Below are 1,153,433 nucleotides of genomic sequence, written 5' to 3'. Positions count from 1 at the left end.
ACTAGTGTAGTATAGACCTTATTATCTGCCAAGTCCTTCTTGTTAGCGTTTATCCCTAAATATGGAGGCTCTATTAATCAGAAGTTGCCCCCGCCTCTTTAGCGAGAGGCACTAAAAAATATCACGCCTCTTGTCTTGGAATGCTGAATTGAGAGAGATCTTATCAATTAGAACCGAGGGTGTGCAGATTTCATGGGTTAAGCTAATTTCAGTGATTGGGTCGCAGCTGTGCTTCCGAAGGTATTTTAGGCTGCCTGCGCGCGCCCCTCCCCCAACGCTTGATTGTTAGCTTGAATGGCTGGGTGAGGTGCCCCGCCCACGGAGAGAATCTCCCAAGCCTCTCCCGCTAGCCCCGCCGCTGGCGGCTGGACCGCACCAGGCGCAGGATAATGGAGCCCCCTGGGTGTGCGGGCCAGCAGGGCACCCTGGGCACGTGGAATGCCCAAGGCACGCGCGCGAATGGGGCGCTCCGGGCACCGGTGGCCGGCGACCCCCACTCGCAGTGTGCGGGCCGCTGGGAACGTCAGCGGTGCTCAACCGGACCCGGGCGCGCGCGTGCAGCTGCTCGCAGCAGCGGCTCGCGGGGGCTCGCGTCGGCTCGCGGTGGCGGCTCGCGTCGGCCGCTCGCTGCAGCTCGCGGTTCCCAAGTATATGGGCTGACTCACCACAGGCGCACTTCCTTGCGGTTTGAAAGAACGTCCCTGTGGTAGATTCCTCCACACCCTCGTCTCTCAGATTCAAGTGATAACAGTCCTTTCGCTATCAGTTTGTGTGGAACTCCGGAATGCTCCGAGGATAAATTTTTCTGTTTCTAGTTGATAAATTTGTTGTGATTTAGGGGAGAGCTGTCGGACGCGCTGCTCACGGCGCCATTTCCGTGACGTCCGCAACAGATACTTTTGAATTGATGGATTTTGGAAATGAAATAATTTAACTGTTGTATAAGATGAAACAATATTTAAGGAAACACTTAACTATTCATGGTAAGAAGACCCTTAACTATTCATAATAAGACCCTGTAGAAACCAACTACCAATCCTGACAAGTTTGCTCAGTGGATAGATCATCAGCCCAATGTGCAGACGTCCTAGGTTTGATCCTTGGTGAGGGCACACATGAGAAGCTACTATCTGCTTCTCTTCCCCTCCCTCTCCCCTTTCTCTCTCTCATCCTCTCTCATAGCCAGTGGTTCGATTGGTCTGAGAATCAGCCTCAGGCATTGAGGATAGCTCAGTTAATTCTAACATTAGCCTCAGACAGGGTTTGCCGGGTGTATCCCAGTCAGGGTCAGGGTGCCTGTGGGAATCTGTCTCACTATCTCCCCTCCTCTCACTTAAAAAAAAGGAAAAGAAAAAATAAGAATACAGTCACCTTCTTTTTTATTTTTTCCTTGACTTCCCACAAATACACACCTTTCTTGGGATAACATACTGGGTGAGGTTGGTAGCTCAAGGAAGTCACAGGTTACAACTACTTTCTTTAACAAAAAGCAATGAAAGGAAAGTGTCCACAGTGCGGATTAGACACTTCTCTTGAATATTTCTTTACTCATAAACCATCACCAGGACACAAGATGTGGATGTTATTGTCCCTTAACACTGAGGGTCAATTGTAAATACCAAATCTTTTACTTAATCGTCATGAACATAACAGAGAATAAACTAAAATATTTCAGCAAGATTTTATCTAATGCCAGAGGAAAACAAAAGAAAAATACACAAAAACTAACTGAATCTAGAGATCTTGGTCTATAAATTATGAAACTTTCTGGAGCTTAAGTTGCTTACCTTATCCAGATTCTGGATGGCTTCCAAAAGAGAGATTCTCTTCAGCATGCACTACTCAATAACCTAAGTAGAAAACTCTTTTTTTTTTAAATTTTATCTATTCATTTTTCAGAGAGGAGAGAGAGAGTGAGAGAGAGAGAGAGAGAGAGAGAGAGAGAGAAGGGAGGAGCAGGAAGCATCAACTCCCATATGTGCCTGACCAGGCAAGCCCAGAGTTTTGAACTGGCAATCTCAGCATTCCAGGTCAACTCTTTATCCACTGCACCACCACAGGTCAGGCCTAAGTTTCTTTATTTTAATTTTTACTGTATTGTGTTGACATGGTTTCAAGTGGCCCAATCAAAACAACACCGTCTACACACCTCAGTTTTCAAAATGAGTTTCCTCCCTATGAACTGCCTTCTTTTACTTTGTGACCTTTGAAGCCCTGTCTTCCTCTTGTAAGGAAAGTCACAATAATATAATCATCATCTTGAAATCACAAGACAATCCCAACTTTTGTACCAGAGATACACAAAACAAGAGGAAGACGGAGCAATTACCTTACAAGGACCACTTAATTAACTGTCAATGAATGTCATTTATGTATTAATGTCAATACGTAATTATTACAGTAATACACATCATTAACTCAAAGTTAGTGAAAGATAAAGGAAGTTATGACTGGATCAGTGAAGACATAGGTAGGTAGATAGATAGATAGATAGATAGATAGATAGATAGATAGATAGATAGATATCTGAATGCTCTGAAATTTGAAAGGACTCAAAACAAGTTAACTTGAATTTGTGAAAAAGCAAAAAATTGGTTAGCCATACCAGGTCCATAGTTAAGGTACTTATTGATGGGATGAATTTAGCAAATGGTTGCTCTCTTTTGAACATTTTCTGGGTAATACTTGAAGCAGACAGTTTTAGAGTCTTGTGTCATAGCTCTTCAGTTCATCCTGACCTTCAGCTGTAGCTGTGATGGACAGATTCTGGGCTACTTGAGAGTTTCCCCACATCCTCAAGTCCCTGCTGCATCATTCTACCACTCTTCATTCTTCTTGCACAGGAGGCAGCCCAAGAAGTTGGAAGTAGTTGTCCCAAGGACAACTCTCAATCAATTGACAGGGAAAGTAACCAGACAAATGACCTGGCCTCCTGATCTCCTGTCCTTAGGAAGGACAATTCTGAGTGCATTTTGCATAGTTCCTTAGAGGATACCAGTAGGATTGGGCTCCTGTTACACATAGCAGAAATCAACTTAGTAAGATGCCCTTTATAGACTTATCTTCTTTCCCTGTCTTACTCTCCTAACTTCTAACCAGAATCCTTCCCAACCCCAACGAAGTAATCTAGCATCATCCATCTTGAAGCTTATTTTAATCTCTGCTTCAAGGGAACTCAAACTAGCACAGTATCTGTATATTAGACTTATCAACACACTTGTCACTAAACAGTTCATTTTAATACCTGTCATACCATATAGCAATGCTAACCATGGGCAGCATGCATGTTATTAACAAATAAAAGAAAAAGAACTTTTGTTCATTAAGAATTATTTTGTGAAGTAAAATTATAGAAGAATGACAAAAATACATCACAGTCCTAGAAAAGTTGTGGAAATATATGTCTGATTTGGTTAAAAAAAAAAGCAAATGCACATCTAACTGTAGATTAGATGTGAGGTTTGTGAAAGAGGAACTACATTTGTAACAAGAAGTTGCATAACATTACAATCATCATCATTTCTCAGCAACTATGTACAGAAAGGAAAAACCTGTCAAGACTTTTTATGACTCAAAGGTAGGACCATGTTGGGGTGGGAATAATAGATAACTCCCTTTTCTTTATAAGTACATTGGACTAATTGAGAAAAAAACAAGAGAAAATCAAGCAGACAGAAATCAAAATATCACTTTTATTACTTAGACTTGTTTACAGGCTAGCAGCTTTCCCCATGCTTACTCATTCAGTCACAGGGAGTAATTCACCACCACATGAACCCTTAAGTGGAGAGGCATGCACTGTGAAACTTACGGCAGGAGAAGTGGAACTGCGTGTGTACTCTCTCCGTACAGCTAGATATCAAGAGAAATGGGAGGTAAGAGGAATAAACTATGCTTGGCTAGTTTTTCAACTATCAACTAAGTTGCTCTTACTTCTCTGAGGAAAGAGTAAGGGCACAGGAGAGCATGAATATCACACTAATTAAATGCCTTCCATATGGAGTAAGACATCAGGAGTTGGGGGGGGTGCAAAATGTCTGCCCCCAACATATTGGGAAGAAGTTACTCTGGATCTGTCACTATCTGGAATATCACATTATGTCCTATGGCCTTTGCTGCTGTCTACATCTTGTTTCTGTCAGGAAAAGAAAGTATTTATTTGTCAAAGTAAATCTGAATAAACATGGAAGATTACAAAGTAAAAACAGGCCACTATTATGTACCTAAAAAATTATTCAAGAATGAGTTATTCTGAATTCTTTCATTTGAATTAGAGTTCCTTGCATACATGTGAATTAGAGTTCCTAAGTAGCCACAAGTACAAGGATTTCCAAGGGTAACCTACATGCACATGTTTGTGTGTAGTATTTCTTAAACATTTTCTGGAGCAAACATTTGCTTTTTGGCTGAGTCAATAGCCACTTCTATTCCCCTTCTCTCTTGTTGCTTCTTATTATAGTGGGTAGGGAAAATAAGTGCTCACTTGAATAGTTATCAATACAATTAGGTCATGTGCCACAATTCCACGCAATGAGACTGGAGTTGCTAAATTTACATGCAATTAACTCCTTGTCTTAGAATATTCTTCTAGAGGAATAGCAATGAGATAGTGGTAATTCCTATACTACTATAGCAACATAGGAAGAGTGTTACCCATGGCGAATTGGGAGGAATTCATGTGGAAGTGGATCACTGATTTATGCAACATCTCTGGGTTTTAAGAGGCAAGGGGACAATGGCAATGATAAGATCTGTGAAGTTATCTGTGTATTGTTGTACCATCAAAGTGATGAAGGAAACAAATCACAAAGTCATATTGGGGAACTATCACCTCAAAACATAGTGTAAAAGCCAATATCTCAAATTTTTTTTTTTTTTTGCATTTTTCTGAAGCTGGAAACAGGGAGAGACAGTCAGACAGACTCCCGCATGCACCTGACCGGGATCCACCCGGCATGCCCACCATGGGGCGAAGCTCTGCCCACCAGGGGGCGATGCTCTGCCCATCCTGGGCATCGCCATGTTGCGACCAGAGCCACTCTAGCGCCTGAGGCAGAGGCCAAGGAGCCATCCCCAGCGCCCGGGCCATCTTTGCTCCAATGGAGCCTTGGCTGTGGGAGGGGAAGAGAGAGACAGAGAGGAAGGCACGGCAGAGGGGTGGAGAAGCAAATGGGCGCTTCTCCTGTGTGCCCTGGCCGGGAATCGAACCCGGGTCCTCCACACGCTAGGCCGACGCTCTACCGCTGAGCCAACCGGCCAGGGCTCAATATCTCAATATTTAAAGTGATCCTTACATTCAGCAGTCACAAGACAGACTGTGCTGAAAATCAGGTTCTGGATCTTATAGGATAAATAGCAGTTACAAATAAAAGCTGAGTTTACAACCCCATGACAAGTTCCTCTGTTAAACTCATATCCCTGATAGTGAAGAAGGGGATGAAGAAATGAGAACACCTGGGTATTTATACATCTTGAACCACTAAGTCCTGTAAAACTCTTTAGCAAAAGCAACTCTCTCCCTGTTAGAGGATCATAGACTCTCCTCGCCTTGAGACCATGAAAAGTCATCACTTAAGGTAAATGATGTCTGTATTTCTTAATATCTGTTGCCAGTTCTGCCCATGGCTTCAAAGCAGGTGGTTTACTGTGCATCAGCATCACCTGGAATGCTTGTTAGATTTCAGATTATTGAGTGACCACCCCCAGAGTTTCTGATTCAGTATGCCTAGGATGGGATTTTGAAATTTACATTTCTAACAAATTCTCATGTGATACTAATGCCACTGGTCTGAGACTACATTTTCAGAACATCTGTTTTGGAACAATAATCAGGAAAAACTCACAGGCCATCCCAGATTAAGGGAGTAATGTCTTATCTAGGAAAAAATAAATGACTTGCCAAAAACCCCACAGAACCTGACTAATTTGTATCAGTAGAAACCAAGAAAGCATGCCCAAGCACAGACCAGAAGGTAGAGGGTGGGGAAGAGCAGATATAAAGCAGTTTTGAGTTAGATGATCTGCAGCCGCCACCACCACCCTTTCCATGACTCAGGAAATGGGGAACAAAGATGCTTTGAGAAAATCCAAACATGCTGCTGGGTTAGCTCCTTGAAATGCAGAGATGATAGTGGTCTATAGCAAATAAGACAGAATCACCTTGGCAAACTATTGATGATGGAATTTAAGGCTCAGGGAAATGGACATGTTAAACCCTATCAGCTATGTTCCTTAAGAGGTTCCCACCCTGGTCGGTTGGCTCAGTGGTAGAGCATCGGCCTGGCGTGCAGGAGTCCCGGGTTCGATTTCTGGCCAGGGCGCACAGGAGAAGTGCCCATCTGTTTCTCCACCCCTCCCCCTCTCCTTCCTCTCTGTCTCTCTCTTCCCCTCCTGCAGCCGAGGCTCCATTGGAGCAGAGATTGCCTGGGCGCTGAGGATGGCTCTGTGGCCTCTGCCTCAGGCGCTAGAATAACTCTGGATGCAACAGAGTGACGCCCTAGAGGGGCAGAGCATCGCCCCCTGGTGGGCATGCTGGGTGGATCCCGGTCGGGTGCATGCGGGAGTCTGTCTGACTGCCTCCCCGTTTCCAGCTTTGGGAAAATGAAAAAAAAAAAAAAAAAGAGGTTCCCAAAGGACATTCCTTTCATTAAAGCAATAAGGAAGGTATCAGCATCATTGAGTATAGGTAGCAGTTCTCTAAATCAGAAATAAAAACAGGACTTGCTCTTATGGACCTAGGTCCCCTAGTTTCAATGGGAAAGATGGGACTTCAAAATAGAAGAGACCAGGTGGTAGCTCTTAACTGCCTGAAGCAAGATGGACATAGGCAACAAAACTGGTATAAGAACAGGTCCTCACCCAGAGAAGCCATATAGAAATAGCTAATAGATCTTGGTGTTCCAAGAGGCAAACTTGACAATGTGTGTATTGTTTTACCTGTATAACCAAATTTTTATATATATATAAAGCAAGTAAGCAGAAGGTTGGTGTCAATGCAATTCAATGTCACAATCTCTAACCCAGTCTCCAGATCTCAGACTCAGAGCCCACCAATCAAAGGGGAAATTCATATCCTTGAGGAAGAAGCCTACACGCAACAAGTGTATACAATAGTGACCCCCTTATACATCCCTTGTATGACCACTTACAAGAAAAATTTTACATTCAAAAAGTGGAATATTCAAATACTTATAACATTGTTGGATACAATGACTGAGTTAATACTAATACAATACAAATAGTTTATAATGAAGGAGCTAAGACACATGACCATTGAATTCCCTATCCTACTGTATATATAGTATCATCTAGAACATTGGAATGACCTCTTAAAGGTGAAACCAGTTGCTACCTAGGGTTGACACCCTGTTAACAGGTGCTGTCCTTCAAGATGGGCTATAAACTTTGAAATAATGGCCATTATATGGTGTTGAATTCACCAGTATGGTGGAAGTAGAAGTGGCCTCTCACATCATTATCCCTAGTGCTTCATTTGAAGAAATTTGTGCTTACCATTCCACAGTTTTATGCTCTGCAGAACAAGAGTTTATAATTATCTGGGGGTGAGAGGGTGAATCTTTCTACCAAGAGATATAGTAAGTTTTCCAATAAACCTAAAGCTACAGCTGACATCTTGTTGTTTCAAGCAGAGAAAACCACTTATTACCTGATTATCATTATAAATCCTGTACTAATCAATATAGAATAGGGAGAAATATATCTCTATTTCAATGAAGGACCTCTTAGTGTCTGATGCCTGATGGTAATCACAAATGGAAAGGTAAAAAATTACAGGAACCTAAGCCATATGAAGATGTAGTAATTAGGGGCTCGGGCTTCTCTAAGTGAAGGTTTAGGATATTTGATTGAGCAATCTAGATGAGCAGAAGTATTGTCTATATTGAGGAAAATCTACAATGCATAATAAAGGAGGAAAAAAATAGTTTTTAGTTACAACCTCAACATTAACTACAAAAGTGGGTTCTATAATTTGTCCCACTAACCCTTTTGTGATAAATAGTTTATTTGGGGTTTCAGTATTTTTTGAAGTCTTAACCAAGAATACATTTGTAAAAAGTCAGTGATAGAACAGGGTTATGAATGTTTCTAAGTGAGGACAGGTGTGCACTGTTGCAGACGCTGTTGATGCTTAGCCATATGCCTTCAGCCCCTACCATCTGCACATGTCAACATGAATTCCAACTACGGTACCGTCATCTCTATGCCTGATGGCTTTTGATGGCCACCAAAGCCTGCTCTGCCTCCACACACAGCAGACAGAGAGTTCTTGAATATGAATTCCCCCAAGATCAAATCTCAACTCAAGACTGGTAGACAGGGGATACAAATACCCCAACTCAGTGCTGCACTAAATGGAATAACTCAGGCTTACGTTCCACTCTGCTTCAAACCACATAATAAGTTGCTTGATAATGCACTCTTTATTAGCTTTCTTCTCTTCCTGCTCTCACTTCCCCAATCCTCTACTGGTGTTGTTCCACAGATCCTCTCCAAAACATGTGCACTCAAATATTTTGTTGCTGGGCTGCTTCTGGGGAGAAATTCATATTAAGATATACAAGTAAACAGAATGGGAAGTAAAAACTTTCTTCCCCTTCCCACTTGGGATTTTAGCAGATCATCACCTAGGTTGCCCATCATCAACATAAGATAGCTGATGAAGATTAGAAACTGTGATGTGATACTTAGGCACAAAAAGGAAGCAAGCAATAGCACTTCTAAGTCTTTCACTGAGATTTGTAAGAGATTTAGACACTGCTATGACATAACTTTGACACGAGCTAGAAGACTTACAAAGATGAAGTGAGAAATGAGGTGGCATCATTGTTGAACCTGCTGAGATCAACAGTGGAGGATAACTGTGCCATGGCAATAACAAGAGACCAAGCAACAAGTTTCACTAGCTTCAGACTTGTGCAGGTAAATCCATATAGGTGCTTACAATAAGGAAGGATAAGGAGTATTGCCCAGAAGCCAAGGAGGACACAAAGGCACACACACCAATCTCCTCTTTCAAGTAGGGTAGGAGAGGAGGAGTCACAGAAAGCTGAACTTTGGAATGTCTGAATATTTTTAGAGAATGGGCCTGTTTCAAATCAACAGACAGATCATTTTAACTGGCAGGTGTAAATACTGTCATAGCAAAACTACACTATCCAGCAAAGAAGGGATCAAGAAGAGGTTTGTGTTAATGTCACCCCACTATGTAGATGAGCTATATAGATGAATGTCTTTCAGGAGTAACTAAACCCTCACTTTCCCTCATTTTTTAAGGGAAAAATGTTTTTGATATCTAATTTGATATCTAAAATATGCATCCTGGAGTTCACAAGAAGTATATGAATACATTTAGACTTGCCAGAGATGTAGAGAAAAGAAAGTCAAGTGAACGACCACAGCAGGCTGCACAGACAGGAGAGTCCTTGGACACAGCTGGGCATACCCACCTGCATCCAGGAAAGAAATGAGGCTGTATGTTAAACGATGCTGGACCTCAAAGAACCTGAAAGGTCCAAAAGGCCAAAAAGCAAATAACAACTGTCCTTGTTCCTTCTCCTTCTCTTGGAAACTCTTGTCTTCTCACTTAATTTACACCTGTCCTATGTCTTCTCTTTGTTTGTTTGTTTGTTGTTGGGTTTTTTTTGTATTTTTCTGAAGTTGGAAACGGGGAGGCAGTCAAACAGACTCCCGCATGCGCCCAACCGGAATCCACCCGGCATGCCCACCAGGAGGCAATGATCCGCCCATCTGGGGCTCTGCTCTGTTGCAACCAGAGCCATTCTAGCACCTGAGGCAGAGGCCATAGAGCCATCCTCAGTGCCTGGGCCAACTTTGCTCCAATGGAGCCTTGGCTGTGGGAGAGGAAGACAGAGACAGAGAGGAAGGAGAGGGGGAGGGGTGGAGAAGCACACAGGGCGCCTCTCCTGTGTGCCCTGGCCATGAATCGAACCCGTGACTCCTGCACGCCAGGCCAACGCTCTACCACTGAGCCAACCGGCCAGGGCCCCTATGTCTTCTTTTAACAATTTGTAATTCAACTACTCTGAACCAAAATTCCATTAAGAAAGATAATCACACACAACGGAAATCTTAAAGCACCTTAGACTTGACAAAGTTCATTCAGAGGAAGATATATATATATATATATATATATATATATATATATATGATATAGATACAGATATAGATAGATGATAGATATACATAGGTTATAGATATAGATATACATATAGATTATATATAGATAGATATAGATGATATAGATATAGATAGATGAGATATAGATATAGATGATATAGATAGGTAGATATAATGGGTCTTAACACAGAAAACAAAATATATATGGGGATCTCAGAAGGTAACTTGTCCATACAACTGTTAGAGCTTCAAACCCACATCAGTTATCAATCAAGAAGCCTTAATTTAAATGATGACTCTATGGAATACTTCGTAAAGTACCACATAAACAAGAGTATTACTATTAAAAATCTAAAACAGAAAATATAATACAACATATAGACTTTGTTTTACAGACTCAGTCTGATCATTGGTATGGGAAAAAGAAAAGGTGAGGATGGAATGGGTCTTCCATATGGCCAAGAAGTAGGAGAGAGGCTGATGATGAGGAAGTCAGGGGCATCACTAACGCCTCTGCTAAGGAAAGCAGCAAAGGAATTACGTCCTGGCTTTGACACCTTATGGGCCTAGATTTTAATCCTAGCTCTGCCATCTGCCTCCTGTGCAATCTTTAGCAATTTATTTAACCTTTCTGAGAATTAACTGGATGTTGTATAGATTAACTGAGATCCTATAGTGTTTCAGGAATATCATGGATGCCCAATAACTGTTAACCTTCCCACCCCATCTAAAGCCATACACTTTTCACATCTGGGAGGGGGAAGGAGTGGAACCTCAGGTAAATAAGACTGAATGGGGGGGGGGGGGAGAAATCCAGGGAAAAGAGCGGAAAGAAGAGCAAAAGACACTCGTGGTTTTCTAGCACATGCACTCTGATAAATACAACTAAACTTTTTAGTCCAGTCTGAGAATCCAAGTATTTATATCATTATAACACCGACTGGGTCATCTTCAGTCTCCTCAAAATCCTCTGGAATCCATCTAATATCAGTGTCTAGCCTGGGGAACCTGGTAAAGGCTGATTCAGGTCCCATACACAGATGTTTGAATTCAAAATATACTTCTGTATTTTCACAAAATAGGCTAATATTTTGAAATAATAACTGAGATTTCTCTACCCACTTATCACTAAATTGTTAATTTTTTTGTTCCTTTTCCCCTATTCAGTCCGAAGCAGCATCACCTTAGAACAAAAAAATAATAACAAGAATCTAGTATCAGTGTTCAACAGAAATTTTAATTCCAAAGAGCCTACAACTTTGAAAGCAGAAAAAAGCTTATTTTGAATATCAGAATACAAAGATCATACCATAGACAATGGATTTGAAAAAGATTTAGATAACATCTCATTTCTCAACTGCTCCGGGCCAAGAAGAGATGGAGTTTGCCCTACTTGAGGTAAAGGGACCTTGCAAAGGGAGAATAGAATTACATGTAATGTGAAATTCCCAGCCAGCAAAGATTAAGAAGCTAGAGAACAGTTAAGACCAAACTTCTAATGTTGTAAAACCATTAAAAATAACTGTGTAACTTAGATATAACCCCAGGAAATTGAATTCTGAATTTGAATAAATTTAAACCTACAATGACAGAATAATCCATGAATTACTAAGTTTAACTGAATGTCAGTATATTAATGTTTCTATCATCTATTGGGAACAGTGGCTCTAGGCAAACGTTAAATTCAGTTATATAAAATTTTATAAAAATTATTCTTTTTGCATATTTTGAAAATTGTGCTACTGGCTTCTTCTTGTGCAGGTGGCCTGGAAACCACACTTGAGAAATACTGTGAAGTTTACTAAGTAATTCTAGGTCCTTTACATTAGACCTTCAGCGTCTCCTATAAAATGATGCATACTTTATAGGATAAAGGTAAGGATTTAATAAAATAATACATGTTATTTGGAATATACTAAGTTATCAATAACTATTACTTATTATTAGGGGAGAAATATTTATGGTACTTTCTTTCATTTTGAGAGATCTTTATTAGTGTAACTGCTGGTGTGACGCACACAACTTTATATGCCCCAGAAAGTGAAATGATTTATCTTTTTGGTAAATTTGGGAAGAATAAACAGTAGTATTTTCTGCTTTTTCTTGGAAACCTGTTGTCAGTGACCTTTCATTGAGAATATGCTGCCCATCACTTCTCCAGAGGTAGAATCTCTCCCAATAGTGAAGTTCACCCTGGTCCAGCATTATCTATACTTGCACCATTCTGTTCATCCTGGGCTAAGTGAGCAGGCACATTTAGCTTTCACATCATTTAAGTTACCTTCTTCATGCAACAGAAATCTATTTTGGACTACAAATGCATTCCTTTGTATTGTATTGTAAACCAGCTCATTTGAAGACTGGATAGTGAAGGAGACTGTTATTTAATGAGCTACTCAGAAATCCAGCACTTACCTTTTTTTTTTTTTTTTAACTCCTGCATGTGCCCGACTGGGATCCACCCGGCACACCCACCAGGGGGTGATGTTCTGCCCATTTGGGGCGTCGCTCTGTTGCAACCAGAACCAGTCTAGTGCCTGAGGCAGAGGCCACAGAGCCATCCCCATCGCCCAGGCCATCCTTGCTCCAATGGAGCCTCGGCTGTGGGAGGGGAAGAGAGAGACAGAGAGGAAGGAGAGGGGGAGGGGTGGAGAAGCAGATGGGCGCTTCTCCTGTGTGCCCTGACAGGAAATCAAACCCAGGACTCCCGCATGCCAGGCTGATGCTCTACCACTGAGCCAACCGGACAGGGCCCCAGCACTTATCTTAAACAGGATAAATAATAGCCATATAGTTTATCCAAAAAGTCTTAGTTTTTTTATACTTATTGACCCAGACATTTTAACTAAAAAAAAATAAACAAATGTAGAACTATGTATACATAATAATTTTCATAATACTTAGCATAATAAATTTTATAATTGAAAAATATAAATATACAACAGGTAATTAGTTAAATTATGATACATACATAAAATTGAATATTATGCAGATATTAAAAATATTATTATAGACTTCTAATTCTGACAAGATGAAGTAACAGAGACAAGATATACTTTCCCACTTTAAACAACTAAAAACATAGACAAATATATGAAGAAAGAATTTTCAGACATAGGACAATAGCAGCATAAACCTGTGACCCTTGAGAAATGGGAAACCACATATGAACGGAGCCCTACATTTTTACAAGCTTATTGTCCAGAGACAGGAAAAAGTAATGAAAAGGAGGAAGTTCATACAGAGTTCTATAGCTCTACAGTTGGGTTCCAATGAGTCTGTGGCTGAGTACTGTTCTCTCTATGTGGATGAGAGAAAACTATGCAAAGTCCGGGGTGGAAAGGCACAAAAGATGAATAGGAGAAAGAATTCTGGAACTCATACAAAGCTGAAAAATTTGTCCGTGACACCAGTCAAAGTGAAAAGATCTCATAATACATGGTCATCAGGTCAAATTCTCAGAAGGGCATCACCTTAATAGTGCGGCTAAATTAGTCCCAGACTAAAGGGTTTTCAATACTTACAGAGTTTAAACTTTGAAAGAATACAACTAAATAATTATGCACCTGAAAAAAAATCTAACATTACTGAAGAGAATAAATCAAAATCCATCCACCAACAGCATAAATCACAATGTCTGGTACCTAATAAAATATTACAATATATGCACATAAATAAGAAAATAACATATTAACCAGAATAAAACTATAGAAATACACAGAGTAATGACATAAATGATGGAACTGGCAGATAGGAACATTAAAGCAGTGAATATGAATAAGTTCCATATGGTTAAGAAGGTAAAGGAAATGGCCATGATAAGAGAAATAGAAGGCATGTATATAATTGTGCTTCTAGAGATGTAAAATACCACATCTGAAAAGAAAGACATGAAATGAGATCAATGGCAGATTAGACATTAGAGAAGAAAATATCTATGAATTTGAAGTCATAATATTAACTTTCCAAAATAAAACACAAAAGGAAGCCCTGGCCAGTTGGCTCAGTGGTTGAGCATCAGCCCAGCGTGTGGAAGTCCCAGGTTCGATTCCCTGCCAGGGCACACAGGAGAAGCGCTCAACTGCTTCTGAACCTGTCCCCCTCTCTTTCCTCTCTATCTCTCTCTTCTGCTCCTGCAGCCAAGGCTCCATTGGAGCAAAGTTGGCCCAGGCGCTGAGGACGGCTCCATGGCCTCCACCTCAGGCACTAGAATGCCTCCAGCTGCAATGGAGCAACACCCCAGATGAGCAGAGCATTGTCCCCTAGTGGGCATGCTGGGTGGATACCAGTCAAGTGCATGTGAGAGTCTGTCTGACTGCCTCCCCACTTCCAAAAAAAAAAAAAAAAAAGGGAAAAAATAAGTAGGCAGGGTGTTAGTAATGTGATCAAACATACAATGGATGAATAATTTCCAAATCTGTTAAAATTCTAACCTAAAAATCTAACAAACTCAATAACCCAAAGCAGGACAAACTTGAAGAAAATCATGCTAAGACAAATAATAAATTGCTGAAATGTAAAAAAAAAAAGATTAAATTCAACACCCATTTGTGATAAAAACTCTACACCACAGATAGAAAAAAACTTCCTTAACTTAAAAGATATTTATGAAAAATCTATCATCAGTAGAATACACAATGGTGCAAGACTGGTTACTTAACTTGTAAGATTTGGAAAAAGGCAAGGATGATCACTCTCAGAACTTTCATTCAGCAATGTCCTGGAGATCTTAGCCAGTGAAACAAGGCAATAAAAATAAATGAAATGAACTCTACTGTAAAGAAATAAATTTTAAAATTTATTTTATTCACAGAGGACACATAGTCTTTGTTGAAAAATCTAAGTAATTTACAAAATTGCTCCTAATTCTAATAAGTGAATTAGGCAAAGTCACAGGATATAAGGTCAGTCTACAAATAAAAATTTTATTTCTGTATTCTAGCAATATACATTTCTTTTTTTTTAATAATTTTATTTTTAATGGGGCAACATCAATAAATCAGGATACATATATTCAAAGATAACAACTCCAGGTTATCTTGTCATTCACTTATGTTGCATACCCATCACCCAGAGTCAGATTGTCCTCTGTCACCTTCTATCTAGTTTTTTTTGTGCCCCTCCCCCTCCCCCTTTCCCTCTCCCTCTCTCCCCTCCCCCCGTAACCACCACACTTTTATTACTGTCTCTTAGTTTCACTTTTATGTCCCACCTACGTATGGAATAATGCAGTTCCTGGTTTTTTCTGATTTACTTATTTCACTTCGTATAATGTTATCAAGATCCCACCATTTTGCTGTAAATGATCCGATGTCATCATTTCTTATAGCTGAGTAGTATTCCATAGTGTATATGTCCCACATCTTCTTTATCCAGTCATCTATTGACGGGCTTTTTGATTGTTTCCATGTCCTGGCCACTGTGAACAATGCTGCAATGAACATGGGGCTACATGTGTCTTTACATATCAATGTTTCTGAGTTTTTGGGGTATATACCCAGTAGAGGGATTGCTGGGTCATAAGGTAATTCTATTTTCAGTTTTGTGAGGAACCACCATACTTTCTTCCATAATGGTTGTACTACTTTACATTCCCACCAACAGTGGATGAGGGTTCCTTTTTCTCCACAGCCTCTCCAACATTTGTTATTACCTGTCTTGTTAATAATAGCTAATCTAAAAGGTGTGAGGTGGTATCTCATTGCAGTTTTGATTTCCATTTCTCTAATAACTAACAAAGATGAGCATCTTTTCATATATCTGTTGGCCATTTGTATTTCTTCCTGGGAGAAGTGTCTGTTCATGTCCTCTTCCCATTTTTTTATTGGATTGTTTGTTTGTTTGTTATTGACTTTTATGAGTTCTTTGTATATTTTGGATATTAGGCCCTTATCTGAGCAGGTGTTGAAAAATATCATTTCCCAATTAGTTGGCTGTCTGTTTATCTTGTTATCAGTTTCTCTTGCTGAGCAAAAACTTCTTAGTCTGATGTAGTCCCATTCATTAATTTTTGCCTTCACTTCTCTTGCCTGTGGAGTCAAATTCATAAAATGCTCTTTAAAACCCAGGTCCATGAGTTGAGTACCTATGTCTTCTTCTATGCACTTAATTGTTTCAGGTCTTATGTTTAGATCTTTGATCCATTTTGAGTTAATTTTAGTACAGGGGGACAGACTGTAGTCCAGTTTCATTCTTTTGCATGTGGCTTTCCAGTTTTCCCAGCACCACTTATTGAAGAGGCTTTCTTTCTCCATTGTGTATTCTTGGCCCCTTTATCAAAAATTATTTGACTATATATATGTGGTTTTATTTCTGGGTTTTCTATTTTGTTCCATTGGTCTGAGTGTCTATTTTTCTGCCAATACCATGCTGTTTTGATTGTCGTGGCCCTATAATATAGTTTGAAATCAGGTATTGTATGCCCCCAGCTTCATTCTTTTTCCTTAGGATTGCTTTGGATATTCGGGGTTTTTTATAGTTCCATATAAATGTGATGATTTTTTGCTCCATTTCTTTAAAAAATGTTATTGGAATTTTGATGGGAATTGCATTAAATTTGTATATTGCTTTGAGTAATATGGCCATCTTGATTATATTTATTCTTCCTAGCCAAGAACAAAGTATATTCTTCCATGTCATTATATCTTTTTTGATTTCCCTTAACAATGGTTTATAGTTTTCATTATATAAGTCCTTTACATTCTTTGTTATGTTTATTCCTAAGTATTTTATTTTTTTGTTGTTGCAATCGTGAAGGGGATGGTTCTTTTGAGTCCGTTCTCAAATGTTTCATTGTTGGCATATAGAAAGGCTATTGACTTCTGTATGTTAATTTTGTATCCTGCGACCTTATTGTATTGGCTTATTGTTTCTAGTAGTCTTTTTGTGGATTCTTTGGGATTTTCGATGTATAGGATCATATCATCTGCAAAAAGTGATACCTTTACTTCTTCTTTTCTGATATGGATGCCTTTTATTTCTTTGTCTTGTCTGATTGCTCTGGCTAGAACCTCTAGTACCACATTAAATAAGAGTGGAGAGAGTGGACAACCCTGTCTTGTTCCTGATTTAACAGGGAAAGCCTTCAGTTTAGTGCCATTTAATATGATGTTAGCTGATGGTTTATCATATATGGCCTTTATCATGTTGAGATATTTTCCTTCTATACCCATTTTGTTGAGAGTCTTAAACATAAAATTGTGTTGTATTTTATCAAAAGCCTTTTCTGCGTCTATTGATAAGATCATGTGGTTTTTGTTCTTTGTTATGTTGATATGGTGTATTACGTTAACCGTTTTGCGTATGTTGAACCATCCTTGAGATTCTGGGATGAATCCCACTTGATCATGATGTATTATCTTTTTAATATGTTGTTGTATTTGATTTGCTAGTATTTTGTTTAGTATTTTAGCATCTGTATTCATTAGAGATATTGGTCTGTAGTTTTCTTTCTTTGTGCCATCCTTGCCAGGTTTTGGTATGAGGGTTATGTTGGCCTCATAAAATGTGTTTGGAAGTATTGCTTCTTCTTCAATTTTTTGGAAGACTTTCAGTAGAGTAGGAACCAAGTCTTCTTTGAATGTTTGATAAAATTCGCTGGTATAGCCATCAGGGACTGGACTTGTATTTTTGGGGAAGTTTTTAATTGTATTTTCTATTTCTTCTATACTAATAGGCCTGTTTAGGCTTTCTGCTTCTTCTTGACACAGTCTAGGAAGGTTGTATTGTTCTAGGAATTTATCCATTTCTTCTAGGTTGTTGAATTTAGTGGCATAAAGTTTTTCATAGTACTCTACAATAATTCTTTGTATATCTACGGTGTCTGTGGTGATTTCTCCTCTTTCATCTTGGATTTTGTTTATATGAGTTCTTTCTCTTTTTTCCTTGGTAAGTCTTGCTAAGGGTTTGTCAATTTTGTTGATCTTTTCAAAGAACCAGCTCCTGTTCTATTAATTTTTTCTATAGTTTTTCTGTTCTCTATTTCATTTATTTCTGCTCTGATTTTTATTATCTCCTTTCTTCGGCTGGTTTTGTGTTGTCTTTGTTCTTTTTTTCTAGTTCCTTAAGGTGTGAAGTTAAGTGGTTCACTTGGACTCTCTCTTGTTTGTTCATATATGCCTGAAGTGATATGAACTTCCCTCTTATCACTGCTTTTGCTGCATCCCATAGATTCTGATAGGTCGTATTGTCATTTTCATTAGTCGGTATATATCTTTTGATCTCTGCACTTATTTCTTCTTTGACCCATTCATTTTTTAGAAGTATGTTGTTTAGTTTCCACATTTTTGTGGAATTTTTTTCTTCTTTTTTTCAGTTGAATTCTAGTTTCAAGGCTTTATGATCAGAAAATATGCTTGGTACAACTTCGAGTTTTCTGAATTTGCTGATGTTGTTTTTGTGGCCCAACATATGGTCAATTCTTGAGAATGATCCATGTACACTGGAGAAAAATGTATACTCTGTCAGTTTGGGATGAAATGTCCTGTAGATGTCTATCATATCCAGGTGCTCTAGTGTTTTGTTTAAGGCCACTATATCTTTGTTGATTCTCTGTTTGGATGACTGATCTAGAGCCGTCAGCGGTGTATTGAGGTCTCCAAGTATGATTGTATTTTTGTCAGTTTTTGTTTTTAGGTCAATAAGTAGCTGTCTTATATATTTTGGTGCTCCTTGGTTTGGTGCATATATATTAAGAATTGTTATGTCTTCTTGATTCAGTGTCCCCTTAGCCATTATGAAATGGCCATTTTTGTCTCTGAGTACTTTTGCTGTCTTGTAGTCAGCATTATCAGATATGAGTATTGCTACGCCTGCTTTTTTTTGGATGTTATTTGCTTGGAGTATTGTTTTCCAGCCTTTCACTTTGAATTTGTTTTTATTCTTGTTACTTAGATGAGTTTTCTGTAGGCAGCATACAGTTGGATTTTCTTTTTTAATCCATTCTGCTACTCTGTGCCTTTTTATTGGTGAGTTTAATCCATTTACATTTAGTGTAATTATTGACACTTGTGAGTTCCCTATTGCCATTTTATATATTGCTTTCTGTTAGTTTTGTGTCTTGTTTGATCCTTCTCTTTCGTTTTTCTATCTTCTGTTTTTATTTGGTTGTATTCTATACATCTTTCCTCTGTTGCTATCTTTTTTATCTCATGTGCTTCTGTGGTGGTTTTTTCAATGGTGGTTACTTTTAAGTAAAGAAAAGGGTTCCTACCCTGTTCATTGTAGCACACTATTTTGGGAGTACTTTTGCACTCCATCATGCTTTGCCACTGTTAATCTCCATCCTCTCCCCCCTTTCTTTTTGTTTTGTCACAGTTTAAATTTGGTTTTATTGTGTTCTTCTTGGAGCTTTTACTTGTGGCTTTGTTTTTTTGTTGTTGTTGTTGTTGTTCTTTGTATCTGATTGGAGAACCCCCTTTAGTAATTCCTGGAGTGGGGTTTTTTTTTATGATAAATTCCCTCATCTCCCTGTATCTGTGAATGTATTTATTTCTCCTTCATATTTAAAGGATAGCTTTGATGGGTATAGTATTCATGGCTCGAAATTCCTCTCTTTCAGGACTTTAAATATTGGGGTCCACTCTCTTCTAGCTTGTAGAGTTTCTGCTGAGAAATCTGATGATAATCTAATGGGCCTTCCTTTATATGTTGTATTCTTCTTTTCCCTGGCTGCCTTGAGAATTTTTTCTTTGCCGTTGGTTTGTGCCAATTTCATTATGATATGCCTTGGAGTAGGTTTGTTGGGGTTAAGAAAACTCGGAGTTCTGTTTGCTTCTTGAATTTGAGACTTTAGTTCTTTCCACAGGCTTAGGAAGTTCTCATCTATTATTTGAGTATGTTCTCCATTCCATTTTCTCTCTCTTCTCCCTCTGATATACCTATTATTCTTATGTTATTCTTTCTGATGGAGTCAGATAATTCTTGTAGGGCTATCTCATTTTTTTTAATTTTTGAGTCTCTTTCTTCTTCTCTCTGTTGTGCCTCAAGTTGCTTGTCTTCTATTTCACTAACCCTCTCTTCTATCTGGCCTGCTCTATTAGCTAAGCTTGTTATGTTGTTTTTCATCTCTGTTTGATTTGTTTTTATAGTTTCAATTTCCTTGGAAATATATTCTTTGTGTTCATCGAGTTGTTTTCTGAGCTCTCTAAATTGCCTTTCTGTGTTTTCTTGTATATCTCAAAGGATTTTTAGGATTTCTATCTTAAATTCTCTGTCATTTAGCTCCAAGGTTTCTAATATAATAAATTTTTCTCCATAGATTTTTCCTCATCTAGCTGTGTTACCTCTTTTCTTTTGTATCCATGATATTTGATTTTCTCTTCCTTAATGGCATCTGAGGGTGGTTTTGTTGATAGTATTAATGAGATTTAATAAAGAATAAAAAGTTAAAAAAAATTAAAAATTGAAAAATGTTTTTTTTAAAAATTAATGAAATAAAGAAAAATAAAATAAAAATTTTAAAAAAGGAAATTATCCCCCCCTCCTTTTTTTCCTCTTCTCTCCTCTCCCCTCTTTCTTGAGACTAAATAGAACAAACAATGCCTGTAATGGAGGGCCTGAATTGGGGAGAAGTAATAAAGTGGCAAAAAAAAAAAAAACAAAGAAAAAAAAACGGGGGTATGGACCCACAAAAAGCAATACACATTTCAAAATAAAAATTATGTATTTGGCCTGACCAGGCAATGGTGCAGTGGATAGAGTGTTGGACTGGGATGTGGAAGGACCCAGGTTCGAGACCTCGAGGTCGCCAGTTTGAGTGTGGGCTCATCTGGCTTGAGCAAAAAGCTCACCAGCTTGGACCCAGGGTCGCTGGCTCCAGCAAGGGGTTACTCAGTCTGCTGAAGGTCCGTGGTCAAGGCACATATGAGAAACCAATCAAACAACTAAGAAGTCACAATGCGCAACAAAAAACTAATGATTGATGCTTCTCATCTCTCCATTCCTGTCTGTCTGTCCCTGTCTATCTCTCTTTCTGACTCTCTCTCTGTCTCTGTAAAAAAAACAAACAAAAAAATTATGTATTTGTCAACTTAAAAATCATTGCAATTTCTATTTTCCTTCTAAATATATGTTCACTGTTGTATCTAATTTTCTATTTATTGTGTATTCTTGTTTTTAATAAAGTTTTACAAAATTCTATAAGCTTTAAGCCCCACAAAATCTGGGTCCTATGAAAACACAAATTTTAGGTCTACTTAGATAAAGTTTTACTGTAAACTGCTATAATGTGGAGCACACTTAAGAGATAATTAAACTTATTAATGTAATATTCTGTATGCTTCCTTCCAACTGAATAGTTCTGAATTATCAATGAGATCATTATTGAAGAGCACTCTGAAAAGTAGTTAGTGCTATATCGGTGCAAACTATTATCTTTATTACCCTTTTAAATGCAAGCATCTGGAGCTTTCAACATTTGATAACTATTTTGTGGTCTTCTACTAAGTAAATGACACTTTTACAACTGTGGAGGGTATAAAGATAAATACAACCAATACTTTTCTTCAGGAAGTTTTCAGTCTCCAGCATGAAAATACTTTAAACTAAACACAAAATTAAGATATAAACTTTAAAGGAAGGCCTATTAGATTATCATCAGATTTCTCAGCAGAAACTCTACAAGCTAGAAGAGAGTGGACCCCAATATTTAAAGCCCTGAAAGAGAGGAACTTTCAGCCAAGAATACTATACCCATCAAAGCTATCCTTCAAGTATGAAGGAGATATAAAAACATTCACAATTACAGAAAAGATGAGAGAATTTATCAACAGAAAGCCCCCACTCCAGGAAATACTAAAGGGGGTTTTCCAACCAGATTCAAAGAACAAAAGAAAACAACACCACAAGTAACAGCTCCACCAAGAACACAATAAAACCAAACTTAAACTGTGACAACAAAGGAAAAAAAGGGGGGAGAGGATGGAGATTAACAGTAGCAAAGGATGATGAAGTGCAGAAATACTTATAAGATAGGGTACTACAATGAATATGGTAGGTACCCTTTTCATTACTTAATGTTAACCACCCTTAAAAAAACCACCACAAAAACACTTGACTTAAAAAAGGTAGCAACAGAGGAAAGAAGTATGGAACACAAGCAAACAAAAACAAATGATAGAAAAACAAAAGAGAAGAATCAAACTAGATACAAAACTAACAGAAAGCAATTTATAAAATGGCAGTAGGGAACCCACAAGTGTCAATAATTACACTAAATGTAAATGGATTAAACTTACCAATAAAAAGACACAGAGTAGCAGAATGGATTAAAAAAGAAAATCCAACTATATGCTGCCTACAAGAAACACATCTAAGCAACAAGGATAAAAACAAATTCAAAGTGAAAGGCTGGAAAACAATACTCCAAGCAAACAACACCCAAAAAAAAGCAGGCGTAGCAATACTCATATCTAATAATGCTGACTACAAGACAGAAAAAGTACTCAGAGACAAAAATGGTCATTTCATAATGATCAAGGGGAAGTTGAATCAAGAAGACATAACAATCCTTAATATATATGCACCAAACCAAGGAGCACCAAAATATATAAGACAGCTACTTATTGACCTTAAAACAAAAACTAACAAAAATACAATCATACTTGGAGACCTCAATACACCGCTGACAGCTCTAGATGGGTCATCCAAACAGAGAATCAATAAAGATATAGTGGCCTTAAACGAAATACTAGAACACCTGGATATGATAGACATCTACAGGACACTTCATCCCAAAGCGACAGAGTATACATTTTTCTCTAGTGTACATGGAACATTCTCAAGAATTGACCATATGTTGGGCCACAAAGACAATATCAGCAAATTTAGAAAAATTGAAATTGTACCAAGCATATTTTCTGATCATAAAGCCTTGAAACTAGAATTCAACTGCAAAAAAGAGGGGGAAAAACCCACAAAAATATGGAAACTAAACAACATACTTCTAAAAAATGAATGGGTCAAAGAAGAAATAAGCGCAGAAATCAAAAGATATATACAGACAAATGAAAATGAAAATACGACTTATCAGAATCTCTGGGATGCAGCAAAAGCAGTAATAAGAGGAAAGTTCATATCACTTCAGGCATATATGAACAAACAAGAGAGAGCCCAAGTGAACCACTTAACTTCACACCTTAAGGAACTAGAAAAAGAAGAACAAAGACAACCCAAAACCAGCCGAAGAAAGGAGATAATAAAAATCAGAGCAGAAATAAATGAAATAGAGAACAGAAAAACTATAGAAAAAATCAATAAAACAAGGAGCTGGTTCTTTGAAAAGATCAACAAAATTGAAAACCCTTGGCAAGACTCACCAAGGAAAAAAGACACAGGACTCAAATAAATAAAATCTAAAATGAAAGAGGAGAGATCACCACAGACATCATAGATATACAAAGAATTATTGTAGAATACTATGAAAAATTATATGCCACCAAATACAACAATCTAGAAGAAATGGACAAATTCCTAGAACAATACAACCTTCCTAGACTGAGTCATGAAGAAGCAGAAAGCCTAAACAGACCAATCAGCAGGGAGGAAATAGAAAAAACTATTAAAAATCTCCCCAAAAATAAAAGTCCAGGCCCAGACGGTTATACTAGTGAATTCTATCAAACATTCAAAGAAGACTTGGTTCCTATTCTACTCAAAGTCTTCCAAAAAATTGAAGAAGAAGCAATACTTCCAAACACATTTTATGAGGCCAACATAACCCTCATACCAAAACCTGGCAAGGATGGCACAAAGAAAGAAAACTACAGACCAATATCTCTAATGAATACAGATGCTAAAATACTAAACAAAATACTGGCAAACCGAATACAACAACATATTAAAAAAATAATACATCATGATCAAGTGGGATTCATCCCAGAATCTCAAGGATGGTTCAACATACGTAAAACGGTTAACGTAATACACCATATCAACAAAACAAAGAACAAAAACCACATGATCTTATCAATAGATGCAGAAAAGGCTTTTGATAAAATACAACACAATTTTATGTTTAAGACTCTCAACAAAATGGGTATAGAAGGAAAATATCTCAACATGATAAAGGCCATATATGATAAACCATCAGCCAACATCCTATTAAACGGCATAAAACTGAGGACTTTCTACCTTAAGTCAGGAACAAGACAGGGTTGTCCACTCTCTCCACTCTTATTCAACGTGGTGCTAGCAGTTCTGGCCAGAGCAATCAGACAAGACAAAGAAATAAAAGGCATCCATATCGGAAAAGAAGAAGTAAAGCTATCACTTTTTGCTGATGATATGATCCTATACATCGAAAACCCGAAGGACTCCACAAAAAGATTATTAGAAACAATAAACCAATACAGTAAGGTCGCAGGATACAAAATTAACATACAAAAGTCCATAGCCTTTCTATATGCCAACAATGAAATATTAGAAAACAAACTCAAAAAAATAATCCCCTTCACGATTGCAACAAAAAAAATAAAATACCTAGGAATAAACATAACAAAGAACGTAAAGGACCTATATAATGAAAATTACAAAGCATTGTTAAGGGAAATCGAAAAAGATACAATGAGATGGAAAAATATTCCTTGTTCTTGGATAGGAAGAATAAATATAATCAAAATGGCCATATTACCCAAAGCAATATACAAATTTAATGCAATTCCCATCAAAATCCCTATGAGATTTTTTAAAGAAATGGAACAAAAAATCATCAGATTTATATGGAACTATAAAAAACCCCGAATAGCCAAAACAATCCTAAGGAAAAAGAATGAAGCTGGGGGCATTACAATACCTGACTTTAAACTATATTATAGGGCCACGATAATCAAAACAGCATGGTATTGGCAAAAAAATAGACACTCAGACCAATGGAACAGAATAGAAAGCCCAGAAATAAAACCATATATATGGTCAAATAATCTTTGATAAAGGGGCCAACAACACACAATGGAGAAAAGAAAGCCTCTTCAACAAATGGTGTTGGGAAAACTGGAAAGCCACATGCAAAAGAATGAAACTCGACTACAGCCTGTCCCCGTGTACTAAAATTAATTCAAAATGGATCAAAGACCTAAATATAAGACCTGAAACAATAAAGTACATAGAAGAAGACATAGGTACTAAAATCATGGACCTGGGTTTTAAAGAACATTTTATGAACTTGACTCCAATGGCAAGAGAAGTGAAGGCAAAGATAAATGAATGGGACTACATCAGAATTAAAAGTTTTTGCTCAGCAAGAGAAACTGATATCAAAATAAACAGACAGCCAACTATATGGGAACTGATATTTTCAAACGACAGCTCAGATAAGGGCCTAATATCCAAAATTTACAAAGAACTCATAAAACTCAACAACAAACAAACAAACAATCCAATAAAAAAATGGGAAGAGGACATGAACAGACACTTCTCCCAGGAAGAGATACAAATGGCCAACAGATATATGAAAAGATGCTCAGCTTCATTAGTTATTAGAGAAATGCAAATCAAAACTACAATGAGATACCACCTCACTCCTGTTAGATTAGCTATTATCAACAAGACGGGTAATAGCAAATGTTGGAGAGGCTGTGGAGAAAAAGGAACCCTCATTCACTGTTGGTGGGACTGTAAAGTAGTACAACCATTATGGAGGAAAGTATGGTGGTTCCTCAAAAAACTGCAAATAGAACTACCTTATGACCCAGCAATCCCTCTACTGGGTATATACTCCAAAACCTCAGAAACATTGATACGTGAAGACACATGTAGCCCCATGTTCATTGCAGCACTGTTCACAGTGGCCAAGACATGGAAACAACCAAAAAGCCCTTCAATAGAAGACTGGATAAAGAAGATGTGGCACATATACACTATGGAATACTACTCAGCCATAAGAAATGATGACATCAGATCATTTACAGCAAAATGGTGGGATCTTGATAACATTATAAGGAGTGAAATAAGTAAATCAGAAAAAAACAAAACTACATGATTCCATACATTGGTGGAACATAAAAATGAGACTAAGAGACATGGACAAGAGTGTGGTGGTTACCAAGGGTGGGGGGGGGGAGGGAGGACATGGGAGGGAGGGAGGGAGAGATTTAGGGGGAGGGGGAGGGGTACAGAGAACTAGATAGAGGGTGACGGAGGACAATCTGACTTTGGGCGAGGGGTTTGCAACATAATTTGATGACAAAATAACCTAGACATGTTTTCTTTGAATATATGTACCCTGATTTATTAATGTCATCCCATTACCATTAATAAAAATTTATTAAAAAAAAAAAGATATAAACTTTGTGCTATGAACTGAATTCTGTACACCAAAATTCTTATGTTGAATGCCTAACCCTCAATAAGATCGTATTTGGACAACAAGTCTTTAGAAGACAACGAGAGCCTGACCTGTGGTGGCGCAGTGGTTCAAGCATTGACCTGGAACACTGAGGGTCACCGGTTCAAAACCCTGGGCTTGCCCTGTCAAGGCACATATGGGAGTTGACGCTTCCTGCTCCTCTCCCCCTTCTCTCTCTCTCTCTCTCTTCCCCCCTCTGTCTCTTTTCTCTAAAATAAATGAATAAATAAAAATAATTTTTTAAAAAGATACTAAATATTAAAAAAAAAAAGAAGACAGTGAGATCTAGATAAGGTCCTAGGACGGGACCCTCAAGATGGGATTAGTACTCATAAATATACAGATATGTGCATTCCCCCACACCATGAGAGGAAGACAGCTGTCTGAAAGCCAAGGAGAGAGTTCTTACCAGAATCCGACCTTGCTGGCACCCTGATCTCTGAGTTCCAGCCTACAGAACTGTGAGCAAATAAACTTCTGTCATTTAAGCACCCAGTCGATGGTCTTATGTTATGAAAACTTGGGAAAACTAATAAAATCAGAAAATTGTAACCTTTTTAAAATTACAATCACATTTTAAAGTGGAAATTGTGATCCAACTGCACACACACACACACACACAAAGGTTTCCTACACACACACACAAATACTTAATATATGCTATATATACTCTTATAGTTTTCTATTCTACATTATTTTGTAAAATTATAATCAATTGTAAGGGATCACAACCTATCATTTGAAAAATATTCTGTGACTCTTTTGTTCTGAGCGTGTGGATTAAAACATCCATTAATATAACCTGAATGAAAATCTCTATTAGTGCTAATAAATTTGAACTCTATTGAGTAAAAAAAAAAATCCATGGAAATGATAACAGTCCCATTGTGCCCCTTCTGTGTTTCGCATACTCACAACTACAAATGTACCTTTGCCCACCTTGGAATATTTAATTAAAGCAGACCTCAGCTGCCCCTCATATACAAATGTACACACATGTGTACAAGATCACATACCACATACACACACACAAACATGCCTTTACTCCCTGTATCTATATGTTAAGTTTGATTGCTTTTTCACAGTGACAACTGCAATGAAAGCTCCTCGCAGGGAATCACAGGAGTCTGAATGAAGGGGTTATTTTAGGGGTTCTTCGCCATCTGAGAACTGCACTGAGGCACAAGAGCTTTCTGACAGGACTTGGCAAGCTTTGCAGTATAGTCAAGATTGTTTAATCTGTTGGCAAATTTGTCATAGAAGGGCTTGGCTCTTTCCTAAAGCACATCGTGTGCATGCGTATATATGTATATCAATACATAAATATTCTATAAAACACATAGATATAAATGGATATATAGAAATATTTTCTTAATTCCTTAATGGCAACATTTGTACCTGAGTTATTATAATTCCATTATAATAATAAATAATTACTTAGAAAATACATCATATTAATGGGATAACATTGAGCTCTTACCACCTCAGTATAGTACTTATGTCTATTTAAAATGCACCTTCCATACCAGCAATTTGTCCTTCTTAATCCCTTTGACCTTTTTCTTCTATCCTCCCAACCCCCTTTCCATCTGGTGATATAAATGTCTAATTATTATGTTGTATACCTTAAACTAATAGAATATTGTATGTCAACTGTAATTGAAAAGTAAATAAATAAAAATAAAATGCCCTTTCCGGCATCAATTCTGCATGCCATCAGAGATGATCCACAAGAATAGGTACATAGTGTAAACAGAAAATATATTTTAAAGTACAAGAATATTAATAAGCTTTTATTGTTCCAGTAGATGAACAAAAGGTTAACTCAATGCATTTCTCTCTATTCACCTGAAGATGTGTTACCATTTTCCTTCTTCTTTGGCTTTTCCCTTGACCAGAATTCACTAGCAAATTTGTTTTCTTTGGTCATTTCAAGAATGAGTAAAATTAGGCTGAAATAAGATCATGACCAGCAATTTTAGGGAATCCTAGAAATGTCTTTGATGTAACTCCTGGAGTGATACACAACGGTCTAAACTAATCACTCTCAAAACCCCAGCTGTTTAACCAGGCCAAAGTAGCATGTAGATTAGCAACAGAGACATTTAGTGAGGTAAGAGTCCAGGAACAGAGGGAATGAAGGGATGAGAAAGTGGGGGGGGGAATCTAGAATTACAGATATATGACTTACCTTTTATCATTTGGGAGTGTGTCCAATTCATGTCAATTTTAACTCAATTTATGCTTTGCACCTAATAGCTGACAGATCATAATAACTGGACCATCAATAATTTCTTTATGATTCAAATTTCTAATAAAATCTAATTACTGTGTTTCCAAGTTCCTAAATCTCTATTTTTTCTTCAGCTCCTTAGTTTATCTTTTCTTTTTCTTTTTTTTTTTGTTTTTTTTTTTTTTGTTTTCTTTTTATTGTATTTATTTTTAATGGGGTGACATCAGTAAATCAAGATACATATATTCAAAGATAACATGTCCAGGTTATCTTAAAGTTCAATTATGTTGCATACCCATCACCCAAAGTCAGATTGTCCTGTCGCCCTCTATCTAGTTCTCTCTGTGCCCCTCCCCCTCCCTCTTCCCTCTCCCTCTCCCCCCTCCCCCCGTAACCACCACACTCTTATCAATGTCTCTTGGTCTCACTTTTATGTCCCATCTACGTATGGAAAAATGCAGTTCCTGGTTTTTTCTGATTTACTTATTTCACTCCGTATAATGTTGTCAAGATCCCACCATTTTGCTATAAATGATCCGATGTCATCATTTCTTATGGCTGAGTAGTATTCCATAGTGTATATGTGCCACATCTTCTTTATCCAGTCATCTATTGATGGGCTTTTTGGTTGTTTCCATGTCCTGGCCACTGTGAACAATGCTGCAATGAACATGGGGCTGCATGTGTCTTTACGTATCAATGTTTCTGAGTTTTTGGGGTATATACCCAGTAGAGGGATTGCTGGGTCATAAGGTAGTTCTATTTTCAGTTTTTTGAGGAACCACCATACTTTCTTCCATAATGGTTGTACTACTTTACATTCCCACCAACAGTGGATGAGGGTTCCTTTTTCTCCACAACCTCTCCAACATTTGCTATTACCTGTCTTGTTAATAATAGCTAGTCTAACAGGTGTGAGGTGGTATCTCATTGCAGTTTTGATTTGCATTTCTCTAATAACTAAAGAAGATGAGCATCTTTTCATATATCTGTTGGCCATTTGTATTTCTTCCTAGGAGAAGTGTCTGTTCATATCCTCTTCCCATTTTTTTATTGGATTGTTTGTTTGTTTGTCGTTGAGTTTTATGAGTTCTTTGTATATTTTGGATATTAGGCCCTTATCTGAGCAGCTGTTTAAAAATATCATTTCCCAATTAGTTGACTGTCTGTTTATCTTGTTATCAATTTCTCTTGATGAACAAAAACTTCTTAGTCTGATGTAGTCCCATTCATTAATTTTTGCTTTCACTTCTCTTGCCTGTGGAGTCAAATTCATAAAATGCTCTTTAAAGCCCAGGTCCATGAGTTTGGTACCTATGTCTTCTTCTAAGTACTTTATTGTTTCAGGTCTTATGTTTAGATCTTCGATCCATTTTGAGTTAATTTTAGTACAGGGGGACAAACTGTAGTCCAGCTTCATTCTTTTGCATGTGGCTTTCCAGTTTTCCCAACACCATTTGTTGAAGAGGCTTTCTTTTCTCCATTGAGTGTTGTTGGCCCCTTTATCAAAAATTATTTGACTATATATATGTGGTTTTATTTCTGGGCTTTCTATTCTGTTCCATTGGTCTGAGTGTCTATTTTTCTGCCAATACCATGTTGTTTTGATTGTCGTGGCCCTATAATATAGTTTGAAGTCAGGTATTGTAATGCCCCCAGCTTCATTCCTTTTCTTTGGGATTGCTTTGGCTATTCGGGGCTTTTTATAGTTCCATATAAATCTGATTATTTTTTGCTCCATTTCTTTAAAAAATGTCATTGGAATTTTGATGGGAATTGCATTAAATTTGTATATAGCTTTGGGTAATATGGCCATCTTGATTATATTTATTCTACCTAACCAAGAACAAGGTAAATTCTTCCATCTCATAATGTCTTTTTCGATTTCCCTTAACAATGGTTTATAGTTTTCATTGTATAAGTCCTTTACATTCTTTGTTATGTTTATTCCTAGGTATTTTATTTTTTTTGTTGCAATCGTGAAGGGGATTATTCTTTTGAGTTCATTCTCAGATGTTTCATTGTTGGCATATAGAAAGGCTATTGACTTCTGTATGTTAATTTTGCATCCTGCGACCTTATTGTATTGGCTTATTGTTTCTAGAAGTCTTTTTGTGGATTCTTTGGGGTTTTCGATGTATAGGATCATATCATCTGCAAAAAGTGATACCTTTACTTCTTCTTTTCCGATATGGATGCCTTTTATTTCTTTGTCTTGTCTGATTGCTGTGGCAAGAACCTCTAGTACCACATTAAATAAGAGTGGAGAGAGTGGACAACCCTGTCTTGTTCCTGATTTAAGGGGGAAAGCCTTCAGTTTTGTGCCATTTAGTATGATGTTAGCTGATGGTTTATCATATATGGCCTTTATCATGTTGAGATATTTTCCTTCTATACCCATTTTGCTGAGAGTCTTAAACATAAAATTGTGTTGTATTTTATCAAAAGCCTTTTCTGCATCTATTGATAATATCATGTGGTTCTTGTTCTTTGTTTTGTTGGTATGGTGTATTACGTTAACCGTTTTACGTATGTTGAACCATCCTTGAGATTCTGGGATGAATCCCACTTGATCATGATGTATTATTTTTTTAATATGTTGTTGTATTTGATTTGCTAGTATTTTGTTTAGTATTTTAGCATCTGTATTCATTAGAGATATTGGTCTGTAGTTTTCTTTTTTTGTGCCATCCTTGCCTGGTTTTGGTATAAGGGTTATGTTGGCCTCATAAAATGTGTTTGGAAGTATTGCTTCTTCTTCAATTTTTTGGAAGACTTTCTGTAGAATAGGAACCAAGTCTTCTTTGAATGTTTGATAAAATTCGCTGGTATAGCCGTCTGGGCCTGGACTTTTATTTTTGGGGAGGTTTTTTAATGGTTTTTTCTATTTCTTCTCTACTAATAGGTCTGTTTAGTCTTTCTGCTTCTTCTTGACTCAGTCTAGGAAGGTTGTATTGTTCTAGGAATTTATCCATTTCTTCTAGGTTGTTGAATTTAGTGGCATAAAGTTTTTCATAGTATTCTACAATAATTCTTTGTATATCTACAATGTCCATGGTGATTTCTCCTCTTTCATTTTGGATTTTGTTTATATGAGTTCTTTCTCTTTTTTCCTTGGTAAGTCTTGCCAAGGGTTTGTCAATTTTGTTGATTTTTTCAAAGAACCAGCTCCTTGTTCTATTAATTTTTTCTATAATTTTTCTGTTCTCTATTTCATTTATTTCTGCTCTGATTTTTATTATCTCCTTTCCTCAGCTGGTTTTGGGTTGTCTTTGTTCTTCTTTTTCTAGTTCCTTAAGGTGTGAAGTTAAGTGGTTCACTTGGGCTCTCTCTTGTTTGTTCATATATGCCTGAAGTGATATGAACTTCCCTCTTATCACTGCTTTTGCTGCATCCCATAGATTCTGATATGTCGTATTATCATTTTCATTTGTCTGTATATATCTTTTGATCTCTGCACTTATTTCTTCTTTGACCCATTCGTTCTTTAAAAGTATGTTGTTTAGTTTCCACATTTTTGTGGGATTTTTCCCCTCTTTTTTGCTGTTGAATTCTAGTTTCAAGGCTTTATGATCAGAAAATATGCTTGGTACAACTTCAATTTTTCTGAATTTGCTGATGTTGTTTTTGTGGCCCAGCATATGGTCAATTCTTGAGAATGATCCATGTACACTGGAGAAAAATGTATACTCAGTCACTTTGGGATGAAATGTCCTGTAGATGTCTATCATATCCAGGTGCTCTAGTGTTTTGTTTAAGGCCACTATGTCTTTGTTGATTCTCTGTTTGGATGACCGATCTAGAGCCGTCAGCGGTGTATTGAGGTCTCCAAGTATGATTGTATTTTTGTCAGTTTTTGTTTTAAGGTCAATAAGTAGCTGTCTTATATATTTTGGTGCTCCTTGGTTTGGTGCATATATATTAAGAATTGTTATGTCTTCTTGATTCAGTGTCCCCTTAGCCATTATGAAATGGCCATTTTTGTCTCTGAGTACTTTTGTTGTCTTGTAGTCAGCATCATCAGATATGAGTATTGCTACGCCTGCTTTTTTGTGGATGTTATTTGCTTGGAGTATTGTTTTCCAGCCTTTCACTTTGAATTTGTTTTTATCCTTGTTACTTAGATGAGTTTCTTGTAGGCAGCATACAGTTGGATTTTCTTTTTTGATCCATTCGGCTACTCTGTGCCTTTTTATTGGTGAGTTTAATCCGTTTACATTTAGTGTAATTATTGACACTTGTGAGTTCCTCATTGCCATTTTATAGATTGCTTTCTGTTAGTTTTGTGCCTTGTTTGATTCTTCTCTTTCGTTTTTCTATCTTTTGTTTTTATTTGGTTGTGTTCCATACATCTTTCCTCTGTTGCTATCTTTTTAAATCATGTGCTTCTGTGGTGGTTTTTTCAATGGTGGTTACTATTAAGTAATGAAAAGGGTCCCTACCCTGTTCATTGTAGAGAACTATTTTGTGAGTACTTTCGCCCTCCATCGCCCTTTGCTACTGTTAATCTTCATCCTCTCCCCCCCTTTCTTATTGTTGTCACAGTTTAAAGTTGGTTTTGTTATGTTCTTCTTGGAGCTTTTACTTGTGGCTTTGTTGTTGTTGTTGTTTTTTTATTCTTTGTATCTGATTGGAGAACCCCCTTTAGTATTTCCTGGAGTGGGGGTTTTCTGGTGATAAATTCTCTCATCTTTTCTGTATCTGTGAATGTTTTTATTTCTCCTTCATATTTGAAGGTTAGCTTTGATGGGTATAGTATTCGTGGCTGAAAGTTCCTCTCTTTCAAGACTTTAAATATTGGGGTCCACTCTCTTCTAGCTTGTAGAGTTTCTGTTGAGAAATCTGATAATAATCTAATGGGCCTTCCTTTATATGTTGTATTCTTCTTTTCCCTGGCTGCCTTGAGAATTTTTTCTTTGCAGTTGGTTTGTGCCAATTTTATTATGATGTGCCTTGAAGTAGGTTTGTTGGGGTTAAGAAAACTTGGAGTTCTGTTTGCTTCTAGAATTTGAGGTTTTAGTTCTTTCCAGAGGCTTGGGAAGTTCTAATCTATTATTTGTTTGAGTATGTTCTCCATTCCATTTTCTCTCTCTTCTCCCTCTGATATACCTATTATTCTTATGTTATTCTTTTTGATGGAGTCAGATAATTCATGTAGGGCTATTTCATTTTTTTTAATTTTTGAATCTCTTTCTTCTTCTCTTTGTTGAGCCTGAAGTTGCTTGTCTTCTATTTCGCTGATCCTCTCTTCTATCTGGCCTGTTCTATTAGCTAAGCTTGTTACCTCATTTTTCAGCTCATGTATTGAGTTTTTCATCTCTGTTTGATTTGTTTTTATAGTTTCAATTTCCTTGGAGATATACTCTTTGTGTTCATCGAGTTGTTTTCTGAGCTCCCTAAATTGCCTTTCTGTGTTTTCTTGTATATCTCTGAGTATTTTTAGAATTTCTATTTTAAATTCTCTGTCGTTTAACTCCAAGGTTTCCAATATCTTAAATTTTTTCTCCATAGATTTTTCCTCATCTCTCTGTGTTACCTCTCTTTCTTTTGTATCCATGATATTCGATTTTCTCTTCTCTAATGGCATCTGAGGGTGGTTTTCTTGATAGTATTAATGAGATTTTATAAGGAATAAAAGGATAAAAAAATAAAAATAAATATAAAAAATTGTGCGTTTTTTTAAATTAATCATTAAATAAAGAAAAATAAAATAAGATAAAAATTTGAGGAAAAAAAGGGAATAATTCCTTCCCCTCCTTTTTTCCTCTCCTCTCCTCTCCCCTCTTTTTTGAGAAAATCTTGTGATGAACTGTGAATTATATTGTACTAAATAGAACAAACAATACCTGTAGTGGAGGGCCTGAGTTGGGGAGAAGTAATATAGGGGTAAAGGAAAAAGAAAAAAAAATACAAGAAAAAAAATTTTATATATAAAAAAGGGGGGAGCAGTATAGACCCACAAAAAGCAAATTAGGAAAAAATTTGGGTCAAGAATAAAATGATTTTCTTTTAGGTGTTGGCTGACTCAGAGTTATGATGAGCGGAATAAGAGGGAAACAGGAAAAAGGGGTGGAAAATTAAAAAATTACTATTGTATTTAGTGGAACAAGAACTAGATAAAATGGAGAGCCAGGGATGGGAGCACTGCTAATGTGTTAAAAAGGTGAAGTAAAAACCCTCCAAAATGCCACAAACTTAAGTTTGAGTCCCAGATAAGATAATTTGTTCGTTATTGAAGTTTGAATGAGAGAAGGCATAAAGAAGAGAGGAAGAGACTAATATAGAGGGAGAAAAGAGAGAGAGAGAGAGAGAAAAGATGGAACAACTTAAAGAAGAAAAAAGAAAAAGGAGGAGAGAGAAAGAGAGAGTTAGGGGTTTTGGATTGCAACCCTCAAAGAGAGAAAGGAGGAGGAACGAAAAGATAATGGGAGATGTAACACTTATGGGTAGTGTAGTTCAAAGAGAGGCGAGAGTAAGACTGAGAGAGAATTAAATGATCAAATTGGAGTAGAAAAAAAAAATCAAGAATGAAGAAAAGAGACACAGACGAACAAATATAATACAATGGGATAGGTTATAAAATCTGCAGATTATTCTTGATTTTGAGAGGTTGTCGTCTTGCTTTTTCTTTTCTGTCTTTCTGGTCGGTGACTTTGTACCCCAGGTTCTGCCCCTGTGGCACGCTCTGGAAGAGGTTTGCAGTTGATAATTCTCTATGGCAATGTCATGTATTGGGCTTCAGTCTCGTTGGCAGTCGAGGTTCATTAGTGTTTATAGGCTCCAACAGTGAGAGGATCTCTCACTGTGAGAGTGTTCCTGGAGCCTCTCTCCTAGTCTTTCCTTCCACAATTAGAAGCCTGATAATCTAGCTATGGGGTTGCTGCTGCCTCTGCCTGGATAGTAAGAGTCTCAAAGAGCTGGCAACTCCCCACTCTATTCCCACTCAGCACAGGGCTCTGAGTAAGGCTCAGTCAGTCAGACCTGCCAGCATAATCAAGCGTGGCTTCCTCTGACTCAAAGACCTCTGGCTCTGCCCCTCTGTGGGATAACTCGAGTGCCCACTCCTGAGGCGTTCGGAGGAATCTCTTGCCCACTCTCCATGCGCACCCACCAGGATGTCAGACCAGACAGGTCACACTTCGAGTGAAATCCCTACCCACACGGAAAAGATCGAGCTTTGGAATTGGCTTTCGCTCTATCCTCGTGCGGCTTTCCCAAGGGGCTAGGGCTGCCTGAGATTCCGCTCCTGGCCCGCTCACAGACCTGCTCCTCTGTGGGAAAAACACGGGCGCCCACCTCTGAGGAGTTCGGAGGAATCTCCTGTCCACTCTTCCTGTGTGCACACTGACCAGATTATGAGTTTCAGGCGGGACGCCTCTCACTCCGAGAAAGCCCTCTGCCCACACGGAAAAGTTACTGGGTTGGAATTGGCTTTCGCTCTGTTCCCGTGCGGCTTTCCCAGGGCGCTGGGGCTTCCGTTCCTGGCCCGCTCACAGGCCTCTGACTCTGCTCCTCTGAGGGAAAACACGGGCGCCCACCCCTGAGGAGTTTGGAGGAATCTCCTGCCCACTCTGCGTGCGTGCGCACTGACCAGATTATGAGGATCGGGCGGGATGCCTCTCGCTCCGCGAAAGCCCTCCTCCCGCACAGAAAAGTTCCGCCGTTGGAGTTGGCTCCAGCTCCCTCCCCGTGCCCGGTCCCCTCAGGGCGCTGGGGCTCCTAGGAGATGCTGCTTTTTGCCCACACAGAGGCCTCTGACTCTGCTTCTCTGTGGGTTAGCATGGGCGGCGCCCACCCCTGAAGTGTTTGTAGGAATCTCTTGCCCACTAACCACCCCAACCAGGAGATGGGGAAAATGGCTGCCCCACTTGTCTTTCTTTGTCTGGGTTTGGCATGCGCGTGTTAGCTTGAATTGCCCAGGTTTTTCAACGGCTTGGATCTCCGTGCCACAGCCTGGTTTGTCTGTTTGTACCACAGCCTGGAACTATTCACTCCCTATGCCCGCCTTAGTTTCTATATTCTCAGTTCTCAGTGAAAGCCATCCTGTTTGGATTAGAGAGGAAGGCGGAGCATTTCTTACTCCTTACTCCTTATTTCCCCTGGAGTTTGACCATATATTTAGCCAATCTTTCGCTTGATCCTACCTTCGGGTGTGTTGTGAAGCATCTGAAGACTCCAAGGATAGGTTTTTCTGTTTCTGGTTGAAGAACTTGTTGAGTTTATGGGGAGATTTTTGGTATCGCTTCCTACCGCGCCATCACTGTATGAAGTCAATGTCCCAACTCAGTTTATCTTTTCTATAACCCATATTTTCAATAAATCCCAATTTTTATTTTTTGCTCTTTCTAATATGATTCTTTCAGACCTTCTAAATCTGCTACATGCTCTTTCCTCTGACTTCAATGTCTTCCCTCCCTTTCTGGCAGGCTCCTGTCCATCTCTTAACCAATCTCAGCTAATTCTTCTTTGAAGTCTTCTCTGATCAATTCAAACAGAATGAATCACTTCCTACCTCATAGTACAGCAATAATCTTTTGGTCTTTTTCTTCTTCCTCTTCTATTAGACTATAAACTCCTTGAGGGTTGAGGCTATGTCATATTTATATTCTATCCTGTGTCTCTTATGGAATCTGGTTTTAGGGTGTTAAGTTGATTATTTGATTGACTGATCCATTGACTAATGTGTTTGTCCTGTGTTAATGTGTTTATTCTTCTCGGCAGTCCTACTCTGTTATGAAGCACTTTTCTTTGTCCTTTCTGAATTTTTCAAAATATATTAGAATTTCATGAGGGTGCTCATTTCGACGGCATATAAACTAAAAGTTTATGAAAGTAGGTTGAATTTCTTTTGAAGTCTGACTCTTGCCTAAGATCTAAAGCAACCATCATGACCTAGTCTCATTTGAGAATTGTTATCATTGCTGGCGAAAGATGTTCTTCTCTGGAGTAGGTCTATACCATGTTGATTCCTTCTAATGATCAGAGGCAAGCTATTGTGAGCTTTCATCACCACTATTACTTTTTTCTGATTGAAATAATTCTTCAGAAGGGCAGATATATCTAGCAATTCTAAGGTCAATGATAAAATTAGGATAATAGTATGCTGCAGTTTCTGCTGAAATTGAGGATGCTACCTATCCTCTCTAAGCCAGACATCTCTGTCTGGAGATAAAAAATGTAAAAATTGTTAATGGCCTCAGAATTAGAATTATTTTCTCAGTAATAGGAGCCCAATGATAGAGGGATTACTTGTTCCTAATTATTCATTCTCTGTATATCTATCCAATATGTCATAACTAGAAGGAGAGAAAGTATTCCTTATACTGAGTATCTTCTATCATTTTTTTCAGACAGAAATTTGGATGTATTCCACCTGTGGTAAAACTCAACTGTAATGTCCTTTTGTCTTTCTTTGAATTCAGAGACAAGTCTTTTTCTATTTTATATGTGGATATATACATATCAAAATACTAATCAAAACTGGTATTAGTACCAGTTTTATCTATATCCATGGAAAAGAAAAGTTATTATTTCAATATTCCAGGGACCTCAGGCCTCATTTGGGAATTTTTCTATGGGGTTCCCTGTAACACAATTCTATCTGCTTTTCCTGTAGATAGTCCAAGTTCTCAAGTTTTCAGACAATTTTCACCTATAGGTAAGAAAAGGTTTATCCCTCAATCTCAATGGCTGACAGTGAAACTATCAGTAGTTTTAATAACTCTCCTATTGTAAGTTTTCTTACTTTATCCAAGAGTTCCCTTATCCTTGATCTTATCTTCCTCTTTGGAACAGCCCTTAACATCCATGTCTTAAGCAATCAGTTTCTCCTCCAGTCTTTCTTTTTTCTGATTGAAATAATTCTTCAGAAGGGCAGATATATCTAGCAATTCTAAGGTATTCCTTATACTTTTTTAATGTTTATAACATCTCCTCATAATTAGATCTTGAACCTCGGATTGAACCTGGAGGCTGTTTTCTGATTCTGCAGACTACATTCCCATTCCCCTTCCCAATGTCCTCAAATTACCATTGCTTCTGCCACCGAGAATTATTAGGTTAAATAATATTGAAGAACACTTCAATCATCTAAACAAAAAATGAAGGCTCAGACTGAGGTTTGGTAGTAGAAATGAGAGGTTCACATTTGAGAAGCATTTCAGAGTTACAATCAAAATACTTTGGTGACTAACTGGGGAATGATAAAAAAGGGAAAAACTATTAGGCAGAAATGAAATCAGAATGCTCTTCCTGTATGTGTGTGCGCACACATGTGCATATTATCATGGAGAATGCATCAAAATGGCTACAGAGGAGCAAATGAAATTTCTTATAGTAGACCACTTTTGACCTATAAAAATGGCAATTTCACTTGATTTAACCTAAAAGAATTATGCAGAAGGAGTCATTTTCATTGTTGATAATCTTATCAGCACATTCATAACTTTCCATTTTCAATATTTCTCCTCAGGTTTTGTGTGTACAGAAGAATAGTGGTAAGTAGTATAAGCCTTCTTAGGTCTCTGAAACCAGCAGGACTACAGCTGCTTTTTTTTTTAATAATAATAATGCTAGATAAGTGCACTTTCACAAAGATTATATCATATTATCCTCACAGTAATATCCCCCGAGAAGATATTATCCTCATTGTACATATGGAAACAGGCTCAAAGAGGTTAAACGGCTTGTGTTATGACAAATGGAAAGTACTGACCCCTAAGTGGTCTGTCTGCTAGTCTGTTCCTCTTTCCACTTTGTGTGGATTGCCCATCTACAGAACAGAAAGAAAGAGATTAGGTGTACTCCCAGTTGTCTAAATCAGCAAGGGGAAAAAAACAAAACTAATGCAACAAAACATGGTAGGTCAACTTCTATTCTCTAAATGGAACTCATTTTACAAGGGCTTGAATGTTTGCAGATGCTTAAAAATATTAAAATTATCATTATTTTCCTTTTTGAAGTATTTATATCTACAGACCTCCTCTCATTTTATATCCTATTGAACATCACTGTTGGGAAGACCACTGAACAGCCTCACAGTAAAGAAACTGTTTCTATTCTACCTCCCAATCTGTCTTTCCTAGTGTTTGCCACATTCTCCTAATGACTATGTGCCATCTAGAGAACATGCCTAGTGTGTTTTCTTTGTTTGAAGAAGAGGCCTATAGAAGAGTTTGGATTTTGATTTGAAAAAAAATAAATAAATGCCCTTGAAAAAAAGATTAATTCCCCCTAGGCCTCTTTCATTAATAAGAGCTTCATGAAATGCAGAGTTCAGTAGTGGGATTCAAGGTCAGAGGCAAAAGACCACACAAACTTGGAGAAACCTTAAAAAATAAGAGAGGAAAATGTGGTTTATTAGTTATACTAGTTACAGAATGAACAGCATATTGTATGTGCTGTGTTAGAGGTATGTTATGAATAACAAAAGCCCTGGAGCATTTACATATTTGTTTTCAGCAATCCTGGCAGTTGGATTTCACCATTCTATGCCTCTTTGCCAGAATCACTAAACACTGGTACATATGGCATCTGAAGTACCATATGCCATAGAAAATGTTAGCTGATGCCTATACTTCTATATTATATTTTTATTGCAAATTTTTGCAGTTTGAACAAAGAATAGTAGAAAAAAACCCTCAAAATATTGGACAAGCAGTAAACAGTAAAGTAAAAAAAAAAATGCCTTCAGAGAAAGCAAATAAAGGAAATGAATCTATCATGAGTTAACATGGCTACATGGTAATGAATCAGATATGAGAAGTAATTGTTTTGCATGAATAAATTTAGATAGCCTTTCATCCTTTTATTTTGGAGCTAAAAGCTGCTGCATGAATCATGAGGGTTGACATATTTTTCTTACCTTATTCTTTCTGATATTTTTTACTAAAATCATAGTCTCCATTTGATTGAACCTAACATAAAGGTTACAGTCAGTTACATCAAAAATTCAAATTAAAACAGAAAAATTCAAATGTCAGGAATTATTTTGCAATATATATTTAAATTTTTGACTGAGATTTTCAACTAGCCTCTAGGTTTTCTATTTTTGTGCTTAGACACAAGAAGACTTTAAAATTAAAAACAATATAAATATTTAACTTTCTCAAAACAGAGAAACAAACAAAAATCCCATAGCTAATGGTTACCAATAAGATGAACATTAAGATAACTGGACGGTTCTTGTATGCAGCAGGTAACTGCTAGCGCACCGGAAATAACACAGTATTTTAATTGCAGGAAAAAACTGTTTATTCAGAATTTTCCAAAGTCAGCTTATTCTTTTTAATACCCTCAAACACTGACACAAAATTCTTAGTCTGAATTTGACCTGGAATCGGTAAATGGTCCAAAACTGGGAAACTAATAGGAAGTTGGACTACGTGACCCATTGATTACATGAGTGAGCCTACTGGAGTAAGGAGTAAGAAAACAAAAATGTTTTGACAATGTAAAACTTAAAATTTGTGATATTTTAGCTTAAAATCTTCTAACAAAATGAATATATTTAAAGTAGATTTGTGTAGTGTAGTCAGGGTTTTCTAGAGAAACAGGACAAGAACCAAGATAGATAGATAGATAGATAGATAGATAGATAGATAGATAGATAGATAGATGAATTGACATAGGATTATGAAGGTCAGAAAGTCCCAAAATCTGCCATCTGCAAAAAGCCAGTGGTATAATTCCAATCCAAGTCTGAAGGCCTATAAACCAGAGGACCCTCTACTATAAATCCTAATTTAAGGGATGGAAAAGAATGATGTCCCAATTAAAGCAGGCAGCCAGGAAGGGAACAAATTCTGCTTTTCTCTGCTTTTTGTTCTGTTTGGGCTCTCAACAGATTGGATGCTGTTGGAAGGAAGATCTACTTTACTGAGTTCACTAATTCAAATGCTAACATCATCCAGAGACACTCTCACAGACATTCTGAGAATTAGTGTTTAATCTGGGTATCCCAGATCAGTCAAACTGATATGTAAAATTAACCATCACAAATACTGCTTCAGTACTTTAAAAGCACATTCTTCATCAAAAAAAAAAAAAAACAAACAACAGATCTGTTGATTTAGTTATTGTTTCCCATTTCACAGATGAGAAAACCACCTCAGAAAGGTTGCCCCCTTGTTCTTATGTCTGAACTATATATTGGAATTACATCCTACTCCATAAGTAATTCCACTACAAACCGTAAGAAAATTGAAAACAAGAAAACTTTTTCAGAGGAAGTACATATTGTTCAATAAGATGCAAAATTGTGTATGTGACACAGAATATTAAGATTTTCCTAAGAGTTTGCTCTACCCAAGGAATGTGAAACTGTCTGTGTAAACTTTAGGGCTATATTTTCCATGTCCCAATCATTCCAGAATCAAGAATCCTAAGGTCCTAAACTTATATAATACAAAGAAACCTAATATATAGGAGGGTTCTTCAGTAATGCTAGTAATTCTCTCTTGACAGAACTCTAAATCTAAAATCATAACACGGCAGGTATATTTGTTTCTTGGGGATGCCATAACACAAGACTATAAACTCCGTGGCTTTAAACAACAGAAATGAGTTTTCTCATAGTTCTGGAATCCAGAGGTTCAAAATAAAAGTGGTGTTCTCTCTGAAACTCTAAGGAAGAAAACATCCTTGCCTCTGATGTCTCCAGACATTCTTTTTAGCTTTTGACTGCATAACCCCAATTTCTGCCTCCATCTTCCTATGCATTATTCTTCTGCATTTCTTTCATAAGGTCACTTGTCATTATATTTAGAGCCCACTCAAGTAATACAGGATGATCTCATCTTTAAGATCCTTAACTTAATTATATCTGCAAAGACCTTTCTGAAAAATAAGATCATATTTTCATATTCTAAGGATTAGAATGTGAACACATTATGTGAAGAGTGTCACCATTCAACTCATACAGTCCACTCTCTAGCCCATCACAATTCATATCTATCCCTCATGCAAAGTATACAACATCCTCGAAAATCTCAACTTCTTACAGTATCAAGTCTAAAACCATATTCCCATCTAAATATCAACTCAAAATTCCCAAATCTTATCATTTACATCAGGTATGGGATAGACTCTGTGTCCTACCTATCCTGGGACAAAAGTTTTCTGTAAACATATAAAACAAAAGAACAAATTATCTGCTTCCAAAATACAGTGGTGGGATCAGCATAGACACTAGATATAGACAGGAAGACATTCTCATTCCTAAGGAAGAAATTAGAAGGAATCTAGGGGTTGCCTTTTTTGTGGATTTCATATCTGGTCTCACAAAATGAATTCTGAAATATTTCCTTCTCTTTTATTTGCTGTTAGAAGTCATATAGAATTGGTCTTCTTTAAACATTTAGTAGAATTCACCAGTTAGCCAATTCAGCATGAAAATTTCTTTTTTAGAATATTTTTGTTGTTGTTTTTGTTCTACTATAAATTCAAGTTCTGCAGTATTTATAGGATTGTTCAAGTTATCTACTCTTTCTTGGATGAGTTTTGGTAGTTTGTGGTCTACAAGTAATTGACATTTAATTTAATATGGGTAATTTGTCAAGTTTTCAGAGTATTAGCTTTGTATTCTTTGAATTTCCACATCTTCTCTTGTCAGTCATGATAGAGATTTGTCAATTTTATAAATCATTTCAAAGAACTATGTTTTCACTCATTTAATTGTTTCTTGCTAAATTTCTTTTGTCTCTATTCTTATCTTTACTACTTATTTTCTTCTATTCTTTTCTTCTTCTTTCTCTAATTTAAGGTAGAAGCTTAAATTATTAATTTGAGATCTTCTTTTTCTTTCCAGGGTGTCATATGGGAATAGTTCCCAGGGAGCAGGCTCAACCAAGCAGGTTTTTTCTTTATGCACATCGAATATGCTACCCCAAAGCCTTCTGGCCACCATTGTTTCTGCTGGTAAGTCAGCTATTAATTTTATTGAGGTTCCCTAACTAGTAACATGTGATTTTTCTCTTGCTACTTTCAAAGTTTTCTTTTTCCTTTCACTTTCAGCATATTTACTATGATGTGCTACTTATAGCTCACTTTTCATTTATCCTAATATATATACAGTGTTCCGTAAAGTCATGGTGCACTTTTGACCGGTCACAGGAAAGCAACAAAAGATGATAGAAATGTGAAATCTGCACCAAATAAAAGGAGAACCCTCCCAGTATCTGTAGGATGATGTGGCAGCATGTGCGCATGCGCAGATGATGATGTAACACCGTGTATACAGTGTATACAGCGGAGCAGCCCATGGCCATGCCAGTCGAGATGTGGACGGTACAGAGGAAAGTTCAGTGTGTTCTGTGGCTCGCTAAATTCGAATCCATGACCAAAGTGCAACATGAATATCGGCATGTTTATAATGAAGTGCCACCACATAGGAATAACATTACTCGGTAGGATAAGCAGTTGAAGGAAACTGGCAGTTTGGTGGAGAAACCCTGTTCTGGTAGGCCATCAGTCAGTGATGAGTCTGTAGAGGCTATACGGGATAGCTACCTAAGGAGCCCTAAAAAATCTGTGCATGAGCCCACATCGAACTGCACTGAATAGGTATGAAACTGGGAGAGTTTTCCTTTTATTTGGTGCAGATTTCACATTTCTACCATCTTTTGTTGCTTTCCTGTGACTGGTCAAAAGTGCACCATGACTTTATAGACACACTGTATATTAGGATAAATATATATATATATAATATATATCCCCTATATGGGGATTTTCCAGCTATTACTTCCCATAATTTTCTTCTCCTTTCTTTCTGGTACCGGTACTACACATATGTTGGTATATATAATAGAATCCCACATTTTTCTGAGACTCTCCTAATTTTTTCATCTTCCTTTTTTTTCTCACTGTTCTTCAACTTGTGTACTCTCTATCAATCTATATAAAGTCCACTGATTCTTTTTCTTGCCAGTTTAAATCTACTATTAGTCCTTCTCTCCAGTGAATTTTTACCTCCATTATTTTACTTTCTAAATTGATTTTTTTTCTTTTTTATATTATCTATTTCAGTGGTCTCCAACCTTTTTTGGGCCACGGACCAGTTTAATGTCAGAAAATATTTTCATGGACCAGCCTTTAGGGTGGGACGGACAAATGTATCACGTGACCGAGACAAGCATCAAGAGTGAGTCTTAGATGGATGTAACAGAGGGAATCTGGTCACTTTTTAAAAATAAAACATCATTCAGACTTAAATATAAATAAAACCAAAATAATGTAAGTTATTTATTCTTTCTCTGTGGACCGGTACCAGTCCACGGCCTGGGGGTTGGGGACCACTGATCTATTTGATATAACATTGTCATCATACTTTCCTTTACTTTATTGGGTATATGTTTCTTCAGTTCTGTGAATATCTTTATAGTAGCAACTTTGGAATCTTTTTCTGTTAAATCCAGTAACTAGTCATTCTTACAGACATTTTCAGTTGCCTCCTTCTTATCCAATATATAATTCATACATTCCTGTTTCTTTTCATGCTTTGCAATTTTTTCTTGGAAATTGGAGAGTTCAGATAATTATTATAGCCATTCTAGAACCTGGTCCCTTGCCTCAAGTTTGTTATTCTTATTCCCCTCCTACACACATACACACATAGTGTTAAGCTCTGATGTGCTCTGATCAGAGAGATACAACCTATATTCACTCTGGGACGACAGTGGTACTACTAGGATTTTCTTCCACCCTTTCCATGATCACACATTGCTGTTAAACTCTAATTCACAGCCTATTGCCTATTTCAATAGTGCCCCCATATTTTCCACAGAAATAAAAAACAAAACCCTCAAACTTATAAAAACCCAAAGAGACCCTGAAGAGCCAAAGCAATCTTGAGAAAAAAATCACACTTTCTGATTACAAACTATATTACAAAGCTATAATAATCAAAAGAGCATAATGGCATAAAAACAGACACATGGACCAACTTTAGTATAGAGCAGGGGTCCTTAAACTTTTTACACAGGGGGCCATTTCACTGTCCCTCAGACTGTTGGAGGGCCAAACTATAAAAAAAACTATGAACAAATCCCTATGCACACTGCACATATCTTATTTTAAAGTAAAAAATAAAATGGGAACAAATACAATATTTAAAATAAAGAACAAGTACATTTAAATCAATAAACTGAGCAGTATTTCAATGGGAACTATAGGCCTACTTTTGGCTAATGAGATGGCCAATGTCCAGTTCCATATTTGTCACTGCTAGCCATAACAAGTGATATGACGCACTTCCGGAGCCGTGACGAGTGCGTCCCGTGTCACCAGAAGTAGTACTGTACATGAGCGATGCCGTGCTTTGCAGTCCTCTCACTGACCACCAATGAAAGAGTGACCACTTCCGGAAGTGCGGAGGGGGACGGATAAATGACCTCAGGGGGCTGCATGCGGCCCGCGGGCCGTAGTTTGGGGACCCCTGGTATAGAGAGCCCAGAAATAAATCCATGCATATACCATCAAGTAATCTTTCACAAGAATGTCAAAAACACCCAATGCAGAAAGAATACTACTTTCAATAAATTATGGTGGGGAAACTGGATAGTCACATGCAAAAAAATAAAATTAAACACCTATCTTATACCAGTCACAAAAACTAACTTGAAATGGGCTAAAGACTTAAGTATAAGAGCTGAAGTTCAAAAACTCATAGAAGAAAAAAGTAGAATAAGTTTCCTAACATTGGTCATGGCAATAATTTGTTAGATATGACACCAAAAGTACAAACAGAAAAGCAAAGCTAGACAAGCAGGACTACATTAACTAAAAATCTTATCCACAGCAAAGGAAACAATTTACAAAATGTAAGGGAAACTTATAAAATAAGATAAAATATATGTGGGCCCTCAATTTTTTTAAATGAGAGGAGAAGAAATAGAGACAGACTCTAGTGTGCACTCCAACCAGAATACACATGGCAACCCTTATCTGGGGCTGAGGCTCAAAATCAACTAAACCAGGGGTCAGGAACCTTTTTGGCTGAGAGAGCCATGAACAACACATATTTTAAAGTGTAATTCCATGAGAGCCATACAATACGTTTAACACTAAATACAAATAAATGTGTGCATTTTATGGAAGACCAACACTTTTAAAGTACAATAAGTCTCTGAATTCTTTTTAATAATGTTGTTATGCTGTTGCTAACCAATGATGAATAAAGTACTTCTTACCATTAATGTGACTTCTTGTGCTGCATGGTTTTGCTAATGGCTTTGTAGTCTGGTTGATATGTGGTGAGGTTAAGCTTCATGATGGCGTTGAGACTTCCATCCATTAAACGTGATCATAGGTTCATCTTAATGTTCTTTAGATGTGAGAAAGACTGCTCACATACATACTTAGAGCCAAACATTGTCAGTACAGCAATACTCACACAATGCAATGTGTGGTATATAACGGGAAACGCGTTCCAAGTTTTGACAATCAGCTGGTCTGCGGGTTGAAGTTTTTTTATTTCTCCCCACTTGTGTTTGCTCACCAACTCTGCTTGCTGTCATGCAAGTCTTTCCAAATCTTCATTTGGTGACTTGAACTTATTCACCCACATGTCTGAGGCCTTCAGGTCAGCAACCTGTAGCTCAAAATCTCTGACGGAGACACTGGGGATGTAACTCAGGTCAGCACTGTTTACTGCACACTCGTGTGGATGGGTGATGAACTTAAAAAGATGAGTATACTCACAAAATTCTCCAGAGCGTGCTTTAAATGACTACAAGAGATTAGCTGTGAAGCCCGCTAGCTGCTGGAGATCAAGATGTTGAGCAGGGTCACTTGCTGTGCATGCATCTTTAAACTCTCCCAGTTTTTCGAAGTGTAGTAAAAGACCCGACCCATTTCAATGTTGGCGATGAAGTGTTGTTTTCAAATGCAAACACTGCTTGTTGAAGGGATAAGACTGTATTTCCAACGCCTTGCATTTTCACATTGAGCTGCTTCAGATGTTCAGTCATGTCCACGAGATAATAGAACTTCAGGAGCCACTCGGTGTTAGCTAACTCAGGATGCTCGATGTTTTTCATTTCAAGAAAAGTCCAGATTTCGCTCAGACAAGCCACAAACGGCTGAGCAGCTTTCCTCTTGACAGCCAACACACATTGCTGTGTACAAGCAGACCAGGATAATTATTCCCAACTTAATCCAGCAGTGTTTTAAACTGGTGATCATTTAAAGCTCAGGTAACAATAAAGTTGACCATCCAAATGACCAGCAACATCACCTCACCAAGCTGCTCACCACACATCTGAGCACAAAGTGCCTCCTGATGTAGGATGCAGTGAAAACTTAGGATGGGTCTCTACTCATGTTCATGAAGAAGTGCTACGAATCCTCTGTTTCCCCACCATGCATGGAGCACCATCAGTACACACAGAAATAAGTTTATCCATCGGTAGATTTTTTTCTTTCATGAACTCAGTGAAAGACTTGAATTAATCCTGCCCTCTTGTTTTCTCTTTCATAGGCAAAACAGCAAGACTTTCCTCACGTAGTACGTCACCAATGGCATACCCTGCAATCATGCTGAACTGGGATAAATGGCTTACATCTGTTGACTCATACAAAGCGAGAGAAAAGAATGGTGCTGCATTTATGTCCTTCACTTGTGTTGCCTCAATTTGATTTGTCATCATGATGGGACGATCGTGAACAGTTCTTGCCGACAGAGGCATGTCCTTTATTCATTTGATTATCTTTTCTTTATCCAAAAAGTCGTCAAAAACTTCATTGGCAACATCAAGCATGAATGTTTTGGCATACTCCCCATCTGTGAATGGCTTTCCATTTCTCTCAACTGCTAAAGCACCAGCAAAGCTAGCCGAATTCCAGTCACCTTGTTGGGTCCAAACACAAAGTTGCAGCTGACTAGCTTGCAGTCTGCACAGTAGCTCTTGACATGCTTTCTTCCTGCTGTCCCCCACTGAACATTTTGATGCAAATGTAGTATGGCATGTGTCGAAGTGCCGCTTTATACTTGACCGTTTCATCAATGCAATTTTATCATTGCATATTAGATACACTGCAGAACCTGCTCTCTCCACAAAGGTGAATTCCTGTGTCTATTCCTGCTGAAAAGTCCGATACTCCTCATCTTTTTTTCTTTTAGCCATCTTCTTCGTCAAAAGGGTTTCTGCAATTAGCTAGTTAACTACTTGATTAAAAGGAGGGAAGCTTACTTCCTGACCTCACGACGACCCGTGTACATTACGCATTATCCAATAAAAATTTGGTGCTGTCCTGGAGGACAGCTGATTGGCTCCAGCCACCCGCAACCATGAACATGAGTGGTAGGAAATGAATGGATTGTAATACATGAGAATGTTTTATATTTTTAACATTATTTTTTTTATTAAACATTTATCTGCGAGCCAGATGTAGCCATCAAAAGAGCTACATCTGGCTTGAGAGCCATAGGTTCCTGACCCCTGAACTAAACTCTCCTTAGTGCCCAGGGCTGATGCTTGAACCAATTGAGCCACTGGTTGTAAGAGAGAGAAGGGGGAGAGGGAGGGGAAGAGAAGCAGATGGTTGCTTCTCATGTGTGTCCTGACTGGGGATCAAACCCAGCACGTCTGCGTGCTGGGCTGATGCTCTATCCACTAAGCCAACTGGCCAGGGCCTGTAAACCCTCTATTTGATAAGTAGTTAATATCCAAAATACATAAGAAACCCTTATAACTTAATAGCCAAAACAATACGAACAATCTAATTTAAAAATGGAGCAAGAGACAGGTACACAAAAAGATGCTCAATAGACGGGCATATGAAAGGATGCTCAACATCACGAATCATTACAAAAATGCAAATTTAAGCCACAATGAGCTATTACCTCATACCTGTTAGAATGGCTATTACTGGAAAAGTATTAGTGAGAATGTTGATAAAAGGGATCCCTTGTACACTATTGGTGGGATGTAAATTAGAATAGCCATTACGGAAAATATTATGGAGGGTCCTCCAAAAGTTAAAAACAGAACTACCAGATGGTGCAGCAATCCCATTTCTGGATATATTCAAAACAAAACAAAACAAAACAAAACAAAAAAAAGCAAAAAACAAAATCAGTATCTTGGATACATCTGCACTACCGCATTCATTGCAGTATATATACATGCATACATTAATCAGCCATTAAAAATGAGAAAATCCTGCCATTTGTGACATGGATGAACTTCAATGACATTAGGCTAAATGAAACAAACCAGACAGAGAAAATCGAGTAGTATGTGATTTCACCCATATGTGGAATTAAAAATAAAAGTGAAATTCATAGAGACAGAAAATATAGTGGTGGTTGCCAAGGGTGACATGGGTAGGGGAAATGGAAAATGTTGGTCAAGGGATATCAACTTCCAGTTATAAGATGAGTAAGTTTTGAGGATTAAATATACAGCACGGTGACTACAGCTAATAATCTTGCATTGTATACCTAAAAATTTGCAAAAAGAAATCTTAAATATTTCCTACCAAAAAAAAGTAACTATATGTGGTGATGGATGTAAAATTAATTTGATTGTGGTAATCATTTGTGTGTGTATGTATGTATTTCACATGTATATTTATGTCAAATCATTACCTGTATACTTTAAATATATTTGTCCATGAAACTGGAAAAATATTTTTTTAACATTTCTCAGGAGTACAATCCCTATACACACTAATACACTCATATTGTGGCTCATTGGATGGAACAGTTTCTGAGTTTCGTGTTTGATTTTTGCACTGATGGCTCCTCCCAGCTCTTATTTCCTGTTTCTTTCATACAAACTAGCTACCGTACAGTCTATGTTATATTTCCAGTAGATTAATAAATCTCAAAATCACCTTTTACCACAACTCTACTGTTCTTAAAAGTAGCCCTTCGGTTTAAATTTCATCTCTCCCTTGCAAATGAATTAAGTTCTTTCAGAAAGAGATTAGGAGCTATCAGCTTCCTGACCTGGATCTCCTCCTTCCATCAGGGGCAAAATTTCTGAGCCAGGGCTCTAGAGTAGAAAGTGGCAAAAATCACAAGTTTCGGAGTGACACCCCTGCTCTAGGAGTACTTGCAGGAAAGTTAGAGTGGGGTGGGGGCTTGCAGCAGTCTGTAGTCCTCTCAACTTCTTCCCCTGGCATGGAATCTCTGCCTCACAGGCTGGAGGAAGGGTCATGCATGGGTTTGAGGCAGGATTCTCAATGCACCATACCCAAAGTAGTACCTCCACTCCACAAGTAAGAGTTGAGCAGAAGGAGGAAGCCTCTTCCTCCTAACCATAGTCACCTGAGACTCAGCCTCAGCAGCAGGCAGCTAGAAGCAGGATAAGAAAGGCAGAAATCCTGCTTCTCTTGCATAGAATACTCTCCAGTTGGTAGCTGAGGAATAGAGCAGCGGTTCTCAACCTGTGGGTTGCGACCCCGGCGGGGTTGCCTAAAGCCATCGGAAAATACATAATGCATATCAGGTATTTACATTCCGAATCATAACTGTAGCAAAATTACAGTTATGAAGTAGCCACCAAAATTATTTTTTGGTTTGGGTTCACCGCAACATGAGGAACTGTATTGCGGGGTCACAGCATTAGAAAGGTTGAGAACCACTGGAATAGAGGAAGCCACATGTTCTCAGCTGTAGCAGTCTGGAATTGAATCTATGGCTTACTGAGTTGGGAGTGGGGAGGAAGGGAGACATCTTGGTTCAAATTCCACAGGCTCTAACCTTTCTTACCAAATTTTCATAGGATTTCTTGAATGGTTATTTATTCATTTGCTGTTTGGCTTTATGACTATTTCCAGAGATTTTAAATGATTGTTTTTATATACATATAATTTTTACCAGGTTCAATAGAGAATGAGTCAACAGAACGTGCTATGCTGTCATGCCAGAGCTGATCCATTTCAGTTGCATTTATTTTTATTTATATATGATCCTTCCAAAAATGTTCATCTTTGCTTCCCTCCCAACTTTACACTTTTCTATAGTTAATACACATCTCTCCATTGAAACAGTGACTGCCCATTTTATATCAGTCCTCCCAAAATTTCAAACTCTTAATTTCTAAAAAATTCATAAATTAGGCTTTTGTTGTGTTAATATCTAGAGTAAACACTCAAGACTTTGATATTATAGTTTTTATCTAAAATTGGAGAAAAGAACATCTTTCTCCACTACTGTCCTCTTCCATCATTTTGTCTGTGGGTTAGTTCAGGTTCCGGAGGAAAGGTTAGGAATGGCAAAGTTGGAAAGAGAAAAAACTACTTTAATCTGAAGTCCACACAGACTGGACTCAGGCAAAGGCATTAGTGGGACTGCCTGTTGCTATGGGGTTGATTGGTTATGAAGTAGTCACCTTTTGCTGAAGCCTGGCTGGCTGCCGTGAAAACAACGGTCAGTAAATGACTAACTAGGCTTAGCAAGACTAATTCCGACACAGGAAGCCACACAATGATGAGAGAGAGACATGGGGTGCCCAAAAGAAGTTAATAGGGTGTACTCTTAAATTCTTCCAGGTCTTGGCTTGCAAAGTCTGCCAAGACCTCTGGAAATCTTTCATGAGTGCTAGTAGGAACCTTTCAGCCAAAGGGCTTTAAGAGATAGTTCTTAAAAATTTAGATGCTTAGGCCTGACCAGGCAGTGGCACAGTGGATAGAGCGTCAGACTGGGATGCAGAGGACCCAGGTTCAAATCCCACCAGCTTGAACCCAAGGTCGCTGGCTCCAGCAAGGGGTTTCTCGGTCTGCGGAAGGCCTGCGGTCAAGGCACATATGAGAAAGCAATCAATGAACAACTAAGGTGTTGCAACACGCAATGAAAAACTAATGATTGATGCTTCTCATCTCTCTTCGTTCCTGTCTATCCCTCTCTCTGACTCACTCTCTGTCTCTGTAAAAAAAATTAAAATAAAATAAAATAAAATTTAGATGCTTAGGTTAGCAATGCCTGTAAAGTTTTTACTTCAAGTTGGAATTGTGCCTTGAAAATATGTCTGCAGAAAGTGTTCTCTGTGAATCTTATTTGTGAATAATAGTTGTATGCTAGTTGTTCTCCTTTTGTCTCCCCAAGATTCACTCTACCCATCCTTCTATGTCTGGCTCTTTGTCCTCTGAAGCTGATCCATGCAGATTCATTGCCATCCTCCAGCACCTTGCCAACTAGGGTCCAGTTGGGTTTGGCCAAGAGAAAATATCAATGTGAAACTGGAGGGAGTGAGAAGAAAAAGACTGGGGTGTTTCTTCACTGCTCCCTCCTTGCTATGCCAGTACCACTGCCTCACTGGCAGTAGCTGCGCTAGGATTCTCTCTGGGCCCCTCTTCCAAGGTTCCTGTCCTGGTGCAGCTCTTCCAAGAACTTCTTGCTTTGCTGCTTCTGTGTGCTTCATCATCTCATCTGTTCACCATAACCATGCCCAAATCTTTCTAAGTAGTCTCTTCATATGATTTTTTTTAGACTCAGCTCTGTTCCCTTCTGTGTCCCTAACAATTATATTTTAATACCCAAATGTGTCATTATTTCTAAGCCTCATCATAACCCTGCAAGGCGTTATTAACATTATTAACCCATTTACAGATAAGGACATATGACTCAAATGAGTAACATACCCAAAGTCACACGTCTAGTGAGTCACAGAGTTGGGATTAAAATTCTTGTCCTTCAAACAAAAGCCATTTTGCCTGATGCTAACATTGTCTTCAGTATTTTAGCAGACATCCTTGGCTGCAACTCATACCATTTCTAATCCTCTATCCTATCTGTTTACACTTTAAAGGCTAGTTTTCCCAGACATCTTCACAGGTATCAGTGACCTGGTGACCCAGGTCTGGCTGATGAAAAGTATTTCCTTCACTGATAAAATAAAAGAACTATTTTTCTTTGCCTCATCCCTTTCTTCATTAGAACAATGATATGATACCTGGAATTATAGCAGTCATCTTGTAACCATGAGCCAGTATAAGTATGTCCTAAATATTTAACAATACTATATACCTATACTAAAAATTATATCATTTTATACATAATAGATTTGTATGCATATATTCAATAAAGAGCTGTTAGACTCAAACAGTGAGTTCTTCACAGCTTTAAACCTCTGAGTTTTGTTCTTGTTTTATCACATATTAAATGAATAAAAATAATATTTCTAAAATATGCACATGGCACAAAGTAAAACAATACACTGACCACCTAGGTAACTATGGTCCTGCCTAAAACAATACACTGGCCACCTAGGTAACTATGGCCCAGCCTAAAAAAAAAACGTCAGCCTGACCTGTGGTAGCGCAGTGGGATAAAGTGTCGACCTGGGATGCTGAGGTTGCCTGTTGGATACCCTGGGCTTGCCTGGTCAAGGCACATATGGGAGTTGATGCTTCCTGCTCCTCCCCTTCCCCCCCCCTCTCTCTCCTCTCTGAAATTTGAATAAATAAAATCTTATAAAAAATTAAAAAAAAAGAATGTCAGAGACAACCTTGAGTCTAGATTTTATGTTTATTTATATTTGCCATTTTAACAATTTCCTTGCTTTCCTTTGTTCATCTTTATCCCCTTTGAAAGGCTAGGAATTGAAATAAAAACTATACCTTTTTTATTCCTGTTGTTACACTTTACTTCCAACACCGTTTACTTTTTAAAATACAAAATGCAATAAAGATCCCTCCGCCCCCCCTCCTCAAATTACAAGGCAAAGAGACTGGCCCAACATCAAAAACAAGAAGGTGCTTTTTATCTTGGTAACCACAAAGCCTGGAAGAAGGCAGAGAAGTTCATCTTTTCAGAGCTAGTTAGGTAAGAAGCACACATAGCTGGGAGGTCTTACAGTTAGGATTGGGGTAGGTCTTTGTGTGGTTTTAGAGTAGCAATGTCAACTTACAGGTTTTGGAAAGGGTTCCCCTTCCCCTCCCTCAGCTCAGTCCTAGACAGGCAGACCCCTGCCCCAGCCTCCCTCCTGAAATCCTGCATATGCTTTCTTGCTAAATGACTCCTCAAACCTTTATCTCCTCACAGGATACATCTGTTGGGTGCCTCACATCCTCAGCTCTGCTTTCATCTTTCGCACCTCAACACATTGTTTCCTCCACTCCCGCTGCCAGGGTGGATGGGAGCCATCCCAGCTCAGCCGCACTCTGGGATTGGCAGCGAATGAATGATTGGCAGCGGGCATCTCTGTCAGGGCTTTGGCATGCTGCAGAGTAGAAGCCCTGTGCTAATGAATGCCATCTACACCTACCAGATGTGCCACTGGGTGACATGCCAAATCTTTTACATAATGCCATTCTGCCGGACAGGAGACAACGGGGGGGGGGGGTGTCTTTTAATTCTTCGTGGTGGGAGTGGGTCTGCCTCTCTCTCTCTCTCTCTCTCTCTCTCTCTCTCTCTAATTTAGACCTCCCGCCAATCAGGTCCCCTTACATTCAGTGAAACCTTTGCTGAGGGCATCTCCCTTGGAGATAGCTCCAGAAACTGGAAAGCTTTCTTCCCGAAACTTCACCCTTGGCTCTCGCCCACATTCACCACCTTTTCTCTTGAGTTTGCTCTCCGCCCCCAACTAAACTCTAGGAAGCGGAATAATTTTTTTTATGTTAAAGATATGAAAACATTGGAAGAATCTATAATGAAAGGAGAGAAGGAGAAAAATCACACTTCTTATCCCCCTCCCAATTATTTTCTCCTTCCCTACACTAAATGTTTCCCTCACCCCCTTGCCCGCATCTCCTTCCTTTTCTGTCTTCCATCGGAAACTAGAAGTATTTATTCCCAAGGGTGATACCCGGTCATGCCTGTCCCACGTTCTGGTTGAAGCAGTTGTCTTTGTGTGGAGGTGTCCAAAAACCCATCCCGTTTGGGAAGAAATATTTCCTGGAGTGGGACGGACTAGGTGGGAGGGAAAGGAAATGAGAAAACCACTTCTGACGGACAGCTAGTGTGTGCGCGTGTGGGAGTGTTGTGGTTCCCACCCTTCCAGCTCTCCACCTCCAAGGGGGGGGGAGGGGCGAGGGGGATTCCCAAGCTGGTACCAGGCTCCTTCGCTAGACCTGCGAGTCAGGGCTGCCCCGTAATTCTGGGGACTTAAGAGGGGGGTAGGCCTTTACTTCTCCTCCCTTGGGGCCACACGCCCTGTCACACACACCCTCCCACCACATACAGTCCGGCATCGAAGTGGCCAGGCGCTGCTTCTACTCTCAGAACCCTGACCTTGTGTTCCTTGGGCCCAGCCACCAGGTCCCTCTTCCCTAGCACCCGCACCCCCGCCTGCTGCCGAGGCTCCAGATGGCGACTTCTCCAGCTCGGCTGGCGGCCCCCAGACGCAGCCCGCAGCAGCCGGCGGTCGCTCCCTCCCTCCCAGCTGCTGCGGCGAGAAGGCGCGCTTGGCGAGAAGTGCGAGCTTCTCAGCAAGCTGGGAATGGGACTCGAGCCGCACCGCAGCTGAGATATGCCTAAACTGTGGTCGCGGAGAAGGAGCGCCGCAGGGACCAGGTGAGAAGGCCACCGAGGAGAGCGACGGAAGGGGACTGTCTTACTGACCCGGTGCCACATCACACCCCTCTCCGACCCCTGCTCTTCCTTTCCGCACAGGCACCTCTCCCCAGCGCTGGGATAGGAAACCGCTGGACTGCAGCACCCTCGGGACAGCGGGGAACCGCCGCACAACCTCCAGGAGGGGGCGCCCCGCACCTCCGAGCACGAGCTGGAGGGCGGGGTCTGCTTGGATGCCCCGCCCCCGCCCATTGGAAGGCAGTCTCGCCCTGAAAGGTGCCTCCTACTGCTGGAGTGCGGTAATGCAACTGCGACACCACCTTTCCCGTTTCTCCTTTCTTCTCACTACCTTCTCTTTTCTCGCTTCCAATTTGCTTCTTATTTTTCATGCTTTCCTAGTTACTTTCCTTTCTCTCGCCTCCTCTTTACATCTTGGAACTTTCCTTGCCTGCCCTTGTCCCTTCAGTCACTCGGGAAGGGTTTGTCCGCCCGCTGGGGGTGGTGGGAAAGGGAATGCATTTTGTGCGTAGGCTCTGGCTGCTCTCCACACGTGCCACCCTGGGTGCCCACGAAAACAACCCTGAGAATGGCAGGCTCGCTGGAGTGGTAATTCTCTTCTGGGAGGGGGCCGGGAGACTGATTTGGAGGTAAGTGGTGCGTTTGGGAGCAGCGCTTCCCCTGAACGCGGAGCTTGGAAGCCCCCTTACTGGATGTTAGTAAGAAGTTCACTGGTTTGGTACTGAGCCCCTTTCTCCCACCCCAAAGTGAAGACATTTGAAGGCATCATCCCCTTACACATAACCCTAAAAAAAAAAAATTCACCACCAGGGGCAGCCCTTACTGCAGCCTTCTGAAGCAGCTGTGCTGAGGCGTGGTGGAGAGAGGAAGGCGCTAAAAGGCCATCGCTCCTGGCGCCCATCTGACATTAATCCCTCAGCGATTGGGCGCGTGCCCTCAGACCCTCTGCTCTCCCCTGCGCCGCGGCCGTCGGGCATTAGACCCCCTGGGAGAGCACGTTAAGTAATCTCCCAGCACAAATCCCCTCGGAAATATTAATCACAACTACCAGTGAATGCAAAATGTGTGCCCGCGCCGTGTCTGCCTTTTAATCCTGAACGTAATTCTGGAAAGCAGCATCAGACAGGGGCTCCATTAATCCTTTACAGGAGCAAATACAATCTCTGACCTACTGGACAATTTTCTTGCAATTTCACGAGTTAGCCTTCCTAGAGGAATGTTCAAAGACAGAAGGAAAAATGTAAGAGACTTGCGGTGCCTTAGCGCAATAATTGGGTGTATTTCAATCCAAAATGGGTTGGAATTACTGGCCAGGAGTCTTGAAATTCCGAAGGAATGGTGGAGTGTAGGGAGGGAGGGTGGGGGCAGGCGCCTATTGAGGTTGGGAGCCCCAGAGGAAACCTAGTTCTCTCACCTCTGAAGGTTTCGGACTCAAATGACCTAATCTGGGGACTGCCTCCTTGCAACTACGTAGAGCAGGAGGAGCGCCCCACCTGAAACACGGAGGAGATAGGATCTGACCCCCTGAGACCTCCTCATCATACTTGAGATTTCACTATCATGTCCTTCAATTAATCATACTTCCTTTCTCCCATTTTATTCAAAACAGTCTTCCAGTTTCCTCATAATCATAATTTGCACCATTGCCTTTTATCTTTGATTAATTAGAAAATCGAAAAAGAATAATGAAAGGTCATGCCAATAAATTAGCCTTAAGAACCGACAGACGGATATCTGGAGCTACTGTAGGATGGGCACTGGCTACGGAGGCTGATGGGGGCCGCAGCCTACCGCCCAGGAAGGGGTTAAAAGTTGCGCGGTGCCGGCCAAGTGGAGAGATGCGCTTCTAGCCCAGGAGCAGGTATAAACTCGGTATCTTGAGGCCTGCGTCTGTTACTTCCGGGGATGGGAAGTTAGGTTTGTCTATTTACTTCATTTTTGCAACCTTTCCTTCCCTCTCCACTTACCTAACAGTGTGAAGGGGGTGGGAGGTAGGGAGAGGGAAAGAGAGAAAGAAATTGAGAGATTCTGTAATTACGATCATATCAGTTAGTTATTCCCCGGCAAAGAGGAGAAAGCTGGTAACACACGGAGCTGCTCCTTGCCCTCGCAGAGGCGCTGGCGGGTTCTGGATTTTTCTTTTCTTCCTCCATGAAATTGATCATGCCTCCCAGACGGCTGAGGGAGAGCACTTTGCCACTCTTCACAGTTTCGCCTCAGCCTCTTTAGCTTTCAATTGAAAACTAATTAAAGGTTTCTATAAATCTGTTAGCTCTCCTTTTATCTGGAGACCCCTGATGCATGCGATATTGCCCTTTAGATGGCTCTTCCGTGTTTTGTTTTACAATTGTTGTATCAATATAATGCGGCCTTTCTTCCCCTGTCTCTATAGATACAGATACACAAGGAAAAGCAAAGCTATTCAGTCTCCTCATTTGTCCAGCAGCCTAACAGTGGTGCCTATTCTCTGCTGCTGTTTGCCCTGCTCCCAGAGCAGCAGTTATAGTAGAAGCAGATGGCTACTGATTGGGGGAGCTTCGTGGTTCTAAAACTGAATACTTTATGGAAAAGGACTTGATCGTGCTCTGTTGGGCAGAGGAACAAGTTGATGAGATTTATGGCCAGGAAAAAGAAACCTTTTCCAAGTTGGGGTTGCTTCTCACCAGTTTTCTCCTTTGCCCAGGGTTTGAAACACTGAGGAACTGGTTTTATTTTATTTTGTTTTATTTTCCTTACCGATAACAGCAATTTTTAGTCAGGATCTGAGGGGAGAGGAAACTAAAAGCCAGAAGCTTATGAAATACCTTAAATCAACGATTTTCAACCAGTGTGCCCCAAGAACTTTTAAAACATCAATGCCTGACTATTTAGTCAGGGGCACTCACTCCTTTTCCCTTAAATAGTCAAATTAAGAGATGACAACAGCCAACACAACAATAATCGTCCAGTGTGAATGAATCAAAATTATGCCTATTTTTTGGTCATATCACCAAAAAATATTTGTGTATGTGCCAGAATTTTAGTAATTAGTTGTTGTGTGACATCACATGAAAAAGGTTGAAAATCAAAATTGCTGCCTTAGATTGTTGTTGCTGCATCAGCATTCTCTGCCCTTAGGAAAAAAGCAAAGGGTGAGGTCTTGAACAGTATTGAGGGCCATGTTTTTCTGAATGTCCTGTTAGTTAACAAGTAAAACATCATCTCCACTATCATATTATCTATAGAGAACTAAAGAAAGATGTGAGTGCTCCCCTCTGAAAACTCAGAAGAGGACACTGATATTGAAGGAGTGGAGCAGTGATGAGGCAATATGGTGATATAGGTATGCCCACCCACTTTGAAAGGGCCTGATCTGTATGGATAATTAAGAGGTATCTGTGAATGTTAGTGTTTAGACTCAACATTAAATTTTCAAGCTTTGGGAAATACACAGATTCCAACCCTTCACTGGAGGCTTAATTCACCCCAAGAGAATTCACTCCTATGTCTTTTCTTCCCCTTGCCTGAGTTTTACTTCTTGAATCAAGTATGCTCTGTGTCTGATAAAGGGAGGTATCTCTTCTCCATATGCAAGGAGAGGCACTCTATTGCTCCTCCTGTCCCCCAAACCTGTTTGTCTATAGAAGTGCCACCCTCTCTCCCATCCCTTCCTGAGATCTTTCTATTTCCAGGGGCCATGACGTAAAGACACACAGAAATGATCCCAACATGCCCGCTGGCAACAGAAATGGAAACCAAACCAGCCCTGGATCTTCTATTCCACTTTACACAGGCTCCTGTCTCTTTAATATGTGAAATGCCACTTTTGACAGAAGAAACATTTGTTCAGCATCTTCCATATTCTAAGCTCCTTTCCTCTGGGCTTCCTATATTCTTTTACCTTCTCCCAAGAAATTGAAGAGGAAAGGCCAGGAGAGGCATGAAGTGTAACCTTACTTTCTGCCCCAAGCTACTCTTCCCAATTCTGTGTGCACTAAACCCCACATTACTGACAGGCACTTTTGGACTTTGTTTCTCAACTGAAGAGAAAATGTGGAGGAGAGATAAGATTTAAAAAATTCTACTTACCCAGCATTTCAAAGTGGCAGGCACTAAGATGCTTCAAATAATTAACTACTTTGGCTCTTACTATCTGCTAAGCTGAATGTACTGCCATGATTCCCGTATTCAATTCTGAGGACCCTCTGAGTTAAGTATTGTAGTCCCTAGTTCACAGATCCACATCCTTCACAGGAAGCGAAGCACCAAGTGGCTAACTAACCCAATCAAGCAGTCCAGCTGAGATCTGAACCCAGGCTAGCCCCTGCAATGTTATAGCCACTCTATGAGATACGTGCTATTTTTGCTATTTTACGAGGAAACTAAATGTTCAACAAGTTTAGGTGATTTCGCTCAAAGACACACAGCTAGTATTGTAGATTGCAGACCTGGGTTCAACCATGTTTCGGATCCCAAGTTTCGAGCTCTTCACCACCGCCGTTGGGTTTGTTCAACAGAAAGCGCCATGAGGAGCCCACAACTGACGGCTGTCACTGGTCTCCAGACTGGGCGGGAGGTTGTTGTTTTTTTTTATTTATTCATTTTTAGAGAGGAGAGGGAGAGACAGAGAGGAGAGACAGAGAGGAGCTGGAAGCATCAACTCCCATATGTGCCTTGACCAGGCAAGCCCACGGTTTCGGTCAGGCCTGGGCGGGAGGTTTCACAAAGCGTAGGACTGTGGACGTGAGGCGATCTTAAGGCGCCTTGCCCAGGGCTGCGCCTGCGCCAAAGTGACGTAACGCCGTGGGAGGAGGCTCTGTCGGTCCCGCCGGCTGAGACCAAGGCTCGAACGCTGCGCGGACCACAATGCTCAGCGCTTAATCCGCGTGCGTGCGTCGGGGGCGGAGCCTGAAGGCTGCCTGCGTGGAAGCCGCCCTTCTCGAAGCCTCCAAGGCCGCAATGCCAGCCTCGTACCTGCAAACCCCCAGGCAGTAGTGCCTGGTCCTACCACGCTTCCCAGACTTGGGGTGTCAGGAGGGTTGAGGCTGTCCACCCTGCCTCAGGGCCCGCCTGTCTCTGAGTCTTTTTTTTCTAAACTGTGGCCCTTCAGAAAAGAGGAGGGGCCACGCCTCATGGCGGCTCCGAGCGCTAGTCAGGGCGGCCTCCTGGATGCCCCGGGTTTTCCTGCGCACCCAGGCCAGGGCTTTCTGGCCTTGCCTTAACTAGCGAGGCGTTCACATACTGCTGGTCCCAGCCCTTGCCAACCTTACTTCCCCGCGTTTCTAACGTGGCGCTGCTACCGGGCGTAAAGAAAGGACTCCTGGATGGGCCCGGGGGGTGGCAGCCTGGCGTACCAGTCTCGAGGCAGAAAATTACTCTTCCTTAAAGAGGGCAAGCGGGGTTGTGACTTGTGGTTGGAACATTCAGGCCTTTCCTTTGGCGGTCAAGAGGATTCCTGAACCCTGAATGGATTCCTCAGGCCTACTTTATCCTCCAGTACCTCCTAATGATTTCCTTAGAAACATTGAGAAATCCTCAGCCTTCACTGGGTGACTTTGAAAGTGGGTGCGCAAAACAATTCCTAAATTTTCTAATGAGGACGCTAAGGCGGTGTTGAACAGTACACAGTAACAATATCCAGCATCGGAATGGGTATATTCTATGGTGTTCTCTGTGCTTCCAAAATGTCAACTCAGCCCTCACACTTTATGGAGAGGGTTTACTTTGTTACCCTGGATTCATGGATGATGGCCTGAAGCACAGACAGGTTAAATTACCTGCGCAGCCTCAGGAGGCAGGATTTGAACTCCGGCTCTCTACTTCTCCTGAGAGGAGTTGTGACCTGACCCTGAGTCGTTGATCCTTCTTGGTCAGTTCTTCAGGCTTCTGAGAAGAATGTTTCTTAATGAGGGCAACTGAGACATCTCTAGCATGTCCTAGACAGAAGTGAAACTAACCCCAGCTCTTGGAACTAATCCCTTACCATCTGCTCAAGCAACTGGCTTTCCAAAGTGCTCTCTCCCTCTTTCCCTCACTGAGTCCTCACCGAGACCACGGAGGCAGCTCTTGCCAGCCTTAGTTTGCCTGAAGAGGAAAACCAAAGCTGGGAGAGGTCACTTTCTGCCCCGCTAATAAGAGGTAAGAAAGCAGACCACTGCCCTGTGAAAGGCAATGAGATCTGCCCACTGAGGACATGCGCAGGGGTCAGGGGTGATGAAAAGGAGCACAGTTGTTCCGGAAAGCCCAGCCCTAAGGACGCCTTTCCTCCGTGAAAGTGGCCTCCCAGCAGGAGACAAGTATTGGCACTTATTCCAGAGGGTGATAGGAGGCTGGAGAACACGGAGAATGTGGTTGGCCCTTAAGTGTGCTTGGTCTCTGGTTTGTTGTAGGTGGATCTTGGAGCATACTGTTGTGTGGTCTCTTTCTGCCCACCCCCACCTCCTGGTTTGTGTGTGCTGCTTGTAAAAGAGCAACATCCAGCTGAAGGTAGCTTGTCTTGTTCTGCCCAGTGCTCTCCCGTGTCCAGGCTCTGCACTCTTGGTGAATCATCCCAAACGCAGTGGAAGTATTGCCTGTGTCTTCATGGTGCTATTGGGGTAATGCCCTCTCTGGGTTTCTACCAGAGACTTTACCCGACACTGAAACCCGTCTCTGTCATTTGGCCTTCTGTGCACATTTTACTCTGCCCTTTACTGAGATATTGACACCTCAGAATTCAGACAAGAATTGTCTGGGTCTAGAAGGCACTTCCTTGCCTGGCCTTTCCTTGCCACCCAAATGTATGGACTAAACATCTCTCAAGTTAGTGGCTTGAGAGATAAAGCAGCTAATTCAGTCCCCCAGGTAATATATAAATGGAACCCACTGTAGTCTCTCAGCACATTGGCTTTTCTCAGGATATTTCCACAAATTCAGAGGATCCTCACTTGTCTGGAAAAATTAACTTCCTAGGGTTTAAGGTAAACTGAGTAGAATGTAGATAATGCCCTGAGGCATCTGATCATATGCATAAGGTACTAGATACAAAAGACATATGTAGACCCTGGCTGGTTGGCTCTGTGATAGAGCATTGGCCCAGTGTGTGGGTATCCTTGGTTTAATTCCCTGTCAGGCACACAAGAGAAGCAGCCATCTGCTTTTCCACCCTCCACCCTTCCTCCTCCCCCTCCCTCTTATCCCCCCCCAAGCCATGGATTGATTGGTTTGATTGGTTCAAGCACATTGGCTTGGACACTGAGAATGGCTCCATGGAACCTCCACCTCAGGCACTAAAAATAGCTCAGTTGTGAGCATGGCCCCAGATGTGCAGAGCATCAGCCCAAGACAGAGGTTGCCAGGTGGATCTCAGTTGGGGCCCATACAGGAGTCGATCTCCCCTCCTCTCACATAGAAAAGAAGAGGGGAAAAGCATATGTAGAAAATATATTCTGTAACTCTATTCAGTTTTACTTCTCCAGGACCAATTTCTCTCCTATGACATCACAAAACTACTTTTCTGAAAACTATCTTACACAAAAACATGCAAAAAAGAGCAATGATTAATTCATAGATATGCAGCCAAGAAAAATGACATAGTTCAGAAAGTTTCTTTTTTAATGATTACAACTATGTCTGGTCAGATGTATACTTACTTGTACAGACCTATATTGAATTTTAGGCCTTCAAAGAATCTCAACATCCAGGTCTGTATATTCAATATGTTTTCTCTTATTAGGAATTTGTGAATGACTTATTTGACAATGACTTATATTGATTCTTAAAAATATGGATTTTTCTTAAAACTTTAAAGGAGATTCTGAATATTTTGACTATTTTTATATTATATTACCAGACTACTACCAAATCATTCTGGGAATTGGCTTTTCAGTCAGCCAGTTCAAGAGGACAAATATGTTTTGATCCCCCTGCCTATTATTTCTGCCACTTCAAAATATAGGTACAGGCTGGGGAGGGTAGTAAAGGGTGAAAGAGGCCAAATATATGGTGATGGGAGATGATTTGACTTTGGAGGGTGAACACAAAATGCAATATAGAGATCATATTTCAGAGGAATGTACACTTGAAACCTATATGATCTTATTAACCAATGTCACCCCAATAAATTTAATAAAAAATAAAATAAAATATAGGTCCAGTATTGTTTCTATTAAGATTTTATTTGTTGATTTTATAGAAGGAGTAGAGAGAGGGACAGGGCATGAGAAGTATCAACTAATAGTTGCTTCTGTTTTAGTTGTTCATTGATTGATTGCTTTTCATATGTGCCCTGACCAGGCACGCCCAGGGTTTCAAACCAACAACCTCAGTATTCCAGGCTGATACTCTATCCACTGAACCACCACAGTCCAGACAGTACAGTATTGTCTATAGTAGTCATACTGTTACTGTTGTTTGTGACACTTGTGACATGCTGATCTTGGGATTTTTTTTTTTTTGATTTTTTTTTATTTTTCTGAAGCTGAAAACGGGGAGAGACAGTCAGACAGACTTCCCACATGCGCCCGACCAGGATCCACCCGGCACGCCCACCAGGGGCACCTCTCTGCCCACCAGGGGGCGATGCTCTGCCCCTTCGGGGCATCGGTCTGCCGAAACCAGAGCCACTTTAGCGCCTGGGGCAGAAGCCAAGGAGCCATCCCCAGCACCCGGGCCATCTTTGCTCCAATGGAGCCTTGCCTGCAGGAGGGGAAGAGAGAGACAGAGAGGAAGGAAGGGGGGTGGAGAAGCAAATAGGCACTTCTCCTATGTGCCCTGGCCGGGAATCGAACCCGGGTCCCCCGCATGCCATGCCGACGCTCTACCGCTGAGCCAACCGGCCAGGGCGATCTTGGAATTTTTTTTTTTTTATTCATTTTAGAAAGGAGAGAGGGAGAGAGAGGAGAGAGACAGAGAGAGAAGGGGGGAGGAGCAGGAAGCATCAACTCCCATATGTGCCTTGACCAGGCAAGCCCAGGGTTTCGAACCGGCGACCTCAGTATTTCCAGGTCGACGCTTTATCCACTGCGCCACCACAGGTCAGGCGATCTTGGAATTTTTTAAGAGACTTCTTCAAGCATTAGAATTGGCAAAAGACATACATTGGTAGTTTTTAATTGCTTATGAAAATCTGTTAAACGCTGTTGGCTTTCCATATAATGTCTGGGGAGACACTCTCCCATTGACATAATTAAAATAATACCTCTTGATTAAATAATGAAACACCTGCAATTCACTTGAATTGAAATCATGAAATATGGTTTTCACTCAAACAACCAATTTGTGACATGAGCAGGGAAACACTGTGTATGAGAGCATAGATCATGAAGAAGTAAACTATTTCCAAGGCTCTAACAAAGCAATGTGAATAATTCCTGTTGTGATTACTAAAGGACTGGTTACTCCCCCAAATTCTTTTCATTTCTTTTTGCCTTTCTTTTCCTTGGAAAAAATCAGATTCCTGTCTCTCTTCAGGCCTCAGGGAAGTATACCATGGACAGATTCCAAGCTAGAATGTCCTGGGCATGTGTGTGTTCTGCCTAGACCCCCTTCCCAGGAGAGAGATGGTTTATGCCACTTATCCCTCAGCAGTCCAATTTATAAGCTAAGTCCACACTTCAGAGGGCTAGCTGGGATCAGGTGCCAGGGAATCTGCCCAGTATGTACCCACATTGTGTCAATTAACATCCCTCTTTATAACTCAGGAATTGCACACTGCCTAAAAATAGACAGAAAATAAGAGGAACACAGATACTGAGTGTTTGGGTAATGTCCCTTTTTCTAGCTGTGCAAAGAAAATTGAGGTAGAGTCTCTCAACTTGGTGAAATACCTAAGGCCTAGAGTCAATCTTCTCAAAATCTGATGCTCTCTCCCATCTGACACTGCTGGACACCCCTTGGTCCCCATTCTGCCTGGAAAGCCTGGCCCAGAGGATCAGGAGGCCCAGAGTGGCTGGCTGTGGCCTTACCTACATTTCCTTCCCACCCTCCTCCTACTACTGAGGTCTATTAAAGGACTACAGTGTCTGACTCTTGAAAAACTTTGTAACATCCCAGGATATTCCTTGCCAGTTCTTTAGATATTCATCTGGTCAGGGATATAATATCTGGGAGAATCCAGGGGGTCAGGATGCTGTATATTGGATCCTGGTCACAGGTCACACACAGGTGAGCATGAGGTATTATTTTAGATCTGTGGTAGTTGCCTTTAATATCCCCTCAGTTGTTAGCCCTTTTGGAAGTAGTGCTCAGAAGCACTTAAGCAAGCTGACTACAACCCAGATCCAGGAGAGGAAGTGAATTACATGAAGTTCTCAAAGATTATCCAATCCTCAGCTGAACTCCGACAGAATGGCAAGTGGAACTTGAGATCCCTCAGAGAGAAGGTTTTAAACTCCAGAAAGGTAGGTTATAATCATAAGAACAGCAGTAGTTGTAGTAGTGGCATCAGCAGCATTAAAAATGGCTACCATTTATTGAGAAAGAGGAATAGCTGAAGAGAAAAAAATATGACTCAGGAGTTGGGAGCCTAGAGTTTCTCCTCATAGGCTACAAAGTGATCCATTCCTTCCTTAAGTCTCTAGCTCTCCCTGGACCAGTGTGGGAAACATTCACTGATTTCTCACCTGACGAACCAACTGTAATACTTAGCATATTGGGGGGAAAAAAAACCCAAACTAAGATTGCCATGTATACTTATTTAAAAAACAGTGTCCCCAATCCCACTCAGCAAGACTGCCTCTTCTTGCCTCTAAGTGATTCCTTAAATACTTCAATACTCTTTATGGTGAGGCTATGAAGTTCCATATTCTGCGTGCCCTTACATGCACAGCCCCTTACAGAGACCTTACTGTGGGAAAATAATAAGCTTAAGAAAAAGTCTCCATTATGTGCTTCCTTGGCATCCTTCTTGTCTTCCAGTGTGTTTTTCCTTCACCATGAATTGCTATCTGTATATATTTTTGAAAACTTAAGTCTTTGCTGGTGTAAAACTTTGGAAATAAGATTTTAGAGGGGGATGAACCAAGACCTAGAAAAAGATAAAGAAAAACAATGTGTTTTCATTTTTACAAGGTAATAATTCTTCTAAGTGAGTTATTCTTAGAGACTTCACCTGCTTCCTATCACAGAATTTGAGATGTTTTGGGCCTCATTTCTCTACCCAGTGAAGAGAAATGATATGTGCACTGTAATGCTCTCTAAGAATCAAATTTCCTTTCTTACCCTTTCCCCATCTCCTCACTTAGGTTGTAAAAGGTTGTAAAAGGCATCACTCAGGAATCTTTGATTCATTATCCTCTCTCCAGGCTTCTCTTTCAAAACAACATTGCAGTTGTCTACTCATGTGTTTTTACCATAACTGCTGGGAGCTTTGCTAAAGTTGAGCTAGGTGAACATACCCTCACTCTTCATTGTTATCCCTCTATTTAATTGGAAATAAAATCCCAGGGAAAAGAGCTCCAATTATGTGCATAAACCTATTGTTCCATGTGAAGTAGATAAAAATATTGACTGACGTGTGCTTTTATAGCACTGTTTAATGCTGAATGAAGTGCTTCAGACCTTCAATTAGTATAGTGAAGTCAGGTAAGTAATAATGCAGAGTGATTTCAAACTAATTCATGCACCATTTTAACCCATAAATTTCTAGAGTAATAAACATAATTTGAAGATATTTTTACCTCCTATCAATAATTGCCATGCAGACCACTTATATTACCCAAAAAATATATACCTCTTAAAATACTAGAAAACCCTCAAAATAGGAATTTCTAGCTTAATCTTACCCACATTTGCTTTTTTTGTTAGTCATTTAATACATAAAACAAAGTTGGTTGCATGCATAAAGATGTTAGAGATTATTTTATTTGAAGATTATTTTTCTGAAACTAATAGGGGAAAATCTAATTAGAAATCAGAAAAATAAAACTGAGAGGAAATAAAAACTGATGGCCAGATTTTCAACAAATCTCTCCCCTTTTAGATCTTTAGAATCTTAGCTACATTGTGCTTGTGAATTGGAAGGTCAAGTTCCCTCACCCCAACTTAAGTACCAGAAGCATTCTTTATTTTATATAAACTGAAGTCTAGGTTTCAGTACCTCAGAGGAGACATAGTCTAAATTATACCCTTTATTATTAAAAAAAGAAAGGCCAGTGGGAAAAAATGCCTTCCATTAGCGTTTAAGGTTTTCCAGAATGCCCACATTCTGGAATACATGTTTTTATATTTGGAACATGTAATAGATTATCTTAAAGTGCCTTGTACGTGCATATGATTTTTCCTGGGAAAGGCAAAGTTCCTGTTCTCTAAATAACAGCAAAAGCAGGCTTTGAGGAATGTTCCATTCAACAGCTTAATGGAATTAGGCTTGAGGACACTGTCCCCAAACCACACACACCGTCCTTTGCTCTATGAGACTATAGTTTCTAAGGGACCACAACTGTCTTGTGTCTACTTCTTTATCTTAACTTGTGGTTGTTTATACCTGCATCTCTTTCTTTATTCTTTTCTACTGTGGATTCACTTAAGTGTCTGGCAGCTAACTTTCCCTGTTTGGGGTTATTTTTGAAATGTTTGATGTAATTCTTTGGACATTTCTAATTCCCCCACCCTTCCTTTAAACAAATGATGGGGGGTGTTTGAGAGTAAGAGAGAGAAATGAATGGAGTATCTAGTCATTAGACAATTGATGGCTAAATACAGTGATTCTCATATATGAACCTGTGAGGGCCCTCAACATTGAGCCTTGGTCACTAATTGCCCTTGGCTGAGCTATTTAAAAGTGTACACACGTTCATAAAGAGAAATGATATGTTAAGATAAGAGACAGCGAGAGTTTGAGAAGTTTTCTTTGAAAAATCAGTAGCTAACTTGACAGTTAAGGGAGAATTCTTGCATTTCCCCCTAATATGGGCATCTCCCAGCCCTTCCTTCCGTGAGTCCCAGCCTAGTCCTCAGCGAGGGCTCTTCTGATGGGAAGGACTGGGAGTTCATGTGGGGGGCTCACCAGCGCCCGATGAAAAGAGAAGGGAAGAAACAGAGACCAAGGAGAAAAGAACTCACTTTGTGGGAAATTTCTCGCACATTTTAAAACATCTCGTCAGGGGGAAAAAAATGTTTTGGCCTCTGTGAATCGCAGGCGCCAGCGAGGAAAGGCGATCATCACCTCGCCGCCTCACTGGGTTTTGGAAGGAGGTCTCAGAGCTGCGACAGAAGATCAGGCTAACACCGTGCGCACCTTTTCCTTTAAGTTGCTCCTTGCCAACTCTCAATCTGCTACCTTGCTCCATCCGTTAAACACAGGGTTAAAACGAGACTGTCTCCTCTGCTTCTTAAATCGTGGTTCTGCTTCGTCCACTTTAGCCAGCTCTACACGTCCGATTTATCCTAAAGGTAACAGCTTGCCCCCTTCATTGTAATGGTATTGTGGGTGGGGCTGAGGGCCTGGACCTTCTATACCACTCAAAAGCCTTTCTTGCCCAGGAGTAGAGAGTTAAACAGCGAAGAACAACCCAGAGAACCTCCAGTGAGAATGTGTTGCGGCCCCTGTTGGCGGAGTCAACTTTCAGGCTGGTACAGACTTCAAATCATTAGCATCAGCTTGCTGCCCCAAAGGGACCAGCCAGCGCCTCTAAGTGGCTGAGCTCTCACGGGGCTCCCGGGACGGCCGCGGCAGCTCCATCCACTGTTCCACCAGCGGCTGCACGTGGAGAGCTTGCCAGGTCCCATCTCGGTAATAATTTTCACTTCGACTCACTCCTCCTCCTCCGACATACACACCCTCGGAGCCCCTAGAACGCAGGCCTCCCTCAACGTGAGACCCCCCGGGGACTAAGCAGAGTGCGCCAGGCGGAGGTTGGAACAGCAGCATACAGAGGTTCCCGTATCGGGGACCATCCCACCCATCTCCACCTGACCCCTTGCTCCACCCAGGCACTTGTGGTTTGGGGACCAGACGAATCCTTCTAAATCCTTTTAGGAGGTCTAGCAGGGTCCCCACTCCATCCTCCTTGCTCCATCTCCGGCTCAACAGGAAGACCGGACCAAAAAGTTCTCACCAAAGCGCTTCCTTTCTGAATCTTGCTTTGAAGGGTTTGGTGGAGTGAGCTGGACCTGGTTTATCAGCCCCCCAAGCAGCTAGGTGCTCAGACCAGCGATTGCTCAATGATCAGAGCATCCCTTGGGGCTCGCTCGCAGCCCCTCTCCCTTGAACAGAACTCAGGCTCGGGAAATGGGCGCGGGCTCCGTGCGCACGCTGGGTGGCCACCTTTCCGCCAGAGGTTCTCTAAGTGCCAAAGGAAACGGGAAAAGGCCCTGTCAGTTCTTTTGGTACCTCCCTACACGACCCCGAAACCAATCTTTCCCTCCTACCAGTCCCAGAGGGTCGACGCTTTAGGAGGAGGAGGACTAGCCGTGCTCTCAGATAGGCGTTGCCACTTGGGGAAAGTGCTCAGGATTTGCGGGCCGCCCGCAGGCCGGAGAGACCGCTTCCAGGCAAGCAGCGCCGGAGGGAGCGCCCAGCCCAGCAAAGAGTTAAAGGGAGGGGACGTGGGCTGTCACGCGTCATTGGGCAGATTATGTGCAGCAAACAAAAAGTGTGTGTCTGCGTGCCAGTCAGTCACTGCATCGGGTCCATCTGTACAACTCTCATTCTCTCTCGCTCTCCACCTCTCTCCTCATTTCTCTCTCCATCTCTCTTTCCTCTCTTTAGGCTGAGCCTAAAAGACAGCAATACCTACACCTCTTGACATGGAAATACACTGATTCAATAGGCAAAAGAAGCGCTCGATAGCATCTCCCGGTTCCAGGTGGCCTTATTTGGCCGATTCCATCCTGACCTTATTCCTGGTAAGTCTATTTGCATTGATTGGGGCGGGGGATGGGAGGAAAGCAGGTTTGGTGGGGAGAGTGAAAAATGTTGTCCTCCGCTTTCTCAGTCTCCAGAAGAGGGGGGAAAATAATTGTAGAGGGGATCTCTGCTGCCAATAAGATTACACAAAGGGAGGAGCTGGTGGAGAGCACTTTGCCGGCGAAGCCAGCGACTGGGGAGCGCGCGGCAGCCAGACAATGCCTTCCTCCAGGGGAGGGCGAGCGGCCGGCGGGTGCGCCGGCTTTCCTGCACGCCCAGCCGGCTCTGGAAAGGAGGTCCCGGCGGCTGAGAACCCGGGGCCTAGAGGAGGATGCTGAGCTGTGCAAGGCTGGGTGGCAAAGGCCAGCGCGCGCAGGAGAGCGAGCCCAGGCTCTAGCCCTGCGGTTGTTGTAACTCGCTGGATGCTCGGGGCGGCCGCCGCGGCGACGTGGACCCCTGTTAGTCGGTGCAGCGAGGGTCTCTCCGCCGTATTGTTAGGTAGAACTGCATTTTAATGACTGTTCCTGCTGTTGCCCGACGTGGCGGGGCGACCTCCCGGCACAATGAAGCGCTTGTGTGAAAGAGACTTTTAAAAGAAAGACAGAAATTAGGGCATAAAACGCTGAATTGGAGAAATTGAAAAGGAGAGAATAGGATTCCGTTGAAAAGGAGACCAGAGGTTCTGGAGGATTTCTTAGATATTTAAATTTTTAACTGGAGATGAGAAAGTCTACCTTGTGTGAGGTAAAAATGCCCAGGAATAGATGCTGTGTCATAAAGTATGTTTCTACTTTATGGACATTTCTCTTATTTTTGACTGGCAGAAACAGCCTAATACTTGATGACATTTGGGGGATGTAGCAGAGTGTATGAAAAAAGAGAGGGACCGAAGTTTCATGCACTGTTAGCTCCAAAGGAAAAAAAGCACTATCTTGTAATCATATTTGCAAGATTAATTCGTTAATAGACATTAAGATTAAAATGGACATTACTAATATTATTCCATAATGAACAGCATCTGGGGGGGGGGGGGATCCGGTCTACTCTTTCCTGCTACTTCAATTATACAAAACACACATAATTTATTGCCTACGGTGGCGTTATGAGGGAAAACCCAACTTGGGTGAATCTTTTAATCAGAAAAAGTGAACAGTGCAGTTAGTATAAAGCCAGTTTAAGATTTAAATACCAGGGTTTTTGTTTGTTTGTTTGTTTTTGAATGATAAATCTTGTAGGTAGTGTCCAGTGGCAAAGGGAAAAAAAGTCAAATGACAGCTTAATAGAGAACCCTCCGTCAGGGCATTACTTTCTAAATCGCTGCGGATTAAACAGCTGGAGAGTCCGCCGAGGTCTACTCAAGCGGGCTGTTCCCTCTTGGCCAGGCTGGGTCGTATCTGGGGGAGTGAGAGTTCACCAGTCATTACACGCGGTATTTCAGACAGGGGACACTCAGGGCCTGCCCTGTACCTTCTCACTTCACGAGGCACACGCGACTCAATCCACCCCCTTGTATAACAAGGTAACTGGGATTCACCCTCATCCATAAATAAGCATGTCGAGAAAAAAAATAATTACCTCTGCTTGCTGCTTTTAATTAAAGCCTCGGAGGGCCGGTGTTGGATTATGGTAATGAGCAGACACACGTGCCCTCTCGTAGGCTGCAGAGAAAGGTTAGCTGACACGGAACCAGTGGCCCTGACACTCCACTGAAATCCATTCGCTATGCTCCGCTGTCTCCACCTGTTCGCTAATGCTGCCCCCTCTTTGGAAGAAAATAAAATAAGATCGGCTACCGGGTACCCAGTCCAATACATACGAGGAAAGGAGAGGAGCTTTCTCTCAAGAGTTACAAGTTCCTTTCAGTCAAGAAAGTCTATAGGCTAATAAAAAATTCAATTGTTCTCCCCATCCCTCACCACCCCAAAGAATCCTGCCCCATTTTCCCTCAAGTTACTACAAAAGATAAAAATAGAAGAAAAAAATCTAGTCTCCCCTAGCCCTGTCTTCTCGCAAGCAGTCAATCTACCCTGAGCTCCTACTATTCCAATGATTTCTTAAAAGGAAAGGAAAGGATTCTTTAGTTAACATCTTCAAGTTGTGCCAGATTTAATCTGTCGCTGGCTTTATATATGAAGTAGGAGCTATGCAAAATATCAGGCGAATTCAAGAAAAATCTGTCGAGTAGTTAAAATGTTCTGTCTGGATTCATAAAGGCAAAGGAGTACTGTAACTCGCTTCGGTCTGTGTATCTGTCTGCAGTGATGGAGGACTCAGGCGTCCAGCGAGGCATCTGGGATGGCGACGCCAAGGCTGTCCAACAGTGTCTGACAGATATTTTCACCAGCGTTTACACCACCTGCGATATTCCTGAGAACGCGATATTCGGTCCCTGCGTCCTGAGCCATACCTCCCTGTACGACAGCATAGCGTTCATAGCTCTCAAGTCCACCGACAAAAGAACAGTTCCTTACATCTTCCGGGTAAGTCTGGGCCAGTGCTACTTAGGGTAGGAGGGTAACGTCCCTTAAAAACAGACTAAAAATTATGCTAATGACAAGCTGAAACAGGTTCTGAATGTAGCAATTGCAGTAATGTCAGTCATCCTATTTTATACATCAAATACTGAAAAGGAAAATTAAGCTCAAATTATTGTCAACCGAATTTCTGGAATACATGACAGAATTTTATTTGGAATACCAGCTATGCTTAAGTCAGTGCCTCAGTTCTGGGCTTTCCTGGTGATGAACTTAACTCTGGGAGATTTCAGATGATTGGGGATATTTGCATAATATATACTTTCTGTAAGTTTATTCTAAGTATTGGGCACATTTGCCTTCCAACATAGGAGGCCTCTTGTTCCCCTAAATATAGTACCCTTTCTGGGAAAGGTAGCTAATGCCCAGAGTTTGTATTTAAATAAAAATGTTAATAGTTTGACAATAAAACATCCTTAAATCTATACATTTGAATTTGAAGATAAAAGTCCTCTTACTTCCCATTCTTTCTTTACAGAGAAAAATGATTGTTTAAGCTAAAATTAGGAAGATGAGTGAATGCCACAAAATAATTTGAGATCTAAGCTTTTCACTTCCAAAACAAACAAAATCCACCCCACATTTCTGTAACATAGGATAATTCAGAAGTAAATTCTGAAGTAATTTGAATTGGAAGAAAAAGTTTCCTCATTTGATGTTCAACCAATATTATAAAAACGATGACTTAAATAATCTATATGATTGGTACAGCGTTTCAAAGGACCATTCTCTTGCTAACTTGGGTCAAGTTTTTGGAATCTTAACCTCAGCTTTTTTTTTTTTTTTAATTTTTTTTTTTTTTTTTGAAAAGAATGACATGCAGGAAATGTTCTTGATTCCTCTGGCTTCAATCTCTTACAAGAGTCTTCCCCCACCCGACCCCCTTCCTTCTTGTACTCTTTCTTCTTTCTAAACTGTAGGTAGACACCTCGGCGGCAAATGGTTCCTCAGAAGGTCTCATGTGGCTGCGTCTGGTGCAGTCAGCCAGAGATAAAGAAGAGCAGAACCTTGAAGCCTATATAAAAAACGGACAGCTGTTTTACCGCTCTCTCCGCAGGATTGCCAAAGACGAGGAGTTACTAGTTTGGTACGGGAAAGAACTGACTGAGTTACTCTTGCTCTGCCCCTCTAGATCCCACAGCAAAATGAATGGTAGGTTGGCTCGCGACCTGTGTGTGGGCCCCTAGCTAACCGGGGAGCGATGCAGGGAGCGGTGGGGGCTCACTCGGGCGCCTGGGCGCGCCCTTCCTCCCTTTGGGCATCATCTAGGAAACATCTGAGATCTTGTCCGTAATGAAGCTGGTGCAGATAGGTGAAAAGAAACCGGGGGGCGCTTGGCTTAATGACTGCACTGCGCCCAAACCAGGAGGGAGAACTATTCATGTCGTACACGATCTTTCATCAGGCACTGAGCAATGAAGGTGGATTTGTGAAGGGGGTGATGGCACACTGGCCTGGAGACGATGCTGAGTAACCATGTGCTGTGCGCGTGTTTGCAGGGTCGTCCCCTTACACATGCCTGGAATGCAGCCAGCGTTTCCAGTTCGAGTTCCCCTATGTGGCACATCTGCGCTTCCGCTGCCCCAAGAGAATTCACAGCGCTGATAGGAGCCCCCAAGACGAGCAGGGAGGCGGCGTGGGCACCAAGGATCACGGGGGCGGAGGCGGCAAGGACCACCACCAGCAGCAGCAGCAGCAACAGGAGGCGCCCTTGGGCCCGAGCCCCAAGTTCTGCAAAGCCGGCCCTATTTCCCACTACCCGACCCCCTCCACCGAGGCCAGTAACCCTCCCGCCACTGGCGGCAGCAGCAGCGCGAAGCCGTCCACGGACTTCCACAACCTGGCCCGGGAGCTGGAAAACTCCGGGGGCGGCAGCTGCTGCTCCCCAGCCCACAGCCTCAGCGGCGGCGGCGGCCTCGGCGGACACCAGGAGGCAGAGCTGAGTCTCGAGGGCAGCGCCGCGGGCGCGGGCAGAGGGAAGAGGAAGTTCCCGGAGGAGGCGGCGGAGGGCGGCGGCGGCGGCGGCGCGGGGCTGCTGGGGGGCCGGGGCCGCTTCCCCGAGCGGCCGCTGCCGGCCAACAAGGAGGACCTGGTGTGCACCCCGCAGCAGTACCGCGCCGCCGGCAGCTACTTCAGCCTGGAAGAGAACGGCCGCCTCTTCGCGCCGCCCAGCCCCGAGACGGGCGAGGCGAAGCGCAGCGCCTTCGTGGAGGTGAAGAAGGCGGCCCGAGCGTCCGGGCTGCAGGAGGAGGCGGCCGCCGACGGCGGGGGCGCGGCCGCGGCCGCCGACGACCAGGACGCGGGCAGCGGCGGCGGCTCTTCCACGCCCGTGGCCGCGTCGCCGGGCGGTGCCGAGAAGCTGCTAGCCCCGCGGCCTGCGGGCCCGCTGCCCGGCCGCTTGGAGGGCGGCAGCCCGGCGCGGAGCAGCGCGTTCACTTCGGTGCCGCAGCTGGGAGGCGGCGGCGCGGGCGGCGGCGCGGGCGGCGGCCAGGGCGCCGCGTCGGACGAGCGCAAGAGCGCCTTCTCGCAGCCGGCGCGCTCCTTCTCGCAGCTGTCCCCGCTCGTGCTGGGCCAGAAGCTGAGCGCACTCGAGCCGTGCCACCCCGGCGACGGCGTGGGCCCCACCAGACTCTACCCCGCCGCCAGCGACCCTCTGGCCGTGAAGCTCCAGGGAGCCGCAGACCTGAACGGAGGCTGCGCAGCCCTGCCGAGCGGCGGCGGCGGGCTCCCGAAACAGAGCCCCTTCCTCTACGCCACCGCCTTCTGGCCGAAGAGCTCCGCGGCCGCGGCTGCTGCGGCGGCGGCCGCCGGGCCCCTGCAGCTGCAGCTGCCCTCGGCGCTCACGCTGCTGCCGCCCTCCTTCACCTCGCTGTGTCTGCCGGCGCAGAACTGGTGCGCCAAGTGCAACGCCTCCTTCCGCATGACCTCCGACCTGGTCTACCACATGCGGTCGCACCACAAGAAGGAGTACGCCTTGGAGCCCTTGGTGAAGCGAAGGCGGGAGGAGAAACTCAAGTGCCCCATTTGCAACGAGTCCTTCAGGGAGCGCCACCACCTCTCCAGGCACATGACCTCCCATAATTGACACGGAAAGGACCCCAGCTTTCCACGCGTCGCGCACACGCACAGTCAAGCCACCTGTAGAAACAAGCACGTGAGGGCATCCACCACCTCCTTGTGACCTGAAACATTGCACCCAGAGAGACACTCACACACATGCTTTCACACACATGTGCTCCTCCAGTCATCTCATTCAAATGTTTACCTGCGACCTACGTGCACTGCATACACACACACATGTACACACACGAGACAGGATGGTGGATTTTTGATTGGGTGGGTTGTTTGAGGGGTTTTCTTTCCAATGCACGCATTTTCACTTTCCCAAAAACAAAGGTACATTTTTTTAAATGTCATATATTGCAACATATTGATGCATTTGTCATACGTTTCTACTTAAATTATTAAGCATTTACAGTTAAGATGTAATAATTATATGTAAGGGCAAAATTTATTTTAGATATAAAGTAAAGGAGGAGGGTGAGATGCTTTCTGCATTTCTTGATGATAGTTTGTGTTCTTACAAAAATAAAAGAATTAAAAGGGGGTCACCATTAAATTTAAGTTTCCAGGGGTAAGTGCATGTATCATGAAATGATTATGGACTTCAATGAAGAATGTCATTATTATGTAAATTTGCATTTCCTTTTAATACAAAGTGTAATTTTGTGCCAGTGAAATGGAGTCTGAATAGTATGTGTTTCTTTTATCCCTGGAAAGATTTATTAAACTTTATAGATTATCCGGGTATGTTGGATGCTTTGACAATAAATGACTATTTTCTTCAGAGCAATTATTTGGAAAGCATTTTTAAATATATTTTTGTAGCCAAGGGCTACACTTTGTGTAGAAACTATGAGTCCCTGAAAAGAAGAGGTAAACAGGAAAGGGATGATAAACTTTGCCTCACTTGCATTTATTTACTCTTACAGGTATTTTTTTTTCTGAGCCTAAAAAAAAGAGAAGACAAGTTTTGATTATTATTTGGAAAATCTTTAGTTGGAAATCAGGCATCTTGATCAAAGGACAAAGTATTTGAAAAAGGATGCCTGCCATGAAGCTAACCTGTCACTAGGATGTCAGCGTTCTTTTCAGCAGCAGGGTAATTAGCATCTTCACTAGTGACCAGAGTCAATTTTTCAGGCCTTGGTCAGGGAAACCAGATGAAAAGCCCACTTAATGTTCTATTGGTGATGCCTACATAGAAGAGTACCTTGTCCTCTAGAACCCGTTAGCATTCTGTCACTACCCATTAAGAGATCCTATGGAGAGTTTCTTTAGAAACCAAGGTGATGTGACCCCAGTAGTCTATGGCAGGCCCCACCCTTTTCTTCTAAAGGCCTGAGCAGCTGCACAGCTTCTGGAGCATTATCATACAGGAGAACCTGATAACTTTACTCCTCCTCTCCCTGCCCTTCCTTTTAGAAATAGTCCCTCTATACTAGTGGTGGTCAACCTGGTCCCTACTGCCCACTAGTGGGCGTTCCAGCTTTCATGGTGGGCGGTAGCGGAGCAACCAAAGTATAAATAAAAAGATAGATTTAACTATAGTAAGTTGTTTTATAAAGATTTATTCTGCCAAACTTAGTGAAAATCTGACATAAAGTTACTCGGGAAGTAATTATTATTATATGCTTTAACTTGCTGTAACTCTGCTTTATAAATTTTATAAAGTAAAGTTACTTCCCTACTTTATAAATCACCATTACTGTGGAACCGGTGGGTGGTTAGAAAATTTTACTACTAACAGAGATACAAAAGTGGGCGGTAGGTATAAAAAGGTTGACTACCCTTGCTCTATACTTTCATATACTGACAACAAATCTTAGTTAAATAGAGTGTATCTGTGAGTGAGTGGTATATCCAGCGACCATTAGATGCAAAACCAAATGGATGATGATCTTTTAGTTCTTAGGATGGCATGAACTTAATCCATAGGCATCTTCAGAGTCACTCTGTGCATGCTCCAGTCACAGATATGACACTGGTTCATCTGTCACAGGTGGTCTTTTCCACTTTCCCCCTTCCTTCACATCTTGCCAACCCTCCCCTGTGAGAAGGAGGACACTTGTGAAAAGGTCTGAAATGGGAATCTTGCACAAGTTCTCATCGGAGCATTCAAAGCTTTTTCCTAAAGGAATTTTTAAAGGCTTCATCCTCTTAAGGTGATTACAGAACAAGGTATGATTAGGTCAGGGAGTAGGTAAAGACCAGGGGTAGGGCAAAGAGATGTATCGACAGTGTGACCCAGACTGATGAAAAAGTAGGTTAACTTTCTTAAGATCATCCAAGTACTTTTTGTACTACATATTGTTGAGGCCTGCTTTCAGCTTTGCTAGGCAGCAATTGGATGATACGAAACATTAAGCCCCAGCAAAGTGTGATGAGAAGAGTAGTCCAAAATTCCAGTTCCAAATGCTATTCATGATACTACGACCATGTGTCATTATTGGTATCATCTGATTTACCTGCATCTTGTATTTCTCATCTGTACAACAAGTGAGTCAGGTTCTGCTATCCTTAAAGTACTTATCAGACTGGGAGATTGATTTTTTAAATAGTTAATTAGGCTCCAATTAAATCCAAAGGGGGCCTTCTAGAGAAATGAACAAGATTGGTTGTGAAGCCAAGTTGGTGGCAAGAATTGAGCAAGATATTTTGGGACAAATGGAAGATGGGCTTCAAGGGAGCCTTAAATCACTATGCATTAAAGGCCAACTAACTTGTCCGCTCCTGAAACACTAGTGGATCACTGAAGAAACAGTTTCTTAGAAATAAAACCCAGATTCACTGGCGCCTAACTCATAAAACAAAACGAAACTTGAATGTTCCCTGGTATGTCCAATCCTCCTAGAATCCCTTTTTCACGATAGTGCTTTTATTACTTATTGGGAATTCAGAGATGAACAAGTCTAAAAAAAAAAAAAGATAAGCAAATATTGCTTTTTGAAAAGGGCTTTCTCATATTCAGGAATCACATTTTTTTGAAGGCTACATATAGACATTCCCTGAGCTTCCTCCGTGTTTTATTTATTATATTTTTGTATGATCATTAATTTAATCATACAATCAGAAAGAAAGCCAAGCCTTGGCAGAGCTACCGCCCAGGCAATCCAGGTAGGTGTGTTCCTGGCAGACAGTTTAGGGCTGGGCAGAAATGCCGATCCATCAGCCCACGTGACCTTTTTGGCGGGAAGCAGTAAGGGAGGTAGTTTTGCTCTCAGCCAAGGCAAACCGAGAAATGTCTTATTTTAACCCTGCATTTTAAAGTTTTGGGATGTACCTTAACTCTCTCCGTGTCTGAATTTTCTCAGATGAGAGTCTTCACATTCCATAACCCCGCCCGTCTGCCGAGCTAACCGAGGTCGCCGGCCGGGGCCACGGAGGTAAATATCGGCACACAGCTACGGAAGTAAAAGGTCACGGGTCATGCAGGCTTGGGGCTGCGCAGGTCGCACGAAATCGGGGCGGGTGTCCAGAGCTCCCAGCGCAGAGACCGAAGGTCCTAAAGAGCGAGGAGAGGGAAAACCCTTAGGTTGGGGCACTAGCGTGTGCCGCGTCCCAGGCAGGACCGGAGTGCCTGGGGGCTGGCCCGGCGCCCAGCGCCCGCGGGCTCCAAGCGCGAGCGAGGGAGGGTCCGCACCCTCTGCTTCTGGCGCCTGGAGCTGGCTGACGCCTGTGTGTCCCAGGGTGCGCTCGCTGGTGGAGCGACGAACACAGGCGGGCGAGACCCCGAGGGCGCAGGAAAGGTGGACGCACAGCTCCGCACCAGTGCCCAAGCACCGGAGGAACGAGACCGAACCCCGACCCACGCGGGGGGACGGCCCATGGTCCCGGCCCACTCCTGGTCCTCCAGTGCTCGGTGGCCGAGTCCCGACGGTCGCAGTTGCGGCTCTGAGCGGGCAGTTGCAAGCACAGAAGTGCGCCCCCGTCGGGGGCCGAGAGGCAGGGTAGGAGTGGGGGTGGGGCACGTGGAGAAAGGGGTCCAGCTGGGTTCGCATTTCCCCCGTCCCACCCGGTGTCTGAGCCGCCCTGCGCTGCCCTCCGTGTCCTCGACTAGGTCTCTCCGCCCCACAGCTTGTCTCCTTGGGCGCCCTGGCCAGTGAGCTTGGCCCGAGGGGGAAACTCGGAACACCTGGGAGGGTCAGAACTTCATCCGGGAAGAGCTCCTCCCCCCCACCTCGGACGGATTCAAAAGGCTGGAGCCCCAAGCCCGCTCGCCTCGCGTGTCTGAGGCTTCCTGTCCTTTTCCCACACTGTGGTCCAGACGACCCTCCGCCCGCGGGCCAGCGCTGCGAGCTCAGGTGGAGGAGTCCAGGGCAGCGCTCGGGCCCCAGCGGAGACCCGCTGGCAAGCGAACCGCCGCTGAGCGACCGAGAGCCGCACTGGCAGGGCGAGCAAGGATTTGCTTAGAGGTTTCAGATTTTCTTTCTTTTTTTTTTTTCCTTTGACCAATTCCATGCTTTAGAATCAGTTTGGCTCTTTCTATGGTATCTTCTGGTTTCTCTTTTCTCTATCCTTCCTCACCTACGCGTTCTTTGCCATCTTTAAGGACTTTTGGAGATATGAGATCATTTCTGGAGTTTTATGAGGAAACCTCCCTTGATGATTCTCAGCTCTCCAGGTTGCTCCTATGGTGCTCCAACCAGCCAAACAAGAAACTGCACTGTCAATTACTGGGCACACCCCACCCAGGACTCAAATGGGCAAGTGCCAGGCACCACCCCCAACACATGTACAATCGCACGCACCCCCCCCCAACACACACACACACACACACACACACACACACACACACACACACGAGTCCCGCAGTCCTGCAGTCCCGCTTTGAGCAGTTCCTCCTAGGAGAGGTGGTACCAGGTCTGATTTTTGAACCGGTGTGCTTTTGGACTTTCTTGGAAATGTCATCTTCTCCTGGAGGTGCAAAAATACCTCCAAGAGGTGTGGAAAATTCAGCCTGCCCAGAAGCTGAACTGGGAATGAAGCAAGAAGCTGAGACACCTCCTTTTCTTCTTCCCAATGCATTTTGGTTGCCTGGTGGGCCATGAGGCCTAGCATGTTGAGGCAGAAACATAAGTCTTACTGGTGGACCTGAATGCCTCCTCGCTTTGTAGTTGAGTTGGCCAGGGAGAGAGGATGCTCCCTGCCTCTTTGCTTCACAGATTATATTGCTAAGGCAACCTTTGCTTTTCTTACTTCAGATCCAGACTCAGCACTTTTTAGAAGCCTGTCTATTCTCCGAAACTAATAGATGAAGAAACTGGAGAAGGCCCTGGCCGGTGGTCCCAGAGGTAGAGCGTCTGTCCGGGATTTGATTCCAGTCAGGGCACACAGGAGAAGAGACCATCTGCTTCTCTCCCCCACCCCCCTGGCTCTCCCCCTCCTGCAGCCCCGGCTCAAACAGTTCCAGCAAAGTTGGCCTGCAACTGGGCTGTGGCTCAGCCTGGCAGAGCATTGCCTGGTAGGGGCTTGCGGGGTGGATTCTGGTTGGGGTGCATGCAGGAATCGGTCTGTGTCTCCCTGCCTGTCACTTAATTAAAAAGAAAAGAAGAAGGAGAAGAAACTGAAGAAAACATATTTTTAAAAATTCTACTCTTTTTTTCATCTCTAGGGTTAGGTTAGAGGTATAGTAAGGTGTTCTACTTAATTAGCTAACCTGGTTATGGCAATTATTATTTCTTTATCCCTTTTCAATTTTGTGTGTCTGTGTATGTGTTTGTGTCTGTGTGTGCACTAGTATACGTATGTATGCATATTTATGCACATGACATGCATCCATAGATATATATGTATAAACCAAACATATACATATATTTATATATACAAATGTACATACTTATTTTAGTACACACACACATAGGCAGGCATTATTCTAAGTACTTTTCACGTGTTGTCTTGGTTTAATTCTTACAACCTACCCAAGAGAAAGACTATGAAAGATTCGACTCCAACATGTCTGAGGATTGTATGGTTAGTATGGCTGTTACCTTGCAATAATAGGATAAAAGGTAATGGGAGTGTAATGGAAAGACTAGTGGCTCCTAAGTCAGATGGAATGCTGCAAATGTTGTGAGCTTTCTATTTGTGTATCAGTTTACTGTATCTGAAATTCTGAATAATACTGCCTTTGGACTTATCACACAGCTATGTTTTGAAAAGCAAATAAAATCCTTTATGTAGAAGCTTTTTATAGTATTATATATAATTGACTTTCCTGTTGGTGAAGGAGATATCCTTTTGGCTGCAACTCACCTTCCTCAGGAGGTCAGGATGCTCTAGTACCTCTGTAAGAAATCTTTTGTGGCTTTTTTTTTTTTTGACAGGGACAGGGTCAAAGAGAGGGATAGATAGAGGTAGACAGAAAGGGAGAGAGATGAGAAGCATCACTTCTTTGTTGTGGCACCTTAGTTGTTCATTGATTGCTTTCTCATATGTGCCTTGACGGGGTGGGGGTGCTATAGCAGACCCAGTGAACCCTTGTTCAAGCCAGTGACCTTGGCCTGAAGCTGGTGAATATTGCTCAAAACTATTGAGCCCATGCTCAAGCTAGCAAGCTTGGGGTTTCAAACCTGGGTCTTCCCAGCCCAATGCTCTATCCACTGCGTCACCACCTGGTCAGGCTGTGGCTTTTTAAAAATGATCTTTGCTTATTTTTAAATGAATGTGGGAGTAACAGCTGGGTTGAGTTTGTGAATATGTATTTAACTACTCAGTGCTTCTTTAATATCCCAAACTTACAGAAGGGTCACTAAAAAAACAACAAAAACAAAAAACTTTTGAAAATAAAGTCAAACAAACCTATAAGTCTATTTAAGTAAATGCAATTTTAATTGGCTTACCAATAATAATCCTACATTATAAGTACAGTGTATTCCCAGTACTTAAAAATTCTAAGTCAGCACAGCACTAAGAATGAAAAGAGCTATAAGAGGTGTCCCTAGCTGTAATTTTCTCTGCTGCAGAAAAGATGGTCAAAATGCAGAAGAGTAGCAACTTTTTCTTCCTAGGTACCATGTAACAAATGACACCTTGTTTAGAAGCTATTCTGTGCTCATTGCTTAATGAAGACAATAGGGTCTGCAGATAATAGTAATTCATGAATGATACTCATCATCAAATAATACCATTAGAAGGGACCCCTGATCCCAACTCAAATATTTTAGTGTTTTTCAATGGATCTTGGATGATAAATACATTATTTTATCATCCATTTTCCAGCTTTTAAAGTGGAGATTTGAAGAATGAGTACAATATCTTCTCCTCTTTCCCAAATTCTTAAGGGAAAGCATTCTTTGGGGGAAATATTAAGGTCCTTTGTACATTTCAAGCAAAGGAATGAGTTTTAGAAAAAAAACAACATAATGGGACAAGAGCAATTGACTTTATCAGCTCTTCGGCCTCCCACTTTTCTTCAGATGCCCAGCCATCAATTCCAAATTCCTCTCATCATTTATTTTGCATTTTCTCTGGAGAAAAGTGGGATGGTGGGTGTCAGGAAAGTCAGCCTGGACCAGGATCCCAGAGGACATCTGCTATGGGGGCTGAAACCCGAGAACTGTCTCAGGGTTCCACGTTTCTCTGGGCTTCATCTCCAGCCGGGTGTGCTGGTTACACCATGGCTTAGAGAACTTAAAGTAAATTTTTCTGTGTTTAGTTACTATTCTGTGAAATGTGAAATTTTTTAAAAAGAATTTGATGACTTCTTTTCTTCCAAACAAATTAATTAAGATCTGTTTTTTCCCCTGGCAGATTTCACTGGGTCTTTGAGAAAGGCAAACACAGCCAGACGGCAACAACCAGCCCAGAAAAACAATGCAAACCACCCAGTTAGAAAAATCTTGCTATCCATACTGTTCTCTAAGCCCAGGGGTCCATTGTAGGAGCTAACTTTAGGTAGAGGAAAGAAAATAAAAAGAATATTACTAGAAAGAGGGGTAAATTAAACTTCTCTGTGGAAATGCTTTTGGAGAGTGCAAGTTTTCGCAGGCCTGAGTAGAGGTAAACAATGAATGCCAAGAAGCTTATCTTCATGAATATCCAATCCCATCTCTGAATTTTATCTCAGAACCTCTCTTCTTCAGCTGCCTTTCGACTTTAGCTTTCTTAGATCTCCTCTAGTCCTTTCCCCACCAGCGAAGCAGTCATATACAAAGTTCCTACTGGGATATAGCAAGAAAAAAAGTTTGAATTTACATGAAGGCATTTTTGCCTCCATTTGATTTTTTTTTTAAATTATAATTTCTAATTTTGGAACAGTCCAAGGAAAGATGAGGCATGGGTATGAGAAGTACAGTACTTTTCCTCCTGGGGATGATAATACTTCAAGTGACTTCCAAATCAGAGGGCTTTGATTTTGAAGCTGCATTTGAAAGTGTTTATTAAGCTTCCAAACATGTCTAAACTTAAAACCAGGGAGATATTTAGAAAACGCACCTTTCAAAAACCTAATTCCATGCATAGTAAAGATAATAGCATGGTAAAACAAGTTGCATCAAGTTATATGATTGCCAGCAGCTCGCATCTGAATTTCTTAAGTCCTTTAAAGATTTATACATTTATTTTGGTATTTAGCCAATTTTATAACAGCTCTGAACTAGGGACTCGAGATTTCGGGTAGCACAACTTTCTTCCCTGGCACTGTGGCTTGCCTTTGAGCACATTGCAGGAGAAGAAATTTGAAGTTTAATATGAACAGTTTCTACGTCCCTGTCGTATCACTATTTTACAACTGCCAGCTCAGGAACCCAGGACCAGGGTCACCTTTCAAATTAGATAAAAGTACTGAAAAAAGTCTGATAATGACTTCACAATTTCATTGACTTATTAAGGAAACAACTAGAAAGGAAGACAATTTCTCCAAAGCTTTCATTCTCAGATATCTTCAGATATTCTCAGATATTCTGAGAAATGACAGGTATTAAGATCTTACAGAGGAAAAAAAAGGCAATAATATTTATAAGACATTATAAAAGTCTCTCTAAGTCCATTAGGTAGCTGTTAAAAATACAGATTCCCAGACATACCTCTAGAAATAGGAGAGATATCATGAGGGGCCCAAAATTTGCATTTAAGTCCTTATCATAGGTCATGGTAGAGAAGGAGTTTCTTTCTTTCTTTTTTTTTTGTATTTTTCCGAAGCTGGAAACGGGAGAGACAGTCAGACAGACTCCCGCATGCACCTGACCTGGATCCACCCGGCACGCCCACCAGGGGGTGATGCTCTGCCCCTCCGGGGCGTCGCTCTGTTGCGACCAGAGCCACTCTAGTGCCTGGGGCAGAGGCCAAGGAGCCATCCCCAGCGCCCGGACCATCTTTGCTCCAATGGAGCCTCGGCTGCGGGAGGGGAAGAGAGAGACAGAGAGCAAGGAGAAGGGGAGGGGTGGAGAAGCAGATGGGCGCTTCTCCTGGGTGCCCTGGCTGGGAATCGAACCCAGGACTCCTGCACGCCAGGCCAACGCTCTACCGCTGAGCCAACCGGACAGGGCAAGGAGGAGTTTCTTGATTCACACTTTGAGAAACACTCCAGTAGCTTTAGAATAGTAACTGGCCCTTTGGGGACTTAAATTTTCTAGTACTTCAGTCTAGGAAATTGCAATATTTCTGACTTATTGAGGCTCAGTTGAATTATAACATTATGAATATATATATATGTATATATATAATTTTAAAATCTTCAATAGTATTCTATTTCAGATCATTTTTTAATTTCTGATTATTCATATCGCATCAATGTTTTGTTTTTTCTTTCCCACTCAAGTTTGAGTAATTACTGTGAACAACAATGATATAGGAATGTATAAAAAGACTTATTTTCAGGAAACCTTTGAGCCAAATCTTTAAGAAAAAAAATCTAAAATGTTCATGGGTCATCACTCCCTGAAGGGTTTGCTTTTTAGTTTTAGGAAATCAATACATTAGGTTTTCTAAAATTGTGTCATAGTTTCTTTGTATGTGTGTGTTCATGACCTCTGCCAAGTAAGACTCTGACACCAACCTCCCCAGAGCTCTTTTACCCGTCGGTGTCTTTTGAAAGTTTGCTCCCTATTCCAGCTCACCAGTCAATCACAGATGCCTCTCTTTCAGCCAATGCCCGTACAGAGGCTGCAATTTTCTAATGGTAAGTGATTTTAAGTCACCAGCTCCTGCTGCAGAAGCTACCAGGACCAGGAAAACAGATTCCTCCACTGGCTTCATCTCACTGAATTTGTTTATTTGTTACTATGGTCTCTTCCGCCTAGCAGAGTTTAGGCTCAATCTGAGTAGGCAGGGCCAGAGAGCCTGGCAGCGTCTGGTGCGCTGCAGTAGTTACGAAACCCTAACAGGTCTGATGATATCCATTACCCCTGAACACAGTATGGGCTCCTGGCATGCATTTTTAAATGCAAAGATAGTTGTTATGATCCTACCCTACTAAGCTTCTAGAATGTCAAAACATGTTTGAGTTCAAGAGTAGATACAAGTCCAGAGCTACAAGATCATTTCAAGTCCACACAGTTCTTTATTAGCACAGGGAATTTTGCTAAAAATTAAGTTGGATGTCAGATGATCTAACATTTATCTAACTTCCTTCTGGCTCTGTCATTTCATAGCTGTGTGACTTTGGACGAATGAACTTCACTAAACCTCAATCTTCTCATCTGTAAAATGAGAAGGTTAGACCACATCAGAGCTTCTCATAATTTAGAGTTCATAATAATTACTAAAAACCTTGGTAAGTGGAATTTACTCTGTTGCTGAAGACATCTAAAGAGGGTGTAGTGGCCAGTGTATTGGAATTTGAATTTTAATAAACTCTTTGGGTGATTCTGTAACCATCTTTGGAAAATGTGTGTCTAGATCAGTGATTCTGTACTCTGACTTCATATTTAAAACATTAGGAAGGTTTAAAAAGTACTCATGACTGGTCCCACTCCAAATTAATTAATCAGAATATCTGAGTGTGGGGCCAGGGCATTGGTATGCTTTAAAAGTTTCTTTGTGGCCTGACCAGGTGGTAGTGCAGTGGACAGAGCATCGAACTGGGACGCAGAGGACCCTGGTTCGAAGCTCAGAGGTGGCCGGCTTGAGCGCGGGGTCACTGGCTTGAGCTTGGGATCATACACATGACCCCCATGGTTGTTGGCTTAAGTCCAAAGGTTGCTGGCTTGAAGCCCAAGGTTGCTGGATTGAGAAAAGGATCAATCACTCTGCTATAACCACCCCCCCTTGCTCCTCCCCAGTCAAGGCACATATGAGAAAGCAATCAATGAACAACTAAGGAGCCGCAATGAAGAATTGATGTTTCTCATCTCTCTCCCTTCTTATCTGCCTGTTCCTATCTGTCTTTCTCTCTGACTCTCTCTCTATCTCTGTCAAAAAATAAGTAAATAAGTAAATAAATAAATAAATAAATTTTTTGTGCAACAAGGGATGAGAATCAGTGGATTAGATCATGTCTAAGATTTTTTTCTTAGCTCTAGAATTTCAACTTTCAATCTAGGATTTTTGGCTCTGTATCACAATACCTCAGTTTGGAAATATGGAGCATGCTATATAGACAGATTCACTAGTTGTTATGGACTGAATTCTGTTTCTCCAAAATTCATATGTTGAATTCCTAACCCCTAGTATCTCAGAATGTGCTTGTATTTGGAAATAGAATCTTCAAGGAAGTAAGTAAGGCAAAATGAGGTTGTATCCGTGAGCCTTAACCCAATATAACTGGTGTCATTATGAGAAGAGATTAGGACACACACCCCTCAGCAGTTGACCAAATCAGTAGACAATGAGAAGGGGGCCAGCTGTAAACCAGAGAGAAGCCTGAGAACAAACCTACCCTGTCAACATCTTGATCTTGGACTTTAAGCTTCCAGAATTGTGAGAAAATAAATTTATGTTGTTTACGCCCTCAAATTTATGGTATTTTGTCACAGCAGCCTTAGAAAACTAAAATATTAGTTAAATAGTTTACTGGAACCTATCTGAGTCTAAAGAAAATATTGTCGGCCCTGACTAGTGGGTTCAGTGGATAGAACATCAGCAGGTGTGCGGACATCCCGGGTTCAATCCCCGGACGGGGCACAAATGAGAACTAACCATCTGGTTCTCTTCCTCTCCCTCTCCTTCTCCCCCTTCTCTCTCTCTTCCCCTCACACAGCTAGTGGCTCAACTGGTTCAACTGTCAGCCCAGGCAGGCACTGAGAATAGCTTTGTTGATTTGAGCAGCGGCCTCAGCCGTGTATTACCAGGTAGATCCTGGTTGGAGCGCATGTGGGAGTCTGTCTCACCATCTCCCCTCTTTTCACTTAAAAAAAGAAAAAAAAAAAGAAAATATTGTCTTATTAATAGTAATAGTTCAGAACCAACTTAACTCAAAGTATGGACACAAATAAACTGAAAAAAGATGTTTTAAATATATGAAAAAAGAATGAGATTTAATGAGCACTTTTAAAAAAGTCCTGATTGAGGGAAGGTTATGGAAATAAGTAATGCAGTTTATTTTATTTATTTTTTATTTAGAAATTTAATTTAATGGGCTTACAATGATTAATAAGAGTACATAAGTTTCAGGTAAACATCTCTATAACATTTGATTGTTGATTGCTTTGTGTGCCCATCACCCAGAGTAAAATCATTTTCTGTCACCACATGTGTGTCAAGTAATACAGTTAAAAATATTAGGACCTAATCTTGAGGATGATGTTTTAAGTAACAGAACTAAGAAAATTTTCAGTGAGTTTTGCTACCAGTTATAAACAAAAAACCTGATTTCAATTAAATTACTATAATTTTTAAAATGTGGTCATATAAATTTAATATACATTTTAAATATGAGTGGACATGAAGAAAATTTATTATTTTAATTTTGGACTTTATAAGACAACCTAGCCCCATATCCTAATAAATCCCTAATTTCTCATGTCCCTTTCTTAAAGTTTTCTTAAACTTAATTTTCAGCTGGATCTTCTCAAGAGAAACTGTTGAAAAGAAGTATTTTCATCATACCCTGGAAAAACACATCTCAACTGGAAAGAAAAAGACATATTGCCACCTAGTGGAAAACAGGCACAATCGTCTATTTATAATTCAGTTTTTGAACACCAAAATAATAACAAGAAATGTTTAAAATGCTTTTTGATCATGAATAATTATACTTTGTTAATTAAAAGGTGTTTTCCATGTTTAGCTGCTATATCACCATTGATGTTTAAGTTAAATATTATTCTTTATTTAGCAGCTATTCATATACTCATGCTAGGTGCTGTGTAATAAAGTTGAGCATAATTTTCCTCAAAAACATTTAGTTAAAGTGACAAAAGAACTTACAGGTAAATACGAAAAATATTTACCATCCACAAAAGGTCAGGGTATAATAAATGCCCAGTACAAATATAGCTAACTGAGCTTGGACAAGTCACAGCTCTTGGCCTGTTTTCTCATCTGAAAACATAGAGATGAACAAGAAGATTATACATTTTCAATTCTAATATGAAAAGAGCAGGTATACATATTCATATAATATATATGTATTCTACATATTCTACATACATATATATAAAACACATTCATAGTTATTAGGCTCAGGGCCTTTTTAATAATTAGGTAAGTGCCCAAACTAGATTTAGGATGTAGTGTTGGTGAGTTAATAACTGTATGTCTTTGGCACATTTCATCATAGAACTAAAAGAAGCTTATTAATGGGAAGGAAGTTCCTATCTATTTATTTGGTTGCCAGGATCCCAGGGATTTTTTTTTTCCATCAGAGTAAGGTGACCTGGCTAATTTTAACTTCAGCAATTGCATTCTGTCCTTCTAAGTTATCCTTGCAGCTTCTATTTGGATATAGCATCTTTTATTGTTTCCTGTCCTAAACTTTTAGGAAGTTGCTATGATTTGCTGTTGCTGTTGCTGACCTTTAACAAGCATGAAGAATGATATTCACTACTTGGTAATTCTGTAAGTCTTTCTTACCAAAGGGCAGGGAGGAAAGAAGAGTTTAAAGATACTTCCTTTTTAATAGCCCTTGGTATGTCCCAAGAATGTCACAGTCCTTAATTAGTTAACCCTACTATGTGTATGACCTCTGAAAAGGTCCTATTTCAAATGATGTAATTCAGGGAGCTTAAGTTATCAAGTTGTTTTGGCTCAATTGTTGATACACTTTTTTTTTTTTTCTGTACAGCGTTAAGATAGAAGTATCACCGAAAGTCTATTCCTTTCAAATAAAATGGATTTAGTGTGAAAATGTCTAAATGTCTATGGAATATAAAGAAGTATTTAAGTTAGTAGGTGTTATGACATACACTTGTAGGTAGTTTGCTATTGTATAATCACTCAATTTTTAAATAACTAGTGAGAAAGTGCATTTATGTGAGCATTAATAAAAGAGAGGACACAGGAAAGATTACTATGCAAGTTCTATTTGAGGTTTTCTTCAGAGACAAGGCACTAGGAATGTTAATTATAATGTTTCTAACAACTTTTCTTAACTCTCTCTTTTTCTAGTCCACCCCCCCTTCCATACACATACACACAAAGACAAGAAAGGAGAAGAAACAAAAAGGAGGAAAATGGTTAATTTTCCAGACTGTATTTAATCTGAATTGCAACTAGGAAAGTTCTTTTTGACAGCTAAGGAAAACAAAGAAGACATCTAGGGCTTTGTTTCTTCTGTTTGGAAACTTTTTTGTATATTCTTTTTTAGTAATGATTCAGTCTTAAGTTATTACGTGGCATTTGTGGTCCATTTTGCCTCTTATTATTCAAATAAGAAAAACAACAGAAAAATAATGTCTAAGTCCTAAATATGAAGCTGCAAGTTTTCTGCCTTCTTAGAATACATACTTGTTTCTCCTCTATTGCTCTTTCTGTAAAAATAATTTAGTAACCAGATCCACCTTCTTCAGAGGTAAAAATTCTATTTAATAATGTGAAACTCTCTTTATTCTATCAGATTATATCACTACTTCAGATCACTATCATTATCAATGTCACCAGCCTATTATATATCTTCCAAATTCACAATTATGTAGGTAGATCCAGCAATAAAACATGGAAGATGGCTACTGCATGCCTGAAACAACAGTTGGATGTGACAAGGACAAATGAAAGGTCATGACATGTCATTAGGGAAGCAATTTCCATAGGTTTAAAAAAAAGTCTCAGATTGATCTGTGACTTAAATTTCAACATAATTTAATATATCTTTTTCTTGAACAGATACATCTGTCAACTGATTGCCATTATTTTTTTTTCAAGGTAGCACTTTTTCCCTGCATTGTAATGGAACAATAGTTAATAACATGCATAATGATGAGCTGATGCCCACTCTAGTAATCTATAATTAAAGTATTCTATTTCAGTTAAGGAAGTCCTCTTATGTGCAGATTCATAGAATAAAACTTTTAAAGGTAATTTTGTTTTAACTGCATTTATTTTTTTTATTATAAAAATGCACATTCATTGGATACACATTCCAGAAAAGCTGAGTTAAGAAAGTTAAAGATCTTTGTTATAGTAAATGAGAAGAGATTTTAAAAATTATACATATTAAATTCTAGGCATCTTTCATGGCTCACAGTAGAATAAGTTGTAGTGTAATGAAATAATTTGGTAATAAAGCTGATACTTAGAATTCAGAGTGTGTTAAACTGGAAAAATATCTTAGAAATATAGACAAAACTGACAGTGGTTCTATCTGATGAAATATCATCTGCTTAGATATACAATGTTTTATTAACCCTCAGTTCTATTGTACATATTTATACATGCATGGTAATAAACTTATTTATATTCAACTAAACATTCATTTGGCAAGCAGCCTGGAAAATTCCAGTGTTCTAAGAGTCAAATGTCTCAGAGATTCAAATTCTTCTTTTTTTTTTTTTAAATATCTCAAATCATAATGATTTTTTGTCCTTTTGTTGCTGCACACTAATAAATATATTAATGGACAGGCTACATAAGCTTCCTAAAACTTTCTCTTTCTAATCTTAGAGGTAGAGCCCTCATTTAGGGATTATATCTGATATCTTTAATACCTCTGTGTACTTGAATAGATGTATTTGGCTTCTAAGTGACCCAAGAAAAGTTTTGTTTTATTTTGTTTTGTAATTAAATTTTTATCTTGTTAAGTCAGAGTTCAGAATTATTGACTAGGCAGGTAAAAAGAATTATGATTCAGATATTGAGATCACTGATAACTTCAGGAATGACTACTGCCCTTCTTTGCTTTCCTAGACTGTGTTGGGAAGTGGAGCTAAATGGATATTGGAGTCAAAAAGATCTCAGGGTTACTACTGGATAGTGACCTGTTGGCAAGTCACTGAACTTTACCTGAACTTCAGTTTTCGCCCCTGTAAACAGAATATTGGAAACTGTACGGGGTTGTTTTAAAGACTGGAGATAAAGTACGGAAGTCCAAGTCACGTAGAAGGCACTAGATATATAAGATTACCATCATAATCCTCCCTTATAGGTCTTTGTGAATTTCCTATGTGTGTGTTTGTGGTTTCTGAACTTGAGGGTTATAAACTCTTTTTTTTCCCTTTGTGAATGAAGGTAAAGTCTCTCTTATACTCTTTCTTTGCAGAGAGGAGAGGCTGCTGGGGAACTGTGTAAGGAGATGATGGTTCTTTTCCTTGAGAACTGCAGATGGGAAACTAACTAAGACATATAAAGTTGGAGTCTGAACCTGGACTCCTGTACTTCTCAGATGTGAATCCTTATCTCCCCTAACCATCTTGGGTAAAAATCCACTCCCCCAGACTCCTTTGGAAGTTCACTCCAGAGAGCTCCCTTCCCCGGTGGTCTGGTGGAGCCCAGGAATGCTGGCCTTTAGGGCACACCGGCCAGACCTGTTTGCTCACTCATGCTTGGAGTGAGCAGTGTGGGAGGTCCTGAGAAGCTGGCTACTTACTGATGGAAGATGCCTTCTGAGCACCTATATACATATGCTGGTGAGACAGGTCTCAAGTGGTCACTAAGAAGTCTGTATTCATAAAAAGAATTAAAGCATGAATGTTATTATGAAATTATCCTATTAGACCCTAAAAATGCTCCTTTGTAGAACATTTTCAAATATCTATGCCTGGTGCTGGAAAAGAATTCTCCTATCTCTTTAAATAGATTTTCAGACCTTCTCATTTTTTCTAAATTACCTAAGTGCTAAGAATTTAAATGAATAAAAATGAAAAGTTCATGGTTCTGTAGCTCCCATTCTAAGAGAGAGGAGTTAAAAAAAAAAAAAAAAGACATTATCACAGGGTAAAATTCGTCCTTGTTTAATTTAGCCTCAGCCCAAATCAAGTTTGAAGTATATATGAAAATTAGATGAAAGTAATAAAAATTTATACATATTATTCCATTTTAATATTTCTCGGAATGAGTGTGGGGTTTAGCTAGCAGACGTTTCCAACAGTCACTGAAGCTTCGATAACTCTATTGAATTATATTAGTTGAGGAAGTCCTATAAAGTTCTGCTTCTAAAAATCCCCTAATCTTAAATAATTACTGGTTTGACAATTTTCCGAGGTTAGACAGAGTAAAATGGTCATTCAGAAAATTTCCATGTGTGCTTTGAAACTTCTGTACAGACTTTCTGTTTACTTGGATATATAGTTTCTGAATACATTTCCTTTTTATACAATAATGTTCATCTTAATTTTTTTTTAATCTTTGGGGGAAAATGGTTTTCTTTCCTTTATAAATATATATTTAATGATGCTTTTTGAAGAAAAATCTTAGCTCAGTAAGGACTTCTACATTACACACATCTATAGATCAATATCTTGGTTTTCAACACGTGCTTTTAAACAAATTTCGTTCAAGATCTTGGAGTCAGGAAAGAACTGGTGCTGGTTTACGACACTTGCTCAGCAAAGGCTCTGGATGCCTGCAGAGGATCAGCCTTATTTTAGAATGTGGGAAACAAGCATGTAGTGTGGGGTCAGTGCTGCAGAGGTGTGTCATTGACCAGCAATGTGAGAGGTAAAAGAAATGAAACAACAGGCCCACCAATGCAAGTGTCGATGAAACCCTGTCACTCATTTCCCAAGAATCTAAACTATGTCCATCCTGGCCTTACTGGAAATGCATTTTTGACTCAGAAACACTTTTCCACATGTATAAAGTTTTGTTTCTTTTTTTTAATTTATTTATTGATTTAGAGAGTGAGGTAGGGCAAGAGAGAATTAAACATCTACCTGTTCCTGTATGTGCCCTGACCAGGGATCGGATTGGCAACCTTTCCTTGTATATCTGGAAAATACTCTAAACCAACTGAGCTATCAGGCCAGGGCTAAAAAGCGTTTTTGAAAAATTACGTTATTTTAAATGTATTAGATTATATCAGGAGGATTTATGAACTCCTTTTGAAATAATGCCTTTAAAATATTGGAAGCAATTAAAATAATACGTTATGTTACTATATGTGTTTTTAATACATTATCCGGGTTCTATGTCCTCAGCAAATTATGTTCATTACAAAAACTTATTTATTTATTTCAAAGTAAAAGCCAGTCTTATGAACCTAAGAGTCCACTAGAGGTCACTTTTTCAGCTTATTTCCCTTAAAAATGGAAAAATTCAGTCTAGATTCTCATCATTCATTGATGTTTTTTACACATCTTTGTTTCCAGTGCTGGAGTTTTGTTTCTTCCCAGAAAACTTTCTGCTATCTGTCACATTTCTTTTTTAATAAAATCTTTCTGATTCTGAGATTATATATTTTTATATTTCAAGTTTATTTTCTACTCTGGCCTTTTTAATGACTTCTTGGATACCTGATTAAAATCTATGTTAGTTTTGATCATTTAATGTCACTGTTTGAATACTAGCAATATATGTGTATTTCCTAAAGTTTTAATTGACTCTATAATGTTATATTAGTGTGAAAGAACCAGCAATGTACAACCGTCTTACAATTTAGAAGCCATTCCATTTCTGCTTCTTGCCACAAACACCAGTCTTCATGAAATGTATCTGGCATCAACACTAGCTGAACTGAATATCTAAATTTCATCATTCTTTATTTAATTGTCTTATTGATCTATTAAAATTATGTTTTAAATCACTTTTTAAAAAAGTAATGACTAAATTTTGAATGCCTGGTATACTTTGATTTATCTAACTAAAAGTCATTTTATTATTTTCCTTATGCTTGAGGCTTTCACTAGCATGAAAATGTTCACAAAGCTGCTGTTATTTTGTCAGTACCACTACTTGTGCATACAAATTAACACCACAAATATATATGCAATCTTCTGTATTTTAGTCTGGTGTAATACAGTATAGGCTTGCATATTTTCTATTAAGGCATCTGGCATAAGATTACAATTTTCTGGTTTCCCATTGCCCATTATATCTCTGTTACAGCCGTAATTATGTTGATTTAAAAATATTTTTTCAGCTGTTCTTAAAATTTACCCTAAATCAGCACATTTTAAACTCAAATATAGTGTATGATCTTATTTCTCTACAAAATGGAAACATTTCTAGGGAAATCATATACAGAGATTTATTCTTGCCTTCCAAAAGAATGTCTATTTCTTTATATCATTCAACACTTATTTATCTAACAACACTATAATAGAAGCCACTTTAATTTCTACTGTTTAAAAGTAATTTGTTGAAGAAAGTATTTAATAGCTGAAATAAAAAAGTTAAAACATAAAGTGAGCTTTAAATCATTATGTATATACTAATTTTAATAGTATTACTTGTTAAAATTATTTTCATGTATGAACATATGAATAATTCCCACATGTAAAATATTGAAATATTACAGATAAGATGAAGCCTTCATTGCTTAATAGCTCGAGTTTCCAAACTTTTCCAAATGTAGCTCCTTTGTCTATTCTTTCAGATCTTGTGATAAACGTCGGTATCCAAATGCATAAACACCTAGAATACTAGAATACACCACATTACTTTGTTTTACATACAAATGTGTAATTTATTTATTTATTATTTATTTAAAATATATACTTTCTGACTGTGATTTGTCTTTTCTTTTCTTTTTTATTTAATTTTTATTGATTGATTTTAGTGAGAGAGGAAGAGGGAGAGAGAGAGCCAGAGACACAGACACAGAGAGAAAATAACAGGAACATTGGTCTGTTCCTGTATATGTCTTGACCCAGGATCAAATCAACAACCTCTGTGCTTCTGGACGATGCTCTAACCAACCAAGCTATCTGGTCAAGGCTAAATGTGTTTTTTAAATAAATGCTATATACCAGTAAACCAATTTTTAAATATCATTTATGTGTTTGATTTTTATTCAATAATAGGTGTTATTTACATGCTGAATTTTTTTTGTCTCATTTTTTGAACAATAGCTTAATATCTTTGAGAATGGACATAATCCATAGTTTAATTATCCATTTTTGAAGGAAAGTATACATAGTTGTTTTCTATCTTTTTCTTCTTAGAAGAGACATGTTAGTATATATCTTCTAACACACGATTAAGCATTCCTCTATGGCAGATCTTGTAAACAGAATTGCTAAGATCATAGGGAAGAGGTGTTAAACATTTTAATATGCCAAATAGCTCTTCCAATTGTCAATATGAATGTCTTTCTGGCTGGCGAAAATTGGAGAAAAGTAGATTCCCTATATCTTGGTCAGTGTTTAGTATTAAACTTTACATTTTTTGTTATTTCTATGGTATCTCATGTTTGAAATTGATTTGCTTAGTTATTAGTACTATTTAGGTACATCATCTTTGACACATATATTGGGTATTTGTAATTCCTCTTCTGTGAATTCCTTATTCATGTTTTTTGCCCACTTTTCTGTTGCATCATTCTCTTACTCATTTCTAGATTTCATATATTTTGAATATCAAGTTCTATTTATTATAGTCATGCAAATATTTTCTAGTCTGTATTTTAATTTTTAACTTTGTTTATAATTCTCATAAAGCATTTTAAAATTTTTATGTCAACTCATCAGTTCTTTTCTTTATAACTTTGATTTTGATGTCTTGCTTAAGAAGACTATCTTTAACCTAAAAACAAATGTGTATCTTATACATTTATCTTTAACTTGTATTTTATTCTAATTCTTTTATAGTTTTATTGTTAAAATTATTAAATCTTCAGATTCTTTTGAGGATTGTTTTTATGTGTGAGGTATAAATCTCATTTCATTCTTTTCCTCAAATGGATAAAACAAATTTTTAATCACTTTTTTATTTTCAATTACCATTGATTGTACAAATATTTCTATGAATCTTTTGATAAATACTTTATGTCTTTCTACTCATTTCAGATGTTATTTTTACAATAATGTAAATTTCCTTATGTTCACAGTTACTTCTGTGCACTTTTCTATTAATTTATTTTTATTTTTATTATTAGTGTATTGTGTAACATCACAATTTTAAAATTAGCACATGTTTGGCTAACATATTGAAACCTTTTTTTTCTTCATTTTTGTTAAAATTATCTCTGCTGTTCTTGCTCACTTATCTTTATATATTAATTTTAGAATTGGGTACATTTACATAATGGATGTACTACATGACCATAAAAAGAAGGAAATCTTACCTTCTACAACAGAATGGATGTACTTAGGCTACATGAAATAAGGCAGGCAGAGAAAGACGAATACCATATGATCTCACTTATATGTGGGATCTAATGAACATAATAAACTGAGGAAAAATAGAAACAAATGCATGGATACAGGGAACAGAGAGTCAGCTGTCAAAGGGAAGGGAGAAGAGGGGACTGGATCAAAGAAGACAAAAGAATTTGCCAAAAAAACATATATAACACATAGATACAGACAAAACAGAATAGCAATAGCTAAAGGTTAGGGTGGGGGGGGATGAAGTAGTAGGACAAGGACAAAGAGGGAGAAGGGGAAAGAAGGCAGAAAAAGACTTTGCTCGGGGTGGAGCTGAGAAGGGATGATGCAGTGTGTAGAAGGTGTTAAATATACAGGCCATAGAGGCACCTTTTGGAAGAACTTCAATCACATCAACACAGAACTCAGCCTCTTTGGAAAAAGAAAAGAAGAGGCTCTGGATTGACAAATGGTGAGGAAAAAGGACAGAACTGGCCACAGTTCACACTGTCTGCAGTCCTACACAGACATGATCAAGGGTGTTGCACTGGGCTTCTGTTACAAGATGAAGTCTGTGTACGCTTACCTCTCCATCAACATTGTTATTTGAGAGAATAATTCTCTTGAAATCAGAAATCTCTTGGGCAAAAACTATGTCCTCAGGGTTTGGATAAGGTCAGGCATTGTTTATTCAGAAATGACCTTGAACTTGTATCAAATTCAGCTAATTTGATTTAGCAAGCCACAACAGTTAAAAATAAGAATATCATAAAAATTTTGGATGCTATCTATGTTTCCAAAAAAGGAACAGTTAGCAGGTTGACGAAAATTTTGTCCAGCTGCAGAAACAGCAAGATGCCAAATGATTTTCAGACTTATTTGTGATATTTTAAAGATGCAATAAAAGCCATATATTTTCTTAAAAAGTGACAATTGCACTGAATTCACAAGTGCATCTGGAAAGAAGTGGCATATCGAGTCTTCTCATCAATGCATATATGAATCTCTGAAATTTTTATGTCACATATGTCCTTTCATTAACATGCTTTTTTTTTCTTTTTCTTTTTTCTGAAGCTGGAAACGGGGAGAGACTGTCAGACAGACTCCCGCATGCGCCCGACCGGGATCCACCCAGCACGCCCACCAGGGGGCGTCGCTTTGCCGCGACCAGAACCACTCTAGCGCCTGGGGCAGAGGCCAAGGAGCCATCCCCAGCGCCCGGGCCTTCTTTGCTCCAATGGAGCCTTGGCTGCGGGAGGAGAAGAGAGAGAGAGAGGAAGGAGGGGGTGGGGGTGGAGAAGCAAATGGGCGCTTCTCCTATGGGCCCTGGCCGGGAATCGAACCCAGGTCCCCCGCACGCCAGGCCGACGCTCTACCGCTGAGCCAACCGGCCAGGGGCTAACATGCTTTTTAATAGACTGGTCTTGCCAGGTGTATTTACAGTCTTGCTAATATTTATTGATATTGTGAATAGAACTTTTTATTCTCTTGCCATTTTTGGTGATTGCTGGTGTGAAATAAAGCTACAGATATCTGAAAATTGATATTGTGTCTGTCTACCTAAACGGAGTAATTCTAATTATTAATTCTAATACTTTATCATGTGGTCTTCTTGGATAATTTTTATATCAGTGATCATATTATCATCAAATAAGGAAAAATTTGTCTCTTCCTTCCTAAGATATATACCTCTTCTTTTTCTAGTCTGTTGCATTAACTAAGATCTTTAAAATGTTAAATAGAAGGAACATTGGGTGTCTATGTCTTCTATTATCTTTAATGGGGAAAAATTTAATATGTCATCATTATGATTTCCTGAAGTTTTTTGACAGCCACCCTATATTAAGTTAAGGCACACAGTATTAATTTTAAATTTGCATGTAACATAATAAAATGCTATTCTTATTAAATCAGGTCATTACTATTTTGAAAGTGTTGAGCTATAATGGATTATTTTGTTGTCCAATACTGCTAATAAACTACATACAATATATGTATATTCATTAGACATCTAATGTGAGTGAAACTGGGGTTAATGCTAGAAAAATATTCAGATGCAGCTTAAAAAGCTAAACTTTAGGTTTTCTCTTAAATTATTTTGTAAGGCTGCTTGTCAGTGAAATCTGTAGCCAAAAATGATAAAGAATGTATCACTGGTGTTGATTAGAGTATCAAATGCCATGCAATTTTAAACTACATGGTAAATACTTTGTCCATTTTTTTTTCTAAGAACAGCGGTGCTTAAAATTTGCGAATTAATAGATAGTCCAACTTTGGTCTTAACATTATTATGATGAATAGTTCTAACCAATGCAGTATAGGGACTCTGTAATTTATTAAACCAACATTTAAAGAATGCTTATTTTGTGCCAGGCATAGAAAATAAATTCCTGTATTCTAGAACTAGAAACAAACATTTTAACTAAAATATTTACAGATGGTGTATAATAGCAGTTCTGTAAAGTCAGAGAGCCCCCAGATACTTTTGGGAGTCCACAATGTCAACACAATCTCAAATTATTTCAATTTCTCAGACTGAATTGTTTAAGGGCTAACGGATTTGTACTATCTCCACAAATTGCACGTAGATATGAGTCTCCAATTCTCTTTTAATACAGAGAGAAAAGAGATTTACAAACATGTTAAACAGTGCTTCTCTTTCTACTAAATTATTTTTGGTTTTGGAAAACATGATTATTCTTCATAAACACATGTATTTCTATTCACACAATTTCTCATGCTAGAAACTGAAGTTATCCTTGATTCCTCTATTTTTCTTAGAGTCCACATGCACTTTATCAGTACGTCCTGTTGGCTCTACATCAAAATGTATCAGAACATGATACACATATAATCTTTGCCACTACCAACCTGACTGGTTCAAGCCATGATGATCTCAAGCCTGAATTATTTTAATAACCTTTTAATACTTTGCTAAAACCCTTTTCCACCTTCAGAAACTTGATCTGAGTTAAGTTTCAAAATAATTACTCTAGCAGCTGTGCTGAGGATAGACTGTAGAGAATGCAAGTGGGATCAATGTGATCTTTTATGAGGCATTGCAATAATTCAGGTGAGAGGTGACTGTAGTTTTCTACCTGGGCTAGTGGTAGAGCTAGTGGAAGTGAATGTTTAAATTTTAGACACTTTTTATTACAGGAAATTGCAATATACAAATGTAAAATGAATAATAAAACCATATGTAGCTATCTCCCAACTTTAACAATGATTAACTCTGCTTTAATAGATTATTTTGAAGCAAATTTCAGACAGCAACTAATTTCATTCATAAGTATTTCAGTATATAATCATAAAAGATAAGGAATCTTTTTTTTTTTTACAGAGACAGAGAGAGTCAGAGAGAGGGATAGACAGGGACAGACAGGAACAGAGAGATGAAAAGCATCAATCATTAGTTTTTTGTTGTGCATTGCGACACCTTAGCTGTTCATTGATTGCCTTCTCATATGTGCCTTGACCATGGGCCTTCAGCAAACCGAGCAACCCCTTGCTAGAGCCAATGACTCTGGGTCCAAGCTGGCGAACTTTTTTTTTTTTGCTCACACCAGATGAGCCTGTGCTCAAGCCGACGACCTCGGGGTCTCGAACCTGGGTTCTTGCCATCCAAGTCCAATGCTCCATCCACTGCGCCACCACCTGGTCAGGCGATAAGGAATCTTTTTAAAACAAAAAATATCATATTTTTAAAATTAAGAATTTCTTAACATCATCAAATATCAAATCAGTGTTCAAATTTCCCTAATTGTTTCATACTAGTTTTACAATCCATTTGAAGTAAGATCTAAGTATTGTAGCAACTGATTTATAGGTATCTTAAACCTTTTTAAACTTACACATTCTATTTTTGTTTTTTATGCAATTTATTGCACAAAAGATCTAGGAGATTTGTCCTATATAATTTTTATCATTTTAGATTTTTCTGATTGCATTATTGTGGTGTCATTGAAGCATATTTCTCTGTCATCTTTACTTCTTGTAAACTGGCAGTTAGTTCTCTTAGAGACTTGATCAGAATTCTTCATAAGTGATACTGTGAACATGAATCAGGAGCCACCTGTCTGGTTGTTTCAGTTAGAAATGATAATGACCATTGATGGTCAGTGCCTTGATGTATTGTTTCATTAAGTTGAAAAAATGGTGGCGTTCTAATTCTAACAAGAAAATTTTCTTCTTCAATTAATAATAAATTCTTCTGTCTTAGAAACAGTAGATTGAGATGCTGAAAGGAAGGAAAGGCAACTGAGATAAAAAGAGATGAAAGATTTAAAAATAAAGTAAAATTATTTATTTCTGGATTAGTGGATTTTTAGGTATAATACAGACAGAAAGAACAGAGTAATAAAGGCGATTTGAGGACCATAAAAGATAATAAATACAATGGGATGTTTATCAAGATTTATTTTTCTGAAAACTGTCAGGAAACAACAAATTTCAGTTTAATCTTTTTTTTTTTTTCTGAAGCTGGAAACAGGGAGGCAGTCAGACGCCCACATGCGCCCGACCAAGATCCACCCGGCATGCCCACCAGGGGGCAATGCTCTGCCCATCTGGGGCGTCACTCTGTTGCATCCAGAGCCATTCTAGCACCTGAGGCAGAGGCCACAGAGCCATCCCCAGCGCCCGGGCCATCTTTGCTCCAATGGAGCCTTGGCTGTGGGAGGGGAAGAGAGAGACAGAGAGGAAGGAGAGGGGGAGGGGTGGAGAAGCAGATGGGCTCTTCTCCTGTGTGCCCTGGCTGGGAATCGAACCCAGGACTCCTGCACGCCAGGCCAAAGCTCTACCACTGAGCCAACCAGACAGGGCCAGTTTAATCTTCTTAACCAGTTGAATAGAGAAACTTTATCATTTCTAGCAGTCTCATAATTTCTAATGTAACTGTAAGTTTTATGATTCTTTTGATTTTTTTCATAATGTTATTTTGCGTTATAACAGTTCTTTTGGAGTTTACAAATCTCTTATATATTATTTTATTCAATCCTCAGAATCACACAGTGAGTTAGTCTAGTTAAGTAGCATTGCTCTATATTGTAAATGAAGGATGCAAAAATATTTTATCATCGTTTTAAAAAGTTAACACTCATAAGTAGAGCTGTTTGACTTAACCAGAAATAACTATTGCATTGCCAATGTTCACAGTTGTGCTGCTGTGGACACAGGAATGGATGAGTCAAAGGATATGTATGGACAACATCACATAATCTTTACTGATTTGGCTCACTTGAATATTCTGAGTATCAACTTGTCAGAATGGGGTCACAAGTTATAGAGCTGGGGTGGGAATGAGCAAGCGGGAATAATTATCAGTGTACAACACAAGAAGTATAAAACTTAGACATCTGTTCCTTTCCTGATTGCTTTGAGAATGTAGGCAAGCATTTCTCCCTGCCATCAGTTTGTAAAATATTAAAAAAATGTACACATATTCATGTGACTGATTTTCATTTTAATTGTAATTGAAAACTTAAGAAATTTGTAATTATATCACCAAGAATGCAGCTAATTTCACCTTGTTCTTTTATTCAGGATTCATGACCTGTGAAGGCTGGTGGGAAATGAACGTATGAATTTCCTTCCCTAAGTCACTTGCAACTTAACTTTTGAACTTTTTATTTCTTGTAATGTAGTATTTGATCCAAAAAGTTTTTATCTTCTGTCACTGTGGAAAGAATATGGTCTTTGTTGGTACCCAAACCTAGGTTCAAAACTTCACCATCTTATGAACAATGTCATTTCAATTTGCTTAACCTCTGAACATGATCACTTCACATCATGGGCACTGGGTGAGATAGCATCAGCACAACAGCGGGTAATGATTTCTATCCCTGCTCCTTCCTTAACTTCTACTAGAGTGTTTTATTCACAGAGCTGGTCCTGAAAAAAGTGAAGCAGTCTCATCTTCCCCCTTTAGGATATCAGAGCCTTTTCCCCCCCGGCGATCTCACAATCTGTATGAAGTTCTGTAATTTAGCCATTCATACATGCCCAATAAGAATTTAATTATAGTTTCCTCTGAGCTTGAAGCCACCTTGCTGACAGATAATTTAGCCTATTTTACAGCTGAGAAAATCAAGAACCAGGAAATGTAAGCTTGCCAATACACATGGTTAATAGTGCTGAAACTCCATTCCGTCCTTTTTTAGTCAAATCCTTTGCTCTCTGTATCTCATCATTCTGAGCCTTATAAACCTCTTTGTCACTGTTGAATGACAAGCTTTGTGTGATTTTAACAGAATCTGAGGCTCTGGTAAGCAAGTGGAAGGGGATTTGGGCGATGTTTGGGAGTTGGTAGTTCCAAACAAGTCTGGTTACCTAATTCACAGGGCTTAGTGCAAAATGAAAGTGTAGAGCCTCCAGTTCAAAAATCAGGAAAAGAGTGCTATTAAAGGCCCTAAATATCTGTGTTTTTCCTTTTCTTCTGCTTTTCTTTCTCGATTGTCATGCTTTTTTCATTACCTACTTAATGCTGTTCTAAGTAAAGAAAAAATTAAAAATCATATTGCTGCATCAATTTTAACTGTTTATCGTTATACTGTGCAATGTCAGTTTTAAATGTAAACCTAAAAACATTTACACAAATGCAGAATCAGCCACTAAAATGACCCCGTCTCTTTTGTACTTCATACCTGTGTGTATATATGTACTGTGTTCTGACCAGAAACAACAGTGGCAACCTGCACAAAACTAACTCAACTGCTCTTATTTCCTTTCTTGACAGACGCACATTCTGCCAACACTCTCTACTTTTGGCTTACAGATAAACGAGGGATTGAAAAGAACGAGAATTGTGGATTGTCCTATCTTTCACTTTTCTTCTATGTCAGTATTTTCAGACTAAGTCAGGGGAAGTGGGGAGCTAATACAGGACAGTGGCACACCACCTTGGCTTCTCTCTGCATCCACAGCAAGTTCTGGCTCACACTGGAAGCACGTCCTCAAGGACTGTCAACTGCCCCCCCCCCCCCCCACACACACACCAGCCTTACTTAGTCTTAAAGGTAACAGACTTAACCTGTACTGGCTTTCAGCGTCACCGAACTCACCTCCCTCATGGGTCCTCTGGAATTCATGCTCACGGGGCATCACAAACACTATATGAACGGGGCAGCAAAGAACAGGGGCAGACACTCACATTGGGCGCATCTCTGCTCTCGCACAGACCCCATTGTCCTACTAGACTTTATTTCCAAAATGTAATTTCAAAGATAAAATTGTTAAAAATTTCAAGATGGCAAAAAGCGAGCCCTGGCCGGTTGGCTCAGTGGTAGAGCGTCGGCCTAGCGTGCGGAGGACCCGGGTTCGATTCCCGGCCAGGGCACACAGGAGAAGCGTCCATTTGCTTCTCCACCCCTCCGCCGCGCTTTCCTCTCTGTCTCTTCCCCTCCCGCAGCCAAGGCTCCATTGGAGCAAAGATGGCCCGGGCGCTGAGGATGGCTCTGTGGCCTCTGCCTCAGGCGCTAGAGTGGCTCTGGTCGCAACATGGCGACGCCCAGGATGGGCAGAGCAACGCCCCCCTGGTGGGCAGAGCATCGTCCCTGGTGGGCGTGCCGGGTGGATCCCGGTCGGGCGCATGCGGGAGTCTGTCTGACTGTCTCTCCCTGTTTCCAGCTTCAGAAAAATGGAAAAGAAAAAAAAAAAAAAAGATGGCAAAAGCAGAGCATTAAACCAAACAGGGTCTTTTGGAGCCTGAGGCCCTGTGCATCTGTCTAGTTCACATGCCCATGAAGCTAACCCTGTTTTAAATGTTCCTGAAGTCGGTGAGGCAGATATGTGACTTGCCATTGCAGCGGGACCAACTGCTTCTGTTTTGTGTCATCTCTCTTCCTCTCTTTCCTCATTCTTTTTATTCAGAAACTTTCTCTTCATTCCTTATACCCATCTTCTACAGAATTTTTATTGCTTAGTGATCTTTTATTTTATTTTATATTGTTTTGTTTTAAATGAACTCATCTTTACATGCTAGTCATATAAATTATCTGAGGTACTATGACTTTTTACCAATCTTCCCCATCTTTACAAAATCATTTATTATTAACATTGTTTATTACAACAAAATTGATGTTTTTTATTTTTTCCGAAATATATCCTACAAGTACAAGGTATTTTTATGCAAATTTTTGCCCATGAGTAAATCTGGTAAGTTTCCAAGTTGAGTGAGCATTGGCCTCCTTATAGCAGTAATAGTAGTAAATACCTTACCTCCTTAACTTGGTTAACATTCCTTGGTTTTCTTTTAAAATATTTATTGTGTCATCCAAACTTTATTTTCTCTAAATGTGCAGAAACTAAATTATCTTTCTTCATATGTATTTTATTATTCAATGTTTTCATTTAGTGAAACTATCAGTATGCACACTTACAATGACCTTTGTTTCAAAAAAATGTGAATAATAGAGTTTAAATTTCTGTACTATTTTATACTTACAAATGCATTTCACATACATTTTTTATTAATCTTTATAAAAATTGTGGGAATGATCCACAAATATATTTTCAGTCTTAAAATTAATAAATAATGTTTTAAGTAGTATGTTGACATAGTTATTTCTTCCATTCTAAGGTTTAAACTTTTACAAGAACTTCCTTGAAAATTATAAATTAGCTTTCCTCACCCTGCCTCCCCACCAATAAAATGTTTATTATAGAGAGAATATTAGGCCTTCATGGCAAACAAATAAAATAGCTATTGGGGGTGGGGGGTTGTCAGTTTGGCCTGTAGCTTACTATATGGTGTAGTCACAGTCTAAAAGCTCAGTAGATCAACTTTAAAATAAATAATTCTTTATTCCAATACATTTTAAATTTGTCTGTGCTTCTTTTGCAGGTCAAATGTAGCATACAGTAAAGAGGAGGGTGAGGAAACAGGCCTGGTTCCTTGTAAGAGTCTCTGGTGTTAAGCAGAACTCAGCATTTCATTATTTCAAAACATGGGTGAAAATATATCATAAAACCAAGCCATGCCCCCAATTTCCTTGAAAATATTTTGTATATTTTCTGCCTTAAAAATTTAAGTTAAATATATGTCTTCTTGAAATAGAATTGCTGCAAAATATTTCTTTCTTACCATGGCAACATATAAGGGGAATTTGGAAAATCACTCAACTTTATCTGCTGGTCAAATGAGTCAACCTTCCCAGCTCCCTGGCAACATGGTTGGTAGCATCCTAACCATATTATTATTCTAACTGTATCACCTGTTTAAAGCTTGGAAATTACTTTTACATAATGTATTATATTTATAATTATATGACACATAATACATAATATATAAATATATCTCCAGACTAGTATTTGCAATTCTCTGATAGAACGCTAAGTTATCTATTCTCCAGTATGTTTTAACAAAGACTTGTTGTCTTCTTTAAATTTGGTTCTGATGACCCATCTCTATTTTAAATTCAGATTTCCTTTCCTTCTGCACACTTTCCATTCCTTCGGCTGGGACACACCAATACTTGAAATACCTTTTAACACCCATGCTTCCTCTCTTTGTGGTGTCGCTTTCCTTCCTTTTCCTTCCTCAGGTGTTCAGTTTCCTTCCTCGGGTCCTTCCATACCCTCCCTTCTGCACTCCTTCCTTGCAGTTGGTATAACTGACCAGTTGTCCGTTTCCTCCAAAAAGGAAAAAGCATAATCATATTTTATATATTTTTTGGCTATTTTCCTGCTGTTGCTCCTTCTCTACCCTCCTCCCCCACCTTCCCTGTAGCTACTAACTTCTTTTCTAACATATTCTCCCCATTCTTTCTTCCTTCCTTTGGTAATTCTTTGTAACTGCTTGAATTCTTTCAATCATTGCTTACTTACTTCTGCACATCCTTCCAGGTACCAGTTCTCATGTTACAGCTTAAGACTAAAGGTAAAAAGATATAATGATTATAAGAAGAAACACCAGCTATTTAAGCCACCAGGTAAAGGTCACAGTGACAGTATTGAAGTTTACACTAGAGACTGGTGTTCCCACTCCCAGGCATTTCCTGGGCTCCCTCCTGCTTCTTTAATATCATGGATCATTATAATGGATTCTGGCTTGCCACTGCTGAAACCCACACCAAAGGGAGTGCCCCTGCTTTGGGCATAAGGCCAATGATATATATTTAAAATAATTATACATTCATGAAAGAAACAGGGCTGTGGCTGTTGTCAGTGTCTTAAGAGACATGTCTATAGAGTATCTAAAGAGCCCTGAGGAGGTGTACTCTTGATTACAGTCACACAGAAGCAAAGACACCTTCATTTTTTTTCCCCCTCCAGGGCCCCCATTAAAATGATTCACAAGAAAAATCTACCAACATGTGAAGTTGGATGATGGAATTTGGGATGATTAACTCAAAAATAGGAAGGACTAGAAGGGACATGATAACTGTCTTCAAATAGCTGGGGTGCTATTAAATGGAACACAGCAATTAAATAAGTAATTAAATTTATTTCCAGAAGATGGTAATTGGATTAAAAGTGGAAGCACATTTTACTGTATAAAGAAAGTGAGGGAGTCTCTTGCCTAATTATACATTTCCCCTTCTATTTGGGTTATACCCCTTTTCTATGGTTGGCTACTCCAAGCAAAAGGCGTGTTTTCTTCATTTTATGGAAAATTTTATCATGTAAGTTCTTCAGACCTGACTTCTCCATGAGACATTTGGCAGTATCTAGAGATATTTTTGTTGTTACACTTGAGGTAGGGTGCTGCTAGGTCGAGACCAGAGATGCTGTTAAACTTCTTACAATGCACAGGATAGTCACCCAAACAAAGAGACATCACTGAGGCTGAGAAACCTGGGTCTATCAAGACAATGGACTGGTTTCCAAAACTATTTCTAACTAGTCCTGCTCCTAATTCTACTTCACTTGTCAAAAGTAAAGTATTACTTCAGTCTTTCTTTTTATGTTTTACAACATATTCTTGTTATTATTTCCCCTTCCCAAATAGTTGTACATTTTGAATCAGCTAGGTCCATAAAGATCTTATACTTTTACTTATACTGAAAAAGATGGAGAAAACTATATTTAAAATTTTCCTAATAGAATCCTTGTTAGAGATGTCTCTCTGTTAGAATTAGTCATAAATATGTTCTTAATATGATAGGATAATATTTTGAGCTACTAATTTAAATCTCTTTATCTATGTGTTTTCACTTCCCCAATCTCCAGCCATTATATCACTGGGCTAGAATTGGGGTGTTTTTCCAGACCATCGCCCTTCATGTCTTCCTAAAATCCCAGCTTTACAATGCATGCTGCCAGATGATAACACTTGTTACCCTCCTTGTTTCTTCTTACTGGAGACATCTTCAGATGTCCAGATCTTCTTCCTTTCTTTTTTTTTTAAATTACTAAATAAGAGGCAGGGAGATAGAAACAGACTTCCGCATGCACCCTGACAGGGATCCACCCAGCAAGCCCCCTACTAGGCGATGCTCTGCCTGTCTGGGCTGCAGCTCCACGCTCATCAATTGAGCCATTTTAGCAGCTGAGGTGAGGCCATGGAGCCATCCTCAGCGCCCAGGGCTAACTTTTGCTTGAACCATTAGAGCCTTGGCTGTGGGAGGGGAAGAGAGATGGGGGGGGATGGGGTGGAGAAGCAGATGATCACCTCTCCTGTGTGACCTGACTGGAAATTGAACCGGGGACTTCCACATACCAGGCCAGTGCTCTACCACTGAACCAACTGGCAAGGACCCAGATCTTATTTCCTAAAGATGTTATCTTCCCCCCCCCTCTCTCTATATATTTATTATTTCTATCTTATCTCTTAATAATTTCTATATCCAAATTATATAACTTTGGTACCCTTGTTTCTCAATTCCTTAATCTTCTTTCCTCTAATGACCTTATCCTCTACCCTCAACCATAGTCCTAATGCCTTAACATTGTTGTCTGATTTTACTTTAATTTCATTACCACTAGTTTTACTGCTCTCTGGCAATTCAAGTACATTTTCCTAGACTATTCACCTCCCATTCTCCCAGATGCTGTTCTTTTTTTCTCCAATTTTAAGTGCTTTCTTTACCATTCACATTCTCAGATGAAATGAAATCAATCCGAAGTAACTCTTCATATTTGCACTATCACATGTGCAAGATTATCTGAACCCATGTCTATTTACTCTGCCTTTCCTTGTGGATGAACTGTCTGTACTCTTACCTAAGACCAAGTCCTACACCAGTGCTTCCCCGTGATTTTGCACCCCCGGAGGCATTTGACAAAGTCTAGAGATATTTTTGATCATCACAACTCTATTTTGGGGAGGGGCTCTTCTGGCATGTAATGGGTAGAAATTAGGGATGCTGCTAACCATTCTATTATATACAAGAGAAGACCCACAACAAAGAATTGTCTGGCTCAATCTGTGAATAGTGCCAAGGTTGGGAAATTCTTTCCGACCCTAGAGCACTGAAACTCCCCTTCTTTTGAATCAAGTTTTTTCTCTTACTTGATCATTCCCATCTTCATACAAACATACTCTTATCTTAAAATACCTTTTATCTTGAAAAGCTTTTTTCTCATTCCCATATTTCCTTTTAGACAGCTCTCCATTTCTCTGGTCCCCTGAACAACAAAATAAATGGGTGAAAGAATTTTCAAATTCTCTTTTCTCATTCTCTCTTGACCTCATTGTAGTCAAGAGTTCTTTCTCACCATTCATAAAAATAACATTTAACAAGGTCATTTATAATTATCAAGCTGTCAAATTTAGTGGTCAATTCTTAGATCTCATTAGACCTATCAATATTTAGCATAATTGATTACTTCCTTTCTTAAAAAATATTTTATAATTTTTTTTCTTATTTTCTGGTCACCTCTCTCAGTTAGTTGCCCCACTGAGGTTTTCAGGTCTTTTTTGCTTTCATTTTACGTATAGCTTGACTGAGATGTTTTTATGTTTTTTTGTTTTTTTTTTTTTTTCATTTTTTCTGAAGCTGGAAATGGGGAGAGACAGACAGACTCCCGCATGCGCCCGACCGGGATCCACCCGGCACGCCCACCAGGGGCGACGCTCTGCCCACCAGGGGGCGATAATCTGCCCATCCTGGGCGTCGCCATGTTGCGACCAGAGCCACTCTAGCGCCTGGGGCAGAGGCCACAGAGCCATCCCCAGCGCCCGGGCCATCTTTGCTCCAATGGAGCCTTGGCTGCGGGAGGGGAAGAGAGAGACAGAGAGGAAAGCGCGGTGGAGGGGTGGAGAAGCAAATGGGCGCTTCTCCTGTGTGCCCTGGCCGGGAATCGAACCCGGGTCCTCCGCACGCTAGGCCGACGCTCTACCGCTGAGCCAACCGGCCAGGGCCTGAGATGTTTTTAGATCTCTTTTCTATCTACACTAATTTCCTGGGTGACCTCATTTGCTCACATGGCTTTTAATTTATATGCCCATGGTCTTTCAATATACTTCACTAGAGCTGATTTCTCCATGACTCCAACCTTCATAACTAATACATATTCAATATATTCACTTAGTCACCTAACAGATAACAGATAGCCAAAACAGAACTCTCTCAAATCTACTCTTTTAGCAGTCTTTCCTGTCTCAGTCAGTGACATATCCATTCAGCTAACTTAGTTCAAAACTCTTGCTATCTTTTCTGAGTTCCTCTGTTTTTCTCATACTCCACACATTTTGTTCTGTTGCTCTATATTTAAAATGTGTCCAGTAACCAACCACTTCAATTTCTTCCAATGCAAATACATTTCTCTGAGCCACATCACCTCAGGAGTGGATTGTTTCAATAACCTCCAAATACAACTTGCAGCTTTAACCTTTGTATCCCGTCCAGTCTATTGTATACTCAGTAGCCAGAAAACTCTTTTGGAAAATTAATTCAGACCATATAATTTCACTCAGTGCCCTTTAACAGTTTTCCTTATCTCACAGAATAAATTTCACAATCTCTGCCATCATCTATAAACTTACACATGATAAGCATCCCCCTTCCCTTTGACCTCTTTGCCTACCACTCTCATTCTCTCACTCTGTTTCAGTCATATGAATAAAGAGATTCTTCTTGAAATGCACAAAGCATGTTTTTTTTTAGAATATTTTTTCTCTCTATCTGTACAGCTTGTTTCCTCACTTTTTATGTCTCTGTCCAATGGCAATTTGTCAAAAATATCTTTCTTGATCACTCTATATATAATAGCAACATCTATCTTCCAATTTAATATCTTCATCCAGATTACTCTGTTCGATATTTTTTCTTTACTTCAATCAAAGTTCAATAAAGGTCATGGCTGTTTTTTTGTTGTTGTTGTTTATTATGACATCTCTGGCACCTAAAACAACATCTGATATAAAGGAAGCACTAAGAAAACCTTTTGGAATGAATAAACCAATTTTGTCATTGCTACAGTTGACATTTAAAAAACCATCACCTTAAAATTATTATTGGGCGTATCAGAAGACGTAATATATTGTAAGGTACTGAAATTAAATTCTGCAACTCAACATTTCCCTGAGCGGAATTGACACTTTCGAATACTGTCCTCCTAGAGAAATATCTTCATGTGTGAGACAATTTTTCAAAGTAAACATAATAAAATATTGATGGAGTTTTATCACATTGAATTAAAATGTCTTCACATTGTATAGTTACATTGCATCAAGGCTGTATCCAAATGCAGCAAAGCAGCAGTTCTCGGTGACTCCCTGTTTTATAGAATTTGTATGCAGTAATCTGGCATCAGTAAATATTTACTCAGTCGAATCATATGAGAGAAGTATCTTACACTCGTCTATAATTAGCTATCTTCATAATGTGGTTTCAACACAGCTACAGAGCAGATAGAATTGGGTTATAACAAGATGCTTAATCTCTGATTCCAACCTAAGACCTCTGGGTTCTTGGAACATTCAGGGATGCTAAGATGTTGCTTTAAACTCATTGTTTCTTGAATGGATATAAAGCAAAACATCAACAATAAATGGAAAATAAGATATCACTATGTTTCCTTACTCTCTATTTTTCTCTCTCCATGGTATCTGCAGGATATGGACTGCCTTCTGACATGTGAGCTCTGGGTGACTTGCACTTCTGCTGCAGTACCACAGGCTTTCTTGTCATCATGGTGCGATCCTCCTAAGACAATGTGGGGCTGAAGGCCACCACTTCCACTCTCATCACATTCCCTGTTTGCGCCCGTTCAGAGGGTACCTCTCATCCTGTTATGACAGTCTGTTCTGCCCTGCTCCTCTATCCCTGTGCGTTATCTCCGCATTTTCTCTGCTATAAGTAGTTCCTGAACTCTAGTTGCCAACAGCTTGCCAATAGCACACTCTGTACCCTTGACATCTCTCGCCTATTACACCTGCTGCTGCCACCTGTTCCGGTACCTTGCCAACATCTCCCCCACTGCCTTTAGTTCTGGCCGTGCTCCTTCTGGGGGAGAAAGGATTTTTTTCTAATCAGTGGCTGCTGCTGGACAGTGACACAACTAAGTAGTGACATCTGGGAAATATCATGTCATCTGTCCCTGAGATGGTTTGCTACTCTCATTGTGCCAAAATATTTAACCACCAAGTTTTGAGGTCTGTGGTATTTACTGCTCTAAGAATACTCTCTTTTCCTGGCTTTCTAAGAACTGCAACCTTAACCTAAATTAAATCTGTTAGTTCAAACTACTTCTGTAAACTTGTTTTAAAAGTCTTCTCCTTTAATTTTTATATAAAAATTTAGTTAGTGGGAGTCAAAGAGAGGATATATTGTAATTTAGTTCCAGTATCAATGACATTAGCTAGGATAATAACAATAAGTATAAATTAAAGAGTTATATTTTGTCTGTAGGTAAGTCTGAATTAAACTTAAATATTTTTAAAGTGAATATTAAGTTAGTATATTATCTGTAAAAGATAAAAAATTAGAGCATTTATAGCTATATAACATACTTCTGGATGAAGTGCCCCATAATATCTTGTTTTTCCAAAATGCCAAAGAAGAAACTTGGAATGTAAGAGAGAAAGAGAGGAAAAATGAGAGAATATATGTGGAATTAATATAACTTTTCAGAAAATAAGATTTTTAAAGAACTTGCATATCTATAGGATAATAGATTAATGGAGAGTCAAAGTTTAATGGAAATAAAAAGATATAAATGAATTATGCAAATAACAAGCTATTATGCAAGTATAGGAATTAATTTTAGTTAGTTTATTTCCAAAGCAAACTTTCCAGAAATAGTAAACTGATTCTTAATAAAGCAGTCAGTCTATTTCATTTATAAACAGTTCTAATTGCTAGAAAGTTATACCAAGCCAAAAGCTGATTTCACTTATACTAATAGTTTCATGCTCTAGAATGATATAAAACAGCCCAATCTCATTAGCAAATCCTTTTAAATAAAGACATTTTTATAAAAGTGTAAAATCAAGAATAGCTATGTTCCTGTGGAAGTGGAGAGTCAAGAGTTCCATGCACTGTTGGAGGCGTATGTGGAGAACTACACTTTTTGCAAAGCAATCTGGAAAATTCATTTAAATAAAAAATTGCACATGAATTTTGACCCAGCTATCCAGTTTTGGAAATATATCTCACAAAGACAAAATTATAGGTACATTTGAATGCTTTGCATTGTAAGTAATTGTAATAAAAAATACTGGAAAAAACCTAAGTAAATATAAAAAATTCACTTATTGTATATAATTCTAGGAAACATAAGACAAATACTTAGAATATATTATGTATCAATCTAGTCCAAGAGGACTATCTTTAGTATATTTTTATGAAAGGGAAGCACAAACATATGTATTAAAAGATCTTATTTCCTAAAGCAAACAAAAAAGCCCCAATATATATTGGAAATAAATGTTTGAAATACCATAGAAAAAGGCATGAAATAACACACTACACATCAATATTGAATATGTATTTTTAAATAAATATATATATAATTTTTTTGTTTGAAAAAGTTTGCATTCCTTTTAAATTTAAATTATTTAATATCTAAAACACAAAACATATTTTTAAAAGTAAAGCTCTATCTATGCTGTTCTATAATTGTACAGGGAACTGAAGTTGCTTTTAGAATTTCTTCTGGTTTGGAAATTGTAAACATAAATTTCCCAGTCAAATTTATATTTAATTGACTCTTAGTTTTCATACATGAGTCATTAAAATCCTGTTCATAGTATTCAACTCTAATAAAGTTATGGCTACAAGGCTTTTTTTTAAGTACTCACTTTTATGTTTGGGTAGAAATTGGGAATACATCTAAGTAATTGTTAAAAAATTATAACTCCAAGAGAAAAAAGGGCTAGGTCCTTCCAGTTTTATTTTCTATGATAACATCCCCAGATCTTTTTTGTAAATGATAATATTCTCAGATTTTAGTAACATTGAACATCTTGTTGTATGTCTATTGGATTGGTGTTGAGTTGTATAAGCTTTTTATAAATATTGGATATTAACCCTTTATCAGATGTATCATTGGGGAATATGTTTTCTCATTTAGAGGGTTGTTCTTTTATTTTGTTGATGGTTTCCTTTGCTGTGCAAAAGCCTTTTAGTTTGATGTAGTCTCATTGGTTTATTTTTCCCTTTGTTTTCCTTGCCTGAGGTGATATATCAGGAAAAATATTGCCCCAAGAGAAGTCTGAAATTTTATTAACTATGTTTTCTTCTAAGATTTTTATGGTTTCAAGCCTAACATTTAAGTCTTTAATCCATTTTGGGTGTCTTCTTCTTTATGGTTTAAGAAGATGGCCTTGTTTCATTTTCTGCATATGTCTGACCAATTTTTCCAGCACCATTGACTGAATAGACTACCCCATCAGATGTTCTTACTTTCTTTGTCAGATACTAACTGACTATAAAGGCATGTAATTATTTCTGGGATCTCTATTCTGTTCCACTGATCTATTTGTCTGTTTTTATGTCAGTACCATGTTGTTTTGATTACTATGGCCTTGTAATATAGTTTGATATCAGGTAGCACAATTTCTTCAACTTTGCTCTTCTTTCTCAAGATTACTGTGTCTATTCAGGGCCCTTTACAATTCCATATAAATTTTTGGAATATTACCTGACCAGGCAGTGGCACAGTGGATAAAGTATTGGCCTGGGATGCTGAGGACTTAGGTTCCAAACCCTGATGTAACCTGCTTGAGCGCAAGTTCACCAGCTTGAGTGGGGGTTGCCAGCCTGAGCATGGGTTCATAGACATGACCCCATAGTTGCTGGCTTGAACCAAAAGGTCACTAGCTTAAAGCTCAAGGTCACTGGCTTAAACAGGTGTCACTGGCTTGGGGAAGCCCCCTGGTCAAGGCACACATGAAAAAACAATCAATGAACACCTACAGTGCTGGAACTATGAGTTGATGCTTCTCATCTCTCTCCTTTTTTGCCTGTCTGTCCCCGTTTGTCTTCCTCTCTCTCTCTCTATCGCAAAAAAAAAAAAGAATAGTTTTCTAGTTCTGTGAAATATGCCATTGGTATTTTGATAGGAATTACACTGACTCTAGAGATTGTTTTCAGTAGTAACAGACATTTTAATGATGTTAATTCTTCCTATCCATGAATATGGTATATGCTTCCACTTATTTGCATCTTCTTCAATTTCTTTTTTCAGTATTTTACAATTTTCTAAGTATAGGTTTTTCACATCTTTGGTTAAACTTATTCCTAGGTATTTTATTTTATTCCATTGAAGCAAATGTGAATGGATTATTTTCTTAGTTTCCTTTTCTAATAGTTTATTATTGGTGTATAGAAATGCAAGAGATTTCTCAACATTTATTTTGTATCCTTCTCTTTTACTGAATTCATTTATTAGTTCTAGGAGGTTTTAGTAGAATCCTTAGAGTTCTCCATACACAGCATCATGCCATCTGAAAAAAATGACATTTTTACTTTTTTCTTTGTAATTTGTATGCCATCTATTATTTTCTCTTGTCTAGTTGCTGTGGCTAAACCTTCTAGTATATGTTGAATAAGAATGGTGAAAGTGGACAGCCCTGTCATGCTCCTGATCTTAAGGAAAACGCTTGTAGTTTTTGCCCATTAAACATGATGTTGGCTGTGGGTTTGTCATATATAGCCTTTATTATGTTGAGATATGTTCCATCTATTCCTACTTTGCTGAGAGTTTTAATCATAAATGTTGGATTTTATCTAATGTTTTCCCCCACATCTATTGATATGATCCTGGGATTTTATCATTTATTTTATTTATGTGGTATATCACATTTATTGGTTTGCAGATATAGCACCAACCTTGCATCCCCACATAAATCCCAATTGATCATGGTGTATGATCTTTTAAAATGTATTGCTGGATTCAGTTTTCTAATATTTTGTTGAGGATTTTAGCAACTATGCTCATCAGAGATATTGACCTGTAATTTTCTTTCTTTATCTGGTCTTGGAACTAGGCTAATGCTGGTCTTATAAAATGAGGTTGGGAGTCTTTCTCACCTTGAATTTTCTGGGACAATTTGAGAAGGATAGATATTATTTTTCTTTGAATGCTTGATAAAATTCACCTGTAAAGCCATTTGGCCCAGGACTTTTGTTTGTTTTTGATTACTGCTTCAATTTCACTAGTTGTAATCTTTTTGTTCAGATTCTCCAGTTCTTCATGATTTAGTTTTGGAAGATTGTATGTTTTTAGGTATTTATCAATTTTTTTCAGATTGTTCAATATATTGGCATATAGTTGTTAATAATATTTTCTTATAAACATTTGTATTTCTAGATTGTCAGTTGTTACCTCTTCTTTTTCATTTCTGATTTTATGTAATATTTGTGTCTTCTCTCTTTTTTCCTTGATGAATCCAGTTAAATGTCAATCTTGTTTATTTTTTCAAATAACCAGCTCTAAGTTAAAGATAATAAATGACATTTAGGACATAAAATTTTAGGAATCTTTGGGAGATTATTTGAAGATATGTCTTCAAAAGTTAGAAATTAATTAGTGTCATCTCAAAAACATGTTTTTTTTCTATTGTTTTGAACCATTTTGCTCATCATCTTTCCAAAAATTGCTCTTTCTGTCACTTATTTACATTTAATATTGTTATGTGTCCCCTCTTATATTTTATAGTTTTTTTTAAGTCTGAAATCTTAAAAAGGTTACTAAACAGGAACTTTATTCAAAATGCCTCCTTCTTTTTTCCCCTCCAATGCATCATATGTGACTGTATGCATCTCTAATTTCTTTTCAATTTTCTGTCCTACTTTAGTATCTGGCCATAGGGCCACACATATTTTTCGTCTTAATTTAATTGCTCTGGATAAGGGCATATTCCTTACTTTCTCTGTCCTTTTCTTTTATCAAATGCAATTTAATGTCCTTTAATAAAAGTGAAAGGATGCAGTAAAAGATATTTGACCTGGCCTGGTCTTATAAGTCTAAGAAAGGTTTATTTTGTAATAAAAAAGAGTTTTCTTTTCTTTTTTTAAAAAAATACCTGTAGGAACACATTTTGCCCATGTGTCATATCTTGTTGGATGCACAGTATCAGAAATGTGGTTGAAATCTGGAGAAATCCAGGATCTTTGGCACTTTTCCAAAGCTAAAAGAAATTCTTGCAGAAATGAAAGCTATTTGTGTCCTGAGAGAAGTAAAAATTTTCTGCTTGAATCAAAACTGTTGTCTCAAAAAGAACAAAAATTTGGTAGATGAAATGATAATTAATCCACTTTTGTAAGTTAGAGCATTTTTCCTCATCTTATGGCAAGGATACTGGGATCATGTTTCCTTATCATAATCCTTCTCCAAACACATTGACCCCATCTCCTGGCATATCATTTCCCCTTGTGCCTTATTTCTTTCTGTTTTATATCTACTATTCATTGTATTTTTCAGAAACAACCTTTTTTTCTCATGATATTTATTCTCTTCATAAGTATTAGAGAAATTGTTGATTTAAGTTTAAAGAGAATCATTGGAAATTTGGCATTTAAAAAGCATTAATTCAAGGATTTTCACACACACATAAAATAGCAACTTTAAACAAAAAATAAAAAGTTAACTAGAATAAAAAAAATGTTACTGATAAAATAGATCAGAAATGGTTGTTTTCTTCTCCCAAGTTTCTATATAAAAAGATGAAAGCCCATGTAGTATAAGTGATATACAAAACCACATAACAGTCAGCATCACCAGGGCCAACACATAATCTGCTTGTTCTTTAACGTAGTTTAATTGAAATAAATTCCAATATGATTAGAAAAGATTAAGAGTAGAGATAAGTGACTTTTTTTGTTGCTCCTGTGTTTATAAAATTTGTCTTCTTTTTGAAGAATCTTAGTGATTAATTTAATCGCTTTTACATTTATAGTGCAGAAACCTGAAACATGGAGAAGTACATAACTTGGCCAATGACATGATTAATCTAGTTCTTGGCCAGAACTAGAATCCATTCATTAATTCATTCATTAATTTATTCATTTTTTTCACTCATACAATGAATATTTTCTAGTGCATGCTCAGTTGCAGGCACCATTTTAGGGAATGGGGATTCAAAGAATAACCAAAACAGACGCAGTTTCTGCTCTCATGGCATCCGTGGTAGGCCACAGGTAAGCTTCTATAAATCCAATAATGGCATAAGAAAGAGAAATTGGGAACATTTCATTATGGAATAGCAATAATTCTTAGCTGAAAAGATATTGGCTGCTAATGTGACCTATTTTTCACCACAAAATATGTCAGTATGCTTATGGTTTTTTTTGGTTCCTCTCACATTGTTGGTTTTTTAAAGGATGGGAAAAACCAACACATTTTGCATATACTAGTGTACAGACCTGAGAAGAAATGATTGATCACATATACTCCCTTGGAAACTCCTTTAGTGCATAAACTTTACTCTACTTAATTGGTGGTTCTGGAATAAAACAAAGTGAAAGCAGTCTTTGCTAGCACCTAGGTTGTCTTTTTTATCACTATTTGAAACTAGATGAACCTTTGTGGCCCAGCATGGCTTAGAATTTATTGTCCAGTTAAAGCTACTAAAAAACATAGCTAAGTCTAGAATCTAATCCTAGCAGGAGGGCTGCTGGTCACAGGTCTTGTGCCATTTGTCATTGGGAAACAAGTTCATACAAAAAAGCTTAACATTTAACTTCATTTATGTACCTTTTAAATTATACTATTGATTATCAGTTGTACACACTCATTTTTATTTTCAAACAGTTTTAATCTAACTATGAGAGAAATGTTGGTAGATATAGTTAAGAACTTAATGAGAGAATTAGGCTTATTTTAACCTCATGCCTGAAAAATAATGTTGAAAGAAATGCTGTTTTTGGAGAGACTGTCAGGACCAATCACACACTCAATTCCTTTCCTTCGCTTAGGCTGTGTGAGAGGAGACAGACAGTAGACTCATTACTCTATAAAATCTGTGTAGAGAAGAGCTATATGCCTACAAATGTGATAAGTAGGGATAGTTTAAAAATAAATGGATACTCTGAAAACAAAGCACATCATGGGAGGAGCTCATCTAGATTTGGGGTAGGAGATGTATCAGGGAAAGCTCTTGTGAGAAGGCAGCTTTTAAGCTGAGATATTAAAAAATAATAAATGAAAGAATAAAAGAGAACAAATCAGTCAAGGAAAATGATGGTAAGTGGAAAGTTTATTTCAGAAGACAGAAGCCCCTGTACCTTTCCTCTAAATCCCCCCCCATTCTTCATGTTTTCTTTTTAAAGGGATGAATCACTTACACTTTGTCATTTACATGGCATTACATACATTTTAGGACCAATTAAAACAAAATTAAGCCTGACAAGTGGTGATGCAATGGATAAAGCATCGACCTGGAATGCTTGAGGTCACCAGTTCGAAACCCTGGACTTGCCCAGTCAAGGCACATTCAAGGAACAACTACTATGAGTTGATGCTTCCTGTTCCTTCCCCCTTCCCTTTCTAACTCTCTTTCTTCTCTCTAAATTAAATAAAACATTTTAAAATAACAAATTAAGATCCTGATTGTGGTGATGGTTCCATATCTATGCATTTGTCAAAACTTAGACCAGTATAGCCTGACCAGTGATGGTGCAGTGCATAGAGCATCGACCTGGGTTGCTGAGGTCCCAGGTTTGAAACCCCAAGCTCATCAGCTTTAGAGCAGGTTCATCCACCTTGAGTGCAGGCTTGCCAGATCAAGCATGGGGTCACCAGCTTGAGCGTGGGATCATAGACATGACCCATGGTTGCTGGCTTGAGCCCAAAGGTCCCTGGCTTAAGCAAAGGATCACTGATTCTGCTTGAGTCCCCAAGTCAAGGCACATATAAGAAGCAATCAATGAACAACTAAAGTGACAGAACTACAAGGTGATGATTCTCATCTCTCTCAATAAATAAACAAACAAAAAACCCTTAGTCCAGTAAACCAAAATAAAATGAATTTTATTATATGTAAAATTTTAAAATAAATAAAACAAAGCACACTTAAATATAGCATTGACTATTGTTGTTCAATTGCTCCACTGGTCTCATTTTAAAAAAGAACAAGTACTAACCAAGTGGGCACAGAATTATGTGTGCTTCCTGGGGACTCTTCTCTTCCCCAAATGAATGGAGTGCTTTCCCTTGTTTTTATTTGTCTGAGTGCTTTATGATTCTAACACAAGAAGGACTCTTTAATATGGCTGTAATAAGTAGACAGGCTGGGAAAATGTCTAGAAAAAATATGTTTGGTAACACACTGATTCGACAAATGGCGTGTCATTTGAAGGCTTAATTCTGGCATTACATGACAGGTGTCTTTATTATCTAGAAGAGATATGGCTGCACTCACTGGTAGAACACATGATGTAGATGCCTGGATATTATCACTCCATTAATGGGAAGACACAAAAGATCATTATTTCATATCCTGCAAAACTTGGGCACCATTTTTGTTGAAGGCCTGTCATTTTACTATATATGATGAGTAGTGTTTGATATTAATGACAATGGAAATCTTATCTAATTGTTATCACTCAGGTTAAATAGTGTTTTCTTTACCTTTCACAGATTTGAAGAAATCTGACTTAGAAAAGTCTAATTAGATGCATCATAATGGAATCCCCCTCTGCTCCAACATGTTTTTCTCCAAAATCTGTGAGCAGAAAAAGAGGGATAGTATTTTGATGGGTATACCTATTGATGACACAATGTACCAGGAAAAGACAGTACTATGTGCATTAGTTCCTCAGGTTTTACACCAATAAACAAAAACATCACTCAGAGGTAGAAGTTATTACTGTCTCCATTATACAAATGAGGAGAATGAGGACCTGAGAGTTAAGATACTTGCTCTAGGTTGCAGAGCTAGAAAGTGTTCTTATCCTTGTGCCTGTAGCAGAGAATTGATTGTGTGTTTTACATGCCAAGGCCAGGTGTGCTTGTGGAGAGGAGTAATGCTAAGTAATTCATGCTGAGATATGTGCCGGTCTCTTCCAATTGAATGCCTGCATCTTGTGTCAATTCATATTAAGACCTCAGTACTTCCTGGTTCCCAGCATTTCCATTGACAATAGTTTCCTTGATTCCCTTTAAAAAGCTATATAACCAGAGTCCTTCAAGATTTTGCTTCATTAACGATCTAGTTTTCAATGGCAATAGGTTAGGTGTGAAATAATTGCAAAGAAAAGTGCGAGAGTTTCCCTCCTTATTAATAAATACAAAGGTAATATTTTAATAACAATGTTAAATGTTTCAGATGCTTTGCCATTGAAATGAACAATTCCTTTATTTTTAAAAACATGTCAACCTTCAAAATTTTTAATGACATATGCCCCAAATTTTTATTATGATGTTGTGGTACATTAAGTATAACTTTTAAAATTAATCATACATGAGAAAAACTCTTAAAGCAGACAAGTTTGTATCTATTTTACAAATAAAGCAAACAAGGTAAAACTGGGTTAGAGTTTGTTCCAAATGTGAGAGTTCCAATGAGTCTTTCCAGACTGTGCCACCCTACTATGCAGATTATTTTGAGGTGAAAACAATTAAAACCCAACAAACTAGGAAAGAGAGTTTGTTTTTATTATTATTATTATTATTATTATTATTATTTGATTTTTCTGAAGTTAGAAGCAGGGAGGAAGTCAGACAGACTCCCACGTGTGCCCGACTGGGATCCACCTGCCATGCCCACCAGGGAGCGATGCTCTGCCCATCTGGGGTGTTGCTCTGTCATGGCCGGAGCCATTCTAGCACCTAAGGTGGAGGCCATGGAGCTATCCTCAGCAACGGGCCAACTTTGCTCAAATGGAGCCTTAGCTATAGGAGGGGAAGAGAGAGATAGAGAGGAAGGAGAGAGGGAAGGGTGGAGAAGCAGATGGGTGCTTCTCCTGTGTGCCCTGACTGGGAGTTGAACCCAGGACTTCCATATGCTGGGCCGATGCTCTGCAGCTGAGCCAACCAGCCAGGGCTGGGTTTTTTTTTTGTTTCTTGGGGGAGGGGTGATTATTTTCCCCCCTTTCACTTTTTAAAGAGATTCAGATAGGAAAAATAAAACCCTGCTAGCACAATCACCTTAGCATATTCACCTTAGCACATTTGAATTATTGATAAATGTTGCAGATAGGAAGGATCCAAGCAAAAATCTGTTCACTAAATTCCCCTCTGTTCCATTGTTCTTATGTTGCTAGCACAAATTTGCCACTTTCTCTGAAACCTGTGGGTATCCATTTTCCCATTGAAATCCCAGACCCTTTCCCTTCTTTTTACCTTTGTTTTATATACCTCATTCTGCTTCACTGTCTTTGAAATTTTTATGCTTATGTGACTTCTCTATGCACACATATAAAATTTTGATTTTCTCCTGTTAATCTGTTATAGGTGGCTTGATTTATTCTACCAGCTGGAAGATCTGAAGGGGTAAAGGGAAAGTTTCCCCAGCCCCAACCTAAGTGTTCTTCTCTAGCGCTCAGGCACTGTGAGATTATTTGTTTGATTTTAAGACACATAGTTTTAACTACCATGGCCTCAGGGTGGTTGCTACAACCTGAGAATCTGAAGAGAAACCATTTCCTTTTAAAGGATAGCAAGTTATCTGGACAGAGCCTCTTAACCTGCAATGTGCTGTACCAGCTGGAAGCCTGAGAGTCAGAAAAGATGACATACCAGCGACTCTTCTAGTTCTGGCAATGAAAAGGCTCCCTGGGTGAAGAAGACAATTGGAAATGCAGATGGGCTTGTTTACTTTGATTATCTTTCTCTCCTTTAGTGTTCTTCAAATTAAAGCAGATAAGTTTCATTCATCCTGTAACTCACAAATACTCACTGGAATATCTTTCAGCTGCTGAAGTACCTGTTGGGAATCATAATCCAGCCTTGTAAAAAGCTACCGGACCAGGCTCTTGGGCTGTAAATTATGACATACTAGAGCATTAGTTTTATTTATTTTGTTATCTACATCTCTCCAAAGGCAAGATGAACTGATTTAAGTATTTTTATGCTCATACATTAGTTAGACCTTTTTTTTTTTTGGTATATTAAGGCAGTAAATTATTTTGGCAAATTTAACATAAACAACTAGAATATTAATTAGAAATTAAATTTGTGTAATGATTTCACATTCATTGTCATACCTGTGTTATTTACTTCTCAAAAGAAAGGACATTAAAGTGGAAATTCAGAAATTATTACCCTTATCTTTACAGAGAACAAAAATTAGGTTCTGAGGTTGACCAGGGCTACACAGTTACTCGTGTGTGTGTGTGTGTGTGTGTGTGTGTGTGTGTGTGTGTTCATTTGTGGAGGTAAGCTGCAGAATTTACAATTCAGGCATATTGAGTCTCATTTAGGCAGTTTCCACCCCCACTCCCCAGTTGTCGTTACATAATGAACAAAATTGGGAAGCATTGCAAGCTTCCACTTTGCTATACTGGGGTTTTAGGAAACCTGGTTTATGAGGTTGCTTTACCTGTTTTCAAGTGTGAGTACCACAATGAAACAGAGGCATTTCTGCCACATAGTCCCTGTTTTCTGACTCCAGAACCCTCTGTCTGTGTATTGCCTTTATTTCAAAATTCTTATAGGAAATAATATTTAAAAGGTTAACCAGTGTTTGGTATGTGTGTAAGAACAAGAGTGAGCCACCCCCTCTTCCTTTCCTTGTTTCTTCTCACATCTACCCACTCCAAAGATGGGGTGGAGAGTGGAGGGTGGAGAAGTTGTAAAGGAAACAAAGTGAAAACAAACTCAGAGAGGAAAAAAAGTGTCATTGTCACCTAACTAAAGGGATTCATTTGCCTGCACTCACCAGAGCTCAATAAAAGACGTCTAGGAACTTGCAGCAAAGAAAGTAAGGGCTATTAGTTGAGGAAGTGACCCATGTCTAGAGTCACAGGTGAGCAATGATGCTCAAAGAACCGCCTCTTCAATGGCTGCCAGGGATGAGTTATATAGGAAAAAATCACTAATCATGGGTGACTAAGGGAGTTGGGGTCATAGTTAGGATCACGGTTTTTATTGATCAGTCAGTGCTAGGGCAAGTGGTAGTTGACCAATGTATCTGGTCTTGATGTCAGCCATGGCATCATTCTGTCTGATTCTGCAAGGATCTGGTCTGTGGGATGTTCTGTTTTCCTCAGTTCAGAGCTGAAACACAACCGAGACCTAGACATTATCTTCCTCTGTGGTCACTAGACTTCAGGCTTTGTTCCCAAGACTGTTTGATGCTAAGGACTTAATTATTAAGGAAGTGGACATGCAAGAGAGAAGGAAGCAGGTGAGTCAGGGTGCTAGATGAGACCATTTTGAATCAAAATGAAAAAAAAGTCATATTGAAAAAATGAAGTTTTTGCATGATCATAGCATCTATATAGCAGTTTCACTCATTAAAAAATTATAGAGTAAAATAAAATATCTGAACTGGAATGCTCTTTCTCCTCATTCTTCTCCATTTGAAGTCACATAAAGAATAAACTGAGGTCCCTGAGAAGTTAATGTTTTGGTAATGAGACTAAAATAATGTATCTCAGGATGGGGAGCAGACTCTCAATCATCAAATTCATGTATTCTTTCAACAAATATTTATTGGGTACCCACAATGTGTCAAGTATCATTCTTAGTGTTTGGTAAATCTTTGGGAACAGAGGAAAGACCCTTACCCTCAGAGAGATTACAGATAAACAAGACAAAATACAAAATAAACACAAACACAATACAAGCAATATACCCTATAGTATAAATGCAATGAAGCAGAGTTCTAAGTGTAGTGCTCCAGAAATCAGACTGAATCTGAACTTTAGTTTCACTACTTCCAAGCTGTATGGCTTGGTTAAGTTATTTGGCTTTTCTTTGCCTCAGTTTTCTTATGATTTATTAAACAGAGAAGACAATATTATCTACTCCATAAAGTTGCTAAGTGCATTAGATGAATTAATACCTGTTTAGAATGCCTGGGTCATGGTAAGAAGAACTATATAACTGTTCATTAAATAAATCATTGCTAGAGTAATGGCGGAGTAGGAAGCGATACTGATAAATCTCCCCCAAACCTCAACAAGATCTTCAACCAGAAACAGAAAAACCTATCCTTGGAGCCTCCAGATGTTTCGCAGTACACCCAAAGGTATGATCGAGCGAAAAATTGGCTAAATATATAACCAAACCCCAAAGGAAATAGGGAGTAAGTCACATAAAGAATAAACTGAGGTCCCTGAGAACCTAAACAGGGCAATTTTCACTGGAAACTGAGAATATAGAAACTAAGGCGGGCAAAGGGGGTGAATAGATCCAGGCCGCGGCACAAATGGCCGAACCAGGCTGTGGCACGAAGATCCAAGCCAAGGAAAAACTGTTCCTGTGACAACCTGGGCAATACAGCTAACACTCGCGCCAAACCCAGACAAAGAAAGACAAGCGGGGCAGCCATTTTACCTGATCCCCTGGTAGGCACATAGTGGGCGAGAGATTCCTTCCAAAGCCCCCGGAGGGTGCGCCCGTGTTACTCCACAGAGAGGCAGAGTCAGAGGCCTTTGTGTGGGCTGAAAGCCTCCGGGCTGCCCCAGCACCCGGGAAGGAAGCGAGAGCTAATTCCAACACTGGAACTTTTCAGTGCGGGCGGGAGGTTTCACTCAGAGGGCGAGACTCCGGCCTCACATCCTGGTCTGCGTGCACGGAGAGTGGGAAGGAGACTCCTCCCAGCACCTCCGGAGTGGGAGCCCGTGTTGTCCCACCGAGGGGCAGAGTCGGGGGCCTTTGTGTGGGCCGAGGGCGGAGTCACGGGCTGCCCCAGCACCTTGAAAGAGCGGCACATGGGGACAAGCGAGAGCCAATTCCAACATTGGAACTTTTCAGTGCGGGCGGGGGTTTCACTCAGAGGGCGAGACTTCCGGTCTAACATCCTGGTCTGCGCGCGCAGACCTGCCCGTGTTACCGGACAGAGTGACAGAGCCAGAGGTCTTTGAGTAGGTGAAAGCCCTGGCTGATTATGCTAGCAGCTCTGACTGACTGAGCCGTACCCAGAGCCCTGTGCTGAGTGGAAATAAGAGTGGGGAGTTGCCCGCTCTTTGAGCCTCTTACTATCCAGGCAGAGGCAGCAGCAACCCCATAGCTGGATTCTCAGGCTGCTGGTTGAGGAAGGAAAGACTAGGAGAGAGGCTCCTGGAACACGGACTCTCTCACTGTCGGAGCCTATAAATGCTAATGAGCCTCGACTGCCAACGAGACTGAAGCACAATACATGACATCGCCATAGAGACTTATCAACTGCAAACCTCTACCTGAGCGTGCCAAAGGGGCAGAACCCGGGGTATAGAGTCGCCGACCAGGAAGAGGGAGAGAAAAGAAAAAGCAAGAAGATAACCTCTCAAAATCAGAATAATCTGCATACTTTATAACCTATCCCATTTTATTATATTTGTTCGTTTGTTTCTCTTATCTTCATCCTTGATTTTTTTTTTCTTTTTTCTTTTTTTTTTCCTCCTCCAATTTGGTCGTTTAACTCCCTACCGGTCTTACTCTCTCCTCTCCTTGAACTACACTACCCATAAGTGTTACATCTCCCATTATCTTTTCTTTCCTCTTCCTTTCTCTCTATGAGGGTTGCACTCCAAAACCCTTAACTCTCTATCTCCTCTTTTTTCTTCTTTTAGTGGTTCCCTCTTTTTTTTCTCTCTCTCTCTTCTTTTCTCCCTCTATATTAGTTTCTTCCTTTTTCCTTTACATCTCCTCTCATTCAAACCTCAATAACAAACAAATTATTTTATCTGGGACTCAAACTTATGTTTGTGGCATTTTGGGGGGTTTTTACTTCACCTTTTTAACTCACTAGCAGTGCTCCCATCCCTGGCTCTCCATTTTATCAAGCTCTTGTTCCACTAAATACAATAGTAATTTTTTAATTTGTCCCCCCATTTTCCTGTTTCCCTCTTACTCCTCTCATCATAACTCTTAGTCAACCAACACCTAAACGCAAATCATTTTATTCTTGATCCAAATTTTTTCATTATTTGCTTTTTGTGGGTCCATACCCCCACCCCTTTTTTTTATTTATTTATTTTTCTTGCCCCTTTATTACTTTTCCCCAATTCAGGCCATCCATTACAGGCATTGTTTGTTCTATTAAATACAATATAATTCACAGTTCACCACAAGATTTTCTCAAGAAAGAGGGGAGAGGAGAGGAGAGAAAAAAAAAGGGGGGGAATAATTTCCTTTTTTTTAAATTTTTATTTTATTTTATTTTTCTTTATTTCATTATTAATTTTTTTTTAAAAAACAACTTTTTTCAATTTTTTATTTTTTTAACTTTTTATTTTTTATTAAATCTCATTAATACTATCAACAAAACCACCCTCAGATGCCATTAAGGAAGAGAAAATCGAATATCATGGATACAAAAGAAAGAGAGGTAACACAGATAGGAGAGGAAAAATCTATAAAGAAAAAATTTAATAAATTGGAAACCTTGGAGTTAAATGACAGAGAATTCAAGATAGAAATCCTAAAAATCCTCCGAGATATACAAGAAAACACAGAAAGGCAATTTAGGGAGCTCAGAAAACAACTCCATGAACACAAAGAATATATGTCCAAGGAAATTGAAACTATAAAAACAAATCAAACAGAGATGAAAAACTCAATTCACGAGCTGAAAAACGAGGTAACAAGCTTGGCTAATAGAACAGGCCAGATAGAAGAGAGGATTAGTGAAATAGAAGACAAGCAACTTGAGGCACAACAGAGAGAAGAAGAAAGAGACTCAAAAATTAAAAAAAATGAGATAGCCCTACAAGAATTATCTGACTCCATCAGAAAGAATAACATAAGAATAATAGGTATATCAGAGGGAGAAGAAAGAGAAAACGGAATGGAGAACATACTCAAACAAATAATAGATGAGAACTTCCCAAGCCTGTGGAAAGAACTAAAGCCTCAAATTCATGAAGCAAACAGAACTCCGAGTTTTCTTAACCCCAACAAACCTACTCCAAGGCACATCATAATGAAATTGGCACAAACCAATGGCAAAAAAAAATTCTCAAGGCAGCCAGGGAAAAGAAGAATACAACATATAAAGGAAGGCCCATTAGATTATCATCAGATTTCTCAGCAGAAACTCTACAAGCTAGAAGAGAGTGGACCCCAATATTTAAAGTCCTGAAAGAGAGGAACTTTCAGCCACGAATACTATACCCATCAAAGCTATCCTTCAAATATGAAGGAGAAATAAAAACATTCACAGATACAGAAAAGATGAGGGAATTTATCATCAGAAAACCCCCATTCCAGGAATTACTAAAGGGGGTTCTCCAATCAGATACAAAGAACGAAAAAAAATAAAGCCACAAGTAAAAGCTCCAAGAAGAACACAATAAAACCAAATTTAAACTGTGACAAAACAAAAAGAAAGGGGGGAGAGGATGGAGATTAACAGTAGCAAAGGAGGATGGAGTGCAAAAGTACTCACAAAATAGTGCGCTACAATGAACAGGGTAGGAACCCTTTTCATTACCTAAAGGTAACCACCATTGAAAAAACCACCACAGAAGCACATGAGATAAAAAAGATAGCAACAGTGGAAAGATGTATGGAATACAACCAAATAAAAACAAAAGATAAAAAAACGAAAGAGAAGGATCAAACAAGACACAAAACTAACAGAAAGCAATCTATAAAATGGCAATAGGAAACTCACAAGTGTCAATAATTACACTAAATGTAAACGAATTAAACTCACCAATAAAAAGACACAGAGTAGCAGAATGGATTAAAAAAAATCCAACTGTATGCTGCCTACAGGAAACTCATCTAAGTAACAAGGATAAACACAAACTCAAAGTGAAAGGCTGGAAAACAATACTCCAAGCAAATAACATGCAAAAAAAAGCAGGCGTAGCAATACTCATATCTGATAATGCTGACTACAAGACAGGAAAAGTACTCAGAGACAAAAATGGCCAGTTCATAATGGCTAAGGGGACACTGAATCAAGAAGACATAACAATTCTTAATATATATGCACCAAACCAAAGAGCACCAAAATATATAAGACAGCTACTTATTGACCTTAAAACAAAAACTGACAAAAATACAATCATACTTGGAGACCTCAATACACCGCTGACGGCTCTAGATCGGTCATCCAAACAGAGAATCAACAAAGATATAGTGGCCTTAAACAAAACACTACAGCACCTGGATATGATAGACATCTACAGGACATTTCATCCCAAAGTGACTGAGTATACATTTTTCTCCAGTGTACATGGATCATTCTCAAGAATTGACCATATGTTGGGCCACAAAAACAACATCAGCAAATTCAGAAAAATCGAAGTTGTACCAAGCATATTTTCTGATCATAGAGCCTTGAAACTAGAATTCAACTGCAAAAAGGAGGAAAAAAATCCCACAAAAATGTGGAAACTAAACAACATACTTTTAAAAAATGAATGGGTCAAAGAAGAAATAAGTGCAGAGATCAAAAGATATATACAGACTAATGAAAATGAAAATACGACATATCAGAATCTATGGGATGCAGCAAAAGCAGTGATAAGAGGGAAGTTCATATCACTTCAGGCATATATGAACAAACAAGAGATAGCCCAACTGAACCACTTAACTTCACACCTTAAGCAACTAGAAAAAGAAGAACAAAAACAACCCAAAACTAGCCAAGGAGAGGAATAATAAAAATCAGAGCAGAAATAAATGAAATAGAGAACAGTAAAACTATAGAAAAAATTAATAGAACAAAGAGCTGGTTCTTTGAAAAGATCAATAAAATTGACAAACCCTTGGCAAGACTTACCAAGGAAAAAAGAGAAAGAATTCATATAAACAAAATCCAAAATGAAAGAGGAGAAACCACCACAGACACCGTAGATATACAAAGAATTATTGTAGAATACTATGAAAAACTTTATGCCACTAAATTCAACAACCTAGAAGAAATGGATAAATTCCTGGAACAATACAACCTTCCTAGACTGAGTCAAGAAGAAGCAGAAAGCCTAAACAGACCTATTAGTAGAGAAGAAATAGAAAAAAACATTAAAAACCTACCCAAAAATAAAAGTCCAGGACCTGACGGCTATACCAGAGAATTTTATCAAACATTCAAAGAAGATTTGGTTCCTATTCTAATCAAAGTCTTCCAAAAAATTGAAGAAGAAGCAATACTTCCAAACACATTTTATGAGGCCAACATAACCCTCATACCAAAACCAGGCAAGGATGGCACAAAAAAAGAAAACTACAGACCAATATCTCTAATGAATACAGATGCTAAAATACTAAATAAAATACTTGCAATTCGAATACAACAACATATTAAAAAAATAATACATCACGATCAAGTGGGATTCATCCCAGAATCTCAAGGATGGTTCAACATACGCAAAACGGTTAACATAATACACCATATCAACAAAACAAAGAACAAAAACCACATGATCTTATCAATAGACGCAGAAAAGGCTTTCGATAAAATACAACATAATTTTATGTTTAAGACTTTCAACAAAATGGGTATAGAAGGAAAATATCTCAACCTGATAAAGGCCATATATGATAAACCATCAGCTAACCTCATATTAAATGGCACAAAACTGAAGGCTTTCCCCCTTAAATCAGGAACAAGACAGGGTTGTCCACTCTCTCCACTCTTATTTAATGTGGTACTAGAGGTTCTAGCCAGAGCAATCAGACAAGACAAAGAATTAAAAGGCATCCATATCGGAAAAGAAGAAGTAAAGGTATCACTTTTTGCAGATGATATGATCCTATACATCGAAAACCCCAAAGAATCCACAAAAAGACTACTAGAAACAATAAGCCAATACAGTAAGGTCACAGGATACAAAATTAACATACAGAAGTCAATAGCCTTTCTATATGCCAACAATGAAACAATTGACAATGAACTCAAAAGAATAATCCCCTTCACAATTGCAACAAAAAAAATAAAATACTTAGGAATAAACATAACAAAGAATGTAAAGGACTTATATAATGAAAACTATAAACCATTGTTAAGGGAAATCGAAAAAGATATAATGAGATGGAAGAATATTCCTTGTTCTTGGTTAGGAAGAATAAATATAATCAAGATGGCTATATTACCCAAAGCAATATACAAATTTAATGCAATTCCCATCAAACTTCCAATGACGTTTTTTAAAGAAATAGAGCAAAAAATCATCAGATTTATATGAAACTGTAAAAAACCCCGAATAGCCAAAGCAATCCTAAGGAAAAAGAATGAAGCTGGGGGCATTACAATACCCGACTTCAAACTCTATTATAGGGCCACGACAATCAAAACAGCATGGTATTGGCAGAAAAATAGACACTCAGACCAATGGAACAGAATAGAAAGTCCAGAAATAAAACCACATATATATGGTCAAATAATTTTTGATAAAGGGGCCAACAACACACAATGGAGAAAAGAAAGCCTCTTCAATAAATGGTGCTGGGAAAACTGGAAAGCCACATGCAAAAGAATGAAACTGGACTACAGTCTCTCCCCCTGTACAAAAATTAACTCAAAATGGATCAAAGATCTAAACATAAGACCTGAAACAATAAAGTACATAGAAGAAGACATAGGTACTAAACTCATGGACCTGGGTTTTAAAGAGCATTTTATGAATTTGACTCCAATGGCAAGAGAAGTGAAGGCAAAAATTAATGAATGGGACTACATCAGACTAAGAAGTTTTTGCTCAGCAAGAGAAACTGATAACAAAATAAACAGAAAGCCAACTAAATGGGAAATGATATTTTCAAACAACAGCTCAGATAAGGGCCTAATATCCAAAATTTACAAAGAACTCATAAAACTCAACAACAAACAAACAAACAATCCAATAAAAAAATGGGAAGAGGACATGAACAGACACTTCTCCCAGGAGGAAGTACAAATGGCCAACAGATATATGAAAAGATGCTCATCTTCTTTAGTTATTAGAGAAATGCAAATCAAAACTGCAATGAGATACCACCTCACACCTGTTAGATTAGCTATTATTAACAAGACAGGTAATAGCAAATGTTGGAGAGGCTGTGGAGAAAAAGGAACCCTCATCCACTGTTGGTGGGAATGTAAAGTAGTACAACCATTATGGAAGAAAGTATGATGGTTTCTCAAAAAACTGCAAATAGAACTACCTTATGACCCAGCAATCCCTCTACTGGGTATATATCCCAAAAACTCAGAAACATTGATATGTAAAGACACATGCAGCCCCATGTTCATTGCAGCATTGTTCACAGTGGCCAGGACATGGAAACAACCAAAAAGCCCATCAATAGATGACTGGATATAGAAGATGTGGCACATATACACTATGGAATACTACTCAGCCATAAGAAATGATGACATCGGATCATTTACAGCAAAATGGTGGGATCTTGATAACATTATACGAAGTGAAATAAGTAAATCAGAAAAAACCAGGAACTGCATTATTCCATACGTAGGTGGGACATAAAAGTGAAACTAAGAGACATTGATAAGAGTGTGGTGGTTACGGGGGGAGGAGGGAAAGGGAGAGGGAAAGGGGGAGGGGGAGGGGCACAAAGAAAACTAGATAGAAGGTGACAGAGGACAATCTAACTTTGGGTGATGTGTATGCAGTATAATTGAAAGACAAGATAACCTGGACTTGTTGATCTTTGAATATATGTAACCTGATTTATTGATGTCGCCCCATTAAAAAAATAAAATTATAATTAAAAAAAATAAATCATTGCTTTGGGGAAAAAATTAAAAAGAAAAGCTGCACATGTAGTAGGGAGTATGTGGAGCAGGTAATTTTATGTGAGGTGGTCAGGGGACATTTGAGAAGAAAAAGTATAAGGAAAGCCTTGAAGAAAGGTTAGTCAGACAAATATATTGGCAAATAGCAGTCTTAACAAAGGCAGTTATCTTTGTGAATGTCCTAAGGTGAGCATGCAGCTGCTGATTTGGGAGAACTGTAGCTTGAATGGAGTGAGCTTAGGTATCAGGTAGGAGTCTGAGGAGCACTGGGAAGATGTTAGCTTTTTTTAAATTGTACACTCATTGATTGCTTCTTATAGTGCCCTGAGGATCAAACCCTTAACCTCAGTGTGCCAGGATGCTTTATTCACTGAGCCACCCAGCCAGGGCTGTTACTTGATTTTTATATGTCCCCTAACCAAGGACCATGGCATACTGGGACAACACTCTAACCAACTGTGCTACCTGGCGGGGGCAGGATGTTAGCTTTTTGTTTTGAGTGAAATGAGAAATGATTGGTAGTTCTGAGAAGAAGAATGGTATAACCTTTTATTTTTAAAACAATTATTTTGCTGCATTGAAAAGAAATTGTTTGGTTAGAGCATCTTCCCAAAGTACAGAGGTTGCTGGTTCAATCTTCGGTCAGGGGACATATAGGAGCAGGTTGATGTTCCTGTTTCTCTTTCTCTGTCTTCCTATTCCTCTTCCTCTAAAATCAATACAATGAACATAAAAAAGTATTGTAAGGGGACAAGACAAAAGCAGACAGACCAGTCATCCATGTGGACAATGATGGTGGCATAAGTCTGAGCATTGCAGTGGAGATGGTAAGAAATGTTCAGATTCTGCGTATAATTGGAAGGTAAAGCCAAAAGGAGTTCTAGGTGGATCGCACAGGAATCCCAGTATTCCAGGAGTAGGCGCAGAAAAGAGAATAATCAAGGCTAGATGGAAGATGAAATGTTCTCTTTTTTTTTTTTTTTTTTAATTTTTTATTTATTAATTCATTTTAGAGAGGAGAGAGAGTGAGACAGAAAGAGAGAGAGAAGAAGGGGGGAGGAGCTGGAAGCATCAACTCCCATATGTGCCTTGACCAGGCAAGCCCAGGGTTTTGAACTGGCAACCTCAGCATTTCCAGGTCGACGCTTTATCCACTGCGCCACCACAGGTCAGGCGAAATGTTCTCTTACTAACATTTCCTGTCTGCCCTCCTTCTTTTCTACAATTTTATTTATCTGCCTCCATTTTCCTTTTGTATGTAATGCCAAGACTGCTTCCAAGTCTAGGAAAAACTGTAATGTAAGAAAAGGAGAGTGAATTAGTGAGAAACAATGGGACAGAGGAGAGAAGCATAATCCATCTGGAGGAGAAACTCAGGCTGGCAGCCCCTCCCAGAGGATAATTTGGAGAACAGCTCCAACTAGAAAGCAGTACAGATGGGAAGGCTTGATGGCCCCATCTGGGTGATACCCAGCTGTGGGTAATCTGACAGAGGATGAGGCAAACTTATGAAATTTCTCTGAGCTGGCATGGCTTTCTCCATTTCTTTTTCTATACTTTGGGGGAAAAAAAGGTTAGGAAACCTAAAAATAAATATTGGTGCTATCTTTGAAAAATGGAGGCTTTTTATTTCCCCTGTCTCCTTCCCAGTCCTTTTCATCATTTTATTCTCTTCCTTCTCCATGGGTGGGAATAAGCCATAGCTAAATATCTAAACTGTCAAAGAATAATTGATTGCTTCTGTAATTGATTCTGACTTTTTCCAATGATGCCTATTGGACTAGAATACCTGTTTCTATATAGAACCACCCCAGTACCAATGATGCACTCAAAATAGTGATTTTCCGAAGAAGGTTATCATATGGAAAACATCTTTTTGTTACATTTTTTAACACCTCCCAATGTATCTTTGTGTCCTCTCTCTTTTCTTTTGGCTTCTCTTCATCCACTCTTACCAGCTAAATAGTCATCCATAGAAGCCATTTAGAGTTTGATGCCTCAAAGCCCTGTATCTATTAACCCACAATCTCCTTTTAAATAATAATTTTTCTCACATCTGACTGCATTCATTCACTCATTAACAGATGTTCAGCCCCGGGCTGCCTTTTTCTGGAGTAGGCAGAGGAAGGGAATGGATTCATCGACATCTTCTGTCAGAAGTCAGTAAGCTATCATTCAGCCCTCCTGAGCCTTAAGCAGGTGCTCCTTCCTTTCTTCTGACAATAGCAAAGGTTCCCAAGACCCTGGATGACAGCCCCTATGTTAGTACTTAGTGTTTCCACTGACAGGTGTTTCTCTGTATACCCAGACAACAGGTGTTTGTCTGGTGCCTCCTGCCAAAAACCAAAGAGTTCGAAGTAGAAAACAACACCCATTTGCAAAAAATGATTGCTGTAATTAAGAGCAATGGTAATGCAAACAATGAGAACATATACGTACTCACACTTTCCCAAATCCTCTGTCCCCTTGATACAGGAAATGACATACACAGTAACTAGTGTTGCAATGTATTTTTTAAATGTTTTTCCTTTTTCCCAAAGAATATTATAGTTGGCATACCATGCAATGTACTTTCAAATACTAAAGGTCTCACTTCTTTTGGGGAGAAACTGAAATAATCATTAAGCTATCTTTTGAAATCATTCCTCACAAGACTTCTCATTTAGAAGTGAAACTTGATTGTGCATTTAGGGGTTACCAGGCAGTGTATGCTGGAAGAAGACTGCCTTTGAGGAACTTTTGATTTGACCATACATACCCATAAGAAAAGGGAAGTAGCTAAGCAGTAATCAAATCACAACGCTTTTGTTGTGACTTCATCACAGCTCCATTGTTTGTCCACCCCTCTGGTTCCCAACAGGAAATTGCCTCATTTACAACCAAGACAATTATTTATTTATTGATTGATTGATTGATTTTAATTTTATTGTGTTTACATAGATTCTAGTGTTGCCCCGAATGCATCCCCCTCTCCCGTATTCCCCTCAACATCTCCCTTGTCTCCCTCCCCTCTCTCAATGGGGGAACATATTCGACAATACGTCTGATAAGGGGTTAATAACCAAAATTTATAAAGAACTTGTAAAACTCAACACCAGGAAGATGAACAATACAATAAAAAAATAAGCAAAAGAAATGAATAGACACTTCTCCAAAGAGGACATACAGATGGCCAATAAACACATAAAAAATGCTCAACATCATTAATCATTAGAGAATGCAAATTAAAACCACAAGGAGATATCACCTCACACCAGTCAGAATGGCATTCATCAACAAAACAATATAGAATAAGTGTTGACGAGGATGTGGAGAAAAGGGGACCCTCCTGTGCTACTGGTGGGAATGCAGACTGCTGCAGCCAAGACAATTCTTAATGTGAATATGTTGTATGCTCCTCAATTTCTCTCTTAAGGATCATGCAGGGGCTTCAAAGACAGGGCAGATAACTTAGTGGTTTGCCTAAGACTAATTCTTTCCTTCCCTTTCCTTTCCTTTCCTTTCTTTTCCTTTTCTTTCTTTCCTTTCCTTTCCTTTCCCCTTCCTTCCTTCCTTCCTTCCTTCCTTCCTTCCTTCCTTCCTTCCTTCCTTCCTTCCCTCCCTTCCTTCCTCCCTCCCTCCCTCCCTCCCTCCCTCCCTCCCTCTCTCTCTCTCTTTCTTTCTTTCTTTCTTTCTTTCTTTCTTTCTTTCTTTCTTTCTTTCTTTCTTTCCTTCCTTCCTTCCTTCCTTCCTTCTGTCTTTCTTCTTTCTTTCTTTTCCTTTCTCCCTCTCCTCTCCTCTCCTCTCCTCTCCTTTCCTCTTCTCTTCTCTCCTCTCCTCACATTTTCTTTTCTAAATCTAAGCCCTGACTGGAGAGCTTGGTTGATTAGAACATCATCTAGATATGCAAAGGTTGACAGTTCAATCCTCAGCCAGGGCAAACAGATTGATAATTCTGTCTGTCTGTCTCTCCCTTTTCCTCTCTCTGAAATCAATAAATGAAATGCTTTCTAAAAAGAAAAAAAAGTTAAAAGAATCTGAGAATATGAATTAGTCACTCCCTTCCACCCCAGGAGCTAAGAATTCTCTCACTGCTCTGATCTGAACCAGCTACTGAAATGAAAAGTAAAGGATGATATGGGCCGAATAACTCAGAAGTCATAGACTGTCAACATGATTTTTGTAATATGTATACAGGATCCCAATATTCAAAATAAATTATGTGTTAGGTCTCTGTGCTTTGTTTTAAATCTCTTGTATACGTTACATGGCAGCTGAGGGAACAGCCATGTAGGTACTTAAACCCTTGTTATATACTGTAATTATAAAATGTTTTATTTTTGTTATTTATTATTATTATTTTTTATTTTACAGAGACAGAGAGTAAGAGAGAGGGACAGATAGGGACAGACAGACAGGAACCGAGAGAGATGAGAAGCATCAATCATTAGTTTTTCGTTGTGACACCTTTGTTGTTCATTGATTGCTTTCTCATATGTGCCTTGACTGTGGGGCTACAGCAGACAGAGTAACCCCTTGCTCAAGCCAGCGACCTTGGGTCCAAGCTGGTGAGCTTTGCTCAAACCAGATGAGCCCATGCTCAAGCTGGCGACCTTGGGGTCTTGAACCTGGGTCCTCTGTATCCCAGTCCGATGCTGTATCCACTGCGCCACCGCCTGGTCAGGCTATGAAATGGTTTTATACTGTGGTTACCAAAACAACAGTCCAGGAGTTCTGAGCTAGCAATGTGAAAAAAAAAAATAGGAAGAAACAAAAAAAAAAATCATTCACAAATAATTCTTTTTTGAGAGGCCACAGAAATGGTATGCTGTTTTTTTTTTTCTGTTTTTAAAGTTTTTGGTTAAGCCGAAATCACTTTTTTGTACTCAGAGAATTCCTGATTTTAGAAAAAATATGGAAGGAGTATTTTTCTAGAATATGAAACCTAAACTTTTCTTGGAAAAAAAATCTAAACTGAAACAAGACATTCACTTGCTATTGTTGAAGATATCTTTAAAATTTTATGTACTTGCCCTCCAATAGTTGCATCTCTAATTTTGGTCCCTCTACCTCTTTAGCACTAGAGAAAAATAAGCATCTTATTATGTGGAAAAGAAAAACATAGTCTGTGTGGACTGGCTCTCAGATTAGTCTGAGAAACCAGTTTTGATCAAATTACTTCCTGAACAAATGGTCTTTGACTGGGTTCCTGAATGAATAGCACAGGCACCCTGGGTTTCAGCCCCTTCCTATCTGTTTATCACTGGTACTAGGATTGGTCTCACTTCTGTTCTCTACCCCCTTTCATTTGGCACAAGAAGGATTCCCGAGAAGAGGACTCTGTGCTTCTTTTCTCTTTATCCCCCCCGCCGCCCTCATTTTTCTTGAATGAGTGCCCATTTGCTTATGGTCTGTCTCTCTGATACAAACCTAACATCCAGTATGCTAGAGCTATTCCAATAGCAGCAATTCTAGTTCATCTTCTTTTTCTCCAATAGATAAGTCTCTGATTTCCTACCCTTCTTGTGAAGAATTAGGGCAGGAAGTACCTCACCTCTCTATCTATACTCAGAATGATTTCTCTGGACATTATTATATACAAATGTGCCAGGAACAGAACCCATTACAAAGGACAGAGTAGGCTCTGTTTGGGGAAGAGATGATGGCATGATCTTGAAAATGACTTTTGCCCTCAGTTTAACAAGCACAAGGAACTGAATCCTCTGTCTCCTATGGCTGGCCATATACAGAGTAAGGAGTTTCTAGTAGTACTTAAGAGCAGTCCTTTCTCTGCAATTGGGTATTGTGTGCTGAGATAACTGGGTTCCAGTAGTGCTTTGGGAATCAGTGCATGGATGTACCAGAAGCTAGTTGGAAAGCAACTGAGTTTACCTGAGTTGTGCTTCATAGTTGGGTTTTTAGTTACTCTGTTTTTTTTAAGTAACTGATTTCGTTGAGTCAGTTCAAATCACAAAAATCCTTTTTACTAGAAGAAGTTGCTTTGCTTTTTTCCTTCATAGTTATAGAAAAGACCAGCTGTCCGTGACCATTTCAAAAACAAATGCCTCCTCAGAAGGAAGTAATAAACCCCGGGGAAAGAGGAAGAGCTCTAACCCCAGGACCTGCAGCATTTCTATTCACACCATCATCACCCTGCATGTACACTCTTAGTTTTTGTTTTCCCCTCACAGTGGGCCCTTCCTACCCTCTCAGCCTGCTCAGTGCTCCTTTAGCCACAGGCTATTTGTTGTGAAGTTGCTGCCAACTTGGCTGGTGAGAAGCCAGGCCTGGAGGAAATAGAGGGTCCTGGCAAGCACCCGACTGAAGGCAACAGCGTCAGCTCCTGATTCCTCCCACAATACAACCTACATTAACAATTGTAGAGAACTAGAAGTCAGTCTGGAGTCACCCGGGACCTGGTTAGCAAAAAGGTAGTCCTGCTATCTGGATACAGCGTCTGAGTGTGTGGCAGGGTGAAAGAACAGAGAGGGTCCTGGAGGGCCAGGTCCAAGCAGCGCACTTAGGAAAACATTCTGAAAATCTCTGGGCTCTTGTCCACTGGGACAAACAAAGAAAAATCTATTCTTGCTTCCCACGTAACACATCTCAGAGCAGGCAAATCTCAGAGTGCAGGCATCTCCAGAAGCTGAAATTTGGTGCGACTGAGTATCTCAGCACAAATGCCTGTGCGCGGCCCACTAGCAGGGTGGCAGCGTGGTTCGTGGGCTGGAGAGCCTTCCCGGACACTGTCTTGCACTGGCCAGGGTTGCTCACCATGCCCCACTCTCCACCTCTTTTCTTCCTTCAGTCCCAGCACGTTGCTTGTTGCCTCGTGGGACAGACCAGGCCCTGGCAGCCTTTCCGTGGGAGAGGTGCTCTGGCCTCTGTACAATCAGAGGAAGCTTGTAAATAGTGAGCTCGTCCCTTCAGTGAAGGGAAGCTTATGCATTTAGTTCTTCCTCACATGTCTCTCTCCTTAGGCTTTTGAGGGCCAGCTTGAGAAGACAGGCTTTGAATTGATTCCTGTTGCCAGTGACAGTATCATACCTAGAGCTACAGAAAACAAGAGAAATTTACCTCCTCGGTTTCCCACACAGAACACTGAGACCAGGAAAAAAGGCTCAGGTGCTGGGGCTGGGAAAGGTGAGCCTGCATTAATGGGACCACCGAGCGGGTAGCGAGGGGTCCAGAAGGCAACCTCCTAAGAGACTCCGGCCCCGGACCTAACGCATGCGCACTCGGAGCCTGGCCCCCTCGATGGCTGGCAGGACTCATTAACCTGTTAAGTTAGTTTTTCCGCCCCTTGTCAGGTGCCCATGATTGAAAACTAGTCTTCCAGGAACGTTCGCTTTTCTTTTGTAGGTAGCCAGGAGCATGAACCTTCTCCCCAACCTTGCTTCCGGGGCTGGGAGAGCGTGGGAATTAACAACAGTACCGCGCCCCCACCCAGCCCCGGCGATTTGGACTGGGCTCCGCGGCTGTGAATCCACCGCTGTATCTTCTCAGGGCAAGGGGCTTAGGATGATCGTAAAGTAACCACAGAAAACGTGATACAGGCTTACATTCTCTGTTGTGTGAGTGCAGTGTACGAAGTTGGAGACTTCGTAGCCCAGATGGTGAAATGAAAAATTTTCCCACCGCAGATTTTTCCGACACAGGCTCAGCGGAGATCGAGTGCGCGCTGGATTAGGCAGGGCGCCGGCCAGGTAGGGCGCAACCCACGAGCGCAGGGCGACCGGCTCCTTTCTTTGGGCAGCTGCGGAGGGACGGAGCTTGGCGGCTCAGCGCGCGGAAACGCGCAGTGCTGTCATCTTTCACTGCTCAGCGTTTGCTTACGCATACCATGCCAGTTCAGTTCTGAGTGCACTTTTTTTTTTTTAACTTCCTAGTATCGATAAAGAGAGGTGAGAAGGAGCCTTGGGGTCTGATTTGCCACACTCAATCACTGCCCACAAGAACTGGTCAATTCTTTCCCTTAGCAAGCACTCAACTCTTCCTTAAGACTCACCTTTAAACTCCAGAGGAGGTCGAAGCGCACCTTCAGGTTGAGATAGACTATAAAAGCCCAAGTAGGTGACTTGGTCTTCTTGGGCCATCTCTAGGCAAAAGTTTGATCCCAGTTGGAATCTTGCAAGGGATGAGAGATACAAGAATGGTTGTTTCAGTGGGGAGTGGGGCTTGAAAGCCGAAACAAAACAGTAATAACAAGAGTCGAATCTCAGCTCCAGAAGTTTGGCCCCAGAGTGGTCTTGCCCTGCCGAGTGTGGGGGAGGAGACAGTGCATTTGGGGTGGAATCCACTCTTCTGCTCTTTCAGGGAAAAAGTGGAAGAAAGTGGACAAATAGCTAGATTTGCTTTGGAAAATCTTCGCCATTTGAGACAAGGCAGTAGACTGAGTGACAGGCAGGGAAACTTACTAATGGCATTCAGCAGCACCATCAAGCCTTAAACCATGACTGCTTTGTGACTGGCCCAAGGGAATCACTTGCAGAAGGCACAATGTTCAGGCTCAGTATCTTACAATTATTCACCCTTGAAAAAGGTCAAGTGGACAGTTCTGAGGGATCAGGTATCTATTTCAAGGTCCACTTTCAGGCTTGCTTTCTAAGGATCTGCCTACTTGCTAGGCAAGACGGAGGCATAGAATTTGAGCATCCAACAGTGGGAAGAGAAGTCGTGCTTAGCCCAGGACATGTTTTATAGTATGTCAAGGGCGTTGTGCCCAGATTATACACATCTACATGTGATGTGTTCTTTTTTTCTCTCCACAGTAGCTTCACTAAGTTGTCAAGGTGACTGTGTTACAGCTGCCTTGATGTTATGTTTTCTAGCCATGGAAGATTTCCAACCTGAAAAAAATCTACGTGTTTTTTATATGCTTTTCATTATGGAAATAGTAATCCTTAAGTGGGTACTCAATAATGGATAAGGCCATATCTCATCGGTCAAAATCACAGCCTTTTCATTATAATGACCAACGAACAATGTATCAGAGTTTAGTTTAAGGCTTCAAATATGTTTTCAGACAAAAATATTCCAAGAATGCAAGTCAGGTATATTTCTCAGATAAATGACAGTAGGGGCATTGCATACACTGAAATTCTCGGTTCTCAGGTTTCCTGAAATCCAGCGCGCGCATCATTAATCATTCATTGGGGTCGGCCCTGCAGTCAATGGCAGCTCTGAGTAAACTGAAGCGAGCTGTTAGCTAATCCTTCCTGCCAAGGGGATCCCGTGGCGAGAGAGGACAACTGGACAGTCAGTCACACGTGCTGGTGCCCAAACCCTCCCCCTCTTGCCCAGCTCCGAGCGTGTGTGTGTACGTGTGTGTTCATCTTCCCGGACATATAACCAGGGCTTCCCAGAAGGAAAAAACAAATTCGGCATAATATCATATTTAGCGCGACCGAGAGTTTCCAAGAGAATACAGCCCGAATCGTGGCGTAATGGTTCAAGGTGGCTCTCTAAACGCTGAATAAACCCATTCCTTCGCTCTTTAATAAGTCAGTAAGAACCACCTTGACAACAACAACAGTCTTATCCAACCGCGCCACACCAAGGCTTTCCCAAGTTGGGCTGCAAATCCTGGATTGGTTCCCCGCGGAAGCTCTTGAAGCGGTGGGATCTCCCAGCAGGACGCAGTTCCCCGGGCATTCCCGGCGCCGGGGCTGTGAAAGCCGAGCCTGCTGGGCACCAGGAAGGGAATTGGAAATTGGGTTCCGCCCGCGGAGGCAAGAGTGGTTGACTGGGACGCAGGCGTGCGGCAGAGGTTGAGAGAACGAGACTCACTTCCACGCTTTAAACCCCCGTTTCCGTCGCGGCCCCTGGAGGACTCCCCTGCACGCGCGCGGCTGAATTCCGCGCAGCGCTGGCTCCAGTCCGAGGGCGGCCGTGTGGCGCGTGAGAACAGCTGGGATGTGGAGCCCCCGTGCGCGCGCGCCCCGCGTCGGGGTGCAGCTCTTCTTCGCCCGGCTTCTCCACCCCCTCACTCTCTCTCATCCCCTCCCTCCTCCACACCCCCGCCCCCGGGACCCGCGGGCTCCCTCCCCGAACCGGCCGGAGCGTACACAAAGCGGCGGGTGAGGGGAAGCCTCGCAGGCGTGCACCAAACAGTGAGATCACTGGCGTTATAAATATCCCAGTGCCAGCGCCGAGATCCGTTCGGGTGCCCTCTCTCTCTCTCTCTCTCTCTCTCTCTCTCTCTCTCTCTCCCGCACTCCCTCTCTCTTCCCCGCGGCTATGTCCACCCGGTGCGGCGAGGGGGACAGCGCCAGAGGCACGCAGCCGCGCGGGGGCTACAGAGCCCAGAACCAGCCCTACAAGATGCACTTAGGACCCCCGCGGCTGGAAGAATGAGCTTGTCCTTCCTCCTCCTCTTCCTCAGCCACCTGATCCTCAGCGCCTGGGCTCAAGGGGAAAAGCGCCTCGCCACCAAAGGGCAACTCGGACCCGCTGCCACTGATAGGAACCAGGGAGACTCCAGCCGCCGCCGGAGCAGCAGTAACACGACATCTTCCTCTTCTTCCTCTGCCTCCTCCCCCGCGGCTTCTCCGGGCAGCCAAGGAAGCGGCTTGGAGCAGAGCAGTTTCCAGTGGACCCCCTCGGGGCGCCGGACTGGCAGCCTCTACTGCAGAGTGGGCATCGGTTTCCATCTGCAGATCTACCCGGATGGCAAAGTCAATGGCTCCCACGAAGCTAATATGTTAAGTAAGTTGCTCGTTCTCCAGCAGAACCCGTCCTAAGTGGATGGTCGGGCATTCGGGAGGGACAACTAGTTATTTCCTGGGTCACTGGCTCACCTTCCGATGCCTCGGTCGCTGGGATCTACCTGGCCCTCTAAAAAGACTGGTGGATGAGGGCGGAGATGAGTTAGGTGGGGCACACATTCTCACCCCTCTCCGGGGTATAAGGAATGGAGGGAGGTTTCTGAAGTGGAGGACCCAAAAGCTGGTGCACAGATAGGCACCTTGTTTCCAGTTTGCCTTGGTCCCAAAGAGGAACCTCCAGTCTGTGCCTGGAGAAAAAACAAAAATCTTCTTTTTTCTTCTCCTTCAGTTTCTATTTACTTTCTGCTTCTGTTTACTAGGCTAGCATTTTTCAATAGGCATCAAAGTGCATCTCTCTTCCTTACCCACAACTGAAGTTATATTTTTAGAAGAATCAAATCTCACATAGCCCCTAGAACCGCCACCATAAACCCCAAAATAACATATAATGTATGTATATACATATATGTATATGTATGTCTATTGTGTATACATCTTTACACATTATATACATACAGAATATATATATGTATATTCTAAGGGGCACCAGACATTCCCTGTTTGGAAGAAGTCAGTGACCTGGAAAACTGGACATGTTTAGAAAGGGTGATGTGGTGGACATTCAAATTATTAGCTCTGGAGTTGGGTTTAGCAACGTTTAGTAGCTTGAGGTCAAGACAACACCTTGTTACAAAGAGTGGCAAATCTTTGGTTCCCAAGGACAAATAGGATAAAATTCTTTATTTTATTGGAAATTCAGAGGAGGTTCAATTCAGAACAGGTGCAAATTGTGTAGGATTTCTTTTTCTTTTTTTAAGTCAAGTTTTAAATTTTCTTTCTGAGTTTTCTCTTTAGTTCTTTCTTTCGCTACTTTCTCATTTCTCTTCTCTTCCCTGTGCATTCCCAGACCATCACTGCAGCTCCTCTGCTTCCTTTGACTGCCTCTACGGCAGCTGGGGTTGTGTGAGGGACTGGGGCATCTCTGCCGAGGTTTTCCTCCGTAGGGCCTGATTGCTCTTCCAATGGGGTTACTCCATCAGGTAAAATCACAGCCCCGTCGGTCCCCTGAGACACAAACAGAGGGGAAACATGTCCAGGGACAACGCTGAGCATGGTTGCCCGATTCAGGAGTGTCAGCCTGGTAGCTCCCAGGTTTATTTCTTTCTCCACCCTCTGTAAATTTCATTGTTTTGACCACTTCTTTTTTTCCTTCTGCTTAGAGCAGTGCCTGGCCCACAGAAATTGCTCACTTAATCTGTTGAGTGTCTAAGTTCCTTGTTTAAGGATGAGGAAACTCAGACTGGTAACTGGCTCCCTCTCAAAACCAGAGTCCTTGGGTTTCTTCTTACCCAGGCTCCTGAGGAGCACGGTGGGTAGCCACAGTGGGTGGGCTTCTGGAGAGGGTTGGAGGTGCCCACACCGGTGGGGTGGCTGGCCAACAAGTTCCTTCCTGGAGTTTCAGGAGGAAGGGGTGAAGATCTGAGGGCAGTTGGCTCTGGGGGGAAGCGGGTGGACTCCTGCTCCCTGCCCCAGACTAGTCACTGAGCTATGCAGCTTCAACTGGCTTTGTTGTACATGGTGAGATGGCCTGGGCCCTTTCATATATGCCCCACTGAGTTCCAGGACCTCCTACAAGCTTCTTACATGAGCCTGTTTCTATGTTTTAAGGTTCATTTCACTCTTATCAAACAACTCACCATGTTTGCTGGTAGGGTGAAGGGGAATTCTATGAGATGTCAGAGGCGGCAAGAGTTAGGTCTATTTCAGTATTTCTATTTGTCCTTATGTTGTCCCGTGCAACCCTTTACTCTGTGAGACATCAGAGTTCATTCGCCACTGCTAGAGATCTTTCCTCCTTTATCTTATATGAAAAACTTTTCTATTCTGTTCTTGTAGTTTATCCAAGAAATTAGTACCGACAGAGGATGACTTCTGTGTTCCCAAGGGGCAGACTCAAAGTTAGAGTGCATCGAGCAGCAGTTGGGATCCCAGGGGAGTAAAAGAATGTGTCGAGGTGGGTTTTGTATTCCAGGAATCTCTGAAAAACAGACTTACTTCCAAAACATTCACCCTCTTCTCTTGGACAAAAGCATGTAGACAAAAATAAAAAATAAAAAAAAATTTTTTTTTTTTGCAGCTTAGGCCTTGCCCAAAGGGGCAGTTGTAGAAAAGAATAGGAAAGAAAATGAGAACAACTCAACAAAGAACAGACTCAGCTAAAGAGGATGTTAACCAATATGTTTGTTTTAAAATTCACTTTGAAAGGTATCTACAAAAGAACAGTGATGTTTCCTTAACAGTGACCAAATGAACTCTCTTTTAACTGACACTCTTTATTCATTCCAACTTACAATAGCCTTTCAGAGTTCAGCCTGTATGTTTCACATGGCAAGTGATCATTAATTTACTCATTCATTTATTCGTTCATTCATGCACCCAATATAGGATACCTGCCTCACCCAGATTGATATTTTGGTTACTTTGGGAATTGTTGGGTTTTTTGTTTGTTTGTTTTGCTTCCATAGGTTTTTGTCACAGAGTAAATACTAACTAAAGTGTCCAATCATGGTGAGTTTTATGTTGTGTGATGCCTGGAGTGTCCAACACTACTTAAGATTTTACTATCCTTGATTCATTAAGAAGTTATGGAATATGTCACATTTTTAAAGATAGCATATAATTTGAAAATTTAAAGTGAGTTTCTTCCCTTAAGTAGCAAGAGAAACAGAAACTGCTAATTACAGCTGATTATATACCTCTTTGAAGGCACAGCACTTAATAGTTCCTTGACACATGCAAACCAAGGCATTGTTCATGGTCTGTTGGTTAGGGTACATGAAAAAAAAGAATTTGTCTAAGTCTCACAAGAGATGCTGAAATAGCTGAAATCGTAGAGGACAATAGAAGATACATCAGTTTTACCTTGTCATCTAATTCTCCTGTTGTGAGTGAGCAATGACAGAAAACTTATTTTTTGTCACAGTTTGCTACTTCAGAAAAGAGTCAAAACTTTGCCATGAAACTGCATTCTAACAGGTTCTTTTAAACTCAATAATTTTCTGTAATATTTGTCAGACAAACACATATATGTTTATATTATATATATAATTATATATGTATATATGTGCATATATACAATTATATATGTATATGTGTACATATATATGTATGTATTTCTCAACTATTATTTGACATCAAAATTTTTTCAAACTGTGAACATTTTCTAGTTTCAACATCAGAAAGTACATGCTGGCCATAGATTTTGAAATATAATTTGTTTAGTTGAAGTATACAACTTATATTCTTAGCTTCCCTAATAGTTATCATAAGTTTTAAAGAGAAAGAATCAAGCTCATTGCACATAAACTCTTATTATGAGGAAATACCAGAAAGGAATTAAGGAAGATGTGATAAAGATAGATGATGAAAAACTATTGAATAGAAACAAAGGCTTTGCTTTAATTTATATTTACTAAGGTTAGTTTCAATACAATGCTCTTGGTAACTTATCTTGGGCCATTGAAGAAGTGGCAATTAAGTAATTGTCAATTTAGGAAGCAAAAATTAAAGGCTATGACTACAGAAAACCAGAATCTTTATATAAAATATAAAAATTCCAATCATATATTTTGCTTAAACTGCATTCTCAGTTTTACTGATTTTTAGAAATCTGAATTTACTATCAATTTTGGTGCCATTCAGAGTCAAACTTTCTCTAGTCCCTCAAACCTGAAAAAACCAGAATCTGTCTACTATGTAGAAAAACTCCAGTAGAAAAATATATTCTGTTACTAATTTATTTAATGAAAACAGTTAAACTGGATATTTTAAGACTCAGATTTGATAACAATGCAGCGTATCTGTTGCTGTGTGAACACAAAGAGAGAAACTTCAGTTGTAAATTATTTTTCTTTGAGGATTTTCCAATGGGCTATTGAAAGCTTTTGAATATATAGAATATTTGTGTCTTACTAGGAAAAGAGAGAAAAAGGAGAAGCCTGCATGCTTATATTAGCTGTCTTTAATAGAGTCCTATTGTTTTAAAAAATCTGGTTTAGACGGAAAAATCTGGGCACATACTTTCTTACTAAAATGCGCTTACTCTGTAATGCATACCTAACCTTGTGAGAGGATTAAACAGTGTGTGTATAATCTGAGCAACACCAAGTGTTTGCCTCCTTCAAACAACAAAATTCAACCCCAAAGTTTGGAATGCCACCCCAAAATTCCACCAAGAAAATTTCTTCTGTGAGCACTGCCCTCTTTTTCAGTCCTCTTAAATGTGAATATCCTAGGAAAGATAATACACTGTTGCTAGCACTTCAAGGGGAATGAACTTATACTGATTCCTTCCGCTTGCCCCATTCCCCAAGCAGGAGAGGGCCAAAATAGCAGAAGAGTACTAAACCATGTTTCCATAGATGCCTGTATGTCGGGGTGTCCTGAAAGGGAAACAGAAGTAGTGAGAAGGTCAAAGAGAATAATCTAATTTAGCTCATATTCATCGACTGTCTATGATCTGTGAGACACACTTGGCCTTACATACATTCACTTAAGGATATCATTTTGTCATCTACAATATAAATTGTAAATTTCCATTAAGTTTATTATCGCTGACTTTCAATAACAATCAAGAAATTACTGAAATTGAAAAAGGATTCATTTTAGAGAACTGTTCCTTGGGATTTATATATGTGTGATTTAATACACATGGATTTACTATAGAGAATATTATGTAGAGAATCTTTAGTGAGTTACTGAGATTTGGCATAATAAAATTATAGTGATCTTTTAGGGCCCAGAAATGTGAATTGTCGAGCATATAGAATCTGCTCTAATATTCTAGAAAAAAAAAAGACATTGTAGAATTACTGTTGAAATTACTTTGGAAATGTTGAACTTAGCAGCATTCACAATATTATACCATAATTACATTAAGACTTAAAAGCTTATACCAAAGTTACCTATCTGAAAAAACAATTATTTTACTTAACCTTATCTTTTTCCCTGTATTCTTCATAATTTTAAATAGAATGTTATATGTAAAAGTATGTTTTTAAGCTTTAAATGAGATATAATTTTCTTAAAATGATAAAATCTTTTTATTCTCAGGCATTCTTTCATTTCTGTACTAGAACTCACAAGGAAAGAAACCATGCAGTATATGATAAAATAACACTTTTACATTTATTATATTTCATCTTCTCCATATATAAAATTCATTCCGATGCAAATTTTACCTAACATATATACATGCAGAATATACAGTGTTAAGAAACAAGTTAAATTGAGTGGAAATAAGCCTTTCTCAAAAATAGAGTATGTTAGTTGTATGAAACGAAGAGTTCTTCGTTTAAACACGTATTTATAGAGTCCTTGTGTTTTGACCTGTTAAATGTTAGCATGCAAACGTATATATTAATGAGCATTTTATCTTTTATGCTGCCAAGTATTTTTTTTCATGAATACACAATATGTTTGCATTTACAAAACCAGGTAATTTTCCGAAGAATAAGATGCCTCTGACAATGTAGAACCATGGGTCAACTGGGGGAAAACATGTACCAGTCACCTTATAGGAACTCCATATTATCTCTTTTGCAGCTATCATTCCACACCTAGACAATTTATTTCTTTGTCTCACTTTTTAACACATATATACAGTATTCACAATTATATCCCCCATCTCTCAGATATCTAAAATCACCAATGCTAATGCTCTTCTCAAGATCATTCTGTAACTTGGATAGAAATACAACTTTGTATCAGATTTCTATTTATGTTTTATAAGTATTATTATACCTGCTACACCCTACAGTGTTTTTAACTTTACAAGACATTCTATGTGCTTCATTAATATTTGATAAAATAATAATGCCTCTAAATCTTTGGTTATGCATCATAGTCATAATTTATATAGCAAAATCTATCATAAATAACATTTTCCAAAAAGGAATTTGAGATAGTAATTTCTTTAGCAGTTTGTAAAAGCAGAGAAGTTTCTAATAGTTTTTAGGTGTTTTTTTATACCTTTTAAAGAAATATCTACTAATAAATTGGTTGCTTTAGTTTTTTTGAGCTACGTTTTATTCATTCTGGATTAAGAGTAGAAAACAAAAACAATAGTTTTGTCACTCCCTCTTTCATAAGCTTTCTGATCAAGAATTGTTCAGATATCAAGCTAAATAAATAAACAGTAGTATTCACTACAATTTTAGGTATTAACTCACATTGTTCAACATTAGTGCAAAATAAAGATATTCATATGCATTTATACAAATATATGCATATCCACAACATACTACTTTCTGTAAATTGCATAATTTTTTTGTATGTATTTTAAATACTCCAGGAGGAGATTGTTATTTCAAGAAAATCAGGTGAATATTTCTATTCAGCAGAGTCTTATTGAGATCTTTAATTAGAACATATGCTCAAAATATTATAGATTGAACTATTGAGATTTTTTTCCCCCTTGTTCCTCCCATCTCTGTTTCTTTTCTTTTTTTCTAGGACAGGCACCTTTGTAACACTAGTGAACTATACTATTTGTCCTTTTTCTCTTCTTTTATTTTTATTATTTTGTATTTTGATGTAGGAAATTAACAAAAAGCACTATATGTACTTTTCTTGTGTTTATATAACGTATATGAGTCTATGACAAAGAGGCAGTTCCAATTATATACAGACTGAGTCTCGTTTATTAAAAATGCTCTATGATCTATGGTATGTCAGTTTCCTGACCGAGTGGATTTGGGTTTTCAAATTATTATAGGAGATAGAGGGACTTAGACTAACAATGAAGTAACAAATATAATTATTAGCATAATAAAATCCTTCATTAAATTTTTTTCCAGAAACACCATTCAAAATGCAAGATGTCTCAAACTCTAATCCATTAAACACTTCATTGAGCCAATAATCCCAAATGATTTATAAGGTTCTTAGTATCTTGTTATGTGTAATCTTTAAACTACTCACTAAATGACTGAGTATGGTATATATTGATTTGTGCCTTTATAATTATGATATTTTGAAAAGAGAGATTTCTGTTATGTAAATAAATATTTTAAGGCTTTCAACAATTTATGCTACTCTTGAGTACAAACTTTATGTGCTTTAGTATTAAATAATGCATTATCTCTGACAGAGAAACAGTGCATGAGAATCATTTCAAAAAATATTTTTAAAAGTCCTTCAAGGATTCTACTGTTAAACAATATTTACTAAAAGTAACTTATTTGTAGGAATAAAGAGAATAATGAAGCAGAACAAAATTTTTGAATCTTGAAATTTATCATTTTAAATGAACACTTGATTGCCAGCCTTTTTAACATAATGAATATTACAAAATATGTTAACTACTTTAAAAAATCATATTAGAAAAGAATGTAAATAATTTATATAGAAATTTATTTTTTCACAATGGTATATGGAGGAGCCTATGTTTTATTTTGGGATTTCTGTCATCCTAGGTGTTTTGGAAATATTTGCTGTGTCTCAGGGGATTGTAGGAATACGAGGAGTTTTCAGCAACAAATTTTTAGCGATGTCAAAAAAAGGAAAACTCCATGCAAGTGTAAGTAGAACCACTTTATATTTGTTAAAGGTGTTATGGAGATTTTACATTTGTAAAATGGAATGAAGTGACTTTCTAAATTAGTAAGTAGATAGGACAGTTTGACCAGAGAACTTAGTGTTTTTTGTTTCGGTAAAATTGTGTCTACATTAACCAAAAGCATTGTATGCATTTTTGTAAGTAATGATATAAATATTTTATTTACCTGAAAAAAAATAGAGTCCACAAAAATTTTTTAACGATAATTTGCATTCTCAAAATGATTGTCGTTATTTATTCTTAAGTGTGGTCCAAGTGAGAAAAAATATTAAGAAAATAATATATTATGTAATATTTTAAATTTATATGTTTATGATGGGTTTGTATGTGTGTTTAGTTCATCCGATTCTTATTTAATTTACAAGCTGTTCATAACGTCAAAAATTGGGGCTAAGTAATAAAACATTTTTATTTTAATAAGTACAGTGGGAAGAAATCAACCATGAAAACATTTTGACCTTTCATAGAAATATTATATTTGACCATTTGCAGACTTCTTCATCTTGCATTTTTGCTGCATTGAAAACAATTCTTTAAACTATAAAGACTGATTTTACACTTGTAAACATTGCTTCAGACCACTTATATACTTCATTAGCAATTTATAATTATAGATTTCTATTCCTTGTTCTGAAAATGTTGATTACTTGGGAAGCATTAATACATTGTAAAGGTAATAAAATATATTTAGCTTAGTTTTCCTTCTCACAGGTTCTGTTAATCTGTATTAGTACATATGTGCAGCACTAAAAGTGACTTATGATTTTTCTGCAGTGTACTAAGTTTTGTAGCACTAAGTCGTTTGAAAAAGCAAGTATTTAATGTTAGTCCTTTAATCTTTATTCCCTTTAATTCTTATTAAATGAATTAAAAATATATCACTTTTCCAGTTTTCAAAATATGTAAGAAGTTTTCACTGAATGCAATCAATTGAAACTTACTATTTATGACATCTACTTTACAGACCTTTAAGAAAGTAAATAAGAATTCCATTTGGTTCAATGTGTAATATGTCCAGTTTTTCTTTTCTTAGTATCTAAAAGTGGTTTGTTAAATATATCTCTTGGAGGAGGCAGTATGATGTTTCTACAGTTATTTGAGGATTAAATAAGATAATATATATAAAGCTTTTAAATCAGTATTTGGTACATTATAAGTACTCAACAAATATTATTTATTAGTATATGATAATTTGAAAATAACAAACTACTGGAATTTCAGTTTATTAAGATAAATGGAAAACCTTTGTTAACTACTTTAATTACCCAACACCAGAGTTATAAAAAAAATTGCCTTTTTTATTTTCTGAGCCAATTATTATATCATAGTGCTATAGTATCATAGAAGTATTCATAAAGTAATTACTCTTTGATTTTTAAATTATTTTAAGAGGACAATTTCTGCATTGCTTTGGAAAAGTAGGACAAGCCACTTTATTTTTAACAGTTTGTTTTTTGAAAAATCCATATACAGAGTACAAAACAATGACCAAACATCTGCACAGAATAACTTTTCCTCTATCAACGTCAAGGTTATGAAAGATTGAAACATATTCAAAATCTAAGCATGAGAATAATATGTGGTATATGTAAAAAACTTTCTCTGACTGCTTTGTTTTGGGTGAAAATCTTCATTTTTTTAAATATTCAAATTCGTGCCCCAGTACAGGCAAAAAAAAATAGACTAAATTTAAGCCAACTTAAGGGTAATTGCCACAGCAAGCAAAGTATTTCAAATGGATGCCAATTAGAAAGGTCAAACTGAGAGGTTAGGATACATGATTCCTCTGTCAAAAGCAAGTAACAAATTTCCAGAAATTCGACCCAAATGTCTAAGGATGGCTGGCTGAAATAATGCAGATAATGCAAAAAAAAAAAAAAAAAAGCATCTGTTATTCTTTCTCATCTTGGCAGGCTAAAGTTGTTTCAAGGAATAATGACTTTTAAACAGTACAAAGCAAGTCTTGCTCTTGTCACTCACTGAAGCTCTTTGATATGAAAGTCATTCTGATGACTTTGAACTGGATTGCAGATAAAAAATTAAGCTCTCTGATTATGTGGATTCTTTTTAGAACAATTGTCTAAGCCCACTTTTTCTTATCAGAGCTTTTATTAGTACTTTTTTTTCTAGATGGAAATCTAATTTAATTATAAAATGATTTAATTTTAAGGAAGCTGAATTCAGAAATAACATTAATTCTAGCAATGATCAGTTTTAAACCCAGATGGTTTCTTTCCTCTTATCAGTTTCTATTTAAACATATTGAAAAATTGTTCTTGTAACTTTAAATATACTTACAGTATTTGATTTAGTTGTTTTACAAAATTGCATCATCACTAAACAGGCTAAAAACCTTTATACTGTTAAGACTAAATCTGTAATTTGTGATTTGTTTCAAATTAATAATTTTGAAGTCATTTACTGAAAACCTTTATAATCATTTCAAAACACACAGTGAGTCCTCAATGTCATCAGTCAGATCCTGAAAACTGCAACTTTAAGCAAAACTACGTATTAGGAAATCAGTCTTACCATAGGCTAATTGATATAAACACAAATTCATTACTATGGCATATCTCGTCACAAAATATCACATTTCAAAAAAAAATCACCATATTTCTACATAAAATCCCAAAACCCTTCTAATAGTAAACATGGAAAGAAATGTGAGCTATACAGATATTTAAGAAAGATTAATAAGAACAAGTAAGAGAATTGTTTTCTAAGTCGCTTATTCCAGATCAGGTTCTCAGGTGGCCGAGCCTCCCCAGCAGCTCAGGGCACTGGCAGGAACTCACCCCGACTGGACACCTTGCATTAAGAGAATATTCATACACACTCACACTGGTACAAGTTAGTCATGCCAGTTCACTTCAAGTGCACATCTTTGGGACATAGGAGACACAGGAGTTCCCAAAGAAAACCCATGTAGACAGTGGACCTATCCCAAAACAGGTTTTTTTTTCCTCATCAGCATTATAATAAAATGATGTTGAAGGAAACAGTGTTTTTCCAGGATCTGCTGTATGTTTAAAATCATCACATGTATCTTAAACTTACACACTATTATATGCCAATTCTATCTTAATAAAACTGGAAAACATTAAAAAATTAATAAGACTTTTAGGGTTTAGCTACAAAATAAGTATAAACTAAAAATGTATTCATATAATTATGACAAAAGTAAATTTATATGTTATTAGAAATATTCATGGGTGATTATAGATTCTCAACTTGGTTTAATAATAACAATCAGAATATTAAATATTATTTACTAGACAAAGATAATGTATTTGTATAATTGTTTAAAAGCTCTTTCACTCACATTATCTCATTACATAATTAGATGAGGAAAAGTCTTAAAGATGTTAAATATTTTCTTAAGTTAACACAGTTAAGTGATCAAACCAGACCTATAGCCTTTTAAAATTCTCTGTTTTTCATTTTATAGGCTATAATGGTTGGTAAGTAAAAGTTGTTTTGAAAGAAGATACTATGTTCTGTTTCAAACTAACAATATTGTTTCAATATATTATTTTATAGGCTTTAATAACTTCATGATTTAATAATATTTTTTATATTACATTTGAAAGAACAATACTATGATTCATCCTTCAGATATTTTGCTTGTTTCTCCCACCTCGCCAACCCCACCTGGTCTCTCCCACTCTCATTCTAAGATATTTTTGAAATCTTTTTTTTTTCCACCTACGTTAGTATTTCCAATACTTGCTTTTAAAATCTAGAAAGGAGAGGATGTGTCTGCAGCAGAACTTATCTCCAAGTTTTACAAACGTTGGCTATTCAATGTGATGGTGACTTCGTAGGGAACTCTTTTCAAGATGAACTTTCAAAACAGAAGATACATCTGCTTTGTTCACAGAAAAATTTTCATTTAGAATATGTTTCAGTGTGAGTGGACACAAAGATGGTAAATAGCTCAGATGATTAAACTTAAACAACATTTATTTTTATTTCTTTTGTGTGCTAAGTTTGTTAATTTGTTAAGAAGTTGTCTTTGAACTTCAACTATCTCAGTATGCACTGATCTCTGCACTCATTCAAAGTACATACTCCTACTAATCTACGCCCAGCTCTCTTTAAAACCTCTGCTAGTGTATTCTAAATATACAATGCATCCAAATTTCTACCATGTAGGATTTTTTCAGCATTCTTTACAAGGATGAAGGAGTATGGTTTTCTCAAAATGCTTTGGAAATCATACAGAATAGGCGTAGAAAATTTCTTCCCAGAGTCGTGAAGGTTAGTCAGAGCCCTCGCTGTGACCTCTTTCACAATTCATCATTCTCAAACTGGGTTCCTGTATAGAACTGAGCACCCTTCTCTTTCTGCTTCTATTTTTTGCTAGCTGTTCTTGCTCCCTCTTGACACTGTTCCTGCTCTCACCTCAGGTGTGTTGTCTTTCTTGAAAGTCCCATATAGAGCGTTTCTGCATTTATCTGAGGTGGGTCCGGATAAATCTGAGTGTGGTGGTTAAGAGCACAATTAGATTGTGCCCTTCTACTTAACTTAGACTGTATCTTTATTCTTAATTTTTCTATTCCTTGATTATATCATCTCTAAAAGTAGGAAATTTCAAATTACAATCTATTGTGATGGTGAAGCATTTTAACTGAGATAATACATATAAAACATTTAGAATAGTGTCTGGAAAGTTTATCAGTATTTCATGTTAAAAAGAAGATCTTAAATTTGCTCAGGCAGCTGTTTGGTGATCCTCAATCTCCTCTCTTAGAAGACTTTCTGATTTGGAGGTCAGGCAGCTGTGACCCCTCAGATATGTAGACCATCCCCAAATACGATCTATCGTTGACTTTTTTTTTCTTTGAGCTTGAAACTTTTCATGTATTGGTAGCCCCTTATCTCCTGGGTTTTTCTTTCTCCAAGGAACCTACGTGCCCAGAATCAAACTCTTAAAGAGACAAGGATTTCCAATGTTTATAATCTCATAATTCTCTCAGAGCCATATTGTGCATCTGGTTTGTTTGTTTGCTCTTTTCATTCCAAAAATATAAATCCTAGACAAGGTGGTTATCATGTATTCTTCAGTTTTTTCATCAGGTATGCATGATAACTCATTGCTTATTGGGGAAAAATATTTTAGCTTATTTTAAAGATCCTGAGAGAAGCATAAGCATGTAGTAGAATTATTTTTGTTTCTCAGGGTTTTAGGGGATCATGTTTGGAAGGAAAGCTAATTGCAGAGTTTACGAAACAGGCATGGAATGTGTGCTTGATCAGCCCTAAGCAAGGACGAGAACGTCCTCCTTTCCTGGGTTCAGAGGGTGCCAGCTGGCTTGCTTGGGAGGGGAGTTTGCACTGGACTTCCTGTTCTGGGAGCAGAGTGAGGAGGAGTGGGCGGCCCCTAATGCTGGGCATGTTAACAGGAAGGGGAAATGGAGGCTTGAGCAATAGTTTTCATCATTAAAAAATAACTTATGAAGCACACCACTCTTCCAGTCAAGACCATGAGCTACATAAAAGTACTGTACTTGAATAGAAATTCCCTTGCCCTCTAAGAGCTTTCCATTTACACAGTAAAGTTGAATGTATAGTAATTCAAGCTCACAAATGGGTGCAGTAAATATCAGTCCTCTCTCTCCCTACTCCTGCTCCCACTATGTAAATCTGGTTAGAGGGCCTATTTTACTGAGGAAATCTGGTTGTGAAGAAGTGAGAACTTCAGAACTTCATTTCAGGTTAAAGCGAGAGATACTGGTATATTCCTCTGAGGTTAAGAGAGTGGCACTCGGTTTCCATCAGTATTTTAACATGGAGCGACTTCAGGGCAGGGGAAATTGCAAAAGCACAGAATGTGCCCTTGGGTTGTACGATATTATGGGAAGAGCTTGAATCTGGGAATCAAAAGATTGGAGATTTAAGTCACAGACTTACCCTGGCACTTGATAAATGTGGGGCGTTAGATGAATCATTTTCTTTACATCTCTGACTGGAAAATCAGATAAGAACATCCTAATAGTGATGGAATTATTGTGAGAATTAAATAATATGAGTAAAACCTCTCAATAACCCACTTTATTAAGTAATTAAGAACACTAAAAAGAAAACATCTATCTTATGTGTCTCCAAGCGTGTTCCTCACCTTACCTATATCACACAGGATGCAGGTCAATGATACAAATTCAGGGGCTCACCTCAGACTTACGAAAACACAATTTCTGGAGATAGTGCCTGGGAATCTGCATTTTGAACTGGCTCGCTGGGTAATTTTAAGTTAGTTCATGAAGTTCAGAGGAGCAATCCTATGGTTCATATTCTTTACTACAAGACCTCAGATTGTTTTATTTTTAAACCAACTTGTCTGTTCCCTTGGTTGCTGAGAATGAAGAACTGGAGCTATTGAATGAATAATGGGCAGGGCCAAGCAGGAAATATGGCCATGTCCTAGAGATAGCATGGTATGGTTGTGACTGGTCCATGTAAAACTTATATTAAAGAGTAGAAGACAGCCCCTTTGCATGTGTGGAGCCCTGTTCTGGGGTACTCTGCTTGGGAGCAGTTAAAGCAAGGTCTGGCTTTCAGCCTTCACTCATCATCAAAGGCAGGTGCCTTCATGCAGGGAACATCCTACACAACTGCCTGGGTTAAGGGCACCTGTCAGGGGCCGCCCCGCTGGTGGGAGTAGGGATGAAAATCCAGAAGCACTTCAAGAATGCAGGGGAGCGAGAAGTGGAGATGCGTTCAGCAAGGAAACATTGCTTAGAGCACAATTTGGTTTATAATTGTTTTTTATTACAGTCTATAATAATATTTTAATTAATAATCTTACAGCCTATAAAAACATTTTAATTACTTATACTTATTTAATTATTTCTTAGCTTTATAAGGTTTAAGAAAAGAGGCATATCAAGGAATGCAAAGTGAAATAAAGAATTAAAATTGATTAAATGCCCAGCAAACACCAAGGTTTATACTGGTGTTAGTACTAATTCAACCTCAGACTGCACAGTTACTTCTATAGTTGCACCTAATGACTATTGCTACTTGTTTGCATAGCCTCATCTCATTCTTTACAAATACTCAATCCTCAATTATACAATGTGATGTTTACTAGGAAACAAAACTGTGTTAAAAGGGTTAAGAAATCTGTAAAAAATATTATTTCAGAAAACATTCTGTTTGGTTTGATTGACCCTCAGATTTCAATTAACTAGAAGTAGCCTTTTTTTTGGACTATCCCATTTAATCCAAGTTTTATCTTCTTTGAACTGCATTTGAAGTTTCTTCTAAATATGTATTGTGTCCTTACTATGTGAGATATGAGTACAATCAAGGCAAAGTGTTCCTTTAATCCCAAAGTTCTTCTTTTTTTCTAACACAACTATGTTTTCCCTCCTCAGAATAATTTACATATTCAAGCAAAAATAGCTTGTTTTATTTTATTTATTTTTTGCCAATTAGGACTATATTAAATTACATAGAAATTAGTTGATTTGAACATTTCATTTTAATTTTGCAATTATGGTTTATTCAATGTAACTTTTTGCTGATTTAGTTATTACTTTAAAATTAATTTTCATTATAGTTGACATACAATATGAAATTATTTTCTGCTGTACAGCAGAATGACTCAACATATATACCTTACAAAGTGATCTCTACAATAAGTTTAGTACCCCCTGACTCTATACATAGTTATTATAATATGTATTTATGACTCTATTCCCCATGCTATGTATTATATCCCTATGATGACTTTATAACTAGATGTTTATAGCTCTTTTTACTTAAAATTTTTTATTGAATTTATTGGGGTGATACTGGTTAATAAAATTATATAGATTTCACATGCACAATTCTATAATATACCATCTGTATATGGTATTGAGTTCATCACTCCAAGTCAAGTCTTCCATCACCATTTACCCCTCATTTACTGTCTTCTACCCTCCCTCCACCCCGTTTCCCACTGGAGAAACATACTGTTGTTTATGCATATGATTTTTTTCTTAATCCCTTCACCTTCTTCACCCAGCCCTGCAACTCCCCTCACCTCTGACAGCTGTCTGTCTTTTCTCTATGTAGTTCTTAATCCCTTTTTCCTTTTTTGCTCAACTCCCAACCTCTTCCCCTCTGGTTACCATCAGTTTGTTTTCTATATATATGAGTTTATTTCTTTTTCATTGTTTGTTAATTTGTTTTGTTTTATTTTGTTTTTAGATTCCCTGTAAAAGTGAAATCACATGGTATTTGTCTTTTCTGTCCAACTTATTTCTCTTAACATAAGACTCTCTAGCTCCATCCATGTTGTCACAATGGCAAGATTTCATTTTATTTTATGGTTGAGTAAAATTCTATTGAATGTAACTTATTTTCACACTTACAAGATCAAGGAGAAATTAAAGAGAAAAACTGATAATTTAAGTCAACAAAGAACATGGGCAGGACAGCATGTATACTGCTTTTCATTGTGAGAGTGGCAACTAACATAATCCTGGCATTTGGTGAAGTCCTTAAACATCTATTGAATAAATTCATGAAAAACTGAATTTGAAACATATATGCTCTATAAACATTTTAATGACTGGTTTTGTTGTAGTGGCCAAAAGTAGTATAGGGCAATGAGGTGGTAGAAGTCTTGATTTCAATAGTTTATTTGAAATTTGATTCACCTGTCCACTTAATAGCTTAACTGTTAAAAAAAAAGTCTTTATATCAACTTCACTTTTCCTAAGGGAAAATGTAGCTCTGTTATTTAAAAAATATGTATCTTGTTAAAGGGCTTCTGATAATTCAAAGGAGATTTTAAAAATTAAAAGTAGCCTGGAAAATTTATTATTTAAAATTTTGTAATAGTAAATGTATATATATTTAAACTCCTATAGCTAAGATCTATGCTGCTTACTGACGCTGCTGTTAAGATGCTCTACGCAGGATTTTAGAGACAGAGATGCAGTGGTTAGGGTCCCGATCTTGTCTGAGCAAGGCCAAGAATACTGACAGCAACAGTCGATCCCTCAAAAAGAAACCAGATCTCCTGATGAAAAAACTCACCGACATGCTTGTTTGAAATGGTTATTTCATTGTAACTAGAGGAATTTTTCAGACAAAACATTAAATTAGAAGTCAATTCAGGAAGCCAAAATAGTCTGATCACCTTTGCTCCCATCTTAATGTGGGATTGAGAATGACTGAGTGACTGCAAATGTAGTGTGTGGCTCCCCAGGTTCAGAACATTTTGACACTGTGTAAAGTTTCGTGACCTGTGAAAAATTCAGAGACTTTAAAACATGAATCTCAAGGAGGAAAAGAGAAAATGTTTAGATGAAATAATCTTAGTGAGTGGTATCAGTGGGCTTTCACTCATATTAAGATTCTAAGAAGGAATTGCTATAGGTTTAACTTGCTCCGGTATGTGTGTGTCTCACACCAATAAAAAAATGGCATGTTTTTTCTTTAACACTGTCAGGGAAAAAAAATAGGTTCCATAATGTAGTACACTTAAACCTGTCAAAATTGGATAAAACAATCACAGCTATCTCTATTTTAGGAAAATGGATTTTTGTGAAACAGGTGTAAAAGTCAGGTCAAGATATAATGTGTTATATATTTTTAAAGAAAAAATTTTAAATGTATTTAAGAAAAATATTTGAGCCAACATAAATATACCTGTTAATGTTTAAAATGAAATCTTCTTCACCTTTCTAAAATGCTTATCCTTTTATGTAGCAGAAAACATTCCAAATAGTTAGAGCTTTTATTTGGAAATAGAACTTTGGGGTTATCTAATTGAATGAAAATACATTCAAGTTCTTTTAAAAACTAGGCAGCAATAGACAAATCTAGATTTGACTTGTAAGAAAGTCTTTTCAATAAAAAACAGGATCAGGCACTGGCCGGTTGGCTCAGCAGTAGAACGTCTCTCAGTGTGTAGAAGTCCCAGGTTCTAATCCCACTCAGGGCACACAAGGAGAAGCGACCATATGCTTCTCTACCTCTCTCCCTTCTTTCCCTCTCTTTCTCCCACTCCTGCAGCCATGGCTTGAATGGTTTGAGCAAGTTGGCCCTGGCTGCTGAGGATAGTTTCATGGCCTCACCTCAGGCACTTGCCAGGGGGATCCCAGTCAGGGCACATAAGGACTCCCCACCTCTCACTTAATAAAAATAAATAAATAAATAAATAATAAATAAATAAATAAAAAACAGGAGCAATAAATGTGCACTTCTGAAGTGATATCAGCATAGCACCCTTGGTTTAGACCTAGGCTGTAGGTTACGGGATGAGAGAAAGCTGTAAGTAGTGGTTCTTTTTATCATGTCCTTCCAGATTACCACAGGAGACGGAGGTGGGGGAGGTAGAAGAGGGTAAAGAACGGGCAAAGGGTGATGGAAGGAGACTTGACTTGGGGTGATGAATACATAATACAATATATAGAGGATGTATTTAGAATTGTACACCTGAAACCTATAAAATTTAATTAAATAGTCACCCCAATTAATTTAATAATAAATAAATAAAAAGTGAAAAATGAAACAACACAAATACCTGCTTCCAGTCTTCTAAAGTTCAAATCCAGACATTTACCAGTAGACTTGTGAATGTTTCAGATATATAGCTTTATAGCCCCCAAATAAAGTACCTTATCAATTGAACTACACTTGAATGTAAACCATCATATATAAGGTAAATGTGCTGTTTGTTAGAAACACTCTGGAATTGATTGGCTTCTATTGTCTGTATTTTGCACAAACAACATTACATGTGGCTATATCAACAGATCTGTGGAGATTACCTTGCAGTGTTTAGACTTTCAGATTAGTATTGTGATCTATACTGCAAAGAAAAGTTTAGCATTATTCTTAAAAGCAAGGACTTCTATTCCAGTATAGAACCTCTTGGTCTGATATAGAAGATATATCATGTACAGCAGGTCTTCAAATCATATCACTTAATTTAATGTCATTTCATTATAATGTTGATGCAGGGAAAAAAATCGATTCTTGGCCAGGGTCACTGTGTGGAGCCCGCCATTGTCCCATGTCTGTGTGGCTTTTCTCAGGGGATTCTAGTTTCTTAACACATCCCAAAGATATGCACATGAGGTGAACTCGCATGTCTAATTGTCCCAGGCTGCCCTTGTCCCTGACCTACAATATGCCGGTTGGAAGGGACTTCTCTTATTTGTTTTAATTTATCTTTGTTAAATGTTTGTATAGCTCACATTTCTTTCCATGTCTAATATTAGAAGTATTTGGGTCTTTATTTAGAAGTTTGCTGATGTTATTATGATGAGAACTATGCCATAGGATCTTAACTTGTCTTGATATCAATTAGCTTATGATAACACTTGTTTCCTGATACATCCTCTTGCTTAAATTCTCATTGTTCAAGAATTTATCAACTATGTTAAGTGAGGACTTACTATATATTTAGTGTTTTTATATATAGACATCTAATATTTGGTATTTCCAAACCCAGGAATTCTATACAAATGGTGCTTCTTGAAATTATGAAAATTGGTGGTTTGGTTTAGGATAGAAGTTCAAATTTTTCCAGGTTATGAACTCTTGTATTTGCTGAAAGCCACAGACATTTCCAATAGAAAAATATTTTGATTTTCACAATGGCCCTATGCATGTGAAGGAGGTTAAAGCTACAGCCTCCATTGGCTGAATTGGTAATTGAACAAACATCTGCCTGACTCCATGCTCAGGCTCTTCCTCCATACCATATTCCTGCAATTCCTTCCGTGTTCTTAACTAAGCCATTTCAGAGCAGATATTGGCCTACTTTTTCAGCCTCATCTCTTCTCTCATGCATCCTCAGTGAAAGTCACACTGAATTACTTATAGTAGTGTCATGCTGACCTATGGACACACTGTTCTCTCTCTGCTCCCTGAAAATCCTTCATCACCTGCCTCACTACTTGAAGACTGAGCTCAAATGTCACCTTTTCTAGGAAGACTTTCCAGTCCTCTTCCCTGCTTCTTCCATCCTCTTAGATTCCCTTCCTGTATGTTATCATTGTACTCTCTTGCATACCACTGTCATAATTCCATTAATCAAACTGTACCGTGACACATGTTGACTTTCTGCTTTCTCTACTATTTCTAGTACTCCAAGAGCAGATATTGTGTGTGTTTATGCATGCGTGTGTGGTTGTGTGTGTGTGTGTGTGTGTGTGTGTGTGGAGGGTGATAGATACTTGGCTGAAGTGTTGCTAATGATTCAAAAAAGTAATTTTTTCTTTCTGGCATCAGTTATACTCTCTTGTAACACCGTGTGAAGACATGTATCTTCCTAAAGAACTCTAACACATGCAATATTAATAGTGCCATCTGTTATCCTTCTCTCAGTACCATGAATCATACTGAAAACATGGAAAAATGTATTCTTGTTTCAAAGGAATAATATGACCCCATTTCTCTCATCATGGATTCACGTTTTATAAGGCAATTACTTCTTATTAATATAGTACTATTTTCTTGATGGCTTTAGAAGGAAAAATCTTATGTTAAAGTTAATTTTTAACTACAAAATTCAAAGTAATTTTAAAACAGTAACAGAATTTAAATATGTTAAGACTTCCTGCTATCATTTTTATGTACATTGATATTATTTTGCTAAGTACATAGCAAACAGAAATCAGCACTACAAAAATGAATAAAATAGGACTATAGAAACAAAATAGTAATTTTGAAGTAACTTTGAAAAAATCAAATATTTCTTTATAAAAGAGAATGTAGTAAGAGGGCAGGGGTCAATGGAATTCTTGATTTTTCTTTATAGTACAAGACCATGTTTTATTACACTCTGAAAATATTATTACTACTTAAGTTTCTTTTTTTTCTCCCCACAGGCCAAGTTTACAGATGACTGCAAGTTCAGGGAGCGATTTCAAGAAAACAGCTATAATACTTATGCCTCAGCAATACACAGAACTGAAAACACAGGACGCGAGTGGTACGTGGCCCTGAACAAAAGGGGGAAAGCTAAACGAGGCTGCAGCCCACGGGTGAAACCCCAGCACATCTCTACCCACTTCCTGCCAAGATTCAAACAGTCCGAGCAGCCAGAACTTTCTTTCACAGTTACTGTTCCTGAGAAGAAAAAGCCACCTAATCCTATCAAACCAAAGGTTCCCCTTTCAGCACCTCGGAAAAGTCCCAACACCGTGAAATACAGACTCAAGTTTCGTTTTGGATAATGTGCATCCTGGCCTTGTGAAAAACCACACTTCCCCTCAGGAGTTTCTATAGGTATCTGTACAGCTCTGAAGAAAAATTTTTGGACACAGTTTCAGCTCTACTACATTGTAGTCAAGTCAGGTCGTTTGTTTCAGTGTGACTGAAAAAAAAAGTTTTCTGATAGAACTGAACAGGAATTCTTTGAATCAATCCAGGGAGCATACTGTTTCAGTTCAGTAAGACGTAAAGCCCTTTGCATTATGCTTAGTGCATACTAGGACTCTGTATTTTCAAAATGTTCATGGACTATGTATTTTTCTGACTTTTACAGATCAACCCAAAAGAACATACATGATACGTTTTTATTTTTTATTTCCAAAGAATATTTTGATGCAGATAAAATATTTTATTAACTTTTGTTTTTGCTTTTTTTTAAAAAAAAGTACCTCTGCATTTGAGCATATTTTCTTACTTTTGTTATTTTAATTAATATGACATAAACAACCATTTTAATGAATTATAAATGTGTTTATAGACCATGTGTAACATGTGAATTTCTTTTTCATTTTTTTATTCATTGCACTTTTTATTTTTATTACATTTTTTACCGTACCTCAGATAATGTAAGTTTAGTTCTAAATCTTAAAATGTTTCAATTTTTTTCAATACACCAAAGGCTCAGCTTGGATTTGTGTGTGTGTGTGTATGTGTGTGTGTGTAAATTCATGTCGTGTGAAATCGTATCCTTTGTGTGACTGGACTAGAATGGGTTAGGAGTAAGAAGACAATATAAGGACTTTTTTGATGAAATTAAAAGTTGGAGATGGGGAGGAGGATTAGAGATGCAAGTGTACTAACTTGGCAGCATTTATTGATATCTAATTCTACTTCGCCTTCACTTCTCCTTTTATCTATACCCTGCCCTCATTCTTGAACAGCTGGAGGAAGACATTTTATTCTGTCCATCAGGCATACACTATGAAACGGGAGTACTTAAAATACCTTTTCTATGACCCTCTGCTATCCCCACTGTATAGATCCATGGGGAGCAATCCACTTACAGGAAAAACATGGAGAACTAAAGGAGATGAATCAGGTAATAGTGATCCATGTAAAGTCCTATTGTCAAAAATTTTCTTATTACTCAGTGGAACGAACACCCTTTGAATTTTCTATCCTAATAGAAACCATTCCAGTGAATAAATTTTGCTCTTTTTAAAGGAAACATTCTAATGTATATTTTAAAAAGCTGGCTGTGCAATATAGAAAACCTAATTTGGAAATTTAATGAGTTGAAAAATGACATTTAATTCTCAAGTTAAGTAACTGAATGTTGGGCATAAATCAGAACATTTGACTTAAGATAATTGACATTATTTACTTATTTTCTTAGATAATCATTTTTATGGAGTTCTATAAAGTACAAGTGTTTATTTTCTGAAATGTCATTAAAAAGACCGCAGCTAATGTTTAGAAGTATGTCCTTCATAGGAAGAGCAAGAGAGTGCACAGAAGGTTTGTGGTCTCTATTTAAACATGCTTCTATTCTTTTAAAGAATACTGATAGTCTTTTTTACAAAACAAAGTACAGTTTATTTTAGTGTGCACAAACTCAAAGTGGAAACTTGTCAAAATTAAACTTACTACCACTTGAGCCAATTGCTTTGTTTTAATTAAAAAAAAACTATGCCCATATATGTATAATATAAATAATTATATACTAAAGCCATCTATCAACTAAAATTTCATGTGTATACTCTAGTGTTTTATTAAAAATCTCATAATCTCATTAAATACTTTCTGCATTTAATGCATGATTTTTAAAAATATAAAGTGAAATGCCAAAGATTATATTAAAATTCTTTGGGGCTATTGAAACAATGAAATTTTGCAAATAAAGATATGTCCAGCTCTTATCCAACTGTCATATCACTTTATCTCACAGTAAAAAGCTAAAAGTAATTTCTTAGTTTACTCTAATATACTGTTAAGAATTGTGCATTGTATATCAGGTTCTTAGTACACATAAATATTAAAGTGGTAGAGCAGGAGAACGGTTGACATGTATTCCTAAATGGGCAAGGAAAAGATGATATTAATGATGATTAGCAACAAACAAATTAATGCATATATTGTATTAAGCTAATGTTGCTGATAAAAAATAATAACTTATCTTGTACTTCTATTTTGATTTGATTAGCATATGAAAGTTAAAGTAAGCTAGTTACCACATATATATTATGCAAGTCAGGACTCATTAATTTCAAAATTTAAAGCCAAGCTAAAATAAAAAAAACACCTTATATTATGTTTATCTTTAATTTACTGGCCATGCACAATTACATTTAATTAAAGCTCACTGAAGCAAAAAGTTACCTAAATTAATTAATTGAATGAACTCTTCATGTACAGAAAGCATGTAAAAATATTCCTTATTAATAATACCTGAACTTTCTAAGGGGTTCCTTGTTTATGTAGTTTTTGATAATTTTTTAAAGTAAATGGAACCAATTAACATTAAATAAAGTTGTTTAATTGAGATTATGCTCATCTGAAAATGTCCATAAATTTTACATTAAAATTCAAGAACCTAATTTGCCTAAAAAATAGATGACACTTTCACACTAATGTTTCAGTTTAATTATATTATGTTTAATTTAAGATATTTTTTATTTGGAACATCAGTAAGGGTAAATAGAGATTTCCAATAAGATGTAATAACACTGTGGTTTTTATTACATTACACAGAGTATACCATCACCTCCTTCTATAGAAACTAATTCGAGACTGTGAGTGTATATAAATTACCTTAGTTCTTTTAGCTGAGTTATAGAGGCCCAGCAGTTCAAAATCACGTGACAACAGTAGAGAATATTAACAACAGTTATTTCCAAATTTAATAATGATGTCTTTTAGCTGCTTTTATTTTAGGTAATTATAAATAAAACCACTAAATTGGTCAGTACATTTTCTATAAAATAGATATTGAAATAAAAAACTGAATAATTTTCTTACTTTAACATTTTTTACCCTTCCAAAAGACAGCCATGACTTTCCACATTTTCAATAAAGAAATGAAATTATTCTACTAACTGAAAACTTGAATTCTGGCACCATTTTTATAGTTGCAGAAAATCTCACAGTTAATTTTAAAAATGAAAACAATATTATAGACATTGCTATAATGAGAAGGAAATAAAAATCACTTGTCAAAGGAATTCTACACCTCCTTTAAGATTTATTTCATTGCTCCATCTAAATTTTAATCATGTAAAATATATTTGTAAGCCCATTGAAAATTCAAAAAATTTTGAAAGAAATTTTTAAATAAATGAACATGACATATATTTTTCTTTTAGAAGTCAGTCTAATTGTACTGGCCAATGCTTGAAATAAGTTTATCAGATGATTAGCATCACTCAAAGAAGTTACCTATGACGTCTTATTCTCTGGAAGAGAAGGGGGAGAACCCAAGCTGAGTCAGTGGAGACATTTTTACTTCTAAGAATCAAATATATCCACATATACCTTCAATTGAGATAGAAATCATCCATCAGTATTTCAGCAACTTATGTAATAAAAATACTAGACTAGATATCAAGAGTTCTTTTTAGTTTATTGTGTTTTGCATTTCCTCTGCCATATAATTATCACAAGTCACTTTCTAGGCCTTGTTTCATCATCCATCCTATAATCCTAACATGTCCAGCTTTGTCATCAATGATTGCATAAGTCACAAGTCTCCAAATGTTGAGATATTCCAAAAAGGATATGGTTCCTCTTCAAGTGAAACTGGAATACCACATGAAAAAAAATTGTCAATGAAATAATAAATATATGTTTAAAGCCTTGTCTTAGATTTTAAAAATTTAAGTAAGTGTGAGATTGAATCAAAAGATTTTAAAAATGGGAACAAATTTTAGGCTTAGTGTTTTATGAGGGACTTTATATATTTGAATTCATCCAAAGGGGAATGGTCAGAGTAATATAATTTTTGATAATAGTACAGGAACTTGAGTAAAACATAAAATTTTTGAACATCTCTGTTTTGACTGAAAGTCCACTTTTGCTCTGGAGTCTTCTAGAAATTCATGAAGAAATACCAGTAATCTCATCTTGACACATTCCACATAAGTATAGCTAGTAACGTACCTTTGCAGAACCATTCCCTAACTTTCCCAACAATTCAATATTTTCTGAGTTCTTGCTCTGCACAAGGCACTCAGCTAGTGAAACATTCCATTATTCACTCAATACTTGTTCAGTACAGACCTTCTGAATGTCAACATCAGTGTACTCTCAGAGTTTTTGAAATTTTGAAGGGAATATAGCTGCCTTCATTGCACATTGCCCAAATCAGTGTCAGGGTAATAAAAGAAACTTATGAAATGCTCTTAGCTGATAGTAATTTCGAATGTGTTTTTCTGATTTAAACACTTTGTGGAGGCTATTTGGTATGTTACTAATTCAAAGAACTAGATATATAAACATATTTATAGGTCTTCAGAATATTTTAGGTGCTCAAAAATGCTTATCAAATGGATATAGGCATTGAATAAAATTGATCTGAAGATGATACAATTAAGAGAATTTCACATGAGCTATGACACGACTCCTACAACAAGAATGTAAACACCGGATAACCCTGTCACTGTATTTGGATTTCTCAAATATAAACCCTGAGTTCAAACTAAAAATATTAAGCACTGAGATTTCTTTTTGCAAGCTGTATTTAAGTATCAATAAGTTAGCCATCATATAATATTTCAATTTCACTGGCCATCTTAAAAATAGGTGACTGCAAATCTCGATGATTTTGCTAGTTGTAAGCCAAACAAGCAGTCCAACGGGATGTCAGTAGGTATCAGTAGGAAAGCAAATGACATTTCTTTTCGGTAATTTGTTTCTAGATGTGTGTTTTTTTTTTCTTCCCTCAGATAAATGCTCTCAGGGAAGACCGTCTTTTTCTGTTCTCTACAGAGAGATTAGTGAATGCATAATCACACAGTAACAGGTCCAGTTCCCAGGTATTTCTCATTAAATTCTCTGTTGTTCTCTCTGTGGGAAACTGGGAAATTTATCAGCTTTTCATATTTGGTGGCAAATTTCGGCTGAGGAGGCAACACAATGCCTTTTACTCTCCAGGGTGCAATTATGTCTGTTTCCATAACACAATTTCCTTTTATCATAGGGCACCTTCTCTAGGATGTATGCATCCCATAACCTGTTACTGTACTCTCACACAGGTTATATATTCAAAATTTTTAAAGTTCACTAATTGTCCTACAGTCTCCTCAATAAAAGGTCCCTGAGAGCAAGTATAACTGTTAACTGATATTAGATACCAGAATATTAAATGTACCAGAAGAATATACAAAGATCTCCCTAACAGACCATTCTAATGCAGAACAGGACTGAATGGGTTTACATTTTAGAAACAAAAAGAGACATAAAAGTTGTACATTGTCAGTCTTTTTTTTTGCATAAAACAAAGGAATAAAACGTTTTTTCTACTTAAGTAATAAAAGAATAAGTTACCATAATGCCTACTATAAATCTCCATGGAAGTCTGCAGTTCCTGTAAATTATGATGGGGGGGGCATGCCCATTTATTTATGTTGCGACATTAGTTGTATCACTGGTGTAATGAAATTGGGTCAGTATTGAGAGAGTTTATTTTCACCTTAGAAATCATATTGCTTAAGATTCTCAGCCTTTACCACCTATGAAAGCAAGAGACCAAACAAGAAAAAAGACATGCATCCCAGCGTGCTGGTACACAGCACAAACCACAAGATCTCTCTACTAGTCTAGGGAGTTTAATGTTTAATGATGTGAAATCAACTCGGTCTAGCAAACTCCAGTGTCCAAAGGAGTCTATGCAAACTTAAAAAATAATGATTTCTTGATTGCTAATAATTTATGACAGAAATTTCTAATAAATTTCTAATAAATACATTCAGTGCTTACTTAAACCCTTACAGTATGATGGTGTTGTATTGGGGTCCTAGGATCAGAACTAACTATAGCACCTGTTTGGGGCAAAACTTAGATTTTTATTTATATTCTCAGGGCCATGGATCGTACCTTTTGAATGTTATATCCAGCTCTCAGTTAAAATGATATTTAATCTTGCCAAAGGGATTTCATATGTTAGGATACTATTTGCTGCAATAGAGCCACAATTTTAAATTAGGTTTTATTATATATTTTGGAAATGCTTCATAAACTGTTTTGGGGATCCCTTTGGAAATTTAAGGCATTCTTTCCATTGTTTATTGACTAAATGCAAAATTATTCTACACTCATTAAAAGATAATTAGAGACCCAATTGAACAGGAAAAAATGGGATATAGCCTATTTAAGGAGATTTCAAATTCTATTTATTATAACCAACACACACTTCATAGCTGGGATTGGAAGATCAATGGACATCTAATTTCAGTGTTGCTCAGAAATAAGAAAAACTGATGTGTGTTTTGTGGAGTCTGATTTATTTCTCAAGACAAAGTTGTCCACAGGATAGAAAACGTGTAGATTGAAAAAAGTCAAGAACTGAATGTAGCTTCTGGTCTCATCCAATTTTCAGCTTTTTTTCCTATCTATTTGCAGGAAGTTAGAAAATTGTTAACAATTTAGTTTTGTTTTGTTTTTAAATAAAACACTACCTCCTGTTGTTGGTCTTACACAAAGGATTATATCAGGCTCCTTTGAGAACAGTTGCTGCTTTTGGGGCTGCTAGGATTAGTGCAAACACACCTCCCCCAGGACATTTGACGGGGTTGGCAAATGTTGCTTTCTCCACCTGGGGTGTTACAGAGGCACCCTCAGGGTGGTTTCAGCCAGCGTTCTTGTAACGTTGGCCTGCAGTCAATAAATATTTCATGTCTCTTGCCCGAAGGTATATTCAGAGGACCACCCTGCAACTGTCTGCTCTGTAGTCACAGTTTCATGCTGTGGGCGTATAGGTGGGGATGGAGCCAGGGGTTGGATGTGCAAGCAGGATCTGTCCAATGTGGTTAAAATTTGGGATCACTGGTCTGGCTGTAGAGGAACTGGAGACTCCTTCATGTCAACACTCATCTGGAAGGAGAGGCATGTCCACCAGGGGATTATCATTAAGCATCAGTGTGACTCACTCAAGGAAACATTCATAGGAGGTGAGGTTGCAGATTAAGAGAGAAATAGAGACCTCTTGTACTTTTCACTAGGCTTTCATAGTTGAGGCAAAGGAGAATGTTGTCCTCCATTTAAGAAGGACATTCGCTAAATTTCCAAATGACAAGGACCCAAGTGTCAAAGGGTTCATATCTCCTTAACTCTTTAAAACATGTCATGACTCATATATCTAAACAGTATAGCACTAAGTGAATATCTAATGAACTGAATGAGCCAGGGTTTGATCAAGGTTCTAATTGCCTAATAAAAGAGACTCAAAGACTAAAGAAGGTAGAACCAGTTTTGTGTCCTGAAGAAAATGAAGGGCCAAGTCTAAATAATGTCTCATATTGATTTGGGGGTTTAAAATCAGCTTCATTCCACCTTCATGAAGAATGGTCTCACTGTTATAAATTCTAATTTAGATGGCTTATTTATTTTTTGCCTATCTGTTTTCCATAGACATTGAATGAGTACCTACTGTGTGTCTAATACAGTACTTAGTATTAGGTACACAGATATAAATAAGACGTGGTTTCTTCCCTCACAAAGTTTATATTCTAGCTGGGAAGATGAACAATCAAATAAATAAGGGCTGAACTCAGAAAAAGTTAACATTAATGTTAGTAGCTTGACTACTATCTTTACTGCTATATGATCTCACATTTAAACATCACTTTTTTTTTTTTTAATAAATTTTTATTAATGGTAATGGGATGACATTAATAAATCAGGGTACATATATTCAAAGAAAACATGTCTAGGTTATTTTGTCATCAAATTATGTTGCAAACCCCTCGCCCAAAGTCAGATTGTCCTCCGTCACCCTCTATCTAGTTCTGTGCCCCTCCCCCTCCCCCTAACTCTCTCCCTCCCTCCCTCCCATGTCCTCCCTCCCCCCCCACCCTTGGTAACCACCACACTCTTGTCCATGTCTCTTAGTCTCATTTTTATGTTCCACCAATGTATGGAATCATGTAGTTCTTGTTTTTTTCTGATTTGCTTATTTCACTCCTTATAATAAACATCACTTTATAGTTTTAGTTTAACAGTTTTAGTTTTCAGAATATGTTTGGCTACCTTATGTAATTAGATATAGAGATAAATTACCTAAAAAAAATAGCTTCTAAATTGTTGTTATCAGCCCTGGCTGGTTGGCTCAGTGGTAGAGCGTCAGCCTGGCATGCAGGAGTCCTGGGTTTGATTCCCGGCCAGGGCACACAGGAGAAGTGCCCATCTGCTTCTCCACCCCTCCCCCTCTCCTTCCTCTCTGTCTCTCTCTTCCCCTCCCACAGCCAAGGCTCCATTGGAGCAAAGTTGGCCCAGGTGCTGAGGATGGCTCTGTGACCTCTGCCTCAGGTGCTAGAATGGCTCTGGTTGCAGCAGAGCAACACCCCAGATGGGCAGAGCACCGCCCCCTGGTGGGCATGCCGGGTGGATCCCGGTCGGGCACATGAGGGAGTCTGTCTGACTGCCTCCCTGTTTCCAACTTCAGAAAAATACAAATATATATATATATTTATATTATAAAAAATAAAAAATAAATAAATTGTTGTCATTTACACTATGGATATTGTGGTGTCAGTGCAGATTCCTTGTTCAGTGCTGGGACACTCTTTCCTCAGCTGCTAGAGGTGCAGTTGCACAAAGCTGCACCCTTAGCCTTGGGAAGCTGTCCAGTTCAGGGTTACACTCACAGCCAGGTGCATGGTGAGGCCAATGACTGGCTTATGGAGAGATATGATGACCTGGCCACCTGCCACAATTTGCAATAAACATGGAAGGTCATACTTAGTTTCAAAGCATTGGCAGGATCAGCTGAAACCTCTGTTGTAAACATATAGAGGATCGCCTTCTCTTTCTACCCTGCCTTCTTCACTTCCTAGGTAAGTAAGGATGCAGATATTGTACAGCACTCTTATTTAAATTTGAATTCCAGGTAAAAAAAAAGAATAACATTTTAGTGTTAGTAAAATCAAATATTGCACGGGCCTTATGTATTTTTATTTGTTAAATTTGGCAAACCTACTCACAGGTGTAATTCTCAAGTGTGCTATCCACTAAACCTTCTGTGAGTTCTTTCCAGCCTCAGATTGTTTCCAATGAACCCATTTTTTAAGAAAAGATATTATCAGTAAACATCAAGGAGTACCCTGGACTGCAAAGGAAAATGTAAAAGGTAATAAGAAGAGGATCTAGAAGGCTCCCTTTCCACATTTGGTGGCACATATTTCAACATTCTTATGGGCATTAAGACCTTTACACTTACAGGCAATGCCAAAGTCATAGGTTTCTTGGCTATACAACCCTAAAACATCATATTATCCAAAGTGTGATCTTTTGGCATTAACTTGTCACTTCACCATACAAGGAATTAGCTGTCATCTTCTGTTATATTTATTATACCAATGTATGCAAACTGTGCTTTTCTAAAATTATACAAAGAATGTAATCAATCTGTAACTTATCACCAAAGTTTTGAAAATCTTTTAAAAAGCTGATCACTCCCTTCTTCATGAAATATACTTTAAATTATTATTCAAAGTGTCACCTGGTCCTGGGTTTTCTGCCAGCTTGGTATAACTCCTCCCTTATCTCTTTGGTGAACTCCTTTTCTACCTGACCTCTAAATCATGCAGGACTCCAGGGCTTAATTTTTGGCTCTTTTCCATTATCTGTCTATACTCACTCCCTATGTGATCTCATCTCTGTTTTAAATAAAATCTGTAGGCTGATGACTCCCAAATTTAAATCTCCAACCTCAACCTCTCCCAGAGATCCAGGTTCATATAACCAGCTGCCTACTCTACATTGTTACGTGGATGTCTAACAGGGATCTCAAACCTAGCATGTCCAAAACCCATCTCTCGTTCTTAAACCGGTTAAGCTTCCAGACTTCTAGTTTAATAAACAGCATGATGATTTATTCAGTGACTTGAGCCAAAAACGTAGAAATCATTTTGATGTCTTCTCTTTCATAACTTTCATCTAATATTACAGTAACAACACCTTTTGCCTAAACCTTCAAAATGAAGCCTGAATCCTACTGCTTCTCTCTAGCTCTACACACCTTCATATCTAGTTTGATCTATTGCTGTAGCTTCCCAACTGGTCTCCCTTCTCACTATAGTGGAATTTACAGAGGTGTTTTCTTTCTCAGAACCCTTCAGTAGCTTCCCAGACCACTAGGATGGATCTGGTCCCTTCTTCACTCTCCTATCAAGTCACCTACTCTTTCTTCTTCCACCTCACGTACTCTGTTTTAACCACAATGGTCTGGAAAGTCTTTCCTCCCATTCTTGACCAACTCTATTTTTTCCCTCCTCAGAGATAACATCCATGATGGCTTTATTTAAAGTCTCTTCCCCAAATTACACCATCTCCTTCTCATCTTATTTTATTTATATCCTTTTTCACACTCCTTAATTGTCTTGTATTCTTCTGTGTTTACTGGTTTCCTAGGGGAATGTAAATATTCTGTTTTTCCAAAGTAGAATGTAAGCACCTGCAGCATGCAATATTTATTGATTGAATAAATGAATATAGTTAGTTCTGCTACAATGTTTGTTTTGAAATCACTATGTTTAAAAAAACCCAAAATTCAACTGAGTAAATTTGAAGATCTGATTGGCTTTATTAAACAATTTATTATTTGGGCAACATACCACCTAGCAACTAAAAGGGTGCTCCAAGCGGTTATGCAAAATGGAAGGTTTTTATGTTTATTAAAAGCATCAACAAAAAGATCATTTGGGGTCCCAAAGATCTTTTATTTGGGGGAAAGGAGTTTTATTATGCAGATTGCTTATTTTTCCTATTGAAGATAAAAGGGGCCTAAGTGACAGATTACCTTACTGATGCTTGATCAGAAAATTACAGACTGGCTAATTAAAATTAAATTCCTGGGAAAGGTTAAAATAATTAGATCAGATTTAAATCTAGGTTTGGTTTCATAGACTTTTAGAATAAACACCACTGTTTTGGACCTGTAGTTTTCTCTTTAACAGCTGATTTGTTGCAACTCAATTGATATATAAAAAAACAATTTGAGCATAATGTGGATTTTGAATTTTTGCTAATATGCAACTTTATCTGTGAGAAATACTAGACATTTCAGCTCAACTAAGCTATATAGAAATATACAATATATACTACCCATAAAGCTTCTGAAATCAATAATTCCAACGTGTGCGCGCGCGTGTGTGTGTGTGTGTGTGTGTGTGTGTGTTTGTGTATAGGTGGAGATTCCCATACCAGCAAGCAATTCTCTGACACCAGATGGGGTGTTCTACAGTTTAAACCTCATCCATCCATCTATAACTATTTCTATTCTATTCTATTCTATTCTATTCTATTCTATTCTATTCTATTCTATTCTATTCCTTCAATGGCTGTATGACACCCTTCCACATTGAGGAGGGCAATCTTTTTTATTCAGTCTACCTTTTCAAATGCTACTCTCTTCCAGAAACATCTTCATAGACACACCCTGAAATTATGTTTTATCAGTTATCTAAGCATCCCTTAGCCCAGACAAGTTGACACATAAAAATAATCAACCACTACAGCTAAGTTTTCTGCTGCTTCTCTTCCAGCCCTGATTCCGGATAGGTTCATTTAAAGATAAACATTCTGTTCAGACTGAAAATGGTATCAGGGAGAACTCTTTGTTCTTTCAGCAAAACTCTGAAATCTTCTGCAAGTTCCTTGTATAAAGGTCCAAGTAGGTAGACAGAAATAAGAAAGTCTTCTCTAAGGACACATAGTCTTTGAAACTTTTGAACATCGTACACTCAGAAATGATCAATTTAACAGTTACAGACTATGAGGGGTTGAAGAGGATACCAATAAAACCTGGTTAGTATAATCATTACAGTTAATTGAATCAATAAAAAAAACTAACAGACTTTTTTTTTTACTTCCTTTACTGGTATAGACTAACTCTCAAAGACCTTTTAACATTATTCTACTTGGGACTAGAAGGAGTTGATGAGTTTACTTCAATTTAGAGGTAACCAAAACCTTTAAATTTATCTGCTAGATTTAAATTTTTTTTCAATAACCATCCACAAATAAATCATACTTCCTAACATAGCTCCTATTAATCTACTAATACAAAACTTCATTTCTCTTTTTAGACTCTTTCATTCTTTCTTATAGTTTATTCTTTCCAAATGAAAAGAGAGACAGAGAAATCTAAAGGCTATAAACACAGATATGACAAAAAGAAAGGCAAAGATAGACATGCATACACTGAGAAACAGGAAGTTGGACTAAATTGCTTCTAATGCACTATTCAAATCATAGCTTTTAGAAAATACATAAAACTTACTAGTTATACGCACTTTGTTTTACCAAGAGCTACATTAATTATAATTTAAGACATTTGTTCAAAATATTACTAAAGTAAAAAACCATGGTAATAAACTTGTTTTGAACTGATCTTAAAATGTGCTTAAATATTTCAATGATAAATCATACATCCAATAGTGAGGTACTCATTCAGAAAGCTTGTGATCTTGTCTCTGTAAAGGTTGATAAGATTAACTTTCCACATGTCTTGACTGAACAAAATAAGAACACTATTGTTACCACCACCAACCACTACCACCGAATTGAGAAGACTGCTAAATTCTTCAGAAGATGGAGTGTTTTGTCTTTAAAATACAGCAGAGAGCAAAGAAAAGGGCACTTTAATAAAAATGACATGCATACTTTTCATAAAACTTATGACCACTCATATGATTCAATATAAGATATGTCACATCCACATAATAGCTTCATGCTTGCTATTGTGCTAATTGAACTATGTACTTTTGATTCATTCCCTATTCATGCTAAAGTGTGGGGAACAGAGATGGAAGCCAACAGTCACAACAGTTGGACACACTGAAAATCTTTCTTCTGTGACTGAGTCAGTCTCCTCAGTGGATTACTAAACACATTCCAGAAATCTCATAAGTTACTACTGGTCTAAAAATGGATATAATTAAAGATGAGTAAACCTACCGCAGAGATTGATGTAATCTTTTAGGGTAATTAACACAAGCTATTTACAATGGACTTTTTTCTCCTTTTCTAAAGATTGTATATATGTTACTACAGGTTCATATACCTTACCATTACAAAAAGTGACCTCCCTCCTTACCATATTTATATCAATACAAAGTTAAGAGATGTCTGCATTGTGACAGTTTTGGAGAAGATAAATGCTGTAACTATGGCTATACCTTTGACCAGAGCCAAGCTAAGATCTGGGAATTCTTCATGAATTTCATTCTTTAAAGATTTATCAGGAGATATCTTTGGGGATGGGAGTACTGTGATTTGGAGCAATAAATGCCTAGGATCTGAGAGCCCCAATGAGGTGGTTTCTTGCTATTCCACCAGCTGTTTTCCAATGTTAGAAGAGAGATGTCATTTCTAAAATTCTGCTTTTCATATCTGATAAAATGCTATCAAATTCTAGAAAATAAGGCTCCTTTTCTTGATGTCTTCTAGTTTTCTCTTTACTTAGATACTAACTTTCTATAGTAAGGCTTTCTATTGTATGTACACTTAATAAAAAAAACCTATTAAATTGGGTAGGATATTCCTGGATAATTTATTATTATTTGTTCTTTAATATTTGATCATTATTTCTTATGTTAAATACCATGCTGAGTGCTTTCACCTTATCTCTTTTGCCCTCACAACCATTGCATATGAATGAGCAATTTCCCCCTTTTCAGGCTGAAGAAACTAAGGCTGAAGGAGTATATAAATCTCTCTGGAGTGAAAGGCAAAGCTGAGAGTCAAATTTTGTTTTTTTTTTCTCCTTGTTTTCCAAGGTTTAGTTTAGTGTAGTTTAGTTAATGTTCATCCTTAAAAACTCTGCTATATATTACATCATTCAAAACCTAAACTTTTCCTTCTCTATTGAGAAAGCCATGGGGATGATTTTGGGCTTAAAAAAGAAAGTAAATGGTCAGATGTAAATTTGGTTTGCTGAGCCTGCACATAGCACATGAAGTCAAGTGCTGGTATTTGTGAGAGAGTCACCAAGCACTAAGGAATAACTTGACAAAAAGAAGATAGATGTGGATTACAGGTATTGAATCTAACTGCCTTAGTTACCCTATACGTCTAGAGGTGACCACTGATCTCCTGATGTATTGAATTTCTTTTACTTGTTAATCTGGTCTTTGAAAAATAATACAAAATACTTCTTTCTCGAGCCAGCTACTCCTGTCACGGGCACCGCTGCCATGAACACCTTCCTGCTCGCTGCACTCTGCCTCCTGGGGACCTGGGCAGCCCTGGCACAGGAAGTCACCATGCCCGATGAAGAGTTCTCCTTTCCTCTGGAGTCAGTGACAGATCTCCCGGGCTTTTGGGAGGTCGAGGAGCCCAGCATTGAGAGGCAGAGACGGTTTGATTGGTCTTTGGTTCGCTCCTTCTGTGACCATCCTGATTTTCCCGAAGAACTCAGGCCTCTCTGCAAGGAGCTTGATGCCCAGGAGGTCCTCCAGAGGCTGAAGACCATCGCCAAGGAACTGAAAATCGGAGTGCCCATACCCTGTGCCAATCCTGACTGTACTGAATTGTAAGACAGCAGGAGCTTGCTGTCTCTGGAACATCCCTGCAGTTGCTCCCAATGCTGGCGGTGTAATCAACCCTACCCCAATGGGGGCTTGAGGAGAGAGCACCTGGGGAGATCCAACACCTGACCCTATCTACGCTGCCAGCTGCTTCTCCAACCTGCACCTAATAAACCAGATTTTAGAGTAAAAAAAAAATACTTCTTTCTATAGTCACACCTGAAGTTATGCCTACATATGCTTTGAGGTCAGGGGTTAAAATCACCTATTTTTTTTATACCAAAAAACCCAAAAACAAATTGCAGAACCTGATCATCACAAAATCCAACACCCAAATCTGCCTTTGAGATAGCTTAGTCTCATTATAATTTGACCTGATTGCTTAGCAGGAGTTGAGAATAATTCTCCTTTTCTACGCTGTCAAAATTCAGCTGATACATAACAGATCCTAAAGCTATGTAGGGAACTCTTCCCTTAATTCCATTCGCTTTCATTCTAAGCATCTGTAATAGTCACGGCTGGGTTCAGAGAGAGTTCTGCTTGCCATGAGCGTGAGATCATGCCCTAAGTAATTACAGTGAGCGTGCAGTGAAAATATGTGGTGAGTGTAATGTCAGGAAATCATGCAAATTTTATTATCATCGGTGAAGTGGTGGCTGGTGGAGAACTTGTCAGTATTTGCAACTTGAAGCCTCTAATTACCCTGATTTACTTGTAGTACCATTCATAACCTTGCTGCTGTGCTGCTCCTGACAGCACTTTTGCATTTTACAAGAAAGGAAAAATGCCACGTAAATAATTTAAAAACAATAAATCATTTAGAGTGGCTTTAAACCAAAAACATAATGTAGTAGCTGGCTGAGTACTTGCTACATTTGACAGGTAGCTGGCATACAGAATTCATTTATGCATTATAAGGATTTACTTCTAAAATTCACAAATCCTAAACAGGCAGCTTTAAGCAAAAATAAGACCTAAGTCTCCTCCAGTCTGAATAGTCCATTTACCTTTCTCAGGAAAAATGGGAAATAGAGAATTAAGTTCTATATAGGCTACTAGATTCTATTTCAAACACAGATTTGCTGAGTTATGCTAGGTAAGTGACTAATTAAGAATGACTCTTCAAGCAGGGCCTGGCTGAGTGTTGGAGGAATATTTAAACATGCCTTTGGCCGCACCCCCACCCCCACCCACGCACGCGCTGGTGGGAGAAGACTGGAAAGGTTGGGGAGCACGCTGAGCAAATGAGCTGACATGTAACTAGTTCCCACCTATTCTCAGGGGAGGACAACGTTCTTTCTCTCTGGTCATTTCTATTCACCCAAGACAAAGCAGACAGTGAAAAGCAAAAACCCACCGAGAAAAGCTTCTACTTAAGAGAAAAGGTAGGACTACTTCCATTATGCCGGAGGGAAAGCTGGGTCTGCCAGCTGCCTCTGGACAATTGGGTTCCTACTGGGTGCCAAGCGTGTCATTATCTCTTTTAATCCTCACAACAATTCTCTGAGGTAGGTATGATTATCCCCTTTTATAGATAAGGACAAAACCCGACTTAGATTAAGTAATTTGCCTGAGATCACCAGCTAGGAAGTGCCTATCAGAATTAAGCAGGAATTCTCCTGACTCAGGCAGTTCTTTCCATCTCCTGTTTTGTCCGCCCCCCCCCCCCCCCCCCCCCCGACACACACACCAGGAACCTAATTTCTTTCCTGACTCCACCTATAAATTCATTTAGGCTTTCACTGCGTTTGTGAAGCTGTCCTGTGAACACTCAGAATGATGGACTCCACCGGGGCAAAAAGGATCTTGAAAGCCAGGCTCTCACTCTTCCTCCACCTTCCAGAAGGCGTCCCCGAGCATGCTCTGCTGAGCACCGCCACAGGGTAACAGGGCACACAGACAGCTTCTCCAGACATGGCTCCTGCCACCCCCAACCTTAGGGTTCTTCTCTCCAAGTTCCCAACTTCCTTGGTTCCCTCATAGGTATTTCTCTTTCAGGGGAGACCACACCAGATCTGTTAAAACACCAACCTGTTGTTTTTTTTTATTTTTTTCGTCCAAAATACCAACATTCAGATATTTATTTTCTTAGTCCAAAGGTTGTCAAGTGTTAATCTGCGTGAAAATCACCTGGAGGACGTGCTAAACCGCAGATCGCCATCTTGTGAATTAAAAATGTGTAATGTTCCTGGTAGGAACTCCATAAATATCAGTTCACTTTTAATGCTAAATTTTAAATGATCCTGATGTTTTCCTGAGTTAGGTTTATGCTGGCATTCCCCAGACCTCAGGTCTCAGCTTCCATTTAGTTGTAGCATGTTCCTTTGAATACAGGCATTCAGAAGAAGGAAAAACGGGGAATTTCTACCCCTTTATTTGTACTGTGTGAAAGAACGAAATGTAACACACATGTGCCCTGTCATGTCTACAGGGCACGGACAAGGGACATTGTAGAATAATCACAGTTGGGCTACATTTATGGAAAAACATCATGTGTTTAGAAAATTACTCTGTTCACATGTATTTAAAATGTTTCAAGGCAAAGAGGGTTGTTCTTTAAGAACTGAAAGCCAATAGCAGAGTCTAGCTGGTAAATCAGTTAGAAGTTTACCAAAGCTACTGGGAGGAAATCCAGTAGTGAGAGAGGTCAGGCATAGAGAAGAGCAGGACTTGGAAAAATTTTGTCAGAGTCTTGCCTTCCTTGAGAAAGATCATTTTGAAAGAAGGAATCTGGTGGGATCTTACCAACTGCTCAGGATAGTCATTCTCAAAGCGAGGTCCCTAGACTGGCGTCAACAGCAGCACCTGGGATATGGACTGAATCAGATACCTGGGTGGGGGGCCCAGAAAGCTGTGTTTTAGCAACACCTCTGGGCATTCTGATGAGCAGGAAAATCTGAGAACACTGTCCTCGAGCTATTTTCCCAAAGAAAGGAACAAAAAGGATAGAAAGAACCTTGACCTAAGACTTTAGCGGTGACTCTGGTCTTTCACTCATCCTGGAGTCTTTCCTATGAACAATTCAACCAACAGGAGAGCAGGAGAAGTTCCAGGTGCTTCTCAACCCTGGCTGCACAATAGAATCACCAGGAGGCACTTTAAGAAAATGCCATTCCAAGTTATTTTATTACCAGAAAAAAAAAAAAACCCACCACAAAAAAACAAACAAAAAACCCCACTCTGGGCTAACTCCTAAGCATTTTTATTTCATTGTCCCAAGGAGAGGCCCCAGGCTTTTGTATTCTTTATGGTTCCTCAGATGATTCTGATGTGGTGATCGAGGCTGAGAGCCACTATTGCTGAGACTTGACGTTTGAAATGTTGCAAAACAGGAGAAAGTTCATAATAGTTTCTTAAAGCACACTTTAATCAAGTGCTGGATGTTAACAGTGATCATTCTCAGAGTTACCAGAGGTCCTCTCACAATTAGGAGACTGTGTAGATTGCAAGGCCATCGCCATTGCTCCTACTCTGACATGTTAGCAGTTATTTTGGGGCTGCTGGACCCACACACAAGTAGAGTTGCATAATCTTGAACCAGGTTTACTGCCTTTTTGCAAATATCCTCTGTGGAAGGGGGAAGTGGAAAGGTTTATGGAAGGACCTTGGTCTCAGAGTGTGCAAATCTGCCTTGCCACTAACCAGCTCTATAATGAGGTCAAATAATTTAAATCCCCTGTACCTGTTTCCTCATCTGCACTATTCAACATACTTACTCCCACTTCTAAAATTAAATCTTTGCTGAAAGGTTTTTTTTTGTTTCCTGCAAAGTAGACATTTGTACATTTATATGTTATTAAGAGACAACATAGTCCAATACCTCACAGATCTCAATCCTTGAGTCTTATTCCTTTGTCATTTTTGTTTATTGAAGTTAACCTTTTACTTTTCAATAAAACAGATTGATGCTCTTAGGAAAATACAGAAATTGCCAGAATGATGTTCACACTATGAATTGACAGTGTCCACTGTACCTCTCCTGAGTGTAAAATCACAAGAGCCACCAGAAGCAATCCATTAAATTACCTGTAAAATCAAGATTTCAGCAAATAAATGAAGTTGGATATAGAAAAAGAGTAGCTCCTCCAGCTGCATTTTAGACTGCTGTTAGACATGCTTTCATTAGAGTTCATGATTCTTTTTTATTATGAAGCCGACTTGGAAGTTCAGACTGAGAAAGGTTTAGCTACAGCACATTCCTTTCCACTCGTAAATGAGGCTCCTGATAGTATGCGATTCTGAGAGGCACCATCTAAAGAGTATCATACAATTACTGTGGTCCATTCATCATGCTTGGTTTCAACTGCTGGGTTTGGAAACCGTACAAGGATCAGATTCTAAATGGAGTACTTAGGAAGGAGACAGATAGGGCCTCTATGTTTATTGCTCTTGTACTCTATCCTTCTTCCATTTTAATGATGCACATATTTCTTCTGCTGTAGCGTTAAAAGATCTCTCCCCTCTGCCCATCTCTCCCCCACCCTGCTCTTACCTTCCCTCTTTCCCTCTTACTCTAACATATCTCCAAGTACTATTACATCAGAAAAGCTCATCTGAGAGTTCCATGTAAACTTGTATTTTTGTTGTGGCACAGGTCAATCAATAAATGCCAATTTTCACTCATCTGCTTTTAATAAACCTTGATACACATATATGTGTATGGATACATATATGTTGTAAAGTATTTCAAATACCTATTAAGAGTTTGACAAGTAGAGCTACTTTGATGATATAATTTGTGGGGTACTTATGAGACTTGGGGAAATAGATGCCTAAGAGACTATTCGTTTTACTCACTGATACCCAGTCATATATTCTGTCGTCCTCTTTTCATTCGTATATGGATATAAACAAAAATTTCAGGTGAAGCATATTTCAAGCTAAACAACAAAAAAGACAGATGGACCAATAGGTTGATAGATGTATAGTACATAGATTAGAAATATTTCAGCAACCCACCTCCCCTATTTATAAAATATTGTTTAAGCCCACACCCAAAATTATATATCTTTATTTATAAATTGCATGAAAGTACTATTATACCAATAAATTATTAATCTGTATTAAAGCAGAGTAAAAGTTTTGTATTGGTATATAGCATATCCAATGGGACATCTTTCTTGTATTATTTAGCATTTAATCTACCTTATCCTCTTCCCCTATCTTTCATCAGGAATGGGGTGTAGTTTTTGTGCACTGAGTACTTTTTGAGCTCCTACTATTTCCTAGGTCCTATGCTAAGATTGCTAGGTGATACATAAATGAAATGGGCTTGTCATATCTCATCTAGTATTTGCCCAGTGCCTCTGAAAAAGACACACTCTAGACATAATAGCAGCTGTTGAATTCATGTGGACATATGGTTCAAGTGGGCTGTGGTTTGTTATCTGCTAGTTCTTCATTCAGAAAGTACTGCCTTTCTGGAAGTAAAAGAGGTAATAAACTGAATGCTAAGGTGGAAAAGTTGCAAAGTTTTACCTACATATGTACATGCTATATACAGTGTGCGTGTGTATATATATGTTATATACACATGCATATACAATGAATGTTATAAATAAAGAAATATATGTTGTATACACATGCACACTGTATATAGCTTTATATATGCTTTGTGCCTTTCAGATCTGTGGGTTCTGCATCCACAAATTTAACAAACCACAGATCATAAATATTCAGGGAATAAAGTTATGTTGTTGCTGACATGTACTGTGCAGTTAGGTCTTAACATATAAAATTTTTTTTCTTGTCATTATTTGGCAAACAAAATTTTATAACAACTGATTACATAATGCTTAGATTGTATTAGGTATTATAAGTAATTTAGAGATGATTTAAAGTACATGAGAAGATGTGTGTATGTTATATGTAAATACAAGGCCATGGTAAATAGGGAATTTGAACATTTGAAGATTTTGGAATCATCAGGGGTCCTGTTCCCCAATGGATACCAAGAGGTGACTACATAAATATATATGCTTTAAAAATATATGTATATATGTATCTATCTATCTATCTATCTATGTGTATATATATAACTTTTAGAAAAATATATATTATATATCCTTTAAACTTAAAATATTTCATTAATAATAGAAAATATCAATGAATATGTTATAAATGAGGAAATTATAATGCATTGTAATATGCTTTCAATTATCATTAAAATAAATATCAATATAAGACATAAAGTTAAGATTTTTCAGATAAGTAAGCTTACAACAGGAATAGTATTCACAGTTTGAGATCGTATTATGTGTCAATCATTGTGCATTTTTTCATTTCATTCTTTAAAATACCTGATAAGCTAAGTACTTTGTTACATTCAGTTTACAAGTAAGATAACAGGCTTACAAGAAATTTTGTGATTTACCCAATAAAATATAGCCATAAAAGGGTAGATAGCAGATTAAAAATTCTGGTCATTCTAGCTAATAGGTAAGGCTCTGGAGTCAATTCTGAATTAATTTTCCTACCTCTTTGCTTATATGTACACTTCAGTATTTCACTGATGTTAAAATCAAGAGTATTTAAATACAGTTTAGGAGGCATGTTCTGATAAGTCACTTGTAAGTAAGCATTCTTGTGGTTTGCTTTATTATGATTTCATGATAACTTAGATTATTGACTGCCAAATTTTAATATACATTCAATAACTATTTTTATAACAGTTAAAGCTAGGTCTTAAAAATGTGTGAGTGGGTAATTGTTAAAAATATAAAATACAACCAGCCAGACTAAAAGACTAATTACTTAAACCTTTCCTGATGTGATTATATATATATATTTCCTTTATAGAAGCACATAATATAAAATATCTCAAAATAGAACTGAAGATATATCATAAATTACTTCCTTTGATGAGGAATTTTAATTTCACCCTAAATGCAGCATCTCTATCTCTCTTTCTCTGTGTGTCTCTCTCTTAACTTCCAGATAATACTCCTTAAAAAAAAAATTTTCTTGGAGAAACTTCATGGACACCCTCCTTGTAATACTCCTTGGTTCTGGAGGACACATCCGGGGTCAGAGGTTCCCTGTAAACTCAGTCCCCTCTTTGGTAATACACTAACCCATCAGCTGAGCTCCTTAATGAGTGCCCAGAAACAGAATTCTAATGCAGACAGCCATACGTGGATGATAGATGGATTTTGGACAGAGACAGAGAGACATGTTGAAGCTTCACAGTGTTGCCAGGATCAGTGATATAATTCTTGGCTAATTTTTATTGCTTTGTTATCAGTCTTGTGCCAGATGCTGCTAGTTTTCTTATTCACTGTGTTGCAGAGTGATTGCAGGAGCAGTTTTATATGTAAAGGGAAAAGTAACCACAAGTTGCAGGTATTTAAATTTTGTTATGGAGACACATACATTAAACATTTAATTGGCCTTTTGTGGACAGATGTTCTCTTGTCTTATTTATATTACTACACACTTACTGCCACAGTGATATGACATTGCTCTTCTATACTTTCAATTGATGTGTGAAATTACTTTATAAAGAAATTTCTCTAATTTTTTTTAATCATAGAAAGATAATGGACCCTGTGATTAAAGATAATAAAACTCTCAGAATAAATGACAATAACTTTATTTTTGTATAAAGGTAACAGTTTTACTGTGGGGAAGTGGTCAGAGGAAACAACTGTCAAAACAATTTATAGTAAAAAACAAAAACAACAAAAAAAGAGAAAATTAATGTTTTATCTGAAATAATCATGTATTAGTGAAAAGTAGGTTTGTCAAAACTGAAAATCCAAATTGTCTAAGTTCTCACTATTGGACATAGTACTATTTTATTTAAAATTAAAATATTGTAAATTATTACTTGAAAAGCATTATTAAGAAGTAAAACTATCTCTGTTTAAGATGACATGATCTTGCATATAGAAAATACTAAAGGAAATCTACTAAAAATTATTAGAATTAATGAACAAATACTGCCAGATTGTGGCATACAAGATTGATATATAATATAAAAGCCTATATGTTATTTCAATATATAAGATTATATATTCTATACCCTTGTAATGAATGATCCAAAAATGAAATCAAGAAAACAATTTCAATCAGAATAACATCAAAGAATAAATGCTTAGGAATAAATTTAACAAAATAAGTTTAAAGCTAATACTCTAAAAATTACAAAATATTATTGAAAGAAACTAATGATTGAAGTAAATAGAAAGATATCTTTGTTTATGGATTGGAAAACTTAATATTGTTAAGATGGCAATATTCCCCAAATTGATGTAGAGGTTCAGCATGTTTCCTGTCAGAATTCCAGATGGCTTTTTTTTTTTTGGAAACTGATGTGCTGATCCTAAAATGCACACAGAAACTCAAAGTACCCAAAATCGCCAAAGCAATTTAAAAAAAGGACAAAGTTGGAGGACTCACATTTTCTAATTTTAAAACTTACTACAAAGCAACAGCAATCAAGACAGCCTAAAGGTATATATATCTTTATTCTATAGATATAAATTCCAATATATATATATATTCCATAGAATAGAATTAAAAGTACAGTAATAAATTCACATAACTATGATTAATTCATTTTCAATAAAGGTCCCAAGGCCATTCAATGAAAAAAGAAGAGTCTTTTTGACAAATGGCATTACAACAACTGGATTTCTACCTTCAAAAGAATAAAGTTGGACTACTATCTTATACTACATGTGAAAATTAACTTGAAATGGGTTGAAGACTTAAACATAAAACTGGAAATTTTAAAACCCCAAAAGAAAATTATAGGGATAAATCTTTGTGACATTGGCTTTCACAATGTTTTCTTAGATATAAACTCAAACCTTGATAAAAGAAAAGATAGATTAAATAGACTTTATCAAAATTAAAAAGTTTTGTGCTTCAAAGGACACTATCAAAAGAGTGAAAAAATTAATTCCCAGAATGGAAGTAATTATTTGAAAGTCATATCTGATGAGAAGATTGCATCTAGAATATAGGGAGGACTCTTACCACTCAACACTGAAAAGACAAATAAACCACTTTTAAAAAATGGGCAAAGGATATGAATAAACATTTCCTCAAAGTGGATATATAAATGACCAATAGACACATGAGAAGATGTTTGATATTGTTAGTCATGAGAAAAATGTAGATCAAAACCTTAATGAGATACTACTTTAAATCCACTAGGGTGGCTAGAATATAAAAATTAGATAATAAGTGTTGGTGAGAATGTGAAGAAATTGGAATCCCTATACACTGATGGTGAGAATGTACAATGGTGCAGCCACTTCAGAAAGCAGTTTGGCAGTTCCCCCCAAAAGTTAAATATGAGCTTACTATTTGACCAACAATATATGCCACTCCTAGGTATATAATCAAGAGAATGAAAACATATACCTACAAAGACATGCACACCAATTTTTATTGCAGCATTATTCATAATAGCCAAAGGGTGAAAACAGTTTCAACATTCATCAACTAATGAATGGATAAACAAAATGTGTTATATCCATATAATGGAATATTATTTAGCCAAAAACAGGTATAAAATACTGATATATGCTATAACATAGATGAACCATAAAATATTATGCTGAGAAAAGAAATTAGTCACAAAATAGTACATACTATGAAATTTATATAAAATGTTCAGAATAGACAAATCTACAGAAACAGAAAGTAAATTAGTATAAATAGTTACCTAGCACCAGGGATGATAGTCTGGTGGTTAGAGAGTAATAACTACAGGGTACAGGGTTTCTTTTAGGAGTGAAAAGTGTTCTAAAACTGATTATGTTGACTAGTTGCACAACTCTGTGAATATACTAATTTCCATTGAGTGAAGCAGTTTAAATTTGTGAATCATATTGCATGCAAATTTTATTTTGATAAAGCTAGTAATAAAAAGTATTATTTCTGCCCAACCAGGTGGTGGCGCAGTGGATAGAGCATCAGACTGGGATGCGGAGAACGCAGGTTCAAGACCCCAAGATCGCCAGCTTGAGCGCGGGCTTATCTGGCTTGAGCAAAAAAAGCTCACCAGCTTGGACCCAAGGTCGCTGGCTCCAGCAAGGGGTTACTCGGTCTGCTGAAGGCCTGTGGTCAAGGCACATATGAGAAAACAATCAATGAACAACTAAGGTGTCGCAACGCACAACGAAAAACTAATGATTGATGCTTCTCATCTCTCTGTTCCTGTCTGTCTGTCCCTGTCTATCCCTCTCTCTGACTCTTTGTCTCTGAAAAAAAAAAAAGTATTATTTCTGAAGCAACAATCATACACTTATAATAAGTATTCAGCCTCTCAACATGGGTTTTTCAGCTATAAGTGTGTAAAATAAAAAAACATTTTAGACAGTTTTTTGAAGAGAATTTTATTTGATCTGGGTGAATAAACATTCAATATGCTTCTGAAATACAGATCATTTAAACTATGGTTTGCCACTTAGCATTGTGAAGTTAATGGTTGAAAAGGTCAAGGGCTGTGAAATAGGAGAACAAATTCTTGAGACTTTTTTTCTTTTCTAAACAGGTGCACCCTATCCAGAGAAACAGTTGGTGTAACCCTTACATCTCTTTTTTTTTATTGTTGATATCTCAGTACCAAATACTATTTTCAGAAAGTATTATCTTGCCAATGAATTAGACATTTACATCCTATCCTTCTTGCCCAGCTATGAAAACAATCTTAGAGCATGGAACAGAATCCTGGAGAGCTGGCGTAAGAGCCAGTTCTGTTTGCCTCTTGTCTCTCTTTAGCCTCTGAGCCTTTCTTCTTAATAAATCTGAAAAGAAATGTATTAGTCACAGTGGTTTTGGATTCTGCTTTCCTAATGCTCTGTTCTAAGTGAGCTGTTTCACTTCTGAACTAAAATTTCCCTGCTCTTTGCCATCTTTCACCCTGTGCTTTTCCAGACCTAAAATGTCAAAGTATCAAGCAGATGGAATTACATTTGGAACACTGGTTTGGTAGAGAATGATTCCATATTTTTAACTAATCTGTAGTTGTATTATTTTTTTTAAAAAATGAACTATAATAAAAGACTCATTGAATCCAGTTCTCTGTTTCAAGTAACTAATATATTTAGATAAAATGTTTTCTACTACAAAATAAAATCAGCACTGCCTGACCTGTGGTGGCGCAGTGGATAAAGCGTCAACCTGGAAAGCTGAGGCCACTGGTTCAAAACCCTGGGCTTGCCTGGCCAAGGCAAAAATGGCAGTTCATGCTTCCTGCTCCTTCTCCTTTTCTTTCTCTCTCTCTCCCCCTTTCTCTCTTTTCTGTAAAATGAATAAATAAAATTTAAAAAAACCAAAACAATAAAATCAGCATAGACCATTTGCTGTGGTAATTAGGAAGTTACAGTAGGTCAGATTTTTCTCCAATTCTTTAGAAAAATGGGGTTTTAGGTACACTTGGATATATACCACTACTTTATGTGTATATGTGTGCGTATCCATGCTAAAGAAGCTAATACTTCTAAACCCATCTGAGCAGGCGGTTAGAATGGCTTTCTTTTTGCCAGAGTCTTATGCCCCTGGGCCTAAGGCAATGATGTTTTGTTATACTGTAGGACAGATCTCCTGCTATGGTGCCCTTCAGAATTGTACAAAGACACATTTTTGTAACTGGAAATGTCCTTTTCTGTTTGTTTTCCCCCTCCCTTTAACATTGGATTTGTACCTACATTACTATGATTATGTATTCATGCATTGCTGACTGTGGGGAGGAATTATGTGAAATATGGGCAAAAAAAGTTGACCAGGATCAGGAGTCCCCCGGCTTCTACACTGGCTCTGTCGCTATTTCTGACTTTGGGTCATTCAACAAATATTTATAAGCACATGCCATACAAGGTACTGTCTAGAGTTCAAACATGGATTTCAGGTTCTTCATCTGTAAAATAAAATATGTTCTTTAAGCTGTGAACTCAATTATTCTCCTTTGATCCAGAGAGCAGACGTTAGTACATTTGACCTTTCTTCCATAGAAATCAGAATTTTTACCCATATTTGCCCACTTAATACAATGCTTTCTCATTCAATGAGATGGTCCCTGTTTTTCTACATGGTATTAATTAAGTATGAAAGTCACTTTAAATGGAAATTGTGAGTATATAGCACTATAGTAAGGTCACCAGTAGAAATAAGACACTGGGCAACTTATGGTTTAGTGTCATAATTCTAAAATAGCTGAAAATTTCTTCCAATTTGAATAGTGAGATTATAAGATATTTTGTTATTCTTGAGAGACTGTTAGATTCTAGTCCATCTGCTCTTTTATCTTTCCCTTTACAAGAATAAATTAAATAAACAAATGCACATGAGGAACAATGCAGTTGTAGCCCAGTAAAGCTGGCAAATATTCTTGGTCACATGATGGGATGTGTCATTTTATGAACTGGTCTCTGGTGCGTCAGTCCTTCTCGCAGCCAATCTGACTCCTTGCGATGGGTTGGGAGGAAGAGGCTGAAGCTTAGCCCCACATTTTTAAATGTACTCTTCTTTCTTGCATTTACCCTTCTGATTTGAGGAGTAAATCATCAAAAAAGCACATCTAGCTTGACCAAGCAGTGGTGCAGTAGATAGAGCGTCAGAATGGGACGTGGAGGTCTCAGGTTCGAAACTTCAAGGTCGCTGGCTTGGGCGCAGGCTCATCTGGTTTGATCAAGGCTCACCAGCTTGAGCCCAAGGTTGCTGGCTTGAGCAAGGGGTCACTCAGTCTGCTGTAGCTCCACGGTCAAGGCACATATGAGAAATCAATCAATGAACATAGGTGCCGCAATGAAGAATTGATGCTCTCATCTCTCTCCCTTCCTGTCTGTCCCTCTCTCTGTTTCTCTCTGTCTCTGTCATGAAACAACAACAACAACGCCCCCCCTCCCCCCCAAAATAAATCTATCTGGACCTGGATTCTTTCTTTTTAGACTAGGCTTTGAGTACCTGGGATTCCAGAATTCCCTGTTAACAAAGTCTCCACACTGCAGGTGTGTGGACCTGCCTGAGAGGTCATCAGCCCCAAATAAATCTTTGGGTTGGGGTGTCCATATGAGGATGCATCAAGGATGAGAGGAGAAGACAGAGTGGGCTCCAGGACATGCAAATTTTGTGGGTGGGCTGGGAGCAGATATTAGCTCTTCTTCAGTAGACATCCTCCTGTGTGTATGTCTCCATGATTGCTCTCTCTTTTCTGCAAGAAGCACATATTTTCAGGACAGTTTAACTGTAACCCTGGCAAAGATGATAAAGTTGGTTAAGATCTCCCCGTGGTTTCCTTTGCTCCCCCTTTATGCATCTCTCAGTCATGTTGGTGATTTCTTCCCAACACCCCAATCACACCATATCCCCATGTTTATCCCTGACTGCTCTTAATCTTCAACCACAACAGGTTACCTTACCTGGACCAAGTTCTCTCCTTGATTCACCTCATCCTTCCCTACTCCAAATCAACATGGCTAAGTCATCATTTCTTCCAGGAAGTGATGTGCTGCCATAACTAGCTTAACTAATTAAATATATCTTTGATGATCCATTGACTAATTAATGTGTTCTTTTTCCCAGGCAACAAAAGGCTTAATCTTTTTAAATCCACCCCAGCTCAGAAAGCATTTATAAAGTAAAACAACCTCCACAGTGAAAAAAAAATCCTGAGAACATCTAAGGTTTTAGGAAGTAGAATTACCAGGTGAGAATCAGTTTGCATACTGTTTCCTATGGGTCTGCTTAGATTTTTACCATTTTGGTTAACAGCTTCTATCACATCATCCCTGGGCTAATCTTCTCTTCTGTGTACACAATCTCTTGTCCTTAGTGAGGAAGCAACTTATTTGCTTTTTAATACTTTTTTTCTTTCTATATGCTAAATATACTAGAATATGAGGGAGGGAGACAAACTGATAATAAGAAACAAAACTCTTGCTTACCAAGCACCATATGTTCTGCTATAATACAATTGTTGACATCTTAAGAAACCTTGAGATCTCAATAATCATGTTGGAAAACAATTATTTCAATAGGAAAAGGTAAGAGTGGGGTTAGTAGGATTCAGAGTCAAAACAACAAAGTTATTTTAGGGAGCAACACTAATGATCCTTGGCTGGAATTTCAGGTAGGCTGCCAGGGGAGTGTTTGGCTGGCAGGCCTGATGCCCTTCAAATCACACGGGTATTATGGTTTTCACCTGTGAGTAAAACTGTTCTTGCAGAGCACCCCTGGCAGACAGAAGCAACAGCCATTGGAACTGCTTTCAGGCTGGGGAGACTCAGGCATGAGCGCCACCCACAGGAAATTGGGCTAACTGCATTACTCAGAGAAAGATGAAGCAACATAAAATAAAATCCATCTCAGGCCAGACGAATGGCCAAGGTCATAACTGGGAAAGTCGGATAAAATATAGTGCATAATGGTAAAGTTAGACTGTAAATAGAAGAATGATAAAGCTTCATAAGTAATAGAAAGGTCAGATACTGGTTCGAACATGGTGTATAGATCAGGGCAATAGGTTCTGGACCAAGAACCTTAACAGCGATTGGAAGACCGCTGAGATCTGATGTCTTGGTTGCAGATTCCATGGATTGAAGAGCTTGTGACTTAAAATGAGGACCAGAAATGATGGTTTCTATTTCATGTAGCTCATTTCTCTCAGTTAACCTTATTTTTTAACTATGACTTGAAGGACATAATTTATTATCATCTCTCAACAGAGAAAGTAAGATACAAAGGAGTTATAGAATTTGATTTTGGTTTCCAATTAAGTAAACATAATTGGACCTTGATTTTTCAAAAACCTAAATTAGCACTATATCTATTAAATGCTGGCTTCTCAAGAAAATTGTCTTAAATAATTTTTTCTTAATTCATCAGAAGGTTTAATTACTTTTTTCTGTTAGTATCCAAAGACCTATGTGAAAACCATATCACCTAAAAAAAAGCTATTAATTAAGATTGATTAACACATGAAGGAACAAATTAGTTATGCAATCATGTATGTTATAATGGTCAATAAACTTTCAGAAAAATAATATAATTATTCACTCTTGAATAATTATACAGGCCAAACTTTCTGAAGTCAGTAGGTGTTCCTAATTTTTTATTTAAACTATCTAGCATATTTTTAGTCTGTCTTAAATTAAAAATTAGATTTTCCACTGTGTACTAATAATTATGTGGAAATTTGGATTGATTTAAGTTAATTGGAATGATTGCCAGTAGTCACATTGCTCTTGATAGCTGCCAATGCAGCAACGCTTCAAGGCAAACACTAGATTTTTTAATCAAAGGCATAGTATTCTTAAACTACACTTCTTTTAAATTCAAGAATTTACCCTGTGATACATGTATACTCTTTCTGGAATATGTACTCTACTGGGAAACAGGAAAGAATACAGAGTAAAAACTACTATTTCGCTTCCCAGAGTGATTAAGAAAGGTTCTAAGAGTACTTTGTAATCAATTTTTATTATCTGCCCTTTATAAAAACCCTCCGAATCCAATAACTGACTCATAAATGAAATAGTAAATGGAAAGGGGAAAGTTAGAAGCATGGTTCATTATACATGGTATCATAAACTGAGGCCTAACTTATTAATGCATTTGGAGATTGATAAGCATGCGTTAGAGCCACATTTTAAAGTTATGGTTAAACTAAAACTAAAAAATTTTACAGACTCACTCACAGGCACTTCAGTCCTGTTGCTGTCCTTGTCTCCTATGTCTCAATGTTTTATTATGCAAATTAAAGACAGCAACACTGATGTTAGTGTCTAAAAATAGCAATAACTTGGAAAAAATAGACGTGAGCTATTATTTATATATTGGAATATTCATATGACACTAGGTATTCTGAATGGGCATAGGAAAGGAGTTTTTAGAGAATGGTAAAAAAAAAAATCTAAAAAATAAAATGTTAATGAGGTCCTGATAGAAAATTTACTAACTAGGGATTCTTTATCATGGTCACACAAGTACACATTTCTGTTATGTTCATTAAAATAAGTTTACATTTAAAGTACTTACTGCTGAGACACAGTAGTTGCCAGAAATATCCATCCTTGGTTATTGAAATCAATATTTTTGTGCTCCTTTGGCTAATATTAACCCCATTATTTTAGCAAATGGTAATAGTGTCCATTTAGAAGAGCTTTTCATTTTTATTCATAAATATGTGTATTTTTAAATTTTTTAATTTAATGATTTTAGCGAGAGGAATGGAGAGAGAGAGAGAGCAAGAGACAGGAACATCAATCTGTTCCTGTATGTGCCCTAACCAGGGATTGAACCTGCAACTTCCTTGCTTTGGGATGATGCTCTAACCAACTGAGCCATCTGGCATTAATTTATTTAGTGTTTTGATTATGTGGGTAGGGCTAGCTTTAGTGAGGTCTGAATTTTCTAAACTATGATATCTATCTTATCTATTTTTATATTTCAAAACTAAACTACTTGTAGAAAAGGATGCATTGGGTGGAAGGCAGGGATTGGGGGTAAAGCAGAGTGTAAAGAGAGAGGGAAAGTGACAACTTAGAACAGGGAAGAAGATATGAAACAGAATCTTTTAAACAAGAAAACAGACACAATAAGTCAATATGATAGTCTTTTTTTTTTTTTTTACAGAGACAGAGAGAGAGTCAGAGTGAGGGACAGAGAGGGACAGACAGACAAGAATGGAGAGATGAGAAGCATCAATCATTAGTTTTTCATTGCGCATTGCGACACCTTAGTTGTTCATTGATTGCTTTCTCATATGTGCCTTGACCGCGGGCCTTCAGCAGACCAAGTAACCCCTTGCTCTAGCCAGAGACCTTGGGTCCAACCTGGTGAGCTTTTGCTTAAACCAGATGAGCCCACGCTCAAGCTGGCAACCTCGGGGTCTCGTACTTGGGTCCTCGGCATCCCAGTCTAACACTCTATCCACTGCGCCACCGCCTGGTCAAGCCAATATGATAGTCTTGCCCAGCATGTTGAGCTTTGTGGTCATAAAATAATTTAGTACATTATGTGATTTTTTTTCCAGCAAAGTGCATTATAGAGGAATAATTCTCCCCTTTCCCTTCATTCTGAGACTTCCTTAGGTTTCACCCAAACATTTAATGAACATGCATATTATACAAGAATATCATAGAATTTTGGAGCTAGATGTGATCTCAGAGATCATCCAATCCTATCTCATTCTTTTCTATCTCTAGAAAAGGCAAAACCATTTTCAGATTTCTTAAAATGCAATGTTCTTGCATCCTTTATATTAAGTCTGTCCTTCACACACGGAATGAATTTTTCTCACCTATATTCCACTTTGTATACTGTAGAAATTTCATCATAGTGCCTACAACGTCTTATTTTTCTCATTTATTTACAAATTTGTTTCCCAAAATCTTCTTTTCTTTTACTCAGCCAACTACCAGTTCAGGTCCTCTGTCTCCCATCCTTAAATTATAATATATTTGACGATATAAAGGACCAGGCTTTATTTCCCATAGCACGTTCAGGGCCTAGCACAATGCCTGATCTGGTTATGTTAAATTATTGCTGAATGAATAAGTTTTACTTTTGCTTTGATAAGTAAGAGTCAGTGAGAATGATGGATCAAAACATTCTTTATGGCAATTATTGTGATTAATTTATCTGTAGTCAGAGAATGTTTGATATCCTGGAGACATAGAGCAAAGTACAATAAGTGAATTAGTTCTTAATGGGGTTAGCATCCCTTCCTTTAATGGTTTTTCTAGACAGTCTTGTAAAGTCTGATGATCTTTCCCCCCCTTTTCTGTATTGGCTTAGTTGTGACTGGGGTTGTGTTATTACCATGGCTGCAAAAACACTTGAGTACCTGATGAGCTCTGACATTGCTATTCAGAGGCCAGAAAGAAGATGGTGTAAAGTAGATCAGACCTCTCCTCTTAGTAATTCTGTAAGGTTGCTGTGTATTTTAGAGTGGCTAAATATACCCCATCAGACAGACAGCCTGTTTCCACCTTGTCTCCGGCGTTCTAAAGATGTCAGTTTTTATTTTCTCCTGAAATTTCATCTGAAATTTTTCTTATCTTCAAGTCAGTGCTTCATCATTTGAGTTTATTAAGTACCAGCAACGTTTTATTAAAAACAACTGCACGATTGTACTTCTTATTTTGAGCAGGGAAAAGTTTTATGTAAGATGAAAATCTTCTGAATCTAACTTGAGGGTAAAACCTGTGTACTGTATCGGACTTGAAATCAGTTTCCCTTCCGTGAATTCCTTCCCCAAATGTACCTTGAATTCATCTTTTCTACAGCTATTCTCAAATTCAGACTCCCTGTCCTTTATCTTTCCTAGATCTAAGAGGTCTTCCTGCCTCCTTTCCAGTCACTTACTGCTGTAAGGATAATCTTTCTAAAGTACGGTTCTGATTATCAATGCTTTTCTTAAAATTGAATTTTATTGGGGTGACATAGGTTAACATCATTATATAAGTTTTAGGTACTGATTATCGATTCTTTACAAACACTTCATTGGGTTTTTTTTTTTTTTTTTTTTTTTTTTTTTGCTTGCAGAAGAAGGTAAAAGTTTCTTAAATTGACAAATCACACTCTGGTCAGCTTCTGACATATCCTACCATTCCCCCCCCCATCTTACACATATTTTCCACTAAATTAAATTTACCTGGTCACTCTTTTCTGAACCTGAAGGTTCCCTGAACCTTATGTTCTTACCTTGAAACTCTAGCACATTCGATTCATTTACTTGGACATTTATTCAGAGCCCCAGATCCCTGTCTCAGTACTCCAAATTCGCATAAAGGCCATGTTATCTTTTAAATGTTACTTGAATTCCCCCAGTTAGAAGTGATTTTTTATCTTCTCTGAATTTGCATAGTGTTATTATATTAGTATTGTAAAGTACTTTTCTAAAAGTTAGGTGATAAAATTTAAATTGTTTATCTTTATATTTCTCACACTGAGTGTAGTAGTGTCTTTTCCCAGAAGTTTCCAAAACTGAGTGAGTGAAATAGATAGGTAACTGTTTTGTTTAGCAAATACTTTTGAGGATCCACTATGTTCTAGGTATCATGTCAGATGGCAGGAGTATAGTGGTGAACAGTGAGGATAAAGTCTTTGTCCTCATGTACATAAATTGTAACAAGGAGTTAGACATCTTGCAAATATATAATATCAGTGAGATGTTCATAACAACCGGGGGAAGTAGAACGTATTCTGGAAGTATATAAGAAGATTAACTGCTGTATCTCTATACTTATACCTACATCTATAATAGGAAACTATAGGTGAGAAAGACTGTATATTGTGAAAGAATGTTCTAGGTAGAGGTAACAGTGTGTTTAAAGATCCAGTGGTATAAGAGGTGGCGGCTTCTTTGAAAACTGAAAAAAGTCCAGTGTGGTTGGAACACAAACCTGTGAATTGGAGGGTGCCAGAGAGGAGTCAGATGTGAAGGGTCTTATAAGCGAAGTTAAAGAAAAAGAAAAGAAAAGAGGAAAGAAAAGGAAAGAAAAGAAAAGAAAAGAAAAGAAAAGAAAAGAAAGAAAAGAAAAGAAATTGATCCTAAGCACAATGGAAGGCCAGCGGAGTTTTTCAGAGGAGTGAGGTTACATCAGATCCGTGTTTGAAACAATCACTCTGACTGTATCGTGAGGAGTGGAGTGTAGAGGGTGCCAGAGGCTTATAAGGAAACCAGAAAAGAAGCTAATTTTGGAATCTCGATGTCAGTCTCTGGCTTAGGCAAGTGTGCAATGGATATGAGATTGGAGAGAACTGAAGCCTTTAAAAGCTGTACTTGGAAGACGGAAATAGCAGGCCATATATTTCAGGCCTGAAGGAGAGGCAAAACTTAAAACTGTCTTCCAGGTTTCTGCCATAAACTCCCTAGAGCAGAGGAGACCATATGTAGACAAAGGGACTACTGAGGGGAGGAGCATTTCAGGAGGCAGGAGAAGAGAAAATATTTTTCTTTTATACATGTTATACTTTAAGTAGTGTCTGATAGACAGTCGGATATGTGGTCTGATGCTCAGGAGAGTGACCTGCCTAGTTTTCTAGATTGGGAGCCACACATACAACATAGTAGAGTTATAAATGTAGATACTGTCTCAAAGTAAGATAGTATAGAGGCAGAAAAAGGCCTAGGAGAGAACCATGAAACTCCAACTCTTAAAAGCCGTTAAGCAGAAGAGGAACCAACAAAGACAACTGAGGGAATAAACAGCTGATGAAACACCAACCAACCAGTGAACAAACCGAACAACTAATCTCAGGCCAAAATGATGTGATAGAAGCTAAGAAGAGTTTTGAAGAGAAGGAAATGGTCAGAGTCAGATGCTCCTGAGAGTCAGGTGTTATGAGAGACAAAACAATGTCTAGTGGCCTGTGTTGGTCAAATAAGTTTGTAAATATGATATACATGTTTGCTCGCTTATAGTTTGTATTGGGTGAGGGGGACAGGCTGTAAGCAGGCCAGGTCGCTATAGCCTAAGGCTTAGTTTTAAGACTAAGCTTTTCCCCACACCCTTGACTGATTGCATGATGTGAGGTGGTGCACTCTCATGAGGAATCCCATTATGCCTCAGATAAGTGACTTTGTATCAGAGACTTCCTTATTTGTATATTGGGTGAAAGGTTTTGATTTCTATACTATAAAGTGGGGGCAGACCGGGAGCTTGCTCTCTCTCAGTTCCTGCTATCACCATTGCAGGGGCCTCCCTAATCCCTGCCCTTCATGGGAAAAGCAGGTTTTCTGCTTTTCCCTTGTCTTCTATTGTGGCTTTCCTGCCTTGGTGAGACACCAATAAACAGAATGGCCCACCATCTTCCGACTCCGTCATTTCTTTACCGTCTGCCCGAATCCAATGGGAACCTGTATGTGAATGGCCACGATGACGGCTCCTGGCCTTACAGCCTGAATGGCAAGAAGGTTATGATTGACTTTAGTGAAAACAGTTTCAGTGGAACAGAGTATAAACCTGGATTGGAATGTGTTGAGCATAAAATAGAAGGTAAGAAAATGGAGATTGTAGTAACTTTTTCAAGAAGCTTTCCTGTGAAAGGTGGGAGAGCCTATAGCTGAAGTAAGCTATGTACTTGATTGCCAGGACATTTGCTTTGGCATTTATGTGCTTGTTTTTAAAATTGGAAAGAAGATGGGGGAGAGAGAAAGAGAGATTGATTGAATGAGAGAGGAGAAGAGAGATAATGTTATAGTAAAGAGAGGGGATAACAAATTCCTGAGAAGGCAGAGGAGAAAAACTTCTCTGTTGAATGGAAGACAAAGGAGAGGTAAATCTCTTCCTTTGAAACAAAAGGGAAGATGTAAAGGATTGATATATAAGTCATATATTTGACTATAGGATATCTAATATGATTACTTTTATTTTCTTTGTGGAGTAGGAGTAAAGACTATCTTCTTTTGAAACAGGAAGATATATGATTAAAGAGAGAAAAGAAAGTAGGAAAAGCCATTGTAAAAAAAAAAAGAATGAATTTAAGGAAAAAAGCCATAGTAAGATTGTGGGGCAGTGCTGAGCTACAACTTGAAACTTCAGCCTGCATTGATAGTGATGGCCATCTGTCCATGTGCGATGTTTTATGAGTGTGTTGGGCCTCTCTAGGGAAGTGGTGTTTTAGGGTACATCCTGATTTCCATGTAGGTAAAGAGGTTGAGGGAGTTTTCAGTGAAACTGTAAGGAAAACCATATAGAGCCACTGAGAGCCCAAGATTTCCTCTTCTCAAAAGAGATGGTTGTGGTGATTCCATCCATTCGCTATCCCATAGCAAATAGTAGTTTTAAACCTTTAGCAGCTGCTGACATCTACCAACCCTACTCCTTGGAGCAGTTCCTTACTTGTCTTTCTTCTAGATCCTTTCTTTTACACTGTCAGGTGTAAGCAAGGAGGGAGAAAATTCATGAGCTATGACACACCAACACACGTGTCTCCATGACAGAGAAGCTGTAGAACCAGAACTCCAGCACTTTAAAATAACCGAGATAGTGTGGAAGTCCAGTGATCTCATCATAAAAAACATCTTAACTAAGTTCAGTGTCATCATTATTACAAAGCACGAACGAGCTCTTCTTAGCTGATGATTAAGCAATAGTCCTCATCTGTAATCCATAGAACCTTACAAGGAATTGGGCAACATCAGACACAAGTCTCTTATGTTATTAGAGTGCGCATATTTTTCTTTCTTACAACATGGTAATATATTATTAAGTCCATTATAATGGAGCCTCAAGTTCTTACTCAGAATATTTAGCATCTTATTAACATAATAAGCAAGACACTCCCTTTCCTATCTTTTCAACAATACCAAAAGTATGTTTCCTACTCAGTTTCCCAGATATCATGGTATATTGCTGAATATTTGGAAATAAAAGTATTTTATTTGAAATACTTGAAATTCTTTTATATTATTCTTTTGATAAGTACAGTACCAAATACTTTTTATTTCAACGTTGCTTATGCTTAAATTTTCCCTACATTCCTGAGACCTTAGTATACATTGTGCCATTTTTTATTTTTTACTCAGCCACTAAGCTAAATACAGGATATATTTTATTATTCTTACATACATGTATTTTTTCACTCTCACATTTTGTAGTTTTGTTGTGAATATGCATAATACTTGCTGGTCCTTTTGCAAAAAATGAAATTTCTTTGGAATTGGGTGTTAAATTCTAGGTTTCAATTTTTAAAAATCCTGGACTTTGAGTAGGATGCATTTTATCCAAAATAAAGTATTTTCCAATCATAACAAAGACTTTGCAATAAGAAACAGAGACTCCCTGAAGCTCATTGACTTCTTTGTTGCCATCCTTTCATGAAATTTTTCAGACACAGTTCTGAAAGCAGTTTTGAACTTAAAGTGAAATGAAAAGGACAATCAAATCAGGCCTATTATCATTCAAGTCTTTCTGTGAGAAATGTCTAAATTTATATATTTTTTCTTAGAGAAATGGACTTGTTGCAAATCACTATTAGTGTTTTTAGTTGGAAGATGTGACTAGATTGAAAATATTTTCATGATCGTTTACATTTAGATGCTTTAGAGCCGTGATGGAGAACCTTTTTATAAAAACCGCCCACTTTTGCAATGCTAGTCAACCTGGTCCCTCCCGCCCACTGGTGGGCGTTCCAGCTTTCATGGTGGGCCAATCGCGGCGCAGTTTGGTTGCTCCGCTACCGCCCTCAGGGCTTTACCTCATCAGAGAGCTGTTGACCAAATGGCAAATTTAATGAGGGTTCTACTGAAAATGCACAATTACAATGGATTATAACTTTACTAAACACATAGGTCCTTATAATCAAAGTGATATAGTTTAATGGACCCAAAGATTTCCTAGATGATTTACTGTTTTTTGAAAGTGATGAAATGTTGCTGGAGCAGCATTACAAAGCAAATGTAACAACATAACTAGTGCTTATATTTAGCAGCGAGAGACCTTTTTTCTGTAGTGCATGGTCAGCAAAGTCATTTTCATTGTATCCCTCTCTTAATCAAGGATATGATTACCAACTTTTGCAAACTCTTCAACCTAGCATTTGAAGTCTTTGTAGCAATTTTCCTTCTGTCGTCAGCTTCCTTCTACTGTCTTTACTGGGCCGCTCACAACTGTGAAAACATGTGCATTTCCCCCTACATAGGCCCTAATCGTTCTTGTCTCCACATCTTTCAGTATGCCATCTTTTGATCTTTCTATTTGTGCCAATTCATGTTCTCATCCACAATTTGATATATATATATATTTGATAAATAAAAATACAACTTTTATAATTAATTCCATGTGTCCCTTCAAAGCTCTATTTACCTCTGCTTTCTCTTTGTGGAAAATTGGGAGTAATAAGCTATGCTGCTATTTTTTATCTTTAAAATCTTGTTCAATCCATTTAGGCTCATTTTGTCTTTATTTTGAGAATAATACTTATGCTACTTTCCTAGTCATTTAGTCATCATGATTAAAGAAGGTAATACATGTAAAGTATTTAGACCAGGACTGGCACATGCTAAAGAATATATATAATCATATTAAGCAAATATTTATATTTTCTGTACATACTACTTGGCTGAAACTTTTCCAAGACCTTTCTTGTGCTCAATTAGCCCAGAATAATGCCTCTTTCAGGAGGAACTTATAGAACTCCCTAGATAACAGAGAATACTAAGAACTATGTTTCTTATCTGTTAGAATGTCTTAAGTAAAATGAAATTCTTCTCATTCTTGGGCTACTTGAATTTTCAGATTTTTTTTTAAAATTTAAATTTTTTTTTTTTTTTTACAGAGACAGAGAGAGTCAGAGAGAGGAATAGACAGGGGCAGAGAGATGAGAAGCATCAATCATTAGTTTTTCTTTGCGCCTTGCAACACCTTAATTGTTCATTCATTGCGTTCTCATACGTGCCTTGACCGCAGGCCTTCAGCAGACTGAGTGACCCCTTGCTCCAGCCAGCGACCTTGGGCTTAAGCTGGTGAGCTTTTGCTCAAACCAGATGAGCCCTCGCTCAAGCTGGGAGCTCGGGGTCTTGAACCTGGGTCTTTCGCATCCCAGTCCGACGCTCTATCCACTGCGCCACGCCCGGTCAGGCAAATTTTCATATTTTTTTGATATTAGATACTGTCAAACTGTTGGTGGCTATTAATTTTAGCACAAATACTAAATATGTAATCCATTCCTGGCACTTAGGACAGTTCCTGGCATACAACAAGCACCCCAAAAATGTTTTTGTTGTCACTATTGTTCTTTTCGTGTTATGAGTGTCCACAGTTTCTGTCTCCTTTCTTTCTCTTTGCCTAAATTCAATGATTAAATTGCATTTTAAAACAATGTCTAAAATGCCCTTTAAAACATTTCAGAATATATTCATTAGTTAAAAAACACCAGTGATATCCTAGAAATTATTGTTTATATTACTTCAAATTTGTGCATTTGTGACATCCTAATTTTTTAGATGACCTTTATAAGGGTAAGTAAACTAAAAATATCTTATCAGATGTTTTCATTGAAAGAAAACTTTTTTAGATCTGTAAAAATCTTCAAAATCAATTCAGTAGTACTTACCAAATTGCAACTATCACAGGCTCTATATTTTAATGTGTTAATTTCCAAGGATAATTTAAAGATATTAAAATAAAATAAAAATGGATTCTAAAAAGTTTGGCCAGCTGCCATGTTGGATTACTTTAATCCATGTTTTTAAAATGCAAAAATTTGTTCTAGAGGAAAACTTTAGTGTAAAACTTTACTTTCTAAGTTTCCACAGATATTTTACCCTTTGTTATAATTTTTCAAATTAATGATTTTGATCACAATACCATTACCTGAGACTTCTGTTTTGAGATACTCTCCTTACAAAAACGGAACTTCCATTACCAGATAATATTTCTGTCTTGAATAACACTGTTTTAGAATGAGATTAGAAGCGCTGAACTACACTATTTTGTCTACATATCCTGGCAGTGTCGTACTTTAAAAATTTGCCTTTCACTTGGCATCTCTCCCTCTCAGCCGACTGGTGCCAGACTTGACCTCGGAGTGGGGCGTTTGAGACCGAGTTCCCAGGAGTCAGGCCGAAGCCAGAAGCTGTTAACACCTGGGGGTGGGATTAATACCCAAACCCCCGCACGAGTTCCCAACTGATTGGGAGGAAAGAAGTGGGTGGAACCTTCTGCCTCCGTTGCTAGGGACGCTTCCGCCACGGCAACCAAAATGAATCAGGAAGAGGGCCTGACAGCCGTGGACAATATAGTCACTCAGTTCAATACCTATGAAGATTTCCTCGACTCGCAGATCACGACCGTGGACTTGTACTATCTGGAGGTAAGGGCGGCAGCACCGGAGAGTGCTTCTTTCTAGTACTTCGGTCCCTCGAAAGTCCCTGCGCCGTGGGGTGTTCGCCCCCTGGCGGTGAAGTGGACCTTGCCGTTTCCCAGTGCGGAGGTGAATCGGGGCGTCCTTCCCGCCCCGCGCTGCCTCAGTCAGTACAGAATTTGGGACCCTAGTGTCTGTCACCCAGGGCAGAAACCCGAGTGTGCGGACTGGGGAATCTTGGATTTCTGTACCTCCGCCTCACTAGCCGCCTGTGGGCCTGCTCCCCTGCCCAAATCATTCTCCTATAGCTGGTGGCTGAAACTGGAGTTCTTCTGAGACGCTTGTAATTCAGGTCTGACCCTCTGTTTCTCTTTGCCAGTTTGGATTAAAGAACTGAAGCCTGCTGCCCTTTCAGGGTGAGCAGCAACACTAACCTGGTGTATCTGGTTTTATACTGGGCGTTTGGGTCCATAAACTTCTGTCTCAGGCTAGTCGATTCAGAAAAGCCATTTAATAACGGATACACAGGTCACTGTGCCTGCATATTACTGATTCATGTTTATCAAGTTGGTGATCACAGCTGATATTCATAGTAAAAAATATCTTGCAATACAGCAAAATTGGACGTAATGAGATTGACTACTATCTTCCCCCTAGCAATCATGCCCTTACTTGCTTCTTATAGGGGTGTGTGTGAGTGAGTGAGAAAGAGAGATGGGGGAACAGGTGGTGGGTTGGGGGGAGATTGAGTAGTTGTCCTCTTGAGGAGAACCCAGATAGACAGAAAAATAATAGGCTTTCCGTCCTAAGAAGCGTGAGGTGGACGGTGGGTCCCCACAGCCCTCATATATCAACATTTCCAAACCAGGCCGACTAAATGGGCACTGACCTGGAGATTGTGCTTTCTGCAGCCAAGCCACGGAACCCAACATTGTCCCATTCCTCTTTGGGCCGCAGGGAACAAGACTGTGTACCAAGCCACACCCGAATCTGAGAAGGATTTGTATCCTGCAGCCAACTTCCCAAATTATTTATCTGCAACAATCTAATTCTGCATTTTAGTGGACTGAAATTTTTGAACTTCAAATATCGCATTAAGCGGGGTTTTACTTAAACGTGAATACCAAGGTTTTAATATTGCTTATCTCCAAAACATGTTCATGTGCTAGATATGAATATAATTTTAAGGAAATAGAAATATCTAATTTTAATTCTATCTCTACCCCAAACCAGTTGTTTGACCTGGACAAGTAATTTAATTTTTCTGGAATTATCTGTTTTAAAGTAAGTTCAGGTAATATTTCCAACATAGCTTCTTGCTTTTAAAAATAAGCTTTTAAATATTTTATACAAGTAATATGTTTAAAATCATGATACTGCATTTTGTGCCATGCATCCAAATCACTGACACAAAGGGGAAAAGTAATGGTGCTAAACAGTGTTTACATCTACATTTTTGACTGTTTAAAAAGAATGAAATACAGACAATAAACATACCAATAAAGTAAAATAATCTTTATAGCACATGTGAAAAATTGCCAAGCATAAGCCTAGTATTGTCAAGAAGGGTTTTATTATTTTTTTTTAAGTAGAGGTTTTTCATGGGAGTAGGAAACTAAAAACATTAATGTTGATTGAATGTGAGAAATTAATATTTCATGTTTAATCAATCAGTTTTAAAGATCTCCAAAACAGAAAATGATGACTAGATGTGGGGAAATGATAAATTTACTTTTAAATTTGGCATTGGTTAAGTTTATTTATTTCTTTATTTGTCTATTTGTTTATTTTTCAAGAGAGAGAGGGACAGATAGGGACAGACAGACAGGAAGAGAGAGAGATGAGAAGCATCAATTCTTCATTGCAGCACCTTAGTCGTTCATTGATTGCTTTCTCATATGTGCCTTCACTGGGGGACTCCACCCGAGCCAGTGACCTCTTGCTAAAGCCAGCAACTTTGGGTTCAAGCCATCAACCTTGGGCTTCAAGCCAGTGACCTTTGGGCTCAAGCCAGTGACCTTGGGGTCATGTCCATGATCCCATGCTCAAGCCAGTGACACTGCGCTCAAGCTGGTGAGCCCATACTCAAGCCAGCAACCTTGGTATTTCAAACCTGGGTCCTCTGCATCAGGTCAATGCTCCATCCATTGTGCCACCACCTGGTCAGGCAAGCTTATTTATTTTTAATTTATTGATTGATTTTAGAGAGAAAGGAAGGGAGAGAGAGAAACATTGATTTTCCATGGACTGAACCACAACTTTAGTGTATCAAGATGATGCTTTAACCATCTAAGCTACCTGTCCAGGGCCATTAAGTTTATTCTTATTGTACCTTCATAAAAAAACAAGATAAATATTTAGTTGAATTATGATATATATATTTATATATATGGATTAAGTAGTGATAATTTTATTTTATTTTATTTTATTTTATTTTATTTTATTTTATTTTATTTTATTTTATTTTATTTTATTTTTGTATTTTTCTGAAGTTGGAAACGGGGAGGCAGTCACACAGACTCCTGCATGCGCCCGACCAGGATCCACCCGGCATGCCCACCAGGGGGTGATGCTCTGCCCATCTGGGGTGTTGCTCTGTTGCAACCAGAGCCATTCTAGCGTCTGAGGCAGAGGCCATGGAGCCTTCCTCAGTGCCCAGGCCAACTTTGCTCCAATGGAGCCTTGGCTGTGGGAGGGGAAGAGAGAGACAGAGAGGAAGGAGAGGAGGAGGGGTGGAGAAGCAGATGGGCGCTTCTCCTGTGTTCCCTGGCCGGAAATCGAACCTGGGACTCCTGCACGCCAGGCCGATGCTCTACCACTGAGCAAACTGGCCAGGGCTAGTAGTGATGATTTTAAAGTGCCATTAAGTCTGTGGACCTAGCCTGACCGGGTGGTGATGCGGTGGATGGAGTGTCAGACTGGGACCCAGGGGACCCAGGTTTGAGACCCTGAGGTCGCTGGCTTGAGCACGGGCTCATTTGGTTTGGGCGGGCCTCACCAGCTTGAGCCCAAGGTTGCTGGCTCGAGCGGGGGTTGGGGGTTGTCACTCGGTCTGCTGTGGACCCCCGGTCAAGACCCCCAGAGGGCATTCAGTGAACAGCTAGGGTGCTGTAGCGGGGAATTGATGCTTCTCATCTCTCTCCCTTCCTGTCTGTCCCTATCTGTCCCTCTCTCTGACTCTCTCTGTCTCTGTCACACACACAAAAAATTAAATAAAAAATCTGTGGACCTATGTTCTCAAATACTTTGTGTAGATGCTGGTTAATTGCCCACATAAATTGCACAAAGACAGGTGGACTCCTCAAAATTCTTTTAGTAATATGGCTAGATTAGCAGGCATGTGTCAGGGGGTCAAAGATTATGCAATGCTCTGTAAGGTGATTCTTATTCTTTTTTGGGAGTGGGAGGGGTTATCAATAATTGACTGGTTTGAATGGAGCAAATTTTAAATGGTAAATGAATGCTAGTGTATTATAGTTAGAAGACCCTAGAGTCATGAGATTTGGGTTTTAATTCTGTATTGTGTTTTTAACCCATTTGAAACTCCATTAATTCATCTGACAAATGAAGGGGATGAACTAGATTACATTCAAAGGCTTTTATATCTGTAAAGTTTTATGAGTCATTTATACATCCCTCTCTCCATACTTGCATCCATGTAGTCATTCAACTATCTATTTAATTCATAATTCTTCACCAAGAGGTAGTGTTACAAGAGGTAACCAGTGCCTTCACTGCTAGGAATTTAAGTGCGAATTAGTTCTAGACTTTATCACCTAACTTTGGTATAAAAGTTACAGTTCAGACTAAGTTTTATTCAGCAAACATTTTACATATATTTATCATTGTTCAGGTACTCTTTTATTGTGTAGTATGTTGTTTTACTGCCAAAAGTTTTCAATTAATTTCAATAAAAGTTAGTACCAATGATTCACGTATTTTTGCTGGATTCATTCTCTATCCTTCTCCACCCTTATCTGTGTCTTGGTTGCTATTCTTTGAGGTTCTTAACCAGGCTACTTTGCCTTTGGGTTTGTTTCAGCCAATAGGAGCTCAGAGGGCTGGAATAGAGTAGTTAGAGGATTTATCCCCTGTCATCTTTCTCCAGGTTGTGTTTGGATGTGGCTGCATTCCTTGGGTTTGGCCAGCTTCTCATTCCATCAGTACAGCACTCCTTCCAGAAGCTGGCAGCATTCGCTGCTCCAGGAACTGGTTCCTCTCCAATCTCTTTTTAGGTCTACTGGTGTTAAGGACCTCCCACTGCTGCTAGTTTCAGGCTGCTTCACCATCCATGTTGGTTTCCATAAATCTTGCCCATATCTTTGTAAATTGTGCTCTTATACATCTAATCATCTCTTTTGAGTTTTCCTGCCATGACCCTGACTTCTGTATTATCATTTAACACCTCAGACCACCTTAAGTGTACAAGTAGTGCATTAATATAATGACTGCAATGTTTTTTATATGAAGATTGGTTAGGAATGAAAGGAAGTAGGAGAAAAATAAATGAAAACTGATACTACTTAACTATTTGATGAGCTGGAGATGGGTAGGGTGGTTCAGGAGGATGAATGAGGCTCCTCATTCTAAGTCTATCATGTTCTTATTTTACTAGACACTTACAAACTTTCAAAATAAATTTATAACAGTATCAACAATTAGATTCATCCCAGCTAACCCAAATAACAATATTTGTTTTGAGGAGTTAGTCATCTTACCTAATTAAACCAATCCTCTAAATTAATATACAAATACAGGTACTTTAGAAGTTTTGACAACTTTATTGCACTGTGGTTTCCTGGATTCTTTCTTGGTGATTCTTTCATGTTAAATAAATACAGCACTTTCATTCCAATGGCTGTCTGTGACCACTGGATTGCTTTTCTCAGATAGGAATTAAGGGATGTTTATAGAATTATTTTAAAATTTCCCTGACAAATGGATACCAATCATGTACAGAGATTAGCATTGGGAGGTTTTATTTAGAGGTTATCTTTCCATTATTTAGAAAATAAAAATACATCATGCAAATTAAATCTTTTTGATATAATTTTAAAATTATTTAGAAGTCATTAAGTGAGATTCTAGAAAATAATTCAGCGATATAATTTACCGTGATTATACAATAAGACAATCAACAACCAACCATTGTAGTTTTTCCATTTTTATTGCATCAAGATTCAGTGTAAATACTGTTCCTTATGAAATAATATTTTAATGCATGTATTTCAGAATTAGCTGTACTCTTGTGATTAAACAATAGAAAAATTTGACATAAATTATGCTCTCTGCTTAAGGGGAGTTGCATATTTTTCTTTCAGTAAGTTCACAGAGTAACTTTTTCCCAAGTAAAAGTATGTAGTTTCCTGTGGACATGAATTCTGATAATCACGGGGTGAAACCAAACCAAGAATGCTGCATCCACAGTATTTCTGAAACTTTCATAATGACAAAATTAATGTCATTCTCAGCATCTCAAATAATCCCCTAAAAACTATATTCTGTGCATATAAAGATGATCCATTTAATTTTTATTTACATTGATTCAAAAGCCACTGCTTGGAGGAAACAAGTGGACGCAAGAAAGATTCTGAAGCAGAGTGTGTACAGTGAGACAAAATGTGGAGAACGACTATCACTTAAGGCATAGGCATGGGGGTGGTGCTGACAAAGAATGAGGAAGGGAGGGCTGAAAGGTAGAAGAAGGAAATAAGGAGAAGAGGATGATTCAGAAGCGGAGAGCAGCTGGATAGCAAAACCAAAAACCCATGAAAAACTTTTATACAAAACTAGGTGAGAGTTATTCCTATGAACCCCAACATAAAAAAGCAGATGAGGAGAAGCCATAATTGCACAACAACTAGAATGTATCTATGTCCAAGAAAAGCAGAGAAGACAGTGGGCATCTAAAGGACCCCCGAAGAAGAAACTGCAAAATAGTTAACAGGTGTTCACTGGAAGTAGAATGGTCCAATTTGAGAACAACAGCTGAAACTGGAAATGGTTTTGTAGCCAGCAGTTTAGATTGCTTAGGAATGAGGGTCTGGTTCACTCTACTAGATATGCTAGCAAGACCAGAAGAAGTGTTTGGTTGAGTGTGAGGGGAATCTAGACTGGATGGTAGAGGTAGGAGATGATGAGTATTTGTTCTGGTTCTAAGCCAAGCTGCAGCAGCAAGGGCTGAAGTTCATCCCAATATCCTTCCTCTTCTTGGATATATACAAGTAGTCTTCCAAAAATTGTATGTGTTTTTTATTATATATAAATATTTTCATTATGTGTAAGTATATATTATTCTTTGTTGGTATTTTCTTCAGAAAAAAGTAATACTCATATCTTTTTGTATCTTAAAAGTATCAAACATTAAATTTTAGAGACTGTTTAATGTCACTCTACATAGGTCTCTCTATTCTTTACAAGTGGCTGCATTGAATTCATTGTTTGCTTAGGTTGGTTCTTTAGAAATTCATTTTCCTTATTGAGTATTCACAAACAACAGTGAAAGAGAAAACTTTTGTACATCCTCCTTGTGGAATTGATGTGTTACACCGACATGGTCAAAGTGCTCTCTGCAATAGCCATTTACTCTCCCACCAGCTGTGTGTGCCAATATCATATGTGGAAAACATCTCATTGTTTTCATTTTAATTTCCTTGATTATTAGTGAGGTTAAGAATCTATTTAAATATTTCTTGATTATTTACATTTCTTTTGTGAATGTCTGTTGATATCCCTTGCTTTTTTTTTTTTTTTTTACAACTTTTTAAAACTATCTTTACACTTTTTGGCTTCTATTAGTAGATAACCTCATCTCTTACTGTCAACAAAGAAGAGTTAATCAGTCAGGAACACTCCTCAGTTTTCTACCATGAAATTTATAAAACTACTTTAATTTCTGTCCACTCTCTCTTCCTTCCCTCCTATGTTAAGGGTATCTATCATGTGTAGTGCCTATCTATTTCCTGAATATGTTATCATTTTGAATACCCATTATCATTATAATGTCTTGAGATTTTCCCAATTCTGAGTCCACCTTTCTAAGGTAGAGAAAGAAATTCACTGTCAGTTTCCCTTGCTGCTAGTGTATCCTTGTGGGACTAAATCACTGCCCATCATCTACTCTACACCTACTTTAGAAAAGAATAACATGAGGGAAAGAACACCATGTGCAATCCATTTTGTATTGAATTTGGTGGTGGAAGCTGTGTGTGTGTGTGTGTGTGTGTGTGTGTGTATTTTTCTTAAGTGATAAACAAGGAAGCAGAGAGACAGATTACCATGTGCACCCTACCCACATGTGCCCAATTGGGATCCACTCAGCAAGCCCACTAGGGGGAAGTGCTCTGCCCATCTGGGGCATTGCTCTGTTGTATCAGGAGCCATTTTAGTGCCTGAGGTGGGGCTATGGTGCCATTCTCAGTGCCTGGGCTAACTCACTCCACTGGAACTATGGCTGCAGGAGGGGAAGAAAGAGATATAGAGAAAGGAGAGGGGGAAGGGTGGAGAAGCAGATGGTTGCATCTTCTGTGTGCCCTGACCAGGAATGGAACCTGGAACACCCACACACCAGGCTGATGCTATACCCCTGAGCCAACTGGCCAGGGCTGGAAGCTTTTGTTTTTCAGTTGATGCAGTGACAGAAGTTCTGGGGTCTAATGTTCTAGGTCAGCAAATGAGTTGTAGTATATATTTTCAGTGGTGGCAGCAGGGGGATATTTGCTTTGCTCTGTTCTACTCCATTCCATTCCAGTCTGCTCTGGTCTGCTCTGCCCTGCTCCAGTCCTCTCCTGTCTGCTCTACTCTGGTCTGGCAAGAATCTTATATGTTTAAGCTCCAGCCAGGAAGATGCAGTCTTCTGTATTCAGTGGAAAGGTAAAGTGCATTCTCTGAGCCAGACGGAGCTGACTTATATGGAGAGAAGTCCCCACAACCTCATCCCTGACTGGTCTATCCTCATGCATTGAAGACTTCAAATCCTACTATTTGATTGGGTTCAAAAACACTGTCTTGATTGGTCAGAATGTAGCCACTCTGGTCAGTGAAGCTACTAATGAGAAATATAGCTGTATAGCTCTGATTGACCAAGGAAAGAGGCAGTGTTACTGGAATAAAGGGGTCATTTTACCTATGTGCATCAGAGCCCAATAAGACACGAATAAAGAGCTTGCAGCAAAAAAAAAAAAAGAAAAGAAAAAAAAAGTTAGGGTTTGTTTTCAAGAAGTAGCCCATGCCTGGAAACAGGTGAGCTAATGCTCAAAACTCTGGTTCCCTAGTGGCTTCCAAGAATTGAGTTATATAGGGGAAAGATCATTAATCATGATGACTATGGAAGTTAGGGTCATGGTCTCTCCAGAACTAAGGTAGGGAGCTAGAGTAGAGAGTACCTTATCAGTGAATCTGGTCCTGATGTTGGCAATGGGGTCTTTTTGTCTGCTTAGCTGTTCTGGGCCTCAGGCTGAAACACAATTGAGGCCTCTAAGTCTGTCTCTGGCTTTGTTCATTATTATTGGATGCTGATCAGTAGCTCATTGCCCTGAGGTCTTAAAGATTAGGGAGTGGTTGTGCAGGGATAAAAAAGCAGGCGATTCAGGGTGCTGGAAGAGGCTAGTTGGAATCAAAAGGAAAAACAGGCAAAGAAGGTCATTTTAAAGAAATAAATTCTCAACTCAGTTACATCCGTTCTATTGGTTGAAGTAAGAATCCAGAAACTCCTTTATAAGGGTTGGCCCAGACTGCAGGAACACATTGCAGGCAGGCAGTAGGCAGTGCCAACTTAGAGCTGGCATGTTCCTGAAGTGCAATTTGCATGAGAAGCCCCTGTTTAGAAATGGCTACTAGGCTCTGTTTTTAATTTTGAGCCCTTTAGCCACCAGGAGCCCTTCTTGGTAGGTACCTTCTTTTTCAGGGTCAACATAAGTGAAATAAGCCAGTCAGAAAAAGACAAATACTGTGTAATTCTATTTATGTGGGGTACCTAGGGTAGTCAAATAACCGAGACAGCAAGTAGAATGGTTGTTGCCAGGGTCTAGTGGGAAGGGAGCACAGGGAGTTACTGTTTAATTACTACAAGGTTTCAGGTTTGTAAGATGAAAGGAGTTCTGGTAATGGATGGTGGTAATGATCGCACAACAATATGAATGTACTTAATGCCATCGGCCTGTATACTTAAAATGGTTAATTTTATACTATGTATAGTTTTCCATAATTAAAAAAAAATTGGTGTCAACAATTACCTATGAATGAGAGTCCCCTTGATCTTAGAATTTGTATTCCCTACAGTGATTCCTAGAAAAAAAAAAGGAATCTTTAAACTTAGAATTTTAAAATTTAAAATTTTCTTAGAAAAATTTATTTTGAATGGGGAATTCAGTATATTAGATATTCTCTGTGACCCTTGAGATCTACATTCTATCCTACAGCAACCTGTTCTGCTCTCTGTACCCCAAGGACTTGACTTCTGTTGGCTGCTTTAACTGGGCTTCCTTTCCCTTTGGCCAGTTAGATTGAGCTAATAAAGGCACTGGCAAGAAATTATAAGCCATGAAAAGAGAGAGATTGGGCATTTTTTTCTTCAGACTTATTTCATACTGTGTTGCAGATTAGCAGGTATTTTCTTCCATCAAGCTAAAACTTAGGGTTGAGGAACTCTTTTCTATAGCTATCTTTCTGGGTTCTATTAACTGTTCCCTACCCTCACCTCATTTGGACTAGTTAATGAATGTTAATAGTTTACTGTTATTTGTAACTCTTCTTTGCCCCTCTTGGGTTTCTCTTAACCCTGTTTTTACTTTTGTAAGTTAACCCAACCATTCAGTTTCCTTCAGTTACTTTGTTTGAATCTATTTCCTTCCTGGGCTTTGACTAATAATCTAGAAAACCTAACATTCAAATAGGAATGCAAACTGCTGCTTTCTTTTTGGAAAATCAAGGATGCAATAGAATCACCTATGGATATCTTCTAAATTCATAACTTGAGCAAATGCTTCGTATATATTCACATAGATTTTCAAATTTATTACTATGCACTTGTTTATAGTTTTATCTATTGTTATGAGTCTTTTTTGATTTCTAAAATTATTTGTGTATACTTTTTTCCCCCTCCATTAAGCTTGTCAAATGTTATCTATTTCACTGGTCTTTTTAAAGAAAAAATTCTTGGCTTTCATTAAGAAATCAAAGTTTACTGAATTTGTATATTTTAATTTTTTCATTTTCTTGTTTCTATTAATTTTTTATTTCTATATTATTTAGGTGTTATTTTGTTTTTCTTTCTCTACCTTCTTTAGTTGAATGGTTAGTTATTTTCAAACTTTCTTTTTCTAGTAACTGCATTGATTCAGTGTTTTCTATGTACCTTATTAATATTTGATACACAATTTCCTTGCTGAAAATTTTTATCTCTGTATGACAAAATATATCATAAAAAAGTCAAAAGACAAGAAACTACCTGAGAATAAATATTTTCAAAATATCTAATCAACTTACTAGCTAAAATATAGCTCCACATATTAGTAATAAATAGATAAAAATCAATAAAAAAGTGAGCAAATATAACAAACAAGCAATTCTTATATGGGCACTAAAAATTATCAATAATTAGGCCCTGCCTGGTTGGCTCAGAGGGAGAGCATCAGCCCACTGTGTGGAAGTCCCGGGCTCAATTCACACAGGGCATACAGGAGAAGCGCCCATCTGCTTCTCCACCATTCCCCCGGTCCTTTCTCTGTATCTCTCTCTCTTCTCCTCCCACAGCCAAGGCTCCATTGGAGCAAAAAGTTGGCCCAGGTGCTGAGACCAGGTCCATGGCCTCTGCCTCAGGTGCTAGAATGGCTCCAGTTGCAACAGAGCAATGTCCCAAATGGGCAGAGCATCACTACCTAGTGGTCTTGTCAGGTGGATCCCGGTAGGGCGCGTGTGGGAGTCTGTCTCTCTGCTTCCCTGCTTCTCACTTCAGAAAAAAAAAATCAATAATTATATAAAAAGGTGCATATATATGGCATAATGGAAATCACTTATGGATAGAGTTTTTAAAAATCATGAAACTGTACCAAATATTTTCCCCTTCTATGATGGGAGTGGACTATGTTACTAACTTGCTACTAAGTGGCTGGCTAATCCCGGAGCCCTGAGCTTCGCCTTTTCTTTCTGAAAGTTTTTGGCACATTTATATTTCTTATATTTCTTATTGACACTAAAATGTCCTCTGGCAGCAAACACTTGGGTAACCAAAGCCTTGTCTTCATTGCAGGCATCCAGAGGTGATAAATAACTTTGCCTCTGCATTCCATGAACTACAGTATATATACTCTTTACCACTGTTACAAAGCTCTTAATGTCTTTAATAAAATCAGAGAATTAATTTCAGGTAACCTCAGACTAATCAGAGAACCCTTCCTTAAATTTGCTCTGGAACCATTACCGGTAGGTAATTGTGAATCATTCAGCGTTCAATCAGAGAAACAGAATACACACACACACACACACACACACACACACACACACATCATGTGTACATAATTTTTTGGAGATTTGAACTTACAAAACAAAAACTTTTTAAATAGTCTATAAAAGGTGTTTCTTTGTTGTTTGGTGCTGGAGCTCAAAGTCATTAGGACAGCTAGACAGAAGGAAAGGTGAATGAGAAGTGGGGGAAGCAAGGTCAAACAGAGATCTGCAAGGAAGAGCTAGAATTTGCAGGACAAACTGGAACTTGTATTAGGCCTTCACTTCCTCCACACTTCCAGTTTGATAATAGGGGTGATCTGCAGGAGAAGCTGGCACTTTTAGTCACAGAGCTAAATGTGCACTTGTACCTGACCCAGGAGCAGGGGAAGCTGAAGGAGAAGATCCTACAGGAGCTAGAACAACACAGTCACTCCTTTTCTGTCTTCCAAAATTACTGCAAATGTCTCTTGGGGCCCAACCTAGCCTGTAACTACCTACGGGAGTAAATTATGGAAAACTAAGTTCTAGCTTAGTTAAGTTGACACAATACAAATTGACTATATCTGCCATATTTTAATTTTCACAATGAGAATTATTTATGTCTGATTTAATTCAGGTTTAAAAAAGGATATAATTTTAATGTTTTAAAATCATTTTATAAGACATGTGTAATCCTGACATTAATTCAGAAAAGGATAGCAGAGACTAAAAAGCTAAAGACTAATTTTTCTTATGAACTGTATGAAAAGAAATGTAAAATGAATCCAGGAGTATATTAAGAAATAGTAAGTCAGAGAAAGAGTAATATGATTGATCATAGGATCAGCTCTAACAATAAATTTCAAAAGAAAAAATATAATATCTATGGATGCAGAGAAAGCATAGGTAAAATTCTAAACTTATTTAATTTGATAATGAATATATAGCAAACAGTTGTAGTAAATTTCTTGTCTAGTGTTTAAACATTTTAGTATCTGAATCAGCTTATCTAATACTCTTAATTTTTTATTGACAGTCTGGACAATGCAACACTACAATGAAAGAAAAGTGTCATAAATATTTGGAAGGCATAAGACATTATTTATAGACAGTATGATTACCGTAAAAATGCAAGAAAATGAACTTGAGCCCTATTAGAATAGGTCAGTAAGTTTAGTAAAGAAATCTAAGATTAAACTACAGCAGTAACCCCTGCAATAAATAATATAACAACAAATGACACAAATAAAAGCCAACTGAATCCCAGTGTGGGACAATGTCAAAAGTTCAGAGTGGCCATAGGACTTTTCTTTTTTTCTTCTTCAGATGAGGAATACCTAGGTGCCCCCACTGCTTAATGCCCCTTGTCCCAGAATCCTCTGTAAGGAGTCTGGCTCAGACCACCCAACATGCAAATCCAGGTACTCATCTCCCCACTCAGAGAAACAGTGTGGGAGTACTTGTCTCAGCAGCTCAACCACTTGAGGGGACATGGGCTCTGGTCCAAAGGCTGTGTGTGTGTGTGTGTGTGTGTGTGTGTGTATTACAGTCTGAAACTTAGTAGAGGGAGTGAACTGTGAAGATGCAGCCACAAAGCTATACTTCCAGGAACTCATAGGGCTGGGGCAGTGATCCACTGGCTTCTGGGGTGGAACCCGTCTGCCAATGTCCAAAGGTGGAGCACATTCCTGGAGCCCACACATCCTGGGAGATATCTAAAACGGTCCCAGTAGAATATAGCTGTCTATTCAGAATTAAACCTTCTACAGCATTTGCTGTCCACAGGGTGGGACCTACCTTTCCCATGTGTTGTCTTACAGGTCTTGTAATGAAGCCTGCTTTTTCCAGGTGAGCCTTCTCTGGGTTCTATTTTGCATGATGCCTTTTTGTAGCTAAAACTCCCAAACTTATGCATTCCAAAAGTGAAAAGCTCATGATCACATAAAAAAGCATTAACAATTAATAAAAAAGTACTGTCTTCTTTATATATTTCGATTATCATGGCTCATCACTTGTTTTTGCTAAGATGAACTGTTATTTGCAATACCATTAGAGTTTAATTTTAAAAAATGATAACATATTTACCTTTTAACTTTTCCCCCTGCCACAAAAATGTAAGTGTAATCCCATAAGAACCAGAAAGAATAAAATATATAGAAAAAACTAATGGCTAAAAGATTTCAAGTTATGTGAAAATTATAAATTCATAGGGCCAAGGAGTACAAAACATTCCAAGCAGAATAAATGAGTAAACACAAATAAATCAGTCCAAGGAATATCTAAAATTGCTGAAAATAAGTGACAAATGGACTCTCTTAAGGAGTCTAAAGTAAAAGGGCACATGTAGAATAAAACAAACAGGAAAGACTAAATGCTCTTCATCAAAAATAATACCAGCCTTGGGGCAATGGGACAACATCTTCAAAGCACTGAAAGGTAAAAAGTCAACCAGGAACATGAATCTAGCAAAAATGTCTTTCAGAAATTAATGTGAAAAAAAATTTTTTTTCAGTGCACAACTAAATGGAATAACTATTTGAAATGAGCTGATGCTCTTCTTTCTTTCTCTCTCTCAAATCAATGGAAAATTTTTTAAAAGACTAAAGCTTTTATTGCCATTTCATTCTTTAAAGCTATATTCCTCTTTTGCTATATTCTTTTTCCCCTTTGATCTGTTTACAACAGGCTCTTTAGCATTTCTTGCAGCATTGGTTTGGCTGTAGTGAATTCCTTGAGTTTTTTTTTGTCTGGGATGCTCTTTATTTCTCCTTCAATTTTAAACGATAGCCTTGCTGGATAAAGTAGTCTTGGTTGTAGGCTCTTGTTATGCATTACTTTGAATATTTCTTGCCATTCCCGGCACTCAAGTGTTTCTCTTGAGAAGTCAGATGTCATCCTTATGGGGGCTCAAGATTTCTGTTGAGAAGTAGGATTCATCCGTATGGGGGCTTCTTTGTAGGTGATAGCCTTTTTTTCTCTCTCTACATATCAGTAATAACCTTAAATGTAAATTGATTAAATGATCCAATCAAAAGACATAGGGTAGCTGTATGGATAAGAAATCAGGACCAGTACATATGCTGTCTACAAGAGACACACCTTAAAACAAAAGATACACATAGACTGAAGATAAAAGGATGGAGAAAATATTTCATGCAAATGGAAATGAAAATAAAGTTGGGGTAGCAATACTTATATCAGACAAAATGGACTTTAAAACAAAGGCTATAGTAAGAGACAAAAAAGGTCACTACATAATGATAAAGGGAGCAATCAACAGGAAGATATAACCATTAAAATATCTATGCACGTAATATAGAAGCACCTAAATATATAAAACAGACTTTGATGGATATAAATGGTGAGATCAACAGCCATACTATAATAGTAGGGAATTTCAATACACCATTAACATCACTAGACAGATCCTCAAGAAAGAAAATTAACAAAGAAATAGCAGACTTAAAGGACACAATAGATCAACTCGATTTAATAGATAACTTCAGAACCTTTCACCCTAAAGCAGCAGAATATACATTCTTTTTAAGTGCTCATGGTACATTCTCTAGGATAGACCACACGTTAGGACACAAAAGTGGTCTCAACAAATTTAAGAAGATTGAAATCATATCGAGCATTTTCTCTGATTACAATGGCATGAAACTAGATATCAACCACAACAGAAAAACTGAAAAATACTCAAACACTTGGAAACTAAATAGCATGTTATTAAATAATGAATGAGTTAATGATGAGATCAAAGAAGAAATTAAAAAAAATTCTAGAAACAAATGATAATGAGCATACATCAACTCAAAATTTATGGGACAGGAGAAGACAAGATGGTGATGGAGTAAGCAGACGTACCAACTTCCACCTCCCAGAACCAAAGTGGATTTACGAACTAATTTTAAGAACCATCATCTGGAAAAACCAACTTTGGACTAAACTAATAGGACTCTTCAACCAAGGAACACTGAAGAAGGCACACTGAGACTGGCAGGAAAAGCGGAAACGTGGAGAGGGCTGCCCAGCCCCCCAAAGTGAACGGCAGCCAGGAGAGACTTGTGTGGTGGGAAGTGAGTTTAGCAGAGAGGGAAGGGTCCTGAGTCCGAGGAACAAAGCCCCAGCCTGCAAACAAGAGCCTAGAAGAGGCGTCTGGACAGTATTTAGCGGGAAACAAGACAGGATACTGTTTGTGAGAAAGAGACTGATTTCTCAGACCCAGGATTCTTCTTAAAGGGACCACGCAGAAAACCTCTCTCACAATCACTCACCCGGGGCTCCAGGGGATGGGGAGAGAGGAGAGGACCAGAGTAGCAGGAAGAGAGTGTAATCTAGGAGGCACAGGAAGAAACATTTTGAGAGACAGTCACCCTAACCTCTGAGATGAGTCCCTCACCAAATCTGAAGTGAATATTTCCCCTGGAAACAGCAATACCAGCAAAGAGAAACAGGATACCAGCCAAACAAGCTTTCCCATGGTACTTAGAGCAGAGTTCTTTAGAAGGAGAGAGCTTTCAGGACCACAGTAGTGAGTCTTAGGGTCTGAACTACAGTGCCCCCACCCACATGGCTGAGGGATCACCTGAGGGCAAGTGGTGGTGGGACGAGGAAGTGCGGTTGTGTCAGCAAGGGAGAAGCCGCTGGCTACCACTGAGGCCCAGGTGTGAGTTCAGTCTTGCCCGGCTGGGGAGGAGGGGACGTGCAAAAGTGGTCAAGCCCAGCTGCGGGCCGCCTGCAATCCAGCCTGCAGGGGAAGGGCAGGAGCCCCAGAAGGGGCAGACACCCACCCTTGAGCAAGTGTGCAGGAGCACAGCCCTGCCTCGCCTGCAGAACCGAGGCTGTGGCCTGACTTAGGAGCCAACTCCTCCCACGGGGGTGGAGCCAAAAGCCCAGAACAGGTGGAGTCCCGCTACTGAGTGCAGCCACGCAATCCCGCTTAGCCTGTGGAGCCAAGTCTTTCAGCTGTCCCATGAGCAGGATCCTCCTGCAAGGGCAGGGTGAAAGCTTGGAATCAGATGGAGACCCGCAGCTGAGCAAAGGTGCTCACCCCTGCCCTTATGGCTGAGCATAATGCCACCTGAGGGGGCAGGGCAAAGGCCAAGGCCACCGAGGCTTGTACACCCGAGCATGTGATCACAGCCACTCCCGTGAAGGAGAGGTGGAAACCACAGCAACAGCCCCAGTGGCAGGGACTGGCAACGCCCATATCCGAATTCCCTAGGCAGCAACAACAGAGGGGGTGGCAGTCCTGCAGACAGACCACACCTAAGGAATACAGAGGTCACACCCAGTGGACTCCAGTGGCCAAAACTTTCTTTTACACAAACAAAATGAGAAGGCAGAGAAATGCAACACAAATGAATCAAGAGAAATCCCCAGAAAAGGACCTGAATAAATCAGATATAACCAAATTACCAGATGCAGTTTAAAATAACGATTGTTAGGATGCTCAAAGATATTAGAACAACAATAGATGGTCATTAAGAACAACTAAATAAAAGATAGCAAATATAAAAAAGGACATTGAAATAATAAAAAAGAATCAGTCAGAAATGACAAATACAATATCAGAAATGAAGAACATAATGGAAGGAATAAAAAGCAGGATGAATGAAGCAAAGAATCGAATCAGCGAGTTAGAGGACAGGATAAATAAAGGCACGGAAGCAGAGCAGAAAAAAGAAAAGAGACTCAAAAAGTCTGAGGAAACTCTAAGAAAGCTCTGTGACAACATAAAGAGAAATAACATCCACATCATAGGGGTTCCTGAAGAAGAAGAGAAAGAACAAGGGATAGAGACTTCGTTCAAACATATCATAGCTGAAAACTTCTCTCAATTAATGCAGGAAAACATCTCACAAGTTCAAGAAACACAGAGAACTCCATTAAAGAGAAACCCAAAGAAATCTACACCAAGACACATCATAATTAAAGTACCAAAGTTAAGTGATAAAATGAAAATATTAAAAGCTGCTAGAAAAAAAAAGACTATCACCTACAAAGGAGCCCCCATAAAAATGACTTCTGACTTCTCAACAGAAACACTTGAGGCCAAAAGGGAATGGTAAGAAATATTCAAAGTAATGCAGAACAAGAGCCTACAACCAAGACTACTTTATCCAGCAAGGCTATCGTTTAAAATTGAAGGAGAAATAAAAAGCTTTCCAGACAAAAAAAACTCAAGGATTTCACTGAAACCAAACCTAGGCTGCAAGAAATGCTAAGGGGCCTGTTGTAAACAGATCAAAGGAGAAAAAGAATATAACAAAAGAGGAATACAGTTTTAAAGAATAAAATGGCAATAAACAATTACATATCAATAATAACTGTAAATGTAAATGGATTAAATGATCCAATCAAAAGACATAGAGTAGCTGCGTGGATAAGAAAACAGGACCCATACATATGCTGTCTACAAGAGACACACCTTAAAACAAAAGATGCACATAGACTGAAGATTAAAGGATGGAAAAAAAAATTTCACGCAAATGAAAATGAAAAAAGAGCTGGGGTAGCAATACTTATATAAGACAAAATGGACTTTAAAACAAAGGCTATAGTAAGAGATAAAGGTCACTACATAATGATAAAGGGAACAATCCAACAGGAAGATATAATCATTATAAATATCTACACACCTAATATAGGAGCACTTAAATATATAAAGCAGACTTTGATGGATTTAAAGGGCGAGATCAACAGCAATACTATAATAGTAGGGGATTTCAATACCCCACTAACATCACTAGATAGATCCTCAAGGAAGAAAATTAACAAAGAAACAGCAGACTTAAAGGACATATTAGATCAACTCGATTTAATAGATACCTTCAGAACCTTTCACCCTAAAGCAGCAGAATATACATTCTTTTTAAGTGCTCATGGTGCATTCTCTAGGATAGACCATGTGAGGGCACAAAAGTGGTCTCAACAAATTTAAGAAGATTGAAATCATATCAAGCACTTTCTCTGATCACAATGGCATGAAACTAGATATCAACCACAACAGAAAAACTGAAAAATACTCAAACACGTGGAAACTAAATAGTATGTTATTAAATAATGAATAGGTTAACAATGAGTTCAAAGAAGAAATAAAAAAATTCCTAGAAATGAACAATAACGAGCATACATCAACTCTAAATTTATGGGACACAGCAAAAGCAGTCCTGACAGGGAAGTTCATAGCATTACAGGAATACCTTAAGAAGCTAGAAAAAAGCTCAAATTAACAACTTGACCCTGCATCTAAAAGAACTAGAAAAAGAACAGCAAGTAAAGCCCAGAGGTAGTAGAAGGAAGGAAATAATAAATATCAGAGCAGAAATAAGTGACATAGAGGCTAATGAAACAATACAGAGGATCAAGGAAACCAAGATCTGGTTCTTTGAAAAGATAAACAAGATCGATGAATCTTTAACCAGACTCACCAAGAAAAAAAGAGAGAGGACTCAAATAAATAAAATTAGAAATGAGAGTGGAGATATAACAACTGAGACAACAGAAATACAAAATATTGTAAGAAAATACTATGAAAAACTGTACACCAAAAAACTAGACAACCTAGATGAAATGGACAAATTCCTTGAAACATATAATCTTTCTAAAATTAATCTGGAAGAATCAGAAAACCTAAAGAGACTGATTACAACAAATGAGATTGAAACGGTTATCAAAAAACTCCCAACAAAGAAAAGTCCCGGGCCTGATTGCTTCACAAGTAAATTGTACCAAATAGTCAAAGAAGAACTAACTCCTATCCTTCTGAAGCTATTTCAAAAAATTCAAGGGGAAAGAAGACTTCCAAGCTTCTTTTATGAGGCGAGTATAATTCTGATTCCAAAACCGGGAAAAGACAACACAAAGAAAGAAAATTATAGGCCAATATCCCCGATAAATTTAGATGCTAAAATTCTCAACAAAACATTAGCAAACTGGATCCAGCAATATATGAAGAAAGTCATACATCATGATCAAGTGGGATTTATTTTGGGGAGGCAAGGCTGGTACAATATTCGTAAATCAATCAATGTGATTCATCACATAAACAAAAGGAAGGAGAAAACCCACATGTAATTTCGATGGATGCAGAAAAGGCATTTGATAAAATTCAGCACCCATTCATGATCAGAACTCTCAGCAAAGTGGGAATACATAGAACATACCTCAACATGATAAACGTCTCCTATGACAAACCCACAGCCAACATCATACTCAATGGGCAAAAATTGAAATCAATCCCCTTCAAATCAGGAACAAGACAGGGGTGACCCATTTCACCACTCTTATTCAACATAGTTCTGGAAGTCCTAGTCACAGCAATCAGACAAGAAGAAGAAATAAAAGGCATCGAAATTGGAAAAAGAAGAAGTAAAACTATCATTATTTGCAGATGATATATTGTATATAGAAAACTCTAAAGTCTCAGTCAAAGAACTATTAGACCTGATAAATAAATTCAGCAATGTGGCAGGATATAAAATTAATACTCAGAAATCAGAGGCATTTTTATACACAACAATGAACTGTCAGAAAGAGAAATTAAAGAAACAATCCCCTTCACTATTACAACCAAAAAAATAAAGTACCTAGGAGTACATTTAACCAAGGAGATTAAAGACTTGTACTCAGAAAATTATAAAACATTGATAAAAGAACTCAAGAAAGACACAAACAAGTGGAAGCATATACCATGCTCATGGATAGGAAGAATAAACATCATTAAAATGTCCAAATTACCTAAAGCAATCTATAAATTCAATGTAATACCAATTAAAATACCAATGACATACTTCAAAGATATAGAAAAAATATTCCAAAAATTTATATGAAACCAGAAAAGAACATGAATAGCCTCAGCAATCTTGAAAAGGAACAATAAAGTGGGAGGTATCACACTTCCCAATACCAAGTTACACTACAAGGCCATTATACTCAAACAACCTGGTACTGTCATAAGAACAGGCATATAGATCAATGGAACAGAACTGAGAACCCAGAAATAAACCCACACCATTATGGACAACTGATATTTGACAAAGGAGGTAAGAGCATACAATGGAGTAAAGACAGCCTCTTTAACAAATGGTGTTGGGAAAATTGGATATCTACCTGCAAAAAAATGAAACTAGACCACCAACTTATACCATTCACAAAAATAAGCTCAAAATGGATGAAAGACTTAAATGTAAGCCATGAAACCATAAGCATCTTAGAAGGAAACATAGGCTGTAAGCTCTCCGACATCTCTCGCAGCAGTATATTTGCCGATTTATCTCCACGGGCAAGTGAAACAAAAGACAGGATAAACTAATGGGACTATATCAAACTAAAAAGGTTTGCACAGCTAAAGATAATAAGAACTGAATAAAAAAAGAAACTACACAATGGGAGAACATATTCGACAAAATGTCTGATAAGGGTTGAATAACCAAAATTTATAAAGAACTTGTAAAACTCAACACCAGGAAGACAAACAAACCAATCAAAAAATGGGCAAAAGAAATGAATAGACACTTCTCCAAAGAGGACATACAGACAGCCAATAGGCATATGAAAAAATGCTCAACATTACTAATCATTATAAAAATGCAAATTAAAACCACAATGAGATATCACCTCACACCAGTCAGAATGGCGCTCATCAACAAAACAACACAGAATAAATGCTGGCGAGGACGTGGAGAAAAGGGAACCCTCCTGCACTGCTGGTGGGAATGCAGACTGGTGCAGCAACTATGGAAAACAGTATGGAGATTCCTCAAAAAAGTAAAAATTGAACTGCCTTTTGACTCAGCTCTCCCACTTTTAGGAATATACCCCAAGAACACCATAGTAGTGTTTCAAAAGGAGAAATGCACCCTTATGTTTATGGCAGCATTGTTCACAATAGCTAAGATCTGGAAACAGCCCAAGTGTCTGTCAGTGGATAAATGGATTAAAAAGCTTTGGTACGTATATACTATGGAATACTACTCAGCCATAAGAAATGATGACATGGATCTTTTACAACAACATGGATGGACTTTGATAACATTATACTGAGTGAAATAAGTAAATCAGAAAAAACTAAGAACTATATGATTCCATACATAAGTGGGACATAAAAATGAGATTCAGAGACATGGACAAGAGGGTGGTGGTTACGGAATTGGGAGGGAGGGAGGTAGGAGAGGGACAAGGTTGGGGGAGGGGAGGGGCACAAAGAAAACCAGATAGTAGGTGATGGAAGACAATTTGACTTTGGGTAATGGTTATGCAACATAATCAAATGTCAAAATAACCTGGAGGTGTTTTCTCTGAACATATGTACCCTGATTTATCAATGTCACCCCATTTAAATTAATAATAAAAAGTAAAAAAAAAGACTAAAGCTTTTAATAAAATGTCTATAGTAATAATAGTCCTTATATTATCATTTTAATTAAATATGAAATCTAAAATATAGTGCAAATAGAATACATGCTATTGTTATAGACCATTACTTAACACATCACTGTTGAATACAAGAACTGTCAAATAGGAATAAATGAGAAAAATATAAGGTGCATTGTTAATAATCTATTCAACCCATTTTGGTTAGCAGACCTGAACTACAAGAAACGTTAAACAAAGATTTTTAGGCACAGGAAAATTATATGTCAGTAGGAGACTTGGATACACACATAAAGGAATGAAAAGCCTCATAAATGCTAAGTATGTGAATAAATAAAAATATCTTATTTCTCAGTTTCCTTAAAGAGACTTTTCTTTAAAGATAATTGACCATTTAAGCTGAAGAGATGACTCATGATTCTACCAGTTAGAGCAATCAAGTGAGGCAACCATCTTCAGCTCACTACTTTTTATTTTATTTTATTTAGAAAATTTAATTTAAAAGAGTGACATTGATCAATAAGAGTACATAGGTTTCAGGTAAACACCTACTTGTTTTCTAAGTATGATATATTCTGTCATTTGTTGCACCATACATTAGTGTAAATGAGTGCAGAACTATCTAAATAATTTTGTATGGCCCAGTTGAGACACCCAGGAATGCATAATTCACTCTATGTACACAGTTAATACATCAACTTTCTAATGGTCTTTACTATATAAGATATTCTGTTTTGACCACCAGCAATTTCTATTCTTCTAGAAGACCCTCAGAGTCTCACAGAGCTAAGTTGAGAGTTCTCATCATAAGTTTGCTTTAAATGATATATTTAAGAAAATTTACACGCAACTCATCTCACTTTTGTAAATCAATCCCCATACCTGCATTGCTTTTTCTATTAAATATTAATTCCACTAGGTGGAGACATTTGCCCAGTTTTGTGGTTCACACTGGAGAGCTAGGGATAACAAGTATAGTAAGCAGGGCAACAATGAAAAAGAAACAAATAGCCTGGGCAAAGCCTGGTGGTTTGCATTATATTAGCTTGGCAAATGTATGCACATTTGTACACAAAGTACAACATATGATGTTAAACGTTTAGCAAAGCAAAGTAGCAAGTCTTGTAGATTGATAATGTAAATATTTTAGTTTTGACCTAGTAATTGGAACTTTAAAATAGGCACTGTGGGTTGAATAGATTATTAACCGTGCATCTTAAGTTTCCTCATGTAATCCTGTTTGATGGTTCTTGTATTTAAAGTGATAAATGGTCTAATAATAGTAGATATTCTGTTTTTACTATTTCAGATATTTCATATTTAATTAAAATAATAATATAAGGGCCATTATTAGTATAGACATATTTTTTATGTAAAACTTTAGTCTTTAAAAAAATTTTTTTCATTGATTTGAGAGAGAGAAGAGCATCAGCTCGTTGTTTCATTTAGTTGTTCCATTTAGTTAGGTGTTCATGGATTGCTTCTTGTAACTGCCCTGACCAAGGATTGAACCCACAACCTCCGTGTTCTGGGACAACGCTTTATCTGCTTGCTGAGCCACCCAGCTAGGGCCTAAAGCTTTAGTCTTTCTATTAATAACTTCAGGTGAATTGACACCTCTTCAAATTATGGGGGAACAATATTTTTTGAATATGTTATACAAGTGACAAAAATGTGTGAGACAATTTTCAAAGGAACTGAAATAGAAAAGGTCCAGCATATTGTGGGAAAATATTTTTCAATTTGAAGCCTTTTGTGGTCATCTTGGGTTTCTGCTTTTCTGTTTTTAATGGTGCCAACATTATATGGAAACAATATCTTTTCACTTGAAAAGGAAATTCATCTGCTCTTTATTTGGTATTTGAAGTTATAATGCTGTGTGTCATCAGTTAATTTACTTCAAGGAAGTAAGTCTCTAAAATGTTGAATTTTCCAAAAGTAACCCAATTCTGTTTTTATGTGATTGTTTTATTAAGTCTTTTCTTTCTTGTATGAATGCTATTGTCTCAAATTTTATTGTTTTAAAGATTCTGTATTAATTATGTACAGCTGTTCTCATAAACTGATTAAAAACATAGCAGACTTTTGTCTCCCAATCCCTTAGAGAAAATTTAGTGATTAATTTTTTTTTTCACTTTACATCTATGGGAGAGGGATGACAAATCAGATGTTTATAAAAGTACAGTGTTTTTAGAAATAATTCTAATTTTTTATACTTGATAGCTCTTTTATCATTTTAAAATGATAAATTTGATTTTTTTTTATTGAAAACAATTATTTGTATATTGGTGAAACAAGATGTCTCGTTCATCCACACATCTAACAGCTGGCATTGTCTTTTAGGATGAAGGCCTGGCCCGCCAGTTGGTGGAGCTAGGCTACCGAGGGACTGGAGAGGTGGTGAAAAGGGAAGATTTTGAAGCAAGGAAGGCAGCTATAGAATTTGCAAGACAGGCTGAAAGAACTCTGAAAAAGTAAGTGTCCATGCTCCAAATCTAGATTATATGGTGTATTGGAGAGCCCCTGGAAAATACATTTTGTTGCCATTGTTATAACTTACAAACATTGGTTGTAGCAGGTCAAACTTGAAACATCTCAAAAGTGTGACCTGCAGATCAGGAACTAAAGGAATAGTGGTATGCTTGCAAGAAAACCACGTGCAATAAAGTCCTGTGAAAAAGTAACTCAGTATTATAGATTCTATGTGTTTATGTACTAAAAATATAAGTGACTTTTTGCCTTAGGGTTCTTTGTACTGCTGAGGCCTTGTAAACATTTGCCATCTTTATGTTCTTACATTTTTGTAAATGTTGATTTATTCAACTCTATTAATGATCACTGGTTTTTGTTAGTGTGACTAAGATATGACTATGTAAAATATCAATCTAATAAAATATGTTAAACATGTTATGAAAAAGATGTACAGCTAAAGTAAACTGTATGAAACTGGTAAAATGCTTTGAAAATACTTGGAAGTGATTAGCTATTTCCTTTTTAAAAATAAATGCTAAATTTGTAAGTGTTGGAAAGGATAATTACTTAAAAAGTAGTTTATTATTCATAGATAACATTTTAAAAAATACCCAGTGATTATGAGTAGAAATCATCAATGTATTTATTATAAATATAACATTTGATAGTGGAATGTGAATTGGTTCTGAGAATGTACAATCTCAATTTTTTTTAGTGGTTATTGTGTTTCAGCACCGTAGAATATTAAATTTTAATATACTGACATTTCATAATATATTAATTTTCTATTGCTGCCATAGCATATTACTACAAAATTAGTGGCTTAAGACAAAACAAATGTATTTATTTACTCATAGTTCTGTAAGTCAGATACCAGAGTATAGTGGCTCAGATGGGTTTTCTGCTTAATATATCACAAGGTTGAAATTCTAGTGTCAGCAGGACAGAGTTCTTGCCGAGAGGCTCTTGAGGATGAATCTATTTTCAAACTCATTCAGGTTGCTGGCCAAAGTTAGTTCCTAAGGCCCAATTTCCTTGTCAGATGTCATTTGGGGACTAGTCTTTGTTCCTACAGGCTGCCCATTCCTACTTATGCCTTCCATGTGGTCTTTGCCAGCAAGAGTGGGTCATGAGTCTCTCAGCCTTCAAATTCCTTTGATTTCCACTTCTGCAGCATCTGTCCTGACTCCAACCAGTGCAAGAGCTCTCCTTTAAAGAGCTCATGTGATCACACTGGATCCATCTAGATAATCCAGAATAATCTCCCTATTTTAAAGGTTGTAACCTTTATTACATCTGCAAAGTCCCTTTTGCCATGTAATGTAATGTATTAACAGGTTCTGGGGATTCATGGGCATCCTTGGATGGGAGAGGCATTCTGTTTACCACGGGCAATTTATATAAAGCTTCAATAATTTATTGCATGTACTTACACTCCACTTCTATTCTTAGAAAATTGAAATGATGCAAAGCACATGTGTGCAATGTAATGTGTCTTACATAAAATGTTGATGGAGTCTTTTCTTTCTGCAGATATCAATAAATGCTTATTAGTCAGAACCATTAGAAGATATTTGTGAGTTTTTATAAGGAATTGGTATATATTTATATTTTATTAGAGATGTGTTTTTCAATTTCATATCAAGATGAGTTTGTTATATTTAAAATATTGTATTCATGTATATGTCCATTTTTTATTTGAGGGTCAAAATGGGTATTTACTCTATGCGATGACTCTTTAACTGGCCAGAGATGGAAGTAATTAAACAACTTAAATGTCGGTCATGGGAGACTAATCCCTACCCAGACCTGCTAGAATTGGAAGGTCCTTTCATCTACAGATCTTTTCAGCCTCCCTTTGTAAAGGGTGGGCTCCATATGTTTCCTCTTGCCCCATCTGGAGGTCACTTTCCTCCCTTCCCTGCCATATCCATTGTAGTGTTTTTGGCAGCAGGGCCAGTTGAGAGTGTTCTATAAAGCCAGACATGTTCTGTGCCTACAACTGCTAGTGGATCACTTTGAAAATATGCATGAACATCTGACTGCCTGCCAACCAGTACCAATTTAGGAATAATTGATTCTGCTATCAGATTATCTACACTAACTTCTCTAATGTTCAGTGAGCAGCCCCAAGTAGATAACGATCCTATGTTCTAACAATCATAGTGTACCCATTTCAAGACATGCTGGCACCTAAGAGAATGTCATTTGCTTATAAAAGTTTATAGGAGAAAGAGTCTGGAGACATGAAAATAAAAGATATTAGAGGGTATTTTGGTAAGTATTTTGCCAGAATAAGACATAATATGAAGAAAATTATTCTGGTCTATTCAGTAATTCACTTTACAAATACTCATAGATAACCATATTATTTTAGGCACTATGGTAGGTGCTGGAGATAGAACATAAGATGTAAGTTCCTACTCTCAAGAAATTTTAGGGTTAGATAAATGAAGGACAGTTACATTGCTGGTGAAATATAAAATGGAAAACATTTTCAAAATATTAGACATAGAGTTGTCATGTGACCCAGAATATGCTCTCGTAAGTATATATCTGAGGGAATTGAAAATATAGGTCTACTTAAAAACTTATACATCAGTGTTTATAGTAACATTATTCAGAGTAGTCATAAAGTAAAACAACCTAAATGTCCATCAACTGATGAATGGATTAAAAAATGTGGTATTTAGATCCAATGGAATATTATTCAGCCATACTGGGACATGCTACAACATGGATAAACCTTGAAAACATTAGGCTAAGCAAAGAAGCCAGACCAGAAGACTTTATATTGTATAGTTCCATTTATATAAAATGTCCAGAATACGTAAATCCTTACATAGAGAAAGTAGATTTTTGGTTGGAAGGTAGGGTAAATGGAGAATGACTGCTAATGGCTTTGGGGAGTCTTTTTGGGGTTATAACGTCTTCTGGAATTAGATATTGATGATGATGGCATAACTTTGTAGATATACTAGAAACCATTAACTTGTATACCTTAAAAGTTGGAGATTTGTGGTATGTGAATTATATCTCAATAAAAAGCAATTCCAACAGGAGAGAATATATGCTATCATAGGTGCTGGGGTGATACCCTGAAGCAGTACTATGTCAAGATTTGGGGGGGCTGTGAAGAATGAGGGAGCTCCTCTTAAGGCATCACTGCTAAATTTACTCTTAAAGGAGAAGTAGGAATTAACCAGGCAAAGAAGAGTATGAAGATGGACACATCTGTTTTGCCTCAATTCTATGATAATCACAAACTTTTCTCCCTGCCCCTTTGTATTATTTTGTACCTGTTTCCTTGCTGAAACTCTTTACCTGTGATAGCTAGAGGCCCTCATTTCTATATTTACTTGGTTGACGCTGTCAGTGATGGTGGCTGTGCTCTGGATTCCCCTAGCAGTCCTTGGTCAGCAAACTGCGGCTCGCGAGCCACATGCGGCTCTTTGGCTCCTTGAGTTTTTTTTTTTTTTTTTTTTTTTTAGCAAAGGCCAGCTTAGGAGTACCCTAATTAAGTTAATAACAATATAACTTAAAACAGTTTAAGTTTAAAAAATTTAGCTCTCAAGAGAAATTTCAATTGTTGTACTGTTGATATTTGGCTCTGTTGACTAATGAGTTTGCCGACCACTGCCCTAGCTCCCTCAACCTTTACTTCAAAATCATCTGTTTCACTGTCATGTAAACCTCATCCCTCCTTCCCCTCCATTGAGGTTCATGCCTTCTGGATGGAGTAGTCACATGATAGAGGCTATGTAGGTTGGAAAGAAGGGATGGGAGTAGTTTTAGCTGGTGGTACATTTGTCAAGGCTGAGTATTCTTTCTCCCAGGGGCTGGCTGTGGTGTTGAGGTAACTACCTTCACAAGCTGCAGATAATTTCTGTTTGTAGTGAGAAGTTCAGGTAATTTCCACAGGCAATGGGGAGATGAACCTTGACTATCTGCAACACTAGTGGGATATTGGGTTCTTGGGGTCTGGTTAGTAGTTATAACAAAGTGGTCTCTCAGGCTGAACACTCTCCTCTCCTCGATGAGCATGTAAGATCATCAGTCTTTGCTTCGGATCTCCTGATCTTTTTAGGAGATGAATTAGCCCTTCTCAAATCTGCTTCTGAGATAATAACTTTATTTTACTGAAACACAGCATCTGAAACATAGATGGAGTAAGTGGTAGCTCTGATGGAGCTGGTAGCTACTGGTTGGATATTATATCTTCATGAGAGACTTTATGGTGAGGCTTCGGAAATTTCTGTAAGGCTTCCCCGTACTGGTCTGATGAGTCTCAGATGCTGAATGTAAAGGAATAAAGAGAATATTTATAGTGGTTCAGGGGCAAGTACCTATGGCCTTTTATCCTTAGGTGTATCTGGAACTAAATGTAAAAACTGGGCTGGACCCCAGCATTTCTTATTCTAGTCAATCTAGTCAAGTTAGTCAACTACTTTCTGTTTTGATTGGGAGATGTTTTTATCTTGATTATGTCAGGATATTTGTCAGAACTCATTAAATTAAACATTTTAAACATATCAATAAATCTGACTTTCAAAAATGAAATTTAAAAATGAACTTTCTGCCTGTCTTCAAAGAGTATGTGAGCTGACAACTTCCAATGAACTCTTTCTTGATCAGCCTCAGCAACTGAGCAAATGTCATGTTCTCAGAGTAGCCTCCACCAGTCACTGAGCAAGACAATGGTTCACTACAAGGGGACCCCTCTAACAGGTGATCTTTGCTTTGCAGACATTTTAGGGTCTGGCAGAGACTTTCAAGTGGGCAGTAAGGTCTGACAGCTACCCCTGTTCAATCTTGCTTCTACCATTTTCAGGATAAGAACAGCTCCATTAACCCCAAATGTTTCCTTATGCCCCTTTGTATTTGTACCTTCTTCCCAGGCCCTGAAACCACTCATCTAATTTCTTCACCTAGAGTTTTGCCTTTTCCAGAACGTCATATAAATGAAATCATATAGTATGTAGCCATTTTTTTTCACTAAGTAAAAAGCTTTTGAGATCCTGTGGTTGCATGTATATTTGTTCTTGTTTATTGCTTAATAATATTTAATTTAATGGATAGAAAACAATGTGTATTCAACCACCTCCAGTTGATGGATAGTTGGCTATATCTAGTTTTAGTTTATTCAGATAAACCTGCTGTAAATACAGTGTGTCCATAAAGTCATGGTGCACTTTTGACTGGTCACAGGAAAGCAACAAAAGATGATAGAAATGTGAAATCTGCACCAAATAAAAGGAAAACTCTCCCAGTTTCATACCTATTCAGTGCAGTTTGATGTAGGCTCATGCACAGATTTTTTAGGGCTCCTTAGGCAGCTATCCTGTATAGCCTCTACAGACTCATCACTGACTGATGGTCTACCAGAATGGGGTTTCTCCACCAAACTGCCAGTTTCCTTCAACTGCTTATCCCATCGAGTAATGTTATTCCTATGTGGTGGCACTTTGTTATAAACGCACCGATATTCACGTTGTACTTTGGTCACGGATTCGAATTTAGCGAGCCACAGAACACACTGAACTTTCCTCTGTACCGTCCACATCTCGACTGGCATGGCTGTGGGCTGCTCCTCTGTATACACAGTGTTACATCATCATCTGCGCATGCGCACATGCTGCCACATTATCCTACAGAAACTGGGAGGGTTTTCCTTTTATTTGGTGCAGATTTCACATTTCTATCATCTTTTGTTGCTTTCCTGTGACCGGTCAAAAGTGCACCACAACTTTACGGACACACTGTATATGTCAATAGGTCTTTGCAAGGACATGTACTTTCATTTATCTTAGATAAATACCCAGGAGTGGGATTACTGATTCACATGGCAGTGGATATTTAATTTTATAAGGAACTTTCATATGTTTTTCGAAAGTGTCTGTATCATTTTACTTCCCCACTAGCAATTTATGAGCTTTTCAGTTCCTAGATAACACATGGTATTATCAGTTTTAATAATTTTAGTCAGTATAGCAGGTATAGTGGTATCTGATTATAGTTCCCTACTGACTAAGGATTCTGAGCACTTGTTCATATGCTTATTTGCCATTATTATTTCCTGTTTGGTGAAATATCTTATTTTTATTGATTATAAGTGCCATTTATATATTCTGATTACAAGTTCTTTGCCTAATACATAATTTGAAAATATTTTATCCCTCTCTGGCCATTGTTATTTTAAGGATTTTCTTAACAGTATCTTTCAAATAGCAGAAAATTTTAATTGCGATGATGTCTAACTTAGCCTGTCTTATCAGTTTTTTTTTAATGGTATAGGTTTTTAGTGTGTGTGTGTGTGTGTGTGTGTGTGTGTGTGTGTATCCTAAGAATTTTTTAAAATATTCAAAGATCACAAATATTTTTTCTTTTTATTTCCTTTTAGGACTTTTAGAGTTTTAGGATTTAGATTTAGGTATATAATTCATGTTGAGTTATATTTTGTATATTTTGCGAGTTAAGAGTCAAGGGGTTGTTTTTATTTTTAAATTTGGATTTCCAATTGTCAGTATTATTGGTTAAAATATTAGCCTTTCACCACTGGGTTTTGAAGGTTCCTTTGTCAGTAACCTGTTAACTGTATATGTGTGGGTCTATTTTTTATTGATTTTTTATTCTATATCATTGGCCTATTTGTCTATCATGTGAACAACACTCTGTCATTAGGTTTTAAAAATAGATAATGGGAGTCCTCCTCCAACTTTGTTTTCTTTTAAAAAATGTTTTGAATTTTAGGTCTTTTGATTTTTCATAGAAAGTGTAGAATAATCTTGTCATTTATACAATAAGCCTGCCAGAATTTTGTTTGAATATATAGATTAATTTAGGGAGAACTAAATGTTAACATATCAGATTTTCTGCTGTATGAACATTGTATAGCTCTCAATTAATTTAGATCTTGGTTATTTCTCTCTACAGTGTTCTGTTTGCAATGTACAAAACTTGCAAATATTTTTATGAGATTTATCCCTAAGATTTTTAATCTTTTTAATGCTTTTATTTTTAATTTTTATTTTTTTACAGAGACAGAGAAAGAGTCAGAGAGAGGGATAGATAGGGACAGACAGACAGGAATGGAGAGAGATGAGAAGTATCAATTATTAGTTTTTTGTTAAGACACCTTAGTTGTTCATTGATTACTTTCTCATATGTGCCTTGACAGTGGGGCTCCAGCAGACCAAGTAGCCCCTTGCTCGAGCCAGCAACCTTGGGTCCAAGCTGGTGAGCTTTGATCAAAACAGATGAGCCTGTGCTCAAGTGGGTGACCTCGGGGTCTCGAATCTGGGTCCTTCGCATCCCAGTTCAATACTCTATCCACTGCGCCACCGCCTGGTCAGGCTTTTAATGCTTTTAAATTTTATTTATTTATTTATTATTAATTTTAATGGGGTGACATTGATCGATCAGGGTACATAGGTTTAGAGAAAACATCTCTAGGTTATTTTGACATTTTATTATGTTGCATACCCATCACCCAAAGTCAAATTGTCTTCTGTCACCTTCTATCTGGTTTTCTTTGTGCCCCCCACCCCGTAACCACCACCCTCTTGTCCATGTCTCTGAGTCTCATTTTTATGTCTCACCTATGTATAGAATCATATAGTTCTTAGTTTTTTCTGATTTACTTATTTCACTCGTAAATTTTATTTTCAATTAGATATTGATAGTACATAAACATTAAACTGACTTTTCTATATTGCCCTTATATATCATATACTTTCTTAAACTTATTTGTCATAGTATAATTTTTTCTGATTTTGTATGTGAAAGAACATCAACAAAAATTTTTCTTTCTCTTTTTGTATTCTGTATGCATCTTATTTTTCTCTCCTTTATCAACCAAATAGAGCATCTGAGGTAACATTTAATAAAAGTGGAAAGAATAGACATCCTTATGTTTTTTCTTTCTTATATGCTAAGGAACAGTTTCTCTTTCATTATTAAAAATGATGTTAGCTATAGATTTTTTGTAGATGCTTTTTATTAGAAAATTTCTTTCTATTCCCAGTTTTCTAAGAGTTTTAAATTGATTAATTTTCAAAGATTTAACCATGCTTGCATTTCTAAGATAAACCCAAATTTGTTTTTCTCTCTCTTTCTCTATTTCTACACACACACACACACACACACACACAATCTATATGTAGCTAATATATACAAATATATGTATTTTGATTTAATTTGCCAATATTCAAGATGTTTGCTTCCATTTTTATGAAGCATATTTGTCATCAGTTTTCTTTGCTTGTAATGTTTTTCTTATTTCATATCTGGGTAATTTTGGTCTCATAAAATGCTTTGTGATATTTTAATTGATCTTTCAAATATTCTGGAAATATTTGTTTAGAGTTAGTATTTTTTTCCTTAATTTTTTGGTGGATGTTACCTTAAAGGTTTGGTGAAACCTTCTAATTTTGGAGTTTTCTTTGTGAAAAGGCTTTTTTTTTTTTTTTTCATTTTTCCGAAGCTGGAAACGGGGAGGCAGTCAGACAGACTCCTGCATGCGCCCAACCGGGATCCACCTGGCCCATCCACCAGGGGTGATGCTCTGCCCATCTGGGGTGTCGCTCTGTTGCAACCAGAGCCATTCTAGTGCCTGAGGCAGAGGCCACGGAGCCATCCTCAGCGCCCGGGCCAACTTTGCTCCAATGGAGCCTTAGCTGTGGGAGGGGAAGAGAGAGACAGAGAGGAAGGAGAGGGGGAGGGGTGGAGAAGCAGATGGGCACTTCTCCTGTGTGCCCTGTCCGGGAATCGAACCTGGGACTCCTGCACGCCAGGCCGACGCTCTACCACTGAGCCAACCGGCCAGGGCCTTTGTGAAAAGGCTTTTAACTACAAATTTAATCTTTTAATTAGATAATAGGGATAATAGGGAAATTCAGATTATTTCATTCTGTATGAATATGTTTTTATTGTTTGCTTCTTTCATACAATTTGTTCATTTGTGTATCAAATACATAGGCATAAAGTCATTTATAATATTTTTATATCACTTGAATACATGTAGGATCTATGAGGATATTCCCTCTTTTATTTTTCATACCAGTAAGTTGATCTTAATTTAACTATATAGAGATTTACTAGTTTTATTGATCTTTTCAAAGAACCAGCTTTGGGCTTTAATGATTTTCTGTAGCATTTTTTCTCTTTTCTATTTCACTGATTTCCCCTTTCAACTTTATTTCATTCAGATTGCATTGCATTTATTTTTTTTCTAGTGTCTTTAGGTAGAACCTTAGATATTTAGACATTGATTTTATACCTTTCCTCTTTTCTAATATATACTTTTGTGTGTGTGTGTGTTTGTGTGTGTGTGTGCGCACGAATGAGAGACAGAGACACAGGAAGGGAGAGAAATGAGAAGCATTAACTTGTAGTTGTGTCACTTCAATTGTTCATTGCTGCTTCTCTTATGTACCTTGATCAGGGTGGAGTGGGTCAAGCTGAACCAGTGACCTTTTACTCAAGCCAGCAACCTTTAGGCTCAAGCCAGTCACCAGGGGGTCATGTCTATGATCCCATACTCAAGCTGGCAACCCCGTGCTGAAGCTGGTGAGCCTGCGCTCAAGCCAGCAACCTTGGGGTTTCCACTCTGGGTCCTCAGCATCCCAGATCTACTGCGCCACTGCTTGGTCAGGCTCTAATTTTGGCTTTTATTCAATTCAAAACATTAAAAAATTTTCCTTGGTCACTCCTAAGTTATTTTGAAATTGTTAACTTTCAACTATTATAGATCTTAAAAATATTTTTTGATACTGATTTCTAGTGAATTTCTATTCTAAAAGGAGATCATATTCTATATGATTTTTTTAAACATTTATTTATATCTATTATTTACCCCAGAATGTCTATGTTGGTGAATGTTCCAAGTGCACCTAAAAAGAATGTATATTCTGCTCTTTTAGGTGGAATGTTCTAAAAAACTCAATTAGGTCATGTTGCCTGGTAGTGTTTTAGGCTTTCTGTATCTTTTTTTTTTTTTTTTAAATAAATTTTTATTAATGGTAATGGGATGACATTAATAAATCAGGGTACATATATTCAAAGAAAACATGTCTAGGTTATTTTGTCATCAAATTATGTTGCACACCCCTCGCCCAAAGTCAGATTGTCCTCCGTCACCCTCTATCTAGTTCTCTGTGCCCCTCCCCCTCCCCCGAACTCTCTCCCTCCCTCCCTCCCATGTCCTCCCTCCCCCCCCCACCCTTGGTAACCACCACACTCTTGTCCATGTCTCTTAGTCTCATTTTTATGTTCCACCAATGTATGGAATCATGTAGTTCTTGTTTTTTTCTGATTTGCTTATTTCACTCCTTATAATGTTATCAAGATCCCACCATTTTGCTGTAAATGATCTGATGTCATCATTTCTTATGGCTGAGTAGTATTCCATAGTGTATATGTGCCACATCTTCTTTATCCAGTCTTCTATTGAAGGGCTTTTTGGTTGTTTCCATGTCTTGGCCACTGTGAACAGTGCTGCAATGAACATGGGGCTACATGTGTCTTCACGTATCAATGTTTCTGAGGTTTTGGGGTATATACCCAGTAGAGGGATTGCTGGGTCATAAGGTAGTTCTATTTGCAGTTTTTTGAGGAACCACCATACTTTCCTCCATAATGGTTGTACTACTTTACAGTCCCACCAACAGTGAATGAGGGTTCCTTTTTCTCCACAGCCTCTCCAACATTTGCTATTACCCGTCTTGTTGATAATAGCTAATCTAACAGGGGTGAGGTGGTATCTCATTGTAGTTTTGATTTGCATTTCTCTAATAACTAATGAAGCTGAGCATCTTTTCATATATCTGTTGGCCATTTGTATCTCTTCCTGGGAGAAGTGTCTGTTCATGTCCTCTTCCCATTTTTTTTATTGGATTGCTTGTTTGTTTGTTGTTGAGTTTTATGAGTTCTTTGTAAATTTTGGATATTAGGCCCTTATCTGAGCTGTCGTTTGAAAATATCAGTTCCCATATAGTTGGCTGTCTGTTTATTTTGATATCAGTTTCTCTTGCTGAGCAAAAACTTTTAATTCTGATGTAGTCCCATTCATTTATCTTTGCCTTCACTTCTCTTGCCATTGGAGTCAAGTTCATAAAATGTTCTTTAAAACCCAGGTCCATGATTTTAGTACCTATGTCTTCTTCTATGTACTTTATTGTTTCAGGTCTTATATTTAGGTCTTTGATCCATTTTGAATTAATTTTAGTACACGGGGACAGGCTGTAGTCGAGTTTCATTCTTTTGCATGTGGCTTTCCAGTTTTCCCAACACCATTTGTTGAAGAGGCTTTCTTTTCTCCATTGTGTGTTGTTGGCCCCTTTATCAAAGATTATTTGACCATATATATGTGGTTTTATTTCTGGGCTTTCTATTCTGTTCCATTGGTCTGAGTGTCTATTTTTTTGCCAATACCATGCTGTTTTGATTATCGTGGCCCTATAATATAGTTTAAAGTCAGGTATTGTAATGCCCCCAGCTTCATTCTTTTTCCTTAGGATTGTTTTGGCTATTCGGGGTTTTTTATAGTTCCATATAAATCTGATGATTTTTTGTTCCATTTCTTTAAAAAATCTCATAGGGATTTTGATGGGAATTGCATTAAATTTGTATATTGCTTTGGGTAATATGGCCATTTTGATTATATTTATTCTTCCTATCCAGGAACAAGGAATATTTTTCCATCTCATTGTATCTTTTTCGATTTCCCTTAACAATGCTTTGTAATTTTCATTATATAGGTCCTTTACATTCTTTGTTATGTTTATTCCTAGGTATTTTATTTTTTTTGTTGCAATCGTGAAGGGGATTATTTTTTTGAGTTCGTTTTCTAATATTTCATTGTTGGCATATAGAAAGGCTATGGACTTTTGTATGTTAATTTTGTATCCTGCGACCTTACTGTATTGGTTTATTGTTTCTAATAATCTTTTTGTGGAGTCCTTCGGGTTTTCGATGTATAGGATCATATCATCAGCAAAAAGTGATAGCTTTACTTCTTCTTTTCCGATATGGATGCCTTTTATTTCTTTGTCTTGTCTGATTGCTCTGGCCAGAACTTCTAGCACCACGTTGAATAAGAGTGGAGAGAGTGGACAACCCTGTCTTGTTCCTGATTTAAGATAGAAAGTCCTCAGTTTTATGCCGTTTAATAGGATGTTGGCTGATGGTTTATCATATATGGCCTTTATCACGTTGAGATATTTTCCTTCTATACCCATTTTGTTGAGAGTCTTAAACATAAAATTGTGTTGTATTTTATCAAAAGCCTTTTCTGCATCTATTGATAAGATCATGTGGTTTTTGTTCTTTGTTTTGTTGATATGGTGTATTACATTAACCGTTTTGCGTATGTTGAACCATCCTTGAGATTCTGGGATGAATCCCACTTGATCATGATGTATTATTTTTTTAATACGTTGTTGTATTCGGTTTGCCAGTATTTTGTTTAGTATTTTAGCATCTGTATTCATTAGAGATATTGGTCTGTAGTTTTCTTTCTTTGTGCCATCCTTGCCAGGTTTTGGTATGAGGGTTATGTTGGCTTCATAAAATGTGTTTGGAAGTATTGCTTCTTCTTCAATTTTTTGGAAGACTTTGAGTAGAATAGGAACCAAGTCTTCTTTGAATGTTTGATAGAATTCACTAGTATAACCGTCTGGGCCTGGACTTTTATTTTTGGGGAGGTTTTTAATAGTTTTTTCTATTTCCTCCCTGCTGATTGGTCTGTTTAGGCTTTCTGCTTCTTCAGGACTCAGTCTAGGAAGGTTGTATTGTTCTAGGAATTTATCCATTTCTTCTAGATTGTTGTATTTGGTGGCATATAATTTTTCATAGTATTCTACAATAATTCTTTGTATTTCTATGATGTCTGTGGTGATCTCTCCTCTTTCATTTTGGATTTTATTTATTTGAGTCCTGTGTCTTTTTTCCTTGGTGAGTCTTGCTAAGGGTTTGTCAATTTTGTTGATCTTTTCAAAGAACCAGCTCCTTGTTTTATTGATTTTTTCTATAGTTTTTCTGTTCTCTATTTCATTTATTTCTGCTCTGATTTTTATTATCTCCTTTCTTCGGCTGGTTTTGGGTTGTCTTTGTTCTTCTTTTTCTAGTTCCTTAAGGTGTGAAGTTAAGTGGTTTACTTCGGCTCTCTCTTGTTTGTTCATATAGGCCTGAAGTGATATGAACTTTCCTCTTATTACTGCTTTTGCTGCGTCCCAGAGATTCTGATATGTCGTATTTTCATTTTCATTTGTCTGTATATATCTTTTGATTTCTGCACTTATTTCTTCTTTGACCCATTCATTTTTTAGAAGTATGTTGTTTAGTTTCCACATTTTTGTGGGTTTTTCCCCCTCTTTTTTGCAGTTGAATTCTAGTTTCAAGGCTTTATGATCAGAAAATATGCTTGGTACAATTTCAATTTTTCTAAATTTGCTGATATTGTCTTTGTGGCCCAACATATGGTCAATTCTTGAGAATGTTCCATGTACACTAGAGAAAAATGTATACTCTGTCGCTTTGGGATGAAGTGTCCTGTAGATGTCTATCATATCCAGGTGTTCTAGTATTTCGTTTAAGGCCACTATATCTTTATTGATTCTCTGTTTGGATGACCGATCTAGAGCCGTCAGCGGTGTATTGAGGTCTCCAAGTATGATTGTATTTTTGTTAGTTTTTGTTTTAAGGTCAATAAGTAGCTGTCTTATATATTTTGGTGCTCCTTGGTTTGGTGCATATATATTAAGGATTGTTATGTCTTCTTGATTCAACTTCCCCTTAATCATTATGAAATGACCATTTTTGTCTCTGAGTACTTTTTCTGTCTTGTAGTCAGCATTATTAGATATGAGTATTGCTACACCTGCTTTTTTTTGGGTGTTGTTTGCTTGGAGTATTGTTTTCCAGCCTTTCACTTTGAATTTGTTTTTATCCTTGTTGCTTAGATGTGTTTCTTGTAGGCAGCATATAGTTGGATTTTCTTTTTTAATCCATTCTGCTACTCTGTGTCTTTTTATAGGTAAGTTTAATCCATTTACATTTAGTGTAATTATTGATACTTGTGGGTTCCCTACTGCCATTTTATAAATTGCTTTCTGTTAGTTTTGTATCTAGTTTGATTCTTCTCTTTTGTTTTTCTATCATTTGTTTTTGTTTGTTTGTGTTCCATACTTCTTTCCTCTGTTGCTACCTTTTTTAAGTCAAGTGTTTTTGTGGTGGTTTTTTTAAGGGTGGTTACCATTAAGTAATGAAAAGGGTACCTACCATATTCATTGTAGTACCCTATCTTATAAGTATTTCTGCACTTCATCGTCCTTTGCTACTGTTAATCTCCATCCTCTCCCCCCTTTTTTTCCTTTGTTGTCACAGTTTAAGTTTGGTTTTATTGTGTTCTTGGTGGAGCTGTTACTTGTGGTGTTGTTTTCTTTTGTTCTTTGAATCTGGTTGGAAAACCCCCCCTTAGTATTTCCTGGAGTGGGGGCTTTCTGTTGATAAATTCTCTCATCTTTTCTGTATTTGTGAATGTTTTTATATTTCCTTCATACTTGAAGGATAGCTTTGATGGGTATAGTATTCTTGGCTGAAAGTTCCTCTCTTTCAGGGCTTTAAATATTGGGGTCCACTCTCTTCTAGCTTGTAGAGTTTCTGCTGAGAAATCTGATGATAATCTAATAGGCCTTCCTTTATATGTTGTACTCTTCTTTTCCCTGGCTGCCTTGAGAATTTTTTCTTTGTCATTGGTTTGTGTCATCTTTATTATGATGTGCCTTGGAGTGGGTTTGTTGGGGTTAAGAAAACTTGGTGTTCTGTTTGCTTCTTGAATTTGAGGCTTTAGTTCCTTCCACAGGCTTGGGAAGTTCTCGTCTATTATTTGTTTGAGTATATTCTCCATTCCATTTTTTTTCTCTTCTGCCTCTGATATACCTATTATTCTTATGTTATTCTTTCTGATGGAGTCAGACAATTCCTGTAGGGCTTTCTCATTTTTTATTATTTTTGAGTCTCTTTCTTCTTCTCTCTGTTGTGCCTCAAGTTGTTTGTCTTCTATTTCACTAATCCTATCTTCAATCTGGGCTGTTCTGTTAGCTAAGCTTGTTACCTCGTTTTTCAGCTCGTGAATTGAGTTTTTCATTTCTGTTTGATTTGTTTTTATAGTTTCAATTTCCTTGGTAATATATTCTTTGTGTTCATTGAGTTGTTTTCTGATCTCCCTATATTGCCTTTCTGTGTTTTCTTGTATATCTCTGAGTATTTTTAAGATTTCTATTTTAAATTCTCTGTCATTTAGCTCCAAGGCTTCCAATATGTTAAGTCTTTTCTCCATAGATTTTTCCACATCTATTTGTGTTACCTCTCTTTCTTTTGTATCCATAATATTCGATTTCCTCTTTCTTATCGGCATCTGAGGGTAATCTTATTGATAGCACTAATTAGAATTAATAAAGAGTAAAAAGAAAAAAAAAAGAAAAAAAAAAAAAAGGGTTAAACACCCCACAAAAAAAAACAGTAATAATTTATTATTTCCCCCTTTTTTTCTCTCTTCTCTTTTCCTCCTCTCCCCTCCTCAGGGAAATATCGTGCCTATAATGGAGGGCCTGATTTGGGGTGAAGAGTTCAAAGGGCAAAAAAAGGGAGTAGGGACCTACTAAATGCAAAAAAAAAAAAAAAAAAAAAAGGAAGAAAATCTTAGACAAGCATAAGATGATTTGCTTGTAAGTGATGGTCAACTAAGAGATATAATGAGAGGGATAAGAGGGAACCAGAAAAAAGGACCAAAAAAGAATAATAAAGAAGAAAAATAAAAATAATAAGTAAAAATCTGTTGTATTAAGTGGAGCGAAGACTAAATACAATGGAGACCTTGGTTTGGGAGGACCCAAAATGCCACAAAAATAAGCAAACAAGAGAAAAAAAATAAAAACAAAAGCAAAAAAGAGAAATAAATCCAAAAAAAAAGCCTTGAGTCCCAAATTAACTAATTTGTTCGTGATTGAGGATTATATGGGAGGAAAGTAAAATGAGAAAAGAAAAAACGAATAGAAAGGAAAAAATAAGAAAAAGAGAAAAACGAAGGAAGAAATAAAATAGGAGGAGAAAAAAACAAAATAAAGCAAGACAAAAAAAAAACAAAAGAAGAGAGAGTGAGAGTTAAGTGTTTTGGAGTATAACCTTAAAGGAGGGTGAGGATGAAGAAGAAAAATAAAATGCAACACTCATGGGTAGTGTAGTTCAAGAAAGGGGAAGCATAAAATGGGAAGAGAATAGAAGGACCGAGGTGGTGGAAATAAAGGCAAAAAGATAGAAGAAACAAACAACAACAACAACAACAAAAAAATTAGTGGATCAAGTTGTAAAGTCTGTGGGTTTTTCTTGATTTTGAGAGGTTAACTTCTTCCTTTTTCTTTTCTCTCCCTCTTCCTAGTCGGTGACTCTGTACCCCAGGCTCTGCCCCTGTGTCACTCTTAGGTAGGGATTTGCAGTTGATGGGGTTCTATGGCTATGTCATATAATTGGCTTTAGTCTTGCTGGAAGTAAAGGCTTGTTGGCGTTTGCAGGGTCCAACGATGAGAGAGTTTGCTTTCCTGGATTCTCTCTCCTAGTCCCCCCTTTCTGAATTAGCAGCCTGGTGATCCAGCTATAAGGCTGCAACTGCTTCTGCCTGGGGAGTAAGAGGCTCAAAGAGCTGGGAAATCCCCACTCTATCCCCACTCAGTGCAAGGCTTTGGGAAAGGCTCTGACAGTCAGGGCCTCCAGTGTAATCAGGCGGGGGTGGGAGTCAATTGTTGTCAAGGTGACTGTTCAGCGCCTATCATTTAGTTGGACCTCTCAACCCAGGCTTTCCACACTTTGTAGCCTGTTTTTGCAGGGAAGAAGAGGCACTAGTCTCTGCTTATGACTAGTGTAGTATAGACCTTATTATCTGCCAAGTCCTTCTTGTTAGCGTTTATCCCTGAATATGGAGGCTCTATCAATCAGAAGTTGCCCCCGCCCCTTTAGCGAGAGGCACTAAAAAATATCACGCCTCTTGTCTTGGATCGCTGAACTGAGAGTGATCTTATCAATTAGAACCGAGGGTGCGCAGATTTTATGGGTTAAGCTAATTTCAGTGATTGGGTCGCAGCTGTGTTTCTGAAGGTGTTTTAGGCTGCCTGCGCGTACCCCTCCCCCAACGCTTGATTGTTAGCTTAAATGGCTGGGTGAGGTGCCCCGCCCACGGAGAGAATCTCCCAAGCGTCTCCCGCTCGCCCCGCCGCTGGCGGCTGGACCGCACCAGGCGCAGGATAATGGAGCCCCCTGGGTGTGCGAGCCAGTAGGGCTCCCTGGGCGCGTGGAATGCCCAAGGCACGCGCGCGAATGTGGCGCTCCAGGCACCGGTGGCCGGCGACCCCCACTCGCAGTGTGCGGGCCGCTGGGAACGTCAGCAGTGCTCAACTGGACCGGGCGCGCGCGCGGCGGGTCGTGGCGGCCGCTTGCGGTGCCCGTGGCGGTTCGCGGGGGTTCTCGGGGGTTCGCGGCAGCTCGCGATCGGAGGCTCGCAGCGGCTTGCGGTTCCCAAGTATATGGGCTGACTCACCACAGGCGCACTCCCTGGCGGCTTGAATGAGCGTCGCTGTGGTAGCTTCCTCCACACCCTCGTCTCTCAGATTCAAGTGATAACAGTCCTTTTGCTTTCAGTTTGTGTGGAACTCCGGAATGCTCCGAGGATAAATTTTTCTGTTTCTAGTTGATAAATTTGTTGTGATTTAGGGGAGAGCTGTCGGACGCGCTTCTCACGGCGCCATTTCCGTGACGTCACTCGGCTTTCTGTATCTTTACTGATTTTGTATTTACTTGTTCTGTCAGTTACTTAGAGATAAGTATTGCCACCTCCAACTATAATTATAGAATTTTCTGTATATCTTTTTGTTTTATCTATTTTTGTTTTATGCATTTTGATGTTCTAATGTCATGTAACCTTAATTTTTATATTTCCTTGAAGAAGTGACCCTTCTGTCATTTACTTAACATCTTCTCTATCTCTGTTAATAATTCTTTTTTCATATGCTTACTTTTTCTGTTATGCATATAGTCACTAGTATATGCATGGTATATTTTCAAACATTTTAATTTTATATACATTTAAATATTTATAATAGATAATTTATGGACAGCCATGTTCTTTATAGTCAATCTTTAAGCATTGACTTTAGGTTTACTTTAACCACTTATGTTTTTGTAATTATATATATACAATTTAAGTCTATCACTGCACTGTTTTTTATTTGTCTAATTTGGCCTTTTGTTTTTTTCCTTTATATTTAGTTTTTTAAAATTCCATTTTATATTCATGATTGACTTATTTGATAGGATGGGATAAACCTGAAGGGAAGGGGGTGGCACCATCAGAAGGGAGGTAAGGGAGATGTTGAGGGGAATATGGAGGAGGGGGGATGCATTAGGAGCAACACTAGAATCTATGTAAACACAATAAATTAAAATCAATAAAAAAACTTTTGTAGTGTTTGCTTCTTTAAAAAATGACTGTTTACTAGAGTTTGTAACATTCATCTTTAGCTTTTAATAGGATACTTTGTAATAATACAGCTTTTTGGATAGTGTTTAAGCATTTTACGCAAGTTCCTTTCATTTCTTCAATGTTTGTTCTATTCTTGTCACATATTTTACTTCTAAGAATGTACAAATTCTACAATGCAGTATTAATATTTCACTTAAAACTCTCATCTTTACAAGTGACTCAAAATAAAAATATATTCTTTTATAATAAACCTTATTTTCTCATCTTGGGCAATCCTCATTTTTTGTATAGATAAAAATTTCTATTTGGAAGTACAGTTCTTCTAACTGAATAATTTCTTTTAATAGTTTTTATACTGTAGGTCTTTTAGCAATGCATTTCTCACCTATCATTTGTTGATAAAAGTATTTTCCTTTTCCTTTTGAAAGATATTTTTGCTGGGTATAGAATTCAGGTGTCAGATCTTCTTTCAGCTGGCAGCATTCCTGAACAGTAGGAGTGAGCTTTCTTTCTCTCCATGCTCTTGCTCCTTTCCCAGCATCTCTGTATCTGCCAGAGGACTGAAATCTAATGTCGGTTGACTTAGTTTTTGTTCAGACAGTTATCATTTTCTGCTTCTTTAGCCTGATCAAGATGATCATCTTATATGATTTCACCTAGAAAGATGTACTATTTTTGTATCTTAGGTTTGTAGGGATAAGTACAAATATAATTGATGCCCTATTACTCTATGCATATAAAGTACAGTTTATTTATCTTACTAGTTTTAAGAGCATTGTTTTCCAATCTCTTAAATTTTTATATTCAATTAAACATAGATACTATCAGCTGAAATTTTCTTTAAATAAGTTCTTTTTTATTTTGTTTTTTTTAATGAGCTAATTAGTTTTGCTTTATATTTATTGAAATTATAACTCCTCTATACAAATACTTGTGAGAAAGTTTATTGAGAAATCATTTCAAGAATGTGAAAATGTCAGTGGAGTAGGTGGATGTTCCAACTGCCACCTCTCAGGACCAAATTGGACTACAACTTAATTTAAGAACAATCATCTTGAAAAACCAACTTTTGACTAAATGAAAAGGAGTCTATAACCAAGGATCACAAAATAAGCCTCACCAAAACTGGTAGAAAGGGCAGAGAAAGACACAGAAAGGGCTGCCCCACTCCCAGGAATGAACAGTGGCTGAGGGTCCAGAGGGACTTTCACTGTAGGGAGGGTTGCCCTAAGAGATGTGAATCCTTAACCCCAGGCCATAGAACCAGCCTAGCGCCCCAGAGCCTAGAAGAGGTGCCAACACAGCATTTGGAGGTGAAAAGAGCCAGGTTTCTGTCTACAAGAAAGTGATGAAACTCTCAGAGATACAGGCTTTGTCTTAAAGGGCCTACACAGAAAATCTTGTTCACAGCTACTTAACCAGGGCTCTGGCAGGGTAGGGGTGAGAAGACTAGAGTTGTGTAAGAAGAGTATAAAGGTTGAGAACCAGGGAGAGATACTGTGGGGAATGGCCACCAGAACCCCTGTGCTGAGTCATTCTCCAGGACTGCAGTCGCCATATTTCTTGGGTGGAACAATCCCCTCTGAATGGCATCAGCCTGGGGAGAAGCAACTTCTCTGACTTCTGGTGTCTCTCCTGCTCCAGTCAGGGTAAAGGGTCATTCTAAGAGGCCAGGAATCAGGGAACATGTCAGTGACTCAGTTTTCTGGTGTTGAGATTGGAGCTACCCCTCCCCACCAGGCTCCTGAGTCTAAGACTGGTGCTTCTACCTCATGGGAGACTCAGTAGAAACTGTCCAGAGGGGCGGGCAGACCACACTTCTGGGTCTCAGAGGCCACACCTACCGGACTCCTGGGTCCACACCCTGCTGAGGTCTGTGAAAAAGTCAGATTGACACCTGGGGCCTAGGGGCAGAGCCACACCCACCACCCTTCCTAATCCCTGATTTGATACAGGTACTAGACTCTAGCAGAGATTTTTCCAGTGGCCGAGCCCAACAAACAGCCAGCAGACAGAGGCTGCAGAAGGAGGGACTCAGGGAACCTTGGCCTTTTAAGTGGACTTTCCCCCAACCCAGAGTGGGTAAAGGCCAGCCTAGGTGTGCAGCTGGTATTTCCATGTGCACCTGGGCCTAGAAGAGGCAGCCACAAACTCTGGATTGCTTATAGCTCCAAGAAGGTTGCTGAGGGCTGAACACAGGAAGTCTCCCACTGGTCTGCACTGGGTCCCTGCCAGGGAGGCCCAGGGCAGGCACATCCAGGGGCCAACTATGGAGAGCATCAGTTTAGGACCTAACAACCTTTGCTAGAATGGTATCCTAAGGAAGGATTCCTCACACCTGGCCAAGCTGAGGTGAGTTCTCCTTTCTATGATCAGCACCAGCTCAGTGGTTCATGTGCATTGGATAGAATGGAGCTTCACAGTCAGCTGGCCTGGGTGCTGGATATCCTACCCTGCTGGGCTAGACTTCAAAGGGGGAAGGGAGAGAGGCTTGGAATATACACCTTCAAAGTTTAAGTCCCTGTGAGCCTATTTTTGGATCTGGTTAAGGGGCTTAGCCACTTTCTGAGAGGGCACAGTCAGCCCCAGGACAGGACTCTCTCAGTCTTCCTCCCTGAAACCAGGGTCTCATCAGCTGTAAGAACTTCTGCAGAGGGGACTGTCAGCTCCACACGATCTGAATCTGCTGCTCACCTTGTTGGAGAGAAATAAAATTTGAGTATCCAGCAGTGGCTGAAGGATTAGGCTCTGGTGTAAGGGCCACAATCCCTGTACTGAGCTATTGCCCAAGAGACCCCTGAAGTAGGGGGTCCCACTAACGTATTCCCAAACTCAGCTGCCCTAACCCAACAAGCTTTCAACCAGTAGAGAGGTTGGTTGGGTGAGGCCAGTCTGGTCCCATACTACAGTCTTTCAACAGAAGACGCTGGGAAGACCAGGCAGCCAGAAAAGGAAGTAAAGCAGCTGAAAAGTGGAGGCAAATATTATGGAGCGTGGGGCTTTTACAGAGCTCCTGTCAGCTCTAAGCAGAAGGAAGCTGATCCTTATACACAGGTTGGCCCCTCCCACACTACCCAGGCACAGACAATACAAACAGTAAAAAGTGCAGTAGCTGCAGACAAGTAGCCCACAGCAGGTTACAATCAACAGCTGACACCAACCCAAGAAGATCTAGAACCAACACAACTGATAGCTGGTGTCAGATAGCACCAACTCTAGACTCAGCTAGCTACACAAGCAGCAAGCCCAAAGGAGGAGTCTATACACAGACAAAATAGGAAGACAGAGAAATGCAATCCAAATAAATCAACAAGAGAAATCCCCAGAAAAACAGCTAAATTAAATGGAAGTAACCAAACTACCAGATGCAGAGTTTAAAATAATGATTTTTAGGATGCTCAAGGATCTGAAAGCAACAATGAGTGGACATAATGTACATCTAAATAAAGATATAGCAAGCATCAAAAAGAACATTGAAATCATAAAAAAGAACCGGTCAGAAATGACAAATACAAAATCAGAAATGAAGACTCCACTAGAAGGAATCAACAGCAGGCTGGATGAAGCAGAGGATTAAATCAACAATTTAGAAGACAAGATAAACATAAGCACAGAAGTAGAGCAACAAAATGAAAAGAGGCTCAAAAAGTCTGAGGAAACTCTAAGAGACCTCTGTGACAACATGAAGAGAGACAACATCCACATCATAGAAATTCCTAAAGGAGAAGAGAATGAACAAGGGATAGAGAACCTGTTTGAAGAAATTATAGCTGAAAATTTCCCTAAATTGATGAAGGATAAAGTCACACAAGTTCAAGAAGCACAATGAGTCTTATTAAAGAGGGAACAAAGGAGACTTACACCAAGACACATCATAATTAAAATGCCAAAGTCAAGAGACAAAGAGAGAATACTAAAAGCTGCAAGAGAAAAGCAGTTAATTATCTACAGAGGAGCCCTTATAAGGATGACATTTGACTTCTCAAAAGAAACACTTGAGGACAGAAGGGATTGGCACAAAATATTCGAAGTGATGCAAAACAAGAACCTACAATGAAGACCTCTTTATACAGCAAGGCTATCATTTAAAGTTAAAGGAGAAATAAAATGTTTCCCAAACCAAAAAAGACTGAAAGAATTCATTACAACCAAACCAGTACTGCAAAAAATGTTAAAGGCCTGCTGTAAAAAGAACAAATGAAAAAATAAAAAAGAAATTGAGAAAAAGAGGAATGAGGAATGTAGATTTAAAGAATAAAATGGCAATAAATAAGTACATGTCAATAATAACCATAAATGTAAATGAATTAAATGCTCCAATCAAAAGACATAGGGTAGCTGCATGGATAAGAAAACAGGACCCATACATATGCTGTCTACAAGAGATCCACCTAAAAAAAAAGATACACATAGGCTGAAAGTAAAGAGATGAGAAAAAGTATTTCACGCAAATGGAAATGAAAGAAAGCTGGGGTAGCAATACTTATACTGGACAAAATATCCTTTAAAACAAAGATTATAGTAAGGGATAAAGAAGGTTATAACATAATGATAAAGGAAGCAATCCAACAGGAAGATATAACCATTGTTAATATTTATGCACCTCATATAGGAGAACCTAAATATATAAAGCAAATTTGGATGGAAATAAAGGGCAAGATCAACAGCAATACTATATTAGTAGGGGATTTTAATACCCCACTAACATTAATGGATAGATCCTCCAGACAGAAAATTAAGAAAGAAACAGCAGTCTTAAATGACACACTAGATAAACTGGATTTATTTGATATCTTTAGAACCCTTCACCCCAAAGCAGCAGAATATACATTCTTTTCAAGTGTTCATGGTACATTCTCTAGATAGACCACATGTAAGGACACAAAACAAGTCTCAATAAATTTAAGACGATTGAAATCATATCAAGCATCTCCTCTGATCACATGGCATGAAACTAGAAATCAGCTACAATAAAAAAGAACTGAAAAACATTCAAACACTTGAAGGCTAAATAGCATGTTATTAAATAACAAATGGGTTAACTACAAGATCAAGGAAAAAATCAAGAATTTCCTTGAAACAAATGAAAATGAACATACAACAACTCAAAATTTATGGAAAACAGCAAAGATAGTCCTGAAAGGAAAGTTTATAGTATTACAGGCATACCTTAAGAAGCAAGAAAAGTCTCAAACAACTTAACCCTGCATCTAGAAGAACTAGAAAAGAACAGCAAATAAAGCCCAGTGGAAGTAGAAGGAAGGAAATAATAAAGATCAGAGTGAAAATAAATGACATAGAAGCTTAAAAAAATACAAAAGATCATTGAAACCAAGAGCTGGTTCTTTGAAAAGGTAAACAAGATTGACAAACCTTTAATTAGACTCATCAAAAAAAAAAAAGAGAGAGAACTCAAATAAATAAAATTAGAAATGAAAGTGGAGAAGTAACAACTGACACTGCAATTACAAAGGATTGTAAGAAAATACTATGAAGATCTATATGCCAAAAAATTGGACAACCTAGGTGACATGGATAAATTCCTAGAAACATAAAATCTTCCAAAACTTGATCTAGAACAATCAGGAAATATAAACAGACTGATTACAACAAATGAAATGGAAACAGTTATCAAAAAACTCCTAGCAAACAAAAGTTCCTGGATTGAATGGCTTCACAGGGGAATTTTACCAAACATTTAAAGAAGAACTAACACCTATCCTTCTCAAGCTATTTCAAAAAATTCAAGAGGAGAGAAGACTTCCAAGCTCCTTTATGAGGCAAGCATTATCCTCATTCCAAAACCAGGCAATGATACTACAAAGAAAGAAAATTATAAGCCAGTATCCCTGATGTGCATAGATGCTAAAATTCTCAACAAAATATTAGCAAAGCGGATCCAGCAATACATGAAGATAATCATACATCATGATCAAGTGGGATTAATTTTGGGGAGGCAAGCCAGGTACAATATTTGCAAATCAATCAATGTGATTCACCGCATAAACAGAATAAAGGATAATAATCACATGATTATATCAATAGATGCAGAAAAAACACTTGATAACATCCAGCACCCATTTACGATAAAAACTCTCAGCAAAGTTGGAGTAAAAGGAACATACCTCAACATAATAAAGGCCATCTATGAAAACTGACAGCCAACATCATACTCAATGGACGAAAATTAAAAGAAATCCCCTTAATTTTAGGAACAAAGCAGGGGTACCCTCTTATACCACTCTTATTCAACACATTTCTGGAAGTCCTAGCCACAGCAATCAGACAAGAAGAAGAAATAAAAGAAAAAGTAAAACTATTATTATTTGCTGCTGACATGATACTGTATACATAGAAAACCCTAAAGTCTCAAAGAACTAGTAAACTCAACAAATGAATTTGGCAAGGTGGCAGGATATAAAATCAATATTCAGAAATCAGTGGCATTTTTATACACCAATAAACAGTCTGAACGAGAAATTAACCAATCCCCTTCACTACTGTAACAACAACAATAAAAAAAACAACCTAGGAGTCAATTTAATAAAGGAAGTAAAAGATTTGTACTCAGAAAATTATAAAACATTGATAAAATAAATCAAGGAAGATGCAAACAAGTGGAAGCATATACTTTGTTCATGGATAGAAAGAATAAACATCATTAAAATGTCTATATTACCTAAAGCAATCTATAAATTCAATGCAATTTCTATCAAAATACCAATGGTATACTTCAAAGAACAAATATTTCAGAAATTTATATGGAACCAAAAAAGAACACGAATTGCCTCAGCAATCTTGAAAAGGAAGAATAAAGTGGGAGGTACCACACTTCCTGATATGAAGTTATACTACTAGGCCATTGTAATCAAACAGTTGGTACTGGCATAAGAACAGGCATACAGATCAATGAAACAGAACAGAGAACCCAGAAATATCCCACGCCTTTATGGTCAATTGATATTTGACAAAGGAGGTAAGAATATACAATGCAGTAAAGGCAGTCCTTTTAATAAATGGTGTTGGGAAAATTGAATAGGTACATGCAAAAAAAATGAAACTAGAACACCAACTTACCCCATTCACAAGAATAAACTCAAAATGGATAAAAGACTTAAACGTAAGTCACGAAACCATTAACATCTTGGAAGAAAACATAGGCAGTAAACTTTTCAATATCTCTTGTAGCAATATTTTTGCTGATATATCTCCAAGAACAAGTGAAATAAAGGACAAAATAAACAAATGGGACTACATCAAACTAAAAAGCTTTTGCACAGCAAAAGACACCATGAACAAAATAAAAAGACAGTCCACACAATGGGAGAACATATTCACCAATATGTCTGATAAGGGGTTAATAACCAAAATTTATAAAGAACTTCTAAAACTCAACACCAGGAAGGTAAACAATCCAATTAAAAAATGGGCAATAGAACTGAATAGTCACTTTTCCAAGGAGAACATACAGATGGCCAAAAGACATATGAAAAAATGTTCATTACTAATCACCAGAGAAATGCAAATTAAAACCACAATGAGATACCACCTTACACCTGTCAGAATGGTGCTCATTAACAAATCAGCATACAATAAGTGCTGGTGAGGATGTGGAGAAAAGGGAACCCTCCTGCACTGCTGATGGGATTGCAGACTGGTATAGCCACTGTGGAATACAGTATGGGGTTTCCTCAAAAAATTAAAAATGGAACTGCCTTTTGACCCAGCTATCTCACTATTAGGAATATATCCTAAGAATACCAAATCACTGATTCAAAAGAATATATGCACCCCCATGTTTATTGCAGCAGTGTTTACAATAGCCAAGATCTTGAAACAGCCCAAGTGTCCATCAGTGTACGAGTAGATTAAAAAGCAGTGGTACATATACACAATGGAATACTATGCAGCCATGAAAAAGAAGGAAATCTTACCTTTTGTGACAGCATGGATGGACCTTGAGACGATTATGCTAAGTGAAATAAGCCAGGCAGAGAAAGACAAATATCATATGATTACCCTTATATGTGGATTCTAATGAACATGGTGAACTGAGGAATGGAATGGAGGCAGAGGTGAGGTCACAGGGACCAAAGGGACTGCTGTCAGAGGGAAGGGGGATGAAGGGATTAGTGAAATTATATACATGTATACTTAAAACAGAGATACAGATGACAGGACAGCAAATCCCAGAAGGAAGGGGGCAGGGAGTTAAAGGTAGGGGAACAAAAAGGGCGTAGGTGGGCACACAAGGGTAGGAGTGATGGTGTTATATTCAGTGGGACATTTGGATCATGTTAACACAATAAATTAAAATTAATAATAAAAAATAAAAAATTTCTAGTACATTTTCCAAATAAGATCTATGTACAAAAATAATGGATGGAGCTATTCTTTCATGTATTTAAGGGTGTGACTAAATCAAAAGATTATTTCAGATACACTCACTGAATCTGAAAATTATATATTATTAAATGCTCATTAGTAAACATTTAACTAGTTGAATGTTGTAACATCACTGATACTATACACTGAATTTTCGTTTTCTCTTTCATTTCTCTTCCTATTTCCCTTTCTTTCTCTTTCTTTCCTTCACTTTCTCCCTCTCTTTCTCTCTCTCTCTTTCTCTCTTTCTCTCTTTCTTTCTTTCTTTCTCTTTTCTTTCTCCTCCAACAAACAAGTAATTAGACGGTATTGATCTTTTCAAGGACCATCATTATCTATCTGTCTATCAATGGATTTATAGTTTTTATAGTTGACTCTTGAACAACACAGGACTGACCTGCACAGGTCCACTTCACATGCACATATTTCCAATAGATACAGTAAATGTATTTTCTCTTCCTTATGATTTTTCTTTTTTTAATTTTAATTATTATTTTTTATTTTTCTGAAGTGAAAAGCCAGGAGGCAGAGAGACAGACTACTGCATGTACCCGATTGGGATCCACCGGCATGCCCACTAGGGGGTGATACTCTGCCCATCTATGGCATTGCTCTGTTATAACCAGAGCCATTCTAGCATCTAAGGCAGAGACCATGGAGCCATCCTCAGAACCTGGGACAACTTTGCTCCAATGGAGCCTTCGCTGCGGGAGGAGAAGAGAGTGATAGAGAGAAAGGAGAGGGGGAAGGGTGGAGAAGCCTATGGGTGCTTCTCCTGTGTGCCATGGCTGGGAATCAAACCCAGGACATCCACTCACCAGGCCCACACTCTACTACTAAGCCAACCGGCTAGGGCTTCCTTATGATTTTTCTTAATAGCATTTGCTTTTCTCTAGCCTACTTTATTGTAAGAATATAGTATATAATACATAACAGTATAGAAAATATGTGTTAATTGACTATTTATGTTATTGCTTAGGCTTCCAGTCTATAATAGGCTATAAGTAGTTATGTTTTTGTAGAGTCAAAAAAGTTCAACTGTGTGGGGTATCTGTTCCCCTAAACCTGTTGTCATTCAAGGGTCAACTATATTTATATTATTATTCTTTTTTTGAGTACTATTAGGTATTTTTTTGTTAATACTTACAATTCCTTTTTTAAAAATGATTTTATTTATTGATTTTAAGAAGAAGGGATAGAAAGCGAGAGAGAAAAACAGGGGGGGCAGGAATGGGAAGCATCAACTCATAGTTGCTTCTCTACCAGGCAAACCAGGGCCTTGAACTGGCAACCTCAGCATTCCAGGTCGATACCTTACCCACTACATAATTAATTCTAACTCAGAGAGTAAATGGACACATTGCTGAGATAAAGTTTTTAAATTTAACTTTTTGTTACCATTGCCACTTTTAGTTATAGATCTCAGCCCTCTTGATCTTGAAATAAATCTAAAAAGTGTAAAAGAGAAAACTTATGTAGACAAAATCTAGTATTGGTGATAGTTCCACTAATAATTAGTCAAAAGCAAATAAAATTCTAATTTAAAAAAGATATAGTCATTTTCTTCTGAATATTATTTATATTCTGGTTTTTTTTTTCATTCTTAATTTAACTTTTGGCTTAAATTTTGTTGATCACTTTAATAGTCATTCATAACTGCTTTGTAGGGAGATTCAAGGATCTCTTTTCAGATTTACTGACTTACTTGACCTCAGCTGATGTCTTTGGAAGCAATTTCACATTATTCATTTCTTGAAATGCTTCTTTCCTGTGACTTTTATTAAATTATAACCTCTCATTTCTCTTCTGTGTTTGCTGTTGTCTTCTTTCTTTGCTGTACCTTCTTCCTGTCTCTTATTAAGTTGGATCTTTCACAAAGGACAGTTCTTTGTTTCTTTCACTTCTTTTGTATTCCATTATTTCCACATCTCAACCACTTTTACATTTTCAGTCGTACTAAATCAGATCTCTAAACCTGAGTTCTCTATTGAGCTTTTAGGTCCATATCTATTATTTAATATTAAGTTGTCAAACCATTAATACAATACCAAAAAAAAAGTCTCATTATTTTTCTCTTACTAGTCTGCTTCCTATACAAAAATACAATTTAAAAATTTTTTATGTGGGTTATCCTGGTTTTTTTTTACTACTCTATAGGCTTTATATTTTAGAATATCTTTAAAATCTACTTAATGTGCAATTCTAAAAGTCCATTAACAGTAGATTCCTGCTATCTTTTTTGTTTACACTTGATCCTACATTCATACATTTTTCACTCTGCTACATTGCTGATAGTTTTTTTTCTGATCAACTTGGTTTATTTTAATTTTACCTGATTGCTCAATCTCAATTTTCTTCATCCTCTAATACCATGCTGCTAGATCATGCTTCTGTGAAACAGCTTTCAAAACATCTTATTCCTCCCATCTTTTCCCCTTTCCATTCCTTCTGTTTTCCATCAACTATCTAAGTCTTTATTCCTACAAAAGAATTTGAGGCAATTTACAAAGAAATTATGACTACCTCATTGCAATAAAATATTGTAAGATGGAGAGAAGGACAAATAAAGGTTGAAGAAATGCAATGAAACTGAGGTTCAGGTTAGTGCCCAGATTTGGGAAGATAATGCAAAGCGGAAAACGTTTACATGATTTTTATTTAAAATGTATTATCTAGTTAGTGCTCTTTTCATCCCAGGAATTGTTTCCTTTTATGAATATTCCAATAGCCATTTCTTACTACCTTTCTACCCCCCCCCACACACATATCAAACCAATATATCTGTTCTACTCCCTTTTACCCATCTTTTCTACTACCCAGACAACCAGGACATAGACTATAAAGAATGCCCACTACACATAGGGACATTTGCTCTGGTGAGGATTATGATGAGAATTAAAAGCAAAATTATTCTGTATTTCTATATTACTCATGAATTTTTGAATTATGTTGACTTTTGAAAATGAGTGTTGACTTTGTAAAGAGTCTGCTATTCTGTTAGCAATGCTTCATTCACAATCTGTGAATGAAACTGTCCTGTTATACTATTGGTGCCTCAGGACTTCTATGATCTTCTGAAGACTGGGTGATCTTGAAGGAAGTGTACTGATTCCAGTGCACTTTAAGAGATGAGTGGAAAAACATCAATCAATCAGTCAATCAAGACAAAATGTTGCATGCATGATTTAGGAGATGTGATGAAGAAAAGGAAGGAGATTATACAGAATACATGATACCAATACATGAACCAAGAACACTGACAGTATTTGTTTCAGAAAACAAACTTGATGTCATGCCTACCACTCCTTTTTTAATGTAAAGACCTCAGAAACAGAGTTGAACTGATTGCATAACTCATTGCATAGCATGCAATTACTACATGAGTTCCTGCTGGTCTCTTCCTTTTTTATTTTTTCATTTTGAAATTGAATTTAATGGGGTTACATTGATCAACAAGAATACATAGTTTCAAGTGAACATCTCTATAGCATTTGAGCTGTTGATTGCATTGTATGCTCGTCACCCAAAGCCAAATCATTTTTATCATCTTTTCCTTTATTAAAACTTTCTTTTGAGTTTATTTGAGTCAAACTGATGACATAGGCTGAGGAACAAGATCTCAATTGTTCACTTGGATCCTCTTTAATGAAAAAAAATTAATGATTTTTTTATCATCCTGATTTCAATCACATTTCTCTTCCTTCTCATACATCTATATTAAAATATTTAATTTATTTCTCTTGCTTCCTTTCTCTCATACATTTATTTAAATACATACTTTCCAGAAAAATCATTGTGTAGTAGATTATTTGGGGGGAGTGGGATTTCAATGTAGGTAATCATATCATTTGCAAATAATACTATGTTTATTATGTTTATTATCTTTAGCATTCATTGCTGGATTCAGTTTGATAATAACTTTCCTGGATTGTCTCTTCAATTTTTCTATCAATATTATCTGTTAGTCACTTTTACCTCAATAAGCATAACAAACAATATCCTCTTCAGGGCTTTACTTTCTTTTTTTTTCCTTTTTTTTTTTTAGGTGAAAGAAGGGGAGAGAGTGAGGCAGACTCCCACATACACCCTGACTGGGATCCACCTGGAAACCCCATCAGGGCTAATGCTCAAATACCGAGCTATTTTTAGCACCTGAGGGTGATGTGCTCCAGTGGAGCTATCCTCAGTGCCCAGGGCCACACTCAAACCAATTGACCCACTGGCTGAGGGAAGGGAAGAAGGAGAGAAGCAGAGTGAGGGGAGATGGTCCCTTCTCCTGTGTGCCCTGACTGGGAATCGAACCCAGGATATCCATATGCTGGGCCGATGCTATATCCATTGACCCACCAGCAGGGCCAGGACTATGCCTTCTAATGTCTTCCCCATTTCAGCTTCCACTTCACTTCTGGGGTTAAATCAACCTATTATAAGCCCCAAATTAAGAGTCTAAAAGATTTATTAAAACACACTCCATTATCTTAGCTCTGGTCATAGCCAGTATTATTATCTCTGGAACTAAAAGACAAGGCAAATCCCTAGCTGCTTCTAAATCTGTAGTCCAGGCAAGAGAACTGTGGTTAGAGTGGACAAAAACCAGAGCAGAAACTCCATATTATCTGAGTGGAATGCATTTTGGTTTTAACAGTGCCAGAGTATCAGAGATGAGTAGAATGACAAGACACTGGCAGAAAAGTTTTATTTGAGGACAAAGGCTTGATTTTATCCTTGAGAAACCCAGATCTACTGTCTGAGTGATTCATATTAAGGTACCACTTTGGCTGAGTTAGTTAGAGGCAGTTTTACTTTATGCCTCCATTGTTTAAGTGATAACAAAAAGACCTAACATTATTGAACAGGTACTAAGACTCAGACATTTAGTATTAAAATTCTTTTTTTTAGTGTTTCCTTATTTAATTATATTCTCTGTAGTCTCAATCATATAAGTCATATGACCACGCACACAGTAAAGTGAAGTCATAAGCACCACTTGATAACACTGGGTTTGGAAAGGAAATCTTGAGATGTAGGTTTATCTTTATTAGAATCCAAGTACCTTTTTTTCATTCACTATAAGTAGTAAATTGGGCAATAGAACTTTTTGATGACTAAACATTCATGTGTTTAATATGTTTATTTTAACACAATATTAAGTCAGTTCTGAAAAGGTGCAGGTGTGTTTGGGTAGTTTTTCTCTCTTAAGTAGTGAATTTGTAACATTAGCAAAAATGTTTTTGCACCTGGATTTGGACAGCAATAACAAACTTTCTCAGCCTAAGAATAAATTTGGACTCCTTGAAATTATTTTTCTGTGATTTTAAAATATTCTAATTCTAAATAGATTTGGAAAAGCCCACTTTTCCAATGAATATATACAACTTATTTACATAGGCGCAACAAAACAGTCCCTTTTAATAGGAATCGCTGCTCTTGGTCACAAGTTAATAATCTTCAAGAAAAAAGGGCTAGAGGAGGAGCCCTGTCTGGGTAGCTTAGTTGGTTAAAGCATAATCATGATGCACCAAGGTTGTGGGTCAATTCCCAATCAGGACATGTACAAGAATCAACCACTGAGTACATGAGTGGGTGGAACAACGGGTTGATGTTTGTCTCTCTCTAAAGTAAGTAAGTAAGTAAATAAATAAATGTTTAAAAAGTAGGGTGGGCCAGAGTAGAATCAATGATTTGTTTGTGGAAGACAAGGCTCTTATGGATATGTTTAAAATGATTCTTCTGATTTCAATCCCTTTTCTCTTTTTTTCTTCATTATTAACTGTTAGTTAATTTTCCTTTGTGAACACAAATCTCATTCTTGGCATAGACTCTGCACTGACTCTTCCTTTTGATTGGAAAATTCTTCTCCCTAACTGATTGTGGTTTGTGCCTTTTTTGTCATTCAGATCTCAGTTCATATATCAATTCTCAATAGAGGTATCTCCTGACTGTCAGTCTAAACCAGCCACCCAATCACTTGCCATATAACATTGCTCTATTTTATTTTCCTCTGATGTCTTATTACCTAATATGTTTTTGTTTGTATAGATTGATTGATAAAGATCTGTCATCTTTTTCCTCTGCTGCATGTAAACGCCATATGAGCAGCTCTTTTCTCTTGCTCACCATTGTCTGGCCAAAGTTAATCATAGTGCGTCATAAATAGTAGGTTCTCAACTACCAGTTGGAATAAATGGCTTTTTGACTCAGGACTTCAGAGTGCCAGTTGCTGAAAGTATTATGGACAAGGTATTAGTAAGAAATTTGTCATTCATTTTGCATCATTAATGTTTATCCAGCATTGGCAATGAATCCTAAATATGGAGCCCATGGCCTCACCTGTGTTCTGTGACTTAACTCATGCAATTTGAACCTGCATTATTTTTAAAAAAAATCACATCTCCAATGCCCACACCCACGGGTATCTGTTTAGAACCTCTATGTGTAATTATATACTTAGGCGTTTATTTTTTTAAATGTATGTTTAATGTGTATTATTATAAAGTGGACTGTTGATTAAAATTGCAAAACTGAAACCAGTTTTAAAATGTACTGAGGACTCAGTATTTTCACAAATTTATTGACAAACTCTTCTTTAAATTTTAACCTTTTTGGCCTGACCTGTGGTGGCGCAGTGGATAAAGCGTCGGCCTGGAATGCTGAGGTCGCCGGTTCAAAACCCTGGGCTTGCCTGGTCAAGGCACATATGGGAGTTGATGCTTCCTGCTCCTCCCCCTGTTCTCTCTCTATCTCTCCCTCTCTCTCTCCCCTTTCTCTCTAATAAAAATGAATAAATAAAAAAAAAATCTAAAAAAAAAATTTTTAACCTTTTTGTTTTTTGTTATTGTCTACAAGATACTCCTATAGAGTCTGTAGGATTATATCATTCTTAAGTAAGAAGAAAATGAATTTCTAAATACATATGAAGAAAACATGTTTTTAAAATGTCATCAAGATATAAATGTTGCTGGTTATTTTGTGGATTGTATGAATTTTGATTCTGTTTTCATAGCTTTTCTATTTTAGTTTTATAGAAGGTAGAAAAATGTTCTGAAGCTGTGTGCTTCTAAATTTGGTCCTTACTAACAGGGAGGGATTATTTGAAGCACCTGAAATCTGATATGAGCCTTGGAGAAAGGTACCACAAGATGATAGTATATATGATTACAAAGCAAAGAGGATTAGAAAGAGCAATATATTTTTGGAAAAAAGGGCAAGCACACTACTTGGAATGTTTTATCAAGAGAGGGATACAGAAGTGAAAAGTAATCCTTCTGCTTTATTTGGCATTATTGCTGTGTTCGATTTTGGTCTTTTCATTTGGCAAAGAATATATGGAGACACTGGAGAAGGTCCAGCGAAGATCAGCAAAAGTGATGTAAGGAATGGGGACTAGCTCCTAAGAGAGGGTTCAGTGGGATCAGAACTGTTTAACTTGGAGAAGGGAAGACCAAGGGGCGATTTAACTGTCTTCAAGTATTTGAAAGGTTATTATATGAAAGATGCAAAACAGATGTTCTTTACTTCCACAGGAGACCAAATAAAAGAGAATACTTTTAAATTGTAAAAGTATGGTTATAAAGACGGACATGATTTTAAAGAAAGGATTAAACATGGAAACAGGTAATGAAGGAATATGGGGAAGCTCAATCCTTAGAGATCTTGAACATTAGAAATAGATAGCCATGTGCCTTGGATGGTTTGTCTGTCCACCTCCAGCAGGGACCTACCCTGTCTGTCTACTTGACACTCTTCTAAATCTGAGATTCTATGTATGTTGTTTCCTCTCCTTTGGAGTTGCCTGGAAGATGGTCAGGAGTATTTATCCAAGGACAGATTCATTGATAAATGAATTCAGCAGGGGTAGAGATCAAAGGGCTACCTGATGTTCCCCTGAGTATGTCGGGTCTCCTCCTAACTCCATAAGAATTAGTGATTGGACCAGAGTGGAGAAAGTATTTGCCACCTGTTCATTTGTAGAATTGTAGTCTAAGTCAGGGGTCTCAAACTCGCGGCCCGCGGGCCTTTTGTGCGGCCCGCAGACTAATCCACGAAGTTCAAAATATTTTGGATAAAATTAAGTAAGCCTAGGGGCCTACTTGTATTTTTCATTTCTCTAGCATCCTAGCTAGATATTAGCTTAGTTAACAGCAGTTGTGATGCGAACTACAGTTTCTGGTCGTTTTGTGACACTGAGTAAACTGCATGTATGATTGTGCTTGTTGTACTGATTTTTTTTTGTTTTGTTTTCAACTGCAATGAGAAGTGTTGCGTAACAATTGCCTTTTGTAGACCTAGTGCGGCTGCCAAACGGCTGTGATCTTGCTCTGCGGCCCACATGCTGAGTTGAGTTTGAGACCCCTGGTCTAAGTGGTCTTTGTGTTCTGAGCTTTCTGAATCTGTAATGATAATTCAGGAAATTATACTAGCTTTTATCATATGTAGGGTCAGGCATTGCAGTAAATTATCTCAGTCTGAGGGAGATGGTATGTTTCTCTTTTCACAGATAAAGAAACCGAGACTTAGGGAATTTAGTCATTAGCTTAAGTTCCTTCAATGAATTAGTGACAAAGGCAGAATTCAAACCTTGACCTTCTTGACCCTTTTTTCTATTGTAAGAAGTGTTTTGCATGTAAGAGCCTTCTCCACTGACACTGGCAGATTTTGTTAATATTAGGAATTAGAATGAGCTCCAAAAATAATAATCTCCACTAGGAAAACAAGGAAATATGTGTTGCATGAATAAGGACCAAGTCTGAGATAAAATTTGTGATGTTTGGGGACATATGCCATAATTAAATTACTCTTCTCTACCAGAGCAACACTGTATATAACCAGGAATAATTATTTCCTTTGGCCATTTGATCCATAATTAAGATAATTGAATGGTAGCTTCATGAATCATAAAAGCTTTATAATTCAAATAAGCTTTCAAGTGTGAGCATCTAAAGGCATGAGTAACATGAAATATTGAAAACTTCCACATTTAAGATAAACACAAAATAATAATAACTGTTTTGGAGGAAAGCTAAGTAAATAGCACTTTATATGTATAATTTGGTGCTTCATTCACTCTTTTTTAAAATTAATTAATTTATTTATTATTATTATTTTTTGTATTTTTCTGAAGCTGGAAATGGGGAGAGACAGTCAGACAGACTCCCGCATGCGCCCGACCGGGATCCACCCGGCACGCCCACCAGGGGCGATGCTCTGCCCACCAGGGGGGGATGCTCTGCCCCTCCGGGGTGTTGCTCTGCTGCGACCAGAGCCACTCTAGCGCCTGGGGCAGAGGCCAAGGAGCCATCCCCAGCGCCTGGGCCATCTTTGCTCCAATGGAGCCTTGGCTACGGGAGGGGAAGAGAGAGACAGAGAGGAAGGGGGGGGTGGAGAAGCAAATGGGCGCTTCTCCTATGTGCCCTGGCCGGGAATCAAACCCGGGTCCCCCGCACGCCAGGCCGACGCTCTACCGCTGAGCCAACCGGCCAGGGCCTCATTCACTAACTGTTCTCAATCATTACTTTAATTTTATCATTGCCTAATGCTGGTTTAGAGTTAACTTAATTTGAATCTTTGTATTTATAATAAAAATTATTTCTGGGACTATCCAGATAGATAAATGAGATATAAAAATATTTTAAATTAAAAATTAGCAATGAACAAGTTACAGTATTTATATTGTTTTTAGAAAAATGGTACCTTTCTTACTTGTTTATTCAGTGAAAAAGTTTTAAGAGCCTGGGGCTATGTGCTATGCATCCTTAAGTGTTAGGGTAGTAGAAAAATGAATTTTTTCATCATTTTTGTTACTCTTTTGTTGCTATAAAGTCGTCTGATCCTTGGGAAGTAAAGAAGTGTTGTTAAAAACCTTTGAATGTAATTTTCTAGGATAAGATTTCTCATTGCCCAGTTTCTCTTTGGTATTACAAAGAGAAATTTAGGCTTCTTTTTACTTCATAGTAAGAATAAAAGAGAACAGTTTTATATTGATATACTAATAGTTGGTCACATTTATTGAGCCTCATTATCAGTCCCCACAGAGGGCATCATTTATGGTATATTCCATGAAGTGGTGTGTGCTTTCTGTATGACAATTTGACAGGTATTAATCTGAATGCTCTGTAGGAATGATCTTATCTAATCCTCATAATTGTCCTCTGAATTTTAAGGGCTTGTATCAGGCCCTTTTTATGGAATAAGAAACTGAGTCACAGTGAAGTTAAGTACAGTGATACCTCGGTTTTTGTCAATAATCAGTCCGAAAACAATTGGCAAAATCCAAAACCAACGAAAACTGAGGCAATTATTTACATATGAATCAGTGTAAATCTAATTACTGTATTAGCACTCGCAATCAATAAAAAAAGCGCAAAAACACTGGAAAGCAATAGAATTGTTTGGCTAGATGCGTGGTGATGCTCACACAACAATTCTACACTGAGCAGGAGAATGCGTGGGTCGCTCTTTGTTTTCACAAAATTAGAGCAAGGTCATGTGGGCACATAGAAGAAATCTGAGGCAACTGACAAAAACCGAGACAAATTTTTTGCAAAAAAAATCGAAAAAAGCAAAACTGATGATAATTGAGGTCAATGAAAACTGAGGTATTGCTGTACCTTCCCATGGTCACCCAGCTAGGAAGTGGAAGATGTAGGTAGGATTCACACCCAGGCAATAGTGACAATGCTGTAAGCCTCATACTGTGCTGTTCTCTATTTAGACACCACTTGTCTATGCAGAATCTTTAAAGGTCACTCTCCCAAGCTTTCTGTACCTAATGTCTCATTAATAGTCTAAATCAACATACAGTTCTTATTTTTTACTTATTAAACACCAATCATAAAACCTTTACTATTCAAATAAATATGTTTGTTATAAGCTACTACAAAATGAATGTATCTTGCATGATACTTATTGGGATAAAAGGTAAGTGCAAAAAATCCCTCATTAAGGGACTTATACAATTCAGAGGAGAGTAACACATAAATTCAACTAAATCTATTGCATAAAGCAGAATGTGCTAACTGGTTGAAGAGAAATATAAACAACATATTCCAGAAGCACAGAGGAGGGAGACATTTATTCTGGCAAGTATGGTGCCATGGACCTTGCTTTAGGGAGAGACAACTAAAGGATATGTATTAAATAAGATAACTATTAGGCATAAATAATGTTCCATATGGGAAATAAGGGCATGTTTTTCAGCTGCTTTTGCCCATTGAAATTCTAAGGAATGCAGCAACATGTAGATATATAAATAGCTCGATTTTATGATAGATTACAAACATCAGGAAATGGCACCTTGACACAATCATATACCCACCTATCTGTTTACTCATTCTTTTATCAAGTCACTAGTTAAAGTAATTTTATCAAGTCACTCAGTTAATTGGGATGTGATTATCTTCCTTAATGGAGATGCATTTTTCAACCTCAAGTTTTAAAATGGAGTATTAAAGTGTTTAAGAGTCAAAATTATAGCATTAATATTTGTGTTAAGGAGAAATCTGTTCATATTTTGAAATAAAACCCTACTAACTTCAAATTAAAATGTGTAACTGAGTAATTGGTTTCAACTTGTTATTAATTTTTTAAATTAAAAACAACTAAATTTATTGGGGATAACATCAGTTAATACCATCGTATAATTTTCAGGAATACATTGTCATTTGACATTTTGTGTACTCTATTGCATGCTCACTACCCAAAGTCTAGCTTCCTTTCATTACCATTTATTTGACACTTTTACTCATTTCACTCTTTCCCACCCATTTTCCTCTCTGTTAACCACCATTCTGTTGTCTATATTTATGAGTTTGTATTTCTTTGTTTTGCTAGCTTGTTACTTTTTATTTTATATCCCACATGTGAGTAAAATCACACAGTTTTTGTCCTTTTCTGTCTTATTTCTCTCAAGATCCATCCATGTTGTCACAAATGGTAATATTTTACCTTGCTATGGCTGAATAGTATTTCAGTGTATGTGTGTGTGTGATATATCAAATATCTTTATCTCGTCATCTGTCCATGGACTTAGGTTGTTTCCATGTCTTGGCTATTGAAAATAACGCTGCAATGAACATACCTTTACAAATAAGTGTTTTCATATTTTTCAGGTAAATATTCAGAAGACAAATTGCTAAGTCATATGGTAGTTCTATTAATTTTTTGAGCAACTTTCATACTGTTTTCCATAGTGGCTGTACTAATTTCCATTCCTACCAATGGTATACAAGGGTTCTCTTTTCTCCACATACTCTCCAACACTTGTTTCTTTTCTTATTGATAATAGCCATTATAACAGGTGTGAGGTGATAACTCATTGTGGTTTTGACAACTTGTGATTTTATATATAACTGTTTCTAAATTTCTATATTGTTTTGGAACATTTAAGAGAACTTAAGATTGTCCATTTTGTATGTTTAATTTACTAAGTATATATAAATAACTTGAGTACTTTGGAAAGTTATTTCCCAATAACACAATTGAAATATTATTAAAAGGATATGAGTATATTAAATATATGAATGCACTGTAATATGCTACAAAGTACTTAATTTTGTAAATTAATCAAACAGTGCTTAAATAGACCCTTAAAAATTTCTAGGCTTATAACTAAGATTTATCAGAAGAATTTAAAAGCTAGAGAAGATGTTTTGAATCTGAATAATTTTGTTCACATCCCAAATCCAGCTGAGCAGTCACATCAATAATATGGTTAAAAAGTCTAATTGGAATGGGTTTAAGAGAATGGGAGGAGTACAGTTTAACATTAAGTGGGGTTCCTGGACCCAAATTGAACATGTTCATGGAGGCTTTCTGGCCCCAACAAGCAATCTTAGATGCCAATAGGTGTCCAAGAATGAAACTCAATTCTGGCACTATCTAGGTGGAGATAGAATAATTTCCACAGGTAAAGGGCTCAATCCCAGAAGACTTTCCTACACTTTAGACATCAATTACAAGCTCAAGTTGTTACCTGTGCTTCTGATAAACTGGTTAAAAATGGGAGGTTCCAAACAATCCTCTCCAATTCAGGATGCCAATTGCATGTCCAGGTTGTTACCAGTACTCTGACCAACTGGCTGTAAATCAGATTCCCATGATCCCCTCCTTGAATGGCTCACAGAACTCAAAAGACACATTTATGCACTAGATTACCAATTTATTACAAGGAATATTAAAAGATATGATTTAACAGTCAGAAGAAGAATCGAAAGCTAGATGAAAAATTCAGGGCAACGTCCTGAATGAAGAAGCTTTTCTTGTCATGGAACAACTTGAGGGCCGTCACAGTGGTACATGGAAGTGTTCTGGTTCTCCAATGATCTTTAAAAAGACCTACAAGCTGTCCTTTTGGGTTTTAACAAAGGCTTCATTATATGTTCCTGATTGATTAAGTCATTGGCCATTGGCTACTGATTCAACCTCAAGCTCCACTACCTCCTGGGACCTCAGGGAGTGGGACTGAAAGTTTCAACCCTCTAATCACATGGTTGGTTTTATTGGCAACCAGTCCCTATTCCTTTCTAAAAGTCACCTCATTAACATGAAAAAAGACCTTGGATGTTCCAGGAATTTCCAAGGATATAAAGAGTCCTGTGTCAGAAATGAGGATGAAGACCAAATGTATATATTCTGTATTTCTTATTTAAGTCACAATGTTGCAGATAGAAATCATAGATATAAGTATAGACTTAGACATTGGTGTTGTTACTTGGGCATTGACTATGGTTTTGGTTGTGGCTTTGAGGTCTCAACCTTAGATAATTGTGCAAACAGGAGGCATTCCTGAGAGGGACCAGACTGGAAGATAGTAATACTGTGAGCTTACCTGTGGCACCTCATAGAGTGAGATTCAGGAACTAGAGATGCTAGTATTATACAGATGGGGGCTAACACCTACAAATGTAGTTTATTATGTTTAGTAAAACCCTGTTTGTACCTACAGAATTCTGAGGCTAAAAAACTGAACAAGTAAAAAAAAAAAAAAAAAAAAGGAAGGACAATGAAGGCACCGAGAAATTGGAGCAACTGTGGAGAATGGATGACTTAGAGATTCTGAATGAAAGAAATGAAAATTCATTTTATAGCTGAGTCTCATGAGGCATTAGAACCTAGGATATCAAAAGTCAGGAATGAAGGTTCCTTTCTCTGTCTCTGTACAGTCTCATGGCCAATTATTTTTGCTTTTGTCAGTATGTCTATGTTATTCTGTTTTATTTACAAACATGTTTCTCTATTTCTCTGTGATTATTCCATGAAATGACTGTTACAGCCTTATATGACTCTCTGTTCAAGCATTCAGGGCCTGAAAAAAGTTGTGAGTCACAATTGCAAATTTCCAAGAGAAAAAAAAAGGTAATTGATCCAGATTCAATCACTTTTGACAAACAGAGCAGAGTCTATGGTCCATTGTCCTCTTACCAAGCATAAATATTTTCTCCTACAGATATTTGGGGCCGCTGCTCTGTTGCTGGGCAATGGAACTATTTTAGTTCCTGAGGGGAGGCCATGGAGCCAACCTCAGCACCTGAGGCCAACTTGCTCAAATAATTCAAGCCATGGCTGCAAGAGAAGTGTAGAGAGAGAGAGAAGAGAGAAAGAGAGACAGACAGAGAGAGGGGAGAGGGGAGGGGTGGAGAAGCAGATGGTCACTTCTCCTGTGTGCCCTGACTGGGAATCATACCCAGGACTTAATTTAAGTCTTCATATCTTTTAGATAAATACCAAGGAGTATGATTGCTGGATCATATGATTAAGATATGTTAAGTTTTGTATGAAACTGCCAAATTGTCTCTCAAAGTATCTACCCTTTTGCATTCCTATGAACAATGTGGAGAGTTCCTATTGCTCCACATTCTCTTCAGCATTTGGTGGTGTCAGTGTTCTGGATTTTTGCCATTCTAATAGTTGTGTCATGGTATCTCGTCACTTCCATTTTTCTTATAACATGATGTGGAGCAACTTTTCATATGCTTATTTACCATCTGTATATCTTCTTTGGAGAACTATTGCTTAAAATATTTGCCTCCCTTTTTTTTAAACATTTGTTTACTTATTTAGTTTTAAAAGTTTACTGTGTGCTTTGGAAAATAGTCCTTTATGAGATATGTTTTTTATATATACTTTCTTCAAAACTGTGGCTTCTTCTCATTCTCTTTATTGGCTTTCTCTCTCTCTCTTTTTTTTTGAGAGAGAGAGTCAGGAGAGAGGATACAGGGAGGAGAGAGATGAGAAGATAAAGTCATAGTTGTTTCTCTTTAGTTGTTCATTGATTGCTTCTCATACATGCCTTGACTGGGTGACTCAAACTGAGCCAGTGACCCCTTGCTCAAGCCAGCAACCTTGAGATCATGTTGATGATCCAGCATTCAACCCCATGCTTAAGTTGTTTCATCCTCGCTCGAGCTGATGAGCCCATGCTTAAGCTGGGAAACTCCAGTTTCAAACTGGGAATCTCAATGTCCCAGGTTGACACTATTCACTGCACCACCACCAGTTAGGCTCTCTTGGTGTTTTAAAAACATTTTTTTTCCCCAAATGTTGCTGAAAGTATGCACCGTTTGTCATTAATATAAAGGCTAGACAACTTTTTCATACCCATATTTTAGGAAACCTGATGTCCCAGAGTTATTAAAAAGTTATATCAGAAACAGCTTAATTATAGGATGTCTTGATGATGGTCCATTTGACTTTGCCACTTAAAATTTTGATTTTGTTACATACAGTTAAAACTGTATTTTTTTAGATTTATTTATTTTTAAATTTTATGTAGAAAATTATCTTTAATAGGGTGACATTAATCAATAAGAGTACATAGGTTTCAGGTGACATTTCAATAGAATTTGAACTATTGATTATGTTGTGTACCCATCACCCAGAGTCAAATCATTTTCCATCACCTTATATTTGTTCCTTTTTACACCCTTTCCCTCACCGCCATTCCCCCACACTGTTTTTCTCTTCCTCCATGTTCCATTCCCCCTGGTAACCACTTCACTTTTATCTATGTCCATAAGTCTCAGTTTTATATCCCACCTACGTGTGAAATCATACAGTTCTTAGCTTTTTCTGATTTACTGATTTCACTCAGTATAATATTCTCAAGACCCATCCATGTTGTTGTAAATGGCAATATGTCATCATTTCTTATGGCTGAGTAGTATTCCATTGTATATATGTACCACATCTTCTTTATCCAGTATTCTATTGAGCGACACTTTGATTGTTTCCATGTCTTGGTCACTGTGAATAATGGTGCAATGAACATGGGGGTGCATATGTCTCTACATACCAAAGGTTTTAAGTTTTGGGGGTAGATACCCAGTAAAGGGATTGCTGGGTCATATGGTAATTCTATTCTTAATATTTTGAGTAACCACCATACCTTCTTCCATAATGGTTGTACTAATTTGCATTCCCACCAACAGTGAATGAGGGTTCCTTTTTCTCCACAGCCTCAGCAACATTTGTTATTACCTGTCTTGTGGATAATAGCCAATATAACAGGTGTGAGGTGGTATCTCATTGTAGTTTGGATTTGCATTTCTTGAATAGCTAGTGAAGATAAGCATCTTTTCATATATCTGTTGGCCATCTGTATGTCCTCTTTGGAGAAGTGTCTGTTCAGGTCCTCTCCCCATTTTTCAATTGGATTGTTTGCTTGTCTTGTCTGTTGCTGAGCTTTGTGAATTCTTTATATATTTTGGATATTAACCTTCTATTAGAGCTGTTGTTTGCTAATATCATCTCCCATTTGGTTGGCTGTCTTTTTGTTTGGTTGTAGGTTTCTTTTGCTGTGCAGGAGCTTTTTAGTTTCATATATTTTATTTATTTTTGCCTTTATTTCTCTTGCCTTTGGGGTCAAGTCCATAAAATATTCTCTATGGCCAAGATCCATAAGTTTAGTATTTGTGTTTTCTTCTGAGTAATTTATCGTTTCAAATTTTGTATTTAGGTCTTTGATTCATTTTGAATTAATTTTTGTACATAGGGACCATGTGGTTTTCCAATTTTTCTAGCACTATTTATTTATTTATTTATTTATTTATTTATTTATTTATTTTTTTAGAGAGAGAAACAGAGAGAGAGAGAAGGGGGAGGAGCAGGAAGCATCAACTCCCATATGTGCCTTGACCAGGCAAGCCCAGGGTTTTGAACCAGCGACCTCAGTGTTCCAGGTCGACACTTTATCCCATTGCGCCACCACAGGTCAGGCGCTAGCACCATTTATTAAAGAGGCATTATTTTCTCCATTGTGTCTTTTTGAATCTTTTATCAAAATTATTTGCCCACATATATGTAATTTTATTTCTGAGCTCTCAATTATGTGCCATTGGTCTATGTGTCTGTTTTTTTGCCAATACCATGCTGTTTTGATTATCATAGCTCTGTAGTATATTTTTTTTTAATGTGCCTTGACCGCGGGCCTTCAGCAGACCGAATAACCCCTTGCTTGAGCCAGCAACATTGGGCTCAAGTTGGTGAGTTTTTGCTCAAACCAGATGAGCCCTCACGACCTCAGGATCTCAAACCTGGGTCTTCTGCATCCCAGTCCAATGCTCTATCCATTGCACCACCACCTGGTCAGGCTGTAGTATAATTTGAAGTCAGGTAGTATGATACCTCTGGCTTTGTTCTTTTTTTCTCAGGATTGCTTTGGCTATTTAGGATCTTTTGTGTTTTCATACAAATCTGATGATTTTTTATTCTATTTCTTTTAAAAAATGACATTGGAATTTTACTGGAGATTGCATTAAATATGTATATTACTTTGAGTAATATGGTCATGTTAGCTATGTTTATTCTTCCAAACCATGAACACAGATTATCCTTTCATTTTACCGTATCCTTTTAAAGCTTTTTTAAAATAATGTTTTGTGATTTTAAGTATATAGGTCCATCACATCCTTTGCTTATTCCTAGGTATTTTATTCTTTTTTTTGTTGCAGTTATACAAGCTATTGTTTTTAATTTATTTTTCTGAGGTTTTATTGTTAGCGTTTTTCCTGAAACTTTACTGTATTTATTTATTGTTTCTAGTAGTTTTTTATTTTTTATTTTTTTAAGTGAGAGTAGGGAAGATACAGAGAAATACTTTCCATATGTGCCCTGACCAGGATTCACCCAGCAACCCCCTTCTATGGCCAATGCTCTTCCCATCTGGGACCGCTGGCAACTGAGCTATTTTTAACACCTGAGGAGGAGGTTCCATGGAGCCATTCTCAGCACCCCAGCAACGTGCTCGAATCAATTGATCTATGGCTGTGGGAGGGGAAGAGAGAGAAATAGAGAAGGGAGAGGGGAAGAAGAGAGAAGTAGAGGGTTGCCTCTTCTGTGTGCCCTGACTGGGAATTGAACCCAGGACTTCCACACTCCAGGTCGATCCTCTATTGCTGAGCCAAACAGCCAGGGCATCTAGTAGTTTTTTGATGTCTTTGCCGTTTTCTACATACATATTCATATAGTTTGCAAAAAGTGTTACCTCTACTTCCTTTTTCCCAATCTGGAAACCTTTATCTCCTTTTCTTGCCTGATTGATCAGTCTAGCACTAACAGATCTATTGACTAAGAGTGGTGAGAGTATACATTCTTGTCTTGTTCCTGATTTTAGAAGTAAAGCATTCAGTTTTATGTTGAATTTCTTTTCTTCTATACCTATTTTATTGGGTGTTTAATCATAAATGAATGTTGTAGTTTATTAAATGCCTTTTCTGCATCTATTGATATTAATAGGTTATATGATTTTTATCCTTTGTTTTGTTAATGTGATGTATTACATTGATTGATCTGCACATGTTGAACCATCCTTGTGCCCCTGGATTAAACCCCACCTGATTATTGTATTCAATTTGCTAATAATTTGTTTATGATTTTTGTATCTGTATTTGTCAGAGATATTTGTCTGTTTTTCTTTTTGTGTTGTCCTTACCAGGTTTTGGTATCAGTGTTATGTTGGTCTCATAAAATGTATTAGGAGGTGTTGCCTCCTCTTCAATTTTTTGGAAGAGTTGAGAAGGATAGATACTAAATCTTTTTTGAATGTTTATTGAAATTTTCTAGTGAAGCCATTGGTTCTGTACTTTTATTTACTGGGAAGTTTTTTTATTGTTTCAGTTTCCTCACTGTTTATCAGTATTTAGGGTTTTCATTTCATAATTCAGTCTTGGAAGATTGTATAGTTCTAGGAAGTTATTCATTTCTTCTAGGTTACTGAATTTGGTGGCATATAGTCTTTTATACTACTCTTGTATGATGATCCTTTGTATATCTATGATTCCTGTGGTAACTTCTCCTCTTTCATTTTTAATTTTACTTGTGTGAGTCATTTGTCTTTTTTCCTTAGTAAATCTAGCCATGGGTTTGTCAATTTTATTAATCTTTTTGAAGAACTAGTTCTTTGTTGTATTAATTTTTTGTATAGTTTTTTGTTCTCTTTTTTATTAAATTCTGCTCTAATTTTTATTATTTCCTCTCTTCTGCTGACTTTAGGTTGCCTTTTGTCTTCTTTTTTTAGTTCTTTAAGATGTGATGTTAGGTTGTTTACTTGGGATTTATCTTGTTTCCTGAGATAGACCTATAATGATATAAACTTCTCTCTTATTACTCCTTCTGATGTAACCCAGAAGTTTTAATATATCATGTTGTCATTCTCACTTGTCCTTATATATCTTTTGTTCTCTCCTTTTATATTTTCTTTGGCCCATTCACTTTTTAGTAGTATGTTGTTTAATTTCTACATTTTTTGTCTACGGCCATACCACCCTGAACGCGCCCGATCTCATCTAATTTCCACATTTTTTGTGTTTTCTTTTAACTTTATTTTTGCAGTTCTTTCTAATTTCAGAACCTTCTGGTCAGAGAATAAGCTTAGTATAATTTTAATCTTGAATTTGTTGAAGCCATTTTTGTGACTCAACATGTAATCTATCCTTGAGAATGTTACATTAGCACTGGAGAAGAATATGTAATCTGATGTTCTGGGATAAATGATCCTGTAAATGTCAATTATATCTATTTGGTCTAATGTGTCATTTAAGGTCAACATTTCTTTATTGATTTTCTGTTTGGATGATCTATGGAGAGATCTCAATGAAGTATTAAGATCCCCAATTATGATTGTGTTTTTCTGTTTCATCTTTTAGTTCTGTTAGTAGTTGTTTTATAGATTTTGGTACACCACGATTTGGTGCATATATATATTAAGAAGTGCTGTATCTTCTTAATGTAGTGTCTCCTTTCTCATTATGAAATGTCCATCTTTGTCTTTGTTAACTTTGTTGTCTTGAAATCATTTTTGTCAGACATAGGTATAGCCAAACCTGCTTTTTTTATGTTATTTGCTTAAAGAATCATTTTCATCCCTTTCACCTTGAGTCTTTGTCCTTGCAGTTTAGATGTGTCTCCTAAAGGCAGCATATGGTTGGGTTTTGTTTTTTGATCCAGTTTGCTACTTACTGCCTCTTTACTAGTTTCTCCATTCCCTTCTTCCTCTTTTCTTTTTCTGGTATGCCTATTATTCTCATATTGATTTTTCTGATGGAGTCAGATAAGTCTCATAGAGTTGTATACTTTTAAAAAAATTATTGACTTCTTCCTTCTGCATCATCTCTAGATTTCTGTTTTCAACATCACCAATTCTTTCCTCCATCTAGTCAGCTCTATTTGCTAAATTTGCTAATTCATTCTTGACCGAATTTATTAAATTCTTTTCTCCAGAATTTCTATTTGGTTCTTTCTTAAATTTTCAGTCTCTCTCTCAGTACTTATTTTGTTCATTAATTTGTTTTCTAAGTGCATCAAATTGCCTGTCTCTGTTTTCTTACCTCTTGGTGAGTATGTTTAGAACTTCAATTTAGAATTCTGTTATTTATATCCCAAGTTTTCATCTGTTTAACTTTGCTTTCTAAAAATTTTTTATTTTATTTCTGGACTGCATCTCTCTCTTGGTTATTTATTGTATTCAATGGACTCCTCTTTCTAGGCATTAATGTGAGTTGCCTTTTTCTTCCCTTTTTTTTAGACTATTCTAAGTGGTCTTACTTTTTTTTTTTTTTTGTAGATGGCTCTGAATTGCAAGTTTTAGTGCTGTAAAATCCTTGTGCTGATCCCTACCCTGTTGCTGGCTGTCATAGTAAAGCTGTGGTGCTGGGCAAGGGGCAAGGTTGGTTAGTAGTACTAGATGACTTCTTTGTTCTTCCTCCCAGCAATGGTGACCTCAGGCCTCTGCATGTTCTCTTTAGTTCCCTGATCCAGGGACAAGACACAGAGTACCCTCTTTGCCCAGGAAAATGCTGCTGATGTACTCTGTACCCCAACACCAAGGGTAAAGAGAATTGAGTTTTTGGAGGCTGGGGGATTGTGGGGCTTTGCATCTCCATTTCTCTGCCTAGAATGCAAACTGTGGGAAGAGGGAAGACCATGGATGGACTATGGGAGAACTAGCAATGTCCTTGAGCTGTGTCTCCTGCCCAGGTCCCTGCACTCAGCCACTGTGCTAGTTGTTGTATGAGTGCCCACCAAATCTCTCTGCTTTGCTAGGCAAAAGGGAACCCAGACACAACTGAGTTTCTTCTCTCTCCAGAGCCCTGCCATGAGCCCTCACCTATAGTGTTGCATTCTTATCTTTTGACCCCCTTGCTGCTTTCCCCATCCACTCCCATTTGTCCATCTTCAGTTACTTCAGTGTGTGGATTTTTCAGGCATGGCTGTGTACTAGGCTGGGGTTCCTTCAATGAATTACAATTTCTCAGATTGTTAAAATTTCAATGGAAAGCTCAACGAGATCCCTCATGCTGCCATTCCTCTGATGTCACCAAGAGTGTGTTTTGATTTTAATATACCTCATACACATGTTTTTGTTAGGTTTTTACAAAGTACCTACTATCTTTTCTTTGAAAGTTTATAATGTAGCACATATAGCTGAAAATATGTTAAAAGCAGGCATAGGTAATATAGAATCTCAGTATATGTGTAAGTGGTATGGTTATTTATAAATATTTGTATGACATTATGAATCTATACATTCTCCCCCATCAGAAATAAAAGATATATAGCAAGTTTCTCTATGGCATTTCAAGATCTTTCCATGAACTTTATCCTACCAATTACCAATTTGAGTAAAGTGAAACATCTCAAAAGATGCTATTATAATGAGCAAACCAGATAATATGTAAATATATTTGGTAAATTATATCATTGTATTATAATTACTGACTTAAAGATTAATCTATAATTATCTCCAATGTGTAGATGTTAAAGCCTGAGCATTTAGTAGAGGTTCATAACATTGACATTCAGAAAGGAAAGCACTAGGGCAGGAGTTCCATCACAACAGCTTACCGACAATAACATAGCCCCACCCTGGGGCATGAGATCAAGAACAAAGGCTATTTCTTCCAAGTGGTAATCAGTGTGTGTGTACTTTTCCTATCTTGACAATAATAGGTCATTTTTTACTATTTCAGAAGGATTAGTTTCACATTTGGGTGGCAATTTGAAAGCCAATTGTATTTCATATTCTGTTACATTAAAGAGTGTTTCTAGTGCGTTCCTGGCCGGTTGGCTCAGTGGTAGAGCGTCGGCCTGGCATGCAGAAATCCTGGGTTCGATTCCCGGCCAGGGCACACAGGGGAAGCGCCCATCTGCTTCTCCACCCCTCCCCCTCTCCTTCCTCTCTGTCTCTCTCTTCCCCTCCCGCAGCCAAGGTTCCATTGGAGCAAAGATGGCCCAGGCGCTGGAAATGGCTCCTTGGCCTCTGCCCCAGGTGCTAGAGTGGCTCTGGTCGCGACAGAGCGACACCCGGAGGGGCAGAGCATCGCCCCCTGGTGGGCAGAGCGTCGCCCCTGGTGGGCGTGCCGGGTGGATCCCGGTCGGGCGCATGCGGGAGTCTGTCTGACTGTCTATCCCCGTTTCCAGCTTCAGAAAAATACAAAAAAAAAAAAAAAAAAAAAAAAAAAGAGTGTTTCTAGTGCTTCACATCCAAGATGCATTGTGATGCATTGTGATGTAGGAAGTTTTTCCCAAGGAAATGGTTATAATGTGCTCCACAATTTTATGACTCTCAACATTGTTCTGCCCTTACATTTTCATGTCCCATTTATGTCTCACTAAAATGCAGCTCATGCTCAGACCCTTTAACAGCTTCTTCTCTCCCATTGCTTCAACCTGCTTTTCCTGTCTAATTCCCCACAACTCTTCTTTATATTTACTTTTGCTTAAATGAACTGCTCCCTGTGCCTACTCCCTGTGCCTTACACTGGCCTGCTTCTTTGCCTTTTCATACTCCTTTGTTCAATAGCTATGTGTTGGGTCCTGCTCTGTGCCAGCCACAGCTTTGTTCTCACTAAGATGACATATTTCTTAATCTCCTCATACATAATCCTGGCCATTATTCAAAGCCCAACTGAAACATTTGTTTTTTTTTTAATTGTATTAGTATTTTTTACTTTTCAATTGCAGTTTACATTCAATATTATTTAGTATTAGTTTCAGATGTATAATACATTGGTTAAACAATCATGCACTTCATAGAGTGGTCTCCCCAGTATTCCAAGTACCCACATGGCCCAGTAAATACTTACTATGATATTATTGACTATATTCCCTATGCTGTAATTTAGATTTCTGTGACTATTCTGTAACCACCAATTTGTATACACAATGGAATACCACTGGCCATGAAAAAGAATAAAATCTTATCATTTTTTTGTGACATAGACAGAAAAAGATAGAAAGAGGGGACAGATAGAGACCAACAGACAGGAAGGGAAAGAGATGAGAAGCGTCAGTTTTTTTTTTTTTGTGGCACCTTAGTTGTTCATTGATTACTTTCTCATATGTGCCTTGACTAGGGCGTTACAGTAGACTGAGTGACCTCTTACTCAAGCCAGCAACATTGGGCTCAAGCTGGTGAGCCTTGCTCAAACCAGATGAGCTGGCAACCTCAGGATTTTGAACCTGGGTCCTCCAAGTCCCAGTCCAATGCTCTCTACCCACTGTGCCATTGCCTGGTTAGGCAAAATTTTACCCTTTTTGATAACATAGGTGGACCTAGAAGGTATTATGCTAAGTGAAATAATTCAGACAAAAATAAATACCATATGATCTCACTTATATGTGAAATCTAAAGAACAAAATATACAAACAAAGAAAATGTAACAGATTCATAGATACTGCAACACTTCTTGAAGCCTTCCTTGATAGACCTGGATAGCCTTATTTGCCTCTTCTTCAGGATATGATAACATTATATTGTCTGTATTTTCCTAATGACAGGTCACATTCAGTTTTGCATCATCATTTCTTAAGTAATTCTTTTAGGACTTCTATTAAATTATAGTCTCCTTGAGGACACAGACTACACAGTTTTAGTCCCTTTGCTTCCCTAACAATCCCTACATGGTACTTTGTAGATTGTCATAAGCATTTGTAGAATAAATAACTAAAGTTAGATTTTTAACCAGTTTTAGTTGAAACTGATTTCTTTGTTGAGTAATTAGGATACCAATATATCTAGTACATTATGACATTTTGTGATCCTGGTACAGCAGCTTTCTAAATAAGAATTTACTGATTACTTATTCTATATTCCCACAAATTTTTTTATCTTCCTCTGTCTTGTCTTCCCTTTACTTAAATCTTTAAAATGTGTAGATAAGGAAGACAAGTAAAAAACAAACTCATAGCAAATAATTTAATGTAGTCCAAATGAGGTTTTGAACTTGGGTTTTCCATACTCCTTGGAGAAAGGAGCTCCATGACTGGACTTTAGAGGTCTGGGATTTTTTTTTCTTTTTCAATTAAGTGAGAGGTGGGGAGGCAGAGAAATAGATTCCTGCATGTACCCTGACAGGGCCACCTGGCAAGCCTCCTACCCTGTGATGCTCTCCCCATCTGGGGCCACTGCTCCATTGCTGGCAACCAAGCTATTTAAACACCTGAGGTGGGGCCGCGGAGCCATCCTCAGTGCCCAGGGCCAACTTGCTCTAACCAATTGAGCCATGGCTATAGGAGGAGAAGAGAGAGAGAAAGAAAGAGTAGGGGAGTGGGAGGGGTGGAGAAGCAGATGGTTGCTTCTCCTGTGTGCCCTGACTGGGAATCGAACTTGAGACATCTACACACCCAACCAACTCTCTACCACTGAGCCAACTATTCAGGACCAGGTCTGGAAATTTATGTATAGATATTGCTGTGGGTGAGTCAGTAATTTTTATCTAATCTCAAAGGCATATTTTATACAAAAAAAAAAAAAACCCAAAAAACCAACTTCATAAAACTAAGTGTTCTAATTATTCTTATTCATCCTTCTACTTTATCCTGGCATTTCAAAAAATGTAGCTATTTATACATATGAAAGGTTTTATGAATTTAAATTTTACATATAAATTATTTTAGAGTTTGCAGTTGTCACTAAAGCTCCATGCCATAGAAACAATTGTTTAATATAGCTTCCTAGAAGGGCATTCATTAGTAAGACTTAGAGAAGTGAATGTTAGGGTTGTTCTTTCCCTTCTCTATCTTAATGAGATAAAAATAAAATGTGAAGATAACAGACCCAAGGTGTGGTATGCAATTATTAAAGAACAAGTTATTTGTTCCGTCAATATACTACAAGAAACTGAAAAAATGCTGCCATGCTTAAAATTGGCCAAGGCTTGAAGAAACGGATAATGCAGCGATGTTGAAATGACACTTTCATTCCACTGAATCTGTCCTCATAACTATCCACCATGATTCAGTATCTTGTAAAGTTGTTGATATTACATACCTGATGAGAAACAGGCATCTGTCGTTTAGGAAATAAATAGTCTTCCCATTTACTAACCTAAAAAGCTATTTTTTTTTATTTTTCTGAAATTGGAAGCAGTTGGAGGGAGAGTGCTCAGATAGACTACCGAATACACCCAACCGGGATCTACCCGGCATGCCCACCAGGGGGCAATGCTTGGCTCCTCTGGGGCACTGCTCTGCTGCAATTGGAGCCATTCTAGTACCTGAGGCAGAGGCCATGAAGCCGTCCTCAGTGCCTGGGCCAACTTTGCTCCAATGGAGCCTTAGCTGCAGGAGGGGAAGAGAGAGAGACAGAGAGGAAGGAGAGGGGGAAAGGTGGAGAAGCAGATGGTCGCTTCTCCTATGTGCCCTGGCCAGGAATTGAACCCAGGACTTCCACATGCCAGGCCGATGCTCTACAGTTGAGCCAACAGGCTAGGGCCGCATTTTTTTTTTTGATGCTACCCAAATTAAAAAAAAAACAAACAGCTGAGTAGCTTAGCCATCTACAACATTGTAGTGACTGTATTTTTAACTACATTTTCCAGGATGTTCACACATAAATCCTAAATTTCTTATAAGGGAGATTATTTGAAGAGCCTTGTACTTTTTCAGCTTTCTACTTTTTCTTATCCTGTTTTTTTTTTCCTTAAATGGATTAAGTATCCCATGTCAGATCTGAGCACCATGGATTTAATGAACAAGATACAGTCTTCAGATGGCCAACTCTACCCTGACCATGCAAATAATTAAACAAAATAAAGTATAGGATCAATCTGTTTGTTTGATATACATGTCTAGTACAGTATCCAGGCAGAAAAAAAATAGATTTTTTTTACATGAAAATCCATATAAGATAGGCCTCACAGTTATTGCTCCAAAACCCATACTGACATCTATATGTAAAGTACAGGTATATATGCACATATGCCAAAGTTTGGAAACGATTTTTACTATGTGCCCTTTTTGAAAACATTATTTTAGTAGGTATTCTGCATGATAAACTAATATTTGACAAGGGAGCCAAGAATACCCAATGAAGCAAAGATAGTTTCTTAAATAAATGATGCTCGGAAAATTGGTTATTCACTTGTGTTGGGCAGATAAAATATATTATGCTCACTTTGTTAAAGATGGCACTGCCCACGTGGAAGCCGTCACCCAGGTGATATTAATATGTGTTGGGGGTGGGTTGTGGGCAGGTAGGATCCTTGTAGCCTGGGGCTTGGTTTTAGGACTAAGCCTTTCCCACCCTTTTTGATGTGGGGTGGTACAATCCCATCATGCACCAGATAAGTGACTTTGTATTAGAGACTTCCCTATTTTGTATATTGGATTAAAGGTTTTGATTTCTACACTATAAAATGGGGGCAGAACGGGAGCTTGCTCTCTCTCAGTTCCTGAGATTAGCACTAGAGGAGAGAGCAGAGAGGAGAGCAGAGAGAGGCCACATGGAGGAGGCTAGGAGAAGCAGCCAAGATGGTGGAGTGCTGAGTAAGAAGCCAGTTTGTTCAGAGACAAGAAGATGGGGAACAGAGGTGAATGAAGCTAGTGAGCTAGAAACTTTTGATTCTAGGAAACTTGGATAAGTCAGTAGCTTTGTGAGCACTGAATGAGTGGGTTTTGGAGCCCAATGTGTGTTTTTACTTGCCTGCTGGGTGCAAGCTAGGATTAAAGATGATAGTCTACCAGTTTTTGGCTCCGTTGTTTCTTTACTGACTGTCCGAATCCAGTGTGAACCTGCATGGTCCAGGCGGCTGTGATGGTGGCCGTGGCTACTGGCTTTACAAAAAACATTTTTTGTAAAAAATGAAACTAGACTCCTGTCTAACACCACTCAGAAAAATGAACTTAAATGGATTAAAGATTTAAATAAGACTGGAAACCATAAAAGTCTTAGTAAAAAACATAAAAACAACAAAACAACTTTCCTGAGGTTTCAGCAGTGACTTTTGGATATGACCCATAAAACACAAGCAAAAATAAAAATAAACAAGTGGAACTACATCAAACTAAAAAGCTTCTGCAGAACAAAAGAAACAATCATGAAAACAAAAAAGCAACCAATGGAATGGGAAAAAATACATGCAAACCATATATCTGATAAGGGATTAATGTTCAAAATATATAAAGAACTCATACAACTCAATAGCAAAAAGAAAATAATCCAATTATTAATTGAGCAAAGAGCCTGAATATTTTCCCTACATATGATATATGAATGGCCAACAGCACATGAGAAGGTATTCAGCATCACTAATCATTGGAGAGATATAAATCAAAACTTCACTAAGATATCACTCCATGCCTGTTAGGATGGCTACCATCAAAAAGACAAGCGATAACAAATGTTGGTGAGGATGTGTAGAAAAGGGGACCTTGTGCATTGTTGGTGGGATTGTGAATTGGTACAGCTACTATGAAGAACAATATGGCAGTTCCTCAAAAAACTAGAAATAGAACTACCATATGATCCAGCAATTCTACTTTTGGGAATATATCCAAAGGAAACAAAAACACTATGTTGAAGAGATATATCTGCACCCTCATGTTCATTATTTATCCCCATGTAACATTTTTTACAACAGCTGAAACATGGAGACAACCTAATTATTTATTGACAGATGAATGAATAAAGTGTTACATGCATTTTGATGGGGAAAGGGGAGATTTTCCCCTTCATAAGTTTTTATGGCTGAACAAATAATAAAATTGACGCATGACTAGATTAGCAGGAGGAAAAAAAACAACATAATATGCACACATAAGAGAATCATAAATAATGCTCAGAGAAATAATGAACTAGTCAGCCAGGATTTTGTAATTTTCTAGACAAAGAAACAATACATTTGTGAAGAATTGACAGGACAAAGGAAAAGTTAATGCTCATTAGAAAGGAATCTAAGGTTTGGGTATTCTTAGTGAGGAATCTAAGCAAAATTTGGTTTTGGTAGTAAATTAATAAAGAGACAATGAGGTTTGTTTATATAGGCTCTTGGGCCCTGGATTTCTTAGCTCCAATGAGAAGGTTGTCTCAGGGTATCTTTCAGAGGGGCGATTTAGTTCTTGCATTTGAGGAAACAAGGGAAGGTTAATGTGCTCTTCTTATACGGGCTGCTTGTCAAGTATTTAATTCAAGTAATGATATGTGATATGCCATTCTGGGACAATATAAAGTATATATATATTGAGCCATAAAAAAGAATAAACTCCTGTCATTTGTGACAACATGGATGGACCTTGAGGGCGTATCCTAAGTGAAATAAATTAGACAAAGACAATACTGTGTCATCTCACTTATATGTGCAATTTAAATAAGAATAATAAAGAAAGGAAAGCAATAAACTTATAGAAGAAGTGAGATTTGTGGTTACCAGAGGCAGGGGTGTGGGGGGAGGGGAAATTTGAGGAAGGTGATCAAAAGTACAAACTTCCAGTCATAAGATAAATAAATACTGGGGATATAATGTACAACATGTTGACTACAGTTAATACTGTTGTGTGGTATATTTGGAAGTTATTAAGAGAATAAATCCTAAGACTTCTCATCATAAAAAATTCCTTTTATTGTATCTGTACAAAATTAGAGATTTAAAAAATATTTATTTCTTTTAGAGAGAGGAAGTGGTAGAAAAAGAGAGACAGAGCAAGAGAGAAACATTAATTTGTTGTTCCACTTATTTTTACATTCATTTGTTGATTTCTAGTATGTGCCTTGACTGGGGGTCAAACCTATAACCTTGGTGTATCAGGATGATATTCTAACCAGCTGAGCTCCCCAGCCAGGGCATAAGATGATGAATGTTAACTAAACTTATTGTGGTAATCATTTCACAATATATGTTAGTCCACTATACTGTATATTTTAAGCTTTTACAACAATGTTATGTCAATTACAATATATCTTAGTAAAACTGGGGAAAAAAACTTATGAAAACAATGAAAAAAGTAGAGTACAGTACCAGATAAGAATAAATTTTCAATAAATGTTTGCTGATAAATGAATGAAAGGAAAAAAGGAATCCTGAAAATATAAAAACAGTTATGATGGGCAGGCTCTGAGCTTCTGGGATCAAATTTAATTAAAAACATTCAGACCATCAAACAAAGTTTTGTAGATGACCAACAAATTAATCAAATAGTATAATAACGGAGAAATCATAGTATAATGAATGGACTATTGATGATCTCTAGAATGAGTAAAGCCTGATATAGCTGGGATTCCCAGACTTAGTCAAACAAAATATAGGATACCCAGCTAAATTTGGTTTCCAGATATTTGAAGCCCCACTCTGTTCCTGGGGCCTGCTGAGACTGGTGCTAAGTTCCAGAGCGGCAGAGCAAGTTTTGAACTGTGTGGGCTGCAGTCCTTGAGTCGCTTGCTGGGGGTGCTCTTTCACCCACTATCCCATACATGGAGTCAGTCAGATGTCCTGAGTGCACTGGAAGCCCTGCTTCAGCCCTGTGGCTGGGTGGGAACTCCAGCAGGCAGTCTGGTGAGCAGATCCCTCCTCCGACAGGCACAGCAGTTCTTTCTCTGATCAGGCAAGGATGAGTGGCCAGATGGTACTGACACAAAGATAATGGGTGATTTACCCAGGTAGGACACTATATGAATTCTGGGCTCTGGGCAATTACTGAACCTTGGGTTTGAACTGCTTATACAGGGCCATGTGTTGTCATCGATATGTTTCAACTGTGGTGCCACCTCCAAGCTACTGTGCCCAATTTCTGGTGACTCTTCCCCTCCAAGAGTTGGCTACTTACATCTCTATAGGCAGTCTTCTGGAGTGATCATGCCCATGCTTTCCAAGGATTTTAGAAACCATTGCTCTCAATACCTATAAGACCTCATGATCAACATCCTCTCTTGTCTCCGGTCTGTGTGGATGCGTGTTCTTCTGGTTAGTCTTAAACCATGTTGGAAGAGAGTAGGACATTCCTTGCTCCAGCAGGACTCTTCTCTCTCTGCCCATGGCTTTTTCCCTTATCTTTCCCCTTCTGGTGGTGTGTGGAAGATGGGGTTGCATTTTCAACATGAAAGATCACATTCCAGGAATGCAGTGATTATGACCTAAGAAGATGCAGAAGAGGTACTTTTGGAAGATATTTGTTCTGCATTATAAAATTCCAATGATAAGTTCAACATGACCAGAAAGGAATTATTATTCACACTTTCCTGGATGTCTGGGTAAGACTTGCTTTTGTGGTTATTATCAATATAGCATAATGTCAATCTTTTGAGAGTCATTGGACACAAGCATTCATGGGTGGCATGAGGAATAAGGCAGTTGCCTAAGGAATTATGAATTCAGCATGAAAGAATTGGTATTAAGGAAGTACAGAGGCAACAAGGTCTAATATTGTTTCAATACGGAAAAGTTACAAAGGGCCATAGCATTATGAGTAACAATAGTGTTGATACCTTTTCCTTGCTGAAGGAGATAGGAAATTATCCAAGAATAACACACTTGACAATAAAGAACATGAAGAGTTAGTTTCTGGATTTTATGTAGACATTAGGATAAATCATCACATGACTCATAGACAATTAAAAAATACTTGAGTACTTTTCCTCTAGCCATTATTCTAAATTGTCATCATTCACTAGACATAATATAGGTTTGTGACTGTTTAAAATACATTACTTACTTAAACAGTTTATATAGATGGAACCCTGCACACTTAGGGCAGCCCAGCGAGAGACATCGCTTTATCCATGGATTATCCAGAAGGAATGGTGCCATCTACTCCCCAATGATTGTTCAGCTCCCATCTACTTCTGGTGACAATACCCCTTTCCATAGTCTGAGGACTTGCAAGCCACTCAAAAACGAGGTATGGCCATAGACCCCTAAAGAGGTGGTGGAAGTGTGGGAATGAATACCTTCCTTTCCACTGTGTAGAAACAAAATCAAACCACCTGGAAATCTCCAACAGATCTGGGACACCTTTGTTTCAACAGTCACAGTCACATGAAGATTGAAAGGGTTTTGAGAAACTTCAAAGTAAACTAAATTCTATAACCACATCTATGTAGAATATTAAGTTAAATTAAGTAGGTAAGAAAATAAGTAGCTAAATTAAATTAAGTAGGTAAAAACATTAATAAGATAAGATGATATGGTAAAAAGAAATTTTAATTGTTTTTAATAATTTAAATTTTGTTAACAAATTGTTTTGTGAGAATAGTATTATATGTGTATGTGTGTACCCATGTTCTGAGTCTTTATCCATTAGAGGTAAGTATGAAATGATGTGTGGGATTACCTTTAACATGCTTGAGGGGTGGGAAAGAATGAGAGATGGCAGATAAAGTGATTGACAAAAACACTGAATTGAAGAAGCTGGATGATGGGTGCTTGGGAGACTTACTATACTATTCTCACTCTATGCATGTTTAAAATTTTAAGTTAAAAAAGAGAAAAAGGATTTTAAAAAGTCAGTTGGTGTAGAATAGTATCAGGCATAAGGAAGATACTTTACAAGTCTTTACCACATTAGCGCACCTCTCTCTCCTTCTCTATGAATTCTCATAGTGCTTGGTACTTCAGTGCATAGTGTGCTTTGTAATAGTAATTAGGTTGTAAACTGTACATACTGTTTCATACTGTTTCTATTTTTTTTTAAGTGCGAAGAGGGGTGATAGAGAGACAGACTCCTGCATGCACCTGGATGGGACCTACCCAGCAAGCCCTCTACCAGTGATGTTCTGCCCATCTAGGGCCGTTTCTCCTTGCTCAGCAACTGAGTTATTTTTAGCACCTGAGGTGGAGGCTCCACAAGCCATCCTCAATGCCTGGGGCCAACTTGCTCGAATCAATTGAGCCATGGCTGTGGGAGAAAGAAAGAGAGAGAGAGAGAGAAGGGGGAAGGGGAGTGGTAGAGAAGCAGATTATCGCTTCTCCTGTGTGCCCTGACCAGGAATTGAACCTGGGATGTCCACATGTCAGGCTGATGCTCTACCACTGAGCTTATCAGGCAGGGCCTGTTTCTATTTTCTAGGTCATTTTTTTAATGTCTTGCAAGGCTTACCCCTTAATTTTTCATAATTTTTTTTTACATTGTATACCCAGTACATATATAGTAGGCTTTCAATAAATGTTTGTTGAGTGAAGAATAGATGCTTAATGTATACCAGTTGAATTGAAAGTGATAACTATATGACAAATGACAAGGAGCAACTTCTTAGCTCTTTCTTCTTAACTATTAGGGGATTTTAAAAAATATTTTTCCCTTATAATCTAATAAACTTATTACTATACATACATTTCTTAGACCACACATATCTCTGGGGATCCCTTTGCTTGATACAAGGATTTTTCTTATACCTTTCTTTTCTTGGAGAAGGGCTTCTATGATGACTATGTTTAGTGTTATATCTTGTTTTCATTATTGTTCCTAGGTTTTTTTATTTAGAATCTTTGTGAATACAGATGTATAAAGAGAATTGTTTTCACTGAAAAGGAACCTTGCCTTTAGCAAGCCTCTGAACAGTTATGTTCTGCATCTGCAGTAATAAAATTTGAAAAAGATAATGCATTGAATTGTAATCACATGTCACCTTGTTACATATTCACTATTTTATAACATTTTCTTTATTGTGGCATTGTTGGTAAAAGGGCAGTGTTGCTAAGTAAGCCACTGAATGTCCTGGATAGTGTTTTTACACTGAGGAATGATTATAGTCTGTGTAAAAATAGCAGACTCTTAGGTTAAAGTGAAAAAGTCTGGTAAACAGGCTTGAAGAAAGTTAATCTCAGTAGACATGCTATGTGTGTATGTGCGCACATGTATGTGTGTGCTTAAATTTATAAAGTTGGATTTTTGTCCATGTACACAGGAAAGGATCATTTAGTCAATAGTTATATACTAAAATTTTTATTACATCAGGACACTTCATAAAATGGACTAGTGAAGGGAAACAGAATGTGCTTCCCCAAAATATACCTCTTTGATATACACAAGGAGTATCTTTTTATTCTTTTTTTTTTTTTTTTTTTGCAAGAGAGACAAAGAGACACATACACAGGGACAGACAGCAAGAAAGAGAGATGAGAAACATCAACTTGTAGTTGCGGCACTTTAGTTGTTCATTGATTGCTTTCTCATATGTGCCTTGACCGGGCTTGCTCCAGCTGAGCCAGTTACCCCTTGCTCAAGCCAGCAACCTTGGGCTTCAAGCCAGCAAGAGACCATGGGGTCATGTCTATAATCTCACACTCAATCCGGCAACCTTGGGATTTAATACTGGGTCCACAGTGTCCTAGGTCGATACTCCATCCGCTGTGCCACTGCCTGGTCAGGCAGGAGTATCTTGTACTGACTATTTTTTAAGCAGTACCAGTGGCTTGAAAAGCTATGAAAACTTAGAAGTTACATTTTTCAAGGGATATTTATATTTATAAGGGAACTCTCCATTTGTGAGGTTATCTCCTTCTCCATAACAGGAAGAGGAGGATGATTAAATCTCGAGAAATTTATCAGTGGAGAAGGCAATGACCTAAGTCTGTATAAGATCCATACCTTTGTTTATCTTGCTTTGTCGGATAACCTCCTATAACTGACTCTTCCCTACAATATCTTTTTTCTTTAGCTGGAGATGATATTTAAGGTGATGGCTTGGGCTATTTTGGGAGAGTTACTCTGGGTCTGTTCCTTGTATACAAGAAATATACATAATATTAAATTTCTGTTTATATTTCTCCTGTTAATACGTTATTTTTTGTTACAGAGGGATCTCAGCCAAGAATCTAGAAGAGTAGAGAGAAAATTATTTTTCCTCTCCTACAGCACCAAAGACAGTTTAACAGAGTTCCTAGAGCTTCAGGTTTTGTTTTTATTTGACCTTTAGAAACATTAGTTTAAAATTTAACTTGTTGACTGTTTCCACATTTATTTACCTAAACATATCAATGATTATTTAATAGAGATTATTTCACTGATTTTTAAAGGGAATTATGAAAGGAAAAAAAGATATTATTTAAAAAAAATTATTTATTGATTATTAGAGAGAGGTGAAGGGAGAGAGAGACAGAAACATCAATCTCTTCCTGTATGTGCCCTGACTGGGAGTTGAACCTGCAACCTTTGTGTTTTGGGCCAATGCTCTAATCAAATGAGCTGTCCAGCCATTATTTATGCTGCTTTTAACAATATGACCATTATATTATATTTTACTATGTTTTCTGGAAGGTTCTGGAAAGGTGTATATATATATATATATATATATATATATATATATATATATATATAGTTATATATATATATATATATATAAACTTTGCAAACAATTTTCTAAAAGGTGGAAAATATTCAAAGATAAAGACTATTATTTTTCATCCTCATTAAAAAAAGTGAATCTAAAAGCTAAAATGTATAAATTTAGGTTACATGTATGTTAGAATTTTTAGAGATTCAGCTCAGCATAGTTGTGGGATTTCCCAAACTTGCCTATTCATAGAATCTTCTGGGAGGATCCCTTGCTTAGTAGATTTTTGGGTCCCCCGAGCTTCCCAAATTAGAATCTCCAGGGGGAGGGGCCTGGAGTATTTGTTAAACATAGAAGCAGTAGGTCACAGGGATTAAAAGCGGGCATTTGGGCCTAGAAATATCTGAGTTAGAATCTTGATTTCATGACTTGATAACAGGATATCTATGGGGCAGGTATTAATAGCTCTAAACCTCAGTTTTTGCACATATAAAATGGGAGCAATGATAATATCTACTAAGAGGGTTGCTGTATGGATAAAGTATGTGGTAAACTATGGAAACTAGCATTAAGTGCTGTTAGACATAATTTTTTATTGATAAAATAGGAGCATTCAAGATATGTGGGTTGGGTAGAAACTGTTCAGGCACCACCACTTTTGCATGGCTGGGATAGAAAAATTAGGAGCATCCAACAGCGTAATCCTTTTAGATTAATACAGATCTGTAGACTTTTCTTCAATCTTTTATTTTGCTACTGAAAGGAGGGGGAATTGCTTGATCTAACTAGACTCTGACATCAGCTAATCCTGCCCCCAGAATGCTGTGTTTGTCTCTGAATTCATCTTTAATATGAAGTTGTTGCTGGAGAGCCCAAGGGCAAGTGAGGACTTAATCTAGTTTATAGAACGAGGTTTGTGTCTCCTTGCTATAAATGTTTGTACATCTTGCAGAATTCATTGTGAAGCTAACTTTGTTTCTCATATACTCTGGTGTGAGCTGTAGGCAAGGATGCTTTTACCACTCGACAACCTTTAATCATTAGAGGTAATTAAACAAGAAATACTGTAAAAAAAAAATGTGACCAGTTTTAAATGACCACTGTTAAAAAAATAAATTGAGGCATACTAAAATATTTAAGTTATCTGAGCAAAAATTGATTTGAATAGGGCAGTGCCAAACCAGAGGTGCTTAGGTTCAGAGCTCTCCTCTGATAGCAGCCAAGGGAAGGACTTCTTTTTTTATTTTATTTTATTATTTTTTATTTTTTATAAATTTTTATTAATGTTAATGGGATGACATTAATAATTCAGGGTACATATATGCAAAGAAAACATGTCTAGGTTATCTTGTCATTAAATTATGTTGCATACCCCTCGCCCAGAGTCGGATTGTCCTCCGTCACCCTCTATCTAGTTTTCTCTGTGCCCCTCCCCCTCCTCCTAAATCTCTCCCTCCCTCCCTCCTGCGTCCTCCCTCCCCCCACCCCTGGGACTTCTATAGAGAAGGCAGGGAAGCAAAGGAAATGATCAGATTGGCTGTAGTTTACAGCCTGGTTCTCTGTTTGTAATTGGTTGTCCTTTTGTAACCCTGAGGCATTTACAGGCTTAGACTTTGGTGTGCTTATTGAGGCCACCCAGGCACCACCTCCTTGTTTAATTAGTTTCACACCACATAAGTTTATTTCAATTCACAATGACCTGCTAGTTTCATTGCATGTTTTAAAGCTTGAAGTTCAGAATCTTAGGGAGTTTAGTATTGGTGTTTTAGTCATTGGTGTCATGGTCTGGTGTCCATTCTGATAGGTCTGCCCTCAACTCACTGGATTTTAACAAATATTTAGAATAGCCCCCTTGCCTTAGAAGATAAAAGATCAACCAATACTTAACACATACATTTCTTGCTTTCTTTCTGTACTGCATTGCATTGCTGGAAGGCAACAGAAGTTTGGTTCTCTTTGGTAGACAAGGTGGTTGAGACAAAATTCAGAGATAAAACCAAGACAGCTTGATAGAGTTAAATAGAAACTAAGGTTCATGTATTAATTCTACAAGCATCTTTTAGTTTTCTATTGATAATAAAGGCTGTTAAAACTCTTATTGTTCTTTATGTAGCTGTCCCTGAATTAAAGTTTTTGAGATATTAATAGATTTACTTGCAATTGTAGGAAATGATACAGAGATCTCATGTATCCTGTCAACTGATGGTCATTAGCGCCAATTCAGTACCAATAAGAATTCCCAATTTACAGTGCAGTGAATAAAGGAAACTTTATTCAGTGCAAACAGCCTAAAAGTGCTACAGCATGGCTGTGAGAACAGCATGACCCTGGAACAGCTCGTGGGCCAGGCCTCTTTCTGGCTAGACAGTTCTGGAAACTCTGCACCTTGATGGTCTGCTCTGCTCTGCTCAGTGCTGGTCTGCTATGGGCTTCGTTGGTCTGCTTTGCTCTACTTTAGTATGACATCTTTGGTGTTTCAGCTTTAGCCAAGGCGATGAAGTCTATTTTCTTTGTGGAAAGAGAGAGTGTGCAATCCAAGCCAGAGGGTAGCTGGCTTAAATAAACAGAAGTCCTCATCCCTGGTCCCTGATTGGCTTGTCCAAATGAGGATTCTGAATCCTCAAAGTTTGATTCATGCAAAAGCAATCTCCTGATTGGTCATAATAAAGCTGCTTTGATTGGTTGAAGTTGTGTATTTCCAATTGGATGGAGAAAGACTCAATACTATTGGTTGAACTAGGACTCCAGGAACTCCTTTCTAAGAACTAGGTTAGATGGCAGAAACAGTGCAGGCAGGCAGTTTACTGCAGACGCTGCTCTAAGAAGTGCAACTTTGCGTGAGAGGCCCCTGTATAGAAATGGCTGCTAGGCTCTGCTTTTTAATTTAAGCCCAGTTAGCAACCATGAACCCTTATTAGTGGGTGCCTTTTTTCCTTTCAGATTTCACAACCTTTTACCCAGTGTCCCTCAGTAGTAACATCTTACTAATATTTTACAATCTCATACCTGTGATATTGACATCCATACAGTCGAGATGCAGAACATTGGCCCTGGCTGGTTGGCTCAGTGGTAGACCATTGGCCTAGCATGTGGATGTTCTGAGTTTGATTCCCAGTCAGGGCACACAGGAGAAGCACCCATCGGCTTCTCCACCCCTCCTGCTCCCTCTCCGCCCCCCTTTCTCTTCCCCTCCCACAGCTATGGCTCAATTGGTTTGAGTTCATCACACTGAGCATTAAGGATGGCTCCATGGAGCCTCCTCCTCAGGCACTAAAAATAGCTTTTGTTGCGAGCATGGCCCCATATGGGCAGAGCATCAGCCCCAAATGAGAGTTGCCACGTGGATTCCAGGAAGGGCGCATGTGGGAGTCTGTCTCTCTATCTTCCCTCCTCTCACTTAGAAAAGAAGAAAAAAAGAAAAGATCCCTCCTGATGTCCTTTCATAGTCACACGCTCCCTGTCACCACAAATCCTTAATAACTGTTGGCAACCACTAATGTGTTTTCTTCATTTCTGTAATTTTGTCATTTCAAAAATGGTATATAATTGGGATAATACGATATGTAACCTCTGGGACTGGCTTTTTTTCCACTCAGCATAATTCTTCGGAGTTTTGTTGAGGTTACTGTGTGTATCAAAAGTTTATTCCTTTTTATTGCTTAGTAGTTATCCATGGTATGTAACACACTTTTTTAAATCATTCACCCATTGAAAGATATTTGGGTTGTTTTGGCCATTATGAATAAAGCTGTTATAAGCATTGGTGTACAAGTTATTTAGTGTGTATGTGCCAAAGTAAGTTTTTGTTTTTCTCGGATACATGCACAGGAGTGTAATTGCTGGGTCATAGGGTAGTTACATTTCAGTTTTTAAGAATGAGCCAGACTCTTTTAGGGTGGCTGTACCATTTTACATTCCCAGCAAGGTGTGAGCGACACAAAGTCTCTGTATCCTCACCGGCATGTGGTGGTATTCCTAGTTTTTATTTAACCATTCTTGTAGCTGATATCTTATTGTGGTTGTAAGGCATTCCACTAGCTAATGATGCTGGACATTGTTTCAGGTACTCGTCTGCCATCTGTGTATCTTCTTGGTTGACATGTCTCTTCATGTCCTTAATTCATTTTCTAATTGAATTTTTTTTTAATTCTTGAGTTTTGAGAGTCCTTTATATATTCTAAATACTAGTTCTTGGTCAGATATGTGTTTTGTAAATGATTTCTCCTGGATTATAGCTTGTTTTTTCATGTTTATCACATGATCTTTTGTAGTAGATAAAAAAGTTTTAATTTTGATAAGTTCCAAATTATCATTTTTTTTTCTTTTACAGACTATGCTTTTGTTGCAAGTCTAAGAACACTTTGCTTAATTCTAGATCCCCAAAGATTTTTTCTGTTTTGTGTTCTTAAAAGTTTTATAGTTTTTCATTTTATTTATTGTATAAGGGGTGAGACAAGTCAAATTTCATTTTTTGGTTTATTGGTGTCTGTCTGTCCAACCCTGTTTTGAAGGGCACCAAAATTTTGCCACCCAAAAATGTGCCTTTTGGGATATTGATTTTGAGCTGCTTATTAAGAAACAAAAGACTCAGAAATATCATTCAGCACTCTTTTTTTTCCTGCCTGAGAAAATTCAGATGTAAAGGCCTGCTTCCGGAAGGGAATCTTAACATATTCACTTGAGTGTTTTTACCTTAGCCCAGTGGTTCCCAACCTTTTTTGGGCCACGGACTGGTTTAATGTCAGAAAATATTTTCACGGACCGGCCTTTAGGGTGTGACGGATAAATGCACAAAATAAAATTATGCGACCAGCGTAATAACTGTGGTATTTTTAAATATAATTGTTGAATTTACGAGACAAGTGTCAAGAGTGAGTCTTGGATGTAACAGAAGGAATCTGGTCATTTTTTAAAAATAAAACATCGTTCAGACTTAAATATAAATAAAACAGAAATAATGTAAGTTATTTATTCTTTCTCTGCAGACCAGTACAAAATGGCCCACAGACCGGTACTGGTCCATGGCCCAGTGGTTGGGGACCACTGCCTTAGCCTGTTTGAAGCATGGTAGACAGGAAGAATCCATGCAAAATCTTGTTCTGCTATAGTCACCTCTGTCCCATTGTCTTTTTCACGTCTATCTGTGACTTGTGTGTTCCCCTTCAAAATCCCAGATCCCTGCTCCCCCCTTCTCCTTAGTCCAAAATGACATATAAACCTCAACTGCCCAATGTGTTTGGGGTCTCATATCTTATGACACCCATGGCATGTATATCCGTAATAAACTTTAAACATTTTCTCCTGTTAATTGTCTCTGTTAATTTGATTGTTAGCCCAGCCAGAAAAACTTCAAGGTGGGAAGAAAAATTCATTTTTTAGACCCCATAACAACATATAATTAGTTAATGGCATTTAATTTATTCTGCCAGTTTTGTCTTTTACTTGGTATATTTAGGCCATTTACATATAATGGGTATATATATATATATTTACTGCTCCAGTCAATGAAAGGGAAACTTTATTGATGCCCACAGGGTTCATGCATAGGGCCTGCCTGCAGGCCAAGGAGGTTGTAGAGGGGCCTTATTTGACCTTCTTCAGGCTCAGACTGTTCGTGTGGCTGCACTTCTTGTAGCAGTTAACAGCACAGGGTCTAACACTTGTGTCAGATCATCTCGTCACAGTGGCATTTCTGGCCGGCTGGCTGAGGTAAGGACACCAACCTGCAGACAAGCACCAGGTGCAGGATGAACTGAAGAGGCCTGAGAGAGTGTGGTCAACCTCCAGCTGTTTGCCCACAAAATCAGATATTGCTGCTCAGTGGGATGCCCTCCTTGTCTTAGATTTTAGATTTCACATTCTCAGTGGTGTCACTGGGCTTGACCTTGAGAGTAACAGTCTTGCCTGTCAGGGTCTTCACAAAGACCTGCATCTCTGCACCTGCTGGAGAATCTATTCGCCTGCATCTATTATATATGTAAAAGTTTAAGCCTACCATTTTATTTTGTATTTTCAGTTTTTTTGTTTTCCTTTTTCTCTCTTCCTGTGCATTTCTTAAACATTTTTTTGTAATATCTTTTTTAAAAATTATTTTTATGTATTTATCCATTTTAGAGGAGAGAGAGAGAGAGAAAGAGAGAGAGAGAGAGAGAGAGACAGAGACAGAGAAGGGGGGAGGAGCAGGAAGCTTCAACTCCCATATGTGCCTTGACCGGGCAAGCCCAGGGTTATGACCCGGCAACCTCAGCATTCCAAGTCAACGCTTTATCCACTGCACCATCACTCAGGCCCTGTAATATCATTTTGATGTGTCTATAGTGAGTGTGTTTTTTTTTGCCTAAGTGTTTTAGTGGTTGCTGTAGATATTAATGATACATGTGTAATTTACCATAATTTACTGGTATAATAATTTCCCTAGTATGAGTGAAATATAGAAGCCTTATCTACTTTTGAATAATTTTATACTCCTTTGTTTACAATGTAATTGTCTTAAATATCTTTTCTAATATATTTACTGTATCAGTCAGTGTTATAATTTTTGCTTCAACCACCTGTTACCTAATAGCTGATTTGCCTCCTTCCTGTTTCCTTCTGGTTTAGCTACCACTCAACTTCCCCACTTATTACTTATAAAGTGTAAATAAGAGGTAAAGGGCTATAGATGAGGTAATACCAATGTCACTCATTAGAGCTCAGAGACTAGAAAATAGTCACCATTCTCACTAGGGTTGAGTATGAGAGTAGGGTCAAGGTCAATAGAAAGCAGAGAAACATTTTAGTTCTTGTCATTTTCCCACCCATAAACATTATTTTAATTTTTTTAAATTAATTTTAATGGGGTGTCATTGATAAATCAGGGTACATATGTTCAGAGAAAACAGCTCTAGGTTATTTTGACATTTGCTTATGCTGTATTCCCATCACCCAAAGTCCAATTGTCTTCTGTCACCTTCTAACTGGTTTTCTTTGTGCCCCTCCCCTCCCCAAACCCCCTCCCTCTCCTCTCCCCCACCCCGTAACCCCCACACTCTTGTTCATGTCTTTGAGTCTCATTTTTATGTCTCACCTATGTATGGAATCATATAGTTCTTAGTTTTTTCTGATTTACTTATTTCGCTCAGTATAATGTTACCAAGGTTCATCCATGTTGTTGTAAATGATCCGATGTCATCATTTCTTATGGCTGAGTAGTATTCCATAGTATATATGTACTAAAGCTTTTTAATCCACTTGTCCTCTGATGGACACTTGGGCTGTTTCCAGATCTTAGCTATTGTGAACAATGCTGCCATAAACATGGGAGTGCATTTCTTCCTTTCAAACAGTGCTATGGTATTCTTGGGGTATATTCCTAACAGTGGTATAGCTGGGTCAAAAGGCTATCCAGCTTTTAATTTTTTGAGGAATCTCCATACTGTTTTCCACAGTGGCTGCACAAGTCTGCATTCCCACCAGCAGTGCAGGAGGGTTTCCTTTTCTCCATATCCTTGCCAGCATTCATTCTGTGTTGTTTTGTTGATGAGCGCCATTCTGGCTGGTATGAGGTAATATCTCATTGTGGTTTTAATTTGCATTTCTCTAATGATTAGTGATGTTGAGCATTTTTTCATATGCCTATTGGCCGTCTGTATATCCTTTTTGGAGAAGTCTCTATTCATTTCTTTTGCCAATTTTCTGATTGGATTGTTTTGTCTTCCTGGTGTTGAGATTTACAAGTTTTTTATAAATTTTGGTTATTAACCCCTTATCAGACATATTGTCGAATATGTTCTCTCATTGTATAGTTTGTCTTTTTATTCTGTTCTTATCGTCTTTAACTGTGAAAAAGCTTTTTAGTTGGATCTAGTCCCATTTGTTTATCCTGTCTTTTATTTCACTTGCCTGTGGAGATAAATCAGCAAATATATTGCTGTGAGAGATGTCAGAAAGCTTACTGCCTATGTTTTCTTCTAAGATGCTTATAGTTTCACGGCTTACATTTAAGTCTTTTATCCATTTTGAGTTTATTTTTGTGAGTGGTGTAAGTTGGTGCTCTAGTTTCATTTTTTTGCAGGTAGCTGTCCAATTTTCCCAACACCATTTGATGAAGAGGCTGTCTTTACTCCAATGTATGCTCTTACCTCCTTTGTCAAATATCAGTTGTCCATAAAGGTGTGGGTTTATTTCTGGGTTCTCAGTTCTGTTCCATTGATCTATATGCCTGTTCTTATGCCAGTACCAGGCTGTTTTGCATACAATGGCCTTATAGTATAACTTGATATTTGGAAGTGTGATACTTCCCACTTTATTCTTCCTTTGCAAGATTGCTGAGGCTATTTATGTTCACTTTTGGTTCCATATACATTTTTGGAATATGTGTTCTATATCTTTAAAGTAAGTCACTGGTATTTTAATTGGTATTACATTGAATTTATAAATTGCTTTGGGTAATATAGACATTTTAGTGATGTTTATTCTTCCTAACCATGAGCATGGTATATGCTTTCACTTGTTTGTATCTTTCCTGATTTCTTTTATCAATGTTTTATAATTTTCCAAGTACAAGTCTTTAATCTCCCTGGTTAAATTTATTTCAAGGTACTTTATTTTTTGGTTGCAATGGTAAAGGGGATTGATTCCTTAATTTCACTTTCTGACAGTTCATTGTTAGTGTATAAAAATGCCTCTGATTTCTGAGTATTAATTTTACATCCTGCCACCTTGCTGAATTCATTTATCAGGTCTAGTAGTTTTTTTACTGCAACTTTAGGGTTTTCTATATACAATATCATATCATCTGCAAATAATGATAGTTTTACTTCTTCTTTTCCAATTTGGATGCCTTTTATTTCTTTTTCTTGTCTGATTGCTGTGGCTAGGACTTCCAGAATGATGTTGAATAAGAGTGGTGAAAAAGGGCACCCCTGCCTTGTTCCTGATCTTAAGGGTATTGCTTTTAATTTTTGCCCATTGGGTATGATGTTGGCTGTGGGTTTGTCATAAATGGCCTGTATCATGTTGAGGTATGTTCCCTGTGTTCCCACTTTGCTGAGAGTTTTGATCATGAATGGGTGCTGGATTTTATCAAATGCTTTTTCTGCATCTATTGAAATTATCATGTGGTTTTTCTCTTTCCTTTTGTTTATGTGATGAATCACATTGATTGATTTGCAAATATTATACCAGCCTTGCCTCCCAAGAATAAATTTCACTTGATCCTGATGTATGATTTTTTTTTATATATATTGCTGAATCCAGTTTGCTAATATTTTGTTGAGGATTTTAGCATCTAAATTCATCAGGGATATTGGCCTATAATTTTCTTTCTTTGTGTTGTCTTTGCCTGGTTTTGGAATCAGAATTATGCTCGCCTTATAAAAGGAGCTTGGAAGTCTTCCTTCTTCTTGAATTTTGGTAAGCTTGAGAAGGATAGGAGTTAGTTCTTCTTTGAATATTTGGTAGAATTCAGTTGTGAAGTCATCAGGCCCAAGACTTTTCTTTTTTGGGAGTTTTTTGATAATTATTTCAATCTCATTTGTAGTAATTTGCCTGTTTAGGTTTTCTGATTCTTCCAGATTAATTTTTGGAAGATTATATGTTTCAAGGAATTTATCCATTTCATTTAGGTTGTCTAGTTTTTTGGCATACAGTTCTTCATAGTATTTTCTTACAATATTTTGTATTTCTGTTGTGTCAGTTGTTATTTCTCCACTCTTGTTTCTAATTTTATTTATTTGAGTCCTCTTTCTTTCTTGGTGATTCTGGTTAAAGGTTCATCAATCTTGTTTACCTTTTCAAGAACCAGCTCCTGGTTTCATTGATCCTCTGTATTTTTTCTTTATCCTCTATGTCATTTATTTCTGCTCTGATCTTTATTATTTCATTTCTTCTACTAGCTCTGGGCTCTACTTGCTGTTCTTTTTCTAGTTCTTTTAGATGTAGGGTCAAGTTGTTTATTTGAGCCTTTTCTAGCTTCTTGAGGTATGCCTTTAATGCTATGAACTTCCCTCTCAAGACTGCTTTTGCTGTGTTTCATAAATTTTGAGTTGATGTATGCTCATTATCGTTCGTTTCTAGGAACTTTGAAATTTCTTTTTTTATCTCATTGTTTACCCATTCATTATTTAATAATGTTCTATTTAGTTTCCAAGTGTTTGAGTATTTTTCAGTTTTGGTTGATTTCTAGGTTCATGCCATTGTGATCAGAGAAAGTGCTCTATATGATTTCAAGCTTCTTAAATTTGTTGAGACCGCTTTTGTGCCCTAACATGTGGTCTATTCTAGAGAATGTGTCATGAGCACTTGAAAAGAATGTATATTCTGCTGCTTTAGGGTGAAAGGTTCTGAAGATATATATGAAATCGAGTTGATCTAATATGTCCTTTAAGTCTGCTGTTTTTTTGTTAATTTTCTTTCTTGAGGATCTGTCTAGTGTTGTTAGTGGGGTATTGAAATCCCCCACTATTATAGTATTGCTGTTGATCTTGCCCTTTAAATCCATCAAATTCTACTTTATATATTTAGGTGCTCCTATATTAGGTTCGTAGATATTTATAATGGTTATATCTTCCTGTTGATTGCTCCCTTTATCATTATGTAGTGACCTTCTTTATCTGTTACTATAGTCTTTGTTTTAAAGTCCATTTTGTCTGATATAAGTATTACTACCCTAGTACCCTAGCTTTTTTTTCATTTCTGTTTGTGTGAAATATTTTTTCAATCCTTTTATCTTTAGTCTATATGCATCTTTTGTTTTAAGGTGTGTCTTTTGTAGACAGCATATGTATGGGTCCTGTTTTCTTATCCACGCCGCTACCCTATGTCTTTTGATTGGATCATTTAATCCATTTACATTTACGGTTATTATTGATATGTAATTGTTTATTGCCATTTTATTCTTTAAAACTGTATTCCTCTTTTGCTATATTCTTTTTCTCCTTTGATCTGTTTACAACAGGCCCCTTAGCATTTCTTGCAGCCTTGGTTTTGTTGTTGTGAATTTCTTGAGTTTTTTTTGGCTGGAAAGCTTTTTATTTCTTCTTTAATTTTAAACGATAGCCTTGCTGGATAAAGTAGTCTTGGTTGTAGGCTCTTGTTCTGCATTACTTTGACTATTTCTTGCCATTTCCTTCTGGCTTCAAGTGTTTCTGTTGAGAAATCAGAAGTCATCATTATGGGGTTCCTTTGTAGGTAATAATCTTTTTTTCTCTAGCAGCTTTTAATATTTTCTCTTTATCACTTAGCTTTGGTATTTTAATTATGATGTGTCTTGGTGTTGATTTCTTTGGGTTTCCCTTTAATGGAGTTCTCTGTGCTTCCTGAACATGTGAGATGTTTTCCTGCCTTAATTGAGAGAAGTTTTCAGCTATGATATGCTTGAACAAAGTCTTTTTCCCTTGTTCTTTCTCTTCTTCAGGAATCCCTATAATGCGGCTGTTATTTCTCTTCATGTTGTCACAGAGCTCTCTTAGAGTTTCCTCAGACTTTTTGAGTCTTTTTTCTTTTTTCTTATCTGCTTCCATGCCTTTATTTATAGTGTCCTCTAACTCGCTGATTCGATTCTCAGCTTCATTCATCCTGCTTTTAATTCCTTCCATTGTGTTCTTCATTTCTGATATATTATTTGTCATTTCTGACTGATTCTTTTTTATTATTTCAATGTCCTTTTTTATATTTGCTATCTCTTTATTTCGGTGTTTGTAATGACCATCTATTGTTGTCCTAATATCTTTGAGCATCCTAACAATCGTTATTTTAAACTCTGCATTTGGTAATTTGGTTATATCTGATTCATTCAGGTCCTTTTCTTGGGATTTCTCTTGATTCATTTTTGTTGCATATCTCTCCCTTCTCATCTTCTCTGTGTAAAAGAAGGTCTTGGCCACTGGAGTACACTGGGTGTGGCCTCTATTTCCTAGGTATGGTCTGTCTGCAGGCCCGCCACCCCCTCTGCTTTTGCTGCCTAGGGCATTTGGGTATGGGTGTTGCCAGTGCTTGCTCACTGGGGCTTGTTGCTGTGGTTTCTTCCTCTCCTTCACGGGAGTGGCTGTGATCATGTACTCGGTTGTATAAGCCTTGGTGTCCTTGACCTTTGCCCTACCCCCAAGGGTGACGTTATGCTTGGCCTTGAGGGCAGTGGTGAGCACCTTTGCTCAGCTGCGCGTCTCTGCCTGTTTCTAGGCTTCTGCCTTGCCCTTGCAGGAGGAGCCTGCTCGTGGGACAGCTGCAAGCCTTGGCTCCACAGGCCAGGCGGGACTGCATGCCCATGCTCAGTAGCAGGACTCTGCCTGTTCTAGGTTTTGGCTCCACTCCTGCGGGAGGAGCCAGCTCCCAAGTCAGGCCACAAGCCTCTGTTCTGTGGGCAGGGCAAGACTGTGCTCCTGTGCCCTTGCTCAAGGCCTGGTCTCCACCCCTTCCAGGGTTCCTGCCCTTCCCCTGCAGGCTGGATAGCAGGCAGCCTGCAGCTGGGCTTGACCACTTTTACATGCCCCCTCTTCCCCAGCCAGGCAAGACTGAGCTCACGCCTGGGCCTCAGTGGTGGCCAGCCGGCTTCCACCCTTGCTGACAGAACCGCGCTTCCGCGTGCCATTGCAGCCTGCCCTCGGGTGAGCCCTCAGCTGTGTGGGTGGGGGCGCTGTAGCTCAGACCCTAAGATTCACTACTGTAGTCCCAAAAGCTCCCTCCTTCTAAGCAACTCTGCTCTGACTGCCATGGGAGAGCTTGTTTGGCTGGTGTCCTGCTTCCCTTTGCTGGTATTGCTGTTTCTAGGGGAAATATTCACTTCAGATTTGGGGAGTGACTTGTCCTAGGGGTCAGGGTGGCTGTCTCCCAAAATTTTTCTTTCTGTGCCTCCTAGATTACACTGTCATCCTGTTACTCCGGTCCTCTCCTCTCTCTCTGACCCCCAGAGCCCTGGGTGAGTGGTTGTGAGGGAAGTGTTCTGCGCAGTCCCTTTAAGAAGAATCCTGGGTCTGAGAAATCAGTCTCTTTCTCACAAACAGTATCCTGTCTTGTTTCCAGCTAAATACTGTCCATACGCCTCTTCAGGGCTCTGGAGATACAGGCTGAGGCTTTGTTCCTGGGACTTAGGACCCTCCCCTCTCTGCTAAACTCACTTCTCACCACGTGAGTCTCTCCCAGTTGCTGTTTGCTCTAGGGAGCTGGGCAGCCCTCTCCGCATTTCTGCTTTTCCTACCAGTCTTGGTGTGGCTTCTTCAGTGTTCCTTGGTTGAAGAGTCCTCTTATTTTAGTCCAAAGTTGGTTTTTCCAGATGATAGTTCTTAAAATTAGTTTGTAATCCACTTTGGTTCTGGGAGGTGGGAGTTGGTACGTCTGCCTACTCCATCGCCATCTTGTCTCGACCATTTTTTTTTATTTTTTAGGGGGGGCTGGATCATGAGCTATAAGAATTTCGGTATTCTAATCCAAAGAAGTCCAAAATATTTTTCAAAAACAAATGTAACTTTTTTGAAAATTAGTTTCTGTTATTCAATATCTACATTCTTGTTTCAGGGTTCTAGATAATATACATAGTGTCTGCAAAAATGAGAGGAAAATCCTGTCATGGGGTAAGCAACTTTACAAAGCTGTCATTTCTCCAGGCTGTTGCCACCCCATCATATGTGGGCTGAAATATCTACCTTTAGACTCTTTTCAGGGTCCCTCTCTGCTGGGCTCAAACTGCCTCACTGTCCCCTGTGAACCTGCCTTGTGTAACACTTTTTATGTATGAGCATGCAAAATTATTTGCATTGCTCTAAAGAAATTTTCTAAGAAATGTGCTCAAATACATTATTTTTCTTTTATTTTGATAACTTGTTTTTTAAGAGAAATAAAATTTAGATTAAATATAAATTTATTTTCATTCAAAGTTCAGTATTAATGAAAACAATTACAGCTTTTGCCACACTTGTCATAAGTAATTTCCAGTAACAAGCAACAGGTATTTTGAAGAACAGGGGTCTTCATAGTCAAAGCTGTTGAGAATATGCCCCATTTTTATATATTGGTATAGTAACAATTCTCAAAAGTTGTGTACTAAAGAAATACCTGCTTACATTTGTTTAATTTAGCATTTAACTACATAATTCTACATAATTAAATAATCCAAGCTTATCTGACTACATAATTTGTCTCCATTTTATTTTACTTTGTATACTACTAGTTAATAACTTATATTCTGTTAATGCTGATTAAAACCAATTTTAGCATGGAAAATACAAATTAAAAGTAATTTGTTTGGCTCTGGCTGAGTAGTTGCACTCCAAGGTTGCAGGTTCAATGCCTAGTCAGGGCACAGACAAGAATAAACCAATGAATGCATAAATAAGTGGAACAACAAATCAATCTATCAATCTCTCTCTCTCTTTTTCTCTCTCACTCTCTGAAAAACTCATTAAAAAAAGTAATTTATTTGGTGGCTACCATGTGTGGGATATTATACTATGCACAAATATAATTTATCTTTTCTTGCCTTTTAGAGGTAGTAACAAATCTGTAATTATACTGTTCATCCTATGTATAAGAAGTTTTCTTAATCTGTATCCCATGCAGTTTTTTAGGGTTCAGTGGCTGGCATAAATAGTTCCAAAATTGGGTATGGCATTTTATGTAAAATATACACATTTCTGTAGAAAAGACTCATTGATTTAAAATGAGATCTTCAAAGATTTATGTGACCCCCTAAAAGATTAAGAAGCACTCCTCATAGAAGGTAGTTGCCACAACTGATGTTATTTTTCCTTTCCCAAATTAAGGTACTGCATTAAATAATAATTTTGGTATCTAAACAGAACAGGAAATTACATTATAATATATTGATAAAAGCATTTAGGACATTTTATTTTTATTTCAACTACCTATAATATATAGAATTTGTATAAAAGTGCATGGTAAGTCATGTTGTTTTTATTTTTTTTCCTTTTCTTTTCCAAGTGAGAGGAGGACAGATAGACTCCCACATGAACCCTGACCGGAATCTACCCGGCAACCCTGTCTTGGGTCCGATGCTCTGCCCATCTGAAGCCATGCCTGCAACCTAGATATTTTTAGCACCTGAGGCAGAGGCCTCATGGTGCCTGGAATGATGAGCTCAAAGCAATGGAGCTATGACTGCAGGAGGGGAAGAGAGAGAGTGACGGGGGGGGGGTGGTGGAGAAGCAGATGGTTGCTTCTCCTGTGTGCCCTGACTGTGAATCAAACCTGGGACATCTACATGCTGGGCTGATGCTCTACCACTGAACCAACCAGCCTGGGCCGAAGTCATGCTTTTTATTATTTTATATTTAATACCAGATTCAAACTTTATGTTTTATATTGCTGCAGATTCCCAATATCTTTACTTTAAAAATATATTTGTATTAATTTACAAATGGTTATTAAACAGCTACTCTTCACCATATATCAGATTTTATATATATATATTATATATATATATATATATGAATTGCTAGGTGATTTTAAGGGATAGCTGTTCTTTTGAACTTTAAATTTCTCAGAAGATTAAGTTAATAAATATGTCAGACAGAGCAAGCTACTGCAGAAGCCTGTGGTCCAATAAGAATAACAGAAATTAGAGAGATGTGTTTTTTGGTAGTTTGTTGAGAATTCCTACAGCTTTTCCGTTCTTGTTACTTCTGACATCTATTTTGATGTTGTTCCTTTACTTTGTATTAAAGTTCTTCCCAATAATGACTGTCTTTTTATTTCTAGTTTGATTCTTAATTCTATGAAATTTCTTTCATTCTGCTTCTATCCCTATCCATCCAATATCTTGTATAAGAAGTTTGTTCTACATTGAAAACAGCCAGGAGTTATTATTAATCTGTATACTATGAAGTGATGTGGGTAGGATTTGAGTCACAGGGTGTAATTTTAATAATTTAAGTGAGCTGCATGGGAATAGGTTACGGCTGGAGTGCAGAATCTAAAACCTTGACCTTAGTAGCATCATGTTTTAACCAGCTGAATTAATTACTCTAAGAAAATAATGTACAAATATGGTAACATATGAAAAAAATGTTTCTTTTGGAGAAAAGTGAAGTAATTGTGGTAAAAATATTTCAGCAGAAACAACACTGCATTCTTTTAAAATGAAATCATGAACAGCGGTAAACTAATATTTCTAAAATTATTGACACTATCTACACAATGTGTGTATTTTTCTTGGCCTTAAACACTTTTTTCCACTAAATCAGATTCATTGCATTTGTCAAGATTTTCAGAAAGAGCATGAGGTTATTTGTGGGATGAGTATTTGACAATTTCACACAATGTACAGTTCAGAGTTCAAAGTTGAAATCACAGCACTGTTTTTCTTGACAAGAATTCTCTCTGGCAAAGAGCCTAGGAAAATTCTGGTAGGTTTCAATGCATCCCACCCAATATTCAACTAATATTACAAAATCAGTCATCAGCTGGGGTTAACTAATTACTCTAGAGTTATTTATCCGAATAAGGTGACTCTTTATTAGCCTCACTGAAACAATATGGCAATTTTAATTGAAAGACTCACACACTCTTTTGCTTCAAATTTGGTGAGAAAGTAGAAAAGTATCTTTGAGAGTATAAAACATTTTAGACAATTGCATTATTGCTAAGCTATATGTAGTTATAGAAATACCTAACCTATTATCTCAATATAACACCTAAGTGGGAACTTTTCAGAAATGATCCTACTTTAAATTTATTTAATGTCATGTTACTATTGCATTCTTACTAGGCCATCAGCATTCTTCACTTGTTAATTTATTTTGATGGCTATGGTGATGAAATTTTATGTCATTTTTGAACTATAAACTCTGCTTTATGAAAATCTTATACCACATTTAGATAGTACAGACTCAAATTGATTCTTAAATTTGATTTTTAAGAATGTGACCAAACTATGAAATGTTTAGTAAGTAATGTAATTCAAGTGGAGTTCTTCCATGGCTTTTAATATAATTAAATATTGTTTTTAGAAAGGAATTGATCTAAGATTAAGAGCTGTAATTTGTAATGTGTTATTGCAAAACATTATGTAAAATGACCATATTTGTAAATGTGCAATATTTAGGTAAAAGAAATCTTCTGGATGCTAAAGTGGAAATTAGGAATGCAAATTTTTGTTTTATTTCCAAGTTTTCTTTCTTAGGTACTCTTACTCTCTCAGAATTGTGTATTTAAATTGCTGCAATCTACAGCATGAAGCTTTATAGCGAAGTTCTACATTTTTTTCATCCAACAGTGTTTAAATTTTGCCATCATAAGATATTTTCTATTTTATTTTAGATCAGTATATTTATATTCAAAACTGAAATTTATTCATTTACTAATATAAAGTTATTGAACATGATTTAAGTATCAGGCACTGTTCTAGTTCCTCAGAATTATTAATAACTAAGGTAGAAAAAATTCCTGCCATATGGTATTTACAGCAGGAAAGAAGACAATAAGCACAACAAACAAAGCCAATGGCCAATTCTCAGTTCTTATATTATTTGACTTTCAGCAGCATTCTACACAGCTGGTCGTTTCCTATACCTTTTTCTTCACTTAGCTTCAGAATTTTCCTAGGTTTACTTCTCTAGCTTTTTTTAAAATTTGTTTTGCTGCTTCTTCCTCATCTTCTTAATTTCTTAATATTGAAGTGTGCCTGGGCTGTCTGCTTTGCATCCTTGATGATTGTATTTATTAGCATGGTTTAAATACACTCCTAGCCCTGGCTGGGTACCACAGTTGGTAAGCATGTCCTCCCAATGCACCAACGTTGAAGGCTCAATCTCCAGCTGGGACACATATAAGAATCAACTAATGAATGCATGAATTAGTGGAACAACAAATTGATCTTTTTCTTTTTCTCTTTCTCTCTCTTTCCCTCCCTCCTCACTCCCTTCCTCTCTCTAAAATCAATCAGTAATAAAAACATTTTAAATAAACTCTATTCTGACCACTGTCCAAGTTAGTCTGTGATTACTCAGACCTCTTTCCTGATCTCCAGATTCATTATTGAATTGTTTACTCTTTATATCTACTTGAATATCTGATACACATACACTTCTGATTGTCCCTTCCAAATCAGCTTGTCCTTTAGGCTCTTCCATTTCAGTAAATGGTAACTTCATCCAAAAATCTAAGGGTTATTCACTTCTCCTTTTCTCCCAATACCTCTCTGATTCATTGTCTATTTGATCCCATTACCCCTTGTTTCCCCAACTGCAGCCATTCTAGCCTCCTTGCTATTCCTGCAGTCTTTATGTTATATCCTGCCTCAGGGCCTTTTGCAGGAAATCTCTCCCAGATACTCTCATGATTCACTCTACCACATTCTTCAGGTGTATATTCCAGGGGTCCCCAATCTACGGCCCGGCCCACGGGCCGCATGTGGCCTCCTGAGGCCATTTATCTGGCCCCCGCTGCACTTCCGGAAGGGGAACCTCTTTCATTGGTGGTCAGTGAGAGGTGAACATTGACCATCTCATTAGCCAAAAGCAGGCCCATAGTTTCCAATGAAATACTGGTCAGTTTGTTGATTTAAATTTACTTGTTCTTTATTTTGAATATATTTGTTCCCATTTTGTTTTTTTACTTTAAAATAAGATATGTGCAGTGTGCATAGGGATTTGTTCATAGTTTTTTTTATAGTCCGGCCCTCCAACGGTCTGAGGGACAGTGAACTGGCCCCCTGTGTAAAAAGTTTGGGGACCCCTGGTGTATTCAAACTCACCTCAGTGAGGTCTTTCCTGACCAATCCTTTTAAAAATGAACCTCTTTTTCCCATAGTGGCTGTTTCCCGCTTATTTATGTTTCTTGCTGAGTCTTCTTTGCATTTATCCATGTCTAACATACTATATATTTTAATTAGTCTGCACTAGCTTCTCTCCCACTAAAAGGTCCGTGCCATGAGTAGGAATTGTCATTTGTTTTCCTCAGTAGCTGGAGTGGGACCTGGCACCTAGTAGGCCTGCAGCACCTGGAGTGGGACCCGGCATGCAGTAGGTCCTCAGTTGAATCTGGGTTCCCTCCCTCTTCTCCCTTCCCTCCCTCCCTTCCTCCTTCTCCTCATCTTTTGATAACAGGCTTGGAGAAGCCCCTTAGTTAGGGCCAATTTTCTATTTCTATCTGTTTGGATTGGCAGCTGCATGACTATATGGAAAATCTGTGCCTAGTCTTTGCCAAGAGTTGGCTTCCTGGACATTATAGAGAAAGGCTCTTTATCTTCAGAGTCACTGCCCACTGACCTATACTTTGAATTCTGCTGTTGACAGCTCAGTTGCCATTGAATGCCATTGATATGTGGCTATAAAAGTTCTGTTATGGGAGTGTCCGCACTGCTGCCTGCCCACAGGGCTCTGGATAGCCCTCCTTTGCTTCCCGTAATACCGTGCACTACATTCACTGAATCATTTATTGTTTTCATGGCAGCACATTGTAAGCTCATTAGGATAGAAACATTTTCTGAATATTAAGCCCCAGAACAGTACTCACAAAAAGAACACATTAAATATTTGTTGAACAAAGGAAGAACTGTCCAAATCCCATATAAATATAAATAGGAAAGTCAGAAAGCAAATAAAGATATAAACTATTTTATAATAATAAAATATTGTGAATCAATACTTCTTTATTTTATTTGTTTCACCTATGCTATTTCTAAAAGAAAGTCTAGCCTGACCAGGTGATGGCACAATGGATAGAGCATTGGACTGGGATGCCGAGGATCCAAGTTCGAGACCCGGAGGTCACCAGCTTGAGCACGGGCTCATCTGGTTTGAGCAAGGCTCACCAGCTTGAGCCCAAGGTCACTGGCTTGAGCACGGGATTACTTGGTCTGCTGAAGGCCCACGGTCAAGGCACATATGAGAAAGTACTCAACGAACAACTAAGGTGTCGCAACGAAAAACTAATGATTGATGCTTCTCATCTCTCTTCCTTCTTATCTCTCTCTGTCTCTGTCACAAAATAAATAAATAAATAAAATTAAAATGCTTTAAAAAATTTCAAAATGTTAAACAAAAAAAAAGAAAGTCTAGTTTTTGGTCCAAGTTTTCCAGCTCTTACAAAATGGAATGACCTATTTTTAATGTACTTTTGTTCAAGCTAATGGGAATCTGGAGTTGAATGGGAAGGAATAAGTGTGCCTAGCTTGACATCTTTCCCAGAATATTTTTATTAATGTTTATTTTAAATAAAAAATATCTCTCAGCTTTGTTACTTATTTTTTTATGACCAACAGAGCACTACATGAGTTTGTTCTCAAAGAACAAAAACATTCTTATCAAGAAGGCTTTAAAAAATATCTGTCTTGGTGTATCTGCATGGCAGATATTGAACAAGTGTTTTCCTGAACCTATTGTCTTTAATTTATTCTGTCCATCTGTTAGTTCCCAGGCATACACAGTTATAGAGGAAAAAGGGCTATAACAATGTGTGAGTTCTCCTAAGCTGTCATGTTGTGGACACAATACGGATGTGTCTTGTACCTGAGTGATTAAACCAAGCATTTTACTATAGGTTTGTATTCCTAAAAAGGATCTGTGGTAATAGCTAAATTCTGCTTCTTAGATGGAAAAAGAAACATTTGTGGGAAAATGAGAATGTTTTACCTTAAAAAAAAAAGTACTGCTTCAAGTCTGCTTTCCTCAGTTTCCCAAAACCATAAGTAAATTATTCTATTCTTCATATATATAAACGCACAAATGGCTTTGATGGTTGTAAACAAATAGTTCTCTTATTTCCTATTAATTAAATTATTTGGAAAACATTTTAATTTTAAATAAATAATTATATATCACAAATTTGTGCTGCATGTTTAATTACTTTTTATTAAAATTTTAAGTATGGAGTATTTATTTGGTATAATATAAAAATCACATAAGAAAATGGCAGTTGAATTCAGCGGCCCTTGCTCCTACATAGGCACGTTCAGTCTCTACCTTTGCACCCCCTTTCCTATACTTTTCTTTTCTCCCCCGGGGAACTTTTCTCTCCATGTACTGCATCCTGGAGACCAGGGTCGAACCCTCACCAAGGAGTAAACGCAGGAGACCTCTGTCCTGCCGCTGTCCCTGAGAGGAACCCCCACCCATTTGCCAGAACCCTGGCCCAGGTCATGAGGCAACCCATTTCTGCAAAAAGGCATAATCCTAAGGGACTGTGTTTTCATTGAATTTTGTATTGAAGACAGTAAAGATGTTAATGTACATTTAAAAAAATACCTATCCTATTTCCCCAAAAATAAGGCCTCCCCTGAAAATAAGACCTAGCGCATCTTTAGGAGCAAAAATTAATATAAGACACTTTTATTTTTGGGGAAACATGGTACATACATTTAATTGTCTTGGAAGAAGTGATCATTTTATTTTATTATTATTATTTTTTGTATTTTTCTGAAGTGAAAAGCGGGCAGGCAGACAGACAAACTTCTACATGTGCCCGACTGGGATCCACCCAGCATGCCCATCAGGGGGCGATGCTCTGCCCATCTGGGCCATTGCTCCATTGCGACTGGAGCTATTCTAGTGTCTGAGGTGGAGGCCATGGAGCCATCCTCAGTGCCTGGGGCCAACTTTGCTCCAATGGAGCCTTGGCTCCAGGAGGGGAAGAGAGAGATAAAGAGGAAGGAGAGGGGAAAGGGTGGAGAAGCAGATGGGCGCTTCTCTTGTGTGCCCTGACTGGAAATTGCACCCCAGACTTCCACATGCCGAGCCGACGCTCTACCACTTAGCCAACCAGCCAGGGCTAGAAGAAGTGATCATTTTAAACATATAAGTGCAATTGATCTTTTTCACATATTGATCCAAATGATTCCAAGAATTAAAGGACAGGTGAATTTTATATTGTTTATGAAAAGGAGAAGCTGACCAGCCATGGCCAAGGTTAACAAAAGAAATTGCAAAACTAGCTTGACCAGGCAGTGGTGCAGTGGATAGAGCATTGGACTAGGACACAGAGGACCAAGGTTCGAAACCCTGAAGTCGCTGGCTTGGGCACAGGTTCGCCAGCTTGAGCGTGAGGTTGCTGGCTTGAGTGTGGGGTCGCTGGCTTGAGTGTGGGATCATAGTCATGACCTCATTGTTGCTGGCTTGAGCCCAAGGTTACTGGCTTGAGTCCAAGGTCACTGGCTTGAACAAGGGGCCACTCGATCTGCTGTAGCCTCCACCACCCCTGTCAAGGCCCATATGAGAAAGCAATCGATGAACAACTAAGGAGACTAAAGAGTTGCAATGAAGAATTGATGCTTCTCATCTTTTTTCCTTTCTTCCTGCCTGTCCCTATCTGTCCTGTCTGTCCCTATCTGTCTCTCTCTCTCTGTCTCTGTCACACACACACACACACACACACACACACACACACACACACATACACACAGAGGAGAAACTTAACTTGCTCAGTGTGGACTTAAATAATTGAAAAGACTGGGAAGGTGATTCAGGTGAAGACATGTCTAATTTTGATTGTTTCTCTGAGATTATCAACAACATGGGTGGTGATGAGGATGCAGACTTACTAGAAGTAGATGGAGCAGATGATAAGCCATAGGACCAGGATGATAAAAACATGCCAGATCTGGAGAAAGGAATGTGTCCTTACCAAATTTTAAGAAAGAAAAATAATTTGTCTGCAAGATTCTATAATTGAGAGAATTCCTGAGTCGATAGCTCTAAAGGCAGATGCTGCATTTGCCTCCTTCAACCCACTTTTCAACTGTTTGTTTTCTTAAAGGCTTCAATATGGGTTGATATGTACCATTGTATGGGGTGATTTTAGGTCAACCAAGGCAACAACCGTATACATGAACATTTCCCAGACTTCCATGATGTTCTTGGGGTCCTGGGCAGGTGATAACAGGAGTTGTAATAAATAAAAACATTTCACCTAAGTCTCCTTTACTTCATAATACAGATACTGACAAGATAGGAATCTCTTGGGTTACAGAAAGATGATTAAGTTTTCAGTTTTAGAACATGGACTCAAACTGGCTGAAACAAATTGGTTGATGCCTTAAACTGGCCCCTTGCTGTTCCTGTGGTATATTCTTCAGAATGGTTCCACTAATATTTTATTTAAAAAAAATTACTTCACATCATTGTACATGGGTGATTACTTCTCAGTGGTCCAAATGTATCTTAGCTAAAACTAGTGAATGACCTAACTTCTATGGCTTTTCCAAGCCTGTGTGTGTATTTGGTATTGTTTGACCATTAAACTTGTACAGCTCTTAACATTGAAGATGAAGAAAGGCTGTACATTGTTGCTTGAGAGTCTGTACATTTAGACCAAATTTGTGTTAGTTAGTATTGTCAGTATGGCAAATGAGTGAAAACAATGTTAATACACTATTGGATTTTTTTATTATTATATATTTTAATTTTTTTATTTATTGATTTTAGAGAGAGAGGGTAAGGGAGAGTGAGAGAAACATAGGAACATCAATCTGTTCCTGTATGTGCCCTGACTGGGGATTGAACTGGCAACCTCTCTGCTCCGGCTGCCATTCTAACCAACTGAGCTAATGGCCAGGGCTATTATGTTTTTTTGATTCAGCTTATACCAGGGCTGAAAACCTCAATTTATGTTTATAACTGTGGGGATTTTTAAAGTGTCTATATTCTTTCAAATAAACTGCTGGAGCCTGACCTGCTGTGGCGCAGTGGATAAAGTGTTGACCTGGAAATGCTGAGGTTGCCGGTTCGAAACCCTGGGCTTGCCTGGTCAAGGCACATATGGAGTTGATGCTTCCTGCTCCTCCCCCTTCTCTTTCTCTGTCTCTCTCTCTTCTCTCTCTCTCTCTCCTTTCTAAAATTAATAAATAAAATAAAAACAAAAATTTAAAAAAAGTTTTAAAAAATAAAATAAAATAAACTGCTGGAAGACTAAAAAAATAAAAACAGTTAATTCATTTGCTCTTAGAGTAACTGTCACCATTCAGAGCAAAAAGAGGATATCTAAGATTTGCATTTTCTTTAAAATTTTAAAATTATTTTAAGAACGTTTTTTAAATTTAGAAAGGTGTTATTTTTTTGTGCAGTCAATGAAATTTTGTTGAAAATGTATTATTATATTTATTATTTATACATTATTACATTATTTATATATTATTAATATTATTAATTATATATGTTTATTAGATGTATTCAACACCTTGCATCACCAGTATCATCAAGTAAAATGCTACCACATTCTTCCATTATGGGAACATATGTCATACTTAAAAAATAAAAATCTTTGCTATCTAACATAGGTAAGACCTCACAGCAAGTTTTCATAAGTATTTGTCAATTTGGTCAATTCATTTTTTCATTCAAAAATTCTTTATTGAGTGCCTATTATGTAAAAATAAACTGTAAATTTACATCTATTTATGTGAAAATTTAAAATTTTCATATAAATATAAATATGAGATTTATATTTATATTTTGGACGTTATACCTTGTGAAATAGTCTTTAAATAAATATCATTAACCAGAGCTGTTCTTAAAATAATGTTCTAGTCAACTTAGTTTTTATTGTTGTAAATATTGGTTCACAATACCCTGATATGTTAGATCCAAATAAGTAATATCACTCGTTTTGAGGTTGTAGCAAGGACTATTTTTCATTCCCTGATATCCATGCTCCTCCCCTTTTCCTGAAATGGAAGGACTCCTGTTTTGTATCATGACATGTGACTACAGTGAAGACTGCATTGGCCACCCTCCCTTGGAGGTGATGTACGCAGCTTCCCGACATTTCTTAAAGGAGGAAGGGATGCCCCTCTGCCACCTTTCCCTGCCTTGCTGTTCGAAAAGTGTTTGTGGTGATAAGTTATATTGCACCATGTGGATAAGAGCAATACCTGAGAGATGATGGAACCATATGACAGAAAGGCCTGAGTACCTGATAAGATCCATGGGCCACCACCTCCAGACATTAATGGGGAGGGACTAAAACTCTAATTTCTTTTTTTTTCTTTTTTTTTTTTTTTTTTTTTTACAGAGGCAGAGATAGACAGGGACAGACAGACAGGAACGGAGAGAGATGAGAAGCATCAATCATCAGTTTCTCGTTGCGCGTTGCGACTTCCTAGTTGTTCATTGATTGCTTTCTCACATGTGCCTTGACCGCGGGCCTTCAGCAGACCGAGTAACTCCCTGCTGGAGCCAGCGACCTTGGGTCTAAGCTGGTGAGCTCTTTGCTCAAGCCAGATGAGCCCGCGCTCAAGCTGGCGACCTCGGGGTCTCGAACCTGGGTCCTTCCGCATCCCATTCCGATGCTCTATCCACTGCGCCACCACCTGGTCAGGCTCTAATTTCTTTATGTACTGTACTGGAATCTCTGTTACATTTTCCAAAGCGACATCCTAACTAAAATATAATTTGATACCAGAGATGGGGTGCATTCAGTGGCATAACCTACATACATATGCAGCATAATCAGAGGTGGATTTAATGGCAGGCACAGTGGGCACGCCCTGAGCCCCGACTTCTGAAGGACCCCATAAAACTTTAGCTTTACACTTTTTTCTAATGACACCAAGTTTGGTTTTATATGTGCAATTTTAACATTAATAGTACATATTATTTTTATTTATTTATTTAAAAATAATGGTTAATATGCATTTTTATTTTCCCTGTCTCTCTCTTTTTTAAGGGGCCCAATATTTTCTTCTGCGCCCAGGGCCTCAACAGACCTTAATCAGCCTCTGAGCATAATATGTTTAGCAGTTGGAAGCAGGAGGCAGGAAGCAGATACACAGATTATGGAGGGTAAAAGTTGATTGAGGCCCTGGCTGGTTGGCTCAGTCGTAGAACACTGGCCACTGGCCTGGTATGTGGATGTCCTGGGATCAATTCCTGGTCAGGGCATACAGGAGAAGTAACCATCTGCTTCTCCACCCCTTCTCTCTTTCTCATTCTCTCTTTCCCTCCCTTAGCCATGGCTTGATTGGTGCAAGCATGTAGACCAGGGCTCTGAGGATGGCTCCATGGCTCTCCTCCTCAGGTTCTAAAAATAGCTCATTTGAGAACATAGCCCCAGAGTGGGATTGCTGGGTGAATCCTGGTCTGGGTACATGCAGGAGTCTATCTCCCCTCCTCTCACTTGGAAAAAGAAGAAAAAACAAACAAACAAAAAAAGCTGATTGAGTTCTGATATGCTGAGGCAAAGCATTGATATAATTGCTGCCTGCGATATTTTAGAAAGCGGATCACACGGTAACTGAGGCTGTAAATAACAGTAGGGGAAAACGTCCGAAAGCTGCAGAATATTGATATGTGTTGGCTGTTTCTTGGTCTTCCAGTAAAATCCCGTGACAGAGATGAACTCAGGCTAGAGTTAGCCAGTGTGCAAACAGAGGTGAAAAGGAATACAGTTTTTTTAAGAGAAGCACTTTCTGTCAGGTTAGCAAAATAATTTCACTGTGAGCTCTATCACTAGAGGCCTTTAAGGGTTGAAAAGTCAACTCATTCTGTACCCCAAACCAAAGCAATTATAATTGATAGCTTCAAAGCCACTGCTTTAGTAGGAGATAAGCTCAATGCCCTGCCAGATATGAGAGCCAGACCAGAGGCAAAATCAAATTGAGGGTATTGATTTGCCACCAAAACAAAATAATCTGGATAACCTGAATGTAGCTTCCATCCAGAGAGAAGGTAAGCAAAGCACACAGGGTAATAAGGAAAAGACAAACATCTTCAGGCTTAAAGACTTCATCTAGATTAGATCTTTGGCTATAGTTACTTACATATGGAATTAATCCAAAACAAATTGCCTGGAAGCTTACTAAGATTTTGAGGGAATTGTATGGGTAATGAACAACAATGCAGCCTGCAAAAGCCGTGATTGTTTAACCCCTTAGGAAATCCCTGGGCTGCTAAATCTGGACCAGGAAAACCACTGTGGTCTCTAAGAAGGGCAATCTTTGTAATACCTACTTGATTCATGGCAAGGAAGGACAAAAGATGGCAGAGTAACTAGCACAGGAAGTAGAACTAAGGGCTTTGGGGGGAAATTGACATTTCTTCCTAGAAAGCAGAACCGGGTGAGACTCTTCCTAGTCTCTTCCGGGTGAGACTAACCAAGGGGATTGCCTTATTGTTGGATCAGGGAGTATTTCCTGCCTAGTAGGATTTCATTACTGCCATGGCCCAGTGACTGCTGTATGCTTCCCAATCTCCCTTGCTTGGTAGGGTCAATTTAGTTTGCTAACTCTACCTTCTTTACAAGACTTGAGTACTGAGTGTGTTAGGGACAGATAGACTTACATTTTAATGTATAGGGTGCCAAACCATGAGGCTGCACATCCATGCTTAATGGAATGGATTATGTACATCCAGGAAGGAGAGACTTTTAGTTGGGTACAATAACTGATGGGAATTTGGAATTTTCTCCCTTGTGGAGGTGATCAAAATATTCTATGTGAAGGAGAGAGGTTCTCATGCATATTTGGGTTGTCATATGAATAAATGGCAAATAATGCCAATTATACTTGAATTTTATTCTTTCCTACTTCAACAGAGATACCATCCCTGATTTTTAGCTATGTGCAGCACTGCCAAAAATAAAGCAAATCTTCTTATCTTCCTTTCAGTTAGGTGTGTCCATATGACTAATATCTGGCCAATGGGACATAAGAAAACTTTGCGGGTGAAAAATCTGGCACGTATTTAGAAGGAAAGTGTGTTGCATATCACCATTTCTTTATCCTATTTTTCAGAACATGGTTGGAGTAGTGAGCTATTTTGGAATAGTAAGAATGATTCTGGGGGAAGGGTAGAACAATAAGATAGCAGGAGCTTGTGTTCTTGAGTAACTTTGTGTAGATGAGCCACTATACCAGCTATGTATCACTTACCTCAAGAATATTGCACAAGGGAGAAATAATCTTTTATCACACGGAGAATGTTGATATTTTGGGTTTGTATCAGTCAGTTATTACTACATAAAAATATAAAAAATTTCAGTGGCATATTTTTGCTCATGGTTTTATGATTTGGTTGGAACGGCTATATTTTGTACTTCAGGTAATCTGATAAATTCTGCTTCATATATCTCTCATTCTTCTGCTGGGACCATATGCCTAGCCAGGTGGGCACATTGCTTGTAACTAGGCGTTACGATTGCCAGGTAAGTGAACTATCCTACATAAACGTTATGCATTTATGAATATCATCTAGGTGAAAGAGAAGTTGAATGATGTTTCTAAGGTGTAATTTTGTATTATATTGAGTAAAAATAAATGACTACTGTTGCTAATGCTAGTGTATCTGTACAAAGCCCAGTTAGTTTGGCATCTTGATCCAGCACTGTAAAAGGTCTGGGAATTGACTGTACTCGCACACTAAGTTAGCCTGCTATAGTCTTAGAGATGCTGGTAGAAGACCAAGATTCCCGGGTCAGAGATGAAGGAAAATTTATTATTCACAGTATTTTTAACATTCAGAGTATCCACATTTTTTGTGCCTGTTCTCCAAACCCCAGTTCTCAGGAACACAAAGAGGGCGGGTTGAAACCTCTACACTCAGTGGGTTGCATTACAGGGAAAGAATCCAGAGCACAGAGTCAAGCTGTTTTTATAATGGGCAGTAAGCATGCCTGCCTGTTGCTTCAGAGGGGGTCACTGTCTCAATCTTCCAAAGTTGTACGCAAACCTGCCTTTTACTCCTGAGTTGAATACTACAACTTCCAGGTCTGCTTACTCTACAAATACACTTGATAATGTATTCTGGAATAAAGGACAGTCAGTAACTCTGCTAGTAACACATGTAGAAATGAGAGACCTGTGGAGAATTGTCTCCTAAACTACTGTTGCCAAAAAGTCATTAATAATAACATTCTAATTTTTCTTCCAATGGCTGCTCTTATCTGCTTGTCTACGTTGGTCTCTTACAATTTACAACACTATTGTGATTTTTCCCATTCTGACTTTTCTCTAGGCTCCTATGAGGCCAGTGGCTGCCTCCACGGCCAGGGTGATTCTCATTGGATTTGGGCAGACAGTAAAAAACTGTGGATCCGGAAAATGGTGGGCCATTCTGTTTATTACAGTCTCATAATGGCCGACAAGCAGAAAGGCAGGGAAGGCCACTTCCCTTTCTCCCATCTCAGGACCCCACCAGGCTAGGCACTCCGCAGTCACACAGACCTGTTGGATATCTCAGGGCTCCCAAGCCCTGACTTGGTCTCTGGTTCCACAACCCGGACTCCTTCTCCGGAGTCATACTTGCACTCTAGAGCTCCCCAGCAAAACTGGCTGGAGGGGAAAAAAAAACCCCTTTTCCAGCAAACAATAACAAAAAAATTGCCCCTCCCCACAGCAGCAGGTGGCCTGCAATTTGCAATCTGCCTCTGGGAGGGCAAGTACCCACAGCCTTTTACAGCTTACACACTCACGGAGCTGCCCCAATACAAGCGAGCAAACATAAAAACACTTGTTTACCCAACAGCTTCTTACTCCTTTGACCTTTATAAAAAATTCGTCTTCCATTCATCAAATATATTTTAAGCAGTATGCTTCAGGTGGTCTTATAGGTGCTAAAAAGTGAAAAATACAGAAAGTGCACCTTTGCTTTCATAAACCTTATAGGCTAGTTGGAATTAGGCAATAAATATGATAAATAAATAAAATTGTATCTGTTAGATGGTGGCAAGTGAAAAGGAGAAAACAGGGAAAATGAAGAGGGAGGTTAAGGTGGATTGCAATTTCAGAATGAAGAAGGTAATATTTGAATTCAAATATGAAGGGAGTGAGAAAACCTTGAGGACCTATTTGAAGATGGATGGATAGGGAGGTCTAGGAAAAGCCAAGGGCAGATGCAAGGCTTTGAACCTGGAATGGGCCCCTGTGCCTGAGAACTCCTAGGGAGGCTACTACTGCTTATCTGTTTTATGTCCTATTGCCAAAGGCCATCTCAACTCTGACACTATGAATATAATTATATTTTTCTACTAAATATAGTTTTTTTACTAAATATAATTTTCTATTATATTTTTTCTTAATTATATTTTTCTAAATTTATGGTTTTATGTGTGTGTGTGCGCGTGTGTTACATGCTTCATCCATTTGTAAGCATTAAGGTAGAGGATTTTCCAAAAGTTTATATACTTTTTCTAAGATAATTTTATTGAATAATATTTTTCCCCCTCAGTTATTTGAAATGCTATCTTTCTCAAAAAATGCTTATTCGAATTAGATTTTGTTTATTTATTTTTTACTTTCTTCTATTCTATTCATGTTTGTCTTTTGGCATATTTGTTTTTTTACTTCATCAATGAGCTATTCTAATTATTATGACTGTTTTTTAGAAATTTCTACTTTCCTCCTTATTTTTCCAATCAAAATGTGTTTCTTATGTCCAATTTCATATGTACTAGATATTTTAATTTATATGGTGCTCCATTGATGATAGGTAGGTAGATGTGGTGAGTCATTCCATACATGAATGTGGTTTATTAATTTATTTAAATATTTTTATGTTGTTCTTCAATAGATAAAGTACAATAATGTGTCTTTTTGGCCTTTTTTCCCCTTTCAATTGCTATTTCAAATGAAATTATTGTTTTATTTTATAATTTTTAACAGTGTTTAGGAAAGCTATATGTTTTTGTATATAAATTTTGTAACTTACTACCAAATAAGATAGTTTTCAGGTAGTTCTCGGTTGTCTGAGTAAAGAACAATATTATTTGCAACTTAAAAACTGTCTTCTCTCAAAGAAGAAGTAAAGGTATCACTTTTTGCAGATGATATGATCCTATACATCGAAAACCCCAAAGAATCCACAAAAAGACTACTAGAAACAATAAGCCAATACAGTAAGGTCGCAGGATACAAAATTAACATACAGAAGTCAATAGTCTTTCTATATGCCAACAATGAAACAATTGAAAACGAACTCAAAAGCATAATCCCCTTCACGATTGCAACAAAAAAAATAAAATACTTAGGAATAAACATAACAAAGAATGTAAAGGACTTATATAATGAAAACTATAAACCATTGTTAAGGGAAATCAAAAAAGATATAATAAAATGGAAGAATATACCTTGTTCTTGGCTAGGAAGAATAAATATAATCAAGATGGCTATATTACCCAAAGCAATATACAAATTTAATGCAATTCCCATCAAACTTCCAATGACGTTTTTTAAAGAAATAGAGCAAAAAATCATCAGATTTATATGGAACTATAAAAAACCTCGAATAGCCAAAGCAATCCTAAAGAAAAAGAATGAAGCTGGGGGCATTACAATACCTGACTTCAAACTCTATTATAGGGCCACGACAATCAAAACAGCATGGTATTGGCAGAAAAATAGACACTCAGACCAATGGAACAGAATAGAAAGTTCAGAAATAAAACCACATATATATGGTCAAATAATTTTTGATAAAGGGGCCAACAACACACAATGGAGAAAAGAAAGCCTCTTCAATAAATGGTGCTGGGAAAACTGGAAAGCCACATGCAAAAGAATGAAACTGGACTACAGTCTCTCCCCCTATACAAAAATAAACTCAAAATGGATCAAAGATCTAAACATAAGACCTGAAACAATTAAGTACATAGAAGAAGACATAGGTACTCAACTCATGGACCTGGGTTTTAAAGAGCATTTTATGAATTTGACTCCAATGGCAAGAGAAGTGAAGGCAAAAATTAATGAATGGGACTACATCAGACTAAGAAGTTTTTGCTCAGCAAGAGAAACTGATAACAAAATAAACAGAAAGCCAACTAAATGGGAAATGATATTTTCAAACAACAGCTCAGATAAGGGCCTAATATCCAAAATATACAAAGAACTCATAAAACTCAACAACAAACAAACAATCCAATAAAAAAATGGGAAGAGGATATGAATAGACACTTCTCACAGGAAGAAATACAAATGGCCAACAGATATATGAAAAGATGCTCATCTTCTTTAGCTATTAGAGAAATGCAAATCAAAACGGCAATGAGATACCACCTCACACCTGTTAGATTAGCTATTATTAGCAAGACAGGTAATAGCAAATGTTGGAGAGGCTGTGGAGAAAAAGGAACCCTCATACACTGTTGGTGGGAATGTAAAGTAGTACAACCATTATGGAAGAAAGTATGGTGGTTCCTCAAAAAACTGAAAATAGAACTACCTTATGACCCAGCAATCCCTCTACTGGGTATATACCCCCAAAATTCAGAAACATTGATACGTAAAGACACATGCAGCCCCATGTTCATTGCAGCATTGTTCACAGTGGCCAGGACATGGAAACAACCAAAAAGCCCGTCAATAGATGACTGGATAAAGAAGAAGTGGCACATATACACTATGGAATACTACTCAGCCATAAGAAATGATGACATCGTAACATTTACAGCAAAATGGTGGGATCTTGATAACATGATACGAAGCGAAATAAGTAAATCAGAAAAAACCAGGAACTGCATTATTCCATACGTAGGTGGGACATAAAAGTGAAACTAAGAGACATTGATAAGAGTGTGGTGATTATGGGGGGGGAGGGGGGAATGGGAGAGGGAAAGGGGGTGGGGAGGGGCACAAAGAAAACAAGATAGAAGGTGGCAGAGGACAATCTTACTTTGGGTGGTGGGTATGAAACATAATTGAACGACAAGATAACCTGGACTTGTTATCTTTGAATATATGTATCCTGATTTATTAATGTCACCCCATTAAAAAAATAAAATTATTAAAAAAAAACCTGTCTTCTCTCTTTTAATATTTATATGACATTTCTATCACCTACTTTTGTTTTGATTAGTACATTGAGAGCAATATCAAATTATAGCAATGATCCTAGGAACCTTTATTTTGTCCTTAGTCTAAAAAGAATGTTTTTTCATGTGTCATCATTAAGCATAATGAGGATACTTGTTTTGAGTCACATATTTTTATAAAGTTAAGAAAATATTTACTGTGCTACCATTACCAAATCAAACCTAAGATTTGTCCACCTGATATACAGCAAAGATGAACACTGAACATCAGTGTTTCCAATGGCAAAATTAAAAACATTTTATTTGCAGAGCTCCAAGCAAGGAGAATATAGAATGCTAGCTCTTAAAACTGGAACTCCATGATGGCTTTTAATCAAGGATTTGTAAGGGCAAAGATCGAGGGTTAGCGATTAGGAAGAGCAGGCTGGTATTTGGAAGTGTGGGCAGTGCTGGTTTTGATTGGAGAGCTTTGGAACTTGACCCTGTATGGTAAGATATGGTAAGAGGCTTCAGCACCAGATCTTCCTGCACAGCGGACACTTCCTCCTGAAAGGGTTCTTGCTGGTCATGTCCTGCGCTTTTGGTTCCGTGATGGGGGTAAGACTTTTTGGTTCCAGGTGTAGCTGGTGGTTAAAGTTCTTTCCTCTGTGTATGCTTCAGCTTGCATGACTTGTGGTTTTGGTCTGTAGTTTCTGAAAGGCAACTTGGTATCTTGTTAGAAACAGATAAGACCGATTTAAACTGATTCTGAGATTATGCTACTAAGAGTTTTAAGATTCAGTAATGGAAGATGAATTTTGTTAAACATACTTGTGGGTAGGTGTCTATTGAGATCATTTGATATTTTTGGACTTAGTTAATAAGGGTTTTTGTTGTTGTTGTTTGTTTTTTGGGGTTTTTTTTTTCAGAGACAGAGAGAGAGTCAGAGAGAGGCATAGATAGGGACAGACAGACAGGAACGGAGAGAGATGAGAAGCATCAATCATCAGTTTTTCACTGTGACACCTTAGTTGTTCATTGATTTGCTTTCTCATATGTGCCTTGACCGCAGGCCTTCAGCAGATGGAGTAACCCCTTGCTCAAGCCAGCGATCTTGGGTCCAAACTGGTGAGCTTTGCTCAAATCAGATGAGCCCATGCTCAAGCTGGCGACCTCGGGGTCTCAAACCTGGGTCCTTCTGCTGCACCACCGCCTGGTCAGGCAGTTAATAAAGTTTATTACACTAATAAAGTTCCCATTACTGAGTCATCATTGTCCTCCAAACGTGCATTTTTGTGAGTGTGGTGTTAACTTGGTATCTTTAAAAACTTTCAGATTTTTAACTCTTTAACTCTGCTGGAAGTTTTCACTGGCATCACTCTTTTCAATGTCTGTGTTGCAGGTTACAGTTTTTAGAAGGAAGACTTTGAGGTAGAGATTAGCATGCTGGGCAAGTATTAGGAGTGAATTGCTTAAGAAGTGTGCTGTGGGAGAAATGGTAAGGAAGTAGGGATAGCCTGACCAGCCGGTGGTGCAGTGGATAGAATGTCAGCCTGGGATGCTGAAGACCCAGGTTCGAAACCCCAAAGTCACTGGCTTGTGTCCAAGGTTGCTCGCTGGCTTGAGGAAGGGGTCACTGGCTTAAATGGATACCCCCAGTCAGGGAACATATGAGAAAGCAATCAATGAACAACTAAGGTGTCGCAACTATGAATTGATGCTTCTCATTTCTCTTTCTTCCTGTCTGTCTCTGTCTGTTCCCCACCCCCTACTTAAAGAAGGGATGTAGGGATGTACAGAGAAAGACATGAAGGTGTGGTGTTGATCAGTGAAGGTCTCAGCCTACCCCTTGTATGGCTCTGAAGTTGTCCATAGCTATGTGTTTTGTGGGGAAGGCCATGGCTTTTCAGATTTTCAGAGCATTTTGTGATCCAAAAAAGGACTACACATTATGGTACAGAAATTCATCCTTTTAGATAATCTCTCTCTATGAACTCATTCTCCAAGGTCTATTTATTCTATGGCTGGGGTTCAGAATAAGCCAGCCCAAGATGTGCCTCAGTGCTATGCAGAAGATTATTCTTTTTTTAAAATTTAAAATTTTAATTTTAAAATTTTATTTTTTAAGGAAGAGGGGCGAAGATAGAGAGACAGATTTCCATATGTGCCCCAACTGGGATCCAACCCTTATCTGGGGCCAATACTCTGCCCATCTGGGGCCATGCTTGTGATTCAGCTATTTTTGGCACTTGAGGCAGAGGCTCCACAGAGCCATCCCCAGCACATGGGACAATATGCTTGAACCAATCCAGCCATGGCTTCAGGAGGGGAAGAGAGAGATAGAAGGGAGGAAGGAGAAGCAGATAGTCACCTCTTTTGTGTGCTCTGACCAGGAATCAAACCTGGGACATCCACATACCAGGTAGATGCTCTACCACTGAGCCAACTGGCCAAGGCCAGATTATTCTGAGCTACAGGTAACTGAGACCCTGTGAGCTCAAGAGAAACTTCTGTTCCCTTTTAACTATCTAGAAAATTCATGTTAGGAGCCTGGGCCATGATAAGAATTATAACCAGAAATAACATTTTACCTATCTATGTGGCAGTCAGGGCATACTAATAATTACTGAAAATTTGCTTTCCTTGCAATTACCTTCTGAAACCCCAAGGTACATTATCTTACCCATAGTTTAGATGTCTTATGTACCACCATTTCCCTTTCTGTTTGTGAACCTCTCATGTATATGGGTTTCCCATACATATGTATGTAATTAAAATTTAAATTTGGTCATTTTCTCTTGCCGGCGGTGCTCATGTCTATTTGATTATTAGAGCAGCCAAAAGTGCCTTAAGGGGAGAGGAGTTTCTTCCCTGATACTACCTCCTATTTCCTATGAATAACCTCACCTCCTTCTTTCATTAGCCACTTACCCTCTTCTGTTGCTTAGTGACCACAGTTAATAAGTCCTTTTAATTTTAACATCACCCTCCCAGCTCATATCCTTCCCTTCTTTCCTAGTCAATTTTCTACACTCTTGCCACTGTCAATCAAAAAACCCAAAATTTTTTAGACTGTAATAAAGAATAAAAGACATTTACTTGAGCAAGGATTGCATCCTGGGAGGCACAGACTTAGGTAGCAGCCCAAACTGTGCTCCAGGGAAGACAGAGTCAGAGTTTATAAGAGCAAAAACTGCATATTGTAACATAGGAAACTTTTCCAGTTCTCTATCTAACATGGTTGATGACTTTTCAGAAAAAGATCGGTCAGATCTGTGTGGTGAAACTCGGAGCTAAGCAAGTTCTCTAGAATGTGCTTCAGTGGCAGCACTTTAGCCCAAGATTTCCAACCCTTTGTAAATCCACCATCCTGCCTGGTGAGATGGACTGCTTCCTTTTTTTTTTATAAATAAATTTTTATTTTAATGGGGTGACATCAATAAATCAGGGTACATACATTCAAAGAAAACATTTCCAGGTTATCTTGTCATTTATTTTTATTTTTTTATTTATTTTATTTTTTTTATAATTTTATTTTTTTAATGGGGCGACATCAATAAATCAGGTTACATATATTCAAAGATCAACAAGTCCAGGTTATCTTGTCTTTCAATTATGTTGCATACCCATCACCCAAAGTCAGATTGTTCTCTGTCACCTTCTATCTAGTTTTCTTTGTGCCCCTCCCCCTCCCCCTTTCCCTCTCCCTTTCCCCCCTCCCCCCGTAACCACCACACTCTTATCAATGTCTCTTAATTTCACTTTTATGTCCCACCTACGTATGGAATAATGCAGTTCCTGGTTTTTTCTGATTTACTTATTTCACTTTGTATAATGTTATCAAGATCCTACCATTTTGCTGTAAATGATCCAATGTCATCATTTCTGATGGCTGAGTAGTATTCCATAGTGTATATGTGCCACATCTTCTTTATCCAGTCGTCTATTGACGAGCTTTTTGGTTGTTTCCATGTCCTGGCCACTGTGAACAATGCTGCAATGAACATGGGGCTGCATGTGTCTTTACGTATCAATGTTTCTGAATTTTGGGGGTATATACCCAGTAGAGGGATTGCTGGGTCATAAGGTAGTTCTATTTTCAGTTTTTTGAGGAACCACCATACTTTCTTCCATAATGGTTGTACTACTTTACATTCCCACCAACAGTGGATGAGGGTTCCTTTTTCTCCACAGCCTCTCCAACATTTGCTATTACCTGTCTTGTTTTTGCTCAGCAAGAGAAACTGATAACAAAATAAACAGAAAGCCAACTAAATGGGAAATGATATTTTCAAACAACAGCTCAGATAAGGGCCTAATATCCAAAATATACAAAGAACTCATAAAACTCAACAACAAACAAACAAACAATCCAATAAAAAAATGGGAAGAGGACATGAACAGACAGTTCTCCCAGGAGGAAGTACAAATGGCCAACAGATATATGAAAAGATGCTCATCTTCTTTAGTTATTAGAGAAATGCAAATCAAAACTACAATGAGATACCACCTCACACCTGTTAGATTAGCTATTATTAACAAGACAGGTAATATCTTGTCATTTAGTTCTGTTGCGTACCCATCACCTGAAGAGAGATTGTCCTCCGCCACCCTCCATCCAGTTCTCTCTGTACCCCTCCCCCTCCCCTTCTCCCTCCTTCCCTCCCCCCACCCCCTGTAACCACCACACTCCTGTCCATGCCTCTTCGTCTCGCTTTTATGTCCCACCAATGTATGGATGCCTGCATTCCTGTTTTTTTCTGATTCTCTTATTTCACCCCGCACAATGCTACCAAGACTCCACCATTCCACTGTAAGTGATCTGATGTCATCATTTCTCCTAGTTGAATAGTATATCATGGTGTATATGTGCCCTATCTTCTTCATCCAGTCCTCTATTTTTTTTTTACAGTGATTAAAAGCCTTTAAGCAAACTCTTGGCCAATACAGCAAGAATTCATAAAAGAGTAGTGTCTTTAACATGTTCACCAAGTCCAAGTTGGCCCCATCACTATGCCAAATCCCTGAAAAATGCAACCCAACCACAGTTCAGTCTGTTAGGAGCTGTCACAGGGAGCAGGAGTCCAGGAAATTGCTGTCACCATTTTATACTTTGCAGCTCATGTCCAAGTCCCAATGACCGCTGCTTCTAGCTGGTAATGATTCAGGTAGACTGGAAAAAGCCATTTGCAGCATGCATGGATGTGGAGCTTCTGTTCTCCTCTGCCTGGAGAATTGAGACCAGGTTGCTTTTCTCTGGAGCTCTGTGACTGTGGCATGGTAAAGAGAACCTTGGGATACACTAAGCTGGGTGGCAAAGGTAAATTCATAATACAAGTTGGCAAAAGGAGGAAAGAGAGCTCTAAATTAGGAGTAGGTCCCAGCCTGAAATATGAGTGGGGCATTGAGGCAGGAGGGATAAAAAAAACACTATATATTAAGCAAAGCAGCAGAAAATAGGACTATCAACACCCACAACAGAGATCTTTTGAGGTGAAGAGGGCAGATGGTGTGGTTGCTATGGTAAGGGATAAGGTAAAGTTCAAGTTGTGGTTTCCAGGCTGATTCAAAACTTCCCCCAATTTTTTTCTTTTAAATTTAAGACTTCAATTTATTCATTTTAAGGCACTCAATATTCTTATTAATATTATTTGTATACATTTCTCCTTTTACCTAAGAGGATGTCAACTTCATGAGGGAGTAATTACCTTTATATTGTTATAAACTATATAGAACCTAATATAATGGAATTCCCTTCTTTATTTGTTCAATATATATACATATATTTTTTTTAAATTGCATTTTATTGAAATGACACTGCTTAACCTAATTATACAGATTTCAGGTGCCCAATCCTACAACATCTCTGTACACCGAATTGTATGTTCACTGTCCCCAAGTCTATTCTTAGTTATCACCATTTATCCCACTATACCCTCTTCCTCAGCAGAAGAAAACTTCTTCAAGGCCTCCTGACTCCGTTTTAGTTCTCTTGATATAAATTACTCTATTGTGGCAATTTCCATTCACATCAGTTCTAACTCCTTAACATGGCATACAAGGGTCTTCATGATCTAGTGTTGTTGATTTTTTTTTTTTGTATTTTTCCGAAGTTGGAAACGGGGAGGCAGTCAGACAGACTCCCGCCTGTGCCTGACTGGGATCCACCCAGCATGCCCACCAGGGGGTGATGCTCTGCCCATCTTGGGGCGTCGCTCTGCTACAATCAGAGCCATTCTAGCGCCTGAGGCAGAGGCCATAGAGCCATGGAGCCTTGGCTGCAGGAGGGAAAGAGAGAGACAAAGAGGAAGGAGAGGGGGAAGGGTGGAGAAGCACAAGGGTTCTTCTCCTGTGTGCCCTGGCAGGGAATCAAACTCAGGACTCCTGCACGCCAGGCCGATGCTCTACCACTGAGCCAACTGGCCAGGGCTGTGTTGTTGATTTTTATAGCTTCACCTGCTGTCACGTAATCCTCATATTTTAGGTACTCTGTTGAGAGGATCATATACCTGCTATGTATCTTGAGTTTTGTCCATGCACTTCTCTTTACTTGGATTGCCCCACTTTGTGGCATTCTTGCAGATTTTATTTCTCCCCAGTCACATAAAGCATTTTTCACTTTCAGTGCTTCTTTTATGGTACTCTGTGGTACATGTCAGCAACTGAGTTGTGACTGCTTATTAAAGTGTAAGAAAATCTTAGAACTGTATTATTGACTGCTGATTTGATATTACTCATAGCATTTAAGAATGTCTAGAACCTCTGATACTCATCTGATCACAAACTCTAATGATCACTCTATTAATACAATAGTAAGTTGGAGAAGTTTATTGGAAGTATTAAAAATAATATGGTTGGTCGAGTTTGTCCTTCAGATGATATTTAATATGTACTGCTCACAAAAATTAGGGAATATTTTCAAAATGAATATGAAGCTATAAAATATCCCCTAATTTTTGTGAACAGTATATTTAGTGCTAAGTAAGCATGCATTTGTAATTACTATAATATGAATGTGACATTGAAAATTTAAGATATATCTTTTAACTCGAGTCTTTACCTTTCTCTTGCCAAGAGATCCAGATCCTGGCTGAAATCTGATGCAGTCACCCACACCTAAGACTGAGGACACCATGAGTGTCCTGCTATGTTCATGTGTTAGTGACATTGAACATAATGAATAAATACATGTAAGGCCAGTGACCATGGCCATGTAGGTTCACATTGGATTCGGGCAGACGATAAAGGAACTGTGTAGCTGGAGGATGGTGGGTCATTTCGTTTATTAGAGTCTCATAATGGTGGATGAGCAAGCAGGCATGGAAAACTGCTTCTCTCTCTCTCTCTCTCTCTCAGCACTCTCAAGCAAAGCAGACTGGGGGAAAGAAACCCCTTCTCTGGCAAACAATAGCAAACTATGACCCCTCCCAATGGTGGCAGGCAGACCACAGTTTACAATCTGCTGCCCTGAGGGCAAGCACCCACAGTCTTATATAGACTATGTGCACATGGTGCTGCCAATCAGGCAAGGTACAAGCAAACAAGCCTAACACACTTGTTTGCCCAACATTGCACATCTTTGGACTCCATTTTAGCAGTGAACAGACTATTTTCAGCTTCAAGTAATTATTAGAATTCAAATTGCAGTTAATTATTTTAATGAAATTGTGATATATTCATTTAGAAACTTATCAAACACATGTCTAAATGACACTTCTTGGTGCTCTGGGCTTTGCATATATAACAATTATAAGGCAGTTACAGATCTTGGAACAGAAACATACCCCAAGTGATTATCTAATCTCTTATTTCCACCTGGGTAGAATGAAATTAAAATCATTGGGCACAGTAGCTTTATGTATGTTTTTGGAGAATTAGGTCAAGATAAGAAATTCCACATCTTCCTTGGATACACTCTTCAAATTATGTAAATCCTTTTGCAGATGGTCTTATATCAGATGGGACAAAGATGTTCCACCTCCATATTTATGTGGGTTTTATTTTGGGTTTTTTTTTGTGTTTTTTTAATGTATTTTTCTGAAGGGAGAAGCGAGGAGGCAGTCAGACTCCTGCATGCGCCCGACCAGGATCCACCTGGCATGCCCACCAGGGGGCGATGTTCTGCCCATCTGGGGCATCACTCTTCTGTGGCTGGATCCAGTCTAGCACCTGAGGTGGAGGCCACGAAGCCGTCTTCAGCACCCGGGCCAACTTTGCTCCAATGGAGCCTTGGCTGCAGGAGGGGAAGAGAGAGATAGAGAGGAAGGAAAGGGGGAAGGGTGGAGAAGCAGGTGGGTGCTTCTCCTGTGTGCCCTGACCGGGAATTGAACCCAGGACTTCTACACGCCAGGCCGATACTGTACTGCTGAGCCAATCAGCCAGGGCCTGTTTTGATTTTTAATTAAAATTTGCATGATGGCATGGTGGCTGTTCACTCACTTTTCTACCTCAGTCTGGTTATTGTCATGATGTTTATCAATAAATGTCTTTGTTTTGTGGTACACGGAAAATATTCAGTTTTCTCAAGTTTTATTTTGCTCTGAATTTTTACATTAAAATGGTTTTAGTCTTAATTTTATTGTTATTACTTTTATCACTCTTCTATTATTAGTATTCATAAATATAAGAGAATTATTTTGTTAATTTTATCTTCTTGTTATTTTTTAAAAATTCTATATTTCTTATTGATGTTAATAATTAGCCCAGTCTAATTCTCGATGGAATTTCATTTTTTTTTGATGTAGAGATAGAAAAGGTTTATTTCTAAAAACAAATAACTGAATATTATTTAAATAATTTCATTAAAAAATTATATATCTTACTGACTTTCAGATATGATTAAAAAATTTTAAATTATGATTATAAGTGATAATTATATTGAATTTTTCCAGAATTACGTCTAATTGTATAATATATTAAATATTATTTATTTTGCTAAATGTATGCTTAATTTTTAAATTTTCCATGTATTTTGTTTTATATAAATACTAAGTGTGCCAACACCTAAAAAACACTGAAAAATTACCTTTCTGAAGCTAGAAAGACCCATAATCTCAAGTAATTTATATTTAACTTAATTTAATATGTATAGGTATTGATTTTTCACCAAACTGTACAACTACTTTTTCTTGCTTTTTTTTCTTTTTTTATTCAGTGAGAGGAAGGGAGGTAGAGAAGATCCTACATGTACCCCATTCGGGATCCACCTGGCAAGCCCACTAGGGGTGATGCTCTTCCCATTTGGGGCATTGCTCAGTTGCTCAGCAACTGAGCTTTTTTGAGTGAGGCGGAGGCCATGGAGCCATCCTAAGCACTAGGGGCCAACTCTCTCCAATTGAGCCATAGCTTCAGGGAGAGAAGAGAGAGAGAGAAGTGAGAAGCAGAGGAGTGGAGAAGCAGAGGAGTGGAGAAGCAGATGGGTCTGCTGTGTGCCCTGACCAGGAATCAAACCCAGGACATCCACATGCTTGGCTGATACTCTACCACTGAGCCAACCAGCCAGGGCCCACTTCTTTTTTAAAGATATAAAGTTACCCAATTCACAAGGTAAACTGCTTTGTCATTAATTGAGCAACATATGCAGTAGTAGCACATTGGGACAAAGTAAACTCTATTGGCACAAAATTTAAAAAATGTTATTTTGAGATCGTTTATAATAGTGTAAATCAAGCTGTATCAGAATTAATTATTAAGACCAGAAAAAAAAGACACCTTACATAACTGCAAGCCTTTAATTTTGCCAGCCTGTTTAAAAACTGTATTTAATACCAAAGAAGAGAATAGAACAGCTGCCTTTTCAAATAATAATACTATAGTACATTGACATTCATATCAAATATAAGAGAGCCAACATGAATTCAGATTAGTACACCAGAAAGTTTTATTGCAAATGGATAATTTCACAGAAGTAATAACAAGACAAATTTAATATTACACTGCTTATAATCCCTAAAAATAAATGATTAAAAGAATATTGTTTATTCTATGGAACTCTAAATTGAACTACTGAGAATAAAATGTTTCAAATGGTAAAGGAATACTTGAAACAAATCAAATACTAGTGAAACACTCTCATCTTTGATGTTTTTTCAGCATTGATATTAGGTTGCAGGAAAGCATGCAATATTTATACCAAGAGTTCTTTTTAAATACAGAATTCAAATTTACAATTATTTAATTAACATTAGTGACTTTAAATAGATGTGTGTGTGTGTGTGTGTGTGTGTGTGCGCACGCGCATATAGAGCGGAAGAGACAGAGATGAAAGGAGGGAGGAGTGGAGGAGGAAATAGGTAGGAGTGAAAAGAAGAAAATGGGCTCATTTCTCACTTTGAGCATTTTAAAAAGAGATTCTTATTGGTGCTCAAAAAAGTGTACTTGACTGATATGTTTTTCAGCTTCCAAGGAGCTTAATTAAAATAAATTTTAATTGAATTTTGGGGGTGACATTTGTTAATAAAATTTTGTAGTTTTCAGGTAATGGCAGCATGAGTGATGCACCTGATCTCTCTCCTTGAAATTTTAACAAATTGAACAACTCTAATGTAGTGAAAGAGCACCAGCTGGGCTCTCAGGCATGCCTGAAAGATCCATGCACTGAATGGACTAAAGGTGGGATGGGGTAAAAAGGGGTGTGAAAGATAAACTGCATTCATAGTGGGCTATAGAGAAGAGGGGAGACAAACCTGGAGTGACTGGGTTTTTTTTTCTTTTTTCTCTGCTAGACTATGGGGAGGAGGGAAACTCGGGCTGTCTGGATTTTGTCTGAGGGGTATGGAGAGGGAAATTCAGAGTTTCCTTCCGCCAGAGGAGTGCTGAAACCGAGGGGCAGAGGATGAGATAAACCAATGTGGTCAGAGTGCAGGGTCATAGCCAGTGTTTCTATGGTCTGCCTGCAGCTCACATTCGGCAGATACAGAGAAAGCTAAACTGTGCCCCCTCACCCCAGCCTCCCAGATCCCACCTCCCTCATTTCATGATATGGAAAGTGGCAGAGACAAATCCTACAGCTAGTTGTCTGGAGCTACTTTCTCCCCTGAAAAACAGCAGTGCACCACATCTGGTCCCCAGGTCTGCTGAGATGTGGGAAGGAATGCCCAGAAGCCTGAAATCGCCATTGCTAGAGCAGTAAAGCTAGAAAACTGAAGCCATAAAGCTGAAGCCATAAGGCTGAAGCAGTAAAGCCCTCACAACACACCCCACCCTCCAATGTAACTGTGGCCTGCCTACAGCATTGCAACAGCAACATCTCAGTGGAGGAGAGCCTAGGAACTTCACAGAGCTGAAAGTTTTAATACATCAACACCTACTGGAAGAAACCTCTAAAAACAGAAATTTACTTTTTCTTATTCCCCCCTTTTTCTTTTTCTCCTTATTCTTTTTTCTCTTTTGAATTTCATTTTTTCTTATTTTTATATTTTTATTCTTATTTTTTGTGGATGTTTTGTTTTTGATTTTTTGTTTGCTTTTGAATTTTTTCCTGTGGTTTTTCTTCTTGTTATAATTTTTAAATTTTTTATTTTATTTTTTTAATTTCTTTTTTGTTAGGGTTCTTAACAGCACCATTCTCAAATGTCATCAAGGAAGAAGAAATCAAATACCATGGCTACATAAGACAGAGATGTATTTCAGAAAGAAAATAAAAATTCTCCAGAAAAAAAAATCTCAATCACATGGAAACCTTGGAGTTAAATAATAGATAATTCAAAATTGAAGTTCTGAAAACTCTCAACAAGATGTGAGAAGATACCAATAGGCAATTTAATGAACTCAGAAAACAAATTAATGAACAAAACAAATACCTCACCAAAGAGACTGAAACCATTCAATAATACATCATCTGTATACTCTGCCATACCTTCACCACCTCAAGTCAGTTAGTGAAGAAGTTTGAATCCTGAAGCATTATGATGATCAAAGTAAAATCTGTGTAGGCTCTGGAAAATCTTTAGTTTTTTCTTTTTAAATGCTTAAAGGTTCAAAATCAACATTACCACAAGAATGTTCACTGTTATTATGTCACAGAAGAAGTGAAACTTTTTTCCCCCCAAAGTTAGAAGTAGGGAGTCAGTCAGATAGACTCTCACATGCTCCTGACTGGGATCTACTCAGCATACCCAGTAGGGGCAATGATCAGTCCCTCTGGGGCATTGCTCCACTGCAATCAAAGCCATTCTAGCACCTGAGGTGGGGACCATGGAGCCATCCTCAGCGCCTGGGCCAACTTTGCTCTGATGAAGCCTTGGCTACAGGAGGGGAAGAGAGATAGAGAGAAGTAGAGGGAGAAGGGTGAGGAAGCAGATGGACACTTCTCCTGTGTGCCCTGACCAGGATTCAAACCCAAGACTTTTAAATGCTGGGCCGATGCTCTACTGCTGAGCCAACCAACCAGGGCAAGAAGTGAAACTTTTTAAAGACTGATTTTACCCTTGAAATATAATTTTAACAGATTATCTGAATTTTTGTAATTCTGTAGGAAAGCCTTTTCTGATCATTGAAATGCAAGAAATATATATATCTATTTGCTACAATCTTTTATGTGTACACCATTTTTTGAAGAGAGTTTTCTTTCTGCATTGTATGTTCTCAGCTTCTTTGTAGTTAAGAATTGTCCACATGTTGTGGGTTTAGTTCTTTGCTTGCAATTATGTTCTATTTATTTATGTATCTGTATTTTTTACAATACTATTATGTTTTGAGTATTAAAGGTTGTATTATAGTTTGAAGTCAAGGAGCATGATACCTTCAGGTTTGTTCTTTTTTTTTTTTTAAATGAAACTTATTGTGGTGACACTGTTTAACATAATTATACAGGCTTCAGGTGCCCAATTCTACAATAAATCTCTGTACAGCATATTGTGTGCACCCACCCCAAGTCAAATACTTTTCCATCGCTATTTATCTTCCTAGACCCTCTCCTGCTCTCCCCCGCCCCACAATCACCACACTGATGTTCGTGGCCAGGAGGTTTCTTTGTCCTTTTTTGCTCAATCCCTCTCCCCCCTCACCCAACTTTCTGCCTCCAAAAGCTATCAGCCTTCACTTTATGTATGTCTTTCTCTATTTTGCTTGTTATATCATTTTTTTCATTCTACATAGGAGTGAAGAAACCCAAAACACTAATTCAAAATAATATATGCACCCCTTTGCTCATTGCAATGTTATTTACAATGGCCAAGATTTGGAAGCAGCCCAAGTGCCCATCAGTAGATGAGTGAATAAAAACATAGTGATACATTTACACAATGAAATACTATGCAGCCATAAAAATGAAGTAAATCTTACCTTTTGCCACAGTATGGATGAACCTGGACAGTATTATGGCTAAGTGAAATAAGCTAGTCAGGCAAAGATATGTATCAGCTTTGTTCTTTATCAAAATTGCTTTCACTATGTGAGATCTTTCACGGCTCCATACAAATTTTTGTTTTATTTGTTGTAGTTCTATAAAAAAATGCCATAGACATTTTTATAGGGATATCATTGAATCTGTAAATTGCTTTGGGTAGTAGGACATTTTAATAATATTAATTCTTCTAATCTTGGGGTGGGTGAACACACAATATGCTGAGAATGAAATATCTTTTTATTTTTTTCAATTTCCTTTATTAGAGTCTTACAGTATTTTAATTGCCAACTTTGTTGAATTTATTCCTAGGTATTTTTTTTTTTTTTTTGTATTTTTCTGAAGCTGGAAACGGGGAAAGACAGTCAGACAGACTCCTGCATGCGCCCAACCGGGATCCACCCAGCACGCCCACCAGGGGGTGATGCTCTGCCCACCAGGGGGCGATGCTCTGCCCCTCTGGGGCATCGCTCTGTTGCGACCAGAGCCACTCTAGCGCCTGGGGCAGAGGCCAAGGAGCCATCCCCAGCGCCCGGGCCATCTTTGCTCCAATGGAGCCTCGCTGCGGGAGGGGAAGAGAGAGACAGAGAGGAAGGAGAGGAGGAGGGGTGGAGAAGCAGATGGGCGCTTCTCCTGTGTGCCCTGGCCGGGAATTGAACCCAGGACTTCTGCATGCCAGGCCGACACTCTACCACTGAGCCAACCGGCCAGGGCCTATTATTTTTTTATAATTGTGAATGGAATTGTTTTCTAAATTTTTATTTTTAATAGTTCATTATTAGTGCATAGAAATGGCACAGATTTTTGTATATTCATTTTATATCCTGCTACTTTACTGAATTTATTTATTATTTATTTGGTGGTGATCTTTAGGGTATTCTCTATATAGTATCATGTTATCTGCATATAGTGACAGTTTTACCTCTTTTCTGATTTAGATGCTTTTAATTTCTTTTCTTTACTAATTGTGGTGGTTATAATTTCTAGTAATATGTTCAATAAAAAATAGCAAGAGGTGGACTTCTTGTGTTCCTGATCTTAAAGAAAAAGTTTTCAGACTTGCATAAACGAATGTGATGTTAGCTCTGAGTTTGTCATTTATATCCTTTATTAATTTAAGGTATGGTCCCTCTATATGCAATTTGTTGATGGTTTTTGTCATTTTTTTTTCATAAATGGATGTTGAATTTTGTCAAATGCTTTTCTACCTATATTGAGATAATGATGATTTTTATCTTTCATTTGTTAATGTGGTGTATCACATTGATTGATTTACAGATGAAGAACCATCCTTGCATTCCTGGAATAAATCACACTTTATTATGGTATATGGCCCTTTCAATGTCTTACTGAATATGATTTGCTAATATTTTGTGGAGGATTTTTGCATCATGTTCACCAATGATATTAGCTTGTAATTTTTTTTGTGGTGTCCTTCTCTGGGTTTGGTATTAGGGTAATGCTGGCCTCATAAAATGCCTTTGGGAACATTCCCTCCTCTTCAATTTTTGGAAGAGTTTGGGAGGGATAGATAGTAAATCTTTAAATGTTTAGTAGAATTCAACAGGGATACCTATCATCTGATCCTGGTTCTTTGTTTTTTGGGAGGTTTTTGATTACTGATTCAATGTTCTTATTAGTCTACTTAGATTTTCTATTTCTTCATGAATTAGTCTTGGTAGGTTGTATTTTTTTAATTTTATTTATTGAAATGGAGAGAGAGACAGGAACATTGATCTGTTTCTGTATGTGCCCTGACTGGGGATCAAACCCACTTCTGTGCTTTGGGATGATGCTTTAACCAAATGACTCCTTTGACCAGGGCTGTATATTTCCAGGTTTATTTCTTCTAAGTTGTCTAATTTGTTGGTGCATAGTTTTTCATATAGATGTCTATGATCTTTTGTATTTCAGTTGATTTTTATATCAGTTGTAACTTCTTTTTCATTTCCATTTTTGTTAATTAGAGTCTTCTCTCTTTACTTGTTTAATCTAACTAAAAGTTTGTCATTTTGTTTATCTTTCTAGAAAATCAGCTTTAAATTTTTTTTAATCTTTCTATTGTCTGTTTAGTCTATATTTCATTTATCTCCTATCCAGTCTTTAGTCTTTCCTTCCTCATCGTGACTTTGGGATTTGTTCTTCTTTTTTCTAGCTCCTTTACATGTAAAGTTAGATAGTTAATTTGGGATTTTTCTTGTTTCTAGAGGTCAACCTGTATTTCTGTAAACTTCTCTTAGAACCACTTTTAATGCCTCCCAAAGATTTTGGTAAATTGTATTTGTTTGCATTTGTATGTAGGCATTTTCTTAATTTTAATTTTTTTTATTTCTTCAATGACCCATTGGTTATCCAAAAGCATGTTCTATAATCTCTACATTTTTCTCCCAGTTCTCTTGTCCTTGATTTCTAGTTTTATACTATTGTGATCAGAGAAAATGCTCAGTATGATTTCAGTTTTATTGAGATTTATTTTGTGTCCTAACATAAGATCTTTCCTAGAGAACGTTCTATGTGTACTTGAGAAGAATGTATATTCTGATGCTTTTGGATAAAATGCTCTGTATTTATTGAATTCAAATAGTAACTTAAAGCCAATGTTTACTTATTTATTTTCTGTCCTTATAATGTATCCATTGATTTAAGTGGGTTATTAAAGTCATTTATTATTGTAAATTTGTCAGCTTCTCTCTTTATGTTATTTAGTATTTGCTGTATATATCTTGGTGCTCCTATGTTAAATGCTTATATATTTAAAGTGTTATGACTTCTTACTGAATTGACTCCTTTATCATTGTGTAATACCCTTCTTTTAATTATTCTCAGTCCTTGTTTTGTCTTATAAGAGTAGAGCCACATTAGCTTTTTTTTTTATTAAAAAAAAGGAATATTTTTCTTCATTCCTTCATCTTTTGTCTATGACTGTGTCCTTTCCCCTTAAGTGAGCCTCTTGTAGGCAACATACAGATAGTTATTGGTTTTTTTATCCATTCAGCCATTCTGCCTTTTGATTGGAGCGCTTAGTCCATTTACATTTAAAGTAAGTAATTATTGATAGGTATGTAGTTATTGCCATTCTGTTCCTTGTTTTCTGGGTGTTTTTATAGTTCTTTTCTGTTCCTTTTTTTTCTTTATTCTTTCCTTTGTAGTTTTATAAGTTTCTTTAGTGTTCAAACAGAATTTTTAAAAGTTTTGTCTATTAAAAATTTTTTGTCTATTTTCATATAGTTTTTTTAGTAATTGAGAAACATACTGAAAGTGTATTTGTGATTCACTGAGAAACTAGAAAGGGAGTAGTCTCACAACTCTGAACCCAGCCAAGGTAACATTTATTAAGTAAATGTTGCTTAATAACATTTATTAAGCAAATGTTGCTCAGGTAACATTTATTAAGTAAATGGGGATTATATTAGCTGGCTAGGGGTGCCATAACAGAATACCACAGACTGGGTGACTTAAACAACAGAAAGTTATTTTCTCACAGTTCTGGAAACTAGAAGACCAAGATTAAGGAATCAACAGGTTTAGTTTCCTCTAAGACATTTCTCCTTGGCTTGTAGGGCAGTCTTCTTGCTGTATCCTCTTAATATAAGGATACCAGTCAGATTAGACCAAGGCCCACCCATATAACTTTATTTAATCTCAATTATCTGTAAAAGTCCTATATCCAAGTATAGTCACATTCTGAAATACTAAGGGGTTAAGACTTCAACATACGAATGTGGGGGAGGGTAGAATTCAGCTCATAATAGGGCTCTAGCAGTATAATTAAGTTATTGTAACAGCATGTTAAAATATAATTTACTTTATAGTTTTCAGGGTAAGAATGATTTTTTTGTGTTATTTAGTAATGATAAATGAAACAGTTCTGTCTGTTATGCAAATGAAGTTATTTATAGAAATGACTACTTTTGTTTAAATAACTTTCTTTTTAGTATTTGATTTAGAGTTTGTTTTCAATCTTGGACAACATAACTGATTCATTTCCTTCCGACTTTGACTGTTTTACAAAATTAAAGGAAAGTTCTAGTAATATATCACTCATATTAATTTAGTCTCTTCTGTACCTTTACTTAAAAAATATCATTTAGAGAAGATGAAGCCTAATTTAAAGTTGACTGGATTGATTTAATAATTATGCAGTAAAAGACTAGTAATATTTAAAGCCCAAGTCTGTTATCTGGAAAATTGTTCTTAGAAAACTGCCCAGGTCCTGTGGTAAACACTGAGGAATGTGCTAGGGTTAACCTGGGTCTAGTGGGCACAAGAACAGTTGATGGGGGGAGAAAGCATAAATCTACTATAGTAAGTATAAATGCAATGTCTGGAATGCTTTAGTAGATCTTTACCCTAAAGGCACATTATACTGGTGGTGGATGTTTTCCAGAGCTTTGACGCAGGAAAGCTAGCCTTCTGCTTGGCAGTGCCATCATGTTATGATTGGTGTAGCTAGTAAGGGGCATGTTGTAATCTGAATTCTTTCCTTACATTAAAGGAACATGTAGCCTTTGCATGGCCCTGTGGGTATCTTTTAATCAGTTACATCCTTCTGTTGGAGCAAACACACCCTCAGCTATTCATTTCTTTCCTCGCTTGCTCTTCTTGATACAGAGAAACACACAACAGGATAATCACTAGACATGTGAATCCAAATTAGTTTTTTTTTCTGGCTGCTGCCATTTCTGGGAAAGAGAAGGTAAAATTACTTTTACAATTTCTTCTAAGAATCTGTAGGTCTCTTAGATTTGTAAAAGCCATGGGTATCCTGTATAGAACTAGTTGTGTTAACATGCTGCTGTTTGGATAAAGACTATTGTAAAATACATCTGATGGTTGGTTTATTGTGACTGACAGAAATTTAATGTCCTTTGGAGCTAAATTTATTATTGTTAATATTTTTAACATTCAAAGGGCTGTCAAATCAGGCTGAAGGAGAACAACGTGGTAAAACAATAAGTTTGTAAAACAACTTAATTAAATTAACATATTTTAGTTGATTACTTGTTAAGAAGAAGTTGGTGGGGGTAGATTATGGGATTTGTTTGGAGGGATGTAACACATTTCCCCAAATGAAAACATGTGTCCACATTGGTGTTTTCCATTAGTCATCTTCAGAGATGTTAATTGTTAATTTAACTTAAAACAACTCACACTACTCTGTTGATGATTAATTTAAAAATGATGTTTGCATTATTACTTGAAGTCAGAGACACCATAAGAAATGGTACTAAGAACAGATGGTCATAATGATACATTTGGTACTTAGAATGTTTACATTAAATCAGCCCCTGATGTTTGTATAGAGATTGAGAACAGAGGGGAAACTAAAATTGACACAGTTTATTAACATGCCTGACTTAGGGAATCAATGTAAACCCTGAGTAGATCTCATAGAAACTGCAATCTTATCAAGTTTCACGTGATTGACATAATATGTACTCACCTGTTATTCTATAGGGCTATAGAGTAAACAGTGAGAATATTTTTATTTATATTTAAGAAAATCTTTTAAAATCATAAAAACTATTAGAAGAGATCATACTTTTGTCTACTGAACTTTGCATATCACAAACTTTTCAATTAGTAGGCAACAGAGTATTCTGGTAGAAGCAGTAATCAGGCAGAGACATTTAAACTCAGTTAAGAGAATTCAAACTAAGAGATGAGTTCTCTTATATTATCTTTTAAATTCACTTGTTCTCAAATGTAGTGTGCATGTATCCTGTTCTATAAATCTTAGTTTAATTAGTCAGTGGTGTGACCCAGTAATCTAAAATTTTTAACAAGCTTTCCAAATGCTCTAAAAATAATCTGAAAATTTTCTCATACATCCATACTTCAGATTATCCTTTAAAAATAATTCTGCAAGCGTGATATTCATTTTTCTAAACCCAGCTATTTTCCTAGCATTTTTGCTTTCCATTAGTTTAAAAAAGAAGAGGAAATTTTTACTTACTAATGGCGCACTGTTCACACGGTACTGTGTCCTTTACCATCTCATACCCCCTCACTTAACGGGATTTAAACACATTCATACACCATAGAGATGACCATTTGCAGTTGACAATTTTTAACACATTTCTGACAAACAGAAAGCAGTTTGGGAAAAGGTATTGAAAGAAGCCAGGGCCTGGGAAAAGAGTTGATCTGCTAAATCTTGAGGAGGCTCAAAACTCAGGAATGTCAGTCTGATGAAGAACTGAAATCAAGAGAAAGTTGAAAAACAAGTGCATTAGAGATTTTTATGAGGAAGGTCAAGGTCACATAACCTTATACTTTACACTTCATTCACATTGTGGATAGAATGCTTAAAAATGAGCATTAACCTATGTAGGCAAAATATGGGGGGGGGCTCTTTCCTTCAGAAATAAGTGACTGACTGAACTGCATGGGGACAACTGGTATGGGATTTGGTACCCAGAGCAAAGACATTAGCATTTTAGAATATAGAAAGTCTTAAGTATAAGGACCGGCTCACCACCAAAAAATTCCACCAATACCCACACATGCATTTCTAGATAATTAGGTTATTTATTGCCTCGCTCTTGAATGTAAAAAGACAACTAATGTTCAACAGACATTTGAGGAAGCTTGAAAAATAAGAAAAAATAAAGATAAACTTATTTTTAAAAATCCACATAAGTGTGTACATGTGTACAAATGAAACAAATACTTGTTCAAGTTATGTGGGAATTTGAGTGAACTCTCCTACTGCTGATCCATATAACTTTAATACTGTGTTCAGGATTCCTGGAAGCAAGGCTATAATGCTTTGCAAAAGCAACACGTGGAGAATAAGAAAGATTTTTTAAAAAAGATAGGTGAAATAAAAGGTTTCAAAAGTAGAATGAGCAAAGTTGAAGAAAATTCCTAGAGAGTGAAAAGAAAGTATACTTAATGACCCATTTAATTTTTTTTTTTTGTATTTTTCTGAAGCTGGAAATGGGGAAAGACAGTCAGACTCCCGCATGCGCCCGACCAGGATCCACCCGGCACGCCCACCAGGGACGAAGCTCTGCCCACCAGGGGGCAATGCTCTGCCCCTCCGGAAGGTCGCTCTGCCGCGACCAGAGCCACTCTAGCGCCTGGGGCAGAGGCCACAGAGCCATCCCCAGCGCCCGGGCCATCTTTGCTCCAATGGAGCCTTGGCTGCGGGAGGGGAAGAGAGAGACAGAGAGGAAGGAGGGGGAGGTGGAGAAGCAAATGGGCGCTTCTCCTGTGTGCCCTGGCCGGGAATCGAATCCGGGTCCCCCACACGCCAGACCGACGCTCTACTGCTGAACCAACTGGCCAGGGCGACCCATTTAATTTTGTAACATGTGATCCAAAAAAATAAACAGTTCCTTGAAATACCTTTAAAATTTTAATGTTTTCAGATTTAAATTTTGGCCGTTTACAAGTATGTAATATGCAATATTCACATATCAGTGAAGCATGACTTACTCATTTGTTAGTTGGTATTGATTGAACATCTACTATATATCTGCCATTACTTTAAGCACCAAGTAGTCACCAATGCAGTGATCAAAACACATAAATTTCTCTGTCCACAGAGTTTATTTTAGTTGGGGAAGGTAGACAATAAAAAAAACAAAAATATATGCTAGAGGCCATGTGTGCTTTGAAACAAAATGAAGCAGGAAAAGGAGGTAGGAAGTTGCTAGGTATGGAGTTGTAGTTTTAAATAGGTTTATCAAGAAAAGCCTCATTTAGAATATGACGCAAACAAAAAGCTGAAGGAAACAAGATAGCAAGGATACCGAGTGGGAAAGACAGTTCCATGCAGAGGGAGAACCAAGCCAATATCCTAAGAGTACAAATTTGGTGTGCTTGGGACATGGCAAAGAGCCCAGTGTGGCTGGAGTGGAGTGATTTAAAAGTAAGTAAGGTAAAAGAAATGAAGGAGGTCGGGCAGATTGATGACAAGCCATCATGACGTAGCCTGGCTTCCACTTTTGAGTATGAAACCATTGGAGGGCTTTGCTTAGAAGAGTGATAAAATCTGATATAAAGGATCTCTCTCCGGTTGGAGTAAGAATAGATTGTAGGAGGACTAAGGATGGAAGCAGGGATACCGTGTGAGGCTATTGTAATAAACCAAACAAGAGATGATGCCACTTGGACCAGGATGGTGAGGTGTGTCTGTTTTGGATATATTTTGAAGATGTAAAAAACAAACAAACAAAAAAAAAAACACAGAATTTTTTAATGATTGGATATAAGGTGTGAAGAAAAGACTCTAGGATGACTTCAAGTTTTTTGCCTGAATATCTGGAAGGATGAAATAGCCTTTCAATTAGATAGGGAAGGTGGTGGGAGGAGGGTTGGAATTGAGTTTGTGGACATAGCGAGTCAGAGGTCCCTTGTAGAAATCCAAGTGGAGATGGAGCAGGCAGTTGGATAAGCATTTTGGAGTTGAGCGGAAAAGTGTGGGTTGGAAATATTAATGTGTTAGTCCTGCAAGTATACTGGTATTTAAAATCATACAAATCGACAGGCTAGAGAAAAGTTACAGGGAATGAGATCTGCAGCACTCCAACATATAGTGGTTTGGCTGATGAGGAGGAACAAATTAGCAGAGACAGAGAAGGGTTAGCCAGAAAAAGAATAAAGGAAGTATGTTGTCCTGCATACCAAGAAAGAAAAATATTTTGAGGATAAGGCAGCGATCAATCATTCCAAATACTTTTATAAAAATGTTTTCATGAGCAAATGGGTAGAGAGGTAGTGGTCTTACTATGTTATGAAGCTACAAGAGTATGTAAAAACAGAAGAATTTTACTGCACAAGTGCTAGTTTGCATTGTACCAAAATATGGCCACTTCAAATACAACTTTGAAGTAAGCAAAGTAGAAAGAAATTACTCAGTTAACCACTGAATTGAAAGGCAAGGGTCATACTATTTGATGATCCACAAGCAGCATTTTTCCCACCATCGCTAATAAATCGCATGGGAAATTGAGTAATAGCCTTTGTTATTTGCCTCTGTCCTAATAACATCTCTGAAACCTGAAATCATTATTGGACATGTTGGCAAGTTGTTTTTGGTAGTTTCCCTCGTTTAGGGAAAAGAGTCAAAGAAGCTGCCATGTTGGTGGTATTTAATAACATATTCTTTTCAGTTTTCACACTTATGCAAAATTAAATGGGGTGACAGATGTTTACCCACTGAATCCCTTTGGCTAGGCTGGATTGGCACAGTAGCAGGAAATATTCTTGCTTTCAATATAGCCTTTGAGTACCTAGAGTGCTGTTAATACTTCATTTATTATAAACATATCATTATGTGGTAAGTGAACTTGTCGAGATATTTTTTGTTGGTCCTTTGCATTTCCTTACCACATTTATTTTGCTAAGGCTTTTGCTTAGAGTCCTGAAGGGCAGAGTAAGCCCAATATTTCAAAGTAGAGAGAGGTGCTACAGAACAGATTTCTTTCTGATTCAGTGAGATAGTGGTCATCAGATCTTCTGAACAGCAAAGGATTCATCTTCCCCTCAGAGCAGTGCCCTGCAGAGTGAGCCTGGGGAACCCAGTCCCTAAAAATGAAGGATCTCAGCCACACCACAGATTCTGTGCCTCAGCCGTGACATGGAGGCAGCCTTCAGCTTCCAGGACCTATGTGGATAGAGGCAACAGATGTCATTCTTCTGGCACCTTCAGGAGGCATGGTAACAAATTGATGTGCAGGAATTCTCATCCTTGCACTACTGCTCAAAACTCAAAGGTTTTATAATCCTAGTTTTTCTCCTGAGCAGCACTATTTTTTTCTGGTTTTCCCTACCCTATGGTGCATTTTCAGATGTCTTCCAGGCCTTCTGTAACCACATTCTACTGTAGTACTCATTTGTCATAGAATGCTTTGTGCAACGTCTAACCCTCACAAAAGTCAGCCCCCTGCTGCAGACATGATTTTTTTTGGCAACCATCTGCATAGAGACTACTTATTCATCCCATGTTTCACTGGGCTTGTAGCTTCTTGTTGATTTTCTAGAACATTTCCTTCATCTTCCAGTTAAAAAAAAAAATCTCCCTTCTACTTTGAGGCTTATTCCTGACATCCATTTCCATGCTCTGTGGCATATTAATTCAGCTCTTGTGTTTGTCAAGGCCTTTTGCACCTAGGTTCAATTTTCCTTGTCACTGAAAGTGCTGTTATTTTTTCACCATTACTTCCTTTGGTTCATGCAGCTCTGAAAATTCACAGCTTTTACAGCAACCTGCTTTTAGTAACATCCTGGAAGCTTTCATTCCCAGGTTTCTTCTCTGTCTTTGGACTTCAATATTCTACTACTCTAACTTCTGCTCACAATTTCTAATATTTCTAACTTTCTCTTTCCTACTTTTCAGTCTTAATCTTTAGTCTTTTACCTCCTCATACTTCAAGTTTCTCCTTCACTTCAGCATAAATTCCTTTTCTATTACTACCTGAATCTTCCTTTGCCTGTGTTCTCAACTTCTTAGTCTCTCTGACTTTCCTTCCTTCCTTCCTTCCTTCCTTCCTTCCTTCCTTCCTTCCTTCCTTCCTTCCTTCCTTCCTTCCTTCCCTCACTCCCTCTCCCTCCCTTCCCCCTTCCCCCTCCCTCCCTCCCTTCCTTCTTCCCTCCCTCCTTTCCTTCCTCCCTTCCTTCCTTCCTTCCTTCCTTCCTCCCTCCCTCCTTCCCTTTCTCCCACCCTCCCTCTCCCCTCCTTCCACCCTCCCTTCTTCCTTCCCTCCCACTTTTATTTATCATCTAGCTAATCTATTATCTATCTATCTATCTATCTATCTATCTATCTATCTATCTATCCATCCACTCATTTATCTGTCCATCCACCTATCTATTCTTTCATCCTAACTTCTTGAACCCCCCCCCAACACATGTCAGAAACTGGCTATTTATTCACAAAAACCGTTTTTCTTCCTATCACACAGGCATGCAGTTAAGTTTGGGCACATGCCTGAGGTTTGACCAATGGGCTGTGATTCGAAACAATGTGTGCCACTTCTAGATCTGACCTATTGAAACATCTAGCATGACCATCTACCTTCTCTTCTTCTCCCCATCTGCTGGTTGGATGACAACACCTAATATGTTCTTGGAAGTTGCACGCTGAAGATGGATGAGTCTTCACTAGCTTGACTCCCTAAAAAAATCCCCACTCTTATTCTGAAGAATCTTAAATGAATGAAAAATAAGTTTGTATTATACTAAACCATCAAAATTTCTAAATTAATCTGTAACAGCAGCTAGTATTAACATAACCAAAGATAAATACACAACCCTGCCATTTCTCTTTCCATATTTGCCACTCACTAAGCGCTACTGGAGAAAGTCACACCATCATGGGCATTTACACCAAAATCTACTCCTTCAACTGTCCCTGGATTATCAGTCTGCTCTACGATTATCTTGTATAACATATTGCTTCTTTTCTCATTTTCTTCAATAATTATTTTAAATCTTTACTATGAACATCCTTATTTGGTTATATGATTTGCATCCTATGTCACAGAAATAGGAAAGCTCTTGAACTACAAACTTCAAATTTATTCTGTCTCTTTCATCTACAAATAATCTGCATTCCTCATGCCCATTTTACCCCACTTCTATAAAAGAACCGATTCTTTTTCTTTTAGAGGCTAATGACTTTACTTGGACTCTCATCTCATTTAACTCGTTAGAGCCTTTGCTGCATGCATCTTGGATTCTCAACAAGGGATCCCTCTTTCTATCCCCAATAGGAAGCACAGTAGGTGACACAGAGTGGGTGTTAAAACAAGTTTCTTGGCTGAGAGAATAACTTTTATTTCTTGTATTTTCACATTATTTCTTCTACTGATTTTTTTTCTCTTTAATTCACAGATGATCAGTTCCGTCCTTATGAGAAACAAATGAAGTTGGCAAAACTTTATCAACCTTTAAATTCTTCTGCCACCTAAGCTATTTCTCTTCCCTTCCCGAGCGGCCTTTCTGAGAGTCATCTCTATGCAATCTTCAGCCCACTATAGCCAGACTTCTGTCTTCATCACCCCACTAAGCTGTTTTTGCTAAGGTCTGCAATGACTCTGTAGTTTTTGGTTTAAAAGTAAATCAGCACTCTTCAGGTCTTAGTTACCTTGATTTATCTGCTGAATTTCCCACTGTTGTCACTCCCTACTCCTACCCCAACATGTTTCTCTGACACACAGTTTTGGTTTACTTCTTATCTCTCTGCCCTTGCCCTCCAGCCATCAATTTAATATCCATTAAATGCTGGTGGGACTTATTTGCTCTTTCTCTCTACAGACTCTCTGTGATCTCAGGTCTATCTGTGATTTCCCAGTTTACAATAGCCCCAGTCTCAGATCTGTGTATTTGACGTCTCTGACAGGAAGATGCATGGATTCTTCAGACTCTACATGTCCCAAAGTGCACTCATCCTTGGGAAACGTCCTCCTCTTCCTAAATTTCCCTTCTCAGTAGATAAGAAAGTCCCAATAACAGTATATACTGGAAATTTTAGGGTTTTTTTCTTAACATACCTTTGCACTCCAGAGTATTAGAGAGTAAGGTAGTGAGAGCAGAAGTTGACTCCTCAGGACAACAGACTAAGACTAGGTGAATAATGGGGCAAAATCAGAAATAGAATAGGAGGTATGTGCATCAGGTTGTTTTGAAGTTGTATATATGAGAAAAGAAATCACCTTATCTCCTAAGCAGTGAATGGGACAGGGATAATCTTCAAAAACTATCTTCCAACAACACTGTTTAAAAAAAATGATTAAAAAAATTTTTTTTGTATTTTTCTGAAGTGAGAAAGAGGGAGGCAGAGAAATAGACTCCCGCATGTGCCCAACCAGGATCCACCCAGCATGCCCACCAGGGAGCAATGCTCTGCCCATCTGGGCCATTGCTCTGTTGCAACCTGAGCCTTTTTAGCACCTGAGGTGGAGACCATGGAGCCATCCTCAGCGCCCAGGCCAACTTTGCTCCGATGGAGCCTTGGCTGCAGTAGGGGAAGAGAGAGATAGAGAGAAAGGAGAAGGGGAAGGGTGGAGAAGCAGATGGTTGCTTCTCCTATGTGCCCTGGCTGGGAATTGAGCCTGGGACTTTCACACGCTGGACTGATGCTCTACCACTGAACCAACTGGCCAGGCCAAAAAAATATTTAAAGTATTAATACATAGCCCAGACTGGATGACTCGGCGGTTAGAGCATTGTCCAAATATGGGTTACTGGTTTGATCCCCGGTCAGTGCACATATAGAAACAGATTTGTGCTTCTGTTTCTCTCCCTTTCCCCCTTTCTCTCTCTCTCTAAAATCAATCAATAAATTAAAAATATTCTTTAAAAAGTATTAATACAAAAATTTAAAAAACTTTTATAAAACAAAGGAAATGAAACACCAGAAGAAAACACTCAGAAGAAAAAAAAATTCTGAAAATCATCTATAGCAAAGGTCTATCTTAAAAACACTATCATAGGATACACTTCCTTCATAGGAATATGAAGGAAGAACATAAGATCCCATCAAAGGAACTTCTGTAAAGAATTTTAGAAAGAGAAGGAAATGACTTTAAGGAGATTAAATTCAAATATTTAATTGAAATAATCTTTAATCTTCCAGTTTTTCATATATTATATGTATTAGTGTGCTTGGGCTGCCATAAAAAATACCACAGGCCATGTGACATAAACAATAAAAATTATTTTCTCACTGTTTTAGAGCTTGGAGTCCAAGATCAAGGTACCATCAGGATTGGCTTCTGCTAAGGCCTTTCTTCCTGGTTACTCTTTGTGTTCCCAGTAGGCCTCCCTTTTTGCATGTTCAGAGATCTCTGGTGTCTCTTTCTCTTCTTATACATAGTGTATTCCAGTCCTCTCAAATTAGTACCCACTCTTATGGCCTTCCTTAAGCTTAATTACCTCTCTAAAGATCCTATCACAAATTCAGTCCCACTGGGCTTTAGGGTTTTAACATAAGAATTTTGAGGGTACACCACTCAGTTCATATCATTATTCTAAATGGAGTAGAGGTTCATTGATGTGATTTTTTGCTTACCTAGTAATATTACTCCATGCGTAGGCTCACGTGCACAAACGTTAAACCTCTGCCAATCAGACCTGGTCTTTATTATCCACAAATGTGTGCAATGTTTTATTTTTAAAGATAAAACTGATTTTAAATGAAAAATGTATAAAAACATCCTAGTTCAGCCTAGTTTATGTTATTTTTGGCCACCTTTCACTAAATAACAAGAAAACTAATTTTGAATAAATATTTTGTAAATTAAAAAAAAATGTGCACTCTAATCAAGAACATTAATGCCAAGTTTAAGCCTGGGGCCAATGTTAAGACCAAATAATAACTCCCTAAAAACGTGGGAGGTTGCTAGATCCTTAACATTATTGTGCTGCCAATTGCTTACTCTAATATTTACTTACATTGCTAGTACTTGAGCTAAAGGAACTGAATGCAGCTTCATAATTCAAGACACGTGAAACTATGTTCTGTATTTCTTTTTTTTTTCTTACAGAGACAGAGAAAGAGTCAGAGAGAGGGATAGACAGGGACAGACAGACAGGAACAGAGAGATGAGAAGCATCGATCATTAGTTTTTCATTGCGTGTTGCAACACCTTAATTGTTCATTGATTGCTTTCTCATATGTGCCTTGACTGCGTGCCTTCAGCAGACTGAGTAACTCCTTGCTCGAGCCAGCAACTTTGGGCTCAAGCTGGTGAGCTTTTGCTCAAACCAGATGAGCCCTCGCTCAAGCTAGTGACCTCGGGGTTTCAAACCTGGGTCTTCTGCATCCCAGTCCGACGCTCCATCCACTGCACCACCGCCTGGTCAGGCTAGGTTCTGTATTTCCTATGCATTTTTAGTTTTTCAGCATTCACTAAAAATTTGGATGATTTTTACAGAGAACTGAAAAAAGGTGACATTCATTGGCCACTCAAAACATTGCTTTGCTAAATGTTACACCCATAGTGTATGATGCAGAACTTTAAAAACAATGAGTGTCTTTCAATTTCCCAATATTTAAAATTGAGCTCCCAACAGCTTAGCACTTTACAGATGAGGTATATCATCCAGGATTCCACACTTCAAACGCTTAAAAAATAAACTGCAAACTAGCAAACTTTTTGTTTTTGTTTTACTTTTGTTATTTTTCTAACCTTTCCTTTTAAATAAACTTTTTCTTGCATTTGCCATTTGCAGATAAAGTTAGTGGTACCAAAATAATTCATCTTTAATAAATTATGAATGTGTTAAGCTTTCTCTGAGTTGGACAAAATGACATAAAAACTGTAAACTCCAGAAACTTAATAGCTTTTTCTACTTTGTCATAATATTTTGACATTTTCCAATGAGTGTCATATTAAAAACGTACCTGGAATATTATTGAATAATAGAAAAACAAGGATCCTGTAAACAGCAAAGAATACTTTTATGAATTTTACTTTTTACTCTGGAAAAATTAAACTGACAAGTACTTTTTTCTCTTGTATGATGAGCATAAAGATTTTACTAAGAATTGTATTAAAATTATTTCATAATTCCAAGTTAAAAATTGTTTTCCCATGGCTAAATTGTTTAAAGTATTGGTCAAATTTTATTTACAATCAGAAGAGGCACAAAAGTTATAATATTGAGGGTCAGGTGGAATTTAAATGATCCAGATTATTTTGTTAAACTACTACTTACTGTATGCACCAGATCTGCTTTGCAACCAACAAAAATAAAAAAAAGATAGAAATAGAAATTGACATATCTATTTTATGATATCCTAATTTAGGTAATTCAAATGAAAATGCTAGAAAACCCATAAGGTAAAAATCATATAAAATCTTGCTCTCAGAGATTCAGACTAAGCTGACAGGAGAGGAGGAAGATGGTGTTCCCATAAAGCGAGAAAAAGAAATGGGCAAAATTTATGCTGAATTAGAAAAGAGGTGGCAGAGGGTTACAGAGGAAGAGATTCCAAAATGCCTACAAATGCTGAGAACAGCCTGTGATTAAGCAGGATTATGGGGAGGGGACCAGTAGATTCAACTTTCTATATCCATTGCTGGCCCTTCATTCTTTTTTCACATTCTAAGAACTGTTGTTAGGTTACAAGGAAATTTAAATAGATCTCTTTGCACCTATTCCTCAACTTTGGGAGAGTAAAGAAGAAGGAAAACTATGAGAAGAAATAGAGTGACACAGAGTAAAAAACCAAACAAACACACAAACATAACAAATCACAGCCTTTCAACACATTTTGGAGTTTTCCTCCAAGTTTTAACCCTCTTAGCCTGAGCTTTTCTTGAACATACACAAGCAGGGCCTCTGCACCAGGGAGTCCCAAGGAAAACAGAAAAGGAACACCTAATGAATAAATACTTCACATGATTAACATTCACGACTTTGGAGATTGCAGCCGGGCACCTCAAGCCATATTTCACACACACAGGAAAGCAAACTCCTCTTTCATTCAGTGGCCATCATTTCAGGGAAAAAGAACAGATCCTCTCAGAGGTGCAGAGGAGTGAAGCAATTTCCAGATTTTGAGGTCCTCAACTCAAGTTTTTAATTTAAATGAGACTACATGAAAACAATTTAGGGCACCTTAAACAAACCATATCTTCTTTTGGTGATTGAACAATAATCACTGGAGAAAAATCTAGTTTTTATGTAATTTCATCTCAGACTTAAATAATATCTACTTAAATATATTTTTTAAAAGATACAAAGTATTATTTAGAAACCCTTTTGAGTCCAAATTTTTATAGAATCTCTCTGCCAAAAGAAATAACAAGTAAAAGTCATGATACCGCCATAAATAGTGTGTCCATAAAGTCATGGTGCACTTTTGACCGGTCACAGGAAAGCAACAAAAGACGACAGAAATGTGAAATCTGCACCAAATAAAAGGAAAACCCTCCCAGTTTCTGTAGGATGATGTGGCAGCATGTGCGCACGCGCAGATGGTGACATAATGCCGTGTATACAGCGGAGCAGCCTACAGCCATGCCAGTTGAGATGTGGACGGTACAGAGGAAAGTTCAGTGTGTTCTGTGGCCCGCTAAATTTGAATCCGTGACCAAAGTGCAATGTGAATATTGGCGCGTTTATAATGCGCCACCACATAGGAATAACATTACTCGGTGGAATAAGCAGTTGAAGGAAACCGGCAGTTTGGTGGAGACACCCCATTCTGGTAGGCCATCAGTCAGTGACGAGTCTGTAGAGGCTATACGAGTTAGCTACCTAAGGAGCACTAAAAAATCTGTGCATGAGCCCACATTGAACTGCACTGAATAGTTATGAAACTGGGAAAGTTTTTCTTTTATTTGGTGCAGATTTCACATTTCTATCGTCTTTTGTTGCTTTCCTGTGACCGGTCAAAAGTATTTATTGTTACAGTCTTTCTAACAAAAGAAACCAAGTGTTTTAAGATTCTAAAAATTCTATGTGAATTGCTAATAAATGTTTAAAGGAAGGACTTATATAAAGGCTTCTCTCAAAGTGTGATTTTAAAAAATAAATATGCATAATTATCCAAAATAGGTGCAAAGTATCCAGAGCCAGATCTCAAAATATGAAAGTAGAGGGCTCAGTCTTGAGGTAATTCCTCTTCTGGACTGGCTGCCAGCACCTAGAACTATGGTAAGTGGTCATGGACCTTCTGCTCTAGGGGCAAAAGCTTTCCTTCTAGTTCCTTTGAAGCTAACGTGGTAGAGAGACTTACTCCCCTCAGCAGCCCAACCCAAACCACGGGGAGTCAGCTGAAGGCTGCATTTTTTATCCCTCATACCCAAATTCTGTTTTCACTGATGTGATCCCTTTTAGCTGACTTATATCCAATCAAATGCCCTCTCATCCCAGGCTGCTGCAGCTGGTGGCATCTCAGACTCTTGCATTGCAGTGAGTATGTAGCGATGAGAGCAGTTGTGTATATGAGAAATGCATGTCTATAGCAAAAGACCAATAACTGCATGCTAAAGCTTTCAGAGACTTGAAAGAAGGTACCATATTTCCCCATGTGTGAGACTCACCCTTTTTCAAAAAATTTGGAGTCTAAAAACTGGTTGTGTCTTATACAGTGGTTGTAGTTTTTTTACTTACATTTCCCACTTTTTCGCACTTATTTTTGCCCTCATTGTTGAAGACAGTGATTCGTCAACAGACACAGATGAGGACAAGCTAATGGATTGGAGTTTTGACAGTGATGAGGAGTTGTATGAATTTTATGATGAATAAAACTTGAGTTCAATAACTTTATGTGATACATTTTTTTCAAACTTCAAGCCCCAAAATTATGGTGCATCTTATACATGGGAGCTTCTTATACATGGGGAAATACAGTAATCCTATGCCTCTCTATTAATTACAGAGAAAAGATGGCCCTTGATTCGGCCTAGGAGTATTTTTTTTTTTTTTTGTATTTTTCTGAAGCTGGAAACGGGGAGAGACAGTCAGACAGACTCCTGCATGCGCCCGACTGGGATCCACCCGGCACGCCCACCAGGGGCAACGCTCTGCCCACCAGGGGGCGATGCTCTGCCCCTCCGGGGCGTCGCTCTGCCACGACCAGAGCCACTCTAGCACCTGAGGCAGAGGCCAAGGAGCCATCCCCAGCGCCCGGGCCATCTTTGCTCCAATGGAGCCTTGGCTGCGGGAGGGGAAGAGAGAGACAGAGGAAGGAGGGGGGGGGGTGGAGAAGCAAATGGGCGCTTCTCCTATGTGCCCTGGCCAGGAATCAAACCCGGGTCCCCTGCACGCTCTACCGCTGAGCCAACCGGCCAGGGCCCCTAGGAGGATTTTATGGCCAACTTTCTAGCTGAAAACTATGAAGAAGGCTGTAGAGCCATTGTCCTGAAGCCATTTTTGAATAGAAAATTCATTATTTATTTTCCTCTTAGGTTGTGTGTTCATTTAGGGTGGGTTTGGCACTGGAGCAGCTTTCACAAGCTAGCAAGTTGATTGGGTAGTTCTCTTCCCAGATAGGACAACAATTGGTAGCTTGAAATTGGCCAAAATGGGACTATTTACACATTTACACCATAGGTACACGCGAATGGTATCTCTCAAGGCCTTTCCCCCATAACCCCCCTCAGCCTTGCAGGAGGGGATATCGATGGTGGTTAGAGCAGAGCTGGCGAAGTCACTCTAGGTCAATACCTTGGTGGTACCACTTCCTAAAATAAAAAGCTTGCCTTGTTTCCTTACTTCCTCTCATCTTCATTTTGCTCAAGATTTTCTCTCCAGACTAATCTACCCTCCCATTCTCCAACTTTCCTCACCTTGCCTTTATTGTAAGTTTATGTATCTCCTGAATCTCTTTCCCCCAACAGTTCCTCAACCCCTTGCCTCATCTCAACCTAGCAGGCTTCTGAGTCCACAGTTTCAACTGTGCCTGCATCCCTCTTGTTCACCATGTGGGAGAGTATTTTCCTCCATGTACCCTCCACCTCGAGGATATGAAATACAGACTAAATAATATAGATCTTAATGCTGAGTGATGTAAGTGTGGTGAGAGTCAACTTACAGAAGTAAAAAGTTGATACTACATAGGCATGAAGTTATCTGTTTTTCTTTAACCCTTATATGTAACCCACATTTTTCACTGATACAAATAAGATTGAACAAAGAAAATATGTGAACATTGTAGATGTCTTTAATAAATGAAGTCAGTGAGAACTAAAGTGAGCATTGGTTCCTTTGCTAGCTTTAGAAAACCCATTGGTAAATATAGTTTAGGAAAGGACATTTTTCTTGATTTGCTTGGGGCTCCTCTTTCTTTTTATTTATTTTATTTTATTTTATTTTAATTCAGTGAGAAGAGGAGAGGCAGAGACAGACTCCTGCATGCACTGGACTGGGATCCACCTGGCAAACCCACTAGGGGACGATGCTCTGCCCATCTAGGGTATTGCTTCTTTGCTCAGCAACCAAGCACTTCTTAGTGCCTGAAGTGGAGGCCTTGGAGCCATCCTCGGCACCTGAGGCCAACTCCCTCCAGTTGAGTCATGGCTGCAGGAGGGAGAGAAAAAGAGAAAGAGAGGGAAATGAGAAGGGGGAGGCATAGAGAGCAGATGGGTGCTTCTCCTGTGTGCCCTGCCTGGGAATTGAACCCAGGACATCCACATGCTGGGCCGACGCTCTACCACTGAGCCAGCCAGCCAGGGCTGAGGTTCCTCTTCCATCATTCTTTATCTTAGTGACTGAACCTGTTATACATTGCTAAATAAATATGATGACCATGAAAGGTAATCAGCAAAAATACTCTATTAAGTGTTGTATATATTTAGAAGCTTAAAAATTCCAGTCAGTGATTCGTGGTATGTGGTTTCTGACCAGCATCATCAGTGTCATGTGGAAACTTGTTAAAAATGCAAATTATGAGGCTGTACCTCAGATCTAGAGAACCAGAACTCCAATGGTGAGAGGGGCCCTGTAATCTGTGTTTTCACAAGCCCTCCAGGTGACTTTGAGCCTGCTGACATTTTGAGAACCACTATTCTAAGCCTTGGCTATAGAACTGACTGCCAATTCTATGCCATCTTTTTATCAGAGAGAGAACATGGGATTTGAGTAACAAGATACCCCTGAGTATTTATGAGTATTTACTAATTATATAAGGAAGGGAAGCTATCAAGTTTTTTATTTGTACAAGTGTTTTCTTATCTGTTAAATGGGAATAACAGTATCTAATTCAAAATGTAGTCTGTGTTAAAACATAAAATTATGCATTATTACACATGTAATGTTAATAATAGTATTGACAGTAGCTAACAAAGACAGAAGAATGCTAGTTTGGATATCAAGAGATGACATCATTTAATATATTACCCATGAATATCCAATCAAAGAGACCAAGCAAGAAATTTTCTTGAAAAGTACCAAAAATACCAAAATACCAAAAAAAATGTTATTTTTTTTAAAATTAGTCTTCTTATTTTCTTCTGCTAATGGGAATTATATACTTTTTTATGTGTTCATTTTTACTTTGGTTGCTAGGATACTTGAGATTAAATTGTATACTTAGGTATATATTTATGTTAGGCATGTTGTGAAACACTTTTCTTTTTCCTTTCCCTGGTCTTGTCGTCTTGTTTTCTTTTCTTGATTTATTTTATCTTATATAAGTGCTTAATTCTAAGCTCCTTCATGTGTTGTGTGTGTGTTTGTTTGTTTTTTGTCTTGGTAAAAAATAAGAGAGAAAGAAGACAAAAACTAAGAATATAATTTGATTTAGCTAAAGAACTTTGCTTATGAATTCTAGGAACCCCAGGGAAGTGTTCATACTGTAGGGATGTATCTGTGTTCCTTCTGTGGTTATGAGCTTTTCAAGCTCAACCTCTCCTTTGTACAGTATAATGAAAAATGCTTCTCCACTATCACAGAGTGTAAAGAGCACTAGACACCTTATTCAGGAAAACCAGTCGCAAGCCTTTGTAACCTTGGACATATCATATATTCAGTTCCTTCATCTCTTAAATGGATTATAAAGACCAAATATGCAAATGTATATAAAAGTGCTTGGTAAACAACAAAACACTATGCAAATTAAAGTGATTATATACAACTTTGGCCATAGAGACTATTTGTTAAATAAATGAATGAACAATGAATGAATGTATTCACAGTCTAAGTTCTCTATCTCTCTCTTCCTAGTGCTGTATCTGAATATACCGACTTCCAAAACAAAGTTTAGGGCAATGTTTTAATAAATCAAATTCTTTTTTGTCTTTGAGAACATGGTATTCATTTCATGTAGCGACCACCTCAAATAGAAATGTGATACTTATAAATCCCTTATACGTATGTAATTATTATTCTGTGTATTATTTGAGTCACTTGGTGTAATTTAACAGCTCATATTTGTTTTTGTTTTCTTCACCGTCAATGGAAGAGTTGTCTTAATTTTATGATAATATTGTGTTGACTTAAAATGTGTCAGTTATTTTGTGATTCAGAAATGATAGCATGACGTGTTATTGATGAAATCCTAGGACACATTCTGACAGTTTTTGCCAAGGTGCCTGTAAGGTATTTTTCCCCGCCGAGAAGGAAGGAAGAGGGCCGGAGCTGCAAAGTGTGGAGTAAGGAAACGGCTTTATTGAGTACAGAGCGCACACCCGCCCAGCAAGTTTCCCTGGCCCGGAGGAAACATGGAGGCCAGAGAAGTTGCAAAGATTAAACCGCGTGGCAGATATTTAAAGGGTCCCTCTAGGGAAGTGGAGCTACTATGACGTGGTAAAATTTTACTGGCTGGCAGACGATGGCTTCTTTCCAAATGGTTCCTGGGAAGCTTCCTTTGGCGGGCTTGATTGTGGGCGGTCCTAGCCAAAGTGGGCGGGTCTGAGTCCCTACGTCACTATCCCTCTATCCACCGACCTTACAGTGCCAACTTTCATCAGGCAGAACACTGACTCAAGAGAAATGTTCAAATATGAGAAAATAGGATAGAATAGTAGAAAGAACAATATTGCAGCAGAGAAACTAAATACACATACATTTATTTGTATTTTGTAGTCAATCATTTCATATAATCAAGCAGTTTGGAAAGCATAATAAATGAAGTTATATTCAAAATGAAACAAGCTGATATTAATAACAAAGTGGTGATAATGACAGTAATAGTTATTTTTCACTATTACCAGGCACTGTGCTAAGTGCTTTCTGTGTATTGATCATTTAATTCGCAAAATAACCCCTTATAGGGAGATATCACAATTATTTCTATTTTATAAGGGAAGACCTGAGGCTTGATAATTTACATAATCTGCTTAAGCCTCATAGTAGTAGGTTGTTCAGCTAAAATATGAACCCTGAGTGTTTGCCTTAAAAACCTATGTTCATAACAATTCATTACCTTAAATATTATTGTACCCTATTTTAACTCCATTTTTATAAGAATAGAGAGACATATCAGAAAAAGAAATCAACCCCTCCTTCCACAAAAACAAGAACGAAAACAAAAACAAAACCCAAAACAACTTAAAAAGCAAAACCTTACAAATAAAACAAATCATCCCAAACCTATTATTGAATGTTATTATTATTGATAAATTTATCAATAATATATGGCATAGTCATAATATATCTAAAAAGCCTTGCTATGCTATTTAACAGACTTTGGCAGGGAAATTTCTCCTGTGGCATTAATTCCATGCAAACATAAAAAGAATCTTTGCTAAATGCCAGCAAGTGAAGTGGTAATAACTTCAAACTACTTTGCTCAGCAGGGAGATGCTCAGTAGGGGGGGGGGGGGTCTGCTTTCCAATCTCTTAATTTTTCAATATAAAACAATGATATGAGGGTAGTTGTGCTTCATGAACCATTTAAGTTGAGGATGTATTAACGTGCAAAATTAGATGTTTCGGTTTTACAGAAACAACCTATTTTCAAAATTGAGCATTCAGACTCCACAGTGTGACTGCCAGTGTTTCCTTAGCTGCGGGATGAGAGAGCCCTGTGCCTTCCCACACACCTGTGTTTACATTGAGGCCTTGGCAGCTCACGACTCCCCCTCCCCAGCCATCCTTCACTCACAGCTTTGGGTCTGCTGTCAGCCATGGCAGGCCACACTGTCCCTGCACTTTCACTAGCTAGCACTGTTAGAATGTTGATTTAGGAGTCCTAAACTTGGAATTTAATATAAATCAGTTTGTTGATTCTCACTCATTTTAGAATGTTACATAGACATTTTCTTAAGTCCTAAATTGGAATCATGTCTTGTAAATACTGTTGAACTTTAAAAAGGGTGGGTGGGGGAGGGAGCTGTTTTCTTGTAACTTTTTGCTTCCATATGAACTTAAGATATTCCCCCCCCCCCACCACCACCACTGCATCTCTTGGAAAATAGAGATCATGGACTTAACATGCATTGTTTAGTCAGGTAGATCGCAAAGGGGGAGGGGCATAATACTTTGAGGAGGCTTCTTTAGTTTCAGGTACAATATATTGAAGCAAAAGAAATCTATACAGCATACCTTTTCAGGGACAGTTAAAGATATGGATGCTATCTTTTTAATGAAATGTTTGATGCTTAATCAATATTTTTATCAAAACAGACAATAGATGCTATTGTGGTTGGAACCTGATGAATGAATAGGGGAATGCACTGACATCTCAATTTCTCGAAAAATAATGGGTACTGTGGCCATATCCAAGTACAGTGAATATGATAAAGTGATTGACTGGTACTCAATTCACTGTTTAAAACAAAAACAAAACAACGATGTTTTGCTAAAAACAATAAGCAGCTCCTGCCTACAAAGAGCTTAAAATTGATTAGGGGTCAGAAACAAGCAAATAGACCATGATAAAACGACATAAGTATGAGAAGGAAAGTGCTGAGTATCCTGGGAATCCACAAGATGGACCCCTAACTCAGGGCCTGTAAGGCAGGAAGCCAGCACAGAGGGAGATACAGCCAACCTGAGACCAGCAGGTGCCAGCAGGTAAGGATCACGGGAAAGAATATTCTAGACTGAAGGCAAAGCATGTGTGAATTCCCAAAACCCAATCATAGTTCTACAAAACAAATTCAGTAAAATGAATCTGAGGGTCAGTATCATTAATCCTTCTCAAATTGTTCTAACGTTTTAAATACTATAGTTTTTGATATGTTTGAATGGCCTAGTGCAAGGGTTGGGAACCTTTTTGGCTGAGAGAGCTATGAACGCCACATATTTTAAAATATAATTCTGTGAGAGCCATATAATATATTTAAAACTAAATACAAGTAAATGTGTACATTTTATGTAAGACCAACACTTCTAAAGTACAATAAGTCTCTGAATTCTTTTTAGTAACATTGTTATGCTGTTGCTAACCAATGATGAATAAAGCACTTCTTACCATTAATGCGACTTCTGGTGCTACATGGTTTTGCTGATGGCTTTGTAGTCTGGTTGATACGTGGTGAGGTTAAGCTTCATGCAGGCATTGAGACTTCAATCCATTAAACATGATCATAGGTTGGTCTTAACATTCTTTAGATGTGAGAAAGACTGCTCACATGCATACATGGAGCCAAACATTGTCAGTAGAGCAATAGTCACATGCTGCAGTGTGTGGTATGTGACAGGAAGCGTGTTCCAAGTTTTGACAATCAGCTGGTCCACAGGTTGAAGTTTTTTCGTTTCTCCCCACTTGTGTTTGCTCGCCAACTCTGCTTGCTGTCGTGCAAGTCTTTCCAAATCTTCATTCAGTGACTTGAACTTATTCACCCACATGTCTGAGGCATTCAGGTCAGCAGCTTGTAGCTCAAAATCTCTGATGGAGACACCGGGAATGTAATTCAGGTCGGCACTGTCCAATGCACACTCATGTGGATGGGTGATGAACTTAAAAAGACGAATGTGCTCATGAAATTCTCTAGAGCGCGCTTTGAATGACTGCAGGAGATTAGATGTGAAGCCCGCTAGCTGCTGGAGATCAAGATGTTGAACAGGGTCACTTGCTGTGCATGCATCTTTAAACTCTCCCAGTTTTTCAAAGTGTAGTAAATAACCTGTTTTAATGTCGGCGATGAAGAGTTCCAGCTTGTTTTCAAATACAAACACTGCTTGTTGAAGGGATAAGACTGTATTTCCAACACCTTGCATTTTCACATTGAGCTGGTTCAGATGTTCAGTCATGTCCACAAGATAGTAGAACTTCAGGAGCCACTCAGTGTTACCTAACTCAGGATGCTTGACGTTTTTCATTTCAAGAAAAGTCCGGATTTTGCTCAGACAAGCCGCGAAACAGCTGAGCACCTTCCCTCTTGACAACCAATGCACATTGCTGTGCAGAAGCAGACCAGGATAATTATTCCCAAGTTCATCCAGCAGTGTTTTAAACTGGCGATTATTTAAAGCTCAGGCAACAATAAAGCTGACTACCCAAATGACCAGTGACATCACCTCACCAAGCTGCTGGCCACACATCTGAGCACAAAGCTCCTCCTGATGTAGGATGCAGTGAAAACTTAGGATGGGTCTCTTTTCATGTTCATAAAGAAGCACTACCAATCCTCTGTTTTTCCCCACCATGCACGGAGCACCATCAGTACACACCAAAGTAAGTTTATCCATTGGTAGATTTTTTTTTCTTTAGCAAATTCAGTGAAAGACTGAATAAATCCTCCTTTTGTCATCTCTTTCAAAGGCAAAACAGCAAGACTTTCCTCACGTAGTGTGTCACCAACAGCATACCTTTCAATCACGCTGAACTGGGATAAATGGCTTACGTCTGTTGACTCATCCAAAGTGATAGAAAAGAATGATGCTGCATTTATGTCCTTCACTTGTGTTGCCTCAATTTGATTTGCCATCATGATGTTATGATCATAAACAGTTCTTGCCTACAAAGGCATGTCTTATTCTTTTGATTATCTTGTCTTTATCCGAAAAGTCGTCAAAAAGTTCATTGGTAACATCAAGCGTGAATGTTTTGGCATACTCCCCATCTGTGAATGGCTTTCCATTTCTTACAATTGCTAAAGCACCAGCAAAGCTAGCCGAATTCCAGTCACCTTGTTGAGTCCAAACACGGAGTTGCTGCTGACTAGCATGCACTCTGCACAGTAGCTCTTGACATGCTTTCTTCCTGCTGTGCCCTGCTGGATATTTCGATGCGAATGTAGTATGGCGTGTGTCGAAGTGTCGCTTTATATTTGACCGTTTCATCGATGCAATTTTATCATTGCATATTAGACACACTGCAGATCCTGCTCTCTCCACAAAGGCGAATTCCTCTGTCCATTCCTGCTGAAAAGTATGATACTCCTCACCTTTTTTTCTTTTAGCCATCTTCTTCATCAAAAGGGTTTCTGCAAGTAGCTAGCTGACTACTTGATTAAAAGGAGGGAAGTTTCCTTCCTGACTTCACAATGACCCGTGTACGTTATGCAATAAAAATTTGGTGTTGTCCTGGAGGACAGCTGTGATTGGCTCCAGCCAACCGCAACCATGAACATGAGTGGTAGGAAATGAATGGATTGTAATACATAAGAATGTTTTATAATTTTAACATTATTATTTTTTTATTAAAGATTTGTCTGCGAGCCTGATGCAGCCATCAAAAGAGCTACATCTGGCTCGTGAGCCATAGGTTCCCGACCCCTGGCCTACTGCTTTAAAAAAAGATCCAATGTGTACCTTTTTTAGGGAGGTAGATGATCTCTCATGGCATATCTGTTTTATTTGTCAATTCTGTGCCCTTTTTGAATAAAACAAGAAAGAGCGCAGCCTGTTCAAAAATAACTACCAAAAGAGTTTCTTATAAACTACATTGAAACTAAATATTGTTATGCTATTTAAAAATTTCTACAATTAAAATCTTTTACTGTCCATAATTATTTTTACTATTTAAACTTTATTTAGACCATTTAAAACTGATTTTATATAATTGAAATGAAAATAACTTAATGAATAAATTAAATTTAAATTTAATAAATTTATGTATTGAATAATTTTAATTGTAATTAAATTACTAAGTTCTGGGAACTTAAAGTACACATAATAATTATAGTTGCAGCTTTCCTACCTGGCAATTTCTTGGATGGGAGTATAATATTTTTGTGTGTGCACGTGACAGAGACAAAGAGAGACAGTGATAGGGACAAATAGGGACAGACAGGAAGGGAGAGAGATGAGAAGCATCAATTCTTTGTTGTGGCACCTTAGTTGCTCATTGATTACGTTCTCATATGTGCTTTGACCAAGGGTCTAAAGCAGATTGAGTGACCCCTTGCTTAAGCCAGAGACCTTGGGCTTAAGCTGGTGAGCCTTGCTCAAATCAGATGAGACTGTGTTAAAGCTGGTGACCTCGGGGTTTTAAACCTTGGTCCTCTGCATCCTAGTCCAGTGCTCTATCCACTGTGCCACTGCCTGGTCAGGTGGGAGTATAAATTTCAAGTCAGTAAATTTGACCTTGGACATTTGGCTCAATGGTAAAGTGTCTGCTTAGAATGTGGATATCCTGGGTTCAATTCCCAGTCAAGGCACACAGGAGATGTGACCATTTGCTTCTCTACCCCTTTCCTTTCTCTTTCTTTCTCTCTCCCTCCTGCAGCCATGGCTCCATTGGCTCAAGTGAGTTGGCCTCTGGTACTAAGGACAGCTCCATGGCCTCTGCCTCAGGCACTAAAAAATGACTCATGTTGCAACAAGAACAAAGGCCCCAGATGAGCAGAGCATCACCCCCTAGTAGGCTTGCCAGATGGATCCTGGTCTGGGTGCATGCGAAATTCTGTCTCTCTGCCTCCCGTCCTCTCACTAAAAAAAAAAAAAAAAAAAAAAAAAAAAAAAGGCAGTAAATTTGAATGCCAAAAGGTTAAAAAGATATTAAATAATCTACTAAAAATCATTTAGAACAAATTCAATTTTCCTTCTTTGACATAGTGGGGTGGGGTGGGATGAAGAATACATGTTTGACTTTAAAATAATTTTTTTCATCTTAACATCAGTATACTAGGACAACTATTTAGATATGGTTTTATATCACATAATGGCCTATAGGAGATAGGTAAATTTAGAAATATTTTGAAGGATGCAAAGAAGAATCCAATTGAGTTGTTAAGTCAGTAGAAATTGAGTTTCATATTTAAAACAATAAGAAAGAATGAAAGAATAAAGAATACATTTATAAATTGATGATTAATTTAGTCATCAGTTAATTCAGCAATATTATTTGTTAATGGAACTAGTCTAGTTTTAGGGTATACAGGGATGAAAAGATAGACATGAGACTTTCAATCTAGTGAGAAAGGCAGGTAATAAAAGAATTAAAGAAAGCAATGTGAAATGCAGTTTCAAGTGGTGTTAGATACCATGAAGAAAATGAAGTGGAACAAGGTGACTGGGCTGACTTATGATGGCATGGGGTTTTTTTTATAGTGTGATTAGAGAGAGCCCATTAGAGGGTTGAAACCATGAGCCCTGCAAAGATTCTGGTGGGTCCAGGCAAAAGAGAGAAAATCTGGGATGGGGCATGCTGTTTGGTGTTAAATATGAGAGTAGTGAGAAGGCCTGTGTGAGAGGCTGGAGTGAGGGCCAGCAGGGAGGGAGAGGAGCAGGGGCCAAAGAGCTAAGCTGGTGCCTGTGTAGCTTGGGACTTGGAAACCATTTAAGGACTTTGGAAAGCACTTAGTTTAGAGCTAAAACAGGGTATTAGAGGTGAACACATTTTCATTAAAAAAAAAAAAAAAAAGAAATCACTGTTTTGGCTGTTGTGTCAAAGACAGATTATAGGAGAAAATAGATACAAGCAGAAACCAGTTAATAGGTACTGCAGTGGTCCAGGCAAGAAATTATAGAGGCTTGTTCTGGGGAGGTGTTAGAGTGTAACAGGATTAGGAATCTTTTTCTTTTTCTTTAATGGAGTAGCAGGATATTATAATGGGTTAAATATGCAGAATGAATATCAAATGAAAGAGAAGAATCAAATGAAACACCTATGTTATTTTTTACCTGAGCAGTGGGGTAAATTGTGGTGACATCTACTCAGATGGGCAGATGACAACTGAGAAAATGGTGAGTGTTCTTGGAGCATGTGGGGAATAAGAGTATCTTTTGTACATAGTAAGTGAAAATGTTAGATCACCTGTTGATATGTGAGTTTTGAACTCAAGACAAGGACAGGGCTAGAATTGTTCATTTAGAAATAGATAAGCATCATTACTGAATATTTAGTGTTTGAAGTTATGGGACTGAGAGACAGATGAAAGTAAGAGGATCAAGGACAGAGCCCTAGACCACTTCAAAATTTAGAGATTAGAGAGAAGGATGATCTAGCAAAGAGAATGAGAAAGTGAATTGTTGGGCAGATAAAATATATTATGCTCACTTTGTTAAAGATGGCGCTGCCCACATGGAAGCCCGTCGCCCAGGTGACATTAATGTGTGTTGGGGGTGGACTGTGGACAGGCAGGATCCTTGTAGCCTGGGGCTTGGTTTTAGGACTAAGCCTTTCCCACCCTTTTTGATGTGGGTGGTACAATCCCATCATGCCTCAGATAAGTGACTTTGTATTAGAGACTTTCCTATTTTGTATATTGGATTAAAGGTTTTGATTTCTACACTATAAAATGGGGGCAGAACGGGAGCTTGCTCTCTTGGTTCCTGAGATTAGCATTAGAGAGCAGAGAGAGGCCACATGGAGGAGGCCAGGAGAAGCAGCCAAGGTAGCGGAGTGTTGAGTGAGAAGCCAGTTTGTGCAGAGTTTGTGCAGAGAGAAGAAAGGAGATGGGGAACAGAGGTGAATAAGTCTGGTGAGCTAGAAACCTTTGATTCTAGGAAACTCGGATAAGTCAGTAGCTTTGTGAGCACTGAATGTGAATGGGTTTTGGAGCCCAGTGTGTGCTTTTACTTTCCCGTTGGGTGCAAGCTAGGATTAAAGATGTTGGCCCATCAGTTTTTGGCTCCATTGTTTCTTTACCGACTATCCAAATCCAATGAGAACCTGCGTGGGCCAGGCTGTGATGGTGGCCGTGCCTACTGGCTTTACATTTGGCATAGTCAGCAGAATTTGATACAGATTGGTAAGGATCCACCACCACCTTTGAGTGGTGGAGTAGAGGACTGGCTGCTGTTATGGTTCCCAATGTCTGTCCTTTTGGGGACCGTAGGCTGGCTGACTTTTACAGCCATGCATGAGGAAACCAAGAGCTCTGTGGAAGAGGCTGCCTGGGACCTGCAAACTGAGCAGTGGAAGGAGCTGGAGCAAATGTGGGAGAAAAAGATGCCAACCCTGGAGCTGGAGCAAGCACCAGAGGAGGCTGATGACAAGGTTCGTGAGATTCACTTGGAAATACAGCAACTGCTGGAGGAGGATTCACAGGTTTGTGAGTTGCAGATTGCCCTGGACATTGTGGAGAGCCAGCAGCGGTGGGAGGCCGGGGCTGAGGCTGAAGCTGGAGCTGTAAGGTCTGCGGAGCAGAAGGTGGCAGCAGCCCAGGACTTGAGCCCAGCAGCAGCCTGGGACTCGAGCCTTGCAGTGGGAGCTGGTGTTTTCAGTTCCTCTTTGGAGGATGAGGAGAATCGGGCTGGAGTTGCAATCCACAGTCTCCATAAGATGAGAGCCCAGCTGGAAGGAGCAACTTCTATGGCCCTGGTTGGTCTGCGATTTTGGGACATAGGGATGAATGCCATCATGCTCGCCAGAGCAGAGATGGAAATGCTGACTGCCATTGCCATGTACTCCTTCCTCTTTGAGACAGTGTAAGACCTGCCAGGATGGCAGGGATGAGGGGCTGGCTGAGGTCTCGTGTGCATGGACTGATTTCCTGGACTACGACTGGAGTACGCATTGGCTCCTTTGTTGGACTTATGGATTTTGGACAATGTGAAATACCCTGATGGGGTTGGGGGGCGGCTTTACTGGAAACACTCCCCTGCCCTGGGAAGCTTTTCCCATGGCTAGAAAGAAGGCCAAGGACATTTTGCACTTTGGGCAAAGTGCTCAGAGACTGGTGAAGTGTACCTTTGTAATTGTTGAAATTGTATAATTTGTCATGTTGTAATTTGTATAATATGCCTAATTTCCTTGCACAGGGATGCCAGTGGTGCAGATTGTGGGTAGTAAAGTGAGCATAGGAGTGGATTGTTGGGCAGATAAAATATATTATGCTCACTTCGTTAAAGATGGTGCTGCCCACATGGAAGCCCGTCGCCTAGGTGATATTAATGTGTGTTGGAGGTGAGCTGTGGGCAGGCAGGATCCTTGTAGCCTGGGGCTTGGTTTTAGACTAAGCCTTTCCCACCCTTTTTGATGTGGGTGGTACAATCCCATTATGCCTCAGATAAGTGACTTTGTATTAGAGACTTTCCTATTTTGTATATTGGATTAAAGGTTTTGATTTCTACACTATAAAATGGGGGCAGAATGGGAGCTTGCTCTCTTTGTTCCTGAGATTAGCATTAGAGAGCAGAGAGAGGCCATGTGGAGCAGACCAGGAGAAGCAGCCAAGATGGTGGAGTGTTGAGTGAGAAGCCAGTTTGTGCAGAGAGAAGGAAGGAGATGGGGAACAGAGGTGAATAAGGCTGGTGAGCTAGAAACCTTTGATTCTAGGAAACTCAGATAAGTCAGTAGCTTTGTGAGCACTGAATGTGAGTGGGTTTTGGAGCCCAGTGTGTGCTTTTACTTTCCCGTTGGGTGCAAGCTAGGATTAAAGATGTTGGCCCATCAGTTTTTGGCTCTATTATTTCTTTACCAACTATCCAAATCCAATGCGAACCTGCATGGTCCAGGTGGCTGTGATGGTGGCTGTGCCTACTGGCTTTACAAGAATCAATGAGGTAGGGTGGAAATGAGTGGAGTGTAATTTTTGAGATGTTAGCAAAGAAAGAGGTTGCTAAACTTGTATCAGTTGATAATGAGACTAAGTAGTCTATTTTTTGATGAATTATATAAAACAAAGACCAAATACTGCTCTAATAAGGCTGTCCCCCCTCCAACTTCTAAGCATCAATGACAAGAGTAATGAAGGAGTTTTTGAGTTTTCCAGTCCCTGGAATGATCCCCCTGCCCTCATTCCTTCTTCCCTTTGAACAATCACAACTTCACCAGTCACTGCTATCTGTCTTGATGGGGTTGGGATGAAAACATTTCCTGTTCCAGTTTGGGTTCAGTGATTGAGGACCTGCAAATTAACTGACAATAGACAGGCTAAGAGGCAAAAGACAAGATTCACTTATGTGTTCACTAGTGAGGTCACCAATCTGAGGGTTTGTTGATGAGTAACTAAACAGCCAGAGACAAAGCTTTATATTCGAGAATTAACAAAGGGGTGGGGGTTGGGTTAGGCCTTAAATGGGAAGGTATGAACAATCCTTTAGATGCCAAATGGAAATGGGCGGTGTGTCTTCATGGCCGCAGAATTTACAGGAAACACCTTTGGAGGAGGCTGAAGGTACTTGTATTTTGGGGAGGTTATACTTGAGTGATATAAATGAAGTTCGGATAAGATTTCTTTTCATATTTCTTTTAGTTCAAATGTTTTCACTTTAAAATAATCTTTATACCAAATCTGGGGGTCCAATAAATTCCCCACAATAACATCAGAATTAATTCCATTATGTTCTGTTTTCCTGCTTGTTTAAGTTATATAGAAATTCCAGACTTCGAGTATTTCTTATCCCCTGAAATATCATTCCATTTGTGCATCTCTTTTTCTAATTCTGTCTTTTATCTTTTCCAATTTCTGGATCCTATCCACTGTGCTCTCCTGGTCACTGTCTGTACCAGCGGCGGTCTCTTTCTCCGGGGTACTCTCTCTTCAAACCTGTGTAGTGGTGGTTGAGTTTTACACCTTCATTTCCCTGGGACTGCTGTTTCCAGACAATTTTCCTCTTCCCTAGCACTCAGCTTTGGCAATCATGTCTGCATACAATACCATCCATCACCCCTAAGTCTTAATGTTATCTAGAGACTTCAGTTTAGCCTCCTGGACCTGTCAGTCTCTTTAAATTGTTAAAAGATAGACAATTTATTTAAAAATTTCAAAAGTTTATTTGAGCAAAAATAAATTTTAATTGGGCAGCATCAAACCAATAGTTGTTAGGGATGCTCGACCAACAGGACACAGGGGAGAGAATTTTGTAGAAAAAAGTCAGAAGCAAAGCAAACATATTATTTATTAAAGCCTAGTTAACTGTGATTGGTTGTCCTTAGGTTTAAATTTTAGAGCCTGGAGGCAATTATGGTTTAGATTTTCTTTGCTTGCTTCTGTAGGCTCCCATAGCATTAGAGCCATCCAGTCCAATGGCCTGTTATTTAATTAATGTAACAAGCCCTATGTCTGTCATAATTTAGGAATTTAGTAAGCAGGGAGAGAAACATTTCAGTCTGGCCACTCAGATCCAGGCCCTCCTCTCTTCCATGAGCTTGTCCACCAACCAACCTTATCCAGCTCATCCCATCATCAGATCCTAGATTTTGCACTACTATATTTGTAGCCCCTCCAAATCTCAATTTCAAGTATCCCACTTTTTGAACACTAAGACTGAAGTTTCCACAGATCTCTCTTTTGTTCTCTTGATTTATTCTTTGTCTCCCATGAGCTCTATAACCCACTGTTTCTACTATCTTTTTAAACTATCCCTTAAGTCTCCATTCTCACATTTCTTTCTGTAATTAGTTCATATTCCACTTAATTGAGAGTTTGCAATGCATTATTAAAATCACTCCCTGAAGACACTATCAACCTCCTTGCTTTGATTTTTTGCTTTACTCTTGTTTGTTGGGGACCGAAATATAAACAGGTTTTTTTTTTTGTTTTTTTTTTTTGCAATTTGGATACATCTAGGGGACAGAGTTGCTGGGCCCAACCCCCACCTCACCTGCCTAGTTAACAAAGAGCTATACCTTATTATAGCGTGTCCCACCCATGTTCTTCGGAAGAGGCTGGAAGCTAGTTTCTTATTGGTGTAAAGTTAGATCTAAATGGTATGGTGGGGGTTGTCTTTGAATTGTCTTGGAATCAATTGAATTGCTAATGAACCCCGTTTTTCCGTGAATAAAGATGAATGCATGTTTGGGAGCAGCTATGTACAGCTCAGGAACAGTAGAGACTGTTCTCCGTGCCATCCTATTGAACTCATCTGTATGTATATACCTTTAAGTCTCTGTCTATCATTCATTCAATTCCATACCTTTTCCCATTTGAGACTCCGGAATAGTCTTGTCGTGGCTGGGCTGCAACACTTGTTGTCTGGCAAAACTAATTCTGGTTAAATCTAAGTCTCCTCGCTCCCTCCACACCTGTGCTTGCAGACCTGATCATGGCTGGAGAAAACCCTGCAAAAGTGACAGTCTCACTTCGCCCTCATGAAAACTAACCTGCACAGACCATTAGTGCTCTAGCAATCCTACTACATTTCCCTAACGCATTTACATTTATCTACCTGTTAAAGTAGTTAATAAATATTTTTAATAAGCAGTTGATCAAATAAAAAACTGTTACATATTTTGAAAAACAATATTAAACCTAAAAATAAAAAAAATACTGGAAATTCAATGTCCAGGAGACACTGATATAATTTTTAAGTTCTTATAAATATGTGTGCCCAATGAAACCATTTGTTTCTGAATGTAATAATAGTTGGGTATGAGTTGATTCCATTTATTCACTTGCTCCTTAGATGAAAGTTTAACTCCTTGTCTTAATTTATTATCATTTCTTTATGAAGTTTAAAATACTTTGTTTAGAACGACATTGCTGTAGTGAAGTACTCTGGCAAAAAAAAAAAGCCATTTTTTTTGGAGGGAGGGTGTTTATATAGTGACTTTACAGAAAATTTTCAATGAATTCTACTTTAAAAAGGGATGCTCAGCAGTAATATCAGATAAGTATCAATGTTTACTGAAGTGTCTCCCGATTCACTGAGGATGCTACCTTCATTGGACGAATATGTCTAGTGTTAAATAGCATAATTCAAAATGTTGTAGATATTTTTTAAAAGGTAGGATTCAGAAAGATAATCAGATGGGTATGAATTCTGTTTTGTAAGGAAAAAAATAGTATGACTTTGGTCTATTTGATTTACTGAAGTGAAAACTAAGGGATGATATAATAATTTTACAATGCCAAGCACAATAATTGAATATTTACTGCATTGAGTTGGAGTATATAAAAGTTGAAGTTAAGGTTACCAGTTTATCAATAGCCTCTATTTAAAAAAAAATGATATAGGGGATGAAAGTGAAAAAAATATCTACTTGAACATTTTGGAAACAAGTTATTTAAGAATTAAAAATGAAGTTTAGAGAAGATTTGGTTATCTTTTCCATCGCAAGTCTTTGAAAGTACTTTCTGCCTGAGGTTAATATTTTTTATGGGATATAAATATTACATAGTCAAATAAATTTAGGAAATTCTGAGTTAAAGAAAATCAAACTGATTTCTTTATTTCTAGATTCCTCAGACCATTTAATATGCTAATGTGCATAGGAAAAGCAGGTAAAATACTTTTATATTCTGTGGAACATCCTGTGGGAAAGCATCAGCATAGACTTTAAATAAATGTTTCAGTCATTAACTGGTCTTCTCGACCTGTGGTGGTGCAGTGGATAAAGTGTCGACCTGGAAATGCTGAGGTCGCCAGTTCAAAACCCTGGGCTTGCCTGGTCAAGGCACATATGGGAGTTGATGCTTCCAGCTCCTCCCCCCCTTCTCTCTCTCTGTCTCTCCCTCCCCTCTCTAAAAAAAAAAATGAATAAATAAAAATTAACTGGTCTTCTCAGATGTTAGGTAAGACTAGGACACATGCTTGATTAAAAGTGCAACTAATGGCTACAAACTAATAAAGTAATGAATTATTTGTTATCAAAACTGGTCTATTTTGAATAACAAAGCATTGCAAACAAATGCATTAATTAAATAAATTCAGACTAGATATTTTAATGTTAAGCAGTCATGTAGAACTTATTGCAACATCATAGAAAGGTGTATCTCTTTAGTCCAATAAACTCTTTTAGTTCAAGAAAATTAGACTACATTTTGAAAAATCTTTATATCGGTACTAACTGAATTAAGTGGACACCTGGAACATTAACACATTTTTGGGAAGTCCTAAGAGAACCAAGTGACAAAAAGCTGACAGCCTATTGCTGTAAAGCTAAATCATGTGTTCTGATTTACCGGTATAATGGCCAAGTATTCTCCAGTGGTTGTATCCAGATTTTTAATGGTTATACCTGGCTGTAGCCATTTAATATGAACCTGGGCAATACCTAGCTTATATATTCTTTCCCTCATGTATTAGGACATTTTTATCAAAAATAAATTAATGCAAAACTTTTAACTGTGTGCTTGCTTCAAAAATTATTCCCATGCCTGACCTGTGGTGGCACAGTGGATAAAGTATCGACCTGGAACACTGAGGTTGCTGGTTCAAAACCCTGGGCTTGCCTGGTTAAGGCACATATGTCAAGGAGATGATGTTTCCTGCTTCTCCCTCCCCTTCCCTCTCTCTCTTCTCTCTAAAATGAACAAATGAAATTTTAAAGAAGTGAATTAAAAAATTAAAAACTATTCCCATGCTTACTTATGGAGTATAGTGCTCTAAGAATAAAAGTGTCTAAGGGGATATTGTGAAGATGCTGCTGGTTGTTGACTATTGGATTGATTATTGCAAAGAATTATATTCTTAAGATACTATATTGCTATAAAAATAAACTTCCTATTATGCTATATGTAGAAAAATTTCTTAAATTCTGGGATTGGTTTTGTTCTCATTATTTATAGCTCAACTCAATCTACAAAGATTAAAATGCATTAAAAATACATTTGTCCATGAAGTATTTTTTCTTAAATCATTCTACATTAATTTAGTTATACATCACCTAAGCAAGCAGGTGGCTTTGTTGAGGATCAACTGATAGCCAAAAAAGATGTCATTATTCCTGTAAAAGTATAAAATGCCCAAAAGACATATTTTAAACTTGGTCTCTTTAAAACATGTTAGCAGAAAGGCCATGTTCTAAGACAATGAACATGCGTGGCATCTGAGAAAGCACAGGCTCAGATAATTTTAAGTAGAGGAAACACTTTGTTGGAAAAGCTTAGTATGAGTAGAGGCCGTCAACAGTTATTCTAAGGAATTTAAGTCTGACTTGTAAGGGAAAATAGTCTATATAAGGAGATTGGTACTTCATTGAAATGAGGTTGCTCTTGTGAAATTCATAACTGGTTGTTTCTGGAAAATCTCCATATTCCACAACAAAATAAGGTGCTAAAATTATCAATTACTATTGGTTAAATACCCAAAACTCATAGCAAATGATACAGTATTTTAAGATCTATATATATATACATTAGTGAGCTATTGATTTTTTAAATTAACAGAATTGAAACTCACTGCAGATATTGCACTTAGCTTAAAGCATTTTTAAAAACTGTTGAAGGAGTAAATTTATTTCACTGACTTTTCAATGTACGTATGCAATAATTTTGTTAATATGATTATTTTCTTGAGAGAATTTTGATTAACGAGTACATGTGGATAAAATATTTAAAACTAGAAAAATTCAAAGACCTATTTTCTTGCTTTATAGGTCGCAGAAACTGTCCATGTCTGCAGTGGCATAAAAGTAACTTGTTTAAAAATTGCATGCTGATGAGAGGTAGAGCTGGGTTATAAGACAGTGTTATAGAAGTGTTTCTACTTCTAAACCTAAAAATAGCAAATATCTTTGAACAATTATATGTTTATTGTTACCAGTTAACATATGATAATAGTGGGGCTACCGTGTATTTTACCCCCACTTATAGTCTGTTCATCTAAGGATTTTCCTGTGTAAGTCTGCCTGACTTCTTTTTTGGACCTGGTACATGGCTAATATTCAATATCAAACATTTAATATAGAGATCCTATTCCAAGAAATACAAAGAATACTTTAGATCCTGGTATATATAGCATTATTTGAAAATATAGAAATAGGCCCTGGCCAGTTTGCTTAGTGAAAAGGGCTTGCGGACCTCTTGGGTTTGATTCCCAGTCAGGTCACGCATAAAAAAGAACCAGATGGCCCTGGCCGGTTGGCTCAGTGGTAGAGAGTCTGCCTGGCGTGCAGAAGTCCGGGGTTCGATTCCTGGCCAGGGCACACAGGAGAAGTGCCCATCTGCTTCTCCACCCCTCCCCCTCTCCTTCCTCTCTGTCTCTCTCTTCCCCTCCTGCAGCCAAGGCTCCATTGGAGCAGGGATGGCCCTGGCGCTGGGGATGGCTCCTTGGCCTCTGCCCCAGGCGCTAGAGTGGCTCTGGTCGCGACAGAGCGACGCCCCGGAGGGGCAGAGCATCGCCCTCTGGTGGGCAGAGCGTCGCCCCCTGGTGGGTGTGCCGGGTGGATCCCGGTCGGGCACATGCGGGAGTCTGTCTGACTGTCTCTCCCCATTTCCAGCTTCAGAAAAATACAACAAAATACAACAAAACAAAAACAAACAAACAAAAGAACCAGATGATACTTTTCCCCCCTTCTCTCCATCATCCCCTCCCACAGCCAGTGACTCGATTGGTTCGAGTGTGGTCTCCAGGAGCTGAGGAGAGCTTGGCTGGTCTGAGCATCAGCTTCAGGTGCTGAGGATAGCTCTGCTGATTCGAACATTGGCCCCAAATGGGGTTGCTGGGCAGATCATATGAGAGTCTGTCTAGCTCCCTTCCTCTAACTTAAAAAAAATGAGGAAAAAATATGAAAATATACATGTTTTGAGTGATTACAGAGAAAGGATTACTGTCTAAAACTGAATAGTAATAAAAAAATGTGGAGGAGTCAGAGAATTTTGTAAAATGGCTCATAGGTGGCAACTTTATGTGGAGATATGGAGTCTAAGGAAAGATTTATGATGCTTGAATTCTTTTTACCAGAAATGTGCCCTAGATAAATAAGAAAATACATGTTAAACTCTTTGAGGTAATAACAATACTGGCTCTAACCTCCCTTTCTCATTTCTCTGACCATGAACAGGTGTTAGCAGATTAGAGGAAATTCAGAGTAAAATCCCATGGATTGTCCCTCTTGGCTACATGATAGTTCTGTCATTTGTTTAATGATAATATTACCTATAAAGTGTTTGTTTCAGAAAGGTTAAAATACCATTCAGAATTATAGTAGTCCTGAGAAATCTCTTATTAAATCATCCAAATTATGAGAACATTTTAGCAGAGAAACAATAAAATATCTTGGCATGCTTATTATAATGGCACATGCATTTCAGCAATCATTTCTTCTTCAAGTTAATAAAAACAATAAATAACAAAGCAGTGAATACATGACAGAAAACTGTCTTACCCCTGGGCAGAAACTTGAAGAGGTAGCAAATAGTATATTGTTTTCAATAATCTGATAATATTAGCTAGTGTTTTTGAACGACTCACTATATTAAGTTAGGCATTATGTTCATCTTTTTACCTAGGTTACCTTTATCATCACAATAATCTTGTGTGTGTATTTTTGTCTGCATTTAATAGATGAAGAAAGCATTATGTTGATAATTTCAGAATACACTCAGTTAAGTGCTGAAGTAGAAATTTGAATAAATTCTAACTCTGGGAACACTAGTTCACAGTGAATGATAATGTCACTTCAACATTTTTTTTTCTATATGTGTTTAGTAACATATATGTAAAATCCAAAGCAGGAACTTCAAAGCAAACTGAGGTGCTGTGGGCAAATAATGAACCACCAATGATGTCCATGTTCTAATCCCTGGGTCCTATGAATATGTTACTGCACAACAACGGGGAAGTAAAGCTGTAGACGGAAGTAAGATTGCTAATCAGATGACATCAAAGGAAGGAGATTATACTAGATTATTCCAGTAGGCCCAATGTAATCACAGGGGTCTTTGAAGGTGGAAGAGGGTGGCAGAAGAGGAGGTCTGTGTTTATCATCTCAGGGGTAGTCAACCTTTTTATACCTACCGCCCACTTTTGTATCTCTGTTAGTACTAAAATTTTCTAACCACCCACTGGTTCCACAGTAATGGTGATTTATAAAGTAGGGAAGTAACTTTACTTTATAAAATTTATAAAGCAGAGTTATAGCAAGTTAAAGCATATAATAATAACTACTTACCAAGTACTTTATGTCGGATTTTCGCTAAGCTTGGCAGAATAAATCTTTATAAAACAACTTACTATATTTAAATCTATCATTTTATTTATACTTTGGTTGCTCTGCTACCACCCACCATGAAAGCTGGAACGCCCACTAGTGGTCAGTAGGGACCAGGTTGACTACCACTAATCTACTTTTTTTTTTTTTTTTTTTTTTGTATTTTTCTGAAGTTGGAAATGGGAGGCAGTCAGACAGACTCCTGCATGCACCCGACTGGGATCCACCCGGCATGCCCACCAGGGAGCAATGCTCTGCCCATCTCGGGCGTTGCTCTGTTGTGACCAGAGCCATTCTAGCACCTGAGGCAGAGGCCATGGAGCCATCCTCAGCACCCGGGCCAACTTTGCTCCAATGGAGCCTTTGCTGCACGAGGGAAAGAGAGAGACAGAGAGGAAGGAGATGGGGAGGGGTGGAGAAGCAGATGGGCACTTCTCCTGTGTGCCCTGGCTGGGAATTGAACCCAGGACTCCTGCACGCCAGGCCGACGCTCTACCACTGAGCCAACTGGCCAGGGCAACTACCACTAATCTAGATCTATATTATCTCCTATATATTATAACATTCCAGTAAACAGAACTTACTTCTTGAATGCCAAGTCCCAATTATGTTTGGGCACTTTCTATAGGTTGGCCTCTTTTCTCTACATTTCTAGGTGCTGCTTTTGGGTAGTGTTATTTTATTTATATCAAATACTTTAAAATGTATAAAACTTATATCACCAAAGAACCTGCAAAATAGTCAATTGAGTAATATCAAGCTATTACTTACTACATTGTTTTAACAATAATGGAAGGTGCATTCAACTTTTTGAAAAAATTATTAATAGTGATTTTTGTGAACTATGATAACATAGGTCTAAAAAAGAGTAATATAATTTTATTTTTTTCTGACATTTTTCTTTCAGTTTTACTTCCTACTCCTATGTGAAACTTAAATGTAATCTACCCAGCTCAGGGATTTCTGGGGAAATTTATAAGGATCTCTTCATCCTCTTCTACTGTTTCTTACCTGTGAGTGTGTGGGTATCTTCCTGGGTTGGGCAGATGAGATATCCTGTCACTCGGAGGGTTTACCTGCTTCTTCCCATTTTGACTCTTCCAAACTTTAACAAGTTTGGCACTTGGACACTTGGTTTTTCTGTCTCTGCCTGCCTTTTTTGCTTCTGTTAACCTTCTGACTTTGATTTTACAAGTCATCATGTACTTTTGTTTTGCTTTATCAATCTTCATCTCTTAGAGTATAAAATCCATAGGTAAAGAAACACTGTCTATCTTGTACACTATGAATTTTGAGTACCCACAAGAATTGCTAGATAATAACTGATGTTGACTATTGAATAAAAGCTGAACCAAGTAGGTCCTTATCCTATACATTCTATGAATTTCCAATTTATATTCTTCATGTTTACCAAAACTTTTCTAAATTTTTTTGTTTCAATTAGCACTTAAAAAATCAAATATAATACATTTGTTTTGAGATCCCATAGTTTGAAATTCAGAGTCATTATATGTAAGATTTAAACCATTATAACTATCCAATAAGAGCAAAATGTTCTACAGATTAAATTACTGCCCTCTTAAATATATCATTTTATTCATAATTTTTTATTTCTATAGAATTTCTATAAAGAAGATACTTAAAGTTAATCAACCTATTTACCTCTCTATTTTAGGAAAGTCAAATTTTTAGTTTTAACAGTGCTTGAGTAGTTTATCAATCTCCTAGGAAAATGTTCAATTTAGGATTTTACAATATTTCCCCAGAATAAAAATATCCTACATGAAATGCTCTGTTTAATATGTTTAATTTTGTCTAATATGGATACCATTAATTTGTGAGTCAGAATTATTTAACTATAATAAAAATAATTGTAATATGCTTTTCAGAAAAGACCACACATTTTACGTAATGATTATTTTAATGAGCAAGACTTTTAAAAATTCTAAGGATAATTTCATGGTTTAAAAATAGAATTCATATAGACTGGACACCAGGTTTCCTGTAAATTTAATATGTTCATAAAAATGAAGGTAGTAAATTGGGCTTAAAATTCTGAATGCCATTTGATAAAAACAAATAATAAACTTTCCTTAGGTTTTAAAAAGAATTCATCTGGAAAATGTGGCATATAATATGAATACAAATATAATAGTTAATATTAATACATAAGACACAAAGGTAGTATAACCATTTTCTCTATTTAAGGAATTGTTTTGTCATATTTAAGGTAAACACTATTACATAGCTATGTGTGTAATTACTTTGAGAAACTTTTAGTTTTCTGTTCCTTCTCACCAAATTTCACAGGTTACTATCTCTTATAGTCCAGTGTCAAGAAGAATTAATGATAGAGATGTTTGCAAAAAGTAAATAAACATATAGCGGCTCATGATAAACTAATTCTTTGATGGATCCAGGGAAAGTTGTGATCAGTAGTGGGTCAGATGCAGAGAGTTTTTATGAAGGAGAAAGTGGAGGAACTTAAAAATATAGTACTGTATATAATACTAGTTGCTAGTTTGAACAGTTTCATCAGTATCTGGAATATAGGACTGACTCTAATCGTCTAGTCCCTGGGCTGCTGTAATACTGGCAAGAGGATAGTAGCCTGGTGTTCTAGAGTTCTATGAGAGCATAACAGATATAGATGGTTGGGAGTATGGGCTTTGAATCGATTAGCTTACACATGAAAGATAGGTGCATTTTGCCGAGAGTCCTTTACAATCTCCAGGAACTGACTAGCCCAAGGAGGAAGCAGCCTCTCCCGGGTCAATCAGGCCCCAGAGTCCTAGCACCAGAATAAGGACACGCTTAATACAATTGCTTGCCAATCCTTTAGGTGGATATAGTATATATGATTATTTTCTTTAATGCACACATCATACACTCCCATGCCTTAAAACTAATTATATGCTGACGGCTGTTAAGTGTAAATCCAGGTCTGACCTCTCTTTCAGCTTAAACCTGGTATATTTAGTAGTTTCTTCTACATCTCATACCTGGTTGTATCATATTCTTGAAGTTAACTGTTTGTTTGATTCCCAACCCCATTTTTATTCAAATCTGCCCTTTTTCCCATTATCCCCATCTTCACTATCCTAGATTGTTATCATCAAAGTACCCTAACTATTCTCACTTTTTGCTTTCCTACAGTGCTTCACAAAATAGGCAGTCCAGTATTTAAAAAACAAAACAAAACATATTTTTAATAAGATGACTTCTGTACTTAAAACCTCTGCTTTACATGTAAAATCCTTTTATATGTAAAATTCAAACTCCTTGCTATCGCTTATCAGTCCCTAAATAGATCCGATGGTTGTTGAGCTTTCTGTCTGTAGCTTGGAGCCCTCTACCTGTGCTCATGTGCTTCTTTTAGGTGCTTCACACCCTGAGAGCATTTGCATTTAACTAACTTGCTTTTCCCTTTGCTTGGATTGCTCTGCTGCATGTTCTGCATTTGAGACTCCTTCTCCTCCTTCCGGTCTAAGCTCATATGTCAGTTAGGTTGAGCCGTCTCTCTCTCTCATTACTTTGGTTTCACCACTATGTTCTAGTGAGTAGAATATATCATAGTCAATGTTTGTGAAATAAATAAATATATTAATGCATGTGGGAGTCACAAAAAATGCCAAGCGATCATCTATGGCAATTAAGAGCCTTAATTCTAGTATATCTGACTCCAAGTCCAGCACTTTCTCACCTCATGTTTTTAAAAAAAACGATCACCATTTATAAGCTAACTTTTATTTCATTTTGTTAAAGCATATAAAGGCAGGCTAGATTTAAGTTCAGTATTAACTTATGTTTTATAATGAAGGTAGCAAGAGGAGGGAGAAGAAAAAAATTATTTAATTTGGCTGAAACTCTAATTTCCTTCCTGAAATGTATACTTATATGGCTTGCTTTCCTAGCAAAAAGGACCTGCTGCAAGAATAAATTTTACTTATATATTTAAAATAACATTTTAGGAAGTGATATAAAGAAATATTACAGACACATTTAGCTGAACCAATTTTTGGTCATTGTTAAATTCTAAATGTGGGTAAAAAAATGAATTATAGTTAGTTTTTCTTCATTTAGAAAAAATTTTTATTTTCTACCCAAGTAATTATATAATTCATATTAATTTTCTTTTTGTTGTATTTTCTCAAAGCAGTAAGGCATTTTTTGTTAACTAGCCAGTGACTTTTGTCTTCCTTTTTGATGCAGATTTCTTTACTTTATTTGATAAATGAGATGCTTGAAATGAAATAGAAATGTGCTAATATTAAAATTAAGGAATAGAGTTTCAAATAAGATAAAGTCAGTACTCATTATTCTAATGGTAACCTTTTATAAAAGTGATGTATATTTACTATAAAAATAAAAAACAGATGATTCTGCCACCTAGGTTTAATATTTTGATATACCTTTTTCCCTTCATTTTTTCATATGTGTGACTCTATATCTTATATACTATTTAAAAATGTGATCATAACATACTTTCCATTTTGCAACTTGCTTTTCAAACTAACAAAGTCACTGAATATTCTTTGTTACTTATTTGTTCATTTATAAAATATATATTTAATGAAAAACTTGTATCTACTTAAGGTATACAACGTGATGATTTAATATGCCTATACATTGGGAAAGAATTCTCACTATTGAGTTATCTAACACATCTATTATCTCACATATTTGCCTTTTATGTGTGTGTGTGTGAGAGAACACAAGTTCTACTCTCTTAGCAAATTGCAATTATATAGTATTATCAACTATAATGTCTCTATGTTGTACATTTATTTTATAATAGTAAGGCTTATTCTTTTACCAGCTTCTATTTTCCTCATACCCTAGTCATTGGCAACCACCAATTCTACTCAGTTTCTATGAGTCTAACTTTTTTTTTTTAGATTCCACCTGTAAGTGACACCATGAAGTATTTGTCTTTCTCTATATGACTTACTCATTTAGCATACTGTCCTTTAGGTTCATTTATGTTGTTGCAAATGTCAGGATTTCCATCTTTTTTTTAAGACTGAATAATATTTCATTCTATCTATAAATCACATTTTCTTTATCCATTTATCTGCTGAAAGACACTCATTTTGTTTCCATATTTTGGCTATTGTGAATAATACTTTAATGAACATAAGAGTACAGATAATTCTTTAAGTTAGTGATTAACTTTTAATGATAGTATCATAATCTGGATATGCCATGTTTAGTTTAGGATTTTTACTGCACTTAATATTTTATTAGGTTATATTTTATTCTTGTTCCATAGTATAATTTTATTATGCTTCAAACTTGAATTTGCTTTCAGATTACTGATACACTGCTCACCAAAATTAGGGGATATTTTATGCTTCATATTCATTTTGAAATGTCTCCTTTCTGTGAGCAGTATATTTTAGCATGTATTATTTCAACCTTAAATCTAATGTTTCTGACACTGACATTTTTATATTACTGTATATCTTGCTAGCATTTGTCTCATATACCTTTTTATCCCTTTAATTTTTACCTTTTTGTATTTTGATTGAGATATATCTCTTATTAACATTTTATATGTAGATTTCTTTTACGTTCATCTAAGTGTCAAGTCTTTGAAAGTTATGAAGGGAATTTAAGTCACTTTCAATACATTTTGTTTAATTTGTATTAATTTTAGTAAATGGATGCATGTGGTAGTTCAGGTACTCAAATGAGCTACTTTGGCCATTTTAGTTTTATTCTGGCCCTCCCCCCCTTTTAAGTGAGATATAATTGACATATTATATTAGTTTCATGTGTATAACATAATGATTCAATATTCGCAAAATGATCACCACAACAAGTCTAGTTAATATCCATCAACATACATAGTTACAAAATTTTTATTTTGTAATCAGAACTTTTAAGATTTACTGTCTTGACTCACTTTACCCATTTTGTCCACTCCACCTCCCTCAATAACTACCCATCTATTCTCTGTATTCATGAGTTTAGTTTTTCGCTTTAGATTTCACATTCAAGAGGTATTACATGGTATTTGTCTTTTTCTGTCTGATTTATTTTCACTTAGCAAAATGCCCTCAAGGTCATCCATGTTGTCACAAATGGCAGAATTTCATTTTTTTTTAATGGCTAAATAATATCCCATTGTAAGTATGTGTTTATGTACAGAGCACAATTCCTTCATTTATCTATCAGTGGACACTTAGGTTGTTTTCTTTATCTCCTCTTAATAACTTTTTTCTAATATAAATAATAAGCATAAAATCACTATTTTTCTGATTAAAACAAAACCCCCATTCTAGAGGATGGTGAAAAAATATATCTCATAACTTCTCACTAAACCTTGCCATTTTGCATCACATATTTTATTTATATAGTATATAATAGCCATTAATAGCTGGGCTTTAAGAGACTTAGAAACATACTTATTTTATTGACTTCATTATTTTTGTTTTAATGATAGCCTTATGCATTTCTGTTTTGCAATAAGTTCAAATTGTATTTTTGGGGGGAGAACTCTTATCTAAACTTCCATTTAGTCCTCAGACCACTGCTCTCTGCATTTCACTCCCATCTCAACTAAAATGACCCTTGCCAGCACTGCTGGTGATTTCTAGTCAATCCCTTGGTTATTTAATAGTGCCGTCCTAGCTCATCTCTCTGAAGCATCTGGCATGATTGGGGAAGGACTCTCAGAAAACAGTGGGAAACCATGAGAAAATGATGTCCCAAAGGCCATCTCCTTCGGGTGGCCTTCTCCCACTGCATGGAAAGTAGTTTCATTCAGTGTTCAATCTTTTGACTGTGTTCTCTTCTGCCTCATTAACTTCTCCTTGGGAGAGCTCTTTTAAAAGCCGTTTCCTAATTTTTCACATACAAGAGCCTGATGTATTGTATTACAATAAAAATCTTAAATTTAAATTTGTGGAGGTTGTACTGTATCAATAAAATTAAACCATCAAATGGTCATATTTTAAATTGCAATAATTCTAGTAGTTCAATATACTCGATCTTCTCATGTGTTGGAATAGCCAGCTATTTTGTTGAAACTGCCATCAAAGAAATAGGAAATTTATTCTAAAATAGTTTAATATTTGTAGTATTTGGCAGTATATTTCATAAGTTTTTAATTACATCTCATAGAAATACAAGTTTCATCTGTCTCACACGTGCGTCCCACTCAAAGTACGGTCCCCGTGCAAGTCTGTTTTCGATGCTCATAAATGAGATACCAGCAAACCCACAATATTGGTACAGACTATTCTGGACTAGGTTCTAAAACGTTAACCACAGGAAGTGATTTTAGTTCTTTTTTTAAAACCTGTTTTTCCCCCTTCCATCAGGCCGCCTACGTGCTCATTGTGGCGCTTTATATTTCCTGGATCTTCTCAGTACTCAAAATTAGTGGAGTCACCAAATGGAAGGTTATATTACTTACTTCAATAAAGTGTGGATAAATAACTAAAATGACAGATATCTGTGCCTGATTCTTCTGAAATTTAGGGTTTTAAGAAAGTCCATTGAAACTTGTAAAATATGTGGTCCCAGCAAGTACAGATTAGTGCTTTACCCATCAAACATCCTGTAAATTTGTGAGACAACCTGAGCCTTCATAACTCTAGCTTATCTTATCAATGCTCTTGAACATTTGTGTTTTAAATACATTATTGTTCAAATATGGCACTATTTTTTATGTGATATTTATCCCCTATACTTCTCTCTTGTTTATAACATAATAAAGAAAACAAGTATATAAAGAAAAACAATGTATATAAAATGTAGTAGTTTGGAAACTATTGTTTTTCATTTTTCAAGATGAATTTTAATTTTTCTGATTATTTTGTTAAGGTTATAATTCGGTGAGTGGCTTTGCTCAGTTCTGCCCAACTGCCCAATGTTTTACAATGTGGTAAATAATTTGAAATACTTTCATGTATGGGTTTTCTATTTTAATTATTCTTGATCAAGGATAATTGATTTTAGGAAAGGCCATGATATAATCCCTCTTCCACTATTTTAATATTGTGAAATGCTGAAGTGAATGAGTCAAATTTGTGTGGTGTGGGAAAACCATAATTTTATTTTAGACTGCTGTGAGTCAGAATTTAATTTTACCAGCATTTGAATCTTGTTTTGAAGTTTTTGTTAGTATCAGTTCAAATGGTGATTTGTTAAAATAAGCAAAAAATAAAATATTAATGCTTTGTATTTTGATTGATGATATGAGATAGAAATCACCTACCTCAATGATTGTTATCTCATATGCCCATCAAATACTTCACATTAATGCTCTAAAAGGCAGGTTGATTTTAAACTGTTGCTTTCTTTAAGTTTTGCATCATTTACACACTTATTAGGTGAGTTAAAATAGCAAATTTTCTTTACTCTTTTCTAGATTGAAGTAGGCAAATAAGAGATGCTGACTAAATGAGAATTTAACTTGGTACATAATGGATAAAACTCTAATGGGAAGCATAGTTTAGGGGTGAAGTGGACAAAGAAGGAGAGAAATATGTACTGTTAACATCCTGTAGGGCAGTGGTCTCCAACCTTTTTTGGGCCACGGACTGGTTTAATGTCAGAAAATATTTTCACGGACTGGCCTTTAGGGTGGGATGGATAAATGTATCACGTGACCGAGACGGGTCAAGAGTGAGTCTTAGATGGATGTAACAGGGAATCTGGTCATTTAAAAAAAATAAAACATCATTCAGACTTAAATATAAATAAAATGGAAATAATGTAAGTTATTTATTCTTTCTCTGCGGACTGGTACCAAATGGCCCATGGACCGGTACTGGTCCGTGGCCCGGGGGTTGGGGACCACTGCTGTAGGGGATATGAGAGAAAACGTGAGCTCAAAAATATTTCTTTAGAATTTTTTTTGATTTTTTTTTTATTCATTATAGAGAGGAGAGAGAGAGAGAGAGAGAGAAGGGGGGAGGAGCAGGAAGCATCAACTCCCATATGTGCCTTGACTAGGCAAGCCCATGGTTTTGAACCGGCAACCTCAGCATTTCCAGGTTGACGCTTTATCCACTGCGCCACCACAGGTCAGGCTTCTTTAGAATTTTTAAAGCCCACCCCCTCCCGCCCATGGTAGGAAATTGTTAGATTCAGGGAGTACTGACATGCTGGGGCTGCCAAGAGTGTACAAGGTCCCTGTGATACTGAGAACAGAGTTCAGCAACATCCTGCATTGAGTCAGAGACCCTTATCAGAAGTTTATGTTTGAAATTCTCCACTGAGTAATACCCCCCCCCCGTAACTGCGCACGACCTCCCTAGCCAATGACTAACAGCCACATCAGCTTCTGTATGATGCTTGCTCATCCTAGATAGCCACCCTATAAAAAGGAGCCATTTTAGAAGCTCGTGGCTGCAGTGCTCCAGTCTCTTTGGAGGCGTGGGTTGCCTGCAGTCCCTGTGCAGGTTTGGGGGGCTGCAGTGCTCCAGTCTCTTCGGAGGCGTGGGTTGCCTGCAGTCCCTGCACAGGTTTGGGGGGCTGCAGTGTTCCCCTGTGTGGGTTACCTGCAGTCCCTGTGCAGGTTTGGGGGGCTGCAGTGTTCCCCTGTGTGGGTTACCTGCATCCCTGTGCAGGTTTGGAGGGCTGCAGTGCTCCCTTGCATGGGTTACCTGCAGTCCCTGCACAGGTCTGCAATAAAACTTATAAAATTCACTTTGTGTCTGCTGTGGCCTGTCTCGCTGGGATGTAACAGAAATATTAAACCAAATTATCACAGAAAACCTGAGGAATTACATGGAACTAGTAAAGTGAGACTGTTCTTCTATAGTGTCCGAACAAGCTTATTCTTGACTCTGACGGGACTCTGATGGTTCTCTTTACCACAGAGTATCCTTAAGATGTACTCCGCATTTGGTGCTTCCGTTTCTCAGTCCTTAGATAACTATTTGATTTCCTTGCACTGTTTTGTTGGTGTTCTTTTGGAAAAGACCAAATCCACCACTGTTTTCATCTTCATTTTACCTGGTCTTTGTTTAGCATATGTCACTTGAGACCAACAGCTCCTTGACATCATCTCAGCTCCTGCCTCCCACATCACACGTCTCTCCGAGTTTAACTTCTGCCTCCATGGATCCTTTTTAGGGCTGTTTCTCCTGGATATACTTCTCCTGCCTAATCTTTCTACGACAGTGTTCTACCAGTTATTTCACGTCTACTTCTTTGTCCTCCATCTGATATGTCTTTCTTTGCCTATCTCATTTATGCCAATGGATTTAATTTCAAATGACTCCCAGTTTTATATGCATACAAACTCTTAATGCAAGACCTTGGATGGCTCATGAAGCATAATTACAAGCTGTGGTAGATGTTAGAATAAAACTCCAGGGAAGCTGTGAGAATAAATAAATAATTCTAAAAAATAAAAGGAAGGGCAATGTAGTTGGAGAAACATTGTTAAGGAAGGCTTCCTGGAGGAACTAACTGGTCGAGGTGGAATATGAAGGCTGTGGTGGAAATGATGTCATGAAGAGGCAGAGAAACAAGTAAGATTCTTGCATCGTGTCTAAAACTAAATTTGCCAAACATCAGTCTCGTAATAGTAATACCCGATTAAAAATCCTTCAGTGTTACATTATCACCTATAAAATAAACTTAAAACCCTTTACCCTAGGACTCAAAGCCCTTCATATCCTCAAGCTGATTTTCCTCTGATTTCTAGCTCTCCCTCTGACCTACTTGGTCAGTCCCTATATATAAGTGCACATTTAAGACTTTGTCATGTGTTTTCTGGTGTTCTCTTTGCCAAGATTGTCCTCCTCCTTCCACATTTTTCCTCCAGAGACCATATCTTACTCATCATTCCAAACCCAATGAAAGCCTGACCAGGTGATGGTACAGTGGATAGATCATCAGACTAGGACGTGGAGGACTCAGGTTTGAAACCCCGAGGTCACTGGCTTGAGCTCAGGGTCGCTGACTTGAGCATGGGATAATAAACATGACTGGAGGGTTGTTGGCTTGAGCCCAAGGTCACTTGTTTGAGCAAGCGATCACTTGCTCTGCTGTAGCCCCCAGTCAAGGCACAAATGAGAAAGTAATCAATGAACAACTAAGGTGCTGCAACAATGAATTGATGACTCTCATCTTCCTTCCTGTCTGTTTGTCCCTCTCTCTGACTCTTTCTCTCTCTGTCAAAAAAAAAAAAAAGAAAAAGAAAAAGAAAAAAAAAAAGAGAACCCAATGAAATATTGTTTCTCTGCAAGTTTCCTAACCAAGGGATTTTGTAGAACTTTCCACATAATATTATTATGCTTTTACATCATTCTTACAAGAGGCAGCATTGCACTGATGCTAAAAACAATAGCTCTGGACACAGACCACCTGTAGTCAGGATCCAATTCCTCCATTTATTACCAGGTGATTCTATAAAAGGTAATGAGAGAGCCCCGTCATAGAGTTGTTATAAGGGTCATATGTATTTATTTCTTAAAGCAGTGCTGCTTGTATTAAGCAGTCAGTTTCTTAGTTGTTTTCTATTACACATCATTCAGCACTTTCAGGATAGAAGTCCTATAGGGGTAGAAGCTATCTTATTCACTTTTGTGCTGGTCACAAAAATAAATTTAAAAATAGATACTTGTTAGATTGAGTTGAAAGAGATGCCAAAGCAATCAAGCTCTGGCTTTAGTTAGTCGATGGAGTGATATTTACTATTATACATCCAAACCATTTATTCATTCAACAAATATTTATGGAGTACCAACCCTGTGTCAGGCACAATCCTATGAACTAGGGATGAATTGGTGAGCAAAGAAATAAGGTTTTTACCTTTGTGAATTTACAGACTAATAGTAAATAAAGATATTAATTAAGTCATTATGCCAATAGATGTATTATTCAAATTATGTATAGTGCTGTGAAGGGGAGGTATGTGGCATTTCTTGTGCTTATCCTGAGAAGGAGTGTGTTGGGAAACAGCTGTGTTAGGCTTGCTCACTGGTGTACCAGCTGCAAGCACTTTGTTTGATTAGTGTGTGAGCACATGGCAGAGGCACATGTGTAGAGCCTATGTAAGACTATGGGTGCTTGCAGTCGGGGAGGGTGGGGTTGTGGAGGGTGGGGTTGTGGATGGCAGAGTTGTGGGTGGAGGATTGTGGGTTGTCTGCCCACCACTGTGAGGGGCCATTTTTTGCTGTTTATTTTCCTGATAAGAGGTTTCCCCTGCCTGTTTGTTTGCTCGTCCACTGTTGTGAGAATCTGTTGAACAAGAATGGCCCAACGCTTTTCAGCTCCGCAGTTTCTCTACTGTCTCCCCGAATCCAATGTGGACCGGCCTGGCCTTGGCCACTGGCATTACAGAGAGCTTGGTTTGAAAGGTAATGAATGGCTTCCCTGAGGAAGTGAGCAGTGTTCTGAGATAAAATAGATGAGAAAATATTAATTTGGTGGGAGGGAAAATCTGATGAGCATGAGGGAAAATATAATATGGCCAGGGCAGAGAGAGCAAGGGAGAACATGGTAGAAGATGGGGCACTAGAGGTAGATCTTTGTAGGGGAGGAGTATTTTTTGTATTGTGAGAATAATGAGAAACTATTTTATGAACTCAGTGTTAGTAGTTTTGCACTTAGAGAAGAACTAATTCTCTACATGCAATGGGGAGAGCACATGCAATGGCCTGGGAAGGATATAAATTGATGATGATCTGTTCTATTAGTCTGATGATGGTTATGTATGGTTAGGAAGATAGAGAAACTTGGATAAATTTGAAATAAAATAAATATGTATATATGTGTGTGCATATATATATATATATATATATATGGGCTGGAAATACATTTTAACTTTTACACAATGTTATCTAGAGCAGTAATAGATTGAGCATGCAACTTTTAATTCTTTTATAATCCTTGAGAAATATTGACCTGTACTACTAAGATATATGTGTAGTGACCAAAATTTAATCCAACGCTTTCCTGAGTGAAGAAACTAACTTTGTACATGTTAAATATTTTTCCTTCATCAATTTACTTGTGTGAGTGCTAATTGATTTATGAAATGGTATCCTATTATTATAGGAGAGTGACATAAGTTTTCATCACCTTCTGTCACTTGCAATTGTATTTGTTTTTGCAGAGGCTAGGAATGACACAATAAAACTGTTAAAGTGGTGATGCAAAATGACTTATTATTTTACAGTGGAAGTCATTTTATGAAAAGTGAATATTGTTATGAACGACGACAAACTCCGTTCAGTTATCCTCTCATTTTTCCAGCCCAGACACTTGGAAACTAAGCAACACAAGATGGGTGCCTAAAAATGTATAAGCGTGTATAGATATATAAGTGAATATAAGGGTAAAAAATGTATATAAATGTCATGCATGCATATAAATATTTGAACTGGGAATAGTCTCCTTTTAATGCAAAATCTTGGATGAAAATTTATCTCAAAAGTTAAAGTATATAATACATATAAAAATATGTATTACCTCAAAAGAAAATCCTTAGGTTCATTCTTAGCCTGTTTTAAAAAAAAATGTCTGCTTGCTAATTTCTGCCTGTGGATGAATTTGAGTGTACTTCTTTTATGCTTTTTCTCTTGACTTGATGTGCAAAATAACCTTAGAGGAAACTGACAAAAATGACAATTGTTTTAGACTTTCAAGGTAAAACACTGCCATTCATAAATTTGCAAACTGAGTTATAGTAGATACATAGTTTTAACATCAGTTCTTGTTTTAAGAATTTTTGGTAATAATATATCCAGGTGAGATTATTTGAAACACATACCTTTATAAAGAGATTCCTGGAATTGGAAAGTCTTATTTTGTTATAGTCATATGGTTATTATTAGAATCAGTGGAGGTTGTGTACCTGCAAGATAATACTATAGTTGAGATAGTACTTATTAGAGGAGAAGCCTCATTGAAGCTAGACTAGCTAGATGAAAATCTATATTTACTATTTCTAAGAAATGCTTTGAATGAAATGTTTACTACTACCTTTCTGTTAATATCTATTTATGATTTTTCAGGAAGTGAATTGGGGAACAGATTTTAATTTCTCTGTCATTTGAATAAATTTTCAATATACTGACTGATGTGTTGACATAAAGTAGCTAGGAAGTCCTTGATTGAATTGTGAGGTAGACAGAATTTGTATTTTTTTCTCCTACTTATTTGTTAATTCCTAACAATTCTGTTGCTAATTTCAAGTAGCTATTTTTTATCTGTCTCATAAAATACAACTCTCAATTATCTGATAAGCATTTTAAGGGCAATGGGATGAGAAAATAATAGATAGGTGCAAATTATTGTCTGTGTTCTAAATCTAGAATTGGTTCAGTTAATGAAAGCTCAATATAATATAAATAAAAGAAGAAAATTTGGTCATGCATGGCTCATGGCAATTAATCCAGTTCTATGAACTAAAGTCTATCTAACCTAATTTCTTTATTATTATTATTATTATTATTATTATTAAGTGAGAAGCAGGGATGCAGGGAGGCAGAGAGACAGACTGCTACATGTGCCCCAACAGGGATCCACTGGCAAGCCCCCTATAGTGTGATGCTCTGTCCATCTGGGGCTGCTGCTTCATTACTCAGAAACTGAGTTATTTCAGTGCCTGAGGCGCAGCCATGAAGCCATCCTCAGTGCCTGTGGTCAAACTGATCGAACCATACCATTCAGCCATGGCTGTGGGAGGAGAGAGAGAGAGAGAGAAAGAGGTAGAGAGAGAGAAGATGGAGAGAGGAAGGAGTAGAGAAACTGATGGCCGCTTCTCCTGTGTGCCCTGACTGGGAATCGAACCTGGGACTTCCACACCAGGCCAACACTGGACTGCTGAGCCAGGGCCTAACAATATTCTCCATTTTAGATGTTAAAAATATTATACTTTCCAAGATTATTTGAATTTCAATTGAAAACTGTATTTACTTCAAGTTAAATGAAATCTCTTATTTTAAATCCAATTTGATGTTGTTCTATTATTTCCTACTGTAGAGATTTGATTTGTTAGCCTCTTATATCTGCTCACATTCTTTCATAAAGTTTTATTTCTTCATGTTTATAGTAAGCATATGTATATTTGTTGGGGTAGTTGGGAAAGAAGCTGTCCATATCTCAGTGGTAGTCAACCTGGTCCCTACCACCCACTAGTGGATGTTCCAGCTTTCATGGTGGGCAGTAGCGGAGCAACCAAAGTATAAATAAAAAGATAGATTTAACTATAGTATGTTGTTTTATAAAGATTTATTCTTCCAAACTTAGCGAAAATCCAACATAAAGTACTTGATAAGTTATTATTATTATATACTTTAACTTGCTGTAACTCTGCTTTATAAATTTTATAAAGTAAAGTTACTTCCCTACTTTATAAATCACCATTACTGTGGAACCGGTGGGTGGTTAGAAAATTTTACTACTAACAGAGATACAAAAGTGGGCGGTAGGTATAAAAAGGTTGACTACCCCTGAGCTAGGTTATCATAGTACCACTGATGCAGAAGGCATTGCTAATAGTGACATTTCAGAGAAACAAGCCTAGGGCAGTGTGATGAATGGGGCCTGCTTTGGGGCATCATATGGTCTTCCTACTCTTATCTTCTACTAAAGTGGTCCTGATTATATTGTATACTTATTTGAAATTATTATTAATATTTTGGAAACTTTAAGAAGTGTATCCTATAAAAATTTTTGAGGCAATTTTTAACGTAGTATTTTCAGAGTGTTGTATTAATTTTTATAACAGTAGCTTTAGAGTCATTGCTTTCTTGTATCTCTTGCCAGTGTTCTTTTGGAAGATCCAGTTTTAATTGAAATCATAGCTATCATTAAATTATGTTGACTCCACTTTAAAAAGTGATCTTAAATCATTGACATCCATCTGTTTTTACTGCCATGACTCTGGTCCAATCACATCATTTTCTCCTTGGACAGCCACCACATCGGCCTCCCGCTCCATCTGGGTGTTTATATTTCTGCTCTTCTCCACAAGCCCTGCCCATGTGGTGCTTTCACAGCAGACACACATCATGGGTGCCAACCTTCACACCTCAGGAACTTTTGTGATGAACTCTCAGGTTCCTGAAGCTTCACTTATTAGGGATTGATGTTGTATGCCCTTGTGACTCGAAAGAAATCAGATACAACTAATTTCTATGTAAATTACAGACAGATGATACTTTAAAATAACAGTTTTGTCTTCTTTTGTCCCACTCTATACACACTATAAATATAAGTGTGTGTAATTAGACCAAAATAACTTTAATTATATTAGTTAAATACATTTTTAAAATAGGTTTCATCTGGTATACAAGAATAACACATAATTTAGACCTTAAAAATTATGTCATGTCTACTGCATCTTAGGGAAAAATAAATAAACAAATAAATAACAAACAAATACCCATATTTAGATTGTACTGAGGAAGACGTTCTTTCTATTATTAAGTGAAAGGTGGGGAGGCAGAGACCAATGCCTGTATGCACCCTGATCGGGATCCACCCCACAAACCCACTAGGGGTCGATGCTCTGACCATTTGGGGCTACTGCTCTGTTGCTTGGCAACAGAGCTCTTTTAGTGCCTGAGGAGAAGCCATGGAGCCACCTCACCACCCAGGGCCAACTTTACTCAAACCGTTTCAGCCATGGCTGCTGGAGGGGAAGAGAGAAAGAGAGATTGGTGGGGGGATCTGAAGGTGTTATTTCTTCACAGAAAAGTTAATATGAATTTGATTTTAATCCCACTCATTTATTTATATTCTGAAATTTGCCACACTTCTGCATTTTTCATAATAACATACAAATAAGTTGACCATCCATGCAAGAAATTGCTTCATATAGAAGGACTGGGTAATGATACTACTCTATGATACAGTTCTGTATATCACTTTTTTTTCTATCATGGGATAAAAAGAGATATTTTCTTTTACTACCACAAATTCTGTGAAACAGATGGCTCTATATTAGCAATTTTTCTGTTTTGATTTGTTTTATGTCAAACATAATAAAATAAAGAAGCAATTTTTGCAATAAGAACTTAGTTGTATATATCTTATAATGCCTCCATCTTGTTATTAAGTGGATTTTGTCTTCAGAGTTTCTTTATTTTTTTTTCAAATTTAATCAAGTAGTTGACAACCTAAAGTAAATTGGAAAAGTGATAGAGAGAGAGAGAGAGAGAGAGAGAGAGAGGAAGGGAGGGTGGGAGAGAGAGAAAGGGAACACGAAACTAGAACTAGGGAATAAACTAGGGAATAAACTAAGGATCATAAGGATTATCATTAAATTTCAAGCTTTCTGCAGAAGGACATCATCTACTCCTTGATAGTCAGGTGTTACAGACTGAAGATTGTGGTTTATATTCATTTCTATAAGACATTTCTAGATGTTTTCAATATCTTTCACTACCCAGTGTAGCATATCAATTCCTTGGCTTTTTCTCTTCAAATTATGTCATCTTCTGCTCTACCTCTCTCCTCCAATCTCAATGTCATCATCTAGACCGTATTACTGTTAGTAACTCCAACATATCTTTCATCTCAAATTCAGGAAGACCACTTTCTAACTACCACTCATTTCTTCAGTTCCCTTCAAAAGGACACCAATTCCAAAGATTCTTCAGACTCACCAGGACCACCAATTCCCTTGTTTTACACCTTGTCATTGTCTGCTCATTTTGTCACATTTTACCTTATGTTCTCAATTGCCAGTTATCCACTCAGATTCCATGGCCCATCCTAATAACCACTCATCAGCAGACTCAACTGCTTATTTCTTTGCCCCTTTCCTATTCACCCAAACTTGGTAAACCACAATCTTCTGCTTAATATGTGGTTGTACCTATGGAGCTGTATGTGTCAGGAAAACAATGCATGCTATTTTGAAATTTAGTCTAAATTTATGATCACTAAACCATGTGTCTTGTTAGTGCCTCCAAGGAATCCTATTACATTTACCTGGTCCTTTTGCTGTCCCACTCTCCTAGATGACATTTTCATACTTTGCATCTGTTCAAAACACCCCCCACTATGCTCATTCTTATTGAGGAAGTAGAAACAATCGAAGCAAATTATAAAAGCTACTATCACTGCAGCAACCCATCCATCCACATCTGTATCATATACTTTGACTTGCCTCCTGTTTTTATCAATGAACTAACTATGCTTCAATTAAAAGCTAATCATTCCACTGATATACTAGATCCTATCTTCTTTTGCTATCTGAAGGATATTGCTCTAGTCACCCTCTCTACCTTCAACATAAACTTTTTTTTTGTCACTAATTAGGTCATTCACATCAGTGAAAAATATGGTGTAATTTTTTTCATTTTATAAATCCCTATCTTGAGTCCATATTTCACTCTAGATAACATCTCATTTCTCTCTTTGCCTTTACAATAAAATTACTTAAGATATACTTTCTCCATCCAAGTCTTTTCCTCTTATTATTTTTCCCTTTATAAAAAAATTATATTCAAATTTATTGATCAGCACCAGATAGTAAACAAGATCTGTTTTATTTTTTTCATGGTTTCTGAACTAGTGAGTTTTATCTAATTTTTTTCATTTAATATATTAAAAATGTTTGTTTTCTATAATTTTAAAACATAGTTACTAATAAAGTCTCCTTTTACTAAATTCCCAATGAAAGATACTTAAATGTGATATTTCACTCTTTCCAAGATTCATGAGACATTTTGTAGCTACTTATGTGACAAAGAGAATTTTCATTTTACCTTAGATTGACTGTAATTTACTAGCAAGAAAAGTAGTTTATTAGCAATGCTCTGATATGGTCTTAATGCAGGATGCTATGACTAGAAACACATACTATTGTTTTTCCTATCATAAAGCTGCAGTACGTTTGTGAATCCACTCTAATCAGGCTTCCATCCCCTTTCTCCACTGAATCAACTTTTAACAGGTTACTATTTTCTCCATGTCCTTTTTTCCAATGGCTGATCCTCAGTCTTGCTCTGACAATCACTTTTTTCTTCTGGAAATGGCATCTTTACTTGGTATCCAAAACTGTTTCAGAAAACCACATTCCTCTAGTTTCTGTTCAATTCATTGGTCATTCCTGCGCTATCTCATTGACAGGTTACTTTTAACATTTTATATTTATAAATGCCTGGGTACTCTAGAGCTAAGACTTTGGTCTCTTCATATCCAACTACATGCTGTTGCCTTCTAATTTATACCTTCAACCCAGACTTCTGCCTCAACTCCAGACTTTTATATTCTAATGTCTACTGGGTGTCTCCACTTAGATATCTACAAGGCAACTCAAACTTTCCATGTCCCAAGTTGGACTTCTGATCTCTTATGCCATCTCTAAACCTTCTCCCACAAGCATGTCTATACTAAGAAGTGGGAAATCTATCCATCCAGTTGCTCAGACCAACAAATATTAGAGTTATCTTAATCCCTTTCTATTCATGCCAAATCAAATATATCAGCAAGTCATGTAAAATTTACTTCTAAAATATATCCAGATCCTAGCTGGATAGCTCTGCTGGTTAAAGCATCATCCTGATACACAGAGGTAGTGAGTTTGATACCCCGTAAGGGCACACACAGTAACAGATCAACATTCCTCTCTCATTTTCCATCTATCTCATCCTTTCTCTCTCAAATCAATAAATAAAATTACACACACACACACACACACACACACACACACACACAAGTGAATCATTACTCACCACCTTCACTGTCACCTCACTGGTCCATATATATCATTTCTAGCCTGGAGTATTATATACCATATTATAGCCTCTTAATTGTTCTGCCTGATTCTGTGTGCTTCTTGCTGCCCCACCACTTTCTTTTTCCAGCTCAACAGTCAGATTGATCATGAATCAGATCAGTTCTCTACCCAAAACTTCTAATACATCTTCTTCAGTATAAAAGTCAGAGTCCTCACAATGCCTTACTAAATCTTATCCAAACTAGCTTCTCTTCACCTTTCTGACCTTATTTCTAACTAGTATCCCCATGAAGTACTTCACTGTATCCATACTGGCCTTGAACATATAATACAAACTCTCATCTTAAGAACTATGCTTTTGCTATTCTTGCTGCCTAGAATGCTCTTTCTCAAGGTCATATTCTTCAGATCATACCTTTACCTCCTTCGCATCTTTCCTTATATGTCCCCTTCTCAGTGACCACCCACCATTTGACTTAACTAGTCTATCTGTCTTTTTTTTTTTTCTGAAGCTGGAAATGGGGAGAGACAGACAGACTCCCGCATGCGCCCGACCGGGATCCACCTGGCACGCCCACCAGGGGGCGATGCTCTGCCGCGACCAGAGCCACTCTAGCGCCTGGGGCAGAGGCCAAGGAGCCATCCCCAGCGGCCGGGCCATCTTTGCTCCAATGGAGCCTTGGCTGCAGGAGGGGAAGAGAGAGACAGAGAGGAAGGAGAGGAGGGGTGGAGAAGCAAATGGGTGCTTCTCCTATGTGCCCTGGCCGGGAATCAAACCCGTGTCCCCCGCACGCCAGGCCGACGCTCTACCGCTGAGCCAACCGGCCAGGGCCAACTAGTCTATCTCCACATTGAAATGTAGGCTTCACAAAGATAAGGATTTTAGTCTACTTTATTTCCCTATTGATTTTCAAGTACCTAGCAAAGGCCTGGGCTATAACAAGTGCTTATTAAATGAATGAATGAGTGAGACAAAATACAGTGTTCTCCATCCTCATCTTGTTAATCTTATTCATTCATCAAGTCTCATTTTATATTTTACATCCTTTAGAAAGGATTTCTCAGTCCAGATTAAAAAGAAAGATTGAATTAGTTACCCCTTTAAGCTACACCCATTGCATTCCATGCTAACCCATAGTTTTGAACCTTATCACTAGCCTATTTTTATATGTGTTCTCATGGAAGGCAGATAAGTGTTTATCACTATACCATCAGTGTCTGCATCATAATTGATATTAAAATAATTTTTACTGATTAAATGAATTATATATATATATTCTCAGTTGTAGTTCTACCAGGATCACAACATATTTGTGATTTATCTAATATTTTCTTTAGGATTATCTTTATTGTAAACTAAGATACTTTCAAAACTCTTACTGAGTAGTACATAACAGTATACTAGGTTCCTTGGGATTAAATTTAAAAGTATTTTGTTGTCAATCTTGAAAACTTGATTTTTATCACTTAATGAGTAAATTTGTTTGTCCTTTCCCCAGAAGATAATGGTTTTTAAAAATATATTTAATTGAAATTATTGGGATGACTTTGATTAATAGAATTATACAGGTATGTTTTCTATATCTCGGGAAATTAAGTGTTGATTGATTTCCCATTGTCAGATTGAAAATCTAGGTGAAATAAAGTTTAGTGTTTTCAATAATCTTTATTACTGTTATGTATTTTTACATCTTGCTTCTCTTCAGAGAAAAGAGATCACATAAGTTCCTTTAGATAATTATAATTTCTTATAACACTTCTTTAGGTAACAACTGGCTTCATATAACTTAGGTATAATGATGGAAAACACCGACTATCCTTATGGTATATTTTTAAAGCAAGATAGGTATTTTGAAAACATTTTAAAAGACATTTTCATGTCTACCCTTATTTCCTTACTTAAGAAGGAGTAAAATATATAGTAATGTATGTTAGAAGGCCTTTATAAAATTGTTAAAACTAACTTGATTTGTAAATGTTTATAGTCACGTTGGCCACCTGAAAAATGTGTATAAGTAGCACTATTATTTCTTGATAATGTTGGGTATAGGAAGTGTCATTTCATACTTTTAATATAATTAAATATATAATTTACATTAAAAATAGAAGAATAATTGTTTTAAAAATATTAAATGTAACTTATTTCTATTTGAGGATTTTCAGGCTCAAAATATCCTTTATTAAAAATGTATATAGGCCCTGGCTGGTTCCTCAGTGGCAGAGCATCAGTCCGATGTATGGAAGTCCTGGGTTCAATTCCTGGTAAAGGCACTTTGGAGAAGAATCCATCTGTTTCTCCACCCTTCACCCTCTCCTTCCTCTCTATCTCTCTCTTCCCTTCCCACAGCCAAGGCTCCATTGGAGCAAAAAGTCGGCCCGGGCACTGAGGACAGCTCCATGTCCTCTGCCTCAAGCACTAGAATGGCTCTGGCCACAATGAAGCAATGGCCCAGATGGACAGAGCATCGCCTCCTGGTGGGCATGCCGGGTGGATTCCTGTCAGATGCATGAGGGAGTCTGTCTGACTGCCTTCACGCTTCTAACTTTGGAAAAATACAAAAAAAAAAGTATATAAAAAGGTATATAATTTGTTCATATAAAGTTGTCTGCCCAGCCTGTAAGCATTGTAAGAAATTATTGTAGTCAATAGTATTTTAAATATAATCTTTTCTTTCCACGGTTTTTTCTTTGTTTGTTTTGGTAGATTTTGGTCCATCCACTATTTAATATGTTAAGGAAGTTTTTGTTCATTTATCCAGAAAAGTAAGTATGGAGAAAAATGCTGAGAATAAAGGGACTATCAAGAGAATGTTTGTTTTAGAAAGATGTGGACTTTGGGATGTGAAGGAAGTCCAAGGGGAAGTGATGGAGGCTTTGACTCAGTCTCGGGAATCCCTGAGAAGGTAGTCATGTACCCTGACTGCTTCCCTCCTCTAGTTACTCCAGATGAAGAACAATAGACATCCCAGAGGGGATTTGGGGATCCCAGAGCACAGGAGACACAGAGTTTACCCATATACAAGGATCTGGGACCTGGAGGGGGGACACTAATACCCAGAGTAGAAATGACTGTGTGCCATCAATAAGCAGACTGGCCTGCAGTAGACCCATAACTTTCTTGTGGATCACTGTACTCTTCTAGTCTTTTTTTTTTTTTAGAGAGGAGGGGGGAGGTAGTGAGAGAGAGATAGAGAGAGAGAGAAGGGAGCAGGAAGCATCAACTCCCATATGTGCCCTGACCAGGCTAGCCAGGGTTTTGAACTGGCAACCTCAGTGTTTCCAGGTTGACGCTTTATCCACTGCACCACCACAGGTCAGGCCACCGTACTCTTCTGTGACTAAAAATCCTCCGGCACCCAAGGCGTCATGAAAATGCAGAGAGAGTTGCTACATAGGATCTTATGGATGAGAATTAGGTGTGACAGTGTTGTAACCTCTGTAGACTAACTTCCAAGGACCAGAGCACAGATGAGATAGGATTCAGAGAGTGTGAACATGAACAGATGACATGAAGGAGAAGTTTACCATTTCTTGGATATAAATTCTGAAGATAATTTTATGATCCCAGATGTCTCCCGGATGATCTTCGTGAATGAGGGGAATGAGGGAAGATGTTTAAATTACATGATATAGTATTTGGCATAGATGCTTAAGTATGACTGATGGAAATTAAATATTAAACAGATTTTCCCACATACTCCAAAATGAAGGCTTTTAATTAAAATGAAATGAAAGCTGAGTAAATATAAAATCTTTTGTAATGTCATGTGAGAATATAGCCTGTAGTAAAAAATAATTATTTAGACTCATAGCAGTTTTCCTTAACCAAGTCTTCTATCTTGTCTCCGGAGTGTGAATATTGAAACTCTATATTGTGTTCTGAAAAAGTTGCCTATTTCTGAGAAATAGTGACTAGCAACAGAATTTATCAGGTCATAAATAATTTGAAGAACATTATTTATTAGAACATTATCCATTACGGATATATAATTATTACTTCTTCATATAAAATGGATTGCTAAAGATTTTATTATTAACTAGTCAGCAAGAGAAAATCACCAGACATTTTGAAAATGGAATGTTTTGCTTCATTACAGTAAATGATGAGGCATCTAAATTGATAGAAACAAACAAGGTTATTATAAAAGTTAAATATAAGGTATAGGAGCTGGGATAGCTAAAACAGTCTTTTTTTTGTTTTGTTTTGTTTTGGGTTTTTTTGTTTAGAGAGAGAGAGATAGGGAAAAAGAGGGACAGACAGGAAGAGAGAGAGAGAGATGAGAAACATCAACTCATTATTATGGCAGTTTAGTTCTTCATTGATTGCTTTCTCATATGTGCCTTGACCAGGGGGTTCCAGAGGAGCTGGTGACCCCTTTCTCAAGCCAGCGACATTGGGGTCAAGCCAGCAATCCTGGGCTTCCAGCCAGCGATCATGGGGTTATGTCTATGATCCCATGCTCAAGCCAGCAAGATTAAGTACAACCTGCTGAGCCCATTCTCAACCCAGCAACTTCATAGTTTCAAACCTGGGTCCTCAGCATCCCAGGTCGACACTTTATCCACTGAGCCACCATCTGGCCAGGCTAGCTAAAACAGTCTTAAGAATAAAATGGAGGGAATCACTCTAACCAATATTGAGGTCTACTATTTAGATTCAGTAAGCAAGACAGTGTACTGTAGGGAATCACCCATCTAACTTTGAACCCTCTATGGCTTGGATTCAAGAACTTCAGTTAAAAGTCCTCAGTGAATGTTTCTTGGATGCAAACACCAAGAAACTGTGTGAGTGAGTGACCTTTGTGCAGACACAAAGAAATGCATGTGAACAGGTTTTAGAAAATGAGCATAGAGGTTCTAGATTGTCTCTTCCTTTGTGCTTGTTAATTAGCAAAAGCAAAAGAATGTGCTGACCCAAATTAGCCCCTTCTACATGTCAGCAAAATGGCCATTAGCCATTCTTTCCCCTTATCACCTGGCCTTTTTCCCTTGTAATTCTGTTACCTCTGTTCTGTTTCTGATCAATAAAAGCTAAGGGAGAAGGAAGTTCAGGAGGTCTTCTTTGCCTCCCTTGGCAAGCCTCCCCCTATTCCTCTTGACATCAGTTTGTGTCTTGGGTAGGTTTCTTCCACGTAACACTGGTAGTTCCCAGTGGGCTGGAGTGCTACAGTGTATTGTTGGTAGAGGGGCACAATGATCAGAGGAATAGTACTGTATAGAGAATCCAAAAATAGGCACACACAACCATGCTTAACTGATTTTTTTTTTTTACAGAGACAGAGAGAGAGAGTCAGAGAGAGAGATAGACAGGGACAGATAGACAGGAACGGAGAGATGAGAAGCATCAATCATTAGTTTTTCACTGCGCATTGCAACACCTTAGTTGTTCATTGATTGCTTTCTCATATGTGCCTTGACTGCGGGCCTTCAGCAGACCGAGTAAACCCTTGCTCGAGCCAGTAACTTTGGGTCCAAGCTGGTGAGCTTTTGCTCAAACCAGATGAGCCCATGCTCAAGCTGGCGACCTCGGGGTCTCGAACCTGGGTCCTCAGCATCCCAGTCCGACGCTCTATCCACTGTGCCACCGCCTGGTCAGGCATTAACTGATTTTTGATAAAGATGCAGAAGCAATTTAATGAAGGCAGCACAAACTTTTAAACCAGAGGTCCCCAAACATTTTACACAGGGGGCAAGTTCACTGCCCCTCAGACTGTTGGAGGGCCGGACTATAAAAAAACTATGAACAAATCCCTAAGCACACTGCACATATCTTATTTTAAAGTAAAAAATCAATACAGGAACAAATGCAATATTTAAAATAAAGAACAAGTAAATTTAAATCAACAAACTGACCAGTATTTCAATGGGAACTACGCTCCTCTCACTGACCACCAATGAAAGAGGTGCCCCTTCCGGAAGTATGGCAGGGCCGGATAAATGGCCTCAGGGGGCCGCATGCAGCCCGCAGGCCGTAGTTTGGGGACCCCTGTTTTGAACAACCAGTGCTAGAACAATTGGATATCCACAGGCAAAGGAAAAAAAGAAACCAAAAGGAATCTCACACCTTAACAAAATTTAACTTAAAACAGATTATAGAATTAAATATAAATGAATGGATAATAAAAGTCAATAAAAGTATAAGACTTTTAGAAAAAACATTGGAGAAAATATTTAGGCTCTAAGAATCTGATGTATAAAGCTGAAATTTGATAAATTGGACTTTGTCAAAATTAAAACTTATGCTATGTGAAAGCCCATATTTAGAAGATAAAAAAAAATATTACAAATTGGAAGAAAATATTTGCAAGTAACTTAATCCAGGAAAAGACTAGTAGGTAGAATATATAAAAAAAAACTCTCAATATTTAAATGTAAAATATAAGTCTAAACAGGAAATTAACAAAAGACATGAAAAGACATTTTAGTGAATAGCATACACAAATGGCAGATAAACACATGGAAATGCAAATTAAAACTGCAATGAGTTATCACTACACACCTGTCAGAATGGCAAAAAACAAACAAAAAACAGTTGACACCAAATGCTGGCAAGGATGTGGAGAAACTGGATCACTCAAACTTTACTGGTGGGAATGTAAAATGGTACATACACTCTGGCAAACAGGTTGGCAGCTTTTTATAAACCTAGACATGCAATTACCATATATCCCAGTAATTATACCCTTAGGAATTTATCCCAAAGAAATGAACACTAATGTTCACACAAACTCCTATATTCTGATGTTCATAGTGGCTTTCTTTGTAATAGACAAACAATGAAACGCACCCAGATGTTCTCCAACTGATAAATGGTTAAACAAACTGTGGTACAAAAATACCAGGTAGTATAATTCAGCAATAAAGACAAAGAAGCTACTGATTCATACAAGTTGGATGAATCTCTAGGGACTTATTCTGAGTAAAAAACAGCTAGTCATGAAAGGTTGCATACTTGGATTCTGTTTATAAAGCATTTTTGAAACGACAAAATTTTAAAAATGGAGGACAGTTTAGTGGATGTTCCAGGTTAGGGATAAGGAAGTGCTGGGTTGAAGATAGGAGGGAGATGACTATGGTTTAAAAAGGGCAACAGGAAAGATTGCTATGATGATAAAATCATTCAGTGTCTTGACAAGGTAGAGCATAGAGGAGCCTACACACGTGATAAATTGTATAGAACTAAATACACAAACAAATGAATACAACTAAACTCAGGAAAATGAATAATATTGGTGGGTTTATGCTGTTAATATTCTGATTGTGATATTATACTATAGTTGTACGCAATGCTACTATTGGGAAAATGGGATAAAGTGTACACAGTCAATTGCATGTGAATTTAGTTTTCTCAATAAAAAATCAATTATGCCAGAAGAAATCAAAGAATAGTACTTTAACTGTAAATTTAAATATTTTGTTTAAAGTCTTATTTGATATATAGGGTAGTATTAACATCTGCTTTATTAACTGTCTACAGAATTTTTTTTTTCATTTGGGAACTGAATATTGATAGCTGATTATAAGATATTTCTTGATGTTCATCCAGTTCTAGGATATAAAATATATTTTCATAATTGGCATTTTTTCCTTCTTACACCTACCAATTCTGACAATGAGAGTCCCACAACTCAATTTAATTCTGACACTCACTACCTGTTGAGTTTAAGGTCCCACAAGACTCCCCCTACCTCAGACATCAGTTGTAAATGGAGTGCCCAGATTACCCACATTTCTGCCTGTTTGAGTACAAATTTAAGAATTCCCATGACCACCCTACTTCAGGTACAATAATTCACTAGCATAATTCACTAGCACAATTCACAGCACTCAGGAAAGTACTTTACTTACCACTACCAACGTATTACAAAGAATACAACTTGGGATGGAAGAGATGCACAGTGAAGGCACTGAGGGAAGGCGCAGAGCTCCCATGCTCTCCTGTGGCATACCACCCTCCTAGTCCCTCTGTGCCACCAACCTGGAAGCTCTTCAACCACATCGTTTGGGAGCTCTTGTGGAGATTCCATTTCATAGGCATTCTTGATTAAATCTTTGGCCTTTGGTGATTGAATTCAACCTGCAGCCTGTCTCCTGTCCCTGGAAGGAGGGTTTTTGGGGAGAGAAGTTCTGCCTCCTTCTAATCACAGGGTTTGTTCCTCTGGCAATGTGGCTTCATCCTGAAGCTATCTGGGGGCTCACCAAGAATCACCCCATTAGTCTAAACTCAGGTAAGGTTGAAAGTGGAAAATTATGTATAATAATAGACTCTATTGTCCCCATCACTTAGGAAATTACAAGGGTTTCAGAAGCTTTTGCTAAGAACCAGAGACAGAGACCAAATGTGTGTGTGTGTGTGTGTTTAGTTCTTTTTAACTCAATGCTGTTACCAAGAAGTTTTTTCAGATGTATAGCACCCTAATGAAAAAGAAAACAATATATAAGATCTTAAAATAAAATTAATGTATACCTTTTCTTAGTAGGAGGTTATTCAAGATAGTATAAGTATGTTTGATAATAATAAACCTGTGGAAACAAAAGCTGTGTTAATCAAGGCTTGCAAAACATGAAAGATTCCAACTAGTTATTCTTCATATTAGATATGACGTTAGGTACAAAACTCTGTGTGAACTTAATCACTGGCTATTAGACTCCTCTTTAGTGCTGTCATAAAAAAAATAGGTATTTAATATTTTATTCTGATGGATAATACAATAGATAACTTTCCACCCTCTTGCTCTTTTTCAGCCAGTTACTAGGGATTAATTTGGTATTCCTCTGTGAGGGAACTTATTCAGAGCCAATAAGAATTGTTAGTGTTTCCCATCAGCATTAATAATTTGGCCTATTTTTTTTTTGTATTTTTCTTAAGTTGGAAATGGGGAGGCAGTCAGACAGACTCCCTCATGCGCCCGACCAGGATCCACCCAGCATGCCCACCAGGGGGCGATGCTTTACCCATCTGGGGCATCACTCTGCCACAATCAGAGCCATTCTAGCGCCTGAGGCAGAGGCTACAGAGACATCCTCAGCGGCCGGGCCAACTTTGCTCCAATGGAGCCTTGGCTGTGGAAGGGGAAGAGAGAGACAGAGAGGAAGGAGAGGGGGAGGGGTGGAGAAGCAGATGGGCACTTCTCCTGTGTGCCCTGGCCAGGAATCGAACCCAGGACTCCTGCACACCAGGCCGACACTCTACCACTGAGCCAACCAGCCAGGGCGAGTTTTTAAGTTACCTATTTACTGGAGAAACAATACAATGTGGTAGTTAAGGTCATGGATCCTAAAGTAGGACTATCTGAGTTCAACTCCCACTTCCAATTATCTGTATATTATGTTAACCTAAAGATAATAGGCCAAATGAGAGGCAAGAGTTTATTTGACATCCAATTAATAGGTATTTTGAAAGCACTGATTCAGTCAGAAACCCAAATAGTGTTCTGATTAAGAGATGTAGGCAAGGAGTATTTGTGAAAAAGGGAAAAGGAATGATTACATGAATAAAAGGAAGCAAATTCTAAGGGTGTTAATAAGCTAAGGAAGGAAATTCTATCGGTACAAATAATCTAACATAGTGATGCTCATATTAAAGAATGTCCTCAATTTTCAGTTCAGTAATCATGTCTGCTTTCCAGTGAGTTTTGCCAGCAGTTGTTTGGAAGGCAGGGCTACTTTAGGCCCAGTCTGACGGTTATTTTGCAAAGTGTAAACATTACAAATGTTTGAGGAGGAAGACGTGCAAGGCAGTGATGGCTTCTCTGAATCCATTTTGAAATACTCTCTATATTTTTTTCACAATTATCTTGGGCATTCTAAGCTATTTGTGCCTCTTCCTATCTGTAGTAACAGTCACTATTTCATGGATTAACTAAATCAATTAAAAGGAAAAGAACTGAGAACACATAGGAAGCATTAAATTGATGTTGGGATGGTTGCTATGATATACAGGAGATGCTGACAGCCTCTAATAATTTCTGTTTGAGTGCTTTGTAACTATCATCAATGTTAATTTATAAATGAAATTTACTGGACATGTAAAATGCTTATATGTCTTAATTTGGATAATTTCTTAGGAGGAAATAAAATCATGGTTAAATGTAAACTAATATATCAAGGTATTCAAGACTACTTGATTATATTTTTCACTAAAAATATGACTGATATTTTAATATCTACATTTTGTAGAGTCAGTAGTTACTAATAATGAAGGTAGTGGCGATGGAAGTGATAAAGAAGTTGGTCATTGCACAGCACTTAGGGTGTGATTATTTTCCTTGAATGTTATTAATGACTAGAATCTTCAAACAAGCCACATTGCTGCATTCACAAAGCTACTGACCCCAGGCCCATCACAGGACCTAAAGACTGACTAAAAGGAATCTTTATGTATTACAATGGTGTGTTCAATAACTATAGGCATAAAATAATAGGTTCTCTGATCTTTAAAATTTTATTAACTTGGGAATTGCCTTAAAGTTTATTTCTCTTAGGATTATTGTAGAAATCACTAAGCTAGGGCTGAAATTTTATAAGTAATCCTGAGAAATTAATAGAAACTTAAAAGTTGAATTTAAATTTTTTTTTTAAATTTTAGAAATTACTGATCCAATTTTATAAGGGTTTTTTGTTTGTTTCTTTTGTTTTGTTGAATAAGCGAGAGTCCTTTTAGTGTTTCACCATCCGGGACAAATCAAATTGTTCAACTCCAATTTGTATCATTTTTATATGTATGAAATAAGATTAAAATGAGGATTAAGTGCCACCATAGAAGAGGAAAATAATGGAAAGGCCAATCCTCCCTGGTAGTGATGGCCGGTACACATTGTGCACAGCATATACTAATACTTTAGGGACAGTTCAGACCTACATCTTTCCCCAGCTCCCTGATTGATGACCTAGGTATTTGCTAAGTTGAAGAAAGTGGGAAAAGGTGACACAGCATGCTGTGCTAAGAAAACCTGTGTCCTGCAAAAGAAAGACTGTAGAAACCCATTGATGCAGCAACATGTGTACGGAGCACACCTAGAAAACAGCTCTAAATGGTATTACTCATATACCATTTTAGATGGTATATGAGTATAGTGACATATATTTTAGATCCAGATGAAGGTGCAGTCCTCAGGGCTTTTAGTGAATAAGTTACATTATATCTCTGAGCTGCCTAATATCTCTATAAGCCTAGAGCCATTTATTATTAGGCTTGTAAAGTAAAGGGACTGCCTATGAAACTCAAGAAAGTCACACTGTTTGGGTTCAAATCCCAGCTCTATCATTTGCCATCTGTGGGGCCTTGCATAAATTGACTAAATTCCCACTGTCTCTGTTGTCTCATCTGAAACTTGGAAATAATTCTCATTACCTGATGGGGTTGTTTATAGGGATTAAGTGAATTCTTATACTTAGAACAATGCCTTGTATTTAGCAAGCACTCTCAGTAAGTATTTTTAAATTGGGTAAACTTGTAATAAACTCTATAATGGATTCAAGAAAAGCACTTTCTTATTTTGATTTCTGCTTTGGAGTAATTAGTGTTCTTAAAATGTTAAAGATTGTGCCTGACCTGTGGTGCACAGTAGATAAAGCATCAGTGGAATGCTGAGGTCTCCAGCTCAAAACCCCAGGCTTGCCTGGTCAAGCTACATATGGGAGTTGATGCTTCCTGTTCCTCCCCCCTTCTGTCTCTCTCTTTCTCACTCACTCTCTCTTCTCTCTAAAATGAATAAATAAAATCTAAAATAAAAAATATTAAGGATTGTTTGCCCTTTGGTAACTGTTTTCTTCATTAATGCAGTATTTTAAAATGTGGAATTATAAATGTTTTATAATCCTATTATTTTTAGATATAATTTTGACTGTGAAGCTATATAAGGTAGAAAATATACTAATAAGCATAACTAAAATATACTTTATCTTATGTACTTACTTATACTTAATGTATCTTGGAAGACTGAAAAATTGTAAACAGGAAACAGATTCTATGAATCTTTAACATATAGCTTCAAAATCATCGCACAAAAACTGGTTTCCGAACATTAATGCAATTACAAATATTTAGTTCTCTAGAACTGCTCTAATGGCAAGGTACATAATGCAGACAGCATAGAAGTAAAGCCAAATTTGTCTTCTAACACAATTCTGGTATTTAATTCTATGCCAAAAGCTAACTAGTGAAAATAAATTACCAAATTGGTTGGTTTGTACTGCATGGTTTATTTTAGAAGCTCTGTGCTTAAATAAAGTAAAACAGTGTAACTACACATTTTACTAAATTCAATCAGGGAGCATTTGAAGTAATAATTTAAAAATTACAAAATTGAAAATTAAATTTTAGACTTAAATGCTAATATGTTATGCATATATATACCTTTTCCACAGCCCTTACCACCAAACCCATTACTGTACTTACCTTGTAGGATATTATAGTGTTTCGGAGTCCAGACACCAAGGCCAGACTGTACGTGTTCAAACCTCAGGGCATCTATTTGCTGACTGTGTGATTTTGAATTGGGGGAAGTTATTTGTTCTCTCTGGGCCTCAGTTTTCTCATCCGTGAAACAAATTATGCTAGTACCAACTTCATTAGGTTAATGTGAGGACTAGTGATATATAGATATATAGATACACATACACAGGAAAATGCATACACATACATATACATGTATTCAGACACATATATCAGTATACACACACACACACACACACACATCCACACCGCAAGTGCACATCAAAGACTCTTCACATCCCCATATCTGGTTTCTTCCGAAACCACTATTACTCTTGACCCTTTCTTTACATGTAGAGGGAGAGAAGCTAGATATTCAATAATACCTTCACTGCCATGGCCTGGGACCAATACTGGAGTTGTTTCTGTTTATTTCTGCATCATCCTTTCTCCCTTTCTGTGTTCTTGTTTCTTTTCCACCACGCGATACTCTCCTGTCAGCCATTCTTATAAATGTAATGCCATTCAGTGTCTAAAGGCCGTTTTTCTAGTACTTTCTTTGTGTCTACCCTATCACAATGTGTTAAAATGATAAATTCTTAGCCTCTTGGCCCCTCCTTCCTGTCCTATCAATTCTAAACTCTTTTGTCTTGTGTCATCAGCACTTGGGGCCATATCCCATAAACAGATACACGCTAAAGTGTGACTGACCAAGTAACCTTAACTGGGGCTCTCTTCCTTTGATGAAAAAAAATATATATGCCCCTTCAGTGGAGTAGTGAAGTTGGAACTGTGCATTTTGATTTGTATTAGTGGGTGTGAATAATTGAAGAGGGGACTTGGCACCTTCTTGGGGTAAAGCTGACTATTGAGAGAAGGTAATACTTCAGTGCTAATATTTAGTAAAAATAAGTGTCATTAAAATATAGTGAATGGAATCTAGAAACTAAGGAAATCATTACTCATTACTGGTTTTTATTTGGAGTCTCTATCTCTGATTAAGAGTTACTGCTTATTTTCTAAGCCACTATCTAAAATTATCTTGTGTGTTCAAATACTTTTTTGAGGAGGGGAGATATGAGAAGAGATCTTGTGGGTTTTGTTTACCCACTGTATCTCCTAGGGTCGGTGCTAAATAAAATACATGTTAACTCCAAGAAATAGAAATGAGTCTATTAAATTTTGGTGCCTTTTTTTTTCTTAACTTCCTTCAATGGAAGGTGTCTTTCTTTTTTTTAAAGTAAAGTTGAATTATTTTTGTGATTTTTAAATGATAATTGTTAGTAAGTAGACAAGTTTTAAAACCTGCTTCAACATGACCTCTGTATTTTCAACACCACTAAAATACACATGAGCAATTGTAGCTACATTATTACTGAGGCCAAGAGAGAGCCTGAAGGGAATGCACAAATGATGCTAGCACAGCTGTGCCTGAGAGCAAAGCCAGCCCAGTCCAAGTGCTTTCTAACCAGCTTCCCTCACCCAGAGGTGTTTCATTTGCCGCCTGTGGGATAGCCAGGCCCAGGAAATACTTAACAGCTCCTTTGAAGAGTATTCAGAATATAACTTCACAGCAAGAGCTATTTTTGAGAGGATGTAGTTGGGTTATAATATTGCAATAAATAAGCGATCTCAACTAGTTTTTGTAATGTAACTTTCTAATAAGTGTCTTTTGTCAATTCTTTGCAGAATATGTGAACTCCTTATTATCCAGTTGCAAAAGAACTACATTAGAGCCTTTGTACAGGAAAAAAAAAGAAAGAAAAAGGATATTTAGACCAAGAATGTTTAGTAAAATGTATTTGACAATTATTGAGGAAAACAATGCATTGTGCTTGCCTCTACAAAGTTAACTTCAATTATATATAGTCCTATATTTGCCATTTTTAGAATATTTTTCTCTCATTTTCTATCTGCATAAATGATTAATGATAATGATTAAAATAAATTATATGTAACATGTTCTTAAAGTAGCATCGTTGAATGCCTGAAATAACTAGTAGATTAAGACTATTTCCAAGTGTAACCTAAGCTGAGTTCAAATTTTAAAACTGTGTTGACTTTTTATTTAAATAAAAATATAGGGGAGTGTAATACAATCTTTGTCTCTTGAAGTTAAGGAGACAGTATTCATTTGAATTTGGATAATCTCAAATTATATCAGTTGTCCCAGCATAGTAATTCATAACACTCTCTTTGACTCTGAAAAATATTGTGCTGCAGTTAATAAAGCATATGTACAATACATCCTACCTAGTGCAAAGAATTTGCTTGTGAAGTGCTGTTAAAAATCTATAAAATTCTGGAAATGTGATCAATAATATTATAACTTTGTATGGTGACAGTTATTAGACATATTTTGGTGATCCCATTACAAATAATATAAAAGTTCAATCACTACACTGTGCACCTGCAACTAATGATAATATCGTATGCTAACTATACTGTAATACAAATTTTTTAAATATTCTGAAACTTTTTAGGCAAGACCTACAAGCCACAAGTAGAGGCAGAAATTATATCCTGTCATAGCATAAATTAAATCTTTTGCCTGCTCATTCTTGCTGCTCATTCTTGATGCATTCCTCCAAATATTTTTTAGTACATATTCTTTAAAAAACATATTACTTCTTTCTAGTGCATTTTATTTAAATGATAGTCTAAAATACAAGTTGACTTTTTCCCTAACACTTTATTACTGTTGATTTTAATTTGTGCAGTACTCAAGAGTTTGTGTTATTTTTCAGTAGAGAAAAGATTTTTGGAAAGCTATACCTTTGTTAGTTTTCATCCCCAAGTAAACTCTTGGCTTCTGGAAGGGACCCCCTAGATGTAGCATAGTGTCTGTTTGTAGTAGTTACCTGTCTCATAGATATGTATTAAATGAGTGAGTGGGTAACAGCAATAGTCTTTTTTGTTTTGTTTTGTTTTGTTTTGTTTTTCTGTGACAGAGACAGAAAGAGACAAAGAGAGGAACAGATAGGGACAGACAGACAGGAAGGGAGATTCTTTGTTGTGGCACCTTAGTTGTTCAGTGATTGCTTTCTCATATATGTGTTGACCAGGGTGGGGGGCAGGCTACAGCAGACTGAGTGACCCCTCACTCAAGCCAGTGACCTTGGGCTCAAGCTGGTGAGTCTACACTCAAACCAGATGAGCCCATGCTCAAGCCAGCAACCTCAGGGTTTTGAACCTGGGTCCTCCGTGTCCCAGTCTGATGCTCTATCCACTGCCTGGTCAGGTAGTTGTTTGTTTTTTGTTTTTTTTTTTAATTAAAAAAAATTTACTTTAAGTTAACAGCATTTGTTTCCAAGTCATCCAAGCTAAAAGCTACAATGAAATCATGAAATCCTTACTTGAGGAGTATTTGATCTTTAATATGTACATTTATTAGATTAAACACAATACATGTAGACATTGAAGGAGAAATAATTAAATTACCCCATTTAAGATATTAACTGATAAACTCTAAATCATATAGGTTTAAATATGAAGGAGGAAAAGACAATATGGAGGGGAGAGTATCATGAAATAATTGAATATCTTGTCATGATGAATGGTGTCACAAGGAATTTTTACTATAGAATTGCTGTGGAAAGCCTGTCAATCATATTTTCTATGTTATGTTATGTTACAGCTACCTTTCATGGTCAGAGATATGGCTTGTGATTTCAACCTAATACACCATGTTATAGAGAAGGAAAACCTGGGACACCCTGAGGCCATGAACTTTGCAGATGTAATTTGAAACCAAAGTTTGAGAACTGCATTTTAAGGGATGGGCTTTGCTCTTTGATCATGTTATTAATCTTTCAGGAACTTAATAACACTTAAGCCTATTTGATCATTTAACTAAGAGGTAGCTAATAATTACAATAAACTCTTAAATGTCCATAATATGAGGGGAAAAGAGAAGGCCAACAATAGAGTAGATCAGAATTTTAAATGTCTTAAAATCTTCAGGTCATAGGAAGAGAATTATTGGCATAAAAATGAGCTAATTCACGAGGTGAATTACAAAAAATTGACCGGCAAGCCACTACCAAATTAAAATGATTGCTTAAAGACCCCTAGTCCCTTGATGCTGCAATTGAAGCACATCAAAGCCCTAAGCTGATAGCACCTTGTCATTCTAACCACATCTTTATGTACCTGACAAGTCTTTCCTTACCTTTCTAAATTTTTTCTCTTGATTTCACCTACCTTTTTGGATAGACTGTGTTTGTTAAAAAAGAGTATTATTTTATATCTTTTAAAAAAAATCTAGTGGAGATAAAAGAATGGTCACTTTAATGTTCAATCACTACATGTTGACACTTCTGGACTAAATTAAAAAGTTAGCAATTTAATATCTCACATTACTATATTAATGACAAATTTGTCTTATTTCCAAATATAATTTAATGGGAATGGTTTTCTTAATACAAAGGGCACAATATATTAATGAATCACCTCAACCTACCCCAGATTATGTCAATTCTAATAGGACAAGACCTAAAATATTGAAAATGGCAAGCAGTAATTTTAGTATCTAATTTTAAAAAGTGATCTAAATTTTTTTCTTTAGAACAATTTATTTTTACTTTAATACCCAATGATAGGATTCAAATAATTTAACAATCAGGTCTCTGCCCTAATGACTGTTTTAAGTATATAAAAAAAATGATATACTGAAAGGTAGTTTATTATTTCATGCATTTAATACTTAAGAACAATAAAAGAGGTATCCAAAACTAGATTATCTTATAGAGTTTTAAAATATTAATGAAAAAATATTACATGATATCTGAGAAAAAACAATAAAAGTATTATTTAAGATATTTCCATACGGCTTCTGGATTGGCATCCTCACTTGCAATTTTTTTCACCTATGGATGAAATGAATATTACTATGGGCATTTAAAATATTCTGTTTCACAGATGAACATTAAAAAAGAGTAAGGAATGTAAATTTGTGATTTCACATTGGGTGGTTGTGCAGGCATCCACTTTAGCAAGAACCCTGATTACAAGTGCCATTTTAATAACGAGTTCTCCAAACTCAAATAATTAGTTATTGGTTCTGCTGAACCAGTGAGAATTGGTTGAATCCCTCCTCTGTTAACACCCCAAAAATGTTGGTCAACCAGACATCAGTTGTTGTGATGTCCCTACCAAGTGCTTTCCCATTGAAGAAGATTTGTCCAGGACATAAATATTAGAAACATAGTTTTGTACATAGAGGCAATTAAAATGTGAAATTGTGATTAAGGCTAAGATGGTTGTTGAAATAAATAGTCTTTCATATTGTATAGTTACAGAAAGGCGCAAATTGATTATTATCCAAGTTGTTTGTCTTAATTGATCTTAATTTCCTAGATAATTGCTATATTCTCAATTGCATTTTGTCTCTATAGACACAATCTTTCTTTTTTTTTAAAAAAAAAGGCAAAAACTTAGCATCATTTAGAATATCCTGCATAAGTCTTTAAAAAGTTTTATATTTCTATACTGTTTGTTCTCTTGATCAAAAAGCTTATGATCAGCGTATGTGCCAATTAAGACACAAAAATGTTAAATTTATTTTTGTTTATCTTCCAATTAGAATTAAAAGAAAATATGATGTCATAGGGAGTTAGAGAAACAAGCTATGTACATAAATCATATAAATGATTCCTTTGCCTCATGGAATCTATAGAACCTAATATAACTGCCTTTTGGGGTAGGGGTGATTGTGAACTTAACGCAAAATTGTTATTCTTGTGCTGAAATAAATATCTATTTATCTGAATATCTGCTCATTAACAATATTTTAGAAATCTTATATATGTAAGGCTCTGTGATACAGTCAGCAGAAGGAGAATTTAATATAAAATCTGTGTTGAAGGAGCTTAAATGAGTGACAGATAATTTACATGATCATAGTACAAGTAAAAAGATAAAGATAAAACTGTGCATTACTATAAGGCAGTAAGATATGATTTCTAGTAGACAAACAGGAAATTTGGTCATCTTTGACCTTCAAGGAAATAATTACCATCTTAGAGCTTGTAAGGTACTCTGATTACAAGTTTTAAGAGTCACTTAGAGAGTCTGTGTAAAGAAATTCTTTCAGGAACTGTACCTGTCAGTATGTAGTTAGCATATTATCAGAGTAACCAATTAGAATTCATGTTCACAAGTGCAGCACCTGTGTTTATTTTTTACAACTCTACCTTCAGTACCTCGTTCATGGCCTTGATGTAAGAAGGGTTCAATAAATATTAATTGAATGAATGAGTGGGTTGAGACAAAGATGAGTTTTCATTAGATTTGGCAACAAGAAATTATTTGTACATTTGGCAAGATCTGATTTTTTTTTTAGTGAAATGTCCAGTTTCACATTTTGTTGAGGAGTAAATGAGAGGTTTCTAAATATAAGCCTGCATGCAGCTGCACTTAAAAATTCTTGATTGCAGAGTAAAAAGGAAACAGTTTGAGTACAGATTTCTGTTGTTTTCTATCAGAAAGATCTATGTTGAAATGCTGGTGGGAAGCCTCCCAAAGGAGACAATATCATCCACAGAGCTAGGTCCAATATCATCCACAGAGCTAGGTCCAATATCATCCACAGAGCTAGGTCCAGTATCATTCACAGAGCTAGGTCCAATATCATCCACAGAGCTAGGTCCAGCAGAAGCTATCAGAGGTATGGTCCTGGGAAGAGAACTTACTCTCATCAATGTGGTCAAACACCTCTCCACTGTAGCCAGAGAGAAGATATACTGCTCACAAAAATTAAGGGATATTTCAAAATGAATATGAAGTAATAAAAAAAGAAGCATTTGTGTCGTGAACCAGTACAGCTAGTAATTCCAGATCCTGAGGGAGAATGACGTGGAATAAAGAAATAAACTCCGAGAGAAAAAAGGATAGGCTTGGGAGGTCTCTGCAAGATGTTGGCAAGCCAGAGTGAGAGAGCCCCCAGTCTGCTTTATTATATAGTGTACAGAATTAAAGCCTTTAAGCCATATGCAAATAAGGAAGTCTCTGATACAAAGTCACTCATTTGAGGCATAAACAGGATTCCTCAGAAGAGTGCACCACCCCCCACCATGCAACAGTCAAGGATGTGGGGAAAAGCTTAGTCTTAAAAAGGGTGTTGAGAAGATCTTATTCTTAAAAGGATGGGGAAGAGCTTAGTCTTAAACTAAGCCCTAGGCCCATGATGGCAAACCTTTCTATAAAATGTGCCCACTTTTGCAGTGCTGGTCAACCTGATCCCTCCCACCTACTAGTGGGCATTCCAGCTTTCAGGGTGGTCCAATTGCGGTGCCATCTGGTTGCTCTGCTACGCCCACCATGAAAGCTGGAACGCCCACTAGAGGGTGAGAAGGACCAGGTTGACCAGCACTACAAAAGTGGGCACTTTTATAAAAAGGTTTGCCATCATGGCCCTAGGCTATAAGAACTTGGTCGGCTTACAGCCTGACTCCCACACATTTGATTTTTTTTTCACTAAACAAGAACATCAGAAAAACAAACGACAAGTCAAAGAAAGTTATTCAATTATACAAATGAGACACAAAACCAATTTTTATTTCATTGGTGAAAATGCACTATACAAAATGCTGAAAGTACCTATCTGCACGTTCCCTGATCCCCTAATTTTTGTGAGCAGTAGTAGATGCATGTAGATACAGCTAAGTTTGTAGATATGATGGCGGTAAGTTGAGGGAATTCTATTGACTTTAATTGTTGTGTGATGTTAAGGTTATTATTTTACATTGAACATGGTGTATCCATAGCTTTGAGATGAGTGGAGAGATTGTGAAATGGCTGTATGGGGAATGGAAAAAGACTATTTACTTGTGAAATCTAGACATATTTTTAGACAGCAGTGAGTAAGCTGTTGATGTTGGAGGCCACAGATCTCTAGTGACACTGGCATGCACTTAGTTTCTTTAGCAATGTTCAGCTGTCCATTTATATAAGGTCGACAGGTTTAAATCAGTGAGGGCATATTATAAGGACAGGCAAGAGATTTGGGGACAGGGTAAAAGTGATTGATACTGCACTGTGAAATTGAATATAGGAGAAAATAATATTGAGGCCTGAGTAGGCTATATGATAGGGAGAAAGTAGCAGCATTTAGAAATCGAATGCCTTATTGACATCTAAGACCTGTTGCCAAGGAGGGAAATAGCTGAGTAGCAGAGCTAGGATAATGGACAGCGATGATTGTTTGGCAGTGGATCAGGAGAGGACAAGGTCCAGGGCATGGGCATGAGAGAATTAGATGATAAAATGGAGTAAAAATGAGCTTATTGAATATGTAGAAGCAGAAAATCCTGAGGGATTATGATTGGCCTTTTGGAGTTTGCAGATACTCAAAATGATGTTAGCAAATGGTGTACAGGAAAAGATGCTGAGAGAAATGCAGAAGCCTTCAATGACTGTGGGGGAATGACTAACGGATGGGTAGGTAAATGATAACAACAAGGAGAGGTAGAGGTAGAGAGCTAGAGGGCTACGGAAGCCTGGAAAGATGAAAGGGCTTCACAGAAGTCTGTAGGTATAAGGACTGGAGGTATCATTGAGGATTTGAGACCATAACTACTCACTTTGACTCCAACACACACAAAAAAAATGAGACAGTGAATAGAGTTTTCTTGTGAGGTCTATTTAGGAAAACCAGATTTGAATTAAGGCAAGGACATACTGAGTGAAGATTTTCAGAAGGCAGGTCATTTTATTTTTCATGAATTTTTTTTGCTTTATTTTTTTTTTAAGAAGCAGGAACACGCTGAAATGCTTGGTCAGATTAGAGAAATTAACGTGGCCATCAGGTTTCGTTGCCTTGATGAATGAGAGTCTGAGACCCTCTGGTAGCTCAGAATTAGTTACCTATGGCCTAGGTTAGCACTTAAGCTGGGTCTTGACAAAATGGATGGGGAAGAGCTTAGAGAAGAAGCATGGGGCGGGGAGGGATGGCATATTATAGGCAGAAGGAATTGCATACTCTAAGAATTACAAGTTTGAAAGTACTTGTCAAGTAAAGTGAATGCTGAAAAGTGCAGTATGCATAGAGCAACAGAGTATGTGGGCTGGTGTCATAAATCATAAGGCTTGATTTCAAAGCAGTAAATTTTTTTTTTTACCACTGCTGGTGATTAAATAAAAATCAATTTTGTCTTTTTCATCTCTGTAACCCCATTCCCTAGCATAGTTACTGGCACATGGAAAGCACTCTGTTAATATTTGTTGAACAAATACATTTGCAGTGACCTAGAGCCTTGAGGAATAATTAACACATTTGAATTAGAATTTAAAAAAATTTTGAGGACAGAGTGGAATGGGCCAAAAACAATGAGATATAATTTAATATAGGGACCAATATACAATCTTAGCCTCATGTTCAAGAAGTCAACCAACTAAGTGCAGAATGGAAATGGTGGTGTGGTAGTAAGCCAGGCTGAAAATCAGTTCAAGAGTAGAAAGTATAAAAGTTTTAGTTGATCATAGCCAAATATATGTCAACACTATCACACACTGCCAAAAACTGTGGGCCCACAAATGTATGTCGCACACTAGAAATTACAAAAGCAAAGCGGTCAGAGCCCTGTAACCTACACGTCACTTCACACCTGCAGCCTCAGTTTGAGTTCTGAGCACATAATTTTGTAATTCATATAGTGTCAGAACTGCAGTTAGTGAGTGTTGGGATGGGCCAACACAGAGAGAGCCACAGAAGAGAGACTTTTTGACCCCATCTCGACCTTCCCTATCTCCATTCTAAGCAACCACTAGCTTTGGGGTCTCACTGGATAGCCAGCAACGAATATTTGGAAATGGCATGAAAGAAACACATGTTGACTTTGAAAGTTCTTAAAGCTCTTTACTTAGCTTTCTACTCTGTTTTGAGTACTTAATATATTTAATTGTCATGTAGCTCATCTAGACAGAAATAACTTTGGCTAAAACACCGTTCTAGGAGGGGCATTTCTTAAGTAATTTTATCTCCTCTGAGCACCAAAATATTGACGGTATCAGCTGGGTGGGGTGTATCTTGTCCTGTGACCTAGAATTCACTCGGTTGTGTTCTCTATCAGCATTCTTTCTGTGATAACCTTCTCTGACAAACTAGGAAGGGTTATATGTTACCATAATTGGCCAAAAGAATCTACTTATTGTTTAAAATTCTTATTTTCCTTAAAATCTTCTCTTTTACTTTTAATACATAAGTGTCAAAACATGTTCTAAGGAGATAATGACATCAGCATCAGGGCAGCATCAGATCTCCCTGGATTCCCCCCACCAACAAATATTTGGCATTCACCCACAAATAAAGTGACTCTGTGGGAGTTGGGATATTTAGTACCATATGCCAGAGGACCCAAAAAGAGTCTTGCCCACCCATGTATCGAGTAATAGGCTGACAGAACTCAATACCAGCTGTGGAACCTGCAGTAGCCTGTGAACCAGTTCCAGCCCCTCTTGGCAGTGGTCCGGAGCACCTGGAGAACACTGACTTGGGCAGTCACCCACAGAGGGACAAGAGAGCTTTTGTACAAGTCCAGGTTTCCAGAGGAGACATTCCAACACTCTGTTGGAGGGGGGAAAAATAGTTTGGAGAAATTGGAGTGAGTAGAAGAACAGCTTGACTTTGCCTGCGTTACTCCTCCTGCAGAGTGGCACAGCTTGTGGCTAAATGAGATGTTTGGCCTGAGATTTCCTCCACAAGGGAAAGGGAGACCTGGTGAATGAGCCCCTGGCTTCTCCAGCCACGTGGGTAGTTGCCAACAACTCATTTCTCCCTCACAGAATTCAGAGTCCTAAATTAGGAGCTCTATGATTGGGGGCAGAGAGGAAGGTATTGGGCAAGCAGTGCAGCAGGTAAAATTCTCAGAGAACAGCATCGAAAGGAAATTATTACTTCTGACTGCACAACAGACTTTATCAGGAAGCCTGCTCAGGAGTGATTGGAGAAGCCTCATGTATCAATTCCCCTACCTGGCCTGTGGGCATTTCAACCCCTGCATGCATCACCCACACCTCTCCACATTCTGCTGTTAGCTTTCTATGCTTGTTCTAGAGAGTGGAGAGAGTTAGCTTTAGTAGAATACCAGTGAGCATATACAGAAACCAGGCCAGGGTATGTGGGCAAGGGAAACCACACACTTGAGTAGTGGGACCAGCTTCAGGAAAGCAAAAGAGAGACTATTAATGCTTTGTAGGATTGAGAGAAGACATACAAGCTTAAGAATTCTGCCACAAGAGGAAACAAGAAATGCAGAGTAGGTATATTCAGACAAGACCTGAGAAAGCCTCAGAATCCCAAACAGGACTGACTGGAGGTCTTTCTACCTTGAAGGCAGTTAGTAAAGATTGGAAAAAGTGAATGCTATCTGAAAAATAAAGGAAACATGACATCACAAAAGGATTACATTACTCTTCTAGTAATTAAACCTAAAGATGTGGAAGATCTGTGATTTATTTGATAAGGAATTAAAATAGCTATTTTTAAAATGTTATTTATTGATTGATTTTAGAGAGAGAGGAAGAGAGAGAGAGAAACATTGATTTGTTGTTCCACTTATGTATGCTTTCATTGGTTGATTCTTACGTGTTCCCTGACCAGGGATTGAATCTGAAACCTTGGTATATCAGGATAACACTCTGCCCATCTGAGCTACCCAGCCAAGGTTCAAAGAGCTGTTTTAAGGAAACTCAATGAGCTACAAGAAAACACAAGAAACAAAATAATGAAATCAGGAAAATAATGCATAAACACAGTGAGAAATTTAACAAAGAGATAAAATTCATTAAAAAAAATGAAACAAATCTGGGAGCTGAAGAATTCAATCAATAAAATGCAAAAAAGCAGTAGAGAGCATCAACCACAGAAAAAAAAATCTATGATTTAGAAGATATAAATTTTGAAAATACCCAGTCAAAGGAGAACAAGGAATAAAGAAGAAGGAAAACCTATGTAATCTATAGCAGTCATTTTCAACTGCTTTTCTGAGGATCAGTGCCATTCTGCCAGAAAATTTGTGCTGGTCTGTGAAAGAGTTAACCATCCTGATATTGTATAGAGTGCCATATAGCATCAGATCTCTATACAACATCGGGGTGGCTATGTCTTTCATTGCCTGGCATGAAATTTCTGGCAGACCGGCACCAGTCCACAGACTGGCAGTTTAAAACACTGATCTAGCTACATGATACTATCAAAAGAGAACCATCATTAGAGTTCCAGAATAAAAAAGGGAGAAGAGGGATTGACAGCTTATTTAAAGAAATAATCGTTGAGAACTTCCAAAACCTAGGAAGAAATTTGGACGTGAAAGTCCATGAAACTGATAGATCATACCATTATTTCAATCCAAAATATTCTTCTCCAAGACATGTTATAATAAAACTGACAGAAATCAAAACAAAATAATTTTAGCAGCAGCATGAGAAAATAAGTTTGTGACCTGTAAAGGAGTCCCTTTTAGGCTATTAGTAATTTTTTTTATTTAATTGATTTAAATTTATTGTGTTTACATAGATTCAAGTGTCTCAATAAATACATCCCCTCACCCCCATATTTCCCTCAATATCCCCCTAGCCCCTCCTCCTAATGCCCTCCCCCCTTCCCTCCCTCCAAGATTTGCTTTTCTGCTCTCTATAACACTATGTTATATATATATAATTTTACCAATCTCTTTTCCTTCTCTGATCCCATCCTCTCATCACCTTTCCCTCTGGTCCCTTTGATCCCACCTCTGCCTCTATTCCATTCCTCAGTTCACATTGTTCTTTGGATTCCTCAAATGAGTGAAGTCATATGATATTTTTCTTTCTCTACCTGGCTTATTTCACTTAACATAATAGTTTCCAGGACAGAGAGGATGGCAGCGGAGTAGGCGGATGCACAGACGCCCAGCTCTCAACACCAAACTGGAATACAAATCAATTTAGAAAAAATCAGCATGAAAAACCAACACTGAACTGCAAGAACAGCTCTCAAAAACCAAGGAGCAAAGAGGAAGCCACAATAATCCTGGTAAGGAGTGCCTGAATCTCCTCTGCTTACAGGAACGGAAGGAGGGGGGTGAGGCTGAGAGCCCAGAGAGGATTTCACAGAGGAAAAAGAGCAGAAACTACTGCTCACAGCCACTTACCTGGTGACCAGGGAGCAAGGTGGGTTGAAAAGACCAGCTTATCTCCCAAGTGGAAAAGACAGGGAGAGGGACAGACTGTGAGGGGCTAAGGTATGCAAGAAACGAAATAAAAAAGCTGACTCATTCGTGCTGGAGGCGGCCATAGCTGGGGGAGGGACTGAACCTTTCACAAAACAGAGCTGAAGTGCTTCCGGATCAGAGATCTCCGGACATCTATCCAGCTCCAATCAGCACAAGACACAGCTGAAAACAAGAAGTGGGGAGGAGGGGCAGTAACTCAGGTCTCCATGGAGATCTGAGATACACCTCCCCCTACTAAAGCTGAGAAAAAACCCTGCCCCCAGTGAGATTAGTTGGTGGAAGAGACCTTCAGCGTCTCAGGTTACACCCACAGCATTCCTGGATACAGTTTCAAGGAAGCCCCCTGCTGAGATCAGTTAACAAGACTATCACCTGTTAAGAAAACAAACAAATCAAGACTTCAAAGCTGCCCAAATCCGAAAGTGGATTACAAATAATAGCTGATACCAACCCACGAAGACCTAAAAATAACACAACTGAAAACTGGAGGCAGACAACACCAAGCCTAGACTCAACCAACTCTACAAATAAAAAAAAATTAAAAAAAAAGATGAGAAGACAAAGGAGTGCAATCCAAATGAAACCACAAGAGACACCTTCGAGAGATGAACTGAGTGATATGGAAATAATCAAACTTCCAGATGCAGAGTTCAAAATAATGATTGTAAGGATGCTTAGGGATCTTAGAACAACAATGGAGGGGCAGTTTGAAAACCTAAATAAAGAAATAGCAAGTATAAAAAAGAATCAGTTGGAGACAACAAATACAATATCAGAAATAAAGACCACAATGGAAGGAATTAAAAACAGGATAGATAGAGCAGAGGATCGAATCAGCGAGTTAGAAGACAACTGGAATGAAGGCATGAAAGCAGAGAAGAAAAGAGAAAAAAGACTCAAAAAGTCAGAGGAAACTCTTAGAGAGCTCTGTGACAACATGAAGAGAAATAACATCCGCATCATAGGGGTTCCTGAAGAAGAAGAAAAAGAACAAAGGATAGAGACATTGTTCAATCATATCATAGCTGAAAACTTCCCTAAATTAATGCAAGAGAAACTCTCACAAATCCAAGAAGCACAGAGGACTCCATTAAAAAGAAACCCAAAGAAACCTACACCAAGACACATCATAATTAAAATACCAAAGCTAAGCGATAAAGAGAAAATATTAAAAGCTGCAAGAGAAAAAAAAGTTATCACCTACAAAGGATCCCCCATAAGGATGACATCTGACTTCTCAACAGAAACACTTGAGGCCAGAAGGGAATGGCAAGAAATATTCAAAGTAATGCAGAACAAGAAACTACAACCAAGACTACTTTATCCAGCAAGGCTATCGTTTAAAATTGAAGGAGAAATAAAAAGCTTCCCAGACAAAAAACAACTCAAGGAATTCATTACAACCAAACCAATGCTGCAGGAAATATTAAGGGGCCTGGTGTAAACAGATAAAGTGGGAAAAGAATACAGAAAAAAAAAAAGGAATACACCTTTAAAAAAGAAAATGGCAATAAACAACTACATATCAATAATAACCTTAAATGTAAATGGATTAAATGATCCAATCAAAAGACATAGGGTAGCTGTGTGGATAAGAAAACAGGACCCATACATATGTTGTCTACAAGAAACACACCTTAGAACAAAAGACACACACAGATTGAAGGTAAAAGGATGGAAAAAAATGTTTCATGCAAACAGAAATGAAAAAAAAGCTGGGGTAGCAATACTTACATCAGACAAATTGGACTTTAAAACAAAGGATATAGTAAGAGATAAAGAAGGCCACTACATAATGATAAAGGGAGTAATCCAACAGGAAGATATAACTATTATAAATATCTATGCACCTAATATAGGAGCACCCAAATATATAAAACAGACTTTGATGGATTTAAAGGGCGAGATCAACAGCAATACTATAATAGTAGGGGATTTCAATACCCCACTAACATCACTAGATAGATCCTCAAGAAAGAAAATTAACAAAGAAACAGCAGACTTATTGGAAACACTAGATCAACTTGATTTAATAGATATCTTCAGAACCTTTCACCCTAAAGCAGCAGAATATACATTCTTTTCAAGTGCTCATGGTACATTCTATAGGATAGACCACATGTTAGGGCACAAAAGTGCTCTCAACAAATTTAAGAAGACTGAAATCATATCAAGCACTTTCTCCGATCACAACGGCATGAAACTAGAAATGAATCACAGCAGAAAAGCTCAAAAATTCTCAAACACATGGAAACTAAATAGCAGGGTGTTAAATAATGAATGGATTAAGAATGAGATCAAAGAAGAAATAAAGAAATTCCTAGAAACGAATGACAATGAGCATACAACAACTCAAAATTTATGGGACACAGCAAAAGCAGTGCTGAGAGGGAAGTTCATAGCACTACAGGCACACTTTCAGAAGCTAGAAAAAGCTCAAATAAACAACTTAACCCTGCATCTAAAAGAATTAGAAAAAGAACAGCAAGTAAAGCCCAAATGTAGTAGAAGGAAGGAAATAATAAAGATCAGAGCAGAAATAAATGACATAGAGGCTAAAGAAACAATACAGAGGATCAATGAAACTAGGAGCTGGTTCTTTGAAAAGGTAAACAAGATTGATGAACCTTTAAGTAGACTCACCAAGAAAAAGACAGAGAGGACTCAAATAAATAAAATTAGAAATGAGAGAGGAGAAATAACAACTGACACAACAGAAATACAAAATATTGTAAGAAAATACTATGAAGAACTGTATGCCAAAAAACTAGACAACCTAGATGAAATGGACAAATTCCTTGAAACATACAATCTTCCAAAAATCAATCTGGAAGAATCAGAAAACTTAAACAGACCGATTACACCAAAGGAGATCAAAACAGTTATCAAAAAACTCCCAACAAAGAAAAGTCCGGGGCCCGATGGCTTCACAATGGAATTCTACCAAATATTCAAGAAGAACTAACTCCTATCCTTCTCAAACTATTTCAAAAAATTCAAGAGGAAGGAAGACTTCCAAACTCCTTTTATGAGGCAAGCATAATTCTGATTCCAAAACCAGGCAAAGACAACACAAAGAAAGAAAATTATAGGCCAATATCTCTGATGAATATAGATGCTAAAATCCTGAACAAAATATTAGCAAACCGGATCCAACAATATATGGAAAAAATCATACACCATGATCAAGTGGGATTTATTCTGGGGAGGCAAGGCTGGTACAATATTCGTAAATCAATCAATGTGATTCATCACATAAACAAAAAGAAGGAGAAAAACCATATGATAATTTCAATAGATGCAGAAAAAGCATTTGATAAAATCCAGCACCCATTCATGAACAAAACTCTCAGCAAAGTGGGAATACAGGGAACATACCTCAACATGATAAAAGCCATCTATGACAAACCCACAGCCAACATCATTCTCAATGGGAAAAAATTAAAAGCAATACCCTTAAGATCAGGAACAAGGCAGGGGTGCCCCCTTTCACCACTCTTATTTAACATAGTCCTGGAAGTCCTAGCCACAGCAATCAGACAAGAAGAAGAAATAAAAGGCATTCAAGTTGGAAAAGAAGAAGTAAAACTATCATTATTTGCAGATGATATGATATTGTATATAGAAAATCCTAAAGTCTCAGTCAAAAAACTACTGGACCTGATAAATAAATTCAGCAAAGTGGCAGGATATAAAATCAATACTCAGAAATCAGAAGCATTTTTATACACCAACAATGAACTGTCAGAAAGAGAAATTAAGGAAACAATCCCCTTCACAATTACAACCAAAAAAATAAAGTACCTAGGAGTAAACTTAACCAAGGAGACTAAAGACTTGTACTCGGAAAATTACAAAACATTGATAAAAGAAATCAAGGAAGATACAAACAAGTGGAAGCATATACCGTGCTCCTGGTTAGGAAAAATAAACATCATTAAAATGTCTATATTACCCAAAGCAATTTATAAATTCAATGCAATACCAATTAAAATACCAATGACATACTTCAAAGATATAGAACACATATTCCAAAAATTTATATGGAACCAAAAAAGGACACGAATAGCCTCAGCAATCTTAAAAAAGAATAAAGTGGGAGGTATCACACTTCCTGATATCAAGTTATACTACAAGGCCATTGTACTCAAAACAGCCTGGTACTGGCATAAGAACAGGCATATAGATCAATGGAACAGAACAGAGAACCCAGAAATAAACCCACAGTTCTATGGACAACTGATATTTGACAAAGGAGGTAAGGAAATACAATGGAATAAAGACAGCCTCTTTAACAAATGGTGTTGGGAAAGTTGGACAGCTACCTGCAAAAAAATGAAACTAGATCACCAGCTTACACCACTCACAAAAATAAACTCAAAATGGATAAAAGACTTGAATGTAGGCCGTGAAACCATGGTCATCTTAGAAGAAAACATAGGCAGTAAGCTCTCCGACATCTCTTGGAGCAATATATTTGCTGATTTATCTCCACGGGGAAGTGAAATAAAAGACAGGATAAACAAATGGGACTATAACAAACTAAAAAGCTTTTGCACAGCTAAAGACAACAAGAACAGAATAAAAAGACAAACTACACAATGGGAGAACATATTTGACAATACGTCTGATATGGGGTTAATAACCACAATTTATAAAGATCTTGTAAAACTCAAGACCAGGAAGACAAACAATCCAATCCAAAAATGGGCAAAAGAGATGAATAGACACTTCTCCAAAGAGGACATACAGATGGCCAATAGGCATATGAAAAAATGCTCAACATCACTAATCATTAGAGAAATGCAAATTACAACCACAATGAGATATCACCTTACACCAGCCAGAATGGCGCTTATCAACAAAACAACACAGAATAAGTGCTGGCGAGGATGTGGAGAAAAGGGAACCCTCCTGCACTGCTGGTGGGAATGCAGACTGGTGCAGCCATTGTGGAAAACAGTATGGAGATTCCTCAAAAAACTGAAAATCGAACTGCCTTTTGACCCAGCTATCCCACTTTTAGGAATATACCCCAAGGACACCATAGAACGGCTCGAAAAGGAGAAATGCACCCGCATCTTTGTGGCAGCATTGTTCACAATAGCGAAGATCTGGAAACAGCCCAAGTGTCCGTCAGAGGACGAGTGGATTAAAAAACTTTGGTACATATATACTATGGAATACTACTCAGCCATAAGAAATGATGACATCGGATCATTTACAATAACATGGATGGACCTTGATAACATTATACGGAGTGAAATAAGTAAATCAGAAAAAAAAACTGAGATGAATCCATACATAGAAGGGACATAAAAATGAGACTCAGAGACATGAACAAGAATGTGATGGCAACAGAGGCGGGGGGTTGGGGGAGGGGGGGCTGGGGTGAAGAAGGAGAGGGGTTAAGGGAGGGGAGGGGCACAACAAAAACCAGATAGAAGGTGACAGAAGACAATTTAACTTTGCAGGAGGGGTATACAGCACAATCAAATGTCAAAATAATCTAGAGATATTTTCTCTCAACATATGTACCCTGATTTATCAATGTCACTGCATTAAATTTAATAAAAAATAAAATAAAATAAAAAAAATAATAGAAATTAACAGAAAAAAAAATAGTTTCCAGGAAGGTAAGATTTCTTCTTTTTCATGGCCCCATAGTATTCCATTGTGTATATTTACCACAGCTTTTAATCCACTCGTCCACTGATGGACACTTGGGCTGTTTCCAGTCTTCGCTAATGTAAACAATGCTGCCATAAACATGGGGGTGCACTTCTTTTTTTGAATCAGTGATTTGGTGTTCTTAGGATATATTTCTAAAAGTGGGATGACTGGATCAAAAGGCATTTCCACTTTTAATTTTTTGAGGAATCTCCATACTGTTTCCACAGTGGCTGCACCAGTTTGCATTCCCACCAGCAGTGCAGGAGGGTTCCCTTTTCTCCACATCCTCACCAGCACTTATTCTGTGTTGTTTTGTACATGAACGTCATTCTGACTGGTGTGAGGTGATACCTCATTGTGGTTTTAATTTGCATTTCTCTAATGATTAGTGATGTTGAACTTTTTTTATTTGCCTGTTGGCCATCTGTATGTCCTTTTTTAAGAAGTGTCTATTCATTCCTTTTGCCCATTTTTTGATTGGATTGTTTATCTTCCTGGTGTTGAGTTTTACAAGTTCTTTATAAATTTTTGTTATTAACCCTTTATCAGACAAATTGCCGAATATGTTCTCCCATTGTGTGGTTTGTCATTTTATTCTGTTCCTATTGTCTTTAGCTGTGCAAAAGCTTTTTAGTTTGATATAGTCCCATTTGTTCATCCTATCCTTTATTTCAGTTGCCCATGGAGTTAAATCAGCAAATATATTGCCGCGAGAGATGTCGGAGAGCTTACTGCCTATGTTTTCTTCTAAGATGCTTATGGTTTCATGGTTTACATTTAAGTCTTTTGTCCATTTTGAGTTTATTTTTGTGAATGGTGTAAATTGATGGTCTAGTTTCATTTTTTTTGCAGGAGCTGTCCAACTTTCCCACCGCCATTTGGTAAAGAAACTGTCTTTACTACATTATATACTCTTACCTCCTTTGCCAAATATCAATTGCCCATAAAGGTGTGGGTTTATTTCTGGGTTCTCTGTTCTGTTCCATTGATTATATGCCTGTTCTTATGTCAGTTCCAAGCTGTTTTGAATACAGTGGCCTTATAGTATACACTTGATATCAGGAAGTGTAATAGCACCCACTTTATTCTTTTTTTTCAAGACTGCTGAGGCTACTCATGTTCTTTTTGGTTCTATATGAATTTTTGGAATATTTGTTCTATATCTTTGAAGTATGTCATTGGTATTTTAATAGAAATTGCATTGAATTTATAAATTGCTTTGGGGAATATAGTCATTTTAATTATGTTTATTCTTTCTATCTATGAACATGGTATATATTTCCACTTGTTTGTATCTTTTTATTATTAATTTTAATGGGGTGACTGATAAATCAGGGTACATATGTTCAGAGAAAACATCTCCAGGTTATTTTGATATTTGATTATGTTGCATACTCCTCACCCAAAGTCAAAGTGTCTTCTATCACCTTCTATCTGGTTTTCTTTGTGCCCCTCCCCTCCCCCCACCTCTTCCCTCTCCTTCCTCCCCTCCCCCCCAGATACCATCACATTTTGTCCATGTCTCTGAGTCTCATTTTTATGTCCCATCTATGTATGGAATCATATAGTTCTTAGTTTTTTCTGATTTACTTATTTCACTCAGTACAATGTTATCAAGGTCCATCCATGTTATTGTAAATGATCTGATGTCATCATTTCTTATGGCTGAGTAGTATTCCATAGTATATATGTGTACCAAAGATTTTTAATCCACTTGTCCACTGATAGACACTTGGGCTGTTTCCAGATCTTCGCTATTGTGAACAATGCTGCCATCATCATATGGGTGTATTTCTTCTTTTGGAACAGTACTATGGTGTTCTTGGGGTATATTCCTAAAAGTGGGAGAGCTGAGTCAAAAGGCAGTTCGATTTTTAACTCTTTGAGAAATGTCCATACTGTTTTCCACAGTGGCTGCACCAGTCTGCATTCCTACCAGCAGTGCAGGAGGGTTCCCTTTTCTCCACATCCTCGCCAGCACTTATTCTGTGTTGTTTCATTGATGAGTGCCATTCTGACTGGTGTGAAGTGATATCTCATTGTGGTTGTAATTTGCATTTCTCTAATGATTAGTGATGTTGAGCATTTTTTCATATGCCTGTTGGCCATCTGTCTGTCCTCTTTGGAGAAGTGTCTATTCATCTCTTTTGCCTAGTTTTGGATTGGATTGTTTGTCTTCCTGGTGTTGAGATTTACGAGTTCTTTATAAATTTTGGTTATTAACCCCTTATCAGACGTATTGTCAAATATGTTCCCCATTGTGTAGTTTGTCTTTTTATTCTGTTCCTATTGTCTTTAGCTGTGCAAAAGCTTTTTAGTTTGATAAAGTCCCATTTGTTTATCCCATCTTTTATTCACTTGCCTGTGGAGATAAATCGGCAAATATATTGCTGTGAGAGATGTCGGAGAGCTTACTGCCTATGTTTTCTTCTAAGATGCTTATGGTTTCACAACTTAGATTTAAGTCTTTTATCCATTTTGAGTTTATTTTTGTGAATGGTGTAAGTTGATGGTCTAGTTTCATTGATTTGTAGGCAGATGTCCAATTTTCCCAATGCCATTTATTAAAGAGATTGTCTTTACTTTATTGTATGCTCTTACCTCCTTTGTCAAATATCAGTTATCCATAAAGCTGTGGATTTATTTCTGGGTTCTCTGTTCTGTTCCATTGATCTATATGCCTGTTCTTATGCCAGTACCAGGCTGTTTTGAGTACAATGGCCTTGTAGTATAACTTGATATCGGGAAGTGTGAGACCTCCCACTTTATTCTTCCTTTTCAAGATTGCTGAGGCTATTCGTGTTCTTTTTTGGTTCCATATAAATTTTTTGAATATGTGTTCTATATCTTTGAAGTATTTCATTGGTATTTTAATTGGTATTGCATTGAATTTATAAATTGCTTTGGGTAATATAGATATTTTAATGACGTTTATTCTTCCTAACCATGAGCACAGTATATACTTCCACTTGTTTGTATCTTCCTTGATTTCTTTTATCAATGCTTTGTAATTTTCCAAGTACAAGTCTTTAAACTCTTTGGTTAAATTTACTCTTAGGTACTTTATTTTTTTTGGTTGCAATAGTGAAAGAGATTGTTTCCTTAATTTCTCTTTCTGACAGTTCATTGTTGGTGTATAAAAATGCTTCTGATTTCTGAGTATTAATTTTATATCTTGCCACCTTGCTGAATTCACTTATCAGGTCCAATAGTTTTTTGACTGAGACTTTAGGGTTTTCTATATACAAATCATATCATCTGCAAATAATTATAGTTTTACTTCTTTTTTTCCAATTTGGATGCCCTTTATTTGTTCCCTTTTGTCTGATTGCTGTGGCTAGGACTTCCAGGACTATGTTGAATAAGAGTGGTGAAAGTGGGCACCCCTGCTTTGTTCCTGATCTTAAGGGGATTGCTTTTAATTTTTGCCCATTGAGTATGATATTGCCCATGGGTTTGTCATAGATGGTCTATCATGTTGAGGTATATTTCCTCTATTCCCACTTTGCTGAGAGTTTTTATCATTAATGGATGTTGGATTTTATCAAATGCTTTTTCTGCATCTATTGATATTATCATGTCGTTTTTTTCTTTCTTTTGTTTATGTGATGAATCACATTGATTGATTTGTAAATATTTTACCAGCCTTCCTTCCCCAGAATAAATCTCACTTGATCATAATATATGATTTTTTTTCATGTATTGCTAGGTCCAGTTTGCTAACATTTTGTTGAGAATTTTAGCATCTAAATTCATCAGGGATATTGGCCTATATGTTTCTATCTTTGTAGTGTGATTGCCTGGTTTTGGAATCAGAATTATTTTCACCTCATGAAAGGAGTTTGGAAGTTTTCACTGCTCTTAAATTTTTTGAAATAGCTTGAGAAGGATAGGAGTTAGTTCTTCTTTGAATATTTGGTAGAATTCACCTGTGAAGCCATCTGGCCCAGGGCTTTTGTTCAGCAGAAGTATTTATAACTGTTTCGATCTCATTTGATGAATTGGTCTATTTAGGTTTTCTGATTCTTCCAGATTGATTTTTGAAAGATTATATATTTTGAGGAATTTGTCCATTTCATCTAGGTTGTCTAATTTCTTGGCATACAGTTCTTCATAGTATTCTCTTACAATCCTTTGTCTTTCTGCTATGTCAGTTGTTACTTCTCCCTTCTCATTTCTACTTTTATTTATTTGAGTTCTCTCTCTCTCTCTCTCTCTCTCTCTCTTTTGGTGAGTCTGGTTAAGGGTTCATCAATCTTGTTCACCTTTTCAAAGAACCAGCTCTTGGTTTCATTGATCCTCTGTATTTTTTAACCTCTATATCATTTATTTCCACTCTGATCTTTATTATTTTCTTCCTTCTACTTTCTCCAGGCTTTGTTTGTTGTTCTTTTTCTAGTTTTTTTAGATTTAGCGTTAGGTTGTTTATTTAGGCTTTTTCATGCTTCTTAAGGTATGCTTGTGATGCTATGCATTTCCCTTCAGGATTCCTTTTGCTGTCCTGAAATTTTAAGTTGTCGTATGTTCATTTTCATTTGTTTCAAGGAAATTTTTTATTTCTTTCTTGATCTCATTGTTAACCCATTCATTATTTAATAACATGCTGTTAGTCTTCAAGTGTTTGCATTTTTTTTTCAGTTTTTCTATTGTAGTTGATTTCTAATTTCATGCCATTTTAATCAGAGTGGATGCTTGATTTCAATCTTCTTAAATTTATTGAGACTCGTTTTATGTCCTAGCATGTGGAATATTCTAGAGAATGTACCATGAGCGCTTGAAAAAAAATGTGTATTCTGCTGCTTTGGGGTGAAAGGTTCTGAAGATATCCATTAATTCAGTTGATCTAGTGTGTCATTTAAGGCTGCTGTTTCTTTGTTAATTTTCTTTCTTGAGGATCTATCCATTGACGTTAGTGGGGTATGAAAATCCCCTACTATTATAGAATTGCTGTTGATCTCGCCCTTTATGTCCATCAATATCTGCTTTATATATTTAGGTGCTCCTATATTAGGTACATAGATATTTATAATGGTTATATCTTCCTGTTGGATTGCTCTGTTTATCATTGTGTAGTGACCTTCTTTATCCCTTTGTTTTACAGTCTATTTTATCAGATGTAAGTATTGCTATCCCAGCGTTTTTAAAATTTCTATTTGCATGAAATATTTTTTCAATCCCTTCACTTTCAGTCTGTATGTCTCTTTTGTTTTGTGGTGGGTCTCTTGTAGACAGCTTATGTATGAGTCTTGTTTTCTTATCCATGCAGCTACCCTTCTTTCTTTTGATTGTAGCACTTAATCCATTTATATATAAGGTTATTATTGATACATAGTTGTTTATTGCCATTTTATTCTTTAATTCTACATTCTTCCTTTTCTGGATTTTTTTTCCGACTTTGTTCTATTTATAACAGGCCCCTTGACATTTCTCACAGCATTGGTTTGGTTGTAATTAATTCTTTGAGTTTTTTTCTGTCTGAGAAGCTTTTTATTTCTCCTTAATTTTTAAATTTTGGCCTTGCTGGATAAAGGAGTCTTGGTTGTAGGTTCTTGTTTTGCATTACTTAGAATATTTCTTGCCATTTCCTTCAGGCCTCTTGTGTTTCTGTTGAGAAGTCTGATGTCATCCTTATCAGTGTGCCTCTGTTGGTAATTGACTGCTTTTTTCTTGCAGCTTTTAGTAGCATTCTTTCTTTATCCCTTAATTTTGGCATTTTAATTATGATGTGTCTTGGTGTAGGCCCCTTTGGGTTCCTTTTTAATGGGACTCTGTGTTTCTTGAAATTGTATGACTTTTACATTCATCAATTTAGGGAAGTTTTCAGTTATGATTTCTTCAATCAGGTTGTCTATCCTTTCTTTTTCTCCTTTCCTTCAGGAACCCCTATTATATGGATGTTGTTTCTCTTCATGTTGTCACAAAGCTCTCTTAGAATTTCCTCCGACTTTTTGAGCCTCTTTTCTGTTTGCTGCTTCACTTCTGTGCTTTTGTTTATCTTGTCCTCTCAATCACTGATTCGATCCTCTGCTTCTTTCAGCCTACTTTTAATTCCTTCTAGTGTAGTCTTCACTTCTGATATTGTATTTGTCATTTCTGACTGGTTCTTTTTTACGATTTCAGTGTCCTTTCTGATGCTTGCTATCTCTTTATTAAGGTGCTTGTTATGTCCATCTATTGTAGCTCTAAGATCTTTATTTTTATTTATTATTATTTTTTTTACCCCTCCGAAGCTGGAAACAGGGAGGCAGTCAGACAGACTCCCACATGCGCCCGACCGGGATCCACCCGGCATGCCCACCAGGGGGCGATGCTCTGCCCATCCAGGGCATCGCTCTGTCATGACCAGAGCCACTCTAGTGCCTGGGGCAGAGGCCAAGGAGCCATCCCCAGTGCCCGGGCCATCTTTTTGCTCCAATGGAGCCTCGGCTGCGGGAGGGGAAGAGAGAGACAGAGAAGAAGGGGGGGTGGAGAAGCAGATGGACACTTCTCCTGTGTGTCCTGGCTGGGAATCGAACCCGGGACTCCTGCACGCCAGGCCAACACTCCACCACTGAGCCAACCGGCCAGGGCCTGTGGCTCTTAAGATCTTTGAGCATCCTAACAATCATTATTTTCAATTCTGCATCTGGTAATTTGGTTATTTTCATCTCATTCAGTTCTTTTTCTGTGGTTTTCTCTTGTTGATTCATTTGAATTTCTGTCTTCCCATTTTATCTCCTCCTTTGGTTGTGTATAGACTCCTCCTTTGATTGTGTTTTTTGTGTGTCTAGCTGAGTCTAGGATTAGTATTGTCTACCTCCAATTTTCAATTGTGTTTTTTCTAGGTCTTCTTGGGTTGGCGTCAGCTGTTGTTTATAATCCACTTGGGCTGCTTGTCTGCTGTCACTGTTCTTTTTGCTATTTGTGTTGGCATTTTCTATGTCTTAGCTGGGTAAGGTGTGAGGAGCCCTTCCTTAAGATACCATTGTAACAAGGGTTGTTAAGTCCTGAACTGATGCTCTCCGTATCTGGCTACTGGTTGTGCCTTCCCTGGACTTCCTTGACCAGAGCGTGGCACAGATCGGTGGGGATCACTGTATGACTGTCGCTTTTCAGCCTTTTTAAAACTACAGGCAATCCCGATCTTGTGGCTGCCTCTGCTGGGCCCAAGTACTGTTGTAAATATCAGCTGCACTCCTAGGCTAGCTTTAATCTACTCTTGGCCTGGAGGAAATTAGTTTAAAAATTCAAGATCCTTTGAGATCTGCTTTCTGCCACCTCTTATTGTTGACTACTTGTTGGGCTCAGTACTGTAATTCAGTGATTAGGTACTATATTAGATGTGGCTTGCCCCTTAGCCTCTGGTGTCATTCTATCCAGACTTTTTATTTATTTATTTATTTATTTATTTATTTATTTATTTAGTTAGTATTTTTCTTCTTTTTTAGCCCTCAGAAATGTGTGGCCACAGGAGTCCAGTGAGTGTGGCCTCTGTGTTCCCAAACTGTGGTCTGTTCACTGGTTCGCCCTCCCCCTTCCCCCGCTACCGCTTAGGGAGTTCAGGCTCTGGAACTGCCCGTGAGAGCCTGCCACCTCTGCCTGTGCCACCTTGGGTGGGCATGTGTGCATGTGCTCAGACATCCGCAGCAGCTTCCCTGGCTTCCGCCTCAGCAGGCAGGCTTGCGCATGCCCGCTCAAAAGCCTGCACACTTGAACTGCCTCTGTGGTCGCCCTGGCTTCAGCCCTTGTGGGTGGGATTGCACACACTTGCTAGGACTGTCCCAGTCCCTGCAGTTGTGCCCTGCTGCCACCATGGCCTACCTGTCCCCCCCCCTTCTGCATGAGTACTCAGCAGCATGGTGGGGTGGTCTATTTCAGACTTCAGCACTCACTACCTGTGTCCCTAACATGCTGCCTGTTTCTAAGGGCCTCTTTGCTCTGACTGGAGCAGGAGAGCCTCTGGTGGGTGGAGAAATTTCTTCCCTTTGCTGGTGTTGCTACTCCCAGGAAAAATGGTCCCTTTAGATATGGGGAGTGACTCAGCCCAGGTGTTAAGGTGGCTCTCCCTCAAAGTGTCTCTTCCTGTGCCCCCAAGATTACATTCTCCTCTGGCAACTCCAGTGCTCTCAGTGCTCCTCACTCCCATAGCCCCGGGTAAGTGGCTGTGAGCAACGTTTTCTGCACGGTCACTGTAAGACTGAGCCTGGGTCCGCGAATTCTGTCTCTGTCTCACAAACAGTATCTCAGTTCCTTTCTTAGCTAAATACTGTCCATAAGATTCTTCTCGGCTCCGGAGCTCTAGGTCCTGGGGCTTAGGAACTACAACTCTCCAGGCCACCCTCCCCGCCTCAAGAGTCCCTCCAGCCACCGCTTGCTCTTGGGATCAGGTCAGCTCTTTTCGTGTCTCTGCCTTTCCTACTAGTCTCTGTGTGGTTTCTTTGGTGGTCTTTGGCTATAGAATCCTCTTAGTTTGGTCCAAAGATGGTCTTTCAAGGTGACTGTTCTCAAAATTAAGTTATAATCCACTTTGGTTCCGGGAGATGGGAGTTGGAATGTCCGCCCACTCCATGGCCATCTTGCCGTTCCTATTCTTATTCTTATACGAGTATCACAAGCCTGATATTCACTTGTAAATATTTTAGTATTTTAATATTTGATTTAAAATTCAGTGGTTTCTATTTCTGTTATATGAACTTAATGCTTTTAACTCTAATTATTTGACATACAGTTTTTGGCTATGATAAAAGTAAGAGAGTAATCTTTTTTTTTTTTTTTTTTAAATAATTTTATTTTTTTAATGGGGTGACATCAATAAATCAGGATACATATATTCAAAGATAACAAGTCCAGGGTATCTTGTCGTTCAATTATGATGCATACCCGTCACCCAAAGTCAGATTGTCCTCTGTTACCTTCTATCTTGTTTTCTTTGTGCCCCTCCCCCTCCCCCTTTCCCTCCCCCATTCCCCCCTCCCCCCCGTAACCACCACACTCTTATCAATGTCTCTTAGTTTCACTTTTATGTCCCACCTACGTATGGAATATTGCAGTTCCTGGTTTTTTCTGATTTACTTATTTCACTTCGTATCATGTTATCAAGATCCCACCATTTTGCTGTAAATGTTCCGATGTCATCATTTCTTATGGCTGAGTAGTATTCCATAGTGTATATGTGCCACATCTTCTTTATCCAGTCATCTATTGACGGGCTTTTTGGTTGTTTCCATGTCCTGGCCACTGTGAACAATGCTGCAATAAACATGGGGCTGCATGTGTCTTTACATATCAATGTTTCTGAGTTTTGGGAGTATATACCCAGTAGAGGGATTGCTGGGTCATAAGGTAGTTCTATTTTCAGTTTTTTGAGGAACCACCATACTTTCTTCCATAATGGTTGTACTACTTTACATTCCCACCAACAGTGTATGAGGGTTCCTTTTTCTCCACAGCCTCTCCAACATTTGCTATTACCTGTCTTGCTAATAATAGCTAATCGAACAGGTGTGAGGTGGTATCTCATTGCCATTTTGATTTGCATTTCTCTAATAGCTAAAGAAGATGAGCATCTTTTCATATATCTGTTGGCCATTTGTATTTCTTCCTGGGAGAAGTGTCTGTTCATATCCTCTTCCCATTTTTTTATGGGATTGTTTGTTTGTTTGTTGTTGAGTTTTATGAGTTCTTTGTATATTTTGGATATTAGGCCCTTATCTGAGCTGTTGTTTGAAAATATCAGTTCCCATTTAGTTGGCTTTCTGTTTATTTTGTTATCAGTTTCTCTTGCTGAGCACAAACTTCTTAGTCTGATGTAGTCCCATTCATTAATTTTTGCCTTCACTTCTCTTGCCATTGGAGTCAAATTCATAAAATGCTCTTTAAAACCCAGGTCCATGAGTTGAGTACCTATGTCTTCTTCTATGTACTTAATTGTTTCAGGTCTTATGTTTAGATCTTTGATCCATTTTGAGTTAATTTTTGTACAGGGGGAGAGACTGTAGTCCAGTTTCATTCTTTTGCATGTGGCTTTCCAGTTTTCCCAGCACCATTTATTGAAGAGGCTTTCTTTTCTCCATTGTGTGTTGTTGGACCCTTTATCAAAAATTATTTGACTATATATATGTGGTTTTATTTCCGGACTTTCTATTCTGTTCCATTGGTCTGAGTGTCTATTTTTCTGCCAATACCATGCTGTTTTGATTGTCGTGGCCCTATAATAGAGTTTGAAGTCAGGTATTGTAATGCCCCCAGCTTCATTCTTTTTCTTTAGGATTGCTTTGGCTATTCGGGGTTTTTTATAGTTCCATATAAATCTGATGATTTTTTGCTCTATTTCTTTAAAAAACGTCATTGGAAGTTTGATGGGAATTGCATTGAATTTGTATATTGCTTTGGGTAATATAGCCATCTTGATTATATTTATTCTTCCTAGCCAAGAACAAGGTATATTCTTCCATCTCATTATATCTTTTTCAATTTCCCTTAACAATGGTTTATAGTTTTCATTATATAAGTCCTTTACATTCTTTGTTATGTTTATTCCTAAGTATTTTATTTTTTTTGTTGCAATCGTGAAGGGGATTATTCTTTTGAGTTCCTTCTCAGTTGTTTCATTGTTGGCATATAGAAAGGCTATTGACTTCTGAATGTTAATTTTGTATCCTGCGACCTTACTGTATTGGCTTATTGTTTCTAGTAGTCTTTTTGTGGACTCTTTGGGGTTTTCGATGTATAGGATCATATCATCTGCAAAAAGTGATACCTTTACTTCTTCTTTTCCGATATGGATGCCTTTTATTTCTTTGTCTTGTCTGATTGCTGTGGCGAGAACCTCTAGTACCACATTAAATAAGAGTGGAGAGAGTGCACAACCCTGTCTTGTTCCTGATTTAAGGGGGAAAGCCTTCAGTTTAGTGCCATTTAACATGATGTTAGCTGATGGTTTATCATATATGGCCTTTATCATGTTGAGATATTTTCCTTCTATACCCATTTTGTTGAGAGTCTTAAACATAAAATTGTGTTGTATTTTATCAAAAGCCTTTTCTGCGTCTATTGATAAGATCATGTGGTTTTTCTTCTTTATTTTGTTGATATGGTGTATTACGTTAACCGTTTTACGTATGTTGAACCATCCTTGAGATTCTGGGATGAATCCCACTTGATCATGATGTATTATTTTTTTAATATGTTGTTGTATTCGATTTGCTAGTATTTTGTTTAGTATTTTAGCATCTGTATTCATTAGAGATATTGGTCTGTAGTTTTCTTTTTTTGTGCCATCCTTGCCTGGTTTTGGTATGAGGGTTATGTTGGCCTCATAAAATGTGTTTGGAAGTATTGCTTCTTCTTCAATTTTTTGGAAGACTTTGAGTAGAATAGGAACCAAGTCTTCTTTGAATGTTTGATAAAATTCTCTGGTATAGCCGTCAGGGCCTGGACTTTTATTTTTGGGGAGGTTTTTAATGGTTTTTTCTATTTCTTCTCTACTGATAGGTCTGTTTAGGCTTTCTGCTTCTTCTTGACTCAGTCTAGGAAGGTTGTATTGTTCTAGGAATTTATCCATTTCTTCTAGGTTGTTGAATTTAGTGGCATAAAGTTTTTCATAGTATTCTACAATAATTCTTTGTATATCTACGGTGTCCGTGGTGGTTTCTCCTCTTTCATTTTGGATTTTGTTTATATGAGTTCTTTCTCTTTTTTCCTTGGTAAGTCTTGCCAAGGGTTTGTCAATTTTATTGATCTTTTCAAAGAACCAGCTCCTTGTTCTATTAATTTTTTCTATAGTTTTTCTGTTCTCTAATTCATTTATTTCTGCTCTGATTTTTATTATCTCCTTTCTTCGGCTGGTTTTGGGTTGTCTTTGTTCTTCTTTTTCTAGTTCCTTAAGGTGGGAAGTTAAGTGGTTCACTTGGGCTCTCTCTTGTTTGTTCATATATGCCTGAAGTGATATGAACTTCCCTCTTATCACTGCTTTTGCTGCATCCCATAGATTCTGATATGTCGTATTGTCATTTTCATTAGTCTGTATATATCTTTTGATCTCTGCACTTATTTCTTCTTTGACCCATTCATTTTTTAAAAGTATGTTGTTTAGTTTCCACATTTTTGTGGGATTTTTTTCCTCTTTTTTGCAGTTGAATTCTAGTTTCAAGGCTTTATGATCAGAAAATATGCTTGGTACAACTTCAATTTTTCTGAATTTGCTGATGTTGTTTTTGTGGCCCAACATATGGTCAATTCTTGAGAATGATCCATGTACACTGGAGAAAAATGTATACTCAGTCACTTTGGGATGAAATGTCCTGTAGATGTCTATCATATCCAGGTGCTCTAGTGTTTTGTTTAAGGCCACTATGTCTTTGTTGATTCTCTGTTTGAATGACCGATCTAGAGCCGTCAGCGGTGTATTGAGGTCTCCAAGTATGATTGTATTTTTGTCAGTTTTTGTTTTAAGGTCAATAAGTAGCTGTCTTATATATTTTGGTGCTCCTTGGTTTGGTGCATATATATTAAGAATTGTTATGTCTTCTTGATTCAGTGTCCCCTTAGACATTATGAAATGGCCATTTTTATCTCTGAGTACTTTTCCTGTCTTGTAGTCAGCATTATCCGATATGAGTATTGCTACACCTGCTTTTTTTTGCATGTTATTTGCTTGGAGTATTGTTTTCCAGCCTTTCACTTTGAATTTGTTTTTATCCTTGTTACTTAGATGAGTTTCCTGTAGGCAGCATATAGTTGGATTTTCTTTTTTAATCCATTCTGCTACTCTGTGCCTTTTTATTGGTGAGTTTAATCCGTTTACATTTAGTGTAATTATTGATACTTGTGAGTTCCCTATTGCCATTTTATATCTTGCTTTCTGTTAGTTTTGTGTCTTGTTGATCCTTCTTTTTCGTTTTTCTATCTTTTGTTTTTATTTGGTTGTATTCCATACATCTTTCCTCTGTTGCTATCTTTTTTATCTCATGTGCTTCTGTGGTGGTTTTTTCAATGGTGGTTACCTTTGAGTAATGAAAAGGGTCCCTACCCTGTTCATTCTAGTGAACTATTTTGTGAGTACTTTTGCACTCCATCGTCTTTTGTTACTGTTAATCTCCATCTTCTCCCCCTCTTTCTTTTTGTTGTTGTCACAGTTTAAATTTGGTTTTATTGTGTTCTTCTTGGAGCTTTTACTTGTGGCTCTGTTTTTTTTTTTTTGTTCTTTGTATCTGATTGGAGAACCCCCTTTAGTAATTCCTGGAGTGGGGGTTTTCTGATGATAAATTCCCTCATCTTTTCTGTATTTGTGAATGTTTTTATTTCTCCTTCATATTTGAAGGATAGCTTTGATGGGTATAGTATTCGTGGCTGAAAGTTTCTCTCTTTCAGGACTTTAAATATTGGGGTCCACTCTCTTCTAGCTTGTAGAGTTTCTGCTGAGAAATCTGATGATAATCTAATGGGCCTTCCTTTATATGTTGTATTCTTCTTTTCCCTGGCTGCCTTGAGAATTTTTTCTTTGCTGTTGGTTTGTGTCAATTTCATTATGATATGCCTTGGAGTAGGTTTGTTGGGGTTAAGAAAACTCGGTGTTCTGTTTGCTTCTTCAATTTGAGGCTTTAGTTCTTTCCACAGGCTTGGGAAGTTCTCATCTATTATTTGTTTGAGTATGTTCTCCATTCCATTTTCTCTCTCTTCTCCCTCTGATATACCTATTATTCTTATGTTATTCTTTTTGATGGAGTCAGATAATTCTTGTAGGGCTATCTCATTTTTTTTAATTTTTGAGTCTCTTTCTTCTTCTCTCTGTTGTGCCTCAAGTTGCTTGTCTTCTATTTCACTAATCCTCTCTTCTATCTGACCTGTTCTATTAGCTAAGCTTGTTACTTCGTTTTTCAGCTCATGAATTGAGTTTTTCATCTCTGTTTGATTTGTTTTTATAGTTTCAATTTCTTTGGATATATATTCTTTGTGTTCATTGAGTTGTTTTCTGAGCTCCCTAAATTGCCTTTCTGTGTTTTCTTGTATATCTCGGAGGATTTTTAGGATTTCTATCTTGAATTCTCTGTCATTTAGCTCCAAGGTTTCCAATATATTAAATTTTTTCTCCATAGATTTTTCCTCATCTAGCTGTGTTACCTCTCTTTCTTTTGTATCCATGATATTCGATTTTCTCTTCCTTAATGGCATCTGAGGGTGGTTTTGTTGATAGTATTAATGAGATTTAATAAAGAATAAAAATTGAAAAAAATAATAAAAAAAATAAAAAATCAAAAAGAGTTGTTTTTTTTTAAAAAAATTAATAATGAAATAAAGAAAAATAAAATAATAATTTTTAAAAAAAGGAAATTATTCCCCCCCTCCTTTTTCCTCTCCTCTCCCCTTTTTCTTGAGAAAATCTTGTGGTGAACTGTGAATTATAACAAATAATGCCTGTGATGGAGGTCCTGAATTGGCGAAAAGTAATAAAGGGGAAAAAATAAAATAAAAGAAAAAGGGGGGCGGTATGGACCCACAAAAAGCAAATAAGGAAAAAATTTGGGTCAAGAATAAAATGATTTGCTTTTAGGTGTTGGTTGTCTAAGTGTTATGATGAGAGGAATAAGAGGAGAACAGAAAAATGGGGGGACAAATTAAAAAAATACTATTGTATTTAGTGGAACAAGAACTAGATAAAATGGAGAGCCAGGGATGGGAGCACTGCTAGTGAGTTAAAAAGGTGAAGTAAAAACCCCCAAAATGCCACAAACATAAGTTTGAGTCCCAGATAAGATAATTTGTTTGTTATTGATGTTTGAATGAGAGGAGATGTAAAGGAGAAAGGAAGAAACTAATATAGAGGGAGAAAAGAAAGAGAGAGAGAGAAAAAAAGAGGGAACCAGTAAAAGAAGAAAAAAGAAAGGAGAGAGAGAGAGTTAAGGGTTTTGGAGTGCAACCCTCATAGAGAGAAAGGAAGAGGAGAAAAAAAATATTTGGAGATGTAACACTTATGGGTAGTATAGTTCAAGGAGAGGAGAGAGTAAGACCGGCAGAGAGTTAATCGGCCAAATTGGAGGAGGAAAAAAAGTATCAAGAATGAATATAAGAGAAACAAACGAACAAATATAATAAAATGGGATAGGTTATAAAGTCTGCAGATTATTCTTGATTTTGAGAGGTTATCTTCTTGTTTTTTATTTTCTCTCCCTCTTCCTGGTCGGTGACTCTGTACCCCAGGTTCTGCCCCTTTGGCACGCTCAGGTAGAGGTTTGCAGTTGATAAGTCTCTATGGCAATGTCATGTATTGTGCTTTAGTCTCGTTGGGAGTCAAGGCTCATTAGCATTCATAGGCTCTGATAGTGAGAGAATCCGTGTTCCTGGAGCCTTTCTCCTAGTCTTTCCTTCCTCAATTAGTAGCCTGATAATCCAGCTATGGGGTTGTTTCTGCCTCTGCCTGGATAGTAAGAGGTTCAAAGAGCTGGCAACTCCCCACTCTATTCCCACTCAGCACAGGGCTCTGGGTAAGGCTCAGTCAGTCAGAGCTGCTAGCATAATCAGGCGGGCTTTCCGCCCACTCAAAGACCTCTGGATCTGCCACTCTGTCCGGTAACACAGGCGGGCACCCACTTCCGGGGTGCTTGGAGGAAACTCTCATTCACTATCTGCACGCACAGACCAGGATATCCGGCCAGTAGTCTCACACTCTGAGTGAAACCCCCAACCGCATGGAAATTTGCAGCGCTGGAATTCGCTCTCGCTCCGTCCCCGTGCGCGGCTTTTGCAAGGCACTGGGGCGGCCCGAGATTCCGCTTTTGCCCATACAAATGCCCCTGACTCTGCCCCTCTGTGCGATAACACGGGCGCGCACTGCCGAGGCACTTGGAGGAATCGCTCACTACCTATCTGCGCGCGCACACCAGGATATGAGGCCGGCCGCGTTTCCCTGAGTGAAACCCTCACCAGCACGGAAAATTTCCACCGTTGGAATTAGTTCTCGCTCCCTCCCGTGCGCGGCTTTCCCAGGGCGCTGGGGCTGCCCAGAGATTCTGCTTTTGGCCCACAGAAAGGCCTCTGACCCTGCCTCTCTGTGGGGCAACACGGACACCCACTTCTGGGGCTTAGGAAGAGATCTCTCGCCCACTAACTGCGCACCAACCAGGAGAACGGGTAAAATGGCTGCCCCGCTTGTCTTTCTTTGTTTGGGTTTGGCGCGAGTATTAGCTTGTATTGCCCAGCTTGCCACAGGAACAGTTTTTCCTCCACTAGGATCTCCGTGCCACAGCCTGGTTCGGCCTTTTGTGCGCGGCCTGGATGTATTCACCCCCTTTGCCCGCCTCAGTTTCTATATTCACAGTTACCAGAGAAAGCCGCCCTGTTTAGGTTAGTGAGGAAGGCGGAGCATTTCTTACTCCCTATTTCCTTCAGGATTTGGTTATATATTTAGCCAATTGTTCACTCGACCATACCTTCGGGTGTATTGTGAAGCATCTGGAGGCTCCAAGTATAGGTTTTTCTGTTTCTGGTTGAAGATCTTGTTGAGTTTTGGGGGAGATTTATCGGTATCACTTCCTACTCCGCCATTACTCTGACGTCATCTCCCGAGAGTAATCTTAAAGTGCATAAAATTTCTTCTTCTATCCCAAATGTTTTAAACACTTTTATGTAAATAGTAACTTAAATAAATTATTTAGGAATTATTTATCACTTTCATAACTTTTCCTGAATAAAAGGTAAATATAACAAATAAGCAATATAATGAATTTAGAAAAAATCTGCAGAAATAGTGTAGTGTTTGCAGAATAGGCATTCTGAATCTCATGCCCAGTTTTGTTTTTTATCACAGTATGCTCTTGAGCAATTCTTTACTTCGTGTGCTGTAATTTATGCTCATACAATGGAAATCCATCTTGCCTAACATGAAAACAGTGAATGATAAAAAACACTAATTACGGTTTTTAAACTAGAGGCTATTTATCATTTTAAACAAACTGCAAAGAATGCTCTAAGTCATTGTTGAGGCAGCTGAAATTCGTCTAAAATGAAAAAGACATCATATAATATGCTGACCTAGTACTTTACTTATGAGACAGTGTAACCTAGAAAACCAATCTGTTCATTTAACCAACATTTAATAAACATATGTTTCTCCAAATGCTGTGCTATATTTGGTGCCAGAAATAAAATTACAGGTGACATAGTCTCAGCCCTCAAGGAATTTACAGTCTAATAGTAGAAATTGGACTAACACAAATGTATTAAAATAAGATAAAAGTAAGCACAGGAAGTAATAGGAGTTGGAGAAAGCAGAATGTAAATATGAAGAGCTTTTTAAATAGGCAATCTAACTTTTAATGTCTAGTACATGAGCTGAAGACTGCCAAGAGATAACACTTACTTCCAAATGTCTCCCTTCACCAAAACTTTAGGTCTTAAAAGGCTTTTATGTTATTAAAACTTGAATGCCAGTTTGATAAACACTAGTGTTTTGGAAATTTAATATCTTAAGATCTAATGATTTTTATAGTGTTTATTCTTGGTGCCTAGCAAGTGAAGAACCTTGGGGTGATGGGAGGAAGAATATAACTTTGCAGAAAAACAGAAGGTCACATAAAATGGACTCTAAAAGCTGAAGTCCTACACTGATATTCTCAGTACTCATTCCTCCCAATCTGAGGTCCTGCTTTCTGTGGCCTAGGATGCCAGCCCTGAAACCTGAAACTTACAGCTTGCTGCTTTCCTGAACATAGAAAGTGTTTCCACTAGACATTGCTGCCTGCTCGCCTGCCCAGAACTTGGGTAAAATTATTGTAAACACCTTCATTCATTTGCCCCAGAATGAGTGACTCCACTAGACATTTACCACCTGCCCAGTGTCACTAAAATTTATTTCCTGAATCCTCTAACTTTAACTTAATATTTCATATGCATTGATGATTTAACACATATGCCCCTTGAAATAGGTTCTTTAATATTCATTATATTATTTGGGTTCCCCTTTATTTCCCATGATAGCAGGCAGTCAACCTGAACCCCTCCCATAGCCTCATTCTTAATTTCTGATCAGTTGCCAACACCTGCCATTCTACCTCATAAATATTTCCAGAATTATTTATGTAATTTCTCCTGTCCATCTTTATGTTAATTCTGCTCTTCTGTGCCGCTGCCCTGACCTCCTTTATATATTTCCTTATTACGGTCTTGACAAACTCCCACAAAGTAGGTGGCTTAAAACAACAGAAACTTATTCTCTCACAGTTCTGCAGCCAGAACTCTGAAATTAAATTGTCCACAGGTTTGGTTCCTTTTGAGGGTTCTGAGGGAGAATATGTTGCATGCCTTTCCCCTAGCTTCTGGTGATGGCCAGCAATTTGGCATTGCTTGGTTTGTAGATGCATCACTCTAATTTCTGCCTCTGTCCTCGCATGGTATTCTCCCTCTCTCTTACAAGGACACCAATCACAAGAGCCCACCTTACTCCAGTATGACCTGATCTTATTTTAACAAATCAAATCTTCATTGACATTATTTCCAAACAAGGTCATATTTTGAGGCACTGCAGGTTAGGACCTCATCATATATTTTGTGGGGACACAATTCAATAACCACCCCTACCTGAAATTTCTGCCTCCATGCTTGTTGTTTTTAGGTAGAACTACTACATACTGCCAAAAGAGCTTTTCTAAACTGACACTATGACCTCTCAGTTTTTTCCTTAATGGTATTAAAATTTCTGTTAGATATATAGTAAAATCCAAATTTTTTAATGTGGCTCAAAAGTGTTTCTTAATCTCTCTGGTTCAACTCCTTTATTTTAAACATTAGAAATCCCCTACTGCTGTGTTTCCTTGAATATATTATACTTTTCTCATCTCTTTGTGTTGCCTTATGCTATCTATCATCTTCATTCAGAAGTTCCTCTCATTTTCATAGTTCCTGTATACTGTACTTGGTTTAAGAATCAAGTTCTGCTCTGGCCAGTTGGCTCAGCAGTAGAGCATCAGCCCAATGTGTGGAAGGCCCAGGTTCAATTCTCAATCAGGGCACACAGGAGAAGTGACCATCTGCTTCATCACTCCTCCCATTCCTTTCTCTCTCCTGTAGCATGGCTTGAATGGTTCTGGAAAACTTGGCCCAGATGCTGAGGATGGCTCCATGGCCTGGTCTCCGGCACTAAAATAGCCTGGTTGCCGAGCAACAGAGCTACGGCTCAACCCAGCAGAGTATTGCCTGGTAGGGGCATGCCAGGTGATTCCTGGTGGTAGTGCATGCAGGAGTCTGTCGCTGCCTCCCCACTTCTCACTTAATAAAAAAAAGAATCAAGTTGTTATTTCTCAGGCATCACATCTCCACAATGTCTTCTCTGGCCCTTTCTCCTCCCCCCATTCTAGTTTAGACTTCTCATTATAATTGATCTCATATTCCTCAGTATTTCTGTCATTTATGGAGGAAGTCTTTAAACAAAGCAAGAGCCAGGCATAAGCAAAAATTTTACAAACATGGAGCAAATATAGTTCCATAAATTTTAATTAACTTTAGTTTATAAAGATCAAGCACATGTATGATTGTAGCAAATCACTGGATCTTGGATTTTTGTTTATTCCATATGGTTTATACCCTGTGTCTCAGAATTATTATTTATTGCTTTGATTTGATCAGTCTCTCCATGTGATTTCCTAAAAACACTTCAGCAACACTGAGTGGAAGGAGAGAAGCAGTCACTTGGCACCTGAAGGATTCTATTTATTATAGCTGTGTGCTGTATCATGTGGGAGCTAGGGTTGAGTTTACCATTTCTTCTTGGCTACAATAATGTGGCACTTATTTGACATGTCTTTGTTATTTTACATTCTAAACTTTAATGTGTGAGAATATAGTGTAACTGCTGTGGGTATGGTTGACTGCAGTGCTATTTGCTTGACTAATGTAATGAAAATAAACATGACATTTTATTAAAATATCCCCATATTATTGAAAAAGAAAGGGGCAATTAGAAAATGTAACACATAAATCTCTCTTAGTTTCACTTAGGGAGAAGTATGTTTTTGCCCCAGGCATGTCTTGAAAAACCTATCCCACTATAGTTTTTTTGTTTGCATTATGTCTGACAATTCAGACCTCTAGTATCCTGCTTCCCAAACAGCCCATAAGCATCCCTTTACTAGTAAACAAAACAAAACAAACAAACAAAAAACACACTTTGCATTTTTCTAAAACTCTTTGCTCTGGCTTCGATTCAGTTTATTCTACAACCATAGTTAGGTCCTCTTAAAGGGAATTATTTTAAAATTTATTAAATTTGCTATATTATTTTCTATGCATTATTCATATTGCAAAGTTTGTTATTAAATCTTTTTGAGGGAAATTTCATTATATATACACCTATCTACAGAGAGAATATGATAAATTTATTTTTTAAACTAGCAATGTTTACTGGAATTTTTCAGGTTGAAGTTATTGGTATTTTTTAATTAAAAGTTTTGATAAATAACATATCCAATAAGGGGTTAATATCCAAAATGTATGAAGAAATTATACAACTTACCATCAAAAAAATATGATGATAAAAGTTGCAGAGGACCTGAACAGATATTTCTCCAAGGAGGACATGCAGGTGCCCAACAGAGACATGAGAAGGAGCTCTACACCAATCATCTGGAAAATGCCAATGAAAACCACAATGAGATACCCCACACCTGTCAGAATTGTTATCATTCAAAAGTTAAACTGATGGTTGTCAGGGGAAGGGGTGAGGACATGCATGGTTGAAAAGGGTGAAGGGAATGAAGTGGTGTAAACTTACAGTTTAAAAATGTAAAGTACATCACCAAGAGAGGGGTGGAGAAGGGTAGATGGGGGATAGAGGGTGATGGACAGAGACTTGACTTGAGAATATGAACACACAATATGCTGTACGGAGCAGTGTCATAGAATCGGACACGTGATGCCTGTATAATTATGTTAACCAGTATCACCCTAATAAAATTTAATTTTAAAAATAAATAAGTAATAAAATTTAAAAATATACAGCCCAAGAATATAGCCAATAATATCATAAGAACTTTTACAATGACAGATGTATACTAAACTTACAATGGTGATCACATTATAAGGCATATAAATATAGAATCACTAATATACTACATGCCAACTATTCTTTAATTTAAAAAATGTTTTTGTATGATAGTTTTTCTAAATTGCTATTGCAAAATAATATCTGTTCATTTTAAAAGCTAGAATATATAATTGTGTGAAACAAAAAGCAAAAATCTCTCTGTCTATCCCAGTGGTTTTTAAACATTTTTATACTTGGAGATCGGTGAAAGTAGAAGAATTATTTTGGGAACCAATAAGGCAGAAATAAAAACCATTATTAGTATTTTGTGAATTATCTTTTAATTATAATACTATAAGATAAAAATTCTCTAAAATAAACAGATAACAGTAATAAATATATTTTTAATAAAATACAACTGAAATTTCTGGAGGGTAATATTTAATTCAAGTAAAGCTAGTGCAAAATCTGCTGTTGCTTCTTTGCAGGATTACTTGATAACGGAGGCTGCAGTTTTGTTTTTCAGAGACAAAGCAGTGTATTGACATCCATTTGTTTTTTCCTGTTTGGCTTTAATTAGTGATAGGGCTGAAAACGTCTTCTCACACAAGTGGGCAGTAAAAAATATGAATAAAAATTTAATAGCTTTGAAACTAAGAGATGGGTATTTTCCCCCAGTGATATCAAAATTATGACAATGATTAATTTCTGTTTGGACACCAAAGAGATATCAGAAGATAAATTTACCAGTTTTTCTTTATCACAATGATTAAGGGAGCAGGTGTTCATATTTTCCATGAATGAGTTACTGATTCAGAGGTTACCTTTATAGGGATCCTCATTTTCAGGGTAATAATGGTCCAAGTTTTAAACTAATGGTCTTAAAAGTTGACTTATTTAATTAAATGTGAATTTTTGGTTGATGTCTGGAACAATCAAAAAGTCTTGGAAAAGTGAAAACATTTCTACATCTTTTTGTATGCAACTTTTCGAAAGAACAAGTTTCTTTCTGAATGAATTAATCTTATTTCTTAATGTAAAAATGTTTGTGTTAAACCCTTGAAGAGAAATATTTAGTTTGTTGAAGAGGCTGAATATATCCATCATATATGCAAGCTTAGCCATCCATTCTTCATCCAACCAAAGCTGTAGTAATGCAGCTTCACTTTTGCAGAAACAGTTTCACTTCTACCTCAGCTCTAAAAGTTGTGCAAGAACCTTTCCTCTTGAAAGCCAGCTCACTTCTGTACAGAAGTGATGTTGGTATTCTTCGCTAAAGTGTTTATCATCAGTATACCTCATGAAGCAAAGTAGGATAGCACGGTTACTCCCGTCAGTTGATTTATCAAGTCGAAGGGCAAAACATTTTGATTTCTTTTTCCCTTCCACAATTTGCTCTTCAATATCATTAGTCATATCAATAATTCTTCTCTGAACATTATTATCCAAAGTGGTATAGCCTCAAGTTTTTGTGCAGCTTGGAAGACCCAAAATTTCCCAAATGACATCTAAGATACAAGACTTTACTAATTCTTCACCAAGAATGAATGGTTTTTTTTCATTTTCAATATCTGAAGGGCAGCTAAATAAGATGCTTGAATCGGCAATCTGTCACTAGTCATCATTTTCTTCATTTGAATTTGCTAACTTTTCATTTGGTTGTGTAATCTTTCAGAAAAAAAACAGTGGCTTCTCAATAAAATTGTTATGCTTTGAATGCAAATAACAAGTCAGTTTGGAAGGTTTTATTACATTATTTGACAGAACTTCAGAACATACTACATTCAAGAGCTGTGGCAATAATTAACTACTAGGTGCTACAATGAAACCTAATTTTAAATATTCCTTACTGTATTGCCTAACAAAGTTTCCTTTTTGTTGTTGGTTTCTGTTGCACCTTTCAAATTATCAACACATTTCTTTTTTACCCTTTCTTTTCAACTTGAAGCACTAGTGCTTAGTTTAATTTCAGTGTCATTATTTTATTTTGAGTATTGTTTCGCCTTTGAAAAATATTAAAATGTTTTGTTGCTTTTTATTTCTAAATTATAGGGTTTAAAATTTACAGCGTAAACACGCTAAAACACAATAATTTAGCCGCAAACAACATGGACCTGTCTGAACAGGCAAGTACTATTTGTGCAGGTGTGAAAAAAGCTATACTACTTGAGAGAGTCAGGGGGCCAGAAATGGAAACACTCAACAGATAAAGTTTTATCGTACAGCACACAATAGTGCATTATGGTGCAAGCTAGTAATTGGTTTCTGCATGCCACATGTATCATGCATTGAACAGTACATAACTTTGTCCAAACACTATCTTCACAAGTGTGTAAAAAATGAACTAGATATACACAGATAAAAGTGAAAAGGTTACGAGTGAAAAGGAAATGTGGGGGAGGGGGACTAAAGAAGGATTGGGGGTAAGGGTGTAAAGAGGGACAAATACAAGGTGATGAAAAATAATTTGTCTTTGGGTGATAGGTATACAATATAACAGTTCAAATGCTGTAGAAATGTTGATCTGAAACCAATGTACTCTTATTGATCAATGTCAACCTGTTAAAAGTTACTTTTCTAAATAAAATTTTTAAAAAGAAAAGAAAAAATAATGAACTACAGAGAGAGCGTGTGGGCATTAGAGCCAGTCCATAACCTAGCCAGCCAGAAATGAAAACACTCAAAGAATAAAGTTTATCTTACTGCTCACCAGTACAACACTGTACTGCTGCTTGATTTCCAAGCTCCACATATAGGAATCATTGAATACTACCTAAGTTTGTTCAAATGCTTTTTTGTTTACTGCACATGATTTGTAAAAATTCTGCATGGTGCCAAAGGTTGTTCAAATAATCATACAGGTTCCAAAGATATCTAAGACAATCACAATAGTATTTTCATTGATGATACAGACTGAGAAATGGCAATCACTCTGAACATAAGCAAATTTGGCAAAGATCATTGTGTCTGTAATATTCATACAACATTAGAGTGGTTAACTCTTTCATGAACTGGCACAAAATTTCTGGTGGACTAGTGGTTGAAAAGTACTGGTCTATTTCACTAATCTACTTCTGGGAGTAAACTACTGAAAATATTATGATAGTCATCCTTTAAGACCTTTTCTTTTTGTAGTAAATGCATATAGTTTTTGTATGTGCATACATGTATATATATTTTTACATGTCATGGAAAAGTATTGTGTTTTTCTTTTTTATCATTCACCAGTATATTTTGAATATCACTTTGTGTTGATGGATATAGATTTACCTCATTATTTTATTACATAGCTGACCTGTAATTTATTTAGCCAGATATTTATTGGTAGACTTTTACATTTTTTTACTCATGGAAAGAAACTTGATCAACTATTTAGAATTTAGAATTATTGCAGTCATTACGACCACTACAATTGAAGAATCTCTTTAGGCCTCTAGGAGACTTTCTTTTTATTTTTGCCTAGAAGATTTTGTTTGAACACCCTTTAAGACATGAAAGAAGAATGATATTCATGTCTGTTTGAGAACAGATGAAATATTTTAGGTTATACTGGACAAGTAAAGACTGAGAAAAAAATTGATTTACATTTATACGACACTATGGACATTATGATAAATTGAGTTTAAACTTATTCACTAATGATGAAATGCTATAATGTGTTCATTATTGGATGAATGCTTTTATTGGCCAAGCCATGGATTGAAATAAACTTGGGTGATTTTTTTTTAATACAAATCCACAGATATCTGAGAACATAGTAATAGAAATCAAATCATGCACCAATGAGTTTTACAACAGCCAAGCCTTGCAAATAATCCTGGAACATTCACTTCTCTTGAAACTCAATAGGAGGTGAGATCATTGAAGGAGAGTACAGTCTAGAAGAGGAAATACCTAGGACAAAACTCTGGAAGAACTCAAAGTTTTATGTAATATAGTACTTACTCTTTCTTCTACTTTTCTTGCAGTTTCATCTTTTTTTTCTATGCAAGTTAATCTTTCTCTACCCAGCCATAAAATGTTGACTTTCCTGAAGGCTTAATCTTGGGTTGTCTTGACTGTTCACATTATACACTTTTTTCTAGATAATTTAATTCATGCCCATTGACTTATACATCATCTACACACACACACACACACACACACACACACAATGCATAAATTTATATATATCTAGCCCAAAGTTTCTCATTGTCAGCATTATTGACATTTTGTTTATTGGAGATCTGTTCTGTGTTTTATATGATTTTTGGCAGAATTTTTGGCTTCCACTAATACCAGTAGTAACACCCAATTGTGACAATGAAAATGTTCCTGAGGAGCAAAATGCACACTTATCTAGCCCTAAGGCTTCTCCAGAGATCCAGCCCCATATTTATAACTAATTGACATGCCTCTTGGGTGATTCAAGAAATCTCAAATTTAACATACCCAAAGCAAAACTCACTATAGAACTTCTGCCTCTAAACCTGCAGTTTACCATTGCTTGCTCACTCAATGAAAATAACTACACCCTCTGTCTATGCAAGCCAGAATCTAGCTATCATCTTCCTTATTCTGAATGTATTAGACTTTATTGACTTGTAACAAAGTATCAGTTTAATACAGCATACATTCATTCTGTAACTTTTTTGATGTATCAGGAGTCTGACACAGCTTCTCTGGCTCCTCTGCTGAGGTTTACACAAGGCTTCAATTAGAGAGTTGGTAGGAAAAAAAAATAGAGAGTCGGTAGAACTTTATTGACATTTGATGGCTTAACTGAGAAAGAATTTACTTCAGGCTCATTCAGGTTACTGGGTCAAGTTTATTTCCTTGTGAATTGTTTGGAGGCTGTCTTGGGGTCGGTCCTAGAGGCTTCCCAGTTTCCTGCTACACAGCCCTCTCCATAGGCAGGTCATAGAATGGCATTAGCTTCCTCAAGGCCAGCAAAAGAATCTATCTCTAAAACAGTCATCAACGATATAATGTAATCAGATTAGATCCTTATTACCTTTGCCATATTCTGTTGGTTAGAATCAAGTTACAGATTGTACTTTTTTTTACTTAAGGAGAGAATATACAAGAGCATGAACCATTGGGGATCACTGAAGTGTGTGATTGCCCCACAAGAAAATCAATCACGAATACTTATAAATGGCACCTTCACATATTTATCTATATCTAGGAGCTTCTATTAATCTTCTCTTCAACCTTTTCGTGAACCTATTCCAACCAGCCACTGGGCATCATCACTTATCTACACGGTTGTGGTGTCATCTTTAATGAGCCTGTGCATGGACCCTGGCCCTCGCCAATCCATTCTCCACCATAGAGCCATGTGCGTTCTTTCGAACACAAACATGTTCAAGTCCCCTGCTCCTTTAAATCTTTTCAGAGGCTTTCAAGAGCTCTTCACAGTGTCATCAAACTCCCTCTCAACATGTACAAGGCCTCTGCATAATCTGGTCATTTTCTACCTAAGTCCCTGATTTCTTCCCTCACTGCTCCCCTTCACTGTCTCTGCTGCAGTCACGTTGGTTCCTTTCACATCCCTTGCTTCTTCCTGCCACAGGGTCTATATGCATTTATTTCCATGGTCTAGAAAGATATTAGCTCTCATCTTCGTGCACCTCACTTCCTTTGAGAACCTGTCTGACCTCTATAAATATAAATTCTATTTATGCCAAGTTTCTCCTCTTAGAATTTATAGCCATCCCAATGTTATAAGTGAATGTATGATAAATTGAATACTCTAACTCTCCTACACTAGACAACAAGTTTTATGAAGGGCACAGACTGTGTTTGTTTCTTTATTTTTTTTATTGATTTAAATTTATGGTGTTTACATAGATTCAAGTGTCCCACCGAATACCTCCCCCCACCCCCGTGTTATCCTCAACATCCCCCTTGACCCCTCCCCCTTTCCCTCCAAGATTTGCTTTCCTGCTCTTTATAACACTGTGTTATTTATATATATATATAATTTCACCAATCTCTTTCCCTTTTCTGATCCCATTGTCTCATCCCCTTTCCCTCTGTCCGCTTCCCCTCTGGTCCCTTTGATCCCACCTCTGCCTCTATTGGGCATGGCCTGTGTTTGCCTTTGATCACTATTTAGCTTCAGCATCAAGCACTATGCTTGGTGTACAGCAAGTATTTATTTATTTATGTATGTATGTATGTATGTATGTATATATGTATGTATGTATGTCTTAGTGGATGAATAATTGACCAGAGAGATGATTCAGGAAATTATAATCATATCAATTTAAGATTGGGTTTTAATATCAAATGATTTTAAAATGAGAAGCAGTGTGTATGCACACTACGTAGGAGTTAGGTATCATAGATTTGTTTTTTTCTTAAGTGGGAGGAGGGGAGATACAGAGACAGACTCCTGCATGTGCCCTGAGCAGGATCCACCTGGCAACCCTGATCTGGGCAGAGGCTTGGACCAATCAAGCCACTGGCTGTGAGAGGAAAAGAGAGAGAGAAGGGGAAACAGGAGGGGAAGAGAGGCAGATGGTTGTTTCTTATGTGTGCCATGACCAGGGATTAAACCCGGGACGTCCACACACCTAGCTGATGCTCTATCCGCTGAACTAACTGGCCAGGACCAGGTATCATAGTTTTTGCAGGTTAGGAGTCTGGGCTTCGTTTAGCTGAGTTCTCTGCTTGGAGTCTGCTATGGTTTGAATGTGTTATATTTCCCAAAATTCACACTTTGAAATCCTAACCCCTAAGGATGATGGTATTAGGAGGCGAGGCCTTTGGGAAAGCTTATGTCATGATGATGGAGCCCTCAGGGATGAGATTAGTATTTTATAAAAGAGGCTTCAGAGTGATTCCTGTGGCTTCCACCAAGTGAGGACACAGTGAGAAGCCTCTGTCAGTGAACAAGGGGATCCTTGCCAAATGATGCTACCATACTGACCCCTTGATCTTGGACTTTGAGCATCAGATCTGTGAGAAATATATTTCTGTTGTTTATAAGCTACCCAGTGTACCATTGACCTTTGTTTATAAATATATATATATATATGTGTATATATATATATATATTTATAACCATTCAAACAGACTAAGACAGCCTGCAATTATGTACTCAGAAAACTTTAAGTTAGATGAATCACTTGGCAATTTTGATCAAGAAATTAAGAAAATGTATTTATTTGGAAAGTAGCTTGAGAGATTACATTTTGGCATAGAAAGTAGAAAATCTTATTATATATAAAAAAAGAACAGAAGTTGAAATGGAAAATAATTCTCTAGTCCCTTAGGGCCCCAAATCTTTCTACTACCCAGTTAAAAGAAAATCTTGCATGCAAATTCTACTACTACGTAGTAATTATAGTCATAAACCTCCAGAGACTGGTGATACAGCTTTTACTATTTATGCTAATGTGTGTTTATTAAAAAGCAAACTTAAATTTAAAAAAATATATGTCATCTTTAATATGGTGCTTTTACATTTAAAAAGGAAGTGAAATCCTTTAAATACTAATGACTTTTAATAAATACAGATTTTTCATTTCTGTACAACCCTCCATTTTTAAATGATAAAAACATTAAAATCAAAGGAGGTATGTTTGTTATTTAATTGGAAATTTTTGTCTTGTTTTATTTCAGTAAATAATGTTACTCTACAGTTTGTAAGACATATGCTGTGATTCTACTTGAAACTAACCAATAAATATAAACAAGTTGACATATAAGCATAGCAGGGTGGATTCACTTAACTCTTTATCATGTCTTACATTCTTTTAAGTTTCCAGGCTAACATTGAACACATTCTAAGAGCCTAGTATCTAGTTCTTAAATAAGGCATATATAATAAGAATTTAAAGATATTAGAATTAACTAGGCCAAAAGTATATTTTGATCTTTTTCTATCTCTTTCTAAGGTATAGTTTATGAGAATAAGGCACCAATTATGTGAACTTTGGGCAGTGACTTACAATTTCCAGGCTACAGCCTCCTTACCCACTACCCACTTCATCTGCTATTTTGAAGATAAAAGGAGATATGTGCACAAGTGCTTAATAGAACGCCCAGTTCATACTAAGCATATTCAGGACATGTTAGAAGTTGTTATTTGCTCTTTGTATAACTTCATTATATTTCAGAAATGCACTCTTCAGTGACATGTCATGCTTGCTGGGGACCAGCTTGTAAGAATTTTTATGTCCGTAGTAACATTTGTTTCTGTAATAGATATTATCCTACTCATATTGGAAGCAGTTTTTATGTCAATTCATAGAAAGACACATTAAGGTAATATAATAATTTGTCATCTTTTTATTTTGACTGCAGTCTTTCCTTCAGCATGTTTGTGTATGTCAGTGTTGGCAATGAGGAAGCCAAAGAAGGACAGAGGGCCTTGCTAGTCATCCTAAAATATTACTGCCATCATTTATCTACCTTTTACCAAAGCCATTGATGACATTCGGTTGTTAAGAGGACAGTGTAAAAAGCCAGAATCAGAGAGTTAAGGTCCATCTATAGTCAGGCCTTTCCCCACCTTTTACCAAATTAACATTAGTCTCCATTGCCCCAGCAGGACTACTCTGCTCTCCATGTCACTGAAACTGCATGGACATTCTCAGCTCTGCACTTCCATTTATGCCTTTCTCCTTGCTTGGTGTGACTCCTGTGTTTAAGAATTTATTAAGTCTTTGTGGCTTCTTATGATTGCTTTGCCAAAATTATGTACGATTGAAAAGAAGGGGATACTCTATGATGTTCTATAAAGAAAAGAGTTGATTAATGAAGGGTAGTAATGGACTCAGCCAACTCAAATGATGAAGAAAAGAATGGTTACTATTTTCCTGGTTGATAAATTAAGCTTATAAATGGTGATAGATGAGAATCACCCCTACTTCTTCCTGTTTGGTCCTGTTTCCTGATTTAGAGCCCATCCACATTGTGATTAATGGAAAGTTGTTGGGGTCTCATAGATTAGTGATTAAGATTTCTGGTTTCTAGTGTGGTTGCCTTTTATACTTGTGTGTTAATTTCATAAATTAATGAGAGAGGATAGACCAGAAGTTGCTGGATAGTCTTCATCTTACTAGAAGCTTTTCCATCTTTGCCTTTAATTCTAATCTTTAGAATTATTATTTTGGGTCCATTAGACCCTCTCTTTATTTTTATAATCGCATTCTATTTGATGGCTCTTTCATTACAATGTGCTTATGCAACTTTGAAAAGAAAAAGGCAAGTTATTTCCCGTGAATCTCCCTTTAGCCCCACCCCCTTTTATGAGAGAGAGACAGACAGACAGGGACAGAAAGACAGGACGGGAGAGAGATGAATAGCATCAACTCATAGTGGTGACACTTTAGTTGTTCATTGACTGATATGTGCCTTTACCGGGGGGCTTTAGCCAAGCCAATGACCTTGGGCTTTAAATCAGTGATGTTGGGCTTTAAGCCAGTAGCCAGCAACCATTGGGTTACTCTGTGATCCCATGCTCAAGCTGGTGACCCTGGGCTCAAGCTGGGAAGTCTGTACTCAAACCAAATGAGCCCATGCTCAAGCCAGAAAACTCAAGGTTTCAAACTTGGGTCCTCAGCATCCCAGGCTAATGCTCTATCCACTGTGCTACCACCTGGTCGGGCTAACCCCTATTTTTTTTCCTAAGATTTTATTTACTCATTTTAGAAGGGAAAGAGAAAGAGAACGGGGAAGGAACAGTAAGCATCAGCTCCCATATATTCCTTGAGAAGGCAAGCCCAGGGTTTTGAATCGGCAACCTCAGCATTCTAGGTCAACGCTTTATCCACTGTCACCACAAGTAAGGCAACCTTTATTCTTTATAGTAATGGTTCATGGACCATTTTATGTCTAATGTCTAGTGCCTTGGTTTGTAGTGGGTGTCATGGAGAGATGAGTAGATCCCCTTCTTAGTTTTTTTGGGCTTCTATAACAAAAATATCATAGACTGTGTGGCTTATAAAATCAGACATTTAGTTCTCATAGCTCTGGAGGCTTGGAATTTCAAGTTCTAGGCACCAGCAGATTTGGTGTCAGTTGAGAATCTGCTTTCTGGTTCATGGAAGGTTGTCTTCTACTTTGTCCTCACTTGGTGGAAGGAGTAAAGGATCTCTCCGGAATCTTTTTTAAGGACACTCATACCATCCATGAGAACTCTACCATCATGACCTAATCATCTTTCAAAGACACCACTTCCAACCCATCGCATTGGGGATTATATTTGAACATACGAATTTTGGGGATAAAAACATTTAACCTAAAGCATATTAGGCCCTTATTCCCCAGCTGCCAGGAGAGTATTGGCTGCTGTAGACTCAAGTTGAGTTCCTCTCTGGGATTGCCCTTATAGAAGGTAAGTGCCTGGCTCAAACTTACAACTCACCTCCCAGCCCTACCACCCAGACCTTAGGAGCAGCTCACACCCAATAACCAGTGTATGTCAGGATATATATGTCTGGCCTCCTTCCCTCAAATTAGACAACTTTGAAGAGTTGTCTGATTATAGTTAAACTTTTCCTTTTGCCCAATTCTGCTTTGCTTATTGCTTTATAGCAGCTATGAGAGCACTCACTGATAAGCCTTCTCCATATAAATCTCAAAGAAGCTCAAAGTCTGAGTCTCAGAATTCAAGCTATTACTCTTGACAACACTTCTTTCTTCTAGAAAAATTTTTTTTTCTTGTTTTCTGCTGATAATTAAGGTCTGCTCTTCCTGCCACTCTGCTCCCTTTCACCATAGACTAGAGTCACACCCAGTTATTTCTACCTCTCAAAACATGAAATGCTGTTCCATGCCTCCTACTCCCTATCTTTGAACATGCTCTGTGTTCCTTCTGAAATACCACATTTCCCATATTGTGTTGAAATTCATATTATTTTCCAGTTTACAAATCACTACCTATTTCTTTTTCTACAAATGTGAATTTTACCCTCTCTCGTGCAAGGTTGTGTTTTTAATTACCAGCATACTATATTGTATTAATTACTTGCATTTCTGTTTTCTTTACGAAGCTGTGTGTTTGTTGATTTATCTTGGCATTCCCAGCTCCTCCTATGGTATCAGTATGTCATTGATAGCTAACAAAAATTTGTTGAATGAGTAAATAAGTACAGTGCCAGAGGTCAGTGGAGAGGAAGAAATAGAATCAAGAGATAATATAGGTGCTGGATTTGATGAAATTTTTTAACTGCGGCAATGTAAAAGAGGAGCCACCTAAAAGGGACACTTTTGTGACAATCACATAGATCTAGCTGGAAGAATCAAAGAAATGTGAGAATAAAACATTTAAGAGAAAGGTAGACCCCAATATACAGATTTGATAGATTTTCATATATTAGCCTCTTTCTCTAGTGATTGCCTGGCACTTATATGCTAGAGTTTCTTCCTCCCTGGGATACATTTATTCTCATGGCCTTAAAATTGTTGCAACCAAGAACCACAAGTCTGTATTTCAAGCTGATTAGAATCTTTTTATATCTATTTCTCCAACTACCTATTGGATATCTCCTCTTGATTCATTCAAAAATATTGGCTGAGCACCTCCTATGTACCAGAAACTTTTCTGAGTTAGAGAAATAGTGATCAAAACAGATCAAGCTTTTTGTTTTTCCATTCCATAAAGTGGTGTAGACAATCAACACAAGTAAATGCATAATATAATTTCAGGTAGTGGTAGGTATTGTGAAGCAAAATAAGGATGTATAACAGGTAGAAGAAGGCAGGGTAATATTTTAGATAGATTCATCAGGGAAGACCGACCTCCCTAGTAAAGTGTCTCAGTACAGGAGAGAGCTATGCATATACCTGACAAAAGAATGTTCCAGGCAGAAGGAGGGACACTTACAGAGCTCAGAGATGGGAGTGTGTTCATATTGTTTGAGGAATGGCAAGGAGGACAATGGGTGGGAGCCACAACGTGAGATCAGGAACAGAAAGTCAGGAATAGAGAGCAAGACCTTGGAGGCCATGCTAAGCACTGGACTTTATGTGTTATGGGAGGTCTTGGAGAGTTTGGGGCCACATATTGGCACAATCTGACTTAAGTTTAAAAGGATCAGTCAGTCTGGCTGCTGCGTTGAATAATCCATTGTAATGGGACAGGGGAAAAATCAAGGATACTGTTGCAATAATAGCAAGGAGAGATAGGAGTAGCCTGGACTAGGATAAGAGTAGAGGAAATCATGAGAAGCAGTTGTTCAGATTCTGCATATATTTTGAAATTCGAGCCAACAGGATTTTCTCATGGACTGGATGAGAAGACACAAGATTCTTTCTGGTTTTGGCCTTGACCTCAAAGTCAACATATCCTAAACTAACCTCATTCTATTCTCTTTAGATCCCCCTCTTGCTCTGGTATGTCAGTGAACGACACTGCCGAAACCATCTACCCAGTGTCCCAAGGAAGAGGCCAATATTTCTCCCTTGTTCTCACTGTTTTTCCCCTTTCTGGTTCTACATAAACTGCCCCCCATCCTTTTTTTAAACCATATTGTTGATCCCAAATGCATTTACTTTTATTCACCAACTATCTTATGTCAGGCCATGGAACTATCTTGAATGGATTATTTCTATAGACTTCTTTACTTGCTTTAGCACATCTCCATTTCAACCTACTCTCCAGCTGTAGCAAGAGTGATCTTCCTAAAACCCAGTGAAACACTTTAGTGCCTTCTAGACCCCTTGTGACCTGGCAGCAGCTTGCTTTCTCTGTTGCTGAATTCTTCAAGCCCCACTGAGACACCTGCATTCTGACCTGCACCATATTCTCTCACGTCCAGTCCTTTGCATGTACTGTTTCCTCTCCCTCATAGGTTCTCTTCTAATTCTTTCCTGGGAAGAAATTTGACATGTCTCAGGTCTCAGTGTAGCCACGTAAATAGTTTGAGAAGCCTTCCTTGGTTCATTTTTAGAATGTATGGAATATACTACATCTCGCTAAGACAAGTTATGTTCTTACTTTCTAAATATCATATTAATCAGCACAGTATGGATTTTCACAAGAAGTACTATACACATGTGATGGATTATATATTTCCTCTCAATCAGTGCTAATATTTTTACTCATTTATAGCAGACCCAATTAGCTGTTTGAATTTTACTAAGGAGGTTTAATCATTATTAAAATATACTCCTCTCTTGTTTTGTAAACAGTAGTTGAAGACAGTGAAGGAACATTAAATGTGACCTGAGGAAAGAAACTGTATAAATCACCAAGTTGAAATATTTTTCCTTATAGACTATAACAACTAAATTTTAAAGTGCATGTGAGTTAGCAAAGCATGTCACAAATTCACCAGTGTGGTGAAAATACTTATATGAAGTATGCAAGGGGTTTGAACTTGTAGTTGTATGCTTTGGGATGGGATTTCAATGACATCTCAAAACTATTTGAAAAAATATGTCTGAATCTATGATCATATTGTTTCAAAATTTGAAATGCAAAGAGTACAAAATATATTAATATTGGAAATTTCTTTCAGAAATAGCATATATTTTATTTGTAAGATATAACTACTTCCTGAAACAGTCATGTGGAATGATTTTAAGGTACTTTAAAATAAAATGGGAACTCTGCTACCAAGATAATATTTTCTAGGCCAAAAACAAATCATTTATTTAAGTCATAATCTAGGTGTGTGTTTGTTTTTTTTTAATTTCTGAATTATAAGACTTTTTTTTTCTCTTTTTATATAAATGGTGATATTCAACAAGCCATTCAGTAATATTTAGTGAGTGTCTCCTATTGGCCAACAATGTTCCAGGCACAAGGATTCACCAGTAAACAAAAATTAAAGTCCCTGCTTCCCTGGAGGTAACTGTAGAGGAAAGAGAGACACATTGAACAAGAAAGGATACAATGGATTGTATGTTATATGATGATAAAGCAGTGACAGTGAAGGAAAAGAACACAGAGCAGGTGGAATGAGTACTCAGAGGAAGGGTGTGCTGTCATTTTTTATAGTGTCCTCAGGAAATGCCTTGACCATGTGATAATTAAAAGAGATGAAAGGAAAGTGAAAATGAAAACAAGGCAAATGTGGGAGAGAAAATGCTCCAGGCAGAAGGGGAGCGTGTGCAAAGGGGCTGAGGTGGAGATGTGCTGCAGGGAGTGGCTCGAGTGGATAAGTGAGAGCTCAAATGAGATTCTAGATCTTTGGTGCAGGGCTGGATGATGGCACAGATCACACAGAAACTGGGAGTTTTGTTCTGAAAAAGATTGCAATCTTGTAGCTGGTTTAAAGCAGTGGCAAAAATTCTTTACATTTTAAAAATATGACTGTGGCTGCTGTGTTGAGAGGCAAAAGAGGAAGTGGGGAGACCCTTTAAAAGACAAGTTTTATAATCTGAGCAAGAGAGGAGGATGGCTTTTGGACCGTGATGTTAAGGGGATGATGCTAAAGGCCTGAGTAGAAACTGTTGCACATTTCAGACACATTTTAAAGGTAATTTTCAAGGAATTTCCAGATGTATTAGATCTAAAATATGAGTAAAATTTTAAAAACTTGTCAATTATTTTAACATGTTACCTTTATAATTTAGTTTAGATATTTCCTTTTACTGTTTAGAATATAATTTTAAATATCCTTAAACCAAGTACTTGTTAATTTTTCTAGTTTTTAACATTTGAGCTTGTGATTCAAAGATTTGTTTTCATCTGTCACTCCAGGATACCAGGAACCACCTGCAGCTGATATAATTTTTCAATATAGAATTACAAGTTTAATTATAATATTAAATTATAGTCCTTATTATCTTTCAAACTCTACAGAGAAAAAAACAGACTAGTCTGTGAACAGCAACTGAGAGAGACTTATTGAATAGTCATTCTCTTCTTCATTAAAAATAAACCTATGATTTGGTTCAAGATGGCAATGTGCTCAATTAACTAAAATTTCTCACTTTCTCAGCCTTTCTGCAACTAGATGTGGCCATGTGACCAATTCTGCAGGAAAAGAAAAGATGTAAGAGACAAGCACAGCTACAAAAATTTGCTGAAAGATGTTCTTATTTTGTTTTGTTTCATTTTTTTTGATAGAGACAGGGAGAGAGGTATGTGCCCTGACTGGGTAATTGAACTAGCAACCTCTGTACTTCTGAACAATGTTCCAGCCAACTAAGCTATCCGGTCAGGACTTAACATAATTTTTATTTTATTTTATTTATTTATTTTTATAAAGACATACAGAGAGTCAGAGAGAGGGATAGATAGGGACAGGACAGACAGACAGGAACGAAGAGAGACGAGAAGCATCAATCATCAGTTTTTTGTTGTGACACCTTAGTTGTTCATTGATTGCTTTCTCATATGTGCCTTGCCCGTGAGGCTACAGCAGACCGAGTAACCCCTTGCTCGAGCGAGTGACCTTGGGTCCAAGCTGGTGAGCCTTGCTCAAACCAGATGAGCCCTCACTCAAGCTGGCGACCTTGGGGTCTTGAACCTGGGTCCTCTGCATCCCAGTCTGACACTCTATCCACTGTGCCACCGCCTGGTCAGGCATGACTTACTATAGTTTTTTTTTTTGTATTTTTCTGAAGCTAGAAACTGGGAGAGACAGACAGACTCCTGCATGCGCCCAACCGGGATTCACCCGGCACGCCCACCAGGGGGCGATGCTCTGCCCCTCCGGGGCGTTGCTCTTTTGCGACCAGAGCCACTCTAGCGCCTGGGGCAGAGGCCAAGGAGCCATCCCCAGCGCCCGGGCCATCTTTGCTCCAATGGAGCCTCGGCTGCGGGAGGGGAAGAGAGAGACCGAGAGGAAGGAGAGGGGGAGGGGTGGAGAAGCAGATGGGCGCTTCTCCTGTGTGCCCTGGCTGGGAATCGAACCCGGGACCTATGCACGCCAGGCCGACGCTCTACCACTGAGCCAACCAGCCAGGGCCAACTTACCATAATTTTTACAGACAGAGAGAAGAAGGGAGAGAGAGGGGAGGGGGAAGGGAAGCATTCATTTGTTGTTCCACTCAGTTTTGAATTCACTGGTTGCTTCCTGTGTGTGCCCTGATCCAGGATAGAATCCACAACCTTGTTGTTCCCAGAGGATGCTCTTAACTGACTGAGCTAACCAGTCAGGGCCGCTAAAAGATTTTATAAAAGACAAAGATATAATGCTTCAACCTATTACCTTTTCCTACTTAGACTTAAGCCATCTTAAAATCTCAATTGAGTAACATCTTGGAGAGCTGGGTATTTTGGGAACATCTTATCATAGTTTAATACTTGTGTTTCTTAAATAAGAGAAATCAGCATTAGGAAGAACGCAGCACTTTTCTGGATACTTCAATGTTCATTGTTGGGAAAACAGGTTTTCAGAAGGGAACATAATATTAAAAAATAGTAATGGGTTTATATCAACTCCTTGACTTTTCTGTTCATTTCTTTGCAACATTTGACTATGTAGGATTGGAGAGCTGTAGTTCATCTTGCTCACTTCTCTGTAGAGTCAGGCAGAGTTAGGACTGTCTCTGACTCTGTCCCTTAATCATGATGTGGCCTTGGGCCAGCTAAACTCAGTTTCCTAATTCTCAAAATGACATGAGTTGTTATTTTCTCATTAGTTTGTTGTGATGATTAAATGACATAATAAAGGTGAATTGTATAAACCCCCTGAAATCCTGTAGTCTATTCCTGGACAGGTAAGAGCCAACTAATTACATGTTAACTGCTCTTATTGTTGCTGTTATTATTTCCATTGATATTTAGAGATGTCTATGTTAGTTGAAATAAAAATTTTTGCAAATAAAGTTTAAATTGAGCACATGGTTTATAAAGCAAGAAGAAATACCACAGAGCTAGAGAGACCACAGATCTGATATAGCTGCTCCCGGGTGGCTGGGTACAAAGGACCTCCCACAAAGAGAAACCCTGTGGGTAGCTAAGTACTGCTCCTTACTTTTTACTTCTCATTACTTTAATGTCACTGGGCAAAGTATCTCAACACTAACACACATCTTCATAATTTATTATACTTTTGTTGTGTCTATTTCCCACCTGACAATGTCTAAACCTTATGTATACTGTGCCTTCTTGAATTCCTTGAAAGTATTGTCTCCGTTTGAAAAGCTTTTCACCTGCTCTACTGTAATCTGAGTTGAGCAATCTCACATGCTTGTCTGTAGAACAGGATTTAAGAAGTCATTAGAAATATTAAATCCAGAGGTAAGCACAGGTGCACAACTTCTGGCTTCAGTTTCATTTGCATAATAGTAGCTGGGTAATTGAAGCTGTCAGTGGTTTACCTGGCTAAACACAAAAGATAAAAACAATGTTTTCAAGCATGGTTCCTTAAATCTGTCTACTTTTTACTCTTTACAAAGTTGAGTGAATGTTGTTAACATTTATTAGTATGCACAGGTGTGGAATTCTAGGATTCCTATTTATAAATTCTTTTAATGGAATGTTCCAGTCTCCTGTTTAAACCTTATTTTTGACTCCCCTAGCTAGAAAGAAAGCTTTTGCCACTAAATACTTTTTTCTTTTCAGGGTGGGTACCTCTTGCAATTTTAATTATACAAGAGCCTTAACTGTTGGCAAAACAAAGCTACTGGGTTTGCTGCCTCAGGGCAACTTTAAAAGAGGATTGGAGAAGATTTTATGGACTAAATATGTCAGATCCAATCATTTCTCACAGATTTTCAATATTTGAAACAAACAAACAAAATTTCAAAAGGCCTTCTAACAATTTAGAAATATATATCAGAAGCATCTTCATGCAAATGAATTTCATATCATAGCCACACACAATTCCAGGATGTTTTTCATAAAGTTATTTATAACACAAAATACCTGGGAAGCTTTCCACAATAAAATGTAGGATACATACAATTGAATACAAAGCTGTCCTTTAATGTGAGAACTAAAAACAGCAAATATGTTGTATAGTATTATATAGAAATAATAAAAATACATATACATGTTGATTGGTTCAATACTATGCTCAGAAGAATTGTGAGGCAAATACTATCATCACTGGGATAGAATACCATGCTTAATTATTGATGGCTGCCAAGGGTACAGAATAAGACACTAATATATCCTAAATTGACATTTGTCTACCATTTCTTTCACTAAATTTAATTAACTTAAAAACTTTCTACTAATAAAATAATTTCATTTACATAGTAGATGTACTGGTCATTTATCATATGTGTGGTTATACAACATCTTTGGAGCATCTATCCTGTGTTTGGACAGTTCCCTAGATTATATGCCTTGGACAACTGTTCTAAAATTTATATAAGTATGGTAAAGTGACAGACACGAAAACTACTGCTTTGGAAAGAATTTATCATTTACATTTTCTAAGAGAAGAGAGAATGCCATGCCATCCAGGGCCACTTGGAGAAGCACCAGGTTTGGTCAAGAGGCAAAGATGTAGTGAGGAGATGAGCTTGGCTCAGAGACTTGTTTTCCACAGTAAAGGCAAGGTAGGCAAGGGAAACAGCTTAGGACTGATTAGTTTGAGTAATGTCAGCAGGTCTCTGGACAATAGGGGTGATATCTAGTTAGTGATTTAGAGCAGGAGAAATACTGACTTGAAATGTGAGTGTTAGATAAAGCAGATGGTTGGGAGTATGGAGTTGCAATTGGTTGGGCATATTAAAATTCATATGCTTGTGAAAGCTGAATTACATGGGAATTGTAAACAATTTTGATTGTTAATTTGGCACTCTGATTAATGGAAAACAAATAGAAAAATACAGAATTTAAGAAAACACTGAACATTCAGAAGCCAGAGATCATTCTCCTTGCCTGTCTTAGGGTGATAAACATATGACTTTAACTTGACTATTGGTGTATTTGCAGCTGATTTGGATTTAGAGTGGTCCATGGTGAGAGGAGCAAGATGATAGGGAATATGCCTTTTGGTGAGTAAAGCATCTAGTTCTTGAGGCCAGAAGTAGAGAATCTTCTGGAATCTTGTTTTAGTAGTTTTATATAAGCTCTGCAGTCTATAAAAGCTGCAATTCCTTGACCACGTGCAGAGGCAATGGTGTGTTTTTGCTAGAACTGTCATTCCAGTGTGATTGATTGAGCATTTTCCAATAACTTCTGAATCTGGATTTCTGACCTTCTTTAAAATTCTGCAAGCTCCTTGACATCCTTTGATAAAGGCCATTTGTGCTTAACCCCGCCAAAGTGGATCTTGTTGTTCCACAAATAAGAACATTGAAATATAAGGTTCATTTCTAGGAGTCAGTTTTTCTAAATTTTTCTTGAACAAATGAAGAGCACAAATATAGTTGAAAATTTGTTTTATTATTTAAATTAAATATTGTTATCAGTAAAATAATTCTGGTTTGTAAAAGAAATAGCTACTATACTACCATGTGATAAAATGGAGAAATTGTAAGCAGGTTAAATAAATAATATGTTAAAAGATTACATAATTCTAATACTTTAAATCAGGACAAGTAAAAAATAGTAGACAAATTATAATCAACTATAAATATAGACCTATATGACTATTTTGGTGACACAAAAAGCTTTAGAGGAAAATGACTCTTTATAATCAGCAACTTGAGCTGGGAACCAAAACAAAGTCTGTGGCCATGTAACAGAGAGGACAGATGGAGCTGGTGATCACACTTCAGGATATATCAGCACACACCCACACATGGATAGCAAGCTAAAAACCTGATTTAAATAAGAAGGATGAAGTGTATATTTTATCCGTATGTAGAGTTTTTTTTTTTAATTTCCATGATGTCAATATTGTATACTTGAAACTAAGAAATAATGAAGAGTTCTTAATACGCCACAAATGGCCTCAAGTAATTTTTTTCCTATGCCATATAAGAAAACTTTGAGTGATCAGTGAAGATCTATCTAACAAACCCTTTCAACTCTTGCAAAACTCTCATATGTTCCTTTGATGGGGATTTTTATTCTTGATAATTATCAGAGCTGCTAACCACAGAGAAGCATCAGAGGAGCAGATGATTCAATTCTTGCTCTGATCTTTGTGTCCCAGTCAAATTAAAACCTTGCTGCAAAAGAGAAATTTGCTCTCTCTAAGAAAATCTATTTAGAAATAGATTTTGCTTTTCCCAAGCAGCATGATGGAGAATAGTATGTGATTTATACACGCTATGAACAGAACATAAATGTTTCATATGACAGGAAGGGTAATTGTAAGAAATAATACACATGCAATTTTTTTCTAACTTCCCTTGAATATTGCAGAAATATAATTTCTCTGTTTATGTGTAATCCATATAAACATGGTTAAATCTGTTTGCTGCTTTGTTTCCATGCTGATTGATTTTGGTTGGTTGTTCTGATTTTATTATACAAATTAAAATTTCTTCAAAAAGCAGATGAATTAGTACAATCAATTTTATAAATGTGTTAAAGATACGTATGAGTATTTTCCTTCATAACATTCTATGTTAGTTAAGAGAAACTTAGAATATTTTTTTTTATTAAGTGAGAGGAAGGAAGGTAGAGACAAACTTCAACTAGCACCTGGACCAGGATCCATGCAGTAAGCCCCCTACAGCAGTGGTCCCCAACCTTTTTTGGGCCACGGACTGGTTTAATGTCAGAAAATATTTTCACGGACCAGCCTTTAGGGTGGGACAGATAAATGTATCACGTGACCGAGACAAGCGTCAAGAGTGAGTCTTTAGACGAATGTAACAGAGGGAATCTGGTCATTTTTTAAAAATAAAACATCGTTCGGACTTAAATATAAATAAAACGGAAATAATGTGTTATTTATTCTTTCTCAGCGGACTGGTACCAAATGGGCCACAGACCACTGCCCTATAGGACAGTGCACTGCTTATCTGTGGCATTGCTCCATTGCTCAGAAACTGAGCTTGTTTAGTTCTGAGCCAGAAGCCACAGAACCATCCTCAGCACCAGGACCCAACTCACACCAATTGAGCAATGGCTGTGGGAGGGGAAGAGAGAGAGTGAGAGAAGTGAGAGGGAAAGGGGTGGAGAAGCAGATGGTCACTTCTATGTGCCCTGACTGGGAGTCAAACTTGGGTCATACACACGCTAGGTCAATGCTTTACCACTAAGCCAACTGGCCAGGGAAGAATTTATTTATTTTTTTAGATTTTATTTATTCATTTTTATTAGAGAGAGAGAGAGGAAAAACATAGAGAGAAGGGGGAGGAGCAGGAAGCATCAACTCCCATATGTGCCTTGTACAGGCCAGCCTGGGGTTTCGAACCAGTGACCTCAGCATTCCAGGTCAAATCTTTATTCACTGAGCAACCACAGGTCAGGCTAGAATATTTTTGATGTAGTAGTATATACCATTTTCATAGGTTTATTTGGTACTCATTATGTCACATAGCTTTTATCAAACTCCCTGTTAATTATCTGTGTTTAATGTTCTATTTTCCCTAACTGCATTTATAACTTTTTAAAGGAAGGAACTATATGTTATCACATTTCTTCTATTTCTTATCAGAGTGACTTTTGCAGTAGGCAATTCATATAATAATATATTCAGTTTATAGACATTTATTGAAGCATTTTGCTACTTATCGGGTATTGAGAGTTAAGCAAAATGTTTAAGGTTCTTGATCTCACGAGATTCAGCCCAATGAGTGTAATAAACACTTGACATTTAAACACTACCATGTATGTTATAAGTGTTATAAAGAAAAAGAAAAGGATTCTAAGTGGATTTTCAGGAACTGTAAAATAATGTGATAGGAATTCCAAGCTGAGACAGTGGTCAAGGATGAACAAGGGAATCAAGGGTAAAAGGTGTATGCATAAGAGAAAACTATTATAATACATGAGAGCTAGGGTCTAAAAATATTCATCTACATAATTAAGTAGGAAAAATCTAAGCTATAAGAAGCTCAGGTCATATGAATGCAATGTGTTTTATCTGATCCCCATGCGGGGAGCAGAGGATCTGCTATGTCCTCTCTCTGTGGGAGTTTGTGTCAATTTGAACTCTGATCCCATGTGGTCATCTGCTTTCCTCATTTTCCACCTACTACTACTGTCTTATGTAATACAGTGTTAGCTTTAATCTGCTGTATTTTCAAGTAGTGTAATTATCTTTCATTGAAATTGTGTAATAGTATACTATGTGGCCTAAATTAAAGTGGGGGTCAGGGAGGGCTCTCTGATGATATAATATTTAAGCTGATCTATTATAGATAATCAAGAATTAGACAAAAATAATCCCAGGTACTATTTTCAGAAAAAAGAAACATCTTCTAGGAAGACCTGAGGTAGGAAAAAAAAAATTACGTTTCAAGAACTGCACGTGGTCAGTGTGGTCAGAGGGTAGGGAGAGGATGGAAGTGGCAAGAGAAATCTTGCTAAACCTTTCAGGACAGGTTTGTGATTTTTATATTTTATTCTGAGTGCTACAAAAAACAAAGGGGTTTAATCAAGCAATCAACACACACACATTTTTAGGGTACTCTGGCTGGTAAGGAAAATTGATTGGAGAGTAAAATTGGAGACAGACACCAGCTAAGAGGCTATTATAAGTAGCTTAGGTGATGGGTGAGCTTAGGATAATGGCAAAGAAAGTAGAGAAAACTGAATGGATTCTAAGCGTATTACAGAGGGAGATTTAGCAAGACTTGGTGAAGAGAGATGGAGATCATGAGTTAAACTACTAGAATGTTTACAACAATACTTGCAAAAACATATTAAATATGTTTATGTGTGTACTTGCTACATATATGTTAATAGCTGTTATTTGAAATGACAAAAGGAGAGTCTATAGTCAAATAAATTTGGAAATACTGAGTTTAGGCCGAGTTAAAGAGGATTCTATGCTGTAAAGTCTTTTCAGTGCCTTTAATATGCTAATATGCATTGTGGATTTTCAACAGGGTGACAATAGAAACTTGTTTTTGATGAAATTCTTGTAGGCTTCTTCTTACTGAATACACTGTGTGACTTGCTGCTTAAAGGAGTAAATAAACTGTCATAGAAATATGTTTAATTGTTTATATGTTTTAGGGTTACAGTTTTATTTTTTAATTGTTCAATTTAACTGTATTTTAATGAATTATTTTATTTGATTGAGAGTATTTATATGTTCTGGTTTGAGAGGAGAAGGTGTTTTGAAAAACAATATTGAAAGCAGAATATACTTTTTGATGTTTATTAAATAGAAAAAAGTTTGTGTTATAAAATCCACTTTCTGGCCCCAGCTGTTGGCTCATGGTAGAGCAGCAGCCCAGTGTGTGGATATCCTGAATTCGATTCCCAGTCAGAGCATCTACTTCTCTACCCCTCCCCTTCTTGCTTCTCTTTCTTTCTTCCCCTCATGCAGCCATGGCTCAATTGAAGCAAGTTGGCCCTGGGCACTGAGGATGGCTCCATGGCCTCTGCCTCTGGCTAAGAAGAGCTCAGTTGTTGAGCAACAAAGCAACCTCTCAGATGGGCAGAGCATCGCCCCCTAGTGGGCTTGCCAGGTGAATCTCAGTCCGGGTGCTAGCTGGGAGTCTGTCTCTGCCTCCCCTCCTCTCACTGAATAAAAATATAAAATAAAATAACAAAATAAAATCCACTTTCTTATTGCTGCAGGAATAAGTGAAAGGAAAAAGTGAAAAACTATTTACAAAGATTATTCATTGTCAAATTTTTCCTATGCTTAACCTCCTTAAACCAGGGGTCCCCAACTTTTTACACAGGGGACCAGTTCACTGTCCCTCAGACCATTGGAGGGCCGGACTATAAAAAAAACTATGAACAAATCCCTATGCACACTGCACATATCTTATTTTAAAGTAAAAAAACATGGGAACAAATACAATATTTAAAATAAAGAACAAGTAAATTTAAATCAACAAACTGACCAGTATTTCAATGGGAACTATGGGCTTGCTTTTGGCTAATGAGATGGTCAATGTCCGGTTCCATATTTGTCACTGCTAGCCATAACAAGTGATATGACATGGTTCCGTAGCCATGAAGCATGCGTCCCGCGTCACCGGAAGTAGTACTGTATGTGAGCGACACTGCGCTTTGTGGTGCTGCCACGTATAGTATTCCAGTACAATCTGCATCCTGTGCTCCTCTCACTGACCACCAATGAAAGAGGTGCCCCTTCTGGAAGTGTGGCGGGGGCCGGATAAATGGCCTCAGGGGGCCGCATGCGGCCCATGGGCCATAGTTTGAGGACCCCTGCCTTAAACTTTACCATTTTATTAAATAACATCTTTATTTTTATGTTATGCAGAATTTAACTATATACAAAATGCCATTATAATTTTATTGTATGATCATAGGAGTAAAAAAATGCAACTACTTAAAGTTTCACACAATATTGCCTTAATCTGCCCATCACAATAGATTCTATTTAACTATTCAACAATCATATATTGAGCTCAAAACTATGTGAGGTATATGTGGAATATAAAATTATGGATAAGACATGACAATTATGTTGTACCCAATAAACATTTAGCCAGTATAAATATTTATTGATTGATATTAAGTGCAGGTTATTCCTTTGTATTTTAGTTGAATCAGTCATATCCAATTATTTCTTTCCTATATTTAAATACATATTATCTGTTGGCCTGATCTAATACAGATAAATTCTACTTTTTTATAGCCATTCTAATGCTTAAAAGTCTTTATATCCTTGGTTGGGTAATAAAATATTCTAGTTTAAGTGGCTTAAAAATATATTCCATTTCGTTATTTACTATTATTAATTAGTCATGTCAAAAATGATGTCAGAATTTGATCCTGATTCCTCTTCTTTGAATCTCTACCATTTTTATCCTAATATTAACATTGTCTGTAACTTAACGCCTCATATGACTCAGGGTGTAGTGATGTATATAACTTATAATATTTTCTAAATATTTAAAAGTATCACTCAACACAAACAACACACACAGATACACATACTTTTAAAACATGAAATATGAAGGATAAAAATTACCTCTTCATATATACTGAACTATGCTATAATTATGTAAGGAGAACTTCTCAGTTACATTTTCTTTTCTTTCTGGAAGCACTGGGTTTTACAAACTTAGCAGAAAGCTGATAAAGTAACTTTAAAATATATATATTGTGAATGCTGGAGAAGTGACATGAGCCATGCTGCTGGTAGCTCCGTTAACTGTTTGAAGCATTCGTGCCAATATTTGGTCAGGTGTGGGCTTCTAGTGTAAGCCAAAACTCTGATAACCATGGAAACTGTTCAACTGAAGTATGTGAGCAATAATAATATTTTTAAAAAATAATTTACTCTGTGGAGTCTCAAATATCATATAGTAAGTGTAGTTTTTACAATTACTTGTTCATTTTATTAAACAATAAAATATGTGGTATTAAGGTCGTTACAAAGGCATTTCCTGTACATTAGATTATGTAAGTAGCAATCAAAGTTTTATAGATTTTCAGCTGACAACATGCCAACAATGTCAAAATGAGAAACTAGTTTAAACTTTAAAAAATGATTTCTTAATCCAATTATTTCTTGTAAAGGACAGCACAATTTTAAAGTATCTTTAATTTAGATATAAAATATGTGCTAGAAAGATAAATTATACATAAATAAAATATATTATAACAGATAAATTGTTATCTCTAATTCATATATATTCTAAGTACAGATATCAACTAACTATACTATAAATAATATCTTGTATTATAATCATTTTTTCTTGGAATGGATTTTTATTTTAGTTTTATACATCAAAATTTATGTGTACAATTCCTCCAGTATTAAACCTACTATTTCTTCACATCTCTAACATGAATTTTTGTGTATAAAAGAAAATTTTTAATATAAATAATATATACTAATATTAAAGAAGCTAAAACAATTTACTTAGGATAAAAGCATGACATTCTATGTCTTTCAAGGATGTATTTAGATACAAATAGTCACTCAAATAAAAGAATATAGTTTGTTTTCTTAATTGGAGCAACATAAATAAATGTTGCCTGGGACATCAGTTAATAAGAGGCATTAAAATATTGCTGGTTTAAATGGGAAATATGGTGCTAGTTAATTCAGGTTACCACACTCAATAGCTTTTATAATTGGGAAAATATAAATAGATCCTGCTTTTGCTGAAGTACAGTGCCCTCAAATGGAAATAAAAAGAAAAATATATTTTCCCTGGGCCTGACCTGTTAAATGTTTTTATAGCACATCTATAATTGTGCCACCAACTCTGAGCTGGCTAGGTGAAATTCTCAACCAGAATAGCATGGGCCATAATGCTTTTTATTAGAAATGAGTGGTTTATTTTATTATCTAGACTTTAAAGTCTTCTAATATGTCTTCTAAGTATTTGTATGGTCCAGAATATTACAAAGAAAACTGTAGGGCAAAAAAAATTATAGAAAAAGGGAAATATTTTGCTAACACGAAAGCTGACTATACAAAGATTTAAATATATTTGAACAAGAGCTCATTACTAACTATATCCAGTGGTTTTATTCTTCGAGTATGCGTGAATGAATAGCTAGTTATGAATTGTAAGCAATTTATGAAATAAGAGATAAAATGTGTCTTTTCATTTACTGTATATAAAAATCATTCATTTTGAGTATAAAGATAAAATCATATATGTATGTATGTATGTATATATGTATGTATATTTTCTGCCCACAGGAAATACATTTTATTTCACACTTCTAAATAAATATTTATTCCAATTATCTATTTCTTCAAAACATGCCACAGCTTTAAATATCTATTTTTGTTTTATTTACAGTGCTATGGGTCAAGACTTCTAAAAGGCATGGCTGGGCAGCTGGTCTCTATTTAATGAGTGTCATCTGAGGAGGCTGGAACTGGAGGGTCCACTTCCAAGATGGCTTCCTCACTCCTTTGTTCAGGGCTCTCTCTCCCAGGGTCTCTGTCTTTCTTCTCTCTCCAAGTATCAGCTCATCCTCCAGTGCTTCTCCAGATAGCTTTGGTTTGTCACAGCATGGTGGTCTCAGTATGGCTGTTTTTCTTACATGGTAGGTGGCTCCTAAGACAGTACATTTAAAAAGAGGGGGAAAAAATGCCAGTTTAACTATAAACCTGCTCCAGAACTGGCACTGTCTTATTTTTCCTGTATTCTGTTGTTCAAAGTAATTGGCATGAGCTCAGTTCATAAGAGCAGTTGGATAGTAGACATTACTGCTGTCATTTTAGAAAACACAGTCTAGCACAATGTGCAGTAAACCCTGTGAAGAGCAGTGATCTAGATGTACAGTTTATGATTAGCTTATGGAATGACCATATATCTCCTTGATCTGAGTGTAAGGAGAGACAAGTGAAATAAAAGACTTGGAATTACATGTTGGAAGGACATACTACCTTTCTGGGAAAATATATAGACTAGCCAACAATAAGATATGGTTTATAAAAATGGAATTTAAGGGGAAAAAAAGCCTCTGGGAATGTAGGCAAAAAGGCCAACACTTAGAAGGGAAAAAAACTCAGATTGTCACCAGTTTTTTCAATGTTTTATTCCAGCAAATAATAGAGTAACATTAAAGAGACTTGAAGAAATAATATATGACGAAGGATTTTATATCCAGCCAAACTAAACTTTGTGAACAAAGGCTGCAAACACAACATCATGGGTATGTAAGAACTCAGAGATTATTGTTCCCATGAGCCTTTCTGAGGAATTCACAAGAGAGTATACTTCAGAACACCCCAATGACAGGAAGACATAAACCAAAGCACTCATGGTAAACACCAAATATATATTTATATATAACACTATGACTAAATGGCACATGAGGGAGACAGCATAGTATGATATTGTTATATGCATTGATAATACAAATAAAGTGACTATCAAAAATAAAAAAAAGTATAAGGAAATAGACTTAAGTTTGCCAAGAGTAAAAGGTATATTGTTTCAAGTTAGATTTTTATGGATAGGAAAGAATGGGAAGGAAAAATGCATTAAATATCTATATCAATAAAACTGAAAAATAAAAACAAATAAATTAATCAGCCAGTTTAATGCATAAAAAAAGGACTACAAAGTAGCCTTAAAAAAAGTAAGATATTAATTTAAAAATCTGAAATGAGTAAGAAAAGCGTAGAATAACAAATAAATCCAAATGCTGGTTCTTTGAAGAAAAAAATTAAGAAAAGAGTTCAACCAATAGCTAACAACCCAATTAAGATGAAAGGAAGAAATTACAAATATGCAAAATGAGAAATGACTAGGGTGGAATAACTATTAACAGAAGTTTTAAAAAACACCCAGTAGCGACTACTTTACTGAACACTATGAAAACAAATTTGTAAACAATAAATGAAATAGATAAATTTTCTAGACAAACACAAGTAACCAAAATTGGCTGCAGTAGAGATGATCTATCTAAACAGATAAATTATTACAGATAAAAATATAGTATGTGATGCACACAGTATGACAATTTTTGTGAGTTAAGTTTAGTGATCAGACTCATGAAACTCAAGGTTTTAATCTAATACTGTATTGAGTTAGCTTAGTAGAAAATTTAGGAGTGGAGATAAGACAAGTGAAGCATGTTTCTATCTCTGAAAGACTCAGCCCTAAGTCAAGTACACCACATGCACAGGGGCCGATAGGTGTGCCTCACCGTGATCCAGAGAAGCTGCACCTCTAGCTTTATGCCAGTCTTTACACCATTCTAGCCAAGACCTACATTTAAATTTAAGGCTCCCTCAAACCTGTGCAGTCCCACCCAGCAGAGAGAGCAGATACAAGATTTCATATTTATGTTCATTTTGTAGTTCCAAAGAAAACAGTGCTGTGCAAATGCATTAGTGGTCCTTCTCTTAGGCAGGCCTGGATCAACACCAGCTGAGGTTAACTCTTAATTCAGAGTAGTTAAAAAGCTGCAACAAAAAGATTTACAGGCACAGATGATGTCACAAGAATTCTACCAAACATTTTAAATATATTAGACAGTCCTACATGATGCTTAGACTATTTCAGAACATTGAAAAAGAAGGGAAGCCTCCAAACTCATCTTATGAAGTGTTGAACATTGATTCACATATCTTATAAAGCTTATATCTAAAAAGAGGTATGACAAACTTGCTCATGAATATGATGCAAAAATCTGAAATAAAATCCAACAATGCATTAAAAATAATACATCATGATACATTGTAGTTCATTCTAGGAATACAAGGGTGATTCAATAGAGGGAGGCAAGAAACAATATAATCTGTCATATAAATATCACTAAGGAGAGAACGCTTGATGATTGCCATTTTGGTTATTTTATGTATGCTTACAAATCAAACCACCCTAAAACTAGGTGGTTAAAAACAATAGTAATAATTTGTTTATTTGCTCATCATTTTGCAATGTGAACAAGTCTTGGTGGGGATAAGTTCTGTTTTCTGTGGTGTCTGTTACTACTGGAATATCCAGTATGGCTTCTTCAGTTACATGTCCTTTTAGTTGGGATGGCTTAAACAACTGGGGGCTGGCCAAGCAACCACCTCTCTTTGTGAGAACTTTCCGTGTAGCCAGTATAGGCTTCCATATAACATGACAGATTCAGCATCGTTGCAGCTCCAGCATGGTGGGTGGCTTCCTCAAAGTAGAAAAGTGGAAGCATTCAGGCTTTTTACTTATTTTTTTATTTTTTTTTTGTTGTTGTTTTTTTACAGAGACAGAGAGAGAGAGAGTCAGAGACAGGGAAGGAGAGATGAGAAGCATCAATCATTAGTTTTTCATTGCGCATTGCAACACCTTAATTGTTTATTGATTGCTTTCTCATACGGTTCCACAGGCCTTCAGCAGACCGAGTAACCCCTTGCTCGAGCCAGAGACCTTGGGCTCAAACTGGTGAGCTTTTTGCTCAAACCAGATGAGCCCTTGCTCAAGCTGAGGACCTCGGGGTCTCGAACCTGGATCCTTCCGCATTCCAGTCTGACGCTCTATCCACTGCACCACCGCCCAGTCAGGCGCATTCAGGCTTTTTAAATGTCACCCTTTAATGCCACTTCTGCCGTATTATATAAGTCAAAGAGAGGAGTAGATTCCTCCTTTTAAGAAAGACAGCAAAGCTCACTTTACAAAATAACAGGTGAAATGGGAGATACTGTTGCAATCATCTTTAGACACACAGATCTGACATTTAGAAATTTAAAGCAATCTTGATAAATGAGGATCAGTTTTTGAAACTAGACTATTTAATTATAATAGTTATTTGGTAAAAGCAAACAAGACTCCTCACACACATGAAAAAAATCCTAAGAAAGAATAACAATAAGAAGAGCTAATTTTACCAGATGTTAAAACATGTAACATGTATAATCAAGATAGAGTGGTACTGATGCATGAACAAACAAAGCAGTGACACAAAACAGAGAACAGAAATAGGCTCAAGTGTATATGGAAATCTACTATGAAGAATTACAAAAACAACTCCTCACATCAGTGTAAAAAAACAAAGATGGAGTTTTAAATAATTGCTGTTGGGATAACTGAATAGCCAAATAGAAAAAGTTAAAATTGAATCAATTTAGCCTGACCAGGTGGTGGTGCAGTGGATAGAGCATTGGACTGGGATGCAGAGGATACAGGTTTGAAACCCCAAGATCGCCGGCTTGAATGCAGGCTTATCCTACCAAAGTATGGCTCACTAGCTTGAGTGCAGGGTTGCTGGCTTGAGCCAAAGGTTGCTGGCTTGAGCAAGGAGTCACTCACTCTCCTATAATCTCCTGGTTAAGGCACATATGAGAAAGCAATCAAGTAACAACCAAGGTGTCACACAAAGAATTGATGCTTCTCATCTCTCTCCCTTCCTGTCTGTCTGTCCCTATCTGTCCCTCTCTCTGACTCTCTGTCTCTGTCAAAAAAAATGGATCAATTTATCATATAGTACATTAAGGTAATTCCAAAAAATTAGAGAGATAAATGTTCAAGAAAAAAGAACCATGTTCTAGATTGAATTAGTTTACAATTTGTGATTCAAAATTCATAGTTACTAAGGGAAAAATTGATCATTTTAATAACATAAAAATAAAATATTTTCTTGGTAAAATGCATTATAAGCCCAATATAACGACAAATGAAAATCTGGGAAAAAATATTTGCAACTTGTATCACTTCTCTAGATCAGAGTAAAGCTAAAATTCTTTACATTTAAAGAAGAAAATAGAAAAGAGAGAGGCCAGCAATGCTATTTTAAAATGAGATATCATCACCTTATACCTGTTAGATTAGCTATTATCAACAAGACGGGTAATAAGAGTTGGAGAGGCTATGGAATAAAAGGAACCCTCATTCACTGTTGGTGGGAATGTAAAGTAGTACAACCATTATGGAAGAAAGTATGGTGATTTCTAAAAAAATTAAGAACTACCATATGACCCAGCAATCCCTCTACTGGGTATATACCCCTAAAACTCGAAAACATTGGTATGTAAAGACATATGCACCTCCATGTTCATTGCAGCATTGTTCACAGTGGCCAACATGGAAACAACCAAAGTGCCCTTCAATAGAGGACTGGATAAAGAAGATGTGGTACGTGTATACAATGGAATACTACTCAGCCATAAGAAATGATGACATAGTATCATTTATGACAACATGGATGACCTTGATAACATTATACTGAGTGAAATAAGTAAATCAGAAAAAGCTAAAAACTGTATAATTCCATACATAGGTGGGATACAAAATGAAGACTCATGGACATAGATAAGAGTGCAGTGGTTACCAGGGGAAGGGGTAAAGGGGAAACGGGAGAAGCATAAAGAGGGACAAATATAAGGTGACAGGATGATTAGGCTTTGGGTGATGGGTGTACAACATAATAGATTGTTCAAATGCTGTGGAAATGTTTGCCCATGTCACCCTTTTAATTTAGTCATCAAAATAAAAAATAAAATAAAATAAGGTATCAACATACAGTTCCCAAAAAATGAAAATAGTTTAAACATATGAAAATATGTTCACTTTTGTTTATAAACAATAAATATAAAAGGTATACAAAGATATAGTTTCTCACCTATAAGATCAAAAATATGAAAGTATTGCAACATCACTTTGTTGGTACAGCTGTGCAGACACTGGTACTCTCATAAACTGTACGTAGGATCGCAAAATAACTCAAATCCATCGAAGGGAAGTTTGATAATATTTAACAAATAAAGTATTCCTGCACTCTTTGACCAGGAATTTTGCATTTAAGATTTTATTCCAAAAATATATAAGCAAAAAGTTAAATGACCTGTTCATTTATTAGAACTGAAGCAATATTTGCAATAGCAAATATCAAGCTACAACCCAAATGACCATCAGTAGCTAAGTGACTAAACTATGATAAATACCTACCATATAGTCCTATGCAACACAAAAGTAGTGAAAATGTCTATTTCTACTATGGCATAATTCCCCGAATGTAATGCTAAGTGAAAAGGCAAGGTTGGAATAAATGTCTTTAGGATGCTACTATTTATGCTAGTAAATACATAGTTAGCTAGCTAGATTTAGGATAGGTAGATATGCTTAATAGTTAGAAAAGCAATATAAGGCTAATCCTTTTTTTAAAAATTGTCTTATATAGAAGGGTGGAAATAGAATAGGGTAAAGAGATCTGGGGGAGATGCAATCTAGAATTCTTTAAATTCCTATATTGCAGATTTGATTTCAGAATCCTATGAATATTTTATATAATTATAAAGAAAGATTTTAAATACATTAAAAATTGGAATAAAATTAACAAATGAACCTAATTGTGAGTCTAGCTGGTATCATGTCTATAAAGAACGAAACTTTTCCAAGTGTAGTGATTTTAAAACATGGTAACCTGAATATACACCCTAGTAGGATATACCTTAAGAAAAAAAGATCTGCAAATATCTTAAAGTATTTCCAGTAAACGTATTGTTGGTGATAATATCGAGGATTTTATTTTGAGGCTCTATTTGTGAGAAAGCAAGTAACTTATTTTGTCGGTGTTTTTGAACTTCAGCATTTTTGTTTTGGATGAACTTCAGCATTTTGTTGTTGTTGGGGACCACAAGCCAACAGGGTCTTTGCGGTTTAGATTTTTGGGGGACAGAGTGTGGGGGACTGGCAGTAAGCTGACAGTCTACCCAACCCTCCACCTCACTTGCTTTGAAGTTGCTAAAGGCTGTTTTTCTCTACACCTCCATGTTAGCTGTGATGCTGGATTGTTTGGACTTGTCCTATCCTCCATGTCCCTTGGAAAGACTGGAGGCAGTTCTTTGGTTCGTGAAGTTAAGATGTTCTGTATGGTGGGGGTTTTCAGCACTTGGGAGAATTCTTTGGTTGTCTTGGAAATGTGATCAGAGATATCACTGATTTGCTAATGACTATCTCTGCCTTATAAATAAAGCAGGGTTAGGGGTGGAGAGTGCACTCTGTTTTTGCCATCAGCTTGCAGAGACCTACTGATCCCATCCTATTTCTCTTCATTTTCTTCATTCCTCATCGTTCTCCCTCAGGGCCTGGATTACTAGTTGCACTGGTTCTTGGCCGGTTTTCAGGAGAATGTATCTCTCATAATTAAGTGAGGGCCCCATCAGATCCTCTCTGAAACTTGTTCTGCACTTGTACCCAGGCCACACCTTCCATAGACTTCTTTCCCCTAATGACTGAGTGTGGCAGGAATTTTAAGATGGATCCATTTCTGGGAGGCATATCTCTTTATTGGCTAACTTCGGTTCAAGGGCCATTTAAAACAGACTTCTTCAGTAATCTTTCTTCCCCAGTTCCCATGCTAATAACATTCTTCTTTCTCCCTTCCCTCGTCTGTATACTCTTCTGCTCTAAGCACTCAAGTGCCTATTTTCCCCAATGCATGACAGTCCCCGCTGCCTTGTACAGTTCCTGAGAAATGCGGTGCACTTCTGCTTTGACTGCTTTGTTCTGCTGAGAAGTTGCTCCCTGGAATTTCATTGTATCAAATTATCTTCCTCCTTATCCAGAATTTTTCAAAAATGATTAACTACAGATACACACATAGAGACTAGGTGGATATAGCGCAAAGATGTCGAGCCTTATAATCTCCACCTTCCTAAAGTCTCATCTGCTCAGGGTGCTATGCATGACCAACCTCAGCGTTCCGTGAAGCTGTAAGGCTCATTCCCACAGACAGAGCGTAGTTGAGAGGCGAGCACGTCAAACCAGGGGTTACTTGCCTTGCTTTTTATGTTCTCATTGGCTTGCACTGTGTAAATATAACAAGAATATCAGGAAGTATATTTCAAATCAGATAAAAGATTTAGCTGCATCCCAGAAGAGAGTAAAAATAAAGTTACATTTTAGTGTGTGTTTCAGAATAAAATCAAACACATTTAGGGATTCAGAACATTTATTTTCTCTAAGCAACCTTTCCACCTTCTTCAAAGTGTGAGAACATCTTAACCTACAATATTTAAGAATCAACTAGAGATATATGCCAAATGTACAAAAAATTTAGGTCAGAGACACTTTCTCACACAGAAGCCAACCCATTTTGTCCTCTCAAAGAAAAGCACAAATTTTCATCCAAGGGGAGTAGAATGTGATTGATGTAAGATACCACGGTTTTCAGGACTCCCACTTGGGTTTCTTTCAAAGTTGAAAAAGAAAAGAAACATCTGTCTAGTGTGCATGTTAGCACATCTCAGTTTTCTTCTGTGCGCTTCTGACAGTTCAAGTTTTTTCCCATAGATGCTGATAGCTTTACTGAACATTTGATTATTTAAACATTCTTTCACATAGGAGAGAGTGGGAGAGAGTGGTGCCATTGATCTTCCAATGGAAATTTGATTCTCATTCTTTCCTACCAATTAATGAACCTCATTTCTCATGTAGTCTTTTTTTCTGAAAGTTATTGGAATATAAATTGATGACCTCCTGGAAATTCTGTGGAGATCACAGTATGTAGTGTAAAGTTTTCTGAACCACAAATCTCTCTAAATGTAATCCTGACTGATCCCCAAGGAACATTGTTTCAATCATATCTTTTTTTTTTAAAGAATGGCCACCAAGAATAACTTACAAGAGAAAGTAGACTAAAAAAAACACACACACATTAGATTTACCTCCACTATTTCCCCTCTTAGATCTTTAAAAAATAATCCTTCAGATATTAAAGGTGGATTCTCCTACTGAATTTATGCTCAAAGGAAAGGACTTGAAATTGTTCCCTGGTGACTATTTTCCTTCTATACAATTTCTAGCATTCATGTAGCTTTCAGAGGACATGCAATTCAGATATAAAAAGTGTGTACATAAAAAAAATAATTGGAACTGCAACTTAAAATCATGTTGAGAGATTAGTACAAATATGCTTAGTTTCTAAATATTAAGAAGTTCTAACAATGAAATAGTTAGACATGATGTGGAACAAAAGGAATTTTTATGCTCTGGTAGTGGGGTGTAAAGTGGCTCAACCATTTTGAAAACAAGTTGGCATTATTTTGTAAATTTGAAATTACAAATGTTCTATAACACAGCCATTCTATTCCTAGCTGCATATCTTAGAGAAATCTTTGCTGAGGATACATGTACTGGAAATTCTAGCAGCATGTTTGTAATAGACCCAGATGAGAAACATCTCTGAGGTCTATAATAATATAAAGGATAAACAGTTGTATATTCATATAAATATAAGAGAATATAATGAAAATGAGGTCCAAGCCTAAAGAACATGAAGGTTTCTTCATGTTGTCTGAAGCAAACTCCGCATGGTATCATTTGGGCCTTTAGGTCATCTGGCTTGAAATCATTTGCACCTTGCTAATGTGAGCTGGAGAGAAACAAATAACAGACTTCAATAACTTAATCTAGCAGATCTCAAGAGGTGAAAACTTGCTAACTTACTCCACATAATAAAACAAAACTTGAAATTGTTCCAAGTTGTATAAAAGAGGTAATAAATAAGGCAAGCAAGACAAAATATGGCAAGAAAAATAAAATGTGGGAAATGAGTTCTGAAGGGAGGAACAGATGGAATTGTGGCCCACCCCCTACCAAATTCATATGTTGAAACTCATCACCAAACTCCAGGGTGATGGTACTTAGAGATGGACCTTTGGGATGTGATTTTGTTTAGATGAGATTATGATGATGGAGCTCTCACAACAGACTTTGTGTCTTACAAGAAGAGGCACCAGAGGGTTTGTTCTTGTCCTCTCTCCGCCTTGTGAGGATACAGTGAGAAGGCAACCATCTGCAGATCAGGAAGAGAGCTCTTGCTAGAAAGAGACCATGCTGGTACCCTGACTTCAGACTCCATCTCCAGACTGTGAGAAAAATGTTTGTTGTTTAAAGCCATACAATCTATAGTATTTTTTTTTAATGGCAGCTGGAGCTGACTAATATAGAGAAAATATGTAATAATACATTAAGAAAAGAAATATGAAGATTCTACCAGTGTCAGAGATATTTATAAAAAATTTTACTTTGGAAAAAGTAATATAGTTTTTATTCTAGTTTATGTTATAGGACAAAGCAAAAAGGTATTGTGTTGTCCTGAAAACTATGTACAAGATCATCTCTCTCTGACAATGTCAGGTGTCCTACATCAAAAGTACTGTAAGAACATACCTTCCATATTTACGACTGAAATAAATCATGTAAAAGTCCATACATTGTTTTATATAAAACTATATTGTTTTCAAGTTGGTAATTTCCCAATTTGGCCTCTAAAAAATCAAATTTTTGTTATTTGAGACCAAATAAATACAGATACATATAATTTTTTGTCAGTAAAGTTATTATAAGAAATAAAGCCATTTCTATCTGAAAACTGGTTTTTCATTGATGTGTGCTTGTTTTATAAGAAGATAACATTATAGAGTTTTTATAATAAATTTTATTCACTATTTTTTACTTTACTCTTCACTAAAGTTTTCCAAACTGAGTAAATAAAAAACTTCACTTTAAAGTGACTGAGGTACAGAGAGGTTGAATTTTTATATTCAAACAACTGCTAATAAATAGAATGTAGCATGACCTGTGGTGGCGCAGTGGATAAAGCGTCGACCTGGAAATGCTGAGGTCACCGGTTCGAAACCCTGGGCTTGCCTGGTCAAGCCACATATGGGAGTTGAAGCTTCCATTCCAGCTCCTCCCCTCCTTCTCTCTCTCTGTCTCTCCCTCTCCTCTCTAAAATTAATAAAAAAATAAATAAATAGAATGTAAATTCTAGAAATATAAAATGTAGGTTACATCAGAGTTCACTGGCTTGAAAAGGAATCAACATTAAATCTGAAGAGACCAGTGGGTCAGAATTCTAGTCCACTGGCCTGATGATTATGGCTGGTTAGCCTTCCATGGAGGTCTCAAAACCAGACTTCGGTAACTCCCAGGGGCAATTCTAAGGTGACGGTTGCATACCCCAACCTGCCATCATGTTTCTTTTCTCAGGTGCATTCTTATTGCTTCACAGTATGAAAATATTTATATATTTTCTGATGTTCTGATATATTATGAGGCTTTACGACAGTAGAATAAGGCTTTGGGAATGATGAAATCTAGGTTAAAAACTGAATTCCAGCTGATCATTATAATAACTAAAGTAAAAATAAACATACCTTTAGGGCTTGATTTGAGGATAATTGAAATGAATTCAAAGTGTACTATAGAAACTAGTATGTAGACTTCCAAAGAGATAAAAATAGTATTGCTATTAAAATAGATATAATCTCATATTTGATTTAGTGATTCTTCAGAAATTGCTTATCAGATGACCTATTAGTATACTCCCAATTCTACATTTAAAGTACTAAGGTGATTAATGTCATAAATATTTATTGACTTTATTATCTTTAAAATAAGTGAGCTGTTAAAAACTCTTGATGATTGTTTCTATTTTAACAGTTTTTCAAATTTTTTTCATCTCAGAGTGTGATCATTTTAAATCTTTCTCTTTAAATGTTAGTCTGGTAAGGAAAATATTTATGGAACACAAACAACATCATTAAATCATAAAACCAGTAGCCCAATTATTGAGGCTTAAAAACTATATTTAAAGCCACTCATGTAGGATTATATAAACATGGTTAGCTAATTATTAAACAGGTTGGTAAAAACTAACTCATCCATATAACTTTTACCCCATTTTGAAATTAGTGAAGTGTAAACAACAAAGCTGGAGTATTTGCCTTTATAAAACTTATAACCCTAAGATTTTGTAACAGACCTACTTCATTTCTTGAGGAAGTAACTCTCTTGTAATATTTATTTAGGCAAGGTTTCTCAGGTCACTGTTAAATAAATCTAGTTAAGTAAGAGTACTGCATGTTAAGATTTAAGAATTCCTAACCACACACTCTACATTAACTTTCTTTTCTAATATTTCCCCTTGCTGAGAAGTTACAGGTTCTCAGATGTAGTGTGGTATAATAATTGTTTATATATATAACTTTTTACTCTGCTGCAAATAATTTAGGGGTTGTAAACTATCCTTTTTGTTCCAAATTTCTATAACAAAATACTTTTTATCTTCCTTATAGATGTTATAAGAAATAATGTAAGTCTGTATATGTAAGACTTGAATAGTAATAAGAGAGGAACAGTATGATCTTAATGTATTGTCAGTTTAGTGGTCACATTTCTTAGATTGATTATAAATAAATACATTTGGTAATTAATGATAGAACATCATTATTTCCAATCTCAAAGTTCACAGCTGCTAGGGGCTTAGAGATTATTTTACCCATCATGAGAACAAGGTTTAGAAAAATGTGGTGAGTTGGTAAATAGATAGAATTTAAAGACTGATGTCCCATCTATGATTCAGTTTTAATTTCTATTATTCTATGTTTTCATTTAAAGTGCTTAACTTTATAATTTTTAAAAACAATTTATTTTAATTATATAAGTAATACAGTCTCTTGGGGAATACTTACAATGTTACAGATATGGTTAAAGTTCACTTTAATTACCAAGCCAATTCCACAACATCTTTTTTTCAGAAGGATAAGCAAATTTCAAATGGTGAATGTATTTATTTAGATTAGGTTTACCAAAAAAAAAATAAAAAAGAAACAAAAAAACAAAACAAAACAAAACAAAAAACTCCAAGTGATAGTGGCAGAAACAAAATATAAACTCTTTTCAGTCTTGTATTCCAGAAATGCTTATGGTGTCAATCAAGGCTGGGTTGCTGCTCTAAGGTGTCAGGGACATTGCTCCTTCCTTTTGTTTCTCTATAATAGTGGCCTCTAATTTAAGCCCAGGTGGCAGCTGGAACAAAAGTTCTATATTGCATTCCAACTATAGGAAAAAGGGTACCCTTCTCTCTTTAAGTACACTTCCTAGAAGTTACACATAATTTTTTTTCCAGGATGCCATTGTGGAAAACTTCATTATATAGACATAAATAGCTGCAAGAGAGGCTAGAAAATGTAGTCTTTATTCCAGAAATCTACATACCCAGGTAAACACTGGGACTTCCATTTTCATGGAAGAAAGGAAAACAGTGTCTGCCGTACTAGAGAGGCAGCAGAAATTTTACTGCCATTACTTCCTTTTTCTATTTGGCCAGATATTGCCTAAAAACCTCAGCCTTAGTAAGAGAACCTGGCCTGCCAGAATATTAGGAGTTCCTTCCCTATCAGTGAATGTACCTAGAAATCTAGTCTTTTGGCTTTTCATGTCTGATACCACTGGGGGTAATGATCTTCCTCTCATAAACTATTCCCAGGAACAGTAACAACAATGCAATAAAACAGTAAGCTATAAATTATGTAATAAAATGAAGAACCAAATGATGCTATACATGTGTTTATGGGTACACAAAGATACACAAAAACTATAGAACACTGAAAGATGCATGCAAAGATGGTTACCTTTGGTGTTTTTGGATTGCAGTTGTTGATCAAATGGACTTTAACTTTCTTAATTTTCTAAAGATTTACAATAAACAAGGTATGTTTGGAGAGGTGAGGGAGTGAGGAGTCGACTTACTATATGGAAAACTTTAGGAACTCTGGTGTATCTTAGCTGGATAGCCACTGCATCAATTATATAGGTTTTGTTTGTGAGCAGTAGAGGCCAATTCTAATGAACTGAATCAAAAATGAGAATTTACTGGAGGGGCACTGATTAGCATAGATATGAAGAAAAAGTTGAGTGATGAGGCTCTGTAGTAGGAATTAAGGGCAGTCACTATAACTGCAGCTGCTTTTCATCCTGGGTCTCTCTGTTTGTGCTGTATATTCTCATGAGACGAAGTGACAATGAACAAGTTTGAGGCACATTCATTGGCTGAGGTTTGGGGGCTAGGAGTTGTAAGGAGTTATCTTGAGTGACTGTTCTAAGTTATAGAATATAGGAGGGACCATTGCCCAAATAAAAATGAGTTCTGTTACCAATAAAAGAGGAAACATGTTGAAAGGCAAGAGTAACAGGTGTCTACCACTCTCATAGAAAACCTCACTCCAAAATGTATTTCATCCCCTCAACCATAACTTTAGAAGGTTTTGTGGGTGTGTGGGGGAATTGTTGTGTTTTGGGGGCTAATATTAGTCCTCTTTATTATCACACAGTTGTTTATTTGGTTATATTGTAATAAACCAAATTGTTTAACACATTTTCTAAACTTTTAAGTTTCACTCAAAAAGTGTTTTCTTTATTGCTCTTGTTTGTTTAGCTAACTACTTTTAAGCAAGGGGTACATAGGCTAAAGTGTACAGACATTTGCTACTCTTTTTAAGGGCAAGATCACACTTTCCCTTCCCATTGATTTCAGGCTTGTTCGTGGCACTTGCTTTGGGCAATAAAATTTGATTGGAAGTGACATGTTTCTATTATAAGCAGATGCTCTAAGAGCCAATCTGTGGTCGTGTTCCCTTTTCTCGCTGCACAATAATCAAAGATGTTTCAGTTAAAGTCTTTTTCACCAGCTTCTCTGTTCATTCTTCCAAGGTGAAGAGCCACAGTTAATTTGCTATTGATTCATAGCATTATTAAGAAATATGCCTTTTTAGCCAAAATCCATTGAGATCTGGGCCATTTGTTACTATAGCATAACCTAACCACTCGTAAAACACTGATACACTTGTAAAATGAATTCTCTGTTCAAACTTCACAGAGAATTTCTAACTGATTCTGGTTTTAAATGTAGACCATAAGAGGGGAGGAGGCAAAGGGATTAAGCAAAAACAAAACAAGTCAAAACAAAAACCCTCCTAGAAAAAAATATGGGGATTACCAGAGGGAAAGAGGGGGTGAGTAGAAGAAGGTAACTGGGATAAATGGTGATAGAAGGAGACTTGACTTGGGGTGGTGAGCACACAGTGCAATATACAGATGATATATTATAGATTTCTACAGCTGAAACCTCTATAATTTTAGTAATTAATGTCACCCAATAAATTCAATAAAAATTTACAAAAAACAGAAACTAACCAAGAGATAAAATTATCCTATGAGCAATGAGGAAACAATACATGTTTTGGGGGGGGCAGCAACTGACAAGATAAATTTGATGTTTTAGAGATTTTATATCAGAGCAGTGCATAGATATATTGTAAAATGAAAGACTCACACTTGGACAGAACAGTGAATGGAGAAGCTTCTCAAACATCTGATTCTCTCCATTGGTTCTAACTTTTGGTTATTTTTTATGTGTATTCCAATGTTTGGCTTATTAGTTGGTATTAATACCAAACCAAGGCACAAAGAACTAGGAAAGCAAAACCTGACAAGTCATGATTAATTTAAAGTGTTGCTTTTCTAGATCAATGAAATAATTGATATGTTATATATTGCATATAACTATATTAAATTAATGAAACCTGATAGACATTTCTTTTTATGAATTAAATAGAAATGACCGGGTCCATTTTAGATTTTAAAAATGTTTCATGTCTAATTTCTTCCTATCCTTAGCACCACTGCTTTAAATCAGGACTACATCACCGCTTAGTCAGGCTTGGTAGTAGCCCCTGGTTAATCCCTCCAGTGTGGCTGTCCTCCAGGCTGCGTTTCTCATAGCTACTGATTGTTCTTTCTAAAACACAAACTTGATATTTGTATTTCCTTGCATAAAATTCATGGTTCAGCATCTTCTGGAAGACAAGGCTCCAGCTTCTTAGAGGAACATATAGGCTTTTGTGGAAGGGCAGCATGTCCTAGTGGATATGAGAATGAGTTCTAGGACCAGACAGCCTAGGTTAGAATACAAATTATGCTCCTTTACCAACGGTGTGGCCTTAACTAAATACTTACAACAGTATGTCATTAAAACTGTTAGCTTTTGGCCCTGGCTGGTTGGCTCAGCGGTGGAGCGTCGGCCTGGCGTGCAGGGGACCCGGGTTCGATTCCCGGCCAGGGCACATAGGAGAGGCACCCATTTGCTTTTCCACCCCCACCCCCTCCTTCCTCTCTGTCTCTCTCTTCCCCTCCCGCAGCCAAGGCTCCATTGGAACAAGGATGGCCCGGGCGCTGGGGATGGCTCCTTGGCCTCTGCCCCAGGCGCTAGAGTGGCTCTGGTCGAGGCTGAGTGACGCCCCGGAGGGGCAGAGCATCACCCCCTGGTGGGCAGAGCTTCGCCCCTGGTGGGCGTGCGGGGTGGATCCTGGTCGGGCGCATGCGGGAGTCTGACTGTCTCTCCCCGTTTCCAACTTCAGAAAATAAAAGAAGAAGAAAAAAAAAACTGTTAGCTTTTATTAATATTTTCTGGTCCCCCCCTTCACTTCCTGTGCTTACTTTCTGACTGCTTTGCAATTACTCGAAGTGCTCTGCAGTATGATACCTTTACTCTTTCATTCCTTCACAGTTACTGATACCTCCTTCTCTGTCACCTCCCTCCCCGCCCCAAGCTGCTTATTCCTGTCTCATCTTTTAACATTTAGTTCAATAGTTACTTTAAGGCTGAAGTGACTTTTGCTTGACTAAATAGTATATGTCTCTCAATAGCTCCTCTGATATTCATCTATATTTATTTCTATTACAATTACCACATGCTATGACATTATAATGTTTATGTGTCTCTTCACCTTCATGAGACCAGAGGCAACTGGAGAGCAGGAATTATGAGTTATATTTCATTTGTCTTTGTGCCTGGCATAGTCCCCAGTATATAGTAGGCAATAATAAAAATGTTTGATGAATATATAGGAAATTGCCATATACAGAGTGTTATTTTGCAAATAACTCTTAGACTTCCTCTTTAATATATGGTTCAGTACTGCTTGATTGAGATTTTTGTGATAAATTTCTTTTAAAATTTTCTTCCAGTGAAAGTCTTTTTTTTTTTTTTTTAATTCTTAAGGCTTTCTTTTATATGACAGAGGTAACTCGACCCAGTTTTTTTTTTCTTTTCTTTTTTTATTAAGTGAGAGGCAGGGAGGCAAGGAGGCAAGGAGGCAGAGAGACAGACTCCCACATGCAACCTGACCAGGATCCACCCGGCAAGCCCCCGGTGATGCTCTGCCCATCTGGGGCTGCTGCTCCATTGCTCAGCAACAGAGTTATTTCAGCGCCTGAGGCAAGGCCATGGATTTATTCTCAGTGCCTGGGGCCAACTTGCTCAAACACTTTGAGCCATGGCTGTGGAAAGGGGAGAGGGAGAGAGAAAGAGAAGGAGAAAGGGGAGGGGTGAAGAAGCAGATGGTTGCTTCTCCTGAGTGCCCAGGCCAGGAATTGAAACTAGGACTTCCACATGCTAGGCTGATGCTCTACAGCTGAGCTAACCAGCCAGGGCCAACTCGACCTAGTTTCCTTTTTGCCTTGATTATCTCTAGTTATAGAGCTAAACATAATACTTTGTTCCAGTAACTGAATTGACTTAGGTGTCTGGTATTTTAATTTTCTTATATTAAGAAAATAAACTGTACTTAAAATTGTAGTAAATTTAAAATTATTGTGGGTAGTGAGGAGTATCAATATATTTAATTTTCATGGTGTGATAAGACCATAAAAGGGGCATATAAATGAAATTAACTGTATCTGGCATGAGTACTGATATGAGCATATATATATTATTTGTAGACTCAATTCCAATTATTTGTAAATGAAGACTATAACTTTATGAAAGTGAATTGAGGGATCTAGTAGATTATATTAATTATGAATGATTTATAAAGATTGTGTATAAAGTGTATATATATGATTTTAGTGTTATAGGAAATTTTTCATTTGGAATAAAGAAGCATAATTGTTGGCCCAAGAGTGTTCTAAATATATTTCTTATCCTAATATATTATAGCTGATGATCTACTTTTTATAGGACATTGACAAGTGCCAGTAAAGACCTGCAGGATAATTTTCTGAAGGCTCTGGCAGTGAGAGAAGAAGACAATCGCAATGGAAAAGTGAGCGTGAGTACATTTCAACCAACAACTAAAAATGTGTACTGAAGGCATAATTAGTATATAAATGTAGTTAGTTAATAATATAACTTTTAATATCTACCCTCAAGAGTAATTCATGAGGAATATAATATGGCTTTTATTATTTATATATTATAGAAATATATGTAGAAATGTTATATTCTAATTTATATCCATAGAAGCCACCAAATGGTGAAAAAAGGTAGATTCTATACATCTATTGCAGAGACAGTGCCAAAATTTGGCAGACTGGTTGTCACCCCCAACTCTGTGCTAGTCCTTCATGGAAATGTCCTGCTTCTTTTTGACTCAACCTTTTAATAGTCTTCTCCAAGTTACATCATCCAATCATTCCCATGTTGTGCCCCTACCTACCTGATTTCATGGTACTACTACAAGCTAGCCCTAGAGTCTACCCTGTGGTCATACCTTGCGAGACATGATAGAAACCATCATGAGAGATGTGATTTTGAATCATCCAGGGAGAAGAACATACTCTTAAATTATTAAAATGTGTGCTATAGTTTCAAATATGTCAAGTTGCTAACATTATTTGGAATACATATTTACTTTTACTCTTTGTTAGTATAATATTAGTGATAGAAGTCTTCTGTGAGTCTTAAAATGTTCCAAGACAAAATACAGTTTCATACTGAAACTATAATAGGTGAGTTACAGAAAAGTAATTGTGGTAGTATGATGGAATTTTTGGAGCAACAGAAAAAAAATATGAAAGTATGTCTATTTTTACCAAAATTATTCTCACTAAAATATTGGAATTTTTCTTACTAGCAGAACCCCATGGAAATTTTACATACAGACCAAATTGTCGATGTACTTTACAAATTTTTTTTAAAAATTGTACCTTGACAATATAATTGAATAGAATTAACCTGCATTTGAAATTACAGAAAGTTTCTTGAAGGAAGTGGGCTGAGTGAGATTTAAAGACGTGAAGTTGGAAATATGGCAGAGATGGGACTCTGGAGGGCCTTGTAAATCACAACAGGAAAGTTTAGAATTTATATAACTTTTAAAATAAAGAGCAGTTAGAAAGATGGGAAAAAGGGTAAAAAAATGTGGGGTCATAGGAATCCTTGATAATGATCTTAAAGAGGCAGCAAAAGATTGTTTGTGATCAAGCAGGATAAAGACGGAAAAAAATCTGTGTTTGGCAACGTGTGTATTTTTAAAAATCCTGTCACAGGAATGTGAAGTACAGCATAGGGAATATAGTTAATAATATTATAATAACTATGTATGCTGTCAGGTAGGTACTAGTAATAGCAAGGTAATCACCCCGTGGGTCATATAAATGTCTAATCACTATGTTATTATATACCTGAGACTAATCAACATTGTGTATCAACTGTAATTGAAAATTTTAAATAATTTAAAAAAAGTATTTGACAAGAAAAAATTCCATCCATAATAAAGATAGAAATCAGATTCCACAAGGTTGAAAAAAATAGTTCATGTTATACACTAGTATCAACACACACAAACAGCTTTAGAGAGTGTAAATCTGTGTTTTTCATCATAATGGTATACTTCCTCTAAAGTTCTCCTAAATATAAGTCAAAACACTTCACTTTTCACCATTTCGCCTATCATTTACTTGATTTAAACCCCATTATATCTTAAATAAATTAGTGCAACAGCCTCCTAACTGATACACTTAGGTAGTTTCTATTTAATCACTCACCATATTTCTTGTGCACCTGCTCAAACCTGGAAAACTGTTCTAGTCACTTGAACAATAAGGCACTGAAGATTTTATGATCTTAAAGAGTTTATATTTTAGAAAGGAAGACAGAAAATAAGTTAATAAAATAAAACTGGAACAATTAACTGCAGCTCTGGAAAGATGCTTGGAAGAACACAAAATTAGAAAATAGACTAGAGTGATTGAATGCAGTGCACTTGGTTGCTCTAACTACTGTGTACAGAAAAACCACTCTGAGGAGGTTACATCTGTTGGGACTTGAAATGGAGAAGATAACCATGGAATTTGAAGGGAGAGCACCCAAAACCTATAAATATTTTACAGGGAGATATCCCATGAAAAAAAGAACAGCATATTAAAATCTCCTGAGATAAAAGAAATCATGGCATATTCAACAGATGGTAAGAAGATTGGAATGGCTGGGATGTGTTACTAAAGGGGATGATAAAGACAAATGCAATCAGAGAAGAGTCAGCAGGCAGATCATATAGGTTTTAAGAAATGTTTGTTTTATTCTTTAACTGTATATTTATTCCTTTATTATTTTAATAGTCATGGAAGATCATAGCAAAAAAAAAAAAAAAAAGACCTGATGTGGTTTTCACTTCAGAATGATTGATCTCTCTGCTGCCATGCAGGGCAGGAGATGTGGGAAAGAGAATTAGAGCAGAGGCAAGAAGTTAGGAAGCTCTTATAATTAACCAGTAAGAGATGAAATTTAAAGTAGTATGGTAGTGGTTGAAATAGAGGGAAACACCATGTCTATGTTTCGGAGGAAGATGAGACAGCTTTCATTGATGGATTGGATATGAATGATTAAAGAGGAGGTTGGGATAAATTTTAGGTCTTTGGCTTAACAACTAGGTAGATAATGGTGGCACTTTAACAGGGAAACTCTTGAAGAATGCTTATTTCAGGAATCAATAATAGTCTGTCTTGGCTATATTAATTTTGTGATGCCTGTTTGATATCCAAGGGGAAATTGATTGGTCATTTACATATAATGATCTGGAACCTGGGGAAGAAGTCTTGGCTAGAATAATAGAAAGTTATCCAAATAGAACATTATCATAATCTAAATGTTGTGTAAAGTCATGGACTTGCAAAGTTTACTAGGCGGAGAGTATAGGTAAAAAGATTGAAGTCCTATGAAAAATCTTAGGACACTCCAATATTTAGAGATCTGGAATGTGAGGAGGAGCCAGCTTACAATACTGGGAAGTAGTAGGTATGAAAAAAATCAGGTGAGAGTGATGCTACAAATATGAGAGAAAAAAGATTTAAAAAAAAAGAATGCTCACTGAATGCAGCTGAGAAGTTAAATATGATGACATATTAGTTTCTCATGGCAGCCATAACCAAGTACCACAAACTGGGTGACTGAAAACAGAGGAAATTTATTGTTTCACAGTTCTGGAGGCTAGAAGTGAGAAGTCAATATGGCAGCAGAACCTTGCTCTCTCTGAAAGAACAAGGAAAGAAAACTGGTCCGTGCCTTTCCCTTTGCTTCTGCTATTGCCAGCAGTCATTGGTGTTTTTTTGGTTTGTAGAGACATCACTTTCATCTCTGCCTCCATCAACACATGACATTTTCTCTATGTTTCTCGGTCTCTGTCTTCTGTTCTTAGAAAGTCATATTGGATTACCATCTCCCCAAGTAAATATGACTCCATATCAATTTATTACATCTGCAAAGATGCTATTTTTAAATAAGCTCATATTCACAGGTACCAGGGGTGAAGACCTCAACATATTTTTTAGACATACATAATTCAACTCATAAAAAATGATTAAAACTTTGCCATTGTTTATGGCTAGACCATTGGTTACATTGATGAGGGCTGTTTCAGTGGAAGGTTGTGGTTAAGTGTTTTACTAAAATATGTAAAGTAGAGAAAAATGTTTGGAAGTGAAGATAAGGAGAAGCAATCCTTTTTTTAAAGGAACTTTGCAGTGAAGTGTAGCATAAACATTGTGCATTAGCTGGTGTAGGGCCTGGAGTCCAGAAAGTTTGTTTTGTTGTGTTTTAAGAAGGATAATATTAGCCTGTGTCTTACGTTAATGGGCATCACCAAGTAGACAGAGAGGTATTGATGGTGTAGGGGAGAAAGAGGATACTTACTGGAGAGAATTCCTTAACCGGAGGGTGGTATCCAGAGCACTAGGAAAGGGTTTGCCTTTGAGGGGGGCAAAAGCCATAAATATGGTTATAGTAAGAGAGAAGAAAGAAGCTATAAGCTCTTCTCTGCTAAGTAGGTTGGTGGATTTCGATTTGTGAAGATGAGATAGCTGTGTGGCAAGTTTATATCTATTCTCTCTGCATTCTTACTTTAGACATTTAATTACATTATTATGACCCTTTTCCCCCCTAGAAAAGGTCCTAAATTTAACTTTTATTCAAAATGCTAAGTAGTTAACACTTAATGTTGGGTGGGTAGTCACTGATTTGGAAACTAGAATCTTGTCAGTTTTATAGCATGGTAACTTTAAATATAACATATGGTCATTTATTTGGGCCTTTGAATTATTTTTATTATTACAATCAGCAGTATACATATCTTTGTATCAAAGTCACCATTTAAGGCTTAATTTTCTATATCCTATTCTTGTATTAAAATAGACACCAACTGGTTTGGGTTTTTTTTTGTTTTTGTTTTTTTTTTGACACCAACTGGTTTTTATAGTAAGCTATTCATAACAGAATACAATATATTTTAGAAAGACCTAATTATTAGGATCATAATCTTACTTAAAGGCCATTTACTAAATGGATATACTTTTTCAAAAGTAGTCTTATAAAATATGCAATATTCATGAGTTTTGGATTATGTTAATTTGCAGTCAGCAGAAACTGTATGTGAATTTTATGAGGGCTGAACTCTTCAGGGGAAATGACTATTTCCTAAGCATTAGAATTTCTCTACATAATGTGTGAGTTCAAAATATACCAAGAACGTCAACCCAGAGGCACATTTGCTACACTTTTTCTTTCATCTTATTGAGACCACATACTAAAAAAATTATAATATGGTTTCAGAACTGACGTAGTTGACCTGCATGGCCTAATAAGGCTGGAAGGGCTAATTCCATCTCAGCTTTCCTAGGTAATTGTCTTTAAATGTAGCTAGGAAGTTAGAAGATTCGATTTACTTTCCCACACACAACATTTTTTATTTTTATTTATTTATTTATTTTAATTTTGTGATTCCAGTTGCAAATACCATTTTGTATAATTGAATCTTGTTCTGAATGTCTTCTTTCTTCCTAATTACAAGATTAATTTATTAGTTTTCTCCATTTAGGCCTTAAATTTATTCTACTATAGAGTTTGGAGCTTTGAAAAGCAGTACTCCTCTCTGTCCCCCATCCCTTTGGGGGAATTATTTGCTTATTACTAACATTCCCATAAAGCTACTGCTTGGCCATGTAGTCTCAGGCTATGCCCTGGGAGGGAGCAGGATTTTAAGAAAATATTATTAGCTCATATAATTGCTACTCAAAGAATAAAAATTCTTGAAAATGTACTTCCTTAAAACTTTCCAGGATACAAAGGGTGGGATCCTGTTCATAGATATTGTTTAGATAAATTATTTTTTTTTAAAACTTGTAACCAATCCAGGGTTAACCCAATTTAATTTAGAATCAGTATTATTTTACAAATGCCTCTGAATTTCATATACATATATACTATATATGTCTATGTATTAATATATGTACTTATTAATAGATACATATATAAGCACCATATATAAACACACTTACATTTCTTTCTTTACATCTTTTCCAAAATACTGTTTTAAACTACTATGATGTTTCGTGCATTCAGTTCGAAAACCACATTGAACTTTATGTGCACTGCATGCACAAAAATATTTAAAATGATTAATTGTATAGTACTTCAAATGACAGGCACAATGAGCATTTTATCCTTATAAGGTAACTACTTAATTTTATTTTCAACATTAGCCATTCATGTATGATTACATTTCTACATTTTGCCTCATGTATTTCATTTTTAATTTATTTTTATTTTCAATTTATTGTGTTGACATGTTTTCAAGTGTATCATGTATTTCATATTTTAAAATTATTTAAAGACTAAAATTATTAACCATTTCCTTCTCATTTGTAAGCAGACTTTGTTTTTTGATTGCTCATGCTATGGAGTTTCTGACACTACCAGACAGTGAGGCGTTAATTAAGTGTATGCTTATGGAAAAACACAATAAGCAGGTCAGGTTCTAGAGATCCAGAAACTCATGTCAGTGTTGCAAATTACAGTGCTGCAGGTGGCTATAAATATTCACAGAGAACTGAATACTTTGTATTAATATATGAAATATTGCAAAATGCATTTTCCCAGAAAAGAACAGTGAACATGTCAAAAAGATTAAATATTTAAATGAGGCTGAAATTAAGGGAATATTTTTTTTATAATTTATAGAAATATCTTAATACATATGGTAAAATTGCAAAGAATGCTTGAAATAAAATGTAACATCTTGAGAGCATTTTATGTATTGATATATGCTAGAGACTAAGGAAAAATTTAGAGGCCAATATGTGATGATTAAAGAGAAAAAATGAATTATTCTGAGACAATAATATCCAATTTCTTTCTAAGCTACTCTGAGGTATTTGCATAGTTTATCAATCTCTTTTCTATCTTGGTATCTATGACATAATTATCTTACAGTTTTTCTACTTTCTTCTGACTCAGTCTCTTTCTTGAGCTGACTTCCTTATATCTCCACTTGACTGGCATTGCATCTCTTTCACTGTACACATTTTCTCTTGGTGAATCACTCAGACCCACGAACTTACTGATTATATGCTTCTTGCTACCAAAACAGAGGCCGGATATTTGCAGGCCATCTGTTTATTAATTTATTCAATTATTTATGAAATGGTAATAATTGGCTCAGTACCAGGCATTGTACTAGCTTCTGGAGATACAATGGATCACAAGTGCCTTATGGAACCTAGAGTTGCTTGGGAAAAATGTATATAATCAACTAAGCATAGAAATAAATAAAGCAAAATTGCAATTGTGATAGGTGCTATGAAGGAAAAATACAAAAAATTCTGATTCTGTATCGTGTTGAGAGATGATATGATCAGATTTTCAGATAGAAAATATCAGTGTGCCATCAGTATATAGAATACATTATAGAAAAGATAAAGCAGATATCAATAAATGTTGAAAGATCTTTTAAGAGAAGATGGGATGGACCAGAAAGAGGATAAGGGAGATAACAAGAAGAGGATTGATTTGAGAGCTATTTAGAAAGCAACTAGGCAGGATGTAGTGACAGGATATGGCTGGGGAAGGGTTTGAGGCTATGGGAGTGTCCATAAAGAATAGAGCCTCACAGCTAGATAGAGGTGCTGCTACTCTTTGAGACATGGTTCAGTCAAAGATCAGAAATGGGTTGCAGAGGATCTGATTTTGGAGATACTGAGTTTGAGTTGTCTTTGACAAAAGTTGTTGAGATGTTAAGTATATAACTGGAGGAAAAGATCCCCTGAATTCAACCCCAGTGTTTATTTTCACATTGCTATACCTCAGACACTTACATTTGATCTACAATTAAACCAAATACCTTTTCCTCCTTTATTCCTCAGACCTCACATCTATGTAGTCACCATGCCCAGTTAAATCTACATAGCAAATAGCATAGATATGCCTTCAGAGATGATGGGTATCCATGAAAGAAATTACGCAAATGGTTGCTGTGATCAGATATATATTTTAAGAGTACACTGGCAGGAGTATGTGAGAATAAGTTTGTCTCTGATGGTTAGAGGATGATATATAAGATAGTGAGGTCAACTGGGAAGTCTTTGTAACATTTCAGACAACAGATAATAAAAGGCTTGGATACATAATGACAGAATAAATGGTAGGAAAAAGACAGATTTGAGTAATTTAGGAGGTAATTGCACACCATGCAAAAAAAATTTGATATAGAAAATGGTGAGAAGGTATTTTTGAGTCCTATCCACATGGTTCTATTTGGGGGATTCCGTGGAGTTTATACAGCTGATGATAATTTTATTAGTGTAAAGAGAAGTGTGATTCTGGCTTAGAGGGTTTAGTGTGGTTCAGTGGTTAAGAGTAAGAAATTGGAGGTGGACAGTAACTAGACTCAGGTTCTAGATTTACTATTTAACCTGTATTACCAATTGCGAAAGGACTATATGAGTTTTGTAAGCCATAAGGTCCTGCTCTGTAATGTTAAAATTAAGAATACTCTCATCTTAATATTGAGTACTTAATAGAAAATGTAAATTAAACACTTGGCACACAAAATGATACAAATAATTAATAAATAATATGATCTCTTCAGTAAAAGAAAATAACATTGTTAGAGCTATAATTGTGAATAAAATGGAAGTTTTAGAAAATATGCAATACTTTTGTTGATAATTTTTAAAGGAAGCATTGAATCATTTTAAGTCTCCCTTTAGAAGAGATGGTTGAATGGGTACCCTGAGACAGATACATACAAACTTTATTAGAGATCTACAGATTATATTTTATTGGCAAGATATCATAATAATCAGAATATTAAGAAAAACGCTTCATATTATGGAATTTTTTTTGAATCTTTTTATGTTAGAGGAATCCACATTTTATTTTATTAATTTTCTACTCTAACAAACCACTTTGCTATTGCCATAAACAAAGATGGAAAAGACATAGGCCCTTCCTACAGTGTTTCTAGCGTAGTGTGATTATGTAACTCTTTAGAGTGACTTGAAGTAGTGGAGTAGATGAAGTTTCTATTTTTCAGATGGTAGTAAACTAAGAATCCTGGATTTATTGAATGGAAAAAAACAAAAATAAAATATTCTCTTCCTAATCATGGACTCAGGAGGATTGTAATGAAAGGTCATATGCTGTTCCGGGCTGGGAAAGTGGAACCTGTTGACACTTATTTTCCCACTGAATGTTGACTATGTAAACAGTTACATGGCCAAATAGTTGGGGCTTTGAAATATGCATTATTGAAGCTGGTATAAAAGCACTGCTTACGGCTTTTTCTTCAGAGTCATTCAAAGAAACCACTGTACGTGGGTCAGGAAAACCTATGAATTAGGCAGTTCCTAATATACCCATTTCCTGTGTTGAAATTTCTATGAAACATAAGATTGCGTTGTATATGACCAGTAACATTGTGCTGACATGATCTTTTCCCTCCTTGCTATTTTCCAACTTCTATAAAATGTTCCCTTTTAAGAAAATGAAGGTATTATACAGATGTTTATTTCCTTTTTAATCGAATCCATGCTTGTCCACTAATAAACCCTTATGGAAATTATATGACTCATACAATCTTACCTTCATTTTAAACAAATTACATCAATGTTTGTGGAAAATAAAATGCACATCAACTTCCATTTCACTAAAAAACGTATAGTTGAACAGATCTTTATTTATTTTTATATTTCCTGTTTAAAAATATTATACAGAGGCAGTGAGAAATTCTGTGGGGTGTATGGAGCCATATTAATCTGAGTTTGATTCTTGGGTTTCCCACTTATTGCTAGCTAAACACAAGTTCCTCGACTCTACAGAACCTGAGTCCCCCACCCACAAAATGATAATAGGTGTAATACAGCGAAGATATTTCTAGAATAAAATTATAGAATAATGTTTAAAGCACAAATAAGCCTAAACCTTAGTAAGTGTTTAGTTAATTATTCATAACGTGTACTGTGTTAGTTCAGGTTTTCTAGAAGCAGAGCCTAAGACGCATTTTTTAGTGCAAGTGATTTAGTGAGGATGTTCTCTCACGTGAAACCTGCTATGGACAGGAGGGAAACATGATGGTGTAGAGCAGTGGTCCCCAACCCCTGGGCCGCAGACTGGTACTGGTCTGTGGGCTCTTTGGTACTGGTCCGCAGAGAAAGAATAAATAACTTACATTATTTCCGTTTTATTTATATTTAAGTCTGAACGATGTTTTATTTTTAAAAAATGACCAGTTTCCCTGTGTTACATCTGTCTAAGACTCACTTTTGATGCTTGTCTCGGTCACATGATACATTTATTCATCCTACCCTAAAGGCTTGTCTGTAAAAATATTTTCTGACATTAAACCAGTCCGTGGCCCAAAAAAGGTTGGGGACCACTGGTGTAGAATGCATTCTGATACAATTCATGCTCCAGGGCTCCCTGTGTGAGCAGGTGAACTCAGTGGAAATCTAGCCTCAAGTCTGATCACACAGAATGCTCTGGAGCATGAGATGTATCAGTTTGTTCTGCCTTGAGGCAAGGAGTGTGTGCTTATACCCAGTCTTCTTCACCTTACCTGTCTCCATCAATTAATCATCAGCTGCCACAGGGGGTTAAGCAGAAGGGGAGTAAAGTGACTCCTGTCAGCAAGGGACACTCTTTTTTGAGGGTTGTGCAGGTGTGAACCAGTAGCCTTGCACACCAGGCAGCACCTGGAGCTCGATGCAGCAGCTTGGGAAAGGTGATGGGAGGAACACCGCCACCATACACGGCACACACAAAAGCTTAGTTTTTGCCATCTTTGAAGAGGATGAATGTCAGTCTTTCAATCATGTAATCTTATATAGACAAAATTATTTTAAGATATTTAAATTAATTATTTCCATATGAAAGTTTATTTCTTTACTTATCTCATTTTATCAATAATTTTTATAGGAAAGTTTTGGGGTTTTTTTTAGTGTGTCACTCCCATGGTCACTTGAAGTAAAATAAAATGTATTCCATTTCAAAGGGACTTGATTTACAAATAATCAGAAGTCCAAATATAGTTTTCAGGTTGAGAAATTTTGCATATATAATAAACTTTCCCGTTTAAGTCTTACATACACTAGTATAAATTCCTATAAGAAGAAGCACTGTTTTGTTTGGATTAACAGATTAAATCAGCAGATCTAATTATAAGTGAACAACCAGCATTATGTCCAAGTGCATTCACAAAAGATATATTTGCCATTGTAAGTAATAGTTACCATCATAATGAAAGGAGATACAATTTATTACTTTCTGAACACTATGCATCATCAGATATAGTACAAATTGTTTTGAATGTTTTTAGCTTCTGCGGACTATTAAAAAAGAGTAAAGTAGCCCTGGCTAGATAACCTGGTTAGTTAGAATGTTGTCTTGATACACAGGGGTCATGGGTTTTCTTTCTGGTCAGGGTGCATACAGGAACATATCGATGTTTTTGTCTCTTTTTCTCCCTCCCTCTTTCTCTAAAAAATTAAATAAATAAATTTTTAAAAATAGTAATGTTGATATAAGGTCACCAAAATTTTTTAATGAATCCCTTTGCTACATATGGAGTTATTTTATGCCTAAGATTCTATGCAAAGAAGTTACCTTGGATATTTGGCTACTAGTGAAATATGATAGGATTGTTTAGACATTAATAGAAGTATAAATACTCTAATAATATATTAATCTTCTTTATAAATAAAAATAGAACTAAAAAATGATAAAAAGCTAATTGACTCATAGCATGTGTACTGATAACAAAAGTATATGTGGACTTTCAAATCTACAGTTTCTTAACCACCAATCTGAAATCCACAAAGTTCTAAAAACAAAAGAATTTTTAAAATTTGAAATAAAATAATTTGGAAATGAAACCTGACATGATATGGGTTATTATAGACTTTATCTCATTTAATGTGACTATCCCTTGAGTTCACTGCAGAAAAATTAATGTGTCTGGTTACTGGATGCTATCCTAGGCCTCCTGGGAATGTTGATTAATATATGTTTATCTACTACATTACTTTACCAAAATCCATATATTCTGAATTCTAAAACAATTCTAGCTCCAAAGATTTTAGATAATGGATCATGAACTTACATACTTATAAATACATGAAATACTGTATTAATTATGGTAAAGTGAGCTTTATAAGAAAGCAAAAACAATTTTAATGGTTTAATAACAAAAATGGTTTGCTTCTTGCTTACTTGCTTGTCCATGTTAAATGTATAATAGGCTTTTTTTTGTTTCATGCACTCATTCAGGAAATTACATTGATAGGCAAGTGCTATTATCTTTATTATATAGTTTCTGAAAATTCTCTGAATATTGAGAATCAGCTCAGGAGTGACGTCAGAGTAACGGTGACGTGAGAGATACTCTTGATCTCTCCCCTTGAAATTTCAACAAATTCAACAACTATATTCAGAGAGCAAACCCCAGGAACACCTGAAATAAACACACACCAGATAAAGGTATAAATGGGTGAGAAGGCAGCCAAATATAGAATCCGCTCACAAGGAAATAAACCAGACATCGGAGTTTTTTTCTTTACTTGCCGATCTGAGGGAGGGAGGCACTTTTAACATGAGTTTTGTTTTGGAGCTGGGAGAAATGGAGAGAGTGAGGCGCAGTAGGGAAGGAGATGAATTAAGGTGAGCATGCAACCGAAAGCAGGAACATGGCTGGTTCCCAGCATCAGCCTGCATCACCGGGCTCTATTTGTGATTGTAGGCACTGGGTACACACAATGCCTGTGGCATGCTACTGAGATTGACGTGCAAATAGCCCATGGAGATTGGCCAGTAGGGCACTGAGGCATGCTTTATCTGCCTGCGTGGCCCGTGGAGTTTGACCTGCATGAAGAGGAGGTGGCTTGATCTGCAATCTGCGCAGTGCCTGCCCTGCTCCCGAAGCTCAGGCGCCAGCTGGTAGCATGCAGCCCCTATCCTGCCTACGGAAGCGCTTTGAGTGGTATCAGAGAAAGAACCAGGCAGTGTCTCCCCCAGCCTCCCAAGCCCCACATTGCTCCCTTGCTCTGCAAACAGAGGCGGTAGTGGATTTCCCACAGCTAAGTTTCCTAGCCAACCTCTCCTGTGAAAGGCAGAGGTGCCAGGCATTTGGTGTCCTGCTCTGTTGGGACGTGGGGAAAGGCACGTGAAGACCTGAGACTGCCATTGCCAGAGCCATAAAATTGCAAAGCCCTAACAACAAGCACCTCTTACCAACGTCACTGTGGCCCTGCCTACATAATTACAGCACTGACCCCTCGGAAGAACTCCACCCGAGAACCTCACAGAGAAAAAAATGTATTGATAGTTCAGTTCCGTCTCCCAGAAAAAGGGAAAATTACCTCTCAAAACTAGAAAATACACTTTTTTGCTTTTCTCATTTTTGTATTCTTTCCTTTTTCTTCTTTATCTTTTTTCCATTCGAACTTTATTATTAGTTGTTGTTTTTTATTCTTGTTTTTTATGAGGGCTTTATTTCTGACTCCTTCTCTTTTACTTTTTTTTTCTCTTTTCCTTTTTCTTCTTACTTTTTTTCCTTTTTCTTCTCATCTGAACATCATTTTTCATCAAATTATTATAGTTTGGACTCATAATTTTTTTGTGGCATTTCACTTGTTTTTTACTGCATTTCTTCTCTCTCTTTTCATTTTTCCTCAGTTTCTGCTCCTCCTCTGTAGTTTTTGTTCTACTGATCATTTTTTCATAGGATTTTTCATTTTTTACTGTATATTTTCAATTTTTTTTTGTGTGTGTGTGTGACAGAGAGAGTCAGAGAGAGGGACAGATAGGGATAGACAGGAATGGAGAGAGATGAGAAGGATCAGTTCTTCGCTGTGGCACCTTAGTTGTTCATTGACTGCTTTCTCATATGTGCCTTGATTGGGGGACTACAGCAGACTGAGTGACACCCTGATCAAGCCAGTGACCATGGGCTCAAGCTCGTGAGCTTTCCTCAAAGCAGATGAGCCCCTACTCAAGCTGGCAAACTCAGGGTCTTGAACCTGGATCCTCTGCATCACAATCTGACACTCTATCCACTGCGCCACTGCCTGGTCAGGCTATTTTTTCAATTTTTATTTTTATATTTTTAGTTATCTCTTGTTAGTGTTATTAACAATACAATTCTCAAATGCCATCAAAGAAAAAGAATTCAAATATCTTGGATACACAAGACAGAGATGAGCTCAGACAGATGATGAAAAATCTCCAGGAAAAAATCATAATTACATGGAAACCTTGGAGCTAGATGACAGAGAATTCAAAATACTCAATGAGATACAAGAAAACACTGAAAGGTAATTTAGGGAGCTCAAAAAACAATTTAGTGAACAAAAATGTTCTTCACCAAGGAAAGTGAAACTGCAAAAAAAAAAAAAAATTAACCAAACAGAGATGAAAAACTCGATACATGAACTGAAAAATGAGGTAACAAGCTTAGCTAATAGAACAGGCCAGCTAGAGGAAAGAGTTAGTGACATTGAAGACAGGCAACTAAAGATACTACAAAGAAAGAAGATAAAGACTCACTAATTAAAAAAAAACAACGAGAAAGCCCTACAAGAACTGTCTGACTCCATCAGAAAGAACAATATAATAATAATGGGTATATCAGAAGAAAAGGAGAGGAAAAAGGGCATGGAGAACATATTCAAACAAATAATTGATGAGAACTTCCCAAGCCTGTGGAAAGAATTAGAGTTTCAAATCCAAGAAGCAAACAGAACATGGAGTTACATCAACCCAAATAGACCTACTCCAAGGCACATCATAATGAAATTATCACAAATCAATGACAGTGAAAAAATCCTCAAGGCAGCTAGGGAAAAGAAGAATATAACATATAAAGGAAGACCTTTTAGACTATCATCAGATTTCTCAGCAGAAACTCTACAAGCCAGAAGAGAGTAGATCCGAACATTTAAAGTATTAAAAGAGAAGAACTACCAGCCAAGAATACTATATCCATCAAAGCTATCCTTCAAATATGAAGGGGAAATAAAAACAATTACAGACATACAGAGCTGAGGGAATTTATCACAAGAAAATACCCACTTCAGGAAATACTAAAGGGAGTTATCTGATAAGATACAAAGAATAAAACAAAACAAAACTACAAGTAAAAGCTCCAACAAGACCACAATAAAAACAAGAACAATCTGTGACAACAATAAAATAAAAAGGGAGAGGACAAAGATCAGTAGTAGTAAAGAAGGATGGAGTACAGAAGCACTCTTGAGATAATGTATGTGAATGAATATGATCATTTTTCTTTTAATAACCTAATGGTATTAACCCCTGAACATGCCACTACTGAAACACATAGCTTAAAAAAAAGAAAAAAAATAGAGGAAAAAGTGTAGAATACAACCAAAAAAAAAAGAAATAATAAAAAAGTAAAAGAAAAGAACCAAACAAGACACAGAGCTATTAGAAAGCAATACATAAAATGGCAATAGGAAACCCTCAACTGTCAATAATTATATTAAATGTAAGTGGATTAAACTCACCAATAAAGAGGCAGAGTAGCAGATTAGATCAAAAAGCAAAACCCAACTGTATGCTACCTTCAAGAGACATGTAAGCTACAAGGATAAAAATAGATTCAAAGTGAAAGGTTGGAAAATGATTCTCCAAGCAAATAATATCCAAAGAAAAGCAGGTGTAGCTATACTCATATCTGACAATGCTGACTACAAGACAACAAAGGTAACCAAAGACAAAGATTGTCATTTCATAATGATAATGGGGACATTGTAACAAGAAGACATAATACTTCTTGACACATATGCACCAAACTGGGGAGCACCAAAATATATAAGACATCTACTAACTTACCAAAAATAGAAACCAACAAAAATACAATCATACTTGGTGATCTCAATACACCACAGATGGTTCTAAATTGTTCATCCAAACAGAAAATCAATTAAGAAATATTGGCCTTAAATGAAACACTAGAACAAATGGAAATAATAACCATCTACAAGACATTTCATCCAAAATGTCAGAATATACATTTTTTCTCCAGTGTACGTGAAACATTCTCAAGAATAGACCATATGTTGGGTAACACAACTAACATCAATAAATTCAGAAAAATTGAAATTATACCAAGCATATTCTTTGACCACAAGGCTTTGAAACTAGAATTCAATTTCAAAAAAGAAGTATACTAACCAATAAAAATGTGGAAATTAAATAGCATACTTCTAAAAAATTACTGGGTCAAAGGAGAAATAAAAGCAGAGATCAAAAGATATATACAGACAAATGAAAATGACAACACGACATCAGAAACTCTGAGATGCAGCAAAAGTGGTAATAAAAGGGAAGTTCATATCATTACAGGCTTATATAAAAAAATAAAAGAGAGCCCAAGTAAACAACTTAACATCACATCTTAAGGAACTAGAAAAAGAAGAACAAAGATAACCCAAAACCAGCAGAAGAAAGAAAATAATAAAAATTAGAGTAGAAATAAATGAAATAGAGAACAGAAAAACTATAGAAAAAAAGTAATACAACAAAGAGCTTGTTTTTTGAAAAGATCAACAAAATTTGACAAATCCCCAGCAAGACTCATTAAGGAAAAAAGAGAAAGGACTCATATAAACAAAATCCAAAATAAAGAGGAAAAATTACTACAAATATCATAGATATACAAAGGATCATTGTAGAATACTATGAAAAACTATATGCCACCAAATGCAACAATCTAGAATAATGAATAAATTCCTAGAACTATACAATCTTCTTAGACTGAATCACAAAGAAGTAGAAAGCCTAAATAGACCCTAAACAGGGAGAAAATATAAATACTGTCAAAAACCTCCCCAAAAATTAAAGTGAGGGGCCAGTTGGCTACACTAGTGAATTCTACCAAGCACTCAAAGATTTGGTTCCTATTCTACTCAAAGTCTTTCAAAAAATTGAAAAAGACGCAATATTTCCAAACACATTTTAATGAGGACAACATAATGCTAATACCAAAACCAGGCAAGAACAATACAAAAAAAGAAAACTATAGACCAATATCTCTAATGAATACAGATGCAAAAATCCTAAACAAAATACTAGCAAATTGAATACAACAACACATTAAAAAAATAATGCATTACAATCAAGTGGGATTTATCCCAGAAGCACAAGAATGGTTCAACATATGTAATATGATTAACATAATACACCATATCAACAAAACAAATACCAAAAATTATATAATCCTATAAACAGATGCAGAAAAGGCATTCAATAAAATACAATATCCTTTTATGTTTAAAACACTCAATAAAATAAGTATAGAAGGAAAATACCTCAAACATAATAAAAGCCAAATATGACAAAACATAAGCTAATATCATACTAAATAGTAAAAAATTGAAAACTTTTTCTCTAAAATCTGAAACAAGACATGGTTGCCCACTCTCTCCACTCCTATTCAACATAGTGCTGGAAGTTCTAGCCAGAGTATTCAGACAAGAGAAAGAAATAAAAGGCATTCATACTGGAAAAGAAGTAAAGGTTTCACTTTTTGCAGGTAACATGATCATGTATATAGAAAACCCCAAAGACTCCATAGAAAAGCTATTCAAAACAATAAACCAATACAGTAAGGTCACAGGATACAAAATTAATATACAGAAGTCTATTGCTTTCTTATATGCCAACAATGAAACTTTAGAAAATAAACTAAAAAAAAATAATCCCTTTTACGGTTACAATAAAAATAAAATAAAATACCTAGGAATAAGCATAACAAAGAATGTAAAGGACCTGTATACTGAAAACTACAAAGCATTATTAAAGGAAACTAAAAAAGGCACAATGAAATAGAAGAATATCTCATGTTCTTGTATAGGAAGAATAATATAGTTAAAATGACCATATTACCCAAAGTAATATACAAATTTAATGCAATTCCCATCAAAATTTCAATGTAATTTTTTCAAGAAATGGAACAAAAAAATCATCAGATATATATGGAACCATAAAAAACCCTGAATAACCAAAGTAATTCTGAGGAAAACAAACAAACAAAATGAAGCTGACTTCAAATTATACTAAAGCCATGATAATCAAAACAGCATCATATTGGTAGACACACAAGCACACAGACCAAGGGAACAAAATCGAGAGCCCAGAAATAAAGCCAAATATATATGGCCAAATCATTTTTTATAAAGAAGCCAAAAACACACAACGAAGAAAAGAAAGCCTCTTAAATGGTGCTAAGATAATTGGAAAGCCACATGCAAAAGAATGAATGAAACTTGACTAGTTTGTCCCTTGGACAAAAATTAATTCAAAATGATCAAAAATCTAAATATAAGACCTGAATCAATAAATTACATAGAAGAAAATAAAGGTACTAAACTCATGGACCTTGGCTGTAGAGAAGGCAAGGGAAGTAAAGGCAAAGATAAATAAATGGGACTATATCAAACTAAGAAGCTTCTGCACAGCAAAAGAAACTGACAACAAAACAGACAGCCAACTAAATGGGAGAAGATATTTGCAAACAAATAGCTCAGTAAAGGGTTATATTTGAATATAATATTCAAAATATATAAAGAACTCACAAAACTCAGAAACAAACAAGCAAACAATCCAATAAAAAAATGGGTAGAGGACATGAACAGATACTTCTCCCAAGAAAAAATACAAATGGCCAATAGATACATAAAAAGATGCTCATCTCTAGCTATTAGAGAAATGCAAATCAAACCTATGATGAGATACCACCTCATACCTGTTAGATTAGTTATTATCAACAAGACTGGTAATAATTAGTGTTGGAGAGGATGTAGAGAAAAAGAAACCCTCATTCACTGTTGGTTGGTGGGAATATAAATTAGTATAACCACTATGAAAGAAAGTATGGTTGTTCCTAAAAAAATTAAGAACAGAGCTACCATATGACTCAGCAATCCCTCTACTGTGTATATACCCCCAAAATATGAAAACATTGGTACGTAAAGACACATGCAGCCCCATGTTCATCACAGCATTATTCACAGTGGCCAAGACATGGAAACAACAAAGTGTCCTTTGATAGAGAATTGGATAAAGAAGATGTGGTACATATATATAATACAATGGGATACTACTCAGCTCTAAGAAATGATGACATGCTATCATTTATGACAACATGGATGGACCTTAAGAACATTATATTGAGTGAAATAAGTAAAGCAGGAAAAGCTAAGAACTGTATGATTCCATTCATAGGTGGGACATAAAATTGAGATTCATGACATAAATAGGAGTATAGTGGTTACCAGGGGGAGGGGGAAAGGAGAAGGGGGGAAATGAGGGAGGAAGAGGGACATAAAAAGGGACAAATATAAGGTGACGGAGGATGATTTGAGTTGGGCTGATGGGTATACAATATAATCAACTGTCCAAATGATGTGGAGATGTTTTCCCAAAATATAAGTATTCTAGTTGACCAATGTCACCCTGTTAAATTTAACCATTAAATAAAAAGAAAAAAAAAGAATCAGTTTAGAAAAGAGAAAGAGGAGAATCATGCAGAAGATTCTTTATTGGTTAGGCCTGGAAGTGTGGTTTACAATACCCTCAGTTATCCCCACGGAGACTTGGTCATGTGGCCATATCTACTTGGGAAGCCTGGGACGCATGGGCTAGCTGAGTGTCAGGGAATTGGGCAATGTGATTTACAGAGTACCAGCTGATTCTGTTATCTGCCACTTAATACATGTGGACACGTTATGTCATCTCTGTGTCATATTCTCAACACAAGATATCTATTCACAGAAAAATTATTGTTGTTGTTATTATTATTATTATTATTGTGACCGGGACAGAGAGAGTCAGAGAGAGGGACAGATAGGGACAGATAGACAGGAAGGGAGAGAGATGAGAAGCATCAACTCTTTGCTGTAGCACCCTGGTTGTTCATTGACTGCTTTTCCTTGGGGTCTCGAACCTGGGTTCCATGTCCCAGTCTGACGTTCTATTCACTGCACAACCGCTTCGTCAGGCAACATTATTTCTTAATTAAGGCCACTACTGATCTTATTAAGTGAATGGCATTTAAGTTTCTAAAAATAAAGGAGAAGACTCTGAAAAAGAAGAAAGTTCCTACCACAAAGTAACATATATTTTAAAGACAATATGGTACTAAATCATGGATAAATGCTCAACTCTACTAGTAATTAGAGAAATGAAAATTAAAATGTGTTATATTTCACACACACAGGATTAAAAAAAATTAAAAAGATAATCTTTCCAAATGTAGGTGAGGATGTGAGGAAGTAAGAAATAATTTTCAAGTTCAGAGATGGCACGATAATACTGATTTTCACAATCTTTAGTAGAGATATATCTGAAAGAAATTGTTAAACATATATATAAAGGTCTATTGGAAAGTTCTGTCCATTTTTGGAATAAAACAAAATACAAATTTTTCTTACCATCAATAAACTTTATTAAATAATATAAGTGCCATTATTATTAATGATTTCTTGCCAGCGTGAGGGCAATTTGTATATCCCATTTTTGAAAAATGTTTTATCTTTTGATGCAAAAAATTAAACCAGTGCTTGTTTGATATCTTCTTCATTTTTGAATTTTTTGCCCTTCAAAAAATTTTGTAAGGACAAAATCAAGTGATAGTCAGAGGGTGTTAAATCCGGGGGATATGATGGATGCGACAGACATGCTTCTGTAGCATTTCTTCTTTGTTGAAATTCGTAAAAATTACAGTGGCGTAAATGAACTTTATCAGTAGCCATGCATACACTATCGCTTCACACATAAGACTAAAGTGAATCAACTTTGTTTTAGTTAATTTGCTACGTCAGTATGCATACATTAAGTGATAAAAATAGAGAGGCACACATGCGCCAAATAAACATGTGCTTACGTGTCGAAACTTGTTGTGATAGAAACGGACAGAACTTTCCAATAGACCTTATATATTTATACATATTTATGAAGATAATTACAAGTATGTGTGTTGCAGCATTTCTTAGATAGCAAATAACCTGAATGTTGATAAACATGAGAACAAGCTGTAGTTCATATACAGAAAAGGATATTGCACTGCTATCAATGTGAAAAACTAAATGTGTTCTGTATATCAAAATGGAATCATCTTTAAAACATCATGTTAGGTTAAAAGAAAAAAATGTATGTTTCAGAATGATATGTACAAGATGACCCTTCCTCAGTCAGTGACAAGCTCTATTGCTGTCTATGTCTGTTTCCTTATTTACCTATTGGGTTAATAACAGTATCAAGCTAGTAGAATGAGCATGAGGATTAAAGGAACTAACGCAGGCAAAGTGCTTCAAGCATTATTTGGAACATAGTAAATTCTCAGCAAATATCATTATTAAAAATGTTTACATAAAGTTTAAAAACATTCAAAATAATTGATGATTTTTTATGAATACGCTCATATTCTAGTGAAAACTACATGGAGGCAGTACACACCAAATTTAGGAGTGTGATTATATTGTATAATGCACAAGGAGATTGAGAGAGATGGGAGAAGAATAGAATTGAAGAACAGGTCTTTATGTAACATTTCCTTTCTTTTAAATGTATAATACCAGTATGGAGGCATGTGGAGATTAACTTGTTTAGCTGGATAATGGCAAATGGGCATTAGTTGTGTTTGTTATGTTAATAATATTAGTTATATTAATTTTCTTTATGTTTGAAATAGTTCATTGTCAAAAACAAGAAACATATTTTTGGAAAAATTTTAAATAAATGGGTTTATGTCTAGTAAAATGTTTACCTAGAAAAAAAAATACAGCCAAGAGATCAAACACAAAGGGCAAACCTTGGAGTGGCAGCTCACAACAATTCTTGTTGCTCTGACAACCCAGATCCAGAAGACGGCTTACAGAGTCCACCGGGATCCCGTGTTTTCCTATCCACCTAGATGACTAGTTCATATTAGGCCAATGAAACTGTCTCTATTGGGAAGTGACATTAGAAATGCTGAGATATGGAGCCATTGAAGCTGACCCCTTTAAAGAGATAGCCCATACCCCTCTCTAAAATGAATAAATAAAATCTTTAAAAAAAAAGCCTGAGCCCTTGCTGGATAGCTCAGGGTAGAGCATCGGCCCAGCCTGTGGAAGTCCTGGGTTCAATTCCTGCCCATTTGCTTCTCTACCCTTTCCCCTCTACTTTCTCTCTGTCTCTCTCTTCCCCTCCTGCAGCCAAGGCTCCACTGGAGCAAAGTTGGCCCCAGGCACTGAGGATGGCTCCATGGCCTCTGCCTCAGGCACTAGAATGGCTCCAGCCACAGCGGAGCAACACCCCAGAGGGGCTGAACAGCGCCCCCTGGTGGGCATGCCAGATGGATCCCAGTCTGGGGCATTCAGGAGTCTGTCCCCCCACCCCCACCCCCGGCTTTCTGGAATGCTGAGGTTGCCGTTTCAAAACCCTGGGCTTAGTCAAGGCACATATGGTAGTTGATGCTTCCTGCTCCTCCCCCTCCTGTCTCTTTCTCTCTCTCTCCCTCCCTCTCTCCCTCTCTCCCCTCTCTAAAATGAATAAATAAAAATTTTTTAAAAAGATGGCCCATGAACTTCAGCTGCTGAGGTCCCTGAGCAGCCTGTGTAACTACTGACTTTGATTCTGAGAGATAACTGCAGAACCATTCCAATAAATCCTCCATTTTGCTTAGAGTCCAATTCTTGTCTAACAGCAAGGGAACCTTAACTACAATCTTTTTTTTTTTTTTTTTTTTTTCATTTTTCTGAAGCTGGAAACAGGGAGAGACAGTCAGACAGACTCCCGCATGCGCCCCACCGGGATCCACCCGGCACGCCCACCACCAGGGGCGGTGCTCTGCCCCCCAGGGGGCGATGCTCTGCCCATCCTGGGCGTCGCCATATTGCGACCAGAGCCACTCTAGCGCCTGAGGCAGAGGCCACAGAGCCATGCCCAGCGCCCGGGCCATCTCTGCTCCAATGGAGCCTTGGCTGCGGGAGGGGAAGAGAGAGACAGAGAGGAAAGCGCGGCGGAGGGGTGGAGAAGCAAATGGGCGCTTCTCCTGTGTGCCCTGGCCGGGAATCGAACCCGGGTCCTCCGCACGCTAGGCCGACGCTCTACCGCTGAGCCAATCGGCCAGGGCAACAATCTTAAAATGAGTATAGTTTATCTCTAATTCAGAGAGGATAATCATTTAGCAGAGTCCATTTATGGGAACAGATTATTTTCAATTACATTTTAAATGACCCTCCAAAGGCATTGGCAGAGTTGGAGTCTATGGATTCATGTTCTTTGTGCATCTAAGAGAGCTATTTCTGCCTCTAAATTCAGTTCTGTGTACTTACGTGTCACACAGCAATTAAAAAGTTAATTAAGAACTATTAAAAATTGCTACAAATTTTGGAAAGCTGCAATACAAATTGCAGAGAGTCCAGTAAAACATAAAATTAGTGGATGTGCTGATTGTGGTGACATACATAAGGGCTTTCATTTAAAAAAAAAATTGTGTTCATGTAGCTGTTACTCTCCATCACTGAGGAAAAATTTAGATTGTTTTGGATTTGGACATGTGCAATGAGGGCCAAGTATATTCATGTAACTATTTGAACTTTGTTGCAACATTACATTAATTTTGATTTCTTCGATAATAGATTAATTTTAAGAAAAAGCTTCTGGCTGCCTAATGCTAGCAAACACAATGGCTTTCATGTTATGAATGATATAAAACAAACAATGAGAAAAGAAATATTCTTGATATATGAATTATATTATTAGAAATGAATGAATTAAATAGCTCGTTAGTCAACAAATGGTTTTAATTCCTAATATTAATGGAAACTCTCATAAAGAAGATTCCAGGGTAAAGTAACTGTCAGGAAAGATGTTGACTGTACTGTAATAAATAACACAACTGACCTCCAGAACAATAAAAGGGATACAACAATCATTACTTTGTAGAATTTATGAACATTATTGCTCAACCTAATTTGTAAAATGTGATGATGAATTTAGGAGAAAGTTGTAATATCTAACAGTTCTAATTGAATGTTAGTGCTATTAGAAGAAAATTATGTTACATCATATTCAAAATATTTTTCTTTTGATTTTCCAGTTGACCTTAATTAGTACTTTAAGAGGTTAGTATGTAAGCTCTCAGTAAAGTTGGGATCACAAACGGAAATTTAGCAATCATGTCGAATTCTCTTTTCCACTCTCATATGTGAGGAATTAGTTAAGTTCTCCGGACACCCAAGATTTTGAAGCTGTATTCTGTTTATTTAGATGCTATAACCAAAAAGGAAAGATATTTAAACCTTCCCATTCCTTCCTCCCACCCCCTGCCCTAGCCTGGAGTCCCAAGATAAAAAATCTATTTTAAAGCTGGGTCACAGGATTGTGTTACTTTAGATAAGAAAACTGCATATTGTGCCAGATATGTTGCCAAGTGCTCTTCTTTGGACCAAGTCTGCATGTCTGACCATTGTTGGTTTCTATAGTTATGGGTAGAGAGACTTAGGGGAAGGGACTAGATCTGAACCAATGTCTTCATTTCAGTCAAGATTGCAAGAATACCAGCTTGCTTTGGCATGGGGCCAAATACATTCATATTTTACTTTAGTTCTCAAGAGATAGAGGAAAAGCCTCAGATGGGTCAGTTTAATCTGTCATTCTTTTTTTTTTAGAAATCTCTACTTATCTTCATATTTGACCAATATTACAGAGCCTTTGCAATGCTAACAATTATAATAATAATTAAGATAGGTATCTTTTATTGATTGCCTACTTTGTATTGACACTTATAATTTATTAAATTTATTAGTATAATGTTATTTATAATATTCTCTTATAATTTTAAAGTTTGTAAGACCTATAGGGATATATTCTCCCATTCCTGATGTTGGTAAGTTGTGTCTTCTTTTTCTTCCTGAGCTGTCTGGCCCAAGATTTATCAAGTTTATTGATCTTCTCATAGAACCAACTATTGACTTCATTGATTTTTCTATATTGTTTTTGTGTTGTTTATATCATTGATTTCTGTTCTTTATTTCTTTTCTTCTGCTTACTTTGGGTGTAATTTATTTTTCCAGTTTCTTAAGATAAAAGTTTAGGTCATTGGTTTGAGACATTTTTTTTTTCTAAGATAGGTGTATTTGTGCTATAGATTATTCTCTACGCATTGATTTAGATCTAGTGAATCTTTTGATAGGTCATGCTTTCATTTTCATGCAATTCATTTTTTATTCAATATAAATTTCTTCCTGATTTCCCTTTTGGTTTCTTTATCACCCATGATTTATCTAAAAGTTGTTATTTAGTCTTCAAATATTTGGATGTTTTCCAATTTCTAACATTGCCCTGGCATCTGAGAATAATTTATTAACTTAGATGACCCATTCCTTTACTTCCTTTACTGTTGTGGTCTTGTCATTTGAGGCCAACTGGCTGGACAGCAATTATCTCTGTCCTAACTGATGTCCTTACACCTTAGTGTTGTGTTCTTGGGTGACCTTTGAGGAGATCATAGATTTTTGCTTTGTTTTATTTGTTAATTTTCTCTGTTGACTAAATTACTTCTATGCCTTCAACGGTCAATTTTTTTGTATATATTGCTGTCTGTCATGTTTTAACACTTTTCTCAAATTTTTAGTGATCTTTAGTTATTCATTCACACTTTTTAAAAAAGCAGCTTAAACATTGACAGAAAGCTCTGATTGATTTTGCATTAACCTATGACTGGCCAGAGAGCTTACTATTAGGCAGAACCCATCTTAAATAAGGAATATTTTGTTCTGTGGCCTCAGCACCTGTTTTGATTCTCCCCAGGGACTTGAATAGCTATTAATGTTCAATCCTTTTTCTGGGGGTTTGAGGGGCATGACTGTCTGGATCTTGGATTTTGTTCATGCAGGTGGAGTGCATTTTTTTTTTACCTTGTATCTACCCCACTTCTCACTTCTTGACTCCCGTGTAACTGCAATCTCTGAGTTCTGAGCTCCCCCCAGGGCTCAACTAATAACTTCAGTTTTTATCATGGATACAGTTCTCCCTCCTCCCTCTTTCCTGCCATCTCTCCTTCCTTTCTTCCTCCAAAAATAAGCCAAACTATGACTGCTTCCTTTTTATTAATAACGAGAGGTGTATTTTAATTCTCAATAATTACAGAGGTTTATTTTTATTGAATTTATTGGGGTGATATTGTTTAATAAAATCATATAGGTTTCAGGTGTATAATTCTACAATACAACATCCGTGTATTGTGTTGCGTGTTCACCATCCCAAGTCGTGTCTCTTCCCATCACCATTTATTGCCTCTTTACTCTCTTCTAACTCCCTGCTTTCTTTTCCTCTTGTAATCCCCATACTTTTGTCTGTGTCTATGGACTTTTTCTTTGCTTAACCCCTTCACCTTTTTTACACAGCACTCAACACCCCTCACCTCTGATAGCTGCTAGTTTGTTCAGTTTTCAAAGCACTATTATATCATTATACCCTTCCTAACAAGAATCTAGTGTTTCATGGTAAATAATATGCTCTTATATTATATAATTTATATATATTTAAAATGGTCTGTTCATTTATTAATGTAATTTTTAGTAAGCCAGATTACCCCATATTTTAAAGATGACTAGGAATACCAAGAAAAGTAATGTATGTAGCAATAATATAGGAGTTCTTTGAGAATTTTGTTCAGGAGGCTTGTCCCCATTTTATATGTATTTGTTACTTTGCAATAGATGCTGTTTGATAGGCCAGGACTAAGATGACTTATGGATCTAAATGCTTTCTACCTTAATGGATTGGGATAAAGACTGATAAAATAAAATGATATCTCAATTATTTGAGAAATAATATGCTGGGATGAATATAAAATTCAGCAAAGTGCTGTTGTTTTAAGGAGTGGTTCTGTAGACCTAACAGATAAGATATCATTGAAATGGTACTGCGTACGGCTTTGGCATCTGTAATCAGAATGAAATATTTGTTATCTAGCAAAGGCAATCATGTACATATTTTCTGGTGTGTTTTCTGAGGCAGTGGAGTTCTCCAAGATTCTTAGAAAAATATTTAGGGAGGAGGAACATCCAGTTCCAAAACACTTTCTCCTTTGGGGGAATTAAAATTGACAGGGTGCAAAATACCTAACCTTCAACATCAGCCCCTAGTGAGGGACACTGTCCCACTTGAAGGTCTTTGTTTGACTAATCTGAATAACACTGAGTTAAGAAGATAACACAGCTGATATTCTAATATCTTTTTGGGGTCAAGGAAAAGAGAGGGATTACAGAGGGAGAGAGAGAGGATGAAGAGGGAGGAGACAGGGACAGACACATTTGACACCAATTTTATCATTTACCATAGTATCTTAGAAATGCAGAGAGCAGGGTGTATCCTACTCAGCCTCTTCCAATGTGGAGATCCCATTTTTAGCTTCTCTGACAGTAGAGGGTAAATATTTTCATTAATTGGTAACTCATTGCTTTGAAGGTTATTATTTACATTTCAGAGCTCTAACTATTGGACAGTCTGGGGAAAAAATGCCTTCTTTTAGTTACTTGCCTTCTGGAATGATATAAAATAATGTTGCTGTCACACTGTAATTTTTGAAGATAACTTTCACTTTTTCTTTTACATTTTCTGGGACATTTTAAGTTTAATTTTTTAATTTCTTCAATCATTCTTTTTTTTTTTTTTTTGTATTTTTCTGAAGCTGGAAACAGGGAGAGACAGTCAGACAGACTCCCGCATGCGCCCGACCGGGATCCACCCGGCACGCCCACCAGAGGCGATGCTCTGCCCACCAGGGGGCGATGCTCTGCCCCTCCAGGGCGTCGCTCTGCCGCAACCAGAGCCACTCTAGCGCCTGGGGCAGAGGCCAAGGAGCCATCCCCAGTGCCCGAGCCATCTTTGCTCCAATGGAGCCTTGGCTGCAGGAGGGGAAGAGAGAGACAGAGAGGAAGGAGCGGGGGGTGGGGAGTTGGGGGGTGGAGAAGCAAATGGGCGCTTCTCCTATGTGCCCTGGCCGGGAATCGAACCAGAGTCCCCCGCACGCCAGGCCGGCGCTCTACCACTGAGCCAACCAGCCAGGGCCAATCATTCTTTATTTAAACTTTCAGTATTTTGCTTGATTTCTTCTTGATACCTTCCAATTTTCAATGTCACTTAAAACTTTAAAATTGAAGGATAATATACATATAAAGTATACAACTCATAAATGTACAGCTCCAAAAATTTCCACAAAATAAACAAACTATTGATCAGAGTATTACCCAGAGTAATAAGAACATTACATCAAGTAAGCCCCCGTGTGCCCATTTAATCACTATTGTCCTACCCCCAATATAATCACTATTCCAGGTTCCAACATCATAGAACAGTTTTGTCATTTTTGAAATTTTATATGAGCAGAACCATATTGCCTGAATTTTTTTAGTTAATATTTGGTTCGTGAGAGTCATCCATGTCATGTGTAATTGTAGTATCTACAATGTCATTTCTGTGGTTTTCTATTGTAAGGTAGCAAAATTTATTTTTCTGTTTTACTGTTTATAGACAGTGGACTGTTCACAATTTTGTCCGTTATGAATAAGGGTGATGTGTATGTTCTTGTACATGTCTTTGTGTACATATGTGCATGAGTTTCTATTGGATATATACTTTCAAGTAAAATTGTTAGACAGTAAGATACATGCATGTTCAGCTTCAGTAGTTTATGCTAAATACTTTCCAAAGTGATTAAGCTCATTCACATTTCCAGCAAACATGTTTGAGAGTTTCTATTGTTTTAGTCTTATTAACATTATATATTTAAAATTTTTATTTTAGATATTCTAATAAGTATGCAAGGTTATCTTATTGTGATTTTGCAATTCTTTGTCGAGAAGGTTTTTCTTATTGTGTTCATCAGTCACTTGGATATGCTCTCCTGCAAAGTGTCTGTTCAAAACTCTTTTCCATTTTTCTACTGTATTTTTTTTTTTGCCTTTTTCTAATTGATTTAAGGCATTAGCCATACACTCAAGATAAAAATTCTTTGTTAATTATTTGTGCTGGTAATATTTCTCCAACTCTGTGCCTTGACTTTTTGCTTTCTTGAAAATTCCTAATTTTAATGTGATCCAATTTATTAGTTTTTTTTCCTTTATGGCTAGATTTTTTTCTATCTTGTCTAAGATATCTTAACTATTCCAAAATCATAAATATATAGCTTTTGTTACCATCCAGAAGTTTTATTGTTTACATTTAGATGTATATTTTACCTGCATTTATTTTTTTTTACACATGGGGTAAAGTAGAAGTCATCATCTATTTAAGTACTGTTGCACAAACTAGTAAAGATGTCAAGCTTTTTTAGATATAAAAATTGAATTTCAGAGTGGCAGCCTACATTGAAGTTAACATGTTGGAAGTGTTCAGTGTACAAATGCTACTTAAAGCAATGAAATTAAATGCTATTGCTAAATAAATGAGCATAAATTAGAAGAAGCCAAGGGACAGAACCCAGGGGTACTCCAACATAACACCCCAAATCACATTTAGTACTCCCCTGTATGCTAATGTAGAGAGCACTATCTTAACACAAAGCATAGTTTACTCTGTGTTAAGTATTTAGATATTACCTTTAGTAGTGTATGCCATTGATTGTGTTGGCTTATGCCACAGTTAAGTCAGAATACAAACTTAATTAAGTGTTATGGGAAACCAGAATGTAATTTTTTAAAATATGAATTGTTATTAAATCAAGCCTTCACCTGTTCTAATAGAATTGATTAGTTTTCATATAAAAAGAGCAATTTTCATTTTCTTTTTGAACACTTTATAAGGTTTTCATGTTATTCAGATCACTGATCCTACCTACCAGGATATTTTGGATATGTTATCTATCTCTCATACATCTGTGTATTCAACATTCATTGATTTCATAAGCAAATGACTGATAGCAAATATTGGATACTATTGCATTGTTCCCTGAAATCTTTGATACAATAGAAAGCTTCCTCCTTTAGCTGACATAGCTCCCGATCTCAAACCTTGTTTCAGCAAAACTCTTCCATTATATCTAACCTACTCTCATCCAGGTCATATTTCTTTACATTTCTAGAAAGGAAACCATAAGAGAAATTATCTTTTTTGTATATGTTTTTCCATTTCATAAAGTCTGAGTGGGGTACCTGACATTGGAATCTGGCCCACATTCTGTCAGAGTAAGTTAGTTTCTGTGTGAATTTATTACCCCTCTGTGAAAAGAAACATCCTCAAGATGGTATGATGCACACATAAATGTCACACTTAGCCTCTAGCCACCTCCAACTAGATGAAAGTAAAGAACTTTATGCAGAGTAGTAGTTTTTACTCAGCCAAATTGATGAAGAAAAAGTCCCTGTGTGTGCATTCATTTCAGCTGCCGCATTTACAAAATGTCTATTTTATGCAATTCACTATTTTGGATGATATGAAAGGGCATAAAATGAACTGTGGCTCCCTGCCATCACATCTTATGTCTAATCTCTAGGTCTGTCTCTTATATTGCTGTTGAATCCACACTATAATTTTCTTCATTTTCTGCATAATTTATTCCCAAATTATTCCCCATGATTACATTATGCCTTAAGACACTTTCATAAGTTGTTGCAGGGTGCTTTTAAGTCCTTAGTATCAGTGGCAATACCTAGTTCTTGACACTCACATGCCTAACATCCATATGCTATGAGCCACCTTTGATTCTCTACTGTCATCCATAGGGTTGGTAAGGAGAGGTGGGAACACTGAGTCTTTTGAGGTTAAGCCTTGCAGTTAATGGCCCAGTGGGGTCTAGAAAATAAATTCTCTCATCCCCAGTACTATTTTTTTTCACTAGTCTACAAGTATGACTTCAGCATTGCAGAGGCTTTGAATTTAAGAACCCCTATTAGCAGTGAGTGCAGACTCAGAACTCTCTTGGGTGTACCTCATGATTGTGTTGTTATGTTTCATGTAAAATGAGGTACTTTTGCTCCTGATCTTGCAGGCTGCTACTGTTACACTACCAGGAAAGCTTTGAGGTCTGAAACTTGGGTTTAACATGTAAAGGATCATTTATTCCTGAAACATTTACAGTAGTGCTTTTATAAGTCATATGACAAAATCATAATATGTGCCTTTAGCAATAAAGGAATGAAGGTTGTTGATTATCAGTAGGAAACTTGGATGTTGTACACTTGAAATTGGGATACAAAACAAAACAAAAAGCTAAAGATTACCAGATCTCAAAGGGAAAAATTAGTAATCCATGAATAATAAATAGGGAAAATATTTTTAAAAGGTAAGGTGTCATGATACCTCTGAGATCAGTTTAACACATATAATAATCTGCACTTATATATATAGCAGATTACCTAAATTCAAACTGACCTTGGCCACGGTGTGAGGGGGATATTTTTGAAAGTGTGAGCTGTACTAAAACAGTTTCTGCAATGTATTAGGTACAAATATGCTTTCCTTCCACTTTAGGCATGCAGAACTTTTTCCCACCTGTTTATTTTTCCTTAAACAAACATATTATCTGATATAACTAGTCCAAAGAAAATTTTCTTTTCCTCTACGTGAATGAACTCCCCTCTTACCCTTTTGCTAAGTCCTGAAGTTCTGATGTAGTTTAGGGTCTTATATTACACCCGTGTCACCTTCTGGAACCACTTCAAGGGGACTGTGCCTTGAAATATTTTCAAGCATTTAATCAGCTTCTGTTTAACTCAGTTTTCTCCTTTCACAGTGTACATTTATTTTCAATTGCAAATGTATGATAATACAGACTGGACTCCCTGTGCCTGTTATTAGGTTTGAAACAAAAAACAAGCTTTGTCTGTCTTGTGTAGCTGTAAAAAGTAGCAAAATTAAGAATGTTTCATCAAGTTGTATTGTAGCTCTCGTGAGAGTTAGGGCACAATGTGGTTGTTCATTTTCTTTTAACCATAAAAATTCAGGGGTTTTGGTTTTGATTTTCTTGAAAGGGACAGCTCCTGAAAAATGGTTCTGCATGTCCAAAAATATAATGAAGGTTTCTATTAAATGGATTTAAACTTATTCTATTTTTATATATATATGGTACTAGGGTCAGAGTTTTAGATTCATGTTTGATCTCAGATATTTGCTATTTCAAGCACTTTGGGGGAATGGCATACCCTTTCTATGCTTAGAAATAAGGTGAAGTAAATAAAAGTATATAGCCGTGGAAAGAAAGAATTCAAAGAGTCAAATGTGAACCATGATATTTTTTCCCAAAGTTCAAAAAATTTAATTTTGAAAAATCACAAAAAGTACTAAGTAAGGAGATCAAACATCAAATCTTTGACCAATGACAGAGGAGAATTCCAGGATAAAAACAAATATAAAAATACTTAACCATTAGATTTAGGCTGATGAGAGACAAATGCAGTGGCCTTCATGGCAAATCTCCTTTCCTCCCAGCTAGCTCAGCAGGTGTGGGTATGAGTTAGTTCCCCAGAAGAAGAGTCGCTGGGGTCCAGAGGCTTCCCCTTCCTAACAAAGCCACGTCTGATAAGGAGGATTCTACTGTTGCAGATCAGATGGATTCCCCTGCCCCTCAGCCTTAGGTGGTCTGTTACTGACTCAAGTGCCCTGTATGGTGGAACAAAGGGCATGTACACATAGACCTGAAAAGTGGTGACGAGAGTTGAGGGCTGGGGACACTGTATGCTCTACGGCTTCTGTGCCTTTCAGGTTTCTCTGGATAGCCCCATCCATCTGCATTGTCAAGTGCTGGTGGTGTGTGCTCATGACTGGCAACTGGAAGGAGGGACACTCATGTTTTGAGGTGAATGCAGGGACAACAATAGGAAAAAGTAACGAATTGTACAAAAGTCTGAATTGCACATCACGTCAGAAAGGCAGGATAGATAGCTGTCAATGACCTTGGCTTGGACCCTTGTCCCCTGAGGTCAGTGTGTTATCAGAAGGAAAAATTTAAACCTAGGGATTTTAAGGAGAATGGAGAAGAGGAGAATTCTGAACCAACCAAATATTTTCCTCAAAGAAAGCGTGTTTAAATAGAATGAGGGTAGCTGAGTTTATTCGACACTGGCAAGACCACATGTTTTGCCACCAGTGAAAATAGAGGCTCAAAAAGGTAAGTTTAGATGTAAAGAAACAACTTCAAAGCTACATTTTCATGGCTAAGTTATGTAAAATTCATACTTCAATTTAAAGAGAAATGGTTATTTGTAATTCACTTGAGGTCATGCTGAGATAATTTGTTCATATTTCAGAAAGTGGAAACTAGAAAACAGACTTCTCTGCAAATACATTTTCTATTGAACAGCATTTACTTTTCAGCCACCTGCTTAATACACATGTCTATGACTTTATTTTCCAAAAGCAAAGAGTGACCTAATGAGAGTTACAAAATTATTTTCCTGAAGTGTTTTCATAATAATCTCTTTTCTTTAAACATTAATGCTATACTAATACATCTTACTCTAAATACAGGCTGGGTAACTGAAAAACTAGGTGATGTAACCAAGAAGATAACATTATGGAATGCTCTTACTGACTTTACTACCTCCCTTTTTAAATATAAGGAATAGAAAAAAAATGTTAAAAACGTATTTTCAAGAATGAGCGTTTTGCTTGCGGAATTTCATTTTGGTTCTAAATTTAACCTGCAAATACAATGAAAAGAGGACATTTACTTGTTTTTATAAACAAAAACAATAAACAGTTACATCACCTACTTGATAACATATTATGCCAGGTCTTTAAAAATATTTTTCTTTAGAAATAATTTTAAAATATCAAAAGACAAGAAAAATACAGAGAACCCTCTATACCCTTTGCCCATAGTCACCTATTGTTACTAATCATTTTTTTTCATCTTGAAATATGTTTTTTGAGGAGAAAAAACGTTAATGATGATTTTCCAACATTATGCAATAATTGTGCCAAACCTTTTTTCCCCATGGCAAAATTATTCAGCTGAATGATAGTATTTTGAGAAAAGATAATTATACTGTGTATATAGGACACAACTAGTTAAAAACAAAAAAATTAATCAATCTGCTTGTTTCTTACCCTTTTGTTCTGTACCTGGGAAAGTGGTTGAATCTATCTTTTTCCTATTTTTCTGTTTATTTTAGCACTGTAAAGATCAAGCAGGTGACTTTTAACCCTGAAGTAATCTGAGATTCTTTTCAACTGCCTCAAGAATTTCCTTATTGTCAATTTTTATTCATTTATATTTTTACTTTAAATGATTTTTTAATTTTCCATTACAGTTGACATGCAGTACTATATATATTAGTTTCAGTTGTACAACCCAGTGATTAGATATTATATAACTTACTAAGTGATCATCCTGATAAATCTCGTACTCCTTCATTTTTAACGGTATGGCACTTTTCAAAATCTTAGTATATTAAGTTCTTAAAAGTTAGTCGTGCTGCATTGTTTTGTATGTTTCATGGGCAGCATCATTGTTTCCCATGGTTTTCTGGCTGGGACAGCTTTGGTGACTTCACCCGTTTTCTTAGGGTAATGAGGGCCAAATTTCCTCTTTTCTTTTTTATAATACTAAAAGGGGCTACTTCACTTGTCAAAAGAAGAATCAGCGAAGCTTTCAACTCTTCTAGTGAGTGAATAAATTAAAAACAATAAATAAATAAATGTATAAACAAGTAAATAAGTCTTAATAAAAAGTATAAATCTTTAAAGTGAGAATCCCATTTTCCAAGCTTACTGTCTCTTGAAACTAATACTATCTTATAAATCTTCCTGAAACTATCCTACATAATGATTATATAGTTATAGATAGATATAGAAATATAAATATACCTATAAATAGAATTATTGATATTTAGAAATATTTTTTCATGTTTTATCTAATGGGATTAAACTATATACACTCATTTGGAGCTCACTTTTTCATGTAACAGAATACCTCAACTAGCTTGTGATATTAAGTCATGTATATCAATCAGCATCAGTTTTTTTCAAAGCTGCATAATATTAATTGTATGGACATTCTATTATTTTGTAATCTGTATTCGAAATGAAATACTTTTATTCCTTTTTCCTTTTTGCTGTTAAAAAACAAATATACATTTACTGTATAAATCTTTCTATTATCTGAGGTTTTCTGTACAATACATTTCTAGCAAAGCATTTAAGTTGTGATAGTAATTGTTCAATAATTTTGATAATTATTATTTGAAATTTTTGTCTTTGGCACATATTATGCATTCAGAAAATGTCTGTGAAAGGAGGGAAAGAAGAAGGAAGATGGGATAGATGTCAGGAAAGCTAGTATTTTGGGACAGTTTCCTTTACCTAAGAGAAAGAGAACAGGGGTATTTCAGTCAAGATTATGATTACCTTTACTTACCAATTTTTTATGCTTTTATATCTTCTTGTTTTTACACTTTTTACATTTTATTTATTGATTTAGAGAGAAATAGAAAGGGAGAGAAAGGAGGGAAAGAGGAAGGAAGACATTAATTTATTGTTCCACTTATTTATGCATTTATTAGTTGATTCATATGTGCCCTGACCAGGGATTGAACCTGCAACCTTGATGTATGGGGACAACACTCTGACTGAGCTACCCAGACAGGGGTTGAATACTTTTTATTGTGTGTACTTTTTATATCTGTCAGAGGTCAATTTGGATGTTACTTTCTTAGGAGGAATATAACATAGAATGTTAAATATTTTTATTTTCTGGTCCTGTCATATTCTAAACTTAACCACACTTGCAATGTTTTCAATGTCTGTCTCCTTAGATAGACAAGAAGCAAGATGCACCATAATTATAGAGACCATACCTGTCTTGTTTGCCATGTATTCGCTATTTCACAAGGGTGTCTAGGTGCCCAGCATTTGTTAAATTAAAAAAGGAAGGAGAGATAATTAGAGAGAGTAACAGAGATAGAAATAGGAAGAAAGATACAGAGAAAGATAGAGACAGAGTGGGAGATAGAGAGTAAGTAAGGAGAATAAGGCAAAATGGAGAGAAGAGGGGAGGAGGGAGAGAAGAAGGTTGATGATTCCGGGGGTTAGAGCTGTAAATATGGGAGAAATGTAAAACTGAATGATAAGATAAAAGAAACACTGAGATATAAGAATCTCAGTATTTTCTGAATACAGAATCAGGGAAATATTAGGTCATTTTTCAGAAAACCAAAGGCAGTACTGACCACAGCTTGGTTTCTGACTGAGGGATGAGTATTGGAAGGGTATGAGTCCAGAATCAGAAGAATTGTTTTAATGGCTTGTTTGGTAATCTAATTGGTGCAAAGACAACTGGGAAAAGTTTCACTGTAGAAGTGAAATACTTGTTTTCTATTACCTAATGCTGTGGAAATAGAAATGTAATAACAGTCATGAATCTATTCCACCAACATGGAAAGTGGATTCATGAAAGGAAAGTATAGTAAATGAAACATTTAAATAATAGTTGCTTATAGGTTTTTTTTTTGTTTATTTTAATTATCTATATTCTCATACTTTTCACTGTGCCTGACTAATGACTAATTCCAATAACACCAGAGGGTGGGATTCAAATTATACATTAATAGGAGGATTTAATTTATGGAACATGCCTCACTTGGATTTCCTCTTAATTTATTGGAGTTAAATCAACAGAGAAGGCTGATGCTACTCATACCTTGCGGAAGCAACTGGCAGAATGTAGTGCTCATGGAAAAGTTTCCTTTACAAGTTAGAAAAACATTTTGGCTTCATCCTACCTATACTGCACTCCAAGGTCTATTGCTACTGTTTTCCGAATTACTCACTGGCTGGATGAATGGCAGGTACAAGTAAAGTAGTGCTTTTACAGCAATACACAAATGTTGATATTTTCCACGATTTTCTTGGAGTAAATGAGGACTTTCATATATATATATGTATATACATATATATATATAATTTTGGATATAATAAAAGAACTTAGATTTTTCTTTTTTAAAGATCCATACAACTTCCACATTTTTATTTCCTAAAGTTTATTTAAAGAACTTGTCTTTTTTGGCATTGATAGAAAGCAGATATAACCTAATAGGATGAAGCCAAGGCTTTTAAGGAGTAATAATAGTGAGTAAGAGATAGAATAATCAGGTGGAGGGTCAAAAATGGGTTAGAATTCTTAAATAAAACTAGGTAAACAGTGTGTATATTTGTGTGAGAGGGTTTGGGGAGAGAGAAAGTACTGAAAAGGAGATGAAAAGAAGGAAATGGTGGGTGGAAATGTTTCATGATAAAATTCAGTTCTGGGATTACCTACATTTAGATTTATTTTAATTATGTATTTGCAGTTTGCATAGTGTGTGAGACTTAAATTGGGCCTTATAATTTAACATAAAGGATGGTATAAGTGAATATTTTGGAAAAGTTTTTATATATGTTATATATATTATATTACATATAGAATCGTATTATATAGAATATATATAGAATCTTATATATAAATATATATACAATTTGTGCATTTTACTCTGTCCAGAAAGGTAAAGTTGCTTTTGAAAAAAAGAAATGTTTACCTTATGTTAAATAATATGACTTTGTAAATAAATATTTGCCTTATGTGCAATATTCCTACGAGTAAAACTTTACAGTGCAATCTCAATAATATTTTCAGCTATTAAATTACTCTTCCTGTGATATTATTTAACTGTGTTAAGGAATCGTGATGACTGTGCCATGCTGTTCGTGCAAATATTTCCAAGGTTAGGAAACTATGTGGTGAGAGAAGGACACTATTTGGAGGGATATCCTTTTAGAAATGTTTCAGGGTTTGGCTTATAGCGTTTATTTATTGAAGTATAAAGATTCTCACTTCAGCCCTGGCCGGTTGGCTCAGTGGTAGAGCGTCGGCCTGGCGTGCAGAAGTCCTGGGTTTGATTCCCGGCCAGGGCACACAGGAGAAGCATCCATCTGCTTCTCCACCCCTCCCCCTCTCCTTCCTCTCTGTCTCTCTCTTCCCCTCCCGCAGCCGATGCTCCATTGGAGCAAAGATGGCCCAGGCGCTGGGGATGGCTCCTTGGCCTCTGCCCCAGGCGCTAGAGTGGCTCTGGTCGCAACAGAGCGACACCCCGGAGGGGCAGAGCATCGCCCCCTGGTGGGCGAGCCAGGTGGATCCCAGTCGGGCGCATGCGGGAGTCTGTCTGACTCTCTCTCCCCATTTCCAGCTTCAGAAAAATACAAAAAAAAAAAAAAAGTCTCACTTCATGTTGGATTATTTCAACAGAATGTCTCTTTAATATTAATTGAATTTTAAGCAGTGCAGAGTAATAAGAGCTAATTTTATTTTTATTTCTTGTTTATTTTTTGTAGTGGGCCAAAGTAATAATATAATATATAATGATTTTTTAAAAATATTTCATTTTTTAGAGAAGTTTTGGAGTCACAGCAAAATTGAGAGGAAGGTACAGAGACTTCCCATTTACCAGCTGCCCGCACTCGTGCGTAGCCTTCGCCATCGTGCCACGTTTATTACAGGCAAGGAACCTACGCTGACACGTTGTAATCAGCCAAAGTCCATACTTTACATTTCAGTTCACTCTTGGTGTTGTATATGCTATGAGTTTGGACAAATAGGAAATGAAATGAATCCATCATTACAGTATCATACAGAGTATTGTTATTGCCCTAAAAACCCGCTGTGCTTTCTCTGCTCATTCCTTTCAGGACTCAGTCCTGAAAACGACTGATCTTTTATTGTTTACATACTTTTTGCCTTTTCCAGAATGTCATTCAGTTGGATCAGCCTTTGACTTAGTAATGTGCATTTAAGTTTTCTTGATAGCTCATTTATTTTTAGGTCTGAATAATATTCCATTGCCTGGATGTACCACACTTTATTTATTCATTCACCCGCTGAAGGACATCTTGGTTGCTTCCAAATTTTGGCAATTATGAATAAAGCTGCTGTAAGTATCTCTGTGCAGGTTTTTCTGTGGTTGTAAATATTCAGCCCCTTTGGGTAAATATCAAGGCATGCTATAATTATTTTTTTTCATGTGCATTTAATGTTCAGAACGTTTTTTATATTTTGTTAACATGACATTAGTGAAATTTTATGTGTTATGTTTTAGTAGTTTTCCAGTGATACTTAACCTGGCTATGTATTTGCATGTTTGTGTGCTATGACCGTATTCCTGTGCCCACTACAGGGTTTTTTCTGGAGATCCTGGGTCATATAGTAGTTCTATTTCTGATTTTTTGAAGAAACTCCATACTATTTTACAAAACGGTTGTACCAGTTTACACAAAATGATATACTAATTTAGTGGCTAATGAGAAATAGCCACATCTTAATTTGACCTCCCATCCCATCTTGTCTTTCCTACAACACTCATCACATTCTTCCATTATAGTAGATCACACAGATCTTTTCTCTTTTACATTTTTAATTTTCTTAAATGCTATTTCTAAGCCCAGTGCTTTAATAATAATGGTATAGAAGGTAAGATGTTTAGTTCATTGATATAATTGGAGACCTGTTATCTTAAGTTTTTACCACAATGGACCTAAAGCTAAAAAGTTTTTTGAGACCTTATTTTTCAATACTATAAAATCTACAAAGTAATATAGGCCTCTTTCTAAATGGAAACCAATGGTTCACATTCAGTGATGATGATAAAGGGTTTTTATACTCCTATTGCTTTGCTATCTGGAATCTTGTGATTAGCCCAGACACTGGCTGGCAACAGGGTTCATCAGTCATGGTTAAGTTGCTCTGGGTGGCCTCTAACCATTATGTCATTATCAGTTGTGGGATGAGCTGGTCACACTGTTTGCAGTTTCACTGAGTTGTACTATCAGCTCTCCAGAAGTAAATGCAAATAAACTGGTTCCAAATCCCTTCAGAGCACACAGTAAATCTTTGTAACTTCATGGCCAAATGGTAAACCGCAGGACCACATGACTCAAGTCCCTTGCGACAGTCATGTTATTCCTGTCAGACTTTTCCTCCCTCATTCGTCAGCTGGAGGCTTTCATCCCCTTTGAAAGCCATGGCCTTTCAAGTAGGGGTAACATTACACCTGTCAGTAGGAAATGTACCGGTCCTCTCTATCATTCTGTCAGTTCACAAAAGAACTTAAAAGGAAGCATAACCCATTCCATATTCCTTTAGCAACACTTTTTTTTTCTTTTTCTGTAGTACTTTTAAACACCTTCAGTGATGTAATTGTTGAGAGAATTTTTAATATATTCACCTAAACTAGGGGATAATATGGGAACCTTGGGGAAATTAGCTTCCATGTAGCTATACATTATATTCAGTGACTGCATTAAACATATTTGACAGAAAGATTTAACTGTGTACATAATCTACAATGGCAATCTAAATGTGCCCCTTAGCACACTTGTTCTGTTTATTTTTTCTGTGTTACACTCTGATAACTTTGTGGTTGCCCATAATACCATACAGCAGGTGCACCTGGATAGCCACAATTTTATTTACATACAGAACAAAGTTAATGTTTTATCAAATGCAGGCCACACCTGGGTTGGGAAGCAATGTTCAAATCAAAATTTCAACTGGCTTTTAGCCTGATATTTGAACTCCATTGAGCAAACTCTCTTTAAAAATTTCAAGACTTGGTCTCTTAAATCCCCATTACCCAGAAAATGAAAGGGAGCCGAACACTGAATACATTACCTGTAGTGTGCATGACCATTCACTATGGAAGGTCTTCATTTCAGCAGTGAGAATAACTGAATTGTGTCATTACTGCCCATGCTATAGACTCTCCTGGGCAAAGAATTCTTTAAATATAAATATATTTGGCCTGATACACCTGAGTGAGAGGATAATGGTTTTGATTTAATGTCCTGAAACTGAACTACATGAATGAATAAATTTTGTGTGAACTTCACAAATCACTGATGCTGCTGATGTTGTGAAGGTGTTTGTTGTTGTTGTTATTCCTCAAGAAGAACATATATGCCAATCCTGCTTAGATTAGTGATACAGCTAAGAATACATAAATACAACTAGCCACCATGGTTAACAAAACATTATATTTTATTATTTTCAGAACACAAAGAAATGCGTAATTTCTCTATTTCTATACCTTGTTTCTTACCCTCTGTCTTCCTTTTTCTTCTTTACTCCAACGAGAAAAATGAGACAGTAAACTGAAAAGCAGAGCTTACAGTTTAGTGAAAAGGATAGATTAACTCAGCTTGTTGCTAAATTAAAGAATTTATCTCAAAAGCACAGTATGACTTTAATTTATCTGGAAATGATTACATTATAGTTTGATGAGAAAAAAAACAAACCCTAAAGTAGCTATATCTAGCCTAATCAACTAAATAACCTCATCTATATATGAGGTTGTAAATGAATTACTTTATTCAATATTATGTTTTATGAAATGATTATATGTAAATTATTGTGTAAATTGAATTATTTCTATTTGTGTACCCAAATTAATAATGTTCTGTGGTTTAAAGTGTTCCAGTACTGTGTTCACATACATAGAGGTTGAACTCACCTTGGCCAGTTGGCTCAGTGGTAGAGCATTGGCCCAGCATGTGGAAGTCCTGGGTTTTGTTCCCTGCCAGGGCACACAGAAGAAGCAACCATCTGCTTCTCCACCCTTCCCCCTCTCCTTTCTCTCTGTCTCTCTCTTTTCCTCTCCTGCAGCCAAGGCTCCATTGGAGCAAAGTTGGCCAGGGCACTGAAGATGGCTCCATGGCCTCTGCCTCAGGTGCTAGAATGACTCCGGTTGCAACGAAGCAACAGCCCCAGATGGGCAGAGCATCACCCCCTAGTGGGCTTGCCAGGTGGATCCCAGCAGGCACATGCGGGAGTCTATCTTCCTCCCTGCTCTCACTTCAGAAAAAAAAAAAAGGTTGAACTCAGTACTCTGAATCCTCTGAATATCCCAAACCCTAACATTGATGCCTTGGACTCTCACTCCAAATCTTTTTTCATTTAATACATGCTGCTTAATATGCTTGTTTATCATTTAATTCACCTTTTATAAAACCAGAAGCATCAAATAAAAAAAGTACATGAGTGAGAAAGGAAAGACTAACAATCAAAGAGAAAGAAGAAAAATAACAATGTTGTGCTATATTTGTTACTGGGCTCTGTCACATGTGTTACCACATTTAATCCCACATCCCTAGTGAGGTACATTACTTATTTCACAGCGAAGTTCTCTAAGACATGGGATATAACACATGGAATTTCCCCTTGGCTAGTAGAACTGGGATATTGACTCAGGATATTTTACATTAAGCCAGTGGTGAATATTCACCAAGATAACATAATTCACCTAACAAGAAGTATAGAAATCATTTTAGGAAGATCGATAGAGAATGGTTAAAACAGAGCTTTGAAGTTATTGGCATCATGTCTTATAGAACCTCATTTTCGAAAGATAATTAATATATTATTTTACATATTTTTGTTGTTGTTGCCTGAATCATTTCACCCTAAAACTGATGGAGCAACACTGGTGTCTCAAGTAAATTTCAGTAATTTATTATAAGCCCAAGTTATATTATTTCTTTCATTCTCTTTCCAAAACTAGGTCACATATATAATGTAAATCAGGACAAATATAAGCACTTGTGTTCCCCCTTCCCCCTATAAATTTGTGTTCCCCCAAATTTCAGCAGGCTTTTGTGTTTTACTGACATGCACCCCTACCCCACAGCAGTATTCTACAACAGTGGTCCCCAACCCCGGGCCACGGACCGGTACCGATCGTGGGCCATTTGGTACCGGTCTGCAGAGAAAGAATAAATACATTATTTCCGTTTTATTTATATTTAAGTCTGAACGATATTTTATTTTTTAAAAATGACCAGAATCCCTCTGTTACATCCGTCTAAGACTCACTCTTGATGCTTGTCCCATAAGTTCGACAATTATATTTAAAAATACCACAGTTTTTACGCCGGTTGCATAATTTTATTTTGTGCATTTATCTGTCCCACCCTAAAGGCCGGTCTGTGAAAATATTTTCTGATATTAAACCGGTCCATGGCCCAAAAAAGGTTGGGGGCCACTGTACTACAAAATGCAATCCACATATCACCTGCATGAGAATCAACAAGTTGCTTTTGTAGAAAGCTGAATTATGTCATCAGGGATTGGGGCTTAGGTGCATCAAGTCTGAGAACCACTGCTGCTCAGTTCAACGTTATTTCCTTTTGTGCTTTAAGATAATGATGTTTTATAAACAACCACATTTCACAATCCATCTGTACATGCAGACTAATGCTTGATCAAAAAACTACTGTTGACTGAGGCTAAAGAGATAGGGAAAATAGTCTGTCTCCAGATAACTGATCGCTGTTGGCTCTGCTTTTCCCGGTTTCTTTGCCACAAAGAAAATCAGACAAGCACACGCATGTTTTTATTTATTTCCTCCAGTTATTTTAAGTATTAGAGTTGTTTACCAATTTCTATGGATTTGGGTTGTATTAGTTGATACTACTGTTTGTAGGCCCCCCTTACATAAATTTGTAATTTGTAATCCTTTTCCTCCTCTCAGTATATATAACATATCCATTTACACCTTAAGTTCATCTCCACAAAATGTTTATGTCAGTTTGCACTGAAATCATGCTCTTTCTATCTTAGTGGAAAGAGTTCTGATTAAAATTAACAGTGGAATATTTTAAGTCTCAAGGAGTGATTCAAAACTAACAGAAAGTCTGTTCCTGACAGGAAGTGTCTTAAGAGGTGCATTCGTGTGACTGATAATGACCTGATCCTAGTAGCTCTGGATTTAATAGAGATGACAAGCAGTCCCTGCCAGCAGTGAGGCGCCGACTCTAAATTAAGGCACTTCTATTGAAGAGGACACCTTGATGTAATAGACATTGCAGATCTTATTAGAGAAGATGGCTCTGAATTGATGTGGGTAATGGGGAAAAACTGGGGCCGGGACTTCTGCTGGAGAAACATGTGTTATGTGTGTAGTTGGAAGCCTGGCTGCACTATTGAAATATTAGGGGGAAAGTTCATGTAATTTGTTTGACAGAGAAGCTAGAAGATACGAAACAATATTTTCCTTTTTTTTTTTTTTCACTTGGAAGATTAAATGCTGGCAATTGCTGACAGTGCAGCTCTTTCTGAATGTGGTTAGAAGTCTTGAATTTCAATGACTTAGTCCTATTTATCAAAAATTTTGTAAAAGCATTGCATACACTTGTTATTAAGATGTTGTTTTAAGTTGAAATGTTTTTAAATGGTTTCTGATCAGAAGAGAAAAACATGATTTTCATGTCAATGTGCAGGAGACGTACCTTTGGTTACATTTATACCAAATCTTTTTTTATTTTATTTAGAAAATTAAGTGTAACAGGGTGACATTGACCAATAAGAGTACATAGGTTTAAGATAACACATTTCTATAGCATTTGAACTGTTGGTTATATTGAATACCCATCGCATAAAGTCAAATCATTTTTCTTCACCTTATACAGTGTGTCCGTAAAGTCATGGTACACTTTTGACCAGTCACAGGAAAGCAACAAAAGACGATAGAAATGTGAAATCTGCACCAAATAAAAGGAAAACTCTCCCAGTTTCATAGCTATTTAGTGCAGTTCGATGCGGGCTCATGCACAGATTTTTTAGGGCTCCTTAGGTAGCTATCCCGTATAGCCTCTACAGACTCGTCACTGACTGATGGCCTACCAGAACAGGGTTTCTCCATCAAACTGCCGGTTTCGAACCTTCAACTGCTTATCCCACCGAGTAATGTTATTCCTATGTGGTAGCGCTTCATTATAAACGCGCCGATATTCACGTTGCACTTTGTTCACGGATTCGAATTTAGTGAGCCACAGAACACACTGAACTTTCCTCTCTACCGTCCACATCTCGACTGGCATGGCTGTGGGCTGCTCCGCTGTATACACGGTGTTACGTTATCATCTGTGCATGTGCACATGCTGCCACATCATCCTACAGAAACTGGGAGGGTTTTCCTTTTATTTGGTGCGGATTTCACATTTCTATCGTCTTTTGTTGCTTTCCTGTGACCGGTCAAAAGTGCATCATGACTTTATGGACACACTGTATTTCTCCCTCTTTACACCTTTCCCACCACTCCCGGTCCCTTCCCTTACATCCTGGTTACCACTACACTTTTATCTATGTCCATGAGTCTCAGTATATTTATACCAAATCTTTATGAATTAGAATATTTAATTATAGCTTTAAGTTTTCCATTTTTATTGATATATTTAAATATTTATCAACTGATATTATTCACACATATATATGCATGCACACACACACACATACATATACATACATATATGTGTATATATATTTTTTCAAGTGAGAGGAAGGGAGGTAGAGACAGACTCTCATGTGCACCCCAACCAGGATCCACCTGGCAACCTCTATCTGGGGCCAATGCTCGAATCAGCCAGGCTATCTATCCTCAGAGCCTGGGGTTGATATTCAAACCAGTCAAGCCACTGGCTGCAAGAGGGAGAGAGAAAGGGGTGGGGGGAGAGGGAGGGGAAGAGGAGTAGATAGTCACATGTGTGCCCTGATTGGGAATCGAACCCTTGATATCCACATGCCAGGCCCATGCTCTAGCCACTGAGCCAACCGGCCAGGGCCCAACTGATTATGTTTCAAATACTATATTTTATTATTTACCACAGAGGATTAGTAAAGAGTATTAAATTTTCATTTGTATTTTAATAAAATATATTTTATTGCATTAACTTTTTCTCTTTGCCCTCTGTGTAGGCAATAAATTATGGCTAATACTAAAAACTGATGCTATTAATATTTAGTAATATGAGAAAATTATTTTACTTGGGAACCCTGATTGGAGCTTAAGCAACTGCAGACAGAGTGCAGTATTTAGAAATCACGGGCTATTTATTGGTGAAACATTGTTCATTGGCTAGGTAAATAGTGATAGGGAAACAAACTTGTACAAGTGCAAAGTAGGTAACAATGTGTTTACTTTTTTTGAATATTTCCATGTATTCATAACAAAGTATTATAAAGTTATTGGAAGTCAGACTTCTTTACAAAATAAATATTTTAATACTTAACTGCAATGTGTCTACTTTGGAATAAAATAACTAACAGCACTGATTCACCCTAAGATAAGCATGCATCTTGATACTTCTAGCAACAATAGCTTAACAGTATTTTATGTCTTCCCTTTTGACTCAGCAACTTCTGCAAGAACTTTAGGACATTATTGGAAGAAAGCACATTAATGCTTGTGGACGTGGAGGGAAGTAGGTTTAGTAGGCCTGGTATCTGAGCCATCAATGCCTCCTTGAAAATACAACTTCCTAGGGGTCACCTTACCACCACTCTTTCAGCTGCTAGGGAGCTGTTAATTAGCCTTAATTACCTACTGCTTCCTTACTAGCCCTCTCCGGGAAATGAGAGCTATTTCTTCTGACTGGTTGATATCGCAGATGTCTAAGAGTTGACCTTGCATAAAATTAAACCAAATATTATATTGTATTCTATCATATTTCCATGTAAGTTTTCTTTGTTTGTCTTCCCAAGTAAACTGTAAACTTTCATCTGTGTATTCCAGGTGTCAACCCTGGAACCACACCAAAGCAGTTATTTTTTGCAAGCCCAGGCCTTCTGGCTTCCCCAAAACATATTACATGACAATGAAAGGTTATGGCTCCTTGATAACATATGAAGCATCTCAAGGTCATGGATGAAAGTCAAGGCTGGCATGAATAGGCTTTATTCTTTTAGGTCTTTAAAGAAAATATAAGAGGTAGGGAGCAAGGCATATGTTTCAGAATTAAGAGATAATAGGCATTGCATAAAGTAAAGCTTTTTTCAAAGAAAAAAAATATAATCAACATGTAAAAATTTTATGTCATGAGCATGTAAGTAAAGAGGGTAAACAGTTTTTCTCAAACAGAAGGACTGAAGGACAACCAAACAAGAAAGTCATTGATAATAATAATTCAATATAATTTTCTCAAGTTTGTAGTCAAATATTCTGATATTTAAAAATGCACTGTAGATACCAGAAAACTGGAGGAGCTCTAATATAGGAGGGAAAATTTAGGGATATATAAAAGTAATATGGAGATGAAATGATATGAAGCAAATATCAATGAAGTCTTACAAGATAAACTGGAAGCACAAATCAAATCATATTAAAACAGCTGCAGAAAACAGGGAGTTCTTTTTGAAGGCTTGTAGTCAAAACGACCGCGTGAACTCTGATTATACTATAATTTTAATTATTAATAAACTAAAAAATACATTAAATCATTTGTTTTCTGTCTTGTCAAGGATAAGGTGGCTAATAACAACTGAATTTTAACTTAGTGTAATAGGGTAGGGTATACTATATTATAAATGAAACAAACTATTAGTTAAGGGCTCAAAATAAATACATTACAATACTAGAAATGAAATAAAACAATTTTTATTTAAAGCACATGTGAAACCCATACTAAAATTATTTATTAAAAATAGAGAAAGTGTGGAAATATATATACATGGGTGTCTTTATTACTTTTCTGGGTTCCTCAACCCAATTCCAACCTCTGTGTGTGTGTGTGAATGAGTTTCCCCTCACTAACAAGCAATTCTCAGACACCAATGGGTATCTGAGAATTCAACTACATTCCTTTTTTTCTTTTTATTAAACTAATTGGGGTGGCACTGGTTAACAAAATTATACAGGTTTCAGGTGCACAATTCTACAACACATCATCTGTACACTGCGTTATGTTTTTACCACTCCAAGTCAAGTCTCCCTCCGTCATCATTCATTCCCTCTATACCTTTCTCCACCTCCCCCCATCTCCCTCCCCTCAGCAATTACTGCACTGTTGTCTGTGACCCTGATATTGTTTTCGTTTTTTCTCAATCCCTCCACCACTTCCCTAATCTAGCATTGGGGAAAACTGCTCTTAATATAAGTCTGTCTCTGAATTGCTCATTGAGGGGGAAAACAGCTGTGTTAGGCTTGCTCGCTGGTTTGCCAGCTGCACACACTCTGTCTGTCTGGTGTGTGAGCACATGGCGGTGCCACATGCTTACAGTCTATGTAAGGCTCCGGGTGCTTTTCCTCGGGGTGATTCTCCCAGATCACTCTCCCATCACTCTGAGGTGTGGATTTCCTGATCCCTTGCCCTTCACTTTGAAATGCACGTTTTCCTTTGTTTATTTGCTCTTTTCCTTTTGTTATTTGCTCTCCTGTCATTGTGAGCCTCCAATAAACGGGTAATGGCCCAATGCTTTCCAGCTCCAAAGATCCTCTACTGTCTTCCCAAATTCAGTGTGAACCTGCCTGGCCTCAAACACCAGCATTCCACTCAGAGTTTATTTTGTTCATTAGATTCCACACATGAGTAAAATCATATGGTACTTGTCCTTCTCTGACTGGCTTATTTCACTTAGCATAATGCTCTCCAAGTCCAGCCATGCAGTTGCAAAGGGTAAGATTTCCTTCCTTTTTATGGCTGAGTAGTACCATTGCATGAATGTACCACAGCTGTTTTATCATCTATTACTGATTGACACTTGGACTGCTTCCAAATATTGGCCATTGTAAAACATGACACTATCTACCAGAAGATAGAATCAGATAACCCAGGTAAAAGGCTCAGTCCCACAAGACCCCCATGCACTACAGAGACCATTTATAAGCCCAGGTTGTTACCTGTGCTTCTGACCTACTGACTCTAAATCAGAGGTCCTACCACTCCCTCCTTGGCATCAATTAATTTGTAAGAGCTCACAAAAATTAGGAAAGCGTGTTTATTCACTGATTGCCAATTTATTACCAAGATATTAAAGGATACAAATCAAAAGCAAGATGAAGATGGCCCTGGCTGGTTGGTTCAATGGTAGAGCGTTGGCCTGGAGTGTGGAAGTCCCAGGTTCGATTCCTGGTCAGGGCACACAGGAGAAGCGCCCATCTGCTTCTCCACCCCTCCCCCTCTCCTTCCTCTCTGTCTCTCTCTTCCCCTCCCACAGCCAAGGCTTCATTGGAGCAAAGTTGGCCTGGGCCCTGAGGATGGCTCCATGTCCTTGCCTCAGGAGCTAGAATGCTCCAGTTGCAATGGAGCAATGCCCCAGTTGTTGCCCAGTGGATCCATGTCAGGTGCATCATGTGGAAGTCTGTATCTCTGCCTCCCTGCTTCTCACTTTAGAGAATTACAAAACAAAACAAACAAACAAAAAATGCCAGATGAAGGCAATAGTGGGATTTGGCCAGTTTGGCCTAGTTTAGCAGAACTGACACCTAATATTTTTGTTGAGTTCGGCAACCAGTTGTTAAAATGGCACTAGTAATCAGAGTTCTCTCTAAGGTGGATGCCTGGGCAGCCACCCAATGTGGAAATCAAAAATTTACATTCCTTATTCTTTTTTTATTATTATTATTCAGTGAAAGGTAGAAGGCAGAGACAGACTATTGCATGTGCCCTGACTGGGATTCACCAGGCAAGCAACCTACCTGGAGATGCTCTGCCCTTCTGGGCTGCTGCTTCGTTGCTTGACAACTGAGCTATTTTAGCACCTGAGGCAAGGCCAGGAAGCCATTCTCAGTGCCCAGGGCCAACTTTCAAGCCATGGCTGTGGGAGGGGAAGAGAGGAGGGGAGGAGAAGCAGATGGCCACTTCTCCTGTGTACCCTGGTGGGAAATTGAACCTGGGACTTCCACAGGCCGGGCAACGCACTACTGCTGAGCTAAATAGCCAGTGCTTTTTCATTCCTTTAGAAGGAAAGAAGAAACCAACAAAAGAAGTAAATATTTATTATACATTATGTGCAAGCCACCTAACTAGATGCCTTACTTTTATTATGTATCTGAAATATAGTTAAATATTTAGAGAATATTCAATACTTTTTTTTAATACTTTTAAGAGAACAAATACAGTAGTATATTTTCCCTCATCTAAAAACCCAAACCAAGTGCAAATAGATATTGTTTAAGATATTAAAACTCTCACTTTATAGGCTCCTATCACAGGGTGTGATAGTTGATTTGATATGCTTATATAAAATATCTTCTCACACATACATTGTAGGCTTAGGCATATATTCCAGGGTGATTGTGTCAAATATATTTCAGTAGCTCTTTTTTCAGTAAAGTGGGCAAAGCTATGGTTAAATTTGTCATGACACTGTTAAGTGTCCATTTTCCACTGTGAAAATGGCTAAATAATCTTTAAAATTATTATTTTCTAATTTCCTTAGAAACATATTGATAATTAATAAAAAAAATACTATCAACAATCAGAAGCCTTGAGAGAATAAGATAGTATAGACTTGTGGGATCAATTTTTAAATATGTGATATCAAATATAAGGCATTTTATTATTGTTATTGTTCTTAAATTGATTGTCATATATTTTCTAAGTTCCATTTATAAAAAACGATGCAAAAAACCCAACCATCCCATTGATACACACTTGTCTCAATACCTACAGACAAAACACAGCATTTAAAATTGTGCAGTGAATTTGTGAGTCAGAATCTTTGGGGTTGAATGTTTGCTATTTCCCCTCCTTATTCATCAGAGCAGTAGAACAATATATAACTTCATTTATGTGTGGCTCATCAGTGGATGACTCCAGAGAAGAATGGAAAGAACAATTTGTTGAAAAGGGGATGACCAGGGAGGTGCCAGGGATGTCATGGTGATGAAGGAGATGTTGTTCTACTCAGGAATGGCAGACAAGGATTTCTGAAGGGGCTTTGTGATTGAGAGCCACTGTCACTTTCTCCAAAGATGTTCATATCAGTTTTGAAATGAATTTAATAAATCTTTCATTTGAAATTGTATTTTGTATCCACAATTGAGTGAACTTAAACTATGTTACTGTTACTTCAGGGTGATGGCTAGATTCCTGATGCCATACTGATAAATTTGGTTTGCTCTCCTTATTTCTGTCATCGTTCTCAATACTAGCTTTAATTAGTTCTTTGAGGTCATGTTTAATCAACTTTACACTGACTGACTGACAATTTCTCCTGCCTCCTTTGTCTCCTTAAATCTGTTTCCTGCAGGAATTCAGAGCACTGGCTTTGGAATGAAGTAGCTCTGGATTCAAATTTTGCCCTACTCATTTTCTATGCGGTTTTGACCCATGTCTGGTCTATAAACCTATTTTCCTGGTTTATAAAATGAGAGAAATAATCATTGCCTTTGAGGTTTGGTTTGTGATGAAAACTAAATAAGATGAGTATGTAGAGCAGACCGGTGGTTGATTAACACTGACATCGAGGATCTGGCCTACAGTGAGTATTTAAATAAATTGAAGCTGCCGTTTCTGTGACTGCTACTTCCGGGTTCTGCACTCTCTCTCAACAGCTCCATCTACTTCATCATCAAATGAGTGACACTCACTGACACCCTTTTCTAGCGGTCCCCAGGGGAAATTTCCAGTGGAGGGTTTTCGTTCTTCAATTATTGCCTTTAATATTTGGTAAATCATGAGTAATATTTCTCTAGGATCCAATTACAGGTGCAAATCTCCACTCAATTTTATCTAAATGTTTTGAACTGTGTCCTGTGTGTGTTGAAGATTACTTCTTTTCTTTTCCCAAGGAGTAGGCTTGGACTGCTGAGCATCCTTAAGGGACTATTTTGCAAATCTTATGAAATATTAAATATCAGGTTATTTTTAAATTGTTTTTGCACTCACTGAGTAAGAAGCTAAACTAATAGTCTTTAACTAACATTGCAGATGTTGGGGTGACTTAGGATTCTCAGGAAAAAAGACAAGGACTCTTCCTAGAAAAATCTTAGTTAATAATCATTTGTTTATAAATAATTAATACCACATGGTAAGTGCTTCAAATGAGGTATAAACCAAGTGCTAAGACAAGCATTAAAGGAAGCTATTTGGACTGAGGCTTTAGGACTTAAGAATTTTATAGGCCTTTGGGGGTGGGGGGTTGCTGAGGAGAATGTATTAGGGGAAAAACTGAAGATATTTCAGATAGAGGAGCTGGGGGAAGCATTATGTTAGGAATGTTTTGCCTGACAAAGAAAGCACTTCGGGTTCAGTAGGGCAAACCGAGACTGCCCAGGTAGGCTGGAAACCAGACTGTAAAGGCCTTGAGGGCCATGCTTAGGAAGCTGAACTCTGTCGTAAGCTCAGGGATCAAATGAATTCTTTAATGCAAAGACGTGAATGATCATTTTTATTAGAATAATAACTGTTCTGGTGATGGAAGAGGAATCTTGGATAAAGTGAGACTTACTGGGAAACTATTGCAACAGTCCATTTGAGAGAGAATGTAAGATGAATTAAGAAGGCAATAGCATCTGGATAGGAATACAACACAGATATAGTATAAACTATACAAAGAGCTTCTGTTGTCCTCTTCACATTAGCAGAATGATTTTGCCTATACCGTGGCCCTACTATCTGTATGAGGCTATCCTCAGTTGAGTTAGATCAGAGAATATTAATCAGCATTGTGTTTCAAATCTCAGTATACCCAAAATTTTTTTTCTTAAAGACATTTATTTTTTAATTTTTCTTGATTTTAATTTATTGTGTTTACATAGATTCAAATGTCCCACCGAATATATCTCCCTACCCCCACCCCCGTGTTACCCTCGACACCTCCCTTCCCCTCTCCTTCAAACACCTTCCCCCCTTCCCTCCAGGATTTTCTGTCCTGCTCTCTATAGTGCTGTTATGTATATATAATTTCACTAATCTCTTTCCCTTCTCTGATCCCATCCTCTCATCCCCTTTTCCTCTGACCAATTTCCCTCTCATCCCTTTGGTCCCGCCTCTGTCTCTATTCTGTTCCTCAGTTCACATTGTTCATTAGATTTCTCAAATGTGTGAGGTCATATGATATTTTTCTTTCTCTGCCTGGCTTATTTCACTTAGCATAATAGTTTCCAGGTCCATCCATGTTGTTGCAAAAGGTAAAATCTCCTTCTGTTTTTTGGCCGCATAGTATTCCATTGTGTATATGTACCACAGCTTTTTAATCCACTTGTCCACTGACAAACACTTGGCATGTTTCCAGATCTTGGCTATTGTAAACAATGCTGCAATAAACATGAGGGTGCATTTCTTCTTTTGAATCAGTGACTTGGTATTCTTAGGATATATTTCTAAAAGTGGGATGGCTGGGTCAAAAGGCAGTTCCATTTTAAATTTTTTGAGGAATCTGCAAACTCTTTTCCACAGTGGCTGCACCAGTCTGCATTCCCACCAGGAGTGCAGGGGGGTTTCCTTTTCTCCACATTCTTGCCAGCACTTACTATGTGTTGTTTTGTTAATGAGTGCCATTATGACAGGTGTGAGGTGGTATCACATTGTGGTTTTAATTTCAATTTCTCTAATGATTAGTGATGTTGAACAATTTTTTATATGACTTTTGGCCATCAATATGTCCTCTTAGGAGAAGGGTCTATTCATTTCTTTTGCCCATTTTTTGATTGGATTGTTTACCTTCCTAGTCTTGAGTTTTACAACTTCTTTATATATCTTGGTTATTAATCCCTTATCATATGTATTCTTAAATATGTTCTCCCATTGTGTGGTTTGTCTTTTTATTTTGTTCACATTGTCTTTAGCTGTGCAAAAGCTTTTTAATTTGATATAGTCCCATTTGTTCATCCTGTCCTTTATTTCACTTGCCCATGGAGATAAATCAGCAAATATATTGCTGCAAGAGATGTCTGAGAGCTTACTGCCTGTTTTCTTCCAGGATGATTATGGTTTCACAACTTACATTCAAATCTTTCCTCCACTTTGAGTTTATTTTTGTGAATGGTGTAAGTTGGTGGTCTAATTTCATTTTTTTGCATGTAGCTTTTCAATTTTCCCAACACCATTTGTTAAAGAGACTGTCTTTACTCCAATGAAGGCTCTTGCCTCCTTTGTCAAATATCAATTGTCCATAAAAGTGTGGGTTTATTGCAGGGTTCTCTGTTGTGCTTCATTGATCTATATGCCTGTTCTTATGCCAGTACCAAGCTGTTCTGAGTACAATGGCCTTGTAGTATAACTTGATATCAGGAAGTGTGGCAGCACCCACTTCATTCTTCTTTTTCAAGATTGCTGAGACTATTTGTGTTCATTTTTGGTTGCATATAAATTTTGGAATATCTGTTTTTTATCTTTGAATTGTGCCATTGGTATTTTAATAGGAATTGCACTGAATTTGGGTAATATAGACATTTTAATGATATTTATTCCTCCTATCTATGAACATGGTATATGCTTCCACTTGTTTGTATCTTTCTTGATTTCTTTTATCAATGTTTTATAATTTTCCAAGTACAAGTCTTTAACTTCATTGCTTAAATATATATATTTTTGTTGCAATAGTGAAGGGGATTTTCTTAATTTTTTTTCAGACATTTTATTGTTGATGTATAAAAGTGCCACTGATTTCTGGATATTAATTTTATATCCTTCCATCCTGCTGAATTCATTTATCAGATCCAGTAGTTTTTTGACTGAGACTTTAGAATTTTCTATGTACAGTATCATGTCATCAGCAAATAATGATAGTTTTACTTTTTCTTTTTCAATTTGTATTCCTTTTATTTTTTCTTCTTCTCATCTGATTGCTGTGGCTAGGACTTCCAGAACTATGTTGAATAAGAGTGGTGAAAGGGGGCACCCCTTACCTTGTTCCTGATCTTAAGGGTATTGCTTTTAGTTTTTGCCCATTGAGTATGATGTTGGCTTTGGGTTTGTCATAGATGGCCTTTATCATGTTGAAGTATGTTCCTTGTATTCCCACTTTGCTGAGAATTTTGATCATAAATTGGTGCTGGATTTTATTAAATGTTTTTTCTACATCTATTGATATTATCATGTGATTTTTCTTGTTCCTTCTGTTTATGTGATGAATCACATTGATTGATTTGCAAATGTTGTACTAGCCTTGCCTCCCCAGAATAAATCCCACTTGATTATGATGTATAATTTTTTTTTTAGTGTATTGCTGGGATATTGGCTTATAGTTTTCTTTCTTTATGGTTTCTTTACCTGGTTTTGGAATAAGGATTATGCTCGCCTCATAAAAGGAGTTTGGACGTTTTTCTTCCTCTTGAATTACTTGAAATAGCTTCGGAAGGATAGAAGTTAGATCTTCTTTGAATATTTGGTAGAATTCGCCTGTGAAGCCATCTGGCCCAGGACTTTTGTTTGTTGAGAGTTTTTTGGTAACTGTTTCAATCTCATTTGTTTTCATCGGTGTGCTTAGGTTTTCTGATTCTTCCATATTGATTTTTAAAAGATCATATGTTTCAAGGAATTTGTCTATTTCACCTAGGTTGTCTAACTTTTTGGCATACAGTTCTTCATAGTATTTTTTTACAATCCTTTGTATTTCTGCTATGTCAGTTCTTACTTCTCCATTCTCATTTCTAATTTTATTTAAGTCCTCCCTCTTTTTTATCTTGGTGAGTCTGGTTAAATGTTCATCAATCTTGTTTACCTTTTCAAAGAACCAGCTCTTGGTTTCATTGATTTATATTGTTTTTTTAGGCTCTATGTCCTGTATTTCCACTCTGATCTTTATTATCTCCTTCCTTCTAATTCCTCTGGGCTTTACTAGCTGTTCTTATTCTAGTTCTTTTAGATGCAGGGTTAAGTTGTTTATTTGAGCTTTTTCTTGCTTCTTAAGGTATGCTTGTAATGCTATGAACTTCCCTCTCAGGACTACTTTTGCAATGTTCCATAAATTTTGAGTTGTTGTATGATCATTTTCATTTGTTTTAAGAACATTTTTTATTTCTTACTTGATATCATTGTTAATCCATTCATTATTTAATAACATGTTATTTAATCTCCAAGTGTTTGAATGCTTCTCAGTTTTTCTATTGTAGTTGATTTCTAGTTTCATGCAATTGTGATCAGAAATGATGCTTGATATGATTTCAATCTTCTTAAATTTATTGAGACTTATTTTGTGTCCTAACATGTGGTCTATCATAGAGAATGTACCATGAGTACTTGTAAAGAATGTATATTCTGCTGCTTTAGGGTGAAAAGTTCTAAAGATATCTATTAAATCCAGTTGATGCAATGTGTCCTTTAAGGCTGCTGTTTCTTTTTAATTTTCTTTCTGGAGGATATATCCATTGATGTTAGTGGAGTATTAAAATTCCCTACTGTTATAGTATTGCTGTTGATCTTGCTCTTTTTGTCTATCAAAATCTTCTTTATATATTTAGGTGCTCCTATATTATACAGATAGATATTTATAATGGTTATATCTTTCTGTTGGATTGCTCCCTTTATCATTATGTACTGACCTTCTTTATCTCTTACTATAGCCTTTGTTTTAATGTCTATTTTGTCTGATATAAGTATTGCTATCTCAGCTTTTATTTTTCATTTCTATTTGCATGAAATATTTTTTTCCATCCCTTTTCTTTCAGTCTATGTGTATCTTTTGTTTTGAGGTGGGTCTCTTGTAGACAGCATATGTATGAGCCCTGTTTTCTTATCCACACAGCTATGCTATATCTTTTTTTTTTTTTTTACAGGACAGAGAGAGAGAGTCAGAGAGAGGGATAGATAGGGGCAGACAGACAGGAACTGAGCAAGATGAGAAGCATCAATCATCAGTTTTTCATTGTGATACCTTAGTTGTTCATTGATTGCTTTCTCATATGTGCCTTGACCACTGGGCCTTCAGCAGACTGAGTAACCCCTTGCTCGAGCCAGTGACCTTGGGTCCAAGCTGGTGAGCTTTTTTTTTTTTTTTTTTTTTTTGCTCAAGCCAGATGAGCCAGCACTCAAGCTGGCAACCTCAGAGTCTCGAACCTGGGTCCTCTGCATCCCAATCTGACGCTCTATTCACTGTGCCACCGCCTGGTCAGGCTTTGCTGTATCTTTTTATTGGAGCATTGAATCCATTTACATTTAAGGATATTATTGATATGTAGTAGTTTATTGCTATTTTATTCTTTAAATCTACATTACTCTTTTTTTTAAAGATTTTTTTTCCCTTTGTTCTGTTTACAATAGGCCCCTAAACATTTCTTGCAGCATTGGTTTGGTTGGAATGAATTCCTTGAGGTTTGTTGTTGTTGTTGTTGTTGTTGTTTTGTCTAAGATACTTTTAATTTTTCTTTAATTTTAAATGATAGCCTTGTTGGATAAAGAAGTCTTGGTTGTAGGCTCTTGTTTTGCATTACTTTGAGAATTTCTTGCCATTCCCTTCTGGCCTCAAGTGTTCCTATTGAAAAGTCAGATGTCATCTTTATGGGGGCTCCTTTGTAGGTGATTCACTACTTTTCTCTTGCAGCTTTTAGTATTCCTTCTTTATCTCTTAACTTTAGTATTTTAATTATGATGTGTCTTGGTATAGATCTCTTTGAGTTCTCTTTAGTAGGACTCTCTGTGCTTCTTGAACTTGTGTGGCTTTTTCCCTCATCGATTTAGGGAAGTTTTCAGTTATGATTTCTTCAATTAGGCTCTCTATCCCTTGTTCTTTCTCTTCTTCTTCAGGAACTCCTATTATATGAATGTTGTTTCTCTTCATGTTGTCACAGAGCTATATTAGAGTTTCCTCATACTTTTTGAGCCTCTTTTCTTTTTGCTGTTCTGCTTCTGTGCTTTTGTTTATCTTGTCCTCTAAATCATTGATTTGATCCTCAGCTTCATCTAGTCTCCTGTTAATTCCTTCTAGTGTAGTCTTCATTTCTGTTATTGTATTTTTTATTTCTGTCTGATTTTTTCTTAAGATTTCAGTGTCCTTTTTGATGCTTTCTTTCTCTTTATTTCAGTGCTCATTATGTCTGTCTAATGTTGCTCTAAGACTTTTGAGCATTCTAACAATCATTATTTTGAACTCTGCACCCTGTATCTTGGTTATTTCTATCTCATTCAGTTGTTTTTCTGGGGATTTCTCTTGTTGATTCATTTGGATTGCATTTCTCTGTCTTCCCATTTTGTCTGTGTAAAGACTGCTCCTTTGGGTGTGCTGTTTGTGTAAATAGCTGAGTAGAGGGTTGGTGTTGTCTGCCTTCATTTTCCAGTTATGTTTTTTCTAGATATTCTTGGATTGGCATCAACTGTTGTTTGTAACCTGCTGCAGGCTACTTCTCTGCTGCTACTGCTCTTTGTGCTAGTTGTGTTGGTGCTTTCTATGCCTTAGCTGGATCAGATGTGAGGAGCCCTTCCTTAAGATACCACTCTTACTAGGGTTGTTAGATCCTGAGCTGATGCTCTCTGTATATGGCTGCTGGAGGTGCAAGCCCTTCAACTCCCTGGCTGGAACCTGTCACAGACCGGTGGGGGCCACTGCATATGACTGGCCCTTAGCAACCTTCTTGGAGCTACCAGTGAACCAGAATTTGTGGCTGCCTCTGCTGGGCCCAGGTGCTGTTGTAAATATCAGCTGTATTTCTAGGCTGGGTTTTATTCAGTCTTGGCCAGTGGATGAAGCCTCTGTGTTCTCAAGGTGTGGTCTGCCCACCGGCTGCCATTGCCACCACCACCTCTTCCTCGGGTGTTTGGGCACAGGCACCACCAGGCATTAGGCCCACTCATGGGCTGCACCTCCCCTGGCACCACTTCTGCAGGCATGTGGGTCCCCTCAGGGTGCTGCCTCTACCGGCTGCCTCGTTGGGCTCAGCCCTTGCAGGCATGCAGACCGCCTTGCTGGGTGCCATACACAGGCTGCCCCCTCAGGTGCCGCCCCCACAGGTGCACAGGCCACCTCACCTGGTGCCGCTCCTGCCTCAGCTAGCACGCTGCCTTCACTGCAGCAGGGTCCACCCGCCCTTGGGGGTAGTATAGCCCAGTCCTCAGCACTCAAAACTTGTGTACCTTATGTGCCCCCTGCTTCTAAGCAACTCTTTGCTCTGACTGGAGTAGGAGAGCCTCTGGTGGGCAGGATAATTGCTTCCCTTTGCTGGTGTTGCTTCTCCCAGGAACAATGACTACTTTAGATTTGGGGAGTGACCCAGCACAGGGGTTAAGGTGACTGTCCCCCACAGTCTCTCCCTGTTCCTCCAAGACTACACTTTCCTCTCACAACTCCAGTTCTCTCAGTGTTCCCCACTTCTGGAGCCCCGGGTAAGTGGCTGTTCACGAGGTTTTCTGCACGGTTTCTTTAAGATGGAGGCTGGGTTGGAGAGTTCTGTCTCCCTCTTGCAAACAGCAACCCATCCCTTCTGTCAGCTAAATATGTCTGTATGCCTCCTGTAGTCTCTTAGGCTCTAGGCTGGGGCTCCAGTCCTGGGGCTGAGGACCCACAACTCTCTGGGCAACCCAACCCACCATGAGAGTCTCTCTGGGCCACTGCTCTCTCCTGGGAGTGGTGCAGCCTTTTCCATGTCTCAGCCCTTCCTACCATTCTTAGTGTGGTTTCTTGGTGGTCTTTGGTTTTAGATTCCTTTTAGTTTAGTCCAAAGTTGGTTTTTCAGGATAATTTTCCCCCAGTTAAGTTGTAATCCACTTTGGTTCTGGGAAGTGGGAGTTGTAATGTCCACCTACTCTGTCACCATCTTCTGGTCTCCGAAAGCAGAGTCTGTGTGCAAGACCTGGCTGTCTTCAGTGCCAAGGTTTTAAGAACCAAAACATCCACTCTGTGAGAATGTAACTCTCACCTTGCTAGCAGATTCTCTTCTTTGCTGCTGTGATAAAACCAGTTTCCATGCTGGGGAGGCACACTTGTACTCCAGCCACCCCTGTCGACTCAGCCCCACTGCACAACCGAACCCCAATAAAGACATTTATATAGGCATCTTTTCTAAAACCATCTTGTCTCATACTAACTTTATTGTCCTTTATAATTTTATTATTAATATATTTATAATAATACCTTGTATTCTGGTTGGGATAGTACAATAAATTCATATTTCAAGCACCACCTTTGCTCTAAACAATAACAATGAAATATGAACAGAAAGAAAATATAACTGATAGAACTGGACTCAATAGCAAGATCAGTATCTTTTTAGAGCAGAAACTTAAAGTTTCAGTGAGTTTAAAGCTACAACCTGCTAATGTCCTGTTGCTGAGTCACATGGTCCAAAAAAAAAATCTCTACGCAATACTCAAAACTACAGAGAGTGTGCTTACTGCTTCATGTCTGTAATGAGAATGACTTTTGCCTAGTTCAGGAAAGGAGGATTGAATTATGGTGGTGATTGTGAGCCTGAGGCTATGGCATTGTAAGATACTGTAGAGCAAATTAAGTGAGAACACTGATACATCACTTTTTTTAAAAAGTTAAAATGAATTAAGTTGGCTATTGGTTTAGTGACTGAATCTATGCTATTATTGATATAATCATATAGAAGGAACTATTTTATGGTTTGGTTCTAGATTTAACTCCAAAAACAACTGCAATGGAGAGGAATAAAAATATAATAGGAAAGAGACAGAGAGGAAGGAGGGAGGAGAAAGAGGATTCATTTCATTCAAATGAGATTGCAAGCCAAGATCCCAAAGTACATGAGCAATCTAATGTGTAGAAATACAGCCCACAAACTAGAGAAATGTTCACAAGAATGTATCCAAGATGAAATTAATTTTAAGAAATAATATAATACTCATTTTTAAAAAGCAGAAAGGAAACAAAAATAATTAGAAATAAAGAAAATCAAGTAAAAATTTTGGAAATACAATAATTTTATTGAAATTAATGAAACTTCTAGATGGAATATATTCTAGACTGAACATCGTCTAAGAGAAAATTAATGAACTAGGTGGTAGAACTGAGGAACTTACCAAGAGTGCAGCACAGAGAGGTAGAGAGATGGGGAATGTTGTAAAACAGCCACAAAATATGAAGGAAAGATGAAGAGGTCCCCAAATACTTTGACTAAGATTTCCAGGAGCACATGGAAGTAATGGTACAAAAGCAACATTTGTGTATGTACTTTTTTTTTTATTTATTGATTTATTTTTGTAAAAATGGAAAACTGATTAAAGGTAGAGTAAAATTATTTTAAATTTAATCTCATCACTCTGTATCCCTGTAATTTGCATATGCCAGACTTCTTTGACATATTATCAGAAAAGTCCCATCTTTAAAGGTATCTTAAAAGGAAAATTTAGTCTTCTTTAAATTTGTCTACTACATTTTAAGTAAGTAAATACCATAATTTTATATAGTTTTATATTGAGTGATGATTAAATTAAGAATATTATAGTCCTTAAGTAAATTCTGAAATGATGAGTTTCAGAAATATTGTTTTGGAATGATTTAGAAAAGGCTTTAGTAACAAATATATATTCACATTATTTTTCTAATCATATTTTGTTAATTTTATGGCAAATAAAATACATAGCTTATTTTTTAATAGCAGAAGTTGTGATAACTACCACTTCAATAACTACATCTTAATGATACTATTAGATATTAATAATCCAGACTCTAAATACATTACAAATTATATAATTTCTTAAGATATTAAAAAAAAGAAACCTACCAAATTAGGTAATGCAAAATGTGGAAATTTGGTGATTATTTTAAAAATACAATGGTAGATGTACAAGATTTGCTAAGACATGTGATATATAAACACACCACTGCAACTACACACAGTCTTCCCTTGCTATATCGGGGTACACTTTTCATAATCTATCTGTATCGTGGATTTTTAATTTGTACATACCTAATTTTGTATCGCAGATTTTTTGCTATACTGTGAAATTTACATAGGTTTAAGGGTGTAGAAAGTGTTTAAGAGCATAGGAAATGTTTTAAAGAGTGTGGGAAAGGTTTATAAGAGTGTGGGGAGGGTTTAGAAAGCCTTAAAATATATATAAATAATAAAATAAATATAACGTTGTTTCTTCACGGATTTTCACCTATTGCGGGGGTTCTGGAACCTAATCTCTATGATAGATGAGCGACCACTGCATATAGGTCATTCTTTCTAAGAATTTTAATTTTATTTTAAGGGCTTGCTTAGAGGTGTACATTTCATAGTTTGCTCAAAACTTAAAACTTATAAAATAATTTCCTTGTTATAATATTTGAATATTAATTATCTTTATGTTTTAGAAACAGAAATAGTTCTATATTTTTCTTTTCCTCTTTTTTAAGTAGTTTAATTGCTTTCTACTTAGAAAAACTTGTCAGATGTCTGAAATAACCTGAGGACCTGGAAAAATGAATTTTTTAATGCCATGAGACTCATTCAAAGAAAGACAAGACATAATGATGACATTTTCAGGATATATATTTATTCCGTATTTGAGATTTAAATTACTTATTTATTTTTTATTATTGTTATGGCAGGGAATTAATGATTTGTCTCTCATTAAGTAATATATTGACCATAGCTGCATAATATTTTTATAAGGGCATACATGAAATTATTTGATTAACAGTAGATTTTCCATGGAATAAATGCCAAGAATAATGTCTTTTAAATAATTTTTTTCTTACCTCAAAATATTAAAAAAATTATGTTGAATTATTGCTTTATCACAAAGCATTTTAGAGATTAATTAGGTTTAAAAAGGGATAGACCCACACCAATGAATAGGTACTTAACTTTGACTCTTGAGATATTCAAGTACTGTCATAATTCTATCTGTAGGAACATTGTTTTCAAATTAGTCAATTTACATACATTTTTTTCAAATATATTTGTTTTTAAATTTATATTATCATGGATTATGATTGCTTTAGTCACACTAACAATAGTAAAAGCATTTTAGAAAGTTAGTTATTCAGACCATTTTCTTCCTGTTTTTATTTGTAGTTTATTTTATTGATTAATTACATTATCATACAAACATTTTGTGTTGGAAATATTATTATATTCCAATTATTTTTAAAAAATATGGATTTCTTTTCACAAAAGCAAAATATGCCCTTAAATGACTATTAATATTTAATTTTTCACTTACTCTTTTCTCCATTTTAGTTTATTCACTCATTCATTCAATTAATCTACATTTATTCAGTATCTGTTATGTGCCTAGGAAATGCTAGCTGCTGGTAATGAAACTTGAGAGAGTATTGATAAGTCTCTGAAAATTATGGAAATTAGTGCTCCATAGGTAAACATGAACCATAAACAAGTGAACAAATAAATAAAATATACTATGAAGGAAACAAAGATCAAGAATAACAGCTGTCTGACCAGGTGGTGGCAGTCGATAGAATGTCGGACTAGGATACAGAGGACCCAGGTTCAAAACCCAAGGTCACTGGCTTGAGTGTAGGCTCATTCGGCCTGAGCGTAGGCTCACCAGCTTGAGCGTGAGGTCACTGACTTGAACATAGAATCATAGATATGACCCAAAGGTCATCAGCTTGAGCCCAAAGGTCACTGGCTTGAAGCTCAAGGTTGCTGGTTTGAGCCTAGGGTCCCTGACTTGAGCAAGGGGTCACTTGCTCTGATGTAAGCCCACCACCACCATCATGGCACATATGAGAAAGCAACCAATAAACAACTAAGGTGCCACAAGGAAGAGTTGATGCTTCTCCTCTCTCCTTTTCTGTTTGTCTTTATCTGTACCTCTCTCTGTCACACACATACACAAAAAAAGAATAATGCCTTATGTGGGGTAGACTAATTTACATATACATACATATGGGAATACATGTATTTATCACTTTCATACATACTAATGAGATATTAAATCGTTGTTTGATGAAGAGGTGCCCTTTTGCAAATTGTTTTGCATATATTTAACATTTAAAAATAATAAAACTAAAAAAAAATGTTTTTTCAAGTAAATAAAAATAGAAGTATTTTCTAAGATATCACTGATGGAATTTTTAAAATCCATTTATCTGACATAAAAAAATTGAAATGATCTTGAAAGTTATCTTTTGTGGGAATAATGTAATTTCAATAAGCACAATTCTTATTATGTTAAAATCTCACAATGTGATAAATGGACAATTTTATATCAATGACTTATATTTGATACCATAATTAATACATTATTAAATATTTATTGAAAGGACATATATTAAATATCAAACTCTTCTTAAAAATGCCATTTATAAAAAAAAGTTTAAGTGTCTATTTTAACACTATCATTTCTTAAAATTGAGAAACAAATTGTATGCATTATGTTAGTTGACTCCTCTTTTCTCCTTAAAATTTTAATATTACAATTTTAATATTATGATGCTTATTTTAATAGACCTTCTGACTTGGTTTAATTTTCCATTTTAGGACACATGTTTCTAGATTGTGTCATGGTTTCAGGCTTTTATATATGGCAAAATACCATCAGGAATGAAGATGCTTTTCTGCCAGAGTTTTCATTGCATCTAATTAAGATTACTTTTTAAATTAATTTTTATTGATTTTAATTTATTGTGTTTACATAGATTCAAGGTGTCCCACCAAATACACCCCCATCCCCGTGTCCCCTCAGCATCCTCCTTGCCCCCCTCCCCCTATCAACCTCCCCCCTTCCCTCCAGGATTTGCTTTCCTACTCTCTATAACACTGTGCTATGTATATATAATTTCACTGATCTCTTTCCCTTCTCTGATCCCATCCTCACATCCCCTTTCCCTCTGTCTGCTTCCCTCTGGTCCCTTTGACCCCTCCTCTGCCTCTATTCTGCTCTTCAATTCACATTGTTCATTGGATTCCTCAAATGAGTGAGGTCATATGATATTTTTCTTTCTCTGCCTGGCTTATTTCACTTAGCATAATAGTTTCCAGGTCCTTCCATGTTGTTGCAAAAGGTAAGATTTCCTTCTTTTCTATGGCCATGTAGTATTCCATTGTGTATATGTACCACAGCTTTTTAATCCACTTATCCACTGACGGACACTTGGGCTGTACCAGGTCTTGGCTATTGTAATTAAGATTATAACTAAACTGGCCATTACAAAAATAACGTCTTACTCCTTTTCTTTTTTTTTCTTTTTTTTTTAAATAATTTTATTTTTTTAATGGGGTGACATCAATAAATCAGGATACAAATATTCAAAGATAACAAGTCCAGGGTATCTTGTCATTCAATCATGTTGCATACCCATCACCCAAAGTCAGATTGTCCTCCGTCACCCTCTATCTTGTTCTCTCTGTGCCCCTCCCCCTCCCCCTTTCCCTCTCCCATTCCCCCCTCCCCCCGTAACCACCACACCCTTATCAATGTCTCTCAGTTTCAATTTTATGTCCCACCTACGTATGGAATAATGCAGTTCCTGTTTTTTTCTGATTTACTTATTTCGCTTCGTATCATGTTATCAAGATCCCACCATTTTGCTGTAAATGTTTCGATGTCATCATTTCTTATGGCTGAGTAGTATTCCATAGTGTATATGTGCCACATCTTCTTTATCTAGTCATCTATTGACAGGCTTTTTGGTTGTTTCCATGTCCTGGCCACTGTAAACAATGCTGCAATAAACATGGGGCTGCATGTGTCTTTACATATCAATATTTCTGAGTTTTGGGGGTATATACCCAGTAGAGGGATTGCTGGGTCATAAGGTAGTTCTATTTTCAGTTTTTTGAGGAACCACCATACTTTCTTCCATAATGGTTGTACTACTTTACATTCCCACCAACAGTGGATGAGGGTTCCTTTTTCTCCACAGCCTCTCCAACATTTGCTATTACCTGTCTTGCTAATAATAGCTAATCTAACAGGTGTGAGGTGGTATCTCATTGCCATTTTGATTTGCATTTCTCTAATAGCTAAAGAAGATGAGCATCTTTTCATATATCTGTTGGCCATTTGTATTTCTTCCTGGGAGAAGTGTCTGTTCATATCCTCTTCCCATTTTTTTATGGGATTGTTTGTTTGTTTGTTGTTGAGTTTTATGAGTTCTTTGTATATTTTGGATATTAGGCCCTTATCTGAGCTGTTGTTTGAAAATATCATTTCCCACTTAGTTGGCTTTCTGTTTATTTTGTTATCAGTTTCTCTTGCTGAGCAAAAACTTCTTAGTCTGATGTAGTCCCATTCATTAATTTTTGCCTTCACTTCTCTTGCCATTGGAGTCAAATTCATAAAATGCTCTTTAAAACCCAGGTCCATGAGTTGAGTACCTATGTCTTCTTCTATGTACTTAATTGTTTCAGGTCTTATGTTTAGATCTTTGATCCATTTTGAGTTAATTTTTGTACAGGGGGAGAGACTGTAGTCCAGTTTCATTCTTTTGCATGTGGCTTTCCAGTTTTCCCAGCACCATTTATTGAAGAGGCTTTCTTTTCTCCATTGTGTGTTCTTGGCCCCTTTATCAAAAATTATTTGACTATATATATGTGGTTTTATTTCTGGACTTTCTATTCCATTCCATTGGTCTGAGTGTCTATTTTTCTGCCAATACCATGCTGTTTTGATTGTCGTGGCCCTATAATAGAGTTTGAAGTCAGGTATTGTAAATGCCCCCAGCTTCATTCTTTTTCTTTAGGATTGCTTTGGCTATTCGGGGTTTTTTATAGTTTCATATAAATCTGATGATTTTTTGCTCTATTTCTTTAAAAAACGTCATTGGAAGTTTGATGGGAATTGCATTAAATTTGTATATTGCTTTGGGTAATATAGCCATCTTGATTATATTTATTCTTCCTAGCCAAGAACAAGGTATATTCTTCCATCTCATTATATCTTTTTAAATTTCCCTTAAAAATGGTTTATAGTTTTTATTATATAAGTCATTTACATTCTTTGTTATGTTTATTCCTAAGTATTTTATTTTTTTTGTTGCAATCGTGAAGGGGATTATTCTTTTGAGTTCGTTCTGAATTGTTTCATTGTTGGCATATAGAAAGGCTATTGACTTCTGTATGTTAATTTTGTATCCTGCGACCTTACTGTATTGGCTTATTGTTTCTAGTAGTCTTTTTGTGGATTCTTTGGGGTTTTTGATGTATAGGATCATATCATCTGCAAAAAGTGATACCTTTACTTCTTCTTTTTCGATATGGATGCCTTTTATTTCTTTGTCTTGTCTGATTGCTCTGGCTAGAACCTCTAGTACCACATTAATTAAGAGTGGAGACAGTGGACAACCCTGTCTTGTTCCTGATTTAAGGGGGAAAGCCTTCAGTTTTGTGCCATTTAATATGATGTTAGCTGATGGTTTATCATATATGGCCTTTATCATGTTGAGATATTTTCCTTCTATACCCATTTTGTTGAGAGTCTTAAACATAAAATTGTGTTGTATTTTATCGAAAGCCTTTTCTGTGTCTATTGATAAGATCATGTGGTTTTTGTTCTTTGTTTTGTTGATATGGTGTATTACGTTAACTGTTTTGCATATGTTGAACCATCCTTGAGATTCTGGGATGAATCCCACTTGATCATGATGTATTATTTTTTTAATATGTTGTTGTATTCGATTTGCTAGTATTTTGTTTAGTATTTTAGCATCTGTATTCATTAGAGATATTGGTCTGTAGTTTTCCTTTTTTGTGCCATCCTTGCCTGGTTTTGGTATGAGGGTTATGTTGGCCTCATAAAATGTGTTTGGAAGTATTGCTTCTTCTTCAATATTTTGGAAGACTTTGAGCTGAATAGGAACCAAGTCTTCTTTGAATGTTTGATAAAATTCTCTGGTATAGCCGTCAGGGCCTGGACTTTTATTTTTGGGGAGGTTTTTAATGGTTTTTTCTATTTCTTCTCTACTGATAGGTCTGTTTAGGCTTTCTGCTTCTTCTTGACTCAGTCTAGGAAGGTTGTATTGTTCTAGGAATTTATCCATTTCTTCTAGGTTGTTGAATTTAGTGGCATAAAATTTTTCATAGTATTCTACAATAATTCTTTGTATACCTACAGTGTCCGTGGTGATTTCCCCTCTTTCATTTTGGATTTTGTTATATGAGTTCTTTCTCTTTTTTCCTTGGTAAGTCTTGCCAAGGGTTTGTCAATTTTGTTGATCTTTTCAAAGAACCAGCTCCTTGTTCTATTAATTTTTTCTATAGTTTTTCTGTTCTCTAATTCATTTATTTCTGCTCTGATTTTTATTATCTCCTTTCTTTGGCTAGTTTTGGGTTGTCTTTGTTCTTCTTTTTCTAGTTCCTTAAGGTGGGAAGTTAAGTGGTTCACTTGGGCTCTCTCTTGTTTGTTCATATATGCCTGAAGTGATATGAACTTCCCTCTTATCACTGCTTTTGCTGCATCCCATAGATTCTGATATGTCGTATTGTCATTTTCATTAGTCTGTATATATCTTTTGATCTCTGCACTTATTTCTTCTTTGACCCATTCATTTTTTAAAAGTATGTTGTTTAGTTTCCACATTTTTGTGGGATTTTTTCCTCTTTTTTGCAGTTGAATTCTAGTTTCAAGGCTTTATGATCAGAAAATATGCTTTGTACAACTACAATTTTTCTGAATTTGCTGATGTTGTTTTTGTGGCCCAACATATGGTCAATTCTTGAGAATGATCCATGTACACTGGAGAAAAATGTATACTCAGTCACTTTGGGATGAAATGTCCTGTAGATGTCTATCATATCCAGTTGCTCTAGTGTTTTGTTTAAGGCCACTATGTCTTTGTTGATTCTCTGTTTGGATGACCGATCTAGAGCCGTCAGCGGTGTATTGAGGTCTCCAAGTATGATTGTATTTTTGTCAGTTTTTGTTTTAAGATCAATAAGTAGCTGTCTTATATATTTTGGTGCTCCTTGGTTTGGTGCATATATATTAAGAATTGTTATGTCTTTTTGATTCAGTGTCCCCTTAGCCATTATGAAATGGCCATTTTTATCTCTGAGTACTTTTCCTGTCTTGTAGTCAGCATTATCCGATATGAGTATTGCTACACCTGCTTTTTTTTGGATGTTATTTGCTTGGAGTATTGTTTTCCAGCCTTTCACTTTGAATTTGTTTTTATCTTTGTTACTTAGATGAGTTTCCTGTAGGCAGCATACAGTTGGATTTTCTTTTTTAATCCATTCTGCTACTCTGTGCCTTTTTATTGGTGAGTTTAATCCGTTTACATTTAGTGTAATTATTGATACTTGTGAGTTCCCTATTGCCATTTTATATCTTGCTTTCTGTTAGTTTTGTGTCTTGTTTGATCCTTCTCTTTCGTTTTTCTATCTTTTGTTTTTATTTGGTTGTATTCCATACATCTTTCCTCTGTTGCTATCTTTTTTATCTCATGTGCTTCTGTGGTGGTTTTTTCAATGGTGGTTACCTTTGAGTAATAGAATCCCTACCCTGTTCATTGTAGTGAACTATTTTGTGAGTACTTTTGCACTCCATCGCCCTTTGCTACTGTTAATCTCCATCTTCTCCCCCTCTTTCTTTTTGTTGTTGTCACAGTTTAAATTTGGTTTTATTTTGTTCTTCTTGGAGCTTTTACTTGTGGCTCTGTTTTTTTTTTTTCTTTGTATCTGATTGGAGAACCCCCTTTAGTAATTCCTGGAGTGGAGGTTTTCTGATGATAAATTCCCTCATCTTTTCTGTATCTGTGAATGTTTTTATTTCTCCTTCATATTTGAAGGATAGCTTTGATGGGTATAGTATTCGTGGCTGAAAGTTTCTCTCTTTCAGGACTTTAAATATTGGGGTCCACTCTCTTCTAGCTTGTAGAGTTTCTGCTGAGAAATCTGATGATAATCTAATGGGCCTTCCTTTATATGTTGTATTCTTTTCCCTGGCTGCCTTGAGAATTTTTTCTTTGCTGTTGATTTGTGTCAATTTCATTATGATATGCCTTGGAGTAGGTTTGTTGGGGTTAAGAAAATTCGGTGTTCTGTTTGCTTCTTGAATTTGGGGCTTTAGTTCTTTCCACAGGCTTGGGAAGTTCTCATGTATTATTTGTTTGAGTATGTTCTCCATTCCATTTTCTCTCTCTTCTCCCTCTGATATACCTATTATTCTTATGTTATTCTTTTTGATGGAGTCAGATAATTCTTGTAGGGCTATCTCATTTTTTTTAATTTTTGAGTCTCTTTCTTCTTCTCTCTGTTGTGCCTCAAGTTGCTTGTCTTCTATTTCACTAATCCTCTCTTCTATCTGACCTGTTCTATTAGCTAAGCTTGTTACTTCGTTTTTCAGCTCGTGAATTGAGTTTTTCATCTCTGTTTGATTTGTTTTTATAGTTTCAATTTCTTTGGACATATATTCTCTGTGTTCTTTGAGCTGTTTTCTGAGCTCCCTAAATTGCCTTTCTGTGTTTTCTTGTATATCTCAGAGGATTTTTAGGATTTCTATCTTGAATTCTCTGTCATTTAGCTCCAAGATTTCCAATATATTAAATTTTTTCTCCATAGATTTTTCCTCATCTAGCTGTGTTACCTCTCTTTCTTTTGTATCCATGATATTCGATTTTCTCTTCCTTAATGGCATCTGAGGGTGGTTTTGTTGATAGTATTAATGAGATTTAATAAAGAATAAAAAGTTAAAAAAAATAAAAAATCAAAAAGAGTTGTTTTTTTTAAAAAAATTAATAATGAAATAAAAATAAAATAAAATAATAATTTTTAAAAAAAGGAAATTATTCCCCCCCTCCTTTTTTCCTCTCCTCTCCCCTTTTTCTTGAGAAAATCTTGTGGTGAACTGTGAATTATAACAAACAATGCCTGTGATGGAGGGCCTGAATTGGGGAAAAGTAATAAAGGGGCAAAAAAAAGGGGGGGTATGGACCCACAAAAAGCAAATAAGGAAAAAATTTGGGTCAAGAATAAAATGATTTACTTTTAGGTGTTGGTTGTCTAAGAGTTATGATGAGAGGAATAAGAGGAAAACAGAAAAATGGGGGGACAAATTAAAAAAATACTATTGTATTTAGTGAAACAAGAACTACATAAAATGGAGAGCCAGGGATGGAAGCACTGCTAGTGAGTTAAAAAGGTGAAGTAAAAACCCCCCAAAATGCCACAAACATAAGTTTGAGTCCCAGATAAGATAATTTGTTTGTTATTGAGGTTTGAATGAGAGGAGATATAAAGGAGAAAGGAAGAAACTAATATAGAGGGAGAAAAGAAAGAGAAAGAGAGAAAAAAAGAAGGAACCACTAAAAGAAGAAAAAAGAATGGAGAGAGAGAGAGTTAAGGGTTTTGGAGTGCAACCCTCATAGAGAGAAAGGAAGAGGAGAAAAAAGATAATGGGAGATGTAACACTTATGGGTAGTGTAGTTCAAGGAGAGGAGAGAGTAAGACCTGCAGAGAGTTAATCGGCCAAATTGGAGGAGGAAAAAAAGTATCAAGAATGAAGATAAGAGAAACAAACAAACAAATATAATAAAATGGGATAGGTTATAAAGTCAGCAGATTATTCTTGATTTTGAGAGGTTATCTTCTTGCTTTTTCTTTTCTCTCCCTCTTCCTTGTCGGTGACTCTGTACCCCAGGTTCTGCCCCTTTGGCACGCTCAGGTAGAGGTTTGCAGTTGATAAGTCTCTATGGCAATGTCATGTATTGTGCTTTAGTCTCGTTGGGAGTCGAGGCTCATTAGCATTTATAGGCTCCGACAGTGAGAGAGTCCGTGTTCCTGGAGCCTTTCTCCTAGTCTTTTCTTCCTCAATTAGTAGCCTGATAATCCAGCTATGGGGTTGCTGCTGCCTCTGCCTAGATAGTAAGAGGTTCAAAGAGCTAGCAACTCCCCACTCTATTCCCACTCAGCACAGGGCTCTGGGTAAGGCTCAGTCAGTCAGAGCTGCTAGCATAATCAGGCGGGCTTTCCGCCCACTCAAAGACCTCTGGCTCTGCCACTCTGTCTGATAACACAGGCAGGCGCCCACTTCTGAGGCGCTTGGAGGAAACTCTCATTCACTATCTGCGCACGCAGACCAGGATATCCGGCCAGCAGTCTCACGCTCTGAGTGAAACCCCCAACCGCATGGAAAAGTTGCAGCGTTGGAATTCGCTCTTGCTCCGTCCCCGTGCGCGGCTTTTGCAAGGCGCTGGGGTGGCCCGAGATTCCGCTTTTGCCCACACAAAGACGGGTAATAGCAAATGTTGGAGAGGCTGTGGAGAAAAAGGAACCCTCATTCACTGTTGGTGGGACTGTAAAGTAGTACAACCATTATGGAGAAAAGTATGGTGGTTCCTCAAAAAACTGCAAATAGAACTACCTTATGACCCAGCAATCCCTCTACTAGGTATATACCCCAAAACCTCAGAAACATTGATACGTGAAGACACATGTAGCCCCATGTTCATTGCAGCACTGTTCACAGTGGCCAAGACATGGAAACAACCAAAAAGCCCTTCAATAGAAGACTGGATAAAGAAGATGTGGCACATATACACTATGGAATACTACTCAGCCATAAGAAATGATGACATCAGATCATTTACAGCAAAATGGTGGGATCTTGATAACATTATAAGGAGTGAAATAAGTAAATCAGAAAAAAACAAGAACTACATGATTCCATACATTGGTGGAACATAAAAATGAGACTAAGAGACATAGACAAGAGTGTGGTGGTTACCAAGGGTGGGGGGGGAGGGAGGACATGGGAAGGAGGGAAAGAGAGAGTTAGGGGGAGGGAGAGGGGCACAGAGAACTAGATAGAGGGTGACGGAGGACAATCTGACTTTGGGCGAGGGGTTTGCAACATAATTTGATGACAAAATAACCTAGACATGTTTTCTTTGAATATATGTACCCTGATTTATTAATGTCATCCCATTACCATTAATAAAAATTTATTAAAAAAAAAAATAAAAATAAAAAAAAAACAAAGGCCCCTGACTCTGCCCCTCTGTGCGATAACATGGGCGCGCACTGCCGAGGCACTCGGAGGAATTGCTCACTTCCTATCTGCGTGTGCACACCAGGATATGAGGCCAGCCGCGTTTCCCTCTGAGTGAAACCCTCACCAGCACGGAAAATTTCCACCGTTGGAATTAGTTCTTGCTCCCTCCCATGCGCGGCTTTCCCAGGGCACTGGGGCTGCCCAGAGATTCTGCTTTCGGCCCACAGAAAGGCCTCTGACCCTGCCTCTTTGTGGGGTAACACGGACACCCACTTCCGGGGCTTAGGAAGAAATCTCTCGTCCACTAACTGCGCACCAACCAGGAGAACGGGTAAAATGGCTGCCCCGCTTGTCTTTCTTTGTTTGGGTTTGGCGTGAGTGTTAGCTTGTATTGCCCGGCTTGCCACAGGATCAGTTTTTTCTCGGCTAGGATCTCCGTGCCACAGCCTGGTTCGGCCCTTTGTGCCGCAGCCTGGATGTATTCACCCCCTTTGCCCGCCTCAGTATCTATATTCACAGTTACCAGAGAAAGCCGCCCTGTTTAGGTTAGTGAGGAAGGCGGAACATTTCTTACTCCCTATTTCCTTCAGGGTTTGGTTATATATTTAGCCAATTTTTCACTCGACCATACCTTTGGGTGTATTGCGAAGCATCTGGAAGCTCCAAGTATAGGCTTTTCTGTTTCTGGTTGAAGATCTTGTTGAGTTTTGGGGGAGATTTATCGGTATCGCTTCCTACTCCGTCATTACTCTGACTCCTTTTCTTGCTTCTTATTTTGATGGTTAATAATTTATTTTTAACTGGACTGATTTTATGCTTTGTTCAGAGACTAAATTTGTGTAATAATACCAATTATATCATTGTATAAGAAGCAATAATTTCTGAAAATAGTCTTAATTGCAGTTTTTTTCCCTTTGTGTTTTGATATTTCCCTTTTTAAACATGTTTAATAATGTAGAGACCAGAATGAAAACCATAAAACTATGCAAACAAAAATGTCAATGTGAACTCTTGCTCAGTGAGAGAACTCTTAAAACACCACAGCGCAATTGTTAAGAGTGGAGGCATAGGTTCTAGAGTGAAAACAAGCTCTGTCCCAATCAGCTCTATTGCCAACCTTGAGCAAATTATTTAAGCTGTCTGGTCCTCAGTTTCCTCATGTGTAAAATAAAGAAAATAATATCTATCTCAGAGTGTCATTTTCATTACATATATAATAGCTTACATTAATATAGCATTTATAAAAAGCTTACATTAATATAATGTAAGCTATTATTTTTAACATTTCTACTTAGCTGTTGAAAATATTCTATCTAGATTGCAATGATCATAAAATACTGTGATATTAGGTTGAATATATGTGACAAAATATATTTTAACTTATTTTTAGTAGGTTATTATAATTGAATCCTTACATTGTACTCTAAAATGCATCCATATCAGATCTCCTAATTTAAAGTTTCTAAGCTTCTAAAAGCATTTAGGGATTTTTTAGTTCTTTGAAGACATCATTATGAACATTTATTATTATTTAAATGTAGTTGTTTGTATTAATATTATGGTTGGCAAAGAACTTTATTTAATGAATGCAGTAGAATATTTTTTGTCTAACTTGAAATGAACATAATATGAATAGTGAAATATAGCTGACATTCTGTGTTCCACTGAGGTCATGTAATTCATTTCTTATTATCCTGTCTTCCAATAGAATTTAATATATGAGATGATTAATTATACAAAAATTGTACTGTTCTTAATATAGGCATCCTTGGAGTAATCTAGCTTTATGAAATTCTGTAATCCTTAGAATTCTAAAGTAAGAATTGAATTTTGTGCATGTTCACAGAACAATTTTACTTTCTGGCATTTCAAGTCATCCTAAGTTTTATACAAGTAGAACTAAGCTGAAAACAACTGAAATACTGATTGTCATATGCAGCATACTCCTCAGAAAGTGTGTTTTATGAGAAAGCGCTAGCTACCACACAGAATATTGAATCTAGAATGAAATCTCCCATCCATAAGTTAAAGATCTAAAATCTGTTTTTTCTCTTTCCTGTTTTCTCTCTGCTACAAATAACTATCGTATAACTAACAGCCACTTTTACTCCCCTACTTTATTCATTTTCATTTAGCCAAAATAAATAATGCTCAAAATAGATTTACATTTTAAAAATTTATTAAAATATAGCATTTTATTAAAAGCTAAGCTAAATTCTCCAAAACAGAATTGATCACAAGTCTAATATGTGTTAATGACTGTTATGTCCTGTTTATGCTCTATGATCTATTCTTAGAATTGAAAGTAATCAGAAATAAGATAAAATAAACAGGTTATTTAATTATTTTACGTGTTCATTTCTGTTTCTACAGCTGCCCTCAGATTCCTCTCAAGTAATACAACAGCAATTTGCTAGATTACATAAAAAACAGCTTTTTATAACCCATGTTAGTAGTGAAAGTAGCAGTAGACATTCATTTGTCAGTTAGTAGTAGTCTAACAACTTCACTACCATAGGTAACTGCTGAGAATTTGGAGACCTTAGATCTTTTGTTAAATAATGGCTTGCTCATAGTTTCACATTCTGATAGAAATAGAAATTATATATTTGCTGGAAGAAACCTCACAAAAATTCACTAATACACAAAGGAAATATATTATGAAAAACATTCTTATTAGTGTTTCTGTTCATTAATAGGAGTCCGACACTATACCAAAATAACAAATTATTTGAGTTCTTTCTCCACAGTCATTTACCATGGCTGCTAATAATCCTTAGAATGTTCAGAAGAACATGATGACCCATCTATTCCCAAAAGCTCCCTCTCTTTTTCAGAGATGCAGACAGGAACTAAAGAGGGAGAAAGGGGACATCTGCCTGGCTGGGCAGCACAGCAGCCTTGACCTTGGCCATTCCAGTGGTAGCACGTGCCACAGCCAGATCATCCTCAGGCCCTTCCTTTTCAATATTAACAGTTCAGCCAACTGTGAATGGAGCACTTCACTTATAACCATTCATATATGTTATTTAGTGGTTCTAAAAGTTTACTCTTTAAAGGAAAGTAACTTAAAATAAAACAGTTAAAAGTACTTTTAGGATGAAAAAACTTCACAAGTTTTACCATTTAGCTTATTAGTAGTTGCTTATGAGTAGTCAAGCATTGCTCAAGTAGATATAGAAATATTAGGGTTTGAAAACATTTACCTACAACTAAATACCTTCAAATGACAAATCAGGAAGTTCTGATCAGTGAAGAAACATGTCCAAAGTGACATAGTTTATGGATAAAGGTATTCTGAATCAACATATCATTCTATATTTATGATTTGCACAACACCGTTTATAGAATAGGATAGAGCAGGAGTCAGCAAAGTATAACCTGAGAGCCAAATCCAGCCTTCTGTTTGTTTTCTTAACAAAATTTTATGAGAGCATAGCCATGCTTATTTATATATTTACATATTGTCTATGTCTGTTTGGGCTAGATGACAATGTTAACTACTTTTAACAAAAGACTGTATGATCCCCCCCAAATGTAAAAGATATACTATCTGGCTCATTATAGAAAAAGTTCACCAACCATTGATATATCGAATTAAGGTAAAAGGATGTGCTAGGAATGAAAATAATTAAATTTTTAAAAGAAGTGTTATTCAATGTGCCTTTCAAAAAAAATAATTTGGAACTTTACTCTGAATGTCCAATCAAAAACAAAGATTATGGCCACCCACAGATGCTATAGAGACTGATTTTGTCATGTTACTTTTGTTCATTTTTTTAAAGATCAAGAACTTAAGAGCCATTGTATTATGTTTAATAAAATTAAAAAGTCTGGAAAGTCTATAAAAAATATGGATAACATTATCTGAATTGTATTCCAACAGAATAGAGGGAAAATGAGAAAAAGTCATTGTCAGCAAGGTATAATAGCTATAATATAATGTACAGTAAAAAGGAGAAGTGATAGACATGCATTTTCATTCCTGTGAAACTCTCCTACTTAGGAAAGAAATGGTTGTCAATGCCTGTGCATTTCCTTGACAGATTATACCATGCTGCACAATGGCAGCATTTGTCCTTGGTCTGTGGACCTAAGACATTCAGTATTGATGGGACCTTTCTCAGTACAGGTAATAATAAGGTGGTCAGTCATGCAACTGAAAGATCGAGTTTAAAGTTAATATTAAAGAAGAATTCCCAGCACTATAGCATTTCATTTTATGTAAAGCTTTCTACCAGCCAGACTCGTTTACTTGTCAGAGGCCCCCAAATGAGAATACAAGGTTGACATGAAAGATACAAACAAGTAAGGTAGTCTCATTCCATAGAAAAGGAGCAAACAGAAACACTAGAACAAGCCTATTAGATGACTTAAAAGAATAGCCAAAAAGGAGTAATTAACACAAGTATATAATCTCTATCATGTCCTTTAAAAAACATGTCCAAACAGTGGTTCAACTAAAGGTCATGGTGCCTTTCTTTGCTGAAGAACTCACAATTAAAGAGTCAGTACAAATTTTTTTGTCACACATAGTCCACTGTTTCAAAATATGTATGTTTATAGTTATAAACATACATAAATTATATGTTTATATATAAGTACATATAAATATATTATAAATATAGTATCTATAATATCATGGTTGATTTCTAGCAATAAGGAAGATTTATTTTTTATTTAATTTCCACTTGCACTTAGCATTTAGATTGGAGGAAAGTTGGGGACTTCAGTGACTTTTGAAGTGTTCAGAGTTCAGGAAGATTCACGTCACCAAATCCTTTTGTGTTGACAGATGAGGAGACTGAAGTTCAGAGAGCCTCAATTTCAGAGTTAAACAGCAGGTAGGAGCATGGCTTATAGAACAGAAACAAATGACAACAACTTTCTGTCCTAGGCTCTTTGCACAGTACCCCTCTAATTCTCCTATCTGGAGAACTTTTATTCAGTTTACTTGGGGTGTGGCAAGGACTTAAGTTATGTAACAAGACTCCAATTTGAGGATATTTTCTTCAACATTTATTTAAATATTTTCTTTTAGTTGGTTGATATGTGTGTTTGTGATACTATAAAATCTGAAGCCTATATAGCCATTCCTTTGGGGGTCTAATTCTAGGTATTCAGATGAAGATACAGGTGGACGTGAAAGATCCAAACAATTAAGTTAGCCTTATTTCAAAGACAAGGAGCTAGAGACTTAGAGACTTCCAGAATCATAGACACTGAGACAAGCCTATTGGAGGAGGACACACAGGGTTCAAGACTTGGGTCACACTTTCATGACAATATAAGCACTAGGTTACATGTCACAGCTTCAGTGACTATACCAAGTCACTGGCTATAGTTTCTGAATCAATGAAACTATCACATTTCTTGGTGGAAAATTCTGTTTTTTCCCCCTCAGCCAATGTTAAATTGAAAGCCCCAAACAAGGGCAATGGTGATCTACTCTGGGTGCATGCATCCATTATATTTGGTGAACATTTAGAGTGTTCAGTTATGTATCAGGTTGTCTTTAGTCTTCTCAGGCTGCCATAACAAAATATCACAGCCTAGAAGGCTTCAACAACAGAAATTTATTTTCTCATGTTTTCTGGAGTCTGAGATCAAAGAGGTGGCATGATCATTTTGTGTAAGGACTCTCTTCCTGACTCACAGATGGCTGTCTCCTCAACGTGTCTTCAAAGTTGAAGAAAGGAACAAGAGCAAGCTCTCTGGTTTCCCTTCTGATAAGAACACTAATATCATGACACACTCACCCCATGCCCTCATCTGAACCTACTTCCTACCAAAGATCTTTCTCCAAATATCATCACACTGCAGGTAGGGGCTTCAGCATACACATCTTGGGAGGACACAATTCAGTGAATAGACAAGAGCTACACTAGGCACAAAAGATATAAGGATAAGTAAGACACAAACATTTCTTCTAGCAGGGTTAAAAATTGAGCAAAATACAAATACTCTAAGGAGTGTAACGGGCCACAGTATTTGCTCTTCATTTCACAGAAGCGATGAAGTTTAAATAGAACTCATAAGTACATGGAAGTGTTTTTTGGTGAAGAAAAGACATACTCAGGGAATTATAAATACTCTCAGTAGGATTAGCTACATTGCTTGTGAGGAGCCCAGCATAAAATGAAAATGGAGGAGGCTCTTATTCTGAAATTATTAAGAGTTTCAAGGCAGTGACAGTAAAGCATTAAACCAAGTATGGACAAAATGGCCAATATTGTATGATTCCACTTATATGAGATACCTACAGTCATCAAATTTAGAGCCAGAAGGTAGATTAGAGGTTACCAGGTTGGGGGAGGGGAGCAAAGGTAGTTAATTTTTAAGAGGTATAAAGTTTCAGTTTGGGATGATGAAATAGTTCTGGCAATGGATGGTGGTGGTAGTTGCACAGCAATGCAAATTCACTTAATGCTGGCAAATTGTACACTTAAAATGATAAATTTTGTGATGTATATTTTACCACAATATAAAGTAAGTAAACAAGTTCAGGACCCCTCTGAGTCCAGAGTGCTGTATGAATGCTGGAAGGTGTGCCCATGTAGCCGAATCTGCTTTGCAGCATGTTAAGGGAATGGTCAGTCTTTAGAGCCCACTACAATCCTGGGGGCTATGTCAGGGCAGCAGGAAATGAGACCTGGAACAGTAGACGCAAACCAGGTTGCTTTAGCAGATAGCATTGCTTGCCTACCCAACCACATTTACCCTTCCTTCCTCTTAATCAGCCTCCTGTTTTTTCAGGTATACATCCCTTTAGCAAAGGAATTCTATCTCAGGCTCAGAGCTTAGTACTGATGAGCCTATGAAAACAGAGTAATACTTAAGAGTTTCTCCATAGCCAGTGGTTACTTGAGCAGCGGCCCCAAATATGATACATCTTCATATATTTTCTTCCAGAGTGCTGGAAAACACATGAAATCATGTTTCATGATTAGTCCTGGGAATTTCATAATTCTCCCAAAGTGAACTTCAGTAGTGATACTTGCTATCACCTATAATGCTCATTGTACCCTTTATATTTGTTTAAATATAGTCTGTTTTTTCTCTGTCTGTTTTCTGGTGAATTATTATTTCTCTCCCATGTGCACATGCTTATATTCTGTCTCAGAGGGTTACTCAAGATTAATTAGTGGACCCCTGTGTATAGAAAGTGACAACTTCTGCAGTTTATCATTGGGGAATATCATCAATTACTTTGCTCCACAAATCCAGATGAAAATATTTTGAATATTAGTGCAAGTATTAAAGTGACACATAAATAAATATGCTATGCCCATTTAATTTACCAGGGTTATTTTGTCACTATAAATATAAAATTTTAACATCTGCTAAATACGATATCAGATGAATTACATAAATTTGAATAATTTCATTTTTCAAAGTAGTATATGTCAAGAATTGTTTTTGTTGGATTATCAAGCATATTGTTACAATACTTTATATAGATATAACATAATCCTATCTATAACAAGTCATTTTTGTAAAATTAATATTTATCATAGCATATTTAGCTAATTTAAAAATGGTATTTATCTGGAGACTACAACATTTTGCTCTTTATCAACTTAGGTTAGTAACTTTTAAAATTAAGTATATACTTTCTACAAGGTATTGTGCTAGATGCTTTACAGAATTTAATTATGAATAAAAAAATACCCCCCAAAATAATAAAAAATAAATAAAACACAAAAAAGAAAAACAAACAAACAAAAAAGAAATCTACCAAAGCTTACACTTTACGCAAGAGCACAATGACTGTAGTAGTAAGAAAGACTAGAGAGGGCACCATGTGTATGTAACTGAGCATTTTATAGCCCCCAAGAGGGGACATTCATATATCACTGAGCTAAACAGGGATATGAGATAGGCCAATGGGTGGAGAGAAGCTGTTCAAGCTGAAGTCAGCAAAGTATAATTCAGCAGGTACTTAACAGAGGGGTTATTCCAGGTAGAGAGCAAGCTGTAAACCAATGATACCATTAGATCAATGAATGCACCTACTACATCACAAAGGGATGGCTCATTTTCATGGGTATTTTGGGGTAACTACAAGGTGGGGCAAAAGTAGGTTTACAATTGTGAGTATACAAAACAGAGTTTATTCTTGTAACATTATTTTATTTTTATTGTATTAATTCCTGTTTTAAAATTATTGTATTATTTTCCATATAAACAACAAAAGATACAGAAACTAAAACCCACCCCTCATGGAGCTCACTAGAATCGAAAAACAATAAAGGACACTGAGTGAAAGAGGATGAAAATCCAGAGCAAACTAGAAAAGTAAAGGAATTGTTTAAAGAAGGGGAGAGTGACCTATGGGCCGTGTGTTGCTGGTAGAATAACAAGGAAGACAAACCAACGTTCATTAGATTTGGCAAAATGGAAGTTGTTGGAGACTTTGTGAAGGACTGTTTTGAGAAATGAGGATAGAAACCTGAGTGGAATGGATCCAAGAAAAAATAAATAAAAGGAGAATGAGTATAGACAACCCTCTAGCACTCGTTAGAGGAGTTTGCTGTGATGGAGAGTAGAGCGAGGCCCATGGCTAGAGAAGAAAGAGTGGTCGCAGGGTGTTGGCTTGTCTGTTTTTGAAGTGGGTGAAATTGCAAGTTATTTGTGTAAAGATGGAGAAATAAATCCACTAGAGAAGGAAAAGTGTTGATAGTATACATAAAGGGAAGAGTTCTAGAGTAATGTCTAGAGTAAGTAAGGGGCAATGGCTACCAGCATGCAAATTGGAGAGGTTGCTGTTGGTTAGAAAGATGGGTTGTTTGTCCTGTATGATAAAAGAGAAGCAGCAGATATGGGTCTAGATTCAGGGATTATTAGGTTTGATCTGGGGAACATGTGGAAGTTCTGTCCTTACTGCTTCAGTCCCAATTCACTCCAGAAAAAAAGAATCAAGGAAATTAGCAGAGAATCAGGTTTTTTATAACTTCCATAAATAATCAGAAAAATATTGTTTTATAATAGATTTAAAGGGAAAAGGGAATAATTTCATGTTACAATGTAATATGACTATTGAAAGATTTATAACATTAGATAGTACAGGATGTTTTAGTATCTCTATGAGATATTGATTTTTGCATCATGTGAATATTAAAATAAAGCTTTAATACCTCTAATGTTTATTAATACAGGAAGTGGTTTAATGTCTACACTTGGGAATATTATGTAGTTATTAGAAATAAATTTGTTAATTCTATGGCTGTTGAACTGAAGAGATTTCCAATATGTCTTTGTCAGGTGAGAAAAAGTAGTTACAGGATAATGTGCTTATTGTGATCCCTGATTTTATAAAAACAAACAAAATGTGTCTTGTGTGTATTTTTCTGTATCATGTTATTACTATGAAAAAATAATGTAAAAGGGTATACAGTAGGCTGTTAACATTAATAGCCTTTTGGGGGTTGAGAATAAAAGAGTGCTGGAAACATTATCAACTTTATTTTCATAGATCTTTTTACTCTTCCCCCAATGATAATGGGCAAACATTTTTCTAAATTTAAAACTAATGAGTCAAGTGGTCAAGAACTTCAGTAAATCATTCAATATCATCTTTCATCAACATACTACATACTAGACACCATAATTAATTCCATTTGATGGTTCTTTTCATAAAAAAATAAAAATATTTATTAACTTTTTGCATATTTTAGATTCTTTTATAGTACTATCATATTTTCTTCTTTCCACATCTCCAAGGAATTACAGATCAATTGGTAATTGGAATGAAGGGGAGAGTAATAAGTATTTGTCTAAGTGTTCTATGACAGCTAGTTCAGATAAGGAAATGTTTAGAGAATTCCAGCTTAACTTCCTCAAGCAGATTTTTTTACCCTATTTGGAAAAGTTTTATGCCAAAGCAGCTACTATCCCTGTAATGGGCTTGTTTGTGACTCTGGGCCAATTGCCTAACCTCATAAGGCAATATTTTTCATGCTTTATAAAATGAAACAATTTTTGAAATTCATAATTCATAGCAAAATGGGAGAAAAAGTTATTAGATGTAGAACACTTTTCTTTTCTTTTGTATTTTTCTGAAGTGAGAAGTGGGGAGGCAGAGAAACAAGACTCCCCCATGTACTCAACCAGGATCCACCCAGCAAGCCCACCAGGGGGCAATGCTCTGCCCATCTGTGGCATTACTCTATTGCAACCGGAGTCATTCTATCACCTGAGGCAGAGGTAATGAGCCATCCTCAGCGCCGGGGCCAACTTTTGCTCCAATAGAGCCTTAACTGTGGGAGGGGAAGAGAGAGATAGAGAAAAAGGAAAGGAGGAAGGGTAGAGAAGCAGATGGGCGCTTCTCCTGTGTGCCCTGGCCGAGAATCAAACCTGGGACTTCCACATGCCAGGCCCACGCTCTACCACCGAGCAAGCTGGCCAAGGATAGAAGCATTTTTCACTTCCACTCTTACCCATTTCCTTTATCAGTGTCACTTTTAATAAAGCTCTCCTTTTTGTAAGACTTTATTAACTTAGCTTCAGTGGCACAATGATCTCTCGCAGAAATCTTATCCACGTTTATGTCTTCAAGCTCAGACTTCTTCTTTGAGTTCCAGAGTACCTACTCTGCAAATCCTCTTCACTAGATTAAACCACATTGCTCAAGCTGACCTCTCCATATTTCCCATTCCTACTTTCTAATATATGCCATCTCAATAAATGTTGAGGGTTCTTATCGTTCTTGTAAGTGGAAGAGAGAGGCAGAAAAGGAGGAGGAAGCAGATATATCTCTCATTCATCGGTTGTGATATGCTTCAACAGCTAGCAGAGAAGTGAGGTCAACAGTCCAGTAGCCCATTAAGTATTTCATCCTGCCAACAGCCACAAGACTGTACTTGGACATGGGTTCTCTCCCCCAACTGAGCTATCTGGCCAGGGCTTCAGTCATCTTTGATACACTTTGATTTTGCCTGTTTCTATAAAGAGGTTTTATTTTCCTATTGCTGCTGTAACAAATTACCACAAACTTAGTGCCTTAAAACAACACAAATTTATTATCCTAAAATTCTGGAGGTAAGAAACCCAAAATAGGTCCCACTGGGTTGTAAAAGAAAGGTGTTGGCGGAAAGGTTCAAGGAAAGAACCTACACCTGTGCTCTGTGGCTTGCCATTCCTCTAGCAATGTATCTTTCTCATGCTGCCCTCTCTCTGATTCCCCCTCTTCTGTCCTCTCTTACACCTATAAGGACCCTTATGATGACATCGGGCTCACTCAGATAATTCAGGATAATCTCATCTCAAAGCCAGCTGATTAGTAAACAATTTCATCTGTAACCTTAATTCTTCCTTGCCATGTAACCAACATAATTCTCAGGTTCTAGCAGTTAGATTGTGAACATCTTTGGAAATACTATTCTACCTAACACCTACCACATGGATTCACCCTAGAAATTGTATGCAAATCACACACACACACATGGGAGTAGAGTTGGGGTGTCAAGTATTTATAATCAGAAAGAGAAAATGTGAGAGCAAACATGATATTATATGAGTACCGTACCATGGGTGACCATGGAGTCAGGAATATCTTTTCCTCTGAATGTCTGTCAAATGTTTCAATAACATCATACTTGTAATAGAGTTTATAAGAGTTTATGAGTGTGGAACACAGTAGAGTAACAAAATAACATAAATTGGTAATGGGAGGTGATTAGTGCTTTTTTTCTCCCATATGCCCAGGCTCTTTGTGACAGTGAATCTGCTGATGCCACACTGGTTCAGTGTGGCTAGAGCTGTGCAGGTGGGGAGCAGCCCATAGCAGAGTGGTGTTGCACACCAGCCTGATAACCACCCTTTAATTAACTCCCTTTCTTGGGAAAATTACAACTTGTATGTCCCCCTCTAGAAATGAAAAATTCTCTTCCAACTCCAAAACCTTGTGATTTTTATGGTCAATGCTAGCCAAAAATATCATTTCAGGACAAACTCCCCGCTCTATTGTGGAGTTAGTCTGTCTTTAATTTTCCTTGAAAGAATACATGAAGCATTATTTAAATAGAGGATGATGTGAATATCGAGAACAGGAGATTTGACTTTATATAAATGCAAGTAATAGCCTAGATTAAAGTAAGTAATCCTATTCAAAAGCTGAATTAATAACTTTTTAGGTTACCCTTGCTGTAATCAATTGGGAAAATCATTTAGAACTTAGAATGTTTGGGCCTGACCAGAAGTGGCACAGTGAATAGAGCACTGAGGTTGCCAATTTGAAACCCAAGGTCTCTGAGTGGATCCCACAGCTTTAGTCCAGGGTAGCCAGGTTGAGTCCACTGGCTAGATGTTGGTTCAATCCCTGTTCAAGGCATGTATGAAAAGCAATCAATGAATGCACAACTAAAAGTGGAGCAACAAGTTGATGTTTCTCTCTCTCCCTTCCTTTCTCTCAAAAAAACCCCCAAAAACAAAAAAAAAAAAAAACCCACAAAACAAACAAACAAAAAACCCAAGCTAACAGCTCTCTGGGTAGTTGAAATGTCTTCCCATCACTTCAATTATTTTTGAGGCAGGGAAGAGATACTGGCTTCTGTTTTGAGGCTCTTTCTCTTACTTGGCCCATTTTCCAAGCCCTTCCTGACTTGAAAAATAAAGTGCTGTTATACCTTTTCTGACAAACAATAGCAAGTAAAAGTGAGGAAGGTTATATAGTAGACATTATCTGCGAAGAGTATTTTGTATATAGAACCTGTGTTTTTATTGTAACTGGATTGTTCTTAGTTTGAAATATTTGAAATATAGTATGATCTCCAAACATGTGGTTCTTTCTCCTCTTTGGCTTTTATGACTTAGCCTTTAACAAACTAGTCACAATAAGACAGGATCCTTTCCTAAACGTGGTAGTATCTTCGAACCACAAATTAATGAAAGTGGACGATTATAACTGCCAAACCACAACAGTGCCTCCCGCATCTGTAATCTTGCTTTGAGCAGGCACAAATGCATGTGTTCTACATTTATATTAGAGAATTTAGCCTTGACATTCCTTCATCCCATGCAATATCTGTTAAATAAAAGAAAAAGAAAAGAGCAGACATGCTTCACCCAGATGTCAGCATGGAAATGTTTTACCTTGGCTTTACTGTCACAGAACAGTACCAAGCCAGTGCTGGCCTCCTGCATCCAATTTGAATTGATGATTACTGGTGACTTATTATCCAAATTTCTAATCTTCTAATTACAGTACATGTGCTGTGCAGAACAAGAGTCCTGCAGTTTATGCCAATGAAAGTTTTTTTCTCAGTTTCATGTTTACAAATTTTACATTTAATTTATGATCTTCTATGTGAGCCTCTTTAATTTTTGAGTGTCTTTAAAAGGTTAGAAACAAAAGAATTCAAATCATTTTAAAATTTTTATCAAAATACAAGGTCATGTGTGACAGCTTTATTATAGTCCTTTCTGGGAAACAATGCCCAATGATTTTGACTGGTGATAGTCACTGTTTTCTCTCAATCTGAGACACCAGATAACGTGGAAAGTCTTTTTTTCTTTTAAATTCAGTGAGAGAGGGGAAGTCAGAGAGACAGATTCCCACATGCACCTCAACAGGGATCCACCTGGCAAGCCCTCTGGGGGCAATGCTCTGCCTATCTGGGATGCTGCTTCATTGCTCAGAAACTGAGCTCTCAGTATCTGAGGCAGAGGCCATGGAGCCATCCTCAGTGTCCGGGGCCAACTCGCTCCAGTAGAGCCTTAGCTGCAGGAGGTGGAAAGAGAGAGAGAGAGGAGTGAGAGGGGAAGGGGTGGAGAAACAGATGGGCACTTCTCCTGTGTGCCTTGACCAGGAACTGAGCCCAGGACATCCACACACCGGGTTGACACTCAGCCACAGAGCCAACTGGCCAGGGCCAAAATGGAAAGTCTTGATACTCTTTTTGTTCTTTCCACCCTCCTTTATCTTTCTTCTCTTGCTCCTTCTCCTTCCACTCCTCTTTTCTTTCCCCTTCCAAACTAGAAACCATATTTAGTTGTGTTAATTAGGTAATAGATGCAGAATGGATTAATAAATGTTTCCATTATATAATATATTCTCTGCCTGACCTGTAGTGGATAAAGTGTTGACCTGGAATGCTGAGGTCGCCGGTTCAAAACCGTGGGCTTGCCTGGTCAAGGCACATACAGAAAACAACTATTGTGAGTTGATGCATCTGTTTCTCCCCACTCTTTCTCTCTCTTTCTCTCTTTGATTCTTTCTCACTCTCCTCTCTCTAAAAACCAATAAATAAAATCTAAAATAATAATAATATATTCTCCAATCTGACACTATGGTTTTAAAGCATGTAAAGTTTTCTTTTTTTATATATTTATAACTGGATTTCAATTAGGTTTTTCAATTCTTTGAATAGATAAATATTTGGAAAGCATTCAAAAATTAAGTGTGAGAATATAACTTGTTGTTCAAGTATATGAACAATTCTTCTTAAAATAACATTTGTGAAGTAATACCTATTATAGAGAGTTTCTATGCCAGCCATTGCCCTGGCTGCTCCAGACCATTGAGCACTGGTCTACAGCCCATGTGCTGGCAGATGGTAGGGCTTTGCAGAGGCTTAATGAACATTCCTTAAAACAGGGGTCCCCAAACTTTTTACACAGGGGGCCAGTTCACTGTCCCTCAGACTGTTGGAGGGCCGGACTATAAAAAAACCTATGAACAAATCCCTATGCACACTGCACATATCTTATTTTAAAGTAAAAAAAAACAAAACGGGAACAAATACAATATTTAAAATAAAGAACAAGTAAATTTAAATCAACAAACTGACCAGTATTTCAATGGGAACTATACTCCTCTCACTGACCACCAATGAAAGAGGTGCCCCTTCCAGAAGTGCGGCGGGGGCTGGGTAAATGGCCTCAGGGGGCCACATGTGGCCCGCGGGCCGTAGTTTGGGGACCCCTGCCTTAAAACATAAGTTAAAACGCTCTCATGTGTATTGTAAAACTTTTTGTATCCACTAAGTTGTTACTTTATCTTGAAGACAGGTATGTTTGTTTTTGGTGTAGATGGTGAAATATATTTTCTCTTTAAATCACTATGTTTTTATGGCTTATCTTACAATTTTTTACACAAATGAATGACCGTATCTTTGCACTGGTCCTGTTAAAAAGAAAATTTCACTCCTGTGCATGTTTCCTGATGTAAAATGATGGAAATAAAAAAATAATTGTACTAAATTCAGATCCATGGAATTCAAAGTTGACTGGAGATTTTTCACAAAGCATAATATATACAGATGCACAGGTATAAAATTTATAAATATATTCATTTGTGTATATATAAGTATGTAGATAATGATATATTTATAATAGATAAATACATGTAGATGTATATATAGATAGATAGAGATATGTAGTATCCTCAAATATTTTGACTGGTAGAGATGTGTTAACAAAAAGTTTGGGGTTTCCAACTCAAGAATATAAATTCTATAAAAGAATGGCTCTTTTAATCAGTATACTTCTAGAACCTACCATAATCTGTTGCATGTTTTTGGAGTTGATAAATGGTAATTAAATTTATTAATGATAACTTCTGCTCATTTGCATTAAGTAAAATATCAGTAAAATCTCAGACACATGTTTCTTATATGTCTAATCTTTGTAATTAGTTGAACAACATCAAGTAATGTTTTAATGGAGAGTAATAAGATATTATAGATAGATTTAAGATATATTTTATGTTTTTTCTGCATTTTACATTTCTAACATGGAGTCCAAATATTGTTAAGTAATTAGTACAATAGAAACCCTCTCAATGTACATTTCATGACTAACTGGACTATGAAATAGATCAATTTCCTCTGAAAGCCCATGGTAAAACAGAAGTCCAAAGTTAGAGAGATACTTGCTCACATGCCCATACATATCTCCTCCCTGAGATTTTGTTACATGCTAATCAAGAGCCATTTATTTTTGTTTCTAAACCTGTTTATGTTAGTTCTCTTATTTACTATTACATTAAATTTAATGTTTAATTGTTCACGTGATTAAATTGAATTTTATGTAAGCATATGAAATATGGGAGCCAAAAGAAATTTTGTATCTAAGAAAAGTAAGTTAAATGCTTTGGATAGTTTTGTTTAAAATTGCAGTTAAATTAAGCATAGAAAAAACCATAGTAAGTTATTGGAAAAAGAATCATTAAAAACCTAGATGATTTTGATGTAAAATTTGCTTCTAAAGTATTTAAAAGTTCCTGTTATATTTTAAAGAAACAGGTACTAGGCTTTATGGATGATGCATTAGAGTAGTTCATGTAAAAACATTTTAAGAATCTCCAAGGAACACCTGCTTGCATAGAAAAGGCCTTGACCATAGTTTAAAAGTGGCCACTATGTGGACCTTTGTATGTTTTATATAAAAAATTAAGTTTGTATCCGTTCATGATTCTCTTGTTTCTTTTTTCTGACACACAGAGTAATTACCAGTCTAATTGTACCAGTTAAGAGGATTTCTACTATTATTCAACTTTGGCATTTCTTACTACACCACTCTTATACTTCTGGGGCAATGTAATTGAAAGATCTGGAGACTGAAAGACAGGAGTTAAAAATCTGTAACCATTTGCACCTCAGTTGAGTGAGTTGTGATTTTCTTGATACTGTACAACCTAAAAATATTCAGAAGTGAGAAAGTATAGCTGATAGATATGAAAATAAATGCTACTCAGATTCCCTCATTTCAAATCTCTCTCAAAACAGCCTCATTGTTTTCACTGATTAGCTACAAAATAAGTAACAATTACGAACAAACCTCAGCAAGAAATTCTAAAGCACATTTCATATTGGGGGCATCTATTTAAGTTTTCATTTGGAGTGTTTGTTTGTTGTTTTTTTTATCAAAAAGTGTTTCAAATGCTCTATTTTAGAATGTGTAAAAATGATTTCAACCCTGACTGTTTTCCAGAAACAGGAATAAGGAGAGCATCACATTGACACAAAGGGGATACCGAGACTTTGCCCAGCAAATGTGGTTTAACTCAGCCTTAAAATACGAAGCAGTTTGGGGGTAGATTTCTAGAGAGAAAGGTAACCTCAGAGAGAGGAGGCTGGACCAGCAAAGGGCAACCCAAAAGGAGCAGAACGTATTTATAGAGAAGGGAAGAAGCTTTTGGTCCTGGCTCAGGCAAGGGAGGGAGCTGCCTGAAGGACAAGGTACTGGAACTTTGAAGTAAGTTGGCTTTCTTGATCCACTGATGTTTCCTGGGCCTGAAAATGATATAAATCATTAATATATGGAGTATCTGTTATAATGGGGATAAAGTGTTATGGGAGAACTTGTGAAACAGTGAGATAACACTTCATTTTGACTTGATGGGTCCATATATATATTTTTGTTTGTTTGTTTGTTTGTTTGTTTTCAGAAGCTGGAAACGGGGAGAGACAGTCAGACAGACTCCCACATGCGCCCGACCGGGATCTAGGATCCACCCGGCATGCCCACCAGGGGCGAAGCTCTGCCCACCAGGGGGCAATGCTCTGCCCCTCTGGGGGCATCGCTCTGTAGCAACCAGAGCCACTCTAGCGCCTGGGGCAGAGGCCAAGGAGCCATCCCCAGCGCCCGAGCCATCTCTGCTCCAATGGAGCCTCGGCTGCGGCTGCGGGAGGGGAAGAGAGAGACAGAGAGGAAGGAGAGGGGGAGGGGTGGAGAAGCAGATGGACGTTTCTCCTGTGTGCCCTGGCCGGGAATCGAACCCGGGACTTCTGCACGCCAGGCCGACGCTCTACCACTGAGCCAACCGGCCAGGGCTGGGTCCATATTTTGAGACTATTTGTAGAGCATTATTTGAAAGGGAAGGAGACCGGAGACAGACACTTAGATACTAACATGGTACAATGCAAAATAATTCTTGAACTAAAACAGTTTCCCTTCATTTTAAGGCAATTGCCATTGATTTTAAAAATAATTTTCCAATGAATAGAATTTAAATTTATTGTTTTATTTTCTTCTACTTCATTAGTCCTTTTCCCTTATATTCAGAAATTCTACCAGTAAGTTAGTGTCTTGAAAGTATTTGACTAATTTAAAGTGAAGAATTAATTTTTAAAATTTTAGACAAAACTGAATATTACTTTAAGTAAAATAAAAGGTGAAAATATACATAATTTAATATTTGCTCAAATTGTATTATTATTAGAAGGCTACTAAAATTGGATTTTTAAATGTTTTGAAAGATTTATAATTATTGTCATATGGTTTAGTTTCATGTACATTTGAGAAAAAATCTTCTTTAGGCATTAAGGATTTTTCTCTATAAATTACTGAAGAATATGTTCCTTATGAAATTAGCTTTCAGTTTTCCACATGATTAATACGGAGAAAATGTACAATTGTATCATTTTTTTTTAGTCTATATAGGCTTACAATTGAAAAATTAGTTTGTAAATAAGAAAATAATGACAAAACAACTTTATAGTACAGAAATGCCTTATGTAATAGCATATGATATAAGAAACTATGAATATAGTCTATGTATGGAGTCATTTTAAAGTATGTTTGGAAGGTTAATATTTACAGAATTCATAGCACTCATATATTGAGAGCTATAATTTTTGTGTATTAGGGTACTTATTTTTTAAATAAAAATTTTAAATTAATAAATACCTAATGAAAATATTCTGAAACATCAATAAACAAAACAACTACTTTTTATCCAAACATCTCCAAAAATACTTTGTAGGATATACTTTTTATGTATGCATAAAATTATGTAGACTATATTTTTTCTAATAGAAATTTTATTGGCATATCATTTTTATACTTTAGTTCTTTACTCAGCATATAATTTTAGCATCTTTCAGTATTTTAATACAGTATTCTAAATCATTTTCCAAGGTTGTTATCTTAATGTTTTACACAAATGTTATATTGATATGCTATATCATGTTATTTAGTCAGTCATCTATGGCTGTCATTTATTTATAGTGTTCATATTGTCTCTAATGTAACCATGGAGATGAACTGCCTGAGGCCTAAATATCTGTGTCTTTCTCTTGTAAGACACAGTACAGGGATATCTGCTGTAAGTATCTTAAGGTTTTTGAAATAGGCTGCTAAATAGCTATCCATTTTATATGCCTATTTTATCTAAACTTTCTCATCCTATGTAGTATCTTTGTTTTGTTTTCATTTTTTGTAGTTTCCTGATTAGAAATTATATTTTTTATATTAAACAGCTTCTGGCTATTTGTCTCATGTAATTTTCACACAATGTGCTTTTCTGTGTATTTATATGGGTGCCTTTTGCACTCAGGTTTCAAGTATTTTCTGTTCTTGTGCTTTGCTTTGATGTTCTGTTTATGGCATTTTTGCAATGCAGATATTTATAGTTGGGTGAGTCTACAGATCTTGCCTTCCCATCTAGGCTGTTAGGTGCAAGCACACTTGTTTGTGGGTGGGGTTGGGGCTGTTTTAAAAAGGCACATATAAGGAAGGGAAAAGCACTCAGGTAAATTGTATTTGAACTACATATTCAGTTTCATTCAGGACAAAGTCAAAATGCCTCTGTAAACAGTTAATATATTTATGAATTTGAATATTTACTTAAGATGCAATGTTGAGGCCTTAAAAATATTGTGAGGCTAATGAATTTTCTCAAAAAGGAAGATGTTACTTTTATCATCAGAAACCAAGGCCTATACCATGTATCACCTTATATCAATGTATTTGGGTGGTTTTGAAAATACAGAAGAGAGAATTCCTGGGAAGATGAAAAGCTACATTTATGGCAGAAGGTAAAAGTCAATACTGGGACTCTCAGAACACTTAAGACCAATTAAGCTGTGATGGGCAGAGCAAAAATTTTATCTGATGAGAACTTAAAGCTGACTACATGGTTGCCAATAAATGTTTCCCATTGGAAGTGACACTGTACGTTTTACATGATAAAATACTGTTATTAGTGGATATAGAACTTTCAATGGAGCCAAAAATATTTCATCAAGTGAATTTGTGCATGCGGTAAAATTTTACCAAGTAAAATATTTTATGAACTATATTTCATAAAATACATTTGGCAAAACTTTAGAGAAAAGCAAGAAGTGAAAAATACAAATTTGGGGTTAATAGTTACCTCTGGGAGGGAGGGAAGGGAGTATGATTCAAGAGGGAAGGAGTAACCAGGGGTCAACAATGTTACCAAGAATGTTTAAATTTGTGGTGTTACACAGGTTTTTAAAATTATTAATAAAATAAAAAATAAAAATTAAAAAAAAATGGCCTGACCTGTGGTGGCACAGTGGATAAAGCGTCGACCTGGAAATGCTGAGGTTGCCGGTTCGAAACCCTGGGCTTGCCTGGTCAAGGCACATATGGGAGTTGATGCTTCCAGCTCCTCCCCCCTTCTCTCTCTCTCTCTCCTCTCTAAAAATGAATAAATAAAATAAAAAATAAAAATTAAAATTATTATTTCTTTTTAAATTTTATATTGACTTTAGAGGAAGAGGAAGGGAAAGAATGGGAGAAAGAGAGAGAGAGAGAGAGAAGCATTGATTCGTTATTCCACTTATTTATGCATTCCTTGGTTGATTCTTTTTTATTTTTCATATACTTTTTAATTTTTATTTAGAAAATTAAATTTAACAGGGTGATATTGATCAACTAGAGTACATAGGTTTCAGCTAAACATCTCTATAGCATTTGAACTGTTGATTACGTTGTGTACCCATCACCCAAAGTCAAATTGTTTTCCATCACCTTATATTTGTTCCTCTTTACACCCTTCACGTCATATCCTCTCTTATATCCCTCTCCCCTGGTAACCACTACACTTTTATCTATGTCCATGAGTCTCAGTTTTATATCCCACCTCTGTGTGAAATCATACAGTTCTTAGCTTTCTCTGATTTATTTATTTTACTCAGTATAATGTTCTCAAGGTCCACCCATGTTGTTGTAAATGGCACTATGTCATCATTTCTTATGGCTGAGTAGTATTCATATATATATATATATATATATATATATATATATATATATATATCACAACTTCTTTATCCAATCCTCTATTGAGGGACATTTTGGTTGTTTCCATGTCTTGGCCACTGACTGTGAATAATGCTGCAATGAACATGGGGTGAATGTATCCTATGTATTTCATTGGTTGATTCTTGTTATGTACCATGAGTGGGAATTGAACTCATAACCTTGGCATTTCAAGATGATGCTCTAACTAACTAAGCTACCCTGACAGGGCCCAAATTTATTATTTCTTACATATACATTATACATAGGCTTTGTTTGAATAAGCTATTAAATTTTTTTTTGGATTTTTCTGAAATGAGAAAGGGGGGGGCAGACAGACTCCCACATGTGTCCACTGGGATCCACCCAGCATGCCCACCAGGGGGCAATGCTTGGCCCTTCTGGGGCATTGCTCTGCTGCAATTGGAGCCATTCTAGCACCTGAGGCAGAGGCCATGGAGCCGTCCTCAGTGCCCTGGCCAACTTTGCTCCAATGGAGCCTTGGCTGCGGGAGGGGAAGAGAAAGACAGAGAAAAGGGAGAGGGGGAAGGGTGGTGAAGCAGATGGGTGCTTCTCCTGTGTACCCTGGCCGGGAATCGAACCCGGGACCTCCACATGCTGGGTCAACACTCCATGCTGAGCCAACTGATCAAGACCTAATATTTTTTTTAATCACAAAAATATTTAAAATGAATGCAGTAGTGATAGATACTTACTGAATTTGTCCTGTGTGCCTTCCATGGCCTTCACATTCTGGTTACCCTTTCCCCCATTCTGTTCCTACACTGTAATGACCTCTTACCCATGTTGTGTCTCTGTTCTGCCTCTGGTGCTCCCTCATGCCTCCCTGGTGGATGTGCCCCTTATTGGACTGTCCAGAGTTTTCTCTGCAGAAATACCCTGAGTAACTTCTTGCCAAGCAGCATACAATGAGCTTGAGCTACTAAACATGACTCACCTCCAATTTACTTATTTTACCTGTGCTCTGTTGCCACAAAATCTCAGCTTCACGCCTGCATGTTTTGCAAATGGAGACTCGGTGAGTCTAAAAAATAAACAAAGGAAAGTTGTTTATAAGAAGACGAAGAACTCTTCATCTTCTCTCCTTTGTCTCACATTATCAATGACCTTCAGAATCAGTGTGCAATGCCTTTATGTCTCTCCAAACTGTAAACTGATATCTAATTTTCACTCCAAACCTCTTTTCTCAGCTCCACTTGTATATTCAGCCACATTCTCTACTTGCCTCTCACACATGTCTGCAATTGCGTACATAATTCCTCACACTTACCCCAAGTGCTTCTTCCTGTGCCACGTCTTAAAGAATTGCAGGGCTATTGCTGAGTGGTGCAGAAAAGACACATAGGAATCATTCTACAGTGATCACCCCCCTCACCTTTTCATTTCCTTGACTCAACCTTTGCTATCTGTTTCCTTTTCTTTCTCTCTCTCTTCCTGCTGTATTTTAGGAGTTCATTTTTACTCATCTAGGTTACAAATATAGTAAAAATTAAAAAATAAATGGTCTCGTAATTGATCTGTCCTGTTGCCTACTCAAATTATTCCCTATACAGAGTGAACTAGAATACAGATCTGTCAATGCTGTTCAAATATCAGTATGTCTCCTCAGTGTCTGTATCTGTCAGTGGTCTCCAAAGTACAAACCTCAATAATGGTCAAGGTGAGCCAGTGGAGTGTGTAAAGAAAATATTAGCACTTATATTTGTTTTATTTTTAATTGTTATTATTGAGATGTAATTGACATGTAACATTGTACAAGTTTAAGACACACAACTTTTTGATTTGACATATTTATATGTTGCCATATGATTATGATTTTAGCTAACACTTTTATCATGTCATATAATTATTTCTTTTTTTGTGCTGAGAATATTTTGTTCTTTTCATGTGAAAAAATTAAGAAGAAATACATCTTTATTGATATTGAAATATGAATTGGTACCATGTTTTTTTCATTCAGATTACATATTTTATGGTCATTGGTTATGAATAACAACAAGATATGTTGTGGAAAGAATGGGAATTTAAAAATTTGAGGAGTTGGCAGTGGTACCTTGTTTTCTTTCTTTCAGCATATATTAACATATTGCAAGATATGTGTGCCAAGCTAAATGGATTTACTAATCATAGCAAATCAAACTAACCCTCAGAAAATGGATGAGAAACTTAGAACTAGTTTTCTAAAATGAATGGGTGAGAGAGAGAGACAGAAAGGAAGAAGGAAGGGAGAGGGAGGGGAAAGAGAGAAGAAAAAAAGGGAAAAGCAAAGGAAGGAAGGAAGGAAGGGAGGGAGGGAGGGAGGGAGGGAGGGAGGGAGGGAGGGAGGGATTCTTGAACAAGCAAACGTTTATTTGTCATAAAGAGAGCATTTAAAAATTTTTCAATATTATTTTACTGCTGAAAATGATTTTAAAACAATTCTAAGTAATCATATATGCATTCAAAATTTTATAAAATGAATCTTTAAATTTCTTAAATGATTTTTAAATGAAAAGGTTTTTGTGATATTTCGAAACAATTTTTAAAAATTAGAACTATATTTTCTAACACTTTCCCACACATTATTGAAACCATTTTATGAACGACAAAAAGCTTTCTTTGGGTACACTTGATTAAACAAGACATTTATAAATAAGTAAGTAAATAAATAAATAATTATACAGGGTGTGGCAAAAGTAAATTACAGATATTCATAAGAAAAAATAATACAATAATTAATGAATAAAAATACATGATTAAACTGTGTTTTGTGTACTCCCAATTGTAAACTTCCTTTCGCCCCACTCTGTATAATACCTTTCAATTAATTTCCCAGGAAAAAAACACAAAGTGATTAACATCAGAGAAGATAAAAGTTTGCTAACTGTATTTTAACCAAAACAATTGTGTAATTTATAGAGGAAAATGAAAACTAAGTTTCATGATTCAATGAGTGCAACTCAGGTTACTCTTATTTTACTTGTATTTAAGTAAGTTTGTGAGTTATTTTCTTTCAGTTCAGATGAACATCAAGAGCAAGTGGGCAACTAATCCGAACTTAGAACCATATTTTCAAAACACATTTCACTATAACATGTAAATTTGGAGGAAAAATAAAGCATTTTTATTTTTAAACATTCTATATTACAGCTCTAGCACATCCTTTTAAAAATGTATTTTATGTGCTTCAACATACATCATATGTACACAATGGTAAAATAATTAAGGTACATATTTATTTGTCTATTTAAAATAAACAAAAACAAGACAAGCTTAAAACACTTTTGTTGGAGTGACGTCACGAAAATGGCGCTGTGAGCAGCGTGTCCGACAGATCTCCCCAAAATCTCAACAAATTTATCAACTAGAAACAGAAAAATTTATCCTCAGAGCATTTCGGAGTTCTACACACACTGAAAGCGAAAGGACTGCTATCACTTGAATCTGAGAGACGTGTCGAAGCTGAGGGTGTGGAAGAAGCTAACTACCGCACGGATGTTCATTCAAGCCGAGGAGGGAGTATGCCTGTGGTGAGTCAACCCGCGCGTACAACTGCCCGCCCACACTCTGTGAGCAGCCGAGGGCGTGCCGTGAGAAACCACGCGCGCATGTGCGCCGTGCCACGGTCCGGTCACAGAGCGAGCTCCCTTGCACCGCGAGTGTCTCCAGTGGCCCGCGCACTGCGAGTGAGAGTCCCCAGCCACCAGCGTGCCTAGAGCACCCCATTCGCTCGCGTGCCCTGAATGTCCCACTAGCCCACATGCCCAGAGCACCCCACTCGCCCGCACACCCAGAGTGCCCCATTCTCTCACGCCCAGAGCACCCCAGCCGCCAGCAGCAAGGCAAGCAGGAAGGGCGCCAAAGCTATCTTCCCTACTCTGGAGATTCTCTCCATGGGCGGGGCACCTCACCCAGCCATTCAAGCTAACAATCAAGCGTTGGGGGAGGGGCGCATGGGCAGCTTGAAATACTTTCTGGAGCATAGCTGCGGATCCAATCACTGAAATTAGTTTAACCCATGAAATCTGCGCACCCATGGGGCTCTAATTGATCTCTCTCAGTTCAGCGATCCAAGACAAGAGGCGTGATATTTTTTAATGCCTCTCACTAAAGGGGCGGAGGCAACTTCTGATTGACAGAGCCTTCATATTCAGGGATATACGCTAACAAGAGGGACTTGACAGATGTTAAGATCTATACAGCAAGCAGCGACTAGTGCCTCTTCTTCCCAGCCAAAACAGACCACAAAGTGTGGAAAGCCTGGGTTGAGTGGTCCAACTGAATGCTAGGCGCTGAACAGTCACCTTGACAACAATTGACTCCCAGCCCCGCCTGATTATGCTGGAGGCTCTGACTGCCAGAGCCTTACCCAGAGCCTTGCGCTGAGTGGGGATAGAGTGGGGATTTCCCAGCTCTTTGAGCCTCTTACTCCCTAGGCAGAAGCAGTGGCAGCCTCATAGCTGGATCACCAGGCTGCTAATTCAGGAAGGGGAGACTAGGAGAGAGACTCCGGGAAAGCAAACTCTCTCATTGTTGGACCCTGCAAACACCAACAAGCCTTGACTACCAACGAGACTAAAGCCAATTATATGACATTGCCATAGAATCCCATCAACTGCAAATCCCTACCTAAGCATGACACAGGGGCAGAGCCTGGGGTACAGAGTCACCAACCAGGAAGAGGGAGAGAAAAGAAAAAGGAAGAAGTTAACCTCTCAAAATTAAGAAAAATCCACAGACTTTATAACTTGTTCAACTATTTTCTGTTGTTGTTGTTTGTTTCTTCTATCTTATTGCCTTTATTATTATTACTTCTATTTCCTCCACCTCAGTCCATTTATTCTCTGCCCATCTTATGCTTCCCTTATCTTGAACTACACTACCCATGAGTGTAACATTTTATTTCCTTTCTTTTTTTAAAAGTTTTTTTAAACATTTTTTAAAATTTATTTATTCATTTTTAGAGAGGAAAGGGAGAGACAGAGAGAGAGAGAGAGGAGAGACAGAGACAGAGAAGGGGGAGGAGCTGGAAGCATCAACTCCCATATGTGCCTTGACCAGGCAAGCCCAGGGTTTCGAACTGGTGACCTCAGCATTTCCAGGTCAATGCTTTATCCACTGCGCCACCACAGGTCAGGCTTATTTCCTTTCTTCATCCTTACTCTCCTTTAGGGTTACACACCAAAACCCTTAACTCTCACTCCCCTTTTGTTTTTTTTTTCTTTTCCTTTTTTTCTTCCCTTGTTTTTCTCTTTTTCCTATTTTTTCCTTTCTATTTGTTTCTTCTTTTCTCCTTTTACTTTTCCTCCCATTCAATCCTCAATCACAAACAAATTATTCAATTTGGGACTCAAGGTTTTTTTTGGTTTTTGTTTTTTTTTTTTGCTTTTAGTTTTCTTTTGTTTATTTGTTTTTGTGGCATTTTAGGTACTTTTTACTTTGCTCTTTAACTCATTAGCATTCCTCCCAACCCAAGGTCTCCATTGTATTTAGCCTTTGCTCCACTTAATACAACAGATTTTTACTTATTATTTCTATTTTTTTCTTCTTTAATTATTTTTTTTCTCCTTTTTTCTGTTTCCCTCTTATCCCTCTCATTATATCTCTTAGTCAACCATCACTTACAGGCAAATCATTTTATACTTGTCTAAGATTTTCTCCTTTTTTTGCATTTAGTAGGTCCCTACTCCCTTTTTTGCCCCTTGAACTCTTCACCCCAAATCAGGCCCTCTGTTATAGGCAGTTTTTGTTCCATTTAGCATAATATAATTCACAAGTCATCACGATATTTTCCAGAGGAGGGGAAGAGAAGAAAGAAAAAAGGGGGAAATAATAAATTATTACTGTTTTTTATTTTGGGGTGTTTTTCTTTTTTCCGTTTTTTTCCTTTTTTTCCTTTTTATTTTTTATTAATTCTAATTAGTGCTATCAACAAGACCACCCTCAGATGCCAATAAGAAAAAGGAAATCAAATATTATGGATACAAAAGATAGAGAGGTAACACAAATAGATGTGGAAAAACCAATGGAGAAAAGATTTAATATATTGGAAACCTTGGAGCTAAATGACAGAGAATTTCAAATAGAAATTCTAAAAATACTCAGAGATATACAAGAAAACACAGAAAGGCAATTTAGGGAACTCAGAAAACAACTCAACGATCACAAAGAATATATTACCAAGGAAATTGAAACTATAAAAACAAATCAAACAGAAATGAAAAACTCAATTCACGAGCTGAAAAACGAGGTAAGAAGCTTAGCTAATAGAACAGCCCAGATAGAAGATAGGATTAGTGAAATAGAAGACAAGCAACTTGAGGCACAACAGAGAGAAGAAGGAAGAGACTCAAAAATAATAAAAAACGAGAAAGCCTTACAGGAATTGTCTGACTCCATCAGAAAGAATAACATAAGAATAATAGGTATATCAGAGGGAGAAGAGAAAGAAAATGGAATGGAGAATATACTCAAACAAATAATAGACGAGAACTTCCCAAGCCTGTGGAAAGAACTAAAGCCTCAAATTCAAGAAGCAAACAGAGCACCGAGTTTTCTTAACCCCAACAAACCCACTCCAAGGCACATCATAATGAAGATGACACAAATCAATGACAAAGAAAAAATTCTCAAGCAGCCAGGGAAAAGAAGAGTACAACATATAAAGGAAGGCCCATTAGATTATCATCAGATTTCTCAGCAGAAACTCTACAAGCTGGAAGAGAGTGGACGCCGATATTTAAAGCCCTGAAAGAGAGGAACTTTCAGCCAAGAATACTATACCCATCAAAGCTATCCTTTAAGTACGAAGGAGATATAAAAACATTCACAAATACAGAAAAGATGAGAGAATTAATCATCAGAAAGCCCCCACTCCAGGAAATACTAAAGGGGGTTTTCCAACCAGATTCAAAGAACAAAACAACACAAAACCACAAGTAACAACTCCACCAAGAACACAATAAAACCAAATTTATACTGTGACAACAAAAGAAAAAAAGGGGGGAGAGGATGGAGATTAACAGTAACAAAGGACAATGAAGCGCAGAAATACTCATAAGATAGGGTACTACAATGAATATGGTAGGTACCCTTTTCATTACTTAATGGTAACCACCCTTGAAAAAACCACCACAAAAACACTTGACTTAAAAAAGGTAGCAACAGAGGAAAGAAGTATGGAACACAAACAAACAAAAACAAATGATAGAAAAACAAAAGAGAAGAATCAAACTAGATACAAAACTAACAGAAAGCAATTTATAAAATGGCAATAGGGAACCCACAAGTGTCAATAATTACACTAAATGTAAATGGATTAAATTTACCAATAAAAACACACAGAGTAGCCGAATGGATTAAAAAAAAATCCAACTGTATGCTGCCTACAAGAAACACATCTAAGCAACAAGGATAAAAACAAATTCAGAGTGAAAGGCTGGAAAACAATACTCCAATCAAATAACACCCCAAAAAAAGCAGGTGTAGCAATACTCATATCTAATAATGCTGACTACAAGACAGAAAAAGTACTCAGAGACAAAAATGGTCATTTTATAATGATTAAGGGGAAGTTGAATCAAGAAGACATAACAATCTTTAATATATATGCACCAAACCAGGGAGCACAAAAATATATAAGACAGCTACTTATTGACCTTAAAACAAAAACTGACAAAAATACAATCATACTTAGAGACCTCAATACACCGCTGACGGCTCTAGATCGATCATCCAAACAGAGATTCAATAAAGATATATTGGCCTTAAACGAAATACTAGAACACCTGGATATGATAGACATCTACAGGACACTTCATCCCAAAGCGACAGAGTATACATTTTTCTCTAGTGTACATGGAACATTCTCAAGTATTGACCATATGTTGGGCCACAAAGACAATATCAGCAAATTTAGAAAAATTGAAATTGTACCAAGTATATTCTCTGATCATAAAGCCTTGAAACTAGAATTCAACTGCAAAAAAGGGGGAAAACCCCACAAAAATGTGGAAACTAAACAACATACTTCTAAAAAATGAATGGGACAAAGAAGAAATAAGCACAGAGATCAAAAGATATATACAGACTAATGAAAATGACAATACGACATATCAGAATCTCTGGGATGCAGCAAAAGCTGTAATAAGAGGAAAGTTCATATCACTTCAGGCTTATATGAACAAACAAGAGAGAGCCCAAGTGAACCACTTAACTTCACACCTTAAGGAACTAGAAAAAGGAGAACAAAGACAACCCAAAGCCAGCCGAAGAAAGGAGATAATAAAAATCAGAGCAGAAATAAACGAAATAGAGAACAGAAAAACTATAGAAAAAATCAATAAAACAAGGAGCTGGTTCTTTGAAAAGATCAACAAAATTGACAAACCCTTGGCAAGACTCACCAAGGAAAAAAGGCACAAGACTCAAATAAATAAAATCCAAAATGAAAGAGGAGAGATCACCACAGACATCATAGATATACAAAGAATTATTGTAGAATACTATGAAAAACTATATGCCACCAAATACAACAATCTAGAAGAAATGGATAAATTCCTAGAACAATACAACCTTCCTAGACTGAGTCAAGAAGAAGCAGAAAGCCTAAACAGACCAATCAGCAGGGAGGAAATAGAAAAAACTATTAAAAACCTCCCCACAAAGAAAAGTCCAGGCCCAGACGGTTATACTAGTGAATTCTATCAAACATTCAAAGAAGACTTGGTTCCTATTCTACTCAAAGTCTTCCAAAAAATTGAAGAAGAAGCAATACTTCCAAACACATTTTATGAGGCCAACATAACCCTCATACCAAAACCTGGCAAGGATGGCACAAAAAAAGAAAACTACAGACCAATATCTCTAATGAATACGGATGCTAAAATACTAAACAAAATACTGGCAAACCGAATACAACAACATATTAAAAAAATAATACATCATGATCAAGTGGGATTCATCCCAGAATCTCAAGGATGGTTCAACATACGTAAAACGGTTAACGTAATACACCATATCAACAAAACAAAAAACAAAAACCACATGATCTGATCAATAGATGCAGAAAAGGCTTTTGATAAAATACAACACAATTTTATGTTTAAGACTCTCAGCAAAATGGGTATAGAAGGAAAATATCTCAAAATGATAAAGGCCATATATAATAAACCATCAGCCAACATCATATTAAATGGCATAAAACTGAGGACTTTCCACCTTAAATCAGGAACAAGACAGGGTTGTCCACTCTCTCCACTCTTATTTAACGTGGTGCTAGAGGTTCTGGCCAGAGCAATCAGACAAGACAAAGAAATAAAAGGCATCCATATCGGAAAAGAAGAAGTAAAGGTATCACTTTTTGCTGATGATATGATCCTAAACATCGAAAACCCAAAGGACTCCACAAAAAGATTACTAGAAACAATAAACCAATACAGTAAGGTCGCAGGATACAAAATTAACATAAAAAAGTCCATAGCCTTTCTATATGCCAACAATGAAATATTAGAAAACGAACTCAAAAAAATAATCCCCTTCATGATTGCAACAACAACAAAAAAATACCTAGGAATAAACATAACAAAGAATGTAAAGGACCTATATAATGAAAACTACAAGGCATTGTTAAGAGAAATAGAAAAAGACACAATGAGATGGAAAAATATTCCTTGTTCTTGGATAGGAAGAATAAATATAATTAAAATGGCCATATTACCCAAAACAATATATAAATTTAATGCAATTCCAATCAAAATTCCAATGACATTTTTTAAAGAAATGGAACAAAAAATCATCAGATTTATATGGAACTATAAAAAACCCCGAATAGCCAAACCAATCCTAAGGAAAGAGAATGAAGCTGGGGGCATTACAATACCTGACTTTAAACTATATTATAGGGCCACGATAATCAAAACAGCATGGTATTGGCAGAAAAATAGACACTCAGACCAATGGAACAGAATAGAAAGCCCAGAAATAAAACCACGTATATATGGTCAAATAATCTTTGATAAAGGGGCCAGCAACACACAATGGAGAAAAGAAAGCCTCTTCAACAAATGGTTTTGGGAAAACTGGATAGCCACATGCAAAAGAATGAAACTCGACTACAGCTTGTCCCCGTGTACTAAAATTAATTCAAAATGGATCAAAGACCTAAATATAAGACCTGAAACAATAAAGTACATAGAAGAAGACATAGGTACTAAACTCATGGACCTGGGTTTTAAAGAACATTTTATGAACTTGACTCCAATGGCAAGAGAAGTGAAGGCAAAGATAAATGAATGGGACTACATCAGAATAAAAAGTTTTTGCTTAGCAAGAGAAACTGATATCAAAATAAACAGACAGCCAACTAAATGGGAACTAATATTTTCAAACAACAGCTCAGATAAGGGCCTAATATCCAAAATATACAAAGAACTCATAAAACTCAACAACAAACAAACAAACAATCCAATAAAAAAATGGGAAGAGGACATGAACAGACACTTCTCCCAGGAAGAAATACAAATGGCCAACAGATATATGAAAAGATGCTCAGCTTCATTAGTTATTAGAGAAATGCAAATCAAAACTACAATGAGATACCACCTCACCCCTGTTAGATTAGCTAGTATCAACAAGACGGGTAATAGCAAATGTTGGAGAGGCTGCGGAGAAAAGGGAACTCTCATCCACTGTTGGTGGGACTGTAAAGTAGTACAACCATTATGGAGGAAAGTATGGTGGTTCCTCAAAATACTGAAAATAGAACTACTTTATGACCCAGCAATCCCTCTACTGGGTATATACCCCAAAACCTCAGAAACATTGATACGTAAAGACACATGTAGCCCCATGTTCATTGCAGTACTGTTCACAGTGACCAAGACATGGAAACAACCAAAAAGCCCTTCAATAGAAGACTGGATAAAGAAGATGTGGCACATATACACTATGGAATACTATTCAGCCATAAGAAATGATGACATCAGATCATTTACAGCAAAATGGTGGGATCTTGATAACATTATACGGAGTGAAATAAATAAATCAGAAAAAAACAAGAACTACATGATTCCATACATTGGTGGAACATAAAAACGAGACTAAGAGACATGAACAAAAGTGTGGTGGTTACCAGGGGTGGGGGGAGGGAGAACACAGGAGGGAAGAAGGGAGTTAGGTGGAGGGGGAGGGGCACAGAGAAAACTAGATAGAGGGTGACGGAGGACAATCTGATTCTGTGTGAGGGGTATGCAACATAATTTAATGACAAGATAACCTAGACATGTTTTCTTTGAATATATGTACCCTAATTTATTAATGTCATCCCATTAACATTAATAAAAATTTATTTAAAAAAAAACAAAAAAAACACTTGTTTCTTATTTTATATTTACTGATAATGTATATTCTAAAAATGAGTGATAAAATTAGCATATATTTAGAATATTTGTGGAATATAGTATATTTAAGAAAGGCAATATAAAATTGAAAGTTTTAACATGATAAAAAGGGCCGTTCTTAATCCTGACCATCTAATTTAAATGTAGCATATAATAAATTTTACTATCTAATTACCCTGTTCTCTTAGAAGAAGGTACTTGTGAAGTAGTCACAGGTATAAAAGTGTGATGAGACAGCTGACATCCTGAGAGCAAAGGAACAATTAGAAATGATTTAAGCAATGGTTGCTCAATTGTATAATGGTTTACATAGCGCAAGAATGGATATTGATAATGGTATCAAAAAAGAATTTATTGTTAGCCTGACCAGGAAGTGGTGCACTGGATAGAGCGTTCGAATGGGATGCAGAGGACCCAGGTTTGAAACCCAAGGTCGCCGAGTTGAGCACAGGCTCACCAGTTTGAGTGCAGGGTCGCTGGCTTGAGCGTGGGATCACAGACATGACCCCATTGCCACTGCCTTAAGCAAGGGTTCACTCACTCTGCTATAGCCCTGCAGTCAAGGCCTGTATGAGAAAGCAATCAATCAACAACTAAAGTGCTGCAACAAAGAATTGATGCTTTTCATCTCTCTCCCTTCCTGTCTGTCCCTATCTGTTCCTCTCTCTGTCTCTGTGACACACACAAAAAATTCATTTTTATATTAAAATGCTTTTTCACTAAAATATTTCAAAGTTTATTACTTGATATATTATATTCCAATATTGAAAAAATTTTTATAGTCTAAGATATTTTCTTTTGATAAATTAGACAACAGTGTAGTGTTCTTGGTGAACATTTCATGTGAGTGTTTTATAAAATTATTCACCATGCTCAAGTCTGTGTCCAATTTGCTCATATGTCAGTAATATTTATAATGTATGTATATGCATGCATATCATGTTAAGAAGAATTTATTTATATATATATATATGTGTGGTAGGTAGACATTAAGCTGATTTTATTTCAGATGCTCACTCGTTGCAGTTACTATATTTCAGGTACAAAATTTGCTTCAAATATGGCTAATCTGATTATGAAGCTCCATGATGCTGTAATACTAGGGAATGGTTGGCATCTTCTGAAAGTTAATTGATAAGATCAACAATATCGAAACACTATGAGATTCATGTTTTCTGAGCATTTTGTATCTTTTCATTTGCTCATATTCAAGGAAGATGAACTGCAGTTAATGAGTCATTATGTGCTCAGGATAAAGGGAGGTGTAAAAACAGAAAGGCATAAGGTTAGGTGACAGGATTTAGGTGGCATTTATTGGTAATGCAGATGGCTTATGAAACTTACATAAAATTCTTTCGTGCTCCTAAGTCCTGATAGTCTGTGTGTTAGGTCTCGTTAAACTCTATTGAGTAATGTGTTTATGGTTCTTGGTCTCTCTCCACTTTCAGCCTTTAGATCATTCTATGTTTTAGGTTTGATTAATGTGTTATGAAATTTTTTGATATTAATGAGTGATTTATCTGAGGCTAAAATGTTAGTAGAAAATTAAAGCATAGAACTATAAGAGCATTCACAGATACATCACCTATATGGCACAAATTTATTTGTAAAGTTGGACATTCATTATTCTATTATTGTTTTTAAAGAATAATAGATATTTTCATTAATTTAGGTAAGAAATATTCCGAGATGCATGTTTTCTAGTCACTTTAGTCAGATTCCCAGGGGCAATATTATTTTAAAAGACATTAAAGGTCAGTCCTAAGGTGATTGATGCCACATAATTATCAATGTTAACTTATTATATTTATTTAAAAACAATGCCCCAAGAGTTTGTATTTTATACAAAATTAATAAAGAACAGTCAAGGTTTTTAATGAAACTGACTTCCTAGAATAAGCTTTGCCCGTTAAATTATTGGTCACATATTAGCTCTGCATTTATCATTTTTAATAATCTAAATTTTTGCTAACCAGTCTCTTTAACATGATGGGTAGAAAGAAAAGGTTTACTATGAAGGAGACAGTAGAAACTATTAAGGCGATCTCCCATTGGTGCCTGATACAGTATCACTAAAATACTTATTTTAAAGACAAATATTCCAAAACTATGGCAGGAAATGCACTTTTGTGACTTAAATTTGAGTCTGTAAAACCATAATGTGTACCGAGTAGACAAAATTTTTATGGTGGGGGTGGGGGGCCCCTGCAGCTGTGTCAGCTTAACAAATGCTTTGCATGTGTTGTTCTTGAAGACCAAATAAAAAAGCAATGCCCTCATCTTTGAAGGGTATGAGAATATGTTTTTCTTTTAATAATAGTCACAAATATGATCCTCATTTTATTTTCTTAAACCGTTTGAAACAGTGAGTAGGCATTTCAACTTGAACGCACAGCTGTTCAGTTGATGATGCACAAAGGATGCCCAACAATATTCTTAAAGTAAAATTGAAATCGTAATTATGTGAATTTTAGCTACTGGAATTATAAACATGGAGCCCCACAAGGAAAGATGGAAAGCTGCCAACTGCATTTTATGAAAACACACAGATCACAAAGAAATTTACATTTTGTCACCCTCTTCCCTTATTGGTATGTAAAGCATCTCCCTGCTCTCTACTTTTCCGACTTCTATTTGAAGGTGGAGGTCAGGTGGTTGGAAGTGGGTTAATGATTTCCTCTCATCTGTTCATAATGAACAGCTGTATTGTGCAATGTTATTTTGAATATGCATAGACCATTACTCAGCTCAGATGAAAAGATGTAACTTTATCTTCTTTATTGTTTCAGTGTTTGCACAAAAATTTTTTAAGGCCTTTAAAAATATTGGTGCAGAACAGTTATTGTTGCAGTTTGATACTGTACAGAATGGTCTATTATTGTTATGGGGCCTTTGAGATATATTTCATTACTTCCAGTATACTTTGAAAATTTTTAGCAATCTCTGATGAAATATAGAGACATTCTTCCTTTTGAAAGTTTTTTAAATTTTATTTAGAAAATTGAACTTTAACAGGGTAACATTGATCAGAAAGAGTACTTAGGTTTCAGATGAACATTTTTATAGCATTCGAACTATTATGTTGTATACTCATCACCCAAAGTCGAATCATTTTCTGTCACCTTATATCTGTCTCCCTTTACACCATTCCCTCCTCCACATCACCATCCCCCACATTCTTCTCCCCTTGGTAACCACTTCACTTTTATCTATGACCATGAGTATCAGTTTTATATCCCATCTCTGTGTGAAATCATACAGTTCTTAGCTTTTTCTGATTTACTTATTTCACTCAGTATAATGTTCTCAAGGTCCATCCATGTTGTCATAAATGGCACTATGTCATTATTTCTTATGGCCGAGTAGTATTCCATTGCCTATATGCACTACATCATTTTTTTTTTGTATTTTTCTGAAGTTAGAAATGGGGAGGCAGTCAGACAAACTTCCGCATGCGCCCGACCAGGATCCACCCTGCATGCCCACCAGGGGGCAATGCTCTGCCCATCTGGGGCATTGTCTGTTGCAACCAGAGCCATTCTAGCACCTGAGGCAGAGGCCATGGAGCCATCCTCAGCACCCGGGCCAACTTTGCTCCAATGGAGCCTTGGCAGTGGAAGGGGAAGAGAGAGACAGAGAGGAAGGAGAGGGGGAGGGGTGGAGAAGCAGATGGGCGCTTCTCCTGTGTGCCCTGGCCGGGAATTGAACCTGGGACTCCTGCATGCCAGGCCGATGCTCTACCACTGAGCAAACTGGCCAGGGCCTGCACTACATCTTTATCCAATCTTCTATTCAGGGACACTTTGGTTGTTTCCATGTCTTGGCCACTGTGAATAATGCTGTGATGAACATGGGGATGCATGTGTCTTTATGTACCAATGTTTTCGAGTTTTAGGGGTAGATACTCAGTAGTAGAGGGAAAGTATACTATTCCTCAAAAATTAAGGATAGAAAGTCTCTTTAAAACCTCTATTTAGGTTTTTTTTATGATTACGCCTCATAATTATTAATTCTATTATTGGTTGTTAATGATAGTCACTTGCTCTTGTCAAAGCCATGTGAAATAACGTGCTCTTCTTTACTGATTTCTCCTTATTAGATAGCACTAGACCTTTGTGACTTTTTTTGCATTTTTAAATTAATTTTAATTTATTGTGTTTACATAGATTCTAGTATCACCCCGAATACACTTCCCCCTCCCCCGTGTTTTCCTTAACATCTCTCTTGCCTCCCTCTCCACAAAGGCCTTCACCTTTCCTTCAGGGTTGTCCCATCCTATCATCCCCTTTCCTTCTGTCCTCTTTTCCTGTGGTCCCTTTGTTCCCTCCTGTCTCAATTCGGTTCCTCAGTTCACATCGTTTATTGGATTCCTCAAATGAGTGAGGTCATATGATATTTTTCTTTCTCTGCCTGGCTTATATCACTTAACATAATAGTTTCCAGGTCCATCCACTGTTGTCACAAAAGGTAAGATTTCCTTCTTTTTCATGGCCTCATAGTATTCCATTGTGTATATGAACCATCGCTTTTTAATCCACTTGTCCACTGACGGACACTTGGGCTGTTTCCAGATCTTTGCTATTATGCACAACGCTGCCATAAGCATGGGGGTGCATTTCTTCTTTTGAATCAGTGATATGGTGTTCTTGGCATATATTCCTGAAAATGGAATGGCTGGGTCAAAGAGCAGTTCTATTTTTAATTTTTTGATTAATCTTCATACTGTTTTCCAGAGTGGCTGCACCAATCTGCATTCCCACCAGCCATGCAGGAGGGTTCCCTTTACTCCACATCCTCACCAGCACTTATTATGTGTTGTTTTATTAATTAAAGAGTGCCATTCTGACTGATGTGAGGTGGTATCTCATTGTGGTTTTAATTTGCATTTCTTTAACGATTGGCCATCTGTAAGTCCTCTTTGGAGAAGTGTCTATTCATTTCTTTTGCTCATTTTTTGATTGGATTATCTTCCTGGTGTTGATTTTTACAAGGTCATTATAAATGTTGGTTCTTAACCCCTTATCAGAAGCATTGTCGAATATGGTCTTCCATTGTGTGGTTAGTCTTTTTATTCTGTTCCTAATGTCTTTAGCTGTGCAAAATCTTTTTAGTTTTTTATAGTCCCACTTGTTTATCCTGTCTTTTATTTCACTTTCCCGTGAAGATAAATCAGCAAATATATTGCTGCGAGACATGTCGGAAAGTTTACAGCCTATGTTTTATTTTAAGATGCTTATGGTTTCACAACTTACATTTAAGTCTTTTACCCATTTTGAGTTTATTTTTGTGAATGGTGGTCTAGTTTCATTTTTATGCAGGTAACTTTCCAATTTTCTCAACACCATTTGTTAAAGAGACTTTCTTTACTCCATTGTATGCTCCTACCTCCTTTGTCAAATATCAACTGTCTATAAAGCTGTGGGTTTCTTTCTGGGTTCTCTGTTCTGTTCCATGATCTATATGCCTGTTCTTATGTCAGTACTAAGCTGTTTTGAGTACAATGGCCTTGTAGTATAACTTGATATCAGGAAGTGTGATACCTCCCACTTTATTCTTCTTTTTCAAGATTGCTGAGGTTATTCGTGTTCTTTTTTGGTTCCATATAAATTTTTGGAATATTTGTTCTATATCTTTGAAGTCTGTCATTGGTATTTTAATTAGTATTGCATTGAATTTATAGATTGCTTTAGGTAATATGGACATTTTAATGATGTTTAGTCTTCCTATCCATGAGCACGGTATATGCTTCCACTTGTTTGTGTATTCCTTGATTTCTTTTATTAATGTTTTATAATTTTCCGAGTACAAGTCTTTAATCTCCTTGGTTAAATTTACTACTAGGTACTTTATTTTTTTTGTTGCAATAGTGAAGGGGATTGTTTTCTTAATTTCTCTTTCAGATAGTTCATTGTTCATGTATAAAAATGCCTCTGTTTTCTGTGTATTAATTTTGTATTGTGGCACTTTGCTGAATTCATTTATCAGGTCTAGTAGTTTTTTGACTGAGACTTTAGGGTTTTCTATCAATATATAGGGTATCATATCATCCGCAAATAATGATAGTTTTACATCTTCTTTTCCAATTTGGATGCCTTTTATTTCTTCTTGTTGTTTGCTGTGGCTAGGACTTCCAGAACAATGTTGAATAAGAATGGTAAAAGGGGGTACCCCTTCCTTGTTTCTGATCTTAAAGGGATTGCTTTTAACTTTGACCCATTGAGTATGATGTTGGCTGTGGGTTTGTCATATATCGCCTTTGTCATGTTGAGGTATGTTCCCTGTATTCCCACTTTGCTGAGAGTTTTGATCATAAATGGGTGCTGGATTTTATCAAATGCTTTTTCTGCATCTATTGAAAATATCATGTGTTTTTTCTCCTTCCTTTTGTTTATGTGATGAATCACAATGATTGATTTGAGAATATTGGGCCCTCCTTGCCTCCCCAGAATAAATCCCACTTGATCATGGTGTATGATTTTTTTCATATATTGCTGGATCCGGTTTGCTAATATTTTGTTGAGGATTTTAGCATCTAAGCTAATCAGGATTATTGGCCTATAATTTTCTTTCTTCCTGTTGTCTTTGCCTTGATTTGTAATCAGAATTATGCTTGCTTCATAAAAGGACCTTGGAAGTCTTCCTTCCTGTTGAATTTTTTTGAAATAGCTTGAGAAAGATAGGAGTTAGTTCTTCTTTGAATATTTGGTAGAATTCAACTGTGAAGCCATCTGGCCCAAGGGTTTTATTTGTTGGTAGTTTTTTGATAATTGTTTCAATCTCATTTGTTATAATCAGTCTGTTTAGGTTTTCTCATTCTTCCAGATTAAGTTATGAAAAATTATATGTTCCAATTAATTTGCCCATTTTACCTAGATTGTCTAATTTTTTGGCATACAGTTCTTCATAGTATTTTTTTACAATCCTCTGTATTTCTGTTGTGTCAGTTGTTATTTATCCACTCTCATTTCTAATTTTATTTATTTGAGTACTCTCTCTTCCTTTTTTTTTTTTTTTTTTTTTTTTTTGGTGAGTCTGGTTTAAGGTTTATCAATTTTGTTTACCTTTTCAAAGAACCAGCTCTTAGTTTCATTGATCCTCTATATTGTTTTTTTAGCCTCTTTTTCATTTATTTCCACTCTGATCTTTATTATTTTCTTCCTTCTACTACCTCTTGGTTTTACTTGCTATTCTTTTTCTAGTTCTTTTAGATGCAGGATTAAGTTGTTTATTTGAGCTTTTTCTAGCTTCTTAAGGTATGTCTGTGGTGCTATGAACTTCCCTCTCAGTACTGCTTTTGTTGTATCCTATAAATTTTGAATTGTTGTATGCTCATTATCATTCGTTTCTAGGAATTTTTTTAAATTTCTTCTTTGATCTAATTGTTAACCCATTCATTATTTAATAACATGTTATTTAGTTTCTAAGTGTTTAAGTATTTTTCAGTTTTTCTGTTGTTGTTGATTTCTAGTTTCATGCCATTGTGATCAGAGAAGATGCTTGATATGATTTGAATCTTCTTAAATTTGTTGAGACCCCTTTGGGGCCCTAACCTGTGGTCTAGCCTAGAGAATGTACCATGAGCACTTGAAAAGAATGTATATTCTGCTGCTTTAGGGTGAAAGGTTCTGAAGATATTTATTAAATTGAGTTGATCTAGTATGTCCTTTAAGGCTGTTGTTTCTTTGTTACCTTTCTTTCTTGAGGATCTATCTAGCGATGTTACTGGGTATTGAAATCTCCTACTATTACAGTATTGCTGTTGATCTCTCCCTTTATGTTCATCAAAGTCTACTTTATATATTTAAGTGCTCCTATATTTGGTGCATAGATATTAATAATGGTTATATCTTCCTGTTGGATTGCTCCCTTTATCATTATGTAGTGACCTTCTTTATCTCTTAATGTAGCCTTTATTTTAAAGTCTATTTTTTCAGATATCAGTATTGCTATCCCAGCTTTGTTTTTATTTCCATTTGCATGAAATATTTTTTTCCCAACCTTTTACTTTCAGTCTATGTGCATCTTTTGTTTTGAGGTATGTCTCTTATAGACAGCATATGTATGGGCCCTCTTTTATTATCCACGCACCTACCCTATGTTTTTTGATTGGATCATTTAATCCATTTACATTTAAGGTTATTATTGATATGTATTTTTTATTGCCATTTTATTCTTTAAAGCTACATTTCTCTTTTACTGTATTCTTTTCACCCTTTGTTCTGTTTACTACATGCTCCTTAACATTTCTTGCAGCATTGGTTTGGCTGTAATGAATTTCTTGAATTTTTTCTGTCTGGGAAGCTTTTTATTTCTCCTTCAATTTTAAATGAAAGCCACGCTGGATAAAGAAGTCTTGGTAGCAGGCTCTTGTTCTGCATCACTTTGAATATTTCTTGCCATTCCCTTCTGACCTCAAGTGTTTCTGTTGAGAAGTAGGATGTCATTCTTATGGGGGCTTTTTTGTAGGTGATTGACTTTTTTTCTCTAGCAGCTTTTAATATTTTTTCTTTATCTCTTAGCTTTGGTATTTTAATTATGATGTGTCTTGTTGTAGATTTCTTTGCGTTTCTCTTTAATGGAATTCTCTGTGCTTCTTGAACTTGTGTGACTTTTTCCTGCATCAATTTAGGGAAGTTTTCAGCTATGATTTGATTGAATAAAGTCTCTATCCCTTGTTCTTTCTCTTCTCCTTCAGGAACCCCTATGATGTAGATGTTATTTCTCTTCATGTTGTCACAGAGCTCTCTTAGAATTTCCTCAGACTTTTTGAGCCTTTTATTTTTTTGCTGTTCTACTTTCATGCTTTCATTTATTTTGTCCTCTAATTTGCTGATTCAATTCTCAGCTTCACCCATTCTGCTTTTAATTCATTCCAGTGTGGTTTTTGTTTCTGATATTGTATTTGTCATTTCTGAATGATTCTTTTTTTATTATTTTTATGTCTTTTTTTATACTTGCTATCTTTTTACTTTAGGTGATCATTATGTCCATCGATTGTTGCTTGAAGATCTTTGAGCATCCTAACAATCATTATTTTAAACTCTGCATCTGGTAATTTGGTTATTTCCAACTCATTCAAATCCTTTTCTGGGGATTTCTCTTGATTCATTTGGGTTGCATCTCTCTGCCTTCCCATTTTTTCTCTGTATAAAAAGGATGTGGCCCTAAGAGTCCGATGGGTATGGCCTCTGTGTTCCCTAGGTGTTGTTTGTCTGCCGACCTGCCACCCCCTCTGCCACAGCTTTAGGCATTCAAGTATGGGTGTTGCCAGTGCTGGAGTGCTGTGGTTTCTACCTTGACTTCATGGGCATTACTATGTTCACATGCTTGGGCTACAAGCCTTGGCTGGCCTCAACCTTTACCCCATATTCGGGGGCAGGGCGGCACTCACTTGCTGAGGCTGCAAGTCTCAGCACCGCTGGCAGTGCTATATACCTGCACTCAGCCACAGCTCTCAGCCAGTTCCCTGGTTTTTGTCTTGCCCCTGCATGCAGCACCACAGGTGAGACTGCCTTTGCTTACCTGTCCCACAGCCACATGTTGGACCGCTTTTGTATGCCCCTTTCACCTCCAAAGCTGCCCTCAACTTCCTCCCCCACCTGGCAAGACTGCTCATGCTAGGTTTCCATTGCAGCCTGCCCCAGCTTCCACCTCTGTGGGCAGGACTGCGCTCGCAACTGGGCCACAGCTGCAGCCAGCCTCCAGCTTCTGCCCCCACTGACAGGTCTACACTTCTGCATCCCGCCACCACCCGCCCTCCAGCAAGCACTCAGCAGTGTGTGTGTGTGGGAGGGGCGATGCAGCTCTGACCTTAGCACTCAATACTGTATCACTGATGGCTCCCTGCTTCTAAGCAACTCTGGTCTGAATGAAGCAAGAGAGCTTCTGTTTGGCTGGTGACCTGCTTCCCTTTGCTTTTATTGCTGGTTCCAGGAAAAATATTCACTTTAGATTTGGGGAGTGATTCAGCCCAGAGCTTAGGGTGGTTGTCCCTCAAAGTGTTTCTCCCTGTGCTTCCTAAAGTACACTCTCTTTCTGCTACTCTGATCCTTTCATCTCTCCCCATCCCCTGGAGTCCCAGTAAATGGTTGTGAAAGAGGTGTTCTGTGCGGTCCCTTTAAGAAGAATCCTGGGTATGAGAAATCTGTCTCTTTCTCACAAACAGTATCCTGGCTTGTTTTGCAGATAAATACTGCCTGTATGCCTCTTCTAGGCTCGGGGGCTGCAGGCTGGGGCTTTTTTCCTGGGGCCCAGGAACTTTTTCTCTCTGCTAAACTCACTTCCCACCACATGAGTCCTTCCAGGCTGCCGTTTGCTCCAGGGAGCTGGGCAGCCTTCTCTGTGTTTCCACTTTTCCTACCATTCTCAGTGTGGCTTCTTCAGTATTCCTTGGTTAAAGAGTCCTCATAGTTTAGTCCAAAGTTGGTTTTTCCAGATGATTGTTCTTAAAATTAAGTTGTAATCCACTTTGGTTCTGGGAGGTGGGAGTTGGTATGTCCGCCTACTCCATCGCCATCTTGCCGCCCTCCGCTTGTGACTTTTTATTAGTTTTAATATTTTTATTCAATTTTTATGTATGTCCAACTATAAATTTGTTCTATTTTGTAATCATTTAAAACTATTTTTGAAATTTTTAATATTTTGAAAATATTACCTCTCTAAATGTTACTTATATTGCCTTAGATTTTAATTTATTGTTTATAATATATCTTCAAGATTTTTCATAAAAAAATCTCCCAACAAAAAGAAAAATATTGCTTATCATTTGCATTTGGGGTTAATATCTGCTATTTACAAGAGAGAGAGACAGAGAGACAGAAAGGGAGAGTGGTGAGATGCATCAAATCATAGTTGTGGCAGTTTTAGTTTTTCATTGGTTGTTTTCTATTATGTGCCTTGATGGTGGGGGAGTGGGCTCCAGCAACTTCACCTTTTTTTTTATCCAGTCCCCCTAACTGCCATCCTCCCCTATGATAGCTGTCAGTTTTTTTCTAAGTATCCATGCCTTTATTTCTATTTTTTTCATCAGTTTATTTTGTTCATTAGATTCTACATATAAGTGAGATCATATAGTATTTAACTTTATCTGGCTGATTTATTTCACTTAGCATAATAATCTCCAGTCCATTCATGCTATTGCAAAAGGTAGGATTTCCTTTTTCTTATGGTCACATAGTATTCCATTGTGTAAACATACCACAGCTTTTTTTACCCACTCATTCACTGATGGAATATTTCCAAGCTTGGCTATTGTAAATAACACTGCAATGAATATGGGGCTGCATATATATTTTTGAATTTCTATTTCAGGATTCTTAGGATATATTCCCAGGAGTGGGATTGCTGGGTCAAAAGGCAGTTCTATTTTTAATTCTTTTTATTCTTCAAAAAAAATTCTTTTGTGTTTTTCTTTATTTTTAATTTTTTGAGAAAACTTCATACTGTTTTCCATAGTATCTGCATCAGTCTGCATTCCCACTAACAGTGCATGAGGGTCCACTTTTCTCCACAACCTTGCCAACACTTCTCTGTTGATTTATTGATGACAGCCATTCTGACAGGTGTTAAGTGCTATCTCATCTTGTTGTAATATTATTTCTCTGATGATCATGACATTGAGTATCTTTTCATGTTTATTGACCATCTGTATATCCTCTTTGGAAAAGTGTCTAGTCAAGTCCTTTATCCATTTTTAGTTGGATGATTTCTTTTCCTGGTATTGAGTTGTATGAGTTTTTTATAAATTGTGGGTATTGTCAGATGTATTGGCAAAAATAGTCTCCTATTAAATGAGTTGTCTTTTTATCCATATTTTGTTGATGGCTTTTTTTGCTGTGCAAAAGCTTTTTAGTTTAATGTAGTCACATTTGTTTTGTTTTTTTTTTCTTTTGTTTCATTTTCCCAAAGCGGTACATCTGCAAAAGATATTGCTACAAGAGATATCTGAGATTTTTCTGCCTATATTTTTTAAGGTTTTTTATGAATTTTATCCATTTTGAGTCTATTCTTGTGTATAGTATAGGTTGGCGGTCTAAATTTATTTTATATTTGCATAAACCTGTCCAATTTTTCCAACACCATTTGTTGAAGTATCTTTTCTCCATTGTATACTTTTATATCCTTTGTCAAATATTACTTGACCATAAAAGTGTGAGTTTATTTCTAGGCTCTTTGTTCTGTTCCATTAATCTATATGCCTGTTCTTATGCCATTACCAGGCTACTTTGATTACAATGGCTTTACAGTATAGTTTAATTAAAGGTATTGTGATACCATGCACTTTGTTCTTTCTCAAGAATGTTGAGGCTTTATGAGGTGTTTTGTTTTCATATAAATTTTTGGAATATGTGTTCTAGATCTGTGAATTATGACATTGGTAACTTACTAGGAATTTCATTGAATCCATAGATTGCTTTGGGTAGTATGGACATATTAATGATGTTAATTCTTCTGATCCATGAATATGATATATGCTCCCACATATTTGTATCTTTCTCATTTTCTTTCTTTAGTGTTTTATATTTCTCCAAGAATAGGTCTTTTACCTCCTTGCTTAAATTTATTCCTAGGTACCTTATTTTTCTGTTGGGATTATTCTGTAAATGGGATTATTTCATTAATTTTTTTTCTAATAGTTTATTATTAGTGTATAAAAACGCCACTGATTTCTGAATATAAATTTTGTACCCTACTACTTTGCCAAATTTATTTATTAGATATAGTAGTTTTTTTGTAGAATATTTAAGGTTCTCTAAATCTGATGTCATGTCATCTGCAAATGATGGGTTTTTTTTTTCCAACTTGAATGCCTTTTATTTCTTCTTGTTGTCTGATTTCTATGACTAGGACTTCCAGAACTATGTTGGATAAAACTGGTGAAAGTGGACATCCTTGTCTTGTTCCTGATCTTTGAGAAAATGCTTTTAGTCTTTTGCCCATTGAGTATGATGTTGGATATAGTTTTATTATATATGGCCTTTATTACACTAAGGTATGATCTCTCTATTTCAACTTTGCTAAGAGCTTATATCATAAAATGGTGCTGGATTTTATCAAATACTTTTTCTGCATCTATTGATAGGATCATATAATTTTTATTCTTTTTTTCCATGTGATGTATCATGTTTATTGATTTGCTAATATTGTACCATTCTTGCATCCCTGGAATAAATGCCACTTGATTGTATTACATGGTCTTTTTAATGTATTTCTGGATTCAGTTTGCTAATACTTTGCTGAGAATTTTATCATCTATGTTCATCAAGAATTTTGGTCTGTAATTTTCTTTCTTGATAGTGCCTTTATCTGATTTTGGAATTAGGATAATGCTGCCCTCATAAAATGAGGATGGAAGTCTTCTATCCTCTAAATTTTTGAAATGGTTTGGGAAGGATAAGTGTTAATTCTTCCTTAAATGTTTGGTAAAATTCATCTGTAAGGCCATCTGGACCAGGAATTTTATTTACTGGAAGTTTTTTTATTACTGCTTCAATTTCATTAGTTTTAATTCGTGTATTCAGGTTTTCTGATTCTTCCTGATTTAGTTTTTAAAGAGTGTATGTTTCTAGGAATTTATCCATTTTACCCAGGTTGCCCAATTTTGTCATATAATTGTTAATAATATAAAAATGCATTAGTTTTGATTCCCTCTTACTAACATTATTTTTGTGTCTTTGGTGAGAAAAATAAAAGGTTGATAGAGTTGTAAATGACTGTAGGATGGGTGGTTTTAGGAGCACTGTGAACAAATAACCCAAGTTGATAGATTCAGTCCCTTGCTTTATGACTTCAGTACTAGATAAAAGTATATAATAATGAGACAATCAGAGAATCACAGCCTTATCAGATATTACCAATTTAAAAGGTGTAACTTTTATTTCAAATAAAAGTGAAAAAAAAATATAAAGGAGAACATTGAGAAATGAGTTAGCAGAAAAGGAAGAATGGGGGATGTTCAATTTAAACTGACAGTTTTCGGTTTTCAGATCAACTCTGACATGAAGATATTTAATGAATATCTAATGAAAGCCTCAAAGATAGAATTTTGCATAAGTTCTTAATATTATTAAGACTATCAAAATGTGGAGCTAATTTAATTTCTTGTCAATAAATATCTAATATATGCTATAAACATGGTTATGAATTATTCTACTTAACCTCATATAATGAAAGTTTACTTTATTAAATTGCTTTCTAAAATATATATTTCTTACTTATTTCTAGTTTCTTTGTATTTAAAACCAAGACTTATTATAAAGACATATACAGCATTGTTAAAGACCTTTTACTCCTACTGCAGTTTGAATTGTTTAAATTATATGATAGATACATACTGTTAATGATTACATTAGTTAATATTTATTGAACACTTTTGTTTGCTCAGTTTATTCTTGGAATTCTTCTTTTCAACAATGCTATGATTTAGCTATTCTTATTTCTATTTACAGATCAGAAAACTGAGGCACAGGACCTTAACATGCCCCAGATCATACTGGTAGCTAATGAGAGAGCTGGTCAATCTCATTTCAAAGTCCATGTTTCCACTCTCAAAATTGTGCCTAACTTTATTATCTTAAGGGAGCTAAAATATTACTGGCATTCTATATTCTTAAGAGTAGTGCAGTTTTAATGATAAGAGAAACAGTGTGTTCTAGTGGACAGCATATGCTATTTGTCATTGTGTTTTATTTTGATTGTTTGTGATGAGGTTAATACATTATTTGGCAGATTCCAATTATCCTCTAAAATATATTTAATTATAGGAACATTAGCTAAAATATATTGAGCCCTGACTAAATGCTAAGCACTGTGTTATCTATATATATAGCAACCTTACCATTATTTCCATCACATACATCAAAGAAGTGAGACTTGGAAGGCTAAATCCCTTTCCCAAAAGTCACATTTTTCTTGAGTTTAAATTAGATCTTACCCACTTTTTATTTTAAGGCTCCAAGACAGCATTTTATGCATATCATTTAAGTTTCATTTTTCAAGTTTCACCCTATCAATTCTGGCCCATTGGGATTCTTCCAACTTTGTTTCTGCTATCCCACATCATTCTCCTAACTCTTGAAGCCTGCCATTGGATAATACCTCCACTGTCATCATTCCAGTTCTTAATAAGAATGTTGAACAGACTGTTACCAAGCACAGAGCCCTGAGGCCCTCCACCAAAGATCCCTTCCTATATTATATTAATTCATCCGTCAACATTCTTTGAGGACTGCTGATTTACAGGTTGCGGATTACTTCTCTTTTAGCCTATTTTTTTTATTTCATCTAGTCCGCAGAGTTTATCAAATTCTTTCTCCTTCACTAGTGTGTGTCAATTTCTTTTTCCTTTACCTCTATCTCAAAGAAAGTATTAGAATGAATTTGCAATTTGAATAGACAATTTGACTTTGGGTGATGGGTATGCAACATAATCAAATGTCAAAATAACCTGGAGATGTTTTCTCTAAACCCATGTACCCTGATTGATCAACGTCACCAAAAAAAAAAAAAAAAAAAAAACACAACACAAAAAACCCAACAACAACAACAACCACAAAACAAAACAAAAAGAATGAATCTGCTAGTATGGGCTAATGGGGTAGTGTTGGTGGGAAGAACGTAAGGTAAATGTGAAGCCTCTATAAATTATTATTTACAAATTCACAAAACTGGAAAATATCTCAAAGGCTCTTCGAATAGGTTCTTCTCCATACTGATAGATTAATCAAATATGATTCAATTCTTTATTTTAATTTAAATTTATTGAGGTGACATTGATTAATAAAATTATATCAGTGTCAAGTGCATAATTCTGCATTAAGGGACTCAAATATATGGTGATGGATAAAGATTTGACTTTGGTTGGGAAACATACAATGCAATAAACAGATGATGTATCATTCAATTCTTAAATCTCCACAGGTACTCACGCTTCTTAATAACAAAATCTAGTAACTGATATCTAAATTTTCATGAATTCAAAAGTCCTACAGAAGTTCCCTTTGACTATTCAATTAAGAATAAAATTTTCTTATTCTGTTATTACCAAGATATGTTTAATAGGGAATACTAATATTTATTTTATAACACAAAACTTACAGATATACCTGGAAAGTATCTACTTTATTTCAACTAACCTAATGCAGATCTATCAAAACTGAATTTAATGAAATACTGTCGTCCCTTGCCATATTTGGGTTCACTTTTCATGGTCTCATGTATCGCGGATTTTTAAATTGTATATATCTAATTTTATATCTTGGATTTATCACTATATAGCAGGATTTTGCAGTATATAGGTATTTTTATATATTTATTATTTTAATTATTTTTGCAGTAAAATAATCAAAATAAATGTGGAAAAGGTTAATAACAGTGCAGGAAAGGTTTATAAGAGTGTGGGAGGCTTTAAAAGCCTTAATATATATATAAATAGTAAGGTCACTACTTCGCAGGTTTTTGCCTATTACAGGGGGTTCTGGAATGTAACCCCTGTGATAGACAAGGGACCACCATATGCCTTGAACATATTTTTTATTTTGCTTAACTTTTAAAAAGCTAATGAATTACAGTTTACTATTTAACTTCTTAAAGTTGGTATTTTAGAACTTTTTTTTATAATTTAGTCTTGGAAGGTAGAGTGCAAAATTTATGAGGTTTTTATTGAGCACATACTATTTACACAATATGCCTTATTCACAGTATATGCTCAATATTTGTTTAAAGGGCTTTTGTGGGCCCTGGCCAGTTGACTCAACGGTAGAATATCACCTGACCTGTGGAAGTCTTGGGTTTGATTCCCAGTTAGGGCACACAAGAGAGGCTACCATCCTCTTCTCCACCCCTCCCCTTTCTCTATCTCTCTCTTTTCCCTCTTCCCACAGCCATGGCTCATTCAAGTAAGTTGGCCCTGGCACTAAGGATGGCACCAAGGCCTCGTCTCAGGCACTAAAATTTCTCAGATGCTGAGCAATGAAGCAATGGCACCAGATGGGCAGAGTATCACCTGGCATGGTTCTTACCGGGTGGATCCCGGTTAGGGCATATGCGAGAATCTTTCTCTTTGCTTCCCCGCCTCTCAGTTAAATAAATAAATTATTAAATAAATAAATAAATAAATAAATAAATAAATAAAAAGCTTTTGTGTTATCATGGAAATCTGGTATATTTTCTTTTCTCTACTATAAAACTTCCTTCTATCAGTGTCAAAAAGTGCACATTAGTCTATTATCTCAATATTTGGCACGTAAATCCTTTTTTATAATTTTTAGAATTTCATAGACTTCAATTCTATTTCTAAATTTCACTTTTAAATTAAGTGAGAGGAGGGGAGATAGACTCCTGTATGCCCCTTGACCAGGATCCACCTGGGCACCCCAGTCTGGGGCCAAAGCTCCCAATTGAGCTATTTTTAGCTTCTGAGGCAGAGGTTCCACAGAACCATCACCTGGGGCCATGTGCTCCTGCTCACACCAACCAAGCCCTGGCTGTGGAAGGAGAAGAGAGATAGAGAGAGAGAGAAGGGGGTGGTGGTGCAGAGAGAAACAGATGGTTGCTTCTCCTGTGTGCCCTGATCAGAAATCAAACCCAAGACTTCCACATGCCTGATTGATGCTTGACCACTGAGTCAAGTGGCCTGGCTAAATTTCACTTTCTAAAGTGAAATCCCAATTGTTTCAAATATAATCTTATATGAGAACTATATACAGTTCTTGCTAATTGCAGTTATCCTTTCCTAAACCTTTGTCAGATCAGTTATTGAATATATCTTTTTTTGTTCAACAACTGATTAATCTGAATGTAACCTCCCAGGTATACATGGCTATTATTCATTTTTCAAGCACATCTTAAGACTTTTCTGTCTGTTTTATTTGTCATTTACCCTGAGATATCTATTTTTCAATCTTTCTAACTACTATATGCTGATTTAATTCTTTGGAATGAGGAAGTCATTCATATTACCTAACCTAGATATCTTCTGTTCCATCCCAGTTTTATTTTTCTTATTCTTTACCCAATGGATAAGGTTTAGCCACTATTTCCCTGACTTACTGGTCTCTTACATCCTTAAAAACTCTGTTACAATCACCTTCACAATTTTCTTTATTCTGAATAAATAAAAGTGCATCTTTCTATAGATTCTATTATATGCTTACACAGTCTCAAAAGTTTTTTGAAATCTAGGCGCCTCAGACATGTGTATTTTGTTTTTTCCAATTTAAAATCTAGAACATTAAAAAAATAGGAATGATAAAATACAAAGTTTGCATAAACAATACAATAATATTGCTAAGTACTATTTATATGATTATATATAATGTAAAATACATTTTAAAATTACTTAAAAATTGGATCTGGATGTTGCTTTATCAAGGCAACAAATAAGAAACTTATTCTCAAAACCAGAATTAAGAACTCTATGCAATATTATCATCCTTTAAAATCTTTTCAGATAAAAGAGACTTCGGAGCTGGCCCCATACATTCACTTAACATTTCTCTAGAGTTTTCATCACTTGTTCTAAGAAGCTCTGTTCAACAAATGAATTTTCAGACTGTTATTAAATTTAGGTTACTAGTTTCTCAGATTTGGTTTGAGATCTTTCTGAGGGAATAAGACCAGAGCTTCACCATTAGCTACCCAATGCATAATGTCTCTTTTCAAAACAATGAGCAGGGAAATATGACCCCATGCTTGGGAATTGAAATCTTGCCAATTGCACTGAAGTGTTACATTCATTATGTCATACCACACACATCTGATAAGGGAAGACATAATGCTGTTGGATAGGTTCTTGTATACAAGAACTCCATAGGTCAAGTAAAGAGCTGTTTTTCATTTAATAACTGAACTATGCAGGTGCTAATTAGGACCATATGTAGGACAATATAGAAATATGTTACTCCACAGTGGGATGGTAGCATGTGTGTGAGTTAATATTAAGGAGAAATTTTGATTAATTAAGCTGCCTGTGCTCTGGTTAATTTAAGCCATAGAAATCAATTGACATGACTTTATAAAAAATAAAGCTTGCAGAAAACTGTCATAATGCTGACATTTTTCCTGTTCCTTCTCTTCACACACCCTGACTTTTTGAGGCTCCCGGTGGACCAGTTCATCTGAGAGAAACATATTGGACACGGGAAAGGCCAATTTAGAACTGAGGCAGCAATCGACTCCCTCATTAAATATGCCTGCCCTGGGATCTACATCGTGTATCTGGCACAAGTAATACTGAGTGATTCAGGTTCTTAATATTTTTCATCTTCTTGTGGGAACTAAGTTAGAAAAAAGGACCCCAGAGATAACATACTAAGAACCATTTTCACAATTTAATTGCAAATTTGCACTAACCAACCAAGTGTAGTCTACAGGTTGAGGATTAACTAAATCCATGAGAATTTCACTGGAAACATTGTTTGAATGCTATTAGAATCAACCCCTAAGAGAACCTTTTACATAGTTGCCCTATCTAGTGAAATCCACATCCTGCAACCTTCTGCCCTCTCCTTACTCAGAGGACTGGCTAGCTTCTTGTAGTTTCCTTTTGCTCCTTTTTCCGGCTATGTTATAAAAAGGCTTGTATTTGCATTGCAAATGTTATTTTCTTCCTTAAAAAAACCATTAGAACTAAGTAATTCTTTAGTTCATTAGAATCCTACAAATGCGTGTGAAGAAGGATTTTGTCACCCTACTGGATACAGTAATGCTGCTCCCCCCCCCCTGCTGTTTTGTGTGTTTTCGTGCTGAGTGCAACTTCAAGGTCCATGGTGCAGTGGCAACACATGGATGCCATTTCTACTGAGGAACAACAAAATTTCCAGAGAATATAATTATTAATCATATCTTTGGCACTTAACCAGTATATGCCTTTCATGAGCTTAGATTTCTACTGTGATGTGAAGCATCTGCCCTGCAAAATAAAAATATGGACAGATTTCTCCAAAGATACATGCAAAACTGATCTCCACCCTACAGTGCAGTGATTTAGAGACCATGCTCACGGTATAGTATTTCTCAGCCTCTGTTACACTTCCAAATGAAACCACCTGAGTAATGCCCTTACATACCTGTTCTATATCCCTGTGGCTTTCTCCTGGGACTTACTCCCTCTAATATTTATACATTCATACATGTCAATTTCATTAATCTCTATGACACATACCTTTAAAAAATTACCCTTCTCCTTAGAAAATACATTTGCCTCTATAATAAATTCTCCACTCCCAGCTCGATAATCAAATAATTCCATCATCTGGCCAAACCTACTGGTTAACTTCTTCTCCTATTACATGCCAATGTGTCTCTGCTAGAGCAAGTCCATTCTTTCACTAGACTTCTTTTATTGTCAGCTCACCTGTAACTTGTGCTTGCCCAGTTACATTAGCCTGGGAAGTGCTTCTCCATCCTATGTATTTATTAAAGCCCCATATTTTACATTCTCATCTCATACACCAGCTCCACCACCATGATCTCTTCAGCCTTAGAACTCTTGAAATTAGTTCTGTTAATATCTCAGAATTTTCATACCTAAAAGCAGCTTGGTAAATTTTTTATCTTAATATCTCATTTTATAAGAAGACCTAGACCTATGGTAGATAAAATTATTAACTTGCTATTGCAGAAAGCTTTAAAAATACACAGACCTATGGTAGATAAAATTATTAACTTGCTATTGCAGAAAGCTTTAAAAATGCATTTACCCTGAGTTGGGGTATCACTACTATAATTTCCTTGAGGCTTATATCTGTTTCAAAGAGTTTGGGACTTCTATCTGTCACCTAGAAAGTAGATAATGTGTGCTTTCTAAATAATCTGATGATGACATCCTCATCAAATTTGCATGGTAGAATATGGTAAACAACTTTGATCATCTAAAGGCCATATAAAACATAGAGTATTGACCTCCATTATCAGAAATTTTGCAACAAAATAATTTATAAAATTCATCACTTAACTCAATAGATTATTGGCCTTGTCAGCATCATAAACAGCCAAATTTAGTCACAGAGGAAATCATTCCTAGTATTTCACTGACTATTGTTTATACACAAAAATTATAAAACATTCTATTTGAAAATTTAGTATGAATACAATTGTCATTGGCCTCAAAAATGTGATGTTTCTGCCTAACCACTTAATATTAGAAATACAATAGTTGAGTTCTGAAAATCACACATGGAGTACATTCTTTGGAATCTTCTTTGTTTGATCACTTCTGAACAACACGCAAAGCTTTGTATTTTTTCACCTGAATAAATAGTGCCCTGCATTTCACCCTTTGAGGTCAATACATATGTCTCACAAGAGAGGAGTTCTTCAGCTCTTTTCCCACAGATTCCAAAGAAAAGCAAAAAGTTCAGCATTCATGCCACCTGACCGAGAGTGGAGGAGTCTGTGTTTTTTATTCTTACTTTGCAAGTCCAGATCCTGGTCACTAGTCATTGTGTATATGGTAATGTTTCCTCATTAGAAAAGAACAGTATATATCTATATGTTGGTTTCAATTTTGATTACCAGCTTAGTTTCAAAGCAGATAACTTGCAAATATGCTCAAATTTTAAATTCTATTGTCACATGTAATAAGTGTGAAGAATTGTGGCCAGTATCTGCATAGTGTTTGTGAATTCCATTATTACTTGCCAGAATAAAATGGTACATAATTGAGATCTTGAATTTTAACTCAGCAATAGCTCTTTCAAAGGATTCATCTTTAAATAGAAACTGTTGCATTTTATTATTTATAAATGTAAATTTATAGAACTTGTATAGAAAGTGTGTCTACTATTTTTATATCTCAGATTTGCAACAGGTTTTAGATGAAATTGTTTGATCTTGTCTTGAACTTGACACTTTTAGAGATAAAGTAAAAGAATCATGACTGAATTATTCACAACAAATTCATTATAAGTTTTAGAGTGCAAAGCAGAAACAAAAACTTCATTTACATAGCCTGAATCTTCATAACCTGCCATTTTATTAGATGCATAGGCCAGATTCTGGGGGCTAAAATAGTTCCAGTGGTGACTAGATCATTAAGGTTTTCTAACAAGCCCTGAGTACTCTGTAGTATTTGGCTGTGTCTTATAGCAGCATCATTAAAATAAACTAAATAAATACTTAGATGTGCCGAAAGCCTAATTAATACAAATGTACAGATGGTTTCTCTTTATTTGGGGACAAGATGATACTTCTATAGCACATCCACACTTCATCATTCATTTAGGGAAATGTCTGATATATCATTAATAGCCATGTGGACAATTCTGGATAATCCTGTATGTATTAAAAAATCAATTTCATTAATGTTTCTGCCAAATAAAGTCTAGTGATAACCTATGGACTGTTAAAGCCTTCTTGTTTTGCTTTTTACCATCTAGCTTCTTCCCACTTACCTTTTCCCAAGGACAGCTTCCTCTCATGTGGTGAGGTCCAACTGCCATCCTCAGCAAATACTTTCACTACCTACCCAGATGGAACAAGCTGTATACTATTCATCTACATGTTCTTTTTTTTTTTTTTTTTCAGAATGAGAATGTGGCCCGAATGGATGCAAGCATATGTATAAATATTGTTTGCATTATCCCTATCACCACATCCTCAAATGATCCTTTCCTTTCATACAGCTAGAGTTGACTGCATCAGAAATCAACCCAGGCAGACCACACATGGTCGACTAGAGTAGAAAATAACTGTGAGTCATATCTTTATCGTCTTAAACCTTGGGCAAAAACAGAACAAAAAAGCTTCATATATAAAGAACTTTAAAAAGATTAGAAGAAAATTTTGATCCCCTATGTCTTAAGTATACTAATTTCAAATGAATTATTTGTTCAGTGGACATATAAGAAAGGTAAGCAATTGTATTTTTAAGAAATACTGTGCTCTCACTGCACAGTGTGAGGGAGGAAAATACCTTGATAGCAGTCAAAAGTGACAAATGACAGTCAAATACCAAGGTAAGAGACAGAAAAATAAAGAAAGCAGCACAAGACTACTAAAAGGACATTGAATCTGCAACTTCATAACTGGGTCTCTATACACAGTCTTTCTTTAATAATTATTATCTGCTATGTTCTAGACAGTAAGGTTATGGAACAGTAAATAAAACAGACACTGAGGATGTAGAGCTGAGAGTTCATCAGACTAAGTCTTTCTCCATCTATCATTCACATTCTATTTGGGAAGACAGACAAAAAATGCATAAATAAAACACTTGATTGAGGAATGCTAGCATTGACCTAAAATAGTCTTTATAAATTGTGGCTTTGCATACAATTCCTAGCTGTGTAACTTTGGCAAATCACCGTAATCTTTGAGTGACCACTTCATATAAAATGAGGACAATAATAAAAATTTCATCCTTATTTTGTGAGAATTAAATGTGACAGTTTATTTATAGATACTAACATAGTATCTACCCTCTAGTAAGTACCCCCAATTTAGAGTTGCCATTATTGTTTTATATCACATTAGGTTCGTTAAAGACAAAAATTGTGTATTTTGTATTTTGTACCATTACATCTCTGAAATCTAACCTAGATATGCTTTTGAATAAATTAAAGGATGGATAAATAGGTGAATGAGTCTATTGCATTGGAATTTCTTAATAAGTTAAATTGATTGGACATTTTTCTGAACTTTTATTTAATCCGGTTCATTAAATATTTTTAGGTGCCTACTATGTGCTGAGGTTAAATTATCATTGCCTTCAAAGACTTCACTACATATGCTATAAAATAATTCCAGCACTAATATGGGTCAGAACCACAGACAGGTCAAGTATGTTGGCAAAATTACCAAATGTTTAATAATTCTTGCATAATTTGAATTTTCTCAGTCCCCACAATGTTATTGGTACCAAAGAAGTTATTTACCAGATTTACCAAAGAAGTTATATTACCAGATTTACCAAAGAAGTTATATTACCAGATACTTAGATTCTGGTCCTTCTTGCTCCTTTCTAATAAGTGCCCTAGTCTTCCAGACACTATGAGGGTATAATTGATACCTACCTCTGTCAATCTAGTTATTTTGAGATTAGTCAATATTGTCTCAAACACATATAAAAATCTTTGTTCCATATAGGTTCTGTATGTGCCCTGTTGGGCAGTGTAGGCTTTCTTCTGGGCAGTGGGTGGCCTGTCAACATTTCACTCTATAACAGTTCATTTCTACTCCAACAGATACCATGTTATCTATGGCTGCTCTTTCAGACTTCACAATGCCCCATTAGTTGCCACATTTCTTCCAGATGTAGAAAGGACAGTTATTCTTCCACCAAGACAGTACTAGAGACAACCTGAATCCCCATTGTGCCCAAGATTAGAAGCAATCTCTGGCAATATGGGCAAGAGGAAGGTGACTTTCCTCTAATTTAAACTTTATTAGATTCTCAAGAAATGCTATTAGCTAATGTTTTATAGTTACTTCAATTGTTACATGTGGTCAAGTTCCAGAGAACTGTTGAAAAGATGGTCAATGTGTTATATTTGAAATTACTCCTTACCTCTGAAAACCAGGATTTTGTTACTAGTGCAAGTTTATTTATTGTATCTTGTCATATGGACCCTGGCTCTTAGATGCTGCTAGGTTATCCAACTTGTCTGAACTTCAGCCCTGGCCACAGCCTTGACTCAGTTTGGGATCGTATTTCTCTTGAAATGTTATATGTGGGGATGAAAGTGACAACAGTTGGCATTGCACAGGTAGACAGTAACTGTTTAGTGAAACTTGGTTTTTATCCTCAAAGTCATTGGAAACCATTGAAGCAGAGAATTAACTCATCATAATTTAATATTAGATATTTTTTGGCAGGATATGAGTAGATGTATTGGAAAGTACTAAAAACAAAAAATGTAACAATCATATAGGTGAGATAAAATGGGAATTTGAAGAGACCTATTTGTTAGATATATAAGAACTAAAATGGACAGAATTTGGTACTTAGCCAATAAAGAAAATGAAAGCAATTGAGAAGTTAAAGGTGACTTTCTTCTCTCTGGCTTCCAAGCTAGAGTCAATACAGTAAAGTATAGGCTTCAAAGGAATACCTTTACTACTTATAAGCTCTGTGACCTTGGGCAAGTTACTTAAGCCTGGACTTCATCAGATAATAATAATAATTACTTCATAGTATTTTTGTGAACACTAAGTAAGTTAATATTGCTAAATACTTAGAACAAGTCTTGGCACATAGTAAACATTCAAATAGCTTTAGTTATTGCTGTTGTAGTTTGTATAATACTTATTATTTTAATAGTAAGTGGAGGGTGCTAGTGCTACCAACTAGAATAGGCAATAGAAGAGGCAAAGCACATTTGAAAACTGAGGTAGTGTTTTGATTTAAACTTACTGAGATTAAGGTTCCAGTCATATATCAGGGTGGCAGCATACAGACAGAAGATGAGTCTACAGTTTTAGCAAAAGACTTGGTTTTAAAAAATGAGTAGGTAAAATTGCCTTCTAAAATATTGCTAGGGTTGGGGTACTATACAGAAACTAATATGTTCAGGAATAAATGAAATAAAAATGTGGTGACAGGATGTGTAGCCTATTCTTTCAAGAAGTTGTAGATGAGAAGAAAAATAAGTATGGCAGTACCCAAAGAGAGGAAGAATTATTTTAAAATTAAAAATTTAAATACGTTATATAAAAATGAAATCAGTTTAATGTATTTATAAACTGAGATTACACAAAAACAAGGGCAAACAAAGGAAAATACTCAATAAAAATTGCAATGAAAACTAATGTTAATTATTTACTAATGGGAGGATATATTTCATGTTAATTTTGTGTCACCCACAATTCTCAGCACTGATATGAATTACCTCACTGGAGCCTCAGAGCCAAGCAACATGGGAACTCCATGTGGAAGCTTGGAGTTTGAGAAGCTAAGCTGGAGTGTGTGGCCTCAAACCTAGCACTGCCTAGTACCCAGGGTCATGTCTCTAAGCACCGTACTATTTTGTTTCCAATACTTGAAATAAAAAGGATAATAGACAGTGACCCTAAAAATAGTAGTAGGAATTAGCATTACAAACACAAATGGAAGAAAGAAGAGCATCAGACAGTTGAAGACATGGTTTAAGAATCTTTGGGTTGGATTAGAAAGAAAGATATTAAATGAACAAAATGATATAGAAAACAGATTTTCTATAGGTCTATTCCTGTGAAAATACAAGTGACATTATATTAAAAATGTCTGAATCCTGGCCCTGGCCGGTTGGCTCAGCGATGGAGCATCGGCCCGGCGTGCAGGAGTCCTGGGTTCGATTCCTGACCAGGGCACACAGGGAAGGCGCCCATTTGCTTCTCCACCCCTCCCCCTCTCCTTCCTCTCTGTCTCTCTCTTCCCCTCCTGCAGCGAGGCTCCATTGGAGCAGAGATGGCCCGGGCGCTGGGGATGGCTCTGTGGCTTCTGCCTCAGGCGCTGGAATGGCTCTGGACTTGGCAGAGCGGCGCCCCAGAGGGGCAAAGCATCACCCCCTGGTGGACATGCTGGGTGGATCCTGGTCGGGCGCATGCGGGAGTCTGTCTTACTGCCTCCCTGTTTCCAGCTTCGGAAAGATGAAAACAAAACAAACAAACAAAAATTTAAAAAACAATGTCTGAATCCTGCCTAACCAGGTGGTGGCGCAGTGGATAGAGCAATAGAACTGGGACATGGAGGACCCAGATGTGAAACGCCAAGGTCACCAGCTTGAGTGCAGGCTCACCAGCTTGAGCGTGGGGTTGCTGGCTTGAACATGGGATCATAGACATGACCCCATGGTTGCTGGATTGAGCCTAAAGGTCACTGGCTTGAAGCCCAAGGTCACTAGCTTGAGCCCAAGGTCACTGACTTAAGCAAGTGGTCACTCACTCTGCTGTAGGCCCCCTCCCCCGTCAAAGCACATATGAGAAAGCAACCAATGAACAACTAAGGTGCCGCAAGGAAGAATTGATGCCTCTCATCTCTCTCTTCCTGTCTGTCCCTATCTGTCCCTCTCTCTGTCTCTGTCAAAAAAAAAAAAAATCTGAATCCTAATATTCAGTTGTCAAACACCAGTCATCAAAAGAGTTTAATTAACTTACTGCCTAACAATACCTAAATGTATTGGTACTCTCAAGACAGTGCTAAGATTCTTTTGGCAAGAAAGATTTGAAAATGATATTTAAAAGTAATAATTCTAGATGTGAGTCCATTTATCTACACTGATTTTAAGCAGAAAATACAGTGAGATTTAGTGATGTGTCTATTTTTTTTTCCATAGAAGTTTGAGTGTGGTTAATGGAGTAATTGTTAGCAGAAACCTTTTTTTTTTACAGCAGTGTTGGTGGGCTTTAAAATCTCTTGCACTTAAATTATCTTTTCTCCCCTTGTTTTTAGCTATGCAGCATTTACTCTAGAGGGGGGAAATTTCAATTGATTCATACCAGGCTTATAAAACTGAATGTGTGCTTCTACTTTTTATAGGCAAGTAAAATAGAATGATTATAAACAATGAACTTGCCAACGTGATACTGCTAATCAGCTTGTTTAAACAAAACCCAAATCATGTGCCAAATACCTGCCATCTTGTTAAGGAACAGTTTGTATTCTTTGTATGTGGCCAGATTTTATTCCCCAGAGATTTGATGCTATGAGGCTGGAATTCAATTTGTATGTGGTTAGGAATGATACTGGGTCCTAGACACATTGCCAGGACATAGCTTTCCAAACAGGTGGGAGAATAAGGTGGAGTGGAAAAACTCTACAGTGATGCTTGAAGAGATTCATAAATAGATTTAATTTTTATAACATCCTTTCAAAAATCTCTTTGGCCTTTTTCAATAACTTAGGTGAATCATAAGCTTAGGAAGTTTGGATTAAACACTTTGTACTTTCTCTTGCTTAATGCAATGAAGAGGACATATTGCAATGTTTGTAAATATTAATTTTTCAGAAACTTTTTAAACATACATTTCATAAATCTTTACTTGGTTTTTAACTTTTTCCCTTCTGTTAAAAAGAGATTTATCAATTAAAGAAACTTATGGCACAGAAAATTTCTCCTGGAAATGCTGAAGGAATAAATTAGTTCTCTGCTTTTATATACATTACTGAGCTTTTCTTTAGTTTTATTTTTTTTAAGTGGATTGGAGATAAATACCTTACCAAATGTCTGACATGTTGGCATTAGTGCAGGCTAATCTACATGTCTGTGGAGCACATTAGGTCATTCTAGAAAATTGCACTCAGATAAGGCCATACAACCATTCTTTTTTTTTATTTATCCCTTTTAAAGTTATTGGGACAAATTCTGGAATTTTATTAAATATTTTTTCCTGGCCATCTTGTCTCATAACATCTGCTAAGTAATAAATAAATGAATTCCTGCAAATATTTTACATTTTATATTTTTAAAAGTAGGCATATGGGGCTTCAATTAAATTTGCCTGTTAAGCATTTCATCCTAGTTAATTTCTAGTAAGGTTTAAAATCTTGCATCATGTAACAAATACGCCTCATCAGAAAAACTGGAAACTATTTCAGTCTGTATTCTGATTCATGGAGTATTTCTGCACTAGCCTTGGAAAAATTGACCTCGTGGAAGAAAAAATGCTTAGCTTTCTGGAAAGATATCATGGAAATAAACTGTGCTAATGCCATCCTTCATAGTTAGATCAACGTCCAGCTCGACATATACTCAGCTGTCTTTTTTCCTACTTAAGTCTATTTCTTCTCCCATGACCTGTCTTGACTTAGTGGAACTAGAGGAAAATCTACACCTGCTCCAAACCATAAATATAACATGTGTCTACTTAGCAAAGAGGTTAATAGGTCTTGCTACAGATGAATGCCAGTTAACATCTGTAGCTTTCTTGTTTATTAAAATGAAATCTTTCTGACCAAAGACTGTCTTTGATTAGACCTGGATCTGCTGACCTACTATTGTCTATAATAACTAATATCCTATTACAAAAGAAAATGTAAGTGTCTGAAAGAAAGAAGAAAAAAATAATCTAGCTTGCCCTCTATATATCTCCTTAAAGACAGCAAAGGGCTAATATTGCCCTTAGATTATTGAAATGTTACTGGTAATCAAGCATATCTTTAGACCTTCTATGCAGAATCATAGCATCTTTCTTGTAGCCAAAGATAAAAATTTTAAAAAATAAGACTGAGTTTAAATTAAACTATTGGAAGGAAAGGCCTGTAAGCAGAATTGAAATAGCTATAGAAGTCTATCTAGTCTTCCCCTCTCTTCTCATCCTCTCACCCCCCTCTGGTCTCTGACATCTGTGATAAGACACTTATTCCCTGTTGCTGCCCGTTTATCCTTCTGTAATTACCAGTGCATAAAGAATGTCAGCCCTTCCTGCCATCTAGAAAAACTACTGTAATTTATGTTTAGTTATTACAGATCATGTGATCTACTTTCTAATCTGAAAACCAAGTAAACTGACCCGAGCATGTTTGTTTCTTACTGGGGAAACAATAACATCTCTTTTCTCAAGTTATCTTTTCCTTTAATTTGGGCATTTTGTGAAAGCACTTACAGCCTCTGTTGTCTCTACTTTTACTAGATTTAACGGACTTACAATAGTGGCACTTACAAATGGCAACTTTTGGTACCCTAAAAAGGAGCTCACATTTAGGGAGGGTAAGAGCATGAGCCTGGTGTTTATCTGCATGGGTGCATCCTGCCTCTTAGCCATTAGCCCAAACCCTTGACTTCTCTCTTATGTAAAGCATACAGAACATTGGCTGAAATATAGAAAACAATTAGTATCATCAGTCAATTCCTGTGGAAGGTTATGCACATAGCAGATCAGCCCATGGGCTTTATACTTCACCAGGCACCTAAAACAGCATTACACTCCATAACTTTTTTTTTTTTTTTTTTTTTTGCATTTTTCCAAAGTTGGAAATGGGGAAGCAGTCAGACAGACTCCCGCATGCACCTGACCAGGATCCACCCGGCATACCCACCAGGGGGCGATGCTCTGCCCATCTGGGGCGTTGCTCTGTTGCAACCAGAGCCATTCTAGCACCTGAGGCAGAGGCCACAGAGCCATCCTCAGCACCCTGGCCAACTTTGCTCCAATGGAGCCTTGGCTGTGGGAGGGGAAGAGAGACAGAGAGGAAGGAGAGGGGGAGGGGTGGAGAAGCAGATGGGCGCTTCTCCTGTGTGCCCTGGCCGGGAATCGAACCCGGGACTCCTGCACACCAGGCCGATGCTCTACCACTGAACCAACCAGCCAGGGCCTACACTCCATAACTCTTATGAGAAAACTCAGAAGGAACAGAGACAACTATATATATTTAATTTCCAAAAGAGAAAATCTGTTCCTCGGACTGAATGATTGGTTCAGTACATTTCCTATTACAGTCACAGCAATCTTGTGAAAGAATTATGCCTCAAAAAAGCCCATAGGAAACCTTGGAAGTGAGGTTAAACAGTTATTTCCCATTCTTTTAACCAGAATGTAATTAATTAGTGGCTCACATACACACTTAAATTTCTCTGTACTGTCTTTCATATATTATGTGAAATATAACATATAAAAATGTTAGTACTGTTATTGGGAAAAAAGCTGTAAATTGTCATCATGCAATAAGAACATTGATCATTAGATTTGGTCTAGAAGCAGAAGAATATAATAGCAAGAAATGAGTGATAAGATATAGATAAGACACGGTAGGACTGAGAAGACTAGCTAAGGTTCCTTACTTACCCATTTTCTCAAATTTAAAGTGTATTTTCTTATTTTGGTGGACATAGAGGTTGTGAATTATTTATTTGCTTAAAAGTAACTACAATGAGACCACTGAATATGCTACATAGGTCTTGATATTCAGAGCCCTCCACCCTCTATCATGTTCTACTTCCCCAGCCCTTTTTCCCATTCCTCCCTTGCAAGTGCACAACTCTACCACCCAACAATATGAGTAGATTTCCCTCCATCATGTTGTCCTTCGCCTTGCCTTTGGTCTTCTATTTCTATGACTATCGTCATCCAGCTTCAGCTGACCATATCCAGCCTGCTTCCTCATAAATCTAGATTTAAGAAAAATTAAGAAACCAGTGTCTGGGGAAGGGAAGGAAGCAGAAATGGCAGATTGTTTTTTAAAAAGTTTGTTAGTAAGAAGGAGGAGAAAAAATGGATTATATTGAGAATCTTTGAGAAAGAGTTTTGTATCTTTTTTCATCCTATGGATATGTAGAATTGTGCTTTAGACTGAAAAAAAAAATTAATTAACAGAGAGGAAGAGAAGATTATCTTTACTGGAAAAGAGAACATGATAGATACAACCTGGAAGAATTTAAAATAAACTGAATCAAGAGCAAGGATTTATGTGCATCTTGAGTTTAGGAGGTATATGATAAGGCTTCAAAGAGATATTGGAAAATTATTCATCTGCCGTGGAAAGTAAGGAGGAACATATAGATGAAGATATTGAATGATCAAAGGTAAAGAATTTGACCTCATTATGATAAGCCTACATCTTCTCAGTAACATCTGCTAAAAATGAGAAATACAGAATTGGAGGTAGACGCTTAAGAAGAATAGAAAAATTCTGGAATTGCTATAATAAGAAATAAGATAGGTTGTCAGCTGAATTTAAGGAATGCAAAATTAAATTGAAGACCTAGTTGAGATTAGATACATATAGAGACCATGCAGGCTGTACTTAGGAAATCTCATATTTTGTTCATTTCCAAGAATGAGACATGATGCTGTACAGTTACATTTTGTGGTTAAGTTCATGATATAGATATAGCAGATAATAGGTATAATTACATGTGAGTGCTATTGTTGGCAACAGATCAAACATTTCTGAAATTGCAGAAGCAGAATGCTTTTCTTCAAGCCTTTAATTTTAATTAAATGGATAAATATTGGTTGCCAAAACAATCTCATAGCCTACTAGCCCTGTCTGTCCTAGATAAAACTATATCTGCAGAGGTACTAAGCATTTTTGGAGGGTCCAGCCAATTCTAATTCATTCTGTTTTGAAAAATGTTGATATACATAGTTTTATATTATTGGATTTATAAGTTAAGAAGACTGTGAGATTAAATGGTTATTTTATCATTTTAGATCTGATAGAAATTAGATAAGGCTCACTAGGTTTATATATAGATAGAGGAGCATAAAACCATTATCATTATATATTAGTATAGTGATTACCAGTGGGAAGGGTGTGGGGATGCTACAGACTCAAGTACAACCTAGAGATGGCAATGACAGCCTGACCAGGTGGTGTCACAGTGGATGGAGTGTCAGATTGAGATGCGGAGGATCCAGGTTTGAGACCTCAAGATCGGCAACTTGAGCGTGGGCACATCTGGTTTAAGCAAGACTCACCAGCTTGAGCCCAAGGTCACTGGCTTGAGCAAGGGGTCATTCAGTGGGCTGTAGCCCCCTGGTCAAGACACATATGAGGAAGCAATCAATGAACAACTAAGGTGCTGCGACAAAGAATTGATGCTTCTCATTTTTCTCCCTTCCATTCTGTCTGTCCCTCTCTGTCTCTGTAACAAAACAAACAAACAAACAAACAAAAAGAGATGGTGATGACAGTGAAGTCAGAAGTTATGCAGATGTTGGAGGGATGAGCGTGTCCTTCCACTTTTATCTTGGGAAGAAGTAAGAGAGAAAATGCAACTTCCTCTTTGCTTATATCTCTAATTACATATTGATAGAGTAATATTAACTGCTATGAAAAATTGACCACAGCATTTATAATGCTTAAAAACTAGTTTATTTCTTACTCACAAAAGAGCCCCAAAATATTTCAGGTTAGTGGAAAGTAGAGGATATTCCATTCCACTTAGTCATTCAAAGTCACAGGTTAATGGAGTCTCGATCATTTTTAAGACTTCCAAGGTGGTATAGTAATCTTCTTCCAATGAGAGAATGAGAAAGATCATGGAATTTGGTTTATGGAAAATTTGATGACCCAATCTAGGAGTGCTGTACTTTGATTATGCTAAAATTTCATTGTCTAGAACTCTGTCATGTGGCCAAACCTAACTGAGAATGTAATGTAGTTGTGTACCCAAGAAATGAGGAAAAAGGGTATGTAACAACAGTTCTGTTTCATAGTGAGTACCATACTATTTGCTGAGTAAGAGGCATGACAATACCTAGTCAATTGATCTGATAGAGAAAACTATCTCCTACCTAACTCCAATCTCCAGTTAATGATTGTGAACATTTGGCTGGTTTCTTTCTAGTTAGTTCTTGCATGAATACATTTTGTAAACTAAAAAAAAAAAACTCAAAAAACAATCTCATTATCTAACATTTGGAGATTGTTGGATATAATTAGAATTTACCTGCTCAATGCCATTACTATAAACACTCATTGACAGTAAAGCAACATAAAAAAATCTTATCTTTCCAAGGGCATAAAGTTTTCTTTACACTGTGATTGTCATCTGTGAAAATAATTAGTGCGCTTTGACCAGGGAGCAGGGGAGTATTGACTGGTTAAGGTAATAAGATTTTGCATGATTTAAAAAAAATATTTCTGCTATTGCTGGAATATTATTTATGCAATAAATTAAAACTTTTGCTTTCTAAATAACAAATGTGTTTAAGTGTATATGTTAAGATATATTAATGTATATGTAATCTTTAAATGATTGCTATGAAATTTTTAAATTTCATATTATAGTTCTCTTATATTACTATACATTCTTTTAAAAATTGTCATCATTGTTGGTCTTTGTTACTATGTGGTCTGTGCAGTATTAAATTATTGCTTTTTTTTTTTTTTCTATTAATATATTTGGGTCTAATTATTTATTTATTTTTTTATAATTTTATTTTTTTAATGGGGTGACATCAATAAATCAGGATACATATATTCAAAGATAACAAGTCCAGGTTATCTTGTCGTTCAATTATGTTGCATACCCACCACCCAAAGTCAGATTGTCCTCTGTCACCTTCTATCTTGTTTTCTTTGTGCCTCTCCCACCCCCTATCCCTCTCCCATTCCCCCCTCCCCCCCATAACCACCACACTCTTATCAATGTCTCTTAGTTTCACTATTATGTCCCACCTACGTATGGAATAATACAGTTCCTGTTTTTTTCTGATTTACTTATTTCGCTTCGTATCATGTTATTAAGATCCCACCATTTTGCTGTAAATGTTCCAATGTCATCATTTCTTATGGCTGAGTAGTATTCCATAGTGTATATGTGCCACATCTTCTTTATCCAGTCATCTATTGATGGGCTTTTTGGTTGTTTCCATGTCCTGGCCACTGTGAACAATGCTGCAATAAATTATTGCTTTTTTTTCTCATATTTGGTATTTGGGTTTGTATGTACAAATCTTTAAACACTGAAAATTTTAATTAAGGCAAATGAGAATCTTGCATTATCTAAGGATTAAATTAAGAATTATTAATATTGCCTGACCAGGCGGTGGCACAGTGGATAGCGCATCGGACAGTGATGTGGAGGACTGTTTCAAAACCCCAAGATCACTGGGTTGAGTGCAGGCTCATCTGGTTTGAGCAGTGCTCACCAGCTTGAGCCCAAGGTCACTGGCTTGAGCAAGGGGTCACTTGGTCTACTGCTGTCTGTCTGTCCCTATCTGTCTCACTCTCTCTCTCTGTCTTTGTCACAAAAAAAATTTTATATTAAGGTTTATCCTCACAAGTTAGTAGAAGCTTCAAAATATCAAAGAATAAGGATTTGCCAAAGGAAATATTTTTCTGTGGAAAACGAGAATTCAAATCAGATTTAAAATTATTATCTACTCACAAAATACTTTTACAGCATACAATCTTAAAAATTCCTGATAATCATAGGTATCAATACATGAAATTATAGCCTGAATAATTATAAGAAAAAAGTTATGAAATTTTACAGGTACATGAAATTATTGCATGAGGGAATAGAAGATTGTGTTTGTGTGTATACGTTTTTCTCTGTGTGTATTCTGTATTTGTATGTTTAGCATATTTGTAAGTCTGAGTTTCCTAGTTTTGTCCTAGTACCAATTTTTTTAGAGTGATATTTACTGAATGGTCATTTTTGACAATATTTCTATAGAGAATTAGATATAACATATGGGCTCCTTGGTTTCATGCATAAGCATGAACCATTGACTTGGTCAGTTGTAACATTTACCAAAATATCTCCATATCAAGAAAATTGTTCTTGAACTATGGTATACATAAAAATTAACTGGATAACTTATTAAAAGTATTGGTTTCTGGAACTCATATACACAGACAACAGTATAGTGATTACCAGTGGGAAGGGTGTGGGGATGGGGAGTAAAGGGAGAAAAATAAATGGTGGTTGAAGATGGTTTGATTTTTGGTGGTAATCTTATTAACTAATATAATCCCAATAAATTAGTAGAAAACAAAATTACAGGTTTCTAATGAAATAAAATTAGAGGAGGGGTATTAATATGCACTTATTATAAGCACCTCCAAGGTGCTTATCCATGGATCACATGTCAAGAAACATTGCCTTAAGGTGTACACCAGGGAATGTTTGTATGTTTGATTCCTTAATCATATATCTTACATCAGTGCTTAAACAAAATGATTTTTCTGAAATGAATATTTTATGCTCTTCCAGATTCATATTTAATTCATATTTTATGTGAATTTTATAGTCACCCATAGATACCCTGTTCAACAACCCACTCTTATTTTGCCTTTAAGCATGAAGCATCTAAGCTTTAGAAAAGGGACTAACAAATTATGAAAATTATATTTAAAATGCAGTGCCCATAAAGTTTTATTAGAATATATCTATGCTCATATGTTTGTGTAATATAATGACAAAGTTGAGTAGCCACCACAGAGACTGTCTCTTGTTCTCTCATCACTTCCCCTTGCTGTTCAATGCACTACCAATCATAGCAGCATTGTTATAATTCTATAGTCTTTCAAAGTGCTACACATATTTTCATATCAGCATTGGCAAAACATTGTGTTTATTATGCAGTGGCCTTGTAGTTGTTCTAAAATAACACAGCACACATTAGCATCATCAAACTATGTACTCATCAACGATATTCCCAACTCATAAGAAAACAATAGTCAGAATAATTAAATTAAAATAGAATATCTTAGAATAGTAGAATTTCTTCAAAAAAGTAAAAGTAAAAATAAGGATGCAACCAAAGTTTCTGAGTTACTCACTTGTTAGTAAAGTAGGAAAATCCATTTGCTGATGTTAAGTATATTATTGCAGTAGCTGAAGAAATTTATCCAGAAAAACTAAACTTGGTTAAGACTATTATCATTTTTGCAAGAACAGTCACTGAAAGAATTAGGGATATGGAGAGCAAGATTAATAATCAACTGAAAACTGAAGCAAGTGATTTTGAGTGGTTTCCTTACTTATTGATCAGACAAGAGATACATTGAGGAGTCAATGCCAAGTGTAAAATGACTGAAAATTAGCTCCTATGAATAGTCTGTATTGAAAATCTACAAGAAAAATTTTTTAAAGAAGTTAAGAAAATGCTAATTTAGTACAAACTAAAGTAGAATTAGCTGAGATATTGTAACTAATGGTGTTGCAAATTTGTATAGAGCAAAGAAAGTATTAGTTGTACAAATCTACAAAGTTTGTGAAAATGAATGGTGTTTGAACTATTATTCATCATCAGTAGGTACTATGTGAAAAATATATGAATCTATAATGTATTATTGAATCAAAAGTGTCAATGGTGAACTTCACTCATTCTTGTGGCTTTTAACCATCAGTTCTGACAGAAATAGAAACTGAATATAGCCTGAGTTTCCCCACCATCCTTCATGTTCCCCATGTGTCAATGACTTAACAGTAGTCAACTTTTATTGTTTACTTTTGTAATTCAGGGCTGAGACTGAAATTTTTTTGAATAGGAAGAACAGCCTTGAATCACTATGTCAATATCAAATTATTTTTAAAATGATCTTTTCTTCAGAGTTGATTTGTATCTTAATGGACTCAACTTACAAGCAAAACAGTGCTTATATGTAAAAATTTTACTCCAATAGTCATTCCAACAATAACTTACATTATTTGAATTAAATATATTACTTTTCTATTGCTATGTAACTACAGCAATATTTTAACAAGTACTAAATAAATTACTACAAACCAGGCAGCTTAAGGCAAAACCCATTAATTGACTCAGTTCTGTATGCTGAAATCAAGGTGTCAGCCAGGCTGAGTTCTTTTATAAAGGCTCTAGGGAAAAATCCACTTCCAAGCTCATTCTTCTTGTAGGCAGAATTCAATTCCTTTCAATTAATAGGAAAGAAAATCAAGCTTCCTTGATGCTTCAGCCAGGAACCACTCACAGCATCTAGAGACTGCCCACATTTCTTGTCTCAAGGCCCTCTCCATCTTTGGGTCAGCAATGGTGCTTCAAAATCTCATCCGTAAAATCTTGGGCTTCCTCTATCTCTGATCTCTACACTCATTTTAAAGGGCTCTTGTGGTCAGGCCTAATCATGGAAGTAAAATCCACCCTATTTGCAATCCCAGAGATTATACAGGGTGTGTACACCAGAGGGTGGGGATCTTAGAAGTCATTTTAGAACTCTGCCTACCATACACAAGTGATGTCAAAGTGCTTTGTACACTTCCTGAGCTAGCGAAAGGTAAAATGAAAAGCAAGATCTCCATTTCCACACAAATTTGCAGTGTATATATCTTTGAATTTAAATTATAGATCAAATAATAATTTTCTGAACTCCATGTAAATACAAAGGAAATTTTTTTTACTTAAAAGTCCATTTAACTGTGCAATTGAGTAGCTTCCACATAACTTTCAGTTGGAAGTAATTAGTCTGCAATATAATAACATGCTAAGGAAACTACCAAAAGAATAATCTCATAGAAGTCTATAAATGCTTTCCAAGCAATGAATATACTCAATTAAAATAATATTTTTATGGATTTGATATCAATATTTTGCAATACCTAGCTTTGTGAAAAGACATTTTCAAATATGAAATGTGTAAAATCTCATTGTAGATCAGCATTAACAGATAAACATTTGCAATAGATTTTGATGATAGGTAATAATATATTTGAACCCAATTAAGCAAAATATTATATATTATTTTATTTATTTTGTGTCTGTGAGGTTTTTTTTCTTTGTTTAATTCCTTCACCTTTTTCATCTATCTTGCAACCTCTCTCCCCCCTGACAGCTGTCAGTCTGTTCTCCATATCTAAGAGTCTGTTTTTATTTTGTTTGTTAGTTTGTTTATTAGATTCCACATTAAAAGGAGATCATATGTTTCTATTCTTTCTGTGACTGGTTTCTTTCATTTGACATAAACTCGAAACCCTAATTTAAAACAATATATGTACCCCTATGTTCTGTGCAACATTATTTACAGTAACCAATATTCGAAAGCAGTCCAAGTACCCATCAGTAGATGAATGGATAAAAAAGCTGTGATACCTTTATACAATGGAATACTCCTCAGCCATAAAAAAAGAAGGAAATCTTACCTTTTGTGACAGCATGGATAGTCTGGGAAAGCAAAATATTATTTTAAAAAGCAAGGAATTTTATTATTATTAATAGACCTGCCTTACAAAAAAATGATGTTTTCTTTATTATATAATTACTTCAATAATTTTCTCAATTTTTTTTTTTGTTGACCCATTGTTGAGCAAACAAATGTGGTAGGCTTGCTCACTTGTAACTTGCCTGACTGGTGTGTGAGCATGGGCAGCACCATGTGTATAGACTATGTAAGGCTGCAGGCGCTTGCCCTTGGGGAGGCAGATTGTAGATTGCGGATTGCCTGCCAGCATTGGGAGGGTCCATTTTTTGCTATTGTTTGCCAGAGAAGGGGTCCCCCTTCCCCTGCTTGTTTGCTTTTCAGTCCCAAGAGAGGGAAGCGGTTTTCCCTGCCTGCTTGCTCATCATTGGTGTGAGACTCTAATAAATGGAATGGCCCACCATTTTCTGGCTTTGCAGTTTCTATACTGTCTCCCCAAATCCAGTGTGAACCTGCATGGCCACAACCACCAACCTCACCCCCACAAAACTTAAAATATTTAATATCTGTCCCTATAAAGGAAAAATGTGTCACTCCTTGCTTTTTAGACTTATGCAATTTGCTATATGAGACCATGATTTAGTGCTTGTTTTTGAATGATATCTTATGCAGGACTGGCTACATAGCAGCTTATTAAGAGTATTATGAGATCAGTGGGCAATGGGGGAAGGTCGCATGAGGAGCCAGACCCGAGAACTTTGGCTAGAACCACCCACACCCTTGCATGCCAAAAGAAACTTCCCAGGAGTCCTATGGAAAAGAGCTACCATCTGTCAGCCAATGAAATTTCGCCACATCATATTAGTTCGACCGCCCTAACAACCCTTTAAATTTATCCCATGTAGTTTCCTCCATGTGACTTCTCTGGCCCCCTTTCATGGACCAGAGAACCTAGTCAAGTGGGATGTGCTGTACTAAATAAAGTTTTCGCTTATCCACACTTTGTGGCTATGCCTTTCCTTCTTCCTCGATGGGGAAAAATACCTTACATTTGGTGCCGAAACCTGGAAGGAATTGAAGCCTGCTGGGGCTGCTCCTTTCCCCTTCCCTTCTGAGGAAGAACCAGGACCTCCAACCTCCCACCCACTTCAGCACACAGTGCGGTAAGTCCCCTGCCTCCAGCCTTCCCTCAGTTCTTTCCACAGAGATTCCCTGTTCGTAATCGCATCTGCGTCAGGGACCTTTTATCCATTCCGAGTACGTGTGTGCCCATGGAGATGTCCCAGACACATGCACGCTACCTAACAGTCCGGTGGCCAGAGCTTGAGTTGCAGGATGCCAGTTCTCATCTCTGACCACTCCAAGAACTGAGGGTGGCCATGGGAGGCACAGGAATCTAAACCTGACTCAAAAACACTACTGGAGTGCCTTATCCAAAATCTCTCCCTCCCTAAAGTAAAGAAGAAGAAACTGTTCTTCTCTGCTGTGGCCAGACCACAGAACCCACTGGATAATCAAACCAGGAGGCCTCCTGAAGGGACTTTTGATTTTAACATCCTCACCAATTTAACTATCGCCAAAAGAACTGGGAACTGGTTGGAGATCCCTTACATTCAGGGCTTCTAGTATTTGCACTCCTGTCCTAATCTCTGTGCCGTCTGCTACACAGTGCAGGCCCTTTTTGGCCAGAGAAACCTCCACTCCTGATCTTTCCTCCTTAGCCGACCCCCAACACTCTTCCCCTTCTGCATGGCTCCTTCCGTCCTATGACTCCTCCCCTCCCTTTGCTGAATTCTATTTTTCATTCACCTGCAAATACTAGTCCCTCTTTCTCCTCCCTTGCTGGCCAGGGGCCCCTCCCTTCTCCTCTGTGTTCTTAAAGCTCCTCCTCCATCAGGCCCTCCTCCTCCTGCCATTGGCCCTCATGCGGGTTTGCAGGGCTCCTGACATCAGGCCCAATCCCAATCTTCTTTCAGGAAGGCCTGGCCCTGTCCGCCTCTGGCTCCGGCCTTTCTGGCCAGATCTAGGTGCCAGGCTCCCCAGGAGCCCCCCCTCCTCTTATTCTCACCCCAAACCCCTATCCAAGACCTGTGAACATGGCATTTAAAGTTTTTAATGGTTGCGGCTAGTAGGAAAAAGCCAAGGCCAAGGCTGTTTGCCAGGCCCGCATGCAGCAGAAGATAATGCTCCAAACCCAGGCTCTTGTGGCAGCCCTGATGCTGGCAAAGCAACAGGGGCAAGGCATAGGAGGTGCCTGACCCAAGTCCGGGCTGCAAAGAGGAACCCCATCACTGGTCCTGGCAGTGCCCACTAAGCCCTACCCTGACTGCAAGTAGCCCAGTCACTGGCAGAGCGATTGCCCCTTTTGGGCAACAGGCTCTTCCTCGGTGCCTCTACTTAGAGGACAAGCTACCCAAATGGGAGGCCAAGCCAACCAGGCGGGCCCATCACTGGAACTCCTAGGCCTCATGGACGACTGACGCAGCCCGGACTTGGAGACCCCCATCACCCTTGCCGAGCCCTGGATAATACTGCAGGTAGCAGCTTGCCCCCATGCAGGACCACTGGCAGTTTGAACCACTTGGCCCCATTTGTCTCTGGCTTACCAAAAGGTTGGGCCCTGCAGATCCCCCTATTGCTCCTGTCCCTCCCACCGGGAACCTGCCACCAGAGTGAGCTGAAGCAGAGAACAGTCTGTTTAATGAGACTGGCCTGATGGAAGAAAACATCAATCTCCTCAACCATCTACGAGAGAAACTGAGCAAGAATCTCTCCTCCTACAACCCGCTTAACTCCTAATGGCAGCCACCCATCCTCACCTGGGCTGCCTCTATCCTAACTCCTCTTCTAATTATCAGAATGTAACTATTCTTTTTTTTAAATTCTTACAGGACCACATCTGCAAGTTTCTTGAGTCCCGGTCAAACAGATGCTCCTACACCCATATACACAACTCCCCTCAAAGCCACCACCTTCCGACCTCCCCTTCCCACGGCACCCCTAACCAGCAGGAAGTAGCCAGACAAACAACGGTACCCCTATCTAACATAAAAGGTTGGAATGTGAGGTCGGTGGGCAGGGGAAGGTCATGTGAGGAGCCAGACCCAGGAACTTTGGCTAGAACCATCCACACCCGTGCGCGCCAAAAGAAACTTCCCAGGAGTCCTTTGAAAAAGAGTGACCATCTGTCAACCAATAAAATTTCGCCACATCATATTAGCTTGACCGCCCTAATGACCCTTTAAATTTCCCCCACGTGGTTTCCTCCATGCGACTTCTCTGGCCCCCTATCCCCCGGGACCAGAGAAAATCATCCAGCAAGCGCTGTACTAAATAAAGCTTTTATTATTTCACACTTCGTGGCTATGCTCTTTCTTCTTCCTCAACGGGGAAAATACCTTACATCTATAATTCTCATCTTTGATGTTCTCTTTTGATCATTGCTGATCTGTACATCTTAAGCTCTCAGGTTGGCTAAGCTTTGCTATAACTCCTCCATTTCTTTCCATTTATTAATCTATTGAGTATTTAGCACATATTAGGCAGCAGGCATCATGTTAATCATGGTGAGGAGATAAGTGGGGAACAAGGCACACAGACTTAGTTCCTGCTCTCATGAGTTTTCATTCCAATTTGGGAAGCAAACTAAAAATAAAATAAAAATAAGCAAAATAAAATAAAAAACAAATATATAAAATAATTACAAATTGTAACTGATGCTCTTTATTTGTTCATTCCAGATACTTATTGATTGTTTCTCTGAGTCAGTCACCATTCTAGACATTGCTGATACAGCAGTAAACCAAACAATCAAAAATACTTTTCCTCATGGATTTTATATTCTAGTGAGGAGAAACAAGCAAAAATGGGAAAAGATTAAGTGATTGGGGTCTCTATTGTGTCAAATGCATAAGAATGCTTTCCTCTGGTGAACAGAAAAAGTTGAGACTTAGATGGTAAGAGGAGCTGTTCACACAAACAATGGAATGAAGAATATCCTGATAAAGGAAACAGTATATGCAAAATCTTGAGGCAGGGCCTGTTCTGCTCACTGCAGCATCCCCAGCACCTAGAGAGTACTCAGTAAATATCTTAACATTTTTTTGTGTGATATGTAGCATTGCATTATGGGGGGAAAAGTGACATAGATGAGCAGGCAAAGACATTATTCAAAGCATCACACAATTCAAAAGAAAGTTGCATTAATTTTCAGTGAAATAATAAGCCATAAAAAGTTTTAAATATTGGATAATATAAGTAGAATTTTGTTGTGAGAAGTTCCTTTACTGCATCATTACCACCTCCAACCACCTCATGTGGTCGACCCCTTCACCCAGCGGTCTAACCAAACTCCACATTATTCCCTAAGTATTTCATGTCTTATCAGCATTTCATGTCTGTATTATTTTCTCTGCTTAAAAGAATCTTACATACCTGTTCTCTTTGCAGTTTTCTTCCACATCCTTTAAGACCCTGCTCAATTATACTGCTCCCTAAAATAAGGGAATATTTCAAATAAATATGAAGCAATAAAATATCCTCTAATTTGGGGGAGCAGTATATTAACCATTATATAAAGCCTTTCCTGACTCAAACTTAGTTGCTCCTACCCCCCAGCAGGTTTCTTATAATATTGATATTATTGTATTCCACCTAGGAACACTCAAATCAGAACTATCACAATTATGATATCATCATTCTGGCTCAGCCAGTCCCATAATTATAAACACTGTGAGATTTTTTTTGTTTTTCACTGAAGACTGGTAAGGCCTAATTATTTGTCTAATAAAATAGGTAATATCAGTAGTCTATTGAAGTTTAGGAAGGAGTAGATAAATTTTATCAAACAAAAAGTCTCTCCTTCAGTAGTCCCAGTATCAAGAATGAGTCAAAAAATATTGAGGCAAGGCCTGACCTGTGGTGGCGCAGTGGATAAAGCGTCGATCTGGAAATGCTGAGGTTGCCGGTTCAAAACCCTGGGCTTGCCTGGTCAAGGCACATATAGGAGTTGATGCTTCCAGCTCCTCCCCCATTCTCTCTGTCTCTCTTTCTCTCTCTCCCTCTCAGTCTCTCTCTAAAAATGAAGAAATAAAATAAAAAAAATATTGAGGCTAAAAACTGAAGGAACACTCTTTTAAGATGTTACAATTACTAATGCTAAAGGATTCCCAATCTGTTCAGTTTCACCTCTGCCAAACCATCATGCCCGTCCCATCCCCTCTGAAGGTAAAAAAATCCCAGAAAGTGCTAGAAGAAGCCAGCTCCTCATGACAGCTCATCAATCAGTCTCATCTAGCTGTCTCTTTCCAAAGAGTGTGAAAAAACTTACCTTCTTTTTAGGCTAATTATTATTTCCTCTTTTGTCCCCTTTGTGCTACTAACTCTATAACTATCTCTCTCTTATTAATATTTTATTATTTTATTTCTGTCTTTTTAAAAAGTTTTATTTAGAAATTAAATTTAATGGGGTGACATTGATCAATGAGGGTACATAGGTTTCAGGTAAACATTTCTATAGCATTTGAATTGTTGATTATTTGTGTATCCATCACCCAAAGTCAAATTAGTTTTCTCACCTTATATTTGTCCCTCTACACCCTTCTCCTCCTCCCCTCCCCTATGTCCCCCTCCCCCTGGTAACCACTTCATTTTATTTATATCTATGAGTCTCAGTTTTATATCCCATCTATGTGTGAAATCATAGTTCTTAGCTTTCTCTGATTTATTTATTTCACTCAGTATAATGTTCTCATGATCCATCCCTGTTGTTGTAGATGGCACTATGTCATCATTTCTTATGGCTGAGTGGTATTCCATTGTATCTACAGGGGGTCCTTGGGTTACAACAATCTCGACATATGACATTTCGAGTTTAATATGTTCACTCCCATAAAAACTTTAAAAAGTTGAGAATGGGTTTTTCTGCTTATGCTGTTAGTATCGTACTTATGCACTACGTAGGTGAACTAGTTTGGTTGCACATGGTGAAGAATATGCAATAACGCAGCATATGAGTGATGGAGTTGGCATCCCCCAGTATGCTAACCTATGCCATTTGGACTGTTAAAAGTGCAAGTGTTCCATTAGCATTAGGCTAGGGCAGGGGTCCCTAAACTACGGCCCCAGGCCGGGGCCGCATGCGGCCCCCTGAGGCCATTTATCCAGCCAGCCGCACTTCCTGAAGGGGCACCTCTTTCATTGGTGGTCAGTGAAAGGAGCATAGTTCCCATTGAAATACTGATCAGTTTGTTGATTTAAATTTACTTGTTCTTTATTTTAAATATTATATTTGTTCCCATTTTGTTTTTTTACTTTAAAATAAGATATGTGCAGTGTGCATAGGGATTTGTTCATAGTTGTTTTTTTTTTTATAATCCAGCCCTCCAACGGTCTGAGGGACAGTGAACTGGCCCCCTGTATAAAAAGTTTAGGGACTCCTGGGCTAGGGTGTGTTTTGACTTACACCAAAATTTAGAATACATCACTATTGTAGGAACAGAACTGTGTCATTACCTGAGGACCCCATGTATGTGCCACGTCTTCTTTATCCAATCCCCTATAGAGGGACACTTTGACTGTTTCCATGTCTTGGCCACTGTGAATAATACTGGGATGAACATGGGGGTACTTGTATCTTTATGACCAATGTTTTCAAGGGTTTTTTTTTGGTAAATACCCAATAGAAGGATTGCTGGGTCATATGGTAGTTCTATTCTTAATTTTTTGAGGAATTGCCATACTTTCTTCCATAACAATTGTACTAATTTGCATTCCCACCAGCAATAAATTAAGGGTTCCTTTTTCTACACAGGCTCTCCGACGCTTGTTATTACCTGTCTTGTTAATAACAGCCAATCTAACAGGGGTGAGATAGTATCTCATTGTAGTTTTAATTTGCATTTCTCAAATAGTGAAGATGAGCATTTTTTCACATATCTGTTGGCCATTTGTAGGTCTTCTTGGGAAGTGTCTGTTCAGGTCCTGTCCCCATTTTTTTATTGGATTGTTTGTTTGTTTGTTGCTGAGCTTCGTGAGCTCTTTATATATTTTGGATATTAACCCCTTATCGGAGCTGTTGTTTGCAAATATAATTTCCATTTAGTTGGCTGCCTATTTGTTTTGTTGTCAGTTTATTTTGCTGTGCAGAACCTTTTTAGTTTGATATAGTCCCATTGGTTTATTTTTGCCTTTGTTTCCCTTGCTTTTGGAGTCAAATTCTTAAATTGTTCTCTACAGTCAAGGTTGATGAGTTCAGTACCTATGTTTTCTTCTATGTAATTTATTGTTTCAGATTTTGTATTTAGGTCTTTGATCCATTTTGATTTAATTTTTGGACAGGGGGAAAAAATGTGGTCTAATTTCATTCTTTTACATGTGTCTTTTCAATTTTCCCGGCACCATTTATTGAAGAGGCTTTGTTTTTTCCATTGTGTGTTTTTGGCTCTTTTGTCAAAGAAGATTTGTCCATATATATGTAGTTTTATTTCTGGGCTTTTAGTTCTGTTTCATTGATCTGTATGTCTGTTTTTCTGCCAATACTATGCTGTTTTGACTGTTGTGGCTCTATAGGATAATATGAAGTCAGGTAGTGTGATATCTCAGGCTTATGTTTTTCTTCTCAGGATTGCTTTAACTTCTTGGGTTTTTTTTATGGTTCCATACAAATCTGGTAATTTTTTGTTTTACTTCTTTAAAAAAATAACATTGGGATTCTGATGGGGATTGCATTAAATTTGTGTATTGCTTTGGGTACTATGACCATTTTAACTATGTTGATTCTTCCAGTCTATGAACATGGAATATGTTTCCATTGCATTATATCTTTATTTTATTTATTTGTGTGTGTGTGTGATTTACATATGAGCATTTTGGTGTTTTATCAGAAGTGTTTTCTATTTCCCTTAATCTTTTCAATATTCAATTGCATCTTACAAATATTTGAAAACATCTTTATTTCCTCCATCTGGATAATCCTCTGTCCTTTCCATCATCTCCTTTTCTTTGTGGGGCTGCACTTTGCAACTTTCTCTTTGTTTAAATTCCATCACAAATGAGCTAGCTTGGGTTCTTTGTTGTTGTTTTTTTAATAATTTTTAAATTTTATTTAGAAAATTAACTTTAACACAGTAACATTGATCATAGAAGTACATAGGTTTCAAGTACACCGTTCTATAGCATTTGAATTGATGCTTATGTTGTATACCCATCACTCAAAGTTAAGTCATTTTCTGTCACCTTATATCTGTCTCTCTTTATACTGTTCCCTGCCCCCTGTCCCATATACTCCTCCCCCTCATAACCACTTCACTTTTATCTATGTCCATGAGTGCCAGTTTTATGTCCCACCTATATGTAAAATCATACAGGTCTTAGCTTTTTCTGATTTATTCATTTCTCTCAGCATAATGTACGCAAGGTCCATTATGTTGTCATAAATGTCACAATGTCATAATTTCTTATGGCTAAGTAGTATTCTATAGTATATATGTACTGCACACTTTGGTTGTTTCCATGTCTTGGCCACTTTGAATAATTCTGTGATAAACATGGGGGTGCATGTGTCTTTACATACCAATGTTTTTGAATTTTGGGGGTAGATACCCAGTAGAGGGATTGCCAGGTCCTATGGTTATTCTATTCAAAATGTTTTGAAGAACCAACATATTTTCTTCCATAATGATGTGAGGTGGTATCTCATAGTTCTGATTTGCATTTCTTGAATAGCTAGTGCAGATGAACATCTTTCATATGTCTGTGGACATTTGTATGTTCTCTTGGGAGAAGAAACTGTTCAGGTCATTATGTTTTTTTAATTTCTTTCAATAATGCTTTGCAGTTTTCAGTATGTAGGTCCTTCACATCTTTTGTTAAGTTTATTCCTATGTATTTCAAAATGTTTTTGCAATTATAAAAGAAACTGTTTTTTTTAGTTCATTTTATGAAGTTTCTTTGTCAGTGTATAAGTAAAAAATAGACTTTTATATATTGAATGTGTACATTGTGAATTTACTGTATTGGTTTATTGCTTCTCATTGTTTTTTGGTGGAATCTTTGGGGTTTTCTGTGTACAGAATAATGTCATCTGCAAAAAGTGATACCTTTTTTCTTCTTTCCCAATATGGATAACTTTTATTTTTTTCTCTTGCATGATGACTCTGACTAAAACCTCCAGAACTATGTTGAATAAGAGTGGTGAGAGTGGACAACCTTATTGTGTTTTTGATTTTAGAGGAAAAGCCTTCATTTTTCACCATTTAGTATGATATTAGCTGACAGTTTTTTATACATGACCTTTATTATGGTGATGCATTTCCCTTCTACACCATTTTATTGAGTTTTTTAACTGTAAAGGAATGTTGTATCTTATCGAAAGCCTTTTCTGTATCTATTGAAAGGATCATATGGGTTTTTTTTCTTGTTTTGTTGATGTGGTGTATTATGTTGATTGATTTACGGACATTGAAGCATCCCTGTGCAAGGCATTGAATTCCACTTGATCTTGATGTATTTTTTTTAATGTGCTATTATATTCAGCTTGCTAATATTTTGTTTAGGACTTTTGTATCTGTGTTCTTTAGAGATATTGGTCTATAGTTTATTTTTTTGTGTGTTGTCCTTGCCAGGTTTTTATATCATGGTTATGTTGGCCTCATAAAATGTGTTAGGGAGTATTGCTTTTTTTTTTTTTAATTTTTTGAAAGGGTGCGAAAGATAGGTACTAAATCTTTTTTGAATGCTTGGTAGAATTCACCAATATAGCTATCTAGTCCTGGAATTTTATTTTGGAGAGGTTTTGATAGTTGTTTCTATTATTTCTTTGCTTATGGGTCTATTTAAGTTTTCCACTTTTTGGGGATTCAGTCTAGGAAAATTGTATAGTTCTAGGAATTTATCCATTTCCTCTAGGTTGTTGAATTTGGTGGCATATAATCTTTCATAGTATTCTATTATGATCCTTTCTATGTCTATGCTGTAGTAATTTCTCCTCTTTCATTTTGGATTTTGTTTATATAAGTCCTTTCTCTCTTTTTTTTTTCTTAGTGAGTGTAGCCAGGGGAGAAGTGAGATAAGAGAAGATAGTGAGACAGATGCCCACATGAGCCCAGACCCAGGATTCAATGGGCAACACCTTATCTTGGGCTGATGCTCAAATCAAATCAACTGAGCTATTATTAGTGCCTGAGGCTGACATGCTTTGACCAACCGAGCTATCTTCAGTGCCCAGACCGTATTTGAACCATTTGAACCACTGGTTGTGGGAGGAGAAGAATGAGAGAAAGGGAAGAGAAGCAGATGGTTCTACTTCTTTTTCAATCTCAGTATGTTCTACTTCTTTTTCTTCCTCTATTTTCTTAGCTAGGGCCTCCAATACAGTCCCGGTGATAGGGTACATCTATGTCTTGTTCCTGATCTTAGGGCAAAAGCATTCTATCTTTCACTTTTAAGTTGATGCTTGCTATAGGTTTTATATGGATGCTTTTTATCACATTGAAAAAGTTCCTTTCCACAATTGATTGAGAACTTTTGTCATAAATAGATAGCAAATTTGTCAAATGTTTTTCCTATATCTTTTAAGAAGATGGTATTTTGTTTTTCCTTTATTCTGTTAAAGTGGTAAACTCTATTGATTGATTCTATTATATTATGGTAAATACACCTAACATTAAATTCACCATTTTAACCTTTTTAAAGTATACAATTCAGTAGTTTTAAGCATGTTTACAATGTTGTGCAACCACCATTACTATCTAGTTGCAGAACATTCATATCACTTGAAAAGGAAATCCTATGCCCATTAAGCAATCACTCCCCATTCACTGTTTCCCTTGATGTTTGCATTTTTAACATACTGAGAGGAGTACAGATAGAGCTGTCCAAACAGCTTTATTTCAACGGAGAGAGCCACTTGGGCAATTTTTCAAAGTTGTTACGCTATAAGCTCTCTCTGCTTATAATCACTCACACACAAAAACAATCTAAATGATAATGTAGTTAAAAACAACATTTAAGGCTGATACATCCTGAGAAAAAAGAAAACTTGTATTAAAACTTTTAGTTACCAATAACCAAAAGTATAACATAAAATATTAAAATAGATGACTTATAAGAATTGTTTTCAAACATAAAGAAAAAATGTTTAAGGATTAATATAGGGAATCAGGGTGTGGTTAATTTGCCTTCTGATCTGTACAGTATCAGCCTTAAAACTATAAAAGTCACACAAAATAAATGTCAGCTCTGTTTTTACTATTATAAATATTATGACTTAACACTTTTACTATTTTTCAATAGCTGGAAAAAGTATGCTAAACCAAAATGAGCTCAATAAATTTTATAACATAACTAAGGCAAATATATTTCTGTAGCCAAATGCTTTTACATTAGATATCAGTCAGTAGCTAGAAAACTCCATTTTCCCTTTTAGAGTCTAGCTGATTTATTATTCCACATGTTTTATATTTGTTAAAGGATGTGGCTTTTTTTTAAAGACGTTTTGACTTACAGCCTCTCTGTTGTATGAGTAAATGAAAGCAAATGATGCTGTTGTAAAGTATAAAGGAAAAGAAAATGTGCCAAGGTTGCAAACAAGTATAAGCCTGTTAATACATATAGATAATCTTGGTTAAATATCAGGCTTGTCAGAAGCACTGTTATATATTGCTGCTTTCCTCATTCATATTTTGATATAAATCATTACTCCTATGATTAAGAACTTTTATTGAGCAAGTTTCTTCCCATGGTTAAAGTGCTTCTTCAATCTGAATAGACCAGTGCTTTACCTATCCCCTAATAGTTCAGATGCTGGACAGTCTGCTTCAGCAGACTGTAGTGGTGTTCTGCCATCTACAAGCTAGATAAAATGTAGCACAAACACGAGCTGAGTCCTTAGGGTCATTGGGCTCAGGATTGAACGGACTGGTTGAACAAGAAGTTTGTTTAATTAAGTCAACACTTCCTACAGTGATCCAGAATTCAGTAATGTTGGTGACAATGTGTAAAAATCTTGGTATGTTGCTAACAATGTAGGAGCTAAAGAAATATTTGAAGATGAAAGGAAGGAAGGAAGGAAGGAAGGAAGGAAGGAAGGAAGGAAGGAAGGAAGGAAGGGAGAGAGATAGGGAGGGAATTTGGGTGAGTGTATAATCAGGACTCTAATTTTTTTGAAATTCTTTATCTTAATACAAATTTTGTTTAAATATGAATAGTTTTTTTTTAAGATACAGTAGAGTGTAATATTTTGTTTAAATATGAATAGTTGTTTTTTTTTTTTTTAAAGATACAATAGAGTGTAATAGCTAGAATGTGGTGGAGCAGGCTTCTAAGTCTCAAAGCTGTGTGACTTTAGGTAAGTTTCTAATGTCTCTATGCCCCAACTTCTTCATCTATAGAATGGGAATAATACTAGTACCTACATTCTAATGTAAGAACTAAATGAATTAATACCTGTTAAAGCCCCTAGGGCAATTAGTGTGCACATAATAAATGTTAGCAGCTCTCACAGCTGTTATTCAACCAGAATAGACCCTGTCTACTTAAATGTTAGAGTTATATATATTCTCTAAGTAGTCCACAACTGATTGATTTCTTACTATATCTATGATAAGAAATACAAATTAATGGCTATTAGGCAACTATCAAATTTATCTGAATACCAGATGGAGATAATGACCTCAGAACAATGAGAACAATTAATCATTAAGATTGAATTATATAAGTAGGAGTGATTAATAGAGTAGCTGAAAGGAAATTGGTGGGATTGGAGATTGGAGATTAAAGAGGGAAGTCAGTTCTGTAACCAGCTATCTCCAGGGTTAGAAAGTCAGAAGAATGCGAGCCAGGAGAGCATTTTTATCTGAGCCTCATTATTCGAGGCCCAGTGTGGACTTAGTGAAGTTGTTTTCTCAGTGGCCAGGATGGTTAAAGAAAATAGGTTTAACTTTATCCAAAGAAAACAACATGCAGAAATCAGAAGAGGAAATCAAATTTTTGAGGAATTTCAGAAAGACATAAACTTGAGATTGAAAGAAAGAAGCTCAAATAAATATCCTGGAGAAGCAGCTTCTGATTCCAACTCTGCTGAAAAACTGCTGGGTGATCAGAACAAGTAGCAGTTTCTCTGAGCATTGACTTACTATGAAATAATGTTTTGGAATATCAAGCATTACATATTGATGGCCTGGGATCAGATTTGAAGAACTAAAGTGAGATTTTTTTTATTTTTTTATTTTTTTGGTTCATGATATTTAAAACATTTTAAATCTAAAAGCCTTTAAAAGAGACTTTTATACATTCCCCAATTCTACCAGCCCTCCCCTCCTCTACCCTTTGTCCCCATAGTCATGCAATTGCTTGATCCCAGACAGAATTTGGATCTCTCTACCTATCTTTATGTACTCTTCTTTTTTGGGGGGGAGGGGGGCTTTCAAATTCCATCAGTCTATATGCATAATTATAGAATGAACAGTAATACTGGCTAATTATTAGGCTCCTTTTGTATGCCTGAGACTAACCCTCAAAATAATCTTAAAGGATAAATAATATAACATTTATTTTGCAGATGGTTAGACTGAGGCTGTGGGATGCTAAGTGTCCTATCTAAGGCCACATATACAGCTTATAAATAGTAGGACCAGGGTCCTAATTCTCACTTACCTGGGATCAAGGCTGAATGTCTTTACATTATACTATACTTCCTTAAATTGTTGTTTACTACAGTTATTTCTAAAATACGGAACTAAAAAGTGGAAATATAGTAATCTGGGAGATGTTCTCATCTATAGTAGCATATCTTCTAATTAGCCTGTAAAAATGAGTTGCTACCTTTCATCAAGTCAAGGCTACTTCAAGATTGGACCCTCCTAGTAGATTAAGAGATACTTCTTGTTGGTTATATAAATTTTTAAATATGACATATATGTTTGCTCGCTTATAGTTTGCATTGTGTGTGGAGGATAGGCTGTAAACAGGCCAGGTTGTGAGAGCCTAAGGCTTAGTTTTAAAGGTAAGCTTTTCCCCACACCCTTGATTGTTGCATGATGTAGCGTGGTGCACTCTCATGAATAATCCCATTATGCCTCAGATAAGTGACTTTGTATCAGAGACTTCCCTGTTTGTATATTGGATTAAAGGTTTTGATTTCTACACTATAAAGTGGGGCAGACTGGGAGCTTGCCTTTTCTCAGTTCCTGAGATTAACATTAAAGAGGAGAGCAGAGAAAGGCCACATGAAAGAGACCAGGAGAAGCAGCCAAGATGGCAGAGTGCTGAAGATGAAGCCAGTTTGTGCAGGGAACAGAGGTGAATGGGAACAGAGGTGAATGAGACTGGTTAGGTAAGAAATCTTTGACTCTAGGAAACTCGGATAAGTCAGTGGCTTTGGGACCCCTGAATGGAAAGGGAAGTGTTTTCCCACTGTGTGTATTTCTTGTCCATCAGGTACAAGCTAGGATTAAAGCTAATGGTCCACCAGTTCTTGGCTCCATTGTTTCACTATCGTCTGTTGGTCAAATAAGTTTTTAAATATGATATATGTTTGCTCACTTATAGTTTGCATTGGGTGTGGGGGACAGGCTGTAAGCAGGCAGGGTGGTTATAGCCTAAGGCAGGGGTCCCCAAGCTTTTTACACAGGGGGCCAGTTCACTGTCCCTCAGACTGTTGGAGGGCCAGACTATAAAAAAAAACTATGAACAAATCCCTATGCACACTGTACATATCTTATTTTAAAGTAAAAAAACAAAATGGGAACAAATACAATACTTAAAATAAAAAACAAGTAAATTTAAATCAACAAACTGACCAGTATTTCAATGGGAACTATGGGCCTGCTTTTGGCTAATGAGATGGTCAATATCCAGTTCCATATTTGTCACTGCTAGCCGTAACAAATGATATGATGCACTTCCGGAGTCGTGACACGTGCATTCCGCAGCACTGGAAGTAGTACTGTATGCGAGCAACACCATGCTTTGTGATGCATCCTATGCTCCTCTCACTGACCACCAATGAAAGAGGTGCCCCTTCTGGAAATGCGGCGGGGGCCGGATAAATGGCCTCAGGGGGCCGCATGTGGCCTGGGGGTCATAGTTTGGAGACCCCCCAGCCTAAGGTTTTAGTTTTAAGACTAAGCTTTTCCACACACCCTTGACTGATTGCATGATGTGGTGTGGTGCACTCTCATGAGGAATCCCATTATGCCTCAGATAAGTGACTTTCTATCAGAGACTTCCTTGTTTGTATATTGGATTAAAGGTTTGGATTTCTACACTGTAAAGTGGGGCAGACCGGGAGCTTGCTCTCTCTCAGTTCCTGAGATTAGCATTAGAGAGAGGAGCAGAGGAAGGCCATGTGGAGGAGGCCAGGAGAAGCAGCCAAGATGCTGGAGTGCTGAATGAGAAGCCAGTTTGTGCAGAGAGAAGGAGATGAGGAACAGAGGTGAATAAGTCTGGTGAGCTAGAAACCTTTGATTCCAGGAAACTCGGATGAGTCAGTAGCTTTGTGAGTGCTGAATGAGTGGGTTTTGGAGCCCAGTGTGTGTTTTTACTTGCCCACCGGGTGCAAGCTAGGATTAAAGATGATGGTCCACCAGTTCATGGCTCTATTGTTTCATTACTGTCTGTCCTAATCTAATACTAACCTGCATGGGCCAGGAAGCTGTGATGGTGGCTGGGGCTACTGGCTTTACACTTCTTCACCCAGATATTGTAAAAGACAAGTTCTATTGACTGATTTTGTTCTATTAAAGCAGATTAAATATGAAGTTGGAGTTACCATCCCAGTGTTTAAAGTGGCATCCTTTTCTTGCATTTCTAAAATGGAGCAAACTCTGTGGTTAAATTCTAATGTTAGTAATTAGGAAGTAACAATTACTTGGTTTAAAATGTCATTCAGAAACTCCTTGAAAGTTTAATTAAGCTAAACTTCTGATGAGTTTACAAGCTAAGGCTGTGGTTATGAGGTAACCATACTTTTTGAAAGCTAAGGGTACAAGTCTCTGACAACATACCCCATTTATATGTTTAAAGAATGTGGTTATTTCTCAATAGCCATACTATCCTTAGAACCATTATCTCCCAACATCTGTTAGTTAAATACTATCTGAATAATGACTGTTTAACATACTGAGAAAAAAAAATCCCTTATGTTTGTATCATGTTGATATTATATACAAAGCCAATACAGCTGGGATAAAGTAGATTAACTTTATTTAGTTTCATGTATCAACAGAAACTTCAGATAAGTACTAAGTTCAGAATCTAGGCTATGTGTGATAACATAAAGTATGACAGAGAGCAACTAAGCAATAGCAATCTTCATTTCTTAGCTACTATCTTGATCTTGTAGTACTGGCTGTACTGAAAATCTTGTTGTTGTTGTTGTTGTTGTTGTTGTTTTTGTATTTTTCTGAAGCTGGAAACGGGGAGAGACAGTCAGACAGACTCCCGCATGCGCCCCACCGGGATCCACCTGGCGCACCCACCAGGGGTGATGCTCTGCCCACCAGGGGGCGATGCTCTGCCCCTCCGGGGCGTCGCTCTGCCGTGACCAGAGCCACTCTAGCGCCTGGGGCAGAGGCCAAGGAGCCATCCCCAGCGCCCGGGCCATCTTTGCTCCAATGGAGCCTTGGGTGCGGGAGGGGAAGAGAGAGACAGAGAGAAAGCAGGGGGTGGGGTGGAGAAGCAAATGGGCGTTTCTCCTATGTGCCCTGGCCGGGAATCGAACCCGGGTCCCCCGTACGCCAGGCCGACGCTCAACCGCTGAGCCAGCCGGCCAGGGCCGAAAATCTTGTTTTCACTTGAACAAATTAAATGTGTACATCAATAATAGTGACTAATTATATATGATCCATGAGTAAAAATTTCAATTATTTTCTTCATTAACATGAATAAACTCTAAACATTAAAATCAACAACCAAATATTTTATAATGGGTCTAAAGACTTTTTTAAAAATCAAATATAGAAATAATTTGAGGCCCTGGCCAGCTGGGTCAGTTGTAGAGCATCAGCCTGGCATGTGGAAGTTCCAGTTTCCATTCCCAATCAGGGCATATAGGAAAAGTGACCATCTGCTTCTCTATCCTTCACCCTCCCCCTTCTCTCTCTCTTTTTTTCTCTCTCTTCCTCTCCTTCTGCCATGGCTCAAATGGTTTGAGCAAATTGGCCCCAGATGCTTAGGATGGCTCCATGGCCTCTCTCTCCTCAGGTGCTAATATAACTTGGTTACTGAGCAACAGAGCAGTGGCCCCAGATTGGCAGAGCATTATCCCATAGGGGGCTTGCTAGGTGGATCCTGGTTGGGGCACATGTGGGAGTCTGTCTGTCTGCTTCCCTGACTCTCATTTAATAATAATAAAAAAAAATGATTTGGAATTATTTTTTAATCGTTCCTTAAGAACTGAATCAATTTAACAAATCAGTAAATAATTTGTCCTGAAATAATTGGTTAACCTTTACATTGAACAAAAATAGTACTAAATGTTCTGCTATGTTTATATATATGAAGACTGTTTTTTTCCCATCTGACCAATATTGTATTTCAAACCTGCAAATGAAAGTTTCTTATGCCTCCATTTTCGCATCTGTTGGTAGAGGGGTACCCTATCAAAGGAGTATCCATTCATGCATTTATTCTTTGAAAGCTTACAGGGTGCCAAGCATTATACTGAGTGCTGGGAGACAGAGGAGAGGCAACCATTGAGTTGGAGGGAGGGAGCTAGGAGAAGGTATAAAAACTGACTATTCAAGGATCTGTAGGAGTTAACCTGATAGGGGAGAAGAGGGCATTCCAGGAGAGCAGAAAGACTGGAGCAAAGTCATGGACCTGAGAGACAGCATGATGTGTGAAGGACCAAAGGTTAATGGTGTTAATGGATCCTAAAGTAAGAAGAGGCTGGAGAGTTGGGAAGAAACCTAGCTATAAGGAACCTTGTTAAGGGTTAAGGACTCTGTAGGGATACACTGAGTAGTTGATGTCAGGAGAATTACATACGCAACTGTGTACAATTTTGAGAACGATCAAACTTGAAGACAAGAGGCCAGGCAAGAGATGATGAAGGTCTGAACTAGACTGTTCTTGCTCCATAGAAAATATATTGTTTTGAAGGATATCAGAAGAATCCCACAATAGCAACAATGGTAACATCAGTGGCAACATCAGTAGCAACCAGAATTTATGTTGTTATGCACCCGGCATTCTGCCAAGACTTTACATGCTCCAGTGCAATTCTTATTAAGACTTTGTGAGTTAGGTAGTCTTATTATTCCCATGTTTAGAGGTCACACAGCTAGGAAATGGGAGGGCAGAGACTTGAAGTGAGTGAGATCTGTCGTCTTAACTACCATGTTATACAACCAAGCTTACTTAATTTATAACTTTGATAGTGTAAAATAATGAAGTAATGGCTTTCACAATAAAAACTGAATACATTTTTCTCCTAAAATAATTAAACTAAATGGACTTTGTGAATACTTTTGTCCTTATTTCAAAGAGTAATTTTTATATTTATTTGTGTTTTTATTAAAGTATAGTTGACATGCAATATATTAGTTTCAGGTATACAACATAATAATTTGACATTTATATACCTTACAATGTGATCACCTGTCGGGAGCTGATCAACGACTGCTGGCTGGCAAGGTCACAGCAGGAGAAGACCCACAACTGCTGGCTGACAAGGTCACAGCAGGAGAAGACCCACAACTGCTGGCTGACAAGGTCACAGCAGAAGAAGATCAAAAACTGCTGATTGACAAAGTCACAGCAGAGAAGACCAATGGCTGCAGGGTGACAAAGTCACTGCAGTGAAGACCAATGGCTGCGGGGTGACAAAGTCACCACAAAGAAAAGGCACAACGATACTTCCCCCTTTGACTTTTTTGAATTAATCTGGCCTTATATCCTCCCTTTTCTGGGTGTGTGCTATTATTTATGGCACAGGGATAATAGTACCGTGCTTTCCCTGTAGATTTGTAGTAATTTCTTTGGAAATGAGACAGAAGGTGTAAGTTCCACAGAAAAGCCTGTAAGCCCCTTGAACTGGGCTCATAAACATAAGAGGCTGGCTATGATATCCCTCATAAAGGGTTAAGTTTGTAGGAAAATTTCTTCTTAATAATCATGTTAGAAAGAATAAAGTTAGAACTTAACTAGTGTATGAATATAGTAAATGAATAAAGTTTAACTAGACATTAGAATCTTAGGTAAAGTGTAGTGGAGTGGCCTGTTGCGTGGCCTTGGATAGGAGTGCAGCCGGCAAGTAAAGAATGTTTTGTTAAAAGACTTGTTTTGTCACTGAAGGCAGTTGCTGGGCTTTTCTCAGTAAAACATTCTCATGAGATTTTTGTATTTTCCAAGAATAAGGAGAGGAATGTGGTGGGATTCATAGCAGCAGTAGCAACTAATGCCTTCTGATATTGTGTTGCTGCTAGCTATCTTGCAGATGCGCTCTATGTATCTTTGGGTGAAAGTTACTCTTTATACTATGTCAGTTTCTTAAATAGCAGGCCTTTAGTAGTCTCGTGGGAAAAGAATTGGGACACTGCATGAACTCGGGGCCATTTGCTCAGCTGAGCAAATGGTGGTCCTTTTGCTAGTCCTTGATGATTTCGTCTGCTATCTCTTTCTGCACCTTCGACTCACAACAACAGTAAAATAGAGTTATTAATTAGTACTAATCTTTTAGAAGTTTGTACCAATATTGTTATTACTATTCAAGTTATTGTATAACTGTACTTTGAATAACTTACCACCTGACTTGTAGTTTATAGATATGAATTAACTGTTATCTGGAAATATGTAACCATAGTGAAACTAAAACAATGATGTATTTAAAATACCATGTGACTGTAACTTAGTGTGTGTGCATAAAAAGAAAGTTAGACCAGCCATTGGCGGAGATGCCTGGCAGTAAATGCTAACCAGAGAATAAAGAATTCGGCTCTCTCACTCGATTTTCGCCGACGCCATCTCTTCCTGTGGGACCCCTGGATCCCCCCCGGGGCTGGACCCCGGCAATCACCATAAGTCTAATAACCATTTGTCACAGTACAAAGTTATTACAATTTTAATTGAATATATTCCATGTGCTTTACATCATATTTTCATAACTTATTAAATAACTAAAACTCTGTACCTCTTATTTCCCTTGGCTCTTTTTACCCATTTCCCAGCACCCTTCTAGAAACCATCAGTTTGTTCTCTGTGTCTATAAATCTGTTTCTGTTTTGTTTATTCGTTTGTTGTTGTTGTTTTCAGATTCTACATATAAGTGAAATAATATGATATTTGTCTTTTTTGGCTGCCATTTCACTTACCATGATATTGTATAGGTCCATCTATGTTGTCACAAATGACAAAATTGCATTCTTTTTCATTGCTAAGTGATATTCCATTGTGTATATACTACATTTTCTTTATTCATATATCAATGAAAACCTAGGTAGCTTCCAAATCATGGCTTTTGTAAATAATGCTGCAATAAACATAAAGATAATGTTTGTTTTCATTTTCTTTGGATAAATATCCAGAAGTGGAATTGGAATTGCTGGGTCAAGTATGTAGTCATTATGATGAATGCCTGAACTCCAGAGGAGGAGGTAGCTTATGCTCAAACAGAAATAAGCCACAAAGCAGGCTCTATTGAACTTACAAAGTAGTAGAATATATCTTCAGCACTGTTTGTCTCTTTACCCTTATTTCTTGTTGACTTTTATCTTTCTCCCTAGGTTATCTGTAATTTAATGATGTCTTCCCTACTTTTTGTGATAAAAGTTATCTGAGAAATCAATTTGAATAGCCATGTTTGTTAGTGATTCAATGGGATATTTCTCCTAGTGGATGTTTCAGCATGAAGAGTGGACTGTTAGAGGAAAGAGGGGAGAGAGACTTCATAAATACTTAGAAAGGGTTGCCTCCACAAAGGACTAATTTCATCTTAAAAGAGTCATCTGGTATGATGAATTTAAACATTTAAGTCCCATAGTAAAACATCCTTATTCACATTCTGTCCTTCAGAGCAAACTTCTTACTGTAATTTGACTTTCACTGTAGTTGGGCAGCCTGGAGAAAATGCTTTGGTAGAGATTGAAGTACCTGCACAAATAGGCAGTTGTAGTTCTCAATTTCAGACCTGCAAATAGCTTCTGGTTTTATCTGTTATTTATCTAGGAATTTTGGTAAATCTGAGTTAGTTCCTGAGAAAAATTCGCTCACAGCGTGCTCACAAATCAAATTTCTGAGTCTGAAACAGTGAGGATGAGACTGGAGTCACGGTAAATGCACACAAGGAAAAGGCTTCGTTTTCATGCTGTTAGGCAGGAAGCCGGCTTATTTTCCTGCATTACACCCTTACCTTGCTATGTGCTCCTTCTCTGTGAAAAGTCTTAGAAGACCTGTTTAGAAAGTCAGAGTGTAAGCATCCCTGGACTTGAAAAGGATGTAGAGTTTTGAGAAAGTAGACTTTCTCATTACCTTCAGATCATATCATGTAAGGAAATAAAGCCAGTTTTGAAAATCTAGTCATACTTCCTACATTGATGACTTTTTATATTATTCCAAGAAAACAGATCAATCCTGACAGCTGACAGTTTCTTATAATTGCATTTAATCAACAAGTTTATTTTAAAGCTGCCTAAAGTTCTTACTGCATTCCACTTTGCTGACTCATGGAAAAGTTAGGAGTACTGATAGTCTTATTAAAAACTCATAATTTTCCAGGTAGTTAACTGTCTTAGCCAATAAATCTCATTTTCTCTTCTCAAAGGTTATTATATTTCCTGGGCAGTGGACCAAGTAGGGCAGATGTTGTGAAGATGTTCTGATCAATCCAAATAAGGGAATAGGTGTTTGAAATTTACTCTATAAATATAATGGTGCTAAAACTTGGCTGTGTGATTTGGGTGGAACACAGTAAAAGAAACAAAAAGCATTTTGCTGACCCTATATGATTCAACCCTTAAGGGAAGAGAAAAAAATGACTATTTGTCACCAGGCAAAGACAACACAAAGAAAGAAAACTATAGGCCAATATCCCTGATACATATAGATGGTAAAATCCTCAACAAAAATATTAGCAAACCAGATCCAGCAATATATGAAAAAAAGCATACACCATGATCAAGTGGGATTTATTCCAGGGAGGCAAGGCTGGTACAATATTCACAAATCAATCAATATGATTCATCACATAAACAAAAGGAATGAGAAAAACCACATGATAATTTCAATAGATGCAGGAAAAGCATTTGATAAAATCCAGCACCCACTCATGATTAAAACTCTCAGCGAAATGGGAATACAGGAAACATACCTCAACATGACAAAGGCCATCTATGACAAACCCACAGCCAACATCATATTCAATGGGCAAAGATTAAAAGCAATCTGCTTAAGATCAGGAACAAAGCAGGGGTGCCCCCCTTTCAACACTCTTATTCAACATAGTTCTGGAAGTCCTAGCCACAGCAATAAGACAAGAAGAAGAAATAAAAGGCATTCAAGTTGGAAAAGAAGAAGTAAAACTACCATTATTTGCAGATGATATAATACTGTATATAGAAAACCCTAAAGTTTCAGTCAAAAAACTATTAGACCTGATAAATGAATTCAGCAAGGTGGAAGCATATAAAATTAATACTCAGAAATCAGTGGCATTTTTATACACCAACAATGAACTGTCAGAAAGAGAAATTAAGGAAACAATCCCCTTCACTATTGCAACCAAAAAAATAAAGTACCTAGTAAAATTTAACCAGGAAGATTAAAAACTTGTACTTGGAAAATTATAAAACATTGATAAAGGAAATCAAGGAAGATACAAATAAGTGGAAGCATATACCATGTTCATGGTTAGGAAGAATAAACACTATTAAAATGTCTATAATACCCAAAGCAACTTATAAATTCAATGGAATACCAATTAAAATACCAATGACATACTTCAAAGATATAGAATACATATTCCAAAAATTTATATGAAACCAAAGAGAACACGAATAGCCTCTGCAATCTTGAAAAGGAAGAAGAAAGCGAGAGGTATCACACTTCTGGATATCAAGTTATACTACAAGGCCATTGTACTCAAAACAGCCTGGTTCTGGAAAAAGAAAAGGCATATAGATCAATGGAACAGAACAGAGAATCCAGAAATAAACCCACAGCTTTATGAACAACTGATATTTGACAAAGGAGGTAAGAGCATACAATGGAGTAAAGACAGCCTCTTTAATAAATGGTGTTGGGAAAATTGGACAATTACCTGCAAAAAAATGAAACTAGAGCACCAACTTACACCACTCACAAAAATAAACTCAAAATGGATAAAAGACTTAAATGTAAGCCGTGAAACCATAGCATCTTAGAAGAAAACATAGGCAGTAAGCTCTCTGACATCTCTCGCAGCAATATATTTGCCAATTTATCTCCATGGGCAAGTGAAATAAAAGACAGGATAAACAAATGGGACCATATCAAACTAAAAAGCTTTTGCATAGCTAAAGACAATAAGAACAGAATAAAAAGACAAACTACACAATGGAAGAACATATTAGACAATACATCTGATAAGGGGTTAATAACCAAAATTTATAAAGAACTTGTAAAACTCAACACCAGGAAGACAAACAATCCAATCAACAAATTAGGAAAAGAAATGAATAGAGACTTCTCCAAAGAGGACATAGAGAGGGCCAATAGGCATATGAAAAAAACTCAACATCACTAATCATTAGAGAAATGCAAATTAAAACCACAATGAGGTATCACCTCACACCAGTCAGAATGGCACTCATCAACAAAACAACACAGAATAAGTGCTGGTGAGGATGTGGAGAAAAGGGAACCCTTTTGCACTGCTGGTGGGAATGCAGACTGGTGCAGCCACTGTGAAAACAGTATGGAGATTCCTCAAAAAATTAAAAATCGAACTGCCTTTTGACCCAGCTATTCCACTTTTAGGAATATGCCCCAAGAACACTATATAGCACTGTTTCAAAAGGAAAAATACACCCCCATGTTTATGGCAGCATTGTTCACAATAGCGAAGATCTGGAAACAGCCCAAGTATCTGTCAGTGGACAAGTGGATTAAAAAGCAGTGGTACATATATACTGTGGAATACTACTCAGCCATAAGAAATGATGACATCAGATCATTTACAATAACATGGATGGACCTTGATAACATTATTCTGAATGAAAGAAGTAAATCAGAAAAAACTAAAACTATATGATGCCATACATAGATTGGACATAAAAACAAGACTCAGAGACATGGACAAGAGTGTGGTGGTTATAGGGGGAGGGGTGAAAGAAGAGGGAGGGGGTGGGGGATAGGAGGGGTACAAAGAAAACTAGATAGAAGGTGACAGAAGACAATTTGACTTTGGTTGAGGGGTATGCAACATAATCAAATGTCAAAATAACCTGGAGATATTTTCTCTGAACATATGTACCCTGATTTATCAATGTCACCCCATTGAAATTAATTTTTTTAAAAATTACAATTTGTCTTACCCCAGATATATAATATTTTGATCTCTCTACAAATCCTGGCAATACTTAGGTCAGTTTGCTGCTGTTAATAACAGATCAAGCAATATTTTCCACAAGAAGTTGTGTTTTGTCTTTTATGGTGGCATAAACATTTTTATTTTGTTTCTGATATAGAAATGTCATACCTTTTAACATTCTGAAGGTTGTCGAAAGACCAAAATGAGTCTAGTGTACTGTTAAATAAATATATTCCATTGTTTATCAATTCAGTTAACATAATGGGCAAGTATGTTTTAGATATATAAAAACTGGCTTCAAATATAGAAAATACACATTTTTCCCTTGAATGCATGTTCTCTTTAAATATTGGCTATGTGAGTACCACAGAAACTCTTTATAACATTACTGTTGGGGAAACCAATGTGTTTCAAGTGTGAAACAAGTGAGTTAGGTGTGCTCACTTGTATTTTGCATTGGCATGGGTCAGCGCCATGTGTACATAGTCTATGAAGGTGCTTGCCCTCTGGGTGGCAGATTGCAAATTGCAGATTGCCTTCCTGCTTGGGAGGGGCCATTGTTTGCTATAATTTGCTGGAGAAGAGGTTTTTTCCCCTACCTATTTTGCTGGGGAGTCCAGAGAGTGAGACTGGTGAGTCTGGAGTGCTGAGGGGCTTAGGGACTCTGCTAAGGCTTGTAGGGGCCTATGAGTCCAGTAAGACCAGAAATGGAATAAATGAAAATGGTCTTCCTTACTTGTTTGCTCATCTGCCATTACGAGATATTAATAAATTGAATAGCCACCATTTTCTGGCTCCACAGTTCCTTTACCATCTGCCTGAATCCAATGAGAACCTGCATGGCCACAGCAGTGGTCACTGGCCTTACAATTACTATTTATAATTTGATGATTTTAAGAAGATTTGCATTTATGATCCACATTTTGTTGATGAGGATTTCAAACTAAAGGTCACAATGCTAATGCATGCAGAACTATGTTTAAAAGTCAAGTCCAGTGTTGTTTCCATTTAACTTCCTTGAATTTTTACCCTTTTTAATGGCCATCATGACATAGCAGATCTTTAGTGTAAGCAATTGTTATTTTTCTGGGAACCTGATTTAATTTTCATTATGTCAAAATCTGAAAGTCACTCTGCTATGTGTAACTCTACTAGGATGGTGTTCATAGACTGAAATAATTCAGAAATAATAACCTATAATATTATAAAGCTTCAAACAAAAACAAGAAAGAGGACAAACTTTTCCTTGAAAAATAAGAATGGAGTAAGAAATTTGAGATGATGGCTGTGTTAACAATCCCTTTAAAACTTTAAAGCACTACATAAAAACATGTAACTTCCTCCCAATGACTCTGTGGGAGAAACAAAACACAGCATTTTTACTTTGCAGGTGGAGAAATGAACCTTAGAAAGCTTAAAGATCTAAGTCTGACAGCAAGTGAATGTTACCTAAGATATGCTCTAAGTTAATTTAGACTTCAATAGAGTTCACTGATAACATGTGCAGACCTGCCTACCCCATGCAAAGACATCTGGAACAAGATCACATTACTCTGCTTTACCCCAAAACATTCACTCTCAACACGCAAGCTTATATCTTGTTCTTCTACTAACAAGCTCAATTATTTTGCTCAAGTTATATCTTTTTTAGCCACTTTCTTTATTGCAATAGAAGTGATCATCCTTCTACATTAAAGTTTGTGCCATTGAGTGAAATTACATAACAAACCACTTAGCTCTCAGCCTAGTACATAAGCTAGTTCACTACAGTAGTTGAACCTGTATATAGTCAGTGCATAGCTATGGGTTAAGGAGTCCTAGCTGGTTCCAAAATAATGCCAGTCCTGAATGTCTCTGAGGATCTGCAATAATTATCTGTAATAGAAAGTCCCCTTCCCCCCAAAAAAAGGAAAAGGAAGGTTACCCAGGGGATGCAAATAACATTTTTTTAATCTATCAAAACCTTTGAAAGTTTGTTTGCATGTTCTCTTGTGTCTACTTCAGACCGCAATTCTAGACCTATCTCTTGTCCTAAATTTAACTTTACACATTTATTAGGGAATTTATTCATTTACTTAATAATTATTTATGCAGTTCCAATGTTGTGCTGATCTGCTTGGTACTGAGGGTACCACAACAAATAAGATAGACATGTCTCCTCTTTATATGGAGTTTGCTGTATATTGAAAAGAAAGAGAATTTAAAATATCTATGAAGAAATAACTAATATTCTAATAGAAGAGATTGGGTTTAAGCATAGGACTGCAGAGGAGTCTAGTATAAAGGGAATGGCCTCACTGAGGAATTGAACATGTTTAAGCAGAAAAATGAAGAATGAGTTGAGTTAGCCTTTTTTAAATAAGAGAAGAGAACCAGAACGTCTGGCAATAATTTTCTCCTCTGTAGTTCCAGCTTCTCCCATGACATTTGAAATATGCAAACTTATATTTGAAAGCTTTGTTGTGACCACTGAGCATTACTGGAAATAAACTCAGGTCAGCAGAAATAACATATGACTACTACTCTTTCTTTTCAACTACTGGTAGACAAAACATTTGAATTTTCCTAAAATGCATCCTGGAAATGCCTTTAAGTTATTGTGTCTCGGAGTCTATGTTTAAAAAAAAATTTAGATGTCTAGTTTTACATGAATTAATAATAATCAAAATGATTACCTTATATCCAGTGCCCGCTATGTATCAAAACAGATTTTGCATTCATTGATTTTGTTCTTATCAATAGCGTCATAAAGTTGGTATTTCCACATGTATAAGATGTACCCTTTTTCAAAAAATTTAGGGTCTAAAAACTAGGTGTGTCTTATACGGTGGTTGTGGCATTTCAAAAGGCATAGATGGAACTGAGGATGAAGCAATATATGAAGATAGTGATTCATCATCAGACACAGATGAGGACAAGCTAATGGATGGGAGTTTTGACAGTGATGAAGAGTTGTATGAATTTTATGATGAATAAAACTTGAGTTCAATAACTTTTATAATACATTTTTTTCAAATTTCAGGCCCCAAAATTACATGTGTCTTATACATGGGGAAATATGGTATTTATTTATTTTTAGTGAGCGTGAGAGAAAAAGAGGGACAGACAGATAGGAAGAGAGAGAGATGAGAAGCATCAACTCATAGTTATGATACCTTAATTGTTTGTTGATTTCTTTCTCATATGTGCCTTGACTGGGGAACTCCAGGTGAGCCAGTAACCCCTTGCTCAAGCCAGTGACCCCACACTCAAGCCACTGGGTTTTGAACATGGGTCCACAGCATCCCAGGGCAATGCTCTACCTACTATGCCACCACCTGGTCAGGCTAAAGTTGTTATTTTTATCATCATTTGGAACAAAAACAAATTACTGAACTTAGCTTAGTTCTCATTTGATACTAATAATCATAAAGTTTTATTTTTATAAAATATGCATCTGTGTGCTAGTTGAACCGTTGACTTTCCCCATTTTACAAATTTCTTTCCATTATTAATCACTGTAATTTTCACCATTTTAAGTTTTATAATTATAATTGTATATTGACTTCTTTCTTTTTTATGGTTGGTAGTAATAATACCCTAATAATTATTGAAGCCAGAGTTTTTTGTAACTCAAGGAAAGATAGAGATGTGAAGATGACACACGATATTATTATTAGTAATCATCAGGACAATTTTTCTGGATAGGCTTGATAATAATTTGAATGACACTATCTGACAGCAATGAATCTTTGGAACATTGTACCTGAAAATATAAAAACAAAACCAGAAGAAATTCTAGCAAAACTCAATATGGGAATAACATAACTGAGTATGTGTTTCCTCTGGAAAAGGGACCAAGTATTCAACCTGGTTTCTGTGGCACCCATGTTATACTTACTACATTTTTGGTAAATTGAAGAATATACAGATATACAAAATATATCTCTTCAATAAGGAATGTGCTGATAACAGTTATTTTTATGTTCATCAATGTGAACACATATGAGCCGTGTCTCTGTTTAATATTTTAGAATAGTTGTCAAAAGTAAACAATTAAAAATAGGGAGATTTTAGGAAATTTATTGGAAGCCAAAGAGGAGGTTTGCAAGTATTGAAGATGAAGACAAAAAAATAAAAATAATGCTTAGAAACAGATTATTATTTTAAAAATCAAGCATCTATTAAGTGACATAGAAAGCATCAGTATGTTTCCTGAAGTAAAAATATTACCCCAAAAATACTCTTCAGTAATAAAGTAATAAAATTAGAAATTATTGGCAAAAATAAAGACCATAAGGTCCTTTCATCTGTAAATCAAACAAAATTTTCTACTAACTCTTAGATGAAAAGAGTAAATTAAACTGGAATAACAGAATTTTAAAACAGTAATAATAATAAAAATACTTATCAAGACCAATGGCATATATTTAAAGTATAATTAGAAGAAAATTCAAAGCACTAAATATTTTTATCAACAAAATATAAAAATTAACAAATAAAGACCCTGCTGCTGCTGTCTTAGTGCCTAGGTGGAGAAGTGGGAGGAGAAGCAGTGAAGGAGACACCTGCCGGATGGTTTAGAAATAGCTAAGAGATTTTCACTTCTGAGTAAGGTGGAGTAACAAGAACAAGACTTTTCTCCCTCATACAACAAAAGAAATGGAAAAAATACATAAAAGAACAGTTGTCCTAAGATTGGATATTGAGAAACAAGACACACTGTTCTTTGAAAGATTTGAAGTAAGGCTGTGGCCGGTTGGCTCAGTGGTAGAGCATTGGCCTAGTGTGTGGATGTCCAGGGTTTGACAGTCCAGGAATGTCCAGGTCACACTGAAGTGCCATCTGCCTCTCCATTCCTCCCTCTCTCGCTTCTCTCTCTCTCTCTCTCTCTCTCTCTCTCTCTCTCTCTCTCTCTCTCTCCTCCTCCTCCTCCTTCTCTTCCTCCTCCTCCTCCTTTTCCTCCTCCTGTAGCCATGGCTCTATTGGAGCAAGTTGGCCCCAGGTGCTGAGGATGGTTCCATGGCCTCCGCCTCAGGTGCTGAAAAATGGCTTCAGTTGCAACAGAACAAGGACCCCGCATGGACAGAGCATTGGCCCCTAGGGGGCTTGCCTGGGTAGATCCTGGTTGAGGTGCATGCAGGAGTCTGTCTTCCCTGCCTTCCTTCCTCTCACTAAATTAAAAAAAAAGATTTGAAGTAAATGAGATTAATCATGAAATTTACAAAAATTATTGCTTAGAGAAAGTGCTTAGGTAGCAGTGGAGGGAAGAACCCAGAAGTCTCCATAACTTGAGGTGATTAAGCTAATAGTCTGGGGAGGCCAAGGCAGAGATGGATAGTAGACTGGAGGAGAGCAAGTCACACAGGAAGACAACATAACATCTAAGATACAGAAAATGTCTACTCAAGCTTCAAGCTGGGTATCAGTAACACATGTAACAAGTTATCTGAAATTGGGGGAATAAATTACCTAAGAAGATAAGAAGGAGCTTCCTTTAGAGCCAATGCCAAGCCACTAGCTTGAGTGAAAAAAAAATTCACAATTCACTGATAGCATGTAGAGTACTCAGAGGGATTTTCCCTCTGTAGTGAGCAACATTAACCCTAGACTAAGTACTGATCTGGTTCCACCTAACAAACCTTAAAAGCAAGAAGTGAGGTAGATAAAACAAATTTCAAGTTATGACCACTTTTTAGGATGAAGTTTAAATAATATTTATAAGAATACCAAAAATATTCAGCACCCAAAAGGTAAATCTACAAGGTCTGACATTTAACAGCAATTACAAAAATACAAAGAAATAGAAAGATACTACACATAATTGATTCTATTGAATGAGAAGAAAAATCAACAACAACAACAAAAAACTAACTCAGAATCAGTACAAGTGATAGAACCAATGGTCAATGTTATTAAAATAATTATTAGAACTGTATTTCATATGTTCAAGAAATTAGAGGAAAGACTAAACATGTTAAGTAGGGAGTTGGAAGTTATTTTTTTTTAAACTACCTAAAATGAACTAGTGATAAAACTGCAGTGTTTGGGCTGGCCTCTGGTGACGCAGTGGATCCAGTGCCGACCTGGAATGCTGAGGTCGCCGATTTGAAACCTTGGGCTTGCCTGGTCAAGGCACATATGGAAGTTGATGCTTTCTGCTCCTCCCCCCCTTCTCTCTCCTTTCTCTCTCTCTCTCTCAAATAAATAAATAAAATCTTTTAAAATACTGCAGTATTTGAAAACAAAAATAAACTAAATAGAATAATACCAGATTTGTAATTGATAAAAAATATTAGTGAATTTGAAGAGTTAACAATAGAATCTGTCAAAAATTAAATACAGGGAAAAAAAGAATGAAAAAATATACAGCAATTCTGTAAGCTGAGGGATAATTTCAAAAGGCCTAATACATTTTTAATTTGAACTTAAAAAAGAGATAAGACAGGAAAATATGAGCAGAAATAATGGCTAAAATATTCCAAATTATGCTGAATTTATAAATCCAGACTCAAGAAACTCAAATTAACTCTAAGTGTAAAGGCATAAAGAAAATTACACCAAAGCACCTCAAAATCAAATTCCTTAAAATAAATGATAGAAAATCTTAAAAGCAGTGGGAAGTGGGAGAGGAGAGAGAAGTTGCAGTATTTATAGAGAAACAAAGATGAGTCAGACAGTATATTTTCAGTAGGAAACAATAAAAGTAGAAGGACACTGGAGAAACAACTTTAAAGTTCTGAAAGAAAAAACTGTCAACCTAGAATTTTTTACCCAACAAAACTGTCATTCAAGACATTAAGGCAAAATAAAGACTTTTTTAATAGACAAGCTGGAGTAATTCATCAACAGCAAACCTGTACTACAAGTAATGTTAAAAGAAGTTATTCAATCACAAGGAAAATTATATCAGGAAGCTGGATCTGCACAAAGGAATAAAAATATACCATAAATGATATGTTGATAAGTTGAAAAAAACATAGAAACATCTTTAAAGTATAATAAACTGTTAATGCAAAAATAATGATAAACTATGAATATTCTAGCACAGGAAAAAAATAGTACATTTTAAATATGTACATGTTTTAATGTATATTGATACCTATTTAAAATATAAAAATAAAATGAATAAATGAATTAAACACCCACATCAAAAATACTAAATTAAAAAATAAATAAAGGTAGCTCAGAGGAGGAATTATTATATATAAAAGTAGAAATCAATGAGGTAAGACAACTAATAATTCAAAATCCTGTTCTTATAAAAAAGTTAGCAAAATAGACAAACCACCAGCTAATTTTATGAAGAGAAAGGGGAGGGGCAGTAAAAGTGTACAAAATAAGAGATGAGAAGCGGTAAATAACCATTAAAACACATTAACATCTCTTTGCATAACTGTTGGTCAAATAAATTTATAAATATGATTATTTGTTTGCTCGTTTATAGGGTGTGGGGGACAGGCTGTAAGTAAGCAGGGTCATTATAGCCTACCCTTTTAATACTAAGATCTTTTCAAAACTAAGCTTTTCCCCACACCCTTGACTGTTGCATGATGTGGGGTGATGCACTCTCATGAGGAATCTCATTATGCCTCAGATAAGTGACTTTATATCAAAGACTTCCTTGTTTGTATATTGGATTAAAGATTTTGATTTCTACACTATAAAATGGGGCAGAGAAGTCCACGCTGGAGGAGAGCAGAGAAAGGCCACGTGGAAAAGAGGAGAAGCAGCCAAGATGGCGGAGTGCTGAAGGAGAAGCCAGTTTGTGCAGAGAGAAGGAGATGGGGAACAGAGGTGAATAAGGCTGGTGAGGTAGAAACCTTTGATTCTAGGAAACTTGGATAAGTCAGTGGCTTTGGGAGCCCTGAATGGAAAGGGAAGTGTTTTCCCACTGTGTGTATTTCTTGCCCGCCAAGTGCAAGCTATGATTAAAGGTAATGGCCCACCAGTTCTTGGCTTCATTGTTTCATTACCATCTGTCCAAATCAAATTCGAACCTGGATGGGCCAGGTGGCTGTGATGGTGGCCGTGGCTTCTGGCTTTACAATAACAAATTCCAAATATTTTAACTGTTCAATCTTTGTTTCCTTGGGTTCATTCTTTCTTAGACTCAACAGCAACTGCAATGACTGTTTAGAAGTTAGATGCACCCAGACTTGTAGTGGATAGGAATATTTTACCATTAACATTGTTTAGAATTGTTAGCTCATGATAGAGATAAATGGCAAATACTTTTGCTTGGTTTTATTATTTTTAAATTGTTTACACATGAAGCACCTCTTTCTTGCCTGCATTCTTGATCTACAACTGCATCCAATTACTTTCTGAATATTTCCTACTGAATATTTTATTTTTATTATTTTTCTAATTCCCTAAAGTTTTGCCATATTCTCTGAATGTTTCTTTTTAATATCTTGAGTGAACCACTTTCTCTTAACTCTCTGAAGATGTTGCTTTTATATATTTTGAGGTTTTCTTTTTGCTCTCTTCATTGACTATGTTTTCTCTGAGTCTCCTTTTCTGTTTGGCGCTTTTTTTTTTTTTTACCATCTTTATTTTGTGTTAGAAACTTCCCTCCCATGTCCAAAGATCCCTGGTGTATTTGTACTTATGAGAAAGCATTAAAAAGCCATTTGGATGTTCTCTATTCCTGTGGCTAACTTTTCCAAAGATGCAGAGGTAGATCTCACCATGGAGGTGTTGAGTGGAGAAGCAACTTATTAGTCAGGGGATCCCTCCCTCCAACTCAGATTCTTTCTCTAGAGTTCAATTTCACCAGCAAGGACTTCTCTTATCTTCTGCAGATAATGCAGATAGAAAGGTGGCAAACAGAGAATTTATGGCCCATTTGAGAGCTAAGTAGACAAAGAGTCTTCCCAGACTTTCTTCCAGTTCATTGACTTGTTCAGTCAGTCATATGTAACCAGAAGCTGGGACTCTTCCTCTGTGACACAGAAGAATAACATTAAAATTTATATATATTAAAGCTGCCCGTAATTTTCAAGTATTTTAGTGGGTTGTTTTTTGCCTTAGGTGGTCACAAATAGTTGGTAAATTTAACTATGTGTTAGAGAGAAAAAAATGTCTCTTAAAAAGCTCCAAATATATTTTTAAAATTTATTTATACTGTACTTATTTTTAATATACTTATATCAACAATAAAACAAATATTTTTATACAATCTGTGTTCAAAGTTGAATAAGTAACCATAAAATAATGAGAATCAAAAGGGAAGGAAAAACAAAATGTATTGAGAAGAGATTAAACTTTTTTTTTTCACACTTCACTGGTGCTGAAATGTGTTATGAGCTATCTTTCTTTGTAATGCTTTTGGCATTTCACATTCATAGCAGATCAACACTGGCATATGTTCTTTTCCTGATTTTCCATTTCTTCACTAACTTAAACATTGTGGGGACTGGCTATATTACTCACGAGTGATGGAATAAAGTAATTGACTTGAAATGGATTTAAATTAAATCTGATATTTCAAAGATATGAACCATGTTTTTACAGTATTACCACAGCACCCAGGAGGTATTATATAATCAGCTGTATGTGTGTCAGTCAAAGGAATTGTAAAATCTGTATTTTCTGGTTTTATTCACTGTTTTTGTTAAAAATGGTGCTGCCCATCACCCAGGTGATAATATTAATGCCCTTCTTGCTTGAGAAGGGGCTTGGTTATACTAATATATGTTAGGGGAGGGCTTTCAGGCCAAAAGGTTTTAAAAGGAGGAGCTAGGAGGCCATTTGAGGGGGAGTGACCATGTTCTTGTAGAGAGGAAGAGCCCATGTTGTAGCAGGGCAGGGAAGCCACGTGGAGGAGGCAGTCAAAATGGTGGAATGGTGAAGGAAAAGCCAGTTTGTGCAGGAGAATGAGATGGAGAACAAAGGTGAATAAGACCGGTGAGCTAGAAGCCTTTGATTTTAGGAAAACTAGGATGAGTCAGTGGCTTTGGGAGCTCTGAATGGAAAGGGAAGTGATTCCTGCTGTATGTATTTTCTTGCCTGCCTGGTGAGAGCTAGGATTAAAAGAAAATGGACCACCAGTTTTTGGCTCTGTTGATTCCTTACCATCTGTCTGAATCAAATGTGAACCTGCATTGGCCAGGTGGCTGTGATGGTGGCTGTGACCACTGGCCCTACAATGCGGGTGTGTGTTTATCAGGTGGACTTTTCCAACTAGGAATACTTTTCATGATTGTATTGTTTTTCTATTGGTTCAGTAATTTAGCTCATAAGAAAATTTCAAGTTTTTTTCTTTCTGCACCCACCTCAGACTTCTAGCAAAAATAAAGTAAAAAATAAATTTGAAAAGTAGATCATTATGTATTGTCAAATTTATGATAAACTATTCTCATAAACTACCAAATTAAGGAAGTTCATTTTAAGATGTTTCCCAAGTACCTGGTGTTGTTAGATTTGGAACAGAAACCTTAAGCCTTGATTCCTGCATTCCTAGGCTTCCACTGACAAGCAAAATAATTTTAGAAATGGTCTAGAAAACAGATGTGAACTGTTTGGTAAAATGTTAGTGAATTCCTTGTACCATTTTTAAGTGATAGCAATATTAATAAACCTGTAAATAGAATTTTATTTCAGTCTAAGTAAAGCTCAAATCAATTTTGCATTTAATGTATAATAAAAAAACAATTTCTATGCCTAAAGCCACAAAAATCTGAGATTTCCTTTCAGAATATATTACAATTTAAAAACTAATAGCAATAAAAGAATTCCAGTTGGTTTTGGAAAGTAAACTGTTCTTGATATTTCCATATTCAAATTTCAGTAAGTTATTTTCAAACTTATTTGTTGCATAACAGTAATATTTTTTTCTATTTCCCTCTAGTTTCACAACTATAGATTATTCTTTAATCATAGAGCTTTTTCATTAATGCAAAGTCCACAAAACATTGGCATATTGGCATAGTACTTTATTACAAGGAGTAATAAACTAAAAATATTGTAGAAAAATAACAGACAGTAGATTGAAAAATATTACTATGGATTCTATTCTCTACTTTAAAAAAAATAAAACTCTTTTCCCAGTAGAACAATTTATTTAGTGATTTTTTTCATTTTCTTTTGACCTTAGGTTTCTGAATATTCAGAACTACATTCTTTATTTACCCTTTCCTATGATCCTTTCTTTTTCTTTTGAACATATTTTCTTCTACATTCCCCATTGAACAACTAAACTATTACACTGGGAACAACCCAAACCCTTCCTTCTTTCATACCCTCTACAGTCAATCACTCAGTTTCATGCATTTTGCTTTTTAAAAATCTCTCGATTCCATTCTCTGTGTTCTCTGCCCCTATCTTAGTTCCTGCAAGAGTTCCACAAATCCACTCTCTTCCCACATTGTTCTCAATGCGCTCTCTTTAAAATGCAGTCCCCTTTAGAGGTTACACATAGCCCACAGCATACAGCTAAACGCTTTAGTGTGAGAGTCTAAGCCTGTCTTTCCTACCTGTCCATTGTTTTTCTTTGGCCTTTACACAAATGATATAACTCTAAAAGATGCAGATTATACCAAAGATGCAGTGTTTAAAAACTACCCCTAACCAGCGTACAACCAACTCCATTTTTCCTGTAATAAAGACAAGTGAGTTTAACGAAGACAAAGTTTCTTAGATTAAAATGCTTGCAGGTTGCTGTTGCTGCATCTTGATCCTAAATAAATGTCTGTAGATTTGGGTGCTGCCAGAAAGCTTTCATGGAGTTTTAGCCATCTGCACAATTGAAGCCACCAGTTTGGTCTCACAGAGCAATAGAAAAGGTTGTATGTGAAAGCAATGAAAAGTTACACCAATCCTAGCTTAAACACTTTTCCTTGCTGATTCCATAGCCTCAGCAATGCCACCTTAAGTCATATCTGGAAGAAAACTCACTGTTTGTAGTAGGCAGCCTCTTAGATGTCTCTCAGTGATCTTTGCCCTGATATTTTTATGTATCTTCACAATCTTCTTCCCTTGAGGGGGCTGGACTTTGTGACTCACAGCAAAAAGAATAGAGCAGAAATGATAGTATCTCACTCTTAAATTTGGGTTACAAAAAGGCTGTGGCTTCCATTTGGGACACTTTCTATTAAATCTATGTTGGTCAAATAAGTTTGTATAATATAATTTTTATATTTACTCACTTAGAGTTTGCATTGGGGGCTGGGCAGCGCCAGGTATACATGATCTGTGAAATTGCAAGTTACCTTCATGCTTGGGAAGGGCCACTGTTTTGGTAATTATTACTGGAGGAGAGGTTTTTGCACCTGAAAGTTTTGAAAAGAGAAGAGAGCTGAAGGAGGAGAGGCAGAGAGACAGAAGCCATGTTTACAGAGTGAGAGCAGAGAGAATGCAGGGTGCTGTGGAAGAAGCCATGTGCAGAGAAAGAGAAGGTGTGCAGATGGGGAACCAGAGCGGAGGGGCTTTTGCGAGCTCCGCTGAGACTAGTAGGGCCTTGATTCTAGGAGGAATTGGAGAAGATTCACCTGGTTGTGGAACCAGATAATGGGTTAGGGCTTTGTGAGCTCTGAATGTATGAAGAGGGAAGTGTTTTCCCTATGTGTTTGTTCATCGGCTGGTGCGAGACTGTAATAAAGGATGACCCACCATTTTTTGGCTCCATTGTTTCTTTACCTTCTGCCCAAATCTAATGAGAACCTGCAGTGGCAACTACTGGTTCTACAATCTCTTTCTCTGAGGGACACAAGCTGACATGTGAGCCACCCTGGGGAGAGGCCTACTTGGATGAGCTTTGAAGCTGACCCTTTGGTCACAGTCAAGCCTCGAAATGACTGCAGTCCTGCCCAAAAGCTTGACAACAACCTTAGGAGAGACCCTGATTCACAGGCACCCAATTAAGCTAGACCCTGTTAGGCAAATGAGTTTGTAAAATTTCTATTTTTTGAGTTTGCTCACTTTTATTGTTACAAAATTGCACTGAGCAGCCAGGTGTGTGTCCCTGTCCTTAGAGCAGGGCAATTGATTGCAAATTGCAGATTGCATTACTGCTTGGGAGGGGCTATTGTTTTGCTAATGTTTGCTGGAAGAGGGGTTTTTGTGGCCCATCTAGTTTTACAGGGCGAGCAGAGGGAATGCAGAGTGCTGAAGAAGACACGATAGTTGTGCAAAGAGAGAGAAGGTGTGCAGATGGGGAATCAGAGCTGAGGGCCTTTGGGAGCCCTACTGAGGCTTGTGGAGGCCTTTGATCTAGGAGGGACCAGAGAAGATTCCCCTGGTTGTGGAACTGGAGAATGCATCAAGGCTTTGGGAGCTCTGAATGAAAGGGAAGTTTTTTCCCAGTCTGTTTGCTCATTGGCTGGTGCGAGACTTGAATAAAGTAATGGCCCACCAATTTTTGGCTCCACTGTTTCTTTACCTTCTATCCGAATTCAATGCGAACCTGCATGGCCACAATGACAGGGCACTTGGCCTTACAGACCTGGATTCTTGATTCACAGGAACTGGAAAATAATAAATATTTTTTGTTTTATGTTGCTAAATTTTAGGGGTAATTTGGGCAATAGATAACTAGCAGATTGCTCTTGACATCTGTCATGCCTCCATGCAATGAAATGCATTAACTGTCATTTGCTAATTGCACCACTAAAATATTGCCCTACTTTAGAAATTCGTACACACTAACAGGTTGTTTCATTCCTCCAGGCCTTTGTACATGCCTTCTTCTCCCTAGCCTGCACTTCTGCTCCACTTGTTCTTCAGTCTTACTCTCAGATTTTCTGAGATGGTAACCTTCAATAGCACTTCTGTGTTACTTCTGTCTTTGTACCTACTGCTCAGAATCTATGGTAATGATTTGAGAGATACGCTGATTTACAAATGTATAGCTTAATTCTATGTGCCTGTTTTCTCTGTGTGTATGTTTAAATATGACACCTACTTTTCCTCTTGAAAAATATAAAGAAGAACGTTTATATTTTTTGTGAAAGCAGGAAGTGCCTGGTTTATTTTATTTTATTTTTTAACTCTCGAAAGCTTTAAAATGCGAACTAAATCACGCATTGAAACAGGTGCAAGGTAGTTCCAAATTGCTAAAGTCAACTGTTAACTTAGAATTTGTGTGTAAACAAAAACAGCCACAGTAAAATCACCAGATCTTCTGCATTTTAAAAACACCCTACAGCAATTTCCCTTGAAACCTCTACTGACAATAAAAAGGAAGGCATGCATGAGGAAATGCACAATAATGGCTTGTAAAATAACTTTCCAATTACAAGGAGTCAAGCATTCTGGTTTCTAGCAGGGCCCGGTGGCCATTACCAGGCATTAATGGGTGCAGGTGCAGTTGTTTCGTCACATGTTTTTGTTTTCATTTAATCCCCTTATCACTGGCTGTTCCCAGTGCCCACTCTGTCTGTTTGCACTCATTGTCTCACTCAGCTTGCACTGCCATGGCAAGCTCAATTTACCAATGGAAAGAAAAAATTCCTTGATTTCAGCATGATCAAATAGTGAGTGACCTTGCATTCTTAAGTTCATTGGCCTAAAACTATGGGAGCCTTTGGCTGAGTTGACTTTCATCAGCTATTCATGGTTTTGTTTTTTTTTTCTCATAATGTCATGATTATTACTTGCTCACGTTGAGGTATTGAGTTAAGGAAAAAAATCCCTGACTTATAAAATTCTCACCAACCTCAGTATGACCTTTGCAGATTTATTTTTATAATTTGTAATTTTTAATTTATCAGTTTGCCATGTGTTTGGGATGATATAACCCCTAATTGCTTCATTACTTCCATAACCTTCTCTCACTAGTAGAGGCCATGTTTCCTCAAAAATACTGTGCAAAGATTTTCCTGCATTAAAAAAAAATCAAAAAACAAAATTGTGTGTTTTGAGTGTAGATACTCTAAGCAGGAAAATGACCAATGTGATTGGAAATGTGCCAGAAAGCATGGACTATTTGAAAGGAATGATTTCAGTTTCATTACTTTCTTTAATAAATCTTGATGTTTACTTGGAGAAAAGTCAGAGATACTTTTGGAGTTTGCTTTAAGAATCACACGCCTTGAACTACGAGTTCTGCACCCTGTTTCCAGATGCACAGAGTGATCTCTTGCCTCTTCTTCCATTATACATTAACCTTGGTTCCTCCGCTTTCTAATAATGAAGAATTTTTCACTGAAAAGACAGAAAACAGTGAGATCATATAAGAGGGTTCGTTAGAAAATGCATTTGAGTTTTCATCTACTTAGCCAAAAAAGGAAATAAACAGCAACTGGAGAAAAATATATTTCAAACCATTATAATCTTTAATTCTTACTGTTCTAGTATGCTTCTCTTCTTTCCCTATGAATTCCTCTTCTAACTTCAAGATCAACCAGTCTCCTGGAGGAAAGTCTCTGACACCCTTTCCTGGATCCCCACCCTGATCACATTACATTATTATTTTCTATTTACTTTTCTGTGTCTCTCTAGACCTTGAGCTCATTCCTCTCTGTATTCCTTGTGTTATATAATAGATTCTCAAGAAATGATTTGAGAAAAGAAAGAACTGCCATATAAATTTTTCATCATCTGCCAAGAGCCTGACAACAATTTTAGCATTGTTTTCTAATTCCTTATGAGTTATAAGCCTTATTGAAGTGTTTGATTTAAGTTATACTTCAAAAATCCTAGGCCTGTACCTGTACACTGCCAAGTCAGTATTAGTTGGGCTCACATCACCAATGTGGCTATGGTTGCGTATAATCTTTCTATGACTATAATTTGAGACAGTAATATAATAAATTCTACATGTAATAATTGTAAAGTCCACACAAATCTACCAGCCTGAACTATAACTGAAAATCTATGAATGAGTGTTAGATATAAATTCAAACTTGTAAAGGCATACAAATAAATTTTTAAAAATATATACTACTAAGTTACTCATTGGATGTATGCCAGTTTTAATGTACTGCTAATATTGTCTCAGCTTGATATAGGGCATTAAACAGGGAATAAAATAAGAAGTATATAGAGTTCCTATAGAAGAAATAGGCATTTTCTAATGGAAAGCATTACATTTATTTATTATTTTCTTATTCATTCAAGAAATAATTATTGAGTTTCTAAAAAAGTATCAGGTATTCTAGAACTAGGCTGTAGCCAGAGATAAAACAAATTCCCCACCCCATGAAGTGAAACTTTAGTGGTGAAGGCAGACTATAAATAAATCTATCACAGACTGATTGTAGAGAAACATACACACATAGATAGATAGATGATAGATAGATAGATAGATAGATAGATAGATAGATAGATGATAGATAGATAGATAGATAGATAGATAGATAGATAGAATAATGTTAGCCTTTGATAAGTGCTATGAAAAAACAAAGGGTCAGAGAATAAGTGGGTTGTTTTGGTAGGTGGTAAGGGGAGACTTCTTTATCAAAATGATGATATCAAGATCTGAAAACATTTTCTATAAATGAGATCATTTTAAAGGCTATCTAACTTTAAATAAGAGTGAGATGTGGGAGACCAGCTGTGGATGTCCAAGGAAGCCAAAAAATATCATTTTTAAGTCAATATGACATGAAGAAAGCCTTAATAATGTTCTGTGTTTAAAGCTTGAAATGACAAACTTATTTCAGAAACAGAGGCAATGTTATGTTATGGGAAATGTGACTCAATTTGACAACTTAATTGTCTTGATCTTTCATGTATGAAAATGTGTTTCAGATATATACATAGATAATACTATTTATGAAATAAAATTAGGTATTTTGAAAAAAAATTCTCCTAGAAAGTGTAAAATCAGTTGACTTGGTTACATCTAACTAGTTTTATAGTTGACCCAACCTGATTGTGTAGCTTATCAAATTTAATTTTTATCTTACATGATATCAAAAGTTATATAAGCATATGTGTGTCTGTTTACACACAGTGAATTTAAGTTATATAATAATGTGTTTCATTCATAGAAACTTTCAGTCTACTTTTAAACATTATTTTGTTAGTGATTGTTAAACTATCCAGGTTTCCTAGAAATGTATGGGCAACTAATTCATGAACAGTGAACATTAAGGTATTATTTTTATTTCTAGAATAACTTGGGTTTAAGTCATCAGATTTTTTTTTCAAGTTTTAGTAGCTGGTGATGTTTTCAGATAAGAAATAATCTGTTATCTTCTCCAACAGATAAGAGTTAGATTTGAGAGAACATGATGTTATGCCTAAAACTGAATTAAACAGTTTCACTCCCATTTAGTGAAATTTTAATTTAAAAAACACAAGGAAATAGTAGGGTTTTTTTGAAAGCATATATCTAGATAGGTTAACAATTTTAATTTCTTTCTTCTGCCAGAGGTCTAAATTTTTGCCCAAAAGATCATAAAAATAACTATTAAATATGCATTTGAATTCTTAAAAACACTTGATCTCAAAGACTTAATATACTGTCATACATAGTTATAAGCCAAGCTTCACTCCACATTAATAGTGTTCACTTTAGTACATAATTCCTTGAATTTCCTCCACTAATCCTGTATCCTGACATATTAATGGGAACAGAGCAATCCCATACAAGCACAGAAACATACAACAAAAAATATTTGTTAAACTATGACTTACAGACGTACAACTTGTTGCTAGAAATAATGAAAAAAAATAAGAGAAAAGAAAAATTTAAGCATCATGACTTAACTAAATTTTTAATCTAAATTTATATTTATGTATATTATTTTTAATATACATACTTATACACACAGGTTTATCTGATCCTGTGGTTAGCTTTTGACCTCTAATACTACAGGAAATGCATTTGACAGTAGCCATTAATATATGTGGATACATGATTATAAATATAAAGTATTGTTAAATTGAATTTTGCGTCCACAATATATGATTTGATCTTTACAAACTATTTTCTGGCTTAGCCAAAGGAGGGATTTTAAAAAGAGATGATTTAACTGCTCAGTGGTGTTTGAGAATGAGTAGAGCTGAAATCTATAAAATATGACTTAATTTGCCATGTGTCAGAAGTCATACAAGCAAGTGTATCTAAAAGTCTTTCATGCCTTCATGTACAACACAAGTGGTATTTTTCATCATTTATAGTAAATATGATTATTTCCAGATTGTAAATATGGACCCAGGCTGTTCCTTGGGAAATATATTTCGATCTGTTTGCAACTCTTTTACAGATGTGAGTTTTCCATAAAGATAATAACTTTGTACTTGGCTACAAACTGTAGATTAGGTTACTTCATTTATCTCTGAAAGGTATATGATAACATTTCTTATGTAATTCATGTTAAGACTGAAAGTTCATGATTTTCTATAAAAGAAGGCAATAAAGGGTCAGAAAATAAGGCAGCAGATTCTTCACAAATAAATGACCTCATTTTAAAGACAGCAATGTAATGACCCTAACGTAAGAGCTAGTGCTGTCTTTTCATTGTCTGGATATTCTAGGAAGAATTCAGGTTGTGGTTGTAATCCCGCTATATGCAGTATGCTGGCTTTCAAACCTGACCATTACTCTTGTTTACAGGAATGGGGCATAAAAAAAAGAAGAAAGAAAAAAGTGGAAAATTGACGGATAGGCATTTATCTTCACTTTTGGGAAACGTGATGTACACATTTCACTGACACAAGTCAGACCTAATGTTTTTTATATAGGGCACCATTTGTTGGCAAGTAGTTCTGCTTCTCTGCCTATGAAAACCTTCTCTGTTATTTTTCATGGTTTTCTTCTTTTCTTTTTCAAAGGCTGTTTATTTTATTAATCCCTATTTATACACAAGATTTCCCTAGCATATAAATTAACCCTTAACAGTTATTTATACAGTTGATAGAAAGTACATTTATTAGAAATTTAACCATCTTTTATAATAATGATGGATTTCAAGTCTCCTCCTCCACTAGATAAACTGAATCCGTGATTGAAAAGTACCCAAATGATCTCCAATAAAGATCACTTTTAAAAAAATAAGTAATGCTCTTCCACTGGTTGTGGAGTTGGGTTGGTAATATTATATGTGGCAGTGAATATTCCTGAAGGATGAGAAAACATTTCTAATAAATGGATAAAATCATTCTGACCTAAGGCTCTGTTGGGCAGATAAAATATATTATGCTCACTTTGTTAAAGATGGCGCTGCCCACATGGAAGCCTGTCGCCCAGCTGATATTAATGTGTGTTGGGGGGTGGGCTGTGGGCAAGCAGGATCCTTGTAGCCTGGGACTTGGTTTTAGGCCTAAGCCTTTCCCATCCTTTTTGATATGGGGTGGTACAATCCCATCATGCCTCAGATAAGTAACTTTGTATTAGAGACTTCCCTATTTTGTATATTGGATCAAAGGTTTTGATTTCTACACTTTAAAATGGAGGCAGAACGGAAGTTTGCTCTCTTGGTTCCTGAGATTCACATTAGAGGAGAGAGCAGAGAAAGGTCACATGGAGGAGTCCAGGAGAAGCAGTCAAAATGGCAGAGTGTTGAGTGAGAAGCCAGTTTGTGCAGAGTTTGTGCAGGGAGAAGGGAGGAGATGGGGAACAGAGGTGAATAAGTTTGGTGAGCTTGAAACCTTTGATTCTAGGAAACTCGGATAAGTCAGTAGCTTTGTGAGCACTGAATGTTAGTGGGTTTTGGATTAAAGATGATGGCCCACCAGTTTTTGCCTTCGTTGTTTCTTTACCAACTGGCCGAATCCAATGCAAACTTGCATGTGAATGCCACGATGGCAGCTCCTGGCCTTACAGGCTCACACTACCAAAGAGGAATTTGCAGGGCATTATTTGTTTCAACCAAGACAAAGCCAAACTCATCTGGCTAAAAAAATTAGGGGGAAAAAAACAGATAAAAACTGACTTCAAAATGAAGATCATAAACACACTAAATGCCTGAGCCAACTCCACAGCGTAAGCATGCATTAAGTCTCTGGAAACTACATGACTTAGAAGGAGTGAAACAATAAATCTTCAGAAATGGTGGCTACACATCATTGTGTTGTAAGAACTCAATACTCATGTTGGATGATGCATCAGATGTTATATAGGCCTTAGCCCATTTTGCAGTGAGATTTTAAAGGAGTATTTCTAATTTGATGCACATGCCCTCTGAAAGTTTTCAGATGCTTACAGGCATGAGAGCAAAATTTGCTGTTATTTATGCAAAAGTGATGTTTGAATAGGATATGATAGCAATATACTTTAAGAGCTTATATAGATGATCTTTCTCTACACTTGTTATCATTCTCTCATTTTATCCTAACCTCAATCCTGTGAGTTTCTGTTGTTATTCCCAGTTCATATAAAAGGAAACAGACTGAGACTAAATAAGGAGTTTGTGAAAGGTCATGCCTTGATGATAAATATAAACCTAATGATATGTTAGTGTTTTTCAACTACCAGTACATGGACTGGTCCACTAGAAATTTTGTGCTGGTGTGGGAAAGAGTTAACTACTCTGATGTCATATAAAGGTTATAGACCCAATGATCCTAGCATGAGTGCATGCTCATGGTGATGTCTGCTTTAGCAGTCCCCAAAATGAGTCTTCTAGATTTACCATTCCCCAAGTGTGAAAAGGTTGAAAACCACTTGTATGGCCAGTGGCCGCTGCTGTCATGGCCATGCAGGTTCACATTGAATTCAGGCAGACAGTAAAAATACAGTGGAGCCAAAAAATGGTGGGCCATTCCTTTATTAAAGTCTTGCACCAGCCAATGAGCAAACAGACAGGGAAAAAACTTCCCTTTCATTCAGAGCTCCCAAAGCCCTGATGCATTCTCCAGTTCCACAACCAGGGGAATCTTCTCTGGTCCCTCCTAGATCAAAGGCCTCCACAAGCCTCAGTAGGGCTCCCAAAGGCCCTCAGCTCTGATTCCCCATCTGCACACCTTCTCTCTCTTTGCACAACTAGCTTCTTCTTCAGCACTCTTCATTCTCTCTGCTCTCCCTGCAAAACTGGGTGGGCCACAAAGACCCCTCCTCCAGCAAACATTAGCAAAACAATAGCCCCTCCCTAGCAGGAATGTAATCTGCAATTTGCAATCAATTGCCCTGCTCTGATGGCAAGCACACACACCTGGCTGCCTAGTGCAATTCTGTAACAATAAAAGTGAGCAAACTCAAAAAATACAAATTTAATAAACTCATTTGCCCAACACCACTGATATAAGTTATATAAAAATAATACTGCTCAAATTATCAGCAGACCCAAACAGAATATGAACCAATGCTTAATTAACTTGCCAGTTGGACTATTGCCCTGGATATGAGGCATGAATTAAAACTGCCTTTATATGTGTCTGTTGAATCTTTACCAAAAAATCTTGCATTCAGAATTGTGTTTATTAGTCTAATTAGTAGAAATGTAAAAGCATTTTAAAAAAACTTTTAAAATAGATTTAGATCTATAGAAAATTTGCAAAGATAGTCAGAGAAGTACAGAGGGTCCCCGTGTTACCGCACACCCAGTTTACACTACCATTAATGTCTTACTCATGTATGATATACTTATCAGAATTAATGGACCAGTGTTAATCTATTATTATCAAATAAAGTTCCTACTTTCTTCAGATTTCCTTAGTTTTTACCTGTAGGGAATCACCCATCTAACCTTGAACCTTCTATGACTTGGATTGGGGAACTTTAGTTAAAAGCCTTGAGTGAATGTCTCTTGGATGAAAACACCAAGACACTATGTGAATGAGTGACCCTTATGCAGACACAAAGAAATGCATGTGAAAAAGGTTTAGAAAATTTGCCTAGAGGTTCTAGATTGCTCCTTGCTTTGAGCTTGTTAACTAGCAAAAGAAAAGAATGTGCTGATTCAAATTAGCCCTTTCTCTATGTCAGCAAAATGGCCATTAGTCCTTCTTTCCTTTTATCACCTGGCCTCACTCCTTTGTAATCCTGTTACCTCTGTTCTGCTTCTGATCAATAAAAGCTGAGGGAGAAGAAAATTCAGGAGGTCTTCTTTGCCTCCCTTGGTAAGCCTCCCCCTCTTCCTCTTGGCATAAATTTGTGTTTTGAGTAGGTTTCTTCCACAAGGCGCTGGTAGTTTCCAGCTGACTAGTGTACTCCATTTACCTAAAGTTCCTTTTCTTTGCCAGGATTCCATTCAGGGGTGTAGTTGTCGCATTTCCTTAGACTCCTTGGTTTCCCTGCTTTGAAAGCCTTGACAGTTTTGAGGAGAACTGGTAGGTACATCCTTCAGTATGAATTTGTCTGATGTATTTGTATTTGTCTGATGTGTGTCTTGAGCTAAAAACTCTCCTGAGGCATTCAGATTCTGTCTCAATTTTCGATAGTATGTATTTGTTGGTCAAATAAGTTTGTAAACATGATATATATGTTTGCTCGCTTGTGACTTATAATGGGTGTGGGGGACAGGCTATAAGCAGGCCAGGTTGTTGTAGCCTGAGGTTTGGTTTTGGGACTAAGCTTTTCCCCACACCCTTGACTGATTGTATGATCTGGGTGGTGCACTCTCATGAGAAATCCAATTATGCCTTGGATAAGTGACTTTGTATCGGAGACTTCCTTGTTTGTATATTGGATTAAGGGATTTTGGTTTTCTACACTATAAAGTGGGACAGACCAGGAGCTCAGACACACAGTTCCTGCTATCACAATTGCAGGGGCTCCCCTGATCCCTTGCCCTTCATGGGAAGAGCTGGTTTTCTGCTTTTCCCTTGTCTTCTTTTGTGGTTTGCCTGTCTTGGTGAGACACCAATAAATAGGATGGCCCCCCATCCTCTGACTCCGCCATTTCTTTATCGCCTGCCCGAATCCAATGGGAACCTGCATGTGAATGGTCACGATGACGGCTCCTGGCCTTACGGTATTCTAGCTGTCAATTCTATCTGTGTTGAGGTAGTCATGGTATAAAGACACCAAGGTACAAATAATTTAGGACCTGGAATTTTTTGGCTGGTAAAGAATTGGGACTATCATGTAAGGTACAATGCACCTATGCTTGAGTCTTGGTTTTACTATTAGATTTTTGTTCTTGGGAAAATATATTAATCTCCTAGAACCAGTTTACTCATAAATAAAGGGCCACCTTCCACTTTAGAGGGTGTTGCAAAGATTAAAAGAAATAAAGCATGCTAAGTTTCTGATATAGTTCCTTGACCATAGAAAGCTATGAATAAATAGTAGCTTTAAAAAATATTATTTGATAATATAGAGTTGGGCACAGAATAAGCCTTTATAAAAAATCTATTAAAATGAGAGAGATGAGAAGTAAGCCTACCTAATTTGTGAAAATATTTAAGTTTCAAAATATATACTATCCTAAGAAATAACTTTTGCATATGGTTTCACTAGACACCATAGCTCTTTCTCTGAGTAAAATATCTATACAGTTCTTTAGAGTGCTATAATATTATTGTTTATCAAAGTTAGAGGTTGATACCAATCAGGTTAACAAAACTTCCTTCAGAAGCAGAGATGAGTCAGCTCCTTAGTGATTGATCAACCTTGAATAACTAATAATTAAAATTACATTTAAAAGCCTGACCTGTGGTGGTATAGTGGATAAAGTGTCAACTTGGGTTGTTGAGGTCACTGGTTTGAGACCCTGAACTTGCCCCATCAAGACACATACCAGAAGCTACTACTATGAGTTGATGCTTCCCACTCCTCCACCCCGCCTCCTTTCTCTTTCTCTCTCCTCTCTCCAAAAATCAATAAATGAAATTTCTTTTTTGTATTTTTCTGAAGCTGGAAATGGGGAGAGACAGTCAGACAGACTCCCGCATGCGCCTGACCGGGATCCACCCGGCACACCCACCAGGGGGCGATGCTCTGTCCCTCCAGGGCGTTGCTCTGTCACGACCAGAGCCACTCCAGTGCCTGGGGCAGAGGCCAAGGAGCCATTCCCAGCGCCCGGGCCATCCTTGCTCCAATGGAGCCTCGGCTGCGGGAGGGGAAGAGAGAGACAGAGAGGAAGGAGAGGGGGAGGGGTGGAGAAGCAGATAGGTGCTTCTCCTGTGTGCCCTGGCCAGGAATCAAACCCGGGACTTCTGCACGCCAGGCTGACGCTCTACCACTGAGCCAACCAGCCAGAGCAATAAATGAAAAATTTAAAATGACATTTGTAGTCAAACAATAGTTAATTCTATAGTGACAATAATCTAGTATTGGAACAGACAGATGTTTTCACAGACTTCTATTCAAGTTGATAGTGAAAATAGTAAGAGATTGTTCAGTAGTCCTGTTTGTAATGTGTTTTTCCATTAGCCTGTACAAAGTAACCTAATCAGGCCCATTTAAAGTTTGTGTGCGCAAATAAGGCCATTAGAAAAACAAACTAGAAACTAGGAAATGATCTTCAGACTATGACAAGGTAGATAAGATTGAGTGATCATGATAATAAAGACTGGCCTTTGTATCCTTGGCTTTAAAGAAACCCAAAAGGGCTCTTTGGAAATTGGGCTCTGAGCCCAAGAAGAATTAGGCAAGGAGCCTAAAGAAAACTTAATGTTCTCTGCTTCTTTCTGCTTTCTATTTAATTTGGTTTTGGAAGAAATCTCCATTTATAAGACAATTTTGAGTTTATCTGAAGCAGGTGGATGATGGTTTTAACTCTATTGAGAAATGCAGTGAAGGATATAGGAAGAAAGAATCAGGCATTTTTGGTGTATGTCAGAGACCATGAAAATCTTTTCAGATAGAATTTGATCCTCTGTAACATAAAGGGCATTTGTAACTTTTGCCTGGGTGAACTGGGTATTTGTTTGTTTTGGTTTGATGGTTTAACTAATCTATCCTCCATTACAGTAATAGAATTGTAATAATTCCAAAAAAGGACTGGAATAGTTTGATTGACTAGGCAACATTTTCATTGAAGCAAGTTCCATATATTTATAAAGTGTATCTATAAGTAAAGAGGACTTAATTTATTTTGCTTTAAGCCCAATCTTATTTTTTAAGGCTGTGAATATAAAGAAAAGGGTAGTGATCTACAAACTCAAATTGGAATAAATATTGTAAAAGGAAAACAAATAACTAATATGTCCAATTAAAATAAAAAAATTATTTGCTCTAAGCAATATAGAAAAGTTGATTATACATATATATTATGGCTAAAATTCTCTTTAAGATTTTAAAAGTTTCATAAAATATCAGGTAAGGAAAGAACTTTACAATTTAATATATACAGGGTATTTAATTAAAAAATTTATAAATGAACTCCACCTACCTCTCTTCAGTTTTTCAATAACTGTACATACTAGCTTGATTTCATTTACACAAAAGTTATTCAAATTTTATTTTAAGCCAAAGGACACAACACCTATCACAATAATTCTAGACACAAAATCTTATGATGGACTGAGACATAAATTGATTAAAACAATTTGCAGAAATATTTCAAATCAACAATGAATTACATTTGTGAACAAAGTATAAATAGATAACACACAAAATAATGCCTTCCCAGCTCCAAGGGCCACAGGTACCATTTTTGAGTGAAAGAGATCTCACAGATAGGATAAAGGAACCAAAGCAACAAAAATATTCAATTAATTAACTAAATAATCTAGTGATGCTAAGGTTATGTTTATTATATCTTGAGTTGATTATATTATTAAGGTCTAAAGAATGTATTTTGACACATTAAAAATATTACTATTAATTATAAAATTAAAATTAAAAATGAAGAAAAAAAATTTTGACCAGAATCTTGAGATCTAGCGAGGTTACTTAAAATCCATTATTTATTTGAACAAACATTTTCATGACAAGACCAAGAATAAGTTAGAATTGTTTTCCTATAAGTAATATTATTATATAGATTAATTGAATCTAAAACAGGTTCCAAATGAAAATACTTAGAAAATTGTAAAATGCCATAAAAAGCAAGTGTTATTTATGTCTCTGTTACAAGAATAACTTGTGCTCACCTCAAGTTAGCAAATTTTGCCTGAGCTTTAAACCTGAACATATTTCTAAATTATAATTACAATTATAGGAAATACAGGCTCATTTGGTGGTCTCACTGTTTACTGTTTTGTAAGAACAAAACAACATTAAAATAATAAATTTAGAGTCTCTTATTATAGCCAATATTCCTAAACACATACAAAGGTAGGGGAAAAAAGCAAAATGGCTATATACACAAAAGAGAAATATTATTGGATCCAAGCTTCTTTTATTTAATTTTAATTTTTTTTTTTTTGGAGGGATGCATTGGAACTAAAAAGCCTCAGTGGATTTAATCACTGTGCAGACAAATGGCAGCCTGTGGTTAGAGCCCAACTGGCTCACAGATGAGTCCATTTTCTGTTTCCACTCCAGATGCCATGACATCAGCACATCTATGGACAATATCCCAAGCATGCAGTCTGTTTTCCCTTTGTACATACATTGCCAAGACAATAGTTTGAAACACTTGGTGTCCATGATTTCACTACCAATCAGATTACTTTGACAAGAAACAGTCACTTAAAAAAAAAAAAAGGCAGGGTACCAAGACTGTTGGTAATAAACACAATGGTATGGCTTCATTGCTATGCAGTTAGTAGCTGAGCACTTTCTAATCTACCCATTATATTTTTTAAAAATTGATTTTAGAAACGGAAACATCAATCTGTTCTTGTATGTACCTTAACCTGGGACTGAACCTACAACTTTTGTGTCTTGGGACAGCACTTTAACCAATAGAGCTATCTGGCCAGGGTCTCATTGGGTTTATCAATGGTTTAAGTCAGTGATCTTTTAGGACCCAGCAGCTAATAAGACACATTTATCACATTGATGAAATAATATTTATCACATTGAATGGAGTTGCTGGCATTTCACTGGTGCCCATCTGGATGTCTAAAAATCAGTATTCCAAGTAAAGATTAATGCCTATTATGTTTTTTTTCTTTTTCTTTTTTTGTATCTCCTTGATTCTGCATTCTTGTAATGACATGTTGCAGATTTCCACAAGCTCCAGCCCTGTGGTTTCTCTTGGGATAGCAAGAGACAGCTATTAACCAACCAGTGATGATTTTACTTTTATGTGTGTGTTGCTTAACAGATGCCTGTTCCACTCTGACACAAATTTTACCTACTTAAAATTATCTCTGATTTGGATAGTAGGAATCCCTGAACTTCAGTGCATTTGAGGTGATTTAAATGAGAAATGACATAGTTCTTACAAAATAGGATTTAAAACTGGAAAGAACTTTGTAAAGGAAAGATTAGGGTCAAAAAGAGTTAGAAAAACAAACGCCAGACATTTGAGTTGTTTCCATGTTTGACTTTTATAAAAAGTGCTGCTATGACCATTTCTTTATGGTAGACTTGTGCATTCAATTACTATAGGAAATATATAACCAGCAGTAGAATTTCTGGGCCATAGGTTTTTGTTAGCTTTGTATTTAGTTGAAATATTAACAATTCTCCATCATAGTTTTAACAGATGATATGGCTACTAGAAAGAAGTTTGTGAGATTTCCATTTGCTCTATAACCTCAACAAACTGGCAGGTGGCAGTAGATTGTCTTTGCTTGATGATTTATGAATGTTCTTTACATGCTTTGTATTTGAGTCTTCTGTCAGTTATATGGATTGTAAATACTCTTTCTCACTCTATATTTGCCTTTACATTTTTAATTGTGTCTCAATAAATAGAAGCTTCCAATGTGATATAGACTAATAGTTCATCTTTTCCCTTATGGTTCTATAATTATATATGAAATAGTTTAGTGTAGAGTACTCAAATAAATTTTGACTTCATCTTTCCTGAAAATGAATAGTAATAATCCTTGCTATGGTTTTCTCTTACATGTACTTACATTCTCATCTTCTATGTCTGTTAGCATTCTGCATAGTTGACTATACTGTATAATTAATTACTCAATTAGTAATTTCCTTTCTTTCTTGACACAACTAATACTTACCTGAAATTTTTGTGACTTCTCAGTCTCTTTTGTCAACTTTTATAATACCCAACTTCAAATGGCGAAATCCATAGAACTGCTCTCCTAGACTCTTTTTTATGATTTATTTCCTCCCAGCTGTCCTTATCCATATTCATAGCTATATGCAGCTAACTTATACTTTTATATCTTCAAATCAAACATCTTTTCTAAATTCCTGATTTTAAGATTTATCTAAGTAATATCTCTACCTGAATGTCTTACAGACATTTGAAATCAAACATGTCCAAAAATGAAATCATGAATTTTCTGCAATTCTCCAATGTTCTCCAGCTACTTAAATCAAACTACCATACATTCTCTAGTCCAAGTTTTTATATCTTTTCTCTCTCCTCCTTATTAAGTTACCTAATCCTGCCTTTCTACTTATTAAATATTTTTCTTTTTCAAGGCAATATCAAGTTATAAGTAGATTATACCAACAGTTATTTAATTAGTTCCTTACATTTACTTTGTAACTCTAATTCTTTCTTCACATTGAAAAGCTATCTATTTAGAAAACAAAGATAAACTTATCATTTCTTTGATTAATCAATTTCAATGATTTCCCCTGCCTTTTGAATAACAAAAAATCCTTGAACCTGCTGAAGTGCCTTAAACAATCAGACATGATTTAGTCTGGGGTCTTCTCCAGCCTCATCGCTCACTTGCCATGAAACCATACTGAGTTTGTTTGTTTGTTTTTGTACTTAGTGACTTAAATATATTTTTAATGAATGGATAAAATGTACCATGGTATTCTTTTCCACATTATCATTTACCCTGGGGTATCCCTTTTTTGGCTATAGATTTTTATCACCAATGTTGTTTCTAAATATGCTCAAATTCATTTTAAGTACAGTGTCTCATTTATTATATCTCTAATGAGATCTCTTCTCATCAATATGCTCTGTAAAATTTCTGCCACCATTTTCTTATATGCCTGTGACTGACTTTGCCTTCTTCAAAAGATTGTACATTCTAATTATTTGCCCATATGCTCAGCCTGTGTATTCTTGCCACACTGTAAGAATAGAAAGGATTATTTCTTCTTTTCTTTTGGCCAGAATGTGAGGTTCAATATTAAAAGTAACTCTGTCCATATACATCATCCAGCAGTATGTTTAACTATTGTTTCAACTTCCTCTTTCTCTGTAGAAGATGTTTTTCCTCTTTCATTATTTAATAGGCAGCATTTTTACAGGCATGTATACTTGAGATCTATTTATACATCATTACATAGAAAGAAAACATTTACCCATTTATTTTAAAACATTTACTGAATAGATAGAAAATCATGAATAATAATGATACCTGATGTTCAATGCCTGGGAGGTAGTACTGATTATAGGTACAAGACTTTAGAATCTATACTGTTCACAAAAATTAGGGGATATTTTATTGTTTCATATTCATTTTGAAATATCTCCTAATTTTGGTGAGCAGTATACAACCTGATTTTTAATGTTCATTGATTACATGAAAGCTGATCAAGCTACTTGTTTTGGTTTTCTTGTATATAACATAGAGATAAAAATAAATATTTCATTTTTCAGAGCTGTTAGAATAAAAAAAAAGACAGCACGTATCACAGTACCTGGTTCTTGGTAGGCAATTAATAAATCCTAACAATTGCTACAGTAAAACTTAGGAAGAAATCTTTCATTTGGTATCATTATACTGTGAAAGATATTTTAAAATATGACAGATGCCAATAGTTATGTTTTCTAATGTAAAATTTCTAATATAGTAAAATAGTTTATATAAATACATGGTAAATCATTCAAACTGTATATGATGGTATTAAAATAAAAAAGTTTTCCTAACCTTGTAGAATTACATTTTGAAATAATAATATTTAAAAAAATAGAAGGTAGCACTTTAAAGTATTTGCGACATGCTTGATATGTCTAGTACATAAATTAGTAAGTATTTTGCATATTTAAATGGGAAGAGAACTATTCTTAAAACTGAAGTCATGTTAGACTGTAATATTCTAATATACTTTCTTACAATTTCTTGGATTTACCTGTGGAATAATGCCATTATCAAGCTCATTACATGCATAATAACAATGAAATCTGTGAATACAAATCATAAATCTTGTATAATAGTAATCCACCTGTGACTTTATGGTTCTGGAACTCTGCCACAATTTTTCAATACCAGTGAAAGTACACCTGTCTATAGATAAGAAAACACAGTGGTTATTAATAATAGCCTCTCTTTGACTGTCTTACAGGCTTGAAACCATGAATGTTATTTATACAACATATTTGGGTATAAGTCATGTTGAAAACTCAGCCCATGTTTGAGTTACTTTGGCAAAGTCATGGTTTGATCATGTTGTGAAGGCATCAGAAACAAAAATGTGATTTGGGTGAAGTGAGGCTCTGCTTAAACTATTCTTTAAGAAAGACAAAATAATAAAAAGCAAGTTAATACCATGTTAATAGTTTCAGGGATTTGGTGCACCTTTTACTTGTCAACTTAAAATAGAGGCCTGAGAAAGGAGGAAGAAGGAAAAGAAAGCAAGGTTTTCAGGCGGCAAGATGGCAATGGAGTAGGCAGATGTAACAACTTCCACCTCCCACAACCAAAGAGGATTACAACTGAATTTTAAGAACCATCATCTGGATAGACCAACTTTGAACTAAACTAAGAGGACTCTTTAATCAAGGAACACTGAAGAAGCCACACTGAGACTAGTAGGAAAAGCAGAAATGCAGAGAGGGCTGTCCAGCTCCCAGGAGCGAACAGCAGCCCTGAGGGACTCATGTAGCGGGAAGTGAGTTTAGTGGAGAGGGGAGAGTCCTGGGCTCCAGGAACAAAGCCCCAACCTACAGACCCAGAGCCTAGAAGAAGTGAATGGACAGTATTTAGCTGCAAAACAAGTCAGGATACTGTTTGTGAGAAAAAGAAAGATTTCTCAGACCTACGATTCTTCTTTAAGGGACCACACAGAAAACCTCTTTCATAACCACTCACACGGGACTCTGGGGGACAGGGAGAGATTAGAGGAGCAAAGTAGCAGGAAGATAGTTTAATCTAGGAGGCACAGGAAGAAACACTTTGAGGGACAACCACCCTAGCCCATGAGCTGAATCAGCCCCCAAATCTAAAGTGAATATTTCTCCTGGAACCAGCCATACCACCAAAGGGAAGCTAGACACCAGCCAAACAAGCTCTCCCACGACACTCAGAGCAGAGTCGCTTAGAAGGAGGGAGCCTTCAGGAATACAGTATTGAGTGCTAAGGTCTGAAGTGCAGTGCTCCCACCCACACTGGTGAGGGCTTGATGGAGGGTGGGCGGCAGCAGAACGCAAAAGCACTGTCCTGTTGGCAGGGGCAGAAGATGGGCTGGCCACAACTGAGGCTCACTGTGAGCTCAGTCTCACCCAGCTGTGGCAGAGGGAATGCCTGAAAGTGGTCCTGCCCCGCAGAAGAGCACTGGCATATGGCCCCACCTGGCCTGCAGAGCCAGGGCTTGTGGCCTGATTCGCGAGCACAGCTCTGCCTACAGGGGTTGGGTGGTTGCCTGGAAACAGGCAAAGATCCTCAGCTGAGCGAAGGTGCTCAGCCCTTGTGTATAGTGCCGAGGCTTGCAGCCCGACCCACTGGGGAGGGGTGAAGGCTGAAGTCTACTGAGGCTTGTAGACCTGGGCATGTGAACCCAGCCCCGCTTGTGGAGGAGAGGCAGAAACCACAGTGACTGTCGCAGCAGGCCAGCCCTGGCAACACCCATACCCGAACACCAGAGGCCTGTGATGGCAAACCTTTTTATAAAAACCATCCACTTTTGCAGTGTTAGTAAACTTAGTCCCTCCCGCCCACTAGTGGGCATTTCAGCTTTCATGGTGGGTGGTAGCGGAGCAACCAAATGGCGCTGCGATTGGCCAACCATGAAAGCTGGAATGCCCACTAGTGGGCAGGAGGGACCAGGTTGACTAGCACTGCAAAAGCGGGTGGTTTTGATAAAAAGGTTTACCATCATGGTGCTAGGCAACAACAAAGGGGGTGTCATGCCTGCAGACAGGTCCCACCTACGGAACACAGAAGCCACACCCCTTGGACTCCAGTGGCCACACCCTCTGAATACACAGACAAAATGAGAAGGCACAGAAATGCAACACAAATGAATAAAGAGAAATCTCCAGAAAAGGACTTGAATGAGTCAGATATAACCAAATTACCAGATGCAGAGTTTAAAATAATGATTATTAGGATGCTTAAAGATCATAGAACAACAAAGATGGACATAGCAAAGATCTAAATAAAGAGATAGCAAATATAAAAAACGGCATTGAAATAATAAAAAAAAAAAATTAGTCAGAAATGAAAAATACAATATCAGAAATGAAGACCAGAATGGAAGGAATTAAAAGCAGAATGGATGAAGCTGAGAACTGAATCAGTGCGTTAGAGGATAAGATAAATGAAAGCATAAAAGCAGAGCAGCAAAAAGAAAAAAGGCTCAAAAAGTCTGAGGAAACTCTAAGAGAGCTCTGTGACAACATAAAGAGAAATAACATCAGCATCATAGGGGTTTCTGAAAAAGAAGAGAAAGGACAAGGGATAGAGACTTTGTTCAAGCATATCATAGCTGAAAACTTTCCAAAATTAATGCAGGAAAATGTCACACAAGTTCAAGAAGCACAGAAAATTTCACTAAAGAGAAACCCAAAGAAATCTACATCAAGACACATTATAATAAAAATACCAAAGCTAAGAGATAAATAAAAAATATTAAAAGCTGCTAGAGAAAAAAAGGCGATCACCTACAAAGGAGCCCCCATAAGGATGACATCTGACTTCTGAACAGAAACACTTGAGTGAGGCCAGAAGAGAATGGCAAGAAATATTCAAAGTAATGCAGAACAAGAGCCTACAACCAAGACTACTTTATCCAGCCAGGCTATCATTTAAAATTGAAGGAGAAATAAAAAGCTTCCTAGACAAAAAAATCTCAAGAAATTCATTAAAACCAAACCAATGCTGCAAGAAATGTTGAGAAGTCTGTTGTAAACAGATCAAAGGGGGGAAAAATATACCAAAAGAGAAATATAGCTTTAAAGAATAAAATGGCAATAAACAACTACATATCAATAATAACCTTAAATGTAAATGGATTCAATGATCCAATCAAAAAACATAGGATAGCAGCATGGAGAAAAAAACAGGACCCATACATATGCTGTCTATAAGAGACACAACTCAAAACAAAAGATGCACATAGACTGAAGGTAAAAGGATGGGAAAAAATATTTCATGCAAATGAAAATGAAAAAAAAAAAAACCTGGGGTAGCAATACTTATATAAGACAAAATAGACTTTAAAACAAAGGCTATAGTAAGAGATAAAGAAGGTCACTACATAATGATAAAAAGGAGCAATTCAACAGGAAGATATAACCATTATAAATATCTACACACCTAATAAGGGAGCACCTAAATACATAAAGCAGACTTTGATGGATATAAAGGGCAAGATCAACAGCAATACTATAATAGTAGGGGATTTCAATACACCATTAACATCACTAGACAGATCCTTAAGAAAGAAAATTAACAAAGAAACAGCAGACTTAAAAGTCACATTAGATCAAGTAGATTTAATAGTTATCTTCAGAACCTTTCACTCCAAAGCAGCAGAATATACATTCTTTTCAAGTGCACATGGTATATTCTCTAGGATAGACATATGTTATGACACAAAAGCAGTCTCAACAAATTTAAGAAGATTGAAATCATATCAAGCATTTTCTCTGATCACAATGGCATGAAACTAGAAATCAATCACAACAGAAAAACTCGAAAATACTCTAACACTTTGAAACTAAATAGCATATTATTAAATAACAAATTGGCTAACAATGAGATCAAAGAAGAAATTTTAAAAAATCCTAGAAATGAATGATAATGAGCATACAACAACTCAAAATTTATGGGACACAACAAAAGCAGTACTGAGAGGAAAGCTCATAGCATTCCAGGCATACCTTAAGAAGTTAGAAAAAGCTCAAATAAACAACTTAACCCTGCATCTAAAAGAACTAGAAAAAGAACAGTAAGTAAAGCCATGAGGTAGTAGAAGAAAGAAAATAATAAAGATCAGTGCAGAAATAAATGACATAGAGGCTAAAGAAACAATACAGAGGATCAATGAAACCAGAAGCTGGTTCTTTGAAAAGGTAAACAAGATTGATGAACTTTTCAGCAGACTCACCAAGAAAAAAAGAGAGAGGACTCAAATAAATAAAATTAGAAATGAGAGTAGAGAAATAACAACTGACAGAACAGAAATACAAAGGATTGTAAGAAAATACTATGATGAATTGTATGCGAAAAAATTAGACAATGTAGATAAAATGGACAAATTCCTTGAATCATATAATCTTTTCAAAAATCAATCTGGAAGAATCAGAAAATGTAAACAGACAGATTACAACAAATGAGATCAAAACAGTGACCAAAAAACTCCCAACAAAGAAAAGCCCTGGGCCAGATGGCTTCACAAGTGAATTCTATCAAATATTCAAAGAACTAACTTTTATTCTTCTCAAGTGATTTCAAAAACTTCAAAAAGAAGGAAGACTTCTAAGGTCCTTTTATGATGCGAGCATAATTCTGACTCCAAAACCAAGCAAAGACAACACAAAAAAAGAAAATTATAGGCCAATATTCCTGATGAATTTAGATACTAAAATTTTCAACAAAATATTAGCAAACTGGATCCAGCAATGTATGAAAAAAATCATACACTATGATCAAGTGGGATTTATTCTGGGGAGGGAAGGCTGGTACAATAGTTGCAAATAAATCAATGTAGTTCATCACATAAACAAAAGGAAGGACAAAAACCACATAATTTCAATAGATGCAGAAAAATCATTTGATAAAATCCAGCACTCATTCATGATTAAAACTCTCAGCAAAGTGGGAATACAGGGAACATAACTCAACATGATAAAAGCCATCTATGAGAAACTCACAGCCAACATCATACTCAATGGGCAAAGATTAAAAGCAATCTGCTTAAGATCAGGAACAAGGCAGGGGTGCCCCCTTTCACCACTCTTATTCAACATAGTTCTGGAAGTCCTAGCCACAGCAATCAGACAAGTAGAAAAAATAAAAGGCATCCAAATTGGAAAAAAAAAAAGTAAAACTATCATTATTTGCTGATCATATGATATTATATATAGAAACCCTAAAGTCTCAGTCAAAAAACTACTGGACCTTATAAATAAATTTAGCAAGGTAGCAGGATATAAAATTAATACACATAAATCAAAGGCATTTTTATACACCAGCAATGAACAGTCAGAAAGAGAAATTAAGGAAACACTCCCCTTCACTATTGCAACAACAAAAAAATAAAGTACCTAGGAGTAAATTTAACCAAGGAGATTAAAGACTTGTACTCGGAAAATTATAAAATATTGATAAAAGAAATCTAGGAAGATACAAACAAGTGGAAGCATATACCATGTTTATGGTTAGGAAGAATAAACATCATTAAAGTGTCTATATTACCGAAAGCAAGTTTTAAATTCAATGTAATACCAATTAAAATATTAATGACATACTTTAAAGATATAAATTACATATTACAAAAATTTATATGGAACCAAAAAAGAACACAAGTAGCCACAGCATCTTGATAAGGAAGAATAAAGTGGGAGGTATCACACTTCCTGATATCAAGTTATACTACAAGGCCATTGTACTCAAAAGAGCTTGGTTCTGGCATAAGAACAGGCATATAGATCAATGGAACAGAACAGAGAACCCAGAGATAAACCCAGAGCTATATGGACAACTGATATTTGACAAAGGAGATAAGAGCATACAATGGAGTAAAGACAGTCTCTTCAACAAATGGTGTTGGGAAAATTGGACATCTACCTGCAAAAAAATGAAACTAGACCACCAACTTACACCATTCACAAAAATAAACAAAATGGGTAAAAGACTTAAATGTAAGTTGTGAAACCATGATCATCTTGGAAGAAAACATAGGCAGTAAGCTCTCCGACATGTCTCGCAACAATATATTTGCTGATTTATCTCCACGGGGAAGTGAAATAAAAGATAGGATAAACAAATGGGACTATATCAAACTAAAAAGATTTTGCACAGCTAAAGGCAATAAGAACTGAATGAAAAGACAAACTACACAATGGGAGAACGTATTCGACAATACGTCTGATAAGGGGTTAATAACCAAAATTTATAAAGAACTTGTAAAACTCAACACCAGGAAGATAAACAATGCAATAAAAAAATGAGCAAAATAAATGATAGAGACTTCTCCAAAGAGGACATTGAGAGGGCCAATAGGCATATGAAAAAATGCTCAACATCAGTAATCATTAGAAAAATGCAAATTAAAACCACAATGAGGTATCACCTCACACCAGTCAGAATGGCACTCAGCAACAAAACAACACAGAATAAGTGTTGGCAAGGATGTGGAGAAAAGGGAACCCTCCCACACTGCTGGTGGGAATGCAGACTGGTGCAGCCACTGTGGAAAACAGTATGGAGATTCCTCAAAAAATTAAAAGTAGAAATGCCTTTTGACCCAGCTATTCCACTTTTAGGAATATACCCCAAGAACACCATAGCACTGTTCCAAAAGGAGAAATGCACCCTCATGTTTATAGCAGCATTGTTCACAATAGCAAAGATATGGAAACAGCTCAAGTGTCCGACAGTGGATGAGTGGATTAAAAAGCCTTGGTACATATATACAATGGAATACTATGGGGCCATGAAAAAGAAGGAAATCTTACCTTTTGCGACAACATGGATGGACCTGGAAACTATTATTTTAAGTGAAATAAGCTAGGCAGAAAAAGAAAAATATCATAAGACCTCACTCATTTGAGGAATCCACTGAACAATGTGAACTGAGGAACGGAATTGAGACAGAGGAGGGATCATAGAGACCAGAGGAAAAAAGGACAGAGAGAAAGGGGGATGATAGGATGGGATAAACCTGAAGAAAGAGGAGGGTGCTATTGGGAGGGGGCAAGGGAGATGTTGAGGGTAATATCGGGGAGGGGTGATGCATTCGGTGCAACACTGGAATATATGTAAACACAATAAATTAAAAACAATTAAAAAAAGAAAAGAAAGCAAGGTTTTCAGCAGCATGCTGAATTTCAACACAATGTTATTCAGTAAGAAACACTTTCAGGAGAGCAAAAGTGGAAGTGAGGAGCTTTCTTCAAAAGAGAGAAAATTGTCTTTCTAATATTCCTTTTTTTAAAAAATTTATTCTTTGAAAATTTCAGGTTAATATTTATTACTTTCATTTTTCCTAAAGCATTTCCATGATTTTTTTACTCTGCCTTCTGTAAATATTGGTGTTGCTCTTCACAAATTTTTATTTATTAAAAAATTTGTTGACAAATGCAAGAACTGTAAGAGGCACAATGAAGGATGAGAGAAGAAGAAGAAGAGAAGGAAGGGCAGGAAGAAAACAAAAAGACAGAAAAAAGAAGAAGTAAAATAAGAAGAATAGACAGGGATTCTATTTCTCCAATATCTAGAACATTCGCATGTACAGTTATCTCTAGTTAAAGACACAGTGTTGGCCCTGGCCGGTTGGCTCAATGGTAGAGTGTTGGCCTGGGATGTGGATATCCCAGGTTCAATTCCTGGTCAGGGCATACATCAGAAGCGCCCATCTGATTCTCCTTCCCTCCTCCTCTTGCTTCTCTCTCTCCTCTTTCTCTCTCTCTCTCTCTCTCTCTCTCTCTCTCTCTCTCTCTCTCTTCCCCTCCTGCATACATGGCTTGATTGGAGCAAGTTGGCCCCTGGTTGGGAAGATGGTTCCATGGCTTCCTGCTTCAGGCACTAAGAAGAGCTCAGTTTCTGAGCAATGGAGCAATGCCCCAGATGGGCAGAGCATAGCCCCCTAGTGGACTTGCTGGGTGGATCCTGGCTGGGTACATGCAGGAGTCTGTCTCTGCCTCCCTTCCTCTCAAATAAGATGGAAAAAAACAACAACACAGTGTTACATACAGTGTGTTCCTTTACTATAGCTGCTGTAACCAAGTACCATAGATTGGGTGACTTCCAACAACAATTGCTTTTTCATAATTCTGGAGCTAGAAGTGCAAGATCAAGGTATAAGTAATGATCTAATACCTTTCTCAGGCTTGGTTTGTAGATGGCTTTCTGTCTCTTGTGCCTCCACATGGTCTTTCCTCTCTGTATCTGTACAAATCAACTCTTCTTATAACAAAAACAGTTGTATTGGATGAGGGCTCGCTCAAATGATCTCATTTTACCTAACCATCTCTTGAAAACACCATTTCAAATGCCATTATATTCTAAGGAACTAGGGGTTAAGACTTCAACATATGTATTTGGGAGGAAGATACATTTCAAATATCTGTAATAGATTTTTGAGCAAATGAGTTTGTTAAAAGAGTAGAAAACATTCTAGCCAAAGAAATTTTGAGGTTTTATTGTAGAGGAAATATATATTCTTAATGTATGTTATCACATGATGACAGGTTTGAATTTTAGGGCTCTGGACATTTTCAATCAATATTTAATATATTGAATATAATGTCATATATGTGAATAAGATTAATTTTTCAAGAAGTAAACTAAATATAATGTTCTTAGTTACTATTTATGGAGGGGAATTATTGAAATATTCCAAGACCTTTGCATTAACAGTGAATTCAAAGAAATATTCTGTTTTAAAGATTGTTTTAGTTGACCCTGGCTGGTTGGCTCAGTGGTAGAGGGTCAGCAGGGCATATGGAAGTCTTGGGTTTGATTCCTGGCCAGGGCACACAGCAGAAGCACCCATCTGCTTCTCCACCCTTCCCTCTCTCCTTTCTTTCTATCTCTCTCTTCTCCTCCCACATCCAAGTCTCCATTGAACCAAAGTTAGTTTGGGTACTGAGGATGGCTCCATCACTTCTGCCTCAGGCTCTAGTATGACTCTGGTTGCAATGGAGCAACACCCCAGATGGGCAAAGCATTACCCCTTAGTGAGCTTTCCTGGTGGATCCCAGTCAGGTGCATGTAAGAGTCGATCTCTCTGCCTCTCACTTCTCATTTCAGGAAAAAATAAATAAAAGATTGTTTTAGTTATAGTTAATACATGAGCTTTCCCCCACAATTATTTCCAAATGTATGTGTCATAATATGTTTCCATATATATAGTTTTTTTTTAGAATTATGGAAGAGAATTTAGTTTGTGAGGCTTTACTTTCACAATAACATTGGCACAGAAAGACTCCAAGGTTTTTACCTTGGCTTTATTTTTATTATGTAGAATAGGATGTGCTTTTAAGCCAGTAATACCCCAGTTACTTTATAAATTAAAAAAAATGTTAAGCAGATTAAGAACAGAGTTTTACCTCTTTGCTACCACTTTGGAATAAAAACTTGAAATGCAAAAGAGTTAGGTACCTTTAGTTTTAAAGGAAAAAATATTCATTTTCTAAAATTATATTTATGTTGTTAAAAATTAACAAGTTGTAAACCAAGAAGTACAAAACTATAAAGCTATGCAGGCATTCTAATTTCAGTTGTCTCATTTTTTTATTAAATATTAAATTATTTTTTTTTTAGAAATGCTGTTACAGTTTTGTAAAACATAATTAGGCTGGTTTTAGTTCAACCTGAATTTCTATTGTCTGCAATTATTTTTGTACTGCAAAGATGAAGCATTTTATTTGCAATGTAATTACTGTATTTTTTGTACATATTAATTTAACATGTGTACTATAGGAGAAATGCTTGTGTCCTCTCACGATTTCTATCTTAAAAACCAATCCACAACCTGATAGTATTTGAAGGTGAGTCTTTGGGAGGTGATTAAGGATGGTGACCTCATGAGTGAGATTAGCACTTTTATAAAAGAGACTCCAGAGAGTTCTCTTTTCCCTTCTTCCACTATTTCCAAATGTATGTGAAGACAAAGCAAGAAGACAGCCAGCCATCTGTGAACCAAGAAGCAGGATTTTACCAAACACTGAATCTGCTGGTGCCTTAATCTTGAACTCTTCAGTCTCCAGAACTATAAGAAATAAATTTGTATTGTTTATAATCCACACAAACTAGGGTTTTACAATGTCTCTGAAAAATTGTATGCCAAGAACAACTTCTAGAAATGCATCTGAAACCCTGGCTGGTTGGCTCAGCAGTAGAGCATTGGCCCAGCATGTGGAAGTCCTGGGTTTGATTTCCGGCCAGGGTGCATAGAAGAGGCCCCCATCTGCTTATCCACCCTTCCCCCCTCTCTTTTCTCTCTATCTCTCTCTTCCCTTCCTGCAGTCAAGGTTCCATTGGAACAAAGTTGGCCCGGGCACTGAGGATGGCTCCATGGCCTCCACCTCAGGTGCTAGAATAGCTCAAGTTGCTATGGGGCAACAGGCCAGATAGGAAGAGCATAGCCCTCTGGTGGGCATGGCGGGTAGATCCCGTTTGGGTGCATGCGGGAGTCTGTCTGCCTGCCTCACTGCTTCTCATTTCAGAAAAATACAAAAAAAAAAAAAAAAAAAAAAAAAAAAGAAAGAAAGAAATGCATCTGTCATTAGGGGGAAAGAAGCAATTTAAAACATTTTAAATAAAAAAATTCTGGCCCTGGCCGGTTGGCTCAGTGGTAGAGCGTTGGCCTGGCGTGCAGAAGTCCCTGGTTCGATTCCCAGCCAGGGCACACAGGAGAAGCGCCCATCTGCTTCTCCACCCCTCCCCCTCTCCTTCCTCTCTGTCTCTCTCTTCCCCTCCCACAGCGAGGCTCCATTGGAGCAAAGATGGCCCGGCCGCTGGGGATGGCTCCTTGGCTTCTGCCCCAGGCGCTAGAGTGGCTCTGGTCACAACAGAGTGATGCCCCAGAGGGGCAGAGCATTGCCCCCTGGTGGGCAGAGCATCGCCCCCTGGTGGGTGTGCTGAGTGGATCCCGGTCGGGCGCATGCCGGAGTCTGTCTGTCTCTCCCTGTTTCCAGCTTCAGAAAAATACAAAAAAAAAAAAAAATTCAATAGATAAAATCAAACAGTTTTTTAAAAATAATACAGACTGTGATTACATCAAAAGTCTTTACTTAAAGATATGATGTACTTAAATAATTTGTGCTGATGATGACTAAATTGAAGAAGATTAAGAGGGATGATGATAATCAAATGGTGATGAAGTTGTAGTTTCATTAATCCAAATTATAAAGTAGCTAAAAATTATCTTTGGTTCAATTTATTACTCTCTTTTTTTTATGGTTAGTGTTTTGTTTTGTTTTTTTTTTCCTGCATGTTTAAGAAACATTTCCCTGTCCAAAAGACATGGAAATATTTTTCCACATTATTTTGTTTTACCTTTCATATTTATGTTTGCCAACCACCTAGAATGGAATTCTGTACATAATATCAGGTAGGGGGGAAGGTTTTAATTTTTCTTTCCCCTGTAAAGATATCCTCTGAATTTAGAACCATTTATTAAAACAACTGGTCTTTCTCTTCTTTCTTCAGAGGCACCTTTTTTGTAAATGAAATGACTGTTTATTGTAGATCTGTTTCTCTTCTTTCTTCTCTCTTTTATTGATCTAATTGTCTTTCTTGTACAAATACTCCTGTCTGAATTATTTTAGGCTTATTATAAGTCTTGATTATTAGGCAAACTAAATTCTCTTATATCTGTTCTTTAAGGTTGTCGTGGCTATTTGACCTTTGCATATTAATAACTGTTTGACAATCATTTTGTCAATTTTCATCAAAAAACATGATAGGATTTTAAATTTTATTGACTCTATAGAACAACTTAGAAAAAATTAGGCCCTGAAAAAATATAGCTTTTTTTACTCATGAATATGATATTTCCTTCCATTTTTTTAGCACATCTGTTTCTTAGGGTGTTTTAAACTTTTCATTAAATTTGTTTCTAAGTGTTTGACATTGTTATTATTATAAATAGTAACTTGAAAATGTCATTTTCTTAAATTTTTGTGGCTAGTAAATAGAAATATGAGATGATTTTTTAATAATAAGTAATTATCTAATATTAATAAACCTAACCTAGTAATGACATGTTATTCTTTTATATATGACTCGATTTGGCTTATCAATATTTGGGTCATAAATATATATCACTATATTCATCAATGAGACAGTCTATGATTTTCTCTTCCTGCAATATTCTTTTCCGATTTTGTCATCAAAATTATTCTAGCTCCATGAATAAGTATTAATGTATTTTCTTTTTTCTATATTCTGGAAGAGTTTTCTCAAGATTGGCATAATTTCTTTCTTAAATTATTAGTACAGTTTATTGAAACTGTCTGAGCCAGAGTTTTGTTGTACAAAAGATTTTTATTTATAGAGCCAAATAAAATTATTTATACATTCAAGGAAATTATTTTCTTCTTATGCCAATTTAGTTGGATATGTTTTTCTAAGAACATTATATCTTCATAAATTTTCTAATTTATTGGCATAAATTTGTTTGTAAAATTCTTTTATAATTTTTTAAAGTCTGTATGATCTGAAGTAATGTTTGTTTTTCATTCTTGGTACTGGTTAATTATACTTTCCACTTTTTTTTTTAAATCAGCATCACTAAAGGACATGTATTATTATTATCAAATTTGTCTTAGAGTTTCCTCATGATAGCCTTCATCTTTTATATTCCCTTTATTGTATTTCTCTTTGTTTTCTGTTTTTGTTTTTGTTTTACCTCCTTGAGATAAATGTTTAGGGACTACTGCTTTTTATGTAGCATGGTGCCTTAGAGTATCTTCCTATAAGCTCTTTTGTCTGTCCCAAGAGTAAAAAGCCTGCTTTTACTCAGTGCTTGCCATCTTGCTGTGGGTGGGGGACAGGAACATCCTTTTAGTACTAAGACCTACTCTTAGACAAGCACTTCATCAGGGGGAATTGAAGTAGGGGCATCTCAGTGACCCTATTCCAACCCCCCATTTAGGACCATACATGTATTCCTCCTTCTGCCCCTAGGGGCAATGTGGGATTTTTTGTTTGTTTGTTTGTTTTTAAATTCTCTTCTAGTTGCAGTGAGTTTTTATTAGGTACCTAAAGGTTACAGTGTTTATTGCCATTCCCCCACAATTTTAAGCACCAGCCCCCCACAGGGAAATGAGAGGAAGGATCTGGGCACGGTATTGTTCCTTTTCTAAAAGTAGTTGCTCTTCTACTCCAATAGACCTACCTGTACCTTATGAGGCTTACTCATGATCTTCACTGGTCTTTTTTTTTCCACAACAAGAGCCTGAGAGCTGGTATAAATCACCCTTGCATCTGTGGTTCCCAAGTGTCCTATATTCTCTTGCTATCCCAAAGTCAGCCTCCAGTAATTTGTTTAAAATTTTAGCTGAATTCTTCTTCCAGATGTTCATTGGAATCAGCTCCAGGTAAGAAAATGCTTGTATTTTGTCTGTCTATGAAGATGCCTGCTTTTTCTTAGATTTCATGCTAGTTAATTTCTGATTTCAACTCCCTGGTGACTTCAAGCAAAGTTGTGTATTTGTACATTGTTGAAGGTGGTGTTGTTGTGAATGGCAGTAATATTCTTTCCTTCCTCCTACATCATGTGTGGAATCAGATATTCATTCTTAAGACATTAATTGTCAAGAGGCAATAAGGATCTTAGTCTCAGCCCTGTCTGGATAGCTGCATTGGTTAGTTAGAACATTGTCCTAAAGCACAGAGGTTGCTGATTCAATCCCTGGTCAGAGCACACATAGGAATAGATCAGTGTTCTTTTCTTTCTCTTTTCTCTCTCTCTCTCTCTCTCTCTCTCTCTCTCTCTCCTCCCTTCCTTTCTCACTAAAATTAATAAATAAACATTAAAAAATCTTAGTCATAGAGATCAGGGTTGTTCTAAGATTTTTCCAGGTCAATAATAATTAAATGAGAGTCTATAATAGATGAAGTAGATAAGTAGGTAGTGGTGTTATTTCCCAACTATTTTTTATGATTTTTTAATAGAAAAATTTAAAATATAACATTATTTGCTCTATGAGAGAGATGAATACAACCAACAGACATAAAGCTAAATGCAAAATTACAGATCTAACAAAAAAAAAGAACCAATGAAACAAAAATTACGGGTGAGAAATTTTAAGTCTTTGTGGGACGTTAAAATTTAGTACTTCCTTCCATTTTACTTGATTGATTTTGAAACAATTCTTCAATATTTCCTCAATTATATATTATGACAAATTATTTTGAGAATGAAATTAAGGGCCATAAATCATGTAGAACAAATATACTTGGAAGCTGCTAGGAAAGTTCTACCATTCAGTTATTAAGTTCACTCTTCCTTCCAGGGTGATAAAGTGGATATTGAAAGTAGAAACTGAATTGAATAAGAGGTGGAAAGCCAACATAATCCAATTAACAGTAGGTCCTACAGGTCTTTGTCATAACTTAAGAAACTGAAAGCCTCCCTTTCTAAGCTGTAATTTTTGCATAATAAGCATTGCAGTTTTCATTAGAACTCTGTGGCCAGCAGAAACATCTGTTTAATTTATTTTACTAGCAAGTATTTTTGTACTTTTACATGAATAAATAAAACGATTGGCTCAAGCAAGCCTGGTAGTTTCCTTTGATGCTTTTGGTAACAAAAGGCTAGTCTCAGTTTTAGCACAGTCCTCCCATACTTCCCATAGCCTCTCTTGTGAGATATATCTGAGAGCTACATTGGGTGGGCTGCATGCACTCTTTCTACCTTCAGGATGGTATCACCTACCCAGGTTTGTGCAATGAAGGGAAAAACACATGTCTTTTGTTAGACCCCTTGCTGTCTATCAAAATTTCATCTTTTCCAAGGGAACCAATATACCTCTGCTTTGTGCAACAGTTTAGGTAGTTTTAATATAGAAAAGAGTGTGCCTATATTGAATCAATTGTAATAGTTCTGCAACAGAAAATCAAATAATATGATAGATTAATCGGTGTGGCTTTGTGCATTTAATTTGTTATTTTGCCCCAAGCCTTTCCATTTTCTTTTTCCTGTGAAGGAAGCATGTTCAGATATTTGGCTGGTGGTATTTGTTGGTGTCATTGAATCTATCAATATTTATCTTTAAACAAATGTATTCTGGTTTATTCTTTACATATAAAACATATTTATTTATTATCATTATTTTTTTGAATTTTTTTCTGAAGTGAGAAGTGGGGAGGCAGCGAGACAGACTCCCTAATGCACCTGACTGGGATGCAATAGACTGGGATCCACCCAGCAAGCCCGCTAGTGGGCAATGCTCTGCTCATCTGGGGCATTACTCTATTGCAAACAGATCCATTCTAGCATCTGAGGTGGAAGCCATGAAGCTATCCTCAAAGCCTGGGCCTACTTTGCTCCAATGCAGCCCTGGCTGTGGGAGGGGAAGAGAGAGACAGAGAGAGAAAAGAGAGGGGGAAGGGTGGAGAAGCAGATGGGCATTTCTCCTGTGTGCCCTGGCTGGGAATCGAACCCAGGACTTCCACACCCTGGACCAACACTCAACCACTGAGCCAGCTGGCCAGAGCCATAAAACTGTATTTAAACTGAATATTTTCCTATGTGTGATCACTGCCAGTGAGCTTAAGGTTGTTATCCATCAACTAAAAAATGTTGACAAGCTCCTCTAGATACTATGTCAAGAGTTGGCAACTGTAGCCCACAGGCCAGATCTGACCCACCAATTGTTTTTGTACACTCTGGAGTTTAAGATTGGTTTTCACATTTTTTGATTAATTAAAAAAATAAAAGAATAATAATATTTTATGATGCAAAATTATATAGCATTCAAATTTTAATGTACATAAATAAGGTTTTATTGGAACACTCATTTGTTTTCAAATTATATATGGCAAGTTCCTGCTACAGTGGCAGGATTGAGTAATTACCACGGAACTGCAATACCCATAGAGTTTAAAATATTTATTATCTGCCAATTGACAGTAAAAGTTTGTTTACCTCTGTTGTATATGAAGTACTATCTAGATTGATAAAGGTCAAGAATATTTCAAGGAGAAAGAAGTGAGTCAAACAATGTATAATGCAAAAGGGTAGATATTGTCATTATGTTCATGGAATTCATGACTTCCTAAAATATATTGAATATTTACAAAATAATGTAGTTGTGATTTGTAGTTATATACAGCTAATACTGATGCCAATCCAAGAATGCATACAACATAGGTTATACTTTAATCATTTTATTTTTAAAATAACTTAGACCACACATGGACATTATTACTTTTTTTTCTATCCTCACACCCATCACTCTTGTGTTCTGGTAAGTCAGTTTTTATAATCCTTCTTCATTACTTCACATGAGAGACACTGAAAGGGATATTTTAAAAAGAAAAAAGCAAATTTATAACTGAAGGCTCAGTTTTTAAAAATATCCTGGCCCTGGCCAGTTGGCTCAGTTGCTAGAGTGTCTGCCCAGCATATGGATATCCCAGGTTCAATTCCTGGTCAGGGCATGCAAGAGAAGCAACCATCTGCTTCTCTACCCTCCCCCCCCCTTTTCCTCTCTCTCTCTCTCTCTCTCTCTTTTCCCCTCCTATAGCCATGGCTCAATTGGTTTGAGCACACAGGCACCCTGGGCATTGAGAATGACTCCGTGGAGCCTCCACTTCAGATGTTAAAAATAACTCGGTTGCAAGCACGGCCCAAGATGATCAGAGAATCAGCCCCAGAGAGGGGTCACTGGGTGGATCCCGGTTGGGGTGCATGTAGGAGTCTATCTCTCTATGTATCTCCCCTCTTCTCACTTGGGAAAAGAAGAGAAAAATATTATTAAAAGATTGTTTAATATTTAAAATTTAGTAAAAATAATTTTAAAATTGTTTTACTGGTGAATGCAATAAATTGGTTTACCATCAACGAGAGCTATCAATGTTTCAGGATATTCCAGTAGGAAATTTTTGTTATTTTAATTTATATTTATTTATTTTAAACATTTCCTGTTAATTAACTGATTAATATAAAACTTATATTCTTTTAATCTTTCCAATGTAAAGACAATACTTGTATCCTGAAAGTGTCTGTATTTCTTATCAGAGCTAAGATTTCATTATTCAGTTTGCTAATCTAGTCTTAGATATTAGCAACTTAATTCAGATATGATTTCATTGTTAAATATTAGTTCTAACTTTTCATAAGGTCAGTTTTTTATATTTTCAATGTCAGTTGAATTATACTGATGTTTCCTCAAAGACAAATATTCCATAGCATATTTGTAATATAAACAATAAAGGATAATGAAGAGCCTCTAAATGAGGCCCTGGCCGGTTGGCTCAGCAGTAGAGCGTCGGCCTAGCGTGCGGAGGACCCGGGTTCGATTCCCGGCCAGGGCACACAGGAGAAGCGCCCATTTGCTTCTCCGCCGCGCTTTCCTCTCTGTCTCTCTCTTTCCCTCCCGCAGCCAAGGCTCCATTGGAGCAAGGATGGCCCTGGTGCTGGGGATGGCTCTGTGGCCTCTGCCTCAGGCGCTAGAGTGGCTCTGGTCACAACATGGCGACGCCCAGGATGGGCAGAGCACCCCCACCCCGTGGGCAGAGCGTCGCCCCTGGTGGGCGTGCCGGGTGGATCCCGGGTGGATCCCGGTCGGGCGCATGCGGGAATCTGTCTGACTGTCTCTCCCTGTTTCCAGCTTCAGAAAAATGCAAAAAAAAAAAAAAAGAGTGTCTAAATGATGTGTTTGTGAACCTAAATGACATTAGTACACACATAAAAACATTTACCTTCTCCCAATTGTTTATTAATTTGATTACAAAAAAAAGTATGTTGGTCATTATAAAGATAACATATTTTTGAGGGTTAACAAAACAGGGATAATTTTAGTCAAAAGTAACTGGAAAGAAGGAATGAACTTTCATAAATATGGGTAAAATCAGGGCAAATTGTATTAGCCAAAAAGAATTCTTATAATTTTATAAATATTAAAACAGCAGAAAAGCATTATTGAATTTTTTGTACTGTCCTAGGTTTTTATTCTTCAAATTAACTCTGGAAAAAAAATGGTAAAGCTCACTCAAATTATTTTCAAATATATATATATTTGAAATTATATATATATATGTGTGTGTGTGTGTGTGTATATATATATATATATATATATATATATATATATTTTTTTTTTTTTTTTTTCCTGAAGTTGGAAACGGGGAGGCAGTCAGACAGACTTTCACATGCACTCCACCGGGATCCACCCAGCATGCCCACCAGGGGGCGATGCTTTCCCCATCTGGGGTGTTGCTCTGTTCTAACCAGAGCCATTCTAGCGCCTGAGGCAGAGGCCATAGAGCCATCTTCAGTGCCAGGGCCAACTTTGCTCCAATGGAGCCTTGTCTGCGGGAGGGGAAGAGAGAGACAGAGAGAAAGGAGAGAGGGAGGGATGGAGAAGCAGATGGGCGCTTCTCCTGTGTGCCCTGGCCGGGAATCAAACCCGGGACTCCTGCACACCAAGCCGACGCTCTACCACTGAGCCAACCGGCCAGGGCCTATATTTGTATTTTTATAAAAGTAACAGTCATGACCATAGAAAGACATAAAATTTAATTTGTGTAATATTTGTGCCTAAAATTATCTGATTATTTTTTTTCAGCGTGGTACAAATCAGCATGGTAAATTTTAATTTAATAAATATTTTCCAGTGCCTCTTAGGTGCCAAATACTGTGTTAGGCTCTAAAGACGATACAAAGTGGGTAAATATGTAGACCTGGTTGTCATGGTACTCACCATCTAACAGGTGATGTAGAATATAGATAATATTTACATGTCAAAGTGTTCAAGGTGGGTTTATGAGGAAAAAAAATTTAAAGTGATAGTTTGCAACCTGATTAAAGGGAAAACATTGAAAAATATGATTATAGTTTGAACTTTATTCTATACTCATTAAAAACATTTGAGGAAATGGCAATTATGACAATGGTTGCACTTAAAAATGACAGAAAGAAATTGAGCAAAATTGTCTTTATTTGTTTAGTTTTATTGTGTTATTTTTCTTCTTTGAACACTATTCTGATCTATGTTAAATAATGGGGTAGAAAAAGATGAAAGTCATAATATTGACTATTGTATAGTAATGACAGTTCGACACCACTATTATTTCATTCTTTCCTGAAATGGTTTATTGTTTGTGCTGTTATAGATAGACTTTCCAGTAAACATAGTAAACTGGAATAAGTTGATGTCAATGTTACAGGGATTTAACAAAAATAGAAATAATGATAATTTATATAACTTTTATACTGAATATATTTAGAAACCTAATTAATTCTATAACTTTATTCCATATTTTATTCCTGAATTTTTGTAGCTTTATTCACCTAGTTGCCTTAAGCTTTAAAAAAAATTTTTTTTAATTAAAAACCCTTGTAGATCCCATCCCCACATTTTTTAAAATTTGAGATTATGTTATGGATAAGTTTGCCCACAGCTTCAAACACCCTCTTCACAAGTCATGGCCAGAGAAGAGTCATAATTTAGCTTACCCTAATTTATGGGTAAATATTATGGCTTTTATAAATTCTTCACAAGGCTAGATTGTCTTTTTAAATTTTCAAACTGGTTCAATATTTTTCTGCAGTAAAAATCTCATAGAGAATCATTCATCTTGATTTTGATCTTTAACATTTTCAACAATATATGAAATAATCTGGAAGTGAGAGAAATAGCAGTTATTAGTCTTTGTGTCAATCAGAGTTTTATCATAAAAGCAGAAAAACTATGTGAATTATGGAATAGGGGACTCATTATAGGAATAAGATCTTATATAGTTGTGGAAGTATCTGAGGAATAATTCAGCTTAGCCAAATTGACACAGTACAACACTATCACACTGCTATTTAATAGACATTTACATTTGCATTTATTTATTCAACAATGATTTAATAACCACTTACTACTTGCCAGATTCCTTGTTAGTTGTTGGGGATACAATTCTAAACTAAAAAGATCCCTGTCCTCAAAATTCAACTTTTTTTTTTTCAGGGACAAAAATATAAGAAGCAATTAAAATGAAACTGTATGGGGGCATATAGTTGAAAATGAGAGCAATTAGCTGAGCCCCTTCTAAGAAATCTCACCAGGGAAACCTTCCTAGGAAACTTGACATCTAAACTGATACCTGATGGATGGGCAGATGTGATAGAGGAGAGAGATCGGGGAAGGGAAGAAACTGTGTGAAATGCTCCTGGACCAAGAGATATATCATGGTGTCGTGGGAGAACTGAAAAAAATGTTCAGAATCACTGCACTACTGAGTCTCCAGGAGGAATAAGTAACCTGTGATAAATAAAATAAAATAAAATAAAATAAAATAAAATAAAATAAAATAAAATAAAATAAATACTATTTTTTGGTAAATTGTTACAAATATATAAATATTTAATTTTATTCCTGTTCCCATATTCTTTTTTTGGTAGTAATCCAGTTACCAAGGATAGTGATTTTTAAAGTTCCTCTGATCCTAGATAAGAGTATGTTCCAATTGGTATCATTATCTCACATCAGATGTTTTAGAAATAATTACCGTAAACCAAATAAGAACTGCATTTTTTTTAATTTTTATTTATTTTTTATTTATTTATTTTAGAGTGGAGAGGGAGAGAGAGAGACAGAGAGAGGAGAGACAGAGAGAGAGAAGTGGGGGAGGAGCTGGAAGCATCAACTCCCATATGTGCCTTGACCAGGCAAGCCCAGGGTTTCGAACCGGCGACCTCAGCATTTCCAGGTCGACGCTTTATCCACTGCGCCACCACAGGTCAGGCAAGAACTGCATTTTTAAATCTCAACTTAAACTTGTCTAAAAGTATGATATGAACAAGAACATATGTTTAAGCAAACCTTTTCCTTTCTGCATATCCTTCTAGCAGCAAGTCCTTTACTTCCAGGTGGTCACTGTTGTGGACTTTGTGTCTATACAAAGGCAAACACAAGAGGACTCTGCTGTAAACTAAACCACAGTGGAATTTTGCTTAGGATTAGTTAACTAAAGAAACCATGACCATGCATTACGTCCTGTGTTTATTATCAGCACAGTCTCTATTTACAATGATATTCAACACTGAAAAATGGATATATGTGTATGGGAGGGGGCAAAGAGGAAATGCTTCACCTTAGATGCCAATACCCAAGCTAGAAAAACTAAAATATATGTACAATAAAATAGACGACTATACAATGTATGAAGAAAAACAAAAGCTTTCTCCTATTTCTATAATAACTAACTAGGAGTCTGTACAATTTTAAAGGTGATTGTAATGTTTGTTTGAAGTAGTAGCCTATGTTAGGAGAAAATAAGAGGATCTTATATATTAAAGTAGATTATAAAACTACAAATATCAACTCAATGTGACACTAGTACAGAAGTAGATAAGCGGATTGAGATGTAGAAAAAACACAAACACAGATTTCGGTGTTGTATGAGAGGAGAGAGAGTTAGCAATCCTCTTGACAAGGATGGAAGAGGCTCTTGGGGCCAACAACATCCATACAGTAAGGCGTTGCCACCTGTTTTATAGCATCTAACCATTATTTTTTAGAAGAATTTAAAGGGAAGATAAATAAATGGTAATGGGAAAAGACCGGACTTTGGATGGTGAACACACAATACAATATACAGATAATGTATTATAGAATTGTATACTTGAAACCTATATAATCTTATTAACCAATGTCACCCCAACAAATTCAATAACAATAAGAAAAAAGCAATAAGGAACAGATTACAGTGTTCAAATTTGAATACCTGTGTGCATGTTTATGTGTTTGGGATTCAAATATAATACATGAATCATTTTAAATCATTGGATAATTATTTTAAAAATGGTGTTGGATTTTAATATGGAATAAAATATAGGAAATGCATATATCACATTTGATACAACTCTGATAATTTCAGGTTAAGATTTAAAAATTAAAAATGCACAATTGCTTTCCTGTAGGTTGACACACTAATATACCATAAAAAACTTCCCAGGTATACAGAGAAATGCTAGTGGGAGAAAATGTAAAAAACAAAAAATGAATCTGAAGAAAAAAAATCACACAAAAAAAAGACACTTGAAATTAATCATGTACTCTCCATATTGCCTAGGACAGACAATTCTGCTGTCCAGGTGTAACTGGACTTCTGAAAATGTCTTGGTTTGCATGACTCCAGCAATTGTAAACAGGAACTAGAAGCTCATGAATGCACCTGGTTCTGGGGTAGAGTGCAGAATGTGGTGGAAATGGAATTTGTAATTTTGATGTTAGTAAGTTAGAGCATAAGTTTAATGCTATTATGGGAATAGGAGATGAAGTCTAGGGCCCGCCTGAGGAGTGGCATTGGAGCCTTTGAAGTCTGTACTGTGGTGAATGATATGCTGCTAGATCCCTTTCAGGAATGAAGAACTTACTACATCGCTTGTTAGGAGAAATGCAGACAGTCCTTTGCTGCTAACCCCTTTTGGAAATTGTCTCACTTCAAGAGAGATGTCTCACCAAAAGCATGCCTTTTTCCCAGGGCAGCCAGCCTCCAATGACTGAGTGACAGGTATAAAGGCCTGGCCACATTTCCTCAGTAGGAAACAACTATAAAGAGCCATACCAACTCCAAAGCCACACAGAGGGTCAGTAGATGCATTTAATGCAACTGCATCACAGTTCGACTTCATCCACTGTCCAGTTTTATTTTCTTCCATGGGTATTAATCCCAAGAGTACTTTCTAACAAATGGTTTCAACACTAAACTTTTTCTCAGTCAGTTTTCCAGAGAACCCAATCTGTGAGATGTATATTTGGTGAAAGACTGGCCTAAAGATTAGCTCACAATAAAAGTCTATAAAACACATCAAGAAAATTCACTATGGATTAATTGATAGATATAAATATACTAAAATATCAGAGTTTCAAGAATTTAAGATAATTAGATTAAGAATTTTAAATTAGTATTTTTATTTTTAATTTTTAAAATCAAATTGGTTGGGATGACATTGGTTTGCAAAACCATACAGATTTCAAATGTATAATGCAATAAAATACTGTCTGTACACTGCAATGAAAATCTTCTGCTCAAAGCAAAGTCTCTTTCCGTTCCCATTTCCCACGCCTGCCTTTGCTTACCTCCATCTAGCCTCCAGCCCCCTTTCCCACTAGCTGTTGCCACCATGTTGTTTGTGTCTGTGTGTTGTGTCTATATATTTATGGCTAATCCCTTCACCTTCTTTCATCCAGTTCCCTCACCCCTCTTCCCTCTGAGCCATGGATACATAGAAAATTAGTATTTTTAAATGAATAGATCTCAAAATAAATCATTGGATCCTCAGAACAAGATATTATGAAAATGGTAAATTTTAAATCAAATAATATGAATTTCTAAAATGAAATAAAAACATTGTAATTAAAAAAGAAAAATTCTCAATGAACATATTAACATTAAAGAAACTGAAGAGAAAATTAGTAATTTTGAATATAGAATTAGAGAAATTACCCAAAATGAAATATGAATATATCCCTTGGAAATTATAAAAAGAGTTTATGACATACAAATGATATAATGATATGGTGCAACAGGACAAAATAGAAAGAATGGCAGTAGGCAACAGTTGAAAAAGCAATTACTAAAATATTTTTTTTGAATGTGTGAAAGTCATGAATATTAAGATTTGTGAAGCAAAATGAGTTAATGACAGGATAAATAAAACCTATCACCTAGACAAAACTTAGTGAAAATGTATGACATCAAAGACAAAGAAAATCTTTAAAACAACTGTAGAGAAAACCCAGATCACCTAGAAAGAAAAAACAATTAGGTCAACAAGTTAAAATGTCTTTAACAGTCTAAAATTTTAACAATAGAGATGAAAGGGGTCCTGGCCAGTGACTCAGTGGATCAAGTGTCTGCCTGGCGTATGAACGTCCCTGTTTGATTCCCAGTCAGGACACACAGGAGAAGAGACAATATGCATCTCTTCCATTCCCTCTCCCCCTTCTCCTTCTCTTTCCCTCCCACAACCACTGACTCTATTGGTTTGAGCATGGCCCTGGGTGCTGAAGATAGCTTGGTCAGCCTCAGGCACTAAAAATAGCTTGATACTCCAGGATTGGCCCAAGATGGGGGGGGGGGTGCCAGGTGGTTCCTGGTCAGGGCACATGCAGAAGTTTGCCTCACTATCTCCCCTCCTCTCACCTATGGAAATAAAAAGACAATGAAAGAATAGCTTCAATTTTTATAGGGATAATAAATGTTACACTAGAATTCTAGACTCAGTTAAACTGTTTTTTAAATATAAAATTCTAGCCTGACCAGGTGGTGGCACAGTGGATATAACGCCTGCCTGGGATGCAGAGGACCCAGGTTCAATATCCCCAGGCCACTGGCTTGAGCGCAGGCTTTCCAGGTTGAGCATGGAGTCACCATAGCATGACCCCACCTGGCTCAGCTGGAGCCAACCCTGGTCAAGACATATGAGAAAGTAATTAATGAACAACTAAGATGCAACAACTACAAGTTGATGCTTCTCATCTTTCTCCCTGTCTGTCCCTCTCTGTCTCTCTTTCTGTCTCTCTCCCTCCCTCAGTCTAACTAAAAAAAAAAGGTATAAAATTCTACTTGTACAAATATAAAATATATACAGGAAATAATCTGCTTATTTTAAATACTTAAGATAATTGAATTTTTTCCCCTTTGCATAGTTACGATAAAAATCATTGGCAATGAAAGACTAGTTTTATATTACTTATGGGGGTCTTTGCAGCTAATACAATTCTCTAAGAACATTTCCACATAATATGTGCATGCATGCACACCCACATACACTTTAAGTTAGACCAAACAGAAATATGCTTTCTCTTTTACAGAGAGCCAGACTTAGTCTCTGAGAGACTTGAGGACTTCCCAGGCCTTTTCATCCCAGTTCCTTTACTCTCTTTACTCTCTTTACTGGGCACACAAGCTCAGACCAACCAAGCAAACAGAAAATAAACAATCATGAATGTTGGGATTTTGTGTGTACCAGTGCACATGACAGAAATGATAGTTTGTGTTTCAGGTCTAAGTAACTGAAATTTTGCCAGATCTTATTGAATGTTGCTTTGCAAATTGCTATGATGCCATTGCTTCATTCTTATTTAACTCTTTGAGTTAAGACTAAGTACAGAATCAATTCGTTAAAATTATGTGTGTTTTAAACCAGTAAATTTTAGTTTTAAGCACATACGAACGATGTTGTATCTGCAAGCCCTGAGTAATGTAATAAAGGCAATAATTGACTTAGTATCATTTTCAGTATTCAGTTGTATCCTTCTTATGATTCTATAACCTGACATTTCCCAATTACTGGATAATTTTCATTCTTTGGAAGAACTTAAGTGTATGTTTCCACTTATTATTTATCAAACACAACTCTCTTCTATCAAAATAGACTATTTTTGTCTCACTAGTTAATTATTATTCTCTTTTAATTGCCCCATATACCTCTTTGTCAGATTAATGTTAGCATTTCTGTTTTAAAAACCAATGCCATAATTTCTAGTAAAATTTAGTATTTCTGGTTGTACCCAATTTCTTTTCCTTGGATATAAAAATATATTTAGTGCTTTTAGTTTTGCAAGTGAGAGCATTTTCATAAGTGAAGTCCAGAGTACCATCAACATTATTGACATCTATTTTATTCCCTTCATGAAGGATGAATCACTGGTAACCAAGTAGATTTAATAATGGCACCCAAGATTTTAAAGCAGCCTTTGAAAAGCATAGAGGGTTCATCAGAAAAGGAGGAGGCATCAACTAATAGTAACTTGTATCTGTTTACTGTTTGAAGTATAAAGGGCATACCCTGAAGGCATGGAAATTGTTCAGGAATAACAAGAGAAAAATCAGTGGAAATCCGAAAACGTTAACCCATCTAGAAGACATTATATTCATATGTACTAAATAAAATATTTTAATTTTAACTTAACTTTATAAATTATCTGGTTTCTCCATTCTGTGTAAAAACTAGCATGAAATTGGTAGAAACATTGAAGATAGATTTGTATTTGAAGCACGAAGATTTATTATTCACCAGGTCTATTCTATTTGTTTTTCCAAAACAGGTCCAATATTTAAGCACTATATGTATACAGAAAAACATTTTTTTTTTTTTGTCATGGAAAAGTTAAAGTGTTGCATTAACTGAATATATTGTGCAGAATTCCCTTCAGGTGATTCATTTCAACTCAATACATATTAAGTTTCTATTGTGTACAATAACAAACTCAAAACACCCTGCCGTTTAAGGAGAATACAGGCATGCAGGCAGCCAGATACAGGGTTGGATGAAATATGCCTTAAATAGAATTCAAATAGCTTTTACTGTGGTCATTCAGAGGAGAGACTGATTAATGATATCAGAGAGGATTCAAGTAAAGCTTTAAACAGGAGACATTTAAATTTGATCTGTGGTGTGCAGGAATGTTTTCCAAAGGTGGGGAATAAGTAGGTGAGCAGAGAAGATTAGATTACCTTTGGTTAATTTTTTGATAGATTTCAGTATAGTCAGTTGAAAGAAAAATGTAAGGTTTTGCTGTTTTCTTGGAAATAATGATATATACATGTTGTTACATGCTTATTGTTGGGCAGATAAAATATATTATGCTCACTTTGTTAAAGATGGTGCTGCCCACTTGGAGGCCATCACCCAGGTGATATTAATGTGTGTTGGGGGCGGGCTGTGGGCAGGCAGGATCCTTGTAGCCTGGGGTTTGGTTTTGGGATTAAGCCTTTCCCACCCTTTTGATGTGGGGTGGTGCAATCCCATCATGTCTCTGATAAGTGACTTTGTATTAGAGTCTTCCCTATTTTGTATATTGGATTAAAGGTTTTGATTTCTACATTATAAAATGGGGGCAGAATGGGAGCTTGCTCTCTTGGTTCCTGAGATTAGTATTAGAGGAGAGAGCAGAGAGGACAGCAGAGAAAGGCCACATGGAGGAGGCCAGGAGAAGCAGCCAAGATGGTGGAGTGTTGAGTGAGAGGCCAGTTTGTGCAGAGTTTGTATCTGGGAGAAGAAAGGAGATGGGGAACAGAGGTGAATAAGTCTGGTGAGCTGGAAACCTTTGATTCTAGGAAACTTGGATAAGTCAGTAGCTTTGTGAGCACTGAATGTTAGTGGGTTTTGGAGCCCAGTGTGTGTTTTTACTTGCCCGCCGGGTGAAAGCTAGGATTAAAGATGATGGCCCACCAGTTTTTGGCTCTGTTGTTTCTTTACTGACTGTCCGAATCCAATGCGAACCTGCATGGGCCAGGCGGCTGTGATGGTGGCTCTGGCTACTGGCTCTACACTTACCAAGTGCCTGGCATTTTACTTCAGATTGTTAAGAATTATTTCATTCAATATAATATGGTATGATATAAATATTATGATCCTATTTTACTTATGCACAAACTGAGGCCCAGTTAGTCTGTTATAGAACTTTTATTAAAGGTGACTTTGCTCATTAGTAGCTATATTATATTTATATTTCCAGGTAACAAATAACTGTTAACTTAGTGGCTTAAAACAATTCCCATAATTTATCTCATAATCTTGTAGGTCAGAAGTACAGGTATAGGCTATCTTATGCCCTCGGTCTTACCAAACTGAAATCAAAGTTTTAACCAAGGGTGATTCTTATCTGAGGCAGAAGAACCTCTTCCAAGCTCATTTGTTGTTAGAATAATTCATTTCTTTGTGGTTGTGACTAAGATTCCTGATATCTTGCTAGCTGTTTTCTGGGGACCACATTTAGCAACCAGAGTCTGTCCACAGTTCCCTTCCGGCTGACTGCAGACTCAGCTCACAATGTGGGCATTTGCTTTCTTCCAAGTCAGCAGGAGCTGATCCCTCTAATGGCTAGATACCTCTGTAGACTGTTATGATGAAGTCTTATATAACGTAAGGTAATCACTGAGTGACAATCCCATCACCATTTGGTATAAAACTTAACCTAAAAATGAGCTACTATCCCATCGTATTCACAGGTTCCACCCACATTTGAAGGGAAGTGTCTATACAGGGTGTGTACACCAGGGGGCAGAAGTCTCAGAGGCCCCTCAGAATTCTTGTCTTGCAAAATATACTGACTCCCTTTCCTAGCTTCCTAAAGATTCATCCCATTACAATATCAGCTGTATTGCAAAATTGCACCACTAAAATATAAATTTAATCTCATTAAGTCAAGCCACAAATTGTATCTAAATCTCTTTAAAGTAAAAAAAAAAAAAATTATCATCTAAATCATCTTAATGAGGTGCAGATGAGGATCCTTACATAATCCATAAATACATCACCTGAGGCACAATACTTCTCCATCATTAGACCTATAAAAGTAAAGACACAAGTTATCTGCCCTCAACACTCCCAACATACATGGTGAGACAGGTATAGGATTATAGCTATAAACACTCTTGTTCAAAAAAGGGGAACAGAAGGTAAAAAGGAGTCACTGGTCCAAACAGTACCCTAATCCAGCTGGCAAATGGGAGTGTCTCGATAAGTTTGTCAAGACAATGAATAATTCTTTGTGGCTCTTAGTTCCACCTTCTGGGTACTTGGTTTCACCCTCTGAGTCACCCTTCCTTTTTATGAAAAGTAGCACATGTTTGCAATTGAATAGTAACTCTTCAGATTTTTTTGTGTGTGTGGTGGTGGTTTCTGACCACCTCTTTTGTTTGTATTTTTTCTGTCTTTTTCAGGTCAATCTTGAGACTGTGGGCTTTCAATGAGTTCCTATGGCATTTGCTCCATAAAACAAAAGTCATACCCACAAATCTTTTTTTTTTTTTTACAGAGACAGAGAGAGAGAGTCAGAGGGAGGGATAGACAGGGACAGACAGACAGGAACTGAAAGAGATGAGAAGCATCAATCGTCAGTTTTTTGTTGGGACACCTTAGTTGTTCATTGATTGCTTTCTCATATTGTGCCTTGACCGTGGGCCTTCAGCAGACAGAGTAACCCTTGCTCGAACCAGGGACCTTGGGTCCAAGCTGGTAAGCTTTTGCTCAAACCAGATGAGCCCATGCTCAAGCTGGTGACCTCGGGGTCTCGAACCTGGGTCCTCTACATCCCAGTCCAACGCTCTATCCACTGCACCACCGCCTGGTCAGGCCCCACAAATCTTTTTGAGATAAGCCCTTTTTTCTCTTTGGCTCCTCTTCTTAGAGGTCCTCATTTGGTTGAGATTTGTGAGTTTATTTCTTCCCTTGAAATAGCTTTGGGGCTGAATCCTTTGACCTTTTACTATAAGCAGCAAGAAGAACCCAGGCAGCTTCCTCAGCACTGCGCTCGGAACTCTCCTAACTACAGGTCCAAGTTTTTTGATGAAAAAAGCTCAGTTTACCCCCTAATTGCAGGAGACAGTTTTGCTAAGCATTACGCCATTACAAAGATATTCCTCTTTTTAGAACAGAACAAGCTACATACGAAAACTATTTAATATCTCTGCATTTCCAAACATTCCTTCCAGATACAGAGGTGTGTATCCTTTTACAGTTTTATCCTTTAATATAGATATATACCAATCTACATATACATATTCAAAGTTTAGTTTATCTTTCCTTTAAAAAACACATTTATTTGAATCAAGCTGTAGCCAGCTACCTCCTCATTTGGAGACTCTACTAAGGACGTTTTGGCTTCCAACCTCCCTTAGGCTGTTTGTTAGTTACAATACATTTGAATTGGTACAGGCAATATAGCTTATTTTTTTCTCAATTCAATTGAATAAAATCTATTATATGTTCCAACCAATGAAAAGTAGATTAGCATATTACTGTGCACATTCTCAGCTTATATTCTTGTTAGAAGTCACTTAGACTACTAATAAAGGATAAAGTAAAAGACATTTTAAAAAAATCTCCCTTAAATGAACAGGGTGATTATAAGCGTCCAGGTCTGCTATGATCGCCCCACAGTGCTAAGGACTCTTGCTTCATCTGTGTTGTAGTTCAGCCATGCTAAATATATGTTCTCCCTTATGTGTTCTGAGGTGGCTCCTCTGGCCCCTGCCATAATTCCAGCCAACACGGACAAGGGGGAAAACAGAGAAGACATGCACATTTCTATTTAAAAGGATAGCTAGAAGTTGCTTTGCCTCAATCCTATTTTTACAGAGTCTAATCAAATGGTCATACCTACCTGCAAGGGACTCTAGAAATTTAGTCATTGCTGCACAATAAAAGACCCTGTCAAAAATTTTATTATTATGTTAAAAAGGGAAAAATGGAGATTGGAGGACCATTAAAAATGACTGCCACATATTTTGGAATTGCTGACCTGTATTTTGTTGACCAGTACTTCAGGTCGTTATGACCAGTTTTGATGTATCATTTCTGGTTAATCAAAGGCAGATGAATAATAGTGCAGAAGATCACACAGGACATGAGAAGCTGAAGTTTTGCTAGCTTGGGCCTAACAAGTATATTTAAGGGTCCAACCAAATAAACAAGTGATAAAGCTCAGTGGTCAATACAAAATCAGTAGAAATTCTTTACTTTATGAAAGACATTATAAATATCAATACAATCTGAAGAACAATGGTAAAATATATCAAGAGTTGCCAGTAAAAAAGTGTGCTGCAGGCATCTGATATGAAGAAAAGAGGATATGACTGATCACATCAGGACATAAGAACACAAATGCATGGGGAACAGGTACTATTAATTTAATTTAGCTCTGATTCGGAATATACTCCATTTATGAGAATTCATCCCCTGTGCTAAATAAAATGAATCAATGTAAAACATTGAATTAAAATCTTATAATTAGATTTATATGACACAGAATCAGTATAGCTCTGAGAACTATAAGGAATGTAATCAGATGTATTCTGAATAGTATGAAGCAGGAAATAGACTTCATTGATTCCTAGTAAGTGATAAAATGAGCAGGGTATAAGGCTGTTGACCCAAACCAGATGGAAGACGATCTTTGCTGAAGTTTCTTGAGTTGAGAGGCATAGTGTTATTAGCTAACTCTATGTGGAATATATGGACTTGAATTCATGGTTGTATTGATGACTAGAAAAAGTGGCCCAATTTATTGCTCATTGCCAAGAGAAAAATTCATCTGCATGTCTGAAATTCATTTTGTAACTTTCATTTTGTAGAAATGGTGATCCAATTATTTTTTTTCCTTTGGTGGATAATTTTTTTACAACTCAGGAAGTATAAGAATTGTAAATATAGACAATAAAGTGTAAGTTACCATAGACACTATGTTTTTGTTACGTTTAGAAATGGAGGGGTTTTGTTTGTAATACTTTCATCAATCAGTTTTATTTGATATTTTATATATTTTAATAAGTGAATTGGGAATAGTAGCAGTGCTAAGCAGGTTAACCTTAGATTACAGTTAATGTATATATGATTACTTTTTTTAGGACTTGCAATTTGTGGGTAAAAAGTTATAAAATAAATTTTTATGTTATTAATGAGTCTTAAGTGTCACTGTGTTTTAGAGTTTAATATATTACGGTTACTAACATTTAAATGACTTAGCACATTGCTAACTTGGAATAATTAAATTACTTTTAAAGAAAGTTAATATATTTATAGGAGTTGTAGTTGAAAGTGTTTCAAGGAATTTAATTAACTAAGTTTGTAAATGGTGTAGAGATGAAGAGATTTAAGTTTATTTATATAAAACTGATTACACATTTATAAAAGCTCTCTTGAAAGATGTTAAAAATTACTTTATTTATTTATTTAGCCAGAGAGACAGAGACAGAGAGAGAGAGACAGAGAGAGGGACAGATATGGACAGACAGACAGGAAGGGAGAGAGATGAGAAGCAGAGAAGCATCAATTCTTTGCTGCAGTACCTTAGTTGTTTATTGACTGCTTTCTTATATGTGCCCGGGGGAGGTGGGGCTCCAGCCAAGCCAGTGACACCTTATTCAAGCCAGCGACCTTGGGCTTAAGCCAGGGTCCTTGGGCTTCAAGCCAGTGGCCTTTGGGCTCAAGCCAGAAACCATAGGGTCATGTGTATGATCCCACACTCAAGCCAGCGACTCTGCGTTCAAGCTGGTAAACCTGTGCTCAAGCTGTAGGAGCCCATGGTGAAGCCTATGACCTTAGGGTTTCTAACCAGGGTCCTCTGCATCACAGGCTGATGCTCTATCCACTGTGCCACCTCCTGGCCAGGCTAAAGTTTACTCAATTTATGACAAGAGCAATGAAAAACGTAAGAACTTAAAACTTGAACTTAAAACCTGAAGTAAAATAGATCTGTGGATTTGTGACTTTAATAAATTTAATATTAATTAAAACAATCCAAATAGCTATAATTAATTTCCACGCATGAAAGTTATTTCAGGATCACCAGAATATTGTACAGAAAAATACCTTTTTTATGGGAAGCATAATAATACTTATATTTTTAAAAACAAAAGTATACCAATTAAAATGAAGAAACATAAAAAGTAAATAATCAATGAGTACTTGTAAACATCCTCTTTCAGTGGCATACATTCTTTCACACTTTTTTATCTGCTAGGATAAATATATACATCTAGATGGATACATAGTTAAAGTTTATTTTCTTTTAAAAAATAAAAACCAGAAATAGAAAAAAAAACCACACACACATTTCTTTGGACAAAGATCTTTAAACAACCAATTCGGAAAGAATTACACATGGCCAATACATATATGAAAAAATGTATGTATTTTTTCAATTAAACAGATATATATTGCAATAACTACATAATCTTCACATTTAATATTCCAGTCGTTTATTGAACACAGTGCTGTGAAATGAGCACTCACACACCTGGATGCTACCCCTGAAAAAAGGCAGATTCTCTGGCTGATAACTTATTTAGAACATGCATTTCAATGACCTAGTGATAGACACATTCTGTGACCTAGTGTTTCTGTTTCTAAATATTTATGGACAAGGCTATATTACTCACACTCATACCTATAAAAATCGAAATAAATTAAATGTCCAAAGGAAGAACTCATTAAAGAAGAGTGTTTTTATTTGCTGAACTATGATGTAGCTATTAAAAACTGTGTTTTTAGAGTAATGGCGTGAGGATATTGCTTAGTGGAAAAATAAGGTACAAGCCTATATATAAATAATATAAATATAAACAAATTTATATATATCTCCTATATACACATGTTTCTAATTAAAATGAATATGTAACATGGAGATAGAGTTATAATCTACAAAAGAAGACAGATAAATATTATGATTTTAATATCTTAGGGTTGTAGAATTATAAATTCTTAACTATGTTCCTTATGCATCTCTGTATAGTCATGTCTTCTTCGGTGAACATTAATTACATTAATAATCAAAACCCAAAACTGATTTAAAATTTAATAGTAAAAATAAAAGATATTTAATTTTTGTATTCAGTAATTATATTCACTAATTTTTAAATAGGCCTCTTTTATTTGTAATGCACCATATTTGTTTTCTAGCTATTTGGCTCTCTTTAGTTGCATTTTTAGATCATGTAGTTAATCAAGTTGGGGAATAAAATTAGAACACAGTCTTCCAAATTCCAACTAAGTATTCTTTGCCTAAGACTATGCTGCAAAAATAATAAATTGTTTTAAAATAAACTAAAAGAAGGAGGAGAACACTAAAAGTGGGGGAGGGAAGAAATCAGTGCACATATATTTGTACAAAAGTTTACAATCTTTGGCTTATGGGAATTTGGGAGAATATTTTTGAAAAAGTGGCCATCCAAATAAAACAAGTTTGTCTGGGATGCAGATTTATAAACAAAATGGTTGTATGAAGTGAGAAAGGCATGAGCCTTTGTTTGCTTCGATATTATTTTTAACACATTGAAATATTCCAGTAAGTGATTTGAATTGCAGTCTAGGAACCGAGTCAACAGAATAAATATGACAATTTGATGCCATTTGAGGATATTGGCATTTTATAAAATAAATTGTCTTGTAGGGTAGATGGTGGTTCTGGCTCAACTTGCATCTCTTTTTCTCCATTTTTTCCACCTGGATGGAGATGGTTGCCACCAGGTTCAAAGCACTCTCTTGCCAAGTCTAACACCATGGAAATAATTTAAAAGGTGCAATGGATGAAATGCTTCAAGGTAACAGAGGCTTTTACAACTATTTAGGATACAAGGATATACTTGTATATGTGAGCAGGAGAAAGAACATACAGATATATCATGCTAATTTAGCAATATTCACAGTTATTTTAGGATCACCACCAGAATTTCATCAGTCTTTGCTTCCATTTTCTCTACAATGTCAGGCTCCAGTGGTTGCTCAGCCTTACTTGAATAATTGTAGAAAAAGAGAACTGTCAATCTCTCCTGGGTTTTTAACCTGAGGACATAAACACCATAGGCATGTCTAAATGAGTTTCAGGGATCTAATAACACCTTAGAATTCTATGCAAAATTTTGGATATGTAGCTAGATACTTTTATATTTTAATTAAATTCCCAAGAGTGTCAGTGTCATCAAAAGAACTAAGAACCACTGAAGAGGTAGCTCATTCCATTTTCAAACAGATCAAATAATTGAAAAACCAGATAAATATGGTATTACAATAGTAATTTCTACCTTTCTATTCACCACAAACCTCGTCTGAGACAACACAGAATTAGTCTAGGCATGCGATCTGATTATAGTCTTATAAATGAAACAAATCATTCACCATTTTATATGAAATCTCCTTTATTCTAACCACCCTCATTTTCTTAAACATTTCCTTTTTGATGATTGGTTGCCCTGTGACCATGTCCACTCTATTTACACACACTGCAATTTGATCATTTTTGATTGTTGAGATGTGGTTCTCAGATTGCAGTTTTGAGATGTGCTCTATACTAAAAAGGATTAACTTCCCTCCTATTCTTTACACTCATGTTAATAGAGAAATGGTTACCTGTGGAGGGAGCCCTAAAAAATGTTTTTCCTCTTTGAAAGTTAACTAAATTTTTGAATGTTTAGATATATTTTCTATAGTTGCATAAAGTACACTAAAAATTGGGCAGCTGCCTTTCCTATCCCATACCTACTGCCTCTACTCTGTTCTATCACTAGGACAGTTGATTGACCTCATCTTCTGTTGAATCACTTGCACTTATTTTGACTTTGTATTAAGATAAGGCCTAGTTCTCTATTTATATCAGCGCTGACCTTAAACTAACCCTCCCACATTTTCCAACATGGCATATGGAGAAATACAAGTCATATAGATAGGAAACACTGAAGTTGGGATCTTAGTTCTATCACTTATTAGTTGTATTAACACAGTTTAATTAACATCTCAAAGCATCAAGTTCTTCACTTATAGCATGGAAATAGTAATATCTAATTCATAGTGTTGTAAGAATTAGAAAAGATTACCTATACATATCGTAATTTCCTAAAACAGCTTTATTCTTTTCCTCTTCTCTACATTCAATTTTTAAGTGTTTATAGTTTTGTAATAGTATATACATGTAGAAAACTGAGGACAGCTCAGTACATTCCTGGGCCATATACAAAACACATATCTCTACCTTTTAAACTGTTCTTCTTCTATGGGCCCCCTTACTATTCAGCTTTGTCTGGGCTGACTTTCTTGTTGTTCCTACAATACCTGATACAAACTCCCATTTGAAGACTTTTGATTTGCTATTCACTTTGTCTATAATACACTCTGCTTTCCTCTATGTTCCCCTCAATAAAAAAATAAGTATTTCCTCTCAGCCTGACCTGTGGTGGCGCAGTGGATAAAGCATCGACCTGGAAATGCTGAGTTCGCCGGTTCGAAACCCTGGGCTTGCCTGGTCAAGGCACATATGGGAGTTGATGCTTCCAGCTCCTCCCCCTTCTCTCTCTGTCTCTCCTTTCTCTCTCTCTCTCTGTCTCTCCCTCTCTTCTCTGAACAAATAAATAAAAATAAAAAAATAAGTATTTCCTCTCATCTTCATGTCTTTATTTTTCAAGAGAAGTGAGACTAATACTTCAACATCTTCTTCTTCTAAATGTAGGACAAAAACTTCTAGAAAATCTTGCCATGCCAGAAATTAAAGAAACTATCAAAAAATTCTGAGATTTAAGATAATTTTATAATCAGTTATAATGATATGTAAATGAAACTTCTGTTTCCAGCTATTATGGAATAATCTCTATTAATCCGTCTCTTTTACTAGGTATCATATAAAGGCAGGATAAAAATTTTTTTTTAAAAAGATAAATAAATAAATGCAATGTTTTAAAGTCAATAAGTAAACAACCAAAGCAGCCAGCATTTGAGGGCCTCATGTTTCAGAGATGAATTTAGGTGAGCCAACTTTCTCTGCTATTTTTTCCCCATGAAATATTAGCCAATTTTTGTACATGACACTGAGGTGAAACAGAAAGGGATGGCCTAAAGCAGGGGTCAGCAAACTACAGTGTGGGCCAAATCTGGCTTGCTGGGCACACCATGCTCATTGGTTAATCTCTTTGGCTGCTTCTGCAAGACCGTGGCAGAGTTGAGTAATGTTATCAGATGGTTTGACATGTAAAGCAGAATTTATGTCCCCCTTGCAGACCTGGAAAGATAAATACTGAATTTTAGAGTTTCCAGTGAAAAAGGGTCCTAGAAAACACACCAGTGTTTCAGTTGGGTCTTCTGAAAGGCTGTGCATCTATGAAAAAGGGCAAACTCAACTCAGAGCAGTCTCCACAAAGCCTAACACCATCTTTAATCCAAGTCCTTGATTTAATCAAACTCTTTCAGTAATACCAGTTCTTATTTACAACTTGAAGAAAAGTAAATCCTCTCTGGAATAACATAACTTTATCCAGAATGTCTATAATTTTTTATACTCAATGCCTACATTTAATCCATAATTACCAGATGTCACAAGACAGGAAAAAAAGCAAGAGAAAAAGCAAGAAAAGATAAGGACCCTAAAGTGGTCAAGATATTGGAGTTACCAGGTATAAACTCTAAAATAACTGTGATTAATATATTCAAGAAAATAGATGACTATATTGATAACTTACCACAGAATGATAATGTATTCAAAATTAAACATTCTAAAGGTAAAAAATAGAATTAATGTAATTAAAACACAATAGACAGGTTTAGTAGCCAAAAAAGACTAACCCTAGTAAAGCACTGAAAAAAAGAAGGATGAAAAATACAAACAGGAGTATGAAGGGTATGGGGTCCAATGAAAGGCCTAATAGAACTGTCATAGGAGTCCTAACATAGAGGAGAGAATGGGGTGGAAACAAAATTTAAAGAGATACTATTTGAAAGTTTGGGTTTTTTAAATTATTAATAAAGGGTTTCACAAATTAATGAAACCCTATGTATCCCAAAAAGGATGAACAAAAGGACGCCATACCTATGTGTCTCATAATAAATCTTCTGAAAACCTAAGATAAAGAGAAAAAATTGCAAAAGAGCCAGACAAAAAGAAAATGGCCCATTTCTTTCAATGAAGCTGCGGTAAGACTGACAGCTTAACTATTAACCTGAAGTTAACAGAAACACAACTTTTCCATATAAATACAAAAATCACAAGTGTATAGAGAAACATGTTCTCTGTATGTCATCAGGCATAAAATCAGCCAAATCCAGGATGTTGAAAATTTTAATGGTATGTGACCTAGTTTTTCATCAGACAGACATTAGCAAAAAGAGGAAGAGGAAGTAGAGGGGAAATAAGAGAGGAAGAGGAAGAGGAAGTGAGGAGGAGAAGGAGGTGGAAGAGGAAGAAAGGATAAGGGGGTTAAGGAAGAGGAAGAGGGGAGGAGGGGAAGAGGAGAAGGAGGGGGAAGAAAGAGAGGAAGACATTATCCTGAAATGCATATTAATCAAACGCAATGTTGCTTGTGTCTTGATGTCAATAAATTCGAAGAAGACATTTATAACGCCACTGAAGAACTTTAGTGTGATGATATTATTTCCAAGTATTGTTAAGCCCTTAAATTAACTCTTAGAGACATATACTAAACTATACACAGATAATAATGTGATAGTCATAATTTCCTTTAATATAATTTTGTGGCAGTATGGCTACATAAATAAATGAAATAAGATGTTGACAGATATAGGAAATACCTTATATATACTATTATTTTGGTATTTGTGTTTTCAAACCTTTGTATAATAAAAAAGACTAAATTTAGAAAGAGAAAAATTTGGTTTTAGTAATTCAGATAGAACAAGATGAGCTAACAATTTGTATTTTTAAAAAGGCCCATCTGTGGTATTATTTTATTATACCTAAGTCCTAGATATTTTCTCAGAAACATGAAAAGTCAAAACAACAATTTTAGATTCCAAAGTTCCAGTCCTTTCATACAGGTTCAGAACAGGTTTTTATAAAAACAAACAAACAAACAAACAAAAAAACTCTCTCTCTTTCTAATTTGTGCTGTAGAAACTGGTTCAAGATTTCCTAGCTGGAGTGCAACAGACACTCAGAACCCTCTTGCACAGACTGGGCTTTATACCCAGTTTAGAGAGGAGCAAGTGTCCTGCACACCTGCACTAGCCCTTAGAGCTCCACTCCGTGAATTAGAAAACCATCTTTCCCACCAGGAAAGACCTCTTGTTTGGGGTCTGTTTCCAGCCTGTGTTGAGCCCTCCTCTGGGTTTTACTGTGCGGTGAGCAAATTAAGCAAGCTCTTAAAACAGCCTTAAGGATTATGGAATCTTTTCTCCGTTTTCCAGCTCCACTGCTAGTTAAGATGATTTTTTTTTTTATAGAAAATTACTGGTAGATGACCACTTCCTTCTCCCACTGGTTTTTGACATCCTCCTTCATTCATACACAGCTGCTGGAAACTGTTTTTAAGCCCTTAATAGATGACTCTTCATATCACGCAAAATCCTCCCCTTCATTCAAACCAGAGAAATGCAACATGGCCATTTGTTCCACCGATTTATAAAGGGATAAAGGACAACCCACACCTTTTTAAAATTACACTTTGTATTTTGAGATAATTGTAGGTTCCCATACAGTTGTAGGAAATGATATCCTTTATACTGTTTTCCCCAGTGCTAAATTCTAACAAACTATATAGTACAATATCACCACCAATACATTGACATTGATACAACCCATCACTTATTCACCTGTCCTCAATTTTACCTGTGCTCATTTTGCATCTGTATTTAGTTCAATGTAATTTTGCCACATGTTTAGGTAAACCCACATGCTTTTGTGCAGATACTTTGTCTTAAGTGAAGTATTATAAAAACAGTAGCTAACACATATAGCATTTAATATACCCAACAGTGTTCTAAGCATCTTACATCTATTAACTCACTTAATACCAAAGAAATGCTTAGAAAGTAGACCTGATTTCTTATATCCATTTGAAAGATGAAAAACTGAGGCCCAGAGTGGTGAAGTACCTCACACCTCTGTCACATAGCAAACCAGAGGCAAAGCTGAAACCTGAGCTAGGCATCTGATCCAGTGTCTGGGCTCCTAAGCTCTGCACCATGTGCCCTGAGAAATTACTTCATTTTTCAGCTTTTCTATATTTCAAAACTGGGCACCAAACCTTTGGTTATCAGCTTTTATTTATCTATACATGTATTTACTTATGTATTTGTGTACAAAGCAGCAGTACTCTTATTTGAAGAAGGCACATGCAGAAGTCCGGTATGTAAGAGGTATTGACTCAGAGCTCCACACTCTGTGGACAGAGCTGGAAAACACCCGTGTGTATCCCACGTGTACATATTTACTCAACTGCTTTCACCCTCTGTACCTTTATGTTCTCCTCCCAACATGCCTACTTTTGTTGCCATGATTTTTTGTTTTTTGCTTTGATTCACACTTTTTATTCTTCCCCAGAATGTTCTCCTTCCTCCCATCCACAGTTGCCACTGTTCATTCTCCAAACAAACTCTATAAGAAGGTTTCTCGAACTGCCTCCTCTCACCCTACCCCCACCCCTTGTTTTCCTTTCCAGCATCTCTGTGGCTACTGATGCTGCACCAATGCATCATTTTAGCATTTATACTATCATCTCACCTTGGGTTAGGCTTTATCCCTGGGGATGGTCTTTTTGTGCCATTGTAAGCTCTTGGAATGGCACTGCTACTATCTTAGAGTGCTGTCTATGCCACTATACAATGTTAGCCAAAATCCTTCTTTCGAGCTCTGTTGCAATTAGCACAGCAACAATGTATATGGTCCATTCAAACATTTTTGTTAAATGAATAACTGAAATGTTCACAACATCACAGCATGGTGTATAGACATTGTATAATGTACTCAGTGTTTAAGTGAAATACCATTTAAACTCTAGGTAGCCTTAGAAATAATCAAATGATTTTTATTGGCTTCAGAGTTCTCTTAAAACCAATACTCTCCTTCTTATCTATTGCTACAAACTTTTGGTAAGAAAAATGTTTGCCTTTGATCACATGCATGGAGTTATTGCTAATGATTTTCGGTATCTTGATGAAAATTCAATGGTTGAGCCTATGTGCCTATACAACTGAATCTACAAAAGAAACATATACAAAAATAATGTCTAAGTCTGTTAATGATAACACCATTGGTGACTAATTAGATAAATTCTATGTTTATGGTAGAAATAGATACACAGTTGGTATAAGTAAAAACTAAAGAAAAATGGGTTGGTAAATTGATTTTTTCCCCAAGTATGTTATACCTATGAATTAGACCCCAAACTCATGTATTATAATGCTTATGCTGATTTTATGAGATAACCTTCTACCATAAGAAATTTAAATGTGTATCACATAATTATCACGTACATAATTATATATACTTTTAATATTTAGATAACATTATCATACCACATAGTTGTTTTTCTTAATATTTTATTTATTGATTTTTTTAAGAGAGAGAGGATTGAGAGAGAGAGACAGAGAGAGAGAGAAGGGGGAGGAGCAGGAAGCATCAACTCCCATATGTGCCTTGACCAGGCAAGCCCAAGGTTTTGAACCGTCGACCTCAGTGTTCCAGGTTGACGCTTTATCCCACTGTGACCCACAGGTCAGGCCCACATAGTTTTTTTAAAAGAAGGTTTATATTTAACAAGTTCAAAAAGCCCCGATGTGAGATACTAGGGAAGTGAAGAGAAAAATTCAGTTGCCCCCCCCATATCTGCTATTATTGATGAATAATTTTAAAAACCCTGTTTTTTAAGAACAAGGCATACTGTATTTTTTGTTTCAGGGAAAGCAACATAAAGGGAAGTAACATAACTGTTTTATTAATATTGTTGAGATTGAAGAACTTAGAAGGGTTTTAATAATTATGGTACTAGTAATTTTAGCCCTGGCCAATTTGCTCAGAGGATAGAGCATCAGCTCAGCAAGTAGACGTCCCAGGTTTGATGCCCGGTCAGGGCACATATGAGAAGCAACCATTGGCTTCTCTTCCCCTTCTTCTCCCCCTTTTCTCTCTCTTTCCCTCCTGCAGCCGGTGGCTCGACTGGTTTGAGCATCAGTCCCAGCACTGAAGATAGCTCAACTGGTCCGAGCATCAGCTCCAGATGGAGGTTTCTGGCGGATCCAGGTCAGGTGCATGCAGGAATCTATTTCTCCTCCTCTCACTTAAATAATAATAATTACTAGTAATTTTAAAGTGGTACTTCAAAAGAGCAAGCCTAGGATAAGAATGAATTTTAAATAATATATATATGAAATACTGATATATTAAATGAGGAAGGGAGGTAAGCACCTGTACCTTTGTATAATTGTCTAGAATTATACATTGTTTATAAGATTTAATCTTTAAGAAATAGATTACGCCCTGGCCAGTTGGCTCAGTGGTAGAGCATCGGCCTGGCGTGCAGAAGTCCCGGGTTCGATTCCCGGCCAGGGCACACAGGAGAAGCACCCATCTGCTTCTCCACCCCTCCCCCTCTCCTTCCTCTCTGTCTCTCTCTTCCCCTCCCGCAGCCGAGGCTCCATTGGAGCAAAGATGGCCCAGGCGCTGGGGATGGCTCCTTGACCTCTGCCCCAGGCGCTAGAGTGGCTCTGGTCGCAACAGAGTGATGCCCTGGAGGGGCAGAGCACCGCCCCCTGGTGGGCGTGCTGGGTGGATCCCGGTCGGGCGCATGCGGGAGTCTGTCTGACTGTCTCTCCCCATTTCCAGCTTCAGAAAAATACAAAATAAATAAATAAAAAAAAATAAAAAAAAGAAATAGATTACATAAAAAAGCAGAAAGGACAGCCAACAAAAACTTGCCTGTCACAGGCTCAATCTAGTCTGCTGGGAACTGACTCCGACTATTTGCAAAAGCTGAGGGGGAACTTAATAAGACTCATTGTTCATCCAAGAACTATAAGGAAAAGTTTAGTTAATAAGCTTACACATTGATTTTTCTATAACCCAGCTCATGTTCAGTATTTTATCTGAATCAACATTTAGGTGTCATAGTTGAGTAGATAGGATAATTAAAGAATTTGAACAGATTATGCAGTACAGGGGTATAATTTAAGATAAAAGGAGTGGAAAAGATGTAGTGTCTCAGTAATTCAATTGCTGAGCTGCAATAAAATAATCACTTATAGGATTACTTAGAGAGGCAATATAATAAAGTGGTGCAGGAGGAGGGCCCTGGACCCTGACTGACTCTTCCTTGCATGGCTGTGCAACTCCAGGCCAGCCACGCAAAACTCTGTACTTCATTATCCTCTGTGAAATGTCACAGTGTTATTAACGACTTCATGTGATCATTATGAGTCAGGGGAAATAATATCTTTTTTGCCCTGCATCCATTTTACCCTTCTAATCACAAGACCCTAGCACCCTATTTTTCCTCTGGTAGCCACCCTGTCTTGCACATTTAGTCTGTGTATTCACAAGAATAAGCCTGTGATGTAACCTCCTGGCCAATTATGGTCTCCTTCTCTGGGCTCTGTGATTAGATCAGAGACCTTGACTTTGCAAAAGACATTGTCAGAGCAAAAGTGATATAATGAGAATTTTTTGGCATTTTCTGTCCCACTGGACTGGAACCTAGAAGAATGTAAGGTTGGAGCTGCTAGGAACCATCTCACCACAAAGAGCTTGAAAACTAAAATAATATAGGAGGAGAGCAAAGCCCAAGGATAGAGGGAGACCAGAGAGATACTGGTTAAACCCTGAATCTAGCAGCTTATGAAACAAGTTCTTCCTTGTACTTTTAGTTACTTAAACCAACAAAGTACTTACTGGGGGGGGGAGTGGGTTGGCTTATATCACTTTGAGTTTGGTCGTCTGACACTTGAAACATAAAGAATGCTAATTGCATGAGGAATGAAGTTTAAATGAGACAATTTATCTATGCATATTCAATTCTAGCTCCTAAAACATATTGGTATTCAGGAATATAACTAACATTTTTATGGAGTTTTTTTGTAATTTATTGATTTTGTAGAGAGAGAAACATGGATTTGTTCCACTTATTTATATATTCATTGGTTGATTCTTGTATATGTCCTGACCAGAGATTAAGCCTCTAACCTTAGCATATCAAGACAATACCATAACCAACTGAGCTACCCAGCCAAGGTCTAACATTTCTAGTTTATTCATCATATTTTAAACAATATTCTATTGGTTTTACATAATTATCTCATTTAATCTTTACAACCCTACCAGGCAGGGTATATTTGTTATCTATCACTGAATAACAAGTTACGCCAAAACCTACATTTATTATTTCACAATTTCTGTAAGTTAGAAATTTGAGAGCAACTTATTTGAGTGGTTCTAGCTTTTAGTTTTTCATGAGGTTTTAGTTAAAGCATTGTTTGAGATTGCATATATCCAAAGGCTTGACTGGTGCTGGAGGATCCACTTTCAAGTGGATGATCCAACAGAAGTTTCTGTATATTTTATGTCTGAGTATTGGGAGGGATCCTTATTTAATATCCTATTGGCTACAGAAGTTAACCCTATTTAATGTAGGAAGGGGCTGCACAAGGATGTGAATACCAAGAGGCAGGGTCATTGGGGGCCATCCCGAAGACTGACGACCCACTCAGAGAATGTTATTATCTCTGAGTTATGGATGAAAAAATTAGGGCTTCAAATATTTAAGTACTTTGCTCAAGGTCACATTGCCATTAAGTTTCAGAACAAGATTTTAGACCTAGTCAGATTTATTCCAGAACCTGCTCTATTAAGCACAATGTAATGCTTTTTAATTAACTATCTTCAGCGCCTAATTTTTTTCCACAAAAGGATGTAAAAACTATAAAATGTAAAACGCATTTAATGTTTGTCTCTATCACTTTAACACTGAAATGTCTTTGTTTGAAAACTGTAACAAATATTAGTTAAGGCTTAAAGCAGTATTTTCTTGCAAAAGGCTTTTAAAGAGATTTTAGAAATATGACATTTGAAACAACATCCCTGGTATCTCCTTTGCCTAAACCTCACCAGAAGCCAGCCAGTGTGGCAGCCTCGAGTGCACGGCTGCACGGCTCGTCTTGGCCTGAGTGGATGGCGCCAGGCAGAAAAGGTCCACAGAGGCAAACAAGCCCAGTGTCCCTATACATTAAATTAGTAAAAAACTTACTTGGAAGGCCCTGGCCGGTTGGCTCAGTGGTAGAGCGTCGGCCTGGTGTGCAGAAGTCCCGGGTTCGATTCCCAGCCAGGGCACACAGGAGAAGCGCCCATCTGCTTCTCCACCCCGCCCCCTCTCTTTCCTCTCTGTCTTTCTCTTCCCCTCCCGCAGCTGAGGCTCCATTGGAGCAAAGATGGCTCCTTGGCCTCTGCCCCAGGCGCTAGAATGGCTCTGGTCGCGACAGAGCGACGCCCCGGAGGGGCAGAGCTTCTCCCCCTGGTGGGCAGAGCTTCGCCCTTGGTGGGCGTGCCGGGTAGATCCCGGTCGGGCGCATGCGGGAGTCTGTCTGACTGTCCCCGTTTCCAGCTTCAGAAAAATACAAAAACAAAACAACAAAAAAAACTTACTTGGAAAGAAACAAATTGTAAGTAAAGTGAAAAATAACCCTATATGGTATATATTTTTTAAATGGCTCTTTAAAAAATATTTAGCTCACCCAAATATCCTGAATAACATTTTATCCTTGTTCATTCTTCTTACTTTAAATAGCCTGTTTTTCCTCATCCTTTCATGCTGTTTTTTTTTTTTGGGGGGGGGGTTGTTTGTTTTTTTGTACCAATAGTATATTTAGAAGGCTTTGCCCTATTTAAGAAATTATTTCCCAGAATCAGGTTGGCTGATACCTTCTACCAATTTTTAATATCATCTTGTAGGGAAAAACTGTGTGTAAAAAAAACCCAAACAAACAACGTCTTAAATATTTTTCTTTTTGTTGTAGCTTTAGCATTTCATGTTTGCTTGTCATCTGTACTTATTATTATTATTGATATAATTATTATTATTTTTGTTTTAATTCAAGATTCTTATTTTACATGTGTTAAAAGTCTCCAGCTGAAAACATAAGGTAACTCTTCGTGGATCGATGTGACATCCTGTTTGCCCACCCTTACCAATGGCACCCCCTTTCCCGCTGTCCTTTAGCGAAGGTGTTCTGTTTTCTGTCAAGTCTAGAATTTTTTTCACAAAGCATCTCTCAAACCCACTGTTTTTCTCTCTATTTCCATACCCCAAAGTTTAACACACATTCTAATCACATTAGCAACTCTCTGCTGAGCTCATGCATTAAATACTCGAGTGTTTGTTTACTGAACATAGTAAAAATATGGATTTATGGGCTCTGCTTTAGACAAACTTATTTTGAGTAACAATGAAAGAGCAGTGCTCTGTAGATAGTAAGACGCATTAGGCTGGATGGAGGGCAAGAGGTCAGGATAGAAATTCTGATATGTGAGACATGTGGAGCTGTCTATTGAGGCCATATGAGTAGATATTTATTCCCAGTGATCACTTAAGTTAATATTTTCCACCATGTAACTTTTTTAAAGTGAAAGAGTCTATAACGGGTTTCATCAATATACAAAAGTGCCTTGCTTCAAAGCACAGTTAAAATAATTCAGAGCAGTAAAATAATATTTTTTGAGGTACCCTTCTTGAGTCTGGCAATAAAACTTAATGTTCAGGGCCAAGTAGTACAGAATAATGAGGAAAAAAAAAAGCCTCATACGTTTTAAGGCTTTTTTTTTTTCTTTTAATGTCAGAAAGGTCTCCATACATTTTCTAGAAATCTTGCAATTTGGAATTGCTATTGTCTTTGGCTCTGACTTAACCAGTAAGCTAGTTACCCTGAGTTCTAAGACACTTGTGATAGACATGTGGCTAGTGAAATAGACCCCTCTGTTTAGTGGCCTATGGTTTCCGCAGAAAGAACTGTAGCACTAGGGGCTATTTTAGTGTCACGGTTTTAAAAGGATAAACCTTAGTGCAATTAAGTCATAGTTTGGAGTGGGAAGGAGGTGGGGGAGGAGATATTAAAACCAATGAAAACACGGCCGACCGAATTACTTTTGTTATTTGATGGAGCAGATACAACAGATCAAAAAGTGGCGATTTGCAACACCAGGTACACAGTTGAGTCTAGAAGGGATTGACTTTCAGATTAATGAAGTTGTAAAGAAAAATTGCCCCTGCGTGCTTGCTTACTTTTCAAATATGAAATACTTTAAAAACTAACGTCTAATTATGGACTATAGTCCTCCTGTGCACATTAATAAAAGTTTGACCAAACTGAAATTATGCTTTCCACAACCTTTTTAAAGTCAAATGAAAAAAAAACAAACCTCAACCAATTATAGCAACAGTGCTGTGTAGGAGGTTTGCAAATATATGATACATTTTGACAGCTGTTCTTTACTGGAATCCTATCAAGACAATCACTAAAATTTTTTGGAATGCTTAAAATGAGGGAATGCTAAATTTGTAGCTGTGCCTAAGCCACGGGAGGCCCCGGAGTTCTAAAGTGTTTTTTGGTTGCTACAGTGCTACCAAGTGTTGAAGTCAGCCACATTCTGTAACCCAGATTCCCCAATGATTAATATGAAATATTTAATGTAATCCCTCACAGCTCAACATTTGCACAATAGGTTTGTCCTTCTGATGCACTTGATCCATAAATGGACAAATAGAATATTCAGAGATTGTCCCTATAAAATGGGTTTAATGATTATAAAATAATATTCCCAAATTGTAAATTACAGATGGCTGTGAAGATACAAGAAGGAATAAATGGAGGTGTGCAGAGCTGATCCTTTACCCTGTCGTTGTAAAGAACATCTTAGATAATGCAGTACCGATCATGTCCTATCTCCTGCTCTGTGAACTGAATGTCTACTATAGTAATGAAATAAGAGCCATATATATTCATGTGGTTAATCTTACTTTCCCCTTTGTTGTTCTGTGTGTTATCTAGAATAAAATTAACCCAAATTTTAGTTAATACCTTTTCCCATCCTTCCTCCCCTCTTCTTAACTCCTCTTTACTTCAACTCAATCACCTTTGGTTAAATTTGTCACAGGCCAGCTGTGGGTCCCAAAACTTCTGTACCTTATCTAGAAGCACCTGAGTCTGAGGCTTCCTTTTTCTGATTCTTTTCCTCTCCCAGATTTTCCTTTTTAAACAGTAGAGTATGCCCTTGATATCACCTAACGGCACCCCGAGGAAGCTCCAGGAGCCATGGTCAGTGGCCGTTAGAGGGCCAACAAGAAACCTACATTTTACAGAAATATCAGCTCCAGGTCCTTTTCACCGTGAGTCCCTGGGGTTATTTGCTAAAGCCCTTGTACCAAGCAATATATTAGGTAAGACCTAAAACATTTAAGGCGTACACAGAAACTCTGGCCCAAAGTAATCCTGGTTTGTCTGTTACCATCTCCTCTGCCTCTGTTCTTCAGTTACTAGGAATATCAAACACACGATATTCTTTCCTTTCTTTATTTATTAATGCTGTCCCTTCTACCTGGAAAAAAGTTTATAAATCCTGCCAGACCCTGATCATGTGCTAGTCCCTCTAGGAAGCCTTTTCCTACATGTCCGAGTTTAGTATGTTTCCTTACAACCCCTTTGTCTTTAGGCTACTGCTTCTCAAACTTCAGTGTGTACCAAATTAAGTAACCTGAAGGGCTTGTTAGAATACAAATTTCTGAGTTTCTGAGTTAGTGTATCTGAAATGGGGCCTGAGAGTTTGCATTTCTAACAACTCCTTAGGGGAAGTTAATGCTGATAATCTAGGGATTATACTTTGAGAATCACTATTCTAGTTTTTAATTAAACATAAAAAAATGATATGACAGTATTCAACAGTAAACTCTTTGAAGGCAAAATTCTTGATCTTAAATGCTTTTGTAAGTACTTTAAGCACCTAAACACTGTTCCTAACAGTAAGCAATCAATGATAAAAAATAAAAGCTTATAGACTTGGGTTAGGCAGAAATGTATCTGTAACTTTATTGTACCAGTAACTAATTTAACTAGCTGTGGTGTAATTTGGATGACTGATTTTAGCTGTCAAGCCTTTAGTTTCCTCACCTCTATTAAAGGCTTAAAACTAATACCTACCATGTCTGGTTATTTTGAGAAGATTAAATTAAATATATTAATATGTATATTACATATATATGTTTGATATAATCCTTTCTATGGGTTTTGGGGTGTACATTTCTCTGTGTGTATGTGTGGTGGTGAGCTCATTGGCTAGTACACCTTAAGTATTTAATAAGTGGTATCTTGTTAGAATTATGGATAAATTAGTTTGAAAAGTCTCTCTCTTCTGTTTGCCTACCATATTAAATAAACTGTATAGCATACTGGCCCAGTTTCAGTAGGAATGGGGGTAAGGCAGGGGAAGCAGGAGGAAGAGAAAAGCCATTATCTAGAGGACAAAAGGACACATAATAGGCCTCTGAAAAATGATTTTCTGTGGTAACTGAAAAGTTCTTGTTTATTATAAGTGGTTTAGGGTTAGACAATATGTCCTTGAATTTCCAAAGCTTTGGTTTTCATTGGAATGGGTAAGGCTTTAAATTAAATGTGGTTGATTAATATAAACATCTAATATTTTCTTCATCTTCTATATCTGTTCACCTTGGCGCATTGCCGAGTCACTTGAAGGTTGCTGAAATACAGTTCTTGAATAATGATTAACATATAGTATGAGGTTAGTTTTCCATCTGGAGATTTTATATTACGTGCAAACTAAAATATGGAGGGATTTTGATTATGAAAACATCTAAAATTCTAGGACAAACAGACGAACAGTTATCATCTAATAGAAATATTCTGCTGGCTCTGTTCTGACCAGTGCTGGACAGGAAGGAAAGAACTTCAGTCCTCGGGTCTTTAGGGTGTCACCGAGGCCATTCTTACCACCAAAACCCTGAAAACTGAGCATGCCTGGAAATATCTTACTCCTATGTTGGAGTTACTTAAGTGCCAAGAATAAATTGATTTCTTAATATATTTAGGTAGGGGTTTGAGAAGAGAGGAGCATTAACTTCTAGAAACGACTATTGATTTCCACTAGAATCTGACCTGCTCTACACTTTAGATAACCTCATTAACTTGGGTAAAAGTTAATACTGATACAAAGTTACCTGATGTAGAATTATTAAAAGATGATTTTTGTTAATACTCTGATAAATTATTCTTCCCTAAACAGCCTGAGAGATCAATACTCAGTTGACTTTACCATCTGTGAATGAACAACCAAACATTATTAGGAATGTACTATGCTTCAGGATCTTTGGCATACATTTATTCTCCACATGGCTATTCTTTATCGCTGTCTCTGAGATGAGTAAACAGAAGCTCTGAATAAGAGAGAGTTATTGAGTGGGGCATTTGAATCCATGTTAACAGAATAAATTAAAAATAATAAAAATTAAAAACAAAAAACAAAAAAGAGTTGCCTAAGAAAAAACTCTTAGTAAGCAGACTTGGGACAAATTCTTGACTTTAAATCTAGAACTTATTGCATGTCAGCTAACTCCTCATCAAGCATGAAAATCTATCAACCTGTTCACACATTTATAAGCTTTATATTAACTCTTTCTGTAGGTTAGCCTTTCAATTAGACCAATAACCTAAGGGTTAATTTGCCTTTAAAAATGAAAATGTACCTTCTACCCTTACATATTTAACTTGTAGTGGACAGATAAAGTTAAATACTGATGTATCTGTTAGTATTATGGGAATCATTAGGAGGCTTGCTCGAGATTACCTTGATAAGTCCGAGTCTACATCACTATCTTTTCATCCCTTGATTATTTTTGCCTTTCATGTGAATTCTTGTTACAGTTCTTTTGTGCATAAGGTGAGATAAAATGTTATTTTTAAAAGTATGAATTTCCCAGGAGTGAGATGGGTGCAGCTTCTCAATTATCTTCTGGTTCAAACCACCACTTTGAAGTTTCATGGTTCACAGTACAACCCAGGTATATTTCACAAACTCTAAAGGGTTTGAAAGTCTCTGTCTTGCCTGACCAGGCAGTGGTGCAGTGAATAAAGCATTGGACTGGGACGTGGAGGACCCAAGTTCAAAACCCTGAGGTCGCTAGCTTGAGCGCGGGCTCATCTGGTCTGAGCAAGGTGATAAGCTTGAGCCCAAGGTTGGTGTCTTGAGCAAGGGGTCACTCAGTCTGCTGTAGCTCCCCCCCCCACTACCTCCAGTTAGGCTCATATGAGAAAGCAATCAATGAAGAACTAAGGTGTCACAACAAAAAAGTGATACTTCTCATCTCTCTCCCTTTCTGCTTGTCTGTCCCTATCTGTCTCTGTCACACAAAATAAATAAATAAATAAATAAATAAATAAATAAATAAATAAATAAGAAAGTCTCTGTCTTAATGGTCCAGTATGATTCTTTTTTTCCTATAGACACTGGGACCCATCTTGAACTGCAGTCACAATACCCAAGGCATACTGAGATGTATTTCCTAAAGGTGCCACAACCATTACATGTGAGCAAAGAACATTTATGTAATGAGGAGATTGGACATAGTTCACCCCAAATCCTATAACAGAAATGGTTTTTATGTTAAAATTCTAATGAGAACACTTATTTTAGGATATTTTTCTTGTTATTTAGAACAGTGTCCCCAACCCCCAGGCTATGGACCGGTACCGGTCCGTGGGCCATTTGGTACCGGTCTTCAGAGAAAGAATAAATAACATACATTATTTCCGTTTTATTTATATTTAAGTCTGAACAATGTTTTATTTTTAAAAAATGACCAGATTCCCTCTGTTACATCCATCTAAGACTCACTCTTGACGCTTGTCTAGGTCACGTGATACATTTATCTATCCCACCCTAAAGGCTGGTCTGTGAAAATATTTTTTGACATTAAACTGGTCTGTGGCCCAACAAAGGTTGGGGACCACTGCTTTAGAAAATTAAATTTAACAGGGTGACATTGATCAATAAGAGAACACACTGAAGACTATATAACTGAAACTTTATTGCGAACTTACATCCCCTCACGCCTCAAAACAAAACAAAACACACACACACACACAAGAAAAACTCTTAGTTTTCAATGACTGGATCTTAACTGGTTTAGAAGAACAAAATTTCAAGTTGTATTTTTTGATAGTTTCAGGTTTCATTATTATTCTAAAGAAAGAAAATGTGTGACTTAGCTGGTCTTCTTTTGTCTCATGGATATAAAAGACAAAATTTCCCTGCTATGATTGAGAGTTTCAGGACAAAAAAATATTTAAGTCAGTGAATTTCAAGTTTGCACAGACTGAGTCTAAATCCTAGCTCTGTTATCTTCTGGGGGATGAAGTTGGGCAAACGTTCAACCTCACTGATGCTTAGTTAAGGGGGTACCAGTGGGAATAATGATACCTACTTTCAAGAGTAGTAGTGAGGATCCAGTGAGAACATCTACATTAAGTACTTAGTACTGTTCTTGCACACAAGAGTTCTTTAATTTATATCAGTAATTAGAGCAGTTACTGAGATATAGTACATATTTTGATAAGGTAGAAATAAACTTTCCATGTACATTAGAAGCTAACACTGGAGTCTGGGAATGAGCGTGTCACTGTTGTCGAGGGAGTAAAAGGAACACATACTCTCCTACACCTTTGCAAATCTTCATAGGTACAAGCTGACTTTAGAACCAAAACAAGTCCAGAGATCATGGACAATGAGTAAAGAGTTGAAGGAATCACGCTATATTGTAACTTACATAAATGATCAATATAACATGTAGCATCCCATTGATAACGTTGAGACCATATTTCCTCACAGAATGAAATATCAACAAATATATGTGTAAAATGCATAAACTATTAGTTATCCACATGTGTTCTTAGATGCATACATGCGACAGTATTGAGGAACAGGGTTATCAAAAATATAAAAAAATCTTTGGCAAAGATATACTAAACAGAAAACATCCCCTATCAGTCAAAATGAATAACATGATGACTCAGTAAATTTTATCTGAAAATGTACATATGGTCATCATTTATTATATATAATTTTGTGAATATCTTGAAACTTTTCTCAGATAAAATAAATCAGTTTCCAATATGATAGTAACTAAATATAAATATTAAAGTCTAATTAAATTGAATTAAAATTTATTTCCCAGTAGCACTGATTTGGACCTATTAACATTAAAAAAAAAGAAAAAATACAATTTTCTCTATTCCACACTATTCATTTATTACAGCCCTTGCAGACAGCAGATTTGGTGTTACAAGTAAGTTGAATTATCTGAGTTGCAGTAGGATTTATTATTTTTTAAGTTAATTAAGTTTATTGGGGTGACATTGGTTAATACAAGTTTCAAGTATACATTTCCATGATACATGATCTTTACATTGCATTGTGTGCCCAGCACTCAAAGTCAAACCATCTTTTGTCACCATATACTTGGCCCTGTTTACCCTTTACTACACCCCAAACCTCTTCCCTGTGGTAACTGCAATACTGTTTTCTATGAGTTTCAGTTTTACAGTCCACATATGAGTGAAGTCATAGGGTTCTTAGGTTTTTCTGATGATTTATTTCACTTAGCATAATATTCTCAAGGTCTACCCATGTTGTCATAAATGACAGTATTTTATCTTTTTTATGGCTGGATAGTATTCCATTGAATCTGTATATACCACATCTTCTTAATCCAACCATCTATCAGAGGATACTTTGGTTGTTTTCATGTCTTGGCTACCATGAATAATGCTGTAGTGAACAGAGGGTTGCATATAATTTTGCAAGTAAATATTTTCAAATTTTCTGGGTGGATACCCAGGAGAGGGATTGCTGGGTTATATGGTAACTCTATTCTTAATTTTCTGAGAAACTACCATCCTGTTTTGCATAGTTGCTGTACCAGTTACATTCCCACCAACAGTAAATAAGGGTTCTGTTTTCTCCATCTCTCTAACACTTGTTATTACTTGTCTTGTTGATAATAGCCATTTGAACAAGTGTGAGGTGGTATCTCATTGAGTTTTGATTTGCATTTACCCAATAAGTAGTGAAGTTGAACATCTTTTCATATATCTGTTGGCCATTTGTATATCTTCTTGGGAGAAGTGTCTGTTCAGGCCCTCTGCCCATTTTTTAATTGGACTGTTTGTTTTGTATTGAGTTTATGAGTTCTTTATGTATTTTAGATATTAACCCCTTGTCAGAGCTGTTGTTTAAAAATATCTTCTCCCATTTGGTTGGCTGCCTTTTGGTTTGGTAACAGTTTCTTTTGCTGTGAAGAAGCTTTTTAGTTTGATAGAGTCCCATTCATTTATTTTTGCCTTACTTTCATTAACTTTGGAGTCAAATTCATAAAGTCTTCCTTAATATCAAGGTCAATAAGTTTAGTACCTATGTTTTCTTCTATGTAATTTATTATGCTTTTGTATTAAATTCCTAAACCATGACTGATAGACAATTAAGTACTAAAACATACTTCCCAGAGATAAGGACTTTTGGAGAAGGTAGAAATGCATAAAATTCAAAAAATTCTGGGTGAATCATAATGTTGATATTTGATGCTGTCATTATGGTGATCACAAATGTTAAGCTATTTCATTTTTTTAAGCCTATTTCACTTAAATGTTATTTCTGTAGTGGTTGTGGGTTTGTGACAGTATTGATAGGTCAAAGGTTACTAAGTAAATCATACCTAGAATTTATTTCTTTTTAAAAAAATATATTCCTACATAAATAAAGACTCTGGCCCTGGCTGGTAGGCTCAGTGGTAGAGCGTCAGCCTGGCGTGCAGAAGTCCCGGGTTCAATTCCCGGCCAGGGCACACAGGAGAGGCGCCCATCTGCCTCTCCACCCCTCCCCCTCTCCTTCCTCTCTGTCTCTCTCTTCCCCTCCTGCAGCGAGGCTCCATTGGAGCAAAGATAGCCCAGGCGCTGGGGATGGCTCCTTGGCCTCTGCCCCAGGCGCTAGAGTGGCTCTGGTCGCAACAGAGCGGCACTCCGGAGGGGCAGAGCATTGCCCCCTGGTAGGCGTGCCTGGTGGATCCCGGTTGGGCGCATGCGGGAGTCTGTCTGACTGTCTCTCCCTGTTTCCAGCTTCATAAAAATACAAAAAAAAAAAAAAAAAAAGACTCTGTTGGGAAATGTTTCTTCAGAAAGATTTCCTACATTTATATTTTCCACAACCAAGTTTCCGCAGGCAAATTTGAATTTTTGCAAGATCACCATATATACATGTACAGCTCTTAAATATTTTGGAAAACCCAGTCATTTAAAATTTTGTGTATATTTAGCTGTGCATCAGAGGGAGATTCTGAGTTTGGGTCTTCCATAATGTTTATGTAAAAGTAGGAATCTAATGATATCTAATTTGTTTATTTTCTTATCATGTAATTGAGGGACACCTATGTCTTATCCAATAACAAAAACAATGAACTTTGAGCTCCAGTTGGCTCAGTGGTAGAGTATCGGCCTGACGTGAGGGAGTCCCAGGTTCAATTCCCAGCCAGAGCACACAGGAGAGGCGCCCCTCTGATTCTCCACCCCTCCCCCTCTCCTTCCTCTCTGTCTCTCTCTTCCCCTCCCCTAGCCAAAGCTCCATTGGAGCAAAGTTGGCCCGGGCGCTGAGGATGGCTCTGTGGCCTCTGCCTCAGGCACTAGAATGGCTCTGATTGCAGCAGAGCGATGCCCCAGATGGGCAGAGCATCGCCCCCTGGTGGGCATGCCGGGTGGATCCCGGTCGGGTGCATGTGGGAATCTGTCTGACTACCTCCCCGTTTTCAACTTCAGAAAAATACAAAATAATAACAATAATAATAATAATTTGCATTATACTAAATGAGTGACTAACTTTTGACACTGTGGTTTTGAGAACTTTCTATTCACAAGTTATTCCTTCTCCCCACAAAAAAGCATTAAGAAATAAAATCTATGAATAACAAATGTAATGTATTGATTTTTTTTTTTTGCATTTTTCTGAAGCTGGAAACAGGGAGAGATAGTCAGACAGACTCCCGCATGCGCCCGACCGGGATCCACACGGCATGCCCACCATGGGGCGACACTCTGCCTACCAGGGGGCGATGCTCTGTCCATCCTGGGCATCGCCATGTTGCGACCAGAGCCACTCTAGCGCCTGAGGCAAAGGCCACAGAGCCATCCCCAGTGCCCGGGCCATCTTTGCTCCAATAGAGCCTTGGCTGCGGGAGGGGAAGAGAGAGACAGAGAGGAAGGCGCGGCGGAGGGGTGGAGAAGCAAATGGGCACTTCTCCTGTGTGCCCTGGCCGGGAATCGAACCCGGGTCCTCCGCACGATAGGCCGACACTCTACCACTGAGCCAACCGGCCAGGGCCTATGTATTGATTTTTATCAATAAGATGGGTATCTTTATCACTTCACTCTAAAAACTTCAGTAAAATTCAAATAAAGGAAAAGTTGCATTGTTAGTCATACTTTTAAAAAGAATGGTTGCCAGGATGCTGATAGGCTGTTCTAAATTCAGATACATAAGAGAGAATAAAGGCTGTATTTTAGAGTATTTGTTCCAAGTCAGTTTTTTGCATTGTTAAGCCAGACTCATGGTAGGCAGAAGAAATCATAGCAGGCTGTCTGTCACATTCCACTTACCACCCATGGATTGCAGATTCTTCTCAGGTTCTGTGCAGTTATGGCATCAATGGAAGAGGAACAAGGAGAGCAAAATAGATTGTGGATCAAATTGGAACAAGCAATCCTTTGTGCAAAAAGAAGTCCCTCTGACTTTCTCAAACACAGGTTAAGTAAAATCTCAAAATCATTCTGTGCAAAGCACTCTTTGCTTCCTCACATTTAAGCTCTTGTGAAGTTCAGTAGAAATATAATCCTTATGTTTCCGATTCATTTTCAGTGAATTCAGCCCAAGAGTGTTTTGCAAGCACTTTTTGATGTCAGAGAAACATGTTGTGTTGTCTCTAGAAAGCTATTTTTTATTGAAGCAGGAAGTCACAAATTAGTATAGAAAACATAACACTCTTTTCAAAACATGATTTAAACTTGCAAAGTAAATTAGCCTAAAACTTGTCAAAATATGATTGTCTTATTATCATTTGAATTAATGAGTCTGAAACATTCTTATCTCAAATTCCTGGTATGTTTTACAACAGAAAGACTAGTTGCATGATTGTAGGAATAAAAAGAGAATATAAATAACTAATTTTAAATTTATTTTGAATGTAATGAAACAGAGGTATTAGAACACATTGGCTTCTTGCTTTTAAAGCCTGGCTTTACTGAAAATATGTCTTTAGAAGGGTGGGTACTTTGAGCTGTGGTATATATGATTATAGTATTGTTTATTTTTCACTTTTTATTCTCATTCTATCATATTTTATTTTTTAAAGAATAATAGAATTATGGGTCTCTAACACATGCCTTTAACCTAGTTTCATTGTTACCTAGATGATGTCATTTTGTTCGTGGTCATCTCTGCACATTTTAGATATTCCCTCCACCATCTTAGAAATTCCCAGATGTACCCCACTCTTTCTGCCATCCAAACAGTCTTTGATATTTGAAACCTCCAAAGTTTGGCAGAAATTTTAGGAAAATGATCACTTTTAAAATGAGCCCTACCATGCCTTCTTTTTATTTCTTTCCATCTCCCTCACTTAGTATAATTTGAAAAGATTATGCTGTCCTTAACTTAGCCTTTTCTTAATATAAGCATTTTGTGCCCATTTAACTGTAATGAATTTCATGAGGCTAGAAATATTACATAATTTTTAAAAACATGCAATATGTAAGAAGTTGCCATTCTAAATTATGGTACTTGCATTATTAATTTGTATAAATTTAATTAACTTTTATATTGAAATCTCTCATTAACCTTAAACAAATACCTAGAAACATCCTTTACTAACAAAAAGTTAAATGGCAAGAAAGCTGATATATATATATATTTAAAGGTGTATCAAATATCAATAGTATGCAACAGAAAAACAGATTTAGCTCAAACCCTTATATCATCAGCACATTAGAGTTTAAATAAATTTTTGAAATGTACATATATAAGCAGTGATGAAGACATAATTTAAAACAAATCTGTTTGGCCTTGGCCAGGTGTCTTAGTGGATAGAACGTATCCCAAGCTGAGGTTGCGAGTTTAATCTCCAAACAGGGCATATACGAGAAGCAACCAATGAATGCACAACTAAGTGGAACAACAAGTCAATACTTCTCTCTTCCCCTTCCTCTCTCTCTCTCTCAAATCAAAGAAAAAAAATCTGTTTGATTCCAAATTCTATTTATGTTCTGTAATTTTACAAACCCTTATTAACTACATGTGCAGTTTGTGGGAGAACTCACTGTCTGTTTTTGGAGATAGGTGTATACCAATGCTTGCAATATAGTGCAATAAGGGTAAATCATTAACATGCCTAGAGATTTGAGAACATCATCAGTGAAGAAGTGACCAGTGATTTACCCTGGACAGATCAGAGAAGAGCTCCTTTAAAAACGTTGCAATAAGTTGAAATAATATTACTAGTATTTCACCGAGGATATCAGAGATGAAAAGGCTTTCTAACAAAGAGATGAAGGTGTTTAGAAGTCCAAATTGTGTAAGAGCAGCACAGAGGCTGGGTCACAGAATGGAACACAGGCTGATTCCGTGACTAACTAAGAGATTGACAAAGAAGGAGGAAGCTAGAGCCAGGGAAAGCTTATACCTATCCTGTGGATCATTTCAATCTAATAGGAACACAACACCAGTTATATATGTACTTTTAAATTTTCTAGTAGCCACATTGAAAATGAGAAGCCACATTAAAAATTAATGACAATTAATTTTAATAATAAATAAATTTTAAATTAAATTCAATAACAATAATTTAATTAACTAGAACACATAGAATATAATACATTGCATTTTATACATAAAATAATGTATTTTATTTAACTCAATATATCTAATATATTGCAATTTTAACATATAATCAAAATAAAATTATTAATGAGATAATTAAATTTTTTATACTAAATTGTCAGGTTTCCATGTATATTTTACACTCGTGGCACATCTTTTTTTTTTTTTTTTTTTTTTTTTACAGAGACAGAGAGAGAGTCAGAGAGAGGGATAGTCAGGGACAAGCAGACAAGAATAGAGAGAGATGAGAAGCATCAATCATCAGTTTTTCATTGTGACACCTTAGTTGTTCATTGATTGCTTTCTCATATATATGTGCCTTGACCGTGGGGCTACAGCAGACTGAGTAACCCCTTGCTCAAGCCAGTGACCTTGTGTCCAAGCTGGTGAGCTTGCTCAAACCAGATGAGCCCCGCGCTCAAGCTGGCGACCTCGGGGGTCTCAAACCTGGATCCTCCACATCCCAGTATGACGCTCTATCCATTGTGCTGCCACCTGGTCAGGCACACTAGTGGCACATCTTAATTAGAATTAACCATATATCAGGTGCTTACTAGCTATTGGTCTAGTGGCTACCATACTGAATAATTCAGCTACAGAAAATAACATATATTAAGCAGGGGGATAATATAACCAATTTTTGTTTCTTTGCTAGCAGTTTGAAAAGTAGATTAAAATGGACATATTGGAGGAAAGAGATTCCAACTGGAGTGTGAGAAGCTATTGCAGTAGTCTACATAAGGATGAATAGCGCCTGAGTAAACCAAAGCAGTGGTCATGAGAATGGCATTAGAAGGTGGATTGGTAGTAGAGCTTAATGAACATTATTGATCAATTTGAAGTGGCTATGAGGGAGCAGGAGGCCCCAAGGATGATGTATCATTTCTGATCTAAAGAGAATCATGGTTGGTTGTCTCATTAACCCAAATATTTTATATTTGACTCTGTGTAACATAGTAGAGAGATTAAGAGAACAGACCTGGATATACTCTTCTTGGGTTTGAATCTTCTCTCTAACAGTTATTAGCAGTGAGTCTTTGGGCAAGTTACTTAATCTCTCTGTACTTTAGTTTTCCCTTCTGTAATATGGAGATAATGGTAACGTGCCTTCCTCACAGGGATGTTGGGAGAATTAATTGAGTTAATAAATATAAAGCATTTAGAGAAGTACTTGGCATACTGTAAGTGTTAGCTACAACTTTAATCACTTGAAAATTGACCATTTTTGTGTAACTTATGGGTTCATAACACTCTAATAACCCCAAAATTCAATTAATTAGAACACTTACAATTTTTCTAGATAAATAAGAATTTGCTGATTTGTTTTTAACCCTTACATCTAATAGTGGAATCATTAACGATGTTAGAAAAATACCTTTAAAATGGCATTACAAATAATTTTGTGAATATAATGTGGCATATTTATTGTCAGTATATTATTAACAAATGTAATTGAACTTAACATTTACAATACTCTTATCCCTACAGTTGCATTAATTTCTGTTGTGGTTTGTGACATTTTCATGCAGGTGATACATAAATTTAACCATTCAACCATTTGTCTCTATTAGGCTTCTCTGCTGTCTAGATATTTCTACTGATTTGTTGTTATTTTAAATATTCCTTTTATGTATTATTCACATAATATATCTCTACATAATTTCAATAAACAATAATGACAACAAAGACGTGTTGGTTCCTGCTGGTGGAAGTGGCAGCCTTTCCAAAAGCACTGATGGAGACAGGGCTGCCACAATATCCGTTCATGCACAACACTGGCTTCTCCTTAGATGGTTGGATATTACGGACATCTAAATCCTATTAGATGGTAGAAGGTGTCAGAACATCTCTAGAGTATATCTTGTTAATTTTTCATCATCTCAAGATGTTATCTTTTCTGTTAATAATTATAAAAATATAGCCTGACCAGGCAGTAGCACAGTGGATAGAGCATCGGTCTGGGATGTGGAGAACCCAGGTTTGAGACCCGGAGGTCGCCAGCTTGAGCGCGGGCTCATCTGGTTTGAGCTAAGCTTGGAATCAAAGTTGCTGGCTCGAGCAAGGGGTTACTCGGTCTGCTGAAGGCCCACGGTCAAGACACATATGAGAAAGCAATCAATGAATAATTAAGGTGTCGCAACGAAAAACTGATGATTGATGCTTCTCATCTCTCTCCGTTCCTGTCTGTCCCTATCTATCCCTCCCTCTGACTCTCTGTCTCTGTAAAAAAAGATAATAATAAATAAATAATAATAATTATAAAAATATAGACTTAATTAAGTATGCTTTGAATATTAGAAAGAATTATGTTTGGACTCATTCATGAGGTGTTGAAATTGTTAAATGAAAGATGGTGAGTTATAGATATAAAGTTGCACCAAATGCTTCTTCTCTTTTTTTTTTTTAAATTATAATTTTATTTTTTTAATGGGGCGACATCAATAAATCAGGTTACATATATTCAAAGATCAATAAGTCCAGGTTATCTTGTCGTTCAATTATGTTGCATACCCATCACCCAAAGTCAGATTGTCCTCTGTCACCTTCTATCTAGTTTTCTTTGTGCCCCTCGCCCTCCCCCTTTCCCTCTCCCTTTCCCCCCTCCCCCCGTAACCACCACACTCTTATCAATGTCTCTTAGTTTCACTTTTATGTCCCACCTACGTATGGAATAATGCAGTTCCTGGTTTTTTCTGATTTACTTATTTCACTTCGTATAATGTTATCAAGATCCCACCATTTTGCTGTAAATGATCCGATGTCATCATTTCTTATGGCTGAGTAGTATTCCATAGTGTATATGTGCCACATCTTCTTTATCCAGTCGTCTATTGACAGGCTTTTTGGTTGTTTCCATGTCCTGGCCACTGTGAACAATGCTGCAATGAACATGGGGCTGCATGTGTCTTTACGTATCAATGTTTCTGAGTTTTGGGGGTATATACCCAGTAGAGGGATTGCTGGGTCATAAGGTAGTTCTATTTGCAGTTTTTTGAGGAACCACCATACTTTCTTCCATAATGGTTGTACTACTTTACATTCCCACCAACAGTGGATGAGGGTTCCTTTTTCTCCACAGCCTCTCCAACATTTGCTATTACCTGTCTTGTTAACAATAGCTAATCTAACATGTGTGAGGTGGTATCTCATTGCCGTTTTGATTTGCATTTCTCTAATAACTAAAGAAGGTGAGCATCTTTTCATATATCTGTTGGCCATTTGTACTTCCTCCTGGGAGAAGTGTCTGTTCATGTCCTCTTCCCATTTTTTTATTGGATTGTTTGTTTGTTTGTTGTTGAGTTTTATGAGTTCTTTGTATATTTTGGATATTAGGCCCTTATCTGAGCTGTTGTTTGAAAATATCATTTCCCATTTAGTTGGCTTTCTGTTTATTTTGTTATCAGTTTCTCTTGCTGAGCAAAAACTTCTTAGTCTGATGTAGTCCCATTCATTAATTTTTGCCTTCACTTCTCTTGCCATTGAAGTCAAATTCATAAAATACTCTTTAAAATCCAGGTCCATGAGTTGAGTACCTATGTCTTCTTCTATGTACTTTATTGTTTCAGGTCTTATGTTTAGATCTTTGATCCATTTTGAGTTAATTTTAGTACAGGGGGACAAACTGTAGTCCAGTTTTATTCTTTTGCATGTGGCTTTCCAGTTTTCCCAGCACCATTTATTGAAGAGGCTTTCTTTTCTCCATTGTATGTTCTTGGCCCCTTTATCAAAAATTATTTGACTATATATATGTGGTTTTATTTCTGGACTTTCTATTCTGTTCCATTGGTCTGAGTGTCTATTTTTCTGCCAATACCATGCTGTTTTGATTGTCGTGGCCCTATAATAGAGTTTGAAGTCAGGTATTGTAATGCCCCCAGCTTCATTCTTTTTCTTTAGGATTCCTTTGGCTATTCGGGGTTTTTTATAGTTCCATATAAATCTGATGATTTTTTGCTCTATTTCTTTAAAAAATGTCATTGGAATTTTGATGGGAATTGCATTAAATTTGTATATTGCTTTGGGTAATATAGCCATCTTGATTATATTTATTCTTCCTAACCAAGAACAAGGAATATTCTTCCATCTCATTATATCTTTCTCAATTTCTCTTAACAATGGTTTATAGTTTTCATTATATAAGTCCTTTACATTCTTTGTTATGTTTATTCCTAAGTATTTTATTTTTTTTGTTGCAATTGTGAAGGGGATTATTCTTTTGAGTTCATTCTCAATTGTTTCAATGTTGGCATATAGAAAGGCTATTGACTTCTGAATGTTAATTTTGTATCCTGCGACCTTACTGTATTGGCTTATTGTTTCTAGTAGTCTTTTTGTGGATTCTTTGGGGTTTTCGATGTATAGGATCATATCATCTGCAAAAAGTGATACCTTTACTTCTTCTTTTCCGATATGGATGCCTTTTATTTCTTTGTCTTGTCTGATTGCTCTGGCTAGAACCTCTAATACCACATTAAATAAGAGTGGAGAGAGTGGACAACCCTGTCTTGTTCCTGATTTAAGGGGGAAAGCCTTCAGTTTAGTGCCATTTAATATGATGTTAGCTGATGGTTTATCATATATGGCCTTTATCATGTTGAGATATTTTCCTTCTATACCCATTTTGTTGAGAGTCTTAAACATAAAATTGTGTTGTATTTTATCAAAAGCCTTTTCTGCGTCTATTGATAAGATCATGTGGTTTTTGTTCTTTGTTTTGTTGATATGGTGTATTACGTTAACCGTTTTACGTATGTTGAACCATCCTTGAGATTCTGGGATGAATCCCACTTGATCGTGATGTATTATTTTTTTAATATGTTGTTGTATTCAATTTGCTAGTATTTTGTTTAGTATTTTAGCATCTGTATTCATTAGAGATATTGGTCTGTAGTTTTCTTTTTTTGTGCCATCCTTGCCTGTTTTTGGTATGAGGGTTATGTTGACCTCATAAAATGTGTTTGGAAGTATTGCTTCTTCTTCAATTTTTTGGAAGACTTTGAGTAGAATAGGAACCAAGTCTTCTTAGAATGTTTGATAAAATTCACTGGTATAGCCGTCAGGTCCTGGACTTTTATTTTGGGGGAGGTTTTTAATGGTTTTTTCTATTTCTTCTCTACTAATAGGCTTTCTGCTTCTTCTTGACTCAGTCTAGGAAGGTTATATTGTTCTAGGAATTTATCCATTTCTTCTAGATTGTTGAATTTAGTGGCATAAAGTTTTTCATAGTATTCTACAATAATTCTTTGTATATCTACGGTGTCTGTGGTGATTTCTCCTCTTTCATTTTGGATTTTGTTTATATGAGTTCTTTCTCTTTTTTCCTTGGTAAGTCTTGCCAAGTGTTTGTCAATTTTATTGATCTTTTCAAAGAACCAGCTCTTTGTTCTATTAATTTTTTCTATAGTTTTACTGTTCTCTATTTCATTTATTTCTGCTCTGATTTTTATTATCTCCTTTCTTCGGCTGGTTTTGGGTTGTCTTTGTTCTTCTTTTTCTAGTTCCTTAAGGTGGGAAGTTAAGTGGTTCACTTGGGCTCTCTCTTGTTTGTTCATTATGCCTGAAGTGATATGAACTTCCCTCTTATCACTGCTTTTGCTGCATCCCATAGATTCTGATATGTCGTATTGTCATTTTCATTAGTCTGTATATATCTTTTGATCTCTGCACTTATTTCTTCTTTGACCCATTCATTTTTTAAAAGTATGTTGTTTAGTTTCCACATTTTTGTGGGATTTTTTTCCTCTTTTTTGCAGTTGAATTCTAGTTTCAAGGCTTTATGATCAGAAAATATGCTTGGTACAACTTCAATTTTTCTGAATTTGCTGATGTTGTTTTTGTGGTCCAACATATGGTCAATTCTTGAGAATGATCCATGTACACTGGAGAAAAATGTATACTCAGTCACTTTGGGATGAAATGTCCTGTAGATGTCTATCATATCCAGGTGCTCTAGTGTTTTGTTTAAGGCCACTATATCTTTGTTGATTCTCTGTTTGGATGACCGATCTAGAGCCGTCAGCGGTGTATTGAGGTCTCCAAGTATGATTATATTTTTGTCAGTTTTTGTTTTAAGGTCAATAAGTAGCTGTCTTATATATTTTGGTGCTCCTTGGTTTGGTGCATATATATTAAGAATTGTTATGTCTTCTTGATTCAGTGTCCCCTTAGCCATTATGAAATGGCCATTTTTGTCTCTGAGTACTTTTGTTGTCTTATAGTCAGCATTATCAGATATGAGTATTGCTACGCCTGCTTTTTTTTTGGATGTTATTTGCTTGGAGTATTGTTTTCCAGCCTTTCACTTTGAGTTTGTTTTTATCCTTGTTACTTAGATGCGTTTCCTGTAGGCAGCATACAGTTGGATTTTCTTTTTTAATCCATTCTGCTACTCTGTGTCTTTTTATTGGTGAGTTTAATCCGTTTACATTTAGTGTAATTATTGACACTTGTGAGTTCCCTATTGCCATTTTATAGATTGCTTTCTGTTAGTTTTGTGTCTTGTTTGATCCTTCTCTTTCTTTTTTCTATCTTTTGTTTTTATTTGGTTGTATTCCATACATCTTTCCACTGTTGCTATCTTTTTTATCTCATGTGCTTCTGTGGTGGTTTTTTCAATGGTGGTTACCTTTAGGTAATGAAAAGGGTTCCTACCCTGTTCATTGTAGCGCACTATTTTATGAGTACTTTTGTACTCCATCATCCTTTGCTACTGTTAATCTCCATCCTCTCCCCCCTTTCTTTTTGTTGTTGTCACAGTTTAAATTTGGTTTTATTGTGTTCTTCTTGGAGCTTTTACTTGTGGCTTTATTTTTTTTTTTGTTCTTTGTATCTGATTGGAGAACCCCCTTTAGTAATTCCTGGAGTAGGGATTTTCTGATGATAAATTCCCTCATCTTTTCTGTATCTGTGAATGTTTTTATTTCTCCTTCATATTTGAAGGGTAACTTTGATGGGTATAGTATTCGTGGCTGAAAGTTCCTCTCTTTCAGGACTTTAAATATTGGGGTCCACTCTCTTCTAGCTTGTAGGGTTTCTGCTGAGAAATCTGATGATAGTCTAATGGGCCTTCCTTTATAAGTTGTATTCTTCTTTTCCATGGCTGCCTTGAGAATTTTTTCTTTGCCATTGGTTTGTGCCAATTTCATTATGATGTGCCTTGGAGTAGGTTTGTTGGGGTTAAGAAAACTCGGAGTTCTGTTTGCTTCATGAATTTGAGGCTTTAGTTCTTTCCACAGGCTTGGGAAGTTCTCATGTATTATTTGTTTGAGTATGTTCTCCATTCCATTTTCTCTCTCTTCTCCCTCTGATATACCTATTATTCTTATGTTATTCTTTCTGATGGAGTCAGATAATTCTTGTAGGGCTATCTCATTTTTTTAAATTTTTGAGTCTCTTTCTTCCTCTCTCTGTTGTGCCTCAAGTTGCTTGTCTTCTATTTCACTAATCCTCTCTTCTATCTGGCCTGTTCTATTAGCCAAGCTTGTTACCTCGTTTTTCAGCTCGTGAATTGAGTTTTTCATCTCTGTTTGATTTGTTTTTATAGTTTCAATTTCCTTGGACATATATTCTTTGTGTTCATTGAGTTGTTTTCTGAGCTCCCTAAATTGCCTTTCTGTGTTTTCTTGTATATCTCTGAGTATTTTTAGGATTTCTATCTTGAATTCTCTGTCATTTAACTCCAAGGTTTCCAATATATTAATTTTTTTCTCCATAGATTTTTCCTCTTCTATCTGTGTTACCTCTCTTTTGTATCCATGATATTCGATTTTCTCTTCCTTAATGGCATCTTTGGGTGTATTGCGAAACATCTGGAGGTTACAAGGATAGGTTTTTCTGTTTCTGGTTGAAGATCTTGTTGAGGTTTGGGGGAGATTTATCAGTATCGCTTCCTACTCCGCCATTACTCTGACGTCATCCGCTTCTTCTCTTAAAAGCAAACTATTCACCTGCACAGAGCTTTTTACTTTAAGGAAGAGACTTTTTTTCCTGTAAATATGCAAGCTTATTTGGAAAAAGAGTAGCTGATAATAAGGGTGATAAAGAAATGTAATTATACACTTTGGCATTTTGCTTTGTCTGCAAAAGAAGCCAAATATTTTAAATAAAAGTTATCTTTACAATGATATCTATGATGTTTGTTGTAAATGCACAAGTATATTACAAATTACAACATAGAAAAATATTGTGATTTTCAGAGCTAATTTAGTTTGGATTCAATCTGTGAAGTAGTTGGTATTGCACTATCCATAGTGTATACATTTTAGGTCATACTCATTTGTCACAAAGAAGCACCAGAGAAAAATCAGAAATCATTCAGAGACTTTATTTAATGTTTTAAAAAAATTCAGTGACTTAAATACGACATATAAAATGAGTCAAGTTTTAATAAAGAGGCTTTAGTAAGAAAATAAAAACTCTTAAAAACCCATCTTTAAGCATGCCCTGGTATCTACCCTAGATCATGGCACAACGGACTGAAAAGATGTTCCTCTTTTGCCCTGACTGGTTTAAAGAAAGGCTTTCATGTTGAATAAACACGACAAAACATTCATAAAACAATTCTGACAGTAATGTACTGGATCTCCCTGACTGATGAAATTTTTCAGACATTTCAAAGCTTCCATGCTAGGGAGCCTCAGTACAGTAATGATTTATCTTGGAGTTAAAAATAAAAATGTAACTTATTTCACTGTCATAAATAAAAGTCATAGGTGGGCAGAAGCTCATCCTATTCTAATGAGTGCAGATATCACAAACAACAAAAACCAAGAAGAAAACCTGATATAAATTGTGAGGAGAAAAGAAAGCAAAGAGAGAACTAAGTATTTTATTTTATAATATAGAACTGTTAAAAATCTTATACATAAATTAAATGATTTTATTTATGTAACTATTGAAAGTCCATAAAATTATATTTCAGTTTTTACATTTTGGTAGTGAAATATTGAAATACTGAAAAATTAATTTAGCTGTTAAATTTTGCTATGATGTATATATTTCCCATTATGACAAAACCATATCCATTCAGAGTTCTTTGGTTACTATCAAAATTCTATTTGAAGAAGGAATTTGGCATTCATAGATCACAATATGCTGCTACCCTGCATGACCTTTGTGAAAGTATTTGTGTGCAAAAAGTGGAAGCATTAGCTTAACTCAAAATCCCAAATTTATTGATGTGTTATCAATCTGTATTTTTAGTTATTTTACAAAATAGCACCATAATTGCATTAAAAAGTATTTAACCTAATTTCTAGTTCAAATGTATGCTCCACAATGCTTAAAATGCATTCTTATTTATGATGTATAGTTTATTGAATTCCGTGAAGCAAAGATCTTTCATTTCAGTACCTGTTACATGGTTTTCCATAATGTCTTTTCATTGAGTATAGTGTGACCCTTTCTGTCTTTCCATAAAATAAGCATTTCCAAAGCCACTATCCTGCCACTCTATGTGCTGCACATGTTAGACATTAACCTATGTGATTTTTCAAGCATTTCCTACATGTGACACATGTAGGACTAAATGCTTGAGAGGGTCTTGATTCTAAGAGCCACAATTACAGGTTAGAGTCCATCCTCCCTTTTTATCTGTGGTTAAGTTTTAATGTGGTCACGGTACATAGTCACATGATTTACAATTAGATGGATTAACCATTGACTTGTGCCTCACATAAGCATTATAAATTCATATGCATACCTTCCGAATGCAAAGAAAATGCAGAGACAATTTCATAATGGATCTCTCAGACCTTTTTGAGTGGGAAGAAACCAGTTCAAAGCAAAAACAGCTTTTACATATGGCCTCCATAGCTGCAACGTTATTTTGCAGAAAATGCTTAGATGAAGCAAAAATGTCCTTTACAAAGACAAAAAGAAAACCCCAACAGACTATTTATAGCTATAGCTCAAGCTGTCAAATTTAGAGTAAACCTTTTGCCTCTAACCACATTTACTGCAGAATTCTTCTAATTGCAGGCTATTCCTGCTTTGTATAGAGACATCTGCACTGTGGCACACCCTGTAATTATACAGGAAAGGATCAGTCATGATTTTGTTGATAGTGTATTATAGCTAAATATTTTGGATGGATTGCATTGTTTCAACCTAGGAACAAAAACTGAAACTTTTAAGGAAGTAAAAAGTGTCCACAAAATAAACCATGCAAATGTTTGACAATAACGTGTCAAACTTTTTCTTTACCACATAGAGATACTTCTTAAATTCAGTGAAGAGGGAGAGGAAGAGAAATCACTACACAGCCAGCATATCTCAAAATGAGTTATAATTGATGCTACACCCTAGTTCATTTCTTTATCACCTCTTGACTGTTTGAAAAGTTTATTAGAGTAAAGCTATCTCCTAACAGACTGCATCAAAACTCCCCTTCTTCAATCTCTTCTAAATATCAGTCATTGGCACCGTCTAACCAACTTAACTATTTCTATTACGTTACTCATCCCCTCGAAAACTTCAATAACTCCTACTTCTTATAGAATAGAGACCAATTTCCTTTACCTGGGTTTCACAAACCTCAAAAGCTGCCCTCAAATTTCCGTCCAGCTGTATCCCTTTTTATAGAGTTATGTTAGTATAAAGTTTGGAAATGCCCGTGGTCTCCTGAATTCAGATTTTCCAAGTTTGGGGTCTAGTCACATCACTTACCAGCTATATGAATAGGGGGGGGTGGTTTAACATCTCAAGGGCTTCATCTATAAAGTGAGTCTAACCATTGCACCCAGATTTTAGGGTTTTGGTGAAAATGTAACGTATTAATGATACGTGTAAAATACTTTGACAGTGTCTGGCACATACTAAGGGCTCAAAAATTGATAGCTATTTGATTGTGGTTGTTTATTGGAGGATACACTGAGTATCCTCTAGCAGAATCTTTCCTTAAATAGTGAAAGCCATTTTAATTTTTTTATTTTAATTATTTATTGAGTTTTCATATTTCTTAGACTGATCTTGCTGTCCAATAACTTACTCTTTACATTTCTTAATGTTACCTACCAAGTCCTTGAAGAAATTTAATTAGAGTCCTCTGTCTCTGTGAGCATTATCCTACCCAACTACAGTGGGTTGAACAGTTACCCCCACAAAGTTCATGTTTATCCTGAGCCTCAGAATGTGACCTTATTTGGAAATAGTGACTTTGGAGATGTACTTAGTTAAGAATTCTAAAATGAAAATCATCCCAGATATGCTATAAGCCCTAAATTTATTGACTACTAGCTTTCCAAGGAAAAGAGGGGACACAGAGAGACACAGAGAAGAAGGCCATGTGAAGACAGAGAGAGATTAAGGGGAAGCATCTACAAGGCAAGGAGGGCTGCACCAGAGGCCAGGACAGATGCAGGGGACGGTTTCTCACTTAAGGTCTCCAGGAGGAACCAATTCTGCCCACACCTTGATTTGGGACTTCTGGCTTCAGGAAATGTGAGAGAATAAATTCCTGTAGTTTTAAGGCACACAGTATGTAATAATTTGTTGTGGCAGCCTTGGAAAACTATCAATAATACGTGAGCATCGTTCTCTCCATCTTTCAAATCTCAATTTAGTTCGCACCTATGTGGGGGAATCTTCACTGATTAAATCACCAAGCCAGATGCAAATATTCTTTTCTCTGAACCTGCACTGAAACAAGCCATCTGGCCTACTTATTGGTTTCTATTTTGTCTTAACCTGTTGCCTTTACATATTCCTGTGGCTTTGTTCCACAGCAGGACTACAAACTTTGTAAGGAGCAAAACTGAGCCATCCCTGCATTTTTATCTCCCTTACTAACTTCTATACCGTAGGCTATGACAAATGTTAGTTGATTGATCCAAATCACTTCTGAACTCTATGAATAATGTGATTCTCTACATGTATAGAAAAATCTTCCATAAGAACAATTCACTTACACTACAGTTATCTTTTACCAAGATATTGATAGTCTATGAATTACATATTTAGGATATACAGACTGTGTACTTACCTACCCTTTTAGTGTCATGTCACATTGATAGCAAGAAGCGTATGTAGACAGCATTGATTGCAAAGATATATGTATATACCCCCCAAAATATACATATATATGGCCATAATAGTATAGCTATACTTTAAAACGTGACCTATTTGTATAAATTGTGATTAGTTGTGATCATTTGTTTTTCATGTAAATTTTTTATTCATTAGATGAAAACGTTAGCATTTTTGAAAACATATAACCCAAATTTGTCATCTAGGTAATATGAAGGGTGTAATAATGACTGTTTCATTGGGCTGTTAATCATTAGTACTTCAAGGATCATGGCTAAGGCCATGGCTTTGCTGTCTTTACAGCCTGGCTAGTTTTGAAGTTACAGACTGTTCCCTTTTCACAGCTGGCTAACTCACAGATTTGTGGTCACCAAGCGAAGTGAGCTACCAACACTGAGTCAGTTGTATTTGCTTTGTTTTCAAAGAGCAGTGAGTTGAGAAGCTACATTGCTAGAAAGGCAGTTGTAAACAACTTCAAAGATTAAAGATAAGACATCTGGCACTTCAGACTTGAGAGGTTAAACTTAGTGTAAACTGAATGTCCAAAGCCAGAGAAGGGAGCAGATGTAAAAGCACAACAAAACTCAAAGGAAGAAATTTGGAGTGAATCAGGGAATGAACTAATCTGGCATACAGCAGGATTATGGGAGGTAATAAATATATAAAATTGCAATATATAAAGTAGCTGAAAAACAAAACAGTTTCAGGAAAAGGGATTGCAACAGCAGCTACATGATTTCAACAGTGGGCAATGAACTCTCTTTTTGATGAGACACAGAGTAATGTACTTCTACATTTCAAAATTTCAAAAATTAAGCTTGTGAAGTGATGCATAGTGTCTGTCTATCATTTGCACTCCATGAAATAAGTTGACCAATGAGTCATAGCTGGAATAAACTGTTTTCTGATTGCCTTGTTTTTTTTTTTCCTTTCAATATATATTGATCACCTTTTATGTGCCAAAGCTTTTTTGCAGACATAGTTCCTAATTTCCATGAGACTGCAGAGGTGGGTGGATACACTGACAATATTAAAGTAGAAGTAACAAGTGTTTTGGTTGAGGATTTTACACATTACATAAGCGAGTTCCCTCCTTTATCCCCGGCTTAGTCAAGGAAAGCTTCCCAGATAACATAACACGTAAACTGAAGAAGGCAGTTTTAAAAAATGATGGAAACACTAATATCAGTCATGAAAAATAGTTTGCAGTTATTTCACTTATTTACTTAGTATTTTTTACAACACCTACTTTCACCTCAATAAAAATAGAGCATTCATTTTAAAACTGAAATTGCCGTCGGCCTAGCGTGCGGAGGACCCGGGTTCGATTCCCGGCCAGGGCACATAGGAGAAGCGCCCATTTGCTTCTCCACCCCTCCGCCGCGCCTTCCTCTCTGTCTCTCCCTTCCCCTCCCGCAGCCAAGGCTCCATTGGAGCAAGGATGGCCCGGGCGCTGGGGATGGCTCTGTGGCCTCTGCCCCAGGCGCTAGAGTGGCTCTGGTCGCAACATGGCGACGCCCAGGATGGGCAGAGCGTCGCCCCTGGTGGGCGTGCCGGGTGGATCCCGGTCGGGCGCATGCGGGAGTCTGTCTGACTGTCTCTCCCTGTTTCCAGCTTCAGAAAAATGCAAAAAAAAATAAATAAAAATAAAAAATAAAAAAAACTGAAATTGCTATGAGAAAATACTTTAGTCATAATTGACATATATAATTTTCACAACACTTTATTGTCAAGGCTGGCTAACATATTATTGAGATTATTGTATTATTACAGTGCATGTTGGTTTCATATTTCACATTTGAATCTAATGACATCACTCATATATTTATAGGCATTCTCATCGAAGTTTGTGAAATTATTGTAAGAAATGATTGACATTTTATATGAAGTGTTCTTTTATTTCACAGTGTTCTATTCTATTTTCAGAAAATGAAAAATTACAGAAGAAAAAAATTAGTTGCCTTGAAACTTTAAAATATTTTAACTGAACACTTCATAATATAAAATAATTTACTTCATAATATAAAAGAATACACTTCATAATATAAAATACTTCATAATAGAAAACACTTCATAATATAAAATAATGTGAAAATCTATTATCACATATTAATTATAGTGTTCAGCAGACATATAAAATGCTTTTTCTACTAGTATACACAAAAGAAATACGCATGTAAAATCTAAGTACTTAATTGAAATACACTTATTTGCACACAGAAATAAATTTATATCATCAAGTTTTAGAATGTCAATAAGTATATGAGAAAAAATATTATCTTGGTCTTTGGCATAATCAGTTGAGAAGCAGTTTTTTGTTGTTTGTTTTTTTTTATTAAGTGAGAAAGTGAGAAGTGGGGAGGCAGAGACAAACTTCTGCATGAGCCCCGACCAGGATGTACCTGGCAAGCCCCCTACCCGGCGATGCTCTGCTCACCTGAGGATGCTGCTCCATTGCTTGACAACCAAACTATTTTAGTACCTAAGGTGAGGCCATGGAGCAATCCTCAGCATACAGAGCCAACTTTGCTTGAACCATTCAGGCTATGGCTGTGGGAGGGCAAGAGAGAGAGAAGTGAGGGGGGCAGAAGGGTGGAGAAGCAGATGGTTGCTTCTTTTGTGTGCCCTGACTGGGAATCTAACCCTGGAAATAGAACCCGGGACTTCCATATGCCAGACTAACACTCTTCCGCCCAGCCAACCTGCCAGGGCCAAGAAGCAATTTTGTATCACTCAACAACTAGATTTATGCAAGGCAGATTTCCATGAGCAAAGGAATTTTTCTTGAATTTAGAAGTTTATTCTTCTTTTTAGAAGTTTACTCTTAAAACTATATTAAATTTGCCTGACTTGTGGTGGTACAGTGGATAAAGTGCCAACCTGGAATGGTGAGGTCACCAGTTCAAAATCCTGGGCTTGCCTGGTCAACATACATATGGGAGTTGATGCTTCCTGCTCCTTCCCCCTTTTCTCTCTCCCTCTTTCCCTCCCTTCTCTGATATGAATAAAAATAAAACTTTTATAGAAAACAAGGAATGCTGTATATAAAATAGTAGTTAATTGAGCAAAGTAATTCTCTCTATATATTTATAGAAAGGACACCTTCTGCTTATCTTAATGTGTTTATTGGAGGAAGATGTCTTGTCTAAATAATAAGCCTTCTGGGTTCATCAAATATATCTGTACCAAAAGAGATAGAACTTACATGCATCAATATTTTAATTTAATTTATATAGAATCTGGAAGTTTAAGGAATTGACATTCCTTTGAACATTTATTTTGGGGAAAAACATATATAAGTAGTCATAAAAAGTACAGGACAAACAAAACAATGAAAAAGAATGACAAAATCAAATCATTGTCAGAAGTAAAATATAGATTTAAAACAAAACCAGAGGTAGCAAAAAATTTTATCTAATTTCTTACCCAAAAAGAAAAAAGAAGAAACCAGCAAATTTAAAAGAGTATTTGAAAAGTTCTTAGCTTATTATAAAATCAGTTTAATCAATTTGTCTGAATTTATTGTTATTGCCAAAAAAAATGGTAAGCTGCAGTTGACCTAGTTTATTTTCTTTCATAATTTAACATTATTTTATTTAAAGTTAGCATGCCTTATTTGACATACTTTTAATCTGCTGTGATTACTTATAGTTTACATACCTCTCAAAAGTACTGTAAAGGTTTCTTTAGCACATTGATTTTTTTCTTCTGTCCCCTGTCTTCTGTCATTACTCTCTCCCAAACCTCTAAGAAGTAAAACACGACTGCTCAAAGCTTTGTAAAGTGTGCCTGAACAGGTTGAACTCTATTACACTTCATCACATGCCTTAAACAAGTGAGCTAATGATGTCTTTTCCTTTAAAATGTTTGCTCAGACATCCACATGTGTTCCTCAGCAACCCCTAAACTTGTTAAAAGCATGTGCCTATTTCATCGAGTACTTGATGTTGGCACTTGGTATCAAACACAGATGGACATGAGTGTCACTGTGTCATTAGTAAACCCAAAAGAGAGGCATTTTTCCATGTTTATAGTGGATTTTGAAGACCTTTAGATAGTTTTAATGAAAGGGAATACTTGAGCCAGAACACACATTTCATAGAAAAATATGCAAGAAATCAACTCCCCAGTGAGTTTTGTGTTCCTATGACTTTTTTTTTCTAAGATTCTTTGTAATTTGGGGGTAATTTTAATGTCTCCAACTGGTTTAAGCTCTGAATATGTGATTTAAAATACTTTCTTGGAGCATTGAGCAAAAGTAGTTATTTTTACTTGCTTTCAGCTATTGATTCAAAATAAAAGTTTAAGTCTCGGGTTCTTTCTTAACTAAGTAAAGAGTTTGCCTGAGAGGAACTCTCAGGTAAATGTTAATGCTAGAAAAATAAAATGGGTGAAGATGGTAGTAACCTCTCATCCTTAAGGACATTCTAGGGATAATAAAGATTAAGAAACAAAACTTGTTCCTGGGAGAAAGTCTGCATTGAAAATTCTTCCCAGATATAAGGACAATGCCCCAAGAGGTACAGAATCCAGGAGACATACCACCCGTACATTTAAATGCATACATATTCTACACACACACACACACACACACACACACACACACCACAAAAAGTTGGCCAGAGCAATCAGCCCTTACATTTGCCAAAGGAAAACTAGAGTTATCATATACAGATATGAACAAATACACCAAACTAGCTGAACATTTGATGAAAACCAATAGTCAAGAGAAATGCCAAACTCAACAAACTGAAGAATTAGCAAAAATAGAGTTAATAGTGAAAATAGAGAAAAACTTTTAAATAGGCATTTAATGTACTTAGAGTTGAGAAAGGATTAAATCTATAAAATAAAGTTAGACTACTATGAAAGAGAAGTAAAAATTTGAAAATTAAAAATATGGTATGGCAAATATTGTAGATTTCCTTTCCCAACTCTATTCCAACTTTTTTGTTGCATGCCTTCCTGCATGGTAGGGACAGGAAATCTGTATTTCTCAAACTCCTTCACCTCCTGGGTTCTGTGGGGGACCTAGTTAGCTTCTTAAAAGGAGAATGCAATGTGTGTGGTTTGGAAGGCGAAGGCGAACATGCTGAGTCAGAGGCCATACTTTAGCTGTGTTTGTTGTGTTGGCTGGCAAAGACAATCAAGGAGGCATCTGGCTTTTCTGGGGCAGCTCTAGCAGAGGTCTGTTCTCTGGCTTCGGGGGCATTCCGAAGCAGCATGTGACATCTGTTTACTGGTACATGTCTGGGCTGAGGCCTCATGGTCTTGCATTTAGCAGAGATGTAATGTGGTGGCACCTTATCCCTGGGCCTCGGCTTAGGGATTTGGACATGGAGCCAGCAATCCTGGTGGCAGATTCTTCACAGTGTCAGAGGCGGAAGTCCCTGCCTGGCACGTACTGCACTATCATGTTTTAGGAATTGTTCCTGAACTTCCCAAATACAGACTGCTCCTCCTGACTCAGATAATTTTATAAACATCTCATTCTATGTACTAAATGTTTTCTATTTAACTCAGCCAAATATAGCTGACCCCTGATTTATATATGTTGTCATCTAAATAAGTTTGCTTAAGCTATATAGGTTAAAGTGCAAAACAGATATATTTCAAGATTGAATTAATGAACTGGAATATCAAACAAATCTCTGAAATATAACACAGAAAGATGTGGCAATGGAAAATATGACAGAAAAAAAAGCTAAAGCACAAAAGATAAATTTACAAGTTCTACCATTTGTCCAATAAGAGTGCTAGAAGGTAGGACTATGAAAATCAAGGGGAAGAATAAACAAAGATATAAAGAAAATAAATTCTCAATATTTAAAACATTTTCAGAGTCAAGTCTAATATAAAGTCACTAACTACAGGCCTTATTTATTCTAAGTACAGTTAATGTAAGAAGGCTGAAATAATAAATGTGAATAAACTCAAGAAAGAAGACATCAAATGAAATAAACAGTGGCATTGAGTTGTAAAGCATCAACTTAATGAATAAGATGGCAGGAAAAATTAAGTAGTAAACATATCACTAATCACAATAAGCATAAGTTGATTAAATTAGCCTGTTAAAATAGATATCATACCTATTAATTTGTTATAAGCATACTATGAAGCCCTGAAAAGTTTTAGAATTTTTGATGAAAGAAAATATTTTCCTCTGGAGTAGAAATTGAGCAAAGGTTGAAGTTGAGATGGAAAACAGCAGTGTATATATTTTTTCAATACACCAATTTTACAATACTTGTGACAAAAAATATTTTGCTACTTTTAAAGATAATTTTATCAATAAAAACACTTTTAACTTAGTGAATTGGTAAAGTTCATCAGAATTTGAGAATAAATTTCTAAAAAAATTAAAAGACACCCTCTTTGGAATAATGTCATACGAAATATATGGAAAAATTTTCCAAGAGCAACTCACCCTGCAATAATTTGTGAATGGTTGTAGATAAGACTCTTCCAAATCTAGAACCAACACATAAACTGTAAGAAAGATAAAACAAAATGTAGAGTCTAAATAAGTCAGAAAATATTTTGAGAAAAAAAATTCTTTGTCAGTGTATCTTCAGCAGGTATTTTTTTAGTACTTTCGTTTTTTTCCCCCTTTGACACAATACAAATTAAGAAACCTTCTGGTGTCAACTGATTTCACATGGGGATTTTTTTCAACATACTGTCAGCCAAGACAATATTTTGATCCTCAAGTAGGCTATGTATCTCGGTGAAGATTAATAGACTTTTGATATGTATGTCACTCTCTTATGAATTGTTTAAAAGTGAATCTATTCCTTTTGTTCTCATCAAGAGAGCAATTGCTGAATTCAGGAGAAATTCATCACTTGGTCACTGGGAAGACAACATGTAGTTTTCATCGGGGAACCATTAATGTAATGGTTGCTCTGGTGCTCACTTATTATCCATATATAGTGAAAAATGCACTATGTGTTTACTTAGGGATTTTCGGTTGTTTGAAAAATCCAGCTATTAAAATGATTCTTCAGAAACTATCCTTCTACCTTCACATTAGTCCAGATTCATGATAATTTCCTTAGGGTACATTTCTCAGTATAGAATTCCTAGAACAAAGGGCATGCACCAATTTAAGGTTCATATTGCTCAATTGTCCTCCATAAAGATTGCTCTAATTTGGCAAACAGACATGTTTGAGAGTGCATACTATTCTTGGAAAAATATCTTTTTATTAAACTATGAAAATATATCTTGTTTCAATTTGTATTTTTTTTTCTCTGAAGCTGGAAACGGGGAGAGACAGACAGACTCCTGCATGCACCCGACCGGGATCCACCCAGCAGGCCCACCAGGGGCGTGACGCTCTGCCCACCAGGGGGTGATGCTCTGCCCCTCAGGGGCGTCGCTTTGTCGCGACCAGAGCCACTCCAGCGCCTGGGGCAGAGGCCAAGGAGCCATCCCCAGCGCCCGGGCCATCTTTGCTCCAATGGAGCCCCGGCTGCAGGAAGGGAAGAGAGAGACAGAGAGGAAGGAGAGGGGGAGGGGTGGAGAAGCATATGGGCGCTTCTCCTGTGTGCCCTGGCAGGGAATCGAACCCAGGACTTCTGCACTCCAGGCCGACGCTCTACCACTGAGCCAACCGGCCAGGGCCTCAATTTGTATTTTTTATGACAAGTGATATTAAATATTTTTCATACTTATTGGTTATTTGTAAATTTCTCTGATGAGCTACATGTTTATTTGCTGGACCACTTTTTTATCAAGTTAAATATTCTTTTGTTATTAATTTGAAGAATTCTCTATGTTTTAAAAATATAATACATAGTATATTATTAATATAAGAGCTGATAAATGATAATATAATTGACATAGAAATGCTTATAGTCTATATGGTTTATAACTATGAGTATATGACTAAATTAAAATTAATTTGTTTTATGATATTAATATAAACATACTAAAATTATATTACAAATATGTTCTTCGAGAACTCAAAATCCCCTTAGCTTGCTCGCTTTCTTCCTTCCTTCCTTCCTTCCTTCCTTCCTTCCTTCCTTCCTTTCTCTCTCTCTCTCTCTCTCTCTCTCTCTCTCTTTCTTTCTTTCTTTCTTTCTTTCTTTCTTTCTTTCTTTCACAGAGACAGAAAGAGGGACCAATAGGGACAGATAGAGAAATGAGAAGCGTCAATTCTTCCTGTGTCTCCTTAGTTATTCATAGACTGCTTTCTCATATGTGCCTTGACCAGGTGGCTACAGTAGAGCAAGTAAATCCTTGCTCAAGCCAGTGACTTTGGACTCAAACCAGCAACCTTGGGTTTCAAACCAGTAACCTTTGGGCTCAAGCCAGTGACCATGGGGTCATGCCCATACTGAAATCAGTGACCCCGCACTTAAGGTGGTAAGTCCATGCTCAAGCTGGCAACCTCAGGGTTTTGAACCTGGTTCCTCTGCATCCCAGTCCAACACTCCATTCACTGCACCACTATCTGGTCAGGCAGTAATATTTCTTATACCATCATGCAATTTTTTTTCACAGATCTTATTGTAGATTCTTACCGTATATTTACCTGTGCGGATTTTTGTTTAATAAATTTGAAAAGTTGTTTAATCCCACTAGACTAGAAACACTATGAAAACAGGGATCATTAAAAATTTGTATGTAAGATAAGTTTGGTCTATTATGTATATAGAATTACTTCTTGTTCAAAAGCTTTTTTGTAGATAGATTTTTATTTGTCTCTAACTTTTCTTTACCTCTTAATTTTATCTATGTTTTAAAAATCAAGGTTTAAAAAAAAACTCTTTATGATGAAATAGTTTTTCCCAATTATAGCTTTATGGCATGCTCAGTATATTTTATATGGTGCCATTATTTTCTTCTAGCATTTTTTATAGTTTTTCTATTATATCATATAGTATGCAGCTTTAATCTATATGCAATGTATTTCCATTTCAGAAGGCACACTTTAAAATTGTTTTTTGTTTAGGTCCACTATTTTTCCAAGAACTTTTATTAAATACACAGTCCCTTCACTGCTGTTTTAAAACACTGGTCTTTTACATACTAAACTATTTTGTATGTGCTTAGGTCCATTATATTATATTTAGTTTCATTGCTCAATCTGACAACATCTTGGCTATTAGTAGAATAGTAAAATTTAGCCACACACACTACATTATTCTTCTCTTTAACATTTCATTAGATTTTCTTACATTCTTTCAAGGGAACATAAGGAACAGTTTTTATCTAATTCCCTCCACCCACCAAAAATAAAGAAAATAAAATCTAGATATTCAATAATTTGCTGAAATTGAAAAAAAAAACAGATCAAAGAGCTATCACAATAGACATTTAGACAGACTTGACACAAGGAAATAAAAATAGTGATTTGTCACATTACAATGTCCCCTAGGACCAGAAAAATATTTCATTTACCTCAAAATTTTCTTAGAATCTTCCAAACATTAAGCACAAATGGAATCAGAAACAACTGGCCCTGGCTGGTTGGCTTAGCAGTAGAGTATCAGCCTGGTTTGTGGAAGTCCTGGGTTTGATTTCTGGTCAGGGCACACAGGAGATTCGATCTTCTGCTTCTCCACTCCTCCTCTGCTCTCTGTTTCTCTTTTGTTCTTCCCTTCCTACAGCCATGGCTTGAATGGTTCGAGCAAAGTTGGACTTAGGCGCTGAGAATGGCTCACCTCAGGCACTTAAAATACCTCAGTTGCCAAGCAATGGAGCAGCAGCCCAGAAGGGCAGAGCATCTCTCTGTAGGGGTCTTGCCGGGTGAATCCCTGTCAGGGTGCATGCAGGAGTCTGTCTCTGCCTCCCCGCCTCTCACTTAATAAAAAAAAGTATCAAAAACAACTAAATTATAAGAGAGTCGGAGAAAGGCAAATACTACATGATCTCATTTATATGTGAAATCTAAAAAATAAAAGTCAAATTTATAGAAATGGGATGGGGGCTGAGAGTAATGGGGAAGTGTTGGTCAAAGGGTAGAAAGTTGAGTTATATAGGATAAATAAGCCTAGAGACCCAGTGTATAAGCAATAATGTTTTATAGTTTTCAGTATATAAGTCCTTCACATCCTTCATTAAGGTTATTCCTAGGTATCTTATTTTTTGTTGCTGTTGCAATTATTAAAGGAATTGGTTTTTTTTATTTGATTTTTTCCAATGTTTCATCATTAGCATATAGGAAAGCAGTAGACTTTTTTATATTGATTTTATATCCTGTGACTTTACTGTATTGGTTTGTTGTTTCTAATAGTTTTTTGGTGGAGTCTTTGGGGTTTTTTATATACAGGATCATGTCATCTGCAAAAAGTGATACCTTTACTTCTTCTTTTCCAATATGCATTCCTTTTATTTCTTTCTCTTGCCTGATTGTTCTGGGTAAAGCTTCCAGAACGATGTTGAATAAGAGTGGAGAGAGAGGGCAGTCTTGTCTTGTTCCTGATTTTAGGGGAAAAGCCTTAATTTTTTCACCATGTAGTTTGATATTAGCTGCTGGTTTGCATATATATCCTTTATTATGTTGAGATACTTTCCTTCTATTCCAATTTTATTGAGTGTTTTAAACATAAAGGGATGTTGTATCTTATCAAATGCCTTTTCTGCATCTATTCATAGGATCTTATGGTTTTTGTTTTGTTGATGTGAATATAACATAATCAGCAGTTCAAATGCTTTAGAAATGTTAACCTGAAATCTATGCACTCTTATTGATCAATGTCACAGTGTTAAAGTTAATTTTCTAAATAAAAATTAAAAAATAGTCACGGGACATTTTTGGAAGAATTTTGGTATAAAAATACTGTGTAAAGGCCCAGTCTTATCAGGGGAGTGCAGGCAACCAAGGACTTTTGGTTAGGAGTGTTAGAAGTGTATTAGTTGAAGGAAGAGGTCAGTCAAGGCAACTGATAAGTTTTGGAGACTGTCAAGAAAATGGAATTGGAAAAAAGGTGTACTTCTGAGTTAACCATGCCCACAAGAAAGAAGTTTTTATATCAGATCAGCCAGGTAGATGGTCAAGTAGAACTTGCTTTCTAAAAAAAGTAAATAAATAGATAAAGAAAGAAAATGTTAGCTGGTGTGGAGGAGAAAATTAATTGTACGACTTATCTCAATATGAATAAGTACAGGAGCTTTAGAATTATTCATTTCCAGGCTATAAAAACAATCTTTGTGAACACAGACCTTAATTATTTCTATTTACCTAAACTGAAACAGTCTATTGAGAAACATCCCAACTCATAAAAATCCCCAAAAAAGGCTTTTAGCTTGAGTCAGTACCATGATTGTTTTAATAGAAATACAAAAACAAATACAACAACGTTGTCAACATCATGCTCCTTCTATTTATGGACTTTTAAAATGTTCCATTCTCATGGAGTTTTCCCAAGATTAACTCCAAAATTCTAGACAAAGTTCTTGAGAACTAGCTGAAAATTCTTAGGAAACAATCTTTCCTTCTTTCCTTCCTTTCCTTTCCTTTCCTTTCCTTTCCTTTCCTTTCCTTTCCTTTCCTTTCCTTTCCTTTCCTTTCCTTTCCTTTCTTTTTCTTTCCTTCCTTCCTTCCTTCCTTCCTTCCTTCCTTCCTTCCTTCCTTCCTTCCTTCCTCCCTTCCTCCTTTCCTCCCTCCCTCCCTCCTTCCCTTTCCTCCTTCCTTCCTTCCCTCCTTCCTTTCCTTTCTTTCTCTCCTGCTCTTTTCACCTTTTTTCTTTTTGACCACCCAACAGTTTTAGAAATGATAAAAGAATTACAGATAAAAGTGGCCAAGCCTGACCTGTGGTGACACAGTGGTTAAAGCATCAACCTGGAATGCTGAGGTTGCCGGTTTGAAACCCTGGGCTTGCTTGATCAAAGAATGTATGGGAATTGATGCTTCCTGCTCCTCTCTCCCTTCTCTCTTTCTTCTTTCTCTTCTTTCTAAAATGAATAAAGTCTTAAAAAAATTAAAAGGGTAAAAATAAAAAAGAAAGTAGCCCAAAGAAATATTAGAAATATAAGAAACCTTGACACAAATAAAACTTTTCTTGACTTTTCAACATACTTCCTTTAATACCACATCAATCTATATTTTAGTAAAATTACATTTTAAGAAATACAAACAGGCACATGGTAACTATAACATGTTGTACCTTTACACTCTCATTATTTATGGTGAAATAATATGTTTATTCATTCACATATTTCTCTTTCTAATTAGACTAAAGACCAGGTATTTATGCTTTCATTTTATCACTGAACCAATATTTATTAAATGTCTATTATATTGACTGTTCCAGACACAGGGGATACAAAAGAGAAAAATGAAACAAGAAAAGCTTTGCCCTCCTGAGACTTAAAGAAGAGATCAGCCCAAAGCTAGAGATTAATGAAAACAAAATCAGATAAGGAGATAAATACCATGGACATGGAGAGAATAGAAAAATGTACAACTACAGTGTGTAGACCAGGAAGTTAGGGAAAGATGATTTGTGTGTTTGAGGAACAGCAAGAAGGCCAGTATTGATGGAGCAGGGTGAAGGCAGAGATGGGATAGGAAATGAAGGTAGGGAGGAAATGAGAAGCTAGCCTCAAAGGTGATTGTAGTAGCTTTAAACAAAAGGATGATGTGATGTGATGTATGTTTTCACAGGGTCCCTCTGGTTGTTCTAGGTCAGTGTGGTGGGTGGGCAGAGGGCTGGAAGAGCATCATTCTCTTTGGGTCACTGCCTTGTCTGACATGTTACCTAGTGCACAATGTTGGTTTGATCGATGATTGTTGAGTCTGTGAATAAATGAACCAATAAAGATGTTTATGACTGATAATAGATTTCATGAATATAATAAAGAGCAACTTCTCAAAAGATATAAGTTGTCATTTTGAATAACATAGGGCATTAGGGAAAGAGAAATTTTTTAATCACTGAGAACCAGAGTATTTATTGAGGTAGTTATAGAGAAGAATGGCAAGGCTGGTCACAGAACTGAGTTATCATTAGCACAGTTGTACTAAATAAGTTCTGTAAATTAGCACTTCCTTCAGCACAAACTGTTTGTGACTATTGTAATTAAGGTGTTGAACTTAATATACTTCACTGTGATGGAACCTAGTAAATAAACCAGTGGCCTTCCCGTGTACTAAGCGCTATTTGGAAACTCATCACATAACAATCTTGATAAGAAAGTTCCATTTTTATTCCTGGGTCACTGAAAATGTAAGATGAGAAGGAACAGGTTTCAAATTTTAAATGATGTTTGTTTTCTTAATTCAACTATAAGTAATAGATTTTAAAAACAAAATAGTTCAACATTATGGGAATGATCAGGAACGCCTTTAATAGTACTCCCCCTTTCCCCATTTTTGGAAAACAACATTATACAAACAAACTTCCAAAGAAGAGAAAAGCCTCAGACCTGAGCAGAGGATGTGTGCCCCTGGTAAGAGAAGAAATGAAAAAACAGCACACCTGCCTGCAGCTGGCGCCCTCCCCACCCCACCCCCCCATATCTCACCCGGCTTGCCATGTGAAGTCTCCGCCAAGCCAAACAAGTAGCAATTTTAAAGTAGCACCTAAAGAGGAACTCTGGCCAAGTTTGCTAAAAACCCCAGACCCTAAAAGATCCTGCTGCACAGGCTTTATTTTCATTTCCTTGACCCATTTGCAGAGAGTTGTTACTGATGGCCGGCTCAGCCTCCCTGTACACAGCACACCAATAATAAACAGAGGCCAGCCAACACCCAGAGACACCTGCAGAACACTCACAGTGCAGGATTGTTCATCCAGCGGGCAACGTTTTGACTGGGGGTGGGTGGGTAGTCATCCACTGGTTCAGTACACACAGGCACACTCGCACGCGCGCACACACACACACACACCTGAAAGAGGTTTACCAAAGACCCTCCTGAGGGCCTTCTGGACGGCCAAGAGAGCTAATAGAAAAGGAACGCTGACTGGGGAGCCATGTGTGAAAAGACCTCTGTATGCAGTCATCTTCTTGTATCCCCAACTCTTGGACTTGTTGAAATTAATTCTGCAGTTTGGGAGAAACTGCATGTAAGCCTTTGCACCAAGACTTTAAGGCATGGAGCTTATTATTCCAGTTTTTTGGGATCCAACTTCTTATTTATTCATAAATTACATATTTGCCAATGAAAATACTTTGTTGAAGCTCTGATCAAGCAGGTGCATTCAAGTAACCTGAAAAGACTTCACTAACATTTGAAAACTTTTCAGAACTGGGCTTCTTGGAATTGACAACAAAGGTCTTATTTTTTTTTTTCTTCCGTGAATTCAAGTTTAAAATATTTTTTTCAAAATAATTCAGAAAACATGACTTAAATTGGAAATAGAACCATAGAAATATATATATATATATATATGTCATTTTGCGAGAGCAACTTATTTCAAATATGTTCAATACAATAATTAACAGCTTTCAGGACCCTGCTTGGTATTTTCAATATTCAGTGTACTCACTGTTTTTGATGAACGGTTATTCATGAGAGGAGAAATAAAGAAACGCTGATTTTTATAACTCTGCAGCTTTAAGAACCTAAGATTCATTTCACTGATATTTTTGACTGGATAAAATCTATGAGAGAGCAGCCTATTTTGTACATGTCTTCCCTCTGAATTTGTCAATGATACAGTGAACTTCCGCAAGAAAAGTGAGTAAAAAACTGGGTACTATCTTTAAAATTGTTTAGAGACTATGGCATATTGAGATCTTTTGGAGTTTTATTGTCTCTTTTTTTTTCTCTCATTAGCAAAATGCATCTTTCTGGTAGTCTTATAAAACCACCTACATGAAGTCTTAGGAGCGGTCCAAAATGTTCTTGGACAAGAGAGCACATACCAGCTGTGATTTAAGCTGCAATGCAGCTGTAGAAAGTGTTAGCAAGACCTGACGCTGGGGAAAAGCCAGTTTGCCTTTAGAAAAACTCCACCTGGACTTACTTAGCACCTCCTCCCTTTCCCTAACCCTAAACACATGCCCTTGGGCTCCCCAGGGACAGGAATGGAACCTGGAGAGAGCAAGAGGCTTAGTCTTCGTTTGTGTTGGCAAGATTGTTTCCAAGGCCCTTCTGTTTCCTGCTTCACCTCAGTTTGGCCCTGCCCTGCCTCCTGTACCTCTCCTCTCTGTTCCAACAGGCAACTGAAACTCAATATAGCCAGTAGTCACGGCTCTATGCTAATAAATCAGAAACTACAGCATATTTCCCATATTGTCTTTTATTGTTTCTATGAAAGATATCTAAGGGGAGGCCTAGCCTGTTGGCTCAGTGGTAGAGTGTCGGCCTGGCATGTGGATGTCCCTGGTTTGATTTCCGGTCACGGCACACAGGAGAAGTGACCATCTGCTTCTCTACCCCTTCCCCTCTCACTTCTCTCTCTCTCTCTTTTTCTCTCTCTCTTGCTCTTTTCCTCCTGCAGCCATGGCTTAATTGGAGGGAGTTGGCCACAGGCCCTGAAGATAGCTGTATCACCTCTGCCTCAGGTGCGAAGAAGAGCTCCATTGCTGAGCAATGGAGTAACAACCCAGATGGGTAGAGCATCGCCCCCTAGTGGGCTTGCCAGGTGAATCCCAGTCAGGGTGCATGCAGGAGTCTGTCTCTCTGCCTCCCTTCCTCTTACTGAATAAATAAATTAAAAAAGAAAGAAATCTAAGGGATATACTAGAGACCTTCTTTCATTGCTTGTAATGAGGCACATTGGTTCTACTATTTTAAAAAGTGCCTATGTTCATATTCTTCAGAATGCTTATCCTTGAAAAGAGACACTGCTATTCTACATGCAGCTACTAAGATAGAGATATTAAAGTTTCTTTGGAATATGCAGAAACTTTATTATTCATTCGTTCATCAATTCACTTATTCAACAAATACTAATTACTATATCTTACACTGACTGCATATATTTATCTTGTGTCTGGGAATGGGCTAAGTATTCTGCATAGATTGTATCATTTAAGCTTTGCAGCTATGCATAAAATAAGTGCTGTCACTCTTCCCCTTTTCTAGGTAAGGAAACTGAGTTTCAAAGAAGTTAAGTAACTTGCCCAAACTTACCCAGCTATAAAGTTATAGAAATAATATATGAATAAAGTTTCTTGAAAAAATATTAATTACAGGATCTAGGCCCCAAATGGACAAGGGGTTCATTCCAGTGGCTAGAAGGAGGAGGAAATGGGAAGTTATTGTTTAATGAATATAGACTTTCAGTTTTGTAAGACTGAAAAAATTCTGGAGATGAATGGTGATGATGGTTGCACATCAGTATGAATCTTTGTAATACTAATGAACTGTGCACTTAAAAATGGTTCAGAGGGCAAGTTAATGTAATATGTATTTTAATATAAAAAATGAACAAAAGATACTAGAATAATCATCCAGCTATTCCAGAATATGCTTATTTGGTTTTTATCTATTTTCATCAAAATTTAAAAACTTATAGGATTCTCAATTGTCAAATAATGCATGTGAGGACCAACAGGGCCCCCATATCCGAGCATAAAAAGCACTCAAATGAATAAATAATCACAGTAGAATGTGCTGCGTGTTATGAAGGAGGCATGTGCATATAAAAGTGATCACACTTCACCAAAGGGAAGCATGAACTCCAGAGGAAGGTAAAATGCAGAGAGATGAGTGTGTGTTTGAGGGCAAAAGAATACATGCATGTACATAGACCCAGAAGCAAAAGAGAGTCTAGCACATTCCAAGGGTGAAAACTGTTCAGTGTGATCAGAAATTGAAGTGTCGAGCAGAGGTATAGCAAGAGACGGGACTGGAGTCTTGGGCAGGAACTAGAACGAGGAGGATCTTGCAAACCATGTTAGCAAGTTCAGACTTCATGTCAAGGTCAGAAGTCACCCACTGAAGGAGTTGGGTAGAGATAGGCATGTCAGATGTCTGTGGCTAGAACTAAAAAGAGCAAACCTCTGAAGAGGGAACTCAGTTTATTGTAGTAATCCAGGTAAGAGGTGATATTGGCAGGGGTAGCATTCTGGCAATGAGAATAGATACAAGTAGACAATACATGAGCTAATTAAAAAGTGGAAGAGTCAGAAAGTGGTGACTTCTTATGGGAAGAGCAAGGAGTTAAGCATGATCATAAATAATAGCTGACTTTTTAAAAAGGCTCATCACGGCCCAGGGATTATGTTAAGCACTTTACATAAATCATCTCATTTAATTCTCACAATAATCTACAAGGTATTTACTATTGTAGCCATGCTGGGTAACATCCAGTATTGTATGGTTAGGAAATAGCAGAAAAGGGACTGAAGTCACACTTTGTTTACTCCCAAACCCATGCTCATCACTATGTCCTAAATAGCCTCTCTTTGATAGGGTAGCTGGTATGGCCATTTACTGAAGAAAAATGGGAGAGAATGTGTTGGGGAAGGGGGTCAAAACTAATGAAAATATTCTTAAAACACTTTAACGGAAACGGATGTTATCTTAAATTTGTTAGTTTCATGATCTAAATATTAAAAGACGTTTTACTATTTCTCTTAAGTTAAACTATTAGGTCAAATATTAAAAAGCATGTAATAATAAACAGCAAAAGCTAGTTTCTCAACCTAGTTGTAAGTCACAGTCAGCAAAAGACTTTTTAAAATCTGAGCATGTCTGAAGTTTACCCCATGAAGTAAATAGTGTATGGAGAGGTATCTGTATTTTTTTCAAACTTCTCAGAAATGCCAGGGCTGCAAGCCTCCATTCTATACAGTTTATGGGAGTGTTTTTCCAAATAGGAGAGCGAGACTGCCAGCATTAAGTATTCTGGAGTACGTACTTATTAAAATGCAAATTTTAAGCCTCTGCTCATGCTTCTAAATCAGACTCTCTGGGAGTGTGGCCCAGAAAGTGTGCATTTTAACTGGTTTTCCCAAGAGACAGTTAAAGACAATAAAAACTTACAAGTATTTTTATATATGTTCCTTATCCGTATTCATATTATAGAGATAGTTTTTTAATAAAAGCTGTGCCATTACTCTTCCAAATATGTGACACTGATACTATCCATTGAAGACATACCATTTCAGCATCTAATAATTTTCTGTTTCTTCTTGTTAACTGTTTAAAAACATAATACTTCATTTCTCATCACTCCCAAATCAGTCACTATTGTGTGAAAGAGAATGCAGATCATTGGATCAGCAGGAATGGATACTTGTTGATGGTATTCTGGGTAATTTTGAGTGTTACAACTATACCATGCGCACCATAAATTTAGTCTTTGGCACGGTTACAAGAGCTGTTTCCAAATAAGACTTCCACAGAAAACATGTCACATTTGTTTTTCTGTGTCAAAACAGTGCACACAATATATATGGATTTTTATTCCTTTCATACTCCAAAATATTTGTTGTTTAATGCTCATGGACTTTACGTCTTCCTTGGAGCTGGCATCCCATGTGTCTATCTGTTAGAGCTGTCATGTAGAGTAATGCATGATGTGCACTGCACAACTCCAGGGGGCACCATCTATAATGTTGTCTATGATGAGCAATATGGTGCCAATGTTCAGAGCCAGTAATTATAACCCAAGACATTTATAAGTTCTAAATTAAGTCTTGTTTTACTATTTCCTATTACATCACATTGGAAAACATGCCCATTACTCAAAATGGCACATGTACATTTGTTGACTAAAATAACTTAAAAGCACTTGGTAAAATAAAAGAAAAGCAAGATACATAATCACCAAAGATAACATCATTTGATAATTGGGTTCAGAAAAAAAAAATAGTTTTAAAGACTGTGTCAGCTGGTCACCAAACAACTATGTACATAATTTTCAAAATGATTACACTGTAAATATAAAGTTCTGATTTTTCCTAAATTTGGTTTTAATTTAAAATGTAAAGATTTAAAGTTGTTAATTTTAATCTTGACTATTTAAGTAAGTGGATAATGTTTAATTCATTTCCAAAACAGCAGTGTTTGTTATCACAGGAGCTGAGGTCCCACTTAGAGAATGTGTTTTCTATTATAGAAATATCTGTTGTGATGATTAAGTAAATGTTTTTATCAAACATAGATTCAATATAAATATTGTCACTTTACATTTACTTTGGAAGCAAGAAGATAGAATATTTCACATGTTTCAAGAAATTTGACATAATTGTTACCACCTTGAGACATCTAGTTTTAAAACTATTTAAAATATATATATATAATCTGGGGTATCTCTTTTTACTTTTGATTTTTTAATCTTTAGTTCAAGCGTTTTAAAAGAGTATAAATATAAAGTATGTATAACTGGAAAAGAATATTGCATTTTAACTTTTGTGAGTTTACAGTATGTTTTCTTGACCAGATGCTTTAATAATATTTTCCTTTACTCAATTAGCATGTGATTATGCAAACAGATTATGCAGTATTTACTGAACATAGTAACCAAAAGTGGGTCAAATATTTCAGGTAATAAAAGTAACAATTTACATATCCATAAGCCTATTTTATGAAGTACTATCATTTTAATTTCAGAGTATTATAGTGAAAACAAATATATTAATATTTTTGAACAAAAATATATTAAATATTGATGATTAAAATTAATACTTGCTTATTTAAGAATGAAGAACACATGAGAACCCCCCCTAAACACTCATCTTGTCCTCTTCAACTACCTGCTTCATTGTTACTTTATAACATTGTCAACAGTTATGTGAGGAGGGGGAGAAATACTATGTACGGAATTTGCTATGAGTCACACAGTGTGTGAGGGAGGTACTTTTCTGAAATCAAGAGAGGAAGAACAGGCACAACATAAATGAGACAATGCTGTTACCACTGGGCAGCTCTACTAAGTTTCAGAAGGAAATACATAACATTATGGGTTAAAAGTATGCTCGAGGATTTTTCTCTATATTTCATACTTTCATGCTGATTCTCCCCTAAAAGGTCTGACTGACTGCTTAATTATTGTAGATACTTTAATGAATACAAAATTTGAAATTCAAGCAAACAAAACTACTCTGAATGAAAAGTTTTCTATGCTTCTTTTTTTTAAACTTTGATTTATTTATTTTGGTGAGGAGAGAGAGAGAGAGAGAGAGGGAGAGGAAGAGAAAGAGAGAAAGAAGTGGGGAGGAGCAGGATTATTAACTTCATATTTGCAAGCCCTGGGTTTCGAACCCATGACCTCATCATTCCTGGTCAATGATTTATCCACTGAGCCACCACAGGTCAGGCTCTATGCTGATTCTTCTTCTTTCTTTTTTTTTTTTTTTTTTTTTTTTTTTTTTGTATTTTTCTGAAGTTGGAAACAGGGAGGCAGTCAGACAGACTCCCGCATGCACCCGACGGAGATCCACCCAGAACGCCCACCAGGGGGTGATGCTCTACCCATCTGGGGCATCGCTCTGTTGCAACCAGAGCCATTCTAGCACCTGAGGCAGAGGCCACAGAGCCATCCTCAGCACCCGGGCCAACTTTGCTCCAATGGAGCCTTGGCTGTGGGAGGGGAAGAGAGAGACAGAGAGGAAGGAGAGGGGGAGGGGTGGAGAAGCAGATGGGCGCTTCTCCTGTGTGCCCTGGCCAGGAATCGAACCCGGGACTCCTGCACGCCAGGCCAATGCTCTACCACTGAGCCAACCAGCCAGCGCCTCTATGCTGATTCTAATGAAGGAAAACTTCCTTTGTAAATATCAAATAACATTTTGTCTCTTTAGTGTTGATATTACTCCTACAACAATATACAAGATAATGCCACTTTAACCTTCTCAGTGAAATCCAGGAATTAATTTTTGACCCAGACTAGAGTAAGAAATGGAAGCTGACAGAGAACATCCTGAATTAGGGCATGTTATGGAGAAGATGGAAGTTATAAATTCCCAAGCGAGAGTCACAAATAGTGAGGAGGAGAAAAGTAAATATCTTTTCGTCATTTCAGACAGAAAAGTAGTTGCTGTTTGCTAACAGTATCTGTGTCTATAGAAGCCAAATGCTCAGCTTCTTGATGTTTTTTGTCTTTACTTCTTCTCTAAGTGTTTGTATATTCCCAATTCATTCACATTACTTAGCACCGAATAAATATATACTGAATGGACAAACTGGTGAGTACTCTAAGACTCACTTTGGTTAAAGCACTGGGTGATGCTGAGTGAGCTGCTAGAGATGTTCCGAAGAAGTGACCCTGCGCCAGGCGTGCAAGGAAGCTACAGTCTCCTCATCAGTGAAGCACCTCCCTACCTCTAGGTTATTGGGAGGATTACTTGAGACCATAAAGCTCTTTAGGAGACAGTGCCTACTACCAAATAAGCCTGAGGTAGTTGCTAGGATCATTATGTTATTGTCAGTGCTGCAATTGCTAGAAATTCATATCAGACCAAAGTGTTTTGAAAGCTCTGAATTTTGTAACCAGGAAGAATTTTTAATGAGTGTCCAAACTGATTATGCTACTTTGCTGCCAAACAATTTAGTGGCTCTTTTCTCTCTTTTAATTTTTAAATTTTATTTAGAAAATTAACTTTAACACAGTGGCATTGTTCATGCCAAAATCGGGCAAGGATAACAACAAAAAAAATAAAACTACAGACCAATATCCCTAATGAATGCAGATGCAAAAACTCTAAACAAAATACTAGCAAATCGAATACAACAACACATTAAAGCCCTGGCCAGTTGGCTCAGCGGTAGAGCGTCGGCCTAGCGTGCGGAGGACCCAGGTTCGATTCCCAGCCAGGGCACACAGGAGAAGCGCCCATTTGCTTCTCCACCCCTCCGCCGCGCTTTCCTCTCTGTCTCTCTCTTCCCCTCCCGCAGCCAAGGCTCCATTGGAGCAAAGATGGCCCGGGCCCTGGGGATGGCTCTGTGGCCTCTGCCTCAGGTGCTAGAGTGGCTCTGGTCGCGACATGGCGACGCCCAGGATGGGCAGAGCATCGCCCCCTGGTGGGCAGAGCGTCGCCCCCTGGTGGACAGAGCGTCACCCCATGGTGGGAGTGCCGGGTGATCCCGGTCGGGCACATGCGGGAGTATGTCTGACTGTCTCTCCCTGTTTCCAGCTTCAGAAAAATGAAAAAAAAATAATAATAATACATCACGATCAAGTGGGATTCATTCCAGCAGCACAAAGATGGTTCAACATACAGAAATCTATCAACATAATACATACACTACATCAACAAAACAAAGATCAATAATCATATGATCCTATCAATAGATGCAGAAAAAGCATTTGATAAGATACAATGGCCCTTTATGTTTAACACACTCAATAAAATTGGAATAGAAGGAAAGTACCTCAACATAATAAAGGCCATATATGAAAAACCAGCAGCTAATATCATACTAAATGGTGAAAAAAATGAAGGTTTTTCCTCTAAAATCAGGAACAAAACAGGACTGCCCACTCTCTCCACTCTTATTCAACATAATTCTGGAAGTTTTACCCAGAACAATCAGGCAAGAGAAAAAAATAAAAGGAATTCATATTGGGAAAGAAGAAGTAAAGGTATCATTTTTTGCAGATGACATGATCCTGTATATAGAAAACACCAAAGAGTCCACCAAAAAACTGTTAGAAACAGTAAACCAATGCAGTAAAGTCACAGGATACAAAATCAATATACAAAAACCTATTGCTTTCCTATACACCAATAATTGGCTTTCTTACACTAGTTTCTTTTTTGCTTACTATGACAGAGGAAGGAGCAAAAATACTCAGAATATATCGCCTGACCTGTGGTGGTGCAGTGGATAAAGCGTCGACCTGGAAATGCTGAGGTCGCTGGTTCAAAACCCTGGGCTTGCCTGGTCAAGGCACATATGGGAGTTGATGCTTCCAGCTCCTCCCCCCTTCTCTCTCTCTGTCTCTCTCTCCTTCTCTGTCTCTCTCTCTCCCTCCTCTCTAAAAATGAATAAATAAAAAAATTAAAAAAAAATACTCAGAATATAAATACCACAGTTTCATGCCCATTATATTGGACTAACAAATTATACTAATTTTGGTAGTCAATTCACAGAGCAGTCCTTATCAAATGTCACATACAGGAGGAACCAAACTTTGTGGAACATTTTGGATGAGCCTGGAGCATGTCATCAGTACTTGGATGAAGAGACTTATACCCCTGGGCAAGGGACAGATACCTGCAGAGAATAATTTCAGAGACCAGCGACAATGTGACTCTACATATCTCTGTCATTCTTTTTTCATCTGGAAATTTGCTCATTAGGACTAATTTTTTGTTTCTTTATTTCTTTAAATTATGACAGTTTTGATAGAGCCTTATTGGTGCTTTCCACTCCCTCCTCACTTTCTTTCACTGCCAGTCACCCTATCCAGTCACTCACGAAGTTATGACAAGATATAAGCTTTCAATATTTCTTCAGCAGTGCTTTTCAAATTTTAATATATACATAAATCTCCTGGGGGATTGTGTTAAAATGCAAATCTTCCTTCAGTAGATCTGGATATACTTTTTTAAACTAAAAACAACTGAGAATAGCACCCAAATTGAAAAAGTATATATTATTACCAATACTCCAGAAATCAACCGTTGCAGGCTGAATGGTACCCTCCTAAAACATTAGGTTGTAAAATTTTTGTAAATAAAATAATATCAGGGCCCTGAAATGAAAAGATTGTACTGGATTATCCAGGTGGTCCCTAAATGACATCACAGTATTAAAGGGGCAGGGGGGAAATTAGACATACAAAGAAGAAGGGCAAATGAAGATGGAAGCAGAGATTGAGGTGATGCAGCCACAAGCCAAGGAATGCTGAGCCTCCAGACGAACTGCAGACCTGGCAACGCCTTGATTTTGGACTTACTAGCCTTCAGAACTGAGGTAGAATAAACTCCTGTTGCGGTAAGCCAAGAAGCCTGTGATAATTTTCACAATGATAGAAAACACATATCAGATTTAATTCCTTTTTAAATAAAACACCCCTTATCCTTCAGTGTCATTAAGACTCATATCCTTTTCTGAGAACACTTTTCCAGAACATGAAGAGGATGGGTAAAAAAAATCCCTTGTACAATATCTTCATATTACTACATGACATAACTTGCTCACTTTTCTTTTTACTTTTCAGTTTTAGAAGCACATATTTATCATTCAAACGTTTCTGTTTCTCAGTGACTGGGTCTACTTACTTAATTCATTAACTATTGCAGTTCTTTAATTGGCTCAGTATTTTTGCACAAACCAGTGTATAATTAGTGATAATATTTGATTCTTCTAAATAATCTTTGGTTGTAACTAACATTTGAATAGCCCCTTCTAATATAAAAGTAAAGTAAGCAATCTAAATTTCTTGTTGTATTGTTTTCTCTGCTAGTTATAACAAATTATCACAAAGTTAGAAGCATAAAACAATGTAATTTCTTATCTTACAGTTCTGTAGGTAGGTCGTATTTGAGGTGGGTCTAATCAGGCTAAAATCAAAGTATCCTTTTTGTAGACTCATCGAGGAAAGACTTTTACAGCTTCTAGAGGTTTCCCACATTTCTAGGCTCATGGCCTCCTCCTTCTATGCTCAAAGCAATGTTTCATCTATCTGACCCTTCTTCAATAGTCATATCCCCTCTCTAATCACAGTTTGGAAAGGTTTTTCTCTCTTAAGAACCCTTGTAATTATATTGGGCCTGATCCAAACAATCCCAGATAATCTGTCCATCTCTGAGTCCTTAACTATAATCACAAATTAAGATTCGCTTTGTTATGTAAAGTGATATATTTACAGGTTCCAGATATTAAGTCATGGACATCTTTGTGGGGGCCATTATTTGCCTCCCATACTTGCTATAGACTTTCTAGTTCTACAATCAAATTTTGAAGATGTAGGAGGTTTTGCTATTTTATATTAGTTTAAGAAAAGACAGCTTTTAAAAAATTTTTTTTCTTAAGTATAAATTCTAATGTCAGTTAATAAGTTCTTATTTAAGGCATTGGTCATTCAACTAAATGTCTTTCTATAATGTCACTAAATACAATTCTACAATTTTGAGAATCATTGTTAGGGTAGTTTTTATACTGCAATTGTTGTTTTCCCTAAATTAAGGATGCATAATAATTTTTAAAACTATAATCACTATGTTGTACATAACATCTTCAGAACTTGTTTATCTTATAACTGGAAGTTTGTACCTTTTGACCACCTTTATCCATTCTTCCCACCCCAACCCCTGCCTCTGGCAGCCACCAACCTGATCTCTATTTCTACGAGGATGGCTTTTTTAGATTTCCCATATAAGTGAGAACTGATATTATTTGTCTTTCTGTTTGACTTAATCTACTTAACATAATGCCCTCAAAGTTCACCCATGTGGTTGCAAATGGCTGGATTTCCTTCTCTTGTGGCTGAATATATGTGTATATGTATATGTATATGTATATGTATATGTATATACGCATGTGTGTGTGTGCCACATTTTATTTATCCATTTGTTTGTCAACGGACACTTACATTTTTTCCACATCTTGGCTATTGTGAATAATGTTGCAGTGAACATAGTAGTGCAAGTGACTTTTCAAGATTATGATTTTGTTTCCTTCAGATACATGCTGAGAAGTAAATTTCTGGATCATATTATAGTTCTATTTCTAGGTAAGAATTTTTATTGAATTTACTGGGGTGACATTGGTTAATAAAATTAGGTTTCAGGGATACAATCCTATGGCATATCATCTGTATATTGATTTGTGTGTTCACCACCCTAAGTTAAGTTTGTTTGCATCACTATTTACTACCCTTTCCCTCTGGTAGTCACCATACCATTGTCTGTCTATGAGGTTGTGGTTGTTTGCATAATGCCTTCAGCTTTTTTACCCTGCTCCCATATCCCCTGCCCTCTGACATTTGTCAGTGTGTTCTCTGTATCTGAGTCTGTTTCTGCTTTGTTTGTTAATTTATTATATTCAGTAGATTCCACATATAAGTGAAATCATATGGTATTTGTCTTTCTCTGACTGGTATATTTCACTTAACATAATCCTCTCCAAATCCGTCTATATAAAATAGATTTCCTTCTTTTTTGTGGCCAAGTAGTATTCAACTGTGTAAATGTACCACAGCTCTTTTATCCACACACCTACTGATGGGCACTTGACCTGCTTCTAAATCTTGGCTATTGGAAATAATGCCAAGTAGTGTTCTTAGGGTTGTATATATTTTTTTCAAATCAGTGTTTCAGATTTCTTTGGGTATATTCTCCAAAGTGTTCTATTTTTAATTTTTTAAGTAAACTGTCTATTGTTTTCCATAGAGGTTGAACCAGTTTATATTCCCACCAATGGTACACAAGGGTTCCCTTTTCTCTACATTCTCATTAACACTTGCTATCTCTTGTCTTTCTTTTTTCTTTTTTTTTTTTGTATTTTTCTGAAGCTGGAAGCAGGGAGGCAGTCAGACAGACTCCCACATGCGCCCGACCAGGATCCACCCAGCACACCCACCAGGGGGCAATGCTCTGCCCATCCAGGGCGTCGCTCTGTTGCGACCAGAGCCAGTCTAGTGCCTGGGGCAGAGGCCAAGGAGCCATCCCCAGTGCCCGGGCCATCATTTTGCTCCAATGGAGCCTCGGATGCGGGAGGGGAAGAGAGAGACAGAGAGGAAGAAGGGGGAGAGGGGTGGAGAAGCAGATGGGCGCCTCTCCTGTGTGCCCTGGCCGGAAATTGAACCCAGGACTTCCGCACGCCAGGCTGATGCTCTACCACTGAGCCAACCGGCCAGGGCCTCTCTTGTTTTTTTGATAATACCCATTCTAAGTGTTGTAAGATGATATTTCATCTATGTTTTACGTTTTCCTATTGATTAGTGAAACTGAGCAGTTTTTCAATTAACTATTAGCCACTTGCATATATTTTGGAAAATGTCTTTTCAGTTCCTTTGCTCGTTTTTTAAATAGATTTTTTCCCCATTGAGTTGTATAAGTTCCTTATATATTTGGGATATTAATCCCTTATCAGATGTATGATTTGCAAATATCTTCTCCCATGCTGTAGGTTGCCTTTCATTTTGTTCATGGTTTTCTCTTCTGTGCAAAAGCTTTTAGTTTGATGTAGTCCCACTAGTTTATATTTGTAGTTTTATGGTGCTGGGTCTTATATTTAAGTCCTTAACCCATTTTGAGTTGATTTTTGTGCATAGTGTAAGACAGGGGTCTGGTTTTATTCTTTTGCACATGGCTGACCATTTAAAGAAGACTATGCTTTCTCCATTGTATATTATTGAGTTCTGTGTCATAAATTAATTGACTATATATGCTTGAGTTTATTTCTGGGCTATCTAGTCTGTTCATTTGCCTATAATTTATTTATATTCCATTTTCATCAAGTTATTAATTCATTTTATTTTTTTAACATACTGACTGGAAAATGTTAAAAAAAAACAGCCTAAAAAAATCTACATTTATGTGGAAACTTCTGCCTGTCTCAAATTCACAACTATATCAAACCTCATTAAATTTCTGCCTTTCAATGAGCTTATTCTAATCATACCAACCTACAGTGATATGGCTCTTTTTCCCAGACTTAAACTGCTTATTTGGCTATTGTTTATGTGGTACATATGAACTGATTGAATTATTCATTGCCTTTTATATAAATAAACATTTTTTCCCCAAATGAATTGTGAACTACTTAGTGACAAATGAAATCATTATGCTTCTTCATATTCCTTTGTACTTAACATATGTTCTGCTCATTGTAGGTAATTAGAACATGTTTGTTGATTGGTCAACAGTATCATATCCTTATCCTCATTATCATTATCAGCATCATCAGTAAGCATTTACTGAGAAAATAACAAATCATTATCTGGAACAGCAAAGAATATCTTCAAATATGCTTAATGCATTTTTCCTGCATCACATGCTAAAAAGAAAATACTGTCTCTTGCATTGGTGATTTCATGGGCCAGTATTAGCACAAGATGGCTGTGTGAACTACTGGAAGTTTTAAGGGATTGAAAAAATCAGGACACCTGCCACACTCTTTCAGGCCTTCATTAGCATACTAACTCTAGGCAAGCCAAGTCATCTCAGCCATTAATCTATGTCCTCATCTGAAAAATTGCCACTATAGCCATTTCTTTCCTGTGTATACCACTGAGCATACTGTGGGTAAAATAAGAAAATAAAAGTAATTCACTTTATAAGGGAAAATTCCTTATAAAAAAGAAATTCTGGCCTGACCAGATGCTGGCGCAGTGGATAGAGCATTGGACTGGGATGTGGAGGACCCAGGTTTAAGACCCCGAGGTCACTAGGTTGAGCGCGGGCTCATCTGGCCTGAGCCAAAAGCTCACTAGCTTGGACCCAAGGTCGCTGGCTTGAGCAAGGGTTTACTCGATCTGCTGAAGGCCCTTGGTCAAGGCACATATGAGAAAGCAATCAATGAACAACTAAGGTGTCGCAACGATAAACTGATGATTGATGGTTCTCATCTCTCTCCATTCCTGTCTGTCTGTCCCTATCTATCCCTCTCTCTGTCTCTCTCTCTCTCTGTCCCTGTGAAAAAACAACAACAACAACAAATTCTGTTTGTGGTTATCTTAAAATTACATTCTCAGATAAAATATCTCAAGGGGATAAGTAGTTTTTATAGGACAATCTCTGTAGAATTCCTATATTAGAAACCCTCTGAATGTGTTTCAAGGTAATAAAGCCCTTCTCTGCTTTACAGAGCTCCACTAGAGCGACTCATTTGCCTTCCTTGCTTCTGAGATCTTGAAGTCCCTAAGGAACATCCAAACAATGATCAAGGTCCCAGCAAGAAATAACCAAGCCCTTTCTGAAGCCTGATATATTTGAACTGTTATTGTTGTCCCCACTCTGCAGATGACAGAACTATTTTACAAGATTGTTATGACTTCCAAATTCAATAGTTTTTGTGAAAAATATTCCAAGGCTTGTTTTTAGGTGCTTACCTCAGGAAAATTGAAAACATTCATTTACTAATCTATGCTTTGTTGATGTAATAGTGTGTGTGTGTATTTTTTTTAAAGATTCTAAAATAAAACAAAAAAGCCTGACCTGTGCTGGCAGAGTGGGTAAAGCGTCAACCTTGAATGCTGAGATTGCTGGTTCAAAATCCTGGGCTTGCTCCTTTCTCTGTCCTTCTCTTTTCTCTCTCTCTTCCCCACACCTCTTTTAAATTAATAAATCAAAGAAAAAAGAAAAATTCACAAATTTGAGAACTCAGATTTGATCATTCACATTCAAACTGATGTTTTTTTATAATCAAAATGTTACTTTAACTAGATAAGGTTTATGTTATGTTCTAATCTTCATTAACTAGTAAAGTATAGCATTTACTACTTTTATAGCTTTGTCTATAAAAATATGTACCACTTTTATGGGCTTTTAAAATGCTGAAATCATACAGAAAGGACTTTAGTGGCTTAATATTTTAAATTGACATCCATAAAGGTTGATAAGTTGGTGTTTGGCCTTAAAGATAAATGTTACCAGGTTTTTGAGCATAATTGTTCCAGTTAAAAATAGAAGTATTTTAAATGGGCAGATAACAAAGATAAACACACATTTATTATTTTTTAAATCTTAAGATCACAATTTAGTATTTCCACATTACCCTTAAACCACATCCTGCATGTTTTAGATTTCAGAAAGTTTAGGATTAAGGGAAGTTCTTTTTATCTAATGCTTCTTCTCAGAGTTGTCTTTGATTTTATTTTCTCTAGCATAATACATAAAAGTTCTGAGTTCTTTGGAGTTCCTCTCAACTTATAAGCAAAGGAAGATGAGGATTAAGATGATCTTTTTATTAAGCACACAAGTTACTCCAGAATTTTTGGAAAATATCAAACTAATAAACCTCAAAAAATGTTTGCCTCTTAGATATTTAGATTCAGATGTCTTGCCACTTTCCTCATCCAGATGAGGAAATTGAGTCACAAAGAGCTTAAGTTGCTTCTCTCTGGTCATATAGCTGACTAATGGCAGAACTGGGCACAGACCCTGAGGTTTTCACTCCCACCCATTCTATGCTATACTCTTTCTACTATACCAACCTGTCACTCATGAAAACTAAATGTTTCCAAGAAGGATAAATATATAGTTTTACAACAGAATGTAGGAATATTGACAATGCTGTCTTATTTTTCCATGCAATAACAATAAATATTTATAAACATATGTTGAATAATTGAGCTGCTGACTGGTGCTCATTTCAGTCTATAATATGGTATGGAAATTAGTGCATCTTCTTTTACTGCAGTAAGCATCTTAATTAAAATCCAGTTGTTCAGTTAGCCTCAAATTTATGGTTTCACTAGCAATAAAGGTAACAAACACCTATCTAGGAGGAAATAACAGCTTCTATGGTTCTGGTCTTAAAAATACTAATGTTAATGAATACTAAAGGTTCCATGGAAATATTGTTTTATAAACACCACCCCCAAACTGATGTTTCAACACATTTCCTGACTGGATTGTTCTGACTGGATTGTTTTGCTATCCAGGTGAGCAGACAAGCCTATGCAGGCACAGTCATTTATATCATAATGGGGTCCTTTAACAAAGTTTTTAGAAACCAAGTAAGTGAAAAATTACAAAATCACACTAAATAATGTACATTACATCTATAGTAGTATTACAATAATATTTTGATTTAAATCCAAAAAAAATCATATTTTATCTCCAATTTATATGACAACAATCTTCCCCAATAGGAAAGACCCTAAGACAGTAATCTAGGCAAATGAGTACCCTCTTTAAAATGAGCTTTTGTCCCAAACCCTAAAGTATACCTGTCGGGAGCCGATCAACGACTGCTGGCTGGCAAGGTCACAGCAGGAGAAGACCCAAAACTGCTGATTGACAAAGTCACAGCAGAGAAGACCAATGGCTGCGGGGTGACAAAGTCACTGCAGTGAAGACCAATGGCTGCGGGGTGACAAAGTCACCGCAAAGGAAAGGCACAACGATACTTCCCCCTTTGACCTTTTTGAATTAATCTGACCTTATATCCCCCCTTTTCTGGGTGTGTGCTATTATTTGTAGCACAGGGATAATAGTACCATGCTTTCCCTGTAGATTTGTAGTAATTTCTTTGGAAATGAGACAGAAGGTGTAAGTTCCACAGAAAAGCCTGTAAGCCCCTTGAACTGGGCTCATAAACATAAGAGGCTGGCTATGATATCCCTCATAAAGGGTTAAGTTTGTAGGAGAATTTCTTCTTAATAATCATGTTAGAAAGAATAAAGTTAGAACTTAACTAGTGTATGAATATAGTAAATGAATAAAGTTTAACTAGACATTAGAATCTTAGGTAAAGTGTAGTGGAGTGGCCTGTTGCGTGGCCTTGGATAGGAGTGCAGCCGGCAAGTAAAGAATGTTGTTAAAAGACTTGTTTTGTCACTGAAGGCAGTTGCTGGGCTTTTCTCAGTAAAACATTCTCATGAGATTTTTGTATTTTCCAAGAATAAGGAGAGGAATGTGGTGGGATTCATAGCAGCAGTAGCAACTAATGCCTTCTGATATTGTGTTGCTGCTAGCTATCTTGCAGATGCACTCTATGTATCTTTGGGTGAAAGTTACTCTTGATACTATGTCAGTTTCTTAAATAGCAAGCCTTTTGTAGTCCCGTGGGAAAAGAATTAGGACACTGCATGAACTCAAGGCCATTTGCCTGAGCAAGCGGTGGTCCTTTTGCTAGCCCTTGATGATTTCGTCTACTATCTCTTTCTGCGCCCTCGACTCACAACAACAGTAATATAGAGTTATTAATTAGTACTAATCTTTTAGAATTTTGTACCAATATTGTTATTACTATTCAAGTTATTGTATAACTGTACTTTGAATAACTTACCACCTGACTTGTAGTTTATAGATATGAATTAACTGTTATCTAAATATATGTAACCACAGTGAAACTAAAACAATGATGTATTCAAAATACCATGTGATGGTAACTTAGTGTGTGTGTATAAAAAGAAAGCTAGACCAGCATTTAGTGGAGATGCCTGGCAGTAAATGCTAACCAGAGAATAAAGAATTCGGCTCTCTCACTCGATTTTCGCCGACGCCGTCTCTTCCTGTGGGACCACTGGATTCCCCCCCGGGGCTGGACCCCGGCATATACCTATGATAAACTGAACGAAATCATATGATGGATGCCTTTTTGTCTGTACGAGCTTTTGTCCCAAGGGAGCAAAGACACTTGAAGTAGGTTGAGAGGCCTCCTTGTGTTTTTTTCACCCACACCCTCTTCTGAATCTGTGTTTACCAGTCTAATAAGAAAGTCTTGGCAAGAAAACAAGACAGAATTTCTTTCTAAGGCCAAGAGAAATGAGCCTAATCTATTTGCCTCAGTTTTTGTGTGCAAACAAGGAAAAGAGACTGCATGCCTCTAGCACCTCTCCTGGACCCATGTCCTGGAACCTGACTTCTGGAGGTGGGAGAACTGGAAGACTTTGTCTGAACCTTTCTCTAGACAAAAACGACACATTACATATTATATACATGAGAGGAAGCTGCAGCATGTTGTTGGGCAATAATCCTGTGTTTCTGAGTTCTAATCCTGGCTCCACCACCTACAATATGGGTACACTTGGCCAAGTTATTTACCACCTTAAGGAACAGACAACACCTCTTTTCTTTCTCATATCACAGGCTGATCCCTCTGGTTGTTCCTCACTGTCAAGATGGTAGAATGGCAATACAATACAATGGTGAATAAAGTGGGTTCAGGAATCAGACAAATTTGGCTTCCAATTCTAGTTTTGTCATATACAGCTATAATTTTGGAAAATTACTTCTCGTTCGTCACAGTTTTCTAATCAATAAAATAGAGGTGATAAGTGTACTTGCTTAGTAAGTTCATTGTACATGTCAGATAAAATAATGCATGTACAGTGTTTCACACAGTTTGATCTTTCAATAAATATTAGATATCAATTACAATAGCTGAAGCTTGAGTGTGAGCTTAAATGAGATGTGGGAAGAAGCCATTCAGCTAGCTATAATCTTTGAATTGGGGTTATATCAGGTACCTAAATGCAGTCCCTTCATATAATTCAGCCTAAGCCTTAGACTGATTATAGGTACTGCCAACAAAGCCTCCAAGTAGTCACAAGTGTTCACTAGTTTTAAATTTTCATTTCTTTCAGATGTTACTTTGAGATTTCTGGTCCCAGAAAACAAAAGACATCCCTAAATTCTTTGTTTTTCCTATGACCTTTGAGCAATTCCAAACTACCACTATTTTTTACATTGTTTTTTTCTGTACATTCTTTATTTGTGTATTATGCCATTCCTCATAACTATATTTACTCTTTCTCATTCTTGTCTGCAATTTCTCTGCCCCTTAATACAACCCCACAATAAAGCAAGAAAATATGGCAATCACATGAAATTGTATCATGCCTTATTTCCTTAGTTAAATTAGCTATTGATTTATTCATTTAACAAATATTTATTGAGTGCTTAGTGTGTGCTACATGCTATGCAAACAATGGAAATTAACTAGTGAACAAGTAAAAGTTTATGCCCTCAGGTAGCATACATTCTAGTAGGTGTTGACAGCAAAAAATAAATTCAAAATACATTTATTTTATGTACTATGTTATATGTAGTACAAACAATATATTGAGACATAAAGTATATCTGTTTTGTTTGTTCACCTTTATTCTTAAAGCTTAATTTTTATTTTTTTTGTAAAGTAAGCATGATTATGTGAATTCTTAGTGGTATTTTTATTTATTATTATTTTTTTAATTTTATTTTTATTAATTTTAATGCAGTGACATTGATAAATCAGGGTACATATGTTCCGAGAAAACATCTCCAGATTATTTTGACCTTTGATTATGCTGCATACCCCTCACTCAAAGTCAAATCGTCCTCGGTCACCTTCTATCTGGTTTTCTTTGTGGCCCTCCCCTCCCCCCACTCACTCCCTCTCCTTCCTTGCCCCTTCCCCACCCCTCGACCCCACTCCCTGTTACCATCACATTTTTGTCCATGTCTCTGAGTCTCATTTTTATGTCCCATCTATGCATTGGTTCATATAGTTCTTAGTTTTTTTCTGATTTACTTATTTCACTCCGTATACTGTTATCAAGGTCCATCCATGTTATTGTAAATGATCCGATGTCATCATTTCTTATGGCTAAGTAGTATTCCATAGTATATATGTACCAAAGCTTCTTAATCCACTCGTCCTCTGACGGACACTTGGGCTGTTTCCAGATCTTCGCTATTGTGAACAATGCTGTTATAAACATGGGGGTGCATTTCTCCTTCTGGAACCGTTCTATGGTGTCCTTGGGGTATATTCCTAAAAGTGGGATGGCTGGGTTAAAAGGCAGTTCAATTTTCAATTTTTTGAGGAATCTCCATACTGTTTTCCACAGAGGCTGCACCAGTCTGCATTCCCACCAGCAATGCAGGAGAGTTCCCTTTTCTCCACATCCTTGCCAGCACTTATTCTGTGTTGTTTTGTTGATGAGTGCCATTCTGACTGGTGGGGGTGATATCTCATTGTGGTTTTAATTTGCATTTCTCTAATGATTAGTGATGTTGAGTTTTTTTCATATGCCTATTGGCCCTCTCTATGTCCTCTTTGGAGAAGTCTCTATTCATTTCTTTTCCTCATTTCTTGATTGGATTGTTTGTCTTCCTGGTGTTGAGTTTTACAAGTTCTTTATAAATTTTGGTTATTAACCCCTTATCAGATGTATTATCTAATATGTTCTTCCATTGTGTAGTTTGTCTTTTTATTCTGTTCTTATTGTCTTTAGCTATGCAAAAGCTTTTTAGTTTGATATAGTCCCATTTGTTTATCCTGTCTTTTATTTCACTTGCCCATGGAGATAAATTGGTAAATATATTGCTGCGAGAGATGTCAGAGAGCTTACTGCCTATGTTTTCTTCTAAGATGCTATGGTTTCATGGCTTACATTTAAGTCTTTTATTCATTTTGAGTTTATTTTTGTGAATGGTGCAAGTTGGTGGTCTAGTTTCATTTTTTTTTTTTTTTTGCAGGTAGATGTCCAATTTTCCCAACACCATTTATTAAAGAGGCTGTCTTTACTCCATTGTATGCTCTTACCTCTTTTGTCAAATATCAGTTGTCCATAAAGCTGTGGGTTTATTTCTGGATTCTCTGTTCTGTTCCATTGATCTATATGCCTTTTCTTTTGCCAGAATCAGGCTGTTTTGAGTACAATGGCCTTGTAGTATTGAATATAACTTGATATCCAAAAGTGTGATACCTCTCGCTTTCTTCTTCCTTTTCAAGATTGCAGAGGTTATTCGTGTTCTCTTTGGTTCCATATAAATTTTTGGAATATGTGATCTATATCTTTAAAGTATGTCACTGGTATTTTAATTGGTATTGCATTGAATTTATAAATTACTTTGGGTAATATAGACATTTTAATGATGTTTATTCTTCCTAACCATGAACATGGTATATGCTTCCACTTCTTTGTATCTTCCTTGATTTCTTTTATCAATGTTTTATAATTTTCCGAGTACAAGTCTTTAGTCTCCTTGGTTAAATGTACTCCTAGGTACTTTATTTTTTTGGTTGTAATAGTGAAGGGGATTGTTTCCTTAATTTCTCTTTCTGATTGTTCATTGTTGGTGTATAAAAATGCCTCTGATTTCTGAGTATTGATTTTATATCCTGCCACCTTGCTGAATTCATTTATCAGGTCCAGTAGTTTTTTGACTGGGACTTTAGGATTTTCTTTATACAATATCATATCATCTGCAAATAATGATAGCTTTACTTCTTCTTTTCCAGCTTGAATGCCTTTTATTTCTTCTTCTTGTCTGCTTGCTGTGGGTAGGACTTCCAGGACTATGTTGAATAAGAGTGCTGAAAGGGGGCACCCCTGCCTTCTTCCTGATCTTAAGGGGATTGCTTTTAATTTTTGCCCATTGAGTATGATGTTGGCTGTGGGTTTGTCATAGATGGCTTTTTATCATGTTGAGGTATGTTCCCTGTATTCCCACTTTGCTGAGAGTTTTGATCATGAATGGGTGCTGGACTTTATCAAATGTTTTTTCTGCATCTATTGAAATTATCATGTGGTTTTTCTCCTTCCTTTCATTTATGTGATGAATCACATTGATAGATTTGCGAATATTGTACCGGCCTTGCCTCCCAAGAATAAATCCCACTTGATCATGGTGTATGATTTTTTCCATATACTGTTGGATCCGGTTTGCTAATATTTTGTTGAGGATTTTAGCATCTATATTCATCAGGGATATTGGCCTATAATTTTCTTTCTTTGTGTTGTCTTTGCCTGGTTTTGGAATCAGAATTATGCTCGCCTCATAAAAGGAGCTTGGAAGTCTTCCTTCCTCTTGAATTTTTGAAATAGCTTGAGAAGGATAGGAGTTAGTTCTTCTTTGAATAGTTGGTAGAATTCACTTGTGAAGCCATCTGGTCCAGGGCTTTTCTTTGTTGGGAGTTTTTTGATAACTGTTTTGATCTCATTTGGTGTAATCGGTCTGTTTAGGTTTTCTGATTCTTCCAGACTGATTTTTGGAAGATTGTATGTTTCAAGGAATTTGTCCATTTCATCTAGGTTGTCTAGTTTTTTGGCATACAGTTCTTCATAGTATTTTCTTATAATCCTTTGTATTTCTGTTATGTCAGTTGTTATTTCTCCCCTCTCATTTCTAATTTTATTTATTTGAGTCCTCTCTCTCTTTTTCTTGGTGAGTCTAGTTAAAGATTCATCAATCTTGTTTACCTTTCAAAAAACCAGCTCCTAGTTTCATTGACCCTCTGTATTGTTTCTTTAGTCTCTATGTCATTTATTTCTGCTCTGATCTTTATTATTTCCTTCCTTCTACTACATTTAGGCTTTACTTGCTGTTCTTTTTCTAGTTCTTTTAGATGCAGGGTTAAGTTGTTTAATTGAGCTTTTTCTAGCTTCTTAAAGTGTGCCTGTAGTGCTATGAACTTCCGTCTCAGTACTGCTTTTGCTGTGTCCCATAAATTTTGAGTTGTTGTATGCTCGTTATCATTTGTTTCTAGGAATTTTTTTATTTCTTCTTTGATCTCATTCTTAATCCATTAGTTATTTAACAACTTGCTATTTAGTTTCCATGTGTTTGAGGATTTTTGAGCTTTTCTGTTGTGGTTGATTTCTAGTTTCATGCCATTGTGATCAGAGAAAGTGTTTGATATTATTTCAATCTTCTTAAATTTATTGAGATCACTTTGGTGCCCTAACATGTAGTCTATCCTAGAGAATGTACCATGAGCACTTGAAAATAATGTATATTCTCCTGTTTTAGGGTGAAAGGTTCTGTAGATATCTATTAAATCGAGTTGATCTAGTGTGTCCTTTAATTCAGCTGTTTCTTTGTTAATTTTCTTTCTTGAGGATCTATCTAGTGATGTTAGTGGGGTATTAAAATTCCCTACTATTATAGTGTTGCTGTTGATCTCGCTCTTTATATCCATCAAAGTCTGCTTTATATATTTAGGTGCTCCTATATTAGGTGCATAGATATTTATAATAGTTATATCTTCTTGTTGGATTGCTCCCTTTATCATTATGTAGTGGTCTTCTTTATCTCTTTCTATATTCTTTGTTTTAAAGTCCATTTTGTCTGATATAAGTATTGCTACCCCAGCTTTTTTTTCATTTCCATTTGCATGAAATGTTTTTTTCCATCCTTATACCTTCAGCCTATGTACATCTTTTGTTTTAAGGTGTGTATCTTGTAGATAGCATATGTACGGGTCCTGTTTTCTTATCCATGCAGCTACCCTATGTCTTTTGATTGGATCATTTAATCCATTTACATTTAGGGTTATTATTGACATGTAGTTGTTTATTGCCATTTTATTCTTTAAAGCTGTATTCCTCTTTTGCTATATTCTTTTCCCACTTTGATCTGTTTACACCATGCCCCTTAACATTTCCTGCAGCATTGGTTTGGTTGTAATGAATTCCTTGAGTTTTTTTTTGTCTGGGAAACTTTTTATTTCTCCTTCAATTTTAAATGATAGCCTTGCTGGATAAAGTAGTCTTGGTTGTAGGTTCTTGTTCTGCATTACTTTGAATATTTCTTGCCATTCCCTTCTGGCTTCAAGTGTTTCTGTTCAGAAGTCTGATGTCATCCTTATGGGGGCTCCTTTGTAGGTGATAGCCTTTTTTTCTTTCACAGCTCTTAATATTTTCTCTTTATCACTTAGCTTTGGTATTTTAATTATGATGTGTCTTGGTGTAGGTTTCTTTGGGTTTCCTTTTAGTGGAGTTCTCTGTGCTTCTTGAATCTATGAGAGTTTCTCCTGCATTAATTTAGGGAAGTTTTCAGCTATGAGGTGATTGTCTTGTTTGCTGATCTCAGCATGGGGCTTATTTGAAACTGTATCCAGGAATGCGGTGGGTGGACCTGAGGCTCTGAAATCTTCTTCTGCCAGTTAATCTCTCTGGGGGTGGGTTGCTTCCTCAGCTTCATTAGGGGGAGGTGTATCTCAGATCTCCAAGGAGACCTGAATTACTGCCCCTCCTCCCCACTTCTTGTTATCAGCTGTGTCTTGTTGCGCTGATTGGAGCTGGAGAGATGTCTGTATCTCTGTGACCTGGAAGTACTTTTGTATTTTGCTTTGTAGAAGGATCAGCCCCTCCCCCAGTTATGGCCGCCTCCAGCACTGAATGAGTCAGCTTTTTATGTCATCACCTATATTCCTCTCCCCCTCACCATCCGTCTCTCTCTTTCTCCTTTCTTTTTGGAAGACAAGCGGCCCTTTCAACACACCTCGTTCCCTGGTCGCCAGGTAAGTGGCTGTGAGCAGTACTTACTGCTCTCCTCCTTGGAATTGAGAGCCCAGCCCCCCATTCCTGTAAGCAGGGGAGATTCAGGCGCTCCCTACCAGGTTTGTTGTGGCTTCTTCTTTGCTCCTTGATTTTTGAAAGCTGTTCTTGTAGTCCAGATTTGGTTTTTCACGCTGATTGTTCATAAATTGGTTTAATCCAGTTCAGTGGTGTGAGCTGGGAGTCTGTGCGTCTGCCTACTCCGCTGCCATCTTCCTCTTAGTGGTATTTTTAATTAAATCATGTTTTACTCACTAGTTTATGGTTTACTTATGAAGTAAACAAGCTGTTATGTGGTCATATAAACATTGACAAGTTGTAACAAAAAATAAATGAGTTTAGCATGTCCCAGCATTTTTAATTTGAGAGTTTGATTATAAATTGTGGATTTACATGAATAAGCAAATAATATACTGATACCTCTGAAGAACATTATAGCTCTTCCATAGTGCCTCTCTTCAACCCCAAACAACCACATGTTATTTGTAAATTCAGATGTGTTGATATTATTTTATTTTACATTTTATTAAATTTATTGAGGTAACATTGGTTAATAAGATTATATAAGTTTTAAGTGTATATTTCCATAATACATGACCTGTATGTTGTATTTTGTGCCCATCTTCCATCACCTTATATTTGGTCTTCTTTACCCTTTCCCATCCCCACCCTCATTTCCTCCTGTGACCACCATTCTGTTGTCTGTGTCTATGAGTTTTAGTTTTATATCCCACATATGAGTGAAATAATATGGGTCTTAGCTCTTTCTGACTGAGTTATTTCACTTAGTATAATATTCTTTTTTTAATTTTTTTATTTATTTATTCATTTTAGAGGGGAGAGGGAGAGACAGAGAGAGAGAGAGAGAAAGAGAGAGAGAGAGAGAGAAGGGGGGAGGAGCTGGAAGCATCAACTCCCATATGTGCCTTGACCAGGCAAGCCCAGGGTTTCAAACTGGCGACCTCAGCATTTCCAGGTCGACGCTTTATCCACTGCACCACCACAGGTCAGGCCTTAGTATAATATTCTTAAGGTCTATTCATATTGTTGCAAATGGCAGTATTTCATCTTTTATTATGGCTGAGTAGTATTCCATTGTATAGAGACACCATGCCTTCTTTATCCAATCATCCCTTAAAGGACATTTTGGTTGTTTCCAATTCTTGGCCACAATGAGTGATGCTGCAATGAACAGAGGAGTGTATATATTGATATTTTTGCAAATAAATGTTTTTGAGGGGTTTTTTTTTGGTAGATACCCAGGAGAGGGGTTGCTAGATCATATAGTAACTCTATTCTAGATTTTTTAGAAAACTCCATACTACTTTCCTTAGTGCCTGCATTCCTACCAGTCATAAATGCGGGCTCCCTTTTCTCCACAACCTCTCCAATACTTGTTATTACTTTCCTTGTTGATAATAGCCTTTCTAACAGGTGTGAGGTGGTATCTCATTGCAGTTTTGATTTGAATCTTCCTAATGCCTGATGAAGTTGAGTATCTTTTCATATATCTGTTGGCCATTTATGTCTTCTTTAAAGAAGTGTTTATTCAAGTCTCTAATCATTTTTTAATTGGGTTGTTTGTTTGCTTGATGTTGAATTCCTTTTTTGTATAATCTCTTCATATATCAATATTTTGAATATTAACCCCTTATCGGAGTTAATTTTTGCAAGTATAGTCTCACATTTGGTTAGTTGCCTTTATGTCTTGTTGTTAGTTTCTTTTGCTGTGCAGAAGCTTTTTAATTTGATATAGTCCCATTCATTTTACTTCCCTTGCCTTAGAAGTCAAATTTATAAAATCTTCTCTACAACTATGATACCTATGTTTTCTTCTATGTAAGTTATTTTTTCAGATTTTATATTTAGGTCTTTGATTCATTTTGAATTATTTTTTGTACAGGGAGACAAAGTGTAATCTAGTTTTATTCTTTTGCATATGGCTTTCCAATTTTTCCAGCACAATGTATTAAAGAAGCTTTCTTTTTCTCCATTGTGTGTTTTTGGCTCCTTTGCTCATGAACATGTGGTTTTATTTCTGGGCTCTCAATTCTGTTCCATTGTTCTGTGTGTCTGTTTTTCTTCCAATACCATGATGTTTTGATTATCATGGCTCTGTAGTATAATTTGACATTAGGTAGTGTGATACCTCCAGCTCTATTTTATTTTCTCAGGATTGCTTTGGCTATTCAGAGTCTTTTGTGGTTCCATTTCTTTTAAAAAATGACATTGGGATTTTTATGGGGAGTGCATTAAATCTGTATATTGCTTTGGACATTATGGTCATTTTTAATATGTTGACTGCTATTATTTTAAAGATGTTTTTTTAAAACCTAAACATTTTATTTTATTCTGTTTTATTTTAATTTGGTTAAGGTTTGGAGTAGGTAAAAGTGATCTTCTTGTGAATTTTGCTTTGAAATCAGCCTAGCACATGAGAGTGCAGACCTGAGAAAGGTCTACTCTTGATAGTTCTACCTCTGGCTTCTAAGCTGGAAGTCAAACGTAACTTTACAAGGTTAGAAGCTTAATGCTGTCTTCTCGAATTATCAGTAAAGTGGCTAGAAAAGTTGCCTGGACCTAATAACTAATATTTTGATCTAGTTAAAACCCTGGCTTGTCTAACTGGCACAAATGGACATATTTATCAGCCACATTGACTCTGGCTTTGCCATGGGCCCTGTCTATATCTCAAGTGGTGACATCATTAAGCAGTCTTTGTAGGGGTGAAAACAAGTGCCCCAGTAGTTGGGTAAGTAGAAAGTGCATTTATTTCCTGCCTAAGCCTTACCCAAATTTGTAAACCTAAATATTTTAAAGGTCTATTTAAATCCATAGGGGAAAAGGTTACTTCCTTACAACTTTATCCTAATTAGATTTTAGCGTTTTAAAAGTTTATTCTGTCAACTAAAGAAAAAAAAGCTTGCTATTTTATCTATATGTTAAAGAAAAGAAGTAGCCCAGAACCCTAATGTAGCCTCCAGTGACAAAGCCAGGAAAACAAGAATCTGAGTCATTCCTTAGACCATGCACGATCTTGTACAGAAGGAGAAGTATGTCAATGTGAGTTTTCATATCATTCTTAATTTATATATAGGGTTGAGGACATCTTTTGAGAGAATGTTCTTATTATCATAAAAAAAAACCCAATTTACAACTAATTTGATACTTTTTATGCTTGCTGGAATGCATACTGGTATACTGTTGGGATCAAAGACTTAAGTTGATAAACCTTCACTCAAAGCACCAACTGGGCCACTAACTAGCTGTAGGTCCTTGGGTAAAATATTTCATATTTGTCTTACATGATTGAAAAATGGAAATAGAAAGGCCTAACTTGCTTAGCAGAAATATAAATAAAGCCTTTGTCACCTAAAAGATGGTCAATAAGTTGTGACTGTTATACTTCTTACCATGAAGTATGCAGATGACTCATGCTCATTTCGAGATTAACATATGAGAAATGGGTAGAAGAAAGGTCTTTTCTTTTACTTTCTGTTCATTTACACTTTTAATTAATAAACATTATTGCATGTCTTCTCTGTGCTGAAAAGAAAGCATGACTATGGAGGAACCAAAAAAAAAAAAAGAATAGCTTCTCTGATCACAAGCAATCTAACAGGGAAAAGCAATGAGATACAGTGTGCTTGTCTAGGGAAAAACTAAGAAATGGGTTCTGGGACACTGCATGGGGAGAGGGTATTGTTCCACAAAACATTCTAGGAAGATAGGTTCAAAGGATAAGAGAAAATGCTCAGATTGTAAGGGATAGGAACTTTATTCCAGAATTCCAAATGAAGAAGTCATCTGTCACTAGACTGTGAACTCCATGAGGTCAGGATCTTAATTTATTCCAGATGAGTCTCTAGCACCTAGGACAGCACCCAGTGCATGCTGCTGTCTGAAGTTTAATTGAATGAGTACCTCTAAAGCATAGTATGATTTATTATATTTAAAATCATATATTAAGGAATATAGTTGAAGTTTTTTTACATCCAATATTGTATGGAGACAGAATAAAGATTTTTATGTTATTAGAATCCACTCTATAATGAGAATATTTATATTCAGTAAACTATAAAACCTATATAATAAGTTCAGATATCATTTTATAGTTTCTCCTCACTAAGAAAATGGTTTTAACCCACAATTAGTCTTGTTAATTTTTGAGACTTTATTCTGCCTTAGTCATATAGTCTATTGTGTGCCTTAGGATGCTGTTACTCCACTTGGATGACCACATTCTTTTAGCCTCTCTATTTCTAACCTTTTAGTCTTTGCTTGTACCTGAAGCCTTTGATCCAAACTGATACAACCTGCAAAGTTCTGAGTGCTGATCTTCTGGCTAATGAGATTGCCTGTCCATTGTCACAGTCATTTTTCTGTTAGGTTCTAAGATTGTCTTATATTATCCTAATTATACTCCTCTTGTGAGATGTATGTCACATTGAAGTTGATGGTGAAAAGAAAATAAAAATCTCCTTTTTTAAATAAAATTCACTTTGTTTTTGGAATCTGAACTAAAAATAGAATCTCCCTACCTGTCTGCCACCCCACATGCATAGCATAATAGTTAGAGCATTAACTACTGTGAGTGCCTTTGTTTTACTGCTTCAGATTCTCTTCTTTTATTCTTCACCTCTTCTACCAGAGAGGCTGCTTCTATGGCAGTGTAGCCATGGTATCAGATCTCTGCCCTAATTAGATTTGTCCCATATGTGGCTCTCTACCTTTTAGGTTCTTATGAACTCTCCCATTTGGGGGATGAGGCTAAGGCCAGTGACAGGCTTAGTATCAGTTTCAATACTAGTATCCCCGGCTTCATGAAATATTCCTTGTAGTGATCCTACCTACCATCTATTAATTCCTGTGCAAATAAACAAATGTTGTCATTGTACTTTGTTGAAACTCTGACTGACACACTAATTACGTGAGCCCAGGCCTAGCACCTTCTCTTGCTTCAATTTCTTATCAATGTAATAGGATTAATAATGGTACCTACAGTCTGGAACTGGTGCTAGACTTTAACAAGAGAAAATCTTGGCACATAGTAATAGTTAGCATTTAGCATTATTTTCTGTCACAAGATGAAAATTTTTAAGAGGCATGACTAAATAAATAGCACTCTGACAGATTAGTCATTGGACTTTGTTTAATCACCTCAATTCCAAAACCATGTTGGGTACACACTGGCCTAGAACCAAGAACCAGGAGAAATTAAAAATGCAAAGTTAGACAAAGACACAGTCCTGCATCTATAAGGACTGCAAACACTACAATAAAAGGTAGTAAATGTGAAAATGGAAATATTTTAAAAACTGTATGAAAGTTCAAATGAGAGGCACAGGAAAACCCCAAGATGATGGTGAAGAAAATTTCTGAAAAGGATAATAAGTTTTGGTAGAAGCCTAGAAAGAATTAAGTACCAGCAAAAATACAATTATCTCCCAAGGATATGTCTCCATGAAAGATAAAAACCAACAGATTACGAATGCATTGAGAAGATAGAGCTCTACTGGAATTTCTGAAGTGAATCAGTGATAGGTACATAGAAAACTGAAGGGAAGGGAAAGCCAAGGCACTTAACCTCTTAGAAAATGAAACATTGTGGAATAAGGAAATATAAGCAAAGCTGAAGGAATAACTACTTTGACCTCTCTGATTCTATGGCTCAGCTGTGCCTAATGTTTAAATGATACTAAAATTGTAAAAACAGCATAATCACTTAACCTAAACTATTACATTGCTCTATTGGGGGGATGGAAGGAGGAAAAGTTAAGGCAATTTTTAAGTTAAAAGTTTAAAAGTTGAGAATTATCATTATTAATGCTATTTAGAAACAGCTGAGGTTTAAATTAGATTCTTCCGAAGAACAGGTATCATGATTGGGGGGAGTGAAGGAGATAAAATTATTTCTTGATAAGCCTTGCTGTGGTATTTGCATTCTAGCATACAAATGAACTGAAACATGAACATCTTGAAAAAAAGGGAGAGGTGAGAGTAACCTTGGAGTGGTAGGTTCACATAAGATTAGGGACAGTCTTGACTACCAAAGAGGTTATACCTCAGAACTCCAAGTAGCTAATGAACAAGGAGGAACAGATTTCTGTTTTAGAGAAAAAATTCTAAGATACTTAAAAACCGCTGGAATGAATGAACAGTGTTATAGAAAATGGTTGTAAGAGTTCAGCAAAAAAAAAAAAAAATGAGGTTTGAAATAAGATGTAGGCATGGACATAGGTAAAACTAAAGTGGTTACCAGGGAGAGGGAGGCAGGGAGGAAGAGAATAAAGGGTGGAGGACAAAGATATGGTGACAGAAAATGATTTGACTTTGGGTGGTGGGCACACAACACAATCAACAGTTCAAATGCTATGAAGATGTTCACCTGAAACCTATGTATTCTTATTGATCAATGTCACCCTTTAAATTTAATTTCTAAATAAAATAATTAAAAAATAAATAAAGGAAAGGCCCATTGGAAAAAAAAGAACATAATGTTGGCGATGGTCATAGAAAACAAAGGAATGGTTTGAAATTAATTTTAAATGTAAAATTGACAGAACTTAGTCATTGATTAGATGTGAGAAATAAAAAGTAAATCAAAATTTAAAAAGAGGCTCTTACAGTTTGATTCTGAAGCTTTTTGCTATTGTATAAGCATAATTAAAAGCAGATTTATCATCTCCTTGGGCAAGGGAAACAAAAGAAACAATAAACAAATGAGACTACATCAAACTAAAAAAGTTTTTGCACAGCAAAGAAAAACAACAAGATGAAAAGAGCCTATTGAAGGAGAGAAAATATTCACCAATGATACACTCAATAAGGGATTAATTAATATGCAAAATTTATAAAAACCTTATATACACAACACCCAAAGAAATCCAATTAAAAAATGGTCAGAAGACCTGAATAGACACTTTTTCAAAGTGGAAATTCAGATGGCCAATAGACATGAAAAGATGCTCATCATCACTTATCATCAGAGAGATGCATATTAGAATTATAATGAGATATTACCTTAGATGTGTCAAAATGGCTATCATCAATAAATCAACAAACAACATGTGTTGGCAAGGATATGGAGAAAAGGAAACCCTTGTGAACTATTGGTGGGATTGCAAATTGGAACAGCCACTAGGTAAAAAAAAAAAAAAATCTGAAGTTTCCTCAAAAAAATTAAAAATAGAACTACTTTATGATCCAGCAATTCTACTTCTGGGTATTTATCCAAAAAATTTAAAACACTAATTTGAAAAGATATATGCATCCCTATTTTCATTGCAGCATTACTCACAATAGCTAATATATAGAAGCAACCCCAGTGCCCATCATCAGTAGAGTGAATAAAGAAGTAGTGGTACATATATACAATAAAATACTACTTGGCCATAAAAAAAGAATGAAATCTTACCATTTGCAATAACATGGATGGACCTAGAGGGTATTATGCTAAGTGAAATAAGTCAAAAGGAGAAAGACAAATACTATATGTGGAATCTGAAGAACAAAATAACTGAATAAGCAAAACAGAAGTAGACTCACCAACACAGAGAACAAACTGAGGGTTGTCAGATTAGAAAAGGCTTGCAGTGTCTGAGTGAAAAAGATGAAGGGATTAAGAAGTAAAAATTCATAGTTACAAAATAGTCATAGAATATAAAGTATAGCACAGAGAATATAGTCAAAAATATTGTAATAACTATGAATGGTGCCAGTGGGTTCTAAATTTATTGTGGGATCACTTTGTAAATTATATAGATGTCTAACCACTATGTAAAAAAGAAAACTGCAACTATGATCTAGTAAAAAAAAGAGAGAGAAGTCTTTCCCTGACCCTTAAACCTAGACTGGTCTATTACCTGCTTTGACCAACAGGACACAGAAGTAAAAGCGCTGTTTCTGAGCCTACATCTCCAACAGGAAGGACAAAAACTGTCAAATGTAACCCCAAGAACTATGTGAATAGTGAAAATGTGTTGAAACACAGTTGAATAAGAGAAGATAGAATTTTAAAATTATTATCAGCATAAAAAATTTCAGAGAAGTAACTGTTTCAAAGAAATTTATAATGATTATTAATTTAGAATAAAAATTGCAGAAAAATTTTGAAATTTTACAAAACAATTGTCAGAACTTAGATTCCATTTGCAAAATTGTTTCTTTTCTGACATGAAATGAAGATTTTCCAGAATTAATGATTCATAAAAGCATTGCAGGCCCTGGCCAGTTGGCTCAGCAGTAGAGCATGGGCCTGGCATGTGGAAGTCCTGAGTTTGTTCCCAGGCAAGGCACACAAGAGAAGTGACCATCTGCTTCCCCTTCCCTCACTATCTCTCTCTCTCTCTCTCTTCCCCTCCCATAGCCATGGTTTGAATGGTTCGAGCAAAGTTGGCCCCAGGCACTGAGGATGGCTCCATGGCCTTGCCTCTGGCACTAAAATAGCTCAGTTGCTGAGAAATGGAGCAGAAGCCCCAGATGGGCAGAGCATCACCCTCTAGTAGACTTGCTGGGTTGATCCTGGTCAAGGCACATGTGAGAGTCTCACTTAAAAACGTGGGGGGGCCCTGGCCGGTTGGCTCAGTGGTAGAGCGTCGGCCTGGAGTGCAGAAGTCCCGGGTTTGATTCCCGGCCAGGGCACACAGGAGAAGCACCCATCTTCTTCTCCACCCATTCCCCCTCTCCTTCCTCTCTGTCTCTCTCTTCCCCTCCCGCAGCCAAGGCTCCATTGGAGCAAAGATGGCCCGGGTGCTGGGGATGGCTCCTGTGGTCTCTGCCTCAGGCGCTAGAATGGCTCTGGTCGCAAGACAGCAACGCCCCGGATGGGCAGAGCATCGCCCCCTGGTGGGCGTGCCGGGTGGATCCCGGTCAGGCGCATGTGGGAGTCTGTCTGACTGTCTCCCCGTTTCCAGCTTCGGAAAAGTACAAAAAAAAAAAAAAAAAAAACCGTGGGGGGGGCATTGCAGAGTTTTTAAATTTTCAGAGATGAATATTATTGCTTTATTTGTCTCCATCTGGGTGTATGCCAACAGTATCTGAGGGGTTGCATAGGAACTGAGATTGTTTGATGTTCTCATCTCCTGAAATGAATGCTTCAGTTTCAGTCCAGTGACATACTGCTTAGTGTACATTTTCTTTGTTTTGTTCTGTGTTGTTTAAGTGACTTTGGCCTCACTGTTAAAAAAATCCCATTTTGATGTATCAGGTTTATGTCTCCTAGTTAGTGTTTGGCAAGAAAAATCAGGCAACACATGTACTCAACTTATACCGAGTTTATCGTTTTGTATTTTAATCCACTTCTGGGAAAAGACAAGCAGCCAAAAAGCTAAGCCAAATAATATATTAATGGCTTAAATTGTACTTTAATTCATCTTTTACCAACACATGAGAAGTTAGAAAGACCTAACTAAGCATTCCATAAGCCTTTTCAACTGACACTGGTTTCACACTTGAGGTCACAGACCATCTCAGTAAAAATCTCAGATTCTACATGATCCTTGGCACTCGAGTCCCTACTTAAATGTTAAGAATACTTGTATGTATCTTGAGATTCTCAGTAGCTTGTTCTTGTGGGTTTGTTGTTGTTACTTAAAGAAAAAGAAGTGTTTTCTGCTTAGGTAAAAAATCTAGACCAATATTCATGACTTCAAATCAATATCATTTGATTTATAGAAATATATGTATTGGTTATATCTTGACTTGTCTAGAGGGATTTAAAGGGTCTTATTTAAGAACAATGAACATTTTGGACATTTTTCTTTTATAAATATAACATCATCATTTAAAAGAGCCCTTAGATATAGAATGTATAGTTTTCATGTGTCTTCTGGGAAATTAACTGTGATAAAAATGTTATTAAAATGTAAAAGATCATATATTGTATGATTTCATTTATATGAAAAGTTCAGAAAAGGCAAGTCTATAGAGACAAAAAGTAGATTAGTGGTTGCTTAGGGTTGGGGTAGGAACAGGGATGACTGAAATGGGCACAAAAGATCTCTCTGGGGTGATGAAAATATTCTAAAACTGAATTGTGCTGCACAGCTCTGCAAATTTACTAAAAATCATACTTAAAGCTTTGTTGTAAATTTTATCTTATGTAAATTATTAATCAATGAAGCTGTAATTTTAAAAAGTATATTATTAGAGAAACTTAAAACAATTATTTAAAATGTTTTCCAATTACTTTTAAAACAATAGAGTGCTCTAAATAAGAAGCTTTCAATTACTTAAATATGTCACACTCATATTGTGACATAATAAACCTAATTCTATAAAGAACTCTCATGACCTGTTTTGTACATTCTGGATGCCAGAATCATAATTTATTGTCAGTTACCTACATCTTGTATAATAGTTGGAAATATTGTTTAAATAGTCACTTCAATTAACTGAGAATGACTAAACAAAGAAATTGAACCATGTACATCAACCTGAACATAATTATTCCTACCTAGGCAATGGGATTCTGATATGATTATTTCATTTTCTTATTTTGAAGAACTCAAAATAGATTAATATAATAACAATAGTAATAGTAAAAAAGTTTTAAAGCAATAGATAATATTTACTGAGTCTTTATCATGTACCAGGCATTATTATGTGTTTAACAAAAGTAACATTATTTAATCCAAACAGCCACACTAAGGGGCAGTGGTTATGCCCATTTTATAATAGATTAAGCTGAACCTTAAAAAGAATAACTCAGCAGTGTCACAAAGAAAGCAGGTGGCAGGGCCAGCATTGGGCTCCATGTTTGTGTGTGTTGTGAAATGGTTAGAAACATGGGCTTCATGGGAAGACACCTGGTTGTGAAAACAAGTACCTTACTCTATGGCTGCATGTCCTTGGGAGGGTGACTCACACTCTCAATGCTTTGCGCTCCTACATTTATAAAATGAGAATGGTAATCTTATCTACTCATTATACATTTTGAATAATTAAACAAAATAATGAATGTAAAGCTTCTAATGTTTTACTCAGAACATAGTAGTTTCTTAATAAATAATAGATAATAGAATTAGTAAAAGTCACTAATATTTACTTTGGATGAAAATGCACATTTTATAAATGAATACATTAAATTAATTATGGCCAAGAGATGTGTGAAAAGATGCTCATCTTCACTAACCATTTGAGAAATGTAAATCAAAACTACAACGAGATACCTTCTCATATCTGTTAGATTGGCTATTATCAACAAGACAGGTAATAACAAGTGTTAGAAAGGATATGAAGAAAAATGAACATGCATTCACTGTTGGTTGAAATCCAAATTAGTACAACCATTACAGAAGAAAGTATGGTAGTTCCTGAAAAAATTAAGAATAGAACTACCATATGACCCAGCAATCCCTCTACTTGGTCTCTACCCCAAACAATTAAAAAAAAAACAAACAAAGAAATTGGTATGTAAAGACACATGCACCCGCATGTTCATCACAGTGTTACTCACAGTGGCCAAGACATAGAAACAACCAAAATGTTCCTTGATAGAGGATTGGATATAAAAGATGTGGTACAATAGAATACTACTCAGCTATAAGAAACTAGAAAGCCCGGCGGTCATACAAAATGACTGCTGTTCTAGATATTATAAATTGTAATTAAAATGATTTGTGCAAAGGTGTCTGCTAATTCAAACTGAATTACCCAGGGCAGGCGGCGAGGACGCCCCTTTGCTTAGTGCCCCACGGGGTTTCCCCCTTCTACTTGCTTAATTGCTTAAAGTAGAGTGCAGTGAAGGAAACCACTGGTGGTACATTTCTTAAGAGCCACCGCTAGCTCAATAAATAAAGGTGATTTAAATAATAAAATGTTAATTCACATGTCAAAGATCTCTTTGTACACAACATTTCTTATGTAGATCTTTCCATCATTTTTAAGCTCGCCTTACAGAGGACCATCAATTATTTTAAATTTTACGTCCATTCTTTCACGAACTCTTGAACAGGCAACATAAAGTTGACCATGTCCAAATGCAGGCTCAGGTAAAAAAATGCCAACACGCTTAAGCGTTTGACCCTGAGACTTATTGATGGTCATAGCAAAGGCAAGTTTTACAGGAAATTGTCCACATCTCAATTGAAACTGCAACCCTGTTTGAGATGGAGCCAAATCAATTCTTGGAATGACATGTATTTCACCTTTAGAGGAGCCAGTCAAAGACTTAGCTATTATGACATTATTTTTCAATTGGAGAACTTCTAGTCTTGTACCATTGCAAAGACCCCTTCTGGTGTTAAGATTTCTTAACAGCATAATAATTGCTCCAATCTTTAACCTCAATTTGTGAGGTGGCATGCCAGAAGGCGACAGACTATTTAAAAATTCCATTGGAAAGTTGTTGGCACTCGCTTTATTATCAGCTACAACGGAATCAACACTTAAATATGTCGTGCGTTCCCTTCTATGATATTTAAGACATCATCATTTAGTTTGTCTACATCAGAATTTTTAGGACACAATATTGCCCTTTCACTAATTTCACTGATGTTTCCAGGCTGGATTTTATTACCAAAAACCCAATCCACTAAACTATCTTTGCATATCATTGACAAAGGAATCTCGACAACGTCTTCACTCAATCCATTATCATCAGAAAGAGTTCCAAGTTTTAAAAGCCATTCACTATATTCGGGGTCATTTGACCTCATGTTCATTGTCAGTGGGAGTTTCTTAAATAAATCCCATGATTTTGCAAATTTTATGCTATTTTGTATTATTGCGGCTTGTAGAGCATGAGGCAATACTGATAGACATTGTCTAAAGTCACCTCCAAGAAGTAAAGCTTTCCCTCCAAATGGATAATCATTTTTCATGATTTCTTTTAACAACCTGTCAGTTGTATCCACGGTCAAATCGATTAGTTTCTAACTTGAAGTTTAAGGACTGACAGTGTTCACATTTAATATTCATGTCACCAGAGGAATGCTCAAAAATTAAAGTTTCTCCATTTGAAACTGTTTTAATCCTTTTTGCGTTTCGGTCAGCATTACTCTTGTTTTTTTTTTGCATTTCTCTCCTGCCTTTGTTCAAGGGACTCATTTTGTCGGGACAGGCTTTTTTGTCTTGCATCTGAGGCAAGCCTTGTTTCTCTATGCTCATCAGTCTCATTTTACCGAGAAAGACGCATTTGCTCTGCGACTGAAGCAAGCCTTGTCTTTCTCTGCTCAGTGGTTTCTTTTTGTCGAGAAAGCCGTTTTTGTGCAGCTTTAGCTCCTTTTCTCTCCTCTCCAGTGCTGTATTTTCTAGAAGGCATTCTTAAAAGAAATTACGTTAAGATGTAGTTTTTATGTAAAACAGATGATTGCCAATGCAAACAAAAGTCTCAGGGCCAAACGCTTAAGCGTGTTGGCACCTTCCCCCTGACCCGTTCAATTTGCGTTCAGCCGTGGCAACTTCACCCCATTGGCTAGTACAGTTACGCAAGCAACCAATAAACTATTGGCAACAAACAGACACTTAAGCCGTATATAATAAAGATGATGACATATTGCCATTTACAACAACATGGATAGACCTTGAGAACATTATACTGAGCGAAATAAGTAAATCAGAAAAAGCTAAGAACTGTATAATTTTACACATAGGTGAGATATAAAACTGAGACTCATGGACATAGATAAGAGTGCAGTGGTTACCAAGGGGAGGGAGACATGGGTAAGGGGTTGGGGGAAGGGTGTAAAGAATGGCAAATATACGGTGACAGAAAATGATTTTACTTTGGGTGATGGGTATACAGTATAATCAACAGTTCAAATACTATAGAAATGTTCACCTGAAACCTATGGACTTTTATTGATCAATGTCACCCTATTAAATTGAATTTTCTAAATAAAACTTTAAAAAGTAATTAATTAATTAAAAATGTTAGTTAACATCATTCTAGTTCTTGGACAATTCATATAATAAAATATAAACATGAGACAGGAAGATTTGGACCAGTCCTTCAGTGCTTTACAACTATTTCTTACCTCTTCTGTCTCATTATTTTTTCTTATATTTCTACACTGTACTTTTATAATAATGCATTTCTAAAGTTAAACATTGAGTTTTAATTTCCTGACAACTTATTACCAATTACTACACATCAATAGTTCTAATCAAATTTTAAAATAATTTTATTAGGATGATTATTCATTATAGAAAGCATTTTTTAAAATATACTTTTACACATATGGGGCCATGCTCGGAAAAACATGGATGAAGTCATTCTCATTTGCTCTGTACATATTTGTGTGACAATAAAATTTTGTGATTATTTTTTCTAGTTTTAAAATTATAGAAATTTTAATTGGATGTTTTATTTCTATTCAAAAGAATTTAAATCATAGCTATAGTGACCACTAGAATTCACTGAGAAAGAAACAATATTTCCATGTAGCTTACAAATTGGGCATAGAGGCCAGAAAGTAAGACTCTGATAGCACCTGAATGAGCAGTTCCATGCAAGACAAAAGGAAGAGTTTATTCTGTAGCTCTGTCACGTGAAGGAGAAACAAGAAGAAAGAAGAGGCTGCAACAAGGCTTAACTAATTTGCTCATGTTCAAGCAGAATTTTGGCCTTTGGTTTGTTATGCTTTTTGATTTAGAGGGGTTGGTTTGGTTTGGTACAAAGTTGCTGGATTTTACAGGTACATACTTACCAGAGAATAAGCCTTATAAATACAGAGAAACATTAAGACTTAGCATCCCACCCAAGGACATACGGTGAACCTAGAGGGACTCATACTTAAAACCAGTTTGGCCTCACATGAGGTTCTCTGGCTTCAGAAAACCACAGGATTCACAAAAATCACTGAGCAGAAGTTTAACTCTTATATAGCTGTAAAATGAAATTTAAAATAAATTTAGTCAGATTTCCATAGATATTCAAATTTCCAGTCTATGTGAGCCTTTAACTCACATAGGAGGTCTATCTATAATATAAAATAGTAAAATTAAGGCCAACTATATATGATTTTAGATCATCAGTCATTTTAGCTGCAAGACCATTAAAAAAGTAAAGATGCTTAAGTACTCAGATAATGTAAAAATAGAGCATTCAACTTTTGTTTTTAATTCTTTATAATATATATTGATCCTATATTATTTATGTATTTATTATACATACTTGATATAGAGTTTAATGAGAATGATAAATTTACCATAATGATGATGAATTCTCTATCTTAAAAGTTCTATAAATTTTTCATTTAAGAATTTTGAGGCAATATTTGGTTCATCCAAGTTTCAATTTTTGGTTCATCCAAGTTTGGAATTATCAGACCTTTTTGTGAATTGAATCTTTTATCATTATCTGGTGACTTTTCATCTCTAGTAATGCTTTTTGCCTTAAAGTTCATTTTGTCTAATATTAATATACTGATACAGATCTTTTTTAGATAGAAATTTCTTGCATATACACTTTGATCATTTAACTTGCAACCTTATATTTCTTATACTATTTCTGTGTTCATTGTAAAAACCTTTGCCTTTTAACTTAAACATTTGGTCATTTACATTTATTGTAATTACTTAATTATTTTAATTTATTAGTATTAGTTTACCAGAGCTGTCATAATAAAATACTGCAGAATGGGTCGCTTAAATGACAGAAATTTATTTTCTCACAGTACTCAAACCTAGAACTCCAAGACAGGTCAAAGTGTCAGCATATTTGGATTTATTTGAGGCCTTTCTTCTTGGCTTTCAGATGGCTTCCTCTCATTGTATCCTCACATCATCTTCCCCTATGCACACTAACCTTTAATGTCTCTCTATGTGTTCAAATATTCTCTTCTCATGAAGTCAAATTGAATTAGGGCTTATCCTAATTGGCTCATTTTAACTTAATTACCTCTTTAAAGGCCCTATGTTTGAGGTAGTGGGGGTCAGGGTTTTAAGATGTGGTTTCTGAAGGGATATAATTCAGCCCATAACACTATAATTTCTTATTTTTATTTTATTTATCCTGCTACTTTTATACTTTTCCTTCATCTTTTTACCTTCTGTTTCACTGACTGATAACTTTTTTATTTTATATTTTCTCTAATAATTTAAAGGTTATAGAGTAGTTTTCTATTGATAGATGGTGATTCTTGCATATTTATTAAATTCTAAGATTACTTAATATATTGATAGCTTTCCTTATTCTTAAAAAATGTCCAAAGACATTCCAACACTTTAATTCTTATCACTCCTTTTAAACACACACTTATTGGGGGGAAAAATGGACATACCATTCTTTTTTATTACAGAAGACATTGCTATTATTTTATAAAATAAAATATTTTACTTTCTTTATTATTCTATTTTTTATCTCTGACTTTCCAGCTAGAGTTTTTGTTTGCCTGAAGTACATACTGAAAAATTTCTTTGAGCAGGATGTTGTTGTTAGCCAAGTCCCTTCTGTTTTTGGTTAAATTATTTTGTATTTTTCTCACTAGAAAGATATTTCCACTGGAGGTATAATTCTGGAATGATTTTCCTTTTCTTTAGACACAGCAGAAATATTTATTCATTGTTTTTTGATAATGAGATGCTTTATGTTGAGGCAATAAGTCTTAATAGTCTCTCTACCTGAAGGCTGGACTTTGTGTCCTGTCACCACCACCCCCACCCCACCCCCACCCCCCACACACAGATCATGAAATCCTTGTGTAAATTCTCTGGGATTGGGAAAACAGTTGCAGGGCAAAGATGGTCTTAGGGCCCTGCTTTCACTTAGTTTTGAACTCTGAGTATTCTTCATTCTCTTGCCAGAGCATAAACGCATGTTATAAGGTGCTTTTTATGTTACGTCCAGATATTTTTTTTTCAGCAGGAAGGTCAGTCACAATATCTGGTATGCCAATTTTTCAGGAAAATAAGGCTAATCTTTAATTTTAAAAAAGAGACAAAAACAGAGGAGGTTCTTATTTATTTATTTTCTTTTAGTGAATGAAGTTCCATTTTAAAAGATGAGGACTTATTTTTCACTTTTCTCTCTTCTCTCTGTCCTCGCATGACTTGCCTAACATCAGGAGATGGAGTAAGGATTTTAAGCACCTTTAGGAGTGCATAAAAATAATTCATGGCCTTATTTAAGCAGGAACAGCCATGCTAACTATTGGTTTAGTAGCATAAGAATCTCAAGAAGTCTTTTTGAGTTTCTATCCATTTAGAATTTGTGCTGTAAAAGCTAAAAATCAAATGACTAAAAGCATGCACAAAGCTATATGAATTAAACTTAGAGTGATGTGGGGGAAATGAGGAGGACTGAGGACTGACTCTATATAAAATTGAGTATGGCAATGACAATGAATGCTACACTGCTCACAAAATTTAGGGGATCAGCGAACATGCAGATACTTCAATACTTTCAGCTTTTTGTATAGTGTGTTTTCACCAATGAAATAAAAGCTGGCTTTGCATCTCATTTGCATAATTAAACAACTTTCTTTGATTGTCATTTGCTTTTCTGATGTTCTTGTTTAATAAAAAAAAATCAAATGCTTCTTTTTTTATAGCTTCATATTCATTTTGAAATACCCCCTAATTTTTGTGAGCAGTATAGTTCCTCCAGCCATCTCTTTGAAAATATCACTAATTTATCACAGTACTTCCTCCCTTTGGGCCAAAATTTGCCTCAGAATCTTTCTCAGCACAGTTTCTCTGTACCTAATGCCAAACTACTGGAGAAGTCAGGTAGTTGATGTTTATCAGCAAAATAAAAACTAATTTTAAAACAGAATTTGTTAAGGTTTCTAACTTCACCCCTTGGAACTTTGCTATCTAAGGTGATTCATGTTAGTCCTTCCTATAATTGAGTACACAAAGACACCACAAGTAACATCCAGTGATTGCTGGAGCGGAAAAAGAAGATTTGTTTACAAGTTTTTACAAATGAGAACTTGCCAGGAAATTCTTCACTTTGATCTAGGTATGGAAATAAAAGAGCTTTTGCAATTCTTTTTTTCTCCCTAGAACTTGAAGTCAGTATCTATTAGCTTGCTCAGAAAAGACTATGATTCATCCATTTGCGTTATCTTATGTTCACTTTAGGTCTTTGTACCAGCTATTCCTGTTGCCTGAGAGGATCCTATGCTACATCTTCACCTGACTTTCTTCCTCTCATCCTTCAAGTCTTGGCTTAATTGTGACCTCCTCAAGGTCTTTTCTGATTACTCTACCAAAGTAATAGCCTTCACCACCAACAACTCATATTCTTATTTGCTTTATGGCACTTATTTATTAGAAGTATTTTGTCTTTTGATGCTTATTGTTTATCTTTCATCACCAGAACATAAAATCTGAGAGGTCAGGATTTTTACTGTCTTGCTTATCACTGTATTCATGGCACCTACAACAGTACCTAACATGTAGTGCTCAGTGATATCCGTGAGGGAATTAATATGAATAAGAAATATGTCCTTGCTGTAAAATTTTGACCAATGGAATTAATTTTTTAAAGTCACGTAATTTATAAAAAGACTTTTTTTATTCTTAACAATGATGAGAAGAGATCCAAATTATCTCTATTTAAAAAATACATAGGAGTTCAGAAGAAAGAAGAATATGAGAATTTGGACATACATATGAGCCTGGGTTTTAATCTGAGTTTTTCCATTTACTAGCTGTGAGACTTCCACAGCTAGTAAATGATACTAGCTGTGAGATACTCAATCTCTCTGTTCTTCAGTTTTTTAAATTGAATTTATTGAGGAGACACTGGTTAGCATAGTCGTACAGGTTTCAGGTGCCCAATTCTACAACACATCTCACATCTTTGTACATCCTATTATGTGTTTACCACCCCCCCTCCACAAGTCATAACTTTATCTGTCACTATTGATCTCCCCTATACCCTCCTTCGCCTCCCCATATTAGGCAGTTGTCACACTGCTGTACATGTCTACGAGTTCGTTTGTTTGCTTTGGGTCATTCTTTGTTCTATCCCTCTATCTCTCTCCCCCAACTCCTCCCCCTGGCCCTTCCCAACAGCTGTCAGCATGCTTTCTGTGTATGAATCTGTCTCTATTTTGCTTGTTAGTTCATTGTGTTCATTAGATGCTACATATGCATGAAACAATGAGATATCACCTCAAACCTGTCAGAATGACTATCATCAATAAGTCAACAGACAAATGTTGATGAGGGAGTAAAGGGTAGGAATACAGCTTGGTGCAGCCACTGTGGAAAACAGTATACAGTTATCTCAAAAAAATTTAAAATAGAACTGCTATTTGACCTAGTGAATATCACCTAGTGATATTCCCAGAAGTGGGAATATATCCTAAGAATCTCAAAACACTAATTTGAAAGAATATATGCACCCCTATGTTCATTGCAGCATTATCCTCACATTTTTTTTCAGAAATTTTTTAAATCTAAAAATGATGACAAAGAGAAGACAATAAATAGGATTAGGAGAAAAGTAAATTAAGTTTTGTATTACAAACATTTAAAATAATGTCTATACTTAGGAAGACCTCTATGAAGTAACATTTATATTGTTACAGAAAATTACTATAAATGCATAATGTTTCATGCTTAGTACTTGTCATAAATTTCTTTATCAGGAAAAAAATAATAGTACTTACCTCATAGGATCATTGTAAGGGTGAATTAAAAAGCACTTAGGTTAAGATATGGCTCACTCAATAACTATAACTCTTATTATGTATAATTTACTCAAATGACTTTTATTTATTTACTTTCTCTATTATCTATTTTTCTATGCTATCAGTCTGTGATCTTCATTCGTGACAAAAATTCTCATGGGCAGGAGGTGTCAGGATACATTGACTATGCCCACAGGCTAAAGACGGAAGATTTCGAAGTCTACTTTAATGGGAAAAAAAGACTTCTTCCAAGATCCACAGATTTGAGGTAAATTGTACACATTTCTCACACTTTGAGAAGAAAACAAGCTCCTCAGAGGCAAGGATTAAAGAATTTTATTTCATGTTCTCCATTGTGCTTAGGATGCTATTGTGTATATAGTAAAAACATGGTCAGAGGTTTAAACATAAAATAAATAAATTTTAAAATAGGGAATAAACATAGATGCAGTTTTTCCATTAACAGCCCGAGAAAGAGAACTCTTCAGAAATGAGATAAGTAAATTCTCAGTGACATTCCTCTCAAATCATAAGTAGAGCCAACCTCATAAGGTTCCTGTACCACTTGAGACTCGGTTTATTCTAGAAGCACAAGAGCCGTCCATCTAACACATTCTTTTCCCACTGTTCTTTGGCCAACAACAAAAATGCGGGTCTCAGACTGGCTCATTCTCATTTACTCTTATTATTGGTTTATTCTGGGATTCTTCCACCCATTATTCTTTTTACTTTTGACTCCTATCTTTCCTTATGTACCTGTGATCTACACTGCTCTACACTGTCAATCTAGTCATAGATCCTATCCTCCTGTCTCCTCCTGAATAGCTCTCTCAACTATCTCTCAACTTACCATAGAATGCCTAAGTAGTAGCAGCCTTCTACTCTTCACTGTTGTATCCAGCTCATTAGTTGATGCTTATAACATTCTCTTCCTCTGACATACCAGCCATCTTCTATTCATACTTATTGTTATTATCTAAAGACTTCCTAACCCATCACCACTTTCATGGATTCACCCCTTATCCTGTCTAACCTAGAGGCATGGCATCTTGTAATAATCTCACTGCCCATGTCTTTTTGTGGTTTGATTCTATCTGTCCTGCTAACCCCTCAAAGTAGATTGATCCTGACATCTCTTGCCTGCACCTGTTGACATCTCTGAATACTGCTGAAGGAAATTTCACCAAGGTGTGGATGGCTGTTTCTAATAATTTATGGTCTCCAAACTCAGCCAGATTGCCCTCAGGCACCCATTTATGGGCTTTTTCTCAACTCTTAATTTCACCATCCTCCCCCAAAATATTTTAAAGCTTCACCACTCGCTCAACTGCTGATCCTAACTCCTCTCCATCTATGATTTGCTTCACATTTCACAGAGAATGTTGGGTCTAAACAGAAACTATCACCTGATCTGTCTGCCTCCCTGTAAAAAAAAAAACTGAGTTGTAAACCACTCCCCCCTCAGAGTGTCCTGGTAATTTCTAGTCACATTTGGTTCTCACAGCCATTGGCCTCAAGCCTGCCATCTACATTCAGAATGTGTCTGTCTGCCCCTGAGTCTTTAAAAAAAGAAGTTCATTTTTACTGAGTGAAATATTCTTTTATATATGTATTTACTCTCACATTTTTCTAGATTCAGAGGAAGAAAGAACTCTTTGTGCTGTTTAGAGCCAATTTATTCAACTTTTTTTTATGTATTTCATCCATCTTTCCACTGAAACTATACCTTATCTATTGTTCCCTATTTTTTTAAAATAAATTCTAAAACTGACCCTGTTAACTCACTGTTTTATCTTGCCTCTAAACATACTGAAGCAATTTCTATAGTAAAAAAGAAAATCCTCTTTGTACTCCAACCATTGCCTTAATTCTTTTTCAGTTTCCAAATAAACTCTAAAACAAGTGTCCCCAATTCTCACTTATCCTGTAGTCACTAACCCATGGTGAGTGGTTCTCTGCCACCATTATTCAAATGAAGCCAATTCTGCTAATTGCCCCAGTGAAAGCCAATTTCAAAATCCTATGCACCCTGGCTGGTTGTCTCAGTGGGAGAACGTCAGCCCTGTGTCTGGAAGTCCCGTGTTCAATTCCCGGCCAGGGCACACAGGAGAAGCACCCATCAGGTTCTCCACCCTTCCCTCTCTCCTTTCTCTCTGTCTCTTTCTTCTCCTCCTGCAGCCAAAGCTCTATTGGAGCAGAGTTGGCCCAGGCACTGAGGATGGCTCCACGGCCTCTGCCTCAGGTACTATAATGGCTCCAGTTGCAACAGAGCAAAGCCCCTGATGGGCAGAGTATCGCCCCCTCATGGATTTGCTGGGTGGATCCTGGTGGGCAAATGCGGGAGTCTGTCTCTCTGCCTCCCTGCTTCTTGCTTTAGAAAAATACAAAAACAAAATCCTATGCATTATTTTCAGTTGTCATCTTACTTAGCTTCTCTAAATTATTTGATTAGTGTGGATTAATCATCATGCTGATCAATCCTTTATTTTCAAAACTATTCAAGTAATCTAACCTTTTAGTCTCAGAATCTGTCATTGAACTCTCCTATTGTTTATCTCATGCATGTTATTCACCAGTGTTCATCCTCAGACTTCTTTTCTTACTACACACATTCTCTTAAGTGATGGGATCACTTCTCTGGAATGGAGTAGTCTTCACAACTACAACCTGAGGAAAGATCTCTCATTTATTTCAGACTCACTTATTCCACTGTTCACATCAAATAACTTCTCAGTATCCTATTAATATCTACAACTTATTTTCAAAATTATACTTATTTTGATCATTGAATCCTGCCGCATCTTTTTTATCCCATATCTTAGTAAATGACACAACCCCTGCAACTCAGGGCAAAACCCAGGTGTTAACTTAAGCCTCTTCTTCTTCAGAACCACCCCTACAGTTAATAATTTACTAAAAAAATACTTAATTCTATTTCCTGAACAGTTGTTATATTAAAGTATATATAAGCTATGTTGTTTACTTGTTAACACTAATGTCTGGATCTTAATCTAATAATATTTTTTATAAAACAGGATATTATTATACCTAACAAAATAATTTGTTAATATCAGTGACTATCTAGTTTTTATTCATATTTTATTGATTGTCTTAAAGTTATCTTGTCACAGGTGTTTTGATCAAATCAAACACCAAACAATATTATTTTCTTATTCTATCTTTTTCAACACTTACTTTTAATAGTTTACTAGCTCTTTTAACTCTTTTAACAGTCCCCTTTCTTTTTATCTTTTATGCTATTGATTCTTTTTTAAAGAAAGCAAATCATTTATTCTAAGAAATGTCTAATATTTTAAATATAACTGATCACTCCTGTGCTGTTGTTTCTTATACCCCACCTCCATCCTCCTATTTCCTTTCAACTAGATTTAGTGTTCTTTTTTTTTTTTCAGTGTTCTTTTTTTTTTCTTAGGTAAAAAAAAAATTTAATATATGAAGATTTGTGACCTTGATCAGTGGGTTAAGATGGTGTCAATCTGATCATTCCATTATAAATTTACTATGTCAACCTGCACCAGTGATTCTGCAATAGCATACAATGATAGGGGCTACATAAGTATTTTTTACTAAGGTTGCATATTGGTGATTTTCTAATTCATTCTGCATATTTTTAGCTAGAATTCTTCCATAATGGATAACTTTTACTCATCGTTTAGTTGGTCATCCTTAAATAGAATTCAACCTATATAGAAAGACAAAATAAATATTTGATTATTTTTTTCTTAATTTCTGAAAAAAGCCAAAAACTCAAATCTATACAGCTAATGTAAAGTTGTTTTCAAAGTGATTATACCAATTGTGCCCACCAGAAGTACTATATGAGGGCAATATTTAACCTGTATCCTCACCAACACATATTAAAAGACTATTTTTCCCACTGTGGTGAGTTATAAATGATCTCTCATTATGGTTTCAATTTTGATTTCCATGATTACTAATTACATTGGGCATCTTTTTTTGGTTGTTCAAATTTTTTTTCTGTGAAGTGTCTATTAAGCTTTTCTTAATTTTGCTATTGGTTTATTTTTTCTGCCTTCTCTTAGAGATTATAGGAATTCTTTTTATTTTTATATTTTGGATCTTGATTAATCCTTTGCCTCTCATATGTCTTTTATTTATTTTCCTTAAGTGAGAAGCAGGGGGCAGAGAGACAGACTCCTGCATGCACCCCACTAGGGTTTCACTGAGCAAGCCATCTATGGAGAGATGCTCTGCCCATCTGGGGCCATTCCTCTGTTGCTTGGCTACCAAGCTATTTTAGCCCCTGAGGCAGAGGCCATGGAGCCATCCTCAGCATCAGGGGCCAACTTGCTCTAACCCAGCCCTGGCTGCAGGAGGGGAAGAGAGAAATAGAGATAGAGAGAAGGGATAGGGAAGTGGTAGAGAAACAGATCACTTCTGTGTGCCCTGACCTGGAATTGAAACTGGAACATCCACACACCAGCTGACGCTCCACTGCTTAGCCAACTGACCAGGGCCCAAGTCCTAAAAAATATCATTCCAATGTGTTATTTCCCTTTTACTTCCTTTGAATAGACTTTTAGGGATCAGGAGTCAGAAGTTTTGATAATCAGATTAATGCATTTTATTAATTTTTTCCTCTGAGGTTTGCATTTTTTCTCTTTTGTTTAAAAAATCTCTACCGTGCCTGACCAGGTGGTGGCACAGTGGATAGACCGTCGGACTGGGATGCGGAAGGACCCAAGTTCGAGACCCCTAGGTCGCCAGCTTGAGAACAGACTCATCTGGTTTGAGCAAAAGCTCACCAGCTTGGACCCAAGGTCGCTGGCTCCAGCAAGGGGTTACTCGGTCTGCTGAAGGCCCACGGTCAAGGCACATATGAGAAAGCAATCCATGAACAACTAAGGTGTCGCAAAGCACAATGAAAAACTAATGATTGACGCTTCTCATCTCTCCATTCCTGTCTGTCTGTCCCTGTCTATCCTTCTCTCTGACTCTCTCTCTCTCTGTCTCTGTTAAAAAAAATAAAAAAATAAAAAAAATAAAAACCATGATCTTAAAAAAAAGAAAAAAAGAATGTTTAAAAAAAATCCCCACCTTTCTGGAGGTCACTTGATTTTTATTTTCTATCTTTGAACTTCCTGAATTTAACGTTGTGGTGGTGGTTCACTAAGGGCCCGTTTTTCCTTCTTCTTTTTCCATATCATTAATAATTTGTCATAGCAATACTTACTGGGAGGGCCACTATCTCCTCTTGCACATCTGCAACACCATTTGTATAAGTTAAATTCTATATGTGTTGGTTTGTCTCTGGCTTCACTCTTTTGTTTTATTAATGCTGAAATAATAGCATCTTGCTTACTGTTATCTTTTCATAACAATTCTTAATATAAAGAAAAACAATTTATTCACCTTGTTTTTATTCTTCAGGAATATCAATGCTATGGTTGCCTTTTACTCTTTTATATAAATTTTAGAGTCAACTTATAAAGTTCATGTACATAAGGCTTAGAATTTTGATTGGAATTGCTTTCAAGTTGTAACCAAAGTACAATTAATTGATATCTCCATAACATTGTCTTTTATTTATTTATTTATTAAGTTTGTTTATGCCTTCTCTAATGTCTTTTAATAATATTTTATGATTTTCTCAATTAGAGTTTTAACATTTGGGTTTTTCTCTCTCCTCAGTGCCTAATATTTAATTTTTTAAGCAAAATTAGTTCTATTCCAGTGATCCCACTGGGTAATTTTTACTGTGTGAGTTTAACTTAAGCCATCTATTGGAATTAAACTTCAGATTTTTCATTCAAGAGATTTCATGCCAATGACTTAAATATTTGTTACTATGGGAAAAATATATTTGCTATATATTGTTCCATACTTAGTTTAATTAAGAACTACTACAGACCCTGGTTGGCTCAGTGGTAGAGCATCGGCCGGGCATGCAGGAGTCCCGGGTTCGATTCCCGGCCAGGGCACACAGGAGAAGTGCCCATCTGCTTCTCCACCCCCCCTCCTTCCTCTCTGTCTCTCTCTTCCCCTCCCGCAGCCAAAGCTCCATTGGAGCAAAGTTGGCCCGGGCGCTGAGGATGGCTCTATGGCCTCTGCCTCAGGCACTAGAATGGCTCTTGTTGCAACAGAGCAATGCCCCAGATGGGCAGAGCATTGCCCTCTGGTGGGCATGCCGGGTGGATCTCGGTCGGGTGTATGTGGGAGTCTGTCTGACTGCCTCCCCATTTCCAACTTTAGAAAAATACAAAAAAAAAAAAACAAAACCCAAAAACAAAAACCCAAAAAGAACTACTACAAAGACTTTAAAATTAAAGATTTCATAAGGTCTTTTCTGTTTACTTACCTTTTGACATGCTGTTTTCTTTTGTGGTTAGAAATCTGTCTTGCCTTTTTACTTAGAAAATATAAATTTTAACAGACAGCTACAACTACTATGAAATGCAGCAATAGAGAGGGCCCTGAGTACTTGATCATCTTGTCAGTTCAGACTCCTTTCAGACCATGTGTTTAAGGTTCAGTATCTTCCTCTGAGCATACTTGTGGCTAACTTAAAATAGCATGTTACAGTTTACCAAGCTCCTTTACACTTCTCTCTAATAACTTCGTGAAATAGGTTTGACAAGCATTATTATTACCTTCTGAGAGAAGAGAAAGTAAAGTAAAACCACTTGCTACAAGCTCACAAGCAGAACAGTGATGAGTATAAACAAGTTCTTAGGAATTATAATTCACGGCTCACCTCCAGATCACTCTTCTGAGCGTAAACGCTTTTGTATCCTGAGGACAATTGCATTATATAGAATCCTTGAGTTATATTCTACCCCACATCTAGCTGATTAAATTTCCATATTTGTATATTGTTGAACAAAGATCTAAGATCTGCCTGTAAAGCTCTATTAAATTCTAAATAGGATAGTCAGGAGGAAATAAAAATGTTCCCTCTGTGTTTCTTTTTGGAAAGTCCATGAAATATTCATACCCTTGACCAAGGAATCCCCCTGAATCCTGAAGCTTAGAGAAGTATTATTATCAAATTTCCCTCACAATCTTATTGTTTGTATTATTAAAATGTTTAACATGCCAACCCTATGAAGTTAGAATTATAAAGTTGTGCTTATCCTGTATCCTATGCTTCAGTGCATTCTCATGAAAGCATCTGGTAACACTGGCAGGCTCCCAAGTTTGAAAAAAAAGTAGTAAATGAGTCAAGGTTTCTGCAAGTGATATGTAAAATATTGCTTATTTTAAAGTTATTGATGCCACTTAACATCTAGATATCATGACTGACTAACCATTAGACTAGCAGATTAGTCTCTTCAACAGATATTTGCTGAATTTGAAAGAGGAGGAAATGCTTCAAGTAAAAGGATGCTGACTGAGGGAGACTTGCCACAACCATCTGGCTCCTTGATATTCAAAGTGACGTCCATGGATCAGTAGCACTGACGCCACTGAGAGCCTGTGAGAAGTGAAGCCTCCCAGACTCTCTCCCAACTACTGGAGCAGAACTGAAATTTTTAACAGGATTCCCAGATGTCCAATACGCAGCAATTGCTGGGGGGAGAAGAGGGGGAAAGTGGTAGAGGGTATAAAGGGGATAAATGGTGATGGATGGAGACTTGACTTGGGGTGGTGAACAATACAGTGTATAGATGATGTGTTATAGAATTGTTCACCTGAAACTGGTATAATTTTGGTAACCAGTGTCACCCTAATAAATTCATAAAAATAAAAATAAATAAATGATAATAATGCTAACAAGAGAAATCAATATCCATATTAGAGTTTGAGAAGCTCACTTTAGACCTGTGCTGTCTAGTAGGATAGCCCCAAGCCACATATGGCTATTGATAAATGCAATGAACTTTGAATTAAGGTATGCTATAAGTGCAAATACACACTGATCTTGAAGACATCAAAAAAACTATATTAATAAATTCACATTAATTACTTGTTAAAACAATATGTTAGATATGTTGGGTTAAATGAAATATATAATTAAAATTATTTTCACTCTTTTTAAAGTGGCTATTAGAAAATTCAAAATAACATAGATAGCTTACATTCTCTCTCCCTTTCTCTCTCTCTCTTCTGGCCTACTTGTCCTCAGCTCAGAGATTCAATCCCATCCTAATCTTCTTTAGGACCAATACTGATCTTTGGTAGGCGTGATGTTAGAAGCCATAGATCCAAGATTACCAATTAGTAGTGTCTGACTGCAGACATGCTCTATTTGGCTGGTACAATGTATTTAAAATTTTTTGAATGTTTTAGAAACATGAAATATCATATAATATTTTGAATTTGCAGATGCTCTCAAAAACTAATAGGATCTTCCCATACTGGCCTTTCACTTTCTGATCCCACCCATGGTCTAGAATTAAATTGCATCTGTTTCCTGAGATGAAACACATTCTCACAAGTTTAATGTGGACTTGACCTCTCACACGTCTTGGCTGCTGTACTATCATGCCTGAGCCACTCATTTATAGTACCTACCAAATTCTTCTAGGCCTTTGAGTTTATGGCTTCTGCTCTAAATTACTATCTCAGATTTTAGAAGTCATATTTGCCATTATTGTGGCAAATTATCTCCTTTGCTCAACCACTTTGGGTGGGTTTAGTTTCAGCCCTTGGGCTCTGTCAGGTTGCCCATACCTGTGGTTAGCAAAACTGGGCTGGGTCAGAGTCTGAGATGGTTAAATGCTCATGATAATTAACTGAGCACTTCTTGTACACAAGACACTGTGCTTCATAATTTATTATATCATTTCACCTGCTCTTTACAACAACCTAGGTTTAGGGATCTTTTTCACATTTTAACAAACTGTATAAGCAAGTTGCTAATCAGCTTAACCAAAGTTACAGAGACATATTTGCATTCACAACTAGAAATACAAGATCACATAAAGATCTGTGGAACCCCAAATGCCATGATTTTTTTTTTTTTATCAATACATGATCTACTTTAGGACTTTGTCATAAAAAAAATATTATCTTTCCCTTTGGTCTTATACCCATGTTCTAGTCATTGTCAGGTCATATATTTCTTTACAAGGCCTAATTTGGGGTTGTTTTTTAAAACTTGAAACAATCCCGGTATCCATAGTTAAGACTGGGGAATTTCAGCCATCCTGGCCCCACCCTTGCCACTTCCTCCTTTCACTGAGCTTGGCAGAGGGCAGCCCTTTGTACTTAACCAGGCTTTTATTTTCAGTCTCTCTGAGTAAGAATTACAGTGTCCCACAGCTTTGTGTGTGGAAGAGCTCTAGATGGAACTAAGAGTGGCCTTTAATTGTGGCTTCAGCCTAAAAGTTTCACACACAAAAAAAATTGGCCCTGACTTACTGAACCTCAGTTATGTTCCAGGATACTTTTAGAATCTATTCATATCCTCTGAACTGTGGTTCACATAATTTTTGTAATATTTACTTATCATTCTTTTACTAATAAATTGAACTACCAAAACTTATCTTATTTAGTTTCTTTTTATCCCAAGCTAAATATTAAGTAACGTCTTTCATGGACTGCTCAAGGATGAAGAAGAGAGGTCCCAAAAGGTATATTCAGGTGGGCCTTCTCCTGCCTCTCTATAAAACCCTAGTATGATAGAACTAATAATACCTATTGAATTTTTACTGAATATCTTTCTGCATTATTCTCTAGTAGAATTTTATCCAAGCCCTATTTGATTTATCACTTTAAAAAAAAGTAAGAACTGCTGAACAATCATGTGGTAGTTAGTCTCTTTAGTTGTGTAGAATATGTTTTCCTGAAGATTGTGTCTCTGGGTAAACCTTAAGTAAATAATTAGAGATCTGAGACAACTTCTAGTTTATTGACAACAATTACTGTGGGTAAGACTGGATTACTCCTTACACAGAATTTTTTCCAACATTTAAAAAGTTTTGGTAAATTACACATAACTTAGCATTTACTATTTTAAGTGTACTCTGTCCAATGGTAAATAATGCAGCTTTCCCAACTTTTGCTTATAAAATTTAAAAATTTTTAGAAGCTCAAAGAACAGTACCATAAACACCAATATACTTAAAACCCAGACTAAACAATTGTTAATGCTTTTCCAAATTTGCTTCAGCTCTCTAAAGCAGTGGTCCCCAACCCCCAGGCTGCAGACCGCTACAGGTCCGTGGGCCATTTGGTACTGGTCCGCAGAGAAAGAATAAATAACTTACATTATTTCCATTATTTATATTTAAGTCTGAATGATGTTTTATTTTTTAAAAATGACCAGATTCCTGCCCTGGCCAGTTGACTCAGTGGTAGAGCGTCAACCTGGCGTGCAGGAGTCCCGGGTTCGATTCCCAGCCAGGGCACACAGAAGAAGCGCCCATTTGCTTCTCCACCCTTCCCCCTCTCCTTCCTCTCTGTCTCTCTCTTCCCCTCCTGCAGCCAGGGTTCCATTGGAGCAAAGTTTGCCCGGGCACTGAGGATGGCTCTGTGGTCTCTGTCTCAGGTGCTAGAATGGCTCTGATTGCGGTAGAGCAACGCCCCAGATGGGCAGAGCATCACCCCCTGGTGGGTGTGCCAGGTGGATCCCAGTCGGGCGCATGCAGGAGTCTGTCTGACTGCCTCCCCGTTTCTAGCTTCGGAAAAATGCAAAAAAAAAAAAAAAGACCAGATTCCCTCTGTTACATCTAAGACTCTCTCTTGACACTTGTCTCAGTCACGTGATACATTTATCCGTCCCACCCTAAAGGCAGGTCCGTGAAAATATTTTTTGACATTAAACCGGTCCGTGGCCCAAAAAAGGTTGGGGACCACTACTCTAAAGTATATTGGTGTTTGTGTGTATATGTGCCATTTTTAAATAGCTTGCAGATTTCACTCCTAAATGTTTTATTATGAATCTCATAGGAATAAGAATGTTCTCCAATATAACATCACTATTATTATATAAAAGAAAATCTATTATTTCCAATTCTTCTCTAACATCCAGTTTATATTTAGATTTTCTTAATTATTCTCCAAATGTGTTTTATAGCTAATCAGCCCTGCCCCCACTTTCTAACAACATATTTTAATTGGTCATGACAATAATATTTTTAAAAGATTTATTTATTTGTTTATTTATTTAAATGTTAATTTTCAATTACAGTTTACTTTCAAAATTATTTTGTATTAACTTCAGGTGTTCAGCAGAGAGGTTAGACAATCGTATACTTTACAAAGTGTTCGCCCTGATATTTCCAGGATCCAATTGGCACCATGCATAGTTATTGCAATATTATTGAGTATATTCCCTATGCTGTACTCTTATATCCCTGTGGCTATTTTGTAACTAACAAATTTTACTTTTTATTTTGTTTATTTATATTTTTTGAGAGAGACAGAAATATCAAGATGTTCCTGTCTGTGACCTGTCCAAGGAGTCAAGCCAGCAACTGAGCTGTCCAGCCAGGGCTTTTTTATTTTTTATTTTTTAGAGACAGAGAGAGGAAGAGAGAGATGAGGTAGGGATAAGAGATGCACTCATTTGTTGTTCTACTCGGTCATACATTCTTCGGTTGCTTCTCCTGTGTGCCCTAACTGGGGATCGAACCTGCAATCTTGTAATTTCAAGATGACACTCTTAACTGACTGAGCTCTCCATTTAGGGCCCAGTTTGTACTTCTTCATTCACTTCACTACTTCCACCCTGTCCCTCAACACTCCACCCCTCTGGCAACCCTCAGTCTGATATCTATCCCTATGAGTCTGTCTCTATTTTGCTTGTTAGTTCATTTTGTTCATTAGATTCCACATATGAGTGAAATCGTATGGTACCTATCTTTCTCTGACTGGCTTATTTCACTTAGTATAATGCTTTCCAGGTCCATCCATGCTGTTGCAAAAGGGTAAGATTCCCTTATTTTTTTATAGCCAGGTAGTATTCCACTGTGCAAATGTACCACAGCTTTTTTATCCATTCATCTACTGATGGGCACTTAAGCTGCTTTCAAATCTTGGCTATTGTAAATAATGCTGCAATGAATGTAGGGGTGCATATATGCTTTCGAATTAAAGTTTCATGTTACTTTGGATGTATCCCAGAAGTGGAATCGTTGGGTTATAAGACAGTTCCATTTTTAATTTCTTGAGGAAACTCCACACTGCTTTCCACAGCGCATGCACCAGTCTGCATTCCCACCAGCAGTGCGCGAGGGTTCCTTTCTCTCTGAACTTTTAGCCAACACTTGTTGATTGTGGATTTACTGGTGATAGCCATTCTAAAAGGTGTGAAGTGGTATCTCTTTATGGTTTAAATTTGAATTTCTCTGGTGTTTAGTGTCCTTGAACATCTCATATGTCTATTGGCCTGCTGTATATCCTCTTTGCCACAGCAATCTTGAGAGAGAAGAACAAAGTTGGAGGAATCATGCTACCTGATATCAAACTACATGAAAAGGCTATAGTAACCAAAACAGCACAGTACTGGCATAAAAACAGACATACAGATCAATGGAATAGACTAGAGAGCCCAGAAATAAACCCACACCTATAGTCAATTAATATTTGACAAAGGAGGCAAAAACATAACATGGGGTAAAGATAGTCTATTCAATAAATGGTGTTGGGAAAATTGAACAGATATGTGCAAAAAAAAAAAGAAATTAGATTACTTTCTTAAAACATACGTAAGCATAAGCTCAAAATGGATTAAAAATTTAAATCTAAGACTCAAAACCATAAAATATCCTAGAAGAAAACATAGACAACAAAATCTTGAACATTTCTTGTAGCAATATTTTTTTCTGACATATTACTTCAGGCAAAGGAAACAAAAGATAAAATAAGCAAATGGGACTACATCAAACTAAAAAGTTTTTGCACAGTGAAGGAAACAATTAACAAAATGAAAAGACAATCCACTGAATGGGAGAACATTTGCTGATACATCTGATAAAGGCTTAATATCCAAAATTTATAAGGAAGTTATAAAAAATGCACCCCCCCAAAACAATACAAATAAGAAATGCATGAAGGATATGAATAGACACTTCTCCAAAGATGACATTGGCTTTTTAAAGGTAAAGCTAGTTGCCTTTTACATTGCCCTTCATTCTGGAATTGTCTCATTGCTCCCTTGTGGTATCATCTGACATATTCTATGTATTTTCTTTAAACTGGGAGGTAAACATAAAGCCTTAATTTTATTCAGTGTAAATATTTTTTCAGCAAGAATTGTATATTGGTAACTCTGTATTGCATTATATGAATAGGCAACTAATGTCAAATTTTCCCATTATTAGTGATGCTCAGTTTGAGCCCTTAGTTTAAGAAGAATTGCTAAATATTGCCTCTAAAAAGATATATTCTTATTTTTTGGCAAAATTTTTATAGTAGCTAAATTAACATACACTAACAGTTGTTATTTATATAAGCTTATTTATTTGTCTATTTCCTTTTTAAATTCTACATTTTTATTTATTTTAAAAATATTTTAAGGTACATTGGTTAATAATATTATATTAATTACAGGTGTATAAAATGGATTTAATATCTGTATATTCCATTGCATGTTCACCACCAAAAGTCTAATTTCCTTCCTTTACCATATATTTGACTCCCTTTACCCAAATTCCCCTCTCCATAAACCCTCTCCCCTTTTGTAACCACCATTATGTTGTCTGTATCTGAGTTCATTTTTGTTTTGCTTTGTTAATGTTACCTTTTTTTATTTCATATTCCACATACGCATGAAATCATGCAGTTTTTGTCTTTTCCCATGTGATGTAATTCACTTAGCATAATACCTTCAAGAGTCATCCCTTTTGTTGCAAGTGGCAACCTTTTTATGGCTGAGTAGTATTTTGTTGTGGAGGCATGTACCACATCTTTATCCATTCATTTGCCTGTATACCCTTAGCTTGTTTCCATATCTTGGCTATTATAAATAGTGCTGCAATGAACATAGTGATACACATATCCTTTTCAGTTAGTGTTTCTCTATTCTTCAAACAAGTACCCGGAAAGGAGTTGCTCAATCATATGGAAGTTCTATATTTTTAAAGAACCTTCCATACTGTTTTCTATAGTGATTGCACCAATTTACAGTCCCACCAGCAGTGTTCGATGGTTCCCTTAAGAAAGTTATGTAGCAAATTAGCCTTGATATTCAGAATATTTTTCATTTAATTTTCTAAGTTAAAGAAAAATGTATTTGTTGTAACAAAAATTAAATAGAGGTAATGCTATAGTGTAGTGCTATCAGGAATCATAGCCAATTCCATGTATAAATAAATGTTGAGCTAAAATTTCACTTGTTTATTGTTTGGAACTCAAAACCATTTTCCTAAAGAAACTGCCAGTTAATTTCACAGGCCATCCCACAGAATGCCAAACCCATTATTTTACTTAAAAATTAATTTTGTTGCATGTATCCAGAAGAAGTTTGAAGACATTAAATCAGTATCTCCACCTTCTTATAATTTTGATGTGTCAACAGGATGACCATCTCATTTGGGTTAATAAAATAAGCAAGGATGCATGAGGATTTTCTTCCTGCTGATACCATATCTCTGGCTACCCCAGAATCAAAAAGTAAAGTAACGTGATGCTTTAGGAAAAATATCTTGCTCTCCAGAATAACAGGCAGTATCTGTTTCTGTTCTTGAACTACATGTTGATATATACAGTTGATGTAGATTCTGTTCAAAAGTCCAAGATTCATGATTTAAGGAACACTAGAAACCTGGTGATGATTGGCAATCTAGAAACCCAGATACACTTGAGAGTCAATCTCACAAATGAGAATAATAGTAATGACTTGCTTTAGGATGAAGGTAGATGCAAGAGAAGTGGTACTAGGTTCTGGGGCTCCTCATCCCTCCTCCGGGTTCTTAACATTCCAGCATGCTGTGAAGTTTTCTAGTTGTACATATGACTTGAGTCCCTCTATTTTGCTTTACTTTTTAAAAAAGATACTATTAAAATGATATTATTTTTAAAACCACACTGATATAATTATAAAGCTATGTTATTATATTTTACTCTAAGTATGAACATTTGCTACTGACTCACAAAATTTGTTTTGGTGTTAGGACAAAGTTTTCACTAGCTTTCAAACTGTCAGACAACAGTTTATGAACTTTTTTCTGAGTTCTCCAGATCAAAATCCATCTCACCACATGAAAAATAGTTACAGAATAATTAAAATTTTAGTATAAGCTTTTATTATTTTCATAAATATCCAGGAATGTAGTACGTGATAAATATAAAGTCTCTACATTTCCTGTGGTTTTAGTATGACATAATTTTTTATATTATCAAATTTCCATTTGGTTCTAGTTTGTTACATAAAAAGATTTCATTGGGCAATAAGTTGGAAAACAACAGCTTATACTTAAACTTTAGAACTTCAATTTCTAATTTACTTATAAAATTAAATTTATTCCATTTCTACTAATTTATGTAATTGAATAAAACAATAGAAGAACAGTTTCTTCAAACAATATATGATTTTATTTTTGAAAAATTAAAAAATGTTACTCACATAAAAGAATTTCAAAACCAGAACAACAATTTTAAAAAATTGAATTAATCTTAAAGATTTTGTTGTAAAGAGAACAATCTATGTGTTATTTTATATTTTTCCCATGCTTACTTTTAGGAGTAAAAATGGTCTTTGAATAAAAACTGAGTAAGTTCAACTTGATGATCTCTCAATTGTATCATGGCCAAACCTGAGGCCAAATGAAACAGAAACCTTGATTTAATTATATCTTATCCTGATTTATTTCTGTAAGAAGACCCAGGAAATATTTGAAGTAGTCAAGTTTACTGCAGTTTTCCTGAGCATTTGAATTCAGAAACAATGAATATAATTTGATTTTCTAACTTTCTCATGTTAGCACAATTAGATGTTATATAGCTATAAAACAGCAATATGGTGTATATGTTCAAATTATTACACAAACACACAAATAAAGACTGCTGACACATTAATATTGAGTTATTAATGTTCAATCACCTGTAAATTTGTGATTGGCACAACAGAAGGGAAGTTACCTTGTCTGTGACATGGATCTAAAAATCCCATACAAATATTTTTATGCTTTTCACATGTGGCATGTTTACTTTCTATCAATATTTATACTTATTTTTAAATTTTTAAAATATTTTTACTTATTTTAAATATTTTTACTTATTTTTTAAATAATAATTTTTTAAGAAACAGTGTGAACCATATAAGCCCTCCAGCTCTGTAATCCTGTTCATAAACACATTACAATCCAGTAACAGAGGTACACTGCACCTCTGTGCCAAAATGTAATAAAATGAAATAATGGTACTATCTTAAGTAGTTTAGCTTCTTTTGTCGTAACCCAGAATCCAACCTCTCATTTTCCTTTCTCACTTTCAAGTAAAAAAAAACAACAATAAACAAGTCCAGCAAATTGCAAGATTTTAGGAATGCCAACATAACTCCTTATTAGTTCACATAATCTTTATCCATGGTCATCCATCTGAGTGAAAGCAGTACTGTGAAGCCTTTGGCATTGTATTGCTTAAAGTGTAGAGTATTCTGGGTGCCTTTGACTATGACCTACTGTCCAAAGAGTGCAGAAAATAAACATGAAAAAGAAAAGGAAGGAACAAAGGCAAGAAAGTGAAAGAGAGGGAGAAAGGGAAAGAAGTAAGGCAAGAAGACAAAGAAAAAAGAAAGGGAGAGAGAGAGAGAGAAGGAGGGACAGAGAAAGGAAAGAATGGCTTGAAGTTTATTGAAATACCTTTATATTGGGAAATCTTGACTGTTTTCATTTCATGTGTGAATACGTAAAATAAGCCCATTATACAAAAATGATTGCTCTGGTTCTTCAACTCATGTAGAGTAAAGCCATTTTAAAAGTCTTTGAGTAAAATACTCTGTAAAAGTTGGTTAATCAACCTTTAGTACATAGATAAGAACAGTTAGAAACTTTCTCAATTTTTGGGAAAAGTCAATTTTTTCCTTTATGTTTTCAATACATACGTTACATTCTTCATAAATCTAGGCCTTTCCCCACTAATTTTCAGAGAATACATGTGGTTTGAAGGATGCACAACTGAATAAGAAGGCATCGTGTTTTTCTATAATCAAGTTCCCTTGAATACCCCTTTAAAACAGTGTGTAGCAATGAGAACTATCACAAAGAGATTTCAGTCACTGCTGCTTTGAAAGCCATATAGGATTAGCCCATAGTTTATACTTGTGTAAAGATGAAAATGAGCTATTTAGCTCATCTGGGAAGCAGCTGTGGCAAACTGTGGAAGGCAGTGGTAAGGAAAAACCACTATTAGATAAACAAAGCAACAGAAAGATGGTAAAAAGGGTAAAGGAATAAGAAATTAGAATCCATTCAAACAAAACTTATTTGGATGAATGAGGAAGAAAGTCTTTCTCTGCCAACTCAGTAAATGTTTAATCTGGAAAAGCATGCTTCCACATCTGGCCTAAATTTAACATTGTAAATATTACCTTCTTAATTTTTTATTTTATTTTTGATGCAAATTTTGGTTTATTAACAAAAATAAAATAAAAATCTGTGGAGATACATAGTATTAATATTACAAATGCTAAATAGTTCAAATAAAATATTAAAAGTACAAAATATTACCTGCTAATGTGTGCTAATAAAAGTCTCTAAAGAAGAAAATTGAAGATATTGGAAATAAACATTTATATTGTTTGAATATGAATCACCTAATATGTTTCATATTATCAAATAAAATTTTTCAAATGACCAGAGGAATAGGTATTTGGGGATAGTTGTAATACAGCATGATTTTTTGAAGTGGGTATACGGTAATTCATTTAAGAGGAAAAAAGGAAGTAAAATGATTCACTTATGTTTATTTGTTTGAGGGCAGTACTTTAATGTTTATATCCAGGAATGAACTAACTCCAAACTGAATTACTCCCTAATTTTCTGAGAAACAACTCTGAGGGAAACGTCTACTCTTCAAGTAAACCACACAAATTAGCATGTGGCTTCCTAGTGCTTCCTGGTCATTCTTTCCACAGCTTGAAAAAGACAGGTCATGTGTAAGGCAAGTAAGTCCTCAGAAAGGAGCTAAATGGAATAAATTGGAAGTCTACCTGTCAGAGAATGGACATAAGTGATAAACAATAATTTAACTCCATTTCTACATGTAATAATAAAGATAACTTACATTTGTGAGTTTATAGCATATTTTCATGAGCATTATGGCATTCTAATATTCTTCACTCATACATTTTCCTTCAGCTAGTAATTACAATGCAATGACTCAGAATAATAAAATATAATCTATTATTCTAGAAGTGCTATAATAAAATATCCACAAAGTATTATAGAAACATAAATGCAGGTGTAATTAGGCAACCATTTGGAGAAGTCAGAAAAGGCTGCTACAAGAAAATAATTCAGTTTGCCCTTGAAAAATGCATCGGAGTCTCCTCAGTAGAAGAATGGAGCTTAGAGTATTCCAAACATCAGCAGAAGCCTGAGAAAATATGGCACGTTGTAGAAAGAGTAAGTAGCCGATACTTATTCAATCTCAATCCCTTAGATATATCATGTCCTAGAACCAAGTTGAAATGAAAGACAACATATACAGAGAAAGAGCTAAGTGGGCTGGCAGGAAGTTATTACAAGGGTATTCCAAAGTAATTCATTGCAGGAAAAACTAAACATTTCTAAAATTTATGTCATGAAATTCAATAATTACATATTAACACCCACTATGAGCTAGCTATACCTGACATTGGGAATTTTGTAATGGACAGTAAAAGGTTAATTTCTCTTGGTGTGTGTGTGTGTGTGTGTGTGTGTGTGTGTGTGTGTACATATTCTAGTAATAAGACAAACACAAAAATTATTAGATGTGATGATCAGCGTTCTTAGTTACAGACAACAGAGTCCACTGAAGCTGGCTTAAGCACAAAGAAATGTAATAAGCATATGAACAGTTCACAAAACCACTTGGAAAATGGAAGAAACAGACTCTAGATTGCTTCCACACTTAAGCCACACTGCAGACCTGAGCTGACAAAGAAGCTGCAGCCTGCACCACAGTAGGGAAAGTGTAGTGACAGGGAGCTTCCACCCTGCTGACAGCTCCAGAAACATGCTCCTTTTGTGACAATCAGGAGCTGCAGCGCCTGGAACCTTCCTCCACACCTGATAAACTCTAGAGCTATGCCTTTTCTGCCATATCTATTTGAGCAACATTGTTCATAGCCTCGGTCTCTTCCCACATAACTTAGTTTCAAATTAATTTCTCCTGTGAAAGCTTTTGATTGGTGAAAACTGAATCACATGGGGAAACTCAGCTGCAGGTATTCGTAGGGCTTGGATCTCTGCAGTACAGGAAGTTGCACCAAAATTGGATCAGAGTGGGTGCTGAGCAAAGCAATCCACAGTATCTGATGAAAGTGGTGAGAAAATTGCATGAGTTACAACTTTTCAGGAATAATTTCAAGGAAATAAATTGGGAGACTGAGGATAAGGAGAAGCAGCTGTGGGATAAGCTGGTCAAGGACAGCCTCTCTGATAGGTCAAATTAGGCTCATTCCTAAAAGATGAGATGTGCTTCCTCATGTCCCACATGGAGAGAAAAGTAAAGATGATTGTAGACAAAAAGATCATACAAAGTCTAGGAGGTAAAGAGAAATTTCTAGAATCTGAGGTAAAAAACTTTCTCTGCCCCTTACTTTATGATCATGAGCAAATTACTCAATTTTTAGCTTATTATTTTTTTGTAATACCTACTTAGGAAGATTCCTGTGAGGATTATATGAGTTGGTGTATGTGAAGAACAGCAATGACTGGCACAAAGGATGTGCAAGAAAAAGTTTATTGTTAACTTTCCTGACATGCTAAGTGTGAGTTACCTATAAGATGTGTCTAGAGTTGAGAAGTCTGAAGATTCAAATTTAAAAATATTCATAGAAAGTTAGTGTTTCAATATCTGGAGAAAAATGAGACTAACCAGAGAAGAAACTATAAGAGATATGGTGGGGAATATAGCTGTGTTAGGCTTGCTCACTGGTTTACTTGCTGCAAGCACTTTGCTTGATCAGTACATGAGCACATGGCAGTGCCATCTGTGTGTATAGTCTATGTAAGGCTATGGGTGGTTTTTAGATGGCAATTGAAGATGTCCTGCCCACCTGCCACTGTGAGGGGCCATTTTGCTGTTTGTTTGACTAAGATGAGGTTTTTCCCTGCCTGTTTGCTTGTCTGCTGTTGTGAGACTTTATTAAACAGGAATGGCCCAATGCTTTCGGATTTTGCAATTTCTCTACTGTCAGCCAGAATCTAATGTGGATCTGCCTGGCCTCCACCACTGCCATTACATCTGGGTAGAGGGCAGGATTTAGAGCAGATTAGTATGAAACCACCAACAACCTTGAAGGGTGGGGTAGAGAAGTAGTCGTTGTTCTCCAGTGTATGGCTTCCTGTTGCTGTTCTTTCTTTTAGGGGCCATGGATTGGGTGTTTCTTATAGCCCTGCAAGAAAAGACTAAGAGCCAATGATGGTGTGAACTGGAATGAGCACTGGAGAAGGAAGCTGACCAGGTTTGAGAGCTGCAGTGTGAGATGAAGGCTGAGCACCATTGGTGACTGGAACTGGAATGGTCTCTGGAGAAGTCATTATAGTTTCATAAGCTGAAATTTTCCCTGGAAGCTGAACAATGGCAGTGATAGTTGTTAGAGAAACAACTATGGGTTCAAGAGCTTGAGTCTCAGCTTCAGGCCAAGAGCCAGCAGCCGCAGAAGCCAAAACAGTTGCTGAAGACAGAGCTACATTTATACTGGCAGAGTGGGTGAGTCAGTGGGAGCAGGTGTTTCCAATTCTTCCTCTTCTGAGGAGGAGGTTTGAGTTGAAATTGCCATTCGCAGACTCAGAGCTGGCCAGTGATTGCCCACAAGGTAAAAATCCAGCAGCCAAGAACACCTCAGGGGCAGGCATAACACCCTCTACAGGTAGTGGAGTGTGCTGTGGTTTGGCCCTACACCCAGGCAGAGATGATAATGTTGAGGGGAAAATTCAGGCAGAAACCCTCTGAGCCCCTGGAAGCCTGGTTGCTGCAGGTGTGGGACACAGGGGTGGATGGCATCATACTCTCTGGAACAGAGATGGAGAAACTGGCCGCCATTACCACACACTGCTCCTTAAGGCAGTGTCTTCAGAACTGCCATGACAATCCAGGAAACCATACCCTATTAGAATAGGTGATAACTGCCATTTGTACAGTCTGGCAGAATGCTAGAGACTTACAGGGGCCAGTGAATAGGTGGCAGTCCTATAGTGACCTGCCCAGGCTCTTCAGAATTAGGTATGAAGAAAGCTTTCAACCTGAGGTACCATGGGCCAGATGAGGAAGTGTTTAAGGCAGGGATGAGGGACCTCATTTTCTACAGCATCCCATCAGTTCTTTTGGGGTCACTAGTGGCTATCTTGGGCCCCTATGTGGGGCAGCCCATCAACATGGTCACACAGATGGTAATAGATTTGGGGGAGCTGCAGGCAGCACAGAATCATAAAGCCGTGAGGGCTGCTGCCTGTGCTGCTGCCCTTTCCCCCAACTAATAAGAGAAACAGGCCTGTAAAAGTTACCCAAACACGAATGTGGGTAGATTTGATTGTGGCCAGGAAGATAGGGAGAAATCAGATGGCAAGTTTAATAAAGTTCTTTTGGAGTTTTGGTGGCAGCTTAAATTAGAGCAGAGGTTCCAGCCACTGAGACAAACAGCCCCAACAGCTACCAATAAAACAATTGTTGCATGTGTTGCATGGTTATAGGATACTTGATGTCGACAGCTGAGGGAAGGGAGGATCCCCAAGACCTGTTATCCCAGTTTGAGTAGGGGAATGGCTAAAGAACCTGTCCAATAGGGATGGGTGGGGGGCTGGAGAGCCCCTTTGAAATTAGCAATCCACTGGCCCACTGCTAATGTGCAGCAAGTATTGGCATTAGAAGATAATAGGTGCATTTTTGCAGCAGCAGCAACAGCTAAGATGACTGTCAAGGTGACACAGGCCTTGAATGTGCTTGACTCCACCAGGCCCTGTGAGTTTGGACTTATGAGGGATCTGGATAGGGCTTATGGCAATGGACAGAGTCCTATGGAAAGGTGATGAGGTTCATTAGTAAATAGTTATGTGGCTAGTTAACTGTAATAGAGTTTCAGCTTAGTGGTTTGCACAGACAGCTGAGCTGTCTATCATGGACTGATAATTGAGTAATGTAATGGACTCTTGGACTGCAACCAGAGGGGGCCACCAGCTCCCTTGCTGGATGGACATGCCGCTTGTGAACAGTACTACAGGAGACTCTATAGTGGGGCATGGCACCTGTGGAGGCCCTCCTGCACTGGAAGCTGTTCCTATCCTGTTGCAGAGATGCACCAAGGACACTTTGTGTTTTCAATGGACATAGTCTGGTGGACTATACAGGCCCTCCCACCTACTGTGGGGTAGGGAACTGGAGGTAGTCCTCCAGCTAACTCTCTGGGCAGAGGTCTCAGAGAGGCAATGTGAAGGGCACCTTTGTAATTATTGTGTAACGTATGCTGTTGCTGTAGTCTGTTTATGTAATGTACCTCACTACTCGTCCAGGGCCCATCGTGGAGATACCTGTCTTGTAGATTGTGAAGCAATCAACCCTAAAGGGGTGGAATATGGAGAAAACAGCTGTGTTAGGCTTGCTCATTGGTTTACTGGTTGCAAGCACTTTGCTTGATTCGTGTGTGGTGCTGCCACGTGTGTATGGTCTATGTAAGGCTATGGGTGTTTGTGCTCAGGGGGGCAGATTGCAGATGGTGGATTGCAGATTGCCTGCCCGCCTGCCACCGTGAGGGGCCATTTTGCTATTGTTGTTTTTTTCCTGAGAAGAGGTTTTCCCCTGCCTGTTTGCTTGTCTGCTGTTGCAAGACTTTATTAAAGAAGAATGGCCCAATGCTTTTGGGCTCCGCAGTTTCTCAACCATCTGCCCAAATCCATTGTGGACCTGCCTGGCCTCGGCTACTGGCATTAGAGATATAATATGAAAATGCCAAATTTTAGATGTTGGGAAGAGGAAATGAACGCAAGAGGCTAAACTGAGGAGGAAGGTACAGTGGCACAAAAGGACAAGCAAAGCATAATCATTTCATGGAATTCAAGAGAGAAACGTATTTCAGGAATAAAGAGTGGTGGAAAACAGTATGGAGGTTCTTCAAAAAATTAAAACTAGAACTACCCCTATATCCCTATATCTGGCAATCTTACTTCTTGGTATATTTCCAGAGGAAATGAAAAGAGGATATCAAAAAGTAATCTGTACCCCCATATTTATTGTGGCATTATTCATAATAGCCAAAATTGGAAACAATCTAAGTGTCCGTCAATGGACGAATGTGAATAGAAGATGTAAATAGACAACTGTGGAGCATGTAGCACAAATGACCACCACAGTGAGCAACAGTCAGAGGGCAAGGCAGCCTGTCGAGGCAGGACTTCTCCCTAGCTAGGACATGACCACAGGAAAGAAATGATGTGGAGGGGTGAACAGAATGTACCCAGTGCAGGAACGATGTGGAGGGGTAAACAGAATGTACCCAGTGCAGGATTGAGATAGATATATATAAGCAGCTCTCTGGATCTGCTAGAAATATTCTATTCTCTTCTTTTACAAACCATCTAAGAAGCAGTATGATATTAGGATGCTATTAGTTACTCCTATTAAACATTATAGGTCTTTCTGAGGGTAAAAAAGAGCAGAAGTCATTTGCTCTCATGTCATCAAAGGCAGTAAACACTTTTTAAGAAAAAGATTTGGCTTTACTTTATCACTTCTAAGATGTTTCATGACCCTTAATATTGCTGGAGGTATGTAACAGCTGCTCATATCTGCTAAGAACTTTAAAATGCACTGAAACTGGGTCACTGTGCACATTTTTACCTTATTTCACTACCCAGAATAACAGGTTTCTGGACTACAGACTTAATGATTACTAATGTTTTATTCTGTTGGCCTGATCATTGCCAGCTACTTATCCAACTCCCTCCTTTCTTTTGGATCTGGGTACCTAGTTTAGCTTGAATATGGCTGGGGGCTTACTAAGCCTACAGTTTCCAAGGAGAGCTCTAAATTAAATCTCAGAGTCTCAGAATAGTTTTCATTTTTTCTTCTCAAGAATTGCCAATTGAGTTCTTCCCCTTCTTCCTGAGTTGGCCAACTAGATTTTGGCTTAGGATAATGATTGCTCTCCCTCTCTTCATCTCTGAGGTACCCATCACTTTTACATGTATATATATGGCCCTCTGAAAAACAGGTTGACATCAAAAGCAGCACTTTTAAACAGCCAAATTGTGATATTTTTTCATCTAAGTCAGTTGCCTCCCTTTTTCTCATTCTGAGATACCCTGAAGTTATATTTCTTCCCTGAAAAAAAAATTGAACTTTTTTTCCCTAAGGTAGGAAAAGCAGCAGGAGATAATACAGAGCCCTTTCTTTCTCTGGGGCCAGGGTGATAAAAAGATGTCCCCAGCAGCTGCATGCCTACCTGTTTGCAGTAGAGGTTGGGTGGCTCCCATCGTTTTAGGATCCTGTTTTTTTAAAAAACAACCTGATGTAGGGATCTCCAGTTAGAGCAGCAGGGTACTTTTAGCCTTTGGTGAAAAGAGGATGGTTCGTTTGCTAACCACAAAGTGAGTTGTTTCAAGAGTATATCACTTTTTATAATATAAATGCAGACACAAAGTATCAATCAAAAGTTGATCAACTACTTTTTACCTCCAGTTTGATTTTATAACTATTCAAATCCAGAGAATAAATGATTTTACAAAGTAAAATGTTATTTACGTATAGGACATTATGGTAATGTATTATTAAATTATGTATATACAAATATGCCACGTATGATAGTTTTTATTACAAATATTCTTCAATGAATATTATTATGCTGTAAAAATTAAATTATTTTAATAGTTTAGTATAACATCTTATAAAGCATTTCTGTAAATAAGTAGATCATTATACTTTACTAGATTCTTAGAAATCCTCAATCAAAAATGAGCTTTTTAAATTAGCTTATTGGCAAAGACAAAGTAGGGTATTGGAAGAGTCGCTATCATTTTGGATAGGGGATATCATGGAATGTTACAAAGTATCTCTCATTTTGGTTATTGCTTCCACATTGGGACACCCAGACCTCTGAAGTCAAATCATGTGTCTGTCTACCGATCGGCCAGAAATAAGAATTCCTCAGTGTTGTCTATGTCCCATATTATTAATCTGCATAGTTCAAGGAAAAAAGAATCTTACTGGTCTAACCAAGACCCTAAAATTCCAGAGAAATTGAGGAGTTGAAAAAGGAGAAGTCCCACTTATTATCCAGAAGAACAAATTTCTGCTTTTATCTCATTTACATAGAAAACAATTGAAATAAAATATAAGAAACTTTTTCATAAAAATTACTTTTACTACAATACTATTTTGGTTCTAATTATAAAGATAATTTATTCTTTATTGAAAATAATAGAGAAAGTACACAAAACTATAAAACAAAAGAAAATCACTCATAATTTAACCACTCCAAAATATTACTATTATTATTTGAATTTTTTCCTCTAGTTTTCTTTTCTATATGGAGCTATATAATTAGCAATATTAAAATGGATATCAATTTAGTACAAGTATTTAAACATATAGACTCTAATACATATAGCTTTTTTAAAAATTTGAATAATGCTATCATAATAATTATTTTAGTTGCTTCAAGAAATTCTTTTTAAAAGTAATTGTTTCAATTACTTTTATTAAAAAAGTTATATGAGAAGTAGCTATTAGTTAATTAAATGAATTCCATTAAATAATTTTATTATAACCTATGCAGTAATATGAGACATAGGCATTGATATCAAGAAACTTATTATTATTTTTATTTATATAGGGATTTATAGAAAAATAAAGTTAAAATTAAATTTATACTTGATTAGAAGTATAGAAATCATACATGAAGCATAGAGACATACAGTAGTAGAAAATATATCATTATTTATTTGATAACTTCATAGATACATTACTTTTAAATAATTCTCATTTACTTGTGTGCTTTAAACTATTTAGAACAAATGTGGGGTGAAGTTAGCTGATTATCTGTGTATTTAAAGTAAAATTGAAAATTTCCCAGGTTTACAAGTATGGATTTGGAAATGTTTCCTTCATTATTCTCTGTCAAGCTTAATGTTCACAAATGACCTAATTGGAGGATGAAAGTCTTTAGTCTGAGGAATACTGGATTGGAGCAATGCTCCTCAAAAAATGGTTACAGAATCAGGCTGAGAACAATATCAAGGCTTTTTAGAGTCTTGGAGTGTACATTAGCAAGTCAACAAGTAAGGCCTCTTGCAAACAGCTACACGGCTTCTCTCTACCCCACCTCACCAGACTCCCAAATCCTGCAGATTGGCATACAGGAACCTTTTGCTTGGGTGCTATGGGGAACCCTTTTTAAGAGGTCTACATTTTATAGCTTCATCTTTTTGTTTCATACTCTGGATAAGAAAATATTCTTTTTCCCCTCATTTTTCATGAAGGACTTTTCCTTAGGGTTTGAGTTTCCTCACAATTAGTGTGGAAAGTGTAGAGGCCCTGATGTTAGAGGTTGGGCCTAGTGAAAAGGGACACGGAAGCTGTTTAGCTGTCTGTTATGTGTGTTGTAGATTTTAGGCCAACCTTCTTCAGGTAAGACCACCGTGCGTGGTTCCTCATGGTTCAGCCTAGCTCTCGAGAGAACACATTGGAATTTGGGACAAAAGCCTAATAATAAAAAACACACATGTGCGCAGCTTAGTCAGAAGAGCTGAACATTTTGATGTGCAAAGAAACTTCAGGGAACCCTGTGACATAATAAGAAAGCATGGGTATCTTAAATCTTTATCACAGGCAATAAAAAGCACGTGCTAAATACGAGAAAATAAAAATTCTACTTTGGGAGCCTGACCAGGCGGTGGCACAGTGGATAGAGCATCGGACTGGAACACAGAGGACCCAGATTCGAAACCCCTAGGTCGCTGGCTTCGGCGTGGGTTCATCTGGTTTGAGCAAAGCTCATCCGCTTGAGCCCAAGGTCACTGGCTTGAGCAAGGGGTCACTCAGTCTGCTGTAAACCCCTGCTCAAGGCACATATGAGAAAGCAATCAATGAACAACTAAGGTGCCACAACGAAGAATTGATGCTTCTCATCTCTCTCCCTTCCTGTCTGTCTGCCCCTATCTGTCCCTCTTTCTGTCTCTCTCTGTCTCTGTCACACACACACACACACACACACACAAAGAATTGTACTTTGGCAGATGAATAAAAAGTAGTTTTGCAACATGACAAGCTTACCTTTTAATACCCAGCTTTATGATATTTAAAGATATATGTGAAATACCAATAAAATTTTACATGAGAAAAGTTTATAATGAAAACATAATCCAAATTTTGTTACAATAAAAGTTTTTAAAAACAACACTTCCACTCCCTACTACTTTTAATACTATTTAACTAATCTTTAGATATTTTTAATTACCCATTATATTAAAGGTCCCATTTCTTCAGATTAGGAAAACTAGAAAAACTTCATTAAACTAATAGAGTAGTCAAGTTGCATGGCAAACATATGCATTACTTGACTGCTGACTTTTACTATTTGTACCATTTGATCATTTCGGTCCATTAAGTTGTCAATATATTTGAACCTAGTCTATTCAGTAAAATAAATCGGGAATTTAGCTTTTAGACTAATTTTAGTCTGTTAAAATTAGCTTTTAAACTAATTAATTAGCTATTAGACTCAACTTGCCAGTAAGCTGGGCCTTAAATAAGGTCTGGCATCTCTTTCCTGCTCCTGACCAGAGACTGCTGGAACAGTTCTTTTAGTTGCCATTGGCTTCCAGTGTAGAATTTCCCTGTGGCAAAGGGCTTGTCTCTGCAAATTTTATCATGCTTTTCATCTTGAGATTAACAGGAAAATGCAAAGTGTTTTCAAATTTTGCTCGTGGAGCCTAAAGTGTCTTGTTTATTGGTGTTTGAATTTCTCAACTCTCATAAATTCTTAAGTTGTTCCCTCAGTGGTCCAAAATAGTCGCGAAGTTAGAGAGCACGTAATGAATTGTGGGGTTGCAGCTGAGACATTTTACAGCTGCATATGATGACAACTTGCCGGCAGGTAGTGGACAAATCCTCCAGGTGACATTTATCAGAGCTGTGAGAGCTACAAAACACAAGTCAATAATGCATTATTTATTTTTCTGATAGGCTGTCCCATGGAGTTTAAACTTTAAAAACATTTACTGAGTCCAGGTTTTGTTCTTCTCCACTTCTTTGTTTGCTCTTTTGAGAAGAGTATGAATTTATCATGACATTCCTACCTGCTTAAGTAACAAGGTTTGCAAAAAATTAGTAGAGTAGTGATCAAAGATAGTTGCTTCCATACCCAGACTTGACTCTTCCATACTCTTTTTCAGTGATGCACCTGCCTCTACACATTAGACTCACTAGAGAGAAAGTATTTCCTTAAGAGCTTCTTCTCATTACACTTCCAGATTAAAATATGCTTCGAAATTAAGTGTGCAAGACAAATTGCTTTGTTCGTATTGATGTATCCCGCCTCAAATAATATTGCTAAGGTAATTCATTTGTCTGTTGATGTATACTGCTCACAAAAATTAGGGAACTAGGGAATGTGCAGATATTCCAATACCAATGCACCAGTGAAATAAAAGTTGGTTTTGCATCTCATTTGCATAATCAAACAACTTTCTTTGGTTTGTCGTTTGCTTTTCAGATGTTCTTGTTTAATGAAAAAAATTAAATGCGTTTTTTTATCAATTCATATTCATTTTGAAATATTCCCTAGTTTTTGTGAGCAGTATATTTGCAAAAGAAGACTTCAAGTTCGTTGATGTTATTCTCAGGTACTGTAATGCTCATCTCTCGTCACTACTCTACCCTTGTGCTTGATCTATACCCAAATCATATGCCTGGATAGAATTCAAATGTTTTCTAATGCATTTTAAATATGCAAACTTCTACATGTGTGTGCACACAAACACGCACTCATATTTTTGTCTTAGTTCCACTCGGTTGGAACCCTCAGGTATTCAAAATCACAGGCTAATGCTGACATTATAACCCCAAACCTCTGGAAAGTCTCAAAGACATTATACTCTACAAAATGCATACACAATATTATTAAATTTGTTAATAACAAGATTTTCCCCAATTTTACAAGTGCAAAGCCTATAATCACTTACTTAAAACAAGTATCTGTAGTGGTGGTTGTGGATTTAAATTCAACTCAATCTTACCAGTTGCCTTTATATCTTTACTACTCAAATACTAACATTTAATGATGTGTAGTTTAATAGCCACCAAATTTCAATAAGTGCATGGGATGGTTCATCACTGCAGTATTTTCTAGAAGAGTTTATTCAGACATTTGTTACAAGATTTAGTTTCTGGCTTTGGTACTAGATTAAAATTTGTAATTTAATTGTAATAATAAGTATAAATCCATAATAAGCTCTTTTAAACAAATATGGAAATTGAACTAATTATGTAAAGGTCTAATGATTCCAGAGGAATCTATTAATAATATGTAATTTTAGAGTCCCGGAAAACATTTAACCTATAAATTTGATATAAACATATGACCTGCAGTTCTAAATATTCCATTCTAAGAAAATTTTTTAATTATTCCCAGCCTTTCATAAACTTCAAATGGAAAGAAATTCTATAATTTTAAAATTATTTTTCTTCCACAAATTAAAATATTTTAATATTCCAAAATTTAAATAAAATCTTTAACTTAAAAGGGACAAATAATCTATGTAAATTTTAGAAAAGAGTAAGCTTTAATCTCTACTTAACTTCAGTATTTTCTTGAGACAGGTTTACTAACAAAAATAACAGGTTTTAATTGTTTGATTTAGTCAAACAATTGAACTTCTTGAAAACCATAAACAGAATTTGAAACCTCATTATCAATATAATGATGTTTTTAATAACAATTGCTTGAATTTTAAAAGTTCACAAATTGATATTTACATCTAAACTCAACATACAATAAAAAGTTTCAAAATTACTAAATATATGTTTGTTCATAAAATGATCTCTTATCCTGGCAGATTCACACACCAAAGTTTACACCTGAACTTTATCTTCAAATAGATAGTTTATTTTACATAAATTATTAACTCTATTAGGTCATTGTCATCATTAGCTATTTTAAAGGTAAAATAGTATGGAAAATATAAAAGAGTTCTCTGCAAGATTTGTGACATTCTCTCTAGTTCTCAGGATAGATTATGAGTGTTTCTAAATTTAAAAAAGCAATTTGGATAATTTAATAACTCTTCAATAACACTATCTTATTAAACTTTGCCTAATCTCTGGTTTTCAATGTCTTGACTCATCCCAAACTTAGCATTTTTTCTTAAAATAAATGGTTATATTTAAGAATGTCTTTAAGCATTTGCAGTTAAGCACTTCAAAGTATTTAAGTAAAATAAAACATAAGTTATTTGTCCCTTTTTTTGCTTCTATGTCTCTGGTATGCTCCATTATTTCAATGTTTTTGCTTGTTTTTTTTTTTAGTTTACTTCTGTTGTTTAAGCCTTTTTTTATATATATTTTTATCTAGTGTAGTTATTTTTTTCTAACCTTTCCTACCTTCTTCACTCATATACTCTCCTATTCTATTTGGATAAATTCACAAAGACATTATTCTGACATAAGTACAAATCACTTTACAAGAAATTTTACATCAAATATACAAATGAGCGTGTTGATTAAAAAAGAAAGATAATCAAAACTTTTTTTGGTTTAATTTTAAGTTAACACAGGATTTTGAGAGATTTGGAACCAAGTATCTATTCCAAATGGTAGATATTTTTACCACTTATTTGTCTGTGTGCTAAAAGGAAATTTAAACTGAGCGGACCCATCATTCAAATTGATGTCAGGCTTAGGTTATTAGGAGAAATCTGGCTGCAATAAGATTCTGATCAATTGCGTAAATCTCATGATGACTTTTATGTCATGTTACAGGGTATCACACCAACTTTTAAAACCATACTGCATCCCAGAGAGAGGAAATCAAAATTGCTTCTTTCAGGATCAACATAATGCCATAAGAAGTAGTTCTTCAGGGAGGATTTCCAAAAAGGAAAGAGGCACTTGTTTGACATTCACAAAACCTGTGTTTGTTTACTTTGTCTTTTTTCAGACTGTGCGAAAATGGTTTTGTCTTTGACATCATAACAGACTTAGAACCCAATTTCCAAAACAGAACTTGTCTGGAATAACCCAAACAAAAAGTGTGTATTTTTTCTTTTCTTTATTTCAGGAATGCTGACCTCAAGGCAAAAGCCAACATTATTTGATAGCTTCCTTTTTTAAGAGAAAAAATATTAAGCATTTGATCCCTTGAATGAAATGTTTGATTTATTGAGAAGATTGAGTATTCAATGGGCCTTTCAAACAATCTGGCACAGAAAACAAAACAAAACAACAACAACAAAAAAAAAACCTACTAATACCTAACAGAGCTATTGAGTCTTTTCTTCAAGATCTTATTCCTGCTCTACCAGCAAACATTTAGGCAGCAGTTAGAGAGTCCCTGATATCAAATTACCACTCCATTCTATCTTTCATACATTATACCAGGAGAACAGGCAAGGGGCTCATAGTCAGAATGAGTGAGGAAGGTGCAACTGTGGGCCCACATGGCCTGAGATGGACCAAGGGAAACACAGTGTTGCCATATCAATAAGAGTAAAAAACCCAAAAAACCTCAGTTGGAGAAATAGGTTTCCATACTCATATTTGGAAATGTGTCAATGGAGAGAGAGGCACAGGGGAGGCATGGAGTTGGGTGCTATGCACTGTAGTGAAGGAGGTAGAGAGAGCTGGCTTTGCAGGGGCAGTCTCCTACCTGAGCAGGAGGCTTCCCACTTTTGACAGAGGCTGAGTGGTTCTGAAACCAATAATTATAGAAAGGGTTTCCCTCATTTGGCATGCAGTTTCTTCCTTTTGCCTTTAATCAGTTTATTTTGAGATATAATAATCTACATACAACAAAACTTCCTGCTTTTAAAGTATATAATTCATGAGTTTTGAGAAGTGTATGCAAGTTATACAAATACCACCCACAAGATACAGAACATTTTCATCACCCCTAAAATATATTTTTTACCCTTTTATAGTCAATTTCCAATGCCCCTTCTGGCCCCACTGATCTCCTCTTTGGTACTATAGTATGTCCTTTTGTCTAATTTCATATAAATAGAATTAAACATCATGTAGTCTTTGGGGTATGGCTTCTTTTCCCTTAGATTAATGTTTTTGAGATTCATCCAGTCTCTTGCATGTGTCAGTGGCTTATTTCCTTTTATTGTTTAAGAGTGTTCCATTATATAGATATGTCATAATCTGTTTATTCATTTACCATTTGATGCATCTTTGAGTTCTTCCCAGTTTGTAGCTAATCTGAATAAAATGATCATTGCTATGAACATACACAAGTCTTTGTGTGGACATAGATTTTCATTTCTTCTGGGTAAATGCCTATCAGTAGGATTGTTAGATATAATAATATGCTCATGTTTGACATTTATAAGAAACTGCCAAATGGGTTTTCAAAGACAGTGAAACACTTTTCACTTCCACCAACCTTTTATAAGTTCCTTTTGCTCCATATCTTTGCCAACATTGATATTATAAGTCTGGTTGTTGTAGGATGTTTAGAACCATGCCTGTTTACTACTGACTAGATGACAGGAGCAACACCCCAGTTATATAACTAAAACTGTCTCCAGGCATTGCCACAAGTCCCCTGGGGGCAAATACCCTACTCTTTATTAAGAATTACAAAGGTGGGTCCTGGCTGGTTGGCTCAGTGGCAGAGCGTCGGCCTGGTGTGCGGGGGACCCGGGTTCAATTCCCAGCCAGGGCACACAGGAGAAGCGCCCATTTGCTTCTCCACCCCCCCTCCTTCCTCTCTGTCTCTCTCTTCCCCTCCCGCAGCGAGGCTCCATTAGAGCAAAGATGGCCCAGGCGCTGGGGATGGCTCCTTGGCCTCCTTGGCTCTGGTCGCGGCAGAGCGACGCCCCGGAGGGGCAGAGCATCGCCCCCTGGTGGGCAGAGCGGCGTGCCGGGTGGATCCTGGTTGGGCGCATGCGAGAGTCTGTCTGACTGTCTCTCCTCGTTTCCATCTTCAGAAAATTACAAAAAAAAAAAAAAAAAAAAAAAAAAGAATTGCAAAGGTGGCTAATGTAGTGGTATATTACTGTGGATTTAATTTACATGTCTTCAATAATGAAAAACAGTGAGAATCTTTGCGTGAGTTTATATACTGGCTCTTCAGGTTATCTATTTCCTCATCTGAGCTTGTTTTGGTATATTACTGTGGATTTAATTTACATGTCTTCAGTAATGAAAAACAGCGAGAATCTTTGCGTGAGTTTATATACCAGCTCTTCAGGTTATCTATTTCCTCATCTGAGCTTGTTTCTTTCAAGAAACTTGTCAGTCTCCTCTAGGTTGTCAAGTTCATTAACATAAGATGTTTATAATAATTTCTCATTAACCTTTTGACTTTCTGTAGGCTATGTTCTCTCTCTCTCTCTCTGATCAAACCAACTGGAAGTTTATCAATTTTATTCATTTTTTTCAAAGATTAAGCTTTTGATTTTTTGAATTTTCTCTGTTGTTCTGTCCTCAGTTTTATTGATTTATATATTCATCTTTGTTCTTGTTCTTTTTCTCTTAGATGGTTAATTGGAAGCCTCTTTTTAAGTGAGAGATGGGGAGGCAGAGAGACAGACTTCCACATGTACCCCAACCAGGATCCACCCACAAGCCCCCTACCAGGGGGTGCTCTGCCTATCCGAGCCTGCTGCTCTGTTGCTTGGCAACCAAACTATTTTAGTGCCTGACGCCAGGCCATAGAGCCATTCTCAGCACCTGGGGCCAACTTGATGGAACCATTTGAGCCATGGCTGCAGGAGGGGAAGAGAGAGAGACAGAGAGAGAGAAGAGGGAGGGGTAGGGGTAGAGAAGCAGATGGTTGTTTTGCCTGTGGGCCCTCACTGGGAATTGAACTTGGGACTTCCACACGCCAGCCAGAACCCCTTTTTTCTTTTCTAATATAAGCATTTACTGCTGTATTCCTCTAACACTTCTTGAGCATCATTCTACAATTTTTTAATATTTGTTTTCATTTACATTCATTTTAAGTATTTTCTAAATGTTCTTGTAATTTTTGCCTTGATCCATGGGTTATTTTTAAATGTTTGGAAAATTCAATTATTTTTATGTTTTTATTTTCACCTTTAGTTTTGCAAAATATTTTTACTGAGTATAGAGTTCTACACTGACAGATTTTTTAAAGTATTTTAAAGATATCATTTCTTTTTCTCTAGCTTGCGGTTGCTGTTGAGATATTGTCTATCATTCTTACTCTTTTTATCTGCACATAATGTATCTTTTTTTCTAGATTTAACATTTTTTATTGTGTCACTAACTTTTCAGAATTTGGTATATTTTCCACACTTTTTTTTTGGTGTATTGATGCATTGGTGTATTTTTCTTTAATGTTTGTTCTACTTTAGGTTTATTGAGCTTCTCACAGCTGTGAGTTTAGAGTTTTTATTAAATTTGGAAATTTTTAAGTCTTTATTTTTTCAGGGTTTTTTTTTTTTCCTGAATATCCTCTACACTATCCCCATGGACTCTCCCTCTCTTTTTCTTTTATTTAAGTCCTTTAATTATACATATGTTAGTCCATTCAACTTCTGTTAAATTTTTAAAATTTTATTTAGAAAATTAAATTTAATGGGTGACATTGATCAGTAAGAGCACATAGGTTTCAGGTAAACATTTCTGTGGTATTTGAACTGTTGATTATGTTGTATACCCATCACCCAAAGTCAAATCATTTTCCATCACCTTATATTTGTCCCTCTTTACTTTCCTCCCCCATGCCCCTTTTCCCATAGTCCTCTCTCCTGGTAATCACTTCACTTTTATCTATACCCATGAGTCTCATTTTTATCCAACCTAATTGTGAAATTACAGAGTTCTTAGCTTTTTGTGATTTACTTATTTCACTTAGTATAATGTTCTCAGGGTCCATCCATGTTGTCAGAAATGGCAATATGTCCTCATTTCTGATGGCTGAGAAGCTGTTAATTTTTTTAATAGTTTCTATTACCGTATCTTCAAGTTTCTTCTGCAGTGTCTAATTTGCTATTAATTTTATCAAAGATATATATATACATTTTATTTTAGATATTATATTTTTCTCTCTAAAATTTCATTTATTTTTATATTTTATATTCTTTTCTTACCATGTACATTTTTACTTTATTTAGAAGACATTTACTAGCTATTTATAATTGTTCACTCTCCATCATCATTGTCACTTCTATTTTGATATAATTTATATTTTCTTCTGGCTATGGATTATAAGTTCCTTCTTCTTTGTGTATTTAGTATATTGATTAGATATTGGACATTGCGGATTTTACAGTTTTGGTTGCTTTAAAGAATGTAGCACATTGTATTAAAATATAATTAAGTTATATGGAATCAGTAAGATTATTCTGACATTTGTTTTTAAGCTATGTTTGGAAAGATCCAAAGCAGCCTCAATTCTAGATCTAAGGTGTTACAGTGACTTTTCCCAATAACCCATGTATTATGAGATCTATGCTGTAGCTGGGGGGAGGGAACGACATGAGCTACATCCAACCCTGTGTGAGTTCTGAGAAGCCTTCCTTTTATACTTAAGATAAATTCCTTAATTCTTCAAATCATCAAGAACAGGTTCCAGAAAATTCTAACTGAAAGGGGGAAATGGTTGCTAGGAGCAGTAGGAAGAGGGAAATGTTTAATATGAACAGTTTTTAAGTGGAGAAAATTATTTGAATGGAAATCATGGTAACGAACTGAATAGAATGATACTAGAAATGATATTAGAAATGAAAACAGAAGAGTCAAAGATGACTCCACAAGTTCTAGGCAGGGTGATACTAAAAGAAATGGACAAGGAAAAATACCTTTCAAGGGAAAAAGATGGGTAAGTTATGGACTTGTGTTTTTATGGTGAAGCTAGCATATCCAACTAAACAGTGTATTAGAGACTGTTTTGCAGATAATAGATCTGGGCAGGGTACCTAAGTCTGAATGAAAAAAGAAAAGAAAAGAAAAAGGACCTGGTTAATATGAATAAATTTAGATGCTTCTCAAACATATTACTGTTCAAAATTCTATTTTCATGCCAATCTTACTTTAGTAAAAGAAAAACATAATAATAATTAATAATAATTTCTCTGTTTTAGTTTTTAATGCCTTTTGGGTTCTAGATTTGAAGAGAAATTAGAAGTATCATAATAATACAAGGGAAACTATTCTTCTATATAATTACTTGCAAATATTGAGAGCCTTATATTCAATGTTGTGTTTGAGGGAGCTTCAGCCCATATTCTTTACCAGAGTTTTGGCTAACCCTCAGATAAACAAGCCTCCAAACAGTTCAACAGTCACCACCAGCAGTTGCCAGGCTCATGTTTTTATTGCCTCTCCATGGCACATTTCCCAAAGGTTCTGAGTCTTTGTGTTTAAGGGAAGATTTTCTACAATAGAAATCATCTCTAAAAACACAATGCATTATTATTTTGCTCGTTTCATGATACAGACAAGTTCTGGGAAATATCACACAATTTTCTGTTTTCTACCTAGGATAGCAACCCATTCTACACTAAATTAATCAGTAGACAAATGCATACAGTATAGTCTCTGGGGACTCCAGAAATCACCTACTCTGGAATGCTCTGTTGTACAGATGTTACTTTGGGTAAGAAATGGTACAGTGACTGTCAGATTAATGGCACAGTTAGAACTATTAGCCCTGCTACTTTGCAAATGTTTTTTAAAAGTCTCTATGATAAGAAGATGCCAATCAAGCATGATTTTCTTGATTTATTCACCTTAAATGTCATTATTTTATGTTGTGCTGGTTTCCTGTTACACTCATAAAGCAGCTGGGTAACACTTGGTAATCTCCAACTGGCCTCCAATGATTCAGTTGATTTCACAACATATCTAAAACAAGAAAATTGCTTATATCTCTTTTGTTACTACATGCCTGAACTCTAATTATGAGATAAATTTCTAGTCTCCATGGCTATGAACAACAAAGTAAATTTTCTCCCTACTTAAAATGATGAATAAAGCTAACAATCAATTTTGATTTATGACTAATCATACTTGTTATCTTTGTAGACCCCAATTTACAAACGATTTGTAGTACAGAAATTTGCAAGCTGGCTATTAGAAATATTTACTGTATTTTCTTTTCTTTTCTTTTTTTTTCTTTTTTTTTTTTTGTATTTTTCTGAAGCCGGAAACGGGGAGAGACAGTCAGTCTCCCGCATGCGCCCGACTGGGATCCACCCGGCACGCCCACCAGGGGGCGACGCTCTGCCCACCAGGGGGCGATGCTCTGCCCCTCCGGGGGGCCGCTCTGCTGCGACCAGAGCCACTCAGAGGCCAAGGAGCCATCCCCAGCGCCCAGGCCATCTTTGCTCCAATGGAGCCTCCACTGCGGGAGGGGAAGAGAGAGAGAGGAAGGAGAGGGGGTGGGGTGGAGAAACAAATGGGCGCTTCTCCTGTATGTCTTGGCCGGGAATCGAACCTGGGACTTCTGCATGCCAGGCCGACGCTTTACCACTGAGCCAACCGGCCAGGGCCTACATTTACTCTGTTTTCCCAACAATGTTATATATCACAGTTAAGTGGATTCAATAATACTCTTCTACAGCGTTTGTGTGTGTGCCTGTGTTAACTTTTAATGGCAAACTGATATATATCCTTTATTTATAATACTGATTATTTTATGTTTGAAAATGTTTTACAGGTTCTAAAATATGTTGCCAATAATATATCACTCTAAAACTGAAAGGGAGACTTTCCTACCTTACCCAGGCACAGGCTACATAATCAAAGTCTCAGCAGAGGAAGAGAGGGGGTGAGGGCAGGCAGAGAGGCTGATGGAATCTTAGAGTGCTGTTTGGGTTGCTTCAATGGCAACTGCTAAATCAGGGGAAATTTTGGGTTCAGGGAAGTGGCTTTGAAGAAGGTCAAGTTCTATTTTCAGGGTTTATATGAAAAGAAGCTAAGTGGAAGTAAAGTATCTGCCAACAATGATGGTAGCTGAGATACCTGGCAGCAACAGAGGCCCCTCTGTGAATCAGGAGGGTTAAGGAAGAACCCCACAGAACAACATGGATAACTATAAGTTTATAAGTATGGGCCAAAGCCAGGGACTGTCTGTATTTTCCAGAATCTGGCAATGAAACCCAAACCCTGAGTACCTGATTTTTTTTTTTACTACTTCAGTAAATGCACATTTAGTTCTAAATAAAAGTTCCCAAAACACGCTGCAAGTTGAACAAATTACAAAACAAATATTCCTAGTTAGAATGATTTCCAGATTTTACAATTCAGGTTATAATCTAATGTATTATATCAGTATTTTAACTTCCATGTGTTTTAATAACCATGTTGAATTAACCATGCAACCCTCTAATTTAACTTATTTGACAAATGTGGTACACAAAGTTTAAAAATTTAGCCTCTAGTCACAACCATGACTGAGGCAGAAATGTAGTCATCTGCAGTTCTCAGCATGTTATATTTCCAGTGGGTAAAATTTCCTATTATTGTTTCAGGCTATTAAAATGTTTTCTATTTTCAACTATTAGTATAAAATCCTCAGGTAAAGTAGAATTATCCATGACTTAAACTTAAGCAAAGTTCTTTCATTTTCCAAGCCACACATTATTTTAATGAGCAACACATTTTTTAGAAAAAAAAAAAAAAAGAGGATAGCATAGTTTTTATATAATAAATGATAGAAAAAGTTCTTCTGAGTCCATGACTCACAAATCCAATATGTCTGGATCATTTCATAAGTAGAGGGACATCATCTTTTGTTTTAGTTCAAACTTATCTGGTTCACATTGAATCAAGACATCAAGTTTCTCCAAGGAAAACTTATTGTCTATTAATTCCAGACCAATCTTAGATACTGCTATTGCAAACATCACCATCCAGATAAAATTTTTAAAAATCTGTAATTTTCTCACATGAAGCCAACTCTCAAGTGTCAAAAGTTGGATACCTACCCCAGATCATTTGCTTCAGTAGAGTTTTGATGTACCCCCATTATATATATGGACCTGCTAGGATACCCCACCCAGTTCCACAATATAAACCACAAATATTTATATAATTTCTCTCAGATAATTATTTGACCTGTTTTAAAATATTCTTGATAAAAATTTGAAGTTGTGAAACATCCTCTCAGCAAAATACTGCTCTTGTATGAGCTACTTCCCCTCCCCCATTAGTACCCCAGGATCTTGCCTGGGTTGACTTCTATACTTATACGTCCCCTTTTATACATATGCGGCAAAACAAATAATCCTGGTCAAAATTCCTTTCTGACAAATAGTTAATAATGAGGATTGGTCAGTATCAGTATCCATCAGACTAATATGGAAAGGAATACAGGATCCTCACGTGAATGTGACTCGCCTATATATCTTCCTCCATTGGATACATACTGGATCCCGTTGGAGACAAAAGCATTTCCTAACTAAGCTACATTGAAGCCAAGCAATAAGGGTGGGTCATGTAGAATAGGAGCCAGAATATAGTGCCAATGCTGTTTCCTTATACCACAACAAGGCCAAAGATTCGCGACCTAAGACTTCACACAGTGTCCTGAGGTCTTGAGAAGGTATTCTACCTGAATGCCTTCTTATCCTTTAACTCTAGCCTTTCTCCTACCTTGCCTTCCCATAATACATCTTCTTTTACGTTTCTTTTTATGTGCTGTCCCTGAGCCAACCTGTAAATCTTTACTACAAAAGAGCAATAGCTCAGCTTCTAAGATTAGTTGTTGTTGTTACTGTTTACCAATAACAGAAGTCCTCTGAATGTTTATGACTTCTTTCTGCAGCAGGAAGGGGTGAGCTCTGGTCTCAGTTTCTACTATACTGCTCACAAAAATTAAGGGATATTTAAAAATAAATATGAATCTATAAAATATCCCCTACTTTTTGTGAGCAGTATACTTTTGGGGGTATATATGGAGATTTGGGAAAGGAGGGGTTGAGATGTGGTTAAGGTAAAGGTGAGTGCTTTCATTCTGGTTTGTGACTGATTTTTTAAAAGCAATTAAAATTAAACCCAATTTACCAATAAAGTATTATTTTTCTATCAAGAGTTACTCAACTTAATCCCTATGAAAAATACAAATTCTTTCTATTAACCTGACTTTTTTTCTGTTTTTCATGAATTGATAACCCTTAACATATTTGCTAATTTGCACATTTGTCTCTTCCTAGTCTAAATTTTTGTGACACTGTTTCCCCCATATTAGTTGCCAAAGCCAAGGACCAAGCTCAAGTCTCCTTTACTTAACTCTGAGGAGGTTTGAGAAAAATAGTGCAGAATATCCTCCTACACATTGTTTTTACTTTATTTTCTAAATTTTTATTTATAAACCTATTATGAATTGAGCATAGTACTAAGTAATTTGAAAAAAAAAAGATAAGACGCAATATCTTTTCTTAAGGAATACATTGTTTAGTAATAAGACACAGAGGGAAAATTACATAAAATGATTTGGAAATACAGTGATATAGATATGCCCAAGGATAGAGATACATCCAAATATATAGAAGAATATAAAAGGAATTAGTGCGAGGAAAAGGCCAGGCTTTCCAGTGGAGGTGTGACAGAGCTCATTCTTAAGGAATGTGTAGGCGTTTCCAGACATGAGCAATGGGGAAATGGCACTTAGGCAGAAGGGACAGCATGAACAAGGGCACAAAACTGCAAAACAACATGATATATGAAAGAGAAACAGTTCAGGGTTGCTACAGCATACCCTGAAACCGGGAGCATGAAGAGCCATGCAAACCACATTAAGAAGCTTGTAATTTCTGCTATAGGTGATGGTGAGTCATTGACAGGGATTTGCATTGCGGAGTAACATGGTTAAATCTGCGTGTGAAGAACACACCTGGAGGCTGTGTGAGAGATGAGTTGAGTAGATATAAAACAAGAGGCAAAGAGACAAACAAGCTGCTGCTCAGGGCCTGTGTCAGGTGGTGGTGGAGGGAGGCATGATGACAACGGACCTCATATGAGGAACGGTTATTGAGGAAACCTGGCAGAACCACATGGAAACGGGCTGTGAGGAGAGGGAAGTGTTGAGGCAATTCCAAGTCTAAAGCTTGAGCATCTCAATAAACAGAGATACTGACAAATATTCGCTAGAGCAGTGGTCCCCAACCCCCAGGCTGCGGACTGGTAGCGGTCCGCAGAGAAAGAATAAATAACTTACATTATTTCCATTTTATTTATATTTAAGTCTGAACGATGTTTTATTTTTTAAAAATGACCAGATTCCCTCTGTTACGTCCGTCTAAGACTTACTCTTGACGCTTGTCTCGGTCACGTGATACATTTTATTCGTCCCACCCTAAAGGCCGGTCTGTGAAAATATTTTCTGACATTAAACTGGTTCATGGCCCAAAAAAGGTTGGGGACCACTGTGCTAAAGAATTCAGGGTGATGGTAGTTCAGGGGGATGATCAAGGATCAGTTCTGAACATGTTTCATTGAAATAGCTAAGGGAACATCTGTTTAAAAGTAATGCATACTCATTGTAGAAAATATGTGAATTACACAGGAGTATACTTTATTTTTTTATTTAGAAAATTAAATTTAACAGGGTAATATTGATCAATAAGAGTATATAGGTTTTAGGTAAACTATAAAAGAATATAAAGTATGAACAGGAATATTGAATTCTCTTCTAAATTCCCAACTTAAAATTCTAAAGTGTTATAAATGTTAAATGATTATAAATATAAATTTTATAAATATAAATATAAAATATTAGTATACACATATATATACATGCACATATAACATGTAATAGTCATAGATATAATACACCCATATAGCATTTAATATAGCTCATGTAACATGTAATAAAAGAGAGATAGAAGATTGGCTCTTGGGAAAATTTGTGTGTTCACCAGGTCAGTGACTCTAGGTCAGATGTATCAGCAACATACCTGCTACTTGCTGAACAAAGGCAAGAGTTGCAAAACCTTTCCATTTTTCTTAAATAACCCACTCCAAGAGGGAAAAATGGCGAGGTCAAGGAGGGTTTCTTTCATGATTGTTTTGGGCTTTGCCCTCAGAAGACTTCTGCAGATTGAACAGTTTGCCCCTAGCCAGTTAGAGAAGGAGTTACTGACACTCCAGCCTCACCCATTGTGGAGCTAGAGATGAATCCACTGAGTCCCAAACTGTCAACCTCTCAGCACACCTGCCACTATCCCTTCCACTTGGCTGTTCATTATAGTCTTTCAAAATACACATAAAATTATTATTGTAATTTTAAAGTATGCTAATAAAACTAGTTACCTTTTTCAAAAGAGCCATCTTCTAGAGATTAAAGGAAAGCAGTTTCTCTACTCACAATACTTCTACTCACACCAAATATGTGGAGGGTTTTCTCATACCAATTTCCAACTCTCAGGACACTGACTCCAGGTAACTCGTGTCAGATTGGCATTAAATTCTACACTAACTATCCAGAGTTAGTGTCAGATTCCACAGGGTTAAGGTCTCAGTCCCACAAGATTGCCCTTATTTCAGATGCCGGTTGCAAATAATAGATGCCCAGATACCTAAACTTCTGTCCAACTTGGTTACAAAGTCAGGTGTTCCTACAACCCCTACCCTTCCACACGCACACAGAGGTTCAATAATTTCCTAGCAGAGCTCAGGGAACTATATTTATATGTATTTACCAATTTATCACACAGGATATAACAAAAGGTACGGATGAAGAGTCAAGGGAAGAGGTTCATCAGGTGAGAGCTGAAGGGTCCCAAGCATTGGAGCTTCTGTCCCCATGGAGTGTGGGATGGCACACCTTCCTGGCACATGAATGTGCTCGCCAGCCCCAAAGTTCTCCAAATCTCCAAAGGTTAGGTGTTTTATGGAGGTTCCACTATGGTAGATAGATGTATAAGTCTGAATTGCTCCTCAAGTTTCTGAAGGGTATTTCAAATATTTTCTATTCTAGTCTACACTATTCCATATTTTAACCTGGTCATGACCCACTAAACTGATTTTGCAATTCAAAAAAGGGCCACAGGCCTGACCAGGCAGTGGCGCAGTGGGTAGAGCGTCGGACTGGGATGCTGAGGACCCAGGTTCAAGACCCCGAGGTCACCAGCTTGAGCGTGGGCTCTTCTGGTTTGAGCAAAAGCTCACCAGCTTGGACCCAAGGTCGCTGGCTCGAGCAAGGGGTTACTCAGTCTGCTGAAGGCCCGCGGTCAAGGCACATATGAGAAAGCAATCAATGAACAACTAAGGTATTGCAATGCGCAAGGAAAAACTAATGATTGATGCTTCTCATCTCTCTATTCCTGTCTGTCTGTCCCTGTCTATCCCACTCTCTGACTCTCTCTTGGTCTCTGAAAAAAAAAAAAAAAGAACCACAATATCTACTGTTTAAAAAACAGTATTCGCCTGACCTGTGGTGGTGCAGTGGATAAAGCGTCGATCTGGAACACTGAGGTTGCCGGTTCGAAACCTTGGGCTTGCCTGGTCAAGGCACATATGGGAGTTGATGCTTCCTGCTCCTCCCCTTCTCTCTCTCTCTCTCTCTTTCTCTCTCTCCCCCCTCTCTCTAAAAATAAATAAATAAATAAATAAATAAAATAAAATAAAAAAAAAATTAAAAAAAAAAACAGTATTCACTTCAGATTCTGCCATCTACTTAGCCTTTTTTTTACCCATTTTTATGCTACTGTTTGTTACAGACCCAATTTTATTCAGAATTTGGGAACCATTTAGGCTAACTCCAAACTATTACTGTTACAAGTAATTCTTTAAGAGTCTTTGTGTGCATATATCTTTGTCTCTAATTCCTAGAAGTAGAGCTGCTCGGTCAATACCTATAAGACTTGTAATGTACGTTGCCAAAATGCTTTCCAAAAATGTGTAATACTTGTTCTCCCCTAAGCTAACAGTGAATTTGTTAGCCTCACAGCACCCTAGTTGTAGAGAGTGTTATACTTTTTAAGTTTTTTCTTCATTTTAAAAGACAAAAACAGCTTATTTTACTTAGATTTCTTTTATTGTTAGCAAAGGCTATAATTATTTCACTTATTTGTTGGCTATTATTTTATTTTCAGTGATCTGTCTATTCTTGTCCCCTCCCAATTTTTAAATGTAGGCACATTGAAATTTTCAAAATTACTTTGGAAGGGAGTTTTATAATTGAAGGATATTTATAGCACATATTTTCCTTGTTCATTTGCACTATTCTTATTTATAACTCTCTTGACATAAAAATATCTTAAATTGTTCTGAAGTTAAATTGATCTCTCTCTTCCTTTAGAATCTCTCCCATTACTTTTAACCTTAGAAAGTCCCTTAGGATATGCCAGTCAAACATTAACTAACATACCCTCCCTTTTATTTCTCTAGAGGCCTTCCAATATTCACACAGTTTTTTTTCTTAATCTTCTTCTTCTAACTGTCCTGAAAAAAAAATTACTGGTTTATCTTTTCAGATATCATCTTCATTATCAAGTTCAAATATGTGCCAAAGAAATATCTTACCAGTCTTCAACAATGAAGCAAAGAATTTTTAAATGCAGTGTATTTTATCCAACTATAATGACCTCTGCTATTTAACTTCCAAGGGGTGCCTGATACTTTGGTCATACTGACAAGGGTACCAAACTTTGAGCCATTCATTACACCTACCACTATCTCTTTGACTCTGCCATTCATTATAGTTTTTCAATATATATATAAAACAGCGTGTTTTAAAACAACAGCAAAAGAGCTTGCTGAGTATGGTATGTGGTTGAAGAAGAGTTCAGAAAGAGCCTCTCCTATCATTCAAACATATCTCCTCTTAAAAGTGTCTGAGCATGCACCCTCCCAATTAATGACACAGGACATCAGCAAATGCAAGAGGGGAGAGCTTATTTTGGACTAATGCATGAGTCACTCATCATGTCCTGACCCAATGCTCTTTGTAGACAGGAGAAGACCAGAGGAGAGAGAAGGTGGAAGTAGACATAACAGCAAATGAGGAGCTGATGCCGAGGATGGTTCATGGCAGTCACATGGCTCATGGCGGTCACATGGCTCATGACAATCTCATGGTCACAAAGAGATAAGCTGAACCTTTATTGGCACCCACCAAGTGCCAAGTGCTGCATGAAGCTCTAGGAATAGTCAAATAAAGCTTGGTCCCTAAGTTCATGGGACGCAAAGGCTAGTTGAAAAAACAAAATAGTTATTCAATTATTTCAGGATAGAACTTTAGTTTCTATAGCAGAGAATCTATTCAGCCCAGAGACTAAAATATAAATTAGGCTAGCTGAGGCTTGTAGGTTCCCATGGGAGGTATTGTGTGATATGAGTTTTAAAGAATGAGTAGGACTTATTTAGATTAAAAAAAAAGATGTGGAGAGGGCAGTCTAGGGAGGGGAAGTAACATATCCACAGGTAGAGAGGCACTGTAGGAATGGCATGTTAAAAGAAATGAACATAATGGAAAGCACTCATGAGAAATGTGGGGTTGGGAGTGCATGGAGTGAGCAGAGAGGCAGCTTTCGGGCTTTGGAAAATTTGTGTGCTAAGCAACCAAGTGTGTTTAAAAAGTTAGAAAAGTAGTATAAGGATGGATGTAATATTGGATGTAATGTTTTAAAATATGAAATTGTGATTGCAGGGGGATGATGGATGAGAGGAGATGCAGACAAAAGGGGCAGGGAGGGTGCTGACTGTGAAGCTATTGTATTAATGCAAGTGAGAACTGCTATGTGAGGCAGCATTTGGAGAGAAGTGGATGGACATGAGAGATTGCGGAGAGAGAATCTAGAAGGCTTTATGAGAGACAGGATACAGGGGTGTGGAGAGGAAAACCCAGAGATAAACCAGTATTTTTAGCTGGGGTGACTGGGTGGATAGTGGGATAACTTACTAATGACTCATATTCATCAAATTATGACTCATAAACATGATAAAACATTGCCTTTTTCTACTATTAACAAGTAGCAAAGGAAGGAGAAGAATCAGTTGTAAAGGGTAAAATTGAGCAGCATTGTGGTCTAGTCAAAAGAGTTCTACTACAGGATTTCATGGAATGAGTATGAGGTAATGGTCTCACTGGTAAATATCAAACATTGAGCACTCTTAGTTGATGGCAAAAGAATTTAGAAGTAGATATGAGGAAGCATAGCTGGATGGAATTCTTTCCACTTAAATGTTTTTTCCCCTTGATTCTTATTACCGTCATTATGATGGGCCCCCAAAACAGCTGCTCCCGTTTTAATTCTGGCCCAGAAAAACCAGCACATCTTCTTTGATTTAGCCCTGTACAGTTGAGGTAGACAGATATTCTTTAAAGTTAGCTTTCCATATTATGTACAGAAATAACCTGTCCAGTGAAAACACAAAGGTTTTGAAATATTTGGCTTCTCTTTCTGCCTGAGGTTGTTTTTTTACTATGTAGATTCTCAGTCCTTTAATCTATGTTGTTTCAGTGTTAAATTTTTGTTTTGTTTTGTTTTTTCCTGAACACATTATTTTATAAAATTTATTTATTTATTTTGGAGAGGAGAGAGAGGAGAGAACTGAGGGGCAGAGCAGGAAGCATCAACTCCCATATGTGCCTTGACCAGGCGAGCCCAGGGTCTCGGACCGGCGACCTCAGTGTTCCAGGTTGATGCTCTATCCACTGCGCCACCACAGGTCAAGCTAACACATTCTAATTATAACTTATAATCCTGCTTCCTTAACTCAAGTACAAAATGAGGTCACATTCCTTTTAATATGCAAAATAAATTGTGAGCCTTTAGTTCATCCCAACATCTCAACTATCATCACATGTTTATTTCCTCTTCAACACACTTCTTTAAGGTAACTCCAAAGGTCCACGGTGCTCAGTATATTAGCTACCTGTTGCTGAGTAACAAATATCCACACATTCAGTGCCTTAAAATGACACTCAGTTACTGCGTCACAATTCCTTAGGTCAGATGTCCAGAGGGGTAAGGCTGGATCCTCAGTTCACAGGGCTGAGATTAAGGTGTTGGCCGAGCTACATTCATTTATCAATGCACTGGGGAAGAATCCACTCCCATGGCCATTTAGATTGGTGGCAGAATTTAGCTCCTTCTAGTTACAGGATTGAGGTCCCTTTGGTACTTTCATGGTAAGACAGCAATAGTGCATCAAATTTTCTCATGCTTTGACTTTTTCTGAGTTCTTTTACTTTCATTTTCTGCTTTTAAGGGCCCTTGTGCCAATATGGACAATACAGTGTTTTCTCTCAATTTGAGGTCAAGAATTAGTTTCATCAGCAAAGTTTCATCAGCAAAGTCTCTTTTGCCAAGCAACATATAATGTATGTAACACTAGAGGTAGAGATCACAGGAATTATTTTCAATTCTGTGGACCAGTGTATCTGTTCCCAGGGGGATAAATCTTGGTTACTATCCTTTGAAAAACATAAACTCACAAAACCATTTCCAATAGCCAACCAGCCCCCTTTCAACAAACTACCCCTGTTGAAACCCAGCCCCCAAGCTGCTCAGGTGCCTTCCCCTTCCAGAGAGTTGTAATTTATACACAGGAACTCCAACCTCTCAAAGTCATCTTACTTGCACTGCCAAATGATCCCATTACCGGGACAAACATAATATCAAAATTTGATAAAACATACAGCTAGTAAAGTGCCTGTCCACTTAAGAAAGGTATTTTAATGACCTGGAGTTTCACTGCTAATCTGGTGCTGTCTGTCCAGGTAGGTACAGCAGCAGAGCAGGAAGCCCCCTCCAGCATTGCGCTCCTCCATCTCAGTTCCGTGCTTCCTAAACCTCATTTCATAATATTCATTTGTTACACGGCTCTAAATTGCACACCTCTTTGTTTATACAAATTCAGAGCCATTTCCCCTCAAGGTACAGCAACAGTACCTGAGACTGGAAGTGTGTCCAGTTTCTCTCACAACATACCTACACCCCAGATTTTTTTTCCTGATTTCTCTGCCTGATCCTTAGGACCTAGGACATACCATGATTTTTTTCTTCTCAATATACTGGTATTTATTTTAATGAAAATACCTTAGCACATAGTCATGTTTGGGAAATTATAACTCTAGAAATTTAACCACAGATATAAAGGAAAAGTATGGTGATCACAATGCTGAGTTTGTCACTACTCATAGATCAGTAAGCCTAAAGAACATAACATCTTAGTGTTTATAACATAAAAATGAGTGATAAGGCTGCTGATGCAAGAGTTCAAAATATTTTCATATTCACAAAATTTGAGTTGCCAAGACCTTCCAGGAAAGAAAAACTATGTTGAATCAAAGAATGGGGTTATTTTTTGTTTGTTTATTTCAAGAACAAAATTTTAATGTTATAATTCAACAGAAGCAGGACATTTTTTTCCTCTATATAATCTTCTTAGCCTGAGAAAAATGGACACTGGCCCCTAAGAGAACAGTTACCAGTAACAGCCACCAAATTTTGGTCTTTATATTCTCACTGCATTCCTGCATTTGACTAGGAGGATCTCATTGTTATTTTTCACACCTCCTATTCCCTTTGATTCCCATAGCACTGCCTCATTTTAGCACTCCCACATTTCAACGCAGTTCTCTTTCTTAAGCTCCTCTCTTATGTACAGCCAATGTAAATTGTGGCATCAAAAACATTAAATGAGAAGAAATGTACTAATGTAGAGCTTTTGTATATATTAAAGTTAAGTTATCAGCTTAAAATAAATTATAACTATAAGATGTTTTATGTAAACTTTACTGTAACCACAAAACAAAACCTATAATACATACACAAAAATATAAGAGAAAGAAATTTAAGCATAACATTACAGAATATTATTAAGTCACAAGGGAAGACAGCAAGAGAGAAAAGGAACAAAGAAATTGCAAACAACCAGGAAAAAACAATGGTAAGTCCATACCTAATTAAAAATTATTTTAAATGTAAACGGACAAAATTCTCCAATCAAAACACAGAATGATAGAGTGGCTGAATAAATTTTTTTTAAAAAATAAGACCAAACTATACGCTGCCTATAAGAGATTCACTTTTACTTTAAGTACACACATGAACTAGAAAAAAGATATTTCATGCAAATAGGAATCAGAAGAAAACAGCATGCAGAGGTAGCTATACTTACAACAGACAAAATAGAATTTAAGACAAAGACTGCAATAAGATAAAAAAGTCAATCCAATAAGAGAATATAACATTTTTAAACATTAGGATATACCTAAGATCATAGGATATATTCACCATCAAATATTCCTCTCATTCCCACCAAATAACTAAAGCAAAAGACCAAGTGAGTTTAAAGAAAATTTCTCTTCATACAAACTGGAGGCATATAGAAAAGGTATTTTTTCTAATATTGTACCACTATCCATCCAATCTCTCAATCTAAGGACTGAAGAAAAATCTGTAACACTTCTCACTAATCTGAAGAATCATCTGTAAAACTTTTCTCTGACTTCTAAAATTGCTATCTGCACCCTGGCCAGTTATCTCCACCAGTGAGCATCACCCTGAAATAAGGTTGCAAGTTCAGTCCTTAGTCAGGACACATACAGGAACAGCTCGATGTTCCTGTCTCTCTGTCTCTCTCTCTCCCTGCTTCTCTCTTAAAAAATTAAAAAATAAAATAAAATTGCTGTCTGCTATATATCTCTAAATTATCTCTTTTTGTCCAATTTCGTAACCTATAAGCTTTTTCAGTTGAGCCTGTATTAATAAAACGGACTTTAAATTTATCCCCTGATTTCTGTCTCTCTTCACTGGCAATCCCTTAAATTCATTCTCCACCTACTTCCTGGATAATCTATCCACATTGCATATCTGGCCATGTCACTTCTATTACAGCCCTCAGATATTCCCATTGCCTACAAGATAAAGAAAATATGGTTTGGTATGGTAAATAAGGCCTTCTGTGACTTGTTCTCTGGGTATGTCACCAATCTCATTCTTTCCTACCTGCTTGCACTTTCTGTTCTATTGATATTGACTTGTTGGCCACTTTACTCCCCAGTGTTTTCCATTATGATTCTCAACAGCATGCATTCATTCCTCATGCTGCCTGACCTAGTTGAAAGGCAATTTTTTCATGCCTCTGCCTGGCTAATTCCTATTACTCATTTAAGATTTAGGTCTAGCATTACTTCCTCCAGGAAGCTACTTTCAAATTCTTCTCTTCCCTAAGTCTGGATAAAGATTCACTCCTCTGTCTGCCCATAGAATTCCAGGTGTATTTGTATTGTTTGAGTTATCTGGTTCCTCCTATCAGACAGTGGAATTATAAGGCAGGAATTCTTTCTTTCTTTCTTTCTTTCTTTCTTTCTTTCTTTCTTTCTTTCTTTCTTTCTTTCTTTCTTTCTTTCTTTCTTTCTTTTGTGATAGAAACACAGAAAGAGGCAGAGAGAGGGACAGATAGAAACAGACAGGAAGGGAGATAAATGAGAAGCATCAGTTCTTTGTTGCGGTACCTTACTTGTTCATTGACTGCTTTCTCATATGTGCCTTGAGTGGGGGGCTACAGCAGAGCCAGAGACCCCTTGCTCAAACTAGCAAGCAACCTTGGGCTCAAGCCAGCAACCATGGGGTCATGTTTATGATCCCACTCTCAAGCCAGTGACCCCGTGCTCAAGCCAGATGAGCCCGTGCTCAAGCTGGCAAGCTCAGGGTTTCAAACCTGGGTCCTTCATCCAATGCTCTATCCTAGTCCAGTGCTCTATCCACTGCACCACTGCCTGGTCAGGCAGGGATTGTTTCTTATTTCTTATTCCACCCCAAACACATAAAATTGTGCTTGTTGTATAGTATCTTCTTTCAATGCATGTTAAAATTAAAAATAAAAAAAGAATAAATGAATAAGTGAATTAATGTGACTTCATTGGCACTTCTCTCAGCTTCCTGCCTTGCTCTAGGTCATGTGGCCTCAAGGCAACATATCTTCTCCTTGGCCTGCAGCAAAAATTGAAGAGAAGGATTTCTTTGAAGCTGGAAACTTTCCCAAAGCCTATTATTTTAAACATTTGCCTTATTAGAAATGCTCAGATAGCTTAGTTGGGTGGGAGGAAGAACAAGAGATAGTTCCTAATATCTGGAGCACCCCTTTAATCTAAAAAGTTGGCAAAATTGCCTTAAATGACCCGACGGACCTGGAGATGTCCTGAACTAGACCCTCAGTTCTGTTCATGTTGGAGCACCATGTCTAACTTGGGGAATAACCACACTACTCACATAAATAATTTTTCCTGCAAGATTTACTATTATAATATCTCTATCATGCCAAGAGGGGGCTCTGGCATTGTACACAGGCAAATAGGAACACAAAGAGGAACACAAAGAAATCACCCAGAATGGCTTTATTTCAATCATCTTTCTGATTTGCCTTAGAAAACTATCATTTTTTCCAGGAAAATTATCTTGAATTTTAACACACACTCCCCCCATATACACCTGGCCTGGTGAACTCAAGCAAAGCTCACAGGTTTCTAATCCTCCTCTAATGCACCTAGTGACATAGACCCAATTATTGAGAAGGGTCACTCTCTACACTCCTTGACATGAAACATCTTCTTTGTAGCTGCTTTTTTACTGTAAAGGGACAATTCGGTTCAGAGTGTTTTCTATTTGTAGTTTATTCCTAGCCTTCCTCTCCCTGTGGTTTGCTTTCAAGAGAGAATATTTACTGCTTTCATGGGATATAGGTGAGAAACCTGATATACAGCAGACAAGCAATGAATTAATCACCCGACAATCATAGATTGAGTGCTGAGTTTGCAAAATAATATCTAGAACATTATGTAGCTTCAATCTTTTATTCTTTAAAGTAATAATAATAACAGTAAATATATACATACCCTGCCTCTTTCACATGATTGTTTTGCACATTAAATAAGAGTCTAAAGATGAAAGCCTTTTGTAAATAATAAAGCACTAACTACATCAATGCAAAATAACATTAGCAGCAGCTATTTCAATATCAGAAAGAAGAAAGGTTAAGGTTAGGTTCTCTGTGATACCAATCCCATCTCCTCAAGTTTCTGCTATGGGAAAGTGCTTCCTCTTCAGTTGCTTTACTGCAAATGTCTATATGGAACAATTGCATAGAACTACCTATTGGCATTCTTGATTGACTTTGAGGTTCTCACTCTACGATGAGAAATTGAGAAGTACTCCAGGATATTTCTAATACTTGCTCTGATTAAACAATCAGAAAGAGCTTTGTGTAACTCATAAATCTGTCTCTATAACCCTACGTGGGTGGGAGGAAGACCTGGTAGTAAGTACATATATTATTATCCCCCACTCCTTTCCCATTGCCCCACCAGAGGTCTAGGGTCCCCACTGAGGAGGCCGGTTTACAGCTTTGGAGCATGGAAGCAGTTTCTCTCAAGAATCCTACCTATAAGAAAGTTTCCTTTGAATAAGCTGTTCCTTAGTGGTGACATAAGAAATCTACTCATTGTGTTACATTATTCTCTACTCTTGAGGACCTACTACAATTACTCAGGTATCTCAAGCATTATATTCCATTCACCTTTCCCTCAGCACCTTTCACAACCAATCCATCCACTTGACACCACACTTTTTCACTTTTTGTTCATGGCACATGACATGGTAAACATGTCAAACAGGTATCTATCTTCTTACTCAAGTGAAAATTAAGAATGACAGCCCGCTGGCAATGAACTCTCCCTTCTATCCATATGCCTTAAGGTGATAGGAGAGTCAATCTTACTGGCTCTACTTGTATCCTTCACACTGAGCCCACTCTGGTTCCAAAAAAAAGATGCACCCAGAGTTGCTGCACTTTGGTAGGTATAGTTTAAGAATTACATTTCTTCTGCTTGATCTCACAGTGTACTACTGAAAATCTCTCATAATGGTTAACACTGATGTATATGCATTTTTTCAGTTCTTACATAATATAACTTCTAAGATGCTTGACTCTGATGCTTTCCATCAGGAAAATCTCATTGGAATATATTTCACTAAAATATATATTCTTTTTATTTAATTCTATAGTTCAAACTGCCTTACATGAATTTCTATTGTATTCTTTTCATACTGTATTGTAACCTTTTGATTGCATTTTTGACATCTTATAAACTATGAGTTTCTTGAAGGTAAGAACTGTTTCTCTGCATTGTTAAAACTCAGGACCATTCCTGGCACAGAATAGATGCTCAAAATTGCACTGAATTGAATTGAGTGACTCTTGTGTCTATCTGTAACTAGAGTTTTTAGTGGTACCAATTATTTTAATAGTTACACTGAGTTGTTCAACAGTTATCTATATTTTCCCAACTGACATATGCATCTATCAAATAGATGGTTGAATTTAGAGATACAATATATATATATATATATATATATATATATATATATATATATATACACACACAAACCAAGTTGATTAACTTATAGGAAAACTAGACTTTAGATTTCATATTCTTACCAACCAAAAATAAATCATCAAACATATTTTCACACGGAATATGATATTTCAGAAGATTAGTTATAGAATAATTTACTGCTCTGATATTATTTGAAAAAGAAAACTAATGAGCATATTTATTATTCTAAATTAAACTTTATGTCTCTATACCACAATTGCAATTCCACATAATGTAATTTTTCCATAGCAATAAAATAAAATAAAAAGGATCAACAATAAGAACACATTTTAGCATTGTTTAAGCATCTTTATCATATTTTTGGAAAATCTATGACAAAACTTTGGAAACATTTTACACAAATATTGGAAAAATCAACTCTAGAACAACAGTGTTTAAGTGGTTTTTAGGTGTGGAGACCACACATCTCATTTTTCCCAGCAGCATCTGGGCTTATTCTTGTTGTCTTGACTCAATTATTAGTAGCAGCCCATTTCTTTCTCAAAAGGATCCAAAGGTCATCCTACTTACAGGCTATGTACACAGAGATAGAAAGTAATACAATAATGTTTAACACTTAAATTCCCATGATTGATGTAAAGAAACTGAATTTTTCATTATTTTAATAAAATCTTTAGATTTTATAAAAACTAGTTTTCTAAGTTTTTAAGGTTATTTGATTTTACAAGTTTTGTTTAAATATAAATATTTCACATCTGACCAGGTGCAGGTGCAATGGATAGAACATCAACCTGGGATGCTGAGGACTCACATTCAAAACACCAAGATCGCAAGCTTGAGGATGGGCTCATCCAGCTTGAATGCAGGTTCACCAGCTTGAGCATGGAGTTGCTGGTTTGAGTGTGGGATCATCAACATGATCCTATGGTCACTGGCTTGAGCCCATAGGTTGCTTGCTTGAACCCCAAGGTCACTAGCTCAGCTGAAGCCCTCTGGTCAAGGCACATATGAGAAGCAATCAATGAACAACCAAAGTGCCAAAACTATGAGTGGATGCTTCTCATTTCTCTCCCTTCCTGTTTGTTTCTGTCTCTTTCTCTGTCTCTCTCTCTCGTTCACTAAAAGTAAATAAATAAATAAAATATTTCTCTATCCTAAAAACTATATTTTATAAATATCTATTCTTTTTCTCTCAAATGTAAGTTTTAACTTTATAACTATATGCAAGTCTCAGGTACTATAAATGCATACTGATACGACTACATAAAACTCAAAAAGGTCCTTTATTAATGGGAGTTTAAAACAAAAACTTTCTTAATTATTATAAACTGTTCTTCATAGGAAAAATCTCTTAGAAAAAAACAGCTTAATTTTTATCAAATTTTATGTTTGTGTGGTAGGAATTTCATTTTTTCCCCCTATATTTTATATACTGAATACTGCAGTTATTATAATCATTGTTTTTGTTGTATTAACCCTAAGACCTTATCTTGCCTTTAAATGCATTTTATGTGCATTTAAAAAAAATATAGATAACATTGTCTTTTTGTACTTTAATAATCTCCATAAATATGTCCTTTCCATTCCATTTGAAGGAAAATATTGAGTAAAACTAGGGTAAACAAGGTATTCTGGAGACAATGGCTTTAAAATATTCTTCCCCTAGTGATCCAAAGCTCTGTTGTCGTGTGATGTCATCCAAATCTTTTCTCTGGTACTAGGAGTTATGTGAAATAGATGACAGTCATATTTTCAAAAGCATAAATGAGGCCCCCTTATCACTTAATGAACATACTTTACAGATATTTATTTCATTTTATTTGAACTTATTTGTATAAATTGTGTATAAGTATACTCGTGTGTGTGTGTGTGTATGTGTGTGTGTGTGTGTGACAGAAATAGAGAGAAACAGAGAGAGGGACAGATAGAGACAGACAGACAGGAAGAGAGAGAAATGAGAAGCATCAATTCTTCAATGGGGCACCTTAGTTGTTCATTGATTGCTTTCTCATATATGCCTTGACCCAAGGGATAGGGGGAAGGGGGCTACAGCCGACCAAGTGACTCCTTGCTCAAGCCAGCAACCTTGGGCTCAAGCTGGTGAACATTGGTCAAACCAGATGAACCCACAGCACACTTAAGCTGGCAACCTTGGGGTTTCAAATCTGGGTCCTCCGCATCCCAGTCCGATAATCTATCCACTGCGCCACCACCTGGTTAGGCTGTATAACCATACTCATACCTGTACACTAAAATATTTAATTTCTAGGATGCTTATCAAAGGGAGAAAATAGAATATTGTTCTTTTGTTTTAAAAACCTTAAATCATTTCATAAAAATGATCTCTTATTTTCTATGTATTGTAGATAACAATATGTTTGAACTTTTCTGTAAGTATTTTTAAGACATGAACACTGAGATGTAAATCAAAATAATGTGTAAGAACCTACTGAATCAAAGAAGGCTTTTACAATCATGGAATATTAGCATTATACTGAATCTTTTCAAAATATACTTCAACCTCTAAACTTTAGATTAAAAAATATTTAATTATTGTATCAGGGTTTAGATTGTCTAAATCCAAAGTCAGTGTTCCAGATAAGATTTCTTTAAAATAATTATTCTTGCTAATTTTTTATTTTAATTCTGTAATAACAAAAAATAATATATCAACTATCATAAATAATAGTAGTAGAGATGGGTATATATCATTTATCTAGTTAATAAACATTTCTTGAGTGCCACTTCTTGATACAGGGAGTACAACAAGGATAAATAAATTTGGAGAGTAAGAAAGACAAATTTCATTTTTGATATGTTGAGATTTAGGAGGTTATGGTTTATTTATGTAGTTACAGTTGAGCAAAATGATGTGGATTAGCAGTTTAGGCAAGAAAACTGAGATGGGGAGGGAGTGGGGTAGGTTGGTATAGAGAAGGTGGGTTTAATTATTATGTATTAAGTGAAAAACATAAAAGCCTGGAGAGACTCTGAGTTGGGGGAATTTTTTAAATCTTTCTTTTGTCTTCTTCCCTTCCTCTTCTTATTCCTCTTCTACTTTTCCCCTTCTTTTACTTTTTTTTCCTTCTTTCCTCTTTTGTTCTTTCTCTTTCTTTTTGCTCTTTGTTTAGTTGAAATAATTTACATATATTTTTTAGTTATGGGAAAAGGTTTGTGGTGAGATGAGTGTTTTAATTTTAGAGAAACTTTGGATAATTATTTAAAATAACTAAAGAGGCAATAAGATTCAGACTACAAATAGAGATGATTTTTATCTTAGAAAGGAAGAGGGGCTGTTATTCTTCTGAGTCGAATGGAAGAAAGTAGAGTATATGTCAATATAAATACATTTGCTAGGGATGGCACAGGATATTGATCATGTTCCCAATTTTTTCTCTATGAAGGAAGTCAGATCATTTTCTGAGAGTAAAGAAGAAAGTGGAGGAATTAGAGACTGGAACAATTTAATGTGTAATAAAGAAAGATAACTAAAAACAAAAAAAAATTACTCTGCAATGTCTAGAATCCAAATGTGGCTAGAGATTTGGAATTTAGAGTTATATAAATAATATACAGTATGTTATATTCAGCAAAAGTTGTCATAGATCATATGAAAGAACAGTGAAGTCAAACATTTGGATCAATCTAGAACAGGTATTTTTCAATACAAAGAAAGTCAACTGAGCAAGAAATTTATTATTGTTGGCAAGTATTTTCTGAATCATAAATAAGTAAAAAAATAAAAAGAAATGGTTGTTGTAAATTAGTATAAAAAGGGAGAGCCAAGGAACCCAAGGCCTCAGTGAGGCTAGAACAGTAGTGTAGATGAACTAACAAAGAATAATAATAGTCAATAAAAATTCAATAGAATGATAAGTTATGACAACATTTAGAGTGAGGATTTGATATAGGTGGTTTAAAAAGAGTGGAATTAAGGTTAAAATTTACATTAACCTATACATCAACCCAGTCTGCATTGACAATTAGCCACTTAAAAGTAATCAAGGAATAGTGTGGCAGGGGGAGAGCATGTGTATTGGTGATATCAGCAGGTAGCAGGTAAGAATCTATGGATCCTTCTTCCCCCTACAAACATATAGATTTGGCAACAATTTTCAGACAAATTCCCTCTGTGAGAAATCCAAAAACTAACTGAAACACTCCTGCATACCCCAGGCAAATGCAAAACCAGACTCACCAAAGCTAGTAGAGAGGGTTAGGACACCTCTTTCTGGAATCCCTATCCCTAGCACAGCACCTTATGATAAAAAAGAAACCCCCTAGCTCAAGGGGAAGAAGGGGTTTGTTTGCATATCCAGACCCCAACATTTCTGAGGGTATTCCACAGAAGACTGGCTTCTCTCTTGCCAGTATTGAAGCTCTGACGGGTCTGGCATAGTCTGTTCACTTAGGGGAAAATGGATACAGCAGTGTGGGCTGGTAGACACTATAGATTTTACCTCCTGTTCATCACAGAGCAAGTAGAGAAAAAAACACAGCAGCCTACTTCTACCTAAGAAGGGAAAAGGTTGGAAGAGGCCCCCAAAGTCTCTAGCCAGGCTTATTGTTAGAGGTGTTCTTCTTTATGAAGCCAGTTTATGAAGACTGAGAGAGTTGTCTTCCTTGTCTAATGTTCAGACCTCAATGCAGAGTCAAGAAAAATCAATAATTGGGCAAAAATTCCCCCTCAAAAAAGGAATAAGATAAATATCCAGAAACTGACCCAAAAAAATAGAGTAATGTGATTTTCCTGAAAGAGAATTCAAAATCGCTGTCATAAAGATGCTCACTGAGGTCAAGAAGACAAAAATGAGAAAGTCAGCAAAGAAATAGGAAATATTTAAAAATACAATACAGAAATCATGGAGCTAAAGAACAAGATAATCAAACTAAAAATTCACTAGCAGGTTTCAATATTAGACTAGATCAAGAAAAAGAAAAAAATAAGTCACTGGAACTAAGTCAGAGGAACAAAAAGAAAGCAGACTAAAAAAGAGTAAAGAAAATTTAAGGGTTCTATGAGACATCATCAAGGAACCAATATACACATTATGGATTCCCAGAAGAGAGAGATAAAGGATGAAAAAGTTTATTCAAAGAAATAATGTCTACAAACTTCCCAAGTCTGAAACAAGAAATGGACATCCATGTCCAAGAAGTTCAAGGGACACCAATTAAATTAATCCAAATAAATTCACATCAAGACAAAGAAATCAAACTGATGAAAATCAAAGACAAAGAAAATATTGAAAGAAGGAGAAAAGTGACTCATCACACCCAGGGGACACACTTATGAGACAATAAGCAGATTGTTAGAAGTAACCTTGCAGCCAGAAGAGAATGGAGTGATACATTCACAGTGCTGAAAGACAAGCCTTACCAGCCAAGAATACTATAACCAGAAAAACTGTCCTTCAAAAATGAAGGAGAGATAAAGACTTTTCCAAAACAGAGAAAAGCTGAGAGAGTTCATCATCACTAGACGTGCCTTACAGGAAATGTTACAGGTATCTAAAATAGTTAAATTCATAGAATCAAAATGTAAGAAAGTGATTACCTGGGGTTGTGGGAAGAAAAAATTGGGTAGTTAATTAATGGGCATAAAGTTTTAGTTCAGCAAGATAAATAAGTTATAGATCTACTGTACAACATTGTACCTATAGTCAACAATAATGTATTGCACAGTTAACATTTTGTTAAGAGGGTCAATCTCCTGTTAAGTGTTCTTACCACAACAAAATAAAAAATTTTAAAGAGTATTTGTGACCCTGGCCAGTTGGTTCAGTGGTAGAGTGTTGGCCCAGCATGTGGATGCCCTGAGCTCAATTCTCAGTCAGGACACACAGGAGAAGTGCTTATCTGCTTCTCCATCCCTCCCTCACTTCTTTCCCGCTCTCTCTTCCCCTCCTTTAGCCATGGCTTAATTGGAGCTAATTGGCCCCAGGTGTTGAGGATGGCTCAATGGCCTCTGCATCAGGCACTAAGAAGAGCTCAGTTTCTGAGTAATGGGGCAACACCCCAGATGGGCAGAGCATCACTCCCTAGTGGGTTTGCCAGGTGAATTCCAGTTGAGGCACATGCAGGAGTCTGTCTCTGCCTCACCTCCTTTCACTGAATAAAAAAATTTAAAAAAGAGTACTTGTTTTATATTTTATACTCTGGGTTTGAAACTGTATTCTAGTACTCACTAAATATGTAAACCTAAAAAATGGTATTATCTTCTCTCAACTTCATATTCTTCATCCATAGAATAAGAATGATAATAAATAATTTGCATTTACTAAAATAAAATTAGTCTACAAAGATAAAGAAATAGCATAGTGCTGTTGATTTAGGTACAACTTCTCATATATAACGTTTTATTACAAAGTCATTTTTACAACTCCTGCCTCTTTAGGGTTTTGTATTCTCTGCATTTTTCTCTACACATCATGAAAATAGAGTGAAAAATATTTCATCTTAAAAAACTGTCCTTTATTTTTCATATCCCTCTCTAGTGCTCTTAGTTTTCCTCACAGATAAATTCTTAAAGGACTTATTTTTATTCAACATCTTTTCTCATCTTCCCTTAAATTCTCTACAATCTGAATTTTGTTTCTACCACTTCACTGCAACTGATTTTCCCGTAATATCCTTCCAAGTTCAAATTTTTTAAGATTCTTTTTATACCTTATCTAATTTATGAAGCATTTGGCACTGTTCTTTCTTAAAAGTGCTCTTCTTGATACACTCCCTCTCTTTAGTTTTTACCACAAAAGAACTCTCTCCTGGTTGTTTTTGAAGCTTTAGATCGCTATTTTCTTTTTTGCTAATTCCTCCTCCATTCTTGTAAAATTGATATTTTCATATTTTATCTATGTCTCTATGTTCTCTTTTGTTTATGTCAGCTTTCTTTTTCAATTTAAGCACCAATGATACTTCCAGATCTATTTCTTCATCTTATAAATTCTCTAAAGTTCAGAAATTCATACATTATCTATTTATTCAATTAATATGCATTCATTTTCTACTGTGTGTCAGGCATGGGTTTAGAAGAGGTATTAGAAATAGAGCAATAAACAACACAAATATCCTTGCTGTCATTGTTTTGGATGTTTCGCAGGGATTTCAACTTCAATATGTCCAAAACTGAACCCTAACTACTTACCTCCTGGAATCTGTTCCTTCTCTTATATTTTATATCCCAGCCAATAAATCCAACCAGTAAAGAATCCAATCCAGAGTCGGAGAGAAATCTCATACTTTTCTCATCACTATGTCTTTTAACCATTAAGTCCACTTTTTAGTATCCTCTCAAATATATATTATCTCTCATTTTCAGCCACAAGTACACTTCAGGATCACTTGGGCTCTGCACAAATGAAAATGTATAGTTTTATACCTCATGGGATTAATGATAAGATTAAATGAAAAAATAATAGATTTATTAGGCTCAGAATAATTACCAGCACATGGTAATCATTAAGTAAATGTTAGTCATCTTTATTAAATATTAATAATTATTAGACATTGAACTGGTTTTTGAAACAAAATCTGTTTCCCATCCCTACCAGAAGAACAAAAGTATTGACAAATAATCCAAATTGCTTTGTGGAACTTACCATGGGCTCTGCAAATTAACTTTTTTATATAATGAGTACACACACACACATGCTGCTTGGACTTTTAACAGGTTTTTAATTTGAGGTCTGAGCAACAAGATAGGAATGTGTGATATAAATCATGCCACTTCCAAGCATAGCTGTGACTCAAGCATTTTACTGAGATTACTTATATCTATACATCTCATAAATAATTATTTAGAGAGACTTATATGTAAGGTTTATAATCATGCCCATGTCCCCTGTTCCAATTTAGCAAACAGTTAACTGAACAACCAGTGAGATGGAGGTCAAATGGTCTTCTTTGTTATGGATTAAACTGAACTCGAGAACCCAGATTGTGTGCATAAGCACATTGGCTTAAGAGCCATTAGATAGTCATTCTTGTTCACTCAGGGAGGACTAACTAAACATACAAAGATGGTTGGTAAACTACTTTCCCCAACTCTGCCTCCGAAAGGGCAGATACTCCTATGTCTTAAACAAAGAAAGAGTAGTGGGGGGACAATAGAGAAACAGTTGTCACTAATATGCCCTCCAAAGACATAAATATATGATTATGTCTATGTTTTTCAACTGCTGGTCTGTGGACCGGTCCACCAGAAATTTTGTGCCAGTCCATGAAATAGTCAACCACCCTGATGTTGTATGAAGATTCTAGACCCGATGACCTTAGTCGAATTTGCTTATGTTCAGAGTGATTTCTGCCTTACTGGTCCCCGAAATAATTCTCCTATTTTCACTGGTCCCCAAGTGTAAAAAGTTTGAAAACCACTGGTCTATGTAATCAGTCCTTTCTGAGTATGGAAGAATTTGAGGGTAAACATTACAATTTTGGGTACTAGCACAAAAACTGATGCCTCAGAAAACAATATAATTCAGAGTGAATTTCATCAATGAAGAAAGGGAGTAATAAAGGGAAAAACAAGTCTGAAACAGGGTAATATTAGACAGTAGAAATGTGTTAACATTTGAACATATTAGTATAATATCAGAAATGCATTAATAGGAATGAGACATGTAAAATAAATATATTGAGGATTATTTCAACTCATACGAGAGTTTTATATTCATTTTTGACAAGTAAGTATAAAACAAAATATGGAAAAATGAAAGTTTCTATATATCATCATCAACAAAAAGGATAAACTGCAGGCAAAGTTGAATGATAGAAAGAGCACATGTGTACTTTGAAACACACAGATCTAGGTTGAAAAATAGTTTATGGCATATTGGTTTTAGGACCTTAACTATGCTAATTGACCTCCCTTGGTCTATTTGCCTTGTCTGTGAAATGAAAAAACTTCACATGGGTTGTGATAGAATACATCACATTATGCCTGGCCTTTGGAAACCTATCAGATACAAATTGTTTCTTCACTCCCTGGGAAATATATTACTGAAAAATAGATCCTGCAAGAAATGAATTTTTGCGGGAAAAGATATGACTTAACCTGGCTTTCTTTCTGGTAAACCATCTCTTAATACCATGAAAAGTCTGAGCTGGAAAAAGTGACTTTAAATTGCATTGATTTTCTTCTTGATTACCTAGGAATATAATACTGGGATGGACCCTAGATCTTAGAGTGTCCATATCAGGAAATCATGCAAGATATCCATAAATATGTATCTGATTTGAGAAATATGTAAATAATTTGAGAATAACCCAGTCTAAACTCTTCTGCAAGAATGTTAAGCACATGCGATCTACATGGTTATACAGACTATGATCTGACCCACTTATCTTGAAACTGAACTTCTCCAAATACTTTCTGAAATATATGTGTCAATTTAATGTATTATACATACAAATTCCTAATGAATATTTATATTATAGCTTTTACAACTGGGATAATCATCTTGCTGTTTGCAATTCATCTCCCAATTATCAAGTGATTGCTGATAATCCAGAAGGCTTGCTTTTCAAATACAAAAGAGACCGAAAAATTCTCAATGTGGACCCAAAAGTAAGTCTGTTTTTATATTTTTCTCCAAATTTTATTGTAGTTCTATCATTATTCAAAATTTTATCAAATATTTGAAAGCCTTCAGTTTCTAAATCTAGAAATGAAGAACTTATGTTGATATTTGACTTTAGGTGATGTGTATACACTCTAATCAATAGTTCAAATGTTATGGAAATGTTTACCTGAAATCTATGTACTCTTATTGATCAATGTTTCCCTGTTAAATTTAATTTTCTAAATGAAATTTAAAAAAAAAGAAACTTAGAGCATGTATTATTTTTCATTAAAAATCCTCCAAAATTTAATAAATTTTCAGAAATAAATAAGAAAGGGTTTGCAGGGAATTTAAATAGAACACACAAATGAGAACACTTTTCATGTATAGCAGCAGAATGAGATCAGGGAGCCATCAGGCAATGCGTTTGTTCACTCTGATACTGCGGATGTCCGGTACTCTTTGCTTTAAATGTGGAGATGAGTCATTTAGGGAAGAGAGACTCTTACCTTACATATGTTCCCAGAATTCTAATATCTCTTTCTATATGTCACTAACACTGAAAAAGGTATGGTCCTTAGTGTATTTCTAAGTGTTAACTTAGAAAGTACATTTTATTTAAATGTTTTATAGACATATCCCACAATAGTTTGAATTTGTTCGAGGACAAATATTTATATTTCAAAGACTGCATTTGCATCATAATTTTATTCCTTATTGTATACTTTGGGGTAAAAGTTAAAACTTTACTTAAAGTCATATGTGCTTGCCTGACCTGTGGTGGCACAGTGGATAAAGCGTTGACCTGGAAATGCTGAGGTCGCCGGTTCGAAACCCTGGGCTTGCCTGGTCAAAGCACATATGGGAGTTGATGCTTCCAGCTCCTCCCCCCCTTCTCTCTCTCTGTCTCTCCTCTCTCTCCCTCTCCTCTCCAAAATGAAAAAATAAATAAATAAAAATTTTTTAAAAAGTCATATGTGCTTGAGTTGCTTAGACTTCTTTTTTTTTACTTTTGAAATATATGTTATTCACATGAAGGCATCAGTCTAAAATTCAAAATCAAGGAAAATGTTTCTTCATACTGAAAACAAACAAAAATTGTAGGATGTGCTTGGGATAGAGGTGAGCATGGACCCAAGGGAAAGGACAATCTGGTTCTAAAATTTTCCAAATCTTTTTGGAAATCCAAAATCAAAAATAAACTATTTTTGCCTGACCAGGTGGTGGCACAGTGGATAGAGCATCGGACTGGGATGCAGAGGACCGGGGTTTGAGACCCCAAGGTCGCTAACTTGAGCACGGGCTCATCTGGTGTGAGCAAAGCTCACCAGTTTGGACCCAAGGTCACTGGCTCAAGCAAGGGGTCACTAGGTCTGCTGAAGGCCCACGGTCAAGGCACATATGAGAAAGCAATCAATGAACAACTAAGGTGTTGCAATGAAAAACTAATGATTAATGCTTCTCCTCTCTCTTTGTTCCTGTCTGTCTGTCCCTATCTATCCCTCTCTCTGACTCTCTCTGTGTCTCTGTAAAAAATATATATTTTTTTTGTTCATGTCTACTTAGTACAGTTCCTTGCTCTTAAAAAGTGCTTACTACCTGTGTGCTCAAAGAGTGGATAAATGAAATTCTGTAGCAAGAAGTGGTTTGTTGTCCATAATCAAATACAGCTCCAAATATTAGAAACCCCAAGACAGTGACTTAAACAGAAGAGGCTTCTTTCTTTCTCATGTGTGAGTGTAGGTAGTGTCAGACCACAGTTGGAATGGCAGCTCCACAGCCATCTGGTCCAGGGTGGTCCTCATCCTCATGAGGCAAAATATATCTCCAGCCAAAACAACCACATTCCAAACAGAATTTATGGAGAGAACTCAGAGGGTACCAAGGACAAGCTCTCACTGCCTTTTAAGGAAGTTTCCCAAAAGCTACCACACAAATGTCCACATGTATTCCATGGCAAAAGCTTAGTCAGAAGGTCAGACCTATCTACATGGAAGACTGTAAATGTAATCTTTACTCAGATGGCCGTACATTCAGCTGAAAATAGTTCTAAGAAAGGAAGAAGAAGGGTTTGGGTAGCAGTCTCTGACATAATGCTATCTCCTCCAAAAGAACATCACTGTTTATTTGTTTTGTTGTTGTTGTTTTTTGGTCTCATGTTTCTCAGTACAAAAATGACTAAACTTGAACATCTTTAGGGCTATATTTATTATAAATTTATAAACACCAGGGAAGTTTACCAGCAAACTTTATCTTTTTTTAAAAAACTATTTTTTTTAATTTTTATTTATTTATTCATTTTAGAGAGGAGAGAGAGTTAGAATGAGAGAGAGAGAGAGAGAGAGAGAGAGAGAGAGAGAAAGGGAGGAGGAGCAGGAAGCATCAACTCCCATATATGCCTTGACCAGGCAAGCCCAGGGTTTTGAACCGGTGACCTCAGTGTTCTAGGTCAACACTTTATCCACTGCGCCACCACAGGTCAGGCAGCAAACTTTATCTTTAGTGATGCCTCTTTAATTCATAAATGGCTGTCAAAATGTTATCAGTTGAGGAAAATACAGAAAAAAATTAGTATTAACATAGTTTCTTCTTTTTAGAAAGCTAACCTATATACATAAGAAAATATAAAAGTATTAATAGCTTCATTAAGATGTGTTAAACAAATATTTGGGCAAGTTTTGAATGATATCACACTTAAATAATTTTAGGGCTCTATTTTAACTATGGTATATACTACATACTTCAAGAAAGTATGTCACAAATTATAGTTTTTATGATCTTTATGGATCATTATTGAATGCAAACTGTTATTTGAACATGATTCAAATACTTTAAAACACTCACTTCCAAAATAATAAACCACAAAATTTCAAAGATTGAGTCAACAATACATAAAATGTAACATGTTCCTCTTTATTTCTGGAAGATTTTGATTATAATTCAAAGATTCATGAGTCTGTAAGAAAGGTATTTCTAAATTCTAGGGAGAGAACAATGATTTCTTTCATTATGATAATAAATAATTATTGGATGGGACTGGTGGTAATATTTAAATACTTATATTTCTTTAAATTTTATTTAAATTTTACCTTTTGAAGATAAAAATTAATAGCTGAGTTACTGGAGAAGAAAGTTGGTCTCCACATCAATAAACCAAATTCTAAGTCTTATTTTACTATTAACTAGCAGCATGGTCTTGAGAAATTAATTTAACTTCCCTGAGCTTTAATATTCACAACTAGAAGGTGAGAGTGTCATTGTTGTTCTTTTCTGATCTCTAGGGTCCCTCTGCAGCCCTAGGCCCACTTCACAGATATTTTGACTCAAGTGGGCCCATACACAATTAGTGTGATTCTGTTACAAATTTTTCTTGAATCATAATTTGAGAAAATTGCCATAAAAAAGAATCTCTTTTTAAAGAGATTCAGCACTCTCTTCTCCAACATGAATGTTCTCAAACATTCATTCTCAAACAAAATATAACACATATATTTTCATTTTTATGATTATATATAAAATTAACATGTTTTCTTCATAATTTTTAATTTATTCACCTTCTTCAAAGAGCCATGATCCACCTAACCAGGCGGTGGCACAGTGGATAGAGCATCGGACTGGGATGTGGAGGACCCAGGTTCGAGACCCTGAGGTTGCCAGCTTGAGCGCAGGGTCATCTGGTGTGAGCAAAGCTCACCAGCTTGGACCCAAGCTTGTTGGCTTGAGCAAGAGGTTACTCAGTCTGCTGACGGCCAGCTGTCAGAGCACATATGAGAAAGCAATCAATGAATAACTAAGGTGTCATGACAAAAAACTGATGAGTGATGCTTCTCATGTCTCTCCATTCCTGTCTGTCTGTCCCTATCTATCCCTCTCTCTGACTCTTTCTCTATGTAAAAAAAAAAAACAAAGAGCCATGATTCTTTTTTACATTACACATCCACCTAACATCTCATATAGACCTATAAGAGAATCAAGAAATTAGTTCAAATGTCAAGTTTTTAAAACTACTAATGTACAATGATAAGAATTATATTTTTATATTCAATATCTTTCTCAATAATTTTGGCTAAAATTCTTCCTAAGATAGGCTCTGGCTGGTTGGCTCAGTGATAGAGGATTGACCTGGCATGTAGAAGTCCCAGGTTCGATTCCTGGTCAGGGCACACAAGAAAAGTGACCATCTGCTTCTCCACTCCTCCCCTTTCCATTCCTCTCTTTCTCTTTCCTCCTCCCAGAGCCATAGCTCAAATGATTTAAGTGAGTTGGCCCCATGGCCTTACCTCAGGTTCTAAAAAAGCTCAGTTGCTGAGCAACAGAGCAATAGCCCCCAAAGGCAGAATATCGCCCAGTTGGGGCTTGCTAGTGGATACTGGTTGGGGTGCATGCAGGAATCTGTTTCACAGCCTCTCCACTTCTCATTTAAAAAAAGAAGATCTTCCTAAGTTAAACACATTCTTATAAATCCATAGCAAAGGTGCTACTCTAAAATATTGTAAGAACAATACAGTTCAACTTTCCTTTTCCTTTCCTTCAAGTATTCTCTTTGAAAAATTTTAATGGTTAAATTAAAGAGGTCAAGTACCATATGATTTCACTTATATGTGGAATCTAATTAACAAATAAACGCAAACTCATAGATACAGAGTACGAACTGACAGCTGTTGGGTGGAGGGTTGCAGGGCTGGGTGGAAAAGGTGAGAGGATTAAACAAAAAGCAAAAACAAACCACAAAAAATTCATAGACAACAGCATGGTGATTACTAGCAGGAAAGGAAGTTGGGGCGGGGGAAATAGAAGAAGATAAAGGAGGCATAATAGTGATAGAAGGAGACTTGACTTGGAGGGGTGAACACATAATGAATGCAACATACAGATGAGGTATTACAGAATTGCACACCTGAAACCTATATAATTTTATTAACCAATGTCACCCCAATAAATTCAATTTAAACATTTCAATCAAAAAATAGAATGTCCTTTCCTAATTGTTTACTGCTAGTATATATATTTTAAAAAAACTTCAAGGTTAAGATAAGGGTGGAAACAGTGATAGACAGAATGTGTTTCCTTTGTACAACACAGAGGTAGACTCATTAATTCAAGTATAGTTCTGAGGAAACATAGTTGTTTGTGAATGGTAACAGTGGAAAAAAGAAAATTGTGCAGGTCTTAGAATGAGTAATATGTGTTCATTGGTTAAGAAATTCCAAATGCAATAAGATTTTGGTTGCATTCAAAACAGGACCACTGGCTTTAACTTCCCTGCAGCTGTATAACATCTGGAACAAATAATACAAGTTTCTATTTTTGAGTGAAGAATGCTTGTTTGAGTGATTCACACCCACCAAAATGTTTCCAGTGTATTATCTTTAGAAGGATTAAGTGAAAGCACTTTGTACTCACTCCCCTACATTATCTGGACAAATAACATTAACTATGGAACAGTTTGCTTTGAGTCTTAGCCTAACTTAGATGGTCTAAACCTTCATAATCTATTAATGCAGAAAGATTGTATAGAACAGTTATATTTGTAAAAAAGATCTTCTTTACTTATGCTAAGTGTTCTCTCTTTCACTCTTCCACTCACTAAAAGTGAGAACACATCAGCTGGAAAAATGCCTGATTAATCGACAATAAATATTAATGGAATAATTACTGACTGAATGATTTCCTTCTAACACGCAGTAACACAACACTAGTTTAAAGTTGAGGAGTGGATTATGTCACTGATACCTGATGTAGCAGTGATAACCAGAAAGGGTGCAGCCACCTCACTCTGTCGTGACCCAAGTAAGTCGGGGGTTGGGGGGGGATTGCAAGAATTCATCAGTGGAAACAGCTAGTGCAGCCACCATTTGAAGTTTTGTAGAGGTCATGCAGAAATCTTTATTTTGGTTATGTGCTTTCAAGTCTTTTTGTGCAGTTTCCAGAAATATGTAATTTAAACCATCTCAAATAGGACTGTGGAATTAGACTGTGTTTTGATTTATGAACAAATTGACTTAAACAGGTTAAATTACATTCTCAAGATTATGTAGTTCATTATTTACTAGATTCTACTGAATCTAGAAATGGAGCTTAAACTTATATATTAGGAGACACCACAGAGGATGTAAAGATGAGCAACATTTCAACCCTTGCCCGTTCAGTACTCATAGTATTTTTAGGGAAAGAGGCATGTAAAAAACATAAGTATTGTATAAGGCAGGAAATGATACTCTGCAAAAGAGAGAAATGCTTTGGGAATTCAATAGAAGAGATGGCTATGATCTGGGGCAGGAGCCAGGGGACAGGGGGTGATGAGGGTACTGAATTGGGAATAATGTTAGGTGAAAAAAAAGAGGAGAAGTAGTCTTTTAACTGGACTTGACAAATGATTAGAAATTGAATTTATAGAGACTAAGAGGCAGGCAATACCGGGAGTGGATCCTACTAGCAAATATGGGGTGGAAAAGTGTAAGACAGATAAAGCAGCACCCAAGTGGTTCAGTGTGGCCACTGCATTGGCTTGGAGAAGGAGGAGAGTGGGAATTAAGTGCAGAAAGATCAGAAAGAGCCTTGAATGCAGGACTGATGAGGATCTTAGACTGAACTTGATAAGAAATATAGAAATATACCAAGGCTTTTGTGCAGGAAAATAACAGGATAAAAGTTTTAAGGACAGGAGAGGGTGTAGATTAGGACAGACTGGGGAGGAAAAGTGGAGAGGATGAGAGTATAATAAATTGCTCACAAAAAATGAGGGGATCAGTGAATGTGCAGACAGATACTCTAGTATTTTCAGCCTTTTGTATGGTGCATTTTCACCAATGAAACAATTGCATATGAACAACTTTCTTTGACTTGTTTGCTTTTCTGATGTTCTTGCCTAATAAAGAAAAAATAAAATGCTTCTTTTTTTATCACTTCATATTCATTTTGAAATATCCCCTAATTTTGCAAGCAGTAGAATTCAAATAGAGAACAGAGGACCAGAGCTAGGGGTTCTGTTGTAGGGAGAAGTTTCTGAGTTGGTGGTTTTACTATTTCAACTATGCAATTATTCAGGTAAACTTACAGGATGAATATTTATCTAGAAAAAAGTGGTTAAGCAATCGCACTTCACCCCAACCCTCAGAAAAGGAAGGGAAAGGGGAGCATGGGAGACTCGCGCTGAAGGAATATAGAGGACAAGCTGGGCTGGGTGGTGTCAGGACATCTGTCACCTCTTTATTCTTCCTTCCGCCCTCCTCTTCCTCATTTTATGTTCACTGAGCTCTTACTGGGTGGGCAGTGTGACATATAAAAAGTAAATCAGAAAGGTGAGTTTTTTTCTAAAAGCCCATAGGTTAATTGGTGGGTGGGCAGGGAAATAAGATATGCCCAGAAATGACAATCAAGAAAGAGGCCTAAGAGGACAGAATAAACTCTGTAAGAATTCAGAGGAGAGAGAATTTACTTTTGACCTAAGACATTTAAAAAAATGAGTTAATGAAGGAGATAGCACAGGAACTGAATTTTGAAGGATGGGTGTGGTGAGGACACAGGGACTGGAGAGGAATGGGTATTGTAGCAAGAAGGAACATCACATGCAACAGAAACACAGAGAATGAGCTGCATGGGAAGGGAGAGGATTTCCTTTTGGCTCAAAAGTGGGCCTGAGCACAGGCCTGACATCAAAATCACCCAGGAAGCTTCAGCGTGTATGCAGCTTGGTCTCACCTCCAAAGATTGTGGTCTGGGTAGACAGCCTGGCCATCTATCAGTGCTTTTCAAAAGCTCTCAGGTAATGTGCAACCAGGGTTGAGAGCAAAGTGCAGAAGGAGAGTAATGGCAGAGAAGTTTTGAAAGAAAATTGAACTCCAACTCTGGAAGCCAAAATGATGGCTTTCTGCTATTCTGCATAGTCCAAAGAGATTCTGTAACACTCATGTCATGATTTGGAATCAAAATTTCGAAGTATGAAAATACCTAAGCCCCTTTGGAAGGAGGTGATGTTATTTTTCTGCCTGCTCAACTTCATTAGTACACAAAAGAAAATCAGTTGTACAAAAAATAAGAAATTGTACAGAACAGAATCCCCTTTTTGCTACTTTGGTGTTTAATAGACTACATCTTGAATATCATTGCTTGATAAGTGGATCATGACAAAACAAGCAAACAAAAGAAAAACATCTTAAAAAATCTTAGAGATTCTATGGTTTCTGTCAGATGTAGGAAACTGGTGAAACAAGACACCATTATAAAACTAACCTTCCTGGATCCATCCCGAGTGTAGCAGAGCTTGGAAGGCACGTGCATGTAGGTTGTGCACTGATTTAGCTGCAGGTATTTCTTTTCTTTTTACATATCATTGCTCCTTACAGTACGTCTTTTTGAAAAATCATGATTGTTCAAACATAAACAGCTGTTCCTTTGGAATGCAGAATGTTTTCACAAGAGTTCATTATCAAACATCCACCCCACCTTGGCTTAATTAGGAGAGGTTTCTGCCAGCTCAGTAAAGCATTTCCTTTCTTCTCTCCTCACATGAGGCAATCTTGAGAGCCCTAGGCTCCACCCCTAGAGATTCAAACTGAACCCAGCTGCGGGGAGGCCCCAGGAATCTGTATTTTTCATATCTCCCCAAGTGCTCCAAAAGATGAGCTAGATTCAATAGCCACTGCATTACACAGTCATATGTCATTTGCTGTTACTTCACACCTTACTGTGTATCCATAAAGTAATCCAACCCCATCCTTCTAACACAAGGTTTAATTCAACAGTCTTAATTTGGGGTAGTCTAAACTACACATTCCTGAGACTGCACAAATGGACTAGAAAGTAGCGACCATATGCCAAAGACTCCTGGATAACCTCTACAGTAATGTGACCCACCACACGAGATGCTTTGGATCATTACAGAGTGAGGCTGGTACCCATTCTTCATATCACTGCCTCATCAAGATTGCTTGTTAGGGTAGGTTTGTCCAGAGGCTCAAATGAAACAATGTACGTGACTGAGACTTGGAAAGCATGAAGTGAAATGTAGGGCAGAAACCCTTTCTGGTCATTTTATTATTGCATCTCCAGTGCTAGCATATGGTAGGTGCTCAGTAAACATCTGTGGAATGAACAAATTGAATATTAAATATTTTCTAAAGAAGTGAAGAGGTGGGCCAAAAACAATCCTGGAAACTTTTGAGGTTAACTTGGAAATATTTTAGGATCATAGGCACTAGAAACATATGTAGAGTGAACAGTATTTTTAGCTGAAAATTATCAGAGTAATTTACTCTGGTGCTTTCCTTTTTTTGGTAGGTGAATTAGCCCTGGGGTCCTTTGTTAAACATTGGAGTGCTGAGTCAGAGTGTCTGAAACAATGGCAGTGAGAGATCCATGGGTAAATGAAAGAAGCAATTATTTAATTTTTTTTTATAAATATGTACCCATTATTATACATTACACAGATGCAAAAAAAAAGCACCAAATTATTTTTGTTATAAGCAAAATAATATCTAGGGGAACAAGGTTTAAAATTTAAAATAAATTCTACCAAGAAAAATGCATGATTTTATTTGGGGAGGGGTGGTTCATTCAGAGGGAGAGTCCAGCCATACGGACTCACAGCTAGTCTCTCCTGCTCTGTTCTTCCCAAGCCACCTTGCTGGAGCCCTTGTTACTATTAGTAGAAAAGGTGTTAATAGCCTCCTTAATGCCGCCTCCCAGTTCATTCACTGGTCTTAATTTCCCTTGCCATATGGACATTAAAATCTGTTGGAGCCTGTCACAGCCTCAAAATTGCTCTTCTCAAAATGGAGGCCCATAACATTCCTACGTCCTTTCTGCAGATGGTTCAAATTTAATCTCTTAAAGCCCAACCCTCCCAGTGAAGGTCCTTAGTTTTACAATCTGTCTTTATACAAGGTCCAGGTATATTTCCTATTGGACATTAAAAATACATATACTGAACAGAATAAGTTTAAGCGAGGCTATGGTTTCTTCAAAGTATCCAACAGTGTTCCCTCAAATGCCATGCAAGCTTGAAGTAATGGAACAAGGGATACTTACTGAATCACCCATGCCATTTTTCTGGCTCCTGGATTTTCCTCAGAGGCCCTGGTAAACTTGCGTTTTAACTCTGGCCTAGTCACAGTATTTAAGTAAAGCTGAGGCCTTGCCAACATTCTGGTTTTGCTGCCCAAATTACTGAATGTTCGGTTGATTATAGCCCTAATACACCCACATACTAAGAAGCTTTTAAACATTTTCTCCCCTGGGCAATCACCTGGTATACCTGAACTGAAAGTCTACCACATATAAATTATTTACTCAACTAACTGCTGCTAAAATCAATGGCCTTGAGGAATACATAAAAAATTACATAATAGAGCTTGGCTTTTATGAATTAAAACTTAAATGCTATGCCCTCCTCTTGACCTGGAAACCTGATTTTAATTTTATATGCAGTTGTATGGAACAGTACCTAAAAATAAGTACATTGTTGGTAAATGCCCAACATATGAACTCATATGTGAAGTATAGCACATGAAAAGTGAGCAGGAGGAAAGAAAAAATTAAAAATATAATTTTGAATTATATGTATTTCAGTGTTTAGTAATAAAGAATATAAACGCTAACCCTTCACCACCCAAGTTGAATATCTGCAGTAGGAAGAAAAATAACTATTGTACATAGCTCAATAGCACATTCATGACAAAGAAAAATTACTACAGAACTTTACACTTCTAATTAGAAGGGCAACCTAATCGAACAGTATGCCGAAAGTGAAAAAGAGACCAATGCAGCCTGTGGAAATGAGAACGGAAGAATTTGAGGAAGAGAGCTTAGTCCCAATTCAAGTTTACGTTTTCACACAATTTTTCATCAGGGCTAGGACTATGGGAGACAACAGAAAGTTCCCAGCTGGGTGAAATGATTGAGAACAATGATATACTACAGATATTGTAGTATAAAGTTGATCACCTAAAACTTTTATAACATTATTATCATTGTTACCCCAATAAATTTAAATAAAGTAAAAAATAAAACTGAAGATTGAAAAAAACCAAGATAATTGTTTCCTTCGTGATTTCAAAGACCTAAAAAAGTAGCCTGTACTAAAACATATGAGTCAGACATGGAGTCAGTCACTGTACATCCAAAGAGAGCATGATTTCTCTGGGGTCTTGACGGTTGAACAAGTAAGTACTCCACTCTCATGATTCCTTTATGACCATTTATCATTTCAGCAGATTCTTACCGGTTCTGAGACACTGAAATTCCAAAGCAACATAAGGGATGTTAAGGTATACCGGAACATGGAACATAATAGCGTGAACAATAATCAAGGCCATTGGCAAGAGAGGAAAATCTTATGTTGGCAATGCCTGAGAAGCTATGGCTGCAATATCTTCAGTATAAACCTTGGTGACCTCAGCAGTGTATGTTGCCTCAAAAAGCTGCAGCAAGAGTAAAAAACAGAATAAAACAAACAAATGCAGCCCCAATTCGGGAGCCCAGAAAACTCCATCACAAGCACATGAGGCTGCTCCAGAGGATGGGATTTTAACCTCCTGGGAACTGCAGCTTACTTTAAAAATGTGATGTTTCATGGACTTGCTCAAAAAAGAAAATGCACATATGGCCATACACACAGAGTAGTATACAAATATTTTAAGATATTCAAAGACCTGTTTAAGTCTCAATGAATCTCACTGGAGAATTGAAGACCTAATAACTCCCCTAAATACCCAGGAGTGCCGAAAGGGACTAGAAGAGCACAGGACAAGCAGCAAATGGCTGGCATAGCCATCAGGACCCAGGCAGGGAAACTGTTTAAGAGAGGCAATAGGGAAAATGAATTGGAGTTCATAGATCTTGGGAGTTTTGTGATTAAGGAAAATTACCTAACCCCTTTGAACACTTCTCTACCTCTGTTTTCTCATCTGTAAAGTCTGTAAAAAAACAACTATTTTATAAGAGGTTGTTGTAAAGATTAAATGAGAGAATTTCTTTAATGTGCCACTGAGTAGGTGTTAAATGATTGAATATTGGTTCTTGATGGTGTACAACTTAGAAACCACATAAGTTCTAAAAGGATATCATTTTTGCTATAACAGTTAAAAACTGGAAATTACGTATATGTCCATGAATGGACAATAATAAAATAAATTATTATACATCCACATTAGTGAAATAGTATGTAGCAGTTTTAAAAATTAGTTCAAACTATATTTACTGTAGTTGATATACTAGTATGAATTAATGTTCAGGCTACACTAGTAAGTGAAAAAAGCTAGCTGTATAAAATGTAAATAATAGTAATTTATATAAGAATTTCCCATTAATGGCTGTTTAGGTTGCTTTCCGATTTTCTCCCCAAATTTTAATAACAACTCTTTATAATCAAGTTTTAGAGTTTTTCTAAGGTGGATTCCTATAATGTAAATTCCTATATGTTCTACCTGAGAAGGTAGAACATATAAACTTTGTAAAGCTTTAGAAAGATACTGTCAAATCACTTTGCAGGTATACCATATCAATTTACAATGACATATACCTGAAATAAGACTGCCATTCTCCATGCCCTATTTATTTTGCATACTTATTGAATGTTGTTCATTTTATAGTTAAAATTTACTTGGGGTCATTTTAATTTTAATTTTAATACAAATAAACATTTCTTTTATATGCAAGTTAGCATATTGTTTCTTCTGTGAGTTTTGCTCTCTATATACTTTACTATAGAGTTTTAGAAAGGTTTCTTTTTTCATTAAATTTTAAGTATTCTAGCCTGACCTGTGGTGGCGCAGTGGATAAAGCGTCGACCTGGAAATGCTGAGGTTGCCTGTTCGAAACCCTGGGCTTGCCTGGTCAAGGCACATATGGGAGTTGATGCTTCCAGCTCCTCCCCCTTCTCTCTCACTGTCTCTCTCTCCTCTCTCTCTCTCTTTCTCCTCTCTAAAAATGAATAAATAAATAAAAAAAAATTTAAAAAAAAATTTAAGTATTCTATATATAAAGGGTAGAAAACATTTAGCTATCAAATTGATAATTGTTCCCCACGTAGAAGTTTTATGGGGTCCTTGGTAAGTCTCAATATTATACAGGGGTTCTGAGTAGCAACAAAACAAAAATAGGTCTGAAAAAATGTCCATACACACACAGTCACATAGAGAGTTTATAGCTTTGGTTCTAAACATTAGTCACAGGTCAAATATAAACACACAAAAAATTAACACTCCATATAGCAAAAACCTTTTTTCTTTCCTATGGGCATGAGATTCTTAATTTGAGCTCACGTAGACAAGGAGACAAATAAACAAGAAAAGAAAATATTAACAAATCATATTCTTTGTCATCTCTCACCCAAGGAAGAATAAATCTCTGTAATCTTATAATTAATTTACAGAGATTACAAAGGTTAGGCCATAAAACCAAATTCCAAATCATTGCTGTCACCAAATGGGAATTATTTATTTATTTATTTATTTTTTTAATAAATAAATTTTTATTTTAATGGGGTGACATCAATAAATCAGGGTACATATATTCAAAGAAAACATTTTCAGGTTATCTTGTCATTTAGTTCTGTTGCATACCCATCACCCAAAGAGAGATCGTCCTCCATCACCCTCTATCCAGTTTTCTTTGTACCCCTCTCCCTCCCCCTCTCCCTCCTTCCCTCCCCCCCACCCCCTATACCCACCACACTCTTGTCCATGTCTCTTACTCTCATTTTTATGTCCCACCAATGTATGGAATCCTGCAGTTCTTGTTTTTTTCTGATTCACTTATTTCACTCCACATAATGTTATCAAGATTCCACCATTCTGCTGTAAGTGATCTGATGTCATCATTTCTTCTAGCTGAATAGTATACAATGGTGTATATGTGCCCCATCTTCTTTATCCAGTCTTCTATTTTTTTTTACAGTGATTAAAACCCTTTAAGAAATCTCTTGGCCAATACAGCAAGAGTCCATAAAAGAGTAGTGTCCTTAACATGTTCACCAAGTCCAAGTTGGCCCCATCACCATGCCAAATCCCTGAAAAATGCAACCCAACCACAGTTCAGTTTGTTAGGAGCTGTCACAGGGAGCAGGAGTCCAGGAAAAGTCCACATCCAGGAAAAGTCTTCATGGCACTGGAGTTGTCACCATTCTATACTTTGCAGCTCATGTCCAAGTCCCAATGACTACTGCTTCTAGCTGGTAATGATTCAGGTAGACTGGAAAAGCCATTTGCAGCATGTGTGGATATGGGGCTCTGTTCTCCTCTGCCTGGAGAGATGAGACCAGGTTGCTTTTCCCTGGAGCTCTGTGACTGTGGCATGGTAAAGAGAACCTTGGGATACACTAAGCTGGGTGGCAAAGAAGTTGGCAAAAGGGGGAAAGAAAGCTCTAAATTAGGAGTAGGTCCCAGCCTGAAATATGAGTGGGGCATTGAGGAAGGAGGGACAAAGGAAACACTATATATTAAGCAAAGCAGCAAAAAATAGGACTATCAACACCCACAACAGAGATCTTTGAGGGAAGAATAAAAAACCTGACTATTCAGGCAAAGCATAGTTAAGTGGCCCTTGTGCAAATGAGATCAGTTTACCTGCTTCTTGGAAGAAATACCCTAGGCTCGTCCACAGTGTTGTAGATGAGGCCGATGGCCCTGGGCACCTTCAGCCTTCAGTGGCAAACCCCAGCTTTCTGGGCAAGGTTAGGTCATAGGTGGATGGAGCAGGGCTGGAAGAGACTGAACCCTCCCTTAGAGGAGCGAGGGGGAAGCCTACCTTTCAATGTCCCTGTTTCCTCACAGCAGAAGCATGTAAGCCTGGCAGGCTTTAGCTCAATGACCTTCCTTTCCACTATTGAAGCAGGACCCAGATGGCATCCTATGAGACCCCTTTGGGGCATTGGAGCCTTTAAGGGTGTATCCTAAAAGCTGGTAGTTCCCCTGATCTCTATTGGGCTTTTTCTGCCTCTAGGTATCTTAAAAGCCATGCTCAGAAGATCTCGCTGAGGGGTTTGAGGATCCCCATCCGCCTATATAAATCTTTTCCATATATCTGGAGCTATTTGGAAAAAGACAAAACAATGTTATTAGCTGGATCTAATAAAGAAGGTAGTAGTTTGCAGGCGAAAAAGATTTGGTGTCTCCTGTTCATCAGCATTCCAAAGAAATATAAAATTTTTTTTAAGTAAAAAACATGATATGGTAGACCCGTAGGAGTTCCAGGATATAACTAACCCCTCTTAATTTTTTTTTAAATTGACCTTAAAATGTTTGCTGAGTACACTTTAATAATACCTTAACTTTAAAGATTGTAAGCATGACAAAATACAGTAAATGCTTTTGCTCCATATGCAGGAGCATTTTCAGTTAGCCAGTTTAGGAAATCCAATGATAGAACAATGCATACAAACAATGAGCTATAGCATGCTTAGCAGCCTCTCCTGTTCTGACAGAGGTTACTATAGATCCGGAATATGTATCCACTGTAATGTGGACATACGACTGTTTGCCAAATGAAGGTATATGAGTAACACCCATCTGCCTAAGTTGTCCTGGTAGGGGTCCTTGAGGGTTAACTCTAAATGAAGGGGCAGTATAGGACCCCTTGGACAGGATTTCCCAATCTGCCGTGTTGCTTCCCGAGAAAGTTGAAACTGTTTACACCGGGCTGCAGCGTTCTGGTGATGAATAGTATGAGACTGACTTGCTCGGTCTGTCATGGTTGCTCTATATAATTTTCTTTTGGGTAGCTTGATCAACAAGGGCATTCCTAGGCCCTGGCCAGTTGGCTCAGTGGTAGAGCTTTGGCCTGGTGTGCAGGAATCCCAGGTTCAATTCCCAGTCAGAGCACACAGAAGAAGCGCCCATCTATTTCTCCACCTCTCCCCCTCTCATTCCTCTCTTTCTCTCTCTTCCCTTCCCGCAGCCAAGGCTCCACTGGAGCAAAGCCACCCCGGGCACTAAGGATGGCCCCATGGCCTCTGCCTCAGTCGCTAGAATGGCTCTGGTTGCAACAGAGCAACACCCCAGAGGGGCAGAGCATTCCCCTCTGGTAGGCATGCCAGGTGGATCCCGGTCCGGCACATGCGGGAGTCTGTCTGACTGCCTCCCCATTTCCATCTTCAGAAAAATACAAAAAATAAATAAAGAAAAGAAAAAATACAACAATAAAAAAATAAAGAAAAGAAAAGAGAAAAGAAAGAAAAAAGAGGGGGGGGGCATTCCCTTGTGCTAAAGCTCCAGGGAGCATGAAGTGAGCTTGAGTATGTCCTATGAAACATGGAGCTCTATGTTGACATATAAGTCTTTGAAGAAGGAGGAACTGCTGAAATAGTTCATCAGCATTTGTCCCTAAGACAGCAGTCTTTATAGTGGAAACACCATAAGTAAATATTTACTGTCTGTCTATACATTAAAGGGGGAATATGGCAAATCCTGAAAGCCATGATCTTTGTGCCCCTCCCTTCCCCCAACCCCTCCCCCTCCTCCCCCCACCCTGTAACCCCAACACTGTTGTCCATGTCTCTGAGTCTCATCTTTATGTCCCACCTATGTATGAAATCCTATAGTTCTTAGTTTTTTCTGATTTACTTCTTTTGCTCAGTATAATGTTATCAAGGCCCATCAATGTTGTTGTAAAAGATCCTATGTCATCATTTCTTATGGCTGAGTAGTATTCCATAGTATATATATACCAAAGCTTTTTAATCCACTCGTCCTCTGATGGACACTTGGGCTGTTTCCAGATTTTTGCAATTGTGAACAATGCTGCCATAAACATGGGGGTGCATTTCTTCTTTTCAAACGGTGCTATGGTGTTCTTGGGGTATATTCCTAACAGTGGTATAGCTGGGTCAAAAGGCAGTTCAATTTTTATTTTCTTGAGGAATCTCCATACTGTTTTCCACAGTGGCTGCACCAGTCTGCATTCCCACCAGCAGTGCAGGAGGGTTCCCTTTTCTCCACATCCTCGCCAGCACTTATTCTATGTTGTTTTATTGATGAGCGCCATTCTGACTGGTGTGAGGTGATATCTCATTGTGGTTTTAATTTGCATTTCTCTAATCATTAGTGAAGTTGAACATTTTTTCATATGCCTATTGGCCATCTGTGTGTCCTCTTTGGAGAAGTGTCTATTCATTTCTTTTGTCCATTTTTGGATTGGATTGTTTGTCTTCCTGGTATTAAGTTTTACAAGTTCTTTATAAAGTTTGGTTATTAACCCCTTATCAGATGCAATGTCAAATATATTCTCCCATTGTGTAGTTTGTCTTTTTATTCTGTTCTTACTGTCTTTAGCTGTGCAGAAGCTTTTTAGTTTGATAAAGTCCCATTTGTTTATCCTGTCCTTTATTTCACTTACCTGTGGAGACAAATCAGCAAATATATTGCTGCAAGAGATGTCAGAGAGCTTACTGCCTATGTTTTCTTCTAAGATGCTTATGGTTTCACAGCTTACATTGAAGTTTTTTATCCATTTTGAGTTTATTTTTGTGAGTGGTGTAAGCTGGTGGTCTACTTTCATTTTTTTGCAGGTAACTATCCAATTTTTCGCAACACCATTTGTTGAAGAGGCTGTCTTTACTCCATTGTATTTCCTTACCTCCTTTGTCAAATATTAGTTGGCAATAGAGCTGTGGGTTTATTTCTGGGTTCTCTGTTCTGTTCCATTGATCTATATGCCTGTTCCTTTGCCAGCACCAGGCTGTTTTGTGTACAATGGCTTTGTAGTATAACTTGATATCCGGAAGTGTGATACCTCCCAATTTATTCTTCCTTTTCAAGATTGCTGAGGCTTTGTGTTTTCTTTTGGTTCCATATAAAATTTAGGAATATGTGTTCTATATCTTTGAAGTAAGGCATTGGTATTTTAATCAGTATTGCATTGAATTTATAAATTGCTTTGGGTAATATAGACATTTTAATGATGTCTACTCTTTCTAACCATGAGCACAGTATATGCTTCCACTTGTTTGTATCTTCCTTGATTTCTTTTATCAATGTTTTATAATTTTCCGAGTACAAGTCTTTAATCTCCCTGGTTAAATTTATCCCTAGGTACTTTATTTTTTTGGTTGCAATGGTGAAGGGGATTGCTTTCTTAATTCCTCTTTCTGACAGTTCATTGTTAGTGTATAAAAATGCCTCTGACTTCTGAGTACTAATTTTATACCTGCCACCTTGCTGAATTCATTTATCAGGTCCAGTAGTTTTTTGACTGAGACTTTAGGGTTTTCTATATACAATATCATATCATCTGCAAATAATGATAGTTTTACTTCTTCTTTTCCAATTTGGATGCCTTTTATTTCTTTTTCTTGTCTGATTGCTGTGGCTAGGACTTCCAGAACAATGTTGAATAAGAGTGGTGAAAGGGGGCACCCCTGGCTTGTTCCTGATCTTAAGGGGATTGCTTTTAATTTTTGCCGATTGAGTATGATGTTGGCTGTGGGTTTGTCATAGATGGCCTTTATCATATTGAGGTATGTTCCCTGTATTCCCACTTTGCTGAGAGTTTTGATCATGAATGGGTGCTGGATTTTATCAAATGCTTTTTCTGCATCCATTGAAATTATCATGTGGTTTTTCTCCTTTCTTTTGTTTATGTGATGAATCACATTGATTGATTTGCGAATATTGTACCAGCCTTGCCTCCCAAGAATAAATCCTACTTGATCATGGTGTATGATTTTTTCCATATATTGCTGGATCCGGTTTGCTAATATTTTGTTGAGGATTTTTGCGTCTAAGTTCATCAGGGATATTGGCCTATACTTTTCTTTTTTTGTGTTGTCTTTGCCTGGTTTTGGAATCAGAATTATGCTCGCCTCATAAAAAGAGTTTGAAAGTCTTCCTTCCTCTTGAATTTTTTGAAATAGCTTGAGAAGGATAGGAGTTAGTTTGTCTTTGAATATTTGGTAGAATTCACTTGTGAAGCCATCAGGCCCAGGACTTTTCTTTTTTGGGAGTTTTTTGATAGCTATTTCAATCTCATTTGTTGTAATTGGTCTGTTTAGGTTTTCTGATTCTTCCACATTGATTTTTGGAAGATTATATGATTCAGGGAATTTGTCCATTTCATCTAGGTTGTCTATTTTTTTGGCGTATAGTTCTTCATAGTATTTTCTTACAATATTTTGTATTTCTGTTGTGTCACTTGTTATTTCTCCACTCTCGTTTCTAATTTTATTTATTTGAGTCCTCTCTCTTTTTTTCTTGGTGAGTCTCGTTAAAGGTTCATCGATCTTGTTTACCTTTTCAAAGAACCAGCTCCTGGTTTCATTGATCCTCTGTATTGTTTCTTTAGCCTCTATGTCATTTATTTCTGCTCTGATCTTTATTATTTCCTTTCTTCTACTAGCTCTGGGCTTTACTTGCTGTTCTTTTTCTAGTTCTTTTAGATTCAGGGTTAAGTTGTTTATTTGAGCTTTTTCTAGCTTCTTGAGGTATGCCTGTAATGCTATAAACTTCCCTCTCAGGACTGCTTTTGCTGTGTCCCATAAATTTTGAGTTGATGTATGCTCATTATTGTTTGTTTCTAGGAACTTTTTAATTTCTTCTTTGATCTCATTCTTAATATTCGTTATTTAACAACCTGCTATTTAGTTTCCAAGTGTTTGAATGTTTTTCAATTTTTCTATTGTGGTTGATTTCTAGTTTAATGCCATTGTGATCAGAGAAAGTGCTCGATATGATTTGGATCTTCTTAAATTTGTTGAGACCGCTTTTGTGCCCTAACATGTGGTCTATTCTAGAGAATGTACCATGAGCGCTTGAAAAGAATGTATATTCTGCTGTTTTAGGGTGAAAGGTTCTGAAGATATTTATTAAATCGAGTTGATCTAATATGTCCTTTAAGTCTGCTCTTTCTTTGTTAATTTTCTTTCTTGAGGATCTATCTAATGCTGTTAATGGGGTATTGAAATCCCCTACTATTATAGTATTGCTGTTGATCTTGCCCTTTAAGTCCATCAAAGTCTGCTTTATATATTTAGGTACTCCTATATTAGGTGTGTAGATATTTATAATGGTTATATCTTCCTTTTGGATTGCTCCCTTTATCATTATGTAGTGACCTTCTTTATCTCTAGCTATGGTCTTTATTTTAAAGTCCATTTTATCTTATATAAGTATTGCTACCCCAGCTTTATTTTCATTTCCATTTGTGTGAAATATTTTTTTCCATACTTTTATCTTCAGTCTGTGTGCATCTTTTGATTTAAGGTGTGTCTCCTGTAGACAGCATATGTATGAGTCCTGTTTTCTTATCCACGCAGCCACCCTATGTCTCTTGATCGGATCATTTAATCCATTAACATTTAAGGTTATTACTTATATGTCATTGTTTATTGCCATTTTTTTCTTTAAAACTGTTTTCCTCTTTTGCTATATTCTTTTTTTCCTTGATCTGTTTACAACAGGTCCCTTAGCATTTCTTGCAGCCTTGGTTTGGTTGCAGTGAATTTCTTGAGTTTTTTTTTTTGTCTGTAAAGCTTTTTATTTCTCCTTCAATTTTAGATGATAGCCTTGCTGGATAAAATAGTCTTGGTTGTAGGTTCTTGTTCTGCATTACTTTGAATATTTCTTGCCATTCCCTTCTGACCTCAAGTGTTTCTGTTGAGAAGTCAGAAGTCATCCTTATGGGGGCTCCTTTGTAGGTGATAGTCTTTTTTTCTCTAGCATCTTTTAATATCTTCTATTTGTCATTTAGCTTTGGTATTTTAATTATGATGTGTCTTGGTGTTGGTTTCTTTGGGTTTCTCCTTAATGGAGTTCTCTGTGCTTCTTGAACATGTGAAATGTTTTCCTGCCTTACTTGGGGGAAGTTTTCTGCTATGATATGTTTGAACAAAGTCTCTATTCCTTGTTCTTTCTCTTCTTCTTCAGGAACTCCTATGATGCGGATGTTATTTCTCTTCATGTTGTCACAGAGCTCTCTTAGAGTTTCCTCAGACTTTTTGAGTCTCTTTTCTTTTCTCTGCTCTGCATCCGTGCCTTTATTTATTGTGTCCTCTAACTCGCTGATTCGATTCTCTGCTTCATCCATCCTGCTTTTAATTCCTTCCATTGTATTCTTTATTTCAGATATTGTATTTGTCATTTCTGACTGATTCTTTTTTATTATTTCAATGTCCTTTTTTATATTTGTTATCTCTTTATTTAGGTTTTCGTAATGGCCATCTATGGTTGTTCTAATATCTTTGAGCATCCTAACAATCATTATTTTAAACTTTGCATCTGGTAATTTGGTTATATCTGATTCACTTAGGTCCTTCTCTGGGGATTTCTCTTGGTTTATTTGTGCTGTATTTCTCTGCCTCCACATTTTTTCTACACGAGAGTGGCTGTGATCACGCGCTCGGGTGTACAAGCGTTGGTGGCCTTGGCCTTTGCTCCGCCCCCATGTGGGATGTTATGCTTGGTCCTGAGGGCACTGGCCAGCACCTTTGCTCAGCTGCTGGTCTCCGCCTGTTTCTGGGCTTTCGCCCTGACCTTGCAGGAGGAGCCTGCTGGAGGGACGGCTGCTAGCCTTGGCTCTACCGCCGGGCAGGACTGTGTGCCCAGGCTCAGCTCAGTAGTGGAACTCCGCCTCTCTGGGCTTTTGGCTCCACCCACACGGGAAGAGCCTGCCACCAAGTCAGACCACAAGCCTGGGTTGCACGGGCAGGGCAAGGCTGTGCTCCTGTGCCCTTGCTCAGGGGCTGGTCTCCACCCTTTCCAGGGTTCCCGCCCTTCTCCTGCAGGCTGGAATACAGGCTGCCGGCAGCTGAGCTTGACCACTTTTGCATGCCCCCTTCTCCCCAGCTGGGCAAGATTGAGCTCACACCTGAGCCCAGTGGTGGCCAGCTGGCTTCCGCCCCTGCCAGCAGAACCGCGCTTTTGTCTCCTGCTGCCGTCTGCCCTCTGGCGAGCCCTCAGCCGAGTGGGTGGGGGCGTTGCAGCTCAGACCCTAAGACTCACTACTGTAGACCCCAAAGCTCCCTCCTTCTATGCGACTCTGCTCTAAGTGCCGTAGGAGAGCTGGTTTGGCTGCTCTCCTGCTTCCCTTTGCTGGTATTGCTATTTCTGGGGGAAATATTCACTTCTGCTTTGGGGAGTGACTCGTCCCAGGGGTTAGGGTGACTATCTCCCAAAATGTTTCTCCCTGTGCCTCCTAGATTACACTCTCTTCCTGTTACTCTAGTCCTCTCCTCTCTCCCCCCATCCCCAGGAGCCCCGGGTGAGTGGTTGTGAGAGAGATGTTCTGCGTGGTCCCTTTAAGAAGGATCCTGGGTCTGAGAAATCAGACTCTCACAAACAGTATCCTGACTTGTTTCCAGCTAAATACTGTCCTTATGCCTCTTCTGGGCTCTGGGGCTGCAGGCTGGGGCTTTGTTCCTGGGACTCAGGACCCTTCCCCCTCTGCTAAACTCACTTCCTGCCACGCGAGTCTCTCCCTGCTGCCGTTTGCTCCAGGTAGCTGGGCAGCCCTCTCCGCATTTCCACTTTTCCTACCAGTCTCAGTGTGGCTTCTTCAGTGTTCCTTGGTTGAAGAGTCCTCTTAGTTTAGTCCAAAGTTGGTTTTTCCAGATGATAGTTCTTAAAATTAGTTTGTAATCCACTTTGGTTCTGGGAGGTAGATGTTGGTACGTCCTCCTACTCCAGCGCCATCTTCGGGGAATAATTTATTGATTGTAAGAGTTCCAAAAACAAAACACGAAAATAGAAAAAAGGAAACTACATGAGGAAACACAAGATCAGTAAAGCGAAACTTCTGTTGTTCCTGGGAATTTACCTCATAGAGCTAAGAAAAGAAATGCCTGAGTTGAAGTCATCCATGGGCCACAACATTCCTCTAGTGGCATAGGCCTCTCAGCTACCAGGGCAGTCCATCGGGGCATCACAGTAGAACTTCCAAAATGTTTACAGAAAAAGATATTTTTTTCCTTTCTATTGAATTTATTAGGGTGACACTTGTTAATACAATTATACAGGATTTTGGTGCCCGGCTGGATAGCTCAGTTGGTTATAACATCGTACCAAAGTGCAGAGGTTTTTTTTGTGTGTATGTTTTTTATTTTAATGGGGTGACATTGATAAATCAGGGTACATGTGTTCATAGGAAACATCTCCAGATTATTTTGACATTTGCCAGTTCGATCCCCAGTCAGGGCACATACAGGAAAAGATCAATATTCCTGTAACTCTTTCCCTTCCTCTTTCTCTAAAATCAACAAAATAAACATCAAAATTATACAAGATTCAGATATACAATTCCACAACACATCATCTGTACACTGTATTGTGTATTTACTACACCAAGTCAAGTCTCCATCCATCAGCATTTATCCTTCTCCAAATGGCTCCCACCCCATTTTGGCAAATACCACACTGTTGTTCATGTCTGTGAGATTTTTCTCTTTTTTTTCTTTTTTGTTCAATGCCCCCAAATCCCTAACTTAGCTTCACCACCCCAGTAGGTTCAGCATATTCTCTATGAATCTGTCTCTCTGTACCTTATTATCAATAGTTCACTTTGTTCATTAGATTCAGTATATGAGTAAAATCGTATGATACTTATCTTTCCCTGACTGGCTTACTTCACTAAGCATAATGTTCTCCAGGTCCATCCATGCTGTTACAAAAGGTAAAATTTCTTACTATTTTTTGCAAATGAGTAGTATTTCATTGTGTAAATATACAACTGTTTTTATCCACTTTTCTACTACTGGCTACTTGGGCTACTTCCAAATCTTGCCAATTGCAAATAACGCTGCAATGAACTTGAGAGTGCATATATTCTTTCGAACTTGTATTTTGAGTTTTTTTAAATAAATTCCCAGAAGTGAAATCACTGGGTCATAAGACAGTTCCATTTTTAATTTTTTTGAGGTAACTCCATACCTCTTTCTACAGTGGCTGCACCAGTTTGCATTCCCACCAACAGTGCAGGAGGGTTCCCTTTTCCCCACAACCTTGTCAGCAATTGTTTGTTGATTTATTGATGATAGTTGTGAGGTAATATTTTATTGGGGTTTTAATTTGTATTTTTCTGATGATTAGTGATTTTGAGCATCTTTTCATATTCCTATTGGCCATCTGTATGTCCTCTTTGGAGAAGTGTCTTTTTAGGTCCTCTGCTCATTTTTAATTGGATTATTAATTTTGGTGTTGAGTTTTATAAGTTCTTTATAAATTTTAGATATTAACCCTTTATCATAAGTATCATTGGCAAATATGTACATGCAGTGGGTTGTGGGGTATTTTTTTTATGTTGTTGATGATTTCGTTTGCTGTACAAAACCTTTTAGTTTCATGTAGTTCCATTTGTGTGTTTTGGGGTGGGTTTTTTTTGTTTGTTTGTTTCCCATGTTCAAGCCAATATATCAAAAAATGCCTGGAATTTTACTGCCTATGTTTTATTCAAATATTTTTATAGTTTTGAGTCTAACATTTAATTATTTAATTCATTTTGAATTTGTTCTTGTGTATGGTGTAGGAAGGTGGTCTACTTTCTTTTTTTTTTTTGGACATATTTAAACACTTTTTCCTACACCATGACTGTATTTACCTCATTGTATATTCTTACTTCTTTTGTCAAATATTAATTGACTTACCTGACCTGTGACGGCACAGTGGATAAAGTGTTGACCTGGAAATCTGAGGTTGCTGATTCAAATTCCTGGACTTCTCTGGTCAAGGCACATATAAGAATTGATGCTTCCTGCTCCTTCCTTTTTCCCTCTCTCCCTCTCTCTTCTCTCTAAAATAAATAAAGTCTTAATAAAGTTTTAAAATAAAAAAATTAAAGTTAAAAATATTAATTGACTTTAAAAGAACAGTTTTATTTCTGAGCTCTTTATTCTGTTACATTGACCTATATGTCTGTTTTTATGACAGTACCACGCTGTTTTGAGTTTTGATTACTGTGGTCTTGTAGTATAGTTTGATATTAGGTACCATGATTTCTCCCAGTTTTTTCTTCTTTCTCAAGATTACCATGGCTATTTGAATTCTTTATAATTCCATATAAATTTTTTTAATGTTGGTTACATTTCTGAGAAATATGCTGTTGGTGTCTTCATAAGAATTGCATTGAATCTATAGATTGTTTTGGGCAATATAATGATTTTAACTCTTCTTATCCATGAATACAGTATTTGCTTCCACTGATTTATATCTTCTTCCATTTCTTTCTTCAGTGTTTTATATATTTTTTTAATTTTTATTGATTTTATTGTGTTTACATAGATTCAAATGTTCCACCAAATATGTTTCCCCCCCACCCCGCTGTTCCCCTCGATATACCCCTTGCCCCCCTCCCCCTAACTCTTTCTCCCCTTTCCTCCAGGATTTGCTCTCAGGCCCTCTATAACACTGTGTTATGTATATATCATCTTACTCATCTCTTTCCTTCTCTGATCCCATCCTCTCATCCCCTTTCCCTCTGTCCACTTTCCCTTTGGTCTCTTTGATCCTGACTCTGCCTCTGTTCCACTCCTCAGTTCACATTGTTCATTAGATTCCTCAAATGAGTGAGGTCATATGATATTTTTTTTTCTCTGCCTAGCTTATTTCACTTAACATATTAGTTTCCAGGTTCATTCATGTTGTCACACAAGGTAAGATTTCCTTCTTCCTCACGGCTGCTTAGTATTCCATTGTGTATATGTACCACTGCTTTTTAATCCACTCATCCCATGATGGACACTTGGGCTGTTTCCAAATCTTGGCTATTGTAAACAATGCTGCAATAAACATGGGGGTGCATTTCTTCTTTTGAATCACTGATTTGATATTCTTAGGATATATTCCTAAAAGAGGATGGCTGGATCATAAGGCAGTTTCATTTTTAATTTTTTGAGGAATCTCCATACTGTTTTCCACAGTGGCTGCACCAGTCTGCATTCCCACCAGCAGTGCTAAAGTGTTTCCTTTCCTCCAAATCCTTACCAGCACCTACTATATGTTCTTTTGTTCACGAGTGCCATTCTGACTGGTGTGAAGTGGTATCTCATTGTGGTTTTAATTTGCATTTTTCTAATGATTAGTGAAGTTGAACATTTTTTCATCTGCCTATTGGCCATCTGTGTGTCCTCTTTGGAGAGTATCTATTCATTTCTTTTGCCCATTTTTTGACTGGATTCTTTATATTCCTGGTGTTGAGCTTTACGAGTTCCTTATAAATTTTGGTTATTAACTCCTTATCAGATGAATTGTTGAATATGTTCTCCCATTGTGTGGTTTGTCATTTATTTTGTTCATATTGTCTTTAGCTATGCAAAAGCTATTTAGTTGTTTCTTTTTTTTTTTTTTCAGAGACAGAGAAAGAGTCAGAGAGAGGAATAAATAGGGACAAACTGGAATGGAGAGAGATGAGAAGCATCAATCATTAGTTTTTCATTGCGATACCTTAGTTGTTCCTTGATTGCTATCTCATATGTGCCTTGACTGTGGGGCTACAGCAGATCGAGTAACCTCTTGCTCAAGCCAGAGATCTTGGGTCCAAGCTGGTGAGCTGTGCTCAAACCAGGTGAGCCCACGCTCTAACTGGCAACCTCAGGTTCTTGAACTTGGGTTTTCCTCATCCCAGTCCGAGCTCTATCCACTGTGCCATCGCCTGGTCACACGAAAAGCTATTTTGTTTGATATAGTCCTATTTGTTCATCCTGTCCTTTATTTCACTTGCCTGTGGAGATAAATCGGCAAATATATAGCTGTGAGAGATGTAGGAGAGTTTACTGCCTATGTTTCCTTCCAAGATGATTATGGTTTCATTACTTATATTTAAGTCTTTTATCAATTTTGTTTATTTTTGTGAATGATGTAAGTTGGTAGTCTAGTTTCATTTTTTTTGCAGATAGCTGTCCAATTTTCTCATCACTATTTGTTAAAGAGACTGTCTTTACTCCATTGCATGCTCTTACCTCCTTTGTCAAATATCAATTGTCCATAACGGTGTGGGTTTATTTCTGGGTTCTCTCTTCTGTTCCATTGATCTATATGCCTGTTCTTATGCCAGTATCAAGCTGTTTTGAGTACAATGGACTTGTATTATAATTTGATATCAGGAAGTGTGATACCTCCCACTTTATTCTTCTTTTTCAAGATTTCTGAGGCTATTTGTGTTCTTTTTTGCTTTCATATAAATTTTGGGGATATTTGTTCTATATCTTTGAAGTATGCCATTGGTATTTTAATAGGAATTGCATTGAATTTATAGATTGCTTTGGGTAATATAGACATTTTTTTAATTTTATTTTTTTATTTTATTTATTCATTTTTAGAGAGGAGAGAGACAGAGACAGAGAGAGAGAAGGGGGGAGGAGCTGGAAGCATCAACTCCCATATGTGCCTTGGCCAGGCAAGCCCAGGGTTTCGAACTGGTGACCTCAGCATTTCCAGGTCGACACTTTATCCACTGCACCACCACAGGTCAGGCAATATAGACATTTTAATGATGTTTATTCTTCCTATCCATGAACATGGTATATGCTTCCACTTATTTATATCTTCCTTGATTTCTTTTATCAATGATTTATAATTTTCTGAGTACAAGTCTTTAAACTCCTTGGTTAAATTTACTCCTAGGTACTTTTGTTGTTGTTGTTGTTGTAATAGTGAAAAGGATTTTCTTCATTTCTCTTTCAGACACTTCATTGTTGGTATATAAAAATGACTCTGATTTCTGAATATTAATTTTATATCCTGCCACCTTGCTGAACTCATTTATCAGGTCCAGTAGCTTTTTGACTGAGTCTTTAGGGTTTTCTATGTACAGTATCATATCATCAGCAAATGATAGTTTTACTTCTTCTTTTCCAATTTGGATGCCTTCTATCTTTTCTTCTTCTCTGATTGCTGTGGCTAGGATTTCCAGAACTATGTTAAAGAAGAGTGGTGAAAGGGGGCACCCCTGCCTTGTTAATAATCTTAAGGGGATTGCTTTTCATTTCTTCCCATTGAGCATGATGTTGGCTGTGGGTTTGTCATAGATAACCTTTATCATATTGAGGTATGTTCCCTTTATTCTCACTTCGCTGAGAGTTTTGATCATAAATGGGTGCTGGCTTTTATCAAATGCTTTTTCTGCATCTATTGATATTATCATGTGACTTTTCTCCTTTCTTTTGTTTATATGATGAGTCACATTGATTGATTTGCGAATATTGTACCAGCCTTGCCTCCCCAGAATATATCCCACTTGATCATGATGTATGATTTTTTTTTCATGTATTGCTGGATCCAGTTTACTAATATTTTGTTTTGAGAATTTTAGCATCTAAATTCATCAGGGATATTGGCCTATAGTTTTCTTTCTTTGTAGTGTCTTTTCTTGGTTTTGGAATGAGGATTTTGTTTGCCTCATAAAAGGAGCTTGGAAGTCTTCCTTCCTTGAATTTTTTGAAATAGCTTGAGAAGGATAGGAGTTAGTTCTTTGAATATTTGGTAGAATTCGCCTGTGAAGCCATCTGGCCCAGGAATTTTTGTTAGTTGGGAGTTTTTTGATAACTGTTTTAATTTCATTTGTTGTAATCAGTCTGTTTAGGTTTTCTGATTCATCCAGATTGATTTTTGAAAGATTATGTTTCAAGGAATTTGTCCATTTCACCTAGGTTGTCTAATTTTTTGGCATACCGTTCTTCATAGTATTTTCTTACAACCCTTTGTATTTCTGCTGTGTCAGTTATTACTTCTCCACTCTCATTTCTAGTTTTATTTATTTGAGTCCTCTTTTTTTCTTGGTGAGTCTGAGAGTTTTGATCATAAATGGGTACTGGCTTTTATCAAATGCTTTTTCTGCATCTATTGATATTATCATGTGATTTTTCTCCTTTCTTTTGTTTATGTGATGAATCACATTGATTGATTTGCAAATATTGTACCAGTCTTGCCTCCCCAGAATATATCCCACTTGATCATGGGTTCTGGTTTTTTATCCACACAGCTACCTATGTCTTTTGATTGGAGCATTTAATCCATTTACATTTAAGGTTATTATTGATATGTAGTTGTTTATTGTCATTTTATTCTTTAAATCTACATTTCTCTTTTACTAGATTTGTTTTTCTCCCTTTGTTCTGTTTACAACAGGCCCCTTTTGCAGCATTGGTTTGGTTGTAATGAATTCCTTGAGGTTTTTGTTGTGTGTTGTTGTTTTTTTGTCTGAGAATTTTTTTATTTCTCCTTCAATTTTGAATAATAGCCTAACTGGATAAAGAAGTCTTCATCTTAGGTTCTTGTTTTGCATTACTTTGAATATTTCTTGCCATTCCCCTCTGGCCTCAAATGTTGCTGTTGAAAAGTCAGATGTCATTCTTATGGGGCTACTTTGTAGGTGATTGAATGCTTTTCTCTTGCAGCTTTTAATATTCTTTATTTCTTAGCTTTGGTATTTTAATTATGTTGTGTCTTGGTGTAGGTCTCTTTGGGTTCCTCTTTAATGGGATTCTCTGTGTTTCTTGAACTTGTGTGACTTTTCCTTCTGCAATTTAGGGAAATTTTCAGCCATGATATCTTCAGTCAGGTTCTCTATCCCTTATTCTTTCTCTTCTCCTTCAGGAACCCCTATGATGTGGGTGTTGTTTTTCTTCATGTTGTCATAGAGCTCTCTTAGATTTTCCTCAGACTTTTTGGTCCTCTTTTCTTTTTGTTTTTCTGCTTCTGTGCTTTCATTTATCTTGTCTTCTAAATTGCTGATTTGATGCTCTGCTTCATTCAGCCTGCTCTTATTTATTTATTTATTTATTTATTTATTTATTTATTTATTTATTGTATTTTTCTGAAGCTGGAAACGGGGAGGCAGTCAGACAGACTCCCGCATGTGCCCGACCGGGATCCACCCGGCACGCCCACCAGGGGGCGATGCTCTGCCCATCCAGGGCATCGCTCTGTCGTGACCAGAGCCACTCTAGTGCCTGGGGCAGAGGCCAAGGAGCCATCCCCAGTGCCCGGGCCATCTTTTTGCTCCAATAAAGCCTCGGCTGTGGGAGGGGAAGAGAGAGACAGAGAGAAAGGAGGGGGGGTGGAGAAGCAGATGGGCGCTTCTACTGTGTGCCCTGGCCAGGAATTGAACCCGGGACTTCCGCACGCCAGGCCAATGCTCTACCACTGAGCCAACCAGCCAGGGCCTCATTCAGCCTGCTTTTAATTACTGCTAGTGTAGTCTTCATTTCTGATATTGTATTTGTAATTTCTGTCTGATTCTTTTTTATTACTTTTATGTCTGTTTGATGCTTGCTATCTATTTAGGTGCTCATTTTGTCCATCTATTGTTGCTCTAAGATTCTTGAGCATCCTAACATTCATTATTCTAAACTCTGCATCCGGTATCTTGCTTATTTCCATCTCATTCAGTTCTTTTTCTGGGGATTTCTCTTGTTGATTAATTTGGATTGCATTTCTCTGTTTTCCCATTTTTTTCTCTTTATATACTGCTTCTTTGGTTGTGCTGTTTGTGTATCTAGCTGAGTATAGGGTTGGTGTTGTCTACTTCTAGCTTTCAGTTTTGTTGTTTCTAGATCATCTTGGGTTGGCCTCATCTGTTGTTTTTAATCTGATGTAGGCTATTTGTCTGCTGCTACTGCTCTTTTTGCTATTTGCATCAGCATTTTCTATGCCTTAGCTGGGTTAGGTGTGAGAAGCCCTTCCTTAAGATACCACTCTAACTAGGGTTGTTAGGTCCTGAGCTGATGCTTTCTGTTCTGGCCACTGGATGTGCCAGCCCTGTACCTCCTTTGCTAAAACCTGGCACAGACCAATGAGTGTCACTGCTTATGACTGGTCCTTAGCAACCTGCTGGGAGCTACAAGCCAACCAGAATTGCTCCTAAGTTGGGCCCAAATGCCATTGTAAATATCAGCTGCACTCCTAGGCTGGCTTTTCTATACTCTTGGCCAGTGTGTATGGCCTCTCTATTCATGAGGTGTGGTCTGTCTGCCGGCCGCACTGCCATTGCCACATCATCGGGCATGTGAGCACCAGTACTGCTGAGCACTTGGACTCCCAGGCCACACCTTGAGCTGCCCCATTCAAGGACCACCTCACTGGGTTCCACCTCCAGCAGGTGCATGGGATGCCTCACCCTACTGGGCTCTGCCCCCCACGAGTACACAGGATGCCTTGGTGGACTCCAACTCACTGCGGCCATGCAGGATACCCAGCCAAGTTCTGCCCACCAGGCCACTGTATGGGCCACCATGCTCCACCCCTGCTGCCATGCGGGGGCTGCCTCACAAGTCTCCACTCCCCTCTACCACGCTGTCCAAGCACCATGGCTGCCACCACAGCTGGGCCCTCCTGCCCTTTAATGTGTACTTAGCAATCTGGGTGGGTTGTGTAGCCCAGACCTCAGCAGAAAACCTGTGTCCCTGATATGCCCCCTGCTTCTAAGCAACTCTTTGCACTGACTGGAGCAGAAGAGCCTCTGGTAGGCAGGATAATTGCTTCCCTTTGCTAGCATTGGTTCTCCCAGAAAAAAATGGCCACATTAGTTTGGGGAGTGACACAGTACAGGGGTCAGGGTGGCTGTCCCCCAGAGTCTCTCCCTGTGCCTCCAAGACTACTTTCCTCTCAATGCTGGTGCTCTCAGTGATCCCCACTCCCAAAGTCCTGCAGGTAAGTGACTGTGAATGAGGTTTTCTGCATGGTCCCTTTAAGACAGAGCCTGGGTCTGAGAGTTCTGTCTCCCTCTCGCAAACAGTAACCCAGCTCTTCTTTTAGCTAAATACTGTCCGTGCACCTCCTCTAATCTCTGGGGCTCCTGGCTGGGGCTCCGATCCTGGTGTTGAGGACCCACAACTCTCCGGGCAACCCACCCTGCCATGAGAGACCCTCTGGACTGCCTCTCACTCCTGGGAGCTGGGAGCAGGGCAGCCTTTTTGCGTCTCTACCCTTCCTACTAGTCTCAGTGTGGTTTCTTCGGTGATGCTTGGTTATAGATTCCTCTTAGTTTAGTCCAAAGTTGGTTTTTCAAGATGATTACTCCTAAGTTAAGTTGTAATCCACTTCGGTTCCGGGAAGTAGAAGTTGTAACATCCGCCTACTTTGTCTCCATTTTCTCTCTCCTTATAATTTTTTAAATGTAGGTCCTTTACATCTTTGGTTAAACTTATTCCTAGGTATTTTAGTCTTTGTGAGGCAATTGTGAATGGGGATAATTTCTTAGTTTCCTTTCTAATACTTTATTATTGGTTATAGAAATACAACTGATTTCTGGATATTTATTTTGTATCTTGCCATTTTACTGAATTTATTTATCAGTTCTAGTAGTATTTTTGGTGGAATCTTTAGGGATCTCTATATACAGTATCATGTCATCTGAATAAAATGACAGTTTTACTTCTTCCTTTCCAATCTGGATGCCTTTTTTTCCCCCCCATCTGATTGCTGTGGCTAAGACTTCCAGTACTATGTTAAATAAAAGTTGTGAAAGTGATATTACTATCTCATTTCCAACCTTAAGGGAAACACATGTAGTTTTTGTCCATTGAGTATGATGTTGGTTGTGGATTTGTCATATTACACTATGGTATGTTTCCTCTATTCCAGTTTTGCTGAGAGTTCTTATAATAAATTGGTGTTGGATTTTATCAAATGCCTTCTCTGCATTTATATGATCATGTGATTTTTATTTCTTTTGTTTATGTGATGTATCATATTTATTGACTTGTGAATATTGTACCAAACTTGTATCCCTGGAATAAATCCCACTTGATAATGTTGTGTGACCTTTTTAATGTATTGCTGGATCCAGTTTGCAAATATTTTTTTCAGAATTTTATCATCTATGTCCATCAGGGACATTGTCCTATAATTTCCTTTTTTTGTAGTGTTTTTATCTGGTTATGAAATTAGGCTAATGCTAACCTCATAAAATAATTTTGGGAGCTTTCCCTTCTCTTAAATTCTTTAGAAACATTTGAGAAGGTTAGGTATTACTTTTTCTTTGGATGTTGGTAAAATGTCTCTGTGAAGCCATCTGGTTCTAGACTTTTGTATGTTGGGAGTTTTTATTTTTAATTATTATTATTACTGATTGAATTTCACTAGTTTTAATCTGTCCAGATTCTTTGATTCTTTCTGATTCAATTTAGAAGATTTTATGTTTCTAGGAATTTATCCATTTCTTCCAGATTGTCCAGTTTGTTGGCATATAGTTGTTTGTAATATTTTCTTACAATCCTTTGTATTACTTTGGTGTCCATTGTTACTTTGCTCTTTCATTTCTGATTCTATTTATTGGGATCCTGTCTCTTTTTTTTTTTTTGATGAGTCTTGTTAAAGGTTTGTCAATCTTGTTTATTTTTTCAAGTAACCAGCTATTGGTTTCATTGATATTTTATATGTTTTAGACTTCATGTCTTTTACTTATGCTCTAATCTTTATTATTTCCTTTCTTCTACTCACTTTGGGTTTTGTTTGTTGTTCTTATCAAGTTCTTTTAATTGAAAAGTTATTGACAGTGACGTCAGAGAAATGGCGCCATGAGGCAGGCTCCTGATACCTCCCCCTGAAATTTCAACAAATTCAACAACTAGAGACAGAAAGCAATCCCAGGAGCATCTGAAATACACATACATCAAACAAAGGTATGATTGGGCAAAAAGATGGCTGAAAAACCACTCTGAAGGAAATAGAATGGAGAATGGAGTGTTCCACTTCCCTCACTGACCCGAGGAAAATTTTATTCACTCATAACTGAGAGAAAAGAAGGGCTAAGGGTGGAAACATTCAAGCTGAGGAGAGAGTGTGCCCATGGCTCAACCTGCACAGAGCTAACACCAGCAGCAAACCCCTGGCAGAGGTGAGCGAGTGGCTTGCCTGTGGAGTGGGCTTTGTTTACCCCCGGTCTCTGGATCAGCAAGCATGGGCAGTGTATGAGTGGTTCCTCCTAGCACCTCGGGCATGGGCACCTGTGTCCCTGGATGAAGGGGCTGGGTCAGAGACTGTCAGTAGTGGCCTTCTGCATGGGATGCAGCCAGAGTCTCTGTATAATCCTTGCTCCCCAAACAACAGCGCACAAGGAGTGCACAAAAGCTGGCTTCCCTATGCCCGGACCTCTCCGGGTGGGGCACCTCCGCCAGCCATACAGACTGACAAAGCAAATTCTTCAGGAAGAAAACTACAAAGTGCTGAGGGAAGGACACATAGGCATCTTGCAGACAGCCATGGATCGCTGAAAGGAGCCTAACCTGCAGTCTGCTCACTGCCCAGCTGGCTTACGCTGGCAATGGCTCTGGTTGACAAGGTCTTCTTTCCCAGGTCTACGATTTAAGAGAACTCGGAGGGGGAACTTGATAGTTTTTAGGGCCTCTTGCTCAGCAGGCAGTGGCTGGGGCAACATCCTGCCAGCCAATACAGGGTAACCTTAGAAAGGAGCCTTACCAGAAGTCAGCTTGCTCCCCTGCCCACTTAAGCTGGTGGTTTTGGTCGGCAGAGCTTTTATACCCAGGGCTGTGCTTTAAAAGGACCTGGAAGAAGGACTTGGCAGCTTTTAAGACCTCTTGTTCTGCAGGCAATGATTGGGGCATCTTCTTCCCAGCCAGTACAGGTTACAAAGTGCAAAAAAGCCTGGGGAGAGTAGTCCCTCAAAGTGCTGAGGCATACTAGACATACCTGGAGGCTCATAGAAAGACACCTGAGGAGCAATCGGTTCCCAGCCCTGCCTGATTATGCTGGTGGTTTGGGCTAGCAAGGCCTTACCCAGAACCCTGCATTAAGTGGGGATAGAGGGTGATTTTGGCAGCTCTTAGAGCCTCTTGCTCTCCAGGCAGTGGCAGGTGCAACATCACAGCTGGGTCCTTAGGCTGCTGGTTCAGGAAGGAGAGAGTGGGGGAGAGGCTCTGGGAAAATGGACTCTCCCATTTTCAAGGTCTGAAAACACTAACAAGCCCTACCTACCAATGGGACTGAGGCCTAGTTTATGTCATCGCCATAGCGACACATCAACTGCAAATCTCTACCTAAGAGTGTCACAGGGGCAGAACCTGGGGTACAGTGCCACTGGCCAAAAAGAGAAAGAAGAATAAGAGAGAAGATAACCTCTCAAAACCAGAAAAAAATTCATTCTTTATAACATTTTACATTTTTTTTTGTATCTTTTTTCTTACACCTTGGTCCTTTCATCCTCTTTCCATTTTATTCTTTTCTTTTCATTTTGAACTTCATTACCCATAGGTGTTACATTTTTTATTCTTTTTTTTCTCTCTCTATGAGGGTTATATTCCAAAAACCTTAACTCTCTCCTTTGTTTTTTCTTTCTCTTTTTTTCTTGCCCTCTTTTGGTTTCTTCTTTTCTCTTTCACTTTTCCTCTCATTTGATCCTCGCTCACAAACAAATTATTTTATTTTGGATTCAAGGTTTTTCTTTGTGGCATTTTGTGTGCTTTTTGCTTTGCTGTTTATCTCATTAGCATTTCCCAAAACTCTGGCTCTCCATTCTATTTAGTATTTGTTCCACTTAATACAATAGAAATTGCATCTTTCATAGTATTTTTTCTTTTACTTTTTTTATTCTTTTCTCTTTCACTATATCTCTTATTCAACCATCATTTACAAGAAAATTATTTTATTCTTTATCCAAATTTTGCCCTTGTAGCATTTTGTGGGTTATTACCTCGTTGTATGCCTCTTTGTCACTTCTTCCCAACTCAGGCCCTCTGTTCTATGTAGTTTTTGTTCCATTTAGCAAAATATAATTTTCAGTTTTTCATTAAAAAAATGTTTCTTTAATTTTTTACTTTTTTATTTTCTTTGTCTTTAATTTTTTTGTTTATCAACTCTTATTGTTATTAACAATACCACTCTCAAATGCCATTAAGAAAAAATAAATTGAATATCATGGATACAAAAGACAGAGATATAGCTCAGATCAATGAGGAAAAATCTATAGAAAAAAATTTCAATGGCTTGGAGAACTTGGAGTTAAATGACAGAGAATTTAAAATTGAAATCCTAAAAATACTCAGAGATATAAAAGAAAGCACAGAAAGGCAATTTAGGGAGCTCAAAAAACAATTCAACAAACAGAAAGAATACATCACCAAGAAAACTGAAACTGTGAAAATGAATCAAACAGAGATGAAAAACTCAAGTCATGAACTAAAAAATGAGATAACATGCTTAGCTAATAGAATGGGCCAGATAGAGGAGAGAATTAATGACATAGAAGACAGGCAACTAAAGCATTACAGAGAGAAGAGGAGAGAGACTTACAAATTTTAAAAAATGAGAAAGCCTTACAGGAATGGTCTGACTCCATCAAAAAGAGCAACATAAGAATAATAGGTATATCAGAAGGAGAAAAGAGAAAAAATGGAATGGAGAACATATTCAAACAAATAATAGATGAGAACTTCCCAAGCCTGTGGAAAGAACTAAAGCCTCAAATTCAAGAAGCAAGCAGAACACCAAATTATCTTAACCATAACAAACCTACTCCAAGGCATAATGAAATTGGCACATACCAATGACAAAGAAAAAATTCTCAAGGCAGCCAGGGAAAAGAAGAATACAACATATAAAGGAAGGCTCATTAGATTTTCATCAGATTTCTCAGCAGAAACTCTACAAGCTGGAAAAAATGGACCCCAATATTTAAAGTTCTGAAAGAGAGGAACTTCCAGCCAAGAATACTATACCCATCAAAGCTATCCTTTAACTACGAAGGAGAAATAAAAACATTCACAGATACAGAAAAGATGAGGGAAATTATCACCAGAAAACCCCCACTTCAAAAAATACTAAAGGGGGTTTTCCAAACAGATACAAAGAAGAAAACAAAACAAAACTACAAGTAAAAGCTCCCTCAAGAACACAATAAAATCAAATTTAATCTGTAATAACAAAAACAGAAAAGGGGAGAGGACAAAGATTAACAGTAGCAAAGGAGGATGGAGTGCAGAAGCACTCATGTGATAATGTAATACAATGAACATGATAGGTACCCTTTCCATTACTTAATGGTAACCACCCTTGAAAAAACCACCACAGAAGCACATGGCTTGAAAAAAGAAGAAACAGAGGAAAGAAGTATGGATTACAACCAAACAAAAACAAATGATAGAAAAACAAAAGAGAAGAATCAAACAAGGTACAAAACTATCAGAAAGCAATATATATAATGGCAATAGGAAACCCTCAAATGTCAATAATTACACTAAATGTAAATGGATTAAACTCACCAATAAAAAGACACAGAGTAGCAGAATGGATTAAAAAAGAAAATCTAACTGTATGCTGCCTACAAGAAACACACCTAAGCTACAAGGATAAAAACAAATTTAAAGTGAAAGACTGGAAAACAATACTCCAAGCAAATAATATTCAAAAAGAAGCAGGTGTAGCAATACTCATATCTAACAATGCTGCGTATAAGACAGCAAAGGTAATCAGAGACAAAAGCGGTCATTTCATAATGATAAAGGGGACATTGAATCAAGAAGACATAACACTTCTTAATATATATGCACCAAACCAAGGAGCACCAAAATATATAAGACAGCTACTGACTGACCTTAAAACAAATAATGACAAAAATATAATTATACTTGGAGATCTCAATACACCACTGAAGGCTCTAGATCATTCATTCAAACAGAAAATCAATAAAGAAATATTGGCCTTAAAGGAAACACTAGAACAATTGGATATGATAAACATCTACAGAACATTTTATCCCAAAGTGCCAGAGTATACATTTTTCTCTAGTGTACATGGAACATTCTCAAGAATTGACCATATGTTGGGCCACAAAAATAACATCCACAAATTCAGAAACATTGATATCATACCAAGCATATTCTCCAATCATAAAGCCTTAAAACTAGAATTCAACTGCAAATAAGAGGTAAACAAACCCACAGAATTGTGAAACTAAACAACATTCTTTTAAAAAATGAGTGGATCAAAGAAGAAATAAAAGAGATCAAAAGTTACATACAGACAAATGAAAATAACAATATGACATATCAGAATCTCTGGGATTCAGCAAAAGCAGTAATAAGAGGGAAGTTCATATCACTACAGGCCTATATGAACAAACAAGGGAGAACCCAAGGAAACCACTTAACTTCACATCTTAAGGAACTAGAAAAAGAAGAACAAAGGCAACACAAAACCAACAGAAGAAAGGAAATAATAAAAATCGGAGCAGAAATAAACAAAACAGAGAACAGAAAAACTATAGAAAAAATTATTAAAACAAAGAGCTAGTTCTTTGAAAAGATAAACAAAATTGACAAACCCTTGGCAAGACTCACTAAGGAAAAAAGACAACTCAAATAAATAAAATCCAAAATGAAAGAGGAGAAATCACCACAGATATCATGGATATACAAAGAATTATTGTAGAATACTATAAAAAACTATATGCCATCAAATTTAACAATCTAGAAAAAATAGATAAATTCCTAGAACAATACAATCTTCCTAAACTGAATCATGATGAAGCAGAAAGCCTAAACAGACCCATAAGCAGGGAGGAAATAGAAACAACTATCAAAAATCTCCCCAAAAATAAAAGTCCAGGCCAGACAGCTATACTAGTGAATTCTATAAAACATTCAAAGAAGACTTGGCTCCTCTTCTACTCAAAGTCTTCCAAAAATAATAAGAAGAAATACTTTCAAACACATTTTATGAAGCAACTTAACTCTCATACCAAAACCTGGCAAGGACAACACAAAAAAAGAAAACTACAGACCAATATCACTAATGAATACAGATGCTAAAATTCTAAACAAAATACTAGCAAATTGAATACAATAGCACATTTAAAAAATAATACATCATGATCAAGTGGGATTCATCCCAGAATTACAAGGATGGTTTAACATATATAAAACGGTCAATGTAGTACACCATATCAACAAAACAAAGTACAAAAACCATATGATCCTATCAATAGGTGCAGAAAAGGCATTCAATAAAATGCAACACAATTTTATGTTTAAAACACTCAACAAAATGGGTATAGAAGGAAAATATCTCAACATAATAAAGGTCATTTATGATAAACCATCAGATAACATCACATTAAATAGCATAAAACTGAGGACTTTTCCCCTAAAATTAGGAACAAGACAAGGTTGTCCATGCTTTCCACTCTTATTCAACATAGTTCTGGAAGTTCCAGCCATAGCAATCAGACAAGAAAAAGAAATAAAAGGCACTCATATTGGAAAAGAAGAAGTAAAGGTATCACTTTTTGCAGATATGATCCTATACATCGAAAACCCCAAAGACTCCACAAAGAGACTACTAGAAACAATAAACCAATACAGTAAGGTCACAGGATACAAAGTTAATATACAAAAGTTCATTGCCTTCCTATATGCCAACAATGAAACATCAGAAAACGAACTCAAAAAAATAATCCTCTTCATTGTTGCAATAAAAAAAATAAAATATCTAGGAATAAACATAACAAAGAATGTAAAGGACCTATATAATGAAATCTATAAAGCATTGTTAAGAGAAATCAAAAAAGATACAATAAAATGGAAAAATATTTCTTGTTCTGGATAGGAAGAATAAATATAGTCAAAATGACTATATTACCCAAAGCGATATACAAATTTAATGCAATTCTTATCAAAATTCCAATGTTATTTTTTAAAGAAATGAAATAAAAAAATTATCAGATTTACAAACATCGATCGACTTACGACCTCTGCGACTTACGACCTCTGCAACTTACGACCATTTGACCTTATGACCACAATTGCTAGCCACGACTGCTCCACACCTGGCAGCACAAGCGTTGCCCAGCTGGGCATACGACAGTGCGAAACAGCTTCTGGGAGCACTACCATCTCCGTGTGCACCATTTCAACTATTATCCCAGACTTGATACAGCAATTTGTGTTTTATGTCTTGGATATTTTTCATCAAACCCTTCCCAAGATGTCTACCAAGAGGAAATTGTGTTCGCAAATATTAAACTAGTTGTACTGTTAATGCAGTGTTTTACTTAAACCTGATGAATGTAAAAATAAGAAACAAAATGGTGTAGAGATGATACAAATGGCATAAAATGAACAAAGAAAATTATGATATATAACAATAATTAAAGAAAATTATGATAAAATATGACTTAAAGATTTTTATAACATCATTTCACAGTTCTGTACATATAGCCTACTCAACTTACGACCAAATCCTGTTACGACCGGTCTGTTGGAACCAATTGTGGTCGTAAGTCGAGTGCCAGCTATATATGAAACTATAAAAAACCCAGAAACCTAAGGAAAAAGAATGAAGCTGGGGGCATTACAATACCTGACTTCAAATTATATTAAAGAGCCATGATAATCAAAGAAGCATGGTATTGGCAGAAAAATAGACACTCAAACCAATGGAACAGAATAGAAAGTCCAGAAATAAAACCACATATATATATGGTCAAATAATTTTCGATAAAGGGGCCAACAACATACAATGGAGAAAAGAAAGCCTCTTCAACAAATGGTGCTGGGAAAACTGGAAAGCTACATGAAAAAGAATGAAACTCGACTATGGTTTGTCCCCTTGTACTAAAATTAATTCAAAATGGATTAAAGACCTAAATATAAGACCTGAAATAATTACATAGAAGAAAACATAGGTACTGAACTCATGGACCTTGGTAACAAAGAGCACTTTATGAATTTGACTCCAAAGACAAGGGAAATGAAGGCAAAGATAAATGAATGGGACTCCATCAGACTAAGAAGCTTTTGCACAGCAAGAGAAATTGACAACAAAACAAACAGACAGCCAACTAAATGGGAGATGATATTTTTAAACAACAGCTCAGATAAAGTCCTAATATTTAAAATATACAAAGAACTCATAAAACTCATCAACAAACAAACAATCCAATAAAAAAATGGGGAGAGGACATGAACAGACACTTCTCCCAGGAAGAAATACAAATGGCCAACAGATATATGAAAAGGTGCTCATTTTCATTAGCTATTAGAGAAATGCAAATCAAAACTACAATGAGATACCACCTCACATTTGTTAGATTAGCTGTTATCAACAAGACAGGTAATAACAAATGTTGGAGAGGCTGTGGAGAAAAAGGAACCCTTATCCATTGTTGGTGGGAATATAAAGTAGTACAAACATTATGGAAGAAAGTATGATGGTTCCTCAAAATTAAAAATAGAGCTACCATATGACCCAGCAATCCCTCTACTGGGTATATACCCCCAAAACTCAAAAACATTGCTACGTAAAGACACATGCAGCGCCATGTTCATTGCAGCATTGTTCATAGTGGCCAAGACATGGAAACAACCAAAAAGGCCTTCAATAGATGACTGCATAAAGAAGATGTGGTACATATATACTATGGAATACTATTCAGCCGTAAGAAATGATGACATCAGATCATTTACAACATGGATGGACCTTGATAACATTACACTGAGTGAAATAAGTGAATCAGAAAAAACTAAGAACTATATGATTCCATACATAGGTAGGACATAAAAAAGAGACTCAGAGACACGGACAAGAGTGTGGTGGTTACGGGGGGGGGGAGGAGAGGAGAGGGATGTGGTGGGGGAGGGGATGGGCACAAAGAAAACCAGATAGAAGGTGACAGAAGACAATTTCACTTTGGGTAATGGGTATGCAACATAATCAAATGTCAAAATAACCTGGAGATGTTTTCTCTGAACATATGTACCCTGATTTATCAATGTCACCCCATTAAAATTATTTTTTAAAAAAGACAAAAAATAATAAAATGTTTGCAGCTTTGAAAAAAAATGTATAAAATTACCCATTTATTCGATCAGAAAAAAAGTTATTTTTTTATTTAAAACTTTTCTTGTTTCTTGATATAAGCCTATAATGTTATAAAATTATTTTGTAGGACTACTTTTGCTGTGTTCCACAGATTTTTGAGTTCTTGTGTTCTCATTTTTATTTGTGTCAAAGTAGCTTTTGATTTCTTTCTTGATGTCCTTGTTAACCTATTTATTGTTTAGTACCATGTTATTTAGTCTCCTTGTCTTTGTGTTTTTTAGTTTGTGTGTATGTGTGATTGATTTCTAGTTTCATACCATTAGAGTAAAGAAGATGCTTCATATGATTTCAGTCTTCTTAAATTTATTGAGACTTGTTTTGTGGTCTATCCTAGAAAATGTTCCATGTGCACTTGAAGTGTATGCATATTCTGCTGCTTTGGGGTGAAAAGCACTAAAGATATTAATTAAATCCATTTGATGTAATGTGTCATTCAAGGCTGCCATTTCCTTGTTGAATTACTACCTGGATTATCTACCCAGTGATATCAATGGCATGTTAAAATCCCCTACTATAACTGTGTTACTATTGATCTCTCCCTATATATTCATCAAGATTTGCTTTACATATTTAGGTGCTCCTATTTGGGTGCATAGATGTTTACAAATGTTATATCCTCCTGTTAGATTGCTCCTTTTATCATTATGTAGTGTCCTTCTTTGTCTCTACTATAGCCTTTGTTTTAAAGTATATAATTTGTCAAATATAAGTATTGCTACTCAGCTTTTTAGTTTTTTTTATTTGCAAGAAACATCTTTTTCCATTTCTTTACTTTTAATCTTTGTGTATCTTTTGTTCTGAGTGGGTCTCTTATAGACAGCATATATATGGGTCTTGTTTTATTATCCATTCAACTACACTGTGTCTTTTGATTGAAGCACTTAAACAACTTGAATTTAAAGTGCTTATTGATAGATATGTATTTATTGCCATTTTGTTCTTTTAACTATATTCCCATTTTCTTCTTCCTCTTCTTTTTCTTCTTCTCCTCCTTCTCCTTTATCTTCTTCTTCAGCAGACCCTTTAACATTTCTTGTAATACTGATTTTTTTAAAGATATTTATTTATTTATTTACAGAGACAAGAGAGAGTCAGAGAGAAGGATAGATAGGGACAGACAGACAGGAACGGAGAGAGATGAGAAGCATCAATCATCAGTTTTTCGTTGCGACACCTTAGTTGTTCATTGATTGCTTTCTCATATGTGCCTTGACTGTGGGCCTTCAGCAGACTGAGTAACCCCTTGCTCGAGCCAGCATCCTTGGGTCCAAGCTGGTGAGCTTTTTTCAAACCAGATGAGCCGGTGCTCAAGCGGGCGACTTCAGGGTCTCGAACCTGGGTCCTCCGCATCCCAGTCCGAAGCTCTATCCACTGCGCCACCGCCTGGTCAGGCTGTAATACTGATTTGATGGTAACAAATTTATTTTGCTTTTTCTTTCTGGGAAGCTCTTTATTTCTCTTTCAATTAAATGATGTCCTTGTTGGGTACAGTAGGCTTAGTTGTAGGTTCTTGCTTTTCATCACTTTAATATTTCATTCAAATTGCTTCTGTCCAAAATGTTTCTGTTGAGAAATTAGATGACAGTCTTCTGGGAGCTTCATTGTTGGTAACTCACTGTCTCTCTCGTGGTTTCTGGAATCTCTTTTTGTCTTGAACTTTTTCCATTTTTGTTATGGGCCTTCTTGGTTTCATCTTGTTTGGGACTCTATGTACTTCCTTGACTTGTCAGTCTTTTTTTTTTTTTCCTTCACCAGGTTAAGGAAGTTTTAGGTCATTATCTCTTCAAATAGGTTCTTTAACCCTTGCTCTCTCTCTTCTTCTGATACCCCTATGATGTGGATACTGTTATTCTTCATGTTGTTGTAAAGGTCCCTTGAAATATTCTCATTCTTTTTACTTCTTTTTCTTTTTGCTACTTTGATTGGGTGCTTTCTTTTTAACCTTGTCTTTTAAATTGCTGATTTGATCTTCTGCTTCATTCTAACCTACTATTTATTTCTTCCAGCATGTTCTTTAATTCAGGTATTGTATTGTACATTTTTTACTGTTCTTTTTTATAATTTCTATTATTTTTTATGCTGTTGAGTATCCTTATAACCATTACATTGAACTCTATATCTGATAAATTGCTTGCCACCATTTTATTTAGCTCTTTTTCTGCAGAGTTCTCCTGTTCTTTCATTTGGGACCTCTTTCTTTGTCTCCTAATTTTAGCTGTCTCTTTTATGTTTGCATCCATGTATTAGATAGAGCTGCTATGACTCCCAGTCTTTGTGGGGTGGCCTTATGTAGTAGGTGTTCTATGGGGTTCAGTGGTATAGTCTCCTATATCACCTGAACTGGGTACTCCAGGAATGACTCTTGTGTGAGGTATGTGAGCCCTCCTATTGTAACTGAGTTCTGATTACTATTGGCTCATTCATGCATAGGACTTACTGTGAGGCTCAACCTTGATCACAGGGAATGAGATATGGTGCTGACCACACAAAGCAGAATTTGTCTCAGCAGGGTTTGTTGTCTGACAAAATCTTGCTTTGGATATGCCATTTGTGAAGCTTTTTGTGTCCTGCTCTGACATTGTCTGAAGCTGGCCACTGGGTATGTTGGTTCTATGGCTTCTTGGGAGGGACTCCTTTGCATGCCAATATAAGACACTGACTGTGACTGGTCTGCAACAACTTATATGGAGCTCCAAGCCATTCAAAGTTTGTGGCTGCCTTTTCTGGCTTGGGTGCATGCAAGGACCAATCCTCACAGCAAGACTAGCTTTTACCAACACTGATCCCTGGGAATAGGCCAACAAAAGTCCCAAAACTCCTTAAGATTTATCTCTGTTTGCCTCTTCATGTGGGTTGCCTGATAGGTTCAGTCACTGAAAGAGACTTTGGCTATACTTGAGGTGCCTGAGATTGGTTCACAGTTAGTATCCAGGTAGGAGTGAGTAGTATTCACCAGATGGACTGTAGGTTTATGCTCAGTGCCAGTGATGGGTCTGAGGCCACTCAGCAAATATACACAGGTATAACAAGTCTAGCTGCCACCTGCTGGATGCTCACATACCTTTGTGTTGGGGTGGCATGTCAGGAAGTCCTCAGGTTGAGACCAGCAGAGTTTATCCATTCCAAACTAATATATATTTGGCCTTGTGGAAAGAAGGTTTGCTCTGGGCAGGCATATGAGGCAAAAACGACCCCTGTTCAAAAGCTACCCAACTCAGTCTGTCTCAGATTCTACCAGAAGAAGACTGAATTCAGCAGGGTAGGGCTGCTGGAAGTCATGAGTTGAAACAATGGGGAAGTGCCCATCAAGCTTCTGAGAAGATGGAGGGTGTGGCCCAGTGCCAGAACCATACCGTTCAATTTGTCCTGGATTTTGCCTGACCTCAGCAGGGTGGAGCTACTAGGAGTCAGGTGGGTGGGGCCCCCAGGCCCAGAGCTGGAGCCCCAAGGGTGGTTCTTGTTGATCTTCGAGATCTCCTGTGAGGAAGAACCACGAGTCAGGTTCACAGGAAAGTGGAAGGAATGGCCTCCACCCCAAAGCCACACAACTCAGTCACCAACACCTCTCAGTCTGCCCAGACCTTTATACCCTGGCCAAGGCAGCTGACTCCTCAGCAGAGCATAAAGTCTACAGGGTGGGTCAAGAGGGAGTTTAGAGGGTGGAGTTATTGCTTAACACATGCCATAGTGAGAGGAGTGCTCCACCCAAGAAAGATGGTACCTGCGGTATGGGAGAATGATTCAGCACAGGAATCCTACCGCTATCCCTTCAGCTTCTTGCCCAAGGCCACAAACCCTGGACACTCCTCATGTGACTCTAGTCTACCTCATCCTCCTTCTGCCAGAGCTCAGGGTGAGAGACTATGAACAGAATTTTGTGCATTGGCCTTCTAAGAGGGTACCTGCACTTCTTTGGACTCCTGCCTCCCCCTAACAGACAGAAACCCCATTGCTTTTCACAGCCAGAGGTTATGTTGGAGCCTGTTTCTGGCTTTGGTGCTCTGGGCTGGGGAGCCCAGCTTGGGGTTTAGACCCCACACTTTTCAGGGAGAGCTCCCTGAAGTTGAGATATCCCTCCAGAATCTCAGCCATCATCATGGGTCCAGCCCTTTTTATGTCTCTACCCTTCCTGTCTCAATGTAGCTTCAGTAAATCCTTGATCATAAGACGTCTCTAAAGCTAGTCTTCAGTTGGTTAGTCAGGATAATTATTCTATAATTTAGTTGTAATTCCAGTTTGGTGTGGGGAGGAGGTGAGTGTAGCTTCCACTTATTCCACTGCCATCATGAATCCCTCACAAGATAATTTTTCTTAAAAGAATATAATTGTGCCTGACCTGTGGTGGTGCAGTGGATAAAGTGTCGACCTGGAACGCTGAGGTCGCCAGTTCAAAAACCTCAGGCTTGCCTGGTCAAGGCACATATGGGAGTTGGTGCTTCCTGCTCCTTCCCCCTTCTCTCTCTCCTCTCTCTCTAAAAATGAATAAAAAATTTTTTTAAAAAGAATATAATTGTGATTCTCATATAGATATAAAATAAATACTCCAAAGATTTAATTTAATTTCATAATTATTGAGGGAACTTGCAAGATGTTATAAACATTTCACAGGAGAATTCAAAGAGCATAACATATGTGAGGAATAAGAAAAATTGAAATTAACTTACAAATAGATATAAAACATGTCCCAATACAGAGCAATAATTAATTGTATTCCAGTAGGTACAATTCATTTGTATCATTGTAGACAAGAATATTTTCTGTTATTATTATATTTATACAACTTAAAGAGTTATAAAATAGCACAAAAACAATGAAAGGCAGAAAAAACTTGGATGGGTGAGTCAATCAAGACACTCCTTTTATTTAACCCATTTCAAATCTTTACAGTTTTACTGACTTATTTCATAAAAGATGAATATAATATTTTCTTTCTTATAGCACAAGAAATTAAGTACTATAGGTAAAAGGCAATACCAAAGCTTTATTCCAATCCCAGATCTAAATTTCTTAACATCCTCCTACAAGAAGAGAGAGCAAGATTATTCTTTTGTACATCAAATATAACATAGGCCAAATAATTAAAAGTTGTAGATGTTGTCTAATTCTTTTAGTATCTCTGTATTCTCTCTTATCAATATCACATCAGTAAATATTGGTTCCCACAGGGGCCCCCTAGGAGGCTCTAAGTATGATAGCCTATACTGAATAAAGGTAAAAGAAACAAATCTTTTTTGAAGATTATAATTTGAATGGGGGGAAAAGTATATTAATTGTTTTTAATGTGATAAGACGTTTTTATGAAACCCATCCTGGACAGATTATTTTCAAGAGTCTGAATCAGTTCTATACTTGAGAGATTTTTATTGCTTAAAATCAAAATGTGATTTCTTTTGATTTATTAACCTGTGATTACATGTGTTTGCAAAGCCCTTCACTGAGAATTCTACAGAATTAGTGACCCATGTTGTTCAGCAAGTCTAGACAAGTATTACCGTGGGGCCCAGAGTCATAAAGCTCCTGATTAAAATTATCACTGCTTCTCTGAAAATGAATCCAGGGGAAAACATGGAAATGTCTCCATGGCCACAGCCTTTTTAAGGGCTTGCTACAATATTGAAGCAAGACAAAAATTTATTTAATGCCAATTATTTATTTGCATGGACTAAACTGATTAACAATGTAATTTATATATTTTAGGCTCAACCAGGTGACAACTCTACTAGAATCCCCATCCAGACAAATCTCTACATACAAGCTGTTATTTTTGACCACATTTCCAGAAGAAAGACTTAACTACCAACATATTAGATGGTTCCCTAATTGCTTGCTAAACTTAAATGAAACCTGTAGCCAGAAATAAATTAGAATAACAAGTGAGTCCTGTAGCTGAAAAGCAAATTAGAATAATAAAAGTTACTGAAGAAATAAAGGATGAAACCATAACCTTGACTGCTTTCTTTATTGTACAGATAGCATTTTAATATAATTTGAGATTTATTTATTTATGTTTTTTATTCCTGAGCAGTGAGACTGATTGCAACATTTCATGGGAGAAAATCTTATTGCTACTTCAGGAATACAGTAATTAGGGATACATTTTATAGCTCAGATTTTCCAAAATCAAAATATTTCAAGTCCTACTACTACCAAATTTAGTAGACCAAGCCTTATGCCACGTGGCATAAATTCATGGAATATTGATAACAGTCACACACAGGGACAGGAATAGAGAAATAGAAATATAAGAGTTTCAATAGCAGTAAGTTATTAATTTTTACATCATTTACATCAGAGTAAATGAAATCTGAAATAACCCATGAGATGATGTATAAAATGAATGAAAGTAGTAGATATGTTTTAGTACCTAGATGATATGAACCCCAGGACAAGGAAGACAAGGAAAAAGAAGTCTCAGGGAAACCAGAAAATTGCAGGGAGATGAAGACTTCATAAGAGAAAAGAACTCATTCAGAGTCCACCTGTAATTTAAAATTAATCTTTAGTTCTTCCTCTTCTCTCTATTTTCTTCTTTTCCCTTTCTAAACAATCCAATATTGAGGCAATTAGGTGGGACCAATCAAGGTAGAAGTCTCAGTGTGTGTGTGTGTGTGTGTGTGTGTGTGTGTGTGTGTGTGTGTGTGTGTGTTGGGGAGGAGCCCAGAGCAGAGTGCTCAGAGTTTCAATGGGGTGAGAAGAATGTATTTATGGGGGCCATAATGGTCTGGCAAAAGATATCAGATCCCAGTCAGCATGACTAGAGAGGCATTAAATTAGAATTGGATGTATTGATGTGGTCTCATCATCTTCAATATACAGATACAGGATGTATGTTAACGTGTGTGTACATGCATATTCCTGCCCTCTGTCCACTGAGAATGCCTAGGGGAGCAACACCCAGTATCAATGAGCACACCTAGCGCCCAGGTCTCAGTTTGTCAACACTGATTCCACTAAAAGAAAGCAGGGATCCTTGGGAAAATGACTGATTCCAGGGCTGAGTCAGAGAAAATATAAATCTGAAATATCTATATTGTGCCAGAAAGGAAAGAAGTTCTCTAAATATGAAGGGGATTTATCAGAAGGACACAGAACCCAGCTTGAAAGGGTTCCCACTGGTCAAATCAGGAAAAGTTGGACATCAAAATAAATAATGATAACAATAAGCACAATAAATAAGTCCATTCTGATCTACATAAATAAATAAAGCGAAAGTTTGATGTTTGCATAATACCTCCCCACAAACTATTACAGAGGGAACAATAGAAAATCCTGGAAGATATCATTTTTTGTAAATAATCAGAGAGAATATGATCAATATTGAGGCAAATAAATTTGTTTTCCAACTAATAAGGTGCATCAGAAGAATTCAGCTCCCTTTTGGTAATATTTCTGCCCAACTTGCATAATCTGAATTTAGTCAAGAGTAAACTCAGCGAAACCCAAATCCAGTGACATTATATGAAATAACTGGCCTGAGATTTTCAAAATTGTCAAGAACATAAAAGTAGAAGACAGAAATAACCACAGACTAAGGCAGAGTAGAAAGACATGGTAATCAAATGCAACACATGATTCTTAATTGTACCTTATCTTATAAAAGGAATTTGGGGACAATTGGTGAAAGTTGAATGGTTTCTGAAGATTAGGTTATAGTAATATAAAAAAGTTCATGTCCTGACTGTGTTGTGGTTATATTAGAAAATGTCCTTGACTGAATTACACTAAAGCATTTGGGAATCTAAGGGCATCATGTCAGCAAATTATAAATATTTCAGTGGAAAATGCTATTTGTCCTGTACTTATAACTTTTCTCTAAGTTTGAGATTGTTTTAAAATATAATAAATATTTGCCTTATCATTTATATAAATTAAAAACTAGTTACTTAGACTGTAAGTATATGTATAAACTTAATTGTTCTATCTATAGATTTGCTGAAATTTTGTCATTTTTATGATTTCGAAGTTTAATTACTTAAATTTTTTTAAACATTTAAAATTTTATTTTTGAACTTTATTACATTCAATTTTCTAATGTCAAATTTTCAATTAATAAATAAGCTTTCATATATATATTTTAATAACTCACAAATAAAATTAAACATAAATATAATGACTCGTGCTCTTAAAAGTTTCACTATGACTTACAAATTTGTAAAATTTCAATTTAAAATTATGTCTAAATTAATTATTCAAATATCACATCTAAAATTACAATATTAAGGCTTACCTATTAGATACTCTATCTTCCACTATGCCAGTGTTAAAAAATGTTTTAGCTATTTTTAATATTTTTAAATGTAAGTATTTAAAATATTTAAAATACTTAATAAATTTAGAGATTATTCCTATATTTAATTCCAAAGTTCAAGACACTAAATAAATCAGTTATATCATCACAAGTAATTTTTACATTATCAGAACTAAATTTACTGCTAGTAATTATTGAACAGAGATTGGAGTTTGGTTATGAGATGTACTTATTTGTTAAGGCCACCATAACCAAATCCCATAGATTCGGGATGAGAAACCTAAATAACATAAACTTATTTTATGGCAGTTCTGGAGACTGAAAGTCCAAAACCAAGGTGTCAGCACATCTGGTTTCCGCTGAGGCCTCTCTTCTGGAGTTGCATGTGCCAGTCTTCTGGCTCTTTTTTTTCCCCCACGAAGTCTTTCCTCTATGCAGGTATGCTTGGTATCTTCCCAAGTGTCAAAATTTCTTTTTCTTATGAGAACAGTAATCAGGTTGAATTAGAATCTACCCTAATCACCTCATTTTAGCTTACCTCTTTATAGGCCCTAACTTAAGGTACAGTCATGTCTTAAAGTACTGGGGTGCTAGAGGTAGTGTTTCATCTATGAAATGAATTTGATGGGGACGTAAGGGGGACACAGTTCAACCTTTAACATGGGGTGCGGACTACAAATGTCCAGTACATTTTTCTCATGATAAGACTCTCTCAGCCAATGCTAAGCCGAATCTAGACCTCTGAAGATTTCAATATCCCATCTTTAAATATGAGTTTCTTTTCTTTCCAAGAGCCTTGGATTCAATGTCCTATTACCTAGTTTTATGGTCTGATTTGAGTTTGCAACACCTGCCCAGGTTGATTGACATCCAAGGGGTCTATAGTAAGGCCTTATTTTATTGTTGTATTGTTTTTATATTCCTTCTATCAGCAGTGCCACAACTCCTTTAAATATTTAAGTGATATCTGATTGTATTGAGCATATCTCTGACACCTTGTACTGTGGTCACGGTTCTAAGGTCACATTAATATAACTATAGGAAATTGGAAATTCCCGTCATGTAAGCTCATTAAGGTGACTTTCACCCAGCACAGAAGAGAGAGCAATTAAAGAGCTGTTATGCCTGAGTCCAGGGTACACGCACAAAGTAATTTTAACCTAGAGCTAATGGTTAAATGCGGGGCCAACGAAAGGGAATATGTGAAATGTCTGTGAGAATCAGCAGGACAGTGGGCCAGAGACAAAGTACCAAAGAATGAGCTAGCTGACCGAAAGGAAATTAAACAAGAAATTGAGCAATGCAATAAAGAGCAAAGAACCTTAAGAACCAGACTCTTTGGCAAGCTAATGTTGGTGATTGGCCAAATCACTTTATCTCTCCAGACTTTGGCTCTTGAAGGTCCCTTCAAAATTCAAAACATCTATGATTTCTCCTTGCTGTTTTTCTAATCTATTTATAGACTCTTTCAGCTGAATAGAATAGCCTTCCAGGTTAAGTGTAATTTTCTCCAAGTGATAGCTTCAATGTGTTATCCAAGTTTCTGGTTGCAAGTGATGGAAATCCAATTTAAACCTTTATTATAAAAACACAAAGGTGTCTCCCATAATTAAGCAAAATAATAGGTCTGCATTCTGCATCCCAGAAATAACACTGGGGAACAAAATTTTTGTTGCATCCACAAAAACACCTGTTCTTACCTAATTCGAGTGTGCTGATCTCAAATCTGACATTAGTTTTTCTCTGTAAGCTACAGTTTATTTGAAATTCAAGATTTTAGGTTTTCATCTTATTGTAAAATTTTCAACATTTAGTTTAACATAATGAAGTAGAATGTCTTCTTGGGCATCATCTTTGTGAAAATATAATAATTTATATAATGCAGTAAATACACTAAAAGATATGATTGCATCAGAATTTGTCTATAATTTTGAAAAAGAACATATTAAAACACTTATTTTAATCATAAAATTTGCGCAAAACTTGTTTAAATTTTATTCAGGCAAAAATTTGCGTTTGTAGCTCTTATGTTTGTGTACTTGTTGAGGACAATCTCGTTTGATGCTCCCACAGTAGTCTGCTCATCACTAACAGCTCCAAGATTTTCGGGAAATTCACCAGGAAGTGAATCTTAACGCTCATGTTATATCCACTGTAGCGAAAACCAACAGCATCCTTTGAAACAAAGAATGTACCAACCAGAAGTTCATAGTTTTCTGCTTTTTTGTTGCCAAGGAAGTTCTTTGTAACTGCCACAAAAGACTGCCATGCTGCTTTCTCCTCTTTATTCATCTTCCTGGCAAATTATTTGTGACATATGAGGATTCGAATTGGAGGTCCATCAAAAACACCTGCTTTTATCTTCTCGAAAGACAAGGCAGGAAAAGCAGAAATAATATGTTGAAAACATTCACTTTCTCTATTCAAAGCCTGAACAAACTGCTTCATTAAGCCAAGTTTGATGTGAAGTGGGAAAAAAAATGATCCTGTCCCAATTAACTACAGGTTCATTCACAATATTTTGCATCCCTACTTCCAGAGCTTCTCATTTTGGCCACTCCTTCTGTGTCCAGTGTTTGTCCTGGGCTTGGCTGTCCCACAAACACAGAAAGAAAGGATACTTTGTGAAACCTCTCTGTTGTCCTAACAGGAAATTTACCATTTTAAGATCCACACAAATGATCCAGTTATGCTCCTCATACTTCAGAAAGTCGAGGACAATTTTTATGTCATTATAATCTTCTTGTAGATGAGTTGAATAATCAATGGGAACCACTGCATAAACATTACCATTGTGTAAAAGAAGACATTTCAGACTCCGTTTAGAGCTGTCAAGAAATAGCCGCCATTCTGTTGGACTGTAAGTAGTAACACCTAGCTGGCTGAGAAGACTACTGATACCATGACAGTAAACAAAGTGTTTGTCTTCAGAAAAGAAGTCCACAAAAATTTGCTCACACTTCCTGAAATGGGATACTTTAGCTGACTGGTGAAATACATCCTTTTCTTGAAGCCTGGAGGCTAATAACTCAGCTGCTTTCTTTGATAGGCCCAAATCTTTTACTAAGTAATTTGATTCAAGTTGGCTAAACTGCTGAGAGGTTAATGACTGCTTGGCATCAGAAGAAAACCCTTCAGATTCTACAACCATCTCCTGATGCATCTTATCAAAATACACTTGATCACCATGTTCACCTTCTTCAAACTTAGTAGAAATGAAACCATTGAAAACTGGAACCAGGAGTGTCTCAGAGTGTGGGATAGGTTGTATTGCTGAAGGAATATTAGGATATGTGATCATATGCCATTTTTTTCTTGCCAATGCCCTTTATATGGATCAGACAGAAATAACAGTCACTGCTGTGGTTCTTAGGTTCACGCCAAACCATGGGAATACCAAAAGGCATTCCTTTGCATTTTTTTTTTTGTCCAGTCATGAAGCATTTTCTCACAATTATGACACACAATATGAGGAGCCCAATTCTTGTCTTGATCGCCAAGGGGAACTTGAAAATAGACAATATATGCATGTGTCACAAATGATGAAATATTGCACCTTTGACGTTGAAGTGTGTAACAGCCACATATATAACAGAAGGTGTCAGGACTATTCTTACATTTACACCTACTCGAAGAAGCCATGATTCAATCTTAAAACAAAATAAGAGGGTGTTTTTATCAGTTAATAAGTTTTTACATTTAAAAACAACTACAATTATGTAAAAGTGATGTTTGTAAAACATTAATTGCCTTGTGGTTATGTCCAATGCAAGAGTTGTTGCCCTTTAACTTCAATTTAAAAACCAATGCATGCCATTAACTGTAACAAAAAGAAATTAAAATTGCATAAAAACTAGAGCATACACCAAAGAATGGATTTCAGATTTGGAATAAGCAATGCATAGATACATAGAAATAGCTCTAAAACCTCATGCAACAGAAAATGAAAAAAAAAACAATTGTTCCCTAGTGTAATCAAACACTTAAATACTTTCAGAACTCCCACTTTATTCATTACTCTGTTCATTTTTGCATCATTATTCTCTCTTCTGATAAAACAAGTTGTTTCTCCAGATATACACATATCTCTCTCTCTCCACCCCTCCCTTTGATTCTCCCCCTTCTCTTTCTCTCTTCCCCCTTTCTCTTTCCTTTCTTCCTTTCCCCACTCTCTTTTTCCCAAGTCCAGAATCCCAGAAAAGAGACAGGATTCAGCTTTAATCAGCAGCCCAGCCCCCACTAAAATTTAAAATCTAAAATGGTCAGACTGTGCAGTTATGTTCCCCATTATTATAGCAACTATGATAACCTTGTAAATAAATGGAAAAAGGCAACTGCCTGACAAAACAAAGCATCCAGTTCAATGCGGGTTAGAGAGAAAGTGTAAGAGGAAAATGAGAAATCTGGGATGCTTGGGTACTCGGTCATTGGGGCAGCAGCAGCAATTCATTCTTCCTCATTTCACTGGTTGTGACAACAGAATGAAAACCAGCAGTAGCAATGATGACTGGATGAATATTCTCTGTGTGGGCTTTCTATCTTATAACACAATTTTCTTAGATAAGCAATTACACAATCAGAACTGCCTGATATATGAGTAGCCTCTTTAATTTTATTGTATCTCCCAGAATAATGTGATTAAAACAATAAGCAATAATTATAAACTATTTTAATCTCAAGGAAATATCTACCCATTTATTTATGGAGACCAGTTGTGAGCCAGATGCTCCTCCAGGGCACAATGGTAAGTACTTCCCTGAAGAAATTCGCCAGTTTGGAATAAAAAGGAATCTAAGAGATCTTATGCTTGTACTGTTGTTGCTGTTGTTCTTGCTATTGTAAATTAATTTCCCTTTCACTATAGCTACCAGACAATTGCTGAAGATACTGCATCTGTTAGCCAAGACTTTCCAGAACCATATTAAATCATAAGGGCGATGATACTAGTTTATTGAGAATACCACTAGGGAAGTATTTCCCAAAACATATTCTGTAGTACACTAATCTTTTTAATGTATCTGCCAAAAAAAAAAAATCTGTGATTAAATAAGGCTGTAAAATTGCATACCACAGCTTTCTTCTAGAGATTCACAATGTGACATATTATTGACTGTGAGAAGTTCCAAAGTAAAGAGAGCTCTATAAATTTGTTTAATCTAAGTTCTGAAATTGTCCACTGATCAACATGCATTCATTTTGCCATGAAACACTTATTTGGGTCTGCATTACTTGAGGCTTTTTGTTGTTATCTGCAAGCCAGAAAAACAAATCTCATACATTTAAGCAGAAAGAAGAAAATACTAGTGTCCACAGAAGAGCTGATATCTGAGACTCAGTACAAAATGAGTACAAACTATTCTAGAAGGATTTCTGTCAAACACTACCAGTAATAAAGCTGTGCTATAATTATTCCCTATTCTCTGTCTCTCAGCTCCAAATTTCAAATTTTTGGGAGGGAAAAACCTAATCAGCCACAATAAGTTCAGTTGTCCATCCCTGGATCAGTCAGCAATAGTCAAAGTCAGATGGTAGATGTAACACCTACTAGACCATCCCTGTGTCCCAAGGGCTACAGTCATTCCTCACCATATCATTATTTTCTTTTCATGGTCTCACTATATCACAGATTTTTAAATTGTATATATCTAATTTTGTGTCGTGGATTTTTCGCTATATCATGGGATTTTGTAGTATAAAGGTATTTTTATATATTTATTATTTTAATTATTTTGTGCCATCACCTTCATCATCATCAGTATGCACAGCTAATTCATTATTGTCTTCATCATTCAAGTTGTAGTATCAGTATATATTCACTGGGGAGTACCCATATAGAATTTTATATATTGTTAAAATTACATAGGTTTAAGAGTGTAGAATGTGTTTAAGAGCATAGAAAGTGTTTATAAGAGTGTGGAAAAGGTTTATTAGAGTGTGAGGAGGGTTTATAAAGCCTTAAAATATATATAAATAATAAAATAAATAAAATATTACTTTGCAAATTTTCGCCTATTGCGTAAGGTTCTGAAATCTAACCCCTGTGATAGACGAGAGACCACTGCATTTATATTTATAGAAAGATTATCATAAGTTGAGAAGAAAGCCCAAAAATTTCCTACTATAAAATCTCTTGATACTAGTATATTAAGACAAACTTTGATAAAAACCATTTTTGTGATGTTACATTAATTTTTTAATTTTAGTATACTGGCTGTATATGCCTATTCTTAATTTTGTTTTGAGATTTAAGGAAGTTCAGTATTTCCTCCCAAATGCAGTTTTGTTATCAATTAAAAATATTATTATAAATCAAATTAAGTTAATATAATATTAACTTATTATATTACTTATTTTATATAATATAATTTTATTTTATTAGTATAAATAAAATTAAGTTATATAATATGTTATGAGTATAAATTTTGAAATGCATTCCAGGATAAAATGTTTTGGGGTTTTTTTTGGTATTTTTCCATAGTTAGAAGTGGGGAGGCAGACAGACTCCCACATTCACAGGACCGGGATCCACCCAGCATGCCCACCAGGGGGCGATGCTCTGCCCAACTGGGGCATTGCTCTGTTGTGGCAGGAGCCATTCTAGCACTTGGCCATTCTAGCACTTGAGGCAGAGGCCATGGAGCCATCCTCAGCGCCTGGGGCAAACTTTGCTCTAATGGACCCTTGGCTGCAGGAGGGGAAGAGAGAGATAGAAAGGAAGGACAGGGGGAGGGGTGGAGAAGCAGATGGGCATTTTTCCTGTGTGTCCTGGCTGGGAATCAAACCTGGGACTTTCAAACACTGGGCCGACACTCTACCACTGAGCCAGCAAGCCAGGGAAAAATGCTTCTTGAATGATTTTTAAAATAAACTGTCCAAATTGGTTTTGCTCATTATTATTTGAGATTTTTGCAACTATATTTATGAGAGTGCTTTCTTTCTATATAGGTTTTTTTTCTTCTTTTCCATTAAAACTTTATTCTGAACACTGCATATTGAATTTTATAACATTTTAAATTGATTGACTTTATTTTCTTAGATAAGTTTTAGGTTTACAGAAAAATTAAGCAGAAAGTACTGTCATTTTCCATATACCTCTTCTCCCCACACTTTTAGTTTCCCCTGTTGTTAACATTTTGCATTAGTGTCATTTGTTACAATTGATGAACCAATATTAAAAAGTACATGATATCCATTAGGGATCACCCTTTGCCTTGTTCAGTTCCATGGGTTTTACGAATTGCATACTGTGTTGTGTCTACCATGACATTATCAAAGTAAGCATCTAAATATAAATCCCCAAATATCCCTTGTGCCCCACCTACTCATCCCTCTGCCTTACCTTCTTTAATCTCTGGCAGCCACTTTTTTTTTTCACTGTGTCTACAGTTTTGTCTTTTCCAGCATGTCACATAGTTAGAATCATACAGTATGCAGCTTTTCAGATCAGCTTCTTTTACTTTGCAATATGCATTTAAGTTTCCTCAAGATCTATTCATGACTTGGTCACTCCTTTCTTTTTTTATCACTGAATAATATTCCATTGTATGGATGCACCAGAGTTTGTTTGCTTATCTTTCAAAGGGCATCTTAACTGCTTTCAATTTTGACAATTATGAGTAAGAATGCTGTAAACAGTTGTGTGCAAGTTTTTGTGTAGACATAGATTTTCAACTCATACCTAGGAGTGTGATTGCTGGATCATATTCTCTAAGATTTTGTTTAGCTTGTAAGAAACTGCCAAACTATCTTCCAAACTATCTGTACTAGTATTGAGTTACAGTTTCTTTTAATCCACATCCTTTTCAGCTTTTGGCATTGTCAGTGTTTTGGATTTTAGCCATTCAAATAGACATGTAGTGGTATTTGTTTGTATTTTCCCCTCTAAACTACATTTTTAAAATCTTGTTGAATTATGCTTTGCAAATAACTAACAACGACAAAATATACATTTATTTTAAAGTGTCTTGTTTTTTCATGAATTCCTAATATTCCTTCTACTCTTCCCCCACCAAAACAGCAAGCAAATCAAATCATGAAATAAGGAATTCCTAGTTGCTCACTTACTCAATGAAAACGGTGTGGTTACCATGCTTATCTTCTCATTTTTTAAACTATGGTACGGTTAGTATAACATAAAATTTACCATCGTAACCATTTTTAAGTGTTCAGTTCAGTAGTGTGAAGTACATTCACACTGTTGGTCAACCAATCTCCAGAACTCTTCATCTTGCAAAACTGACAACACTAGAATATCTTTTAAAAGTCAATGCTCTAATCTTTAGCTTTAAAGTACACAGACAATTTTTGTAAGCACAGTTTCAAATAGTTCTAAGCTTCAAGCCAGAGATTTATTCTTAGGTCAGCCCAAAATAAAACACTAATTTTTTTCAACATTTTTTTCAAATTTTACTCTCTTTCAATGTGTGTGTGCAAGTATAAATGGCTATTTTTGTCTATAAAATAGGTTTAAACATTTAATAGTTTGACACTCTAATATTTCAAAATATTTCCTCCTGGATGGCTCTTCCTAAAGAGGAATGTATCCTTTCATTAAAGGAGCTGACACATTACAGTAATTGTTCCTGTGTCTTTTTTTTTTGTCTTTCCTTGTTTTTAGTGATTAAATGCTTCTTTGAAGTCAGAGGACAGCCTTTCATGGTATGTACTCAAATCTGTAGATACTCAAATAACTACATCCTTGTTGAAGGAGATTGTTTTTAAATATATGAACCAAAGGAAAGACAGAATTATGTAAGATGATGATCTTACTGGATTTCTAAGAGTCCTAGATCTCTATGCTACTATCTGTCCAGTCAGGCCACAAGGTCACAAGGTCCAGACAGGAGGCCCAGTGGATGGGTCTGGTCACATGCTCTTTCTTATTCCCTTTCAACTACTCTTATCTATCTATCTATCTATCTATCTATCTATCTATCTATCTATCATCCATCTATTTATCTATCTATCTATCTATCTATGTTAGTGAAAGAGAGAAAAAGAGAGAGGGACAGACAGGAAGGGAGAGATAGAAGCATCAATTCTTCATTGTGGCACCTTAGTTGTTTATTGATTACTTTTTCATATGGCCTTGACCTGGGAATTCCAGCTGAGCCAGTGACCCTTGCTCAAGCCAGCGACCTTGGGCTCAAGCCAGTGACCTTTGGGCTCAAGGCAACAATCAAATATTTTCTATGATCCCACGCTCAAGCCAGTGACTCCATACTCAAGCTGGATGAGCCCATGCTCAAGCCGGTGACCTTGGGATTTTGAACCTGGGTCCTCAGCATCCTAGACCAATGCTCTATCCACTGTACCATCATCTGGTCAAACTGTTTTTATATTTTTAATTGAATTTATTGGAGTGACATTAGTTAATATAATTATATAGGTTTCAGAGTTACAGTTCTTTAATCCATCATCTGTATATTGTATTATGTGTTCACCACCCCAAATCAGGCGTCCCTCTATCACCATTCATCCCCCCTTTACCCTCACCTACCTCTCCCCACCCACCTTTCCCTCTGGTCATCACACACTGTTTGTTGTCTGTGTCTATGAGGATTTTTCCTTCAACCTTTCACCTTTTTCACCCTGCATCACAACCCCTTTCTCCTTAACTGCTATCAGTCTGTTCTCTGTATCTATGAATCTGTTTCTACTTTGTTTGTTAGTTCATTTTGTTCATTAGATTTCACATATAAGTGAAATCATATGGAACTTGTCTTTCTCTGACTGACTTATTTCACTTAGTATAATGCTCTCCTGGTCCATCTATGCTGTCACAAAGGGTAAGATTTTTTTACAGCCAAGTAGCATTCCACTGTGTAAATGTACCTCAGCTTTTTTACCCACTCATCTCCTGGTGGGCACTTGGGCTGCTTTTTAATCTTGGCTATTGTAAATAACACTGCAGTGAGCATAGAAGTTCATAAACTCTTTCAAATTAGTGTTTCAAGTTTCTTAAGATGTATTTCCAGAAGTGGAATTTCTGGATCATAAGACATTTCCATTTTTAATTTTCGGAAGTAACTCCATACTGCTTTCCAGAGTGGCTGCATCAATCTGCATTCCCACCAACAGTAAACAAAGTTCCCCTTTTCTCCACATCCTCACCTACACTTGTTTGTTGATTTATTGTCAATAGCCAATGTGAAAGATATGAGGTGATATCTCATTGTGGTTTTATTTTGCATTTACTGATGATTAGTGACATTAAACATCATTTCCTATGTCTATTGGCCATCTGTATGTCCTCTTTGAAGAAGTGTCTATCAGGTTCTTTGTCCATTTTTTCATGGGATTGTTTGATGTTTTGGTGTTGCATTTTATCTTTTTTTAAAATAAATTTTGCATTTTAAACCTTTATTAGATGTATCATTGGCAAATATTTCTCCCAATCAGTGGGTTGTCTTTTCATTTTGTTGATGCGCAGTAGTACTGTTTTAATTCAAAATTTTCTAATGATATGTTGAACATCCTTTCATATGCTTATTTTCCATCTATATTTCTTTTTTGGTGAGGTATTTGTTCACATATTTTGCCCATTTTTTAATTGGACCATTTTTTTATTGTGAGTTTTAAGAGTTCTTTGTAAATTTTGAACATTAGTCCTTCATCAGGTATTTGTTTTGCAAATACTTTTTCCCATTTACAGCTTTTCTTTTCATTCTCTTAATGTGTGTGTGTGTGTGTGTATAAAATGACAACAAGCTTTTTAAAAATCAAAGATAAACTGCCTTTTTTTATGTTCCAGAAAAGTTTGTTATGTAAAATTTGTATTCTTTGTTTAAATTTCATTTAGATATCTTTTTTAAATTTTGACATAACTCATGACTAAAAGATTTTCAGAAAAATGTTTGATTATTCTTTAAAAAGAAATTAATGTTTTATTTTACTTGAGACAATTTGAATGTTAAATTTTCCTCAGAAAAAAATGATCCACTCTATTGAAATTTTCTACTATTTTCTCACATAATGGTACATAATATATTACAGAGTAGAATAAATTCCTTCTATACTTTTATGTAATATCAAATGTCTAATTCCTATTTTTAAATTTTGTATTGTACTTTTCTTAATAAAATATAAAAGAGATTTGGTTTTAAAATGCCAATCATTTCATTTTGAATTGATTCTGATTCCATTTTGTTATTAATTTTGTTTCTATTCTTATTCATTATATCCATCTGCATGCCTCTTTAGGTATGTTTTGTTGTTTTTCCCAAACTCTTTGGGATATAAATCATTATTTATTTTTATTTTTGCTATTTTAAAAATATTAAAACCAGTTAAGACAAAAATACTTTTGAAAACATCTTTGGTCATAATCAATACATTTTGAGAATTATTGTCCTCATTTTTCACAATTTATAAATACTCCATACTTGTAAATTTGCATTTGCCTTTAGCTCAAACTTTTATTATATTTTAAAAATTTCTAAGTAACCTAATTACTTTTATCTATGCTCATGAACATGATTTCTAAATTTATTGCTTTACTGTCAAAGAAACTTGCCTGTACAATTCCTACTTTGGGTGTACTATTGATATTTTCTTTGTAACTTAGCTTAAAGTTTGTTTTATTTGTTAACTTAATGTTCCAAAGATTGTTGGAAAAAAACTGAATTTTGTTTACTTGGATATATATTTCAACTTTGTTAACGTATTATCCAGCCAGAGTTATAATGCAAGGTAAAAAGGTACCACATGCCTTTGTTCTCCCACACAATAGACAACAACACATCTCAGAATACTTCTCCAGTCTTAGCCTTAAAATATCTAATTTCATCCTCTGATGTTCTATTCCCTGCAATTTACTTAAGTACATTCTTTAACAATGTCAGGCTCTTCTTCAGTAGTGCACCTCTACATGTCATAATTCTCTGACGGTTGTCAAATGCAGTTTAGAACACTGTACAAAGGCTTCCCATTCATGGGTTGAAGACTAGTCTGTGAGCACTCGTTCAGTCATCCTCTGATGAGAGTCAGTATGCCACTCATAGAACCTGGAGGCCTTCATCTGAAATTGTACATATTTGTTACATGCCTGGACAATAAAAACAAGTACTTATTAAAGTTCCTACTGTATGCCAGGCAGTCTTCTAAAACCTGGCACTGGAGTATAACAAATAGAGTCAAAGTCCCTGATCCCAGGGATATTACCATTCAGTGAGGAATGCAGAAAATAGACAAAGAAGCAACCAAGAATAACATTACCCTATAATTTTAAACTGGGCTTCTAAGATTGAAAGACAACTGTAGTATACTATAAAGAGCAACGACTTTGGACTAAAGATACCTATACCCATGTGCCAATTTATATACATTTTAGCTAAATTATTTAAGCAAATTACAATTTATTTTTCTGAGCCTCAGTTTCCCCACATAAAAATAGAAATAATAATATCCCTATCATTAGGATTAACTGCAATAAAATATTATTGCAGAATTATTATTGCCCAATATTAACTATTGCAGAAATCTTCCCTTGCCCAATATAAAGTATATCCTGATGTTTTATTGATTTCCGGGTAGCATCAGCGGGCAATAACAGAACAACACAGGCAAAAGACCAAGAAGGAGGTGGCTAAACTCCAAATCAAATACAGATGATCCTATCTCAATTGTTAGCATTTTTTAGAAGCAAACCTCAATGCCCTTATATTAGACTGAAATAACAACTTTGATATTCTGAAATGTTTCTTTGAAACAAATGTAACCACATTTTAAAATGCCAAAAAAAAATTACTAAATATAATGAAATTTAAAAGGGAAATATTAAATGCCAAGTCATATTTTTACATTTCAGTGTGAAATCTGACAACATAAAATGAAAATATATGATAAATTAAATTTGATATGGACTACCAATTTTGCTCCATTATTTGTATTCGTTTGACAAGATTAAGTCTGTTTTTTATTTTTATTATTATTATTATCATTATTTTTTCAAAGTTAGAAGCGGGGAGGCACAAAGACAAACTCCCACATGCGCCTGACCAGGATCCACCCAGCATGCCCACTAGGGGACGATGCTCTGCTCATCTGGGGCTCTGCTCTGTTGCAACCAGAGCCATTCTAGCACCTGAGGCAGAGGCCATAGAGCCATCCTCAGCGCCTGGGCCAACTTTGCTCCAATGGAGCCTTGGCTGCGGGAGGGGAAGAGAGAGATAAAGAGAAAAGAGAGGGGTAAGGGTGGAGAAGCAGATGGGTGCTTCTCCTGTGTGCTCTGGCTGGGAATCAAACCTCGGACTCCACACACCAAGCTGACACTCTACCATTGAGTCAACCAGATAGAGCTGTTCTTTTATTTTTATAAAGAAAATTACATAAGAATATTTTATCTAAGTTGATATGTCACACAGTCAATAAGGGTATATAAAATTCCTTGACACAGGAGCTTAAATCTTTACTGTTATATTTCTGTATCTCAGTCCATCTCTCAAAATTCAGATGCACATTTCCAACTGCCTGTTGAATTTTTCTGCCTAAATATCTCACTGGCACATCATGGTCAACAAATTCAAAATGGAATTCATAATTTTTCTTTCTAAAACTTGTCCTTTTCTAAACATTCTATTTCTGTTGATATCATGCTTTAGTATCCAGGAAATTCCACTAAGTTTCAAAGACTATATGTCTATAAGATCTTCAATCTTATATCAACCCTTTTATGTTCTCATGACTATTGCCCTAGCTCAATCAAAGCCTCTTCCCAGTTTCAATCCATCTCCATTGTTGAAGACACAATACTGGCTTCCAAAGATATCCACGTTCTAATCCTTAAAACCTGTTACCTAGCAAAAGGAGACTTGGCAGATGTGATTAAAGTTACAGACCCTGAGATGGGGAGAGTATCACAGATTTTCACAAATTCTTAAAATCAAGGAAACCTTCCTTATGCAATACAAAGACAATGTGACTAAATAAAAAGTGCCAGAAATATATAACACTGCTGGCTTTGAGGGTGAAGGGAGGTAGCCACAAGGCAAAGAATGCACAAGCCTCTAGAAGCTGAAAGAGGCAAAGAAAACATTCTCCCCTGCTGCCTCCAAAAGGAACACAGTACTGACAACACTACTTTGATTTCAGTTCAATGAAACCTGTGTCAGAATTCTGATCCACAGAAATATAAGATAATAAATTTATGTTTTGTTTGGTCACTAACTATGTGATAATTTGCTATAGCAACAACAGAAAATGAATAGTCTTGTACTGCTGGATTAATCAATTTAAGAACATCTCTGTTTTTTATTCCGACTAAATACACTCAGTAGCAACCCTTTGCCTGCCCAGTATAATTAAAATGACTCTATTTTACCTACAAATGATCTTCTCATTTCATTGCAAACATCCTTTACTATTTCTTTCCACCATCACAGACCTTTGGAATAAGCCAGTCCCCAGACCAATCCCCTTTCTCACCTCTGGGCCTTTGCATATCTTTTGTCTGGAAAGTGCTTCCTTTCATCACCACATGTTGAAATTCTAGTCATCTTGAAATTTGAATTCCATTGCCATCTTCCTCAAGTGCCCGTTTGTGATTTCCTTAATTGCAAATGAATCATTTTTCCTTTCTGTGCTTGTTTATTTTTACCATGGTTTATACCTCTTAATTTTGTTTTACTTTTTTCTACTTTCTTTATGCAAAAATGTTACTTTGTCCTTATTAAGTCTATGAGCTCCCTAAAAATAAGAATTTTCACTTTTATCTTTGAACCCCTATTGCACTGAATTTAGCCCATTGCACTAAATAAATACTCAAGGTTTGTCTTGTTGGTGTTGTTGGTGTTGACAAAAAAGAACAATAAAGAAATGAATAAAGAAGTATAAAAAATACTCATTTACATAATTTCCACTTGACCATTTAAAGAAAACCTGGTATAACATATCTAATCTGCTTTAAAAAGAATGCTTTAGATTTTTAAAACTATTTTATCAAATTATGGTCTAAAGAGTAAATGTCATATTATGGTCTTAAAAGGCAGTCAATAAAAACTTGATACAACAAAATATCATCTGGGTCTCTTTATAACAACACATGCAATAAACAGTGTAGACAATCTTTAGACCAGGAACAATCTTTTAGTCTGAACCACTTCCCTATGGTTGATATGGTTCTTTAAAGATGTTCCAATGTTTGCTTCTTCATTCTCTGATTTGCTTATTTTTTCATATTTTGAAAATGACAATTTTGTTGTCTCTAAACAATGTCATCCCAGTGCCCCAAGCAACAGTGAAACAAATGTGCCCAATATATGCATGACAGAGGAATTGTTTTCCCAGAAATGATAACCACATGAAAGTTCTCAGAATGTCCTCCTAGGCTTTGGGAAATTTTAGCCAAAGAAGATGCAAATTATATGTGCTGAAGTGAGGGTCATATAAAAAGAAAACGAATAAGGAAACTGGTTCAATATTTTTAGAAAAGAGAATCACCATCTTGGCATACAAACAATCTTCATTATTCCTACAGAATATTGACTCTACTTCTAAAATGACAGTTAGAAAAAAAAAGATAATCACTGTTGTTGGAGAACTAACAATATTTAGAGACGTACAGGGAATAATAATTAAATTATATTGGGAGATCATTTAGTGAATGCTTGCTCTAGTGGGCACTATACTATAAATTAGAGACACCAAAATTAATAATGTAAGGCTTTGCCCTCAAGAAGCTGAAATTCTAAGCCAATTCACACTTGGTTAATTCACCAAGGGGCTGACTAGCTCTCAAATATTTGTGCTCAGTAATTTGACTTTTGGTAAATTGACCTGCCTTTGAGAACTTTCTAAGAATTTCTAAGAACTGGGACTATAGTAGTAGGAATAGGTAATAAAAATGGTTTTAACTAAGTGAAATAAAGAGTATAATGGATATTTTCACCAGATTATTTGATAGTCTAAATAAGAAGCATCTAGCTTTCTGGATAAGGTGATACCTAAGATAATTCTTGAAAAAGAAGGAAATAGCCAGATGAAGGTGAGACATTTACAATACAAGAAGAACTAGAGAGAGAACAATGTTTGAGGAATGCTAAGTGGATAGGGCCTGCTGAAACAGGTCTGAAGAAGGTGGAACAGGTCTGTGAGATATGAAGAAAAAGTAAACAACCAGATCATGAAAGGTCTCATGCACTCTACCCCTGAGTTTGTGTTTTATATAGACAAATTTAAGGACACTAAACAGAGAAAGCTGAGCCATCACTAGGATTGAGAGAAAAAGAAATGGGAGAAAAGGCATTAATTTTTAGATTACATGAGTGTGGAAAGAATAAAAAGAGGTTTAATTAGTTCTTGAGCTTCTATAAGGAAGTGATTAGGTTGCTCATTGTAATAGATGTTGAACTGGAGAGAGAGGAGGCAAGAAGGTCATTGAGGAAGCAACTGCAGTAATTCATGCGAGAATCATAAGGCAGTGGCAAAGCCCCAGAAGGAAGGAAAAGTGTGAGAAATATTTTGGAAGTGGTATTAACATGATTTAGAGACCTATTGGCTGTGGGAAGGAAAAACTTAGAGATGCACTGAGTGACCTCTAGCCTGGAAAGTAGGAATTGATGATGGCATTAAACAATAGTAAACCTAGTGAAAATGACACACGATCTGTTGGAGTGAGGGAGGTCCGTTGATTTATGTTGGCTTACACATATTAGGCCAGCATCTTCATAGAGTAAAGTTATCCAAAGAGCTAAAAATTGATATTGATGTTTAAAATTTAGTATATTGTTTCATTTAAAATGCTTTCTAAAATTTAACCCAAACATGTTTTAATACATAAAACATGATGCATAAAAGTAGCTCTGGTACCACCCTCTTAGAGTCCTTTCTACATATTTTTATTTGACAAATGGAAAAGAAATTTGTATTTGTTGAATACTTGTTATATGCAGGCACTATTTCATGGTACTTTTGCATGGTATGTCCTCTAATACTCACAAAATTAGAAGAAAATTATGGCCAGGAAAGTTCAGGAAATTTAGAGGTAGTCATCTCTGACTGCATCTATACCTATACCTTAACTTTATTAACTTACTGGCTGTCTGGGCCAAAGACTACAGACTCTTTATATCTGAGCACAAAAGTAGGCCATAGATGGAACAGTACTTTATGTTTGGGAGGGCACTTAGCTTTGTACATCTTTGGTAAAGCGGTAATCCATTAGGTGTTGTGGCACGTGATAGGTCAAAACTGTAATATATCATTTGGTCACTGGATGGCAGTATTCTAAATAGGCAAATGCCTACTTCCCTTGGTGTGACAGTTCTACATTGGGTTTGCATAACAAAATTTCATTTCTGAAATTCTATTTAGTCTCTGGCTTTGTGAGCCTTGTAGGATATTTTTGCCACTAAAAAATAAAAAAGGCAATTTGGCTAAACCTGCCAGTCAGTCCATCCAAACACTGCAGAGGTCAATCATATTATCCTGGATGGATAATGATAAATACAATACACGTAGTATATTAACTGCAGGAGACGAAGGGCCAGAGTAAGGTTCCTTGAGGTGAAATTAAGACTCTGAACACATTTAAATAATATCTGTCCCAGTGGAAAATGTGAGCATCAACAATTCCACAGCATCCTCATCTGAGAGACACATGCTAAACTGGATGTGGTCTGGCTGTGAATATGTTTCACTGTCCCCCAAACTGGGGATCTGTGTGACCTGTTATTACATGAATCTGTTTGAGGCAGCATAACACCAGATTAAGAATTTAAGGGCAAAAAATGAAGAGAATAGTTGGCTGGAATTTGATATTAAGACTAAAGGGGAAGGATTGTGTGTAGAAATTGGGGAAAAGGGCATTTTCTCTGATTGGTTTTCGCATGCAGAAACACAAAGACTTTCTCTTATCCAAAAGAAAGAATACAGAGCTGTGTGCATTTTAACATTTTGTGTTTACTTGTTTTATAATGGAGGTTTTATGCTGTTGCTGTTGTTGTTATTTGTTTTTGAGAGGTTTTTTTTTTTAATTTAGTGAGAAGAAGGGAAGTAGAGACAGACTCCCACATGCACCCCTACCAGGATTCACCTGGCAAGCCCACTAGTGGACAATGCTCTGCCCATCTGGGGTTCTTGCCTGGGTGCAACCAGAGCCTTTTTTTTTTAGAGCCTGCAGTAGAGGTCATGGAGCCATCCTCAGTGCCTGACCAACTCGCTCTGATAAAGCCATGGCTGCAGGAGGGGAGGAAGAGAGAGAGAGAGAAGCAAGAGGGGGAGTGGTGGAGAAGCACTCATTAGTGCTTCTTCTGTGTGCACTGACCAAGAATCAAACCCAGGAGATCCACACACCGGGCTGAAGCTCTAACACTGAGCCAAATGGCCAGGGCCTTGTTTTTGAGAGATTTAAGGATATGACTTGCAGCCAAACTTGCACAGTCCACAAAATCATATAGCAGGCCCCTCAGAGGTTATATAGGCTAACCTCTAGGAAAGCATACACTTTTCAGAGATGAACCTTTATATATATTAGAAATCAAAGCTACTGAATAAATCAGTGAAGCCAGCCACGTGTCATAAAAACACAGATCTTGACCATCTCCCTAGGCAGTGACTCAAAATGGTAATAAGGAAAAGTAATTTTAGGAATTACATGCACCCAAAAGCATTTAGTGAAACTCAGTTCTAGGGACGACCATCAGAGCTGAATTGGCTTCAGCAGCAGGTATCTGTGCTCAGGCCAGAAGGCTTTATCCTCACTCATCACAGTTCACTTCACTAAACTCTGCTGCCATTTTCTTTAGAATACAAGGGATATATTGAAACACGAAAAGAAAATATCTTTATCACAAACAAATAGTACCAATAGCAAAAATTTGTTTACATGAGAAAAGTATATAATATATGTATACCACTCTGTTTTACAGGGTGTTATGTTCTAGAAGTTTTACAGTATGATTTATGTGTGAGCTTAACTGAGATTGCTGAAAATTACAAAAGATGCTGAGATATTAGATCAAAATTATTTTACAGCTTAAAAAATATCAGAAAACAAATATATTTTATGGGATTTTAATTCTTCTAACTTTTTCCAAAACAAGGTATTTAATAGAATTAAAAATAATTTTTTCTTCCCTAAATAGCAGATTTTCAGTACATCTATGTCATAACAATATGCTAAAAAGAAAGATTATATTTAGAAATAATAGAGTATACACTTGTTCTTCGAGCAGTAAGGAAAATAAAAAATCATTTCTACAATTTCATGTATATTCCCACCTGCATTTTTATATAAGCAGTTTATAAGAAGCTTGGAAAGTACACTATTTCTAAGTTGTTTATTATATTTGTAGAGAGACAGCATGAAGATATTTGAGCAGGTGTTTGTTGGAGGAATGCTCACAGAGGTTATCATCTAAAAATCCCGTGGATTATAAACCTGGCTTAATATTAGACAAAACTGGGAAAACATTTTAAAAATACACATTCTCAGCTATATCTTAGTTCTAGTGAATTGGCATCTTTAGGCAGTGGCATGTTCTAATGCTTCTGTTAAAGATAATAAGAGAACCCCTTTCAGGTAGGGGGCCACTGCCCATAGGACAGCCCTCTGAGGTAAGCTTATTTTAAGATGGCTCAGACCCAGTCACCATTCGATTGCCATTTGAATTTCTGGAAATAACATGCTTCATTTGCCTGCCAATGGATGGAAGGGCGATTTACCCAACTCACCCTATTAGCATCCCACTTTCAGAATTTTTCAGGTGGAAAGCAACCACTAATCCCTATCCCCACATACATCCCAACCCCAATGGCACACACGCTGAGGTCATACCTGAAGCTAAGTCAAGGCCCATGGCTATCCCTCAGTCCACAATTCTGTAGTCCAGTGAATATCCTGTACATGCCAGCCTAATCCCCATCAGTGTTTCTTGACTTAGAGATTCCCATTGGAGTAGGAAAGGAAACCCACTCTTCTCTCTGGGAAAAGTCAAAATATTTTCTGTTCCTACAAATTTATTTAGACAGCTAATCTTTCTAAACTGTCATTTCTTATTGTACATGCTGGAGATGAGTCCTGTCAGTTATGAGACTAGTTTTTTCATCATATAAAAGAAAGAGATAAATTTAGTAATTCTCCTTAGAATATGGGAATACTTACATTGTTTTCAGCTTTCGGCTTTAGCCAATATTCAGGAAACATCCCTTTTAACATCCTGTCCCATAGTATTTAAATTCAGAGAGTTGACTTCAATAATAAAAATATTGTGATGGCTAATTTTGTGTATTAACTTGACTGGGCCGCAGAACACCCAAATAGTTGGTTAAACATTGTTTCTAGTGTGTTCATGAGATTGTGTCTGGATGAAACTGACATTTGAATTGGTAGGCTGAGTAAGGCTTATTGCCCTTCCCCAACCCCTTGAAGACCTTTCTAGAACACAAAGATTGAGTTAGAAAAAAATTCTTTTTCTATTCACTTGTTTTCAAGGTAGGACATGGGTCTTCTCCTGTTTCTGGACTTGCACTTAGATTGAAACTTACATCATTAGCTCTCCCGTTCTCAGGTCTTCAGACTCCGACTGGAAATACCCCAGGTGTTCTCCTAGATCATCAGCTTGCCCAGTGCAGATCTTGACACTTCTCAGCCTCCATAATTGCATGAGCCAATTTCTCATGATAGATATATAGGTGATAGATAGATGATAAATGATAGATAGATAGATAGATAGATAGATAGATAATAGCTAGATAGAGACAGATGAATAAAGATGAATAGATATCTCCTGTTGCTTCTCTTTCTCTAGAGAACCCTGATACAGCTATGTAATTCTGTTTTCATCTTCTCTGCTAAACTGATGCTGTGGGCCTGTTCTCTCTCTCACATGAGCCCCCTCCCAGACTCCACAAGGAAAAACTCATCCCACAGCTTTTCTGTTCTCTGCTTACACAAAACAGTGTCGACTAGCTTGCACCAACCCAGTTCAGAGATTTTTTTACTCTAGTTTTTAACACTTTGGTAGCTTAATATTGGCCAGAGTAAGAGTATTTATACCACTAAATTGGCAATGTTAAAGACCTGGATTTTTAAGGGGATTTCCAGTTTTACCAACACCAATCAAGAGTAATAATTTTAGCCCTGGCCTGTTGGCTCAGTGGTAGAGCGTTGGCCTATTGTGTAGATATCCTAGGTTTGATTCCCAGTCAAGAAACATAGAAAGAATGACCATCTGCTTCTCCACAACTGCCCCTTCTCCCCCCCGCCCCTCTCTCTTCCCCTCCTGCAGACATGGCTCAACAGGTTTGGGTACCTCAGCCCAGGCACTGAGGATAGCTCCCTGGAGCCTCTGCCTCAGGAGCTAAAAATAGCTCAGTTGCAAGCATGGCTCCAGATGGGCAGAGCATCCACCCCAGACAGGGGTTCCCGGGTGGATCCTGGTCGGCACGCATGCGGGTGTCTGTCTCCCTACCTCCCCTCCTCTCACTTGAAAAAGAAGAAAAAAAAGTAATAATTTTAAAATTTAACTTAACACTACTCCTTCCCTCAGATATGCATTATACTATAATTATGAATGTTCCATATTTTATAATATTAGTAGAAACATTTTAAAAGTAAAATAGTAAATTTAAAAAAAAGTTAAAATCACTGCTATTTCTCCTATCCCTAAGACTATGGCTAGCTCCAGGCCTGGAAGCCTAGAATAGGGGAAAGGAACAGAGAAATGTGACCAACTTCTCTTTTTTCCCTTTTTTGCTCTATGGTCCTCTTCCTCCACTTAGTAGCTACTGTTCCTGATCTTTCTAGGGTCAGACTTCAAAGGATAATAACCTGGCATTGGTTCCCCCTGGACTGTAGTGAATGCACAATCACTGTTCTCTTCTCCTGTGGTTTCATTTAAGGTCGGAGTTCTTGGTCTTGAGGCTTCTAACTGCTGGTCCCTGGCTACTGCTCAGGCTCACTGCATGCTTATTCCCTCAGCCTTTGGACTACGAGGTCCAGCCCTCTGTTGAGGTTATACAGCTCCTTCAGGCAGTTTTTCTGGATGACACCCATTTAAGATGACTCCGGGTAGGACCCTCCTTCCACATTTGCCCTCTCTCCCTTCTTCTACCTCAGAAAATAGGCCCTTGCCACCCTGCATCTACTCTGTCTCTTAGAAATCTCTTGCTCTTGACTTTGAAAACATAAATCTCTGTGCCCTCCAAACTCCAGGCAATACAGGTCAAGATTTCTAAGTAATTCTCTTGAAGCATCTTTTCCCGCTTGGATCAATGTGAAGAGGAAGGGTCCCCCACTCCATTCCTTCATAGGAAAGGAATCCATTAAGCCAAAAATAACTCTCCAAAATGTTGTTTGTCCTAGTTTCTTTATAAAGCCTTGTGATGAGTAATGGGCTCATAGCAACTGCCCAGGTGTACAGCTTCCGAATATATCCTGTGTACACAGTCTAGTATCCTGCTTTACTATATGGGGAGAACTTGGTACCTCCTTTATTGTTCTAGGCTTTTGGAGCCTCAACAGAAATTCTGCAATAACAAGAAAAGTTATATTTAATGTCTCATTATATATGTGTCACTCTCTAGACTGTAATGTCAAAGGAATGTTTATATTTTTTACTAGTGTATCCCTGGAGCTACACAGTTAGTAGTTGCTCTTTATTGAAGCAGCAATGAAAAACAAAATAATAGGAGTTAATAGAAATGGTTACTACCTATGGGATAGATAGGAATTGTCACACTTTTCAGTGCATATATTTGTTTGTATTGTGTGGCACCTTTGGAACATTGTTCAAAGAACAAGAGTGTTTGGGGGGAAAAAGCTAAAACAGAGAAAATATTAATATCTTCCCTTGACTTAGTAGTAGTCTGTGTGTGTTATTTTCTGAACTCTTTGTATGTTAAAATATTTCTCAATTTACAATTTTTAAGAAAAAAATAAAATTAAAACACTGCATGATATAATAGTTTTTTAAAAAATTGGCTGTGAAGTCAGAACAACAGTAACAGCAACCCTGTCCTGTCTTACCTCTGTCCCCAGGCTGAGTCACCAGGGACTTTGGACTTTATATGATTACTATCTTTTTCATTTTACAAAGTAAATGAAGTAATATGTGTTGAAATGCCTTATAATTTGTAAGTTGTGATGGAAATATTAATATTTTTTCTTCCCATTTCAAATTCCTTAATTGGGGGACAATACCTTATTTTTCTTTATATACCCCTCAACTATTAGCTTAGTGCCTGATTATGGGACTGCTGCTGTCTTCATTTCTTGAATACAAATTGAGGTCCTTCAAAGTTAGCAATAATCTTCACATAGGGTGAAGTGACGACACATTGTAGCCTTGTCATTTGTTCGCCTGAAATTCATTCTCCATACGGGAAAAATGGCAATTAGTCATGGCTGCTATAGGCTCAGCATGGTTCAGGGTCACTGTTCTCCTGTTATCATGGTGTTCTTAGTGGGCATACGTGACTTCCCTTGCCTACTGTTGGCCTGACTGGAGGTAAACTGACATATTAAATAGATTTCACCAAATATTTGGGGATAGTGAGGAAGAAGGAGGAGAAAAAGAAGAGGAAAAAGGAGGAGGAAAGAAATAACACTAAACTAAATAAAGATCTAATACACTAGATAAAAGAAAAATACACTAGATTAAATAATCTTATAAAATTCTGCCTTTTCTTCAGAAGTGCCAGACCCTATCCGAGTCTAGCAACTGTCCTGAGAGGGCTCCATGTTAGCACACAATCAGAAGGTGCTCGATGAAAGCCTCTTTTTACAATTCAAAATGCATTGTCAAAGAACAGAACACACACACACACAGCTGTCTTTTAATTCAATTTCAATAAAACGTAAAATCTTATTTTCGGACTATTGGCCAGGTGGACTAGGATTAGTGTCTAAGAAACTTAGAATTTTAAAGGGGTTCTAAGTCTCAGAAAAACAAAACATCTACTTGTTTAAGTTTGGTGTTAATAATGTGATTCTTATTATACTGTTCAGTCAAAGAAATGAACACATACAGTAAGCTGAAGAGTAGCATGTTATGATTTTCTGTGGTCTAAAAACATATGCCTATTTTCCAGCTTAAGTCAGATATAAATAATAGGAAAAGAAAGAAGCCCTTTAAGAATTTTTCTAGGGTTCTGTAAAGTTCAAATATTTCTTATAAGTTATAACATTAACTCAATTAAAGAAATTGGTTTTGTCCGTAGGGAGACATTATTTTCTCACCTGTTTTTTTTTAGTTTAACTACCTAATATTTTAATAGAGATAGTCTTAAAACTCAGGAAGTGAAACAAAATGGAAAAGATGCATAAAAGCTCTTGAGGTACAAATGACCTTAGGCAGATCAAAAACGTGAATACCATTATTATTATAGGAGAATAAAACACAGGCTTTCTAATCACATTAATAAAGAAAAAGAAATAAACTTTCCACTGCCAAACAGATTCAGTATTATGAAACAAATTCACTTTCTAACATGAGTAAAACATGAATCATGTCCAATTATGTAATTTAAAAACTCTACCACAAAGAAACAGAGTATAATCAGTCATTATTCAGAAGAAAAAAAAATCCTTGGAAACAGAACTAATACATTTATAATATACTTTCAAAAATCTCCATGGAGAACTTGTCCTCTCAATTCATTTAAAGTGTTCAACGTAAATGATGTTTTTTGAATAATAGCAAATATTTAATCAGTCGAAATGGCAACTCCCTAAAGAGCCAACCATTTCTGATTCACTTTCAAACAAACATTCCAGCTTGAAGATCATTTGCTTGCAGAATAGATGTGGGGAAAAGGCTCTGGCATCCAAGCAGTCCAAGGTATTATATTCCCTACTTGTTTACTAATACATTCAAAGTACATCTTGTAAGTGCATATTACACACCAGGTTCAGTAGTGGGAAACATTGCCTGCTTCTATAGAACTTACTACATAATGAAGAAATGATTAAACAAATACTATATAAAGAACCATAATTACATTGCATGGAACACCATGGAACACATAAACTAATAACTAAATTTCCATGGCACACCAAAAATACATGATATATGAAAATAAAAATAGATATCATTTTGATTCATTCACACTGACTGGCTATTGTTGTTGGCTGTTGTCATTTTTTTATGTAAGGGAAGGGAAGTCAGTACCCCTGATTAAATAGTTAGGAACTGCATGTTTTAAAAATGCTTACAGCACACCAGTTGAAAATTGCTGGACTAGGGCATTAGGTGATATAAAACAATTATTTCAAAGTTCTATATGATACCGAATTGTGCTTTTATATAGAAAAAGTGTCCTGTTTTTAGATATACATAATGGTGTATTTAGGGGTAAAATGTTTGATATTTTATCTTAAAATAATTTAGGAAAATAAAAAATATGAAAAGTGTTTTTTAAAAGAACCATAATTACAGATGTGCAGTATCCTATGGAAGTATGTGGCAGAAGCAACTGCAGGCGTTGTGGGATCTGTGGGTGTGGAGGGAGCGGAGTCCAAGGAGATGTTCCAACAGGCTGTGCACGGCTCCGTCTTCCCTGCCTCCTCTACTTTCTCCTCTATTTCTTTCTCTTTCCCCTTTCTTATCTTATTCCAAATATCTTTCCTTTTCTTTTTCTTGCCTCAGCCTGCCACGTATAAGTTCCTTTATTGTTTCTGCAGTTGGAATTGATGTAAGACTTGAGCAATAATCCTCTTTAGATCTAAAACTAATGTAATTCACACTAAAATTCAGTTGCCTAAAACCCCACAGAAATCTACAGCCTTGTGGTGTGAGCGAGCAGAAAGCTTGTAGTCAGAAGTTCAGGATTCTCATCGTGATATGGCCGTGCGATAGGAACTGTGTGGCTGAGGACAAATGGTACCGTTGAGTCTCGGTTTTCATCCTCAAGATAAACCTCCCTTATAGGGATATTGAAAAAAGGAATGTAGTAAAAGTGGTGCATAAAATGCAGAGTCGGTCACACAAAAGGGAATATTCTCATCAAAGCAACAAATCAAAAACGTCTAATTTGACTCAGTCCGGAGATGTTTTAGGAGACTGTTTTGAAATGCATGGCAAGTCATACTGCAATTGTGCCATCTACAAAATAAATTAGAGTTGAGATAGTTAGTGGTTATACTGGTGCAGAAGTTTTTGTTTTTAATAAATTTTGTTAGTGAAATGTAAGTATCTCAACATGACTGACAGTTTGCAGAATTAAAAAAGAACTGTATGTTCATCATATATCCTCATTTCATTTTGATTGCTTTCTTCATGATAACATGAAAGCTTCCTCCCAAGTGAAACCTGGAAGCTATCTGAAGCATGGGGTGGACTTAATACATTGTTCAACATACTAAGACATGGATTTACATTATTACTCACATTTTAATTTTTAAATATCTAAAGAATACTATGCAGTCTACACATTATTTTTCAACACTATTTTTTTTGAGGACACTACAGAGTTCTCAGAAAACAAACAAACAAAATTAACATTAGCTCAAAGGGGGAATATATATATATATATATATATATATATATATATATATATATAATAGTAAATTACTGTGGCCCCTTGCATTTATGAAAGACTTTCATTTAAGACCTAGAGTGATAACCCACTCCTCCTGTAGTATTTCTAGACATTGTGCCACCTTTTAGCAGAAACTTTTAGAAGAGTATATTTTAAACTGTATATATATTTTTGTGTTTTATAAAAGGATTTATCTACTTTTTTTTTTGTAAGATGATTTTTTAAATTTTCCTTTCCTTGGACAAGGCAATATTCAATTCAAGGCACTTCAGGGAAACTACTTCTATTTTGGTTGTTGACTGATTCAGTCATTCTTTGAACCAATATTTATTTAAGAACTAGTGTGGGCCAGGTAGCCTTTCAAACTTTATGTCACTTAACTCGCAAGACAACATATTCCCCCACATTTTGAGGGTAAAGATTCTTGGAGATAGAGACAAACCAGGTAAAAGTCTGTCAAAAGCATGCATACACAACACAGGCTTTCTATCTTCCACGTCTTCACAGAATTAGTTAGCTCATCTAAGCACACTGGGCAATACACATCAAAACCTATTTGGAACAGTGGCGCCCCCTTCACTGTGGAAAGGTGCTTTGGAGTCACTTTGTCTTGGCTGAGGGAGTTCAATTGGATTTCCCATCCTTCTGCCAGCATTTTGTTAGAATGCAGAAAAGAGACTGGGAATCCCCTTACTCAGATCTAAGGATTTGCCACCTAGTGGTAAAATTCAGCAAAATTACCTGTTTTGTGTTAAGACAACCACATTCTTTAAATCGTATTTTTCTCAGCTTTAGGTAGGGGTCCCAGCTTGGTGCACCCACCTTCAATGACAAGGGCAGACACAGTCTCATGACAATAAGTTACTGGTAGAATTTCTAGGAATTAGACATTTCCATGGCTCTCTCTTCTTGAGGAAAATCAAAACGCTCCCTTCAATCAAATGCTTCTGCCTTTAGAGAAAGGCATGAAGTTCAGGATGCAACAAAAATCACTCAGGCATAATCTGCAAGGAGATACTGCAGAGAATTCTGTAGTCCGAATTAAAATGTGGGTGCTTGTGGATTCATAAATTATCTTCTCCTTTATTTCTCTGTATTTCAAAAAGAGTATTGGCAAATGTTTTACTTCTTGGTTTCTGGCTTTTTTAACTTATAAAATACAAATTTCAGTATCTCCAAGTGTTTTAGAACTTTCAGAAGAACAGTGTTTTTGCAGACACTGGAGTTTGCCAAAAATTCTGAAGTTGAAGTTTGAATAAGTATGAGACTTCAATTTAATAGCCAAGCAAGAAGTATAACAGTTTTATGTCTTGTGTAGGTATATAATTTTTTTTATTTTATGTTACAATCAAATTCTGCCATGGAAACATTCATAACATTGAGATCTGGGGCCAGGGTGAGATTTCATTTTGGAGTGGGAATGAATTAAGGCACACATTCTCAGATAAAATACAGCCAGGAGCTCCATGACTATCTGTGAGACAGATGGGGACTCCTGATGCATACCAGGCAACTGTTCTTCAGGAAAGAAAACAAAAACCCAGGTGCAGAATGTATTGGAACAGTGCAGATGGGCCTTCAAGGGTGTTCACTATTTACAAGAAAAAAAGAACGGAGCTCTGATCATTGAGTGACCACTCTTCCTGGGGATCTATTTCCCCCAGCTGGTCTCAAGCAGAATATTCCTCCAAAGGCCTCAGCAGCAGCTGTCAATGACCTTTGCCCCTTCAAAGGGAGAGGCTGGGTGGCCACTTTCACCCTGTCAAGATGTGCTAATTGCTTGAACGCTAAGAATCAGAGCCCACATACTAAAACAGTATTTCTATAGCTGGTCTGCCTCCCACACATTTTTCTCAGGTCCTTTTAAGGAAAAACAATTTCCATCTGTTTCTATACAGACTACTGGCATCTTTTTCCTTCCATTTGTAGGTTATCAGCTCCCAGTTTTGTCTGACATATGCTATTATTTTGGGAGTTGAAAGCTATAGAAAGAGGAACGGGGCAGGAGAGGAGTATCCTCTTGATATCTACCCTTTGCTAAGTCCACGGCCGTCTTTTATAGACACAGCTTCATCTGATCATCATATATCCCCTAGCTAGCGGAGGACATTATCGCTCATGCTCGGCACACGAGGAAACTGAGCCTGGGGGGGATTTGACACTCTTTACTACTCTCTACTCTCTCCCCTGTCCCTCTCATTTTTACACTACCTAATTAATCTTTCTAAAATGTAATCTTGATTAAGTCTTACACTAGTGCTCTTCCCTTGTCTAGTCAATAAAGTACAAACTCCTCTGTCTACCTTTTAAGATGTAGTCTCAGCACGACCTTTCAATCATATCTCAACTCCTTACTGACAGAAACCTCTGCTGCTCTGCCCCAGGTTTCTGCTCTTCTGCGTGCAGTGAAATCTTCTTTGACCCGTTTCTATTACCATTTATTCTTGCCCTTCTCTCAGGGAAATCCTACCGTATTTTGCACCTCAGCACAATGGTTATCTCTCTTATGGAACTTTTTACTGCCTTTGTTCTGTGTTAAGCCCATTACAACTCCTATCATATTAAACTTATAACTCTTATCACAGACCATTAAAGATGCTGTTGAAGTACCTGTGCTCACACTTAAAATCATCACCAAAATGAAATATTGTAGCAATTTCCATGGGACACTGTTAAGTATCATGTAAGAATTTGGAGAAAAGACCAAACTTCTGGTATCTCTGAGTTGTTTAAAAAGAGAAAAAGAAACAGAGAGAAGAGAACTGAGTCGCATAACATATCCTAAACTAAGTGTGGAGATAATAATATGAAATGGAGGTTCTGAGCAAAAATCTGTGGTCATACTGTTTTATCTAGATGTGTTGCAATCAAAAGTTTTCAGATACATATATTCTATAGGAAGGACTCAGGTGAAGGAAAATTAATATTACCTCCATACAATTGCTGAGAACCTATTTACTATCTCATTTTATACATAAGCAGAGATGTACTAAAAAAATGTTTAACAATAGTTTGTTGTCTTTACCAATTTTTTAGTGTTAATATTTCCACTTAAGCCGATGAAGAAACAGAATCAAAGAGGTTTTATAAACAGAATCAAAAAGGTGCAAGTTCATGTTGTAGAGACATGGAGGAGATGTGCTTTTAGACTGATATGTAAGATTACTCTTTTAGTTAGTGCACACTACGTAGACTGTGTCAGTGCCTGACTGATTGAATTAACATACGCACTCCTCGGCCCTGTGATGGAGGGGTTTTAATTAATTTCTGGGATATCAAACTGCATTTTTTCAGGAGTAGAGGAGCAGAGCACAAAGGAAGAGTCACATGGTAGATGAGTTTTCAAGAAAGAATTTCAACTGGGGAGAAAGTCTGGAAGTATCTAGTGATTATGCTCAGAGAGATAGACGGATGAGCAGGAATCGAGCTTTTGCCTGTGCACATCATCTTACTTCTTACACAAGTCCCTTGCTTTCATAGCAAGTTCCCACTCTCCATTAGCCCTTCGCTGGGCCACACAATGTAGTCTGGAGTTTTTCTCCCTCTCTTTCACACACCCTCCTGTTCTCCCTTTCTTTCCCCTCCCTTCCCTTCTCACTAATTTCTTTTTCCTAATACTATTTTATTCTTGTTCTTTAGTTACCAACGGCCTGAAATAATCCAAGTCTCTGTTGCCCATTGCTGCATATCACGTGATTCATCCTGCATTGTCAGGAAAGTCATTTGGTTGAGCAGACTATTAAAAAGTAGTCATGGAGTCAGGATCTGTTAAGCGAGTGAACAAAAGTGTATTGTGAGAGCCGAATAGATTTACTTGGAGACATATTTTTTAAAATCTCATTAACAGTTTGGAGTGAAAAATTAATTTCTGGGATATCAAACTGCAATTTGGTCCTTTTCAGTATGTACAAACCAAGGGTAAGGTCTAAATACTTATGCATATGATGCCCATATCCCAATATCTCACTCAGGGAAAAGATTATAGTACTATAAGTAATGGACAAAGTACACTTCCACTTATTCCCATAATGAATTTGCCTGGTGCACTCTTTAACACTAAAATAAATTTACAACTTAACTTTTAACATAGAAAAGGTCAATTCTCTGATAATTGACACTGCACATCAAGTGAAATATAAAACTCATGACAGAAAGAAGCATTTCAGTAAAACCGAAAAGACACTTAGAACATCATGTACTCGGAAATCACTGTGCAGCCCTGAGCTTTTTGGCTAAGGTATTTTTAAGGGCAGAATTAGCTCCATCTCCCATTCACCCACACCCTCTTCTCATCTCCCATTTGTCAAGACTTTTGTCAGCACATAGCAGTATCCAGAGAACCTGGACTTTGTCAGATTCTCTTCTGAGAAGTGAAGCAAAACTGTCTAGAGTCACTCACACAGCCACCTCCTTACAATGAACAAAACCCAACCTACATGAAACTTGCCACTCCTGAATCATGTTCAAAGGACGGAGCACCCTGAGTAGCTGGGACACATCTATCTAGAGGACCATTAGAAAAATCAAATAACAGAAGGGACAAGAAATGGATATCAAGACCTGGTTCTGAGTGTCTCTGGGCCTCAGTTTCTTCACCTTTACGTCAGAGTCTGGGCCAGCTGGTTTTAAGGTCCTTTCCAGCTTAACATCACTGTACCATAAAGAAAAGCTTCACCGGGGAAGGGGTTACTTTTTTTCACTGCCTAGATAGGATTCAGGGTTTTAACAGGTTAAAAAAGAATGATATTTTAACTTTTGGGTTTGTCCTAAATAGCAAAAGTGTGTGTGCTTTGGAACTTTGTTTGATCGTCTGGAAAGTTGGGAAACAAAGGACATAAAAGAGAAAGCTCTCAGGAAGAGAAAGCCCTACCTGCTTATGTAGGGGAGAAGAGACTTGATTTCCATTTAGCACCCACCGTGGGTTAAATGCTTGAGATAAGTACCTAGGGAAGGCAGGCCCTTTGAAGGGGGCAGCATCTTGATGGGGTCACTACCTTTCATGGTCTCATTGTAAGCACTAATGGTTTGGAGCATATTCATAGATACCTCACTTCTCTGTGAGATGAATAGGTTCCAGGAGCCTGTCTCACTGACGAGATGATAACTGCCAGACAAAGACCATGCAGGCACTATCCCTGCCGAGTGTCTCTCTGGACTCTTTCTAAAGCCTCACTAGTCCCCTCTTACAAGAGGTGGAAACAGAAGTTCAGAAATGTTGAGTAACTTGCCCCAAATCACACACATTTTAGGAGGTAGAACTTGGTTTTAAACCCTGGTCTTTCTAATTATTCAGTTAGTTTTCCCCAATAGCCTAGGACAAAGTGTGGTCTAAAGACTTCCTGCTTTAGAATCCCCTGGGAAGTATATTAATGACTTAGGTTCCTGGATACCATGTCAGATCTTTTAAGTGTGTGTGTGTGTGTGTGTGTGTGTGTGTGTGTGTGTGTGTGTGTGTATTGTGGGGCAAAGGAGGCAGGAATCTAGATTGTTTTAAAAAAAAACAAGTGCTTATTTTACACACTCAGATATGAGATCTTCTTCACAATACCATATGCCCTCTCTAAGTAAAATTCACAAGACTTGCCCTGATATTACCCAAAATGTAATTATAGAAAGAATTATAACAAGAAATATAGATGCCAATAACATGTAATACTCAGGTGGTTTGGCCAGTCTATTTTGTCCCCAGCACATGAAAACCTAAACTCCGTTTAGCAGGGGCCTGATACGTGAGTTTGGAGTAGTGCACAGGGGGTTAGATTAACTCAGGAGTAACACTGTCTGGTCCTTCTTTACAATGGGCCTGACCCTGACAATAGAACCAGTCTGCACAGCACCATGTGAGCCAGGTCTAATTTTGCACTGATAACTTCTTGTTCTTTGTCTCCCCTAACTGACTCCAATCTCCCATAGCTACCCTTTTTCATCAATGAAGGTACAATAATATTGACTAGACTATAGTTCTTGTTTTAGCTTCTAAAGAAACAGCTTAGATACATCCATCAGAATGAAACTCTTTACTGACTGTTTACTCAAATAGTTTTGCAGCTAATTTAAATAGCTAGCACTCACATGCACCGTCCTAAGAACTTGACTTGTGTTCTTTTCATTAATCTTCACAGCAGCCATATGAAAAAGTGCTGTTGATTATCCTCATTTTACAGATGTGGAAACTGAGGCAAAAAAAAGGGTCAGGTAAATTAGTGAGAGTCACACAGCTGGAGGCTGCAGCACTGGGATTTGAATCCCTGCAGCCAAGTCCCAGTTCACACACTTCTTTCTCTACCCTGCTGTACTAGTTTTAAGAATATTTCATATGCTATTTTTGCTAGTTTTAGTTTTTGATAATGACAAGGATCCCTACATTCAAGTGATGTTTTTAAAGAAGAGATCGTGAATGTAACAATTGAGATACATGTCACTCAGCATTATATTTATCACACATACAGGAGAATGACCTGAGATAAATTTTCTTTATAATATTCACTTATCTTATTTCCATAAGCATAGCACCCACCCCCATTCAGTGATTATCTTCAAATTACATAATGCAAATTCTATACATAAATTATCACTGGAAATGTAATATCAACTAAATAGAACAGTGTGATGTGTGTATATATATATCACTTCTTTCCTTCAATGTCATCCCTCCTATGTGTGTCTGGAAATTTTAATGGATAAATTATTTCAAAATCACCAGAACTCAAGTTAATTTAGACTTCCTATTTTATAATACTGCATTTACCCTATCACTGCTGATGCTGAAATTACCTTCCAGGTAAGCCAAAGTAATTTATGTTTTTTAATCTATTTTTGAAAGGTTCCTTTGAAGATCAATGATATTAGGAAGTGAATGTCTGCAAGAATCATATCAGGCCAGATACAAGTTCTGTTTCTGCTGTTCCTTCTCTTTTGTGTGAAGACCTGACTTACACAACATCCTAAAATTTCCACTCTGTACTCACCAGTATTGCTTCTGGGCCTCTGTCAGACAGAAATAAGGTAATTTGAATTTTCCAAAAAAGTGATTTAGGAAGCCATAACCTCCATTAGAGTTTGGAACTGGACAGTGTTTCCTTTTGAAATGTTTGTCTCATTTTTATAAACAATGGAGCAAGAATTTCTCTCTTTTTCTCTCCTTCTCATTGCTTTGATTTTATGTTGGGTTGCTAGATAGCAACCAGTCTACACTATTTCATTTTAAGAAAAACTCTAGCAAATTTCTCCCAATTGAATGGGCAAAAATATACTATAATTCTGTATCACACCCAGATTAAAGTTAATTATACATAATACAAAGACTATTTTAGACTTCCTGCTCTACCAAGGAAGTCAAGCATTCAATGAGCTTATGCATTAGCAGAGATTAAATATGATAGGCAAGTCAACAGAAGATTAAATGATTCAGTTCTAGGTGAATGACTAGATGGACAACAATAGCCCTTGAAAAAGAATATAAAATAATCTTTCTTTATAGAGAAAGAATATTTAAAAAATGCATCTTATCCACTAAATCTATGACTAGTACCTTGAAGAGATGAATTTAATACCAAACCTCCCAAGGTTTTCCAAAACAAGCTTGATTTCAAACATCTGCCTTCTTCACCCTGGGCAATTACTAAGTGGCTTCTACATGTTTTTTATTGTTTGTTAAACTATTGTGTTTACTTTTTGTTTAGAAACTATAATCAGAATAGATTTTTAACTTCCTCTCTTATTGATGGGTTTTATGAGAATAGCCTTTCAAAATGTGTCTGATAGAAATTGAATTTGAAGAAAATAATTTCAAGAGGTCATGTTTCTGAAACCATATTGGGTTCATAATACAGTACTTACTGTGTAAACTTGAGAATGTAATTCAGCCCCATGGCGCCTTAGTTTTCACATCTGCCAGATGAGTAATAATAATACATATTTCATTGGGTTGTTAAAATAATTTGGTAAGATAATAAATGTAAAGTTCCTAGACTAGTCTTTAACACATACTAACTTCTCAATGAAAGTTAACTCAGTATTTTATCTAAGCTATTAATCAATAAAATTGACCATTAGATGAAGCTAATAAAGAGATATTGCCATTTTAATTTAAAAATGACTCTGTAAAGTAAGAAAGGTATACAATTTATATTAGATATATGAATTTATTGATATAATTTAACCCATTCCTAGAAAATTATCTTTCTACCTTTTAATTTATAATCTATAACTATTATATTGTTCTACAAATACTTTTATAATGTGAGAAAATATTCCTGTCAATTTCTAAATTAGTGCCAATATATTATTGCTTTTATTGCTCACGAAAGGAAAATCCTTCAGGATGGCAATGCCATATCATCCCTATTATTTGTCTCTATATATTTTCAAATGAATGGAACTGCCTGTTTTACCAGGACCAAATTATTTTAAGTATTGCATCAAAGATATATTTGTTTTCTGTTCTTTTATTTGTCTATTATTAAGCATTAATACATATTTTTAAAACCAGATATTTTATATTCAATGTCTAAGAAGAGATTGGCAAATAAAATGTCTAGATGGCATTTTTTAAACTTGGAATAAAATATATTTATACATGACTCATTTTTCCCCTAAAAAGACTAGTTAAATAGTCTAAAGAATAATCTGAAAAAGTATATGTGTTGCCAATCTGAGTCCAACAAATCAAAGTGCATTAATTCTTGAAAAGTAAATATTTCCATGGCTTGGCCACTGTGAGTAATGACAAACATGGGAGTGCATGTATCTTTATGTACCAATATTTTCTAGAATTTTGGGTATATACCCAGTAAGAAGATTGCTGGGTCATATGGTAACTCTATTCTTAATTTATGAGGTATTACCATACTGTCTTCCATAATGGCTATTCCAGTTTACATTCCCACTAGCATTGAATGAGGTTTTCTTTTTCTCCACAGCCTCTCCAACACTTGTTATTACCTGTCTTGTTGATAATAGCCAATCTAACAGGTGTGCGGTGGTATCTCATTATAGTTTTGATATGCATTTCTCTCATAGCTAATGAAGATGAGCATCTTTTCATATATCTGTTGGCTTTTTATATGACTTCTTGGGAGAATTGTCTGTTTAGGACCTTTCCTCATTTTTTAATTGGATTGTTTGCTTCTTTGTTTTTGAGCTTTAGGTACAATATAAAACAGAGACTCGTGGACATAAATAAAAGTGAAATGGTTACTTGGGGGAGGGTGGAGGGAAAGGGAGTAAAGAGGGACAAATATACAGTGACAGAAAATGATTTGACTTTGGGTGATGGGCACACAACACAATCAACAGTTCAAATGCTATAGAAATGCTCACCTGAAACCTATGTACTCTTATTGATCAATGTCACCCAATTAAATTTAATTTCAAAATAAAAAAAAGTTTAAAAAAGTAAAAGTAAATGTTATGATAAATAGTTACAAAGGTCTTAATAATGGCTGCAGAAAACCAGTTCTCATGAGTCCACTATGGGATGGACAGATGGCATGATATGCGTGAATCAATCACTTAGTACAAAGTAGAGTCAAAACATTAGGGCGTGGAGGAAGGGAATGTTCAATAAGACATTTGTAGAACAACTTTAAACCACATCCACATCATCTAATATATTCACATCCCAGTCATGCAATTAACACCAAGTCTGAATTCATAGTTGGAATTCAAGACATATCTATTGGATGAATGAGTTTGATCCTTGACTATAAGAGAATAGAAAATGCAGAATAATATGTATTGGGGGGGTTATTAGTTTTTTTTGGCAGAATGGCAAACAATTAACTTACCTCCCTAAACCTCTGTTTCTTTTTCAGGAAGATAGATATACTAATAATATTATAATTTAATTAGCCTTCCTATCCCAAATAGCTATTGTGATTTTCAAATGAGAGTACTTTGGAATTTACAAATGCTATTCACAATTAAGTAACTTTTATTTCACTTCCTTGAAAAAACTGAAACACCACGGGTCTATTTCCACAGGTTTTGTCCCTCTCAATCTACCTTTACATATGTGGCAATGTGGGGATGAGGTTAAGGGTAGAATGAAAAAAGAGCAGTGAGCACCTATACAGAAGAAAATTGGAATCTTCAACCATCTTTCTCTGTGATCCTTTAAGGATTATCTGCATAAGGTGTGACATGAGAGAAGGGAGTCCTCATTGATTCCCTCTGTAGGTCAAACACTTGAAGGATTACGTGGAACAAGGTGTGGTGAGTCCCTGAGGAAAAAGGTAAGAGATAGCAGTTTCAACCATAGGTTGAAGAACAGTCATCACAGGTTCAAAGTGTGAAAAGTATAATTAATCAAGCATGGCTATGTTAAGTTTCACTTGTACTCATAGCAAGTAAGCTGTGAAAAATGTAGCACCCCCTTCTGAAAGCAGAGGGAAGACAGATCGGGAAGGAGAACCAGAGTTTCTTATTAAAATATTAATTATTTGTGGGTGACATTTTTTAAACCTAGCCAGGAATTACTATTGAAATGCAAATGTGCATTTATTGCCTTTGGAGGATGTTGTAAAAAGAAAATAATAGACAATACTCAGAGCTGGAAATTGCCCCCTGGGCCAAGGGCAGATGTTGGGCAAGAGCACAACTTGCAAAAAGGACAGGAAGCAGGGAGGAGGGGTAGGGAAACAAAGAAGTAGCAAAGACCAGCATGCACATCCTTCAAGAGCTGATTAAAAAGTCACAGTGGAACCCAGCCTTTGTCATAATTCAGAAAAAGATTGGCAAGATTTAATTGGTGGAGTGATTAACTAGTGAAACTTGAAAGACTCTTCCAAATAGAAGCAAATATGGCAAAGTGGATCTATCCTGCCTTAATACTGTGAAGTGATACTGCACCTGGTGAGATAAGGACCAGATAGCTACTCCTTTTCCTTATAGTAGAAGTTGGCATAAACATCAAGTGGCTGTAAAAAGCCTGAGTACAGAACAGAGTATCAGTATCACCAGACGCAACAGAGAAGAGGCAGAAAAGGCTGAATGTACGTAGTATTAATTGGAAAGATTTCCCATTAACCTTTTTACCCACTGAATGGTGGTAGAAGAGAAAATCAAAGACTTATTAGGGATGGATCTGTAAGAAATAAGAAAAAGCCAAATAATAAATTCCTATTGTTTCATCGCTTCCCCACATTGTCATACTAGAGTATTGAATGAATAAAAAACAACAGCTAGGTGTATTTATGGACTTAGAAACAATTAGTTATCCATGAAAAAATGTTTGTTTCTGGATAATTTAATATATAAAGACTAATATTAAAGAAACCCGAATATGTTTAGGTTGTCTAGAAAGCAAAGTTAGACCTAAATTTATACCTTCATATAAACTCAAAGTGACTTTGTATGTGAACTTCGTGGACATGGCTATGAAGTGTCATATAACTAAGTATTTTATTAGCATTATATCCAAGTCAAATAGAATTTAAAAATCAGTTTTCTAAAGTAATTGGTTTAATAAAAAATTATGTATGAATGCTTTCTCTGTGCCACACATGTTACTGGGTCTTGGAATAGAACACTTAGCAAAGATGGGCATAGAGCACAAACTTTATGGCCAGATCATAGAAATGTGAGAATGTTAATGAAACTCCTCTAAAGTCAGCCATACCTTTTCTCCTTAATCAGATGGACAATAAGGCACCATTATGTGTTTTCATTAGAGGAAAGGCAGAATCAGTTTATACTGCAGAAAATGATGCATTCACTGGATGAAAAATAGATGAATGGGAAGGAGAATCAAAAATTTGAAACATTATCAAACTGTTTTATGAAACTGCTGGATTAACAGAGTTCTAAGAACATAGAAGTGTGAATCAAATACAGGCATTTAAAATATTTAATTAAGGTCAGAATATTTTTTAAAAGAATTAGATCTTTGCTAGGAGAAGAACTTGCAAATCTTGGGAACATGTAGAGGATAGAAAAGGAAAGAAAGATGACAATATAATGAGAATTTTTTAATTAAGAAAGTCCTCATGATAGAGAATAATTTCATAATATAAATGACCTAAGTCATTCTAACAACCACAGAAAACCAAGAAACCGTGTTTTCCTCCAAGTGGTGGTTAACTGATAAGACATGTCAGAATGCTCATAGCTCTCTAGGCACTGGTGTCAAGAGTGGTTCTTAGACTTCGATGTTACTTATCTTAAATTCATCAGTAAGATCCTTAATGTTAACATATGCTGCATTAGAGCTAACAGTTTGTTTTACAATTGGTGGGGATATCCTTCATTATGCCAAAAAAGGCAAGTGTTGGAGGAAGAAAAACACATTTGAGAATGACCCTTTATTTATTCTTAAGCAAGTGGACTTGCCAACTTACCTCCCTTCACAGACCAAAAGATATCCTCGGAGCATGCTAGGTCTCAAGGAATCCAAAGTTAAAGTTAAGGGATATAAATTAAGCATAAAGTATAAGGAACACGAATTAGAATAACCTTTTTTTTTGTCTTAACTGTGCTCTGCCATTACTAGATGTGTGACTTGAGTAACAAAGGCAATATGCTATAACTAAATACACACACACACACACACACACAGAGACAGAGAGAAACTTGGGTAGCATTCTCACTCATTCATTCATTCAACAAGCTTTATTGAACATCCCCTTTGTGCTAGGCACAGTCTATGATACTGTGGGGATGACAGAGAGGAAACATAAGGTATTAATAATGAAACACAAAAAAACACAGTGTGATGAGTGTGCTACCAAAAGAGACAAGAAAGGTCCCCTGGCTTTGGAGACTTTACAAAGGAAGTAAAGCTGAGCTCTGTCCAGGGTGGAACAGTAGTTTACTACATGTATCTGCTGAGGATGACTTTCCTGGTAGGCAGGACTAAACAGCCATCAGCAAACTGAAGCCCACTGGGTTGACATTTAGATGTTATATTTTGAAACCAGCCTTGTAAATCTTATACAAAAATATTTCTTCTCTTGAGAAAATGTTAAGGGAAAAGAGTAAGAGGATGTGAAGAAATTAACTTCTTTGGGAGAATTAATTAAGAATTTTATGAAAACCTCAAAAAGAGTTGAGAAGTGTCACACTTCTAGGCTAGACAGACAAAGGGGTGTTTTAAAATTGTGACTTATGAATTCAATGTTTTTATAAAGCACATGATATCTTACAGTTTTTTTCAATGTGTTTCATTTCTTTTTAATTCTACTGAAAAGACCTTAAAAGCCTTAATTAGAAAAACACACAAAGGATTCTGTTCAATTGCATGAGCATTTAGAAGCTTTCTGTTTTGTTTTGTTTGAAGTCAGTGTTTCATTCTTATGATTGGGAGAACTGAAGCAATAAGAGTTTGTCTTTTGAAATGATTACTTAATTCTATACCATATTTCATTTATCTTGAAGATTCATAGACTATCTGATAAGTAACAATTTTTGCTATATACTCTCCAACCATAACATTCCAAAAATATTTTCTGTTGTTTCTTTGAGATACAAGTTATAATGTGTCTTTTTAGAGGTACCTTTTAGAAATGATGTATTAGAACAATATAGCAAAATTCCTATTAAATGATCCAAACTTAGAAGGAAGTAACACAGCACATGAAAAGAAAAAAAAAATCTTACTACAACTTGCTGAGTTTATACTTTGTGCCAAACACAATATGCTATCTTGTTTAATCCATCTCTTAAGAAATAGAGTCAAGTCTTGTTATTCACAGAGGTTATGGTCTATAACATCACCATGAACACTGTATTAACAGACACTGAACCATTGCTCCTAGGGAAACACAAGGTTAGGTTCCTGCGAGCCTCTGGTCACAGCAGGGCCAGGGCTTGTTTCTGATATTTTAGCCCCTTTTCGTTACATGTAAAACATATAGTAAACCATAAACACTCACTTTTATAAAAAAGTAAATTAGAGAAATTAAAAAACCTAAGTACAGATTCCAACTAGAAGAACAAAGGTAATCAGGGGGACTCAGTCAAGATCCTAGCATTAAGCATGTAGTGTATGCACAGTGATGTAACATACTAAATTAAATGGTTGCTTGAAGGAACTAAGTTTTAGTCTCTTTGACCAGTCAAGATACATAGATTATGACAGAGAATGAGAAAAAGTATTTCAGATTATAAATCATTTACTCATATATTCAACAACTCTTTATTGAACAGCTACTATAAACCAAATGCTTTTCATGGTCCTAAGCCTGTCCTCAAAGTCACATAATCTACTTAGAGGGTAAGCCATTAGTGGCAAAATAATTAGATGTATTGAGTTTATGGAAAAATGGAAATGAAGCTTATGAATGAGAGAAGTTCTTGAAATCTGGACTGAGGAGTTCAAATGTTAAATATGTTAGGCCCTCGAGAATCATTATGAATTCCTTAAGTCTTAAGGCAGGGGTAGTCAACCTTTTTATACCTACCGCCCACTTTTGTATCTCTGTTAGTAGTAAAATTTTCTAACCACTCACCGGTTCCACAGTAATGGTGATTTATAAAGTAGGGAAGTAACTTTACTTTATAAAATTTATAAAGCAGAGTTATAGCAAGTTAAAGCATATAATAATAATTACTTACCAAGTACTTTATGTCGGATTTTCACTAAGTTTGGCAGAATAAATCTCTATAAAACAACTTACTATAGTTAAATCTATCTTTTTATTTATACTTTGGTTGCTCCACTACCGCCCACCATGAAAGCTGGAACGCCCACTAGTGGGCGGTAGGGACCAGATTGACTACCACTGTCTTAAGGGAACAGTCAATCCTTGGCTATTCTTGTTCTATTTGTGATTGTGGAAGAGATAGAGGATATAAACAGGCAATTTTTCTAAAGTGGCATGAATATGAGTATGGCCTACCATTGAAGAGTGAGATAATAGTAATGTTTGTAGAGATGAAAAAGAAGGCCTTCCACTTTTTTCACAGGCTTAAAAAAAAAATCCTACCATGACTGAGCAGGGCTTAGCTACACAATCGGATATTACGCTCAGATAAGAAATAACATAAAACACCTGTGTGAGGTAATAAAAACCAACAAAATCTCCTTTATATCAGGACTCAATCTATATTCATCAATATTTAGTAAGACTTCTACCAAGGCCTGGTAAATAGATACAAATAGGTCCACCTCTCTGCAGAGCTAGAGATAAGTACTTGCGCAGAATATTCCTGTTACGATGCTACTTAAACCACCTTTACAATCCTGTAATAAAACCAGTAATAACACTTTGTACTTAGGAACTGCCTCACACTGACAATCTCAAATGTTTTATAGGCCATAAATTCTCCCAACACCCTTCATGAGATAAAGAATAATCACTCTCCCCAATTAACAGGTAAACTAGAAACTAGCTTAGCTGACTGACTTGCCCAAGGACACCGAGGTAAGACAGAAGTCCACTTGTTCTGGGGACCTCAGCAGAACTGATCCTGGACCAAAGAGTGCGGTAAGTACTACTTTGTCCCAGGAACTTTCGACTTCCCCTTTCTTTCTCTATCAACTTCTGGCAATTTTCCGAAGTTTCCCTTCAGGTGTTAAGTGATACCAGTTGATAATGCTCAAGGTGTTAGCCTTCTCAAGGATATCTACCTTTTATTAGGGGGCTCTTGAAGGCTGGCTGAATTTCAAGAACCAAAGAAAGGAGCTCTTTGAGTCCCTGATGGAGAGTTTGCTCCCTCTCATAGCTCACAAGGTGTACTACTCGGGCCATTCACCTCTGTACTCTGCGGCCCTGGAGTCCATCTCCGGGGAGAAACCTCCTCTCCTGCCACATTAACCAGTACACTGAGGTTTTGCTTTGTTTTAAGGATAAAAGTGGGAACAAAAGAGTCATTTTTGTGCCCAGAACTAGCTGACATCAGAACCAGTCTGACTCTGCCTGAGTCGTCTCTGTATTCGGCAGCAGGATCCCTGAAAACATTTAGTGACTCCGTTCTTCATGCCCAGCTATTGTAAGCAAGTGAATCGTTTCTTGACTTGCTGAGAATACATTTCAAACACTGCCACCAGGTGGGATTTCTCTCATCTAGCAAATTAGACATTTTCGCAGCATTTCCAAGATGAATATTTAAGATCTCTTCCTACTTGATGGTGCTGAGGGGGTTGGAACCATTTGAAAATGCCTAGTTGCCCATTGCCTTTTATTGGAACTTATATATAATTTCCTGAACTAATTTCATATAGCCAGTCTATTACATATGATTCAAGAACAGAGTGGGAACTAGGAGCTCAGAGGCTGATGTTTGCTGCGTGATCCCTTACTTATCTTTATGACATGCATAATTTAAAAGACTTGTAGAATCAGTGCTGAATGCGTAGAGAAAAATATTGAAAATGTTGGGTTTTTTTAATTTCAATCTTTTGATCGCTCAAAGAAAAGTAGAACTACGTTTATCTAAAAAGGAAACATTTCTACTATCAATACGAAGTTCCTCTGTACAGCTCTGTGTAGGCTGCAGAGATGTAATAAACTATGCCCAGGTATTAAAAAAAAGGAAGTGTCTGTATTCATTTTTCTTCTATCTTGGGCAAGAGATTTAAGATATCACTGATTCTGCCTCTGTTCTTCTTTCAGTTTCTCTTCTTCTAAAGGGTACTGACTAAAGACCTACTGCCAGGCACTATGCATGATTCCTGTCCTTCAAAGCTACATATATAGTGGTAGATGGACCCAAATGCCCATTTTCTATGGTCCGTTAACTTCTTAGATGTTTATGCATCAAATAGAAATGACCTTGAGTCACCCAGGAAGGCTGTATGGGAAAAAAAAATCTGAAGTTTGCTAACCTGGAAAAGTTGAACATTTTGGTTTGGATCATGTGTCATATGATGAAGAAACTTGCGCTGGAGTGTTATAAAGCAAGGCTATTCTTTATCAATTCCTTAGAATTAAATATACACAGAATTAGCTACAAAGATAATCACAAGTCTTTTTCTAATTATAATACCTGGAAAAGATACCCTTTAATAACAATGGGTTGCATGCTTAGCATGAATGTGGGGATTACAAAAATGGAAAGGCAGCCACTTCTGGTCTTGTGAATTAGGATCTGTCAGCTTCCATTCTATTTTAATTTCTGTCCAGCCAAATTCTACGCAACTCATCCAGCACCATCCAGACACTCCTGCACTGTTTACAGCTCAGCAATAGTTACTAGGATTGACAACACGGATACTTGAAATATTTATGTAGTGTTTATGCAATCACTCTTCATTGCCAGTTTGAATTTAAAAAAAAAAAAACTAGTTTGCAGAGGGCCTGACTGCTTGCCAAAGTTATCTAGATCTTAATTTTATAAGGCAAGAATTTAATCCAGAGTTCAAAAATTGAAAAATAGGGTGGAGGAGTTGTTGGTGGTGATCATTTGTGGTCAAAGCAAGCTGTTTGCTTTTCTGTGGGCAGATATCCAGGGGCAGTTTAAAATGACTTCCCTCAAGGAAGAAACAACAGAGAAAAACACCTGAAAGTCCTGAAGCAAAAGTCAAGAATGACATTAGTTCCCAGCGGTGATATTTGTCATTTCTACACCCCCGTCTGTCCATATTTTTGAAGCATCCATCACCATACCTAAGCAACTTTAATTGATCCTGTAAAGGTTTTTCATGGATCATCTGAGCAGCTCCACCTGGAAATGTGCAGGGTGCAAAGGCAGATGCTTTGCAACTGCGCCAGTGACTGAATCCCTGGGTTGCTGAGGTGACAAATGAGATCACCTTCCTCCAGTGCCTTTCCATTCCAGACACGAGAGGGTCAGTAACCCCTTCAGCCACAGTCCTATTGCCAAACACCTCCTAGACTGTATTTAAGGGCAGGATTGGTGAAAAGGAGGTAGAATTTTAAAGATGGGATAAGCAGAGAGAGGAGTCTGAGCCTGAGAGCAGAAGGGAGAAAGAGGAAAGAGGGAGACATGTATTCCCGGCTTGATGCTAATCCTTGGGGGGTGGGGCAGGGGATCGGAGGCATGTCTACCTGTGACAATACAATGCAAACGTAAGTGGAAATGGTCCTTGTGTTGTGTATTGCACAGTGGTTAGGGCACATCATAATTTAAATGTTATGCTTTTAGAGACTCAACTCAAGAAACAATTCCGAAAGGAGTGAGGAGGAAAAAGAGAAGTAAATTCTAAGAAGTAATGATTTATTTTAAGTGACAATTTTTTTTTCTAAAAGACAAGATTCAGATTCAATAAACTATCTGGTACAGAAATGGCTATGTCCCGCCCGGAGAGAGAAATTTGCTGGGAAAGAGGTTTTAGGAGGCCTCAAGAATGGAAACACCAATTACAGGGACACCACCTGAACTGCCTGCAGGAAGAAAGTGATTAGGCTGGCAGCTGGAGTTCCACCCACAGACCCTACAGACGACATGGAAGACAATGGGAACGGCACCAAGGAGACACTCCAGTGATCAGATCACAAGGCAGGCTTGCAAAACTTCTCAGGCTCTGCATAAGGCCCTACTCAAAACAGTCTACCCAGGAGAAAAGCAGCAGTTGTGATAAGCAAAATCCTTTTCTTTTTTGGGGGGAGAGGGGGTTCTCACAGCACCATTATCAGTAAAAATTTTTATTAAAACTGGAATTGAATAATACAAGCAAAAAGAATCAGATATTCTAGTTATAAAATATTAGTGTGCATGTGTATCTGATGTGTTAATTATGGAACATAATATGAAATAGCATAAAAAGAATCCAATCCCCTCATAATGTAATTTCTGTAGGGTTTTTACTTAAACAGAAAAAAGTCAAAATACTGTGTGATTATAAACACATAATTAATTTTAAAAAATTCTATGCCCTAGGCATAGAAAAATGGAGACTGGGAAGATAATATCCTAAGATACTAGTTTCAGTTTTGTTTGGGTCCTATGATTACCGGTAATGCAAAAATATATAAAATACAGTTTCTGCCCTCAAGGGGCTGACTAATTTGTATTCCTTATTATGTATGTTTAGTCATTTTAATCTTCATATTGTTAAAATTTTAAAGAATATTTTAACTGAAAAGCAGTTGAAATGATTTCAGGTAGAGAGAAGGAAATCAACAAAGGCTAAAATAAAATTATTTTGTGTTATTGAAAGATAAACACCTTTTGTTCTATATATTCATATAAGAAAACAAATGTGTTTGGCGGGAGATATCTGATGTAACATGCCTTTAGCTTATCGTTATTCAACTGGATTAAGCTTGGGAATATTTGTTGAGCATGTAAAAATGTGTAAAAAAGTTAGCGGAAGGCAATGAGGGTGAAAGATGAATACCTACTTCTGACTTCTAGGTCCATACATATAATAAGAAGTAAGATTAATGTAATGTCATTTCCTCCTCTCCCCATCTGACTGCCTTGGATTCTTGTCTGACTTTTCTATTTAGGACAGAGAATAGGACCAAGCCTTTGGGTAAAACCCTCGGAGTCAAGGTCAGTCATTAAGAAGGTGGGAAAACCTGTCACTGGACACTGCTCAGCAGGCTCTCCCCCACACACACACTTTTCCCTCAATGTCTGACATATTTTCATTCCAGACTTTCTCTTGACTGTCTTTACTATCGTTTAGGTCTCAGTTCAGATGCTGGGTCTTCAAAGAAGCCTCTCGGCCGCCTCGCCACCCTAGAACACCGCCTCCTGCCCCCTCAACATCCCTACACACACACACACACACACACACACACACACACACACACACACACATTATTCTTGATCCTTCCTTGGTCTTTCACCTTGTTTTATTATCTTTATGGTATTTCCGTGAAATTCTTATATATATATTTCTGGTTTGGGTTTCTTGTTCCTTTCTCTCAGAATATAAACTTCTTGAAAGTAAGAAGTTTAAAGACTTTTTGTATGGCGATATCCCCAGCTTCTAGAATAATGTATGGCTCATAATAAACATTTGATAAATATTTAAGAATAAATGAGAGAGGAAACATCTGCCTCTGCCTCTCTGGGTATTACTGTCTTGACCCTAGACATTTTTTTGAAAAAAGACAAGCATTCACATTGTTCCCAGCTGTAGCTCCAGAAGAATTTCTGTTATATAGTAGATGTGCAGTAAAAAATAGTTAACAAAAATGATGGCAACACAGGAGTAAGAAAAAGACCCAAAAGGCAGAAAATCAAGAGCAAAAATGTTATGTAAACCAGATTATGGAGTTGTCTATTGATCTCTCTGTTTATTTCCATGAACCTTTAGTCGATTACCGTTTCCAAGTGCCAGGCTTGCCTCAACTATGTGACAAGAATTAAGGCTGAACTGTGTGTGCAAGCTTGGCCAGAATGAGCAAGGAGTAGCAGAAGCTCTTAGTGCAGTGCAGGAGCGAAAACTGGGCTCAGCCAGGGAAAGATCCGTCAGACAGAAAATTTCTGGGGATGAAGACTCAGACTTCTTCTGAGAAGAAGTCCAGCCACTTCTTCCCCAGGTGGATGTCTTCCCATTACTGCCAACTCTGAAGAGCTGGGTTTTATTAGAGAAGCAGCCATTTCTTTATAAAAGCAAACAAAGGCAGTATATGACAGAATCTCTTAAGTGCAGTAAAAAGTACTAAATGCTATGAGGACTTAGGGGATTAAGAGCTCACAAACTGATTAGGAATCACTTCGTGGAAAAGATAGTATGTTCAGAAAGGCCTTGAGTAGCACAAACCAGCCAAAGAAAAGTAGCAAGTGAGGGTAGTGTAAGAGAGCCATGGCCACAGCAGAGGGTATGTGTGGGAGAGAAGAGAGAGACAGCAGGGAATAAAGTTGAGGACAAATTATGGAAAGCTGTGAATACAAAACTAAGGTTTGGTTATGTTTTGCTTAAATTTAATTAGTAGTGAGCAACTACTTATTGCTTTTTGAGAAAGTTTAAAATATTTCCAACTTAAGTTTTAGGAAGATAAATCTACTCTTAGTATGTAGATAATTACTGTGGTTGGTAGGATTCTAAAATGACCTTAAGTCATTAGTATAATTCCCTGTATCTTTAATGTAAGAGGGAGCTATGGATAAAATGATATATCACTTCGGTGATTAGCTTTTGTTATATAACAAAATTGAGTTTAAGAAAGGGAGGTTATCCTTGGTGGGCTTGACTTCAGGCAAGTTACTTAAAAGGATGTAAACCCTTTCTGGAGGAAGAGATTAGAAGTACTAAAATTCAACATGCAAGAAGTTCTCCAAGGTTGGTTTGAAAATGGAGGGGACCACGTGGCAGAAATAGCAGGTGGCTTCTGGGAGCTGATAACAGGACCTGGAGGCAAGACCTCACACCTTACATGTTGTGTAATGAACTTACAGAAGGGCTCTTACTCAGAGCTTTCAGATAGGAATACCACCTATTCAACGCTTTGAATGTGAGACCCTGAGCCGAGGACTTAGGATGAACCCAGCTGGACCTCTGACATACAGAACTGTGAGATAATAAATGGGTGCTGTTTTAAGTCTCTAGGTTTGTGGTAATTTTTTATGCAGCCATAGAAATAAGGTACAACTGGAATTAAGAAAAACTGGAAGCCATTTGGGAGGCTATCAAGTTAGCCTTAATTAAATGAAAGAGATTACAATAAAAATAAAGATGGCAGATGGAGATATCAAAGAGACAAGCTCTGTGTGACTTAGCCCTGGATGAGATTCAGTGGTCAGAGTGAGGGAGAAGGTGAATGTGAGTTTGAGACTTGAGACCTGGATGGCCGAAAGGATAATGATGTCATTCATAGAAAAATGGAAACTAAAGACAAGATAGGGGGAGATGATCAGTTTCATTTCAGAGGCAAACAATTTAATATGCCAACAAGATGTCTACAAGTTTATAAAAAGTAGGAATCTGAAATTCTGTGGAGAAACTTAAAGTAGAAATGTCACTTTTGCAGTTCCTGATAAGTAAATAGTATATATCAATATATAGCTAAAGTAAGCTAGCTGACAAAATGATTGAAAAGAAGACTGGTATGAATTTCGAAGAAGATCCCAGAAGGAAGGCTCTCCCACCTCTGTGCTCTTCACACATCTTCTGCCTGGAAGATTCCTATCTGAAATAGCCCTGGAAAGCCACATACTTAACTTCCACATCTCAGTTTAAGTGGCATCTCCCCCATGCAGCACTTTCTGCCTGACTCAGCCACTCAAAATCATCTAAAGGTGTTTTTTTAAGTGGTAAGAATCCTATCTCCCAGTCAACTAAGTTTTCAGAGAACAGGGACCATTTCACTGTGTAGCCTCAACACAAAATTAAGCATCAAGAACACAACAGACACTAAATATTTGTGGAGTGAGTGAAACAAAGATAGGAGTGACCAGAAAGAAACCAGAATAGTGTCATATATATAGTATAAGATAAAAAAGAAAATGTTTTTATGAAAAAGTAGTAAACAGAGTAAAACACTTAAAGATAAATAAGGATAAAGCCTTGAGGGGGTGAGGGAAGCTATTGGATTGGTGATTAGAAGTTTAGTGCCTAATACAAGGATAGTCTCAGTAGAGTACCAGGGCCATATTATAGATGATAAGAAATAAAATGAAGTGATGTGATTATAGATGGTGAGAAAATAAAATGTTAGGTGTAGACTAGTTTCTAAAGAACTTCATGAATCAAAGAAAAAGTGACAAGATGATCATTTGTTATTTAGGTAAAGAAAAGAGTGTTGGTGCTTGTTTTGTTTTTAGAATGGGGAAAAAAACCGAAACAAGTTTACAGGTAAAATCGAAAATAACTAAGAAATGGATTGAAGAGTCCATTGTGGGAAGGGTCCTTATGTAAGACCCTATTAGTTACTTCACACTTGCTATTGTACCTTCTTTCTTGAAAACTGAACTTGGATTCTATTTGCAGTGCCCACGTGCCTGGGCCCAGATAAGATCCTTGATTTCCTAGACCTCCATAAAGGTAGAGGTGACTATGTAATAATGTTTGTGAGGTATAAGAGATCCTTTCCAGGACTCTGGGAGGGCTTTTTTTTCCTATTCAGTTTGCAACTAATAAGGAAAAGATAGAGATGGTGCCTTCCCTTTCCTCCTTTCTACCTTGAGCAAAAACTTACTGACTGGAGTTTTAGACTCCATCTGGTGACTCTGAGGTAGCAAGAAAGAAGGAAAGGATGTGTGAAGCACATAAACACTGGTAATATTGATACATTGCTAAGCCACTGAAAAATACCAAGAACTCTTTTTTTTTTTTTTTTTTTAATATTCTGTTCATTTTAGAGACGGGAGAGGGGTAGGAGCAGGAAGCATCAACTCCCACATGTGCCTTGACCGGGCAAGCCCAGAGTTTCAAACCAGCAACCTCAGCATTTCCAGGTCAACACTTTATCCACTGTGCCACCACAGGTGAAGCCCAACAGCTCCTTCACTGCAGACTTCTTAAAACAGGAAGACAAAGAAACCGCTATGTAAAAAATACATACGTATTTTTTAATTTGCAACCAAATAAGTTTGCAACTAATAAGACTTTAAGTATCTTCAATCAACCTTCCAAGTTCTTATCTACCTTATCTGTATATAATTCCAGACACAGGAAATGTATTAGCTTAAAACTTTCTGGACTGCTTTGGAGAGCTTTGACCAAAAGAAAGTCTTCTCTTCTCAAAAACATTCTATGTTTCCCTACAATCTCCTGATCTAGCATTCGAGGTCCTCCACAAATTTACTGTATCCCACATTCCATCTCTAATATCCTGTGGTTTCCAGAATACATACTCTATTCGAAAAGTTCAGCCTTTTGTCCCCATAGACACTGCCTTATTAACATGAAAAGCTCATTCTCATTTCTCTGACTTATTGCTTACTGTTACATCTTCCTAAATTACAAATCCTTTTTGTTTGACTTGTTTAAAATCTTTCTCATTTTCAAGCCTCACCTTCTCCAAGAAATCTTCCCTGACTACTCCATCTTCCATTGATCTGCTTTCCACTGACACAGCCAATGGTGATTTAGTCTACAAAACAGGGCTGAATAGAATATTAATACTTCCCCATTATTTGTTAATTGTCCTGCGTCGGTTTCTTTAGTTCACCTACTAGCAGGTAAACTCCTTCCAAACCCAGAGCCCATGTGCCTTATGCATTTTTCTCACAATTGCTAATGCAGCCTTACAGAAGTTTTCAAAAATAATTGTGGATGGGACAATTTGGAGAATAAATGGATGTAGTGCTTAAAAAGGCTAATAAAGACATGCATAAAACACACACACATGATTTTGTGGTCAGAAGTAGAGCTCAACCAAACAGCATGCACAAAAATCCTTAATTGGTGCTTGCTGTTATTTTAATTATAGAAATGTCTTTTTTGAAACTTGTGTTTCTTAACTAGCAGTGACCAATACAGGGCAAATAAATAATGGGGATCTGCAGCATGAAACACCTGCTGAACAGGAAACAGAAGGAGGGGTACATGCCCAGGGTATACGGGAAATGCAGGTGGGAGATGTTCATAGTGGCACTCCATGCATATCAGTGTGTGTGTGTGTGTGTGTGTGTGTGTGTAAATGCATAAATGCAGAGAAAAACATCTGGGACAAGACCCCAGACCTGCCTTCAGTAGTCACATCTAGGGAGAGGACAGGGAGAAATGTTTTTTCTTAACTTTCTTTGTATTTAGGAAGAGAGAATGTCCTCTGATTCAGTGGTTGTTGGTTGTAACAGGAACACTCACACTCTAGAACAAAATAAGAAATTATTATTAAAGTATAAAAAAATTGTAATTAATCATACTAGTAAGAAACCAGACAGAGGGCACTTGTACCAACATCATATTGAATTCTGAAGTTTCTCTTTCTGAATAGCTGCAAATCCTCCATACATCAAGTAAGCCAGATGTTCAACCAGAATTATGAATCCAATAATTTATTCCTTGTGAGGAAGGCATATAAAGATGCCAGCATTCTGAGACAATTTGATCCATCCAGACCTGAGATTCTGTGGCCTTCGATAAAAGAAACACTCTACTCTAGTCGTGAAGTATCTCAAGATGCTACCTCCAGTATTCTGGTGATGGAACTATTACTTCCAATTCAATTCCTTGGAGGTCACTCAGAAGGTATGGCATGGGTACCATTTATTTGTCATTACTAGACATGATGCTTCTGGCTTCATCTGCTTCAACCCTTGCTCTACCTTCTTGAGTGTAAGTTACTTGCAAATGAGACACTTTCTCTCCAGGATTTGGCTGTTACAAGTGTTCTTCAGTTTGCTGGCTTCTACCCACACTTTCTTTTCCAGTCCTGCAACTACAGCTGAAGACTCCCAGCAACGGCTTATTCTACCTGCTTAATATCTATCGCCTCATTGCTGTGTTTATTCTGAATACAATGGCATCTCACTAAAATATAAAGATGGGTATGGTTTGACCCCTGCTTTAGGCAAAAACATACAAGCATCTCTCTTAACCTATAACTGGCCCCTCTTTAGCATTTGGTAAGTGCTAGGCACTGTATTAGTATTTTGACATGGACTGTTTAATGATTCTTTACAACAACCTAGTGAGACAGGAACTACTATTTTATACTTATGGCTCACATAAGAAAATGGAAGTGCAAGAAAGGGAAATACATACATCTAGGAAGAAATAAAGGTGGGCATTGAAGACACGTACCCACAGTAGTTTCCACAGATGAAGAGTTGAGTACAAAGTGGAAAAGTTGCAATAGAGATTTTGCCCTAGAGCTAAAGAAAGAGAAGTCTCAGGGATGGATTCAAAGGAGAGGACGATTAAGTTTGACATGCAGACTGGGGCTGGGGGAGACACAGGACTATGTATTTAAAGGTCAGAGGTGACCACCAAAGCAGAAGGTTTTTCTTCTCCATTTGACATCCTTCCAGGGCACAGTACTGAGATGTGAGGAACACTGGAGACAGGCCTAGAAAGAGGAGACAGCTCACCAAAGCAACAGCGAGCAGGAAGGAGAGGGAAAGAACCAAAGATTCACAGGGAAAACACAAAGAGGGAGAGAGTTTCCAGAGCCTATTGAATTTCGCAATTTGGTTGGTCTTCATTATTAATCACAAAAGCTATTATGTTTTTATGCCAAACAAGATCACACAGCAGAACAACAGTTCCAAGGAGGACTACAGAGGCAAAACCCAAACTGCGATGTGTTGAGAAGTGACTGAGTGGGGAGAATGAAGTCTGCATTCGGGATAAATTTGAGATAATAAGGGATTGAGCCCCAACCCAAAGCTAGTCAGTGTGCCAGTCACGGTAGCAGTTATCTAATTTCACCCAAACAAAACTCTAAAAGGGATGTGTTGTCATTCACCTTCAAAGAAGAAACTGAGATTTGGAAGCTCAGTGTGGTCCTGTGTCCTATCTTTTCAATAAACCCCATTCGGCTCACAAAGAAGGAACGGGGAGCTTGAACACACATTTACTGAGAGCTTTAGCGCACCAGGCCAGACACGGTGCTAAGAACAAGTATCTGAACTGTCATATTGAAACTTCAGTTTAAATGCTAGTTTCTGATTAGTAATAACATGACTATTAAGGGCCTGAACCTAGTAGTCAGACTCCCTGAGTTTGGAGTTCAGCTCTGCACCATCTATGAATGTCCTTTTGCCTTCGTTTGCTTATCTGTAAAATGGGGTTTTCTTGTGGAACTTCTTTAAAGACCATACAGGCTAAATAGAAAGAACAAATGTCCAAGGCATGTTATATGTGGGGCAAAATGTTGGCTAGTAGCTTAATCACCATTTTATAGCCAAGAGAAGAGAGAGTGAGGAAGGGGCTCAGAGACAGCAGCTGCTAGGAGCCAGCTGTAGGTCCCACAGCTCTCCCAGAAGCTTTTGTATGTCACCACCACACATGGTCCTGCAGAGACACTTCACGAGGGGGAATGAGGGAGTGGAGTGGGGTTTTGTGGTTGTGTTTGCTTGTTTATATATTTGTTTCTAAGATAGGATTGCCTGGCACATTTTTTTTTCTCCTGGGGGTGAGGATAGGTGCAAGGGGAAAGATTTAGAAGAGAAGAGCTGTGATGGGTAGCTTCTCAGGGAGATAGAAAGGGATGGCCACACTGCACAGGCACAGGTGCAGGGTCCCCACACTCGACCAGGAGAGGCTCAGGAAAGGAAGCGAGGATGCTGTTCATATCTTGGTTTCATTTGGAATCAAGGGAGAAAGAAGCCAGGAAAAAAACTTATTTTCCTTTGCCCTCTTGCTGGCTAGGGCACAACCAATGTTCTTGAAGGGGATTAAAAACAAAACAAAACAAAAGGGTCCCTCCTACCCTTTTTGCTTCTTATATCTTCTCCTTTCCCCTCCTCTCCCCAACCACCACCACCCCTACTTCCTTTTCTTTCCCTCCCTCTGCTGGTTTGCTGATTACTTCTCCGTTCCGTTCAGTCTCGGCTCCAGTAGGGTCCAATCAGCTGGCGAGGGAGAGGGCGAGACCGGCTGAGTACTGTGCGGCTCAGCCAGAGAAAGAAGTCGGTCAATCTCTCTCCCTCTCCTTTTCTCTCTCTCTCTCTCTCTCACACACACACACAGACACGCGCACACACGCGCGCGCGCGCGTACACACACACACACACACACACACACACTCACTCTCAAAACTCTGCCCGGCCACACCGCGGCTGCTCCAATCCCTGGAAAAGGCGAGCGAGCGCGCTCCGGCGCTGTGCCCCACGCAGCGCTAGTCCCGGCCCGCAGCGCCGCGCTTCGGACGAGTGTGCCCGAAAATAAAGAGGGGCGAAAGGGGAGAGGCAGATCCTGAAACACCCTGGCCACACACGCCGCGACTGAAGCTGACTCTCGGCGCGGGAGTGGAGACGGCGCCCGCAGCGCCCCGCGCCTTTGAGACCAGCGCAGCTGCCCGGCCGGAGCCCACCTGCCGGCCCGCGACCCCCCAGCGCAAAAAGCGGGGCTTGTCGCTGTCCTGCTCAGGCGGTGTCGGGGCTCCGGGCGCTCTCTCCGCAGCGAGTTTGGAGTCCAGCCCTCGGCTGGGTCCCCGGCCCCTCGCGCCTTCGGAGGGTGCCCCGCGCCGCCGGGACCGCGCGATGGCAGGGGCGCGCGGGCTGCTCTGCCTGTGGCTGGGCTGCTTCTGCGCCAGCCTGGCGCGGGGAGAGCGACCGAGGCTGCGCTTCCCGGAGCTCAGCAAGCCTGGGCCAGGCGACGGCTCAGCAGGTGGCGGCCCCGGCCCCGCGCTGCGGCCTCACGACAAGGTGTCAGAGCACATGCTGCGGCTCTATGACAGGTACAGCGGCGGCGGCGGCCGAGCCGAGGCGACGCGGACGCCGGGGTCTCCCGAGCGGAGCGCACGGCCCCTGCTCCCCCGACCCCTGCGCGAAGGCAACACGGTTCGCAGCTTCCGAGCCGGAGCAGCAGGTGAGTGTCGGAGCAGCACCGCTCTCTGCTGTCACTTCCCAGGTCTCTTCCGGGACCCCCGTCACCTGCCCTGGGCTTCGTCGTGCCACCTAGAGACCTGCCCTCACCGTCCGCAGCTGCCCTGCGCGCTCTCCTTCCTGTCACACCCCGCGCTTCGCCGGCGAGTTCAGCCCATGTTTAGTCTCAGTTGGGAAAAGGGAGAGAAGGGCTCCGAGCCGCGGAGGGGCTCGGCCGGAGGAGCTGCGTGGGAAGGTGCCGGGCAGCCCCCCATGCCCCGCGGAGCCCTGGTGGCTAGAGCACTTCTGGGGTGCTTATGTCGACGTTTCCTAAGGCGAAATCCCCTTGGGCTGGGCTTTAGCCATGTTTACCTAGAAGCAGATGTCATTCTATGCTAACCGAACGGCCCCGGAGGGAAGAGTCACACTTGAACTAGACGCCTTCTCTCGTCTTTTAGACAGCCGCTTCCCCAGCCCTTGCACCCCGCTTAACTCGCGTCCTCTGTGTTACTATAATTGAGACTTTTTACTTGATAGTCCCTTGGTGGCAAACATACAGGGCAAGCCAGGTGCTTGGGTGTTTTTATTATTTAAAACCCATCTGGGCAAATAGGGCTGTACCATCCACCCTGGGAGAAGTGGGTGTGGGGAGACGCCGCGGATGTAAACACCTTTGGAATCTGCCGATGAAATCTGCTCGGCCCGTTTTTCAACATACAGATCGCTGTGGACTGAAATTCATGGCTTAACACGATTTCTCCTGGCCCCTGTGGTGAAGGGAATGACTTATGCTAACAGCCTGCCTCTCCTGTGCTAACGGCTCGAGAGAAGGTTTCCTGGACCTTAACTCAGTTTCCATGCCTGGAGGATGCACCAGGCTCTTTTGTTCACTGCATTCAGGATAAAGGGAAACCTAACTGCAAAGCCTGTCTTCAGTGAACCGTTGAAAAATAGCCAAGAATCATCAGGGAAGGAGGCAATGCCTCATGAGCTATCAGGTCTGTCAAAGTCACTAAGAAGGAATCTCCCAAAGCTTTGATAGGTAGGACTCCTGGAAAAAAAAAAAAGGAAAACCAAAACATCCATCAAGGAAAGCCCTAGGTTGACACTGTAAATACACTCTAGAGCTCATAGGCATGATGACATTTACAATAAATGTGAATTATGCTTTCTAATGCAGAAGTCTTTAGCGAAAGCCTGAGCTGAACCAGATTTCACTTTCTTCTTCAAACCCTGAGCATGATCTGTAAGGACCTGGCCTCTGCCAAAGAAACAGAAACCTGCTCTGGGTTATCCACAGTACACCCGCCACTTGAGAAGGCTGTCCTGACAGCTGACCACACCACTGACTCGCTGTTTACTCTAGTGCAGGTCTGCTGGCAGAGCTCAATGAAGGAGCAGGTGGGAACAAGAACTGGAAGGAAGTTGGGTGGGCGAGGCAGGTGGATACATGACAATATTTGGATCACTCTTACCTTGACATTCATTTTCTTGGTAATATTCCTAGGGAGTAGCTGAGGCACCCAAGAAATGAATAGTATTTTTTTTTTTGTATCAAATTTCCTTTTTAGTATGAATCACAAGATTGGAGATGGAATGTGAGTTTGTTTCATTCACACACATTGCATAATTTTCATGTTTATTTTAGGCTGAGTGAACCTTGAGTGGGAGGTGAATAAAGATTTGAATAACTTAGACTATGCTTTTTGGCTTCAACTCATTTTGTGCATTATAATTTCAAAGTGTCCCTTATCAGCCTCACTGTAGCCTTACACCATCAAATGATAAACTCTGATACGGAGGCCAGAAGTTCCCTTGAAATGATGAATTGCAGCTTGGAGCATATATACAAGGCTGTGTGCCCTGATAAGAAAAGTAATCCCTTTAGCATCCTAGAAACTGTCTTAATGACTTATTCATCAAATGTGGACACTGGTTTTTGTGGAAGCTCAAATAACCTGTTACTTACTACATTGGAGACTCCTGGAGAGGTGGTTCGTGCTGGACCCCTTCCAAGAGTGTTTAGTTACTAACACACTCAAAGGCCCTTATTATAAAGCAGTTCTGACTCTAATAAGGCAAGACTCCAGGAAGGTGCTAAGGCTTTCATATGTGTCTCTCTCTTTTATCCATATCAACATTTCCATAACACCTTTTGTCTTGTGACATATGTAGTGATATAGGTGGAAAATGCTGTCTGCATTAATAAGTGAGATATGTTTTCTAGTCCATGGTATTTAGATTTCACAACAGATGGGTTTCTCTGTACCAACAACGGTTCCAGATTTTAATGGAAGGTCAGGTGGTATGCTTTTTATATGGAGTAGCTGCTGATCCTGCAGACTTTCCAAGTGCTTATTCAAGCTGAGTTATAGCCTTAGAGCCCCAGTTGCTACTTGGAACATACCTGATTAGAATTATTTATTGTTCTAAACCTAGAATATCTTTGGTTGAAATTTAGCTGCTGTGGTCTCCCTCTGATTACTTTCTACTTAAACCATTACTTGATGGTGGGTGGCATTCATCCTAAATACACTTTCTGCCAACCCCTTTCTCCTCCCTCAATGCTATGCAGCTGGTATGCCAAAACCGTGAAGTTGGGAACACTCATAAGTCTTTTTGTGATGTGTAAGGGTTTACATAAAGATAGGTTTTATCTTTCCTTTGTAAAGGTAATTTACAAAATTATTGATGACAGAGAAGTTCAGCTTAAAAAAACACACCATGATGAAGGAACACAAGAGGGGTATGAAATCAGCTTTTATTTTCATCTTAGTTTGGGTTGTCCTTGGCTATATAATAAAAGAAGAATAGTTTACATGAGGTTTGTTCCTGGCTTGATCTTTAAGAGACATACTTTGTGTTCATTGGTTTCTCATCATTCCCATGGTCACTTAATTTCATTTTCCTTCATCATAAATTTAACCTCTTTAGGAAAAGCAATTAAAGTACACATGTTCTTATTAGAAAACTGTCATTTTAATTTATGACAATTTATGACATAGAGCTACAAAAAATTTTATTTCAGTGGATATGGGTCATCTTTTTAAAAAATCACACAGACTTTATGGGTAAAAGAAATTAAAATTGAGGTAATTCAGACCCAAAAGTGTATTTTTTTTTTCTTCAGTGAGAAAAGGGAGAGTCTTTACTACTATGACCAAATATCTTTAAAAAAAGAAAATATCATTTGATGTGTTTCTGAAGTGCAAGGCTAAATATAAGGCTGTAGGAAAGACATAATTAAGGGCTGAATGACCATTCTAATAGGAGCCATTCCTGTGAAGTACATGGACCAGTGGGAACACAGTATTTTTAATAGGTATGATGCGAGGGGATATAATAACTTTATTAAAACATAGTTACCTTGAAATTCCTGGCACCTTGAAACTAGGCTTGAAATGAAAGAGTACTTAGATTATCTGGTGTTTTTATTCAAAAGACAATAGTACATCTGGAGGGAGGGGGTGTGCAGCTGCTCTGAACTACACATCACTTAGAATACATGATAGCCCTTAATGAAGTTTTTACTGTAATAGGCAAGACAGCTTTACAATCTCTGACATTTAAAAATCCGTAATTCCATGAATTCTTGATTGTCCATGCTAATGGAAAGGAGAAAGAGGATGGGTTACACAAAAAATAATTTAAATTTAGCTTTTAATATAATTAGACATCCTCAAATAGACCAAGAGACCATGAGGTTCAATGAAAAAAATTCCCTAAGCAGATAATTAATTCAAGGATATTTGCATATTAAAAGTATATGCATAATTATGACTATATTAAGAGGGTTACATACATTTTATCTAAGTAACAGAATTTTATAAGCACTTGATTGACCCAGTTCAGATTTTTCTAAAATAAAGTAGGGACATGAATGTCAAATGTGCTCTTAAGCATTTTGAAATGATATAGTTTTATATTTGGAAGAGACTTTAAAGAAAGCAAGTCCAACTCCTTCTGATATGGAAGAAGAAATGGGTATCATGATGGATTTGCCAGACCATTTTCAAACTCCCCTCAAAAACTATTATTTCTAATAATCTGATCTAATTTTCTAGGGGGATATTTTGTTGAAAGAGAGTCTTTGGAAAATGTTAACAGGTGTTACATAAAATTGGGTTCTTCGGTCAAATAAGTTTAGAAAAAATGATCAGTTTTCTTTCCTATGGGACCTTTCATAGTCTTTAAATGCTAGTAAATTCCCTGAAGACTGGATCACTTTCTCCTCAAGAGAGCATTTTAGAGAATTGTGGTTCTAAGATATCTAGTTAGGGAAACACTGGTTCAAAGCCTTTCGAATTTATTAAGAAAGAAGATACACAAAATTCAAGTGAAAACTGCCTCACTTTTATTGAGTACCTATCTCATCAAGTTTACTTATACTGTTACTCTGGACTGGGGTCCAATTTGCATTATAATATTTTCCTGCTTTTATGTTTTAAATTTCTGTGAATGTAATGTTTTAACACTCTGTCATTAAATTTTATTTTTTCCCATTTCTTTATAATTTTTTCTTCATTGTTTTCAATAGGATTGATATTTACTATTTTACTACTTGTATTATTCTTTTAAAAGAAAAGCTACTTTATTTGTGGAAAAATTTACTAGAGATCATGCACATCACTTTGTTAATGTTTTATAACCATTAATCCTTGATTAAAGACACATTTATTCAAAACACCAATCAAATTCCTTATATAACTCCCATTGTTTGTTGTATCTATTAAGTGTAATAAAATCATACCTACTCAAAAGGCCAAGTAAAAATTATTCATCAACTTTGCATATACTTTCTACTTACTTTTCAGGATTTTTTGCTGCAACAGCAGAACTTTTTTCCTCAAATATGGATGGTTACCCAATCTATTTCATTTATATATCCTAGTAATCTGTATCTTAATAACTTTATTTTGGTGGTAGGGGAAAGAAATTTGGCATCACAAAATAGTCTCAGCTTGAACTTTCCAATGTCACGTTTTAATTCAGAGTGAATTTTTAAGATTACATTATGAACCCATGAAAATAGAATTTTTTAATGAAAACAGTGACATAATATTAATCAGGTGACATGAGTATACAAGGATAGTATCTACTTGGACAATAGTAAATAATGGCAATGTAACTGAAAAGCCTTATATGTGGAATATACTTAAAAATTTATAAAACTTCTATTATGTAAAGCAGAATTTTGATTTTTCAATTACCTTAGGCTAAGAGTAATGAGATCTAAATGCTAATTGTGGCTGACCTGCTAATTAATAAAGCCATCTAATATTGCTAGGCCTAGTTTCTACAAATGGGTTAAGTCATACTTACTGTGCCATTCAGTTGGGATGGTGAAACTCAATTAAGGAAATGCATGTGAAAATGTATTTAAAAATTTAGAAGCCCTATATAAATGAAATATTCATTATATTTTGGGAGATTGTCTGTAGCTTCTTATGCAGCCTTAAATATGTTGATAATGTGCAATTGTTTGAAGCACCAGGGTGGTAATGTAAATAGAAAGAGGTGGCAGTCTTCTTATTAATATAATCTATGACATCCCAAACCTACATGCAAGAAGTTATTCTTTCTGTCTTGATTTTAGTGGCTGAATGGAGCAGGGCTGCACTTTTTAGGGGTGGGGGGCATTGTTGCACTTTTTTATAGTGATTTCTTGAAGTTAATTGTTCTAAAAGTATGGTCTCTAGATTAGCAGCATCAGGATCACCTGAGAACTTATTAGAATTCTCCAGCACACCCAAGACCACCTGATGAAATTTGGGAAGGTGGAGCACAGGAGTCTCTGTTTTAACAAGCGATCAAGATTATTCTGATGCATGTTTAAGACACACTGCTCTAAGCTCATTTCCTAGATTTTGTGTATCATACCATAGCCAGCATGTGAAATTTAAGATTGATTAACAGGTGAGTCCTGGTCCTTTTAGTGGGTCTTCCCATAAAAAGATAGTTCATGAATTTACATAGTGGTAAGCTTCTTTTACTTTGGAAGGTATATTACAGTATGTATAGCAGTTTTGGTCCTGGAGAAGGCTTCACAGTAAGTTTATCAAGACTTGACCTTTCACAGCTGCGGATAGTTTGGAGGCTAATCAAGTTGCTAGAGGGAGGATGGTGAGAGCTGGGGCCTGTAAGGAAGTCTCAGTCTCATATTCTGAGGACCTAGCATAGTTTGCTGCATATTAGGCACTCAATAAATGTTTCAGATGAGTTGAATTAGCTGTTGAAGGCACTAGATAAGAAGAGATAGTAGAAAAGCTATCAGATAGGCAAGAATCCTTTAAAAACAAATTTGCCATGAAAGAATTATTCATGAGGCATTTTACCATGCATATGTAGAATGGAAATACTATTCTATTTTATATACACTGTTCTAATAATACTGCTTTTCTGATGAACTGAAAGGAAACGCCACACTATACTTAGACCCAAGAAGGCCTTTTGCTGATTTGGGGAACTTGAAACTACTTGAAAGTTTATTCATTTTGGTGTTAAGTAGGAAACACTTTTGAATCAGATAAGTTTACACATTTGTCCATTCAAAAAGTTTAACAAATATTTTTTAGGATGTAAATGTTCCATTCTGTGCAAAGAATTAGGAATTCAAAGATTTATAGGACATGAGTCTGCCCTCTGAGAGCTCACAGTCTAGGAATGCCCTTGGGTGGAGGCTAGGAGCTGATAAACTGATTAATGAATATTTTGCTATTCTAGAAAAACATGTTATATCATCTTTGGCCATGTTTTACTTTGGACATAGAGAGTGATTATTTTGAGGTCCCATAAACCTCAGTCATTTGACTGGGACTCTCTAAGAAAAACCAAAATCTATGACTTGGTGTTCTATTTAGAAACACTCCATCTTGCCTTTGCCCCGAAGCTTAGGGTGGTAGAGAGAAACGGTAGTCTTGACTCAGTAACCTGCAGCAGATACTTTGTCAGTGACCACAGGTGAATATGCCCTGTCCTAGGCACCCCTGGCATTTCTAGCGGCTATACTTTGTTTAGAGAAAGAAGTGGGGAAAAACGTTGTTCTTAGTTACATATTTTCTGAATGACTAAAATGTTTTCCCTGCTTCCTGGGGATTTAGGTAATCATCAAGAATTCATTTAGTCTATTTGTTTTAAAATCAGACTTTACATAGAAAGCTTCCTATTGTATGTTCTAATTCCCTTTGAAAACATTCTGTGTGGGCCAGCACGAAGGTGAACTTCCACTTACCCCTATCTGGGCACTGACTCAGCTGCCCCTCAGGACGCGCTAAACTGTTGTGAGAGCATGGCTGGTCCTAGGTCACAGTTTCTTTGCTGAGACCTCGGTGTCATTCGCTGCAGGTGTCTTTGTTTTCAGATGAAAACAAATTAATCTTCTGTCTTTATTTAGCAGTCAAACTCCTAACAAATCCATATAGGAAATAGAAGACTCGGGTTCCTCTTCAAAATCAATTGCTAGCTAACTGGCTAATGTCTATAGTCCTTCATTTTTGTTTTTCTGAGTAGGCTAGACTAAATCTGTTTATTCATGAAATAAGCATTTACTAAGCACAGCTTAAGAGTTAAGCCCCTATGTGAGGGGCTGAAGAGTCTGGTGTTAATTAATACAGGGCCCTTCTTTAAGGAGTTTATGGTCTTAGGAAGGAACAACAATATGATGAAGATGGTAAGAGAGGCAGGCTGTCAACCAAAGAACTGGGTTGTCCTGACAAGCTTGCTTCAACAGGCAGTGCCTGTGCTTTGCCTTCCAAGACAAATTTGGAATTCAAGGAGGGCAAGGGTGGTTGAAGGCATTTCAGGGAGGAGCAGGCAGCAGGTGCAAAGTCCTAGCAGGTGTTCGAAGGGGAATATGGCCTGTTCAGAAACTCACCTGATTTCTAAATCCCTTTTTCAATTCACAGATTTTATGACTCTGCCTAATACAAAATAATATTATAATGCCAATAGAAAATCCTAAATAGATTGCCGTAGATGTATCCCCAGTGAGGAAAATACAAGCTAATGTCAGTGCCAGCAAACAGTGAGAAAACAGTGCCACCTATTGGTAGTTATATTTTGGCATCAAAACTGTTTCTTTGGGAAGAGCTGGAAATCAAGCCTGTTAAAGTTCTTTGTAAGGACTCTGTGAGGCTATCTAGTTCACCGCTCATACCCTCCATACCATAAAGAGATCTTCCTGTAATAGTCTTGAATTATTATCAGCTATCTTTTGTTTGCTCAGGCCCACAGAAGGGACTCAATGTTAGGCTAGACACTTAAAAAGTCATGATTTATATTGGCCTGGATTTTTCCTCCATTCTACTATCACCTTTGTATCTCAGTCTCATCTTTGAGACTGGAAAGGGAAAGCCCTTCAAGTATTTTCAAGCAATTCTCATGTCATTGGCAAACCTTCTCCCCTCCTCCAGTCCTTATATTTTCTTTTTTTTTTTTTTTAAACTCAAACTTGTACAAAAGTTTCCAGACTCTTCAACCTCTTGGTTACTTTCCTAGTTGCTCTCCTCTCTAATAAACTAGTTACAATGAAAGCAACCAGAATTAAGCATGCGATGTTAGATATTATTGGATTGGTGAGGTATACAGTTAACCTTTCCTAGTACCTGAAGACTATAAATAGCCTAAAAATGTATAAGCTATTGTTTTGTAACCTGTTAAAACCCATTTATTTATATTATTATTATGTCCCTTTGTTTTTATTAATCAGAAATTACACATCTCGTTTCAGATTCAATAATTCCAAGTGAATATGTATCAATATATTTCAGAGGAATAGAAAAAGTGAACATTAAAGCATTTCTACTTCACTGTTTGAATATAGAAGTCTATGTCCACACTTAAATCTTTGCTACGACTCATTAAGAAGGGAGAAGAGCCTAGTAAAATGCCCACTTACTGTGTATGGAAAGATACTCATTTGAAAAGTTAAATTAATTTGAAATCTAAAAAATAAAATGAGACAAATTGAATAGATAGTATCACATATTTCTACTTGCAGGGAGGTATTATCTCACTCTCATTGGTTCTCCATACTCATTTGCTCAAATATCTGCAACTATCATGTTACTGTTTTTGTCTATTGTAAATACTCAGTAAGTTTTTGTTGGGTTGTTTTGAGAAGAAGAACATTGACTTGCACAGAACTTAAGTGCTTTAAGATCAGAGAAAGCAAAGGAACATGTGGGTTAGAAAAATCAAGGAATGTTTCGTGGAATGGTTGTAATTTCAAGCTCATTGTTTACAAAAGTTGGGAGGAGGGAATCTGGAACCAGCAGAGACAGTAGCCCCTATTCTGGGTGAAAATGGGGGAGCAAAGGCCTCAAGTGCTGGGCAAATGACACCTTCTATGAGGAGCTGTTAATTGACCATTCCTTTTCTGAACACAGGCAGTTTAACCATCTGCTGGGACTTCAAGTAACTAGGTTAATTTAGAATATTTTTATAAGTTCCTATTCAAAACACTGGAAATAATTGCTTATACAAAAGTTCCCAGATATCCAGCATTGCATGCTGTGAGAATGTGTTCCTCCCACTCACTGCCCAACACTCCCTTTTCCAAAAACTTCACCCTCAAAAGTCTGGTTCAGAGGTTACCTCCTCCCTCAGTGTCCCTCTTCTCCCTAATGGGCAAAGTTAATTGCTGCCTCCTCTGTGCTCCAAGAGCATAGGTAACACCTTTGACAGCAAGTAGCATTGTCATGGCATAGCTGTCTGCATTTTGCTCACTAATTTTCTTCCCGCCGCAGTGTGAATAGCAACTGCCATTTGTGCAGCTCTGACACCCATCCCAGGTCCAGCACCTAGTAATAAAAAATTTACATTTGAGCCTGTCCTGTGGTGGTACAGTGGATAAAGCGTCAACCTGGAAATGCTGAGGTCGCGGGTTTGAAACCCTGGGCTTGCCTGGTCAAGGCACATATGGGAGTTGATGCTTCCAGCTCCTCCCCCCCTTCTCTCCTCTCTATCTCTCCCTCTCTTCTCTAAAAAATGAATAAATAAAAATTAAAAAAAAAAAAATTTACATTTGATAAATAAACCATTGGTTTTGCTTTGGTTCCTGTTCTTTGTTAGTTGTAGTGGATGTTTATGTGTAATACACAAATAATACTAAGCTAGTATGTAATTGCTATGCCATAAAGCACTATTGATAAATTGCCCATTTAACTCCATTTTAGAGCAGTTTGTTGGTCTTAGATTTGTAATTGCAGATGGAACCAATTAGGTATAACTGGAGGAAAAATTAGAGGAAAAAATAAAAAGGAATCACCAAAATTATCTTTATCTAGCATATCCTTGATAAGGAAAGCATGTTGCATTTATAAATGAATTGTTTGCCCAATTGTTGGTCAAATAAGTTTGTAAAATTTGATTTTTATGTTTGCTTGCTAATAGATTGCATTGGGGGTGGGCAGCCCCAGGTATATGTGCAAATTACATACCTGCTTGAGAAGGGCCATTGTTTTGCTAATGTTTGCTGGAGCAGAGATATTCGTGCCAGAAAGTTTTGAAAAGAGAGAGAGAGAGAGAGCCATGTTTGCAGAGTGAGAGCAGAGAGCATGCAGAGTGCTGAAGAAGAAGCCCGTTTGTGCAGAGAGGAGCAGAGATATTCGTGCCAGAAAGTTTTGAAAAGAGAGAGAGAGAGAGAGAGCCATGTTTGCAGAGTGAGAGCAGAGAGCATGCAGAGTGCTGAAGAAGAAGCCCGTTTGTGCAGAGAGAAGGTGTGCAGATGGGGGACCAGAGTTGAGGGGCTTTTGCGAGCTCCGCTGAGACTGGTGGGGCCTTTGATTCTAGGAGGATCTGGAGAAGATTCTCCTGGCTGTGGAATTGGATATTGTCAGGGCTTTGCCAGCTCTGAATGAATGAAGAGGGAAGTGTTTTCCCTGTGTGTTTGCTTGTCAGCCAGTGCGAGACTTTAATAAAGGAATGGCCCACCATTTGTTTGCTCCACTTATTTTCTTTACCATCTTCCCGAATCCAGTGCGAACCTGCATGTGAATGGCCATGATGGCAGTGGCCTCTGGCCATACACCAATGTACTTTTTCTTTTGCATATTCATGGTGAACAAAATCCCAATTCTTCACTGCATTTTGGGGGGAAATGCCTTTTTTTTCTTTACTTTTGGATGATATGACTACTAAAATTGGTGGTTACTGTAGATCACCACTGTCCAGTGGAAACTTAATGTAAGCCACAAATGTAAGCCACATCTGTCAGTTTTAAATTTTAGTGGCCGCATTTAAAAACATGAAAAGCAACAGGTGCAATTAATTTTAATAACATATTTAAACTGTTCTGCACACAATTCTGAAGAGGAAAGGGTTCCCCACACAGATGAGCAGGGTGTTTGAGTGTTCCACTCAATTCTGACGCTGTATACCTGGAGACTGCATCAGGTTCCACAGGCTCTGTCCCACAGGACCCTCCTCTGCTTCAAAGGCTAATTGCAGGCCCAGGTTGTTACCTATTCTCTGGCTACATATCCGAGACTCCTCTGCCCCCTTCTCTCCAAATATTCACATGTTCACTCATCTAGAAGCTCTTCCAATCCCACTTTTGGGTGTTTTTTTTTTTTTTTTTTTAATGGAGACTTCATTATATAGGGATGATTGATGAAATCATCAAGCATTGGTGATAACTTCAACCTCCAGGCCCTTTATCCTCCCCAGAGAGGTGTGTGTGGTGGTGGTGGTGCGGGCTGAAGTTCCAGCTCTCTAACAATTGGGTTGGTTCCCAGTCCAACCAGCTCCCATCCTTACCTAATCAACTAAAGTCACCTCGTTAACATAACAAGAGACACCTTTATGGTTCTCAACATGTAGGAAATTTCAAGGGTTTTAGGAACTCTGTGCCATAAGAGAGAGGAAGACCAAATATAAATTTATTATAAATCACACAATCACATTTAACTCAGTATATCCAGATATTATCATTTCAACATGATCAATACAAAATAGATTAATGTGATATTTTACCTTTAACTTTGTACTATGTCTTAGTTTGGTTTCCAGGGTGTTTTACACTTATAGAACATCTCAGTTTGAACTTTAGTAGCTAATCACTATGATACTGGACAGTGCAGTTCTGGTTAGCTAACATTCATTGAATTTTTTCTACATGCTATGTGCTTTACCTGCATTCTTCCAATTACTTCTCACAACTCTGCAGTTGATACTACTGGGCTCAATTTACAAGCGAGCAAATGGAGACCTACAGAGCTTAGGTTATTTGCATGAGGACAGCTATTGGGTGTGGTAGAGCTAGGACTGGGTCATAGGGATGTAACTTCAAAATAATACTCTGCATTAAAATGAAAGCCCTCAGAAAAGGCCATGTGGCAGGTTTCTGAGATGTTTATGGGAAGATATTCAAGATTAGACACAGGGGTGGAGGCCGGTGAATACCAGGTCACAAGGTGTCTAGAAACATGTTTAAAAAAAGGAAGCATTTTGAAGCAAAATGTGGGGGAAAGGATCGCAATATATTTACTCATTAAGACACTACCATTTGTGCCTCTCTTGGTTCATCTGTTCCCTGCCCAGATGTTTGGTAACCGTAACCATTTAATTGCCACATTCTTAGACTGACTTCTCTCCCTCCACCTTAAATGTCATCCATCTACTACATGAAATTTGGGTAAAACTATATGCTACTGCCATGGCTGGTCTGCTCAGTGGTAATGCGTTGGCTCTGCCTGTGGATGGCCTGGGCCGATTCCTGGTCAGGGCACACAGAAGAAGCACCCATCTGCTTCTCTGTCCCTCCCTTTCTTGTTTCTCTCTCTCTCTCTCTTCCCCTCCCCTCCTATAACCATGAATCAATTAGAGCGAGTTGGCCCCAGGCACTGAGGATGGCTCCATGGCCTCTGCTTCAGGCTCTAAGAATAGCTCTGTTGCTGAGCAATGGAGCAATGCCCTAGATGGGCAGAACATTGCTCCCTAGTGGGCTTGCCATGTGGATCATGGTTGGGATATATGTGGGAGTCTGTCTCTGCCTCCCTTCCTCTCACTAAAAAAACAAAACAAAAAAAAGTGCAAAATAAAAACTATACAATATGGTGACTGGTCTGCATTAAGACTAGAGTCTCTGTACAACCCTGATGCCATAGAGGTCTGTAAAATATTACCCTGGTGTCATGCAGTACATAAATGTACCCAAATGGCAGTTTCTTCCATTTTCCTTCACACAGTGTTAAAAATGAGTAAAATATATTTCTCACTGCACTTCCCTTGCGCTTGGGGACTCAATGAACTCATTTTAAGTTTCCACATCTTTATAAACACATTTTGTTTTTTTCTGAAATATGTTTTTGATCAAGAACATAATTTCATGGTTGCGTATATATTTCTGAAACAAATATGCATATGGAGCAAGTGCACAGAGGAGGGTTCCGGCTCTGGTGACTCGTCCCAGGACTGGATTCTTGAGTTGAACCTCAGCCTTACCTCTAGCTCAGTGATTTCCAACTGGTGTGCCACAAGAATTTTTTTTCCTATTATTAAATCTTTTTTTATCTTATTTTTATTCATTTTTATGCAATGACATTGATAAATCAGGGTACATATGTTGCAAGAAAACATCTCCAGATTATTTTGACCTTTGATTATGCTGCATACCCCTCATTCAAAGTCAAATCGTCCTCTGTCACCTTCTATCTGGTTTTCTTTGTGCCCCTACCCTCCCCCCACTCCCTCCCTCTCCTTCCTCGCCCCCTCCCCACCCCTCCACCCCATTCCCTGTTACCATCACATTCTTTTCCATGTCTCTGAGTCTCATTTTTATGTCCCATCTATGCATGGGTTCATATAATTCTTCGTTTTTTCTGATTTACTTATTTCACTCCACATAATGTTGTCAAGGTCCATCCATGTTATTATAAATGATCCGATGTCATCATTTCTTATGGCTGAGTAGTATTCCATAGTATATATGTACCAAAGCTTTTTAATCCACTCGTCCTCTGATGGACACTTGGGCTGTTTCCAGATCTTCGCTATTGTGAACAATGCTGCTATAAACATGGGGGTGCATTTCTCCTTCTGGAACCATTCTATGGTGTCCTTGGGGTATAGAGGAGAGTTCCGGCTCTGGTGACTCATCCCAGGACTGGATTCTTGAGTCGAACCTCAGCCTTACCTCTAGGTCAGTGATTTCCAACTGGTGTGCCACAAGAATTTTTAAAACCTGCAATACCTGATGATTTAACCAAGGACACTGATCTCTTTTCCTTTAGATTGTCAAATTAAAAAATGACAATAGCCAATACAACAATAATCATCCCATGTGAATAAACCAAAACTATACCTACTTTTTTGTTCAACTGGCAAGAAATACATTTTTTGGTGTGCCACATAATTTTAGTAATTAGGTGTGCCATGATGTCACACTGGATGGCTATGGTTGTGTTGGCCGTTTTTTTATTTGACAATTGAAGGGAAAAGAGGTCAGAGTCCCTGACTAAACAGTCAGGTACTGCATGTTTTAAAAATTCTTGTGACAAACCGGTTGAAAATTGCTGACGATGATCTTAAAAGAAAGAGTGAACTCCTGTTCTCACTAGTCAGTTTCCCATTCTGTTACACTCTCTCGTTTCTGGGTTTGAGGAATTGGAAATGCAGTCGATCAGTTCAATTATATACAGAATGAAATTCAACTCTTAAATTCAGAGACTGTCATCATCTTCAAACTTTGAGCAGCATCACTTTTATATGACACTTTTGAATGTTTAGTTTATTTTTTCAGAAATATTCTCTGAATATTGAAATATATGGTCTTACTTACCCACCCTCATCCTGCACCCTAAAGTTATGAAGCAGGTAGAAGATAGCCTTGTAATAGTTAAACCAATGTTACTAACAATAATTTATATGTAAGAAATACTTATTAGACCTTTTATAAGCTGCTTTATATACATCTCATTAAATTCCAATGACAAGAAAGGTGGGCATTATCTCTATTTTATAAATAGAACCCCAGCTTATTCAAAGTGGCTAAGCTAGGACTTGAATTAAGGTCGGTATTTATTCCACCAATGCTTGTAACCAGTAATGTCTGCATTGCCTCAGATAAGAAGCTAAGACAATACTGTGCCAAATAGTACCAAGAACTATTCTTGGTAGTCTCATAATTAGTGGTATATACACAATGGAATATCACTTAGCAATAAAAAAAAAAGAATTCCCCTGGCTGGTTGGCTCAGTGGTAAAGCGTCAGCCTGGCGTGCAGGAGTCCCGGGTTTGATTCCCAGCCAGGGCACACAGGAGAAGCGCCCATCTGCTTCTCCACCCCTCCCCCTCTCCTTCCTCTCTGTCTCTCTCTTCCCTTCCCGCAGCCAAGGCTCCATTGTAGCAAAGTTGGCCCGGGCACTGAGGATGGCTCCATGGCCTCTGCCTCAGGTGCTAGAATGGCTTTGGTTGCAACAGAGCAACCAGATGGGCAGAGCATTGCCCCCTGGTGGACATGCCGGGTGGATCCCGGTCGGGCGCATGCAGGAGTCTGTCTGACTGCCTCCTGTTTCCAGCTTCAGAAAAATACAAAAAAATAAATAAATAAAAAAGAATTATATCTTGCCATTTATGACAACATGAATGGACCTATAGGGTATTTGCTAAATGAAATAAGTCAGAAAAAGATCAATACCATATGATTTCACTTATATATGGAATCTATAAAACCAAAACAAATGAATAGACAAAACAAAACAGAAACAGATATAGATATAGAGAACAAGCTGATGGCTGCCAAACAGGAGAGTGGTGGGGGGGAGATGAAATTTAAAAAAAAGTTGTTTTTTTTCTTTTTGGGGGAATGGTGGGGGAGAGGCATTGAGAAAGAGACAGAAACATCAAGCTGTTCCTGTATGTGCCCTGGGAACCGAACTGGCAACCTCTGCACTCCAGGACAATGCCCCAACCAACTGAGCAATCTGGCCAGATTTTTTTTTTTTTTTAGAGACAGAGAGAGGAAGGGAGAAAGAAGGGGGGTGGAGAGAGAGAAAAGGAGAAGGGAAGAATTTATTTGTTGTTGAACTCAGTGGTACATTCATTGCTTGCTCCTGTGTGTGCCCTGACTGGGCATCAAACCTAAACCTTGTCTCTTAACAAACTGAGTTAATCAGCCAGGGCCAAAAAAGTATTTTTTAATAAAGAAAATGATCATGGTAAACAGCTCACTGAGAGAGGGTAGGGGCAACAAAATAATAAAATAATAATAATAGAAATAAAATAATACCACCAAACATCAAGTTGTAAGTCTATAATAATCACAGCTGAAAAAAGAAATGTGTTTTCCTTCTTTTCCAAGTGAGAGGAGGGGTGATAGAGAGACAGATTCCTGCATATGCCCTGACCGGGATCCACCCAGTGACCCCTTTCTGGGGCCAAAGCTCTGCCCTTTTGGGGCCATGCTCTCAACTGAGGTATCTTTGGTGCCTGAGGCGGAGACTCCATGGAGCCAGCCTCAGTGCCTGGAGCCAATGTGCTGGAATCAATCAAGCCATGGCTGGAGGAGGAGAAGAGAGAGAAGAGGGGGAGGGGGAGGGGTGGAGAAACAGATGGTGACTTCTCTTGTTTGCCCTGACAAGGAATCGAACCCAGGATATTCACACACCACACACCAGGCCAACACTACGACTAAGCCAACAGGCCAGGGCCAAAAAATAATTTTTTTAAATAAATAAAATTACTTTTCTTAATTTTTTTTAATTGAGGTGACATTCACATAACATAAAACTATTTTTAAGTGAACTATTCAGTGCCATTTGATACTTTCACAATATTCTGCAACCACCAAGTCTATCAAGTTCCAAAATATTTCTGTCATCGCAAAGTAAAATCCTTTACCCGTTACGCAGTTTTTCCCCATTCTTTCAGACCTCCAGCCTCTGGCAAATACCAGTCTGCATTCTGTCTCTGTGGATTTACCCATTCTGAATATTTCATATAAATAGAATTGTACAACACCTTTTATTTCTGGCTTCTTTCATTTAGCATAATGTTTTCAAGATTCACCCACACTATAGCATGCATCAGTCCTTTGTTCCTTTTTATGGCCTAATAATATTCCATTGTGTGGATACACTCATCAGCTGATGAACATTTGAGCTGTTTCTACTCTTGGCAGCTCTCCTACTATAAACATGCATGTGCGTGTTTTTAATGTTTTGCTTAGAGGTTGAATTGTGGGGTCATATGATATTTTCATGTTTAACTTTTCGAAGAATAGTCAAACCATTTTCTACAGCAGGTGAAGCATTTTATATTCAGTCAGCAATGTAAACCAGATTTAGTTTCTCAACATCCTTGCTAATACTTGTTGTTTTCTTTTTTGTCAGTATAGCCTAGTATATATCAAATGGTATCACATTGTGGTTTTGATTTACATTTCCTAGTAACTACTGCTGATGTTGAGTATCTTTTCGTGTGTTCGTTGGTTCTTTGTAGCTCTTCTTTGGAGAAATGTCTATTCAATTCCTTTGCCCATTTTTTTATTGGTTTGTTTGATTTTTTGTTGTTGAGTTGTAATTTAGATATTCTGGGTACTAGATTTCATCAGTTACATGATTTGAAAATATTTTCTCCATTCTGTAGGTTGTACAGACTTTCCTGATAAAGTCCTTGGATGCACAAAAGTTTTCAATTTTGATAAAGTCCAGTTTATCTCTTTTATCAATTTATCTTTTGTTTTGGTGCTTGTACTTTCAGTGTCATATCTAATAATCCATCACCAAATCCAAGGCCATGAACTTTTTACCCCTATATCTTCTCCAAAGAATGTCATACTTTTAGCTCTTATATTTAGGCCATTGATTCATTTTGAGTAAATTTTTATATATGGTGTGAGGTAAGGATCCTGTTAACTCCTGTTTACTATCTTTTGTTTCTTTTTTAGGAACCCTTGAAAGCAAGGGACTGCATATTTTTAACCTGACTTCTCTAACCAAGTCTGAGAACATTTTATCTGCCACACTGTATTTCTATATTGGAGAGCTGAGAAACATCAGCCTGAGTTGTCCAGTGTCAAGAGGATGCTTACATCATGCTCAGAGGAAACCTATGCAAATTAATCTCTCTGCATGGATCCTCAAATCCAACAGAAACCAAAGTCAACTCCTGAGCCATCTGTCAGCCGATGTGGCAAAACCTCATCGAGAAGTCGTGTCTTGGCTGTCTAAAGACATAACTCAACTCTTGAGGAAGGCCAAGGAAAGTGAGGAGTTCCTCATAGGATTTAACATAACCTCCAAAGGACATCGGCTACCAAAGAAAATGGTATCCTTTCCTGAACCTTATATCTTGGTATATGCCAATGATGCTGCCATTTCTGAGCCAGAGAGTGTGGTATCAAGCTTAAAAGGTCACCAGAATTTTCCCACTGGAGCTGTGCCCACATTGGATAGCCATATTAGGGCTGCCCTTTCTATTGATCGGAGGAAGAAGCGTTCTACTGGGATTCTGCTACCTCTGCAGAATAATGAGCTTCCTGGAGCAGAATATCAGTATAAGGAGGATGGGGTGTGGCAGGAGAGAAAGCCGTATAAGACCCTTCAGACTCAGCCCCCTGAGAAGAGTAAGAATAAGAAGAAACAGAGGAAGGGGCCTCACCAGAATAGCCAGACACTCCAGTTTGACGAACAGACACTGAAGAAGGCAAGAAGAAAGCAATGGATTGAACCTCGGAATTGTGCCAGGCGATACCTTAAGGTGGACTTTGCGGATATTGGCTGGAGTGAATGGATTATCTCCCCCAAGTCCTTTGATGCCTATTATTGCTCGGGAGCATGCCAGTTCCCCATGCCAAAGGTAGCCGTTGTTCTTCCTGTACTTCCTATTTCCATAGAGTAGCAAGACACACTGACTAATTGTATATTTCTATTTACAGACCCACCTGGATGCTTACTTATTTCATTCTAAAGTGTAATAGGTAATATAGTTATGCTTGGTGTTTTTTTAATGGTTGTTAAAGTCATATGAAGTCAGTATTGGTACAAAGAAAGATATGAGGAAAAATGTATGTGTAAAACAAGTTTTTGTGTTGCTTCCAAACACAGTGTATATTTAGCTACATGGCCTCTTCAGCTATGTGACTCTATACCTGTCCTCAGTATGAAAATCCCAAATGGTGGGAGGCTGGGTATTCAGAGAATGAATGGATGTCATGGGAACACAGGGAAAGATAATTGGATTGATGTCCTGATGCAGAATATTTCTAAATAAATAGTCTCTTCTGAGATGACTTATCCCCAAGGGGGTCAGGATCAGGGTTGAGCCAGGTAAACTCACCTCTTGAAATCAACCAGATGTTTATTGCATTTGCTTTACCAATAAACATCAAAAAGGAATACACAATAGGATACAATGGCTCTGGAAGCTTCTCCTGACACTCATTTCAACCAATCAGAGCTTACCTGTGTCTCTTTCAAAATCCGTAGGGACTGTACATTATATCAGTACTCAGTATTCTGACAAATATATTTTTAGAAATCCCACTCCTATCTTGCATGCAAGTCCAAGTAACAGCCGTCTTCAAATTTGTAGCTAGCAGAATAAAGTGCTGCCCTCTGGCCTTCAGGTAAGCTTATTGCTGCACTTCTATTCTTTGTAACAGTCTGAATTTCTGTTACACACAAAATGGTTCTAGCAATAGAATTCATAGGAAGACTAGATGTTCTGTGATTGTTTTGCAAAACATGAAGGGTTGTATAAAAAAGGAGAAAAAAAATCCTTTGCTTCAACGAGTAACCAAGTTCTGCTTGTTGCCTGTTCATATTCCAGCCGGATAATCATTGGGATCCTAAACTTACACGCGCGTAAAGCCAAGGGCTAGCAGACTGAACAAAACCACGTCAGCCTCAGGGCCAAGAACTTGATTGAAATTCCATTTTCTTGCCAGAATATTTCTGAAGGACAAGCTTTCTACATTTGCTAAGATTTCCCAAAGATTTTTTTTGTGGGTTCCATGTTTTGTAAACCCAAACACAAAGTAAAGATTCTATACATTTATAATTATATAAAAGCTTTATCTTTCCTAGTAGTCATAAAGGGCAGGTCACTGATCAAACAAAAGTTGTTTCAAGTAGTATAGCATTTAAAAACACACAACAGAAATGACAAACGTTAACAGGCAGTGCTGAATATTTTACAGAGTGGCTTGCTTCCTGGTGTTGAGAGGCAGAAATGGATTGAAAATCTTTCTCTCAACCCAGGATGACTGATGTGCCCCTGAGTCTACCAAATAACTGCTCTTACTCTCATAAACCGTGATGTCTTTGGGTTGCCCAGAGAAGGAGTTTTCCCTTCCCTCCTGACTCTGGATTTCAGGGCCCAGGGGACCATGATAATGTGGAGATAGTCGGTTAGCTTTTCTACTCCTAACTCTGGAGCCTGCACTGGTCTCCAACCCCTAAAGCTACCCCATCTCTAGTTGGCTCTGCCTATTGGACTGTTTAAAAATTTTTCCATTGCTTCAGCAAAAGTTTACCATGGTTCTCAGTGATCTAAAGAACAAGAACTTAAAAGCTTCTGAGGGCTAAGTTAGGAAAGGCAAGGACAAGTTTAAGGAAAGAAGTATGCGGTGCAGCAGAATGATGAAATGTACATGCTTGGTCATAACAGGGCTTTTTAACCTTAATGTGCCTGCATATCGCCTGGAGATCTTGTTAATAATATGCAGGTTCTGTTGCAGTGGCTCTGGAAGTAGAGCCTATGATTCTGCATATCTAACAAGCTGATAGATGTTGCTGATGCTGAAGGTCCAAAAATTACACTTGGAGTGGTCAGTTTTAGAGCCAAATCCTTTTGGCTCAAATCTTGGTTCCCCCTCTTACCAGATATGGTTGTGGAGGGAGGTTACTCAGACTCACTGCATGTTAGCTTTCTCATCTGCGAAAAGAATACAATAATAAATGACACAAATGATAGTATCTGCATAATTAACACAGTGGGGAAAATGAGATGCTAGAGCACTTTGAACATAGTAGGCACTCCATGAATATTTGCTACGGACACTATTATTAATGGTACCACTGAGACTGAGCAGAATAGAAAATCACATGTAGGGGCTGAAGAAAGACCCCGTAGGGAAAGGGATCAAGAGAATAAAAGAGGTAAGACAAGAAAAAAGATTTGTAAATGTTCCTACTCCCCCTTTTGAACATCACAAAGCCTAAAATAGGATTCTCTCTCTGGGTTCAACAGCCCGTAAGCTCTTCCAGGAACGTTTCTTTGGAGAATAATAGAATCAGGAGAGCTTCGGTTGCAGCAACTGAACTCATCATAATATTTGTCAAAACTTGGAATGGCATCAGAACTCCAGGGAGACGTAACAGGGATAAGCGTGGAGTTTTCCCCCTGAGCTTCAGATTTCCCTCTGCCAAGTTGAGAGTGGAAGTTTGGCTGTTACATAGAGTTCTCAGTCTCTCGTCACCTAGTGCAGACCTGCTTAACTTTTAAAGCATTCTGGTGGTTCCCTTTAAGCCTTCTAGGCTTTGTGGCTTTCAAGTAGAATAGTCACCAAAAGGATGGGGATGGGAAACATAAAGCAATATGAAGGTGCTACATTAGGGGTCATGAATCAGCAGCGCTGTTATCAGCACAGTGTCCAACATGGTAACTAGAGTGAACTGTTTAAATAGAAATATAGTTCAAGCAAGAGAGGGAAATAAAGTATCTGACCAGATCAGTACAAACACATATGGAATGACTGAGGCGCCAGAGAACTTTCAGACTTTAGATATACATTTTGCCCTAGAGAACAGTTCTCCCAGGCCAGAGCCAGACTCCTCTGCTGGCCCTCCTTTTTGGCCTCCAGAACGAAAGCCTGCTCTATACGGCAGGGCTCAGCGTCTGCAAAAGTCGACAACCTGCTCTGTAATTCAGAACAGCTGTGTTCTGCCTTTCCCAAATTCCAGGCTTTGCCCTTTCACTGATTCCAATTAGATAGTTTCTGGGCTATCACACCCATGTGGGCTGGACTGGAAGAGTGGGGAGCAGAACCCCGTGGCCCGGGTCAGGAATGAAGGCTCTTAGCGGATGACATACTCTCCCCTGCTAATGCATTTGTAATCAAATTCAACTTGAGGACGTCATATGCAGCTTGGCAGGTGCAGGCCTGACCATTACGGATTTCATTCACAGGCACGGCAGTTTGGATTTTTCTGATTTCTAGCCCCTACAGCCAATATGTTCTCCCAGGGAGAGACCCCTGGAATTCTGCCATGAGATGAAAAATACCCATATAGCAAAAGCCAAGTCATATGCCTTTGCCTCTCTTCTCACCACCTTAGCAAAGATGGAAAACAGAGATTTCAAATGAAAATGATTGAACCATTGTTGCTGACAGAGATCCAAGAAAACCAACAAGGATTAGAGGAATGAAGTTATTTTTGCATGGGATGGTGCAAAAGCTAGGAATAGCAAAGACGCTGAATTAGGCAGCAAAGAATCTAAACACTTTGAACCGAGCAGTTTATATAAAAAGGAAATTTACATTTAATGAGTTCAAAATTACATACACTCGATTAATTTCCTCAGTTTTCCTATTCCAATCTCTACTCAAAATTATAAATTCTAAAAATCATAACTCTTGTTGTACTGGGTTACTGAAGCAAAAAAAAAAATCACCTAAACTGATGAAGTCATGTTTCACCCTCATTAAGAAGGGAGACAGGGGAGGGAAATAACACAGACTTGCCTTTGTGATTGATAGATTTCCCAAACTATATAAAGAGAGTCATGGGAAATATGATCAGAACTCAAAAACAAACAAAAATTATACAGACTGGCAGTGTGCTTCAAGTGAGCAAATTACTGCATGGATCTTTTGTGCATGACATAATTATTCCTGGTAGTGACAGCTTGATCAGAGGATTCCATAGTGAGAAAAAAAGGGGGAACCTCCCTGGAAAACTGAGAGGTTCCTGATAAAATACACCGATCCAGGGTGATGTGCCTGTACTGAATTCCATGAGCCCACCAGAGACTGCTCCTAGTTTCTGAATCTATCATTTGTGAGTTAGAGCTTTCAAAAAAAGGGCAGGAATTTTCCTAGGGAACACCCATGAATATTTTCCATATCTACTCCGGGTCATTTGCACAGAACCTTTTATTTTGTTGTTGGGAATTATTTCCATAGAAATTGGTAAAATGGAGGCCACGATATTTCTTATAAGTATTTCACCCACTTCAGCCTCCAACATGCCCTGTCCTAGGCACTGAGAAATAATGAAGCAGAGCAGTGTCCGTCAACCAAGGCCTCATCTACTTAAATAGATCCACTTCATATGAAATTTAAATATTATAGAAGGCATCAGAATGTTAAGAATTAAAGAATTATGTTGGAAAACCTGTTGATTATAAAAACCTCTCCTGGGGCATTATCATAATCTGTTTGGATGATTGAGGCTTAAGAATAAATCAATAGAGGAAAAGGAGGTGACCGCAAAAGTTTTCTTTGGAAATGACAATACTGATGAAAAAATAGTGGCTGTCAACCTCTATTATACCTGTTGTACCTGACGCAGGTTGTGTCAATTACACAGGCTTTATTACTATTGGAGAGCACGTGTCATGCTAAATGGAATAACAAATTTCCTTAGGCTTGAAATAGCTTTCTTCGCAAAACTAATTAATTGAAAGTTATCATTTTCTTTTAACACATACTTAAAATATCTAGAAAGAGAGAGTAAAAAACATTAGCCCATCAAGACTAACTTTTTAAATAATTTATGCCTATTCACAGTAAAGTTGAAGTCTAACATGTGGGCAATTATTTTCATTAAAATTAAAAGATCAGATGAGAAAATCAGATGTGTTCTTTCTCTGACCAAAAGAATCCTTTAAAAAAGAATAGTATGCTTTCTTTCTATATTATCTGCTTCTCCTCTGACTTATATGTACCCTTAACCTTTTAACTTTTTCTAGTTTCCCATACTTGGAGTTTTAGAAGCATGAAATTAAAATACCAATTCATTGGGGCAGAAGTGCCTCTGGACCATGAGAAACATGGCTCAAAATTCTGACATTAAAAAGCCAGAGTTTTGGCCTAAATCCTACTCCTGAATTCACATGTCATCACTGGCAAGTTACCAAATTTCTGTTTCAAAAAATGCTTAAAACAATATTGGGTTCATCTGCATAAAAAAGGCACTAGGAAGAACTAACATTGAAAACTGGCATTTTTCATGAAGTTCTTACCTAAACACCCAGGGCTTGGAAAAGTGACTGTCCTTTAGTGCTAAGCAGAGCTGTATAGCACTGTCTAAATAAAACCACATGTTCCACACAGATGTTAATGGTCTCATTTGGCATTTTCTCAGGAACAGATTTTACCCACGCTTCTTTGGTCAAACTTCTGACATCCATGACCTAGATCAGTGGTCCCCAACCCCTGGGCCGCGGACCGGTACTAGTCTGTGGGCCATTTGGTACCGGTCCGCAGAGAAAAAATAAGTAACTTACATTATTTCCGTTTTCTTTATATTTAAGTCTGAACGATGTTTTATTTTTTAAAAATGACCAGATTCCCTCTGTTACATCCATCTAAGACTCACTCTTGACGCTTGTCTCGATCACGTGGTACATTTATCCGTCCCACCCTAAAGGCTGGTCCGTGAAAATATTTTCTAACATTAAACCGGTCCATGGCCCAAAAAAGGTTGGGGACCACTGCCCTGGAGTATTCCCAGAGGATCTGGCCCACTCTTAGAACACTATTACCTCTACCACATTGAAGTTTGAACCCGTGGAGCAACAGTGACCCCCAGTGGCCAATGGTGTGGTCTTCTTAACCCCAGTTTCTGTGTCTAAGAAGAGGTAAATAATTACACAGCAGAGTGATCTCCATCCAGTTCATCCTGGTGGCAACTATTAATAAGTAAATCAATGTCCCTTGACATGGTTGTTTTATTTTAACAAAGTATAAATATCACTATAACAATGACAATAATGTCATTATTAAATAGGATGCTTGTTACGGTTCTTTATGATTAGCATAGGATTTAAAACCAGTTGTTTTTGTTGCAATTCCATTATTGAAAACATACTAGGATATATCAATCCCACTTGGGAAATAAGTTTTTTTTTTAATCAACGGGTTCTTGTTTAGATAACTGGGTTCAAATCCTCAGTCTACCACTTACTAGCTATTTAACTTTAGACATATCACTTAAGCTTTACGAGTCCATTTCTTTACCTGTAAAACTGAACAAATGGCAGTTTTGTTGTGCCTGACACACAGGCACTTAATAAATGATAACCATTTAGGTGATGGTGGTGTAGAAGATTGGCTGACTTTGTAATGATGCCAGGGCTTTATTAAATTGTTCAAAGGAATTCATAATATATGCATTTTTGGTGATGAGGGGTGAAGAGTGGAAAAGCAGTTTCATTTAACTTATCTGTTCTTCTCCCATTTCTTTTCTAGTCTTTGAAGCCATCAAACCACGCAACTATCCAGAGTATAGTGAGAGCTGTGGGGGTCGTTCCTGGAATTCCTGAGCCTTGCTGTGTGCCAGAGAAGATGACCTCGCTCAGTATTCTGTTCTTTGATGAAAATAAGAATGTAGTACTTAAAGTATATCCTAACATGACAGTAGAGTCTTGTGCTTGCAGATAACCTGGCCAAAAACAAACAAATAAACAAAAACTCATTTGAAAGCTTAAATTCAATCTTTTATGGACCTTTCCTTTTGCACTGCCAACGCATTTCATTCCAAAAGATTTTTTAATAGTTGAAAGAGAATGAACAAATATACTGACAATTTTCACCAAGAACTGGACTGTATTTCTTTCTGAATGTAACTAAAAGCAAGAATTTAGTAAATATGGACATCTGTTTCTTTTTTATTTTTTAATTACAGGCGAAAAATAATAATTGCAACCGTTTTTAGAACTGTTAGAGAGCACAGTGATTTATTTTTGTAACGGACTTTTAAAATAGATTGGAAAAACAATAATAGTTTATCTTTTATCTCTACTCATAGAGAATAGAATAATTGTATATTCTGAAGTAGGCTTATTCCCTGAGGTTCCCGAGCAACTCAGTAAGTGCTAAATAATTCAGTCCACTTTGATGTTTATCTTAAAAATTTTGGAGACTCTTGTTTACCTGTGTTATTCTGCACACAGCATTGTGTGAATAGTTGAGTGGAGAGTGTGTGCTGAGAGTTAGTGTATATGAATGCGTGTACACTGCCAGGTGCCTGTGCCCTCTTTAGGAAGGTTAGTTTAACTTAGTTTTATAATTAAGTCTACACAGGATTCTTTGTGGGGTTTTTGTTTGTTTGTTTGTTTGTTTGTTTTTAATGTCATGTTCTGGCAAGCACCATTCAATTATGAGAACTTTACCAAAAAATGACCGAGTGGTCCAAGAGCATGTGCTGAGACTTACCACTTGGCACAGCCATTTTAATTGGAAATGTAGTTGTTTTCATTGCTTTGCCTCCCTGAGAAGGAAACTAGCAAACCAATTTTCAAAAACCTGGATGCACTTCTGCTATACCTCTTTCTAAAAGTACTTTCATTTGTTCTTTAAATTGAATTCAAGAATTCTTTCTGAAACCATTTAATTTTTAGTTCTCTTGATATGCTTTTACTTCTTGTGAAGTAATCAATAGATACTGAGGCTCAAAACCTGATAGAATATTGGTGATTTCTTGAAAAGACCAATTTAATTACAACCACATGTTCATTATCATTCTTCGGCCATATTCAGGTCCAGGGAATTTTTCACATAGACCAAGATTTTTGACTCAGCCATAGATGTTATTCTTTAGCAAACTTCATTAAAAATTATCCACCAAGAAAGGAGTCAACTATAGACTTTTTCTGTTTTTCCCTCCATTTCTACTTGTCATAAATATTTCCTTTTATTCTTTTCCCCTGGAATATTGTCTCAAAGATCTTTCACTCATTATATTGATATTTACGTGTGTGAAAACACTCAGAAATGTTTTCAGACCATGGATTGTTGCTGTAATATCTGTGGTTAAATTAATCCTCATCTTAGTGCAATCTTACCTGATTAGAAAAAAATTAGGCCATTTCAGAGGCAGTGAAGTAAAGACATAGGGTTTTGTGTTGTCTCTGCTTATAGTTATCTATGTGGTTCATCATTTAATAAATATTTATTGAGCATGTGTTTTGTGAAAGACACTGTGATAGCCATGTGTCTTTAGTGTCCTAAAATGAAGAGGCTGTCTAGCTGAGCTGGAAAGCCCTTTTGGCACTGAAAATCTGGGTTTAAAAATTTTATACACATCTTTCTTGAATGGATGACAGTGAGATCTTAAAACAATGAAGTATCTCTGCTCATAAGCCAAATGCAAAAACATTGTACTCTTCAGTGTTTGTGAGTGAAATTCTCTGTTTGAGTAATGCTTCTGGACTATTGGAAACCCATGAAAAGAGAAGGTCTTTGATAATTTGGAGTACACAAAGGTTGATGTGCATGTGTGTTAACTCTGTGAATGAGACACACCGCTTCTAAATTATAAATTAAGTTCTGGTGCTTGAGTTACTATCTTTCTTACAGTTTTATTGTTCTGGTAGCATAAAGTTAACAATTCTAAATGAGATCCATGATAAAATTACTTTAAAAAAATTTTATCAAAAATTTGAAAGCAAAATTATATAATAGTAGCAAGCCAGCATATGGCCAACATATCCTGGTTGTACTGTTTTTCAATAAAGAAAACATCTTTTTTATTGGTAAATTTTATAAAGCTTTTAAAAGTTTTTTTTTCTAGAGGTATTACAACTAAACTTCTAGCAATTCCCACTATTACCTCTCAGTCTTCTATCCAGATGTCTTTTGTTACCTTTATTAATTGGAACTGATGCCTACTTTTTACAAATTAAATTCTAAAATGGCCAAAAATTATCTAAATAATAATAGTTATTTTGGGGTGGCCTTGTGACCATCATTTCACTACCGCATTGAGGACATATTGTAGTATAAACAGGAAAAAATTTTACTTCCAAAGAATAAAGGAAGATTACTTTTCAGTAGTGGGGATCGAAATAAATGAGTTAATATTTTAATTAATAAAACTGTACTTGAAATGGCAGGAAAATTAAGTGACTTTCACAATTTGTTAGGTCCTACTGTCTGTGTAATTACTACATAGACTTTTTATAAATCTTCTGATATAGGAGTGGTAGTGGTGAGGAGAGAAATTGCATTTGTAATGTCATTTCCTAAGTCATGCTGCTTCATCTTGGTCTCCGTCTTCCCTGCCCCTCCCAGTACTCCCCATCTCTGTCTGTCTCTGGTCTCTCTTCCTCTCTCTCTTTCCCTCTCTCTCCCTCTCCCAACCCCTACCCCATCCCTACCTTTAAATGTGCAGCACACAGGCACCAACACAGTCATTTTAAAAAAGAATTTTTTTTTTCAATAACTATTCTCTCGAATTCAAATTCAGGGGTTGCCAATGTCAATATAGTATTTTCAAAATATTTTATTGTAACCTGTGTAAATACATAATATTCAATTTACAGGATTTGGGGCTGTAGCATTGAAACTGGAAGATTGGATTCCCCAGATCTCAGGACAACAATATTTCAGATACTTTTTTACATTCACCTAGCTATCTATTAACTGACAATCATTTATTCATTAAGATAAGATTTTTACCTTAATACTTCTGAAAAAATCTCTTGTTGCCCATTTAATATTTTCATAGACAATCATATGTGTATAATATTATTATCAGTCTGATATAAATATTTTTATATAATTACATTATTCAGTTTAGTCTTTCTGCTTTCACTTTTTTCTGTGCTACCAGTAACTAATGTCTGAATGTTGACTTCTTGTTGAATCAAAGTTGGGTTACAGGATAGATATGCATACCTGTTGTTTAAGATAAAATATGAGATTACATAAGAAATATTGGATAAGTCTGACTTCTCTGTATAGCATTTTCCCCTAGAGAATTGTATTTTGATGTAGTTTATAGTTGATTAAATGAGCCCCCTTTTCTAAGAACCATGCCTTCCTCTCAGCTTTCCACCTAGTTTCTGTAAATGTTTTAGTTGAGAATTTAATACTTGTACAGTCAATGGCAATTTAAAAAATATATATTGTATATGTATATGGAAAAACTTTAAATATGCTTTTAATTTATTCAATGATTGTTGCTTTTCTATAATGGTAATAATTTTCACTTTTAGGTGATGAGAGAAAACTCTTTTTGCTATAGTTATTACATGCAAAATGAAATTTGGTTCTTTAGTCAAATCCACTAAAGGGGCGTATTGCAGTGAAACTGTGAAGGATGCTTCACTACTGATGTGTAAGCTTGGCTGCATTTGTATTCTTTTCCTCCAGTAATGGGGAGCCTTTCATTATACAGTATGAAAATAAAAGATTGCTTAATTGAACATTTCCCCAGTGTTGAACATTTTTAAATTCATATGGTATCATGAAGGAAGCACCATAATCTCCTCTCATCATCACATGATTAACACTGTGGAATGATAATGAAATACATACATAAGGGGAAAATTCTTATGTCTTCCAAACTTGAGAAACCCAACTTTCATCACTGCATCATCATCGTCATCATCATTATTATTATGGTATATCTTGTTTAACTACAAACTCCACATTTCTTACTGGGAGATATGTTTGGTTTTTTAGATGCCTGATTCACTATTTTAAATATAACCATTTTATCAGTCATTGTTACCATTTTAGAATAAGCACCTAAATTTAAATTTAATTAATATAACCATTAAGATATATTTGCCTTTTTTTCTTTTTTAAGCCTATGGCTTTTACTTTTAAAAAATGATCCACACACAAATAGCCTCAGCAATCTTGGAAAAGAAGAATAAAGTGGGAGGTATCACACTCCCTGATATCAAGTTATACTACAAGGCCATTGTACTCAAAATAGCCTGGTACTGGCATAAGAACAGGCATATAGATCAATGGAACAGAACAGAGAACCCAGAAATAAACCCACAGCTTTATGGACAACCGATATTTGACAAAAGAAGTAAGAGCATACAATGGAGTAAAGACAGTCTCTTTAACAAATGGTGTTGGGAAAATTGGAAAGCTACCTGCATAAAAATGAAACTAGACCACCAACTTACACCATGCACAAAAATAAACTCAAAATGGATAAAAGACTTAAATGTAAGTCGTGAAACTATAAGCATCTTAGAAGAAAACATAGGCAGTAAGCTCTCCGACATCTATCGCAACAATATATTTGTTGATTTATCTCCACAGGCAAGGGAAATAAAAGACAGGATAAACAAATGGGACTATACCAAACTAAAAATCTTTTGCACAGCTAAAGACAATAAGAACAGAATAAAAAGACAAACCACACAATGGGAGAACATATTCGACAATACATCTGATAAGGGGTTAATAACCAAAATTTATAAAGAACTTGTAAAACTCAACAGCAGGAAGACAAATAATCCAATAAAAAAATGGACACAAGAAATGAATAGACATTTCTCCAAAGCGGACATACAGATGGCCAATAGACAGATGAAAAAGTGTTCAACATCATTAATCATTAGAGAAATGCAAATTAAAACCACAATGCGATACCACCTCACACCAGTCAGAATGGCACTCATTAACAAAACACACGATAGGTGCTGGCGAGGATGTGGAGAAAGGGGAACCCTCCTGCACTGCTGGTGGGAATGCAGACTGGTGCAGCCACTATGGAAAACAGTATGGAGATTCCTCAAAAAATTAGAAATGGAACTGCCCTTTGACCCAGCCCTCCCACCTATAGGAATATATCTTAAAGACACCATATCACCGACTGAACAAAAGAAATACACCCCCAGCATTATGGCAGCATTATAGCGAAGATCTGGAAACAGCCCAGTATCTGTCAGTGGAGGAGTGGATTAAAAAGCAGTGGCACATATATACAATAGAATACTATGGGGCCATGAAAAAGAAGGAAAGATTACATTTTGCAACAATATGGATGGACCTAGAAACTATTATGTTGAGTGAAATAAGCCAGGCAGAGAAAGAAAAATATCATATGACCTCACTCATTTGAGGAATCCAAGGAACAATGTGAACTGAGGAATGGAATTAAACCTGAAGGGAAAGGGGGAGGGAGCTGTTGGGAGGGGAGTAAGGGAGATGTTGAGGGGAATACGGGGGAGAGGGGATGCTTTGGGGGAGACACTAGAATCTATGTAAACAATTAATTGATTAATTAAAAATTAAAAATATATAAAAAAATGATCCAAGGTTAAGAAATAAAATATGCTTTTATATTATTTTCACTCTTTAACCTGTTATATTTATTTGTACTGTCATATTTCACCCTTTGAGTAGTGAGTTTTTTCATGCTCGCTGACCCCCCAGGAGTGAATTTTTTTTCAAAAAATGAAATTAGTTTTAGTTACAGTTTTATTAACTTAAAATTATGTTTGTTTGATAACCAATTTATGGAAATAAAAGGAACATACATTTGCCTTTTTTTAATGTTGCCTTACACATGTACAATTGTACTCTGGATGGTCAGGATGCACGAGGACGTACATGAACGTTCGCACATGATCGTTCTCAGTACTCCAAGGGTTAATTCACCTTGCATTTGGAACTACAAGGCTTTTAAAGATCATCATGTTCTTTAACCTCTTCATGCCTCACTTACCTTACCCTTGAAATGGGGCAATCAACTTCTTGATTTCTAGGTTTGTTACAAGGTTTAATGGTTTAATAAAGTAATACATGTAAATTACTTTGCCAAGTTCCTGAAACAAAATAACGACTTCATTACTATAAATTACTATTATTGTCTAATCTAGTCTTCCTGTTTACTATAAATTATTATTGTCTAATCTAGACTTCCTATTTTCCAAATAAGGAAATGTAGACATGCTGTGGTTTATTTCTGTTTAGCTGTCTACTCATCATGTCCTCCTCTGAAAACTGGCTCCAACAGGGATGGGTTCCTTCACGCAGAACAAAGATGAGCATCTGACAGAAGATGGACAATGTCGGTAAAGCTGGGAGTTTATTCTGTTTTCCACCACGCATATAAAAAAAGTTTAAAACTTAGTGTTTAGAGAGAGAGAAGAATGAATCAGACATCAACAGAGCATTGAGTCCTGCAGAGCAAGGAGAGCTGCCTTGAATACTGGTGATGCTCCAGTCTCTGTTCCTGTCTTTTGTAAGAGAATGAAGAGCCATGTGCAGAGGGAGAGATAGAACGTCTTCCACCACTCTCCCCTTTTAGCAAGTTGGGTAGAAGTTGAGCCCCATTTATGGAAAGGTAAGGAATGGAGTAAATGTGATTCCCCTAACATAAATTGTGATATAAACTGTCTCCTATCACTTTTAAAATTATAATGAAATTTGTTATGAATCTAAAAGAAGCAAACATGATATATAGTAATCATTTCAGGTAGTTGTTGGAATTTGTTTTTTTTTTAAGAATTTCCCTGCCCTGTTTACTATCTATGCCTGTTTTTTCCAGGCCCACCAGAGGATGTAGAAAGAAAAATCACCTTTGATATCTCTTAAGTCCAAGGTCATCGTTATCTGTGTATTTGAGCTGTAGCCTGTAGGTAGAGAGAAGGCTACTCTGTAAGACAATTAGAGGTTGCTAATTGTCTTAGCAATTAACAAGGTTAAACTACGCAGCACACCCCTCCCCCCACCCTCAACATTGTCAATTCTAGTTCTCGACAACTTGGTTTTCATTTTGTCCTCATTTCCTTCCAGGGCATTGAAATACTGCCCTGAAGGCAACAAGAAATTCAGTTCCAAAAAAAGTTCAGTCCAAGAATATCAGGTGTTTTCTTCTACATTTCCTTCATCCCAGCTCCATACTCAATCTCTCTCTCTCTCTCTCTCTCTCTCTCTCTCTCACACACACACACACACACACACACACACACACATTGGCTCCTTTGCCATGTCCTGGAACAGGGAGAGATGTAGGATTATAGCCCAACCCCTTGACTCAAAATATTAGCCAACTGCATTTTCAAACTCAAAACACAGGCAAATTGCCATCAGGTTACAGTCAAAACCAGCCCCCACCTCATGGGGGCTCAGGCCAGATGTGAATGTAGCAGTCCAGAGGTGAGGCAATTATGTGCAAGAACCATGTGACAGACTTTTCCCAAACTGGACTTATTTAAGAGAAACATCTTGGTGTTTATAGGGCTTGAGCCCTGCATTCTGGAGCTTTTCCATCACTATAAACACTGATATACATACACATGGACATGCGAGAACTTTTAAAATTGGGCCCAGCATATGTAATTTCATTAAGTCATCTTATTTGTTAGAAAGGGGAGACATTAATGGCTCAATATCAGAATTTTGGCAGTTGAAACAGTCACATAGACAAATGTTGTATGAAAGCTGGAGTCCATACTCTGGTGTCAATAACGCATACTGGGAAACTCAGAGCCGTTAGTGATGTTTGAGTGATTTTATAATGCAGAGGTAGATGTGCATCAAGAAATAGCTGAGCAGTTTGGAGTTGTGTTTTCTACTTCCTTTGATCTGAAGCTCACTTTGTAACACGTCCAAGGGATAGCAAATGTTACAAAGAGAAGTTTCAGGTTTGATGAGCATTTTGAAGTAATAGTTACCTCTTATGTCATCAGTTAAGTACTTTCATTTCCTCTAGCACAGTGTTATAGAAGTTGTTTTAAAATTTTACCCTACTCCCAAATAATACAGAATTGAGATTTAGAATTTACTATAAAGATGAGATATTTCTGTCTTACAGCAGGCAGCATCCTTTGCTGCATTCTGCTTTGAACTACCTATTAGACACAAGAAAATTATCCCATTCTTTGAGAACAAGGGGGAAATCACCCAAACATAAGTAAATTGATTTGAATTAAAATGTAGTATTTTCTTTATATTTAAAATATCTTAAATAATCTTGGACTCTGTTATTATTTTTGCTTGGGTCTCTTACAGCTTTCTGGAATAAAATACAAATTTGTGAGAAGGCCCAATAGCTTTGAGAGTGGTAATCAGGCACATATCGATGACGCTCTACAAGTCTAAATGAAGATACAACAAAAAGATAAAATAAGTAGAAAATAAAACAATTGAATACTTGTTAAAAGGATTTTTTAAAAGTTCATTGAATTTATGTGAAAAATGACAAAGCTGAGCCCTAGACACTTATAACTGATAAAACAAATAATTAGATTGATTATAAAGACACTCAAAAAAGAAAAGAAAAAGACTCTCAAAACAGAAAAGTGGTTTGTTTTGAACCACTGGGAATTTGAAGAGTGTTGTTGTGACCACCACTAGAAACAAGAGGTCCCAAATAGTAATGTATTCACGAATCAACATAAAAAGTAGTAGATAAAAGTGTGGGGGGAACCCTATCAAAGGTGCACAAACCCATAGCCACTAGCCATATGTGGCTATTTAACTTGAAACTAATTAAAATTCAATAAAATAAAAAAATTCCATTCCTCAGTCCATAAAACCATATTTCAAGTGCCCAATAGCCACCCATGGCTAGTGGCTACCTTGTTGAACAACACAGATATAGGACATTTCCATCATCACAGAAATTTCTCTTGGACAAAGTTGACATAAGGGATAAAGAGGAAATAGTTTCACTGTTACTGAGGAAAAAGGCTGTTTAATGTGCCTCATCTGAACAGGGTAGAGTATCAATAGAGCAATCTTTGGCCAATGCGCAGGCACTGGAAAGCAATAAATAAAGATGCAGCACCTTCCTGGCTGACTACAATCAAAAAACTATTACAGATATAACTTGTAACCTGTACTTATTTAAGATTATATGTTAATCACTCTCTCACTAAAAGCTGTCTCAGGTCATTTCTCCTGACACTGGGTCTGTTTTTTACTCACCTGCTATTTATAATACTGATATTAATTACCGAACTTAGCTGTGTTACTCTACCCAGCAATATATTACATGCGCAGAAAGCTCCCCAAACCTTTCCTTTGACTCTAAACAACTTTGCATGATAAGATTAAATTGTCCACAACTCTTCCTAATCCAAGATAGATAGATAGATACAGACTAATAGAGTCAAATACTGATAAATCACTTTACCCTAATTTTCATCAACAGTTACTTAAATTCCTATTTGAAAGTAACTATTCATTAACTTTTCTACCAGTCAATGATTTGACAAATGCATAGTTGCAATCATGTAAAATATTACATAAATATCACATTCTTTAAATTATATATTTACATCTTATAAAAAGATAAAATGTTTCTCCAAACTTCTCATCAGTCCTTTTCAGATAGAGTGCTATCAAAATAAGTAATAAACATTTAAAAGATAATTATGTCGGAAAGGGAGCTATTTTCAAGGCTAACATAGAAAGTTGCAGGCATAAACTAGACAAAAGCAGTCCATCTCAGACTCTCCGATTGCCTTACCCTGTGACGCTGGGTGCTTGCCCAGAGAAGCCACAGGTTCAGAAAAGAACCCTTCATTCTCCATAACCAGAGAATATTATTTGCTTTTGGTTTCTGAAGGACTTATGTGCCTCTAAAACCCTTAAATTTTTAAATTTCTAAGGTACAAGAGTCTGTGTCCACTGACTGGAAGTGTTAAGTATTTCGGAACTAAGAATGGGATTATGTGTGTGAAATATATTTTACTTCAGTTTTCAAAATGTGTATGTAGCTCTAGGATTTTTTTTCTCAGTATCCCATCTACAGAGATAAATGGATAAATGAAAATGAGTACTGACTTATTTATTCATGCTTAAAAACCAGTTTTGAGTAAACATTTAATAACTGAAGTGAGATTTTTGAAATAGAAACTGTGAGCAGTGATAATTACTCAAGATGATAATAACATGTGGACATATAAATTGTTAAGGTTATTCATCAATTCAGATTCAGAATAAATAGACCTAGGAGTAGGCTCGGTGAATAAGAGACGTCTCAAGACTAGAGAGTAAACAGTTTGAAGCACTGGCTTTGAAATTCTTCCGTGGCTCAGAAGAAATGGTCATGATTCTCTTTGTCACAGTTTCTCTCTCACTGCATTCAGGGAAAGCTTTCCTCATTCCATTATCTTCCTCATGTGCGGTGTGGAGACAGAGATGCCTGTGTACACACACGCACACATACACACAGTTACGGAAAGTGTTTCTCCACATATTCCCCCCACCCAACAAATCTATATTAAGCTGCCTCCAGCCTCTCTGATGCACCTGCATTTTGATTTTCTGGCTAGAAAAGAGAGAGTGGAAACTTTTGGAAGCTATCAAACTCCTCTTAAATCAGCCAGGTAAATGAGTTACACATGGCTTTTAGTGTTCATGGGAACTCCCAAATAATATGGTGAGGAATAAATGCAATCCACAGTACTGCATGGAAACCTACCAACAGCTCATAGTTTATTCCAGTGTTGTGAATCTTGTGGTTGTGGAAATACTTTGTGCAGCATAAATATTATACAACTTTTAGTTATTATTGGTTTCTATGCATTGCATCTACCAATGTATTCTCAATTCCCAATCATCAAAACGTAATAAATTCCCTAGTTTTCTAATTATGAACAAAAATGTTAATAGTACTCTTATTTTACAGGTGTTATGTAGATAATAGAAACAAAGATCATAATATTCTAAGACTTCAAAGTAACTAGAAATGAATAATAGTATTGATAATAACATTTTTCATTTATTAAACAATAGACAATGCTAATTTATTTTCACAATAGCTAGCTTAATCCTCATAGCAGCAGAATTTGAGACTTATAGACACTAAGTAGATGATCAAGATCTAACAGTTAATAAAAAGTTGATAGACTCCATTTTAACTCTTACTCATCTGAATCCAAAGTCAATAACATAGCCACTATGACTGACAAGCTTACTCTATTATTAGGGCTCATAGCTTATTATAATGACTGGCATACATGATGCCAGACTGTGAGATATTAGTATCCCCATTCTGTACGTAGTTAAAATGAGGCCCAAAGATGATAAATGAATTTTCTACATTCATACGGCAAATTACAATACTTTTCCCATTTTTTATTCTTTTAAAATAATTGTTCATTAATTCATCCCACAAATATTTAATAAGCTCTGTGCTGGCACAATTCTGTAAGAGCACAGAATGCAAGCATACATAAGATTATGTAGGCGCTTACTCTCCAAGAGCTCAGAGTCTAGTGAACAGCACATGATTTGGCAGCAAGCAGAGTAACACAACAGGATGGCAAGAAGGCCAGGCAGTGTCCTACCCACCTTGGAAATTCCCAGTACATCATATGGGGAACAGCAATCAGCAACCTCTAATCTTGACACGACAGGCAGTAGAGATGATTGGTGCTGCAGTGGGCTGATCATCAGAGTGCAGTTATCACAGCTACTAGAAAGCTGGGCTTACTGCCAGGAACCACCCGGAAAGTGCAGGAGCCATTTCCTGGCATCTGAGGCTAATAGCTTCAGGGCATCTGGTCAAAAATTCAATAAACATTTATAGAGGATGTACAATATGCTAAGCACCAGGGATGTAAAGCTACATAACAACACCATGGGAACACTGATATGCAAGCAAATAATAGTAATGCAATGTCCGTACACCATAGATATGCATTGAGGGCATCATCAGATTTTCCCACTCTTGTTCCATTAGGAAGTCATCCAGACTCAGTGCTGTTAGTAAAGACCCAAGCCTTGCGAACATTATACAGTTCAAGAGAATCAAATTAAGAACCTGAAAACTAGAATAGTCATCCATTCTAATTTTTCCAGGTCAGTTCCTAGATTATATCTTGTGTCAGCAGAACTGAAGAATGACCCCCCCCACCACCACCACCACCACCCTTGCCTTCCCTCTCAAAAGCAATCTCATTTGTTTGGTAAGTTATATGGCCACCTAACTTATGTTCAATAGAGGTTAATATTTGCTTTGTTAATATATAGGGAATAGTTTAATTTTCATTTCTGAAATGCCATGTGCCAAGCACAGTGCAAGGTGATCTGCTTATGCCACCTCACTCTTCACAAGAATAGCATAATCTCTGCTCTACAGATGAAGAAATTAACATTTTAGAGAATTAATTTACTTGCCAAATGATCACATAAATATTAAATGGTAATGATAAGATTCAAATACATGTAGTCTGGCTCCTTGTAGCAACAGATGGAATAAGTTTCTTTTCTTTAAATTTTATTCATAAAACTAAATTTAATAGGGTGACACTGATCAATAAAAGCGCGTAGGTTTCAGGTGAACATCTGTATATAGCATTTGAAATAGATGGGAGTAGGTTTGACAAAAATATTAAGGACTACAGAAGACTGTCCTCAGAGAAAACTGCAGACAACATACTAATTGCTCGATGGGAGGCAGTCAGGATCTGGACCACAAGTATAGAGACAGGAGGGCTGTGGTTATCAGTGAGCCCATGAAAGGCCTGTCTTCTCAGCCCTCCTCACCCTCTCCTTGTCTAGGCTCAGTTCTCACTGACCTAGCTCTGACACCTTGATTCTGACCACAGCAAATGCAGCTGCACTTTGGTGGGGATGGCGCTGCAAGCCAAGGAGGATGTATCAGCCTACCGCCTTCAGAGACTTTGCATCTTCACAAGTTTACTTTTCAACTGCTTTCATATGGAGCCTTATAATTGTGCCTAAGGGATGTGAGAAAATTTTTCGCCAGTGAAATGGAACTTTTATAGTTTGTAAAAAGACACATCTCTTTTGTTGGTCCCTTTATTTACCTCTGCAGTACCATAAACTGAAGCAGGAAATTATATTTGCAGATTAGGAAACACTTTGGAAGGGGTGGTTTGAGATCTTTGGGGAAATTTACCCCAGTTGCTCACACTTTATTTCCATCTTCAATAAAAAGTACTTAATTGATTTATTGGAAAATACAAACAACAGAGAAAGGGATAAAAAGAAGTGAAAATTGTCTATAATTTCACTACCAAGAGACAACTATTAGTAGTGTTTTAATTTCTATTTTTCTGTATATTTTTCATAGTAATTCATGTACACAAACAACTTGCTATTTTAACAAAATGGTGGCATATTGTGTATATTCTTTTGTAAGCTTTTTTCACCTTAAAATAAATATTTTTATGGTGTAAATGTGGATCTATACAGTTTTGATTAGAGAAAATAGTCTGTTATGTGGCCTTACCCCAATGTCCCGCCACTCCCAAGTAGCAAAATATTTAGAGTTGGTGGTTTGTTGTCTGTTGATGTTTCTTTTGCTCTTATATAGAATACTACAATGAAGATTATTACAAATAGATGCTGTGTCACTGTCTATCCAGTTGTTTCCTAAAAAATGAATATTTTCCATTTTTGGTTCATATTGCCAAGCTTTTTTCATATAGATAAGCAATATATATCCCGTCATCAGGGTGTAAAAGCACATTTTCTCCATGGCCCACTCATGCACCTTTTTAAACTTTGCTGCTCTAACAAGAAAATTTTAATTTATTGTTCTTAACAACTCACTTTAGTTAACCGAATAGCTATAAAATAGTGATTACAACTAATTACTGGCTCCAAGGGCCTTGGGGCTCTGTGTTTTGCTGTTATTTTGTTTAGTCACCCGCAGACTTTCTAACAGCAGCAGTCAAATCTCAGAAAGAGTACCTGTCTATTTTCTTTGGCTTAAAGTCACTGTGTAAGAGGCTAACCCCTAGTTTCTCATTCCGACCACTAGATGGAGTCCAGTTATTAGCCTGAAGAGACAAGGCTGCATGTTTGAAGTGCATCCTAGCTTCCCTTGTACCCCGTGACCCCTCAGGGTTAACAGAATGCTACCCGCCACTCAGTGCAGAAACTGTTCTCAGGCGGCCCTTGTTTCTAACAGACACAATTCTAGATAAGGCTGAAGATCCAAGAGTTCTCTGTCTGTCTTTTGCGAATTATCTATTGTGAGACTCTTCAATGGAATTTTAAAATTGCATCTAGATGTCCATGGGCTCCACCTCCCTTTCCCACTCCTCTACCCTTTCTCTCCTTTATCATTATTGTTGTTAAAGACAAAGGGTATTATTCTCTGTGTATCCTTGTCCTCGGTCTGATACTTCTGCCCAAAAAGCATTCTGAGTTGTTAAATTCTGGTGAAGGATTCACTGAAAAAATAAAAAGTCAAGAACTAGTTTCACCTCAAATTTCTTCTGAAGGATTTAATGCCTAATGGCTCTAGAAAGAAATTCTTCTTGATCTCAGATTCAGTTACAACATTTTCAGGAAATATATTCGGGTGTGCCTTTTGGGACATTATTTATGATTTGGTCAGCTTCAAAGAGGACACAGCGAACTTTGTAACTGCTATCCTTTCCTATGCTTTGAATATTTTTAAATTGTAGTTTTTAGCAGTCTCCTACATTTTCCTGACACAAATGAGGAAGACAAATAGAACAAGCAATGGCAATTATAATCCTGAGGTGCTCCACTTTTAAAATTCAAGATTATTTGCTTCACTTATACAAAAATGAATTACTATCTTTCTCATAATTTCTTCATAAACATAAAAATTCTCCGGTAAAAATGTAGGAGAACAGATTTACAGTTGATAAGAAGGTCAGAATATTAGATTATGTTGATGGTCCCATATAAAAATTTATATAAAAATTTAATGATTACATTCCAAAAATTTGTTGTAAAAATTGGCATTTCTGGATAATTTATCTACATCTTATCACATTTATAAAAATAGAATTTTGTGTATATGTGTACAACTGGGTCTACAGTGCTCACCTACTTAAATTACTAATTTGAACATTTAAGATCAGTGTTAGGTTATAGCTCTGATTAAAAAAAAAATAAAAAAAAACAGTCAAATTCTTAAAGGAAAGTATTTGAAAAATCAACAGACTCAAGCCATAATCTAAATTCTATTGTCCTTCTATAAGAAAACAAACTGTATTCATTTGGAAGTATTTAAAAGCAACAGACAAGCAAAACAGATTCAAACTTAATTCTCTACATGGATATCATAATGTAAAAGAATATACTGGAAAAATATTTGGATTAGGTAGTCAGAAGATGGAGGTTTTAATGACATTTTCCTAACATGAGTGAAGTTATATACTTAAGTCCTCAGTTACCTCACCTGTAATTCATGCATTCATTCATTAACTCATCTTAGAAATTGTTGTTGAATGCCTACCTATGCCAAGCACTGTTCTAGACACTGGGAATAGAGCACCCATCTTCATCAAGAATGCACTCTACTGGAGGGAGAAAGAAAATAAGAAAAATGTGCAGGTAAATGTGTAAAATGTATATGATATTAAAGAGTGGTAAATGCTGTGGAAGAAAGCAGTGAGGGACGGAGGATAAAATGTACGAGGTACTAGCAATTCTAAGTAAGGTCATCAAGAAAAATGAAACTAAGAAGGTAAGGTTTGAGTCAAAATCTAAAGAATGTAAAGTGGTGGGAGAAAAGCATTCCTGCAAAGATCTGTGCAAAGGTGGGAGAATAACCATCATGTTTGAGGAAGAAATGGAGTGAGTGAGAGAAACGGGACAGGAAGTCAGGGAGGGGACAGAGACAGTGGATTAGGCCATAGGGAATAAATGATTTTTTACTTTTCTTTGGCATGAAATGAGAAGTCATCATAGAGTTTTGTATGAAGAACTGATACTATCTGGTTTATATAGTTAACCAGATCCTTCGAGCTGCTGAATTGAAAACAGATGAAATGAGGGAAGAAGTAGAGGCTGTGAGACCAGCAAGGTGACTATTTAAATAATCTAGATAAAAGATAACAATATCTTGAACTAGAGGGATAACAGTTCAGGTGGTATCTATATCTCAAATTAAATTTAACAACTCAGATGAAAATGACTTGAAAGTTGTAAATTTCTTTATAAATATGATAGTAATAACATTCTTATTGATAAAGATTTGCATATACTATTCCAGATGAACTTTATAAACAATTTTGTTAAGCTCACTTAAAAAATACTTAGTTCTTTTGCAAAGATATTTTCCAAATTGAATTTTAAATTTTGTTTGTAAATGATCTACCAATATACATTTTTCATTTAATTTATTCATCTTATACATTTAGAAATTTCCATATAGTTAAGGGTTAAACTCTACCTGGTTATAATGAATATATCTTGTATTATAATTTCAGATTTGATTTTACTGCTATCTTAATTTAGGGCTTTTAATTTATTTTTATGAATAAGATCAGTGCACAATTTTTTCATTAGGTACTATAGTTGGATATCATGGTTATACTAAGAGAATAAATTAGGAAGTATTTTTCTGTGTAAAGAGTTCAAATATTCTATGAGTTGTCTGCATAATCTTAAAGCATCTGGGCTGATAGCCCAGTTACTACTGCATTTTGGTTAATTTAGATATTTTATCTCTTTATGGGTTTTTTAGTGATTTACATGCTTTTAGATATTATCCTTTATATCTACATTTGTAGTTTGTTGTCTCATTTAAATTAACTTAAATCTATAGTTATTCCTTTTCTTAGTTCTGGCATCATTTATGTTTTCTGTTTTCACCTACGTTGATCGTCCATATTTTTTTGTTGTGATGATCTTTTCAAAATATCAGCTTTTGTTTGTAGTAAGGATCAAAGGCTTATTTTTGTTCGTTAGGTAATGCTTTAATGAATAAAATAGTTTCTTCTAAATCCTTTGGGTTTATTTTTTCTATTTCTAGCCTCTTGAGGTGAATAAAGAGGACTTTTATTTTCGATTCTTATACTATTTTAATAAGTTCATGTCAGAATAATATTTTCCTCTGAGTACTGTTTTACTATATTCCCCAGGTTTTAAAAAATGTATTGCACACGTTATTATTGATTTTTACCATGACTTTTAAATTTTTAAGTCATCTTAAAACTCGAGTCGCTTTGGCCTGACCAGGCAGTGGCACAGTGGATAGAGCATTGAACTGGGTCAAAGAGGACCCAGGCTCAAAACCTCAAGGTCATCAGCTTGAGTGGGGGCTCATTTGGTTTGAGCAAGGCTCACCAGCTTGAGCCCAAGGTCGTGCTGGCTTGAGCAAGGGGTCACTCACTCTGCTGTAGCCTCTCCCCTCCCATCAAGGCACATATGAAAGAGCAGTCAATGAACAACTAAGGTGTTACAACAAAGAACTGATGCTTCTCATCTCCCTTCCTGTCTGTCTGTCCCTATCTGTCCCTCTGTCTCTCTCTGTCTCTGTCACAAAAAATAAATAATAATAATAAAAAAACTCAGAGTCACTTTGAAAAACATTATCTGGCCCTGGCCAATTGGCTCAGAGGTAGAGTATCAGCTCGGCGTGTGGAAGTCCTGAGTTTGATTCCCAGGCAGGGCATACAGGAGAAGTACCCATCTGCTTCTCCATCCTTCCCCCTCTCCTTCCTCTCTGTCTCTCTCTTCCCTTCTTGCAGCCAAGGCTCCATTGGAGCAAAGTTGGCCTGGGCGCTGAGGATGGCTCTATGGCCTCTGCCTCAGGCACTAGAATGGCTCCAGCTGCAACAGAGCAACTGGAGGGCAGGGCATCGCCCCCTAGTGGGCATGCTGTGTGGATCCGGGTCGGGTACTTGCAGGAGTCTGTCTGACTGCCTCTCCACTTCTAACTTTGGAAGTTAAAATATAAAAAAAAAAAATTCAATTTCCTATTCAATAGTTGTTTGGGGGCTATCCTATAATTGATTCTAGTCTGATTGCATTGTGTGTTTGTTGGTTTTTTTCAATCTACTTTGAACACAATAAGAACCTCTTTTAGAAATCTAAAGAACCTTTATCGAAAATTTAATTTAACATAAAACAATTTTAATTTGGATGAAGTGCTTTTAAGCAATTTAAATGTAGACAAACTGCTTTATTGTCATCAAACATGTGTTTTGGAAAAAACACTCCAACAGAAACACAAATGGTAACTGACAGAAATCTAGGATGGAGGCAAAGAGAACAATTCTAAAGAGTTCAAATAATCCAAAAAAAGAGATGGTGTTAGCTTGAACAGAGATGGGACATGCAGAAGGAAGAGTTGCGTTCTGAACTGAGCTTGTAACGAGAAATTTCGGTGGATTCTTTCAGGGGCATATTGGTAAGGATCTCAGCAATAAGGTCCAGTCAGTAGAAAGGGATTTGGATTTATAGTTAGTTGCACAAGTAGTATTAAAAATAAAGTAAGCAGTGGAGTTATTTGTAAGGAGTGATAGGCCAAAGGAATTGAGGAGAGTGGTGAAGGTTTGATTTAATATAGAGGAGTTGTGAAGACTGAAGAGAATTACCGGAGTCCTAAATATAGTGTTAAATTGAGTGTTGACTTGATAGTTGTATCTTTATATTGGCTAGTTGGCCATAGAGGCTGAGTCTGACAGCTCTTTGGCCTTCTCCATAGAGAAGTGGGAAGAGAAGCAGTATTTGGGGAATGAAAGATGAGGAATTGTGGTTTAGACATGTCTAGCAACAAGTACAAAAACTTCTACTAAAGTAGAAGTTGAAAATATGAATGCCAGGCTTTGAACAAAGATAAGTAGTATTAGTGAGCTTTAACTCAGCTAGTGGGGGCGTGGGGAGATGAATAAAATCTGGTATGGGCCTGACCTGTGGTGGCGCAGTGGATAAAGCAGGGGTCAGGAACCAATAGCTCGCGAGCCAGATGTGGTTCTTTTGATGGCTGCATCTGGCTTGCAGACAAATCTTTAATAAAAAAAAATAATAACGTTAAAAATATAAAACATTCTCATGTATTACAATCCATTCATTTCCTACCGCTCATGTTCATGGTTGCAGGTGGCTGGAGCCAATCACAGCTGTCCTCTGGGACAACACCAAATTTTTACTGCATAATGCATAAGGTACATGGGTCATTGTGAGGTCAGGAGATAAACTTCTCTCCTTTTAATCAAGTAGTCAGCTAGCTAATTGCAGAAACCCTTTTGATGAAGAAGATGGCTAAAAGAAAAAAAGATGAGGAATATTGTACTTTTCAGCAGGAATGGACAGAGGAATTTGCCTTTGTGGAGAGAGCAGGTTCTGCAGTATGTCTAATATGCAATGATAAAATTGCATCGATGAGACGGTCAAATATAAAGCAGCACTTCGACACACGCCATACTACATTTGCATCTAAATATCCAGTGGGAAACAGCAGGAAGAAAGTATGTCAAGAGCTACTGTGCAGAGTGCAAGCTAGTCAGCAGCAACTCCGTGTTTGGACCCAACAAGGTGACTGAAATTCGGCTAGCTCTGCTGGTGCTTTAGCAATTGTGAGAAATGGAAAGCCATTCACAGATGGGGAGTATGCCAAAACATTCATGCTTGATGTTGCCAATAAACTTTTTGACGACTTTTCAGATAAAGACAAGATAATCAAATGAATAAAAGATATGCCTCTGTTGGCAAGAACTGTTCACGATTGTACCATTATGATGGCAAATCAAATTGAGGCAACAGAATTGAAGGACATAAATGCAGCTCCATTCTTTTCTCTCGCTTTAGAGTCAACAGACATAAGCCATTCATCCCAGTTCAGCATGATTACAAGGTATGCTGTCGGTGACACACTACGTGAGGAAAGTCTTGCTGTTTTGCCTATGAAAGAGACAACAAGAGGGGAGGATTTATTCAAGTCTTTCACTGAGTTTGCTAAAGAAAAAAATCTACCAATGGATAAACTTATTTCAGTGTGTACTGATGGTGCTCCATGCATGCTGGGGAAAAATAGAGGATTTGTAGCGCTTCTTCGTGAACATGAAAAGAGACCCATCCTAAGTTTTCACTGCATCCTGCATCAGGAGGCGCTTTGTGCTCAGATGTGTGGCGAGCAGCTTGGTGAGGTGATGTCGCTGGTCATTCGGGTGGTCAACTTTATTTTTGCCTGAGCTTTAAATGATCGCCAGTTTAAAACACTGCTGGATGAAGTTGAGAATAATTATCCTGGTCTGCTTCTGCACAGCAATGTGCATTGGTTGTCAAGAGGGAAGGTGCCCAGCTATTTCACAGCTTGTCTGAGCGAAATTCAGACTTTTCTTGAAATGAAAAACGTCAAGCATCCTGAGTTAGCTAACACTGAGTGGCTCCTGAAGTTCTACTATCTCATGGACATGACTGAACATCTGAACCAGCTGTTGGAATGTGAAAATGCAAGGCGTTGGAAATAGTCTTATCCCTTCAACAAGCAGTGTTTGTATTTAAAAACAAGCTGAAACTCTTTCTTCATCGCCAACATTGAAACAGGTTATTTACTACACTTTGAAAAACTGGGAGAGTTTAAAGATGCATGCACAGCAAGTGACCCTACTCAACATCCTGATCTCCAGCAGCTAGTGGGCTTCACATCTAATCTCCTGCAGTCATTCAAAGCACGCTTTGGAGAATTTTATGAGAGCACTCATCTTTTTAAGTTCAACACCCATCCATACGAGTGTGCAGTGGACAGTGTTGACCTGAGTTACATCCCCGGTGTCTCTGTCAGAGATTTTGAGCTACAAGCTGCTAACCTAAAGGCCTCAGACATGTGGGTGAATAAGTTCAAGTCCCTGAATAAAGATTTGGAAAGACTTGCATGACAGCAAGCAGAGCTGGCAAACAAACACAAGTGGGGAGAAATGAAAAAACTTCAATCTGCAGACCAGCTGATTGTCAAAACTTGGAACGTGCTTCCCATCACATACCACACACTGCAGTGTGTGAGTATTGCTGTACTAACAATATTTGGCTCTACGTATGCATGTGAGCAGTCTTTCTCACATTTAAAGAATGTTAAGACCAACCTACAATCACGTTTAATGGATGGAAGTCTCAATGCCTGCATGAAGCTTAACCTCACCAAATATCAACTACAAAGCCATCAGCAAAACCATGCAGCAGCAGTCGCATTAATGGTAGGAAGTACTTTATTCATCATTGGTTAGCAACAGCATAACGACATTATTAAAAAGAATTCAGAGACTTATTGTACTTTAAAAGTGTTGGTCTTATATAAGATGTACACATTTACTTGTATTTAGTGTGTTAAACACATTGTATGGCTCTCTCGGAATTACATTTTAAAATATGTGGCATTTATGGCTCTCTCAGCCAAAAAGGTTCCCGAACCTGGGATAAATCGTCGACCAAAATGCTGAGGTCGCTGGTTCAAAACCCTGGGCTTGTCTAGTCAAGGCACATATGGAAGTTGATGCTTCCTGCTCCTCCCCCTTCTCTCTCTCTCAGCTCTCTAAAATGAATAAATAAAATCTTAAAAAAAAACTATTTAAAAAAATCTAGTATGTAGCAGAAGAAGGTATGTATAGGGTTATATGACCCCATAACTGCAAACAGATTAGAACTCACTCTTCTAATGCCCTCATTCCTACAGTAATTTCCTTGGGAGGCTACACATTTATTCGAAAAAGGTTAAAATCCTACCAGTTTACAATTTTTCTCTTGATAGCCACACATTATTTTGAACCAAAATGGCATTGCTAATTATTCCTACTAGTCTATATTTCCTGACTTGGCTTGTAAGGATTTCTGATTTGTTTCCATGTAAAGTTAGGTTGCCCTTTCCATCTAAAGAGAGAAGTTGGAGTAAAGGATAAATTACTTCATTACAAGATTCTGTAGGTGACTTCCCTTAATAGCTATTACCTTTATTACCATTTAAAAACTAAAACTATTGTTCCTTTATTTTCATTCTTGCACACCATGAATGCAAGCCGTAGAAGCAAAAAAAAAAAAAAAAAAAAAAAAGTCAGTACGTCATATGTGAAAAATAGAAGATTAAGGTGATGGCCCAAATCCACAGGAGCTAACAGGAGTGGAGGCTGAGTTTGAAAAAAGTGCAAAAAAGCTAACCAAGGAAGATTATAAAAACTACACTGGCAACCTGGTCTCATCTCTCCAGGCAGAGGAGAACAGAAGCTCCATCTCCACACATGCTGCAAATGGCTTTTCCAATCTACCTGAATCATTACCAGCTAGAAGCAGTGGTCATTGGGACTTGGATGTGAGCTGCAAAGTATAGAATTGTGACAACAATTCCAGTGCCATGCGGAATTTTCCTGGATGTGGACTTTTCCTGGACTCCTGCTCCTTGGGACAGCTCCTAACAGACTGTACTGGGGTTGGGTTGCATTTATCAGGGATTTGGCATGGTGTTGGGGCCAACTTGGACTTGGTGAACATGTTAAGGACACTACTCTTTTATGGATTCTTGCAGTATTGGCCAAGAGTTTGCTTAAAGGCTTTAATCACTGTAAAAATATATAGAAGACTGGATAAAGAAGATGTGGCACATATACACCATGGTATACTATTCAGCCATAAGAAATGATGACATCGGATCACTTACAACAAAATGGTGGGATCTTGATAACATTATGCGGAGTGAAATAAGTAAATCAGAAAAAAACAAGAATTGTAGGATTCCACACATTGGTGGGACATAAAAGCGAGACTAAGAGATATGGACAAGAGTGTGGTGGGTACGGGGGGTGGGGGGAGGGAAGGAGGGAGAGGGGGAGGGCACAAAGAAAACTATATAGAAGGTGACGGAGGATATTCTGACTTTGGGTGATGGGTATGCAACAGAATTGAATGACAAGATAACCTGGACATGTTTTCTTTGAATTATACGTACCCTGATTTATTGATGTCACCCCATTAAAATTAATAAAAATTTATTTATTAAAACAAAACAAAACAAAACCCCACTACATTGGAGTCTGTGGATTGGGCGTGTTCCATGGAAGGGAAATAGTATAGACTCTCATGTGTAGACATGATGTACTGCATTTCCCCAGGTGTAAGATGCACCTTTTTAAAAAAAATTTGGGGTCTAAAAACTGGGTGCATCTTATACAGTAGTTGTACATTTTTTTACTTCCATTTCCCACTTTATCACACTTGTTTTTGCGCTCATTGCTGAAGGCAGTGATTCATCATCAGACACAGATGAGGACAAGCTAATGGATGGGAGTTTTGACAGTGATGCGGAGTTGTATGAATTTTATGATGAATAAAACTTGAGTTCAGTAACTTTATGTAATACATTCTTTCCAAATTTTGGGCCCCAAAATTAAGGTGCATCTTACACATGGGAGTGTCTTATACATGGGAAATTACAAACTGGCAATGGAAAATGATTGTTAGAGCAGCAGCATAAAAAAGCTGGTATTCCCAATTCTGCTCTGTTCCAATGAAAACTAAATAGGTAGTACAAGTTGAACTTACTTATCATGAAGGGAGAGATAAAGCGAAGTTTAAAACACTCCCACCCTTGTCACACTCCACCATCTAAAACCATTACATCTTTACATGTAGGTAATAAACATATTTTGACTGACACCCTGGTATCAGCATACCCTGGTAGGCTTGAGAAAGTTTTTGATCACAGTTATTATTTCTTGTTTAAGTTAGTGCATGAAAAGCAAGGTTTTCATTTTAACTAGTTTTGCATCCAGAAAATATACCACACAACAAAGAGGATTCAAAACTCTGATTTGCCCCCAGTAAATAGTCATGATAGTATTGGTAATAAAGCTACCCATTTGGACCATCAAGTATATTCATCAATTATGAATATTAAAAATATTAGTTGAATAAATTTTCTAAGCATATTAGTTTCTTTTTTCTCCAGGGTCAAGTTTCCTCATCTAATTAAACAGTAGATACAAGAACTTCATAAAGCTGAGGCATCAATTTCAAGGGGGACAACATTTATAAGTACTTAGCATGCTACCACATAAGTACTTAAAATGGGGATCCCATTCCTATTTTTTTTACCTTGTGTAGTTGTAATCACCAATATCTGAAATAGTACCTGGAAAATAACTCAGACCACAGTCTGCAAACTGTTCTTAGAAGTTGAAAGGATATTTTTAATTGAATATGTATATACATGTACATTTACTTGCATAGATAGATAGCTCTCTCTATATATATACCCATACGTACACCTGCATACATATATTTGCTCACCTAGAATGCTGAAGACCCCAAGAGCCATCCTTGCTTGATTTCTCACTTTGTCTCACTCCTGTAACCACTTCAAAACACAGCCCCAATCACTCCTGGACCCATCTGACATTCTAGTCTGAGTCAGCTCCCATTAGTGTTCCCCTGAGTTAAATGCAACTGTCTGCTGATTGTTCTACCTGCTTTCTTTATTCCCCGATCTACACTCCATCATCGATAGCACAGCCACAAAGTAAGTGATCTTTTCAAACTACAGATCAGATCAAGTCGCTCCCCAGCTTCAAATGAAAAAAAAAAAATTAAATGGCTTCATATTTCATTCGGGATAGAAACCAAACTCTTTACCATGGCCTAGGAGGATCTCATCATCTGACCCTGCCACCTCTCTGAGCTCTGTTTTTTGGAAATTTACAGGACTTCTTTCTGTTTCACAAACATGCCAAATTCATTAATACCCCACAGCTTTAGCATATGATTTCTCTGCCTGGAACACTCTTCCATAGATACTGTCTCAAGGCTGTTTCCTTTTCGCCATTCGGGTCTCAGCTCCAATGTCACCTGGGAAGAAAAGCATTTCCTTGTCACTTGCTCAAAGCCAGTCTCCCTTCTCCTCAGCCCCACTCTGTCACATAATGCTGTTTAATTGCATGAGTCGAGTTTATCACTGTAAGTTTTTTGTTTATTTTTGCAAAGGGGAAATGATTGTCTTTTACCTTATTAATGTGAGCTGAGTTTTGCCCTCCTGAGAATACATCTCGGTTCTTTTCTAGAATCACCCACCTGCCAATTAGGGTTAGTTCCCAAAGGGTTGTACTGAGAAAGTCTTAGGTAACATTAAGCTTTTGAAATTCAAAAGCCAAACTTTGGTCCTGAGAAAGGATTATTTATCTAAATTCCTTTATCTCTTTTACCTTAAAAAGGATCAGGCATTATGGAAGAGACCAGAGAATTTTATGTGTGGAAGGGGAATCCAGTCAGAAGAGAAAAAAGAAAAAGCTGGATTTTTCTTTCCTTCAGGACACTGTGGAAGGAAAGAGGGGGCTGATGAAGCCCCTTCTTCACCTGTTTGGGATCCACCACAGGCTGCCCTGGGGCAAAGGCAGCACAGTAACCTTGAAGCACAGTTCAGACTCCGGTTCGAGGCCCTGGACGATAGTTATCCTGAGTCCCCTGCCTTCTTTACTGTAAAAACAATATTTATAACTCTCTAAGGTCTGGCTAGGGAACTTAGCAGGGGGAATTCACTTGGTAGGGAACAGGTGGCTTTGTATTAAGTTCTGTGAAGCAGGTCTCAGCAAGAGCTGAAAGGGACCACAGTCAAACCCTGAAAGTCCACAGTGCCAACAGTAACCAAGGGGAACTCGAGTCATCCAGGGTGGCCTTGGGCCCTGTCTCAGCCCCCAGAGGACAGATGAGCTTCACTCTGCCGTGAACATCAGTCAAACAAACAGCAACTGAGCAGATACCTGGCTTTAGAGACTTGACTCATCCTCGGTCTTGGCTAGGGATATAATCAGGGGAAAGGCTAAATGAAAATCAGAGCACCTGGGGAGCTAATAAAGGTCATCAAAATGAAATGGAGGATGGGTACCAAAATTTGAGACCCACTGCTTTAGAGGGACTGTTGAAATTGATTGGATTAACCTGAAGCTGAATGAGGCTTTTAATTCCCTCCCCCCATTATATCCAGTAAGAAAAAGCTTAAAGGAGATAAGCTACAGATACTTCTTTTTAAATTTATTTTTAGTATGCATATCCAAATTTTATGTTGTGTTACATTTTATAATGCTCTCCATTTGTTTAACTACAATGGTCATCTTCTTGCCTTTAAACAATGCCAGAATTAGGGGTGCCAACTCTCATGCAATTGAAAATCTCCAAATAACTTGACTCCCTCAAAACTTAATTACCTTTACTATTGGCAGGGATGTGGTTCCAAGACCCTCATGGATAAGAAAATTTGAGGATGTTCAAGTCTCCTATATAAAATTGCAGAGTCAATGCATAGAGTTGGCCCTCTATAGCCTTGGACCACCAATGACAAGTCAAAAATAGTACCAGTATTTATTTTTTTAAAAATGAGAATAAGTGGACTTGCACAGTTCAAACATGTATTGTTCAAGGGTCAACTATATACTATATATGCTTCAGGTTTGGGATCTTGTCTATGTTGTTCATTGATGAACACCAGGGCCTGGCACAAGGAGTCACACAGATATTCACTGAGAACATCAACCAGTTAACTAATTATGCATGTGCATTTAGCACAGAGAATTTGGTGTCAGAAGGTACTCTGCCTGGGGCGTGGGAGAAGTTAGGGGAACAAGGGAGAAGGAGAGGGGAGTCTGGCTGAAACAGAAATAAATTTTTCAAAAATAGCTGAAAACACCTAAAGTAATAAACTACCTGCTGCTATCAAGTGGAACTTTTTTTTGATCATGTGAGAATACATCAGAATTGAGAGGTAAGGAGCAAAGAGTCTCTAAAAGTTTGACTCAAGGAATTAACATGCATTGGCTTAGTGCCAGAAAGGCCCAGAGTTATGTCACTCAGCTGCCTATAAGCTGACTTGACAAAGTGAAAGTTGTAGTTGATGTTCCAGTCTTTTTTTTTTTTAAATGATCTTTCCAGCCTATCTCTCAGAGTCAGATTCATTAAAAGTAAATTTTGTTCTTTATGTAAAAAAACAACAACAAATTCAATGTATAAAACTTCAAAAGTAGAGGCAACTGAAGAGCACAATCGCACCATCTGGAGATCATCACTGTTAACCTAACTGCCTAATAAATATGGTACATTTAGGACTGTGATCTCTGTCCTACTGCTGGATGCGCAGGGCCTAGAGTAGTGCTAGGAACGGTGCACTGTAGGTAATTGTTGAATGGATCAATTAAGGCATGTATTAAATATTTTACTTCCCATACACTATCCTTTAGAATAAAGATTCTCTTCCCTTAAATCCTTATGGGCTCTCAAAAAATATATATATATATATATATTTAAAATGTTATTAGGCTTTCTTTACTTTCTTTGGCTTTTACTGATGGTTTGAACTGGTAAGCATTTCTGGGCAGACTTTAATTTTTTGACTCTTCTTCCTAAATGCAAAACTGAACACAAGACGTTAAAAGGGGCAACCAAGCAGAGCACAGAAGAGGGCAACTGGGCACCTGTTATGGCATATACACATTTAGCAATTGGAGCATCTTCCTGAATTTTAAATTTGCAGGTCTGGGTAGGTGACTAACAGTCATGCTCTGTCCCAGTGTGACACCTGGCCTTCTCCCACTTCCCTCAGGAGTGAGCCCCTTTGCTCTGCCTGGTTTCCAGGACTGACACATTGCTGGCGTTCCTCTTTTATCACATCATATCTTCTTCTGCCTTTTTCTTGTTGTTGTTCTCACTGCACATCTATTTGTTTTTTCTAAACTGAGGAAGTTTAGATGGATCAAAACAAATTTCATGTTACTCTTCATTATACCGTTTCTAATTTAGTAACCAACAATTAAACAGAAATACCTCAGTGTTATAGCTTCCAAAATTGAAAAGGCTTCAGTTCTAATTCAATTTGGAGCTTGCCTGTAAATCACCTGAGACAAATTGTTATGCTGCTTTGAACTGAATCATGTGGCCTGCACTCTGTGTATACTTTGATAAATATTGTGGAGAAAAAGAAGCAACAAATCTCATTACCTAAAAAATAAAACTAAATAAATTACATAAGAATAATTTATATATTATATATTTTGCTAGTTTTAAAATTGAGTGACTTTGTACTGTGTCAATTTAGCTAAGCCAGAAATAAATCATCCAGAATTCCCTTCTCTGTACAGTTCTGAGTTCAGCTTTGCTACAGGAGAAATCTGCATAAGATTTAAAATGCAAAAGTGAGTGGCAACCATAATTGTACTCTGGAGGTCAAGTGAAAGACCACACACTATTTCAGTGCATGCACATTGCTGCAGAGCTGCTGACTCACCTTGTTAGTGGTTCCTCCAGCTCCAACCAGATTGCTCCTTCAGCATCTGAAAATCCCAAGCTAGGAATATGTGAAGGGTGCCAGCTTATTCTGCACGGCTGGAAACTAAAAAGGTCGACCCAGGTTCCAGTGCGTCCTCATGCACTCTGGTTTGCCATCACAAATTCTGACTTTCCTCAAGAATCCTAGTTTGTCCTTTTGTGTCCACTTTGCTCTTGTTTCCTCCACTTCCTGTCCCTATTTCCTTCCCAACTTGGTAATTTTAAACACCAACTATTTCTTATCACAGTGTCTGTGAGTCAGGAACAGGGGAGTTGTTTATCTGTCTCCTCTGCCTCATAGCCTCTCACTTAAGGTTTGGCCAGGGCTCCATTCTCATCGGGAGGTCCAACTGGTGGAGAATCTGCTTCCAACCTCCCTCTGTGGTGTTGGCAGGGTTCAGTTCATCAAACGTTGTTGGACTGAGGACCTAGTTTCCTCATTGGCTGTTGGCCAGAGAGTCCCTCAGATATTTGCCACATGGGCCTCTCCATGTAGAAGTCACATCATGGCAGCTGGCTTCCATCAGAGCAAGCAATGTGAGGAATCTTTTATTAAACTCTATTTATTAGAAGAAAGTCATTAGGTTCAGTCAATACTCAAGGAGAGGAGATTATAAAAGTTCACGAATACTATAGGCAGGGATGATGGAAGTCTCCACAACCTTTCAAAGAGACAAAAAGCCTTCTGAGCATCTCAAACTTGTGCTATGCATACCCGCTCTTTTAAAAAAGAACATCTAAGAACCGTTTTCCCCACAGCATCTTCACAGAAAAGATTTGTGAGTGTAGCTTTGTCTAATAAAGCGAGTCATGAATCCATACATAGGAAACTCACTAAGTTTTTAAAGGAAATGTATCAGTTTAGAATAAAGGGACAGAGATAGAAAAGAGGCATTTCTACCACCAAACATTTACAGGTAGAAAACAGGCCATTCTATTCAGTTGTAAATACCAGCCATATTTTATAAAAAAGTAACTGACTTAGTGGCTAGAACCAAGATTACACAAGATAGAGTTAAGAGCTATAGAGAATAACTCTCAGGGAGTAGGACTGAGCCCTAAGGAGAGAAGTGGTAACAGGTATCAGACCGAATTTTCTAATTCTATGGACCAGTGACTACTTTGTGCCTCACACCTTCCCCTTTACTGAGTGCAAGGATCTGTTTCAGTTATCCTTTGTCTACTTCATTCAATGTTGTGATTGTGAGGACAGATGACTTGTTTAGTTAATTCACAGGTTTTCAGATCTAAAAGAATGTATCTAGGGACTGAGAAGCTTCATCCATACCTGAATGGATTTATATGACAAACTCCTGGACCCTGATGTTATAATGAGATGATATTTTTAGGGAGACTCTATGCTATGGAGGGAATAAATTTATTTTGCATATGGAAGTAATATAAATAATCAGTAGTCAGAAAGTGGCGGTGGAAATTTTAAAGCTTGCTTGTTAATTCATTGAAACTCTCTTCATTAACAAATGGAGTCTGTGTTCCCTTTCCTCAAGTCTGGGTGGGACTGTGATTCCACCAACAAAGTATGACAAAAGTGATAGTGACTACAACGCTCAGTCATAAAGAATAGCACAGTTTCTCCCTTATTAGTTCGAATACTTGCTCTTGGAGCCCTAAGCTACTATGAAAGGAGTCTGACTGGTTTAAGGACACCACCATGTGAGGACTCTTAGCCATGGAGAGGACGTGTACAGGCCCCCTGGTCAGCTGTTTCAGTCTTTGAATAGTCCCAGCCTGGGCTCCAGATATATGGGTAAGCAAGCTTTCAGGTGATTCTAGCTCCCAACCATCAAGTCATCCAGTCCTTGAGCCTTTCCACCTGGTGTCCCAGATATTCTGCCACAGAGATAAGCCATCCTTACCACATCCTGTCTAAGCGTCTGAACCCAGAGAATCTAGAAGAAGAATAAAATGACAGTGAGTGGAACTGAGCCATGTAAAGAGCACAGCTAAAAAGGGAATGAAAAGTGTATTTGAGGTCGATCTGTATTTAGCTTTGAGAGCAGTCAACAGCCAGTGTATTTATAATTATTTCAGAATCTTAAGCAAACAAAGTAATATATATAAATATTCCTAGTACAACGCCTGGGAATAAAGAGCATAGATTTATTACTACACCAAAAGACATAAATATATGTGTATATTTATTTCCAAATGGTTATTTTCAATGACCTACAAAGAATAAGATGCTGGCCAATGTTCCAAAGCCTTCCATGTACACCTCCAAGTTACAGATGAATGAAGATGTGGTTTTCCAAAGTTTTAAAAATCTGAACACAGCTAGAATTCAAACTCATACCTTTCTAAGACCAGATCTCTTACTTTTCACCACTACACTCTTATCCCTCCAGACATTTTAAATTTAGGGAAAAGATTAAGAAACAACAATTATATAAAAAAAAAAACTGGCCCCACAGAGGAGAGGCTCAAGGAAGAAAAATTAACTTCGCACCTAGAAAAGCAAGATTGAGTGATTTAACAATTAGGACTATAATGAGTTTGTATATAGAAGGATAATTTTCTGTATGTTCTAAGGGAAAAAATATATACCCTTAATTCATTAAAAAATAAAATTTATATATCTAGCAAACTCTTAATAAAGCACTTCATTTTGGTATAGGTTAACTCTTCATATTATGAACTAGAGTTTCATCAACCATCTTCATGATTTAAAAGAAAAAGAAAAGGTAGATACTGGATTTAATTGATATAATTATGCATATAGATACAAATGCTACATAAGGTTCAGGACTAAATAGTTATTAAGGCTCTTTTAATTACAATATAGTAACAGTAGCTCCCATCTATGTAGTATTGGTTATTTCACAGATATCAGCAAAGAACTCTCTAGGTACCCTCTCTAATCCCCCCAAACAGGCCTCAAAGTAGGATTACTTTACTGTGCCTTTTTTTACAGGTGAAAAAGCTAGTACTCCAAGAAGTGAAGTCATTTCCCCGAGGTTACCAAGCTAGGAAATAGTGGAATTGGGATTCTATGGTAATTCAATCTCTCGTTTCTTCATTTCTCTAAAACACCCTGAAGAAACACAATAAAATCACACGTGAATATTATATATTGGTATGGCCAGTCATAGGCAAGATACCTGTAGTAATCTAAGTCAGTTTTTATTTGTATATGTAGGTCTTTCTTGAATTACAACTCTTGATCTCCTTTGAGAATGTCATTGCTATTATAACTGTACAATTTTAATATACACCCAATACATAATTACATACATGGAAGAACATACAGTGCTTATAAACCAAATGCAAATAAAAATCTTTTAAAAATCTTAGAAATGTATCAAGCAGGTTATGTTGATCCTATTAAAAAATGTTTTTTTCTATGTACAATACATAATCTTTAAAAATACTAATCCAGGAAACAAAAATTCTTTGGTTTAGCAAAAGGATTTTAAATGTGGAAATTCAATTTAAGAACGCACCTTCTTGGGTTCAGCCTTTTATCTGGTTTAACTGTTCAGGAAGCATGGCTAACTAACTTTCAGTGGAGAAAATATGGGTGTGATGTGGGTAGAGGCTGCTGTTCCCATAGGACATTTACATATGCAAATATAACCAGAAACTTGAATAATGCAGTAATTTCAACAGTATTTTTACTCTGCCAGATCAAAAAGATACATAGAAAGTCTGCTTTCTATCCATTTTGGGGAAGTAATCATGGTTGATACATAGAAACGTTTACTAGTAGAGTTCCTAGGTACTAGTGTCCAATGCTATTGAAACTACTCTCTTCATTACGCAGAGGACTGCACAGAGGAGATGGGAGGAGGGCAGATGCTACATGACTAAACTCCCATCACTTCTCCAGTGGCTTCCTGGCCTTAACAATCTAAAATTAAAACACATCATGACTCAGATATCTTTAAAAAGAGATATGAATGCGGTGGTGATTACAGTGTGTCAACAAGTACAATGAGATCTTCATTAAAAATTAACTGTAGTTAGTATACTCTTGGTTTATTAATAGCAACAATCACAGAATTGGCCAAAATAGCTCAGAGTTTTAGAGTCAGCCACTGTGAGTATCAAACTTGATTTTCCTCCACATTAATAGGAAGGCAAAGCCTTCACAATCTTGTCCCTGCATGATTTCTACTTTGACTGTAAAAATACTTAGTCTATGAGATAAAACCTTTTCAAAAGCCCAGGACATAATCGCACATTAAAACCACCTTTAACAAGGCTTTGGAAAGTCTCTGAGGTATCACAACTGGTCACAGGTGAATAAAAAAATTTTTGCTTTGTTCATTTTTTCTAAGTTCCCCAATAGAATATAATTACCTTGTTGGATTTATTAACACATATACTTTAGGGAGCAATATAACTGATTAAATACTCAAACTTGTCTTTCCCCAGACTAATATCAGAAGCACATTATACATTTCTAGGTTGAATGCAAGTAAGTTAAGAACCTCTTTTGACTTCCAATATTTGTGCAAACCACCACTGTAAGATGCCATAATGTGTACATGAGTTGATGAGAGCAGGTGAAATCTTCCAAAATCCACCCTTGTTCTTGATACTATTTGCAGCATGACTTAGTTGTCTAGGGAAAGATGTTTTTTATACCTTATTAGGACTTAAAGGAGATGAGTATGATCAGGATGGAGCAACAGATTGCAGAGAACACTATGCCCCTTCAAAAGAAAATGGTTCTGAGTGTAGAGAGAAGACTAGAATCGTCTTCAACATTTGAGGAAGATAAAAGACTAGAATACATGAATAATTCACAGCATCTAAATAAGATATTATAATTCAGAACCACCTCCATACCCACTATCATCCACCCCTACTCATGGGCAGGGATGTCTTTTTTCTCATGGTCTTCTAAAAGATATCATAATACTCCAAAGAGAGAAATAATCAGTACTGGATTATTGGTGCTCATAGTCCTCTTCCATTGTAGATTGGCAGTAAATCTTTCTTTTCTTTTTTTTTTTCCTGTCAGAAGTCTTTATCCCAGCCAGACAGCTCATCCGGAGGCACTCCCTTTTCAGGAGGATACTTGTCAAAGTAGCTGTGATCTGTGGGTCCACTGAGCTAATAGAGAAAGGATTAAAGCACAGGTGAAGATGACATTGATTCAGCATGCTATTACGTAGGGGTAAAGATTTCCATAGCTGAAAAGGCTTTGAACTGCAACTACTGGTAAGTTACATATAAGGAAAAGATGACCAAGAGTCATTTTAGAGTCATATTTCCAGCCTCATGAGATCTCTCCTTTGTACCAAATGGATTGGTCCCTGGATTATACTCAAGGGAAGCTACCTGGCCTAATGAGTTATTTCTAAAAGAAAAAGTGACAGAAATAATGTCTATTTTTTTTCAAATTAAGAAATATCTTACAATCAGATCCTTTTAAACATCAAAGTTGACCCAGATCCTCCTTCCACTTTATTAAAGTTTCTCACCAATTTTAAATTTTTACATCGTTAATTGACCAAATAAAATTTCCAGAATGCCAAACAAAGGAATAATTCAAAATATTCTTGTCCCTGTTGAAGGAGTGAAATAACTCTTTTGCAAATTAGGTGGTTTCCAATTCTTTACTTTCCAACAACTGTAAGAGATACCTAATTAAATGATCAGCTGATAGATCATTAAAAATAGTATTTATGATAAAACACAATGTGCTTTGAGGAGAGTGGAAAGATCACTTAGAGGCATTCAAAGTGACATTGCTATTGTAAAACCCTTCATTCCCAGGAACTTATTTATGTGAACACAACTCATCACTTGTATCTACATCCTTATAAAGAAATTAAGTTGATGTGGAGTCAGATTCTATTTTTTAAGTAAAGAAAACATCCACAGGCACATTAAATAATTTCTTTACAAAAATTGATTAGTATTTACTTTAAAATTTTATAATATATTTATGTTCTTTGATACTGCATGCTATAAAGATGTAATTATAACTGAATCCAGAAGAAATATTTGTGTTATCACAGGAATTTAAAAATTTATAAAACTATAATTGAAAGGCACTTACAGTGCCAAGCATAAAATATCTTACATTAGAATAAAATTTTGATGGAAAAATGGAATGGAAATATTGAAATATAAATTCAGAGGGAAAATTAATGATGTAATATTTGTATTTTTTAATGGCTGATATCACATCTCAATGATACTCAGATTATTGGATATATTCAGCCAGGTAAAGTAACAGTAGTGTTTTACTTTAAAATATCAATATTTTAAGCATACTATAAATTATATTCTCCACAACAACGTAAATGTGCAATGAAAAAATTCAGATATCAATCTAAAAATATACAAGGGGAGACACATATCTTCAAAATTCCTCGAGAGAGAACACAGCATAAAGTTTGTAGGGTGTCGAGTGTTAGATTCAGGGAGTACTGACATGCTGGGGCTGCCAAGAGTGTACAAGGTCCCCGTGACGCTGAGAACAAAGAGTTCAGCAACATCCTGCATTGAGTCAGAGACCCTTATCAGAAGTTTATGTTTGAAATTCTCCACTGAGTAATACCCCCCCGTAACTGCGCACGACCTCCCTAGCCAATGACTAACAGCCACATCAGCTTCTGTATGATGCTTGCTCATCCTAGATAGCCACCCTATAAAAAGGAGCCATTTTAGAAGCTCGTGGCTGCAGTGCTCCAGTCTCTTCGGAGGCGTGGGTTGCCTGCAGTCCCTGCGCAGGTTTGGGGGGCTTCAGGGTTCCCCTGTGTGGGTTACCTGCAGTCCCTGCGCAGGTTTGGGGGGCTGCAGTGCTCCAGTCTCTTCGGAGGCGTGGGTTGCCTGCAGTCCCTGCGCAGGTTTGGGGGGCTGCAGTGTTCCCCTGTGTGGGTTACCTGCATCCCTGTGCAGGTTTGGGGGGCTGCAGTGTTCCCCTGTGTGGGTTACCTGCAGTCCCTGCGCAGGTTTGGGGGGCTGCAGTGTTCCCCTGTGTGGGTTACCTGCAGTCCCTGCGCAGGTTTGGAGGGCTGCAGTGCTCCAGTCTCTTCGGAGGCGTGGGTTGCCTGCAGTCCCTGCGCAGGTTTGGGGGGCTGCAGTGTTCCCCTGTGTGGGTTACCTGCATCCCTGTGCAGGTTTGGGGGGCTGCAGGGTTCCCCTGTGTGGGTTGCCTGCAGTCCCTGCGCAGGTTTGGGGGGCTGCAGTGCTCCCTTGCATGGGTTGCCTGCAGTCCCTGTGCAGGTCTGCAATAAAACTTATAAAATTTACTTTGGGTCTGCTGTAGCCTGTCGCCTAGGATGGTACATCGAGCCAGGTCATTCCTGAATCATTCTTTTCCCTAAGTTAGCAAATGTTCTGCTTTCTCTAAAGCTGAGCTTTCCAACCAACCAGCCACTTGTGGTGACTAAGTACTTGAAATATAGCTAGACTTAACTAGCATGTCCTGAAAGTTTAAAATACACCTGGGAATGTGAAAATTTAGCATGAGCAAAACATCTGTAACATCTCATTGATATTTTGTGTTGAATACATACTAAAGTGAAAATATTTTGGATAGTAATTAAAATTAATTACAGCTATTTCTTTTCACCTCTTTGAACATGGCTACTAGAACATTTCAAATTACTTACATGGTTCACACTGTGTTTCTGGAGCCATCTGTCAGCCTAACATGCTGACGACCTGGCAACTTAGATTTACATGTAATGCCCTCAAATAGGGAATACTACTTAATCCCTATAATCACGACCGTTATAACATTTTAACTTATTTTTTAAAAACTACAGTGTGTCCGTAAAGTCATGGTGCACTTTTGACCAGTCACAGGGAAGCAACAAAAGATGACAGAAATGTGAAATCTGCACCAACTAAAAGGAAAACCCTCCCAGTTTCTGTAGGATGATGTGGCAGCATGTGCGCATGCGCAGATGATGACGTAAGACCATGTATACAGCGGAGCAGTCCATGGCCATGCCAGTCAAGATGTGGACGGTACAGAGGAAAGTTCATTGTGTTCTGTGGCTCGCTAAATTCGAATCCGTGACTAAAGTGCAACGTGAATATCGGTGTGTTTATAACGGAGCACCACCACACAGGAATAACATTACTTGGTGGGATAAGCAGTTGAAGGAAACCGGCAGTTTGGTGGAGAAACCCCGTTCTGGTAGGCCATCAGTCAGTGACGAGTCTGTAGAGGCTGATAGCTACCTAAGGAGCCCTAAAAAATCTGTGCGTGAGCCCACATCGAACTGCACTGAATAGGTATGAAACTGGGAGAGTTTTCCTTTTATTTGGTGCATATTTCACATTTCTATTGACTTTTGTTGCTTTCCTGTGACCGGTCAAAAGTGCATCATGACTTTATAGACACACTGTATTTAAAAATCAAAAATCTGTTAGACATAGAACTCAAATCTGTTTACAACAACATGCACCTGCAAACTAATTAGGAGAGTAATATAGTTGATAGCCATACCTCTCTTCGTAAAGGTGATGGAAGGTTCCGTGCTTTCAGTCCCTCCCAATTAAAACCATTTAACCACCTGAGGAATGAGAAAAGTACAGAGAACTATTACTTTCCTGAGAACTATTAGCATGTCAATTGTCTCTCAATCCGTTTTGTCTGCTCCCTGCTAGCAATGTGGTCAGAGGAAAATACGCACGCGGGTTTTCTGGTCTCACCTTAACCCAGGGGTCTCAAACTCGCGGCCCGTGGGCTGCATGCAGCCCGCCCACCAATTTTGTGTGGCCCGCAGACTAATCAAACTTTGTGGATTAGTCTGCGGGCCAGTCTGCGGGCCGCACAAAATTGGTGGGCGGGCCGCATGCGGCCCCCGGGCCGCGAGTTTGAGACCCCTGCAACCCTTTGAGTAGTATGAATGTTCATGTACATCTTCGTGTCTCCTGACCATCCCGAGTACGAATGATTTATTTTAAAAATGTGTAAGGCAACATTAAAAAAAGGCAAATGTATGTTCTTGTTTCCATAAATTGGTTATCAAACAAACATGATTTTAAGTTAATAAAACTATAAAACTAAATTCATTCTTTGGTAAAAAATACTCTCACTTCCTAGGTAATCTCATTCAATCTTGTGGCTTTTAATAGCATTTATATACTGGTCACTTCAAGATGTTTATTTATAACCAAGACTCCTCCATTGCTTTACAGGCTATTAGCTACAACTGCTATTCATAATCTCCCAACTGGATGTCTACCAGGCATCTAGCATGTATCAGGTCCACATTAGATATCCAAATTTTCCCCAACAAATTTGCCTTAACTCTTCCAATGCTTAAAACTAAAGTCCTTGGAATTATCCTTTCTCTTACACCCTACCTAAATCCATCATCAAATCTTGTCAGTGTTACCTATAAAATATGCCTGTATTCAGACTATGAAAAATTCTTAATACTTTCCCACTAGCTACATGGTCCAACACACTATTATTTCTTGCCTGTATTGTTACAATAATCTAATGGGTCTTCCTGCTTTTGTCTGGGAGAAACAACCTAGTAGCAAGAATGATCATTTAAAACGTAAGGTAGGTCTTATCATACTTTTGTTCAAAACTCTGCAATACTTCCATTTCACTCAGTGTCAAAGGCAAAGTCTTGACTATGTTTTTATAATGAGCCATAAGGCCTTACAAAATCACCCTTTCCACCATCACCTGCCTCCCACCTTCCCAGTGTCTTACGTTTCTCTTCTCTCTTCCTTGCAATTTCATCTCCTCACCATTGTTCCAATAAGGTAGGAGTGCTCCTATTTTAACACCTCTGCACTCAAGGCCCTCTGGCAAGACTGGTTTTTCCCCAAAATTTCCACATGGTTTGTTCCCTCAACAACTTCAGGTCTTTTCTCAAAGGTCATCTTCTTTCGAGGCCTTCTTTGGCCATCTAGCCTCACATTGCAAGCTCTTTCCCATTCCACCCCCCCCCATACTTTGTATATCCATCCCTGCTTTATTCTACTGCTATCTAATGTATCTACTATATACTTTACTTAATTATATTGTTAATTTTTGGTCTTCCCTACTACAATGCAAGCTTTATGAAGCAGTGGTTTTTGTCTGTTTCTTTTCTTCTGTGTCCCTAACACTTGACACAGAACAGGGGATCCATATATGTCTTCTGAATAATTGAATGACTCTGCAAGAAAACATGCTTACACAGAACCTCTTACTATAGTGTCCTGTAACACAGCACCATGGAGGCGATGCTCCTAGTCATAGGGATCTAATAGGATCCAAGATAAAAAAAAAAAAAGTACTTTACAGTAATCCATAATGGGATTACGCTGACAGCCAGATGAAACTCTTTAATTCATTGCTCCTACATCATTTATCTTAAAAGGCTGATCCGGTCTTCAGGATACATGTAGAGCCTGCCGGGCTGGATGCACAACACACAGACACAATGTACTTGGTCTTTCAAGAGCTAATAAGGAACACAAATTAATACAGTCCTATATCCACTGACCTTTACTATTGGGATAGTGATGTCAGGTCAGGAAGGCAACAAAAAATTATGAAGTAAATTTAGTCCCAGACATCAAAAAAGAAAACAAAGACCTTGCTTTCAAGGTGCTTTTCTTATGGTGGAAGGTAACAGACAAAAAAAAAAAAAAAAAAAAAGAGTAAACAATACAAATACTTAAGTTAATTTTATTTATTTATTTATTTATTTATTTATTGTATTTTTTCAAAGTGAAAAGTGGGTGCATGGAGAGGCAGACAGACAGACTCCCATATGTGCCCTACCGGGATCCACTTGGCATGCCCACCAGGGGGCGATGCTAAGCCCCTCTAGGGCATTGCTCCGCTGCAATTAGAGCCATTCTAGTGCCTGAGGCTGAGGAGGAGGCCATGGAGCCATCCTCAGTGTCCAGGGCCATTTTTGCTCCAATGAAGCATTGGCTGCAGAAGGGGAAGAGAGAGATAGAGAGAAAGGAGAGGGGGAAGGATGGAGAAGCAGATAGACGCTTCTCCTGTGTGCCCTGGCCTGGAATCGAACCCAGGACTTCCACACGCCGGGCTGACGCTCTACCACTGAGCCAACCAGCCAGGGTCTTAAGTTAATTTTATATACTAATAAGTACTAGGAAGATTAAAGAGAGTAAAGTGGTAGATAATGGCTGGGTGGGCTGGGCTGGGCGAGACTGTTTTCAGTGAGAGAGGTATTTGAAGAAAGGATATTTGAATGAAGGCCAGAATGAAAAAAAAAGGGAATCCAAAGGAAGATCTGCGGCCAAAGCCTTCCAAGTGGATGGAAGCTAAAGGAATGAGCTTTAGTGTGGTAAATGCAGGGGAAACTAGAAAAATTAAATGATTCTGAAAAATGGCCAGAGGCGAGAACCTGTTAGGCCTGGTAGGACACAGTAAGGAATCGGGGTTTATACATAATGGGAAGCCACTAGAAAGTTCTAAGTAAATGATGCAGTCTTGTGGCTGCCATGTGGAGAACAGCCATAGGGGGCAACGTGGGATGGGGGTGGGGGCTGAAGGCAGGGAGACTTTAGGAGGCTGTCACATTCCTCTGTCTTTTGGCCACACCAGAAATTATACTCTTCCACCCTTCTCAGTCTGTTTCACCACTGGAGTTGGTCTGGGTTCCGTCCTTGACTGGATTTCCCATTCCAAGCTTAGCAAGAGAAAAAGCACAAAAAACAGAGATGGCAGGTTCTAGTTCTTTCCATGTCAGGTGCCATTTTTAACCCAAAATGCCATTTTGGTATAAGATACTGAGACACTAGTCAAAGAGTGGGAGTCAGACAGCAACCCCAGCTGTATGGCTTCCCCTGTCTCTGCTATGAAACCACAGAAGTCCTCTCCTTGACCCACCCATCCGCTTCTTTACACAGACTGATGCTGGACATTAGGAATTTCTAGGGTCACAGTTCTTTTCCTTTGATACCAAACACTGCCACAATTCCTTTTAACATATTTTACAATGCTCTTTTTCCCCAGAAGCTACCCATAAATATTAATAAAAAGCATTACTGCTACCCCACTGATTCAAAGAACCTATGAGTTTCTTGCCGAGTCCTCATTACAATTTGACTTATGGCAATATTTACTTAACATGAGTGGCTATTCACTTAACACTTGGCCTTTTGACACTAACCACATTTTAAGTAATGCAAGTGCCAGCATGCACTCATGTGTGAAAAACAGCCATCAAAGAAATATTAGCAGCAAGAGCACATAAATTGCTTCTTCATTTTTAGAAGATTTGTAGAAACTATTCTTGAGAGTAATTTTAGAGACTAGAAATATTGAAGGTAACGTGAAGACACTAGAAACAAATTATTCCTCTATCTAGCATAAAGACTTAATTGCACCCTACAGGTATATTATCTCTTTTTTCAGAGAGGTGTTGGGAGACACAATTGGTGCCTGGTTTATAAATTTGCTCATAAATGGGGAAGGGAGGAACTCTATTTTTAGGAAGGATGGTTAAAGGCATAATGGGCAAACATACAACAATATGCCATGTTTTACTGTATTATTTTTAAATACAAAGTTAACATTATTAGTTCTCTAAGAAAAAAATGTTTTACTTTAGAGAAGAATGGTAAAATCTGATGGTAAATTTAATAAATATATATTTTTGAATTCTAAGAATATACTGGGTAGAGAAGCTATATACTTTGGGGAGTTGCGGAAAGTTTTAGAAGTCAGAGTAAGATCTCTTTTTCAGGTCTCCCTGCACCAACTTTATATCTTAAAAAACACTATTTTGGAAAAAATAATGTTTTTGACTCTTCTGGGCTCACCATAGGCACCGTGTAAATTTGGCATCTCTTACTAGTGAATTCTATCCTACACATTGTACTCTGATTCTACAGATAGGTGGCAAAAAAAAAAAAAAATCCTGCCTGTTTAAAGGAGTGGGCACATTAATCCCTACAGGGAAGGAAATTCAAAGTTCTTTATTCCCATGTGGAGGTGAGAAAATTCTCTGGCATCAATTTGCACCTGCATCCAATCACAACCTGACAGCTACATTTAAATGCGCCACAGGTAAATCAGAAGTAAAAAATAAAACTGGAGTACATTAAAAATTATATCACTCTATTTCCTAATTACTCCAAATAAAAACATGAAGATGCTTCTGTAATGAAATAAAGGAGGAAAAAATATTGAGAGAATATCTTTAATTGGCAGGACAGTTGTTTGTTCCATAGAAATGGTGTGTTTAATGTATCATGTTATAATGAGATTAAAAAATTGTGATAACAGCTTGTAGGAAGAAAGATAAATAGGAATCCAAGACAAATAATAAACTTTTCACTGAAGGCAATCCAAAGGATGACAAAGAACAATAAAACACTCTAAACATTGTAATGTCTATAAAATCCACAGATGTGTCTGTCTGTCTCCCCCTTCCCACCTCCCCTCTCTCTTTTTCTAACACACTCTTAAGGCAGAGCCCTCTATGAATTTACAATGTTGAATGCATGGCTTTATTTCAAGAAAATTCATGAATAGATAGAGCAGGGTTGCCAGCTGCACCGCTACTGTTAAAAAAAAATGAATAGTGTTTCTATCCAATAGCATCTCTGCCTTCATTCTCACACTGTGCTGATGTGCCCTTAATTCTTCAGTGAAAACATCCAGAGAGGAATGCAATATTGAGAGGTGTTTTTATTTATGGAAATGAACACATAGATCATCGATGTGCTCAAAGGTTTTCAGTAATGACATTCTCAATTTTACTTTGTACTATCAATAGGTGATATATCTGTAAAATCATAAGCAAAATTAAAACATCTTGAGGATTATAGAATTTAGCTAGGCATCGATTTGAAAAAAAAACTTAGACTTAAACTTCCACCTATAGAACCAATTAAGAAAGAATATATTATGAAAGTTATCTATGGTTCTGAAGGACAGATTAAGAAATTCACAGAACTGAAAAGGTCCATGTAGATTACTGCATAAGGATAAAATATTGACGTTTTGTGAAAATCAATGTACTTTTACCCAAAAAGTAAAATGCAACATGAAGCTTCAGAATTTGGAAAGCTAGTCAAAGAAAAATTATATTTAAAATAAATGTATAATATTAATAAAAACTGAAATGCAATACAATTTAATGGCTAATTTAACTGACTCATTCTCTTGAGTACTGATAATAACTATAGCTTACTTGGTTACAAATCAAATATGAAAATTAGAACAACTCATTTGCAAACTCTCATTTAACATTTTTAAATAATAATAAAGATAGCAGTAGATAAAAAACTAGCCTGCTATAACACGAAGATGTAATTTTATAACTTGTTTTAAACTTCATCCATTCTTGACATCAATTTCCAGCATTAGAAAAGTCATTTTGAGATTGATCACTGTGACTAAATCTAGTAAAACAAATTAAATATAAAGCACCAAAAAGGAAAAACTGATTGTAAAGAACTCCTTGTGGCTTACTGAGAGAAGTGGCAAGATTACCCCAGTTTTCCATAAATTTCTACATTTTTCTGGGCAAAGAACTATGTACCTGTGTTTCTTAATGTCATTGATTCCATTCTTCAGATTTCCCATCCTTTCTGTTGGATTTTGCCTAAAATGATAATTTTTAAAAGGTGGTTTATAATAGTTATGCTTGAGTAAATTTTAAATTAAAATTTAACACTTCTTCATTCATTCACTCATTTATTCAACAATATTGATAGACTAGACATCTGAGTAGAAAGAGATAAAAACATATGCCCCTCTCAGCACACAAATTACAGTTACAGATATACATATCTATATCTATATTTATATATCTATGTATTTATATTTATATCTGTATCTATATATCTTTATATCTATATTTATATGTATTTATACTTCTAACTATATCTATATATGGTCTAGTGCTTTAAATGCAGTAGAAATAAACACATAAAAGAACAGGGAAAGCTATCTTACAAACTGCTGAGAGCATCAGGAAAAGCTTTAGAGACTCATTTACATCTCAGCTGGAAGCAGCAGAAATTTCTGCTGGCAATCCACAGCTAACTTTCATGTTCTATAAGTACTAAATTTTAGCACTTTAAAAACATTTCAAATGTACAAAAAAACCTAGCAATAAGGCTCAGACAAAATTATATAACTTCTGTTCTCCAATAAATTATTGTAAATGGTAAATAGACATTTGGAGTAATTCAAAATAATGTCAGGGTTGTGGTCCAAGATAGAAGAAACTGAAGTCACCTCTTCCCATGAACACACCAAATCTACAACGGCATGCAGAAGAGCTCTCTCTGAGAAAGAGTGAAAACGAGCTGAACAACTCCCTCGCAGCAAATGGTAAAAGGGCCTAGTCAAGGAGGGTCGGAGTACATACATCAAGGGGGGTAGGAGAGGCAGAGGCAGTCTTGCAAAAAAACTCCCCCTTCGTGTGGTAACCAGCAAGCAGGAAAGGTAACTCAAATCCGTGGGCAAGGGGTTCACACCACACAGCAGTCACCCAATCCCTGGGACTCTCAGTAGAGAGATGAGCCCCCAAAATGTCTAGCTTTGAAAACCAACAAGGTTCACTTTAGACAACTTAAAGGGCCGTGGGGAACTGAGATACTTCTGTGAAGGGCTGCATACAGGCTCATTTGTCCTCAGGGACCAGCACAAAAGTAGCAGTTTGAAAAGTACATAGACACTTTGTAAAAGGAAATTCATTTGCTAATCTAAAGTGTCTGCCAGAGAGGCAGGACTCTTTGAGACTTTCTCTGGGATGCAGGTGCAGGAAGGTGCCTTTTTTGCACTCTCTCCTACGTTGATGATGCCAATGACCATGCCCCACACCAGAGCTCTCATGCAGCCCCACAAAAGCCATCAAGTATACCCTGGCCCCACACTCCCACTGCCTTGCTAAAGCCAGCAGACATGTGTAATCCACACAGGGGACACATTACACTAGATAGACTTAATAAATGTATACAGAACACTCTATCCAAAAGCAGCAGAATGCCCATTCTTCTCAAGTGATCGTAAATTAGGGCACAAAATAAAAAATAAGTCTCAATAAGTGGATAGATCTTATACACACACACACACACACACACACACACACACACACAAAAACACAAGGCAATAGTGACCTTAAATGAAACACTAGATCAGATGAATTTAATTAATATTTGCAGAACATTCATCCCAAACCAACAGAATATACATTCTTCTCAAGTGCACATAGAATGTTCTCAAAGAGAGACCACATGTTAGGACACAGAATAAGTGTCAATGAATCCAAGAAGATCGGAATCATATCAAGCATCTTTTCCAACTACAACGGTATGAACCTAGAAATTGAGTACAAGAAGAAAACTGGAAAAATCATAAATATGTGGAGATAAAACAACATACTACTGAACAACCAATGTATCAATAAAGAAATTAATGTAGACATCAAAAAATACCTTGAGATAAATGAAAATGGAAATATAACTTACCAAAAAACACATAATGCAGGAAAATTAGTTCTAAGAGGAAAGATCAGAGTGATTTAGGCCTACCTCAAGAAACAATCCAACTTTACACCTAAAGAAACTATTAAAAGAAGAACAAAGCTGAAAGTTAGTAGGAGGAAGAAAACAATAAAGATCAGAGTGAAGAAATTGAAGTAGAGACTAAAAAGACAATTAAAAAGATTGACAAAACTAAGCACTGGTTCTATGAATAGATAATATTGGCAATTCTTTAGTTAAACTTACCAAGAGAAAGAAAGAGTTCAAATAAATAAAATTAGAAATGAAAGAGAAGCTACAACTGACAACACAGAGAAGCAAAGGATCTTGAAAGGCTGCTATGAACAATTATATGCAACAAACTGGATACCTACAAGAAACAGATAGGTTCCTAAAAACATAATATTCCAACACTGAATCATGAAAAAATAGAAAATTTGAAAAAACTGATTAGTAATGAGATTGAATCAATAATCAAAAACCTCCCAAAAAAACAAAAGTCCAAGACCACATGGCTTCAAAGGTAAATTCTACCAAAATTTTTTGAATAATATTTACTTCTATATTTCTCAAATTGTTTAAAAAAAATGAAGCGAAGAGAATGCTTCCAAACTCATTTTATGAGGTTAGTATTAACCTGATATTAAAACCAGACAAGGATACACACACACAAATTGCAGGCCGATATCCCTTAAGAACATAGATGTAAAAACCGTCCACAAAATATTAGTAAACAAAAGATACACCACAATCAGGTTGGATTTATTCCAGTGACGCAATGATTGCTCAATATCTTTAAATCAGTGTGAAACACCACATTAACAAAATGAAGGATAAAAATGCTATGATCATCTCAACAGATTCAGAAAAAGCATTCGACAAAATTCAACATCTATTTATGAAAAAAAGAACTCTCAAAAGAACTAAGTGTAGAGAAAATGTACCTCAACATAATAAAGACCATATAAGACAAGCTTATAACTAACATCATACTCAATGGTGAAAATCTTAAAGTTTTTCTTCTAAGATCAGGAACAAGACAAGGATGTCCACTCTCACCACTTTTATTCAACATAATATTAGTGGTTGTAGCCAGAGCAGGTAGGTAAAACAAAAAAATAAATAAAAGACCTCACATTGGAAAGGGAGAAGTAAAACTGTCACTATTCACAGGTGACATAATTTTATATATAGAAAACCTTAATGACTGCACACACACACAAATATTAGAATAAACAAATTAGTAAAGCTGAAGGGTAAAAATCAACACAACAAATATCTGAGTAGAAATAAAATAGAAACTAAAAAAATCTCATGTTTCTATACACTAATAAAATATTAGGAAGAGAAATTTTAAAAATCTCATTTATAATTGAATAAAAAAATAAAATAAACTAGGAATAAGTTGAACCAAAAAGGTAAAAATGTACAACTATAAGACATTGATAAAATAAATGAAAGAAGACACAAATGATAAGATATTCTGTATTCATAAATTGGAAAAATTAATACTGTAAAATATCTATATTATACAAAGCCATCTACAGATTCATTGGAACCCCTGTCTAAATTCCAATGTCATGTTTCACAGAAATAGAACAAACAATCCTGAAACTTGTATGGAACCACAAAAGACCCTCAAATAGTCAAAGCAATCTTGAGGAAGAAGAAAACGAGAGGCATCATGCTCACTAATTTCAAACTATATTACAAAGCTACAGCAACCAAAATATTATAGTATGATATCGGCATAACAACTGACACATGCATCAATGGAACATAATAGAGAGCCCAGAAATAGACCCATGCATATATGGTGAATAAATTTATGACACAGGAGGCAAGAAAATATTGTGGGGAAAGGAAAGTCTCTTTAATAAATTGTGTTGGGAAAAACAGCCATGTGCAAAAGAATAAAACTAGACTACTATCTTTCACCATATACAAAAAATAGCTCAAAGTGCATTAAATAATTGAATTGATAACCCAAAATTCTAAAACTCATTAAAAAAAATAAACAAAACCCATAGGCAGTAAGCTCCCTGACATTAGTCTTGGTGATAACTTTTTGGATCTGACTCCACAAGCAAAGGCAACAAAAGCACATATAACATATAAATAAATGTGAGTACATCGACTAAAAAGCTTTTGCACAGCAAAAGGAAATTACCAAAAATGAAAGGCAGTCTACTAAATGGGAGAAAATATTTGCAAATAATATATCTGATAAGGGATTACTATCCAAAATATATAAAGAACTCATACAAATCAATAGCAAAAAGAAAAGAAAAAAGAAAAACCCAAAGCAAAGACAATCTAATTAAAAAACAGGCAGTCTATCTAAATAGACATTTTCCAGAGAAGACATACAGATGGCTAACAGATACATGAAAAGGTGTTCAACATAATTAATCATCAGGGAAATGCAAATCAAAACCACAATGTAAGCCCTGGCCGGTTACTCAGTGGTAGGGCTTCGGCCTGGCGTGCAGAAGTCCTGGGTTCGATTCCCGGCCAGGGCACACAGGAGAAGCACCCATCTGCTTCTCCACCCCTCCCCCTCTCCTTCCTCTCTGTCTCTCTCTTCCCCTCCTGCAGCCGAGGCTCCATTGGAGCAAAGATGGCCCAGGTGCTTGGGATGGCTCCTTGGCCTCTGCCCCAGGTGCTAGAGTGGCTCTGGTCGCGACAGAGTGACACCCCGGAGGGGCAGAGCATCAGCCCCTGGTGGGCGGGGCGTCGCCCCCTGGTGGTGGGCGTGTGGGTGGATCCCGGTCGGGCGCATGCGGGAGTCTGTCTGACTGTCTCTCCCCATTTCCAGCTTCAGAAAAATACAAAACAAAACAAAAAAAACCACAATGTGATTTTATACCACACCTGTAAGAATGGCTATTATCAAAAAGTCAACAAATAACAAGTGTTGGCAAGGATGTGGACAAAAGAGAACCCTTGAACATTGTTGTTAGAAATGTAAATTGGTGCCAATGCTATGGAAAAAGGCATGAAGGTCCCTCTAATTAAAGATAGAATTACAATATGATCCAATAATGCTACTTCTGTGTATTTTTCTGAAGAAAATTAATAACACTAATTTGAAAATACATATGTACTCTAATGATCACTGCAATATTACTTATAATAACCAAGCTATGAAAACAACCTGACTCCATCAATGAAAAAATGGATAAAGATGTGTTATATATATCTATATCTATCTCTATAAAATGGAATATTACTCAGCCATAAAAAATGAAACCTTGCCATTTACAACCACATGGATGGACCTTGAAGGTATTATGCTAAATGAAATAAGACTGAAAGAGAAAGACAAATACTGTAGGATGCCACTTATATGAGGAATCTGAAAAAAAAACAAAACCCCAATGAACTAACAGAACAAATCGCATAGACTCAGAGAACAAAATAGTGGTTGGCAGTGGGGATGGGGAGTAGGGATGGACAAAATGTGTGAAGGGGGTGAAGAGGTCCAAACTAACAGGAACAGAATCAACATTCATGGGGATGTAATGTACAGCAGGGTGACTACAGCCAATAATACTGTAGTGCATATTTAAAAGTTGCCAAGAGAGTAACCTTAAAAGTTCTCATCACAAGGAAAAATATTTGGGGGATGATGGACGTGGTAACTAAACTTATTGTGGTAATCATTCTGCAGTGTATACAAATATCAAATCATTGCATTGTGCATGTGAAACTAATACAATGTCAGATGACAATTATACCTCAATAAAAATAATAATAAAACGGGCCAGAGGAGTACTTTTTTAAAATGAAGATTAAAAGAGGGCATATAGTAACACTTCATCACCACTGATTTTTCTCTCAAAATAACAAGAGTATAAATTAATTATTTCTTTATTAAGCTAAGGTTTGTAGTTCCATTTTGCTCTATAACAGATAAAGATGATTCCTGAAGTGCCTGAAAATTTTAAATCTCTTTTGTATTATATAAGAAGGTACTGTGATTCTGTAACACAAGGTAAACTCAAACACTCATCATAGACTGCAAAAGAGAACGTGATTTACTTTAAATATAATTTAGCTACAGAGAAAAGTATAAAAAGCAAACATATACTTAACTTAAAATGTGTAGAAACAGAAATAAGAAGCCTTTGTACTTTCCCCAAGAATGAGATGTTTCTAACTGTTATTCTCACCTGCAAAGCCTCCTAATCAAATCCTCAGGTCGCCTTGTTATTTTTCTGGGAAAATCCATTTTTTCAATTCCTTTTAGAATCAAATTGTAGGTCATCATTTGGTCAATCCCAGAAAAGGGTGGGCTAGAGAAAAGACAAAATAGGACACAGGGTCTGAGACACATTTGCAGCCAGCCTTCTTTCCTTCTTACCTCCTTCCTTCCTTCCTTCCTTCCTTCCTTCCTTCCTTCCTTCCTTCCTTCCTTCCTCCCTCCCTCCCTCCCTCCCTCCCTCCCTCCCTCCCTTCCTCCCTCCTTTCCCTTCCCTTCCCTTCCCTTCCCTTCCTTCTTTACCTTCCTCCCTTCCCTCCCTCCCTTCCCTCCCTCTTTCCCTCCCTCCCTTCCCTTCCTCTCCTTCCTTCCTTCCTTCCTTCCTTCCTTCCTTCCTTCCTTCCTTCCTTCCTTCCTTCCCTCCCTCCCTCCCTTCCTCCCTCCCTTCCTCCCTCCCTCCCTTCCTCCTTTCCTCCCTCCCTTTCTCCTCTCTTCCTCTCCTCCCTTCCTCTCTTCCTCCCTTCCTTCTTTCCCTCCCTCCCTCATTTCTTCTGTCCCTCCCTCCCTCCTTTCCTCCTCCCTCTTTCCCTTCCTCCTTCCCTCTCCCTCTCATTAGTTATTTTATGACAAATCTAGAGACATGCTAGAAAATTATTTCACAAATTTCACATCACTTAACAAATCACACACACACACACACACATACACAAGTAATTTGTCTGGTGGTGATAAGCAGTAAAAAGAAAAATAAAGTGGGGGACAGAAAACAAGAGAGGTGTGATTATTTATTTAGACAGAGTGGATACAAGAAAGCTCTCTCCTAACTTGGCAGTGGAGCCAGAGGTATGAATGAAGAAAAGGAGTGAATGAACCACACCTTTATTTGGTCAGAGGATTCCAAGACAGCAAGTACAAAGGCCATGAGTCAGGAATGGGCATGGGTTGTTCTTGTAACTACATCAAACAAAAAAGCTTTTGCATAGCAAAAGGAAATTACCAAAATTGAAAAGGCTGTTCTTGGAACAGTGAGGAAGACTGTATTGTTAGTGCAGTGAGTAAAGAGGAGAAAGGGATGAAGAGATGATCACAATATTCTGTAGATCTACCAATAAGGACCTGGTAATACGTTGTGAGACAAATGATCTAATTAACAGTAGCCAGAGTACACTTTTTTTTTTTAATGTGTGGCACATAAACTGTGATGGTGCTAGTGGTGGAGGAAGGAAAACCTGGTAATCTGGACCAAGATGGTAGTGGTGAAGGCAGTGAGGTGTGATTGGATTCGGGATTTATTTAGACAGGAAAGCCAGCAGAATTTGCTGATGAGGTGAAGGTGGTTTTTGGTAGGAAGACTAAATTCAAGAATGATGATCAAGTGTTTTTACCTACAGGATGGAGCTAACACTGACTAAAAGATGAAAGGCTGGGATGGAGGGGGCAGGGGTGAGGAGGAGGTTATGAGGAATCAAGTTATGTTTTAAACATGCAATAGAGATGCTAAGCAGACAGTTGAATTTATGACTCTGACATTTGTGGAAAAGGTTAGGGCTGGAGGTATGATTCTGACAGTATTTATGATCATGGAACTTGATGATATCACCCTGGGGATGAGTAGATGGGACAGAGATTAAGAACTGAAGTGGTCCAATATTGAGAGGTCAGGATGATGACAGGGACCCAGCAATGGAGACTGTGATGGAGCCACCAGTGTGAGAAAAGAAATGAGACAAGAGAGGTCCTGCAAAGAGAGTATTTGAAGGAAATTATTGCTAAGACGAGTAAGAAAGCACCAGAAATTGAATTCAATTGACATTTTAATGCATATACTTCGCTTTCAAAAACATTTCAACATCTATTGTATTGTGTCATTTAATGTTTGAAAAATAAAGATGACTTTCATGAATTACTTGCTGTTTCTCTGTCATGCTTGAGAACTTTTTGCTACTGAGAATGCCCACTCCTGGTAATAAACTTGTAATAGGGTCAGTGCACTAACTTTTCAATAATCTGTTTCACTTGTAAGGAAAATGTGGTAGAAAACAAAAACACTGCTATAATATTTTCAACGCATTTATATATTTACAATTGTATTGTGTTTTGTTTGATTTTGCTTTTTAGTTATTTTTTCATTTCCATTTACCTCCTGACTCTAGAATTCAGGACATTTAAAAATTTAATTTTCTAATGCACTACCTAAAAACCTTTACGAAAACAATTTATCAACTTTTTATGACAGCTCAAGTCTACCTTATCAACTTCAAGTTATTGGGGTTTTATTCCTTTTTTCTTCCCTCATTTCATTTCCCTACAGCTTTAACAATTCATTCCAGCTGGTAAAGACTGAAACTTTTATTCACTAGTTATCTACAGGAACCATCATGTGTCTCTGAGAAATAGAGCTAACAAAAGTTTTCCAGAGATAAGAAAACAAATTCATGAAATAGAATTCCTTGTGTACCAAAACCTTAAGTAACATTCTCTCTAAATGACTATCTGGACATTTTTTTTCTTCTTTTCATCAAAATCTTAAGCACTGACTATCTGAAATTGATTATAGATAATACAAAATAATCTTTCATATGTGTTTGCTCAACGGATGTTGACAAGGATGTAGAATGTGGTCACAGGTCACCTAGTAATATTGACATCAGTAATGTAAAAAGCTCAAGAAGACTCTGGAAGACCCTCTTTCTATAAAGTATGTGTAGAGGCTTGACTTCTCATCAATGGGCTCATTCCAGTAATTTTCTTATGCCATGTATGCAAATTTCCCCTGAAATTAAGACATACTATTTGGTTATAAAGGTTTATAAGACTGATCAAATCAATTAATGTAAAAGAGAGATATAAAACTGGAAAAGGAACCGATCTGAATCTGAGGGGGTATGTCCATGCATTCAGGATACAACATGATGGGTGTGTAATGGAGAATGCATCACATTTGGAGTCAAAAGAGCTGGGATCAAATCCCCAATCACTGCCCTGGTATTCTAATTTATAAAATTTAAATCGTAGCCTGACCAGGTTGTGGCGCAGTGAATAGAGCATCGGACTGAGATGTGCAGGACCCAGGTTCGAGACCCTGAGGTTGCCAGCTTGAGTGCAGGCTCATCTGGTTTGAGCAAGGCTCTGCTGTAGCCTCCCCACTGCCCCGGTCAAGGCACGTATGAGAAATCAATCAATGAACAACTAAGGAGCTGCAACGAAGAATTGATGTTTCTCATCTCTCTCCCTTCCTGTCTGTCTGTCCTTATTGGTCCCTCTCTCTGACTCTCTCTGTCTCTGCCACCAAAAAAATGAATAAAAAATATTTAAATCATAACAATAATAAAAATTTAAATTATAAAAAAAACAATTCCCGCTTTAACTTTCATGCAAGTTTGTGAGAACTAAACTAGATAACACATATGTAAGTGGTCTCTGTAAAATGTAAAATGCTTTACAAATGTGCACTAATATTTCATATAGCCTATGTTTGATTGTGAATGCACATGGGTGCACATACATATGTGTGTGCACACATGTTGAATATTTGGAATCTTGGATTCATTAATATAGCCCTTTAGTTTCTTTTGTAATGACAATTCAGTTTTAACTGCTAGAACCCCTGCTGTGTCATGTCTCTGTTAATTATCACCTCCACAAAGCACTTTACAGGGGAATAAAATTTAATTCCAGCAATGTTGCTTTCTCTTAGCAATTCTGGTTAATGATCTATTGGGAATATTGAAGAACATGGCTAACTTTAGTTTAACTGATTAATGAATTTAATTGAAACATTTATCCATTACAAAAATATATATTTATAAGAGAAAACAATAACAAAGCCTAAATTTCAATTCTTTTTTTTTTTTTTGTATTTTTCTGAAGCTGGAAATAGGGAGACAGTCAGACAGAATCCCACATGCGCCCAACCAGGATCCACCCGGCACGCCCACCAGGGGGCGAAACTCTGCCCACCAGGGGGTGATGCTCTGCCCATCCGGGGCATTGCTCTGCCGTGACCAGAGCCACTCTAGCGCCTGAGGTAGAGGCCACAGAGCCATCCCCAGCGCCTGGGCCATCTTTGCTCCAATGGAGCCTTGGCTGCAGGAGGGGAAGAGAGAGACAGAGAGGAAGGAGAGGAGAGGGGTGGAGAAGCAGATGGGCACTTCTCCTGTGTGCCCTGGCCGGGAATCGAACCCGGGACCTCTGCACGCCAGGCCCACACTCTACCACTCAGCCAACCGGCCAGGGCCTCATTTCCTTTTCTTATTCTCATGCCAGATTATCAAAACCTTCACACACTAAATATGTTATCTGTAATAACAGGCCTTGCCAATTTCGGTAAACTGTAGCACTCTGTACTCCTTCATTTTACCTTCCTGAATCTTTTCTCTATGTTATAAACTAGCAAGCATACTATATGTGAAATAATGTAAAGAGGAAAAGGCATCACATTTTCAAAATGTTAAATTCTTAAATTATATATATTTTTATCACTACTTAGGTTTTTTTTTTTTTCACTTCTCTGAAGAGGCTGAACACAATTTGAAGGCACTTACTTGCCCGTTAGGAGCTCATACACTAGAATTCCTAGGGACCAAAAATCCACACCGAAGTCATGGCCTTTGTTGAGAATGACTTCAGGAGCTACATACTCTGGGGTCCCACAGAATGTCCATGTTTTCTGTCCAGATCCTATTTTCTTAGCAAATCCAAAGTCAACCTGGAAAAGAACGTCAAAGTTCAGAGACCATAAAACTCATGCTCCTCTTTAAGTCTCCTTCTAACTTCCTAAATTTTCTTTCTATACCCACACCCTTCCCTTTACACTAAACATACACTGATCCTCTTGTCTGTTCTTTTATAGGGCCACATGTAAATCTAATTACACTGGGGAAAGTTCCATGCACACACCTCTGTGCCCACAACCCCTGAGGAATGCTTTAGCAAGGGGAGATCAGAACACCACACGTGAAGCTCAGGGCAGGCAGGACTGAAGTGTATAATTTTCAGATCAATGGTGGTATTCATCAAAAAGAGGTGAGAAGGGGAAGAGATGGATGGGAAAGCTCCATCACAGAAGAAAAAATCATAGCAGAATTGAGAGTTTGGGAAAGAGAACGTTGTACACAAGAGGGAGGTTTAAATCTTGACAGTCTTTTTTTTTAAATTTTATTTAGATAATTAATTTTAATGGGGTGACATTGATCAATTACAGTACATAGATTCAGAGAAAACATCTCCAGATCATATTGACATTTGATTATGTTGTATACCCATCACCCAAAGTCAAACTGTCCTTTGCCACCTTTTATCTGTTTCTCTTTATGCCCCTCCCCTCTCCCCACCCCCTTTCTCTCCCCCCTTCCCCTCCCCCTGGTAACCACTGCACACTTATCCATGTCCATGAATCTCATTTTTGTATCACACCTATGTATGGAATCATACAGTTCTTAGTTTTTTCTGATTTACTTATTTCACTCAGTATAATGTTATCAAGGTCCATCTATGTTGAATCTTGACAGTCTATAAAAACGATTATGCACAATTTCTGCACCCTCTTAGTTTTGACAGTCCAAAAAAAGAAAAAAAAAGAAAAAAAAGCTAGGATCATCCCATCTGTAACTCGGCTGGATTCTGTGCACTTTCAGTCCGTCTCAGGGAGGTGGGTGGTAAATAGCACCTGCATTAACTTATTTATTCTGAATATTAATATTACATTAATAATATGATATTTTAACAACATAAATATTAATCAGTAATATTACTGATTCAGCCAGCATCCTCTCTGTAAGCCAGGCTCTGAGCTCAGTGTACAGATACAGAGTAACCTAGGAAAAGCTCAGTGTGTTGAGCTTACACATATGTACTTACACATATGTGGTTAATATATCATATGATACATGCTATCGTAGAAGATTATGCAAAGTGTAAACTCAGAGAGCCAAAAACACATATACTTCTGGAACATGAGGAAGAAAGTTGGGAAAGATGTCAGGAGGTGACACCTAAGCTCAGCCCTGATGACGATCAGGAACTTTCCCAGAATAATGGGCTGGTGCTACCCTCCTCTGTCTTCTCAGAACAGGCCTCCCACTTTTCTGAGACTCAATTCAATGCACTCTGTGCACAGAAAAGACACAGGAAAGAAGGCGGGGCAACAGAAGACCCACTCCCTGAATCGAGGCAGTATATTATGACCACCACCTTGCCCTGCAAGACCAACAGCTGCTTTCCTTCCATGGGTGTTATTTAGCACCTACTTTTCATCTTCAATATGAACAGATATTACTTTAATAAAACTGCCCTCTACCTACCTCAAGTAAACAGACACACAAATTATACCTGGGCTTTAACAAGCACATTTTAATAGTTACACACACTATCTCAATAATATGGCAATAATCTTGGCTAAAAACCAAAATAATAAGATTAACATATCAAAGTAGGTCCTCACCTAGAAAAGGATTAGTCAGTAAACTATAAAATTTAGTTCTCATTTATTCATTTAAATACTAACATTTAAATTTTTCATTTTTCCCCTAAATAAATCTCTTAGAAGTTTAGGTTGTTACTAATGCTTTTTACTGTTTATCACACAGCAGCAAGGATTTCCTTATCAGAAAAAGGAAATTTAAACAATCTAATTTGAAGTGGGCTTTTAATGTTTTCTTTTATCTATACAGAATGACTCACAAGGATTATAAGAGATGACTGGGGATACTATGAAATTAACATTTATAACCAGCTGAGATTAGCATATTTACTTATTTCTCAGAGAAAGAGCCATTATGAAAATCCTACCTAATTTTAAGAAGACTATAATTTAAGAGACAAGAATGCAATGCTTATAATTGCATTTTTAATGCATGCATATGTGGGAACATTACATCTTATTTTATAACAGCTTTTCAGCTCACTTTTACATTGCATTATTTTTCCTTTTAAGTATGATTGGAGTTTATTAGATGTTCAGGAGAGTTTTTTCTAAGCTCTAAAAGTTGTAAATTTTAATTGGAATAGTTGGTTTTGCTTTTGTAATATTTGCATGTTGGCCCATTGAGATGGCAATAATTATATTAAGATTTTAAAATTTATGAAAAATTACCCTTTCTTTATCTCCTTTGATCTTATCGACTTCACTCTAATCTATCTGGCTGGAGGAAATCAACACTCAGACCTATCCAGTCTTGTGTCTAATATGCCCAGACAGTCTGATGTCAAGTTCTGTATATTTTCTTTAATTTTTTAAATATTTTACACTGATTTGAGGAGGGGAAGAGAGAAGCATCAATTCATTGTTCCACTTAGTTATCTCATTTAGTTGTGCACTCATTGGCTGCTTCTTGTGGTTGCTCTGACCAAGGATTAGACCCACAACCTTGACACACCGGGACAATGCTCTATTCACTGAACCACCTGGCCAGGGCCTGTATATTTTCTATAAAAAGTCACACTATGTCTTGTACCAACATGGATACCACCACAAACCCTCAATCTTTTAAACCCTGTTCCTTCTAGGCAATGGAAATGTAAACTCTTTCCTTTATTTATTCAAAAAACAATTATTGAACACTACTATGCACCAAGCTTCAGGGTATAGCCCAAGTCCCACTCCTCTCTGAGCTTACATTTAAGACAGAGAACAAGCATAAAAATATAATTTTATATATAATAATGCCTGGAAGTGACACATGCTATGAAAAACCTACAGCAGAATTAGCTACAGAAAGCAATCCGAACTGTTTCTCAGAGCAGGTAGCATCTGAGTAGATTTCATCCATTTATTTATTTATTTAGTTAGTTTTTACTTATTTATTGGGGGAGGCAGAGACAGACTCCCACATGCACTCTGATGGGGGCCACCCAGCAAGCCCACAAGGGGGCGATGCTCTGCCTATCTGGGCCCTTGTTCTGTTGCAACCGGAGCCATTTTTTTAGCACCTGAGGCGGAGGCCATGGAGCCACCCTCAGCACCTGTGGCCAACTCGCTCTAATCAAGTCATGGCTGCAGTAGCAGAGAAGAGAGAGAGAGAGAGATAAGCGAGAAGGGGAGGAGTGGAGAAGCAGATGGGTGCTTCTCCTGTGTGGGCTGACTGGGAATCCAACCTGGGACATTTAAACGCCAGGCTGACACTCTACCAGCCAGGGCGCATTTGAGTAGGTTTGAGAGGCAACCTATGTGTACTAAGGAAGAAAGCTCAGTAAAAATCTGAGCATGAGTGATTCTGCCAAGGGAAGGGCTAGCACATAGCCCCTAGCCTTTGGGAACACATATGTTAAGTTCAAGGACAGACAAGAAGGCCAGTGTGCTGGGCCATATGTAGCGATCTGGTAAGCCACAGAAAAAACTTTAAAAACTTTAGATCTTTTTTTTTTTTTTCCTAAGAGGGCACTGGAGGATTGGAGAAGGAGTATAAAAAGCATGACTAATGTTTTAAAGGGATCAATCTAGAAGACAAGAAAATATACCCCCTTTAAAAAATTCTACTAGCAAAACTGAGTTTTCAAGAAGAATCTCTGGGGAAGCTGCACAGAAGCGTTTCCTAGTCTCTATTAAATCCCTATTATTAAAGACCGTTTACATTACACTGGAAAAACATTAAGTCCCCATAGATTTTAATAAACTAGAAAGTTTTTAGATGTTTCTAAATCTGAAGTGATGACTGCATCATTCTGAAATAGAAAAATTAGCACTGTGGCTCACAGAAGCCGGTGTCCAGTAAGTATTAGCTTTTTCCCAGAAGTTTCTCTCTGGGTCAGTAAATTTGTCAGATATTGGTTCTCTTGGTCACATAAAAAAAAAAGGAATCAAAATGACCAGTCTAATTAAGTCAGATGATTCATGGAGACATAAAATTCCAAAAAAATATTTATGTGGCATTTTTAGGGCATTTACTTTGCTGCCCAAGTCTAGACAAGGGTAAAATGGAATCTGTTTCTCCTGTTCGCCAACAGACAACAGTGGATAGCTTCCCCTGGATGGAAGTGAGGGTGACAGAGGCTAAGGTATGGGATGGCTGAGTCTTTCATGAGTTCTTATGGGAGCGTGGTGACTCATCTGAAATACCTGGAGTGTTGAGTAGGAAGTGGGCAAGACGAAGAGGAACGCTGTGCACATGAGAACAAACTGAAGTTGTTGGAGGCTCATTTTATGTACCTCCGTCTCTTTGAGTAGAATTTACAGAACCAATTCCATTCTCCTATAAGGCTCTTTAACACTGTTTATATTCCATAATGACATCCCTTGCGGCAGTATCACTTAGTTGTGTAACTAGCTCCTTCCTTGAGAAGAGGCAGTGTGATGTCTTACTCATTTTGTACCCCCTACAGCATTTGTAACACAGCAGATGTTCAACATGTTTGGCGAAGGAAAATATGAATAAAAAGATCACTGTTCACATCAGTTTCAATATGATATGCATACTCTCTAAAATCACTTTAACAATTTTGTGAGCTAGGAACTATTATCCTAATGTTAAAAATGAGAAAGTGAAAATTGAGAAAGGTCATGGATATTTGAGGTGACACTTGATCCGGGTTCCAAAGGAAACATTTCCATTATAAGTAAATTGATGAGAAAGTAGAAGATGGTTAAGAGAAAAGAAGCAGCCTATGTGAAGCACATTGGTGGGAAAAGCTTAACTTAATGAGCTTTTATCATTTAGTAAGAACAGCTAAAAATATCTGGCCAAAGAATATAATGGAGCTGATGACTATATTTACTTTTACGTAAGGAAATCCTCGACATACAAGATACTGGAGATGTATGCAACTTACAAAGCACGAGAATAAAAACACCCCATATCCACCACCTGTTTAATAACGGAAACAGAACCAAAGTGGAAGCCCGATGTTCTCCTCCCATCATGTCCTCCTGCCCACTGCCAAGGGGCTGCCATTACCTGGACTTTGCATTTATCATCTGTTGCATTCATTTCTGATTTTTCCACATATCTGATATCCTTAAATAATATAGTTCTCATTTTTACATTTTTCAGATAAATCATATCTATTGTTGTTAAATTTCCTTTTTTCACTTAAAATCATATCTGTGAAATTAATCCATATTATAGTACATTTATTTTCACTCTATTATATACCACTGAATTGGCACATCGTGATTATTGTGCATTATGCTACTGTTGGACATTCATATTATATCTAATTGTTTGCTGTTATAAAAATGTTTCTATTAACATTTTCCACATTATCTAGTGGACATGTGTAAGACGGTAAAATTGCTGGGTCAAAGATGTGGTAGCTTCAACTTGACTAGATATTGTCAAATACCGAGGTGGGCAAAAGTAGGTTCACAGTTGTGAGTTTGCAAAACAGTTTATGTTTATATTATTATCTATTAATTACTGTATTGTTCTCCAGACAAATGATTGTAAACCCACTTTCCCAACCCCATATTTGTCTTTAGAGATTATGCTATATTCTCACCTGCTTCACCAGCAGTACTGTGTATGAGTTTCCGTTGGTCTAAATCCTCACCATCATTTAATGACATTAACTTTTACCTTTTGTCTTCTGTAAGTATTAAATTAGTATAGAATTTACATTCCCCCCTCATCACTAATTAGTTTGAGCTATGGCATTATAATTAGCTCTGATATCTGAGAGAGTGTCCTCCCACCCTGTTCTCGTCTTCAGAAATGTCTTGGCTATTCTTGGCTCTTGGTTAGTCTGCATAAACTTTAGAATCAGCTCGATTCATGAAAAGCTCTGTTGGAATTCCACTGGAATTGTACCAAATCCAGTACATCTTTCTGACTTAGGATAATGCTAGCTACTAAAACAAACATAACCAAGAAAGTATAAAAGCTTAAACTCTTCATTAATTTTCTTCTTCCTCACATAATGAAGAGCTCCCTGAGCAGCAGGAAGCTCTTCCCCAAACAGCGGTTCAGGGAGTGCAGGCTCCTCCCACCTACGGCTCTGCCAACTTCAAATGTGCTTCTGTTTGTCAGCCACAGCTGGAAAGATGGTATAGAGGTCAGGTGCGGAGGTCACTGTCAGCCCACGTCTGAGGGTGCCGCACTACAGACAGCTCACATTTCACCAGCTAGATCCCGGCCACAACCAGCACAAAGAAGGCCGAGGAATGTTATCTAGCTCTGTGTCTTTTTATATATCTGTATAAGTTTCTCAAAGCTCTTATATTTTTGTTAGATTTATTTCTAGGTACATTATATATTTACTTACATAAATATATATTAAATTTTATGCTTTCTGTAAGTGGTATTTGTATAACTACTTATCAGCTACATTTCTGGCATTTAAAAATATACTGAGGTCTTGTGTTACTAATCTGACATCCAGCAACCATTCTAAACTCTTTACTTGATTTAGTAATTTGTTGTTACATTCTGGACTTCTATAAAGTTAATCATATCACACAGAAAAATAGGCATTGTTACTTACTTTCCAATCTTTTAAAAAATTTTATACATGTCCTACTGCACTGGGTAAGAACTCCAGTAAAATATTGAATAGAAGTGCTTATCCCACTGACTTTTAAAAGCATAATTCTAATGTTTTATCATTATGTAGAGCGTTTGCTCTAAATTTTTATCAGGTAATTTTCATTGCATTTATAAATTTTATTTATATTCCTAGTTTGCTGAGAAATTTTTATCATAACTAAATGTAAAAATGTATGAAAAATTCCCCTGCATCTTTTCAGTAATTATAGAATTGTTTTTATTTTTTCAATCTATTAAGGTGATGACTTGTTTTAATAGAAATTTTAATGTTAAATGCTTGCATTCCTGAAATATAGCCAATTTTGTTATGATGTATTATCATAATTTGTGCTCATTGTAGTGTTCCGCTTGGCTTATGATATTAAACATTAACTTGCCTTTCTTAAGAGTTTCCTTTGGAGAACCAAGTTTACACTAGCCTCATAGAATAAGATAGTGTGGAGTCACCCAAATACCTTTTATCCACATAAATCTCTGCTTTAACAACTGTTATGATGCTCACTTAGGATAGTATATATCTGTACCTCTTCTCTTTTACTTTTGATCAGTATTTCCACAGGTTTGTTAATTTTATAAATCTTTTCAAAATACCAACCTTGATCTGTATCCTTTTTATTTTATATTTTATTAATTCTATGCTAACTTTATTCTCTTCTCTTTTCTTTGGTTTCCTCCTTTTCCAACTTCTTAAATTGTATGCTTAGCTTATCAATTTTTTGCCTTTCTTATTTCTTGTTGAAACTTTTAAGGATATTTTTGAAGGAGCAGGTGTGAGATAGCGATATGAGTATTTATGATTCTTAAGTAACATCTGTTCATCCTTACTCCCCACCCAGGGTGTTCCCTGATAGACAGCTTGGATCAGCCAGGCTGGCAATCTGAGTAGTGACTTGGGGAAGAAAAGTAGAATGAGGTCTTTATCACTTACCACAAACTCATCCGCTGTAACAATCAGAGAGGGAACATCTCTATAGCCTATAGAGAGACACTTTGAAAAAGTCACACCTTTTTCTTATGTCTTTTCTCCAGGATTTCACTGATTATTCTTTGCTGGGAAAACATCCTTCCTTAATTGCCATCTATAGATATCTAACCCCTCACAGGCATTGCCAAGAAATAGCAAAGGAAGGTTAAAATGCCACTTATCAAAATTTGTAGAATGGAGCCAAGGTCACCCTAACAAGAAATCTTTCATCCTCAAAGACATTTGTGTCCAAGGCTAGACTGCCCAGTGTCCATCACACAGATGCACATTCCTGCTGTCACCAGGCCCCCTCACTGCCTCCACCTCTACTGTAACCCCCTCAGAAACCCTCAGCCAAAGCAGCTCTGCGAGGCTGCCAACTGCTGGCTCAATTCTTATTTACGGTCTTTGCTGAAACTTGCTTAATGGCTCAGTGTATGATCAGATTTGGTTAAAGTACATATATTTTCTAACTACTGGAAACAATATCCTATAACTCCATTAGATCAAGTTTATTAACTGTGTTATACATTATCTTTTAAAGTTTTAGCGATTTTGGTCTCAATATTATATTATCAATAATTTCTGGAAGAGGTATATTGAAGTTTTCTAAAGTTGTTCATTTCTCCCTATTCTGTCAAATTCTGCTTCTTATTTTTGAAGCACTTACTTGGTAAATATAAGATGAAGATTTTTGGATCATCTTGGCAAAATGAACCTTTATCATCATATGGTAGCCCTCTTCATCTCTAGTAATATTTCTTCTTGATAATAACATAATGAAACCTGTATTTAAAGTTGTTGAATATTTCCCAGACGTATCTTTTCCCGTATCTTTTCAACCCTTCTGCACCCTCATGTTTTAGGTCTGTCTCTTATAAACATTAGAGAGCTGATTTTTATTTTTCAAATCTATTTGACAGTCTTTGGGTTTTGCTTGGAGAGTTAAGTCTATTTGCGTATGTTAGATTTCTTTCTCGTCCCAATTGTGTTCTCCTTTTCATTGTTTTCTGGGTTTCCTGCTTCTCTTTTGCTGCCTTCTTTTTAAATGATTGATATGTTCTCCTGCTTTAATTCCAATTATACTTACTCTCAGTTCACATGCCGCTATTGCTCAGTTATTTAGCATTTTCTAATATTATATAGTAAAATAATCATTACTTTATATCATAATTTTAAAATATCGAATATGTTTACTGTGTTTCTATAGTCTCCACTCGTATCTCAGATCATTTACCAAGGATGCTTAATCTCTCTCTCCCTTAAGTACATCCTGTGTACATCGGTGGTAAATGCCCTTCATCTTTGAAAATATCTTTATTGCCTGACCTGTGGTGGCACAGTGGTTAAAGCATTGACCTGGAACACGGAAGTCGCCGGTTCAAATCCCTGGGGTTGCCTGGTCAAGGCACATACAGGAAGTAACTACTATAAGTTGATGCTTCTTGATTCTCTCCCCTCTTTCTCACTCGCCCTCTCTTTCTCTCCTCCCCCCTCCAAAAATATCAGTAAATAAAATCTAAAAAAAAGTCTTTATTTAACCCTCTTAAAAATAGCTTCCCGAGCTTTATAATTCAAGTCTGTCAGTTATATTTTCTTGGAACTTTTAAGATATGCGTACACTGTGTTTGGCTTGATAGTTACTGTTGAAACGTCAACAGAAAGACTGATTTTTACTCCTTCTTAGGTAAACTGTCCTTTCTCTTTGATAGTTTTAAAACCTCTTAGTTGTTGTTCTTTCTGTCCTTTCACTAGTATGATCACCAACATCCAAGATAAACTCCCATGGTCCACTCTGGTATTCAGAGGCATCCCCTCTCACAATAAATCCCACTGTAAACCAGGGTCGACTTGTCAACAGAATACAGTGGAAGTGCCGGTTTGTTACTCTGACAGTAGGTCTTAAGGGCATGGTGGCTTTTACTGGGTCTCTTGGATGACTCATTCTGAGGGAAGCCAGCCTCCCATGTTATGAAGACATTCAACCTACAAAGAAACCCTGTGAAAAGAAATTAAGGCTCCAACTAACAGCCCTATCAATTTGTCAGCTATATGAGCATGCTATCTCGGATTGGGAAGTCTACATCAAGCCCTAGTCAAGCCTCCATGTGACTGTAGCCTCAGCCAACACCTGAATGAAACTTCATGAATGACCTTGCAAGTAAGAAACCCTCAGCTGAACCAAGCCCCAAGTTTCTGACCCACAGAAACTGGGAGAGATCACATATGATTACTGTTGTTTTAAGCCATTAAAAGTGAGTGATTTGTAATGCAAAGATGGGAGCTACAATACACAGTAAATTCAGTTAGTCCCAGTTGGGACGTGTTGGGGTTTTTTTACTTGATGGTATTTTTTTTTAATTCTCAGCCATTAAATATTTAAATACTGCTTTCCTTCCCACATTTTCTATGTTATTTTTATCTTAGACTCCAATTAAACATTTTAAGAACCTCTCAAATTCTTCAAGTTACCTTATTTCTCTTATTTTCCATCTTTCTGTGTCTCTAAGCAACATTCTACGTAAATCAATTAAGTTTTCAGTTCACTGATTTTTCTTTTCACTTATGAATTGCCTGCTATTTAACCTGTTAAATTTTTTAAATTGATATATAACTTACAAGCAATAAAATGCACCTATTTTGATGTACTATCCATTGCATTTCTTTTTTCTTTATTTTTCTTTTTGTATTTTTCCAAAGTTAGAAGCAGGGAAGCAGTCAGACAGATTCCCGCACGCACCCAACCGGGATCCAACTGGGATCTACCTGGCATGCCCACCAGGGGGCGATGCTCTGCCCATCTGGGGCGTTGCTCTGTTGCCGCCTGAGCCATTTTAGCACCTGAGGTGGAGGCTATGGAGCCATCCTCAGCACCCGGGCCAACTCTGCTCCTATGGAGCCTTGGCTGCAGGAGGGGAAGAGATAGAGAGAAAGGAAAGAGGGAAAGGTAGAGAAGCAGATGGGCGCTTCTCCTATGTGCCCTGACTGGGAATCAAACCTGGGTGTTCCACACACTGGGCCGATGCTCTCTACCACTGAGCAAACCTGCCAGGGTATACAGTCCATTGCATTATAATGTAGATTACACTCCTGTAACTACAACCAACATACAGCCATGATACAGACATTCCAATTATCTCAGAAAGTTCTCTCATGTCCCTTTCCAGACAAATGCCCCTCCCAGAGGCAACAATTATACTTATTCCTATTATCTATTCTGGAATGTCTGTGGGTGTAATCATACAAAAGATATTCTTTTGTGTCTGGCTTCTTTTGCTCAACATAATTTTTAAAATTCATTCATGTTATTGCTTGTTATAATTCATTCCTTAATATTGCTAAGCAACATTCCATTGCTGAATGTACCACTGTAAGTTTATATATTTAATTAGTGGAGGATATTTGGGTTGTTTCTGATTTTGAGGGCTTTTATGAATAAAGCTGTTAGGAACATTCTTGCCCAAGATTTTTGAAGACACAATTTCAATTTTCCTGGATAAGCACAAGGAGTGGAATTTCTATCAGGGTGTGAAATTTCTCATCAAAAAACAGGCATAGGCAAAGAACTGACAAAACTATTCTTCAGATGGTTTATAATTTTATTTTCCCACTAGAAATTTAGGAGAATATCCATCAACACTTGGTACTGTCAGTCTTTTAAATGATACTCACTGTAGTGGGTATAAAGTGTAACTCTTTGTGGCTTTAATTTGCATTTCCTTCATGACTGCTGATGTAGCTTATTGATCATTCCTATGTCTTTTTTTGTGAAATGATTTTTCAAGATTTTTCAGTTTTTAAATTGGGTTGTTCATCTTTTTATTAACAAGCTGTAGAAGTTCTTTATGTATTTCTGGATAAAATCAAGTCCTCTGTCACAAATAGGCATTGCAAATATTTTCTTCCACTGTATGGCATGACTATTCATTTACTTAACAATATATTTTGATGATCAGAAGTTTTTAATTTTGATGAAGTCCAATTATTGTAGACTGCATGCCTTCCCCCCAATATATATCTGAAGAGACTAGAGAGAGCTTTCTATCTCTCTTTCTCTATATCAATCTCTACCTTCTGTCTCCCTCTCTCTCCCCTTCCCCACATGTGAAAAAGTGAGAAGGCAGCTGTCTATAGTCCAGGAAGTGGGCCCTAACCAGACACCAGATTTACCAGAGCCTTCATCTTAGACTTCCCAGCCTCCAAAACTATGAGAAATAAATGTATGTTGTTTAAGCCACCTACTCTATAGTATTTTTGTTATAGCAGCCTGAACTTTATAAGACTGTGACTAGTTATGTTCTAAGAAATCTCTGCCTACCCAAGTTATGAAGATATCACCCTATGTTTACTTCTAGATGCGTTATAGGTTTAAAAGCCATATGAATTAATTTTTGTAACTAGCGTGAGGTGGGAGTCAGGTTAATATTTCCCTACACATGCACATCCCGTTGTTTCAGAAGACTAGCCTTTCTCCTTTTGCTATAAGTCAATTGACTACATATGTCTATTTCTGGACTTTACTCTGTTATATTAAGCTATTTGTCTATCTTTACATCATTATCATCCTCCCTTGCTTACTGTATCTATAGAGTATATCTGAGTCAGATATTATAAATTTCTCAATTTTGTCCCTTTTTCAAAGTGGTTATTAACTCTTCTAAACACTGAATTTCTGTGTAAATTTAAGAATAGACATTTCATTTCTAAAAACTAGTTGCTCTAAATTTTATGGCAATGGCCTTGAATCTATAGATATTTTGGATATAATGGACATTTTATCAAATAATGATGAGTTATCCGATTTATAAACATGGTACATCTTACCAATTGGTTATTTTTTTTCTCAGCAATATTTTGCAGTTTTCAAAGTAGAGGCCTTACAAATTTTTACATATTAAGTTAATTCGAAATTATTTGACAGATTTTGATGTTATAAATAGAATTTTTATTTAATTTATAACTTAGTTGCTAGTATATAAAAATGGAATTTTATTTGTATATTGACTTTGTAGCTATAATCATGTTTAATTTACTAATTCTTTCTGGTACTTTTTTGGTAGACTCTTTAAAGTTTTCTATGTCAACAATCATGTTTTCCATAAATAAAAACAGGTAACTTCATTCATTCTTTTTAAACTTTGACCTTTCATTTCTTTTTCTTGGTTTACTTTATTTGTTAAGACTTCTGTTACAATGTTGAAAAAAAAAGTGGTCAAAGAATATATTCTTGTATTGTTCACAATCTAATTGAAAAATGTTCAATATTTCACTGTTAGATATGATGGTTAACTAAAGGTTTATTCCCTGTGCCTTATACAATAAAAAGTGTCCTAAAGAGAACAGTTGGTAACAGCTACATCAATGAGAATTTGATCCAGTGTGGGTTCCTTTTTCAAGGTTTGAAAGTCAACTTTTTGTTGCTCTCCAATATCTTTAAACATTTTTACACATAAATATAATTAATCTTAGTAAGATTAGTCCAATGTAAGCTACTCCACCATTAATAAAAACTTCTATTGAATATTTAATTTCAATTATTATGTTCTTAATTTCTTAATAGAATTCTTGTCAGTTTTTTCTAAACCTGCTATATCTTTTTTGAGGCTCTGTTCCTTATTCATAATTTATTCCCTCTCTTACTATTAAAATGCACTAGATATATTTATTTTACATTCTTCATCTGATTATTCAAATATTGAGACATTTATTTGCCTGCCAAATAATATTCATGCTATCCTTTTCCCTCAGACATGTTTTATTTTACTTTAAAATGTGTGCTCATGATTCCTGGAACTTGACTGCTGAGAGCGCTCTGCATCCTGAGTGGAGAGGACATTCTTCCAGAGAGAATAGACATTGATTCTTGGAAACTTGGGAGTGCTACCAACATGGATCCATTTTCATTTTAAATTCTTGCTTGGGTTTTTCCATCCTTCACAACTGGGCACACTACCTCCATGAAGACCAGCCTGAGGCCAAGAATTCTTAGAAAAGATTCTTCAATTCCTCTACCAAAGGCCCAATAATGAGAAAGGCATGTTTTCTTGCATTTACTCTGTCTTTATACATTAGGTATTTTTTTCCTTGTTCTCTATTTCCCTGAGAGTATAATCTGTGTGGTTCCTGGCTCTGTGCAATGTTCTCTGTTTCAACTTCCCACACTGCCCAGGTCCAAAACTTGGTCTCCTGTTCCCATAGGGTGCAGCTAATAGAATCAACCCTCTATGCCACCTAGGACTGCTGAGTGCCCACAAGACAGCAGCTTCAATGTCTTATTCTATGCTACTGCTCACGCTTGGTCCCCAGCCTTGGGAGAATCCCAACGCTCTCTTATAAACTCAGCCATGCATGTAATACTGTTTTTCATGTTTCATCCAGTAATTTTCGACATTTTGTTCTGAAAGGATTTCAGGATACCTGGTTTGATATATGGCTAGAAATGAAAATACGCAGCATTTATATTTCTCTAAAGGCTTTAGTTATTAATTTTTATTTTGCTGGTTGGCAAATGAGTAAGTAAAATGGATAGATACCTCTAACAGGAGTTATATTTGTTGGCCTCTATGATTAAAATACTGAATATGCTATCTAATGTTCTAAAAACAGCTATAAAAAATGAAAAATAAATGAACCGAATGAATATCTGCATCCTTTGTGACAGTTTTACTTTTAGAATATTCCAAAGGATTTCCCTAGAGAGCTGTGAGAGGTCCAGGCAATGAAACCATTGTGAAGACAAGGAGTGATTGAAGCCCTGTGTTAGAACCTCACCAATTCTCCAAACTACCTTTCATGGGTAAGACAAAGCTTGAATGGCTCAAAATGTTTCTAGCAAGTTAGCCAGATTTCACATGAAAGGACTTTTATTTTACCCCTTTACTAGCAAGAGCAATCGCTTAGCAATTACACATAACAAATTATGAGTCCTGAGACTAAATTATACACTGTTATATGCGGATGAGAACACTTATCCGATCAATTGTTAAATACATTCATCGCAAAAATGTTTAGCACCGTAGCTTCACATAGTCGACTGCTCACCATATGATAAAAGTTCTGATGTGAAAAACTTTAAATACCTTTGTAAATGTTAAGTTCAGAGATGGTTTTAATGTTCTTCCTGAGGTACTGACAAAATGGGCCCAGGACAACTCAGCCTGGGTCCCGCATCCTGGGTCCCTCATCCTGGGCCCTGCATCCTGGGTCCCGCATCCTGGGTCCCTCAGCCTGGGCCCCTCATCCTGGGGCCCTCAGCCTGTGTCCCGCATCCTGGGCCCCGCATCCTGCGTTCCACATCCTGGGTCCCTCATCCTGATGGGGTTTGCTTCTAAAATCTGAAGTGCGGTGGTTTCTCCTAACTTATGCCTGTCCGTTCAGTTCTAATCTAGTTTCTCACTGAAAGCAGTTTATGTGACTGTGGCATATTTTTCTTTAGTGTAACATGCGAGGGATTTATGTTAGGAATTAGAGGATTACGAAGATAGAGAGCAGAAGCCTATAGTCTAGTGCTGTAATTCACAATCCTGGTTGAACCTTATAATCATCTAGAAAGATTTCAAAAAAAAATCTACCAGCACTCACGTGTGTTTCTTCTCTCCCTATACAGACAGTGGCTGTCTCCGGGCAGGGCCACACAATCATCTTTCCTCATCCCTTACAGTTGGTGCCTACATGTAGCAGGAACCTATTAAAACCTAGTTAAAATTATTAAACAAATAATTGCCAATTTCAAAGGTCCTATCCTCCAATGTAGAAATAACAGGTGTACTAAAATTAAATTGCAACTATAACACAACTTTATGTTTGGAAATATCTCCTATAATACTGCTAGTTAAGAGAATTTCACTTACCAATTTCAGATAGCCCTCAGCATCTAGAATTAAGTTTTCTGGCTTCAGGTCTCTGTAGATAATACCTAGCCGATGCAGGTAATCAAACGCTTCTGTCACACAAGCAACACAGAACTTGGAGGTGGGTTCATCAAAGCTGCCTCTGCAATGAAATCATGTTCCCTCTTAATGCTCTGGAAATATGTCATTGTTATCTGTTCTAGGTGCTGATTGTTGTATTTATGCAACATAAATATTTTGTAGGACAGCAACACTAAAAAATACTTTATACTGACAGTGAATTAGACTGTTGATCATAAAGAAGTTTAGGGAGATTCCAAATGCAAAGAATTACTTCACTAAAATTAAAATGTCCACATCCAAACAATGTTTCTGGTAATTACATTTGAAAAATTAGAGAGGTTTTTTTTTTTTTTTTGACATTTATGGAGAGATGCAACGCTGGAGAAAATGCAATCAATGATTTCACTGGCAAGCTTCAACCAGACATCTGTAATTGATCGCTTAACTAAAAAATGATGTAATTGATCATTTTCATTTTCGGTTTGTAAAGTATGGAACCATAACTCCTTTCTATTTGGTGCACCTTGATGATATCAGAGTTGCCCTCTGTCAGCATTGTATGTTTACATGCTGAATTATTAAAATGTGGTGGGGATTTGCTTTATGGTATAATAAAAAGATGAGTCTTTTGGGGTGAAAGAGTCTGGCTTTGCCACCTACTGCTTCCACTCACTGTGTCCTGTGTAAGTTGTTCAGCTGTCTGAGCCTCCGACGCCTGTCTGTACAGTGTCTTTACTACTTAATTAAAAGTGTTTTGGTTTTTTTTTTCAGTATTAGGGCCAGTGCCTAACAGGCAGTACAAATTCCCTTTTCTAAACAGAAATAGGTTTTCTAAATAAGATTTGCCTGGTGAAGTAAGGATGGAAGATACCGATGCTGTTGCAGGTCTCTTTCTCTTTCCAGGTTCTCCCCACTTAGATCAATCCAACTATATGTTGCTAACACAATGCATTCACCTTCTACTCAGATGCTTAATGGTTTATTGCCTAAGTGTGTGATGCTCAACCATGAATGCATGTTAGAATTGCCTGGTAAGTGTTAAAAAATCATTTTACTGGACCCTATCTCAGATGAACTGAATCCTAATCTCTGGTATTAGGGCCCAGCATTTTTACTTTGTAAAAGATCCCCACATCTATCATGTGAAGTCAGGATTAAGAACCACCAGCCCAGGTAATACTGTCTAAATGCCTAGTGTTAACCCCCACAACCTAGGGCAAACCTACCTTTCCATCTCCTCTTGTGATGCCGTGTTCTACTCAAATTCTGCTGTTTATCATCCACAAGGAGACCCAATCCTAGTCCAAAATTCCTGCAGTACCTTACATGTTTCCTTTCCTCTCTGCCTTTCCACAACTGGTCACTTCTAGAACTTAGTTCAAATCCCTCCCCTCTTGCCTCTCCTCCGAGCTGACTATCTACCACATTCAACTGGCATTCAATTACAAATTGTTGACTTCGTTGTCCTATTTAGTTTTCACATTAAATAATGAAATGTTTTTAAATTCCATATGCCATCTCCCCAGATAAACTAAAAACTTATTGGAGGAAAAGTTTATACTTTCTGTTCTATTGTTTGGAGAGTCTGCATTGTAAAATCCCAAACTGTCTACTATGAAGCCTTGTGCATAGGTTGTGCTCAGCAAAAGCAATGTTTTTGATTATGTGGAAACTATCATTTTTATAAAGTTGAATCTTTGCAGACATCTTACTCTGTTTTTCAGAAAAAGCTTCACCCCCCCACACACACACACATCTCCCCTCTAGAGATTCACAATCAGAAGCATCTGGGTGTATATGTACCTGTCTCGACTAAACACGTTGTAATGGACAGCTAGTTCGCACTGTCCCTAAGCCTGGGATTCTTTAATCCCTAATATGGGAATGGCAATCACAGCTTTACAGGGTGCCTATGACATAATTGCAATGTTGGTTAAGAAAACATCACTATTACTACTTTATCAAGTGATAATATTTTCTTAGAATCAGATCTTAACTATCGCCTTTATGTTTCTTTCAATGATCATAAATATAGCATCCTTTAGACCATTTGTGAGAAAACAAATATTATTGTTTATAACCTTCTTTCATTACCTGTCCCTTAATATACTCCATAGCTCCCCACCTAAGCAGGCTTCCAGAAGCATGTATACATACTTATTGTCCTTGAACGTACGATACAATCTGTGAAGAAAGAAAAACATGGTTATTATTAGCAATCTAGTTTTAAAACCCCGCTAGAGTCCCTTAAGCATGTCCTCAGTAATATTTTGAACAACGGTCCTCTTCTCCTGTCCAACATCCTACAGCTGCACGAGCTTCCACCTGAGCCCTCTTGGTCTTTCCTACTGCCTAGCTGCACGAGCTTCCACCTGAGCACTCTTGGTCTTTCCTATTGCCTAGCTTTTGCTCACTTCCACCTGAGCACTCCTGGTCTTTCCTACTACCTAGCTTTTGCTCACTTCCACCTGAGCACTCCTGGTCTTTCCTACTGCCTTGCTTTTGCTCATTTCCACCTGAGCACTCTTGGTCTTTCCTACTGCCTAGCTGCACGAGCTTCCACCTGAGCACCCCTGGTCTTTCCTACTGCCTAGCTTTTGCTCATTTCCACCTGAGCACTCTTGGTCTTTCCTACTGCCTAGCTTTTGCTCACTTCCACCTGAGCACTCTTGGTCTTTCCTACTGCCTAGCTGCACGAGCTTCCACCTGAGCACTCTTTGGTCTTTCCTACTACCTTGCTTTTGCTCACTTCCACCTGAGCACTCTTGGTCTCTCCTACTGCCTAGCTTTTGCTCACTTCCACCTGAGCACTCTTGGTCTCTCCTACTGCCTAGCTTTTGCTCACTTCCACCTGAGCACTCTTGGTCTTTCCTACTGCCTAGCTTTTGCTCACTTCCACCTGAGCACTCCTGGTCTCTCCTACTGCCTAGCTGCACGAGCTTCCACCTGAGCGCTCTTGGTCTTTCCTACTGCCTTGCTTTTGCTCACGTTGGTCTCTTCACTTAGGCTGTCTTCCCTCTACCCACAGACAACTTCCTACTTTCAGTTTCACTGTAAATGTGTTGTCCATTCCTCAAGGCCAAGCTCAGGAGCCACCTTCCTGATAAAGCAGATCACTACCCCACCCCCTCTCCTTCCTCACAAACCCCATGACCCTTGCATATATCTCTCTTAAGACCTGTGTTGCACAACAGTTCTTCCTACTCATGACTTATGCCCTCTAGTTGGGCTCAGGAAAAAAGACTCTGAGACAGAGGTTTGTAAGGAGTTCAGTGGAGAGTGTACTTGGGAACAGCAGCCATTGAAAAGGAAGAAACCGATGGAGTTAGGGGGGAAAGCTAGGCTATAATATAGTTTCAACAAAAGCCTCAGCTTCAAGAAGTTCTACCATCATGGGATGCAGGATGTACCTGGAGGGAGAGTATGATCTTGGGCAAGGGCATTCTCTTCACTTAAGAGCAATAGCCCGGAGGGACTGAGTCCAAGTCCTCAGTTGATAGCACACCCAGAATCCGGAGGAATGACAGCCTCAGTCCTGCTGTGGGAACTGGGCAGGGTACCGTATTTTCACATTAGGTGAAAGAAGTCTCTGGGTCTTAATCAAAAGACTTGTTTTTCTCTCCAGCACCATGCCCAGGCACGGCAGACAGTAGAGCAGCCATATTATGTACAGACAGCAAAGACAGCCTGGTCCAGTGGTTCAGCATGGGGTCTGAAACCAGCTGCCCAGGCCTGAATCCCTCATCAGCCATTTATTAACTGTAGGATCTCACTTTTATTATTGTTCTTCTTCAATGAAGACAATCATACCATTGACCTCACTGTTCTAGTATGAAGATCAAATAGATATATATATTCATTTGATTATGTACTAAGCAGATATTATTGATGTTATTGGTTATATATTAATTTAATATATACTTCTATCTATGTTATATATATAATAAATATAACTTTTTTTAAAAAATGCATTTTATTTTATTTATATATAATATATATATTTGCTGAGAAGAGTGCCTGACATGTTAATTTCTCAATAAATGTTGTCATTAATATTTATTATTAATATTATTACTACCCTATTATATTCCAAGAACTTCAAAAAGAGCTGGAAATAAGAAAATGAATAAGCCTGACCAGGGAGTGGTGCAATAGATAGTCAAACCGGGACGTGGAGGACCCAGATTTGAAACCCAGAAGTCGCCAGCTTGAGTGCAGGCTCATCTGGTTTGAGCAAGGCTCACCAGCTTGCACCCAAGGTCGCTGGCTTGAGCAAGGGGTCACTCGCTCTGCTGTAGGTCTCCCCCCCCCATCAAGGCACATATGAGAAAGCAATCACTGAACAACCTAGGAGCTTCAACAAAGAATTGATCCTTTTAATCCCTCTCCCTTTCTGTCTGTCCCTCTCTCTGACTCTCTATAGATCTATATCAAAAGAAAAGAAAATGAATAAAACCTATCCATGCACTGCAGCTGTTCATCATAGCCTGTTAATGAGTTACTGGTTAAAAAGAAGGGAGGATGTATTTGGGGAACATAGTTAATGTAAAGATAATTGAATGACCCTACTTCCAGCATTGCTGGGATTCACACTTCTTTTATATTTTAAAAATATCAGAAACATGGATTAACAGGAGAGTTCTTGCAAGGCATTTGATCAAAAAGTATAAATTCTATTCCTTGAAAGAACACCTTATATTACCCAGAAATCACTAAAGCTTCACTAAAACTGTATATGAAAAACTGGCTTATACTACTAAACCATGAATTTACAAGTAAAGACAGCCACGGACTAGAATAACAACATTCTCTTCCAAGCTATGGTGATAGCGACAGCTAGAACAAGGGCTATTAAATGGAACTTCCAGCACTAGGCACAGGGAGAACCACGGTCTGCTGCTCCTTGACAACCTACATGTGCCCAAATGCCACTTCTAGCAGAAATTCAACAGCAGCACACTCCCTAAGGAGTTTCCAATGAATTCTTGCTTCTAAAATTCTGAATCAGGTCTGGATTAAATAATCAATCCAAATTACTTCACTTAATTTTACACACACACACATACATTCCTGACATTTACTCAAAAATAAAAAGATCTGGGTGCTTGACTCCAAATCTCAAACACTGTTGCTGTGACTGGGGTGGGAGTTAAGAGTGGGGCCTCTTCCTCCTCTATCTATCCTCTTGCAGAGAAACACACATTTCCTCGAAGCCAAGAAATCCCAAGTTCTGGAAGCCAAATGTCGACTTACTTTACAACAAAGGGAGAACACAACTCTTCCAGAATCCTCTTTTCTGAGTAGACGTGCTCCTGTTGCTTTGTGTCAACTATGTGCTTCTTCCTTATGCACTTCATAGCAAAAGCAACATTCTCATTTTTTACTTTAACCTACGTAAGAAGAAAAATAACCCTCAAAATTCACTTATGAGGAAAGATCGACGACATCTATATAAAACACGGTAACTAATGAGAGTTAAAATGTTTTCACATTATAATAGTATGTAAGTTTCAGCCACTTATCCCTCTAGGAACAGTTTAATTCAGGGGTACACACTCCCCCTTCCTTATAACTTCCAAAAAAGTTCACATATCTGGAACATGGTTCTAAAATGTTTGTATTGAAACAAAAAATGAAAAACTCTTATTAGAAGATTTAATGTTTAGAAAGCTATTCAATTTTGAAGGTGACATGAAAAGCTTGGAACAGAATTGCTAAAAAGTGTTCTTTCTTCTTTGATTTTCAAAACAAAACATCTATATCAAAATCTATATTGGCACTATTCAATGTCACTAGTCGTATGAAGTTATTTAATTTAAATTAATTAAAAATTAAATTCAGTTCCTTAGTTGCACTAGCCACATTTCAAAAGCTGAACCACCCTCTCTAGCAGGTGGTGACCGTAGTGGACAGCACAGACACAAAACATGTCATCGATGCCGAAAGTTCTATTGTTAAGCACTGCTCTAGATGGACAAACAGAAATTTCCCTTAAAAGGAAATTTTTAAAAAAATTAATGGGGATTTATTCAGATAGGCTTAAAACTCCATAAGCCGATTATATTTGACAGGTAATAAAATTGTGCAGAAATGGTTGCATACCTTGTTTTTCTCACATTTACCATTAGTGCTGCCTATGACTTAAAATAACGGTGAAACTATTGTTTCAATTATAATTATCTAACTATAGAAAAAAACAGATCTTGGCATTGTTAATTCAGTCCTTTTGTCAAGATCTTTGGTGAACAATATCACTACAGATCAATATTGCTCTCTTCTCTCCATATGACATAGAGACACTACAAATATTTATTGGCCTATTAAGGAATCGTTTCTTCCCCCTCCCTCATTGACTGGGTGTGAAGTGTACTATCCAGAGTCCTCTGGCACCATTTCAGACCTGCTTGTGCCCAGGGCTATCCAACAACTGGAAGTGTCAGCATAGTTCCTGGAGGCTAATGTACAGAAAATTATTAAAAATCTGCTGGGCAGAGAAGGGCTTGGAAATTGCCAGGGGTTCAGAGCCATTTGTGTCTAATCAGGTTAAAGATCTCCATTCTACGGTTTCCTCAGAGCACTTGGTCTGACAATCCCGATCTGCTGCTCCTTGGAGGCTGGTTTGAAAGCTCAGCGAGGTGGCAATGTGGAAGAGGCAGCTGACATCAGGCATGTGTTCCCAGCTGTCTGATCAACACTACACAAGGCTGCTTGACAAACATCCCTTGCAGTCATCTTTTCTTTTTATTCTGACAGAAAACTTTGAGCAACCCAAAATTAGAGTAATAAAAGCCAAAGACAGATGTGGTAGTAAAGTTGTTGAAAAGATTATTGAAAATTTTGTTTCTATGGCATGTGCACAGAACGTATTGTTGTTTTTCGTATATAGACAGTCCATGTGTCATGCGTGTGTGTGGACATATTTTGCTGTCAGAAATACATTTTTAAGGGTTTCAGAGTCGTTGGGAATGCTTATTTGGTATATTGTTCAATAACTACCATCAAGAAAAATATTCACAAAGGGACGCAATGTAAGAAGCTTGAAATGGCAGCTTCAAATTACTTACTAACATAGACCTGCTACTATAAACAACATGCAGACTGAAGAGGTACTTTCTCAATTCAAAGCAACATTCAAGAGAACAATTACAATCAATACACTCCTCCAAGGCACACTGGAATATAAAGCAAAACAAACAAGCAAAAAAGTCAAAGGCTTCTCGCAGATGCTTGAAACGTAAACCCCTTACAAGCTCAACTCTTCCGAACCCACCAACGCCCAGTGTTGTGATAATCTCAAGGTTCTGGAATGGGGATGATGAGGAAAATCTGGCCACCTTCTCCTTCAGCTGAATCATCTCCAGAGAGAGGGCTTTGGACAGCTTCTGGTTAGACATGGATCTCCTGCTCAAGAGAAGTGACACACACCTCCTTAGTCAATCAGGGGTCATGGCACACATAACGTTCACTCTTATGACAATCTTATTTCTGAGTCACTCTTGCCTACAGTTGCCACAAAAGCATTTCAGCTTTTATAGGGTCAGATTCAGTCACATCTGGGGAGAAGAACTATAGACTATACAAACAAAAACTAATACACACCCAGTAAGAAACAGACAAATGTCAAACTGAAGGAAAGGTAAAAATGAGCAAATTTTGTGGTATTTAAAATAAATCTCAATAAAGCTGTTAAAATAGAAGAGTCAGTGAGAGGAGATAAGCCTGAACCAGAGAATGACACTCTTAGGACTGTGCCATGCTTTGCTCTGTTTGTCAGATCTTGAAGCTTTCCATGACTGAATCAGAATAACTACTTGTGAAACATAAAAAATATATTTCCTACTTCATACCCAACTATTGGTATTTGGAAACCTATTTTTTCTCTTTTATATAAGGTTTACTGCTCTGAATTACATATTCATAAATTGTTGTATTACAAAAGGCCTTTGGAATAAAAGTTGCAAATACAATCCTTGCAAATGTTAGTTTTCTAGAACTTTTGACTCTTCAGCTTTGATGGTACTATCTGGTGCATATATGTTTCAATATTCACCCCACAAAATGTTTTAGCAAAGAATTTTAAAATAAGTTTAATTTTACAAAGTAGATTTCTCTATTCAATAAAAATTTTTCATCAGTGTTACTATATTTAAAGCCCTACCCAACTCCTTCCTACACACACACACACACACACACACACACACACACACACACACACGATGACCCTGGGCAATAGTTCCATTATATTTTAAAATAATTCTGACTATACTGCTAGTTTTTGACCTGAAACCAGATTGAATGAGCTACTCTAACACCTTGGCATTCCTGTTTGGTTTCCGTGGACAACAGGAATTGTTTCTGAATTAATGTCCTTTGGAGCTAAGACACCAGACAATATAAAGAATCCTTTTTCTAAGGCCGACTCTCAGGAAATTTCTCCTTACCACTATTACTATTCATCAACCCAAATAAGGAACTGATGACTTAGAGACTAAAACAATCATACTACTAGTAAATAGTATCCTATTTGTGATTTAAAAGAATTCCTCCAAATTTTTTAGTGAAAGTGCACTAAAAGTTACTCTAAGAGTAAAGCATACCCCTCCACCTTCTTCATCAACTGCTATAATCCTATCTGTCTTAGGGAAATATTCCTCCACTTACTTTGCATGTCTTTTTTCATCATCACGATTCAGGTTTGCCACATACCCTTCAAGGTATTTTTGGAGTTCTTCAAAAGTCCCAACTGTTTGGTTGAATGTTCTAAATGAGTAAAATTAAATTAAATTAAAAGCTCTGTGCTGATAGTTACCATTCTCCTTAAGCTCATAAAGGACTATTTCTATGGCTATTCAAGGCTTTGTAAATTGTTTTTCAACAATTTACGCATGTTAGTGTTGCCATAATATGTAGAATAGTTATTAGAAGTTATATAGTAGATCCTTAGAGTTTTTGAAAGCAAAAAATCTGTCAGAAGAGAAAACATTTCCGTAGTATTCTGTCTTGCAGTTCAGGTTTACCAACAACTCTTTTTAGAAGGTAGCGGAAAGGAAATAGTCTACAGATTGCTTCTCTTCCTGAACACATACTATAGGAGCACGATATAAAGATGGCTAGAAGAAACGGGGAGACCTGGGCAGAAGTCCCTGCTCCCTCGCAGTTGGCACTGTTGGGCGATTCTTTTAACTAACTGTGGACTCACTTTTATCTGTAAGGGAGAAATTGTTCTATGTGTGGATGTTAAGTAGGCTTATTCTGGAGATCAGTTCTCAATATAGACATACATTGAATCATCATGTTGTATACCTGAAACTAATATATTATGTCAATTGTACCTCAATAAATAATAATAAATAAATAAGAAATATTGTTAACTTTTTAGGCAAGTAAATGTGCTCATGCATTATGTATAATAATTTTTAGAGATGCTACTAAGATTTACAGGTGAAATAATTTTATGTGTGTAATTCACTTGAAAATAGAGTGGAGAAGGCAGGGAGGGGTGGCGAAGTAGCATGAACTAAGGCATTAATAAATCATTGTTGAACTTGCATTATGTGGTTCATAAAACCATCCTGTTTATTGTTAAAATATTTGAAATCTTCCAGAATAAACAAACTTTTTAAATGTCCTAAAGTTCTTTCCAGCTCTAAATCTCTACAATTCTGTTCAATAAATGTTGTATTTAATCAGTGATCAACTATATACTCCCTAGTAATACCTCTTGTTATTTTACTATTTTTTGTTAATATTTCATATGACTATACTTATTTCTTTGACTACATTATGACTTTTCTTAAAGAATGACCTAGCTTAAGTATGTTAGAATTTCCTTTATTATAGTTAATAAATATTCAACTGATTAATGAGATATACAAGGGGTCATTTTCAAAAACAATCTGAAGTGAGTTAAGGACACAAAATGAGACTTATTCTGAAAAATAACCTAAGATATTTAAAGATTAATATTGACATACATCACTTGCAAATTACTACAGGTGTTAAATTAAAACTTCTCTGGAAATATATATAGCTAATGAATTTTCACATTTTGTCTAAGAGATGTTTGGTTGCAAAATTTTTGGACTGCTTAGAGCATTTTAGAAATAAATTATGAAATTGTTCACTATATTAGGTAGGAAAAAATCCATATATACTAATAAGCTTATTTCTTTGGAAGATGCAGAATCTAAATTTATTGCTGATATTTATGTACAAACTTTGCACACAAAATATTTAGTCTGCCAGCATCTGCCACCACCACAGACAGATTCAGATCAGAAGGCCCAGTTCCTTCCCATGAATTTTAATAGAAGCTCGCAGCTGAAGATTTGCCAGCACTTCTAAGCGGTGATGAATAGAAGACAGATGGGCCCTTCAATAAAAGAAGGCCAAGTCTTCAAAGGTGACAGTAGCCTGACTTCTCCAACAATATCAATGTACTCACTCTCGATCTATAACCAGGCATGCGACATCATTTTCCTCAGCAATAATGTTAGCTGATCTGACATCCTCACTGTAGACAAAAACAGGAAAATCAATTTTCAACAGTTAGAAATTAAATAACTGTTTTTATTAGGGAATCTGCTACTTGTATACAACATCATCATTTAAACCTTCCACAGACTGTTTTTTCTTTTTTTAACATCATAAGCTATACTCCATTCTTTTCAAAAAAACACACACACAAAAAAAACAAAAATAAAAAACAGTTTGAAATATGTTCCAATAAACATTATGTATAAAAGAAATTCAAGGGACAAAAAGATAAATGTACTAAGAGAATGCAAAGGAGTCAATGACTGCAAGTAGGCATGAAATCTTATTCTGTTCTTGTGTCTGTCAAAACAGCTCTCCTCTGATCAACAGGGAATTCCGAATGAATTGGAAGGCAAAATATGAAATTAACTGATCAAAGAAATTTATTGGACAAATATGCACATAATATTATAAACCAATCAAGAACAAAGCCCAAAGAAAGTGTTTTTAATGGCCTATCACTCAGTTAATGAAATAACACTAAAATATTTTCATTTCATGGAATCTAATATGTATACCATCTTCCATTAAAATCTCTAAAAGTATGACTTACAACTGATGATGAGTCATAATGTAGTTAATAGCAATGTCTTTCTTTCTTGGGAGTATATAATGTAATGATGCATCTTACAACTGATATCTTCAATACAATAAATTATGGCATGTAACCTAATGATGGTAAATTTAGTAACTTAATGAATACCAATGGGTCAAACACTGGGTAAAGTATATATTTAGAGACTTTTATTAAATTAGTTTCCTGCTTCTATTAGTTATAAAGTAAAGACACCGAAAAAAAAGCACCCTCATATGGCATCCAATGCTCTGAGTTCATTTAAGGTAGCCTGGAGTAGCTGGCATATTGAGAACGCTTGAAGCAACTTCATCAAAAGAAGCATCACACAAAGTATGGTTCTTTTCTCTTCCTTTTAACAATGGGACAGAGAAAACCTTGGCAGCACATCTCTATATTCCAAAGTCCTCTACTCCCATGGCTGGCATCAGCATATCTTCTGACATGACTCACAGTCCCTCCCACATTTATAGGGTCCTTGCTAGAAGGCATCAGTGAAAAAACTTAAGCTTGATTAGCTTTTGATTTGGTAGCTGGGTAGTTTGTACTCAACTTGTATGTCTGTACCTATCTATAGATACATAGATATAGATGTGATCTTGGATGTGAGCCACCTATTTGATTTGTGAGTTCAAAAAAAGAAGAGGTATGACATCCTTTTCACTCGTCAGTGTCATCGTTTTGACTAGAAATATTCTCTGCAAACACTTCATAAGTATTAGGTGTTTGTAAATACATGTTTCTTTAATAAGGTCTGTGTAAGTACCATGGATTTGTTTTTGCACATAAAATTTTGAAATAACTCCTGGGACTATTTAATGTCAAGTCATGGAAATATATAGACTATAAGGAGCATCATGTCACAGTCAGTGGCCCTAAGAAGTGATAGTATAAAAATACACAAAAATGTACAAAATATATGTATCCCACTCCCCTTGTTGATTTTAGCATTATGTTTTCAAATGCTTTGGGAAGTTGGATGCTTACATTAAATATAAATTCCCATTTCTCAAGGAAAAACACTGTAATTGTCTAGCTGCAACATATAGCACAAATTATTTCAGATCCAGCAAAACAAGACAGCATACTTCCTTTCAAAAGCTATTTAGAATCTACAGTACATTTATGAAGTTCTCTGGACTTTTAAACTTTAATTGTTTAGCTTGGATATATGAGAAGAATGATCTGTAAATGTTATGAACCAATACATTGAAAGCTGAAATAATAATATTACATAATGATATTACACGAATCTATCCTATTCTGTCACAAGTAAGCAAACGACAAAGGACAATTTCTCTATTATTGAAATATGTTCATTACCAGCAGAAAATAGGAAGGAAAAACTATAATTTTTGAATTGTTTACATAGTAGCCATAACATTAAATTTAATGTTGAATTTTCTTTAAAAAAGAACAACCTTATGATTTTTAAATAAAATTTGTCTTCAGATATTAATTTATAAACACTTTTTTTTTGTTATGTCCCATGTAATCCTGACATACAAATCAGCAGAGTTGGAGCTTTCTAGACAAAAGCTAGAGGACAATAAATAAAGAGAAATGCTCCTTTTTATAAGCATATGATTTGATTTTATTTATTTTGTAGAATGAAAGCATTTAGTAATAGCATAAATTTTAAGGAATTTCTTAACTAATTTCAGGTATTCATTCAAAAACAAGTGCAACTCCCCAAAAAAGGTGTTTCTCGAAATTTTAAATTGATCTTTTATAAAGTTATTTACATTTACAAAAATGTAATTCTTCAGACTTGAGGTTTTCTTAGTTCCAGGAAGTAGAAAGTATCTCTCTGAACCACTTGATTAACCTTTATAAATATTTCTTCCATAAGTTAGATTGGGGAGGGAGATAAACACACAATATGAGATGTACAAACATGTGTTATAGAATTGGGCATATGAAACCTGTATAATTACGTTAACCAGTTTCACCCCAATAAATTCAATTAAAAAATAAAATAAATTTATATAATTTAAGGTTTAAAAAAGTTATATCAACCAAATAAATTCATACCTCAAAAGACATAAGGTACAGGTAAAAATTTCAAATATATTAAGTTGTTTCTAAACCTGTAAAATGAGCTGAAAATATATAAAGTCATGATATAATGTTATTTGAAAAAGAGGAAAAAAAGGTAACATTTCAAGCCCTGGAAATATAAAAGCATGTTCTTAAGAGAAAGTTGTAATTTTTACTCCTTTTATCTCTTTCTCTCTTTTTTTAAACTAAAAATTCTAATAGAATACCATATTTTCACTAGCTAACTTATGATTTTCTAACTTATTTTCTATGTAAAAATATTTCACATATTTTGTTTAATTCCTGGCCACTGGCTATCATTAATTTGGAAGCTCAATTTGACAACTCTAAAGGAGTAGTTAGACATACAAAACAAGCAAAGAATTATTTTAGTATAGTATCATGGACTCACCTGATAAGAGCTTTTTCTCCAAAGTATTCTCCTTTCTGCAGTGTTTTTATCAGTTGTGGCTGATCATGGCCCTCTGTACTCTGGGTAACTTTTACCTAAATTATGTCAAATGATTAAAAAGAAAAGAGAAAAAAGAGAATCTGAGCACATCTCTATTCAACCAGATCTTCCAGCTCTATATAAACTTGACTGAACAAGGACTAATTCTGCAGTAGTTAGGACAGTCTGGATGGACTGAGCAATCCCATGATTTAATACAATCACACGCCTCCATCTTCTGTAAGACAAGGAGTCTCCATTCAAACCCCACCTCCCAAAGTTAAATTTTTTATATGTGAATCTAGTGACTCTTTTCTAGGAAAACTCAAAGAAAATAACAATAGTCCTGTGGAAACCTTGTTTCAGAAAGCCAAATAGGGTTAACAAATTAATCAAGAATAACACTGAGTATCAGGAGTTCTGAATCTGATGTTTCTAACTGGCTCGCTGAGTCCTGTGAAGCTTCTAAAACTGAACAAAATATGTGGATGCAGAGAAGGGTCCACAAATTTTACAGGTCATTGTGACCCACAGTCCAGGCAGGTTTAAGGTCTCCCATGGCAGAGACTAACAAAAACTTCAGTAGTCCTTGTTTGTGGTTAGAATTATTCCAATTCAAGATGGTAACAGGGTTGCTTCATGTTGATTAGAAATTCTGATTAGTATTTATCTAAGTCACAATTTTAAAAAGCGTTTGAAAATTGTTTATTAGCCTCGATTATTTCAAAGAATGGGGTCCAGGATGGGGAGAAACAATAAAAGTGGTTCTGAGTGTTGAAGAGTTTCTGAGATTTGAAACCATTTTTTAAATTTTTTTTATTTCACTGGAGTCCCAGTTCAAAGTTCAATCACAAACCAGTTTACAAAGGGCAGTGCCTGACCCTCTGATGATGAACCTTTCCATGAAAGAAAAAGCATTTGTAAAATCCAACAGTTTACAGACACAGGTGCTCAAGATTTTACTCTTTCCTACAGTATTTAACAATGCTTTTATCTCTGAGGACCACTGTAAAGAGTCAACATAGGAACCACTGGCATTATCCACACAATATCTAGGTGGAATAAAAAAAGATCCATTGCATATATTGGTATAAAATTTTCATCACTTCTAAGTCAGTTTAAGCTATTGTGTATGAACTGAAGTCCTGAGACAGATTGTTCTCTAGCTTGATGCCTGGTCATCGCTGTCCTCCACTGTTGAGTTCACTCTCCTCCACCTCCTGCTGGTCATATCTGCTGGACTGGAAAATGTTCTAGCCCTAGTCTCGGACCCTTCAGCTGATTGCAAATCACATAGTCATAGCTAGACAGGACTTTAGAAATAATCTCACACTACACACAACGAAATGAGGTCCAAAGATAACCAGGTGACCTGCTACGGTCACTGGGAAGTTACTGTCTCCGCTGAAATGCATCAGAGTTCCTATACTCCCAAACCAGTGCTCAACCTTACCCCACAGGACTCTTCTGTGCAGAAACTCCTTCACCCATTCAGTGCAGCGGACTTCTTACGCTGCAATGCAGAGCACTGCTGCATTTGTGGCAAAATGATTTGAGAAGGCTTTCTGATATAGTTAAAGTGAGCTATAATTAATATTTACCGTTCCTTTGGCTAAAATGAAAAAAGTACTTCCTTCCTCGCCCTCTCGTATAATGTAATCTCCTTTGTCATAGTACTCCTGTTGGGATGAGAGGGAAAAGAATAGGTTAGAGCCAGTTGGAGATGTACCAATGAAGACATCAATGAAACAGAACTCCTCGTGTCTTTGAAATGAACATTCCACACCTGTTTCTTATTTTTTTTAACTACAGTAGTAAACTGTGGGGGGAAAAAAGAGATTTTTGCTTTATTGTCTGCATTTATGTTTATCTTTCACAGAAAGAAAATCACCCGGAGTACTGGATTTCAGGCATAGAGACTAAAGACATGAAGACAAATGTGAGCAGAGAAGCATCACTGACATACAGGTGGGCTTTGCCTACACAACCTACGTAAAAATTGTTTAGTGACCTTCCACAGTCTGAAACCGTCTACAGAGTTTAAGAACAACAAATAATTAATAAACTGAAAAAATGATCCCCAATGGGTATTAGGAATATCCACTTCCACTTCTAATTCTTTGAAGAGCAAAAGCTAGGAAAATTCTGTATAAACAGAACATAGCTCTTTCACATGAATTTGTTCCAAAGATTTATCGTTACGAAAGGCTGACATTAGACTTTTTCCATGTAAATTCTGTTTTTCGATGCAGGTTTCTCCTTAGGAAATCTCAAACTGCTGCTTGTTTCCTTGATTTCCTGGTATACGTGGGTATAACCAAAGAATTCGTGGGCAGAGAAGAGTAATTCATCCACCTGCCAGACCAAAAGAGCAATTCAGTCTCCCAGAGAAGATTAAAGATGGATTAAACTGTCTACCCCTACTTTGCTTTAATGTGATTTTTGTCTCAAAGTCACAGAACTAAAATGGATCTCTTAATCATTTCTACAAGCAAAAACGGGCTTGTTTAATTTTTTTAAAGGAACAATTAACCACATAATAGCTGTCCCTTATTTTTCTTTTAGACTTGACAGTAAAATGCAAACAAACTATTGGGTCTACTGTATTTCAATTTCATTTTTTGGTCATTTACTCTTAAAACCTATTTACAATCATGGAATCAACATCACTGTTAGTAGTAATGAACATACCTTTTATTCACATAGTGTTATATGCATTTGACAATACCTTTCAAACTCTCATGAACGGAATGTCCTAGGGGAAAAATATTTGAACTCAAACAGATCTAGATTCAAATCCTAGTTCTGCTGTGAATTTCACTTCCATCAATCCATGAAGTTCAAATAAGAACATTTACCTTCAGAGATTGAGAGAAGAGAAGCACCTTGGTTTTCTATGGCTGCTGAAACAGATAACCGCACACTTAGTGACTCAAAACAACACCCTTAGACTGTGTCTGTGTTTTGGAGAATCAAAGCTCCATGCAGCTCAACAGGATTTCTTCATTGGTCTCTCAAGACTAAACTCAAGGTGTCAGCCAGGCTGAGCTTGCTCCGTTCTGGAGGATCTGGGGAAAGGTCTGCTTCCAAACTGAGTCGGGTTGCTGGCAGAATTCAGTTCCTTGTGGTTGTAGGATAAGGTTCCAGATCCATGCTGGCTGGCATCCCAGAGGCTTCTCCATCCAGTCCTTACACAAAGTCCCCTACATTTCAGAACCAGCAATAGCATGTGGACTCCTTCCTCCACTTGGAATCTCTCTGACTTCCGCTTGTGCTGCACCTCTGACTCCAGCCAAAGAAAATTCTTGGTTTTTAAGGGCTCACGTAATTATATTTGGCCTACCTAGATAATCCAGGATAATCTTCTTATTTTAAGGTCCAGAACCTTGATTATATCAGTCAAGTCCCTATTGCTATGTAACATAACATATTCCAACAATCCAGAGATAGGTGTCTGGACATTTGGAGGGGGCCTATTCTACCTACCACAGTAAGCCAATTAGACACAATATTTTCTTTAAAGCATTAAAAGTAACTGAAACATAGTAAAACTCAATGTTTGCCACATTAAGGAGAATAACAATGGTTTGCTGAGCTGTTACTTAAATCTCTTGGATCTCAGTTTCTGTTTCTGTAAAATTAAGATTGTATAACCTACCAGCTTAATGTTGTTTGAGAACTAGGTGAGACATTGCTTCTCAAGCACCTGGTGGCACATTTGGTACATATCAAGCACCTGGTGACTGTTAATTATTGTTGAAAGAGGGCATGAGTGGGTCATCACAGTCTTCCACAGTAAATCATACTTCTCAGGGCCCTGCGGCGGCCATGTGATCAAACCCTAGCTAAAAGAATCTGCGCAGCAGTGATGTGTGCCTCCTCCATGCCAGGCCCATGAACCGTTCGTTTCAGGTACGTGTCTTCATACTTTTGCTTCAATCATAAAGATATGGCCCTTGCCTGACCTGTGGTGGCACAGTGGATCAAGCATCGACCTAGAATGCTGAGGTCACCGGTTGGTTCAAAACCCTGGGCTTGCCTGGTCAAGGCATGTGTGGGAGTTGATGCTTCCTGCTTCTTGCCCCTCTTCTCTCTCTCTCTCTCTCTCTCTCTCTCTCTCTCTCTCTCTTCTCTAAACTGAATAAAGAAATAATTTTTTTTTTAAAAAAAGACATCGCCGAGAGCTCTTGGAAGACAATGGCTTGGATTTCTGAATAACTCTTTGGATCCAACAGGGATCATCTTTCTTGTACAGATTTTATGTAAAAAACGACAAACTTCTTTTTTAGTTGGAAAATAATTATTTTGAGTTTTCTTCATCAGTTTGCATACGCCGATTCTTTAATCTTTCTCCTTTTAGCTTTATCACAAGCCTTTGCTATATCTATGCTAGGTTTGATAAGTGAGATGGTTATGACCCTTAGAGGTTAAGGGAGTGACCACAACACTGCAGTCCAGTATCTTCATTACACAGCTAACGCTCAGTCCTCTTCACTAAAACGCTGGCGTCGTGGTGGGCGTTCCTGTCTCAGGGAACTCTCCAGTCTCTTCTGTCCCCATCTCAGTGTCGGTCACCATACCCACCTGGAGCAGCGGAACATGCAGAATTTCTGAAGTGCTCTTAGGTTGTTCTTCAATTATTATAAAGACTTTCTGGCGTGAGAGGACGCACAGCTTGACTTCCTGTCAGTCCGATTAGCTAAAAGGAAAACCCTTGAAAGAGAACACTGAGGAGCAGTTTGTTGTCTCTCAAGAGACAACCTTCCTAGCAGTACTTTTCCTGGGGTTGATTCTTGGTCACCCAAAATCATGGGAGGAAGATAAATAATACCTCCCAGTATGTTGACAGTAACTTCATAGATCAGAAAAGACCGTGGATGTAGGTCAGACCAAAAATATATAGTGGTAAGTACTGGCTATGATGCTAGACTGGTCAGTGTTTGTCAAGCGGGGAGGGCAGCCAGTCCAGCCAGGGTGGTCACCAAGGCCAAAAAGAGAAATGCAAACAGTGTGGTTATTGTCCTGTGGTAACACTGCAAAGGGGTCCTTGGAGGACCAAGAAGCATAGACCCTATCCTACAAAGCAGTGGTTTTCAGACATTTCTCACTCTGACCTACAGTCAGAAAGCCATTTTACATGCACACCCAGACACATGCAAGCACACACACAGACAGACATTCGAATAAAACTAAAACATTTTTCAAAACAATATTTATCCTTATTACACTGATATTTAAAAACAATGTTCCTCTAAATTGGTTATATGACCCACTAATGTGTCCCACAATCTGAATAAGATGTTTTAGAAGAAGATTCCAGAAATCCAGAAAGTACTTACTGAGGGTATTACAAGAGGAAAAAGTAAGGAACTAATTCTAGGACAGACTGAGAGGCAGAGGGCAGAAGAAAATTATACAAGCAGCAACAGCTAAAGATAAAAGTATTTTTCTATGTAAGTAAATGCTCACTCTGTGATAGTCTAGCAAAATGCTAAGGCCTGAGTGCCTGTAAAAAACAAAACAAAACAAAGCAAAGCAAAATAACCTATATAAAACCAGAAGAAAAAACCCAAGGTAATGAAGGGCAGAGACACAGAAGTCACAGGTTTCCTTTAGAGTGTGGCAAGAAACAATTGATGATATACAATCAGATGTAGGACACATACATACCACCCCCCCGCCCCGTACCACATGACTTTGCATCCAGGTTGGCTGCTTAAGAAACTATGTACAGTTATTTGGGTGGTTATCAGCAATTTTTTTGTTTCAACAAGGATAATAGTTAAAACACTTTAGCAATTTTAAAACAAGCACACCTAGAGAAGTAGACCCTAGCAATCATAATTTAGTACCTGATTGCTTAACGTCAGGAACCCGAGTCTACAAAATGAAAACCTACAGAAATTCCTCTGACTTGCACAAGCCAACTAAATTCTGTAGTTAACAGACTGAAAGAATTCACACAGATGTGGCCCATCACCCTCTTGTTTTTGTAAAAAAGAAGACCCTAGTGGGCCCACTACAATTAACTGACAATTGCTAGTGACAGAGGCTTGACCACAAACCCTAATCTTTGGACCTTGGACAAGTAAACTTTCTGCAACACCTAGCTGCCCCACCTGTAACTAAATGGACCATAAACTGTGGCAAAATCCATAACTGTCTCAACTTTCTTATAGCTCTGGATGTAATCATTAAAGTGAGAAAACCCTCTGGATTATGCAAGGTAGCAGGAACAATAAGGAAGACTAGAGTTTTAAAAAATGATTATAAAAAGGAAAATTCCTGAGTGAAGAGGCAGACTGTGGCAAACTCTAAATGTATCCTGTGCATAACTTTAAGCTAGTGCTTCTTTGATTTTAATAAGCAAGCATAAGACTTGCATAGTTATTTTACTTATCTATTTATTTGGTGACAGAGACAGAGAGAGGGACAGATAGGGACAGACAGACAGGAAGGGAGAGAGATGAGAAGCATCAATTCTTTGTTGCAGCTCCTTAGTTGCTCATTGATTTTCTCCTATGTGCCTGGACTGGGGGACTGCAGAAGACCACGTGACCCCTTGCTCAAGTCAGTGACCTTGGGCTCAAGCTGGTGAGCCTTGCTCAAACCAGAGGAGCCCACGTTCAATCTGGCGGCCTCAGGATTTCGAACCTGGGTCCTCTGCGTCCCAGTTTGACGCTCTATCCACTGTCCCACCACAAGGTCAGTCAAGACTTGCAGAGTTAAAATAAGGATTTCTGGGCCCCTATTCTACCAGAATTTCTGATTCAGTAAGTGTGAGGTGGTACCAAGAAATCTGTCTTCTAAGCAGCACCATGGGTGATCTGAGTAAGGACAAGGACATTCCATATACCCCATCCCCACTCCACTGCCACCACACTTCCAGTTTCCTGGAAGATCGAATGTCAGAGTTGTAGTGCAGAGGGTCACTGAGTCAAATACCAGAGCTCTGTAACAAAGAGTTAGGTGGCTTTTCCATCAACCAGAGTCAACTCTCATGCTCCCTGGACGGATCACCATGTGGAGGATCAGAAACTCCTCCCACTCTTTGTCTTCCATGCTGTACAAACTGCCAGGTGCAGAAGTTACATTATCATTTTCATTATCATTAATAATTACACTGCTTTCCGAATCTGTATCATGTTTTATGATGTTTTTTAGTTAACGCTTAAAGCACACTAGTGATTATGTTGGTACTTCTCCCACTTTCCTTTTCACATCAGAACCTGAAGAGAAGCGTATAGGCAATGTCTGACTGACTCTAGGGCTGAATGTTCTGGGTGATTTAAGCTAAAGCAAGAGATGCTACTGGAACACTACACAATTGGGGCCATTTGGTCTAGGAGTTCAACAGTCAAAGTCTTGACAAACAAACACGTCAGATCAATTGCTTGGTGATGGGAAGCACTGATCCTCCTTCCCCGTCCCTACACAAAAATTTAAAAACTTCCAAATCAACAATGCCAGATGCAGCCTGTTTTTCGCAAAGATTATGGAGCCAGTTTGGGGACAGCTGGTCCTAGCACTAGTGACTGGCTGTTGTCAGGACCCTGTTGATGGGTCATCAGTCCAAACTATTCTGGTAAACAATGTGCTTTTTTTAGAGCTACATAGATCCCATTACTCCCTTGTTAATCCCTTTTCGCATCTGAGAATTTTCACCTGTTACAGAGTGACATTTGTTTGCCAGGTATGAATAAAGAGCTCTTTATAAACTATGCTGCTGTCTGCCAATGCGGAGCTATAATAAAGCCTTCTAGGGTGTTTTAAAAGATGAGAATACCAAACTCGAATTGTATGTTAATTAATACTGGATTTGAGCCCCCCTCATCCATATATTCAGGAGCTGTTGCCTGTGGCTGCTATAAATATGTCTAATTTACCATTTATTTTTAATGATACTAAATTTTAATATCTGCTGTCAGCATAGAATTCCCTGCTGGTGAATATACTCTATTAGTATTATATTAAAACCAGATTTTCCTCAGTTAACAAAAAATACAGGGCCTCTCCAGCTTTTAAAAAAAAACGCTCTCAGAAATTAGGATAAATTATTAATTTGCAACATCTGTGACTGGGTTATATTACACTGAGAAAATCCCAAGAGATTCAGGACAAGCAGTCCTCTTGAAAATGACTTCATAAGTGAACACCTTGGGGGACACAAGGCCAAGGCACTGTGTCATCATGGCCTGTCCTTGATAAACTGCTGGATGGAGTCCATGAATTGTAAATGGAAACATTACTGGTGTCACACTTAAGGATGAAATGATCAGTGCTTCCTTCTCAACAGATATTAGTTTACATTGTATATTGTGATTGACAGAGGCATGAATACGTCAACAGTGTTGCAAACTTGGGGCGGGGGTTGTTTTGTTTTCTTTTGGTTGTTTTGTTTTTTGTCTCCTGTTGAGAACAGCTTTATAAAAGCTTAGAGTCTGCATGTGACACCTTAATTATTCTTACCTTCTTTTGAATTCCAGATAACTCATTTTGGTTTCAATGAAACTGACCCCCTAAAAAGTTAGGGGAAGGTTATTTGCTTTGCATTTTAATGTCTCAAGTCTGAAGAAGTTTTCATATACTGCATCTCATTAGACTCCAAGGTACCTGTCATACAAGCATTATTCACTAAAGACTTGACTAATCTTGGACTAGAACCAACCTCTGGGTGACGCTTAATATGAGTTTTTGGACACATTCCAATATGCAGGTTTTCTCCCTAGATATTAAAAGAGATAAAGTGCTTCTTAGGTGCAGGTGTTTTTTTCCCCCTGATGTGTATTTTCATGGTCTAGAGTCTTTAAGTATGAAGTATTTCAGAGCCCTGATTCAGAAGCCTGTCACCAAAAGCTCCCATTTAATCTTTCTCCATTTCCTAATTACACATCACTGAGTCCTTTATGCTATGAAAACTCTGTCAGGGATTGTGATGTTAATGGCAAAAAATCAAATGCTTCTTTAGTAAGGCAGATTAGTTTTATAAAATATACTAAAAAGATTAAAATATGTAAGTCAAATGTCACTTTACATATGCAAATCTAGTCACCTGAAGCTGTCCCAGCCCCGTAATTCATTGAGAACTGGTCTAATGTGTTTTCACAATAGAAACCTTTTCCGGTCTCTGTAGACTGTGACCTACCATCGTTTCCTTTCTATTCATTTTCAGTGCTATGAGTGCCTAAATTATACAATCTCTTAACAAAATGTATTTTTTGCTTTAAAACTTCTTACCACTTCCAAGCAGTCAATGATCTTGGTTAATTTGTCTTCAGGTAAATTCTTCAGCAAGGATACACTTGAAAATTAAAAAAAGACATTTATTTCTTTATCTTCCTGAACTATAGATATGCACCTAAACGTAGATTCAAAAATCTTTACATGCATGTAAAATTATACTTTAATTTTTCCAAAGTATCCAAACATATTACATGAAAATAGCTAAATTTCAAATACTTTAAAATTATATATAACATATATAATCACAGACATTTATCATAGGCAAATAAGTAAAACTAGTAAGACAGCAAAAAGGGAAAAAATCAAATTTTGTTTTTATGGGGGGCAAAAAAGCCATTTTACATTTGTTGTTGGTTTTCAAAGTGAATCACTTCTGAAATGTGTTCTTTCCTTCATATCTCTTTTATTAGCATGAGTGAGATGCTCTGCTTCCACAGGAGGATCAGAGTTTCATCTCTATCCTTATAATTAAGTAAAGACTGAATCTAGGAGGGGAATGTAGGAATTAGCATAAAAATGATCTCTGATTAGTCATATTATGTTGTCTTTTAAAATTGATGATAGCCAGAGGCATGTAATAGAAACATTTTTATAAATAATAATATAAAGAAAATGAAATAGAATACAGAAACTTATCTGAAAAAAAAAACAAAACACAGAAATTCATCTAGTATGATTAACCAATCAAGATGATTAAATTGCTCTATTAGAAAAATGTCTCCTCTACTTTACCCATTTTTTACAAATGATTTTATGGGGATGACATTGGTTAACATAATTATACAGGTTTCATGTGTCCAATTCTACAACACATCTCTGTTCACCACCCCCAAGCCCCAAGTCAAGTCTTCATCTATCACCATTTATCCCTGCTCATACCTCCTCCATCACCCCCTGCCCCCAGACATCATCACACTGTTGTCCATGTCCATGAGATTTCTTTCTTTCTTTTTTCTTTTTTTTTTAACAATTTTTACTCAGGACTGTTGATAAAATTTCTGTAAGATGACTATGTCTTTCTTACTATCTAAAATTTGAAACCCCCCAAAAATAATAGATGCTACTCAAATACATGATTTGATCTGGTTTTTGAAATAGAGCTCTAGACCAACCCTTGCACATGTGCAGGAGCAGCAGGTGGTCAGGAGACAGGTATAAGGATACTTGCCTCAGAACCGTTTGTAATTGCCAAACACTAGAACAACCTCCAAGAGGACAGCAGATAAGAACTCTACAATGGAAGAAATGACTGAACTAACCAAATGGATGAATCTTAGAAAAAAAATACTGAGTTAAAATTGAGTTGCAAAATAACACCATTATTTAAAGTGTTTAAAAACAGGCTAAATCGAGCTATTGGCAAAATAGTAAAGAATAATACTAAGAGAATAATTAGTACTAAACTTCAAAACATAGACTGCCTCAATGAGAGGGGTAAGAGGCTGAGGAATGACATGGGAGCACATGAGAATAACAAGGTTACTAACTTTCTATTCTTGGGTCAGACAACAACTTGAAGGTGCCCATTTTGTTAATATGTTTTATAAATTACATATGTACTATATAACTTTTATATACATCACACACTTCAAAATAAAATGATATAAATAGAAAAAGAAAGAGCTTAGTTACTATGTATTATGAAGGAAAGAGAAATGTATTTCTCTAATATGTCTCCTTATTGAAGAAAGATAAGAATGTGACCAGAGAATGCCATTGATTAATACAGGTCTATCATGAAATAATGTTTTACTTCTGCTCCATGGTGGGATCTACAACGTTAGTGAAAATTCTCTCCCATAAACCAATACCTTTGGGAATTGGTGAGAAAATCAATGTGAGGAAAAATCCTTTGTCTCCTCTCTATGAAGGCAAAGATCAGGTTTATCTTGAATACCACCTTGTTTAGGGCTTGGCAATAAATATTTGTTGAATGAATGCATGAATCAGATAAAATAAAGGAAGGAAAGAATATGTACTAGTAAATTTTCTGAGCTTCTTCCACTAAGCCAAAACATAGTAGACTACAAAAGAATGAATTGCTATGCCTAGTGGCTCAGGTTTTATTTCAGACATACAAATGCAACCCACAAGCACTGGTTTATTCATTTTTCATCCCTTCCCCCTTTTTTGCCCTTGCGTAAGTGTGGTTCCTTAGCTTTAAACGCTGACATGTGTTGCTCAGTTATTAAATGCTGAGATCACCTACACTAAGTTATTGTTAGTCATTATTGCAGCTCTCTACCAGAAGTAATTATTGACTCTAGGAGAGTAAATCAGGAAGCTTCTATACAAGAAACATTAATGCGTGCAATGTTCTACCTATCAGCAATGCATTCATTTAATATTTATTGAGTCCTCACTATATGCAAGGCACTGTAGTACAACCCTAAAGCCATTATTTTTTCAGGCTAGTTATACAAGATAAAATCCATATACTTTAAAACAACTTAAAATTTATTTTTAGTAACTGCTAGACATTTTATTATTATTACCACTTATTGTAGGTAACAATTCATTAGAGTATGTATTAAAGCTTCAGAGATTGTCAAAACTCCCACAAAAGACACAAAAATAGTTTAAATGAGAAAATTATACTTCCCCACATTTTTAAAAAATGTGTAACTGACTTTTTCAATTACAGAGGTATTTCTCTCTATATAATTTTATGTATCTAAGTAGTTGGGGATATGTAACAGTTCACAAAATGAGTATGTTCCAAGAATCTATGCCATCATAGCAAGCACTGTAATGTTGTTGGCATGTAAATTTGCTGCAAATACAATAATCTGGAAGATAGTCTGGCTATGCAAATGAGAAAAAGAACACCTCTGGTAAAGCAAGTAAGAATAATAAAATAAATTCACTTCAATATTATTTTAAACCAAGCATTATTAGAAAGATTATCTTTTGCTAACCTCTTCCAAATCACAGAATGTCTTTCAAAGTCAACTGAACAACCCAGATGAATATTTTAGGCTTTTTTTTTTAAATTTTCTATATAGTATGCAATGACTCCATCTATACAAGGGAAAATTAGCAGGAAAAATAAAGCAAAAGTCAGTGCATGAGGCTAATGGGAAACAATACTATAAAGAGTGGCACTTACTGCACAGGAATACTTCTGGTTGAATTTGTGGAAAACACTTAAGTAAGAGAAGCTACAGTGAAATAGTTATACAGATAAAACCAACATATCCACAAGCTGGCTACACCATCTTTTGCTCTTTCCCCCAATGTGTTATTCTTACCTTCTGAGGAAGTTTCTGTACTGTTCATCTCTAGCTTGAGCTGTCCTTCTCATTATATTCTGGAATACCTCTCGATCTAGTGCCCAAGTTTTAACATTGGTAATAGCTTCAAAAAAAATAGAGCAAGTAATAAAATATTATTTAGCCCACATTAGGAAAACATTCCAAAATATTAGTCAATAAATTTTGTATGTTTTCATAAAATGACATTCCTTGTAAAATGCATTATTTAAACATGTCAATGGAAGGAAGGAGTGATACAAATAGTGAGTAATTTTATAAAATCATTTTTGGCTTTCTTATGAATTGTGGTTTGAAAGTGAGTAGCCAAAGATTTCCTTTTTAATTATGTTTTACTTCAGATGATATTAAAATTAGTTTGCAATTCCCTATTAAGCACTACATCATCAGGACGTATTTCAGATTTGTGGTGTAAACCAAGAGAAAGCCAGCCAGCCCATAGTTAATTCCAAAAGTGAAGAAAAATTCACAAGCAGATAATTGAAAGTTAAAGATCTCTGGGTATCTGAGTGTGTTTTATGTTTTTGTATGTTGTTTAGATATTGCTGCTAAAGAGAGCAAATATATTTTAAGGATCTGTATGGTTACTATTATATAAAATGTATACAAATCATTTTCAAAGAGATTGTGGAAGACAGTTTTTGAAACCATTTTTTTTTACAAGAAAGGCATTAAAAGCAAGAACAAAATGTAAAAAGGAAGAGTAGCAGAAGTACCCACTCTAAAAATCTGTATGAAATTATGGTTATCTGATTATTATTATTATTATTATTATTATTTTGCATGCTCAAGAAAGAAACAGAGGCAGACAGACAGGAAAGGAGAAAGATGAGAAGCATCAACTCATAGTTGGGGCACCTTATTTGTTCACTGATTGCTTCTCATATGTGCCTTGACTGGGGGGCTCCAGCCAAGGACATGACCCCTTAATCAAGCCAGCAACCTTTGGGCTTCAAGCTAGCGACCTTAGGGCTCAAGCCAGTGACCATGGGATTACGTCTATGATCCCAAGCTCAAGCCGGCAACCCCACACTAAAGCTGGTGAGCCTGTGCTCAAGCTCACGACCTCGGAGTTTTGAACCTTTGACCTATGTGTCCCAGGTCGATGCTCTATTCACTGTGCCACCATTGGTCAGATTGTCAGATTTATTTTAAAGGAGTAAATACAGCCTAAAAAATAGATTAAAATCCAAATCTCTGATTTACTAAACTTTGGAGTAAATTAGAATCATCTTGACATTCTTGTTAAAAATACATGGTCAATAATTGAGACTCAGGTTTGCAATGAAGCCCTGAATCTGTATTTTTATCAATACTGTAGCAGGGCTGAGACATGTAACCCAGTCCCAAATGCTGAGAAAATCCGCATCTAAGTAATTCAGAAGAAAAACCAAGACTGACTAAAGTCAATACAGGAACCTTAAAAAGAAGCAAGTAAACTAATCTCAAAAGTCATTCCTGAAGACTCTCAATTAATTCATATCCTTTTTGATATTTCATTGGTTTAATTCATTTCTCTGGTTTGCAATATGGGCAGAATTTCATAGAGAATGAAAAGCAAACTTTCTGGGTGAACCAAAGGCATGTGTCTACATGGTAAAAAAGCAAAGTGGCCATTGAAACAAATATTGCAATAACTCAGCTGAAAGCCTTGTTCATATTTGACACACAAGTATCTGATGGAAAAGTTCTTTTAAATTTGAATTATTTAGACAAATCCTTCAGTGGAAATCTTTACTGAGCATAACATTTCTATTAATGAGAGCATATGGATCACAATGGAAGACAAAAAGACTAAATCAGGATGCAACAGTGACTCAACCGGATTATCTTTAACATTGGATAAAAATTCTACACGACAGCATTTCATCTGTTACCTTTCACAGAGGCGGTCCTCGTACAGTTGTATAAAATGGCTAGCTCCCCAAACGTGGTCCACATAGGGATGGCTGCTAGCAATTTCTCCCCTTGGAACACCTCTAATCGGCCCTCTATCAAGTAGAATTTTAAAAAGAAACAGTCAAACTCCGTCTGAATTACATAAAAAAAAAATTTTTTTTTGGATTACATAAATTTTAAAAAATCAGAAAATACACAAAGAACACAGCTAAGACATCTTATGATTCTCGTTATAATAAAGCGGTTAATAGTGCAGACGGAAAGCAGCCCTTCTGTGCAGGAGCAGCAGGCTCACCTGGAGAGAGCTACCCCACCTCCTTGAGATCCCTTGTCCATAATGTGGATAATTATACTTACTTCATGCATTTTTTGTGACATATAAATAATCATGTAAGTAGGGAACTTAGAACAATGGCTAGCTAGCACATACTAAATGCCACAGAAGTCTTAGCTATTATGAATGTTATCACTGTTACAATGTTCTTTCTCTGAAGCAGTGCATGGCAAATGTTTTACTTAAAATTCATCCTAATGCATGAAATATTCAATAGTTTCTCTTGTACAAGAAACACAAATTAGTGCATGTCTTGGAAACACATGACAGCTGTTCACACTGTCATAACTGAGAAGCGCACTGGCCCTCAAGTCAGGCTGCCGGGCTCTGACTAGTCATTGGCTGTGTGTCCTTGGACAAGTTACTCTATTATACCTCAGCAGTTGTCTAACCCCTCATTAATAAGTTGTCTAACCACTTATTAATAGTGCAACGAATTAATAAGTGGAAGTCACTAAGAAGCGTGCTTGAAAAAGACCACAGACTAGGAGAAAATATTTTTGCAAGACTTATTTGGTAAAGGACTGTTGTAAAAAATACACAAAGAATTCTTAATACTCATCATTAAGAAAACAAGTAACCTAGCTGAAAAATGGGCCAAAGACCTTGATGCTCACCAAAGACTGCAAACCAGCATATGAAAAGCTGACCCACATAAAATATTATCAGGGAAATGCAAATTAAAACGAGATACCACTACACACTTATTAGAATGGCCAAAATGTAGGAAAATGACAACACCAAATGCTGATAAGGATGTAGAGCAACGGGAACTCTCATTCATTGTTGGTGGAAATGCAAAATGGTACAGCCCCTTTGGAAGACAAGTTTGGTGATTTCTTACAAAATTAGTGACACTTTCACCGTGTAATCCAGTACTCATGCTCCTTCATCTTTACCCCAAAAGAACTGAATACTTATGTCCACACAAACACCTGCATACACACATTTTTATAGCGGCCTTATTCTTAATTGTCAAAACTTGGATGCAATCAAGATGTCATTCAGGGTGAATGAGTAAATAAACAGTGGTACGTCCAGACAATGGAATATTATTCAGTGCTAAAATGTAATAAGCTACTAAGTAATGAAAGGACGAGGAGGAAATCTTAAATATATATTACTAAGTGAAAACAACCAATTCAACTGTATGACATTCTGGAAAAGGGAAAACTATGGAGAAAAAGAAAAAGATCAGTGGTTGTCAGGACTAGGGTCAGGGGAAATGAGTAAGCAGAAAACAGAGGATTTTTAGGACAATGAAAGCATTCTGTAGAATACCGCAATCAACAACACATGTCAATATACATTTGTCTAAACCCATAGAATGGACAATGCCAAGTGTGAACCCTAAAGTAAACTATAAACTTTGGGTGATTATTTGTCAATATAGGTCCATCCTTGGAAAGAAATTAAATTAAAAAAAAATTTTTTTAAATGTACCTCTCTGGTGAGTCAGGCTGATACTGAGGAGTCTATGGGTGTGTCAGGGCAGAGGACATTTGGGAAATTCCTAAATTTCCCTCCCAATTTTGTTATAAAATGGCAGTGACACTAAAAAAAATAGTCTTATAAAAAAAGAAAAAAAAGTGTTTGGAACTAATTTTTATATAGGCATCGGTTGGGGAAAGGGAGAGGAACCACTCAGGTACTTCCTCATAATTATTATTATTATTATTATTATTATTGCCTTGGGAATTCTGTTCTACTTTCCTTTTGAACAAATGCAAATAAAACCTTACCTAATAAAAATTATATGCAAAAAACCCAAAACCCTATATTCTTAACGAGGTTATTCTACTTTACTTGAAGAAATTCCTTCTCCTAATTCACTACTAAGCAGCTCTCGATCGTCTCTGCCCATCTATTCATTCAACAAATGTGATGTATTTATGTTCTATCAGGAAGTGGTCCACGTGCCAGAGACAGAGTGGACGAAGCAGAAAAGCTACTGATACTGGTAAAACTTGTACTCTCATAATAAATCCTGTTTTGGCTCCAAGTCCTACAAATTAGGTATGAAAAATTTAGTAATCTCTCATTACAACTAAATTCTATTCCACTGAAACCATTTTATAATACTATCAAGTTGGTATCATAGATTTTAATGCATTTCAATTGTTTTCCTAATTGGTTATGTGCTAAATATAATTTGCTACTTGCTATCATGCTATATTTTATAAAGGGAAGATTTTTAATTAACAAATTAATTTGCTAAGTCAATTATATCAGGGAATTCAGTCCTTAGATAACACATAATTAATTTAAATAAGAAACTGTCCCATTACCATTTCCATGTGTGCTATCGCCCTGGTGTGAGTGGCAGTATGGCTGCTGCCTCCCATTCAAACTCCTCTCTCCCCTTTATCAGGATAACTGGGAAGGGACAAGATGTGCTGATGTGAGTTTCTTGTCCTTTCCTAGCAGGTTCCACAAGTATTTGTTGACTTAATAACCTATATTCTCTTGCTAGAATGATTTAGCGTCACTAAAGTAAAAATGGCCAAAAGAAAAATTTAAAGAGGGAAAGTGGTTCTGGATCAGCTGTCCCCCAAAACTTGAAGGCTGCATAAATTAAGAATATAATGCACTCCTTAAGGGAACACAACTGCTTGGGAATGACTAGAATTTTTAGGGTGTCTACAAAGATGGTATGGCAAATAATAAATATATATGAGACTAAGTTGTTTAAGTATCAAGAGTAGATGAAAACCATCTTTTACATACTTTAAATAATATGTTTATTAATTTGTTTGAATAGGCAACTTCTGCCCTCCACTTAAAATACCAAGTAAATGAGAATTATAAAAGCATTGCTTTAATAAGTGGTAAGATCATTGAATCAGCACTTGCTTACTAGAACATGCCAAACTTAGAGACTAACTGTAAAAGCAACTTCATGAAAACTCAACAGAATCCATCACATTAACTTTTATTTATTTATTTTTATATTTTTCTGAAGCTGGAAACGGGGAGGCAGTCAGACAGACTACCACATGCGCTTGACTGGGATCCACCCGGCACGCCCACCAGGGGGCGATGCTCTGCCTATCCGGGGCATTGCTCTGTTGCGACCGGAGCCACTCTAGCACCTGAAGCAGAGGCCATGGGGCCATCCCCAGTGCCCACCCGGGCCATCTTTGCTCCAATGGAGCCTTGACTGCGGGAGGGGCAGAGAGAGGAAGGAGAGGGGGAGGGGTGGAGAAGCAGATGGGCTCTTCTGCTGTGTGCCCTGGCCAGGAATCGAACCCGGGACTCCTGCATGGCAGGCCGATGCTCTACCACTGAGCCAACCAGCCAGGGCCACATTAACTTATTTTTATTGGTCTGTAACTTTAGTAAACATTCAGCTTATACATTTATTCTGGTATTTTTGTTGTTTAAAAGGTATGTCTAAATGTGCTTGTATTATGTTTGTATAACCCTATATTATTTCTATAAGTTCAAGTGAGGCTATAATAAAAATAATTTGAAAATATAAAAACATTTTATTTTATTTTTTAAATGTGTATTTTATTGACTTTAGAGAGAGGAAGGGAGAGAGCAGAAGAGAGACAGGAACATCTGTATATGCCCTGACCAGGGACTGAACTAGCAACCTCTATGCTTAGGGATGATGCTCTACTAATCAAGCTTTCTGGCCAGGACAATAAAAAAAATATTTTAAACCATTTCCTATATTGTCATGAACTATAATGCAAAATAGAAGGCCATAGCACATCTTGGGCTGCCATTCCATCTGGGTAAAACTTTTTTTTTCCTTAAAACTCAAAAAGTTGGGGCAATTCATAATTCAACAGGGTGTTCAATAGCCATAGCAATATTCAGATATTTTCTTGCTTCTATATCTTTAAAAAATGTTTTTGCTTACCACTCTAAGACTTAAGCATTTGATATGCATTTGAGAAATAAATCCTTTGCCTATCTAACCATTATAATCTTCCCAGCATGTAAGTATGTTCAAGTGGTCACATATGAAGAAAACCATTTAAATGGTTCTAATAAACACCAGTTTTAATTTTAAAGTACTTCACTTAATTTGTTGTCTAAATGTACCTAAAATGTCTTTTATAATCATTGGTATAGAACCAAGATATTTTACAAAACCAAAAAAATAATTGTTTTCTTTTTCCTGGTACAACCACCTAAAAATGTCAATATAAGAAGCAGTATTTTGAATGGAGACAGCTTTTTGTAGTTGATGCGTTGATTAAAAGTATGTCTTTGAGTCAGATCGTACAAGTTTACATCCTGCCTCTACCACTTAGGAGATGTGTGGCTGTGGATAAGTTACTTAACCTCTCTCTGATGTAGTGCACGTTAGCAACACAGACATACAGAAAGGAATGACATGTCTCTTATTAAGTGCTCAACAGGATGCTTGACATACAGAAAGCATGCGGTAAATATGAAGTGTTGCCATCAGCATAATTAGATCAGCAACATTACTATTTCACAAGCCCAATCTGTTCCATCTTCTGCAAACACAGCAAACTGCTTTTGCATTTGCATAAATAGGCAAAATATTTGTTATACAATAACTGGGAAAATCTGTGAAACCCACCAGCCAGCACAAAGATGTGGTTTCCTGGTTCTCCTTGCTTAATAATGTAACTCCCTTGCTGGTAGTTCCTTCCATACATGCATTCCACCATGTCTTTGATCTGCTGAGGGTCCAGTCTCTTCAGGAACTGATTGTTATTAAGAGCATCTGTAATGAGCTTCTTCTCACTGGTGTAATGGAAAAGAGATGTTAGTTACTATGAATGAAAACCACGTTTTGCTACTTAAAGTCATTTCGTTTTGAACCTTGATATAACTACCTATGCACATACAACTTTTCCAGCAGGACAAATTTTTTCTAGTTCCACCAACACTTGACCCTTATAACTACTATTCATTATGTGTAAAATCTTTGGAAATATTTTTGAATATTTTTCTGGTAATCATTACTACACCAAGTTGATTACCACTCCTGTCTTCATCACAAATGTAGCATCTCCCAAAATCCCTGGATGCACCACTCATGAACACATGACTTTTGGATGAAAAACAAATCTAGTTGATAGAAGTTCTATTTAAAGAACTAAAACACAGTTCATTCATCAATGTATATAGGTATACATAGCACCTATGATACCAGTTATTTTATATCTTATTTAATCCTCATACTATCCTATGAGATAATTACTATTTCTATTTCATGGATCAGTAGTGTAAGAGGTAAGAAGCACATATTCTTTCTAGGATTTAAATCTCACTCTGTGAGTCTGAAGTCTGTACTGATTCCATTCTAACCAGTGCTTCTCCCGAGCTGGAGCAGTCAGCTCCCTTGGGACTTGTTAGCTTTGATCAGACATAAAGGGCAACGGCGTAGTCTAGCATTGCAACAGAGCAATGGTTACAGATGGGCAGATAGGTTACAGATAGGTTTTGCCTCCTGGTCTGTCTATACTAAACAACGACCTTCTTTTTCAATCTCACAGCCTTTTTATTCCCAAAATCCAAAACCCACTAGTTGATAATCCTAGAACACTCTACTTTCTTATAGAAAAAAAATAACTATAAATAATTATCCAATTTTCATTACCATAAATTTCAAATATTGTAATTAACATACTTTATATGTAGATACCGTAGAATTGATGAACTGGAAAAAAATGTTGCTTTGTGGGCTAAATCAGAATCTCTGCACAATACATTTGCTCTCAAACTCAGTGTGATATTTTAAAATAGAGTTGTTGTTTTGTGCTCACTTCGGCAGCACATATACTAAAAAAAATAAATAAATAAATAAATAAAATAGAGTTGTTGTTTTTTTCATTCAAACTCTCTCCCATCACAAGCTTTACTGTTTGAAAACTTGTCATCTTTTTCCACACAGAAAGTTCTCAAACACAAAATAAAGTGTAATGGACCACATCCAGCAGATCATCAGGCTACAGAACAAAGTCTTGTACAGAAATTCCTTCTTCTCTACCGTCACCCCAGCATCCTCAGAGCCATCCAAACTCTTCGAGTACCTGGAGAACGTCTCTCGAATCTATCAACAAATCTTGTCAATTCTCTTTACAAATATCACTTTGGTTTTATCTACTTTGGTTTCCATGTTCAAGGATGTCACCACAGTGCCAACTCCCCCAAAAAATCTTAGGTCTGGACAACTTACCAGCTTCTTTTTTGGTATTTCAGCTTCTAGCCTCATTCACCGACAGTCCACCTTGTACCATGATATCATGATATCTTGCCAAAAACACTGACGTCACCCTGATCTAACTCTTCCCCTCACCCACTAAAACCAACAGTTCATTCAATTAATAAATACTGAGACAATATTTTTGCCAGATGTTCTTAGTGCAAATATGAGAAATGGAAATACCCCAAAAGCCCAAGTTTTCATGTTTCCTCAGAGCACATATGTCCCAATTTCCCAAAATATGTTCTAAGAAGCACTGAGCCTTCATAAGCAAATGTGTGTTGAGTTTAAATAATTCTGTAATTTCACAGTGCAAACTTTAAAGGTTCAAAGAAATCTTGCAGTAAACAAATGTGTTTAAGCCAATGTTTCCCAAAGCTCAACGTCTTTACTATTTACTTTATTTATTTATTTTTTGGCTTAACTTCTATTAACATTCCATAGAAGTACCACTGACCCTTGAACAACATGGATTTAAACAGTATGGGTTGCCCTGGCTCGTTGGCTCAGCAGTAGAGCATCAGCCTGGCATGTGGAAGTCTTGGGTTCAATTCCGTTAGGCCATACAGGAGAAGTGACCATTTGCTTTGCTTCTCCCCTACCCTCCTACTCTCTTTCTCCTTCTCCCTCAGCCATGGGTCATTTGAGCAAGTTGGTTCCAGGCACTGAAGATGGCACCATAGCCTCGCCTCAGGTGCTAAAATAGCTCAGTTGCCAAGCAACAGAACAATGGTTACAGATGGGCAGAGCATTGACCCCAAATGGGCAGAGCATCGCCCCATAGGGGGCTTGCTGGGTGGATCCTGGTCAGGGTGCATGCAGGAGTCTGTCTCTCTGCCTCCCAGCCTCTCGCTTAATTTAAATAAATAAACAAACAAACAATGTGGGTCCACTTACACTCAGATTTTTTAAATAAATAATGTAAATGTGTTGTTTATGATTTTCTTAATAACATTTTCTTTTCTCTAGCTTGCTCTATAGTAACAATACAGTATGTACTACATATACAAAATATGTGTATCCACTGTTTGTGTTATCAAGTAAAGTTTCCAGTCAATAGTAGGCTACTAGTAGTTAAGTTTTGGGGGAGTCAAACTGTGCAGGGGAGTCAATGCCCCTAACTCTTGTGTTGTTTAAGGGTCGATTGTACTGTGCACACCTGTTTGCCCATAGAAAAAAATCAGCAACCCACAATCTGGTATATTCCATTTTCCAACTCATGGTTCCATTGTATCCGTCCAGTACTTAGTCCTAAAAACAAATCCTTTTTTCACATAGGCTGGTACTCTCATTGTCTCCTAGGCTTGTCAGCTTTATCTTCAGGTGTAGTACATGCTTTCTCCTCTAGCTTAATTTCTTATCCCCTTAACCTACCTAAACTTTACTCCTCATGATCTAATTTATCCTACCTGGATAATGTATCTCACACAATTTTATTCTATTCTAAACTCCTAGAATACTTGTATTCATGTCCATTTAATTCAACAATTTCACCAAACATTTACTTAGAACCTAAAAATTAATTAAGCATAGCCCATGGCTTCAAAGAGTTCCCAGATCCTTCTATCATAGTTGATTGTATAAACATATTGTAATATTCTACTATTAGAAGAAAGTTGTCTTTTTGACATTTCCTCCAAACAAGATTATCAATTCTCGGAGGAGCATGTCTTGTCTTAAGTTTTCTGTTTAAGAAGCAGCATAGAGAAATGATTAATAGTATGAACTTTGCAACTCCTTGTAAAACTATAGTAGGTCAGTTAGTATAAGCAAACTCTCCTTGCTCACACAAAACAACTACAAAAACTGATTAAAATACATATCAACAAATCTGCTTGAAAGCATCGGAGACCTATCAACATAGCAATGACTTGATGAGTCATGATCAACAAGAGAACATGAGCTGGACATTCACCTCTACTTTTCCCTTCAAGGCATTTACTGATCTGTAGGCAGCACTAAGCAGATTTTCAGCAGAAGGGTTGGGAAGACAAAAGTTAGTGTTCAAAACACACCATCACAGAGGGATCATGGTAAACACCCAGGATTCCAGGTGGGACATAAAGGGGGCTGCGTGTAACCTAAAGGTAAAAATTAACCCCAAATAGGCTAGTTCTCAAAAAGACTGGAAACTAACTTTGAAACAAAAAAACCTTGTTTTCATTAAATTGATTTGCCTCTAGCCTGACTGCCTGCCAGAAGCAAAGGTAAACCTTTCCTGTAGGCTGTTCACAAAATCTAAGACTTATATATTAACTACAGTTTTTCTATAAGGAGTAATTGGCATGACATCAAAAATTACCAGGCATACCAAGAGAAAAGATCAAATGAACAGTAAGAGGAAAAAGAAAGACAACAGAAACAGACCCATAATAGATCAAAATATTGTAGATATCCAACACAGATGTTAATATAACTGTATTGATACACTTAAGGAAAGCAAAAACAAAATAGAGAATGCCACCAGAAAGCAGAAATATTGCTTTAAAAATCAAATAGAGACTCTAGAATTGAAACATATAATATCTAAAGCCTGGAACTCAATAGGTATGCTTAAAATATGTTAAGACACAGTTGAGGAAGAGTAGAATCTGAATATAGGCAACTAGAATATATCTAGATAAAAGATTGGAGAGACTCTCAGATGGAAAATGGTGAAAAACAACAAAAACAAAACAAAACATAGGAGACATACATAAATAGAGAAAGTGAATACATCTGTAATCTGAGCCCCCCAAAGAAAGGAATAGAATTGGCCTGAAATGATATATGAAGGTATCATATTCAAGAATGTTCTTAAATCAATGAAAACAGTTCAAGCTATGACAATATATACAGCAAATTTCAAACAAAATGTAACCAAAGAAAACCATATCTAGTAACATCAGAATCAAGTTACTGAAAACCAAATAGAAAAATGAAAATCTACAAAGCAGTTGGAGAAGATAAACAAATTATCTTCAAATGACTAATAGGACTGACCTACTCCTCAACAGAAACAGTGGAAGCCAGAGGACAGTGGAATAACTTCAAAGTGCTTCAAATTGTCTTTTTCCATCTTTACCCAGTGAAAATGCCTTCAAAAATGAAAGCAAAATGAATACATTTCAAAATGTTATTTCATTGATAACAGACTTAACAGAAAGGAAATCATCCAGATATAAAACTAGTAGATGTTAAGAAGAATATAGCGCAATGAAAAAAGTAAATCAATGTGGGTGACTTAGAATTTTATATATATATATATATATATATATATATATATATATATATATATATATATATATTATATGCGGCTTAAGTGTCTGTTTGTCACCAATAGCTTATTGGTTGCTTGCGTAACTGTACTAGCCAATGGGGTGAAGTTGCCATGGCATTCAAATAGTCCCGCCTTCTGGCATGCCACCTCACAAATTGAGGTTAAAGATTGGAGCAATTATTATGCTGTTAAGAAATCTTAACACCAGAAGGGGTCTTTGCAATGGTACAAGACTACAGGTTCTCCAATTGAAAAATAATGTCATAATAGCTAAGTCTTTGACTGGCTCCTCTAAAGGTGAAATACATGTCATTCCAAGAATTGATTTGGCTCCATCTCAAACAGGGTTGCCGTTTCAATTGAGACGTAGACAATTTCCTGTAAAACTTGCCTTTGCTATGACCATCAATAAGTCTCAGGGCCAAACGCTTAAGCATGATGGCATTTTTTTACCTGAGCCTGCATTTGGACACGGTCAACTTTATGTTGCCTGTTCAAGAGTTTGTGAAAGAACAGATGTAAAATTAAAAATAATTGATGGTCCTCTGCAAGGCGAGCTTAAAAATGATGGAAAGATCTACACAAGAAATGTTGTGTACAAAGAGATCTTTGACATGTGAATTAATATTTTATTATTTAAATCACCTTTATTTATTGAGCTAGGGGTGGCTCTTAAGAAATGTACTGCCAGTGGTTTCCTTCATTGCACTGTACTTTAAGCAATTAAGCAAGTAGAAGGGGGAAACCCCGTGGGGCAGTAAGCAAAGGGGCGTCCTCGCCGCCTGCCCTGGGTAATTCAGTTTGAATTAGCAGACACCTTTGCACAAATCATTTTAATTACAATTTATAATATCTAGAACAGTGGTGATTTCATATGACTGCCGGGCTTTCTAGTATATATATATGCAGGAAGCTTAGTATTATGAAAGAGTAATAATAATACTTTGTAGAGTTTAAAATAATATGATAAATAAAATGTGTGAAAATAAAAGCCAAAATTGCAGGGGATGGAGTTGTGGTAGTTAGTAAATGGAGTTAATATAATTTAAGGTCTAGATATTGATAAAAGTACTAATCTAGATTAGAAATTTCATAAATTAAAATGCATGCTATAATTTAATGTAAATCCTACAAGCTTAGTCGAAGACTGCTTAACTAGAAAGCTAACAGAAGAGAAAATGGAATAATAAAATATAGTTAATTAATCTAAGAAAGTAGAAAAAAAGAAACCAAAGAAGTAGAATAAATTAGAAACAAATAGTAAGGTGGTAGAGTTAAACACAAATATTTTATATTTACATTAAAAAAATACTAAATACCCCAGATAAAAGATCAGATTGTCAGTTTAATAACATAAATATATAAAAAAATATCAACTGTGCATTGCTTGTAAGAGGACTGCTTCAAGGATAATAATATTGAAAGGTTCAAATTAAAAAGGTGGTAAATGATGTAATTTATAAACATCAATTATAAGGAAAAATTTACAAGATATAAGTATACTTTAATGAAAAAAAATTGTTCTAGAAATAAAAAGGAGTATTTAATATTGATATCATCAGGAAGATATAAATACTATAAATGAGTATGTACCTAATTGGATAGTAGAAAATTGACAAAAAAGAAACACAAAAAACGAAAAAGAGACATAGACCAATCCACAACCATTTTGGGAGATTTTAGTACATCTCTCTAAATAAGTAATAGAATAAGCAAACAAAGGTTAGTTAGAAAGTAGACAATCTAAACACTTGATTGTCAAAATTTAATCGCTTGATCTGATTGATATTTTAAAAGACTGTATTCAATGAATTCATAATATATATTCTTTTCAAGTGTCTATCATGAAAACTGACCATATTTCAGACCATAAAGCAGATATCAAATTTCACAGGACTGATTAATTCAGAGTATATTCTTTGAATGTGTAGAATTCAGCTAGAAATCAGTAACAAAAATAATCAGAAAATCCTCAAATACTTAAAAATTGAGCAAAACATTTTTTTAAATTTTTTATTTATTCATTTTAGTGAGGAGAGGGAGAGACAGAGAGAGTGAGGAGAGACAGAGAGAGAGAAGGGGGGGGGAGGCGTTGGAAGCATCAACTCCCACATGTGCCTTGACCAGGCAAGCCCAGGATTTCGAACCGGCGACCTCAGCGTTTCCAGGTCGATGCTTTATCCACTGCACCACCACAGGTCGGGCACAAAACATTTTTAAACAGCCCATTGATCAAGGATTAACTCATAAAGAAAATCAGATAATATTTTGAAATAAATGATAAAAATATGACATCAAAATTTGTGGGATGCTGTTTCATTAATGCTAACAGGGAAACTCACAATATTTAACAGATATATTTCAAAAGAGAAAATAAAAAGTGAATGACTTGTGTCCATCTCAAAGAGCTAGAAAATAAAGCAATTGAGCTAAATAAAAGGAAAGAAATAAGAAAATGGAAGCAGAAAATAACACAGAAGGAAAAAAGTACAATGAAGGGAATCAACACAAGTTAAAATCATTTATTTGAAGCCCTGGCCGGTTTGCTCAGTGGTAGAGCATTGGCCTCGTGTGCAGGAGTCCCAGGTTCGATTCCCAGTCAGGGCACACAGGAGAAGCGCCCATCTGCTTCTCCACCCTTCCCCTTCTCCTTCCTCTCTGTCTCTCTCTTCCCCTACCGCAGCCAAGGCTCCATTGGAGCAAAGTTGGCCCAGGCGCTGAGGATGGGGCTGTGGCCTGTGCCTCAGGCACTGGAATGGCTCTGGTTGCAGCAGAGCGATGCCCCAGATGGGCAGAGCATCACCCCCTGGTGGGTGTGCCGGGTGGATCCTGGTCGGGCGCATGCGGGAGTCTGTCTGACTGCCTCCCTGTTTCCAACTTCAGAAAAATGCAAAAAAAAAATTATTTATTTGAAAGGACTAATAGAAATGATAAATTCATGGCAAGTTAGGAGAAGAGGAAAGGGGAGAAAGAGAGAGAAAAAGAATAATTACCAATATAAGATAAGACATAAACGAGAAGAGACATCACTATCGTCATTACAGATATATAAAAAAAGAGTCGATAGTATTAATAAATATTTTGAAATTTTATATTAAATAACTTTTAGAAAAATACAGCATACTAAATCTGATATAAAAAGAAATAGAAAATTTGATTAGCAATAAAGAAATTAAATAAAAACTATCCCACAGAAAATTCTAGACCTATGTGACATTAACAAGTTTTCCAGACATTTAGAAAAATTATTATTCATCTTATATAAACTTTTCCAGAAGATAAAAAAGAGAATTTTTTGCAGCTTATTTTATAGTGCCAAAATAGCCTGATAATAAACCCATATTACAAGAAAACAAAGGTTAATATTCCTAATAAAGACAGAAGCAAAAGTAAAAAAAAAAAATACAAACAAGTATGTTCTAAAATAAGTATTTCAGATAACACTGAAAATTAATTAATGCAATTAACTATATAAAAAGAATAAAAGAGGAAAACTGTAGCAAATCTTACTGGATAAAAAAGTATTTGATAAAATTGTACACCTGTATATGATTTTTAAAATTTAAAAAGCTCTTAGCAAATTCGGAATAGATGGGACTTTCCTTAGGTGTATAAAACAAAAATAGAAAATATCATAGCACATGTGAAATATTAAAGCTTTTGTTCGGATATCAGAAATAGAATACTACAATTTGACTCTGAAACAGAACTGTTGAGTAACTTTAGTAAAGTCAGAAAAAAAATCAAAGATGTAAACATAGAAAAAGAAGAAATAAAACTTTCATTCTTTCTAAAAGGCATGGTTGGATAAGTGAAAAATTCAAAAGAATATACAGGTAAAACTATCAAAATTAATAAGTGATTTTAACAATCTCACTAATACAAGGTCAATAAGCAAATTGTGTTTCTATCCCAGCATCAAACAATCAAAAATGAAATTCTAGAAATGGCATAATTTTAAAAAATATTAAACACATCAATATATCTAACAAAATTGTATAAGATCTCTACATAGAATATTAAGAGTACAAAATATTAAGAGAAGTGAATGAAAATTTAAATAAATGGAGGCATATACCACAGTCATGGATGAGACTACATTTTTTAATGATTTCAATCTATTAAAATTGATCAGGTTCAATGAAATCCCAATAAACATTAAAAATAATTTTATGAAAATTGACTAGCTGATTCTAAAATTCTTACATTCATAAGAAGGTCTAAGAATAATCACCCCAAAGTTGAAAAACAATAACAATATCGAGGACTTAATGTAGTAGATATTAAAATTCTTATTAAATGGCTCTGGCCTGTTGGCTCAGTGGTAGAGCGCTGGCCCAGCATGTGGAAGTCCCAGTTCCATTCCTGGTCAGGGCACACAGTAGAAGTGACCACCTGCTTCTCCACCTATGCCCCTCCCTCTTCTCTCTCTCTCCCCCCCCTCTCTGTCTCTGTCTCTCCATCTTTCTCTCTCTCTCTTTCTCTCTTCCTCTCCAACAGCCATGGCTCATGAGCACACTGGCCCAGACACTGATGATGGCTCTGTGGAGCCTCCTCCTCAAGTGCGAAAAACAGCTGGGTTGGGAGCATGGCCCCAGATGGGCAGAGCATCAGCCCCAGATGGGGGTTGCTGGGTAAATCCTGGTCCGGGCACATGTGGGAGTCTATCTCCCCTCCTCTCACTTGGAAAAGAAGAAAATAATTTTTTTTTAATTATTATTAATCAAAATGAGAGAATATACAAGGAGTCCTTGAGTTACAAAAGTCTTGACATACGACTTTGCACATTTACAACACTCCTATAAAAACGTTAAAAAACTGAAACTTGAGTGTTTAAGCCTATGCTGTCAGCATTGTACTTATGGACTACGTGGGTGAACTAGTTTGGTTGCGTGCGGTGGGAGAATATACAGTATTCAGTATTATTTTTCTGTGGCTCAGCTGTGTTTTTATGTTCTAGATTATGATTTCACAACTGTGTTAAGATAAGTAAGCGACTTAGGCGAGGGTGTGTTTTGAGCTACACCAAAATCTGGGTTATTTCACTGTTGTAGAAACAGAACTGCACCATAACCCAAGGACCCCATGTACTCTTATCCCACCGGTGGACCAAAACTGAATAAAAAGTTCAGAAACCCACACAAACATACATACATATGGGGGAGAGCAGATATCAGTGAAAATACAAAAGAAAAGCAAACCAAAACCACAAGGAGATACCACAACATACTCACCAGAATGGCTAAAAAGAGAAAGAATGACAATGGCCAGTAAGAAAGCAGAGTTACTTAATACTCATACATTGCAGGTGAAGTATATATTTGACTATTTTGTTAAACTATTTGGCAATTTATATCAAATGTGAACTTAGATAAAATGTATTACCCAGATCCTGGTTGGTTGCTCAGTGGATAGAGCATCAGCCCAGTATATGGACATACCAATTCCTGATTAGGGCACACAGGAGAAGTGACCATCAGCTTCTCCCACCACTTCTCTCTCCCCCTTCTCTCCCTCTCCCCCTTCTCTCCCTCTCCCCCTTCTCTCCCTCTTCCACTCTTGCAGCTAGTAGCTCAGCTGGTTTGAGTATCAACCCTGGGTACTGAGGATGGCTCTGTTGGAGCACATCAGCCTTGAGTGCTGAAAATAGCTTGGTATTTGAGCATCAGTCCTAGATTGTGTTGCCGGGTGGATCCCAGTTGGGGTGCATGTGGGAATCTGCCTTACCATCTCCCTTCCTTTCCCCTAAAAAAAAGTACTACCCAGCAATTCCACCCTAGATATATATATACCTATCATAAATCATAATAATGTACTAATGGACATGTGCAAAAATGTTCATGGCAGCTTTATTCAAAGTTGTTAAATACCAGAATCAATCAAATACCCATCAATAGCAGAGTAATAAATTGTGGAACAGTCATGTCATAAACACTACATAAAACAATGATAATGAACCACTGCTATGCACAATAAGTGAATCTCACAATAGAAAAAAAAGGAAGTTAAAATCTGTGGAGTTCATACTTTCTAATTCCATTAAAATAAAGTTCAAAGACAGGTAGAAAATAATCCATGATAACATAGGTGAAGAGAGTCGCTTCCTTTGAGGTAGATAATGGGTAGGCATTGGAAGGGAGCAGAGGGGGCTTTGTAGGTACTAGTAACGTTCCAGTTCCTGATCTGGTTGGGGGTTAGATGGGTGTGTACACTCTATGATTTGTGTACTTCAATGAAAATTTCATTTAAAAAAATAAAATATGTATATGGCTTTGTAGTCAGAATACCCTAGGTTGAAAGCCCATCTCTCCCACAATTCCTAACTGTGTGACCTTGGTCTAGTCACTTAGACTTTCTAAATCTCAGATTTTTTCCTCTGCGACTAGAGAATGGTAATCATACTCATAGAAATATTATGCACAATAACTAAGCTAAGGCGCCCATGAATACTTAATAAATGGCAGTGATAATAGTTTTTTGAGGAATGTGAAGAGTTCTGGAAACCGTGGAGAAACAGAGGCACTGTCAAGCCCCTCTGACAGTTCAAAGTTCCTCCTGTAGGGCTAGATCTCAAATCTATGTCCCTTACTGGCAGCACAGGCAATCCTTTTATACCTCCAATTTACATAATCAACATTCTTTGAAGCAATAAATTCTTGTCCTCTAAATTGCTTCAGGAAGTTTAATTTATCAAAGTCCACTGACAGTTCTGTTAGGCTGGGCCCTCAATCTTCATTCTCTAGTCCTGTGTATTAGAGGCCATTATTTGTTTTTGTTGGGTCATAGCATGCCTTTTGCAGACTTCTTTCCGTAAGGCTTAGTGCAAAGCAGGGGCGAGCACCTCTTATCTATCAGGGATTTCTGTGTGTACAGAGGCCAAGGCAACGTGTGTGACATTTCATAGCTTTATTATACATACCCATAGAAATCCTATTGTAAAGCTTATCTGTAAAAGGCACAAGATCTGGAGCTGTAATGTTGGGTGAGATACCCCATCTGATTCCTAATTCTGCCATCACTAATGGTGAAACCCCGGACAAGTCACTTAATCTCGAGTTCTCTCAGCTGTAAAATGACAATAACACACTCCAAGAGTCACTGGATTTCTAGGAGAAAGATTAATTAACAATATAAAGCACTAAGAACAGAGCCTGGCATGTAAAATATGCTACATAAGGGAAAGCTATCCCTGTTACAGGTTAGCAAGTTACCAGCAACTTAAAAACCTTCCAGTTACAACAGGATGGTTCTATATACGCTATACTTGGCACCTGCCTTTATTTAGGATGATTCCTTCACAGTGTTGCTAAAACTCCTGACAATCTAGCCCCCCTGCCAGGCCAGCCTCCCCCTGCCCAGGGTATCCCAGGCCCATTGAACTACTTGCAGGTCCCCAAATATGCCAGGCCACTGTGTCTCCCTCCTGTCCTTCAAAGCCTAGCTCAAGGTCTCCTCTCCTACGGAGGTTTTCCTGATCCCACTAAGCAAAGTATGCTACCTTCTTCCTTTGCACATCTTTCATTATTAATAACACAAGACTGCAATAGATTTTAATTTCCCCAAAGAAACCGTAATCTTCAAGAGTGTAATTAAGCTTCCTCCATCCTTTTACTAATCTAGAATTATGTTTGGCATTTAGTAGGAACTCAACAAAACAAATGCAAAAACCTTCTTCTAGTTAAAAAATCATGGGTATAGAGACGAGAGTGGAGGTGGAAATGTCAGTCACCTAGTCAACAAAGCACATATAATAAGCAGGGTGAGCATCTATTTCCTTCTCCCAATGTTTCAAGTGATAAACAAAAAAGTACCTAATAAAATGCACAAGTTTACAATTTAAAAAAACTAGCATTAGAAAGATGAGGTCATTCCCTGGATAATCAGAAAATGAGCATGAAATTCTCATGTCAACCTCTCTTACCCTACTGTCCATGTAATTAAGTACAGTAATAATTTAATCATGTTTACTGCTACTTTATGCTTACAACAAACATTTTCCCCTTTCATAAATGTGTGCAGATGACCCTATACCCATGAGTATCGAAGAACAGAGTTTAATAACAAAATGTTGAAAACAACCAAACCTTACAAGGAAGTTAATCTGACACACTCAATGATATGCATAAGCATCATTGTTCTGCATGGTAATTAGGTAGAAATGGTAAATAGTTCCCTTAAATGTCTGTAAGGAATATTGCTCTTAAATCGCCAAACTGGATATTTCTGGATTCAGATGCAGGAAAGCCTGTTCCTCTTAGAAAACGGTCCTCAATTGTCACTGCACATTTAGAATCGTCAGGGGAACTCTTTATAACTCCTAATGTTCAGGGCTCTTACTTCAAACCAATTTAATCAGACTTCCTAGGGGCTAGATGCAAAAATCAGCATTTTTTTAAATACTCATCAGGGTTACTATAGTGTGCACTTAAGATTAAGAATTACAGCTGTGTTGCCCTGGCCGGATAGCTCGGTAGGTTCGAGTATCGCCCCGAAGCACAGAGGTTGCTGGTTACATCCCCAGTCAGGGCACATACAGAAACTGATTTATGTTCCTGTCCCTCTCTCTCTTTCCCTCTCTCTCTCTCCCTTCATCTCCCTAAAATCAATAAAATAAACATTAAAGAAAAAGAATTACAGCTGTGAAGAAGAAAATGCAAGGGAGTCTGAAGCTGTCTTTTCCCCTATGGATTCCTACAGCGCTGGGAACACGCCTCTACTGAAGGCTCATCAAGAAATCAAGTATTATTAAGTAATTAACAACAAGTGATTAAGTAACAGTAATTAATGTTTGTCACAAGACTCCGTCATATCTAATTCTCCTTTGAAGGTAACTAGTAAATACAAAAAAAGAAAAATGATTGCTCTCCTGTCCCTCCTCCCAGCACCCTTGTGTGGAACTTGAAACGCAGCCCAGCACTCAGGGGTACGATGCCCGGTCAGCCCCAGGACTCTTGACTTTTATTTTAATTGTGGTAAAATACGTGTAACTTAAACTGTACCATATTAATAACAATTTAATTTTTTCCACATTGATTTGAGAGACAGAAAGTAAAGGGGGGAGGGAGAGAGGAAAAGAGAAAGAAGCATCAACTCGTTCCACTTATTTGTACATTCACTGGTTGTTTCTTGTAAGTGCCCTGACCAGGGATTGAACCTGCAGCCTTGGTGCACTAGGATGACGCCCTATCTACTGAGCAACCCGGCCAGGGTCCCATTTTAATCATTTTAAGTGCACAGTTCAGTGGCATTAAGAATAGTGTCATTATTTTGCAATTTTTGCCACTATCCACCTCCAGAACTTTGTCATCTTCCCAAACTAAAAGTCTGTATCCATTAAATGATAATGCACCATTCTTCCCTCTTCCCGGCCCCAAGAAACCTCCATTCTATTTCATGTCTCTATAAATTTGACTGCTTATATAAGTGGAAAAATACAATCTTTGTTTTTTTGAGGCTGGCCTATTTTACTTAGCATAATATCTTCAAGGATCATTAATGTTGTAGAATGAAAAAGGAAGGAATTCCCTTCCTTTTAAGAATAAATAATATTTCTTTGTTTATATATACTACATTTTGTTCATCTACTCATCCACTAATGGATGGATTTCTGGGTTGTTTCACCTTTTGGTTATTGTGAATAATGCTGTTATAAACATGTATGTCTTTAAGACTCTGGACTTTTTATGTATAGCTTTACATATCCAGCATGGGCAAGATTCTTAGCCAAGAATCTCACATCAGAGAAGCAAAAGGTCATAGTGTACCAAATTCTAGGATGGTTCCATGATCTTTGTGTCACACCTTGTATCATTATCTCCCCTTGAGTGGGGATGGAACCTGTGACTTGCTCCTCACCAACAGAATAGAGAAATGGGGTTGGGAGGATCACTCAGTGTATGCTGTATAAGACTTCACCTGAGTCAACTCTAAAGGGCTAGCCTCGAAGAAGTAAATGCCATATGGTGAGAGGCCCTGCAAGAGAGAGATACAGTAGAGAACTGAGCAGCCACTAAGGAGTTGAGAGTAGCCCTGATCTGACAGCAAGAAACTGAGGATCTTTGTTCTACAACCACACGGAACTGGATACAGCCAACAATTATGTGAGCTTAGAGAACTTCTTCTACCAGAAAGCTGCTAGTTGACACCTTGACTGCAGCCTTGTGAAACCCTGAGCAGATAACCTAAATAGCAATGCCTAGACCTTGGACCCACAGAAATGCTGAGATAACAAATATATATTGTTTTAAGCTGATAAGTTTGTTATACAACAAGTTTGTTATACAACTCTTGTTATACAGCAAGAGTGGGAAACTAATACACCTGGATATCTCTGAGTTTCCATTTCTGAGAAATTTCAAGTAGTATCTTGTTTTGCTCATTTTTACCGACTTTTTTCTCATCTCACCTGGAAAGAAGGAACTGGAAGCTACACAAATCTTTCTTTCATATTTCCCAGAGCTTGATCTATAAACCCCCCAAAAACCATCAAAACTGATGCTTGAAATTTGCAAATCAAAATTAACGTGGCAAGACAAATACTCCTAGAAAGATTAAAAGGAAATTGGCGGTTTATGATCACTCACACTTTAGTATGGATTATATATAAGACATACTCTGCCTGACCAGGTGGCACAGTAGATAGAGAGCATTGACCTGGGATGCCGGGGACCCAGGTTTGAAACCCTGAGGTCACTGGCTTGAGTGTGGGATCACAGACATGACCTCACTGTCACTGGCTTGAACGTAAAGGTCGCTGGCTTGAAGCACAATGTTGCCAGCTGGAGCCCAAGGTCGCTGGCTTGAGCAAGGGGTCACTGGCTTGGCTGGAGCTCCTTGGTCAAGGCACGTATGGGAAGAAATCAATGAAGGCCTAAAGTGACACAACTATGAGTTGATGTTTCTCATCTCTCTCCCTTCCTGTCTGTCTCTCTCCCCCCCCCACACACACACACAAAACAAACAAACAAAAAACCTGTCAAACAAGCCTGTGCTGAAAAATCTACAACTAACAAATACTTCTCAGTGGAGTCAGCATGGAGGGGAGGAAACAAATTATTTTAAAAAGAGACTTTAAAGAAAGGAAACAGTTTTAGTCAAAGGATAAAAATTTCAAGTAATGTTTCTTTCACATTTTATACAGAAGGTACTTTCAGAGTCTAAAAACTGAAAAGCAATATTCCTGGCTTCAGATCTTTCCCCTTCTTGAGAATTTTATTGCAGGTTAAATCCCAGAAAAGATCAGGTGACAGGAGCTAAGCGGCTCAGGCTTCCAGAAAGGAAAGGGAGGCTCCCCTGGAAACTGACTGCTCCACTGATTAGGAGGCAAAGTTTAGTGACACTTCCTTCTGATTGGGCAAGCAAAGAGAAAAGGCCACAGTCTTCTCAACTACACTGTTTCTACTGCACTCTTTTTGGGAATCTAGCAAGGAAATGGGCCGTGTCCAGAATGGCATGAAATGTTTGTGACCACGCATAAAATGTGTGCCTGGCCAGTGATGGTGCAGTGGATAAAGCACTGAAATGGAACACTGAGGTTGCCGGTTCGAAACCCCAGGCTTGCCTGGTGAAGGCACATATGAGAAGCAACTACTATGAGTTGATGCTTTCCACTCCTCCCTTCTTTCTCTCTCTCTCTCCTCTCTCTAAAATGAGTAAATAAAATCTTAAAATACAATACCATAAAACAAAGACAATTAATTAAAAAATTATTGATCATGTTTCTGTAATGTTTTTAAAAACATATCATTTACTACTTAAGAGGCATTATGCTACATAAAATAACAAAATCATTAATACTAAAACTAAGAAGAGAATGTGAGAGTCTGAGAGGGGCTGAGGTGAGGGTGTAGGATGAGGGAAGCCTAGGGGTCTCTGGCTTCCAGAGAGAGAGAGAAGAAAAGCCAGGACAGGAAGTGAGAGATGCTGGGTGCCAGGACTCAGAAAGTCTGAAGAAACTTATTTAACTTCAAGATGTCAAGGCAGTTGCTATTTAATTTCAAGAAGGTTCTTCAGTGCTGTGATCCTTACCTCTCCCTTGTTTTGAAGCATAACAACATCGTCCACCCCCTCCCCCTCCTCCCAACTCCAACAGGGAGCCAGCCACATTGTAGGCAGCACCACCTGTCGCACACCACGCTAGAGAACACACTCCTGATGTCAGTCCAATCAGATTGGAAACACGGTTCAGGAAATTACCACAGCACGGTCTTAAACAAGCTGTTGACTGACTGCGCTTCCATTTCCCTTTTGGAATACCAGAAACACGACACTCGCCTCACCAGACAGAGAGCCCATCTCCAGCCTCCATGAGCTAGTGTACCAAAAACAGCAAACATCTAGCAGTTAACCAATGACTTGGTTTTCTCGCCCCATCCCTGAATAGCAAGCTAGTTCTGACCTGAATGTCTACAGATACATTATTACTATAAAACATAACCTTCTGTTTTCAAACATTCTGACCACTTCCAGCAGAAATATCACCTCGCTGCCTTCACCCATGACTTCTGGCCATCAGATCACACACTCGAACTTTTCTCTTCCTCCTTCCCTTGTGTACATTCTTTCTTTTTATTATTTCTATTTTTTGCTTTGCTGAGGACCCAGGTTAAGGCAATAGTATTTATAAGCTTATGTATGAACTTCTTAATTGTCCAACTGATAATTGTCTATATATGCACTCTTAAAAATCCTTAATAGCCTACCTATGTAAAATCAAGATCTAGAACCTCTCAGCACATTTAAGTTACTATTTCATAGAAGAAAAACAAAGTTTCTTGCCCTCCCATCCCCAGAAAAAAATTTCCCCCTACTGCAAACTGCCACCAGGACAGCATTTTCTGGAAGCATTATTTTCAGGTAAAAATAACAATAGTAGAGAGACGTTTGTAATCACACCAAAAAAAAAATTAGAAAAATATCTATTTTGAATTATATAGTATTTAACATTTTACAAGGTTTCCCAGCTAAAATTTGAAGAGTTCTCTAATTTTCATCTTGGAAAAGAGGTATATAGGAGTTGTTAGATCAGACTTTAGATAGTGGCTTTGCATTATGGTTCCAATATTAAAAAGATAAAAACATAAAAAGTCTAACCTTAGGCAAGTTACTTAATTCTGCTGACCTCAGTTTCTCATATATAAACTGGGGTTGACAATAATATCTATCTTACAGGATTGCTGTGATCTCAGTTCCTCATATATAAAATGGGGTTGACAATATCTATCTCACAGGATTGCTGTGAGGTTGATATGACCCAATATTTGTGAAGCATTCAGACTGGTGCATGGTACAAAATTAGGAATATATAAATGTTGTTATCATTGCTATTATTATTATTCCACAGAAACATTCCCGCATCTCTATAATGCACATTCAAATGCTCAGCACTGCTTTAGAAAAAGAAGCACAAATAATAACAAACATCTTCCACTCCCCTTTTCCACGTTATATTTAAAAAGATGACTCAGTAGCATTTTCGGCTTTTACCTATTCTGCTCATGGGGTGGGAGAGACAAATGAAACTAATTGCCCTTCTTAAAACTAGGGTCAATCCACTCATCCACTGATGGGCACTAGGGCTGTTTCCAGATCTTGGCTATTGTAAACAATGCTGCAATAAACATAGGTGTGTATGTCTTCTTTTGAATCAGTGATTTCGTGTTCTTAGGATATATTCCTAAAAGTGGGATAGCTGGGTCAAACAGCAGATCCAAATGGAATACTACGTGGCTGTGGAAAAAAAAAGAAAATCCTACCTTTTGCGACAACATGGATGGACCTGGAGACCATTATACTAAGTGAAATAAGCCAGGCAGAGAAAGAAAAATATCATATGATCTCACTCATATAAGGAATCTAATGAACAATGTGAACTAAGGAATGGAATAGAGGCAGAGGCGGGGTCAAAGGGACCAGAGAGAAAAGGGAAGAGAGGATGGGATCAGAGAGGGGAAAAAGATTAGTGAAATTATGAGTACATAACACAGAGACAAAGAGAGCAGGACAGAAAATCCTGGAGGGAAAGGGGGAGGGATTTGGGAGGAGGGAGCAAAGGGGCTATCAAGGGGAACACGGGAGTGGGGGGAGGAAGATATATTCGCTGGGACAGTTGAATCTATGTAAACACAATATGTTAAAATAAAATAAAAAAACTAGAGTCAACATCTGAAGTCAGAGGGCAAGTCTTTGTCTTATCTTGCCTTTTCGAAAGAACAATAGTTTCAACTGATAGTTCGAGCTTTCTTCAGGAAAGGCAGGCCAGCTACTTGCCAGATGTCTCTGATTAATGTGCCTGTGTCCCACCAGACATTCAATGTTAAGATAACAATTTTGCTCCGCTGGTGCTGAAGTTTGCTAAACAATGTCTATGTGAACAGAAAATTTCATTTCAGTATAACATCTGACACCTGGGTGTATGGTTGTCCTGGTCCTCAGGGCAGAGTCAGACATGAACAGAAATGCTATCTGAGCTTTCTCCTCCTCCTTTGCCACTGATACTCAGTTCTCAGCCTTGAAAAGCACAGTGCTCATTGGGGAGCCTATTTGTGCCCTCCATATATAACATAGCCTGTGCCATCAGATGGATCAATCCCATTCTCTGTGTTCTTCTCACACAAGTCTGGGCTTTGAAGATCCAGCATGTGGTGAGCACTGATACAATGAGTAAGCTCTGCACAACTCCGCTTGAAAGAAGCCAGGAAGCACAGTCATTCTTCTATCAATCAATACAGTGTATCAAATAAAGCAGATTGACACCCAACCTGGCCTGGCATGAGGCCTTTGATCTTTACGGGAAGTCTAGGAACATCAGGATGGTAGAGGGAACACACTGCTTTCAATGTCAAGAATCTTTCCTTAGCTCTGCAAGTCCCCTGTACCTGTTTCCTCACTTCTCTGGGAAGTGGGGTGGCATAAAACAATCTCTAAGGTTCTAGCTCTGAAGTCGGCTGATGTTCACCATAGTAAGTTTACATCAAAGATCGGGTTGATATGTTGCAGTGCTCTGACTCATCCTGATTTATGATACTCGGGAAAGGCTGAGTACCTACAATAGAAATGGGCCACACGCCCACATAGTTGTATGCTTCTGAAGATCTAACATGGCCAGTGGGCACAAAGCCAAAACACTACAGAATGCTGTCATACATTGCAGGTTTAATGTCACTTAAGAGTGATTCCACATTGAGCCCACCTCAATGTGACAGCCATACACTGACTTTCTGTGCTTTTGTCCTATAACAGAACACAGGTCTCACTTTGTCTACAAAATTTTCCCAAATTTCACTAGGTCATAATTCCCATTTCAGGGGATTAGCACTTGTTGTCAAAAACACATACTGTAGAACTGCAGTCTCCAAGTATCTATTACAGTAGCCATTAGACACTTGTGGCTATTTAGTTTTAAAATTACTTAAAATTAAAATTTCAATTCCTTAGTGGCCAGAGCCCCATTTCTAGTGCCTATCCATTCTGTACAACACAGATTACAGAACATTTCCAGCATTGCACAAAGTTTTATTGGACAGCACTGAATTATTCTAAAACCTGATCTTAAAAAAGGCAACGCTTGAATTTTGCAAGAGACAAATTTCAAGAGCTGCCCCATGCCAGTAGAGCATATAAATCCCTCCACATAAAGTGAGGAGACATAATTACGTGTATGGTTTGAGCTGCCCCTTCGAGACCTGCACATATGCTTGATAGGTACACAACAGCAGAGTTGTCAGCAGCAGGCTGCCTGACAGGTGATGAGGCCCATTTGTCCTTTATAACACATTTGAGCACAGCAGCCTCGGCAAACTCACAGGCTGCTCTGGCATGGGTTGTAGGGTTTCTGGTGAATTACTGAATCTGAATCTTTAAATTCCAAGTCTATCATCCCCCCATTGCTATTCTCTGGCTTCTGCCAATACTTCATGTCTCCCTACTCTGGTTGATTGCAGGAGGGCTGAGCTCCCCTAACCTTCTTGCTTACTGTTAAGTATTCATTAGAAACTTTTTTTTTTTTTGAGAAAAAGATTGAAAAGCTTTCAGATCCAGGGTGGAAGAAGGACTTTATCCAGAATGTCACTGACACATATTAGTAGGAATAAAATTAATCATAAATTTAGCCAGGAGAGTTTATAAAAGGTCAACAAATAAATCATGAGGCTAAAAATAAATGAAAGAACAATTGTGATGGATATCTTTTTTTTTAATTTTTTTACAGGGACAAAGAGAGAGTCAGAGAGAGGGATAGATAGGGACAGACAGTCAGGAACAGAGAGAGATGAGAAGCATCAATCATTAGTATTTTGTTGTGACACCTTAGTTGTTCATTGATTGCTTTCTCATATGTGCCTTGACTATGGGCCTTCGGCAGACTGAATAACCGCTTGCTTGAGCCAGTGACCTTGGGTCCAAGCTGGTGAGCTGGCTTTTTTTTTTTTTTTTTTTTTTTTTGCTCAAGCCAGATGAGCCCACGCTCAAGCTGGCGATCTTGGGGTCTCGAACCTGGGTCCTCCGCATCCCAGTCCAACGCTCTATCCTCTGCACCACTGCCTGGTCAGGCTGTGATGGATATCTTAAATACTGTAATACTAACAGAACTTCTTGGAAAAGTAGCCAAACCAATAGATTCTGACATCATCCTTTTATCAGTCAATGATGCTTCCATCTTTTTAAATGATCTAACTTCTAGAAAACTGTTTCTTACAAAAATTTTCATAGACTGTAAAAAAGATATATAAAACTATTCAAAATATACTTATGGCTTTTTTCTAAAATTGAAACTATTTGAGAATAAAAGGTAAATTACAATATTGAGCACTTTAAAAAAATTAGAGATATTGAAATCTCTGAAGTGATGATGCCACCTGTGTTTAGCTCATTATTCCAGAGCTTAAGGAAAGATTTTCCAAGAAAAAAAATGAAGCACAAGCTTCACACATGAGGCACAAATCAGTCAAAGAAAAAGGATTGGTTCCCATATTTTAATGAATTTTCAATTTAGAACCACAAGGCTCTATAAAATCAAACAGGGAATATTAGGACACGAATGAGCTAGTTTGGTTTCCTTAGGACTTAATCATTAAGAAATCAATTAGCCTGTTTCTTAGTCATGACCTTAACACAGATTTGTTCCCATTTGGCTTGCTTCTTTTTTTTTTTTTTTTTTTTTGTATTTTTCTGAAGTTGGAAACGGAGAGGCAGTCAGACAGACTCCCGCATGCGCCCGACCGGGATCCACCTGGCATGCCCACCAGGGGGCAATGCTCTGCCCATCTGGGCCCTTGCTCTGTTGCAACCAGAGCCATTTTAGCGCCTGAGGCAGAGGCCACAGAGCCATCCTCAGTACCCGGGCCAACTTTGCTCCAATGGAGCCTTGGCTGTGGAAGGAGAGGAGAGAGACAGAGAGGAAGGAGAAGGGGAGGGGTGGAGAAGCAGATGGGCGTTTCTCCTGTGTGCCCTGGGTGGGAATTGAACCCGGAACCCCTGCACACCAAGCCGATGGTCTAACACTGAGCCAACCGGCCAGGGCCCCATTTGGTTTGCTTTTATGGTGAGGGGAATCACTGCTAAACCTTAGTCAGGAGCTATAATGTCTTTCCTGTGTCACACACACTACAGGCAAAGATGGTTTGGCCCCGAAATTGACTCTGTGCAGCTGTTGATTTTTTTTTCCTGGTTATAATAGAATAAAAAATTAAAAGGAATGTGTTTATCCTGGATTGTTCAACCTAACACCAGGAAAATGGTGTTTTGCTTCAAGACAGACATACATCTTTGGAACAAAATAACTGAACGTAATCTTCATTCAAATAGAGAAACTGATAGAATAAGCAGGGAGAGAGTCAAAGAAATGAATTGCTATTAAATTCTCTTATACTTCTAGATACATAAACTCACTGCTATTTGAAAGATTTGTTTTGTGGGTAAATAATATGTTGTGCTTATGTATACATATATAGTAACATAATGTATAATATTTCATATTGCTATATGTGCTCATATGTCTGATATATCAGAAGAGAATACTGGATAATGTTCAGTTTTGGGGAAAAAAGCATAAGTTTGTAACATTTATAATTTCTGAATTTGCACCATTAAAAATAAGCAGTTATTAAGGGGAACAAATTAGACCTTTCTAAACTAACTATTAATAAAAAAAATCTTGCCTTAAAACACTCTTTTGAACAGTGAGACTTCTTTTAGCCACAGAATATTATAATTAATAACCCACCATGACTTGTTTCTTTAACAAATATTTCTTGGTCATCACTATATGGCGTTGCCAATAAATTGATTAAATCTCCCTTTTTATCTGTTGTCAAAATTAATCATTTATTTGTTTAAATCTAATGTTTCATCTTGATTTATATTACTAGTGTCGGTGAATAAATTAAAGTATATTTTAATTTCACAAATCTTGCATTTTAAAAGAGAGATCCAAGCTCAGATTATCAAAGCAAGAGATCTAATTTCAATAAATACTCATTTAAAAATAATATAAAAAGAAAAGGCTACCTCATGATGTTTCTACTCAATCTTTTCTGGTTAAGAAATTAAAACTTTAGCCAGAAAAGAAATGTTCATGCACACACACATACACACACACACACACACACACACACACACACCACATGCACAAGAATGCTGCGGTATTTACATGTTCTTTTAAAAATCCTTATTTCTAAAATTAATTCTAGCTTTTAATTGTTCCTGCTGCCTAAAATGTCCTTTTACCTTGTTTATGTATGCTCCTTCTTCTCCTTTGCGTCTCACAGTTAAAGGTCACCTCCTCAGCCAGGCCTCCATAACAATCTCAATCTGCCTCTTTGCCCTTCTCTACCCCTAATCCCAGACACCATTCACTATACATTGCTTTACGACATGTCATTTATCCTAATTAATAATTACACAATGTTTGTTTCTGTGTGTACTATCTATCTCTCCCTGAGAAAGGTTCTGTGTCTATTTATTTACTGATACGTACTTAGCATCTGACAGTGGCTTGAAGACAGTAGTAGAGTGTTCAATTTGAACTATGGGATGAAGAAATGAACTCATCCCCTTACGAGGCTCCAGCTTACTCCTTTTTCATAAACTGGCAGACTAAATGCTAGGAAGTGGTTTTGCTATACATATTCATAATTCATTGTAATTTGTGTACATTTTTAAGTTCATTCCTATACAAAGAGGGAGGGTAGACATCCTAAATTCACCTCTTCACTCCTCAAGGTTTTTTGAGATAAAGTAAATACTTTCCTGAAAACAGTTCCTCAACTGTACATATCATAAATCAAAGGTAAAGTACAATTTCTGCTTTAAAGAAGTTTTCCTTAAAAGGAAAACCTTTTGCCCAACAAAGCCATTTTAGAAGTCCCTATATTCCAATATACTGCTGAAGAGACTTAATGAATATCACTCTAGAGTTTCATAATATTAAGGCCATCGGGGTCAAAAGAGTACAGGAATGTCTTACCTGGAGTCCTTTCTGACTCTTGCTTTCTCAAAGGAAAATTCAGGGGGTTTGTTGAGATCATAGGTTCGGGTTGTTGGCTCAGCAGACACCCCAGCCTTTGCTCCCCTCCTGCTATGGAGGGAGACCAATCCCGAGGACTTCCGGTGGACCTCCAGAGGCACTTTGTCTGGCGGGGCCTGAAGCAGACTCCCTCCCTGTATGTGCACCACATCCTGGAGCTTGTTCAGCTGGATGCACTTGTTCTGGAGCTCCTCTGTGAGCTCAGCGATGGCCACAGTCTGCTTCGACAGCTGTTCCCGCAGCTCCTTCAAATGGTACTCCCGCTCCTGGATCTCGGCATCCTTCCTCCGTACTTCTCTCTCCAGTTCGGTCACCTTGCTCTGCAGGGCATCAATGGTGAGGTTCAGGGAGTGGCCATCTGGATGCTTGGAATGTTTGGGTTTCACTGAACCATTTCCCATTTTGCTCAAGGACCTGAGAGAGGGTACAGAATTGGGAATTACCAAGCAGAGTTTCTCGTCCCGACAGCCCCCACCGCTCCTCTCATTCCGATCTGTTTCAGAAATAGAAACATAGACATCTATGTTTAATAAGCAGTAAGTTCCTCATGATTCCAGAAGGAAAGCTGTCGATCCATCTCCTTTCCCCCTCCAGGAGGAGGAGCTGACACTTGGTTACATTGTACCCTGTCCCTTTGTTGGCACTAGTGTCCCACGTGAGCCTTTCGAACAAAAATCTGTGTTACCTGCTGTTCTCTTTGGTCATTCTCTCCGGACAGCTGTCACAAACATCACAACGGAACTGCGCCTTGGATGCCAGCATGGCAAAGATAAAACGCAAACAAGCAGCTACGGCAGCAGAGGCTTGGAAATGTCACAACTCGCAGAGCCCCCTGCGCAGCTACACCGGCTACACGAAGAAACCTTCCTCACATTTAGAAAATAACACATCTGCATTCCGCAGGAGGAGGAGGCAGACTTGATGTTGCTCTATTAGCACTTTTATCCTGCCACGTGTACCTGGTAAGTTTTGCATTTCTGATAATACTCCCTGTTTATTAAAAAAAAAAAAATCCTTCCGAACTGCAGTTACTAGAAGGTAAAACAGAGGTATGGAGATTCTTCTACATCCTTTACTTTGAACCCTAAAGCCAAGGTTGTCCAAAAAATGGTACAAGGCTCCATTTTTTCCTGTTAAGAATATCCTCAGTATAGGCTCCAAAGTAGTCACTCATCCAGTGAGTCTTGGGATGTGAAAAGCCGATCAGAATGATGAACACTGATTTTAGTGGATTCAGAAATATTTCTTAGTTCAATAACTATGTATTTATTTTAACACTCATTAAAAATATAGATATACTGGGCATCACAGAATTGTGATCTCATTGATATTACTGCTTAAGTGGAGGCCAAATTAGGTAATTAGGTTTAGTCCTGAGTCAACTCAGTGAAAACAGAAAATAAATCATCTGCAGATTTAAATAAGCACATGTGAGCAAAACCAAAAAGAACCGAAAGGGTCAAGTTGGAAGAATATTGCTTTGATTATTTATAAGTTTGAGTCTTTTCAGGCAACCTATTTAAAATTCATACTTTTGCATGTGCAGTTTTTGATAGCCATAACCCAAGAAGCATCACCATACTTATAAACTAATTTTGAATTACCTCTCATGATCTAACATCAGAAGAGACAGATGAAACTTTGAAGTTATATAATCCACACATTCTTGACCCTCTCACTATCTAAATTTCAAACTCAGACAGAAATGAAATTCTTAAGACTTTACTTCACTAGCTCTATCAGAATAATCATGACCTCTACAACAATAAATATGGACACACAAAGATGTAAAACAACCTCCAAATTTCAAACAGATGCAGCCCAATAGCCAATGCAGGTCACCTAAGATGGATGGTACAAACAGAAAATAAATGTACTTATAAAAGGAATCTTGCAATACTCAGATATTCCTCATAGAGGTCAGGTTCAAGGCAGTCATTAATAAACATTAATCTACAGAGAATTGCCTTTATATGTTGCAGGATGTGGCAGGTTTCACCTTTAAGTATCTGTTGACTTGGCAGCATTTACAGTTCTTAGATATTAAGAATATATAAAAAGTTGCGGAGACTGGAATTCAAAGAAGTGGTCCTGAAAACTTGTATCAGAAATAAACAATTCAGAAGACATTCGATTGGGACCAAAAAGTGACTTTGAATGAGATTCTGAATGACAGGCATGAGAAGGGTGCCCCCCAAAGGGAAAGAAGGTATCTGAAATTAACATGTGTGCTAGTTTTTAACATGCAGCTGTGAGCCATCTTATAGACACACAGTTTTGGTTCATGGGAAAGTGTTCCCAAACCAAGACAGGATGAAAGAGGAGTCGGAGAAAAGAAAATCGGCCTCTAAAGAACAAAATGAGTATGATAACTTTTAAATCTAATATTAAACTAATTTATTCTTTTTTTCATCGAACAATTGTTAACTAAGACCTGTCATGTACTACTGTATCAGGCGCATGGCTCCATGAATTTGTAGTTAAATTTGACACAGAAAACAGCTCTAGCATTCTAAATATGGAAAAGCTTAGAATCACATTTGCTCTATGCATGGCATTTAAAATATTCTGTACCAATCCAGTAATTTTACAAACCTGAAACACAATTAAGTAGAAGATGTTAAATTCTCCCAAAACACCAATTATTCTCTGGTTTTAATGAAGTCAGTTTGAAAGCTATATAAATCTTTCAAGTTATTTAGAGTTTCCAAGAGAGGTAAAATGAAAGTAACTTGTCTTTTAAGTCACTAATTGAAGATATGTAGTAAGTTACCGAATGACACAATAATGTCTGATTTCTTAGTGAGTTCACTCATTTCAATTTTGCTGTCCCTTAAGCCAAGGCTTTAAGTGTCTGCCTTCATAGAACCTAACTGGATTCACTCTTCTTCCTGTATTAGCCATTAAGACAGATAAGCTACTTCTCAACTATGTATTGCTAGCCACAAGGAGAAATGAACCACAGGATGTTCCTCCATCAATCTAGCAGCTGTAGGTTATTAGAATCATTCTTATAATCAGAAGCAGCACACAAAGTAATAAGAAATGAGTTTGAAATAAAGATCAGGATTTAACATGAGCAATGAATGGTAGCTATCCAGGGTAGAAAAACAATCTGCCCCTCCCCAGCTGTGTAACCTTCTATGAATGACGTAGAATTCTTGGTTTTCTAATCTATAAAATGGATATAATAATATTTATCTCATAGGGATTATTATAAAGATGTTAATAAGGCATCAGGAGCTAAGTCTGACAGAAGAACCAGTTGCTCTTTTTTTTTTTTTTTTTTTTTTTACAGGGACAGAGAGAGAGTCAGAGAGAGGGATAGATAGGGACAGACAAGATAGGGACAGACAGACAGGAATGGAGAGAGATGAGAAGCATTAATCATCAGTTTTTCGTTGCGACACCTTAGTTGTTCATTGATTGCTTTCTCATATGTGTCTTGACCGTGAGCCTTCAGCAGATTAAGTAACCCCTTGCTCGAGCCAGCGACCTTGGGTCCAAGCTGGTGAGTTTTTTGCTCAAGCCAGATGAGCCCGGGCTCAAGCTGGCGACCTCAGGGTCTCGAACCTGGGTCCTTCCGCATCCCAGTCCGATGCTCTATCCACTGCGCCACCGCCTGGTCAGGCAGAACCAGTAGCTCTTCTACTACGTGAAGAGACTAGGCACTCAGTGTCCTGTGAGGAAATGCTCGGAGGGAATCACTGCTGGGTGGACAGTAGTCTAGTAAACTGGAGGTCTTCCAGACAAAAGGTCTTTAAAGATGCAAATTATTCCCCTGGCAGGGGTAGGGATCTTACTCTGACTGAATTACATCTTTCATTAAGAAAAGAAGTCATTGGGATGGGCTCTATATTTTCATTTCAAATAAAATTCTCTTTAAAATAAAAAGAAAAGAAAAGTCATTCTGGAGCAAACAATTAAGGGAAGTCTGCCAAAAGATGGAGACAAGAAAGCTTCATGAATGACCCAGTCCAGTTTCCAGGACTGCAAGGACTCCTATTACAAACTGTAATTTCCTCAGGTGGCCTTTATTTACACATATTGCCGTGAACTCCACCTAATTATCTTTGAAGGCAGCAAAGAATAAAGATGGTTCACTGTAAAAGCAGTATTCTGCAGCCTGGGACGAGAGAGAGGAATAGAATGAGAGATGGCATTTAGCAAGGGGAGAGGAAAGCTATACAAAATTATCTATTATTATTGCATTAACTTAATCACTGCTTAGGAAATATCATTACAAAGGTAACTAGAAAAGACTTGGAAAAAGCAAAACTTACTATGAAGGCTCTTGCAGGCAGATTAACACCTGGCAGCTAATGTGGGAGGAATCAGGCTTTGTTGTTGTTTTTCCTCCAGCCCTGAAGTAGTTGGAAACCAAAATCTTGGCTCTGATCTAGAAAATATCTATTTCTCTCTCTACCCATCTGGAGCCTGATATAAAAATATATATACACACATAGGTACACATTTATACATATCTGTACATCTGAACACATGGGTCATGGTATACTGCTGCCAAAGGTTACAAAGCCAGACTCCCAATCCAAGCACTTGCACTGAGCATGAATATACCCTAGCGCATGATTTTAATAGAAAAGAGAGATAGGTACAAAGACAGAGCAATCAGCAAATAAAATATTGGTGCATATTATTTAGAGCAGGTAGAGAGTTAAATGAGATAAACCATAATAAGAATTTAGAACAGTGCCTGACATAGTGTGTTTAATAAATATCAAATATTACTATTACTGTAACATGTTTTACCCAACAAAATAACTTATCTTAGTAGAAAATCATATTGCTCAAAAAGTCTGTACTAAACCAACACAATATTATCGGAGAACAAAGTCAGAGTGCTGGTACTACCCGACTTCAAGACTTACTATAAAACTGCAGTAATCAACACCGTGTGGTATTGCTGAGATTAGACAAATAGATCACCTGTACAGAATAGAGAGCCCAGAAATAGACCCACACAAATAGAGTCAACTGACCTTTGACAAAGGAACAAAGACAATTCAATGGAAAAAGGACAGTCCTTTTAATACATGTACTGGAAAACTGGACATCCCATATGACGGACGGACGGAAGGAAGGAAGGAAGGAAGGAAGGAAGGAAGGAAAGAAGGAAAGAAGGAAAGAAGGAAAGAAGGAAGGGAGAGGTAGCAAGGGAGGGAGGGAGGGAGGGAGGGAGGGAGGGGAAAGAAAGAAAAAAATAGAATCTAGACACAGACCTTATACCTTTCACACACACACACACACACACACACACACACAAATAGCTCAAAATGGATCAAAGACCTAAATGTAAAACAAAACTGTAAAACTGCTAGTAGGCAATATAGGAGAAAAAATCTAAGTGATCTTGGGTTTGATGATGTTTTTAGATAAAACACCAGAAGCACAATCCATGAAAAAAAACAAAAACTGGTAAGTTGAATTTCATTAAAGTTAAAAATGTCTACTCTGCAAAAGACAGTATTAAGAGATGAAAACAGTTATAGACTAGAAGAAAGCATTTGCAAAACACATATAAAATAAAGGACTTATATCCAAAATATATAAAGAACTCAACACTCGACATGGTGGATATATGTCTTTATACATTTGTCCAAACCCAGAGGAAACAAACTGATGGAAAAACTGGCAAAAATAGAAACAGACATTTCACCACAGAAGATACACACACATTGTAAATAAGGATCTGAAAAGATGCTCAACATCATACGTAATTAGATAATCTCAAGTTAAAACAATGAGATACCATTACACACCTATTAGAATGGCCAAAACACTGACAACACCTAACACCTGGAGAGGATGTGGAAGAGCAAGAATTCTCTCGTTGCTAGTGGGAATGTGAAATGATACAACCACTTGGAAAGACAGTTTGGCTGTTTTTTTACCAAGCTAAATAATTATACAATCCAGCAGTCATGTTCCCTGGTATTTATCCAACTGATGTGAAAACATATATCCACACACCGAAACCTGGGTGTTTATAGTGGCTTTATTCATACTTGCCAAAACTTGGAAGCAACCAAGGTGTCTTACAAATGGGTGGATGGATAAACAAACTGGTAGACTCAAGACAATTAAATATCATTCAGTGATGACTGTCTGACCTGTGGTGGTGCTGTGGGTAAAGCATCAACTAGAAAGCTGAGGTCACCAGTTCAAAACCCCAGGCTTCCCTGGTTAAGACACATGCGGGAAGTAACTAGGAGTTGATGCTTCCTGCTTCTCTCCAACCCCCCTTCTCTCTCTCTCCTCTCTCTAAAATTAATAAATAAAATATTTTTAAAAAATATTATTCAATGATGCAAAGCAATAACTATCACACCACAAAAAGACATGGAGAAACTTTAAATGCGTATTACTAAGTGAAAGAAGCCAATCTCAGAAATCTACATACTGTATGATTCTAACTATATGACATTCTGGAAATGACAAAACTTGGAGACAGTAAAAAGATCAGTGGTTGCCATGGACTTGGGGAGATGGAGGAAGGAAGAAATACATGGAGCACAGGCAATTTTAGAGCAGTGAAACCATTCTGTATAATATTGTAATGATGGATACATGTCTTCATACATTTGTCCAAACCCACAAAATATACAACACAAAGACGGAACCCTATTGTAAAATACATACTTACGCTATAGTAATGTAGCAATACTGGTTCATCGGTTGTAACAAACGTACCACACTAATGCAAGACATTAAGACGGGGTATAGGGAGCATGAAGGAAGTATATGGATATGCTCTGTACTTTTCACTTAATTAATTTTTCTGTAAACCTGAAACAGCTCTAAAAAAATTAAGTCTTTTATTTAAAAAAATAATGTAATAAGGAGTTGAATGCAAGAAAGCTGATGGCCTTCAGGGAAAGGGCTGAAATGCATGATGGGTAAAGAGTGATGAGAAATGAGGCTGAAAAGATACTGGAGCAAGATAGTGAAAAACTTCATCATATATCGTGTTGCAGTATCTGGACTTTAGTGTAGGTCAAGTTTCTTTCAAGTTATATGGTCATATTCATACTTTAGAAAAATGGCTTTCTTGGCAATAAATATGGAATGGAAAAAAAAAGAGTTTGGAGGAAGAAAGACAAAGTACAAGGCTATTGCACTAATCCAAGCAAGAGGTGATGAGGACCAGATTACGGCCAGAGTTCCAACCTTATTCTCAAGTCCTAAACTTTCTGAACTCAAGAAAAAGAATGAATCATTTCCAAGGTAGCCAGAAGAGAAAAACATTATCATAAGAAATATAGTAAAAACAAAACAAAACAACAAAAAACTATAAGTATAAATAACTTTGCAATTTCCTTCCCTTCAACAAATCATGAAAAATAGATTACTTTTCACAATGTGGGCAGTATAGCCTGTAACTTTTATAGACAGTCGCCTAAGAACACATGAAACATGCATTTGGTGTTATCCTTAACTTCATTTTTCCAAAGTTCTTTTAGAAAATAATTAACTCACTGAATATTTAGATTCCTGCTTCTCCATGAAGCAGACCACACACAGTTTTCCTTGTGTGAAAGCACAATTCCATATCATTGCCACAATTAAAAGGATCTGTCCATCTGATCTTGTGACTGTTGACCTGGAACTCTGGTTTGAAATCTACTGCTTCTTGTCTCTGTCTACAGCATCTTAATTTGGAGAGTAATTTTCTCTTGTCAGGCAGTCAGACAAGCTTCTCACTGTACCAGTGTCAGGTACTCCAGAGGCTGGCTATCTCTCTGAAGTGCAGAGCAATGTTCACAGTGAATTTTAAAATGACTACATATCCTAGATTCTCACTGCCAAATTTGGTAGCAGTCCATTCAGTTGTTTTTTTTTGTAACACAGTATCAAATAAATAGGCAAACAGAAATGTAATTTTATAGATGTAGATCAGGAGACTGTAGCTTATAGAATTTGAATGGTGATAAAAAACAATAAAGATTTGGAAGTTTTCATTATGGCAACTGGGTAAGAGGTAATGTCATTAACCAAAATGAGAAGCAGATTGTAAGGGATAAAAAAGGGAGTTTAATTTTGGACATACTCAGTTTGAGAGACCCGTGGAGTTCAGTCGGCAGTAAGAAATGAAGGACTAGAAAATGAGAAGAACGGAACTGAAAATATTTAGCAATCGGTGACACATAAGTAGAGACTAAAGAAGTAGATGAAAGGGCCAGGGATTGGCAATGAGGAGAGGAAGAGTGTCTAGGTCTGTATGAAGTTTGAAGTAAAAACTAGAGACAGCATGAGAAGAAGCCATTGCTTTGTTAAACATTAGAGAGGATTTGGAGGTATTAATGATAAAAGATAAGAATTATGGAACCCTGCAGGGGCAGAATCTCAAATGTGGTAATTAAATGGGGAGTCAAATGATTCCAATGTTTTGATGTAGGAAGGCTTGGAAGAAGGTAGTACTATGAACTCATTCATTCATCCAAAAATAAATAAGAGTACAATGTATGGGCTGGGTACTGTGACACTGAACAAAGTCCAGGGTATGAGCCTGTTTTATGGAGACAGAGTCTTCATATGTTAACTTTGAGGTGTCTGTGGGTCATCAAGGTGAAAATATCTAGCAGATAGTAACAAAGAAAGGTAAAGGCAAGAGATCTCTTCACAGAGGTAAGAACTGAAGTCCCATTCATAGATGAGCTCACTAAAGGAGAAAAGAAAGGAATACCTCTATTGTTATGTATGTACACTTAGATAATAGCAGTGGATATTACCTATAGGTGAATAGGACAAGGAAGAGAAGCAATAACAAAGATGGAGAAAGTATACTTGTACAACTAAGAGATCTAGGAAAAAGTCTCATGGGGGCCATGAAGATAAAATCTTTCAAGAGGTGAGCAGGCTTCAGTTCACATCCCAAAGACATGTCAAAGCAAATGACATCACAGGGGGAAAAGCAGTAAATTTAGCCTTTCATGAGAGAGGATAGAAACTGGAGTACAAAGGACCATGGAAGAGCCAATGCTCAGAAAAGGGACCTCAAGATAGTATCACGGTTCATGAAATAGATTTTACCAATAGTGGAAACTTGAGAATTATTTTTAAAGCCAGAATAATGAACCAGTGATGGTCAAGAAAATTAAAACACAGGAAAAGAAGGGATAATTAACATGAAAATGGCCTAGAGCAGTGATTTGTAACCTTTTTCATCTCATGGTACACTTAACTAATGACTAAAATTCTACGGCACACCAAAAAATATATATATTTTTTACAACTCTGACCAAAAAAAATAGGTATAATTTTGATTCATTCACACCAAATGGTTACTGTTTTGGTTATTGTCATTTTTAAAGTTGACAATCTAAGAGAAAAAAAGAGGTCAGTGACCCTGACTAAACTACCAGGTACTTCATGTTTTAAAATTTTTTGTGGCACACCGCTTGAAAATTGCCAGCCTAAAAGAGGCAAGACAATATGGGGTCAAAAGCCTTGGGCAACAGCCAGGCAACAAATGTCTTCATTATGAGGTGAATTAGCCTCATTTGTAAGGATTTCAGAATACTAAAGTGAAGTATTTCACATAAAAGAGAAAGATCTCCGCGGACTATCTTTTTATGTCCTTTATTCTTAGGTGCAGAATGTTCCAATGGAGATGGCTTCCAATTCTCCAAGGAAAATTATCCACAATATTAGCTCCTCCTGTATAAAATTAAATAGGAGCACTGGCAACAGACGCTGTACTTACTGTATGTAGGTGGGATGATCACCTTGCATAAAAGAGACAATAATCTCTAAGAAACATGGTGGGGGGGCAGATGAGGTGGGGGGCAGATGTACATTGCTCTCTTCTTTTATAAAAAACGCTCTGGGAACTTCGGGGACAAGATGAAAATAAGGAAACCAAGGCATCTGTCAGATCTTTCTACCTGTTAATTCTGCCTCTGCTGTTTCTACTCTTAGCTCTGAGTTCAAATGCTGTGGATTTGCACCCTAAATTTTCTCAAACTCTAATCTATTGCTTTTTCTCTCATCCCCAAAGTGGCTGGTTTATTGCTTTTATTCGTTTGCTCTCGTTTCCTCATTACCAGGAAATATAGAGCAAGAAATGTGAAAGCGCCTCACAGTGCTGGGAGTACCACAGAACACACATACAAGTTTACAAGGACTCCTAAAGTCCTTGTCCGAGTACTGTCTCCTAGCAGCTACCCAAAGCCCCAAGAAGCGGAGCCGGGAGCGCACGCCCTGACAGCAGCGCGGAGCCCCCAACCCAGACCAACTCCCCAGGCTGCTCCCGGGCTAAAGGCGTGAGAACGCCAAGGCATCCCCACTGGGGTTGAGCTCTCTCCCCTTCCTCCCCTAGCCGAGCTGCTTAAAATCAAGTAGCGTTCCCCTGGTTCCAGGAGCTCACGAAAGGCTGCCCCATCACACGAACGCAACGTGTGCCCACGTCCACGCGCAAACAGCACAGGCACGAGACTGGCTGGGTGTGGAACAGATGCGCACAACGTGCGAGGCGCACAGCATACACACGCGCGTCCCCCAACCTCGTCCCTCCTGACGCACCCCGGTGCCCGAGCCCCCAGCCCCGGAACCTCACCAGACGGCCAGGTAACTTTCCAGGTGCGCAGCTTGTCACCCCAGCGCGACCGCCCCCGCGTCTCGGCGTCCTCTCCCACGCCGCCCTCCCCAGCAGCTTTCAGCGCCGGAGCCGAGCGCAGGGCTGCCCAGCGCGCCGGGGACGGGCGCAGATCAGTTCAGTCCGCCCAGGCCGTGCGCACGGCGCGCCGCGCGGCCCCGAGGCTGCCGGGACCGCCGCTCGGACTACGGCAACCGGGGCAGCGCGGGCGAGCGCGCTGCGGGCAGGAGCTGCGGCGGCGTCGGTGCTGCCGCCTGGCTCCTCCGCGGGGGCCGGTGTAGAGGAGACGCGCGAGGAGGGCGGGGAGGAAAGGAGGGAGTAGAGGAGGAGAAGGAGGGGCGTGGGGGTCAGTCCGGGCGGTGGCGCGGCAGAGCAGGGAGCCGGCCTCCCTGAAAGTGGGATCGCCGCGCGCGCACCCACACCAACCCGCACCTTTTACTCCCGGGACCAGTCGGCGATAGCCCCAATCTGCACTTTATACCCTATACCTTCCAAAGTGAGGCAACTTAAGTAGAGCGATAACATCGTGGTTGTAAGCATTTTTTCCCATGTTGTTATTATTTCTATTTCAGTGTGTGGGACGAGGGAAGAGGAAAGTTCAGGGAGGTGTTCTTTTCCATCCCCTCTGTTTCCTCCACCCCTCCAGGCTTTTTTCACAGCAGGATCTCTCCCACTTCGCCTTCCCTCTCAGAGCGCCGATAGGCGCACGTATCCTGGAGGTGCCCTCCTCCGTCACACCGGTGCCCTTCTGGAAGATAATGTGACCCGGGAGCAGCTTGGCGACGCGCTCTTCCCGGACTTTGAAGCCATAACTTGCATCCAGTTCGCCAGCGCATGTGATGCCGGGGGCAATGGTTTGAACCGGGTTTCAAGGGACAGAAATTATACCTTCCTTCAGAATCTGAAGGTCTTTTGGTAAAGAGCTTTCTTGATCACCCAAGCTCTTCCCGTCGCCTTTTGATTACATGGTTTTTTTTTCACCCTGAGGCTCGTTCTATGGTTTTCTAAATATATGTATACCCCACCACATTATTTGCTGTGCTCCGGAGTTGTGAGATCGTGTGGTTTTCTCCCTTTCCTCCTGCCCCCGAGGAATTTCATTGGCAAATAGAGGACAGGGGCAGTTTCATGTTGAGGAATGGGAAGTACAGGGAGGGTCTATTCTTCACTGTGTTTCTGGAGAATGTTAGAACCCAACTCTCTTGGGTTTTAAGCCACGTGGTGGCAGTGGGGCTCATATAACACCGGTCTGCCCTAGTATGTACATAAATATATAGGAATGAGACTCACGTAAATATGTCGAATAGGGCCGTTAAATTTCAGTGGAAGAGGAATGTAGTCCTGTTTGTTTTTGTGCTAACTGAAAAAAAAATATATAAGAAAAACTACAAGTACTTTTTCATGAACATGTGCCATTTTATACAGGCCTTCAAAATAGCCCAGTTCGAAGAGTTGGGGATGGGGAAGAATTCCACAGGAAAAGAGAAAATAATTACTGATTGCTAAGTCACTGTAACCATGGACTTTTAAGCTGTGGACTAGATGTTTATATACAGCATACCAGCAAAGAAGAGAAAATCAAAGATTTTCAAAGTCCATTTAGTCCAGTCTACTTGGGGATAGGGGTTAGGAGGAACTGTGGATTGCTAATTAATGGGACCAAAAATTGATATATTGGGTCAAAGATTGCATTTTTTTAAA

The 1,153,433-nt window shown here is 37.2% G+C and overlaps 5 protein-coding genes, 3 non-coding genes and 1 pseudogene across 11 annotated transcripts; 6 read left to right on the top strand and 3 right to left on the bottom strand.

The window, feature by feature from the left end:
* The first annotated feature begins 56,420 nt into the window (after window positions 1–56,420).
* Window positions 56,421–77,375, top strand: PRDM8 (PR/SET domain 8). Of its 2 annotated transcripts, XM_066232869.1 has the most exons (5): window positions 56,421–56,489; window positions 70,877–71,013; window positions 73,274–73,494; window positions 74,469–74,700; window positions 75,048–77,375. In XM_066232869.1, the coding sequence occupies exons 3-5, from the start codon at window positions 73,276–73,278 to the stop codon at window positions 76,631–76,633; spliced, it is 2,037 nt and encodes a 678-aa protein (XP_066088966.1). In that variant the 5' UTR covers window positions 56,421–56,489; window positions 70,877–71,013; window positions 73,274–73,275; the 3' UTR covers window positions 76,634–77,375. The 2 variants fall into 2 exon arrangements, with proteins under 2 accessions (XP_066088966.1, XP_066088965.1); XM_066232868.1 differs by lacking the exon at window positions 56,421–56,489 and having other exon boundaries at window positions 70,797–71,013.
* A 67,014-nt stretch (window positions 77,376–144,389) lies between these two features.
* FGF5 (fibroblast growth factor 5) lies at window positions 144,390–165,891 on the top strand. The gene is made up of 3 exons (XM_066280349.1): window positions 144,390–145,017; window positions 152,552–152,655; window positions 165,537–165,891. Exons 1-3 carry the CDS (start codon window positions 144,663–144,665, stop codon window positions 165,882–165,884), a joined length of 807 nt encoding a protein of 268 aa, XP_066136446.1. The 5' UTR covers window positions 144,390–144,662; the 3' UTR covers window positions 165,885–165,891.
* Window positions 165,892–206,267: 40,376 nt separating this feature from the next.
* CFAP299 (cilia and flagella associated protein 299) lies at window positions 206,268–931,707 on the top strand. 2 transcript variants are annotated; one of them, XM_066280904.1, is made up of 9 exons: window positions 206,268–206,378; window positions 230,517–230,647; window positions 495,169–495,259; window positions 540,567–540,586; window positions 583,511–583,535; window positions 590,341–590,346; window positions 821,176–821,318; window positions 884,040–884,169; window positions 931,612–931,707. In XM_066280904.1, exons 1-9 carry the CDS (start codon window positions 206,268–206,270, stop codon window positions 931,705–931,707), a joined length of 753 nt encoding a protein of 250 aa, XP_066137001.1. The 2 variants fall into 2 exon arrangements, with proteins under 2 accessions (XP_066137001.1, XP_066137000.1); XM_066280903.1 differs by lacking the exons at window positions 540,567–540,586; window positions 583,511–583,535; window positions 590,341–590,346.
* On the top strand, window positions 306,077–315,133 carry LOC136338039 (prostaglandin E synthase 3-like; annotated as a pseudogene).
* Window positions 713,900–714,024, top strand: LOC136307297 (U6atac minor spliceosomal RNA). The gene has a single exon (XR_010725952.1). It is a non-coding gene; the product is annotated as a U6atac minor spliceosomal RNA (small nuclear RNA).
* On the bottom strand, window positions 748,074–748,149 carry TRNAD-AUC (transfer RNA aspartic acid (anticodon AUC)). The gene has a single exon. It is a non-coding gene; the product is annotated as a tRNA-Asp (tRNA).
* Window positions 931,708–988,240: 56,533 nt separating the features above from the next.
* BMP3 (bone morphogenetic protein 3) lies at window positions 988,241–1,018,288 on the top strand. Its single transcript, XM_066280354.1, has 3 exons — window positions 988,241–988,916; window positions 1,006,800–1,007,710; window positions 1,014,330–1,018,288. The coding sequence occupies exons 1-3, from the start codon at window positions 988,589–988,591 to the stop codon at window positions 1,014,519–1,014,521; spliced, it is 1,431 nt and encodes a 476-aa protein (XP_066136451.1). The 5' UTR covers window positions 988,241–988,588; the 3' UTR covers window positions 1,014,522–1,018,288.
* A 26,661-nt stretch (window positions 1,018,289–1,044,949) lies between these two features.
* PRKG2 (protein kinase cGMP-dependent 2) lies at window positions 1,044,950–1,152,294 on the bottom strand. Of its 2 annotated transcripts, none has more exons than XM_066281200.1 (19): window positions 1,152,165–1,152,294; window positions 1,141,058–1,141,531; window positions 1,116,705–1,116,871; window positions 1,111,785–1,111,898; window positions 1,109,887–1,109,992; window positions 1,106,630–1,106,693; window positions 1,098,994–1,099,071; window positions 1,097,354–1,097,448; window positions 1,094,236–1,094,304; window positions 1,092,453–1,092,551; window positions 1,091,039–1,091,192; window positions 1,089,045–1,089,181; window positions 1,085,886–1,085,975; window positions 1,083,729–1,083,870; window positions 1,067,982–1,068,145; window positions 1,063,409–1,063,531; window positions 1,057,283–1,057,345; window positions 1,051,255–1,051,321; window positions 1,044,950–1,047,896 (listed from the first exon to the last, which is right to left on the bottom strand). In XM_066281200.1, the coding sequence occupies exons 2-19, from the start codon at window positions 1,141,516–1,141,518 to the stop codon at window positions 1,047,801–1,047,803; spliced, it is 2,289 nt and encodes a 762-aa protein (XP_066137297.1). In that variant the 5' UTR covers window positions 1,141,519–1,141,531; window positions 1,152,165–1,152,294; the 3' UTR covers window positions 1,044,950–1,047,800. The 2 variants fall into 2 exon arrangements, with proteins under 2 accessions (XP_066137297.1, XP_066137296.1); XM_066281199.1 differs by lacking the exon at window positions 1,152,165–1,152,294 and adding an exon at window positions 1,151,694–1,152,158 and having other exon boundaries at window positions 1,044,951–1,047,896.
* On the bottom strand, window positions 1,115,369–1,115,444 carry TRNAG-GCC (transfer RNA glycine (anticodon GCC)). The gene has a single exon. It is a non-coding gene; the product is annotated as a tRNA-Gly (tRNA).
* Window positions 1,152,295–1,153,433: the final 1,139 nt, after the last annotated feature.

This window comes from Saccopteryx bilineata, chromosome 5, assembly GCF_036850765.1.
Source record: "Saccopteryx bilineata isolate mSacBil1 chromosome 5, mSacBil1_pri_phased_curated, whole genome shotgun sequence".
Taxonomy (NCBI): domain Eukaryota; kingdom Metazoa; phylum Chordata; class Mammalia; order Chiroptera; family Emballonuridae; genus Saccopteryx; species Saccopteryx bilineata.
The sequence above is the reverse complement of the archived record's forward strand: the minus strand, read 5'-3'. Positions and strand labels throughout refer to the sequence as shown.

Coding starts and splice junctions, on each gene's coding strand:
- BMP3 (XM_066280354.1), top strand. CDS start 988,589: ATGGCAGGGGCGCGCGGGCTGCTCTGCCTGTGGCTGGGCTGCTTCTGC. Junction 988,917..1,006,799: donor CTTCCGAGCCGGAGCAGCAG/GTGAGTGTCGGA, acceptor TTTCTTTTTTAG/GAACCCTTGAAAGCAAGGGA. Junction 1,007,711..1,014,329: donor GCCAGTTCCCCATGCCAAAG/GTAGCCGTTGTT, acceptor TTTCTTTTCTAG/TCTTTGAAGCCATCAAACCA.
- FGF5 (XM_066280349.1), top strand. CDS start 144,663: ATGAGCTTGTCCTTCCTCCTCCTCTTCCTCAGCCACCTGATCCTCAGC. Junction 145,018..152,551: donor CCACGAAGCTAATATGTTAA/GTAAGTTGCTCG, acceptor CTGTCATCCTAG/GTGTTTTGGAAATATTTGCT. Junction 152,656..165,536: donor AAGGAAAACTCCATGCAAGT/GTAAGTAGAACC, acceptor TTCTCCCCACAG/GCCAAGTTTACAGATGACTG.
- PRDM8 (XM_066232869.1), top strand. CDS start 73,276: ATGGAGGACTCAGGCGTCCAGCGAGGCATCTGGGATGGCGACGCCAAG. Junction 73,495..74,468: donor CAGTTCCTTACATCTTCCGG/GTAAGTCTGGGC, acceptor TCTAAACTGTAG/GTAGACACCTCGGCGGCAAA. Junction 74,701..75,047: donor ATCCCACAGCAAAATGAATG/GTAGGTTGGCTC, acceptor GCGTGTTTGCAG/GGTCGTCCCCTTACACATGC.
- PRKG2 (XM_066281200.1), bottom strand. CDS start 1,141,518: ATGGGAAATGGTTCAGTGAAACCCAAACATTCCAAGCATCCAGATGGC. Junction 1,094,305..1,097,353: donor GGAGAAAAAGCTCTTATCAG/GTGAGTCCATGA, acceptor TTTTGTCTACAG/TGAGGATGTCAGATCAGCTA. Junction 1,047,897..1,051,254: donor CATCACCTTTACGAAGAGAG/GTATGGCTATCA, acceptor TTTCTCTATTAG/CTCAGTGGACCCACAGATCA.
- CFAP299 (XM_066280904.1), top strand. CDS start 206,268: ATGAATCAGGAAGAGGGCCTGACAGCCGTGGACAATATAGTCACTCAG. Junction 495,260..540,566: donor ATCGCAATGGAAAAGTGAGC/GTGAGTACATTT, acceptor CCCTGATTGGAG/CTTAAGCAACTGCAGACAGA. Junction 821,319..884,039: donor CCAAGATCCACAGATTTGAG/GTAAATTGTACA, acceptor TTTATATTATAG/CTTTTACAACTGGGATAATC.